At 42.2% G+C, this 1,153,433-nt stretch overlaps 4 protein-coding genes and 1 non-coding gene across 11 annotated transcripts; 2 read left to right on the forward strand and 3 right to left on the reverse strand.

Moving 5' to 3' along the window:
• Positions 1 to 18,707: 18,707 nt before the first annotated feature.
• LOC126336395 (ankyrin-1-like) lies at positions 18,708 to 74,566 on the forward strand. Of its 3 annotated transcripts, none has more exons than XM_050000070.1 (8): positions 18,708 to 18,993; positions 19,223 to 19,482; positions 34,637 to 34,684; positions 34,761 to 34,788; positions 73,269 to 73,525; positions 73,662 to 73,793; positions 73,935 to 74,129; positions 74,229 to 74,566. In XM_050000070.1, exons 2-8 carry the CDS (start codon positions 19,456 to 19,458, stop codon positions 74,496 to 74,498), a joined length of 957 nt encoding a protein of 318 aa, XP_049856027.1. In that variant the 5' UTR covers positions 18,708 to 18,993; positions 19,223 to 19,455; the 3' UTR covers positions 74,499 to 74,566. The 3 variants fall into 3 exon arrangements, with proteins under 3 accessions (XP_049856027.1, XP_049856028.1, XP_049856029.1); XM_050000071.1 differs by having other exon boundaries at positions 18,770 to 19,012; XM_050000072.1 differs by lacking the exon at positions 73,662 to 73,793 and having other exon boundaries at positions 18,798 to 18,993; positions 74,229 to 74,563.
• Positions 74,567 to 172,975: 98,409 nt separating this feature from the next.
• Positions 172,976 to 328,989, forward strand: LOC126336396 (mitogen-activated protein kinase kinase kinase 7-like). The gene is made up of 12 exons (XM_050000073.1): positions 172,976 to 173,625; positions 187,654 to 187,885; positions 201,137 to 201,254; positions 218,724 to 218,866; positions 229,109 to 229,295; positions 244,315 to 244,448; positions 246,145 to 246,225; positions 246,437 to 246,546; positions 261,943 to 262,138; positions 304,087 to 304,211; positions 313,288 to 313,449; positions 327,054 to 328,989. Exons 1-12 carry the CDS (start codon positions 173,548 to 173,550, stop codon positions 327,180 to 327,182), a joined length of 1,695 nt encoding a protein of 564 aa, XP_049856030.1. The 5' UTR covers positions 172,976 to 173,547; the 3' UTR covers positions 327,183 to 328,989.
• A 175-nt stretch (positions 328,990 to 329,164) lies between these two features.
• LOC126336397 (protein quick-to-court) lies at positions 329,165 to 663,520 on the reverse strand. Of its 3 annotated transcripts, XM_050000075.1 has the most exons (8): positions 663,427 to 663,510; positions 499,416 to 499,640; positions 435,648 to 435,938; positions 397,421 to 397,929; positions 379,851 to 380,025; positions 378,095 to 378,190; positions 354,762 to 354,851; positions 329,165 to 329,562 (listed from the first exon to the last, which is right to left on the reverse strand). In XM_050000075.1, the coding sequence occupies exons 2-8, from the start codon at positions 499,635 to 499,637 to the stop codon at positions 329,350 to 329,352; spliced, it is 1,596 nt and encodes a 531-aa protein (XP_049856032.1). In that variant the 5' UTR covers positions 499,638 to 499,640; positions 663,427 to 663,510; the 3' UTR covers positions 329,165 to 329,349. The 3 variants fall into 3 exon arrangements, with proteins under 3 accessions (XP_049856032.1, XP_049856033.1, XP_049856034.1); XM_050000076.1 differs by lacking the exon at positions 354,762 to 354,851 and having other exon boundaries at positions 663,427 to 663,520; XM_050000077.1 differs by lacking the exons at positions 354,762 to 354,851; positions 663,427 to 663,510 and adding an exon at positions 632,409 to 632,706.
• On the reverse strand, positions 465,140 to 465,213 carry Trnat-ugu (transfer RNA threonine (anticodon UGU)). The gene has a single exon. It is a non-coding gene; the product is annotated as a tRNA-Thr (tRNA).
• A 281,044-nt stretch (positions 663,521 to 944,564) lies between the features above and the next one.
• On the reverse strand, positions 944,565 to 974,152 carry LOC126336398 (clavesin-2-like). 3 transcript variants are annotated; one of them, XM_050000079.1, is made up of 5 exons: positions 974,092 to 974,152; positions 973,374 to 973,536; positions 972,977 to 973,181; positions 958,428 to 958,764; positions 944,565 to 947,081 (listed from the first exon to the last, which is right to left on the reverse strand). In XM_050000079.1, exons 2-5 carry the CDS (start codon positions 973,516 to 973,518, stop codon positions 946,881 to 946,883), a joined length of 888 nt encoding a protein of 295 aa, XP_049856036.1. In that variant the 5' UTR covers positions 973,519 to 973,536; positions 974,092 to 974,152; the 3' UTR covers positions 944,565 to 946,880. The 3 variants fall into 3 exon arrangements, with proteins under 3 accessions (XP_049856036.1, XP_049856037.1, XP_049856035.1); XM_050000080.1 differs by having other exon boundaries at positions 973,729 to 974,095; XM_050000078.1 differs by lacking the exon at positions 974,092 to 974,152 and adding an exon at positions 973,697 to 974,084.
• Between the last annotated feature and the right edge of the window lie 179,281 nt (positions 974,153 to 1,153,433).

A 1,153,433-nucleotide genomic window follows, 5' to 3' on the forward strand; every position in this document is an offset into this window, starting at 1 on the left:
GAAAATTCAGCTCGCCTATATTTACACCAAGTGTTTGGTGCAGGTGGACACAAAGCATGACGTGGCTTTTCATCGGTTTGATATTCGATGAAAGAAAGTGCTCCCCACAGCTCTTTTCATCTTCTCTAAATTGTCACAGTTACCTCTAATGGCCTCCCTATAATATTCCTGTAATTCATCAATTACTTTGTCCGTTAGTCTTCCAGCACATTTTATTGTCTTGGTATCAGACAGTTTTGTGTTACCCAGCTTGGTTTTTAGGTTACGCAGACGTGTTCCCATCCTTTTCTTGACATTTCCTACACACTCAAGTTTTTGTATAGGAACATGTACTTCTAGACTGTGTAGTCCCCAAGATATGACTGCCCAATTGTGGCAGTATATGCATAGCAGTGAAGTTTGACAGTCACACGTCAACATTCTAAATATTATTTGAAGATCTCACAATTGTCTGATTTTAATGAATTATATACCAAAATGTTCAGGAAAGTCCAAATTACATCATGGAGTAAAAAACAGAAAATGTCAAATTTTAACGAATTTCACGTACAACGTCCCCTTAAGGTCACCACTTAGATCGAAATTGTGAACCTGAAGCCATTAAATCATTTCCTTCTTATGGTTTTGCCGTGGTAGGTGCCTTTGTAACAACAAGTGAATGGTAAGGAGTATTGCCTAGAACAATTGCTGACTGTTTTTCAAGATTTGGTATCAGCGAATCTACGGAGCAGTTTGTAAATGTAACGTCGTTCATTTCTTCCTGATAGTCTCCTGTTTTTATTGATATAAAAAGCAGGAGACTGGGTGAAAACCATGCGAGTTGCATGCGTGAAGAAGAAGAAGTCTGTCCACCTTGCCAGAAGGAGTAGCCATTGTTCCTTTAGCTGTACCATCTGTCCAGCCCTACTTGGCAACATGACCAGAATTGACCCAAGTTTCGTCAAGCCACGTTATTTCGTTGATATTTATGCTAAGGATGTCCCTTAAAAATCGGAATCGACATGCAGTTATATCCTCCCTCTCCATCAACAGCTTACTGCCATAGAAATGTCCATAGTGAAAGCCTATGTTGTGTACAACTATGGACAAGGATGTGCAACTGTATTGAAAAAGGCCTGATTATGTAACTGTGACCGCCAACTTCCTGAATGTCGGATGTTCCTTCTTCCGGTAATAGTCATAAACATGACGAAGAATCGGATCCTCCGCAAACCAATGGTTATTGGTAATCTGATTATCCATTGGGCTTTATTTTCCCAAGAGGTCTTAAGTTTCGATGGTTCTTCAGCTTCCTTTGCTTTGTCAAACATTTCCTTCCAAATCTTCACAACAGTGTTTTTGTTTATATTCAAAGCTGCAGCAATACTCTCGATTACACTACTGGCCATTAAAATTGCTGCACCACGAAGATGACGTGCTACAGACGCGAAATTTAACCGACAGGAAGAAGATTCTGTGATATCCAAATGATTAGCTTTTCAGAGCATTCACACTAGGGTGGCGCCGGTGGCGACACCTACAACGAGCTGATATGAGGAAAGTTTCCTACCGATTACTCATACAAAAACAGCAGTTGACCGGCGCTGCCTGGTGAAGCGTTGTTGTGATGCCTCGTGTAAGGAGGAGAAATGCGTACCAACACATTTCCGACTTTGATTAGAGGTGGAACCGTTCAACACGGTAGGGCGGTCGCCCTTGCGGACATTCCGGGCTGTGACAATTTAGAGAAGATGGAAAGAGCTGTGGGGAGCACTTTCTTTCATCGAATATCAAACCGATGAAAAGCCACGTCATGCTTTGTGTCCACCTGCACCAAACACTTGGTGTAAATATAGGCGAGCTGAATTTTCTGGCACTCTGCATGAATTTACACATAAACATTCTCTTCCTTTGGCAGTAATTGAGGCAATCAAACCTATTTACAGAGATTTGACAAACTGAGCTACTAAAGAAGTGATTGAATGGGATGACGCAGAAAGTGAATGAGTCCTTCAATAATGTCGTGTGTTACCGTGTGCCTAAACATGTATTTGTTGGTCTTATGACTCTAAAGTTAGCTGTGCCTGATGCTGTAGCAACTTTTAATGGTGGGAACTATGAAAGACTTAAGGTTTTGGAGAAGTTAGGGGTAACATTTGGACAGAACACAGCTAAAGGACTGCGGAAACTGGATGAGCTTCGTGGACGTGAAGCATAATTAGCTGCTCAGCAAATGACAAAAGAAGCAAGAAAGAAAAGGAGGAGGCAAGCACTCGGCACTTGTGACACTGAAGAAGACACAGACTGTGGGCCAGGGCAATTCTACTGCATAAAAGACGCAGAAACGTAAGCCTGTATAAGAATTTCTAATAAAAAAAGTTTTAAACCTCAGTATCTCTTAAATACAGTTTTTTGCAATAAATGACCCGATTTCTAAAAAGGTACTGATGGTAGAGCCATGAAATTTTCACTGGATACCAAGAGTGAGATTCAACACATATAGAACTAGAATCATTAAAATATTCTGAATTGTTTTGTTTTTATGTTCATTTATTTAAAAAAAATTCTGTCAAAAAATTGAGTGTTTGAAAAAAAGATAATATGCCCCACAATATAATTTTAGTAATAATTCAGTGTTCAGTGTATCTAGAAAGGTGCATTCAATAATTATGGAAAATTGGAAGTCGGTGTCTTAAAACGTTTCCTAGACAATGGGTCAAAAAATTCGATAATTTAACATTGGCGGCATAGGACATACAATGTCCCCTTAAAAAGGGGGAGCTTCTAGTAAACATATCTCTCCATAAGCCACAGATCACCTTATATGAAATAGACGAATGTTCAAAAAAACATAATAATAAATATATCCTCCCTGCAGTCAACACATCCACAAGAGAAGTGGCAGGTACGTCACCTCCAAAGATTGAAAAAAAGCCGGCAGACATAAGCAGATCACCATGGAAGACCATGCAGAATGAAGCTCTTTTGGAAAATTCAGTGGAGGAGACGAGAATTTCATTAAATGACAACAGGTGACAGCGATAGTGACACTTCAAGAATCCGTCACAGCGACCAGAGTGATACCAGTGTAGTTTCTCCATTATACATGTAGAAATGGAGCACACTCGGATACAGCTGAACGTTTCGTGTACGCAGTACCTACATAGCACAATTGTTGTTGTTGTGGTCTTCAGTCCTGAGACTGGTTTGATGCAGCTCTCCATGCTACTCTATCCTGTGCAAGCTTCTTCATCTCCCAGTACCTACTGCAGCCTACATCCTTCTGAATCTGCTTAGTGTATTCATCTCTTGGTCTCCCTCTACGATTTTTACCCTCCATGCTGCCCTCCAGTACCAAATTGTTGATCCCTTGATGCCTCAGAACATGTCCTACCAACCGATCCCTTCTTCTAGTCAAGTTGTGCCACAAACTCCTCTTCTCCCCAATTCTGTTCAATACCTCCTCATTAGTTGTGTGATCTACCCATCTAATCTTCAGCATTCTTCTGTAGCACCACATTTCGAAAGCTTCTATTCTCTTCTTGTCTAAACTATTTATCGTCCATGCTTCACTTCCATACATGGCTACACTCCATACAAATACTTTCAGAAACGACTTCCTGACATTTAGATCTATACTCGATGTTAACAAATTTCTCTTCTTCAGAAACGCCTTCCTTGCCATTGCCAGTCTACATTTTCTATCATCTCTACTTCGACCATCATCAGTTATTTTGCTCCCCAAATAGCAAAACTCCTTTACTACTTTAAGTGTCTCATTTCCTAAACTAATTACCTCAGCATCACCCGACTGAATTTGACTACATTCCTTTATCCTCGTTTTGCCTTTGTTGATGTTTATCTTATACCCTCCTTTCAAGATACTGTCCATTCCGTTCAACTGCTCTTCCAAGTCCTTTGTTGTCTCTGATAGAATTACAATGTCATCGGCAAACCTTAAAGTTTTTATTTCTTCTCCATGGATTTTAATACCTACTCCGAACTTTTCTTTTGTTTCCTTTACTGCTTGCTCAATATACAGATTGAATAACATCGGGTAGAGGCTACAACCATGTCTTACTCCCTTCCCAACCACTGCTTCCCTTTCATGTCCCTCGACTCGTATAACTGCCATCTGGTTTCTGTAAAAGTTGTAAATAATCTTTCGCTCCCTGTATTTTACCCCTGCCACCTTCAGAATTTGAAAGAGAGTATTCCAGGCAAAATTATCAAACGCTTTCTCTAAGTCTACAAATGATAGGAACGTAGGTTTGCCTTTGCTTAATCTAGCTTCTAAGATAAGTCGTAGGGTCAGTATTGCCTCACGTGTTCCAACATTTCTACGGAATCCAAACTGATCTACCCCGAGGCCAGCTTCTACCAGTTTTTCCATTCGTCTATAAAGATTTCGTGTTAGTATTTTGCAGCTGTGACTTATTAAACTGATAGTTCGGTAATTTCCACATCTGTCAACACCTGCTTCCTTTGGGACTGGAATTACTACATTCTTCTTGAAGTCTGAAGGACTTTCGCCTGTCTCATACATCTTAATCAGACGGTAGAGTTTTGTTAGGCCTGACTCTCCCAAGGCTGTCAGTAGCTCTAATGGAATGTTGTCTACTCCCGGGGCCTTGTTTCGACTTAGGTCTGTCAGTGCTCCGTCAAACTCTTCACGCAGTAACATATCTCCCATTTCATCTTCATCTACCTTCTCTCCCATTTCCATTATATTGTCTTCAAGAACATCGCCCCTGTATAGACCCTCTATATACTCCTTCCACCTTTCTGCTTTCCCTTCTTTGCTTAGAACTGGGTTTCCATCTGAGCTCTTGATATTCATGCAAGTGGTCCTCTTTTCTCCAAAGGTCTCTTTAATTTTCCTATAGGCAGTATCTATCTTACCCCTCTTGAGATAAGCCTCTATATCCTTACATTTGTCCCCAAGCCATCCCTGATTAGCCATTTTGCACTTCCTGTCGATCTCATTTTTGAGATGTTTGTATTCCTTTTTGTCTGCTTCACTTACTGCATTTTTGTATTTTCTCCTTTCATCAATTAAATTCAGTATCTCTTCTGTTACCCAAGGATTTCTACTAGCCCTCGTCTTTTTACCTACTTGATCCTCTGCTGCCTTCACTATTTCATTCCTCAAAGCTACCCATTCTTCTTCTACTGTATTTCTTTCCCTGGAACTCTGTACAACCTCTGGTTCTTTCAGATTATCCAGGTCCCATGTCCTTAAATTCCCACCTTGTTCCAGTTTTTTCAGTTTTAATCTACAGTTCATAACCAATAGATTGTGGTCAGAGTCCCCATCTGCCCCTGGAAATGTCTTACAATTTAAAATCTGGTTCCTAAATCTCTGTCTTACCATTATATAATCTATCTGATACGTTTTAGAATCTCCAGGGTTCTTCCATGTATACAACCTTCTTTCATGATTCTTGAACAAAGTTTACCTATGATTAAGTTGTGCTCTGTGCAAAATTCTACCAGGCGGCTTCCTCTTTCATTTCTTAGCCCCAATCCATATTCACCTACTACGTTTCCTTCTCTTCCTTTTCCTACTGTTGAATTCCAGTCACCCATGGCTATTAAATTTTCGTCTCCCTTCACTACCTGAATAATTTCTTTTATCTCATCATACATTTCCTCAATTTCTTCATCATCTGCAGAGCTAGTTGGCATATAAACTTGTACTACTGTAGTAGGCGTGGTCTTCGTGTCTATCTTGGCCACAATAATGCGTTCACTATGCTGTTTGTAGTAGCTTACCCGCATTCCTATTTTCCTATTCATTATTAAACCTACTCCAGCATTACCCCTGTTTGATTTTGTATTTATGATCCTGTATTCGCCTGACCAAAAGTCTTGTTCCTCCTGCCACCGAACTTCACTAATTCCCACTATGTCTAACTTTAACCTATCCATTTCCCTTTTTAAATTTTCTAACCTACCTGTCCGATTTTGAGATCTGACATTCCACGCTCCGATCCGTCGAACACCAATTTTCTCTCTCTTGATAACGACGTCCTCTTGAGTAGTCCCCGCCCGGAGATCCGAATGGGGGACTATTTTACCTCCGGAATATTTTACGCAAGAGGACGCGATCATCATTTAATCATACAGTAAAGCTGCATACCCTCGGGAAAATTTACGGCTGTAGTTTCCCCTTGCTTTCAGCCGTTCGCAGTACCAAAACAGCAAGGCCGTTTTGGTTAGTGTTACAGGGCCAGATCAGTGAATCATCCAGACTGTTGCCCCTGCAACTACTGAAAAGGCTGCTGCCCCTCTTCAGGAACCAAACGTTTGTCTGGCCTCTCAACATATACCCCTCCGTTGTGGTTGCACCTACGGTACGGCTATCTGTATCGTTGAGGCATACAAGCCTCCCCACCAACGGCAAGGTCCATGGTTCATGGGGGTGATAGCACAATTATACTGTCATAATTATGAAATTTTAATAAATGTGTTCAAATGTGTGTGAAATCTTATGGGACTTAACTGCTAAGGCCATCAGTCCCTAAGCTTACATACTACTTAACCTAAATTATCCTAAGGACAAACACACACACCAATGCCCGAGGGAGGACTCGAACCTCCGCCGGGATCAGCCGCACACTCCATGGCTGCAGCGCCAGAGACCGCTCGGCTAATCACGCGCGGCGAAATTTTAATAAGAAGGACCTTAATAACAACTAATTCCAAATGAAGTTCACCTCAGGAATTCAGTCTGCATCGCACAAAATAAATATTACTGTTTACAATATAACTGCTGTAATACAGAGGCCCTATTATTTATATCGCTCTTGTTCTTTCTCGACGATAGAGATGGACCTAAGACACGTTTTCTAACCGCGATAAACGCGCTTAGTCTTATTTTTTGTCGCGTTAGAATTAAGTCGGTAGATCAGAATTAAGTAGGTGGATCGGAAAAATTAATAAGTTTCATTACAAACCTATAGCGATCTGCTTCTCGTGTCCAAACCGTACGGGCGCCCGATCAGTAGTAGAGGCGCGAGCCGACCTGTGTGCGTCATATTTAACTGAAATTACAGTGAAGAGCCAAAAAAACTGGTACACCTGACTAATATTGTGTAGGGCCCCCGCAACACGACGTGGCGTGGACTCGACCAATATCTGAAGTAGTGCTGGAGGAAACTGACACCATGAATCCTGGAACGGTCCCTAAACACGTAAGAGTATGAGGGTAGGTGCAAATCTCTTGTGAACAGCACGTTGCAAGCCATCCCAGATATGCTCAATAATGTTCACGTCTGGGAAGTTTGGTGGCCAGCAGAAATGTTTACATTTAGAAGAGTGTTCCTGGAGCCACTCAGTAGCAATTCTGACCATATGGGGTGTCGCACTGTCCTCTTGGAATTGCCCGAGTCCGTCGGAATGTATAATTGACGTGAATGGATGCAGGTGATCAGGCAAGATGCTCACGTACTTGTCTCCTGTTAGGGCCAAATCTAGACGTATCAGGGGCCCCATATCAATTCAACTGCACACGCCCTACACCATTACGGAGCTTCCATCAGCTTGAACAGCCCCCTGCTGACATGCAGAGTCCATGGATTCATGAGGTTATCTCCATACCCGTACACGTCCAACCGCTCGATACAATTTGAAACGAGACTCGTCCGACCACGCAACATGTTTCCAGCAATCAACCGTCCAATGTCGATGTTAATGGGCCCCGGCGAGGCTTAAAGCTCTGTGTTGTTTAGTCATCAAGGATCCACGAGTGGGCCCTCTGCTCCAAAAACCCATATCGATGATGGTTCGTTGAATGGTTCTCACGCTGACACTTGTTGATGGTCTAGCATTGAGATATGCACCAATATACGAAAGGATTGCACTTCCGTCACGCTGAACGATTCTCCTCAGTCGTCGTTGGTTCGATTCTTGCAAGATCTTTTTCCGGTCGCGGCAAAGTCGAAGATTTGATGTTTTACCAGTTTCCTGATATTTACCTTACACTTGTGAAATGGTCGTACGAGAAAATCCCCACTTCATCGCTACCTCGGACACGCTGTGTCCCATCGCTCGTGGGCCGGCTATAACACCACATTCAAACTCGCTTGCATCTTGATAACCTGCCATTGCAGCAGAAGTAACCAACCTAACAACTGCACCATAGAGAAAATACAGATGGGGCCCCTCCACGCCCGCACCAACGTGGTGACCAAACCAAAAGTTCTACTGTCACCTCCGTAAACGTGTTAGTTATCTAGTAAGTGGATCAGAGGATGCTGGGCTGTGATGTTATCCGTGCGTCTGGGTAAGACTACGCATTAACACGGTCCATCAGGTGATAGATAGTGGACGAAACGCGAGTGCTATTTGAAGAGCAGAGGGGAAAAAGTGCCAGGGCGCGTGCCGTGGGAAAAAAACCTCTGTGACAGTGGGATGGGTAGTAAGAGCAGTAGTGGCTTACTAGCTGCGATAGTTCATGCAAGGTTGGATTTGTTAGTATAGGTATCATGCATCATTACCGTGACAAGCGATGGCGATGTTTCCCAGTTGCTGCAGCTGCTACATTCCTGGAACAATAAAAATAGTTATACAGTAGTGGGAGATAGGCCATAGATCAACTCACTGTGTGGGGGATGTGTGGAGCTTGTCTGCTTGCAGTGTACGGTACGACTTCCCTGTGTGGTGCCAGTTATTCGGCAGTGTATTTCAGCTGGATATCCAGTAATGGCATCTGATTAACAGGGGCTCACCTGTACCGTTATGTTTGCGTATGCTTGGCCATAGATGTTATGTCCTTACAAGTATGTCTCTTGGTCTTTTATGTTTCCATCTATGGTTGTGGTCCTAGTTCCCCAGATTCAGAATAAACGGGTTCTGCGAATGTCTGGAGTTCCTGTATAGCCTTGTGGTGAGTTTGTGGATTACCTCCTTGAGAGTCTCAAGTCGGTATTCCCGGTGAAGGTCGGCGATGCGTGTGTATCGTGGAGCATTGGCTCTGAGCACTATGGGACTTAACATCTTTGGTCATCAGTCCCCTAGAATTTAGAACTACTTAAACCTAACTAACCTAAGGACAACACACAACACCCAGCCATCACGAGGCAGAGAAAATCCCTGACCCCGCCGGGAATCGAACCCGGGAACGCGGGCGCGGGAAGCGAGAACGCTACCGCACGACCACAAGATGCGGGCTCGTGGAGCATTGCTTATGATTTTGAGTACTTTGTTTTGTATGAGCTGCAGACGGTGCAGGCGTGTGGGCGCAGCGTATCCCCAGACAGGGGCTGCGTACGTCATCAGGGGTCGGATAAGTGTCATCTTCATGGACCTCGACACCCTTCTGTTCAGTGTGCTACGCCTGTTGAGCATAGGGTAGAGCTGTTTGAGCCTCGCGCTAGCTCGGTTGGTCATGTGTTGTATGTGGTGCCTCCAGAGTAATTTCCGGTCCAGCCAGACACCGAGGTATTTGACTTTCTCGCGGAAACGTATTGGGCGTGCATGTAGAGTTATTGGTCTGCAGTGTCGGTGTTTGCACAGTTGCTTCGGTCTTCTAGTGAACAGAATGGCTTCGCACTTGTCGACGTTTACTCTAACACGCCATTTCTCCTACCAAGGCAGAGCCACTATGAGTGCAGTCTGTAAGCGTGACGTAATGTTTGATGGTTTCCAATCTTGCGCGAGGATGGCTGCGTCATCCGCGTAGACTGCCATCGTTGTGTTGTGTGTGGATGGGAGATCGTTTATGTAGAGGTTAAACAGTAGGGGCCCTAGGATGCTTCCCTGGGGTACTCCCGCGTGTATACTGTGTCGTGTTGATTGTTTTCCCTGCACGTCAGTGTTGAAACTCCTTTCTTTAAGGTATGAGTGTATGAGACGCACCAGCCCGTCGGGGAATCCCGCGTCGCTGAGTTTGCGAATGAGGCCGTTGTGCCATAGAAGGTCGAAAGCCTTTTCGATGTCCAGGAACACCGCCCCTGTAGCTTTGTTTATGTTGAAGCCATATGTTATATGTTCAATGACCCGTAGGAGTTGTTGTGTTGTGGAGTGGTGATTCCTGAAGCCGAAATGCTCTGGTCTCCGGATGTCATTTGTTATGCAGTGCCTAGTGATGCGTTTGAAAATCACCTTCTCAACAATCTTACTGAGCGAGCTGAGAAGGCTGATGGGTCGGTAATTTTGTGGGAGGCTGTGGTCTTTCCCCGGCTTTCTGAACATCAGGAATTTGGCTGTCTTCCAAAAGGCGGGGAAGTGCTGTTGTTTTAGTATGGCATTCGTTATGTGTGTTAGGTACTCATTGTGTAATCCGTGAACTCCTGGAGGACACGGTTTTGAATGCCATCATGACCAGGGGCTTTCCTAGCAGCGGAATGCATTATAGCCCAGGAGACTTCGGCTGTGCTAGCATGTCGAATGTCGTCGCGCGATGGTTGGGCTAGAATGCGTGTAACCTCCTGGTCAGTAGCAAGTGTGAACACTGGATCTGATGGTACCAGGTTCGGTGTGAATGACGCTGCGAGTGTGCGGGCCATTAGTTCTACTTTCTCTTCCGCTGAGTATGCAGGCCCTTGAAGCGTTGGGGTGTATATTTTCTCGCTGGTGAAGTGTCGGGCTAGTTGCCACACGCCAGGGCGTGCGGTGCCAGCCCTTCGAGTTTTTGGTTCCACTGTTGTGTTCTATGTGTTTGTATTTTATCGTGTATGATGCCCTGTAGCCTGTTAATGAGCCGTTTGAAGTACGGACGCCTGGTGCGTTGCCATTGTCTCCTGAGGCGATTCCTCATTGAGATTAGGCCCAGGTTTTCCTGGGGAAGGGCCGCACTGCGTTGTTGTGAGGTGCTATCAGGTTTGGTGCCTGCCATTGCGTCCTTTACGGCGTTAGTGAGGGTTTCTACTGCCTGGTCAATTTGTGCTGTTTCATTAATTTCGTGTATAGGTGGGATGTGGCTATCGAGCGTTTTCTTGAACAATGTACAATTCGCACGCCCGTAGTCCAACATCTTGCGTTGTTCCATGTGCTGCAGCGTTTCCTCAATGTATAGTATTACAGGTTGGTGGTTTGAGGGCAGATCGTTTTCAACGGCAACGTTGAGTGTCGATGTAATGCCCTTGATGAGCGCCATGTCTAACACGTCTGGCCTGTGTCCCCTCTGATAGGGAATGTGCATCGGTTCAATCGGCGCTAGTATAATGTAGTTTCTGCGTAGTGAATGTTCGTACAGGTTTTTTTTGCCGTTGGGATTGCGTATGCGTGAATTGCATTCTGGGTGTTTTGCGTTCAGATCTCCAGCGACTATTACTCGCGGTGAAATGTTGAGTAGTGTGCTGATATCGCGTGTTGAAATGCCTACAGGGCTGTTGTATACCGATATCAGTGTGGTGTAGGCTCCGTTGAACTTGGCTCTGACGACCGTAGCCTCGATTTTTTCCTGTTCAGGGAGCTCTATGTTTGTGTGCTCGATGTCTTTGTGTATGACGATTGCAGTTCCACCTGCCACGGCGTCGCCCGGTCGGTCGGTACGATAGACACAGTAGCCAGGAAAGTTTAGTTGTTTGTGCGGTTTAAGCTTAGTCTCGCTCAGTAGCGCGACAAGGATTCCCTTGCGCTCCATGAAAGCGGAAAATTCTGCCCTTTTGTTGTGGATCGAGTCTGCATTCCAGAATAGGATCTGTGATAGTGTGTGCGGGTTTGCGTTATGGGCCGGGTGTGGTATATTATTCATGTAAGAGTGTGAAAGAGTGTTGTGATGGCAGTGTGTATGACAGCCCAGTATTGCCCGGGTTCGGCGCTCATGAGCTGGGTGATGAGTGTAGTGACGGCCGTCAGTACCTTGGTAAGGATTTGAACGGTCGTGCGTCAAGGGAATAGTGTTTCCAGTATTCCCCCAGGTGATGTATTGGTGTTGGGTGTGGCAGCCTGAGGTGTTGTTGTGAAGTTAGCGGCCGCTTGTGCGGGTATTGGTGTGTTGTTAGGAGTGGCATTTGTTTTTATGTTTTGTGTCAGAGGTTATGGCGACTGTGTTACTTCTGTGGTGAGGGGGATGATAGTGTGAGCTACAGTATCGGTGTCTTGTTGACTGCTTTCCTGTGTGTTGCTGATCTGTTGTTGCTGCGTGGCCTGTTGCGATGATTTCGTGTTCCGCATCCTGTGTTTACGTGTACGTCTATTCCTCCTCTAGGCTTGGGATTCTGGGGAGGGGGGGGGGGGGGGGGAGGGTTCTTGTGTAGATGTGTTTTCCTGTATATGGTGCGTTTCTTCGCAGAACGTGATTTCCGGGAGTGGGGTCGTCTTGTTTGGGGGCATAGGTGCTGGTACCGATACTTGTTGGGTTTCAGGTGTTGTCTGTGGCTGTTGAGTAGCTGTTGCAGCGGTTGTTTCGCGTGTGTGTGAAGGGCGCTGAGGTTCCGCGGCCTGTGCCGTTGCGCCAAGGCGTGCAACCGTGGCAAACGTTACGCTGTTCCGTACTGGGTTCGGCGCTGGCCTTGGGCGTGGAATGTCGTACTGTACCCTGCTCTTGTCTTGTTTACGCTTCAGCGCCTGTTTGTATCACTGCACTGTCTGAAGTTTCCCGCGTGGGGCCCACCGCAGTTGGCACAGCCAGATACTAGTTGTCTTATATAGGCGTTGCCGACCGCAGCGCCGTATTCTGCCTGGTTGCATATCTCTGTATGTGAATACGCATGCTTATACCAGTTTCTTTGCCGCTTCAGTGTATCTTGTGTTAGAGATCTCCGAGAGAGTTCTGGATTCGTAGATGTGATAATATTATATATTCTTAAGATTTCATTCACATAATGTATTCACCATTTCCAATAACAAAAAAGTTAGCCGCATACTGAAAATTCGATAACGTCGTGTAGTGTCCGTATATCGTCTTAATAACTTGTTGCTGCAAATAAAACTAAAATCAAAACGTAGTGTAACTCTTCCAGAACACACAGACGCAATTACCATATTTATAAAGTGAATGGTTTGCCTGTTTGAGGGAGTTGGATGAAATGTAAGATTATGCGTGTTTTCCGAGCAGGACGTGGCATCTCTGTTCCGGGCCTCCGAGTGTCCCTGCCGAAGCCTGAACCTTGAACTAATTGTGAACCGACTCTACGGTCGGCGAGGAGAGCAAGCACAGAGCAACGAAGTATAGAGCCGCTTCGGTCAGCTAACAAATAGTTACCGATTAAATCAAACAATGGAAACTTCAGGTAGGAATATCAACAACGTAGGAAAAGATAGATTGCTGTGATGGTTATTGATTACGTTCACAAAGTAGATTTTATAATTTCGCTACAGAATTTCTTCGTAGTTATGCCTGCCTCAGCGAAATTTCCGTGAAGTTCAAACAAAATCGGTTGTCGTTCGAGAAATCATCGATGGGCAACGTGGTTCAACCAGCATGTCACATCCCACGAGGCAGCACCCTTAGGAGTATTAAAAGGACTGTGCGACATTCGCCTCCTCAGGGGACACCGCCTTAACGTAGCACTGTCCGTGTGGGCAAGGAGGTTTGCGTGCTCTGGATCCGGAGGGCTATGCCGGCGGTAGCGTAGCTACCAGCAGGGCCACCCGCGCCGGACAGGCCAATGGTGGTGGTGGGGGGGGGGGGAGGGGGGGAGAGCCATACGAAGTGTGTCCCACAACGACCTATCTCCTGTATCTTGTCCGATCCTATCCTAAGCCTATCCCTCTCCCTTATCATTCTTAACATCCTACACCATAGGGCAGGGAGGGCTCTAGAGCCATGGTGAAGCCAGTCTCCCTAGGGGAGTAAACCCAATACAAATCAACTGCTGCCTTGCAGTTGGTAGAGGGATGTACAAAGGCTAAGGATGCTCCCCTGAACATGAAGCCAGCTACCCTGCGAGCTGTAAGGGGCAACCCCCCAATGGTGGAAGATTAACTATTTCCACCTGTAAAACATCAATTGTTGCGATTGCTAGCAAAGGAATAAGCCGGACAGATGTTTCGATGACGCCCCAGCAAAAAAAAAAAAAAAGGATAAGAGATATATACATAGGAACATGGAGTGTGCATAGCCTATACCAAGCTGGAGCCCTACGTCAGCTGCTAACACAAGTAAACAACTACAGTATAAAAATATTGGCTCTCCAAGAAGTTAGGTGGAACGGGAGTGACATAATGGATGCAGGAAATTTCACTATCTTCTTTAGTGGTAGGAGGATGAATACCTTTGGAACAGGTTTTGTGCTCGCTAAAGAACTGAAACATGCGGTGATGTACTTCCAATCAATCAATGAACGAATGTCCATATTACGATTAAGGGGAAAATTTTTCAACATTACAATCATAAATGTACATGCACGCACAGAGGAGGCAGATGAACAACAAAAGGACGAGTTTTACAGCAAGGTAGAATAACTGTATGATCAGGCTCCCAAACATGATGTCAAGATATTAATAGGAGACCTGAATGCAAAAATAGGAAAAGAAGAGGCCTTTCAGCCAACCATAGGAAGACATAGCCTCCATGAAATATCAAAGGACAATGGACTTAGGGCTGTAGATTTTCCTATAAGCAAAAACATGACTGTCGGCAGTACATGTTTCCCACATAAAAAATACACAGAGAAACATGGATTTCACCAGATGGGCAAACCAGTAATCAGATAGACCATATATTGATTGATCGGAGACACGGATGAGACATAATGGATGTTAGGAGCCAACGTGGAGCTGACTGCAATGCAGACCACCATCTAGTGAGAATTAAATATAGACAAAGGATCTCACTATTGAGTAAACAAAAAGGCCACAAACAAAAGAAGTTTGATATTAAGAAACTGAAGTTAGAAGAAATACGGAGAGAATATCAGATGAAAATAGAAGAGGGGATTAAGAATGAGACCGACACATCAAAGGATCATATAAAAGTAATGTGGAAACGATGTAACACTGCAATCCTCGATGGAGCTGGAGAGGTTTTAGGAGATGAACGGGCTCAAAGAAAGGAAGATTGGTTTGACGAAGAATGTAGAATGTATGAGAAGAATTGATTTGGACTGTTTTGGGGAAGGAGACCAGACAGAGAAGTCATCGGTCTCATCGGATTAGGGCAGAATGGGGAAGGAAGTCGGCCGTGCCCTTTGAAAGGAACCATTCCGGAATTTGCCTGGAGCGATTTAGGGAAATCACAGAAAACCTGAATCAGGATGGCCGGACGCGGGATTGAACGGTCGTCCTCCCGAATGCGTGTCCAGTGTCTAACCACAGCGCCACCTCGCTCGGTCAGAAGAATTGAGGAACTTAATATAGCACGAATGAAATTATTGCAGAGAACAACTCGAGCAAATCTGAACGAATATAATGAAAAGCGCCGTATAGCAAAGAGGATCTGCAGGCAGGAGAAAAGGGCACTAGAAAAGAAAAAACTGGAAGAAATTGAACAGCTAGGAGAAGAGAAGCAAAGTCGTGAAATGTACCAAAAGATTAAAGAAGGAAAGACCGGGTTCCAAGCCAGAACAAATATGTGTAGGAACAAAGAAGGGGATTTGATAGGGGAGAGTAATAAAATACTTGACAGGTGGGCAGAATACTTCCAAGAGTCACTGAACCCAGAAGTAGAAAGGTTAGATCGAGAAGAACAGGTGGAACTAACTTACTATGGACCAGAGGTTTCAACACCAGAACCTACACTGGGGGAAGTGATGCAAGCCATTAAGACCTTAAAAAACAATAAGGCACCTGGAGAAGATCATATCCAGGCCGAACTTCTCAAGTATGGTGGGGAAACGCTGTGGAAAACAATTCATAAAATAATACTGAATATCTGGCAAGAGTAGAGCATGCCAAAGGAATGGAAAACAGCTATAGTGTGCCTCATGCATAAAAAGGAGATAAATTAAACGCCAGAACTATCGAGGAATCTCCCTACTAAATACTATATATATAAAGTTTGCTCCAAGATTCTAACCAGCAGGCTTATTCCATATGTGGAAGAGAGAGTTGGAGACTATCAGAGTGGCTTTAGAAGAAATAGGTCAACAACTGACCAGGTATTCACACTGCTCGTGCTACTTGAAAAATGTTACTAACATCAAATTAACATACACCAGCTTTATATCGATTTTAAACGAGCCTATGATAGCATCTCAAGAGTGGCATTGAAGAATGTAATGGAAGAGGCTGGAATACCTAAGAAGCTCATTAAACTTTCTATGATGACCCTCAGCAAAACCAACTGTAAAGTAAAACTTCAGGGCGAAATCTCCAGAGAAGTGGAAGTGAAGAAGGGACGTAGACAGGGCGACAATATCTCTTCTATGCTATTCAACCTTTGCCTAGAAAAAGTCATAAGTCAGATAGAGTTAAATAAAGGAGGAACCTTCTTAAATCGTTCACTGCAGTACCTAGCCTATGCTGGCGACGTGGCATTACTCGCACGAAACACTGCTGTGCTAGGCGAAGCCTATCAACAACTGGAGAAAGGTGCAAGCGAACTTGGCCTGACAGTCAACATCGAAAACACCAAGTATATGGCAATGACCAACCAACAAAACCTACCAAATCTCTGGATAGCCGACAGGGAGTTTGAAAGGGTGAGAGACTTCAAGTACCTTGGGTCGACTATTACTGAGACAAATGACATTGGCAGTGAGGTGGAAGAATAGCAGCAGGTAACAGATGCTACTTTGCCGCATTACCCATGCTTAGCAGTTCGCTTCTATCACGTAAATCCATAACCCTCAATTACAAAACAATTATAAGACCAGTTGTTATGTATGGTGCCGAAACGTGGACCATGACTGTAAATGAGGAAAGGATCCGTAGTAATGGGAGAGAAAGGTGCTACGCAAAATACACTCCTGGAAATGGAAAATAGAACACATTGACAACGGTGTGTCAGACCCACCATACTTGCTCCAGACACTGCGAGAGGGCTGTACAAGCAATGATCACACGCACGGCACAGCGGACACACCAGGAACAGCGCTGTTGGCCGTCGAATGGCGCTAGCTGCGCAGCATTTGTGCACCGCCGCCGTCAGTGTCAGCCAGTTTGCCGTGGCATACGGAGCTCCATCGCAGTCTTTAACACTGGTAGCATGCCGCGACAGCGTGGACGTGAACCGTATGTGCAGTAGACGGACTTTGAGCGAGGGCTTATAGTGGGCATGCGGGAGGCCTGGTGGACGTACCGCCGAATTGCTCAACACGTGGGGCGTGAGGTCTCCACAGTACATCGATGTTGTCGCTAGTGGTCGGCGGAAGGTGCACGTGCCCGTCGACATGGGACCGGACCGCAGCGACGCACGGATGCACGCCACGACCGTAGGATCCTACGCAGTGCCGTAGGGGACCGCACCGCCACTTCCCAGCAAATTAGGGACACTGTTGCTCCTGGGGTATCGGCGAGGACCATTCGCAACCGTCTCCATGAAGCTGGGCTACGGTCCCGCACACCGTTAGGCCGTCTCATGCCCCAACATTGTGCAGCCCGCCTCCAGTGGTGTCGCGACAGGCGTGAATGGAGGGACGAATGGAGACGTGTCGTCTTCAGCGATGAGAGTCGCTTCTGCCTTGGTGCCAATGATGGTCGTATGCGTGTTTGGCGACGTGCAGGTGAGCGCTACAATCAGGACTGCATACGACCGAGGCACACAGGGCCAACACCCGACATCATGGTGTGGGGAGCGATCTCCTACACTGGCCGTACTCCTCTGGTGATCGTCGAGGGGACACTGAATAGTGCACGGTACATCCAAACCGTCATCGAACCCATCGTTCTACCATTCCTAGACCGGCAAGGGAACTTGCTGTTCCAACAGGACAATGCACGTCCGCATATATCCCGTGCCAACCAACGTGCTCTAGAAGGTGTAAGTCAACTACCCTGGCCAGCAAGATCTCCGGATCTGTCCCCCATTGAGCATGTTTGGGACTGGATGAAGCGTCGTCTCACGCGGTCTGCACGTCCAGCACGAACGCTGGTCCAACTGAGGCGCCAGGTGGAAATGGCATGGCAAGCCGTTCCACAGGACTACATCCACCATCTCTACGATCGTCTCCATGGGAGAATAGCAGTCTGCATTGCTGCGAAAGGTGGATATACACTGTACTAGTGCCGACATTGTGCATGCTCTGTTGCCTGTGTCTATGTGCATGTGGTTCTGTCAATGTGATCATGTGATGTATCTGACCCCAGGAATGTGTCAATAAAGTTTCCTCTTCCTGGGACAATGAATTCACGGTGTTCTTATTTCAATTTCCAGGAGTGTATATGGCCCAGTATATGAGCAAGAATGTTGGCGCATTCGTACGAATGCAGAACTAAAACATATGTTTGAAGAATCTGACATTGTTACTACCATTAAAATAAGAAGACTGCTGAGGGCAGGCCACGTGGTCAGAATGGAAGAAGACAGCATGTAAGAGGATTTTTGATGGCAAGGCTGGAGGGAGACGCCCCAGAAAGAGATGGCTGGATGGAGTTGGGTGTCAGAGGATAGAGACGGAAAGACATCGATCGGTAGAATGGCAGGATATTGTAATGCAGGCCAAGGCCCTCCAAGGGCTGTATAGCCGAATAGCACTAGTAGCAGTAGTACGACATTCGAGTTGGCCTGAACGTTTAGCTGTGAAGTAGATCTGATCGCGGTGGATTCTGACTGAAATTCAGAAACAGTCTCGTGTCTATCACTGTAAGGAAATGCTCACAACATTCGACCAAGGAAATGTAAAATCCGAAGGCTCATAAAACATAGGAAAAGGAGAATAAAAACGGTGAAGCATTTCAAAGAAAATGATAGCTTTCTTCTCTGCGCATCGTGCACACGTGACAATCTTTGGTTTAGAGTACCGAAGAAATGCTTTGTGGTAAACAATAACTTATTTGCCTCGAGTCAACGATGAAATCAAGAAACACAACTGAAAACGTCGCATCGTTCTTCACGACAATGTCAGCCATAACACAGCAGAAAAATATTTGATTATTCTATGGAGAAAAAGACAAAATTTATGTGGACAGTGATTTTCATCACCTCAAAAAGTTGTTGGATCCTTCCAAAATTATGTTTTTGAGGTATCGTACCAACGTCATGGTAGGAAAAGTGTCCAGAACCAGTTAGAACGCATGTAAAAGTGGAATAAGTACCGTATTTGAGAAACGATAAAAGGAGTAGCATAAAAATGTTTTTCTTTCATTGGTTTTGTAAAATCTTAAAAGGCAGCCTTCGTAACCTATTAGTGTAACGTAAAATAAATGCATAATTCTTGACTTGACACTTGAATTAATACATTTTTCTTGTTAGATTTCTCCAGGTTTTGTAAGCAATTGGCGATCTAATGTAGAGATCACTCCAGTGCGGGATCTGTGTACTGTAACAGTAAATCGCCTGTGGAGGAGGAAGGTAATTTATGGACGTCACGGAATAGCCTATAAAATGGCAACGAGAAGTTGCTGGAACAGCTCCGCTGCAAAACAGTACTACGTCTGTACTCGGTACTTGACGTGTTATGTGATAAAACTTGCTGTCTCACAATTATGGATTCTAAACGTCACACAATTTATGTAAGTTTGAAGTTATTAATAATGATCGTATTTAAAGCGACGCTAGTAATTAGCACCGCTACAGGAAGTTGTGTCTACGATCTCGAGACATGAAATTAATCTAGCTTGTGCGACTGTTGTAGGGTAGTTTTCCGGGTCTTTATGTCTGTGTCATTTAGGATATTGGCTATCTAATAATTAGTCGCGTAAGTCGCTATCGCTGAAGGCATATGTCCCGCAGTCAACATCAAGTTTCGTTGGAAGTTAAGAGTTGGTACGTTGTGGGTGGAGACTGCATTGACGTGTAGGTGGATTGAATAGCCTTTCTGACGTTTACATGTGTGTTGTATCATGCTACCGAGGCCAGACATTTCGAGGGCATCCAATCACCACTTTTTTTATATAAGTGTAATTCAGGTGATGATTAAGTCAGGTGTTGATTTTGTCATGTTTAAGGTATCCACCCTGAGTAAATGAACGTGGTAGCTGTCAGCTTTGTCTATAACTATCGTGTCATTAAAATACATGATAGGACACCTACGTATTGCCATGGCAAGCTTTTTGTTGTCTTTAAATGTACATTGGCTATACTGTCATACGTTGAATGCGGAGACTATAGCGTGATCTCTATTGTTCCATCATACTACACCGTAATGGTCAACCGCGATGTAAACAAATGAGAACTTTGACCATACACGGAGAAAAGAAAGGAGAAGGAGGGAGGAGATTAGCGTTTAACGTCCCATCGACATTGAGGTATTAGAGACGCAGCACAAGCTCTGATCAGGAAACGATGGGGAAGGAAATCGGCCATGCCCTTTCAAAGAAACCATCCCGACATTTGCCTCAGGGAAACCGCGGAAAACCTAAATCTGGAGGGCCAGACGCGGGTTTGAATCGTCGTTCTTCCGAATGCAAGTTCACTGCGCTATCTCGCTCAGTGAGACAAACGGAGGGAGGAACAAGCCCCACCTCCCTGTCACAGATTTGGCAACCAAATTTTGAATAGGATTAGAGTAGCCATTCGTCCCGATACATTGGGGACATCACCGTTATGGATCTTCTTGTCCCGACATGACTCAATTTTCTGCCGACTTTGCAAAATACTGTTACAAGCTTGGCTCAAAGTAATACCATCTGTTAGCGCATCACGTAAATGTAGCCTCAGTTAGTTTTATTTATGTCAACAAGTTTACGCTCATAAGGTCGTCCCACAGATGGTGTTGCATGTTGCGTATCCTGTATCGAAGATGCAAGCACCATCATTCGAGAAAATACCAGACTTCTCCAGTAGTATGGGGCTGGAACTATTTAAGCGGAAGAATCAGGCAGTTCCCATTTGCATAGCGATCTGATAAAAGGTTCTTTCTAAACGTAATACGAACAACGAGTGCAAGTCAGTAATTCTTGAAGTGTTTACTGGAGGTATATAAGGCATGAAGTTTACAGTGACATGTACTTCGATTATTTAAGTGTTATTGTCGACTGTTTAACTTGTAATAAACTGATCTTATCATAGCTTACGAAAATACCTAAGAATGGAAAGAGAAAGTGCCACTTTTCGGATGATTACAAAAAAAGAGTAGTCTTTTGTCGAGAAAGAAAGTACCGATCAGGACGCATTGAGTGAGATTTGTAGCTGTTTCGTCTCAGTAACTCACGGAGGTACGGGAGATGTGAGCATCACATTTCTCAGAAGAATCATACAAACAGATGAAGAACTAACAACCGTTTATACAGGCTCGTAATGGATAATGCTCAACAGTTTGTGTTTCATGCCATCCAAAATTTTTGCTCCTGTCAAAGCATTTGCGCCTTCTTTTCACTCCCAAGGCTGAAAGTCTCATCCATATATTCAAGGTTCAAATGTAGAAGTATGCTATGGACTGCTCCACAGATGATACCTTGACACGCTTCTTGATTTCCTGCAGGTTTACGTCAGTGGGGGATCAGAGTCTAGCCAATGTGCTCCATCGTCACCAGCCACACACCCTCCTGTATCTGCTCATCACCCATCAGTGAAGACATCGTCACGGTTTGCTACTGTCTCAGAGGTTTGGCTGCCAACCAAAGTGGATTCCAGCCACGGTCCACAGCTCTTGAGGCTACTTACTGCCTCTGTATGGTGTCCAACAGTGGTGCATGACCTGAAATGTTCCCTCTACCTTTGGAAGCATTCCAATTACTATTGATTGCATCAAATAGTAATATTGGCACTTATAGAATTAAGCACATGTTTCTTCATTGCTGATTAAGGAATGCTTAACCTAAATTCCTCTGGGTGTACGTTGCTGCAGTTGGTCTTCTTATATGTGTGTTTTGCAATAATAATCTGCAGAATTTTGAGTCATTATCGTTTATTCACGAAAAATACAAAACATTTTCAAAGTCCAACCATTCCATCCACAGCAGCCACGTGCATTCCACTGCCGTTCCAACTTCCCTCCGAAACACATCTCCTCCAAGGAACAAACAATTGACAAAAACATTAACATATTTGGAAATGGAAGATTAATGATTTAACCACTAAAATTAGTACCGATAATTTTGGCACCCTAGAAAATACATAATAAGATTTGATTAGAAATTGTCATAAAACAAAGTATACACTAAGATCTGCACATAGTAAAATGTGTAATTAAGATCTGCACATAATTTGCACAAAATTGAAAGTAGACACTAAGATCTGCACATAGTACTGGGAAGGATACAAATAGGAAGGTGGTTCCATTTCAGACCACAGGTAGTTGCAGCCTTGCGCCACTGTGAGAATTGCGGGGCCACCTCCACCTCCTACCTCAGTGCCTATTCCATGCTTGTGGGGTGTCCCTTCTGCAAATGTGGACTCAACCTCCTGGCAGATGTCAGTAGCACATGTCACCTCCTGTCTCTCCTGTAGGGTCCAGTGCCTGGATGCGAGCTGCCTTCCTGGGATGCTGTGTTGTTGCCACTGGTGATTTTGCCACCAGGGTGGCACCTTTTGGCTCTTCAATACCAGTGCCCCAGCACCCCCAACCATGCGGCCAATGCTTTCACCGTCAGCACAGTTCCACCACGCCAAGGAACCAGATGTCAGAATGCTATCAGTGCCATTGTTAACAGTTCTTGCATAACAAACAAAGTTACTTAAAAGGCAATCAAATTAGTTAATGTTCCTCTGGTAGCTAAACTTCATTTGCTTGATACATTTTTCTTATGGTTCTGATGAAATGTTGTGAGACGTGATCTAGGTAAGTGGGACCCCTGTACATAAAAAGGAAAAAAAACACTCTATTCTTGTGCAGAAATGCAATTATTCACAAACAGAATGTATAAGTTATCATAGCACAAATTTCAATACAGCGGAAAATTTCTTGTGGTAGCTGTAAATGGAAATTAATTTAGGTATTTAAGGTTATGAACAATGTGTCTTAATTACATAACATATGTTAGAAAATATAGTAAATTAAACTTTATTTTAGTTTACCTTTCTATATGTTGACTCTCCCACAATTTAAATTTTTTGCATCAGTATAATTACATTCTGATCATTTGATGTTCAGTATGATATAGATCTAATCAACAGAGTGGTGTTATGTTTTACACCAAATAGTGTGATGAAAACTGTGGTATGGATTAATGTCATGGTACAGTGTGAGATGATCAGCTGAGGGCCTATTTGCAAAAAATCTGCAATAAACTATGTTTTAACGACATTCTCTGAGTATTTTCACATTTCCAAATCATAAATTTCATTCTTAGTGAATATGTTGACTTATAATTTATGTTTTCCTACTTTTATTCTACTTTACAACCATGCAGTTTTTATTAAAAAGGATTTACTATAGTCCAAGAATAGGATTGAGGGAAAGAGGAGTTTGTGACACAACTTGACTAGAAGAAGGGATTGGTTGGTAGGACGTGTTCTGAGGCATCAAGGGATCACCAGTTTAGTATTGAAGGGCAGCATAGAGGGTAAAAATTATGGAGGGAGACCAAGAGATGAATAAACTAAGCAGATTAAGAAGGATGTAGGTTGCAGTAGGTACTGGGAGATGAAGATGCTTGCACAGGATAGAGTAGCATGGAGAGCTGCATCAAACCAATCTCAGAACTGAAGACAACAACAACAATTAAAAATTACCAGTTTTGGACCATTTCCTTTGGTTGTAATGTGAAATCTTGCTTCTCAGCAAATTTCATGATTCTAGGTCAACAGGAAGTATCTTGTAGGTTTTGATCAGTGAGTTTGCGAGAATGAAAATGTGTGACATAAATGATTGCATTGACTTAGAACTTAACTTTTATTATACTGCTAAGGGATCGTGGATTTCAGTATGTGACATGAATTTCAACTTGATATGTGTACCTGTCCATGAGAAAAAGGGATGTCAGCAGATGGATAGTCAGACAGATTATCTGAAATAAATCACAAAAAATTCTTTTTGTGTGATGTGATTTCAGATTAACAGTTTTCTGATTCTTTTCCTTTACCTACACTGTGAAACCTTTGTTCTTGCACAATTTTATGATTCTATGTGAAAGGGAAGTACCCTGATATCAAAGTATGTGGTATAAATGGACGTATCTTTTGATTTCATTGCCTTAGAAGCTTAAAATTATTACACCACCAAAGGGCTCCTATGTATGTGACAAATTTAAATTTTATACATCTACCCATTCCTGATAAAAAAGTGGTCTTAACAGACAGATGGAGAGAAAGCTGACAATAAAAGACAAGAAAGTTTTTTTCATTTTATTTTGCTTATAAATTAACAATTTTCAGATTTTTTAATTTGGTTGTAGTGTAAAATCTGGCTTCTTGGCAAATTTTATGATTCTAGGTCAACATGAAGTACGCTATATGTTCTGATGAGTGTTTTTGCAAGTATCAAAACATGCAATATAAATGGCAGTCTCTTCTGATTGACTTGACTTAGAAGCTTTGATTTTTACATCACCAAGAGTCCTTAAACCTCAATATGTGACATAAATTTCCACTTGTTTCATCTACACCCATTTCTGAGGAAAAGAATTTGAATAGTTGGACAGAGAGACAACAATGTGATCTATAAGGGTTCCATTTTCACCAACTGAGGTACAGGACCCTAAAAATGCTATGTATCTTGTATACTGGTACTATTAAATCCTAATGATACAAATGAAAGTATTCTACTCAGCTGAAACGAATTCCTTAATACTATAAAAATATTCATTGATAAGAAACTCCCTCAACGACATTTTACAGTTGCTTCCACTTTAGTTTTTTGAATTCTTTGGATGTTTGCTACAAAATTTCATGATTCTTAGTTTAGCACATTAGCTAACATTAGTGAGGCTTTTGAGTAGTAAACACAAGGCTAGTTCTCAATATATGTCTCACAAAAAATCGAACACATACTGCTGAATTATGATAACATATAAGTCAAAACTGTACAAATCACATACCGACAGAAGACATGGCCTATCTTGCTTAAATTAACTGGTGCTTGGTGGTCTGAAGGGTATCTAGACATGAAATTAAAACAAACAATTGTCAAATCATCCATGTCTCTGCTCTGAAAACCATCTTATGGTGTGGGGTACTTCATGTACCATTGTCACACCCACACCTACCCCCTTCCTGTTTCTGTTACATATATTGCATGTATAGCACAACTGTTAGAACAACTGTTGGTAAGCCTCTGTATGAGCTTGATCCTCTCTTATTTTGCCTTAGTGATCTTTTAGTGAGTTATACTTAGTAACTTGTTTGTTAATTTTTCTTGGAATTATTAGAATTTTAATAGTATACAATACTGTGTTAGCACCTCTCTTGTAGTGCCTGCATTGTAACTGAATGAATGTCCCCATTATGCTTATTCCCTTATTAAATAAACACACGACAAAAGTACACTATTTTTCTCTGTTTCTTGGTTCCCCACTTCGATCCTACCAGGTAAAGGTGACTACATTTCCTAAGGATTCTTCCAATGAACTCGGTCTGGTATCTGCCATTCCTACATTTAGTTTTATGAGTTTGTTTCATTTTAAATCATTCTGTACACATAGTCCCAGATATTTGATCAATGTACTGGTTTGCAGCATTTGTTTGACTGTTGTGTAACAAAATAATTATGTGCCTTTTCATATATTGCTGCATATAACATTATGTTGTTTTATGTTGTGAGTCAACTTCCACACTATGAACTGTGTCTTGATCCTCTACAGAACTCCCTGCATTTCACTACAGTATTCTAGCATTGCAACTTTTCAATACACAACAGCAGTATTTTTGAACAACCACATAGAGCTTCTGATATTATCGTCTAGATCATTTATGTATGTTCAGAACAGTATTGCTCAAAATATTTTTTTCCACAAGAAAGATATGCTTTGTGACTTCTGAAATTTTCCCGGCGTATTTGTTCTTCTAATAATTTCCGGGTATGCAGCCGGATCCCGTCGACATTCTGCCACGATATTTCGGCCCAGAGACGTCCGGCCATCATCAGGTGAGTACACAACTACTGAAGAGCCCAGGTGCAGTCGCGGTATTTATACCGATTCTCGCGCACGTGTTGACATGCGCGGCATAGCCGAGTTGTACGTGCTGCCCTCGGTGGTGAAAGTAAAAGATCATCTAGTCATTGAGTATCGAATGACGCTGTCTATTCCGCTGTGAATGTATAATTTTAATAACAGGATTCCAAGTTTTATCCAGTTGAAAGCCGTTGTCACGATTTATAAGATTATCGGCAAGACGTATTTCCACTGATTCCTTGATTACGGAATCCCAAAATCCGGAAACCGGAGCTAAAATTTTTGTTCCATTGTATTCCATTGAATGTCCCAATGAAATACAGTGCTCTGCTACTGCCGATTTTGACGGTTGCCGCAGACGGGTGTATCTTTCATGTTCTGTACATCGTTCATGGACAGTTCTTGTCGTCTGGCCAATATATGCAGACCCACATTCACAGGGAATTTTGTAGACGCCTGCTTTCTTCAGTTGTAAATCGTCTTTAACGGATCCAACCAGGGCCCGGTTCTTTGCTGGTGGACGGAAGATAACCTTGATTTTATTCTTCTTCAGTAGTCGGCCTATTTTCGACGACACATTCCCGGCGTATGGAAGAAACGCAGTTGATTTAAAGTCGTCATCAGCGTCCTCAGTGCGCTGCTTCTTGTTATGACAGTTGCGCATGGCCTTTCTTATTTGGCGTGAAGTGTAGCCATTCTCTTTAAAAACCTTCTCCAAGTGTTCTAATTCTGCGTGGAGGTTTTCATCGTCCGATATTACATGCGCTCGATGTATTAAGGTACTGAGAACACCGGCTGTTTGTGCTGGGTGGTGGCAGCTTGACGCCTGGAGATACAGATCTGTGTGAGTCGGTTTCCTGTACACAGAATGTCCTAATGACCCATCATTTTTACGGCATACTAGCACGTCTAGAAATGGTAAAGTGCCATCTTTTTCAATCTCCATCGTGAATTTGATGTTCTCATGTAAAGAGTTTAAATGATGAAGGAATTTCTCCAGTTCCTGTCTGCCATGAGGCCATACAACAAAAGTATCATCTACGTACCGCCAGAAGACCGTAGGCTTTAAGACAGCAGACTCAAGTGCTTTCTCCTCAAAGTCCTCCATAAACAGATTAGCTACCACAGGGGACAAAGGGCTCCCCATGGCGACGCCGTCTGTTTGTTCAAAGAATTCGTCATTGAATAGAAAGTACGTTGAGGAGAGTATATGTTCAAACAAGGCCGTCATTTCTGCACTGAATAAGTTACCAATAAGATGTAACGATTCCATTAAAGGCACTTTGGTAAACAGTGAGACCACATCAAAGCTGACTAATAAATCCGAGCTGCTAAGCTTAACTTTCTTCAAGCGACTGACAAAATCCTCGGAATTACGTATATGGTGGCAACACTTACCCACATACGGCTTTAGTAGTGAGGCCAGATATTTTGCTGTAGAATAGGTGGCAGCACCAATATTACTCACTATTAATCGTAGTGGGGCACCATCCTTGTGTATCTTGGGAAGACCGTAGAGTCTTGGTGGTACTGCATTGTGTGGTCTCAATCTCTTGATAATTTGTTCAGGTAGAGAACAGTTCTTCAAAAGGGTAGCAGTTTTCCTTGAAATTCGGCTTGTTGGGTCCTTTTCAATTCTGCGGTACGTGGAATCATTTAGCTGACAATATATCTTCTCGTTGTAGGCTTCCCTTGTCAGAAGAACTGTGGCGTTACCCTTATCCGCAGGTAGTACGACTGTGCTAGTATCTTCTCTGAGGCTGCGGAGAGCAGCTCTTTCAGCTGGCGAGATGTTACTCCGTTGTGGCGCACATTTCAGCAACGTTCGGCAAGATTCACGTCGAATTTCGTCTGCATTATCCGCAGGGAGACGTCTAATGGCTTCCTCAATGGAACTGATGAAATCCGTTAAAGGGAGTGAAACAGGAGTAGGGGCGAAGTTTAAACCTTTCGCAAGCACTGACATCGTCGCATCGTCAAATGATTTCTCCGTAAGGTTCACCACGGATCGTCCAGAGATAGCTTCTTGCGGCTTTCTTGTTACGAGTTGGCTAAACTTCGCACTTTGCCTGTTCGTACTGTTCCTGTGAGCCCAGTCTGCCTTGGCCCAGGATACACCGTCAATCCAGTCCCAGCTAAGGGAAGAACATCTTGCTGCAATCTTCAGATGTAAATAATATAAATTCCTGGCAACAGTGTCTAACTCTCTCTCCTCAACGTACTTTCTATTCAATGACGAATTCTTTGAACAAACAGACGGCGTCGCCATGGGGAGCCCTTTGTCCCCTGTGGTAGCTAATCTGTTTATGGAGGACTTTGAGGAGAAAGCACTTGAGTCTGCTGTCTTAAAGCCTACGGTCTTCTGGCGGTACGTAGATGATACTTTTGTTGTATGGCCTCATGGCAGACAGGAACTGGAGAAATTCCTTCATCATTTAAACTCTTTACATGAGAACATCAAATTCACGATGGAGATTGAAAAAGATGGCACTTTACCATTTCTAGACGTGCTAGTATGCCGTAAAAATGATGGGTCATTAGGACATTCTGTGTACAGGAAACCGACTCACACAGATCTGTATCTCCAGGCGTCAAGCTGCCACCACCCAGCACAAACAGCCGGTGTTCTCAGTACCTTAATACATCGAGCGCATGTAATATCGGACGATGAAAACCTCCACGCAGAATTAGAACACTTGGAGAAGGTTTTTAAAGAGAATGGCTACACTTCACGCCAAATAAGAAAGGCCATGCGCAACTGTCATAACAAGAAGCAGCGCACTGAGGACGCTGATGACGACTTTAAATCAACTGCGTTTCTTCCATACGCCGGGAATGTGTCGTCGAAAATAGGCCGACTACTGAAGAAGAATAAAATCAAGGTTATCTTCCGTCCACCAGCAAAGAACCGGGCCCTGGTTGGATCCGTTAAAGACGATTTACAACTGAAGAAAGCAGGCGTCTACAAAATTCCCTGTGAATGTGGGTCTGCATATATTGGCCAGACGACAAGAACTGTCCATGAACGATGTACAGAACATGAAAGATACACCCGTCTGCGGCAACCGTCAAAATCGGCAGTAGCAGAGCACTGTATTTCATTGGGACATTCAATGGAATACAATGGAACAAAAATTTTAGCTCCGGTTTCCGGATTTTGGGATTCCGTAATCAAGGAATCAGTGGAAATACGTCTTGCCGATAATCTTATAAATCGTGACAACGGCTTTCAACTGGATAAAACTTGGAATCCTGTTATTAAAATTATACATTCACAGCGGAATAGACAGCGTCATTCGATACTCAATGACTAGATGATCTTTTACTTTCACCACCGAGGGCAGCACGTACAACTCGGCTATGCCGCGCATGTCAACACGTGCGCGAGAATCGGTATAAATACCGCGACTGCACCTGGGCTCTTCAGTAGTTGTGTACTCACCTGATGATGGCCGGACGTCTCTGGGCCGAAATATCGTGGCAGAATGTCGACGGGATCCGGCTGCATACCCGGAAATTATTAGAAGAAGATATGCTTTGTTCTGTTTGCTAGGACCTATTCCATCCAAACACAAACTGGTGTGCTAGTCTATATGCTCATATTTGGTCCAATAGGCAACAGGGTGGAACTGGTCCAGAAGTCAAGGAATATGGTATCAATCTGGACACCAGTATATGGTTAGTTCTGGGTTTCATAGATGGACAAGGTCAGCTAGGTTGCATGAGATACAAATGCATCCCATGACCAAGGACATTGCTATCAAGAAGATGATGCTGAGTGTGTTTTTTGCATCTTGCATATTTTTAATCAATATTCCATAGAATTTTGTAACAAACATTTCCAAGGATATTTTTCAGTATGTGCTAATGGGTGATAATTCTTTATTTTGTGAAAGGGTTTGTATATTTATCATCAGGTGTGTGAATATTACAACTCTTCAGTGTACAAAGTGAATATTTCTATTTAATTCTGAAAATATTTGGCAGACCTTGCTTTGATCAATTGATCAGTACTGTGGTGTCATTTACAGCTTAATGATCTAACTGATCCTACATAATTTATAAAAAGTAAGAACACTGTTGATCGAATAACAAATACGTATGACACACCACATAATAGACTTTGTCCTTCGGAATTGTAGGGCCTTATTCTATTCCCCTATTGGAATCTGACACCAGCTATCTGCTCTACTTTTTTTTCTTTTTTTTGGCAGGCATCATAATTTATTTATTTTCTTTCTCACTCCATTGGTCCATCTATGAAAATCTCAAAGGATATAGAGTGTACAATTTTTTACATTAGTTTGCGAACAGATATACAGTGCATAATTGTTTTTACATTAGTAGAGAACACATGGTGCTTTTAAACAATTAGATAAGTAGAAATGTCACAAAAGAGATGGCAATTAACACTTAGTTTGCCAGGTCATTTTTTGTCACACTTTGTCCTAGGTATAATCTGACAGAATGCCACACTTTAATAGCCATAAAAATTATATTCAGTAATTTCAGCAAAAGAATTCAGCTTTTAATACCACACAAAAAATATATTCATATAAATTTTAAAGTTTATTTTAATGAACAAGATGTATTTAAAGATAAAACTGCACATGGTAATGTCGTGAAATCTAAATTTTATTTTTTGCATATATTTTTATTGTTTATTATACCGGTATTAGTAAAAACATAGTAAACCCACAGAAAATATTCAAAAAATAAAAATTACACTAGTACTAGTTTCCTTCCTTTTTTCTAGCATTTATTGTTACTCTGTTGCTAATTAATAGGCATGGGGTATTTCATTTCATTTCATTTATTATCATCCTTTTCATCATTTACATGATATAGGAATTGTCATAATACTGTCCAGAATATGCACAGCAGAATATTACAAATTTCTATCAGACACACAAAATTAACATTATGTTGAAAATTAAAACATTGAATTAAAACACATAAAATTAACATTACATAATATGTTGAAAATTAAAACATTGAAATGATGTGCTGTTCGTTTTTTCTCTTTTTTTACAGCAAATTTTTGTCAAGTGTTCAAGGCATATTGGCTTCTTGCAATAATGGAAAACATAATGTGTATCCCTCTTCTTATCTGGGTCACTTGGTCTGCAGCAATTTATGCTCTTGGTTCTGCTACACCCAAAACAGCAAATGAAAGCACACAAAATGCTTTTAGTTCATATACATCAGCTTCATGCTGAACATCTGAACCATTCTCAGGGATTACTTTCTTTATTTTTGCGTTAGTACATTTCAGAATGATGTTCAAGCATTGTCAGTCATAAACTAAATCCAAATAGTAAGAGAATCTAGATTATTACCTACTTGGGCAGATGGTCACGCTGTTGCCAAATGAATGATATATGTTGCTGAACATGAAATTGCTTAAGAGAAGACTTTGATGACAAGCAATATTTGTTTTGACCAAATATATTTCTAGCAGAATCTTTAGCTAAAGTTTCAATTTCTACAGTCCTGTCTTCATTGCTTTGACGACTTGTTTCATTCAAGGAATTCACAGGTGGCAAAACAAATTTGCCTTCACTTTCATAATGTTCCAATTCTGAATTGTGTGCACTTTAACTTTTGTTGTGACCATCTAATAGAATATCACTTCATTAGCTGTCCTCAAACTACTTTAAAACAGTATCCTCAAGGTCACGGTCAGTAAAATGAACAGTAGATGAAGACCTGACTACTGAATCTGTAACACAAAGTACCAGATGCAGTTTCAGAGACCGCTAACATGAAAATAGCAGTAATAGTTGCAGTCACATCACGCTCAAGAGGCTACCAACAAAAGAAACTATGGGAGCTTTAAGACAGAACCACTAGACACACAGGCCTATATGGAAGAAATTATTAGAAATTTAGACAATAAGAAATGTGTGGTAGGAATCAACCTAGATCTTTCCAAGGCCTTTGATACAGTAGATCATCAAATTCTCCTTGACATACTGGGGGCAATAGGCATCAGAGGAATTTGGAGGAAATGGTTTAAATCCCATCTCCAAGATAGAACTCAGGTTGTGGAACTCACCTCATCTCAGAATAAGCAAAAAATAAAGTGGGTTTCTGATGCTAAGAAAGTGGCAGTAGGTGTCCCTCAGGGTAGTGTTCTTGGCTCCTTATTATTCCTAATCTATATAAGTGACACTGAAAGGCCCAACAGATCATCAAAAATTATGTTATTTGCAGATGATACAAGCATAATTATAAGTGATGACAGCAAATCCTTAATCATGGCAGCTGAAAAGGTTCTGAAGAGTGTGCAACAGTGGTTTTACGCTAATAAGTTAACACTCAATTTAAATGAAACAAATTACATACAGTATGGCAAAGTAAATGAGAAGGATGATCACCATTTATCATTGAGTGACCATGAAATAGAGAAAGTCTGGTCTACAAAATTTTTGGGCATGTACATTGATCAGTACTTGAGCTGGAAAGACCATGTCACACACATATCCAAAAAACTCAATTCAGTATGTTTTGCACTGAGAATAATTTCTAGAGTTTGCAGTGCATAGTGTACAAGAGTAGTGTACATGGCTTATTTCAATTCTATTATATCCTATGGAATAACATTCTGGGGTGCAACTAAATGTCACTTGAGAGAGGTTTTTAAATTACAGAAAAGGGCCATTAGAATTATTACACACAACTCCCCACAAACACACTGCAAGCCCTTGTTCATGCAGCTAAACATACTTACAGTATCATCTTTATACATATTAAACAGCATACTACATACAATAACACACTTGAGTAGTTTACGTGTAAATTCAGATCTTCATGACTACAATACACATATATGCATGTAGAAAGAACAAGAAAAACAAAAACTCAAAAACATGTGAGCCACTATGGAATAAAGCTTTATAATGCTCTGCCACTCTGCATCAGGGGAACAGAAGTTGAAGGAAAATTTAAGTCAGAATTTAAAAAGTTTATGACAAATAAATGTTTTCATAGCATACATTAATATTTTGAATCCTTAAATCACTAACTGATAATTATATTGTCAATATCATGTTGTTCTCATTGTCAGTTCTATGTCTCATTTATACTCTTTTTTAACTCTAAAATTATGTGTAATATGTGTTTTCCAAAATGTACTAAATATATATAAATCGATCACATATGGTACATGTTAAAAGAGCATGGAAAGAACAGCGCATCAATTCAATGTTTCAATTTTCAACATATTATGTAATGTTAATTTTATGTGTTTTAATTCAATGTTTTAATTTTCAACATAATGTTAATTTTGTGTGTCTGATAGAAATTTGTAATATTCTGCTGTGCATATTCTGGACAGTATTATGACAATTCCTATATCATGTAAATGATGAAAATGATGATAATAACTGAAATGAAATGAAATACCCCATGCCTATTAATTAGCAACAGAGTAACAATAAATGCTAGAAGTCTGTGAGACTGCAGTTGGGACACTTTTGGTTAAATAAGATTCCATTAACATTACATGTAAGTGGTAAGCTGATGTATTACACTATAAAAGGTAGTTATAGAAAGTCAGATGTAAAGATGACACTACTAAAAAGAAATAGGTATGTTATATTACATATTATAGGTTTATACAACCATTAAATGTTCCATCACACATAGATTTTATTCCTCTAGAAGGGTTTTGATATAGAAATTCTTGGAGACTGTAAAACTGTATCTACATTATTGTTCAGGCTTGTATTATATTACATCATATATAAATTTTATTGTTCTCGGAGCATTTTTACCATGATTTAGAAACTCTTCCAAGTTGTAAAATGACCTTGTCATAAGAAATTGACTGAGTGCCCTGAAACACAGACTTTTCATCAAATTTAAATTTAATTTCTAGAGGTAGAGCATTATGAACTTTTTTATCACTGTCATGCACATTCTTCTAGACATATTCCATTGTGTGATCTTTTTCATCTATTATGATTAGAGCTTCTTTTAAAAAATCAAAAATATCTGTTTCAGCACTTTTGTTTTTGTAGGAGCCTACTGACTACAGCAGAAGATATTCTTCTTTCCTATGAAGTCTTTTGTAAAAGATTTTGTTCAGTACCTTTTTAATATTTGACTATCAAACAATGGAAAATTCAGGATGGAATGTAACAGTATTATGAAAAAGACAGTTGCTATTCACCATATAGTGGAGGTGCTAAGTCACAGATAGGCATGATAAAATGACTGTCAAAGCTTTCGGTCAACTAGGTCTTTGTGAAAACAAACAAACACACACACACATGCACACACACATGCACACACACACACACACACACACACACACACACACACACACACACACACACACACACACACACACACACACACACACACAACTCAGACACACATGACCACAGTCTATGGCAGTTGAAGCTAGATATCTAGCTCACAAACGGGGAAGGGTTAGCCATAAATATTTCAAAACAATGGCTCTGTGTCTCACTAGGTAGAGGAACTATGAAGAACCTATGAAGTTTGCACTAATCCTAACTATGATAAGGAGTTACATACTTGCTTTGGGTATTCTTTGGCATAGTTTTTTAGCACTAGCAACAAAAAGGCTGTTTTGTCTCAAATAAAACAGGGAATTTTTTACAACATATGTATTCAAATTAAATCAAAGTTTTGTCTGTTTCAGGATTTATCTTTCATCAACCAAAACAATGTCCGAGAAAAACTAAAATCAGTAAGTACTTAATTGTGCGTGACTTATATGATGATTACTGAGGTAAAAAGAGACTTAATGAAATTTCTCTTTTCAGCAATTCAGCATAAACAAGTTTATAAATGGTAAGCTAACTGTCATTAATATACTTTTTTGCAATTTATAATTATGCTCTCAGCTTTTTAATTCAGTCTTTTACCTGCAACCAATTGAACAATAAGTTACACCTAGTTGAAACTAATGAATTTATGAGACACTGGAATGTTAAATTTCAATCACAAGACTGGAAACTGTTTCCTTCACTATCAGTCATCTGCATAACACAAATACTTTTTAAATATAAAGAATTAAATATCAACTGAACTCCTTTCTGTGTATTTACTAACTAATGCCGACAGCCAAGTCCATATTGATAGTGAGTTATGAGAAGTAAAATGCTCGTTAAGCCCAAGTGGTGTAACATTATTCTTGTTTTGAGACATTTGCTAATTTATTAGGATCATATAAATTTCAACAGTACTTTTTGTATGACTTATTTATATCATTTATACACTCTACGAGAGAGGAAAAAACAAGGCATCAAGAAGGAGTTATCTGAATGAGTGAATGAGACAGAAATCACTAGCTGTGATGTACATGTGCAGACAAACAAATAATACAATTTTAAAAAAATGGATGATAAGCAAGAGAAAGAGTGTCACAGATTGAACAAGTTATTAATGCATTGATTCTCCTCTGGCCCTTACACAAGCAGTTATTACTCTTGGTGGTGACCGACAGAGTAGTTGGATGTCCTAGTGATTTTATTTATTTATTTATTTACGTTGTGAATCTTTGTGGTACATATAGCATACCTTAGATGTTGGACAAAATGACATTACATTAATATACTGTTACATTGATTGTATACATTACATTTATAAATAGTTACATTTTTATATTTCTATATTGTTACATTACATTTTTATATTGTTTCAACCAAAATTAACTTATTTTTCAAGGTACTGTGTTACTGAGTAAAAACAGTTTTCCAAGAGATATGATGTGACAGATTTTTTAAAGCTATGGTTTTTGTTTATGGCCTTCAGGTTACTTGGCAGCTTATTAAACAAATATGAACCTGAGTGATATGCACCTTTCTTGCACAGTGTGGTATAACAATGATGTCTGTGTATGTCACTATTTGCCCGTGTATGGTGTTCATGTACAGATTTATTTTGAATAAATACATTCCCATTTTTAGCATGCTTTTTTTTTAGGAACATCAAAACTTCTAGTATATAGATACATGGTTGGGGTTGAATCTCCAGTTCTTTAAAGAATGGTTTGCATGATTTTCGGCTGTTAGCATTTTTCATTATCCTCACAATCTTTTTGTGTTTCCGGAATGTGGTTATGCTATGAGGAGAATTTCCCCAGAATATGATCCCATATCTCAATAGGGAGTGTATGCAAGCGTAATACACCACTCTAACTGTTTCAGGACTTGTGTTATTCCATATAATCCTCATCGCATAAGTCATTTTGGATAGTTTAGAATTTAATGAAGTGATGTGGGAATTCCATTTAAGATTGTCTTGTAAGTAGATGCCAAGAAATTTTGTTTCAGTGACACTGTTAATTCTTTGTTTTTCCATTGACATGTTTGGTTTTAATGGGTTTTTATTTTGTTGTGTATGGAAGTGTAAGACGACTGTTTTTTGAGGGTTTATCAGTAATTTATTCCTCATAAACCACTCTGTGACATTTTCATTTGTGACTTTAGCATTTAAACTTAGAGCCATTTCATTTTCACCTTCAATTAATATGCTTGTGTCATCTGCAAACAGCACTGGTTCGGAGTGTTGAATGTGTAGGGGAAAGTCATTTACGAAAATTAGGAAGAGAAAGGGACCTAAAATTGAGCCTTGTGGTACACCGTGAGTTAATGTGGAAGGTTTCGACTGATACGCTTGGAGTTCATTATTTCCCATGTGTTTTACCTATGTTATCTGAGAGCGATTTTCTAGGTAGGATTTCAGCCACTCGTGTGGCAGGCCTCTTACACCATACCACTCTAACTTTGTTAGGAGAATTTCATGGTCTATTAGATCAAATGCTTTTGTTAAATCCAGGAAAATCCCCGAAACATATTTGTGATTATCCACTGAATTTCAAATACGGTTTATGAGGCTAAAAGTGGCTGTTTCAGTACTGCACTGAGACCTGAAGCCATGCTGACATCCTGAAATCATATTTTTTTTGTTAAAGAAATCAGTTGTAGCAGAACTAGTTTTTCAATGACTTTTGAAAAACCTGATAGGAGTGACACAGGCCTATAGTTGACCATCTGCTGCCGATCGCCCTTTTTGTAAAGGGGCACAACTTTTGCAGTTTTTAAGTGTTTTGGGAAACTACCATGTGATAGTGAAGAATTGCATATATCTAGCAGTGGTGTGAGTATCTGTTCAGCTGATACTTTTATAATATAGTCTGGCACATCGTCGACTCCGGCTGAATATTTATTTTTTAATGACTTTATGCTGTTTAACAGTTCTTCCCTACTTATTGGTCGGAGGAACATGGATGTATTTGTTACACTTTTTCCAGAAGTTTCCAGTAATATTTTGTTTGATGTTTTTCCCATTTGATCCTTCGCTAACTCACGAGCAAAATTGGTGTAGTAAGAATTGAAGTGGTTAGCGATTAATTTTGGATCAGTGATCTTGCTGCCCGCCTGTGACAATACAATGTTTTTGTGTGTTTCCACCTTTCCAGGAAGTGTCTGTACCATATTCCACATTGTCTTAGCTTTGTTTGATGAGTCCATAATAAGTTTGTCATTTTCCCTTAATTTTGCTTCCCTTATTACACGACTCAGAGTTAACTTATATTTTTTGAAGTAGTGAACAAATTCAGGGCCGCTATCTGTTTTTGATAGCGCAAAAAGTTCTCTTTTTCTTCTACATGATACTTTGATCCCTGATGTAATCCAAGTTTTGGGTTTGCTGGGGCCTCTAAAATTTTTTTCTTTTTTTGGAAATGCAATTTCGAAACAATGTTTGTAAATGTCCATGAAATTATCCAGCTTTTCATCTGTGCTGTAACTGTTGTAGATTTTATTCCACGAGTGGGTACTTAGCATATGCTTGAAGTGCTCAATATTTTGCGTGCTGAATTTTCTCTTGTAGATAACACTTCCATTCCTAGACAAATCAACACTTCCGCATACGGCAAGTAGCTGTGCGTTGTGGTCACTGTAGCCGGTATTAAAGTTTTCTGAGGTGTGCATGTCAGTGTTTACAAAGATCTGATCAATAAGTGTAGCACTAGTTTTGTGTAGGGGAGTTTATTTTAGTGCAAAGGTTGTATTCATGAATAATATTAAGGAATTTTTCTCTTTGGTGGCTCTGTGTTAAGAGGTCAATATTAAAATCGCCACACAGAACTATAGTTTTGTAAGTATTTTTAAGTTTCCCTTGTGCAAGGTCAATTTTTTTAAAGAAAATATTTACATTGCTGTTGGGTGATCTGTAAACACACATTATTATAGTTTTTCCTGATGTTATTTCAATAGCTGAGGCTTCAAAGTGTTTTTCGCTTCCTAAGTGATTTACACAGTCTATTGTCTTATAGTCTACGTTTTCTTTTACATAAATGCAGCTTCCTCCAAGCTTTGATATTGATCTGCAAAAGTAGTTTGCCATAGTGAAACCGGTTATGTTTGAATACTGTAAATGGTCCTTCTCTAGCCAGTGCTCACAAAAACATAAAACTGATACCTCCTTCCACTCATTCCTAAGAAGCACATTTATTTCATCAAGTTTGTTTGGTAGGGACTGTACATTTTGGTGAACGACTTTTAAAGTGTATGTATAAGTTTGTTCTCTAACACATTCCCCTGTGGCATCCTCAGCTACTCTAAAAAACGTCTACCTGTCTCTTGGTGTGTGTTTCTTCCCAAATATTTATCTAATGTGTTTTGGCCCATTTTTGTGTTATTCGTTCTTTCTTTGGGTTTCATACTTCCTTGTGAGTCAATTTGGACCCCTTTAACATGTTCTGCTTTGTTTTTTGAGCTTTCATTGCCTGTTATGAGCCAATTATCCAACGTACTGGTACGTTTTCTAGTGTAATGCTTTACAAAATTATATATTTTCTTTGTTAGGTATTGTTTACCAGCATAATTTAGATGTCTATTACATTTGCATGCTCAAATTTTCCGCAAACATCCTTTATGTCCGAGTTCAACTTAATCACTAATTGATTCACATACGACCAGGAAGGTAGGTCATGCCTCCGTGGTTGGTTAATAACTAACACATTCGTGTGGATTGTCTGCTGCAGTACACATTTAAGAGCTATTTTTATTTCGTTGGCTTGATCCCTTGCAACATCGTTCGCACCTCCAAAAATTACCACGTGGTCTGATGGTCCAAAGTTTTTACAAGCGTTTTCAATTGGTTTTGTTACTTCCTAAAAACAAGCTCTTGGTTTCACGAAACCCATGACATTGTAGCTTGGTAAAAGGCTAGACACTTTTTCTGCAATTTGACGACCGTCTCAGCTGGTCGATATTGTTTTGTTCTGTGTTGTTTATCATAGCGGTACCCGAAATGCATGTTTCTGTATTTTTTTATTGTTTGAAACAGATGGGCATTCTTGGGTGATGCTATTTATTGACATACCGCGATCTGGACAGTTTTCACTACACAACAGTGACTGTTCTTTACTGCTTGAACAAAGTGAACGTTTTTTGTTATAATATTTGCGGTCTTATCTTGGGAAATGTAGTTTTGTGCAAGACTTACGTTCAGGTTAGGTTTTGAACTCGTGTTCCCTATGTGGACTCTGTTCTTCTGATCGTTGTTTACGTTGCGGTTGGCAGGTTGCTTGAGATTATGGTCTTCACATGTCCCATGGATGACTTCTTTCTCTCGCAGCTCTTGCTGTTGACTTCTTAAGGCGGCGACTAACTTTTGTAGTTCGTTGACTTTACTGTTTTTTACCGTTAACATGCGGCAATAATCGACACATTGGTCACAGGGATGAATAACTCCCGCGTGTTTGCATCTGTGACTGTTTTGCTTTTTGATTTTGACCTGGTTACGATTTCGTTGGCATTTTTAACTATCAAATAACAACGGTGGCACATTCCAGGATCATCTAAACTAACTCTTACACATTCTTCACACGGAACATTTGCGTTATCGGCATAATTTACAGAGCGAAAATTTCGCGAACCTTTTATTTCTGAGGGATGTTATGTCAAATTCCGCCCAATTGCCATGTTAGATTGTCAAAACCCCAAGCTTGTTTGAGGCCCTGGCTGTATTACCAAAAACATTATCAGCTGGGAAAAGATCCAGCAATCTTCCTGGCCAAGGCAGGGTTTAGCAAGCATATAGAAAAGCAGCAGAAACTCTTGCCATGTGCAGGCTGACATTAACTTGATGAAATGTAAGCCCAGAATGGCTTGCCATGAAGGGCAACTAAATGGGGTGTAGAATATTGTCAAAGTACCTCTGTGCTGTAAGGGTGGTGCATGTGAGAAACAAAATGGTTCTGCCATGAAAAGAAATTGCACTGCAGACCATCACTCTTAGTGGTCGGACTGTATGGCGGGTGACGTCACTTTGCTATACCACCATTATTAGGGATGTCTCCAGACATATTTTAGGCCTGGACATATCTTAGGCCTGGAATCTCATTTACTGGAGTAGAATAGTCTTTAGTGATGAGTCCTGCTTTGAATTAAGCCCTGATGATCAGCATAGACATATCTGGAGATGCCCCAGACAGTGATGGGATACCAACTTTCTTGTCCTCCACCACACAGCCCTACAACTATCATTGATGGTCAGGGCTGTCATTTATTTTCATAGTAGGACCTTTTAGGTTGTCATCTGCAGCACCCTTGCAGCACTGGGGTGTGTCAATGATATTCTACACCCCATTTTGTTGCCCTTCATGGCAAGCTGTCCTGGTCTTAAATTTCAGGAAGATCAGACCCTCCTGCAAATAGTGAGAGTTTCTACCACTTGTCTTCATGCTTGCCGAACGTTATCTTGGCCAGCAACATCACCAGATCTGAGACTCAATTGAGAATGTTTGGACCATTGTGGGCAGGGGCCCCAACCAGCTTGGGATTTTAATGATATGGCATACCAATTGTACAGAATTTGGCATGATATCCCTGATGAGGATGTCCAACAACTCTGTCAGTCAATGCCAAGCTGAATAACTGCTTGCATAATGGCCGGAAGTGGACCAACACATTATTGGCTTGGTCAACTTGTGAAGCTTTTTCTTTTGAAAAAATTGTCCAATTTTTCTGAAATTGTAATAGTTTTTTTGTCTGTACATGCACAGCACAGCCATTGATTTCCATCCCATTCAGATGATTCATCGTGATTCATGATGTGTCTTTTTTTCTTGTAGTGAATTATCAGAATGCTTTTTGCTCACCCAATTTAACAATTTTAATAAATATTATCCAGTTATGAGCATGTTATAAGTGCCCAAATGAAATTATTCCACTTGTGATACAAACAGATAAAAGATTTTATTTACAATAAAAACATACATGGCAGTCAGTAACACAATATTTACACAATCTTTATTACTCATATGGTCTAACTAAGAACACAAGGAAGTGTACAGTTTTCAGTAATTAAGTTTCATTGGTACATGGAGGGGCAACAAGAACATGAGTACATGGAGACTGGAATAAAACTGACGACTTAGAACTCGGAGGTCTAAGTATGCACATGTAAACATACAATTCCTTGCAGGTGTCACTTGTACTACATGCAGCATGTGACCACTTTTGGTGATCGGGCCAACTCTGGCAGCTGTCTCAGTTACTGTGTTACCCATTGTTGAAATGCTGGTGCACATTACACATGCCATAGTGGCCCAGCTTATGTCTGTGATAGGTGTAGAGGTACTACAATCCTCCAAGCATTGCGATCCATGATGCTGCACCTGCCAATACATCTTGGTGTCCGTACCTGCATCTGCTGGAACTGGTGTTTGTGGGCTAAAGTGACTGGAACAAGGGCATCCCTGCCATCATGGATGCCTGGTAAACAGAACAGGCAATGGGAGGGACACCATCGCGGCAGTGGAGTCCATAATGTAGGGCACCAACTCAGGGAGTGACAATGGTGAATCAGCGAGGAGAGTTACAGAAGAAGGTGACCCAGTTGCAATTGCTGCTGCAGGCGGTGCAGGTTCAGTGCATAGAGAGGGATTGGCACCAACCACAGGAAGCAGTGGTGGAAACCAATGGCACTGGATGGACAGGTGGTGCGAGATGAGCAGGAGGTGCGAGATGAGCAGGAGGTGCAAGATGAGCAGGAGGTCGCCAGATGAAGAGGCGGAGTTGCTTGAATGGGAGCTGGGCAGACCACGGCAGATGAGCAGGTGGCAACAGATGAATGTGTGATGACAGATGAACAGGCAGTGGCAGATGATCACGTGGTGGTGGATGAACAGGCAGTAGCAGATGAACAGGCACCGCTGGATGAAAGTTGGTCTGGGGCTCCCATCCCATGGAGAAGAACTGGTACCCATCCAGGGATGCATGAGTTTCTTCTAGAGTGCCACCAGCCAATCATCAATGCAAACTGTGAAGACACGGCAGCAACTCACTGTGGGTGATGGCTTTCCAAAACCTCAGGCCTCAATGGGTGTGCCGGGCAGGAATTTTGTTGGAATCAACTCTGATGGGGCACACTCGATAGGTAGCAAGAAGTCAAACAGCATCCACAATTGAAGGTGCTGTGGGAGTTTAGCAGGACTCTTGGCCCCAATCTGCATTGTTCTGTATGAGCTTAAGAAAACTGTAAGAGCCCTCTCAGAGGAAAAATCTCCCACATACTTATGCATCTGTTTCTTAAACATCCAGACGAGGTATTCCACCTCCCTATGCAACTGTGGATGGAAAGGAGGCATTGTGATATGGCGAATGCCATAATGGGTGCAAAAGTCCTTGAAAGATTGAGCCACAAACTGAGGACCATTGTTTAAAAACAAAGAGCAAGGCAAGCTTTTGATAGAGAATATATTCAACAGGGCTTTGACAGCCACATTTGCTGTCACAGACTGACAATGATGATGCAAGGAAAATGAGAAAAAGTATCAAGTCATCAACAACCAGAAAGTGCCTAACAAAGGACCAGCAAAATCGATGTGGACTCTTTTCCCAAAGGTGTAATAGTTATGGCAAAAAAAAATGTGTTGTGCCACATGCTGAGCTGAACACTTGCGGCAAGCCGTGACAAAGTGTTCCACCTCCCAATTGATATCCGGCCATTTTACATGAAGGTGTGCCACCAGTTTCAAGTGAGAGATCCTCGGTGACTCTGTTGCGATAAATGGAGAAACTTCCACTGCAGTGCCTCTGGAACCATGATGCAGGGAAAAAATCTGCTGTCAACTGGAGAACAAAGCCATCTGAGAGGAGAGACAATGGAGCAGTGGATAATAATCCTGAAGTGGGTCTGATGCTCACCTGGCAGATGGTCAGGTCACCCCCTACCATATGCTGTATCATGCAGACGATCTGCTTGCAGTGCAACAGGGAGTAACAGTTAATAGCAAATACTCTTCTTTGTTTCTTGGTGATCTCTGCTGCTGCAGTGGCTGTTCAAGAATATGTGGGTATCTGTTCCATGGAAATGTGCTGCAACTTGCTGTGTTCTTGACAGTGTAGCTAATGATCTGGTAGCACCAAGAGAAATCAAAGTTGCCATAATGTTTCTCTTCAGAATTACATGTCTATTGTGTAATACAGTTACAAAGCTAGCTCACAAAAACTGTCTGAAAACTAAGACCCTGATGGCTGATTCACCACTGGTTATGTTATTCATTATTAAAAACAGAAAATTTATAGATTACAATCATAAACTTGCTGGTGTATACTGACTGACATTATCAAATTATGTATCAATTTGTTTCTCTCACATTGCACCATAAAGCTTTACATGGCTTTTAGCTTTTAGTATTGAATCTCATAAAATGAGTTTGTCAAAAATGTTTTTATAAGTTTCTTATATAATGAAGATTATTAGTTGAAAAATTTTCTTAAACTGTGCATGCATTCCTTACATCAATGCTAATGAAGAGCTAGCTTCACTTCTTGTGAAAGGTACTCTTAAATTACAAAATGAGTATTGTTTATGGTTTTATGTTCAAGTATCAATTAGTAACAGTCAAACCAGAGCAGAGATGTGATGGAATTAATGACAGTATTGTGCAGGCACAAGCTGCTGCCAGAACACCATGGATCATAGAGGTCAAAAGAAGATTGATTGAGGCCAATGACAGGCTCACTGGAAATGCATTGCCAGTGCCCCCTCGGCCATCAGTATTTAGATAACTGCCATGAACCAGAGGGTTAGTTAGTTTGAGCCTGTTATGCCATGTTAGTTAAAGTGACTTCGAGTTTGTCATTCATGAGGCACTGAGTCAGAGTCGCAGTCACTGCTGCTAACTCAGAGACAGGCAGCACATAGCAACCATAACAGTGTACATAGCAGACTTTGTACTTCACCAACAGTGAGGCTAAAGTGGACTAGAATAGAGAGCTTGTACCACAGCACATGGAAGCTTAAGTTAAGTAGCTCTTTTTTATGTTAGTAAAGGACCCATTTAATAATTGTGGGCAGTTTGTGTTAGAGAAAGAGGGTACCAGCCATCAAACAGTGTCTTCTCCTTGCACCTATGGGACAGCTCTACAGAAACAATGATATGACATAAACAATGGTGATGAGGATGGGATAGATGGTGATGAGAATCCTTCATTGAGAATGAATTTGCTTACATCTCCTGTGTTTCAGATTGGAGGGATGCTCTTGGTCAAATGTTTCATACTTTGTTGTTTGCTCTTGCAAGTTTTCCAGGAAGGGAGCTGCAAAACTAATCAACTTTCTCTTTTCAGAGGCTTTACTTCCCCCCCCCCCTTTTTTTTGCTATAACGTATATATGTAAACCATTGCTACCCCGCCCTTCCACCCCCTGCCACTGTGCCTCGGCCACAGACTCTCATTGTAATGGATCTAATGCAAGCTTTTCAGTTTCAGAACCAACAAATTGCTAATGGCAGTACAACAACCACTGGCTGCACAAGCAGTATCGGCCACCCAACAACTGACACACCCAACAAGTGCCACCGCCCAACATACAATCGTTCTGGCAATTTAACAACACAAAAGAGGAATGGCATGAATACCTGACACAGTTCCAAGCTCATTGTGCAGTCCATCAGGTTCAAGGTAGTGTGATCTACAATGCTTCTTTTCAATTGCAGCAACCCCAGTGTTCACATTAATACAAAAACTATTCCCAATTGCATTTCCTGATGAGCTTAGCTATGGCAAAGTAATCGCAGCATTAACTCAGCACTATGACAAGCAAGTTCAAGTAGCTGCAATCACATATCAGTTTTTTTGTATTATCTAGGGTTCTCCTTTCAGCTCCAAATCTGCATTTGATCATGCTGCTTTGCTCCTTTCCTTCACACATAATACCATTGGAAATATCAATTTGCAACCCAGCTCCAAAACCTTTCCAACAGCAAACCTGACATTGAACCCCATGTTCAAAAATTCAGTCCATGATCCCAACTTGATCCACCACCACTACCTTAAAATCATTCCTTACAAGCCTTCCTAGAATGCCTCTCGTCCAAAATTGCCTCACAGCCCTTCCTCAGGTCCCTACAACGTGACCCTAACCTGTCCTCTGCAGAACTCCAGGCTGTAGATTCCCTAAAAGCTGGTGACTCCATCGTTATCCTCCCAGCAGACACAGGATCTACCACTGTAGTACTTGGCCGAAAGGAGTATGTTAGTGAAGGTTTACTACACCAGCTGTCCGACAACTCTACATACAGTGTCTGCCATCTATCTATATCCCATCCCTGTGATTCAAACTGACCTGCAGTCCCTCCTTAAAACCTCAGACCGCTCACATGTTCTACATCTCAATCCATAGAACTTCTCACCCCACCCAAACCATGCACCCCCAATTTTATCTTCTTCCTAAAATTCACAAACCCAATCATCCTAGCTGTCCTTTAGTTGCTGGCTTCAAAGCACTCGCAGAACGTATATCTGCCTTAGTTATTCAACACCTACAACCTATAGAACAGAAACTTCTGCATCAAAGATAACAACCGTTTCCTAGATTGTCTGAAATCTGTGCCCGTCCCACTCCAACAACACATCTTGCTCGTCACCATTGATGCAACCTCCCTCTATACCAACATTCCCCATGTACATGGTCTGTCTGCTGCTGAACATTTCCTCGGTCAGTGCACACCTGACATCCCTCCTACTCACCTAAATCATCTTTATACTTACCAACAACTGCCTCACCTTTGAGGGGTAAACATACAAACAGATCAGGGGTACGGCCATGGGGACCAGGATTTCTTCTTCCTGTGCCAACCTCTTCATGAGTTGATTGGAAAGGGCTTTCCTGGGATCCACAAGTTTTCAGCCCCTGGTTTGGTTTAGATACATTGATGACATCTTTATCACATGGGGGCTGACCTGCTCAAATTCCTGCAAACTCTGAATACCTTCTCCCAGTCAAATTTCTAATGGTCCTATCCAGAATCCCATGCCACTTCCATTGATGTCGATCTAATCCTACCAAAGGCCAGCTACGCACTTCTGTCCACATTAAACCTACCAACAAACAACTGTAACTTACATTTTGACAGTTGCCGTCCTTTCCATGTCAAACGTTCCCTCCCTTACAGCCTTGGACTCTGAGGCAAACGTATTTGTTCAGATGCAAACTCTTTACAGTGTTATGTAACATGGCGAAAAGTGTTTTTGTGTGCTGATGTTCAGGATGTGTATCATTGCTTAACACAAGAAAAACAATATACCATGTCATATTGTGGATATCCTCCACCAAATAAATAACACACATCTTGTGTAATCCAGGGTGCTACTTCTTAAGGCTGCAATAGGTTCATATTGATGGTACTGCAACGCCACACAGGTATCATGTAATGGTTGAAATAAGTTCCGTATTTCTTGTTCACAAAAAGTTTTATTTCACAAAAAAAATGGTTCAAATGGCTCTGAGTACTATGGGACTTAACTTCTGAGGTCATCAGTCCCCTAGAACTTAGAACTACCTAAACCTAACTAACCTAAGGACATCACACACATCCATGCCTGAGGCAGGATTCGAACCTGCGACTGTAGCGGTCGCGCGGTTCCAGACTGTAGCACCTAGAACCTGTAAGGGATCTGTGACCCCATGAATATAGATGCTAGGACCCAGGTCAATAGCAGACAGGAGTTGATTGTCGAGCACTGCAGGAGGTAGTGAGACTAGTGTCGAATGAGAAGTGGTACTGGGGAGGCGGGCAAGAATGGTGGTCATGTGAGTACTAAACGGTAAATTCACTGGTGTATGACGAATGAGCGCATGCCCCTGATCGTCGTGGGGTTGAACTTCACCAATACCAATTCGCAAGTGATATGAAACCAAAAGTGACAAGTGCCTAATTATGTGTTTCGTGTCAACCGCGTCAGCCAGCAACAGCCATGGATTTCAGTGAGGATTGTTGTGAACATTAACCATTATCATTGCATGTGTCGAAATACTTAAAATTAGCAACCAATAAAAGATATAACCGTAATTAAATGTGTGAGGCGAAGGTAGCAACTGCCTCAGAATTTGTGTGTTAGTGGAAATACATATCAGTTTGTACATCACAACCTTTACGGTCTTTAATAATAGACAAACTTTGAGTCATTAACTATTCTGTCTCAGAACAGCTGCACTTGGTTGAAATAACCATGAAACCACAGTGGAAAAACCGATAGCCTTTCATCCATTAAGGACACGGTCATATAATCATAATAATTAACTGTTTGGTGGCTTCAGTAAATCACACAAAACCCAATAATGGACAAAACCGGGGTGTTTCAAACCGCTCTTTATTTTGCACATTAGATGTTTTGACAGTGAACTACATGTGTAAAATTGACTTAACACTGTGTCATAACTGACCTAAGACCGACCTCAGACTGACCTATGGCGGCATACAAATCACCACTATTTAAATTATTTTAAACATTTGCTCTTCTTCTACATATTAAATTTTTAGACTTATACAATTAAAATTTTTACTTACATCTTCCCAAATTACACAGAAATTTACATGAAATAAAAGTGAATAATTTCATACAAAGACAGGACAGAATCTATTTTCATTAAGACCATAAATTACATGTTTCATCATTTCAACACTATATTTTGTTAATTTGCATGTATCGTTTTACTTACTTGAAGGATTATAACCTTATCACTTTTAAGGTGAATGGAGAGATTAGTCTTATTCAGTGAAAGGCCTAGATTCAATAAATTAAATGTTGTATGGGTAAAATTTTACATTTTAATATAGTCGTAATTACAGTTCTGTGAACTAAAAACATGAGTATGCTTAATTCTGACTGAATAATCATCATGTCATATTTCTATTAGGGATACAAACCATTTATAGCTTGAAAGCAAAAAATTGCTCTCTCTTGATGACTAGAAATATTGAAGCTTTAATTACTCCATAATTTCAATAGCATAATGATTCCTACCATGTCCACCCCGATAGCTGAATGATCAGCATGACCTGCCATCCTAAGGGACCCGGGTTCAATTCCCAGCTGGGTTAGGGATTTCCTCCGCTCAGGGACTGGGTGTTGAGATGTCTTCATCATCATTTCATCGCCATCCGGATCGCAGGTTCCCAATGTGGTGTAGAATTATAATAAGACCTGCATCAAAGCAGCCAGAGCCGCCCCATAAGGAGGCCTCCCGTCCAATGATGCCAAACGCTCATTTCCATATTTTTTTTTCCTACCATGTCCCTGTAGTTTGTACTGTGCACAAATTGTGATAGTACATTAACTTTTAATCCAACATGATTCCTTCATTCTGCATATTGGTGAGACCCAATGTAAATAATGTCAAAACAATAGCTTAAATTAGTGCAAATTACTAATTTGCTGCACACAAAAAATCTTTGGTGTATTCAAACCCAGGTAACCAGAAAAGACAAACTCAAAGCAGCTGTTTAAATTGGTGTAAACTACTGATATTACACATATGCCCTCTCTGTGAGAATCAGGATGATACTGGAAAATGATACAGTATCCCAAAAGGGGTTGTGGTATTATGATAGCTCCCAAAGAGGTTTGACTATCACAGAGAGACAAAGCTCTTCTAAAGCTCTGTCTAAAATGAAGGGAAATAATCTTGATTAGTGAAACAGATAAATAATAATTAATTGATAAACAGTGTGTGTGAAAACTACATGTTGCACATAAAGTTTAGTCACTCAAATTTATCATATTCAAGATGAAATACCAGAAAGATACAAGTGTATAAAATTTCAGTTTTATCATCATGGTGCCCTTTTATGCACTCCATTGAAAGTTCTACGAGATTCCTTAACACTACATTCAGTTGTTCTTATACGAGGGTTGGAAATTAAATAGTGGCTACTATACATTCACAACTGATACAGAAGTTACTTGTTTGCACCTGTTACTGTTCTTCAAAGTAGTCACCAGCATTGTCTAGAAGCTATTGCCAGGAATGTGGAAGGCATAGTATACCATTAGCAGAGCCTGTTCTGTTGATGGTGCGGATGGAGTGGTCTACTGTCTGTTGAATCTCTGTAACAGTTCTGAAGCAAATGCCACAAAGTGGTTCCTTTGTCTTCAGAATCAAGTCAAAGTCACAAGAATGTATGTCCAGGGAGTATGGTGGATGATACAGTACTTCCAAGACCCATCGACCGAACAGAGCAGCTGCAGCTTGTTATCCTAATGCATTATGTTCCTCCACGGCAGATCCTAAATGCACAGTACTACTGTTCATTTTTGGAGTGTCACCTGTGTCCAGCTCTGAGAAAGAAGTGGTGATACTATGTGCACAACCCACCCATCATTTTGCACAATGCTTGGGCACTTACAGCACAATCTGTGGCTGCTCTGTTCAGTCGATGGGGCTGGGAAGTACTGTGCCATCCACCATAGTTCCTGGACTTAAGTCCTTCTGACTTTGATTTGATTCCAAAGATGAAGGAACCACTTCATAGCATTCGCTTCAGAACTGTTACAGAGATTCAACAGGCAGCAGACCGATCCCTTCACACCATCAACAGAACGAGCTCTGCTAATGGTATACTACAGCTTCCACATCACTGGCAATGGGTCTACACAACACTGGTGACTACTTTGAATGACAGTAACAGGTGCAAACATGTAACTCTTTTGGTTCGGTTATGAATAAATAGTTGCCACTATTTAAGTTCCAATCATATTATTACCTAAAATAGTGTCTTACCTCTAGAAAAAAATATTTGTGTGAATTTTTTTTATTTTTTATTTTTTATTTTTATTTATTTTTTTTTTTTTTTTCAGACAAGGATACCCCTCAGCCAGAATGCTAGACATTAGATCGCTTCTACACACATAAAAAGAAGTTTTGCATCACCTTGGTTCCGAGATTTCCAGAACCTGTACAGAAAATTGGAATAGAGATCCACATAAACATCATTTTTGTCCCTTTTATTGCTCATGAAAACCACAAATCGCATGTTGTATCACCATACAGCAAGACCTTCAGAGGTGGTAGTCCAGATTGCTGTACACACCAGTACCTCTAATACCCAGTAACACGACCTCTTGCATTGATGCATGCCTGTATTCATCATGGCAAGTTCATCAAGGCACTGCTGGTCCAGATTGTTACACTCCTCAATGGCGATTTGGCATAGATTCCTCAGAGTGGTTGGCAGGCCGCATCAACCATAAACAGCCCTTTTCAGTCTACCCAGGCATGTTCAACAGGGTTCATGTCTGGAAAACATGCTGGCCATTCTAAGCAAGTGATATCATTATCCTGAAGGAAGAAATTCACAAGATGTACATGATGGGGGTGTAGATTGCCGTCCATGAAGACGAATGCCTCATCGATATTCTGCCTATATGGTTGCACTATCGGTCATAGGATGGCATTCACAAATTGAATGGCATCTTCCATGACCACCAGAGGGGTAAGTCGACCCCAGGGAACCTCCACCTTGCTGCATTTGCTGGACAGTGTGTTTAAGGCATTCAGGCATTCAATCCTGAGTACTCCATTAGGCATGTTGTTGAGCCCATCTGTACTGCACTGCTTGGTGTTGTGGTTGCAAAGATGGAGCTTGCCATGAACATCGGGAGTAAAGTTGCACATCATGCAGTCAATTGTGCACAGTTTGAGTCAAAACACAACTTCCTGAGGCTGCACAAAAAGCATTATTCAACATGGTGGCATTGTTGTAAGGGTTGCTCTGAGCCATAATCCAGAGGTAGCAGTGATCCACTGCAGTAGTAGCCCTTGGGCGGCCTGAGCGAGGTATGTCATTGACAGTACCCCTCTCTCTGTATCTCCTCCATGTATGAACAACATCGCTTTGGTTCACTCTGAGACGCCTGGACACATCCCTTGTTGAGAGTACTTCCTGGCACAAAATAACAGTGCAGATGCAATCAAACTGCAGTATTGACCATCTAGGCATAGTTGAACTATAGTAAACACAAGTCATGTACGCCTTTCCTGGTGGAATTGCTGGAACTGATCAGCTGTGGAACCCCCTCTATCTAATAAGCGATGCTCATGCATGGTAGTTTACATCTTGGGTAGGTTTAGTGACATCTCCAAACAGTCAAAGGGACTGTGTCTGTGATACAATATCCACAGTCAATGTCTGTCTTCAGGAGTTCTGGGAACCAGGATGATGCAAAACTTCTGTAGCTGTGTGTAGTTTCTGGTCAATTTTTATGCAGGTATTGTCTATTTTTCTAAAATTAAGTTCAAACACTTTACTGCCTAGTAACTTAAAAAAATTTCTAGTATTTCTTTGGATTGTTGAAATCCATGGAAAGGTGAAATTAAACTACTTGATGGCTACTCATCGCTTTCAGTGTTTAGATTCGGCCTGAGTGTATGCAGCTGCCCACCTTATCTTGTTGTAATTCTGTCTTGGTCATGTACAGAAAATATATTGCTTCTAATTTTTTGCATGACTTGACGAGATGATAAAAAAACCACTTCTGAAAACTATCTTTCCTGTAATATTTTCAGAGTATGTCACACGAATTATTTTTGCCTGACTTAAGCATGCAATTTCACTTCCTAACAGTACACTGCTTGACTACTCTGTTATGTAAATACTGTTTTGGTAATCATCTGACAATCCGTGATGCTGACTGTTGGCTGTTGGTGTTGGTCCACTGACTCACACATTCACTTCTTCCACACAGGTCGTTGTTTCCATTCACATCCCAATACTGGTAAATGGCACAGTATATTGTAAACAATTATTTCACCTGAAACTTAATAACCATTAGCATATGATGCAGTATTATACACATCCCACTTCCTTTCACCATGCTGTAATATATCATGGTAAAAATGTGTTTTTGTGTGGTGAAGTTTTGGATATGTATCATTGCTTAGCACAAGAAAATCAATATACCTTGTCATATTGCGGATATCCTCCACCAAATAAATAAAACATATCTTGTGTAATCCAGGGTGCTGCTTCTTAAGGCTGCCATAGGTTCATCTCGATGTTACGGCACTGCCACACTGGAGTAATGTAATGGTTGAAATAAGTTCCAGTATTTCTAGTTTTCAATAAGTTTTATTTCTCATGCTAGATGTTTGTCGGCAAACTACATGCGTAAAATTGACTCAACACTGTCTCATGATTGACATAAGACTGACCTCAGACTGACCTATGGCAGAATACAAATCACATCTGTTTATATGATTTTAAACAATTGCTGTCAATGTTACATATTAAATTTTTAGATTTATATAATTAAAATTTTTACACACATCTTCCCAAATTCGATAGAAATTTACATGAAATTAAAGTGAATAATTTCATACAAAGACAGCAAAGAATCTGTTTCTATTAAGACCATAAAGTACATGTTTTATTATTGCAACACTATATTTTGTTAATTTGCATGTATCATTTTACTTATCATGTTACTTACATACAATACAGATTACCCCCCACCTACATTGCATGAGATAAAAACCTGAATCACACACCTTAATATAACAAAAGCCCAAGATGCAATACAGGCTGAAATGATCCTGGCAGGAGGAGAGAAACTTGCAGGAAGAATACACTGACTGATACAGGTAATATGAACCAAAGAAGAACTGCCCTGAGAACAGAAAACAGCTCTGCTTTGTCCTGTAAATAAGAAGGGTGACAAACTGAAATGTGACAACTATTGAGAAATCATCCTGCTTAAGATCTGCTATAAGATCCTGTCCAATTGCTTTCTACATAGAATTCATCCTGTGGCAGAATCCGTGATTGGGGAGTACCAGGGAGGTTTCCAATCAGGGTGGTCAACAGTCTATCACATCTTCAATCTCCGGCAACTCACTGAGAAACTGGGTGAATATGGTAAAGATTTTCATATTTTATTTGTTGATTTTAAGAAGGCCTATTATTGTATACATCACAAGAGCCTGCTCAGCTGTTTAAGGGAGTTTGGCATGACAGAGAAACTCATCAATCAGATAAAGATCTGTCTGAGCGAAACATGTGTAAAGGTGAAGATGGGGAAATTGCGTAACTGAGGAATTTGAAATTTTGATGGGACTCAGGCAAGGAGATGGTTTGTCCCCTATCCTGTCCAACTTTGCCCTCAAGAAGATTGTACATGAGACATTCCAAGAGAATGAAGGGATTGAAATTGAAGGAAAGAAACTGGCATACTTAGCCTATGCATCTGTTTATCCTCTGGGTCTGAAGAATTTTGGCTAAACATAAACAAAGGTAGGACAGAGTACCTCATTATGATGTGTGGACAAAGTCAAACTGCTAGTCATCTACAGTCACTGCAGGTGGGAGACTAGTCCTACAAGAGAGTGCACGAATTTAAATACCAAGGGACACTTTTCACTGAGAACTCATCATGTGAAGCAGAGATCAATGCCAGAATGCAAGCAGGAAACTGATCTTACCATGGCCTAGCACAACTGCTTCAGTCCAGATATCTCTCCAGACAGTTCAATATTCAACTATACAAATCCCTGGTCCAGCCTGTTCTTCTATATGGCTGTGAAACATAGAGTATCCGGAAATAAAGACTTCCATAAGCTCCTCATTTTTTAGAGAAAAATGCTTCAGAAGGTCATTGGTTTGGCTCTGGATGCAGACACAGTGGAATGGAGGATCAGACAGAACCAAGAGTTTGAGGAACTATACCAGTAGCCCAACATAGCAGAAACTGTCAAAGCCAAATAAATGCAGTGGACCGGCCATGTGGCCTGGATGGAAGATCATAGATGGTCTCAGAAGCTCCTGGATTTCACACCCACAGGAAAGAGACCTCCAGGGAGACCCAAGAAGCGTTGGAGAGACGGCCTCCATGAAGACTTAAACCAAGCATCAATATATGTGGACAGATGGAAGATAGCAGCAATCGACAGAATCCAATGGAGAAGGAAACTTGTAGCAGCGTGCGGTCCACTGGGCCTGATCACATAGAAGAAGAAGCAGAAGACTTACTTAAAGGATAATCACCCTATCATTTTCAGGTGAACAGAGGGATTAGTTTTATTGGATGAAAGGCCTGTATTCCATTAATTAAATTTTGTAGTAAAATTTTACATTTTTATATAGTCATAATTACAGTTCTGTTAACCAAAAACATGAGTATGCTTAATCTGACTGAAAAATCATCATGTCATATTTCTATTTGGGATACAAACAATTTTTAGATTGAAAACTTAAAAATAGCTGTTCCTTGATGACTAGAAATTTCGAAGCTTTAATTGTTAATTAATTCATAATTACAATAGCAAAATTATTCCTGCCATGTACCTGTAGTTTGTATTGTGTACAAATTGTGATGGTACATTAACTTTCAATCCAACATGTTTACTTCATTCTGCGTACTGATGAGCTCCAATATAAACAATGTCAAAACAATAGCTTAAATTAGTGCAAATTACTAATTTGCTCCACAAAAATAATCTTTGGTGTATTTGAATCCAGTTAACCTGGAAAGACAAAGTCAAAGCAGCAGTTTAATTGGTGTAAATTACTGACATTACACATCTGCCCTCTTTGGGAGAGTCGGGATGGTACTGGAAAAGGATACAGGGTCCCAAAAGGGGTTGTGGTATTACAACAGCAAAAAATGGTTCAAATGGCTCTGAGCTCTATGGGACTTAACATCTGTGGTCATCAGTCCCCTAGAACTTAGAGCTACTTAAACCAAACTAACCTAAGGACATCACACACATCCATGCCCGAGGCAGGATTCGAACCTGCGACCGTAGCAGTCGCGCGGTTCCAGACTGCGCGCCTAGAACCGCTAGACCACCGCGGCCGGCATTACAACAGCAATACACCAGCATTCTCACCCCAGCCTTCACTGCACATAATTACTCCACCAGTCTAGTTAAAAAGATGATTTCCTCGCCCATCACATCCAATCGTGGGACTGCTGATCCCTCCACAAAACAGCTTTGGAGCTCACCATTGGTGACCCAGTATTATCCTGGTCTGTAATGTGTTAATTAACTGCTTCAGCAGGGCCATGATTTCCCAAAATCATGCTCTGAAGTGAGATCTATTCTGTCTGAAATGTTGCCCACCACACCTAGAGTAGCTTTCCGACGCCCTCCCAATCTCCAGAATATTCTTGTCAGACCCTATGCTCCTTCTGCACCCATATCCCTACCCTATGGCTCCTACTCCTGTGACCATTCCCACTGCAAGACTTGCCCTATGCATCCTCCTACCACCACTGATAATAGCCCTGTAACTGGCAAAACATATAGTATCAAAGGGAGAGCCACCTGCAAAATGACACGTCATATACCCTCTATTATGTAAACACAGCCTTCTACATCAGCATGACTACCACCAACTTATCAATTAGGATGAACTGGCATAGGTAGAGGGCAACTCACAATATCTTGCTGCAGAGCATTCTCTACAACATGATATTCATGACCTTGGCACCTGTTTCAAAACACGTGCCATCTGGATTCTTCCCTCAGACCCAGTTTCTCAGAACTCCACAAGTGGAAACTAGTACTACAACATGTCCTTGGTTCTTGCCACCCACCTGGCCTTAATTTACGTTAGGTTCTTCCCTCTCAGCTTTTCTGAACTGTAACTACTCTTTACTGCACTCCATTTTAATTTCCCATATCTTTCATTGTCTTTCCTACCTATTTTTCACTGCCCCTCCCACCTCTGTTACATACTTAGCTTCTCACTACTATTAACTAGTGCTTGATGTTTTAGTAGTAATCTCTGTCTCGCATATTACCCTCTCTTGCACTTCAGATTTGCTCTCAGATTTTCAAATCTCGTTCGATGCAGTGCCCAGCAATCAGTCTTTCCTTCTCATCCTGTATGATAAGTCTCCCCTTACCCATGGTTCCAGATGACTTTCCCAAAATCTACCCCTTTTACTAGACCTCTCCAGCCCTTTTCCGTCACTCTTCTTTCTTCTCCTTCAACCCTTCTACCTGAAGAACGAGCCACTGGCTCCAAAAGCTTGCCAATCACAACAGTCTTTTATGTGTGTGTGTTCTGCTGCTGCTTGGTGAGTAGATTTTTTATCTATCCAATTAAATAATTTTATCAATGATTGATTGTTTTCATTGTTATATTTATTTAGACAGAATTTTTCACAAATAAAATTTTATGACATCCTGTCTCTGTATAATGGGCATCCTGTCTCTGTATAATGGGCACTTCATGCCTATACAAATACGCCCAAAGTGGTATTGCAGTAACAAAAAAATTGACTAAAAGGGTCTGAACTTAAAATGACTGCAAAAAATTATGTAAAACTGAGATACAAATCATAAGACTGGCACTTCAGATTAATTGTGTTTGATAAGCAAAGTGTCCAGAAAAAATGTAAGGCAAGCAATTTTTTGTTAACCTTATTCTTATTTATTTTTTATATGTGTCAAAGTATATAAACATGTCAAAGTATATAAATAAACTGTCAAAAATTTACTGATCTATAGATTTCATTTTACATAAGCAGCACATCCTTCTGCTGTGGGAAAAGGAAGGAGACCAGCAGAAAAATCCTCCTGCAGCAGCACCAAAAAATGCAGGTATGTCCCTCTTTAAAAGATTGTTACAGAAAAGTGAAGAACCAGTTGCCTCAATTGTCATTCTGCATTTTGGCATGTGAACTTATTCATGCTTTTCTGTGCTGAAAGATGGTAGAAGGGGAACAGTGATTGTCGAAGAGAGAGGAGATAGTGATGGTGGAAGAGAGAGGAGACAGTAATAGTGGGAGAGAAAGAAAGGGGAGATAGTGATGGTGTGAGAAAAAAATTGTCAGTAAAAGAGAAAGAGTGATGGATGAAGTAACTATGAGAGCAGAGAGAGAGGAGATATTGATGGTCAGTAAGGGACAGTGGCAGTAAAAGACAAACAGGAATGCATGCAGATAGAAGCAATGGGGGCAAAAGAGAGAGCAGACAGTGGAAATGAAAAATACATATGAGTGGAAAATATACTTAGGCTTAGGTCTGGACACTCCCAGACTGTCAGACTTTACCACATAGCTGCAAGGGAGGGCGCATTTTGTACTGAAATTTTAGACAGCTATATCTACAAGTATGTGATTATTCTGTGATTCACAGTTAAGTGTCTGGCAGAGGGTTCATTGAACCACCTTTAAACTACTTCTCTACCATTCCACTTTCAAAAAAATGTGTGGGAAAAGGAACACTTAAACCTTTACGTGCAATCTCCGATTTCTCTTATTTTATTATTATGATCATTTCTCCCTATGTAGGTGCTGCCAACAAAATATTTTCACACTCTGAGAAGAAATTTGGTGACTGAAATTTCATGAGAAGGTCCTGGCATTACAAAAAACACCTTTGTTTAATGACTGCCTCCCTAATTCGTGTATCATATCTGTGGCACTGTCCCTCTATTTCACAATCATACAAAATGAGCTGCTCTTCTTTGAACTTTTCAATGCCTTCCATCAATCCTACCTGATGCAGATCCCACACTGCACAGCAATGCTTCAGAAGAGGGCAGTTGAGCATAGTGTAAGTAGAACTCTTCCATTTTCTAGGTATTCTGCCAGTAAATTGCAGTCTTTCATTTGCTTTCCCCACAACATCATCTATGAGATCATTCAGTTCAAGTTATTTGTAATTGTAATCCCTAAGTATATAGTTGAGTTTATAGCCTTTAGATTTGTGTGATTTATCATGTAACCAGAAATTTAGTGGATTCTTTTTTGTGCTCATGTGGATGACTTCACACTTTTCCTGATTTAGAGTTAATTGCTACTTTTTCACCATATCATATCTTCTCAAATCATTTTGCAATTAGTTTTCCTCATCTGTTGACGTTACATGATGGTAAATGACAGTATCATCTGCAAACAATCACTTGGGTACAGTGGAGAAGTTGGACCCCGAGAATTTTTGAGCTGTTGAGACATAGTGGAGACAGTGACAGTGCGAAGAAAAGGCAAAAGGAGACAGTGTATATTGAGGTACCAGTGGCAGTTTGATATACTGTAAATCAATGGGAGAGACAGTGGGAGAGAGAGGTATGAATACAGTAGCAGTGAGAGGGAGATGCTGAGAATGAAGGCTTACCTGCAGATAGAGACTAAGTAAAAATGTTTATAATGTTCTGTGTTAAAAGAAGGTGAATATGCTCTCATGCCAAAATTTTTGCTGAGGAAGGTGGAATGAGGACTAAGGAAGCTGATTCCCTACTTTTCTGTCAGTCTTTTAAAGAGGAGTGTATCTGTCTTTTTGTTCTCAAATAGGAGCAATTTTCTACTGGTTATTAGCTACCAAAGCTATGAAAGAAGATGAACTTTAGAATGAGCATCTAAAATTGCTTCCATTCTTGAACATGTTTCTGTATGGCACTAAATTATTAACTTCTCATAATAATTTTACAACTAATTTTTTGATAAATGAAAGTAAAGTAAAATAAATATGCTGATACAGATGCCTCCAAATAAGAATAATGACAGATAGACCTACTTCATAGTGCACAGGACTCTGAATGTTGCTTCAGTTCAACGGTTCAATATGTTAGCTGTGCTTAAGTTTCCAGAAATAGAATGATAGTTATAGTTGGCACTGCAGCCTGAGATGCTGGAATTGGCAGTCATGAAGTGTGTTTGCTTGTGTGTATATCTGTGTGAATGTTTTGTGTGTGTGTGTGTGTGTGTGTGTGTGTGTGTGTGTGTGTGTGTGTGTGTGTGTGTTTACTGATGAAGGCTGTGGCCGAAAGCTGTATGTGAGTGTCTTTTAATTGTGACGTGTCTTCTTTATGGTATGTAGCAATCTATCAGTGATAGTTATAGTACATTCACCAAGTCCTGATTGAGGTTTCAAGGAGTTGCATAGAACAAAAGAAACAATCTTCACCTACTGGAGTCCAACACATGGACACCTGCAAGGAGAATTGCAGTGTCGGGAACATGCTGTACTTTCCTCATACAGTGCTGTCACTGCATATGTGCTTACTGCTTTGATATGGCAGAGTATGACAATCAATTCATAATGGTTACAGTTCACACAGGTACAGTATTTATAGATCCCCAGAGTTGCCAGTGACTGGACACAAAACACTTGTGGCCCTAAGCACCTGATTCTACCAGGTTGTCTAGTGCAGCAGATTGAAGTTAACTTCAATTTCACATTTGTTTTTGCTACCATTTTCCAGGAATGCCAAAATATGCACAAAGACAGTTATCAAGCATGATCCAACACACTCAGAATCACACTATCCCAAACCAACACCAAAAAATATTCCTGGAAGTCTTAGCATCAACCTGAAACTAAAGAAAAAATACTCACAAGCATATACCATATAGTGCAAATACACAGTGAAAAAAACTGTTTGAATCATGACACAGCCTCTCTAAAGCATTTCTTGCGAACTGTAGCACTATGCTACCACTATTAATGAACAGTTAATCTAGTTTAATCATTGTAAACCAAACTAAATAAACAATTACAAGGTAAAGGTACATTTAACTACAGAAAAACTGCATGCTGCAGACTCTATGGAAAGTTCAAGTGGCTTTTGTAAGAATACAACAATTGATATCCTTGACAGTGAGCTACATAGCAACAGGTGCTAGCTTGTGAGGCTTATCTTCTAGAACTTTCTGTAGTCTCTCACTTTTTCTTGTGGACAGATCATTGTTGTGTTCAGACAACAATGAAGTTTGTAGTGAGCACACAAGGAGTAGTGGGAGCAAACTAAGCTATGTTTTCCTGATTTTCATTTCTCTCTCTGCTGTTTTCATGTCAGGGTTTACACAACTCTTCCTCTCATGTCAGCATGATTTATTGTCTCCCATTACATATCAAGATTTTGCACTACCATCCAGAGTTCTCACGATATTCTTTATACATTGCTTCATTCATTAGTTCTCTCATCTCCTGTTCATGCAGGGGAAAGCCTGTATCTGATGAGGCCCCCACTGCATTGTTCATAATTTTCCCTCATGTAGCTACCTCTGCTGTCTTGCTGTCAGTCGTCCTATGCTTTGTGATGCGGATTATTGTCATACCACTGTATTGCTGACCATTTGCCACTGTATTCACTGTTTTGCTCTTTCTTTTATGCATTTTGAAATCAGTTTTGCTTGCCCTGCTTTCTTCATCATAAGACCATATGCCTTACCTGTATTTCACACAGATATTCTGTTCATTACCCATCTTAATGTTTTCTCTCACACTGGGAGGATCAAAATATCTATTTAATTCTAGTGACTTCTGCAGCACACCAACTAGTGACTCACACAACTGTGTATTGTATGTATTTAGTCCCAGTTCATCCTTGACTTTTTGCACTTTATCTAGGAAAGCTTTTCGAAACTCATTGTACATCATACTATCTAAATTCAGGGACTCTGCCTAGTTAGCTGCTCCTTCTTCCATCTGCCTCACTATGGAATGTATCTTTTTTGGGCCTGTCCATCTTCTGGGTATCAAACAATGGAAACTCCAGGTGGGAATATCAACAATCAAGTAAACAATAGATTGCTACTTACTATAAAGAAAACATGTCAAATTGCAAACAACTGCATTCTGACCCAAGATGCTGGAGTTGGTGGTCAGGTATGTGTGGGGTGTGCTAGATTGTGTGTATTAATTGTCTGTGTTTCTCTTTTACTGATGAAGGCTGTGGCCAAAAGCTTATGTAGGTGTATTTTAATTGTGACTGTCTGCAACTTAACGTGTCTTCTTTATGGTAAGTTCCATTCCCTGCACCTACTCACTCACCAGTTTTTCCAGTACAATTAGAATTTCAGGTGTTAGTGAGAGCAGTGAACATAAACAAAGTGCAGTGTTTAAAAAAGGTGTTTAATAATTCAGATGAGTGTTTTTACTTTTGCTTCTTTTACAGCAGAGACTTTTACAAACAATATTATTAAGCCTAATTCATTGTTGTTTATGCAAATCTTGCTTAGTAATAATATTTTATCCAGGAACATTCTGACAGGATTTATGAAAAGGGAAAAATTATAAATGTGACTGATTTTGTATTTAGGTTGTTTCTGTGCAGTGACTGTTTAATAAATTGTAGATTTATGACCAATGTTTATGCTTGCAACATGTGTTAATTATGTGTTTAATGCGCTAATCTTGGTTATTTACACTCTTGTGTTCTCTAAAATTTTGCCTGAACATTGAATTCTTGTTTATTTACATTTGATGTACAACATATATAGAGGTTTAGATAATTGACATGACTAATTGAACAAAATTACACACAAGGCCCATCTTTCAGTATTTACGTAATCCACAACTATGGATTTCCTGAGTTTTTCAAAATGTTATAACTTTCTATATACTTGTCATTATTCAATTTATGTGCTATTTAGTGTTTCATAATTGAGTGACATTTTGATACTAATAATATCTGCTTTTATTTATGTAGCTTAAATCAATTGAAGTCAAAGCCGTAAATTGTTGTTACATTTTAGTATGTGAAAGAGTTGGCAGTGTTGCTCTGTTGGTTGAAAAATGTAGCAAACTCATTGACAATGGATCAAGTATATTGTTATTTAGTGTTGTATTTTGATACAGATGTGGTTTCTGTAAATTTCATAAGGTTTTGAGCCATTATTTTTGACAAATTTTGCATTTTGCAAAAACAGTAAAAAGTGGGGTTGTAAAGATATTATGATCGATATTCTTGTCAGTGAGCTATATAGCAACAAGTGCTAGCTGGCAAGCCTTACTCTCTAGAACTTTCTGTACTCTCCTGCCTTTTCCAGCTAACAGGGCATTGTCATGTTGCAAAAGCAGTTTTACTTACAAGAGCACATGCAAGGAGTAGTGGGGCAGACTTGGTCAAGGGAACATGTAATGAAACAGTTGTGAGCCAGAAATATGTGAAGCTGCATTATCATATAGCAGAAATGCTCAGTTGCAGATGGACACAACAGAAAAGGCAGCTGTCAGATATATCCACCTACAAACCTTGCCACAGTGACCCCATTCCAAAAATCCAGCAGTCCTCAAATCCATAGGCCCATCCCAGAACCTCTCCCCAGAGCTCATCTCTCTGCTCATCCCTACCACTACCCCCACTCCCACCTTCTACATGCCTCCTAAAGTCCATAAACCCAACCATCCAGGACGCTTCATTGTGGCCGGTTACTGTGCACCCACTGAGAGAATCTCTGTTCTCATAGACCAACACCTTTAACCTTTTATCTGTAACCTATCCTCCTACGTAAAAGATACCGACAATTTCCTCCACCAACTCTCGATAGTTCCTGTCCCTTTACCAAACAGTGCCTTGCTCATCACTATTGATGCCAGCTCCCTTTACACTAACATCCCTAATGCTCATGGCCTTACTGCTTTCTCACCGCCTGACGGATTCCAAACCAACAACCTCCTCCCTCGTCGGCATGACCAACTATACCCTCACCCACAATTACTTCTCCTTTGAAGGCTTTACCTACAAACAAATCCAAGGTATGGATATGGGAATCCACATGGCACCATCCTATGCCAACTTATTCATGGGCCATCTAGAGAAATCCTTCCTAAAAATCCAGAATCCTAAATCCATCACCTGGTTCAGATTTGTTGATGACATCTTTGCAATCAGGATCAAGGTTGAGGACACCCTATCCATATTCCTCCAGAACCTCAACAACTTCTCGCCCATTTGCATCACCTGGTCCTACTCAACCTGACAAGCCACCTTCCTAGATGTTGACCTTCACCTCAAAGATGGCTACATCAGTACCTCTGTCCATATTAAACCTACTAACCACCAGCAATACCTCCACCTGGACAGCTGCCACCAATTCCATACCAAGATGTCCCTTCCATACAGCCTACCCACCCATGGTCATCACATTTGCAGTAATGAGCAGTCCCACTCGAAATATATCAAACGTCTCACTGAAGCCTTCACAGACTGTAATTATCCTCCCAATCTTGTACAAAAACAATTCTCCCTGCCTTATCCTTCCAGTTTCCCACCACCACCTGAAGTCCCACCACCCAGCCACAGAGGAGCATTCCTCTCATAACTCAGTCACACCCACGACTGGAGCAACTGAATTACAGTCTCTGGCAGGGGTTTCAGCCACCTCTCGTAGTGGCCTGAAATGAGAAATGTCCTGCCCACTATCCTTTCCACCCCTCCCACAGTGGTGTAACACCATCCTCTGAACCTACACAATATTCTCAGCCATCCCTACACAACATCTGTTCTCAAGGGCTTCCCTCATGGCTCATAGCCCTGTAACAGACCTAGATGCCAGACCTATCCCGTACATCCTACATGAATGGCCATTGACAAACTGTGGACAAGAAACAAGTGGGCCACCCGGTTGCTGAGCATGCTGCCAAACATGACATCCCTCATTTTAATGACTACTTCACAGCCTGTGCCATATGGGTCCTTCCCACCAAACCCAGCTTTTCTGAATTGTGCAAGTGGGAACTTTCCCTGCAATATATGCTATTTTCCACTAACCCTCCTGGTCTCAACCTTCATTAGTCACTGTCATCCCCCATCCAGCCCCTTCCCTGTTCCCATTCAAGCACTACACAGCCATCATTTCACCACCACACCCAGTCTTTTCACTGTCCGCCACTCCCAACATACTATCCCTCGCCTTCCTGCCCCCGCCTCCTCCTTACTCCCACCCAGTCGCCACTCCCATCATGCACTGGTGCTGCTGCTCGCAGTGTAGTTTCAGCTCTCTCAGACTGCAGATGTGTGTGCAAGTTGCTTGTGTGTGTGTGTGTGTGTGTGTGTGTGTGTGTGTGTGTGTGTGTACTGCTGACAAAGGCCTTAATGGCCGAAAGCTATGATTGTGTGAATCTTTTTATTGTGCCTATCGCAGCTCAGCGTCTCTGCTATATGGTGAGCAGCAACTTTCCTTCTCTCGTATTGTTACATTCCATCCTAGATTTTCTATTATTTGATTAAATAAATATTTGGCATACCACTTGTTCCATCACTGGCATAAAGCTGCTTCTGTTGTATATTAAAAAAATAAACTCTGTTTAAGCAGGTGATCAGGGGTTGCAGAAAACTGAAGAACAGCAAAAAACTGTCTTTGTGTTTTCTGCATAAAGTTGTATCACCCTACATTAATTTGTTCTGAAATTAGCACAGAAACTGCAGAGAGTAGATTTTTGCTGATTTTTGAATTGCTTGCATCTCCAGATTGGCTGCATGATCTGTGGTGCCCCCCCCCCCCCCCCCCCCCCTCTGCCCCAAATGTGAACTTGACAGAGAGTGTATATCCTACCATTTTTCAATTTATGATAAGAGTATCAACTGCAATTACTGCTGAGAATTGTCTGGCTCACATACATGTTATGTTAAAATTAATAAAGCTTATGTTTTTGCTACTGAACACCACAAGTTTTTTGCAGACATGTGATCAATATTTTATACAAACTTCAAATTTTAGCAAGAAAAGTGATCACTCCTAAAATATTTACCTGCAATTGAAGTAAATTAAGATTTCTCCGCCAGTTTATTAGCTGGATTACATGTGTTGCAATCTGAATGTAATTTGGTGATGCATGAAATGATTAAAAATTGTTTGTGCCATGCATGACTTTCCAAAGTAACAGTGCCTCAAGAATTGGTGTATACTGATAGTGGACTGATTTAACGAAATATTTGAGAAAGTTTCCTTTTTCTTAGGCTGTTTCATAGTACTAGTTGATGAATTATTTGTAATAAGTGAAATGTGTTCAGCACTGATTATCATAGATGAAGAAGTTTGGAAATGATTCACAGCACACTCGAACCATCACATTGATGAAGAGGATGACAGATTTTAAAATTAAATTAACATTGCAATTGTGTCCCCACTACATTTGAGGTTTGATACATCACAAAAAATATGTGCTGTTAAGAGCTGGATTTTAATGGAGATATGAATAAAACAATGGACAGCAGTGAACAGATTCCAAAAGTTTGATGGTGGAAGAAGCATTGCAAAAAAACGGACTTTTTCCTAAACAGAAAAATTAATAAAGTTCAAAAATTTAAATAGCCCATAGAAATCATTTCAACTAATTGACTGATCATATAGATAAACTATGCCAAATCACAGAAGATGGCATATCAATTCTCTGACGACATCTACAATAAAGTCAATGTGCATTAGTGTGAATACTGTACACTAAATAACCACAAATGCTCTATGCAGTTGTGTGTGTTGCCACATTGAATGTTGGTGAAACAGGAAAAAATGGAGATGAAGGAGAGAGAAATCCTCCAAAACATTCTGGGATCCACCGTAAACAAGAATGGCGACTACAAATTAAGAAACAACAAGAAAATCTATAACAAATATCCCAAACTCACAGACACAATGTCGGGAAGGTGGCTCTGTTGCTTTAGATATGTGAAAACAATGAAGGACAATAGATTAGCTAAAGGAATCTCCGAGTATTTCAATAACAAAAGGAACAAAAGTAAATGGATGAAACACCTAATTAGAGATCAGCATAAGTAAAGAAAATATTCAAAACAGAGAAAAATTCAGAACCGAAATAAAAAATTTCAAAGATTTCAAGATAAAGAGAAGAAACATGGAAGAATTTTCGCCTTGGGACAAAAATAACAGCAGAGTGAGAGAATGAAAGTGCTGGACAATAGGAAGAAGAACCTTATATGAAAGACAATTGAATCATTCAACTAAACAACACTGTAACTGAAAAAGGTCTGTAACTAAAATATCTGTTTTATGTTGACCTATTTGGGCTTACTTAATGCAGGCAGCAAATACAAGGTAAAAAACAATTCTGCATATTTCTGTAACAGTTTGTACACAAACAGTTATTACACAGTTGCTTCCCTTGTCTATTACAATTTTCCTGGACGAAAGAATGTTTTATCTAGGCATTTACAACCTTGTACTGCTGAAACGCAATGGCTTTTCTGCGGTACTTATTACAGAAATAGAAAGTTTATTTTGAGAAAATACAACACTAGTAAAAGCTCATAATGTTTATTCAAATACAAAACTGCTCAGTCACCAGCAGAAGATGTTGAAAAATTTGGTACAACTCCAGTTACAATTTCACTAAACATGTACATCCAGCATTACATTTTCTTTATTTTCTTTATTTGTCATTATAAATCTCTTTTTCAGAACATATGTCATACACAGAATATTGTACTGTTTTATCTATTGGTTTTTCAAATGTCAATCGTACATTATTTAAATTTTTATAACAAATTGGATCTATAAAGTTAATAATTAAAAATTTTGTAAAATACTGTATGGTTCAAATGGCTCTGAGCACTATGGGACTTAACATCTGAGGTCATCAGTCCCATAGCACTTAGAACTACTTAAACCTAACTACCCTAAGGACATCACAAACATCCATGCCCAACAAGGCAGGATTCGAACCTGCAACCATAGCAGTCGTGTGGTTACAGACTGAAGTGCCTAGAACCGCTCGGCTACACCAGCTGGCAAAATACTGTATAATTATAGCTTATTTATACAGTTAAAGATAAAAATTACATTTTTTCTTTCATAAGACACTGTGAGATTGAATAGTAGCAGTTTTTCAGAAGGTAGGCTTGTTTCACTATTCTTATAATTGCCTTTTGTTTCCTGAAAACTGTTATTGCCTGGTGTATTTCCTGAGAAAATGATACCATACTTCAGTATTGAATGCACATTAGCAAAGTATACAGCCCTAACAACTAGTGTTGTTGCAAAGAATTCTTACTACATAGTTCAGTTTTGCTAGTTTTGAATTTAGGGATGTGATACAAGTGCTCCATTTAAGATTTTCCTGGATATGAATCACAAGAAATTTAGTTTCGGTGACAGCACTAATGTTTTGGTTATCTATACATATTATGGGTTGTATCACATTTTTATTTTTATTGGTGTGGAAATCATGAGTACCATTTTTTGGGGATGAAATATTTGCCTGTTTATATCTTTTGGAGATGTAGTAAGATTTTCTTCTTTATTCCCTTCAGTCAATAGACTGGTGTCATCTGCAAACAGCACTAGTTCAGAATCACTAATGTGTGATGGGAAATTACTAATGTATACCAAAAAAGGAAGGGACTTAAATGGAGACCTGTGGAATACCATGAATTAGTCAACATGGTTGTGAAAGGTGTAGCTGGAGTTCATTTCCTACATGTACTTAATTTCAGTTACCTGAGAGCAATATTGCAAATACGATTTAACCCATTGATTTGGCACACCTCTTACACCATACCGTTCAAGCTTCCTCAGGAGCACAGAATGATCAATCACATCAAAAGCATTTGTTAGGTCCAAGAATAAACCTGAGATATTTCTGTGGTTGTCCACTGCATTTAAGACAAGGTTTATCAAATTCAAAGTGGCTGTTTCAAATTATCACTGTGGTCTAAAGCCGTTTTGTCATCCAGAAATAATATTATTCTTGTCGAAGAATGTGGTTAGTTTCAAAAGGAAAATTCACTCAATAATTTATGAAAACCCTGACAGAAGAGACACAGGCCTATAGTTACCCATATATTGATCACCTTTTTTATATAGGGATAATACCTTTGCCATTTTCAGCTGCTGTGTGAAGACACTTTATGATAAGGATGAATAGCATATGCTCAATAAAGGTGAAAGTATTTGTCTTGCTGTTATTTTTATAATAAAATCCGGAATATCATCAATTCCAGTTGAATAATTACTCTTCAGTGAATTAATGGTATTTAGGAACGCTGCTGGGCCTATTGGACAGAGGAACGTGAATATATTATTTATTTCAATTGATGAAAGTTCTTTCCATGTTGTATTAAGAGGATTTCCAAATTTTTCCTTCAATAATTTTCCAGCAGCAGTTGCATAATAAGAATTGAAAATGTTTGCAACTGCCCTAGGGTCAGTGGCATTCTTGCCATCATGTGATATCACAATATTTTTGTGAGATGTCTTCTTCCCCATAAGATCCTGTACAGCTTTCACCATGGACTGGGTTTTATTGCATGACTTCATATTATATTTGTCATTTTCCTGAATTTTTGCCTCTTTTATGACACGTTTCAAAACTAGCTTGTATTTTTTGAAATAACTAAGAAATTCTGGATTGTTGTCAGTTTTAGACTGCAGAAAAAGTTCCCACTTCCTTTTATAAGGTACTCTAATGCCTGATGTAATCCAGTTTTTGAATATATCTGTGCTTTTGGAAATCACTTTCCTTTGTGGAAAAGCTATGTCAAAGTTATGCTTGAAAACATTCAAAAAAATTCCATCTTTTTGTTGGGAATAGAGGTATCAAATACTTCTCTCAGAGATTGTTTACTGATTAGATACTGTAAGTATTCAATAATTTTTGAACTATAAGTCCTTTTATGGATAATATTTTGTGGTTAGTAATTGCAAAAGGTGGTCACTATAGCCAGTATCAAAGTTTTCTGATGTACACTTGTCCATGTTTACATATACCTGATCAAGGAGAGTGACACTAGTTTTTGTTACATGTGTTGGAGAACTAACAGTCAGACAAAGATTGTAGGCTTTTGTATATTTAATAACTTGTCCCTGTGAGGGCTATGGCTCAGGAAGTCAACACTAAAATCTCCACATAGTACCACTGTTTTACCAGTTGTCTTAAGTTTACCTAAAGCAAGGTCCAGTTTTCTGGGGAAAAAACACTTATGTTGCTAACAGGAGACCTATACACACATAAAATAATAGTTTTTGTTTTTTTCAGAAATTAACTCAACAGCTGAGATTTCAAAGTCTCTTTCTTTCACAACCAAGTTTGCAAACAGAGGCTACATATATACAAGTTCCCCCATGTTTTGATTCCATTCTATAAAAGCAATTTGCAAGTTTAAAATGCAATATTTTTAAGTATTGAAAATACTCGTTTTGTAACCAATGCCCACAAAAACATAAAATTGAAACATCTTTCCCTTCTCTGTTGAGGAGTATATTTATTTCACCAACTTTGTTTGTTAATTACTGTACATTCTGGTGTACAATCTTCAATGTGTATTTGCAATTTAATTCTGCATCACATTTTTTTGTGATACAGTCTACTTCCCTAAAAATGTCTTTCACCCTTTTTATAAGACATCGCATCTTTCTTTATGACACATTTGTCCAAAGTACTTTGGACTGTTCTATATTATGCCTGTTGTGACTCAAATTTGCTAAATGGCAAATTTATTCAACCAAAAATTTTCTCCCACTGTGATTTAAATGACAACCAAGGCTGGTATGCATGGACCTGTCTAACTTGCTTATATCAATTTTGCCAGAAGACATGCTGATATACTACTGACTTGGTAGTTTCTGAAAGAAATTCCTTTTTTCAGCTGGGATATACTGACACATGTTAAGTTTAGTCTTTTTTCTTGGTGATTTTTACTGGCAAGAGTATTAGATAGGAAAAACTGATATGTTACCTTGTGGCAGATTACTTTTCCCACCCTCTCAGCTTCTTTGCAGTTCCATGACAAACCTGTGGTTTTTCCCTTAGTTTAGTAGGGTTCTGAAATGAAATTTATAGCCAGTTTTACTCAGTTATTTTAAATGTAAACATATGAACCATTTTTTTATATGCTAAATATAAAAATAAACTTTTGCTCATTTGCATATAACTAATAATATTTTTAAAAGCTGTACTTCTAAATGAAGCTTTTTAAATTACTTTGTACAATTATCTATACATTATGCATGCATCAGTAACCTCTGTGATAGCATTTTTATTCCTTATATATGGCTTGAAGCATGCAGGGCAACTTTTACTCATGTTAATTTTACATGGTTATGACTTGTTGCAGTGCAACAGAATGAGACGTGTATTTTCTTTACATTATAATTTCTGTTTTTTAGCCTCTTAATGCAGTAGACAGTAATGTTTTTTTCTTTTACTTCCATTGAAGCTTCTAAAGATAGTTGTTGCACCAGTGAAACAAATAATTCTGATCAAAAAACTTTGCAATGAAGACAGTTAAATAAAAAATTATGTACATCATATAATCACTCTCCAAATAGTCATATTATGTTAAGGTCTACTCAGTAAACTTTGCTGTTTCATAAACACTTCCCCCATACATGTAAAGATAATGAGCACTATACAAATCAAATATGTGGTTTCTGATTAACAAACCACACAAACACTCATTTTATAGATCTACTTTACTAGTGTACATCGAATGACACATTACCGGTGGCTTGTTACAGGTGTCATATTGAGGAGACAGTTATAAAGATTTGACATGACACTCAGTTGTAGAATGTTGATGTTACCAGGCTAAGAGTCACATAAAAACTAAGTTTGTTGTTTGGAGCTGCATACAGTGAATTTCTTGTAAGGTGTAATAGATAAGGGAAACTCCAGATTGAAACATCAACAATATGATGAAAAGGATAGATTGCTGCTCACTTTAAAGATGACACGTTAATTTGCTGACAGGCACAACGAGAAAACCATTGTATGTTTACCTTTCAGCCAAAGCCTTCTTCAGAAAAGAAAACAAGCACACATTTATTCACACCTCACACCCATGACCACAATCCCTGGCATTATTCAAAAACGAGCATTAAGAATAATGAAAGGGGCTGCACCAAGAGAGCCCTGCAGGGAAATTTTCATAGAATTTCAAATAATGTCGCTTTCATCTTTATATATCTACAAAAGTATCTGCTTTTTCAAATCTCACCCCCCCAATTTTCTTCTTTAAATAGTGAGTGCCATGACTACCGAACAAGGCACAGGAATGATTTCCACAGAGAAACACACAAAACTTTAGTGCTCTTCCCTTAAGCATCAAAAACATAGAAAAGTTTTACATTTTTAAAAAAGAGCTTAAAAAATGTTATTAAGAGAATGTTTTTACAGTGTTACAGAGTATTGAACAAATGTATGAAAATAGTCTACCTGTACACACTATAATTAATTAATTATTGTTTGTTCTGTATTCATAGTGGTCAATGATAATGATAATTCATTTTTGAACAAATGTATGAAAATGCTCTGCCTGTACATACTATAATTAATTAATTAATTATTGTTTGTTCTGTTATTCTCTACTATAGTGGTCAATGACAATGATAAGTCATATCTGAAAAACAAATGTATGAAAATAGTATGCACTATAAATAATTAATTATTGTTTGTTTTGTTATTCTTTACTGTATGCTGCACAAGATGTATATTTATATATGTTTTACCACTGTAGGCCTATGTTATTAATTTACTGTATAATAACACACTCATATAATGTAACTTGACAACTCCTATATCATAGTATAAGATACATATATCTAAAAACAAAGGTGCTGTAACTTACCAAACAAAAGCGTTGGTATGTTGACAGAGACAAAAAAACACACACACAGATTACAAGCTTTCACAACCCCTGGTTGCTTCAGTAGAAAAGAAGGAAGGAGAGGGAAAGACGAAAGGATGTGGTTTTTAAGAAAGAGGGTAATGAGTCATTCCAATCCCGGGAGCAGAAAGACTTACCTTAGGGGGAAAAAAGGACAGGTATACACTCACTCACACACACATATCCCAAAAATGGATGCTCAATAAATAACAATAACAATAAACGGCCCTGAAACCCCTCTGCATGCTCACAGCTCAGCATGTCATGTGACCAGCTATCCTAGTCCAAAGTCCATCTGTGGCCAATAGCATTTGGTTTCAGTCTTTTATGCTTAACATTTAAATTATATCCATTGAAGATTACTTATCACAAATATTAAAATGTTCTTTATTTCATTCATAGTTGTTATTAAATTCACTTTCTTCTCTTGTATCATTACATCACCTGAATCCACACACATTAGTCAGGGTCTTATTATACTTACTCCTTCCCCTTCTACACTGCATTATTCAAATGTCTTATTTTTAGAATACTAATTTTCAACTTTTCATTCAATAAACATACCGTAAAATCTTTGTAAGGATTAATGTGGAACCTTAATTGTTTCTTTGTGAATGGCTTGTATTGGCACTCATATTTCCAAATCAGTTTTCTCTCTTCTTGAAGAATGAGGTTTTCACTCTGCAGTGGAGTGTGCACTGATATGAAACTTCCTGGCAGATTAAAACTGTGTGCTGGACCGAGACTCGAACTCAGAATCTTTGCCTATTGCGGACAAGTGCTCTACCAACTGAGCTACCCAAGCACGACTTACGCCCCATCCTCACACCTTTACTACTGCCAGTACCTTGTCTCCTACCTTCCAAACTTTGCAGAAGCTCTCCTGCGAACCAGCAGAACTAGCATTCCTGAAATAAAGGATGTTGTGGAGACATCGCTTAGCCACAGCCTGAGGGATGTTTCCAGAATGAGATTTTCACTCTGCAGTGGAGTGTGTGCTCATAAGAAACTTTCTAGCAGATTGAAACTGTGTTCGAGTCTCAGTCTGGCACACAGTTTTAATCTGTCAGGAAGTTTCTCTCCTCTTTTTGGAAAATTCTTGGTAAAGTCCCCACAGTACACATGTTCAGCAGACAACAGTGCCACAGTTGTGACACATTATTATGTGACACTGGCATCTGTTATCTTACTGGCATGCTTGCTTGTGTGAACGAATGTGTGTGTGTTTCCTTTTCTGAAGAAAGATTTGGCAGAAAGCTAAATGTGTAGCAGTCTTTCCATTGTGCCTCTCTGCAACTCAAAGTGTCATCTTCAAAGTGAATAGTAATCCATACTTTTCCTTATACTGTTGATACACCATTACAGATAGGGTAATTATTGATTTCCAGTGACCTAATGGATCTGTAATTGGTTTTGTGCACTTTTTTAAAGATTTTCTCACTGAAATTTGCCTCCCTAAGTGGTACATGTGATGCCTGTCTGAATGTGTGTGATGTAATTGTATTTGGTCTTCGTCTTTAATTAAATCACCTTGCTGCTTGAAATTCTTTTGAGTTCACAGTTTTATTGTCCTTCATATCACTTTAAATAAATTCTAAGAATGTAAATATTTAGATATATATGCAATTTTTTGAAGAATATAATTACCAATTTTAATATCTATTAACACAGTGAAAGATCCCATAGATGAAAACCTTCTTGAAGCTTCAATAAATGCAAATACTAAAATGGTGAAATGGTGCTTGAAACAAGGTGCAAACATTGACTGTCATTATGAAGATATGCTGACACCACTGCATATAGCTGCAGAGAAAGGTCATGAAGAAATGCTCGATATTCTTCTCAAACACAGCAACAAGTATATTGACTCGAAAACATTGTTTGGAGACACAGCACTTCTGATTGCCACACAAAATGAACATAAATTGGTAACTATATGAACTGTTACTATTAAACAAGGTGTTTACTAATTTTAAGTCATTGATGAAAAGCTCCCTCCCTACCATACTATGTTGATATTCATGAGACATGAAATCCACATTTTTCTGGATTATTTGATTCTAGATTATGAAAAAACTATTAGACAAAGGAGCAAATGTGAACTGTACGGACATTTTTGGCAGGACGCCTTTACATTTGGCTGTTTTTAAAAAGAAATCTGGTATTGTAAAAATATTGATATCTTATGGTGCAAGAGTAAGTAACTTCATTTCAGTATCTAAATTCTTAGATGGTTATAAAGAGATAATAAACTTTTAGTAAAATTATTGATAAATTTTAGCAGAAGATCTACTCAAATTTTGATAGTGGTACTATCAAATGCTTTCTTTTTTTAAGGTCAACACTATGGATACATTTGGGGAGCATGCACTATGTACAGCAGTCATTACATCCCCAAATCCACCTGTCACATATGCTCTTCTGAAGAATGGGGCAAATATCAACTGCATTAACAGTCAAGGAATGAGTCTGCTTTCTGAAGCTATTCTATCAGCACACACAAAATCAAGTATTGATGCAATAAAAATGCTGGTAGTCATGGTGTTACTTTCAAAGCTACATGTATAATCAACTAAAAAATTGAGTAGTTTTGTAAAGCTTGTCACTTTAGAGACAAATATTGTTTTCCAGTTGCGTCGTGGGGCAAGTGTAAACATGCGCAACACTATCAATGGGCAGACACCTCTACATGTTGCTGCGCAGATTGGCAATCAGCCCATTGTTGAGCTTCTGGTAGCATCAGGAGCTGATACAAAAGTAAAAGACCACCATGGCCGTACACCCCGAGATACAGCTAAACAGTATGGTCATCCTGAACTTGTAGAGAAGATGAGAGCTGTGCGTTTCTTAAATCCTGTAAGGCTGTCTTCAACCCACAGTCACAAAGAAAGAAATAATTAACATTTATCACTGTTGCATATTTCATTTAATTTAACAAATATTTTAATCAATAAATATAATAAAAGTAATTGTGCTATGTCTGTTTGTGCTGCCAAAACTTCACAAGCAAATTTTGCAGCCCCAAGGGGTTGTGTAGTGTAGTAGCCCTCCATCCCCCATCTGTGAAGAAGATTTTGTTTTGGAACTGCAGGGGCTAGTTATGAAGATATGGTTTGCTAAAGAGGGCATTTGTTGTGACAACAATGTAACCATGGTTTGTCCATGTATGCCACTATAACTCGGCCAACCACACTCTCCCACAGCCCCATGGGGGTTATATAGTATGCTAGCCCTCCATTCCCCAATCGTGAAGAACTTTTGGTTTAAAATATGGGTGTCAAAAGAGGACATCACACCAATGGACTTCTTATGCAAAAATGGTAAAGCAACTTGGAATGTTAGAGAATATTGTAGAACATTCTAAAAGTTATAGAATCTTCAATTAGACTCAAGAATATTCGAGATCTTCAAGGTAATCTGTAATTACTTGCACATCTGGAAATTCGGGGCAAACATTCCAGTTATTCCAAAAATCAGCTTCAGCAGATGAAATCGATGCATGTCTGAAGAAATCATTTCTTTGGTCTCAATTGAAGAAGGTGCAGTTATGAACAAATATGTGAGCTGAAGTTTCCAGTGATGAGGAAACAAAACATTTTGTCAAGAAGAATTACAAGTAATTGAATACACTCACACAACTGTAATATTGTCAATAGCCCAAATAAATTAACAGATTAAGTTTTTCTTTTCTCCCCCCCCCCCCCTCTCTCTCTCTCTCTCTCTCTCTCTCTCTCTCTCTCTCTCTCTCTCTCTCTCTCTCTCTCTCTCGCTCCTTTTTTTTTTTTTTTTTTTTTCCTCCAAGTACTCGCCAAAATGCTTGAAGCTGGTTATTAGAAAGAGCCATTTCAGCTGTAAGAAATGAAACAGTTGATGATAGTAATACAAAAATCCAGAGCAAGGGATGGTTCTGAGCAGTTACCAAGCAATACAGCTAAAGCAAAAATAGTATCGGGAAAAGATAAAGGAAGAACAGCATTTATTCCAATAATTCTGTTTGTATGTTCCAAACTGCCTTTCTATTCAAAAAACTGCAATTTTCAGTAAGCTCAGCATTTAGTATCACTATAAAGTAGGCACAAAGATAAACTTTAAGATGTTGTGGTACTAATGTAAAAGAATTATTTGTTTTTTTTTCCCCTCTAGGGATTGGAAACACAGAATTTACTATCTACTCATCAAATAACAAAATGACAAATGTTGTTCATAAGCAAGTATTGTGATAGAATAAGTTAATTAAATATGGAATATAGTGAAAGCAATTTCTGGAGACAGGAGTATTTGATGTGGTAGCTATGTGGTGGCAACCAGGACACCCCACATCTCTTTCACATTGATGTATATTTTAAGAGCAAAAGTTCGAGATTTATCTACATTGTTGAGCTTTAATGAATATTTTTTAATCTTCGAGAATGCTTTTGAACATTTTAAAATATTCTCAAATGTTATAGATGTTAGAATGTTCTAGAGAGTTTCTGAATTTTTTGTATCACTCTCGAATGTTTTGGAATGTTCTCAGTATTCTGTAAAGAAGTGATTGGCAGAGTACTTTATTTCATATTTGGGTATTTTTTAATACAGCAGTGGATTTAAGAGTACTGGAGAATATTTTTGAGCATTCGAGAGTACTTTTTAGTGTGACTTATTAACATTTTTATGATTTTGTGAGTGTTTATTTTTGCTATGTTCTCAAATGATTTGGAATGTTCACAGTGTTGCCAAAGCATGATTGACATCTCAGATGGCTGTTGAGTGTAGGTGAAAAAAGAGCAAAAGATATGTGAACATTTCTTTCCAATATTTGAACAATAGTTTTGATTCAAGATTTTAAGACCGCTTTGTGTGATACTCATTTCAGATAGTCCAGCAGCTTAGTTCTATTTCTACTAAACCAGTACCTAATTTCCCTTATTTATACTTTTTTTTACAATTCTCTTTTCCATACACAAACTACAGTGTCCTCATCGTTATTTATAATTTTAGACCACAAGTGTGACTTTTCAAGGCTTACTGAGTGACTTAATTGCCTTGTGAGATCCTTACACCTTGATTCCATTTGGTAACTACATGTCAGAAGTGTAACTGTATATCATTGTAATGAGACTTCCCTAAACTGAATGTTTTTGCTGTATCCTGGTGGAAAGTTCATGAGTCTTTCTTTTTCAGTGAAGAAATTGTAGCTGGAGGTTGTATTTTGATGCGCTACAACTATGACTCTTTGCACAATGTTTACCTGAAACCTTTTCATTTTGTTGAAGGTAAATCAGGATTAGTTTCAGGACTTGATATTGAATATGGTGCAGGTGGTTTTACTTTAAATTTTTTTGGTAGAGTGTACTCACATGGTTTTTGTAAGTATAATTTAAATTTTAATATTTTTAAGAAGTGATTTTTATTCTTTTATATTTTTATTAAACTTCAGATTATATTTTTTGGTTTTGTTTTAGTTCAAGGAACTTTACTTTGATTCCAATATAACAGGCAAATGTATTTTGCTTGAAAGTTTTCTACTTGTGTGCTTAAATTTTTAACATCTTCATTGCTCATTTATGAGACATAAGTGTTTTGATTACAAAAACAGATAGTGTAAGTGATGATTTGAAAATGTGTGATATTCTCTATAATGAAGAAGGTACAACACATCATAACCTCAAAAAGAAAATTACTGTGTAAACATGCAAACATCACCAAAAATATTTATGTATACAAATGCATTTGAAAATGAGTATAAACTGTCAAAACGTGTTGTACTAAGCAACAGAAAATTAGCAACGGGTGCAGTTTTTCATTATTTAAATCATGAATGACACAGTTGCAGAGTTTCCAAAAATTAAGAAAGTCTGGATGTAGCCTTGCAGGCAGCCGATTGAAGGGATGTATATAATATGACACATGTCAATTCCAAATTTAATGTATTGGTTCATGGATGTCTCTCAGTTTTTTACAGGAGCTTTTCCAAACAACCAATATGGCAACATAACATAAAGTGGGGCTACTTTGCTTTGAGGGGTAACTGCTCCAACTCTGAAAGAAGATTCAGTCATGCCTGGAATTATTCCAGTAAACTTCTCAGAACAGTTTTAATTCTGACAAACAGGTGATAGTTTGTACTAGCTCATACATTTGAGTTATTCTGCCATTCACTATGCTGGATATTTTCCGCTAACCAAATCTGTACTCTGTATTTTTGAGGTAATTTTTGTCAAGAAAAAGTGGAATTTTACAACCAGAAAACTATTTACACAGAAGGCAGATGACATTCATTGAAGTGTAGAATTTAGTTCTTGTCTAAATCATACTCAAAAAACTGTAACCAACACATTATTTATGATTGTATGATTGAAAGCAGCAGTGAAGCTTAGTTTCTGGGAAAATTAGGGCAACTTCATGCCACTGACAGTGTGGACGAAGGTAGCATTTTCATTACTTTGTTTCAGGCCTGATTCACCTTGGGATGAAAGTGAGTACTTCTAACAGATTAATGTTGGTATAGTATGGTGAATGTGTAAACAGGAGCTAGGACCTAACCAGTGTGCAGTTTACAGTACTGAAACTCTGAAAGAATGCCTACAATCCATAATAAATAGAATACTTGCTTGAAATGTCACAAAATGCTTTTGAATCAGTACCAAGTACTAGTAAACAACTTAAGAAGAGGAAAATCCAGATAAAGTTTGATTATTCTAATGATGGAGGCATATTAGAAGGACAAAGTCGTAATGAAAGTTCAGACGAAGAATAAACAAGAGAAGAATCAAGCCTACAGGTGTAATTTTTGCTGTTACAAGAGAGTTTGTTACAATATCAAGCTAGTGAAATTTAAATAAAGTGTGGATGCAGTGTAAATATAAATCAGTAAATGCACTAGTCAAAATCTTTCAGATAAATTTTTGTGCAATTCTGAACTATATTTTTAAAGTGCACAAACAAAATGGAAATGAAGACACAATGGTACCAGTATTCCAGGTATGCTTAAAGCATGGTGCAGAAAAGTAAACAACTATCATCATGATGCAAGTATATAAATTGGTCAGTGCAAGGCCCAGAACAAAATCAACAGCTCAAAATTAAACTAATAGACAATAAAATGGTACAAGTAAATAATCAGCACGAAATTTCCTGAGAACGAATGAAAGGCGAAATTTTGTGAGTGGATCCTCTAATTGCAAATCTTACTGATAGTTTGAAGGCTCTAAAAGAACAATTAAACTGTATGAGTGTGACATACAGTACGTCAATTCATTCAGATGACCATAAATGTAGACCAAATTTACAAAAGGAAAAAAAAACACTGACACTGTTGAATGTTCCAATAATTATGTTACATCACATGTTCCAGTAAAACTAAATATTGCAGAAATAGAAATGGAATTAGCAGCAAAAGGAACCAGGAATCAATGTAATGACAGAAACTAAAGTTCTCATGTTGACCAACAAAAATGACAGAAACTGTCCAAGCCTATTAAATGAATTATTGCAAGAAATGCTCTCGGTAACATCGTTTGTTAAACCAGGTGTGTTATTTAATGAAGTTACTACAGATATTCATACCAAAATCAAACACATAGGGAAAGAAGACACTTGATGTAAAAGCACATGGACAATACAATCATGTCACAGTACTTGATGTAAACAGATTTCTAAGAAGACAAGATTTCACAGGGCAGTGATTGCATATAAACAAAAGAGGAAGAAAGAAACTATGCAGAGAATTCAAGTATGCATTAACAACCAAACATCAGGCCATAATCATGGGAAACAACATAGCAGTAACCATAATGCCAGAAGTAGAAAAATCTTCTATAGAATCAAAAAACCAGGAAGATAGGAAAATTTGGACCATCACATTCCAACAATGAGGGTGACGGCACTGAATCAACAATTATCACCAATAACAGAAAATGCACCATCAACACTGGCTGAAGTAATAGGACACACTCATCCCCTTAACAAGCCATTAACTTCGCCACCATGCCATCTGAAGAAGCAGTCAATATTGGAAAACTCATCAAATGGTCATATACTGAGGAAAAGGAAATCAGCAGTTTCATCCCATACAAATGATTTTCTGCTGAAGGGCTACAGGAAAACCACAGTAAGATAAGTGTAATTTTCTTACATATTAATGTGCAGATTCTTAAGAACAATCTTAATTAACTTCAGATTGGCTGGAAAACTTAATCTGCACTGTGATTTCAACAAACGAATACTGATTTAGCAATGAGGAACTAAAATTAAGTGTACCATTTAGATATTAATTGGCAACCAGCTACTGTAGAACAAGTATTAAACATGGTGGTGTACCTGTATATGTTAAAAATGGTGTGAACCTAATCTATGTAGTTATAGATTTAGGTGGACTGTGCATAGAAGCTGCAGCCATAATATTTCCAAAATTGGTAATCATAATAGCTTCAATATACTGCACCTCAAAACACAATGAAGAACTGCTTGTGGATCTTCTGAAGAAAATGATACTCCTGCTACTCAAATACAAAAATTACAGAATACTAATATTTGGTGATATCAATATAGACATTAGGTTTAAGAATAGAAAGGTTGATCACTCGCTAAATACATTAAGATCCCTTAACTTCAGTTGTGTAAATGACAGGAAGCATGTCTAGATAACATAATTTGTAATTTTCAGCTAAACATAACAGAATTCAACACAATCAATCTAGGCGTTTCATATCATGAGGGACTATGGCTCAGACAAACTCTTAACAGTAAAGCAACTGAAACTTCCACAGACTGTAGAAAATTTATAAGACCAATTAATGAATCAAAGCTAAACGAGTTGATGAGTAAATTGGATTTAATAAAATGGGATAAAATAATAACCCTCTGCAGGTGCAAATGAATCTACCAACAAATTTCTAGAACTTAAACTGAAAATTTTGAAGCATGTTGTTCTAAATGCTGCAAGAAAATATGAAAGAAAAATCATTACACCAAACCACAAAATCTAAGAAGGTGGTACACCATAGATCTAAGTAGAATAAGAATCATAATGCTACTCAGTGATGATATTACCTTTGTTACCAATTCCATGTCATTCACCATCCACAGCTGGACAGACAGCGTCGAGATACAACATTATCAAAATACTTGAATACAACTCTACTATGATAGTAATTTAATACTGCAAGGCATATTCAAGTTATAAATTAGATTGCAATAATATCACAACAATAAAATAGATATAAGTATATAATGAAACTAAATATAATTGTTGCTGTTGGAGTCATGGAACTGAGCTGCAGCTCATGTAAACTTTATGCTATTACTAGAGAAGAATTCTTCAGTACTAAATAAGGGTTGCTCTTTTAGCTTACACAAAATAGTAGTTTTAATCTGCTCCCATGGTAAAGACTGAATGTCATCAGGTAGAGCATTAAACAATTTCAGGGCCACCATTGGGAAGCTGTTTTGTGTCTTAGCTAATCAATCTTTTGTCAAGATGGCGGCTACAGTAAAAGTTAAGCAAGTGTCCTTCCAGAAAAACATAAATATTGCCGTAAAAAAGAAATCGTGTGAAAGTTGTAAAGACGAAATCAAGAAACTGAATGAACGCATAACGAGCTTACAGTTCATAATCGGCAGTTTGAAAACGGACATTTCGAAAATACAACAAGTAAATAGTGAACTGAACACGCTAAAACTTGCGCGAGATAGTTCGTCCGTTACGGAAAAGTGGTCAAATGTAAAGTGCAAAAACAGCAAGACCAAAGTGCAAATTCGGAAAACCTGCGAAAGTTACGCAAGCTTTGTGCACGAAAACACATTTCAAGTACTTTCGATCGCCGATAGTGAAAACGCAACTTACAGTTCGCATGAACGACGGGAAAAGCAAAAAAGGCTCTGCGGGGAACAACGTAAGAGAAGAAAATTTACTGACGCAAACAACTGTGAAGGAGGTCAATATAAATCTGCTGAGCAAAAATTGTGCCGAAGTGTGTAGTAAAACAATACAAAATGATTCGCAAATAGTGAACTCCAATAAAAGGAAAACTGTGTTTTCAGACAGCCATGGTCGCGGACTTGCGAGTAAACTAAAATAAACAACTAAAACATTTTCGTGTGGTATAGTGACCCTGGGAGCCCCACTTAGTGAAATTTAAAAAATGAGCGAATCCGCAGAGGCAAAAAATCTGCATCATAAAGACTTCGTTGTTCTTCTGGGAGGCGCAAACGACGTCTACAAAAATGAAACAGCGAGTGCAACGCGCGATCTTAAACAGTGTCTGAGGAACCACACTCACACTAACTAATACTTGTCAATATTCCGCATCGCTATAATCTTGTAAGATAGTCATGTGTTAACAGCGGAATAGAAAGTGCCAACAGTCAGTTTGCAAAAATCTGCAGACATTTTTAAAACGTGAAATGCGTTGATATAAGCAGTATTGGAAGTAGATTCCACACGCAACACGGACTTCACCTGAATGGCTTGGGGAAAGAATATCTGACAAGTCTGATAACCAGGCTAATAAAAAACCACCAAAATAAAACCAAAACGATAACTGCATCGCCATCGCCTGACCCCATAAAGAAAACGCTTCAAAAAATTCATTAGAAACATCAGCAGCAGCAGCAGCAAAACATATAAAAAAAAGACCAAATTTTAACAGAAAGAACAGTGGACATCGATTTCAACAACAAAAGAACTACTGCTCCTCATCAGCTATCGTGGTAGAACCAACATTTGAAGTGTCAGAAACAGCATCACCATCGACAACAACAAATAGAAGGGTGTTGGACAGAAGAAATGCTGAGCCTCCTTCTCATCTCAACGATTTTTTATGTGCGGGCCTGAAGAAAAAGAAGGGACAACAGTATGTAGTGTCAGGTGTCTCCTCTCTCCTGTCTCAAGACAGACTCCAATGGAGTCTCAGTCAGGGAACAGCACTAATAGAACGAAAAAGCATGAGGAAGGCATCTCTTTCTTTCATCAGAATATAAGGGGCCTCTTAAACAAAACAGATCAACTCCTTACTAACATTAGTGAAAAGGACAGTGTAAATAATGCCCAGATTTTGTGCTTAACTGAGCACCATGTTACTGATAAATGTGCCTTGCCATCTATAGTAAGTTATAATTTAGTAACATACTACTGTAGGGAAAGTAAAGATAAAGGTGGAGTAGCAATTTATGTTAAGAATAGTGTAGCATGCAAAGCTATAGATATTAAGATATAATGTGCGGAACAACAATTTGAGGCATGTGCTACAGAAATAACAACTAAATTCTACCCAATAATAGTGTTGGCTGTCTACAGGGCTCCTTCAGGTGACATAAAAACTTTTCTGCATTCAGTGGAACTCCTTCTGTCAGCGTTACTTTCAAAAGCAAAGGATGTAGTTTTAAATGATTTCAATATAAACTTTTTGACAGAAAATAAGAATAAAATAGACTTTGAGATTGTGATGACCTTACATAATCTGACATCAGTAACAAACTTCCCAACAAGAATTACATCCGAGTGCCAGACTATGACAGACAACATTTTTTGGATGTAAATAGACATCAGAATTATATTGCCAGGCAGGTTATAAGTGGGCTTTCAGATCATGATGGACAAATTCTCACTATTTATGACGTTAATCTGTTCAAAAATAATTTCCTCGGTAGAAATTCATAAGAGTAATTAATGCAGAGGCAAAAGGAACTTTCAACCACAGATTGCAGCACATGGATTGGTCTTTAGTATATAGCCATGATGATGTTGATACTAAATTTAACTGTTTTATAAATGAATTCTGTGCTCTTTTTGAAGAAATATTTCCCAAGAAATGGGTCAGAAACAGTGCTTCCAATTCTGTAAGCAAGCCTTGGATTACAAAGTATAAAACAGTCATGTAAAACCAAAAGGGAAACTTTTGCTGCAATAAGATTCTGTAAAGATGTAGAAAAATGGGAACACTATAGAATATACTGTAAAATTTTGAAGAAACTAATACGGAAATCAAAAGCCCTTTATTATGAGAAGAAAATAGATAATTTTAATAATAAAATAGAAACAATTTGGAGCATTGTAAAAAAAAGAAACAGGAAGAGATACAACAAGTAAAGAAGATGTAAATAATATTGGATATGAAGGTACCCTAGTAGATAACCCCAAAATGGTGGCTGAGATTTTTAATAAACTCTTCCTATCAGTAACTCAACAGATTGGTTGCAAGCCCAATGTTGATGAATCTGTAACTCTTTGTCAAGCACTATATTCAAACACAATTTCAGAAATGCACCTTAATCCTGTCACTGTAGAAGAAATTAAAAAAATCATCATATCTCTAAAAAGTACGAATTCTGCGGGGGTTTATAATATATCTAGTAATTTATTGAAATATTCTTGTCTGTTGATAAGGGACATTCTCTGTCATATTTTCAATGCTTCCCTTCAGAAAGGTGTTGTTCCCAGTAGACTTCAGTATACCATTGTGAAGACCCTGTAAAAAAGGGCGATAAAGCTGAACTAACTAACTATCGACGTATGTCTTTGCTGATAGCTTTCTCCAAAATTCTAGAAAAGCCAATACATGTAAGAATTATTGATCATTTCATCAAGAATGGAGTTCTCAGCAAGAGCCAATTTGGCTTTCAAAAGGGCCATTCAACAGAAGACGCAGTCTACGCACTTGCAAATGAAGTCCTAGAAACCCTTAATGAAAAAATGCTAGCACTTGGTGTTTTCTGTGATTTATCCAAAGCGTTTGACTGTGTTCATCACCAGATTCTCTTGCAAAAAGCAAAATTAGTAGGTATAAGTGGTGTTGCAGGCAATTGGCTACAGTCGTACCTCCAAGACAGAAAACAAAAAGTTGTCTTGAATAGCTCGGGTGGAGTATGTGACACTTCCTCAGATTCTGAATGGAGTTCCATTACATGTGGAGTGCCGCAGGGCTCAATTCTTGGGCCACTACTATTCCTGATTTTTATAAATGATCTACCATCATGTACAAGCCTGCTGTGTAAATTTACATGATTTGCTGATGATACCACAATTTTTATGAGCAGTAGAACAGACAACAATCTTGAGGAACTAATTAATCACATACTCTCAGATGTGTTCAAGGTCAATGGTCTCTCATTAAATTCCAGTAAGACCAGCTTTATTCAGTTCTGTACAAACACAGAAAAAGAGAGAGAGATAAGTGTGGCATGTGGTAATCAACCAATAGTTAGAATGGAAACAACAAAATTTCTTCGAGTGCACATTGATAAGAGAACGAAATGGTCTTCACATATCTCTGTAAGAGACTTAGCTCTGCTACCTGTGCTTTAGAGGCTGTCACTACATGAGTTGAACCTAACACTGCAAAAGTGGCATACTATGGATATTTTCATTCTCTCATTGAGTACAGAATTATTTTTGGGGCAACCAGCCATTAGCAAGGAAAGTGTTCATTGCACAGAAGCGAGCTTTAAGAATTATATGAGGATTGCATGCAAGAGACTCGTGTAGAAATAGTTTTCGTAATCTTAAAATATACACAACTACATGCCAATATATTTTTTCTCTCATGTGTTTTGTTTGTAAAAATATAGAGATATTTCAACCTAACAGTAATTATCATGAGCATAATACATGGAGGAAGAATGACATACACAGTGAACTCAGAAATTTGAGCTTGGCACAAAAGGGTGTCCACTACACTGGAGCAAAACTCTTCAAAGCTCTTCCTCCCGAAATAAAGACAAAGATTGATAACAAGAGTGAGTTTAAGAAAGCACTAAAAATATTTCTGCTAGAAAAAGCTTTTTACAGTCTAGATGAATTTTTAACTAAATAAATTGTAATATTTTAATATTATATAATACAAGTTGATATAATGCCACTAAGAATTTTCTTTAACCTGAGCTCAGTATCTGTGTGTGCTCTGTATCTGTTTTCTATAGCGTTTTAACAATTCTAAGAAAATGTGTATTGTCTTTTTCTGTATTGCTGCCCAAAGAATTTACTGTATAAATTTTTATATAATTATGTAAATAAAATAGCAAGAAACTTCCACATGGGAAAAATATATTAAAAACAAAGTTTCTAAGACTTACCAAGCAGGAAAGCGCCGGTAGACAGGCACAATAAAATAACACACAAACACACACACACAAAATTTCGAGCTTTCGCAACCGGCGGCTGCTTCGTCAGGAAAGAGGGAAGGAGAGGGAAAGACTAAAGGATGTGGGTTTTAAGGGAGAGGGTAAGGAGTCATTCCAAAGACTTACTGTAGGGGGAAAAAAGGACAGGTGTACACTCGCATACACACACATATCCATCCGCACATACACAGACACAAGCAGACATTTGTAAAGGCAAAGAGTCCGGGCAGAGATGTCAGTCGAGGTGGAAGTACAGAGGCAAAGAAGTTGTTGAAAGACAATGAGCGGCGGCAACTTGAAATTAGCGGAGGTTGAGGCCTGGCGGATATCGAGAAGAGAGGATATACTGAAGGGCAAGTTCCCATCTCTGGAGTTCTGACAGGTTGGTGTTAGTGGGAAGTATCCAAATAACTCGGATGGTGTAACACTGTGCCAAGATGTGCTGGCCGTGCACCAAGGCACGTTTAGCCACAGGGTGATCCTCATTACCAACAAACACTGTCTGCCTGTGTCCATTCATGCGAATGGACAGTTTGTTGCTGGTCATTCCCACATAGAAAGCGTCACAGTGTAGACAGGTCATTTGGTAAATCACGTGGGTGCTTTCACACGTGGCTCTGCCTTTGATTATGTACACCTTCTGGGTTACAGGACTGGAGTAGGTGGTGGTGGGTGGGTGAGGGCATAGGACAGGTTTTACACCGGGGGTGGTTACAAGGGTAGGAGCCAGAGTGTAGGGAAGGTGGTTTGGGGATTTCATAGGGATGAACCAAGAGGTTACGAAGGTTAGGTGGACGGCGGAAAGACACTCTTGGTGGAGTGGGGAGGATTTCATGAAGGATGGATCTCATTTCGGGGCAGGATTTTAGGAAGTCGTATCCCTGCTGGAGAGCCACATTCAGAGTCTGATCCAGTCCTGGGAAGTATCCTGTCACAAATGGGGCACTTTTGGGGTTCTTCTGTGGGAGGTTCTGGGTTTGAGGGGATGAGGAAGTGGCTCTGGTTATTTGCTTCTGTACCAGGTTGGGAGGGTAGTTGAGGGATGCGAAAGCTGTTTTCAGGTTGTTGGTGTAATGGTTCAGGGATTCAGGACTGGAGCAGATTTGTTTGCCACAAAGGCCTAGGCTGCAGGGAAGGGACCGTTTGATATGGAATGGGTGGCAGCTGTCAAAATGGAGGTACTGTTGCTTGTTGGTGGGTTTGATGTGGACGGATGTGTGAAGCTGGCCATTGAACAGGGTCAGCGTCAAGGAAAGTGGCATGGGATTTGAAGTAGAACCAGGTGAATCTTGTGGAACCGAAGGAGTTGAGGTTGGAGAGGAAATTCTGGAGTTGCTCTTCACTGTGAGTCCAGATCATGAAGATGTCATCAATAAATCTGTACCAAACTTTGGGTTGGCAGGCTTGGGTAACCAAGAAGACTTCCCATAAATAGGCGACCCATAAATAGGTTGGCATACGAGGGGGCCATCCTGGTACCCATAGCTGTTCCTTTTAATTGTTGGTATGTCTGGCCTTCAAAAATGAAGAAGTTGTGGGTCAGGATGAAGCTGGCTAAGGTGATGAGGAAAGAGGTTTTAGGTAGGGTGGCAGGTGATCGGCGTGAAAGGAAGTGCTCCATTGCAGCGAGGTGTCGGTGGGGTCCGGAGTTTGATGGAGTCAGGTGAAAGGTTTTGTAGGGGGCCTAAGGTTCTGAGGAAGCCTTGAAGCTCCGCCTGGACATTAGGAATGGGATTACCTTGGCAAACTTTGTATGTAGAGTCGTCTGACAGCTGACGCAGTCCCTCAGCCACATACTCCCAACGATCAAGTACCACGGTCTTGGAACCCTTGTCAGCCGGAAGAATGATGATGGATCGGTCAGCTTTCAGATCACGGATAGCCTGGGCTTCGGCTGTGGTGATGTTGGGTGTAGGATTAAGGTTTTTCAAGAAAGATTGGGAGGCAAGGCTGGAAGTGAGAAATTCCTGGAAGGATTGGAGAGGGTGATTTTGAGGAAGAGGAGGTGGGTCCCGCTGTGATGGAGGACGGAAATGTTCCAGGCAGGGTTCAATTTGGATAGTGTCTTGGGGAGTTGGATCATTAGGAGTGGGATAAGGATTAATTTTCTTCGTGGCAAAGTGATATTTCCAACAGAGACTACGAGTGTAGGACAGTAAATCTTTGACAAGGGCAGTTTGGTTGAATCTGGGAGTGGGGCTGAAGGTGAGGCCTTTGGATAGGACAGAGGTTTCGGATTGGGAGAGAGGTTTGGAGGAAACCTCTTTATGTATCCAACACAGTTGGACCTATGGAACAAGAAATAAATCATATCAAATCAACACATTGGCATGCCAATACTGTCTTTGTTGTGAGTGCCGTATTTGTGAACTTCATTTCTCTTTCTGTGTATATCATGGTTTCTCTTTATGTGGAAGAGCCACTTCAATACATACTGGCTGTAAACAGTTAGAACTCCTAACCTGGTGAAAATTGGTTCACACTGGTCTGTTTTTTTGTTTGAAGTAATGATCCTCATTGCTTTCTTTTGCAGTAAAAGCAAATTCTTGCAGCCTGCAGAATGGCCCCAAAACAACAGCCCATAACTGATGTGGCTGTGGAACATTGCATAGTACACAGTTAGCAGGTACTGTTTTGGTACTATACTTTACAGTTTTCTCAAGAGGTACAGGACCCATGAAAGTTTAGAACATACATGTTTAGCGTGCTGTTGCCAGGTTAATTTGGTATCAATGAGAAAACCCAGAAGTTTAACATCTGCTGCGTTACCCAGTGCTCCAGTGTTGCTGAGGCCACATATCATCCTCTGAGTTTTTTCTTCATTAATTTTCATTTTGTTCATGATAAACCAGGCCTTAACTTCATTGAACAAGACTTCTACTTGTTGGACTGCTTGTACAACTTTCTCTCCTTTTGAGAACAAGGTTGTGTCCTCCGCAAACTGCAAGGCGTGCCCATTGGAGCCTATGTCATTTATGAAGATAAGGAACAGCAGGGGCCCTATTACCGATCCCTGTGGCACACCATGCTGTAGTTTCTTCTCACCTGATTCAGCTCCTTGCACAGAGACAATCTGTCATCTGTTTCTCAGGTAGGATTCAAGAGTTAAAATAATGTTTATATGAAGAGGAGCAAAGTAATCAATTTCAGGGGCTTCTGTGCTCCAATTTTTAAAATATTATAAAATTTCAAAAATAAATCTTCAATGTCTTTGTGTGTTACTAGACAGTTTTTAAATTGTTTTAAAATAGGCTAATCTCATTTACAAAAGTCATTTTACAAAACTACTATACGTTGCACGAATTTGTTCAAAATACAATACAAAAGTGGAGCAAAGTAATCCCACTTTACAGTACTACTGAAACATCAGACACACCTTGGATTACAAAAGGAATCAAAACAACATATGCAAGGAAAAGAAAATTGTTTGACGTGCTCAGGATAGTCAGAGAAGTATGACTGATTACATATAACAAAAATACTGTGCTGTCTAAAGAAAAATGATTGAAAAATTAAAAAAAAGGAACATCTATATTCCATATTATTCCACCTGGCCTAAATTTTTGTTAATTTCTCTGGTCTCAGCATTCCTTTCCAGTAATGATTCCTTTTCTTTACACCATTTTATTGTTCTATATCTTCTTTTTCTGACCTTTCTAACTTTTTCTTCCTCCAACATCTATCTCCCACATATAATGCAATTAGTCTTTTTGACTATTGCACACTGTTTTTTTTTTTCAGTTATCTGCATCTTGCTTATCACCCTGTCTTCCATATTTAAGTTCTCAGGTTTTCAAATCTTGTCCAGCACCATGCATTAAATTCCCTCTGACCCAGGGTCCACGACAACTTTTCCATAACTTTCCCCATTTCCTAAACCACCCTAGTCTTTTCCCTTCACCCCTCTTCCTTTCCTTTCAGCAGTTTTGCCAGAAGAAGGAACCATTGGCTCCAAAAGCTTACATGTTTCCATTCTTTTATCTGTGTTTTCTACTGCCATGGTTTGTGAGCAGATTTTTTTTGTCATTCGATATTATATTAATTAAATTTCTCTGGTCTAAGAATTTATTGTCAGTAACTATTCCTTTCCTTCACACCCTTTTATTTTTCAATATCTTTAATTTTCGAACCTGTTTATAGAAAGTGACTGTTTCAACCAGGTATTTGTATAAGTTGTCAGATTACAACTGTAACTCACTGATATTATAGTCATAAGATACTACAAGGATTGGAACTTAAATAGTGGCAACTATTTATTCACAACCAATACAAAAGAGTTACTGTCCTTGAAGTAGTCACCGGCTTTGTGTAGAACCTGTTGCCAGTGATGTGGAAGGCATAGTATGCCATTAGCAGAGCTTGTTCTATTGATGGTGTAAATGGAGTGGTCTAAAGTTATGGTGATTCTCATGTATGACTGTGATCGTGCTGTCCTATTGCATTACATTCCTCCATGGCAGACCATCAATGCACAGTATTACTGTTCATTTTTGCGGCATCACATGTGACTAGCTTGGCGAAAGAAGTAGCAACACTTTCTGTGCAACCCACCCATCATTTTACACAACAATGTGTGGGCACATACAGCCCAAGCTGTGGCTGCTCTGTTCATTCGATGGGACTGGGAAGTACTGTACTATCCATCGTACTCCCCAGACTTAAGTCCTCATGACTTTGATTTGATCCCAAAGATGAAGCAACCACTTTGTGGCATTCGCTTCAGTACTGTTCCAGAGATTTGACAGGCAGTAGATGACTCCATTCACACCATCAACAGAATAGGCTCTGCTAATGGTATACTACACCTTCCACATTGCTGGCAATGGGTTCTACACAATGCTGGTGACTACTTTAAAAGACAGTAACACGTGCAAACATGTTACTCTTTTGTATCATTTGTGAATAAATAGTTGCCACTGTTTAAGTTCCAACCCTTGTACATTTTTTTCCATTTTGGGAAATACACTGTTTTACATAACTGAACATTTAAATTATGTTGTCAATCTTTTCACCACTTTGAAATAAAGGATCTCACTGAATATTTATGGAGCTTCTTTCAAACAGCATTTCATTAAAGATAACTGTGTCAGCTAAAAAATTCTGAGGTTACTATTAATGCTGTCCACAAGGTCATCAATATACAACATGAACAGGAAGTGTGCCAACATACTTCCCTGTGACAAACACAAAGTCACTTCTACATTTGTCAATGATACTTCGTCCAAGATAACACTCTATGTCCTCTCTACCAAGAAATCCTCAGCCCAACCACAAATTTCACTTGATATCTATCATGTGTCTGTACTTTTAATACTAAGCACAGATGTGGTACTGAATCAAATGCTTTACAAAAATCAATAAATGTTATATCTACCTTACTGCCAAGATGCAAATCTTTCAGTAGATCATGTGAGAAAAGTGCGAGTTGGGTTTCACATGATTGACATTTTCAGAATTCATGCTGGTGGGCATGAAGAAGGTCATTCTATTAAAGATACCTCATCACATTTGAGCTCAGAATATTTTCTAAGATTCTACAGAAAATTGATGTCTTGGGTATTGGACAGTAGTTTCTACAACCTGTCTTGTGTATGAGTGTGGCCTGTGCTTTCTTCAAAATACTGGCACTGTGTTTGTTCAAGAGTGGGCTATATTATTTTTAAAATTGATTTTGTGTTCTTTAACATGCACTGGAGATTATAGGTGTTTTTTATTACATACAGTGAGATTGTACTCGCATAAAATACGAGGAGCATTCAATAAGTAATGCAACACATTTCTTAATCAGCCAATTTTGGTTGAAGAAATACTGAATTTGTTGTGTGATATTGTGAAATATTCTCACTTCATCCTCTGTAGTGTCATAGAGCTCCAATTGGTGGCAGTGCTATATGATGCCTTCAGAATTGCATCTGTAATGGAGGTGTATTCCAAGCAGACAGCTGTCATTGAGTTTCTTTGGTGTACTATGACAGATATTCATAGGCACTTGCAGGATGTCTATGAAGACCTGGCAGTCATCATGGTGAGTCCTTCAGTGAGGCATCTGTCATCACTGCAACAATGTTGCACAAACACGTCTGATCTCCTGCATGTCAGCCGTCTGCACACAGCTATGTCTCCTTCGTTGGAACATGCAGACACTCTCATTTGAGGTGAGGTACTGGCTTCAAGTAATTTGAGAAATGACCCATTGTGTTCCTTGAAACAAAAATTCAAATGAACTTCTCTTCCTACATAACAATGCAAGGCCTCACACAAGTCTGCGCACCCATGAAAAGTTTACAGAACTTCATTGGACTGTTTTTCCTCATCCACCCTACAGCCCAGACCCTACATCCCAGAACTCACGCCTTCCAACTTTCATATCTTTTGGCCCAATGAAGGGTGCACACTGTGGTAAACAGTATATGGATGATGGGTGATGCAACAATACTTTCACCCTGACGTTGACCTGTAGAATAGTACCAGGGGGCATACAGGCCCTGCCAGTAAGATGGCAAAGGCCATCACACTAAATGGAGATTATGTTGAAAAGCAGGAATTTGTAGCCAAAAGAGTGGCTTGGCTTCAACTGCTGCAATGTTCTGCGGAGTCACAACTCGTTGTGCCTGACCTGTATGAGGAGCATCTTCCACTGAAGTCACACGATTTGTGAACTTCCTATTCCATTCATAGACTTGCTGCTGTGACGAACATGCATCACCGTACTGAACCTTCATTCATTGATGAATTTCAGTAGGCTTCACACCTTCACTATGCAAAAACCGAATAACAGAACGGTGTTCTTCCCTGGTGCAAGTCACAAGTGGGGCGGCCATCTTTATACTGATACTGTGACGGTATGTGTGCATCTCCACTGTGCTGCCACCTACAGACCATTCTGCATGCTGTTTGTAGCACGCGTACCGACTTACAGGATAACGGTGCGAAATTTTGAATTGTTATTATCTCATAGATAATTACATATATCCAACACTGTACAATCATTGAAAGTCAAATGTTACAGAACATGTTTGTGTTGCCTATTGCCACTGATACATTGGTTCTAGATGCTGCTGCCTACAGCAAAACAGTGAATCTGTGCTGTAATCTGTGCCTGCTTCACCATAAGAGCAGAAAGGTATCTCAACAATACATAGCCACTGAAGATGTTTACAGAAACGGCTGGGGTTAAATTTGTGTTTGGCTATCAGAGTGGCACATTTACTAGGTACTGAATTTGTATGAGATATTTTGAAACATGGGAACAATGAACGAACTGTTGTCAATGAGGGTGGTTTGAAATGTTCTCAGAATGGAATAGAAAAAAAGTACTTACATCACTGAAACTTTTTTTTTTCAATTTAGTCTCCTTGTAGATTAATTCACTTGGTCCAATGATGTTCCAGTGCCTTGATCCCATCTCAGAATTGAGTTTCCTCCAGGCCTACAAAATAGTTGTCAACTCCGGCTATCAATTCTTTATTTGAAGTGAATCTTTGTCCACCAAGAAAAATTTTCAGTTTTGGGAAGAGATGGAACTCTAATGGAGCCATATCAAATGAATAAGGTGGGTGTGGCAGCAATTCATACCTTTGTTCATGTAATTTTGCCATGGCGATGGCACATGCATGCAGGTTTGCATTGTGTTGATGGAAGATGACTTTCTTCGTTGCTAAACCTGGCCTTTTTTCATTTACCTTTTGTAGCAATAGTCCAGGACGTTAGCATAGTATTCTCCAGTAGTTGTTTGCCCAATGGGGAGATAATCTGTGAACAGAATCCCCTTCGCATCCCAGAACATTGATGCCATGACCTTTCCCGCTGAAGGAATTCTCTTTGCTTTCTTTGGTGGTGGAGAATCAGCATGTTTCCACTACTTTGACTGTTGTTTTGTTTCTGGGGTATAGTAGTGCATCCAAGTTTCATCTGTGGTCACAAACTGGTACAAAAAACCTTGTTTGTTTCTCCTAAAACGGGCCAAACATTGTTCCGATATGTCCATTCTCATGCGTTTTTGATCCAGCATTCAAAAGTCACGACACCCATCTAGCAGATAATTTTTGCATTTATAATTTTTCAGAAATCTGATATATCCTTCCAGATGACATGCAGCAAGCACAAGCAATTTCACCCACTTTCAATCGGTGATGCTCCATGGCCGTTTTGTGCAGTTTTTCTAAGTCTTCTGGAGTAGTGACACATCTTGGCCAACTACGGCATAGATGATCATCTAAGCTCTCCTGACCAAATTTAAATTCATATGTCTACTTGGCAACAGCTGAATATTGAGGAGCAGAGTCCCCCAATGTATTCTGGAAATCAGCATGAACGTCCTTTGCTTTCATACCTTTCTTTATGAAGTACTTAATCACTGCTTGAATCTCGATTTTTTCCATCTTTGCAAATCGCTATGTGGGAACAACAACAGAGCTACATCACCGCTACAGCTCCCTTCCAAGATAACTGATGTGGCACATGTTTAGAGGCAGCAGTCCAATGAATATCATGTGAACAACTCGTTGTGCTAGTGCTGACCTCTCATGGTGATTCTGAGATCTTTTCAAACTACCCTCATACTTCTTACCTTTGTGTCTTGTTGCTTCCCCTAATTCCCTCTGCTAGTCTTCTGTCATGCATCTGTGTAGGATATTGTGATCTGTACTTGGGATTTCAGTCCAGGTGGTGTGCCCTGTCACAGCAGGTTCTTTGGCTAAGCAGTTGACAGCTTCATTGTCAGTGATTCCACAGTATGATTTCACTCAATCAAAAATAATGAAACAGACTTCGTCACTCATTTCCAGTACAGAGACAATATATGACTTTGATAATACCGTGTATGATGAAGGATTTCATTGAAATCAGTGGAAAAATCTTAAGAATTGTCAGAGCAGATACAGAGTCAGTGAGTAGGAAATATAGAGATACTGCTAACCATGAGCAGAAACAAAATGTTGCAACAAGTTCCATGATCATGGTACTTGCCTCCATTGGTAATTTGAGATGTCCAGATCCCTGTAAATATGCTACACAATATATGCTTCTGGTAGAGTCATTTGTTTTGGAGCCATTAGTACAGATATACATTGCCTCCAGATACTGTCTTAAAAACTGCACCAAAGTTTTATTGTTAAAGTGAGCCTCATGGTCAAAGGTAATGTCAGTTATTACTTTCAGCTTAGACAATTTCATTGAGAGTAGGATTCTAAAACTACTCAGTCTTGAAGGTCTGATGAACTTTCTTGGAATCTCCTGAGGATCTAAGTATGCTTGGACTTGCAAAGGAACAGTTCTGGTGATCCAGGTACATCCAGTTAAACACTGTATGGTTATGTTACAGACAAATTATTTCATATTGTTGACTTCATAATGATTCCTTTTAAGAAGAAATTTGGTGCAGAGATACCACTGGCATAGATGCATTGGTAGGGATGAAGCACACCGCTCTGAAACAAACTGTCAGTGCTTTATATTTTCAATTATTAATTCTGTTGAGGTAATTGTCAGGTGCAAATCCATAATAACCAGTCCAGTTATCAATTATTAGACCTGCCAACAGTATTCAAGCCCAAATCTAGTCCTGTCATAGCTCTAATTATGTTGACAGTCATCTCACATTTCTTAGCTACTTATTTTGTGTGCATCTTCCAAGTTAGCTTATGGTCAATGAAGGGTCTCAGGTATCTGACTACCATCTTTGAAGGGAAATGCTTGGGCCTTGTGCTAATACTGCTGGAAGATTTGCTCTGTTCCTTGAAGACAATATTGCATTTGATTTTGCTGTAGTTACATCTAGACCATTTCTTGTGAGCTACTGTTGGAGTGCAAAACTGTAGTTGGCAGTTGTGACTTGCAATCTCTAAGGGGTGTAGTTTCTCAAAAATACGTATATCATCTGCATATTGCAGATCTTTCACGTTCTCCAGGAACATCCAGTTTAGTTCAGTGATGCACTTATTAAACAGTTGAGGTGGTAAAACAGATCCATGCAGCAACTCCATACTAGTATTTCATGATCCTATCATAAATTTTCATGTAGAACTAATATCAACTGATTGAGAGTAAAGATTCTGGGTGTTCTGCAGGTTTATCATATATGTGTTATTCCTTAGGTTTTTGGCTAGTGCTGAGAGTACTACTTCAACACAAGTGCTCCTTAGGTCCAGAAACGTAGCTAGTAAATATGCAATTTGCCTGAAACAGAGCTGTATGCCAATAGTAGCCAAATGCATGAGAATGTCTTCAGTACCTTTGCCCTTGCAAAAGCCCATCTGATTATTATTGAACTGGTCACAGCATTCAATCCAGCACTCTAACCAGAGTTTGACCATTCTATCCAACACTTTGTAGGGACTATGTAGTTAAAAAAGGACTTGAATCAAACACAAATTCAGTATAGAATCTGATAGTGATTCCATCAGGAGCTTTGTTCAGTTTAATAATGTCTGTTGCTTCTCAAAACTGTTGACTATTTCACCCATCTTTTCAGTGTTACAAAGAATTAAATTGGGTCAGTTTTCCTGGGTTTTTCTTTGAAAATGACACTTTGAAAACAGAGTTAATCATTTCTGCTTTTGACTTGCAACAGTCAATTTCACCTCCTGTCCATTCATGAGTGACTAGACACTAACTCTGGTGCCACTGACAGCCTTTACATGTGACCAGAAATTCTTCAGGTTTTGTAAAAGATCATTTGACAGCATTCTGCTACAGTACTGTTGAAGGCTTCATGTGTTGCACACTTTACAGCTAATGTAAATATGTTGCATTTAGCAACCCTCTATCTATAGCTTTATGTTTTGTCTTATACCCATCCTGCAGTAGGTTCTGTTTCGTCAGAAGTTTCCTTACAGTGACTATATCATGGTGGGTCTCTCCCATCATGAAGTCTTCTACTGCACGTCTATCCAATATGCTTTGAACTTGAGCCACAGGTCCTATGCATGCTTCTGTTCTATGCTAAGAAGTTTCATGTTCCTCATTGAAATTACACTCTGTAAGGAGTACTGCTGTCTTTTATGTTTTATCACATCAGTATTGTGTTCCTTACTCATGGCTGACTTCTGGAACTATCGAACCCTAGCACATCTTTCCTCTGACGAACATTGTCTTGCTGTACAATGGGAACAGTGCCCCAGCAGTAGTGGTCACGAGTATCCTGGTGTGTATAAGGAGAATTATCATTGAGCTTCCACACAGAGTGGTCATGAACAGCTACAATACAGATAAATAGTGTGAAGAATTCAGTAGAAAGACAATTAAGAGTTGGAAGTGTTAAGTTACATCAGAAAGAAGTGCAGTATTATCAGAATTGTGGTTAAACAGTGTCATGTTTGTAAATCAGTAAATTCCATGTAGAAACATATAGACAGTACAGCATAAACCAAAAGCTTCTGTGATCAATGACTATTTGCTTATTCAGTGTGGAAATGCTGTCTAGCAGCCATAGTGCCAGTAGTATCAGTGTCATCGTAACTGCCATCTGCTTCACATCTGCTGTGCAGCGAGCTACATTAATTTAAGCATTAACTGTATTTTTGTTACTTGTCACTTCCTCTTCTGTGTATTTTTGCTTTTAGGAAGCTTTAATTGTTGAGTACTACTAATAGTGATCCATAGATTTCGTGTTTGATTTGAATACGGTCAGAGAGAGTCCCTTCAGTCAGCTGTAGTGCCAGTTGTGCTAGTGTCTGTTTTGAATACAGTCCAGAGCAAGGTAGTGCTTATTTTCATTGTTTTCAATAAGAAGTGTCTAGTAACCACAGTTTAGGCAGCTATCAGCCGTCTTTAGTGAATTAGCAGTCTAGTTAAAAGTTGATTAACTCTCTACAGTAAATTGATTTCTAAGGATGGGTAGGATGTGTGACTGCTGTGTACAGACGCAAGAGGAGCTGGCCACTGTTTGTGAACAGCTGAGCGTGTTGATGGCCGCGGTCAGCCATATTCAGGCCGCTGCCTCGGAGTGTAGCAGCAGTGGGGAATCTGGTGCAAGGTACACCGCAGGTGTCACATGCTTCACCCACAGTCCCTGCTGTCGAGACACATTCACGGGTACCGAGCGCAGTTGGGCCACCCTCTCCCCAAGGGGAGTGGCAGCTTCAACGGCATTCACATATTACGAGGCGGAGGGTCAATGATGAGGATGGCCGTGTGGCATCGCATTATCTGAAAACTACCTTGAGCAGTTAAACAGCGAACATGTGGCCGCTCCTCCAGCAAGGTCCGAGCAGGCACACGAGGGGAGGGGTTTATTAGTGATTGGGAGCTCCAACATTAGGCGGGTGATGGAGCCCCTTAGGGAAATAGCGGAAAGGTCGGGGAAGAAGGCCAGTGTAAACTCTGTCTGCTTGCTGGGGGCTCTCATCTGAGATGGCGGTAATAGAGAGCACTGGGTGCACCCAACTGCAAATTGTTGTTCATGTCGGCACCAATGACTCCTGCCATCTGGGTCCAAACGTCATCCTCAGTTCGTACAGGTGGTAGGTGGAGTTGGTGAAGGCAGAAAACTGAGCTAACTATTTATAATATCGTTCCCAGAACCAATCACGATCCTCTGGTTTGGAGTCGAGTGGAAGGCTTAAACCAGAGGCTCAGACGATTCTGTGGAGATCTGGGGTGCAAATTTCTCGACCTCCGCTATCGGGTAGCGAAATGTAGGGTCCCCCTGAATAGGTCAGGCGTGCACTACATGAAGAAAGTGGCTACAAAGGTAGAGGGGTATGTGTGGAGAGCACATGTGGGTTTTTTAGGTTAGAGAATTCCCTCCCCAGGCCCGACAAGATGCTTCCAGAAATGTGACAAGGTAGTAGTAGGCAAAACGCAACAGGGAATAACAATATTAATTTGGTAATAGTAAACTGCAGGAGCATCTATAGAAAGGTCCCATAACTGCTCTCATTAATAAACGGTCACAATGCCCTCATAGTACTAGCAACAAAAAGTTGGCTGAAACCAGATGTAAACAGTAACGAAATTCTAAACTCAGATTGGAATATATACTGCAGAGACAGGCTGGACAGTGAAGGAGGAGGCATATTTATAGCAATAAAAATTGCAATAGTATCGAAGAAAATTGACGGAGATCCGAAATGTGAAATAATTTGGGTGAAGGTTATGGTTAAAGCAGGCCCAAACATGGTAATTGGATGTCACTAAAGGCCCCTGGCTCAGCAGCTGATGTGGAAGAGCACCTGAAGGAAAATTTGGAAAATATTTCGAGTAGATTTCACGACCATGTTATAGTTCTGGGTGGAGATTTGAATTTGCCAAATATAGACTGGGAGACTCAAACGTTTATAATGGGTGGCAGGGACAAAGAATCCAGTGAAATTTTTTTAAGTGCATTATCTGAAAACTACCTTGAGCAGTTAAACAGCGAACCGACTAGTGGTGATAACATATTAGACCTTCTGGTGCAAACAGACCCGAACTATTTGAAACAGTTAACACAGAACAGGGAATCAGTGATCATAAAGCAGTTACTGCATCAATGATTTCAGCCATAAATAGAAATATTAAAAAAGGTAGGAAGATATTTCTGTTTAGCAAAAGTGACAAAAAGCAGATTTCAGAGTACTAGATGGCTCAACACAAAAGTTTTGTCTCAAGTACAGATAGTGTTGAGGATCAGTGGACAAAGTTCAAAACCATTGTACATTATGCATTAGATGAGTATGTGCCAAGTAAGATCATAAAAGATGGAAAAGAGCCACTGTGGTACAACAACCAAGTTAGAATACTGATGCGGAAGCAAAGGGAACTTCACAGCAAACATAAACATAGCCAAAGCCTTGCAGACAAACAAAAATTACATGAAGCTAAATGTAGTGTGAGGAGGGCTATGCGAGAGGCATTCAGTGAATTCGAAAGTAAAATTCTGTGTACTTATTTGGCAGAAAATCGTAAGAAATTTTGGTCTTATGTCAAAGAGGTAAGTGGATGAAAACAAAATGTCCAGACACTCTGTGACCAAAATGGTACTGAAACAGAGGATGACAGACTAATGGCTGAAATACTAAATGTCTTTTTCCAAAGCTGTTTCACAGAGAAAGACTGCACTGTAGTTCCTTCTCTAGATTGCTGCACAGATGACAAAATGGTAGATATCAAAATAGACAACAGAGGGATAGAGAATCACTCAAAAGAGGAAAGGCCACTGGACCTCAAGGGATACCAGTTCGATTTTACACAGAGTACACGAAGGAACTTGCCCCCCTTCTTGCAGCGGTGTACCGTAGGTCTCTAGAAGAGCGTAATGTTCCAAAGGATTGGAAAAGGGCACAGGTCACCCCCATTTTCAAGAAGGAATGTCGAACAGATATGCAGAACTATAGACCTATATCTGTAACGTTGATCAGTTGTAGAATATTGGAACATGTATTATGTTCGAGTATAATGACTTTTCTGGCAACTAGAAATCTACTTTGCAGGAATCAGCATGGGTTTCAAAAAAGACGATCGCGTGAAACCCAGCTCATGCTATTCGTCCATGAGACTCAGAGGGCGAAAGACATAGGTTCTCACGTAGACGCCGTGTTTCTTGACTTCTGCAAGGCGTCGATACAGTTACCCACAGTCATTTAATGAACAAAGTAAGAGCACATGAACTATCAGACCAATTGTGTGATTGGATTGAAGAGTTCCTAGATAACAAAACGCAGCATGTCATACTCAATGGAGAGAATTCTTCCGAAGTAAGAGTGATTTCAGGTGTGCCGCAGGGGAGTTTGGTAGGACCATTGCTATTCACAATATATATAAATGACCTCGTGTATAACCTTGGAAGTTCATTGAAGCTTTTTGTGGGTGATGCTGTAGTATAACGAGAGGTTGTAACAATGGAAAATTGTATTGAAATGCAGGAGGGTGTGCAACGAATTGACGCATGATGCACGGAATGGTAATTGAATCTCAATGTAGACAAGTGTAATGTGTTGCGAGTACATAGTAAGAAAGATCCTTTATCATTTGGCTACAATGTAGCAGGTCAGAATCTGGAAACAGTTAATTTCATAAATTATCTGGGAGTAGGCATTAGGAGTGATTTAAAATGTAATGATCATATAAAGATGATCGTTGGTAAAGCAGATGCCAGACTGAGATTCATTGGAAGAATCCTAAGGAAATGCAATGCGAAAACAAAGGATGTAGGTTACAGTACACTTGTTTGCCCACTGCTTGATTATTGCTCACCTGTGTGGGATCCGTACCAGATAGAGATGATAGAAGAGATAGAAAAGATCCAATGGAGAGCAGCGCACTTCGTTATAGGATCATTTAGTAATCGCAAATGCGTTACAGAGATGATAGATAAACTCCAGTGGAAGACTCTGCTGGAGAGTTGCTCAGTAGCTCGGTACAGGCTTTTGTTGAAGTTCTGAGAACATACCTTCACCGAGGAGTCAAGCACTATATTGCTCCCTCCTATGTATATCTCGTGAAGAGACCATGAGGATAAAATCAGAGAGATTAGAGCCCACACAGAGGCATACCAACAATCCTTCTTTCCATGAACAATACGAGACTGGAATAGAAGGGAGAACCAATAGAGGTACTCAAAGTACCCGCCGCCACACACCGTCAGGTGGCTTGCGGAGTATGGATGTAGATGTAGATGTACTTTATTTTGAATGTGAAACAAGTTTAACTGTTAACGCAAGACTAGAAGAGTTTAGGCCTTGTTAGGGAAGTTTGTTATGTGCTAAAGGGACAACAAAATAAAGTAATTCCATTTGTACTGTTATTAATTCAAAGTGACCTTCATCATTTTCCAGCTGAATAACTGTGATATCAGAACTATAAGAGGCATGCGTTTGTATTAGGCCTATGATCAGGTATTTTATAATGAAGCATATTATCTATGTAAAGCTAACATACCTGAGACAAATAGTTGCAAAGTTAATCTAAAATAAAACTGTGAACATTAGAGCTATAAGAAAGAAATAACAGTGTATCATCACTGACAAAATTGTGTGAAGCTAAAATATACAGCATCTCGTAGTGCATTGGTTTGACACTAGAAGAGGAATTCTTCAACATCGTGGATTGCAATAGTTCAAGATGACCATCTCAGTGACACAAAGAGTGCAGTATGCAGCATCACACCATAATGCAGCAGCTAACAGTCACAGAAATAAAAGTAAACATTGCAATAGTGCCAGTTGGGTGCAGTTTCAAATTTGTGTTGAAAGCAATACTTTTGAATTATTTGGCATGTGGCAAATTTTGTGTGGAGGAAATTAGTTGGGCTTGTGCTTTTACTTTCAACATTCAAGTGTAAAAATGTCATCAAAAATAGAACAAGTATCAGTAGTTAGTGTTGCAGGAGTTCAATTCAGTGGTAAGGAAGAAAAGTCGAGGGTCATGGAAGTAACTGCTGTATTTATCTGATTATAAGATGAGATTTTTTCCCCAAATTCATCATCAAAAAAAATGGGGTCATCTTTTATTCATGGTTTAAACTGATGCTGCTGAAGTCAATGTTTTTACATTGTTTAATAGACTAATATAGGGTTTGTCTTACGTTTACAGATGAAGCTTTGGCTAGTGAGATTTTGTACAAATTTATTTTCAACAATCCTGAAGGGCAGGACATAAACAATACTTACATTCAAATAGGCTCTAGATTAACCTGCACTCCAAATCTCTCCATACGGTATCAATGTTGCTTGAATAATCATGAGACATTTGACTCACAGTGATTGTGTGAGGGATATGTGAGAAACTATGGATTACCCACTGCAACTGTTTAATGCTCTGCTTAAAAATTGACAATTTTGTGAAACACAGGAGGAAACAACATTAAATTCTATCAACTTACAAACTTTTGTTGTATTTGAACAGGTTTGCAATAAAATTTCAATACATGTATGGATACCATGCACATACATTAGTGCTGATCTATAAGGAAAGTTAACTGTCGAAGGCAAAAATCTTGTCATTCAAAAACTGTTGCTCGATTCCCAACCCAGGTCAATATTTTAATGGGTCATGAGAAAATAATGATTTACCAAGTGGGTAACAAATGAGAAATTTGGTCACTATATGCATATTAGAATAACAGAGAAAATCGTTACCTCCTTTCAGTCAACTACAGAACTAGATGACATTCAAATGAAATGAGAAGAAACATTAACCCAGGATGAAATCACTAACAAATGAAATAAATCAAATTAAAGTGACTGTAATTGTTGGTATGAGAATAAATTACCACTGAAAGACCCATTGTGGAATAGTATGAATAGATGTCAATGGATTGAGGGACAAATGAATGTTTGGGAATTGGACTGTTTAATGACCACAGTTTTTTTTATTTATGTATTAGTTGCTGTTGTTACACAAGACCTGCTCACAAGAAGATATTGCCATCCATGTTTCACTGTTGTGCAAGCACAGCACTAAGCAAAGTTTGCTTGGGAACTAGGATGAGTGTGGGGTGGGGGAAGAGTGTCGAAGAGGCATTCATATTGCAGCCAACTTTGCATACTTTTTATGAACTCCTGCCATGTTTAAGCTGCAGTTTGCCTGAATCCTCTTGCACCTGGAATTGAAGTGACTTTAAAATTGAACAAATACTCAACAACAACATAAATTTTTGCTGGAGATGCCAAAAGTCTAGATGGGGGCCACTGGTGTACTTACATGTTTATTGCAGCAATGTTATCAACACTCACCATGAAGTACAATGGGGTTTTGTTGGGCTAGGTGGTATTTTGAAGTTCTCTGATGAACACTCACCAGTCAGTTCACAGTACGGGAACTCTGAGTGCATTCATAATAAAGATACTTTGACTGCCACAATTTCCTCAGTAAGTATTCGTAATAAAGTTCCCAAATTTACTGTCCTCCAGGTAAGTTCTCATTCTCAAATTATTCTTGAGACTAGAGCTAGTGGAAACCTGAAGTGGGAAGCTCTGAGATATTTAGTGAGTTGTGGAATGTACATTGAAAAGACTGTCTAGATCTCATAGAAGGGAGAGTTTTCACTGCAGTTGAAAAAAAAATGTTGTCTCTATTGAGGTTGAAGTTGAGTGTGACAGTGAAGTTGTCTGGTCATGTAAACAGATGTAGGTGAAACTAAGGTAATTGTTGGATTTTTTTTACTGGCCATCTACTTCTCCTGTGACAGTTCTGGAATCATTCAAAGAAAAACTATGGTCAATAGCACGCAAATACTAAGATTAAGCAATATTAGTTGGAGGCGACTTTATCCTGCTGAGTATAGACTGGGATGTTTGTGAGGGTACATACACACAGTCATGCGAAACAATTTTGAACATATTTTCTGAAAATTGTCTTGAGCAGCTAGATCGGCAGCCTACAGACAATGGAAATATTTTAGACCTTGTAGCTACAAATAGGCCAGATCTTATCAACAATGTCAGTATAGAAATGGGGATCAGCGGTCATGATGTCATTATAGCAACTGTGATTACAAAAGTTAATAAATCAGTCAAGAAGGCTAGGAGAGTGTTTCTGCTAGACAGAGAATATAAGCAGTCATTAAAATTATACTTAGATAGTGAACTGGCATCACTTAGTACCAGTAAGATGGATGTAGAGGAATTATGGGCAAAGTTTAAGCAGACTGTAAATTATGGTCTGAAGAGTTACATGCCTAGTAAGTGGATAAAGGATGGAAAAGACCCACCACAGTTCAATAACAATATCCGTAAGACACTGAGGAAGCAGAGGCTATTGTACTCTAGGTTCAAAATTGGACGCACAAACAATGACAAGTGAAGCTTTAGAGATTCATGTGTCTGTGAAGAGATCTGCACATGGTGATAATGATGATGAGTCTCAGGTATTTGTGGAGTTTAAGAATAATGAATTATCAGAGTTATTTGTGAATACAGGTGTGATAAATGATGTATTTGATGATATAAGTGAGAGTCATAGAAGATCAGTCCAGTCAGAGCAGTTTTTCATTAATGTCATGCATAGTAATGATCTAAACAGTAAAGGTGAGTTATCTGTAAGATTAGAGAATAAAGTTGAAATCTTTTGGAATTTGTTAGAGACCAAATTGATGATAATGTAGATAAATGTGCATTCTGGAGTTAGCTGTAGTCAGTCAAAATTTGTACCAAATTGGTGGAGTGGAGTGAAAGAAGATCTAAGTAGGAAGTGTAATTTTGACTATAACATATTTTGTGTTCCTTCTGTAATAAGTGACGTTAGTTGTGCTATGGAACCTATTCAATGTGTTCAATCTTTACCTGACAACATTAGTAACCAAAGTAATGCTATGATACCAGTAAAGTTGATAAAAACCCTGCAAAAACAGTGTGAATGCAGTATTTGATGAAACTGAAAGTGATCTGTTACATGAAGTGTCTAATAACAGTGATTATGATTCAGATTTTGGATGTCCTTACATTAAGATTAAGATTGATCAGTGGGAAGGGAACTGTTTGATTGATACAGGTAGCCCAATTTGTGGTATATCTGAACAATTTAGAGGCAAGATCCAGTTTAGTAAGAACTTTGTGGTAATGCCCATTATAGGTGTAAAGATAATGGGAGCTACTGGTAAGCAAAGCAAGTATGTGAAATCTCAAGTACTGTTAACATTTAGTATAGAGGACAAGACCTATGAACATGGATGCATAATGATATCTAGTCTAGAAGAAAATATACACTACATCTGTAGATTTATAAAACTATGTAATTGTCTTCTGTTTGCGACAAATGTAATTTGTAAGATCATGTAGTTTCTAAAGTTCTATCCTATCCAGTGACTGAGTGTAAATCTATCTGTAGAATCACAAGACTATATAACAGTGTTTTGTTTGTCTGAAATTTAGTATGCAAGATGACGTGATTTCTAAAGTTTTGTCTTATCTATTGACTGAGTTAAAATCTATGATACACTATATAGTTGTGTTCTGTAATAGATTTGTGCTTTAGAATTTGATACATATATTTCATGAGACAAAATGAGTAGATCCTTTTACAATTTTGACATGGGACACCAATCATAATTTGTACTGCAAAAATTAAGAATAGTTTCTGAGCATATCTGTGTGTATCACCTTGTTAGTTCACTTCCCTTTTATTGCATTTAATTCTGTTTATTAATGTTTCATATATGAACACTTTTTAATCACAACTGACATAAATCCCATATAATTGACTTTGAAACGTTACTAAGGAGAACATATCTCATGTGATGTGAAGAAGGTACTGAACAGCATATTTAGTACACAAAACAATGTTTCAGAATTTGATGTTATTGCTAGACAGGAAGTTACCTATCCGTTCAAGTGTGTGATGAGAACTCCAAGGAAGAAACTAAAAGATATGGGCACATCCACTCCCCACACTGCTGTGTGGCTGTACCCTGTTGGACCAGCCAATGTCCAAGAGACGCTGGGTGCTGGGTAACGTACTCGAGCATCGTCAACTAGATCTGTGTTGTGACTGATATTTGTGAATTGTTAGCCAAGACTGCTAAAGACAGTGCTATTCAGCATAAAGGCAAGTTTTTTCAATTAGGGGGATGGACTATCCAATAATTATGTAACTTTAAATCAGTATGTACCTTTTTTATCAACTGTAAATGAGTCTTCTAGGTCTTTGTGTATGTAGGTTAGTTTGTATGGACAATTAGCAAATAGTGTGGATGACATTTACTAGTATGGACAATATAACAGAATGTATACATTTCAACTTTCATATGCTGATTGTGGTCCTCAAGCTACTGGATGTGTCATCATTCAAAGCTAACTTATGACTCTGTTTACCTGTATTTATCCTGAGTATTGCAATATTGTATCTGATTGAAACTTGAGTTATGGACAGACTCATGCTTTACTCTGTTTTGGGTACCCTTGGTCATCGTGACTGTGTGTGTGTGTGTGTGTGTGTGTTAAAGCGTTTTTGCTGGTTTGTACCAGGTGTGGTTTGGATTCATGGGTCAATTCCCACATCGTAAATTTAGGCCCTAATATTTTTCCAGTATTTTGTTCTTTCATGAGTTAATATATCCTTGAACACTACAGTTTATGTGGCTGATTGATTCCTACTCATGAGTGAGTATATTTTTATTGGTCTGTATCTGTCATCGTGAATGTTTTGAGTTGGCTCACTCATCATACACTTAAGCTCTGAAATTTTTTCTCTTCTCTTTTTAAGATTTTGAAGGTTTGATTGTATGGTTGTTAATGCACAATTTATAATTCTAGTAATTTACACTGTCTCTGTATTTATTTCTATAGTTTAAGGGTGTAAGGTTGTAGTTTTGAGCTTGCGTTGTATGTCTTGTGACAGCATCTTTCACAGATCTGAAAATACGAATACCATATCCTGATATATGTATAGATTATGACACGCATAGTAGATATTTTCTTATGTTTTATGTAATATGTTATGTATCAGATACTTCTGTACATCTATCTGCTATCCTGAGCATCATTTTGTACACTGTTTGGCACACCATGTAGTCTGTCACAAAATATTGGAAACACCCTATTTCCAAATTTTGTGAGCGGGATATTGTAATGGGACATCCTCCTGTAACATTTGGTGTGTAGAAATAACCGACCCCATTAATACTATTGATTCTTGTATAGGTGAATAGTATCTCAGTTGTTTAAGTAAAAGAATTTCATATGATTCTGTATACAATGTATGTAAATAAAATAGAAAGAAACTTCCACATGGGAAAAATATATTAAAAATAAAGATTCAAAGACTTACCAAGCGGGAAAGCGCCGGTAGACAGGCACAATAAAATAACACACAAGCACACACACAAAATTTCTAGCTTTCGCAACCAACGGTTGCTTCTTCAGGAAAGACGGAAGGAGAGGGAAAGACGAAAGGATGTGGGTTTTAAGGGAGAGGGTAAGGAATCATTCCAACCCCGGGAGTGGAAAGACTTACCATAGGGGGAAAAAAGGACGAGCGTACACCTGTGTCATCTTATAGTCAATGTGTCTTATACTCAGGTAAACACAGTAATTTTAGCAGTAAACATATGTCAATATTTAGGGTATATGTTGAGAAGTCCAGGGGAACTAGTGAAGCATGGGAATTAAAGATTAAGGGGGTGAAGAAGAATGTGGATGAGGAAAAATGGAAGGGGGTTAGACAAGAAAAAGAGGAATATATAAATAAAAACTGAAAGAAGATAGAGAAGTTATCTGCAGTGTGCCTAGCAAAGAAAAGAAATTAGAAATGTGTAATGAATTGCAAAACATACCTGTTTGCCCTCCAGTAGGCATGACACAAATGGAACCACAGTTGAAAGAACATCAGACACCACACTGTTGGTTGAGGTACCTAAACTGAAAGAAAGCCAAGAGAAAATTGTGGAGGATGTAAAGTTAAGTAGGGTCAACTAGAAACAATGCAGCTATTTGAAGTGAGAGAAAAAGAAAACCACAACAACGTACCTATTTTTCTGTCAGAATGTTCAACATTTATGAAGCCATAGGTGGAAGTAACATCAGACACAGACGTACTAAAGGAATGATTCAAAGATTCCAGTTTTGAGTACATGACTAAAAGAGAATCTGTGGACACAGACCTACAGGTGGAACTAAGTGCGAGGAAAACTTCATCCCTGTAGATACAAAAACAGGAACATCATTCAGTTATTAGTGATTTGGACATGATGATGCTACTCAACACAACAAGGGAAACTCAACAGGAAACTGTAAAAGAAATTAAGGAAAATGAAGAGCAAATCACACAAGAATGGAGAAAAGAAATAAAAGTATTTAAGGAGAGCCAAAAGAAAATTTTGAAGATATTTAAAGAAAAAATGGTGAAGATATATGATGAAATGGTGAAGATATCTGAAGAGAGACAAGAAGAGAAACACATAGATGTACGCAATGAAATACACAACACCCCTACCATTCTTACTGAATGTTCATTACCTATGGTGTCATAATTAGAAGCAACTTTAAAGACTAACTTGTTAATTGAGATGCTTAGTTCTAATCTTTGCTTGTCGTGCAGAATGTTAGATACTGCATTCCTGATGACAAAATGACTAGCACATTCACAGTACTCAGTCAGATGGTAACATTGTCAGTATGAAGTCAGATGTATTTTCAGTGGTGAAGAAACTTGGGAAGGAAGATGAAGAAAGTTGGTCATCATTGGAATTTGAGAAGATGATCTTGGAAAAATACCGATCTAAAAGTACAAGAGATAAGAATTTGAATTTGATTTGCAATTATCCTTACTGTCATAGAGATGAAGAAATGTACTCTGAATTGTTTCAAAAACAATGACAGAGAAAGCGGTATTTTGAAGTGCGGTATAAAGAAAATACATTGTATGCGGGGTGACACAATGACTAGTGTACATGGTTTGTGGTCATCTAAGGGCACAATAATTGGAACTGCTGATGTAGAGAATGCGCAACTAAGATCCACACAAAATGGAACAGAGAAAAAGCAGCAGAAGTTAAAGAGGAGACACAAGTGAAGGGAACAAGAGAAAGAATGATTGCCACCACAAAGATGCATGATATAAATTGTACTCATTGACTCATGAACAAAAACATGAAGTAGAATTTGAAAGGTGCAATTGGTCAAGGTCAAATGGGTGTGCACAAACTGGCACGAAACATAAGAGGAAGAGCTGGATCAGTGGTTTGTCATGTAATCACAAGGACATAAATATTATTCTGTGGAAGACAAGAAGAAAGAAGAGGATGAAGAGGTCAACTTCATGCATTTGTGCACATTGTATGGCAGCAAGAAGCCTGAGTGGCACTTACAAATAAAAGGACCATCAAATATTACAGACAGTGATCTGTTCTGTAATTTCATATTGTCTTCATTAAAATATTGTATATGTGTTACATTAGCAGCAATGTAGACTATTGTTATTGTACATGCTAAAGAATGGCAGAAGGTAGCAAGAAATTTCGAAGTGAAGTGGAATTTTCCTCGCTGCATAGGAGACATATATGGCAAACATGTGCAAATTATGTGTCCTCCGAATACTGGAAGTGAATACATCAACTACAAAAAAACATTCAGCATTGTCCTTATGGCAATTGTAGATGCAAATTACTGCTTTCAGTATGTAAATGTTGGAAAGAGAGGGGAGGAGGAGACTGACTTACAGGGGGAGAGAAATTGACCTTAGTGAAGGGGAGAGTGATGGAGGGGGTAGGAGGTGATAGAAGAGAGAAGCAGATGGACAGGGAGAAGGGCAGGAGAAGATGGGGAGTGGGAAAAGAAGGAGATGGACATAAGGGGAAGGTAGAGACATCTGGGCAATGCCGAGTTTATTTACCTTATTTATAAAATTAATAAATCTTCATATGTTGTAAATGATTCATGTAATATACAATACTCAAACTATACTAAAATATGAGATGAATAAAATGTAAAATTAAAATTTTTGTGTTGTTTTGTGCTGAAATTATAAGTGAATGTTAATTTGTTAAATCATCATATTATGACAAAGCCACAGCAAAGTGTGGCCAGTTCAGCTAGTACTACAGTATATAATTGTCATTTTAACTCACAGAGTTTAGTTGAAGAGACGAGATGAATGAGACTGCCCCTGAGGATTCGAGGGGTTGCCTGTTGGTTTGTCAAGGGGGCTATGGCGCTGAGACTTGATCCATCTTGCTGCAAAGTTTTCTGCATCGAAGCAATGCAGTGGAGGTCCATTTACTGAAATGAAAAGTAGATTTGAAAGTGTCAGTGTTAAATTCATGGCACAAAATCCTTGTTCACATTCAGCCATAGCTATAGGTATAATTTCAACTGCTTTCACAAGTTCCTTCACAGAATTCGGCAGAGTTGAGGATTTTCTTTATAGATTTGAAAATCTTTAATTAGTGATGCACATGTGCTTTCACGTAATTTAAAATCCACCTTATTACACAAGTGAGAAATTGACATGTCATCATAAAACACACGTTCATAATCATCTGAAGGTCATGTATGTAAATTTAATGTGGCTACATCTGAAAAGAAATCCAGGTCCTCAAAGCGATTTTTTATATTGTCTACCAAAGACTGAAAAAATTCCTTACAAAATGTCTTAAATCTGTTATATTCATCATAAGATGGTTCTTTAATTAATACTCCTTTGAATGTGCGCTTTTCCTCCAACTCTTGTACTGTCATCCCGTGGCTAGTCATTTGTTTTCAGTGTTTGAAGAGTTCTTATAGCCACGTCAATTTCCTATTTTGCTTTAAGGACTGAAGAATTTCTGTTCTGCACAAAGAATGTTAATACTTGCAGAAATTCTAGGGCCTCATAAAGCATAACTAATTCCATTACAAGCAACCACTTTGTGAGATGTTTTAGTAAACCTTCAAATTTAGATCTCTCCTGAACTGATTGGGAACCATCATGTCTCAGTTTTTCAAAAAGATGGACAAGAGAACTGTGACTTTCAAGAAGAGCTCGAACAGCATTAAATGAGGAAGCAACCCAACGTATGCAAAAAATGCAGCCTAGTTTTAATAGCTTTGAGGACAATTCTTGTGAAACACTTTGTAGTAGTATCTGATTTTTGGGACTTTGAGAAAACACAGACCATACGGAATCTAAAAAAACCTGTACATGGTATACATCTGCTACGTCATTCATAATATCATGTACAGCTAATTCCATTTTGTGGTTCATACAGTGAACGACAGTTAAATCCTTATGTAAATGGCTATGCAGTAGAGCAGCTATGCCTTTGTAAGGTGCAAGCATTGTTGAGGCACCATCTGTTGCAATACCTACAAGGTGGTTTTTTAGTACATTTGTAATGCCATACTTTTCAAGAGCTGCTAACAGTGTGCTGAAAATGCATTCTAATTCAACAATGTCAATAAAGTAATTGCGAGCAACTCCTTCAAAGGACCGACTGATAAACCATTAAGCTTTTGTAGTTTGATTACTGCAGGATACGATTTGAATGATAATTTTTGTTTAGCTATTACATATGCAGATCTGAACAATGAAGCAGTTGCAATTACTTTTTCTTGCTGCTGCTTTCCCCACAACTTTTCACTTTCACTCACGCATTTTTCTAAACTTTTCTTTTATAATCATGATTTCTACGCACTTCATGTGTGATTTGCACTTTGCATGACCACCGATTTTATCATTTAATTTTTTGGCGTTATTAGCAGAAACACCAGCTAAAAATGCATTATCGATATGCAAACGTTCACTGTCTTCCACTTTAAGTTCACGAACTTGTGAACAGACTATGCACATTACTAAGTTTTTGTCATTTACGGACAGCCACAGCTTAGTCTTTTGCCAGATTTGAAAATGTGATAAGGCAACACAATTTCCTACTATAATATCAAAAGTACTGGTACTCCCATTCCTACCTTGAGATGTATCAAAGTTTTCAGTCACCGGAGATTCAGTCTCTTCCCCTGTATTAGCACCATCATTAAAATTATCTTTTTACATTCACTGTCTATTTTAAATCTTTTAGCACCACTGTTAGTATCCTTACTGTCAGAGTTTGTACACATATCAGGTAATGCACTGCTCTTAAGGAAATCAGAAATGTTGCTTTGTTAGAATGACATCCCAAAATTCCATAGTTCTTACAGTCACAGATGCACTCAGCTCTTTAATAAAGCTACTGAAGTGGGAATGTGTGAAGATCGCCGTGTGTTTGGTGGACGCAAGGCAATGAATGAATGGCACCAATTAATTTTGAGTATGTGATGCTGGGGAGTCTGTGTTATGCTCCACCCATGAGGTTCACACCTAGTGAAGTCAGACTGTCCAATCCTGTCTGGTAGATACCATTGCTCACTTCGCACTACTTTGTGTTTTTGTCCCAGGCACTTTAGTCCGCACCATACCGTTGCCTAAAGGTGGCCTAACAGTAAATGTTCGCACAGGTACCAGGCTGGTCACCACCCTGTGTCAGGGCCTGGGGTGGGAATTTCAGCCCACAGCTCACCCAACTATGCAGTACGACTGCTGCTGAGTGACTGTGACACTACTTCCCTCGCAAGCTCACAAGTAAATGGATGACGCACCTTAGACAAAAGCAACAATGACAACATGAGAATGATGATTTAGTTCTAAATGTTTTGGAATGCTTAACTACTACATAACAATTTTTCAAATTTAATAAGCAAACATATTAACAGTATTAATAGTAAGACTGTATTAAAAACTTTCAGTGTTTGGCTCCACAAATTTAAATTATATGTAAAATTTTACTCCAGTGCATGGGAAATAAACATCCCAGGTTGTGATGCACAAACTAAAACCAGAGGAGGATATGGTCTGATGCAGAGGGAGAGGGGGGGGGGGGGGGGGAATACCCTCTTGCAAATCGCAAACTGAGTACAAGCCACAAAATGTAAGCAGCCTAGAGAGAAAATAAGTCTTTATCCCAATTATTAATAAGAACACTACTCAAGTTGAGGTGCTGAAAAAGTATAGTAGTGACTGTACGTTTAGCAGCTGAATCAACTGTAATGCTTTTAAATTAATTTTGATCTTTGTGCTCGATGACATGAAGAAAATGTTCTCCTTATTCCAAGATCAAGAGGTGATGTTATAGCCTTCGTGGAAGTAGGTAAAATATGTCCTCACATGCATACATCAGATTTAGCTGCATAATTTAGCAATGCCTGGCTTTCACAGAGAACACTGTACTGTTCATGGCACAGTCACAAGGTACAGAGAAAAAGTATATGTATGAAAATCAAACTGGAGGAAAGAGAAGCTGAAGTGTGTAATGTAGTGGAAAGACAGAAGTTATTTCTTTTGAAGAATTCAAGTTTACGAATGTTCTCGGTAGTAAAATACTGGATTTTTTTTTGTTTCTTGAAACTTGCATTTGCTGCTGTCCTCATAACTAAAACATTAAAAATGATAAGCCACTTAAGTGCCTGTGATATGCAGGAAGAAAGGATTTAGTGTAGCACGATTTTGGAATTAATTCCTGTCACCGCCGGAGAAGAAGAATGTAATATAATATTTATAATAGAAGACCATGCCTTTGCAAAAAAAAATTATAAATTCTTAGTTATAACACAGTATGCTTATTGGCTGTAAAAATCAAACTGACTGTATTGCGTGCCACACAAAAATCGCTGAAGTTCATATTTCCCGCGCTACCTTTATTTGCCTGGGGCTGTTGTTGCTCATCAGTGGCAAGACACAAGTCCGTTGCTCTTGCTGTTGTAGTTGCTGTGTGATCAGAGGCTTATGGTGCTGCTGGTGCTCTAGTTGCTGCTGGTGCAGTGGACTTTGATGTTGCAGTGCTGTTGCATTTCCAAAATTTTTGCTAACGCTGGATCCATTGCTGTCACTTAGAAGCACTGCCAAAAACAAAACTAGTACACCCGGCAAGAGGTCTGTCAATATTGATCCGATGAAGACATATGCTATTTGGGAGATAGGAAATGTACTGATAATTGTTTCAACGGTGTCCGCCAACAGAGAGTGTAGTGGCATAGTTATCAGAGTGCCATCTGTGTCTACTCTTTAATAGGGAATGCTCACAGCCAGAAGTCTCACATCTGAACGCAATCCACTACAAGATCCAGTTTACGATGGAAATAGAGAAGGATGGTTCCTTGCTGATTTTGGACGTCTTGGTTACTAGGAGAGTGGATGGGTCATTAGAGCATTCTGTCTACGGTAAGCCCACACATACGGACCTTAACTTGCAAGTGTCGAGTTGCCATCCTTCACATACTACCGGCGTCCTAGGAATGTTGGTGCACCGGGCTCATGTTGTTTCTGGTGGAGACAGCCTTACAAAGGAGCTGGAACACCTACAGTTGGCGTTCACAGGTAATGGTTACTCTCCGCATTAGATTAGCATAGTGCTAAGAAGGAAGAAACGTGACCACCTACAACATCAAGAAGATAAGGAGCTGTTCACGTCCAGGGCATTCCTTCCATATGTCGGCAACCTTTCATCTAAAGTCGGCAGTATTCTAATGAAACATCAAGTTAAAGTAATCTTCTGGCCACCTGAATGTTCTCGGTTAGGTAAAAGACGATCAGGGTCTGCGGAAGGCTGGGCTATACAAAATTCCTTTCCCAGCGTGGCAAAGCCTACATCGGTCAGACGACATGCAGAGTACATGAAAGATGCATTGAATGTGAGCTCCACACTTGCCTTTCGCACCCAGTAAATCGGCCGTAACTGGTCATTGTATTGCCACAGGACATGCTATGGATTTTTGTGCCATGAAAATCTTGACCCCAGCGAGAACTTTTTGGAATTCAGTAATTAAAGAATCTGTGGAAATATGCCTAGCACAAAATCTTATAAATCGTGACCACAATTTTCAACTGGACAAGACTTGGGACCTGGTGACCTCTAATTTCTTCTGATAGAAGGTCTGTGCTGTGACAGTGCCACGCAAAACAACAAGTGATGCAAGCTCCTTCCATGGAATACACAACTACACCATAACACCACCACCTCAGAATTTTATTGTTGGTGCTACACACGCTGGCAGATGACGTTCACTGGGCATTCGCCATACCCACACCCTACCATTGGATCGCCACATTGTGAATCGTGATTGTCACTCCATGCAACGGTTTTCCACTGTTCAGTCATCCAATGTTTACATTCCTTACACCAAGCGAGGTGTCTTTTGGCATTTAGCAGCATGATGTGTGGCTTATGAGCAGCCTCTCAACCATAAAATCCAAGTTTTCTTACCTCTCGCCTAACTGTCACAGTACTTGCAGTGAATCATGATGCAGTTTGGAATTCCTGTGTGATGGTCTGGATAGATGTCTGCCTACTACACTTTACAACCCTCTTCAAATGTCGATGGTCTCTTGTCAGTCAACAGACAATCAGGCTGTATACTTTTGTACTGTACGCGTCCCTTCAAGTTTCCACTTCACTATCACTTCGCAAACAGTGGACCTACAGATGTTAGGAGTGTGGAAATATTGCTTACGGACATATAAGTGACAGACAACCTGACCACATTCAAAGTCTGCGAATTCCGCAGAGCGCCCCATTCTGCTCTCTCACGATGTCGTATGACTGCTGAGGTTGCTGATATGGAGTGCCTGGCAGTAGATGGCAGCACAATGCACTTAATATGAAAAATGTATCGTTTTGGGTGTGTCCGGATACTTTTGATCACATAGTGATTTTTTTCCATCGTATACAAACTCTAGGGATTGATCAATGAGAGGATATGGAACAATAAATGCCTAGTGAACTTATCTATGGAAGTACGTGGTTTCCATGCTACAGCCAATATATTTAATCATATTTTGTTACAGAGGCTGCTGTCTAATACATGCTCTACCATGCAGCCACAGTTACAATATGCATGGTTTCCTCCTTGAGGTTGGTAGTGTTCCTCCTGTGTCATGTCCTAGCGCCCTCTCCTGCCATAGTAATTGTAAATTTTGTGTCTGGTTCACTTCTCTTGCTGGCCCACTTTGTAGAGGATGTACACAATGGTTCCATATTCGAATGGAGAGCTTGCCAACGTGGTGTTTACTTATGGAAAGGCAAATGGCAACAGGTGGCAGGCAGCAATGTACTAGGAGACCTATCCCCACTTACAACAACCAGAGAATTGAATGTTTACAAAAGTGTTCCCCCACTTGCCTGTGACAGAGTCATTTCAGGAAGCAGGAAATCATGAAGGACGTACAAAAATATTCGGACACCAGACTTGGAGGAAAATGTTATTAAAACTGTGAAAGGCTACAGCTGTGACAGTATCAGGCAGTCATCCTGCCAGTAAATGGTAGACCAGACAACATTGTGGAACATTCTCCATGACAACTGTTACTACAGATATCACCTTCTGCGTGCGCATGGCTTACCAGCGATAGACTTTTGACATTAGGAGCAGTTTTGTTGCTGATGTGTTCACCAGGCAACAACAATACTGGGATTTGTGTCATTCATCCTGTTTAGAGATGAGACCACCTTTACATAGAGTGGTATCTTCATCTTTCATAACAGTTATCTGTGGGATAGTATGCATAACCCCAATAGTATGGTGACAGCAAATCATCAGTATTGATGCAGCTGGAATGCGTGGGCTGGGAAAATTGATGACTATATTTTGGGATCAGCCTTCCTTCCAAACGTATGCATGCTCCCTTTGACACTGTTCAGATGTGAGACAGAACATGCTACAATGCATAAATGCGTGCAATGAGGCAGATGGATATCATTTTCAACACATACTGTAACTGCAGCTGCGTGGTACCACAGTCTCTGTAGCAATGTATGATTGAATAAATAGTCTCTAGCATGGGGACCAAGCATTTCCAGTCATAAGTTCATTAGACCTTTTTTGTTCCGCATATTGTCATTGATCAAAAAAATTGTTCAATTGGCTCTGAGCACTATGGGACTCAACATCTGAGGCCATCAGTCCCCTAGAACTTAGAACTACTTAAACCTAAGTAACCTAAGGACAGCACACACGTCCATGCCCTAGGCAGGATTCGAACCTGTGACTGTAGCGGTCGCACAGTTCCAAACTCAAGCACCTAGAACCGCTCGGTCACAACGGCCGGTGTCATTGATCAATCTCTAAAGTTTGTACACATTGGAAAAAAATCGCCCCATATATATTGTCACAGAAGAATCTGAGTAGCACCGTGGTGTAGGGGATATGATACTAAACTGTTTTATGGACGGTCATGAGTTCGAAACAGACCTGGACTGTACCATTTTAATTTCTATATTCGGTTCGAGTACATTCTAGAAGAATCCACAAATGGTAAGAATCATTGTACTGGGTATTTGCGGTAATTTTTATTTCAATAGCTTTCTTCATTACAGTGTCCCAGAAGCCGTTTCTGAGAGCCACGACAGAGGTATCGTCAAATTTTATGTGGTGACTGTTTTGTAACGCATGCTCAGCTAACGCAGATTTCTCTGGATAGCGTAGGCGATAACACCTCTCATGTTCTTTCCTGCATTGTTCCACAGTGCGCACTGCCTGTCCGATGTACTTCTGGCCACACTCACGAGGTATTTCGTAGATTCCAGGTGTTCTGAGACCTACTGCGTCTTTAACTGGTCTCACTAATTGACGGATTTTCGTTGGAGGCCTGAAGATTGATTTGATCTTGTGTCTTTTCAACAGGTGTCTTATGTCTTTTTTTGGAAATATCAGAACAAGACCACCGAAATGAGCAGGAAAAGAAACTTGCTTTACTGCCAATCTGTGGCTCTGTGTCGGGCAAGATAACTACAATGTCATTGTCGAACCTCAAAGTTTTTATTACTTCTCCATGGATTTTAATACCTACTCCGAATTTTTCTTTTGCTTCCTTCACTGCTTGCTCAATGTACAGATTGAATAACATCGGGGAGAGACTACAACCCTGTCTCACTCCCTTCCCAACCACTGCTTCCCTTTCATGTCCCTCGACTCTTATAACTGCCAGCTGGCATCTGTACAAGTTGTAAATAGCCTTTCGCTCCCTGTATTTTACAATGCCACCTTTAGAATTTGAAAAAGAATATTCCAGTCAACATTGTCAAAAGCTTCCTCTAAGTCTACAAATGCTAGAAACGTAGGTTTGCCTTTCCTTAATCTAGCTTCTAAGATACGTCATAGGGTCAGTATTGCCTAACGTGTTCCAACATTTCTACGGAATCCAAACTGATCTTCCCCGAGGTCGGCTTCTAGTTCTTCCATTCGTCTGTAAAGACTCCGCGTTAGTATTTTGCAGCTGTGACTTATTGAACTGATAGTTCGGTAATTTTCACATTTGTCAACGCCTGCTTTCTTTGGGATTGGAATTATTATATTCTTCTTGAAGTCTGAGGGTATTTGGCCTGTTTCTACATGTACATCTACATCCATACTCTGCTGCCACCTGACGGTGTGTGGCGGAGGGTACCCTGAATATCTCTAACAGTTCTCCCTTCTATTCCAGTCTCGTATTGTTCGTGGAAAAAAGGATTGTTGGTATGCTTCTGTGTGGGCTCTAATCTCTGATTTTATCCTCATGGTCTCTTCGCGAGATATGCGTAGGAGGGAGCAATATACTGCTTGACTCTTCGGTGAAGGTATGTTCTCGAAACTTTAACAAAAGCCCGTACTGAGCTACTGAGCGTCTCTTCTCCAGAGTCTTCCACTGGAGTTTATCTATCATCTCTGTAATGCTCTTGCGATTACTAAATGATCCTGTAATGAAGCATGCTGTTCTCCGTTGGATCTTCTCTATCTCTTCTATCAACCCTATCTGGTGCGGATCCCACACTGCTGAGCAGTATTCAAGCAGTGGGCGAACAAGTGTACTGTAACCTACTTCCTTTGTTTTCGGATTGCATTTCCTTAGGATTCTTCCAATGAATCTCAGTCTGGCATCTGCTTTACCGACGATCAACTTTATATGATCATTCCATTTTAAATCACTCCTAATGTGTACTCCAGATAATTTATGGAATTAACTGCTTCCAGTTGCTGACCTGCTATTTTGTAGCTAAATTATAAGGGATCTATCTTTCTATGTACTCGCAGCACATTACACTTGTCTACATTGAGATTCAATTGCCATTCCGTGCACCATGTGTCAATTCGCTGCACATCCTCCTGCATTTCAGTACAATTTTCCATTGTTGCAACCTCTCGATACACCACAGCATCATCTGCAAAAAGCCTCAGTGAACTACCGGTGTCATCCACCAGGTCATTTATATATATTGTGAATAGCAATGGTCCTATGACACTCCCCTGCAGCACACCTGAAATCACTCTTACTTCGGAAGACTTCTCTCCATTGAGAATGACATGCTGCGTTCTGTTATCTAGGAACTCCTCAATCCAATCACACAATTGGTCTGATAGTCCGTATGCTCTTACTTTGTTCATTAAACGACTGTGGGGAACTGGGTTTCATACATCTTGCTCATCAGAAGGTAGAGTTTTGTCAGGACTGGCTCTCCCAAGGTTGTCAGTAGCTCTAATCGAATGTTGTCTACTCCCGGGGCCTTGTTTCGACTCAGGTCTCTCAGTGCTCTGTCAAACTCTTCACGTAGTATTATATCTCCCATTTCATCTTCATCTAAATCCTCTTCCAGTTCCATAATATTGTCCTCAAGTACACCGCCCTTGTATAGACCCTCTATATACTCCTTCTACCTTTCTGCTTTCCCCCTCTTTACTTAGAACTGGGTTTCCATCTGAGCTCTTGATATTCATACAAGTGGTTCTCTTTTCTCTGAAGGTCTGTTTAATTTTCCTGTAGGCTGTATCTATATTACCCCTAGTGAGATAAGCCTCTACATCCTTACATTTGTCGTCTAGCCATCCCTGCTTAGCCATTTTGCACTTCCTGTCGATCTCATTTTTGAGACATTTGTATTCCTTTTTGCTGCTTCATTTACTACATTTTTATATTTTCTCCTTTCATCAATGAAATTCAGTATTTCTTCTGTCACCCAAGGATTTCTACTAGCCCTCGTCTTTGTACCTACTTGATCCTCTGCTGCCTTCACTACTTCTTCCCTCAAAGCTACCCATTCTTCTTCTACTGTATTTCTGTCCCCCATTCCTGTCAATTGTTCCCTTATGCTCTCCCTGAAACTCTGCACAACCTCTGGTTTAGTCAGTTTATCCAGGTCCCATCTCCTTAAATTCCCACCTTTTTGCAGTTTCTTCAGTTTTAATCTACAGGTCATAACCTGGTTCCTAAATCTCTGTCTTACTATTATATAATCTATCTGAAACCTTTCAGTATCTCCAAGCTTGTTCCATGTATACAACCTTCTTTCATGATTCTTGAACCAAATGTTAGCTATGATTAAGTTGTACTGTGTGCAGAATTCTACTAGGCAGCTTCCTCTTTCATTTCTTACTCCCAATCCATATTCACCTACTATGTTTCCTTCTCTCCCTTGTCCTACTGACGAATTCCAATCACCCATGACTATTAAATTTTCGTCTCCCTTCACAATCTGAATAATTTCTTTTATTTCATCATACATTTCTTCAATTTCTTCGTCATCTGCAGAGCTAGTTGGCATATAAACTTGTACTACTGTAGTAGGCGTGGGCTTCATATCTATCTTGGCCACAATAATGCTGTTTGTAGTAGCTTACCCACATTCCTAATTTCCTATTCATTGTTAAACGTACTCCAGCATTACCTCTATTTGATTTTGTGTTTATAACCCTGTAGTCACCTGACCAGAAGTCTTGTTCCTCCTTCCACCAAACTTCACTAATTCCCACTATATCTAACTCTAACCTATCCATTTCCCTTTTTAAATTTTCTAACCTACCTGCCCGATTAAGGGATCTGACATTCCACGCTCCGATCTGTAGAATGCCAGTTTTCTTTCTCCTGATAACGACATCCTCCTGAGTAGTCCCCGCCCGGAGATCCGAATGGGGGACTATTTTACCTCCGGAATATTTTACCCAAGAGGACGTCATCATCATTTAATCATACAGTAAAGCTGCATGTCCTCGGGATAAATTACGGCTGTAGTTTCCCCTTGCTTTCAGCCGTTCGCAGTACCAGCACAGCAAGGCCATTTTGGTTACTGTTACAAGGCCAGATCAGTCAATCATCCAGACTGTTGCCCTTGCAAATACTGAAAAGGCTGCTGCCCCTCTTCAGGAACTACACGTTTTTCTGGCCTCTCAACAGACACCCCTCTGTTGTGGTTGCACCTATGGTATGGCTATCTGTATTGCTGAGGCACACTAGCCTCCCACCAACGGCAAGGTCCATGGTTCATGGGGGGGGGGGGGGGGGGGGGGGCACCTTAGTTAAGTTAATTTAGTGTTCGTCCTTCATCTAATTATACCTTCTCATACATGACATCATTCTGGTGGAGACGCTGGGTATTGGGACTCCTGATAGGGCACATTATCGACGGCACAGTGGCTCCCATCAGGACACCACAGAGCCGCTGCGCCGTTTACGTGGCAAGAAACCCGAGTTCGAGCCATGTTCAACAGATCACAATCTATCAGAGACCGAAGAAGAAGAGTACGTTACGATGACACCAACTGAGTGCCACCACATGAGACATTTTTCTGGGTTCTCTGGTGACGATGGCCAAGATCCAAACAGGAGAAGTTCACAAGCTGGGAAGTATTTCAGGCGGAACTGCACAAGTATTTCGGCGACACACAAAGACACAAGTGCAAGGCCGAAGATAAATTAAAGTGCAGGACACAGCGTCCAGCAGAAACTACAGCATCCTACATTCAAGACATCTTGGAGCTGTGTAAAAAAGTGGATCCTAGAATGAAGGAGGAAAATAAGATTGTGCATCTCATGAAGGGTGTTTCTGAGGACACGTATCAAGCCCTACTCCTGAACGAGGTTTTGACAGCAGATGACTTCATAAAATGGTGCCAGTATATCGAGACAATGGATCAAAAAAGAATTACATGCAAGAAGTTTGGACGGCTTTCAAACGTCGTACCGATGTCTGTGATGGAGGAAGCAACTGATTTCACAAATGTTCTTCGTCAGATAGTGAGAGAGGAAGTTCAGAAGGCACTTGGATTGCACAGCGTGCAAAAAACTGAGACGCTTCAAGAGGTCATAAGGGAGGAAGTGGAACACATGTGGTACCCAATATCTCGTCCCTTTAAAACGGTGAAAAAGTCGAACCCAGGCTGAATTACGTTCCTACAATGCCACATGAGGAACTTGTTTGGCCACCAAGGAAGACTGACGTCCGGAGGACCCAGGATAACCAACCAGTATGTTTCCACTGTGGGCGACCGGGACATGTAGTGCGCTATTGGCGAGAAAGGCGGTGGATTTTTGATGACGCGTGCGCCAGAAGACAGCGGACCGATATTAGCCGACGCCAACTCCGGAGCGACGAAGATGAACAAGAAGATGTGGGAGTGGGACGACATAGGTCACCATCGCCGAAAGCTAGCCACTGGTGAGGACTCTCCCCAACACGCCGATCAAGGTCTGCTTCGCCATTTAGAAGCTCCAGCCGAACACCTAGCCGCCGCAACCTGGAAAACTAAAGGGTGCTACCTTCCTTGGAGGTGAGGCCGCCGAAGAGAAAAATCCTCTGCCGTCGATCACTACAAAAGTAATAGGACACTACGTCGATATCCTCATGGATGGTTGACCAGCCCAAGCTCTTATGGACACTGGAGCATCATTTTCAGTCATTTCGGAGAAGTACCGTCGCCAGTTGCAGAACAACAAAACATCTCCGCTGAAGGAGGCTAATGGGAAATATGTAAAATCTATCGGAAGATGTGCCATTCGTGTGGGTATAAGTGCCCCTACACAGCCCTTAGAAACCATCGTCTTACAAGAGTGCAGTCATGACGTGATTCTCGGATGAGACTTTTTGAAATCTTCTCAGGCGATTGTAGATTGTGGTCACTCGAATGTGTGGAGATTATGTTTGCTGGATGAAGTGATCATTAGTCAGCGCTAGAAAGGTAACTGTCATGTATTAAGCCATACATCAATCCATGGATCTTGTAGTGCAATGTAAGAGAAGCATACCACTGAAGAATGACTTCGTCATCTCAGCCTCTGTCGTCTCGTTTAAGAATGGGATCAGTGAATTGTGGATAGGCAACTATGGCCGAGAACCGCAGATCCTTCCAAGATGCATGTGCGTAGCAAACACTGAGCCGTTAATTGAAGAACAGCTGTGCGTCATAGAAACAACACATGCCGAGTCTGTGGGCGAAATTAGTGCTACCTCTACGAGACAAGATCTTCTAGCTCGACTACCACCAGATCTCACAAAGGAACGGCATGAGAAGCTACTTGCCATTCTTCAAGACTTCTCTGAATGCTTCAGTCATCACATGAAGAACAAATTAGACAAATCGATGGTGAAGCAGCTGATTAGCACTGGAGACCATCAACCAATAAGCCAGAGAGCACATTGTGTGTCAGCAACGGAATGTCGAATAACTCGCGATGAGGTAGAGAAAATGATGAAGAGTGACATCACTCAGCCTTTGCAAAGTCCATGGTCGTTGGCAGTAGTCCTCGTCAGGAAGAAGGACGGCAGTTGGCGCTTTTGTGTTGATTACAGGGAGCTTAATAAGACAACTAAAAAGGACATTTACCCTCTTCCACGAATTGTGTTCGGGGCGGAGGCAGTTCGCGCCGTGCTCTTGTATGAGCAAGTGCTGAATACACCTTCGTTAAGTGAAGTTAGTATTCGTCATTCATCTAATTACACCTTCTTCTACGTGGCATTATGTATATACGTATGTGTGTGTGTGTGTGTGTGTGTGTGTGTGTGTGTGTGTGTGTGTGCTGTTTTTCGGACATGTCCAAAAGAACAGACACTACATGAGTTCAGATGGCGCACTGGTCAGAGCATCTACCTAGTAAGTAGGAGAGCTGGGTTAGAATCCCAGCCTGGCACAAATTTTCAACTGTCCCCATTCATCTAAATCAATATCTGCTCGCAGTAAATGTCTGTAATTCCTTTGTGTCTTAGCACTCTCATTAAAACAGAGCGCCGTCTACTGCAGTAATTTAGTGAGAGATTGCGTTACAAATGGAGCATCAGCCAGACGCAGTACCGATACCGTTAACTCTATGCTACGTAACATTGTCATCAGTGAAACAGCTCGCCATCTGAGATCGAAGACGTCACCCTCAATGTTTCCTAAAGTCTCCATACTCTTTGCCCAGACAATTCAAAACTGGATTACTCCCTCATGCCGATCTGCCCATCCAGTCTCACAAAGTGAAGTGATGTAAGTGCACTTCCTAAGGTACTTATTAGGGCACTTTTCCATTTCGGATGTATTTAAAGAAAGAAATAACATCTCTCATAACAGCAACAGTGGCCCAGATAACAGATTCCTTAGAGCTATGTGAAAGAGAATCATTCCAATTGTGGCTATGGCTTGCTGTCTTGGAGGTGTTTCTTTGCTTGCTTCTGGACCTCAGTGGGAAAACCTCGAACTTCGGAGAGTATAATGGTACATCGGTCTGTTCCTATCCCAACGCAATGTTCCTGTAGACGTTTGAGCCTATTCTTCAGCTGGTGTGGGACAATCTGACCAATGGCCTTGCTGGTTAAAGGTAACTCCCTAGGTTTCGATGTTGCATGAAATTTCTCTTCGGTTTTCAGAAATTTTCTGGCTTCTCTCCAATACTATTCATCAGATTCATATTCGTTACCATCTTTAAAATAAGTTAGTTCCTCATATACAAACATAAAACTGACTAAATCCGCTGCATGTACTGTAAGGTAAGGGTTTGTTGGACAAATGAGATACACGTGTCGTCTCCTCAAAAGTACTGAACAATATCGAGATGCCCACTTATTACTCATAATTTGTTCCGAAAACTTTTTTTTTCGGCATACGAGCATTCTGTGTTGTGTTGTTTCTATATGTATTATCAGACGAAGTTGACTGTACCAACAGATAGTTGAAATTTCAAAAGGTCTTTGAAATTTCCTTCCTTCACAACCACATTGGATTCGTCGGAAAATTTAAAGTTATGAGGTATAACTTCATCATCTCTGTGTCCTTGGAATAATAAATATTATCGCATAAGGAAAATAATGATTTCAACTATAGGACAAGGTCTTTCTCTATTTCCTTCCAGCAATTGATGTATAAAGTCGATCACTTTCAGGTTGGGTTTCTTGAAAGTAAGGAGCAATGCTGTCTTATATTCTGTGTCTCGTTTGTGATGAATTTGACTGGCTTGTGTCTCCACACTCTACACCATAATGTCCTTAAAGTGAGTCGCTGATTTTGTTTCAATCTTTTAAAACCGCAGCGTTTTTGATCTTCTCCAACATTACTAGAAGTGAAAAATCGACAGCATGTACAAATTAAACTTTTTTTTAAGATGTGAAAATACATGCCAAGAGTATTTTCTGAGAGACTTGTGCCCAAAGTATCGCTTCACCTCTTTCATCAGGCGAGAGGAAAATAGGAAATAGTAGCCTTCTTTTTGCAGCCAGAGACTGTAGATCAGTGGTCGTCAAACTGTGCCCTTTAGTCCATCAAATCATTTGGCCCGCGGTTCTCAGTAGCATCTTATAATAGTTGCGTGTAGCAACTACAAGTCGAATCCAAAGAAGTCAATTAATGTTAAGAGCTTTTTACGAGTGTAGTTTTCCTGCTTAGTTACATGCAAAAATGTTTACAGAGATGTGTTTAATTTTAATTGACATTTGTGATTTGACCGTGAGCTAAGTAAAGTTAGCGGTTTCGCTCAGGGGCAGAGGGGTAAGTAGATTAGCCATTGCAGTGTTAGAGAATGCGAGAGAGGAATTGTTTTATTGTTTGTCTTCCAGTACCGACAAGTCACTGGCGTGCTCGACTCACACCGATCACCTGTTATGTTACAAATTTCGACCCAGAAGTAATGTGGATACGTGAATGCGGATTAGAGAGATCGTCATCTTCAAATGTGGTCTATATTTGTGGCAAGAAATATGAAATAAACCTAAGGCTGTTGTAATACAACGCAGTAAACAGAAAAATTGGCACTTAAGACATTTTGTAATGAGTTTGTGATTTTGTCTCATATTGCATAGAACTGTCGGCACAAAGTGTGCTGGATCATGCCGACTAGTAACGATCACTACTTGAGGTCAACATCAATTTGGAGAAGGTTATCATGGTTCTTTCAAGACGACTTTGACCTTGAACCAATCACAATGCAGCATGTGCCCGAATTATTTATCATTGCGCTTCTTCCCTGTGTTCATCTTTTTTTACTGGGTCACCTCAGTGAACACCATAGGGAGAGGTTGCAGGCTTTATCAATTTTTTAATGACAGGGTATGTCACTCAAGGCCTATTTGTCAATAACAATTTAATGTTCCCGTCATTCGTATCACCAGCAAACATCCCACCCAGGTAGATACGTAAGAACTCTCATCTTCCATACTTTTTCACAATTTTATGCATTTTACCCAACATGAAAGAAGGTTGTATACGTGGAAGAACGCTGGAGATACTAAAAGGTATCAGATAGATTATATAATGGTAAGACAGAGATTTAGGAATCAGGTTTTAAGTTGTAAGACATTTCCAGGGGCAGATGTGGACTCTGACCACAATCTATTGGTTATGACCTGTAGATTAAAACTGAAGAAACGGCAAAAATGTGGGAAATTAAGGACATGGGACCTGGATAAACTGAAAGAACCAGAGGTTGTACAGAGTTTCAGAGAGAGCATAAGGGAACAATTGACAGGAATGATGGAAAGAAATACAGTAGAAGAAGAATGGGTAGCTCTGAGGGATGTAGTAGTGAAGGCAGCAGAGGATAAAGTAGGTACAAAGACGAGGGCTGCTAGAAATCCTTGGGTAACAGAAGAAATATTGAATTTAATTGATGAAAGGAGAAAATATAAAAATGCAGTAAATGAACCAGGCAAAAAGGAATACAAACGTCTCAAAAATGAGATCGACAGGAAGTGCAAAATGGCTAAACAGGGATGGCTAGAGGACAAATTTAAGGATGTAGAAGCTTATCTCACTAGGGGTAAGATAGATACTGCCTACAGGAAAATTAAAGAGACCTTTGGAGAGAAGAGAACCACGTGTATGAATATCAAGAGCTCAGATGGCAGCCCAGTTCTAAGCAAAGAAGGGAAGGCAGAAAGGTGGAAGGAGTATATAGAAGGTCTATACAAGGGCGATGTACTTGAGGACAATATTATGGAAATAGAAGAGGATGTAGATGAAGACGAAATGGGAGATACGATACTGCATGAAGAGTTTGACAGAGCACTGAAAGACCTGAGTCGAAACAAGGCCCCCGGAGTAGACAACATTCCATTAGAACTACTGACGGCCTTGGGAGAGCCAGTCATGACAAAACTGTACCAGCTGGTGAGCAAGATGTATGTGACAGGCGAAATACCCTCAGACTTCAAGAAGAATATAATAATTCCAATCCCAAAGAAAGCAGGTGCTGACAGATCTGAAAATTACCGAACTATCAGTTTAATAAGCCACGGCTGCAAAATACTAACGCGAATTCTTTACAGACGAATGGAAAAACTGGTAGATGCAGACCTTGGGGAGGATCAGTTTGGATTCCGTAGAAATGTTGGAACACGTGAGGCAATACTGACCTTACGACTTATCTTAGAAGAAAGATTAAGAAAAGGCAAACCTACGTTTCTAGCATTTGTAGACTTAGAGAAAGCTTTTGACAATGGTGACTCGAATACTCTCTTTCAAATTCTGAAGGTGGCAGGGGTAAAATACAGGGAGCGAAAGGCTATTTACAATTTGTACAGAAACCAGATGGCAGTCATAAGAGTCGAGGGGCATGAAAGGGAAGCAGTGGTTGGGAAAGGAGTGAGACAGGGTTGTAGCCTCTCCCCGATGTTATTCAATCTGTACATTGAGCAAGCAGTAAAGGAAACAAAAGAAAAATTTGGAGTAGGTATTAAAATTCATGGAGACGAAGTAAAAACTTTGAGGTTCGCCGATGACATTGTAATTCTGTCAGAGACGGCAAAGGACTTGGAAGAGCAGTTGAACGGAATGGACAGTGTCTTGAAAGGAGGATATAAGATGAACATTAACAAAAGCAAAACGAGGATAATGGAATGTAGTCAAATTAAATCAGGTGATGCTGAGGGAATTAGATTAGGAAATGAGACACTTAAAGTAGTAAAGGAGTTTTGCTATTTAGGAAGTAAAATAACTGATGATGGTCGAAGTAGAGAGGATATAAAATGTAGACTGGCAATGGCAAGGAAAGCGTTTCTGAAGAAGAGAAATTTCTTAACATCGAATATAGATTTATGTATCAGGAAGTCGTTTCTGAAAGTATTTGTTTGGAGTGTAGCCATGTATGGAAGTGAAACATGGACGATAACTAGTTTGGACAAGAAGAGAATAGAAGCTTTCGAAATGTGGTGCTACAGAAGAATACTGAAGATAAGGTGGATAGATCACGTAACTAATGAGGAGGTATTGAATAGGATTGGGGAGAAGAGAAGTTTGTGGCACAACTTGACTAGAAGAAGGGATCGGTTGGTAGGACATGTTTTGAGGCATCAAGGGATCACAAATTTAGCATTGGAGGGCAACGTGGAGGGTAAAAATCGTAGAGGGAGACCGAGAGATGAGTACACTAAGCAGATTCAGAAGGATGTAGGTTGCAGTAGGTACTGGGAGATGAAGCAGCTTGCACAGGATAGAGTAGCATGGAGAGCTGCATCAAACCAGTCTCAGGACTGAAGACAACAACAACAACCCAATTACGCAAAGTTTGTCTCGATGTCACATCAACATCATGTTGCATCACGTCACGACATCACACCGTGATGTGTTGATGTAGCGTTACAGCATGACGTTATACTGTGTCGACATCAAGATGCTCTCAGCCAAGCACATTGCATCACAGTCCTGATTTATGTATCATTATTAAGTAAGCACTACATATCTAGCTTGTGTGGCGTTCCCGTAAAATTCTGAAGCTTTTAAACAAAGATACTATATGTGTAGCAGGGCACTGCAAAAGACGCCTGCAGAGAGGTGAGCAATATCTACAACTACCCCGCCGAAAAGCATGTTGCCAGCAAGATAGCCCACGCCTCGGACTCCGTCGTGTAGGATACAGCCGCGAACACAGCCACCTTTTCCATCAATGGTAGAGAAAGTAATCCTCTCCGGCCTGACGGCTGATGCAAAGACACAGATGCCAAAACATTTCTCGCGAAGTTCTCACGCCTACAGTAATAATGACTAATGAATCTTAGCAGGTCGGTGGAAATAACAAGAGACTGCTACAAATACGAACCTAGATTACTAGCAACTGGCCAGCATTCAGAGATCAAATGAGCAAAGTGGAAAATTTCATAGTGATGAGTGTAATTAGCTCCGGCCTGGTGGCTAGCACAAAAGACACATAAAGATTCAGAGAGCAGGCATATCACTCAGGCGAACCAGTCGTAGCTCGCAAACACGTACGCACTCACCAGAGGAAATCCGTGGACGCCTTTGCAGATAAACATTGCTACAAGTTTAAACACAAAGCGCCCAGCCCCCGACACCCTTTCTATCTAGACCAATAAGAAACAAGATCCCCCTCTTCCCCCAACTATCATGTTTTAAAACTTTTATCAGCGACCCCATTTTCAACCGGGCAGCACTTCCAAGTAGAAAGAAAATAGCTACAATCTCTAAGCAAAATAAACCCTACAAAGTTATTAGTATATGTGACTTTACGACAAGTCTCATAGAGAGGAAACTCCGAATATGGCCATCACTATTAACGTAATTTCATCTGATTCACAAGTGTTTAAAAAAAATACTGATACATAAACTTATCTGTACATTAATAATGACAGATATCGCATTTACAGGGTGTATCATAATTAATGGCGTAAACGCATACAGTTTAAAGTACACAATACTAGAAGCAAAATAGTCTTAGTAAACATAGTGTCGAGCAATTTTTCATTTTCGATACTGTGAAACAAATCTCTTCTACTGCAAGTTCTTTGCTTTCCATGTTTTGGAAACTGGTAGTATGGACCAAAACGAGAAAGAAATGTCCAGTAAACATGTGCTCTAAAATGCATTCCTTAAGAGCTATGAGCAGTTGTTCGTCTTTGCTACTTTGAAACACAACTCTTCTAATGATCAAGTGCTCGTACCTTTTAAGGTATGCATTTTCGACCCCTATGTTTAATGAGACTTTTTTGCTTCTAGTATCGTGTACATTCAGCTGCATGCGTTTATGCCATTAATTATGATACACCCTGTATTTATGTATGGTTTTAATAGTGGAAAACCAAGGCATTACTAATGACAGAGCACAACATGATATTTATACAAATAAACCCTGAAATATAATTACTTTGTGGTGATGCTATAAAATACAATCCTGCAAAAGAAAGCTGATCGTGGATGAGATTCGCCAGGGTCCCCAGACAGAATATAAAGACCTGTAATTCTCGTAATATTAGTGTACGGTGCCACTACAAGACTCCTAAATAAATATGGAAATAATTCGAAGTATGTACTTCCTCACCACACACAAATGAGACTGAGCAATGGCCACAGTCTAGCAAAACTCAACAATTCCCACATACAAAGTCCGTGACTAACAGCGGTCACAGCATCTCACTCACTATATGATAGAAAAAAAAAAAAAACAAATGCGACCTTAGAAAAGTGTAGTGTTCACGCGTCGTTGCTGATAAACCAGTTCTCCAAAGACTCAGTTACAATTAACCTACTGCCATGTGGTCTCAAATTGCGACCAGCACACGCACAATGACTGCTGGATATAAACAAGATGCACATATCTGGTAACAGTTGAAACACCACCATATTTATGACGAGATGCAGCACGTCACATCTGGCGCTACTGAGGCAGGAGCTGCAGGGCCAGTGTCGACACTGTGAGCCTGCAACCACATCAGATTGCTACAATCCGTCACCTACACGAACATGCAGCCAACAGTCCCAGGGAACAGCCATCTCATTGGCTTCAAGTTCAAATATTCAAATGTGTGTGAACTCCTAAGGGACCAAACTGCTTAGGTCATCGGTCCATAGACTTACACACTACTTGAACTAACTTATGCTAAGAACAACACACACAACCATGCCCAAGGGAGGACTCGAACTTCCGGCGGGAGGGGCCGCGCAGACCGTGACATGGCGCCTCACACCGAGCGGCCATTCCGCACGGCGTGGCTTCAAGTAACCGCAGGAAAAATGGTCTATGCAAACTAATAAATGGAGGCAGTTTCCAAACTGTGTGTGTCACTAGCACTAGCAAACGAGATTCCTTTCCCCTTGCCTGTGATAGGAGCGTCCAGAAGACAAGAACACCCCTGCAACCACTGAAACGAAACTGAAGCCAACACATGGCGAGCGATATCTCTCTAATCACAAGTAAACTAATTTTGTTCAGCTTTGTCGGAAGCACTCTTCAGCCAGTGGGAGCTGTATGAATAAGAATTCAATGAAGTGATTTTTGTTATGCGACTATGAGCTGCTGGATCTACCCATCACATGCCGCATTGTGATTTGCTGAGAGCATCACAACGTCAATGCGGCAACGGGAACAATAGAATAGACCTTGCATAGTCAGATAAAATACGAGAAATGTAGAAAAACAGGTGTAACTGCGACAATCCCGATAAAAATGCGAAAATAGGTGAAAAATGCATAATATTTGGGAAAACATTAAAATATCGCTAAATGCCCCCCCATGAACCATGGACCTTGCCGTTGGTGGGGAGGCTTGCGTGCCTCAGCGATACAGATGGCCGTCCCGTAGGTGCAACCACAACGGAGGGGTATCTGTTGAGAGGCCAGACAAACATGTGGTTCCTGAAGAGGGGCAGCAGCCTTTTCAGTAGTTGCAGGGGCAACAGTCTGGATGATTGACTGATCAGGCCTTGCAACATTAACCAAAACGGCCTTCCTGTGCTGGTACTGCAAACGGCTGAAAGCAAGGGGAAACTACAGCCGTAATTTATCCCGAGGACATGCAGCTTTACTGTATGATTAAATGATGATGACGTCCTCTTGGGTAAAATATTCCGGAGGTAAAATAGTCCCCCATTCGGATCTCCGAGCGGGGACTACTCAGGAGGACGTCGTTATCAGGAGAAAGAAAACTGGCATTCTACGGATCGGAGCGTGGAATGTCAGATCCCTTAATCGGGCAGGTAGGTTAGAAAATTTAAAAAGGGAAATGGATAGGTTAAAGTTAGATATAGTGGGAATTAGTGAAGTTCGGTGGCAGGAGGAACAAGACTTTTGGTCAGGTGAATACAGGATTATAAATACAAAATCAAATAGGGGTAATGCAGGAGTAGGTTTAATAATGAATAGGAAAATAGGAATGATGGTAAGCTACTACAAACAGCATAGTGAACGCATTATTGTGGCCATGATAGACACAAAGCCCATGCCTACTACAGTAGTACAAGTTTATATGCCAACTAGCTCCGCAGATGATGAAGAAATTGATGAAATGTATGATGAGATAAAAAAAATTATTGAGGTAGTGAAGGGAGATGAAAATTTACTAGTCATGGGTGACTTGAATTCGTCAGTACGACAAGGGAGAGAAGGAAATATAGTAGGTGATTATGGATTGGGGCTAAGAAATGAAAGAGGAAGCCATTTGGTAGAATTTTGCGCACAGCATAACTTAATCATAGCTAACACTTGGTTCAAGAATCATAAAAGAAGGTTGTATACATGGAAGAATCCTGGAGATACTAAAAGGTATCAGATAGATTATATAATGGTAAGACAGAGATTTAGGAATCAGGTTTTAAATTGTAGGACATTTCCAGGGGCAGATGTGGACTCTGACCACAATCTATTGTTTATGAACTGTAGGTTAAAACTGAAGAAATTGCAAAAAGGTGGGAATTTAAGGACATGGGATCTGGATAAACTGAAAGAACCAGAGGTTGTACAGAGTTTCAAGGAGAGCATAAGGGAACAATTGGCAGCAATGGGGGAAAGAAACACAGTTGAAGAAGAATGGGTAGCTCTGAGGGATGTAGTAGTGAAGGAAGCAGAGGATAAAGTAGGTAAAAAGACGAGGGCTGCTAGAAATCCTTGGATAACAGAAGAAATATTGAATTTAATTGATGAAAGGAGAAAATATAAAAATGCAGTAAATGAACCAGGCAAAAAGGAATACAAACGTCACAAAAATGAGATCGACAGGGAGTGCAAAATGGCTAAGCAGGGATGGCTAGAGGACAAATGTAAGGATGTAGAAGCTTATCTCACTAGGGGTATGATAGATACTGCCTACAGGAAAATTAAAGAGACCTTTGGAGAGAAGAGAACCACGTGTATGAATATCAAGAGCTCAGATGGAAACCCAGTTCTAAGCAAAGAAGGGAAGGCAGAAAGGTGGAAGGAGTATATAGAAGGTCTATACAAGGGCGATGTACTTGAGGACAATATTATGGAAATGGAAGAGGATGTAGATGAAGACGAAATGGGAGGTAAGATACTGCGTGAAGAGTTTGACAGAGCACTGAAAGACCTGAGTCGAAACAAGGCCCCCGGAGTAGACAACATTCCATTAGAACTACTGACGGCCTTGGGAGAGCCAGTCATGACAAAACCCTACCAGCTGGTGAGCAAGATGTACAAGACAGGTGAAATACCCTCAGACTTCAAAAAGAATATAATAATTCCAATCCCAAAGAAAGCAGGTGCTGACAGATCTGAAAATTACCGAACTATCAGTTTAATAAGTCACAGCTGCAAAATACTAATGCGAATTCTTTACAGACGAATGGAAAAACTGGTAGATGCGGACCTCGGGGAGGATCAGTTTGGATTCCGTAGGAATGTTGGAACACTTGAGGCAATACTGACCTTACGATGTATCTTAGAAGAAAGATTAAGAAAAGGCAAACCTACGTTTCTAGCATTTGTAGACTTAGAGAAAGCTTTTGACAATGGTGACTCGAATACTCTCTTTCAAATTCTGAAGGTGGCAGGGGTAAAATACAGGGAGCGAAAGGCTATTTACAATTTGTACAGAAACCAGATGGCAGTCATAAGAGTCGAGGGGCATGAAAGGGAAGCAGTGGTTGGGAAAGGAGTGAGACAGGGTTGTAGCCTCTCCCCGATGTTATTCAATCTGTATATTGGGCAAGCAGTAAAGGAAACAAAAGAAAAATTTGGAGTAGATATTAAAATTCATTGAGAAGAAATAAAAACTTTGAGGTTCGCCGATGACATTGTAATTCTGTCAGAGATGGCAAAGGACTTGGAAGAGCAGTTGAACGGAATGGACAGTGTCTTGAAAAGAGGATATAAGATGAACATCAACAAAAGCAAAACGAGGACAATGGAATGTAGTCAAATTAAATCGGGTGATGCTGAGGGAATTAGATTAGGTAATGAGACACTTAAAGTAGTAAAGGAGTTTTGCTATTTAGGAAGTAAAATAACTGATGATGGTCGAAGTAGAGAGGATATAAAATGTAGACTGGCAATGGCAAGGAAAGCGTTTCTCAAGAAGAGAAATTTGTTAACATCGAATATAGATTTAAGTGTCAAGAAGTCGTTTATGAAAGTATTTGTTTGGAGTGTAGCCATGTATGGAAGTGAAACATGGACGATAACTAGTTTGGACAAGAAGAGAATAGAAGCTTTCGAAATGTGGTGCTACAGAAGAATGCTGAAGATTAGATGGGTAGATCACATAACTAATGAGGAGGTATTGAATAGGATTGGGGAGAAGAGAAGTTTGTGGCACAACTTGACTAGAAGAAGAGATCGGTTGGTAGGACATGTTTTGAGGCATCAAGGGATCACAAATTTAGCATTAGAGGGCAGCGTGGAGGCTAAAAATCGTAGAGGGAGACCAAGAGATGAATACACTAAGCAGATTCAGAAGGATGTAGGTTGCAGTAGGTACTGGGAGATGAAGAAGCTTGCACAGGATAGAGTAGCATGGAGAGCTGCATCAAACCAGTCTCAGGACTGAAGACAACAACAACAACAACATCGCTAAATGTGTTAAATAGTGGAAAAATAAGAGTGCTTACATAGCTGCCAGGGTGTGGTCTCTGCTAGTATCCTGCATAATGTAATATTAAATTGTTGTTATGACTTAACACAATTCATTATCAACAAATAGACATAGCCTTATCCTCTCCAATGTTGCCCAGCTTCTTAGTGAACTATGCTCACCCAAGATTCCCAGTTATAAAAGATGAAGATGGGGAAGGGGAGGGGAGGTGCCTGATCCGCGTTGGCCCAGGGGGAGCAGAGTGGTTTCCCACCATTTTATTGAGATCAGACTGGCTGGTAGAATGTTTCCACCAATCTTATACCACATGATCAGTATCGAGTACACCTGTATAAGGTGTGTGGGAAGGACCATGTGACAAGTATGGAGCTACATCATGACCTTGAATATAAGTTGCACAATTCTCTGGGGGTTCCTCTGGATGCCACATGTGACAAAAAGCTCAACTTGTTTGTTCTCTGTTGCACCACTTTCCTTCCACCACTGCTCCCTGGTGGCAGTATTTTGAAACCTGAGTATTCTGTATCAGTTATCGTGGACTAATTGCTGCTGTAATCCAAACTATTTCAGTGTGTTTTCATTTTATTAGTGAAAAAAGTGAAAACAGTGGTCTGTAGGTACACTTTCTCAGCTTCTGGAACAACAAGAACAGTAACTTATGTTTTTCTGCAGCAGTAGTGTGTGTGTGTGGGGGGGGGGGGGGTAGAGGCAGTAAATGCAAACCAGTGCCATATCCCAAAATCTTAAAAGGTTTTTGAATGAAGAGGTTAACAAACTTAATATATGTAACCAAAATAGTGCATCATATAAACTTCATGTTTGTGAGACCAAACATTGTGTAAATTGTGGAGCAGGAAATAACTCACTACAGTGAAGTGGCAGCTGTTAAACTAAAAATAATTTATTCGAAGTGCCAACAGTTGCTTGGTGTGCAGGAGAGGGGTCACCAAGGAGCCCAAGTATGTAACCTGATACCAGAAGTCCTTATCTGTGAACCTGATACTCAAGGACAAGGTCATCTTGAAAGAATCCTGATAATCTACTAACTTATCATGGCCTTAGTATAGCCTGGCAGCTGGGGGCTTAAAGTACTCTAGTTCATGTACATTACCAATTAAGAATAAGATCGGTATGTAAACACCCAGAGGTGCCATCCCACAATAGCAGTATTGGCTCTTGAGCATAAAAGTTTGATGACAACTGCTTTAGACGTATCTTTTTTCTATTTTTTTAGTTTTCTGTGTTTGTTGTTTTCGATGTGTAATAAATCCTCAGTTATGAGAGAATCATTATATCTTCTTTAGCATGTGATTGCTCAAGAATAACAATTCTGAATGATAGGGATCTATTTTTTCCCCTGAATACGTCAGAGATATTCGTACTTATCACACTGCCAAAGTATTTGTACATATTAAATGTTATGATCGAATCAAGATATGTGCTAATGTAAGTGTATGAATGCAAGTGGAACATGCAGCGAACGAAGACTGAATGTAATTTTGTTTCTGGGTCTTACTAACTCGAAGGAACTGGTTTTCTGCTGGATGACGAAACACATCTCATTTCTACCTCGCATAAATAACACATTCATTTGGCATGGGAAACAATTTTCTGATCATTAGCAATTCGCTTGTCATCCCTTTCTGTCAATGGATCAGTCATAGAGCACATTTCTCAAAAATTTCATGGTTGAATGATTAGATTAAATTAGTTTAGTACTTGTTCCATAGATCATAAATACAACAATTCGTAATGATGTGGAATGTGTCAGGTTAATAAAAAGTGTTTATACAAAATATTACATGACACTTAATATTTTTACTTTTTTTTTTTTTTTTTTTTTTGGTGGGGATGAGGGAAATTACCCACTTACTATATCCAAAAATTCATCTAATGAGTAGAAGGATTTGTCATTAAGAAATTCTTTTCATTTCCTTTTAATTGCTATATGGCTATCTTTCAGACTTATGATGCTATTAGGTAAGTGACCAAAGACTTTTGTGGCAGCATAATTTACCTCCTTCTGAGCCAAAGTTAGATTTAACGTGAGTAGTGAAGATTATCCTTTCTCCTAGTGTTGTAACCATGTACACTGCTATTACTTTTGAATTCGCTCGGATTAGTAATAACAAATTTCATAAGTGAATATATATATTGTGAGGCTACAGTGAAGATCTCTAGCTCTTTAAATAAGTGTCTGCATGATGATCTTGGATGAGCTCCAGCAATTATACTGATTACGCGCTTTTGTGCAGTGAACACTCTTTTACTCAGTGATAGAATATGATGCCACACGAAAGCAGAGAATGAAAATAGGCGTGGTAAGCTAATTTACTCAGATGTATATCGCCAAAATTTGCAATGACCCTAATAGCATAAGTAGCTGAACTCAAACGGTTCATCAGATCCTCAGTGTGTTTTTTCCAGTTCAACACCTCACCAATGCATACACCTAGAAATTTTGAATATTCTACCTTAGCTACCGATTTCTGATCGAAGTCTATATTTATTAATGGTGTCATTCCATTTACTGTGTGGAACTGTATATACTGTGTTTTGCCAAAGTTTAATAAGAGCCCACTTGCACAGAACCACTTGACGATTTTCTGAAAAACATCATTTACAATTTCACCAGTTAATTCTTGCCTGTTGGGTGTGATAGCTATACTTGTATCATCAGCAAAAAGTAACAGCTTTGCATCTTTGTGAATATACAATGGCAAGTCATTAATATATATTAAGAACAGTAGAGGACGCAAGACCAAACCTTGCGGCCCCCCATTCTTGATTGTTCCGCAGTTTGAGAAATCAACCAGTTTTTGCATATTATGTGAACTGCTTATTTCAACTTTCTGCACTCTTTCTGAAAAGCAATGGCCTGACCCTTTGGTTATTTTTTTCTACTCACTTTAATGTGCTTTATTAAGAATGCCTATCTTATGCTCTATGTAATTATTCATATTAGTTCCAGCTTGTATATCATCGCAATATGCTCAACTAAATTCAATTACCTTACGAATTTTTTCGAAATAAATGTCAAATTCTCTCGTGTTGGGATGATTTTTTTAACACAAATGTAGCTTGCCTGAGCATTCTGAAGAGTGCTCTCCACTACCAATGTCTTTGGAGATTTATACATGAAGCTGGCCTCAAACACACCATAAAACTGTCGCAAAAGCTAGTGGCTTACTGCAGTTTCACGTGAGAACTTCCGATTTTTAGTGGCGCAACTGCAGAGATGCGACAGTTGTCATGCCAGAAAAAGTTATTTCGAAACATGAGTATTCTGCCACAATTATAGTGGAGTAATTGCTACTGTAATCCATTCGATTTCAGTGTGTTTTCATTTTAGTTCTGAAAACAGTTATAACAGTGGCCGTCAGGTGCACTTTCTCAGCTTCTACAATTACAAGAACAGTAACCTTCGTTTTTCTGCAGCAATGTGTGTATGTGTGGGGGTGGGGGAGATTATTTGCAAACCAATTATGTATCCTACAATGCCAAAAGATTTTTTGATGTATAAATAAAGAAACATAATAGATGTAATGGAAAAAATGAATGGAATAAACTTCGTTATCTGTAAGACCAAGCATTATGTAAACTGTGGATTATATGCAGCAGATAGCTCCCTAGAGTGATGTGGCAGCTGTTAAATTAAAAATTAGTTCTTCAAAATGCCTATACCAAGGAATACAATAACATTCTAAAATTGTGGAAGAGTGGCATGTCTGCAGGTGATGTTCACACTCCAGCTGTTGGTTATTGCCACTGTAGACAGCATTTTCGGTTCTGAGTATGATTTCTTTTATAAATATGTTTGGGGCCCCTAATTTATCCCTGAGTGAAATCTATTTTCAGATCCAACATTTTGGCTTCGGCTTTCTTGTATTTAACCCTTGTCACAGCTCTTATGTCGTAACCTGCACTATAACACTCATACCTGCCCATATGATTTCAACTGACGCCATATTGAAAGCTGGTCAATTACATAAAATTTGTGGTCCACTGTGTGAACAGGAGTTCATGATGCCACCACAGAAAGCTATGAGCTGTGGTGCCACATTAGTTACGTGTATGAACCTACCTTAACCCCCCCCCACCCCCACCCTCCCACCTACCCTCTGCCATGGGAACCGCCCTGACTGCCTGTAGAAAATTATACTGATGAAGAAAATGCGTCTTTCTCACCTTTTATTTGGACTGAAGAGTCCTGCACACTTTAGAGAACAAGTGTGTGCGTCAGTTTTCATTCTTGTTTTGAATCTTGGTTTGAAGAGACTGGCCCTGACATTGTTTTCCTTAATTTATTGGCTTTCCCAACACGCCATTCGGCTATCCAAACACAGAAAATATTATTTTATAACTGGTTTTGACAATTCTTGGTGGACATTGTTTTATGTTGTACCAAGGTGCAATGTGCTATAGGATTAACAAAGGACTGATTTAACCTAAAATAAGTTTTAGAATCAGCGTACAGAAAAACGAGTAAACAAGACGAAAATGAGACACAACAGGATGCACAGAGGCACTATCTTATAAAAATCTTACTGCTAACACAAAAAGAAATGATAAATGCCATTGCCGGCTGCTGCGACCGAGGGTTCTAGACGCTTCAGTCTGGAACCGCACTGCTGATGCGGTCGCACGTTCGAATCCTGCCTCAGGCATGATGTGTGTGATGTTCATAGGTTAGTTAGGTTTAAATATTTCTAAGTCTAGGGGACTGATGACCTCAGATCTAAAGTCCCATAGTGCTTAGAGCCATTTTTGATAAATGCCATTGGTACACATTTGGGATTCCCAAATCAGTTCACATTTATGACTGTACATTAAATTAACAATGAAATGTTCTTTTTATGCCCTATGAGAATTGTTCCAAAAGCTGCAGAAAAAGACCTGAATATTTGTCTAGGAGTACAAGTACCATCTAGGCACAACCAGAGAAAGGTTAACAAGAACCAGAGTTGTTCGTTACACCTACACATGTAGATGCAGAATATATTATTGATGCCTAAAGTCTCTTTTATGTGTACCTGTCGTATTTATTAAGCTTGTGGAAAAACACTACGAACTCAGTAGGTCAATCGGCTAGATAGCGTCATCTCTTGTTCCATTCCAAAAACAGCCAAGAAAGCAATGGCAGAATGCGGAGAGACTATACTTTTTTAAATGTTATAGTTACCTTAAAAACATCTTCTGAATAAAAATGCTTGCAATTGAGTCGGGTTATTACACACATCCTTAGTTTAAAAAAGCTTTTCTTCAACCTTATGTCGGTTAGGGCATGTTAGAAAATAATTTACCTTTCTGTATTAAGAAATATGGATTAAAATTGCTACACTCCTACAATATGGTTTGGTCTGCTGTGTGAATGACCAAGGAAAAGTCAACTGGTCTGATGCTAGTTGTGGAGGGACGGTCACAAAGTTATTGTTATTGATTAAGGCAATGAGTTAGCTTCAAACACAATAAAGAAAAATTTCCTGGCGGTCCACAACTCGTCCGTGGGGTTCCTTCGCAGATGTATTTTTCTCGCCCTTAGTTTGTCTCGCTAAGGACAAAAGTCGTGGAGATTTGATGTTTTAACTGCTTGTATTAATAATTTCAAGTGAAACACACTTAATCGAATGATTTCGGTACAGTATAGTGACAAGTTCGTAAGGATTCTTGCAAACAGGCAAGGATGTTATGTGAAATTACACTGAAGAGGCACACAAACTGTTACACCTGCCTAATATCGTCTAGAGCTAAAGTCTGAACTAGTGCTGGAGGGAACTGACACCATGAATCCTGCAGGAATGTCCATAAATCCGTAAGAGTACGGAGGGTGGAGATTTCCTCTGAACAGCACCTTGCAAAGCACCCCAGATGTGCTCAATAATGGTCATGTCTGGGGAGTTTCGTGACCAGCGGAAGTTTTTAAACTCAGAAGAGTGGTCCTGAAGCCACTCTATAGCAATTCTGGACGTGCGTAGCGCCGCATTGTCACACTGGAACTGCCCAGGTCCATCGGAATGCTCAATGAACATGTGTCAGGTGATGCGACAAGACTTTGAAGTTTCTTGTCACCTGACAGAGTTGTCTCTAGACGTATCAGGGGTCCCAAATCACTCCAACTGCACACACCCCACATCATTACAGAGCCGCCACCAGCTTGAACAGTCCCCTGCTGACATGCAGCTTCCATGGATTCACAAGGTGGTCTCCATACCCCTACACGCCCATCCGCTCAATACAATTTGAAACGAGACTAGTGCGATCAAGCAACATGTGTCCTGTCATCAGCAGTCCAATGTAAGTGTTGACTGGCCCAGACGACGCGTAAGGCTTTGTGTCCTGCAGTAATCAAGGGAACACGAGTGGTCCCTCAGCTCCGCAAGCCCATCTCGATTATTTTACGTCGAATGGTTCATGCGCCGACATTTGTTGATGGCCCAGCACTGAAATCTGCAGCAATCTGCGGAAGGCTTGCACTTCTGTCACCTTGAACGATTCTCTTCAGTCATCGTTGGTCCCGTTCTTGTAGGATCATTTTCCGGCGGCAGCTATGTAGGAGATTTGATGTTTTACCGGATTTCTGATATTCGCGGAACGCTCACGAAATGATCGTACGTAGAAATCACCACGTCATCGCTACCTCGGAGATGCTGTGTCTCCAACTCCCGTGCGACGACTATAACGTGACGTCAAACTCAAATCCTGCTAATCTGCCATTGTAGCAGCAGTAACCACTCTAGCAACGTGCCAGACACTTGTCTTATATAAGTGTTGCCTACCGCAGCGCCGTATTCTGCCTATTTACATGTCTCTGTACTTGAATGTGCATGCCTATACCAGTTTCTTTGGCACTTCAGTGTATATGAATTTGTGGTGTCTGTTCTTTCAGACATGTCCGAAAGAACAGGCACCACACAGGATCCCGCAGCTGTTATACATTATATGTAAATTGAAGGTGCAGAGGGGAAGAAAGAGAGAGGATAACTGCTGCCAGCTGCATTGGAACATCGCGCAGTCAGTGGCGATGAGTGAAAATGTGTACTGGACTGGGATTCGAACCCAGGATCTCCTGCTTACTGGGCAGGTGTGGTAACCACTGCGCCATCCGGGACACAGTGTTCATCGAAACCGCACAGACTATCTCGGCACACATCACGGCCGACCCACATTCTTCCCTGTTCATTTCCTCTACGTTCAGTCTTCTGAAATTCCCACAGGAGGTCGGATGTGTTTGTACATCTGGACGGAAGAAGGTGGATTCATTGCCCAGCTAGGCCTACGAAATTATATATTCCGAAAGAACAGATACCACACAGAATTTTCAGTTGTTATACATTGTACGTAAATTGAAAAAGGAGAGAAGAAGAAAGGGAGGGAAAGGGGAGGAATCACTGCTGTAAGCTGGAGGTGTTTACCACTTTTTCAAAATTTTTGAATTCTTTAAAGCAGAGTACATCAGTCATGAACAAGGAATGAGAGAGGGCCAGCTGTGCCCCCAGTCCCACCCTCCGGCCTCTCTAGATTCACGCCTGATCACAGGTCATGCAGAGAACGCAACTGAACTTAAATTAACGGTACGAAATAAAACCGGGCATTACATTCAACTTTGTTAAGTTCGTCAATTTTACTCTCATTAAAGTGAAAGCTACGGTGAAAGCACCTAACAACAATGTTCTACAATTACGTTGTGTAATAGCCGCGAATGATCATTTCTGGTGATCTGACCCCATTTTGGAGAACGCGTGTCCAGCTGCTTCAAACGAGAAGAGGTACAGAAGATGCAAGTGCTACAGAACATATCTTTGTGGCGATCATTACACGTCACGTACTTCATCAAAGTCGTTAACTTGCCATCGAAGCTGGCATCCCACCTTTCCTCCACAGAGTATGTGTATCTATGGAGTGAGAATAGTCTAGTGCATATGTTCTCAACATCAAACCGGGCTAGTCACATGATTTTGGGACAAAGCTGCTTGTCTACAATTTGCGGTAACAGGGAAACTTGAAATTACGTGTATTCGCCTTGTTTTATATAAGTTTCTGCACGTTTGGTTTTAGTAACAGCAGTGATGTAGTATTGTTTTTGCTACGGATGTAAAGAGAAGTATGTGAAAGGAGGACCAGTTACTTTTCATATGTATGTACAACAAATGTATAATTGTAAATGTCATGTTGATATGAGGTACTAGATATGTTGAAAAATAACGAGACATGGTTTTATAAAGTTTTCTATTGTGATAATTTCTGCGATTTTATGGCCATGTGTTTACGAGAAAAATGCTAGATAAGTTTGAAAATCTGTACAAATAAACTGCCAGTCAGTCTATACAGATTGGTGCTATGTTCATATGCCAATAAAATTTATACATGACAAACTGATTAAATGCACCCAGTTTATGTAGGCTGTCAAACCCTTGTGAGTATCTAACTATTTCGGGATGAGACAGTTTCCTATATAATGTCATTGTAACATAATTTATTTAAATAGATTCGACTATGTGAATCAGTGCAATAGAAAACTAAAAAAAATATTGTTGGCTGACACTTCTTTTATACTCGATAATTCGAGTATTGATCTTGTATCTTTTTAATTGTTGTGAGTAGTGTATGGGTTTACTTTCCTGATGAGACAGCGAAAAAATTTTGTAGATATTTCACATGTCTATAAAAACAAGAGGGTAAATAAAGAAAAACTGAAAATAATAGTGGACAAGCAGGTACTGCAAATCGCTTACCATATGTACTGTAACAACTTCATAGTTCGAAATGCGGTGTTTTTCGTGGCACTTCTGCGCCGTCTACAGTGTCACTGCAACGTAATCAATCAGAACACAGATTCGACAGTATGAATAAGTGCAATAGAAAACGCAAAAAAATGTTAGTGTCTGTCACTTCTCATCCTGTTACCGAAAAGACGAAATAAAGTGTTAACTGAGCTGTAATATTGAGGAAAAAAAGCACAATGCCATAAGGCAACTAGTGTTCCTGGTATAAAATTGTTACGTTGTCTGTATAACACATATACATTGTTTTACAGTACTTCTGAGTTAGTTGACCTCTCAATAACAGCTAAGTAATAACACTCAAAATACGCCGCAGTGGGTAGCACACTGGTCTTGCATTCGGGAGGACGACGGTTCAAACCCGTGTCCGGCCATTCAGACTTAGGTTTCCCGTGATGTCCCTAAGTCGTTCCAGGCGAATGCCGATGTGTTTCCTTTGAAAGGGCATGGACGATTTCGTTCCTCATCATTGGCATAATCCGAGCTTGTGTTCCGTCTCTAATGACCTAGACGACGACGGTACGTTAAACCCAATCTTCCTTCTTCCTTTTCTCCTTTCAAAATATTCTAAGCACCATATGAGCTAAAATGCGCCTGTCTCAAATCACATGACTTGAGCTGCAGGAGATGTTACAGACACAAATCTCGTTCTGCACATCTGAATGCTGTATGCTTTCCTCGAACGATACAAGATGCTGGCGACCAACTTGTGTCTTTCCTGTCTTGCCCTTAAACCAGTGCATCAAGAACATCAGGACTTGTTATACAGGAATGAAGCCTGTAAACACGGACAGTAACTGTGGCTGCTAGAGGATTGAGACCAACTCATTTTCAAGCCGTTGCCATTTCACTCTATCACATCCAGGCCATCATTATCTCGATAACTTTAGTCACTAATCAGTTACCGTATTTCCATACCGATCAGTGCCTGGACTGTTGCGTCATTTGCATACATAAGCATGTGTGCATCTACTGATTTGGGAACTGGCAAGACAACTTTTTCGTTCCATAGGAAAGCAACGTTTCAGAGACAGAACTCTCACCATGGCTATCCTTCTTAACAGGACCACATACATAACCCAGTAGTTCCGTAACTTAGTCGATAGGCTGCTTCATTTCATTCTATTATGGCTCATAAGTAGTACCCCATGTCAGTTAACGTGTAATCTTTGTTTCCTTATGTAATAAAACGTGGTGAAAATGTTTATGTGAAGTTTGGGATATGCATCGTAATTTAAGACAAAAAAATGTTCAGTCACTATCTAATTATTTCATACCACGTTTTACAACACATAATCAGCATTCACATAGCCCTCCAGCAGTTTGTTGATTGGTTGTTTATCGATTTAACTGCAAAATATCAAAAATTAAACAAAGATCAATTAGGCTGGTATAAGTTTTGCAAGTAATTATATCTATCTCCTGTAATCTGGGGTGTTGCTTCTTGATGCTACTGTAGGTTCATTTTAAAGTTACTGCATCACAACATGGATATTATAAAATGGTCAGCGATAAAAGTGTTTTCATCATAGAATTTACATCTTCTAGTTATACAGAAGTTTAGACTGTGTCAAAACAAAGTATAACAACATGGTATTGACACAAAATTTGACCTACAAATTGCATTTATTTATATGGTTTTAAATAATTACTATCATTGTTACATATTGAATTTTACATATAAACAATTAAAGTCTTTACCAACATTTTCCCAAATTACACTGAAATTTACATATAATAAAAGTAGATAATTCCATACAAAGATAGGAAAGAATCCATTTCTATTAAGACTATAAATTACATGTTTTATCATTGCAACAATATATATTTTTAATTTGCATATAGTAATTAAATGACTCCAAGAAAAAACATGCTATTATTTTCAAGTATACAGAGTGATTAATTTTATCAAACAAAAGGCCTAGATGCAACTAATTAATCTTTTTACAAGTAAAATTTACATCTCTATATGGTTGTAATTACAGTTCTAGTTATTATTAATCAACTAACACCAATTAAAACATGAGTATGATTGATTCTGACTGAAAAATCATTGTGTCATATTTTTATTTTGGAATCAAACAATTTCTGGATTTAAAACTTAAAAGTGACTTGGAAATATCGGAACTTTAATCGTTAATTACACCACAATTACAATAGGGAAATCATTCTTACTATGTGCCTGAAGATTGTATTGTGTGTTAATTAAATGGTACATTAGTTTTTCATCCAACATGTTTCCTTCATTCCACTTACTGATGAGACACAATGCACACAATATCAAAACAACAGTTTAAATTATACACTCCTGGAAATGGAAAAAAGAACACATTGACACTGGTGTGTCAGACTCATCATACTTGCTCCGGACACTGCGAGAGGGCTGTACAAGCAATGATCACACGCACGGCACAGAGGACACACCAGGAACCGCGGTGTTGGCCGTCGAATGGCGCTAGCTGCGCAGCATTTGTGCACCGCCGCCGGCAGTGTCAGCCAGTTTGCCATGGCATACGGAGCTCCATCGCAGTCTTTAACACTGGTAGCATGCCGCGAGAGTGTGGACGTGAACCGTATGTGCAGTTGACGGACTTTGAGTGAGGGCGTATAGTGGGCATGCGGTAGGCCGGGTGGACGTACTGCCGAATTGCTCAACATGTGGGGCGTGAGGTCTCCACAGTACATCGATGTTGTCGCCAGTGGCCGGCGGAAGGTGCACGTGCCCGTCGACTTGAGACCGGACCGCAGCGACGCACGGATGCACGCCAAGACCGTAGGATCCTACGCAGTGCCGTAGGGGACCGCACCGCCACTTCCCAGCAAATTAGGGACACTGTTGCTCCTGGGGTATCGTCGAGGACCATTCGCAACCGTCTCCATGAAGCTGGGCTACAGCCCCACACACCGTTAGGACGTCTTCCGCTCACGCCCCAACATCGTGCAGCCCGCCTCCAGTGGTGTCGCGACAGGCGTGAATGGAGGGACGAATGGAGACGTGTCGTCTTCAGCGATGAGAGTCGCTTCTGCCTTGGTGCCAATGATGGTCGTATGCGTGTTTGGCGCTGTGCAGGTGAGCGCCACAATCAGGACTGCATACGACCGAGGCACACAGGGCCAACACCCGGCATCATGGTGTGGGGAGCGATCTCCTACACTGGCTGTACACCTCTGGTGATCGTCGAGGGGACACTGAATAGTGCACGGTACATCCAAACCGTCATCGAACCCATCGTTCTACCATTCCTAGACCGCCAAGGGAACTTGCTGTTCCAACAGGACAATGCACGTCCGCATGTATCCCATGCCACCCAACGTGCTCTAGAAGGTGTAAGTCAACTACCCTGGCCAGCAAGATCTCCGGATCTGTCCCCCATTGAGCATGTTTGGGACTGGATGAAGCGTCGTATCACGTGGTCTGCACGTCCAGCACGAACTCTGGTCCAACTGAGGCGACAGGTGGAAATGGCATGGCAAGCCGTTCCATAGGACTACATCCAGCATCTCTACGATCGTCTCCATGGGAGAATAGCAGCCTGCATTGCTGCGAAAGGTGGATATACACTGTACTAGTGCCGACATTGTGCATGCTCTGTTGCCTGTGTCTATGTGCCTGTGGTTCTGTCAGTGTGATCATGTGATGTATCTTACCCCAGGAATGTGTCAATAAAGTTTCCCCTTCCTGGGACAATGAATTCACGGTGTTCTTATTTCAATTTCCAGGAGTGTATATGCCCTCCTCGGGAGAGCGGAGAAGAGATTGGAAGAGGATGTAGGGTCCCAAGGGGTTGTGGTATTACACTTATGAGATATGCATTGTTCACAAGTACTAATATTCCGAATTTTCTGGGTATAGAAATGTAAATTTAATTTTTCAAAGATGATTTCATTTTCAAGATTTTACTTCCTTTTTTACATGTGTGTTTAGTTTTTCTTTATGGCACACTTATTCATTATTTTGGCAAGAACGAACAATGCAGTACCTCTAGGACAAACGCAACAATGTTCCTCTAGAATGTATTCATGCATGTTGAAAATAAATTGATGGTTCATTTGCATGCAACATCACGTACTGATGTTAATTTGTACCAGTATACCAAACACTTGTGACACTGTGCTGGTACGTGTGTCGATAAGAGGGACTTGTTGTGTGGGGAGTCTTGTAGCTAACCTTTCTACCAGATACGGATACTGAAACGAAATATCGACATTTGGTCTCATTCGAGAATCTCAGCATGCTGCATGTCACACACCGCAGTAGGTCTATGGTGGTTATACCGTTTTTGTATTTCTTCAAAGAATGAGATTTCTTAAGAAAAACATAGCAATTTTAAATTAATCATGAAACTTCTAATTTCAGTTCCAGCCTCCTATAAACTTTTTCATTATTCTATTTCATTTTATAGCTCACTTTACATATGTTTTATATTATTTTTTGTCATTTTATCGATATTTTCAGGTCATTCTAATGATACTTTTCCATGTTTTTAATGTCATAAAGATTACAGGTCCATTTCATATTCGTAAGCTAAATGAATTCGCTCTAGGTGAAGTGTTGCTGAAGAATTCCTGTCGTTAGTCTCTCCTACGAGTTATGGATACTACAACAACAGAAATTCCCTCACTTTCGAGAACCTCGGAGTGTTGCATGTCATAGTCTGCATTAGCTCTACAATGGTTATACAAGTTTTGGACTTCTTCAAAGAATGAGATTTCTTAAAGAAAAACATGTTGTTGTTGTGGTCTTCAGTCCAGAGACTGGTTTGATGCAGCTCTCCATGCTACTCTATCCTGTGCAAGCTTCTTCATCTCCCAGTACCTACTGCAACCTACATCATTCTGGATCTGTTTATTGTATTCATCTCTTGGTCTCCGATTTTTACCCTCCACACTGCCCTCCAATACTAAATTGGTGATCCCTTGATGTCTCAGAACATGTCCTACCAACCGATCCCTTCTTCTAGTCAAGTTGTGCCACAAGTTCCTCTTCTCCCCAATTCTATTCAATACTTCCTCATTAGTTATGTGATCTACCCATCTAATCTTCAGCATTCTTCTGTAGCACCACATTTCTAAAGCTTCTATTCTCTTCTTGTCTAAATTATTTATCGTCCATGTTTCACTTCCATACATGGCTACACTACATACAAATACTTTCAGAAACGACTTCCTGACATTTAGATCTATACTCGATGTTAACAAATTTCTCTTCTTCAGAAACGCTTTACTTGCCATTGCCAGTCTACATTTTGTATCTTCTCTACTTCGACCATCATCAGTTATTTTGCTCCCCAAATAGTAAAACTCCTTTACTACTTTAAGTGTCTCATTTCCTAATCTAATTCCCTCAGCATCACCCGACTTAATTCGACTACATTCCATTATCCTCGTTTTGCTTTTGTTGATGTTCATATTATACCCTCCTTTCAAGACACTGTCCATTCCATTCAACTGCTCTTCCAAGTCCTTTGCTGTCTCTGACAGGATTACAATGTCATCAGTGAACCTCAAAGTTTTTATTTCTTCTCCATGGATTTTAATAGCTACCCTGAACTTTTCTTTTGTTTCTTTTATTGCTTGCTCCATATACAGATTGAATAACTTCAGGGATAGGCTACAACCCTGTCTCACTCCCTTCCCAACCACTGCTTCCCTTTCGTACCCCTCGACTCTTATAACTGCCATCTGGTTTCTGTACAAATTGTAAATAGCCTTTCGCTCCCTGTATTTTACCCCTGCCACCTTCAGAATTTGAAAGAGATTATTCCAATCAACATTGTGAAAAGCTTTCTCTAAGTCTACAAATGCTAGAAACTTAGGTTTGCCTTTCCTTAATCTTTCTTCTAAGATAAGTCGTAGGGTCAGTATTGCCTCACGTGTTCCAACATTTCTATGGAAACCAAACTGGTCTTCCCCGAGGTCAGCTTCTATCAGATTTCCTATTCGTTTTTAAAGAATTCGCGTTAGTATTTAGCAGCTGTGACTTATTAAACTGATAGTTCGGTACTTTTCACATCTGTCAATACGTGCTTTCTTTCGGATTGGAATTATTTTATTCTGCTTCAAGTCTAAGGGGATTTCGTTTGTCTCATATGTCTTGCTCACCAGATGGTAGAGTTTTGTCAGGACTGGCTCTCCCAAGGCTGTCAGTAGTTCTAATGGAATGTTGTCTACTCCGGGGGCCTTGTTTCGATTCAGGACTTTCAGTGCTCTGTCGAACTCTTCACTCAATATCATATCTCCCATTTCATCTTCATCTACAGTCTCTTCCATTTCCATAATGTTGTCCTCAAGTACATCGACCTTGTATAGACCCTCTATATACTCCTTCCGCCTTTCTGGTTTCCCTTCCTTACTTAGAACTGGGTTTCCATGTGAACTCTTGATATTCATACAAGTGGCTCTCTTTTCTCCAAAGGTCTCTCTAATTTTCCTATAAGCAGTATCTATCTTACCCCTAGTGAGATAAGCCTCTACATCGTCACATTTGTCCTGTAGTGATCCCTGCTTAGCCATTTTGCACTTCCTGTCGATCTCATTTTTGAGACGTTTATATACCTTTTTGCCTGCTTCATTTACTGCATTTTTATATTTTCTCCTCTCACCAGTTAAATTCAATATTTCATCTGTTACCCAAGGGTTTCTAATAGCCCTCGTCTTTTTAGCTACTTGATCCTGTGCTGCCTTCACTATTTCATCCCTTCTTCTACTGTTTATCTTTCCATGTTCCTGTCAATTGTTCCCTTATGCTCTCCCTGAAACTCTGTACAACCTCTGGTTCTTTCAGTTTATCCAGGTCCCATCTCCTTAAATTCCCACCTTTTTGCACTTTCTTCAGTTTTAATCTACAGTTCATAACCAATAGATTGTGGTCAGAGTCCACATCTGCCCTGGAAATGTCTTACAATTTAAAACCTGGTTCCTAAATCTCTTTCTTACCATTGCATAATCTATGTAACACCTTTTAGTATCTCCAGGGTTCTTCCACGTATTCAACCTTCTTTCATGATTCTTGAACCAAGTATTAGTTATGGTTAACTTATGCTCTGCATAAAATTCTACCAGGCGGCTTCCTCTTTCATTTCTTACCTCTAACCCATATTCACCTACTATGTTTCCTTCTCTCCCTTTTCCTACTACCGAATTCCAGTCACCCATGACTATTAAATTTTCGTCACCCTTCACTATCTGAATAATTTCTTTTATTGCATCATACATTTCTTCAATTTCTTCATCATCTGCAGAGCTAGTTGGCATATAAATTTGTACTACTGTAGTAGGCATTGGCTTTGTGTCTATCTTGGCCACAATAATGTGTTCACTATGCTGTTTGTAGTAGCTTACCTGCATTCCTATTTTTTTAATTCATTATTAAACCTACTCCAGCATTACCCCTATTTGATTCTGTATTTATAATCCTGTATTCACCTGACCAGAAGTCTTGTTCCTCCTTCCACCGAACGACACTAATTCCCACTATATCTAACTTTAACCTACCCATTTCCCTATTTAAATTTTCTAACCTACCTGCTCGAAAAACATAGTAATTTTAAATTAATTATCGTTCTTGTAATTTCAGATCCAATCTCAAATAAAATTTTCCATTACTATGTTTTATTCTATAACTCAGATCATATATGATATGTATTATTTTTAAGTCATTTTAATGGATGTTTTCAGGTCATTCTAGTGATAATTTTCCAGGTATTTCATGTCATAAAAATCTGAGTCATGCCGTTAGAGATTTAGAGGTCCTTTTTCATACTCGTAAACTAATTGAATTCTCACTAGGGGCAAATGCCTCCACTCTCTCTCTATCACCATCACCACCACTACCACTGTTAAATCTAGCCTAGTTGTCAATTTCGGTGTGTCTAGGAAACATGCTTTCTCGGATCGCTAGACTACATTCAAACAAATCCTATTAATGAGTTTTATTACGAAATGAAAAGAGACAATACTTAACTTAGCGATTGCACAGATGTGTCGTAATCAAAGAGCGACTAATGAAACTAACAATCACAAGTTTGTGTTACATAAACAGTACTAGCAAGTGATTATATTTGACACTTCTATCTGAGTGGCTAATCTTGAAACTACTCTTCAGCTGCGCCGTGGACAGTCTGGCGCCATTGGTCGTGGCGCTTATGCCATCAAATAGCGTCCACTGTTGTCGTCCTGGAGAGGGGTCGATCAGTGTGCAATTGGCTGACGTCTTCTCATAGCCCTCTCTGCTCTCCCATTCCCGACTGGCGTGCCGGTGCTTGACTTGACGCCATTACAACGACAGCGGGTGCCCTGCTATTCTGTAGAAATATTTTAGTCGCCTCGAGTTTTCAGCAGATGTTTATCAACAGTTAGTTCAAATGCACAGAGAAGGACAATAGCAATGTGAGTGTTGTACAATAGTAACGTGTTGGAGGCGTGGTCGCAGAGCAGAGTGGCACAAACTTGAAGCCTGGTGTTACAGTGTCGACTGCGGCTCTGAATGGTGTGTCTAAACATATACTGTATCCTGTTTAGCTTAGACAGCAGTAACGATAACGGTAGACTGACTACTTGTGCTGTTGTTGTTTGTTATTGTTGGTAATATTGGGAGAGTCTGAAATCGAATGTTGATAAATGTGTTACCCTTTTCAAAACTGAATCAGAAGGGACCACTTGCTGATATTAATTCAGCAGCCTGACAAAAATATCAGACAACATCTCTCCATGACATACTATAGTGATGGTTCAAATCAAACCAGTATATTGGTGCACAGCCTCACAATTAGGAACTGTTGGCCACTGTGTCACCTCTATCTGCATGAAAAATATCGGTGACGAAGATCTTATACTACTTCAAACAGACCATCCCTACTAGGATAGCGTGCACAACAACCATAGGTCTGAAATCGAATTTATGGGGCCTCAATAAATTACGTCAAAAGAATTCCATGATTTTTGGAGCCCTCCCTTCTTCTCATAGGTGGTCACACTTGTGCGAATCCCCTACTCCTCCTCTGGTGTGACGTAACATATTTTACAGTATTAAATTTGGAAATTATTGAATTAAAACGGCACTTCCAAAATTATTTGTATATTTCTATATAATTTTCTCCATAAAATCAAGAATAAATAAAAAAATTACGAAATTTATAAAATATAACAAATCAAATGAACAATACAACATTTAATCATCTTGTGTCCAAGGACTTGGAATCTATTCTTTTATGATTGGCATAGTAACCGCTTCATTCTCGATTTGGATACTGTTAGGATCATTCGATGTGTCCACATCAGTTTCATTCAACCATCGTGATCGATGAATGTACCTGTCATGTCAAGAGCTGCAACTCTCTGAGAATGAATCTTTGTGATGGGAAAAACCTCTCATTGAGTCTTACGTTATTCCTTGTGTTGGTTAGTGGCTTTGTATAATGAAAAATATGCACCATAGATGCCACACAATCGTTTAAATAATAATGCCTCTACACTGGGGTAATCCATCGAGTGACATTTGCTTAAAATGTGATGATGCTTGAAGATCCAACTATAGTTGCAATAACAGAGGAGTAAATTTACTTTCAGAGGCATCATTTCGAATAGCCACATACCCATCTGAAGTGGCTTAATCAAAAAAGCCACAGGCTAGATTGTCGCACGCCGCAACATGTATTTTACAACTTGTGGAAAATATTGCAGTTCACTTATTTGAAGATCGAGAATAAGCGCTGAATCAAGAGCGCCTATCAGGAGAGAAACCAAAGACAGACTCGCAAGCAACACACTGACAATACCCACTCGATCACCAGTATGTAGATCTTCTGAGAATGGAGGTCTTGTATCTAGTTGATACTGTTTGGTGCTGTGTGTAACACTCATCTAAGCTGTTTACTTGGAATACTGTTATAAGTTTTCGGCATAATCCATATAACTACAGGCAGGGGGGTTAGCTTCACAGTCTCAGATGTTATTAAAGTTAGCATATGGTAAAAATCAGAAGCGAGAAACATCTACTTTTTTGTTTTCTCCAAAAAAATTCGTGCCCCAAGATACAAGCCTCCAAAGATTACAATTTTTTTAAAAAAAATACTATATCTCTGTAAAAGTTCGAGGTATTTTCTTGGACTTTTTTTATTTGAAAGGCTTATGATTGCAATGAAATCCTCCATTTGGACAAACCTCTCGAAGTTCTTTCACTGTCGCCTTTTGAATTTTTTTTATAAAAAGATAGTTTTTTCTGTTTATTAGTACTAAATTCTCTGTAAAGGGGAGTTTTCACTTTTAAGTTAGGTAAGTTTTAATTTTAAAAAAATTTTTAACTTTCAAGGGTAATGTATGTCTTCACTGAAGTTATTTCTTACTAATTTCTCTGTTAAAATATTTATTTCTATTGTCTTTGTCACAGTTATTTTTTCACTTTCATTGTTGCAAATATTTCTTACACTTCGTTGTAGTTTCTTGTCAGTTTTTTGTGGTTGTCCATTGCAGGTTTCTGTATTGTGGATGTTCAGTGCTAATTTGTTTACTGAAGGGGCATCTAAGAAATCTGAGACCATCCAGTGAGTATTGTATTTTCGTGAGGAATTTGCCATTTGACAGAGTTGGAGTGTGTTTTGTGAAAAGAACTGTTTGGAACGTCTTCTGACTGGGGCCACAGGAGAGTGAAGTGTGCTAATTAATTGCATATCCATAAAAAGAGTGATATACAAGACAAACAAAAATAGACTTTGTTCAGATACTATCACTGTTGTTGTTATGTCATTTCTCATTTGAAGACTCTGTTTCAGAGAGAAGATTTTTCCAGTGATGACTTTATATATTCTAAATGTTTTGAAATAATAACAACAATGGTAGTATCTGAAGAAGATGATGCCTCCTGTGGTGCGAATGATGTAGATTTTGCATCAATACCAGAAGAATTAAATACCCTGAATCAGCCAACTACAGAGGTAGGTGTTAGTCCTGTTAAGAAACTGGTCAGTGAAGTCGAGTCATAACCCCTGTGGATCAAAAAAGCGCAGAGAAATTACTAAAGCTATGGATGAATACACTACAGCAAAACTAACCACACTCTTCAACATAGAAATTCCATCTTGAAAAGAAAATGAACCAAAGCGCTCTTGCACCTCTTGCCAGGCATTTTTCACAAATATCAATTCAGCTGTTGAATATTGTGCATCCTACAGCGAAAAGGTGCAAGTTTTAACTATTATTGCAGAGACATTGTCAAAGAAAACAATTTTGAACCAGATTCCATCAGTATCGAAATACATGGTAGACAAATAAAGAAATGTGAGGTTTGTAAAAGGAGTCTTTGGAAGACCAGATTCCTATTACGGTTAACCTGTAGAAGCAGCTCAAGTTTAAATAGTGCAATCATTTTATCTGAAAGATAAATGGGACTGTTCTCACCAGAGTCCCAACAAAAAAGACATTACAACTGTAACAGATGAAGGTCAAAAAGTTGTGAAAGTGAGTAGGTACATGACTCGCAGTATTAAAGAAATTTTTGTAGTTTATAGGAGCAACTATACAACTTCACATGCAGGAAGATCAAAATTTTATGCACTATGACCTGAGTAGGTGCATCCACACCCACCTACAGATGACTGTTTATGTGTGTACTGCGCGAATTTTGAACTTTGTGTGGTAACTTTGAATACCGTGCTGGAGCATGTGACATATGACACCTTGGTTGGGAGTGTGAAGTCATTAGTAGTCTGTGATGCAAAGCAAGAGACCTGTTTGTTTCAAGAATGTGGTGAGTGCCCTGGACAGGGAGGACTGTTTTACAGACACTTGGCCTGGAAGACGTAGCAGGTAACTCTGCAGAAATTACATATGCAACATGGGAGGAAAATATACTAATTAAGAAAACTGTTGCCTTTGACAATTTCATTGATGAATTTGGTAAATGGTCAGTGAAAGCAGGAACACACCAGCATCTGAAGAAATAACAGCAAGACATTGCAGCAGTGAAAGGGTGTGTACAACTGAAGAACTATGTTTGGTGCTTCATTGTGATTTTGCTCAGAACTGGTCTGTAATTCTCCCACAAGAAGTACAAGGGTATCATTGGAGTAATGACCAGGTTTCAATTTTTATAGGAGTGACTTATTTTCAAAACAAGACCACAAGTGTTGCAGTTATAAGTGATGACACAGGACATGACTCAACACACACTTTGCTAGCATGGTGCAAAATTCTCCAACTGCAAACTGGGGCAGAGAAAATAATTATTATTTCTGATGGTGTTCCTACTCATTTTAAAAATCGTTACCAGCTGTTTGAATTGAGTAAGTCACTTGTGCCAACTGACTGGGTATACAGTGCTACTAGTCACAGGAGGGGGCCTGGTGATGGTTAGTAGGCCTGCTGAAGCACCATGCTACGAAGCATAATATTCACAGACCAAATACAGCTGCGATTCAGAATGCTGAGGATTTTACGAGAGTCGTGAAATCTTACACATCCACAGCCATCATTCTTTTGTCCAAAGAGGAAATCGAAGAATTCCATGAGCAGAAACAATAACAATGGTCCAAACAAACTACTCGTGTGAAAGGAATTCAGAACACACACCTTTGGACTGAAAGTGATGGGTGAACATATATTGCACGCACTTTAAAGAGCAAGAAAGAAGAAATTTTGTTTGTTTGGCCAACACCTCAGAAATAATATTCAGATTCACAACCTGAGAAGGGGGATGTTTGTGACATGTGTGTATAACTGTGACTGGTGGATTGCAGAGATTATAGGCACCAGTTACGAATTAAACGAAATTGTAGTGAACTTTATGATACCACATGGACCAGCTGCTGGATATAGGTTCCCAGCTGAAGGACAGCAACAACGCCATCAGTTCCTGTTCACAATGTTTTGAAGATTATAAGTGCTTCAGTTCCTATTTGGTCAACAGTAAGGCATCACTCTATATCAAAGGAAGATACTGCAGCAGTGGAGCACATTTTTAGTTCAGTGATTGGCTAATTTCAGTACAAAACAGAGAGCACAGAAGTTGTATAAATTGAAACCTTAAGTCTTTACACCTTTCACATACATTTTGAAACCATTTAAAATGCTTGAAAAATGAATCTCTTCTCATCTTTCAAAATTAAAATTGTATTAAATTAGGCCAGGTTTTGATTTTTATGAGCCCATTATGTGATAATGTGGTAATAAAACAGGTTTTATGTATGGCAAAAATTTCAGTTGTTTATAAAACCTGTTCAAATATAAATATAGATAGATGAGTGTGCAGTACATCCCTTCATAGTTAATCATCAGACATGTACATATAGACAGCATCCTATACTGAGGCAGTTAGGTTATTTAAATATTTCTAGTAATTTGACCAGAGTGCAGAATTTATGATTACAATTGGTCTTCTTTCCCTATGTGGAAGAATGTCACAGAGTATTGTCACATGCACAGAAAAAAAATTGGAGATTAACAGATCTCCCCACAATGTCCTTGACCAACCCTCACTGTAATACTGTCACCATTATCATTTGCAACTGACCAGAAATAGGAGGGTACTATACCTGCTACATTCCATGTCTCATGAAGGAACTGAGCGAGTTGCTCTTCAGCGAAAACTGCTCTACACCAGTCTTAATTGTGGCACCCATCTTTCCAGATGTTTGTATGTGAGGTTGCTGGCTCCACTTATCGATATAGATATGAGAGTTTTGTGATGATACAAGAGACAGTTAAAAAGAAACATGTGGTTTATGCATGTGAAGCTCCAAAAATGGTTCAAATGGCTCTGAGCACTATGGGACTTAACATCTGAGGTCATCAGTTCCCTAGAACTTAGAACTACTTAAACCGAACTAACCTGAGGACATCACAGACATCCATGCCCGAGGCAGGATTCGAACCTTCGACCGTAGCGGTCGCGCGGTTCCAGACGGAATCGCCTAGAACCGCTCTGCCACAACAGCCGGCGTGGAGCTCCAGATGGGCGGAGTCTGAAGCATTTTACGTGAATCATCTGTGATATCAATTCTGAAGTATTGTTCTAGTGCCTGGGGTCAGTATCAAGAAGGTGCTGGCAAGAGAGAAATGATCATAGAACATAAACAAACGCGCTCCTAAAGCTACACAGTCCTGCAGTTAAACGCACTATAATGTTAAAGCCATGTTGTTTCCGAAATATTAGTCATGCAGACCGCAACACTCATAATACTCTGATGTAGGACATATAGTTCCAACACCTGACGTACATCCAACCTACAAATTTTCTCTCCCACTCACTATAGTGACAAACTGTAAGAGGATAAAACTACATCCTTCTGCACCAGAGGAGAACATAGATGTGATACATGTGCTACATACTTTCCAGAGGTGTATAGCACTCAGAGCTGGTTATAGTTTAGAAATTATGCTATGCTCATATGTTCTATGAAAAGGAAGCCAGCAATGGAAAACGCATCTTATGAGTAAACAGACAAATGCATAGCAGCATTGTCCAACATCCAAAGTTACATACCGTGTGGCAGTAACTGCACACACAAGACAACTGTCAATCAAGTGTACACACATAATGTTTGCAAGGCTCACAAACAAGGAGTTTCAAACATTTTCCATGAATCACTTGTGCCAACAGTTTTGAAGTATTGTTCCAGTATTCGGTGTTCATACCAGGAAGGTATTGGAAAGACAGAAATGATAGTGGAACACAAACACATTCCAAGCACTACACAGTTCTGCACTTAAACACGAAGTAATGCTAGAGTTGTGAGACTTGTGATATATTAGTCATGTGGGATGCAATGCTGTTAATATTCCAATGTAGGTAATATATTTCCAACACATGACATGCATTCTCTCTGTAAGTTTCTCTATAATGATCTCTGCTGATAAACTGTTAGGTGATGGAACAACTACCTTGCACATTAATTAACATTGATTCTTTATAACATGAACACTGTACAGGTTTCTGGATGTGTATGATGCCTGTTGTTTATGGCTTTCATTCCCAGAATGCCTCTTAGTTTTACTATTGAGATGTGTATATGTAGCATCAGTCCACTCTCCTCCAGAACGTGCAATTATATTGTATTCGGTCACTTCTCATTAATGGTATTATTTCCTTAACTTCCCTAGTTTCTTGTGATTTTAAATATTTCACCATATTTCCCTCACTTTTACGTATTTCATATCAGTTTTTCGTGACTCGAGTTTTACCTATTTACTGTCATTTTTCATATTTTTCAACAGTTTTCCATATTTATATGGTGGTATTGCTGACACACCCATGCACTGTTTGATTTTCCATGAGAATATTTGTGCGTCTTATACAGTAACATACTAAAAAGCCCTAGGACTATCCTTCTTCCCCATGACCCACGCGCAAGCACTACGCATAGGACGATCATGAAAAGTATAGCAACAGTCGCTCCAAACCTATATGAGACTCAACGAGTGGTACAGATGATGGATGTATTGGGAAACTTGAAATATATATGCATTTCCATGTACTGTTCCGACCCATCAAAGAGCATGTTTGTAGACTTATGTAACGCTGTACTTGATGGAATCTCAAATTCTGGAAACAGCTGTACATTTTCATTTGACCTCCACTACACTGTGTAGGGATCTGCAACAGCGAGTTGACATGTTTACCAAGTTGATTTCTGTTGCTGCTCTGATTTTTTTCCATATGTATGTGCTCTAATTGGTTACCAGATGTTCTTGGTTATTTCTGTTTATACCTTCCAAATCTTATGCATACCCATAATCCAGTCAGGACGTCTACAAACCATAGTTTTTGAGAATTTATTTTCATTACCCCAGTAATAAGTTATTCATGTGTCAACTGCAGGTAGCATCATGCACCATGATAGTTCCTCTTCTCTCTCTCTCTCTATTTACAGAATGCCTCTCCCCAGTAGCATCATTTATATATAAACAGCCAGCAAGTTATGCATCTGAACCACAAGCATCCACTACTGACAGCTCTGCACACACACATATAGATACTCTACACACATATTACCAATAAGGAAGTCTTAATTTCAACTAATTGTACGTTACCAGTGGTTGAAAATGCCGTTACAGTTGTAAAGCTCTTTTATTTTGAACACGACTGGTTTCAGCCTCTTATACACCCATCTTCAGATGTCGTCACTTTGTGGTGTGACTCCGAGCACCATGGTGAATGAGTACAAGATGCAGTGTGCTACCAGCGACCACAGAGCATGGAGTTAACTCGCTGGTAGCACATGTGCGGCACTCGGAGACAGAGCACGAAGTTACAACGCCTGAAGATGGCTGTATAAGAGCGCAAAACTGGTCTTGTTCAAAAAATAAAAGAGCCTTACGGCTATATCAATATTTTCAACCTCTGGTATAGCGCTCAGTTGTGGATGTTCCTCCGACAGGTTGTTCACTTGTACGTTATTTTCAGCAGTGCTACAGCTCTGTAAACAGCTAAACATTCTTTGCAAAAGCGTTCTGCAGTAGGTATAACACATGTAAATTCATCCTGCTAAGGAGTGTAACATCATCAATATAATTTATATGACTGATATTTGTAATAAGGTTGTCTAGATGCTCTGGTAATAACAACTAATCAAGGTGTCCTGCTGCATCTACCACAGCTCTTTCCATATTCTAAAGATAAATGATGATCATCCCAGTCACACTGTTTTGTGTGTTAGATGTCCATTGGATGGAGGGAAACAGTCCTTCATGTGTATCATTCCCATATACAAGATAGAACAGCACTTTAGTCGTGCAGTATAGTATAGCAATGTCCACTCGAATGCATCCAGTCATTTTCAAGCACATATTCAACAGTTGCAGTGCACTTGCTCTATTTTCAGTATGTCTGCATTTGTGTGTGTGTTGCAGATGGCTCCCACTACCCAGTTCTTCCGCTGGTAGATCCACCTTTGGACACAGAACATGTCTCCAAATGTAAGACATGATGGAACCATCTTTGAACCCTATCCCTATCCAGGACATAACGTATTGTGTGTCCATCTCTAGACACTATTCTGGATATAAGGCATGGTGAATCTACCTTTGAGCCCTGTTCTGGACGTAGAATATTGCTTATCTGCCTCCGAGCGTAGCTCTGGATATAGTGCATGACATATCCACCTTCAAACCCTACCATGAATGTAGTATATTGTGGATCCGCCTCTGCACATCACTACGGAAATAATGCATTGTGTATCCACATTCGAACACTAACTCGGGTCTACTATGGATCATGGTAGCCATCCATGACACATGCACAGACACAGACATACAGAACATAGAGAAAACGTAGTGTAACTCTAGAATATGTGGTTTTATGTGACTGGATGCATTCGAGCGCAGTGGTATACTATAACGTCTGACTATAGTGCTGTTCTGTCTTCTACATTCACAAAGGACTGTCTCCCTTCATCCAATGCACATCTAGGACACAAAATAGTCTGACTAGTGTGATAATGTGTCGTTATCACGGCTCATTAGAGTATAAAAAGAGGTGTGATAGGTGCATTGGGCTGTCTTTGTTGGTTGTTGTTACTGGAGAATCTAGACGTCTTGTTATAAATATCGGTTATATAAATTATATAGATGATGTTATGCTCTTTAGCAGGATGAATTCAAATGTGTTTACACCCACTGCAGAACCGTTTTACAAGAGTATTCCGCTATTTATAGACCTGTAGCACTGTTGAAAATAGCGTACAAGTGGTTCAAATCGAGACTTCGCGATTGACAATATGTGTGTGTGTGTGTGTGTGTGTGTGTGTGTGTGTGTGTGTGTGTGTGTGTGTGTGTGTAGAGCTGTCAGTGGTGGATGGTTGTGGTTCAGATGCGTAACTTGCTAGCTGTTTATCTATAAATGACCCTGGTGGGGAGACGCATTCTGTAGGTAGAAGGGAAATTATCATGGTCCAAGATGCGACCTGCAGTCGACACACTGTCAACTAATGAATAACTTATTACCGGGGTAATAAAGATAAATACTCGAAAGATATAGTTTGTAGATGTACTTGCAGGACTTTAGTGCATATCAGAGTTGGAAGATACAAACTGAAATAACGAAGCAATCTGGTAAGCAATAAGAACATATACAAATGGAAAAAACTTCGGAGCAACAACAGAAATCAACTCGGAAAACATGTCAACTCGCTGTTGCAGATCCCTACATAATGAAGTGGGGGTCAAATGAACATGTACAACTGTTTCCAGACTTTGAGTAGCTATCAAGTGCAGCATTACATGGGTCTACAAACATGCTGTCTGATGGGTCAGAACAGTACATGGAATCGTATATATATTTCGAGTTTCTAATACATCCATCATTTGCACCACTCCATGAGTCTCATATAGATATGGAGCGACTGTTGCTATACTTTTCATGATCGTCCTATGCGTAGTGCTTGCACGTGGGTCATGGGGAAGAAGGATAGTCCCAGGGCTTTTTAGTAGGTTACTGTATAAGACGCACAAATATTCTCATGGAAAATCAAACAGTGCATGGGTGTGTCAGCAATACCACCATATAAATATGGAAAACTGTCGAAAAATATGAAAAATGACAGTAAATCGGTAAAATTCGAGTCACGAAAAACTGATGTGAAATACGTAAAAGTGAGGGAAATATGGTGAAATATTTAAAATCGCGAAAACCTAGGAAAATTAGGAAACTGGCTTAGAATACATGAGATTTGAGAAAAAATACTATAAATGAGTACTGAACGAATACAATAAAATTGCGTGGTCTGGAGGAGAGTGTACTGATGCTACATACACACATCTTAATACGCATTCTGCAGACGTACCAATGAGAAACGGCCATATTATCCTGCACATGGGTAATACAACCTAACATCGGACCATGACCTCTGAGGGTAACAGGAAGATTAACATCGGCTGTGGTAAACTGTTATAAGACTGTTACATCCCCTCTGGCTACTGATTGTGGTGTTTATTTCCTCATAAGATGTTGCTGTTTCTTGTTATGCATTTTCAGCTACCAACGGTCATTTTATAGGACTGTTCTGAACATGTCGTAATTTCTGAACCGTAATTGGGCTTGAACGTCATAAACAACAGGCGTCATATACAGCCAGAAGCCTATATAGTGTTCATATTACAAAGAATCGATGTTTTCTTTGGTGTGCAAGGTTAGTTGTTTTATCAGATTACAGTTTGCTGACATAGTTTATCAGAGAGAAACTTGCAGCGAGAATGTACGTCATGTGCTGGAAATATATTTCCTACATTGGAATATTAACAGAATTGCATTCCACATGACTAATATATTTAAAGTATCACAGCTCTAGGATTGCAGCATGTTTAATTGTAGAACTGTGTAGACATTGGGATGTGCTTATGTTTCGCTATTATTTCTCTCTTTCCATTACCTTCTTGGTATGGTCACCAAATACTGTAACAATACTTCAGAATTGTTGGCACAAGTGATTCATGGAAAATGTTTGAAACTCCTTCTCTAAGTCACTGGCAGAGGTTTGTGAGTCCTGGAAACATTATGTGTGTACATTTGATTGACAGTTGTCCTGTGTGTGCAGTTAGTGCCACACAGTGCGTAATTTCGCATGTCGGACACTGCTACTATGCGTTTGTCTGTTTCCTCATAAGATGCATTTTCCATTGCTGGCTACCATTTCATTGGAATGATAAGAGCATAGCATAAGTACTAAACCATAAGGGTATGTGAGCACAGGGCGCTATACACCTCTTGAAAGTATATTGTGCATATATCACAAAGAATCTATGTTCTCCATTGGTGCAGAAGAAAGTAGTTTCATCATCTTAAAGTTTGTCACCGTAGTGAGTGGGAGAGAAAACTTGTAGGGTGGATGTATGTCAGATGTTGGACATATATGTCCTGCATTAGAGTATTATGAATGTTGCAGTCTGCATTACTAATATTTTGGAAACCACATGGCTTTAACATTGTAACATGTTTAAGTGCAGAACTGGTTAGCCTTAGGAGTGCATATGTTTATGTTCTACAATCATTTCCCTCTTGCCAGTACCTTCTTGATTCTGACCCCAGACCCTAGAATAATACTTCAGAATTGGTATCACAGCTGATTTACGTAAAATGCTTCAAACTCCGCCCATCTGGAGACCCATCAACATTAACCAAATGTTTCTTCCTAACTGTATGTTACATCGCCACAAAACTCTCATATCTACATCGATAAGTGGAGCCTGCCTCCACAACATGCATGCATCTAGAAAGATCTTGTGCACTTGGATGGGTGCCAGGACTAAGAATGGTGCAGAGGAGTCTTCGCTGAAGAGCACCTCGCTCAGTTCCTTCACGAAGATGTGGAATGTAGCAGGTATAGTAGCCTCCTGTTTCTGGTCAGTTGCAAATGATAATGGTGACAGTGTTGCAGGAAGCGTTGGTCAAAGACATTGTGGGGAGATCTGTCAATCTCTAACTTTTTTCTGTGAATGCAACAATACTCTGTGACATCCTTCCGAATAGGAAAAGGTGGCCAATCGTAATCGTAAATTCTGTACTCTGGTCGAATTACTAGAAATATGTAGATAACCTATCTGCCTCGATATAGGATGCTGTCTTGTGTACCTTGGTATATATATCTGAGAATTAACCATGGATGGACGTACTGTACGCTTAAGTATCTACATTTGCAGCCTAGTCTATAGTACTGGAAAAATTATGACAGTTACCACCCATTTAGTTGTCAGAGGATGTGACCATTTAGCTTGTGAGAAGTCACAGAAGAATCTGTAATGGTTACCTGGAGAATATAATCCGACTGCAGGAAACAAATTACTTGCTATGCAAAGGGACTCTTATGATTAATGTAATTAATCATCTTATCAGTTTCATATCAGTGACGTGGCGCCAGACGGGTGGAAGTGGGAGTGGGAGTACCACAGATATGATTTGAGAGTGGGAGTGGTAATCGGATTTCAATCTCCCACCTACTCACAGAAAGAGATGATCATCGTAGTGAAGTTATCTATATTACCGAATTTATAAAGTGATTCATAGTATAAACCTGATATTTACAACTTCTATGTGCAGTAACCTTGAGAGTTTAGGAGAGGGAGTTCGAATGTGAGGAGGCATTTTGTGACAAAGGTGTGCTCTTAGCACTCCGCCACGAGCCAAAAATGAGTTTCATATTGTGGTCCTGTGATGCAGGGTGTAGCAGGTATTAAGCCAATAATAGAAGATAGTTTTCTATCTGATGAGATAATACTCACAGGAAATATAACCTATGTCATAGTGTTGTACATGAGTTTCACAACAAGTAGCGATACTTTAGCGATGTGTGTATGGTCATTTCTTCTATGTTCGGAAATAGCTGCCGGCTGGAGTGGCCGTGCATTTCTAGGTGCCTCAGTCTGGAACCACGTGACCGCTACGACCGCAGGTTCGAATCCTGCCTCGGGCATGGATATGTCTGACATCCTTAGGTTAGTTAGGTTTAATTAGTTCTAAGTTCTAGGGGACTGATGACCACAGATGTTAAGTCCCATAGTGCTCAGAGCCATTTGAACCATTTTTTTTGCAATAACTCGTATAAAATGAGAGAATCTACATTTCACATGAGAAATTCGAGTTGTATTAACAAAAAACGACATCCACATTTCGGATTTTTGGAATTGATGAGTCCATGTCAGGGGTGGAGCTCCAGTTGGTCCAAGTTGTGCCACATTGTTTCACAGTTAGCGGTAGGAGTGAACTCAAGAGCGTCAGAGGAGCAGAGGTTGACACATTATAGCCATCACGGCACATGGCTGTCCTAGGTACACAATACACTTAGTAGATGGCCCTGGACTAGACTGGAGGTAACTGGTCCATTTTCTTTTTTTGTCTTGAGACAGCGTGTTCGGGTAATATAATGAGCACCACATTCGTAAAAAATATTGTAAGATATATTTCCCATGTTTGTGTTGGTTAAGATGCAAACTGTGACTCGTAATTACGCATAAGTGTGTTTCATTCGCAAATGATGTTGCTGCAGGAGTCCTGTATATGGAGGCAGGGTCTACAGGCGCAGTGGGACAGTCAGTTGTTCTTCTAATATTATTATTACATATCCTTATGCTCCTCCCTGCACCTATTCACTTGTAGATCGGCAGGAGGCTACTCCCCTGTACTTCAGTGATAACTTGCTGTCCTATCAGTGTTACCCATTCTTGCCAGATAGGGCAATTGACTAGACTGTCTGGACCAACTAATAGCGAAAATATCCACTCCACATCCAACAGATGTTCACGAAACTGGAGGGATCTACTGTCTAGTGCTCAATCATTTCATATTGCCTAAATGAACAATATTCTGCACTGCATACAAAATGAAGACTTACTTCTGTCCTATCCGACGGCCTAGCACAGACTGAGTCCTTTTTCCCTCCAATTTCCAGATGTAGGAGGGTAGGTGGTTGGGAAGAGGGATTGGGCAGTGGGGAGGGCCAACGAAACTCTCTGGTGATGGTGTTGTGAACTAGGTAAATTGTTCTGAATCTCAAGGTGAACATAAAAAATTTTATATTCCCGCCAATAAATTTGAATTTCCCACCATTTTTTGAATTTCCCGCCAAAATTTCAATTTCCTGTCATTTCTAGAGGTAGGGGGAGGGGAGGGGAGTTCGATCCATGTACTGGCTGGGGTAAACCCATCACATCATTGAGGGTGGTTAGTTGATTGCTTAATTAATTAATTGTATAATTAATTTGATATAAATTTGGTATCAAAAGTGCACTCATTCCCGTTTTGTCCCACTATTCGGGTGCTGAGCAAGGCTCTTTCCACTGAGGGTTAGTGAATGGCTGCTCGCTGAAGACCTGTGTTGGCTTTATCCTGCCTATTGTAAGAGTAACGTGTTTGCCATTGATCAGAATATCCAGGATTAGATCTCCCCTCTTGACAACACAGTGCAGCCCAATGTATGGTGCTTGTAGGGCTGGTTTGTCGCCATCAGTACATAACATTATCAGTGCGCACATACTGAGGTCTTTGTGGATAAACATGGCAACAGTTCTGTGTCTCGACGGCTGTGGAGGTCAGCGCTTCTTGATGTGATCTCTATGGCGACCAACAAAGGTGCATCGGTCTGTTTCAGACTGCAGAGAAACATCTACAAATTCGCTAGACAATCGTAGCGACTCTCTGGACATCTGTACTGCAGAAGATCTGTTCAGATCGAGTTTGTATGTCTTCTGTAGGCCAAGCAGAACCATTGGCAGAGCTTATTTCCATCTGGCAGCATGGCACATTAGGGCTGCTTTTAGCGATCAGTGCAAACATTATATCATTCCGATGCTTCCCAGGTGGTAGCTGTCTTTTTTGTGATGATTCATATCACAGAATGCTTCCAGCCTGGCGAACAATTCTGTTTCGAAGTGCTTGCAACAGTCTATTTTAATGTGCAGGACAGCCGAAAAGTGATATTCAGTTTAGCATGAAGGCATGAGCCAAAGCTTCGACAGAGGTGTTGTCCACAGGCGCTTCTTCTAACAGGTGAATGATCAGCCATTGTCAGCAGGTACTGCTGAATGTTTGAAGGTGGTATTGATTCCACAACATCCTTATGCACGTGATGGTAGTGTTGGGAAAGTTGCCGATCGGCGGTTATTGTGCCGGCTGATCTTGCAATGTTGAGATTGTACACAAAATCATGTCCACTCAGTGCAGTCTTTCTTCATCCCTAGGCAAACAATACGAGCTGTAATGAGGCGTAACACAGATCATGCACTGGGGTGATATAGGTTGTGTAAAGATTCTATAGCACTCTTCCAAAAACTTAGCTCATAAAAATGCCCATGATTTTTCTGTTGATACATCATAGTATAGCTTGATGCCAGTGCCAAGAACGTCGATTAATTTCAAGTCTAACGGTGAAGTTGTTTCCTGCATCAGCTCTTGCAGTTCCCAGTCAGTACACTGTGCTTCCATGAGTTCTGAGTAGTCGATAGTGGAGATGCTACTGACTCAGGAGAGATAGTCTGCCACTACATTCTCGATCCTGGATATTTGTTGGTTGTCTATGCTGAACTGTGCTATAAACATAAGCTGGTTATGTTGCTGCAGTGAATAATTGATGTTCTGTCGAAATGCATATGTGAGTGATTTGTGGTCAGTGAAGACTGTAAACTCACGGGCTTCCAGCTGAGGTTGGAAGTATATCGCTAACAGTTCATGGTCATAAGCGCTCCATTTCTGTTGAGATGTTTATAGATTACGTGAGAAAAAGGCTGGAAGCTGCCACGCACCATTTTCGTGTTGGTGCAACACAGCACGCACTGCCGCCTCACTCGCATCCACCACCAATACTAACGACACGCTTGGGTCAGAGTGCGCCAACAGTGTAGCATCCGCTGTCGCTTGTTTTACGTGTTTGAACACAGCAGTCACGCAACCTGTCCGAGTTATTGCGGTGTTCCTTTTGTATTTCGGACGTGCGAGCACAGCTATTAACGGTTCTTGACTTTCTCCTGCCCATAATAGGTGCCGGCGAGAAAAATTTAACACCTCTAGAAATCGTCGGAGCTACTTAACTGTGTAAGGCATGGGCATCTTCAGAGGGACTTTCACTTTTTCAGGTAGTGGCGCCGGCCCAGAAAATTGATTTGTGACTGACCAAAAATACACTTTGCTGTGTTCAGTACAACGCTGTAATCAAACTATGAGATCGTGGCGATGTTCTGCGAGGCTGGGAATACAAATATGTCGTGAAGGTATGCGAAACCAAATGTCAGGCCTCATAACGCTGAATCGATAAATCTCTGCCATGTCTGTGCAGTATTCTTGAAGCGAAATGTTATGAATTTGCTTTCAAACAGAGCGACCAGGGTAATTGTGGCCGTCTTTGGTATATCTTCCTCAGCAGCAGGTACTTGGATGAATGCCTCGGTGCAGTCCAACATTCTGTATAGGCAAGCACCACTCTACGCATAGTTGTAATTGTAGAGTAAAGGCACTGGATAACGACTTGACACCATATGGGTGTTAAATGCTCTATAGTCGCCACAAGGGGCCCATGCAAATTTTTTCGGAAATTTGTGGGATCAAACTGCTGAGATCATCGGTCCCTAGGCTTACACACTACTTCTTTCTAGTAAGAATACTCTCCTAGCCTTATTGACTGTCTTTTTAACTTTCGTAACCATAGTCATAATGACAACATTATGATCACTAATCCCTGTCTCAACACTGACACCGTCGATGAGGTCTGGTCTGTTCATGGCTGCCAGATCTAAAATACACTCCTGGAAATTGAAATAAGAACACCGTGAATTCATTGACCCAGGAAGGGGAAACTTTATTGACACATTCCTGGGGTCAGATACATCACATGATCACACTGACAGAACCACAGGCACATAGACACAGGCAACAGAGCATGCACAATGTCGGCACTAGTAGAGTGTATATCCACCTGTCGCAGCAATGCAGGCTGCTATTCTCCCATGGAGACGATCGTAGAGATGCTGGATGTAGTCCTATGGAATGGATTTGCCATGCCATTTCCACCTGTCGCCTCAGTTGGACCAGCGTTCGTGCTGGACGTGCAGACCACGTGAGACGACGCTTCATCCAGTCCTAAACATGCTCAATGGGGGACAGATCCGGAGATCTTTCTGGCCAGGGTAGTTGACTTACACCTTCTAGAGCACGTTGGGTTGCACGGGATACATGCGGACGTGCATTGTCCTGTTGGAACAGCAAGTTCCCTTGGCGGTCTAGGAATGGTAGAACGATGGGTTCGATGACGGTTTGGATGTACCGTGCACTATTCATTGTCCCCTCGACGATCACCAGAGGTGTACGGCCAGTGTAGGAGATCGCTCCCCACACCATGATGCCGGGTGTTGGCCCTGTGTGCCTCGGTCGTATGCAGTCCTGATTGTGGCGCTCATCTGCACGGCGCCAAAGACGCATACGACCATCATTGGCACCATGGCAGAAGCGACTCTCATCGCTGAAGACGACACGTCTTCATTCGTCCCTCCATTCACGCCTGTCGCGACATCACTGGAGGCGGGCTGCACGATGTTGGGGTGTGAGCGGAAGACGGCCTAACGGTGTGCGGGACCGTAGCCCAGCTTCATGGAGACGGTTGCGAATGGTCCTCGCCGATACCCCAGGAGCAACAGTGTCCCTAATTTGCTGGGAAGTGGCGGTGCGGTCCCCTACGGCACTACGTAGGATCCTACGGTCTTGGCGTGCATCCGTGCGTCGCTGCGGTCCGGTTCCAGGTCGACGGGCACGTGTACCTTCCGCCGACCACTGGCGACAACATCGATGTACTGTGGAGACCTCACGCCCCACGTGTTGAGCAATTCGGCGGTACGTCCACCCGGCCTCCCGCATGCCCACTATACACCCTCACTCAAAGTCCGTCAACTGCACATACGGTTCACGTCCACACTGTCGCGGCATGCTACCAGTGTTAAAGACTGCGATGGAGCTCCGTATGCCACAGCAAACTGGCTGACACTGACGGCGGCGGTGCATAAATGCTGCGCAACTAGCGCCATTCGACGGCCAACACCGCGGTTCCTGGTGTGTCCGCTGTGCCGTGCGTGTGATCATTGCTTGCACAGCCCTCTCGCAGTGTCCGGAGCAAGTATGGTGGGTCTGACACACCCGTGTCAATGTGTTCTTTTTTCCATTTCCAGGAGTGTAAAAGTCACACTTGAACACACAGTGTCGGCCAAGATCCAGCTCAAAACGTTGATTGTCATACGTCGCTATAGAAGAATTGTCTGTGACAGCTAGACGGAACAACGTACACAGTCTACACCAGTGTAGCATTGTTTACGGAAAGGTACACAGACTGGAGTCAGTGTTGATCACGTATTTCTGTCCTGTACGTCGATGACTGTGTCTCAGGTCAGTAATCGGATGAAACATCTACATCCGGCTGCAGCCAGGCCACGGTTGTTGCTTGGGTCACGGCGAGGTAACAACTGCCTGCTCTGCTGCGTCAGTACGCCCACCTTTGCCGCCAGAGCGCCGTAGCCGGCGGAAGATACCATGGCAGATGTGTTTGTGCATTGCGCATTTGTTACACTGATGGGCGCCGATGATATGGCGTCTTACTCCTTGTCTGCTAGCTCTGCCACTACGTCTAAAGACATGTCAGATTGCGACGCGATGATTGCTTTAAATGTCAAGTGGCAACCAACTACTCCATGTGGTTCTCAGCAGGCTCACCAGTGCCGTGCCGGCGTCTATCCTTCATCACAAATGCAGCAAGTACTGGGATGGTTTACGATCTCCGATATCTTCCTGCGTCAGGAGTTGGCTTCTTGCGAAGCGGCTACACAGTGGATTATCTCTGCTTTGAGACAGTCGTACGAACCAGTCTCAGGTGGCGAAGTTATCACATCTTGTACTTCAGCCGCATTTTGATGATCAAGTTGCCCACAACCATTGCGAACGTGGTGGCGTCGGTAGTTATTCGAAGATAAGAGAAACTGGCTTCAACTGAGCAAAACAAAGCGCCAGGTTATGACGCCAGAAAGGCGGTAATCGTATCGTGAGCCTGGACACAGTAGGGTTGGCCTTTGCCGGATTTTTCGTCATCCTGCACTAGTACTTGTGCGTCACACAGGCGTCAATCACATTGGGGTCACCAGTTCGGCTGCAGGGGTGAGTAATGGCCTGTCCGACCGGTTAGGCTACTTAGTTTACGATAAATAACAATATATTCTTTGCTGGTATGAAACGACTGTATTCATTCGTAGGTCAAATATTATAGAACGTCTTTTAGATGCTGTGTACACAAAGACAAACTCCCGAAAGAACGAATAAGACTTTTGTTGACTCCTTACTAAGAGCTATGCACCATCACAAAACTAAACAGAGTGTAAACATGAACACATAAATTGTTGTTAACTAAGAGTAAACGACACGGTATTTATAGACAAAACACAGAGCTCCTTGCAGCCGGCACGGGACCAACTTGACAGCACGAAATCGAACACTCGCGGCACGACACACACTTGAAACACTGGCGCATTACACTGTATTGAACTGCTGGCCTTTGAACTCTGGCCTCGGTCGCTACAAATCCACAATATAGACTACAATACAAGAAGTAAAGTATTCAAAGTGGGCTGTCAAAAGCTGTCTAGCGTTTGGGACGGAATTTTATATTCCAGTGCAAAAGACAGGTTGCTGGTAGACTTCAGGCAGGGACTTGAAAATCCGAACTCATAAAAAACTAAACTATAATTTATTGGCCACAATTACAGGAATATACCGCGTTTCCAACACGTCGAAACCTGAAAAAATGGCATCTTTAACTTGTCGCAATTGAGTTAGGCTACGATACTCTACTCACCTTGATGAAATCCACTTTCAGGACAGCGTAAATAGTTTCACATGTTCTGGGTATGCTATCCTTAAATGCTTGTTTCGAAACTACAGTAGAAAATTGTACTTTCTTGTAGCTCTTTCCTGTTGCCACGAATCTTAATGTCACTTAGCGGCTCATGTGGAGAAATTTCCCTCATAACAAGCATTTTCCTTACTATACAAAGAGTTTAGAGCGTCGATAGGTAATTATACGTTTCCAGATCCATTCGCAAATAATTACACTAGTCGTTGGGTTCAGCCTGCAAATCGTGAAGTAAATTTATGTGTGAAAGCTGCCTTCGATTAAGTAGTCTTTCTGTGTTTTTTTTTTCTAATTCTGAGTAAATAATAAGCTTTGAGGTCACTAGAACATAATCGCTTGCCACCCACTGAAATTTCCTTTCCACACGGCTAGATGTCCGGCGAGCAATATATTGCGAGTTGATTTGTGTGAGCATACCCCATTTGCAACCATCTGTTGGATGCAAAGACATTTTCGCAAATACCTGTGCAGACATATCGTTGGACAGATCCAAAGGCTCAACTGTTCTTGTCTTCTCTGTTAAAGAATTATTGATCGCCGTAATCCTTGATGGGAAAACGTTTCACGTGTCAGCTTTGCGTCGATCTCCTGTCTACGCGCTACTATTCGTCTCTGCACAAATATGATTTGAACCCACAGATATGAACAGTTTTGCTGTAATATTCAACCTCCTGTCTTATTTAATATATGCGCAAATCTGCTGTTCACATGTTACGATCTGTCTGCGCAGAAGTTATGTGAGCAGACAAATTATTGCGTGTGGACGGGTTTCAAAGCACATTGAGCCGCTAAACGCAAAAATACTGAACTACAGAACCTGCTACTGAAACTCGCACCCTAAATCAGCATAAGTGTATAGAAAGCTCACGTTCTGATGAAAATATAGAATGCTACAATTTCCATCGCGAAATAAGTATATGTATAAAAGATAAAAGTAGTGAAAGAGGAGAGATATGCTGAAGAACGGGCAACGCATGGAATAACAGTTTTATTTTAGAAGAAGGCCGAGCTAAATTTATTTACCCTTGCTTCCTTGCAGTGAAACGTTTCGAGAGATGGGGCTATTACACACATCTATCAATATAGTCTGTTCATGTGAACCGGCAATGGCGTTTTAACATTCGACAGCCAATGCTACTTTACCGCACAACAGACAAAAACGGTTGTGTTAACAATCTATGCACTGGCATCTTTGAAATCAAAGATGGCACCAAAAAAGTATTTTGATAAGTGAACCGAAATGGGAATGTGATTTATGTAAATAATCAGACAATATTATAAACTATGTGATGGTGGGAAAAACACATGGCGTGCAAGGAAGGAAATGTCCAACCTCAGCACTTTGTCGAAGAAATTGATTACAATGAAATAAAAAAGATACAGGTTTGTTTCTGTCTATTTTTGTTGTTGTGTCTCCAGGGTTTACTCGCTGTCATCAGTGATGTTTATACACATATACGTTAAGCGTAAACGTTATTGTTCGTCAGTTTTTTTAAGCTGTCATTGACACAAGTACCGTACAAACAATGGCATTTCCAGTGCTTCTCTTGTTTCAATCACGTCTGTTCTTTACATAAGTTTTTTCATTTAAGTTAATCATTAGTGGCCAGAAACTGTTTAATGTTATGTTATTACTTCATTTCATAAAATTTTTTGGTATCAACAGCGGTATCGTGACAAATATGGATTTCAGTTGAAGGAAAGTAGATAACCTTAAAGCACATAACTGACGGCTTACTTGAGCACTTGTTTGGAAATGCTATTGAAAGTTACATATTGTGGAAATTTGTAATATATTTATGTTCTAAAAATGTCAATATTGACGTCATTTAAGTACATGATTTGCATACAAATATTCGGATCAAAGCTACAGTATAGAATGTTGTTAAAGGTTGAAACACAACTAATTAAAAGTTGATACATATTATTCTAAAATGGAGGAAGTATTACAAATAGATACTTTGTTGAAGTTCTGTCTTTATTGTGGACTAGTTTTTCAAGCAGAAGTATGTGAGAGGCTGAATAGGGAATAGTGATATTGTGCATCTGGTGCTAGTAATACAGAGATGAACACATTCACATGCACATTATTTCTCTCATCAGTCCACCTCCCTTTAAGAAGAGTGTTTTCATGATTGTCATATATGTTTGGGGAATTTGACTGTTTTGGGTTTGTCACGTTTAGTTTGCTGTGACCAAAGTCTGGAAAATAAAAGGAGTAATATTCTCCTCTGATCAAGTCTGACTTGTACAATTTTCACATTGTTAATTTTTGTTGGTTTTTAATCAATTTTTGAGACTTCAAATTATGTGACATGAATTTGAGGAAGAAAAAAATACATTACGCAAAGAGAGTGCTGTGGTTCACTTGACAGGAGGATTGCCCATTGCTAACTATCTTAGTAATTAGGGAACAGGATGACTATGAACTATAGTGGCACAAGACACTTGCAGATAAATTCAAACAGTATGTAATCCTAGTTAGATATATTTTCATCCAGCCCAGAAACGTTATTCTAATACTTTCTGACTACTGCTGTACTACATCATTTATTTATAGTATATTTATTGGTCCTGTGAATCATACACTGTACAAGAGTTACACTGTCATAGTTACTACAGTCTGTCAGTTAGCACTTAGGTTTTAGTTCGTTAATTATTATGCAGAAAATTGTGTGCTATTCAGCTGGTGGCATTTGCAGTAGGCTTCCAACAGAACTGCTAAAATTGAATGATTATCCCTAAGGCTTCAAATGTAAGTTGAAAGGCCCTTGTTGTACACATTTCCTATTCTGTTCAGGAGTTTGTCGTACTAGTTGAGAACTTTTTTGTGAAATGTGAAATAGGACATTTTTCCTCTCTTAATAATTCTTTGATGGAATTTTGCATTGAACACTTACCATGGAGCTTCTATAGCTTTTGAAAACCACTGCTATTGAGTTGGTGAAGTGCCAGGCACCTTGGTTTGTGCTTGAGAGTCTTGAGACCTCACAACTTTTATTTGTAAATAGTGATAGCTATCTTCTGTGTGGTTTACGTAGTAATATTCATCTGAAGTGACATGAGCTATTCTTCTGTCCAGCCTGAAAAGCAGACAACTTACAGTTTAATACGAAGCCAACACCGTGGTGTAGCAAAGCTTTTAGAACTGAAAATGGAATTAATTACCAGAAAGAAGAAACAAATTTTAAAACCAAGTGGAGATTACAACCCAATAATTAGTTTTTGTACTATGATACTTAGCCTTCATTGATCCACCATTGTTGGTACTTAATATTGTTCTTAATTCCCTCCAAACTTCAGTCTTATTTGGAATTTTGTAAATATTGTGAAAAATAATAGTGTGTGGTAGCTTAGTGGTGTTAAGGATGTTAGGTTTTTATTGGTGTTGAATGGTAGTCGTGGTCTAATTTGTGCCCATTCAATGTTGTTTATTTCCTTGTAATTCAGTTAGTTACATGCGTTTTGCTATTTTGAAATGTACAATCACAAGGAAAAAAGCTAGCTCTCTATCTATCTATCTATCTATCTATCTATATTAAAAACAAAGATTCCAAGACTTACCAAGCGGGAAAGTGCCGGCAGACAGGCACAATGAACAAAACACACAAACACACACACAGAATTACTAGCTTTCGCAACCGATGGTTGCTTCTTCAGGAAGGAGAGGGAAAGACAAAAGGATGTGGGTTTTAAGGGAGAGGGTAAGGAATCATTCCAATGCCGGGAGCGGAAAGACTTCCCTTAGGGGGAAAAAAAGGACAGGTGTACACTCGCGCACACACACGTCCCTTAAAACCTACATCCTTTCGTCTTTCCCTCTCCTTCCTGAAGAAGCAACCATCGGTTGCGATAGCTGGTAATTCTGTGTGTGTGTTTGTGTGTTTTGTTCATTGTGCCTGTCTGCCGGCGCTTTCCCGCTTGGTAAGTCTTGGAATCTTTGTTTTTAATATATTTTTCCCATGTGGATGTTTCTTTCTATTTTATTTATATCTATCTATCTATCTATTTCTCCTGTTATATTCACACTTTGATTATTATAGCCACGTATTTCGATAATGTTTCTGTACTGATAAACTTCTAAATTTCGTTCACATTGTAAACAGAATGAGCCCAAGTAAAGTTTCAATTTGCTTCTGGGAATGGGGTTCTTTTGTGTAGTTCATACTGTGGGATGCTGCATGTAACTCTCATCCAAGCTGTTTTCGAGAACACAGAAGCGTCCAATTCCATCCATCTGCTTTGACCCATGAAGTCACCAATATGGCAGAAACAACCATTCTCAATGTCTTCAATATGATGCCTATGACGTCATTACATAAACATGACAACAAACAAGAAAATACGTATAAAACCAACAAACACATCTTCTTCCAAAATTATAGTCAAACTGATGGGACCAGCGCGGGAAATTGGGGTTTTTTTTTGGGGGGGGGGGGGGGGACAAACTAATTATAAACACATACAGACACACACCATGATTCCAAACCACACAAAATGACGACATAAAAACACCACAAAATTCGTAAATTCTGCTACACTAACAATATCAACAGGGTTCAGTCACTTCCCTTCAACTACATAGCTCAACCGCAATTGTCGATACCACAAAATAGAAACCAACTATTCCCAAAATTATAATCATACCGTAACTGACAATACCACAAAACCAACACCTAAAGCAACAAAAATTGGAATAGGGCACTTCCCTTGATCTATATAGGTCAACAGCAGCTCACGATACCAAAGCACACATAGCTGCGACGACACATTGGAATCGATCATTTTCCCGGAACTTATATAGCTCAAATAAAACTGACGATACCAAAAAAATTTAATTGAGTTCTTCCTCTGAGATACATAAATCAGCCACAAGTGCCGATTCCAAAATATCAACCACCAACACATGCGCTAAGTAACACTGACCCGACAACACATAAAAACCCCACCAAACATCATAACATGCGAACAATTGACTCAAAAAAGGACTACTTGCCCCAAAAATTTCCGGCGCTACACACTAGCGCAGGCACACCAACCACACACGCATGCTCACGTAAAAAAAAAAATTAAAAAAAATACACACACACAACCAAAACGAGCCCCCAAACTCGCATATTCTGCTTCCATATGCCGCATTTCACTATCTCTGCCACAAGCCCAAAAAAGTTGCAGAAACTTAATGGCAGACAACATGTTGTCCCACATTTCAGCCCTCAGATGTGCAATATTAAACTTGGAAGTCATATCCATACCTGACAGAAGAAGCCACAAATTGAATTAAACAACTTACCGTGCAACAAACAGCAAATCAATAACATCAAATGACACCGCAATAACATAAACACAATGGAAACTTAATTCTTAACTCACTGAAAGTAATTTCCATTCTTCTATAACAGCCACTACCAATTAATAAGTTTTTTTGCTGTGTACCTTTTAATGAAGCAGCCCAATTTTATAAAGTACATCATCGTTTCAGACATATACCGGAAAAACATTTGAAGCAGTATTTTAACTTCACTGACATTATTTCTCCAGGATTATCATTACATCAGTAGAGTTCTGTTTTGGCTTAAGTGATGTCTGTGTATGCACATTAATGCATTTCTCCATAATTAGATGCAGAATGTCAAGTTCGAGATGATTCAGTCGCAGTGAATTGTTAGGTGCATGGATCTTTTTTGTCATATGACCCTAAATACTGAAATGCACAAGAATTTATGGTTGTAAATTACCCTTAGAATTGAGTTTTTTGTTGCAACACTTATACCACTTGAGTCCATGATTTGGCATGTATGTCTTGTTTTCATTTACATTGTGCTGTCTGGACAACTAGTGCATCATAACCCATCCTTGAACAATATTTACCGGTTTCCACCTTAGTGGGAGGGACTTGCAAGACAATGTCTGCTGTTAGTCTTCAATGAGAATCTACAGTCTTGTGCCCACTTCATTGTATACTATTTCTTTCATTGTTGTGCTGATAGCTGTCAGTATATATTGTCAAAGAAACGAGTAAGTTCCTGCAGGTTTGAGATTTGAGTGTAACATGTAACACTACTGTATACTAGAAAGCCTACATCTGACATCCTTGCTTCTATTTTCATGTATAAAACTAAATGGCCTGATTATTTCTTACTATGTAGGAGTGTCTCAGCCATTCTGGCACCACTTGCATCGCAAAGACAAAGCAAGAGATGAGTGATTAAGGCACTAGACTCACATTTTAGACAAGTAGGATACAAACCCACATCATTGAAATGGTGGATTTTGGTATGGTTTCTTTGAAACTAGAAAATTGTTTTCCCACAGCATCCTGATCCATTATGAGATTATGCCGAATCTCTAATGCCATTATGTTTGATGGTACATGAAACCCTGTTCTTACTTCTTACATTACACAAAAGCACCATTTTCGGCATATGTAGTTTCAATGAAATCAGAGTTGAATTTCCCTTCCATTGGTAGTGATAGTTAAGGAAAATTTAGTGTGGATCTGAGTATCAGGGAATGCCTCCCAAATACTGATGTTGCGAGGACAATAGAGAAATTCCCGTAGACCAATAGGCATTGCAGCACGTAATGCAGAAGTGGCAGTTTCAAAAGGCATCTGTATCCCATGTTAGTAGCAGCATTCATAATCTTGGAAGACAACAAAATGCCACTACAACTTATTTTACTTGCTTAACTCTGTCTCCATTTTATATACAAAATGTGGCTCCTTCACATCCGTAGGTAAAATAGTCCTGTGTTCAGATCTATGGGGGAGTAGGGCTTAGAATACTCACAATAAGAGAAAGGGGATCAGTACCTGGAATGTGGAATAAACCCAAAGCAGGAAAACTATAAAACTTTAAAAGAAATGTTGCACAGAATAATATGAACCTAGTTGGAGTTGCTAAGATAAGGTGGATTGGACATGTAGTCACCGACAAATACGTAATGTACTACTGAGGAGGACAACTTTAAGGAAGGTATGGAGTAGAAGTATTTTGACTAAGGAAATAATTAAATGGAAAATTAGATTATTTAAATGGCAGGGTTATCAACATACGACAGGAAAGATTACAGAAATATATATTTATTATGAGTGTGATTGTGGAAGATGCAGTCAGGGCCTTGCAAGGAAGAGTGACAAAAATGAATGGCTTATTGACTTGTGCAGGGAAAGACAGCTAGCAGTGCAAAACACGTGGTTCGGAAATCACTGGTGAATGATCTACACTTTGAAGTCATTAGGCTATGATTATAGAAACCAAATTTATTATATACTGATCAGGTGGAAGAAAGATAGGATAAGGTGTCCTAAAACTGATACAGCAAAAATTTTCCAAAATATGGTACACCCAGTGTATTCATAAGAAATCCGTGCTTATCACAAATGTTCCCATTATTATTTATGCTGCTGTTCATTGGGAATGGTCAGTCATATTTTGTTTTTTCCATTATTAACTTAGCAGTGATGTGAAAAATAGTTTAGTCACCATTTTTCACATCGAAAATAAATGTGCACACAGTTCTACAACATTTGCCACATTCTTGGAAGTATTGATTCTGTACCCACCAAATTTGGATTACATAGAAAGATGTGCTCTCTGTGCTGGATTATTCATTACCTTCACATTTGTTATATGGAGTTAATTAATAAACAGTCAATATTATCCCTAAATATGATACGCTCCAGTCCCAAAAGATGTTTCCTAAAGGTGGTACACTCTGTTGTTTTAATCATGCCGTTCTGTTCACTGAAATGTGTTTTACTTGCTGCAATTGGCAATAATGCAGCAGTTGACATGCTATTGTTGACATTAGTACAGCAAAAGCAGCAGCAGAGGATATAGACTATGTTACAATTTTGAGTTAGTGGTGTATTGCTATTCCTCTCAGGTCTCTTTTACAGGTAGGCCTAAGTGTAGGTCTCATCTAAAATACGTCCCAACTGTTCTTAGATTTATTTTATGCCAATATTATATAATATTAAATTGGAATATTTTGGGTCATGACAGGAACAGTATGGCACCTTCATACAAGAAAAAAGGAAGGCCATATAGCAAAGAAGATATTGAAATATAAAATGGATAAAATGTTCCTGCACAGAAGGGTACATGGTACTCACTCAGGTGTGCAAGGTAGGAAAACAGACTTGACAGCAGATCAAGAAACAACTTTATCTAATCACTTGAAGACACTTGCTAAATGGGGATTTCCAATGACCAGAGCTGAAGTATTGCTTGTTGTTCAAGACTTTGTGGGACAAAATGTTTAGACCAGTCATTTTAAAGATGGAAAACCTGGTTCAAAGTGGTTCAGACATTTCTGTTCACAAAATTCTTTAACACTGAAGAAGCCGGAAGCTCTTGAAATGAATTGTAGAAAAACTACAAGTGGTCCTTTAATTATTTATGATATCAATGACAAATCAGAAGCAATATTCGAAGAGCTGGGCATCAAAGATAAACCAGCCAATATATGGAATTTGGACAAGACATACTTTTCAGCTGATCCTTCCAGGGTACGAGCTGTTGGAGGTATTGATCAGAAGTTTTTCCGGGATATTCAGGGTTCTGGAAAAGACAATACCACAATGCTTGCTTGTGTGTCAGCTGCAGGCAGGGTTCTTCCATCACTTATCATTTTTGAGGGGAGTGCATCCATGGAGCTCCTGGAAGGGAGCACATGATTTATCCGGCACATTTTATGCGACTGCTGTTAATGGTTTCATGACGTCATAGATCTTTTCGAGCTACTTCAGTCATTTTTGTGACACTGTCAAAGAGAGGCCTGTACTTCTACTGTTGGATGGTCACCTTAGTCATTTAGATCCCACAGTAATTGAAAAAGCAAGGAATGAGAGAACTGCAATCGAGAAGCTGCCCCCACATACAACTAAGCAGCTGCCACCTTTAGACAAGTGTTGCTTCAAGCCTTTTAAGGACACTTGGAATACTGAGTTGATTCAGTGGCAAAAAAGCAATCAGAGAAAACCATGTAAATCAGAATTTGTGAATCTTATGTGTGAAGTATGGCCAGATGCTTTGAAGCCTAAAAACATAATTTCAGGCTTCAAGAACACAGGAATCTGTCCCTATGACAGGTCACGGTATCCTGTTCATTGTCAGGATCCTGAAAAATTAAACAGCTATAATATCCAAAACAAAACTGACGTGGACAAATCCACAAATATCAGTGAGCCTGACCTCAGAATTTCGGAAGAGAACACCCTGTTGTCTAGCTCTGATGATGGTGAAGTTGAAGCTGTTGTTGTTGTGGTCTTCAGTTCTGAGACTGGTTTGATGCAGCTCTCCATGTTACTCTATCCTGTGCAACCTTCTACATCTCCCAGTACCTGCTGCAACCTACATCCTTCTGAATCTGCTTGGTGTATTCATATCTTGGTCTCCCTCTACGATTTTTACCCTCCATGCTACCCTCCAATGCTAAACTGGTGACCCTTGATGCCTCAGAACATGTCCTACCAATTGCTCCCTTCTTCTAGTCAAGTTGTGGCACAAACTTCTCCTCTCCCCAATCCTATTCAATACCTCCTCATTAGTTACATGATCTACCCATCTAATCTTTAGCATTCTTCTGTAGCACCACATTTCGAAACCTTTTCTCTTCCTTTCCAAACTATTTATCATCCATGTTTCACTTCCATACATGTCTGCACTCCATACAAATACTTTCAGAAACGACTTCCTGACACTTAAATCAATACTCAATGTTAACAAATTTCTCTTCTTCAGAAACACTTTCCTTGCCAGTCTACATTTTATATCCTCTCTACTTCAACCATCATCAGTTATTTTGCTCCCCAAATAGCAAAACTCCTTTAGTACTTTAAGTCTCTCAATTCCTAATCTAATACCCTCAGCATCTCCGGACTTAATTCGACTACATTCCATTATCCTCATTTTGCTTTTGTTGATGTTCATCTTATATCCTCCTTTCAAGATGCTATCCATTCCGTTCAACTGCTCTTCCAAGTCCTTTGCTGTCTCTGATAGAATTACAATGTCATCAGCGAACCTCGAGGTTTTTATTTCTTCCCCATGGATTTTAATATCTACTCCGAACTTTTCTTTTGTTTTCTTCACTGCTTGCTCAATAAACAGATTGAATAACATCGGGGGAGGCTACAACCCTGTCTAACTCCCTTCCCAACTACTGCTTCCCTTTCATGCCCCTCAACTCTTATAACTGCCATCTGGTTTCTGTACAAATTGTGAATAGCCTTTCCCTCCCTGTATTTTACCCCTGCGAATGTATTTCGCCTGTCTCATACATCTTTGTCACCAGTTGGTAGAGTTTTGTCAGGACTGGTTCTCCCAAGGCCGTCAGTAGTTCTAATGGAATGTTGTCTACTCCCGGGGCCTTGTTTCGACTCAGGTCTTTCAGTGCTCTGTCGAACTCTTCACGCAGTATCATATCTCCCATTTCATCTTCATCTACATCTTCTTCCATTTCCATAATATTGTCTTCAAGTACATCGCTCTACACACTCCTTCCACCTTTCTGCTTTCCCTTATTTGCTTAGAACTGGGTTTCCATCTGAGCTCTTGATATTCATACAAGTGGTTCTCTTTTCTCCAAAGGTCTCTTTAATTTTCCTGTAGGAAGTATCTATCTTACGCCTAGTGAGATAAGCCTCTAGATCCTTAAATTTATCCTACAGCCATCCCTACTTAGCCATTTTGCACTTCCTGACGATCTAATTTTTGAGACGTTTGTATTCCTTTTTGTCAGCTTCATTTACTGCATTTTCATATATTCTCCTTTCATCAATTAAATTCAATATTTCTTCTGTTACCCAAGGAATTCTACTAGCCCTTGTCTTTTTACCTACTTGATCCTCTGCTGCCTTCACTACTTCATCCCTCAAAGCTACCCATTCTTCTTCTACTGTTTATCTTTCCCCCATTCCTGTCAATTGTTCCCGTATGCTCTCCCTGAAACTCTGTACAACCTCTGGTTCTTTCAGTATATCCAGGTCCCATCTCCTTAATTTCCTACCTTTTTGCAGTTTCTTCAGTTTTAATCTACAGTTCATAACCAATAGATTGTGGTCAGAGTCCACATCTGCCCCTGGAAATGTCTTACAATTTAAAACCTGGCTCCTAAATCTCTGTCTTACCATTATATAATCTATCTGATACCTTTTAGTATCTCCAGGGTTTTTCCATGTATACAACCTTCTTTCATGATTCTTGGACCAAGTGTTAGCTATGATTAACTTATGCTCTGCACAAAATTCTACCAGACGGCTTCCTCTTTCATTTCTTACCTCCAACCCATATTCACCTACTATGTTTCCTTCTCTCCCTTTTCCTACTGACGAATTCCAGTCACCCATGACTATTAAATTTTCGTCACCCTTCACTATCTGAATAATTTCTTTTATTGCATCATACATTTCTTCAATTTCTTCATCATCTGCAGAGCTAGTTGGCATATAAATTTGTACTACTGTAGTAGGCGTGGGCTTCGTGTCCATCTTGGCCACAATAATGCGTTCACTATGCTGTTTGTAGTAGCTTACCCGCATTCCTATTTTTTTAATTCATTATTAAACCTACTCCTGCATTACCCCTATTTGACTTTGTATTTATAACCCTGTATTCACCTGACCAAAAGTCTTGTTCCTCCTGCTACCAAACTTCGCTAATTCCCACTATATATAACCTTAACCTATCCATTTTCCTTTTTAAATTTTCTAACTTGCCTGCCCGATTAAGGGATCTGACATTCCTCAAGTTTTCTTTCTCCTGATAATGACGTCCTCTTGAGTAGTCCCCGCCCGGAGATCCGAATGGGGGACTATTTTACCTCCGGAATATTTTACCCAAGAGGACGCCATCATCATTAACCATACAGTAAAGTGCATGCCCTCGGGAAATATTACAGCTGTAGTTTTCCCTTGCTTTCAGCCGTTCGCAGTACCAGCACAGCAAGGCCGTTTTGGTTAGTGTTACAAGGCCAGATCAGTCAATCGTCCAGACTGTTGCCCCTGCAACTACTGAAAAGGCTGCTGCCCCTCTTCAGGAACAACGCGTTTGTCTGGCCTCTCAACAGATACCCCTCTGTTGTGGTTGCACCTACGGTACAGCTATCTGTATTGCTGAGGCACGCAAGCCTCCCTACCAACAGCAAGGTCCATGGTTCATGGGGGGGGGGGGAGTTGAAGCTAGTGGTTCTGAAAAAAATAGTGTAACCCCTGTTTGCAGCAGTGGATCATCAGCAAGTTTTGAAAATTTACTCGTTCACAGAGAGGAAAAATAAATAAAAATAAAAAAAAACTGAGAAACCTGTGACCAAGCACAGTCGCATCAACCCAATGTCGCAAGTAATAACTTCAGAAGAAAAGCCTCCAAACAACAAAGGATTAGGCCTAAGTCAAATCAGAAGACTAGGAAAGTTATGCCTACAGCCAAAACTACTGCAATTACACAAAAGAGTAGGCCTAAGGAGGCTGATTCAGATTCTTACATCTCTTTGAAGAGTGACGACAGCGTTAATTATGTCAATCTGTTAGAAGAATCCACACCAAATACTGTTGTAATCACTAATCCAGAACATGTAGCTGAAGGAGATTATATTTTGGCTAAATTTCAAGGAGGGAAGAAAAATTCTTACAGGTATAGGTATGTGTGCACCATTCAAAAAAATATTAGAAAATAATCTTGAAGTTATGGCTCTAGAGTCAGTAGACAAGGACAAAACAGTTTTTAAATTAAATGAAAAAGACATTTCTCTGAATAATAACAGTGATGTGATAGGGAAATTGCCAATTCCTTATGTTGCTGCTGGTTGTGGAAACATCAGACGAAGAATCTGTTTTGTGTTTCACGGTCCTGTTGATGTTCATGGAAGGGGAGACAGCGATTCTCTTTTGTGCATTTGTTATTTTTGTATCAGTGTCAATATATCAAGTATAATTGTAAACAGTTTCTACTCATTGTAGCTTAACTTAATAACGTCGAAAATAGAAGAAACAAATAAAGAAGTTTTTGTAGTTGACACCGATGTTCATTTTATGCCATAAATATCCTTAAAAAATCTCCCAGTTATATATAAGTATCATTTTTTGTGTGCTCTATCTCATTTTTAAGACCTCAGTCTTCTATCGTCATTGTTGCTACTTAGGAATATGTCATGTGCATCATATTTTGAACCAGTCGTACCATATTTAAGATTTTCAGTAAAAAAAATGACACAGTGTTTTATTTATTTTTGGTTTAGATTTGCAGCTCTAAAGAATTAAACACAGTGCCATTTTAAAGCAGCTAACATTGTCTTTCATATACATTTTTTAATTTCAGGTACTCTTTTTCTTTAAAAAATAAAAACACATTTTGTGATTTTGTATCATATTTAGGATACCCTATAGAAATAAAATTAAGTGAAGAAGGTGCATACATTATTAAGTGCAGATATTAACAGTTAACAAATTACTTACAGCAGAAATGGAAGTTTAAAAAAAAAAGAAAAAGGCAACTGAAGAAGGCTGTTGTGATGAAGTAGAGTGACCCAGAGAAGAAAGATGAGCATGAGTAATTAAAATATGTCAGAAATGTTTCCACTTAAGCTTATTAGCAATGGACCATCTGACAAATGCTGAAAGAAGGAATCAGGAAAGCAGGACAGAAATGTAAATAAACTGCGAAAGGGAAAAATGACAAAAAAATCTATGGATTGTCCAGAAAAAGATTTCGAAGATGAATAAGAGAAGAGAACTCAAAAATAAGAACAGTGAAAAATGCAAGAAAGACATATAGAAGACTGGGTAACAAACAGCATAGAGAATTGAAACAAATGAGGGAAAACGGCTAAAAGAAGGTTGTTATGCAATTGAGGAACTGGAGACAAGGGAAGGTGTGATATAGTGTAAAACAAAGGCCTAGAAGAGCTACTGTGGAAATTTTCTGCAAAGATGGAAATATTGTGCACAAAGAACATGAAAGAGTCACTCAGAGATGGGAGGACTATTGAAAAGAGCTATATGTGATATGAACAGACCACCAATCACTATAGAGAAAGTAAAGAGTTCAGTTGCTGCAATGAAAAGTTAGAAAGCAGTAAGTACAGGTAAGATACCAGGAAAAATAACTAAACATTTGAATGAAAAAAGAAAAAGGAAAATATTGAGGTTGTGTAACAGAAAGTATAGAACAGTAGTCTATGGCCAGGTAACTTTTTGACGGTGGTAATGATTCCAATACCAAAGGAACAGGGGATCAAGAAATTTGGAGAGACCAAAACAATTAGCCTCATTTCATTTTTAGTCAGAGTTACGTTACGGATCACAACTAAAAAGTGGAAATGGAGGAGAATTTGGCTGTGGATCAGTCTTTCTCTCTCTCTAGAAAGTAATTTGATGGTGTGTTATAAGCCTACACTTATAATGAGGTGGTCAGAAAAGCAGGCAGATGATAAGCTCAGTATCCTTAAACCAAAAAGTGTTGGTGAAAGGAGAAATTATCAACTGAACTGAATCACAGAAATGAGTTACAGAATACTGTTGTCTGTCACTATTTTTTCTGTACTGAAACATTATGGTTGATTTCTCACCACTAGATGACAAGAGGGTAAAAAAAAAGGAGGAAGAAAAATTAGTAATTGAGGTTTTCAGACAGCCAACTGGTATTTGTTGTGAACTGCTCAGTGAAGTGCCAGTTGATATCACGTAGTGGCTCCAGGCACTGCCCCCTCTTGTTGTCTGGTGACTTGGTCTATAATAATTGTAATGGTTGTAATGACTGAATGTTGTTACCAACATTATATACAAAATAAATTTGTAATCTCTACCATTGATTTTTATTTCTGTTGTAAGTATGATTACTGATTTCCTTCACATCAAAAATTTTTAATTAACAGTAGTTGTTGACCAACCGTATTTGCCAACCATCAGTCGTCGGCTTTCAGAGTACTCTCAGTATTTAAGAATCAAGTGTGCATGTTGCATTCTACAGTGCAACAAACCATCACACACAAGATTTGTGTGCTGTGCTGCTCAGAAATGTAGGGTACCATGGTAGTGTCCTACACTTATGCAGCAGACACTGTGGGACAGATTGCATTAAGACTTATTTGTCCTGTGCAGTTTACTCTGTATGCCACTCGTTTCACAGAGAGCACTCCACTTTCTCATTTGCTTTCATTTTCCCATGACATTTCCTGTCACACAAAACATGATAATGCTGGCCATATGTGGATTCCAAGTTGTTGCAGCCTTATTACTTACAGCATATACAGTGTTCTACATGCACCACAAGTTCCGATTAACTGAGGACATTCTTTCTGGGTGTTGCGATTTCCACAAATATTAGCATATTTATTTTTCTAAAGCTAAGACTATTGTATTGACAGTGCATTACTATTTCCTTTTTTGATGTGCCATTATTCTTACAGGTTGTAGGGAAAGGTTCATTTGGCGTTGTTTGGAAAGGAAAATGGCGGAACATTGATGTAGCTGTAAAACACATAGATTCTGAAGCAGAAAAGAAGGCATTTGCAGTTGAAGTGAGACAGCTGTCAAGGATAAATCATCCCAATATTGTAAAACTTTATGGTGCCTGCACTCAAAATCCAAATCCAGTATGTCTTGTGATGGAATATGCAGAGGGAGGTTCACTGTACAATGGTGAGTGTGCATTGCGCTGTTTTCATTCTTCATATTTGAAATGATGCTGTTCTGGAAAAAAATTTAAAAAAAAACTGTAAGGAAATGTGTAAATGTTTAGCATTTTGCCATATTTTCCACTAAGAAGGTGTACTATAATCGTAAAAGTGACTTCTTCTGTATCATAGTGAGAGGCAGTTATGATCCATTGAATGTGCAAATAGCTAACCAACCCACTGAGCCTTGTACATTTATTTTAAACATATGCTTTTTGGATTATTTTTCAGAATGTTTCTTGAATCTTAATACTAACTACAGTCCCTCTGAATAATTAGAGAAATTCTGTTCCCTCAAATGAAACTGTGCATTGGATTCATTGCCTTTATTTGCTTCTTTGAAGGCATTTCTGTGTGCAACACAAATGTTTCTGAATTGTAATTCTGTGTACGTCTTGTTGATTTAATTTCCACATTACTTGTAGTTACCCCTCACATCCATTGCCTTTTTGAATAACCTGAAATAGGTCATAGGTTATGCATTGCATTTTCATCTCTTTGTTATTGCAGCACTGATACTTCCCTTTGGTATTATTATTATTATTATTGTTATTATTATTATTATTATTATTATTATTATTACTGTTATTATTATTATTACTGTTGTTATTATGGTTCCTTCCCCTTCTATTGAAACACCACACCTCAAGGCTTTTGCTTGAGGACAGTTTCACAATGTATGCTACATTCAATTGACTAGAGCCTGTGTCCTGTTTTCATTCAACTAAATATGTCTCTACTGGCTTTGAGTGCCAGGCTCTGTGTCACCCAGGTTTTTTAGTTTCCTCCATTTTATGACATTTTTATTATTTCACACTACAAATTTTTGAATTTTGGCCTCATTCACTCTCCTGGTAACTTCCTCTTTTGAAGTGTCCATCCAGACATCCAACTGGCTTATCTTTGTAAGGTTTTATGTAAATTAGATGGCCATTATTGGTTTCTGTAATACACTACACATACTGAGGATACATTTTTATGTCTTTAATAATGCCAGTTCACACTTGAAGACCAAACGAATGGTCTAACCACATATACACTTCACCTTTATCTTTTTAAAAGATTGAGTACGATTCTCTGCATCCAAAATGTTTCTTTTCCAAAGCCTGTCATTTTTGTCCCAACCTTAGTATCATCTCTGACTGGATTTTTTTTCATTGATAATCACATCACAGTGATACTGCCTCAAGTGCTGTACAAAAGGGCTGTATGGTGTGTGTTGTTTGGCTGGACATTATGTACCTTCAGAAACTGAAGTTCCAGACAAAAAAAAACTTATAAGTAGAAGAGGCTATCTCTAACTCTCACAACTTGTATGTTCCTACCACAGGTAGGCATGGGGGATTGTTTGAGAAATTTTGGAAAGGAGAGGCAGGTCACTCAGTCTTTAGATTGGAGGTCCCCACCTGTTGTGAGGATGAGGGTAGACAAAGATCTTTCTACATCCTTGTTATTATACAGTTTTCTTAATTGAATTTTCTGTTTGATGCAGATATTATTTAATTTATATATTCAAAAAGTGTGCACATATTTTATAATCACATGACAGTAGTAGAGGATGATTTCTGTTTGACATGTGTCGACTAGGAGAGTTAAACTTATTTCACAAGTGTCAGGGATTGAAAAAAAGGGCTAAATGTTTTTCTCTAAAATTATCTTAAAAATTCTTAAACAACTAACATCATTTACCAACTTCTTAGATGATCTGCGTATTAACCTACTTCAACTGTTCAGTATAATTAATGTAGATATGTGTATCTGCAACCATAACTCAGTCATTAAAAAATGAATATTGTGAGTGAAGAAATTGTGAAGGAAACAGTGGTGTCATTGTTTTCAAGATTTGTTTCAGGACAAATCATAAATTACCTGCATAGTCAATTGTAAAAATTCCCTTCTGACAAAGGAAGTGTAGAAAACTTCAGAAAGTAAGTTTAAAACTCTTTATTCAAAAGGTTTTGAAAGAGTTGGTACCAACCATGATACTGGGAGTCATAAACGTTTATCATTGTTTAATAATAGATTTACAAAAACAGCTAAAATCCATGGGTTAAAACTAAGCAACTGGACCCAGTTTTTCATTGAATATGTCATTGCATTGGCCTCTTTATTTATCATGAATAGTGTTGTGTCCTGACACAGGGTAGAGGGAAGGTGGGGTTTAAGGTCAATCTGCAATTTTCAAGCAGCAAATGCAGAAAGACAAATTTCCAGTGGAGGCAGGTTGATGACTGGGATCAATGCCAACTACTATCACAGGATATCTATGAGAGATGTGGATTCTGGGACGCGACAGGATGCTTGAAGCAGGAGACTCACGGAATTCAGGAGTCAAACACTATTTATTTGTGATCAGACTAACACATTGAAGGTTATTTCTAAACATTAGAAAAAGCAAAGCCAGCAGTTGGTTGCACAACAAAAGTCACTGTCAAGAGTCATGGGGGCAAAAGCTAACAGAAACAGCGAAGACTAACATGTTAAGTACAAACTTGAAAGCGGCACTCCAAGTGAGAAAAGCAGACCTGTTGGAGCTTACTGAGGCTGGCCACAAGTGATACAGAGTTGGTGCCGCAGCAATCCGACTGGGAACCCCTTTGAATACAAAAACATGGGTTTTTAAAGAATCAAGGCGGCGCACCATTTCTCCCTTTCTGTCGTCAGCCTACCAATTCGCTGGAACTTAACAAGCTTCGACAAATCTGGTGAATCATTCTGCATCTCCAGGGCGCCTCTGGCCAACCACAGTTAGATTCCTGCCCTACTCCTACTCAATAGGTGGTGATGCTTCTGTATTTTATATTAACAAACTCCCAAGTTTGGTATCAACAGTGTTCAGCCGAAAGCTAAACATCACTGCCACTCCTATTATGGCAAGCAACAATTGTGTTATATGTCTCTGGTCCCGCCCTCTGTCCTCATGTGGGTGGGGTTGCCGTAGTAGCACCCTAACTTGTGTAAAGCCACTGACATTGCAGTTTTCAGGAGCAAGTATCAAGCTTGCTACCTCTGCTAAGATGTACCTTTTCGTGACCATCTTCTACAGTGATGCCTCATGACAGTGTCTAGGTGGTGGATGGAGTTACCAGTTAATTATCTGAAGTGAAACTTCTCCCCTGGGCAGCTGCCCAGAGCGTCTGCAAATTACACGACTCTAATGTTACTAGTTATCTCCAGTAACCTAAATGCTACCTCTTTTGCCTGCTCTCTGTATTGTGTCTCTGGTTTCCTACCATGGAGTGCCCTTGATGGGTCCAAAAAGCCTTAAGTGTAACAATGTACAAGTCATTATATTCTCAACATATTATAATAGCAGCAGAAACAATGTATCCCTTGTGTAATTAGGAAGAGATCTCAAATCACTCCTTTTGTTGAGGATGCTAGTGGTCTTGGCCTGCAGCTCTGTGCAGCTGCTGCTACGTTGAAATATATTCCTGCAACACATTTTGCAATCAACTTAAATCTAATCACCTTGTATGTTGGAATCGGATTTCATTTTAAAAGCAACAGTTGTGTGATACACAACTCACTCTATGCAATCCACAATGCTGCAGAAAAAACTGATCAGCTGGATGCCATGTTTCTTGAATTTCAGTATTTTTTTTTTTTAAATCTGTTCTATTAATTAATTGATGGGAAACACACTTGCAAAACTTCTGATCAGATATAAGGAAGCATTGAGGTTTTTTTTTTTCCCTATGGTACTCAATCTGTTACGACAAAATGGGCCCACGGGAAATGTTACAAAGTTTCCATTACTCACAATATACTGAAATGAGTTGGAGATCTACTGACATTGTCAGCTTAGGTTGTTTGTGGGTGGTACTGTTGGTATACAGAAATAATCTGTCATGAAGACCAGTGCACCTGGTGCAGCAACTGGAGGCTCCCTTTGATCTTAAGTGAAAAATAATACTTGCAGGAACAGAAACATTTGCCCTTGTTTGTTTCAGGAGTTTCTGGAAGACGTACAGTAATATATTTCTTGACGTGTCTTGAAACTTCTGCACTTTCTGATTACTAGTTATGTGATCGTCTCACCTCATTATTCTGTATGAGTGCCACCGGGTATTGGAAATTTGTAACTGATCCTGGGACTTATTGGCAGAGGCATATTTAAACTATCTCTTTTCACTAATATTTCCTAGTTATATTACTTTTCTTGCATTACAATCAGTTGGCAGTCTCTGCAATAAGTTTTGATTATATCTAGATCCTCAAAGTCAGGAGCATTGTATAATGTGTGGTGTATCTGTACACAATGGCATCACGTATAAACGGCACCTGTAAGTTACAGCCTAGTCTTTTATATGAGTCATGAAAGCCCTATAACACCTCTCTTTGCCTGCACAGTGGTGCTTTTGCTTCAGACAATACCTCCCACTTAAGAAAATATGCTGTGTTCTACTTGCCAAGGCCTCCAGTCAAATTGCATATCACGCCTCACATTCCTTAAGCTTAAATTTACTTACTAAATGACTGTGCAGGACACATTGGAAGCTTTGCTGAAGTCAAGAAATACATAATCAGTTTTCACATTCTCTAGCCTTTTGACTACCATGAACAAGTCAGAGTACTGAATTCCACGTAATTGGTAGATGTGCAATCCATATTGGTCCTTATAGTTGTTTAGTCTCCACAAATGATGTTATATGCTAGCATATCACACATTTCTTATTCCTATAATTATTCCTATACAGATATGTCCACATGGTGTCTCTTTCCCCTTGCACTAATGCAGACCCATGGGAACAGAAATTAGTGGGAACAACGTACAATACACATGGCCCTCTTATGTTCACACTTTTCCTCATTGTTCGAGCAGTCTGTTAAGCAGCCATTTCCTTCCTCAAAGTTTGTGTAGTGTTTAGTGTGCTGAAAGGTATTAGAAAAAGAAAACTTGAAAAAAACTATGGGTAAAACAGTATCTAAAAACAGTGATACTGTATGAGAGAAATATAAATTTTGTTTGCAAATTTCAGAAGGAGTTCAAAACAAGATTTTGGTTTTGTGCTTGGGAAATTGAGAATACGTATCTCTACGCCAGATAGTTTTTCATAATGTAATTTCTGCAGCCATAAAGCTGACAATAACATTTTACCCATTTTTGTTTTTCATTTCTAACACATGGCTCCCCCCCCCCCCCCCCCCCCCCCCCCCTCCATGAACCATGGACCTTGCCGTTGGTGGGGAGGCTTGCGTGCCTCAGCGATACAGATGACCGTACCGTAGGTGCAACCACAATGGAGGGGTATCTGTTGAGAGGCCAGACAAACGTGTGGTTCCTGAAGAGGGGCAGCAGCCTTTTCAGTAGTTGCAGGGGCAACAGTCTGGATGATTGACTGATCTGGCCTTGCAACATTAACCAAAACGGCCTTGCTGTGCTGGTACTGCGAACGGCTGAAAGCAAGGGGAAACTACAGCCGTAATTTTTCCCGAGGACATGCAGCTTTACTGTATGATTAAATGATGATGGCATCCTCTTGGGTAAAATATTCCGGAGGTAAAATAGTCCCCCATTCGGATCTCCGGGCGGGGACTACTCAGGAGGACGTCGTTATCAGGAGAAAGAAAACTGGCATTCTACGGATCGGAGCGTGGAATGTCAGATCCCTTAATCGGGCAGGTAGGTTAGAAAATTTAAATAGGGAAATGGATTGGTTAAAGTTAGATATAGTGGGAATTAGTGAAGTTCGGTGGCAAGAGGAACAAGGCTTCTGGTCAGGTGAATACAGGGTTATAAATACAAAATCAAATAGGGTTAATACAGGAGTAGGTTTAATAATTGATAGGAAAATAGGAATGCAGGTAAGCTACTACAAACAGCATAGTGCATGCACTATTGTGGCCAAGATAGATATGAAGCCCATGCTTACCACAGCAGTACAAGTTTGTATGCCAACTAGCTTCGCGGATGACGAAGAAATTGATGAAATGTATGATGAGATAAAAGAAATTATTCATATAGTGAAGGGAGACGAAAATTTAATGGTCATGGGTGACTGGAACACGATAGTAGGAAAAGGAAGAGAAGGAAACGTAGTAGGTGAATATGGAATGAGAGGAAGGAATGAAACAGGAAGCGGTCTGGTAGAATTTTGCACAGAGCATAACTTAATCATAGCTAACACTTGGTTCAAGAATCATAAAAGAAGGTTGTATACATGGAAGAATCCTGGAGATACTAAAAGGTATCAGATAGATTATATAATGGTAAGACAGAGATTCAGGAATCAGGTTTTAAATTGTAGGACATTTCCAGGGGCAGATGTGGACTCTGACCACAATCTATTGGTTATGACCTGTAGGTTAAAACTGAAGAAACTGCAAAAAGGTGGGAATTTAAGGACGTGGGATCTGGATAAGCTGAAAGAACCAGAGGTTGTACAGAGTTTCAAGAAGAGCATAAGGGATCAATTGACAGCAATGGGGGAAAGAAACACAGTAGAAGAAGAATGGGTAGCTCTGAGGGATGAAGTAGTGAAGGCAGCAGAGGATAAAGTCGGTAAAAAGACGAGAGCTGCTAGAAATCCTTGGGTAACAGAAGAAATATTGAATTTAATTGATGAAAGGAGAAAATATAAAAATGCAGTAAATGAAGCAGGCAAAAAGGAATACAAACGTCTCAAAAATGAGATCGACAGGAAGTGCAAAATGGCTAAGCAGGGATGGCTAGAGGACAAATGTAAGGATGTAGAAGCTTATCTCGCTAGGGGTAAGATAGATACTGCCTACAGGAAAATTAAAGAGACCTTTGGAGAGAAGAGAACCACGTGTATGAATATCAAGAGCTCAGATGGCAACCCAGTTCTAAGCAAAGAAGGGAAGGCAGAAAGGTGGAAGGAGTATATAGAAGGTTTATACAAGGGCGATGTACTTGAGGACAATATTATGGAAATGGAAGAGGATGTAGATGAAGACGAAATGGGAGGTAAGATACTGCATGAAGAGTTTGACAGAGCACTGAAAGACCTGAGTCGAAACAAGGCCCCCGTAGTAGACAACATTCCATTAGAACTACTGACGGCCTTGGGAGAGCCAGTCATGACAAACTCTACCAGCTGGTGAGCAAGATAATGAGACAGGTGAAACACCCTCAGACTTCAAGAAGAATATAATAATTCCAATCCAAAAGAAAGCAGGTGCTGACAGATGTGAAAATTACCGAACTATCAGTTTAATAAGTCACAGCTGCAAAATACTAACGCGAATTCTTTACAGACGAATGGAAAAACTGGTAGATGCGGACCTCGGGGAGGATCAGTTTGGATTCCGTAGAAATGTTGGAACACGTGAGGCAATACTGACCTTACGACTTATCTTAGAAGAAAGATTAAGAAAAGGCAAACCTACGTTTCTAGCATTTGTAGACTTAGAGAAAGCTTTTGACATTGTTGACTGGAATACTCTCTTTCCAATTCTAAAGTTGGCAGGGGTAAAATACAGGGAGCGAAAGGCTATTTACAATTTGTACAGAAACCAGATGGCAGTTATTAGAGTCGAGGGGCATGAAAGGGAAGCAGTGGTTGGGAAAGGAGTGAGACAGGGTTGTAGCCTCTCCCTGATGTTATTCAATCTGTATATTGAGCAAGCAGTAAAGGAAACAAAAGAAAAATTTGGAGTAGGTATTAAAATTCATGGAGAAGAAGTAAAAACTTTGAGGTTCGCTGATGATATTGTAATTCTGTCAGGGACAGCAAAGGACTTGGAAGAGCAGTTGAACGGAATGGAAAGTGTCTTGAAAAGAGGATATAAGATGAACATCAACAAAAGCAAAACGAGGATAATGGAATGTAGTCAAATTAAATCGGGTGATGCTGAGGGAATTAGATTAGGAAATGAGACACTTAAAGTAGTAAAGGAGTTTTGCTATTTAGGAAGTAAAATAACTGATGATGGTCGAAGTAGAGAGGATATAAAATGTAGACTGGCAATGGCAAGGAAAGCGTTTCTGAAGAAGAGAAATTTGTTAACATCGAATATAGATTTATGTATCAGGAAGTCGTTTCTGAAAGTATTTGTTTGGAGTGTAGCCATGTATGGAAGTCAAACATGGATGATAACTAGTTTGGACAAGAAGAGAATAGAAGCTTTCGAAATGTGGTGCTGCAGAAGAATGCTGAAGATTAGATGGGTAGATCACGTAACTAATGAGGAGGTATTGAATAGGATTGGGGAGAAGAGAAGTTTGTGGCACAACTTGACTAGAAGAAGGGATCGGTTGGTAGGACATGTTTTGAGGCATCAAGGGATCACAAATTTAGCATTGGAGGGCAGCGTGGAGGGTAAAAATCGTAGAGGGAGACGAAGAGATGAATACACTAAGCAGATTCAGAAGGATGTAGGTTGCAGTAGGTACTGGGAGATGAAGAAGCTTGCACAGGATAGAGTAGCATGGAGAGCTGCATGAAACCAGTCTCAGGACTGAAGACAACAACAACAACACATGGCTGTTAACCAAATGGCTCCCAGTATAAGGAGACCAACCTTACCAAGTGCCAATGGCCAGTAGGGGGCGGATAAGTGGGTAAGGAAGGGACGCCCCCTTGTCCCAGGGATGAGAAATTGTCCCTAAAGGCGGAGGAACCATTAACATGGTCAACGGCAGGAGGATGCAGAAGGCAATGCGAAAGCACTGCATTAACAATCCCATACAGGATTCCCAAGTTTTCAATTCCCCCATTTGGAACTCGGGGGGGGGGGGGGGGGGTGGTATGTCTTGGGCAAGGCTGTAAGGAGTAAAGCAATAAAAGAACAAGAGAATTGGAACATGGAATGTCAGAACCCTATTAAAAGCTGGGAAACTAGAAGCGGTTAAGATGCTGATGGAAAAGTCTCAGCTGGACATATCAGGAATCTGTGAAACTAGATGGGACGGTAACGGTGATTTTGTGTCAAGGGATTTCAGGATCATTCATGGTGGTAGTGCTCGAACAGGAAGAAATGGCGTCGCTATAATTTTGAGAGGAAAATGGAAGAACAGCATGTTGAACACACACACCACTGCAGTGATAGGATAATGATGATTGAAATTAAAGCACAACCCATGGATTTGTATGTAATTGCAGTTTACTTACCAACAACAAATGGCAAGGCTGAGGAAGTAGTAGTAATATATGAGCAAATTGATGATTTAATGAAACTGGTTAAAAAAAAAGGACAATCTTATCATTATTGGTGATTTCACTGCATCGATTGGTGAAGATAACAAAGGATTATGGAATGGCAAGTTTGGGCCAGGAAAAATGAATGCTAGAGGACAAAATTTGCTAGATTTCTGTGAACAGTATGAGATGATAGTCACCAACACATGTTTTGAAATGCCCAAGAGAAGAAATTATAAAAGGAAAAGTCGAGCAGATGGCAAAAGGTATCAGTTATTTATATCCTAGTCAAGAAGAAATATATGAATCAAATAAAGTCTAGCCATTCACACCTGGATATGATATAGACAGTGACCACGTTCTAGTGATAGCAGACTATAGTAGCAGATTTAAGAAATATAAAAGAACTAACGAACACAGATGGTTTGTAGAAAAAATTAATGAAAAACAAGTAACTGCAGACATGAAAGATTGACCGATAACCTGACAGGTAACAGATAAGGATGGGGAGGATTGAAAGCGACTGTAGAAGTAGCTGCTAAAGAACTAGTAAGATTAAGGAAACAAGAACTGAGGAAACCATGGATGACCAAGGAAATACTAGACCTTATTGAAGAACAAAACAGGTTGAGGCAAAAAAATTTCGATAAGTACAAAAGAATAAAAAATGCAATTACACAGAAATGTAGATTTGAAAAAGAAAAGTGGAAGCACGACAAACATAAGGAAGTTCTACAAGATCTAAGTGGAGATCTAATTGATAGAGCTTACTCTACGAGGTGCATTCAAGTTCTAGGGCCTCTGATTTTTTTTTCTCCAGACTGGAAAGAGATAGAAACATGCGCATTGTTTTAAAATGAGTTCGCGTTCATTGTCAATACGTCCCAGAGATGGCAGCACCGTACGGCAGATGGAATTTTACCGCCAGCGGCGAGAATGAGAACTGTTTTAAATACTTAAAATGGCGACGTTTTCCTTACTTGAACAGCATGCAATCATTCGTTTTCTGAATTTGCTTGGAGTGAAACCAATTGAAATTCATCGACAGTTGAAGGAGACATGTGGTGATGGAGTTATGGATGTGTCGAAAGAGCGTTCGTGGGTGCGACAGTTTAATGAAGGCATAACATCGTGTAACAACAAACCAAAACAATCTCGGGCTCGCACAAGCCAGTCTGACGACATGATCGAGAAAGTGGAGAGAATTGATTTGGGGGATAGCCGAATGACTGTTGAACAGATCACCTCCAGAGTTGGCATTTCTTTGGTTTCTGTGCACACAATCCTGCATGACGACCTGAAAATGCAAAAAGTGTCATCCAGGTGGGTGCCACGAATGCTGACGGACGACCACATGGCTGCCCGTGTGGCGTGTTGCCAAGCAATGTTAACGCGCAACGACAGCATGAATGGGACTTTCTTTTCGTCGGTTGTGACAATGGTTGAGCTGTGGATGCCATTTTTCAATCCAGAAACAAAGTGCCAGTCAGCTCAATGGAAGCACACAGATTCACCACCACCAAAAAATTGGCTTTTTCCAACAATGAAAGACACTCTCTGTGGCCGCACATTCACCAGCCATGCTGCTATTGCCTCAGCGATTTTCCAGTGGGCAAAACAGACTCCTAAAGAAGCCTTTGCCGCTGCCATGGAATCATGGCGTCAGCGTTCTGAAAAATGTGTAAGTCTGCAGGGCGATTACGTCGAGAAGTAATGCCAGTTTTATCGATTTCGGGTGAGTAGTTAATTAGAAAAAAAAATTGGAGGCCTTAGAACTTGAATGCACCTCTTAAAATTAAGTCAATGCAGATATAGACAAGAACAAAAACAAATATGGTCAAGAATAAAAACAATGACCTACTTTTCGAATTAGAGAATGTATGCGAAAGATGGAAAGAGTATATTGCGGAACTATATGAAGGAGAAGATATTGCTAATGAGGGGGAAATTCTGGAAGAAGAGAGCAGTGTGGATATCGACATGATAGGGCCACCTATATCTAAAGAGGAATCCAACAGTGCCTTGAATGATCTAAGTAATGGCAAAGTGACAGGCACAGATAACATCCCAGTAGAAATACTGAAGGAAATTTGAGAATCAACAAAAGAGTACTTATATTCTTAAACATAATAAAACATCGAATAAAAAAGAAAATTGAGCCGAACCTAGGAGAAAACCAAGTTGGTTTCAGATCCAGAAAAGGAACTAGAGAGGCAATACTAGCTCTGAGGATGGTATTAGAAAGATGAATTGGAGTTAATAGGAAAACCTACTTGACCTTTATAGATTTACAAAAAGCATTTGACATGATTAATTGGCAATTGTTATTCTGAACAATAAAGGAAATAAATATCGATTGGAGGGACAGAAGATTAATCTGGAACCTATATAAAAGGCAGGAAGCAGAGATAGAAGTGAATGGTGTGAAGAAGAAAGCAAAAATAAGCAGGGGAGTAAGGCAAGGATGCCCATTAGCACCATATTTGTTCAACTTACTTATTGAAACATTTAAAAGCATAACCAAAGGAATTAAAATTAATGGGGAACGAATACACTGTATCCGTTTTGCATACGATATAGTAGAACTTGCTGACTCAGAAAGGAAATGGAGTTTATGTTGCTAAAATTTGCCAAATCCTTAGAGAATTTAATCTAAAAATAAATAAGAAGAAAACTAAAACTATGGTAGTAGGGAAGACAAAAGAAAATGGTAAAGTTAATATTAAACTAGAAGATGATGTTCTAGAGCAGGTTGAGAACTTCTGTTGTTTGGGGAGCACAATCACTGACAACAATAAATGTATCACAGATATAAAGAGAGGAATAGCCTTGGCAAAGCAAGCTTTCCAAAATAAAAGGAATTTGCTAACAAAAAAACAATCATTTAAGCCTAGAAAGTAGGAAAAAGTTTGCCAAAACTTTTGTCTGGAGTGTCTTAACTTACGAATGTGAAGTGTGGACTCTAGGAAAGGCAGAGAAAGAGAGACTGGAAGCAATGGAAATGTGGATATGGAGAAGAATGACGATAACAAGCTGGGCAGATAGAAAAAGTAATGAACAGGTCTTAAGAGAAGTGAATGAGAATAGAATGCTGCTAAATTATATAGGAAGAAGAAAATCAAAAATGATAAGGCACATAATGAGTCACAACCAGTTCCTAAAGAATGTATTTGAAGGAAAAGTTTTAGGGAAAAAACCAAGGGGCAGGACAAGAACTACATATTTTAATAACATCAAAGAAGATATGGAGATAAAATGATATGAAGAATTGAAGAGGATAGCAATGGAGAGAGGGATGTGGCTAAATCGACAAGGCATAGCTTTTAGTTTATGATGATGACGACAACTGGCAACTCATATATCAGTTTGAGCTGTTGGGGTGATTATTCCTGAACCTGAGAAATACTTGAGGAAGGTTCTTACTTAGTCATCATGTGAAGGTTAGTTGACTTTCAGTAGGACATTTGAAATAAGCCAGTTATGCAACTTCACTTAAAAATGATTATAGATTAGTAACATCTTTGGACTTGTCAAATTAGGGATCATGGTAGAGCCCTGAATCCTCTAGAATAGAGGTTGTGTTCTACATATTTATTTATTTATTTATTTATTTGCATCCTCAGTGTCCTTCATTGTAATTTCTAGTAGTTTGTTGAGGAGCTTCATCTGTTCAGTCTTTTGGGATCATCTTCTCAGTTAAATTTGTTTTGGAAGATAGAAATTAGCATGCCAGCCATCTTTGCCTTCTGCATTTATTTGTTAGTGTGATCAGTAACTAACAGAAAAGCTGATTTTAATTTGTTAGCTCACTTTTCATAGAATAAAAATGTCAAAGCATTCTTTTTTCATTTTGTGACAATTCAGCAAATAAGATTTTGCTTTCATATTGATTGAACTATTGTGTCTTGCAGTGAAATGCCACACTACAAGTAACCTTGTTTATGTGCGATGGTTGACAGAACAGTCAAGTTTTATATATTCCAATGCTGTTGCACCCTGAAACATTGGTAGGGAATTTATTGTGAGCCTTAGCTTTGGCATAGCATAAAAAGTTAAATTGACACATCCAGTTTAAGGTAGTTTTAGTATATATATTTTTTTTATTTTTACAGTTCTTCACTGTCGACCGTTACCTAAATACACTGCAGGCCATGCTATGAGCTGGGCATTGCAGTGTGCTAATGGTGTAGCTTATCTGCACAACATGAAACCAAAAGCATTAATACACAGGTAATTAATTTATATAATCTAATCAGTATATATAATCTAATCAGTATTAATAATCCCACAATTTCTCCCTTAAGAATAAGATACGTCCCAAAGTAGGAAACCAGAAGAGCAGCAGCCTACAAGTTTATGAACAGCGCGCATGTGACAATCTGAGAACAAATATTCATGTTATGACAACTGTACAGCTGTTCAAATTTTGCCAGTCCTTAGCCCTCACCAACATAGTCCTGCAAAACCATATCAACCAAACCCAAACCTCCTTGCAGTACCTTCTCTCCATCCACAAGATTCTCCTGCTATGCAATCCCAAATTCCCGAAACCCACAACACACATTGAAACTCTTGTCGTGCAGGGACTTGAGCAACATGCATGATGCCACCTCAAAAAGCTCTCTATCCTGTACACTAGCTACTCCCACCTTGGAGTGCCACTGTCCACCACCTCTACAACTACCTCCATACTCCCAACCTCCCCCATGCCCCCTCATAACTGACGAACCCTGTCTCGCAGACCTACTACACTTACCTCACCCTCCAAAACTCCCTCCCACCACCACACAGAATCCAGAACCTAAACAGACCCGCAACACAGTCATGAACCTTTCCTCCAGAAGCCTTAGCCCACAGAAATATCAGTCCTTTCCAAAGACCTCACCTTTTGCCCCACTCCCAAATTCAGTTATGCAGGACTTGTTAAAGATCTTCTGTCCTTCTCCCAGTCCCTATAGTGGAAACACTTTCACCACCAACCCTACCCATCAGACTCAACCAAAGACCAATACTGAACCTTGCCTAACTCAGTTTGCTCCTCCATCCAACCGTGATCCAACCCCACTGCCTCCAAACCACCCCGTGTTAACTTTCCAGAGTTTCTTAACCTCAAACCTTGCCTCACCATCGTTGCCCAAATCCCTCAACATGCAGACTAACCTTTCCTCCGCAGAAAGAGCTGCAGTCCACCATCTAAACACTAATCCCAACATCATAATCCTATACGCGGACAAAGGTTCCACCACTGTTGTTCTGAATCGCAAGGATTACCTGGTGGAAGGACTCCGCCAGCTGTATGATATACCTCCTCCCTTTCCCCCAACCATTCGCCACCCCCATCAGGCACTGCTGCTGCTCGCAGCAGTTGCCTGAGACAACAGCCCTGTATTTGAGTTGTGTGTGTGTGTGTGTGTGTGTGTGTGTGTGTGTGTGTGTGTGTGTGTGTGTTGTTGACAAAGGCCACTGGCCAGAAGCTTTAGGTGTCAAAATGTTTTTGTTTCACCTATCTGCGACTCAGCATGTCCACTACATGGTGAGTAGCGACTTTCCTTCTCAGAATATTGTTATAATGACATGGAAAGGATAGAGTGCTACTCACCACATAGAGAAGGTATTGAATCACAGACAAGCACTGTGAAAAATAGTGCTACAAATATTTAAGCTTTTGCCACGGTGTATACGCCCTGGGAAATACGGGAAAAACCCAAGAATTTTTTCATCCAGGAGAAAACTGGGAAAAACATGGGAATATTTTAGAATTCTGAGAAATTTTCAGTGTTTTAGTTTTTGGTAAAATGTTTGGAATTTTGACTGCTAAGAACTGATAGTCTAACAAAGAATATTACTGCAGAATTGTAGTGCAGCAATACAACATAAATGAGAGGGAAAAAAAAGTAAAGCTTAAGTTGCAAAGGAAATGTGCCATTTACAACAAAACACACTGCACATGCAAGCGTCTGCCAACAGCAACAGTACTGGCTAGTTTCAACTATTTCTGCATTTCAAGTGCACATTTTCATCTTCTAGCACGTATGGCATTATGCCATAATAAAGAACCAAACATGATATAATAGAGTACTGGTGCTTCAAGAAAATTTACATCCCGAAAACCACACTGAAAAGCTTAATATCAAGTCAAGGTCTACTTCAATGGGAATCTGGACATATGAATATGCACTTTAAGTATGCACTTTAAATGTACACATTTTAGTATGGTTTACGAAATTCTGATGATCTTGGTGTATTCTCGGAGGTCTTGTTTCTTTTGTGGCATAATGTACGATCTTTTAATGTTTTACACATACATATATAAGGGCTTCCTGCATCATGGTAGCAGCGCAAGCGCGATGTTGCCTGTTATCTGTGCTCTCTGGAAACTTCTGAAACGGACCTATTTCTAATAGGTCGCGGTAAAATATTGTGAATGGTGGTTTGAAAAGCGTTACTTTCAAAGTAAATATACTTTTACGTTAGTTGAATTATGTGCGAGAATGTATCATGAATTTCTTAAATCACAGAGTGTTTGAATCTCATTTAAACATCAGCTCTTTGATGACGAGCCATTTAGAAGAATTTCGAACCCTGATATCAGACATTTATGTCATTATTAAAAATTTTGCTGGCACATTTGTGTGATATATCTTAAAGTGTAACACGCGCAAATAAGATCAACATTACATGCGAAATCTGAGCTTCTCTTGCAGCTGATTAACCTTAGAGACCAATATTATATGTGAAAGCTTTGCTGTTCTTGTAGCAACACTATGTATATTAGTTTAAACTATTAACGTTCCCTGTTTGTGTGTTCATGCTACGTAACAATGATGTTGTTGTAGACTGACTACATCACGTGCCCTATGCTCTGAATATCCGCTGTCATCGGCTGCCGAGATCAGATGACATGAGCATGACTGGCTTACAGAAATACATCAGAATCTTGATTTCAATCATTCGGAAAGTAACATGTGGTGTTTAGTGGAATTCCAGTGTATACTTTCATAATAAAAAAATATGCAATGCCCATGTTGCTGCACATAAAAGATATTTCCAAAACATGTCTTTTTCTCTGCATTTCATTTTCTAAAGTGGCGGGAAATTCTACGCCCGTGTATGAAGGATTAATAAGGGAAAATTTACTGTCACTTAACACAGAAAAAGTGTGTTTTCACCCGGGAGAAAGTGTATTTTTAACTGGGAAATCAGGGAATTTTTCTTTCTTGTTCGCGTATACACCCTGGTGTAATACGGTGTGGATGTCGGGACGGTTCGGTGGCAGTGCTGGTGCTCCATCGTGTGTATCGTTTCTGGGGCACCACTGCTCTTCCCATTTCCTTTCACCCCCCTCCTGTTCTTTCCTCTTCCTGCTGCCCATACGTTTTGCACGATTATCCCTTCCCCTTGACTGGCCTGTGCTGTTTGTGTTGTTCCTCCCATATTTCTGCCATCCTAGATCGTGGGCCGGTGACCTCACAGTTTGGTCCCTTCCCCGAAATCAACCATCTAATCATCTCTACAATTTTCTAGCAATACAACATCTCTGTCCACAACACCATCATGGAACTTCCGACGTTATCCTTTTGGCCATTTGCATATATTGTGAGAAGGAATACACTGTAACACCCCCGTGGAGTAGGCTCAAAGTTATTTCTATGTCTGGAGATATCTTTTCATTGATAATGACGTGTTCTAGTTGCTAGAAATTTTCCAGTCCAGTCACAAAGCTAGTCTGATATGCCAACATTAGATTGTACTATAAAATTTTTTCGAATACTTTTGTAAAGTTTGGGAAGTGAACTGCTGGTGGGGATGACCCTTCTTGAAAAACAGCCTTTAGAGCACCTACGAAACTGATTAATTGTTATGGATTTGGGTCTTCATAGTATACTAGGAACCGTTTTAATTACTCTGGAGGTTATTTCATCCCATTCAGTTGAAGTTTTATTTTTTAAAGATAATACTGCTTTGTCTACACATTTAACTGCAATTTTATGTTTAGTTGGAACTTCTGTGCTGACTGAAGCTAGGGACATTACCTAGATAGTCACTTAACATTTACCATGCTAAGCCCTTAACTGCATGCCACTCCCTGTGTGCTGGCTGACTTTTTCTATTTTCAACAGACTTTAAATAGCTGTAAAGGATGTTTAGTTAGAGATACATAAAAGCTACAGGTATGGTTTAAAACTTTAAGGTTTCAACTTTACATGGGTTAACAGTCATGTGTATGGGGCATATACTGTTTCCAAGAAGTGATGCGGATTTCTCCTCGATTTTGCGAAAATAAATTTTAGTCAATTTAAAGAAGAAATAAATTTTGGAAAGTGATCATTTGACACTGAAAAGACATTTGTTATACCATTTGCACATAAAGCATAGCTACATACACATAAGTTATTTTGCATAGTGAACCACAGTGTGATAAAGCTTGAAGCACGGGGTGACACACAAACCTACGTCACACTCACTGCACTCATAAGAAGTATCTTTCCTCCCAGCTTTCCCAGTAATGTTCTTTTGTTTTCCACTACACACTACACAACGTCTTTGTGCTTTCTTTTTCCCTCTTGCCATTTCCACACGGTTCGTAAAATGTTTCTGCGACAATCGAGCAATTGTTGCAGATCCATGAGAATCCTCAATTCTCTCTCCTCTCTGTAACACTAACACAGTGCAGACCTCCTGTATAAACTTAGCAGTGCTCAGTTTCTTCTCATGGATGCAATTGTGCAAAATACAACCATTGGAAACTGCCATAATTATACAGTGAAAGGCAAGCTTTCTCCACCACTTCACTGTTTTGTGATAAAGTGCTCCATATGAAAGACGCTGATCAAAAAGGTCTACACCAGCTTTATGTCTATTGTAATCCAGCACTGCCACTGGTTTCAACTTCTCATTGCCTTCTCTTGTAGCAACAGGCAACATTGAGGATGTGTGCCTGGTACTTATCATCCACACATCCCTCTTGTCTTTCCATCGCAATACTAGTACGTCGTTCTTGCGGCGACCCCCCTGTGGGTTTGGGGGTAAGAATAGGCCCACGCTATTCCTGCCTGTCGTAAGAGGCGACTAAAAGGAGTCTCAAACGTTTTGGCCTTGTGAGATGGTCCCCTAACGGGTTTGACCTCCATCCTTCTAAATTTTCTGAAGAGCGAGCCGATTGGGGAAGGGCGCCTTACAAGGAGCGATGTGTCCATCTTGCATTACCATCTCTAGCCAGGTTTGTCGTCATCGCTTAGCAGTCCCGCTCACCTACCATCTCTTGGGCATGGATTTGTTCTTGGGTGCAGTTTATTGCAGTCTGCTATGCTGTGTCGCTTTATGCGCCAATGACAATATTGGACTACATCACCTGAAATCCAGCACGGTAGCCAGTCCGTTGTGGTGGGGCCGCCATGTACCCTGTTGGTTGTAGCCCCCTGACTACACAGGGATCGCTCTGCTGATGCCAGCGCCGTTAACTCCCCACGTATGCCAAGGAGTAGATGCCTATCTCCTTGGGGCATTGGGACTCCCGGCAATGGCCATCCTGCCAGGTGGTCGTTGCTGAGGCTGGGAGGCGCCTGTGGGGAGGGCCCTTGGTCGGAGTAGGTGGCATCAGGGCGGATGACCCGCAATGAAGCGTGGTACATCATCTCTTGCTGGCGGCCAGCCGCCAGCAGTCTCTAAGCGTTCCAGGGCTCAATACAACGCAACTACATATGACCCCAAATCGTTCCCCTCCCTGGCTACACCATGGGAGGAACGAAAGACTAAGGATGCCAGCGAAACATACTCGCCCCGCTACCTGGTGTGTACGAGAGCTGATGGTGAATCCTTTACATCCATGAAGCCTCAGTTCTTCGTCGAGCACTTAGAGGACAAGTTCGGGGAGGTGGAGGGCTTGTCCAAAATGCGCTCGGGCTCGGTTTTGATCAAATCGGCGTCTTCCGCCCAGTCCCGCCGGTTACTCGATTGTAACAAGCTGGGAGATGTTCTGGTTACAATCCCGCCCCATAAGAGTCTTAATATGGTCCAGGGCATAATATTCCATCGGGACCTTCTATTGCAGTCCGATGTCGAGCTTCGCGGCAATTTAGAGCGGCGAGGTGTTCACTTCGTCCGGCGCGTACATCGTGGTCCAAGGGATAAGCAGGTTGCCACCGGTGCCTTCATCTTGGCCTTCGAGGGTGATACTTTACCTGAGAAGGTCAAGGTGATGGTCTATCGTTGTGACGTCAAGCCATATATCCCTCCCCCGATGCGGTGCTTTAAGTGCTGGAAGTTTGGGCATATGTCTTCCCGCTGTACTTCCAGCCTCACATGTCGAGATTGTGGACGCCCATCACATCCCAATACTCCATGTGCTCCGCCTCCCATCTGTGTAAACTGCGGAGAGCACCACTCGCCTTGCTCGCCGGACTGCAGGATCTTCCAGAAAGAGCGCAAAATCATGGAGTATAAGACCCTGGACCGCCTGACATACACTGAGGCCAGGCAGAAGTTCGAACGCCTCCATCCTGTTCGAATGACTGCCTCTTACGCCGCGGCTACTACTGTTATGGCCCCATTAGCTATCCCTCAGACTGCCACCTCTCAGAGCCGGAATGCTACACCTGCCCCCTTGATGGTGGGGGGCACTGCACTCCCTGCTGCTCCTGCACTACCTGCCTCAGGAGCAGCAACCCTCCCCCCCCCCCCCCCCCCCCACCCCCCACCGCCCCAACCATCGGGGACATCAGTCCCCACTTCTAAGCTGGGGAAGCCTCAAACTTCCCCGGCTCGAATGGCACGGAAAGGGTCCCTTGGGTCCCTTCCTTCCCAGGTTTCCGCCTCTGGGAAGGGTGACGTCAGCCAATGGAAGAAAAGCAGACCAGCGGCTGGTCGCAGGGCTTCCCGCTCCTCCTCCGTCCTGGAGACTGACTCGCTGGAGCCCTCCCAGCCAATGAAACCCAAGGACCAGAGAGACAAGACGAAGAAGAAGGCCTCTAAGGCCAAGGAACACGCGGTGGCATCCACCCCACTGCTCCATACAGGCCCTAAGTCCGAGGATAAGGTGGAGATCCGGGCGTCCGCTGAGGACCTGGATCTCGCCGGACCCTCAGACACCATGGAAGCAGATTGTACTGGTCCTCCATCGGTGGCAGCAGGTGACCCAGTGGCGTGATCTGCCTCCTCGGTCCCTTCACGCCTTTTTCGGACATGGACAAAGCGATACTCCAGTGGAACTGCAGTGCTTTTTTCCACCACCTTGCTGAGCTTCGCCAACTCATCAGCAGTCACCCTTTCCTCTGCATTGCCCTACAGGAAACTTGGTTTCCGGCAATGCGGACCCCTGCCCTACGTGGGTATCGGGGTTATTACAAGAACCGGGCAGCTTATGAGAGGGTATCTGGTGGAGTCTGCGTCTACATCCTTAACTCTGTCTACAGCGAATGTGTACCTCTTCACACACCTTTAGAGGCTGTCGCTGTAAGGATGTGGACGCCTCAGCCTATTACTGTCTGCAGTTTGTATCTTCCGCCAGATGGTGATGTCTCGTGTCATGTGTTGGCTGCATTGATAGCACAACTGCCTCCTCCTTTTGTGTTACTGGGCGACCTTAACGCCCATAACCCCCTGTGGGGTAGCGCCGCGATTACTGGCCGGGGTAGAGATGTCGAGACTCTTCTCTCGCAGCTTGACCTCTGCCTCTTAAACACGGGAGAGCCGACGCATTTCAGCGTAGTCCATGGCACATTTTCGGCCATCGACCTTTCTATCTGCAGCCCCGGACTTTCACCATCCATCCACTGAAGTGTCCATGACGACTTATGTGGTAGTGACCATTTCCCCATCTTTCTGTCACTACCACAGCGTCACTCTTCTGAACGCCCCTCCAGATGGGCTCTGAATAAGGCTGATTGGGGCTTGTTCTCCTCTCTCGCCACTATCGCACCTCCTTCCCATGACACCATTGATGCGGTGGTTCAGTCGGTCACCACCGGCATCGTTTCTGCGGCGGCATCTGCGATTCCCTGTTCATCCGGGTCCCCTCGGCGGAGGACTGTGCCTTGGTGGGCGCCCGAGATCGCAGAGGCGATTAGAGATGGCCGGCGGGCTCTTCAACGCCATAAGCGGCACCCGTCCTTGGAGAACCTCATCGTGTTTAAACAGCTCCGTGCCCGTGCCCGACGCCTTATTCGCCAACGGAAGCAGGAGTGCTGGGAACGGTATGTTTCCACCATTGGCGTCCGTACCTCTGCATCGCAGGTTTGGGCTAAGATTAGGCGACTCCATGGCTATCGGCCATCTGTCTCTGTCCCTGGGCTTTCGCTGAATGGAATGGTGTGTCCTGACTCTGACACGATTGCGGACCGGTTAGCAGCGCATTTTGCTCAGTGTTCCGCATCTACGAATTACCCACTGGCCTTCCGCTCCCGGAAAGAGCGGTTGGAAAGTTGGAGGCTTTCATTTCACACGCGCCACGCAGAGTCGTACAATGCTCCTTTCAGCGACTGGGAATTCCAGAGTGCACTATCTGCTTGCCCTGATACGGCTCCTGGGCCAGACCGCATCCACAGCCAGATGCTGTAACAGCTCTCTGTGAATTGCCAGCGACGCCTCCTAGATGTTTTCAACCGCATCTGGGTTGAGGGTGTGTTCCCGTCTCAATGGCGAGAAAGCATCGTCCTCCCCGTGTTGAAACCTGGCAAGAACCCGCTGGAGGTGGACAGCTACCACCCCATAAGCCTCACCAACGTTCTTTGCAAGTTGCTAGAACGTATGGTGAGCCGGAGGTTGAGTTGACTCCTCGAGTCTCGAGGCCTTCCGGCTCCGTCTCAGGGTGGGTTCCGTAAAGGCCGCTCTGCCGTCGATAATCTGGTCTCCCTAGAGTCTGCCGTCCGTACAGCCTTTGCACGCCGCCAACATCTGGTTGCCGTCTTCTTCGGCATGCGGAAGGCGTACGATACGACTTGGCGATATCACATCCTGGCCACACTTCATGGGTGGGGTCTTAGGGGCCCGCTCCCGATTTTTATTCAGAATTTTCTGTCGTATCGTTCCTTCTGCGTGCAAGTTGCTGCGTCCCATAGTTCCTCCCGGGTCCAGGAGAACGGGGTCCCACAGGGGTCTGTCCTCAGTGTCTCCCTGTTTTTAATTGCGATCAATGGGCTCGCTGAGGCGGTGGGATCGTCCGTCGCAGCTTCGTTGTTTGCAGACGACTTCTGCCTCTACTACAGCTCCGCTGGCATTGCAGTTGCTGAGCGCCAGCTGCAGGGCGCTATCCGCAAGGCGCAGTCATGGGCTGTAGCGCACAGCTTCCAGTTTTCGGCCGCTAAGACTTGCGTTATGCATTTCTGCCGGCGTCGCACGGTTCACCCTGAGCCATGCCTTTACCTTGACGGTGAACCTCTTGCTGTGGTAGAGACGCATCGGTTCTTGGGACTGGTATTTGATGCCCGGTTGACTTGGCAGCCTCATATTAGGCAGCTTAAACAAACATGCTGGCGGCATTTAAACGCTCTCCGTTGCCTTAGCCACACCGGATGTGGTGCCGATCGGTCCACCCTTCTCCGGCTGTATCAAGCGCTGATCCAGTCCCGCCTTGATTATGGGTGTGTGGCTTATGTTTCGGCATCGCCATCAGCATTGCAATTGCTGGATCCCATCCATCACTGCGGGATCCGACTCGCCACAGGAGCATTTCGGACAAGCCCTGTTGACAGCTTACTTGTGGAGGCTGGTGTTCCTCCATTGCAGATCCGGCGCGACCAACTTCTGGCCGCTTATGCTGCCCACGTTTGTAGTTTGCCAGGGCATCCCAACTACCGTCTCCTGTTCCCGCACTCGATCGTCCATCTTCCAGACAGGCGGCCCCGGTCAGGGTGTACGATCGCGGTTCGCATCTGAGCTCTACTGTGTGGGATTGAGTTTTTTCCTCTCCCGCCTGTTTTCCGGGCCAATCTCCGTCTGCCCCCTTGGTGTGTGCGCCGACCATGCATGCGGCTGGATTTGGCACAGGGTCCGAAAGACTCGATCCCTCCTCCGGCCCTCCGCCGCCGCTTTGTTTCTCTCCTTGCCGAGTTTCCCGGATCTGCCGTGGCCTATACCGACGGTTCGATGGTCTCTGGTCGCACTGGTTACGCTCTTACTCTAGAGGATCATTGTGAGCAACGGTCGCTGGCACCCGGGAACAGTGTATACACTGCCGAGTTGGTTGCCATCTATCGCGCCCTAGAGTATATCCGCTCCCGCTCAGGTGAGTCCTTTGTCATCTGTAGTGACTCCCTGAGTGGTTTACGAGCTCTTGACCAGTGCTTTCCTCGTTCCCGTTTGGTGATGGCCATCCACGAGTCGCTCCATGCTCTTGCCCTTTGCGGCCGCTCCGTGGTCTTTGTTTGGACCCCAGGTCATGTCGGCATCCCGGGCAATGAGCGGGTTGACACGCTGGTTAAACAGGCAGTGAGTTCACCGGCTCTGGAACTCGGCCTTATGGAGTGTGATCTCCTGTCGCTTTTGCGCCAGAAAGTGCTTGGTGCCTGGGGTGACGAGTGGCGCACCCTGCCCACGCCCAACAAACTTCGGGCGGTGAAGGAGACGACCGGTGTGTGGCGCTCCTCCATGCGGGCCTCTCGGAAGGACTCTGTCGTCCTCTGCCGGCTGCGCGTTGGCCACACGTGGCTGATGCACGGCCATTTGTTGCGCCGGGAGGACCCACCGCTATGTCGCTGCGGGGCAGCTCTGACGGTGGTCCACATTTTGGTGGACTGCCCGCTTTTAACAGGACTCAGGCAGACGTTTGCGCTGCCTGATACCCTCCCTGCCCTTTTATGTGATGACGTTGCTATGGCGGACCTCGTGTTGAGTTTTATTCGGGCAGGGGGTTTTTATCGTATGATTTGAGTGTTTGTCCTTTTATTTCCTGTATTGACTTGGGCCTTTGGCCTGTGGTTTTAAACTGTGGGTTTTAATGTCATTTGGTGGTTGGCTTTTCCTTCTTTTCATGGTCGGCCAACCACCTTCACACTCGGTGTGATTTTAGTTCCGTTTGTCTGGTCTTTGTCTGTCTTTCTTGTATTGTGTCGTCCCTTGTCTCAGTTCTCCGTTTTTAACGACTGACAGTTTTTATTTCGTGTGATTTTATCGTGGAACAAGGGACCGATGACCTTAGCAGTCTGGTCCCTTCAATCCCACACCCAACCAACCAATCTTGCGGCGAAATATTTGTTCAACCTTTTTGAGTTTACCCTCTTTGAGAGCCTGGGCAATCCTTTTCTGTTTGGCATTACTGTCCCTACGAGACCAGTATTGGCTCTAGCCAGTTCTTCAGCTAGCTGAACACTGGTGTAAAATCTGTCAACATATACAGTGTGGCCCTTACCTTGGAGTGAGCCGAGCAATCGCTTTACCACTGCAGAAGCACTGTTGTCCAGTTTATCGTCTCTTCTGTGGTAAACTTCAAAGTTGTGTATGTACCCAGTTTTGGATTATGCATATAAACGTACACGCCTTCATCAATTGTTAGCGCTTCACCTGGCTCATAACTTTCTTTGAAATTCCTTACCAAACCATCCAGAAGAAGCCTGACCTTATGGAATCTACTTCACCTTTCTTTTTTTGCTTTGAATTGTCGTTTATGTGGAACATAGACAAAATATTCAGAAATCTGTCCCTTGGCATAATATTGGGGCGAAAATTGCAGCTAACCGCTGGATCACTACACCAGTGACTGGCCATACTTGGCCTCTCACTGATTGACATGTGGAGAATAATAGCCAGAAACGTCTTTGTTTCAGCAATTGTTAGCGTCCTCCACTGCTTAAATCTAGAATTGGGCCCTAATTTGTTTTGTGCTCTCAGTGTGGCCAGCTTCTGTCTAGCATATAGGTTTCTTTGCTCCTTCATAATTGAAATAACCCTGTCATTTATAAAATGAGAAAAAAAATCTAAATAATCACAAGACTGACTGAGTCCTACATTATTTAGCACACCATGAGACCCTGTAAATAACAAAATATTTGGTGTTTGATCCACTATAGTCCAGTCATCCTGTGAAATGTCACTCAATCTTGGCTTCTTTCGATGATGAGTGGGAGGCAACACAGGCGGTGGCTCACATTCATCTGATGACAAATCTGTGTCTGAAATAATACGGAACGTAACAGAACAAATCGCAACATGAACTGTCTTGTTCTGCATCGATTTAGTAAGATGTTAGACTTACCTGGACTATCGTTATTTTCCGGCATTTCGTAATCACTGTCACTATCGAAATCCGAAAAATCATCAGTAGGTTTAGCAAGAACATCTTCAATCATTTTTTGAAGTTTTGCATCCTCATCACTCGCCATTGTGAGTAAAAAGAAGATAAACTAGCTAAAACCAAAATACTAGCGCCAAAATCAACGGTAAACAAACGACAGGACACCACAGAACACGTAACATACGCATGAAAAACACACGTGAATTCGTTCGGAAATATATTCGGATATGTCACGTTACCTCACTAGGTGCTGCGATCTAGCGCTAATATGATGAACTACAATCATTACAGGACCTACAGGTTGTAGCGCGAACACTAACAATGCGTTTGAAATACTACAACAATGTGGAATGCGGCGGGATGTAATATTACGGCGGCCGAATTTTCTTCGTTATCCGCCCGTGACGTAATATTACGGCAGCCGCACGGTAAGTGTTAAATCAACATCTGATTTTGATTCATTCATTCATTCATTCATTCATTCTAATGTTCTGTTGTTTCTGAAGGGTTTTCAATGAACTTTTTACCTGATTTAATTTTGGAGATCTGTGGATTGTCAGTTGTTCAGTTTGGATTGTATCATTTATTCTGTGCCTTTGAGTTATGATTTGTATGATTCAGAATGAACTTTTTGTGTACCATTTCTTTTGCTGTCTTTATCACCCATCTACAGATAGTTTTATTCTGTTTTACTTAGTTCATAGGCCGGCCGCGGTGGTCTAGCGGTTCTAGGCGCTCAGTCCGGAATCGCGTGACCGCTACGGTCGCAGGTTCGAATCCTGCCTCGGGCATGGATGTGTGTGATGTCCTTAGGTTAGTTAGGTTTAAGTAGTTCTAAGTTCTAGGGGACTTATGACCACTGATGTTGAGTCCCATAGTGCTCAGAGCCATTTGAACCATTTGAACTTAGTTCATAATTCTACAGTTGTATTACTTTACAGTTTGTTGTGCAAAATTCTATTTCTAGCTCTAGACGCTTTTATTCCAGCTGTTATCCATTTTAGTTTACTCATTCTTTATTGGGAGGGGAGGGGGATGTTTTGTTAAAAACATGCAATAAAGCTTTCAAGAAATCTGCTGGAGTGTTTAGGGTTTGTACTACAGTGTGCCAATGGCAAGTTTACTTCTGCTGTGCCAATGGCCAGTTTACTTCTGCTAATCATATAGAACAAGATTATATATATATATTTTTTTAACTGAACTATTGTGTGTTGTATATTTTCCATCTGGTGTCTTTATATTTCATAGGCTCAAACCGATACAAAATAATCAGAAATCCCTAAACCTACATCGAATTTTCTTGTATCATGAAATTTGTAATTTGTCAGAATAGCATTTATACAAGTTGTAGTTAACCTACTCTCTCTTGTGAATTCTGTAAAGTTTAGCTTGAAACCAAATACTTGAATCACGTTAATAAATTGTGCATATTTAATGGGTTTATTTATTATGCTTATATTAAAATCAGCAGCTATTTAATCCTTATCTTCTTCTCTATCATCGGTGTCTATAAAAGATTCCTGTGTTTAAATAGAAATATTTTTGTTATTTGTTTACCTGGGTTCTATATGTCACAATTATTTCAATATTTTTGCCCCTCTAATTCCAAACAGTAACTTTCAAAGAAAATATATTGTATGTTCATGATAGAGAAAATTAAAATCATCTGTCTCCAAATATCAAAGAAATTTTAATAAGTGTGCAGCAACCTCCATGAATTTTCTTACTCCTCAAAGGCTCTTACCTGCAATATAGTTCTCTAATTTATTAAGCATTTTGATGCAGGATTTCTTTAGGCTATGTTATTTCAAGGAAAAACTGTAATATTTCTCCCTTCTGACAGATAAATTAATAGCTTAACACTCAATAGTTTTTACCTCTGTGCTATTTACATATTTTATGTGTAGGCCATAAATGTTTATGTTCATGAAAAAATGTACATTCACTTACACTTTTAAGAACAGCTTTTCTTGTAATATTTGTACTTGTTATTTCATCAGGCAACTTGTCACCCCCCACTACTCACATTAAATTCCCTTACTATTTTTAATTTTTGCAGATGTTGATAAACATCTGGCTGAATTCTATAGACCTTAAATTGTTCAAACACAGATCACCCTGTGGTAAACAGTCTGTGGTTTTGAAATGATTTGGATCTACAAATATTGTTGCTAGTGTATTACTCTCTTCTCTGGTTTGACAGTTTATTTTGTGTGCATATTTATTGCTCAGTAATCTATGGATAATGGTACTTATGATATGTTTGTCAACATTTAGATCACACTTCTTGTTTCATTGATGATGATTTCTTCACTACAGCTTTGTGGTAAATGTGCTCCCATATGGGCACAAACTGCTTTTTACTCAGTGTTAGAATTAACACTTCCTCTTTGGCTTTGTTTTGCTTCCAGTATGTTTTTCAATTGCATGTTTAGTTGATGAGTTTTTATTCCTCAGTGAACATTAATAGTGTATCTTTAAACTACAACATTTTAAATTGTGAAATCACTGATTATTATAAAATCATTTTAGACACTATGTTTTGGAATGTGTGCACCATTTTTAGTCCTCCGTACCACAGTCAGTAAAAACAGAACCCTTATGGGATCACTTTGTTGTCTGTCCAACTATTAAGACATCTTTATCTCAGGAATAGGTAAGATCCTTTAGCAGTGTAAAAAGTAAAGCTTCTAAGTCAGTGAAATAAAACAAGCCATTTGTGTCAAATATTTTGATACTTGCAAACTCACTAATCAAAACCTATAGGGCACTCCCTGTTGACCTAGAATTGTGAAATGTGGCAAGAAGCAAGGTTTTATAGTACAAGTAAAGGGAAAAGCCCAAAAACTGTTATTTTGTGATTGTCTCATGAAAAAAATATTAATTTGTCATTCATTAACTGTCTGTGTGTCCATTTGTCAAGATAATTTTTCTCAGGAATGAATAGACATAAACTGTTGGAATGTATGTCACATACTCTGGTCAAAGGTCCCATGACAGTGTAAAAAAGTTCAAGCTTCTGTGTGAGTGGGTTTGACTGCAGTCTCATCTGATTATGAGTGAAGATAATCCTGAAGGTGCTCCGGTCTTGTAAATACCTAATTACTCTCACCTAAATATATTAATGGGGTGGGGGGGGGGGGCGGGAGATATCTATTAGTAAAATAGCTACTTTTAGTTTCAGTGGGAATTTAATTCTTTGGTTAAATTTCAAAATTCCTTGTGGTTTGTCAAGCGTCAGTATCTATTACTCAGTTTCTATCATGATTAAATTACTTTTATTATTATAATTGAATAACTTAAATGATTGAGCACATAGGATCACAAAAAATTACGCTCACTGATCTTTGAACTTTGATTCCTCTAACTCAAAGACTACTCAGCAGTGGATTTTAAGAAAGTTTTAATAATTGTGGTGCTAATTAGTGTAGCATGTTAACATGGCTCCAGAATTAATAAAGTAAATGCAAAAATTACAACACCAAATCTGAAATTAAACTAAAAGTTTAACTGTAAAACTTCAAAATTAAAATGTTCTTGAAAGTTCTGGAATTCCGAGGACCAATATCATGCCAGTATTATCATGTCACTATCAATATCAATAACGGGCAAAAATAATTGAGATTCTCGACTCCCGGGATGGATGCACTATCTACATACATAATTAAGTTAGTATAGAAACATCAGAGCGTGAGTTATACTCATACTCAGCCAATATTTATATACTTCGTGTTGATCCATATATACGCATCTGGTGTTGTTGTACATATTTTATTAATCGCTGTTTCACCAGGAAGACACTGGGGCTGCAAGATACTTCATTATCTTACAGCATTGACCTCATAGCTATTTTTCCATAGAAGTGAAAACATGGTAGCCTGCCAAGTCAGGACTGTAGTGATGATGCAGATGACTTTCCCCATCAAAATTCTTAATTTTCCCCATGGTGACACAAGCAGTATTAGGACGCATATGAGGCTGCAGTTTGTTCTTTTTGTCTACAATGCTCGATGGAGCTTCAGAGATGTTTAGATGTATTGGACAGCATTTATGATGTGGCCAGGTTCCAGAATATCAACCAGAATGCAACCATCTGCATCACAGAAGACTGTCCATATTTTCCCAGTAGATCACTCTCTTCCTGCTTTTTTCTTACGGCTAATCCAAATCGTGCCATTCATTATTTTGATGTTTTGTTTACTACTCACCATATAGAGGCATATTGAGTCACAGACAATCACAGTGAAAAGATATTTTTATTGTGCCTGACTGCAACTCAGCACCTCTACTATGTGGTTGGCTAGCAATCTTTCCTCCTCATAATATTGGTATTCCATATTGGACATTCCAGTTTTGGGCTGTGAGTCTCTGAACTTTGTAGCTTACAGTTATTAAATACTTCTTGATAACTCAGTTTACTAATCATTCCCTGCACAGCAGTATTTCTGTTGCAAATTTGGTTGAGATTTCATTGACAGGTGACGTGTCTTTTGTCCATGAGATCTTCAAGTCATGTGTTGAGTATCATGGAAACTGTTTGAGGGATACTGCTGCAGAGCTCATCTTGCGTGCTTGTGTTGCCATCTTTGATGTACTTCATACACATCATAACACTGCTGTCACCTGTGCGCAAATGACCATGTGCAGGCTGAAGTCTTAAGGTTCATTTTTTTCTCTTTGATAAGGATTTCAATGACAGCACACTGCCAAAGCAAAACAAAAGCCTGTGGTCTTATAAGTTAACGACCATGCAATGTGTCAACACATAGTACAAAGTCTGTAGACTACATCTACATGTGTGATGGTATGATGTTATTTTAATTATGTCTTGGAACTGCAGTTCCAGCAAGGGGTTGCTTGTGACCTTCATTTTGAGCCTTTTACTTTTCCAGAACTATTTTGCAACTACAGGATGAGTTATTCCATAACATGATATAAAAACTATTGTCATACTCATCGTCTCTTTTACTACTGATCAACTGTTTTTCCCCACTTTTTTATTAGACTAAAAGACGAAATAGGCATAGTGTGAGCACTGTTGTATGTGAATGTATGAAATATATGAAACTATTCTGCTTGTACAGTAGCGGTTACCCCTTTTTAAATAAATGATAGCCTACTGTAATGTTGTTTATTTTGTTTATTTCTATCCAAGGATGTTTGTCGTGAGACAATAATTTTTAATCAGACTGTGTTCACTGGTCTGTTAGAAGATAGCAATAGGATTGTACATGACAGCATCAGAATCAGTATTTTATTTTGTGTGCAGTGTTTTCAGAGGTTATTTGGTAGTCTATGCCTCTATAAGCAACACATTTGTCAAAGTAATAGTGATGAAGTTTTCTTATGATTTACTCTTAATATTTTCTTGTATTTGTAACATTATTCATGCTCAGTTATTTACTCAGCAACTGCTTTAGTACTAATCTTTATTTCAACAGTGAAATTGATAGAATCGTGTTTTCTTATTATAGGGATCTTAAACCACCAAACCTTCTTCTCATAATGGGTGGAAAAGTACTCAAAATATGTGACTTTGGAACAGCCTGTGATAAGAAAACCTATATGACAAACAATAAAGGGAGTGCTGCTTGGATGGCTCCCGAAGTGTTTGAAGGCAAGTTCCTCTTTTTTTTCACTATTAGCTGTAGTGATAATTATTTATACTTTCTGCATAGACATTCATTTTTTGTTTTTCATTGTTTCCTGCTAATAATGAAATTGTGTAATTCAGAAGCTAGTCTAAAGGAGGTAATGAACCATATCATTTCTGAATAATCTAAGGATTGAACGTAACTACTCATCAAATTTCTGAGGGTCAAACACATCAACTGGCACACCCGCCTGGTCTCTCTCTCCACCACACATCCCCTCCACCCAGGCCCCGTGACCCTAACTTCACTGATCCTGCACTCACTCTCTCCACAGTCTCCTGTTTGCTCCATTCTATTTCCTCCCCTTCCACTTCATTCCTCCAAGCCGTATGCGCTAAGCACAGCTCCATGTGCCTGTGGCCATAACGAGCTCACCACTGTCATGTTTTTATCCTGTGTAACTGTTGCCTCTCTGTCCCAGTTGTGAGCCACCTGTCCCCGACCCCCCCCCCCCCCCCCTCTCTCTCTCTCTCTCTCTCTCTCTCTCTCTCTCTCTCTCTCTCTTAGCTCATGCCACTTGACATTCACCCCATTTTAGCTGCAATATCAGTGCATAGCTTTACGCATGGATGTGTTCTGTATAGGTCTGGAGAAGGATTTGTCTGAAAACCAGAAATGTACTTAGTAAACCGTTGATAACTCAATGCGTCTACCATATGGTCAGTTGTTACCTTTACTCCTTAAAATATTCATGTTCGACTAAGAACTTTCCATACCTTGTTCATATCATTTCTGATGAATTCATGTACTTAAAAATATTTAAAAAATTCAGTAAGTCTATGGGAAATACCATTTAAATTTTGTGGACACATTATTAGAATCAGAATTTAAAAGAGCTTTGAAGGATTTAAGATGAAATGAGGCAGAAGAGGTATAAACATTCCATCAGAATTTCTAAAATCATTGAGGGAAGTGGCAACACAATGAGCTGAAGCTGACAAGTGTGAGAATTATCACACAATCAGCTTAACAGTTCATGCTTCCAAGTTGCTTACAAGAATAATATACAGAAGAATGTAAAAGAAAATTGAGGATGTGCTAGATGGCGATCAGTTTGGCTTTAGGGAAGGTAAAGGCACAAGAGAGGCAATTCTGACATTGCGGTTAATAATGGAAGCAAGGCTAAAGAAAAATCAAGACATGTTTGTAGGATTTGGGGACCTAGAAAAAGCATTTGACAATGTAAAATGTTGAATGTTGCAAGATGTTCAAAATTCTGAAAAAAGTAGGGGTAAGCTATAGGGAGAGACAGGCCATATGCAATATGCTCAACAGCCAAGAGGGAATACTAAGAGTGGACGACCAAGAACGAAGTGCTCGTATTAAAAAGGGTGTAAGACAAGCATATAGTTTGCACATTGAGGAAGCAGTGATCGAAATATAAGAAAGGTTCTGGAGTGGAATTGAAATTCAACGTGAAAAGATATCAATGGTATGATTCACTGATGACATTGCTATCCTGAGTGAAAGTGAAGAAGAATTATGCAATCTGCTGAATGGAATGAACAGTCAAATGAATACAGAATATGGATTGAGAATAAATTGAAGAAAGATGAAGGTATTGAAAAGTAGTAGAAATGGGAACAGTGAGAAACTTATCAGGATTGACGGTCACGAAGTAGATGAAGTTAAAAGAATTCTACTACCTAGGCAGTAAAATAACCAATGGCGGATGGAGCAAGGAGGACATCAAAAGCAGATTTGCAATGGTAAAAAGGGTGTTCCTGGCCAAGAGAAGTCTACTAATATCAAATATTAGCCTTACTTCGAGGAAGAAATTTCTGAGAATGTATGTCTGGAGTACAGCATTGTATGGTAGTGAAACATGGACTGTGGAAAAACCAGAACATAAGAGAATCGAAGCATTTGAGATGTGGTGCTACAGATGAATGTTGAAAATTAAGTGGACTGATAAGGTAAGGAATGAGGAAATTCTGCGCAGAATCGGAGAGGAAAGGAACATGTGGAAAACACTGACAAGGAAAAGGGACAGGAGATAGGACATCCGTTAAGACATCAGGGAATGACTTCCGTGGCACTAGAGGGAGCTGTAGAGGGCAAAAACTGTAGAGGAATACAGTGATTGGAATACATGCAGCTAATAATTGAGGACGTAGGTTGCAAGTGCTACTCTGAGGTGAAGAGGTCAGCCCAAGAGAGAAATTTGTGGCAGGCCGCATCAAACCAGTCAGAGGACCGACCAAAAAAAAAAAAAAATAAGGTGCATTCATTCACACTAAACTACAAATAGGCTGTAATCCAATGATGCACAGCTTCCTGCTCCAGTGAGATGACCATCCAATTAGCAGTGTTTGTGATGTATTGTTTTTGATAAGCTACATTTTAACTGATAGTTTTTCTTATTGAGACGAGAGGTCATTGTTCTAATAGATGTTACCTGTATTTTAGCATATCAAGAGATGAACATTGTGCAAATTTTAAGATTTTGTGAAATCTTTAATATACTGTACAGTATTTCCTAAATTATTAGAAACAATGTTTCAGTGTGTTGTTGCAGTGGATGGCTCATAAATGTGTTTGTAAGTGATCAGTGGGTCTCATCATCCTAAGTCATTATTTTAGTCTTTATTGTGTTGTTCTATCCAGCTTTTAGAGTTTACAGCTTTACATTGTAAGTATTACAGTATGGGTAGTTGTTTGGATGAGAGTGAGTCCACTTTGAAATGAATATCTGTTTTAAACTTTCCACATTTAACACATTTTAAGAACATTCATCTAGGGCTATTTAGCAAGGGCACCAACAACTGTGCACAATCTTAATACAAGGGTCGTCTACAAAGTAAGTTCCGTTTCTATTTCTATCCATGGCAGCCCTACGATCGCAGTTCTGAGCATGCGTGGCAGTTACTCTGACTCAAGGAGAAGACGTGTACACTATTTTCAGATCACTGCTGTCAACATGTGCTTTGTAGTGCTTCTTTGTAATGTCAGCCGTAATTGAAAATGCCACCGCATGTGAAATCAGATCTGTGATTTGTTTCCTAAATGCAAAGAAAGTTAAACCAAAGGAAATTCATCAACAAATCTGCTAGGTTTATGGACAAAATGCTATGAGTGATTCCATGGTTAGAAGATGGGTCAGACTGTTCACTGAAGGACGTGAAGGACTTCACACGGTGAATGTGATGAAACAGTTCTTACAGGAATTTCACTGGGATGCGTTTGATCATCCTCCATATAGCCCGCACCTTGCTACTAGTGACTTTCATCTCTTCTTACACCTAAAATTTGTCCTTTGTGGCCAACACTTCAACGATGATGACGAGCTGAAAGAACATACACAGGCGGCAACCTTCTATGAAGAAGGCATACAAAAACTTGTGGCATGCTATGACAAGTGGCTACAAAATTTCAGAAGCTATGTAGAAAAGTAGTTTAACAGTTGTAGATTTTTGTACAATAAATATTTTTTCTGTATTTGTACACATTTGTTTTATATAACCAAATGGAACTTTCTTTGTGGATTTGCCTTATATACATTCTCCATTCTTTTTTTTGACTACTACCAAATTGGTCTCTCTCCACAATGCTGTTGTGATTACCACTATCAGACTGTAATATATGACTTCACTTTCCCTCTGAAAGTGAAGCAGAAGTGATCATGATCATTCCTCTGTTTGTACTTGATACAGTCTTGATATTGTGTTGACTCCACAATAAATGGATCTGCTCTTGCACATTAGTGATTGGTACATACACTGCTGGACATATGGCACACAAACTATCTGCTCTGAGCCTTCAGAACAAAATTAGTCAACAGAATCCAACTAAACTGTCAACTGTAAGTCCTGCAGGCAATAGTCATGAAGCAGTTGGGATATCATCATGGTAATAAGGCCAGACATCAGTTCAGTCGTGGAGTGATTACTTTTAATTGGCCTAGTTCTAACCTGTGTCTCACAACCATGCCATATCCATTAAAATGACAGTTTGTGACATATTCACTGCTGCTGAGGCTATGAATTGTGTCTGACCTGCATCAACATGTCTGAGAGTTCTACCCTGTGAAACACGAGCCTAATAGTATTTTTCTGGTATTATAATGTAACCTTACCAAGAGGCTACAGTCCACTCACAACAAAAATGTGTATGTGATTGAGACTGTGGGGTCTTACCAAAAGTATTCTTTAAATTTGAATCAAGTGTAAGTTCATAGCAAGGATACCTCCTCCTCAGTTTGGATGGTGCAATTCTGCTTTGTGGGATAGTCTCAATCTTCATTTTCAGTGGTTACTCAACTTTTCCCTATTTTCTTCATTTCTTCAATTATTCCAAATGATAAAAGAATGATAGAAGGAAAAAATGTGAGCAAATAAGAAGTCAGTACAACGATTAAAATTATGTGGCAAAAGAATAGAAATAAAAAATTACATTTAAGCCATTTAATTGAATAAAAATAATGATCAAAGTCATTTTGATAAAGATTTAAAAATCAAAAAATTTCAAAGCAATTGACAGGATTCAAATCCACAACCTTCTGCATGTCAGGAATGTATTTTGACGACTATGCTTAGCTGCGCTCTCTCTCTCTCTCTCTCTCTCTCTCTCTATCTATCTACTTAAGTAACGGAAACTTCTTTAGATTATTGTTACAACATTGTATAAAATCATGTAATTTGTTTATTGACATTGTAAGAAAAGATAGATTACTTCCTACTGTACAAAAGATACATTAAGTTGCAGACAGGCACAATTAAAGAACACTTATGCAAAGCTTGTGGCCACAGCCATCACCAGCAAAAGAGAAACAGAGAAACACACACCATTTATACACACCTCATGCACACATGACTGCCAATTCCAGCATCTCAGGCCAGACTGGAGCTGTCACATGAGATGACAGTAGCAATCTGGAGGGAACATGGAAGGGGAAGGGTTAGCAATGTGCAGGTGGGGAGACAGAGGAACGCTGTTTGGCGAGTGTGTCCAGGGACTAGAATGCCAACAGGTGTAGCATCAAGAGGATGTGATGCAGGGAGATGGGGAAAGGAGTGAAAAAGTAGAAGAGTGGGGAAAGATGGGTGGGTGCGTTGGCGGAGGGCAACAAACAAAGAGACTAGGAGACAAGAATGGGAGGAGATGTAGGACAGATGGGGTGGAAACTATTAGGTGGAAGGTGTGGGACAGTATGTTACCATAGCCTGAGGACTTGATAACTACTGGAGTAGAGAATGTGTTATAACTCCCATCTGCACAGTGGAGAAAAACTGGTGGTGGAAGGGAGGGTCCAGATGGCTTGGGTAGTGAAGCAGCCGTTGAAATCAAGCATGCTATGGTCAGCTGCATTTAGTGCCATAGCATGGCCTACTTTGATCTTGGCTACAGTTTGGCGGTGCCCATTGACCCTAGTGCACAGCTACCGTATTTACTCGAATCTAAGCCGCACTTTTTTTTCTGGTTTTTGTAATCCAAAAACGCGCCTGCGGCTTATAATCGAGTGCAAAGTAAGCAGAAGTTCTGAAAAATGTTGGTTGGTGCTGCCACAACTAACTTTTGCCATCGAATATATGTAGCACTACACATGCATGCTTTGGAGGCACAAAGATAAATACTGGCGCCAAAATCTCAGCGTCAGTAAATAAATAAATAAATAAATAAGGTATAAGACGAGCTATTTTTTTCCCCGCCCCGAGTTTCGACCACTGCATTTTCATACATTATCCAATGATGTAAATACAAATGCTGTATTGTTCATCTTCGAATGCGGCAGCATTTCAATGTACTACGAAAATCCGACTGGCGAGACTATTTGGGATGTTTGTCAATATGGCCAACTCGACATTCCAAATTTTTTCCTACCTGTGAGAGGAGATGGTTGCTAATATGAACTTTTATGAATTGTGAATCACATGCAGCATTCTCTTCACCATAAGAGTAATACGAATATAAACATTTTGCCATGTATTCTTTCATGTTTGCTGCTATCTCGTTTAAATCCTGTCTGCCTAATAAACTACGAAACTAGAGTGGGGCAACAGCAAATGCGGAAGAATATACATATTATGTCATGTTTATATTTGTATTATTCTTATGCCTAATAGTGATACAGTCAGAAATGAAGCACGGCAATTGACTAGATTTTTAAATCTAAGATGACTCTAATTTCTATGCAGAATGTAATGTACTAAAGAGACGTCTGCAAAGATTTTCAAACGGAGAAAAATTTTCGCTAAACTCTCGTTCAGAACATCATCTATCATACACAGTCTATTATTTGGTTCTTGTTGATAATTATCAAAGAAAGCAGCAGTGTAAGTAACAACAAATAGCAGTCTCTTGCCATTGTCTCGCTAATGAGACGATCCCTCTCTCTCTCTCTCTCTCTCTCTCTCTCTCTCTCTCTCTTTTTAATTGTAAGCGGCGGTAACGTGCACAAAAGCAAGGCATGCCGCGAGCGACAACAGCTTAGAGTGACGTAAACACCTATAACAAAGAGAACGGCACTTATCAGATCAAAGAAAAATAAGCAATCAATTCAAACCAGACAAAGCACGTGAAAAAGGAAGGGCACCCGAATAAATACTGACGGAGCACCTGACGCATAGCAATGGCTACCTGGTAAAGCTTAACTGCCAAGCTTACGACTCGAACCAAACTACTGTAGCTGTATCGTCATTCATTCGACCTAAATTGTTTCTCATATTACAATGGACCAACTTTGTTTCGATTTGGAGGTGCGCCCTAAAACTATTCTCTCCCTTTGAATTTTGAGTCTCAAATTTCAAGTGTGGCTTAGATTCGGGAATTTTATTTTTCCTTGATTTTGAGTCTCATTTTTCAGGTGCGGCTTAGATTCGAGTAAATACGTACTTGTAGTCACATCGATGTAAAGAGCTGTGCAGTGGTTAAGGCACAGCAGAGCTGGTAAATGACATGGCTGCTTTCACAGGTGACCCACCCCCTGATGAGGTAGGATAAACCTTTGACAGGACTGGAATAGGAAGTGCTGGGCTGGTGGATTGAGCAAGTCTTCCAGGAGGATACAATTGTTCTATCCTACTTTAGTAGTGTGGGAAGAATCTCTGGTAGGATGCCCCTCATTTCAGTCCATGATGATAGGTAATCAAAGCCCTGTCGAAGAATGTGGTTGAGTTGTTACAGTCGAGGGTGATACTGGGTGATGAACTGCATATAGTGAGTCTCCTCAAAGTTTGATGACAATGAAAGAAACCGTGGGGATTATTCACAAACACTTGTGCAAAGTCCGTGCAGCATATGCTATCGACAGAAGTGCAGTTAGTCGCTGGGCACGGAGGGTGAGATCGTCAGAAGGCGGTTCGGTGGAGCTCCACGATTTGCAGCGGTCGGGGAGACCATCCACGGCTGTCTTGTCACACCTGACATGTTGCAGCGACGACAGACGCATTACGACTCGGCAGTTGGGCCTGCATCTATGAATCAGCAAAGGAAGTGTCGGAAGTTCCATGCGGCTTTTCACGGATGATGCTGTAGTATACAGAGAAGTTGCAGCATTAGAAAATTGCAGCGAAATGCAGGAAGATCTGCAGAGGATAGGCATTTGGTGCAGGGAGTGGCAACTGACCCTTAACAAAGACAAATGTAATGTATTGTGAATACATAGAAAGAAGAATTCTTTATTGTACGATTATACGATAATGGAACAAACACTGATACCAGAAATTCTGTAAAATATCTGGGAGTATGTGTACGGAACGATTTGAAGTGGAATGAGAATATAAAATTAATTGTTGGTAAGGCAGGTGCCAGATTGAGATTCATTGGGAGAGTCCTTAGAAAATGTAGCCCATCAACAAAGAAGGTGGCTTACAAAACACTCGTTCGACCTATACTTGAGTATTGCTCATCAGTCTGGGATCCGTACCAGGTCGGGTTGACATAGGAGGTAGAGAAGATCCAAAGAAGAGCGGCGCGTTTCGTCACAGGGTTATTTGGTAAACGTGATAGAGATGGTTAGGAAACTCAAGTGGCAGACTCTGCAAGAGAGGCACTGTGCATCATGGTGTAGCTTGCTGCCCAGGTTTCGGGAGGGTGCGTTTGTGGATGAGGTATCGAATATATTGCTTCCCCCTACTTATATCTCCTGAGGAGATCAAGAATGTAAAATTAGAGAGATTCGAGCGCGCACGGAGGCTTTCCGGCAGTCGTTTTTCCCACGAACCATACGCGACTGGAACAGGAAAGGGAGGTAAAGTGCCCTTCGCCACACACCGTTGGGTGGCTTGCGGAGTATAAATTTAGATGTAGATGTATAAGGGAGTACTTCATTGTGACCAGTTCTTGGGGGCGGGGGGAGGGGGGGGGGGGGTTATCAGGGGAAATGGCTCAGGAGATCTTTCTGAGGACTAGGTGTGGGGCATAGTGCCTGTCTGTGAAGGCCTTGGTGAGACTCTCAGCATACTGAGCAAGGGAGTTCTTGTCACTGCAGAAGATTCGCTGTTCCCTGGGTGGCCAGGCTGCATGGGAGGGATTTTTTTTGGCATGAAAGCATTGATACCTGTCGAAGTGCAAGTACTGTTGGTGGGTTTAGTATGAACAGTGGTGCGGATGCAGCTGTCAGAGAGGAGAAGGTCAGTGTCTAGGAAGATGGCTCACTAGGTTGAGGAGGACCAGGTGAAGCAGAGGGAGAGAAGCTGTTGAGGTTGTGAAGGAAGGAAGGAAGATAGGTTGTCTTGGCCCTTAAGTCCAGATCATGAAGATATCATCAATGAACCTGAACCAGACTAGGGGTTTGGGATTTAGGAAGGCTTGAAAGGTCTCTTCCAGGTGGCCCATAAACAGGTTGGCATAGGAGGATGCATGCAGTTGCCCACAGCTGTGCTGCGGAATACAGTTAGTAAAGTGTATGAGGAATGAGAAGGAATGACTGGAGGACATTGGGAAAGGTAGTATTCAATAGCGGTAAGACCATAGGCATATGAGGGATGTTGATGTATAGGGAGATGACGTCAGCAGTGACAAGTAGGGATCCAGGAGATTAAGGGAATGGGGATGGTGGAGAGTCTGTGAAGGATGGGGTTGATATCTTTGATTTGGAGGCTAGGTTATGGGCAAGTGATCGAAGGTGTTGATCATTGTGGGCCGACATTCTTTTGGAGGGGACACAATAAACAGCCTCAACCAGGTGTCCAGGATTGTTCGGTTTGTGATTTTGGGGAGCATGTAGAAGGTGTTTGGGGGCGGGGGTTCATAATGGTGAGGAGGGAAACAAATTCAGGGGGGAGGTTCTGGGTAGGCCCTTGGGCTTGGGATTGGAGGTGGACTTCTGGGATGGGATCACTCTGGCAGAGTTTATAAGTGAAGGAATCAGATAATTGGTGGAGGCCTTCTGCCAGGTAGTCACTGCGATTCTTAACCACAGTGATGGAACCTTTGACTGCAGATAGGATGATTAGGTCAGGATTTCTTTTGAGGTTGTGTATGGCTATTCCTTCTTCTGCTGAAAGGGTGGTGTTCGGAGGAAGGGACCAGGGGAAGAGTGGTGAGGCTGAGTTGGAAGTAAGGAATTCCTGCAAGGTAACCAGTGAGTGGTAGGGTGGGAGGGGGGAGGATCATGATTGGATGGTGTTAAGGACTGTGAGAGGCAGGGTTCAGTGTTGTAATTTGGTTGGTTTTGGTTGGAGGAATTGGTGGCAAAGAAGTGCTTCCATTGCAGAGATCAGGAGAAGGAGAGTAGGTCTTTGACAAGCCCAGCATGCTTAAATTTGGGTGTAGGGCTAAAGGTGAGTGAAACTTCTGTGAGCTGAGGGTTTTGGTGGAAATGTTAACAACTGTGTTTGGGGAATGTTTCGGCTCTGGATTTGACAGAGAGTTGGTAGGGAGCTTTAGGGGATGTGACAAGTTGAAAAGATCAGCTAGGCAGGGTTTAGGTGCTGTGAGGGGTAAACGGAGAGGACATTGTAGGTAGGATAGAGGTTGGATAGTGGTGCCCTGAAGCAGCTGTAGGATGTTCGCAGGGTAGATAACTTTTGGAGGTGGTGTCTAGAGTGTTCCTCCAGGTGCTAGAGAGCAATTGTGCTTATCTGCAACTTAATGTGTCTTCTTTACAGTAAGTAACAGTCAATCTTTTCCTACATTGTTGATATTCCTAAGTGTAGTTTCCATTGTTTAATTTGTTTATTGATGATTTGTATTCTCATATTAGTTTTTATTCCAAATATTTCACGTGGTTTTCTTCCTATAGTAGTGCTATGGTTTCCTTTCAGGTTCAAGCTATACCGAAAAATGTGATGTCTTTAGTTGGGGAATTATTCTGTGGGAAGTTTTGAGCAGGCGGAAGCCTTTTGATGACATTGGTGGCTCAGCTTACAGAATTATGTGGGCTGTGCATACTGGTGAACGACCACCCCTAATAGAAGGATGCCCACGACCCATTGAATCTCTTATGACCAGGTATTTTCTTTAAATTTTTTCCAATTACTATGGTTTGTTTTTGTTGTTAATACAGTCTAATAACACTGTACTTTCAGCTTATTCCATACCAAGTGGTCCAGGAAAAAAAAATAGTTGGTTGCTCAACTGTCTCAGAAAAAATTGATATTTGCTGGGTGAATTCCCAAATGTTTAGTGGGCTCAAAAACGTTTTTATTTATATATTGTTTATCATCTAAGAACAGTAGTCATTTTTGTTTCAGGCTGTGAGCAGTTTTTTGCATTTATGAGCATCTGCTGTTTTTAGAATTATTCAGTAAGGATTCCCCCAGACCTTTCAGATAAGAATTTTAGTTCAGCATCCAACGGACTATAAATTAAAACCATGATCACCTACCTGAATGTATTCGCTAATATATTTTTAATGCCTCAAAGTTATTGGTCACAAATTAAAAAACTCCAATTTTTAAACAGTATTTTTCCAAAGGAGAAGTAATTTCGCAGCCTTAATATTTTTGTGCTATTACAGTACACAATGTATTTGCTTATAGAGTATCAATGGTGAGAAGCTGACACTTCAATATTCTATTTTTTTTAAAATGGATTTTTTAAATATTTTTTGTTCTTTGGCTTCAATATCTTTGTTGGGAGACCAGATAAAAATCTGAAAATTGTGCACTTAATACACCTTAATGATATCAAACTTCAGTATAAATTTCAGCTTTGTCAAGTCATGGAAAAAAATTACAAGTATGAGCAAAAAAATACATATCTTAATGTAATAAAGTATATCAATGATTAATTTAAACACAAAAAACACATGAAATTAAGATGACGTATGATTATTTGTGGAAACAGTTCTCTGCAGAAAGTTTAAGCAGGCTAGCAGACAGCATATGCAAGTCCATATAGGCTCACAGACAAGCCTCTACATGTCTGTGTGTTGTCTTGCCCATTCCACCACCACCTGTTCACTCACACTCAGTTAACAACGATGTCCTGAAGTGTGCAGTTTAACAATGGAGTCTCAGTGCTATTTTGGTGTTCTTATTAATAAAACTTCGCATAAAAATGAAAAATTGAGAAGATGGCGACTACTGTCAAAAATAATTTTTGAAGTTTGATTTCAAAAGAAAGGTTCAACTAAACCAGGTGGAGGTTCTAAAAATGCTTCGACTGATTATGATGATATGCTCTACCCAATAGTCCAAAAATTGCATGTAATAAGAAACATGGCCTCCGAAAATTACCCAGTTTCGTCTGCTCGTACAATTACAGTTTTTGGAAACACTTCCGATTTTGGTAAAGTCTTTCACTTGAAAACTATGAATGGGGATAATATATGTCCACATCCGCACATACACAGACACAAGCAGACATGCTTGTGTCTGTGTATGTGCGGATGGATATGTGTGTGTGTGTGTGTGTGTGTGTGTGTGTGTGTGTGTGTGTGTGTGTGTGTGTGCGAGTGTACACCTGTCCTTTTTTTCCCCTAAGGGAAGTCTTTCCGCTCCCGGGATTGGAATGACTCCTTACCCTCTCCCTTAAAACCCACGTCCTTTCATTTTTCCCTCTCCTTCCCTCTTTCCTGACGAAGCAACTGCCAGTTGCGAAAGCTCGTAATTCTGTGTGTGTGTTTGTGTGTTTTGTTCATGTGCCTGTCTGCCGGCGCTTTCCCGCTTGGTAAGTCTTGGAATCTTTGTTTTTAACATATTTTTCCCATGTGGAAGTTTCTTTCTGTTTTATTTACATCGTCATTAAATTTATTTTTGTTGCTACGAATATTTGAAAGGCTGTTACATTCGAAGATGAGCAATACGGAATTTCTTTTTACTTTGTTGGATAATGTATGAAAATGCAGTGGTCGAAACTCGAGGCAGAGGAGAAAAGCTCGTCTTCTACCTTTCTTTTTAGTTAAAAACAAAGATTCCAAGACTTACCAAGCGGGGAAAGCGCCGGTAGACAGGCACAATAAATAAAACACAGAATTCCGCCCCATTGTAGCTGGTTACCAAGCCCCCAAAGAATGGATCTCTGCCTACGTAGATCAACACCTTCAACCCATTACATGCAGTCTCCCATCCTTCATCAAAGACACCAACCACTTTCTCGAACGCCTGGAATCCTTACCCAGTCTGTTACCCGCGGAAACCATCCGTGTAACCATTGATGCCACTTCCCTATACACAAATATCCCACACGTCCAGGGCCTCGCTGCAATGGAGCACTTCCTTTCACGCCGATCACCTGCCACCCTACCTAAAACCTCTATCCTCATCACCTTAGCCAGCTTCATCCTGACCCACAACTTCTTCACTTTTGAAGGCCAGACATACCAACAATTAAAGGGAACAGCCATGGGCACCAGGATGGCCCCCTCGTATGCCAACCTATTTATGGGTCGCTTAGAGGAAGCCTTCTTGGTTACCCAAGCCTGCCAACCCAAAGTTTGGTACATATTTATTGACGACATCTTCATGATCTGGACTCACAGTGAAGAACAACTCCTGAATTTCCTCTCCAACCTTAACTCCGTTGGTTCCATCAGATTCACCTGGTCCTACTCCAAATCCCATGCCACTTTCCTAGACGTTGACCTCCAACTGTCCAATGGCCAGCTTCACACATCCGTCCACATCAAACCCACCAACAAGCAACAGTACCTCCATTATGACAGCTGCCACCCATTCCATATCAAACGGTCCCTTCCTTACAGCCTAGGCTTTCGTGGCAAACGAATCCGCTCCAGTCCTGAATCCCTGAACCATTACACCAACAACCTGAAAACAGCTTTTGCATCCTGCAACTACCCTCCCAACCTGGTACAGAAGCAAATAACCAGAGCCACTTCCTCATCCCCTCAAACCCAGAACCTCTCAGAGAAGAACCCTAAAAGTGCCCCACTTGTGACAGGATACTTCCCGGGACTGGATCAGACTCTGAATGTGGCTCTCCAGCAGGGATACGACTTCCTAAAATCCTGCCCCGAAATGAGATCCATCCTTCATGAAATCCTCCCCACTCCACCAAGAGTGTCTTTCCGCCGTCCACCTAACCTTCGTAACCTCTTGGTTCTTCCCTATGAAATCCCCAAACCACCTTCTCTACCCTCTGGCTCCTACCCTTGTAACTGCCCCCGGTGTAAAACCTGTCCTATGCACCCTTCCACCACCTCCTACTCCAGTCCTGTAACCCGGAAGGTGTACACGATCAAAGGCAGAGCCACGTGTAAAAACACCCACGTGATTTACCAACTGACCTGCCTACACTGTGACGCTTTCTATGTGGGAATGACCAGCAACAAACTGTCCATTTGCATGAATGGACACAGGCAGACAGTGTTTGTTGGTAATGTGGATCACCCTGTGGCTAAACATGCCTTGGTGCACGGCCAGCACATCTTGGCACAGTGTTACACCGTCCGGGTTTTCTGGATACTTCCCACCAACACCAACCTATCCGAACTCCGGAGATGGTAACTTGCCATTCAGTATATCCTCTCTTCTCGATATCCGCCAGGCCTCAACTTCCGCTAATTTAAAGTTGCCGCCGCTCATACCTCACCTGTCTTTCAACAACTTCTTTGTCTCTGTACTTCCGCCTCGACTGACATCTCTGCCCGAACTCTTTGCCTTTACAAATGTCTGCTTGTGTCTTTGTATGTGCGGATGGATATGTGTGTGTGTGCGCGAGTGTACACCTGTCCTTTTTTCCCCCTAAGGTAAGTCTTTCCGCTCCCGGGACTGGAATGACTCCTTACCCTCTCCCTTAAAACCCACATCCTTTCGTCTTTCCCTCTCCTCCCCTCTTTCCTGAAGAAGCAACTGTCGGTTGCAAAACCTGAAATTCTGTGTGTGTGTTTGTGTGTTTTATTTATGTGCCTGTCTACCGGCGCTTTCCCGCTTGGTAAGTCTTGGAATCTTTGTTTTTAATATATTTTTCCCATGTAGAAGTTTCTTTCTATTTTATTTACATAATTTCTTTTCAGTTATTTACTGACGCAGAGGTTTTGGCGCCAGTATTTATCTTTGTGCCTGCAAAGCATGCCTGTGTAGCCCTGCATATATTCGTCGGCTGAAGTTAGTTGTGGTGGCACCTACCAACATTTTTCAGAACTTCCACTTACTTTGTACTCAATTCTAAGCCACAGGCGGTTTTTTGGATTACAAAAACCAGAAAAAAGTGCAGCTTAAATTCAAGTAAATGCGGTACTTCAGCCAGTGTGTTCAGAAGGCAGATTGCCCTGTACATTTTGGAGGCAGTTGATGAATCCTCATCCTCTGATTTCCTAATAATGACTACATTGGCTGTTTTCCAGGACACTTCCTTGTTGTAAGGTCTCATCTAGCATGTCTGTTAGAATGGAGTTGATCTGTTTGATAGTATTTTTAAGAGTTTCCGAAAGTATTCCAACAGGGAATTGCTTCGTACTAGTTTTAAATCTAGCTATCGCTAGCACTACCTCTTCCTGAGCGAAATGATCGTAATGCACCATATTTCTTAATATTGCTCATTTGGTCATGTAAGTCCATATGGTGTTGTTGGTCATGTGTTTCTTCGTCATCACGGAGGTGCTTGCTTAGCAGAAGCTCGGCTGAGCATCTCCAGCCCTTTGTCATCATACTGTCTTCCTGTTGTAATGTTGACAAAACTGTTGCGATCTTAATTATTTTGTCTCCCCCATATGATGATCTGTAGTTATGTTTTAACAAAGTTGCCCCAGTGGTTTTGTCCTGTTTTGATTAGTTCTTTTTTGTACTTTTTTTCACATCGTGGTATAGCTCAAGTCCGAGTTCTTGATCTTGTGCATCTTGGCTCTTTGATAGTATAGTATAGTATAGTATATAGACCATGGTAGTTTGTTTCCGTCTGGCTTTCTCTCATGGAATGGCTGCTGACTTCGCTGTTTGGAGTAAGGCTCTTAGAATATCCATTTTGTGGTCTGTGCTACCTTGGATAATGCGTTGTTGAAAATCTTCTACTGTGTGTGTAATAATCAGCCAATTTGCCTTACCTGGAATTAATCGGCAATGTTTCAAGGTCGTTTAGCACGTCGCACGCGCCTTAGTGTGTGTGTGTGTGTGTGTGTGTGTGTGTGTGTGTGTGTGTGTACTTCACATTTTGCTATGCGTGCTAAAAAGTTTTTGTTTGGTAGTGATATGTCTATATTACTGATTCCTCCAGTGCTACCACAGTATGTTGGTGCTTGTCTTACCTCATTTAATACAAAAAGATTGTACTCATTTATGATGTTCTCTAGTGTCTGTTCTATTGATATACCAGAGCGTAAAGTGGGCATTAATGATTATCAGTATAAATAGTCTTCTACCTCTGGAAAATTGTGCAACTTCTCTGATTAGGTCTGCACAAAGTTAAATGTCATACAAATACTGTGCGTACAATGAAATGATTATCCATGTGTCTGTCTTTGGCCTCTCTCCTGATAGGTGTGCTTGATACAGCATCTACTATTAATCTTGTCGTAAAATCCTTGCTGATAGGTGTGTTGGAAAAGCTATGCAAGCACATTCCCCTCCCCACCCACCCACAAAAATACCACACCATTTTTGTGTAGGGAGGATGCGCATGACAGTGGGGAGGGAGGCAGGACACTGGACATTGAGATGAGGCGGGAGCCATGACTGGAGGATGACGTACTCACAACCGTCCAAGCCATCTGGATTGTGAGGCAAAAGGAACATCCTCCAGAAAACTGCTGCCAGGACATATGTCCAGGCCTGAGGGAGTGTCCTAGGGCAATGACAGCGACAGCGGGGGTGAGAGCACATCATTCCTCCACTCCTCCTGGGGTGCCCTAGTGCCACCAGCGGGTGGCTGTGAAGGTCGCACTGTTCTGTGAGGCTGTGAATGTGCAGGAAGAAAAGCAACACAATCACAGGGCAAATGACATGCAATCAAGCGCATAAAAGAGCCAATGTGTTCCTGAATCATGCCTTTTTCCATAAACCCTGAAAAGAACGAGATTCCTCGGTGCTAAGAAAAACTTGCGGACTATTGGCAGTGCGAGATGCTGCGGTGGATGTAACAAGTGTAGCAGCGTCTGATGGCGGTGGCCACACAGAAGCTCAGCTGGTGATGGCCCGTCTCTTAGGTGGGAGCAATAGGAGACAATAAAGAGCTGCAGTGCCTGTTCCCATCTGTGTGTGGTGCGAAGCTTGGCTACATGTTGTTTGAAAGTGCGTGCTAAGCATTCTGCTTCTCTGTTGGACTGAGAGTGAAACAGAGCACTTGTTACATTTTGTTCACAAAACTGTTCACTTTCAGGCAGCAGTCTGTTATAGATGACTGCATTGACTGAGAAAAGTCTGAGGTTACTATTAATTTTGGACACGAGGTCATTAATATACACTCCTGGAAATTGAAATAAGAACACCATGAATTCATTGTCCCAGGAAGGGGGTCAGATACATCACATGATCACACTGACAGAACCACAGGCACATAGACACAGGCGACAGAGCATGCACAATGTCGGCACTAGTACAGTGTATATCCACCTTTCGCAGCAATGCAGGCTGCTATTCTCCCATGGAGACGATCGTAGAGATGCTGGATGTAGTCCTGTGGAACGGCTTGCCATGCCATTTCCACCTGGCGTCTCAGTTGGACCAGCGTTCGTGCTGGACGTGCAGACCGCGTGAGACGACGCTTCATCCAGTCCCAAACATGCTCAATGGGGGACACATCCGGAGATCTTGCTGGCCAGGGTACTTGACTTACACCTTCTAGAGCACGTTGGGTGGCACGGGATACATGCGGACGTGCATTGTCCTGTTGGAACAGCAAGTTCCCTTGCCGGTCTAGGAATGGTAGAACGATGGATTCGATGACAGTTTGGATGTACCGTGCACTGTTCAGTGTCCCCTCGACGATCACCAGAGGTGTACGGCCAGTGTAGGAGATCGCTCCCCACACCATGATGCCGGGTGTTGGCCCTGTGTGCCTCGGTCGTATGCAGTCCTGATTGTGGCGCTCACCTGCACGGCGCCAAACACGCATACGACCATCGTTGGCACCAAGGCAGAAGCGACTCTCATCGCTGAAGACGACACATCTCCATTCGTCCCTCCATTCACGCCTGTCGCGACACCACTGGAGGCGGGCTGCACAATGTTGGGGCGTGAGCGGAAGACGGCCTAACGGTGTGCGGGACCGTAGCCCAGCTTCATGTAGATGGTTGCGAATGGTCCTCGCCGATACCCCAGGAGCAACAGTGTCCCTGCACTGCGTAGGATCCTACGGTCTTGGCGTGCATCCGTGCGTCGCTGCGGTCCGGTCCCAGGTCGACGGGCACGTGCACCTTCCACCGACCACTGGCGACAACATCGATGTACTGTGGAGACCTCATGCCCCATGTGTTGAGCAATTCGGCGGTACGTCCACCTGGCCTCCCGCATGTCCACTATACGCCATCGCTCAAAGTCTGTCAACTGCACATACGGTTCACGTCCACACTGTCGCGGCATGCTGCCAGTGTTAAAGACTGCGATGGAGCTCCGTATGCCACGGCAAACTGGCTGACACTGATGGCGGCGGTGCACAAATGCTGCGCAGCTAGGGCCATTCGACGGCCAACACCGCGGTTCCTGGTGTGTCCGCTGTGCCGTGCGTGTGATCAGTGCTTGTACAGCGCTCTCGCAGTGTCCGGAGCAAGTATGGTGGGTCTGACACACCGGTGTCAATGTGTTCTTTTTTCCATTTCCAGGAGTGTACATGAATCACAAGAGTCCTGATGCATTTCTCTGGGACACTCTCCACTTTTAAATCTGTCAATGACTCCCACCCAAGATAACATATTGTGTCCTTTGTACCAAGAAATTCACAATCCAGTCACAAATTTCATTTGATACCCCATACGATTGCACTTTTCATAATAACTATAGATGTGGTTACTAAGTCAAATACTTTTCAGAAATCAAGAAATGGTGCATTTATTTGACTATCTGACACATTGCTTTCAGTATGTCATGTGAGAGAAGTGTAAGGCTTTCATATGATTGATGTTTTCGGCACCGATTCTGATTGTCTTGGAGGAGCAGTGTTTTTGAAATCCATTCTGGTAGGCTTTCCTTATCTGTACAAACAGTTTAGGAGACAATCTGAGCAGCAGATGTTGCTGTCATTTATCAACTAGTTATGTCATCAGAAGATCAAAACAAATTGCAAAACAATTTAGAAAAGATACCTGTATGTTTCAAAAATTTTCAGATGATGCTAAATGATGAAAAGTGTGAGGTCATACACTTGAGAGCTAAAAGGAATCCATTAAATGTTGGTTACACAATAAATCAGTCGAAGCTAAAAGCCGTAAATTCAACCAAGTATGTAGGAATTACAATTACAGACAACTTAAATTGGAAGGAACACACAAAAAATGTGTGGGGAAGGCTAAACAAAGACTGTGTTTTATTGGAAGGAGACTTAGAAAATGTAACAGATCTATGAAAGAGACTGCTTACACTATGCTTGTCCATCCTCTCTTAGAATACTGTTGCACGGTGTGGGATCCTTACAAGACAGGATTGATGGAGTACATTGAAAAAGAAGGGCAGCATGTTTTATATCATCGTGAAATAGGGGAGAGAGTATCACTGAAATGATACAGCATTTGAGGTGGATATCATTAAAACAAAGGCATTTTGAAAAAGGCAATGCACTTGTAAAGTATTGAAGATTGGAAGACGAATATTTTGCCGTCACTGATAACATGTATGAACCCAGATACAGAACTGGGGTCTCCTATAATTTACTTCCATCAAAAGCCTAAGTATATTTGTTCAGAGGGGAAAATATCACAGAGGCAAAAAAGCATAGGAAGCATGATGGCCCTATTGTGTGTTAGTAGTATTGCCAGTGAAAAGATGTTGCCATTAATGATTGGAAAATTTTTAATTCTCACTTGGCTTCAAAGCAGAGAAACATCTTTGTGCTTGTAACATTTTATTTGCAATGCCTGAATGACTGCTGAAATTTGTACAAAGTGTTTCAGAAGTTTAAATGTTGAGATGATTGCAGCAGCATCATTCTTTTTAACGTCATCTCTCTGGCACATCTGATTTTGTGTTTCTTCCTGCTAAATGTGCAAGTTACGTGCAGCTTCTAGACATGGGCATTATTCATCTTGTGAAAGCTAAATGCAGAGTGGCTGTTCTGCAGAGGCAAATTTCATTCTTCAAAAGAAAGTCAGCCGGTCAGTAGTAGCCGATGGAGACAGGCGCAGCAACAGGGAAGGAAACGTTTTTATGTTATTTATGAGTTCCTAACCAGAAGCGAATTTTATTGTATCATCTGGTGCTTTAATAGTTTAGTTTCTTGAGTTTCTTCGTGTAAATTTAACATCTAATAGCCACAGTTCTCACGTTTTCATTTGCGTCAGAAAGTAAACCGATTCTGTGACATATTAAAAGTTCCTAATCGGGGCAAATTATTTACTTTCCCTTGAGTGCTTTGGTAGTTAGGTTTTTGAATATCTGCGTATTACTAGATACAGTTTGTGCATTTTCGTCAGGGTCTACAGCGGAGTTGCGCATCACGTGCTGATAGTCCGTTTATCTGAATGTTTAGCTTTGCATGGTCTTCAGTAAGGACAGGGACTGTAATTTTTGTGTGTGGATCCGAGCCAAGTTGGTGACTCTTTGCTCTCAGCTTCAGGCTGTGATGGCTTCGGTTACACAGCTTGAGGTTGCAGTAGATGGGCACCACTGTTGTGATCCAGTCGTGGAGATCCAATGGATGTCCAGCATGTCAAAGTCCTCCGATCGGTCCTCACCGGTGGCAAACCCAGTTACTGCTTGCACTGAGGCTGACCCCTCACCTGTGGTCGGGTGGGAGGTCGCCCCAGGGCGAAGCAGGCGGCAAAAGACTTCCCAGACAGCCGCATGTAAGGTCTCCCCGGTTTGTCTGACAAACAGGTTCCAGGTGCTGTCTGTGGCTGACACTGCCGCTGAGCCGAATGCTGTCGCCTGGCCTGTTTCAGAGGAAACCGCTCAGCCTGCAAGATCCGGGCAATCCCAGAGGGTGGGATTATTGGTAGTTGGGAACTCCAATGTTAGGCGCGTTATGGGGCCCCTTAGGGACTTGGCTGACAAGGAGGGTAAGAAAACCAATGTGCACTCCGTGTGCATTCCGAGTGGAGTCATTCAAGATGTGGAAAGGGTCCTTCCAGATTCCACGAGGAGCACAGGGTGCAGCCAACTGCAAGGTGGTTGCTCACATCGGTACCAATGATGTGTGTCACTTTGGATCAGAAGAGATTCTCTCTGGTTTCGAGCGGCTAACAGATGTGGTAAAGACTGCCAGTCTTGCTTGCAAGATGAAAGCAGAGCTGACCGTTTGCAGCATAGACGACAGGACCGATTGCGAACCTGTGGTACAGAGCAGAGTGGAGGGTCTGAATCAGAGGCTCAGACAGTTCTGCGACCGTGTAGGCTGCAGATTCCTTGACTTGTGCCGAAGGGTGGTTGGGTTTTGGGTTCCGCTGAATAGGTCAGGTTATCACCATACACAGGAGGCAGTTACACAAGTAGCAGGGGCTGTGTGGCGTAGACTGGGCAGTTTTTTAGGTTAGAGGGTCTCTGGAAAACACAAGAAGGGTTTCAGTCACAAAGGGTGCAGGCTGAACACAGGAAGAACGTAGATAGAGGAACCATTGGTATAACAGTTGTAAATTGTCGTAGCTGTGTTGGGAAAGTACCAGAGCTCCAAGCACTAATAGAAAGCCCTGATGTGCAAATCATTATAGGCACTGAAAGCTGGCTAAAGCCAGGTTCTGAAAAGATAGGCTAAACATTGGCGGTGGCGTGTTTGTTGCTGTCAGAAGTAGTTCAACTTGTTGTTAGTTAGTATGGGCAGAGATCATTGTTGGCAACTGGAATAAAATAGTAATTGGATCCTTTTACCGACCTCCCAGTCCAGATGATACAGTTGCTGAAAGGTTCAAAGAAAACTTCAGTTTGATTTCAAACACGTACCTGACTTATACAATAATAGTTGATGGTGACTTTAATTTACCCTTGATATGTTGGCGAAAATACATGTTTAATTCCGGAGGTACGCATAAAATATCATCCAAAATTATACTAAACACATTCTCTGAAAATTATTTCGAGCAGTTAGTTCATGAGCCCACGCGAATAGTAAACGATTGTGAAAACACACTTGACCTCTTAGCAACAAATAATCCTGAGTTAATAACCAGCATCAAAACGGAAATAGGGATTAGTGAACACAGGGTTGTTGAAGTGAGATTGAATATTGTAATACCCAAATCCTCGAAAAATAAGTGAAAAATATACCTATTCAATAAAGCGGATAAAAATTCACTTGCCTTCCTGAGGAGAGACAATCTCCACTCATTCCAAATTAATAGTATAAGTGTAGACCAGATGTGGCTTAAATTCGAGGAAATAGTATCGGCAGCAATTGAGAGATTTATGCCAAATAAACTGACAAACGATGGAGGTGATCCTCCTTGGTACACAAAAAGGGTTAAAACACTGTTGCAGAAACAACGAAACAAACATGCCAAACTTAAACAGACACAAAATCCCCAAGATTGCCGATCCTTTACAGAAGCTCAAAATTTAGCGCGCAGTTCAATGCGAGGTGCCTATAACAGTTTTCACAACGAAACTTTGTCTCGAAACCTGGCAGAAAATCCAGGGAGATTCTGGTCGTATGTGAAGTATGTTAGTGGCAAGAAACATTCAATGCCTTCTCTGCATGATAACAGTGGAGATACTATCAAAGACAGTGCTGCCAAAGCAGAGTTGCTAAACACAGCCTTCCGAAATACCTTCCGAAAGGAGACGAAGTAATATTCCAAAATTTAAATCGAGAACAGTTGCCAATACGAGTAACGTAGAAGTAAATATCCTCGGAGTAGTGAAGCAGCTCAAATGACTTAATAAAAGCAAGTCTTCTGGTCCAGACTGTATACCAGTTAGGTTCCTTTTGGAGTATGCTGATGCATTAACTTCATACTTAACAATCATATACAACCATTCGCTCGATGAAAGATCCGTACCCAAAGACTGGAAAGATGCACAGGTCACACCAATATTCAAGAAAGGTAGTAGGAGTAATCCACTAAATTACAGGCCCATATCGCTAACGTCAATATGCAGCAGGATTTTAGAACATACATAGTGTTCGAACATTATGAATTACCTCAAGGAAAATGGTCTTCTGACACACAGTCAACATGGGTTTAGAAAAAATCGTTCTGGTGAAACATAACTAGCTTCTTATTCACATGAAGTGCTGAGTGCTATTGACAAGGGATTTCAGATCAATTCTGTATTCTCGGATTTCTGGAAGGCTTCTGACACTGTACCACATAAGTGGCTCTTAGTGAAATTGCGTGCTTATGGAATATCGTCTCAGTTATGTGACTGGATTTGCGATTTCCTGTCAGAGAGGCCACAGTTCGTAGTAATTCATCAAGTAAAACAGAAGTGATTTTAGGCATTCCCCAAGGTAGTGTTATAGGCCCTTTGCTGTTCCTGATCTCTATAAACGATTTGGGAGACAATCTGAGCAGCCACCTTCAGTTGTTTGCAGATTACGCTATCATTTATCGGCTAATAAAGTCATCAGAAGATTAAAACAAACTGCAGAATGATTTAGAAAAAAATATCTGAATGGTGTGAAAAATGGCAGTTGACCCTAAATAACGAAAAGTGTGAGGTCATCCACATGAGTGCTAAAAGGAACTCGTTAAACTTCAGTTACACGATAAATCAGTCTAATCTAAAAGCCGTAAATTCAAATAAATACCTAGGTATTACAATTACAAACAACTTTAATTGGAAAGAACACATAGAAAATGTTGTGGGAGAGGCTAACTGAAGGCTGCGTTTTATTGGCAGGACACTTAGAAAATGTAACAGACCTACTAAGGAGACTGCATACACTACGCATGTCTGTCCTCTTTTAGAATACTGCTGTGCGGTGTGGGATCCTTACCAGATAGGACTGACGGAATACATTGAAAAAGTTCAAAGAAAGGTGGCATGTTTTGTATTATCGCGAAATATGGGAGAGAGAGTCACAGAAATGATACAGGATTTGGGCTGTAAATCATTAAAAGAAAAGCGTCTTTCATTGTGACGGAATCTTCTCACGGAATTCCAATCACCAACTTTCTCCTCCAAATGTGAAAATATTTTGTTGACACCAACCTACATAGGGTGGAACGATCACCACGAAAAAATGAGGGAAATCAGAGCTCATACGGAAAGATATAGGTGTTCATTCTTTCCGTGTGCTATACGAGATTGGAATAATGGAGAATTGTGAAGGTGGTTCGATGAACCCTCTGCCAGGCACTTAAATGTGATTTGCAGAGTATCCATGTAGATGTAGGTGTAATGAAAATAATTGTTTTACAGGCTATGCATATGTTTATTGCTGTTTGGAATATGTTGATTTACTTGAATGCTGTCACAGATATTCCAGCTAGTGTGATATATCAGGACTTTGTTGTAATGATGAAATAATGGTTTGCATATCAGGTAATAAGTGATTGTGTGTGAACTTTTAAAGAACTAAATGTGGGTTGGATGAAGATAGGGGATAGCGGAGATCAGGATTATGGCAATTATGATGATGATGATGATGATGATCACAATTATTATTATTATTATTATTATTATTATTATTATTATTATTATTATTATTCATCTGCATGAAATTTTGCTGTAACTAGTTTTCCTCATTCAGTGTCGTTAAGTTGGTTCGAGTCAGTAACACCCAGCTAGAGTGAGAACTCTGTCAGTTCGTAAGCATGTTCTGCTGGCAAGAAGAAGCAATAAATAAAGAATAATATTTAAATATTTTTCCCTTTTCATGTAATCGTATTTATCTAAAACACTAGTTGAATATAAGCAGATTCTTCTTCATTCTGGATGCTGCCTTTAAATCAAGACATTAGTTGATGATATCCATACGTGATGAAATAAATGCCTACTGAGTTAATAAAAATTGTGTGGCACTAATATTTGTACTAGGATTTTCTAGGCCAACTCATGTTTGTCTGTGATTGTGTACCTCAAAATTCTGATTAGGGCCACTTTGTTAGTATTCTGGAGCTAAACTGAATTTAAGGACAAAAACATTTTGTACCCCAGAGATTCATTAAAAAAAAGTTCTTCTGTGTGTGTGTGTGTGTGTATGTGTGTGTGTGTGTGTGTGTGTGTGCAGTGACTGCCTGTTAATGTATAACTTGAGTCATTCCATGTTTCTGATGTGTCTCCTTCATTATGGGATTTTCAGAACTCAATGTATGAATGAATGAAATTGTAGTAATTTGGTCCCAAAAGATTGACAATGAATAATTTTTCTTCTGTGGTGACCTGATTTATTGCAGTGTGTAGGCTCAATAGATGCAAGTTGAGGTAGGAAACAACAGATATTGTTTATCATTCATGCCAACGATATTTCATTCTTTTCTGTGTGTGCATTTGGTTTTTCTTCAATACTTTCCCGTACACATCTATCTTGGCCAAGATGTGATTATTTCTTGTGCACTTAGTTGATCATAATTCGAACAGCAACAAATAGATTTGAAGAATCCTAGCGCCTTAAAAATCAATCTAAAAGTGATATCTGAAGCCATATTTCTAAATGGAACATTTTATTTTTCTTTATTTTATTCTTCTTCCTTCACCTCCTCTTTCTCATCCTCAACATTAATCTTTTTGCATCTTGTTTTTGTTAATCTACAGTCACTCTCCTTGCATGACCTGAATCACAACAGTTTTAGTTTGTTGTAAATTTTCTTGGCCCTCTCAGAACAAAGTTTACTTTCACCATTGTTAATGTTGTTTGAGAGACTTAAAATTTTCAGTTGCTTTATCCTTTGTCTCTATTGTTAAACTAGTATAGGTCTTCCCTTATTTTTGCATTGCTGAAAAATGACATGTCAAACAGAGAATGTTTCTGGTTATTTGAAGATGACTGACTTTCCAGGAAAGTAATTGTAAATTATCTCTAACAGTTCTTGTTTTTAATCTTGTAGGTGTTGGGACAAAAATCCAGCAAACAGACCATCAATGGATGAAGTTGTTCATATAATGAATGCACTTTTTCCATTCTTTACTGGGTATGATGAACCTGTACAATATTCTTCTGGAGATGAAGAGTCTTCTCAAGGTATGTGCTGGCAAATGCTCAGTCAAGTACTAGAATGTGTGATTGTTCTGCCATATAGAAATATACTATTGCTGGAACAACCTCAAGAGTTTGTGTGGGATAAGACTATGGGGCACTTGCAATTGAACCAAGTTATATTGTTCACATCTAATTATTAGAAAATCTACAAGGCAGTTCTTGTCTTTGAAGTTAATCACATGATTTTAATTGTTAAATATTGTCTTTATTTAAATACAAAGAATATTTGAAAAGCAAGGGTAGTTTGCTTATATATGATTGTTGACAGCTCAGAGCAAGTTTACAGTAAGTAGTGCTATCTATTGACTGTTTATGAAACTGCAGAAGTAATATGACTGTTAAAAAAGGCTTTGGAAATCATTGCTCCTGTAAGTTTCAAATTATGTGCTGTAATTCAAAATTTGCGTACTAAAAGACGTACAGTTGCTGCAATTCATCAGGAGTTAATGTACACCTCCTACATCACTTTGAGATGATCGTTGGATTAAATAAATTACGAGATAAGATTCAAAATTTCTGTTGGGAATTTTTCATCCACTTAAGTACAATCCCAACTCTATGCCCAGTGACACTTTGACACTTCAAACGGTGGCTTGGAGGACAACAGTTTGAAGGTGCTGGGGATGAATGCAGAAGGGTTTAAGAAACTAGTGCAATGTTTCAAAAAATGCTTAGAAGGGAATAATGATTATGTAGAAAAGTAAGATAGGTGTTCAATAAACTAAATCAACCATATAAAGATTTTCTAATGAAAGTAATTTTCATTTATTGGCTCTTACTTTTCAAATAATCTAGATGTTATCACTGTAAGCTGTATTATGTGTGATACATACAAAAATTTTTAATACTTTCACATTCAAAAGAGAGGTACTACTGAACACACGAAACACAGTCATATTTTATTGAGGTTTTTGCAAATGAGCTTTGTTTTATGTAACTAACTCTAGTTCATTGTTCAATGGAACTTAGGAGTTTTTATACTACACTCATCTATGATAACAGTTAAGTTCCTGACGAGTGACTGCTGTGTGAGTCTAACAAAATACCACTAGAAATCAACAAGTCTTTGCGGACATTATCTGTATTAAGTGGATAAATGTCCACAAGCCCAGTGAGCATGGAACTATTCCAGTATTACCAGTCAGGGTTTCACTGAGATGATGGTGCTAATGTAACCAGAAGCAAGTGACTTTTTTTTATGTCTTTTCCACAAATGATTCAGATCCTCATAGCACAATACAAAGAACAAACAGGTGCAGCACTTGCAATGTAGTATGGCTGATAGACAGCAGTGATATTGTCACAGCAATTAAAATACTTTATTTAATTGTCTCATTTTGAGGCCACGCATACATGTCCTTGTGAATAATCATCAGTGATGAATAGGAGTTTACATCAGATAAATTAATAGTTTGGCTTTTATTACTATTATCAGTATTTGTGTTCGTGGATATTACAAGATTTAGTGTTGTATGGATGACGTGTAACATGAAACTGATGTAGAGTACAAGGATTACTGCCTCATATTACAGAAAACATTTGGTGTTGTAATTTGAGCGCACATTTTTTAAGTATCTCATCCCCATAAATTTTTTGAGTAAATTGACTGGAAATAAATGCTAAATAGTTGTATATCAAATTTATTACATATACTGATACATTCTCTTTTATTTTTTAGGTAGTGCTCTGCCAGAAGAATATGACTCAGATGATGAAGACACACAAGCTGAGATGGGAACAACTTTGACAGATCGTTCAAGTGAGTTTTGTCACCTTATTCCAAGAAGTTATGTCTTTTGTTGAAGTATGTAAGGTTCATTTTTAAAATAGCATTGAGGGGTAACTGATGATATATTAGCTTTTCAGTTTTGAAAGATGTAGATAATTTTTTTCTTGTTTATGCCTCTTTCATTCAATTTATTTACTCCTGGTGGTCAGTAAAAACTCAGACTATATTCCTTATTTTTCAGAGACCCAAGTCTCTTCAACATCAACAATGAATGGTTCTATTATGACACAAGGAAAAACAGAGCTGGTGGCAGAGAGTCTGAAGAAACCTCTACAAATTGAAGTTGACCCTGTAAGTAAAAGTTTGTTGAAAATACACCAGCTGCTGAAGCAAGAACAACTGCGTGCGCGCGCGCACCCACGCCTACACACACACACACACACACACACACACACACACACACACACACAGAGCAAGATAAAAACGACTCTCTATGTGCCTCCGTATGAGCCCTAATTTCTCATATCTTATCTTCTTCGTCGTTAAGTGCAATGTATGTTGGCAGCAATAGAATTGTCCAGCAGTCAGCTTCAAATGCCGGTTCTCTAAATTTTCTCAGTATCGTTCCTCGAAGAGAATGTCGCCTTCCCTCCAGGGATTCCCATTTGAGTTCCCAAACCATCTCTGTAATGCTTACATGTTGTTCAAACCTACTGGTAACAAATCTAACAGCCCAGCTCTGAATTGCTTTGATGTTTTCCTTCAATCCAGTGTGGTACGGATCCCAAACTCCCGATCAGTACTCAAGAATAGGTCACTCTAGCATCCTATATGCGTTCTCCTTTATATGTGAACCACACTTTCCAAAACTTCTCCCGGTAGACCAAAGGTGACCATTGTAATGTATGTAAACACTACAGGTTTAGTCTTCATATGCATCTAACTTACATTTTTCCACATTTAGAGTTAGCTGCCATTTATCACACCAATTAGAAAATTTACCTAAGTCATCTTGTGTCTTCCTACAGTCAGTCAACTTTGGCACCTTACTGTACGCAACAGCATCATCAGTAAACAACTGGAGATTGCTGCCCACCCTGTCAACCAAGTCATTTATGTATATAGAGAACAACAACAGTCCTGTCACACTTTCCTGGGGCACTCCTGATGATACCCTTGTCTCTGATGAACACTCGCAGTTGGGAATAACATACTGGATTCTATTACTTAAGTAGTCTTTGAGCCACTCGCATATCTATGAGCTTATTCCATATGCTTATACATTCATTAATACTCTGCAATGGGGCACCGTGTCAAATGCTTTCCGGAAATCTAGAACTATGGAATCAGCCTGTTGCCGTTCATCCTTAGCTCACTGTGTATCATGCGAGAAAAGGGCAAGCTGAGTTTCACACGAGTAATGCTTCCGAAAACCGTGCTGATTCTGCTCCTGTGGGTCCGGGGGTCAGAATAAGCCCAAGGTATTCTTGCCTGATGTAAGAGGTGACTAAAAGGAGTTTCAGAGTGTCGCTTTCTCCGTCAGCGATGGACTTCTTTGAACCTGATATCCAGCATGGTAGCCAGTGTGTTGTGGTGGGGCTGCCCCTTGACCACAGACGGCTTGCTGTGCTGATGCCTGCGCCGTTAACTCCCCACGTATGGCAAGGGGTAGATGATCATCCTCCTGGGGCATTGGGACTCCTGGCAATGGCCATCCTGTCTGGTGTCCTTTGCTGCGGCTGGTTGGCACCCATGGGGAGGGCCCCTGGTTGGAATGGGTGGCATCAGTGTGGATGACACGCCATTAAGCATAGTTCATCATCTCTTTCTGGTGGTGCACCACCAGCTGTCTCTAAGCGGGCAAAGTCTAACTACAATTCTAAGAAATATGACCCCAAGTCGTTCCCCTCCCTAGCCACACCATGGGAGGAATGCCAGGCTAAGGATGGCAGTGAAACATATTCGCCCCGGTACCTCGTATGTATGAGAGTTGGTGGGGAATCTTTCATGTCCATGAAGCCTCAGTTTTTTGTGGAGCATTTGGAGGACAAGTTTGGGGAGGTGGAGGGCTTGTCGAAAATGTGCTCTGGGTCAGTTTTGATAAAAACAGCATCCTCTGCCCAGTCACGGGCATTACTCACTTGTGGCAAGTTGGGGATGTTTCTGTTACCATCATGCCTCATTAGAGCTTAAATATGGCCCAGGATATTATATTTCACAGGAACCTTCTTTTGCAGTCTGACAATGAGCTGCACGCCAATTTAGAGCAGTGAGTTGTACATTTCATCCAACATGCCCATCAAGGTCCGAGGGATAATCAGGTTGCCACTGGTGCCTTCATCTTTGCCTTCGAGGGTAATACATTGCTTGAGAAGGTCAAGGTGATGGTCTACCGTTGTGATGTAAACCCTATATCCCTCCCCTGATGCGGTGCTTTAAGTGCTGGCAGTTCGGCCATATATCTTGCTGCTGTACTTCCAGTGTCACATGTCGAGATTGCGGATGCCCATCACATGCCTATACGCCATGTGCCCCACCTCCCATCTGTGTCAACTGCAGAGAGCACCATTCGCCTTGCTCACCAGACTGCAGGATTATCCAGAAAAAAAGGAAAATCATGGAGTACAAGACCCTGGACCGACTGACCTGCACTGAGACTAAGAGAAAATTTGAACACCTGCATCCTGTATGTATGACATCATCTTATGACACTGCTACAACAGTTCTGGCTCCATCAGTTCTGCCAACCCCAGTCACCACTCAGAGCCAGAAAACTATACCTGCCCCCTTGATGGTGGAGGGAGGGCCATTTCCCTCCCTGTTGCTCCCGCACCACCTTTGTTGGGAGGAACACCCCCCCAAACCATCAGGGACGTCCGTCCACACTTCTAAGTCGGAGAAGCATAAGTCTTTTCGGCTTCTCTCGCTAGGAAGGGGTCCCTTGGGTCACTTCCTTCCCAGGTTTCTGTTAGTGGGAAAGATGACACCCGCCAGTGGCTGAAGAGCTCAAAAGCAGCTAGTCATAGGACTTCATGCTCATCTTCAGTCCCGGAGACTGAGCCAGTGAAGTCCTCCCAGTCGGGGAAACCCAAGGAGCAGTGAGAGAAATCCAAAAATAAGACCCCTAAGACCAAGGAAATTGCGATGGCACCCACACCTACGAGCTCTGTCTCTAAGGATGGGGTGGAGATTCTGGTGCCCGCTGAGGACCTAGATCTCGTCAGACCCTCAGAGACAATGGATATAGACTGCCCAGGGAATAAGTCTGTGGCAACAGGTGGCTCTGAGGCGTAAACTGCCTCATTGAATGTTCCATGCTTTCCCAGCCTCACGATGACATCATCCTCCAGTACAATTGCGGCAGTTTTTTCCACCACCTGGCTGAGCTACGGGAACTGTTAAGCTTTTACTCCTGCTATCTGCATTGCCCTCCTGGAAACCTGGTTCCCAGCAATGCAGACCCCTGCCCTCCATATCTATAGGGGATATTACAAGAACCGTAGTGACTGTTATCGAGTGTCAGGTGAAATTTGTGTTTATGTCCTAAACTCAGTCTGTAGTGACACTGTGCCCCTTCAACCCCTTTTGAAACTATGACTGTCAGAATAAGGGCAACACAGGAAATAACTTTCTGCAATGTATATCTTCCTCCAGATGATGCAGTACCCCTGAATGTATTAGCTGCACTGATTGATCAACTCCCTAAACCTTTCCTACTTCTGGGAGATTTTAACGCCCATAACCCCTTGTGGGGTGGCACCGTGCTTACTGGCCAAGGTAGAGATGTCGAAACGTTACTGTCTCTGTTCAACCTCACCCTCTTAAATACTGGGGTCACCACACATTTCACTGTGGCTCATGGTAGTTACTCGGCCATTGGTTTATCAATTTGCAGCCCCGGACTTCTGCCATCTATCCACTGGAGAGCATCTTCCCCATCCTCCTGTTGCTGCCCCGGCGTCAGGCTCTCGGACGCCCTCCCAGATGGGCTTTTAACAAGGCGGACTGGGAAACTTTCACCTTGCTGTGACCGTTGAATCTCCCCCACACGGTGACATTGATGTGATGGTTGAGCACATGACTACAACAATTGTTTCTGCGGCAGAAACCGCAATCCCTTGCTCTTTACGGTGCCTCTGGTCGCCGGAAGTTGCTGATGCAGTTAAGGAGCGCCAGTGAGCTCTACCGCAGCATAAGTGGCACCCTACCCTGGAGCACCTCATAGCCTTTAAATGGCTCTGTGCCCACGTTTACCAACTTATTAAACAACAGAAGCAGGAGTATTGGGAGAGATACATCTCGACCGTTGGGTGCCATACGTCACCTTCCCAAGTCTGGGCAAAGATCAAACGTCTTTTCGGGTACCAGACTCCAGCAGGTGTTCCCAGTGTTACCATAAATGGCATGTTATCTACCAACGCAAATGCGATTGCCAAGCACTTAGCTGGGCACTTTGCACGAGCCTCTGTGTCGGAGAATTAACCCCCAGCCTTTCGCACTCTCAAGTGGTGGCTGGAAGGAAAAGTCCTCTGATTCACTACACGCCACAGTGAATCCTATAACACCCCATATACAGAGTGGGAGCTCCTCAGTACCTTGGCAAATTGCCCCGACACAGTTCCTGGGCCTGATCAGATCCACAGCCAGATGATTAAACATCTCTCATCTGACTACAAGCGACATATCCTCATGATCTTCAACCGGATCCGGTGTGACGGCGAATTTCCGTCACAATGGCAGGATAGCACCATCATTCTGGTGCTCAAACCCGGTAAAAACCCACTTGATGTGGATAGCTATTGGCCCATCAGCCTCACCGACATTGTTTGTAAACTGCTGGAACGTATGACGTGTCGGCGGTTGTGTTGGCTCGTGGAGTCACGTGGCCTACTGGCTCCATGTTAGGGCAGCTTCCGCCACAGTCGCTCTACCACTGATAATCTTGTGTCCATTGAGTCTGCCATCCGAACAGCCTATTCCAGATGCCAACACCTGGTTGCCGTCTTTTTTGACTTAGGTAAAGCATACAGCACGACCTGGCGACATCATATCCTTGCCACATTGTATGAGTGGGATCTCCGGGTCCCACTCCCAATTTTATCCAGAACTTCCTGTCGCTCTGTACTTCCCATGTCCAAATTGGTGCCTCCCATAGTCCCATCCGTATCCAGGAGAATGGAGTTCTGCAGGGTTATGTATTAAATGTGTCTATTTTTAGTGGCAATTAACGGTGTAGCAGTAGCTGTCAGGCCCTCCGTCTCACCTTCTCTGTATGCAGACAACTTCTGCATTTTGTACTGGTGCTCCAGTACTGATGTTGCTGAATGTCACATACTGGGAGCCATCCATAAGGCACAGTCATGGGCTCTAGCCCATGGCTTCCAGTTTTCCACCATGAAGACGTGTTTCATGCGTTTCTGTCGGCATCTTGTACCGTTCATCTGGAACCAGCTCTTTACCGAAATGACGATCCATTCACTGTAATGGAGACACATTGATTCTTAAGTCTGGTTTTCGATGCTCATTTGACTTGGCTTCGTCAGCTTAAACGGAAGTGTTGGCAGCACCTCAATACCCTCCGCTGCCTGAGCATCACCAACTGGGGTGCAGATTGCTCCATGCTGCTGCAGCTCTACAGAGCTCTTGTTCAATCCCGCCTTGACTATGGGAGTGTGATTTATGGTTCGGCAGCACCCTCAGCATTGGGTTTGCTTGACCCATTGCACCATTGCAGAGTTTGACTAGCGACAGGAACTTTTAGGACGAGTCCGGTGACAAGCGTACTGGTGGAGGCTGGAGTCCCTCCATTGAAGATCACACGTGCACAACTGCTCGCCAGTTACATTGCACACATTTATAGCTCTCCTGAACATCCTGATTACTGCCTTCTTTTCCCAACCATGGCAGTTCACCTCCCGCACAGGCGGCCCAGGCCATGGCTAATGATTGCGTGCGATTTCTTCTGTCTGAACTGGAGTTCTTCCCTTCACCACCTCTCCTCGAGGTCCATTCACATACACTTCCGTGGTGTAGCTGTAGGCCGAAGCTTCGCCTGGAGCTTTCGCGTGGCCCTAAGGACTCCATTAACCCTGCGGCTCTCCACTGTCACTTCCTCTTGATTTTTGGAGTGTTCTGGGGCTCTGAAGTGGTTTACACCGATGGTTCGATGGCTGATGGTAATGTTGGCTTCACCTTTGTCCACTGAGGCCATATTGAACAGCATTCCTTGCCCAATGGATGAAGTGTATTCACTGCAGAGCTGGTGGCCGTATCTCGTGCACTTCAGTATATCTGTTCATGCTCCAAGGAATTGTTTCTTCTGTGTACTGACTCCTTGAGCAGCCTACAAGCTATCGACCAGTGCTACCCTCGCCATCCTTTGGTGGCGTCCATGCAGGAGTCCACTTACGCTCTGGACCGGTCCCATTGTTCAGTGGTGTTTATGTGGACCACAGGACACGACGGCATCCCAGACAATGAACTTGCCTACAGGCAGTCCAAACAGGCTACACAGAAACCTATTCTGGAGATGGGCACATGTGAACCTGACCTGTGTTCTGACTTACGCTGCAGGGTTTTTTGACTTTAGGAGTCGGAATGGCATAGCAATACACACAGCAAACTTTGTGTCACTAAGGAGACTACGAATGTGTGGAAGTCTTCCATGCAGGCCTCTTGCAGGGAATCAGTTGTATTCTGTCAGATTCGCACTTGCCACTCGTGGGCGACCCACAGTTACCTCTTGCGCCGTGAAGACTCGCCTCAGTGTCGGTGCAGCGCTCAGTTAACAGTGTCCCGTATTCCGGTGCACGTTCCACTTTGACTGCCCAGCTACGAAATCTTGGGTTACCGGACTCGTTGCTGCTCATTTTCTCTGACAACGCCTCATTGGGTGATTTAGTTTTACATTTTATTTGTGAGGGTAGGTTTTATTATTTGATCTAAGTTTTAGCACATGTCCTTTGTCCCTCTGTGTCCTCCACCCTTTTAGGGTGGAGGTTTTAGTGTGTCACAGAGTGGCTGGTTTTTCCTTTTGATTCTCATGGTCGGCCAGCCACTGTAATCTGCTTTCTTGTTTTACTTTCTTCTGTTTCTAGCATCTCCTGTTGTTTTCTTGTCTTCTTTTGTTCCTGTTAGTGTTTATTGCCTTTCCTTTGTTCTTGTGGTTTTTCCTTTCTTTCTTTTTTGTGTTACATGTCTCGTCTGGTTTATTCTCACACTTGTTGCATTGTTTTATCAGGAACAAGGGACCGATGACCTCGTAGTTTGGTCCCTTCTCCCCCCTCTTTTACACCAACCAACCATGCTGATTCCTGGACATAAGGTTCTCAGTGTCAAGAAAGTTTATTATATTCAAACTGAAAACATGCTCAAGGATTTCGCAGCAAACCAAAGTTATGGATATTGATCTGTAATTTTGGGGGTCCATTCTTTTGTCCTTATTATGTGTAGGAGTCACTGATCCAGCCAGGTGGGCCATTACTTGCAGAATAATACTATAGTTACTGTCCTTTGTAGAATTGCAGACTGTAAAGTAAACTAAATGAGTTTTGAGTTCATGAACTGTTTCTTCTGCGGTCCTAATATAATAGTGCAAGCTATCTTGAGAGGCTCTCCCCTTCATTTAAATTTCATTGGCCAAGATCAGTTCTACAGTTAAAATGATTGTTGATTAAATCACTGTAAGTTAAATTTATGTTGCACCCTAATAACAGTAGTAATGGGATTTCATTTGATTTTCCTTAAGGGAGCCAACTGATTCATTGTGTACTCCCAAATTTGTTAAGCTTAGTTGTGGGATTTGTGGCTTTTAACTGGAAGTAAACGCACATTCCTTTCATTTCAATGTAAATTGTGACATGGCCATTGCAACAATAATTGCTGCAACTTATAACTACAATGTATGTCGCACCCGGTCTTAAGTTGTCATGCCATTGCTGTGTCACTGGATGATCAGAATGTTGGTAAACAAATCTGTAAAGCAATTTTGTAGGGCAACCATTAAGAATTTGTCTGTATGACATTCTGAATAACTTGTTCTCAGTGTAAACCAGGGTATTTCTAGTTCTTCCTCAACTGTCGTTTCAAAATACCTATGTTGGCAGAACCATGTCCACCTTTCTTTGCCATTATTATTTATTTGCAACATCATACTGACAAGTGGGCTCATAGTGCCAAGTTCTTTGTAAATTTGAGTCACTTTGTAATCACTTAAATAAAATGTCACTTGCCTTCTCAACCCGTGAAATTTAATTTCTCTTCCTCTTTTCGTTCTAGATGCTTCCCCCTTTTTTTGACAGTGTAGGTACCAAAATGGTAAATGCAGAGTTCTCCATGGTAGCAGTGGCAATAAATGTAGGCTTGTATTTTATTTTGAAGAGTATATCCTCCAAAACAGTACAATTTCTTGTGTGTGTAAACTGTCTGTGATTGAATAAAAATTTTCACTGAAGCTCTTTCATGACTTAATTTTCCATCCACCGGTGAATATGCAGTGAGTTTATATAAAAATAGAGGGAAACATTCCACGTGGGAAAAATATATCTAAAAACAAAAATTCTGTAACTTACCAAACGAAAGCATCGGTACGTTGATAGAGACAATAACAAACAAACACACACACACACACACACACACACACACACACACACACACACACACACACACACACACACAAATTTCAAGCTTTCACAACCCACAGTTGCTTCATCAAGAAAGAGGGAAGGAGAGGGAAAGACGAAGATGTGGGTTTTAAGGGAGAGGGTAAGGAGTCATTCCAATCCTGGGAGCGGAAAGACTTACCTTGGGGGAAAAAAGGAGCAGGTATACACTTGCGCACACACACACTCATATCCATCCACACATATACAGACACAAGCAGATATGTCTGCTTGTGTCTGTACCATGCAAGTACTAATGTACCATTGTTGAAATGTGGCAAGCCAGTTGGACCTGGGAGAACTGAAGATTTCAGATGTCCTGTGAAATAGTTGCAAATTTTAGTATATGACATAATTTTTTAAGCAATAGATTGCAGAAATTTGCTGAACAAGGTACAAACAAAAGCAACATGAGCCATAAAACTGTTATAAATATAGGTTGATTGATTTGGTTAAGCGAGGGGGGGGGGGGGGGGGGGTGTCACACAGTGACACTTGTTATAAATATAGCTTCAAGGATAATACCTATCTGAGAGAGATAATTATTTATAGTTTTTATGTGACCTAGTTGAGCCTTGTACTTCTCTGTGTGCTTATTCGGAGGCTAAATTTATCAGAACTTTCACAAATTGATATGATCAGGTGGGATGGGCTAACACTAAATCCAGGAAGAGCACAATTGTAAATATGTGCATTTGGGTGTGTCTGGTGTGAGTGAGTGGTTCCTTATTTTTATTTATTGTAAGCATTAAACTATGAAATATGAAACTGAAAATGGCAGTAAGTGATGATAACAGTAATAGCAGTAACAACAATAGGATCCTATGGCTACAGTATCAGTGAATCACAGTTGGAAATGGTCATCTTTTACAAACAAGTCACATAGGCATTGTGGGACCTGTACCCAATTGAACTAAAAGGGGATAATGAATGTATAAAAAGAAGGGCAGCAATAATGGTCAAATGTTTGTTTGTTCCACTGGGGGTGACACAGAGTGAAAAAAAAATCTGAAATGGTAGACAGTTAAAAACAGATGCAAACTATCCCATGAAAGCCTACTTAGTAAAGTTTCGAGAACCAACTTTAAGTGACTAATCTAAGAATATACAACAAAACCCCACATGTCACTCCCATTGTAGTAGCAAAGAGAAGACCAGACTAATTGCAGTATGCATAAAGTCTTTTAAACAGTCTGCCACTGTATGCATGAATGGAATGGGAACAGGCCTTAGTAACTGGTACAGTGGTTTGTGAAGAGTATCGATATATGTGGAGATAAAATAGAAAGAAACTTCCACATGGGAAAAATATATTAAAAACAAAGATTCCAAGACTTACCAAGCAGGAAAGTGCCAGTAGACAGGCACAATAAAATAACACACAAACACACACACACAAAATTTCGAACTTTCGCAACCGGCGGCTGCTTCGTCAGGAAAGAGGGAAGGAAAAGGAAAGATGAAAGGATGTGGGTTTTAAGGGAGAGGGTAAGGAGTCATTCCAATCCCGGGAGCGGAAAGACTTACCTTAGGGGGAAAAAAGCAGTCTGGTCTGCTTGTGTCTGTGTATGTATGTATGGATATGTGTGTGTGCGTGCGCGAGTATATACCTATCCTTTTTTCCCCCTAAGGTAAGTCTTTCTGCTCCCGCGATTGGAATGACTCCTTACCCTCTCCCTTAAAACCCACATCCTTTCATCTTTCCTTTTCCTTTCCTCTTTCCTGAAGAAGCAGCCGCCGGTTGCGAAAGCTCGAAATTTGTGTGTGTGTGTGTGTGTGTGTGTGTGTGTGTGTGTGTGTGTGTGTGTGTGTGTGTGTGTGTGTTTGTGTGTTATTTTATTGTGCCTGTCTACCGGCGCTTTCCCGCTTAGTAAGTCTTGATATATGTGGAGATGTAGATATACAATGCTAATAATAAACATCTTGCATCAGAATGTACATCATTTTGCAAAGCTTAATAATGAGCAAGTCACCACCCAGAAAGGTGAAAATGTGACTAATATGTAGCTGTTGTGTATCAGTTGAAACCATACTTGGTGTGTGAAATTCTTGAATTGTTTGAGAAAATGATTCAGTGGAAATAGTTGTTTATAATTTGTAGGTGTCAGCTGACATCTAAGGAGATCACTGTTCTTGATTACTTTATTACAATCCAGCTTTGTGGGAAGCTGAGCTTCACCACTAGTGTAAATCAGATGCACTGATCACTACACCAACCAGACACAGTGCTCACTGCAACTGCGTGACTGCCGTAGCATGCCTACCCTCAGGCACAAATTCTCAACTTATACTACATGCTACTGATGTGTAGTGCTCATGAGCACAGGCGCTACGCGAGTAGTGTGTGGTATAAGTTGAGAATTTGAGTTCAACGGGAGGCATACTGGGTAGTCGTGCAGTTGTGGTGACCACTGTGTCTGGATGGCATAGTGGTCAGCAATCTGTCTGGTAAGCAGGATACCTGCATTCAAATCTCAGTCCAGCACAAATTTTCAACTTGACCATTTTGTGTCTTTATTCATAGTTGCTGCGAGATCAAAATGGTACCAGTTTTTGTTTGGTTTATAGTTACCCTTAAAAGTAAGGCACTTTCTCATATTGAAAAATTACATAGGTTTGCAGATCCATTGTGAGAAGATTATTTTTGAGGTGTGTCAGCAAGATGTTGATTTATTGTTTATTGATTTTATATTAGTACATTTGACAATTCATTACCCAAGATGTGAGCTGCCTGTTTGGGAAGTTAGCAGTTGCACATGGGAAGAGAATATGTTCTACTGGTACCCATCTAAAAACTAATGCTTGTCTAATGCCAAATACTATTCCACAGAAGTATAGTGGCTGGATTCGACGGATTTCGGACTTACTACTGCTGATTACTGAATTGGTACTTTCTACCACTATCATACCTACTGATGATGTCATTATCACTGTCATTATTATTGTTGACCATAAATTAATGACAGTTTCATGTTTCGTTGTATTAACTGTGTGGTGTATTGAAAAATAATCCTCTTGACATTTATATCTGTGACTAACATGAAGGCCGTCTTTGTTTTCTCACTGTAAAACAGTTTCCTTCCATTAATGTAATTTCATTGCATTATGAATGTAAATACCTTATTTTCGTCCTCTGTAGACCATATGAGTCTGATTGTGTTTAAATCTGGAGTTTCAGGAGGTAATCTTAAAAGCTAAATGTCCATGTTTGCCACAGACATCATCAGTTTAAATATTTCAAGTATTTTTTATTATTTTGAACATTATTGTTGGAAATATTTCTCCGAAAAATTTTCAAATTATATACAAATACAAGAAAAATGTACTTGACAGACAGTAGCAGGTGCAAACATGTAGACAAGCGTTAAATTGTTTGCTTTTGAAACCAGTGGTTCCCTCTTTTGATAAAAGAGAGAAAAGAGTTGGAAGAAAATAGACTGGTAAGGCTTAAGGTAAATTGCCAGTGAACGGCTGGAAAAACAGTAATAATTTTCATAAAAGTTTATGAGGGTCTGACTACATAATGTGAACTGTGAATGCAAAGAAATTTTAGGACAATGAAAGTGTTTTGAGGATGAAGATTTTGGTATAAGAATAATCAGAATAGCTTCAGTATAAACTTTTATATATAAACATTTATGTTGGTCAGTAATTTAAAATTTTTCCTTCCAGTCCTATTTGAAGTCTATAGATTTATTAAATACTTTTCCTAGATGCTTAAAATTTATGACATTGTTATCTAAAAAGTAGGCTACAATAAATGATTTCAGTCAATAGTTTTTATACTATAAATACATAAATTAGACAATTAAAATCAAGGTAATTTTTTAAATAATTAATAAGGGTATGGTTTTCCTACTGGTGATAGTAAGCTGGTGTCTGTAGTCTACCTTTCTCCAAATTATAGTCTGAAATATCACAAAAAAATTCAGACCTCTAGCTCAATTTTTTTTTATTTTTTATTTTTTTTAAATTGCATAAAATAAATATGTCAGAAAATTTGATTCTTGGGAAATTCAGTTTAAAGGCACATTTCATCTGTTACTCACATCTGTTGTTCTTAAAACCCTCCAGTTCCATAATATTCTTGATCTGTGTGTTCCTCATCTTGTCTCTTACTTTTCTTGCTCCTCTGTGCTACTCTGGCCTCTTTAGTTTCCTCAAGAACCCATTTTTCATGCTGAATTTTTTGTTCCATGGCTTCCCTATTTGCTTCCAGTCTTAGCAAGCGACTCCAAACAAGTGACAGTAAGAGAATCGCATAAATTAGACACACCGCGAGCGCATAAATTACCCTAACTCCTCGCTCCCTTCACTTACAAGCTTCAAACTTTGATACCGCCAAGCAACCACCGACCTTAGTACGTGATGTCAGTTTCAACTTAATACACACTTTCTTTCCCAGGGAAAAATGCTCTCAAAGACGGAAATACAAATTGAAAAACCAATTAAAGGAACTCAGAGAAAAGTCTTATTACAAATTAAACACTGTTACTTTCCCTCAGTTGTACTGTGAAATCTTGTTTCTTTTCGCATGTCACGCTTCTAGGTCAATGCAGACACGGTTGTTACAGCATACCGGCATATATTTAAATTTGTTTTTAAAGATGTTTGCAATGTCCAAATCAATTCATTTTACTACCAAAATGTTCACAAAACTCTAAATAGTGGTGACTACTAGCAAGGATAGTGCTGAGTTACATTCTTATACTTAGCCTGGATTATGATGTGCTCTCACAATGGATCGACTGGCCATTGTGCATCATCACTTTTTACTAAGGAGACTGCAGCTGCAAGGAACCAATGCTCCGGCATGTGTCCACACTAACCAGACATACTGCCACGCTTATGTCTTACTGGAAATCCACCATTGTCCCATTAATGTCCAGGTGCAATGTGAGAGGCTGCATCTTGTGTACTGCTGTTATGGGTACGGGTGCAAGATAGCATGTAGTGTGCTGACAACTGATGTACTTACTGCACACAGGCCAAAGCAGACAGTTGCAAGATGCCTTGGTTTGTGACATGCAAAACAGATGGTGTCATAGAAATGGCAGTTACATCATTGATGGTGTGGGCTGCAATTTGGACATGCTTTGATGACACCAACTTTTTGGGTGTCCTTTGACAGTGATGGGAAGGAAAACGTTGCATTAGCCCCCACTCACTTTGGGACTCATTGATGGTGAATAAAGTGCTTCCATTGGTGCTCATCTACCGAAGATGGGTGCAGGGGATCCACTAACTAATGAATCTTGTGTGAGCACACTCCTGTATGAATGGGTGTTTGGTAAATCGGATGATGGCATTGCTTGGAAGCCACCAGTTGATTGTAGAGAACAACGGTGGCTAACACTACTGACTATGTCGACACCAGAAGAATTGTGAAACATAGCTTGCGCTGATGTAAGCTTTGGCAATTTTTAACATGTCACTCAAGGTGGAATCGGATGCCTCTAAAGCCGTCACATTGATTTCTCAATCAGGAGCAAGACGGATAATAACCTCACAGATTAAGGTGTTTGCATACGAAGTATCACACTGTTACAGGAAAAATCACACTTGCGTGCCAAGCCTGGTAAGCCATCAGCCAGTGTTGAGTAGGATAGCTTAACACATTAATTATACTTGAGCCTAGCTACAATGAAGTGAATTTAGTGACTGTAGTAACCACTCAGCAAGCCACAAACATCAGAAAAAGTCAAACTACTAGGATCTGAGAGGGCATAATTTTTGCACCATTTCATACAGTTTACTGCTAGAAGAGGGTAAGAGTGCACACCTATGTCCAGGGTCAGTTATTTGACTTGCCTTGCAGAGAAGCAGCTCATCAAAACAAGCAAATGTCACAGGTGGAGGCAAGCAAACTGCTGTCACCCACTGTTGTTGATTTTGCAGCAGCCGTAACAGCAGTATTGCTGGTGGAATTCTTAATGTTTTTCTCGCTGTTTCTGTAGTTGTTGCCGCTGGAAATCCCAGTGTTTTTCCTGCTGTTGCAACTCCTGCTGTCACAGTCTTAGAAATTCAGGATTCATACTTCACTGAAATAGTTGTATGGTGAGAAAACTATCATTGCCACTTTTCTATCCTACTCTGCATGAGTAGAACACAGTTCATGATAACTTGCTTTCCTGCTAACATAGAGACTGGCAGAACAAAACAGGTGGTTCTGGAAGTAAATGACAGTGGAGGTAACAAAGTAAATAGACACTCAAAACAATTCCAGAGCATAGTAGAGTTGTCTTAAGTGTGTATACGAAAGACCAGGGACACTCCAAATCACAAATGTAAATTGGGCAAGGTCAAAACTCTGTTATTCAATGGGACATAGCTAAAGGCTTCAGAGACTAGTGAGAGACTGCCTAGCAATAGGTGGCCTGCGGTATTTAGCGTTAAAACAATTGTCAGAGGGTAGCACCACATTGTTTGACTGCCGTGGCTGCTGTATATCAGGAAGGTGCAAGCAAGGTTATCATTTGTAGTCGATGTATGTCTGACATATTTTCCCTAGCAATACTTAGACTAGACAGGGAATTGGAATCAGTATTGGATACTAAAGGAACTGCAGGTGAGACGTAACTGTCAACATCCCCGCAGTATGAAGAAATTTGTGGATTTGAGATGATTATCCGAGCACAGGCAGTGTTTTATATGGTGTTAGTATCATGTCTTCTTAAGGTGACAGTTTTTTCCTCTGGTGTGCTTAATTCACTAAGTGTTTTTGGACTGCATTGAATAGGCTCTGTGAATGCAGAGATACGTGCAGCAAGTGTCAATCAACTTTTTCCCCTACCTTAACAAACCAAATTAAAGCTAGTATGTGTGCATATCTCCAAGCTCTAGCCACAGTGCCCAGACTGTACAGTTCACTAAAGTATGCACAGTCTGAAATAAGTTCCATTTTGCTCTGTAGTTTGGAGAGATACAGAACACCACTAAAATTAGAGATTAAACATAAAAAATGAACTTTTTACACAATTTGGATGTCCACGTTTTACCACATCTTTTGATAAACATGTTGTTCAGTCGTCCTATCTATTCCACAGATCATGTAGAAGTATAATATTTTTAATGTTTACCTTTGCAGTATCCTTGGACACTGGAACCGAAGGATCAAGATAGAGGCAGAAGATCCACTGAAGGAATAAGGTTGAGGGAACCCAACCCGTATATAGGTTGGCAATCAGATGATGATATGAGGAAGACAAGACCTGGCACTATAGAAATAATGAAGACAACTGGGTCTGACAAGTCAGTGCTTGTACAAAATGCACCAACAAGTGGTAAGTATTTAGTGACAGATCATACATCAACACTTAAAAGATCTCAGGACCACATGTCGTGCAGATATGACTATAATTTGCTTGTAATTTACCAGTGATGGTGGTGATACACTTCGTTGCAAAGTTTTCCTCTTTACCCTAACTCGTGAGTCACAGTAACATCTTTCCACTAGTAATTGTGCTTCTTCTAGATTACTGTGCTTTAAATCTGGTAATGTATGCATTTTGTTTACATAGAGACTGTCCTTAAGTAAAATCTGCAGAAGAGAATGTGACTAATAAAGTTAGGGGACATCAGGAGCTCGTATATGTGGTCAGGTAAGAAGTGTTCTATAAATCCAGTGACTGGGTCTGTGATAGATTTTATTTACGTGGCAATATTAAGTTATTTTCATGGTCCAGTGATGCGTAAATCGAGAAGTAGCACATGACACACATGTTGTTTTTGTGTATTAAGTGGTGATCTTTGTTTACATATCCAGAAAGAAGTAACGAGACTTCACTGAACTGTTTACATTAATAAAGCCAGACGGCGATAATAAATGATATTTTAGCTATGTAGATGACATCATTTTTGCCCAAGGTGAAGTACAGTGCTTAACATTAAAATAGCAGCACCATGAAGGCTGCATGCGACAGATGTCAAATTGGTATGAAATGCACTTCATACTTGCATATGCAACTTATCACTAGTTTAGCCAACTGCACAATATAGTTAGGATAGTAACACTATCTGTATTCTGAATATAAGAAAAGATCACTCATCTGGTTTCTGTTTCTTAAATCACAGTTGAATGTTGGCTGTTTCTGAGAAGATAGTGTTATACCTCACATTGGATGGAGCCATTTCTAATAGTGCATTTCATCATTTGAAAGCTTAGTTCAGAATGAGTCAAAAAGACTTCACAACTTCGGAATGATACAGAAATTTATTGAAGAAACTTACAGAATTGGTAGATGAGTCATTTTGTTACAAACAACTTTAAAATCAGTGCAACATGCATCTTGCGAAACTGACATTCCACAAAAGACAGTTTGGCAAGCGCTGTGTAGACGTTTACACTGAAACCATACAGATTCACATTGGCACAGCATATTAGAGATGCAGTTAGGGTTGCTCATGGGTAATTCTGTGTGGAAATGTTGCATGGGATAGATGACGACAAGATATTCCTGAACACAATAATCTTCAGTGATGAGTCAACATTTCGTATCAGTGACATGGTGAACACCCACAACTTCAGAAAACGAGGCAATAAAAATCCACACACAATCCTGGAAAACTTTCGTGACAACATCAAAGTTAATGTGTTTAGTGCCCTTAGCAAATTGCAAGCGTCGTGCCCTATCTTTTTCATGGAGAAAACTGTCACTGGTATTGTGTATCTGGACATGCTTGAAAACTTTTTAATTCCACAAATTGATGAAGACCACTGAGAAATATGGTTTACTACAAGCAAGATGGTGCACCACCTCATTTCCTTACGGAAGTGTGAGGTTTCATCTGTAATTGTTTCCCAAGTCGATGAATTGGCTAAGAGGGGCCAATCGCATGGCCACCTTGCTCCTCAGACATGATACCATTGGATTTCTTTCTCTGGTGTTTCATTAAAGACTGTTTGTATGTTCCTCCCCTACCAAACAATTTAACCAACCTGAAAAACCAAATTGAGGCTGCACAAGTTTGATTTGCTGCAATGAGTGAGGGAAGTAATTGATTACTGGTGAGATGTTTGCCGCATCACAAATGGTATTCACATCAAACCGAAGTGACACTTGACCCTTTTATGTGAAACTTGAAGCTGTTTGCTACAAAATAACACATCTGCCAATTCTATCTCAATAAATTTCTGTATCATTCCAGAGTTGTGAAGTCCCTTTTTACTCACCCTGTATTGAAGCCTTACCAATACTGCTGTTCATTGTTCCACGATATGGCTGCTTGCATTGGTTGAGATCCCACATTCTCTCATATTTATATGAAATGTATGGGTTCAGGTGGGCCACACTCAACATCATGTAGGGTCTCAAAAGGCCCCACATGCTGATGCCCAAGAGCACAGACGTATTATTCACTGAGCCATGTTGGATTCACACTGTGACAAAGTCTGGATCACCATGGACTATCAGCAAAGGAAACAGTTTTGCAGGTTCCCATGATGGGATAGCAGAGTGATACATCCTGGCATTGGTGCACCCCAGAGAGCAATGGACACAAGAATGACACTACAGCATCTTTTCGGACGAGTCTCAGTTCTGTGTGGAGCATGATGGATTGTTTATCATGTTGTTGATGCTCTTAGGAGGCCGAATGTTGCCAGACGGCATCCTTTATCATCATACAGGCTCAATATGTTGCATGATAAAAAGGAGTACCATTAGATACATTACATGAGCACCTTTGGTTCGCATGTTTGGTAATTTGCGACAAAACCATTATATTTTTGGTGTATTAAAACTGGTGGTTTGTGCTCTGTCGTCAAGGTTTCCATAAAATTATCTGTCAACCAGATAAACCGAGACCACGTGCTGCCCTTGCTGTCCCAATCTACTTTGATAAAGAGGGTGTTAGAGTTCAGTCCTGGCCAGCACAGTTTTCGAAAACACTTGGGTGTGGGTTACCAAGAGAATGGCAAGTTACAAGTCACCAACCACTATGACTGATGAACTCTGCCATGCACTTGAAGCTGCATGGAATTAGAGTAACTGATCAGAAAGAACATTATGACCACTGACCAACTATCGATACAAACCCGTCCAGGCATTAGCAGCATCATCTGGCGAGGCATGACTGCTAGTCAGCTGTCATGGGTGTCTTCAATATGTGACGTAACCAAGGTGAAACCATGGAGGACATTGCGAGTTTGGGTGGCCACACCTCATTACAGATGTCAGATGTCGTAGGCTAGGCAGACTGCTAAAACATGACATTCTAAGAACTGTGGTGGATCTAACACCAGACTTTAATGCTGGGTAGAATACAAGTGCGTCTGAACACACAGTGCTCCAAACACTCCTAATGATGGGCCTCCACAACAAATGACCCATGCATGTGCCAATATTAACAGTACACTGGCAATTATGACTGAAATGGGCACATGACCATTGGCACTGGATGTTGGCCTATTGCAGAGCATTGCATAGATGTGGCATCAAAGCTCACCGCCCCCTCGCCAGAATTTATGGGAATTAGGTGAGTTGTGTGTGCAGGTGTGGAGCCAGCTCCCTCCAGCAACCTACCAAGACCTGATTGCTTCCAATGCATAGCTACTATTATCCGTGCCAAAGGTGGCATACCAGCTGTTAGGTGGGTGGTCATAATGTTCTGGTTGATCAGAGTATCTGCCGTCCAAGCTCACTTTGACTCCTGTCCGGCTGGATTCGACCTTTTGTTGCTACCTAAAGTGGCATCTCTCTGTGCTAAACTTCACATCTTGTATACGCCCAAATCAACTGCAAATTTGAACCGTGTGGGTGTCATACTGTGCTGTATAAGCACAATAAGTAATATTTTCGTATTTGCTATCATTCTTGATGGAATTTTAATGGCCAGCAGTGTATTTGGGAAGTGGAAATAAGTGGAATAAAGGTTCTGGGAACACTAAGAAGCAATTCTGATGTCAGATACTTGCAGCTCTGTACCTTGGCTAAACACTAATTTGTGCATATCACTTTAGAAACAGAGAACCCAATGGAACAAGTGTACTATGGAGAGGATTACTTCTGCCCCACTGTGACACACTTGGCTGTGAATAAACTTCAGTTGTACCTTAAATTTCCTTGTTCACTTGACAAACATAAACACTAAAAGTTACTGCAGAGAATAACATCATTTGGTAGTTTGTCATTAACAACTGGTGTGTACAATGTGGTCTCCTTTTTGAATTAAATCTCTTTCCCAGGCTCTACACCATGAAGTTTCCAACATCTATTTTGGAGGAATTGTGTGCATGTCTGGCAGGTTGAGTCTGCTTGGAGTGAGCCAGGATGTTTTGTAACACAATGCCTGTAACCAACCCCAGGACGTAAGATGATGTACATAGCAGTTTCAGATGGCATACAAAGAACAGGAGTGTAAGTTGAGATTAAGAGGCAGGAAAATAAACACAGATATCCCTTGTGCAGATAATATTCCAAAATACCTAGGCTGAAGATAACATAGAACTTCCTGGTGAAGCATAATAATTGAATATTAACCTTTGGGTACCAAGATCTTTACTGTAACATATGGAACACATTGGATGATTTGAAAATATTGCTATATGAAAAGAAATTGAAAGCAGTACAAATACTTCACATGGGAGGCATTTTGTGATGTGAACTATAGCGACCTTTTAAGGGAAAACTCTTCACTTTGCCTCCATCACATTGCCACACTGAGTAAAAATTCCTAATTATCTTGCTTTAAGACCTGAATTATTTCATCGGGAACAATGAGCTTTGCCTCACAAATTGTTGCTTTCTTCCTTGGTTTTCCTGAGTGTCGCATACCATTAACTGTTCTGAAAGATAAGTACTGTATTTATCCGAGTATTAGATGACCACCCCCCCTCCCCCCTTTTTTTTTAAAGGGCTCCTTGAGAAAAAAATTATTTTTGAAACATTCTGATTAATCAAAATTACAATTTTTGTAGATGCAAGGTATTGGCTTAAAAAGTTAACACTGCATCTATTCTAAATGTATACCATTATTCACTGTCTACATTTTGATCATACGAGAAGAAATAAAATAAACAAAAAGAAGTAGTTTACATTACCTTCACTGTCTGTTGTTTACTGTCATCTGTGGTATCACCGTTTTTAATCATCATCAACATTGACATCATCCCAACAGGACAGCTGCTTTGAAACTTATTTATATTATCATTGTCGCAAATATTCAGCATTTCTTCCAAATATATTCCTATTTCTGAGGTTATGGTTATGATGGGACCTGAGAACAACTGTGCTTTAAACACACAGCAGATTTTGTTTCTATGCTGATGTGAATGTTACAATGTCCCTCAGTCAATCTGCCGCTCCCTCATTGCTTGGGTAGAACCAGAAGCGGTCACACCCTCTATTGTTCCCGTCATACAGTGAGCATCGACAATATCACTGCATCAAATATGTTAGTATGCCACTGGACCCAATCTAGACTTTTAGCATCTCCTGCAGAAATGTATGCTATTATTGACTATTTGTCAGATTTTAAAGTAGTTTGATTCCGAGTACAAATGGATTCAGGCAAACTGAAGTTAAAAAGTGTTCAGAAAAAGCCAAAGTACATAGTATAGATTCCCATGCTTGGCAGCATAACAAAATTTTTCCACTCCCCTCCTCTCAATCATCATAGTTCTCAGCCTCAGCGAAGCTGGTGTCACTGTTCCCTCTCCAAGCCTTCTATAGTGCTGTGTTTGAACAAAAGCGAAACACAGTCACCAGTATCTTCTAGGGTGCGGGTCATACATAACAATAGCAGCTAGTACATAAATAAAAGATCGCAATCACAATTGAGTTCAGTTCTCGACTTTTCGCTCATCCTGTAACCTAGTGAAGTCTGATACTATATCCGCAGCCCGTGTTTCCATTGTAATTTATTCTTGCGATAACAATTGCAGTCTGTGTAATGTAATTTATTTCATCTGTTAGGCATTCAATTCTTGATTAATTTTCTTTTTCGTTTCATCTGAATGTCACCACCTTGTTCTGAAGCTGATTAAATGATGGTGATGTTTTTCCTGGTGTTCTATTACATGAATAGTGATGGAATTTCTCATTTGCAACTCACTTGGTAAATCATTGCAGTCTCTCGTAACCAAATAGAAACTGATATCGGTTCAGAATTGAGTAATGGTTTTTGAAGAACAAGCTTTTCTCCTTTGAATGGTACCTTTACTTGAAAATCAGCATAAATGTTTATATGTGGTATCCCTACATGTATGAGGAACATGAATAAGCTACTATGAACAGTATAGTGAACGCGTTATTGTAGCCGCGATAGATGTGAGCCCACACCCACCACAGTTTTATCAACTAGATCCACAGATGTGGAGGAGATTGAGGAAATGTATGATGAGATAAAAGAAATTATTCAGATAGTTAAGGGAGACAAAACTTTAATAGTCATGGGGAATTAGAATTCAATAATAGAAAAGGTAGAGAAAGAAAAATAATAGGTGAGTATGGACTGGAGGAAAGGAATGAAAGAGCAAGCCGCATGGTAGAATTTTGCACAGAGCGTAATGTAATTGTAGGTAACACTTGGATTAAGAATCTTGAAAGAAGGTTGCATAAGTAAAAGAGACTTGGAGACACCGTAAGGTTTTAGATTGATGTTACAGTTGTAAGACAGAGATTTTGGAATCAGGTTTGAAATCATTAGACATTTCTAGGGGCAGGGGCAGATGTGGATTCTGACCACAATTTATTGGTTGTGAACTACAGATTAAAACTGAAGAAACTGCGAAAACGGCAGGCTTTTAAGAAGATGGAACCGGGATGAACTGAAAGAATCATAGGTTGTAATAGGATTCAGAGGGAACAATTGACAAGAACGGGGCCAAGGAATACAACAGAAATGAATGGGTAGCTTTGAGAGATGAAATAGTGAAGGTAGCAGAGGATCAAGTAGGTAAAAAGACGGGGGCCAGTAGAAATCCTTGGGCAACACAGGAGATATTTAATTTCATCAGTGAGAGGAGAAAATGTAAAATGCAGTAAATGAAGCAGGCAAAAGGCAATACAGTCATCTAAAAAATGAGATAGACAGGAAATGCAAAATGGCTCAGCACAAATGGCTAGAGGACAAAAGTAAGGAGTAGGAGCATAAATCACTAGAGGTAAGATAGATGGTTCCTACGGGAAAATTAAAGAGACCTTTGGAGAAAAGAGAACTACGTGTATGAATATCAAGAGCACAAAAAAAGGAAAAAAAAAACCAACTGAGCAACGAAGGGAAAGCAGAAAGACGGAAGGAGTACTTAGAGGGTCTGTACAAGGGTACAAGGGAGGTGTACTTGATGGTAATTTTATGTAAATTGAAGAGAATGTAGATGAATATGAGAAGGGAGATGTGATACTGCATGAAGAATTTGATAAATCACTGAAAGACTTAAGTTGAAACAAGGCCCTGGAAGTAAACAACTTTCTGTTAGAGCTAGTGATAGCCTTGGGAGAGCCAGCCATGACAGGCCTCTTCCATTTGGTGAGCAAGATGTATGTGACAGGCGGAATACCCTCAGACTTCAAGAATAATATAATAATTCCAATTTCAAAGGAAGCAGGTGCTGAAAAGTGTGAATGTTACTGAACTATCAGTTTGATAAGTCACATTTGCAAAATACTGACACGAATCCCTTACAGAAGAATGGAAAAACTGGTGGAAGTTGACCTCGGGGAAGTTCAGTTTGAATTTCGGAGAAATGTAGGAACACGCGAAGCGTTACTGACCCTACGACTTCTCATACAAGATAGGTTAAGGAAAGGCAAAACTACGTTTATAGCATTTGTAGGCTTAGAGAAAGCTTTTGACTATGTAGACTGGAAATACTCTCTTTCAAATTTTAAAGGTGGCAGGGGTAAAATACAGGGAGTGAAAGGTTATTTACAATTTGTACAAAAACCAGATGGCTGGTATAAGAGTCGAAGAACACAAAAGGGAAGCAGTAATTGAGAAGAATGAGACAGGATTGCAGCCTGTCCCCAATGTTATTCAATCTGTATTTTGATATAAGCAGTAAAGGATACAAAATAAAAATTTAGAGTAGGAATTAAAGTCCTTGGAGAAGAAATAAAAACTTTGAAGTTTGTCGATGGCATTATCATTCTGTCACAGACAGCAAAGGAGTTGGAAGACCAGTTGAACGGAATGAACAGTGTATTGAAAACAGGATATAAGATGAACATCAAAAAAAGAAAATGAGAATAATGGAATGTACGAGGGTATTTCGGAAAGTAAAGATACACCGTACGCCAGAGGAACAGAAGAGTTTTGGCGAGCAAGTTGGCAACACTGGTGTTAACCTTGAACCGTTAGCTTTCTCCTCGCGGTTGTTTGGCAGTTGAACGTTGCTTTTGGTTGGAGTAGGTCGTGTTTAAAATGGCTGCACCGATTCAGAATCCCGCCAAATGCAAAGTGCGCTCCGTCATACACTTTCTTCATGCAAAAGGTCAGCGACCAATGGATATTCACAAAGAAATTGTTTCTATTTATGGGAACATTATGAAGTGACAAAATGTAATGAAATGGTGTCGTCATTTCTCTGAAGGTAGGGCTGATGTTCATGACGAACAAAGAACAGGTCGGCCATCTGTGATCTCTGATGCCCTTCTTCGGAGAATGGAGGAAGCAATTAGTGCGAATAGACGTCTCACATTGAAAGAATTGCATCAGATCATAATGGACGTGTCAATGACAACTCTTTATGACCTTGTGAAAGTCAAGTTAAGGGTACAGGAAATTGTGTGCGCACTGGGTTCCAAAACTGTTAATGGAAGAACACAAAAAGAAAATGATGGGCTTTGCATTCGAATTCCTCATACGCTGTGCTGAAGCAGGTGACGAGTTCCTTAATCACATTGTGACAGGTGACGAGACGTGGGTTTATCACCATACACCTGAATCCAAGCAACAATCAATGCAAAGGCGTCATTCAAATTCACCAAAAGCCAAGAAAAGCAAAACGTAGATTTCAGCGAAGAAAATCATGGCTTCTGTTTTTTGGGACAGACAAGGCATTCTTCTGTTGGAGTTTATGCATCCTGGAACGACAATTAATGCTGCTGCATATTGCCAGTCTATGAAACGTCTTGGAAGGGCAATTCAAAACAAATGCAGGGGAATGCTGACAAGTGGAGGCCGCTTGCTTCATGACAACACTCGGCCTCGCGCAGTGCTTGGAACCAAAGCACTACTCAAACAATTCAAATGGGACATATTGGACCATCCGCCATACAGCCCGGAACTTGTGTGCACCAACTTCCATGTCTTCCATTACCTGAAGTCACATCTTGGTGGAAGATTATTCCACGACGATGAAGAGATCAAAGATGAAGTTGAAATGTGGTTCCGACAACAGACGGCAACCTTCTATGGCTGTGGGATAAAAAAGCTTGTGCACTGACTTAACAAATGTTTGGATAATGGGGGTGATTATGTCGAAAAATAACAAATACTCCAGTTAATGAGATGTAACTGACGTTTTCTAAATAAATGTTCTATTTAAGGACTGTGAGCCATTGTATCTTTACTTTTCGAATTGCCCTTGTAGTTGAATTAAGTCAGGTAATTAGATTAGGAAATTAGACACTTAATAGTAAACGAGTTTTGCCATTTTGGAAACAAAATAACTGATGATGGTCAAAGTAGGGAGAATATAAAATGTGAACTGGCAATAGCAAGAAAAGCTTTTCAGAAGAAGAGAAACTTCTAGTATAGATTTAAGTGTTGGGAAGTACTTTCTGAAAGTATTTGTATGGAATGTAGCCATTTATGGAAGTGAAACATGGATGATAAACAGTTAAGACAAGAAGGGAGTAGAAGCTTTCGAAATGTGGTGCTACAGAAGAATGCTGAAGATTAGAAGAGTAGATTACATAACTAATTACGAGAAGGTACTGAATAGAATTGAGGAGAAGATAAATTTGTTGTACAGCCTTACAAGAAGAAGGAATCGGTTAGTAGGACACATTCTGAAGCATCAAGGTATCACCAATTTAGTACTAGAGGGAAACATGGTGGGTAAAAATTGTGGAGGTAGACCAAGAGATGAACACACTAAGCAGCTTCAGAAGGATGTAGGTTGCATTTGTTACTCGGAGATGAAGAGGCTGGCTTGCACAAAATAGAGTAGCATGGACAGCTGCATCAAACCAGTCTCTGGACTGAAGACCACAACAAGAACACACTCATAAGAGAAATTTTATTGCAAAACTGTACAAATACAACAAAAGTTTGTAAGTTGATAGAATTTAATGCTATTTCCTCCTGTGTTTCAAAAAATTTTCAATATTGTAAGCAGAGCATTAGGTTGTTGTGGCTAGTTCATAGTTTCTCACTTATCTCTTGCACTAGCACCATGAGTCTAATGTCACGTGCTTGTTTGAGCAATGTCAATACTGTATCGGAAAGTCTTAGTCTTATTCGAACGAAAGCATTGTTTGCAAAGTCCTACCCTTGAGAATTTTTCAAAATAAATTTGTACGAAACCTCAGTACTCAAAACTTTATTTGTCAATGTGAGGTGACCCCTATATTAATCTACTAAACAATGCAAAAACATTGACCTCAGTAGCAATCGTTTAATTTGTGAATATAAGATGACCCCAGATTACAGTCCGCGGTGGATTAGCGGTTCTAGGGGCTCAGTCCGGAACCACGGGACTGCTATGGTCGCAGGTTCGAATCCTGCCTCGGGCATGGATGTGTGTGATGTCCTTAGGTTAGTTAGGTTTAATTAGTTCTGAGTTCTAGGGGACTGATGACCACAGATGTTAAGTCCCATAGTGCTCAGAGCCATTTGAAGTTTGACCCCGGATTTTTCAAATGGCAAATTCGGGGAAAAAACCTTGTCTTATAATTAGGTTAATACAGTACTCTCTCTCTCTATGTGTGTGTGTGTGTGGGGGGGGGGGGGGGGGAGATCTAGGTATATCCCACATTTACCATGTAATTTCAATCTGTGTGCTAGGTTTGTCATACTGCAATCTATGTTGCTGAACTAAAGTGTCGTTCTGGTACCAATTCTAAATAAAGGGTGGGTATATCCATTTTGCCATGTCATTTCTCCCAGTACGCAGGTGAGCTTCTGTGGAATTTGGGTATGTAGAAGAGAATTTAAGGCAAATTGAAGCTATGATTTTTTTCATTGATCATTTGACTTATTTGTAGAGCATTGCCTATAAAATCAGTGACTTGGTTATCACTTCTGGTCCACTACTCAAGTATCGTCTTTCAAAACAGTTCATTTCAGCACAATCTCCACTACAAAGTGAAACTGTAGTTGTGTATATTTACCATACTCCCTCAAAAGTGTGTCTGTTATTTCAAGTTTGTGATCCAAGAACGTAGTAGTTAATTTTAATAATCATATGGAAGAAACACTGTTTAAAGTGATTTTAAAGAACCACCCATAATACATGATGTCCTCACAAAGAGATCAGGATTGGAGCAATTTGGTAGAGGAAATGGCAAATGGAAGTTCACGCAGTGCCAGTGTTAACCTTCACCAACAATGCTGAGAAATACTGACTTATTTATTTATAAGCAGAACTAATGTGAAATGCTACTGCCACTCAGTTTTCATCATCGGCATCATTCTCCAGGAGATTGGGAGATTGATAATTCTGAAATAAAGACAAGAGTCCAGGTCATAGTCTTTCTTGTATGATGTTCTCAGCTGGCATTTATTTACAAAATTTAAATCTGTAGGATGGCTTAAGGTAGATTTCATCGTGCGCTGGAAGCAGTCATTGGGGTGACAAGGTAGGTGTGATGTGCACATTTTGCCTATAATTTTCACTTTATTTTAAAGAATCTCAGAATCACTGAGAGCTTTAAATCATAATTCATAATGGAAAGGGCAGTGTTTACTATGTGCCCCACATCTGTGAAGCTACATGTGACTGCTGCCTCCATCCTGATGGTGCCACATGATGAACACCTTACAGTATTCAGGCAGAGTTCACTGGATGCAGGCTCGATGCCACTTGATTTTTGAGCTGGTGCCTGAACAACGCCACCAGTTCTCCACCATTCATGAGCTTTGTAGCACCTAGCTTCCAGTGTGGTAGTTGAACATTGTATGTTGCAGAGAATAGTGGTCCTTCCCATGATTGAATCATGAAAAAATGTGTAAAATAAAGGAACGGCAACCACTTTACCTGGCTGATATGTGGTGCATAAAAACAAGCAGCAGAAAACTATTTCTAGTAGCTTTCGAACTTGTGCTCTTTCTCTAGTAGCCACGTGCGAGTGCATTTGGATGTCTTGTGTGGTTGTGTTTGTGAAAGTGTGTACTTTCACTAGAGAAATAGCAGAAGCTCAAAACCTAGTGTAAATACTTTCCTGTTGCACATTTATATGTGCCACACGTCATTCAGCTTGGTTGCCTTTCCTTTGTTTTACATATTATTGCATCCAGAAAATTCTATTGTTGGGGGTGGGGTTTTGTGGCAAGCACGGACATAACAAGAAGAACTGCAAAGCCACAAGATGATTGATTCTATTGTTGTTGAATTATGCAAAATTACACACAGTATTCTCCACATGAATATCTCACAAAGAAGTTAAAAGAAATTTAAAGTGGAGGGGGGGAGGGCATTAGTTTGAAATATGTTGCGATCCAGTTCAATGGGATTATGTAGGCATGTGATGTTCTGTCAGAATTGAATTCTCTTTCCATTGCTTTTTGTAAGACCATAGTAGAGTTACAAATTTTAGTATACATATGAAAGATACTTAATAGAAGGAAACAATGGAATGTATTTTGCCAGATATAGGCATCAGAACTGCTTCTGTTGTAGAGGAGAAAAAGCTTAACAAAAGTAATGTACATACCAATGTGAAAATTCACTTGAGAAGACTAGGCAAAAGCGTAAGTATTGCCAGTAGACAGATATAAAAATACAAAAACTATACTAGTTTTTGAAACTGTTAATTCCGTCCATTGGGTGGAAAGAGGGATTGGTTGGGCAAGAATTTATTCCCTAAGAAAGAAACATAACATTTTCAAAAGCTAGTATGCAGGCACCCTTGTTCGTGCTGTGGATTCCTTACATCTTTCCCTCAAGGTAGTAGTAGTTACATGTCAGGATGTAGTTTTTTCATTTGTATAAGGACTGAAGTAGTAGGTTTGGAGTTGTTATTTTATCACAACACTTGTTAACAGATGGTTTGAGCTGTACAAATGGCCCAAAAGCTCATTTTTTGTTTGGGGTAGCTTGTTCTGGCACCAGAAGAGTAGAAGGCCTGGTAGTAGCCTACCTGGGGAAAGATCAGTTTTGGTTCTGGAGAAATGTATCAGCAAATGATGCAATCATTATCCTACAATGTACTTCAGAAAAAAGATTGAAGAAAGACAACCCCTTATTAGGATTGTCTCAAAAGACTGGCTGAAAAAAGACAAGACCACTTTTGTAGTATTTATAGATTCAGAAAAACCCGAAGTATCAGAGATCAAATGGAGGGAGCGAAAAGTTATCACAACTTGTACAGAAACCAGACTGCATTTATAAGAGAAGGAGGACGCAGAAGGGACATCCTAGTTAATAGTTATTATAATATTCACCAAATGCACTTGGCGTCACATATAAACGTGCCAGAAAAAGAACTGTCTACCATCGAGTGGTTACTGTTATGAAATGGCTTGCTTACACACAGCAAGCATACAGTTTCTTCACCGAGCCTCACGGGGCAGGCAAGAGCTGTGGCAGAAATAAATGGAAGCACAGAGTAGCAACAATTTTTTATGATTTTTTGAAAAATGTTTTGCGGTATTTGATCCTTTGAGCCACAGTGGTTTCTGCTGCAACCCACTGTTTTATTCATTTTGTTTGAAGTAGCAGTGCTGTGAAAGCTGTGAATCAGGGCTTTTTGTGAGACTGGCAATTTCACGCTAAAGGCACTAGTACTTCAAAACAAAATTAATAAAACGGTGAGTTGTGGCAGAAACCACTGGGGCTCAAAGAGTTAACTAGAATATGAAGAGGGTGTGTGGCAATATAGATAAACATTCACAGCCTCTGATCTGTCTTTAAACCCTGCTATAGTCCTAAAAACAGTGAATGATGATGAACATTACTTTCATAATATTCTGTTTGGCTGTTTTTGGCATGTGGATACCCACTTCGGAACTGTTTCTGTGACGTAAGGAAGGAAGCATAACATAGTCATTGTTGTTTGTACTCTCTATGGTATCTGGCCTTACTAAGCTGTGCCTGATTTTAGACAGGTCAGCGCTCTTCTTTGTAGGCTGTATCCTGCATCTTCCGTGGGACACGATAGTTATTCTGGAGAAAATTAGGAAGCAGACAGGCGTTCTGTCAAATTATTTTCACAATATTATATCACTTATCTCCAGCTATTTGCTCTTCCCTTTTTACAATATTGTCTTCAAGTTATAGTCCTCTGTATATTTCTTCCATTTTTCAGCCCTCTCCCTTCTTTGCATAGTACTGGCTTGTCATCTTAAACTGTTGATATTCATATTGTTACTTCTCTTTTCATTTAATATTCCTGTAAGTGATATTTATATTATTTTATATTCGTGCGTCCTTTTACAGCTCTGTCTCTCCTCTAGCCATTCCTGCTTTGCCACTTTCCACTTTTTATGTATCATTTTTTAGCGCTCTATATGCCATTCTGCCTAACACATTTTTTTTTGTTTTTTCTTTGGTCATCGTCTAAATTTAATATGTCCTATGTTATCCAAGGATTTCTGCTGAACCTTGTCTCTTGACCCAGTTTTTCCTCTGCTGCTTCACTAGGAAATGTTTCACAGCTACCCCTGTGTCTTCTGTTGTACCCTTTGCTGTCTTTCAATTAGTCTTCGCTTAATCCCTCCTTGGAAACTCTGAACTAAATGGTTTGATGTACACGACTCTTCACAGAACCTGGGGTTCGGAGGCTTGTCTGCCCTGTAAAGTAGGATAGATGGTGATCAATGCACCTCTAGCGAAAAGCATACAAAACTGCTTCATGAGGTCACATTTTACTTACGCTCCTTGACTGGGGCTTTCTTGGCACCCTGCCAACTTTTATTCATCAGTTTTTATCTCGTCGGTTTTTTCACGTTAGATTTGGTACATCGCTCAGTGGCCCACGGGTCCAAGAGAACTGTCTCCCACAGGGCTCTGTGTCAAGTGTTACACTTTCCTTCACCACTATTGATGAAGTAGTTACCTCCAGCAGACCACTGAACAACCCCATGCTGTAAGTCAGTGACTTCTGCATTTGGTATTGCTCTCAATCAGTAGCCTTGGCTGCCAGCTCCAAGGTGCCATCCAAAGATTCTCCACTTGGATCCTTGGCCTTGACTTTCAGTTCTACCCTTTGAAAATGCGAGTCATGCATTTCTGTCGTCGTACCACAGCCTGTCCTGACCCAGAACTTGGATGTCCAATGGTTGGACATTGTCCCAATTTTTGGGACTTTGGTTTCATAAAAAGCTGCCATGGTTGCCCCATAATTGTTACCTAAAGACTAGTGGCAAGTCTCTGTTTCCTTGACCACATTGCTTGGGGTAGTGACTGCACTGTTCCTCTCCATATTTACAGAGACCTTCTCTCATCTTGATTAGAGAACCTTCAGCTTTTTACTAAAGAAGGGATCTTACCTGCTCAATTCCCATAGTACCAATCCTTGCTCACTAATGTAATCACTATCCAACAATTTCCTAATCACCCAACTTATCAGATTCTTTTTGCATACAATGGGCATTGACCTCCTGATACCCTCCTTGCCACCTCAGTTGGGGTTACCAATTGGAATGCACCTTCAGGTACTCTGACAGGCCTCCATCTAAGCACCTCAGCATGTTCTCCCCAAGTTTTCCTGCATCCCCAAATATTCTTGTTTAGTACCCAAACCACAAACTAGTCCTTGAAGTAGACTGGTCTTTGACCTGTCAGTGTCTTTTCATCTCTCTGGTCTTTAACCTGTCAGTGTCTTTTCATCTCTTAGCTACCGTCATTTACACTGACTGCTCTAAAATTGTGGGTGTGATGGGATATGATTTTGTTGTCATGCTTCCTGCTCAGTTCTGTTTCTCTGGTGTCCCAGGTCTAGTGGATATCTCACGTAATGAACTGGCCAACTGTTTGTCTAGAAAAATGATTACTCGCCCAAAGTTCGCTTTGTCAGTCCCAGGTACAGATTTGTGGGTGCAAATAAGTTCTCTTCTCATGCAGAACAATATCTGATGGGCTGTTGCTCTATCTAGGAGGAGGTGCTGAAAAATAATGCCTCTGACTTTTTTATTCTGTTTTCGATATTAGTTGAGTTATTACACATCATACATATTACTTTGTTGACTTTCCAACTTCGCTGAACCAAGTTGCAACCCTCTGCCACTGGTGGGCTTCATTTTGTGGCATGTAATATGGCAATTTGTAATGTAACTGTCAGTGCATGAGAAACAGCATGCTGCAGTTAGGTTTCTGAAAGCACAAATTTGAAGAGTTCATCCACATATGGAGCGTCCTCTTCATCAGTATGAGAATGCCAGCCCACGCACAAATGCTGCAACAATCCATTGTCTTGGGTTTCCATCACCAAACATCCTCCATACAGCCCTGACTTGATCCTATCCGATTTGCATATATTTCCAAAACTTACAGAACGTGTTCAAGGACTTCACTTTGCTAGTGAAGCAATGGGCAAGCAGAGATCAGTTTGTGGGTCTGTCAACAAAATCAAGCATTCTACAGTGACAGTATCAACAACGTGTTCTCTCATTGGGAGGAATGTGTTTGTCCGCTGGGAGACTATGTTTAGAAATAAATATGTGGACATTAAGAATAAAGGTGTAGAATGTTAATAAAGTTCGTTTTATTTACAAAGCTTTTAAGAGTTTTCTCATTAAAAATACAGAGTCATTACTTTTCAGCACACCCTCATAACAATAAACTCCACACTGTCAAGGAGACTACCGTTGCATGGCGCTTCTCCTTTCATCCCTCCTGGAGGGAATCCACCATCCTGTTTTGCCAATACACCGATCAGGTCATGTTAACTTATAGTTTTATTTTATATAACAAACCATCCCCATATTGTTGCAGTTTCCCTCTTTATCGCTTTGACTATAACAAATTGAGAGTGGAAGTGGTGTTCCCCAACGTGTGCAAAGCCCCATGAGACATTCACCTGGCCCATTCACCTGCTGACCTGATTATTTCTCTCATCTTGTTTTATTATTAAAGGTCCAATTGATGTCCATTACATTTTTAGCTTGTACGACTCTCCTGGCTAGAAGGTATTCTGTACTCTGTAACTGTCTTCGCCGTTTATCCAGTAGGCAGAGGGTTGGCTGCGGGTGGGTTCTTTCACCACAGAGAAGACCTGGGAGATCCCTCCTCTGCTCTGACCTAGGTATGAGTTTGTCCCACATTTTTACTACTTAAATTATTTCTCAGCTCTGTCATCAATGTTGCTTTCAGTGCCTGGATTTTACCACTCCTACATTCTTTCATAAACTGATAAAATTTCTGGCTGATGACATTGACTCCATATGAACTCCTCTTAACTTTGATACTCATGAAATCACTGTTTATGTCCTTAACCCCCAGCCAGCCAGCCATCAACACAATGGCTTAATATAGGGAAGATGCAGTATTCAAAGCCTCATCCAAATATTTTGATTTTCTGTTTCCTAAATCACCTGAAGCATATATACTGTGATAACTATGTGCTACAAATGTTCCATGGTGTTATTCGTAAATTCAAAGGCAGTTTCAAAGAATTCACAGGTTTCTTCAATTCATTTTTCCATTCTTTGGAAAAGATGATGTATTGAATAGTAAAGATCACCTCAATATTCCTTTGTAATGACAAGGGCATCCAAAGTGGGCCAGAGTAGTTTCTCTGCCATTAATATAAAAACAAAATACCAGAGGTTGTATTTTAAGCCTTTTTATTACTAGTTTCGATCTGTCAACAAGAGCAAGTAACTTCAGATCTCTGCTTCATATAATGTGCCCTGTGCAACGTAGGATGTATTCCACGGTTCCATTCTACATCTACACTCTGCAAACCACTGTCACTTGCGTGTCAGAGGATACATCCCACTATACCGGTTCTTCCCATTACATACGTGTATGGAGCATGGGAAAAATGAGTGTTTAAATGCCTCTCTGTGTGCAGTAATTATTCTGAACTTATCCTCACAATCCCCATGCGAGCGATACACAAGGGATTGTAGTACATTCCAAGAGTCAGCATTTAAACCCCGTTCTTGAAACTTTATTAATAGACTTTCTTGGGATAGCTTACATCTGTCTTCAAGAGTCTTCCAGTTCAGTTCCTTCAGTGTCCCTGTGACACTCACCCATGGATTAAACAAACATGTGACTGTTCATGTTGCCCTTCTCTGTATACATTCAATATCTTCTGTTAGTCCCATTTGGTACAGCTCTGACACACTTGATCAGCTTTCTGTGATGGGTCCCACAAGTGATTTGCAAGCAATCTCCTCTGCAGACTGATTGCACTTCCCGTGTTCTAGCCATAAACCGCAGTCTACCACCTGCTTTAGCCATGACTGAACTAATGTGATCTTTCCATCTCGTATCCCTACAGAGTGTTACACCCAGGCATTTGTATGAGTTGAATTGGCCAATTCCAACTGTGACTCATTGATATTATATTCATAGGGTACTACGCTCTTTCATTTTGCGAAGTGCACGGTTTACATTTCTGAACATTTATGCAGCTTCTTTCAGATAGTACTTCATTATAGAGAACTGCATTATCTGCAGAACGATAGATGCTACTACTAATATTGTCTGCAAGATCAATATACAACATGAACAGCAAGGCCCCAAAACACTTCTGTGGGGTGCACCCAAAGTTCTACATCTGACGATGATTCTCCATCCAAGATAACATGCTGTATCCTCACTACCATCAAGGGAGGTGGCGCATTGGTTAGCACATTGGACTCACATTTGGTTCAAACTCGTGTCCAGTCATCCTGATGTAGGTTTCCCATGATTTCTCTAAATTGCTACAGGCAAATGCCGTGATGGCTCCTTTAAAAGGGCACAGCCCATTTCCTTCCCCATCCCCCCCTCCCCCCTAATCTGAGCTTATCATACTTTTAACAATAAGCATAGATGTGGTACTGAGTCATACACTTTTCATAAATCAGGAAATACTGCATCGACCTGATTGCCTTAATCCAAAGTTTTCAGTATGTCATGTGAGAAAAGTATGAGTTGGGTTTCACATAATGGATGTTTTCGGAATCCATGACGGTTGGCATTTAAGAGGTCATTGTGTTCAAGATCCCTCATTGTGTTTGAGCTCAGAATACATGCTAAGATTTTGCAACAAATCAGTGTCAAGAATATTGGACAGTAGTTTTGTAGATCTCTTCCACTACCCTTCTTGGAGATAGGCGGGACCTATCATTTTTTCCAGGAACTAGGTATGGCTTTTTGTTCAAGAGATCTGTGATTGATTATAGTTAGAAGAGGGGCGAACTCAGCCGCAATTTCAATATAGAATGTGACAGGATTTCATCAGGCCCTGGAGCTTTGTTCAGTTTTAATGATTTCAGCTGTTTAACACCTCTGACACTAATACTTATTTCTTCATCTTTTCAGTGGTATGAGTATTAAATTGGGCCAACTCTCCTGCGTTTTTCTTTGTAGAGGAACATTTGGAAATTGACCTAAGCATTTCAGCTTTTGTTTTGCTACCCTCAATTGCAGTTCCTGCCTGATTCACTAGGGACTGAACATTAACTTTGCTGCTGCTAACAGCTGTATAGAAATGACCAGAATTTCCTTGGGTTCTGTGGGAATCATTTGACATTATTCTGCTATGGTACTCACTGAAGGCATCATGGTCATTGAGGGCATCATGCATTGCTCTCTTGACAACCAAGCTCATTCCATTCAGCATCCATAGCTCTCTATCTATAGCTCTAAGCTTTGTTTTACACCTATTATTTGGTAATCTCCACTTCTGTAGACATTTCTGTACTGTGATATCACGAATGGGCTTCCTAACTATCTGTTCTAGGTAGTTTCATAGGATGTCTTGTCATGCCGACCACTAACAAAACAATAATTTTCTCAATTAATTGTTGGATGATTAAAGTCTCCACCAGTGATTACAGTATGATTGGGGAACTTATGTACAAGTGAACTGCGGTTTTGTCTAAATGTTACGTCAGGAGATGAATCTGGTGGGCGATAGAAGGATCAAGTTATCATTGTATGCCCACTCCTGATACTGAGTCTTGCCCAAACAATCTCACATGCAACTTCAGTTTCTGTCTCAGTAGATTTGAGTTTCTTATCTACTGTAACAAATAATGCACCACCCCCATTTCCCTATTTTTTCAATATACACTTGAATTTTCCCCAAAAATCTCACTGCTGCCATCAGTTCCAGGTTTCAGTCAGCTTTCTATATTATTGTAATGCACTTTGGGTTGATGCCATGTAGTAAGTGTTCACATTTTAATTTAATCCTCATATTGACTCTTATCAGCTTTAGCTTCAATCTCAAATATTTAAGGAAGACTCATGTAGCCTGGCTAGCCACAAACTTATCAGAAACAGGCATCATCTCCTGGAGACATGACGACGATTATGAATTAATGTAAAGATAATGACATCTTGAAGTAAACAAGAATATGCTGGCAGAATAAACCCTACATTGCACTGCCATCATATGAGAAGTCAAGATCAAAAGTAGTTCTCATTACTAGTCACACAAAAATTATACATAATATTTATTAGTTTATCTGTACATTAATATCTCTCGGTCACTACATGTTATTACAGATAATGGCTATGTTTGCTTAGTTTGTCCCATAATAGTCAGGCCAGTTTTTCAGCCATTAAGTACTATGCTGCGAAGTGATTCCCTCGAGAGTTCCAATAAAGAAGGAAAGCTCTGTATTGCTGAAAGTACATAAAAGGTCATATTACCAAAAGCACATTCCAAATGACTACCATTATATCTTACAAACTGCATCTCTACTTGTTCATCCAGGATAATTGGATCTAAAAGTGTGTCATATGTCAGATCATACAACACATTGACCGGAAAATAATGAAATCGAGAAATATGTATCTTTAATACCATTTGTATTTCATCTTTTTGAAGACCACAGGTGCCCCCTATCAATATTGTGTGTTCTGCTATTAATGAGTGTAGTTAAATAAGTGGAATTGAATGGCAACAAGCTTGATCTCAGGGGTGCCAACATACACACTAATCATCATCATGAAAATACACTATGCTCCACGGAGGAATTATTCAAATCGGATGGAAATCAGTACATGTGATATAAATGTACAGACAAACAAATGATTACAGTTTTCGAAAAATTGGATGATTTATTCAGGAGAAAGCTTCACAAACCATAAGGACAGAACTCATGATGCACTATCCTATTGTAAGTAAAGAAAATATTGAGAACAACCTTGACATGTAATTGAACCTAAAGAATTTTTTTCAAGGCAGTTTCCATTGGTACGATTGGGACTTTGTTTCGACATCATATCCATATACCTGTGTTTTGACACCTGTTATAACCTTCTTTAGAAGTTCTGGATCATTACCGACTTTCCGAGATATGTCTATCGGACATCATTTTTGGTTGAAAATCAACAATTTTGGAACAAACGTTTCTGCTACAATTTTCCAGACCCATTTTTTCTACTTCTTCCACATTGTCACCAATAATTGATACGCTAGGGCATCTGGAGCAGTCATCTTCAATGTCTTCTCGGCCATTTTTGAAATGTTTACACCACTTGTAAATTCCTTGAGGAGGATAAGTCCCACCACAGTGCCTGCAGAAGACTTTTCTTATTTTATTATTTAATTTTGGCATTGACTATATTGACCCTGAAAATCAACAGAATGATCTTGTAGAATGTGTTCTATCTCCCTTATACAGTGAACTTTTTTGAGAGATGGTGTACTTCTTCCAAGAATGTTGATGTAAGCTGCTCTTACGAGTAAATGTCTAAACACAGATTCTGTGATATTTCAAGCAAGTTCGGCTGTCGACTTTACATTGTTATATTTCAACTAGCTTCTTGTAGAACAAGGGTGGGCGCTATGGCTAGCGATAATCGATTTTAAAACTTGTCAGATCAGTCTACTACTTTTACAGATGGCTAAGAAAGAAAATCAGCCTGTTGCTTTTTGGATCAATCATAGGTTTATCTGGCTTCCGTGGTCACCACATGGGCTCTCCTCCATAACTTGGATGTGTGGCATTTACTCAGTTGTTTGTAGAACATGAGTAATTGAAGACACTTGATCAGCTAGATGATTGTGCACATTGGTGATTGACTGTCAAAGAATATTGTAAGGAGTTTATCATGGGAATAATTTATTATGCCATGTGCAGTTGTTTCTCACGGCACGTGGTAATATTGTAGGTTTACAGCTGCTGATGACTGAATACTAGCTTCCTCCCACTAATAACATATCTCACTATCAAACATGATTTTTAATCAACCTACCGCTTGTTTCTTGTTGTCCTTTCTGACAAATACATTTTCCTACAGAACCAGAGATTTGATAGAATCTGTAGGCACAAAGCTGATAGCCATTATAATAGTGGCTAGTTTTTTTTTTTTTTTTCTAAGAGATAGTTTTGAATCATACTTTATGAAAAAGAGAGAGGCTCATGATCAGATTACTGGGAGATTTTATTGTAGAAAGAAATTGCACTTAAAGGTGGCATGGTGGGGATCTAAAAGCACTGAGGTAACACAGAAAGAGGAGATTTTGATGTTACGAGCAACACTACATGATTGTACACTTTGGTTCTTTTGTAGACTTCAATAACTCCACATATTACAAAAATCTGTTTATTTCCCTGGAAATATAATTTGTAGTACTGCAGTTTATTTTTTTCCTTTTACAGTTACGAATTCCTACTTGACATCATTGTAACCAATTTTCAGGAGCAATATTAATGTCTTCTCAACACTTACCACAGTGAACCCAAAAAAATCTAATAAAGTAGAGAACTACATGTTACTTTGTTTTCCTTCTATTCAGAATCCATAAAAAGTTGGTGGGGGGTGGATTGAATGGTGAAAACTTTTATACAGTCAAAACTAAATCCATTCAATGGGACTGAAGCTGTAGTAATTTGCTAATTGCACTTTCATTAACAAGCTCTTTTCTGAATATGAACACTTACATGGAAAATCCTTGTACCCATAACTTGTGTATTCTTTATTGAAATACAGTAATTTCTCGTCACGCTGTAAGTGAAGATCATTACTAAACCCAGTTCCAATCATAGAAAGAGTTCTATCTCTAAGGCAGTAAAGATGCTGCGTGCAGTTACTCATGGAGAGTCCTGTACATAAGCTGGCGGTGTTCCCAGTGACTCACCAGGAGCAAAAACAGGAAAGAGGAGAGACTCAAAATATAAAGGCTCACAAAAACAGAGGGCATGAACAGATGGGCCTGCCAAGCCACAGTAGAGTGAGAGAGCCAGGAGTGACTAAGACGAGAGTGATGCATACAGTTTGTGAGTCAGTAAATTGCCCTTATCGTGCATGTTCAAGTACAAGTATTATTCTGAAAGAAGAAACTTTTCAGTCTTCAGTAAAGGGTAAGTGGAAAGATGAATCCTCAAAGAACTTTCTAGTTGTATACTCAGAGCCTTAAAATACTGTTGACATAAAAGATACTGCCATAAATTAAGCCAAGTTGGTTTCAATAACCTCTGCATGACATATGTGAAGTAACTAATTTGCATTCCACTCACAACATGAAACAACAAATTCATCTTAAATGCTTATTTCAAAAAGAAAATTGCAATTTTAAAATAATAAAAAACTGTTTATATATGGCATATTCTATTCTCATGCTTGTATGTAAAACAAAATATTTTCACAAAAAGCTGTCGGCACTGTTTAATCCTGACTGATTTTCCTTAAATAACTTAAGTGACAGATATATATTTGTAATTTATGAACCAAAACTCAAACACATTGTATTACTAGCATTGCAAGGTGTGCAGTGTGCCCAATTAGTTCTTTGGGTAAGTTCCTTTCATTAAAAGTAACTTTGTACGGTGTAGAAAAATAAGCTGGCTTTGTGATGTAGATAATTATAGATGACAGCTGTTCTTTTTGTGTGTTTACAAAAGCTCTGTTATTTTTTTTATCTTGTTCTCATATTATTTCTCATTACCGGTTAATATTAATTTATTCTTTTGTGATCTGGTCGTAATCTGTGAAATGCCACACTGGACCATTTATTCAGTGTGGGAGTAGCTATAAATTTTCCTTTTTGTCCCTTGTGATGTGCGCCCTTCTTGGCATCTGTTGGCTGCTGTAGTGTAGAGGCAGGAGATCAAGCATGACTCACTGTGTTGGACTATTTCCAGTAGTAATGGATAGTGGGTCTTTGTTGTACAAAGTCAAGTCAGGAGATAATGTGGGAAGTTTTATGATCCAGTTATTGTGTAGTATAACTGTAGTGGAAAATAAAATAAAAATTAGTTATATAGCTTAATTGTGCTTTTTCAAGCATTTTAATGTAAAAAAAACTTTTCAGTTAATATCCGATCTAATGTAATCAGTCTACGTTTAAATTTTCTGGGAAGAAATCTAACAGAAACTTGCTCTGCTTTCTTCAGGCATAGAAATGATTGTGAACTAGTATGTCAGCTGACAAAGTTTATTAAAAAAAAACTATTATTGACATGGGGCTCTTAAACATATTTTCTCAGTATATGAATAGTATCCTATTATGGGTACAACAAAAATAAACTTCATTTCTTCAATATATTGAATTACAAATGTTATATCTAATATTCAAGTTCATTCATACAGATTTAGCTATTACTTATCCTCATAGCTACACAATTAATTGTCCATTCATCTTACTAATGTCAGATTTGGTGCTTCTTCGCTCCTATAGTTCTTTTGTGCTGTACAAATTGTGACAGTTTTTTTAACCTTTAAGCTGTATACACTAAAATTCATTTTTATTTTTCTTCTCAGTCTTCTTTTCCCTTTTCATTTTAACTCAGAGTGTGTGCCATGTCATAAATATAAGAAATTGTAACAAAAACTTGTCAGAAAATAGCTGTTTGTATATGATCTCCAGAATTATTCACTGTATATGATTTTTCACCCCCATGTTATGTTAATAATTTTCCCTCAGTCTCATAACACTTTATATTAGCATTGCGTGTGACTTCACCACAACTGCCTGTAATTTTAAATGCACATAGTGGGGGTAATGATAGATGTTGGAAATAAACTGGGTACAGCTGTGTGGTGGGGAGCAGTAGGGGAGGGTGGCAGTCCCAGACTGCCTGTCTCTGGCCGGGCAACCCACACTCTGCTGGCTCAGTGTTGAGACATGAGGCTCGCACAGCGTACGCATGAGTAAGTATGCATCACTCTTTCAAGGTCATAGACAAATTGTTTACTTTGGCACTTGTCTGCGGATCTTACAGCAAATTGCATCCCATTGTGTATAAAGTCATTGCGTCATTACTTTAAAAATAGTGATACTGTAAATAGTAAAGCCTTCAGTCTCAGTAGTCTGCTTTTTGTAATTATTGGTGCATCTGGTGTCTTCAGAAGAGACATGAGCTGAAACAACCTGTGCTCTGCCAGGAGTTTCTAAGATCGCATTTTAATAATATTTATATGAACTTTCCATAGCTAGAGCTTCTTATGTATTTTAAATCTGTGTTTCGGTATATATGTACACAAGTTCTTATTTGTGCTTCTGCTCAGCATATTCAAAGAGGCAAACATGTAGTCCATTCAGTTTCAGCCTTATATTATTTCTCACTTAACAAAAAATTTCTTAAAAATATATGCTTATAAATGCAATTTTCCAAATTTGTGAAACTGCAGAGTTGCACAAATATGTTTACTGTGTTTCTTTTATTGGGTAGGCTTCATTAAAATCTTAAATAATTTGTACAAAATACATCATTTTAGGTTTTCTGAAAGAAAGTACTAATCATAATAGTTTATAAGGATCATCTTCCTTTCCCTTGTTAAGGTCAGGCATGGTTTTATGCAGCAAGTTAGTAATCTCCATGTCTTATAATCAGTCATTTTTCTGACAGAAGTATCAATTTGTTGTTAAGACATGCCTTGATATTGGCAGACTTACCGTGACGTTATTTTTAGGCATCAAATGTGTATGCATTCTGTTACAGTTCAAATCTTCAGAATCATAGTTTCCCTTACATATCTAGTGAATGGTGCATATGAGGAAGATATTAGAAATCAAATAAAATTGTTGGTCTCTGGAACAGATTACTTTGTAATGTATAATACTATATAAACACTGCTGCGGGATAAAAGTAATGATGAAAATATTGTATCATTGTTTTCATTGAGGAGTACACATCATGAAATTATGAAAAAAAATTAGTTTGAATTATTTGTAGAAACTGTGTTTATATTTACAGGCACTGATCAAAAGGACACTTAATACAAATCTTCAGTAAAGGGCTTGTGTGGATATTAATTGACATACCTCCATATATTCTTTGACAACATTTCTGAAGCAGCATGAGACATGCTGTTGTCACTCGTTACCCTGTATGGACATTCATATATCTTCTGCAATAAGTTCTTGAGTTCCAGGCTATCAAGCCAGCTGTTTACTGACAGTTACACATTCCCTCAGAATGTATTAAGTGGGTTAATTGGTAACTGCTATATGAAATTGAAATTTTGCATTATCATCTGCAAGAATTTCGGTGCTATTGAATAACTATCGACAAAAATTGAACAAATCCCCCATCCCCCTCTCAAATTATTATAGTATGTAAAATTACTGTAGAGGGTACAGTTTGAGAAAAATAAAGCTTAAATCTTCCACTTTGTTAATTGGATTAAATTTTTCCATGGCTTCCTCAAGTCACTTCACACAAATCCTGGGATGGTACCAGCTTTACTTAGTGTTCCATCTCTAATGACATCAACAGCAGTTAATGTAATACTTTTATAGAATTTAAGAAATACTGTTGACAAATTTCAGTTGTTGTCCTTTGTTATATAACACATTCTGAATTATCATGCAATTTGCATATATGGAGACTTCGTACGTTTGTGGGTAAATGTGTGATGCATAAAGTCAGTTCATTAAAAATGTGGGATTATTATATTTATCACTACTGTTATTGAGTACATACAAGAAGAGGATAGAAGCTTCAGAAAATGGTGTTACTTAAGAATCTTGAAGAATAGATGGTTGTGTCAAGTAAGTAATGGAGAGGCACTGAATTGAATTGGAGAGAAAAGAGCTTCATAGCTAAAAGAAGGTATATAATGATGTCATATGCTCCGAGCATAAGGAATAATTAATTTGCTAATGGATGAAAAAGCAGTGGCAAAAATTGAAGTGGGAAATAAAGGCTGGGAGACAGTACGCAGGTTCTTTGGATGCAGTTTGTTATGAACATGCAGATATAAAAAGACTTCCACAAGATAGTCTACTGTAGAGAGCTGCATCATACCAGTCTTCAGAATGATTACTACAAAACACCATTGACACACTTGATCGAGGAGCAATGTAACAGCACATATTTCCATTCAGAACTTTCATGTGTATTGTGTAGGGAGAATGCTTGTCAGTGTCATTACTATTAAGTAACTAGATCGTCTTTTCAAGAGAAAAATACAGTTAATCTAGTATTGTGACACATTGCTATATATTATGTAAAGGAAACATTGCATACACAACTCTAAGCATTGAATTAGTTTCTTTACACACGTGAAGTGGAATAGCTTATGAATGTACTTGTTGTCTTAGTATTATTTGCTCAAAGGAGGAGGCTATAGTGACCCCATCAGTCCTTTCTCAAATGATAACAGGCCTACATCTCTATTGCTAATGTTATTCCTTTGTGGCTGCCATGTATGCCACATTTTACAGGCACAAGATAAAACAGTTGTCATTCCAAAGATTAGTTTGAACATCACAGAACTTCCACATATCCCATTGAAAAATTATTAAATCTCTTTAGAGACAACCTCATAGTCACCTTGCTTTGTCTGTTGTTGTTGTTCTTTATCTCCCAATAGATAAAGTCCACAAACAATATAATTGCGTCAATGGAAATGTTATACTGTGAATTTGCATTTTCTTCTCCCAGCCCATACATCGAAGAATAAATAAAAAGATCCATGATCCTACTATTAACAGGTATATTAAACAGTGCAAACATTTTAATATTTAAAGCATCAAGAAATACAGTGTCAACTTGATGGTTTAATTCCCTGTGGTTGTTCCCACTCAGATGTGTCCATAGCATAGCAATATCGTATACATTTTATGCATGGAAGTCCTATTTTGTACTTTTGATGGCAACCGCTGTTTCAGTTAAACCCTGTCCCATCATGATCTAACTTCCTCCAGTAGGGCCTTTTCATTGTAAAATAAATTGCAACTCTTGCTCTACCAAGGATAAACATTGCTGCAGAGGACTCAAATATTAACAACTGAAATGTCCCAAATAGATGATAGTATCTAGATATTGATGATAAATGGAAGAGTCTAGAGTCATCCACCAAAAAGTGCCAGAGTTTGAAGCACTGTTGGAATGCTGTGGGGTCCATTGAATATTTAGCTCTAAGACAGCTGAAAGCATAAATTGATAGTAGTAGGCTCCTTGGGGCAAACTTCAGTTTTCTGAGAACTCACACTCTGTAAGGATGGGATAAGGTGATGGTGTATTAGTAACAATAAACAAGACCCTGAGATAAGAACAGAATCAGTGTGTGACTTGATTTTGGTGTGTTTGAATCCTTTGAGCTCATATCTTGGGTTCTATTGGTGATATTAAAAGCAGGGTCAAGTGTTTTGTGTAGTCCTGTGCTGGAGACCATTTGTACACAACAGAAGGACAATCTTAGCACCACTATAGGGTCAAAATGGCAAATGGAGCAAATTGTTTGGTTCTTTTTCCATTTGATGTGGTCTACAGTGGACCTTACTGGGCTTATGGAGGCACCATTAGCTCATAGGCAGGTCCTTAGAAAACTACAAAAAAAGTGATTCCCCCCCCCATTATTTCATACCAAAACCAAGCCAAGAATTCCAAGACAGCTATGTACAGCAAATAGCTGAAATTTTTACAATGTGTGCCTAAGATACCAATCTCTAACAACCTTGAAAATTTTACTGATATCTGACCAGTGTGGCATGAAATTTGAATAATAAATAATGGCAGCAAATTGCTCAAATTTTAATGTTATATTCTCTAGGCATGTATCTAGAAGTTCTATACTCTTATTTTCAAAAATCTGTATCTATTATTGAGAAACACCACAAAACAGTTTCAAGGTACCAAAACCAAGTCTCGACTTCCAAAACAGCTATGTACAGCAAATAGGTGTAAATTTTACCAGGTATTCCTAACATTGCGATCTCGAACAACCTTGAAAATTTTCTTGATATCTCAGTCCATTTCTGAGATGCAGAGAGTCAAAGTTCCCATACTTGCTTAGGTAAAATACTCATGTAAAGTCTGGTGTGAGGCAAAAACATCATCTATAAACTGACGTAGCATGGAGAAATATGCCGTAAAGTTTCTCCATTATCATCAGAAGGGTTCTGGGAACCCCATATTGTAATACTGAAGCATATATAAAACTTTTGCGCACGTAAACTCTGGTCAGAGGTGGAAAATCAGTTTTACTTTATCTCAGTCACACATATGTAAACTATCAAAATTTTACTGACACATAAAGTTCTTTTCCTATGAGTGACATACCCTGCTGTGGCAGGGGAAAGATGGGAATCAGTGGAAAAATGTTTCTATCAAAGCACAAAAACAGCTAGTATGCTCTTGTTTAAAAGACTCTGACTGAAAAATATCATACAGCTGCCTCATTCTACCTTCCCCACCACATTTAAAAATTTTCCCAAAAATTTGGCATGTGAATGTATTCACGTTTTTTTATGCTGAGAGAGGAGGAGACAGTGGCAGTGGAAAGCAGACAGAAATGTTTAAATACTGGAGGCTAATAGACAGTGGTCCTGGTATAAAAAGAGTGAAGGACACAGTTACAACACGGGAGGGGGGGGGACAGTGGCAGTGGCGTGGGTGGTGGGGGCAGTGGCAGAGGAACATATTTTACAGTGGCAGAACAGTTTTAGGAAAAGAGTGACAGAGCCAGTGCCAGTGGGACAGGAATAAAGAGAAGGAGAAAGTGAAAGAGTGGCAGTGACAATGAGCTACAGAGAGATAGTGACAGTGAGAAGAGACAGCAGCAGTAGAAAGGAAAGAATGAGATAATAGCAATTAAAGAAAGCAAGAGAGAGACTGCAGCAGTGAGAGGGAGGAGGCTGTGTCTGTGAAATAGGAAACAGTGGCAGTTAGAGAGAGGGAAATAGGTAATGACAATGAGTTGTGCTGAATGAGTGAGTGAGAAATGGTCAAGTGGGAGTGGATGGGTAAGAGTGACTTACAGCTATAGACTAGAAGGTGTGAGCGAGTTACAATTAGGGGAGATTGTGGGACTGGGAGGTGAGCTGTATGTTAAAGACAGCATGAATATGTTCACAAGCCAGATCTTTGGGAAATTTGTTAAAGGTGCTGAGGAAGGTAGAATGAGGCAATTGATATCTCGGTTTTCAATCAGTCTTTTAAAAGAGATCATATTCACTGTTTTTGTACTCCAGTACAAGCCACCTCATAATTGATTTCTTCATACATGATGTACAAAACAACTGCCTGCTGGAGAATTATTAAACCTTTCCCTAAAAACTGTTTAGGACTGGTGATTCAGAACATGCTCATGGTGGAAGTATAGTATATTTAACAACAAACAGACCCTACCTCTTTCAGGGTGTTCACTTTGGGACTAGGATCAGTGGTGATAAGGCAATTGTAGCAGCAAGTAGCATCAAGGTGCTTAGGATTAGAAGAGAAATTAAAAAAGTTTGCATACTCAAAAGAATGGTTAAGAAAGAGGTTATCTCATTTCTCAGACAATGAACTTGTAGAGGAGCCGTTGCTCAGGTTCAAATAAATGTCAACCAAGCTGTAGAAGAGTAAGTACTTAACAAAATGATTAAAGATGTTACAGATCCCTCTTGGTACACAGACAATGTCAGTAAGCTTCTTAAGAAATAGCACCACCTGCACAACAGCTGCAAAACAAGCCATTAAACTACAGGTATGCAGGTAACTGAAACATACTTTACTACTAGGAGGATCATGTGTGAAACCATCAATAACTACCATAGCAAAATATTATCCCAAGACCCCCAAAAATACTCTCTCTTTGTTCCTTCCCAAAGGGAAATCAGAAAATGTTTTAATAAACAGAAGTTAAACCATGAACATGGAAATGGCATAATAATCACTGTTGGTGGCATTGAAAAGCAGCATTAATTGCGAAAACTCGGTGTGTCCCCATAGCCTGATGGAATCCCTATGAAGTTCCAAACAGAATTTCCGAGTAAATTATCTTCGCTATTGATGATTTACTGTGTATCCCTTGAGCAGAGACATGTTCCTTGGTGCTGTATAATTGTTCCATAAAATTATCTTCCTAATCACTCACATATTTGTAGCAGGAACCAAAAAGATGTTCTGAATTCACATATGATGACCTATGTGGCAGAAAATTATATTCTCCATATAACTGAGCAGGGGTTACAAAAGCATTGCTCATTTGAAACACAATTCACCCTTTAAACTTATCAGTACCATGGATAGAGGAAGCTGAATTGAATCAGTGTTTCCAGACTTTTGAAAAAGTGTATGACTCAGTATAACAATACCTAAATAAAGTACATGCCCATACTAGATTTATGATACCATTGGAAATTTTCTCACAGACTGGAAGGAACACATTATCTTCGATAGAAAGCCATCAAGAGACTCTGAAATAATATGTTTTCCCCAAAGGTCCATTTTTGTCCATGCTATGCTTAGGAGAAAATTATCCATATGCGTCTCGACAAAATATCAACTTGGGGCAGAGACTAGCAACTAGGTTTAGAGAAATGCAAAGTTCTACACAGCACAGAACATAAAAGCTTGTTATCCTTCGATTAGGTGATTAATGACCCACTATCAGCACGTTATTTTATAGATGTATTTAAGAGTAATGTTTCATATATGTATGAACCAGATAATCACATAGGTTCGGTTGTAGGTAAAAGTAAATGAAAGGCTACAATTTATTATTTGACTACTACTAAGGAAACTTCCCAACAAAAGTGACTGTGTGTAAAGCATTTGTGTGGCCCATACCTGTACTTTAGACTACTGATTGAGTGCTTGGGCTCCGTGTGAGATCAGACTAACAGGGAATATCGAGCACGTGTGTATGTATAAGAATGGCATGAATGGTCACAGTCTTGTTTGACCTGTGATAGATTAAGAGAAATGTTGAAAAGTCTTTAACTGTCAAATAACTCAAAGAAAGACTGTGTATATCTCATGAAGAACTGCTTAGAAAACTTCAAGAACTCTCTTTCAGGGCAAAAACTTCATCATTGTTCAGCCTATAGGTTCCTGTCCCTTAGTAATTTATCGCGCCCAGCTTTTCCTCCAGTAGCAAACTGACGATTCCTTGATTTGGATGAGTCCATTCAACAGGCCCCTTCTTTTAGTCAAATAGTGCAATAAATTTCTCCCCCCCCCCCCCCCCCCCCCAGTTTGATCATTAGTTATCCGATCTCCACATCTAATCTGTAGCATTCTTTTTTAGTGTCAGCTTTCAAAAGCATCTATTTTTCTCTTTTATGTACTACATATTGTCCATCTTTCACTTTTGTATAAGGCCACACTCCAAATGAATACTTTCAGAAAATATTTCGTAACACTTAAATTTGTGGTCACAGTTAATAAATATATTACTGCAGCTCTGTCAGAAATTGCAAATGACTTGGAAGAACAGTTTAACATAGTGGATAATGTTTTAAAAAGATGTAAAAAATGAACATCATCAAAAGTAAAACATGTATATGAAATGTAGCAGAACTAAGTCAGGCAATACTGGTGGAGTTAGATTAGGAAATAATGCACTAAATTAATAGATGTAGGTTGTTGTTTGCATAATGAAATAACTGATGATGGCAGAAGTAGGGAGAATATAAAGCACAGACTGGCAGTATCAAGATTAGCAGAGTATAAACGTAGAAACTAATTCCATCGTCTTCTTTCAACATCACAGAGATCTCTGTCCATGAGTAGGATGCATGAATCAGTGTAGTTCAAGTAGGTTTTTTGTGACTTTTGACTAAATATTTCAGTTTTTTATAATTATTGGCAAATAATGTCTCTGTTGGCTAGAAGACTCTTAGGGGCAAATCCATGTGCCTAATTAGAACTGAAGTGTTTTTATTTCAATCAAACACTTTATATCATTGTAAACAATCAATGACTGACAAAATAATGTATCTGAATAGATAAAAAACAAAAAACTTTCCAAGCAGCTGCAGAACACACATGCATTAAAGATGGCTCCTTCTTCAGGCAGAAGGGTTGTCAGAGAAGGAAGAGGGGTGAAGGAAAAGGACTGGAGACGTCTAGGGAAAGGGGTAGACTTTGGTCAAAGTTGTCCAGAACTTCAGGTCAGCAGTGACGGGATGAGAAGGAAAGATTGATTGTTGGAGCAGTCGTGAGCGTTACATCTGCCGTCTTCAGTGTCCAAATGTGTCACCTGCACACACACACACACACACACACACACACACACACACACACACACACACACACAGCAGCCTCAGTTGTGTGTGTGCGTGTGCGTGTGTGTGTGTGTGCGCGCGCGCGCGCCTATGTGTGCGTGTATGTGTGTGTCTATTGCTGACGAAGGCCTTAACGGCTGAAAGCTGTAATTGTGAGAGTTTCCTTGTTGTGCCTATCTGTGACTCAACATCTCTGCTATATGATAAGTAGCAATAATCCATAACATGTTTTTAAACGTTTCTTTTATTATGTGTTACCTGAAACTGCTATTATGTTAATATGTACATTGATATAACAGTAGGACACACCCTTGAGTCCTCTGAGGTGTTCCCTTTGGTACGAAAAGGGTTTTATGCAGAGTTACACATGGTCTGGATAGCAGTGGAGCAGATGACGTATAACTGTATAAAGCAATTTGAAAAGTAAGGGTTGTGTGCTTATATTTAAATATTAGCAGCTCATAATAAAATTGCACTAGTGCAGTGCGTTGTATTGATTGTTTGTGAAGAACTTGTTCTGATTCAGTACTAGTCTGACTGTGGATAAAAGTGAACAACAATGGTTTAGAAAATCATTGCACTCATAAAGTACAAAGTGCATGCTGTAATTCCATTTTACAAACAAAAGGACCTACAGCTGTACAGATTCAGTAGTATTTGTGTCTAGTTTAAGGCCTAAAGTATTGAGTGAAGGAAATATTTAGTAATGATGTCAAGACTTTAAAAGAATTCTTAAAAACATGAATGATGATGGACTGAGTGGCAGATCAAGTTTCCATACTGATGAAATTATGTAACAAGTTGACCATAACAGCAACATGATCAAAATAATTGTGATTTCAGATTATGTGTTTACAAAATCCTTATCATAGTGAGCTATGCCATTCAGAATCAACAGCAAGAAAAACTTTTCTGTTATAGTTCTGCTACACAATAATTCTCATTCACAAACCAAGCACATACCAAGAACAACACTCAGCATTTCTTTTGGGAACTTTACGGCTACTCACCCTATGATCCCTACCTTGTGTCAAAACTCTTTTTGTGTACAGAGGCAAGAGAAGGAGGTATAATTTTGATGGAGCCAATATAAATAGGAATCCAATAAAATAAGAGTTCAATGTACAGCATATAATGTTGCCTGTTATACACCTGTGCAATGTGCCATCCACTTGCATTAATTCTGCTTCCTCACAACATTTAAATGACTGACTTACGTTAGCTGTAAAGAAAAAGAAAAAAAAAAAAAGGTTGTGTTCTTTCATACTTCTGATTAGGTGTCAACAAATGTTTCTGAAAATGCATTCACCTGAAATACAACATATCATTTCAGTAAAAAAAATGTCATGTATAGTGCAATTAAATAATGTGTGTGTCATAACGAATCTGTCATAACTAAATGATGAGGGCTCCATACAGTGATTTTCAGTATACCTTGAGCAAAACTCTTAGAGATTCCATTGCTGTGCTTTCCATCCTTTTGTAAAATTCTCTGCTGTTCTGTACTATAGACTCCTGCAGATATTGACAGTCTTATTAGTTCTGTTTCGACAAAAAAGGAAAAAAGCTTCCTATACACACGTGACGGTAAAAATATTCTGTGAACTCGTTCGATTGTGAAGGTAGCTACCTAAGTCGTAGTTGTTTTGATTTGCCACGGTTTTAATTGTTATATTTGCTACCTAAGTCATAGTTGTTTATTTTGGCACAGTTTTAATTTGTATATTTGTTTTGCAATGATTTTTAATGACACGTCAGTGTTTGAAAGACCTTTGGAGAGTCTGGGTTGTCAGTTACAATTCAGTGTTATAAAATCTCAGGAAGGGGACTAAAAGGGGGTTATAAAAAGTGCTACATTTTTTCTTTGGCTCTCAGTCTTACTGGTTTTTTTTTTTTTTTTTTTTTTTTTTTTTTTTTTTTTTTTTTTTTTTTTAGGCAAGTGCCACGCCACTATTGCATTTAGTTCTTTTGTTGTTTACTGCAAGCTAGCTAGCCGAAGTAGTCTTCCTGCTTAATTTACGCTACATATGCAGCGTGTTGTCTTTCCTCTGTTAGCAACCTAACTTCTTTGAAGTGAGGTTCATTGACTGGTTAGGTGATTATTGGTCTGCTAAATGTGAAGATCGGAGATTCTATTGGAAATGACTAGTCTTTTCCGCTGTGTGCAACACTGCACAGTTTGATTTTTCATGTGCTCTATTTAATTTCGATGATTGCTCAGGATATGCGGAAGAGAAAGTGGTAAGCGTAGATTTGCGTGGTGTACTTGTAAGAGAGCGTGCGCTGTCAGAGGGCCGCTCTGCCCTTGCGTAGTGTGCACGGGCTTTTTGTGTACTTATTTTTACGACGGCAGCAAAGCGGAGTCGCCCAAGTTGGAAGCTAGGGATTCCCTGCGGAACTGGTGACGCTTTTAAAAGCCCTCCTCTGTGACCAGTTAATTATAGGCTTTGCTAACCAAGTGACTCACTTCGGCAAAGCCAATGAAAATAACTACGGCCGAGCTCGAAATGGAACATCAAAGAGTTGTGCCGTGAATCGATTTCATCCGTTTCGGGCCGCTGGAGTGTACATAAAAGCTACATAATATAACAATCGACTTAAGACACCATAGTCTTTCTATAGGAACTCAGTTGTCCGTTGCAGCAGGATACTTATAAATTGGTTACGGCATACTTAACGTTCCGCCGCTTTTCCATCGGCCGGTGATTGCTTTGGTCCCGTATTCAGACATGTAGTAGCTCGTGCGTCTTGAGTGATACCTACCTTATTTTCTACTCTATATGCGAAACTGTTTAAAAGTGGTCCATAATTTAGCTTCATTATCCAGAAATAAAGAAAATGAGCAAGCTCTAGACACATGTTTACTGTGAGCTGCGGTACACAACTGGACAATAAATTGCTGCATAGTCATTTGGCATTGAAACTTAACGAAACGATGCTGGATGACAAAGCGTTTATTAATGAAGAAGCAGTTTTTGTTCATCAAATAAGATTTTAAACAGAAAAAGCAACGACTTAATATGCGGTCGTTCTACGTCAACAGTTAGCGGGAAGTCAGATGACAAGGTTTTTGCCGTACGAATTCTGGGCATTGTTCTAACACATATGCTACGCTCTTCTCTGCGTTGAAAATGCTGATCATTTTCTTGCAGGAGGATATCAATGGGAAGGGCAGTACCTCGTCGCACTACAAAAACAGAATTAAAAAAATAAAAATTTGTAGGAGCAAGGACCGTAGAGCTTCCTAGTTATTGTAGGCTACTGCGACAAGACCATTATTTATGTTGCAGAATGAGATTGATATTCTGTAGGAGGATGAAAGCTGCAATAACTACCCAACATACCGCTGGCGTTTGTATACGTTGAACAGATGCGGAAGATGATCATGACTACAGTGTTCACAGATAGATCCTATTTGTTGGGTTGTGTCTGAGATAAAGGTGACGCTTGCCAGATGAAGTAATCGACATTCTCGGGTCCAGCTGTGACCCTCGTTGCAAAATTGAAACGGTCAAACGGTGCCAAGGTGAAAGACGAAGGACGCATGCAGCGAAGACCCATTCGAGCAGCGTAAGGTGATTCCCCTTTAGACATACAAGGCTTCACGATGTCACAGGTACAGATTCTGGTTCAAGATGCTAGTCTGTCTCTACTTTAGGGACCAGTAGTACACATCGTAACAATTATGAGGCCGGTGATATGGCAAGGCGTCCCTCAAAAATGTCGTACATGGACACTGTAAATATCAATGTGATCCAACGTTTTATTAGCCTAATTTCATCATCCTTTGGACCAATAATACATCAAGTTTTGAAACGAATGTGCTTTTATTATTTCTTATAGAAGATTTCACCTTACGGTCGATGTTCTAGCCGTGTACAAAATTTTAAAACATCACTTTTGTAACTTGAGTTTATTTATAAATTTTTTGGGGTCAAGGTGAAAAGTGCTTTAGCATTTAGTTTGCGCAATATAACTGGACCTTTCATCATTAAGCATACGATACATCGTTGGAATTTTTTTCAGTTTTACGCGCTGTGACATTGGATTTAAGGAATGTTTGCTTGATTACAACGTAATGCAGGCACAGTTCGTTGATAACATTATTTTTCGCCGCTACAAAGTATAAATTAATACCCGATATAATTAAGACCCAAACATCTTGCCATAATTCCAATTATTCGTTCCAATACGAGTGTCCGACGCAACAGTACAATTTCGTCCAATTAGGCATCCTTGCGTGCTTATTGGGTACCAGTGTTATTATCCTGAATTAACTGGTACTCGTTTAATAATGCGTGGATAATTATTAAGATAACAAACAGAAGACTGTATGACTAAAATGGAAATTATATATGAGAATTGCCTGGCGGAAATGTTACTAAACAATGCGATTTCACAAAATTGAAGTAGCATTCTACATCTGCAGCAATACTTTGCAAACCACTGTGAAGTGCATGGAAGAGGGCACGTCTCATTGTTCCAGCTATAATGTTTTTTTCCCGCCCCATTCATATATTGGGCGCGGGAAGAATTGATTGTTTAAATGTCTCTATGCGTGCTGTAATTAATCCTATCTCGTCCTCTCGATCGCTATGTGAGCGATACATAATGAGTTGCGGTATATTCACAGAACTCTATTAAAGCTGGTTCTTCAAACTTTGAAAGTAGGCCTTGTCGGGATAGTTAACGTCTAATTCAAAAGCCTGTCAGTTACGAAATGACGTCGTGGAAACCTTGACGAATAATATGGAATATCAGCGGTTTTAGGAACAGTCTGCAAAAATATAAGCTCCTTGAGAAGTTCCAATGGCGAGGGCCTACAAGAGTTTTAAGTGCAACATATGTTTTTGCGTGAAATAAGAGGTAATCGATAGCTACGCTGCATGCTGTTCCCCAAGCTATTAAGGATGCATCCTGGGGGCTTCGGGAATAGTAATTTCTGTCTTTTTCGAACTGTCCGTTTCAGAGCATCAAGTCAACTACATAACGGTACCTATTCAACTGAATGCAATCCTTAGAAAGACTGGCTTGGGCACAATAGGCCTTATACTATTAGTGTACTTGTCGTCGTCGTCGTCGTGTGTGTGTTTTGTGAAGTTAGCAAACTCAACGAGATTCTTAGCGCCTCGGTTCAACCCAATCAGCAGAAACTGGAAGGCGTCTGCCATACATTATATCAGTACCACCCTTTGCAATGAAACTTGACATCAGCGCAATGGCAAACATAACGTCATTTCAAACATCGCAATTTTTAATGTAATAGTCCCGGATAATTAATATTTAAAGTCTCTAGTGATCTGTACCTATTTGCATATCCACCAGATTACATAATATTTCAAGTTGAATTGCGTGAAGCATTCAAGTGTTCGTTTGCTATTATGTCAGGAGGCACACAAATCACGTTTCTTCTTCTTATGAGCATCACTTTACAAGCGATTTCCGCGCGCCACCGGAGCATTGAAGAAAACACGGGCATTGTGTGTAGTCAGTGCTACGTTTGTGGCAGAGAAAAATTTTGCCATATACAAAACGTAAAACTTGTCGAAGTAAAATGGCGGTCGTCCTTGTCGGGGAACTGTTAAAGAACTTATGAGAAACTACAAAATAATAATAATAGTAGTAGTAGTACGGTAGTAATAATCTTTACGTCAGACATGGGGAAGCAGACGAACTTTTCTCGGGTGTACCCTGGTGTAAGTTATGTTATTGACCGATCGCTAGAGGGGAGAATATATTGACAATTAAAATAAAATGACATTTAATGATTCTACTTTAAAAGTGTCGGCCAATTTATTTTTCGCCAAATTTACTAACTTTTCATTATCAGTTGTATGTGGTGAAAGAAACTACAGTTCTTACTGTTTCATTGCAGATCACAATTAAAATAGTGTATGTAGCAGTACTGGCCAAACTAGAATTGAAATGAGCCCCTGACTATATTTTGTGAAATAAATCAAATGAATAGTTTTCAACTTGCCTGCATTGAAAATATACAAGACCCGTGATTTGTAAGACTGGCAAATGATGTGTTGTGGTCTTGCGAAAAGGTGAAATTGCATGTCTTTTTCCAGTACAGCACACAACATTGCCACCAATTTGTAGGACTGGCAAATGATGTGTTGTGGTCTTGCGAAAATTGCATGTCTTTTTCCAGTGCAGCACACAACATTGCCACCATATGTATGTTGTACAACATGGAATATATTGTAATACAGATACTCCTCAACTTACTAAATTGTGAGCCTGACTTTTTGCAAACATTGATGTGATGTGGTGAAATGTTATGGATTTACTTCTTGCTAATACAATTGTAGTGTGTTTGCAACTGGAGATGTTTTACATCGATAATATTCACTATATGTACAGTAGGTAGTTCTTGATTTGGTGGTGTTTATTTTCTTAATTAAAACTGTCATTGTTTTAAGTAATACACTGGAAACTATGTGTTTTTTACTAGTAAACACAAACCAAATACAGATGCTACATTCACAATTTATTAACTGTTAACACCATTTGTGACAGATTGAAAATTGTCACTTCTGTGTGTGTTTCTCAATTCGGTGAAATGTACACAAATACTAATTATTATTTACATCTTCACTGATCAGACAATTTGTAGTTCACTTTGAACACAGTCTACAATTACATGGTATGGCATAAGAAATAAGAACTTTTGTATGAAGCGTTTATTGGGCTGTGTTATTGACTGATAGATACTTCTCTTTTCTTCGTGTGATTAAAGAACGTGCCCTTTCCAGCCAACACGTGTATTTGATGTTACTGAGGCACAAAGTATAGCTCATTAATCACAGCTATCTCATTTGGCAATTGCTGCTGTCTGACTGGTAGTAGAAGACAGTATGCTAGGGATAATGCTTGTGCCTCCTGTGCTTGTTGTGTGGGGAAGGGCAGTCCAATTTTAGCAGGCCCCTGTTGTATGACTCAGGCCTCCAGATATAGCAGCAGAGTGGTTTGTGTTGGCCTGACGCCTTCCCAGTTCACTGCCTTGTCGTGCAATGGCTGATTGTGCTTTCACCTGTGATACTGTTCGCTATAGTTGGATGGTTCTCAGTAAGTGAACTTGTGATGATATGTAGTGACACATGCACAATTTGTGTTTCTTTGTAATTTCTTATGGATGTTACATTGTAATATTTCTGTTCGGCCTCTTAAAAGAACCCATTTCCTCCAATACACAATAATAAAATAAGTATTTAAATTATGGTTATAAAACTTTGGCAGTACAGTCAGCATAAATCCAGTTTGTATTGTTATTTCAATTCTTTACTTTAGTGACAGAAGTTAACAACAGAACCTTTACTCCACATTTCATGTAATCAGTTACAGTTTGGCAGAAAATAATACAGAAAGAATGAAATGGATAGCAAAGTTACAAGCATAACATTTGCATTAGGACTCCATAAATTGGACCCATTTTATATTAACTTCCACATTTATGGAATGCACTATTTAGTGTTGGTTCTGTGGCACAAAATAGAAATTACCTGTACACTTCAGCAGGTGAACTTAAAATACTTAGTTTCAAGTTAAAAATGTGGCTTACTTGATGAAAAAGTAGAACCTGTTTATTGATAGACAGTAGAGAATTCTTTATCACTCTTGTTACTCCAGCCATTGTTCATACCGTGTGTGTGTGTGTGAGAGAGAGAGAGAGAGAGAGAGAGAGAGAGATCATCATCTGTGATACCCTTTGACATGAAGTATTACGTTCAGAGTTGTGTGTGAACAGCTTACCAGACTTAGAACTATTGCCTTTCTCATTTTATTGACAATTTTGAAAGTGCCTGGAGTATCTTCTTATGTAAATCAACTGTAACTTAATTCATTGTACTGGGATTACAGTTTCTCAGAGGCTAGTATATATTAATTTAGTCCAATAGTGTTTCAGCATACTGATTAGGCCTAGTTACTGTAAGCAACCTAATTGTCTGTTCATGATTGCTGTTATATCTTTTTTTTTTTTTAAAACACACTTTAATGCATTTTGCCCACAGCCATCATCAAAATCACAATTAAAAAACTCCATACTCTGTATCTCATCTGATTAAGTAGAAAGAAAATATATATAACTAGGCACCTTCAGTGTAATAAGTTTCATATGAAAGAGGCAGATGTATGCTATAATGTTAAAATCTTATTTTCTTTTGCTGTCATGGTTTTCATGGTCCAGTAGGCTTTAAAAATGTAGTATTTGAATATAAACAAATTATTGCCTTACATATTCATTAGAAATGGAATGTCCTCCAAATTATACATATAACTGTTACTGAACAACTTTTTCATAGGCATTCAAACTAATTGTCCAGATCAATAGGACTTTAACTCTACCAGCAAACATGTACGTAATGATGTATAAACTTTCTGCAAACTATTTGTAATTTTTTAAGCTGTTGAAAAAAAAGCTGAAACTAAAGACACTTTCCATCTGCTACCTGCAGAACAGGAATGGATTTCACACACATCCCCTTTGGCATTCAACAGTTAGAAACAGGAATTTTCAAAATGTGTGTGAAATAAGTAAATGCTGTACAACTGTTTTCTTTCAGGCAGCAGCAGCACGACACACGAAGAATTGGACAATGTGTATCTAATGTTGGATCCTCAGTTGCATCCTATTTCTCCAGACAACACATGTAAGGAATCGGTGCAAATCTTCGAGGAGCACAAGCGGGTATGTAAAACATGTACATAGAGTTATTTGTTGTGCTCCGTTCTAATGAATATAATTTCCTAAAGAACTTCTGCTGGTATGTTTGTTTACTACAGGTAGTTTCTTTATGACAAATGATTATTTAACATGTCTTAATTGCCATTGAATTTATTGTAAAACTGCTCTTTGTGTTATCTAGTAATGCCTTGTATGATATCTAAATGGGAAAGTTAAATAATCGATAAATGCGGCAAAGAATTTGTTAAAATGTTGGTCACCACATTACACGGGGGGGGGGGGGGGGGGGGGGGGCAGATAGACTATGACTTATAGTCTGCAATAACAGTCTGCTGAAGCAGGAGTTAATAAGGAAAAGAACACAAGATGTAACAGAAAAGTTAATAACATTCTGAAACCATCTAAATCCAAACAAAGAAATAGGCCAAATATTAAAATAAGATGCGACATCAGATGGTGCCAAATGTGTTCCAAGCTCTTAAGGAAGCATCACTAATGAAATACTTTTTTGGTACCACCACATCATCATTTGTGTACTTTTCCACAATTGGACACATTGATAAATATAAGTGTCATGGCCACAATTTTGGTAAAAACACACTTATGAATTTTTCTTTCTTTTATGCAAATAATATAAATAACACAAGCGAAAACATTATTTGATTATATTCAAGTTTTCACTCTTTTTGTAGAACAATTGGCAATTTTAGGGAAACTGGACCATGCCCACACTATCCTTTTTTCATTGGAAGATTTTTTTATACAAATGCCATAAATTGACAGCACACACAAACATTTTTTAAACCACATTTCCTTCATTGCCAAACTTGGAGCTGCTAATTTACTCATCTCCACCTTCAGCAAAATATCTCTCATCTTCTTCAGTAACTCCATTCTTTGATGATAGAGTTGACTAGAAGGCAAGATACACAAAGGGTATCTAAGGAAGTAGTTCTTGAGATTCTCAAACTGTGTCTCTGTAATTTTCATTTCTATTGGTTTACAACACCTTAGGCTGTAGTGTGCTTGAGAGCCAAGGATAACCCACTCTCCTTGTACAAATATCAGAATATGTTGCAATATCCTCGACAGCATTATCCAGATTCTCGCCGCAGTATTGAACAATGCATGATGCAATTTCATATGCCCTCTTCATGTCACATAAATGCTGTAGCATACCAACTCCCTGGGATAATGAATTTCGAGATTACACACACTTTATTGTCTGTCTGTGTGTTCCCCAAATGCGGCACGTGTGTTTATCAGTGTTTTTCTTTGGCATTTATTTGCAATTTGTTTATCAGTTTTAAATTTATCAGATATTTAGCAGGTGTCTGTCTTTTGGAATGGAGAAAGACAGATTGTTTTCACAAAAACGTTGCCTTTAGGCCTTTCCCTTAACGGGATGCAGTTCTCTCTATTGTGGGTACAGATCAGTTCAGTGTGATGTGATATGCTGGTCTCATGCTTGTATCTCATATCCCATTACTCTCGGCTGTTCCAACTCAGGTGCCCACCCGTAAGCAACTGAGTGCCCAGGATACAGGTGGGCTGGGGTGAGCAAACACCCAATCAGCTGACATGTGGGCAATCAGGAAACCATGCTGTGGCTGGAGTGATCATACTGCCCTGGCTGAGGGCCAGGTGGCAGTAGTGGCAAAGAGGCTTGTGATGTGTAGAACCCATGCAAATAGAGCCACCTGGTGGGTCCACCTCGTGGGTAGCATAAAGTACCCACATATGCCCACTGACAAGCTGAATGGCACCTGGGTGCGTGTGCGCCCTGGGGCAGCATTGAAACAGCATGCACTGCTTACTAATTTTAACTTAAAATGTTACACATACAAATATGTATGTACTGTTGTATTTTTAACTTCTTTTTATGCCTTCAGAGTTACTATAAATATTAAATTCCAAATTACAGTTTCCAATATTGAAGACTGTGTACAGGGCCTGTTAGACTTAGAGAGATCTAACAATGGAAAATCCAGGATGGAGTGTAACAATATTATGAGAAGAAAAGTTGCTACTCAACATATAGCAGACATGCTGAGTCACAGATAGGCACAACAAAAAGACTCACACAATTCTAAATTTTGGCCATTAAGGCCTTCATCAACAATAGATACACATATGCACACGCACATGCACACATGAATGCAATCTCGGGCAACTGAAACTGATTTCAGCTGTCTGAGACTGCCGCCGCGTGTGAGTTGCTTCTGTGGAGGCAAATCTGTTGGGTCATTGTGGTTCATTCCAAACCAATAAACAATTTCCCCAATGGAAAAGATGAGTATTAATTGTGTTACAGAATACTATTCTAAATTAGACTATGTTAATGAGATTGTGTACCTATGAATGAAATTAGCATTATAAAATTACTTCCCCCAACACTCAGAAAAGCCTTTCACCACCCACATAGCTTCCATACTATACAGGAATAGTTACTTTGAAAAGCTAAGAGTGATTTCTTCCCTTGATCATGTTCAATCCAAGTTTGTTTACAGTCTGTAGTGACATTCTCACCAACAAGACACTAAACTCGAACCTTTCTTCCTTTTCAGAACAGAAAATCTCTGTAAAATCCAGCTAAAACAGAATTTGAATTTGCTACTCATGCTAAAACATTAATGGATTGATACTCATGCTAAAACATTAATGGATTGATACTGCTAGAAACTCACTAACTTGTAACGGTGTCCAACTTGGAGTTAGTCTGAGTAAATCATGGTGATGGGACAAGAATTATGCTATCAATCAAAGCAGAGGTGCTGGTGTACAGCTCTAGCACACTGTAACATGTGTCAGTGTTGTGGGTTGTGTTTCAAAACTCTTTGTATTGCTGTATGAGAGAGCTAATGGCATATTGATGCTTTGAGTTTGACTATGGAGCCTTGTCAGATAGATTAGTTGGTAAGAAAGTTACCCATGGAAGGCAAGGAAGTATGAGTATTTGCTGGGCACTATACTTCCATTTTCTCTCTCTCTCTCTCTCTCTCTCTCTCTCTCTCTCTCTCTCTCTCTCTCTCTGCAGTGAATACCGTATTTACTCGAATCTAAGCTGCACTTGAATCTAAGCCGCACCTGAAAAATGAGACTCGAAATCAAGCGAAAAATATTCCCAAATCTAAGCCGCATCTGAAATTTGAGGCTCGAAATTCAAGGGAGAGGAAAGTTTTGGGCCGCACCTCCAAATCGAAACAAAGTTGGTCCATTGTAATATGAGAGACAATTTAGGTCGAATGAATGACGATACAAGTACAGTAGCTTGGTTCGAGTCGTAAGCTTAGCAGTTAAGCTATACCAGGTAGCCATTGCTATGTGTCAGGTGCTCCGTCTGTATTTATACGGGTACCCTTCCTTTTCCATGTGCTTCGTCTGGTTTGACTCGATTGCTTATTTTTCTTTGATCTGATAAGTGCTATTCTCTTTGTCGCGGCATGGCTTGCTTTTGTGCGCGCTACCGCCGCTTACGGGGGAAAAAAAAGAGAGAGAGAGGAATTGTCTCATTATTTGTTTTTACTTACACTGCTGCTTTCTTGGATAATGATCAACAAGAACTAAATAATAGTCTGCATACAATAGAAGATGTTCTGAATGAGAGTTTAGCTAAAAATTTTCACCATTTGAAAATCTTTGCAGACGCCTCTTTTGTACATTACATTCTGCACAGAAATTAGGGTTATTTAGATTTATAAATCTAGTCAATTGCCGTGCTTCATTTCTGACTGTATTACTATTAGGCACAAGAATAATACGAATATAAACATGACATGATATGTATATTCTTCCACGTTTGCTGTTGTCTCGCACTAGTTCCGTAGTTTATTAGGCAGACAGGATTTAAATGAGATAGCAGCAAACACGAAAGAATATATGGCAAAATGTTTATATTCATATTATTCTTATGGTGAAGAGAATACTGCATGTGATTCACTAGAGTTGGTCATATTGACAAGCATCCCAAACAATCTTGCCAGTCGGATTTTCAAAGTACATTGAAATGCTACGTTCGAAGATGAACAATATGGAATTTGTATTTACTTTGTTGGATAATGTATGAAAATGCAGTGGTCGAAACTCGTGGCGGAGGAAGAAGCTCGTCTTCCACCTTTTTTTTAAAAAAAAATTATGTACTGACTCCTCGGTTTTGACACCAGTATTTATCTTTGTGCCTGCGAAGCATGCCTGTGTAGCGCTACTTATATTCAATGGCAGAAGTTAGTTGTGGCGGCACCTACCAACATTTTACAGAACTTCCGCTTACTTTGCACTCGATTCTAAGCCGCAGGCGGTTTTTTGGACTACACAAACCGGAAAAAAAGTGCGGCTTAGATTCGAGTAAATACGGTATAGGATAAGAACACAAGTGACATAAAGGATTTGCTCAAAAAGAGTCAGGACGTACTTAATACATAAATTTCATGTCATAAAGGAGTAGTGCCAACAATTTAGATGACTCAGAAATCTTCAGGAGGCCTTTAGGTCTTTCTTCAAAATTTACAGTTGGAGGTGCTTGCCATCACAGCCATCTCCTTTCAGTGAGTATAATGAATTATGTAGTTGTAGAAAATTACAAGACATGTAACCTTCAAGGTGGTTTTTTTCCCCAACATGAAAATGTTGTTATTATCATAATCTTGGACAGTTTCCTGACTCTGGCCGGGTCTGTATGGAACATAGGCCTCTCCATCGTCTTCTGTCTTGCCACCACCTCTCCGTCTTCACGCTGGTCTGGTCTTCTCCTTTCTTCTGGGCACATTCCTCTACTCCTTTAATCCATCTGTCTCTTCCTCTTGGTCTCTTTCCTTCCAGTTTCATCTCATGTGTCGTCCTGGGTATCCTCTTCTCCTCCATTCTCTGAACATGTCCATACCATCTCAGCCTTGATTTCTCTATCTCGTCCTGTAATGGCTCCACCTTCATTAACTATCTGATCCTCTCATATCTTAACCTGTCTATCTTTGTCACTTCAATCCTGTTTCTCAAGAATTTCATCTCACTAGCTTGTACTTTGCTTTTCTCTCTTCCTTTCATAACCCAGGTTTCTGATGCATATGTCAGGATCGGGACATAGTGTGACAGGTGTAGAACATTTTTACTGATTTGGGGTACATCCTTGCTCCATATCACACTTCTGACACTCTTCCGAAATCCTTCCTCTTTTCTCCCCCGCTCGTTTATTTCTCTGTCATTATTTCCATCTCCCTGTATCGGGATTTCTAGGTACTTGAAACTCTCCATTCCTTTCAATTGTTCCCCACCAATTGTTATTCCAGTTTTTCCTCTCTCCTTCTTTCTTGTTTTGATAATCATCTCATTCTTACTTATACTAAATTTCATCCCATATTCTTGTACTGTTCGTTCACATATTTCCAGTTCTAGTACTTCCTCCTCCTTATTCCCCCAAATTATCAGATCATCTGCAAACACCATAACTTTCATCTTCCTTTCACCAATTATTTGTGCTACTGTACTCATTATATCTTCAATCATTACAATGGAGAGTAATGGTGAAAGTGCACTTCCCTGCCTCAATCCAAGCTGTTCTCTCTCCTCCCATTAGTCGATCTATGCCATATTCATAGTGCTGTTCCTGCACTTGTCTTGCAGCAAAAATTAGATCCACCGTGGGCCTTCCTGTTGTGAAGCCATGTTGCTCTTATAATTTTGCCCGAATTCATGCTTCCAAAATTTTCTCAAAAAAGTCTCTGTATGTTTTTGAGTTCTGAAAGCCGAATCAGTTTCAGAAACATGATCCATTCTCAAGGAAGCTCAGTTACTCCCAAGCATAATTTTTAAGTCATTCCATTTTTATCTATTTGCTATTTTATTTTATATTCATTCTCACACTGCAGCCTAAACAAGCAGCAACAGAAGCAATGACTGCTGATTCAAAGTGACTCCCTTCTGATATGCATTCATACACATCATCTCACTTTACATCATCTCACTCTCTACATTCTAAATATTCTTGATGCAGTATTTCATACTGACTACAATTTCAGACAGAAATTTTGCATTGAATTAATTTGATCCCTGAGACAATGTGATGGTCAACAAAAAGATTTATAGGCTTTCTGATAAAAATTAGTGCATAATATGTTTTAGTAATACTGCAACAAAAGTATCTGTATTTGAGTACTTCATCAACAGTCACAGTGTTGCTTATTGTAAGTGGGTATCTTGAAATAATTTTCCTGAGTAATTCCAAATAGCTGAATGGAATTTTGCTAATAGTCTACTCAGAACATTGGGTCTATCAAGATATTCGAATTACTGCTTGTTTTCTTAACCTGTGTAATAATCAGTTTCAGATTCAACAATGTTGTGTAAGTTACCATGGGAGGGCTACAATGTCTGCTGATTCACTAACAAACAGTAGTTATAGTATCTCTGTTGAAACAAGGCAAATAATATTCTTCTATGATGATTCTATTTCAGGGATAAAAATGCACAATTCTATGTGAATTTTTAATCAAAAATTCTGATCAGTAATTCACTATCAGGGATAGTTTTCCTGTAATTTGAAAGTTTATATAGTAAGGAAGTCATTATTTGAGGTAAATAGAGAAAAAGTTTGAAAATAATAGTTGGCAAGATTAACTTCTTCATTGATGACCACTGTATTCAGATAGTGGTACTTTCGTCTTGATTGTGTACTGTGATAAATGCCCCTAATCCAGTAGTCACTGCAGGAATGCCCATGTGTTACAGTGCCTAAAGTGATTAAGATATGATTTGTGCCAGGACAAATGTAGTTGTTCAATGCTGCTCTTAACACAATCAGATTTAAATGATATTGTGTGTGATGTATGACTAAGTAAACAAAATGCAGAACTACTGATTCAAGGCTACAGCAATTTTTCTCCGCCAAAGTGCAAACATCTGTGGATTTAGACTCACAGGGCATATTTTCATTTACTACATCGCAAGTGATGGTGCACTGACAATAGTGCTGTGGGCTTAATGAAAGCACTTGACTTCAAATACACTCCACAGGAGTAGTGACTCTCTACAGGTCTCAGTAGAAATAAATGCCCCCTATCGCAATTGCGTATGCCAGTTTGGCTGAAGAAAGACAAGATTTTATAAACTATTGTCATATTAATTAAATACAGTGAGCATAAATGGAAGATTTGTTGTAGTTTAAAAGTAATTGCATTTTAATTGGGAACTCAACAAGTCTACACGGAATACGCTTGTTTTCTTTGTGAATGGGATAGTTGTGATATAAAGCCCCGGTACATAAAAAAGAAATGGCCTGAGCAAAATTGGAAAGTGGATGAAATAAATGTTCAACATCAAACTATCTTGAAGATGTCCATCTTTCATCTCGTCACATCAAACTGTTGGATTAAACAATTTCTAGAGGCAGTGGATTGAACTGGCAGAGGCTTTGCAAATCTTGCTGAAAAATTTCTTCATTTCTCAGCAGCAAAAATAAAAGCTATATTTGTAGACCCTCGCCTCCAGGAACTTCAGCTAGATCAAAAGTTTGAAACATGTTCAACTGACAAAGCATGAGCTTGGTAGTGTTTACCAAGGAAGTAGCAAATCAAATGATCAACATTTATCAAGATCTTGAGTGCCACATGTCTTTGAAAGTACATTTCTTCCCAAAGAGATGTACTGATGTACTGCACCAACACAGAAAAAGATTCCATAAAGACATATCTACCGCGGAAAAATGGTATGAAGGGAAGTGGGTGCCTACAGTGTTGGCGGACTATTGCTGGAGAATAATTCAAGACAAGAAAGAAAGTCAATACAAGAAAAAAACACACTTGTTTTTTTTCCCCACATTTGTATCATTCTCTTTTTCTGTATACCTCCTTTCAAAACACATGCTGGAAATTTACTGCTTTTCGTGAACACAGCCTCAGACATCACCTTTGAAATTGCTACAAGAATAACAACTTTTCTCTCCAGAATACGGAAAACAAATTGAGAACAATGTACTCAATAAAATTACAGTTTATTTTGAATACTTTTTAACTGTTGAAGTATTGCAAATTTTTTCAGAATGTCAGAGAAATTAGCTTCCCTCCATCATTTTGTTGTTTCATTTCTGTTTGGGAGTTTGGGACCCATGTCTTTTCCCAGCCAAACAAAATTACACGAAAAATCATTTGGACTTTTAAAACTGTGAAAACATTGCATTTACTTTCGGTCAGCATACATGAAATCTGATTCCAGTTGTACACAAAGCTTAAAACTTCATGGTAAACCGCACTTCATTTTATCTTCTGATATGACTGCTGATACCACAATTTCATTTACCCTTAATTGCTGCTAGTCCAGTACCATGTTGTACATTGCCTTACTATTTTCGAATGTAGTTTGGGATGTCTAATGTGGGCCATCTTCAAGTTAGATAAGGCCATATTAGAATTTAGATATGTTTTTCTTAACTGTTGGAAGTAATGTGTGGGCTTTTGCTAAATCTTGACAACTTTGGACAAATTATTTTTGACAACACACAAAATTTTATGACGACACAGTTGTCCTGTTTATGCATTTCAATCAAATACACACACAACACAACACTTCAAAAAAGCTACACAAAGAAAAATATTTCACAGATCAAAATGAAATTTGAGTTACGTATAATGTAAAATGTATCAAGAAGAAGCAAACAAAATATCATTGGTATCAGCACAATTCAGTTGCCGATTTTCTCCGTTGCCTTGCACAATTTTCTTTTCTTGTATATACTCTTGACTCAAATCTTTGCTGTTAAAATATATGGAACCCGTATTTTTGTTAACGGCTGTGAACCCTCCGACATTATTTCAAAACTGGACACTAACAACTTCAAAAAACTACCTTTTACCATTTCATTATATTTGTGCATATAATGAGGCAGCATTACACAAATGAAGGAACAACTTTATAAGATTTTATTGTGTCTTTCCTTACAGTGATAGTTCTATAATTAAGTGACAACTAATGCAAATTGTATTCCATTCTATGCTGCTTTGTCCTGATTCTCATGGAAGTCCTATCAGTGTCTCTTAGTAATTTACTGCTTTACATAATATGTGAAATGTGAGCATGATATTTGGTGTTACAGTTGGCACAAGAATACCTAAAGGTGCAAACTGAGATTGCCTACCTGTCTCGACACATGGATCAGTTAGCAGAAAGGCTTAGTGAGGCTGAGGGCCTGAGCCAGTTGGACCAACAGGACTCAGAGCGGCTGCAAGAGGAGTTACGCAAACTTGAAAATGAAAAGGTGGGTGACACATTTACATTGACTTACATACTTACATTCATCTGTCATGAATCAATGGAAAACACGATGTTTCAAAAGTACGTGTTTTTTCTTAAATTAAAGTGTAATTTAGAAAAAAACTTTGTAATGTATTGGGGGGAGACAGACATCTCCCAATTTATTGCCATTTTTTTTTTTTTATTGAACCCACGTGGTCCCTTGTTGGATCTTCTGTAGAGAAGAGTATGACACAACAGTGTTGGAGTAAATGTGCTCCATCTGGCAGTGCTATACCGCTACCAGCAATCAGTGGCAATTTAAGTTGAAATATAATGAAGTAAGACATTTAGCTTTAGTAACGACCTCACAAATATAATCTCTAAAGAAGTTGGTTAAAAATGTGTAAAGATGAAAACTGCACATGGAATAAACTCATCTAAAAATTCTATTGTCAAACACAAACATTCGCATAGAGTGTAAAATTGTGAAGCTAGTCTTTTTTCTAAAATCTGATGTGAATTCTGGTGTGAGAACAAGGTAGAATATTCAACAAACCTTAAAAATCTGTGCAGCATTTTTCGAATCGTCTACTTAAAGGAGGAGCATATAAGTTGCTAAATTAATATCTGCCCTGTCATCTGAATATAAAATACTTGCAATTCATTTAAATGTGACATCTGTATGCTATAGGGATTTCATAATATTTTGACAATTACCAATTCAAATAACACACGGACTAATCACAGAACAGAGTTGAACATTTTACGCAAGATACATCATTTATTCACTTTTACTTATGAAATACTACATTGGACAACTGATGACCATTCACAGCTATACAATACTCGAGGCGTTTCACCTAGTTTTTGAACGCCTTTCGTAGCTGCTGTACAAATACTGGAAATTTCAACATGAACTTGATCTTTTAGCTCTTGCAAGCTTCTCGACTAGTCGTTTGGGCACTTTTTTTGTAATGAATGACAAAGGCTTGCCTGTAAACTGTCACACTCATGTTTGAAGCTTATGAAAGGCATGTTGCATACACATGACAGATTCGCCATAGTGGAAATAGCACTCCACTTTGAACGCACTTGTTGGTGTGACCAGTTCGACATTATTACTGACCTGTACATGGGATGAAACTTGAGACTCTGTACTACTAATAGATATTTACTTCTGTGAGTTGATTGGATGGTTAAGTCACTCAAATGGTATGTTGACTAGAATGAATCATTGCTACTGGATAACATTGTGTTTTGCTTATTGCTTTATGTAAATCATTGCTGATTCTGCAATTTCCTTGTATTTTAACACTGGAGAGGGCTATTTATAGCTGAAATCTGGATAAGAAAGAATAATAAAAATCAAGTGGAGTTGCAACTGATTGCTATGTTCCCGTCCTTCCTAAATAATTAGTGTCAATATTTTGCAGTCACGACTTATTAAGTTGATGGTTTGGTAGGATTCACACTTATCTTCTTTGGAATTAGAATTATTACATTACTCCTGAAGTCTGATGGTACTTCACGCTTCTCACATATCTTGCATGTCAGGTGTAATAATTTTGTTATGGGTGGCTCTCCCAAGGACCTCAGTCTTAAGGAATGTCCTCTGTTCCAGGGGCCATGTTTCCAGGAAGATTTTCCAGTGCTCTGTCAAATTCTTCTCACAATATATCACGCATTTCATCTTTGCCTACTCCTTCCGCTCTTTCTATAATATTGACCTTAAGTTTGTTTCCCATAGACATACCCTCTATATATTTCTTCCAACTTTCAGCCCTCCCTTATTTGCTTAGTACTGCCATTTCCATCTGAGCTTTTCACACACAAACAACTTCTCTCTAATTTTCATTTAGGCAGCATATATCTTTACCCTAGTTGTGCACCCTCCTACAGCCTTGCATTTGTCCTCTAGCGATGTTGCACTTTACAGAATCTGTTTTTGGATCTTCGTGTTCCCTTTTGCTTGCTTCATTTGCTGCTTTTTTATATTTTCTTCTTTTATCAGTTAAATTCAGTATCACTTGTGTTATCCAGGGATTTCTACTAGACCTTGTCTTGTTACCTATATGATACTCTGCTGCTTCCTTCATTTTCTCTCTGTGTTATATTCCTTTCCTGTTTTTGTCCAACATTGCTTAATGCCTCCTCTGAAACTCTCAACAACCTCTGGTTCTTTCAATTTATCTTGGTCCTACATCCTTAATTTTCTACTTTTTTGCAATTCATAACCAGTAAATTATGGTCAGAGTCAACATCAGCCCCTGGAAACTCTTAAGTATTTTAAAACCAGATTTCAAACTGTGTCTTACCATCATATAACTAATCTGAAACCTTCCAGTATATTCAGACCACATCCATGTATACAACCAAACAGTGGAAAGTCCAGTATAGAATAACAAAGATCATGAGAAGGATAAAATGCTGCCCACAATATAGAGCAGATGTTGAGTTACAGGGAGACACAACAAAAAGCCTGCTATACATTCAAGTTTTCATCCAAATGGCCATCTTCTAAAATGGAAAACACACACACAATCACAACTCACACACACGACCACTGTATGGCAGTTATGGCCAGACTGCAGACAACAACTGCATTGGATGGAAGCAGTGATTTAGTATGAGTGGTGGGGTAATGAGGTGCAATGGGAGGGAGGGATAGCTTGGTAGGGGTGGGGAAGGGGGTTTAGTGCTGCTTCTGAGAGTGTGCAGGGATTTAGTCGAGACAGTGTGTTGTGTACAAAGTTCCGCATAGTCAGCGCATACACAACTTTCCCACTAGAGCGCACCCCGCTAAGCACAACAGCACAGGCCCCAGCGCCCATCCGTCTCCGCACTACGAGATGGTGCCGTCTTAGAGACGGACCAAATTCTGCTTCTGCCGATCCGTGTATTAATATGTAACGCAGCCAATGAGATTGCCGCTGACGTAGAACCTTTTCTCCTCATGCAGTGATACCTGAACGCGCAAGGTATTATAACAAGCGTACTAACCTCTGATTAGTCAGTCTGCATTAGTCTGCATCAGTCTGCATTAGTCTGTAGTCAAGTTTCAGTCTGCACCTAATAAGATTATCATATTCCTGTACATAGCCATGAAGATAAATGTATAGACACTTTGTCAAGCATCAGAGATTTGTGAGAATAAGATTAAAGTACCAAGACCAAAGGAACTTCCGATTGTCAGTTGTAAATAGCATCCAGAATCAAGTAAAGTAATTTTATGATTGTTATTATTTTAATAAATTGTGTGAAAATTAATCAAGTTCTGTTTAAAGTTGGTCACCGTCGATCTGCTACTCTAAGCATGCCAGTGGCATTTCTATCGTCTGACCTAATGGCAGAAGATAAACATGCCACGATAATACCTCGAGGCATATTGCTGACACTCGCCTACTTCGTTAGAGCGACAAGTCAAATAATCTGATGATGTGTGTACCTAAGGTGTTACAGTACGCACACCACACAGGGTAAGGCTGCCAGGTGCAGTTGGGAGGGTTGGAGAGGGCAGTAGCAGAAAGAAGAGAAAGGGAAAAAGACGATTGGGAGTGTTAGTGGAATTGAAGGCTGTGTAGTGCTAGATTGGGAGTGGGTAAGGGATAGGCAGGAGGAAGAAAGAGAGTAACAAAAGTTGAGGCGAGAGAGGGAGGGGGGGGGGGGGGGGTCATAGGAATGCAGGATAAAGTGCAGGGAGAGTTCCCACCTCCACAATTCAAAATAGCTGACATTGGCAGGAAGGATGCTGTGAAGTAGACATCAAAGTGAAGTACATTGTGTGAGGTGGCATATTCAGCGACTGGATGGTCAGGTTGTCAATGGCCATTCATGCAGACAGACAGCTTGTTGTCATAAAACTAAATGCCCTAACAGGCCATGAAGGCCTAATGGTACTGACTGGTCACCATGTCATCCTCAGCCCACAGGGGTCATCGGAGGGGCATGTGGTCAGCATACCACACTCCCGGCCATATGTCAGTTTACGAAACTGGAGCCACTACTTCTCAGTCAAGTAGCTCCTCAGTTTACCACACACGGGCTGAGTGCACCCTCATTTGCCAACAACGCTTGGCAGACCGGATGGTCACTCATCCAAGTGTCCAGCCCGACAGTGCTTAACTTCAGTGGTCTGGCAGGAACCGGTGTTGCCACTGCAGCAAGGCTGTTGGCTGTGTTGTGGTCATGCCCACATATAAATCGCAACATTTGTTTGTCAATCACATGACTGTATTTACAAGTAGCTCTGCCTTTGATGGGATAGGAGATGCCTGTGACTGGACTGGAATAGGTAGTGGTGGGAGGCTGTCTGGGACATGTCTTGCATCTAGGTCTATCGGAGGTATATGAGGCATCAAGCAAGGGATTGAGATGAGGGTGGAGTAAGGATGTGAAAAGATCAATGATGTTGCACAGGTTCATTGGACAGCAGAATACCACTGTGGGTCAGGTGGAAAGTATATTGGGTATGATACTCTTCATTTCAGGCAATGACGAGAGGTGGTCAAAACTCTGTCAGAGAATGTGATTCAGTTGCTCCAGTCCTGGGTGACACTTAGTCATGAGCGGGTGCTTGTTTACGGCTGGACGGTGTGTATGTGGAAGTGTGAGGTAACTAGAGAGACGAGCCACTGGAGATCTGTTTCTGTAATTTCAGTCTCTGCAGACCTCAATGAGCCCCTTGTTATATTATTGTAGATATTGTACAGATGCAACAGCCCCAGGTAGCTTGGCTGTATGGAAGGGACTTCTTGATGTGGAATGGGTGGCAACTGCCAAAGTGGAGGTATTGCTGGTGGTTGGTAGGTTTGATACGAAGAAGGTACGGATATAGCCATATTTGAGGTGGAAGTCAACAATGAGGAAAGTAGGTTGTTAGGTTGAGGAGGACCAGGTGAAATCAATGGGAGAAAAGGTGTGGTTCTGGAGAAAAAGGGACGTCCTCAGCCTTGGTCCATATCACAAAGGTTTCATCAACGAATCTGAACATCTCTCATGATTCGTAAACTAAGTGGTAGTGATGATTAAATTGCTTTCCCTTTCATTCCTTTATCTCACCAGTGTTCTACTAATTTTCCTTTTCTTCCGTTTCCTACCAGTGAACTCTAGTCAGCCATCACAATTAAATTTTCGTCTCGCTTAACTGTTTAAATAATTCCCTTCATCCCATCATACAATCTTTCAATTTCTTCACCCACAATTGACATTTAAATTTTTGCAGCTGCTGTAGATTTTTTACTTTGTCTATCTTGGCTACAGTAATGTGATTACTAAGCCACTCATAGTTGTATACCTGAAACCCTATTTACTTATTCATTATTACTCTACTTCTGCTTTACCATACATGATTTTGTGTTGATGATTGTGTACTGCCTTACTAGAAGCTGTATTGGTAAAGAAAATATGTCCCTTGTAAGTGTAGTTTGTTAACTTAGTTTTGGAACTAACAGACTCAAGTCTGGTAGCTGTACTGAGAGAACAAACTTTGCTATGAAATAACTTGACCATGTGCCTAATATGAACATGCATCCCTTATGATTTGATGTTTTAATTATGAAATGGAAAATGTCTCTTCGAAAGAATAATAGTACAGATTAACACACAAGCAAAAGGGCGTGCGGAAAAAAGACTTTTTTCAGAAAGCTGTGGTGAACCTTAAGTTCATTAAAGACTCAATTTCACATGTCCTTTCCCATTTATTTACTTTTTATTCTCGCACAATGAAAAACCTGAATTACATCAACAATAGAGTTAAGCAATCTTTTTTTGTTAAATCCGAAAAATAATAATGCTATTATGTCAATGTTACCAAAGCAAACATTCTACACACACACACACACACACACACACACACACACACACACACACAATACAAATAGCAATTTGTTGTGTTCCTACATATCCTCCCTCCTCAGTAGCATAGTCACTTTAGAACTTCAACTAATCTTGCTAGAAATCAAATTTCATGACTGTACTGTCTTGGTCTGACAGTTAAACACTAGAGCCTTCAGGTTGTTAATGATTCTCATTCGTCTGGTTATCAGGTCTGTGAGTTTTCATCAAGAGATGGAGGCATTCATTGCTGGTCTTTCATTTTTAGTAAAAAAAAAATAAATAAATTGGGATCATTTCAGTTACTTTGTATGAGCCTTCATATGTAGGCTCTAATGCCTTCTTCACTCGGTCAACCCTTACGAACACATGTTGAGTTGCTGATGTCACTGCATCCATTTTTGTGCTGTACACTTGAGAAGAAAAAGTACCTAGTGCCCTGATGGGCAAGCCGTAGCATCCAAGACCAAGAAGGGTTACAGGTATTATTTGAATCTATATTGGAGGTGCATGGGCACAGATGGCTGCTATTAGCACTTGATGAAATCTTTCAATTTTTCCATTTGACAGGATGATATGCTATTGTTTGGTTACAAACACACGTTTTTGATACTACTTGGAATAGCTCAGTGTTAAACTGTCCTCCATGGGCAGTCACTATTTGGTATGACATTCCGAATCTAATGATGCAAGAGTTGATAACTGCTTGTGCTTTTACACCCTGGAGAGGTACTACCTCTGCCCAATGCTAACTCTATTGATGTATGTTAATCAATAAGTGTATTCAGCAGAAAGATGCATTGGTTCTATCAAGTCAAGGAGAATTATTTTGAAGTACTCGTCATTACTAGAAATGTTTCTTAATGACACTTGAACATGTTGTGATAGTTTGTTTTTCTGACAAGTAGTGCATGTTTTCACCCAATTTCGGACATCTTTTTTTATACTGACCCAGACAGACGTTAAATGAGATCGTGTTTACAGCTGTCTCAATGCCAGGACAAGCCAAATTATAATAGTTTTGGAAAATGAGATATCTAAATGTTTCAGGAATACAAGGGTGAGTAATTTGAGTTGACATATCACACAATTGTTTCCTCCCATGTGTCAAATGGTATTTTAATTTAACTGATGTGTGACAGCTGAATGAAGCTCATCATCATTTTGTGCTTGGGCTATGTCTTCAGAGTGAATTGGAACTAAGCTACTAGCAACAACATTTTCTTGTTGTTGTTGTTGTCTTCAGTCCTGAGACTGGTTTGATGCAGCTCTCCATGCTACTCTATCCTGTGCAAGCTGCTTCATCTCCCAGTACCTACTGCAACCTACATCCTTCTGAATCTGCTTAGTGTACTCATCTCTCGGTCTCCCTCTACGATTTTTACCCTCCACACTGCCCTCCAATGCTAAATTTGTGATCTCTTGATGCCTCAAAACATGTCCTACCAACCGATCCCTTCTTCTAGTCAAGTTGTGCCACAAACTTCTCTTCTCCCCAATCCTATTCAATACCTCCTCATTAGTTACGTGATCTATCCACCTTATCTTCAGTATTCTTCTGTAGCACCACATTTCGAAAGCTTCTATTCTCTTCTTGTCCAAACTAGTTATCGTCCATGTTTCACTTCCATACATGGCTACACTCCAAACAAATACTTTCAGAAACGACTTCCTGATACATAAATCTATATTCGATGTTAACAAATTTCTCTTCTTCAGAAACGCTTTCCTTGCCATTGCCAGTCTACATTTTATATCCTCTCTACTTCGACCATCATCAGTTATTTTACTTCCTAAATAGCAAAACTCCTTTACTACTTTAAGTGTCTCATTTCCTAATCTAATTCCCTCAGCATCACCCGATTTAATTTGACTACATTCCATTATCCTCGTTTCTTTGCCAGAAATATGTCACAGATCTGTAATAAATTGCAAAATGTACTGCAGATAATGTAAATGGGTTAGTGTTGCTGTCTCATTCTTTTGCTTAAATGCATATGTTAGATGAACATTGTCTCTTCCTTCTAACAGATATTTTGCAGCTGTGTATGCACTAAGCTGCTCTCTTGCCATGCATGGAATACTATTGTGCCATTGTGAACTTTTGTCTCCACTGTTTATCTTACCACTTGCCTGCCACAAAATCTGATGCATCTCCAACTAAGGTGAGTTGATTGTACAGACCAGGAAATGTTGAAAGCATGGCATTTGTGAGATTTTCGCATTTTAGGAACTGAGTGATTCCTTCTTCTGTCCTGTCAATAAATCTCTTGGGATTTTTTGTTGTTCCTTGTACGTAATCATTCAGCAAAGCTTTGTTTTCAGCAGCATGTTCCAAATGCTGATCATAGATATTTATGGTCCATAAGAATGCTCTAAATTGCTGACGTGTTTCGGGTCTTTTGTAGTTTGTTATTGCTGCAACTCTTTCTGGATCTGGCATTGTTCCTGCAGGTGTAATTAATGTCCCAAGAATGTTAGCTGTTTTGCACAAAATAGTGATTTTTCCAACACTTATTGGCAAGGCCACAGTTATTCAGTTGTTTAGTGAGTAAGTTTAGATGCTCTACATGTTGCTCTGGATATTCAGATGCCATTAAAATAGCATCCAAATATGGGAAACAGAATTCTAGTTGTCCTAAAATTTCGTTTATGGACCTCTGAAATGTGCTGTGTGCATTGTGAAGTCCAAAGGACATATCATTAAATTCACAAAGACCAAAAATGCAATAACAGCTGATTTTGGTTTATTTTCTTAAGCTAATCGAATTACATAGGAGGCTTTGACTAAGGTAGTCTTTGAAAATATCTTTTTATTTTCAAGCATAAAATTTACATCTAGTCATGAAACTGGAGCCTAGTGTGGGAATGTCTTGTCATTCTGATGCAGTAATCTCCACAAACTCACCACTGACAATTTGGCTTCATAAGAAGGTGTAGTGGACTGGCCCATTGTGCCTATGATGGACTTTAGCACCATTCTTTAACAGAAACTTAAATTCTATTTTGCTATTTAAGTGGGTCCAATTTGTTAGCCTTACTGTATACTAGACTGGTAGACATGTAGACAAAATGATATGCTGCTGCATTTTATAAGCAACACTTTTGATACTACGGACGGTTTAGTTAGTTCAGGAAATTTGTGCAGAAGTGTGGGAAATCTGGCATGCTGCATAAAGTGAGCTTACAGAGTCTGTAGCTTTCACAGTGGTTACCTCCAATATGCCTTTTGAAAAGTGATAACAATGAATGGCCATTCAAAATTGTATTTAATCCCTAAATAAATGGTTAATAGTTTTGTATCATAAGATTTTTTTTCTGACCCACTTGCTGCATAGAGATTGGAGTCACTTTAACTTTCTTGTCTTTTGAATTCTTAATAATTGGTTAGCCTCCATATCGCCGAGTTCTAAACCATTTAAAATCGTTTTAATTAATCACTCTTCACTTTCTTTAAATGTAGTCAGAAGTTGTTCTTTCACAAGAGGATTGTTCTTGCTGCTTGTAACTAACTAAATCCCATATATTTGCAACAAATTAAGGCTCCAGCTGAGTGAGCAAATAGCTAAATTTAATCGCCTTTGTAACTATACCAGCTATCGTAAATTGTGCTTTGACTTGGCAAAACCAGATGTATGGATTCTCAGTCCAAACAGTGGTAGCTTTAGCTTAATGCATACCTTATCAGTTTGCAACCTACATTTGGGATTATTCCCATTACGTACATTTTCTGTTGAGTTGTGCATATTTTTAAACACAGTATCTGATGAGATAAGTTAAAAAAGTACTTTGCAGATGTCATTGTTTCAGCAGTCATGTCAGGGTCACCAATTTGCTGCACACTAAGTTCGTCAAGGATTCAGTTCAGTATGGACCTTTCCATTTATTTACTTTTTCATTTCAAACACAATGAAAACTGAGTAACAACAATAATAGAGTGACAATCTTTTTCTGTTGTTAATTCCAAAGATGATAATATTATCATGCCAACATAACCAGGGGAAAATTGTACAGATATACACAAATACAAATAGTAACTTTCATTTCCCACAGCTTAAATGTTTAGTAATCTTTTCCTTGCGCCAGTTTGCAAGTCGACACTTCCTCTGTGTGGTGAGTAGTGATGTATCCATTTCATATTGTTGTTATCACATCCTAGATGTCCCACTGTTTAAACTCTTCAGATCATTTAAACCCAACATGGCCGTGCCCAATTGCTCCATTCGTAACTCCATACTCACTTGTCACATGACTAGCGAGAATTGTTGATCAGAGAAAGGTCTCAGCTTCAAAAATTCCAGTGATGATTAAAATGTATGATGTTACTACATCATGACAGCATGAATAAGTGTACTCCTTATATCCTCCCAGTAGAATTTTTCAAAAAATGACAGAATAGGTTTGAAAAGTGTTAAAAATTCAAACCAAATTTCCTTTTACGCAAGATGAACTATGTGCGAGAATGTACAATGAATTTCTTAAATCACAAACCGTTTGACTCTCATTTAAAAATCCACTCTTTGAGGACGACCATTTAGAAGAATTTCGAGCCCAGAAGATCAGACATTTACGTCGTTATTAAAAATTTTACTGCCACATTTGTATGATGTATCTAATAGTGTAACACGCGCAAAAAAAAAATCAGCATTACACACTCCTGGAAATGGAAAAAAGAACACATTGACACCGGTGTGTCAGACCCACCATACTTGCTCCGGACACTGCGAGAGGGCTGTACAAGCAGTGATCACATGCACGGCACAGCGGACACACCAGGAACCGCGGTGTTGGCCGTCGAATGGCGCTAGCTGCGCAGCATTTGTGCACCGCCGCCGGCAGTGTCAGCCAGTTTGCCGAGGCATACGGAGCTCCATCGCAGTCTTTAACACTGGTAGCATGCCGTGACAGCGTGGATGTGAACCGTATGTGCAGTTGACGGACTTTGAGTGAGGGCGTATAGTGGGCATGCGGGAGGCCGGGTGGACGTACCGCCGAATTGCTCAACACGTGGGGCGTGAGGTCTCCACAGTACATCGATGTTGTCGCCAGTGGTCGGCGGAAGGTGCACGTGCCCGTCGACCTAGGACCGGACCGCAGCGACGCACGGATGCACGCCAAGACCGCAGGATCCTACGCAGTGCTGTAGGGGACCGCACCGCCACTTCCCAGCAAATTAGGGACACTGTTGCTCCTGGGGTATCGGCGAGGACCATTCGCAACCGTCTCCATGAAGCTGGGCTACGGTCCCGCACACCGTTAGGCCGTCTTCCGCTCATGCCCCAACATCGTGCAGCCCGCCTTCAGTGGTGTCGCGACAGGCGTGAATCGAGGGGCGAATGGAGACGTGTCGTCTTCAGCGATGAGAGTCGCTTCTGCCTTGGTGCCAATGATGGTCGTATGCGTGTTTGGCGCCGTGCAGGTGAGCGCCACAATCAGGACTGCATACGATCGAGGCACACAGGGCCAACACCTGGCATCATGGTGTGGGGAGCGATCTCCTACACTGGCTGTACACCTCTGGTGATCGTCGAGGGGACACTGAATAGTGCACGGTACATCCAAACCGTCATCGAACCCATCGTTCTACCATTCCTAGACCGGCAAGGGAACTTGCTGTTCCAACAGGACAATGCACGTCCGCATGTATCCCGTGCCACCCAACGTGCTCTAGAAGGTGTAAGTCAACTACCCTGGCCAGCAAGATCTCCGGATCTGTCCCCCATTGAGCATGTTTGGGACTGGATGAAGTGTCGTCTCACGCGGTCTGCACGTCCAACACTAAAGCTGGTCCAACTGAGGCGCCAGGTGGAAATGGCATGGCAAGCCGTTCCACAGGACTTCATCCAGCATCTCTACGATCGTCTCCATGGGAGAATAGCAGCCTGCATTGCTGCGAAAGGTGGATATACATTGTACTAGTGCCGACATTGTGCATGCTCTGTTGCCTGTGTCTATGTGCCTGTGGTTCTGTCAGTGTGATCATGTGATGTATCTGACCCCAGGAATGTGTCAATAAAGTTTCCCCTTCCTGGGACAATGAATTCACGGTGTTCTTATTTCAATTTCCAGGAGTGTATTTCAAGAGTCAACAACATACCATTAACTATCATGACATAAAGAAATAGAGAAAAGTTTTTTGTGTAAGTAGGTTACAACAGGCAGAAAATGTAATTATAGTTGAAAAGCATAATAAATACAATTGCATTGAGATGAAGATCATCTCCCTGAAACAAGAGCTTAGAAAAATGTGTATTCGGCATTTTATTTCACTAAAGGATGATTAATTGATGAGATGATACAAGATGACTTAGACAAAATTTCTATTTGGTCTGACTGGCAACTATCTCGAAATGTAGGAAAATCTAAGTTAATGCATATGAGTAGAGGAAATAATGCCAGAATGATTTGAGGACAGTATTAGTTGTATTCTGCTTGACACAGAAACACCATTTAAATAACTGGGTGTAATTTTGCAGAACAGTATGAAATGGAACAAGCATGTGAGGATTGTGGCAGAGAAGGCGAGTGTTCAACTTAAGTTTATTGGGAGAATTTTGGGAGAGTATAGTTAATATATAAAGGAGACAGCACATAGGATGCTAGTGCAACCTGTTCTTAAGTGCTGCACAAGTGCTCAGGATCTGCACCAGGTTGGATTTGGAAGACAGCGAAGCAATTTAGAGGTGGCGTACTAGATCAGTTGTCGTTACGTTTGAAAAACTCACAGGTGTTACGGAGATGCTTTGGAAATTCAAGTAAGAATTCTTGGAAGGAAGACACTGTTCTTTTTGTGAGGCATTAAAGAGAAAATTTACAGAACGAGTACTTGAAGCTTACTGGAGAAGAATTCTACTGCCACCAACATACACTTCACGTAAGCACCATGAAGATAAGATATGAGAAATTAGGGCTCATGTGGAGGCATATAGACAGTAGTTTTTCCATCACTCTTTTTGTATGAGGAACGGGAAAGATGATGACTAGTTATGGAGAGGGTACCCTCTGCAATGCATCATAGGGTGACCTGCAGAGTACGTATTGTAGATGGAGATACTTGACAACACTTTGAACAATGCACACATTCACTGACAGGTGACAGTAGCAGCTGGTTTAGATATTTTTCTACTGCCAAGAATACTGGGATAAAGCATTGGTCATCAGTTCCTATAGTTTCCCCCCTTGCTTTCAGCTGTTCGCAACACCAACACAGCCAGGTCATGTTGGGTAATCATACGAGGCCACATCAATCATCCACACTTCCAGCCACTGAAAAGTCTGCTATGCTCTTCATGAACCACAGGTTAGTCTGGTCTCTCCACAGGTACCCTTCCACAGCTGTCTGCGTGTGTCAGCAATATGAACTACTCCATCTCGGCAACGTTCATGGTTCGTGGCGTGATGTTGACTAAATCTAAAATAATTTTAGGTCTGTAGAGTAACTAGGTTGGCAATTTGTTCCAATCCGAAGTTCGAAGAATACAGTTGCATTTTGTCATATTTGACTTCAGTCCTTAAAAAATAGTTATTTCCTGTCTATTGCACTGCACTCATTAGTCGAGCTTATGCAACTGAACTTAATCTTTCTTGCAAATCTTGCCTTCATCAAAAAATGAATGTTTGTATTTTAAAATATATGCTCAAGTTTAATATGATTGAAATAAATATGTTGGATTGATAAATTAGCTCCATATATTTTATATCACATACTGCATGTGATGGCAGATGTAGTATTTCATTTTCAATTTAACACTTTCATTTAATAATGCTATGTGATTTATTTATTCTTTTAAACAGGAAAACCTACAAAAACTTCATAGGAATCTTAAACGACAACTGGAACTTATTAAGGGTCAAAGAAGAGAGAGTGTTGGAAATGATGGATGGGTCGTTGTGCCACACCAGGACCACTCTCACTTAACTTAGCTGCTGCTGAGTGTGTCTCCAAGTACTATATTTTTATACCAAGAGTGAATGTGACTGTAATGCATATAAAAGTGAAGTAATAAGTTTGGTCCTCGATGATTTGTGTTCTGTTAATACTACTAAAACTTTTAATTGCTGACCTGTAAAAAAAGCATTTATAGTATTTGTGTCAGACTGATGTGTGTATTTTATTGTATCTTATTTTGTTTTTCAATGAAAACCGCAGATTGCCCTGTGGAGTGTTCTTTCTCCAGTCTGCAAAGGTGTTTTCATTTGCCTTGCCTGTAATTTTCGGCAACAACATCTGTGACTTGATTTATCTGTCAGTTTACCATTGTATTGCTCAAATCCTTATATAGATCTGTTTCTTGTTTTCATATATATAAAAAGTAGAATATCTTCAAGTGAAGTCATATGACTCAAAAGGAAGCATTCACAAAATATTCTTGTGACAACATGCCAGTTTTCATGAGGTAGTTATTAAGGAAATAATGACAAAGTTAGTGGATTGCACTAATATTTAATGTTGAGTAAGTGTACACAAGAAAGACTGTTGAATAGTATTTTTGTGTTTGCTTACAAGATGACTTCATGTTAATTATAGACTGGACACAACCATATTTATGAAAAAACTATTGCATTATGCACTTCTGTTGTACTTAACTGTTCAAGTGACAGACTTAATTGTGAGCCCTTTGTTTGTATTGTCCTGTAAATGCTGAGGTGTGGCTGGAACAGGTGTAAAAAAATTTAAGTTGTTAGAGAAAACAATGACAAGAAGTATACCAAACTAGTAATGGTGTTAGTCTGATAACATTTCCTCAAATGTGACCTATCTATTTGAAGGTTAGCCATTTTTTATGAACAATGTTGGTGAGTAGTTTTACACTAATTTATTTACATTAGGCCATTCATTTTATAAGTCACCACATATGAACAGTGGAGACAGAATGGGGTTTTGATTATTGTAAACAAAATTTTATACTGGAATGCATACTGATGCAAAGAGGATCATGCCAATGCAGTATCACCATTCTATAAATACTTCACGTAAACGAAACTATTCTGTAATTGTTTTATTTTTGTGATTTTGTCAAAATGTGCATTTGGTTTAAATATTTATGTCAGTATAATACAACTCAAAATATTCTCAGTGTAAAAGTCAAACCCTTTCTTTGTTACTTATTTACAGTCGGGTAAAAATTGTTTGTTTGCTGGCCTGCACTTAGTTTAAACTTTTATGTTCTTGTTCATGTAGAAGGATTGAAACAAGGAAGTTTATTTGTAGTGGATTAAGCAAACTTTGTTTCATATTCAATTTTCCATCTGGGTGAAGCATGAGAGATCGTTGTTGCATATGTTTTGACCATATGGCTCCTGCTGTGTATGAAGTGAATTATAAAACACACGAGTTGTCAAAGAACATTTTATGTTGACATGCATTACCACTGTTTAAAGTAAAACTGCAATGTGTTTTAGTAAATGGACTACCGTGTATTCATTCCATAACATTGCTAGTCTAGTAAAGTAAAGTGAAGTGATTTACATTGTTCATTGAATGCACCTGTTTCTGAAACAATATGCCAAAATATTGACTGAATTTGACAGTCTGTGAGAAACCGTTTTAGGGTATGCAAATATTACTCTAATGCTGCGGGCAGCATGTTATACTGTTCATTAGATGTCTTGTGAAAGTTCCTGTATTATCTGTATGACTGACCTTTTGTAAAGAGATGTAAATTTGTCATATTCAGCTAACTGTAAATTGTATGTCCATAATGTAAATACATTTTGATATTCTTTGTGACCACATGTTTCATTACTATTCTTATCAATACTCCAGTGCATATTCATTTTTTTATGACTAAATGTGTTTAATGGTTTACATTCACCCGAAAAAAGAAAGAAAAATGTATCCATGCTTCTACAGTGGGAAATAGTCTTTAAAGTCCTTATTCATAGTCCACATACTGTTAATACAATGAATTATACTAAAACATTTTATTGTAATATATTATTCATATCATTTGATGCATTTTGCACAGGATACATGTAGATCTAAAAAGTTTCTCCTATATATACACTTCTTTCTGAAGAACAACCAAAGCAAAATATACAGATTCATTCCAAAATAATTACTACAGTACACAACTTGTTTAAATAAGTCTTATTTCCTCAAATAAGCTTTATAAGCTCTCTCGATATTACTTTTTTCTGACTCAGTATAACCTAAAATGCTTTTAATCGCATTAAGATGACCTTGATGATTTTCCCTGTCAGTGAGGAAGTAGTAGACAGCAGACTTCAAAAACTGAAGAGTCATTGCTGGATCCATTTCACCTTTACTTGCATGTGCCTCCACAAGGCGTCGATACAAAGCCTGCAAAAAAAAAAAATAATTAAAAATGACAATTATTTACTTTCCTTTTGGATTAGGAAAGACAACACACGAGCAGCTTAGTCTCTCAAATTACTACATGCTGCACTCTGGATCTGCTTTTTGTGGACCTGTTGAACAGTAAAAGGACTTTGTTATGCAGTGTGTGTGTGTGTGTGTGTGTGTGTGTGTGTGTGTGTGTGTGTGTGTGTGTGTGAGCACGCATGCCACACCACATGGGGTATTGCGCTACACATATCAAGGACATGAGATACTGTGGATTTATCATCAGGCTACATAAATTTCAACGTGGACTGTTTTACAATATCACAACTTTGTTATAACAGAAACCTTGCTGACAACAAACAAAATACATGGTAATAATAGTGCACCAAATAAAGTGTGCAACAACATGTTTGGGTTCTGTGGCCAGAGGAACTTTATTTTAAATAAATATCAGTCTTTCCGAGGTGACTTCGGCGGGTATGTCTTCAGCACCTAGTAATGCTCAAGGCATAGGACCTACTCTACCTTGCTATAAATAAAAATAAGGAAGAATCAACCCATAAACAAAAAGGAACAAACAAGGTAAAAACAAAGCATCATATTCTCTCTCAGGAACTAAAAACCCACCATTACTTATGTGATATCTACTGCTGAATGAGGCTGCCTCCAGATTCTTCATACATGAAAATTCCATTCAAAATAAAATATCAAAAATAACAGCAAATATTTTGTTTTGCCCATATCGCAAAATTTGATGCTTTACTCACACTCATGTAAATTAGAAGTGTAAATTAGAAGGCAGAGATTTTTGAGTTTGTGTTCACCGCCCTCCTCCAAACAATTAAGATTTAATGGTTTAACGTAAATGTTTTTTTTTTCCAATACTGTAAGTAAATGTAATGTGGTATAAATATAATTTAACTGTATTTTCATTTTAACATCACACTAAGAAATTTTGATGTGAGACAAAAATAAAGAGCTGACCTGTAAAGAATAAATGAAAAGTAAGCAGTCAGAAAATAACAGCATAGCTGGCAAAAAAATAGCATCAAAATTGGCAAAAATAACACTGAAACTGACCATAAAATGAAATTATTTTTTGCTGTCCCAAACGCTATGGTTTTCAGCCATATGCATCCATGCTGCTCCTCTATGTTTTGTAGTGCTGTCTACCCACCTTCTGTTAGGTATTCTAATCTCATGGAATCCAACAAAGAACTAATATGGTGCATGTACCAAATGTTTCCTTGACTATTTCCATTTGATTTTCATTAGTCATAAATATGTCTCGCACTCCCCTCTGTTCTCTGACCCATTTATTAATTTTCTCCCCATTTCAAAAAGCACTATAGACCATGTTTATTCTTCTGTCTATTTCTTTTGCTGCCCATCCAGTGACTGTCTTCAGCTCCCCTTAACACCCATTACAACTAGTTCTATGAATTCACTGCCAATCATTGAAGATAATTTTAGTCTTATGGTAACTGATATTCAGTATTACTTTCATATTTGCCCTGTCGAGTTCTACCAGCTGATGAAATTAATCTGCACTACAGGCAAGCAGTACATCATCATCATCATCCTCAAAGCAAATTAGGTTCAGGCATTTTCATTATCTCATAGCACTGTAATGTTACATAGGTACAATACCTCCATCTTCATAGATACTTCACTCATGCCCCCCCCCCCCCCCCCCCCACACACACACACACACACACACCTACCCGTGCATGCACAACCCCTCCCATAGTAATGATTAATGGTAAATCAATGGTTAACTAAACTTTTAATTATCTCTAATGTAAAAACTAAGATGACTGTATACAAAAGTTGAGATTTCGAAATAAAGAGGTAAGGTTTGATCTATTACAGCCAAGAATATGAACAGAAAAATATTTTATTGTTTAAGCCAGATTTAGAAACAAAGAATAGATTGGTAACTGCCTTGAGGCTAAAATGGCAGTAAGATGCTTCCTACCCACCCCATTCCCTCAGCCAATATCTAATTGAGCTGACTTCAAATTTTGTCATAATATACACTCATTCACAGGAAGTGTAGTATACAGCTTATTACTGTTTAGCCATCTGTTAGAATCTGTGGGAGGTAGTGATGAATGTAGGTAAATAAATAAAAAAATCTGAAACTAGAAAAAGAGAACTGTCTGTTCCAGGTTCTGTGACCATGTCATCATGGTTGACAGTACTTTAGCCAGATAGTTAAAAATGAGATAAAACCCTGGCAGCTAAAACTAGCTGGTCACTGAAGAACGTCTAAAGGGGTCATCATAGTCAGTACTCTTAAAATGGAGTCAGAAAATAAATGAGGTGAGCAGATGCAGAGTATACAAACATCTAATCAGCTTAAGCAGTTAGATAAATAAGAGATGTACATGAAAGTTTAAAGATGTATGACAGTGCAGAGAGAGAAAGTAGCCTGTGGTCACTCTGAGCATACACTACAGACAGTGGTACTCCCCCCAACAATCAAACACTGAATGTGGTGGTGTAGTAACTTTTGTTGTAAATTCTGCTTTCCTTCAGGAAACATAGGACTTTGGTAGCTGTTAATCCAATGTCCATAAGTATTGGAGATAGTGAGGTAGATAGGATGACTGCTCGTCTCAGATCAGCCAACAGGGCACACACGGCAAAGATATGGGTGATTGTTAAATGACTACCAAAGCTGCTTCGAGGGGAGTTGTCTTGGCATAAAACTCTGGGGGTGGGGAAAGTTTAAATCTGCTGTGGCTTATATGCAGTCAACATAATACGATGGTATCCTTCTGAGAAGTCTGAAGAAAAGTATGCTACGCCATGGTGGTTCCTTTGGTTGCTCTCAGCTTATTGAGGGTTATGGTAGCTTGCCATTCCATATTCCAGGTTTTCAAAATGTAATGGTGCAGTTTCAATCCTAGGTTTGCGTCCTGTACTCCGAGTTTAAGTTTGTCTCATTTAGTTGCGCCTTTAGCTCAATTTTCAGCGAGTTCATTTCCCAGAATACCCACATGGCTCGTGCCTAGATGAATTCCAGAGCTGTGGAGTTTGTGAGGTTTCAATTATACACTGCATGCACTCGGCAGAGAAAAGTCTCATGGCCCCTTGTGTGTGCAAAAGCAATAACTGCCCATCATTGACTTTCAATCCACCTGTGTAGATGCATGTCAAATTTGGGTAGTCGTGGAGAACTGAACAGAACATGCCTCTGAGAATGGTGGTATCAATATTTCTGTTCAGGCTGCAAAAGAGGTCCATCCATATCATAAGACTAGATTCATACCGTGGGGGTAGGGAGTGTGGCTGCTGAGAGGGAATGCTACATGGACACAGACAAGAGGAGGCAGTTTGAGGTTCTTGCATAGAGCTTCCAATCTTATCTCAGCTGGTCTACCCATTTTTGGGCATATACCACTTAGTTTGTCAACAGCTGCTGGCATCTGACCCTCAGTAGTGGGACACCATTTCCAGCAGGAGGCTCTCTAGAGCACTCTTACAGAAGGCTCCAGTTGCCAACTGCACTCCACAGTTGCCAACTGCTCTCCACTGTGCTGGAGCAGGTCTAACAAGCTCAGTACTGATTGTGCTGCCAACCTGTGGACATCACATTAGGTAGTAGTTCAGTTGTGATGAAATCAAGTCTTCATGAAATCGTAGAACTGTGCAGTCTGTGCCCCAAGAGGTGCTGCTGAGAAATCAGAGGGTATTAAGCTTCCGTGACTGTGATGACAAAGAGAGTTACGCTCAGAAACAATCCCTGTGGGACCCAGCTTTCTTTAAGTATTGGTTGCTAAGGGTCAAACTACCTGGAATGGACTCTGATGGATAGGAAATTATGAATAAAATAGGTAAACACACCCAGACATCCCACACATAGTGTGGTCAGGATGCTATGTTGCCCGGTGGTATAGCATTTCGCACTGAACATTCCAAATGAATCAGGTGGTCTGTGGTGGACTGGAATGCCTAAAAGTCACTCTGACCCTGTAATATACGTCGTCTGGCTTCCAGGCACCAACATTGTCATCAGTTGACCATTATTTTGAATAATTTTCACAGCTCTTTCATTAGACAGATTGGTCAATAATTAGTTAAAAGTTAACTCCCCTTCCAACCAAATACAAAAGTAAAGCCAAAGGATCTGTTTTATGTCATCATTGCTGAAGTGTTTAAGCATTTGATTATGGATTGTTAAGTGCTGTGGAACTCTAAATGGAACACTGTACAATTCAAAGCTTTGTGCATGGGAGAATAAGGAGTTTCACTCTGACACGCATTTCTGGGCCAGGAAATTAGGATGGTAGTTACTGCATGCAGACACTATGGTGAAGTGTGCTGCAAAGCATTTAGTGGTGATGGGGGATAAGTACAGATGTTGCCATTGAGGGTGTTGACAGGAATTACTGTTGACAGTGGAATTTAGTCCGTACTTGAGGGCTCCCATAGATGACACACGCTATTACTGACAATCCTGTTTTTTTCTTCATTTAAGGAAAAAAGTGCCTTCACTTGAAGTCTCTTAAATGCTATTAAATGTTCCATAGAGGGATGACACTTTTGCTGATAAAGTGCCTTGCAATGCTTTCTGATTGCTGCAGTTATTTCTTCAGACCACCATGGGACCGATGTCTGTCGGGAAGAGCCAGAAGAATAGGATATTGTTGCTTCCACAGCTTGTAAAATCCTGACAACAGCATGTTGTACCACTCCTTCAATTTCCTTCTCTTCACTGGTTTCAAAAGTTGCTCTAGAGGGGAAACCCTATAGTTGGTTTTACGAGGTGACTAGTGTGGTGGTGTTTCGTTGATCAATGGATCAAGAAAGAGAGAGTGATAGGAAAATGGTTTCTGTTGCAGAGATTTCCATGGATGTACCACTGAGTTACAGGTGAGATGCTTCGACTGCAGGCTGTAATATCTATTGCTAAGTAAGATCTGTGGCCTTTACTGAAATGTTTTGGAGCTCCAGTATTCAGGAAGCAACTTCCAATCCTGAAATTAACTGCTCTATTATTTGGACACTGCTGGATGTGATTTGGCTGCCACACAGAGAAGTGTGGGCACTGAAGTGTCCTAGTAGGAGGAAGGGTGGGGGAAGCTGTTCCACTATATCCACCAGCTTTTGATATGGTACAGGTTTGGCTGGGGCAGCCAGATATTACATACTGTTACCGTAACTGACCATAACAGCCACAGCTGCTAATGCATTGGTTAATGGCACCTGCTCACTGAAAGTGTCAGATCTAGTGGACATACAGACTCCTCCAGATGCTCTCTTATCATTAATGCAATTTGTACATTAGAATTTTTGAAAGTATCATTTTGTGTTTCATGGAACCATGTCTTCTGAAGTGTCATGCCAACTGCAGTGTAAGTACCCATTAATTGACAATGAGTTCAGCTGCTAGGTGGCGAATTGTGCTCCACCAGAATGTGCAGTTATGTGTTGGTTTTCATAGGCTTGACTTCAGTTTAACTTTTGGTTTATCCTTTTTGTCCTGAAGAGTTACCTCCCTTGACTTCTCAGGCATCCTGTGAAAGGGGCCTCATTGGCAGGAATCCTCATCCCTGATGATCCCATAGCGGATTTACTTCTTCCTCTTGAGTACTGAACATGTCGGTGAATGAGGGAGATGGTGTCATGCGCAGTTTACACACGTAGGGCATTGTTCACAAGGACTGCCCTGATTTGTTGTCCTGCCACATGCCACACAAATAGCTTCATTATCAGGGAGGATGTGTAACGAACCTCTGGGACGGAAAAGATATAGGAAGAGGAAGTCAGACTTGACGTTACACCTATGAATGATAACATTAACTTTCTCAGCTAAAAAATTTCCATTGAAGGCTAAGATGAAAGCTCTAGTGTCCACCCTATTATCCTTAATATCTCTCTGGATATGAAAAACAACATGGACTCCATGCTGCTCTAACAACTAAGTTAGCATGCAGTTCTTCATCTATTTGTAGCATTACGTCCCGGCAGAAGATGACACTTTGAATCCTTCTAAGTTGATTATGAGGAGTGATGATAACTGGTGTATCCTCGAGCTTGTCACAGGCTTCATGCCTGTAACTGGTTAGCGTTCAATGTTTTGATCAGCTTAGGTCCATTTTTCATCTTCTTTATTGCAGCAAATTCTCCAAAGCAATACTCAATATTCTCCACACAAAAAAGTAGGTTTTTGTTGGTGCAAAAGATTCTCTCTCAGTTCTGGAGCATACCAAGAACTGGGAGAATTGTCCACCTCAATTACTCCTTGCTTGACTCATTTCAAGGTGTGTTCAAAGATCAAGTTACTAACTCCGATCTGCGGGGGTGCCACCCAGCCACAACAAAGGCTACCACGTAAAGCAGCCACTGCCTGCTGTTTCAGTGTCCCAGATAAAACAGGCATCTAGTCCTCAATATACATGAGAAGATTACAGCTGCGGCAACAGCAGTGTGTTCCTTGCGTTGTCAGGGGCTACAACACGAGAGTGCATGATGACTGCCCTACTTCCCCGCCCTCCACGATGGATTGGAACCACACTGGATTTCAGGTGTGAATAAAAATCCACTCATAATAGGAGGTGTATAAGATGCTACTGCGCAGTGAATAAATTCTTTTGCACCATTTCAGGTGTCCTTCCCCAAATGGTCCACAATTGTGAGAAATGTAGGAAGATGGAGGTGTAAACAAGCAAAAAGATTTAAGAAAATACTGTGAAACGAGCTAAAACTGATGGATCATGGGTGCTATAATAATGGGTAGTCATGAACATAAAAGCTTGAATAGGTATAAGACTCATTTTAGTTGTTTCTTATGACAGACAAAGAATAACTGCAGCTCTATTTTAACCCCGACACCGCAGGGATGGGGGGGAGGTTGTGTTCCCCTTCTTGAGCTTTCAGCAATGTCTACCAAAAAATGGTGGTGGTGGAATGAGATTTTCACTCTCCAGCGGAATGTGCGCTGATATGAAACTTCCTGGCAGATTAAAACTGTGTGCCAGACTGAGACTCGAAAGGCAAAGGTCCCGAGTTTGAGTCTCGGTCCAGCACACAGTTTTAATCTACGAGGAAGTTTCAATGGTGGTGGTTTTTACTGTTTGTGGTTTTTTTAGATTTTACAGTATTTTGCTGCTCTTCCCATTTCTCCAGGATGCAGCATCACATGCATGTGTTTAAGTCAGCACTCAGGACTCACTGGATGTCTTGGATAATACTTACGTACTGCTCACAATGTGCTCGAATTGCTTTATTCACTGAAATTCTTGTGAGCAAAATTAATGTATGTATATTTTTGGGATCTGTGTATGGCTATTAATTCTGCAGTATGAGCATTGCATTTTTTTGGTAGAGAACATTTCACTCGATTCAATATGTGGACTTACGCACAATCATACCATCAGAACCATCTGTGTAAAAGAGTCTAAAATAGGAATATTCTGTGGCAACAGAAGTACATTCACAGAATAAAAATTGTGATCTAAACTGTCTTTGAAACTTCGTGACAGATTAAAATTGTGTGCAAGGCCAAGACTCCAACTCTGGGCCTCTGCCTTTCGCAGGCAAGTGCTCTAGTAACTGAAATGCCCAAGCACAACTCATGGCCATACTAACAGCTGTACTTCCACCAGTACCTCATCACCTACCTTTCAAACAAAATAAATGTTCTATAAAAGCTGCATTATTCTTCCTGCCAGGAGTGCAAGTCCCACATGTTTGAAAAGGAAACTTCTGTGAAGTTTTGAAAGTATGAGATGAGATACTGGCAGAAGTAAAGCTGTGAGGATGGGTTGTGAGCTGATGATAAACAATGTTTTATAGTCTAAACAGAATCAAATCAGTCTATATAAAATGTTTGTAAACCTACTCAATCTGTTTCGTAGGAACTGGTGGCTAGGAAATGGGGAGTATCAAGTTCCTTCTTTTAAGTTGTCGTAAAGGCAGTAGCAGTTTATTATCAACAGAAATCAGAAAATTATACTGTTCCTCTACTTTCAGCAGTTGGGTTTCAAAGTATAGTTCTGGGTGAGGACGGGCAGGTCATTTTCTATGAAAGTAAGTGCCATGATGTAGGTGATGAAAACTGTCTGTATCTATTGTTCTGCATGCATTTTAGCACCTTTTGTATGGATGTCTGGAGTTGGAGTTCTGCTGTGCATATGGATATGGGACTATAATGTAAAGAAAGATAATCAATTTGTAATGCTGGTGTGATTGTAGGTCCCACTGAGGTTACTATGTCATTTACTGCATTCGAAAAAGTGTAGTGCTCACAACTGATAACCTGCATGTATTGGTTACTGATGGTAAGTTCCCACTCTGACTCAAAACGATCATATCTCACATTAAGGAGAGAGAGAGAGATTATAATAGAGTTTTTACTGCGGCCATTGAGATGTTAAAATACTTTTTTATTTGTGATGCCTGGTCCTGAGGATGTATTTGTACATTGTCAGATTGTAACTGGTGTGTCGTACACTGATCAGCCAGAACACTATGACCACCAGCCTACTACCGATATAAGCCCATCCAGATGCTAGCAGCGTTGACTGCTAGTCAGACACACACATGGTGCACGTAGTATCAGTGAGCATGCTGGTCTGAGTTTGACTGAGGGCAGATTGTGATGGCCTGGGTGCGCAGCATGAGCATTCCAGGTGTTCGAGCATTGCTGTGGAGAGTGTCTTCCACATGTGGTGAAATCAAGGAGTAACCATCTCCAGGCATCAGGGGTTGGGCCACTACCCCTCATTACAGATGTCAGACATCGCAGGCTGGTCGGGCTGTTACAACAGGACAGGAGATTAACTGTGGCGGAACTCACATCAGACTTTAATGTTGGGCAGAGTACAAATGTATCTGAACACACAGTGCACCGAACACTCCTAACGATGGGCACCTGCAGCTTACGACCCATGCACGAGACAATGTTACCACCATGACCTTGACAACTATGACTGTAATGGGCATGTGACCATTGGCGCTGGACATTGGTGCAGTAGCAGAACATTGCATGGTCTGATAAATCTCAATACCTTCGTCATCATGCTGATGGGAGGGCACGAATCCGCCATCTTCCAGGAGAACAGCTCCTTGACACCTGTACTGTAGGACAGAGACAAGCGGGCAGCGCCTCCATTAGGGTCTGGGAATCTCATGTGGGCATCCATGGGTCCAGTGGAAATAGTACAAGGCTCTATGAAGGCATTTACAAGTTCCACATCACATACACCCCTTCATGTGACTATCATATATCCCAATGGCACTGGGATTTTTCATTAAGATAATGTGCCATGTCACAAGGCCAGGAGTGTGGTGGACTGGTTCAAGGAACTTAGTGATGAGTTGCAGTTAATGTACTGATCATCCAGCTCGTCACTGAACCCAATCAAACACATCTGGGATGAGATTGAACGTTGCATCAGGGCTCATCACCCCCATCACCGGAATTTACAGGAATTAGATGAACGTGTGTGCAGATGTGGTGCCAACTCTCTCCAGTGACCTATGAAGGCCTCATTGCTTCCACGCCATGACATGTCGCTGCTGTCACCTATGACAAAGATGGATGTACCAGCTATCAGGTAGGTGGGCATGATGTTGTGGCTGAGCAGTGTAGGTTTCCAGTTATTTTTAAGTAAATATAGGGTATTATGTTCCATTAAGGGGCAGTTTAGAGTGAAGATAGGATTTATTTTATTTTATTTTTTTTTATCTAATTTCTTCTGTTTCCACGTGGTATACTGCTATATTTCTGCAAGTTCAGCAGTATCTGATAAATTTATGTTAATTTCTGTTTGAAGAGGAATCTTTGGATTCTTTTTAAGGACACAGTAACAGCTGAGGTTATAAGTACCTATGACATAACCTTAGAACACCAAAAAGTAAAAGAAGTTAAATGCGACCATACATTACAGCCAAATGACAGAAGGAAAGAAAAAAAAAAAACAAGGACTTCCCTTGCAGAAAGGTCCACAAAATGCATCGTAGAGACAGTGGAGGTCCGTTATTGAAGATGAAATGTGATTCGCCATATTGCTTTGATGGATAAAAAGTAAAACATGACTGATACCCTGCGCACTGTCCACTAAAATGGCCGATAACTCAGACGGCAAACATACACTGGAACATAAGCGGTTAAAAAATGACCACTGGATCAGAAAATACCAATGAGTACAAAGCAGGGGGGGGGGTGGGGGGGGGGGGGGGGGGGGGGGGGATCGCCCTGTAACATGATAGCTAAAATGACAGTGCCCACTTTGCAACCTAGCTAGAATTATCTCATGATGAGAAGGCAGAGAGGAAGCTGGCAGGTGTTTAATTTCCTGGAGCTTGCTACCATGAAGTGAAGACCAGTGATGATACCAAAGTGACACTGCTATCTGCTGACTGATGGCAACACGGAGATCATTTGAAGGAATGGAAGAGCTTTTGAAGGAATGGAAGAGCTAGCAGGTTGAGGTAGGAGGACTGCAGCCAGAGCACCAGCTTCATTTCCCATCAGACTGACATGACTAGGAACCCACATGAACATCGTGATGGCTTAACAACAGCAAGTAAGCAGAAGCTTTCTTGTATCTGTTGCAATATGGGACAGATTGTGTACAGCACACAGATGCTTGGAAGGGCACTGAGAGAATCAGAGCAAACAACCATTAAAAATCCTGTGTCCCCAGATGTACTTACCTGACAGAGCTCTGTTGTAAAATTCAAGCAGCATTCTGGAATCTAGTATCAAAAAAGGTCGGCAGAAATGACGAAGGCACACCCAACATCACAGTCAGTCTTACTGCCATCAGGGGACACAAAGGTGCTATCAATAAGTTGTGTGGGAATGTCAAGATACTTAAAGTGATAGATCGAGTCCTGTGAAATGTCCTTGGGAAGCAAATGAAGTTCAAGATGAGCACAGGCAACCACACGAAGCCAAGGTGGTAAAGGTTTCATACCCACTGGGAACGTGGCAGGTAGCATGAAGTTAAGCAGCTGGAACAGTAGCCAAAAGCAAACTCCAGGAGGTAACAGAGAAAAGGGCACACCCTATACTGGCGGCCAAAGGATTCATCGAAAAAGGGGGCATAGGGCATGTAGCCGGGCATTGCACAAAAATGGCATGTGTATCCCCTGAGGAGGACATCACACTGGTATGACAATGGTAGTTCGGCAGCTTCTGCATTAAGACTCTCAGTCAGTCTAGTGTAAAAGGCACAAGTGGCCAAACGTATTCCACAATGGTGGATTATGTTAACACTGCATATGATAGGCAGATCAATAAATGAAGCACACATAGTCCAGTTTTGAATGGACAAGGGATCGGTATAAATGGAGGAGGCTGGTCCGATCCACTCCCCAGGAATTACTGCTTAGGACGCATAGGGCATTGAGGGACAGGGTACAGCATGCGGCCAAGAAATTTCCCTATCAAACATGAGCCCCAGGAATTTCATAGCTCCAGTGAATGAAAGAGCAACAGGCCCACGATGTAAAAACAGTGGAACAAACCCATTTTGCCAAAAATTCATACAAATAGTTTTGTCAGTGGAAAAGCAAAAGCCATTATCAATGCTCCACAAGTAAAGATGATGGAGACATTACTGAAGACAGCGCTCAAGATGAGAAGTCAATGGATAACTCCACTGGATCGCAAAGCCATCTAATAAAAGGGAGTCGGAGATACCTGATGGGAGACAGTCCGAGATAGGGTTAGTAGCTATAGCACAGAGGGAGGACGACACTCAAGACAGAGCCCTGAGGCATGCCATTCTCCTTGATAAAGGTGTCAGACAAGGCCAAACCCAAACGTGGTGTCATAGGCTTTCGCCAAATCAAAAAACATGGACACAGTCTGGTAGAAAATCATTCATGACATGGGTTCACAAAGTGACAAGGTGATCAACTGCAGAATGGCTTGCATATAAATCCACATTGTGCAGCAGTTAGTAGATTGTGAGACTTCAGCCAACATACCAGATTGCCATGAATCATATGTTCCACCTTGCAAACACAGCAGGTGAGGGAAATGGGGCAGGAAAAGTATTTGCTCTTACCGGGCTTAGGTATGGATATAACAGGGGCTTCACACAAGCATCTGGGAAATATTCCATCTGCTCAAACATGTTGTACATACAAAGGAGAGAGAGACTGCCCACAAGAGAAAGGTGCTGCAACATCTGAATGTGAACAGCATCTGGCCCTGGGTTGGAAGATTGGGATGAGGTGAGACATGGTCAGACTCCCTTCGATTCTGAGGGAGGAAGGTGGGGTGATAATTGGTGGAGCTGGAAGTCTCTGCAAAATAGTGGCTCAAGACGTTGGAGATAGTAATTGTGTCCGTGAAGACATCATCTGCTATGGTAGGCCAGAAATTGGGCAATGAACCTTGATGCCAGAAAGCCGACGGAGGTTGCCCCACATGACGGAATAGGGAGTGAAACTGTGAAAAGAACTTGTGAAGGTAATTCAGCTAGTTTCTTTGCTAACCTGAAAAATGTGATGACACTGAGCACTGAAATGTTTACAATGAATACTGTTTGCCGTTGTAGGATGACAGTTAAAAATGTAGAGAACTAGTCTCCACAAGCGAATCCAGTCGTGGCATGCCTCAGTGCACCCTGGGGCCATGATTGTAAATTAATGCAGGTGAATAGGGAAAACAATCCTATAATGTTTACACGCAGTATTCGTGGTATGCTGCTTGACACAGTCACCTCACTATATAGACATTACATTGCAAAGAAATATGGAACGAGCAGTAAGGATGGTAGTATGGAAAGTGAATGAATGACTGCTTTATTTGGTGAATTTTAGGAAAGTGTAGCTTATCTATAAAGGAGACCACATACAGGACACTAGTGCAACCCATTCTTGAGTACTGCTCGAGTGTTTGGATCCTCGACAAGGTCAGGTTAAAGTAAGACTGAGCATTCAGAGGAGTGCTGCTAGATTTGTTGCTGGTAGGCTCAGTCAACATGCTAGTGTTACAGGGACGCTTTGGGAACTCAAATGTGAATCCCTGGAGGGTAGATGACATTCTTTTTGCAAACACTACTGAGAAAGTTTAGAGAAAAGGAATTTGCAGCTGACTCTAGAATGATTCTACTGCCACCAACATATATTTTGAGTAAGGACCACAAAGGCAACATAAGAGAAATTAGAGCTCATACAGAGGCATATAGACAGTCACTTTTCCCTTGCTCCATTTGTGAGTTGAAATGGAAATGAAATGACTAGCAGTGGACAAAGCTCCTCCGCCATACACTATACGGTGGCTATGTATATATAATTGTAGACATATTGTGATTACAACTCTACAGAGGGAATTAGCAAGTGGCTACCATTGCAAATTAACTGCACCACTATGTATCTGACCATGAACAACCAACAAGCATGAATTTTCCTGTTGCTTTGTACATTTCATGCTGAGGGTTCATAGACCCATTTTCAGACTATTTCTCCTCTGCTCCACACTCAAATAGGACGTGGGCAAAATGAACACCTCAATTTTCCTGTGTGAATTCTGATTTCTCTTATTTTTCTCTCTGTGTATATGGAAGTCAACATTTGCAGGAGAAAAAAAAAGAGAAATCTATAATGTATGAATACAGAATTAGCAGTTTCTCGGTTCATACAGTCACACTGTTTAAATACTTGGGCATAACATTGCAAGGTGTTATTAAATGGAATGAGCAAGAAAGGAGTGTGGTAGGGAAGGCAAATGGATGACTTTATTTTATCAGGAGAATTCTGGGACAGTGTGGTTCATCTCTAAAGGAGACCAGATGCAGGGCACTAGTGCAACCTATCCTTTAGTACTGTTCGAGTGCTTGGGATCTGTACCATCTCAGATTAAAGAAAGAAGAAGCGGGCTGCTGGATTTTTTACTGGTACGTTCAAACACAACGTGCAAGTGTTACAGAAATGTGTCAGCACTGTGGTCATGCACCTCAATGTGTTTACTGGCCGTCTCTGTTTGTGACTAAAGTATATTGGTGGTATAGAGTCCTAACGTTGTCTAGATTGTAAAATCAAGGCAGTATTTAGGGACTTTCAGTGTGAATTACGATATAGTGGAAAAGATGCAGTTTTGTTGTGGTTTCCAGCAGTCCAGGAAGGGTTAGGGGGACATGGTAAGCAGGTTAGGAGATAAGTATCTGAAGATCACTGACACTAACCACCATGAAGAAGTTAAGCTCAATGTAGAACCCTACATGACCATCTGTGTTGTGACTGTGGACCAACCTGGCACACACAACTCTTCATCCAGTAGATCAATATAAGGTATTAGGTATGTAAGCTCCAGTCTATTTATAATCGCTGACACACTGTTGGAAGCACAATCATGAAATAAAACTTCATAAAGGGCCCACCAGTAATGAGAGTAGCAGGCATTCACATTGCCCAGTTACGGACTTGTGGTAGGCTGTCTGCCTTATTGTTGAAGGGGTCTACATACAATATATTATGCTTTAAACTGTTATTTTATAAAACTCTCGACATTTCTTTTGTCCAATAAGTAGACAGAGAGCCCTCCAATGGAATCATTAAATCACATGACCTCAGAGTAGAAAACTCATACAGAATATCCTTAAGTTGCACGTATAATAGAAATAGCAAGTAATAATTTACAATATAGAAAGCTGATGCAGATAAATATCATTATCTCCTGGCTAAATGCACTGTTGTACTCTACAATGTTTAATGTCATCCTACTAAAAGAAATAAAGCTTCATGATAAGAGAATATACCGTAGATCAATGACAGAAGACATGTACACAATATGCCATGTATGTAAAAACACTGTTAACAGCAAGCTTACAGGTCCTTGCAAATTCATTTAATGGAAAAATGTGTGCTTGGAAGCAGATTGTGATCTGCGAGGCCATAATGTGAAACATTCGACATGTGTGTGGGGAGGGGGGATATGTACCTGCACATAGCAAGAAACAGGTTTTAAATGTAAACACACACACACACACACACACACACACACACACACACACACACACACAAAAGAAAAAAAAAACATGATATACATTTGAAAATTGTCAAGGCCAAAACTAGCCAGTAACAGGTTATATATACATAGTGCAAGAAAGGTATCTCATATAATAAAACCACAGCTTACAGTGGTTTTAAAAACTACTTGATTGTTCACTATAATAACTCAGTTTTTATGACATACAAGTATGTGATATATAAGCTTACATATGCTCAGTGTCAATAGCATTTTGAAATTGAGAAATTAAAGTACCCTCTTCCTCTGCAGTGTCACTATTTCTATGTCAACACATGCCAGCATTCTTATTTCACAGCAGTAGAGTCACATTGCACAAGTAGTATACTAACAGTTAAAACACCTGACTGCCCCCCCCCCCCCTCTCCCCATAATCCCTGATGCATTCCTGGCACTGTCAAGATCTGGTTTTTTCCAGAATAGCAAGGAAGAGGTGTACCCAGTATTGGAGAATAACAGAAAGCGTAGTAGTGAGTATCACCCAAAGGCCAACATTAATGACGAATAGGGACACCAGACAGAAATTATCTTTAAGAGACATTACGCTAATAGTATTTAACACAACCTACAGCCTTCAGAATCATCTCAGTTCATGGTCCACTTGTATTTTCAGGTATACCAAATCCAGTCCGAGCTGCCACTGATGACTGGATCCTACAGAGCTATTTAATTGTGAGGTTGTCAATAGTTATCTTCCACCCACTGTCCCAGACATTTTCTATAGGGCTAAGTTCAGGTAATTTAGCATGCCTGTCCATATACAATAGTGTGCCTCACTGTCGTTCAAACCAAGAATGCATCTGTGCAGCCCTGTAAAAATAGCTGTTATCATCTTGGAAGATGGGAATGTCAACACTAATCTCACTGTGCGGCGATGTAAGTCACTGAAAATGTTGAAATCGACATTCTGATCCATGTCCACAGTAAAAAGAATGAATCGGCTTAAGTCATGATATGAAGAAAACCCCAAAAACGTCACAGAACCACCTCTGCTCTGAACCAAACCTTTCATACACTCTTGTTAAATATCTCCATGGGCTGTTTGAGTGATTTATGCCTTGCATTATTTGAAAAGAAGCAAAATGGTGACTCGCTGAATAAAACCACATGCAAGCTACTGTGTAGCCATTCAGGTTCTGTGTTGTTAGGCCCCTTTGAAGACACACAGCTTTATGTGTCGCTGTGGGCAATGGCCTTTTGTGAGGTACCTAACTTCGAACATCTACTACATGTAGTTCCATTCACAATGTTCACATGGAAACTGCTTGAGATGGAACTGCATTCACTGACAGCAGCAATTTGTGATGGATTGGAAATCAATTGACAATGTTTTATGTTCATTTCTGATCCGTGTCAACTTGGAACTGTTTACAACCACTATCCTTACACCATGTTACATGGCTATGGGTAGTACACCATTCCTTGTAGAAACATTGGACGGGCCATGTTCATAACCACCAAATCAGCCTCCTTCTTCCTTGATCTGGTCACAGGCACATCCAAACACAATAGCTCCTTTTTGCACAATAGTTCCTATTTGCCACACTATTCTGTTTCCATACCAATACATAGAGACCACTTCAGTGCCATGAGTTATGTCAGTGTAGCACACTGTTCTTCTACAAGGGTGAATAATATGAGCAGTGAGCTCACACTGAGTACTCACATCCAATGACACTGTACGCAGAGGATGGCATTGTGGTTGCTCGGCAACATGTGGTTGCATAGGTGTGGTTGCTGAGTCATATGGGAGTTATTTGATAAGTCTGGTAAACAAGTGAGAAAAAAAATGTTTGTTTCATAAACAACTCACCTTACTTCTCAATGTAGTCTTCTTTGTGGGATACACACTTGGTCCAGCTACCCTCCAGCTTTTTCACCCCCCAGAAAATTTAATTGACTTATTCTTACTAAACTATTACATTTATCATGAGTGAAAAGGGCTTGACTTGCCATAGAATCGTTAGGTCGGGGCTTTGGTGTGATAGGTGCTGTAGTTTTTTCCATGTGGGTGACTTTAGTGGTCTGGGAATAGGGGAAGTAAATGAGACTCATCAGTGGTTTTATAGGATATGTAGTAGAGAGAGGAAGATACTAGAACAGGAGGGGAAAACTGCTGCCCTTCAGGCTGAGTTAGACAAGGCCACGGGAGATCAACAGTTTAAGAAGGGAGAAGGGTAAAGAGAGGTGAGGAGTGGCAACAGGTAACAGGAGGAACAGGCCTAGAACTTTGTCTGACAGCTTCATGGTATGTGGAAAATGGATTTGACCTGTTGCTTCAGTTAGAAGCTGGTGAGCCTCAAGCAGTTGCAGGTGTAGACAGAGCACAACAAACTTTCAGCAGCAAATAGAAAAGTAAGAATGTAGGGTAATCAGTAAAGAGAAAGAATGCGTTGTTGTTAGGTAGTTCCCATGGAAGAGGTGTTGGCCAACTTTTGCAGGATGAATTAGGATCAGAGTACCAGGTCACCAATTTCTTTAAACCTAGTGCTGGGCTGGATCAGGTGACAGAGGATTTAGGATCACTGTGCAAAGATTTCACTAATGAAGACACTGTGGTTATAGTGGGCCGGCCAGGTAATAGTATTGACAGAAATCCTGGGTACAGTACAGAGTGTGACCTGGCAAAGATTGCATCAGCATTGAAGCATACTAGTGTTGAGTCTGTATCTGTTCTTGGGCACCATGACTGACCTCGTTTGAACTCTTCTGTCAAGAGTGTTAATTTGGAGTTGGAACGGCTGTTTATGTCGGGTCAAGGGTCACACATTTGTGTGGTTCCTGTTGATTCTCTCAATAGGTGGGATTATACTAGGCATGGCCTTCACCTCGATAGGAAAGGGAAAGGTAAACTGGCTGGGAAAATAGCAGGAAAGTCAAAGGGAGGGAGGAACTGTCATGACTGATAAAGTACCAGTGGTTATAGGGTTCAGAAATGACCCTTTTTTAGGGCATGGAGGACAGAAAGAAACCAAGTTTTAAGAGCAGTTAGGATTGCGACAAACCTTCAGTTTGAGAAAGAAACCCAAAAACACAATTCTAGCTTATTACATCAGCGTAAACAGCTGTTAGTTAAGAATTTTCAACAATCAACAGAAATTTCAACTCCACACAATTTTAAATTAGTCAATGTGAAATGTCAGCTATCTTTATTGCATCAAAATATTCAAGGACTGATAAATAAAATAATTGAATTAATGATCTGCATAGATGAATTAGAGTCCTTACCCAGCTGACATAATCTGCCTCTCTGAACTTCATGTGACCACTGGTATAGAACTTTTAAGTGGTAAGGATTTAGGTTAGCATCTCACTTTTGTAGAGCAGAAATGGAGATAGGAGGAGTTGCCACATTCATCAGGAACTGTCATAAATTTAAGAACATATACATTCACAAATTTTGCCTAGAACAGTATATGGAAGAATGTGCAACAGAAGTAAAATTTCACAGTGTATATTGAGCAATTGAAGGTAACTTTAATCTGTTCATAAGCCAACTTGAAGTTGTACTGGCCCATTTAACAACAAAAACAAAGTTGCTGGTGACTTCAATGTAGATTTCCTTAAAGACTCTCCCAATAAGAACTTATTTTAGTTAGTAACACTATCATTCACCTTAATTCTCGCCATAAAGTTCCCCACTAGGGTAGCCAATTGCTCACAAACTGCCATTGATAATATCTTTATAGGAAAGTCTAATGAACAAAATTATATTACAAAACCAACAGTCAATGGCCTCTCAGACCATGACATGTGGTTCCTTCTGTTAAATGTTAATACTGAACAGGATATAAAAATTATTAAATCTGAGCTCAAGAGGGTAAGCAATAAGCCAAAAATTGATTATTTTCGGGCACTCCTCAGAGACATTCACTGCAGTAATGTTTACAGTGTTCATGGCTTGAATGAAAAGTATAACACTTTTGCTAATATAAAGTGCTTACCTTATTTGAACACTGTTTTCCACCAAAACTAACCAAGGTTAGAGCGAAGTCTACAAAGAAGCCATGGATTACGCAAGGAGTAGAGATATCTTGCAAAACAAAAAGAAAACTGTATCTGTCAATCCGAAACAGTTCTGATGTTGATGCTATAGCACATCACAAGAAATACTGCAAATATTCAAGACTGTAATACGGACATCAAAGCAAATACATTACAAGGAAAAGATAGTCATATCAGATAAGAAAACAAAAACAATATGGGATATAGTGCAGGAGGAGACCAGTAGAACCAGACATGAAGAGGGACAAATAGCATTAAGAGTAAATAATACATTGGTGACAGATATGTATAGTGCTGTAGAACTTTTTAACAAATATTTTACATCTGATACTGAAAAGATGGGGTTGTCAGAGTCTGCAGATGCTGCTATGGAATACCTCAGACCAGAAATTTCAAGTAACTTCCATAATATGAATTTGACCCTCACTACCCCAGTAGAAGTAATGTCCATCACAAAATCATTAAAATCGAAAACATCTAGTGGGTATGATGAAATATCAACAAAGTTAATTAAAAAATGTGATTCTCAGTTACGTAACACATTAAGCTATATGTGTAACCAGTCATTTATCAGTGGAATATTTGCTGGATAGTTGAAATATGCTGAAGTTAAGCCACTGTTCAAGGAGGAAGGTAAAGGAATAGCATCATATTTCCATCCAATTTCAATTTTGCCAGCATTCACAAAATTTATAGAAAAGGTAATGTACAATCAGCTTTATAGCCATCCTATCACAAGTAACATACTGTCAAAGTTGCAGTTCGGATTTCTAAAGGGTTTTGATATTGAGAAGACTATCTACACCTACAGTAAAAATGTACTTAATTCATTAGGGGGGAAAAAAGGGAAAAAAACATGCAGGAACTGGTATATTATGTGATCTGTCAAAGGCATTTGACTGTGTAAATTACAATATCCTTTTAGTAAATCATAATATTATGGTGTAACAGGACATGCTGCAAAATGGTTCAAATCTTATATCTCTGGCAGGAAACGAAGGGTGTTATTAGAAAAGAGACATGTATTAAGCTGTCAGGTATCAACTAACTGGGAACTAATTACATATGGGGTCCCACAAACTTCCATCTTAGGGCCCTTACTTTTTCTCATGTATATCAATGACCTTTCATCAGTAACATTACCAGATGCCAAGTTTGTTTTGTTTGTCAATGATACAAATATTGCAATAAATAGCAAATCAAGTGTAGTCTTAGAAAGATCAACTAATGAAATATTTGTGGACATTAATCACTGGCTCCTAGCCAATTCTTTATCACTAAACTTTGAAAAAACACACTACGTGCAGTTCATAACTTGTAATGGGTGTCCCACGAGTATATGCCTAACATACGATGACAAGCAGATAGAAGAAGTGGACAGCATTAAATTCTTGGGATTACAGCTTGATAATAAATTCAACTGGGAGGAGCACACCACAGAAATGCTGAAGCATCTTAACAAATCTCTATTAGCAACACGAGTTGTGCCAGGCATAGGGGATGTAAAAATGTAAAAGCTGGCATACTATGCTTACTTTCATTCCATAATGTCATATGGGATTATTTCTTGGGGTAATTCATCAATCCAAGCTAAAGTTTTCCTAGCACAAAAATGTGATAAATGACTGGTTACACATATAGCTTAATGTGTTACGTAACTGAGAATCACATTTTTTAATTAACTTTGTTGATATTTCATCATACCCACTAGATGTTTTCGATTTTAATGATTTTGTGATGGACATTACTTCTACTGGGGTAGTGAGGGTCAAATTCATATTATGGAAGTTACTTGAAATTTCTGGTCTGAGGTATTCCATAGCAGCATCTGCAGACTCTGACAACCCCATCTTTTCAGTAACAGATGTAAAATATTTATTAAAAAGTTCTACAGCACTATACATATCTGTCACCAATGTATTATTTACTCTTAATGCTATTTGTCCCTCTTCATGTCTGGTTCTACTGGTCTCCTCCTTCACTATATCCCATATTGTCTTTATTTTCTTATCTGATATGACTATCTTTTCCTTGTAATGTATTTGCTTTGATGTCCGTATTACAGTCTTGAATATTTGCAGTATTTCTTGTGATGTGCTATAGCATCAACATCAGAACTGTTTCGGATTGACAGATACAGTTTTCTTTTTGTTTTGCAAGATATCTCTACTCCTTGCATAATCCATGGCTTCTTTGTATACTTCGCTCTAACCTTGGTTAGTTTTGGTGGAAAACATGTGGTGTGAACTCAAGAACATCCTGCAGAAGCCTGTTTAGGGAACTAAGGATACTAACTACGCTTCCCAATATATCTATTCCTTAATGAAATTTGTCATTAAAAACATGTAACTTTTTCAAACCAACAGCTCAATGCATGGAATCAGTACTAGAAATAAGAATAATCTTCACAAGGATTTAAAGTCACTTACTCTTGTACAAAATGGTGTACATTATAGAGAAGCACACATTTTCAGTAACTTGCCAGCAGCCATAAAAAGCTCAACAGCCAATGAAATTCAGTTTAAGAGAAGTCTAAAGGATTTATGGTGGCAAACTCCTTCTACTCTATTGATGAATTTCTCAGTAGAACCACCAGATTTGTGTGTGTGTGTGTGTGTGTGTGTGTGTGTGTGTGTGTGTGTGTGTAAGTACAATCTAACTTCTGCACCATTTCAGTGCAGTGATGTGTTCATTGTAAATAAGTATTGTATTAGTTCTAGTGTATGTTTATTACATTATAAATAAAAAAAGTTTATTTTAAATTCAGTACATTAATTCAATCTTAGTAAATAAGAGTTTTTAAAGTGATTCTTTCATATAGTGTTCATTAAAAAAATGACTGTCATTCCACTTGGGACCTATGGAAGGTACATTAGCTTATTTGTTTCAGGGAGGACCTCCTCACTGCAGATCAATTGGAATGAAAGTAAATCTAATCTAATCTAAGGTTGTGTCAAACTCCGCAAAATACTCGTTGACTTAATCATTTGATGACAATTTCTTCCCAGCACGCCAAAGTTTTATGTTAGGGAACAGGAAGAAGACATCTGGGGCTAAGTCTGGGGAAAATGGTGGATGTGAAACCAACTCACAGCCCAATTCATGCCCTTTCATCATTGTTACCACTTATGTGGGGATGGCACAATATTCTAGTGAAAGAGCACTTCTTTGCGTGGCAACCTGGGTCTTTTTTCAGCCAACTCTAGTTTCACACAATACAACAATGAAGCATGTAGGGTCCAATCATGGTTCTGCCTTTCTCCAAGTAATTTACGAGGATTATCCCTTGGGAAAACCAAAAAAATAGTAGCCATCATCTCATCAGCCAACAAAATAGTTCTTGCCTTCTTTAGTGCACTTTCACCAGCCTTTGTCCATTGTTGGACTGCACTTTTGTTATTGGTGTTTAATGATGGATCCAGGTTTCATGAACAGTCACAAATCAGTGCAAAATGTCTTCCATATTGTGATTAAACATTGCCAGGCATTGTGCTGAAATGTTGCACTGGATGTGCTGGGCAGATGTGGCACACTCCTCACACACCATCTTCATATTATGCTTACAGTCATGGAAATCTTACGAATTCTTATTTGGCAGTCTTGCATTACCATATCATGGATTTATTCAATGGTTTCCTTTGTGATGACCTCAATTGGACAGCTGGAGCATGCTTAGTCTTCAGTGCTTGGCCGATCACAAATAAATTCATTGCCCCAAAAAATAAATGGTCTTCAATGATGTTGCAGAACCTGCAGGAACTTCGTCCAAGTCTGTTTTTATTTGTGCTGCCCTCCAACCTTTCAAATGACAATGTTTAGCAGAAGCATGAAACTCCGTTTTCTCTATTTACAATTGCAGCAGAAACACTAACAAATTCTGATGGCTGTCAGCATTGAAGTATATGCTGTACATTGCCAAAATTCTTTATACAATACTTGGAATAATTAAGTTTTCAAACTATGAAAGCGCAACAAAAATGTTCCGTTCTTTCACAGAAATTTACCAGACTTATCAAAGAACCTTTGTATATATTCTTCTTCTCTTTCTCTCCTTTTCTGGTGACCAAGTGGCAATCTCTGTTCTACATATTCTATTCTCTCCCTCCCTTCCTCCCTCCCTCTCTCTACAAACAGTGTCCCTCTAATATCACCATTGAATCCTTTGAATTTTTCTCCAACACTTTCATTCCAACATTATCTCTGTCTTTTTTTAGTCTACTTTAATGTTGTCTCTCAGTAAATCTATCTTGATCTCTAGGAAAAGATTGACTGTTAATCTCTTTTGCCAAATCTTTTTGGAAAAAATGTGGTTGATCTGTTCTCGCATATGAGCAAGTAACGTCAGTCTCCTCTTTCTTGTTGCACCTACTATATTTCAACATTACTTCTTTATTTTAAAGTGTTATTTCTGGTGAACCCAATATCTTCCTTGTGATTGTTCTTTCAAATATTTCAAGTTTATCTAACTTATAAGGTGGTTTGGTAGCTCACTGGGTATGTGTCAGACTACATATCCAAAGATGTTTCAATGCATAGTCAGTCTTAGGATTTATTTTTCTGTTACTAACCACTTTTTTTAACTATGGTAATGACCTGACTGTGTATGTCAACAATGCCAAATTGTACCAGTGTTCAGAGTCCACAATGAAATGTAGGGTCCACCTGTCAGTGGTGGGTCAGCCTAGCAAAGCACTGTGGTATTCTAACTGACGTTTTACATTTACCTAACTTATAGTGCAGTCCTAAGCATTCACTTGCATATAGCCATTCTGCTTTCATCACTACATTTGAGTTCTTTATTTCAAGGTTGTTAGATAAGAATTTCTGAGAGACCACAGGCTTTTACCATTCATTTACAGCATTCTTTTTTAGAATCATTTTCTTGAATTATTTCTCTCAAATATTTTAAATTTTTCACCCTTCCTATTGTACCAATATCTTATACTAAAAATTTCAGTGAATTGTTCATGTTCATAATAAACCTGTTTTGGATGACATCTCACTACAGGTTTCATTAACTCTAAAAATCATAACTTCTTGTAGCTTGTTATGGGAAATTTACAAATTTATTGAAACATCCTTTCATGTGTGTACTGAATTTTTATGTGAACTCTAACACATACTTAAACTGTTAAGTAAGGGTGTTTGGTTTATCATTTTTACTTTCTTATTACTATCGTTGTCCAACTTGACAAATGTTATTCTATTTTAAAATTTACACACTATTATCTTTATTCATTTGTGCTAATGTACTACTGATGTGGTGTCATGCACATTAATCCAAACAGCAGCAATGTGTGTACTTTTTAAATCTTTACAGTATGGACAGAATGGACTAAAACCAGAAAAAAGTCAATAAAAACCCATAACCATCATTCATATGTGATTTGTCAAATCATAGACTTCGTTCACCCAGACTCACAATTTATATGCATGCAACCAACTGGTTGATACTTTTACTTTAATGTACAAAGTTGTTTGTGATGATTGCACTTTGCATTTCAGTACTATTGTCCAAACTCTTTCACCTATACCATATTTGTAGAAGTATCATTTTAATTAACTTGACTTACAATGAAGAGATTTCAACTTCTAGTGGGTCTAGAAAAGCAGTAGCTTGTCAGCTTAATCTTAAACAAACCTCATAGTATCAAGTATGAGATGGATATTTGACTTTCAGTTATAGCACATGATTATAAACCTTAGTATTTTGAAAATATCATTTAACTCCTGACTAACAAGAAAAGATCACACTGTCAGAAGATATTAATGAATTAAACAAAACTGCATGTAACAGCTGAAACATACTGGCCACAATGGCAACATTTAAGCATATAACTAGCAAAACTATCTCTTCGAAAAGTAGAATATCTTATTTTGTAATAGCTAGCAACTGTCATAATTTTAAAAAAATAATCATACAATTGGAAGCAAAAAATACCAGGAAATTAGTTGTATCATGCACAAGTCCCTCTACAATGCAGCCAAATATTAACTGGTATCTGTAAACAAGGATGAGAAGCTTTGTTGCTTATTGCTAATTTTTAAGTGGTAGTGATACTGTAATATAAAGGGTTCAGTGCATCGAAGAAGACTGCTTTGCATGCTGTTAGTTAGCAACTGCATTTGCAATGTCATGCATGGTTATGGCATACCGCTTCTCTATGCGATGATGGAAGTCCTGTAAACATACCTTACGAGTGCCAAGTAGCCACAGTGTAACAGCCTCCTTTGCACTTAGCAAAGGTATCTTTGAATTGCTTGTTTGTTGCTGATCCACTTCCTGCCAATTTCGCCGCCATGGAGAAAAATATTTTTTTAAAAATGACAGGCATTAGTCGTGTAATTTGGTCTTCCAGAAAGAACTGGACACATTGTACTGTGAGAATCGAAAGTTTGGTGAATATATTAAATACTACTAATCTGTAATGAAAGATGGCACTGAATGCATTGAATACTAATAGTTACTGCAAAAGTATAATAATTATGGCACACTTATGATTGGACTTTCTTCATCAACTGCTAGAGAAGCAGTAGAATTCACCGGCCATTGAGGCATTTCTCAAGAAGAAAAAGAGGGAGGGGAAGGGGAAATCCTTCATGCCTTCTTGGCCCTTATACTTAAAGTTCAATTCTTAGTATTCCATTCAACAGCACACACACTTCCCAAACACCATGTTACACTGAAATTCAGAAGCTATATCAGATGCATATTAATCATGCAGGAATTGTTATTGTACTGCAAATGGGAAATTACTATGTTGTGGATTTGTCTCTGCCCAATAACTTTGTGGAGATGAAATTAGAACTCAATCCTATATTTAATAAAGACTTTACTTCATAGTCACGAGAAAACTGCCACAATCAAAATATCCAAGAATGATTAATTTTATAGCTTACCTAGTTTCATGTCAAAATCCATATTCACTTAGCAACATACATTTCCCATGCAGATCGTTTCTTGTTCAAAGGCTGCTTGCATTCCTTTTTAAATAGCAGAATATGAATTGACTTCTGTGCACCACACAGAGTGGTATGATGCATTCATTTTGTTTACAAGACAAAAACATATAGTATAAAGAAGGATTCTTTACTATTTTAAAGAAAGGAAATTTTTTCACAGTAATACGAAAATTTTCATGAAAAATGTATGCTTTCATTTGATTATGATTTAGGTCTAAAACCTGTTATGGCCAAATGCTGCTGGAGCTATGAGGCTAATGCTCAAGTGTCAACTGCATTTTGTTGGAATCAAAACGGTTTGTCTAACATTTCCTTTACAGCAAGGATAGCCACAAACTCTGCACATGTACAGATTTCTATCTGCCTGACTGCACACTTTAACGCCAATGTACACCAGGAAATGGATGGCATGATGTATCATAAGTTGTCCCTTCCATAGTGCAGTTTTCTTTTTAAATACATCCACTTGCTCCATCAAATCAGATATAAGTCTCTTCTCACTTAGAAACATCTTACTAAGGTACAATGTGTGGTCAAGCACACTTAAAATATGAAGTCTTCATGCTATTCTGTTTCTTATAATTTTGGTTCCTGCTTTCCTATTCCTTCACTAATTCGGGTCAAAATTCACAGTAATATACAACATCTCCATACCTTTATTTCATGAGTAAGGTCGCATCTTCACAGTTTTCGTTGTGCAGTTGCTTTTCACATTTTGTCATAGCATGGAGTCTCTGATTCAAACATGAAGCAGCAGCAGAAGGACCTCCTTATGATCATGCAGCAGGCTTTGCCGGCATTGCTCTCCAAAAATTCATCGCTGGCTCCATTTTCTCCTCAGTTCCCTTCATTCGATGAAGCAGAAGAAGATTGCGAGGCATATGAACACTGCCTATGGCAGTGTTTTCACGCCTTCCACCTTACAGAAGCGGAGTTATATCATGCATTGTTTTTGTCATGAATTTCTGCCACCTTGTATCAACTTGATCATTGCTATCTTCCTATTATCGCCGCTACACACTCGTTGTGGTTGCTAGGATTCAGTTTTACCAATGTAAGAAGTGGCCCCATCAGTCTTATTGTGCCTGGGCTGCAACCCTCCATAGCCTTAGTCTCAAGTGCCATTTTCTCACAGCCAATTCAGAAGTCATGCATGGACATTGTGGTTTGTGATGTTCTTGTCCACTCTGCCCTGAATAAAGAGGTTTGTCAATCGGTTCTTCAGTGAGAGAACCCCTCCCTCAAAGAAGTTTTTTCCATTTCCCTGTCATATGAGGTCTCATAAGCCACTGGTCAGCAACTGGAAGGCTGACGTAATATCACGGCTGTAGTACAAGGTGGTGCAGCTGTGTTCACTGTGTACGCAGCAGACGATGATATATCAGCAGTGCAATCCAGCCAATCTGGTGGGGCATGCTGCAGTTGTCTGCCACTCAACTGCGCAGAACATAGAACCAGAGACCATGGATATGGATATTCAGAAAGTATCATTCTCAGGGCTGGTTCCCAATCATGATTCCTGCAAGCTTTTTATCAAGGTTTGGTTCTCTCATGGCAGCTGCAAATGTAGGTAGACACTGGTATGGTATTTCCCTGCTTAAAGCAACATTTTCAGATCTTGTCTCTCCATAGTTGTCACTAGTAAACAGGCGCATCAGGGGATACAGTAAACAACAAATCCCCTTCCTTGGCCAATTCATGGTGGAAGTCACCTACAAAACTGTGAATAAATCTGTTGCCTTTATTGTTGTCCACAACATTAGTTCAGCAAACATTTTTGGGCTTGATGCCTGTCGGACCTTTGATTTTTTGGTTACAGATTCCATACAATTGGCATCTGCTGAGGTCCCCTATCAGCCTTTGGAATCACAGTGCTGAGAATTTCAGGATACCTTTCCAGAAGGCCTAGAGTGCACCGCAGACTTTCAAGCCCACATAACCTTGAAGCAGTCTGCTCGTCTCATATTTTTTCAAGATAGGCAGAATCCTCTGTCTCACAGCTCCCAAGTCAAGGCAGAGTTTGGCTGGTTCATCTCTCTTGTGGTTGCAGTTCCCACTTCGTTTAGTGACTGGGCCACATATCATGTCACCATTAAGAAACCCTCTGGCAAACTGTGCCTTTGCAGCTATTTTACGGCCACTTTGAATTCACAGCCTGTGGTCAACACATACCCATTGTCATATCCTGACAAACTGTTCACATGCTTATTAGGTGTTCAGTTCTTCCCCAAATTTGATCTTTCTGAAGCATATCACCAGTTAGTCCTGTATTATGAGACTAAGTGTATTATGGTTGTTAACATGCTGTTTAGCCTTTATGAGTACCAATTATTGATGTTTGGGGTGGCAAGTGCCTCTGCAACTTTTCAGTGCTGTTTGGAACAGGTGCTGTACAATATTCCACACTGCTTCAACTACCTGGATGACACATTCATTACAGAATGTACTATGAGCAACTATCTGCACAGCATCTCAGCCCTCTTTCAAAAACTCTCGGCCGTGTGTCTGCCCTTTAATCTGCAGAGTCCAAAATTGCCAACCATTTCTTGAGTAACTGGGCCATTTCATATTGAGGCATGGCATCCAACCAATGAAGAGCATCATCAGGGCTATTATGGACCTGCTGCATTCGCTCATCATTGTGCGAGTCTGCAGGCTTTTTCAGGTAAAACTGCTTTTTATCATAGGTTCATTTTCAGGGTGTCCACCCACTGCATCTCCTTCTACGAAAAGGTACTCCCTTTGTATGGTCTCCAATGTGTGACCAGGCCTTCACTGCACTGAAGGAATGCTACTTGTTGGCACCCAACAAATCACTGGTTTTGGTTACTGACGCCTCGCAGCACAGTGTGGAGGCAGCAGCCCCCCACCGGAATTGAGATGGCTCAGAGCAGCCATTGGCATTTGCATCCAGGGCAAAAAGGAGGCTCTGGACATAGTGTATGAAGTCACTAAATTTCACATTTTCTTGTATGGCACTAAATTCCAACTAATTACGGGGCACAAAAGCCTTGTCAGCCCACAGATTGCAGCAGTGGGCCTTATTCCTCTCCAAATGCAACTACGACATTCAATTTCACCTCATGCAGTGCCATGCCAATGTGGATGAGTTATCCCTGCTGCCAGTTGGCCTGGACCCAAGTTTGACTGACAGGAGCTCATGTATTTTCATTTGGATGTCTCCTCCCAGGCAACAGTGGTTGACCCCACCCTCAGGCAGGTCGTCCATCTAGTCCACCAGCATTGGTATTCTCATCCTCCAGGGTGCTCATCTGGTCCACTTCACAAATACTCTGTCTTACGCCATTGTTTCTCAGTCTTAGATGGGGTCCTCCTCATCCCCACAGATGATACAGCTTTCCAGGTGGTCAACCCTGGGAGTTTGTGGTGGGATGTTTTATAGTGGTTATGTGAGGGGCACTGGGATGCTTCCCGCAACAAAGCCTTGGGTCACAGACTCAGTAATGGCTCAGCATAGACCAAGAGCTGGAGCACTTGGTTGCTGTGCATCTCCAGCATGCTAATCAACATGTGGCTCCCAGGTCATCATTCTCTCCATAGCCTCCAGCAACCCAGGCCTGAGAATGCATTAATGTTGATTTTGTGGTCAGTTTCTGAATGTGTTCTGGCTGACTCTCACTGACACATTTTCATATTTTCCACACATGGTCTGGTGTCCCTTGGCCATTACCACTGTCCAGCTATCCTCGTTTGTGACAATGGACCCCAGCTACTGTCTCCGGTGCTTCATGATTTGTGTGTGCAGCAAGGCATTCACCATGTTCACAGAGAGGCCATCCCCTTGGTTCACACGTTTAAAGCCCGCATGCATGACTTCCCCACAATTTTTTTTCTGATGGCCTACCAGATGATACCTATTGGTTCCCACAGCCCAGAGGAGCTTCTCCACGGGCACCAGACATGGATACTGCTCCATCACCTCTGTCCTGGATCCTGCCGGCCGTTGCATTCTAGTGTACAGGATTAATGTTGCGGTCAGTAGTCAGGGGGCATGGTTTTTGTCAGCAATTCCATTGGATAACAGCAGTCATCATGCAACAGAATGGTTGCCTCATCTACACCCTTTGGATAAGAGACTGGGTGGTCCAGTGCCATAAGAGTCAGCTCCTTGTCTGAGTGAGCACTCAACCCCCTAACCTAGCCACATCATCATCATCTTCATCACTACCCCAGTCAGTGTGTGCACCTACCTACAAGGATTCCAGCCTCCTCTTCCACCTGCAGCAGTATATCCACTTGAAGAGCCTACACCTTTCCCGCCATCGGCTGCAGTTCCAGTAGCATTCCAGCCAGAGTGCATACTCCTTGCCTTTTCAATGTCACACTGTCAGACACAGGCTGCGGTGGTGTCACTGCAACTTCCACACTGCTGCCAGACATCACCATGGGTCCCAACCTGGATTGTCTGTCTCCAGTTCTGTCACGTCTTGCTATGATCAGGGGGCATCAGAGCTCTCCTCATGCTGGCCACTATCGCCTATATCCCCAGATCTCTAGCGACTGGGGGTTGCTCTTTCCTCTTGCCTCCGGGGGCCTCCGTGGACACGGAGACAGTCTTCATATCGCGGCCATACATAACTCTCCCTGGTGATCAGCAATGCTCTGCCCTCCAAGGAGGGAGGGGGGGAGGGTAGTGACCTGCATAGATCCACACCCAAGATCATAGTCATAAGTCATACCATGGAAGTCAGCAGATGTAGTTGGAAGTTCAACCACTGTCAGAGGTTGCATCCCACAGATGAGTACGAATCCTCTTGTCCATGCACTCTGCTGGTCAGCTGTCACTTTTTTACGATGAGACCAGCCAGTTCTAATACAGTTACATATTTACCTCAGCACATGTTTTATCAGATGGTTATTGTGAACTTCCCCATGAGTTGTGTACCCAGTACCCATTATAATACGTTGTTTTCTAGGCTTGATAAACTTTTTCAGAAAATTTGCTACTCACACCAGCAACTTCATCATGTGCTCCATGCCAGAGAATTTAGCTCTTGATGGACAAAACAATGAATCCCGTGAATATCACCTGTTGACCGTTTTGATTTTTTGCTCTTTCATTGACAATTAAATCTTAAAATTAACTGTGCATGGTGTTGTAATGCTGCTGTATAGTAAATTTACAGTACCCTTCAGATACACAACAGCATAATAGATGTTACGATTCTCATCCTTCTCTCTGAAAAGAAGTGTGATTCTCATTCATTTTTACATGCTTGAGATGTTAGATCATTAGACCTTCTGTGCAAACAGGCACTGGATATGTGAACTTCCTCTACAAAAAAAAGCAAACTGCTAGGGATAAACAGTCTGACACTGTGATCCTGCCACACTATAAAGAAAGTTGTGCTGACCAAAAATGCCACACCAAATGTCAGAAGAAACAGTGTCACATCATACTGTAAATGAAATGGCATGCCTTACCTAGTAGTTCTAAAAGGGACCAAGCAAAGTCGAGATATACTGAGTATTGGTGAGACAGGCTGAATCTCTGGCAGCATGTGTGCAGCACATAGAACATGCATGAAATTTTTTGCACACTGTGGCCAATCCTGCTTTAAAGGAACTGAAATATGCAAAATGTACTGAGCCATAATATACCCAACTGAATTAATTGGGCCATAATACTTTCAGGAACATTAATCTTAAGAAGTCTAAAAGCATTATTCTAAGAGCTTATTTAAGTGACGATTTGAGATATTTCCAATATTAATCCTAAACTGAAAAAAATTACGTGTACAGAAAGTAGTAATGTCTAGTAGAAGTGTCACACTTTTAGAATTGCAAAGACTTTTGAACTTATCTTGTACAATTTTTTAAAACATTCGAATTTCACCAGTTGGTTATGAGGCAGTATTAAAAACTGAATATAAATATAACAACCAGCACAGAGTATTTGGTATTTAAAAAGTGGCTACAGTACTTTTAAGTGTGGGGTATTAGAGATGTCAGATAACAGTAGAAAATGTGGATATTAGTCTAACAGAGAAACCTCCACTGTTCTTTTCATGGTTTTGAAACTACAAGTGAGCAATGTGCAATGCTATCAAGTCTTTTAGTGTCAAATATAACCTAACTGCACCACACAATGTCTGCAAGAAATTCTAATAATTATCTTATCACAACATCATTCCGCACAGTCTCCTCCATCTTATCCCACAGCCAACCAAATGCAACCATCCACAATGCAATGTTCATTCAACAGAAGTTGGGAGACTTGACAGATGTTCCTGTGAATGGTAAGTACACTTTTGTTCAGACAGAAGGGTGATGCTTGTTTTGAACTGATTAATCGTGTTTTCTTCGGAGTTATTCTGCTATCAGTAATGACTACATGCACATGAAGAATGAGGTTTCAGCACACAAGAAAGTTTTGTTCTTATAATACATTAAGCTTGATTATAAGAATGCTGAACCTCATAACCTCTTTTAACAGTATCTGGTCATTTTGTTATTGACAATTTAAAGTATTTTACTACTTCAGCTATTATAAATGACTAAGATATCTGAAATCACGACTTCACCCAGTTTTGTTCTTTTTTACTATACTCTGCTTGATTTAGTCTAAATCAAACTCTTAGCTCACAAAATTACAACTAAAATCTCTGATTAGCTCTAGTTTTGAAGTGTTGTGTGTGAGTCTGTGCAGGGGGAATTCACCGTGACCTTCACAAAATTATCTTTGAAGTACTGTGCACAGAAAACAGTATCATGACTCCCACAAGAAGTAATTTCCATTGATTGTTGCTATTTTGTAGTCTAATTTTAGCCTGGATGTATGACAGCAATGGAGGGGTGTACTGTGTGGTTTGTGTCAGACACGTTGGAGGGTACATTAAAGTACACTTTCTGTCCGAATATTCAGCCAATTTTGTTGTATGTGCAATGAAATACGTGTCAATGGTTTTATAATAGTGCTACAATTTAGTTTAGCTTGTGTACAGTGATTAGGAAGTATGGTGCAATTCTGTGTCATTAAGAAACATAAAATCTGCTAAAACATTTTTCTATATTTGGAGAAATGTAATTTTGAAATTACAACATGAACAACCATGCCAATGATAATATTTGCTACCATAACCAGCTTAGAGATCCTTGCATCTGTTATGTGTTTCATACGTATGGTCCTTGCTTGAATCATTCATGGGTCCTGGAGAGATCCCTCAAATTGCGTAAGATAGTTGCTTTAGAAAGACAACAGCATTATCACATGGCCTTTCGAAGAATAAAAGGGAGCATTAACTTTTCTCAGTACACAGTTAGCCACGCGGCCAGTGCTTTATGAAATCTGTTGCAGTCTCATTTGAGTCCTATATAGTAATTAATGAGGGTAATGGTGAATCTAGTGGTAATACATTACCATTGCAACAGAGCACAATACCAATCTCACTTCTGGTGAAATTAGTCCACACGGTAACATAAAACAACACAGAGTTAACTGATTGTGTAAGCCAACTAGAGCCTAAAAATATTGCAGACTTGTTGGCATCTAGATTACAGCAGTTGAATTCTGGAATGTACAGAGTAACTAGTGTGTAGCAAGTGCTTAAAATAGTAGGTAGTAGTAGGAGGAGTAGTAGTAGTAGTAGTAGTAGTAGTAGTAGTAGTTGTTGTTGTTGTTGTTGTTGTTTTACTGAAGATTTAGGAAAGAGATGTGGGAAATGGGGTGAACTGATGTTTGCTGACTACTGTTGGATTTACAAATACGAGGGTCGGTCAAAAAGTAATGCCTCCCATTTTTTTTCTACTTAAAAAAATTAAGTTAAGTGAAAAATTTGAATTTGGCGCCATTCCTCAAACCTTCTTCTGCAATCCACTGCAGTAGTAACTTTCTGTGTCAACAGGTGGCAACACACAGAAGTTTGTAAGATGGCCGACATCGATGTTCGTTTGAGACAGCGTTGTGTGATTGAATTCTTGAATGCAGAAGGTGAAACGCCCATACGCATTCATGAAAGACTGAAGAAGGTGTATGGTGTTGTGACAGTGGATGTCAGCACTGTTAGACGATGGGTTCGTCGTTGTAAGGAAGCTGAAGGGCAAACACCGTTGACTGACGAAAAGCGGAGCGGCAGGCCGGTGAGTGCAGTGACTCCACACAACATTCAGCAAGTTGATGACATCATTCGTGGTGACCGTCGGGTGACTGCAGATGAAGTGTGTCGCATTATTTCTCTTAGTACGAGTAAAGGCAGTGCACGGTGGGTTCCAAGAATGTTAACCGATCAGAATAAAGAGGCAAGGAAAACAATAGCCTCCCAACACTTGCAGCGCTTCCGTTTGGAGGGAGATGAGTTTCTGAAAAAAATTGTGACCGGGGACGAAACATGGGTGCATTTTTTTGAACCCGAATCAAAGAGGCAGTCAATGGAGTGGCGTCACACAAGCTCGCCGAGGAAGAAAAAATTCAAAACTGTGCGATCGGCAGGGAAAGTTATGGCAACAGTTTTCTGGGATACAGAGGGTGTGATTCTGGTTGATTTTTTGGAGCAGGGATGCACAATAAATTCTGTTCAATACGTCACAACCCTCAAAAAACTTAAAGCACGTCTTCAGCGAGTTCGCCCAACAAAATCAATGGCAGATGTTCTTCTTTTGCATGACAATGCAAGACCACACACCAGTCGTCACACCTCTGACGAGATTGTCAAAATTGGATGGGAAGTTTTGCCTCATCCCCCATACAGCCCTGACCTGGCACAATCAGACTTCCATCTGTTCGGGCCACTAAAAGAAGCTCATCGTGGGATTCATTTTGAAGATGAGGAGGCCGTCAAAACATCTGTGCGTCAATGGCTTAGGAAGCAGAGCTGTGATTTTTACCGTGCTGCGATACATGCCCTTGTTCAAAGATGGACCAAAACTGTAGAGATGGGCGGAGATTACATTGAAAAATGACAAAATGATCCTCAATGTTGTGGTTTTCAACCTATGTAATTGCATTTAAATTTCCTGACAATTAAACGTAGAAAAAAAAATAGGAGGCATTACTTTTTGACTGACCCTCGTAACTATCAAAAACAGTATGCAAATGACAAGAAAAACAGTTGTGCCTTCTCTGACCTTTCTCAAAGGATGAAATATATGTAAAGGGGTTTAGGGCAATGAAACTTCCTGGCAGATTAAAACTGTGTGCCCGACCGCGAAGCACGACTCACGCCAGGTCCTCACAGCTTTACTTCTGCCAGTATCTGTGAGGACCTGGCGTGAGTCGTGCTTCGGTAGCTCAGATGGTAGAGCACTTGCCCGCGAAAGGCAAAGGTCCCGAGTTCGAGTCTCGGTCGGGCACACAGTTTTAATCTGCCAGGAAGTTTCATATCAGCGCACACTCTGCTGCAGAGTGAAAATCTCATTCTGGGTTTAGGGCAATTCAGAGAATTTGAAACAGCTAATAACTAGAGCTAACCTTGCACATTAATGGCCATTTTTGTATACAACATCTTCTGAATCAAAGATGAGCTGTTTCCATCAAAGACCCAATGCACAAATTAAATTTTATTGGCTGGTATTATCTGATACTGCCTGGTCAAAACCAACTATTAAGCACACAAACACATTAGAATACACAGCACAATTTTTTAAAAAAAATGTGATAAGTTATGTTAACTTTAAGGAAACAGACTTTTAAGAAACTGTTAGCATAAACTGTTTTAGATAAGCAATTTACAAGCAAAATGCAAAAAAGCACCGTGTGAGTATTTAACACTAGCAAACATCTTGATTCAGCAAGAAATATTTAGTTATAAATATACAGCCAGCAATAGTTAAAACATTGTTAATGACTGTTGAGTCTTACTCCAGACAGATTAGTGAAGTAAATAAAAAAATAATAAAAAAGTGACACACTTTTGCATTACTGGTATGTTTTATATCACCTCACCTGCTTGCCCTCACACAATTTCATTGGACTACTCATTATTAGTCTTAAAATGAGTTTTTCCATACGTGATAAATGAATTTATAATATCTGGAAGATTAAAGTAACTGGAAGACGTAACAGTGTCTCTCTGCTAAGAGTGAAACTAGAAATCTATATACCTTGACAAGACACATTCAACAATATACTGGATAAATAATCTGAAAAGTGTTTCAAAATCAAGAGATCACTTTTTCAAGATCTGGGTAGAATTAATTTATACTACCTATAGACTTTAAGAAAGCAGTTGCAAATGGAGAGTAATGATCACTGTGTTAAGGTGCAGCCTTTACGGGTTGATAAGAAGCCATGTTATAGGGAATCATACGAGGAGTCAACACATGCTATTTGATATCCTTCATAAGACATGATATTTTCAGTACCAGAAATAAGTAACATTTCTATAATAACTACAGCACTCTTCCAGAAGATAGATGTAATGGAAAAGCTGTTATCACTTTTTTTTACGAAGGGGGGGAACTTTGTATGTTTCCGGCAGTCTTTCAGGTTCCAAACATATGGTACATTTGGTATGTACACATTTTTGAAATGAGTCATCACAGATTTGATGTAATATGTTAATGACAACTGATGGCAGTTTTGCTCCTGAAAAACAGCAATTTACATTATTGGTTGACAACGTGATTCGAATAAGATAGTTCGTGCCTTTTGTGGACCACGTTTAACTAATGCTTTTTTAGTTTTTCTGCCATTCCACTCCCAAACTCTATTTATGTGCTGACTTATAACCTCCATCTGTAAGGTCAGTTATGGTCATCTGCCATCTGTGTGTCTATTACTCATCTGTATGTGTCACTGTATGCTTTTGAAATGTGGTGCTACAGAAGAATGCTGAAGATCAGGGAGACAAGAAATTTGTGACACAACTTGCCTAAATAAAGGGATGAGTTGATAGGACACATTCTGAGGCATAAAATGATCACCAATTTAGTTATTATAGGAAAGAGTGGAGGATAAAAATTGTAGAGGTAGACGAAGAGATGAGTACAGTAAGCAGATCTAGAAGTATATTGGTTGTAGTAGTTATTTGGAGATGGAGAGGCTTGCATGGGAAAGAGCAGCATGGAGAGTTGCATCAAACCAGTCCTCACATTGAAGACCACAAAAACAACACTTTTCCCTATCCATAATTTCCATTAGTTCCTCTACGTCTTTTGTAACCTCCCTTCCACACTGTGGTGGTCTAGCATTTCTAAGTGTACTCTCACATCCTCTTGGGTAAACTGCTGTTGCTTATTATATAGATACACAGGCTAGCCTCAGTCACCTTTTTGTATTTTCATCTGTCTGTTCACTGATCTGTATATACAGTTTCTTATTTTGCCTTTTCTTCCAAATGTCACATTCCTTTCTGGGGCCAAATACTACTTTAGTATTTTAGTCTCTACTTTCCTCATGTCCTTGGATTCAGTTTTCCTGTAGTGGGCAAGACATCTGGATTCAAACAGCACTTCTGGTCTTATTACCATCTTCAAGTGCCACAAATTAGTTTTTATGGTTATTGATTTCATTTAAATGGGTTGTATGAGCCTTTAAGAGAAACTCCATTTTCATAATTACATTTTTAACATTTTCTTTGTCTTGTCCATGTCATCATTTGCACTCCACTTTCAACTCCCTTTTATTATTATGTGTGATGTTTTAAAGACCATCAGCATTTTCATTGCTTCTGTCTTTTTTTAAGAAATTTTCAAGAGAGTTTTCTGAGATGTCATTGCAGCAGCATTTTTTCCTGATCCTCTCTTTCATTTAGGACCACTAATCAGCAAAGTATGAACAGTATATGCTTAGATTGTTCTTGTGAACCCACTTTATAACAGCTGTACTTCTTTTTGCCACTGTTCTATCAATTCCCAAATTATTTTTTCCCAAAACTAAATTCAACAGTACTGATGAGATAGCATGTCTCTTTGTATCACTCCTCTCCGGATACCAAAAGATTCTGATGCTACTCCCTGAAGTCATACTTTAGACTTGGTATTTTTGTCTGCATGATAAGATCTCCAATCTTGTGGCCAACACAGAATTTACCTACGATGTCAACTAATGTTTGTCTATTGAGTTGTACTTCACATTAAAATCTACAAATGTAGAGACTGACTGCCTGTTTTCCAACTTCCAAATTTTTATCGTAAATTTATGTATTGTCTTACAAGAAAGGTTGAGGAAAGGCTTTCGACAGTGTTGACAGGACTACATTCTTTCAAATTCTGTAGGCAGCAGGGATAAAATACAAGGGTTGAAATGTTATTTATAACTTTTAGAAAAACCAGACTGTAGTTATAAAGAGTCAAAGGATATCAAAGGGAAGCAGTAGCTAAGAGGACAGTAAGACATGGTTTGTAGCCTATCACTTAAATTATGCAATCTGTATATTGAGCAAGCAGTATAGGAAACCAAGGAGAAAACTGACATTTGTCGTTGACATTGTAATTCTCTCACAGACGGCAAAGGACTTGAAAGAGTATGTTGGTGGCAAGAAAAATGTCTTGAGAATAGATTACAAGATGAACAATAGTAATGGAATGTAGACTAATTAAATCAGGCAACGCTGAGGGTTCACATTAGTGAAAGATATACTAAAAGTTCGTGGTCTCGTGGTAGCGTTCTCACTTCTCGAGCACGAGGTACCAGGTTCGATTCCCGGCGGGGTCAGGGATTTTCCCTACCTCGAGAGGAGTGGGTGTCGTTGTGTCGTCTTTATCATCATCATACATCCCTATTATGGTCGGAGGAAGGCAATGGCAAACCACCTCCATTAGGACCTTGCCTAGAACGGCGGTGTGGGACTCTCGCAACATTCCCGTACGCTCTGTCATGGAGTATGGGACTTCATCATCATAATACTAAAAGTAGTAGATGGGGTTAACTATTTGTGCAGTAAATTAACTAACAATGGCCAAAGTAAAGAGGACATAAAATGCAGACTGACACAGCAAGAAAAAAATTTTTGAAAATGAGGGATGTATCAACATTTAATATCAATTTAAGTAATATGAAGACTTTGTTGAAGATAATTGTCTAAGTGTAGCCTTGTATATGAGGGAAGATAGATGATAAGCTGCTCAAACAAAAATAGAATAAAAGATTTTGGAATACCAAAGAATAAATGGGAAGGACAAGTAACTAAAGAAGAGGTACTAACTAAAAAGAAATTTGTGGCACAACTTGATAAAAGAAGGGGTTGACCTTTCTTCTTAAAAATACTGTTTTGTTTTCACCAATCTTGTTTTCTGTCTCTTTTTCTATCCTATTTAGCAGAAATATCCCTCTATAGCTTTGTGTTTGTTGTGACAGTGCCACGACATTTAACAGTGCTGCCATGACAGTACGCGCAGACGGCGATAGAGGTGCTCCGCAACTCGGCTGAGCGCGGGAGCGCCACCTAGCTACGAACGGCGCCGGCCGCATGTCACGGCATGGCAGTCGGATAAGAGATACTGAGTTGTTATCATGTAACCAGCTATTGTTTCTAAGTGAGTGTGTTTGAATATCCACGCAATTATTGGTGATTAAAAGTTATAACACTTTTTGGCGATGAGGTCAGATATTTTCACTGCATTGTGGATTTGTGTGTTCGTGACGGGGCAGACACGGAGCAGCTTATGCAAGCGCTCACTGAACAACAAACACAGCTGACGGCTGCTATTCAGGCACAACAAACACAGTTGACGGCTGCTATTCAGGCGTTGTCGATGTCGCTTACTCATCGTCTGTCTTCCTCTTCTCCGCCTCCATTCCCTCCTTACGACGAGGCCGCTGAAGACTGGGAGAATTATGAGAAGCGTTTGCGGCAACACTTCTTGGCTTTCGGCGTTGTCAACGCTCCTATGTGTAAGTCGTTATTTCTATCTTGGATTTCCCCACGGATCTATCAGCTGCTATCTCAGTTAGCCCCTCTGTGGGAACCTGCCTCTCTATCCTTCCAAGAAATGTGTGACTTATTGTCTAACTATAACCGAAAAAACACCCATGTCATTGCCGCCTGCGTGGCGTTCTACCGGTGTCCTAAACAGCCCCATCAATCTTATCGGGCTTGGGCGGTGGAACTACACAGTCTGAGTAGGAAATGACAGTTTGTCACGGACACTCATAATGAGTCTCATGCTGATTCAATGGTTAGGGATGCTATTCTACGGCTTGCTCCTGATAAAGAAGTTCGGCAACGTGCCCTAAAACTGCCAAACCCATCGTTATTGGAAGTTCTAAGCATCACTCAATCCTTTGAAGTGTCTCACGCTGCTGGCACGCAAATAGACGCGTGGTGTGATGTAGGCGCTGTACAGTCAACTTTCGACACGGACAATTTGCCTGTTTCACAGGAGAACGAAGATGTGGAGGCGGTTCACTCGCGTAAACAACGTCGCGCTGGGCCGCAGGTTTGTTCCACACTTCTTACTTGTCCACGTTGTTTCGTACAGCATGACAGGGCCGCGTGTCCAAAATGTTGGGCCACGTGTAATTCATGTAGGTAAAAAGGCCACATTGCTCCTGTATGTCAGTCCCCTAAAGCTCCTGTCAATGAGGACGAGGCATTGGACATGGATGTTCACTGAGTACTTTCTCAAACAAATAAGTTGTTTGTTACTGTTCGTGTTCTGGATAAAGACATTTGCAAGCAAGTGGACACTGGCTCTGCAGTAACTCTCATTAATTCTCGCACGTATTTGGAGTTGGGCTCCCCTCCCTTGTCTCCAGTTACACGAAATCTGAAAATTTATAATAAACAGAAAATTCCTATCATTGGCGAGTTTGATGCTTCCACTGCCTACAAGTCTGTTGTTAGGCCCCTCATGTTTTATGTGGTGGATCATGCGGGCACTGAAAACCTGTTTGGTTATGATGCTTTCCAGTTGTTCGAGTTCTCCATTGATGATGATGTGCACCTCATATCTGAGGATATTCCGTATCAACAGCTGGATGGATTGTGTTCTGAATTTTCGTCCATGTTCTCTGCTGGTCTCGGTCGTGCCAAGGATTTTGAAGCCATCATTACTCTTAAACCTACAGCTTGCCCTAAGTTTTTCCGGGCACGCCCTATTCCGGTGGCGTTGCATGCACCTGTCAAGGCTGAGATAGACAGGTTAACAGCTTCAGGGATTCTCCTTCCTGTTACCTCCAGCGAATGGGCATCGCCAATCGTGGTGATTTCTAAACCAAACGGTAGTCTGCGATTGTGTGGTGATTTTAAAGCAACTGTCAATGCTCAGAGCCTCATTGACACTTATCCTCTTCCCCGTCCTGAGGAGTTGTTTAACAAGCTCGCTGGGGACCAGTTCTTTTCCAAACTTGACTTTTTGGAGGCATACCATCAGTTGCTGTTGGATGCTTCTTCCAAGGAATTTCTCGTCATCAACACTTCTTGTGGGTTGTATCAGTACCAGTGGTTACCATTTGGCATCGCTAGCGCACCGGCCATTTTTCAGCGGTTTTTGGAACAGCTCACAGCTTCGTTCCTGGCTGCATAAACTGTCTGGATGACATTGTTGTCACGGGGGTCTCCACTGAGGAGCACCTTCGCATAATTTGCGTTCACTGTTTTGGGTTTTGCATTCGGCTGGGTTGAGGTGCAATCTGGACAAGTCACAGTTCTTCCAACCCTCCATTGTGTATCTTGGTTTCCACTTGTCCCGTGAGGGTATACGTACTCTACGTCAGCACATTGCGGCCATTAATGCTCTACCCTGGCCGTCTACGGTCAAAGAACTTCAGGCATTTCTAGGCAAGATTGCTTATTATTACAAATTCATTCCATCCGCGGCGGCGGTAGCTCATCCTCTGCATCAGCTGTTACGCAAAAACGTCCCTTTCTGTTGGTCCGACTAGTGTGAGAAGGCTTTTGTCTGCCTGAAGGCTCATTTGCAGTCGGCGCCTTGTCTTTCCACATTCCGTCCGGGTCAGCACTTGGTTCTGGCGACTGACGCGTCACAGTATGGCCTAGGGGCTGTTCTTGCCCATCGGTATGAGGATGGGTCGGAACGACCCATCACCTATGCTTCCAAGACCCTCAACGATGCGCAACGACGTTACTCTCAAATCGAAAAGGAGGCACTCACTATCATTTATGCTCTAAAAAAGTTCAGTGTTTTTTTGTATGGTTTTAAGTTTCACCTCATCACGGACCACAAGCCGCTGGTCTCTCTCTGTTCAGCCCATTGGCGTCACTTCCGGATAAGGCAGCTCACCGCCTGCAATGTTGGGCCTTATACTTGTCTCGTTTTCACTATGAGATTCACTATCGCCCCACGGCCCAGCACTCCAACGCTGACGCATTGTTGCAATAGCCGATGGGCCCCGACCCGGTTTTCGATCATGATGAACTACTGTTTCCACATTGATGAGGAAGAAAGTCGTGCGGTCGAGGGTTTTCCACTTACAGGTTCACAGGTCACGTCGGCTACTGCGCGGGACCCGGTCCTGCATCAGGTGATCGGTTTTGTTCAACGGGGTTGGCCGGACAGGACCAAGGGCCGGGCATCGGATCCCCTTCGCGACTACCATGCCTTGGGCCTTCGTCTGTCTGTTCGTGATGGTGTTGTTCTTCTGGCCATGGATGGCGCATCTCCACGGGTCGTGGTGCCAGCCTCTCTTCGCAAAGATGTTCTCAAACTGTTGCATGAAGGCCATTGGGGTATTTCTCGGGACAGTGGCCCACAGTTCTCTTCGCAGGCCTTCCGTGATTTTTGTACTGGACAAGGGATTCATCATGTTACAGCACCACCCTTCCATTCGTAATCGAATGGGGAGGTCGAGTGCCTTGTCCGCTACTATCAAAAGCCAGATGAATAAATTCCTTAGTGTTTTTCCACAGATGACGCTCTGCTGCAATTTCTGAGTTCTTATCGCTTCACGCCTCTGGATGACCGCAGCCCTGCTGAACTCTTGCATGGCCGCCAACCGCACACTCTACTGCACCTGCTTCGCCCTGCCAGGCCTTGTGCTGTGTCCCCTAGTGCGGGAAAATACTCGGTGGGCGCCGACATGTGGGCACGAGGGTATGGGTCTCGCCCTAAATGGATTCCAGGGGTGGCCAGTGCTCTTCGCGGCCGCCGGCTTTGTGAAATACGTACAGACGATGACATGGTTGTTCGCCATTACGACCAGATGCGCCCACGAGTGGCGGTCACACCGGTGCCACCGCCCCTTCCTTCGCCTCCACCAGCCCGAGAAGCCAGTCCAGTCGCTGCTGCCGATCTACCGTATGTGTTGATGCAGCCGACATCGCTACCGCTTCTGAGTACGCTGGAACCGGCCCCAGTCACCGCCTTCTCCGGGACCCGTCTCGCTGGAGCACACCCCCAGGTCCACGACACCTATGGATGCTGCTCCGGAGTTTTCACCCATCATCTCGTCCAGGAGACACGTTCCATGCACGAGCTTCTGTCCTGGACATTTTCGACCATACTCTCGTGTCTCTCCACGGTATGTTCTCGGGGCCTCACAAGAGGCCATGGATGTCTCCGCACTGTCCATGTCTCCAAGGAATTTTCCACGGGGGGAAAAGTGTTGTGATAGTGCCTCGACATATAACAGTGCCGCCACGACAGTACGCGCAAATGGCGATAGAGGTGCTCCGCAACTCAGCTGAGCGCGGGAGCGCCACCTAGCTACGAACGGCGCCGGCCGCATGCCACAGCACGGCAGTCGAATAAGAGAAACTGAGTTGTTATCATGTAACCAGCTATTGTTTCTAAGTGAGTGTGTTTGAATATCCACGCAAGTATTGGTGATTAAAGGTTATAACAGTGTCGTTTTTACTTGTTTAATGGTGATGATTACCAACTTCTAATCCTATGGTATTCTCTACTTTTCCCAGATATCTTTAAGGAGTTATAGTGTTTATCATCATCTTATTACCTGCACATTTTATAATTCCAGCTTAAATTTGATGTCCTCCTGTACCACTATTATTCTTTCACCTTTGGTCATTCTTTTTACCCCTTTCTTCAATGTCTTGTCTGAGTGTCAAAATACTTTACTTTAAACAGGTTTGTTTTTAGTGTCTATTGTAGTCCTTTTGAAGTTCAATAGCTCATTTGCATACTCAGAAAACATTTTAGATATTTTTATTATTTACGGTCACTCTGAAGTGTAGCTGTCATAGTGTAAAGTTTTGCGGGTTTTTTTTTTTTTTTTTTTTTTTTTTTTTTTTTTTTTTTTTTTTTTTTTTTTTTCCCTGAAGTTCTCTTCTAATTCATCCAGTTTAGCTCCACTGCTTGTCTTTTGACACTTTGTGGTTAATTTCACATTTTTCATTTTTTTAATGATCATGTGATTTAACTGTCATTTGTTTAACTAAGTGTTCCTTGATATTCGTTTCAACAATGGAAAAAATCCAGGATGGAATAACAACATGGCAAGTATAGAGTGTTACCACCATAAATAAGAAGTACTCTGTCCAAAAGCTTTAATATTTTAGCAGTCTTTTTTTTACTGTGCTTGTCTCTTCTATGTGATAAAAATCTATCCTCTCCATATTATTGTGATACTCATATAGTCTCTCTGGGGCACTTGTTTGCAGTGACTTGACATTATTTTTAAGTTTAATTTTCTGTAGTATTTGACAAAACCTTCTCCATTAAGGCTGACTTGTTTGTGAACTGGAAAACCACCAACTATGCTTCTGTGCTTCGTTTCAGGGCCTATTTGTGTATTGAAATCATCTACCACAATTATCACCTGGTGCTGGGATATTTGGATACATGTTTCCTCAAGTTCTTTCAAAAACAGTTAAAAGTAATCAGGCCTCCTCTAGTTTTTGATGTTCACAGTAGCAAGTCTGTCTATGATTGTGGACAATTTTTTGCTGGATCTAGAAATCAGGTTCGATAACTTGCATGATGCTGATTCCACACTTATAAATGATTAGGGAACTGGTTTTCTGTAGCATGTATGTGCTGATGTGATCATCCATTTTTCTGGTTCCATGTCTGAATTTACCAATTTTAGCTATTGTGTTTATGCTCAGCATGCCAACTACATGCTGCTTCTTAGTGTGAAGTTTTGAGGGTTACAGAAGCTCCAACTCTCCACTGTTGCTGATGTTCTAGGCACCACATAATTTGATATCTAGAGAGTGTGTGTCATTCCAACATAGGCCTGGTTACCTGCTGGGGTATTTGCCAACATAGTATCCATCATGCATAAGCTGAAAATCATTATGTGAAGAGGGTTGTTATGTAACTTTCATTCGTAAATAAGAGCCTCTTAGTAAACAAATGTTACATAAGGTGAAAACAGAATAATGTGCATCTGTCTCAAGAATATGCAGCGTGAACCCTCAGCTTAAGGCAGACAAAATACTGTGTTACAGAAAGCAGATGAGTGACCAGGTATTGGGTGTACTTATAGTTATGTAACATATGGTATTGTCTTTGTTTATCTTCTTATCTTCCCTAGAGATGAATATTAACATAGGTCTGTCTATCTATCTACGGTCTGCATGAATGGAATCACATACAAATAGTTCAATGGCGCCTTCCACTTGTCTGTAAGAATAAACACAAAAATGGACAAACCTTCAGATGTACTTTTAAAATAGTTGTGATGTGTGTGTTCTTCATTGTTTCTGACTAAATACACCAACTCTGGTCTATTCAATGATGATATAAAGAGAGCACACTGGGGTAAGCAGTTCCAATTACTATGGGTCTAGTTTTGATAATAGCACAGAGAGAAGCCTTTCCTGCCGATGCGCCATTCTCAGAATGTGTGCCAAAATCATTATTTCCTTTCAGGCCTGCATACACAATTGGTTCACCCTATCAGAAAAGCTTGTAAATGGATTGGAAATTGCACTCTGGAGAAGTATGTTCCAAGTAAAGTGTACAACTAAAACCACTGTCAAATGTTAGCGAAAGATCTCGCTGAGCACCTGAGAAAATTCTGTTGCCATAAAATTGCTAATTAGTCTGAAGGCTTCTATTCCATCATCTGTTGACCACTGTGGTGTGGTGATAGAAAACAACAAATGGGAAACTGAAATTTTGAATTCTGCATGTGAGAAATCATTCATTCTGGAGGATTGCACAAACACACTGTCATTGGATTGTTAAACAGACACCTATGTGGAGGACATAGTAATAAGCATCCCTGGCATAAAGGTGCAACAAAGAGTTGAAAATAAATGGGTAACCAGATCTTGATAGAATCATAATTTGATTTTACAGCGCATGTCGATGATACTGGCCCATTACTTTGCTCTATCATGAATCTGTGACCTAATGCTATGACCAACTGCGAAAAATCTCGTGTGACTCCAGAATATAAGAAGGGAAGGGAATGGACTAGCAAAATTACAGACCAATGTACGTAATATCGTTTTGCTGCAGAATTGTTGAACACATTCTCAGTTTGAATAGAAGACATTTCCTTGGGACGGAAAATCTTCTGTCCACAAATCAACATGGATTTACAAAGCATCACTAAGGAAAAACTTGGATTGCCCTTTTCTTGCATAATATCCTGTGAACCTTGGATGAAGGGTGACAGGCAGATTCTATATTCCTAGATCTCCGGAAAATATTTGACACAGTGTCTTATGGCAAATTTAATGCAAATATGAGTGTACAGAATAAGTTCCCAGACACATCAGTGGCTTGAAGACTTCTTAAGTAATAGAACCCAGTACACTGTTCTCAATGAAGAAGGTTCATTATAGACTAGGATACAGTCACAAGTGCCCCAGGGGTGTATACTAGAACCACTCTTATTCTCCATATACACAATGATCTAACAATCAGGCAAGTACCCATCTGTGGCTGTTCGCTGATGACGCTGTAGTGTACAGGGGTGTCATCACTAAGTGACTACAGGAAAATACAAGATGGCTTTGACAAAATTTTATAGTTGGCAGGATGAACGGCAGCTAGCTCTAAATGTAATAATGCACAAGAGTAGGAAACACACTTGTGTGTCTGAGTACAGTATCAGTAGAGTGCTCCATAACAAAGTCACATCGGTTAACTATCTAGGCATAATGTTGCGAAGTGATAGGAAATGGAATGAGCACATGAGAATGGTAGTAGTGAAGGTGAATGGTTAGCTGCAGTTTATTGGGAGAATTTTAGGAAACTGTAGCTCATCTTTATAGGAGGCCACATACAAAACAATTGCACAATGTGTTCTTGAGTTCTGCTTGAGTGTTTGGGATCCTCACAATGGTAGATTAAAGGAAGACATTGAAACAATTCAGAGGCATGCTGCTAGGCCTGTTACCAGTAGGTTTGATCAACATGCGAGTATTACGTAGATGCTTTGTGAATTCTAAGGAGAATTTCTTGGTGGAAGAAATGCTGTTGATTAAATTTAAAGGCCCAGCATTTGAAGTTTAATGCTGAAATATTCTACTGCCACCAACGTACATTTTACCTAAGGACCATGGACGGTCAATTTCCTTGCTGTATTTGTGAGTGGAAAAGGAAAGGAAATGTCTAATATTGGTACAAGATACCCTCTGCCATGCATCATACAGTGGCTTATAGAGTATGTATGTAGATAATGTATATGTGTGACAGGCTCCAGTTTATTTTCTTAAGTTTTCTCATTGCGGCTGCCTAGCCTTAACATTTACCACCAACAAACATCTCCTACATCAAAACCATCCTGTAGCACACAGTTTCTACATCAATTCCTCAGTGGTGATGTTTGTTCCCTCAGCCTCCCCCCTCAATGCACCATCATGTCAGAAAATAACATGCTGTGTTTTTTCCACACTGTCACTCTTGCTCCTAAAACTTCAGCTTTTCACAAAAAAAAATACTATCTTATTTTGTGCATTCCCAAATTGAGTTTAACACCACATATTATCTTCCTGAAGAAAGTAATCAACTTCATTACCACTACTATATGGAGAGTATCACTGCTTCTAACTCGCTGGAGAATATCTAATAATGCAAACTTCCATTTCCCCTAAACTCTTTCCCATATTTTGCCATATGAAGGAACTGCTGGATCTGAAACCTAAAGCTTTTTTCATCTTTCCTTTATGTGTCTATTGCCAGATGATAAATAAAAGTTTCTTTTGTACTGTCATTCCATTGCAACTTCAAACTGGAATCACTTTCATTCAGCACAGTAATGGAAATTTCACCATAACATAGTGCTTATCAACCATATCAGTACAGTGTGGGGTATGTATGTAGGTGATGCAGACGTATGACAGGCTAACAGTCATGATCGTAGAAAGTTCTTGATAAGAATGTGTTCCAGAAATATCTTCATTTCTTAAATTGGAAAATTATTAACTGTATCTTCATTCAACATATCACAGTTGTACCCATTAAAAACACTCTTATGGTTGAAATATTCTAGGCATTTCAGAGCTTCTACATTGCAAGGTGTGCAACAGTGTGTGTTAGTAAATTATATAGTTACCTTCCCTATTTCCTGTGTGTTACCTGAGTCTGATGCCATATTTTAGAATAATTTTCAGTGTATTTTTTAAAGGTGCAAGAGAAACAACACATTTAATGCTTTCATTCAAAATTTGTAACTACACTAGGACAAAACATTAAAGGGACTGTGAGAAAGTCTGCTGGGGAAACAGAAACGCATCCACCAGGATGTACCATGCAACACATTAAAAGCACAACACAAAGCCTCACCTTGATATGCTCCAACTCATTTTCTGTTGTCTGCAACTGTTTTAATAATTCTGGAACTGACACCCTATTTGGTGCCTTATGTGCAAACTCCAGTACCTGAAATAGCATGTATATTATCATTTATTTGCATTTACTGTAACATGAATGTCAAAGCTGTGTTATGTTAGGACAAAGTTAATTTTTGAGAAGTATATAATCATGTTAAAACTAGAATTCTAAGGGGGAAAACAACTTCCAAAAGGTGCAAGAGACTGTTGTATCCTTCAGATCCAGCATAGGAAGCCAGAGTGCCTGGATGTCAAAAGTTTTATCTACCACTCCATTTTCGAATTTCAATATATAACATACAATAATTAATACTTAACACACTACTACAAACAAAATTACACTTTTTATGGGCAGAATGTTCCACCAGTAATGAAGTTAACAAACAGGTATGGATTAAATGAAATACATTTGATGGGGCAAGATATGAGTCAATAAATAAACTGGCTAAAGTTCTAATTAATCAAGTGATGCAAGCATCTGTATTAGAGAGCTTAACAAAGTCTGTGGCAGAGGTTTCTTTCTCTAATCACATTTCTTTCTAGGATTTACAATGGCCAAGCACTTTTGCTTTCTGTGATCGGTTTAAAGAACATATAGAAAAAATATCAATGGCCGAGAGTGATAACTGCACTGCAAATGTCACACGAGAAAAAATAAAAAATCAAAAATTATTTGTCTCTCATTACCATGTGTGGAGAGAGAGAGCTATATCTCTGTTTGATTAGAATTATTTAACAGATAAAGACATTTAAAGCAAAACAGGAAAACAGAATTCAGTGTATATGAACTGTTTTTAAAAAAATCCTCCACAATTTATAAGAATCGAAATGTAGCATATCAGTTTTTTGCATAGACATGTTACATAACCTGATTGCATACATGCATATATATACTGGATTTCTCTCACTCAATTCACTTTGCTCAAAACAAACTAACATGTTAAAAGTTTGATTTGCATCATCCCACAGAAATCCAGATTCAAGCTTCTTCAGATTTTCCATAAAGGAAGTTTGCCAGTGACCTTGCAAAGGTTCTGTAACTAGCTGTAACTGAGAATTGCTTTTTTTTTTAATATGGGCATAATTGACAAAGATGAAATGTATTGTATCGGATCATAATTGATTTCTGAACAGTGAATGAATCTCATTTTTTGATAGATTTTATTTTTCAGCTAAAAAGAATTGTTTCCAGTTTCACTTATAATATGATCATAATGGACAAAGATGAAATGGATAATCATAATTGATTTTTGAAGAGTGAATGAATCTCATTTTTGATAGATTTTATTCTTCAGGTAATGTTACAAAGTTTTGAATCGTAGTGGAAGTATCATCAACAAGCGTAAATTACTTATGTAAGTACGGGTTTCAAGCATCTTTCCATACTTCTGAGTGAGTTATTTAGGCTCATATAAACACACAATTAACATTTTCCAACATACAAGCTAAAATGCATAATGTACAAAAAAGCTCAAGCCAAAACAGTAGGATGGTTTACACATCCACACTGTGTTGAACACCTTTAAGAAATCAATGGAGATATTTACAGAATTCACAGTCTGGTGAAACATTTTCTAAAAAAAAATCCTTTCTATTAATTTTAGTGTGTAGCAGCATGCCGTATGACTAGGCAGTTATCAGACCGGAGAGCTCCATAAAGCAAGATCACACTTCAGATAGAAGATGAAAAGGGAGACAAAAGTTATTACCTGATCTGCATGTTCAAACTTGGCAGCCTCTTGTCCCTTCATGTACATTTTCAAATACATATTTTTATTCCTCTCTTCATGCTCCTCCATGCTTTTGCGCAGGCTCTCTGTTTCCCTCTCCAGTTCTCTGATCTTATCCTGTGCTTTATCATATTCAGTTCGTAGTTCACAATACCTGTGAACAAGCAATTGTCATTAAAGTGTGCAATACAACCGAATGCTTGTGGTACTGGGCAGAGTCAAGATAGATAGGGGGGGGGGGGGGGGCGGCGGCAAGGGAGGGTAGTAGAGTGGGATCGAGACGGCAATAGATAGGGTGGAAGAGAAGTAGAAATGTAGGAGGAAGTAGAGGGGAAGGGATGTAGAGAAGCATGGAGATAAGAAGGGAGGGAGACAAGTTATTCCTTCAATTATTAGTAAATGATTTAAATATGCTCCTTTCCCAAAGTGCCGTCACTCTTTGAACTTAACCCCTTCCACTTCAACAGCAGCTGGCACTCAACACTGACAATTTTATTTCCCTCTCCGATTTAAAGTCTCCTTTTACACAATTTTTCACAGTTCTCACCTGCTACAGGCTCAAATCTGACTGCAGTAGGCGTCAATGTGCATAGTGCTACCACCTAGGGTATTATGTGGCAACTCTGTGTAGAACTGTAGCAGCTGTGTTGAGAGAACGGCTGTAATTATTATGTTCCCGCTAGCAGGCACGGAACAGGTAGTTCTTCCAACACAATCCTTTGAGGAAGATATCATAGAGCTTTTAGAGAAATGCCTAAGAGAAAACAAGAGTGACAATGATTTTGATGATGACAATGATTGATTTGCAAATAATTTGAATGAAATGACGATGGAAACAGACCATCCTGAACAGTTCCAAAAAGTATCGCATAATGAAAAGTTCTGTATTGTAATGCTTGTGTAAATATATTTGAATGAAAGCGCACTTCTTGTTTTAATGTATATCCTAATGTTGGTGAGTGGCCTCAATGTTTCCACAAAGAGGCTAGTGCAAATCTCTGTGGCATGCTAGCTGTCTGAGTGATGGCAATTTAAATAAGAGTGCATGGAGGCACCCTGTCTCTGCATTACAGACAACAAAGGGTTAAATCATACTGACATTTGCAAGTGCAGCAACTAGTAAACAGGGTTGCTGACCATTTGCTTTCTAAATAAAGGAAGTATTTGAGAAGCTGGGAGTATATGTAGATAAACTAAATATTCATTGTATTTTGGCATCAGACATTTCATATGTTAACATATGCAACAATATTTGAGAAAGTGGTTTAAGAATTTGAATTCAGAATTTAGGAGTGAAGGGACCACTCACCAAATTGCAGAAATGTGGAGTCAACGAGTGGCATAATAAAACAGAAAGAAACTTCCACATGGGAAAAATATATTAAAAATAAAGATTCCAAGACTTACCAAGCGGGAAAGCGCCGGCAGACAGGCACATGAACAAAACACACAGACACACACACAGAATTACAAGCTTTCGCAACTGGCAGTTGCTTCGTCAGGAAGGAAGGAAAGAGAGGGAAAAATGAAAGGGTGTGGGTTTTAAGGGAGAGGGTAAGGAGTCATTCCAATCCCGGGAGCGGAAAGACTTCCCTTAGGGGAAAAAAAGGACAGGTGTACACTCGCACACACACACACACACATATCCATCCGCACATACACAGACACAAGCAGACATATTTAAAGGCAAAGAGTTAAGGGCAGAGATGTCAGTCGAGGCGGAAGTACAGAGGCAAAGAAGTTGTTGAAAGACAGGTGAGGTATGAGCGGCGGCAACTTGAAATTAGCGGAGGTTGAGGCCTGGCGGATATCGAGAAAAGAGGATATACTGAAGGGCGAGTTCCCATCTCCGGAGTTCGGATAGGTTGGTGTTGGTGGGAAGTATCCAGATAACTCGGACGGTGTAACACTGTGCCAAGATGTGCTGGCCGTGCATCAAGGCATGTTTAGCCACAGGGTGATCCTCATTACCAACAAACACTGTCTGCCTGTGTCCATTCATGCGAATGGACAGTTTGTTGCTGGTCATTCCCACATAGAAAGCATCACAGTGCAGGCAGGTCAGTTGGTAAATCACGTGGGTGCTTTCACATGTGGCTCTCCCTTTGATTGTGTACACCTTCCGGGTTACAGGACTGGAGTAGGTGGTGGTGGGAGGGTGCATAGGACAGGTTTTACACCGGGGGCGGTTGCAAGGGTAGGAGCCAGAGGGTAGGGGAGGTGGTTTGGGGATTTCATAGGGATGAACCAAGAGGTTACGAAGGTTAGGTGGACGGCGGAAAGACACTCTTGGTGGAGTGGGGAGGATTTCATGAAGGATGGATCTCATTTCGGGGCAGGATTTTAGGAAGTCGTATCCCTGCTGGAGAGCCACATTCAAGGTCTGATCCAGTCCTGGGAAGTATTCTGTTACAAGTGGGGCACTTTTGGGGTTCTTCTGTGAGAGGTTCTGGGTTTGAGGGGATGAGGAAGTGGCTCTGGTTATCTGCTTCTGTACCAGGTTGGGAGGGTAGTTGCGGGATGCGAAAGCTGTTTTCAGGTTGTTGGTGTAATGGTCGAGGGATTCAGGACTGGAGCAGATTCGTTTGCCACGAAGGCCTAGGCTGTAGGGAAGGGACCGTTTGATATGGAATGGGTGGCAGCTGTCATAATGGAGGTACTGTTGCTTGTTGGTGGGTTTGATGTGGACGGATGTGTGCAGCTGGCCATTGGACAGATGGAGGTCAACATCTAGGAAAGTGGCATGGGATTTGGAGTAGGACCAGGTGAATCTGATGGAACCAAAGGAGTTGAGGTTGGAGAGGAAATTCTGGAGTTGTTCTTCACTGTGAGTCCAGATCATGAAGATGTCATCAATAAATCTGTACCAAACTTTGGGTTGGCAGGCTTGGGTAACCAAGAAGGCTTCCTCTAAGCGACCCATAAATAGGTTGGCATACGAGGGGGCCATCCTGGTACCCATGGCTGTTCCCTTTAATTGTTGGTATGTCTGGCCTTCAAAAGTGAAGAAGTTGTGGGTCAGGATGAAGCTGGCTAAGGTGACGAGGAAAGAGGTTTTAGGTAGGGTGGCAGGTGATCGGCGTGAAAGGAAGTGCTCCATTGCAGCGAGGCCCTGGACGTGCGGGATATTTGTGTATAGGGAAGTGGCATCAATGGTTACCAGGATGGTTTCTGGGGGTAACAGACTGGGTACGGATTCCAGGCGTTCGAGAAAGTGGTTGGTGTCTTTGATGAAGGATGGGAGACTGCATGTAATGGGTTGAAGGTGTTGATCTACGTAGGCAGAGATGCGTTCTGTGGGGGCTTGGTAACCAGCTACAATGGGGCGGCCAGGATGTTTGGGTTTGTGAATTTTAGGAAGTAGGTAGAAGGTAGGAGTGCGAGGTGACGGTGGGGTGAGGAGTTTGATGGAGTCAGGTGAAAGGTTTTGTAGGGGGCCTAAGGTTCTGAGGATTCCTTGAAGCTCCGCCTGGACATCAGGAATGGGATTACTTCGGCAAACTTTGTATGTAGAGTTGTCTGAAAGCTGACGCAGTCCCTCAGCCACATACTCCCGACGATCAAGTACCACAGTCGTGGAACCCTTGTCAGCCGGAAGAATGATGATGGATCGGTCAGCTTTCAGATCACGGATAGCCTGGGATTCGGCTGTGGTGATGTTGGGAGTAGGATTAAGGTTTTTCAAGAAAGATTGAGAGGCAAGGCTGGAAGTGAGAAATTCCTGGAAGGTTTGGAGAGGGTGATTTTGAGGAAGAGGAGGTGGGTCCCGCTGTGATGGAGGACGGAACTGTTGCAGGCAGGGTTCAATTTGGATAGTGTCTTGGGGAGTTGGATCATTAGGAGTGGGATCAGGATTGTTTTTCTTCGTGGCAAAGTGATATTTCCAGCAGAGACTACGAGTGTAGGACAGTAAATCCTTGACAAGGGCAGTTTGGTTGGTTGAACCTGGGAGTGGGGCTGAAGGTGAGGCCTTTGGATAGGACAGAGGTTTCGGATTGGGAGAGGGGTTTGGAGGAAAGGTTAACTACTGAATTGGGGTGTTGTGGTGTGTGTGTATATATATATATATATATATATATATATATATATATATATATATATATATATATATATATATATATATATGAGCAAGTTTCCCTGTGGGAGAACCTCTGGCAGTAGTGTGTGGGTATTACTTCTCACCACAGACTATGCAGTGCCGGATGGCCTTCACTAAGACTGAGAGCCGTGGCATTTGCATAGAGTTGTCAGTGCTAACAGACAAGCAACACTGAGTGAAATAATTGCTGAAATCAATGTGGGATGTACCACGAACGTATTTATTAGGGCAGTGCAGCGAAATTTGGCTTTAATAGGCTGCGGCAGCAGTTAACTGACGTGAGTAGCTTTGCTAACAGAGCTTCGCTTGGACTTGTTAGCATAGTGGTTGAACCCTAGACAATTGGAAAATCGTAGCCTTGTAAGATGAGTTCCGATTTCTGTTGGTATGAGCTGATGGTATGGTTCGAGTGTGGTACGGACTGCTTGAAGCCATGAATCCAAGATGTCTTTTAGGCAGTGTGCAAGCTGGTGGTGGCTCCATAATGGTGTGGGCTGTGTTACATGGAATGGACTGGGTCCTTTGCTCCAACTGATCTGATCATTGACTGGAAAGGTTGGCTACTTTGAGACCACTTGCAGTCTTTCATGTACCCAAACAAACATGGATTTTTTATGGATGACAATGCGCCATGCCACTAGGCACAATTGTTTGCGGCCTGTTTGAAGAACATTTGGACAATTTGAGTGAATGATTTGGCCGCCCAGATCACCCAACATGAGTCCCACTGAACATTTATGGGACATAATAGAGAGGTCAGTTCGCGCACAAAATCCTGCCCCGGCAAAGCTTTCGCGATTATGGACGGCTATAGAGGCAGCGTGGCTCAATATTTCTGCATGGAGCTTCCAAGAACTTGATGAATTCACGCCACATCGAGTTGCTGCATGGGAAAAGTATATCTGACACAATATTACGAGGTATCCCACATCTTTTGTGACCTCAGTGTACATCCTCACTCAGTTACTAGATGGTTTAGTGCTTCTGGTTTTCAGAGGAATCTGGTAAGAGACTGATCACATACTTAACGAAACTATCAGGAGGTAACGCACGATAGGTATGCAACACACCTAACCTACAAGTAAAGCGGGTGCGACTTTTAACTGATGAAAGCTACTAGGAAGGCAAACTACTGTGGCATACGCTTACTTATGTTATACTCTGTTTACCATAAGAATAAACCTGATATAAACAAACACAAACGTGATGATCGGTCTGAAGCTGTAGCACTTGTACACTGATGTACCTAAGTAGGTCCTACTTAGGCATTAGATATCTTGTTACTTAGTTACTTTAAATGAAACTTTAAAAATTCTAATGTAGAACAGCCACACTGTTCTTCTTAACCACGCTTTCGCTGTGTAGTTTTTATTTTAAAAATCGTGCTGTGATTGTCGCGCTAAAATTACGCAGCGTGAGAATGGGTGAAGCTGCTTCCTGCTCCGTAGCGGAACATGGTTACGAAGTGCTGAGAAATAGGTTGTTATGTTTTTTTATGTTTTTCATAAATTCCCGGAAAAAAATTGGCTGGAAAGTTTCCCGACCAACTATATTTGATATAGGTGACATGCAACTACATACTGGGCATATAGTGGAATCAATAGTGCCTGCACTGTAGCCCAGCCGGTCCGGTCATAGCTGGTCTGTGAAATAAAAGAACCGAGTAAAGAGATCAACGACGAACTTCAACGGATGTCATCTGACGTCCGCTACGACCAAATATAACAAATAATAATGAACTAAATCCAAAAAAAGGGTAGTGTAATAGATTCATGAATCAAAAGCGGCTACGAGGGTAACGGAGTACGTGTGGAGTGCACATGGGGTTTTTTTAGGTTAGAGAATTCCCTCCCTAGGCCCGACAAGACGCCTCCTGAGACGCGGCAAGGCAGGAGTAGGCAAAATGCAACAAGGAATAACAATATTAATGTGCTAATAGTAAACTGCAGAAGCGTCTATAGAAAGGTCCCAGAACTGCTCTCATTAATAAACGGTCACAACGCCCATATAGTACTAGGAACAGAAAGTTGGCTGAAACCAGACGTAAACAGTAATGAAATCCTAAACTCTGATTGGAATGTATACCGCAGAGATAGGCTGGACAGTGAAGGGGGAGGCGTGTTTATAGCGATAAGAAGTGCAATAGTATCGAAGGAAATTGACGGAGATTCGAATTGTGAAATGATTTGGGTGAAGGTCACGGTTAAAGCAGGCTCAGACATGGTAATTGGATGTCTCTATAGGCCCCCGGGCTCAGCAGCTGTTGTGGCTCAGCACCTGAAGAATAATTTGGAGAATATTTCGAGTAGATTTCCCCACCATGTTATAGTTCTGGGCGGAGATTTTAATTTGCCGGATATAGACAGGGAGACTCAAACGTTCATAACGGGTGGCAGGGACAAAGAATCCAGTGAAATATTTTTAAGTGCTTTATCTGAAAACTACCTTGAGCAGTTAAACAGAAAACCGACTCGTGGCGATAATATATTAGACCTTCTGGTGACAAACAGACCCGAACTATTTGAATCAGTTAATGCAGAACAGGGAATCAGCGATCATAAAGCGGTTACTGCGTCGATGATTTCAGCCGTAAATAGAAATATTAAAAAAAGGTAGGAAGATTTTTCTGTTTAGCAAAAGTGACAAAAAGCAGATTACAGAGTACCTGACGGTTCAACACAAAAGTTTTGTCTCAAGTGCAGATAGTGTTGAGGATCAGTGGACAAAGTTCAAAACCATGGTACAATATGCGTTAGATGAGTATGTGCCAAGCAAGATCGTAAGAGATGGAAAAGAGCCACCGTGGTACAACAACCGAGTTAGAAAACTGCTGCGGAAGCAAAGGGAACTTCACAGCAAACATAAACATAGCCAAAGCCTTGCAGACAAACAAAAATTACGCGAAGCGAAATGTAGTGTGAGGAGGGCTATGCGAGAGGCTTTCAATGAATTCGAAAGTAACGTTCTATGTACTGACTTGGCAGAAAATCCTAAGAAATTTTGGTCCTATGTCAAAGCGGTAGGTGGATCAAAACAAAATGTCCAGACACTCTGTGACCAAAAGGGTACTGAAACAGAGGATGACAGACTAAAGGCCGAATTACTAAATGTCTTCTTCCAAAGCTGTTTCACAGAGGAAGACTGCACTGTGCTTCCTTCTCTAGATTGTCGCACAGTTGACAAAATGGTAGATATCGAAGTAGACGACAGAGGGATAGAGAAACAATTAAAATCGCTCAAAAGAGGAAAGGCCGCTGGTCCTGATGGGATACCAGTTCGATTTTACACAGAGTACGCGAAGGAACTTGCCCCCCTTCTTGCAGCGGTGTACCGTAGGTCTCTAGAAGAGCGAAGCGTTCCAAAGGATTGGAAAAGGGCACAGGTCATCCCCGTTCTCAAGAAGGGACGTCGAACAGATGTGCAGAACTATAGACCTATATCTCTAACGTCGATCAGTTGTAGAATTTTGGAACACGTATTATGTTCGAGTATAATGTCTTTTCTGGAGACTAGAAATCTACTCTGTAGGAATCAGCATGGGTTTCGAAAAAGATGATCGTGTGAAACCCAGCTCGCGCTATTCGTCCACGAGACTCAGAGGGCCTTAGACACGGGTTCACAGGTAGATGCCGTGTTTCTTGACTTCCGCAAGGCGTTTGACACAGTTCCCCACAGTCGTTTAATGAATAAAGTAAGAGCATACGGACTATCAGATCAATTGTGTGATTGGATTGAGGAGTTCCTAGATAACAGAACGCAGCACGTCATTCTCAATGGAGAGAAGTCTTCCGAAGTAAGAGTGATTTCAGGTGTGCCGCAGGGGAGTGTCATAGGACCGTTGCTATTCACAATATACATAAATGACCTGGTGGATGACATCGGAAGTTCACTGAGGCTTTCTGCAGATGATGCTGTGGTGTATCGAGAGGTTGCAACAATGGAAAATTGTACTGAAATGCAGGAGGATCTGCAGCGAATTGACGCATGGCGCGGGGAATGGCAATTGAATCTCAATGTAGCGAAGTGTAATGTGATGCGAATACATAGAAAGATAGGTCCCTTATCATTTAGCTACAAAATAGCAGGTCAGCAACTGGAAGCAGTTAATTCCATAAATTATCTGGGAGTACGCATTAGGAGTGATTTAAAATGGAATGATCATATAAAGTTGATCGTCGGTAAAGCAGATGCCAGACTGAGATTCATTGGAAGAATCCTAAGGAAATGCAATCCGACAACAAAGGAAGTAGGTTACAGTACGCTTGTTCGCCCAATGCTTGAATACTGCTCAGCAGTGTGGGATCCGCACCAGGTAGGGTTGATAGAAGAGATAGAGAAGATCCAACGGAGAGCAGCGCGCTTCGTTACAGGATCATTTAGTAATTGCGAAAGCGTTACGGAGATGATAGATAAACTCCAGTGGAAGACTCTGCAGGAGAGACGCTCAGTAGCTCGGTACGGGCTTTTGTTGAAGTTTCGAGAACATACCTTCACCGAAGAGTCAAGCAGTATATTGCTCCCTCCTACGTATATCTCGCGAAGAGACCATGAGGATAAAATCAGAGAGATTAGAGCCCACACAGAAGCATACCGACAATCCTTCTTTCCACGTACAATACGAGACTGGAATAGAAGGGAGAACCGATAGAGGTACTCAGGGTACCCTCCGCCACACACCGTCAGGTGGCTTGCGGAGTACGGATGTAGATGTAGATGTAGAAGCAGTCCTTGGGGGTATGGTTCAAATCTTGCTAAGGTCGTCCTTTTTTCCCATTCGATTTGAAATACCTATACTCGTAATTGTACAATTCATCATCATTTTTTATGAATAATGCACGTCGTCTTCTTTCTTATTACATATTGCACGCGAAATTCCTGTTTTCATTTCAAATATAAATTCTTAATTATCTATATTTTATGAAAGATCGTTAGTAAAGGTAGCTTTAATTAAGAAAACATGACAATTTAATTTTCAGGAAAAAAAGACGAAACAAATATTCCTTATTTGGACTATGTCCATTGCTTTATACAACAGATGTAGGCTCACACGAACCAGAGTTATTCTGTCGTAGTAACATGCATCGAGCTGACCATACAAATGTTGCACTTTTACATTTGCCACTGTACCATTACAATATGAACCCTGCGGAACTGATCTGGAGCCAAGTTAAGGAAATTGTCGCGAGAAATAACAACACCGTTAAGCTGCCAGAGGTACAGGGACTAACGCACGCAGCTTTTTCACTTGGCACTGCCGAACGCCGGTGGGATGTAGAACGGCACGTCTTAAAAGAAGATAAGAAAATGCGGCGCTTGGGTGGCTTCGTGGATTCTGTTATTGATCGACCCGTTATCAACGTTGCAGAAGGCAGTTACAGAAATGAAATGTATTTCTCGGATTCGTTAAGGAAGGAGCTAAGAAGTTACCAGACAACTGACTGCAATTGCCTTCATTGGCTTCAGTATTCATCAACACGGTGAACCCGTGCAGTATGTTTTTTGCATTACACATAGCTCGCTGAGAAAAATTACCGCATGTTTCATCACTCTGGTTTGTAATTAGAATAGTATGTTAGGTGAGACGGAGAGCATGTAGATTCCCATCGGATCATCTAAGAAGCGTGCGGCAGTGCTGGAGTTTTGCCGTATATTATCTGATTCCGTTTAAAAATTAAATGACTTTGGAAGCTACATTATTTGTCTGCTCGGTTCTTTTTACTTCAGAACTACAACTGTTCACATCACTGCGTGTTAGCTGGCTGGCGTGTGCCGCCCAAGTTAAATGGCGCCAGTAAAGCTGTTGTCTCGCATTATCGCTCAGGCTATGCAGTGTCGGATTTACATATACAGGGTGTTATAAAAAGGTACGGCCAAACTTTCAGGAAACATTCCTCACACACAAATAAAGAAAAGATATTATGTGGACATGTGTCCGGAAACGCTTAATTTCCATTTTAGTTTCGTCCACCTACGCTCAATGGAGCACGTTATCATGATTTCATACGGGATATTCTACCTATGATGCTAGAACATGTGCCTTTACAAGTACGACACAACATGTGGTTCGTGCACGATGGAGATCCTGCACATTTCAGTCAAAGTGTTCGTACGCTTCTCAACAACAGATTCGGTGACCGATGGATTGGTAGAGGCGGACCAATTCCACGCTCTCCTGACCTCAACCCTCTTTCATCTATGGGGGCATTTGAAAGCTCTTGTCTACGCAACCCCGGTAGCAAATGTAGAGACTCTTCGTGCTCGTATTGTGGACGGCTGTGATACAATACGCCATTCTCCAGGGCTGCATCAGCGCATCAGGGATTCCATGCGACTGAGGGTGGATGCATGTATCCTCGCTAATGGAGGACATTTTGAACATTTCCTGTAACAAAGTGTTTTAAGTCACGCCGGTACGCTCTGTTGCTGTGTGTTTCCATTCCATGATTAATGTGATTTGAAGAGAAGTAATAATTTGAGCTCTAACATGGAAAGTAAGCGTTTCCGGACGCATGTCCACATAACATATTTTCTTTCTTTGTGTGTGAGGAATGTTTCCTGAAAGTTCGGCCATACCTTTTTGTAACACCCTGTAGACCCACTAGACACGGTCCTAGGGGCAGCACATTAAGGGGGGCGGCATATTTTGCTCTGCACTCATTTGAACCTTTTACATTTTAAAATAACTGCGCTTACAATCAACAATTTTTTTTAATATTGTGAAACAACTTCCTAGTTTAAATAAGCCTTAAAAACGAAATTCGACAATACAAGCCTGGGAATATACATCGTTTACTTGTTGACTGAATGAAAATAAACATTGTGTTTCTGTCTGGTATTATCTTCATGACTGTTCAAAATATTTTGAAGTAAGCTGTAAGGATGGCAATGTACAATATAATGTTTAAAACGTTCTTATTCTGAGAATGTTGTCGGCTTCTACTTAACCCTGCCATATTTTCCCCGTGAAAATACCGGGACCCCTGAAGATCTGTGATAAACTAATCAGCAGTTTCTCAAGTACTGTAACATGTGTGGACCTCAGTATGTAAAACCCGACTCTATTTAAATTTCTTGTAGAAATTACGGCGAAGTATCAAATCAGCACTCCATTCCTGTAATTAATGTGAAAGCTCTGTGGTCTTCAATATCTGAGCTTTGATTTAACGACACCCATTTAACAAAACATGTTTTACATTTTTAAACACATGTTTATAAAAGAAGAACATATGCAGAATATCTAATAATGTGAGCAATACACTTGACAACAGTTTAAACATTTTATTTGTTTATTTGCTTAGTTACTTTTTTGGCGAAAAAAGAAGAAGAAACCAACTTTCGTTTGTCTCATTTATTGTGCTGCAGCCTGCACGATATCAAAGTTCCCACTCCGTGCAATCGAATAGTACGCGGCCTTGCAAATTTTATATTATTAAACTTCTTAACTAGGCTTTTTTTCTTCGAGGAAAGTTTATTTTGTGTTGGAACAAAAGGTGCATTTGAGTGTAGACGTAACAGCAGTGTTCACACAAATGACTGCCAACAAGACTACTTAAACTTCGTAGTCTGTCTTTTCTGCCGACAGAAACCGTTAAAATGTTATAAGAATAAGTGGGATAACTCACTGCAGGAAAATACAAAAAATATTTGCTTTTTAAATTAGAAAGACAATGTCAAGAATATTCAGAACATATTTGCGTCCCAGCTAAAATTCCAGCGACGCGGGAAACAGAAGCCAAAAAAGGGACTGTCCTGTTTTCTTTACGAGACAGATTCCAGCCGGCAGGTATGCTTCTACTGTTCACAGACTACAGAGAAACAGGTGACAATGAAATTAAATTATTCTGCATTGTCCTCCTTTCATAGCACAATACGTCGAGTTGGTCATTTCATCGCTTCGTGTTTACAGGAAAAATCTTTGTCCTCGTGTGACGTGTTTAAAGACAAAAGCTTTGTGCTCATGTGCGGTGTAGTACGACTGGAACTGGATACAATCTTTCTTTCTTTCCTTTTACATTTTTTTTTTACTGTTAGTTGAGAATTTAGTGCGTGCCTTAACATGAATAACAGTGAAAAAAGGCAAACGTGCAAAATTAAGTGGCGTGGCATTTCGGGTATTATCGAAGGAAAGGCGAGAACAAGAAGTCAATGTTCTAAAACACACAAAACTAAAGTTAAAAATGAAGAGAAGCAAATTTTTCCTGATTTTGAGTTTCACGAAATACTAAATGTCGAGTCAGACATTACAAAAAGAAATAACCTAGTTAGTGATGATCCTGCAGAATGATGTGTCAGTGAATCAACAGTCGACATTCTCTTACAACGTGGCATTAATCAAAATTGTAAAGGTGACTTTTATAATTCAAGAAAATAAATAGGAGATAAAACCATATATTTGAACAAAAATGTATTTTAGCGTAAAAATAAAAGGTAATCAAATTTGTGTGATTTTCTAGTACACTTCTGTAGCACCGGTGCTGTATCCTGTTCGGAGGTAAGGCCACGATTGCTAACAATGGTATTGCAGATTGGAAAAATATTTCTAATATTTTATCTCATCGTGAGAATTCACTTGAACACAAAAATTCTGAGTTATTACCCTTAACAAGAGAAAAGTGACTTGGAACAGTAGATGGCCATTTCGAGTCCTCCCTCGGACATGGGAGTGTGTGTTTGTCCTTAGGATAATTTAGGTTAAGTAGTGTGTAAGATTAGCGACTGATGACCTTAGCAGTTAAGTCCCATAAGATTTCACACACGTTTGAACATTTTTTGACCATTTCGAGCCATATGTTGAGACAGAGAAAATGTACTGCCGCAGTGTGTTGAAAAGGGTGTTTTGCAGTAGTGAAGAAGCTAAGTACCGTAGTCGTGGACTTCCCCTACGTGGACACGTTGAAAGATACCATTCATTACATAATGGTCAATTTATGGTGTCTATTGGACTTATAGCCGAGTTTGATCCTTTTCTCGCAGAGCACCATGAACGCTATGGAAATCCAGGGCACGGACATAAAAGTTATCTTTCTTCAACAATCTGTGATGAAATAATAGAGCTTCATTCTGAACGAATAAAAAGAATTATTATAAGTGAAATAAAACGGGCCAAATATTTCTCTATAATAGTAGATTCTACTGTGGGCATTTCACATATTGATCAATTATCTTTCATACTAAGATATGTGAACGAGAATGGTGAACCTGTCGAACATTTCCTTCTGTTTTTACGAAACCCGAGTCACAAGTCCGATAACAGCTGAGGCCGTACTAAAAGTCTTGTCTACAAATTCCATTGATATTGCTGACTGTAGAGGCCAGTCATATGTCAGGAACCTACACTGGTTTGCAGGCACGCATTAAAGAACGAAATCCAAAAGCGCATTATGTGCCTTGTGCAGCACATTCTTTGAATTTAGTCGGCACTAGTGCTGCAAGCTGTTGTCGGGAAACATGCTCATTTTTCAGTGTAGTGCAAAACCTTTATAATTTTCTTTTTCTGCTTCTACACAGCGCCTTGGATAAACGTCTTTCTTTCACGAAACCAGGAATCAAAAAGATAAAAAGTTTATGAAAAAGACGTTGGTCAGGAAAGAGAGGAAGGGTGTGTAAGTCTATTTGAAAACTGGGAGGGTGTTATCAATGCCCTCACACATATTGCCAATTATACTTGTGTGAAATGAGGCATCAGCTTTATTGAATCAACTCAGCGGATTAGAAGCAGTATTCATGATGAAAGTATGAAAGGACGTATTCCAGAGATTTAATAGTGTAAATTTGAAATTGCAAAGTGTAAATATTGGTACTAAAATAGTGCGTAATTTATATGAATAACTTGTAGGATTTATGCATTTATTCGTGGCATGTACGACTATTATGAAAACAAATTCATGGAGATTGTGACTGATACAGACTATGAATGCATCTATAAAAGATCACGAAGAAGCGGCCTCTGAAGAAGTTCTTCTGACTGGAAGGAAAAATTTAGAGTCAAAACATTTCTCCCAGTACTCGACAACTACGCCGCATTAGTGAGGAGCAAGGAAAGTTATAGTTAATAGTTATTACTTAAAACATGTTTTTTTTGGGGGGGAGGGGCATATAATATGGTGTGCCTAGGGGCACAAAATTCTTAAATGCGCCACTGAGCCTATGTGCGTGTAACACAGCGTAGGGCCGTGTCCTACGTGAGCGACTTCTGGGTACGAGACACTCCAGCGACCAGCAGCAGCAGCAACGGGCGACAGCGTTAGGTGTCCTGCATGCGAGCGAGCTACAAGATGGCTGCTTACAAGGGAACCTCCCTATCGCACCCCCCTCAGATTTAGTTATAAGTTGGCGCAGTGGATAGGCCTTGAAAAACTGAACACAGATCAGTCGATAAAACAGGAAGAAGTTGTGTGGAACTATGAAAAACAAGCAAAATATACAAACTGAGAAGTCCATGCGTAAGATTAGCCACATGAAGAAGAACGTGAGCTCAGGACCGTCGTGGTCCCGTGGTTAGCGTGAGCAGCTGCGGAACGAGAGGTCCTTGGTTCAAGTCTTCCCTCGGGTGAAACGTTTACTTTCTTTATTTTCGTAAAGTTATGATCTGTCGGTTCGTTCAGTGACGTCTCTGTTGGTGTCTGTGTTTTGCGACCGCACCGCAAAACCGTGCGATTAGTAGACGAAAGGACGTGCCCCTCCAATGGGAACCGAAAACATTTGATCACAAGGTCATAGGTCAACCGATTCCTCCACAGGAAAACATGTCTGATATATTCTATACGACATTGGTGACGGCATGTGCGCCATATGACAGGAATATGTTGTCGACCCACCTAACTTGTACACTTGGCGAATGGGTAAAAAGTTTCTTCTACCTTGCCTGATTTAGATTTTCTTGTGGGTGTGATAATCACTCCCAAAAAGTGATGAAAACATAAGAGGTTGTCACATAAACTGCAACAAATGAATGCAGCAGTTTCACAGTCGCACAGTTTTCCTTGTGCTCTGTCAAAACATATGTTTTTAACGTTTTCAAATTTTTCCGTGTGTAGACCATCAAGTCCTGCATATGTCCAAGCAAATCTGAACATGTCCTGGAATTTTGGAGAGGGAAGCTGATTATGTGTGAGTGCCTGAACTTTGATAATTGCCTGATAATGAAACTTTTCACTTGAGGTGAGACTTGAACCAAGGACATCTCGTTCCGCAGGTGCTCATGCTAACCACGGGACCACGGCGCTCCTGAGCTCACATTGTCCTAGATGTTGCTTATCTTGCGCATAGACTACTCAATTTGTACATTTTGCCTATTTTTTCCATAATTCCACACAACTTCTTCCTGTTTTCTCGATTGATCTGTGTTCAGTTTTTCAAGGCCTATCCACTGTGCCAACTTATAACTAAATCTGAGGGGGGTGCGATGGGGAGGTTCCCTTGTCAGAGCCAAACAGCTGTTTCTATAATACGGCGTCCTTAACCTGTAGAGTAAGGCTACAGAATTAGGTTTACTTAAGAAAATAATGCGAAAAGGAATACTGTGCTTGAAATTTACAAAGATTACCAGAAATTTACGAAGATTACCAGACAAGTTCTTCGATTACATGTCAATGAGCAGAGGAGCATTCGACTATCTCGTCAATAAATTAAATAAGAATGTTTTTTTACATGATCAAGAACTTTTAACAGCCAATAAATGCGGAAGAATGACTATTACATGACTAACTACGCTAAATGGAAACATAAACACACAGATTGATGACAGGTTTTTATATTTTTACCGACTCAGTTACAATTCTGTATACTAAGTTTTATGTGTACTGTTTACACTGCATCGGTAAGTATATTGTTAAGGTCTTGCCAAAGAACTTGATCTTCACACCTATCCCAGTATATCACACACATTTAATTCCTAATAAATTACATTGAACCATGAAATATAACAGATATTTGATGCTGCGAACGTAATTCATCAGCGGTTAAGGCAAGCGTTTCAATTAGTCTAAATAGTCTGTAAAAGTAAAGCTTACAAAAAAGAAAGTCAGACGTTTTGTGTAATGATTTGTCTTAAAGTTTGAAACAAAAAATATTAGGGAAACGTTTGGTGCACCTCATTTTCTGTTCATGATTTCAAGCATCATTCAAAGGGATGTAGAACGTTTCTCTGATCTACTTATTTCTTTTACAGAAACACTTTCATAAAATATTTGAATCATTTCTTTCATTTTTTTTTAAATTTCAAGTTTTATTCAGAAAGCATGATCTTACAGACACCTCATTTGCCATCCTAACGAACCAGATTCGAAGGAAGCCATTTTGACATTTAAATACCGCACCAATGTATCTTTTTATGTGCAAAATAGCTATGTCTTGAACAGATGACATTTTTGACACTTCAGTTACAGCAGCTTTTCGTGAAATATTTCAATTTTTCCTCAGCCTATTAATTAAGTTATCGTTCATTACTGTGGTTACTATCCATCAGTTAAATATTTTTATGGCAAACGACCTCATGCTGGTTACTTTGATACCTCGTTTACCTGTTTCTCTCCCTTTGTTTGGCTATGAAAATTTGAAGAAACCCTTATGGTGTAAGTTATGGATAGTCTTGTTTTCGCTCTGCTGACGCCTTTACAAAAATGTATCGAGTGTTAATCATATGAGAAAACAGTCGTTTCTGCGTGCTGTCATTTCCAAAATTCGTCGTTTCGGTATCTTCAAACTTTCATGAGATACGACGATTTTCACTACCACTTGATTCTCGAAGCACAGGAAACGTTCGAACGCGCCGTAAGCGACCCGTCTGCGGATATAACAACCAATATCTCAAGAATGAAAAGAGATATCATTCCTGTGTCAACTTTAAATACAATTTAGATGTATTGGTTACATTTCATACGCAGTAATGTATGGCCTTAAATGAACTATACGGACAGTCTATACAATTTGATTTTACCTCTGCAAATTCTTAAAAATTTGGTGCAGTCATGTACTCAATTTCGTGTAGCACAGTAGCTATGACGAATAACGAAAATAAATTCAGATCTTTATCGTTTAAAGATAGGTTGCGGAAGAATCAAATTTTTTCACCGAATAGTTTTCTTAAGATCGGATGTTAAGTAATTCATAGCTGCCGTCGCGTCCGCTCCACTGCTTTGCCAAAAAGACACGTGGCTGCCGCTGTGTGTGGCGTGTGCTGCAGCGACAGTTGCAGCGGGAGACAGGCAGCGACACAGATGTCGCTCACGTCGCCTGAAGCTGTCGCGCGCTGTCACTCGCTTCTGTCGCTCACATAGGACACGGCGTAAGACGTGCCCATACGATCGTGCTTGACTATACTGGACACGGCTTGGCTCCCGCTCCACGTGAAACGATGTGCAAGGAGATTGAAGGAAAGGCGGAAGAATGTACTGGTGTAAAGTTTGCGTCAGGTTGGTTGCTGCGCTGGTACGGTAGTGGTGCCACCGACCTGGAGTTGGTGTCGGAGAGGCGCTGCAGCAGGTCCTCCACCTTGTCGTTGTGCCGCTGCTTCATGTCCTGCACGTCGTCCACGTGCGCGCGCCGCAGCTCGGCCAGGCGGCGCTCGTACATGTTGACGATGCGCGTTCGCTCGCCCTCGCGGTCGTCCAGCTTGGCGGGCGAGCGGCCCAGCGAGAAGCCGGACGACGAGCCCACGTCCTCGAAGTGGCCCGAGTCGGCCAGCGAGCCGGGCAGCTCCGCCTTGTCCGCACCCCCCTCGGCGTCCCCGCAGGCGGCGCCGGTGGGCAGCGCGGGCGACGCCGACGCGGACGCCGTGTTGGCGGCGTCGGGCTCGTCGTCGCTGCTGTCGGCGCCGCGCGGGGGCGGCGCGCCGCTCGCCACGTCCTCGGCCGCCTGCAGCGACGCCTTGAACAGCCGCAGCTCCACCACCTCCTTCGTCAGGCGCAGAATGTCGCGGTCCTTGCTCTCCAGGTCCTTCCTCGTCTCGTTCAGCAGCGCCTGCGCCACCACACAAACACCACCCGTCACCGCAGGGCGACTGGCCGAAGGATACTCGCGTTCGAACGGCACACAGCGATGTTGGTCGAACTGTTTGCTTAATGGGGAACGACAGGGTGACGGTAGGAAAACTTTTTGAATTATGCAATACATTGAAGAATTATTTCCCAAAATATTATGCGCGAACTCCAAAAAGAAACTATTCTGTGAGCATTTGCAGCTAACGCAATCGGTCAACTGTAACGTTACAGGGTGACAATTCTACTTCTACGTGATTACTCTGCTCTTCACAAGAAAGTGCCTGGCAGAGGGTTCAATGAACCACCTTCAAGCTGCCTCTCTACAGTTTCGTTCTCGGAGAGCACGCGGGAAAAACGAACACTTAAATTTTTCTGGGCGAGCCATGATTTCTCTAATTTTATCGTGATGATCATTTCTCCGTATGTAGATGGGTGGCAACACAATGTTTTCGCAATCGGAGGAGAAAACTGGTGATTGAAATTTCAGGAGAAGATCCTGTCGCAACGAAAAACGCCTTTGTTTTAATGATTGCCACTCTAATTCACGTATCATGTATGTGGTGCTATCTCCCCTTCCTCGCGATAATACAAAACGAGCCGCTCTGCTCTGAACTTTTTCAATATCGTCCGTGAGTCCCACCTGATGCAGATCCCACACCGCACAGCAATACTCCAGAATAGGGCGGACAAGCGTGGTGTAAGCAGTCTCTTTAGTAGACCTGTTGCACCTTCTACGGGTTCTGCCAATGAATCGCAGTCTTTGGTTTTCTCTACCCACAATATTATCTATGTGATCGTTCCAGTTTAGGTTATTTGTAATTGTAATCCCTAAGTATTTAGTTGAATTTACAGCCCTCAGGTTATTTGACTTACCGCGTAATCGAAATTTAGCAGATTTCTTTTAGTACTCATGTGAATAAGTTAGAAGTCGTTTTGATCATCTGATGGCTTTACAAGACGGTAGATGACAGCATCATCTGCAAACAATCTAAGACGGCTACTCAGATCGTCTCCTATGTCGTTAATATAGATCAGGGACAACACAGGGCCTATAATACTTCCTTGGGGAACGCCGGATATTACTTCTGTTTTACTCGATAACTTTCCGTCTATTACTATGAACTGTGATCTTTCTGACAGGAAATCACGAATCCAGTCGCACAACTGAGGCGTTACTCCGTAGGCACGCCGTTTGGGTAGAAGACGTTTATGAGGAATGGTGTCGAAAGCCTTCTGCAAATCGAAAAATATGGAATCAATTTGACACCCCCTATCGATAGCACTCATTACTTCATGAGTTTAAAAAGCTAGTTGTGATCCACAAGAACGATATTTTATGAATCCGTGTTGACTATGTGTCAATAAAAAGTTTTCTCCGAGGTACTTCATAATGTTCGAACACTGTATATGTTCCAAAACCCTACTGCAAATCGACGTTAGTGATATAGGTCTGTAATTCAGCGGATTACTCCTACTTCCGTTTTTGAGTATTGGTATGACTTGAGCAATTTTCCAGTTTTCAGGTATCATTCTGTGAGTGAGTGGCTGCATATAATTGCTAAATATCGAGCTATTTTATCAGCATACTCTGAGAGGAATCTGACTGGTACACAATTTGGACCGGAGACCTTGTCTTTATTAAGTAATTTTAAGCTTACTGAACTATATGAAAAAAAACCGTAAATTAGTTACAAACTACGGCTTCCACACACTTTATTCAACACGTAAACTTCACCACAGGTATTCAGATGTAGGTTGCGACATGTTTCATATACCTGCCATCATTGGCGATGATGTGGCGCAGACGAATTGCGAATTTCAGCATGACCCGCTGATGTGTTGGAACATAAATGCTCCCGATGACCTCCTGAATGGCCGTTTTCAGCTCAGCAGTGGTTTTCAGGTTATAGCTGTACACCTTGTACAGGCCCACAAAAAATAGTCGCATGTGTTCAGATCAGGAAAATACGGCGGCCAATCGAAGCCCATGCCAATGGCCTCTGGGTACCCCAGAGCCAGAATGCGGTCCCCAATGTGTCCCTCCCGGCGGAGGTTCGAGTCCTCTTTCGGGCATGTGTGTGTGTGTGTGTGTGTGTGTGTGTGTGTGTGTGTGTGTGTGTGTGTGTGTGTGTGTGTTTGTCCTTAGGATAATTCAGGTTACGTAGTGTGTAAGCTTAGGGACTGATGACCTTAGCAGTTAAGTCCCATAAGATGTCACACACATTTGAACAAAGTGCTCCTCCAGGACATCAAACACTCTCCTGCTTCGATGGGGTCGAACTCAGTCTTCCATCAACCATATCTTGTCGCAATCAGAATCATTTTGAAAAATGGGGATGAAATCATCTTCCAAAAGCTTCACGTGCCGTTAGGTAGTTACCGTGCCATCAAGGGATATCGCTCCGATTATTCCGTGACTGGACGCTGCGCACCACAAAGTCACGTGTTGAGGGATTCTCAATCCCCCAAATGCGCCAATTTTATTGACGAATGCATCCAAATGAAAGTGGGCTTCATCGCTAAACCAAATCAAACAGCGCATACTAACTCCGAACATGTCGCAAGGGCAACCGAGCAGTATGAGCGTCTTGACACAAACCATTCGAAGTTATGTCGATTTCATTTCGTATACGATAATGATCGAAGCAGACGAAATGAATTAAAATTTGTGCTGCGGCAGGGACTCAAAACCCGAGTCTTCTTGCTCGCTAAGCATAAATGCTAACCATTACGGTACCACAGCACGATGGTCAACATTGCTGCACGAATTACCTGAGCTGAGTGCCCTCCCCAACACATACTTCAATTCATTTTCCCCTTACATATTGTCACTATTGCCAGAGCTCTGCGATATTGGCAAGCACCTCGGCATTGGACGTAATGGGTCGTGCTTGTACCATTGGTGATCTTATAATTCAATAATTGTCATCCTGTATAAACACAAAACGCCATTGCCACAAGTCGTTTTCGATGCCGTCACCCCTAAATATACCGATTTGAATAAACCTGATTTGTTGAAGCATTGTTTGGGCTGTTTTACTCAAAACGTGAACGAAAGTTTCAATAGTCTCATATGGAGATACGCTCTAAAAATAACATCCAGGCGAAGCGAAATCGTCAACATTGCTTCAAATTTGGCTGTACGTCTATTCACTGTAGGCCACATAGCATTAAAGCTCATGGCAAATGTCCTTCACATCAAAATGCGCTGATTCTGGGAAGATAAGAGACGCCAGTGGCGATGCGGTCAGCGACGAAAAGGGCTTTGAGGACGTAAATGAGGGCTTATCACGTCAAAGTAGCAGAAAGCGGCCGTCCACTAGCCTGGGCGATAGTTGTTATGGATCAGGCATCGATGGTATCCCGTAAATTTCATGCTTTGTACTTTTTTATATACAGGGTGATTCAAAAAGAATACCACGACTTTAAAAATGTGTATTTAATGAAAGAAACATAATATAACCTTCTGTTATACATCATTACAAAGAGTATTTAAAAAGGTTTTTTTTTTTTTCACTCAAAAACAAGTTCAGAGATGTTAAATATGGCCCCCTCCAGACACTCGAGCAATATCAACCCGATACTCCAACTCGTTCCACACTCTCTGTAGCATATCAGGCGTAACAGTTTGGATAGCTGCTGTTATTTCTCGTTTCAAATCATCAATGGTGGCTGGGAGAGGTGGCCGAAACACCATATCCTTAACATACCCCCATAATAAAAAATCGCAGGGGGTAAGATCAGGGCTTCTTGGAGGCCAGTGATGAAGTGCTCTGTCACGGGCTGCCTGGCGGCCGATCCATCGCCTCGGGTAGTTGACGTTCAGGTAGTTACGGACAGATAAGTGCCAATGTGGTGGCGCTCCATCCTGTTGAAATATGAATTGTTGTGCTTCTTGTTCCAGCTGAGGGAACAGCCAATTCTCTAACATCTCCAGATACTGTAGTCCAGTTACAGCAGCACCTTCGAAGAAGGCCGTCCAGAACTTTTCCCTTTGCACAAACACCCATTCTCTGTAAACTGTTTATACCAACGTTTAATAAACCACCTATCAGGAGGTTTAACGCCATACTTCGTTCGAAATGCACGCTGAACAACTGTTGTCGATTCACTTCTGCCGTACTCAATAACACAAAAAGCTTTCTGTTGAGCGGTCGCCATCTTAGCATCAACTAACGCTGACGCCTAGTCAACAGCGCCTCAAGCGAACAAATGTACAACTAAATGAAACTTTATAGCTCCCTTAATTCGCCGACAGATAGTGCTTAGCTCTGCCTTTTGTCGTTGCAAAGTTTTAAATTCCTAAAGTTGTGGTATTCTTTTTGAATCACCCTGTATAAAGAATGCTTGTCAACGTTTTTCTCAAACCATGTGTTTCGGCAAGGTTGTCGCCGCCCACGCTACAATTTTCATCCTATTTTTTTCATTTCTGGGCTCCTTCGAAGCAAACTGAATTCTATTCAGTTCATCGTAGCCGATTTTTTTATGTTGATACTTTTTTTTGGCCAGAAAAGAGACGATATTGTTAATTTCGCCCATTTTTTTTAAATCCTTACGATGGACTAAAATTACATCTATAATGATCAGGGTGATATGTTGATTTCATATTTCACATAACCACAACCAGAGCTAAGGCGACGACCGTCGATCTATCTCCTTCCAGAACCACCTCGAGAAAATCCCATGTACACAGTGAAGATGTTAATATTTCTCAGTAACACATTCCCACTGGCACTTCAATCTACTCTACATTTTCCCTTACACACGAACAGAATTGCCAAGCCTCTCCATGTTCTGGAATAGCACCTCAGCATCGAACGTAAATGGGGGTACCAATAAAAACTTCAATGTATACTTTATTTGCCTACTACATTCCAGTACAGAGAAAAAAAAATCCTGAATTTGAGCAATATTTTTGTCCGTCATCCTGTCGTTCCCCTTTAAGAGGCAATCGCTTAGGAACGCAGTGGCAGTGGAGGCTAAAGGAGCCATTCAAAGAAAACATATTTAAGCGAAAAAATAATACATTGGAATTTAATGCATTTTTAAGAAGGCTTACATTGCGATCAATATTCTTATCTAAGCGGGTGCTGTACGCAGTGCCATCGCAACAGGGTCCTATGTCGTTTGTTCTGATTTCTGGGCGCATTTTATAGGCATCTTCACTCCCTATTATATTATCTGAAAGAATGCCAAGTAGCTGCAGCAGACCATTTTCAATCGGTCGCTTCTATTAGGCGAAACAGAACAGAAACGTTTTTAAATAACATAACTGATACAGTCATTTTTATACAAATGAAATGACCCTGTTTCAGAGACCTTGCTGGTCTCATACATACATGGTTTTATGTATATAGATTGGAGTGGCGAGCGAAAATTTATACCAAGACCGGGAATCGAACATAGGTCTCCTGCTTACTAGCTAGGTGTGTTAGCCACTACACCACCTTTTTACAGCAGTTCACACAGCAGCATCTCTCCTTCCTCGACTCAAATTCCCACCGCCACTTCAATCTACTCTACATTTTCCCTTACACACGAACAGGACTGCGCAGTTGAGCACCCCACAACCCAAATATCTTCTTAGTTTCTCTGGAAGAATGGACGGACTTCAATCGACAGACAGTGTCCTCAGGAAAAAAATGGTTCAAATGGCTCTGAGCACTGTGGAACTCAACATCTTAGGTCATAAGTCCCCTAGAACTTAGAACTACTTAAACCTAACTAACCTAAGGACATCACACACACACCCATGCCCGAGGCAGGATTCGAACCTGCGACCGTAGCAGCGCCGCGGTTCCGGACTGCAGCGCCAGAACCGCACGGCCACCGCGGCCGGCTGTCCTCAGCAGAGCCGTCATAAAGGCAAAGAGTGGACAAACTCCACATTAATGTCCACTAATAAGTATCCGGGTGCTTTTGATCAGACAGTGTAGTTTTAGAGCTTTTAGAGCTTTTCCTTGACAGGTGACGCTGCCAGCTCCTTGGGTGAGGGGCGGTAATGCCGTGTTTGTAAGAAAAGTAATTAGCTATCGTATGAGCATTTGCCATGTTGTGTACGAGCCGGCAACCCCGTTCTGCACCACTGGTATTTACCAATTACAAAGTTATTTTAATCGAAGTATAGCCATTTATCATACGGAGTCCTCACTGAACCGTGGTAGCATCACCATCAGGTGTCTTACGTCACTCACACCTCCTGTAGTATTCTATCACCCAAATAAATGTTTTTGGAAGGACAGTGTAGGAAATAGGGCATGTCCTTTTCATACAAACCATTCTGGTATTTTTCGTAAACGGTTTAGGGAAAACCACGAAAACCTAAAACAGAGTGGGCCAGCTGGGGATTGCGAGGGTGGTCTTTAGCACTGCGCCACTCCGGTCACTGTACACACATCGGCTGTGGCAATCCGCTTCTGCAAGATTTCACCTCGTTAAATGGATCTCTCCGTGCATTACTTCCTCTTGAAGCTAAGCAATGGACAAAATCTGCATTCCTTTCATTCCAGTGTCATTGCCAGCATTAGTAACATACAATGCCACGCATTAACAGAATTACACCAAGCCGGTTCGACATTTGAGGGTAGCCAAGGTTTTAATTATCACATCGAAAAAATGAAGTTACTTAATTGATATTTTGCTTGTTTGCAGGTCGATGTCTGCACTCCTGGTGCACATCGAAATACACGAGGGACAGCACTGCAATACATCGCCAGAGTCAAAACTGAATCGGTCAAAGCATTGATGGTTGGTTGGTTGATTGGTTTGTTTGTTGGTTTTGAGGAATTAGGGACGGATGGAGAAGGAAATCGACAGTGCCTTTTGAAAGGAACCATCTCGGCATTTGTCTGGAGCGATTCAGAGAAATCACGGAAAACCTAAATCAAGATGGCCAGACGCGGGTTTCAATCGTCATCCTCCCAAATGAGAGTCCAATGTGCTAACCACTGCGCCACATCGCTCGGTAGCGTTGATGAAGTGGAGTATCGTGCGGTAATGCATTTGACGGAGAAAAGAAATGCACAACAATCCATGCTCAGTTGGAAAAGTGTACGGTAACAATGCAACATCATAGGACACAGTGGTTAGGTGGCACAGACTCTTCGCGTGTGGTCAAACAATTCCGATGGTTAAGAAATGGAGGGTCAAAAGAAAATTTGCGTTACCACTCAAGGGGATACCCACGACAGTCTGTGGGGATGAGGGGGGGGGGGGGGGCGCAAGACATGGGCGTATGAAATAGTTCTGATATTTTGGAACACGAATGGCGATTCGTAAGCCATAAAAATGTTCCAGTTCCGACCTTGTTAAACACCTGAGTATAACGACTTTTAAATCATTTTCTTGAAAGAAAAACACCTGATCACACTATATTTTCCCTTCCCAAAGGGCTAGGGGAGACCCCTTGTCCACCCGCTGCTTTGACTCGTGACGTAAGTATTGTGTTATGTGACGTCATGGTGACACCGAATACTTGAAATGGATCGTGTTTGCAAAGAGAATGTTGGAGTATGCGATGCCTGCTCTCTAGTGTGGGCGTTTCCGTCAGTAAACGGGTTGTGAGTGCTGTCAGTGATTCACTGGACTTCTTTAGTACTGTTTGTAAGAATAGTATTGGAATTTTCAATACTGTAAGAGTTTGACTCGTTTTGTGGTGAGTTATTGGAGTTATGGGTTTGAAATTATTAGTGCGATGTGTTGTTTAAGACCGAAGATTTAATTTTTTGTTTCGTCTTTAGGGTTCCATATCACAGTCGGTAAAAACTGGATCCTTATAGGATTACAGTTGTCCTTCTGTTTGTCCGTCGGACTGTTAAGACCCGTTCCTCTCATGAACAGGTGGAGGTATGACGTTGAAATTTATATAAAATATTCAAAACTACGGTGCCTTTGCGGTATAAAAAATTTAAGCTTCTACGTCAATGCAGTCAAAAGATACGACCATTTATACCACATATTTTGATACAAACTCGCTCATCAAAACACAAAGGATGCCTCCCGTTGACATAAGAGTCATGAAATTTGGCAAGAAACAAGGTTTTACAGCACAAGTAAGGGGAAAAAATCCGAAAGCGGCTAATTTGTAACTGTATCTCACTTTTTTCCCAGTGGTTCTTCGTCTCTCTGTCTGTTAGGACCCCTTTTTCTCATACGTACGAGTGGTGATTTCAAGTTGAAATTTACGTCAAGTAGTAGATTTGTGCTGTGTGTGTGTGTGTGTGTGTGTGTGTGTGTGTGTGTGTGTGTTTACGGATATGACAACGAAGTTCACGAGCACAATCACTATGTAAGCAAACACATCAACAAGTTGCAAAATACTATATCCCATACACGACTCGCACTACAATCCTGCAATCAAAACCACCGACATTCTAATTTACCCTACTTTTAGTTTGTTAAGAAGAGTTAGAGAAGAAAGAAACATGCTGATAGTCACCAGGAAGAGAAAACGGTACTGGATTGGACATTGTTTGAGGAGGGACTGTTTATTGAAGGAAGGAATACAAGGAATGGTGGAGGGAAAAGGGGGAAGAGGAAAAGGAATATATCAAATGCTGGACGATATCAACGGAGACAAATAATCAGAAATGAAAAGACCGGCTATGGGCAGACAAAAGTGGAAGAGGCTTAACCTATGACAAGACCTGCCGTAAGGCAGAATAACATACTACTACTAGTTTGTTAATGTCAACAGGTATTGTTCCAATTAAAAAAAGTGTATATTTGCACAAAACATACACTGCAATATTATTACAATCTGCGGATTGCCTAACAATACGAGGCCCTGACTACTAGTCCGTTATGTGAAAACCGCACATCAGTAGCACTTTCCACTTACGCAATATTTGCGGTGCGAGTTCTAGGTGATTCATCCTGTATAGCACAAGTTAAATTTCCGCTACCGGGTTCTGGGGTCTTTTCTTTGTTCGTGGTCTCGTGGACTTCGTCTGATTTAATTACACTGATCAGCCAACAAATTATTACCACCGACCTATTACACTAGTCAACAGCCACTTTGCATCTGGGATGTGATACACCAACTAGTATGTATTTTGGTATGTAGAATCCGAATAAACCTTTCAAAATGTTCTAGCACATACCATTTCTGATTTTTTAAAGGTTTTTTATTTTTCGTATTCAGTATTTCGCTTTTTGCTGTTCTTCTGTTTTGATGTTTAATTGTTTGTTTTTGATTTGCAGAGGAGAGCTAGAAGATCTGCAAATCTTCAGTAAATGGTTGGTGTGGTAATCCAGTGGTGTGAAAGAGATCCTCCGTGAATGTTTCTTGTGAAAGATAGTACAAACTTTTTGTGTTTAAAACTTACACTAAGAAAAATGGCACCTAGTAAATCTCGTTGCTGTCTAAACCACCCCGACAACTTTTGTTGTGTGTGTAGGAAATTCACTGCAAAAGTCCAAAGAAAATCAATCACTGATTCGGTTAAGAAGGCTTATAAATTGTATTTTGATTGTTCTGTTGGTGACCAAGATAAAAATTTCGCACCCCATATTGCTTGCATAACCGGTACTACAACTTTAACCGAGTTGTTCAAAGGAAAGCTTCGAGACATGCCATTCGCTGTTCCGATGGTGTGGTGTGAGCCTAATCACCATTATTCAGACTACTTACTTACAAATATTTTGGGACATTCAAGCAAAACTAGACATAAAATGAAGTATCCAAATGTATCTTCAGTGCATCTGCCTGTGTCCTATGCTGAAGGGTTGCCTGTTCCTGTCTGTACCTTGAAAGCCACGGAACCAGACACCATGTCAAGTGAATCAGAAAGTACTCAACATATAGAAAGAGTACTGCTTTCAATATCATGACACTTCGCCTCGGCTCTTTAATGAAAAAGAATTTAACGATTTGGTTCGCGATCTAAAACTTCCGAAACAGCAAGCTGAACTCTTGGGGTCGAGACTGTAAGAACGGAATCTTCTAGTTCCAGGGAGAAAAATTTCCTGTTTTGGAACAAGAGGTGCTCCTTTCGCTCAATATTTCGATATGCAGAATTCAATGTGTGTATGTAGCGATGTCAATGGCCTGACGATCCAGCTAGGTTTAAAACATAATCCACTGGAGTGGCGACTATTTATGTACTCCAGTAAAACCAGCTTGAAAGAAGTACTACTGCATAATGGTAATGCATATCCATCGGTACCTTTGGCTTTCGCAGTTGACATGAAAGAAACATATGAAACCATCGCTTTGCTGCTGGAGGCAATCAAATACAAGGATCGTGAATGGCAGCTTTGCTGTGATTTAAAAGTTGCTCTCCTAACAGGTTTACATGCTGGGTTAACGAAATACTGCTGCTTTTTGTGCCTTTGGGACAGCCGTGGCACCAAGAAGCACTATACAGTTAAGGAATGGCCTATAAGGAAGTCATATGTTCCTGGAAACGTAAATGTGAACAAAACCCCATTGGTTGAGCGCGATAAAATGATTTTACCTACCATTCATATGAAGTTGGCCCTTATCAAGAAGGTGAGGCCTTCAATCACTTAAAAGAAAAGTTTCCCAAATTAAGTGAGGCAAAGCTGAAAGAGGGTATATTTGTTGGACCACAAATAAGAAAATTGCTGAAAGATCCAACCTTTCATACCAAACTTACAGATTCCAATTAGTTGCTTGGTCTTCTTTTAAAGCAACTGTGAAGGGCTATGTTACCACTGTGAATGATTTGCTGGGAAATTATAAGAACATCGGGTGTAGAATGTCGCTTAAAATTCACATTTTACATTCTCACCTTGATTTCTTCCCGGAAAATTTGGAAGCCGTAAGCGATGAGCATGGTGAACGCTTTCACCAAGACATTCTTACCATGGAACACCGTTACCAATGCCATTGGAACCCTTAGGCGATGGGTGACTACTGCTGGGGTCTTGTTTGGGAGAGTGATCAAACGGCAAACATGAGAAGAGCTCCGTCGTCGCATTTTTCAAAAACCAAAGACGATTAATGGTGAAAATATCTTCTGAACTAATTTGGACCTTTTATTTGCATCATGCTCATATATGGAAACGGAAATGGAAAAAAGAACACATTGACACCGGTGTGTCAGACCCACCATACTTGCTCCGGACACTGCGAGAGGGCTGTACAAGCAATGATCACACGCACGGCACAGCGGACACACCAGGAACCGCGGTGTTGGCCGTCGAATGGCGCTAGCTGCGCAGCATTTGGGCACCGCCGCCGTCAGTGTCAGCCAGTTTGCCGTGGCATACGGAGCTCCATCGCAGTCTTTAACACTGGTAGCATGCCGCGACAGCGTGGACGTGAACCGTATGTGCAGTTGACGGACTTTGAGCGAGGGCGTATAGTGGGCATGCGGGAGGCCGGGTGGACGTACCGCCGAATTGCTCAACACGTGGGGCGTGAGGTCTCCACAGTACATCGATGTTGTCGCCAGTGGTCGGCGGAAGGTGCACGTGCCCGTCGACCTGGGACCGGACCGCAGCGACGCACGGATGCACGCCAAGACCGTAGGATCCTACGCAGTGCCGTAGGGGACCGCACCGCCACTTCCCAGCAAATTAGGGACACTGTTGCTCCTGGGGTATCGGCGAGGACCATTCGCAACCGTCTCCTTCAAGCTGGGCTACGGTCCCACACACCGTTAGGCCGTCTTCCGCTCACGCCCCAACATCGTGCAGCCCGCCTCCAGTGGGTCGCGACAGGCGTGAATGGAGGGACGAATGGAGACGTGTCGTCTTCAGCGATGAGAGTCGCTTCTGCCTTGGTGCCAATGATGGTCGTATGCGTGTTTGGCGCCGTGCAGGTGAGCGCCACAATCAGGACTGCATACGACCGAGGCACACAGGGCCAACACCCGGCATCATGGTGTGGGGAGCGATCTCCTACACTGGCCGTACACCTCTGGTGATCGTCGAGGGGACACTGAATAGTACACAGTACATCCAAACCGTCATCGAACCCATCGTTCTACCATTCCTAGACCGGCAAGGGAACTTGCTGTTCCAACAGGACAATGCACGTCCGCATGTATCCCGTGCCACCCAACGTGCTCTAGAAGGTGTAAGTCAACTACCCTGACCAGCAAGATCTCCGGATCTGTCCCCCCATTGAGCATGTTTGGGACTGGATGAAGCGTCGTCTCACGCGGTCTGCACGTCCAGCACGAACGCTGGTCCAACTGAGGCGCCAGGTGGAAATGGCATGGCAAGCCGTTCCACAGGACTACATCCAGCATCTCTACGATCGTCTCCACGGGAGAATAGCAGCCTGCATTGCTGCGAAAGGTGGATATACACTGTACTAGTGCCGACATTGTGCATGCTCTGTTGCCTGTGTCTATGTGCCTGTGGTTCTGTCAGTGTGATCATGTGACGTATCTGCCCCCAGGAATATATATATATATATATATATAGTATAGAATTCAAACGTTCTGAATATGTATTTTTGTTTGACTTAATTGTGCCAATTTTCGCAATTACCGTTTTTTGTTCTGCTGTGTATCTAGGAAATGTGACGTGATAAAGAAAAACTGATTTTACCACTGTATTCAGCACCCCAAAATTAGGAAAATCCGCCCATTTACAAACCAGATGTAGAAGCAAAGTATATATTTGTTAACTAATGTTATCGATATAAACCCGTCCACGCGATTGCAACGTCATCTTGCGAGGAATGACAGCTTGTCAGACCCACGCACGGAGCATGTGGTATCAGTGAGCGTGCTGTCCGTGTGTAGCATGGGGAAGGCGCGGTATCTATCTCAGTTTGACCGAGGACAGATTGTGATGGCCCAGAGGCTTCGTACGAGCATTTCGGAAACAGCATGACTTGTTGGGTGTTCGAGGAGTGCTGTGGTGAGTGTCCTCAACATGTGGCGAAACTAAGGTGAAATCATGTCCAGACGTCATGAGGATGGCCGGCCACCCTCATTAAAGATGTGTCTGGTAAAACAGGGCAGGCGGTGAACTGCGGCGGAACTAACATTAGACTTTAAGGGTGGGCAGATTACAAGTATGTCTGAACACACAGTACACCGAACACTCCTAACGATGGGCCTCCGCAGCTGACGACCCATGCATGTACCAATCGCTATGGTCGCAGGTTCGAATCCTGCCTCGGGCATGGATGTGTGTGATGTCCTTAGGTTAGTTAGGTTAAACTAGTTCTAAGTTCTAGGGGACTGATGACCTCAGATGTTAAGTCCCATAGTACTCAGAGCCACTTGAACCATTTGAGGATGTGCTACTGTTATCACCACAACATCGGCAAGAACGACTGACATGGGCATGCGACCATCAGCACTGGACACTGGCGCAGTGGCAGAGCGTTGCATAGTCTGATGAATCCCAATACCTTTTTCGTCATGCCAATGGGATGGCACGAATCCGTCTTCTTCCAACAGCTCCTTGACACCTCCACTGCGGGACGAAGACAAGCTGTCTCCATTATACACTGGGGAACCAACACGTGGGCATCTGTGGGCCCAGTGGAGCTCGTGCAAAGCACCATGATGGCTGAGCAGTCTCATACACTAGTCGCAGATTACGTACAACCCTTCATGACGATCATGTTTCCCGACGGCAGTGGCATTTTTAGCAAGACAATGCGGCATGTCACACGCCTGGAGGGTGACCGAGTCATTCGAGGTACACAGTGGCGAGTTCCAGTTGACGTGTTGACCCCCCCCCCCCCCCCCCACTCGCCAATCTGAACCCTATCGAACACACCTGTGATGTGACTGAACATGGCATCAGAGCTCATCACCCCCCCCCCCCCTCTCCTCCACAGAATTTACGGGAATCAGGTGACTTGTGTGTGCAGATGTGGTGCCAACTCCCTCCAGTGACCTAACAAGGCCACACTGCTTCCAAGACACGATGCGTCGCCGCCGTAATCTGTGCCACAGGTGGATATACCGGCTACAAGATTTTAGTTGATCCGTGTGTGTTAATGGAAATTTACCGATACTATTTTTTTCAGTTTTTTTATAGGGCTTTTGTCAGCTGTGAAGGATTTCGTTTGCTCGATTTTTGCTTTAGTATTTGTTGTAGTACGTCTTCATTACTAGGCCTGTCGTACGTTTTGTTTGTCCTTGCACAATATCCCATAATTCTCACGGTTGTTACGTTAGTTTCATGTTATTTCTGCAATTAAATATTTAGCGTGACGTAATGGTCGCCAAGCATGAAACTGGGGTGTCCGCCCTCTCGAAGGTGCCAAGAGTACCACAATCTTCAATTTCGGCCACTGCCAAGAACCAGGCAACTCAAGAGAAGTAGAGAGACCCTGCTGCTCGAAAATTAGCGTATCACGATCGAGGCATTTGTGGAAAAAATGAAAATTAGTTATCGATCAGTTCCCATTATCTTTTGCGACATTGTGAACGAGACAAAAGTCGCCGCCTGCTGAATTTCGCAACTGGTCGCTGAACCGAGGCAGCAGCTGAAATGTTGAAGGTGTGTCAGGCCAAACCAGATGGCTTCTTTGGCTGCCTAATCACCATAGACGAGAGCTGGGTGTATCATTATGAGTCCAAAACAAAAGAGCAAAATAAGCAGTGGAAGCATGTGGATTCAGCACTGCCGAAAAACGCAAAGACCAGAGCAAGCTGATGCTGCGCGTATTTTTGTGATTGGCAAGATGAAGCGCTAACAGACTATGCTCGAAAGGAACAAATGTAACAGAAGCATTTTACTGAAACCGCTGATGAGGTTAGGAGTGAAGAACACGTCACGGGAAGCTGCCCAAAAGCGTGTTTCTGCTGCACTACAACACTCCACCCCCTCCCCTCCTATCGGCCGCTGTGGCTGAGCGGTTCTAGGCGCTTCAGTCTGCAACCGCGCGCCTGCCACGATCGCAGGTTCGAATCCTGCCTCGGGCATGGATGTGTGGGATGTCCTTAGGTTAGTTAGGTTTAAGTAGTTCTAAGTCTAGGGGACCGATGACCTCAGATGTTAAGTCCCATAGTGCTTAGAGCTATTTGAACCATTTTGAACCCCCCTCCCCAAATCCTACACAGGACTCAGTCATACTGCTGCTTCTTTGGTATAACAAATTTTGCCTCACATGGGTTGTTGTTCGTAGATGAAGAAACCTTTGTGTGGCAGCCATTTCCAGAATGACGATGAGGTGACTACCGACTTGGATCGTTTCTTGAACATTCAAAACGCAGAGTTGTAGAAGCAAAATCTCCGCCTAGTCATACATTACCGGGGAAAAAATTTCTGGCATTGAAGGGTGAGTATGTAGAGAAGGACAGAGACCACATCCAGTTTCACAGTCGCAGGTTTTCTTTCTCCGCAGTGATAGTTAAAACTTTATTACAATCCCACTTATCGTGGCGATAAATGGACGGCTGTTTCGTTATACACGATACTTACAGGAGGCGGGCCAAAATATGGTATCACCACAAATACAACACATTACTGTGCCTAATACGCTGCAAGGAAACCTTTGGCATTCAAAACAGCCTCTAGTTGTCTCGGAATGGGTAAATACAAGTTTTCATCTACATTTACATCAATAGTCCGTAAGTCATTCTGACGTGTGTGGGAAGGTACAGGGTGACACAGAATAAAGGGAATGTTTGAAATGAGTAGTGGCAGCCATGGGCAGGTGGCACCACTGCGGGTTCACCATTTCAGTAATCATGGATCAGTGGAACGGACAACAGCGTGCGTTAGCCATAAAAATGTTTTATAAAGCAATGATAGTTTGGTAGCGGCTCAGACGGAGTTTCGATGTTTTTATAATTTAGAACGTCATGATGCCGTTCCCCACCCCCATGAACCATGGACCTTGCCGTTGGTGGAGAGGCTTGCGTGCCTCAGCGATACAGATAGCCGTACCCTGGGTGCAACCACAACGGAGGGGTATCTGTTGACAGACAAACGTGTGGTTCCTGAAGAGGGCCAGCAGCCTCTTCAGTAGTTACTGGATGATTAACTGATCTGGCCTTGTAACAATAACCAAAACGGCTTTGCTGTGCTGGTACTGCGAACGGCTGAAAGCAAGGGGAAACTACGGCCGTAATTTTTCCCGAGGGCATGCAGCTTTACTGTATGGTTAAATGATGATGGCGTCCTCTTGGGTAAAATATTCCGGAGGTAAAATAGTCCCCCATTCGGATCTCCGGGCGGGGACTACTCAAGAAGACATCTTTATCAGGAGAAAGAAAACTGGCGTTCTACGGATCGGAGCGTGGAATGTCAGATCTCTTAAGCGGGCAGGTAGGTTAGAAAATTTAAAAAGGGAAATGGATAGGTTAAAGTTAGATATAGTGGGAATTAGCGAAGTTCGGTGGCACGAGGAAAAAGACTTCTGGTCAGGTGACTACAGGCTTATAAACACAAAATCAAATAGGGGTAATGCAGGAGTAGGTTTAATAATAAATAGGAATGCGGGTAAGCTACTAGAAACAACATAGTGAACGCATTATTGTGGCCAAGATAGATACGAAGCCCACACCTACTACAGTAGTACAAGTTTATATGCCAACTAGCTCTGCAGATGACGAAGAAATTGAAGAAATGTATGACGAAATAAAAGAAATTATTCAGATAGTGAAGGGAGACGAAAATGTAATAGTCATGGGTGACTGGAATTCGAGTGTAGGAAAAGGGAGAGAGGGAAACATTGTAGGTGAATACGGATTGGGGCTAAGAAATGAAAGAGGAAGCCGTCTGGTAGAATTTTGCACAGAGCACAACTTAATCATAGCTAACACTTGGTTTAAGAATCATGAGAGAAGGTTGTATGCATGGAAGAACCCTGGAGATACTAAAAGGTATCAGATAGATTATACAATGGTACGACATAGATTTAGGAACCAGGTTTTAAATTGTAAGACATTTCCAGGGGCAGATGTGGACTCTGACCACAATCTATTGGTTATGACCTGTAGATTAAAACTGAAGAAACTGCAAACAGGTGGGAATTTAAGGAGATGGGACCTGGATAAACTGAAAGAACCAGAGGTTGTACAGAGTTTCAGGGAGAGCATAAGGGAACAATTGACAGGAATGATGGAAAGAAATACAGTAGAAGAAGAATGGGTAGCTTTGAGGGATGAAGTAGTGAAGGCAGCAGAGGATCAGGTTGGTAAAAAAACGAGGGCTAGTAGAAATCCTTGGGTAACAGAAGAAATATTGAATATTATTGATGAAAGGAGAAAATATAAAAATGCAGTAAACGAATCAGGCAAAAAGGAATACAAACGTCTCAAATATGAGATCGACAGGAAGTGCAAAATGGCTAAACAGGGATGGCTAGAGGACAAATGTAAGGATATAGAAGCTTATCTCACTAGGGGTAAGATAGATACTGCCTACAGGAAAATTAAAGAGACCTTCGGAGAGAAGAGAACCACGTGTATGAATATCAAGAGCTCAGATGGCAACCCAGTTCTAAGCAAAGAAGGGAAGGCACAAAAGTGGAAGGAGTATATAGAAGGTTTATACAAGGGTGATGTACTTGAGGACAATATTATGGAAATGGAAGAGGATGTAGATGAAGACGAAATGGGAGATACGATACTGCGTGAAGAGTTTGACAGAGCACTGAAAGACCTGAGTCGAAACAAGGCCCCCGGAGTACACAACATTCCATTAGAACTACTGACGGCCTTGGGAGAACCAGTCCTGACAAAACTCTACCATCTGGTGAGCAAGATGTATGAGACAGGCGAAATACCCTCAGACTTCAAGAAGAATATAATAATTCCAATCCCAAAGAAAGCAGGTGCTGACAGATGTGAAAATTACCGAACTATCAGTTTAATAAGCCACGGCTGCAAAATACTAACGCGAATTCTTTACAGAAGAATGGAAAAACTGGTAGATGCAGACCTCGGGGAGGATCAGTTTGGATTCCGTCGAAATGTTGGAACACGTGAGGCAATACTGACCCTACGACTTATCTTAGAAGCTAGATTAAGGAAAGGCAAACTTACGTTTCTAGCATTTGTAGACTTAGAGAAAGCTTTTGACGATGTTGACTGGAATACTCTCTTTCAAATTCTGAAGGTGGCAGGGGTAAAATACAGGGAGCGAAAGGCTATTTACAATTTGTACAGAAACCAGATGGCAGTTATTAGAGTCGAGGGGCATGAAAGGGAAGCAGTGGTCGGGAAGGGAGTGAGACAGGGTTGTAGCCTCTCCCCAATGTTATTCAATCTGTATATTGAGCAAGCAGTAAAGGAAACAAAAGAAAAATTCGGAGTAGGTATTAAAATCCACGGAGAAGAAATAAAAACTCTGATGTTTGCCGATGACATTGTAATTCCGTCAGAGACAGCAAAGGACTTGGAAGAGCAGTTGAATGGCATGGGCAGTGTCTTGAAAGGAGGATATAAGATGAACATCAACAAAAGTAAAACGAGGATAATGGAATGTAGTCGAATTAAGTCGGGTGATGCTGAGGAAATTAGATTAGAAAATGAGACACTTAAAGTAGTAAAGGAGTTTTGCTATTTGGGGAGCAAAATAACTGATGATGGTCGAAGTAGAGAGGATATAAAATGTAGACTGGCAATGGCAAGGAAAGCGTTTCTGAAGAAGAGAATTTTGTTAACATCGAGTATAGATTTAAGTGTCAGGAAGTCATTTCTGAAAGTATTCGTAAGGAGTGTAGCCATGCATGGAAGTGAAACATGGACGATAAATAGTTTGGACAAGAAGAGAATAGAAGCTTTCGAAATGTGGTGCTACAGAAGAATGCTGAAGATTAGATGGGTAGATCACATAACTAATGAGGAAGTATTGAATAGGATTGGGGAGAAGAGAAGTTTTTGGCACAACTTGACCAGAAGAAGGGATCGGTTGGTAGGACATGTTCTGAGGCACTAAGTGATAACCAATTTGTATTGGAGGGCAGCGTGGAGGGTAAAAATCGTAGAGGGAGACCAAGAGATGAATACACTAAGCAGATTCAGAAGGATGTAGGTTGCAGTAGGTACTGGGAGATGAAGAAGCTTGCACAGGATAGAATAGCATGGAGAGCTGCATCAAACCAGTCTCAGGGCGGAAGACCGCAACAACAACAAGAACATGATGCTGTTCTGTCGAAACACGCGATAAAATGTTAGATTAATAACTCTGAAGAGACTAGGTCTGACCCGAAGAAGAAACCAACAGGACGAACAAGAAGTGTGCGTTCTCCAGCGAACACTGATGTACGCGAGTCTTACGGAGCCCACGGCGTTCAATTCGTAAGCAAGCAGCAGTGGTTGGAATGTCCCAAGAGGGTGTTAGCAGAATTCTTCCTCTTGATTTAAAATTTCATACGTACAAACTGCAGATGGTGCAACAACAGAAGGACAACGATTACCGGTTACGATTAGGATTCTGTCATCATATGATAACAAAAGTAAACGATGACGATTAATTTCTAAACAAGTTGTAGATGTCAGATGCGGCACATTTTCATGTCACAGGTTATGTAAATAAACAAAACTACCGTTACTGGGCAAACACATACCTTAATGACGTTCATGAGCGCCCTATACATGCTAGTAAAGTGCCAGTATGGTGTGGTGTTTGATCACATGGGATTACCGGACCGTATTTTTTCGCAAACGAACAGGGAAACACAATAACTGTCAACGTCGATCGTCACGCGGAAATGTTACGTACTTTCGTTACACCTGCATTGAACAACTTTCCAAACGTTTAAGTAGCCTGGTTTCAACAGGACGGAGCGACATCGCAACACTGTACGGCAATCAATGGCATATGAATTGTTTGGCAACCTTGTGATCTCACAATTCTGTAACATTCCGTGACCCCATAGATCGCCAGATTTATCCATTTTTGATTTTTTCTTGTAGGACTACCTCAAGAGCAAAGTCTACACGACTCGACCAAGAACCCTGGATGAGTTAAAACAGAGAATTCACTATGCAATTCACAGTATTCCAGGTGAGATATTGCAGCGGTCAATGAGGAATCCCAAAGCAGATTTCACGAATGTATTCTTACAGGAGGACGCCATCTAAAGGACGTAATTTTTTTTTTAAAAAAAAGAAGAAAATATGATATAAATGTTTCGTAAGTGGCGAAGTTGTAAGGTTTCAATCACAATGAATGCAATTTGTTTCCTTCGTCACTTGTAGTTTTATTGGAATGTGGAAATGTTCTCGTTTTTCTGTGTCACCCTGTACTTTGTGAACCCGTGTCGCTTGCCCCCTTTTCTTGCTCCAGTCGGAAATGGTTCGCAGGAAGAACAACTGCCGATAAGCTTCCGTGTGGGGCCGAATCTCTCTAATTACATCAAGATAATTTAATTTTCTCTCATACTCTGCTGAAAATATGATTTTCAAACATCTTGTTAAAGTCACTTGCCAATTCACATACTTCCTCCTCAGATGCATACATTGGCTGTAGATGTTTAGAACTCCCCACTCGAAACGTGCAGCGTTCATTGAAAATTAGCGTTACATAATCGTCCAGTAATCGAGTACGCCGTGCTTTCCCTCATCTTACGGAAGTTACTTAAATTCAATTGACTGTTAATGTTTCGTAATAATTCGTTACGTGGATATCGTCTTTGAGCATCTCTGAGCACCAAATATTCTCCGGCGAGCGTCAACGGCCGTATAGTGTGTTTGTCATTTTTACTGGTAAGGGCTGTAAGGGTCTGCAGGCACGCGCCGCCTAACCTGCAAGCCAAGTATTGCCGTCTGCTGACGCTCGTATCTCTGCACTATATGGGCAACGGCGTGGCGCCATTTACTCGTATAACGTCTTGAAGGCAATTACAATTGGCAAAGGTAGCACTTGAGCAAAAAACACTGTGCCGTGCGACTATTTTAAGCGAAATTCTACCGAATCAATAGCCCAAATATTGTTTAAACATAGCAGGTTTGGCATCAAGTGTGCTGCGGTATGCATTTCTTGTCGACAAATAAGCCGAGAACTCTGTTTCGCACAGACATATGGTTGGAAATGGTGAAAGTACTAAAATAGTCACACGATAAATACAGCCTCACCCGCCACCGTTGTGGCAGTCATACCAACTACTCAAACTAATTAAATGGGAGCGCGCGGTTAGTTTGTTATTCAATCTTTTTCTTTTTAATTTCGTACAGGCGATAACTTTTTAACCTACTTTCTTAAATGTTCTGAAAAAATGCCCGGCAGTAAGCACACAACCCCTGGATTACGGCGGAATACAGTTTAAGAATAGCTACCCTAGAGGAAAGCGACACTTCCTGTTCAAAATTAAACGAATTGTGCTTTAATGATACCTTAAGTTGGAATTTGAAAATCTGAGATTGTTCAGTAGCCTTATTCATTTATGTTGGAAGCCCACCGACGATGGAATCTGCAGTTCGGTTTATACCTTTTGTAACACTGCAAGATCTTATCCACGCGGATTTTTTCTGTTCCTTTATATTAGTCATCGATGGGTGAATGTTGCATGCCATTCTTAAAGAGTCGGCATTATTAGCCATAAATGTCGTGTGAAGGATTGTATCAGGTGGTTATAATTTAAACTGATGGTGTTCCGGGTGCTGCAGACTGGGCTGTATTCACCACACGACGTCGAAACATCGTAGGTACGTTCATTAATCGGTGCGCTCACGGGGTATGCTGAAACCTCTGACCATACCCTAATAAACGTGCAAGAACTATCTAGTGTTTCATCGTTCCTTTTTTCTGTACAACACTACATTCTGATAGACAGTCTGTATACAGAGAGTGTGGCCATAGGTGAAGTTGTCCGTGATTGGTTGATTAGCTTTGGCGCCGTTTTTCTGCCAAACGTCTCTCGCGCTTCCTATGTTCGCCGTTCTTTTGAGTTGAATTGATGTTCAGAGGACTTTTGGAAATGATTAAAATGTATTTGAATTATTGAGAGACTTGTTATGAGTTGTGCATGCATGTTCGATTTAGTTGTATATCGTTTTTAGTATGTAATTACCGTTTGCGTGCATACTGGTAGCATCACATGCCTTTCGTAAGCCAATATCTGACAGTTCTTGCTGGAAACGGGAAGTTCTTGTAATTTTTGTGCCATGCTCATTCGACTTTATAGCGTCAAACTTTATTTCGTTCCGAATCAGAACACTAGGCATTATTTTGGTTTCAGTATTATTACCTGACTGTTGACGCAGGCAAGTTGTAAGCACGTTTTCCGTAGTTGTCGTGGTTGCTGAAACATTATTCGTAGTAAATAATTGTAGGTACTCTTGAAGACAGTTTTTAATAGGTCTACTTATTGTGGGGTAGAAGGGATACGATAGTTTTCTTGTTATATTTGGTCGTTATTACAATACCCTACATTTAACATTACCTGATTTTTGTAATCTTTTTCGTTTGTTACCTACGAGAGGTAATCATATATATATATATATATATATATATATATATATATATATATATATATATATATATATATATACTCCTGGAAATGGAAAAAAGAACACATTGACACCGGTGTGTCAGACCCACCATACTTGCTCCGGACACTGTGAGAGGGCTGTACAAGCAATGATCACACGCACGGCACAACGGACACACCAGGAACCGCGGTGTTGGCCGTCGAATGGCGCTAGCTGCGCAGCATTTGTGCACCGCCGCCGTCAGTGTCAGCCAGTTTGCCGTGGCATACGGAGCTCCATCGCAGTCTTTAACACTGGTAGCATGCCGCGACAGCGTGGACGTGAACCGTATGTGCAGTTGACGGACTTCGAGCGAGGGCGTATAGTGGGCATGCGGGAGGCCGGGTGGACGTACCGCCGAATTGCGCAACACGTGGGGCGTGAGGTCTCCACAGTACATCGATGTTGTCGCCAGTGGTCGGCGGAAGGTGCACGTGCCCGTCGACCTGGGACCGGACCGCAGCGACGCACGGATGCACGCAAAGACCGTAGGATCCTACGCAGTGCCGTAGGGGACTGCACCGCCACTTCCCAGCAAATTAGGGACACTGTTGCTCCTGGGGTATCGGCGAGGACCATTCGCAACCGTCTCCACGAAACTGGGCTACGGTTCCGCACACCGTTAGGCCGTCTTCCACTCACGCCCCAACATCGTGCAGCCCGCCTTCAGTGGTGTCGCGACAGGCGTGAATGGAGGAACGAATGGAGACGTGTCGTCTTCAGCGATGAGAGTCGCTTCGGTCTTGGTGCCAATGATGGTCGTATGCGTGTTTGGCGCCGTGCAGGTGAGCGCCACAATCAGAACTGCATACGACCGAGGCACACAGGGCCAACACCCGGCATCATGGTGTGGGGAGCGATCTCCTACACTGGCCGTACACCTCTGGTGATCGTCGAGGGGACACTGAATAGTGCACAGTACATCCAAACCGTCATCGAACCCATCGTTCTACCATTCCTAGACCGGCAAGGGAACTTGCTGTTCCAACAGGACAATGCACGTCCGCATGTATCCCGTGCCACCCAACGTGCTCTAGAAGGTGTAAGTCAACTACCCTGGCCAGCAAGATCTCCGGATCTGTCCCCCCATTGAGCATGTTTGGGACTGGATGAAGCGTCGTCTCACGCGGTCTGCACGTCCAGCACGAACGCTGGTCCAACTGAGGCGCCAGGTGGAAATGGCATGGCAAGCCGTTCCACAGGACTACATCCAGCATCTCTACGATCGTCTCCACGGGAGAATAGCAGCCTGCATTGCTGCGAAAGGTGGATATACACTGTACTAGTGCCGACATTGTGCATGCTCTGTTGCCTGTGTCTATGTGCCTGTGGTTCTGTCAGTGTGATCATGTGACGTATCTGCCCCCAGGAATATATATATATATATATATATATATATATATATATATATATATATATATATATATAATCCGCCCATTTACAAACCAGATGTAGAAGCAAAGTATATATTTGTTAACTAATGTTATCGATATAAACCCGTCCACGCGATTGCAACGTCATCTTGCGAGGAATGACAGCTTGTCAGACCCACGCACGGAGCATGTGGTATCAGTGAGCGTGCTGTCCGTGTGTAGCATGGGGAAGGCGCGGTATCTATCTCAGTTTGACCGAGGACAGATTGTGATGGCCCAGAGGCTTCGTACGAGCATTTCGGAAACAGCATGACTTGTTGGGTGTTCGAGGAGTGCTGTGGTGAGTGTCCTCAACATGTGGCGAAACTAAGGTGAAATCATGTCCAGACGTCATGAGGATGGCCGGCCACCCTCATTAAAGATGTGTCTGGTAAAACAGGGCAGGCGGTGAACTGCGGCGGAACTAACATTAGACTTTAAGGGTGGGCAGATTACAAGTATGTCTGAACACACAGTACACCGAACACTCCTAACGATGGGCCTCCGCAGCTGACGACCCATGCATGTACCAATCGCTATGGTCGCAGGTTCGAATCCTGCCTCGGGCATGGATGTGTGTGATGTCCTTAGGTTAGTTAGGTTAAACTAGTTCTAAGTTCTAGGGGACTGATGACCTCAGATGTTAAGTCCCATAGTACTCAGAGCCACTTGAACCATTTGAGGATGTGCTACTGTTATCACCACAACATCGGCAAGAACGACTGACATGGGCATGCGACCATCAGCACTGGACACTGGCGCAGTGGCAGAGCGTTGCATAGTCTGATGAATCCCAATACCTTTTTCGTCATGCCAATGGGATGGCATGAATCCGTCTTCTTCCAACAGCTCCTTGACACCTACACTGCGGGACGAAGACAAGCTGTCTCCATTATACACTGGGGAACCAACACGTGGGCATCTGTGGGCCCAGTGGAGCTCGTGCAAAGCACCATGATGGCTAAGCAGTCTCATACACTAGTCGCAGATTACGTACAACCCTTCATGACGATCATGTTTCCCGACGGCAGTGGCATTTTTAGCAAGACAATGCGCCATGTCACACGCCTGGAGGGTGACTGAGTCATTCGAGGTACACAGTGGCGAGTTCCAGTTGACGTGTTGACCCCCCCCCTCCCCACTCGCCAATCTGAACCCTATCGAACACACCTGTGATGTGACTGAACATGGCATCAGAGCTCATCACCCCCCCCCCCCTCTCCTCCACAGAATTTACGGGAATCAGGTGACTTGTGTGTGCAGATGTGGTGCCAACTCCCTCCAGTGACCTAACAAGGCCACACTGCTTCCAAGACACGATGCGTCGCCGCCGTAATCTGTGCCACAGGTGGATATACCGGCTACAAGATTTTAGTTGATCCGTGTGTGTTAATGGAAATTTACCGATACTATTTTTTTCAGTTTTTTTTATAGGGCTTTTGTCAGCTGTGAAGGATTTCGTTTGCTCGATTTTTGCTTTAGTATTTGTTGTAGTACGTCTTCATTACTAGGCCTGTCGTACGTTTTGTTTGTCCTTGCACAATATCCCATAATTCTCACGGTTGTTCCGTTAGTTTCATGTTATTTCTGCAATTAAATATTTAGCGTGACGTAATGGTCGCCAAGCATGAAACTGGGGTGTCCGCCCTCTCGAAGGTGCCAAGAGTACCACAATCTTCAATTTCGGCCACTGTCAAGAACCAGGCAACTCAAGAGAAGTAGAGAGACCCTGCTGCTCGAAAATCAGCGTATCACGATCGAGGCATTTGTGGAAAAAATGAAAATTAGTTATCGATCAGTTCCCATTATCTTTTGCGACATTGTGAACGAGACAAAAGTCGCCGCCTGCTGAATTTCGCAACTGGTCGCTGAACCGAGGCAGCAGCTGAAATGTTGAAGGTATGTCAGGCCAAACCAGATGGCTTCTTTGGCTGCCTAATCACCATAGACGAGAGCTGGGTGTATCATTATGAGTCCAAAACAAAAGAGCAAAATAAGCAGTGGAAGCATGTGGATTCAGCACTGCCGAAAAACGCAAAGACCAGAGCAAGCTGATGCTGCGCGTATTTTTGTGATTGGCAAGATGAAGCGCTAACAGACTATGCTCGAAAGGAACAAATGTAACAGAAGCATTTTACTGAAACCGCTGATGAGGTTAGGAGTGAAGAACACGTCACGGGAAGCTGCCCAAAAGCGTGTTTCTGCTGCACTACAACACTCCACCCCCTCCCCTCCTATCGGCCGCTGTGGCTGAGCGCTTCTAGGCGCTTCAGTCTGCAACCGCGCGCCTGCCACGATCGCAGGTTCGAATCCTGCCTCGGGCATGGATGTGTGGGATGTCCTTAGGTTAGTTAGGTTTAAGTAGTTCTAAGTCTAGGGGACCGATGACCTCAGATGTTAAGTCCCATAGTGTTTAGAGCTATTTGAACCATTTTGAACCCCCCTCCCCAAATCCTACACAGGACTCAGCCATACTGCTGCTTCTTTGGGATAACAAATTTTGCCTCACATGGGTTGTTGTTCGTAGATGAAGAAACCTTTGTGTGGCAGCCATTTCCAGAATGACGATGAGGTGACTACCGACTTGGATCGTTTCTTGAACATTCAAAACGCAGAGTTGTAGAAGCAAAATCTCCGCCTAGTCATACATTACCGGGGAAAAAATTTCTGGCATTGAAGGGTGAGTATGTAGAGAAGGACAGAGACCACATCCAGTTTCACAGTCGCAGGTTTTCTTTCTCCGCAGTGATAGTTAAAACTTTATTACAATCCCACTTATCGTGGCGATAAATGGACGGCTGTTTCGTTATACACGATACTTACAGGAGGCGGGCCAAAATATGGAATCACCACAAATACAACACATTACTGTGCCTAATACGCTGCAAGGAAACCTTTGGCATTCAAAACAGCCTCGAGTTGTCTCGGAATGGGTAAATACAAGTTTTCATCTACATTTACATCAATAGTCCGTAAGTCATTCTGACGTGTGTGGAAAGGTACAGGGTGACACAGAATAAAGGGAATGTTTGAAATGAGTAGTGGCAGCCATGGTCAGGTGGCACCACTGCGGGTTCACCATTTCAGTGATCATGGATCAGTGGAACGGACAACAGCGTGCGTTACCCATAAAAATGTTTTATAAAGCAATGATAGTTTGGTAGCGGCGCAGACGGAGTTTCGATGTTTTTATAATTTAGAACGTCATGATGCCGTTCCCCACCCCCATGAACCATGGACCTTGCCGTTGGTGGAGAGGCTTGCGTGCCTCAGCGATACAGATAGCCGTACCCTGGGTGCAACCACAACGGAGTGGTATCTGTTGAGAGGCCAGACAAACGTGTGGTTCCTGAAGAGGGCCAGCAGCCTCTTCAGTAGTCGCTGGATGATTGACTGATCTGGCCTTGTAACAATAACCAAAACGCCTTTGCTGTGCTGGTACTGCGAACGGCTGAAAGCAAGGGGAAACTACGGCCGTAATTTTTCCCGAGGGCATGCAGCTTTACTGTATGGTTAAATGATGATGGCGTCCTCTTGGGTAAAATATTCCGGAGGTAAAATAGTCCCCCATTCGGATCTCCGGGCGGGGACTACTCAAGAGGACATCGTTATCAGGAGAAAGAAAACTGGCGTTCTACGGATCGGAGCGTGGAATGTCAGATCTCTTAAGCGGGCAGGTAGGTTAGAAAATTTAAAAAGGGAAATGGATAGGTTAAAGTTAGATATAGTGGGAATTAGCGAAGTTCGGTGGCACGAGGAAAAAGACTTCTGGTCAGGTGACTACAGGGTTATAAACACAAAATCAAATAGGGGTAATGCAGGAGTAGGTTTAATAATGAATAGGAAAATAGGAATGCGGGTAAGCTACTACAAACAGCATAGTGAACGCATTATTGTGGCAAAGATAGATACGAAGCCCACGCCTACTACAGTAGTACAAGTTTATATGCCAACTAGCTATGCAGATGACGAAGAAATTGAAGAAATGTATGACGAAATAAAAGAAATTATTCAGATAGTGAAGGGAGACGAAAATGTAATAGTCATGGGTGACTGGAATTCGAGTGTAGGAAAATGGAGAGAGGGAAACATAGTAGGTAAATACGGATTGGGGCTAAGAAATGAAAGAGGATGCCGCCTGGTAGAATTTTGCACAGAGCACAACTTAATCATAGCTAACACTTGGTTTAAGAATCATTAGAGAAGGTTGTATACATGGAAGAACCCTGGAGATACTAAAAGGTATCAGATAGATTATATAATGGTACGACATAGATTTAGGAACCAGGTTTTAAATTGTAAGACATTTGCAGGGGCAGATGTGGACTCTGACCACAATCTATTGGTTATGACCTGTAGATTAAAACTGCAAACAGGTGGGAATTTAAGGAGATGGGACCTGGATAAACTGAAAGAACCAGAGGTTGTAGAGTTTCAGGGAGAGCATAAGGGAACAATTGACAGGAATGGTGGAAAGAAATACAGTAGAAGAAGAATGGGTAGCTTTGAGGGATGAAGTAGTGAAGGCAGCAGAGGATCAGGTTGGTAAAAAAACGAGGGCTAGTAGAAATCCTTGGGTAACAGAAGAAATATTGAATTTAATTGATGAAAGGAGAAAATATAAAAATGCAGTAAACGAATCAGGCAAAAAGGAATACAAACGTCTCAAAAATGAGATCGACAGGAAGTGCAAAATGGCTAAGCAGGGATGGGTAGATGACAAATGTAAGGATGTAGAGGCTTATCTCACTAGGGATAAGATAGATACTGCCTACAGGAAAATTATAGAGACCTTTGGAGAAAAGAGAACCACTTGTATGAATATCAAGAGCTCAGATGGAAACCCAGTTCTAAGCAAAGAAGGGAAAGCAGAAAGGTGGAAGGAGTATATAGAGGGTCTATACAAGGGCATTGCACTTGAGGACAATATTATGGAAATGGAAGAGGATGTAGATGAAGATGAAATGGGAGATACGATATTGCGTGAAGAGTTTGACAGAGCACTGAAAGACCTGAGTCGAAACAAGGCCCCCGGAGTAGACAACATTCCATTGGAACTACTGACGGCCTTGGGAGAGCCAGCCCTGACAAAACTCTACCATCAGGTGAGCAAGATGTATGAGACAGGCGAAATACCCTCAGACTTCAAGAAGAATATAATAATTCCAATCCCAAAGAAAGCAGGTGTTGACAGATGTGAAAATTACCGAACAATCAGTTTAATAAGCCACAGCTGCAAAATACTAACACGAATTCTTTACAGACGAATGGAAAAACTAGTAGAAGCCGACTTCGGGGAAGATCAGTTTGGATTCCGTAGAAATACTGGAGCACGTGAGGCAATACTGACCCTACGACTTATCTTAGAAGCTAGATTAAGGAAAGGCAAACCTACGTTTCTAGCATTTGTAGACTTAGAGAAAGCTTTTGACGATGTTGACTGGAATACTCTCTTTCAAATTCTGAAGGTGGCAGGGGTAAAATACAGGGAGCGAAAGGCTATTTACAATTTGTACAGAAACCAGATGGCAGTTATTAGAGTCGAGGGGCATGAAAGGGAAGCAGTGGTCGGGAAGGGAGTGAGACAGGGTTGTAGCCTCTCCCCAATGTTATTCAATCTGTATATTGAGCAAGCAGTAAAGGAAACAAAAGAAAAATTCGGAGTAGGTATTAAAATCCACGGAGAAGAAATAAAAACTCTGATGTTTGCCGATGACATTGTAATTCTGTCAGAGACGGCAAAGGACTTGGAAGAGCAGTTGAATGGCATGGGCAGTGTCTTGAAAAGAGGATATAAGATGAACATCAACAAAAGCAAAACGAGGATAATGGAATGCAGTCGAATTAAGTCGGGTGATGCCGAGGGATTTAGATTAGAAAATGAGACACTTAAAGTAGTAAAGGAGTTTTGCTATTTGGGGAGCAAAATAACTGATGATGGTCGAAGTAGAGAGGATATAAAATGTAGACTGGCAATGGCAAGGAAAGCGTTTCTGAAGAAGAGAATTTTGTTAACATCGAGTATAGATTTAAGTGTCAGGAAGTCATTTCTGAAAGTATTCGTAAGGAGTGTAGCCATGTATGTAAGTGAAACATGGACGATAAATAGTTTGGACAAGAAGAGAATAGAAGCTTTCGAAATGTGGTGCTACAGAAGAATGCTGAAGATTACATGGGTAGATCACATAACTAATGAGGAAGTATTGAATAGGATTGGGGAGAAGAGAAGTTTGTGGCACAACTTGACCAGAAGAAGGGATCGGTTGGTAAGACATGTTCTGAGGCACCAAGTGATAACCAATTTGGTATTGGAGGGCAGCGTGGAGGGTAAAAATCGTAGAGGGAGACCAAGAGATGAATACACTAAGCAGATTCAGAAGGATGTAGGTTGCAGTAGGTACTGGGAGATGAAGAAGCTTGCACAGGATAGAATAGCATGGAGATCTGCATCAAACCAGTCTCAGGGCGGAAGACCGCAACAACAACAAGAACATGATGCCGTTCTGTCGAAACACGCGATAAAATGTTAGATTAATAACTCTGAAGAGACTAGGTCTGACCCGAAGAAGAAACCAACAGGACGAACAAGAAGTGTGCGTTCTCCAGCGAACACTGATGTACGCGAGTCTTACGGAGCCCACGGTGTTCAATTCATAAGCAAGCAGCAGTGGTTGGAATGTCCCAAGAGGGTGTTAGCAGAATTCTTCCTCTTGATTTAAAATTTCATACGTACAAACTGCAGATGGTGCAACAACAGAAGGACAACGATTACCGGTTACGATTAGGATTCTGTCATCATATGATAACAAAAGTAAACGATGACGATTAATTTCTAAACAAGTTGTAGATGTCAGATGCGGCACATTTTCATCTCACAGGTTATGTAAATCAACAGAACTACCGTTACTGGGCAAACACATACCTTAATGACGTTCATGAGCGCCCTCTACATGCTAGTAAACTGCCAGTATGGTGTGGTGTTTGATCACATGGGATTACCGGACCGTATTTTTTCGCAAACGAACAGGGAAACACAATAACTGTCAACGTCGATCGTTACGCGGAGATGTGACGTACTTTCGTTGCACCTGCATTGAACAACTTTCCAAACGTTTAAGTAGCCTGGTTTCAACAGGACGGAGCGACATCGCAACACTGTACGGCAATCAATGGCATATGAATTGTTTGGCAACCTTGTGATCTCACAATTCTGTAACATTCCGTGACCCCCTAGATCGCCGGATTTATCCATTTTTGATTTTTTCTTGTAGGGCTACCTCAAGAGCAAAGTCTACACGACTCGACCAAGAACCCTGGATGAGTTAAAACAGAGAATTCACTATGCAATTCACAGTATTCCAGGTGAGATATTGCAGCGGTCAATGAGGTATCCCAAAGCAGATTTCACGAATGTATTCTTACAGGAGGACGCCATCTAAAGGACGTAATTTTTTTTTAAAAAAAAGAAAATATGATATCAATGTTTCGTAAGTGGCGAAGTTGTAAGGTTTCAATTACAATGAATGCAATTTGTTTCCTTCGTCACTTGTAGTTTTATTGGAATGTGGAAATGTTCTCGTTTTTCTGTGTCACCCTGTACTTTGTGAACCCGTGTCGCTTGCCCCCTTTTCTTGCTCCAGTCGGAAATGGTTCGTAGGAAGAACAACTGCCGATAAGCTTCCGTGTGGGGCCGAAACTCTCTAATTACAAGATAATTTAATTTTCTCTCATACTCTGCTGAAAATATGGTTTTCAAACATCTTGTTAAAGTCACTTGCCAATTCACATACTTCCTCCTCAGATGCATACACTGGCTGTAGATGTTTAGAGCTCCCCACTCGAAACGTGCACCGTTCATTGAAAATTAGCGTTACATAATCGTCCAGTAATCGAGTACGCCGTGCATTCCCTCATCTTACGGGAGTTACTTAAATTCAATTGACTGTTAATGTTTCGTAATAATTCGTTACGTGGATATCGTCTTTGAGCATCTCTGAGCACCAAATATTCTCCGGCGAGCGTCAACGGCCGTATAGTGTGTTTGTCATGTTTACTGGTAAGGGCTGTATGGGTCTGCAGGCACGCGCCGCCTAACCTGCAAGCCAAGTATTGCCATCTGCTCACGCTCGTATTTCTGCACTATATGGGCAACGGCGTGGCGCCATTTACTCGTATAACGTCTGGAAGGCAATTACAACTGGCAAAGGTAGCACCTGAGCAAAAAACACCTTGTGCCGCGCAACTATTTTAAGCGAAATTCTACCGAATCAATAGTCCAAATATTGTTTAAACATAGCAGGTTTGGCATCAAGTGTGCTGCGGTATGCATTTCTTGTCGGCAAATAAGTCGAGAACTTTGTTTCGCAGAGACATATGGTTGGAAATGGTGAAAGTACTAAAATAATCACACGATAAATACAGCCTCACCCGCCACCGTTGTGGCAGTCATACCAACTACTCAAACTAATTAAATGGGAGCGCGCGGTTAGTTTGTTATTCAATCTTTTTCTTTTTAATTTCGTACAGGCGATAACTTTTTAACCTACTTTCTTAAATGTTCTGAAAAAATGCACGACAGTAAGCACACAACCCCTGGATTACGGCGGAATACAGTTTAAGAATAGCTACCCTAGAGGAAAGCGACACTTCCTGTCCAAAATTAAACGAATTGTGCTTTAATGATGCCTTAAGTTGGAATTTGAAAATCTGAGATTGTTCAGTAGCCTTATTCATTTATGTTGGAAGCCCACTGAGATGGAATTTGCAGTTCGGTTTATACCTTTTGTAACACTGCAAGATCTTATCCACGCGGATTTTTTCTGTTCCTTTATATTAGTCATCGAAGGGTGAATGTTGCATGCCATTCTTAAAGAGTCGGCATTATTAGCCATAAATGTCGTGTGAAGGATTGTATCAGGTGGTTATAATTTAAACTGACGGTGTTCCGGGTGCTGCAGACTGGGCTGTATTCACCACACGACGTCGAAACATCGTAGGTACGTTCATTAATCGGTGCGCTCACGGGGTATGCTGAAACCTCTGACCATACCCTAATAAACGTGCAAGAACTATCTAGTGTTTCATCGTTCCTTTTTTCTGCACAACGCTACATTCTGATAGAGAGTCTGTATACAGAGAGTGTGGCCATAGGTGAAGTTGTCCGTGATTGGTTGATTAGCTTTGGCGCCGTTTTTCTGCCAAACGTCTCTCGCGCTTCCTATGTTCGCCGTTCTTTTGAGTTGAATTGATGTTCAGAGGACTTTTGGAAATGATTAAAAGGTATTTGAATTATTGAGAGACTTGTTATGCGTTGTGCATGCATGTTCGATTTAGTTGTATATCGTTTTTAGTACGTAATTAGCGTTTGCGTGCATACTGGTAGCATCACATGCCTTTCGTAAGCCAATATCTGACAGTTCTTGCTGGAAACGGGAAGTTCTTGTAATTTTTGTGCCATGCTCATTCGACTTTATAGCGTCAAACTTTATTTCGTTCCGAATCAGAACACTAGGCATTATTTTGGTTTCAGTATTATTACCTGACTGTTGACGCAGGCAAGTTGTAAGCACGTTTTCCGCAGTTGTCGTGGTTGCTGAAACATTATTCGTAGTAAATAATTGTAGGTACTCTTGAAGACAGTTTTTAATAGGTCTACTTACTGTGGGGTAGAAGGGATACGATAGTTTTCTTGTTATATTTGGTCGTTATTACAATACCCTACATTTAACATTACCTGATTTTTGTAATCTTTTTCGTTTGTTACCTACGAGAGGTATATATATATATATATATATATATATATATATATATATATGTGTGTGTGTGTGTGTGTGTGTGTGTGTGTGTGTGTGTGTGTTTGAAAGTCGTAAGCAGTTGTTTACTTGCGACATGCAAAAAGTTTGAAGACGTGACAAAGGTACTAATACGTCTCACACTTTTTGCGTGTCACAAGTAAAAAACTGCTACGACTTTCATTCATCTGACGTAGTACAGGTGCGTTAAATCTTTAGCATTATGCACTTCCGATACAAAACAAATGCTATACACGATATTTTTTAATTTACGTTACTTTCATTGCAATATGACTAGTAAACAAACTTTAAAGTAGATAAATGCAAGTAGCGAATAATTTTTACAGCCACTGTATCAAATTTTCCTGTGCTGTGCGTATTACGCTTCTATGAGTGTATTATAGCTGTAAAGAAAGACTTTTAACGAATGATTTCGCCATATTGTCTAGTGCTTTTGATTCGGTGAGTGTGTACTCCACTACTGGCCATTCAAAAGTCCCGCTCGTAGTTTGGCAGAAAAGTGGCCGCCGTATCGTCCGGTTGGCCACTCTCTCCCTATACAGGCTCTCTACATTCTGACTGCTTACAGCTCCAAATGTTCACCTGGTGGCAGAAAGTGGAACTACTACTCTTTTCAGCATACACTGCGAGCGCACCGATTAATGAACGTACCAACGATGTTACAGCGTCCTGCTATGTATACAACCCGCACTGACTGTCACCATGAACTGTTCTAAAACCTCGCAAGAGATTATTTCAGAAAAAAATCCGAATGCACCATTTGCTTTCAGTAAGGCACATGCTGATGTTAACCATTAGAATATTTGCAATGAAACAACAAATTTACTGTTACCAGTAACCATTTACTTATTTCCACTAAGCCTTTTGCAGGTTTACATCCCCAGGACGTGCGTTCATGTGGATGAACATGGCGTCCAGCCTGTGATTTCTTGTGTCATTCGACATCAATAAGGCACGGTAACTCCGTCCCGACAGGTCTCACATGGCCCAGTGGTACCGGTCGACCACTGTGTTGTCCTCAGATGGAAGGCGTCATTGTGTGCGGATACGGAGGGACAATTTGTCAGCACGCCGCTTCCCCAGCTGTTGTCGGTTTTTGTGGCGGTCACAGTAGAGCCTAACCAAAAACGTTCGCGTTTGAAGCTGCAGTATCTGTTTCTTTTATCAGCGTTAGGAGGGCGCGTGACAGCCTGTTATACTTCATTATTCATTTACATTTCACTTCACTTAGTAGACACTAACAATCTCGACCGCTAGAAGAATGTACTGGGTGCACAGGAGGAATGACCAGTATTCAGGGAAATTACAGGAACGGATCGTTCGAAGCGAAAAAGTGCAGTTAATTTTAGTTAAATTTTTAAAGTACGGGGGTCGTTCGATAATTAAAGTGACAAATTGGTCTGGAGAGAAAAAAAAACGTTTGTTTTTACAAAAGAATATTTTTCTACTGTTCAACATAATCCCTTGAACATTTTTGCACTTTTCCAACGAGCTACAAGCTCTTTTATTCCGGCTGCAAAGAAATCTTTATTTTGACGTTTGAACCAATTTCCCAATAACTTTTTCACGTCCTCGATGTCCTGGAACGTCTTCCCACGTAATGCCTCCTTCAGTCAGCCAAACAAATGGAAATCTGTAGGTGCTATATCAGGACTGTAATGGGGATGAGGCAGTACTTCCCAGCCCATTTTGTCCATAGTCTCACAGGTTGGTTGAGCAATAGGAGGACGTGCGTTGTCTTGCTGGGGAATCACACCTCTCCTCTGAGATCCACGACATCTCTCTCTCATGGTTGGCTTCACCTTCTTTAAAAGCATATCCGAGTAATACTGGCTGTTCATTGTACGCTGCCTTCGAGATAATCACAAAAATCTGGACCTTCAGCATCCCAAATCACCGTCAACATGACTTTTCCTGCTGATGCTTGGGTTTTGAACTTTTTCTTGACAGGTGGGTCAGTGTGCTTCCACTCCATGCTTTGTCTTTTTGATTCTGGCTCATAATAGTGAACCCACTTTTCATCACAAGTTAAAATTTTGTTGAGGAAGTGCTCACCTTCTCTTTCATAACGTTCCTTTAGCTCTGTGCACACGCTCAACCTTGTTTCCTTGTGTAGCCGCGTAATCTCCTTTGGGACCCATCATGCACGTGTTTTGCGGTACTTCAGCCTGTTTCAGATAATCTTATGAACTGTGCCAGTACTAACGTGAACCTGATCAATTATCATTTACACAGTCACACAGCGGTCGGCCCGAATAATGTCATCATTCGTCTTTCAAGGGAGGGAGTTGAAACTGCAACTGGTCGGTCAAAACTGTGTTCGTCAGTCACTGAGTCGCGACCGGTTTTGAACTGCTCTACGCACTTGTAAAAATTTGCACGATTAATACAACCTTCACAATAAACTTTTGAGTTTCTACGGTATAAGAGGGTCACTCCAAAAGAAATGCACACTATTTTTGTAAAAATACATTTTTCATTCTGCATGTGTGAAAGTTTTACAATGTGTAGATACACACTTCCCGCTGGTTTTCAAACTTAGTTCAACCTGTTTCCGTGAGTGGCGCCGTCACAGCATGTCTTCAAGATGGCTGCTACACTTGACGTTCGTCAGAAGCAACGTGCTGTCACAGAATTCCTGTGCTGTGAAAACGAGACGGTGGGAAACATCTATAAGAGTTTGAAAAAGGTGTATGGAGATGCTGCTGTCGATCACAGTACAGTTAGTCTGTGGGCAAGCAGGTTAGGTGATGAAAGTAGGCACGGCAATATTGAGGATTGTCCTCGCAGCAGCAGGCCTCGTACTGCACACTCTCCAGACAATGTGCAGAGTGTTAAGGAATTGGTGACTGCTGGCAGACGCATCACAGTGAACGAATTGTCACGCTACGTTGGGAGAGGGGCCTAAGTGTTTGCAGAATACTGAAAGTGTTGGCCTTAAAAAAGGTTTGTTCCAGGTGGGTTCCCAGGATGTTGACAGTGTTTCACAAAGAAACAAGAACAACGGTATGAAGCGAACTTTTGGAACAGTACGAGAATGGTAGAGATGAATTTCTTGGAAGAATTGTGGTAGTTGATGAAACATGGCTCCATCATTTTTCACCGGAGACGAAGAGGCACTCAATGGAATGGCATCATGCAAATTCACCCAAGAAAAAAAATTCAAAACTACACCTCTGCTGGAAAAGTTATGGCTACGGTGTTTTTAGATTTCGAAGGACTCTTGCTTGTGGACTTCATGCCAAGTGGAACCACCATAAATTCTGATGCATATGTGACGACACTGAAGAAACTTCAAGCTCGACTGAGCCGTGTTCGACCATATCGGCAAAAGCAGGTCGTTTTGCTGTTGCACGACAATGCAAGGCCACATGTCAGTCATAAAACCGTGGAAGCGATCACAAAACTCGGATAGACAACACTGAAACACCCGCCGTACAGTCCTGACCTGGCTCCATGTGACTATTATCTCTTTGGGAAACTGAAAGACTCTCTTCGTGGAACAAAGTTTGAGGATGATGACTCCCTCTGCCAAACAGTGGCTCCAATAGGTTGGTCCAGAATTGTACCGGGTATACAAGCGCTGGTTCCAAGATGGCGTAAGGCAGTGAAGAGGGATGGAAATTATGTGGAGAAATGAAAATATTGAACTTAAGAATGTATCTACACACTGTAAAACTTTCAAAGATGTAGAATAAAAGATGGATTAAAAAAAATAGTGTGCATTTCTTTTGGAGTGACCCTCGTATATTCACTGGTTTCTCGTAATCAGCAAGTAAAAAGGAATAACAGAACGCTGTTCGACTAATGTGGACGTTGAAATGTATTTTTGACGTTATAAACAAAAAATGTTGATACGTCAGCTGATCGGGGCTCAACACAGTGATGCGAACTTAAAGCCATGATTAAGTACCAAACTTGCCCTACTGACAGTTTTTTCCGAGAGCATGTTGTCTCTCTAGTTATTGAATGGCCCTCGCAGTTTTAGCCAGACCATTGTTTTTCCACGAGAAGAGTTGCAAAACATTTACGTATTCCACGGCAGTCTTCGCCCTGTCGTCTACACCACTAACAGCTGCCGCGCTGGAGGGCACTCTGCAGGCTCACCTTGAGACGGCGTATTTGCCGAGACGCCCGCTGCGTGGGCGTGAGGTACTCCTCGGTGTCGTCGGTGTGCGGCGAGCAGTGGACGACGTAGCGCATGCGCCGGCCGGAAAACGTGGTGCCGTTGCGCGCGAAGTAGGCGTGGTCGCACGACATGGAGGAGCAGGCGCTGCCGAAGCTGCGCACAGAGTCCGCGTCGTCCTCCGATTCGTCGCCGGCGCCGCTGGTATTGGCCCGACGGTCGCCCGGCGGGTTGCGGCGCGACAGGCGCGGCGTGCTGGTCGCGCTCACCGACTGCAACAAAAGGCGGGCGCGTTGCGCAGTCACAGCACGAGCTGGTGCGCCACGACGAGGGGGGCGCCACAAGTAGGCAGTATCATCATTACTGGGGTGGTGCATAAGTTTAATAAACACACAGATACAAATAACAGAGACTTTAGTCGTCAGCAATATACACCACTGGCCATTAAAATTGCTGCACCAAGAAGGAATGGAGATGATAAACGGGTATTCATTCGACAATTATACTAGAACTGACAAGAGATTACATTTTCACATAGTTTGGGTGCGTAGATCCTGAGAAATCAGTACCCAGAACAACCACTTCTAACCGCAATAACGACCTTGATACGCCTGGGCATTGAGTCAAACAGAGCTTGGATGGCGTGTACAGGTACAGCTGCTCATGCAGCCTCAACATGATACCACAGTTCAGCAAGAGTAGTGGCTGGCGAATTGTGACAAGCAGGTTGCCTGGCCACCATTGACCAGACGTTTTCAATTGGTGACAGATCTGGAGAATGTGCTGGCCAGGGCAGCAGTCGAACATTTTCTGTATCCAGAATGGCCCGTACAGGACCTGCAACATGCGGTCGTGCATTATCCCGCTGAAATGTACGGTAGAGACACCGGTCATAACACATCTGAAATGTAACGTGCACTGTTCAAAGTGCAGTCAATGTGAACAAGAGGTGAACGAGACGTGTAACCAATGGCACCCCATTCCATCACTCCGGATAATACGCAGGTATGGTGATGACGAATACACGCTTCCAATGTGCGTTCATCGCGACGTCGGCAAACACGGATGCAACCATCATGATGCTCTAAACAGAACCTGGATTCATTTAAAAAAAAGTAAAATGACGTTTAGCCATTCGTGCACCCAGTTTCGTCGTTGAGTAGACCATTGCAGGCTGCTCCCGTCTGTGATGCAGCGTCATGGGTAACCGTAGCCACGGTCTCCGAGCTGATAGTCCATGCTGCTGCAAACGTCGTCGAACTGTTCGTGCAGATGGTTGTTGTCCTTCAAACGTCCCCATCTGTTGACTCAGGGACCGAGACGTGGGTGTACGATCCGTTACTGCCATGCGGATAAGATGCCTGTCATCTCGACTGCTAGTGATACGAGGCCGTTGGGATCCAGCACGGCGTTCCGTATTACCCTCCTGAACCCATCGATTCCAGATTCTGCTAACAGTCATTGGATCTCGACCAACGCGAGCAGCAATGTCGCGATACTATAAACCGCAATCGCGATAGGCTACAATCCGATTTTGATCAAAGTCGGAAACGTGATGGTACGCATTTCTCCTCCTTACACGAGGCATCACAACAACGTTTCACCAAGCAACGCCGGTCAACTGCTGTTTGTGTATGAGATATCGGTTGCAAACTTTCCTCACGTCAGCACGTTGTAGGTGTCGTCACCGGCGCCAATCTTGTGTGAATGCTCTGAAAACCTAATCATTTGTATATCACAGCATCTTCTTCCTGTCGGTTAAATTTTTGAGAGACAGAGAATGAATGGAGGGCATATACAAAGCGAGAATGTGATACTTTGTTAAAAAAAAAAACATGTAAATAAATGCGTGAAAAAGCTGTTGTGAATTAGGCGAACTTGTTACGTAAGGTATGTCCGAGTGAAATGGCTCTGAGCACTATGGGACTTAACCTCTATGGTCATCAGTCCCCTAGAACTTAGAACTACTTAGACCTAACTAACCTAAGGACAGCACACAACACCCAGTCATCACGATATGTCCGACTGAGTTTGATTTTATAAAAGTCAACCAGAACGGACGTTGAATATCAAATTTGTTATTAATCCATTCTGTGGAAGCGAATCTTACTTTGTTTTCATTAAAATTCATTTAGTTTTGGAATTGCGAGATTTCTAGTCTAAATTACGCGTGGTAATCTGATTGGTTGACGTTATAAATACCGCAAGTATAGATGTGCTCGAAATGATTTGATTGATTGCTTAACATACTAGCCAACAAGAAATCAGCATTTCCTGTGCGTTGGCGTGAACTTTGCGCATCAGATCCAGGAATCTGACTGAGTCGCTCGGGAGCCGTCTTCTCGTAAACGTGTATGTTAAACTGCGCTGATCAAATTCTTCCAAAATGAAGAAATTCGCGTGGTTGGTCGGTTTTCGTGTGGTTGAAAAAAGCGACCACAGTATTGAGCATTTTGTGAAAGTTTGAGCGTTGTGAGTGGTTTACTTTAGGCGATATTCGCGTGTGAACATTTCAAGTCGTACACAAACTTCGCGTGGAGTTTTTTGTGCGCATTACGAGACTTATTTGCAAGAAGCCGACTGAACGTGTTATCTCGCAAGCAGTCGTGGGTCAGTGACTGTTTAGGAAGTTCAAAATATCGGGTCGGACTATATAACTTCTGGCTGCTTTCGGGTGTTAACTTGTAGCAGAGACAGCAACATTGCATAATTCATGTCGGGATATTAAAGACGGCCTTGGTAGCTATTTTCCGAGTTTTAAAGACAAAAAACCAACTTAAAGGAAATTTTAGATGTGTTTTCAAACGAGTCATGCCAAAGTCCCGGACACTCGATAGTTTAACTAACTTTCAGCTACTGCCCATTAACTGGAGTTATTTGGACATTGCATGGTAGGTATTTAGTCGAATTTTCGTCAACGCTGCTTTTGTCGGCTCAACCACTATCTGCCATCGCAGAGCGAAGGGTCAGACAACCTGAAGCCTATCCAGGTAAGTGGACTGACTGTTTTAAAGATAGTGAGAGATTAACCCGCCCCCGCAAGCCAACGTGAGTAGTAAATCAAAGTAAGCACTGTAGGACCAATTTTCCAATGGCAAACCGGTAGTAGACCAAATTTTATGCTACAAGAATCTGCCTTTATTGCAAGTTTTTCTTTAACAGAAAAGCATACATTAACGGTAATCTTATTTTTTATAACAATAGGACTCATTTAGAATACAAGTCAAAACAAGCGATTTTGCTGTATTTCAAAGAACCAAATTGATTGGCAAAGTTTTACAGAAGTTCGAAATATAGCCCATACTTCAATGCGAGATGCTTTTAATAATTTCCACTACGAAATTCTGTCTCGAAATATGGCAGAAAACCAAAAGAGATTCTGGTCATACATAAAGCACACCAGTGGCAAGACGCAATCAATACCTTCACTGCGCGGTAACAACGGTGAAGTCACTCATGACAATTTTTTTCATATAGTTCAGTAAGCTTAAATCACTTAATAAAGGCAAGGTCTCCGGTCCAGACTGTATACCAGTCAGATTCCTCTCAGAGTAGGCTGATAAAATAGCTCCATATTTAACAATTATATACAACCACTCGCTCACAGAAAGATCCGTACCTAAAGACTGGAAAATTGCTCAACTCACACCAATACCCAAAAAGATAAGCAGGAGTAATCAGCTGAAGTACAGGCCTATATCACTAGCGTCGATTTGCAGTAGGGTTTTGGAACATGTACTATGTTCGAGCATTATGAAGTACCTCGAAGAAACCGATTTATTTGACACGTAGCACGGATTCAGAAAATATCGTTCTTGTGAAACACAACTAGCTCTTCACACTGATGAAGTAATAAGTGCTATCGACAGGGGATGTCAAATTGATTCCATATTTTTAGATCTCCAGAAGGCTTTAGACAACGTTCCTCACAAGCGTCTTCAAACGAAACTGCGTGCCTACGGAGTATCGCCTCAGTTGTGCGACTGGATTCGTGATTTCCTGTCAGAAAGGTCACAGTTCGTAGTAATAGACGGAAAGTGATCAAGTAAAAAACAAGTAATATCCGGCGTTCCCCAAGGAAGTGTTATAGGCCCTCTATTGTTCCAGATCTATATTAACGACATAGGAGACAATCTGAGTAGCCGTCTTAGATTGTTTGCAGATGCTGCTGTCATTTACCGCCTTGTAAAGTCATCAGATGATCAAAACGACTTCTAACTTATTCACCTGAGTACTAAAAGAAATCTGCTAAATTTCGATTACGCGATAAATCAAATAACCTGAGGGCTGTAAATTCAACTAAATACTTAGGGATTACAATTACAAATAACCGAAATTGGAACGTTCACATAGATAATATTGTTGGTAGAGCAAACCAAAGACTGCGATTCATTGGCAGAACACTGAAGGTGCAACAGGTCTACCAAAGAGACTGCTTACACCACGCTTGTCCGCCCTACTCTGGAGTATTGTTGTGCGGTGTGGGATCCGCATCAGGTGGGACTGAAGGATGGCGTTGAAAAAGTACAAAGAAGGGCAGCTCGTTTTGTATTATCGCGAAATAGCGGAGATAGTGTCAGAGACATTATACGTGAATTGGAGTGGCAATCATTAAAACAAAGGCGTTTTTCGTCGCGACGGGGTCTTCTCATTAAATTTGAATTACCAGTTTTCTCCTCCGATTGCGAAAACTGTTGTATTGCCACCCACCCTCATAGGAAGAAATGATCATCACGATAAAATAAGAGAAATCAGGGCTCGCACAGAAAAATGTAAGTGCTAGTTTTTCCCGCGTGCCGTTCGAGAGTGGGACAGTAGAGAGGCAGCTTGAAGGTGGCTCATTGAACCCTCTGCCAGGCACTTTATTGTGAATAGCAGAGTAATCGTGTAGATGTAGATGTTGGTTATAAAACCAGTTCTCAGAACTTCTTCGTACTAGTTACAGTTGCGTTTCATTTTTTACTGTATACTTCATAGATAATTGCACACACTTTAATTCGAATTAAATTAATAATGAAAGGCTAAAATTTTTCCCACCACCACTCCACACCTCTCACATCGAGACTAATACGTCTTACAGTACAAAAAGTTTAGAATACTTAGTATCGATATCGACACCACAGATATCCATACTTACAAAAACATCAAACGTCCGTAACAATACACTGCTCTGCACTACACTGGCGCAACAAACACGAACCTTCCTTCCCGCGCTCGCCGGTTCGTCGACCTCGGGTGAAAGCAACACCGCCGTAACAGGAGCACCGACTGAAGTAGAAGGAACGTACAGCTGGCGGAACGGCCGACCGCTCTGGTCAGCAAGTGACTGACTACCTGCTGAGTTGCAGAGCGCCACAGCTCCGCATTCCTCCCCACGTGAGTGACGGCTAAGGCGGCCCGCTCACTGAGCCACCTTAAGTCGCTGTTCGCCAAACAAGTCACCTGTTTGGGCTGCCTTGCAACATACCTTGACAGTGTTGCCACTGCGCGCAGTAAATTAGTATTATGCACAATGGAATTCGGGCGATTTTTCTTTAGGCATGCTCACTATTTGCGTCACTGTTTGCTTGAAAAATAACTACACCGAGTGATTAAAAAATATTCATCCGATTTCACGTGTCTATATCTTCTCCACAAACGAAGACAGAAACTTGGGGTGAATTTTACCTTCCGCATTGAAACCAGAAGTTTACCTTGGTGCCAGTTGTAAGTAGCCAGTTCATGTCGTTTCTGGTTCTACAATTCTGTTCAGTTTCGTAGCTAGTCTTATCTTATGTCAAAACTTATTTGAGTCATTTCTCAAACCGTCGATATTATTCAATAGAGTACCATTTTCGTCAGCTGGTCTGTTACGATGTGAAAGATGTACAAGCCGGCCGGTATGACCGAGCGGTTCTAGGCGCTTCAGTCCGGAACCGCGCTGCTGCTACGGTCGCAGGTTCGAATCCTGCCTCGGGCATGGATGTGTGTGATGTCCTTAGGTTAATTAGGTTTAAGTAGTTCTACGTTCTAGGGGACTGATGACCTCAGAAGTTAAGTCCCACAGTGGTTAGAACCATCCAGCCAAACATATACCCTCGTAAAAACCGGATGGTTATTTTCAAGATGAAATAATGTATCCTTTGTACTCGTAAAGTAAAATTTACCCCAAGTTTCTGTCTTCATTCATGCAGAATAAGGAAGTCTTGCTAAACTGGATGAATATTTCTGGAACATCATGAGGATTCTGCCGTGTGAAAAACGTAATTTATTGCTGTTACCTCTTCACTCATACATGGGTCGGCGAAGTTACAGCACCAGTAGAGCCCTTACCGTTGCACAACACCAAAGTTCTCGTTTACGTTGCGGCCTATCACCTGTAGTACAACTGATATTTTAACACAATTTTCCCTCTCATGGTGGTAGTGTACACTACTGCCAATTAAAATTTCTACACCACGAAGATAACAAGCTACAGACGCGAAACTTAACCCACAAGAAGAAGATGCTGCGATATGCAAATGATTAGCTTTTCTGAGCATTCACACAAGGTTAGCGCCGGTGCCCACACCTACAACGTGCTGACATGAGGAAAGTTTCCAACCATTTCTCACACACAAACAGCAGTTGACCGGCGTTGCCTGGTAACGTTTTTGTGATGCCTCGTGTAAGGAGGAGAAATGCGTGCCATCGTGTTTCCGAGTTTTATAAAGGTCCGATTGTAGCCTATCGCGGTTGCAGTTTATCGTATCGCGACATTGCTGCTAGCGTTGGTCAAGATCCAATGACTGTTAGCAGAATATGGAATCGGTGGGATCAGGAGTGTAACACGGAACGCCGTGCTGGATCTCAACGGCTTCATATCACTTGCAGTCGAAGTGACAGGCATCTTATGCGCAAGGCTGTAACGGATCGTGCAGCCACGTCTCGGTCCCCGAGTCACCAGATGGGGACGTTTGCAGGACAATAAGCATCTGCACGAACAGTTCGACGACGTTTGCAGCAGCATGGACTATCAGCTCGGAGACCGTAGCTACGGTTACCCTTGACGGTGCATCACAGACAGTAGCGCCTGCAATGGTATACTCAACGACGAAACTGGGTGCACGAATGGCTAAACGTCATTATACTTTTTTTTTAATGAATCCAAGTTCTGTTTAGGGCATCATGATGGTTGCATCCGTGTTTGCCGACGTCGCGGTGAACGCACATTGGAAGCGTGTATTCGTCATCGTCATACTGGGGTATCACCAGGAGTGATGCTATGGGGTGCTATGGTTACACGTCTCGGTCACCTCTTGTTCGCATTGACGGCACACTGAACAGTGGACGCTGCATATGAGATGTGTTACTACCCCGTGGCTCTACACTTCATTCGATCCCTGCGAAACGTTACATTTCAGCAGGATAACGCACCACCGCATATTGCAGGTCCTGTACGGGCCTTTCTGGATACAGAAAATGTTCGACTGCTGCTCTGGCCAGCACATTCTCCAGATCTGTCACCAATTGAAAACGTCTGGTCAACGGTGGCCGAGCGACTGGCTCGTCACAATACGCCAGTCACTACTCTTGATGAACTGTGGTATCGTGTTGAGGCTGCATGGGCAGTTGTACCTGTACATGCCATCCCAGCTCTGACTCAATGCCCAGGCGTATCAAGGCCGTTATTACTGCCAGAGGTGGTTTTTCTGGGTACTGATTTCTCAAGATCTTTGCACCCAAATTGCGTGACAATGTAATCACATGTCAGTTCTAGTATAATATATTTGTCCAATGATTACTTTCTGTCCTCCCTTACTCAACTTTCTATGGTGTACGTATGACTTCACGATTTGTTGCTGATAGCTGCATCGGCGCCTTCATTTATCATCTGCATTTCCTCTTGGTGTAGCAATTTTAATGTCCAGTAGTGTACTTAAACCTAACTAACCTAAGGACATCACACACATCCATGCCCGAGGCAGGATTCGAACCTCCGACCGCAGCAGCAGAGCGGTTCCGGACTGAAGCGCCTATAACCGTTCGGCCACAACGGCCGGCGAGAAAAATTAGGGGGAACTCACTGATGATGGTGTGACAATACAGAAAAATGTATGAGTAAAGGGAGGAAAAACCATAATTCACAACTAATAAAATGTTCCGGGCTTTTATGCCGTGGTCGAATGGATTTCACCTTAAAACCCACGATTTCGTCCCCATCTGCCGAGAACATTTTCAAGGGGGATCGTAGCTTCTTTGAATTTCAGATTCACAACCTGGTTCGGTGACGACCTGACTGATGCCCGCCATATATCCCGACAACTAGGAGGGACGGTCTGGGGTTGGTTGGCATCCACGGTGCCACCTCAGCACAGCGCTACGTGGACGACATTCCACGTCCCGCTTTGTTGACATGCACGGTAAGCCGTCTTACCCTACGTTTCAGCAAGATAGTGCCCGCCCGCACACGGCGAGTGTTTCTACCGCTTGTCTTCGTGCTTGGAGTACCCTATCTCGGCCAGCAAGGTCCCCGCATCTCTCCCCAATTCAGAACGTTTGGAGTGCTGTGAGCAGGGCTCTCCATCCAGCTCCGGATTTTGCCGATTTGACGTGTCAATTGGGCCGGATTTGCCACGATATCCCCCAACAACAACTTTATCATTCATAGCCAAGTCGGATAACTGTTTTCCCTTCTTTGAGTTTATTACAGAGGCTAGCCATGATCAAATTCGGGGATATGCGTTCCAACTTTACGGAGGTCGGTCCCTTTTGGGAGGTAACCAACTTCAAATGTCCACTGCATATAGTTTCCGTCGCAATGCCCGGTCGTCCAGAGACGACCGCCGCTTTTCGCTATTCTATCGGGTCAGCACATCTTTCTGCGCTCAGTCCATACTGCAACCACTCACGTAACCTGTGGAGAGTTGCATTGCCACCTGGTACTAGCTGAACACAATCTACAGCGGTCCAAAGCAACCAGTGAGCACTTTGTTATGCCCTCCTTTTTCCGTCGACCTGGATGGATCACAGATAAATTTTACATTGAGTCTCAACACAATACTGAATTACATAATAGCCAAGTAAAGAAACAGACAGGAAGCAAAATTTTATTGCGGAACCAATTTTTTTTATATATTTCATGTGGTTCCATCACATGGCGTTTCAGTTAGGAGCCGCACTGCTGATATGCTCGCAGCTTCGAATCCTCCCTCGGGCATGGATGTGTGGGATATCCTTAGGTTAGTTAGCTTTAAGTAGTTCTAGGGGACTGATGACCTCAGATGTTAAGTCCCACAGTGCTCGGAGCCATTTTGAACCACCACAAAAAAGTTTCCTGATCTTCAGCTCCAGTTACATATTTTCAGGCCACTGGACAATTGGAACAGGACTATAATTCCTTTGTCTGGTTATGAAAATGGCCTAGGTGCACGCACCCAAGAAGTGACGACAGTGTTTTGTCTGGGCAGCAGTGTTTTGTTCCGCCAGGCCGTAGCATGACGTAGCTCCTGCGGCCGCAGGCTTGCCATAGGCTTCTCAATAACACAGGTAAAAACGCACACGTCACAATACACTGCACGTCGCGGAAGTTCCAAAACCAGTGAAAGAGTAAAATAAAATATATAAAAATAACTAATTATAATTAATTAACGAAGGTTTCTGTCACAGTCGCATGTAGGCTAATATTTTATTGGTGGTTAGTTTCTGACACTTCTGTTCATTCTCAAACCAATACCTACATTAGAAGGTGCAACATCATTAAAAAAAGGGAAGAGATCCAAAATGTTTAGTTGCATAAATGATTTTCAAACACTTGTAATTCATTTCCTCTCCCAAATACATATTCAAAATTGTATCACAGTGTACGTTTCACTGAAACACAACGTATTGATTAGATAATACAACACTGACGTTGATGCTCCCAGCGCTTAGTGCATGTACTCCGGGTAATGAAAAACATCCACGTGCTGACGTTGACACAGGGCAAATCTAAACATAAGTAGAATCCAAACCCGTCATTCCGTCTACCATCGTCAGTTGGAGTGTTATGTGAGTAGAATGTACACGAACGAAGAGAAGGTAGAAATGCTACTCATCAATGGGGAATGCAAGTTAACAGAACAGTAATTCCAATACTGTTTTCTTATGTACGGGTACATTTAGTACAGCAGTTTAGTTCTTTTTAATACTGTTGTGTAGAGTAGGCATACAGTGAAGGGTGTCCTTCCTACAAACTGTATCGACATAACGTTTCTTTTATTGTTGTTGTTGTTGTTGAAGGTAGGTGAAATGCTACGCAGGCAGCGAAACTGTACAGAGAGCGATATCCTGACAAGAACCCACCTTCCCGAGAGATGCCTCCTCGTCTTGTTGCGACGCTTCGGGAAACGGGAAGTTTCAACCCACGACAACGCATTCGTCGTAGCACTCGCACAGACGAAGCTGCCGAAGTTCATGTTCTCACATCCGTTGCTAAGAATCCACATCTGAGCACACGACAGCTTGAACATGAGATTGGCATTCCTAAAACCACTGTACATCTTATTCTTACACGTCACCGGTTCCATCCTTATCATGTACATCTATATCAAGAATTGCATGGGAATGATTTCCAGAATCCTGTACAGTTCTGTCAGTGGGCAGAGCAGCAAATCCTTGCCAAACCAAACTTCTTCTCCAATATTCCATTTACCGATGAATGTTCCTTCCCAAACGAATGACAGGCAAACACAAGGAACATGTATTATTGGTCCAGCGACAACCTACTATGGCTTAGACAAGTAGAACATCAGCGTCAATGGAGAGTTAACGGCTGGTGCGGGATGCTTGTTACTACAATTATTTGCCCTTATTTCTTCAATGGTAGTCTAAACGGCACAGCGTATGCCAACTTCCTCAGATGAGTTCTTCCTCCTATTGTGGATGAAGTGCCGCTAAGAACCTGAATGCTTATGTGGTATCAATGACAATGGATATCCACCACATAATGCCTTGCGTCCACGTAGCGTTCTGAACCGAAGCTATCCTGCCAGATGGAATAGACTGGTCGTGGAGGAACAGTTACTTGGCGTGCTAGGTCTCCTAATTTAAATCCTATGGATGTTTTTCTTTGGGGGATGCATTAAAGATGTTGTCTATCGCGATATTTCAACAACTCCAGAGGACATGCAGGAACATATCGTGATTGCCTGTAATTCTCTTCAGCAGGCAACACTGGAAGCAGTAAATAATTATTTCGTTCAACGAGTCCACCAGTGTATCGGTCTCCAGGGTCACCACTTTGGGTGCCTTTGAATTTTCTACTCCTGGGCAATGGTACAGGAGAGTCAAAGTAAACTTTGTATTGTGTTTTTATTTGGGGTTTTCATTTGTTTTCAAACAACTACGGCAAGTGGACGAGTTTGTGATCCCGGGCTGTCAATGTTGCGTTGTGTAATTAATAACGTGTTGTGTTTCAGTGAATGGCACACTGTGATACATTTTTGAATAGGTCTTTGGGAGAGGAAATGAATTACCGATAAAAAATACAGAGTGCCATTTAAAAAAGTCATACTGCTGTTCATATCTTTGTAAAGAAACAAAACTACAACGAAGGCAATCATGGTGATCGGTGTCACCCTGACGGCTAACGAACATTTGCTTGGAACATTTTGTAATTTGTAACTGGACAAACGGTTATTTAGGGTGAAATTAGAATTATATTAATACTTTCAGCTGTTAACGGACGTTGATATATATCAACGGGGACAGGTGAAAATGTGTGGCCCGACCGGGACTCGATCCCTGGATCTCCTGCTTACATGGCAGATGCGGATGGTGTTGCATTTAAAGAAGTGTCAAGTATAGGAAATTGTAACGAGATACAGGAAGACATGCAGAGAGTCGACGCTTTGTACAGAGATTCGTAGCTGACTCTCTCAATGTAAGCAAATGTTATTTATTGCGTCTAAATAGGTGGAAAAATCCATTATTGTTTGATTACGTGAGTGCTAAACAATCAAGGGAACCTATCACATCGATTAAACATCTGTGTACGGAACGATAACATAAAACTAATCGCAGGAATGGCCAATGCCAGACAGGTTCTTTGCTGGATCCTCATGAAGTGAAGCCTACCCACGAAAGGACAGTAGCTTACAAAATCTTCGTTCGATCGATATTTTAATACTCCTACTCGCTCTAGGATCCAATCCAGATACAACAGATATACGAAATTTAAAAAAAAAAAGTCAAAGAAGAGCAGCGCGTTTCGCCACCGGCTCTCTTAGTAAGAGTGAAAGCGTCACGGAGATGCTGAGCCACTTGCAGTAGCAAGCGCTACAAGAGAGTGCATCACACAGAGTGGTTGACGGGTCGACAGTTAAAATTACTAAAGCGTATGTTTATGGAAGAGTCAGCCCATAAATTTCTCCCTCCCTACATTCGTTGCGAAAAGGCCTTGCAACTAACATTAGATGGATTCGAGCGCACCAACAATCTTTTTTCCCAAGCACCATTTACGAATGGACACACACACACACACACACACACACACACACACACACACACACACACACACACATTTTTCATCCCTCAGCAGCAATTGTAAAACGAAGGCAGTGAGTTTCCTCAGATCGGCAGATCTACACGAACTCAGCTTTGGCTGTGCCGGGCTTATAACGCGAACACAATGTCTGTGGAAAACCACTTCCCGACCTCGCCATTACTGCCTCTCCGGTCTCAATAGTTGCTTTGGCATAAAAACAAGTGCCACAGATTGCTCGAAGGTTGACTTCGCAAGTTACTTCCTACATACTTTTTCTCCTCTCTTTCAATACGACAGCTGTGTTCTCTTTGGGCCTGTTTGCTCGAAGTAGCTGAAAGGATTTTTTTTAAAAAGAGTACCTTGTTCCTAAGACAGCGTGACTGACTCTTTGGGAACCTAATAAATGTAGAGGACGAAGACCAAACAGAAAAACGAGACCAGAGTGAACGACAATGTAATGATAACGAAACTACAACGCTCAAGTTTATGACGCATTTAAAAACCCAAAGAAAAGTAATCAGTAGAAGATAAGATACTGGACAACGCTGTTGATACAAAAAAAAAAAAAAAAAAAAAAAAAAAAAAAAACGGTGACAGCAGAAGAACTTGAAAACTAACTTTTGCAGATCATTTTCTACCAATATTTCCACACAAATTTTATTCAGACTTCTGTACCTATCACTTGTTTCAAATCGACGTGGTGGGATACGCAGACTGATCCTCCGGTGCAGTGCATGTAAATCGGATCTTATTTGGGTGTAAAAAAAAAAAAATAGTCAACGGAAAGTAATAAATTCGTTCAAAAAAAATGGTTCAAATGGCTCTGAGCACTATGGGACTTAACATCTATGGTCATCAGTCCCCTAGAACTTAGAACTACTTAAACCTAACTAACCTAAGGACAACACACAACACCCAGCCGTCACGAGGCAGAGAAAAGCCCTGACCGCGCCGGGAATCGAACCCGGGAACCCGTGCCCGGGAAGCGAGAACGCTACCGCACGACCACGAGATGCGGGCCAATAAATTCGTAAATATGCTCGTGAACTCTAACAGTGAGCTAACCATTTGCCTGAGGGAAGTGTTTATCCCCAGAAACGTAAAAGTTTACAGGCTGTTTCGGGCATAAAGTGTATTCGTCTTTTCTCTCTAAAAAACTTTGCTGTTCTTTTTCGAGTAAAATGGATTTTAAGCAAACCAATACGAGAAAATCGAATGATTAATTTTACATTGCTGGAAACTAAAGAAAAATGGAGCAACGGCCGCAACTGAAGAGTTCCAGTAGTTAACTTCGTACAGAATTAGTGCCGTTGAATAGAGTTCTGTCGCCTGAATTTTATTTTTTTGTAATGTTTTATTTTTTGTTTCCTGTACAAAATCGATTATATCAAGATACTCTTCCTCGAGCTGACTATATAAACGACGTGTAGAAAAAGATGGTTTTTTTTTCCCTTTAAGAGATTTGTTTTTTTAATACTGCAGTGAGGGACACACTATCTTACGACATCTACACGTTACTAAACATTATTTTAGCCCACATAAAGCTGGGTACAGATGAACGTATTTTCCTATGGCGCTTTACTGTGATAACCCGTACTTGTGCAGGAGGAGACAATGGTGGTGGTGGTGGTGGTGGTGGTGGTGGTGGTGGGATTTTCACAGCGGACGGCCACCGCATGGAACGGGAGAGGCAGCTGATCTAAGGGTTCCCCACAAGCAGCACTTGGAAACTACAGCTAGCTAGTCTACATACTATAATATTAACAGATACTAGTACAAAAATAATTCAACAGTTTATTAACAAAAACACAATAGCTTACAGGATTACGCTGAAATTGCAATAGAAGGAGCGATTTACGTAGTCTGACTTGTCAACCATTTTCTCTTTTTCTTGTTGTCATGTTGAAATGTGTCCAAAACCCAATAGCGTTTACATAATTTCACCTCACTAACACGCTAAAGCACTCATAATTGCGACAGAATCCTGAAACAATCTCTTATTAAACATACAACTGAGGACATGTAAGCAATAGCTTATGAAAAGTTCATAACTGGTATAAATAAAAACGCGTAATTTTTTTATTTCATCAATTATCGATGACCAGTTACTCATATATTGTGGCAAATAAATTTTTACATATTACTTACGTTACGAAATTCTCTCCACTTTGCAAATTATAATTTGCCAAAAACCAAATTATAATCTGCCAGAACTCGTTTCGATAAGTAACCTTTATGAGATATGATGAACGTTATGAATATCTCACTTTCATTCTATTGTTTGCCGGTCCGAGATGCAGTGAGTGTGCTAAACATAATCAATTTTCTCGAGATTTGAGATACATACACATATCCACTTAAATTTAAAGAAGAATTCAACATGTTTGCTACGTTTTTGCAGGCTGCCCTGTATGACCTAAAATGCACCGAATGCAAACCCCAGTTTTCACTGCAAACTATTCGATTTCGTGAGATAGATTACGTAATGTTGAAATTAAATGTTTCGCCAGAAAACCGGCCAGTGTATTTTTTTTTCTTTTTTTTCCTGACTGTTTGACGCAAACGGCGTTTAAGCTTTAATTAGTAAGCCACACTGATACTCCGACCTCTTAACAGGAATACGTGGTGCAATATGCCGTTAAAATCTAACATATCTTACCGCCCATGTCCAGCTTTTTTCGGTCTTCAGATCCAGACTGACTTCATCTAACGACTCTTTGGCAACTTGGACTCGCCGTAGTTTTTGTTCGAAATTCAATGATTTCGAAACAAATTTTGCTGTGAAATGTTTCATATCTAAAAAAAAAAAAATCCGGAAAAATGCATTCCATGAGCTAACTGGTATCCTAACACCAGCAGCGACTTCTGCGATTGCGAATTGGCGATAATTCATAATCATTTCTTTCACTCTATGCAAGATTTCATTTGTTGATATGTTGGGCCGTCCAGAGCGCTCATCGCCAGCATCTTCACGGACTTCTTTGAAACGCTTATAGTACTCACAGCATACTCACTAACACCAATACTTGACATTTTAAAACTATGCTGCACTTTGTTTCGTTCTTATAGCCGTTACTACCAGAACACAAGTAACCTTATTGACAGCTGACAACATACTAAATATCAGCAATGGCTGACACTATACAGATATTTTTCAGACAACTTTATAAACACAACGAAAGAACTGTACGAATCAAACACAACACATGAAATTACAAAATTTGCGTTACTTTTAGAACACACCTCGTATTGACGGGACTATTCAAGATTAGTGCATCCTTGTCAGACGGTCAATAAAGCGTCCTATTGCGATCTTGCAAGACGTTTTCGGGAGGACATGACGAGAAAACGTCCACATCATTCAGGAATTTTTTACGAAAAGCGACCTCACAGTTGTTCCCTGCCTATTTTATTCAATCTGTGTGACTACTTCGTCTTCCGTAAAATCAAAACGAAGTCGAAGGGAAAAAGATTTGATTCGATACAAGTGATTCAAGCGGAATTGCAGAGGTGCTATACACCCCAACAAAGGTGATTCAATCGGAATTGCAGAGGTACTATACACCCCAACAAAAGAACACTTCTAGGCTGCATTTCAAATGTGACACGAACATTGGGATCGGTATAGACCCTTCCAAGGAGACTACTTTGAAGGTACAAAACAACATCTAGGTAAGAAGCAAGAATTTACATTAATCAGTTTTGGGAACTTTTGGATACAATTTCGAAAGTCAGTGTAACAGGAAACAGTAATACTTTATCTGTCAGCATTATCGGACGTTGCGTCCATAGTTTCCTCTGATAGATCTCAAGCTGTCACGACTTTATTAGTAAACGGTTCACTTTTGACCATCAAGCAGCGTACAGTTGTTTCCGCAGTGTTTGACAAGTTCTTTAGAATATTCTGTTACGGGGAGAAACCCGACTCTTGCACCCAACGCGGAGAGGTGACCACGGAGAAACTCGAAACCGCAAGAGAACGGCGGCCCGGTCGTAAACAGCGGCGTTGCAGCCAATGACTCGTGACCGGGGCCACGCCGCCTAATGGCCGATTACAAACAAAGGAGTGAGCGCGTTGTTCCTGTCGTCGTTGCATCCACGCCGTGTACAACAGCTGACCAAATTACTCATGGACTTCATCCCGACTGCTCGGAGAGCGTTACGTTGGAAGACAAGGGAGGGGAGCGAAATCAGGGTCGGACAAGCACTGCGAGACCGGTACAACACCGGACTCTGATTAAAACACAGATTTAAAATTTACGTGGAGTTGAGATGTTTCCGCCGTGTAATCTAGGTTCGGTTTGGTCACCTCTCTTCTTATTTCTTCTTCATGTTTATAGTCTGATTATCGTGGATAAGTAACCTTCAGGGATGGTGATTCAACTTACGTGATCCTAGACACAACGAAAGATACGTATTTTAAAAATCTACAGATCTTAAGTAACACTGTTCTTTTAATAACAGAAGCCCCCTGGTTCGTCCTAACAATCATTTACCAAGTTACAAACTGTGTACTCATCTCATCCATTATTCAGAGATTCACTCTACTTTTCTATCACACTTTTGGAAAGTCGTCATTCGACTATTCAACTTCATTTCATCTCACGGCTCTGAACTCCTTGTCAGTTGTAAATTACCAAAAACAATTTCTCTTGCCAGTTTAGAATGTAACAATACGACATAAAAGTTGACCTATCAGTAATTCTTCGTATGAAACCCAAATAGTTCAAATAGAAGTGAGCAAGCGCTAAGTCCACAGGTTCTTCAGTTTACATGGGCATGAATCCGTGTCACAGTACCGGCAGTGGGTGGCTTTTAAATCTTATTTCACATTCGCTAAGGTAAACACAGTTTTGATTCTCTATCTACGCCTCGGAAACACAATGTACAGAGATTTAAACACGAAAACGGACAGAACTAAATTCACACTATTCCCAGAGAGATTGTGAAAACAGGTACCCTTCGCTTCCAAATTTTAATCGTTTTTAGTCATTTCCAACTGACAAGAGGAATTTCACAGCCGTGAGATGAAATAAAGTCGAACAGTCGAGCGGTGAATTTCCGAGTGTCTTAAAAAAAGATGAGTGAGTATCAGAAAAATGGATGAGATGACAGCACTGTTTGTAACCTGATCAATGATGGTTAAGACGAACCGAGATGCGTTTGTATTGTTAAAAATGTTTGTGAATTCCTAATGGACCAAACTGGTGAGGTCATCGGTCCCTAGACTTACACACTATTTAAATTAACTTACCTGAAGGACAACACACACACACAAGCCTGAGGAATGACTTGAAGCTCCGGCGGGAGGTATTGTTGAAAGAACTAGAGCATTGTAAATACGTAATGGTGTACTGACTATTATTTACAGAATCGAGAACGACAATCAAGAAGAAGGAAATTCTTTTGATTACATTTTGTCGCTGTCTCATTATCTTTCACCACGAAAACTGTTAGAAGTTTCTCACAAAAAAGTAACTTACGTGACTGTCCCATCAAAAGTATCCGAACACCTATTAGTGGTAATTAATATGAAGTATGTCCACCCTTCGCTTTATGACTGCTTAAATTTTGCTGGGGACAGTTTCAGAGGAGTGTCAATTAGGGCTGTTGATAAAATATCGATACAAAAATATTTTTTCGAAAAGTATTGATATATAACAGCGATATATTTTTCCCCGATATATCGCTATGACAATATAGTGCCAATATTTTTATATTATATTATATTTTTTCGGTAAATATATAAAAGTGTTCTTTTGAAATTTTAGTAGAACATAATTTTACTATCACGGCGTGAAGGAGTCGTGCTAATTTTTGAGCTCCCATCACGTTCACTTATTCTCTTGACTATGTGAACCAAGCAAAGGTGGCACTAAGAACAACTCCGAACTATTTTTAACGCAACAAGTGCGGGTATGTCTTGACATCGGCATTCTTCAAAAACAGTTGTTCAGAAACATGACGATAATCTAAATGACAAGATTGGTTTTTGCTGTGCGCGGAGACGTGTGAGGGAGTATGTTAACGTAGTCGGCGCTCCGAGCTGCCAACAGAAATTGCAACGTTTAACTTTTCACACTACAACTATAAGATCGCTGGCATTTGCAGAAATGAAAAAACAGGAAAGTTGGCATGAAGTGTTTCAGACAAATCCAATGTGACGAAACCGAAAGACGGACCAACTGGACACTTTTTATTCTGCCACTTTAATGAGTTACCATTGTTAGCAAACTGTCTATCGCCAAGCGCGACCGAACATCGTTTTCTTTTCAATTGTTGATCGTAAGGGTGATAAGCATGCAGCTAGCTTTTTGATGTACAGAATATCTAATAATAGATCATTACTGAAACATACAGATCTAAAACCAGCAGTATATTTACAATGTGCAGTTGATTATTTTATAGGCTGATATGTAAATATTTTTTTCGTTTGTCTACCGATATACTGATATCCAGGTTTCGGTATATCGAGAGCCGATAATGGGGTTTTCTTGAACATCGATATACTGTTTTCTAAACATCGATATATTGGAATACTGATATTTTTTTGAGTACATTAACAGTCTTAGTGTCAGTCCCTGTGTAGTAATGGCGGCTCATTCTTCCTTAAATGCGGAAACCAGGGAAGGTTGAACGCTGGAGTCTCGAGCAAAGTCGACGCTTAACTCATCCCAAAGATGCACCTTGGGTTAAGGTCGGAACTCTGGGCAGGCCAGTCCATTTCAGGAACGTTACTGTCCACAAAGCATTGCGTAAAAGATGCTGCTTCATGATAAGGTACATTATCATTATCACGAAAAATGAATTACTGCTCTGTTGTAAGCAGCAGCAGTATACAATACTGTTATGTGCGCTCAAATCCTTCCGCATTTAGCGTTTTCGCAAACGCAGTTTGGGGAACACACCCCAGCCTTGAAAAACACCGTCTTACCGTAACACCACCTGCTCCGTACTGCAGTATTGGCACCAAACTTGATGGCACGCAACGTTCTTCAGGTACGCGCCAAACCCAAACCCTTCCGTTGGATTTCCACAGGGAATGGCAACATTAATCATCAAATCACTTGTTTCCAATGATACACCGTCCCGTGGCGTCACTCTTTACACTTTACACCGTACCCCTGTCTTTTTAATTTCCTACGCACAGTCACTGACTGTGCTATCTGGATTACTCGTGGCACTTAGGAGCTCACGAGAGATTCATTCCGCTCATTTCGTGCGATTTTTTTTTCTTTCTTACAACTACCGTCTCGCATTGCTCGATGGTTTCCGTCAGTCAGCACAGGACGTCAGAATGCTCTCCGTTTAGCCATGGTTGTTGCTTCACGTTTCCGTTTCACAATCCAATTACCAACAGTCTGCTTGGGCAGCTACAGGGGGGTTGAAATGTCCCTGATGGATTTGTTACTCAGGTGATATGGAATGACTAGTGCACGTTAGATATCAGTGAGCTCTACTTACTGACAAATTCTGCTGTTACTGCCTCTTTTTAAATCCTTAATAGCATCGAATGAAATGTGTGCTACAGCGTATCTGGTAAAGCGTTTGGCAGAAATATAAGACTGCACTGGTATAATTTAGATTCTAATGATGAGTAAGCTACAGAAATACGTCTTAATCAGGCCACAGCACGCTGTCCAGATAGTTCTTGCCGTATTTACATTAGAAATGTTCAAATGTGTGTGATATCCTATGGGACTTAACTGCTAAGGTCATCAGTCCCTAAGCTTACAAACTACTCAACCTAAATTATCCTAAGGACAAACACACACACCCATGCCCGAGGAAGGACTCGAACCTCCGCCGGGACCAGCCGCACAGTCAATGACTGCAGCGCCTCTGACCGCTCGGCTAATCCCGCGCGGCCATTAGAAATGCCTCGTATTATTTAATATGGCTTTTACGAAAGTTGACCTATTATGAAGGCCAAAAATTGGACAGAACAGTCCACACCTTGAATAACTGTGACGTTCTCTACCATTAACAGCCGCGCGGGATTAGTCCAGTGGTCTAAGGCGCTGCGGCTGGTCCCGGCGGAGGTTCGAGTCCTCCCTCGGGCATGGGTGTGTGTATTAGGATAACTTAGGTTAAGAAGTGTGTCAGCTTAGGGACTGATGACCTTAGCAGTTAAGTCCCATAAGATTTCACACACATCTGAACTTAACACCTGAGGTCATCAGTCCCCTAGACTTAAAACTACTTAAACGTAACCTACACAAAACATGGAAAAACATCATCGTGTAAACATAATAGTGGGCGCAAATTAAAACTAAATGAGAGAGATCGTCGTACGCTAACACAAATTGTGTTTCCACACAACACAAAACTATGGCGACTAAAGTGACTGCAGACCCCGTTTCTATCGACACTGCCCGCCGAGAACTCCATAAAGCGAATATTCTTCTACGAGCTGCTATACCAAAACCATTAGTGACGACAACCAACGCAAAGAAGCGTAGAACATGGTGACAGGAGCACAAATCCTCGACGACGTATCTGTGGAAACACGTCATGTGGTCCGACGAGTGAACGTTTTCGATATTTATAACATCGGGTTTATGTCTGGAGAACGCCAAAAGAAGCCTACAATCCTGGATGCTTGATTCCAACGGTTAAACATGAATGTGGAAGTGTCATGGTGTGGGCAGCCATATCATGGTATTCAGAAAAATTGTTCAAATGGCTCTAAGCACTATGGGACTTAACACCTGACAATCATCAGTCCCCTAGACTTAGAACTACTTAAACCTAAACAAGCTAAGGACATCACAAACATCCATGTCCGAGGCAGAATTCGAACCTGAGACCGTAGCAGCAGCGCGGTTCCGGACTGAAGCGCCTAAAACTGCTCGGCCACAGCGGCCGGCTATCATGGTATTCTGATGATCCCCTCATTACTCTCAAAGGCCGTGCTACAGCGATTGATTATCTAAACATTTTATGCGGTCAGGTGCACCCTATGATTCAAATGTTGTTCCCCAACAACGATGCCATATTTCAGGACGATAATGCACCCATCTGAACTGCAGCGTCTTCCTGGCCAGCACAGTCCCCGGCCTTGAACACTATCGAACCCTTGTGGGCGGTATTGGAGCGCAGACTCCGGAGCAGATTTCCGCCTCCCTCGTCGCTACAGGAGTTAGAAGAGGTTCTGATCGAAAAGTGGCGTAACATTCCACTGGAGACTATACAACCATTATATGCCAGTAATCCAAGAAGAATCACGGTTGTATTACGGGCAAATGGGGGCCCAACTCCTTATAATAAACCATTCCCAAGTAAGTTCGGGTGCTCACATTATTTTGCCTATCCTAAGTATATTCTGCTCTCCGTACATTTGCAGGTAACCTTAAGATATTTTAGTTACGTGTGGCACGCCAATAATAATATTTCATGATATTTACACTTTCATAAGTGATTATAATGTACTGTAAAGAATATATATGCCCTTAAATGACCTTTGGTCACCGAGTATACAGTACTTCAACTAAGTCTAGCACGCCAGCAGTAAATGCAATGCAATTGTACATAGCCATTGATAGGTTTACAGGCTGCAGCACTTAAAGTGTGTTACCTTGGAGTACGACTTCTAGTTTTATGTATGTGACATAAAAGAATGTGGTGAGTACAATATGCAACACATGGCATAGCAAATATAAGTAATGTTATTGCACTGTAAGTATGGTTATGTTAATGTTAGTTATTGATTTATATATATAACGATGGATGCAGACGAGTGACGCTCTTCCACCATGGTTTATTTCAGGCGCTTGGTAATGGCACGATTTTAATAACGCACAATAAAGACTACAATGGACAATGTATTCTTTTTATTAAACACTTAGAGGCTGTGGAACACCACGGAAGCAAAATCGTCTTCCAAATGTTTGCGAATCATGTAACTGGGGCGGGACGTGAGTGCCAGACCAGTATTCACCTATTGTGAGGTGGGAAACCGCCTAAAAACAACATCCAGGCTGACCAGCACACCGACCCTCGTCGTTTTAGTCCGCCAGGAGGGTACGATCTGTGGCGTGCCTCTCTCAACCGTCTCCCCCCAGAGGTAGGCGGCCAACAGCCTACTTCACTTAGCTCCCGGCCGAATTCACCAACTTCAGTTCGAAATGAGCGCATCTTAAAATATTTAATTATTAGTTACTGAGCAGGAAAACTAGACTCTCAAAGGGAAAACAACATTAGGAGGCTATTTGACACTGATTTTTTGGGATTTTTTTGGGTGGGAAGAATTAATTAGAATTTTCGTGCAGTGTAGCCATTCGGATTTTCATCTGAAATAAAAAATGTTTAAATTTTTCATTAATAACTTATTTTCTAGGAATATGAACCTCAATGCAGGTGAAAATAATGAAAATTAAAGACTTTGCAGGCGTTGGAACAATTTAATTCGATTTTCACGATTTTTTCTCTAATTATGCAAAGAAAATAGACTTAAAATCATGATATCATCTCAGAAGTCGATTCATATAATTTGTAATTTTATAAAGAATCATACTACCAATTTTCATAACGATCGGTCCTATACTTTTTGAGTTAGATTGCACTCAAATGCGAAAAAACTCATTTTGAGATAAACGCGCTTGAAAAATAAATTCTCAGAAACTAGAAATTCAAGTAAGTTAACTATAATGTTAATAAATGCTTACTGATTAATCTGAGATTCCAGCACCATATAGTTATCATCCTCCTTACTCATACGCTGGCAGCAGTGCTTTCCGACCTTCCTTCGATTATAACAAACTACGTCGATTCTGCCGGCTCACGCACTGGTTATCCATTTGTTCGGCATAACTGAAATTTTGGGTGCCCACTACAATTCCTGCCTCATTCATGACTATCAAAAGGGATGAATTTCCTTCATGGAAGAAGCCCGTTGCAAACTACGAAGCCAATTCAACGACTTTTAGTGCGGAGTGCAAGTATTTAGGAGCTGATCGCCAAATATTGGAATTAAAACGTTCATTCGCATTTTGTGGGTGGCCACCTAAACATCTCTCCAGTAATTCATTCCTTGATAAATCTTCACATATATTGGAAGATGTGCACTCGGTTCTCTGCTCATAAAATCTAAACGAATGCTAATTTCGCTTTGAAATTTTGACATCGTATTCTTGGATAGTTAAGCTAACGAATTATGCAATAAACAAATCGGGCGTTTTGAACCTCCTAATATGGTTTCCCCCCTTAAGAAGTTCTTAACGTTACTTGGCGCTTTTGGATTCGACGGTGAGTCGCTTCATGCATATCACCATAAAATACGGCGGGGCGCAGTCTGGTCCATTGCCTTAACCATTCCATCGCCTTAGTCTGTGAGGCCCCGTGGGAAAGACGTTACACAAATACAAACATATGAAATGAAGATAGAACATTGTTACGGAGTAAATTTAACCAGAAATGACTGAATAGGGGGACAGTAGGTATCCCAACAACTATTGAAAAAAACCGCAAAGTTAAATAGAAAAACTGGTTCTCAACATTTTAGCTTACTAGGCTAAAAATGTAGTCATCTTGTGAGATAAAGCTAACAGAAAGTTCTGTCGCCTTCTTATGGTGATTAAATACAGTATATACAGAGAAAGTTGCAGCCGCTTTGAGAGTGTAGCCTTGATGTTGACAGTGTAGACGGACGAGTTGCAGAGAAGTGTGGAAGGGACGCTGCTATGTGTTTTGCAGCCCTAGGCGAGAATTGAAAAAATGACGCCCTCTCTTTCTTACTACTATAGGTCTCCCCATTCCCCCCCTTCCTCCATTAACGTCCAACGGCACACCAATCCAAATCTCCTATTATACTTCTAATCATTAAATTTACGTGACCAGGCGTCCTCATTGCTGGTGACAGGCTTCAACTTTCATAATTTCTCCTTAACTGCTTTAAAACTGATTAAGGAGCACAAACGACGATTTCTTATTTTTTTGTCCTCAATTTCTGAAAGATTCTAAAATAACTGAAGTAGGAACATTTTAAATTACAGAACTACTGAATATACCGGTGGATCCAAATTTAACATCAATTATTTATTTTATTGCAAAGTAATGGACAAATGTAGCTGACTAACTATTTTCTGGCACACATGTTTTTTTTTTCTTTAGGCCATATGGATAATAGTGGTGTTATTTCGTTTGTGTTTTAATTGAAATATTTTTAGAAAGAGGAATGAATCATCTTTTTCGGCAATAATCTCATCTTTTTCAGCACCCGCTTTCTTGCAATTAAATAAATGAATGGCAACTTGTTTGCAATTTCTAGTTGAATACTACAGCTTTTGATTAAATCTTCCCATAGATTCACATACGCTACGACTTTTATTAGCCGCAGTGGCCTACTCGACTGCTTTCTGATCATTCGTCCGAGATGGGTCCAGATTCGCATACCCGCTGAGGGACAGATTTTTTGGTTGTGAAAAGGCAGTTGCTCTTTCCGTTGTTTCCATTTCGCACTCATCAGCGGCTGCTTTAGTTTTGAGGTAGGTAGAGGCAATGTGTTTACTTTCGTCGACGTAAGCAGAGACTTATTAAGCAACTGTTCCGTGTGCCTTTGAAAACAATCCAGTATTTAAATTTTTCCTCTTTTTCCAATTTTTCCTCCTCATTTGCCCAATTTTTTCGCGGTTTTCATTTTAAATCAATTTTTTCCGCTCTCTGTCATCCCTAAAACTTCGCCGCCTTGTCTTGGCTATTAGGTGGAAACGGCCCCGTGTTCAAGCTTCATTTTATTCCCTTACTTTCCAGTTCTAAAATTTCGTGTCGTAATTGCAAGTATGTCAGTATTCAGTGAGTAAAGCGATAATGCAGAATGCACAGTTAGGAGCAAGATTTCCGGCTGTAGGAGCCGGTGGACCATATGTTGTTGCAAGTGTATGGTGGTGTGGGGCGCTGCAGCTAGTCATAACTCCCATTACGTCAGCAGCAACGTACGTACTTAGGGAAAGCAGTTATTCTGGCGCGATGCAAGTAATCGTGCTTAATAAATATTTGCTAATAAAAGTTGCTTTTTCTATTATAGATATTAGCAGGGGCCTACAAACCATAAGTACTTTCTTATAACGACACTGAAACGCCAGAAAATAAATAAATAAATAAGTAAGTAAAGGAAGGAAGAATGTTTCATCCATCGTAAAATGTACGAACGGCTACGAAATATCACGAGGTTAATTACGAGGCATAGGCTGCGCGCCATAGTAGTCAGTTGCCGATGGGATGCCTCCCGATCTAGTTCTGTTGTAAGATCATGCTCTCAGGAAATTGTTAGTTTTCAGTTATTCATTATTAATCGTGTCGATGTTATCAGTTTATGGTATTTAGTAACCACAATGGCATCCCTTCTGAATGTTACTTCGAATAATAGAGCTTCCTGCTCCTCAGTTACAACTACTGGAAGAAGAACCACACTTTACAGGGATTCCGACGGCGCTGATACTGCCAGGGACGTAAACTTCCCACAGCTTCTCGGTAAAACAGGTGGAAAGTATCATACACGACGACTCCCTAGTAAGGTAGCCCAAGGGCGGATTGTCTTAATCTCCGCAAAACTTCGAAGGAAAAGCGCGGCCTGCTATACTGTATGCTTCTTATTTCATCCTCTACGAACTCACTAAATGAACTGAGACATTTCTGGAGGTTTAGTACAAGTGGGGGGAGGAGGGTGGGGGTGGGGGCTCTGAGCAATTTGGGACTTAACATCTATGGTCATCAGTCCCCTAGAACTTAGAACTACTTAAACCTAACTAACCTAAGGACATCACACAGCACCCAGCCATCACGAGGCAGAGAAAACCCCTGACCCCGCCGGGTATCGAACCCTGGAACACGGGCGTGGGAAGCGAGGACGCTATCGCACGACCACGAGATATAGACTGATATGGACTGATATAGAAGTTTTATGGGAAAGCCATAACTAGGCAAAATCTTACCGCAAATTTTAGGCGTACATTATAACCTCAAAATGTAATAAGACTGAGACGAGAAAAGCCATGGGCTAGCGATATGCATACACACAGATGGCGGCAGTATCATGCACACAAGGTGTACAAGGGCAGCGCATTGGCGGGTCAGTCACCTGTACTCAGGTGATTCATATGAAAAGGGTCAGACGTGATTACGGCCGCACGCCGAAACTTAACAGACTTTGGACGCGTAATGGTAGTTGGAGCTAGGCCATAGGGCATTCCATTTCGGAAATCTTTAGTGAATTCAATATTCTGAGATCAACAGTGTGTCAATAGTGTGCCGAGAGTACCCAATTTCAGGCATTACCTCTCACCATGCACAACGCAGTGGCCGATGCCCGTAACTAAACGACCGAGAGCAGCGGTGTTTGCGTAGAATTGTTAGTGCTAACAGATAAGTAATAACCGCACAAACCAATGTGAGAAGTACCACAAACGTATCCGTTAGGATAGTGCGGCGACATCATGGCGTTAATGGGTTATGACATCAGACGACCGACGCGAGTGCCTTTGCTAACAGCACGACATCGCCTGCAGCGCCTCCCCTCGGCTCGTGATCACATCGGCTGGGTCCTAGACGGCTGGAAAACCGTAGCCTGGTCAGACAAGTCCCCTATTTCAGTTCGTAAGAGCTGATGGTAGGGTTCGAGAGTGGCGCAGACCCCACAAAGCCATGGAACCAAGTTGTCAACATGGCACGGAGCAGGCTCGTGTCGGCTGTGTTCACATGTAATGGAATGGGGTCCTCTGGTCCAGCTGAACCGATCATCGATTGGGAAATGTTATGTTCGGATAACTGGAGACCACCTCCAGCGATTCATGGTTGTCATGTTCCCAAACAACGATGCAATTTTTATAGATGGCAAGGCGCCATGTCACCAGTCCACAATTGTTCGTGATTGGTCTGAAGAACATTCTGTACAATTCGAGCGAATGATCTGGCCACCCGCGTCTCCAGTAATGAATTCCATCGAACATTTATGGGAAATAGTGGAGAGGTGCGTGCAAATGTCTTGTGACGAGGGCCTCCCGTCGGGTAGACCGTTCGCCCGGTGCAAGTTTTTCGATTTGACGCCACGCCGGCGACTTGCGCGTGGATGGGGAGGAAATATTGATGATTAGGACAACACAACACCCAGTCCCTGAGCGGAGAAAATTCGGGACCAGTCGGGAATCGAACCCGAAATTGACATTCTGTCGCGCTGACCACTCAGCTACCGGGGGCGAACAGTCGAGAGGTCAGTACGTGGGCAAAAGCGTGCATAGGCAACACTTACGCAATTATGGTCGGCTATAGAGGCAGCATGGCTCAATATTCTCGCTGGTGGTCTTCGAACGACTTGTTGAGTCAATGGTACGTCACGTCGAGTTGCTACACTCTGTGAGGCAAAAGAAAATCTGACACTATTTCAGGTGATATCCCACGACTTTTGTGTATGTTCAAGTGAGAAGAGTAAGGTATCTTATGCTTATATTTAGGTTAAGGTAATGGGTATCAGCTGTCTAGAAATTATTATTAGTGCTTAATGGCGTTTTTGTGCTAATAAGGTGGTGATTATGTTATATGAAATGTTTTGCAAATGTTGTGTACTGTGTGTTTCCATGTTTGTCTTTCACACCACGAATGCTGGAGGTTAACTGACGACTTACTGCACAGTTTCAAATAAATATGTGTTTGCAACCTGGGTTTTTAAAGGTCACCACGAATCATCTCGAGTATGTAAGAGAATGTTTCTTCCTCCACCTCTACGGTTACTCCGACGATTTAAGACACCGTGTACAGTACTCGCAACTTTCTTTTCGAGACAGAGATAGCTTAATTACGCGCATTTGGTATCTTTTTAATAGCAAAAGCCGCAATGCAGCACTTATCTCCCAGCACTGAGGCGTCGCGGTATACATTCCACCTTAGGGGGTTAAAATCTAACCTACTTCATATATGGAGTAGATTCGAAGCTAACCTCCTTGACCTCGCGAAAAAGTCGGACGCACCGTGGCCATGCTATCGGACGATGTCTGGCGACTGTTGTTGGTGCGAGTGCTAACGCAACCTTAGTAAACCCTTCGGCTGCTATCGGAGCATCGTATGGCTTCCATGCTCTGATGCAGACTCGCCTTCGGATTCACGCAAAGTGCAGCAGCAAGAGAGGGAGGGGGAGGTAGCAAGTGTAGGCGGTTTACACATCTCCGCGGACTGTGATGCCGTAAGAAAAAACACTGTAAATAGGAAACGACTGCTGCTCACTCAGCTTCGTCATGCGGATGCAAAGTTCTATATTGCGCCCACAATAAGAATAAACCGGAATCTCAGTGGATTTCGTTTCACGTGCACCAGAAGCCAAACCGTCTGATGTACAGTTAAGTAGGTCAGAAAACGTTTTCTGATGTGTGCTATGCGCATATGCCTGAGCGACAGTACGGGGCAACAGCTTTACCGGCGCTTAACTAGGACAGCACATGCCAGCCAGCTGTTGCAACTAACACGCAGTGATGCTAGCAGCTGCAGAAAAAAAATAAAAGAGAGAGAGAGAGAGAGAGAGAGAGAGAGAGAGAGAGAGAGAGATTCAACTGTCATTTAATTTTTAAACAGAATGAACCAGGAACCAACATCCGTAAAAACCCGGGATCTCCTGCTTACATGGCAGACGCTCTATCCATCTGAGCCACGAGGACACACTGCAGGTACTTGTCCCATGCACGCTTCCCGTGAGACTCACATTCCCAGCTGTCCACAATTCTACATATGTAATGTACCTTATAGACACTTGCCCATCCACTCATTACTCGCGCACGCTTTGGCGATTCCCGTAAGAGTTTGGGCAACCTGTGCGCATTCGCACAGACGAAGGTCAGTGGCTGGGCAGCCTTTAACTACATATATGAAGACAGCAACTGTTCTCGAAAGAACAGAATACTGTTGATGACCGCGCAGCTTTTCCCTGGAATATATGATGACTAACTGAAACCCTCAGCTGCCGACAGGTGTTGTTGATATACCTCGATGTGGACAGCTGAAAATGTGTGCCCCGACCGGGACTCGAACCCGGGATCTCCTGCTTACATGGCAGGCGTTCTATCCATCTGAGCCACCGAGGACACACTGCGCGAGTAATGAGTGGATGGGCAAATGTCTATAAGGTTCATTACATATGTAGAATTGTGGACAGTTGGGAATGTGAGTCTCACGGGAAGCGTGCAAGGGATAAATCCGTAAAAACTCCAGCGATAACGCACATTTCTTGGTGACAAGACGGAAGGCATAACACGCTCTCTTCTTAGCTAGCATAGTACTGCAACTTTTTTAAAAAAAAAAAAAAAAAGAAAAGGGTGCGATGGAAATTCCTGAAACACGGGGTAATTTTTCTGAGCGAGCTGTGTGTGACGCAAAAACGTATTGTAGGGATTTCATTGTATAGCTAAATATTGAAGCCACTGAAGGTATTACTTACAGTCATCTGGTAGTTTTGAACTCTCTCCGTATCCCAATAGGGGAAATAAATTTCAGTACTGGAAAAGCGCAACTGGCGATCAACAACTCAATCGCAACGTTTTTTCCTTTTATGTGACTTAGCCTAATGTTCTGAATCCCGCCAGCGTTCGGCAGTGACGTGTGACAAAGCTTCCGGCATTTGGTCCAGTACATCTGGTAGTTGAAATGTCTTGTTACAGTATTTCTCGCGAAAAATCCTTTAACTTGGCTGCAGATCAGTTCTGCTGAGTTCACATTGCAGTGGAACGACAGCAATTGTAAAAATGTAGAATTAGTACCTTGTGCTCAATGCTGTGCTAATTTTTTTCCATGTTTCTACAATGCTTATCACTCCGGATCGTGTGAGACCACATCTGGAGTATAAAACAATGGACATAGTGCAAATAAAGACTATTTGATTTTTTATTTTAGTCCTAAAAATTTAATTTGTTAAGTTTTGTTAATTTAAACAACCTTAATCTACAGCTTTTTATAAAACTTATGAAAAAGATTACGAATAACCAGTTTCTGGCCACTTTTTAACGATGTTCAAAATGGTTCAAATGGCTCTGAGCACTATGGGACTTAACATCTGAGGTTATCAGTCCCCTAGAACTTAGAACCACTTAAACCTAACTAACCTAAGGTCATCACACGCATCCATCCCCTAGGCAGGATTCGATCCTGCGACCGTACTGGTCGAGCAGTACCAGACTGAAGCAGCTAGAACCGCTCGGTCACACCGGCCGACTAAACGATGTTCCACGCGCTTGTTTCACTACATAGCAGGAAGCAGAGTCAGCCAAGAACAAGAAGTGGAATGTAGAGCAACGGGGAATAGAATGGTGTCGTGGTTAAATGGTTACAGTGACTGACTACCAAGCGGGCGAGCCGTGTTCAAAACTCGTTCTTACCATTTTTTAACAACATTATTAACTGTCCGTTCGGTCATTGAGACGTTTGTTCTCTTTCTGTAATTTTGACAGTTGTCATACTATACATTGCTACAAAATATGAGTCATTTGGTAAGAACACGTAACCATCGCAAATAAATGTGAGTAGTGAGAGCAGGCGGGTAACCACATAGACCCCTCACAAAAATGAAAACAACAAATAAAAGGGTCTGAACTATGTTATAACAAAGGAATTCAAGAGTCGAAACTTTCAAAACGGCCCGCATCTCGTGGTTGTGCGATAGCTTTCTCGCTTCCCACGCCCGGGTTCCCGGGTTCGATTCCCGGTGGGGTCAGGGATTTTCTCTGCCTCGTGATGGCTGGGTGTTGTGTGATGTCCTTATGTTAGTTAGGTTTAAGTAGTTCTAAGTTCTAGGGGACTGATGACCATAAATGTTAAGTCCCATAGCGCTCAGAGCCATTTTTTTTTTCCCCAAAACGGTACTCGACATCAAAAGCGTTGAAGCATACGTTTTCACAGAGCACAGACAAACTGCGTGATTGTGAAATTCTTGCGTTCACTTATTGCAGCTTATGTGACAAACTATTGTGTTTTCATCGTTTCCTTGGGAGTGATATCACACACTCACACGAACAACTATGTCGGACAAGAAGGCATATCTCACTCATTTATCTGATGCTTTTATAAGAGATTACTGTTATATGACATACGTACTGTCGCTAATGCCTTACATAACATGCGTGTTTTCCGGTGGATGATTCAGTTGAATTGTCGCCTTGTCATCATACGTTTGCGGTTCCCGTTTGAAAGCCCCCTGCTTTAGGCTGCAATAGTGTTGCACAGAATCAACTGTCATTATAGGTCCGTACCGAACACCTCTATGCTGCAAGCAAACATTACACCACGAGAGAGACACAAATTTGAATAAAGCGAACAGCGAAAAAACCAGCGTGACAGTCCAACACCGCAACCACTCAGCCACGACGCCATTTCTGTTCCCGGGTGCTCTATATTGCAATTTTTGTTCTTGAACCATTTACTGGTCCTATTTTGCTTTTTTTCGAAGTCCCGTATACCTTATTCCTGTTTTCACGCTTGATCTGTGTTCAGTTTTCGACGGGCTGTCTACTGGGGAGCTCTTACAACTAAACCTGAAAGGGGTGCGATGGGGAGTTTCCCTTGTTAGTAATATCTGATACGTACAGTGGTTCAAATGACTCTGAGCACTAGGGGACTTTAACATCTAAGGTCATGTCCCCTAGAACTTAGAACTACTTAAAACTAACTAACCTAAGGGCATCACACACATCCATGCCCGAGGCAGGATTCGAATCTGCGACCGTATTGGTCGAGCAGTACCAGACTGAAGCAGCTAGAACCGCTCGGTCACACCGGCCGGCTAAACGATGTTCCACGCGCTTGTTTCACTACATAGCAGGAAGCAGAGTCAGCCAAGAACAAGAAGTGGAATGTAGAGCAACGGGGAATAGAATGGTGTCGTGGTTAAATGGTTACAGTGACTGACCGAAGCGTCTAGAACCGGTCGGTCACATCGGCCGTCCAGTGGGATCAACATCCAAGAGCGTAACAGTACCAGTGTACGTATACTACGGCTGCTGACCAAGCACTGCGTTTATGTTTGTTTACATCAGGTTTAGTCTTATGATGGACAAAGTATAGTAATCGAGAGAGAAAAATTCTAGAGATGACCGGGAACCGAACACTTGACTTTTGGTCCGCAGTCTGGAAAATTACCACTGTGTCACTGAGTCAAAAAGGCTAGTGAAACGATTATTTCGTCGCTCGAACGTTCCTCGGTTCACTAGCGTCGTAACGGAGATGTTGGAGAAAATAGTAGAGCGGTGCCTTTGTACTCACCCCTAGGCTGGCCAGTCTCGAGACTGCTCCGCCGGCTGGTGCGGTGACAGCTCCAGACCAGCTGGACTGCGCGCGTCGACTGAGCAGCCGGTGATAGCGTTCCCGCTACTTGAGGCCCCGTTGCCCCCCTCGATCCGTTTCCCACAGGGAGCGCAATGCACCCACCTCCATTCCCTCGGTGTTCTGCTGCCCCGGCTGCTATCTGTTAACGACCTTCCACTGTGTTACCGGGTTACGCCGTTCCTCCAATGTTTACCTCGCGAACAGCTGTCTGTACAGCTATGCCACACCCCAGTAGCGCCAACAAACGATGACATCAGCCGACGGTTTCACAGTACAATGACCAGGCCGAGTTGTTTGTTTACATCCTGCCACAGACTGGGCACCTTAGGGCGTGTCACCACGAAATTTCGGCATTTAAGTGGAACATAGCGGTAGATTTTTGACGTATTGAAGATGCGCTGGGAGAACCCGAGAAACATTCAGTGGCTGCTCAGTAATATTTTCCGAATATTTTGTTGTAACCGCCTCAGTCCTTACGTAGTGTTTATGTTACACCCAACTCTAATTTTTTTCTAGCTCAGAGAATAACCTAAGTTTGCTGTTGCAGATTGTGACATATACTTTAGACCACGTGCTTTCTTTGAATCATGTGTTTCTATATGCTCCCAGTAGTTGGTAGAATCTTTTTGGGAAAAGCAGTCTTCAAGTAGTGTCAGTAACGCTCAGAAAAATGAAAGTAATTTCTTTTTGATTTTAGTAATTTTGAACTTAAATGTATTTAAAAGCGCCGTAATATGCTACTATACCCTACGCTAACGAATAAGTTTTTATTTCATCACAACGATGCAACGATACATTTTTTTTCGTTAAACCCTCAGACTTGAAGAAGAATATAATAATTCCACTCCAAAGAAAGCAGGTGTTGACAGATGTGGAAACTACCGAACTATCAGTTTAATAAGCCACGGCTGCAAAATAATAACACGAATTCTTTACAGACGAATGGAAAAACTGGGAGAAGCCAACCTCGGGGAAGATCAGTTTGGATTCCGTTGAAATATTGGAACACGTGAGGCAATACTGACCCTACGACTTATCTTAGTAGATTGATTGAGGAAAGGCAAACTTACGTTTCTAGCATTTGTAGACTTAGAGAAAGCTTTTGACAATGCTGACTGGAATACTCTCTTTCACATTCTGAACGTGGAGGGGTAAAATACAGGGACCGAAAGGCTATTTACAATTTGTACAGAAACCAGATGGCAGTTATAAGAGTCGAGAGACATGAAAAGGAAGGGAGTGAGACAGGGTTGTAGCTTCCCCCCAATGTTATACAGTCTGTATATAGAGCAAGCAGTAAAGGAAACAAAAGATAAATTCGGAGTAGGAATTAAAATCCATGAAGAAGAAATAAAAACTTTAAATGTTCGCGGATTACATTGTAATTCTGTCAGAGGCAGCAAAGGACCTGGAAGAGCAGCTAAACGAAATAGACACTGTCTTGAAACGAGGATATAAGATGAACATCAACAAAAGCAAAACGAGGGTAATGGAATTCAGTCGAATTAAATCGGGTGATGCTGAGGGAATTAGATTAAGAAATGAGTTTTGCTATTTGGGGAGCAAAATAACTCATGGTTGTCGAAGTAGAGAGGATATAAAATGTAGACTGGCAATGGCAAGGAAAGCGTTTCTGAAGAATAGAAATTTAATAAGATCAAGTGTAGATTTAAGTGTCAGGAAGTCATTTCTGAAAGTATTTGTATGGAGTGGAGCGATGTATGGAAGTGAAACATGGATGATAAATAGCGTAGACAAGAAGAGAATAGAAACTTTCGAAATGTGGTGCAACAGAAGAATGCTGAAGATTATGGGAGTAGATCACATAACTAATGAGGAGGTATTGAATAGAACTGAGGAGAAGAAAAATTTGCGGCACAACTTGCCTAGAAGAAGGGATCGCTTGGTACGACACGTTCTGCGGCACCAAGGGATCACTAATTTAGTATTGGAGGGCAGTGTGGAGGGTAAAAATCGTAGAGGGAGACCAAGAGATGAATACACCAAACACATTCAGAAGAATGTAGGTTGCAGTAGGTACTGGATGATGAAGAAGCTTGCACAGGATAGAGTAGCATGGAGAGCTGCATCAAACCAGTCTCTGGACTGAAGACCGCAACAACAAAAAACCAAAATTCCGTAAAATTAGCAGAATTATAAGAAAACTTTGTGACTGCATATTTATATGTAGAATGGAATAACATTTTGTGGTACTTAAATAAATATACTGGTGCGCAGACGTTAAGGAAGTAAAAACTTGGGCCATTCACAGAAAGAACGGGTACAGTATATTCCAGAAGTGAAAGAAACACAGAATTATATGAACTAAAATGCCACTTTTATTAAAAAACTTTAATTACACAGAAGTCACCACGATTCGTGAGGGGTCTCTCCTGGACGTTACGAAACGGGGAACATAATCCTTAATAGGGTCTGTGATCGCCACGGACAGAAGCACATGCTGTGCAATGTGCTCCCATTCTGGCCACGTAGTTGGTAACCAGATCTTGTGTTTTCTATTCCCTCGCCCCCGAGATTGACAACTGACAGATGGTCGTTGGTGCATCTGGACGTCCTCCAATGCGTCTGCCCAACGCATTCCAAACGTGCTCGATGAGATTTAAGTCGCGGAACTGTCAGGCCAGTCCACTCGCCGAATATCCTCTCGTTCCAAGAGGTCCGCCACTTGCGCTGTCCGACACGCTCGTGCACTGTCATCCAGAGAAATTATGTTAAGGGCGAATGCACTTCTGAAAAGTTGCACGTGGTGAAAAAACACGTGTTCATATAACGCTGACCGATGAATGTACAGTGTTTAAAAATTTGGAGGTCAGCATGCCTATGCAACAATATGCCTCACCACACCATAACATCTGGTTGGTTGGCTGATTTGGGGAAGGGGACCAAACAGCGAGGTAATCGGTCCCAAAAGATTAGGGAAGGGTGGGGAATGAAGTCGGCCGTGCGATTTCAAAAGAACCATTTCGGCATTTGCCTGAAGCGATTTAGGGAAATCCCGAAAAGCTAGAACAAGATGGCCGGACGGGGTTTGAGCCGTCGTCCTCCCGAATGTGAATCCAATGTGCTAACCACAGCGCCAACTCATTCGGTACCATAACACCTGCATCAGCAATCGATCACGTTCGACAATGGTGAACTTATTCTTAAATGGCGAGAGATAGGAACTCGTGATGCAACGGAGAACATTGTCGAACATGGCAGTTGTGGTGGTCCAGATGTGAGGGCAAGTCAATTATCATCCGCAATTTAGTTATATTTTTGTTTATTTTGGTGGTACTGTCGTTTTCCGTTGATGATGCATGCTTTGTTTATTTGTTGTTATATCTTTGTAAATTTTCAAACTGCTAGGTTAGTTTCGTTATAGCTGCAGTGCTGTTAATCATGGCTGCTCCTTTGTCTATTTGCACCAAAGAAGAGCAACGTTCAGTGATCTATATTTTGTGGTCGGAAAGCTTATCAGGGACCGAAATTCATCGAAGACTTTCGGTTCAGTACAGGAACAGTGTTTTGCCACAACTGAGTGTCTATGAATGGATTGAAAAATTCCTAAATGGTCGCACAAGCGTTACGCACGATGAAGGAGCCGGACAACCGTTTACCACCACAAATGAAGAAACCATTGAGCGTTCACATGAAATGATTCTCTTAAACTATTAACTATTGACGAAGTGGCACATCGTCTGCAAATTAGTCACAGTTCTGCCTACGAAATCATCTGCAACAGAAGTGGCTTTCATAAGGTTTGTGCAAGATGGATCCCAAAACAACTCACAGTTGCATAAAACAAATGCGCTTGGGCATCTGCAACATTTGAATGGCTATTGTAACGAAGGGGACAACTTCTTAGACAGGATCATTACTGGTGACGATACATGGATCCATCATTACGAGCCGGAGAGGAAACGGCAGAGTATGGAATGGAAACATCCAAAATCGACGTGCAAGAAAAAGTTCAAGACACAACCGTCCGCAAGGAAACTGATGGTTACGGTTTTATGCGACGCACAAGATCCAGTACTGGAACGTTATGGGAAAAGGGACACAACAATAAACAGTGTACTTTACTGTGAGATACTTACTGCCAGGCTAAAGCCTGGCATTCGAAGCGAACGCCAAGGATTGTTGTCGAAAGATGTTGTATTGTTGCACGACAATGCCCGTCCCCATACTGCTGCCCATTCTACTGAAACACTCCAGAAACTCAAATTTGAAGTGTTGGATCATCCTCCATATAGTCTCGATCTTGCCCCTTCTGACTACCACTTGTTTTGTCCATTCAAACATGCATTAAGGGGCCGTCGACTGGCCTCGGACGAAGCAGTGAAAGAAGCGGTGCATTCCTGGCTCGCAGCTCAACTGTGAACCTTCTTTTATGAGGGCATCGTACAACGATGGACCAAGTACGTTGAAACGCAAGGAGACTGTCGAAAAATGATGTTCTTGTAAGTTTCCTATTTGATTACAATACAATTTTATAATTACTTTGAGGATAATAATTGATTTACCCTCGTATTATGATGGGGGAGGGGCATATGTTCCATAGGCGTACTGGCTTTCAAATCTTTGTATACGGTACAGTCACCGGTCAACATTGTTGTTGACTCCGTATTGCTTCTCTGCGTGCGTCTTTTCAGGTGTGCATTCGACCTCGACTTAATTTTTATGGATGACAGTGGGTCACTGCATCGAAAAGTGAATGTAGAAGCACTCTTGAAACGAAAGGATATTCGGTCTATGGGCTGACCTGCCCTTTCCCTCGACTTAAATCCCTTCGGAAACGTGCAGGATGCGTTGGGGTTGCGTCCAAATGTACCAACGACGATCTGGCAGACGTTAACAGTGTTAGTAGAGGAATGGAACGCCCTACCATGAAAACTCCTTACCAACCTTGTGGCCAGGATGGAAGCCAGGACTGCCCTCCAATATAAACACATCATTCACAAAAACTCAGCTCAGGACTGAGGAAGGTGTGGGATTCGTGTTCTCCGTCGACTCATTATAGAGGAATAATATAATTATTTGTTCGAAAACACGACAGAACCTGCAGTATGCAATCACCAAAACATACAACGCAAAACACAGAGTAACGTGACAGTTCTTTGACAGCCTCTGTACGTCCATCTCTTCACAGATGGTTGCGGGACCTCGGCTGTTCAGAGTCTGAAGTTCCAAATTCTTGTTTTATTGGGGTACCGGTTTCGGCGATATATTACGCCATCTTCATGCTCCCTGACCGACGTGTAGGAAGATTCGCACCTCTGGTCCAGTCAGAACATTGGCCAGCATTCAGTGACTGGCATCCGTACATTCTTGAGACAGCGATCACTTCAAACATCACCTGGCGATGAGCGTAAATAAATAAATAAATAAATAAATGTGTGCTGCAGTGTGCTGTTAGTGAATCTGTAATTTCAGTCCTACGTGCGTTTCCCGCTGTGAACGAGCGGCTCTAGGCGCTTCAGTCCGGAACCGCGCTGCTGCTACGGTCGCAGGTTTGAATCCTGCCTCGGGCATGGATGTGTGTGATGTTCTTAGGTTAGTTAGGTTTAAGTGGTTCTAAGTCTAGGGGACTGATGACCTCAGATGTTAAGTCCCATAGTTCTTAGAGCCGTTTGAACCTAAGTGCGTTTCATTTAAAGTTTAACTGTGATCCCCTGTGTGGTAAAACTATCCGCCGATCGTATAGACAATTCGAAATCACCGGATGCTAGTTTAAAGGGAAAAGCACAAGACGATCTAAACCGTCTGAGAAGGATGTTGACCGCGTCAGAGCAACGTACCTTTGCAGTATTAAGAAGTCTGTTCAGAAAACACGTCTTAAATTTCACTTGCCAACGATGCTATTGTGGAAGGTTTAAAGAAAACATTTACACATGCCTCTCTACTCGTTACACTTGGTTATGCTTTAAAGCCAGACGACTATGGGGTACAACATTCATAACTTTGCAAGTGAAGTGATGCAGCAGGAAGTCGACTTGTGAGGTGTTCCGTGATGAGACAACTTTTCATCTAGTTGGAAGGATAAATACCCATAGTGTTTGTACTTGGAGATCAAAACATCCTCATGTACTCGTGCAGTATCAAAGAGATTCGCCAAAATTAAACGTTTCTGCGCTGTGTCCCGACATCAAGTGTACTCATTTTCGCTGAAGCTACATTAACAGGCGTCGCTTATTTGAACATATTGGAAGAATGGCTCTTTACAATTACAATGTGAACCAGAAACTGTATTTGGCAACAAGATGGAGCCCCTCCCCATTGACATCTCTTTGAAGGAGAGTGTTGAACGTCAAAGTTCCTTACCATTGGACTGTTTGGATTGGTCACTATGGTCAATACGACAAAGCTCTTTTCGATGACCCCCACGTTCACCTGACATTACACCATGTGGGTTCGGCCTTTGGGTCATTATAAAAGATCGTATCTATGTTCCGCCACTAAATAATGATAAACAGTAGACTCAGGTTTTAAGAGGGAATTGCTTCCTTTGCTCTGGACTAGTTTACCAAAGTGTGGGAAGGTTGGATGTGCGCCATACAACTAAAGGTGCACGTACTGAACATTTGTAAGAAAGACCACGTTAATTTGCCTTTAATTTGATGTAAGATTTGCTGTAAATAATCTGAGAGCCTTGGGAGAGCCAGTCTTGACAAAACTCTACCATCTGGTGAGCAAAATGTATGAGACAGGCGAAATACCCTCAGACTTCAAGAAGAATATAATAATTGCAATCCCAAAGAAAGCAGGTGTTGACAGATGGTTAAATTACCGAACTATCAGTTTAATAAGCCACGGCTGCAAAATACTAACGCGAATTCTTTACTGACGAACGGAAAAACTAGTAGAAGCCGACCTCGGGGAAGATCAGTTTGGATTCCGTAGAAATATTGGAACACGCGAGGCAATACTGACCCCACGACTTATCTTAGAAGCTAGAATAAGGAAAGGCAAACCTTCGTTTCTAGCATTTGTAGACTTAGAGGTATTAAAATCCATGGAGAAGAAATAAAAACTTTGAGGTTTGCCGATGACATCGTAATTCTGTCAGAGGCAGCAGTTGAACGGAATGGACGGTGTCTTCAAAGGAGGGTATAAGATGAACATCAAAAAAAGCAAAACGAGGATAATGGAATGTAGTCGAATTAAGTCGAGTGATGTTGAGGGAATTAGATTAGGAAATGAAACACTTAAAGTAGTAAAGGAGTTTTGCCATTTGGGGAGCAAAATAACTGATGACGGTCGAAGTACAGAGGATATAAAATGTGGACTGGCAATGGCAAGGAAAACGTTTCGGAAGAAAAGAAATTTTTTAACACCGGGTATAGATTGAAGTGTCAGGAAGCTGTTTCTGAAAGTATTTGTATGGAGTGTAGCCATGTATGGAAGTGAATCGTGGACGATAAATAGTTTAGACAAGAAGAGAATAGAAGCTTTCGAAATGTGGTGCTACAGAAGAATGCTGAAGATTAGATGGGTAGATCACATAACTAATGAGGAGGTATTGAATATAATTGGGGAGAAGATGAGTTTGTGGCACAACTTGACTAGAAGAAGGGATCGGTTGTTGGGACATGTTCCGAGGCATCAAGGAATCACCAATTTAGTATTGGAGGGCAGCGTGGAGGGTAAAAATCGAAGAGGGAGACCATGAGATGAATACACTAAGCAGATTCAGAAGGATGTAGGTTGCAGTAGTTACTGGGAGGTGAAGAAGCTTGCACAGGATAGAGGAGCATGCAGAGCTGCATCAAACCAGTCTCAGGACTGAAGACCACAACAACAACAACAACAGCAACAATTTAAATTAAACTGTTATAATACACCACTGAAACTTCAACATTGTTTTATGGACACCCTATACTCGTACAATGCCAGAGTTCTAATTACTTGAATGACACGCTCAGTGTGAGCAACCGTGATCTGTAATGCAAGCTGTAGATGGACATACGTGGAGTGCTCGTTTTGACAGGCGGTAAGGTACAGGAAGTACGCTAGTTAGGTTGCAGCAGCAGTAGCAGCCAGTCACTGCAGTTTGTAGGCCTTTTCCCACGCTCCGCGCCAGTTCCCATGTTCATCATCATACTGCGTTATCCAGGAATCTGGATGTCACAGTTTCAAGCAGGTCATTGTTCGCGTACAAGGATTCCTTATATAAGCCTGGTATTTATTCCGACTCTATTTTGTCATCATCGGCAACGAGTTCGCCACAATCAATGACCGGTTTATTCTGTTATTCACTTTGATTCTCACACTGTTGGTACTGATTTTTAGAACTATGTCTAACACTTCATAAGCGCTGCAGATAACAAAAAATGTTCAAATGTGTGTGGAATCTTATGGGACTTAACTGCTAAGGACATCAGTCCCTAAGCTTACACACTACTTAACCTAAATTATCCTAGGAACACACACCCACCCATGCCCGAGGGAGGACTCGAACCTCCGCCGGGACCAGCCGCACAGTCCATGACTGCAACGCCTTAAACCGCTCGGCTAATCCCGCGCGGCTGCAAATAACAGATATAAATATCTGGTTGGCATATAAATATCTGAAGATGGTAAAAGAAGCCCTGTGATGGCGATGTTTATACTTTCCACAGTCAAATGAAACAAACATCATGCATCTCATAGCTTGATGCAAACTTTCTCATTTGACAGCTTCTGTACCACTTTGTGATTCATTTAGGAAAGAAGATCCTTATTGGACCTCACGAGTCTGAATGTATTACATTTCACGTCAGTATGTGCCAGAAACAATAACCAAAGTTGGCAAACAATCGATTAAGGGCTGCTGCTGCCTTTAGTCACAGAAGCTCGATTCATTATGACAGCCAAAGCGGGAGTGGCGAATACAGAAAAACCTCAAGGAGAGGGCGCTAAAGATATCTTGAGGTATCTTTACTGTTGCTGTAATAAGAAATAATCAAGTCACATGCAAAGTTTGAGAAAGTTTTATTTAAACTGATTATACTCATATACAAGACAATGCCACCTCATGAAATAAAAAGTTAAAATTGTGGTTCTCTTTGTAAGGTGTCAGGCAAATCCAACACCTTCCATGAAAACCCTGACATGATAAGGAAATCCAGTAGTATGTCACATAGCTCTGAATAAATCGTGACATTAAATTAACCAAAGTAATACGAGTAACGAGTGAGCAAATGGAATACCACAGACTAACACAAGAATGCCTAAATGCATGTCATACCTTCCCACCGTGAGACTGACGCAGTTCCGAGGGGAGAAACGAGAACAGAAGCCGAGAGCAGAACTGTGTTAAGCTAGAAGGCCCTACGGTAAGGGACGGACTGGACACCCACGTCGCCAGCCTACCTCTAAGACTACACCACCCGCACATTTTAGCGTGAGACTTTTTCGCGTCTCACTTACGCCAAGGACCACCCCCCCCCCAGCCCATGTTAAAAGCTAGAGCGCTCCAGAAAAGCAGTATAGATCTTACGATAACACAAAAAGGACCGCTACCACCCGCAAGTTTTAGCGTGAGACTTTTTCACGTGTCTGTTACATTAGGACCACCCCCCAGCCCATGTTAAAAGATAGAGCCCTCCAGAAGAACAGTATAGATCTTACGATAACGCTAAAAGGACCACACCAGCTGCAGGTTTTAGCGTGAGACTTTTTAGCGTCTCTGTTACGTTGTAAACTTTAAAAACATTGCCCCACCACGAAAAGTATAACGTTTCTCAGATAGACAGAATTTTTGTAGGCGGAGCTTAAGATTAACATTGAGACCCTGACTGGTCAGATGAAAACACAGCCAGATAGTTTTTTTTTAAAACCAACTTCGGTAAATGTTGTAAGGAGAAGTTAGAGAGGAGTTGCTTCCGAGATGGCGATGTGAGCGGAGCTGTTCACCGGCCGCTGCCCCCCCTGAAGCTGCCTAAACACCGATGCCGCATTTTTGAGCGCATAAGGCTTCACTCAGAACTGCAGAAGTCTCATCTGTTACACCCCCTTTTGCGTAATACTAGTGTCGATCGTTAATTAAAACTCATGGTGTTCACATTTGCCACTTGAAGTAAAAAATATGAAACGCGATGATTTCTCTGTTATGTAGTTATTGAGAAGCCACATCAGCCACTGTAGTTCACGACAAGTTAGATAAGTAATTAAAGATAATTGAGGGTCACTGTAGACCATTTTGATAGTTTTCTCTTTTGTGAAGCTAAATTTAAACCTAGATTATAGACGTGATATGGCATAGGTCATCCTTCGATCCATTGTAGAACTTGGAAACCCATTCAGGGAATATTAGTTCACATTTTTGTTGAACGCAGTTAGTTTTTACCATCCTATATTAAAACATTTCCTTTTATCAATAGTGCAATTTATAAACGATGTTTTGTGAGTAGAATAAAATTTCCAATGGTAAAATTAACTGCCTTTCGACGTTATTTTACCAGCTAACTAAAAATAGGAAAGCCTTGAACCCCTTCCACTACATTTAGTTAGTATTAAGATTCTTTTACAGGGAGTGCAGTGGAGCTGACGTTGAGATCATTGAGTATTTGGTTATATCATCGCTAGTCTCACTGAACTTTTCTGAATGCTACATGTCATGTGTGGTCTGGCGTCTCCTTACCAGCAACAGGTCCCAGGTTCAAACTAGTCAATTCCCTAAAAAACACGCTCAGAGCGTCGTTGCGCGAAAGTGGTAGGGAGACACGATATAGAACAAGACACCACCATGAATGTTTAAATCTTCCTTAAATGAAGCCGGCCGCTGTGGTAGAACGGTTCTAGGCGCTTCAGTCTGGAACAGCGCGACCGCTACGGTCGCAGGTTCGAATCCTACCTCGGGCATGGATGTGTGCGATGTCGTTAGGTTAGTTAGGTTTAAGTAGTTCTAAGTTCTAGGGGACTGGTGACCTCAGATGTTAAGTCCCATGGTGCTCAGAACCATTTGAACCTTAAATGTTCGAATGTGTGTGAAATCTTATGGGACTTAACTGCTACGGTCATCAGTCCCTAACCTTACACACTACTTAACCTAAATTATCCTAAGGACAAACACACACACCCATGCCCGAGGGAGGACTCGAACCTCCGCCGGGACCAGCCGCACGAATCTTAAATGATGAAGTCTTTGCGCCTATTCTTCCTGGCAAATTGGTTAATTACATCGTCAATAGGACAAGTGTTCAACAGAGCTAAGCCATTAAGTCAATCCTCCTCCATAACGTATCGGGATCACTAGAATGGCCGCGACTTTTCTCGTAGGTATGTGTTAGCTATCTACCTGCCAGACAGAAACGTATAAAATAACGAAGACGCGGACGCGCGTCAGGCATAGGAAAATACAACTACTCGATAACTCGATTCAGTCGAGTCGACAGACGAAAGAAACGAACGAATAGCGTGCGGGCTGACTGGTGAGGGCGGCGCAGGTGGCAATGCTGGGTGCCCGGCAAGGGCTGGGTGGGTGGGAAGGGGGGGGGGGGGGGCACCCCGCGACCAGTATATGTACTCGCCAATGAGTGCGACTGCCTTATGTATCAACAACGCCACAGAGTAGTCGCTCTTTTGCAGGTGCTATGGTATTTTATAACACACAGTACGATTTTTTATATCTGCCAGATCAAGGCCAGCCTCAGGCATCTAATCAGAGGCGGTTTATCTGCAAAGCTCATGTAGGGCATGACTGTGTAAGTCGCTCAACAAAGTGGGAAGCACTAGGCCCTATGGGAATACCAGAGCGCCCTATACAACTAATAACGAATCTGTACCAAAACCAAGAAGCAACAGTAAAACTACAGCTGGAATATACAGAAATTTTCAAAAAAAGGTAAAGGATCAGTCAGGGGTGTATACTACTGCTGTTTTTTCCCCAATTTGTATCGTGAATTAGCAGTGAGAGATGTAGGTCTAACATATCAACTGAAATTAAAATTGGAGGGCATTCAACTGACAACGTAAGATGTGTAGATTACTTAACACTTATAGTACAGTATAGTATAGGATGTGCAGACACGGAAAAAATACGCTGAAGCTCATATGAAAAGGGAACTGAAAAGGTCAGTCTAACGCCAAATTTGAAGGAAACCGAGTCCTCATCGTAATTCTACACTGTCAATGACTCTCCACTCGAGATGAGACGCCGCTTCCTTTCTACCTAGAAATCCTCAATCCACTCATAAATTTCGTTTAATACTCCATGTGATTCAACTTATGTTAATAAGAGTTGGTGTCGTGGAAGAAGAATGAAGACTAGTCTTTTGACAGGAGAGGAAATCATTGAGGAATTCCTCGCACTGAGGAAATAAGAACGGCACAGCCTAGAAAAGTCACTATTATTAAATTAAGCACGTTGATAAAGGAAAGGAAACTGTCACTATCAACGAAAATAAAAGTGGCTAAAACTCTTGAGCTCATAATTTTTGTACAGACGTGAGTCATGAACAATTTAAAAAAAAATGTTTTTAAGCATATAACCGCCATTACCAGTACAACAGGTTTTATATAACAATCTATATTTCGCCCTTAGACCATTATCAAGAGTTACAAGTGTGTGTAAAATCATTAGACTTCAGTACAACACAAGTCATAGTCAAAATATGTCTTCGGTTATCTAAATCACTCTTGTCAAAAGTAAATGCGAGAACATTTGTTTAATATGCTAATTTACAGGCAATTAGCATGACTTATTCACTTGATATGGTTGTGAAATGAAACAAATGACCAAATCACAGGTTTTTTCCTGTGATTTGGTCATCTATTGTATTCCACAACACATCAAATGGTCCAAACATAAAAATCAAGCGCAGACAATCGGAGTGTGATAAAATTAAATAGTACACAAATGTAGGAAAAGAACAGGTGCTAATAAATAATAATTTAAAAGCCTAATGCGGAATGGCTTCATTCAAAAATTTCACGAAGGCTGTGGACCGAGTCATCGTAATTCTACACTGTCAATGACTCTCCATTCGAGATGAGAAGCCGCTTCATTTCTACCTAGAAATCCTCAATCCACTCATAAATTTCGTGTAATACTCCATGTGATTCAACTTATGTTAATAAGAGTTGGTGTCGTGCTGAGTCAAACGCTTTTCGGAAGACAAGAAATTCTGCATCTCTCTGACAGCCTTGAGCGCGGGCTTTTTGGATGTCTTGTGAGAATAGCGTGCGTTAGTTTCTGCATAACCAATGTTTTTAGAACCCATGTTGGTTGCTTATGTAGGTGATCATTCTTTTCGAGATGCCTTATTACATTTGACTCTAGAATGCATTACAAGATTCTGCAACAGATGGATATCAAGAATATTGTACGGCAGTTTTTTGAATCACTTCTACCACCTTCCAATGGACGGGTGTGACCTACGATGTCTTCAGCACACTGGGTACAGTTATACGTTCGTTGGATGTACGATGTACGAGGGTCGTTCAATAGGCAATGCAACACATTTTTCTCGGCCACAACTTTGTTGTGGGGGATGGTGGAATATTCCCGCTTGAGCCGCTATAGTTTCATGAAGTTATGATAGATGGTAGCGCTATACGTAGCGTCTGTAACGGAGGTGCGTTCCAAGCACAAACCTGTTATCGAGTTTCCTTGGGCGGAAAAGCAGAGCATCGCAGATATTCATACGCACTTGGACTGTGTCTACGGAAACATGACAGTGAACAAAAGCAGGGTAAGTCGTTGTACGAGGCGCCTATCGTTGTCGTAACGAGGTCGCGCAAACATGTGCGACCGCCCGCGTGCCGGCCGGCAGCAGATGGCTGTGACTCCTACAGTGTTGGAACGCGCGCACACACTCACTCCCTCCTGAGGTAATCGACGGATCACAAGCACCTCGCTGCACAACTGGACGTCTCTGTCAGTATTTCTGCCACACTCGTCCACCAGCTGGGGTACTCAAAAGTGTGTGAATGCTGGGTTCCTCGCCGCCTAACGGAAGACCATAAAGAGCAACGTAGGACCATCTGTGCGGAATTGCTTGCGCGTTACGAGGCAGATCGAGACAATTTTTGTCGAACATCGTCCCAAGCTATGAAACAAGAGTTCTTAACTTTACACCGAGATCAAAAGGGCGCCATAACACCTCTCCTCCGAAGAAAACGTTCAAAGCCATATACGCAACGGTACAGTCACGGTGACCGTCTTCTGGGATTTGGAAGGGTTCTATCTGATGTCCTCCCTCATGGTGCAACAATCAACTCTGATGTGTAATGCCTACCCTCAGGAAATTAAAGAAACGACTTAACCATGTTCGTTGCCACAAAAATTCAAAAGAAGTCTGCGCACCAGAGATGGATCAATCCATCCCTGGAGGTTTGTTCAGATTGGCGATTTCAGCTGTTTCTCAATGTCTCTGACAATAACATCTGTATCACTCATCTTTTCAGGTTGCGGGGACTGAACTATGGAAGTGCTCCTGCAGCTCCTGTTCAGTTACGTTCAGTACTGATAGCCGCCGCTGAAACTGCTACCTGCTGCTGCACAGTCTTAGCATCAGTTGGACGCCGTTGCCTGAAACATTTTCTATCATTTTAGCGACGTTCCCACTCAGCTTGGTGTGACTACAATCAAGCACGAGCAATGACAGAAGTCCTTCTACCAGTGAAGCTCTGTTCTGATCGCCGGGCAGCCGTGATGGATCAGGACCACTTCAGATCAACTACATCCCAAAGTTCATCACTCGCTAGTAACTTTATATCAAGTCCAACGTTTTGCGACGGTTAACTCTGTTAACGTAGCACACACTGCATTCTGCTGTCTTTGTGTACGTCTCCACTTTGACTTTCTTCCCGCGGCCGCTAAAAAAAGCTAAAATGATATTTTGGAATGCCGAGGAGCATATGTTATTACGTAGCGTCTTTGAGGCTCGAGATGTCTTCTTCTGGCACTTAAACTGTTGTGACTGGAGCGTTCGTTGCAATGCTTCGATTGTACCTTTCGTCTTAAGTAGTGCAGAGGATTTTTTATTTATTTATCTACTTATTTATTTGGGGGGAGGGGTACATCACCAGTTGTCGCTGATCGAAAGTGGTGTTGGAATCTTTACAGGCCATTTATCACCTAGCACTGCTACAGTAATGAAAGACGTGGAGCCGTGCGGTTTAAAGCGCCATGTCACGGATTGCGCGGCCCCTCTCGCCGGAAGTTCCGAGTCCTCCCTCGGGCATGGTTGTGTATGTCGTTCTTAGCGTAAGTTAGTTTAAGTAATGTGTAAGTCTAGGGATCGACGACCTCAGCAGCTTGGTCCCTTAGGAATTCACACACCTTTGAACGTTTATGAAGACAGTGACTGGACTACGGGACAAGAAACAAAGTGGTCGAAACCGGGTATTTCTTTGCTCGACAAGTGACAGGAACAAACTGGAGGTAACTAATTTATTATGTATTAATTAAGAAAGTCTCCCAGAACTTTGGATTAAGATAGTCACGGTAGAATGGATTTTGTACTGTGCTGCTTCCCTAAATTAATCTCCGATACATCTTATTTCCTCCAGCATTTTTCTGTGCTTTGATAGACGAAGGAACAAGCGTGAAAAACTTGTAAGAGAGATGAACACTAGAGAATATGTTTTATAAGCACACACAGAGTTCGTAATTGAAATTCTGTTCTTTCCTGAAGCCACTGTCACTGTTCATTACAATCTTCTAATCTTTCTTTATCCCTGTCGCATCTAATACTAAACATGTGCCCTAATGTAGTAAACTATCTGTATCATTCTTAATGTCCTTTATTATATTATCACTATAATATTACTATACTATTAAAATCACTATTATTATTATTATTGCTGTTATCATTAATACTATTATTTCCATGAACGTTTTTGTAATATCTTTGATATGTGTTGTTCCCGGTCAGTAGTAAGAGAGGGCCTTAAGGCCCTAATGTGGTCAGGCTAAATAAATAGTAAATAAATAGAGAAGATGCTCTCTCTGATTTCTATACTGCACATCAAACACGTAAAGCGTCGACAACCTACTTGATTATGCATCTTTCTATGTATGTACACTTTTATAAACTAGACTTATCGTGAATCTGTCCAAAGACATTCAATTGTCACTCCTAGAGACTGCGTGACGATGTTAGCGTTGACTCCAGAGAGCTACATGTCCTGTCAAAATGGTTCAAATGGCTCTGAGCACTATGGGACTCAACTGCTGTGGTCATTAGTCCCCTAGAACTTAGAACTATTTAAACCTAACTAACCTAAGGACATCACACACATCCATGCCCTAGGCAGGATTCGAACCTGCGACCGTAGCAGTCGCACGGTTCCGGACTGCGCGCCTAGAACCGCGAGACCACCGCGGCCGGCTACATGTCCTGTCAATCGTAACAGTGATCACGTTAAAACACTTTCAGTTTAGTAAGTCACGGCTGCAAAATAATAACACGAATTCTTTACAGACGAATGGAAAAGCTGGTAGAAGCCGACCTCGGGGAAGATCAGTTTGGATTCCGTAGAAACACTGGAACACTTGAGGCAATACTAACCATGCGACTCATCTTAGAAAATAGATTAAGAAAAGGGAAATCTACGTTTATAGCATTTGTAGAGTTAGAGAAAGCTTTTGACAGTGATGACTGGAATAATCTCTTTCAAATTCTGAAGGTGGCAGGGGTCAAATACAGGGAACGAAAGGCTATTTACAATTTGTACAGAAATCAGATGGCAGTTATAAGAGTCGAGGGGCATTAAACGGAAGCAGTGGTTGGTGGGGGAGGGAGTGAGACAGGGTTGTGGCCTCTCCCCGATGTTAGCATGTGTTACGTATAAAATGTAGACTGGCTATGGCAAGGAAAGCATTTCTGAAGAAGAGAAATTTGTTAACATCGAGTATAGATTTAAGTATCGGGAAGTCGTTTCTGAAAGTATTTGTATGGAGTGCAGCCATGTATAGAAGTGAAACATGGACCATAAATAATAGTTTGGACAAGAAGAGAACAGAAGCTTTCGAAATGTGGTGCTACAAAAGAGTGCTGAAGATTAGATGGGTGGAACATATAACTAATGAGGAGGTATTGAATGAAATTGGGGAGAAGAGAAATTTGTGGCAAAACTTGAGTAGAAGAAGGGATCGATTGGTAGGACATGCTCTGAGGCATCAAGGGATCACCAGTTTAGTGTTGGAGGGCAGTGTGGAGGGTAAAAGTCGTAGAGGGAGACCAAGAGATGAATACACTAAGCAGATTCAGAAGGATGTAGGATGCAGTAGGTACTGGGAGATGAAGAAGCTTGCAAAGGATAGAGTAGCATGGAAGCTGCGTCAAACCAGTCTCACGACTGAAGACAACAGCAACAGCATTATCCTCGTTTATTGTCATCCCCATAAATATACTCTAAGAGAACGAAAAAGCGACACACCACGAATGAATAATCCGAATGGAACGGAAATCGGTGAAATGATGTGTATATACGAACAAATGAAGATAATTTCAAAAAATCTGGATGATTTATTCGAGAGAAAGAGTTTCACAAGCTGAGCATTGGCCCACCTCTGGCCCTTATGCAAGCAGGTATTCGGCTTGGCATCAATTGACAGATTTGTTGAACGTCCTCCTGACGGATATCGTGCCAAATTCTGTCCAACTGACGTGCTAAAATTCTGAGCTGGTTGGAGGGCCCTTCCCATAATGCTCCAAACCTCAATTGGGGCCGGCGACCTTGCTGTCCAAGGTACCGTTTGGCAAGCACGAACAGAAGCAATAGAAATCATCGCTGTGTGTAGGCTGGCATTATCTAACTGAAAAGTAAGCCCAGGATGGATGCTATGAAGGGCAAGAAAACTGTGTGTAGAATATCGTCGATGCACCGCTGTGCTGCAAGGATGTCATGGGTGACAGCCAAATGGTTCCGCTATGAAAAGAAATGATACCCCAGACCATCACTCGGTCCGTCTTCAGCCTGGAATCTGAGTGACTGGAGTGGAATTGTCCTCAACGATGAGTCCTGCTTCGACCTGAGCCTCGATGACAAGCGAAAACTCCGCAGACCGTAGTGGGATACTAACCTGGCTGTTACGTCATACGGCCCGACAAGCAGGAGATCGCTACTGACAGCGGACGGTAATGACCTGACTATTGCCCGCCAAAGATCCTGACAAGTAGGAATGGTGGTCGTGGGTGCCACTTCATTTTATAGCATGATCCCTTCGATGGTCATCTGGGGCACCCTTACAGTGCAGTTGTACGTCGACAATTTTCTACGCCCCGTTTTGTTGTCCTTCATGGGAAGCCATCCTGGACTTAGGTTTCAGCAAGATAATGGCCGCCTGCACAAGGCGAGAGTTTCAGCGCTTCTCTTCACGCTTGCCACACCTCACCTTGGCCAGCAAGGCCACCGTATCTCTCACCAATTGAGAACGTTTGGAGCATTATGGGCAGGTTCCACCAACCAGCTCGGGGTTCGGAGGATCTAGCGCGCCAGTTAGAATCTGGCACGATATCCCTGAGGAGGATATCCAACAATCAATCAATTCCAAGCCGAATAACTGTTTCCATAGGGGTCATAGGTGGACCAAAACGTTATTGACTTGCTCAATCTGTTAAGCTCTTTCTCTTGAATAAATCATCCAATTTTTCTGATATTGTAATCATTTGTTTGTCTATGCAGGTACATCACATCTGTTTGTCTATGCATGTACATCACATCTACTGATTTCCGTCCCATTCAGATAATTTCTTCGTGGTGCGCTGTTTTTTCTTTTTTTTTTCTTTCTTAGAGCTTAGAATGTGTTATGTACTTTCATTGCAACAGGATGCAAAGCTGTAGCTTCGAAATTTTTACAAATGCTCAAAGTATGACTAATTTACATTCTGGGTATAGACTGTGAGGTAGTGGGTAAGGGCTAGACTTTAACTTTCCCTTGGCTTCCGTCATCTGCATCTATATATACTCCAGCCACATGGCGGTGCGTGGCAGAGGATACTTCTCGTAGCACTGCTTGATTCGGCTTTGCCTGTTTTATTCGCGCATTCCGTTCCGTGGCACGTGGGAAAGATGATTATCAGTAACACTTCTATTACCTCTGCTTTCTCAGAGTTTCTTGTCGTAGCCGCTTCACGAGACGTATGTGAGAACGTACTCCCGGAATTTCAATATCAAATCTCTGCGCGACGCACAACGCCTTTCTTGTAGCGTCTTGCACTGCAGTTTGTTGATCAGCCCCGGAACGCTCTTGCGACCGTTAAACTACCCCGTGACAAACGCGCTGCTCTCCGTTTGATCTTGCCTATCTCTTCTATTAAGCCAACCTGCTAAAAACCCCAGAATAACGAGTAATGCTCCAGAATTCCTCTAAAAGTGTTTTGTAAGCATCTTCTTTCGTGGATGAATTACATTTCATTAAAAGTCTCCCGACGAGTCTCAGTTTGGAATCTGCCATTCTTAATTTGTTTTATGTCATTGCATTTTAGGTCGTTCCGGATGGTCACTCATAGCTAATTTACAGTCACAGCGATTTGTCACAAATACTGTAATTGTACTGAGGTGGATTTCTTCTACGCACGCACAATACGTTACATAATTTACGTTCATAGTCAACTGCTGTCCGCCTCGACAGCTGAGTGGTCAGCGTGACGGACTGCCGTCCTACGTGCCCGAGTTCGATTCCCGGCTGGGTCGGAGATTTTCTCCGCTCAGGGACTGGGTGTTGTCCGGCGCACAGGTCGTCCAATGTGGCGCCGAATGTAACGAGACCTGCACCAAGGCGGCCGGACCTGCCCCGCAAGGGGCCTCCCGGCCAATGACGCCAAACGCTCATTTCCACAGTCAACTGCCAGTCACTACATCACCTCTGCCAGTCTTCCTGCGGAGTCTTCTGGCGTTGCTACCCTCCTACACACAACCGCATCATCCTCAAACAGGCTGATTGCTTGTAGCGACGCTCGGTAAATTCGCATCCAGTTCACCACAAAATCGCATGAGCCTCTGCTTTAGAGCTTCCAATCTGCTCCAAACGAGAGGACCGCTATCGACTCTGAGTACAATGCAAACAGCGAGCTGATTGTGCTAGCTGCCTTCACCAAATCAGCCATCCGCCGAAAGGAACCAAGGATGGCCTCAGAATCCAAGCGGCAGGCGTCATCAGCCACGATATGCAGCCGGTTGCACACAATGCCCGCGACTTCTGCCGGCGGAGCCTTTTCCCCATATCTCGGGCGAGATACTGAGTGCACACTGGAGTACTTTCCGGTGCCTGCTATTCACCTGAGTGGCTCAATCACCCGCCTAATGACTCGCTCCCAATGACCAGCACATCTGCCATCTGCTCTTGTCAGAACTGGGCAGGAAAATCGGCCATTGGCTAAACAGGAGAGCCATCCCGTGCTGACTCAGTCGTGTTGTTAACACTGGGTAACACCTCGTACCTGTTGGCAAGGCGTAAGGGGCCACATGTGCTGCCGATTCCCACTTTCGCCCTCCGCCCAGAAACACGTGAATCCGCCACTGACCACAATTTACCTTCGAGTGAAAACAGACTTGTCAGATGTTGCGTACCGCAAGACGCAGTGTCGACGAAGTTTCCAGGGGCTTCCAATGGGACCAAAGGTGCCTTAGCTTCCGCCAATGATGCCCCAGTGTCGTTGCAAAAAAATGGATCTAAGCACTATGGGACTTAACAAAAATGGTTCAAATGGCTCTGAGCACGATGGGACCTAACATCTGAGGCCATCAGTCCCACAGAACTGAGAACTACTTAAACCTAACTAACCTAAGGACATCACACACATCAGTGCCCGAGGCAAGATTCGAACCTGCGACCGTAGAATGTCGTTGCAGCTTTGAGCAGTAGCCTGAAGGCTGACGACCGTGGCCCTCGCAGATTTCAGCTGTTTCTGAGCAGCGGCCAATTCTGCTTGTATCCGCACACAAAATGGTTCAAATGGCTCTGAGCATTATGGGACTCAACTGCTGTGGTCATCAGTCCCCTAGAACTTAGAACTACTTAAACCTAACTAACCTAATGACGTCACACACATCAATGCCCGAGGCAGGATTCGAACTTGCGACCGTAACAGTCGCACGGTTCCGGACTGCGCGCCTAGAACCGCGAGACCACCGCGGCCGGCTATCCGCACACAAGCAAAGTCCCTATGCACTGCATACTATATAACAAATATAACAAATCTAAAAAAAAACACGAAAAAAGCAGTCATGACTAATGGAGAAACAACAAACAGACCTCAAAATGACATAAAATTACTGGCTGTGGTGCTGCTGGCGTTGTGTTGCACATAAAACGTAAAGGAAACAAGAGATTGGACGAGTCTTGCACAAAACCACGTTCCACTTCTAACAACAACGAAATTCATCTCTGTCCATATGCATATTAACAGAGTATGAAGACCTGAACACAGGAACAAGAAGAAGAAGAAAGGAACAGGAAGAAGGTGCAGGCGAAAGATATTTAACTCCGGCCAACTGGCAACGGAACACATGTGAGACTTCAGCTCTTCAGACCCAACGCGCGATGCCATTGCGTCACGACCTCGCGCTTAGGATAAGTGCCAGATGTCCATTAGCAGCTGAAATGACACTGCTCCGCTGTGTGGTGACTCGAATAGATAAAAATAATTGGATGCGCTCAGTTCAGGGCTCTAGCACAGTACTTTACGTCCTGGCCTGTCTTCACGTTCCGCTCTCTCAGCTAAGACACTAACCGCATCTGCTTAATAAGTCTCAGTTTCCTGGACTGCGCCTCTTCATTATTTTTAAACGTGGAATGCTTGCACTTTTCCACCGTGATAAGTAAAGTAAACGTCACGTAACTTGAGTGTATCAACACCGTAGAGCGCTCACTGTACTTACAACATCTGAATGTCAGTGCCTTGATACCAAAATCATAAAGCATTACGACGGTATGCTAAACTTAAAAAACGTCTTTGCAAATTACAAGCTTTCCGAGCATTGTTACGCACAAAATTTACGTAGCTTAAGAAAATGCACTAGTAGCTTAGTCCGATGTGAGTCTTCCTATTCTGTATATGGTATATTTATTTTATTATCAGTACCTGTCTTAATAAAAAAAACTTTCTTAGCGTAATAAGATTGATATCATATGGTCACACGTTCGAATTTTTGAATTCCATATTTATCAACAAATGGAGAAGATGATTAACAAATGTTGAATCCTAACGTTTTATTTTTAATTGCTGGTCGTAAAACATGCCCTTACGAATGATGAAAAATAAACAATAAAGTAAACATTTTTCTAACATACGTTCACAATACGCTAAGAATCACGTTGTGTTGAAAACGTATTATGGTTTTCATTTACCACAAATTATTTTTTGTAATTAATGTAATCATCAAAGAAGAACTATATGTTAAAGATTACATTAATATCTGAGGTCATATTAATTTTCTGGGACAAAAAAAAAAAAAAAAAAAAAAAAGAGCGCCATTACAGTTTTCGCTCTCGCTCTCTCTTCTATTTATGTTCGATATTAGTGGTCGAACTTTATCTGTGTGTGTGTGTGTGTGTGTGTGTGTGTGTGTGTGTGTGTAAAACATTTCAATATATGGTCATAGAGCATTTGCTGGAATTATTTAACGACTGTTAATACACTTCCATGTCAAATCAATTAAGATTTTTCAGCATTTAGCATTTTTATCTGTTCCAGCATCATCGCTGACGAGCTCCAGCCGCTGCCATTACGCGGCAAATATGAATTTAAGCCAACCGTGCAAAAGGCACACGACACGCACCGATTTCAATTGTTTCATTTTCGAAACACCAAAGAAGCTGAGCAGAAAAATTTGTACACATCCTCTTCTTGAATTCTGATTTAAAGCACAACTTGGGACGACTTGTCCTGAACTAACGTAGACACTTTCAGTATTTTTTGTGAACAGTACAGAGTTTTCCTATGTAAAATCAATGAAAGCATTGACTAATATAACAGTAATCATTACTACCGATGCTAAACAAATTTTACGCAGGCCAATGCGAATCTCTGTGCTTCTCTCCATCTTACGAAGAAATTGTTATACGTAACATTCTAAAGCAATATAACTGAGCTTAGCCGGCAAATAATAATAATTAATATTATTAAGTGCATTATTGTGGTCAAAAAAATAGAATGTATTTCATTACGATTTATAAAGACAATCTGCAACAAGATTTTTAAAGAAAATCTGCATAAACAATTACCAGTTTTCAAATCTCACTCTACACAAAAATAATTTTTAAACGGAGAGATGCCATGCTAATATGAATTTAATTTACATTTTGATTCAGACTAGCACGATTATAATATTTTTCGTTCAACACTTTCACTGTGGCTGACTCTTATAAGCGTCACAAGAAGGCATGAGCCAGACGGTTGACGCTTATAAGCGTCCGCGCTCACTGTCGGATTACTCAGTCTAGTTGCAGCGTCTAAGCTAGCATCAAAGCGTGTAAACTATTATTTTGTGTGGGCATTTATCGAACGTATATTGTTCGAAATAGCGGCTAATGAACCGACACCTGGTCCTTCCAATGTGAAAAGGAGCAGGAAAACTGTTAAATTGACACATGAACAGTTACTTAGTATACTAAACGACAGTGATTTTCTGTGCAGTGAGGACGAGGCATACCACGGAGATTGTCATTCAGAGGGTGCAGGACAATTGCAGAGTGATGATAATGTGGAAGCACAGCTTTCGAATCTGTTTCGTGACAGTTCCGAATCTGACGATACGGATCACGTCGATTGTGTGGGAATCGACGACGAAAAAGAGCCTGACCTGTCACATGGAGATGATCCAGGCGAGTCCTGGCATAAACAACCACATAACATGCAGTATCACCCATTAACGAAGGAAGAAGTTTTGCAAATTCATCCTTCAGGCAATTCTCCCATGAATTTCTTCAGATTATTGGTTGTTGTTGTTGTTGTTGTGGTCTTCAGTCCTGAGACTGGTTTGATGCAGCTCTCCATGCTACTGTATCTTGTGCAAGCTTCTTCATCTCCCAGTACCTACTGCAACCTACATCCTTCTGAATCTGTTTAGTGTATTCATCTCTTGACTCCCTCTACGATTTTTACCGTCCACGCTCCCCTCCAATAATAAATTGGTGATCGCTTGATGCCTCAGAACATGTCCTACCAACCGATCCCTTCTTCTGGTCAAGTTGTGCCACAAACTTCTCTTCTCCCCAATCCGATTCAATACTTCCTCATTAGTTATGTGATCTACATATCTAATCTTCAGCATTCTTCTGTAGCACCACATTTCGAAAGCTTCTATTCTCTTCTTGTCCAAACTATTTATCGTACATGATTCACTTCCATACATCGCTACACTCCATACAAATACTTTCAGAAATGTCTTCCTGACACTTAAATCTATACTCGATGTTAACAAATTTCTCTTCTTCAGAAACGCTTTCCTTGCCATTGCCAGTCTACATTTTATATCCTCTCTACTTCGACCATCATCAGTTATTTTGCTCCCCAAATAGCAAAACTCCTTTACTACTTTAAGTGTCTCACTTCATAATCTAATTCCCTCAGCATCACCCGACTTAATTCGACTACATTCCATTATCCTCATTTTGCTTTTGTTGATGTAGATTATTGGTAACAGACGAATTGTTGCAACTTGTAGTTGACGAAACGAACGATAACGCAGTCAACATATTGCCGAGTGAAAATACAAAAGAGGGATCTAAGATCTGTAAATGGACACCTCTAAGTATAGGCGAATTATTAGTTTTCCTGGGTGTTTCGTTACATATGGGTAACGTTAAATATCCGCGATTACAAGACTACTGGAATAAAGAACCGCTGTTTGAGAATAGAGGAATAGCAATGAGTATAAACAGAGACCGGTATTTGATCATATTACGCTCTCTGCATTTTGCAAAAAACCCACTTTCAGGAAAGATATATAAGATACGACCCATATTGGATTATTTTAGCACGAGAATGTCTCAACTGTATTACCCGGGAAGAGATTTATCAATAGATGAATCAATGATTCTTTGGAGGGAAGATTGTCATTTAGACAATACATAAAAAGCAAACGTAATAAATATGGCATTAAGATATACATGCTCAACAATCCAGACGGTTTCAGAAATAAGTGCGCTGTGTACACGGGAAGTAGTGGAGATATGGGGGGAAAAGGTCACGCTGAAAAGGTCGTTTTGCATTTGATGTTAGAGAAGCTGCATGTTGGTCGTCACATTTACTTGGACAATTATTATAACAGTTTTCATTTAGCTACAACTCTGTTGAACCTAAAAACACTTTCCACAGGTACTCTGAAATTAAATAGGAATTATACCCCCGAAGACGTTGTATCGACAAAACTTGGGAGAGGAGTGACAATTTCGTCGTATCTAATGGAGTTATGATTGGAAAATGGATGAATCGACGAGAGGTTTCCTACATTTAGACAGAACATCTAAATGTTGTGGAGCAAGAGACGAATGCGCGCTAGCAAATAGTCACGAAACCTTTACCTGTTATTAAGTACAATGCGTGTATGTCTGGGACAGATAAACAAGATAAGATGTTATCGTATTATTTGTGTGAGCGAAAGACTATCTGCTGGTCGTAAAAACTATTCTTTCATTCACTGACATGCTAGTTTTCAAGTCTCTATATCTGTAAAACAAGTACTCAGGAAATAAAATGACGTTGTACGATTACAGAATGAACATTATAAAGGGCTTCCTTCCGCTAATGGACGTTCCACGAAATATGAGCAAGAAACATCACAAACAAACACACGTTGTGCAAAAGCGGGAAGCTACTGCAGGGAAGAAGCAAGTTATGGGGAAGCGGTGTAAGAAGTGCGCGGAACAACGCAAGCGCACTCGTAGACCATACGATGTACAACCTGCCCAGACAAACGTGGATACTGTTTGAACTGCTGTATAATTTCCCATAAGTAGCAAAAACGCGATAATATCGGGGAATTTCCGGTTATCAAAGACAACTTCTTTTATTTCTTTTGACACTGCATGGTTTCTTTTTATGACTTGAAAGGTTAGAACTTTTTTTCACGAGTACTCAGAAAATGAGGATTTCTTTTGTGTTAAGTCGACTAATTTCTTATTGCGTTGTAATGCGTTCACTTCAGTTTTTTTTTAAAGAAAGAATTTGTGCTAAATTTGTTTTAGTAGCACCGCAATTGAAGTGATGGGGGACGCGAGAGAAGCCTCCACGTAGGGTGTGTTTCGCTTACTAATTTCTATACAACCGGGCGTCCTCTAGGCGTCTATGATAAATGTAGACGGCTAATTCTCTCATACCAGGAGCAAATATGCTACTAAATTGTCGACCTCTATCAGAGTCAATCTTAAAAATGCGCATTTGATGTAAATATAATTTCAAATGAATCCAGTTTCCTTTTTCCTTTTGTATCCTTCTTTAACAATTTGGGTTTTGGAATTCAAATTTTTCCTGACTGCAGTGGATTTGTTGCTTGTTTGAAATGTATTTTTTGTTATACTATCAACATATCACGAACATTTGAATGACGCCTTTGACCCCTATAGGAGTGAGACAGCAAACAGATTTTAAAACATGACCACAATACAGTCGAAGCTTATTTGAGGTAACGCATCTAAGGTGTCATCATTAGGTCGGTATAGAACATGGTCCTACAGATCTTACAAGGTCTTGACGTCAGCCTGTAGCTCAGGTGTGCTTAGGAGCGTCGGCTCCGAGTGTGACCGGCCCGCACTCGCACGTTGGCGGGCCGCACTGCAGAGTTGCGCGCCTGCACCGACGACGCAGCGAAAGTGTTAACAAAGAAAGGCATTTAGCGTCAACAACGTGGGCATGGTGCTCTAGTGGGCAGAGCCCAAGACTTGCCCGGATTCAGCCCCAGATAGGGTGGGGAATTGCTTCCATTGCTGCAGACCCTCCAGGAAGGTCTCGGAGGAAGGTCTCGGGACCACCCAGCCTGCTATTAAATGAGTACCGGGGAACTTTCCCGGAAGTAAAAGGCGCGCCGCGCCGAAGTGTCCGCCACCGTCACCCTGCTAGTGCCACTCCGAAGAAAGGGTGCACTCTACCTGGACGCGGACTTGCGGCACAGTCTCTACTTTGCCTTTTTGCAGCAAATAAGGACTTCATTTTCTATCTGATATTTCTCATTTTTTTTTACCAAATTTCAATTGATTGTGAATAGGCGCATTTTCATGCGAATACAGTTAAAAACAAACAGATGTTTTTTTTAAGAATTATGTATCAGAATTTGATTAACAAACGGATATATAAATTAGCAATGTGGTCTGAGTATAAATGTTTTATACTTAACAGGGCTCTGAAATCCAGTAATCCTCAAAGGCAATGGTTTTTTTAATTTTTTTTTTAAATTGCGTGTACTGCTCTGATGTCTGGACAGTGACCCTCAATCATGCACGGATGAACAAAATTGGAGAGGACGAACCCGTAAGGGCCCCTTCTTAGAACGAGATGGCTGTGTGCCGTGACTGGTACCCCACTTGAGGTTGGCAATACTTCCTCCTGCGAGTGATGGTACATCGCCGGCGAGCGAGTTGTTTATCTAGTGAGCGCGAAGCTGGAAGTGGAGTGAGAGTTGCGGACCGCAGTCGGCGGACATGTCGCTATCGCATCAGTGTGTGATTTGCGCGCGATCCGGAGGGTGGCTTGGGAGTCCCGGATGGCTTGTATGCTAACGCGACCACGACACCAATTGGTTCCTGGGGATAGATCGTTCTATGGAAGTGGCCGTATTCCGGTGGTGCTCCGTAGTAATACGTGGTGTTCAAAAAGTCTCTCCGCAGTGCCGTATGATTGTTAGCCGCGCTTGCCGTATGATTGTTCACCTGCCTGGGTTACTTCCCTTCAAGTGGACATTCCACTGTTTCGTTTATCTCAGCCGGTGTCAGCAGTATCGTTGGTGTGTGTCGTTACGTGACGACGTGAACCATTAACTTTAGTTCCTTTGTTTTGTTTTGTTTTTGTCACTGTTAAAATGGTAACCATTGAAGAACGTGTGTTGTTAAGAGAACAAGTGTTCAAAGCTGGCGGTACATACATAGTTTCAGTTCGTCAAACATTTAATTCAGTTTTCCCGGAGACAACACTCCCACATCGCTATTCTCTGCTAGATTTCATTAACAAATTTTGAAGTACGAGTTCAGTGGTAGATGCACCGAGAAGTGGTCGTCCTAGCGTTTTGTCTGAGGGTAAACTACTCGACATTTCCGATAAAATGTCCATGAGTCCGAACAAGTCAGTAAGAAAACTCGCTCAGGAAATCGATGTTAGTGTCGGAACGCGTCACACAGCTGTAAGGAAAAAATTAGAACTTTTCCCATAAACCGTGACAGACGTGCTAGAACTGAAAAATACTGATCATGGCAAGAGACTGCATTATTTTCAATGGTTCAAAAATTTCGTTCAACAAAATGGACGGGATATTCTTAATGAAACGTTTTTCACTGACGAGGCGTGGTTTCATTTATCCGGGTACATGAACTCGCATTATTTTCAATGGTTCAAAAATTTCGTTCAACAAAATGGAAGGAATATTCTTAATGAAACGTTTTTCACTGACGAGGCGTGGTTTCATTTATCCGGGTACATGAACTCGCAAAATTCTCGTATGTGAAGTACTGCAAATGCATTGTGTATTCGTGAGGAACCACTTCATTCTGTGAAAGTAGAAGTTTGGATTGCAATTTCTAGTCGTCGGATTGTGGGTCCCATATTTTTCAACGAAACAATAAACCCACAATAATACTGCAGTCATATTCTGTACCCTTTCATAGGGAAACTTGTGTTGAGTGAAATACTGAACGGTTATTTTCAAGATGGTGCAACCGAGCATACAGCTCGCGTTTCAATGTCACTGCTTGCTGATGTTTTTGGTGATCGCATAATTTCACAGGGACTTCGGCCTCCACCATCGCCTAAACTAACACCACCTGGTATTTTTTTCTGGGGTGCAGCGAAAGCAATTGTCTATAAAAACTTTCCAAAATCCATCGATGAATTGAAAACTGCAATATCCACTTTCACTGCTTCTGTTACAGAATAAATGTTAGAGCTTGTGTTTGGAAACATGATTAGACGAATACTATTGTGTATTCAACAACATGTGGAACACTTTCAACTTTTAATGTGAAAATATGTAAGTTAAAGTGAATATTAAGTAAATTAATAACTTTCAATTCACCGAGTTTTATTTCGGTTTATTGACTGCGGCATACGGCACGCGCGACTAACAATTATACGGCATTGCGGAGAGACTTTTTGTACACCCCGTATTATTCTATAACTTGTGGAATAAGCATAACGGACGCGCTTTTGTGGGGACTTTGGTCTGTGGTGTTGCAGAACTGTGTTTCCTCGAAGTGTCAAAGTCCACTACAGGTGACGCACAGGGTTCTCCATAATGTGCTGAATTTTAGTCTGTTTCAGCTCACGTATTTTACGGTGTTTTGGGCATGTATGAAAAGGTCATGCCATGTAATGTGATCACATCTAGCGAAACAGGCCAATCTATCAGCTGCAACATTTGAGAAGACAGTTATTAACGGTATTGTGTTGTACTGTATGGAACTGTGGACCTATAAACAACGGAGAGGCTTCGTCCCGCCGTTGCCATCAGTGGTGCACAACCCCACAACAGGCCACAGCAGTCCACCCACCCCACCGCCGCCACACAACGAACCCAGGGTTACTGCGCGGTTCGGCCCCCAGTGGACCCCGCGGCAACGTCTCACACCAGACGAGTGTAACCCCAACGTTTGCGTCGTAATTATGGTGTACGCGTACGTGGAGACAGTACTCCGTAAGTACTGCAGCTCCGATACATTCACTTCACGTAAGTGAAATAGCAAAGCTTAAATGAAGTAAAATGCGCTCTTTTCTGCAAATGAAGAGTACCTTTCAAGTATATATGTATGTGTGTGAAATCTTATGGGACTTAAGTGCTAAGGTCATCAGTTCCTAAGCTTACACACTACTTAACCTAAATTATCCTAAGGACAAACACACACACACCCATGCCAGAGGGAGGACTCGAACCTCCGCGGGGACCAGCCGCACAGTCCATGACTGCAGCGCCTCAGACCGCGCGGCTGCCTTACAAGTATCCTATGCCCTAGCTCCTTTTCCCGTGCTCCGTAGGTCATGTGTTACTTATTACTTACCGTTTACGCACTTCCTCCTGGACGACAGCGCATTACCACAAACAATGTCGGAGTTCTGGTCGATACTCTGTCGATAACGTTTGGTGCCGATCTGATTGAGTGACATCTGGAGGTCTGGGTGTCACAACCTAACGATATCAACTTTCTCCGAATGGACAGTCAGACTTTTAATAATGTGTCAGAATTACTTCGCATTCACATTAAAAAAGACGGGAAAGTTTCTCTTCTGCTTTATCATCTAACGAAAGGTCATTAGAATACCACAACTTACGAACACACACATCGCTCGTGGAATATTTTATTTTATTCTGTTGTGCTCCCGCTTGTATGTTGTGCGCAGAATATCGATTTCCTCCTTAGTCTTTCTGTGTAATTTATGGCTGAGAAAGACGCAACACCTCTACCATTTTGATAACTGTCAGTGCTCTTATTTATTGTATTTTACCGTTGTCTCAGAATGCAGTAGATACATTGTAATAAAATTCGTTTTTCTGTAAACATGCGCAGTGAAACGCACCCCAAACAACCTCCGCCATCTTGTCAAATCAGCCGCCAATCAACATTTCCGTAAATTGCGGTCTGTGTTTGAGAAACACGTCAGAGTGCCAAATATTTGAGAAAAGCTAGTTAAGTTTGAGAAAGTGTTTGCTCGTTTAATTAAAGCGCAGACAGGGGAAGACGCGTTCCGCATCGGTGCTAGAAGAGGTCAGCTCCGTTAACGAGAAGACGAGGTTGCGCAGTGGCGGATACTGACTACGCAGCGGGACACTAGTTTCGCACAGGCGCTACAGGAGGTCAGCACCGTAAAACGAGGACAGGCAAGCAGCCAGTACTCACCATGCTGCGGTTCCTGACGGGCGCCTCGGTCTCCGCTATGGGGAAGCAGGCGCGCTGCTGCTCGCCGCGCAGCCGCATAGAGTGGCTGCGGCGCATGGCTCGCGCCACGGGTATGCGGCTGCTACTGCCGCCACTGCTGCAGCTGCCGGTGGGCGAGGTGGCGGCGGCGGGGGCGGAGGCGGTAGCGGGGGCGGAGGCGCCACTCTGCTCTGCGCCGCTCATCGCCTGCCGGCACACAGGCGCGTCGCGCCGTCAAGAGGGGACATTGTCCGGGCACTAGCGAACTCCAACCAAAGTGCACTCTCATACGACAAAGAAAATTTCGGGAGTATCCCATACTTAATTCCTTTAAGCCGTAACACACGCCCTATCATTTTAAGGGTCCGCCTACTTCCGACGTGTTACTATTTTACACGTTAATATTCTAGGGAAGGGATTAGTTGAATGCTGCAGTTGCAAATAGGCAACTGACAAAGGAAACTCCCCATTGCTACACCCTCAGATTTAGACATCCCAGTAGATAACCCGTCAAAAACGTAAACATGAAAACAGGAACAAGGTGTACTGAACAGTAATAAAAGAAGTAAGCTTAACAAGAGTAACATTGAGCGCGGCTTAACACCCGTGGCCCCCTGTGGAAAAAAAAAAAAAAAAAAAAAAAAAAAAAAAAAAAAAAAAAAAAAAAAAAAAAACCCCTGTGTGAATGGATCAACGATGAACTTGAACGGGTGTCATGGAACGTCCGCCCCGAACAAATGTAGTGAACAATAACACACAGCTTGTGGTCTCGCGGTAGCGTTCTCGCTTCCCGAGCACGGGGTCCCGCATTCGATTCCCGACGAGATCAGCGATTTTCACCTACCTCGAGATGACTGGGTGTTGTTGAGTGGTCGGAGGAAGGCAATGGAAAACCACCTCCGCTAGGACCTTCCCTAGTACAGTTGTGCCGGTCTCCCGCATCGTCCCCTACACTCTTTCAGGGAGTATGGCACTTCATCATCAATAAGACACAAAATGAGATTCCTAGGGAAAAATGTGGTCACAGTGTTGGAGTATGAAGCAGATGAGCCGTGTTCAAACCTATCTCATGCCATTTATTTTTATTTTGTTTTATTTTTTTAACAACACTACGAACTCTCCGTCCGTCATTGAAATGTTTGTTCTGTCTCTGTAGGCTTCGCATCTGTCATACTATACACTGGCTATACAGGGCGAGTCACTAAATGTTGCCACCAAGAATAACTCCGGAAATATGATAGGAGCTGAAAAGTTTGTGGGACAAAAGTTACATGGGACAACGGGGGCCATAATATGACATTGGTTTTTTGATGGTAGGTGGGGTCGCGTCAGTTCAAATGGCTCTGAGCACTATGGGACTCAACTTCTGAGGTCATCAGTCCCCTAGAAGGATATCACACACATCCATGCCCAAGGCAGGATTCGAACCTGCGACCGTAGCGGTCTCGCGGTTCCAGACTGCAGCACCTAGAACCGTACGGTCACTTCGGCCGGCGTCGCGTCAGTGATATGAAAGTCAACTTTGTTCTCTTAAATGGGATACTATAGTCTGGTACTTATTTTCTGATAGCGGCTATCGAGACAAATCCAATGATGTGTAACAGTAAGGTCTTTGAAGGTCAAAGGTGGCTTGAACGTTAGAAGGTGTTCGAAGTCATCATCATTCGTATCAATGCAGTGCTGTAATCTTACCACATCGGCACTTATCGAAGCACATGCTCTGACAATTCTCTCTCGCATATCTTTAGGTGTTAGAACGTCTTAATAAACAACGTCTTTTACAAATCCCCACAAGAAAAAAATCCAGAGGCGACAAGTCTGGCGAACGATCCGGCCGCGGCACATCTCCTCCGCGCCCAATCCAACGATTTGGGAAATGTCTCTGCAACTCATTTCTACCCATCAGCGCAAAATGTGCCGGATACCCATCGCTTTGATACCACATTCTGTTCCTTGATCCTAAAGGTGTTACTTCCAATAACAGACCTAATGTTTCTTGCAGGAATGTGGTGTACTTCCTACCATTAATATTTCCCTCGATGAAATAGGGGCCTATAATTCCGTCCTCCAGAATCCCACATCATACATTCGCCGATCACGGTTTTTGGTGTGCAACTTGCCGCAGCCAACGTGGATTTTCAGTTGCCCAGTAATGCATGTTATGCAAATTAACATTTCCATGGTTCGTGAATGTAGCCTCGTCAGTAAATAAAATCAAATTAATAAATGTGTCGTCCCTCTGAATCTGAAGTTGAGCCCATCGGCAGAATTCAATGTGACGCATACAATCCGTAGCAGTTAATTCTTGGTAGAGACTGATGTGGTAAGGATGATGTTTATGGAGATGCAGAACACGAACAACACTACTCTGGCTCATGCAAGATTCCCTTGCGATTTGACTCGAACTAACACGAGGATCTCAAACCACAGTAGAAAAAGTACCAATTTCTGTTTCCTCGTTAGTAACTTTCCTTTGGCGGATATGTTTCCGAAGCGTTAAAGATCCAGTTGTTCTCAATTTATCATACACATATTTAAATGTACGACGTTTAGGGCGAGTGCGTTGAGGATATATTTCAGTGTACAGGTCTCTAGCTCTCACTGAATTTCGTTGGCATTCTCCGTAAATGAGAAACATATTGACTTGTTCTTCGAAGGAATACACCATTCACATTCGCTTGATTCGACGATACTAGTCTTACCGTTCCTATTAGTGTTGTATTGCGAAAACGTCGAATGGTGTTTACATGTCAATGGCACGTTAGATGGATGCGCTGTATTCGACGAATATTTACTATTTGTACGATATACGAGAGAGAATTGTCAGAGCATGTGCTTCGATAAGTGCCGAAGTAATAAGGAATACCACTCAATCCTTGATAAGAAGATTGCAGCGCTGCTCTGATACCAATGGTCATCACTTCGAATATCTTCTGTAAATGGACGTCCATGCAACCTTTTTTCCTTCGTTGACCTTCAAAGACCTTACTGTAACACATCATTAGATTCGTCTCGATAGCCGCTATCAGAAAATAAGTACCAAACTATAGCATCCCATTTGAAAAAACCAAGTTGACCTTCATATCTCTGATGCGACCCCACCTAGCTACAAAAATCCGTCATATTATGGCCCCCGTTGTCCCATACAACATTTGTTCCACAAAGTTTTCATCTACTATCATATTTACGGAAAAAAATATTTAAAAAAATCTTTACTGCAATCATTATTTCGTAAGTTAAGAATAGTTAAATTTTTTCAAGTACTAGCATGAACGCGAGACACAATGTGGTGGAGATTACAGCTTGTGAAAGCACTGTGTGAACATCGTCATCCTCACATTGTCTACTCACTACTACTTTGTACCATACAGCTGTAATAATAAAATTCAGATGTATACACCGCATATGCTTAAACATCTCATAGAAATGCTTTCTGCGAGTTGCAGCTGGTTCTCGAAACTGACTAGAAGTTGTTTCATTATTCACTTCGCAACAACAAATGAATTAACTGACAGAATAACACAACAGTAACTACGTAGTGGCTGCTACACTCTGTAGGGCCTACACAGTGTTATTATTACGGGTGAGTGGACCCTGTCAGATCACGAATTGCTATTGTGTTTCAATCTTCGGTGTTTCCAAGCAGCTCCCATTTTTACTCTTTGCGTTCTTTTTCTTTCTTCAGTCTACTTTTTTCCTGGTCTAGTGGTGACTTTATTCACTGCTAGTACTTTCCAGCTGCTAACTTTTTGTCTGCGTGTTTCTGCTGAAAAGTCTTCTCTTAAATGCATTTTGACGCTCGATCTAATGCATGGTTTCGAGTTGTTCTACGTATGTCGCTATCATCATCATCACCACCACTAGCTGGGGTACTTTAGGTTTGGCGTTGTCAAAAATATAAATCAAACCAACTTTTTATAAACAAGTACGCTTTGCACACTTTATTTTCGATTTATATTCAGTCACTTTATTACTGAGTACTCACACTTCACTGTTTGTTTTTATTCACTCACTGCACTATTTTTTCGGTTCCTCCATTCGTAAATGATAAGAAACTGACGTCCGAACACACGGTGGGTCTTGCTTTACATACCCCTACGAAAGCTTACCACTACCCCCCCCCCCCTCCCCCCCCCCCCCCGTGGCGAATTCCAGGAAGTACCAAAAACGCTTCGAATAGTCCACAAAATTCCGGAACATTCCGCAACAATGGAGAGTGTTCTAGAATGTTCCACAATAATCTGGGATGTTCCGTGATGTTCCCGAACATTCTAGAATGTTCCCGCATGTTCCAGATTATTCCCGAACATTCTGGAATGTTGTCGAATGCTTTCGAATGTTCTGGAACGGTATAGAAGTATCTAAAGGGCGAAATTCTCCAGCCTTTATATCCCGAAAAGTACGCCCTTCATGTAACAATGGGAACCTTCTTCATGGCTGGGTGATAGAGGGCTACCACACCGTACCACTCCCTCGATCGTACCGGGCCTCGTGTCTGAGCTTCAGCGGCACGCACACTATACACTTTTATAACATATACGAGTACTGATGATGATGATTTTGATTATGATTATTACTAATATTAGAGACAGTGGCCAGATATAAAGCATTGGCAGCCTAAAGACGTCCAATTCCCACCATTTCAGAAGTAAAGAGTCCAGCAATCAATTGCTTAACAAACAGTATAGTGCACACATTTTTACTTGGTTGCTTGGAAATGGAGGTGCAGGGTGTGGGTGAAGCAAGTGTTGTTAGGGAGTACAGTGCAAAGGAAACATAGTTTCTAGAAAGTGGCTACCTCCAATACCGATACAGGAGTTGTAGGTGGCACTTGTGATGCACTAACAATAATTCCTTCATCATTCTACACAAAAGATTGTTCGAAATAACCAGTACCAATAGTGTGACTGATTCATAGTTCGTGGTTTAATGAAACATCTATAAAAACTAAATAATTTATGGTCTATCATTCACGTTTACTAAAATTCAGCACCTTTATTTGTCTTCTTTACGCATCGGAATCGTGAACGCTCCTATCTACTAGATAGACAATCATGAACAAAATCATAAACACAGCAGTGGAGTCGTGAGAGGACGGCCAGCTCTTTATCAGGCTGTCAGCCAACGTGACGTGCTGGTGCCAAGGCCGTTGGTGTAGAATTGCACGTCGCGGTATCGACTGTTTCTCCGTGCACACTCGGTGTCAATCTGGGGAGAATTTAAACAACCTGTGTGGAAAAATGTATTGGCACTGCAACGGCCACAGTAAATTCAGATTAGTATGCTCCTAGGTGAAGCCGTCCGAAATAATCCAGATGTGGTCAAAGCGGGCCTGCTTGGGATCTCATTTGACACGTCTGCTCGCAGGACGTTTAAAACAACAGCACTACTTAAGACCATTCCTTCGGGACAGACTGGATTTGGTTTGCGGTGATGTTGCTGAGTAGCTAACGTTCATGATATCGTAAGAAAGGCAACACGGTCGTTAAGCAAGAAATGTCAGAGTATCTGTTGTATTTGCCGTTTGCTCATCACACAGCGACCATTCGTAGTGGTAATATTCAAAATCGATTTCGTAACGAAATGGTGAAATGTATTCCAAGATTTCGAACGCGTGTATCCTATATTAAAAGAACTCACGAAGCTTCTCGTTCCCACTGGAGCATCAATCGTCGTAAAAGGTTCCGTAATGCATTTAATTTCAAGCGCCGTGTTTTTCCCGCGCACGAGGAAGAAAGAACTGATGTTGCCAGTTGCAGGATGCAAATTAGGTAAGAAAAACACTTCATAACATTGCCAGTAACATGGGATTACTATGGAGATAGATACTTTGAATAAACAGTGCAATCTAGGAATACCCAAATTGAAAAGGAAAGTAACTCCAGGTTTGTAAACGGGTATAGCGACCTAGTCTAGCAAAAATGTGATGGACCCGAAGAGCCGACACGTTTCCATTGATCGACTGTCGAATCCCGATGGTCCCGTACCCAGTGCAATCTCAGCTGACGATGTCGTTGGGTCAACATGTGAACACGTAGAGGTGGGTCCGCTGTCTTGTTTTCAGAAGCACTCGTGTGTGGACCAGCATTGTGCTCTTTCAGCAGAGACAACACAGATCATCATCTGCCTTACTTTACAGAGCACTTTCTGCGAAGAGTCGTGGACGACTTCAAACCATTTAGCCCGTAGTGGTAGTTTCACAGTCCTACCTCTTTCCGTCGATGCCCACGACAGTAGCACGTGAACATTCGACCAGCTTTGCCGTTTCCGAGATACTCGTTCACAGGCTTTGAGTAATAATGATCTGCCCTTTGTCAGAGTCGCTTATCTCAGTGGATTTCCCCATTTCCAGCCTGAGTCTTTGCTAGGATGATACCTCGTCTGTGTCTGCTCCTCTTACGAACCTTCATTACCGGATCACGTGCTCGCAACGGCGTCAGGCGACATCCAACCAAAGCCTTCTAGATACAAGGCCTACGCACAGCGGCCATATTGGCATGTGACGTCACAAACTGTTGACCATCTTCAGTCGGCAGTCCTGTTGGCGTGTATGTTGTGTTGAAAGTGTGTGACACGTGAAACTGATATATATTTCATACAGTATTCGCTTACAGTTCTTCGAAGTATAGGATACAAGTGCTGCATTCCCTTTTGCCAGGGAAATTATAAATCCCAAAAAAGGCATTAAAGTGCACATGTTTCGATTTCCCAAATGTGTGAAGTTGAGAAATCGCAGGATTGCAGCTATTCCCAGACAGGAATTTGTGTCTACGCATCATTCAAGGGTAAGTAAACGACAAAAAATTGTAGCGTGTTATTTGTTTCCACTGCACCACATTTGCCAATTGCCTTTAAAAGCAGTTATGTATCATGTGATAATGGAATGTAGTCGAATTAAGTCGGGTGATGCTGAGGGAATTACATTAGGAAATGAGACACTTAAAGTAGTAAAGGAGTTTAGCTATTTGGGGAGCAAAATAACTTATGATGGTCGAAGTAGAGATGATATAAAATGTAGACTGGCAATGGCAAGGAAAGCGTTTCTGAAGAAGAGAAATTTGTTAACATCGAGTATAGATTTAAGTGTCAGGAAGTCATTTCTGAAAGTATTTGTATGGGGTGTAGCCATGTATGGAAGTGAAACGTGGACGATAAATAGTTTGGACAAGAAGAGAATAGAAGCTTTCGAAATGTGGTGCTACAGAAGAATGCTGAAGATTAGATGGGTAGATCACATAACTAATGAGGAAGTGTTGAACAGGGCTGGGGAGAAGTTTGTGGCACAACTTGGCCAGAAGAAGGGATCGGTTGGTAGGACATGATCTGAGGCATCAAGGGATCACCAATTTAGTATTGGAGGGCAAAAATAGTAGAGGAGACCAAGAGATGAAAACACTAAGCAGATTCAGAAGGATGTAGGTTGCACTAGGTACTGGGAGATGAAGAAGCTTGCACAGGATAGAGTAGCATGGAGAGCTGCATCAAACCAGTCTCTGGACTGAAGACCACAACAACAACATGTATCATGTACCAGAATCATTTGTTTCTTAATTCTAGATCATTGCTGCGAGGTTAATACGAAGCTGGTTGTGAAATGTCTCTCATATTTGCAACTATTGTCACACAGAATAGTTATATTAATTAATGTGACTCGAAAATGTTTAGTATTCCTTATCATTCCTACCAGATTATTGAGTTTCCAGTAATTTTATTTGGAAGAGCTACAGAATGATTTTGTTCAGTTTTACATATACAGCTATTCGGAAATAATTTCAATTTGATTAAACTACCGTAGAAAGTTGCTTTAATGAATTCAGTGTTAGACAGATTAAGCAGTATAAGAAGCAAATTTCGAGGTAAGTGCATTATGATTAAATTAACAGCACTCTGTAACACGAATTTCAATGAAAGATATAGGAGAAACAATCTTTCATGTTTAAGGTTCTAAAGTTCTGGAGAAACAGGAAAATAAAATGTTTTTTCGAGTTTTTTGATTTATTAAACATTATGTCAGGAGGTGGTCCATTTCGTCGAATGATTTGAGTTTCGTGTGAGATAAGCAGATTTTGAAATGGAGAGGAAAATTTACGAAAATAACTAGGGAAACAAATTCTTAAATTCTATAGGAGCTCCAGCTGCTTTATTTAAAACCGAAAACGTCTGCTTGCTGTTGCATATTCCCGATTTTTTACTGCAAGGAAGCGTAGCTCCTGAGGTAAGAGACAGAATTTAAAATTACAGTTTGTATTCAAGCCTAGAAACGCGTATTTCAGGCAAATTGTCAAAATAATTTTATATCTTGAAATAACATAGGGCAGTTTTGTTCAGTTACTTTACGCATTGATATAAATTTCCATACTTTCATTACAAGGACACGTAGAAAAGGAAAGCACGAGAATCTCTTTACGGTCTCCATTACAAGGACACGTAGAAAAGGAAAGCACGAGAATCTCTTTGCGGTCTCAGCTCTAAAACTTGTGAAGTTCGTATAGCTGCAGAGTGCTTACAGGAGCGTTCCGATACAGGCCCGGCCATCAGTATGTGAGGTCACAAGTGTGCGCGCAGGCATGTAGTCTAGGTGATGTTGATCCAACGCCCAGAATGGTTCAAATGGTTCTGAGCACTATGAGACTTAACATCTGAGGTCATCAGTCCCCTATAACTCAGAACTACTTAAACCTAACTAACCTATGGACATCACACACATCCATGCCTGAGGCAGGATTTGAACCTGCGACCGTAGCAGCAACGCGGTTCCAGACTGAAGCGCCTAGAACCGCTCGGCCACAGTGCCGGCCATCCAACGCCGCAGTGGGCAGTGGTCATAATGTTTCGGCTGAACAATGTATCAAACTCTGCATTTTTAGCTTGAGAGGCTGCACCATTACTCACAACTTCAAGATGAATACTGTGAAAAGTTAAATTATTCAGAAAATGTATAAATTCCTAGAGATAAACAGTGTGCGCCGATACAGCTGTGTTGTCAGTCTAATCTTCACCTACACTTGCTCCACCAGCTATTGACGTCAGTATTCTCTCAGATTTCAGTGAAAAGCAGCGATCAAAAGAGCTACACAGATCATGAATGCACTTGGACTGCAAGAACAACTGGTGTATCAGGTATCGTGCCGGCTTGGGTAACTGCAGAGCAGATGATGGTAACGAAACAGATAGCTAGACACTGCGTCTCATTTGCGCCACCTTGGCACGCCTTTGGTGGTTTTCATTCTCTGCTATCTTCTTTTTTGCTGACGGAGCTTCAAATGACGCGAGGGAACCGCAAAACCTCACAGAGCATATGGAGTATCTGGTGCGTCCGTCGCATTCATTCAGACCCCTCCTTTGATGCCGGTTACTTCACGGTGGAACAAAAGCATCTGGTACGGCATGTCAATATTTGTTTACAATGGTGGAAACATTGCAAAAACTGTGTACCCTTGTGTTTACCTGTTCCTTACAAAGCTACAATTCCTAGAGAAGAGAATTTTGAATTGTGACATAACCTGGGATGTTACTATCCACAGAGTGGTTATTGTCGATGTGCAGTGAAAAGAAATAAGTATAACAGTAAAGTATTTGAGTTTAATAGCTAAGACACGTTAAGGAGATAGTGGCGACGGAACGAATGACAAGTGGCAAACGTAAAAGTTAAGATTGTTCTCTTGGGTAATCACATATGGAGTTGAACCTTGGGTCATGATCTGAGTTAACTTTGTTTATAACCTTTTCATTGGCTGCGTGATTTTCCCACTCGTAATTAGTTTCAGGCTTGAAATCATCTTAAAGACAACGACACAAGTGGTAGGTGGAACTTGCAAAATAGCTCAAAATTAACTACAACAGCGGTAAACAATCGTTATGCCGAATGTGAGTCCAATGTCTTCATCAATGTGTCATCTTGCTCAGACATTCAGCAAGACCACGAAATCATTTTTTTTTTTTTTCGTTTAATACGCCATGTGTCATTTCAAATGGTTACCAAAGAACTGACGTCGTACTGATCTGAAGTGTTCAGCAAAAGCCTTACAGATGACCCTGAAGAACTCATCCTCCTCGAATTTCTTCATATTTATTGAATCTGAAGGTCAATGCCTGGACATAATTTCTTAAAGCACTACGACACACTGAAAAACCGTCTTTAAAAGAGTTAGGTACAAAACACTTATACATTACTCGCCAGTAGCTAAGTGTAGAGTGTAACTTGGTGGCTGAGTGGCTTAATGACTAAAATCCTAAAGGTCTTGGGTTCGAACCTCAGTGGGTTCTAACAATGTGTATCATACAACTTTCGTAAGGTTGAGGTCAGTGGTATTCGAGTCTCGATAGACTGAACTTACTTTTTTAATTTTATTGAAATTCTGTATTATTTTTTCAAATGCAGAGGTTATGAAAACCGCTTCAGTTTTAAATTACTTTATTTTCACACGACCGGTTTCGGACTGTTATAAGCCCATCCTCAGGTGGGCTGCGTGTACCAGGCGCGGTGTGATGCCTATGAACGCATTTAGGCAGCGCTCATAGGCAGCACACCGCGCGTGGTACTCACGACGTTTGGAGACCGCAAGCACAGCTACGACACCTGAGGGTGGGCTTATAACAGTCCGAAACTGGTCGTGTGAAAATAAAGTAATTTCAAACTGAAGAGGTATTTTCAACCTCTGCTATAATGCTCAGTTGCGTATGTTCTGCAAACAGGATTGTTTGTAATTTTCAAATGACAATTTTAATTAAAAATACTGACTCTTAATTTTTTTAAATAAAAGTCTTCGCTTATCAATTACTGGTCGTATGGAAATGAAATTTGATACGAACATGCCAAACGTTTTTCTGTATACTTCTTTTTGTTAAAAGTTTGTATATTACCAAGACACTGTTCAGTTTGAACAAAGGAAGTATATTTTTTTTGTTTTTTGTTCTAAAAACCCACATTTTCATGTGATTAGCAATTAAAAATTAAAAACTTTGTTTTTATTGCATACTTACCTTTCAATATTTTTTATTATATTTACATTTGTTAATAACTACGAAATTTAAATAAATATATAAAGAAGTTACTACTAACGAAGTTCGAACCATCTGCTTCAAGATGACAATACTTTTACGCTATGCACTGAGCTACTGACGACTATTTTGCTAAGGTATAAATGTTTTGTACTTATCACAGCTTGGAAATTAATTTTGAAAGGCGATTTAATTGAGTTCTTTTTCATTTTCGCCCTTCTGCTGTAGGAAATTCATGCTCGGACACAGATTCAAAACCTGCAAGTATAAGGGAAACAGGATGCGGTTAAGCCATTCCATGCGGCCCCGTTGTTAGGTAAATTCTGCGTACTATCAATAGCGCACTTTAACGCAGTTTTGGAGCAAATTACATACAGTCTTTGGAAGTGAAGTGATTGTGTCGTATATACACTCCTGGAAATGGAAAAAAGAACACATTGACACCGGTGTGTCAGACCCACCATACTTGCTCCGGACACTGCGAGAGGGCTGTACAAGCAATGATCACAAGCACGGCACAGCGGACACACCAGGAACCGCTGTGTTGGCCGTCGAATGGCGCTAGCTGCGCAGCATTTGTGCACCGCCGCCGTCAGTGTCAGCCAGTTTGCCATGGCATACGGAGCTCCATCGCAGTCTTTAACACTGGTAGCATGCCGCGACAGCGTGGACGTGAACCGTATGTGCAGTTGACGGACTTTGAGCGAGGGCGTATAGTGGGCATGCGGGAGGCCGGGTGGACGTACCGCCGAATTGCTCAACACGTGGGGCGTGAGGTCTCCACAGTACATCGATATTGTCGCCAGTGGTCGGCCGAAGGTGCACGTGCCCGTCGACCTGGGACCGGACCGCAGCGACGCACGGATGCACGCCAAGACCGTAGGATCCTACGCAGTGCCGTAGGGGACTCACCGCCACTTCCCAGCAAATTAGGGACACTGTTGCTCCTGGGGTATCGGCGAGGACCATTCGCAACCGTCTCCATGAAGCTGGGCTACGGTCCCGCACACCGTTAGGCCGTCTTCCGCTCACGCCCCAACATCGTGCAGCCCACCTCCAGTGGTGTCGCGACAGGCGTGAATGGAGGGACGAATGGAGACGTGTCGTCTTCAGCGATGAGAGTCTCTTCTGCCTTGGTGCCAATGATGGTCGTATGCGTGTTTGGCGCCGTGCAGGTGAGCGCCACAATCAGGACTGCATACGACCGAGGCACACAGGGCCAACACCCGGCATCATGGTGTGGGGAGCGATCTCCTACACTGGCCGTACACCTCTGGTGATCGTCGAGGGGACACTGAATAGTGCACGGTACATCCAAACCGTCATCGAACCCATCGTTCTACCATTCCTAGACCGGCAAGGGAACTTGCTGTTCCAACAGGACAATGCACGTCCGCATGTATCCCGTGCCACCCAACGTGCTCTAGAAGGTGTAAGTCAACTACCCTGGCCAGCAAGATCTCCGGATCTGTCCCTCATTAAGCATGTTTGGGACTGGATGAAGCGTCGTCTCACGCGGTCTGCACGTCCAGCACGAACGCTGGTCCATCTGAGGCGCCAGGTGGAAATGGCATGGCAAGCCGTTCCACAGGACTACATCCAGCATCTCTACGATCGTCTCCATGGGAGAATAGCAGCCTGCATTGCTGCGAAAGGTGGATATACACTGTACTAGTGCCGACATTGTGCATGCTCTGTTGCCTGTGTCTATGTGCCTGTGGTTCTGTCAGTGTGATCATGTGATGTATCTGACCCCAGGAATGTGTCAATAAAGTTTCCCCTTCCTGGGACAATGAATTCACGGTGTTCTTATTTCAATTTCCAGGAGTGTATATTACCATAAACACACACACACACACACACACACACACACACACACACACACACACACACATATAACAAACACATTGTAAAACTGTCACGTGGCTTCGTCATAAAAGTATTATAAAAAGTTAAAAGGAAAAATATTTAATGAAATATCCCGCCCTTACGTCAAATTTTAGTTGAACTGTATTGAGTTTACAGCTAGCGATATAACAGATGCTTCTACACAGATTATGTTATAATCTAACCACGGAACAGAACCGACCGGATGCAGCTTGGGCAGAGTTCCGGCCGTTTATCAGGGCCGCAAATCGGCTCACGCGAGAAACTCCCTCAAACTCTGTTCATTAGCGCCAGGCAGGAAGGAGCCAGAGTTTCCCCCCCCCCCCCCCCCCCCCGCATGTTCGAATACGGAACACAAAGCAGAAAAAAAGCCGCACTGCACGAACTACGCCTCTGCTGCAGGCTCCGACCGCAGGAATTACCTGTGCTCTGCACACTGCACTACCTCGACTTCCCTCCTAATCGCAGCTCTCCATCAGTCGGCAGAATTGCTCCACGGCATGCGAACGTCTGACTGTTCCGGTATTCCCTAACACTGGAATACCCAAACACTCAGCAAACACTTCCACTTCGAAAAATTGTTTCTATCTGTCATAATGAGTTGCAAATTCATTTTAAACATCAAATGTCATAAGAAAATTACGACGCTGGACGAAATATTTGTAACATTGGAGACATCATGCTAACATCGTGGAACACTGCCTCTAGCTTTGATAGTGGTTTCAGATCGGTGATTTAAGATCGGGTGATTTAATGGGAAAATTACTTTAAATTACAGTGTAAAGACGCAGAAAAGGTGGAAACCAAAAAATAGTCACCAAAGCACAGAAAACGACAGCCAAATAGACTTCTCACTGACGGAAATATGCTCCACAATAAAAATAGAAAATCTGCAAGCATATCGAATTAATAAAATACGAAGGCAGGCATTATAACAGCTGCTGCATACATTGCTTAACAGTATCACGAAGGAAGACAGGATGCCAAGAGAATGGAAAGAAAGTATTACAATTGCAGTGTATAAAGAAGAAGATAAGTAAATGTTAGATGATTACTGGGGATTAACCCTTCTTGGTACCACCTTAAAAGTGTTAACATCATTAAATAGAAACGGAGTGCTGAATTATATGGAAACAGCAGAAGAACGGCAAGAATTCAGGAAATACAGGAGCACAGTAGATGCTATTTTCGATTTAAGACAGGCTATGGATAAATCCATAGAATTTAACAAGCCAGCCTACCTATGCTTCGTTGATTCAAACCTTAATCGACAAGAGAGTACCAAAGGATTTTGTGAAAAATGACAGAACGTACATAAATATAGGTAACGAAACTAGAATTAAAAAACACGAAGGATTAACAGATAAAATTATGCTAGGTAAAGAAATAAGACATGGAGACTCATTAAGTCCACTCCTGTCCACTTTAATAATGGATCACCTCATTCATGATGTAAGAAAGGAGCCGGGCTAAAAACTGGAAATAGTGGTAAATACTATGTATTACGCTGACGATGCTATACAAATAGCAAACAACGAGAATAATTTAATAAGGTTACTTCACCAAATTAATAAAACCGCTAAGCAATATAACATGGAAATCTCATCTACAGTATGGTAGTATCAAAAGCACCTGTATCATGTAAATTAGAAGTACACAGTGCGTCAATTGAACAAGTGATGACCTGTAGTTATCCACGGACTTTTATCACCAGCTATGAAGACTTACCCAGAGAAGTGAAAAATCAAGTGACAAAGGCAGCAAGGGTAGCCAGACACGTGCAAAATACTGCACAGAGAAAGAAATTTATGACATGAGGAAAAAATAAAAATATATAAAACAATGGTGCGTCCTGTTTTAACAGACGCTTTAGAAACTAGAGCAGAAACGAAAAAAAATGAAACAAAAGTTAACGGCAGTGGAAATGAAGGTACAAAGACAGATCCAAGGAGTAACCATGTGAGACAAAAGAACAAATTTGTCGATAAGGGAACAGTGAGGAATACAAAATAAAAATAAATGGATGAAGAGAAGAAAAAGAAATTGGATGGATCATGTGGAAAGGACGTTCATTTTTGACGCGCGCTGTTCAAGATTGGAATAACAGAGATTTATTGAGAAGGTGGTTCGATCACCCAGCTGCCAGGCACTCAAGTGTGATCTTTCAAGACCATCTAAAATTTGTGAACATGAACAACCGCAAGGGAAACGACAGCCCAGGTGACCACCCGAGGAATGGGACAAGTGTAGCAATATAATGTTTGAAATGAGAGATTTGCGTGTCACGACTAACATTTGCATACGATTTCTCCCGATGTCGCACACAGTCCCGCCAGCTGCAGCACAGCATATCTGCCTCCGCATTTAGCGCGTTGTAACGGAATGACATTCCGTTACCACTGGGGCTACGGCGATAATTTCTTGACGAACAGTTGCTAACTCTTGACAAACAATAGTTGTTTAGTACTTTTAATGATACCAATTATCCAGCGTGAAAGACGTTTTTGGAACGTACACCGCTAGGCAGGAAAAGAGAACGAGCGGCTGGCTACGGAATCCGTGTGCCAGTAGGTTTTTACTGTTTAGATAAATTCTTCGGGATACATAACGATGACTGACTAAATGGCTGGCTGAAGCTTTGTACTCATTGCTGACTTCGATAACATTGTGGAACGTCCCGCATAGTTGTCTTGCGAACATCTTAGCGGAGTGGCTTGTCTGATCACTGCGTGCGATGCGCCAGATGCGTCTGTTTCGTGTGGATGACTGATGAGGGCTATCGTAATGCAGTGTCGAGTTGGGTTTGTAATCAGTGCCATTGTACTGCCTACACGCGTCGAGCAGCCTCATGAGCCGGTGACTTTCCTAACCACATTGGCAATTCGGTTTCAATCATTTTTATCCATTTTATGTTACTGCTTTGTTAAATATTGTGACTCACAAAAGTTCTGGGCCTAGATGTTGTGGTCTACCTCAGTGGAACGTCTTGGTCCAACACTTGGGAAGCTACGATACAGCACAACTGCTGATGCTACGACAGGGGGAGGTAGTGCCTGTTACTAGCAGCTCTGCTGTATGCGAAGCTTTGTGAGGCAGATGATCTCAGGTAACAATTATGAGCGAAATTTTAGGTACTTGCGCTTGGAAACGCATTTACTTGTGTTATTAATTAGCCGATTACTCGTCCTTCGTAGGTGTGCAAACGTCCTTCGTAGGTGTGGAAAATTGAACGATGAATCTTTTAACAATATAGAAGGAAATAATCCTAAGCCGTTTCTCGAGAAGATTTTTTAATTCCATTGTGCGTCCTAAGCTAATAAAGTAATCACAGGTACTTAGTGCGCGAAAGTAATAGGAGGGAAAAATCATTAAGTTTGGACTTGTCTTCGAGACATGCCAGTATGGTTCGATTGGTTACAACAATCGCTCGTGATGAGCAAAACATTCGGGCTGGAATCCCGGTATGGCACAATTTGCAGCTGTCACGGCAGACGACTAATCGAGATCTGCCGGCGAAAAAGGCTTTTGGACAATATTTACTGTCTTTGACTCTGGACGACATTAATTTTATTTCTACTTAGAAACTGAAAACACGCCATTAGTTGCCAGTGCGGGTAACACTAACCCTCCAGCTAGAGGCCAGAAAGTTAAAGTGTCTCACCTTGGGAACAAATCCTCGTAGCGAAGGCAACTGACTGGAAACTGACGCCTGTTGAATGTGAAGGATAAGTGTGATGGTATCGGGGACGTCCTAGAGAACGAAGAGGACCTCCACACACAGTTAAGGCCTGTATTAAACTATCATATTTCTTTGTCAAATATCTTTGTCAAAGAAATTTAATAGTGTAATAGGGACCTTTGTCAAATATACTCATATATTTTATCAAATATAGGGCCTCGCTGTAGATTTGATCAAAGAAGTCGCTTGTCTTCTGTTCACTGGAATGTGATATGTTACCACGTGGAGCGCTAGCATCGTTGCAGCGTTCTGTCATCTGCAGTGTTCTAATAAACATTGCTGGTAAATAGAATTGATGTGTGCCGACAACTACAAAATTAACAGAGATGTATGAAGCTGATGATGAGGCGCTTTGCAACGTGAGGCACCCTGAATACAAAAATAGATTAAGAAGATTGGAGACCTATCCTAGCCTAACCAAACTCTCTCCTGTAGCAAGGAATCTGAGTGTTACAATGAGCCTGTCTTCTGCAGATATAGCAGTTCTTAAGTGACTATTGTGCTTTGTGATATGAGGATACACTATACTGAGCACATACAGCTTTTATCGTGTCGTAAAACCCATAAAACCCACGGCTTCACCCAGGTACGTTTCCTGTCCCTCCCCCCCCCCCCCCCCCCCCGGCTTCTCTTCCGCATGTACACATAGTGCAATTGTGGTACATGCAACTGCTGCGGTTAATAAGTTGTTGTTGTCAGCCATCTTTAACTTTGACGAAAAATATGATGACGGTCTAAAACTTCTGTTTAGCGCCACGTCAAAGATCTTTGTCAAATATATTTGACGAATATTTGATCACATATTTGACAAAGAAATTTGATAGTGTAATACAGGTCTAAAACGGTGACTGCAATTTGAATGTACAGATTTGAGGCTTGGACCAACAGTGGCTCGTGAATATCAATTGAAATACACAAATCATTGCAACCAGTAACTTCTATTTTATTTACTCACTAAAGGTTTCGGAGGAGTTTTGGCTCAGATGTCTAACAGTAATGACATTCTAACAACTTACGTGGCTCCAGATGTTTGTTGCAGTGTACTATTATACTAATGACATACTGAATCACCTGAACAGTGTTTAAAGTCCGTGTATTGAGTTCTGCTGTCCATTTCGTGTTTTCGAAGTTACACAGAGTGGTGTGTAATAGCAGGTACATCTCCATACCGACGCTGCAAACGAAAAATTTCCTGTGTTTGATGATGCTTAGTAAAAATCTGAACTGGTAGCAAATATGTTTTTATAGCAGCAAGAGGGGTGCAACACTATTTTCCCCGAATTCCGAAAAAGCACTCACTAGGTAGATTTATGTAAAGTGCTATCGGTACTTCCTCTGTGCAAGTTATTGTGTCTTTCAACGGTCACGGGTTGACTTTCCGAGTAATATTTACATTACACACATCACCTTTTATGAACAGTTCACAAGTAACATCCTGATCGCAACACAACACACTTTGGGGAGTCTTCATGTGCCTCTGTTGAATCCCTGGAGAACCAATTTCAGGTCAGGTTTATAGGAGGGAAATCCAAGTAGTTCCAGACAATTAGCGTCTAATAGCCTTTGATGTGCTTCAGAAGACGGCTGAAATGGCATTCCGTTGACGTCAGCTGCTAGTCACACCTGGCGATGTTACAAGGTTTGTGAAGCACGCCGGTAGGCGCTTGTCGCAAAGCGTACATCACTATTCGTCGTCATGAGTGTTACTTATCTTCACCGTTCTGCAACGTGAACGCTGCCCTAGGTATCATAGGTTTTTGAGAGAGGTTACTCTTCTTTCTCTTACGCACGACATTTGTCGTTTATTTACTTATTTATATAGTTCACGCCCACATTGGAGCACTAAAATCAAACAATGCAACGGAGTCTACAATGATTAAGTTTAGGTCTTAGCAGTCAACAATTTCTTCGTTTCCCAAAATTTCTTCATTCATTATGATCTGGCCACCCGTTGTTCTGCAGATATGACATACATCTTCCGTTTCATGGTCTGAATGTCAGGCGTGTATATTTGTTCTTCAGAAGCAGTTTCTCTTCTCTGTGTCGAATTTGATGTGTTGGGATGTTCAATCCACCCAAATCACTTTGTACATCCTTAAACCATATGTTTTTGGTTTTACTGTTCCTGAAGTAGTCAAAAAGTTGCTTCAGGATTCTAGTATTTGGTAGGCGAGATATGTGGCCGAAAAAATGCAATATTTCTTTACCGCATTGTATCAATAATGGATTCACTTTCTTTATACACTACTGAATTGGGCAGAAGTCTCCACTGCCCGTTAACTTGATGTTTTTAACTGATAATTGTTCGGAGTATTCTTCTATCAACAATCTGCAATCTGTAAGTTGTTGCTTGAGTATTTAGTTTTTCACTTGCATATGTTGCTTCCGGTTTAACGACGGAGGAGTAATGTCGAAATTTAGCATTTATTGAGAGAGATCGTTTTTTTATAGGTTGGCTATGTGGTTCTCTGCGCTCGCTGTAAATTTAATGTTGTACTATCTGTTTATGCTCTTTCATTAGAATTCCAGGTAATAATCTCACCAAGATATTTAAACATTTTTACCACTTTAATTTTTTGATCATTATGATGATATGGGGTGTGTCAACTGGGAAGCTGGGCATCATTTCTGTTTTCTCAAACGAAATTTGCAAATCCGACCTTTGCCGCTAATCGTTCTAGTTGTTCTATCTGAACCTTTGCTTCATCAATATTGTTTGCTAACAGCGCCAAATCATCTGCAATGGAAGGCAGTTAAGTAGAATCTTCCTTCCAATCTTAACAGATGGTGGGCATATATTGTTCCGTTCACATGATTTTCTCCAGCACACAATTGAATAATAACGGAGACAATCATCCATCGCTTTGTCGAAGGCCAGTACGACTCGCAAAAGGTTCAGAGAATTCATCGCATTGTCGAAGGCCAGTACGCCTCGCAAAAGGTTCAGTGAATTCATTTCTGAACCTTACTCTAGCTTTGGTATTTCGCAGGGTGACTGCAACGAGGTTGACAAGTTTCCGATGTAAACCAAATTGTTTAAGAATTGACAGTAGAGATTCACGATGGATACTATCGTAGGCTTTTTTAAAATCGGCAAAGGTGATCGATAGCTTATTGTTTGATGTTTCATTATCCATTTCAGACCTATAATTGATCAGGACAGCTTCGTCCTGGACGAAAGCCTCCTTGATATTCGCCTAGTTCACCATCAAGCTGTTCATGAATTCTGAAATAGAGAACCATGGAAAATTTTTTAAGTAATATCCAGCAGATTCCATTACTATGTTAACTTCTCAGCATTTCAAATAACAGTAAGATTTTTGCGTAAGTTCAGAATTGTTTGTAAATTTGCATAATTCAAAGTTCTGCCACTAGTTGCTTCTCACCTGCTGCTCTATAATTCCGAAGTGAGTTAATCGCAGCTTGTACTTCGTCTGGATGTGGTGGTATAACTCTTCCTAAATCCGTTTTGTTTCTTTCATAGGGGTCAAATTCCAAATTATGTTCAGGTTCCGCGCTATTTAGTAACTGTTTGAAATATTTAGCCAATATCATTGAAGTATCATAATTGGCTTGTGCTACATTTGTAGTTTACTAGAAATAAAGTGATGGAACTGACGCCAATTTTTAGGCTGAACTGCCGAGTTTTTATTGCATCAATGAACAAAAAGAAATAGTTTGAAACTGACAAAAATGCAGAAATTAGACTTAAAAAGGGTAAATACATAGCCAAAAGCCGAATAAACAGTTAACCAGATACAAGATTTACAGATGCGACGGGACATACTGTGAGGAAAATGACAGGTCAGCTCAGTCTAACAATAAGTGTTTGCGCTAGTAGAGGGTGCCGACTGCGGAAATTGTCAACAAGTCTTTATGATGGTTACGAATTGAACGGGTAGCACACCTTTTCTGTAAGCTTATACTGTATACAAACGGTTATTACCTTGAAATTGTGAAAAAATTTCAAAACGGCAATATGCCTGAGTGTGAACCAGTTACATTAAATACGTTCATGAAAAATTTCATGCTCAGTCAAGCAGTTTCTGTGTTACAGACACACACACACACACACACACACACACACACACACACACACACACACACACCCGCACGCACACACACACACACTTTTTTTGTACTGTTATGGATCGGTAAGCGCTTGTCGCTGGGACAGGAAACTAAGAAAATTTCAGTTAGGTAGGGCTTTCACGTTTATCTATTACAATCATCTCTGGTATACCTAGATAATATGAATACCAAATTAAATATAGTGGCTGAAAACTAACTGTATTTTGGCTTCAGATGTGTTTCAGGCGTAATACTTAACATTTCATTAACAGTGTTCAATCCATAATTTTTACTGAAAACTTCAGTGGTAGTGTGTATGTTGTAAGTGTCAGAAAAGTTTTATTAGAATACGAAGTGAGCCACATCAGTCATGCTAAACTTGGCACCATCATCTTTGAGGATGAAGAGCTACGTTTTCTAGAAGTGATTAGGGGACAAAATAATGTGACCTGAGTCATACCACCCGTATGCAATAAAGCTACCACAAATTTACCAGCGATGTTGAGAACTTGACTGATGAGCCACCGACGATCTACATTTCTTCATCCGCCGGAAGGTTCACTGAAAGTGTCTCCTGATCTACGTTACTGCGAACAAATTGCGAATTTAAGCGAGAATACTGGACACAACCGCTAATTATGGACGCAACGTCATGACTGCACCGACTTTTTCCAGCCATATGCTACTGACGAAAAATTCTTCCACCACACAGGTCCACCTTGGTACATCTGGCGCCCCTGTACCAGCATTCGTCTTGGGATATTCAGGCGAGTATATACACTACCTCACAATACCGCAGAGTAAGGTGGACCTCCAAGTCTTCAACCAGTTCAGTGTTTTCAGACTTCATGTATCAAATCACCCGCTCCGTTTACGTACAGTCAAACTGGAAGACGCTTTTCTATTTTTTCGTTTATTTAATGCATATTTAAAAACCGTTTACTAGTATTTGAAAACAGGTCGTTCATTTTACAGCTGTCATCATGTAATAATATTTTTCCATTAAACAAGTAAATGCTACTTTCAGCAAAGAAAATCAAAGAATTGAGTTAAAAGGAAAATTACAAAAAATGGAAACTGCTAATTACTTACAGGAAACGGAGAGCGCTCAGTAAAAATGTTGGTAATTTTAAAGAGAATAAAAGAAACATGGAAAAGTGGAAAGTGGTTGGGTCTTTCGATCGGCTAACAGACTCACATGCAAAAGTAGGGGCCGACTACAGAGATTTTGATCACCTCACAATTGACTGGGTGAATTACAACTTCGTAAGCTGCAGAATAGAGGAGTCTGTCCTCGGCCGCCAGAGACAATAGTAATGTGTGTGAGAACTGTGTGTGTGTGTGTGTGTGTGTGTGAAGTTGTTGGTCTAATACAGAAGAAGGCTTTTTGGTTGAGAGCGTACTTGTTTAGCATCTTTTTATTGTGCCTGTCTGCGACTCAACATTTCCACTATATGGTGAGTAGCAAACTACCCTTTTTATAATATTGTCATTATTCTATCCTCGAATTTGAAATGTTAGAATAGAAGAAAGTTTCTTTCAAACAAAGCTTTCCCCGATAATTACTTAAAATAGATGGTCCGCAAACCTACAATTGATGGAAACATGCTAGAGCTGTTGACAGCAGAGTAGATCTCTCTTCGGATGTTCACACAGAGGCTGGGAAACTTATTATGGTGCTGTTAGAAAAGTAAGCAAGAAAGTCTACACACAATAATTACAGATGCAAAGGATCACTCTTGTTATACAGAAGGTATTAGAAAGTTTCGTAAGAAACGGCGCCCACTGGTCTACAGCTACAAAACAAAGCATAAATCCACAGATACAGATAAGTGAGCTGAAATGCTCTTGGCCACAGGGAGGACAAAGCGTGAAGATAGTGACAGCTACCATAACGAAATATTATCACAAGACATGTCCCAAACCGCTAGCAATTAGAGCCATGTGTGAAGCATGTTAGTGTCATAAAAACAAATCCAGGCAACACAAGATGTGAAAAATATAATAAAAAAGCGATCACGAAATGTTACATTTTATCTTTAAATGTTGCTTTATGAAGGAAAATCAAGAAATGCCACCACCATGACCGCACCGCTCCGATTATTAAGGGACAGAGTAATCAGTACTGGTAGTGTTGAACAATACAGTCCGTGAGACGAATGACTGGTACTGACAGTTTCGGTTGCCAGGTGGCACTGTTCATATATGTGGCGTATTGCGCCCTGATCGATACGATTCACGTACACTAGCGGGACAAAAAGAAAAGCAAGTGACAACATGGGTATCTCATCTATCAGCCGAATTTATTTCCGGGAACTACACTCATGCTCATAAATTAAGGATAATTGCAGAATGTGGGTTCACACAACGTGGCACTAGAAAAATCGGGTGCTAATGGCATAGGCACATGGGGAACACACACGACACAGATCTGTAAGCCCACGGTATTGGTGAGAAGTCCAGAAAACAGTCGCAAAACACATGTGCTACAAAACGCCAGTTTCCTGGGCATGTACCCCGACATCAATATCGGTTATGATCACCATGCACACGTACACAGGCCGCACAACGGGTTGGCCATACTCTGGATCGGGTGGTCGAGCGGCTGCTGGGGTATAGCCTCCAATTCTTCCACCAGTGCCTGTCGGAACTCCTGAAGTGTCCTAGGGGTCTGAAGACGTGAAGCAATACGTCGACCGAGAGCATCCCAAATGTCCTCGATGAGGTTTAGGTCTGGAGAACAGGCAGGGCACTCCATTCGCCTGATATCTTCTGTTTCAAGGTACTCCTCTACGATGCCAGCTCGGTGGGGCCCTGTGGTATCATCCATCAGGAGGAAGTTGGGACCCACTGCACCCCTGAAACGGCGGAAATACTGGTGCAAAATGACGCCCCAATACACCTGACCTGTTACAGTTCCCCTGTCAGAGACATGCAAGAGTGTACGTGCACCAATCATAGTCCCACCGCACACCATAAAACCACGACTTTCATCTAGGTCCCTTTCAAGGACATTAAGGGGTTGGTATCTGGTTCCTGGTTCACGCCAGATGAAAACCCGGCGAGAATCACAGTTCAGGCTATACCTGGACTCATCCGTGAACATAACCTGGGACCACTGTTCCAATGACCATGTACTGTGTTCTTGACACCAGGCTTTACGGGATCTCCTGTGACCAGGGGTCAGTGGAATGCACCTAGCAGGTCTCTGGGCGAAGAAACCATGTCTGTTGAGTCGTCTGTAGACTGTATGTCTGGAGACAACTGTTCCAGTGGCGGCGGTAACGTCCCGAGCAGGGCTACCTGCAGTACTCCGTAGCCGTCTGCGGGCACTGATGGTGAGATATCGAACTTCTTGTGGTGTTGTACTCTGTGGACGCCCCGTACTGTAGCTCCTGGACACGTATCCTGTCTGCTGGCACACGGAGGACGCTTTCTACAACCTGCTGTGTTTGACTAGCCTCGAGTCTCCCTAATATTCTACCCCTCATAACGTGATCCATATGTGTTCTCTGAGCCATTTTCAACACACAGTCACCTTTAGCACGTCTGCACACTTACTCGCTGTCCGTACTCGTGACATGCACCAACACACCTCTGCGTATGTGGACTGCTGCCAGCGCCACCGTGCGAAGACCGCAGGTCAAATGCACCGCATGGTGATACCCCGAAGTAATTTAAACCCGCAAACCACCCACCAGAGCGTTGTTTCACCGTTTATCAGCATTATCCTTAAATTTATGAGCATGACTGTAGTTCAAATACACTGGGGTGACGAAAGTCATGGTACACCTCCCAAAATCGTGTAGGTTCTCCTTTTGCCCAGCCCAGTGCGGTAACTCGACGTGGCATGGACTCAACAAGTCGTTGGAGGTCCGCTGCACAAATACTGAGTCAAGCTGCCTCTAGAGCCCTGCGTAACTGCGAAAGTGTGGCCGGTGCAGGATGTTGGGCACGAACTGACCTCTCGATTATGTACCATAAATGCTCGATGGGGTTCATGTCGCGGCTGGATGGCCAAACGATTCGCTAGAGTTGTCCAGAATAATCTTCAAACTAATAGTGAAAAATTTTGGCCCAGTGACATGGAGCATTGTCTTCCATAAAAATTCCATCACTATTTGCGATTAAGTAGCCGAACAGAACCATTTCCAATGTATGACCCGTTCAGTTGGACCAGAGGACTCCGTTCATTCCAAGCAAACACAGCCTCCACCATTATGGAGCCACCACCAGCATGGACAGTGACTTGTTGACAACTTGAGTCCGTGGATTCATGGTGTCTTCGCCACACTCGAACCCTACCATCTGCCCTACCCTCACCGAAAACACTAATTCCTCGATCGTGTAGTGTGCAGTCTTATACGAATTTCTGTCGGGAATGTGGATTGCTGCGAAATGACAATTTCAGGAATTGTGTGAATTCTTACGCGGGCAGCTGTGTGAAACTTCGTAAGAAAGGCTCCGATGCTGTTATTCCATTTCAGGGGGTTCGAGAACTATAAGTTATTCATCAAATGAGCATTTTTTAGTCTCATGCTGATCACAGGAGGAGGAGGAGGAGGAGGAGGAGGAGAGGGTGCGACATTGCCACATGCGTGAATAAAATGAAGTCACACAAATTTGGACGAACGGCTTTGAACGGCCCCTGTTAGTACAGAGCAAAAATCGCGGTCGCGCTGCACTCCAAAAGCGTGCGACCACGTACAATGCTGTTGCAATCTCACGATGTCCTTAGATAAGGGTTGAATCGTCAGAGCGTGTCAGCAATGTCAAACGTTGTCCTGTCGCTCATCGCACTGCTGGCTGTCTTTTTCGACGACCGCGAAATGTGTAGCAATCGTCGCCCCCAAGGCAAGGGGTGTTTTCATTAACGCCCTTAATGGCGCCCCCTAATTTTTTTTTGTGTCGATACAGAGCGGCGGTGTGTATGAAATGCATTCCTCGACCACAGATAAGAAAATCGTGTGATTTCAACGCTGGGCGGTTCTGGCCTCCATCGCAGAGGCTTCAAACATAGGGGTTGTTAGGTGGCTATAAGCACTCATCCACATACTTTGCCGTAAACTACAACTACAATTAGATATCATTTGATAGGTTGTACATTGTATATATGAATATTTAAAGGAGACTGACATTGTCACGTACGCCTTGCAAATAATTGTTAACACTTATTCCATGCCGGCCGCGGTGGTCTCGCGGTTCTAGGCGCTCAGTCCGGAACCGTGCGACTGCTACGGTCGCAGGTTCGAATCCTGCCTCGGGCATGGATGTGTGTGATGTCCTTAGGTTAGTTAGGTTTAACTAGTTCTAAGTTCTAGGCGACTGATGACCACAGATGTTAAGTCGCATAGTGCTCAGAGCCATTTGAACCATTTTTTGAACTTATTGCATGAAAGGTGACGTAGTGTCTTTCTTATAAAAACGGCGTAATGAATGATTGCCTATACTAGTAGAGGTTGGAACGTCAGTGGAAAGGAAACGGCAGGCGGAACTCAAGCCCTGGGTGAAAGGCCCACAAAAGTGTGTTGGTCCTGCTTAAACACAGAAGTAGGAAGACGGACGTCGTAGCACGTGAGCGCTGGAGTCGCGACCGGCCGATTGTAGTCGAACCAGAAGGGTTATATTACGGAAATCTTGGACGCAGGTGACAGGAACGAAGAAGCGGCACCTCGGAAACCACGCATCCTGGGTTGTTTCCAAAGATTTTTACTCATAAGCGTTCCATTGTACGAGTATAGGTTTTCCCTCGCAAACTTTCCGTGCTGGACGACAAAAGACAAAATATGGTTGGTCGGCGTTTGGAAAAATCTGTAGAGAGGGAAAATATTCCGTGGGTTCGGGAAGATGATTCGTTTTCGGAATTACCATAACGGGGAGCTGAGCCTTGCTGGGAGGCCAGCAGTGGATAGACGAGGTCTTCTGTTGTAAGCGCCCGTGTATGACGGTGGCTCGATATCAGCTTTTGTTGGTACAGACGTACTTGCTGTCTTTGCTCTCAGTAGAGTTCATAGTTAGAAGGAACTGTATTGTTGCGAACCTATGCGATTCTGGACTTCTCCTCCGGGATGTAAGTGGTCGTTGAGTACGCAGCGTTCAGTAATTGAGAGCACTTCCTCTGCCTATACTTACGTTGAGACGTTATCTGAACTCCATCCTTGTGGTTGGGAGTTTCCGTTTCTCGTCTGTAGAACGCAGAGAGGAGAAGACTGTATTGTCGTATATTAGTCAGAGGACCGCCTTCTGCCGTCCTCGTGTTTGAAAGAGTTTATCTGTGGCTGGAGTTCTTCCATCGTCGCAGACGAGTACGAGCACCGCACGCAGTACATATCGTGATATCGCAAATTGCTTCGGCTTATTAGGGCTATAAAAGCTAAACAGCTGTGATAACGTTAGTTTATTTCCACTGAGGTTCCGCACCACCGTAGATCATCTTTGAAAGTAGTGTCTTCTAGTGTTTGATACGTAGATGTTGTCAGTCATTCCGCGTTATTGATATTAGACCGAGCGGTCATAATAAGGGGCAGAATTGGGCAACTGATCAGTAATTTTACTTAAGAAATGTGAACTTTGTAATATAAAGATTTTTAAAAATCTACAATAAATATATAAGGAGGAACAACGTTTATCATTTAGTAGGATTAGTTGCCTTCATCATTCATTTATGTTTAGATTGTAATTTGTAAGTTAAAGAACCTATGATCTGCTTCAGAGGGTGGTAAGACAGGGCCAAATCTTAATTTTAGCGTTTATTATTTTCCGTTGCGCACACTCATTTTACAGCCGCCTGTAGTAGCATCATGGAGGGTGCAATGCGGTTGAGAGGGAGTGTAACGAACTTTTCATCGTGTGACTTGTCCGTGGTGGCATTGGGCAGAATTGTGGTGAATTTGGTGCCAGTGTGACAGTAACCCACCTTGCAAGTCACATGAACTGCTGAGCTCTGGCCTTATCCTCGCCTCCACCTTGCTGATTCAAGCGTCGCCGAGTTCCCGAAGGTGACGTCGCACGGCGCTACGCTTTTGTTCCATCACACCGGAAGCGTGTGGGCAGCTTTGAGCCAAATTTCAACATATGCCTCGCAATGGGAGACAATTACGGGGTTTCTAAAAACTGACCCTTTAAATTTATTGCGCAGTGTAGATACGAGGATAATCCCAAAAGTAAGGCCTCCTATTTTAGACCTGTTTATTTCTACAACGGTTTCCATCAGTTTACAGCTTGCACATTTAGCTATTTTTAGACATAATCACCATCTCTGTCGGTGCATTTTTTTGGACGCTGTGGCAGTTTTTGTATGACCATGTCACACCAGCTTGAGAGTTGGCAATACTCTTAGGATTTTAAGGTTGGCTACAGCTCTGGAATCTAAGATATTGTTGTCGCGCTTCGCAGCGCGCGGATTAATTAGTGGCAGTTTGGAAGCCAGTGTCGGAGCCCGCATATTGTGGTTCGCACGTGTTATGGGCGAGGGGTCGTCGCCGAGCTGCCGTGTTCGCCAGCAGCGACACAGGATTTAGTATGGAGTTGATATAATTTGCAGCGCGCTTATTAATTTAAAGAAAAGGGTTTGTGTCTGTGTGTAGCAGCAGACGGTAATTTTGAATTTTTAAGGGAAACCATTGTTAGGCGAATAGATTAAGTATTGATTTCTTTTGTAATTGTCAGGGAATTGTTTCACTATGTATTTAATTGAGAAGTAATTCAGTCTGTCTCAAGAGTTTGATTAATTTGTAATATTGCTTAAATGCCACTGGAGGCAGATTTACATACGAAGCGATTGTTCAAAGAGTTTCTAGCGTTTTGTTAATTGAATGAGAAAGAATCGCTTTCAAGATATAGTTTTTGAAAAAAAGGAATTACTTGTTTGGGTTATCATTTATCGAGTTTAGATTTGACCAAACCCTTTCTCCTGAATTATACAGGGAGTTACAAAAAGGTACGGTCAGACTTTTAGGAAACATTCATCACACACAAATAAAGAAAAGATGTTATGTGGACATGTGTCCGGAAATGCTTAATTTCCGTGTTAGAGCTCATTTTAGTTTCATCAGTATGTACGCTCAATGGAGCACGTTGTCATGATATCATATGGGATACTCTACCTGTGCTGCTAGAACATTTGCCTTTACAAGTACGACACAACATGCGGTTCATGCACGATGGAGCTCCTGCACATTTCAGTCGAAGTGGTCGTACACTTCTCAACAACAGAGTCGGTGACCGATGGATTGGTAGAGGCGGACCAATTCCATGGCCTCCACGCTCTCTTGACCTCAACCCTCTTGACTTTCATTTATGGGGGCATTTGAAAGCTCTTGTCTACGCAACACCGGTAACAAATGTAGAGACTCTTCGTTCTCGTATTGTGAACGGCTGTGATAAAATACGCCATTCTCCAAGGCTGCATCAGCGCATCAGGGATTCCATGCGACGGAGGGTGGATGTATGTATCCTCGATACCGGATGACATTTTGAACATTTCCTGTAACAAAGTGTTTGAAGTCACGGTGGTACATTCTGTTGCTGTGTGTTTCCACTCCATGATTAATGTGATTTGAAGAGAAGTAATAAAATGAGCTCTAACATGGAAAGTAAGCGTTTCCAGACACATGTCCATAAAACAGATTTTCTTTATTTGTGTGTGAGGAATGTTTCCTGAAAGTTTGGCCGTACCTTTTTGTAACACCCTGTATGTAGTTGCAGTAAGCAGCAGCAACAGCAGGAGCCACCATACAGAACATGCATTGCACTCAGCATGAATAATAGGTTTTTTAAAGTTTTTGTTAAATAATGGAATGCAGCAGATCAAGAAGTTGCAGCAGAAAGACCAAGTAAGTTATTTGTTGCGCACAGGACCAATAAAAAAATATAAAGTTTAGGCGATCTCTGTAATAGTAAAGTTAACAAGAGTACAAGCACGAAATTTTCAGTAGAAAACACGACATAAGAAGATAAGGAGCTCGCGACATTCAGCCTCGCCGCCATCCTGTTCAGAAAGTTATGAACCTCTTCTTTCACCTCGTCGTCGGAGCTGAATCGCTTTCCGGCCAAATGTTCTTTTAACCTAGGGAACAGGTCAGGACTATAGGGTGGGTGGGTGATTATGTTCCACTGAAACTGTTGCAGGAGAGCAACGGTTTGCCGAGCGATGTGTGGGCGAGCATTGTCATGGAGAATGTGTACGCCCTTACTCAACATTCCTCTTCTCCGGTTCTGAATTTCCCGTTTGAGTTTTTTCAGAGTCTCGATGTACCTGTCAGCGTTAATTGTGGTCCCAGTGGCCATTAAAGTCGACCAACAATACCCATTTCCGATCCCAAAAAACGGTTGTCATGACTTTACCGGCAGACTGTGTTTCTTTGAATTTTCGCGGCTTAGGCGAAGAAGGATGCCGCCAATGGCGTGATTGTTGCTTAGTATCAGGTGTATGGTGGTATGTCCTGGTTTCGTCACGCGTGACAATTGAGTCCGGAAAGTTGTCCTGTTCGGTTGCAAGGCAGTGAAGAAATGCGCGGGAAGCATCAACTCGTTGCCGCATGTGGTCCTCAGTCAGCATGCGTGGCACCCATCTTGCGCACACATTCCGGTAGTTCAATGTTTCCGTTAAAAGTCTGTGAGTGGTGCTTTGGGAAACCTCAGGAACCAACGTGCAGAGATCATCCAGGGTGATCCGCCGATCTTCACGCATGCTTTGCTCAACGCTCAACACTGACTCCTCAGAAACTGACGGTCTCCCGTTCCTTTGTTCGCCGTGAATTTCTGTCAAACCAGCTGCAAACTCTCTACACCACTTACGAACATTTCTGACATCCATGCACGATTCACCATACACTTCCGTCAATTAGCGATGGATTTCAATCGGTGCAGTGCCCTCTGTGTTCAAAATTCGAATAACTGCGCGCAATTCACACTTGGTAAACATCCAACGGGGACTCCATCCTCAACGGCTGCCAAGCCAAGACAGCGCCTCAGCGCGGTGTGCGCATGTTTACTCACAGCGCGTGAAGCACTCTTCATAACAGTGTGACCAGCTGCCACACAGAGTTCTGTACTTACAAAAGAATAGGAGACATTGCTCTTGGGATTACCCTCGTAGGTTCCGAAAAGATCGATGAAGAAAAGGTCACCACTTACTTCTCAACCCTGCACCTCGTTCACTGTACACAATGACCTTATTCACAACAGTGAGGACTATTAGTTTGAAATCGACCATTAACTAACGTTCCAGTAACGCGTTCCAGACTCTGATCACTCCCGCAACCGCACCCTCAAGTATCTGCGGCGAAACTACTACTTAATTTCTTCCCTTAAACACCAATGATGGAAGCGGCGGGTTGTAGATGGAATGTCGCACATCGCAAGCGCTCTCGCTGCAGTTGCGGCAGGAAGGAAAGTTCACATCAACAGAGCAGCTATATTTGGCGAGATACTTCCTGCTGCCTGGCCTCGAGACAGACAGACGGACACGGTGCTTTCACTGCCGACGCTCGCAACACTGCATCCGCTGCCGCCACGGGACAATGCACTCTAGCCAGCGGGGCTCGGGTTGACTAACACAGTGGAGCAACTGCATGTCGCCGACTCTCCCCCGCTCCGTGGTACATCGTCGCTTTCCTCAGCAGGCCAGCCAGTCATGTTCTCTCTGCAGATTGCTCTCACGGTGTTACGCAAACGTTATGAAAATGTGACGCTACTGAGGCTTCCGTGTGGCTACAGCCAGCCCCCAGCGAGGACAATGGACCTAGCCGTATTGCCACCGTCGATGTTACAGGCAGCCGTACTGTGTGTGCAATCTCAGCGGTGGGATATCTGTAGAGGGGTCACAGTGAGGTTGTTGCAGATAGCCAGCAGCCTTTACAGTACTCGCAGGGGCACCAGTCTGGATGATTGACTGACGTACCATGGTAACATTAGCCAACATACTATTGCCGTGTTAGTACAGTTAATGGTTGAAAGCAAAGGTAAACTAGATCCGTTCCCGAGAATACGCAGCTTTACTGTGTTATTTAATGATGGCATCTCCATGGAGGGAACTACTCAGGACCCATGTCACTGGGAGTAACATATGATTATAAACGATAATTAATTGAAACCCTCAGCTGCCGACAGGTGTTGTTGATATACCTCGATGGGGACAGCTGAATATGTGTGCCCCGAGCGGGACTCGAACCCGGGATCTCCTGCTTAGGTGGCAGACGCTTTATCCACCAGAGCAACCGAGGACACAGATGAATAGCGCGACTGCAATGACTTACTCCTCGTACGCCACACACCGTCAGGTGGCTTGCGGAGTATGGATATAGATGTAGATGTAGATGTAGAACCACATTCCCAACTGAGCACAATCTACATATGAAATGTACCTAATAGATATTTGCCCATCCACTCATTACTCGTGCACACTAAGGTGTCGATTCCCGTAAGAGTTCGGGCAACCTGTGCGCATTCGCACAGACGAAGGTCAATGGCTGCGTAACCTTTAACTATATGTATGAAGATAGCAACGGTTCTCGAAAGAACAGATACCATTGATGACAGCCGCGCGGGATTAGCCGAGCGGTCTCTGGCGCTGCAGTCATGGACTGTGCGGCTGGGCCCGGCGGAGGTTCGAGTCCTTCCTCGGGCATGGGTGTGTGTTTTTGACCTTAGGATAGTTTAGGTTAAGTAGTTTGTAAGCTTAGGGACTGATGATCTTAGCAGTTAAGTCCCATAAGATTTCACACACATTTGAACATTTTTTGGACCATTGATGACGGTGCAGCTTCTCTAGAATAAATGATAATTAATTGAAACCCTCAACTGCCGTCAGGTGTTGTTGACAAATATCTGTTAGGTACACTACGTATGTAGATTGTGGACAGTTGGGAATGTGGGTCTCACGGGGAGCGTGCAAGGGATACGTCCCTGCAGTCGCGCTATTCACCTGTGTCCTCGGTGGCTCAGATGGATAGAGCGTCTGCCATGTATGAAGGACATCCCGGGTTCGGGTCCTGGTCGGGGCACACTTTTTCAGCTGTCCCCATCGTGGTATATCAACAACCCCTGTCGGCAGCTGAGGGTTTCAATTAATTATCATTTATTCTAGAGAAGCAGCACGGTCATCAACGGTATCTGTTATTTCGAGAACATATACTATCTTCATACATATACAAATGATTATGTTCTACAAGTAACAGCTTGGAATGCTGGGTTCGTTAATCTTGTAGGTAGCTAAGACAAGTTGAAAGCGAAACGCATGGATTGGAGTTGGATATAAGTGAAACATGCAGGCAGGAAGAGTGGGACTTCTCGTCATGTGAGTACCTGGTTATCAACACAAGAGGGTAATGCGGCAGTAGGTCTAATATTGAGAAAATAATAGTTCAGGTGAGCTACTAAAAACAGTAAAGAAAGGAATAACTGGTAGAAGGCGACTGATGCAATGATTACATCTATGTGACCACCTGTCGAAAGCCTGAACAACGAACTTTTGAGTCAATGAGTTTCTGGAAGATACCGACAGGGATGTAGACCCATCCTGTACTCCATTGCTGTGGCCATGTGCGCGTTGAGACTCCGCGGGGCGAACAGCTTGATCGAGGTGATCCCACACATTCTATATTGGGTTTAAATCCTATTTTTCTCAGAATTTCGATCATCTTGCACCATTTTACATTGTCGAACGCTTTTTCAGGTCGACAAATCCTGTGAGCGTGTCTTGATTTTTCTTTAGTCTTGCTTCCATTATTAACCGCAACGTCAGAATTGCCTCTCAGTTGACTTTACCTTTTCTAAAGCCAAACCGATCGCCATCTAGCACATCCAAAATGTTTTAAGGAAAGTTAGAACGGAATTTTTTTTTCACGTTTCCGGATTTTTCTCTCACTATAAAATTTGCAATTTTCCGAATAAAGCCATTATATATATATATATATATACTCCTGGAAATGGAAAAGGGAACACATTGACACCAGTGTGTCAGACCCACCATACTTGCTCCGGACACTGCGAGAGGGCTGTACAAGCAATGATCACACGCACGGCACAGCGGACACACCAGGAACCGCGGTCTTGGCCGTCGAATGGCGCTACCTGCGCAGCATTTGTGCACCGCCACCGTCAGTGTCAGCCAGTTTGCCGTGGCATACGGAGCTCCATCGCAGTCTTTAACACTGGTAGCATGCCGCGACAGCGTGGACGTGAAACGTATGTGCAGTTAACGGACTTTGAGCGAGAGCGTATAGTGGGCATGCGGGAGGCCGGGTGGATGTACCGCCGAATTGCTCAACACGTGGGGCGTGAGGTCTCCACAGTACATCGATGTTGTCGCCAGTGGTCGGCGGAAGGTGCACGTGCCCGTCAACCTGCGACCGGACCGCAGCGACGCACGGATGCACGCCAAGACCGTAGGATCCTACGCAGTGCCGTAGGGGACCGCACCGCCACTTCCCAGCAAATTAGGCAAATTAGGGATACTGTTGCTCCTGGGGTATCGGCGAGGACCATTCGCAACCGTCTCCATGAAGCTGGGCTACGGTCCCGCACACCGTTAGGCCGTCTTCCGCTCACGCCCCAACATCGTGCAGCCCGCCTCCAGTGGTGTCGTGACAGGCGTGAATGGAGGGACCAATGGAGACGTGTCGTCTTCAGCGATGAGAGTCGCTTCTGCCTTGGTGCCAATGATGGTCGTATGCGTGTTTGGCGCCGTGCAGGTGAGCGCCACAATCAGGACTGAATACGACCGAGGCACACAGGGCCAACACCCGGCGTCATGGTGTGGGGAGCGATCTCCTACACTGGCCATACACCTCTGGTGATCGTCGAGGGAACACTGAATAGTGCACGGTACATCCAAACCGTCATCGAACCCATCGTTCTACCATTCCTAGACCGGCAATGGAACTTACTGTTCCAACAGGACAATGCACGTCCGCATGTATCCCGTGCCACCCAACGTGCTCTAGAAGGTGTAAGTCAACTACCCTGGCCAGCAAGATCTCCGGATCTGTCCTCCATTGAGCATGTTTGGGACTGGATGAAGCGTCGTCTCACGCGGTCTGCACGTCCAGCATGAACGCTGGTCCAACTGAGGCGCCAGGTGGAAACGGCATGGCAAGCCGTTCCACAGGACTACATCCAGCATCTCTACGATCATCTCCAAGGGAGAATAGCAGCCTGCATTGCTGCGAAAGGTGGATATACACTGTACTAGTGCCGACATTGTGCATGCTCTGTTGCCTGTGTCTATGTGCCTGTGGTTCTGTCAGTGTGATCATGTGATGTATCTGACCCCAGGAATGTGTCAATAAAGTTTCCCCTTCCTGGGACAATGAATTCACGGTGTTCTTATTTCAATTTCCAGGAATGTATATAAACTCACATGGGAAGTATTTTATTTTTAAATATAATCTACACAAGTTGAAATTTTTACGTGCTTTACTTCAAGACCTAATAAAATTGATGAGAAGATTATCACAAAACAGGAATGTGTTGGTAATGTCCAGAAGAGGATGGACACCACGTTGAGGAAGTTAAAACAAAGTTTGAGAGACAGGAAACTTTCTCATGGAAAAAATATAAGAGGAAGGCTGAGAGATAAAATGACTGATGAACTACAGCAGTATCATGGGATGGTCATTAGAAGTAATACTGCAGATTTGCTGAAAATGAAGCAGGCAATATGGGCTACCTTCTTCCACACACTATCAACTGATGAAAAACCAGTACTCCACCTTTGCGCTCCTGGTGCAATTACCGCAATGTCCAGTACTCAAACAGTTCCTTCAGCCATAAACATTTCATCCCAGCAGCCGTCATGGATATCATAAAAGCTACACTCCTGGAAATGGAAAAAAGAACACATTGACACCGGTGTGTCAGACCCACCATACTTGTTCCCGACACTGCGAGAGGTCTGTACAAGCAATGATCACACGCACAGCACAGCGGACACACCAGGAACCGCGGTGTTGGCAGTCGAATGGCGCTAGCTGCGCAGCATTTGTGCACCGCCGCCGTCAGTGTCAGCCAGATTGCCGTGGCATACGGAGCTCCATCGCAGTCTTTAAGACTGGTAGCATGCCGCGACAGCGTGGACGTGAACCGTATGTGCAGTTGACGGACTTTGAGAGAGGGCGTATAGGTGGGCATGCGGGAGGCCGGGTGGACGTACCGCCGAATTGCTCAACAAGGGGGCGTGAGGTCTCCACAGTACATCGACGTTGTCGCCAGTGGTCGGCGGAAGGTGCACGTGCCCGTCGACCTGGGACCGGACCGCAGCGACGCACAGATGCACGCCAAGACCGTAGGATCCTAAGCAGTGCCGTAGGGGACCGCACCGCCACTTCCCAGCAAATTAGGGATACTGTTGCTCCTGGGGTATCGGCGAGGACCATTCGCAACCGTCTCCATGAAGCTGGGCTACGGTCCCGCACACCGTTAGGCCGTCTTCCGCTCACGCCCCAACATCGTGCAGCCCGCCTCCAGTGGTGTCGCGACAGGCGTGAATGGAGGTACGAATGGAGACGTGTCGTCTTCAGCGATGAGAGTCGCTTCTGCCTTGGTGCCAATGATGGTCGTATGCGTGTTTGGCGCCGTGCAGGTGAGCGCCACAATCAGGACTGCATACGACCGAGGCACACAGGGCCAACACCCGGCGTCATGGTGTGGGGAGTGGTCTCATACACTGGCCGTACACCTCTGGTGATCGTCGAGAGGACACTGAATAGTGCATGGTACATCCAAACCGTCATCGAACCCATCGTTCTACCATTCCTAGACCGGCAAGGGAACTTGTTGTTCCAACAAGACATTGCACGTCCGCATGTATCCCGTGCCATTCAACGTGCTCTAGAAGGTGTAAGTCAACTACCCTGGCCAGCAAGATCTCCGGATCTGTCCCCCATTGAGCATGTTTGGGACTGAATGAAGCGTCGTCTCACGCGGTCTGCACGTCCAGCACGAACGCTGGTCCAACTAAGGCGCCAGGTGGAAATGGCATGGCAAGCCGTTCCACAGGACTACATCCAGCATCTCTACGATCGTCTCCATGGGAGAATAGCAGCCTGCATTGCTGCGAAAGGTGGATATACACTGTACTAGTGCCGACTTTGTGCATGCTCTGTTGCCTGTGTCTATGTGCCTGTGGTTCTGTCAGTGTGATCATGTGATGTATCTGACCCCAGGAATGTGTCAATAAAGTTTCCCCTTCCTGGGACAATGAATTCACGGTGTTCTTATTTCAATTTCCAGGAGTGTATTTACAGGGACCTGACAAATCCTGAATTACTGAAGAAGTGTCTGGATGGTCAGACTCAAAACCCAATCTTGTATGGACTCGCTTACCAAAAAATGTTTTTGTTGGAATTAAGACCCTAAAGTGGGGGTCAGTGATGCTGTTACTGCTCTTAATGATGGCAACATTGATACGGTGAAAGTGCTACAGCATATAGGAATTAATCATGGAGCAAACTGCATCAGATAACTGGAACGAATTAACAAGATTCGCAATGACAAAGCACAGTATGCAGCACAGTTGGCCACTAAGGTGGAAAATAACAAGAGGATGATATATAGTATGGTGCAGGATGCTTCTGAGTGACTAAGAATAAAATATTAAGCATACATTAAGTGAGTTACGGTCTTTTGAAACTTTAGAAGCTGTTCCTGAAAATTTACATTTTCTGTTGCATTTTTCCCTACATCTTAGAAAACACTTCGAGTAGAGTATTCAAATTTTCAGGGAGTAATAAAATACAAATTCTGAGTCTATTGAACTAAAAGAAGAACATAATGTTATGTATAATTAAAATTATTAAGGATAGCGCACAAGAAAAGTACATAAAATGTTAACCGTGTAATTATAAAATTGTGTTTCCGAAAGCAATGGCTGAAATGCAATTATTGTAGTTCAGTAGACTCAGAACATACGGTTTAATGTCGTGTAAAAGTTTCATGACGATGGCTACAGTGGTTCTGAAAGACAGGGAAGCCAAGTCACTAAATTCAACATTGTCGGGATAGGGCGTTCCAACTCCCCTTAAACTTCAGCGTATACTTCATCGCTACCATGTTGTAATCTGAGTCTACATCTGCTCCTGTGTACGCCTTCCAATCCAGCATCTGATTTCGGAATCTCTGCCTGACCATGATGTAATATAACTGAAATCGTTCCGTATCACCCAGCCTTTTTCAAGTATACCTCTTTCTCTTGCGATTGCTTAACAGAGTATTCGCTATTACTAGCTGAAGTTTATTGCAGAACTCAGTTGATCTTTCTCCTCTCTTATTCCTTGTCCCAAGCCCATATTCTCCAGCAACCTTTTCTTCTGCGTGCGCTGTCCTAGAACCCAAGCACCCGTCCCATCAGAGGACCAGCATTGGTCTTTTTCAGCGGCAGCGAGATTTTCATCAAAGTGGACGACCCCAACAGAATTTGAGGAAAGACGTTATTCCGCCAGGCTGTATTTTGAACTTTCACTTTATTCAGTCCTACATGTTTCGGCCATGGCCAATTTCCAAGTGCATCTAAATACACAGTATTCTTGATGTAGTGTTTACACAAACATAATTATTACCTATAGTACACGTGGTCCACGTTATAGAGGTTTTAAATTTTAGAAATTTGTTTCATTCTTGTTTCGTTCTATTCTCACAAGCAGGTATTATTAGTTGGGCTGAAAATCTTGCTCGCCTCCGTCTCCGTACTGAAAGTAAGGGAAACTGGATAGCGTGCTCAATGAGCGTAACGGCTTTCTTCCTCGCTTTCTACATTCATACTTGTCATGTCGGACGTACAGAAAAGCAGCAGTGCCCGGACGCTCATAAGACACACAATTACATTTCATAATGGACCTTAAGCTGGCTGGCTACTTTCCCCACCCGTTTAGTGTGTGTCTCAGAAACAAGTAGACCAGACTGTTTGGTCCGAGCGATTTGCCTGCCAAAGGACTGGCGTGACATCTGCTACACGTGGAAGCTGACCACCGAGCAGCTTTCCTACGAGTTTTAAACAGCCCAGCACGCTTGCGAGGAAGAGACGTTTAGGTGTTCTATGCACGTCAGTGGAACAACTACATTCGCATAGACGCTGTATGGACAGGTTATGGTCAGACTGTGTTCAGGTTACGCCGTGGCGACATGAAGGGACTGCGTCGTACAAATGCATACCGGATCACGTGTTGGGTGAATGATCATCGTAATCTACCTCCCGCGGTGAGTGAGTTTTATAACCTAATAGGTCTGCACGACTATCATATGGAGACAAAGGAATTACATTTTATCATCGCCTTACAGTTTTTATTGATGAAGTCAGTTGGATGTTTATTCACCACACACCCTCACCGACAGTACGTTTATAACCGAGTGGATTCTCAAAAATCTATTTCCTCCCTCCTCCTCCACCCCAAAAAGAGGAAGTAAACGCCCTTTTTTCACAAGCCACTAAACTAATGATCTTTAGTCTAAATCATCGCAAGTTAACCTGAAAACTCTCAAAACACGATGTAAAAGCAGTATATAGAATACTTCTTCTTCTTCTTTCGAATAACCCATTTGGAGGGTACGTTAAATCAACTTTGGCTACTCTTCATTGTATTAGATTTCCTCAGTTTCCAAATTTCCTTCATCCTTTTAGTGTGTTGTTCCCTTTCTTCTTGAGTCCACTTTCGTCTAGTTATTTTCTTTCCCTCCTGAAATTCTGCCTTTTGAACTGCCTTTCTGAAATGTATTCTGTTTTCTATTGTGTCTATTATAACTCCAGCATTTTCAATGTCCTTTTCAGTCTCTATGAACCATGCTGGCTTGGATTTGTAGCTATCGAGTAATGTGAATATCCACTTGGTTAGTCTGTTGTTATCCATTCTGAATATATGTCCAAAAAACTGTAGTCTCCTCTTCCTCATTACATCAGTTAGTTTCTCCGTTTTCAGATATAGCTCTCTGTTTGGTCTTAACCTGTATTCAGCATTATACTTTTATATTTACTATCGAAGAATACTGTATGCATCCAGAATGAGATTTTCACTCTGCAGCAGAGTGTGCGCTGATATGAAGCTTCCTGGCAGATTAAAACTGTGTGCCGGACCGAGAAGAGCACTTGCCCGCGAAAGGCAAAGATCCCGAGTTCGAGTCTCGGTCTGGCACACAGTTTTAATCTGCCAGGAAGTTTCAATACTGTATGTGATTCGCGGAACCGAAGGGAAGCGTAGCATGAGAAACTTTGCAATAAACGTTTCCTCCACAACTTTTAAGCCAGTTCGACCATAGTTTCCGACGCTTTCGTTGAATATTGAATCAAAATAAATAGAAAACTAAGCTTCTAAACGTTGAGAGCATTGCAATCAAGAAATAGTAAATTTGGAATTTTTGTGGTTAGTTCCTATGGGACCAAACTACCAAGGTCATCGGTCCCTACGTAAATTTGGAAGTGCACAAAAAATAAGCCGCTTGTACAGTTGGTGCAAAAGGAAATGAGAACTTATTGAACTAGTCTGTAGCATACAGATAGAGCCGTCTCGGCCAATCACGGTATTTACGTCACTGAACGATAACTGCAGGAAGGAAGGGAGTTTAGGGTGTAACGTACTATCGAAAACTAGGTTCTAAAGGGACGTAGCGTCCGTTCAGACTGGGGAATGAAATCGGCGGTTCTCTGTCGAAGGACCAATTTCCGCATTCGTTTTTAGCGATTTAACAAAATTACAGAAAAGCTAAATCTGGATAGCCTGACACGAGTTCGAACCGTTCTGTCGCTACCTGATTATTCGAGTGCCAGGGGACTTTCAGTATTTTCATGTAGATTCTCATCGTCCATAAAGCACAAACACATCTCATCGAACAAACGTCACACTGATCTGATAACCTATATCGAACGCTGAGTTATGCATGACACCCTAATAATCTACAAGGTGATCCATACACGTGGAGCCATTCTTCTACATAAAACTGGTGGGTAAACAGAAATTACGAGATGAGATAGGAGAGGGGGAGAAACTTTTAAGACATTGCTTTATTCATCTTCGGGTTATGACTGATGTTTCTTCCTCACGTGTGACGCGAAAGCTGATGGTGTTACCTCCTGCGCAATCCACTAAGATCGTCCTGATATCAGAGGAGACGAGAACCCGATTATAGCAGATAATTCCAAACCAACGCCACTCGCGGTGCGGTGCTGGGACTTCTCGCGAAATTCCATAGAACTGACTCAGTCGCAAGCAAGCAGAAAGTTGGGCTATCTGTAACGGCTACGGATGAAGCAACGTGGTCAACCGCTGTTCTCGCATCGTTCAGTAACAATCCAGAGCGCAACGTGCAATGCTCGCATCATCTCGCAGGAAACTGGGGTCAGCCATGTGCGAATACTGAGAGTTTCAGCCACATACAAATGGCACCTTTACAAAATGCAAATGCTACAACATCCTACAAAGAAAGACCACATCTTCCAGTTCATTTTGCAGAATGACTGACTCATAAACTGGACGAAAACCGTCGTTTCCCCTTTGATGCTTTGGTTACATATGAAGCTGAGGCAAATAAAGAGAATTACAGATACTTGTCAAATGTCAACTCTCTCTGGATGGCGCTGATGGCCTTGTTGTTTAGCGCCCTCCACCATAAATCATCAAATCATCGCTGGATGGATCCAACGAAGGGAGTTTGCGTATCGAAAGTGGCGATATAATGCGTTGTCGCATTCCTGGTCCCTTTTTCATTCAGAGAACACTAACAACACGCCGATATTTAGAGTTATCACAAGATGTGTTGCTGTCGCTACTATCTGAAGACAGGACTTTCCAGCTACCTTTCAGCACGGTGGTGTTCCATATCTTTACGCTCTAACGCTCTAGTTGTCAGGGTGTACCTGGATATCCTGCTTCCCGGAGATGGATAGCCTGTATATGACCTATAAAGTGGTTGCCACGTTTCCCCGGATTTAGGTCCACTAGACATGCAAGTCACGCGATGAATGTTAGCATATCAGTAGTATGAAGGGTGAAGAGATAAATTTGAGACACGTATGCCAATGGACGTGACGCCTATATGGCAGAGTAGCCATACTCCAATATTAACCCTAACGAAAATAGGAAAGAAAGAAGTAAAAGTCGTGGTAGAGGGAGACCTGAACACAGGTATGCATTCAAGTTCACATGTAATCCAGCAGCCACAAGTGTTCATTCATAAATGGTTGTCTTCGGCAAATCATCAACGTAGGTGCACCTAGGTGCCTTAAAATGAGGACATAAGGAAGACAACTACGCAGGACTGGTTAATGTGGAAGCAAGGAAAAGAAAAGTAAAGTGTTTAGAAAGGAGAACGCGTGAAAGACAACGAGACAGTTGGAAACACCCCACTTAGGAACAATTACGAGAGGGATGGGAATTTGATAATGGTCTTTGCTAAAAATAAATTGCAGCTCCTTCTGTGTTGCCCCACGATTTTCCAAAATGACTCCAAGCATTATGGGACTTAACATCTGAGGTCATCAGTGCCCCAGACATTGAACTACTTAAACCTTACTAACTTAAGGACACCACACACATCCATATCCGAGGCAGGATTCGAACATGCGACCGTAGCAGCAGCGCGGTTCCGGACTGAAGCGCCTAGAACCGCTCAGCCACAGCGGCCGACCCACGATTTTCCATGAGCGGCAAGAAATGATGGTGGTTATTGTGCAATTGACTATTTGATAGTCGCTAAAGAAATACCGGGGTCTTTGCCACAAGATCAAATCTGAGCAGTTCGTTTCAACGACAGCCACTTTTATAAAGTCAAAGCATTGACTTAATTTTTTTTTTTTTTCAGTCTTGTGACATTCAACGTCCTCAATTACTTGTTGGGTGTTCCAGTTTCGGTCTTCCCCTACACCTACAGTTTTTATCTTCTGGTCCCTTCTACATCCCTTGAGGTTTTAACACATGTCATATCATCCTGTCCTCCCTTCTTGTCAGTCTTCTTAATAAGTTCCTTTCTTCGCTGATTCTGCGAACAACCAACACATCCCTTACCTCTACTCAATTTACAACAACATATAACACACTTCACTGCTCTTCTGTTTTTCCCACTGTCCATGGTTCACTACCATGCTGTGCTCCAAACGAACATTCTCAGAAATTTCTCCCTAAAGACACGGACTATGTTTGATACTAGTTAAAAGACTGAAGCTCCGCCTACTGGCACTGTCCGGCTATTCAGTACCGACCGGCCGCCATGTCGTACTGTACCAATGGCGTCCTTCAGATCCGGTATGGAGTGGCGTGGGGTCAGCATACTACCCTCCCGGCCGGGGTCAGCTTTCCAGACCTTGGAGACGCTGCTTTCCACTCACTGTCTTCACGAGGATGACTGCACCGCTCCAGTTCTCCCACCAAGGGAAAAAAAACTCTGGTAATACCAAGAATCGAACCCGGGTCCCCTGCATAGGAGCTGGGCGCTCCAACCACTTAGCTGCGGAGAAGTAGAGAGCTGCGAATTGTAGAGTGTAACATGACGGTGTGATGATGACGATGATTTTAGGTGAGGAGCCCTCAACATCATGGTAATCAGCGCCTTGACCAAAAGTCAGCATGACAGTCTCATGGGTGAGGGCGAAGGTTGTCCCCCCATGCCGAGCAGTTTAGAAAGGATTAAAACCTGTCTCGCTTTCCCACCAATTGAGGGACGAGGCCTGACAGTTCACAAAATTTCACCTCTCTTGTAACACTGGAATCAGTATCGGCGCGGATGGTGGACAGATCTCCATCGAGAGTGAGGGCTGTCCTGGTATCAGTATATAAGACACATCTTGACAAAAAACCTCACAGAGTGGTGGATTCCTCCCGCCGGAGGAGTAAGCCATGTGTTAAGGGACTATGTCCGATGCGCTGCCTGGTAGACAGAACCTCCGTCCAGCGGTGAGGCTGACATGTACGTCCGCCATGCCTGTGAGATCGATTTGAGCGAACGCAGCTTGTTTTCTGTCGCCTTCAACCATTCAGTCTCCCACTGACACAAGACGCGTCTGTCAGAAAATGAGATAACGGCCTGCAGCGAGGTGGGACACTAACGGACGAGACTATCCCGTCATGTTTCCTTCGCTGCTCTGCCGACCATTTCGTTTCCTTGCATCCCGATGTGACCAGGTACCCAGTAAAATATCATCTCCTTGCCATGGTGTTTGGGTCGCTGTAAGCAGTCATGAATGAGCTGCATCAACTGTTATTCTCGCTATATTTGATGAAATGCTGTTACGACACTAAGTGAGCCGGAACAGACTAGAAACTTTGTAGGTGATGCCTGTGAATCATCTCCAGTGCCATCATAATGGCATATAGGTCCACGTCGTACGTCGGCATCTCGTGATCTAGTGGGTAGCGTTTCTGCCTCTGGATCACAGCGTCCCAGGTTCGGTTCCCGGCCGGGTTCGGGATTTTGTCTGCCCGGGAACTGGGTGTTTGTGCTGCCCTCATCATTTAATTACCATTCGTGAAAGCGGCTAGATTGGAGTGTGTCAAGATTGGGAATTTGTACGGGCGCTGATGACCGCGCAGTTGAGCGCCCCACAAATCATCATCCACACCATAATGTGTAAATTGTACTGGAACATGCACTTTAAAAACACTATCCGAAAACAGCGTAAAACCGAGGACATTCTCTTGCTGGGACTGATCTGTATAAACAAAGATAAAACTGTGGTACGTACCTAAAATGGAAGAAAACAAAGTCGTAAAAACGTAATCTGGAGTACAACTTTTCTTGTTTCGTGTCAAGCTTAAAATTATTTTGGGCCTCTGAACACACCAACACGACAAGGCGTTCCATCCCTGTTTAACATTACAGGACATATTGGGACATATTGAAGTATTCGATACTGTAGACGTTTAGGGGATGTCGATACAGATATGCAAAATGTAAAGGGAAACTTTGGTGATGTTTAAATATTGTACTGTGTCAATATTAGGACATTTTGCATAGAAAGAACAAAAATAGAATTAATGTAAAAATATATTAGTGTTAGTAACCTATTTTCATTCAATTTTGTAATTATATTTCATTTTGTAAAAGAAAGACTCACTGTTTGCTGTAGCTCTGATTAATTGCATAAATTATCAGTTTTGAGCTAAATTATTTCGTATAATATGGACAAGATACTTTTAAAAACTCACCAGCTAAAGAGAAAGTCTGTAAATGAACGTTTAATGCACACTTCTGGAACTTTCTATGGAAAAATTCTATATTATGATCGCAAAAATACGAAAACTTGTGAAAACTGTTTCATAACCTAATTTCGAAAGACGATTTGTATCAAGAAATATTGCTAAAAAGATTTATTTACGTTTTGAAACACGATTTAAATCATTTTACATATAGATAGTTGTTCTAAATCACTCAAGAGATATCCAGAATCAAATGTCAAGCTATTTCTGGAAACGTAGGTACAAATCTGGTGAAGGTTATCCAGAAGCTGGTAGAAAAATGTTATAAAATCTATTTGGAAATTATGCTTGTAAGAATTTATATGTACTGATCCTTTTACTTACTTGAATCTGTACTAAAATTCTGTAATGTCTAATTTAGTTTTAAGTCGTGAATTGCTATCGTATTGTAAACAAAACATTGTCAAAGACTCTCATTGTTTGGAAAGATATTAATACACCTAGGAGTTGTCAGTTGCCAGTTCAGTTCAGTGCGGATATGCAGTGCAGTTAGCTCGGAGAGTCAGTTATTGAGTCTGTCAGTTCTGTTTGTAAATAAACGTCTGTAATGAAGAATTACTTGTTGTCGTCAATATGAACTCAAGACCTTTTGCCGAAGCAGACACCTCCTAATGCAACGCTTTAATTTGGTTGAGGAAGACGGGATCGCTATAAGTGCAAACAAATTGAAGTGGAACGTTTTAATTTGGTGTTGAGGAGCTGAAATGTTATAATTTGGTGGAGGAGCTGGGATGTTATAATTTGGTGGAGGAGCTGGGATCGCTATAAGTGCAAACAAATTGAAGTGGAACGTTTTAATTTGGTGTTGAGGAGCTGAAATGTTATACCTGGCTCCATGAACAAAGTCAAACATTCTACAGTCTCGGTATCAACAAGCGGTCTCTCGTTGGGAAAAATTTGTTCATTACCAATGTGACTATGTTGACCAAAAATGTGTAGACATGAAGGATAAACATGTAGAATGTTAATAATGTGTGTTTTATTTAAAAAGCTTTAGAGTTTTCGCACAAAAACTTTTCAGTACAGTCTCGCAAATCGGTAATTACCTAAAGTAAGATCAAGACGTTTCTGCATTTTTGGATGAGGGACAATGGACACACTATCTTAGAATGACCATCAAAAAATGGTTCAAATGGCTCTGAGCACTATGGGACTTAACATCTGAGGTCATCAGTCCCCTGGAACTTAGTACTTAAACCTAACTAGCCTAAGGACATCACAGACATCCATGCCCGAGGCAGGATTCGAACCTGCGACTGTAGCGGTCGCGCGGTTCCAGACCGGAGCGCCTAGAACCGCTCGGCCACAGCGGCCGGCAGAATGGCAATCCGTAAAGCATTTGGACGTATCTCCCAAGCTACTGTGTTAGACTAGTAAACAAAATAAGGTTACTCTAAAGCAACTCCTGAGGCTTCGACAGTGTTCCTGGCTTTGCGTCTAATTTGCAGACAACTGAATGAGACAAAGGAACGCGCGCTACGGAGGTGACCGAGTTCCCACGTAGGCGCGAGTCAGTTGCCCGCAGTAGGCGGCCGCTTTCCCATTTGTCCTCGCCCGCAGGCACGCCGTGTGTTTCTGGCAGCGCTGTTTTGTAAATAATTTGCCGGACACTGCGGACGTGGGGGCGCTCGCTACTGCTGAAGGTGTCGCAATAACAAAAACTGCGGGATCGGGCAAACGCCCAGTGTGCGCACCACACTAGGCTCTGGCACACTTTGCGGTTAGTTCCGTGCCCAACAATGGTTTGGTGTTGCACTGAACACTACTTAACCCCTTACTCACAAAATGACTCTTCTGTAACGTATACTACAAGGTGGACTCGCTGGAACCCCTATGTTTAAACCGAGATTTAAGGTGAAAATCATTTGAAATTTTCTGTTTATGTTATACAGGGTGGTCGGCCGGTGTGGCCGTGCGGTTCTAGGCGCTTCAGTCTCGCTACGGTCGCAGGTTCGAATCCTGCCTCGGGCATGGATGTGTGTGATGTCCTTAGGTTAGTTAGGTTTAAGTATTTCTAAGTTCTAGGGGACTGATGACCACAGATGTTAAGTTCCATAGTGCTCAGAGCCATTTGAACCATTTTTGTTTGTTTGTTATACAGGGTGTTTCCGTAAGAGCGTGCAAAAATGTAACAGGGCATCATTTGAGATAAGGAAACTGGTGTTGGAAAAGTCACCTTAAAGGAGATATGGAAGTCAACTTGTTTACCGCTTTGTCTAGCATTACTGTTTTCCAGCTTATTTACAACTTAAATGCGTACAAGTTTACACGTATTGTGCTGTTTATTTACATGTTCATTCTTTATTTCCTGCAAGGGAGGAGAAGCCTAATCACTAGGATGTTTACTTTACTTCAGTCCGGAACCGCGCTGGTGCTGCGGTCGCAGATAGGTTCGAATCCTGCGTCGGGTATGGATGTGTGTGATGTCCTTAGGTTAGTTAGGTTTAAGTAGTTCTACGTCTAGGGGACTGATGACCTCAGATGTTAAGTTCCATAGTGCTTAAAGCCATTTGAACCATTTGAACTGCGGCTTTTGGCGAATTAGATGTGAGTCAGACAAGAATTTACGAGTGGTATTAACGTTTCAAACAGAATAGAGAAGACGTTGACGGCAAGGACCACTGTGGACGCCATAGCGTATCAATTATTGATGCCAATGGGGAATGTGCGCTGGCAGCCGTTGAGCCTTGACTCAAGAGTTGTGGTCTCTCAGACCGCACGAAAATTTTCGATCTCGCTCTCCAAAGTCAGTTCTGGCCGAATGCTTCTACATTCCCGTCCAGCTTGTCAGTCGCCCACCCTATAATGTTTTGCTGATGCTCGTGTTACGGCTTTCTTTATTTGTTGTTGACATGCGTTGGGGTCTCCCACACTGCACCTCGTGAACAACGTTATACTAACCAAATTTTCACACAAACCTAAATTCCAGGGTTTAAACCTGCACATAAAAATGTCTCTCGATAGGTACAAAAAGAAAGTTTGCAAGGCTGGTTTTCAGTGCTGCGACCTCATTCTTCTTTATCGCTACTCACAAAGGATTTGTTTTGCATTAGAAATTTACGGTACAAAATATCTACGCTTCAAATGCGGTTGGATTTTGACGTACAGTATAGCTAACGCTGAGTTAAATGGTCGACTCTTAAGTAAGGCGCTGCAGCGTCATCACTGCCCTGAGCTTGGCGCTTTTAACAGCAGTGCGAGAAGCACCGATGTAAACAAAATGGAGATCACACTGAAACTGGTTAATGGGTAATTGAAAGTGAAAGTAGCGATGCTAAATCGTGGTCAAGGAAATTCTACTGGCTTCTGCAAATACTATTCCACGTATTTGCTCTTTTAACACATGGGCTAGAGTCAGTACACGATTAAGGATCACAAACTCTGCGCTCGGAGTCAGTACAGTAGAACCTCGTGTGATTCCACTCCCCGCTTACTCCTACCATCTAATTTAGGCTGTTTGTTTCCCTTTGTCTATGACTCACCATCTGCGATATCGATCAGTAGGCAGTTGACCGTTGGTAAACTAAATTTAGGCATCGACTAAACGTAAAAATGTGATACTGCCTCCAGTGGAGAAACTGAAAGTGCATGAAAGGTTGGACGAAGGCGAGTCTCTTTGAAACATTGCAGGTAAGATGGGGGTTGGCGTAACAACCAGAGGAAAGATAGGAAAACTCTTTAAAGTCATACAATGAAGACTGATGATGAGAAAGGACTTAAGGAAAATAAGACTTTGAAAGAACCTAAAAGTAAAATTCTAGACAACGCTTTGTGGGTGTGGTTTCAGCAGGAGAGAAGAAAAGGACATCCGTTCTCTGGACCAATCATAAAAGAAAGGGCTCTGCTTTTCTATAAAAAATTAGTAGGATACAATGAAAATGAAAAGTTTTCAGCGAGTAGCTACATTTGTGGAAAATATACTTATTTCCATCGAGATACTGTCTGCCGACGAAACAACTGCCAACGAATTTGTTCCGACCTTCTACAACTCAGCTAAAGAGCTTATGCTGATCCTCGATGAGTCTGTAACATTCATGAGTCTGGCTTAAGCTACAAACTGTTCCCCACAAGAAATCTTGCTGCACAAAATTGGTCAGTTGTGAGTTACTGCAGTTCTGTAATTAAGGAACATACAGCTGTTAAACTGTCATTCACAGTAACAGTATCTTACCACACGATACAGAAGTATTTCACACTACACGCTCTACTGTAAATTACACTTCCACGTATGATTTTTTAGTGCGTAGACGTTATCTTCTCGTTTTGTTACTGTTTTAACATGTAACAGTATTCTAGGCAGTATTTCCCGGTGAAAATGAAGGGGAGGTTTAGTATCTTTGGCTCGAAAAAAAGCATGTTTTGAGAATTTTTCCTCGGAATGTATTATAGATATCAATGTCAAATTTGGTCAAAATGTTTATTGATATTTCCTCTACAAACTGCCGTCGGAACGAAACAAAATTTCGATGTAGACCTCCACGCGCGGTATGTCACAGGTCAGCCGACAAGTCTGAAATCAAAATTGAATTGAAGGTAGCGAAGTATATAAGATTCTTTAAGAGTTGTACCTCGCTTAAGTTATTTGGACCATAGGAACAACATGGCGGCCATTTGAAAAGAATAGAGCTTTTTTCATAGAGTTTTCGACTTCGTCGGGCAAGTGAAAATACCTGTATTTATAGTTGATGGATCGGAATAATTGTGGTACAACTCCTAGACAATTTAGTTAGCTTGGGTAAAAACAAAGAATCACAATCTGCTATTCCGGGTCCTTAAACTAGTCCTTCCTCTTCCTCATAGAGGGCGTTCTGCTCGTTCTGGGCCATCCTGCGCTGCTCCAGAGCCGCTCGTACGGCCTGTGACAAGCGGTTTTCGGCCGCTTGGATCCGGTGGTGGTCTGAATGCTTGGCGAACTGCGTCGAATAGAGTCCCAGGGGTGACGTCCATCGTTGTCATGGTCTTCAGAATTGCTAAATACCATTCGTTGAAGCTGCTCACTGCTAGGAAAGTCGCAATCTCCACAGTCTTCGCACCAGAATGCAAATGCTTGGGAGCTAACTTCCAAACACACGCGTTCAAACTTTCATTTGAATTTTGTGTGTTTCCTCCCAAGCACTGGTACAATAACTCGTCCTCCGAAAGAAAAAAACTGGTGCGTAAAAAAGGACGATTTCAGGCAGGTGCATTTTTTTTTTTTCAACGGTGAATAACAAACATTTCCGTTCCGTATTCGGAAAAACCGTTTCAGAGGTGGATTCTAAACACTTTCATGGATCCAAAAATGCAATTTAAAAATAATCGATTTTTTGAACCAAAAGACAGTAAACCTCCACTTGAAGTTATACTGTACTGTATTGTGATGTTACGGGTCAATAAAACTGTTGCTCTGAAAATCAGGCTTTTTTTGTTCCTACTATCCTTACGGCCCCGTAGGGGGCGGATTAGCGAGGTTCTACTGTAATATGGCGCAAATCAAGACGCCAGTGGAAAATCCAGCTTAAGAGTTTACCTTTCCGTCGCTGTCGACGTCATAGAGACAGGACCCAAGCTAGACGTTGGCGAGAGTGGAACGGAAATCGGACTGGTCTTGTTTAAAGGACCAAACATGCAATCACCATTAGTGTCTTAGGGAAACCGCGGAATGCTTAGCTCGGTATGGTGAATTTCAATTCCCCTCCTACGGAACAAGCAGAGCGACGTAGCGCACCAGTTAACACAGTGGGTTCGTATTGGTGGAAACGGTGGTTTAAAATCCCGTCTGGCTATCAAGATCTCGGTTTTTTGTGATTTCCCTAAACCGCTTAAGCCTAATTCCTTCGAAAGGGTACGGTCGACTTCTTCTTTCATCTTTCCCCAATACCACCTTGTGATCAGTCTCCGATGGCTTAGTCGTCGACGGGACATTAACCCTAATCTTCCTTTTCTCCTCTGGTAAAGAACAAGGCCATAAAATATCTAGGAGTATGCGTACAGAGTGATTTAAACTGGAACGAATCGCAGGTAAAGCAGTTGTCAGACCGAGTCAGTGCAAGAATTCTCAGGATGTGTGGTCCACCCACGAAGAGAAGAGCTTACAAAACGCTCATTCGACCAGTACTTGAACATTGCTCGTCAGTTTGGGATCCGCGAAAGATAAACAGATACAAAGAAGAGCAGCGTGTTTAGTTACAGTTTCATTTGGTAAGCACGGAAGTGCCACAGAGATGCTCAGCCAACTACAGTGCACTTAAATTTTCTGTGAGAGCCCTGATTTCTCTTATTTCATCGTGATGATCATTTGTCCCTATGTAGATGGGTGCCAACAGAATGTTTTCGCAATCCGAGGAGAAAACTGGTGATTGAAATTTCATGAGAAGATCCAGTCGCAACGAAAAACGCCTGTGTTTTAATGATTGCCACTCCAATTCACGTATCATGTCTGTGACACCATCTCCCCTACTTCACGATAATACAAAACGAGCTTCCCTTCTTTGAGCTTTCTCGATGTCATCCGTCATTCCCACCTGATGCGGATCACACACTGCATAGCAATACTCCAGAATATGGCGGACAAGCGTAGTGTAGACCTGTTGCACCTTCTAAGTGTTCTGCCAATGAATGGCAGTCTTTGATTTGCTCTACCCACAAAATTATCTGTGTAATCGTTCCAATTTAGGTTATTTGTAATTGTAATCCCTAAGTATTTACTTGAATTTACAGCCTGCAGATTTGTGAGACTTATCGCGTAATCGGAATTTAGCTGATTTCTTTTAGTACTCATGTGAATAACTTCACGCTTTTCCTTATTCAGGGTCAACTGCCACTTTTTAATGCCCTATATTAATGTGCTTGTAAATTTATGAATGAATGAATGAATGAAGTATATTGTAGTTTTGGATTTTAGTAATGCTATGTTGGTTTCAGATCTTAGTAATACTATTAATAGTGTAAAATGAAAATTTTCAAGTGAGAGTGCAGGAGACTGTTCAAATGGTTAAATGGCTCTGAGCACTATGGGACTTAACATCTATGGTCATCAGTCCCCTATAACTTAGAACTACTTAAACCTAACTAACCTAAGGACATCACACAACACCCAGTCATCTGCAGGGGACTGTAACATAGAGATCTGTGGATATAGAACAACTGGGAGTACTGTATGTCCTGTTAGTATTACGGGGTTGTTATCAATATGAAATGTGGGATAACTTATATTTCTGGAAATAAGTGTTAGAGAATCAGTGTGATGTTGCTTTCGACGTTTGAATTGAAGGCTCAAGAACTACAGCGTTCTGTAACGGCTTATTGCTTGTAGACTGTTCCTGCTCTGGAATCTAATGCTCTTATCTTTCCCATGAACATTTTGTTATTATTTTGCTAACATACTAGATAAATGTAATATTAGTGTTTTTATAATTGTCACTCTGTACTCATTTTCCGAATTTAATTTGAAATTTCACGGCGCACCACTCGTTTGGTAGAAGCAATACGCGATGGCATCCCTAATGAGGATTTTTACTTTTTTTTTATTTTGAGTCGTTGACTACGCCATGGGAATTTTCGCTTTTAGTGCAGTCTTGTATGGAAGCGAATCATGGAAGATAAGCAGTTCAGGCAAGAAGAAAATAGATGCTTTTGAAATGTGGTGCTACGGGAGAATGCTGAAGAGTACATGGGTAGATCGTACAGCTGATCAAGTGGTACTGAACAGAATCGGGGAAGAAAGAAATTTGAGGCACAACTTGACTAAAAGAAGCGATCGGTTGATAGGAACCGTCATTTTAATATTGAAGGGAACTGCAGGGGGTAAAATTATACAGGAAGATCAGTAGATGAATACAGTAAGCAGGTAAGAATGGCTGTAGGTTGCAGTAGTTGTCGGGAGATGAAGAGGCTTGCATAGGATAGAGGAGCATGGAGGGCTGAATCAAACCAGACTTCCGATTGAAGAAGACGACGACGATATTTACATAACGTATTTTAACGTGTTATACACTGCCGCAGTGACGAAAAGCGCATAACAACTTCGTTTTTGATGGTTTTTTTTTTCATATGGACTTCACGGCAGAGGTAGTTACGCACGTATCTGACGGTAAATGACAGCATCATCTGCAAATAATCTAAGAGAGCTACTGAGATTGTCTCCTATGTCGTTAATATAGATCTGGAACAATAGAGGGCCTATAACACTTCATTGGGGAACGCCGGATATTACTTCTGTTTTACTCGATGACTTTCCGTCTATTACTACTTACTGTGACCTTTCTGATAGGAAATCACGAATACAGTCGCACAACTGAAGCGATACTCAGTAGGCACGCAGTTTGGTTAGAAGACGCTTGTGACGAACGGTGTCGAAAGCCTTCTGGAAATCTAAAAATATGGAATCAATTTGACATCCCCTGTCGATAGCACTTATTACTTCATGAGTATAAAGAGCTAGTTGTGTTTCACAAGAACGATATTTTCTGAATCCGTGCTGACTATGTGTCAATAAATAGATTTCTTCGAGGTACTTCATAATGTTCGAATACAGTATATGTTCTAAAACCCCACTGCAAATCGACGTTAGTGATATAGGCTCTTAATTCAGCGGATTACTCCTACTTCCATTTTTGGGTATTGGTGTGACTTGAGCCATTTTCCAGTCTTTAGGTACGGATCTTTCTGTGAGCGAATGGTTGTATATAATTGTTAAATATTGAGCTATTTTATCAGCATACTCTGAGAGGAGCCTGAGTGGTATACAATCTGGACCGGAGGCTTTGCCTTTATTAAATGATTTAAGCTGCTCTGTTTCACTGAGGATATCTACTTTTATTTTTCTCATCTTGGCAGTTGTTCTTGATTGGAATTCTGGTCCGGGTTGAGTGGCCAAGCGGTTCTAGGCGCTACAGTCTGGAACCGCGCGACCGCTACGGTCGCAGGTTCGAATCCTGCCTCGGGCATGGATGTGTGTGATGTTCTTAGGTTAGTTAGGTTTAAGTAGTTCTATTTTCTACGGGACTGATGACCTCAGACGTTAAGTCCCACAGTGCTCAGAGCCATTTGAACCATTTTTAGAATTCAGGAATATTTACTTCGCCTTCTTTGGTGAAGGAGTTTCGGAAAACCGTGTTTAATAACTCCGCTTTAGTGGCAATGCCATCAGTGACTCTACCGTTGTTATCGCGCAGTGAAGGTATTGATTGCATCTTGCCACTGGTGTGCTTTATGTATGGCCAGAATCTCTTTGGGTTTTCTGCCAGATTTCGAGACGGAATTTCGTTGTGGAGATTATGAAAGGCATCTCGCTATATTTCTAATTTCTGTACAACTTTGCCAATTTTGGGGATTTTGTGTTCTTTTAAATTTGGCATGCAGACGCTACAAGAGAGGCGTTCTGCATGAATCTGAAGTCTACGTGCCTCGAAGAATGAACCAATGTATTTCTTCGCCCTACATCTATCTCGCAATAAAGGCCATCATAATATGTAGACCGAATACGAAACGCGTAACTAAATGATCCAAGTACCGCGTCGCCGATTGTCACGGCCGAGTTTAATAACAGCGAAGCTTTGCTTGGAAGTCCTCGCCGCCGTCGTAACATACAGCCCTGCGCTGAAGGGAACGAGGTCGCAAGCCGTAACGCTGACCCCACGGCCAATCGATAGATACCTGCCTACCTGCCAGGCGTTATCGAACAAACACAGCAGGCTGGCGAAATTCATGACGGAAGAGGCACCGCACATTCTGTATTGTGCCTTTATCTTGGCAAATTATGAGTGCCTTTATCTTGCCAAATTATGGGTAAACGGAAGCGGAGAGAGGGAAAGCAAGCGACGCGAAGTCACGAACATTGCGTAACATTCACAGCAGTGTGTCCACAGAAATGACACACGAGTCGCATATCCGGCAACGGCATTCTGCCTCCTCTTCTTGCTACCTGAATTACTTCCCAAGCGCAGCAGCACAAAGTCTTAAGGTTTTCCTAGTTAAAACACACCACTAAATAGACTTCACAACTCTAAAAGCGTGTGTATTCAGGTATTTAAACAAGTGCCATTTAAGAATGAAACAGGAACGCACTACGTCCAATTCTTTAAAGAATCGAACTCGCTTGCACAAAACAGTTTGGAACGTCTGAATGCATTATAAATGAGTCTTTTTTCTCATTTTTCGTCAAGTTCCGTAGGACCAAATTGAGGAGCAAATCTCCATGGTCATGGAACGTGACAGTACATGAAATAACAACATAAACGTAATAACAAATAAAAATAAATGTTCATGAATGTTAAAAAATCAGTCCATAAGTTTAAGTAATCGTTATCAGCAATACAATAAAAAATCAGCTTAATTTTTCGAGATATTCCTCTCCAGAATAGAGGGAGTGACCCATGAGGAAACCCTTCAGTTTCGATTTGAAAGCGCGTAGTTTACTGCTAAGATTTTTTAATTAGATTGGAAACTTATTGAAAATGGATGCAGGAGTATACTGCTCACCTTTTTGCACAAGAGTTAAGAAAGTGTGTGTGTGAAATCTTATGGGACTTAACTGCTAAGGTCATCAGTCCTTAAGCTTACACACTACTTATCCTAAATTATCCTAAGGAGAAACACGCACACGCATGTTCGAGAGAGGACTCGAACCTCCGCGGGACCAGCCGCACAGTCCAAGACTGCAGCACCTTAGACCGAGTTAAGGAAGTCCGATCCAAATGCAGGTTTGATTTCTGCCGTGTATTAACCGAGTGAAAGCTGCATATTCTTGAGAATAAACTAATATTGGGAACAAGAAACGACAATAAGGAATATACGTATTGAGAGGCCAATGTCAAAATACCCAGACTCGTGAACAGAGGTCGACAAGAGGTTCGTGAATTCACACCACTTACTGCCCGAACCGCCCGTCTCTGAGCCAAAATATCCTTTTAGAATGGGAAGACTTACCCCAAAATAAAATACCGTACGACAATAGCGAATGAAAATAAGCAGAGTAGACTAATTTTCGTGTCGAACGATATCTCACTTCTGATACCGTTACAATAGTAAAAATGGAAGTATTAAGTCTTTGAACAAGATCCTCAACGTGGCCTTTCCACGACAGCTTACTATCTATCTGAACACCTAGAAATTTGAACGGTTCAGTTAAATATTGTTGGAAGTCACCAACTGCTCTCATTATGAAACACTGGGTCAGTGGTCTGGGTAGATTGCGCTCCTTTTTAAAGAAAGCTAGTTTCTGACACATCTTAATGTCTATGATGTCATATCTCCCGAAACTCTGTGTCATACAATTACGCAATTTTTGAAGCTACGTTCATTGGTGTATGTAGATACTGGCTGAAAAATTTGTTGCTAAGATTATTAGTAGTAAAGACGAGAATCCCTCTATGTTCGGCAGCCCACCGTATTTATTTATTTATCCTGGCAAGATTACGGCCCTCTTTTGCGTCTAGCCATGACGATTATTTTTTCTTTAGGAAATGTAAAAGTATCAGAGAGGCAACTCTGACGTTGTACTTGTTAATTGAAGCAAGACTGTAGAAAAATCAAGACACATTCATAGGATTAGTCGATCTTGAACAGGCGTTCGACAATGTTAAGTGGTACAAGGTGATCGAAAATATCAGGAAAACAAGTATAAGTTACACGGAAAGACGGTTTATAACTAATATGTGCAGGAAATAATAGGGAAAAGTAAGAACAGATGGCTAAGAACGAAGTGACATGATTACAAATGGGTGTAACAGAGGGATTTAGTCTTTCGTCCCTATTATTCCATCTATACATCGGATAAGCAATGAGAGAAAAGAATCTTTGGGAGCGAGATAAAATTCAACAGTAAAGGCTATCAATGGTAAGTTTCGCTGATGACACTGGTATACTCAGCAAAAGTAAAGAACAGTGTCAGTAGCTGTTAGATCGAATTAACACTCTAGATCGAATTAACACTCTAACGAGCACACAGTGTAGATTGAGGGTAAACCGTAGAAAGACGAAAGTAATGAGGAGTAGCAGAAATGAGTCTGTCGATAAATTTACGAAAACTGGAGACCACGGAACTAAGGAAGTGAATTAATTCTGTTACTTTGAAAGGAAAATAATATGGGACGGACGAAGACAAGATGACAAAAAACCGACTAGCGGACGCAAAATGGGTATTCCTGCCCAGGAAAAATTTGCTGGTATCAAACATTGGCCTTTTCTGAGAATGTACAACTTTGTATGGAAGTGGATCATCAACTGTCGGCAAACAGCACAAGAGAAACAAATATACAAATGTACAATACAAAGATGCTGAGAGGTAGGTGGACTGGTAAAGAATGAGGTACTCCGCAGAATCGGGTGTCTGTTGCTGGTTCATAGATATATCCGCCCACTTACTTTACACACATTTCTCCATGCATTTGCCTCCAAAATCGGATGCTCAAATGCTTTACAAATAAACTTGCTAGACCGTGAAAGGCTCCGTGATTTTCTTTCGGCAGCTCTACGGTGACAAACGAACAGGAGCTTTATCCGTTACAAAACAATTATTGTGGAACATCAATACTTTGTATTACAGTTTTTAATATGTCTACGTTCCTCCTCCGACAGAATATCCCGTTATTATTATTATTATTATTATTATTATTAACCATCACCATCATGATCACAATAGTCGCACAGATGCAGCCCTATAGCGAGGGATATGTAGTACAATCTGCGAGTACCACCTTCGCCGTAATAAAAAGCAAATACACTCCTGGAAATGGAAAAAAGAACACATTGACACCGGTGTGTCAGACCCACCATACTTGCTCCGGACACTGCGAGAGGGCTGTACAAGCAATGATCACACGCACGGCACAGCGGACACACCAGGAACCGCGGAGTTGGCCGTCAAATGGCGCTAGCTGCGCAGCATTTGTGCACCGCCGCCGTCAGTGTCAGCCAGTTTGCCGTGGCATACGGAGCTCCATCGCAGTCTTCAACACTGGTAGCATGCCGCGACAGCGTGGACGTGAACCGTATGTGCAGTTGACGGACTTTGAGCGAGGGCGTATAGTGGGCATGCGGGAGGCCGGGTGGACGTACCGCCGAATTGTTGTCGCCAGTGGTCGGCGGAAGGTGCACGTGTCCGTCGACCTGGGACCGGACCGCAGCGACGCACGGATGCACGCCAAGACCGTAGGATCCTACGCAGTGCCGTAGGGGACCGCACCGCCACTTCCCAGCAAATTAGGGACACTGTTGCTCCTGGGGTATCGGCGAGGACCATTCGCAACCGTCTCCATGAAGCTGGGCTACGGTCCCGCACACCGTTAGGCCGTCTTCCGCTCACGCCCCAACATCGTGCAGCCCGCCTCCAGTGGTGTCGCGACAGGCGTGAATGGAGGGACGAATGGAGACGTGTCGTCTTCAGCGATGAGAATCGCTTCTGCCTTGGTGCCAATGATGGTCGTATGCGTGTTTGGCGCCGTGCAGGTGAGCGCCACAATCAGGACTGCATACGACCGAGGCACACAGGGCCAACACCCGGCATCATGGTGTGGGGAGCGATCTCCTACACTGGCCGTACACCTCTGGTGAACGTCGAGGGGACACTGAATAGTGCACGGTACATCCGAACCGTCATCGAACCCATCGTTCTACCATTCCTAGACCGGCAAGGGAACTTGCTGTCCCAACAGGACAATGCACGTCCGCATGTATCCCGTGCCACCCAACGTGCTCTAGAAGGTGTAAGTCAACTACCCTGGCCAGCAAGATCTCCGGATCTGTCCCCCATTGAGCATGTTTGGGACTGGATGAAGCGTCGTCTCACGCGGTCTGCACGTCCAGCACGAACGCTGGTCCAACTGAAGCGCCAGGTGGAAATGGCATGGCAAGCCGTTCCACAGGACTACATCCAGCATCTCTACGATCGTCTCCATTGCTGCGAAAGGTGGATATACACTGTACTAGTGCCGACATTGTGCATGCTCTGTTGCCTGTGTCTATGTGCCTGTGGTTCTGTCAGTGTGATCATGTGATGTATCTGACCCCAGGAATGTGTCAATAAAGTTTCCCCTTCCTGGGACAATGAATTCACGGTGTTCTTATTTCAATTTCCAGGAGTTTATTTGTGGGCGGTAGAGAATATTTATTCTACTGCACAGAACTATTTATAAGAGCGTCCAATGGTTTTGGGAAGTCACAGGCAATCCAGTTAACTGATCAGGATCTGATTTATGTGCCGGCCAGTGCCGGCCGGAGTGGGCGAGCGGTTCTAGGTGCTACAGTCTGGAACCGCGGGACCGCTACGGTCGCAGGTTCGAATCCTGACTCGGGCATGGATGTGTGTAATGTCCTTAGGTTAGTTAGGCTTAAGTAGTTCTAAGTTCCAGGGGACTGATGACCACAGATGTTAAGTCCCATAGTGCTCAGTGCCATTTTTTTGTGCTGGCCTGAGCGAGCCGATTAGACCTTCTAGTACGATGCAGTGAAAACAGATTGATTTATTTCTATAGTGCCAGGGTTTTGTGATTATTACCGAGTCAGAAAGATAGACAAACTCTTGAAATTTTTTTCTGTATCGATTTTCGTTGCGCCAGTTATTGTCAGATGGCAGATATAGCAATAATCATACCTTGGCTGCCATCGATAAAGTTTTTCGTGATCTCGAATATCAACATGAGGCCGTTATCACAGTCCAGAGCTATTATAGAAAGATTTATGAGAAGAACCCTTCCTTCGACAACTCTATTCGCACATGGTTCGCTATATTTGCGGCCGCGCGTTATTTTGTGAAGGGCGAAGCGGTTGACGTCACATCTCGTCAGAAGCGGCAGTAAATCGGATCAAGGTGACTTATGTCTGTAGCCTTAAAAAATCGACAGGCAACAGCGAACTGAATGTAAGTCACATTAAGTATGCGTTACGGAGGCGCCGGAAGTAAGCCATGTCGCTTGCAACTCAGTAGAGCTTTAACAGGCAGTGAAAGTAGACTACATTCGAAAATTAGAATCGCAATGCAAGATCGCGTGGAAGAAGATAGCTTTCGTGAGGCCTTAGTTTTCAACGACGAAGAAACGTGACTTCACAGAACGATCGCATTTGGGGAACAGAAAATCCCACAGTTACGTGAACCATGTCCGTGAGTCCCTCAGTGTACTGAAGTCTAAGGCCCGTTCTTCTTCACAGAACAGAGTCGAGACTGACGCCCCTGGACACACTTAAAGGAAATCCGTTACACTAGCTGACTGATGACAGTGATGATTTCACACTGCAGCAGGACACTGCACACTTCATTTCCACAGAAGGAACAGAATGTGTGTCAAACCATAGCGATGAGTCGAACGCCGGACAACGGCAAACAGCTTCCAGTTCACCAGACCACGGTGCGATTTCTTAGTGTAGAAGGGGGGGGGGGGGCGAACGATAAAAATCAAGTCGTTGTCTCTCTTCTGCCAGCGAGTGTTCTGCAACTGATGCAGCACATCCGAGCAACCAACCTGCACATCACTGCTAAGATGTTGGGGCGTGCATGGGAAGTTAATGGACTGTCGCTTAGACGTGCTTCGAGTGATGAAGTGCGTGCGTGCGTGCGTACGTACTACTGAGCATTTGTGATGGGGGGAAACTTTTATGAGTTTCTCTGGAGGTTCATATAAAAAATCAGTGTCCAGTGTTTAAAGGATAAGAAGAAGGAAACGTATCTGAAAACTATGCACTGTGTTCAGGGTGAATGTAGGAAGAGGCAACTGTCTTAAACCGAAAACGGTGGCAAACGATTTCAAACACTTCATCCCCGACAGTGTCAAGGTTGCCCTCCTAGCAGTGAAGATTATTTCTTGTGTGTTTCATTTAGCTCAAGATTCCTAAAGTACAATTTTAATGATTATTTTAAGAAATTCGTCTTACTGTAGAACGATAGAGGGGAATAATTCATATAGAATATTATTTTCCCTTTTTAAAACACGGCAGTTATTTCTAAAATCACTTTATTCCTACGATTAGATTTGCATATTATCATTCACACTGTCAAGTGTTGTGTACATTGCTTACGGTCTGGACCTCAAAAAACTTTTGCCTTTTAAATTTCCACGAACACTTCTTTGTGCACCTTTCAGGAGGCAACAAATACAAACACTTGGTTTGGCTTCGACATACAAAGATCATAGTAGTGAAAAAGGCGAGTGGCTGCATTACATATTTGGGCTTACTTACATAAATCCCGTTCGTGATGTTTTTCCTGACCTTGTCAGCATGCAGCCACAAGACTAAAAACTCGCCAAATTTGCCGATATGACCAAACTGAAGTGGCTCTGAAAAAATGGCCACATCATCAAAACTGACTCCAAAACCAGGAAGAGGGAAGCTTCCCTACAGCAAAAATTAGGTGTACTCAACAAATGGCGAAACTGGCAAATCAAAATTTGTAAACTGCGTTTCATACAAAGCAGCCGTGAGCAGAACATAAATTAAAAGAAATGCAGTTGTTTTCAGGTAATATATTCCCAGGAGGTGAGTCAAAAAATAATGAATTTTTTTTAATTTAACAGGCTTTATACAGCAGATTTCCTGAATTTTTGTTTTGTTTTGTTATACACATGTTCCTGATGTATGTTTTCATTTTCAGCTGTTTTGAATATTTAGTTTACTGCTGACAGTCGAAAAGGCCATGTGTGTTTCTGAGTGCTCGGCATTTTTACTTTCGAAAATGATGGATCAAAGAAGTTGCATCAAATGTTGCTTGAAAAATGGAATAAAGTCCAGCATCGCATTAGAAATGTTAACTGCGGCTTTTGGCGAATCTGCTGTGACTCAGACAAGAGTTTACGAGTGGTACTAACGTTTCAAACAGGATCGAGAAGACGTTGATGACAAAGACCACTGTGGACGCCCTAGCGTATCGATTATTGATGACAATGGGGAAGAAGTATAGAAAATGGTTCTGAAAAATTGCCAAATCCCTATCGGAGAGGTCGCTGGTGATGTTGATCTTTTCGCTCACGCCAAGCAATGTTTTAGGATTTTTTGGCCATGAAATGTGTAGCAGCAAAAGTTTGTTCCAAAACTGTTGAATTTGACCAAAAATGACGTCGCATGGATAGCGCTCAGGAACTGATGAATGATGTTGACAACGATTCAGAACTTCAAAACATAGGTCTACGGTATGACATGGAAACCAAGGCCCAATCGTCCCAATGAAAACTGCCCGAATAGCGAACACCGAATAAAAATTGACAACTTCGATCACATGTGAAGGTTCTTCTCACAGTTTTCTTCGATTACAACGGGATTGTGCACCAGGAGTTCTTGCCTTGTAGTCTAACCGTCAGTGGTGAATACTACCTGGAAGTTATGTGCCGTTTGCGTGAAGAAATCCGAAGAAAACGACCAGAATTGTGGCAAAGCCACTCGTGGAAATTGCATTATGATAATGCTTCCGCTCACACCTCAATGCTTGTTTGTGCTTTTTTGGAAGAAAAAACCGTTACGTTGCCTCAGCCACCTTATTTGCCGGACATGGCCCCTCTACGATTTCTTTCTACTGCCTCGGCTGAAAAGAACCACGGAAACAAGTCATTTTGCCACCACTGATTAGATAAAAACAAAATCGCCGAAGGATATAACCACCTGAACGAAAAATGAGTTCCAAAAGCGCTTCGAAGAAAGGGAAAAGCGTTGGCACAAGTTTTTTTTTCATGGGGATGATTACTATGTAGGGGACAATGTTGATGTTGATGAATAAATAAAGAATCTTTAAGAAAAACAAAAATTCGTCACTTTTGATCAAATCTAGTATGTGAAGTTTGTAGTAAAATCTTTTTGTTTATATATAATTTGTTTTATTTAATATGTAGTTCACTGGTCAAATATTTGCAATATTCCTTACGAACGTTGTAAGTACTGACTGAGGTCGTGTACTTGCTCAGTTCAGATTTGGAAGAGTTTTCCTAGCTTGTGGTGCTGGTGTGCCATGATGCGGTAGCAGTGGCTGAGTTGGTGCGAGCCGCTCAGGAGGCGAATTCGAGAGTTTCATTTTCCACCAGCAGGTAGAAGTTACCAACTTCGTAGGAGGCGCTCAGACCATACGACAGATTTAGAGGTGTATGTAAAAGGTGGCCTCATACAGGGCAAGCAGCTCTGCTATAAAAATCGAGCACTTGTCTGACAGGCGATAACTAAAAGCCTTTTCGCCAACAACAAAGGCGCATTCCATACCACGGTTATTCTTAAAGACATCGGCGTAAGCAAACACTTCCTTGCGTCATACTGCCATCTGTCTGCAGATATTTAAGAAATGTGGTTATGACTCTTTAAACTCTGTACTACAAACATCCTTGGTTCAAATGGCTCTGAACACTATGGGACTTAACACCTATGGTCATCAGTCCCCTAACTTAGAACTACTTAAGAACTAACCTAAGGACATCACACAACACCCAGTCATCACGAGGCAGAGAAAATCCCTGACCCCGCGGGACAAACATCCTTGTTTTGATTGTTCATGCCTTGGGTTTCTGAAGAGGACATGGGAAACTAACACGACATTCTTATACTTTCGCGTATGCTGCTACAGTCGCAGGTTCGAATCCTGCCTCGGGCATGGATGTGTGTGATCCTTAGGTTAGTTAGGTTTAAGTAGTTGTAAGTTCTAGGGGACTGATGACCCCAGATGTTAAGTTCCATAGTGCTTAGAGCCATTTGAACCATTTTTGAACTATCGCGTACCTGTACCGTAAATTTCGAATATTCCAGACTTCCAGAGTTAGATGACGATAACCGGATATTCTTAAAAGTTTCGCCCAATATGTGTGGCACGAGCAAGGATAGCAATGCCTCATGTGAACCATTACATCCAGACAACTGTGCACTATCTCTTAAACCCTCGACGTGTCCCAGGCTTTTGAACTACACGCTGTGACGTTACAAAGCGCTAAAAGTGCTGTTGACAGGACTAGATAACGTCATACCCGACAAAGGCGTGCAGCCAAGTGGCTACATGGTTTCGCCACGGCCAACGACAGAATTCCTTTGAAAACAATGACTGTAGAGCAGTAATTTCCAATCTGGAGGTAATATGAAATTTTCTGAGGGGTAAAAACTAAAAGTTTCGATTCTGTTTCAGTAACTAAATTATTTCCATTGGATCATTACCATTGTCGCATTTTTGTAGGTCTCAATATTGATTATACAAGTTATCAAAAATTACATTTTCTTGTTAGTAGCATTAAAGCAGTGAAGGTTACAGGTCCCTCACATATTTCGCCTTCTACGCACATATTTTGTGCTTTCTCCCTTACATCGCTGATGATAAAAGTGAGACATAGATGTAACAGATGTTAAATATCTGAAGAAAATGGCTTCTGCAAGTTGTAGAGAGTACCTACAGTACTCCATACATTGCTTCATTAATCGCTTCGAAAGAGGTAAATGAATTAATTGATAGCACGACACTGCAGTATATAATTAAGGGCTAATATACTGCTGTACACAGTATTATTATTACTATTAGAGTGGTTAGACACAAAGCATTAACAGCATTAAGTCTTCCTATTTCTGCCAGTTCAGAAGTAACAGCAATCAAGTGCTTTACGAAGAGTAAGTATAGTGCACACATCTGACTGTTTTACTCTAAAAGGTGTTGCAGTGTGCAGGTCAAGCAAATACAGCAATGAAGAGGAATAATGCAGGGGAAGATTGTTTTGTAACAAGCACTTACCCACTGTGTGGATAGTTAGCTTTCTTATCTCAGATGGAGTTGTGGGTAGCATTACGATGCACCACGAATTCCTTCGTCATTCATTCTAATCACCCCCACTCCTAACACACACACACACACACACACACACACACACACACACACACAAATATCATTCGTCTTTCAACGTTTTAAAAATAAATGTGTTCCTTTCACTCTACAGTTTAGTCAGGTGCTAAATTTCGTGATAATGTGTGTGGGGGGGAGGGGGAGGGGGAGGCAACAGGCGGTAGGGGGGTGGGGGAGCGCAGGGGCACTAGCTAATGTCTGATTGCACTCAAGGGCGAGAGTCTAAGAAAGGTTCGGAACCAATGCTGTAGAGTAAAGCTGGCCATTACGAATGAGCTCGTCTCCTCCCGAGTACACGGTGCATTTAACATGTTCTGTGAAGGGACCAATGTTGAAGTGTTTACGTATTCAAAATCCATGTATTCGAATGCACACGGCATGTCAAGAAGCGTCTAAAAAGCTCAGCTGGAGCAGATTTGTTTGCTGAGGCCAGTAGAATGTGATGGTTGCGAAGAATCGCGTTACAACATGGAGCAACGGATATATATAACTTTAATTTTAGTGACTAAAGAAGCGAAAGCTGAAACGAGGAAGTAATGCAAAGAAACGTACAGACTATGTTACAGAAAGAGAAGAGGACGTAAAAGAAGATGGAATGGGAGATATGATACAGTGAGAAGAGAGCTTTGAAAGACCTAAGTCGAAATAAGCCCCCTGAAGTTGACGACAATCCTTCAGAATTATTGAGATCCTTTAGAGAGTCAATCATGACAAAATTATTCCACGTTCTATGTACAATATTTCAAACACTTGATATACCCTCAGTCTTCAAGAAGAATACAATACGTTCTATTCCAGTGAATTCAGGCGCTGATAAGTGCGAATGTCAACGAACCACCAGTTTAATAAATCATGCTTGCAAAATGCTGTCATGGATTGCATACTGAAGAATGGAATAATTGGTAGGACACGACCTCTGAGAAGATCAGTTTGGGTTTGGAGAAATGTAGGACCACTTGAGGCAGCCTTACGATTTATCTTAGAAGATGCACTGGAAGAAGGCAAACGTACATTTATAGCATTTGCAGACCTATTAAATGCCAATGATAATGTTGACTAGAATTCAGTCATTGAGATTCTTACAGAAGCAGGGATAAAATACAGGGAGTGAGCCGGCCACGGTGTCCGTGCGGTTCTAGGCGCTGCAGTCCGGAACCGCGGGACTGCTACGGTCGCAGGCTCGAATCCTGCCTCGGCCATGGTTGTGTGTGATGTCCTTAGGTTAGTTACGTTTAATCAGTTCTAAGTCTAGGGGACTGATGACCTAAGATGTTAAGTCCCATAGAGCTCAGAGCCGTTTGAACCATTTTTTGGACAGGGAGTGAAAAGCTGCGTACAACAAATCAGACTGCAGTTAGTTACAAGAGTCGAAGGGACGGATATGAAAGTACTGGTTGAGACGGTAATCTGTACACTCAGCAAGCAGTAATGGAAATCAAGGAGAGTTTGGGAAATAGAATTAAAGTTCAGGGAGAAAAAATAGAAACTTGGAGGTTTGCGATGACATTGTAATTCTGTCGGAGGCGGCAAGTAACTTGAACGGAATGGACAGTGGCTTGAAAGGAGGTCATGAGATGAATATCAACAAGAATAAAACAAGGGTAATGGAATGTAGTCTAATTACATCAGGTGATTGCAAGAGAATTAAATTAGGAAATGTCACTAAAAATAGCCTATGATTTTTTGCTATTTGGGCAGCAAAATAACTGACTATGGCCGAAGTAGGGAGGATCGAAAATGCAGACTAGCAGCAGCAACGGATGCTTTCTTTTAAAAAAAAGAGAGTAGTTTGCTAGTAACAGATGAGACTAAGTATTAGGAAGACCTTTCTGAAGATATTTATATGGAGCGTGGCCTTGTGTTCAAGTGGGCAATAAGCAGATCGGGCAAGGAGAGAATAAAAGAAGAATGGAATGTGGTGCTACAGAAAAATGTTGAAAATTGGAGGGCTAAATCGAAGAACTAATGAGTTACAGAATACAACTGGGGAAAAAAGAAATTTGTTGCACTACTTGGAGAAAAGAAGGTCTGGGCTGCTAGGACATATCCTCTGGCATCAAGGAATAGTCCACATGGTGATGGAGCTCGCGTGCTGGGTAAAAAGTGGAGAGAGGGAGACAAAAGCTTGAATGCAGTACGCAGTTTCAAGAGGATGTAGACTGCAGTAGATACGCAGAGATTAAGACACTTGATTCAAGGGCTTTGATGACGTAAAGCACACTGGGCTGACAGAAGACATGGGATAGCGATATGCACGTATACAGATGGCGGTAGTAACGTGTACATGAGCTACAAAGGAGCAGTGTATTGGCGGAGTTGTCATTTGCATTCAGATGATTCATGTGGAAATGTTCCATACGTGGTTATGGCCACACGACGGTAATTAACAGATTCTGAACGCGGGATGGTAGTTGGAGCCAGACGCTTGGGACAATCCGTAACGGATATCGTACGGAATTGAATATTCCGAGATCCACAGTGTCAAGAGTGTGCCGAGAACACCAAATTTCAGGCATTACCTCTCACCGCGGAGAACGCAGTGGCCGACGGTTATCACTTAACGACGCAGAGCAGCGGCGATTGCGTGGAGTTGTCAGTGCTCACAGACAAACAACACTACCTGAAATAGCAGGAGAAGTCAGTGTGGGAAGCATGATGAACGTATCCGTTAGGACAGTGTGGCGAAATCTGGTGTTAATGGGCCGTGGCAGCAGACGACGAATGCGAGTGGTTTTGCTAACATCACGACATGGCCTGCACTGCCTCTTCTCCTCTCGTGACCGTACCTGTTGGACCCTACGCGACTGGAAAACCGTTGCCTGGTCAGATGAGTCCCGATTTCAGCTGGTAAGAGCTGATGGTAGGGTTCCAGTGTGGCGATGACGACACGAAGCCATGGACCCAAGTTGTCAACAAGGCACTATCCAAGCTGGTGCTGGCTCCATAATGGTGTGGGCTGTGTTTACACGGAATAGACTGGGTCCTCTGGTCCAACTAAACCGATCGTTGAGTGTAAATGGTTATCTTCGGTTATTCTGAGACCATTTCTTCGCAAAAAATGATATGCAAACAATGATAGTGCTGATACAGTAGACGATAAATATACTGCTTTCCTCAAGACTTTTTTGTGTTCTTTGAAAGTTGCTTTCTGTTAGAACGTTCAGCCCGCATCCCGTGGTCGTGCGGTAGCGTTATCGCTTCCCACGCCCGGGTTCCCGGGTTCGATTCCCGGCGGGGTCAGGGATTTTCTCTGCCTCGTGATGGCTGGGTGTTGTGTGATGTCCTTACGTTAGTTAGGTTTAAGTAGTTCTAAGTTCTAGGGGACTGATGACCATAGATGTTAAGTCCCATAGTGCTCAGAGCCATTTGAACCATTTTAGAACGTTCAAAACAGGGTACTAGCACAAGCAGGCAGTCTGAGTGGCTGACTAAAGGGATAAGAATATCTTGTAGAACAAAGTGGCAATTATATCAAAACGTTAGAAACAGTCACAATCTAAATGCAGCAGCCCATTACAAACGGTATTGTAAAGTGCTTAAAAAAGTTATTAGGAAGGCAAAAAGTATGTGGTATGCAGATAGAATAGCTAAGTCTCAGGATAAAATTAAAACCATATGGTCAGTCGTAAAGGAAGTGGCTGGTCTGCAGAGACAGGTCGTGGATATAGAATGAGTGCGTAGTGGGAATGTCCGTGTTACTGGTAAGTCGCATATATGTACAGTAATTAATAATCACTTTCTGAATATAGCAGGTGAACTAAATAGAAACCTAGTCCCAACAGGGAATCATATGGCGCTCGTAGAAAAAGTGTTCCGAGACTGTTACCTGAAATGCTCCTCCATGATACTGACAAGAGGGAGATTGAGTTAATAATTAAATCACTAAAGACCAACAACTCTCATGGATATGACGGGGTATCTAGCAGAATACTGAAGTATTGTTCCATGTATGTTAGCCCAGTACTTAGCCATCTCTGTTAACTTTTCCTTTAGGAGTGGTCGGTTTCCTGACCGATTAAAGTACTCGGTAGTGAATCCACTTTATAAAAAGGGAGACAGGGATAATGTTGACAGTTATAGACTTATTTCTATGCCATTTCTATGCCATCTATGTTTGCTAAAGTTATCGAGAGGGTTGTATATACAAGGTTACTGGAGCATTTAAATTCACATAATTTGCTGTCAAATGTACAGTTTGGTTTTAGAAATGGCTTAACAACTGAAAATGCTATAGTCTCTTTTCTCTGTGAGGTTATGGACGGATTACATAAAAGGTTGCGAACGTTAGGTGTTTTCTTTGATTTAACGAAGGCTTTTGACTGTGTTGACCACAAAATATTAGTGCATAAGTTGGACCATTATGGAGTAAGGGGAGTAGCTTACAATTGGTTCGCCTCTTACTTTAAGAACAGAAAGCAGAAGGTAATTCTCCGCAATATTGACAGTGGTAGTGATGTTCAGTCCCAATGGGGCACTGTTAAGTGGGGCGTTCCTCAAGGGTCTGTGCTGGGGCCACTGCTGTTTCTTATTTATATAAATGATATGCCTTCTAGTATTACGGGTGATTAAAAAATATTTCTGTTTGCAGATGACACCAGCTTGGTAGTGAAGGATCTTGTGTGTAATATTGAAACAGTATCAAATAATGTAGTTCATGAAATAAGTTCGTGGCTTGTGGAAAATAATTTAATGCTAAATCACAGTAAGACTCAGTTTTTACAGTTTCTAACTCACAATTCAATAAGAACTGATATTTTAATCAGACAGAATGGGCATATTATAAGCGAGACGGAACAGTTCAAGTTCCTAGACGTTCGGATAGATAGTAAGCTGTTGTGGAAAGCACATGTTCAGGATCTTGTTCAGAAACTAAATGCCGCTTTACTTACCATTAGAACAGTATCTGAAATAAGTGACATTTCAACACGAAAAGTAGTCTACTTCGCATATTTTCATACGCTTATGTCATATGGTATTATTTTTTGGGGTGATTCTTCTGAGTCAAAAATGGTATTTTTGGCTCAAAAACGGGCTGTTCGAGCTATGTGTGGTGTAAGTTCGAAAACCTCTTGTCGACCCCTATTCAATAGTCTGGGAATTTTGACATTGCCCTCACAGTATATATTTTCTTTAATGTCGTTTCTTGTTAGCAATATTAGCTTATTCCCTAGAGTTAGCAGCTTTCACTCAGTTAATACTAGACAGAAATCAAATCTGCATGTGGAATGCACTTGCTTGACTCTTGTGCAGAAAGGAGTGCAGTATTCTGCTGCATCCATTTTCAATAAGTTACCACAAGAACTCAGAAATCTTAACAGCAGCCCAAACGCTTTTAAGTCTAAACTGAAGAGTTTCCTCATGGTTCACTCCTTCTATTCTGCCGAGGAGCTCCTGGAAGAGCTGAAAAATTAAGCAAATTCCATTGTTACATTCTTGATTTAAACTAACGACTTGTCGCCTGAATATGTTTCTTATATTTCATTTTATCTGTTTCTACAATCTACAACAGAATATGTTTCTTATATTTCATTTTATCTGTTTTATCTGTTACAATTTCATATATTGACTCGTTCCATGACCATGGAGACTTCTCCTTAATGTGGTCCCACGGAACAATAAATAAATAAATAAGTTTTATGCACAACAGTATGCCATGCCGCCGCGACACCATTCTTCGCGACTAGTTTGAAGAACATTCTCGACAATTCTAGCGAATGATTTGTCCGCCTAGATCGCCCCACATGAATACCATCGAATGTTTATGGGGCATAATAGAGACGTCAGTTAGTGCACACCAGCATAGCTCAATATTTCAGAAGGGGATTTCCAAAGACTTACTGAGGCGATGCCACGTGGAGTTGCTGCACTAAGCCGGACAAAGGGGAGTCCGGCATCGTGTTAGCAAGTATCACATGACAGCCACGTCAGTGTTAACTACGGAGCCGGCCTGAGCAGGTGTGGGGCACCTTCACTGTTTAGTAAAGCGGATGTCCTAGGTTTTAATCTGATTGTTATATTTACAAGTACTAAGCGTTTTTTTATATAGAAATACAGGACAGGAGATGACAAAGGAAAAATCAAAAGTAACGAGTAAATATACACTACTGGCCATTAAATTTGCTACACCACGAAGATGACGTGCTGCAGACGTCAAATTTAACCGACAGGATGAAGATGCTGTGTTATGCAAATGATTAGCTTTTCAGAGCATTCACACAAGGCTGGCGCCGCTGGCGACACCTACAACGTGCTGACATAAGGAAAGTTTCCAACCGATTTCTCATACACAATCAGCAGTTGACCGGCGTTGCCTGGTGAAACGTTGTTATGACGTCTCGTGTAAGGAGGAGAAATGCGTACCATCACGTTTCCGACTTTGATAAAGGTCGGATTGTAGCCATCGCGATTGCGGTTTATCGTATCGCGACATTCCTGCTCGCGTTGGTCGAGATCCAATGACTGTTAGCAGAATATGGAATCGGTGGTTTCAGGAGGGTAATACGGAACGCCGAGCTGGATCCCAACGGCCTCGTATCACTAGCAGTTGAGATGACAGGCATCTTATCCGTGTGGCTGTAACGGATCGTGCAGCCACGTCTCGATACCTGAGTCAACAGATGAGGACGTTTGCAAGACAACAACCATCTGCACGAACAGTTCGACGACGTTTGCAGCAGCATGGACTATCAGCTCGGAGATCGTGGCTGCGGTTACCCTTGACGCTGCATCACAGACAGAAGCACCTGCGATGGTGTACTCAACGACGAACCTGGGTGCACGAATGGCAAAACGTCATTTTTTTCGGGTGAATCCAGGTTCTGTTTACAGCATCATGATGGTCGCATCCGTGTTTGGCGACATCGCGGTGAACGCACATTGGAAGCGTGTATTCGTCATCGCCATACTGGCGTATCACCTGACGTGATGTTGTGGGGTGTCATTGGTTACACGGTGTGGTCACCTCTTGTTCGCATTGACGGCACTTTGAACAGTGGACGTTACATTTCAGATGTGTTACGACCCGTGTCTCTACCCTTCATTCGATCCCTGCGAAACCCTACATCTCAGCAGGATAATGCATGACCGCATGTTGCAGGTCCTGTACGGGCCTTTCTGGATACAGAAAGTGCTCTGCTGCTGCCCTGGGCAGCACATTCTCCAGATCTCTCACCAATTGAAAACGTGTGGTCAATGGTCGCCGAGCAACTGGCTCGTCACAATACGACATTCACTACTCTCGATGAACTGTAGTATCGTGTTGAAGCTGCATGGACAGCGGTACCTGTACACGCCATCGAAACTCTGTTTGACTCAATGCCCAGGCGTATCAAGGCCGTTATTACGGCCAGAGGTGGTTGTTCTGGGTACTGATTGCTCAGGATCAATGCACCCAAATTGCATGAAAATGTAATCACATGTCAGTTCGAGTATAATATATTTGTCCACTGAATACCCGTTTCTCATCTGCATTTCCTCTTGGTGTAGCACTTTTAATGGCCAGTAGTGTAGAAAGAAGATATTGCTTGAATAAAACTTTCACTCCGTAGTGGAGTATGCGGTGATTTGAAATTCGTGGCTGATTAAAACTGTGTGCCAGACAACGACTCGAACAAGCCACCTTTGCCTTTCGCGGGCAGGTGGTCTAACAACTGGGCTACCGAAGCACGCGTCACGACCCGTCCTCATAGCTGTACTTCCGCCAGTACCTCATCTCCTACCTTCCAGTGTCCACACAATATCCTTTCTTCCTGGAGTACTAGTACTGCAAGTTTCGCAGGACAATTTCTGTGAAGTTTGGAAGGAAGGAGATGTAGTGGCGGAAGTAAAGCTATGAGAAAGGGTCGTGAGTCCTGCTTGTGTAGTTCAGTCGGCAGAGCACATGCCTGTGAAAGGCAAAGGTCCGGGGGTTCGAGTCTCGGTCCGACACACAGTTTTAATCTGCCCCGAAGTTTCAAGATGTTGCTTGACTATGCAGTGACGATAATATACGACCAAATCACATATTGCAATGGGCTAGAGCGAAATGGCTGTACAGACTTGGAGGAAGGGAACTTCTTTGACTTGAACGGGTGGAAGATGAGATGTGTTGTTGGTGCAGTAGTTATTTTCTGGAGTCTTCTCACGTGCATGCGATGCGGTGTTGGTACGTCTTGGTTCATGTTGCTCCTTGGCCAATGTATTACACAGTTCACAGTTATCGATTCAGTTGTTTCGTGTTTGTATATGAGAAAGGGAATTAATGTAGAAATGTGTTATTAGTCTCGCCAGGCGTGTGAGCGAATACAGCGACCGTATAACTTCCGCTGCGCGTCTGTTACGACATAGTTTATCGTTCTTATCTTTGATGCCGCATCGTGAGATTGAAAACACATGTACTCAATATCAGTCTAATCGTGTGGAAGCCGTCTTTATCTTGCATTTAACTGCTGGCAGATTCGGCCAGTTACACTGCCCATGTTAAAGAAAAACCTACAAAATCTGAAATAGTTTATATCGAACCAATCCTAGTATTCCTTGTTTCTTCTGACATGTTCTCACTGTATTTTTAGTGCCCCGTCTACACCGGGTATATGTGTATTTAGTGACACGAATTGCATTTATTCCTCAAATACGTCATTTATTGGCTAATCTCTTCAAAGAGATATTTTACTTTTTTAACTGACAAAAAAACGGGAGCGAACAGGAAACATTTCCCGTATGAGATTCGACGTTCTTAAAAAAGCCCGAACATTATGCAAAATACTTGAGTAATTCATGGTTATTACGAAACAAGGGTACTGTAGTGGAGTTAACAGTCTTCGCATCCTTGCTTGATAACATGCGACAGTATTACAGCCCTTGACACAGAAGTAAGTGCTTCGAGTAATGCTAAGACACGAATAGTTCCTCACGAAAATGGCCTTTCCAAGATAAGATAAGATTGGGTGAGTGCCTGATAACCACACTGTGTGGCATTATGTGGGTTAAATGCCATACTTCCGTGTAGTCACTGGTGTACGTAGAGTATGTGACACGGGTCATAGGTAGCGTCCGTCCTCCGCATGGCAACATTAGGCAGCCTTGCTGGAAATCGAGAGTGGAAGACGATATCATTTTTGTTCTTCCATTTACATAATCGTCGATAGCAGTAGAAACGCAAGACTACAAAACCACTCATGAATCGTCGACAGTACACATGTACGCACCAAGATGAGTAGGGGAAGCCTGCTTGTATTTCGGAAGTGCCTACGAACAAACACGAAAAAGCATCACAAGCTTCAGTTTCAGAATAATTAAGTCATTCGACACTTCATTTACTACGTCGTTAACGAGTTCGGTGAATGACATAAGCAAAGAAAATAGAAAGAACGTACAAAACATCACAAGTCACGTGAAGTTTATATCTATCGAGCTCAATATACTTCTTTCAGCGTTTGTAAAACGAATAGAAACAATGGGCGAAGGGGTCTTTTGGAAATGATCGACGCATTGATGTCTCGCGTTCTTTGGATATTCGTAGAATTGTGGTGTCGGCAGCTGTCAGCTGTTTGTGTTTGATAAAGCGGGTGGAAACTTCTCTCATGTCAGTACGTTGTAGGTGTCGCCACCGGTGCCAACCTTGTGTGAATGCTCTGAAAAGCTAATCATTTGCATATCACAGCATCTTCTTCCTGTCGGTAAAATTTGGCGTCTGTAGCACGTCATTTTCGTGGTGTAGCAATTTTAATGGCCTGTGGTGTATTATGTCAGTTATCGCATCTGACTCATAATCTCGCTTACTGTTTCGCTTTGGTATGATTCATTACAAGAATCTTAGGAAGGGTTTCGATATGTGAAAGTACGTAAACGCGCAGTGACTCTAGAGTCTGTATATGGATGGCAGGCCAACGCTATTTATCTGCGGATATGTTATTTTTTTAAAAATTTGCATGTATTGTTTGAAGATGACAATTGCCGACGACGACCAATTGCGGAATGGTAGTCACTTGTCCGATGCCGGCAACGCTTGTCTTTATATTTAGCATATTTTCCGGCTTCCTTCACGAAAGGTTTCATTTCATAGACACAATCAAACTATTTTAGAGGCCATCGAATGTCGTTAAAAATTAAGTAGGGCCATAAAAAAGTTACTTCAGTACTAGCAGCTTAAACAGTTACGAAGAGTAATCATGCTGCAAATCCCTCGCAATATTTCTTATATCGTTTGTGAAATATTCTTGTTGCTGTGCCATGAAAGCCGTTATAAAACATTACCGGTTTTCTGAGCGCTGCTCACATTTGCAACCGTAACCCGTCTTCCAGACAAGGTGGCCGAGTTCATTAAGACGTCCAGATACTTACAGGGCAAAATTCCAATTTCCCCTAAACCAATTTTTATTGTATTCGAGAGCAACTTTCACTTTACTAGTTTTTATAGCTGCAAAAGAACGTGTTTGAGTTGCCGCACGACCTATTGGTGATTAATGCAAATTCAGTTAGGACTGAAAACAAGATATAAAGGAAAGGGTTGATGTTTTTGTTCAAGAAATAACGTAGAGTCGTAGTTATTAATAACACAGCACGCACCAACAACGGCAAACGAAGCCGCCTGGGATTCGTAGGTCAGAACACCTTAGGGCAGCTCCCAATTTGCAGTAGTACATACCTGTATTCACTCTGACCGACAAATTTAACATTATTTTAGGAGAAGCACAAAAAATGTTACCAAAGTAACAGAGTATAATGATTGAAAGAACTATGGGTAAATCAATTGCTGGACGTCAAAACAGTAGTATAGTTACACAACCGACGTCCACCAACATTCGATGCCATGCCGTGTCATTGTGCGATAATCTCAAATGGATGAAAAACGTTTGCAGAAAAAAGCTTAGCACTGGAATGCAATACAAGCTGACAATTATGGAACTACACGAAGTAAAATCGTCATAACTTCTGAATGGTTTGCGTTAGGACGTTCAAACTGCACGGTTGGGACGGGGCACGGTGGGAATTAGTATGTGCAGGCATGGTTTGGTTTAGCGACGAAGCCCACTTTCAAATGGGTCAAATGGCTCTGAGCACTGTGGGACTTAACATCTGAAGTCATCAGTCCCCTAGAACTTAGAACTACTTAAACCTAACTAACCTAAGGACATCACACACATCCACGCCCGAGGCAGGATTCGAACCTGCTACCGTAGCGGTCGCGCGGTTCCAGACTGAAGCGCCTAGAACCGCTCGGCCACACCGGCCGGCAGAGCCCACTTTCGTTTAGATTGGTTCGTCAATAAGCAACATCGGTGCATTTGGGTGATTCTCAACGAGTGACTGTGTGATGTGCAATGTCCAGTCAAGGAATAATCGGTGCGATATTCCTTGATGGTACAGTTACTACCGAACGATAGTTTTCGAAGATGGTTTCACCACTGTTATCCAAAGTGGCTCTGATTTCGACAAGATGTGGTTGATGCAAGATGGAGCTCTACCGCATCGAAGCAGGAAAGTGATGTCCTGGAGGAGCATTTTGGGGACAGCATGGGCCTCGTTTGTCCACCATATTCTCCCGATCTGAACACATGCGACTCCTTTTTGTGGGCCGTGCGGTTCTAGGCGCTGCAGTCTGGAACCGCGAGACCGCTACGGTCGCATGTTCGAGTCCTGCCTCGGGCATGGATGTGTGTGATGTCCTTAGGTTACTTAGGTTTAAGTAGTTCTAAGTTCTAGGGGACTGATGACCTCAGAAGTTGAGTCCCATAGCGCTCAGAGCCATTTGAACCATTTGAACCTTTTTGTGGGGCTATATTGAAGACAAGGTGTACAGCAATAACCCCAAAACCATCACTGAACTGAAAACAGCCATTCAGGAAGCCATTGACAGCATGATGTTCCGACACTTCAGCGGGTCATGCAGAATTTCGCTACTCGTCTGCGCCACATCATCGCCATTTATGTCAAACATGACATAACCTAAGTCCGAATATCTGCAGTGACGTTTACATGTTGAATAAAGTGTGTTCACGCCGTAGTTCGTAACTAATTTACTTTTTTTCGTGTAGTTCAATAACTGTCACACTGTATTAATACACTCTGGTAACACAGCGGCTCTTCACCATATGGTATTTCTTAACTATAACCACGACGCTACGACGAAGTCTGTAAAGTACTACTGCCTCAATGTTCATGGTAATGTACAAAACACGACTGTTCAAAAGTGCATCCGTATTTACGAGGGCGTAATGAAAAGTAATGCCTGCGAATTTTTTATGTGAAAATCCTTAAAGCTTTTTAAATAAAACAAACACAATTAATATTCTACGTATTTGCAGCACTCTGCCGCTAGAGGGCTCCAAACTGAAGCGTGTAACATGGCGGTGTGTAATCGTGCGTGAGAAACAGTGTGCTGTAATCGAGTTTCGAATTCGAACAGTTAGTCCACACTTGGAGCACCATGTCCTTCACGGTAACAATTCCAGACCACATACGAGCGCTGCAGCATCTGCAATTACAGGACGCCTTGAGTTCGTGTCACCGATCATTCTCCACACAGTTTCGAACTGGCCCCATCCGATATTCATCTGTTTCCAAAACTTTAAAAACACCTTAGAGTACAACACGTTTGTAGCGATGAAGCTGTGCAAGCAGATATGAGTTTGTCTCTTCTTCAACAAAGCTAAGTATTCTACAGTAAGGGTATCAACAAACTGGTCTTTTGTTGAGAAAAATGTGTTCGTCGCCAGGGTGACTACATGGAGAAATAAATATGTCGACATGAAGATTAAGGATGCAAAATGTTAATAAAGTTTGTCTTATTTAAAATGCTTGAAGAGTTTTTCACATAAAAAAATTCGGAGGCATTACTTTTCAGCACACCCTCACAGACAAAGGTTGGAACTTTAATACCGGCAACTATTTATTTGCAGCTCGTACAAAGTAGATATGTGTTTCAAAGTTTTACTGACCTTCAAAGTAGTCACCAGAATTGTGTATTCCCCGTCGCCAGTGACGTGGAAGCCGTACGATACTCTTAGCTGTGCCAGTTGTGTGGACAGTTCGAGCGGCGCGGTCTATTATCCGTAGGAATTGTAGCGGTTCTGAAGCAAAAGCCCTGAAGTGTTTCCTTCAGTTTAGAAATCGAGTTGAACTCACGAGGGCTTAAGTCAGGGGAGTGCACTAGGTGGTATAGCACTTAGCAGCCCTGTCAGTCAAACAAATCAGTAACAGCTAGCACTGTACGTGCTTGAGCATTGTCCTGCAAAATGATGGTCAGGTCCTGCAGAAAGTGTCATCACATCTGTCTTTAAGCTGGTCGTAGGTTGTGTTCCAAAAATGAACAATTTAGAGACAGAAGTGATGACACTTACTGTGGGACCTGACCATCACTTTGCAGGACAATGCTCAAGCACGTACAGTGCAAGCTGTTACTGATTTGTTTGACTGATGGGGCTGCTAAGTGCTATACCACCTACTGCACTCCCTTACTTAAGCCCTCGTGAGTTCAACTCGATTTCTAAACTGAAGGAAACACTTCACGGCATTCGCTTCAGAACTGGTACAAATTCGTCGGGCAATAGACCGCGCCGCTCGAACTGTCAACACAACTGGCACAACAAATAGTATCCTACGACTTCCACATCGCTGGCAACGGATTATACACAATGCTGGTGACTCCTTTGAAGGTCAGTAGAACTTTGAAACACGTATCTATTTTGTACGAGCTGTATATAATAGTTGCCACTATTAAAGTTCCAAGCCTCGTATATGCTGGCACCTTGAGGGAAGTCATTTTTCTGTGTGGGTTGACGTTTTATTTTAAATCATACACCATTTAATAATTTAGCATTTAGCCAATTTCTTCCTTTGGCCATTATGAAGCTACAACACAGTAATAATTGTAAAGCATGTAGGCTGATATACTACAGATAGCGACGTGGGTAGAGAAACACGTGATGGCGTCCCCCAACGATGATTTCCCACAAACATAACGGGTATGTATAGCCCGCCCACGTGGCCGAGGTCAGCCAGCACGGCAGCTCAGTGTGTTGGGTTAGTTGCCCTATGTAAGAAGAAAACTGAGTGAATGACTCAACGATGAGCTTTAACGGGTGTTGTGGGACGTCCGCCCCGAACAAAAGTAACGACCAATAACGAACGAAATGAGATGAAGAAAAAAGACTCTGGAATAAGTCGGTTCGATCCTGGTGGTGCATAAAGTTTTCATTGTCAGTATTTAGTCAGGAAGGGTAGAAAAGCTGGTGGCGTAAAGTCCCGATCACCAGACTGAGCGAATATCCTGAGTTTAAAAACCAAATCTCTCCGCAGTGTCTCATGAAGTGACACTGTAATAATGTTTAGATGGTGACCCATCCGTCGGAAGGGGAAGTTAAGCTCGGCGGTTCCCTTGGTGCTAGTCGCGTGGAATAGGCTATGTACTCTCACCGGGTTTCACCCTCTGCCTTTTATCATCATCATCAGCAGCAGCAGCAGCATCATCACGTAATGTAAACATTACAGTCCACAAACACAAAGAATACAAACACGCAGTGTTACGAACTTCGTAATGGAGCATGTTGCAAATAAATAAACAAAAGAACAGGTACGTGCGTAACTACCTCTGCCGTGAAGTCCATATTGAAAAAAAACAACATCAAAAACGAAGTTGTTATGCGGTTTTCGTCACTGCGGCAGTGTATAACACGTTAAAATACGTTATGTAAATATCGTCGTTGTCTTCTTCAATCGGAAGACTGGTTTGATTCAGCTCTCCATGCTCCTCTATCCTATTCAAGCCTCTTCATCTCCCGATAACTACTACAACCTACAGTCATTCTTACCTGCTTACTGTATTCATCTACCGATCTTCCTGTATAATTTTACCCCCTGCAGTTCCCTTCAATACTAAAATGACGATTCCTATCAACCGATCGCTTCTTTTAGTCAAGTTGTGCCTCGAATTTCTTTCTTCCCCGATTCTGTTCAGTACCACTTGATCAGCTGTACGATCTACCCATGTACTCTTCAGCATTCTCCCGTAGCACCACATTTCAAAAGTATCTATTTCCTTCTTGCCTGAACTGCTTATCTTCCATGTTTCGCTTCCATACAAGACTGCACTAAAAGCGAAAATTCGCATGGCGCAGTCAACGACTCAAAATAAAAAAAAAAGTAAAAATCCTCATTAGGGATGCCATCGCGTATTGCTTCTACCAAACGAGTGGTGCGCGGTGAAATTTCAACTACTCAAATTAAATTCGGAAAATGAGTACAGAGTGACAATTATAAAAACACTAATATTACATTTATCTAGTATGTTAGCAAAATAATAACAAAATGTTCATGGGATTCCAGAGCAGGAACAGTCTACAAGCAATAAGCCGTTACAGAAAGCTGTAGTTCTTGAGCCTTCAATTCAAACGTCGAAAGCAACATCACACGGATTCTCTAACACCATATTTCCAGAAATATAAGTTATCCCACATTTCATATTGATAACAACCCCGTAATACTAACAGGACATATAGTACTCCCAGTTGTTCTATATCCACAGATCTCTATATAACAATTTTTTGCAGAGTCCCCTGCAGATGACTGGGTGTTGTGTGATGTCCTTACATCTACATCTACATCTACATCCGTACTCCGCAAGCCACCTGACGGTGTGTGGCGGAGGGTACCCTGAGTACCTCTATCGGTTCTCCCTTCTATTCCAGTCTCGTATTGTACGTGGAATGAAGGATTGTCGGTATGCTTCTGTGTGGGCTCTAATCTCTCTGATTTTATCCTCATGGTCTCTTCGAGAGATATACGTAGGAGGGAGCAATATACTGCTTGACTCTTCGGTGAAGGTATGTTCTCGAAACTTTAACAAAAGCCCGTACCGAGCTACTGAGCGTCTCTCCTGCAGAGTCTTCCACTGGAGTTTATCTATCATCTCCGTAACGCTTTCGCAATTACTAAATGATCCTGTAACGAAGCGCGCTGCTCTCCGTTGGATCTTCTCTATCTCTTCTATCAACCCTACCTGGTGCGGATCCCACACTGCTGAGCAGTATTCAAGCATTGGGCGAACAAGTGTACTGTAACCTACTTCCTTTGTTGTCGGATTGCATTTCCTTAGGATTCTTCCAATGAATCTCAGTCTGGCATCTGCTTTACCGACGATCAACTTTATATGATCATTCCATTTTAAATCACTCCTAATGCGTACTCCCAGATAATTTATGGAATTAACTGCTTCCAGTTGCTGACCTGCTATTTTGTAGCTAAATGATAAGGGACCTATCTTTCTATGTATTCGCATCACATTACACTTCGCTACATTGAGATTCAATTGCCATTGCGTGCACCATGCGTCAATTCGCTGCAGATCCTCCTGCATTTCAGTACAATTTTCCATTGTTGCAACCTCTCGATACACCACAGCATCATCTGCAAAAAGTCTCAGTGAACTTCCGATGTCATCCACCAGATCATTTATGTATATTGTGAACAGCAACGGTCCTATGACACTCCCCTGCGGCACACCTGAAATCACTCTTACTTCGGAAGACTTCTCTCCATTGAGAATGACGTGCTGCGTTCTGTTATCTAGGAACTCCTCAATCCAATCACACAATTGATCTGATAGTCCGTATGCTCTTACTTTGTTCATTAAACGACTGTGGGGAACTGTGTCAAACGCCTTGCGGAAGTCAAGAAACACGGCATCCACCTGTGAACCCGTGTCTAAGGCCCTCTGAGTCTCGTGGACGAATAGCGCGAGCTGGGTTTCACACGATCGTCTTTTTCGAAACCCATGCTGATTCCTACAGAGTAGATTTCTAGTCTCCAGAAAAGACATTATACTCGAACATAATACGTGTTCCAAAATTCTACAACTGATCGACGTTAGAGATATAGGTCTATAGTTCTGCACATCTGTTCGACGTCCCTTCTTGAGAACGGGGATGACCTGTGCCCTTTTCCAATCCTTTGGAACGCTTCGCTCTTCTAGAGACCTACGGTACACCGCTGCAAGAAGGGGGGCAAGTTCCTTCGCGTACTCTGTGTAAAATCGAACTGGTATCCCATCAGGACCAGCGGCCTTTCCTCTTTTGAGCGATTTTAATTGTTTCTCTATCCCTCTGTCGTCTACTTCGATATCTACCATTTTGTCAACTGTGCGACAATCTAGAGAAGGAAGCACAGTGCAGTCTTCCTCTGTGAAACAGCTTTGGAAGAAGACATTTAGTAATTCGGCCTTTAGTCTGTCATCCTCTGTTTCAGTACCATTTTGGTCACAGAGTGTCTGGACATTGTGTTTTGATCCACCTACCTCTTTGACATAGGACCAAAATTTCTTAGGATTTTCTGCCAAGTCAGTACATAGAACTTTACTTTCGAATTCATTGAAAGCCTCTCGCATAGCCCTCCTCACACTACATTTCGCTTCGCGTAATTTTTGTTTGTCTGCAAGGCTTTGGCTATGTTTATGTTTGCTGTGAAGTTCCCTTTGCTTCCGCAGCAGTTTTCTAACTCGGTTGTTGTACCACGGTGGCTCTTTTCCATCTCTTATGATCTTGCTTGGCACATACTCATCTAACGCATATTGTACCATGGTTTTGAACTTTGTCCACTGATCCTCAACACTATCTGCACTTGAGACAAAACTTTTGTGTTGAGCCGTCAGGTACTCTGTAATCTGCTTTTTGTCACTTTTGCTAAACAAAAAAATCTTCCTACCTTTTTTAATATTTCTATTTACGGCTGAAATCATCGACGCAGTAACCGCTTTATGATCGCTGATTCCCTGTTCTGCATTAACTGATTCAAATAGTTCGGGTCTGTTTGTCACCAGAAGGTCTAATATATTATCGCCACGAGTCGGTTTTCTGTTTAACTGCTCAAGGTAGTTTTCAGATAAAGCACTTAAAAATATTTCACTGGATTCTTTGTCCCTGCCACCCGTTATGAACGTTTGAGTCTCCCAGTCTATATCCGGCAAATTAAAATCTCCACCCAGAACTATAACATGGTGGGGAAATCTACTCGAAATGCCGGCCGCGGTGGTCTCGCGGTTCTAGGCGCGCAGTCCGGAACCGCGCGACTGCTACGGTCGCAGGTTCGAATCCTGCCTCGGGCATGGATGTGTGTGATGTCCTTAGGTTAGTTAGGTTTAAGTAGTTTTAAGTTCTAGGGGACTGATAACCACAGCAGTTGAGTCCCATAGTGCTCAGAGCCATTTGAACCATTTTTTTCTACTCGAAATATTTTCCAAATTATTCTTCAGGTGCTGAGCCACAACAGCTGCTGAGCCCGGGGGCCTATAGAGACATCCAATTACCATGTCTGAGCCTGCTTTAACCGTGACCTTCACCCAAATCATTTCACAATTCGAATCTCCCTCAATTTCCTTCGATACTATTGCACATTTTATCGCTATAAACACGCCTCCCCCTTCACTGTCCAGCCTATCTCTGCGGTATACATTCCAATCAGAGTTTAGGATTTCATTACTGTTTACGTCTGGTTTCAGCCAACTTTCTGTTCCTAGTACTATATGGGCGTTGTGACCGTTTATTAATGAGAGCAGTTCTGGGACCTTTCTATAGACGCTCCTGCAGTTTACTATTAGCACATTAATATTGTTATTCCTTGTTGCATTTTGCCTACTCCTGCCTTGCCGCGTCTCAGGAGGCGTCTTGTCGGGCCTAGGGAGGGAATCCTTAGGTTAGTTAGGTTTAAGTAGTTCTAAGTTATAGGGGACTGATGACCATAGATGTTAAGTCCCATAGTGCTCAGAGCCATTTAACCATTTGAACAGTTTCCTGCACTCTCATTTGAAAATTTTCATTTTACACTATTAATAGTATTACTAAGATCTGAAACAAACATAGCATTACTAAAATCCAAAACTACAATATACTTCATTCATTCATTCATAAATTTACAAGCACATTAATATAGGGCATTAAAAAGTGGCAGCTGACCCTGAATAAGGAAAAGCGTGAAGTTATTCACATGAGTACTAAAAGAAATCAGCTAAATTCCGATTACGCGGTTAGTCACACAAATCTGAAGGCTGTAAATTCAATTTAATACGTAGGGATTACAATTACAAATAACCTAAATTGGAACGATCACATAGATAATATTGTGGGTAGAGCAAACCAAAGACTGCGATTCATTGGCAGAACACTTAGAAGGTACAACAGGTCTACCAAAGAGACTTCTTACACTACGATTGTCCGCCCTATTCTGGAGTATTGCTGTGCAGTGTGGGATCCGCATCAGGTGGGACTGACGGATGACACCGCAAAAGTACAAAGAAGGGCAGCTCTTTTTGTATTATCGCGAAGTAGGGGAGATAGCGCCACAGACATATTACGTGAATTGGAATGGCAATAATTAAAACAAAGGCGTTTTTCGTTGCGACGGGATCTTCTCGTGAAATTTCAATCACTCTGATTGCGAAAACATTCTGTTGGCACCCACCTACATAGGGAGAAATGATCATGATGATGAAATAAGAGAAATTAGGGCTCGCACGGAAAAATTTAAGTGCTCGTTTTTCCCGCTTGCCGTTAGAGAGTGGAACGGTAGAGAGACAGCTTGAAGGTGGTTCATTGAACCCTCTGCCAGGCACTTTATTGTGAATAGCAGAGTAATCACAGTAGATGTAGATAATAATCAAGATGCAAAAAAGAAAAACATTTAAGTAACTTTCAAACATCGGCAAAATGGCTCATGCAGTTGCGCCTTCTGTCGCCACGGTGGTACACTTCCATTCATCTAATCGTCGTTACTTTTTCTCCCCTTTCTGTTTACTGTCGTTACCACAACCAAGGTACTTCTGAAATAGATATACTAAACGATACAGCTACTGTTGCCCAGCACGATACAGAAAAATCCATGTGATGTCCATTGACACCGTCAGCATTCCACAGTTGGATGTAAATGATATGATACCAAAAATACACTATAACCCAGCCCCCATACCACCGTACTGTGAACTGCATACTCGCACCATAGCGTATACACTAACTCTATAGGCAAACAGTCACCAATAAGGTCTGTTATGTGAGTTCTGTATCGGATAGAAGGCCAACAAGGTAAAGACCAACTATACCGCCCATGAGTTTGCGGCAAAGCACTGCGACAACAAGCAATGAATGACGTCAGTTCAGTGTAGCAAATTCCGATTCTTACGTAATGACGCAGACTATCTACCGCGTAAGAGTCCCTTTACTCAGCCCATCCATGCTGCAGAAAAGCTTCTCCCATCTACGACATGCCATGAAAAGAGAGATACCATCACGTCCATGCTATACGGGACTCGTTTCTGTCTGATGGCAGTGGCTCAAAATCTCCAGAGGCTTAACCACAGTAACCACTGCAAGTTTCAATGTCAGTCAGAGCACCTACCGCCGTAGCCCCACTTGGTACACACACAGTTACCAAACTGCGCGAATGTCCTGGTTTAAATACCAAAACTCTCCGCAGTGAAGTGAGACTGTGTGGTACTGTTGGTGGTGGTGATCCGCCGTCGGATGGGGAAGTTAAGCTCGGCGGCCCCTTGGTGCTAGTGCCGACACAGGGTTTCACCTTCTCCCTTCTATTTTGCGCATAAAAATCAGTCGCTCTTTAAAAGATATTTATCTAAAAACGTAGAATTTAGGCACTTCTTCTGTGGCTAATCGATATATCGGTTTTTTACCCGGTTATCAGTAAAAAATAATCACGTGTTATAACCAAGACCAAATACCGAAAAATGTATGTATATTTGTTGTTCACAACAAAAATATCAGTATCGGTTTTAACCGGTCGGTTTTTCCCCATTCCTACGACCTGCGTGAAATTCGCAACCTCGAGAGACGGCGGGCCAGGTTCTTCGGCGGGCAGCGGCACTTTCTCTGCTGCCGGAAGTCCGCGGTGGAGAACCTCGAGATTTTCGGCGACTGCCCGACAGGCGGCAATAGCTCTGCGAGAAAGTGCGACAATAGCCAGCCTGCGGAGGTCGCGGAGACAGCAGTTCTGAAGGACTTTGCGGCCCGCCGCTGGCGTTCCGGTTATCGAGCAAGTGAGACTGCAAAAAAGCCGCAAAACAGTAACGGGAAACCAGGCGGCAGCAGCTGCACTGCTCTTCTGTTTACGTCCGCCGCTGGTTTCTGCGCGGTCGCGGCGCGCTAACCGCTGAGTAACTGTTCCCGCCCGGATATGGACAGCCGCAGCGGGAAAGCCTTACAAGGGAACCTCCCCATCGCACACCCCTCAGATTTAGTTATAAGTTGGCACAGTGGATAGGCTTTGAAAAACTGAACACAGATCAATCGAGAAAACAGGAAGAAGTTGTGTGGAACTATGCAAAAATAAGCAAAATATACAAACTGAGTGGTCCATGCACAAGATAGGCAACGTCAAGGAGGAAGTGGGCTGAGCAGCGCCGTGGTCCCGTGGTTAGCGTGAGCAGCTGCGGAGCGTGAGGTATTTGATTCAAGTCTTCCCTCGAGTGAAAAGTTTAATTTTTATTTTCAGTTTATGTGACAAACTCTTATGTTTTCATCACTTTTTTGGGAGTGATTATCACATCCACAAGAAAACCTAAATCGGGCAAGGTAGAAGACTCTTTTTACCCATTCGCCAAGTGTACAAGCTAGGTAGGTCGACAACATATTCCTGTCATGTGATGCACATGCCGTCACCAGTCTCGTATAGAATATATCAGACGTGTTTTCCTGCGGAGGAATCGGTTGACCTATGACCTTGCGATCAAATGTTTTCGGTTCCCATTGGAGAGGCACGTCCTTTCGTCTACTAATCGCACGGTTTTGCGGTGCGGTCGCAAAACAGAGACACTAAACTTATTACAGTGAACAGAGAAGTCAATGAACGAACGGACAGATCATAACTTTACGAAAATATAGAAAGTAAACTTTTCACTCGTGGGAGGACTTGAACCAAGGACCTTTCGTTCCAGAGCTGCTCACGCTAACCACGGCGCTCTTAAGCTCTGTTATCCTTGATGTTGCATATCTTGCGCATGGACTACACGGTTTGTATATTATGCTTATTTTTTCATAGTTCCACACAACTTCTTCCTGTTTTCTCGATTGATCTGTGTTCAGTTTTTCAAGGCCTATCCACTGTGCCAACTTGTAAGTAAATCTGACGGGGGGGGGGGGGGGGGCGTGCGGTGCGATGGGGAGGTTCCCTTGTTAGTACACGACGGAGTCACCTACCGTCGCGCTGAATTGCTGTATTATGTTTCTAATGTGATGGAGAGGGATGTCGCTGTTGCGTCTACAAGGAACCATTTGCCATCGACCAGATGAGGACTATGAAACGTTCCTTTCACGCCGTCCTCAGAGCTTCCACGGCCAGAATCGGCGCACTATTCGAGCAATGTGGCGGGCGAGACCAGTGAAGCAACATACTGGTCCGTGATTTAATCGGAAAAGTGTTGGCGAACGCTGATTAATTCCATGACTACTACCAAAGCCTAGACTGCTTTTAGAACTGACTGCTTACAAGAACCATTGTACCCCAAACCATGTTTTTAAAATTAAATTTAATGAATTTTTACGTAGCCACCCAAATTTTATTACCGTCTAAGCAGGGAGATGTTCGGTTGTTCTGTCGTGTTCCCCGACACTGTCCTCAGGCTAGGACTCCCAGAGCAGTTTACGGTTTATTACGCGGAATTGTTTACTATCCCGAGGGCAATGGAGCAGATGAGACGGCGCCGTGACAAAAAAATTTATCATTTGCTCCGATTCCTAAAGTGCCCTTCTCGCTATTGGACAGAGGTACCCAGCAGATCGGACGGTGCAACAAGTGCCGGACGCTCTCCTTCTGCGAAGGCAAAACAAGGAAATTATTTTTTGCTGGGTTCCAGGGCACATAGGCATCCAGAACTCTCTGCTGCTGCTAAGGAGGCTTGCTCCCTTCCTCCTCCTGCCAGCTCTTCAGTCCCTCTGCGGACTGCCACTACATTTGTGACCAGGAAGGCCATACGTTGGTGGGAGTCACAGAGGCTGGAAGTGAGGAGCAATAAACTGCGTTCCATCAAAATTTCAGTACAACATGGATCACCTTCCGCCCGCGACGGTGTGAAGAAGTAGCCCTCACTCACCTTAGAGTGGGACATTGCGCACGGCTTCCTCTTACGTCGGGAGGAGCCCCCAGTATGTCAAAGATGCGGGACACAGCTGTCAGTACATCTTTTAACCGAGTGTGTTCTATATGACGACCTGAGGGTTGAACTGGGTCACCCACAGGATCTTCCCTCTATTTTAACTCATAACGAGGCGAGTGTTATTCGTGTCTTAAAATTTTGTATGGTGTCCGGAATTCTTCCCAAAATACTGGTTGTGAGATCTTAATGTCTCACAGAGTGGCTGGGTCACGTATTATTTCTAAGGCGTCATCCAGCCTCGCTTATTTGTCCCTTTCTTAACAGCATCTTTACAGGTGTTTTCCCTATGATTTCGTTTAGGTGAGTTGGGTTGTTTTTGGGGAGAAGATCGGACAGCGAGGTCATCGGCCTCATCGGATTAGGGAAGGAAGAGGAAGGAAGTCGGCCGTACCCTTTACATCCCGGCATTTGCCTGGAGCGATTCAGGGAAATAACGGAAAACCTAAATCAGGAGGGTCGCACGCGGGATTGAACCGTCGTCCTCCCGAATGCGAGTCCAGCGTGCTGGCCACTGCAACACCTCGCTCGGTTTTCGTTTAGTTATCCTGCTGTGTCACGCTGGGGTCTTATTACGGGCTTTTCTGAACCTCACCTTCCTGGTATTGCTTTACGTTGCCTGTGGTGAGATAAAACGTAGTTTTCCAGTTAATTGATCTCCTTCCATAGAAAATGGCGCTGATGACGCCTAGCTGTTTAGCGCCCTCCACCAGAAATCATCATCATCAACTGATATTGTCTACTATACAACACTGTCCAGTCAGTTGCCAGTTTAAATTTTCAACAGCCCAGATTAAAAACCCTGCTCCTAGAAAACTTCTTCCGGCCAGACTCGAACATAGAAACTCTTAATGCCCACAAGAAGTGTACAGTGAAAGGGTCTGTTAATCTCACAATCGAACTCGGCAATTCTGTACGCAGATAGGACGGTCCGACGCCACGTAGGAGAAAAAAATTATAAATAAAAAAGGACGCGCAGGATAGAGTGGCCGATGCGCAGTGACCACTTTTCGTCCAAAGCACTGAGTGAGTTTATTCGTTTTTTCGGCAGGATATGCCGACAAGTTTCTTCCACCTTCCGGCCGGTCAGCGATGAGACGAAATCGAGGCGCACGCCCTGCAATTTTCTCAAAAGATTTTCCAGAAACTATTCGGTAAAAAAATTCATTTTTGCTTTACTTATAGGTTTATACGTCAGGTTCATCGTGATTTCCCCATCATTTCGCTTATGGTCGTAGTTAATACGCCGCGAGGTTTGAGGCGTCATGTCACGGACTGCGGGGCCCCTCCCGCCGGATGTTCGAGTCCTCCCTCGGGCATGGGTGAGTGTGTTGTTCTTAGCATAAGTTAGTTTAAGTAGTGTGTAAGTCTAGGGACAGATGACCTAAGCAGTTTGGTCCATTAGGAATTCACACACTTTTGAACATTTTTTGAGTTATTCTGATATTTAAATGGGAGCAAGACACTGCAAGAAATTCGGAAAAGTTTCAAATAAAGAATAGAGGTCGCTATGATTTTGCGTTTGGTGCACATTACATAATACACTGAACCGCCAAGGAAACTGATATAGGCAAGCGGGTTCAAATACAAAGATATATAAAAGGGAAAAATACGGCGCTGCGGTCGGCAAAGGCTATGCAAGATAAGTGTCTGGTGCAGTTGTTAGATCGGTTACTGCTGCTACAATGTCAGGTTATCAAAATTTAAGTGAGTTTGAACGTGGTGTTATAGTCGGTGCACGAGCGATGGGACACAGCATCTCCGAGGTAGCGATTAAGTGGGGATTTTCCCGTACGACCATTTCACTAGGGTACCGTGAATATGAGGAATCCGGTAAAACACCAAATCTCCGACATCGCTGCGGCCGGAAAAAGATCCTGCACGAACGACAACTGAAGAGATGCGTTGAGTGCGATAGAAGTGCAACCCTTCAGCAAATTGCTGCAAATTTCAATGCTGGGCCATCAACAAGTGTCAGCGTGCGAACCACTCAACGAAACGCCATCGATATGGGCTTTCGGAGTCGAAGGCATACTCGTATACCCGTGATGACTCCACGGCAAGAAGATTTATGCGTCGCCTGGGCCCGACAACACCAACATTGGACTGTTGATGACTGGAAACATGTTGTCTGGTCGGACGAGTCTCGTTTCAAGTTGCATCGAGCGGATGTACGTGTACGGATATGGAGACCACCTCATGAATCCACGGATGATGCATGTCAACAGGGGACTGTTCGAAATGGTTCAAATGGCTCTGAGCACTATGGGACTCAACTGCTGTGGTCATTAGTCCCCTAGAACGTAGAACTACTTAAACCTAACTAACCTAAGGACATCACATACATCCATGCCCGAGGCAGGATTCGAACCTGCGACCGTAGCAGTCGCACGGTTCCGGACTGCGCGCCTAGAACCGCGGGACCACCGCGGCCGGCAGGGGACTGTTCAAGCTGGTGGAGGCTTTGTAATGGTATGGAGCGTGTGCACTTGGAGTGATATGGGACACCTCTTACGTCTAGATATGATTCTGATATGTGACCCGTACGTAAGCATCCTGTGTGATCACCTGCAACCATTCATGTCCATTGTGCATTCCGACGGACTTGGGCAATTCCAACAGAACAACGCGACACGCCACACGTCCAGAATTGCTACAGAGTGGCTACAGGAGCACTCTTCTGAGTTTAAATACTTCCGCAGGCCAGGCTTTTTGAAGCGTATTTCATAGAAAGCAACGATGAGGAGAACATATGACAAAAGAAATGCAGTGGTTTTCAGGAAATATTTTGTATGTGAAACTCGTAATAAAATATTTATGTATAATTTGTCTTCTTTTATACAATGTTCATTGGTACAGTAATTAAGATAGTCTTTAAGAACGATGTAAATAGTGGCGGAAGTCATGCACTTGCTCCGTTCAGTTTTGGAAGAGTTAGCCTAGTTTGTGCAGCTGGCCTGCCACGATCAGGTAGAAGCTGCCAAGTTGGTGCGTGCCGCTGATAGGGCGGTTTGGGGAGAGAAGCCGAACTCGGGCGCTTCGTTTTCCACCAGCAGGCAGAAGCTGCCGAGTTCCGGCAAGCCGCTTCTTTCAGGTAACTTTCCACAGTCCAACCAACCACTTGAGTGAAAAGATTATTGGCCAACACTTCAATAAATCACCTTCAACTGGCTGTTAGGAATTTGTAATTACCCTACCAACCATATGGGAACGCAATTCAAATGTCTAAAGGGAAATGGTCTCTCATAAACCAACACACACAGATTTTCACAGAAAAGAGCAAAATTTATTGACAAGAAACAACCCTCGTCTAGTCCGTCACTTTCTATTCGACGCCACCCCCTGCTAGCTAAAGGTTCCACACCCAGAACTGAGGTCTGTCTTTACCGAATGTGTCCCCACTCATTAATTCACTACACTCTGAGAAGAGCAGGACAGTGCTAAAGCAGATATCTGTGCCTGCATCTAGTAAATGCACTTTTGGTCCACTTTGTTTTCAACACAGCACTCTGCCACTTGAATGGCCACAAAAGATGGCCTACCCCTGACAGCATAAATACGCAGTTCAGGCAACACCTCCACTCTCGAAGTTCATGGGTTGGCAGCTTCACTCCATGAAAGCTCCCAGCCAACTTCCTCAATTTCGTGAGCCCCCACCGTACCATGAAAATGTTTAAAATATAGCTCTTCCGGCCAATCAGAACGCAGGAACAAAAGCATCCTCTACAGGAATGTTAGTGTAAAGGTTTATGATGCCAAGCAATGCAAATCTGGCTGTTGGTGGGATGTGCAAGTGTTTGATTTTGTCAATTTGTTCCTACATGTTTCTAATGGAGTAGTTTTTTCATAAGTATAACAGGTCTTCAGAAGAGCTAGCAATTTGATACTTGATCTATATGATAGGGGTGTTCCCAGAATTAACAACTGGTCTGACTGGACAATTTTCTTTGCAGATTTTCTGCTGTGGCCAAAGTCGAGGTGCAGTGGTCTCCATAATGACGCAGTCGCGCACATCCTACTTAGTTAGGAGGGATTACAGCTCTGAAGTGTTTTTTAATGTTGGCCTGAAACTTGGAAGTGGAACCAAAGTCTAATTGAACTGTGTTAATACTATTGAACAATTCCATGGTTTTCCCAACATATTCAGTTTTATTTTCTTACATGACAACTGCACAGTTACCTTTGTCTGCCTAAATCATTAGAGCTTTACAGTACTGTAAGAAAGTTTGGAGCTGATAAAATTTAGTGTCTTTAGACCACTGTTTTTATGTGAATTATTGTTTTCTTAGGTGTCTTGTGATTCCTGGTAGTTTATTGTCTTTGAAGGATATTGCATTGGTTTCCGTGGAGTTGAATGATATTATGTAAATATTGTGGTATACACGTGGGAACAGAATAAGTGATGATAAATAAGTGTTGTAACAGTAGAAATTATATGAACACATTATGGGTGGCTGAAAGTTTTAATTAATTTAGAAGAGTTAATGTGTGACTGAGCAGACTGCTGTATATTACTGACTGCATGTTATTGTCAAAGGGAGCAGTGTTTATTTATGATTTAAATTGGAGATTAGGTGACTGAAAGCAAGGCATCACGTGCAAACTTAGTGGATGCAATAAGGCTGTTTAAGTTATTGCCATTAAGTTTTGGTTCTATGTTGTGCAAGTTCACCATTTGTAAAACTGATGTTGGATGAGTTAATAGTTCTTCTGTGGCCTGTCATGGGAGTTTCTGCAGTGAAATCAGGTTTTTTTCATTTTCAGGGTCTCAAGTTTTTTGTATGCCTACGCAGTATTTTCTGATGTTCTTTATCAACTGACCGACTGAGTTAATCAATGCAGCATTTCTACCAAATTTCACGTAGCTGCTCTCCAGTTTAAACATTAATAAACACTGCTCCCTTTGAAATTAACATTCAGTCAGTAATCCAGTAGAAAGACTACAGTGAAACATAACAGCCTGCACAGTCACACATTAACAAAACTGCTAAATTAACTGAAACTTTCAACTAGCCATCATAAGTTAATAGAATCTGCACTGTTGTAATGTTTATCATCATCATTTATTTTATTCCTGTGTATACCACAATATCTACATAATATCATTCAAGTAACATTTCCTAACAAATGGTTACTATATTTGTTGACTTAACTTGTAATCAATGCTCATTGAATATTAAATGCCTATAATGCGACGTTTATTCTTTGTAAATTTTCTACTGTCAAAACAATGTCAAAACTGTGATATCTCTGTAAGAGATTTTCTTTCCCATGTGGCAAAACTTTTTGGTGCTCGTGTGGGGCTTTACGCAATGTGGTTATACACAAATCAAATAAGTAGTGCATATTCCCTGTCCTACAGTATTTCGTGATTTCAAGTCAACAACATTACAACACAATGACATAGGATGTTGGACATAAATAAAATACATCTACAACAATTCAGTATTAAGGATTTGTTTGCATTGTGTTCTAACCGTTATGAAGAACAGATACGTTTAAATAGGTCGTTTTTAATATCTCCTTTTAGTGTAGGACACCACCATCCTAAGTATCTTTCACCACAAGCGGTAATAAAAAGGGAAAAACTTCAGCAAATCTGCATCTTGAGCTGATTAGTCGTTTGAAGATAAACCAGTCGGTTCGAAACCGATTACGGTGCTATTTGTGTCAATAAATAGCATTATCAATTTCTTCTTTGAAAGAATCAACTAATATTTTCTACACAGCCACGGTTTCAAAGTGAAACTTTTCGAGAAAACAGGAAAGGCTTCCGAATTTTTGCGAATTTTTGCAGGCTTTCCGTAATGGAAAAATAATTTATCTGATTGGTAAGAATTGCTAGTTACAAACTTGAGAAATGCAAATCACTCCCAAAAGTAAAGCAAAGGGCACCTGCGCCCCAGAGAGCAAACAACCTGGCTTTCACATACGAAAGGGCTGCCAGCAGACCTGTCAATTTTGATAGCTCACAGGAGCTCCAGAAATGGTTTTTACATTCAGACCTTTGAGCCAAAGAATGCAGGCATTTTCATTGGTCATTTTCTACTCCACTAACAGCACTTCTCACGAGAAATTCTGGTGCCAAACAGGACATTTTGCGTATTTATTTCCTCAGCATGTGCTTGGAAACATCAGCCTTCATGGTATACGCACTAGTCCTTAAGTAAGTCTCGCGGGGTCTGACCGCAAACCTCTTTAGAATAATTTCGGAAAGACCATCGGGTTTGGGCTGAACAATACCGGATACATGCTGTGGCGGCATTGAACAACCAAGGAGATGATTCGACGGCAAGGTCAGGCATGATATTATACAGTTGAAGCTCATAATTGAACCAAGCATGACAACGAATACAGAAGAGAACATGAACAAAAATGGGCTTAAAATTCTTGAAAGATACGGCAGTTCGGATAAGCAATTACAGTCCTGAACACAGAAAGATAAGGTATGAAGACTTCATCGACGTCAAATTAGAATCTGTATCGACCACAGGACGGAATTTGAAGATATTTTCATCCAAATAAAAATTGAAGAAAATAAAAATTAAAAGACAGTTACAATCGAAATTGACGTATTGGCTGTTTGAGACCAGTTTTACCGAAAATCGACACACATGGACCGATACCTGCACCAACTTTCAAATCATCACCCAGGCCAGAAAAGAGGAATGATTAATACGTTGGAAAAGCGCTCAGGACGAATATGCAAGCCGCAGAACTTCGGACGCGGGTTGCCACACCGGGAATGCGTTCTGAGGAGCAATGGGTACCAGTTGCGTAAGAAAAATCAGGTTTAATGCCTGGCGAAGTGACGCGTCGGAAGAAAACAAGTCGGGTTACGGCCTTCCTGCCACACGTACCCAGAATCGGCGGCCGTATTCGCGCAAACTCGGCGCAAACCGATCAAGAAGATCAAAGATCGGCAAAGAAGAAGGGGACTCGCTCGCTATGTCAGGAATATACACCACGCCGTGTCCAGGTGGGCAATTCTATGCCGGAATGACTGGTCGATCCATAAATACCTGGATCATCGAATATAAGCGGTACTGCAGGTCGACACAGGTGAAGAAATTGACCGTGATGGGGCATGCGTTGTGTGAGGTCGACAACTTAATACAATTCGCCGAGACGCACGTTCGCTCTCTGAAGACGAGCTACCACTCCCGCTTGTTCGGGAAGCTATATACATTCACAAATATGACAACATTTTCAACAAGAGGAAGATTTCTAGGTAAAGGGTTCCTCGATTCCTTCGCCGCAGCGACGACAGTTGCAGGCATCGAGCGGAGAAAGTGAAAAAGCCCTCAGAACTTGGCGCGACAGGTGAATTTAATATCCGGCCGCGGGGTCCAGTCAGCCAACTGAGTTAATGGGTGGAGCTCTGACAGTACCAGCTACTCGTGTTGTACGTCAAGAAAATGTTTAAACGTAGGCCGAAGATCCCGAGATAAAAGCCAGTCGGTAATACGTTAACAAACTGCCTCGAAAGCTTCAACAATTTTCTGCAATGGTTACAGTTTACGGCCAGAAGGCGAGACGTGAAAAACACGCCTTTGGGAAAACACCCCTTAAAATCAGTGCTACAAAAACGACAGCTTCGATAGCAGAATCAAGAATGTACTAATGAAGGGAAAGAGAACACCTCAGTGATACAAAATACAAGTACACCAGTGGCTATTCACTACACCGAGAATAATCTAACTGAAAGCACCATTGAAAAAATTAAAGTACCTTAAAAGTAATGATCTGAGACAAAGTTATTCACTTTACACACTTAACCACTAGCCACCAGAGTTAAAATATCATACTGAAAGAACGAGTTAATGTGCACCCTGGAAAACGAAATTAATAATTCTAAATGAGTTGAGGAATCAAGCACCTGCCCAGCCAGAAGTGTGCAACGTTAGCCACCTGTCAAGCTGGTTTGAAATATTTCGTCATGCTACGTTAAGATACTGAAATATATGCCCGAAAAAAAATATGTTCATTTCGAGGCAGTCATGAAAGCAGTGACAGACTTCATGAATGTTGCATGCTCAATATGAAGAAAACTGACCATTTTTGCAAACTTCTGAAGAGGTTGCAATGTTGTTATTGGTTTAAAAGAGGGGGAAGGGATGAAAGTACGAGGCCATCGGTACCTTGTTCCCAATAAAACAAAGCAACAAGTGTGAGAATGTAACGGACGAGACATATAACACAAAACGGAAAGAAAGGAAAAACCACAAGAACGAAGGAAAGGAAACGAATCCTAAAAGAATAAAAAAGGGGAAGCCAGCCACTCTGCAACACATTAAAACTTCCACCCTAAAAGCACTAGGGTGGAGGACACAGTGGGCCAAAGGACATGCGCTAAAACCTACATAGAAGTATAAAACCCACTCTCACGGATAAAACTTATAACTAAAGCTGCAGCTGAGGCATCGTCGCCCAACACCGAAGGTTGGGAGCTGGGAAAGTTAAAAGTCCGCCGAAGAGCGGCTAAAAGTGGAGGGAAGACGACTGTCATTTGGGTGAGTGCGATACAGGAAGTTCAGTATGTGCACATGCCAAAGAGGGATTGGGATCGCGGCGAAAGTTAAGAGCTTAACGTGCTCTGTCATCGAGGGCAATACAAAGAGAAAACATCCCGACACTTGCCTCTAGAGCATTACGAAAAACATGGAAATCTACGGCACAGAATAGACAGTGTACAGAAAGGAAAGTAGCGTGCGGCTCCTATGATCTGCATGCAGCCAAGCGTTGCGCATTGAAACCGAGTAAACGCGAAACGACAGCTGCTTACTATTTCGGCTCGAAATGGACCGTCTTATGAAACCGACTAAATTAAAACTTTTACGAAAGGAAACGCTAATGAAAAAAGTTGTAAAAAATCTTTGGCAGAAAACTTATCACATAAGTTTTTAAATTCATTACTGCTCTCATGTGCAAGCTTTAGCTTTAGATGACAATGAAGCTATTTTGGTTTGTAAATATCTTTGTTTCCTTGCAGCAATTTCATTTTACTTTTTAACTGTTCTTTTCTGGAACTTTACGCTGATAAACCAGCTTCAAATGGTTCAAATGGCTCTGAGCACTACGGGTCTCAACTGCTGTGGTCATTAGTCCCCTAGAACTTAGAACTACTTAAACCTAACTAACCTAAGGACATCACACACATCCATGCCCGAGGCAGGATTCGAACCTGCGACCGTAGCAGTCGCACTAAACCAGCTTCACTTTTAACAGAAACAGCTACTGTGGGACACACTGTAGGAGTTTGAATGTATGTATATGTGCTAGACTTTTCATGATGTTTCCGGCTTCAAAGTGACACGTAGATGTTACTATAAATGAAGACAGTAAGCTGCATTAAACTTTAATTTATGCCAATGTTACGACTTAGTTCCAGACTTGTAAGTTCACTCTAACATATTATATAATATTAATCAAATTCGTTTAATAAATGACGATTGATAAGCGTCACAAAGATACTTTTGTCAAGCTATAACCTAAATACGAAATGTGTTTCAGCTGTTCCATAATGTAACTGTTGGTGTGGAATTACTTACTCTTCTTAATCATCATTTGCTTCCATCAGTAAGTAAAACAATAACTCGCTGTCACTAAGTTGAGAAACATGCATCCACTTGCAGGAACTGTTCGTGGCTGAGCCGCAGGCTACTTGTGGCGCCGTGAGGAAGAGTGCTCAAATGAAATACTCCAACTTCTATCCTCTCCGTGCTGTACTAAGCTGTAGCTTTCCGTCCAACTTGAAGAACAATTTCTACACATGTTCGCTACATTCAGTACACAGCAACGTATCGCCTAAAATGAACCAGCCAGTGACGACATTTTCCACTGCAAACCCTTCAAATTTTATACTGCAGAGTACATCGGAAGTAAGTGTCACAGTAACTACAACTAATATCGAAAAAATAGGCAGTTGATCACTGAGCTGTGAAATAAAACAATAAGACATGAAAGAAATCAATTTGGTGTGTCAGTTTCCTCAGAATCTTATGAGAGGTGTTATATGCAGCAGTGAAGAAAACGCACAAACGCGTAACAAGTTGTTCGTAATTTTTAAACGAAAAGCAGAAACTCTTTGGAAAAACTATCTGCAAGAGTTGACGTAGCTTTGCTTCATTTACATACAGTATTTTTGCAGCTTAATGATCTTTTATTGTTCACAGCAAAAACATCGTAAAACTCATTTTTCTCATGTACTGCTATCAGCCACTTTGTGGGAACTGCTCGTTACTTTCCTGTGTGGTCTTTTCCTCCTACTACTGCTCATTGTATATCTCTAAATTTAACAGTACATCAAAAAAGTTTTTACTTGTAGGAAAGCTCAGCAGCTAAAATACACAATAATAAAATAAAAAAAAAGTATCCATCCGCCTTTGGCTTCAGACACGGGGGTTTACTCGGTTTTAATATGGCAGACTTCGCGCATGCGCACCATATTTTGGCGCATGGATTGCAGCCCGTTTCCATTCTGTATAGCTCTATGCTGTGCCTACAATATGTCTGAGAAGACCATGTAAACCTATACAGGTACGCAAGCAGCTGCGCCATGCCCACTGTAACTGTCAAGGATGTTCTTTCGCCGTCCGTACTGTAGGTCAGAACAGCATATTGTACAATGGAGTGCTAAAATACTGGGTGTAATCCTTTACCGACGTTCAGGACATAGTGATGTCCAAGAAGGTTACGTTTAACGTAGGAACTCTTATCTGGAAACGTGCCGTCTTCCCGCTACACACAGAATACCACAGCGCACGTTCACATCTCCCGCATTTTCGACGCCACTGAGAAGGGTATTACGTAGGTCGTTAACCTGTCACCTGATGTCACAAGCCCACTACAGATTTGTTTACACGCCATTAAGTTGAATTAGTGATCTGCCAAGGGTGTTTTGTACCGCTTGCTGTGATTGTGGTCTTTGTTCACATTGTACTACTGTACAATAGTAGTCGTTCACTACAGCACACGGAAGCTGTACGTACATATCATTTTCAGCGTATTGCTGTTGACCATGGTGTTCTACATGTCCGCGGAATTCGCCGACAAGATGCCACTGTACGGCGAAGCTCGGTACAATGGAAGGTCTGTTGGTCAGTTGTATGCGGCGCGTTTTCCACTCTGCTAGACGTCTTCGCACTCTCTCTTTGCTACGGTGTACCAGCGGGCCTGTGAGACGGCTACATCCACCACCAGTAGGTCCGACCATGGTGCCCAACGGCTGCGCCGTACACCCGAGGTTGAACAGACTGTACTCTATGCAGTGGAAGATGACGCGAAGACGTGCTCGACTGAATCTGTATCATCACACTGTCTTACGTGTTCTACATGTGCAGCGCTACATCCCTACATTCCCAGAAGGTACAGGCAATCCAATCACAGAATTTTGTGCCACGAGTCCACTTCTGCAGGTGGTTCTTGCAGCGTTGTGTGGACGAGCCCAACTTCCCGTGGCGGTTGCGTTTCACGGACAAAGCCACGATCCCCAGGGAAAGTGTCTTCAGTTCCCAGATCAATCATGTGTGAGCTGATGAAAACCCGCATGCTGCAGGCCCTCGAGGGTTTTTGGAACGATACCGTCTGAACATTTGGGCGGGTTTTTTGGATGGTTATGTGATTGGGACGTAACTTCTTCCATCACATATCACAGGTGCGCGTATTTTTGATTCCTTGACGGTATACTCCTTGAGCTCTACGAAGATGTGCCACAGCATATGCGTCAGAACATGTGATTCCAGCACGATGGCGCACCACCTCATTTTCCACGTACGCTCTCAGATCATGTGGACTAACGATTTGTGCAACAATTGACAGGTCGTGGTGGCCTGGTTGCTTGGCCTAAACGTTCTCCTGGCTTGAACCCGCTGGACTACCATCCAGCCCTACTTCTAAGTATGCCCAGACGACAAGTTCAAAATGGTTCAAATGGCTCTGAGCACTATGGGACTTCACTGCTGAGGTCATCAGTCCTCTAGAACTTAGAACTACTTAAACCTAACTAACCTTTGGACATCACACACATCCATGCCCGAGGCAGGATTCGATCCTGCGACTGTAGCGCTCGCGCGGTTCCAGACTGTAGCGCCTAGAACCGCTCGGCCACCGAGGCCGGCCAGGCGACAAGTCTCAAGAGTGAGAAAGCAACATGAGTTGTGGCATTCTGTGTAGTGTGAAAACTGTATGTTTCCAAACGTGAGTTCCTATGCTAAATTTAACCTCCTTGGTCCGTACTAAAAGTCCTCGAAGTCTGTAAAGAGAATTTTGTTAGACGCTGTATAACAACTACATATGTACCATATGGGCATGTGCACCATTCTGCGTTACACAGTGATCTACTCGTCTCCATGTCGTCCTCAATATCATGCAGAGTACCTTAGGAGCTCTATTTCGAAAGGTTTCTTCAAAACCTTCCCGGAATTATTCATTACCTTGTATCGACGATGAGCCATATGGGAGTTCATTGTCCCTTGCAATGAATTTCCTGATGTTGTAAGGTTCGAACTTCGTGGGTGGCCATTCTGATGGAGCTGGAGATGTTGCTAACACACACTCAATCCAGTAGCCTCTAAATTGTCCATGAAGAACACGCATACCTGAACAGAAACCTGTGCTGCAGCTTTGTCCTGCTGAAACCACACATCATCCACGATTCCCTTTTGTTCGAGCTCAGATATTAACCACGTTTGCAACATGTCCAAATAGGGTTCTCCATTCACGTAGCCCTCAAAACAATGTTTCGAACAGGAACGGACATCGCGGCCCATACCATAACACCAGTGTTTACTTTCAGATTCCTGCACATACCAGGAGTTCTTTACACCAGAGACCACATTCTTCCTTTGCCAACTGTGATGTACCGCACATTCGTCAGAAAATAACACTCCTGAGCGAGATGCGGCATCTTGAAATTGCGCCAACAAGGCACGGAGGGCGGGATCTAGCTGTTCCATGTCGTCATCAGATAATTCACCCACCAACGGTCTGTAAGGCATGCCCAATTGAAAAGGAGGTCTTCGCAGTAGGGACACTGTATGTAATCTCGGCGCATAAATGTTTCTGCTAAGAGATGAAGCGGTAGTATTCCCAGTTGTACAAGCGGCGATAATAGCTTCACACCAATTCCCTCATTTCTGGAAAATTGTTTTCGTAGTTCGTTGTATGACGGATTTCTCCCGATCAGCACGAAAAGCGGTTATCGAATTTCTTCATGCAGAAGGGGAGCATGATTCACAAATGTATCGTAGAACGAAAGAGATGTACGGAGAGTAGCGTCTCGCATGGTGCACAGTATTCTGGTGGGGTCTAAGTTAAGAGGCAGGACGTGTAAACGTCGACATGCGCTGGGCAGGCGCTCGTTGTTACCACCAATGCTGCGACTTCGACGGTGGAGCAGCTCATACGGACGAATCGTCGGATCACCAAACCTGACATCCCTGTTGAACTGTCGATAAGCAAAGGAACTGTATCACATAATCCACGAGAAGCTTCGTTATGGCAAAATTTGTGCCCAGTGGGTATCCCAGGCTTTTTTCAGATACTTAGACGATGGCGATACTGGGTGTTTGCCTGGCCCATGTGTTGAGATATGCGGAGGAGGGAACGGACTTCAGTGCTCACATTGTGGCATGGGATGAAATATAGTGTCACCACTTCGAACCTCACTCTAAACGGACCACAGGGTGCAATAGTTAACGCTGAGCAGTACTGCAACACATTGCTGAGACTGGAACATGCCATCAGGGACAACACCACTAATCGAATAGTGCTTTCCCATCTATATGATTACTCTGCAGTTCACAATTCAGTGCCTGGCAGAGGGTCATCGAACCAGCTTTAAGCTACTTCTCTATCGCTCCAATCTCTAACAGCGGGCAGAAAAAACGAACATTTACACCGTAGGCGCCAACAAATGTATCGTAGAACGAAAGAGGTGTACGGAGAGCAGTGTCTCGCATGGTGCACACTCGGAAGGAGAAAGCTGATGATGGAAATTCTTGCGAAGGTCCTAGTGCAACGAAAAATGCTTTTGTCCTAATGACTGACATCCCCAATCGTGTATCAGATCCATTATTTCGCGATAGTACAAAACGAGCTGCCCTTGTTTCAACTTTTTCATTGTACCCAGTCAACCCTATCTGGAGGAGGAAGGAGGAGATTAGTGTTTAACTTCCCGTCCACGCCGAGGTCATTAGAGACGAAGCACAAGCTCGGATTAGCGAAGGATGGGGGAGAAAATCGGCCGTGCCCTTTCAACGGAACCATCCCGGCATTTGCCTCAAGCGGTTTAGGGAAATCACGGAAAACCTAAACCAGGAAGGCTGGACACGGGTTTGAACCGTCATTCTCCCGAATCCTATCTGATGCGGATCCCACACCGCACCGCAATATTCCAGAAGAGGGCGGCAAAGCGTAGTGTAAGCAGTCTTTTTAGTAGACCTCTTATATTTTTTAAGTATCCTGCCAATAAATTGCGGTATTTGGTCTGCTTTCCCCACAACACTATATGTGTGATAGTTCCAATTTAAGTTATTTGCAATTGTAATCCGTAAGTATTTAGGGCAATACCACACCACATGTGTCCAAGAAGATCGTCGGACTCCTTCAAAAATTTCAATCGGAGGTCTTTGAACATCCTCCAGCCTAGGTATCTCCCCATGTGACTCGCAAATCTTCGGCCACTTGAAACAAACTCTGTAAGGACGGAAATTCACCTGGACAAAGAAGTGTAGGAGAAAACTGGATCCGTCAGCCATCCAGGAGTTTCTACAATGAAGCCATCCACTCCCTTCCTACGTATTAGGATCGGTGTGTCAATGCCAGCTGTTGATTATTGTAGCTACATTGTACCATATAAACTGTAATGATAATATTGTTATTAAAATTTATTTGCATATAAAATGGTTCAAATCGCTCTGAGCACTATGGGACTTAACATCTGAAGTCATCAGTCCCCCTAGAACTTAGAACTACTTAAACCTAACTAACCTAAGGACATCACACACATCCATGTCCAAGGCAGGATTCGAACCTGAGACCGTAGCAGTCGCGTGGTTCCAGACTGCAGCGCCTAGAACCGCTCGGCCACAAAAGCCGGCTGTTTGCATATAATTGTAGTATCTTTTTCATTTTGGCACATCTTATAAATCCTTTGATTTTACTACTATTCGTTTGATCATGCACTGTTGCTGCTCTTTTGCGGCTGATTTGCATTGCAGACTGACGAAATCACATTTCTCCCAATCAAACATGGCTGCTTTCCAACGTAATGCCTTACTAAACCGATCTCTAAGTGGACTCATTGGCTCTCTCCTGTTTGCCCTGTCTGCGGAAGTTCGTGCAATCACACACGGCCAGACTAAACCCTCCTTAATAGTGTAACTGTGTCCACTCTCATCGACAAGGGATTCACAACAGAAACAATACAATACTGAAACAAAATAATACTATACTGACAACTAACCGGAGGGGTGGGGGGAGAGGATACAGAAGTGTTTTATGACCACCTTAAAAAATACAAATTTCTTTAATTACTTTTATTAACAACATATCTGTTAAAGATACACTGGCGTGAAAGTAGGGTCCAGCACCTCAACTACTGAATTTCACATTCTTTGTGAAAAGTTTCATCTACTAGTAACGAAGGGGATACTACGACCACCTCAAATTTCATCCAAAAATTTAAGGCTAACTGAAAATGTATATCAGTTATAGAATATGGCAGACGAATTCATTAAAACCAATAAATACTTTTTCAAAATGTATATAGAAAATTGTTATAAGGGTCTACCCCTCCCCCCGCCCCCCTCCAAGTGGTACTGATAGGGTTAATAGAGGTGTACCGGTACAATAAACTACGCGTGTACTCATTTACCCAATAACTGAACAACGTCAGGAATGGGATTTGAAATCTGCTCCTACTGATTACTACTCCGGTGGTACCAACTGCGCCTTCCCGTTTGGCGAAGGCGGAGGAGTGGTCCAGATGCAACGTCGCAAGGTGACCCCGCATTGCAGCGGTCAACGATGCTGTCGTGGCCCACTTAACGAGCGCCTTAAGTGAATAATGAAGAGATGCCTGTTTAGCAGATTAGGCGCCGCTGGTGCGAAATTGGTCCGTAGGCGAAGCGGTCTTGCGCAACACCGTCACTCTGACGAGCACGTACAACTCCACAATTGAATTCCGCCAGTTATGACCGAACAGTTCTTTCTTACTGTCTCGACTTCAGCTAATTGGCGCACCTAAATAAATGTAACGCAAATGTTTATCTTTCTACTATCTTTTCCTTGAGCTTTCGTTTCCTCGACTATTGTTTGATTTCTGAAACATATCACACGATGAGCTACGAACACTATAATCAATTTACTGAAGTCGCGCGACAAGATTCCGTAACAGTGAATTCCGTGTTTCAAGCCGCAACTGTCAGTCGGCACAGCAAAATAAGGCTGATATGAGGATAAGTCTGTAAGCAGCCTTTCGGAAATTATTTGAAGTTCACCACGCTAGCAAGCTAGTACAAGTTCTCGATCTGAGGGGTCCCGTACACGATCGATTTAATAGTTTTAATCAATGTTTCGAACACAGTTGTGTAGTATTTATTTAATGTATGGCTAATACAGACATATCATAAAATTAAATTACATATACACCACTGGCCATTAAAATTGCTACACCAAGAAGAAATGCACATGATAAACGGGTATTCATAGGACAAATATATTATACTACATGTGATTACACTTTCACGCAATTTGGGTGCATAGATCTTGAGAAATCAGTACCCAGAACAACCACCTCTGGCCGTAATAACGGCTTTGATACGCCTGGACATTGAGTCAAACAGAGCTTGGATGGCGTGTACATGTACAGCTGTCCATGCAGCTTCAACACGATACCACAGTTCATCAAGAGTAGTGACTGGCGTATTGTGACGAGCCAGTCGCTCGGCCAGAATTGGCCAGACGTTTTCAGTTGGTGAGAGATCTGGAGAATGTGCTGCCCAGGGCAGCAGTCGAACATTTTCTGTATCCAGAAGAGCCGGCACAGGTCCTGCCGCATGCGGTCGTGCATTATCCTGCTGAAATGTAGGGTTTCGCAGGGATCGAATGAAGGGTAGAGACACGGGTCGTAACACTTCGGAAATGTAACGTCCACTGTTCAAAGTGCCGTCAATGCGAACAAGAGGTGACCACGACGTGTAACCAATGACACCCCATAACATCACGCCGGGTGATACGCCAGTATGGCGATGGCGAATACACGCTTCCAATGTGCGTTCACCGCGATGTCGCCAAACACGGATGCGACCATCATGATGCTGTAAACAGAACATGAATTCACCCGAAAAAAATGACGTTTTGTCATTCGTGCACCCAGGTTCGTCGTCGAGTACACCATCGCAGGCGCTCCTATCTGTGATGCAGCGTCAATGGTAACCGCAACCATGGTCTCCGATATGATAGTCCATGCTCCTGCAAACGTCGTCAAACTGTTCGTGCAGATGGTTGTTGTCTTGCAAACGTCCCCATCTGTTGACTCAGGTATCGAAACGTGGGTGCACGATCCGTTACAGCCATGCGGATAAGATGCCTGTCATCTGGACTGCTAGTGATACGAGGCAATTGGGATCCAGCACGGCGTTCCGTATTACCCTCCTGAAATCACCGATTCATATTCTGCTAACAGTCGTCTCCTACGTTCCAAACTCCACACAAACTCTCCTTCCGCCGCCAGGAAGTTTCATATCAGCGCACACTCCGCTGCAGAGTGAAAATCTCATTCTGGACAGCTCTGCAATTCCGATATGTCTACAGAAATGTTATCAAATCCTGCACTGTTGTGGTATCGATAACTATTGCTATGAATTTATCAACAATTTCTACTACGGCACAAGCTACAAAATGGTAATCACGGCAAAATCTGAGGGTGTCAGGGTTTTTTGGTTTGCTTTCCTTCTTAATATAAGTGATATCTCTGGTTTCAGCTTCACTTCTCTGGGTGGTTTGTGCTCCCTGAATATCTACATATACTAGCGTAAGTTCCGGTTCCACGTGGTTGTATCTAAACGAAACAAATTTACAGAGCCATGCTTAGTGTTTAGACAAACGAGTCGCAAACAGGTAGTCATATGGCCACACGTCGTATGCAATTTACCAGAACGCATGGCAATTGCCAGGAATCGATCGCTCTGTCTGCGATGCGGACACACACGTGCGATCTGCGGACATATCGCGTGACCTGGTGATGGAATGCTGCAATCCATTCCTTGTGTGGGGGGCATTTTAACACTAGCGATTTGCGTGTCGAGCAATATCTGTTCGCGCAACCAGCTCTGCAGACTCCATTACGATATCGAACAGATTGTTCCGTACCGTTCAGCTGCGAGAAATCTTGAAAAAAAAATTCTATTCTTAAGCCGCCGGTTATTAGGAAAATATAATATACTTGCAACACAGTCATAAAATAGTAATAATTGACGTAAGGGGTGAAAGTGTACGGTACACAACGTTTAGCTGCTAAATTGATTGGCGGGAATACTTAAACTCGTAACAATCTTCTCACAAATTAACATTTTCTATTTTTTTCCAAAAGCAGCAAGGTCTTGCGCTAAGTTCACACGAAACATCACATCTGTAACACAGACAGTTCGTTATTTCATTTGCTCTCCGATAACTGTTTTTGGCCACGAAATTTAATAATGGTTATATCTGTAACCTTGTAGCAGAATAGATAAAGGCGTTCAAAATGGCTCTGAACACTATGGGACTTAACTTCTGACGTCATCAGTTCCGTAGAACTTAGAAATACTTAAACCTAACTAACCTAACGACATCACACACATCCATGCCCGAGGCAGGATTCGAACCTGCGACCGTAGCGGTCGCGCGGTTCTAGACTGTAGCGGATAAAGGCGTTCTCAATGCAATAAAATGTTCCATTTCTGTATAGCTTAATGGGGATACCACATTTAGAATTCAGCGTTTCTTCAAGGGTGTCCAAACTTTTTGTTGGATCTGTAGTTAACGCAAACACTGGGTAATGATGTGATGTGTGTCCGAGACGACACCGACATGAGGGCAGTACAGCTGCATATACTTGCAGCGTGCCTAACTTACCATTCACTTATTGGGCTTCAGGGGAGGAGAGTCACTTTCTTTTTAAATTTAAAAGTAGATTTCATAACGCGATAGGTGTCACAGCTGAAAAACGTTTTTACTAAGAGCTGCGCGTTAACGTAAGTGAATCTCTAGTATTTTCTGAACCGTATGAGATAATGTAATTCTGTTTTCATCCAAATGAATTGTGAAAAGTCTTCGCCAAAAGTCTCTTTTTCACAGCTATATTAGTTGGAGAACTGTATCAGCTTCGTTTTTTCAAATGGAACTAAAGTAATTTCTCTTGTTAGTATCGTAGTTCTAAAACACGCACATTCAATGGCGTTTGACTGTTCTAAATCCCGTAACTAGTTTCGAAAAAATCAGAATATTTAGAACTTGGGATTTGTCCGCTTTGAAGATGAAATCGACTGCTGTCGTTTTCATACGTCACACTCGCGCGAGGCTTGTATGAAGTTGCGTGACACGTTACTGGCGTGATGTCTTCTGGAGGTGACTTTTGTCCGATGTGCTTGTACTAATTTTGAAACTACGTTTACAATGTATTTGAATAGGAATTTTGTCAGTCACTGTGTACTGTCAATTTAGACTTACGGGAGTCAGGCATGGACTTTTAATGGAAATATCATTTACAAACAGATGGTTGACCAGTGGGAAGGAAATGCATGTTGGCAATTAATAGGGGAGAAATGCAAACAAATAAATGGATCAGAGAACAAATGAAAGACGTGATTGTGATTGCAATGAAAATGAAATAGGAGTGGGCAAAACATATAGGCAAGACAATGAACGGCAGGCATACGAACAAGTTCTTTGCTGGAACACATGCGACAAGAATGACCAAGGCTACCAACAAACGGAAGGTGCGTAATGGTGTTAGAAAACGCCCAAGAGCCTGATGAATGCGTACAGCTGAACATCGCAATGCCTGGAATGGCTAAAGGATGTCAAATGGTTGATGGTGATCATTCAGTCACAGACTGACGTGGAGTGGTTATGACACTGCTTGCGAAATTAGAAGTTACGATTTTGCTCAACCAATTAAACAGTATTTTCGCATAACACGTCTTTCGTGTGATTAAGACGTGCTCTACCTATAACACGTAGGGCACCTGAACCGGTAAATGACAGTCACGAAGGAGTAAGATATGCTAAATTGAAAGCCGGCTGCGGTCGCCGAGCGGTTCGAGGCGCTTCAGTCCGGAACCGCGCGACTGCTACTGTCGCAGGTTCCAATCCTGCCTCGAGCACGGATGTGTGTGATGTCCTTAGGTTAGTTAGGTTTAAGTAGTTCTAAGTTCTAGGGGGCTGATGACCACAGATGTAAAGTCCCATAGTGCTCAGAGTCATTTGAACCATTTTTTGCTAAATTGAAAATACACTCCTGGAAATGGAAAAAATAACACATTGACACCGGTGTGTCAGACCCACCATACTTCCTCCGGACACTGCGAGAGGGCTGTACAAGCAATGATCACACGCACGGCACAGCGGACACACCAGGAACCGCGGTGTTGGCCGTCGAATGGCGCTAGCTGCGCGGCATTTGTGCACCGCCGCCGTCAGTGTCAGCCAGTTTGCCGTGGCATACGGAGCTCCATCGCAGTCTTTAACACTGGTAGCATGCCGCGACAGCGTGGACGTGAACCGTATGTGCAGTTGACGGACTCTGAGCGAGGGTGTATAGTGGGCATGCGGGAGGCCGGGTGGACGTACCGCCGAATTGCTCAACACGTGGGGCGTGAGGTCTCCACAGTACATCGATGTTGTCGCCAGTGGTCGGCGGAAGGTGCACGTGCCCGTCGACGTGGAACCGGACCGCAGCGACGCACGGATGCACGCCAAGACCGTAAGATCCTATGCAGTGCCGTAGGGGACCGCACCGCCACTTCCCAGCAAATTAGGGACACTGTTACTCCTGGGGTATCGGCGAGGACCATTCGCAACCGTCTCCATGAAGCTGGGTTACGGTCCCGCACACTGTTAGGCCGTCTTCCGCTCACGCCCCAACATCGTGCAGCCCGCCTCCAGTGGTGTCGCGACAGGCGTGAATGGAGGGACGAATGGAGACGTGTCGTCTTCAGCGATAAGAGTCGCTTCTGCCTTGGTGCCAATGATGGTCGTATGCGTGTTTGGCGCCGTGCAGGTGAGCGCCACAATCAGGACTGCATACGACCGAGGCACACAGGGCCAACACCCGGCATCATGGTGTGGGGAGCGATCTCTTACACTGGCCGTACACCTCTGGTGATCGTCGAGGGGACACTGAATAGTGCACGGTACATCCAAACCGTCATCGAACCCATCGTTCTACCATTCCTAGACCGGCAAGGGAACTTGCTGTTCCAACAGGACAATGCACGTCCGCATGTATCCCGTGCCACCCAACGTGCTCTAGAAGGTGTAAGTCAACTACCCTGGCCAGCAAGATCTCCGGATCTGTCCCCCATTGAGCATGTTTGGGACTGGATGAAGCGTCGTCTCACGCGGTCTGCACGTCCAGCACGAACGCTGGTCCAACTGAGGCGCCAGGTGGAAATGGCATGGCAAGCCGTTCCACAGGACTACATCCAGCATCTCTACGATTGTCTCCATGGGAGAATAGCAGCCTGCATTGCTGCGAAAGGTGGATATACACTGTACTAGTGCCGACATTGTGCATGCTCTGTTGCCTGTGTCTATGTGCCTGTGGTTCTGTCAGTGTGATCGTGTAATGTATCTGACCCCAGGAATGTGTCAATAAAGTTTCCCCTTCCTGGGACAATGAATTCACGGTGTTCTTATTTCAATTTCCAGAAGTGTAATTGCAAAGGCAACCAACCGCGAAGATAAGTGTCTCCAACAGGATTACTAACGCTAGAACTCAAGTCTGTCCAACGCTACCTTGAATGTCTCAGGAAAACCAATACGAGAATTTGCTACACTGGCCCATTTTGGTGGTATTTACGAGAATATGGACTAATTTATCAGCTGCACGAATACACGTGATGGAGTTTCCAATAATCGAGCGAGAAGGTCCAGAATGACTGTATGGTCAGCCGGATAAAGGTTTTCCTTTTATTTACTAAGGTGAAAGCTGGAATGGTTCCTTTCAAAACTGCACAGCCTTTCTACGTTCTTCCTTATTGTACGTAATCTTATGTCCTCCTTCAGTAAAATGTCGTTGATAGGAGTAGGAGTTGCTAGTGGGAAAACTGGTCAGCTTTAGTGGGTTAACGCCAGATCCAGCTGTGGAAGGTACGGACAGGGATGTGGTCATATCGACTCCAACGCCGTGGCCAACTGCAGTAGGTTTCTTGGCTGAGGATCCAGGGAGCGTACAAAAATGATGGAACTGGTCCCACGGAGTCTCTCTCGATATCGTTTTAATGCGGGGTGTAAGGTGGCTGTAAAGACATCCCGGTGCTCTTCGAACCACAAACGCACAACGCGAGCTGTGTGACATTGCATTGTCCTGCTGGTAGATGTCACCGTACCGAGGACAATGAACTACATATAGGGGTGGACATAGTTCCCAAAGATATATGCATACTGTTGGTGATCTATTGTGTCTTCCAGAATGACGAGATCACCCATGGAATGCCACGAAAACATTCCCCAGGCTATAACGTCCCCTACTCCGACCTGGACGCTTCCGAGAATTGTTGCTGGGTATTTAAGACGTCTCACGCCTTAGACGCCAACGGCCATCACTCCGATGGAGCACAAAGCACCATTCACTGGGCCTCCAGTTGCGGTACTGGCGTACAAATTCCAGGCTTCGACGTCGGAGAACGACAATCAGCACGGGCGCACGAAGCACACACCTGCTGCAGAGGCCCATACGCAGCAACACTTGATGTACCGTCGTTGAGGAGACACTGTTTGCAGCCACTTGGTTCTCCGGGCGGTTATTTGCTCAATAATTGCACGTTTGAAACTTCCTGGTAGATTAAAACTGTGTGCCCGACCGAGACTCGAACTCGGGACCTTTGCCTTTCGCGGGCAAGTGCTCTAGCGACTGAGCTACCGAAGCACGACCCACGCCCGGTACTCACAGCTTTACTTCTGCCAGTACCTCGTCTCCTACCTTCCAAACTTTACAGAAGCTCTCCTGCGAACCTTGCAGAACTAGCACTCCTGAAAGAAAGGATATTGCGGAGACATGGCTTAGCCACAGCCTGGGGGATGTTTCCAGAATGAGATTTTCACTCTGCAACGGAATGTGCGCTGATATGAAACTTCCTGACAGATTAAAACTGTGTGCCCGACCGAGACTCGAACTCGGGACCTTCGCCTTTCGCGGGCAAGTGCTCTACCATCTGCGCTACTGAAGCACGACTCACTTCTGCCAGTATCTGGAACCTTGCAGGAGAGCTTCTGTAAAGTTTGGGAGGTAGGAGACGAGATACTGGCAGAAGTTAAGCTGTGAGGACCAGGCGTGGGTCGTGTTTCGGTAGCTCAGATAATGGAGCACTTGCCCGCGAAAGGCAAAGGTCCCGAGTTCGAGTCTCGGTCGGGCACACAGTTTTAATCTGCCAGGAAGTTTCGTATCAGCGCACACTCCGCTGCAGAGTGAAAATCTCATTCTGCAACTGCACGTTTATTCGTCCGAACACACATCTGCAGCCGCCGTTCACTCGTGTCATCCATGAACTTTGGTGTATACAGTTCCCTCAGCGCCAGTTTTGGATAACGCCGTTTTGCTATGCGCAGTAGACTTTAACCACGGGGCAGGTGAACAGTTTACAAACTTAGCCGTTTCAGAAATGCTGGCAACTATGGCCGAAAGGCCACTGATCATGCATTTTGGGACGTCAGAAAAGTCGCTCTGTTGCCGCATTACGTCAATGACAGCAGTGTTTCCTCAACCTCCGACACGCTTTATATACCCTCCACTGCTGTCGCTGCCGCCTGCCCTCTGTGAGTGCTTATTGCACTTTCAGGTCGAACACTTTCATGTGACTGGAAGGTGCGCTAAAGACTGACGGAAGAACTAACGAAACATTGGTCAGGCAAATAAATACAATCATAACATGAGTTAATTCTTTTCGTGCATGTTAGGCGATAAGTTGTAGAATTAAAGTTACGAGGCAGACTTAATGGATTTCCGAAGGCATTCACAAGTGAAAAAACGCGACGTTCTCATCGGATACCTTATTCATGACTTCGGCCATACTCAAAGATAGTGTTATACAGTTAGTGTTATACAATGAAGAGCCAAAGAAACTGATACACCTGCCTAATATCGTTTAGGGCCCCCACGAGCACGCAGAAGTGTCGCAACACTACGTGGCATGGACTCGACTAATGTCTGAAGTAGCGCTGGAGGGAATAGACACCGTGAATCCTGCAGGGATATCCATAAATCCGTAAGAGTCCGGGGGGATGGAGATCTCTTCTGAATAGCACATTGTTAGGCATCCCAGATATACTCAATAATGTTCACGTCTTGGGAATTTGGTGGCCAGTGGAAGTGTCTAAAATCGGAAGTGTTCCTGGAGCCACTCTGTAGCAATTCTGGACGTGCGGGCTATGGCATTGTCGTGCTGGAACTGCCCAAGTCCGTCGGAATGCACAATGGACATGAATGGATGCAGGTGATCACACAGGATGCTTACGTACGTGTCACCTGTCAGAATCGTATCTAGACCTATCAGGGGTCCCGTATCACTCCAGCTGCACACGCCCCACACCATTACAGATCCGGACCAGCTTAAACAGCCCCCTTCTGACATTCTAGGTCCAGGGATTCATGAGGTTGTCTCCATACCCGTACACTTCCATCCACTCGAAACAATATGAAACGAGACTCGTCCGACGAGTCCGATGTTTCCAGTCATCAACAGTCCAGTGTCTGTGTTGGCGTAAAGCTTTGTGTCGTGCAGTCATCAAGGGTACACGAGTGAACCTTCGGCTCCGAAAACCCGTATCGATGATGTTTCGTTGAATGGTTCGCACGCTGCAGCTTGTTGATGGTCCAGCATTGAAATCTGCAGCAAGTCGCGGAAGGGTTGCACTTCTGTTGAACGATTATCTTCAGTCGTCATTGGTCCCGTTCTTGCAGGATCTTTTTCCAGCCACGGCGATGTCGGAGATTTGATGTTTCGCCGGATTCCTGATATTCACGGTACACTCGTATGGTAGTACGGCAAAAATCCCAACTTCATCACTACCTCGGAGATAATGTGTCGCATCTCTCGTGCGCCCACTATAACACCATACAACTTGAACTTATACTGGCGCAGATGGAAATCCTTCCGCTGACACGCAAGAAAATACGACTCAGCCAGTAACAATTCAGCAGTTAAACAGTTCAGTTCAGTGCCTTCAGTCAGCTCAGAACAGTTCTCTGAAGACTAACTTCCGACTAAGTATAAAAGACATTTACGCCGGTGACTGAACACTTTCATTGTTTCACAATCGCAATTTCGGCCTTAAGCCATTATCACGTGAAGATGTTATGGTTATTAGGCCATGTCAATCTAAAATGAGCTGACATTTTACATAATGGTGCTGACTGCATTTACATGGAATGGACTGGATTCTCTGGCCAAACTAAACCGATCATTGACAGGAAATGATTATGTTCCGCTACTTGGAGACCATTTGTTCCCAAACAACGATGGATTTTTTAAATTAAAGACACTGCGCCATATCGCCGGGACACAATTGTTCACGAGTGGTTTGAGGAACATTCTGGATAGTTCGACCGAATGATACGGCTACTCAGATCGCCCGACATGAATCCCATCGAAGATTTATGGAATCCAATTCTGCACAAAATCCTGCAACATTTTCGCAATTATGAACGGCTATAGAGGCAGCATGGCTTAGTATTTCTGCGGGAGACTTTCGACGACCTGCTGAGCCCGTGCCACGTCGAGTTCGTGCACTACGCAGGGCATAAGCAGGTCCGACACGACATTAGGAGGTGTCCCAAGGTTGTCAGCTCAGTGAACATACGAGCACTGAGATATATCAGAAATATCATATATAAGCCAGTACTCGTCGTCGTAGTCGTCTTCTGGAGATTGGCTTGATGCAAACGTGTGCAAGGCTCTTTATCTCTGCATAACTTCTGCAACCGACATCCTTTAGTCGCTGTTTACTATCATCTAGTGTTTGTCTCCCAATACATATTTTGCTCCCCGCACTTTATTATCAAACTGGCTATTCCTTGGTGCCTCACGATGTGTCTATCAATCGAGCACTTCTTTTAGTCCTTTTTTCTCCTCAATTTGATTCGGTGATTCCTCATCAGTTATCTAATCTACTAATCTTAATCTTCAACATTCTCCCGTAACACTGAATTTCAACAGTTTCGAGCGGTTCTAGGCGCTTCAGTCTGGAACCGCGAGACCGCTCCCGCCGCAGGTTCGAATCCTGCCTCGGGCATGGGTGTGTGTGATGTCCTTAAGTTAGTTAGGTTTAAGTAGTACTAAGTTCTAGGGGACCATTTTTTTAGTTTGTCGTCCACATCTCACTTCCGTACAAGTCTACACTGCAGCAGATAACAAGGTTAACTACACACAAACATCTTCAGAAAAGCGCGTCCAAACATTTATATTCGAGGTAAAGAAAGTTCACTTTCGTAAATATTTTTCTTGTTATTGCTAGTCTGTATTTCGTTATCATATCTACTTCCGCCATCATTAGTTTTTGCTGCTGAATTATCAATATTCATCTACTGCTTTTCGTGACATTTCCTCGTCCAGCCCCCCCCCCCCCCCTCCCCCGTAAGCAAACTGCTGCTAACAGTAGCGCCGTTCAGGTCACAATTTTGTGATTCCGACTGGAATTAAGGAAACAAATGCTGTACCTTTACATAACTGCCTTTATTTGCGACTATGTCGCAGCTTATATGACTGAATTACTTATTGTTTTAATATTGGTGGCCCCTCCCGCCGGAGGTTCGAGTCCTCCCTCAGGCATGGGTGTGTATGTTGTTCTCAGCATAAGTTATTTTAAGCAGTGCGTAAGTCTACGGACCGATGAGCTCAGCAGTTTGGTTCCTTTAAGAATTCACACACTTTTTTTAATATTTGTCAATAAATAAATGTTTATTAACCAAATAAACATGTATTCATTCTATAATGTAGAAAAAATAATTCACTAGTTTTGGTGACTATGTCGTCATTGGGACAAGAGTGTGGCATCTAAAATAAAGAACTAGTAACATTTTAGTGGCTGCACAGCATTGTATGGCAGTGAAATACGAACTGTGGGAAAACCGGAACAGAAGGCATTTGAGATTGGGTGCGTATGCAATAAGGAGGCACTCCGCAGAACCGGCGAAGAAGGGAAAACACTGACAAGAAGAAGGAAATCTGCAAAGACATCAGGGCATAATTTCCATGGTACTAGAGGGAGGTGTAGAGGGTAAAAGCTATACAGGAAGACAGAGATTGGGATATATACAGTAAATAACTGAGGACGTAGGTTGCAAGTCCTACTCTGAGATGAAAAGGTTGGCACAGGAGACAAATTCGTGGCGGGCCGCATTAAACCAGTCAGAAGAGTGAATAAAAAGAAGTGTGACTGCGAACTACAAGTTGTTCTGAAAAGTAATAAGTGAAATAAGTTTAAAACGGGCGACGAACAGTCACTTGACAGAATACGGAAACTCATTCTCCAGAACCGTACGCCATTTTCTGCGAGGAGGATGACAGATTTCGACACCAGTTAACGATAAAACAGATTTCGTACGTGAGATTGTTTTGCCATCCTGGTACGTACCACAAAACTGGATACAAAGAAAAGCGGTTTTGCATTGGAAGATTCAGACAGACGACTTCCTCTTGCTTTGAGAGAACGGGGAAACGTATACGAAGTAGCCTTCATCGTACACCGAACGGTGCTTCCCGAGCATCAATGTATCCGCACGTGCAGGAAGAACAAACTTTCTACGGTATTCGCTGAAGGACAGTTAAGGGGGAGGGAGGAGGGAAAATCTAAAACCTGGTGATGCGGTGAACACTGTTGCCTCGCGGTGTAGGCAGGCGGCGGCGCAAAGTGCTGAAGATAATGCCATCAGCCTTCTTTCAGCACGACGACGTCAGCAGCAAAAAAGCGCCAACCCAGTCACTCGCCGCGCGACCACGCAAGGCCTCGTCACGTTACGTGTAGCGGACGCTCCGCGCTCCTCAGGCTGTGGCCAAGACACGGCACTTCATGTCATTGTGTTCCGTGAAAACACCCGTGGGGCACAGCACTATAAGCCGCAGTTTGGTCCGCTCCCCCAAATCAGTCAACCAACCAAATAATTTGTACAGCTAAATCTTAAACTTGCACGAGGGATTCGTCAAATTTTGCTACATCGGAAGCAGAATACATGCCACACGGTAAAAACAAGACAGATGCCAGAACTCGTAGCGCCAAGAATAGTCAAAGACAAAAGAGCTTTCTTTACCGTGCAATCACATTAATGTGACCACCGCCTATCTTAGGCGACAACGCGCAATAGCCACTAAGAGACGGCAGCACCAGCAGTGGAAGTTATATAAAGCATGTCGGGGGAGCCACTGAGTTGTTGTAATGCGGAAACTGACCAATTTGTCTGACGTTCAGAACGGCTTTCGCGATAAGGATGGGAGTTTTTCCTAACAGCTAAGTCTGTGATATACACCGTGCATGGCGTTATCCAAAATCTATGCCAGGCGAACTGTGGTGCACCACAGGCCATAGATGCCGTGGGTGAGCGACGGCTTTGTAGATGTATACAGTCCCATGCAAACAGACGTGCAACTGCTGGGCAACTTACCGCCCAGGTTAACCAACGCGTTACCAACACCACCTCATCAAACACCTTTCGGCGAACGATGTCGCGTATGGTCCTTCACAACAGGCGCCTGGTTCACGAACCCATGCTGGCTGCCTCTCATCGGCAACGAAGGCTGCAATACACCCTGAGGAGGGCGCCTTGCACCAGTCACCGAAACGTCGGAATTTTACAGATGACAATGTGGCCTCAAACCCAGAAGAATTTTATTGACTGTGACACGGCCGCGGAAGCCTACGTTTACATTTAACGAAGACTGGAATTTGCACGCCGGTACCGCAATTGAACATCCACTGAGAAGCGACAGGTGGCCTTTTCAGATGAATGGCGTTTTATGCTCTATCGGACAGATGACGTTTGAGTGTGCTGCGTGAAACGTATGAAAGCAAACATTCTGCAACACGCGTCGGAAGGGGAATTTTCTCGTGGCATTCCCTGGTTGATCTTGCCCTTCTGCAAGGCATAATGGATCCTTGGGGACCGTGTCCAGCCATACAAGTAACTTGATGACGATGATATTGGTTTGTGAGGAGCTCAACAACGTGCGTATCAGCATCCGTACAATCTCCTAATCTTTTCACTTACCTGTCTCGCCAGTTTCCTGAATGATAATGAAATGATGAGAACAATACAAACACCCAGACACCGGGCGGAGCAACTCCCTGACCCAGTCGGGAATCGAACCAGCGACCGACCCCGTGATCCAGGGTGCAGCAACGCAAACCACTAGACCACAAGCTGCGGACACATGCAATTTGGTTATCCTCGGCACGATGTCATCTTTACCAGTAGGACAACACATCGTGCTACACAGTTTTCAGTGTACGTGCGTGGTTCGAAGAACACAGGGAGGAGTTTACCGTAATCCCATGGTGACCTAATCCTCTGGATTCAAAACCAGTCGACAATGTGCGGGACTACCTCGACCTGGCTGTTCGCGTCATGGATCCTGAACAGAAAAACCTATCGCAGCCGGCCACGGCACTTGTGTCGGCATAGCTCCACGTCCTTGTCGGCATCTTTCAGAAATACGCTCACTCTCTTCCTGCACTTCTCGCAGTGCTCCATGTTCCAAAAGGTGGTTATGAAGGCTTTTTATTTGACGGATGGTCGCACTAGTGTAAATGGACAGTGGATAAAAAGAAACAGATGTTGACGTCGAAATATACACAGAATGAGATCAGAAAAAGATTCAGGAAGAGCTGTATTTTGGAGTACAGCGTGAAAAATGAACACAGGGGAAGACAGGAGCGAAACGATTAGAAGCCTTTGCTACTGGAGAGATCAGGCTAGTTGACTGGCTCTGGAAGGACCAAGTCCTGCACCTAGTCAATGAGAAAAAATATCTAATAAAGCTCATGATCAAGTCAACTAGAAAAAATACCCAATAAAACTAATCATCAGTCAGGAGATAGAATATTACGACATTAATTAATGCTAAAAACTGTATTTAAAGAGTCGGTGGAAGAGAAGAATCGCAAGATGAGAGATATACAAGCGGCAGTCAAAGTTTTAATCAGGATCTTGAAAAAAAATGGTTACGTAAGTAATTCTTTGTTTGTTTGGAGTACTTACCTCCAGTCCTGGCCAGAATGAAATCACCGCGCCAGTACCGCAGCAACAGTTAGAGGCGCAAATAAAAAATTGCGCAGACCACACTGGTGATAGGTAAGTTCCTCTGGGACCAATCTGCTGACGTCACACTAGGCTTACACACTAACTTCCGCCAAGAACAACACACACACCCCTGCCCGAGGGAAGACTCAAACCTCCGACGGAGGAAGCCGCGCGAATCGTGGCAAGGCGACTGTGATCGCGCGGCTACAACGCGCAGACCACTGGTAATGTGGAATATCGAACGGAAATTAGTTTTCGGCAGTAGCGGAAATGTACCAGCCGTGATTGCTCAATCGATATGGTAAAGAAGTCATCTGGATTGGCCTCCACAGCTGCAACACTGGTCCAGGGATGAAGGTAGTTCAGGTGATGGAATTAGGTTAGGAAATAAGGGACCAAAAGTAGATGGGTTTTGCTATTTATGTAGCTAAACAACCGCTGAAGTAGAGAGCAAATAAAATGCAGAGCGGGTACAACACGAAAAGTCTTCTTGAAATAGAGGAATTTGTTTACATCTAATATTAATTCAAGTGGTTGGAAGTCATTTCCGAAGGTATTCTTCTGTAGTCTTGTACGGAAGGGAAACGTGGGCCATAAGCAGTACAGACAAGAAAACAATGGAAGCTTTCGAATTATGGCGCTACAGAAGCCGAAGATTAGATGGGTGTATTGAATAACTAATGAGGTAGTACTGACTCGAACTGAAGGGAAAAAAAGCCACGACAACTTGACTAAAAGAAGGGGTCGGTTGTAGAACTCATCCTCATGCATCAAGAAATCTTCAATTTCGTATTAGAGAACAGTAAAGCGGTAAAACTGTAGGGGGAGATCAAGAGATGAATGCATACGTGTTGGACAAAGATATGAAAACCCCAAGGGAAATGCGTACGTGAGCATAAAAGCAGTTGCTAGCCAAGTCTGCAGTTTGCGCTGTTGTATTTGACCGTGAATGGCACCTATGCAGTGTCCTCAATGTGTTGAAAATGTCTGCCGTGGTCAGAACAGTGTTCTGTGTAGTTGTGAGGACATTATGTGGGAGCTACGGGAATTCGAATTGTGGGCGCTTCTATGATGGGTGCTTCCGTGACCAAGGTAGCTGAAGTGTCTGGTGTTTCAAGAGGCGCCGTTTCGAAGATTCATACCACATACGGAGAAAGCGGTAAAACAGAATTCTCAAAGTTACAACGCTAACAAAACCGTGTGTTGAGTGTTAGTGACAGACGGCCATTCAAGGGAATTGCGGCGAAAGATAAAAGGACGACAGCTGCTAAAGTCGCTGCAGAACTGAATGTGGTACTCGCGAATCCTATGAGCACCAAAACAACAGGAAAGACAGCTCCATAATATGGGAATTGCAGGATGTGCTGGAATTCCAAAACCAGTCATCAGTGATGCAAATGCACGTAAAAGGAGAATATGGTGCTGAAGGCACAAAACTTGCGCTATGGAGCAATGGAAAAAAGTCATTTGGTCAGGCAAGTCTTGTTTCACACAGTTTTCAACTTCTGGACGAGTTTACGTCCCAAGAGTGAAACATGATTTAGGCAGCCATATCATGGTATCCCATGAGCCCTATAGTTATTCGCATTAGTGCCCACGGCTGTGACCACATTGGCTGACCAGGTCCGTCCATGGTGCGGTGTTTGTTCTCCAGTGGTGAAGCTGTGTTTGAAGACAACAGTGCCCTGTTTACACAATTCAGGTCGTCCAGGACTGCTTCTGTGAGCACAAGGATGTACTGTCACACCTCCCCTGTCCCCCACAGTCATTAAATCTCAGCATTACCAAGCCTTTGTGGTCTGCTTCGGGGAGAGGGCTCCACGAACGCTATTCACATGCGCCAGACCAGAAGACTCGAAGGTGCCTCGAATGCCAACGTGTTTTTTGTGTTTCGGTATTTTGTCCACACACTTATTATGTAGAGATAAAGAGGCTACGTCAAACCAATCATCATACTGAAGACCACAACTACAATGATTCGTTGGAAGACCAAGCGTGTGATTACAGCTGCTTTAATCGTGTTGGGGTAGATCTAGTTGGTCGAGCAGTACGTTTACATGTCTTTTTTAACAAACTGCACAAGGCACATTACGAACTCTTTCTAATTTACATATAGTAATTGCACACACAATGGAGCAATCTCATCAGTAGTCCACTTCACAATCTCGTACCCTTTACGGCAAAGTTAATAGTATTGCTTCCCTCGCGTTCTACAGCATCGTTTGGAGTTGACCGAATTGCTCTGTCAATTGTCTCCGTTTCTCCGGAATGCAAAAAAGCTCGTTGCAGTACGATGTGTGTCATTTCTAGTTTGAAATGGCTCTAAGCACTATGGGACTTAACATCTGAGGTCATCAGTCGCCTAGACTTATAACTACTTAAACCTAACTAGCCTAAGGACATCACACACATGCATACCCGAGGCAGGATTCGAACCTGCGACCGTAGTAGCAGGGCGGTTCCGGACTGAAGCACCTAGAACCGCTCGGCCACAGCGGCCAGCTTTTTAGTTTGAGCAACGTTTATCTTTGCAATTATTCCTCTTACGGAAGTCAGATTTTCTCAAACTCCTTAAGCATTTTTATTTATTTATTTATTTATTTATTTATGCATTTATTTTACCTGGCAAGATTAGGGCCTTCAGGCCCTCTCTTACACCTAACCAGGCATACTCAGATTGAACGAGTTACAGTTTCTACAGAACATTAAGGACATATAATGTATTATGCAGTATTGATGTTAAAGAAGAAAAATAGAGATTATAACAGTAGTACAATGATAACTATAACAATAAAAAGTAATTATTACAATCAAGAATAATAATGATAATAATAATAGTAGTAATGACTATGTATATGAAAGTAAACATACTTTTCTTTTGTGAATGTCAGTCTTATTGTTAGTTGGGAATTTTCTCGTTATGTTCTTGCAGCTTGTGAGTTATTCTCATCGAGCAGAGACATAAGACGATAGAATGAGGTAAAAGAGATATATAAGAAGTAGATAGGTTAGAGGAAGAGAAATGGAATGGGAAAATTCGAAGCTGTGATGGAGAGGAGAAAGAAAGAGATGAGAGGGGCACAACAATGGTGGCTATACCGTCCCTAATATATAAATTCCCTCTTGAATGTTGAGTAGTTCTGCATAAGGCGCAGATCACAGGGGAGCGCGTTCCATAGTCGTATGGCTGAGATGGATAATGACACGGAGAAAGATTTTGTGTTATGTAAAGGTACAGCCAAGATGCTAGACGTATCCGATCTGGTATTGCGATTGTGGAATGATGATAGGTGTTTAATGTGAGAAGATAAGTATTGGGGGCACCAGTGGCTAAGAAATCGATGCAGTAAGCTCATCGTGTGGAGATCGCGTGCCTTATGTGGGCGTATCCAACCTAGCTGGGAGTATGAAAGACTGATATGATCATACAACCGAATATTGCACACGTATCTAACGCAAGCATTCATCACTAACTAGCTCGAGGCATCTAGAATTTTCACTATTTGTGCCGTGTTGAACTACATCACAGTAGTAAAGATTAGGCAAGACTAGAGTTTGGACTAATTTTTGTTTAACATGGGTTGGGAATATTTTTCTAACTTTTTGAATTGCATGTAGGGAGGAGAGCGATTTCCGGCAAGCTGTGACTGTTTGTTCTTCCCAGTTTAGGTGTTCATCCAAGATTATTCCCAGGTTTTTTACTGTTTTTTGGTATGGTATTTTTATGTCATTTAATCATGAATGACGCCAGTAAATAAACATGCCCTAATTGTTTCCTTTGCTATAGCTAAAAGAAAACACGCCTCCTTAGCCGAAGTCGCATCGTACGCCTACGCGGTGGCGCTCAACTCGGACGTAAGTCGATTAGAATCATTTTGGAGGGTGAAATTCTGACTTCCATTATTTGGCCGTCAAGGGAAGGAGAGGTGTTGGTGTGAAGTTCCCGATCACCAATTTTTCCGCCAGTGTCCTGAATTAAGTACCAAAACTTCTCCGCAGTGTCACATCGTGGAGGACATGTGATGCTGTTGATTGTGACGTCAAGCATGGCGGCGGCCTTGGTCTATTCGAGAGGAATAGGCTATTTGCCTCTGTCCCCTCTCATCATGATCATACAACACAAACCTAACGCTAAGCTGTAAGCGCATCCATTACACTCGCCTAGACTGTACAAATATACATGCGATGACTCTCACATATCCGCAAGGGAAGGGGAAAACGTGCGCGGAGGAGGAATACCCTATGGGTCAGGCGGCCGAACCCACCCCACGGGATGTCCCAGTGGACAAAGGCATGCGACATTTACAATTTAGTATTAAAGAAAGCCAAGTTTCCATTAGCACACTACTTATGGAAACACACTGACCGAAAAAATCGCAACGCTGAAATTTCGGGAATGCACTTGCCTACGTAACATACTGAAGTGAGTAACATTGCAACATCACAGATTAATGTTCGCGCGAGATAAGCTATACAAATGTGAAATGCTGCTACATTAATAACCGGTGTAATCGCCAGAGTATTGAATGCAAGCAATACACTGTGTTGCACGGGTGCCGAATGACAATATGTGGGGTGGGGTTCCATGTATGTCGCACTTGGGCGGTCAATATAGGGACGGTTAATGGCTCTTTGTGGATGACGCGGGAGTTATCGTCCGATTATACCTTGATTGGAGACAGATCTGACAGGCCAAGGCACCGTGTTGAAGGTCTATAGAGCATGTTGGGCTACAACAGCGATATGTGGACGATCGCTATCCTGCTGGAAAACACTCTCTGCAATGCTTTTCATGAATGACAGCACAGCACGTGGAATCGCTAGAATGACACACAGATTTACAATCAGGGTGCGTAGGATAGCTACGAGAGTGCTCCTACTCTCGTACGAAATCGCACCCCAGACCGTAGCTCCAGGTGTAAATCCAGTGTGCCTAGCACGCAGACTGCTTGGTTGCAGGTCTTCAACTGGCCTCCTCCTAACCATTACACGGCCATCACTGGCACCGAGGCAGAACCAGCTTGTATCAGAAAAAGCGACAGGTCTCTACCCTGCCCTCCAATGAGCTCTTGTTTGACATCACTGAACTCGCAAACGGCGGTGATTTAGGGTCAGTGAAACGCACACTACACGGTGTCAGCTGTCCTTGAAATAACCTAGTTGTAACGTTTCGTTGTATCATGTAGTGTGAGGAGGGCTATGCGAGAGGCGTTCAATGAATTCGAAAGTAAAGTTCTATGTACTGACTTGGCAGAAAATCCTAAGAAATTTTGGTCCTATGTCAAAGCGGTAGGTGGATCAAAACAAAATGTCCAGACACTCTGTGACTAAAATGGTACTGAAACAGAGGATGACAGACTAAAGGACGAAATACTAAATGTCTTCTTCCAAAGCTGTTTCACAGAGGAAGACTGCACTGTAGTTCTTTCTCTAGATTGTCGCACAGATGACAAAATGGTAGATACCGAAATATACGACAGAGGGATAGAGAAACAATTAAAATCGCTAAAAAGAGGAAAGGCCGCTGGACCTGATGGGATACCAGTTTCATTTTACACAGAGTACACGAAGGAACTTGCCCCCCTTCTTGCAGCGGTGTACCGTAGGTCTCTAGAAGAGCGAAGCGTTCCAAAGGATTGGAAAAGGGCACAGGTCATCCCCGTTTTCAAGAAGGGACATCGAACAGATGTGCAGAACTATAGACCTATATCTCTAACGTCGATCAGTTGTAGAATTTTGGAACACGTATTATGTTCGAGTATAATGTCTTTTCTGGAGACTAGAAATCTACTCTGTAGGAATCAGCATGGGTTTCGAAAGAGACGGTCGTGTGAAACCGAGCTCGTGCTATTCGTCCATGAGACTCAGAGGGCCATAGATACCGGTTCACAGGTAGATGCCGTGTTTCATGACTTCCGCAAGGCGTTTGACACAGTTCCCCACAGTCGTTTAATGAACAAAGTAAGAGCATACGGACTATCAGACCAATTGTGTGATTGGATTGAAGAGTTCCTAGATAACAGAACGCAGCACGTCATTCTCAATGGAGAGAAGTCTTCCGAAGTAAGAGTGATTTCAGGTGTGCCGCAGGGGAGTGTCATAGGACCGTTGCTATTCACAATATACATAAATGACCTGGTGGATGACATCGGAAGTTCACTGAGGCTTTTTGCAGATGATGCTGTGGTGTATCGAGAGGTTGCAACAATGAAAAATTGTACCGAAATGCAGGAGGATCTGCAGCAAATTGACGCATGGTGCAGGGAATGGCAATTGAATCTCAATGTAGACAAGTGTAATGTGCTGCGAATACATAGAAAGATAGATCCCTTATCATTTAGCTACAAAATAGCAGGTCAGCAACTGGAAGCAGTTAATTCCATAAATTATCTGGGAGTACGCATTAGGCGTGATTTAAAATGGAATGATCATATAAAGTTGATCGTCGGTAAAGCAGATGCCAGACTGAGATTCATTGGAAGAATCCTAAGGAAATGCAATCCGAAAACAAAGGAAGTAGGTTACAGTACGCTTGTTCGCCCACTGCTTGAATACTGGTCAACAGTGTGGGATCCGTACCAGATAGGGTTGATAGAAGAGATAGAGAAGATCCAACGGAGAGCAGCGCGCTTCGTTACAGGATCATTTAGTAATCGCGAAAGCGTTACGGAGATGATAGATGAACTCCAGTGGAAGACTCTGCAGGAGAGACGCTCTGTAGCTCGGTACGGGCTTTTGTTGAAGTTTCGAGAACATACCTTCAAGCAGTATATTGCTCCCTCCTACGTATATCTCGCGAAGAGACCATGAGGATAAAATCAGAGAGATTAGAGCCCACACAGAAGCATACCGACAATCCTTCTTTCCACGAACAATACGAGATTGGAATAGAAGGGAGAACCGATAGAGGTACTCCGCCACACACCGTCAGGTGGCTTGCGGAGTATGGATGTAGATGTAGATGTAGATGTCATTATGGTACCAGCTGATGCTCAGATTGCTGCTGCGCAGTACGACGCGCCAGTCACAAGCCGAACACGTAGGTCTTCTCTCTCGGCAGTGCTACGTAGCCGTTCCGCGTCCGATTTTCTTGCGGCCGTACATTTCCGTGACCACCGCTGTCACGTCTTAATGCAGTGTCACAGAAAAAACATCCAAATTGTCGTAGCCCTGTCACACAACCTCGTTCAAACTCAGTGAGATGTTGATGATGACGTCTTGAGTAATATCAGCTCACCACGTACAATGTCAAAGGTAACTAACTACTGCTCGCGACCCTTTATCTTTTATTTGAAACAAACCTTATTTGCATCCTAATATGCGACTGGAGCGAAAAACGAATGGACATAATCTTTCAGGTGTAGAAACACGCCTACCGACTTTCGTTTATATCGCACAGCAAGCTGCTTCGCGCTGCGACTTCTTTTCCATATGTGTACGTTAAACTCGTCTGTCCTTCAACTTCATGTTAACATTTCAGAAATGATAACAGTTACTAATGACATGTATAGAACAATACAGACAATCTTTGAAGGATGAACGAATCTGGGTTAAGAAGCCAAGTTAATGATCTTGAACCAAAGGCACTACAGAGCTCGGCAGCTACAGTGAGAGACGCTAGTAACAAGGGGAACTCCCCATAGTAACTATGGTGTCACCGCCAGACACCACGCTTGCTAAGTGGTAGCTTTTAAATCGGCCGCGGTCCGTTAGCATACGTCGGACCCGCGTGTCGCCACTATCAGTGATTGCAGACCGAGCGGCAGGTCTAGTCTAGAGAGACTCCCTAGCACTCGCACCAGTTGTACAGCCGACTTTGCTGGCGATGGTTCACTGTCTCATATGCTCTGATTTGCAGACACGACAGTTTAGTATAGCCTTCAGCTATGTCATTTGCTACGACCTAGCAAGGCGCCATATTCAGTTACTATAATTACTATCTTCAAGAATGCATTCTGAACAGATAATATTGGGAATCATGTACCGTCAAGAGCGACGTTCATCATTAATTGATTAAAGTTAAGTATCAAACTAATTACGTCCGATTTCTGAATTCCCATTCCTTGTCCTGTTCCAGACCTCACGTCACTATAGTTTTTCCCTCCTCACGCCAGCCTCCGTGAGCTAAGACGCGTGCATTTCGGCCTCCACTTGTAACACGGTTTTGGCTCTTCTGCTAACACAAAAGTATCCCCTCAGATTTAATGGTAAGATGGCTCAGCGCGTAGCACGTAAAAAACTGAACACAGATCAAGCATGAAAACAGGAAGGTGTACTGAACTGTGATAAAAAAGAAAAAAAAGCAGAAATAGTGAACGGTCCGTGCACTATAAGTGCAGCAAAGAATTGTCAGACTTTACATTGGTCACAGAGTATTAGTCGTGTTGTAAGAATAGATTACTGTTGCAAGTAAATGTGATGAATAGTGAGAGCCGGCGAGATACCACAAACACGTTTCACAGACATGAAAAGAACAAATAAACGGGTGTGAACTATGTTACAACAAAGGAATTCAAGAATCAAGGCTTCCAAAACAGACCCAATTGCAAAATGTTAAAAACATTCTTTTTGACAGAGTACGCAGAAACTGTGATAGTGACAGTTTTGCGTTCATTTGATGCAGCTTATGTGACAAACTGTTGCGTTTCCATGATTTCCTTGGGAGTGATGACATTCACATTCATGCTAACACGTAAATCGGGCAAGGAGGCATATTCCACTCGCTCACCAGGCGCTCAAATTAGGTGCTTCGGTAACAGATTCCTATCATATGACACACGTAATGTCGCTAACGCCGTGTATGGCACACCAGACGTGTTTTCCAGTGGAGGATTCGGTTGACTCGTCGTCTTGTCATCAAACGTTTGCGATTCCCATTTGAAGGCCAGTTCCTTTCGGCTGCTAATAGAGTAGTTACGTCGAATTAACTGTCATTGTAGGTCATTACACGGGTGTTCAAAAAGTCTCTCCGCAATGGCGTATGATTGTTGGCCACGCGTGACGTATGATTGTTCGCCTGCCTGGGTTACTTCCCTTCAAGTGGACCCTGCGAACATTCCACTATTTCGTTCTATCTCAGCCAGCGTCCTTAGTATCGTTGGGGTGTGTCGTTATGTATTGACATGAACGTTTAAGTTCAGTTCCTTTCTTCGTTTGTTTCGTTTTTGTCACCGTTAAAATGCTAATCATTGAAGAACGTGTGTTTTCACTCGAACAAGCGTTGAAAGCTGGCGGTAAATACACAGTTTCAGTTCGTCAAACATTTAATTCAGTTTTCCCGGAGACAACACTCCAACGTCCAGATTCTATGCGAGATTTGATTAACAAATTTCGAAGTACGGGTTCAATGACAGATGCACGGAGAAGTGGTCGTCCTAGCGTTTTGTCCGCGGTTAAACTACTCGATATTTCAGATAAAATGTCCAAGAGTCCCAAGAAGTCAGTGAGAACACTCGCCCAGGAAATCGATGTTAGTGTCGGAACGGCCCACACAGCTGTAAGGAAAAAAATTATAACTTTTCTTATACAAAGTGAGAGTCGTGCAAGAACTGAAAAATACTGATCATGGCAAGAGACTGCATTATTGTCAATGGTTGATAAATTTCGTCCAACAAAATGGAAGGGATATTCTTAATGAAACGTTTTTCACTGATGAAGCTTGGTTTCATTTATCCGGGTACATGAACTCGCGAAATTCTCGTATGTGGAGTACTGCAAATGCATTGTGTATTCATTAGGAACAACTTCATTCTGTGAAAATAGGAGTTTGGATTGCAATTGCTAGAGGTCGGATTGTGGGTCCCATATTTTTCAACGCAACAATAAACCCGCAACGATACTGCAGTGATACTCTGTACCCATTCATAGAACTTGTGTTAAGTGAAATACTGAACTGCTATTTTCAACTAGATGGAGCAATCGCACAAAAAGCTCGCGTTTCAATGTCACTGCTTGCTGATGGTTTTGGTGATCGCATAATTTCACAGGGACTTTGGCCTCCACGATCGCCTGACCTAACACCACATGACTTTTTCTTCTGGGGTGCAGCGAAAGCAACTGTCTATAAAAACCGTCCAAAGTCCACTGATGAATTGAAAACTATAATATCCACTTTCACTGCTTCTGTTACAGAAGGAATGTTAGAGCTTGTGTTTGGAAACACGATTAGACGAATTGAAGTGTGTGTTCAACAACAGGGAGGGGACACTTTCAACATTTAAGGTCTGAAGATTTTAAACATGGCTGCAACAGCAACTGTTGAAATTCTTCACGATTTAATGTGAAAATTTGAAAGTAAAAATGAATATTCAGTGCATTAATAAATCGTATTTCACAGGGCTTCATTTCGGTCTATTCACTGCCGGCCGCGGTGGTCTCGCGGTTCTAGGCGCGCAGTCCGGAACCGTGCGACTGCTACGGTCGCAGGTTCGAATCCTGCCTCGGGCATGGATGCGTGTGATGTCCTTAGGTTAGTTAGGTTTAAGTAGTTCTAAGTTCTAGGAGACTAATGACCACAGCAGTAGAGTCCCATAGTGCTCACTGCGGCATACGGCTCGCGCGGCTAACAATCATACGGCACTGCACAAATGACTTTTTGAACATTCCGTACATTGCTAACGTCGCTGGTGGTAACGGACGTTACATCATGGCATAGACAAATTTGAATACAGCTGGTAAAAAAAAAATGGCACGAGGGAGCTTTGAGCATGGGTCGCCTGCTTGCCACTCCAGCACCGTGACCACATTTTTTTTTATATTTCACAAAAACAGTAACAAAAATGGCTACAATGAAATGACATAAATAAGGTGACAGATAATTGCAGTCATAAATTACAGCATCCAAAAAGTGAGTATCATGTTCAGTTTTTAGCAGCAGCACAAGTTAGCATCTTCACTGTCACCTTCAACTGGTGGCAGTTCAGCATGCAGTCTGAGGTTCCTCAACATCATTTCCGAGACCCAAATTAATCATACAGTAAATCCTTGATGTGTGTACGTGGACAGAAGAGTTTGTCAGTTCCAGCCTTCTAAACGATTCCTTAGGGAGTTCAAGATCGTCCTTTATATCAGACGCCAGATGTTTGCCGTCATATTCTTGTATCTGCTGTACTACTGATTTATTTTTCATTTGTGACTTGCAGGTGAGGTTAGGGTCGGGAACGTGACCCAGACCATTCCCCACTTTACTAGGAATCCAGTTCCTAACTTGGCCACGACGACCTGACTCTGCTCCACTGTTCTATGTTGCACTTCTTGCATTTGGACCGTTCACTGTTTCCATCTTGCTTTTTTTTTTCACAGATCGGTACACCTTCTTCCTGTTTGCATGCTTGATCTGCGTTCAGTTTTTAAGGAGCTTCCGCTAAATCTGAGGGGGAGAGGGGGGGGGGGCGGAGCACTGCTATGGGAAGTTCCCTTGTACGTAGTTTCGTTGGACTGGTCCTGCGGCTAACTTTTCGACGGAGGGTATATCGGTGGGGGATGTGGCGACGCTAGGTCCCCGAACGTGTGTGTAGGCGGCGAGGCCGGCAGTGGGGCGGGATCGGCAATTGAGAGCAATGGACGCTGCCGGCCCAAGGCGGCGCGGTGCCAAGCCGTCTGGCAGGAGCACAGCACCACACAGCGCACTACAGCACAGCACAGGCAGCGGTACAGCCGCAGGCGTGGGCCAGGGGGCCAAGCGGAAACAAAAACCAACACAAGGCGCTACAGTTCCGAGCGGGCGCTTCGCAAGTACTGCTTCGCACGTACTGGGGCAGTTAACGTGGAATCACACGCCACGGCTACTGCCGCACTGAAAATACTAAAATAAAAATATTGTGTTGGTGCATAAGTTGGTGGGGTTTTTCAATGTTGTTGTTGTTGTGGTCTTCAATCCAGAGACTGGTTTCATGCAGCTCCCCATGCTACTCTATCGTGTGCAAGCTTCTTCATCTCCCAGACATCCTTCTGAATCTGTTTCGTGCACACATCCCTTGGTCTCCCTCTACGATTTTTACCCTCCACCCTGCCCTCCAATACTAAATTGGTGATCCCTTGATGCCTCAGAATATGTCCTACCAACCGATCCCTTCTTCTAGTCAAGTTGTGCCACAAATTTCTCTTCTCCCCAATTCTGTTCAATACCTCCTCATTAGTTATGTGACCTACCCATCTAATCTTCAGGATTCTTCTGTAGCACCACATTTCGAAAGCTTCTATTCTCTCCTTGTCTCAACTATTTATCGTCCACGTTTCACTTCCATACATGGCTACACTCCATACAAATACTTTCAGAAAAGACTTTCTGACAAATCTATGCTCGATGTTAACAAATTTCTCTTCTTCAGAAACGCTTTCCTTGCCATTGCCAGTCTACATTTTATATCCTCTCTACTTTGACCATCATCATTTATTTTGCTCCACAAATAGCAAAAGCTCATTTACTACTTTAAAGGTTAATAAACACAACAGATTCACGTAACAGTGACACTAGTCATCAATAATATCTTCTTCTTCACTATTTACGACAGTCTGCTAACGCTGGGGCAACCTTTCGATTCCGCGGCTGTAGAAATCGCGTGGTTTTGAGGCGAACGAGCGATGTTCGCCGCGCATTTACGTCAGAACAGTAACCTCCTTTGAAAGTTGTTCGATAGACAGCGGAAAACGTGTGAATCCGAGGGCGCAATATCAGGTGAATAAGGTGGGTGGGGAATGACTTCCCAAACCAATTGCTAGTGTTTTTGTTTTTATGGGAGTCTTTCAGAATGCGCGTGAGCGTTATCGTGGAGCAGTCTGCAATGTTCACACTATACGCCAACAGTGATGGAACACGCAATTCGTAGTACACCACACTATCAATTCAATTCCATGACGAGTAATGGAAGAACTTACGATGACACAGTCAACTTCAGTTTTGGGAAATATCACTCTTAAAGTACTGTATATATGTTGCATGGTCACCAGCAGAAATTGATTTATGGGAGGGGAGAGTTAAAGACTCAGATTGTCAGTCATATTTTATATAAAAGAGTTGGTCAGTATGGAGACTTGCCATGTAGAGAATTTATAACGTCACTTTTGTTCGTATTTGTGTCTACATTTTTCTATGCATATATTTTATTAGGTGCTGTAATCTCATTTTATTTCGCTTGATTTGATGTGAAACGGAATACTCCACAAGCTATGTTTTGTTTGTTGAGATTTATGCTTGCCTTCCCCTTCTCATTGTATTTCTCCAAGTCGAAAGCTGCCTTACAAAATCAAGCTGAAAAAAGTTGGCCACATTGTCTTCCATTATTACAGTTCCACACGATTAAACTCTACTATTGAAACGTCCGAAAAAAATGAAGTCGGTGGCGCAATTAGAGGGACCTAGTGTTAGTGGAACCGATCTAAAGCTACATTACAGCTGTGTACTCACTTCCATGCTATGGATGTACGGCAGGATATAGCTGAGATTATCTCCATTTTTCTCTTGTGCCGAATCATATATCTTTCGGGTGGTGATGACAAATCTGCAACTGACGTATCATCTTCGAATTTGTTTGCTATAATAAAGGTACTTCCTTCTTTTTACAAATCCTATCCCAATCCCTAGTAAAAAATTACTTTAAATGTGACTTATACGTCTCACTGGACTCTAGCAGGAATAAATTTAGGGAACCATTTATTCCTCCTTCAGTCCAGCGGGACATATGCGTCCCACTTAAAATAATCATAAAACTATAAACGCCAACACAAAATTTAGAAACATGGCCTCACTCAGCATCCATTCCAAATGCAGAAAACTAATTTTTATAGTAATATCGATATTTTAATTAATTCGGTCACGAAAGGGTTAAAATAATTTTTATTCTGTTGTAACGTAACCGCTCGAGTTGAGATTCTTTCCTCGACAGAAAAGAGTTTTACACACCGTATTATTCTCCTCTGCTGACAAAGACAGAAAAATAAGTTAAGAGGCATGTTGACTGCACCGTAATTCAAGTAAATTTAAGAAGTTACGTTAATAATTCTAAAAGATTTGAGCGAAAGAAGCATTGTTCGACATAAATATAATCAGAGACGTAGTGGTAATGCAGTTGGAAAACCACGATTTGTGCCATAGTTGAATCATCATCTGCCTTAAGAGATTTTGGAAAATGAAAGGACTTGGAGTACGAATTGATGAATGGGTCTCTGGAGCGCTCTTTTCTCGTTTACTTGAGTCAATCTGTAGACTGAATCTCTCTGAACATCCTCGAAAGGATATTCTCATTTGTTCCGCATATTCAGCGATATGCTAAAAAACTGCTCGCGGTAAATTGAAAGTAAAGTCCTGTCCCGTATAGCCAACAATCCCAAGCTGTTCCAATGCAATTTCCACACGATATTTTGGAAGAAACTCAGTCAAGCGTTGTTATGTAAATTGTATGCTAACCGAGACGGTTTTCTAATAATAGATTCACTTATCACAAAGACTGAGAGTGCGACATACTGAAAATGTCTCGAGCGCGAGAGAGACGAATATTAGCGTTTTTGTTTCTGTAAAATACAAATCATACACACAGAATCTTCGCTCTGTGACGGAGGTGCTTATTAATAGCACCAGATGTAAATAAATACTTCCATAAGCGTATGACAAAACAAATGAATACCGAGTTTGGAAACGGGAAGTTCCATGCTTTCGATTCGCGTACAGATTAATATAAAAGATCGATATGACTGAAAACATTACCTCGCAGATATACTTACGGTTATTTGGTGAAGATAAATGTTATCTATTTCAACGTATGGCGTGTAGGAAGCTCAAATGACGTAAGAGACTGTGGCGTTGAGCGTAATCTCGTTGCTGACGTAGGCGGTTCAATATCAGCACCACCGCCAGAAGCCCGACTTTCACTGACTTTCCTGTCGAACTAGTTAAATGACACTGTTCGTTGTGTCACTATTTGTACTTTTGAATGTTGAAATATCTCTAAAATGGTTATTTTTAATTTATCTATGTACATGCTTAAAATAGAAAGAAAGACCGCTGTTTGTTTATTAATTTATTATTCCGAGAAATTAACAAAAGGCGGTAGAAGTAACAGCTCGATATTCGCCAGCACTGCGAAGCTCAGTAACATTTGCGAATGCTCCTATTTTCATGGCTAATTTTGAGTATAGCGTGTTTTATCTTGGAAATGAAAACGTAATTTTGAACATATTGAAATACTGGTGTTCTTTCAAAGGCTTTCCTCTCCCAAAGAAAACAAATCTCATGATTAGAGGGTATTAGGATTACAAAAAGGATTTCGGAGCCCTAATTTTGAGAAAATGATTTCCTTGGTAGAATTTCTGACAAAGCTAACACAGTGCAGGAAGACGCAACAGTGTGGTATAACGGTGCAACTTTACTATGGGCCGTCCACGAGCCGCTCGTGTTCGCGGTACAGCCTAAATGTTGGTAACACTTCTGCTTGTATCATTGGTGGTAGCCAATTGGAGACAAGCGGTTTTAGAACTAATGACTTAGCCAGCAAATGAGAAAATACGAATGACTCGCGTTATTTTCACACATACGTTTTTCGCAGGCTATCTACGTTTATGACGAAAATAAAGAGCACAATACCATATTTCACTTGTGCTGACTGAAGCACAAGAATTATTCGCGTTGTATAGACGGCCCTTTCTTTAATTTTTACTATTCCAGCATATTGATGTTTCTATTATCGATGTATCCAGCAATCTGTATGGTGAAATATTGATAATGATTTTTTTCTTAAATGTGTAATGTTGTGTTGGTGCTTACAATGACTTACTCGCCTTTTGTGGACTGTCCTTTTTTAATTTTCTACTTCTACTGCATTTTGGCGTTTCTGTTATCGATGTATATAAGCAATTTGGCGTTTTTAATGTTGAAGTTATTACGAGGTATGTCTAAACTACAGATATTTTTGTTCCGTGACATTCTAATCGGAAGTATATTGTCTACAATAGTCAATTTTGGTTGCGAAGAGAGATGAATTACATGCCTTGTGTACATGATCTTTCCTTTACTTCTTGCGGCTACAGTATATTGGTATTTTTGTTATGACCTGTAGTCTAGCGATATCTAGATTAGGTGGGAATTTGACAATTTGTGTGTTGACGAAGCCAACAAATGAGAAAGCAAAAAAAACTGGTTGTGGTGTCAGATTGACATGTAGCGTAGCCCGAGGCCTAGGTTAGGTTGGGAGCAACAGTTTGGTTGTGAGTTTGCGAAGCCAACGAATCTGAAAGCTGGGAAACTAGTTATGTTGTCGAACTGACATGTAGCTTAGCCCAAGGTCTATGTAAGAGCGATGTGTCTCAACCTGTAACAGTATTGGCAGTGATAAATAGGTACTACTTTAAACTACAATGATAGTTTTTCTGAGTTGCACAGATTCTTCTGATCGGACCACAACGAAAGGAGGTGGGTCTATATAACGGGGGGTATTTCACCCTAACCTTCAGAAAAAATTACTGAAGTGTATTTATTTTGAAAATGTTACCTTTTAATTTTCTGACCTTAGTTTCATTATTTCTAATCACCTTATAAGACAACCATAGATATTAACGCTGCACTTGGTATTCTTGTAAGTAACAAATGAGAAATACCGAAACAGATGACTTCAGCCACTTTTGAGCGAACAGTTCGATTTGGGTAGGAAGAACAAACCTGTAACGTTCGGATACAGTATTAGCAGTTTCCTCCTTGACACAGTGAAGTCGATTAAATATCTGGGCGTAACGTTGCAAAGCGATATGAAATGGAACGAACATGTGAACTGTGGTAGGGAAAGCGAATGGTCGACTTCGGTTCATTGGGAGAAATTTAGGAACGTGTGGTTCACATGTAAAGGAGATCGCAGGTGCGACCTATGCTTGACTACTGCTCGAGTGTTCTGGATCTGTACCAGGTTGGGTTGAAGGAAGACATCGAAGCAATTCAGAGACAGGCTCCTAGATTTGTTACCAGTAGTTTCGAACAACACGTAAGTGTTACGGCGATGCTTCGGCAACTCAAATGGGAATTCCTGGGGCAAAGGCGCGGTTCTTCCCGTGAAACGCTACTGAGAAAATTTAGAGAACCGGCGTTTGAAGCCGACTGCCGAACGATTCTACTGCCGACAACATACACTACGCGCAAGGACCACGAAGATATAAAAGGAGAAATTAAGGCTCATACGGAGGCATATAGGCGGTCGTTTTCCCTCGCTCTATTTGCGAGCAGAACAGGAAAGGAAATTGCTAGTGGTGTTACATGGTACTCTCCGCCACGCACAGTACGGTGGCTTGCGGAGTATCTATGTAGATGTAGATGTAGATGTAGATGTAGACTCCATTGTGTTTTCAGCTACCGTCTCCGAACGAGTTCGCTGTAGGGGCCTTGTCCTTGTGGAGCAGGAAGGCAATGTACGGTAGTTAACCGGTGTATGTCCCACGGTTTCATGGCCAGTCGTAGTAAGTGTCCGAAGTGTGGTGGGACTATAAGTTATTCCTCGTACGAAATGGGGTGCAATGGAGCTGCAGAATGACTAATTACGAAGCTTGCTGTAGTATTCGGAAAAATTCGTGGTTTAATGGTTCAAGCAAGTTACGTATCGCAAAAAATCTACAAATTTTTACTCGTCCCTGGGTCGAAAGGAGCAGAAACTTTATTACTGGTGAACTACAGTTATCCAAGAAGACAGAGGTAGACTGATAAAGCTTTTGCAGAGAACTATCTATTGAAATGTGCTTCAACGGAAGTGGAAAAATTGGTGGCGACGGAGTCACTGTTGAGATTGACGAGGCTATGTTCGGAAGAAGAAGATACGGCAGAGGGAACAAGAACACGGGAATATGGGTTTTCGGAGGAATCCATCCAAGAACCCACAAGCGTTTTTTTCAAAGTTGTTAGCAGGCGTACGAAGGTGCTGCATCAAGGAATACATCCTTCCAGGAATGACTACCATTTCCAACTGTTTTCGGTCGTACAAAAACTTGAGCGATGAAGGATTCAAGCATTTTACAGTTAACGACATTTAAAGATACCGAAACGGATGCACACACTACAGGTATCGAAGCCATCTGGTCGCCTATAAGCAGATCACTTCACGGTACCAGACAGTGCAAAAAACGTCGTAGCAGTCACTTGTTCGAATACGTGCGACGCAGAAGGTCCTCTCAAAGGCACAATTTATTTATGCATGAAGAGTGCAGCAATAGTGTACAAGCCCTACTCTGATGAGTTGGTTTCAATAAAATCGTGGTGTTATTGTTTTTATGGTTTTAGGAATTCCTTCGTTGTTTCTATATTTTTATTTTCTTGGAGATGTGGTCCGTGTATGCAACTAAATAAAAAGCCGTTTGTTTTTGTCATACACATTTCGCTTCCTTTTATGTACGAAATATCATTAATGGCTTGAAATACATGGCGTTTTCTGAATACAAAGAAGCGAAATTGTGTACGTTGAAAATAAAATCGCCGGCCGCAGTGGTCTAGCGGTTCAGGCGCTCAGTCCGGAACCGCGGGACTGCTACGATCGCAGGTTCCAATCCTGCCTCGGGCATGGATGTGTGTGATGTCCTTAAGTTAGTTAGTTTAAGTAGTTCTAAGTTCTAGGGGACTTATGACCACAGATGTTAAGTCCCATAATGCTCAGAGCCATCTGAACAATTTTTTTAAAAATAAAATCCTGTTTTGTTCCATAGCGAGGTCACATTTCCAAGAACAAATGACTCTGAGCACCATGGGACTTAATTTATGAGCTCATCAGTTCCCTAGAACTTAGAACTACTTAAACCTTACTAACCTAAGGACATCACACACATCCACGCCCGAAGCAGGATTCGAACCAGACCGTAGTGGTCGCGCGGTTCTAGACTGTAGCGCCTGGAACCGCTCGGCCACAACGGCCGGCTCTCTAAGAACATAATATCACTCGTGTTAAATGTTTTATTACGTTTTTTTGTGTATCCGTTAAGTCCCATCGCCCTAACTATACGTATTGTGCTACAGGATGTTGTCGAAAATGCAACATTTGTTTCGTCCGCGTTCGAAACCAAAACGTCGTTCTTATTGTCTACACAAATCAGCTCTTCCGCCATCTTATACCCGTCATCGCTCGCGACAGGTGTTACCAACATACACTTTACGGTCAGAGCACTGACAGCCCTTTGAAAGGTTTTACCACTTATGTCTAATTCGTCTAGAAAACTGGCCCATTGAAACTTGTGTGAGGTGAAAGCGGATTGGAATGTCTTAATAATGCGTTCTAAACACAGCAATATGTCAGAGGATTGGGTAGATTGGAATATCGTAACAAAGTGATCTAAACACAGCAGTATGTCAGAAAGCTTTTGACAATGTTGACTGGAATACTCTCTTTCAAATTCTGAAGGTGGCAGGGGTAAAATACAGGGAGCGAAAGGCTATTTACAATTTGCACAGAAACCAGATGGCAGTTATAAGAGTCGAGGAACATGAAAGGGAAGCAGTGGTTGGGAAGGGAGTGAGACAGGGTTGTAGCCTATCCCCGATGCTATTCAATCTGTATATTGAGCAAGCAGTAAAGGAAACAAAAGAAACGTTCGGAGTAGGTATTACATCAAACCAGTCTCAGGACTGACGACCACAACAACAACAACAACAGGTCAGAGGAGTGGCATATTCCATTGTTACAAACAGAGTAATGTACGGTATAATGTGTAGGATGTTATATGTATATATCTCATCATCATCATCATCATTTAAGACTGATTATGCCTTTCAGCGTTCAATCTGGAGCATAGCCTCTTTATAAAATTCCTCCACGATCCCCTTTGAGTGCTAACATTGGTGCCTCTTCTGATGTTAAACCTATTACTTCAAAATCATTCTTAACCGAATCCAGGTACCTTCTCCTTGGTCTGCCCCGACTCCTCCTACCCTCTACTACTGAACCAATGAGTCTCTTGGGTAACCTTGCTTCTCCCATGCGTGTAAGATGACCTCACCATCTAAGCCTGTTCGCCCTGACTGCTACATCTATAGAGTTCATTCCCAGATTTTCTTTGATTTCCTTATTGTGGACACCCTCCTGCCATTGTTCCCATCTACTAGTACCTACAATCATCCTAGCTACTTTCATATCCGTAACCTCAACCTTGTTGATAAGGTAACCTGAATCCACCCAGCTGTCGCTCCCATACAACAAAGTTGGTCGAAAGATTGAACGGTGCACAGATAACTTTGTCTTGGTACTGACTTCCTTCTTGCAGAAGAGAGTAGATCGTAGCTGAGCGCTCACTGCATTAGCTTTGCTACACCTCACTTCCAGTTCTTTCACTGTGTTGCCATCCCTTGAGAATATGCATCCTAAATACTTGAAACCGTCCACCTGTTCTAACTTTGTTCCTCCTATTTGGCACTCAATCCGTTTATATTTCTTTCCCACTGACATTACTTTCGTTTTGGAGGTGTTAATCTTCATACCATAGTCCTTACATTTCTGCTCTAGCTCTGAAATATTACTTTGCAAACTTTCAATCGAATCTTTCATCACAACTAAGTCATCCGCATATGCAAGACTGTTTATTTTGTGTTCACATATCTTAATCTCACCCAGCCAGTCTATTGTTTTCAACATATGATCCATAAATAATACGAACAACAGTGGCGACAGGTTGCAACCTTGTCTTACCCCTGAAACTACTCTGAACCATAAACTCAAGTTACCGTCAACTCTAACTGCTGCCTGACTATCCATGTAAAGACCTTTAATTGCTTGCAAAAGTTTGCCTCCTATTCCATAATCTCGTAGAACAGACAATAACTTCCTCCTAGGAACCCGGTCATATGCCTTTTCTAGATCTATAAAGCATACATACAATTCCCTGTTCCACTCATAACACTTCTCCGTTATTTGCCGTAAGCTAAAGATCTGGCCCTGACAACCTCTAAGAGGCCTAAACCCACACTGATTTTCATCCAATTGATCCTCAACTAATACTCGCACTTTCCTTTCAACAATACCTGAGAAGATTTTACCCACAACACTGATTAAAGAGATACCTCTGTAGTTGTTACAATCTTTTCTGTTTCCATGTTTAAAGATTGGTGTGATTACTGCTTTTGTCCAGTCTGATGGAACCTGTCCCGACTCCCAGGCCATTTCAATTATCCTGTGTAGCCATTTAAGACCTGGCCTTCCACTGTATTTGATGAGCTCCGACTTAATTTCATCCACCCCAACTGCTTTACTGCACTGCAATCTATTGACTATTTTCTCCACTTCCTCAAATGTGATCCTATTTCCATCATCATTCCTATCCCATTCTACCTCGAAATCTGAAACATTGCTGATCGTATTTTCACCTACATTGACCAATTCTTCAAAATATTCCCTCCATCTTCCCAAGGCGCCCACAGGATTCACCAGGAGTTTTCCTGACCTGTCCAAAATACTTGTCATTTCCTTCTTACCTCCCTTTCGAAGACTGCTAATAACACTCCAGAACGGTTTTCCAGCAGCTTGATCCATAGTCTCCAACCTGTTTCCAAAGTCTTCCCAAGATTTCTTCTTGGATGGTGCAATTATCTGTTTGGCTTTGTTTCTTTCTTCAACATAACTTTCTCTGTCTACCTGAGTTCTAGTATGTAGCCATTTTTGATATGCCTTCTTTTTCGTTTTACAGGCTGCCTTGACTGTGTCATTCCAGCAAGCTGTTTGCTTCTTCCTACTTTTACACACTACTGTTCCAAGACATTATTTAGCCACTTCTAGTACTGTGTCCCTGTACCTTGTCCATTCCTTTTCCAATGGCTGTAATTGACTACATTCAACTAATTGGTACCTTTCTGAGATCGCTGTTATGTACTTGTGCCTGATTTCCTTATTCTGAAGTTTCTTCACTCTTATCCTCCTACATGTGGACCTGACCACCTGCACTTTCGGCCTCACAATCCCATTGGGTATTACCCCTCACGGTTGAGGGACTAACTGGTGGATTTGGTAGTCTTTGCCGTATGAGCACAAAGGTGACCACGACTCAGAATGTGTCCGAGATGCCCTGCCTTATTCCAAAGTAACTTATCCCGACTGCCGGGACCACTTACTTGGCCACTCATACGTTGTCCGTGGTTCATGAACTAGGACATGACTACAGGAACCCACACCATATCTTATTTTAAGAAATTATAAACTCGACTTATGGAGGGAAAGGCCAATCGAAATCACAGTTGGAGAAACGAACAACTTACTAATATTTACTAACGGGCACTAATGTTCTACACTGCGACAAGCCATAGATAGTAGCTAACGTAATCAGCTAACAAGTACAATAAACAGTTCTGGTACTTCCACAGCGCCATTAGGGCGTGGTGATATTGCGGTAAATTTGGGCTCGAATGCCGATCGGATCATGGAATTTCACCTCTCAGTGCTGCGAAGATTCGACAGGAACGACACGTGTTTAAGATTCTACGTTGCATTATAGGTTCCCTTTTACTGGGACAGGTTAGGATCACGCAACTCACCGAAGTGGCGTCCGATTGAACTATTTGCACCAGGCCGTTGTGCCACACTAAATAATAATAATAACAATAATTATTATTATTAAGCTTTCCTGTGCACAGCAGCGCCGATATGGAGCGCTGTCAATGTCGTCCTGTTTGTACCGATGGGCTATCGTAGTGTGGTCCTAGAGGTCTGACTAATTGTAAGTTGTCTCCCTCGACGACCATGAGCCCTCCCGTTTCACGTTCTTCGAGAGTGCGTCCCCATTCCTGAATTGGCAGCACAGCCATGAACGTATCGGCGTTCGCTGACATAAATTTTATTTCTATGACAAAAATACCGCCAGCTCCTTCCACACGCCAAAGCCTGGTGTAGCACGCGACGGCCATAAATTTCTGCGCTAGAATTGTACGCTGAATTCGGCCACTTCCGCACACTCGGAGTGACAAGACAGGCCATTAGCGCAATGGCGCCGAGCGATACGTTATCTGCACGTTACATACACTCCAGCACACCTGTCACTCGCGTCCTTCACGTGTACTCTGGCTTACTTGGATTCCCTCATTAAATCTACAAGGCAAGACAGACTATTCGTGGCTGAAGAAAAAAGAAGTTTCGAGTGAGGGGCGTCCGTCCATTACATATTTATCAAATGTACTGTTTATATCGAAATGTGATAACATAAAAGACTCACCCTATTCATTCTCTTCCCTGGAGGAGAAATTGACAGAAATATCCTCGTTTATACCGGAGCGAAATGGAAAGAGCATTCACAGATAATTCTCCAGTGTTCACAATCTTTCGTTTTATCTGTGAAGAAGCGTTTATACTAGGGGAAAGGAAGAGAGCACGAGAGAAACAGCACGACTATATCAATCTACGGAATTATGAACTACTATTCCACACTTAGAAACGTCACACGTTTCCCTCAGTACTCCGCAAGTCATAGCCACAATGCAAAAACGTGATGTTAAGCTGGACTACTCGCACGGTGAGCGCACTGTTTATGGAAACAAGCAAAATAGTATGGAAACAAGCAAAATAGCGCAGGAAAAGAAAAATGTACGTGTGTGGGTGAACACGTAAGCTTTAAACAAGTAGACATTCACTTCAAACTGAAATGCAACAATAGCCTTCTTTAGCATTAATCCAAAACTTCACAAATATGGCCGGGTGAAGCTTTTCGCTAACCTCAAATTAAAATCTTGAAGGAAATGTAACAGCATAACAGTAATTCCCGACGTAACCTAAAGAAAGTCCAGCATTTACATCATCCGCCCTAAAAGTTCCTTGACTGATTATATTCCTGGCGCACAAGACGCCAGTAAATAACTATGATGGTATCTTGAATTAACAAGTGTAAACAACTGAGGTGTACTTAAACTTTCGATTTGAGCAGGCAGTTTTGAGTAGTGACATGTGGCCGTAATGTGTTAACGCTGTTGTCTCTCCATCTCTCACACAACTCATATCTCCGATGTAAGTAATTACCACGCAAAATACGAGACAAATGCCCTCTCTGCTACTAGCGCCGAAGCGGACAGAAGGGGAACGTCCTTCGATGTTTCGATGAAAAACCGACAACCAGAAAAACATGAGCAAGCACAAGCGAAAGCTATGCGAACATGACCGCATAGTATTCGCTCGTGGTCGTCTACCGTTTGTACCAGAGAGAATTCTCGTTCGCTTGTATTCGCTCCCATATAACCCAGGCTAAAACGAATTAATTTAATGGTCTGGAGATTGGATAATCGCTCAACGCACACGAAAACCCTGCAATGAACTGCAGGTGCACAAACTTTGGAAAGAGCTTGTCTCTCCAAGAGGATACTAAAGGCCCTCTCACTATTAATACACTACAGAATCGTAAATTCATTTTCTGTTTTGTTTGCTTCAATAATGATGGAAGTGAAACTGAAAGACAGCATGATCCCGGAGAAAATATAGGCTCTTGTACGGAAGGAGATAATCGTAATATTAGCCACAGTAAAAACTTACGGGGACACTCTAAGGGCTCCCGCGATGGCTAAATGTACCGGTCACGAATCTTGCCGCTCTTCTTTGGACCTTTTCAATCCCTTGAATCAGACCCAACTGGTAAGGGTCCCATGCAGACGAACAGTACTCCAAGACTGGATGAACTAAAGTATTGTACGCTATTTCCTTTGTTGAAGGAGTGCATCGTTTCAGGATTCTACCAATAAACCGCAATCTAGAGTTCGCCTTACCCATTACTTGTGTAATATGATCATTCCATTTGAGGTCGGACGTTACCGCTTCCAAAGACTGAGCATTTATGTTGTACTCGTACATTAATCAGGATTTTCGGCTTGCTATACGCAGTAAGTATTAAATCCATGGAGAAGAAATAAAAACTTTGAAGTTCGCCCATGACATTGTAATTCTGTTACACACAGCAAAGGACTTGGAAAAGCAGTTGAACGGAATGGACAGTGTCTTGAAAGGAGGGTATAAGATGAACATCAACAAAAGCAAAACGAGGATAATGGAATGTAGTCGAATTAATGCTGAGGGAATTAGATTAGGAAATGAGACACTTAAAGTAGTAAAGGAGTTTTACTATTTAGGGAGTAAAATAACTGATGATGGTCGAAGTAGAGAGGATATAAAATGTAGACTGGCAATGGCAAGGAAAGCGTTTCTGAAGAAGAGAAATTTGTTAACATCGAGTACAGATTTAAGTGTCAGGAAGTCGTTTCTGAAAGAATTTGTATGGAGCGTAGCCATGTATGGAAGTGAAATGTGGACGATAAATAGTTTGGAAAAGAAGAGAATAGAAGCTTTCGATATGTGGTGCTACAGAAGAATGCTGAAGATTAGATGGGTAGATCACATAACTAATGAGGAGGTATTGAATAGAATTGGAGAGGAGTTTGTGGCACAACTTGATTAGAAGAAGGGACCCGTTGGTAGGACATGTTTTGAGGCATCAAGGGATCACAAATTTAGAACTGGAGAGCAGCGTGGAGGGTAAAAATCGTAGAGGGAGACCAATAGATGAATACACTAAGCAGATTCAGAAGGACTAAGTTTGCTGTAGGTACTGGGAGATGAAGAAGCTTGCACAGGATAGAGTAGCACGGAGAGCTGCATCAAACCAGTCTCAGGACTGAAGACCACAACAACAAAACAACATACGCAGTAGGTTACACTTACTAATATTGAGAGATAACTGCCAGTCATTACACCACGCATTTATTTTCTGCAAATCCTCATTGATTTGTTCACAACTTCCGTGTGATACTACTTTCCTGTAGACTACAGCATCATTGGCAAACAGTCTAAGGCCGCTGTCAATACCATTAACCAGATCGTTTATGTAAATCGTAAAAAGCAGAGGACCTATTACGCTGCCGTGGGGCATACCTGAAGTTACGCTTGTTTCTGTTGAAGTCACCCCGTTCAGGACGACATACTGCTCCCTGTCTGTTAGAAAACTTTCTATCCAACCGCATATGTCATCGGATAGACCGTAAGCGCGCACTTTCTGTAGCAAATGACAGTGCGGAACTGAGTCGAACGCCTTTCGAAAGTCTAGAAATACGGCATCAACCCAGGAGCCGGTATCTAGAGCCTGTTGTATATCATGCACAAAGAGGGGGAGCTGTGTCTCGCATGACAGCTGTTTCCTAAAACAGGCACGAAATTATCAATTTTGCGGAATTTTTTGAACAGATCTCGTACAACGCGTCGATATCTCTTGCGTAATGAGCCGTGCTTCTGTGCCAGCCTGGGCGTCGCCGAAGTGACTGCTCTTGTTGAGTGACGCCAGTCGCACAATGAGGCGAGCGCTTTAACACGGCGTGCTAGCCCCGCAGGGCGTCTATGTCCTGAGCTGCAGGGGTCTGGCGGGCAGGCGCCAAGCGATCGATACGGAAGTGCCAGCCCACGAGGCTGGGGTTAGCAACCCTTTAGCACGGCTCGCGTGACCCCAATACATTTGTCCGGCCGTTACCCCGAAGCTCGTTTCTGCACCACTCGCGCCTATGCTCTGCTGACTAAGGCCCAACTGAGTGTCGGACCAAATGGGGAGTCCGGTTCTCAGATTAGTGGAGGCTAAGTGCCCGTCATTAACGACCACACACACTCAGGGTAGGCACTAATGGGGGTAATATTAGACAAGCATTTTACTCTGTCATACGCACAGATGGCCAGGCGTTCAGTGGGTTCATCCGGGTATTTAATGGAGCAGTTCAGCGTGAGCGGTAGGCTTCGTCGAAGGAACAAGAGACGAAATGGAACTTCTTGGCAGATTAAAACTGTGGATCCTTTCTTCCAGGGGTGCTAGACTTGCAGGTTTCGCAGGAGAGCCTCTGTGAAGTTTGGAAGGTCAGAAACAAGGTACTGGCGGATGTAAAGCTACGATGACGGGTCGTGAATCGTGCTTTGGGTAGCTCAGCCTTTATAGCACTTGCCCGCGAAAGACAAAGGTCCCAAGTTCGAGTTTCCGTCCGGCACACAGTTTTAATTTGCCAGGAAGCTTCATATCAACGTACACTCCGCTGCAGGTGAAAATTTCATTCCGAACAGACGACACGATTTGGTACCTGAACACAACTTTCTAGGAATACTCTTGTAATATGCTAGTTTGGTATCGCATTTCTGTCTCAAACACTTTTCCAGTCTTCTGACTCGTTCAAATCACGAACGAATTCATCTCCTGTGCCAATCTTTTCATCTCAGAGTAGCATTTGCAACCTACGTCCTCAATTATCTGTCTTACTCTACAGTTTTTACCCTCTACAGCTCTCTGTTGTACCATGGAGGTTATTCCTTGTTGCCTTAAGAGCTATCCTATCATCTTGTCCCTTTCTCTTTTTTGTCAGTGTTTTCCATATATTCCTTTCCTCGCCAATTGTGCGGAGAACCACATCACCTTACCAGTCCGTCTGCTTTTCAACATTCGTCTGTAGCATTACATCTCAAATGCTTCGATTCTTTCCTGTTCCTGTTTTCCCACAGACCACATTTTACTACCATACAAGACTGTGCTCCACACGTACTTTCTCAGAACTTTCCTCTTCAAAATCTTTAACAAACCTATAAGGTGCAATTCGTCCAATTTTTTTTAATGACGTTGCCAAAAGAGAAAAATTTGCCTTCAATTGTTTACTTTTCAAGGCAATGCTAGTGACTACGACATCAAACTTATTCACTCGAACATTTCTGAAATCGCTTCTTGTTCCTTACTTGATAAGTTCCTAAGAAAAAGTGGTCGCTTTATAGGATCTTATATAGAGATTGTTTCTTACTTGACAAGTTCCTAAAAAAAAAGCGGTCGCTTTATATGATGTTACACAGTACATATACAGGGAGTATCGTAATAGCGAAAGCAGACTGGGATGAAAGTATACGACAGTAGACTCAAAAACGTCGAGCGAACATGAATCTACAAACCAACAGTTTGCAAGATAATTTCGAATGTTTGGTTACTAACAGCCACTGGGTTCAGTATGGAATATTAATCTACTTAATAGAAAAGTATTTGGGAAGTAAACTTTTTCGATAAACTTTCCGTCTGTGCGGGCTCAAATTTTATCCAAGTCCCTTTCTGAACGTCGGGGAACGTGACACGTGTATGATGGGTGCCGGCTAATGCTGAAAGACGACTTCTAGCGTGTCTTTATGGTGCATGATGGGTAGCTCGTGTAGGGCCCTGCCAATAAAACGCAGTCTTCGGTTAGCCTTCCCCATAACATTTCCTTTGTGTTCCATCCAATTGAAGTTGTTAGTAATAGTAATTCCCAGGTATTTAGTTGAATTTATGGACTTTAGATTTGACTGATTTATCGTGTAAACGAAGTTTAACGGATTCCTTTTAGCACTCATGTGGATAACCTCACACTTTTCGTTATTTAGGGTCAACTTCCAATTTTTGCATCATACAAATATGTTTTTTCTCATCTCTGGTTTCAGATCTTGAGGAAGAATGGTCTGCCTTTTCTTCACAGGCATTGAGACACTTCACTTCACTGAAAAGACACCCTAGTAGATTTCAAGCCGTCATAAACGTGAAGGGTGGACACACTAGATATCAATGTCCATTAACAGGTATCCGGATACTTTCAAAAAGATAATGTATTTATTGCTGAGGTAGTCCATGTATGTTGAGCCCATACATGCTTAAATTTAAAACAAATGCCTTTGTACTAACTAGAACAATACTACATACCGAGGTAACCACACATTCGCCGTTATCTCGCAGACAGCTCGTCTGCGGACCAAAGATTACTGGAACGCTTTTGCTTCTTTTGTGGTGTACTTTCACCAGCGTCAGTTTTCGCTTTTAATTGTGATATATCCTGTACACGCATCGGCAACTATTCAGTGCATAACGGGTGAGAATATCTTGTAAAATGCCAGCTCCCTAAATTTACCTCACATTCTTCGAAAGATTTCTAGTTAACTTCCCAGGGCATCTTTGTTACACTTTCTTACAGGATGTCATACCTGCGTGATGTGGATTCCAAATGTTGGAACTGTGCTCTAGAATTGGCAGGTCTAGCGATTTTTATGCAGTTTTATTTACAAATGGACCACTACTTCAACAAATTTTAAGATTTCTTTTCATCTTTCCTACTACACTATTCTCGATTTAGTCCCGTTCCATAGTACAGCACCTCGATATTTTTACAATGATAATAGATTGCTGAATTTTACCGCTAATCGCGTTCTTTGTCTTTGTAATGAGATTATCTCGCATGTAGACACATTTAAATAAATGTCTGAGGTTATTAGGTACAATTTGCTCTTCTGCTGCGACGAGAAACAATTTATTTTTGACAGCGATTTATTGTTGACGGAGCCGGAACCATTTACATATTTTCCACCATTAAGCAACCACAAACAGGAGACTTAATGAACATCATCAAAAAGCGAAAGAAACTGCCTCCTCCTCCTGCCCTGATGACAAAGCGCATACCAAATAGCTCGATGATCAGAATCTGCTATATGTATGTGTGGAGATTCTGCAGGAATCTGTACACGAAACAAGTTTCATGAGCCCGACGTGGTGATTGGAGGAGTCCAATGTTTGATTTGCTGTGGAAACTGCGAAAAATGAACAAGTAGTTGAAGACGAGTATGAAATAGAAATTTCGGAGGGTGACAAATGACAGTTCCCGATTATAGAATTTCGTTCCACTGAAAAGAGGTGCACGCTCCTTGTTTGAAATGTTGACCAACCAAGACTGATATGAGCATGTTGGTAGGTTTATTTAACTCTATAGCTGGAGTCACGAACGATGGCGATCGCGTCTAGGCTTCTTTTGCTCATCTACCTCACGCACACTCCGACAGCCAATGAGCTTTCACTAGTGATCTGAGCGGCCGTTGCTAATGCCAGCATGAAACGTGATCGTAGCGAGTTGTTTAGATAATTTTTATTCCATTAGTTGGGAGTTGTCAACGTTGATGGTCGTGACAATCGACAAATTCTGCATAAGGAAGAAAGAGACATAATTTGCAGGGTACACACTTTCATCAAGCGACAAGCATTCATGTTCCGCAACTCTTGCTTGGAATCGGCAACAATACCATCCCCGCCTGTGCCTCGACATGCGCAACGCGCCATCGTTCGTGGAGCGGACTATAATATAGTCAGTCATTTCATAACCGTATTAGAAAGAGGGAACAACGCTGAAGCGTTATCTTTTCTCCGTCAAAGAAAGAAAGTACAGTATAAGACAATAGGAACAACGTAGAGAAGTCACGCTGCGTGCCTATAACCTCAATAGACTGCGTTATGGATAGTGCGCTTTGTAGCGGAGTGAAAGTAATAGTGCAGTAAGTAATGAGGAGTATTTGCTTCTTTCTCCAGTGTTATGAATGGAGGACAGGCAGTGAAACCAAGCGAAGTGGTGTTCTGGTTTATGTCACCTGTCAAGCGATAAGATTTAGGTTTTCCGTTGTTTCCCTAAATTGACTGAAACGAATGTTTCGATGATTTCATGGAATACGATCTGACTGATTTCCTTCGCTGTCCGTGTTGTATGCGGTATTTCATAAGAGTCGTTCAAATGAAAAGGTACGGAACGTTGTAAAAACTAGACCGGTTGAAATTTGCATGAGCTGCTTTGGGATAAAGTAGTGGCATCTAGGCAGTGGAAGCATACATCATCACTTACCCCTAAAAAGTTCAAAGATGTGCCCTCAACATGCAACATAATGCTCACCCTCTTTGTCGACACCCGAGATTCAATACTCATTGAATACCTCGAGCATGGAAAAGTCATTAACGTAAGTCCATCAGCACGAAACAGCCTATGTTGCCCACGGGAACAGGGATCCTGCTCCACGATAACGCATGTCCACACGTCTCCAATGTCACACAAAATGTTGTGGCCAAGTTGAAGTGCGAGGAGCTTGGGCATCCGCCCTACAATCTGGACATGTTCTGCGACTTCCATGTGTTTGGCCCGCTAAAAAAACTGCTTAAAGGGGGGCGCTTGAACTCTAACGAGGAACTGAGGGACACAGTGGAGGAGACTGGCTCTTATCACTGTCAAAGAAATTCTGGGAAGACGGGATCCTTCGGCTCGTGAAACAGTGGACAGTTTTGCTCAGGCCCTAGATAATTACTTTTGGATAAAGACTTCAATTAGGCCCTCAGTGTCGTTTCGTACGTTTTTGAAAACCCCACATTTCGACACTAACAACCTTGCCGTCGACGAGATATTACGCTTAGCCTTTCCACAGCTAAATAGCCATTTCCTCGCAAACTTTCGGTAGAAACCGTGTCTGACCATCAATGTTATTAAACGGCTAACCTGGTTGATATACTCAGGACCAGGTGCAAGTTGCGTATCTAACAGCATGAAGGGCAACAAGAAACTGATTCCATATTTCGTGTAATTATTGACTGAATTTAAAAATTTAAAATGCTGTCATAATCTACTCATAAATAGGAATAATCTTATGTTAAAAGTTTAACAAAAATTGTTCAAATGGTTCTAAGCGCTATGGGACTTAACATCGGAGGTCATCAGTCCCCTAGAACTTAGAACTACTTAAACCTAACTAACCTAAGGACATCACACACATCCATGCCCGAGGCAAGATTCGAACCTGCGACCGTAGCAATCACGTGGTTCCGGGCTGAAGCGCCTAGAACCGCTCGGCCACAGCGACCGGCAAGGTTTAACACAATCGGGCCTGTATTGCAGTTAGGAACTGTGTGATTATTTTGTTGCATCGTAACTGACAGCGCGCAAATACCCGGCCTTTCATCATCCAGTGTTTGAGAAAGGCAGCACTTAGCGACTTCCGACAAACTTTACACATAATTTCAAACCGTTTCTCAAATGTGTTCAAATCTGTGTGAAAGCTTATGGGACTTAACTGCTAAGGTCATCAGTCTCTAAGTTTACACACTACTTAACCTAAAGTATCCTAAGAACAAACACACACACCCATGCCCGAGGGAGGACTCGAACCTCCGCCGCGACCAGCCGCACAGTCCATGACTGCAGCGCCTCAGACCGCTCGGCTAATCCAGCGCGGCTAAACCGTTTCTAAACTTTTTATCGCCTACATGCTTAAGGTCAAACTTTGATACATTAAATCGTTTGTAAAATAAACAGAAGCCTGAAGCTGTTTTATACACGTGCCTTCGATTCTGTTAACAATCTGGCGATTACTGCTTCAGAACTATTTCGCCGTCGGCATGCTATCAGACTACGAGGCGACCTGTTACCGTAACTACCTTAACATCTGCTCATGTCACGGGGCAAAGTGATCTATTATTCTCACTTTCCTTCCCTTTTCGCTTTATTTGGTTAATAAATCCGAAAAAATTAACATATTTTATATGCATAGGGAAACTGAGTCCGACATCTCTTAACAGCAAGAAGTTATGAAGTACACAACTTAGCAACTATACGTGTGAATATAAATGTTACGCAATTAAGCGAAATAGTGTGACCTCCTCTCTCTCTCTCTCTCTCTCTCTCTCTCTCTCTCTCTCTCTCTCTCTCTCACACACACACACACACACACACACAGTAACGGGACATCCTCCTCTAGCATTACTTTTCCTCGACAATATTTGTCGATACAAATATTATTTTTCGAATTTTGGAGAGGTCAGTATTATCTCAGCTGGTTTTCTGTAAACTTTTCCATAAATTTATACACAATATGTTATATTTCAATATCAAATTGTCCTATCACACATAGCTTTCTATTACGGTGGGAGGATCCCCCGTTTTGTGATGCTTGTGGTGTGCAGATCTGTCCGGCACATTTTAACAGACTGCATTTTATACCGTGATGCAAGGACAGAAGCACAAGTTTATGGGGATCTGCTCTGTGTTTTAGCTAATGACGAGACGTGTGTGTCTAGGGTTTTTAAGTTTTGTGATGTGTCTGGACTCTGGCCTAAACTTTTAGGCTGGAGGTTTTAGTGTATTGCAGAGTGGCTGACTCCTTCCCTTTTTTCCTTCCGGTCAGCCGGCCACTTCCATCTGCTATATTGTTTTAGCTCCCTCTACCACTTTCTTCTTGTGTTGCCCATGTTAAACTGCTGACGGTCCACGTTTCAGTGTGGGTAGGCATATATTTTTCCAACCTTGTTACCTGTGTTTTACATTCTGTTTCATCTTACAGTTCTGAGTATTTTCTTGACACCCGTCTCAATCTGTTACTGAGCGGGCGCTGAAGACCTTGCCGTCGTGCGCTCATATAACCCTCTTCATCGTCATTATGAAAAGGAAGTACTTAATTTCCGATGTTACAATCGATAAGTGCTAGCTCTGAATCAACAGTTACGATTACTTTTTTTTTTACTAGAAACATTTGAAATTGCGAATTATTTGGCAGACTAAAAATTTCTATTATTAATTACGGAATATTGTACTGTTTGCTATCTTTATTTATGGATTCACTTACGAAATAATAATGGAAATTAATAGAAATTCATTTGTCAAGAAAAATTGTAATTCCTTTGGAATATGGTTATTACCGTAGAGTGAAGTAGTAGTAAGGATGCCTCTGATGTGATCGGACATATTTTTGTATTTTGGGCGAATGATGTAATCTCGGCTTTGTTAATGTGAAAAGACCGTATAATATACTAAAATGTGACACAATGTATTAACGCAACGACAAAACTTCTGAAGCAACCAACAATCTTTAAATTTATTTAGATCAATTCAACCATGAGGACCTAAAATGTGAGAATTTCAGCTTTCAAAAATGAGACACCTAGACAAGAAGAACTGGAACCAACTCTACACGAAAAGCTAAGTGAACTAGAAAATTTATTGTAATCCTCGCTCCTCTCAATTAAGACTTTGCTTATTGTGGACAATAACTGGAATTAGGAAGGAGGGGGTGGGGGGGGGGGGGGGGGAGAGAGAGACTACAAAACACACACTCACACACTTTTCTCCTCTTCCATTTGACATAATCCAATACCTTCTTCTTTGTACGGAGCAGAAGAGAAAGTGACTGTTTTCTCCCCTAAGTGCTGAAAAGTGATTTAGGGGATCGAAAGTGGATACTCAGTAGCATGCACTGTAACGCTTGCGGCTAAAGTGCAGGAGTGAAACTGTGTGAACACGCTGTCCTAGGGCGCTGCTTTAATAGCGTTGGCGCATTATCTGCAGGATCCCCCTCTCCCCCTCACACACACACTTCCTGCACCGGGAGCAGCTCTTCTTGCTGCGCCGCCACAGAAAACTCCCACTTTGTACTCCACGCCTACTAGTCCGTTCTCTATTTCAGCGTTCCGCACATGGCTTTCTCACAAATAGAAAACTTGCACAGGTGGTGCACGCACCACTCTGCTAATGTTCGAGAGAAATGCAACATTTCTAACGTCAATGGTAATTTCACCTCGCTGACGACAGTCTGTCATATCTTTTACTCGATACACGGGAGACTCCCAATTATCCAGGTTACTGCGGACGCCACACTGCACATATAATCCAAAGTACTCCAGGTTACTGCGGACGCCACGCTGCACATATAATCCAAAGTACACGTTTTTGTAGGAAACTGCTGTTTTCTGTACATGCAGCACTAGCATATCACATTTGACAACCATCGCAGTGTTAGTCGACCACAACATTATTAAATCTGGGGGGTGTGGACGCTCCCGTCGGTTCGTGTGTTTACCTGTGCGCTTGAAGCCATCAGAATGCGTTCTGTTGTCCTTGCTCGTGAAGCTATTCGGACTTCCACAATGTATATAAAGTCGAAAAAATTGATATGGTTTTTGTTTACTGTAATGTCACCGTTGTTTCCGGTAATGGCCACGGAAGGCGAGGTTCAGTAATATCGTGGTTGGGCAGTACTTACGATTTACGTGCCGGATACTGACAAGTTTTTTACAGAATTAAGCTTGACACGTACTGTATTTCCTATCAGTTGTTTTCAGTTCGTTTTCGGGAAATACTCGTCCATTTTTCGGGTTGTTTTCCGTTCACTTCCTTGCCAACGACGCTACACATTTCCCGAAGAGTAAAAAGACTCAGTATAGCTAAACGAATTTGGTCCTGCATTCTCTAATAACATATCAACACATGCCGGTGACTGGTGTGCGCGATAACTAGTTCCTCGATGACATCTTCGCTGCCTTGCTCTCCTGAGGAATCTTCTACATATTTTTTAAAGATTTATTGTACTTCCCGTTGCGGGATTCTGGGGATAATAGAGAGGACTTCATTGATACAGTAGTGACAAACAACAAACGTACAGAAATGTACCGTTTGGATGTAAAATAAGTTTGAAGTGCCCTTTCAAATCTCCCGCTTTACGGTACGCTCACAGCGACCATGCTGCTCGCGTGCACACGGACCACAAACCCCAATTTGTGCTGCCGCCAGAAATCGTGCAAGTGATCTTCTTCTGACTATACAGGAGTCTCGTAGTAGAGATTATTCATATGGACCTACGAGAAAAATTCAAAAGTAGTCAAATCTGCCGATCATGGTTGTCAAATCTGGCGATCATGGTTGCCAAGTAGTTGGTCTACCTCGACCTATCCACCTTTCACCCGATGTTTTGTTGAGAGGTTAGCGGACGCAGCGTGCAATATGTGCGGGGATGCCGTCATGTTAGAACCACATTTGCTGAAAGAGCGTCAGCGTCACATCTTCCATTACTTCCATCAGTAGTTCTTGCAGGAATGTCAAGTATTTCGGTTGTCTCCGTTTCACATTACTGTAGACTGGATATTTCCATCGCAGTAATGCCGCTACGCAATAGTTCTCCAGATTTCCATCGCAGTAATGCCGCTACGGAATAGTTCTCCAAATGTTTCCCTGATTTCCCTGCTAGCATAGAGGTGTCATCATAAATAGAACGCAGCCCCACAGTCTACGACTTCATCTTACTTATTTTAAAACATTTATCTTGCAATGTCACTACAAAAGGGCTAGATACGAGCACAGGTTCCTGGAACAGTAGCTTGAATCATGAAAAGTCTTGGTCACACCGCACGTCGACGAATATGAGAGGAATTTACCTTAACTTGCCGTGCATGTGGATTGAAACGTATTGTAGACCTTTACAGTTAGAGACTGGCAGCACTGGGTTGGTAAAATTTGCCTTGAGGTTTCGCGCAGTCCGGAACCGTGCGACTGCTACGGTCGCAGGTTCGAATCCTGCCTCGGGCATGGATGTATGTGATGTCCTTAGGTTAGTTAGGTTTAAGTAGTTCTAAGTTCTAGGGGACTGATGACCACAGCAGTTGAGTCCCATAGTGCTCAGAGCCATTTGAACCTTGAGGTTTCCATAGTACTACGAGAAATATGCCATCATAACACTTCAAGCGGCTACAGTGGTAAAAAAGCAGCGTCAAACTATGCGACAATCTAGTTGAATAGGGTTCAAAAAGGCAGCAGCCTTTGTAGTAACAATTCCGTGAAAAGTTTGCTCTCTAACAAACTTTTACAAACAACTTATTTACGCTGCAAGTTACTGCATGCACTTAATTCTGAACAAAACGTGTGTCAGACATGTTACTTGCTCCAATTTGGTATAGTTACAGTGTTGTTTTCAGAACAGCACACAATTGATAGGCGTGAAGACTTCATGTGTCTTCAAGGCATAAAGACATTACCATGTCAAGCCAACTGTGTAGCTGCATTTCGTAAATGACGCTTCCTTTTTATTTAACTAAGAGAAATTTGGCGGAATATGCAATTTAATCCCTTATAAAAAATATATCTGCCCTTCACTCAAAACTCCCTGTGTTACTTCATAAGAATCGAGAATGTTTGAGTTGTCATGGGTACAGCATTAGTGAAAAAGTACTTCGACAGGATTATAGAACAAAGAAAATAATCAAAATTGCGAAAAGTGGTAAAAGCAGTGTGTAATCTGAGCATATCTTACGAAATTTCAAGTACCGGTATGGCCTTCGAGACCCAATTATTGACTACACAGCATTCACGGATGTAAGACACTGTGAGCTTTGTCACAAAATGTTTCCTTTAAGAAAGACACATTTTGCTCATATTTTTTTAAAATCTTAAAGACATATTAGCACACTGTAACATTCCCGCACGGTACTTAAAGAGCTCAATACTATTAAGGCAATACGGAACAAACAAAAGCATCTCGAGTACATCATCGATGCTAAATTCAGTTTCATAATCGACGTCTAAACATCGACAACTGATAACAATCGATCTCAAAGAAATGTTACACTATGAATTTATAGAAAGGCGTAAGAAGGACGATACAAACACTTTCAGAATATTTATTAATCAACAAATACAACAATAATTAACATTACAAATCCCATAACTTTTTGTTTACAATCTACTAACACATTTTTGAGAGGGGTTGAAACTGAGAGAAATATACTCATGAAAATCTGCTAAAGGAAATATTACACTCAGAACATGATGATTACATCAACTTTTTCCGAACGGACTATTAAACTTTCAATACTGCTGCGCGGAGTGGGATCCTTACCAGGTGGGATTGACGGAGGACATCGAGAGGGTGCAAAGAAGGGCAGCTCGTTTTGTATTATCGCGTTATAGTGGAGAGAGTGTGGCAGATATGATACACGAGTTGGGATGGAAGTCATTACAGCATACACGTTTTTCGTCGCGGCGAGACCTTTTTACGAAATTTCAGTCACCAACTTTCTCTTCCGAATGCGAAAATATTTTGTTGAGCCCAACCTACATAGGTAGGAATGATCATCAAAATAAAATAAGAGAAATCAGAGCTCGAACAGAAAGGTTTAGGTGTTCGTTTTTCCCGCTCGCTGTTCGGGAGTGGAATAGTAGAGAGATAGTATGATTGTGGTTCGATGAACCCTCTGCCAAGCACTTAAATGTGAATTGCAGAGTAGTCATGTAGATGTAGAATGAGTTGTTTGTTTCTCCGCCCTAACGTTGAAACTGAAAACAGAAATACTCGAAAATTTATGTTCTACCTGATCTTCTGATGACTGTTCATTATAAACCATCGTTGGAAATTAGACCGTACAACGTCCATGAAAGAATCAGAGAGCTTGGATTTAATTTTATTGCACTCCCCTCTTGTAATCTTGTGCGTAGAATATTGATCTTCTTAACGTCTTGCTGCGTATTATACGGCTAGGTAAGACGCTACACCTCTAGCATTTTGGCGATAGCCTGTGCCATTTTGTTCTTATCGTTGATCGTAGTTTCCATAGTTGTGGAAAATTTCAGTCAAATAAATTGTAATAAAACTCGCTCAACATGCTCGGCGAAACATCAATACAAACAACGAACGCCGTCTTGCCAAATCTGACTTCCATCAAAATTTCTCTTAAATACGCTCTACAAACACGCCGAACAAAGCCGCATACAGTTATATATTTGACATAACTCGTAAAGTTTGACAAATTATTTGGTCACTTAGCGGAGTTTTACTCGACACTCAGCTACAACAATCGTCAATGTTCCGGTCTTCTTTCAAAAATACTGCTGCTTCTCCCATTCCGTGGTCGTGTTTAACGATTCCAAATGTGTTTCCTGGTGTTGGTTGACGCATGTTCAGAAAAAAACTCGTTTAAATAGCGAAAACATTGACAGCGGTAGCATGTTGTCTTCTTTTGCCAACATCGAAGGTCGATATTTCGCCGAAAAATATTGTCGTTGCGATGTTTCAAAATTTCGGTACCGATATTGCAATATCAGGAAAGTAGTACCACACGAAAGTTGTGAACAAATCAGTGAGGATTTGAAGAAAATAAATGCGTGGTTTAATGACTGGCGGTTACCTCTAAACATCAGTAAGTGTAACCTACTGTGTATAACAAGGCGAAAACCCCATTAATGTACGAGTAGAAAATAAATGTCCAGTCTTTGGAAGCGGTAAAATCTGTCAAGTATCTGGGTGTGACTATTCGAAATGATCTCACACGGAATGATCAGATTACACAAGTAACGGGCAAGATCGCCGTTTATTGGTAGAATCCTGAAGCGTTGCAGTCCTTCAACAAAGGAAACTGCTTACAATACGTTAGTTCGTGCAGTCTTTGTTCGTCTGTATGAGACCCTTACCAGTTGGGTCTCCAAGAGATTCAAAAATGTGTGTGAAATCTAATGGGACGTAACTGCTAAGATATTAAGTCCCTACGCTTACACACCACTTAACCTAAATTATCCTACGGACAAACACACACACCCATGCTCGAGGGAGGACTCGAACCTCCGCCGGAACCAGCCACACAGTCCATTGACTGGAGCGCCTAAGACCGCTCGGCTAGTCCCGCGCGGCATTCAAGAGATTGAGAAGGTCCAAAGAAGAGCAGCAAGGTTCGTGATTGGTACATTTAGCCATCGCGAGAGCGTTACAAATCTCATAGAAAGTTTGAAGTGGGATACATTTACAAACGACGCGCTAAACGGAAGAGGCTGCTCACCAAATTCCGAAATCAGATCTTCACCGATGATGTAGAGCATATATTATTACCACCAATTTTCAAATCGCGCAAAGATCACCATTCGAAGATAGGGGAAATTAAGTGCTCGGCGGAGGGGGGGAGAGGGGGAAATACGAATTTGGCGCGAATCGTATCCTGCTCCACACACCGCTTGGTGGCTAGTGCAGTATATATGTAGATCAATGTTTCAACTACAACCTTCTATATTTTGTAAATATCGATGAGCATCGAACATGTCTACAGTGAAGTAATTCTTGACAGGACCCGAAGCAAGTGCTCCATACCAGGGATAATCGGCGGAAACAGCTTTTATCACTATCCAAAAATCATCTCATAGTGATTCAGGGTGACAGTGTTAAAATGAAATAATGTTCTAAAGTCGAGAGGCTTTTAAAAACATAACCTTCAAGGTTTCGTACTTAAAATCTTCCACATTGTCAAATAACTATAATCTTAAAAAAGAAATTAAAAAAAAAAACACTGCGTGCGATGTTCTCATCGCATACGGCTGGTGGCATATATGCCAGAGTGATTGGACTCTGTCACCAAAACTCTAATTTTCACGAAATGAACGGGCATAAGGATATGTTTTTGCTGGCCCAGAGTATTCCAAAGAAAGAGAATAAAAACCTATGTTATACAAAACTGAACAAGCAGGTGTCAGCAAAGCAAGATTTCTGATAGCGTTGCGACCTCGCTTCGATTGCAGCAAATCCCCACGGCGCCAGCGTATAAAGCCACATACGTTATCGCAAAAACTGTAAACCACAATGCATTTTGAGACTTTACTGTCTGATATCTCGCCCATTCATAGGTAACAACACAGAAAATGTCATCGGTCAAACAGTCACAGAGAGTAAAGATAATCCAGTGTACACTAATACACGTACACAGAGTTATTGTAATAACAAGATGTGTTGCAGCACCAAATGTTAGTTTTCTTTTTATACTGTAACCTCAAGATGTAGTCCCCCAGGCACTAAATTACTGCGTTACTATTCCCAATATTTCCAAAAATTCTTCAGGAAATACTGGTTACTAGAATAAGTGACTTCCCGCCTCTCAATCTCTCTGGAAATTCTCATGCGATGTTTAAGTAAATCACAATCCCGTTCAGGCATAACCATGGAATGTGCAGTAGGACATCTTCACTTCCTTTCTTTGAAATCTTGGTTTACACAGACATTGCAACAATAACGTAACTCATTCAGATAATTAAGTTTTTGAAAATATTGATGAGATAATTATTAATGTCGTTTCAATTTATTGTAAACACATTGAATAAGGAAATCAATACGGATTTTGCTGTGCGGTGAGATAATTATTTGCAATACTAGTTTCCCGTCACTGGACATTTAACCCTCAACGTCCCGGGTGCGGTCTCGCAGACCGCTAGCGTTTATTGTTATTCTGTAGTTAACGCGTATGGATGGGGTAGGAGATTACAGCGTTATCTAGTTGTTCGCTCTGGAAGCTGCAGTGATTTCTTTTGTCAGTAGCCATTTTAATATGAAGTGAACCTATAGTATTACGGCTTCTTTCGAGCTAGCGGTCTCTGAGATATTTTGCGTTATGGATTCAGTAACCAAGTTGTTTTAAAATGATTTGAGGTCAGTTTAGGAAGTGATGTTTGATTAGACAATAACAACGAAATTGAAAGTGAACATAATTCATAACAGCAACAGCGCGAAAGTGAAGACGAACTTGTTTTGCCACCTGTGATATCCTTGAATGGAACAACTGATCAAAGCCAGAATTGTAGACACTGAATCTTTAGCTAAAGGTTCTACAAGAAACATATTTAGCTGAAGCAAATATTGCTGGCCGTTGAAGCCTTCCAACGAAGGCCAATGGTATTGTTTTTCCGCATGTTGGACGTAAGTGGAGTGAGAGTGTTTGGCTTTCACAATTCCTACAAAAACGAGCCTCTTTAATTTTTTGAAGAAGCTTGCTAACTTGTTGGTGACGACACAGATAAAATGCTACTCAACAACTACCACATAGCGGTGTATCTATTCACCGTGTTTTGGGTTTAGGGGAACGAAGAGTAGAAGTCGTCGTAGAACGATTGGAAGAACGCAAAACATACTCCACCTGTGACCCAAGAAAAGAAGAGACAGACGCCTTATATTTGTCATGGTTGCAAGAAGGCAATCTAGCTTGATTTCTCTACAAAAATTTCCAGCGGATGCAAAGAAAGCTTTGAGAAGAAAACTAAAAACTTGAGAATTACTAGTGTAATTCTCATTTTTTATTGTGTTATGGGAGTTTATGCTGTTATTATTACGTGTCTAGTAACAGCGAAGAGCAAAATTAAAGAGTGCAGATTATTTGAATTTTCATAGCATTATTCCTATCATGTAATATTATGTTCATTTTGCGCAGTTTTCTGTTGAGATTTTTTAGTAAAAATTAACTTCGAAATTTATTTGAATATATTTTTTGTGTGGTATTAATGTAATCTTTTACATAAAACTGAACTGTTTTACTGTAATTTTTATGGCTATTTAAACATAGCGGTCTGTCAGACTGCGCCTGGGGCAGAGTGGGACAAAACATTACCTGGGAAGCTAAGCGTTGAGCAAACTTTCAGATTCGCTATCACGTAGGGAAATACGAATTATCTGTTTTGCGCTGCTTAAGGAAACAGTTTTCACACAATTACGACATTAAAGAGGTCAGGAAAGACCTGGAAGGAAATAAGGTTCAACAATCGGAAATAAAACATTTTAAAAAGAAAAGATTTGTGGAGAAACCATGAAACCACTATTCACAGAAAAGCATATATCTACAGAGAAGAGATATTAGTACAACCAGAAACAAAAACAATTAACAATGCGAACCGGAGTCGCAACACAATTCAAGATCGTAAATACGAAACGAACAAGAAATATGAGCTCAACAATTAAAAGGACGCTAAATCATTGACCACAACATTCGTAATTTTAATAAACCATTCGCTATTTGACAGTAGAATTCTACGGTTATTGTCATGAAAGGCGAAAGTTTGCGTGAGAGTAATCAACAACCATTATAAGAACTTACAAATTGAAGTGCATAGTTTGATGCAGTAACGTTGAAATAACGAGTGATGAAAGAAAGCAATTACTCCTGTTTAATAAGAGGTTTCCAACTTTTTCGCACGTAAAAACTATAATTTTTTCCTTAGTGTGCGGTGTTGTTAACATTCACAGGTTTTATTGATGTCTGTTTCCAAGGTCTGTTAAGTTTTCTGTTTTTATGTTAGATTCGGTGTAAGGAAGCTTTAAAAGAATAGGAGGCCCTTAGGGAAAGGAAAATTCGGAAGAATCTGGAACAATATTACCGTTGATACTAATATCAGCCGGTCGCAGGTTCGAATCCTGCCTCGGGCATGGATGTGTGTGATGTCCTTAGGTTAGTTAGGTTTAAGTAGTTCTAAGTTCTAGGGGGCTGATGACCACAGATGTTAAGTCCCATAGTGCTCAGAGCCATTTGAACCATTTGAACTAATATCAGCAAGCTGCATATCACGCTTGTCACAGAATCGCGGATGTAATTTGCAGTTATCGTTTTTCAGCGATACGTCATACGTAAGTGCTCCTAAATATCAAAGATGTTCCTGTGTTTTTCATTGCCTTCACTACACCATGAAACCAGTATTTGAGTATCACTCATGAACGTATCTTTTTCGGAACTGATATTCGCAACTAAATACCACTACAACAGCTGTCTCATCATGGGTGTGCATCTATCGCTATCACACTGCTGATCTCTAGTATCCAAAATATATCCGGTGCAGTAAGAGCTTACTAACCAGAAGAACCAATACTGAAATGAATTAAAAATTTAATCTTTTAAATTACTTACCTATAGCTGTTTTAACAGGAAATCTGACACCATACACAACAATGCATTCATATATTCAACAATGAAGAATATATTAAAAAGTTCAATTGTCTGACTCATCGCAGCGATTTACTGCGCGCTCTTTTACAAAAATGGTTTCTAGTTTCGGCCGTTTTGCTCACTGCTTGACCAAACCATATCAAAACAGGAAACATATTTGTACATTCATGCTCTGCAAACCACTTAAATGCGTGGCACAGACCATTTCCCACTGCATTCGATTTCGGAGCACGGGAAGAATAGCTTAATTGCCCTCGTGTGCGCTGTAGCTAATCTGTCTTATTCCAACCACAAAATTTTTGTAATTGTTAATTCAGTCTGAGGTCAAACAGATATACTTTCGACTTAAGTTCTTTGTTTTTGCAGTCTCTACGGAAGCGATATCATTGAGATTGTGGTATATACCTAGATTTCTGACTTAATAATGATTCTTGAAACTTTGTAAGCAGGCTTTACAGGGCAGTTGACGGCAGTTCAGGCTTTTCGGCGTTTCGATGACGCTCTCTCTTCGTGCAGCACTTCTGGTATACAATAAGTTTCCTTTAATTTTCGTCTATGGCCACAAACTTTTTGTTACCAGATTACCAGTTTCGGTCTATAATTACCATCATCAGATCTGGAGCAAAAAATGGGAAATACATTGTCTACAGCTAAAAAGCAATACATAGACGATAATGAAAATTACAAATAGTACTTTTCATTATCATCTATGCAATTGTTTTTAGGCTGTAGACAATCTGCGGGTGTATTTATGTTTTTCCCATTTTTTGCTGCATATATGATGATGGTCATTATAGACCGAAACCGGTAGACTGTTAACAAAACGTTTATGACCATAGACGTAAATTAAAGGAAACTTATTGTATATAAGGGTCACTGTTTTATTCGCGACAATATCGCAGTTTGTGAAACTTGTATGCGTTCAATATTCTCTGTTGGTACTATAAAAAAACATTTCGTATGGGTTCCACCCACTTCAGTAAAATTCTAAGATGTGACGCACAGTTCCCGTTTGTAGGCTGGTTAAATTTTTCCAGTAACCTAGTAAACTAAAGCCTTCCACATGCTTTTCCTATGACTGAGCCTATGTGGTGATTCCACTTTTAGCCCCACAAATTGTCCCTTACAGGTATTTCAGTTGACCGTTAAGCAGCGCAGAAATTCAGAAGCAGTGAATTTTATTACTCACATATAATGCTACTCCGTAGTAAATATAAGCAGTTCAAGATAAAAACGTAACGTAATACTGTAAAACAAGTGCTTCTATGTAGCCACCTCACTGTTAAATCGAGACACGAAGTTTGGGTGAGTGAATCAATGCTCCATAGCACAGTCTTGTTATATATCCTGCAGGAAACGCGATGTGCATCCACGGAACTGCTTAATGAGTTGTTTTTACACAGCACCGCTCCCGGCACTCTATGAATCTTGCGGTGGCGGGCGTCTGAGTTAAATCGATACGGCCACCAGGGTGCCTTCTCAGTCTAACAGTGCAAAACATCAGATCGACGTCTTTCGCTTTCCGTTCACATCCATTACGACAGAACGAAAAACACGAGGCGTACGTAACAAGCATGTGGTAGGCGAAGTTGTGCCACACTCTTTAAACGCAAAACGCTCTGGCTACCTGGGCGTTTGTGCTGTTCATGTCTATAGGATCAAACAACCAAATTATTAACATGCAAATTTAGTACCTGGTGAAACAATGTGTACTATAGAGCACTGTCATTGTTTTTCACTTAGAGCATGTGCAATACTTTAGTCGCAAATAAATAGTGACAGCACAATATGTGTTCAAATAAAATTAAAAAGAAGCCTTCAAGGAGATATTTTGTGCTCGATGTACCTTAGGAAAAACACGTTAGAAAGAGAGAAAAAGAAAAGTCTTGTTTGGTACTGGAAACCTTTAGAACGTTGCTTTGATACGTTGCAAATCCGTATGTCATCGAGCAACGAGTGATCATAACTGACCACTGTTAAGAGCAAAAAAATCTGGTACGTCCTCCAGAATCCGCAATAAGAACCACTTTCTGTTGCGTAAAAGGAACAGGATTATCATCCTGAAAGTAATATGCAAAAACAAACTCGTATCGAGAGCCAGATGACGCTGAGAAAGTCAGGAAACCAGTTTTGAATGAGGCGCCGATCCGACAAGCGAGCCGGGCAGTTACGCAACTTTGCGGCTGTAGCGCTGGTTTTGGCCACGTATCTTACTCCTTCACTTTCGCTAACATATTTTGGACGACATCGACAGACAGACAATTCTGGCGATTATTCGGAGCACGTGAAACGTATCAAGCACAATTATTACACATTTAGCAAGACAGCGAGCATCCATTCGATATCACAATTTCGTTTTTCGATGCAAATATATTTTCGTATAACAAATCGAAAACTGTAAAAACAAAAAAAAATATACAGAGTGACCCTGGCAACAATCAACAAACGTTGCCGCACTTTAATTTTAATTGTTCCAGTAGGCGCTGAGTATTGGCTTTACCTTAAACTTGAGACAGCCTCAGAGGCGCTCGCCGCAACAGTCCTTCCTCGACGGCTGCGTCAGCACAACTGAAGCGCGTTGCGGCGCCACTGCCACCTACATCCACGCGTCGATCAGCTGACACGAGTAGCGTCGCACCGCGCATGCGCGAAGCAACGCTTTCCCAGTTGCCATAGCAACGTCTCGTCTGCCGGCATCAGAGAAAGGGAAGCAAAGCTTGGTAGCGCTACGCTGTGAACGCCAAGAAACGCGATTTCCATCAATGATAATGGGAAGCTTATAATGTCAACACTACAATGTGAATTCATTGGATCTTGTTACGCTGCAGTAGGCCTACATCTACACCTACATCCATACTCCGCAAGCCACCTAACTGTGTGTGGCGGAGGTTACCCTGAGTACCTCTATCGGTTCTCCCTTCTATTCCAGTCTCGTATTGTTCGCGGAAAGGATTGTCGGTATGCTTCTGTGTGGGCTCTAATCTCTATCATTTTATTCTCCTGGTCCCTTCGCGAGATATACGTAGGAGGGGGCAATATACTGCTTGGCTCTTCGGTGAAGGTATGTTCTCGAAGCTTTAACAAAAGCCCGTGCCGAGCTACTGAGCGTCTCTTCTGTAGAGTATTCCACTGGAGTTTATCTATCATCTCCGTAACGCTTTCGCGATTACTAAATGGTCCTGTAACGAAGCGCGCTGCTCTCCGTTGGATCTTATCTATCTCTTCTATCAGCCCTATCTGGTACGGATCCCACACTGCTGAGCAGTATTCAAGCAGTGGGCGAACAAGCGTACTGTAACCTACTTCCTTTGTTTTCGGATTACATTTCCTTAGGATTCTTCCAATGAATTTCAGTCTAGCATCTGCTTTACCGACGATCAACTTTATAAGATCATTTCATTTTAAATCGCTCCTAAAGCGTACTCCCAGATAATTTATGGAATTAACTGCTTCCAATTGCTGAGTGCTATTTTGTAGCTAAATGATAAGGGATCTATCTTTCTATGTATTCGCAGCACATTACACTTGTCTACATTGAGGTTCAATTTCCATTCCCTGCACCATGCGTCAATTCGCTGCAGATCCTCCTGCATTTCAGTACAATTTTCCATTGTTGCAACCTCTCGATACACCACAGCATCATCTGCAAAAAGCCTCAGTGAACTTCCGATGTCATCCACCAGGTCATTTATGTACATTGTGAATAGCAACGGTCCTATGACACTCCCCTGCGGCACAGCTGAAATCACTCTTACTTCGGAAGACTTCTCTCCATTGAGAATGACATGCTGCGTTCTGTTATCTAGCAACTCTTCAATCCAATCACACAATTGGTCTGATAATCCGTATGCTCTTACTTTGTTCATTAAACGACTGTGGGGAACTGTGTCAAACGCCTTGCGGAAGTCAAGAAACACGGCATCTACCTGTGAACCCGTGTCTATGGCCCTCTGAGTCTCGTGGACGAATAGCGCGAGCTGGGTTTCACACGACTGTCTTTTTCGAAACACATGCTGATTCCCCACCCCCCAACCCACCCCCCACCCCCGCCCACCCTTGAACCGTGGACCTGGCCGTTGGTGGGGAGGCTTGCATGCCTCAGCGATACAGATAGCCGTACCGTAGGTACAACCACAACGGAGCGGTATCTGTTGAGAGGACAGACAAACGTGTGCTTCCTGGAGAGGGGCAGCAGCCTTTTCAGTAGTTGCAAGGGCAACAGTCTGGATGATTGACTGATCTGGCCTTGTAACAATAACCAAAACGGCTTTGCTGTGCTGGTACTGCGAACGGCTGAAAGCAAGGGGAAACTAAAGCCGTAATTTTTCCCGAGGGCATGCAGCTTTACTGTATGGTGAAATGATGATGGCGTCCTCTTGGGTAAAATATTCCGGAGGTAAAATAGTCCCCCATTCGGATCTCCGGGCGGGGACTACTCAAGAGGATGTCGTTATCAGGAGGAAACAAACTGGCGTTCTACGGATCGGACCGTGGAATGTCAGATCCCTTAATTGCGCAGGTAGGTTAGAAAATTTAAAAAGGGAAATGGATAGGTTAAAGTTAGATATAGTGGGAATTAGTGAAGTTCGGTGGCAGGAAGAACTAGACTTCTGGTCAGGTGACTACAGGGCTATAAACACAAAATCAAATAGGGGTAATGCAGGAGTAGGTTTAATAATAAATAGGAAAATAGGAAGGCGGGTAAGCTACTACAAACAGTATAGTAAACGCATTATTGTGGCCAAGATACATACGAAGCCCACACCTGCTACAGTAGTACAAGTTTATATGCCAACTAGTTCTGCAAATGACGAAGAAATTGAAGAAATGTATGATGAAATAAAAGAAATTATTCAGATAGTGAAGGGAGACGAAAATTTAACAGTCAAGGGTGACTGGAATTCGAGTGTAGGAAAAGGGAGAGAAGGAAACTTAGTAGGTGGATATGTATTGGGGCTAAGAAATGAAACAGGAAGCCGCCTGGTAGAATTTTGCACAGAGCACAACTTAATCATAGCTAACACTTGGTTTAAGAATCATGAAAGAAGGTTGTATACATGGAAGAGCCCTGGAGATACTAAAAGCTATCAGATAGATTATATAATGGTAAGACAGAGATTTAGGAACCAGGTTTTAAATTATAAGACATTTCCAGGGGCAGATGTGGACTCTGACCACAATCTATTGGTTATGACCTGTAGATTAAAATTGAAGAAACTGCAAAAAGGTGGGAATTTAAGGAGATGGGACCTGGATAAACTGAAAGAGCCAGAGGTTGTACAGAGTTTCAGGGAGAGCATAAGGGAACAATTGACAGGAATGGGGGAAAGAAATACAGTAGAAGAACAATGCCTAGCTTTGAGGGATGAAGTAGTGAACGTAGGAGAGGATCAAGTAGGTAAAAAGCCGAGGGCTAGTAGAAATCCTTGGGTGACAGAAGAAATATTGAATTTAATTGATGAAAGGAGAAAATATAAAAATACAGTAAACGAATCAGGCAAAAAGGAATACAAACGTCTAAAAAATGAGATCGACAGGAAGTGCAAAATGGCTACGCAGGGATGGCTAGAGGACAAATGTAGGGATGTAGAGGCTTATCTCACTAGATAGATACTGCCTACAAAAAAATTAATGAGACCTTTGGAGATAAGAGAACCACGTGTATGAATATCAAGAGCTCAGATGGCAGCCCAGTTCTAAGCAAAGAAGGGAAAGCAGAATGGTGGAAGGAGTATATAGAGGGTCTATACAAGGGCGATGTACTTGAGGACAATATTATGGAAATGGAAGACGATGTAGATGAAGATGAAATGGGAGATACGATACTGCGTGAAGAGTTTGACAGAGCACTGAAAGACCTAAGTCGAAACAAGGCCCCCGGGATAGACAACATTCCATTGGAACTACTGACGGCCTTGGGAGAGCCAGTCCTGACAAAACTCTACCATCTGGTGAGCAAGATGTATAAAACAGGCGAAATACCCTCAGACTTCAAGAAGAATATAACAATTCCAATCCCAAAGAAAGCAGGTGTTGACAGATGTGAAAATTACCGAACAATCAGTTTAATAAGCCACAGCTGTAAAATACTAACACGAATTCTTTACAGACGAATGGAAAAACTAGTAGAAGCCGACCTCGGGGAAGACCAGTTTCGATTTCGTAGAAATACTGGAACACGTGAGGCAATACTGACCTTACGACTTATCTTAGAAGAAAGATTAAGGAAAGGCAAACCTACGTTTCTAGCATTTGTAGACTTAGAGAAAGCTTTTGACAATGTTGACTGGAATACTCTCTTTCAAATTCTAAAGGTGGCAAGGGTAAAATACAGGGAGCGAAAGGCTATTTACAATTTGTACAGAAACCGTATGGCAGTTATAAGAGTCGAGGGACATGAAAGGGAAGCAGTGGTTGGGAAGGGAATAAGACAGGGTTGTAGCCTCTCCCCGATGTTATTCAATCTGTATATTGAGGCAGCAGTAAAGGAAACAAAAGAAAAATTCGGAGTAGGTATTAAAATCCATGGAGAAGAAATAAAAACTTTGAGGTTCGCCGATGACATTGTAATTCTGTCAGAGACAGCAAAGGACTTGGAAGAGCAGTTGAATGGAATGGACAGTGTCTTGAAAGGAGGATATAAGATGAACATCAACAAAAGCAAAACGAGGATAATGGAATGTAGTCGAATTAAGTCGGGTGACGCTGAGGGAATTAGATTAGGAAATGAGACACTTAAAGTAGGAAAGGAGTCTTGCTATTCGTGGAGCAAAATAACTGATGATGGTCGAAGTAGAGATGATATAAAATGTAGACTGGCAATGGCAAGGAAAGCGTTTCTGAAGAAGGGAAATTTGTTAACATCGAGTATAGATTTAAGTATCAGGAAGTCGTTTCTGAAAGTATTTTTATGGAGTGTAGCCATGGACGATAAATAGTATGGACAAGAAGAGAATAGAAGCTTTCGAAATGTGGTGCTACAGAAGAATGCTGAAGATTAGATGGATAGATCACATAACTAATGAGGAAGTATTGAATAGGATTGGGGAGAAGAGATGTTTGTGGCACAACTTGACTAGAAGAAGGTATCGGTCGGTAGGACATGTTCTGAGGCATCAAGGAATCACCAATTTAGTATTGGAGGGCAGCGTGGAGGGTAAAAACCGTAGAGGGAGACCAAGAGATGAATACACTAAGCAGATTGAGAAGGATGTAGGTTGCAGTAGGTACTGGGAGATGAAGAACCTTGCACAGGATATAGTAGCATGGAGAGCTGCATCAAACGAGTCTCAGGGCTAAAGACCACAACAACAACAACAACAACAACAACAACATGCTGATTCCTACAGACTAGATTTCTAGTCTCCAGAAAAGTCATTATCCTCGAACATAATACGTGTTCTAAAATTCTACAACTGATCGACGTTAGAGATATAGGTCTATAGTTCTGCACATCTGTTCGACGTCCCTTCTTGAAAACGGGGATGACCTGTGCCCTTTTCCAATCCTTTGTAACGCATCGCTCTTCTAGAGACCTACGGTACACCGCTGCAAGAAGGGGGGCAAGTTCCTTCACATACTCTGTGTAAAATCGAACTGGTATCCCATCAGGTCCAGCAGCCTTTCCTCTTTTGAGCGATTTTAATTGTTTCTCTATCCCTGTGTCGTCTATGTCGATATCTACCATTTTGTCATCCGTGCGACAATCTAGAGAAGGACCTACAGTGAGTCTTCCTCTGTGAAACAGTTTTGGAAGAAGACATTTAGTATTTCGGCCTTTAGTCTGTCATCCTCTATTTCAGTACCATTTTGGTCAGAGAGTGTCTGGACATTTTGTTTTGATCCACCTACCGCTTTCACATAGGACCAAAATTTCTTAGGATTTTCTGCCAAGTCAGTACATAGAACTTTACTTTCGAATTCATTGTGTAAGTAAGCTGTTTAGGTTTTTTTGTTGGTAACGCCGCCGCCACGTAGCGCTCTGTATAAAAATCACTGGCTGTGCCGTGCGCAGTCTGTGTTTAGTTTGCATTGTTGTCTGCCATTGTAGTGTTGAGCAGCGGCAGCTGGATGCCAACAGCGCGTTTCGTTGCGCAGTTGGAGGTGAGCCGCCAGCAGTGGTGGACGTGGGGAGAGAGATGGCGGAGTTTTGTAATTTGTAAGACTGGATGTCATGAACTGATATATATATTATGACTATAAAGGTAAATACATTGTTTGTTCTCTATTAAAATCTTTCATTTGCTAACTGTGCCTATCAGTAGTTAGTGCCTTCCGTAGTTTGAATCTTTTATTTAGCTGGCAGTAGTGGCGCTCGCTGTATTGCAGTAGCTTGAGTAACGAAGATTTTTTGTGAGGTAAGTGATTTGTGAAACGTATAGGTTAATGATAGTCAGGGCCATTCTTTCGTAGGGATTTTTGGAAGTCAGATTGCGTTGCGCTAAAGATATTGTGTGTCAGTTTAAGCACATTCGTGTATAATTGTTCAAAGAGGACGTTTCACATAGACCAGTCATGTAAAATTGTTCTAAGGGGACGTTTCATATGGCGACCCTGCCAGGATACCTCACTGGAATCTTCTGATTTTTTTCTTGTAGTTTGTGTAGTTAGTGTAGCCTTTGTTTATTGCTAGCGCATAATCATAGAGAATTTCCTTTGTAGTTGTAGTCTTTCATTGTTGTACAGTACAACAGTTGTGGCATGCATGTAGATTTGCTCCAAGTATTTCGCAGCTGCGCTTGCAATTTACTAGATATTATTTTCAGTGCTATGTTAATGTGTTCTCTTATTTTTGTTCTTCAAATTGTGTTTTTCTGTGTTGTCGTATGAAAAATTGTGACAATAATGGCGTGTGAAAAACGTAATACTAGGCTCCAAAGTAAACTGAGAAATGACAGTGAAGACGAAAGCAGTGTGTTAACGTCACCATGTAATGAATTCACTAATGTTCAAAGTAGTAATTTGGTAATAGCGAATAGGGAAATGGAGCGAGTTGCAAATAATGATGTAGGCAGTGAAACAATTAGTGAACAGGGAAGCATTATCGATCGATCGGTCGGCAACAGCTCGCCTCAGGATTCCGAAATGACAGGACACAATCTTGCAAATACTGTAGATTCAGATTTAGCGTCCTCACCGTTTTCTCAAATAAGTCAAGACACACTTTCTGTTTTTCGAACTGCGAATATAGCCGGTTCAAATGCATTGCCGAATAGCACTAAGGAACATGTTTCAGACACCAGTGCATTGTTATTACAATTAATGCAACAAATGTGACAAAAGCTTCAAAAGTTAGACACAATGGAACAAAATCTTTAAAAGTTAGACACAATGGAACAAAATCAGAGACAAACACAGCAAAAGCTTCAAAAGTTAGACATAATGGAACAAAATCAGAGACAAACACAGCAAAAGCTTCAAACGTTAGACAAAATGGAACAAAAGCTTCAAAAGTTAGACACCACACTTGAACAAACACGTGAAGATTTAACTATTGAGTTACATAACATCGAATCGAAATATCAAAAAGTCTGTAATGACGTAAAAACACAAATTTGTGAGCATTTCCAACCTATTTTTTCGCGGCATGAAAATGCATTACAGAATCACGAAGCAGCCATAAAAGAACTGCAAACTATTGTTCATGAAAATCATGTGACCTTGCAACCTAAAATTGACTCAGTTGCATCTACCGATTCGGTTACGCAACTTGCAAAAATTCAAGCGAACTTAAAGGACACAATAGATACTCTGAAAATTGGTTCAGAAAGACACACAGAGGAAATAATTTCACTATCGGATAAAGTAGCCGAACTTTCAGATCAGTGCACTAACTTATCTACGAAGGTAGATGATGATCTGAATGACACAAAACCTGTAGCCTTCACTGACACTGAAGAGTATGAACAAATTAGGAAATTCAAACAGAATCAAAATCAAATCAACACACAGTACAAAAGAGAAATGCGGGAAGTACAAGATCAGTTGGCTCAAGTAATACAAGAATTACATATTTCAGAGGACACTCGCGCCCCAGTATGGGAAGAGGGACATAGCAATACAGAACAACCACAAAATAATAACACAGGGCATTTCGGAAATCATGAAAGTAATTGGCAAGGTGCACCGAATTTTGAGATGGAACCGCCGATACGACGTAACAATGACCGATATGCTACCCGCCGACACGATGATTTTGACTATAAGCTGTTTATTACTGCACGAAAATTCAAAACATTTAAGAATTCTGGCAACGACATTCATCCACAAGCGTGGCTCCATCAATTCTCTCATTGTTTTCCTCCCAACTGGTCATTAGAGCACAGATTAGAATTTATGTGTGGCTATTTAGAGAATGAACCAGCTGTAAGAATGCGATCGGTCATTCACGATTGCCACAGTGAAGGAGAATTTTACCATGCCTTCCTCTCAGCATATTGGTCCCAAGCCACACAAGGCCGAGTAAAACATAGCATCATAATGATGAAACATTTCGAACAATCTGAATTTTCCAGTCTTGTCAGATATTTTGAAGACATGTTACATAAGAATCAGTATCTTTCAAACCCATACAGCTCCTCAGAACTCATCCGCATTTGCTTGATCAAACTACCTGAACATTTACGACAGATTATTTTAGCAGGACGATGCAAAGACGACATTGAAGCTTTTCAGGGACTGTTACAAGAACTGGAAATTGACACTGACAATCGAACGCGAAAACAAGAACACAACAATTACAGGTCACACCTGTCACAATTCCGCGATGACAGAAATAATACACGACAAGGCTATTCGTACAACGTAAATCGTGACCAAAACGGACACAACCCGTATGACAACCGTTGGCAGAGTAGTAATTATTACAGGGAAAGATCACCTCTCCGCGGTAATGACTATCACAGAGACAATCAGAGAAACAGACAATATGGAAACCAAAATAATTATTATCAAGGGAGACAGAATAACTTAAGACGCAACGGTCCAGCGCTCAGTTACGATTCAGGGAGAAATTCTCCACCACGTGGCCGACAAGAAAGAAACTATGGAATCTACCGACAAAATGACAGACCTGAATTGCATCAGAACTGGCGGGATTCCTACAGGACAGGGACCTCTCGGCAAGGTGAATTTGTAGATGTTAGGTCTCCTAATCCCAATAACGGCGCGCGCCAACAAAGAGACAGACAATGACTCACACCGCAGGCAGGTGCGTGCGCCGGCTGGCTCAGAGAAAAATAACACTTGACCAACATCGTATCGATAAGTGTGTGCATTTCATTTCTTTGTTATTGTAATTATGAAAAAATTTTTCAAATCTGTACTGGCCACTGCCCAAAACAATTTGTAATTTTTTTTGTGGGGAGCATGGGGGCTATGTAAGTAAGCTGTTTAGATTTTCTTATTGGTAACGCCACGTAGCGCTCTGATTGTTTGTTCTCTATTAAAATCTTTCATTTGCTAACTGTGCCTATCAGTAGTTAGTGCCTTCCGTAGTTTGAATCTTTTATTTAGCTGGCAGTAGTGGCGCTTGCTGTATTGCAGTAGCTTGAGTAACGAAGATTTTTTGTGAGGTAAGTGATTTGTGAAACGTATAGGTTAATGATAGTCAGGGCCATTCTTTCGTAGGGATTTTTGGAAGTCAGATTGCGTTGCGCTTAAGATATTGTGTGTCAGTTTAAGCACATTCGTGTATAATTGTTCAAAGAGGACGTTTCACATAGACAAGTCTTGTAAAATTGTTCTAAGGGGACGTTTCAATTGAACGCCTCTCGCATAGCCCTCCTCACACTACATTTCGCTTCGCGTAATTTTTGTTTGTCTGCAAGGCTTTGGCTATGTTTATGTTTGCTGAGAAGTTCCCTTTGCTTCTGCAGCAGTTTTCTAACTCCGTTGTTGTACCACGGTGGCTCTTTTCCATCTCTTACGATCTTGTTTGGCACATACTGATCTAACGCATATTGTACGATGGTTTTGAACTTTGCCCACTGATACTCAACACTATCTGTACTTGAGACAAAACTTTTGTGTTGAGCCGTCAGGTACTCTGTAATCTGCTTTTTGTCACTTTTGCTAAACAGAAAAATCTTCCTACCTTTTTTAATATTTCTATTTACGGCTGAAATCATCGACGCAGTAACCGCTTTATGATCGCTGATTCCCTGTTCTGCATTAACTGATTCAAATAGTTCGGGTCTGTTTGTCACCAGAAGGTCTAATATGTTATCGCCACGAGTCGGTTCTCTGTTTAACTGCTCAAGGTAGTTTTCAGATAAAGCACTTAAAAAAATTTCACTGGGTTCTTTGTCCCTGCCACCAGTTATGAATGTTTGAGTCTCCCAGTCTATATCCGGCAAATTAAAATCTCCACCCAGAACTATAACATAATTTTCCAAATTATTCTTCAGGTGCTCAGCCACAACAGCCGCTGAGCCCGGGGGCCTATAGAGACATCCAATTACCATGTCTGAGCCTGCTTTAACCGTGACCTTCACCCAAATCATTTCACAATTCGGAGCTCCGTCAATTTCCTTCGACACTATTGCACTTCTTATCGCTATAAACACGCCTCCCCCTTCACTGTCCAGCCTGTCTCTGCGGTATACATTCCAATATGAGTTTAGGATTTCATTACTGTTTACGTCTGATTTCAGACAACTCTCTGTCCCTAGTACTATATGGGCGTTGTGACCGTTTATTAATGAGAGCAGTTCTGGGACCTTTCTATAGACGCTCCTGCAGTTTACTATTAGCACATTAATATTGTTATCCCTGTTGCATTTTGCCTACTCCTACCTTGCCGCGTCTCAGGAGGCGTCTTGTCGGGCCTAGGGAGGGAATTCTCTAACCTAAAAAACCCCATGTGCACTCCACACGTACTGCGCTACCCTTGTAGCCGCTTCCGGCGTGTAGTGCACGCCTGACCGATTCAGGGGACCCTACATTTCTCCACCCGATAGCGGAGGCCGAGAAATTTGCACCCCAGATCTCCGCAGAATCGTCTGAGCCTCTGGTTTAAGCCTTCCATTCGGCTCCAAATCAGAGGACCGCGATCGGTTCTGGGAACGTTACTACAAATAGTTAGCTCTGATTCCACCCCGCGAGCGAGGCTTTCCGCCAACCGCCTGTACGAACTGAGGATGACCTCTGAACCCGGACGGCAAGAGTCATTGGTGCCGACATGAGCAACAATTTGCAGTCGGGTGCACCCAGTGCTCTCTATCGCCGCCGGTAGAGCCTTCTCCACATCTCGGATGAGAGCCCCCGGCCAGCAGACAGAGTAAACACTGGCCTTCTTCCCCGACCTTTCCGCTATTTCCCTAAGGGGCTCCATCACCCGCCTGACGTTGGAGCTCCCAATAACTAATAAATCCCTCCCCCCGTGTGCCTGCTCGGACCTTGCTGAAGGAGCAGCCACATGTCCACTCACAGGCAGAGCGGTCTACAGTGCGTTTACACATACAATTTTCGAAGCTATTATTTTTTTTACTGGTATTTAAAATGAAGATGCTCTCGTAGTTCCGATCACGCTGCTAAAGTTGTTTCCCTGGTTTCACAAACAAATGCTAAACACAAATCCCCTCTCACACGATTGCTAATTGTTTATCTACACTGCATTGTAAGCTGATTTATCTATTAACTACGTTGCTGCACAAGTAAGTTAGTAGAGTTTTTCCATAAGTTTAATAAAAACAACAGACGCACATGACAAAGTGTTCAATAATATATTCTCCTTCACTATTTACAACAGTTCGCCAATGCTGGGGTAACTTTTCAAGTCCGCGACTGAAGGAACCACGCGGTTTTGAGACGAAGAACTCGTAGAGCCATGTTCAGAGGGCATTTTCATCCGTAAAGGAAGTTCCTTGATGACTGTTCGATAGAAAGCGGAACAAGTGAAAACCTGAGAGCGCAAGATCAGTTGACTGAGATCGGTGGGAAATGACTTCCCAATCCAACGCCTGTTTGTGGTGTTTTTTGTCAGTTCAGCAGAATGCGGGCAGGTGTTGCCGTGGAGTAGAATCACTTCCCTGTCGCTATTCGACAAGATGCATTGTCTTTTGTGGATGCGCGCAGGTCCTTGTACGGGAAGTTGCTGCTCCGTTTGGGCTGTCTTTTCTTTCTGTTCCTTATGTTAGAATAAAGACACCGTTTCCCGTCACGAGTGGCGATGCTGGGTAGGAGTGGTCAGTATTATTCGGCAGCCAACTGATGGCGAACAAGCAAAGATGCACGTATGATCACGCACTGGTTTTTTTGAACTTTGGCTTAGACCGTGCTTTACCCATACAACCGATTTTTGAAGCTTCCCAACTGTTTGCGAATGTCACACGTTGGTGTAATGATCGCAGTTCATCACAGTTGCCAGTTCTCGACTACAATGGCGTGGATCATTGTGGATTAATGCGTTTAAATGATCTTCGTCAAACCCAGAAGGTCTTCCTGAACATGGAGAGTCACTAAAGTCAGAACGATTCTTCTTAAAACGAAAAAAACGATTTTCTTGCCCTGCTCTGTCCAGTGCCATTAACCGCATACACGGTGCAAATGTTTCTGGCTGCCTACGCTGCTTTTCCCCCATCTATTGAACTCAAACAGAAGAATATATTGTAAATGTTCCGATTTCTCCACTGCCACTGTTTTCTAGCGTCCATAGCTCCATTCAGTCTCTCCAAATGGCAATATGTAAGCAACAGCATCCACAAATAGAAAATGACAATCGATAAATAGAAGCATAGTAACCGGAATACTAACATGCAAAACAAAAACGCTACAAACTTACGCACCAACGTAACATTAATTCATTTAACCTGGCAATATCAGGGACCTCAGGGGTTCTACATATTTTACGATGAATAAATTACTGTTAGTATGTCATATTAAATTTAGAAAAATAAAGATTAGAGTAGTACAGATAAGAAAAACATACACACAGTTTATATTCGTAAATGGTAAATACAACAATAATTACTGGTTACAATACGGTAGGTGTTTAAATATGAGTGATAGCAGCAATTAGCACGAAGAAAGAATGGGCAAAAAAGGGAAAGATGAATATGGTAACAAACAGTTAAGGAATATACGAGAGAAGAAGGTGGCGAGATTCATTATCATCAACATCGTCGTCTTCAAGGATTAGTCCTTTTGGCCCTTTCCGTTTCAGAATTGTTCACGTCATCTCTTTAAGGGACTTCCTAAGTTCCTCACGCCAGTTGGGTTACATTGTATTACCGCTTCAGTATTCTGTTGTTAGTTCACGTCAAATCGCGAGAGAATCTGGCATGAGTCAGAGTAGTGTTTTCGTGTTCTGCATAGCCATAAATATCATCCTTACCATATCAGTCTCCTCCAAGAATTAACCGGTACGGATTGTATGCGTCGCACTGAATTCTGCAGATGGGGTCAACTTCAGATTCAGAGGGACGACACATTTATTAATTTGATATTATTTAATGACAAGACTACATTCACAATCCATGGAAACGTTTATTTGTATAACTTGCGGCAAGTAGCACAAAAGAACCATGGTCGGTGAATGTATGGTGTGGGATTCTGGAGGACAGAGTTATAGGCCACTATTTCATCGAAGGAACAAGGAACAGAATATGGTGTCAACACGATGGGTGCCTGGCACATGTTTCGCTGATGGCTAGAAATGAGTTGCAGAGACAATTCCCAAATCCCTGGACGCGGAGGGGGTGTGTCGTGGCCGGCTCGTTTGGCAGACTTGACGCCTCTGGATTTTTTTCTTGTGGGGATTCGTAAAAGACGTCGTTTATAAAGACGTTCCAACTACATCTGAAGATATGTGAGAGAGAATTGTCAGAGCATGTGCCGATCTGATAAGGTATACCACTCAATCCATGATACGAAGATTGCAGCACTGCATTGATACCAATGGTCGTCACTTCGAACACCTTCTGTAAATGGACGTGCATGGCACCTTTGTGACCTTCAAAGACTGTTCTATTACACGTCATTGGATTCGTCTCGATAGCCGCTATCAGAAAATAATAGCATTCCATTCATAAAAAAAAAGCAAAAAGCTGACCTTCATATCTCTGACGAGACCCTACCTAGCAACAAAACACCAACGTCATATTATGGCCCCTGTTGCCCCATGCAACATGATCCTAAATAAACAAATTTTGTAAAAGTCGTGGAGAATATCTAATGATTTTACTTGGAAAGGATGCAAAACGAATAGTTCGAAGAGTCGAGCGGAAATATACCATGTGAATTAGTCGAATAATTAATGCCGTGTAACTCAATCGTTACAGAACGGTGGGTCATAGCCCATCCACATAATGTGTTTCACAAACCCCATCAGGAAGGAAATACTTCAGGGATGACAGGAGGATAGAGTTAATGTTAACAAGCAGCAGCAGCCACTCTATTCTGTCCCTGTGAAGTCTGCTCAGAACGAATTGCGACTAGTGCGGCTCGACTGACATTGACCATGACAGAAATACTTCTAGAATACTTTTTATAAACATATTAGGAGCAAAGCAGCAACTTTTAAAATACGCACTCGTCTTCCACTTACACTCCTCAGCTGTTATTCTTCCCCTATCACTTCATATTAAGCGATGTCAGCCCCTATAGCTGAGTGGTCAGCGTGACGGCTTGCCGTACTATGGGCCCGGTTCGATTCCCGTCTGGGTCGGAGACAGGAGGAGGAGGATATTGGTGTTTAACGTCCCGTCGACAACGAGGTCATTAGAGATGGAGCACAAGCTCGGATTAGGGAAGGATGTGGAAGGAAATCGGCCGTGCCCTTTCAAAGGAACCATCCCGGCATTTGCCTGGGGTGATCTAGGGAAATCACGGCAAACCTAAATCAGTATGGGCGGGCGCGGGATTGAACCGTCGTCCTCCGGAATGCGAGTCTAGTGTGCTAACCACTGCGCCACTTCTCTCGGTGGGTCGGAGATTTTCTCCGTTCAGGGACGTTGTGTTGTCTTCATCATCATTTCGTCCCCATCCGGCAAGCAGGTCCCCTAATGTGGCGTCGAATGTAATAATGCGTGTACCAAGGCGGCCGGACCTACCCCGCAAGGGGCATCCCGGCCAATGGCGCCCAACGCTCGTTTCCATTTCGATGCTAAGCGATCACGTTTTTCAGTGACTTTAGAGAACAATATCCCCATCAATATAGTGTCATTCAGCTAACTAATTCACCTCAAATGTCTATGGAACCGCTTAAGAAATCGAAATTACTAATTTATGTTTTATAGTTTCTGGTCATAAGCGCATTAATGACAGAGATATCGCTGTCAACTTCGCTTTTTCTCAAAGAGACGAATTCAAATGAGTTTCCATCTCCTTAATCCGATAAGTAGTATTAGAAAAAAAATTCGCAATATTTAGTACATCTGACGTACACTGACCAGCCAGGACATTATGACCACCTATATGGTAGCCAGTATACCTATCTTTGGCACTGATAACAGCGACGACGTCCACCTTTGGCATGGATAACAGCGACGACACGTCGTGACTTGGAAGCAATGATATATTGGTTGGTCTCTGGACGGAGCTGGCACACATTTGCACACACAAGTCACCTAATTCTCGTAAATTCCGTGGAGGGGGCGATGAGCTCTGGCACCGAGTTCAACCACATCCCAGATTTGTTCGATCGGATTGAGATCCTGCGAGCTGGGGGACAACGCATCACTCTCCTGTCTTTGTCAGGTGGCACCATTATCTTGTTGCAAATTGCCACTGCCATCGGGAAGCATGGTCGTCATGAAGAGGTGTACGTGGCGTGCAACCAGTGTACGACACTCGTTGGCCGTCATGGTGCCCTGCAAGAGCTCCACTGGACACGCGGAGGCCCACGTGAACGTTTCCTAGAGCATAATGGAGCCAGCTTGTATCTGTCCCTCAGCACAGGTGTCAAGTCTATTTTCCCCTGGAAGACGACGGATCGCACGGTCCCAACAGCATGATGAAGGTATCGGAATACATCAGACAACGCAACGCTCCGCCACTGCGCCGACGTCCACTGCCGAAAGTCACGTGTCCATTTCATTCGTAGTTGACGATGTCGTGGTGTTAACATTGGCTGTGGAGGCCCATCGTTGGGAGCGTTCGGTGCACTGTGTGTTCAAACACATATGTACTCTGCCCAGCATTAAAGTCTGAGCTGGCCTCTGTTGCCGAGCGGTTCTAGGCGGTTAAAAAAAAATGGTTCAAATGGATCTGAGCACTATGGGACTTAACTTCTAAGGTCATCAGTGCCCTAGAACTTAGAACTACTTAAACCTAACTAACCTAAAGACGTCACACACATCCATGCCCGAGGCAGGATTCGAACCAGCGACCGTAGCGGTCGCGCGGTACCAGACTGTCTAGGCGGTTCAGTCGGGAATCGCGTTGCTGCTCTGGTCGCTGGTTCGACTCCTGCCTCGGGGATGGATGTGTGTGATGTCCTTAGGTTAGCTAGGTTGTAGTAGTTCTAAGTCTAGGGTACTGAGGACCAATAGTGCTTAGAGCCATTTCAACCATTAAACTCTGATGTTAGTTCCGGCACAGTTCGCCGCCTGTCCTGTTTTACCAGTCTGCCACCCCTACGAGGTCCGACGTCTGTAATGAGGGGTGGACTCCCGACCCTACGACATCTGAACATGGCTTCACCTTGGTTTCGCCACGTGTTGAAGACGCTCACCACAGCATTCATCAGATACTCGACAAGTCGTGCAGTTTCGTAAATTCTCGTGCCGATCCTAATCTCAATCTACCCAAAGTCATACAAATATACACTCCTGGAAATGGAGAAAAGAACACATTGACACCGCTGTGTCAGACCCACCATACTTGCTCCGGACACTGCGAGAGGGCTGTACAAGCAATGATCACACGCACGGCACAGCGGACACACCAGGAACCGCGGTGTTGGCCGTCGAATGGCGCTAGCTGCGCAGCATTTGTGCACCGCCGCCGTCAGTGTCAGCCAGTTTGCCGTGGCATACGGAGCTCCATCGCAGTCTTTAACACTGGTAGCATGCCGCGACAGCGTGGACGTGAACCCTATGTGCAGTTGACGGACTTTGAGCGAGGGCGTATAGTGGGCATGCGGGAGGCCGGGTGGACGTACCGCCGAATTGCTCAATACGTGGGGCGTGAGGTCTCCACAGTACATCGATGTTGTCGCCAGTGGTCGGCGGAAGGTGCACGTGCCCGTCGACCTGGGACCGGACCGCAGCGACGCACGGATGCACGCCAAGACCGTAGGATCCTACGCAGTGCCGTAGGGGAACGCACCGCCACTTCCCAGCAAATTAGGGACACTGTTGCTCCTGGGGTATCGGCGAGGAACATTCGCAACCGTCTCCATGAAGCTGGGCTACGGTCCCGCACACCGTTAGGCCGTCTTCCGCTCACGCCCCAACATCGTGCAGCCCGCCTCCAGTGGTGTCGCGACAGGCGTGAATGGAGGGACGAATGGAGAGGTGTCGTCTTCAGCGATGACAGTCGCTTCTGCCTTGGTGCCAATGATGGTCGTATGCGTGTTTGGCGCCGTGCAGCTGAGCGCCACAATCAGGACTGCATACGACCGAGGCATACAGGGCCAACACCCGGCATCATGGGGAGCGATCTCCTACACTGGCCGTACACCTCTGGTGATCGTCGAGGGGACACTGAATAGTGCACGGTACATCCAAAGCGTCATCGAACCCATCGTTCTACCATTCCTAGACCGGCAAGGGAACTTGCTGTTCCAACAGGACAATGCACGTCCGCATGTGTCCCGTGCCACCCAACGTGCTCTAGAAGGTGTAAGTCAACTACCCTGGCCAGCAAGATCCCCGGATCTGTCCCCCATTGAGCATGTTTGGGACTGGATGAAGCGTCGTCTCACGCGGTCTGCACGTCCAGCACGAACGCTGGTCCATCTGAGGCGCCAGGTGGAAATGGCATGGCAAGCCGTTCCACAGGACTACATCCAGCATCTCTACGATCGTCTCCATGGGAGAATAGCAGCCTGCATTGCTGCGAAAGGTGGATATACACTGTACTAGTGCCGACATTGTGCATGCTCTGTTGCCTGTGTCTATGTGCCTGTGGTTCTGTCAGTGTGATCATGTGATGTATGTGACCCCAGGAATGTGTCAATAAAGTTTCCCCTTCCTGGGACAATGAATTCACGGTGTTCTTATTTCAATTTCCAGGAGTGTAGATCTCTCGCCTTACCCATTCTACACACGGACAGAACGCTCACTGATTCTACATGCACTTAGGGTATGTCTAACTAGCAGTCATTCCTCGCCAGATGACACGCTGGACGAGTTTATATCGATAGTAGCTCGGTGGTCATAATTATTCTGGCTGATTCGTGTATCTGCTTGGAACATCAGATCGAGTGCTATATTATACTAAACTGTCGCTTCCTCTTAAAGGAGTGTGTAAGTGGTCTGCTTCTGTGTTGGCAGCGCTGTGTATCGCTTTGTATTGGATATCTGATGCGCTTTCTTTGTAAGACGCTCTGTGGCTGGTTGGACTTGTTCGAAGTTAATCGCCAGTAGTGTTGGGCAGTTGGAAATTAGTTGCCAGCAGTGATGGAAGCACTGTTGAGAAGTTGGAGGTGAACAGCCAGCAGTGATGGATGTTAGATATGAGAAGTTAGCATAGATAGGGGGTAGAGGTCTGAAGTGTTAGCATAGGCTAAGGTTCAAATTGCTCTGAGCACTATGAGACTTAACTTCTGAGGTCATCAATCCCCTAGAACTTAGAACTACTTAAACCTAACAAACCTAAGGATATCACACACATCCATGCCCGAGGCAGGATTCGAACCTGCGACCATTGCGGTTGCACGGTTCCAGACTGTAGCGTCTAGAACCGCTCGGCCACCCCTCCGGCGTAGTCTAAGAATCTGTACATGTTCGACTTGTAGATTGAATATTATTCATGATTATATACCTTTTTACTAGATGTCAATGATAATTTATATTCGTGTCTGAGATGGGTATCGCATTATTAAGGTAAAAAAATACATTATGTGGTTGGCAACAAAATCTTTCCTTTGCTAACCACATGTCTATTAGTACGAGGGTCACTCCAAAAGAAATGCACACTACTTTTGTAAAAATACAGTTTTCATTCTGCATGTGTGAAAGTTTTAGGGTGTGTAGATACATCCTTCCCGCTTGTTTTCAAACTTAATTCAACCTGTTCCCATGAGTGGCGCCATCACAGCACGTCTTCAAGATGGCTGCTACACTTGACGTTCGCCAGAAGCAACGTGCTGTCATAGAATTCCTGTGCTGTGAAAACGAGACAGTGGGAAACATCCACAAGAGGTTTAAAAAGCTGTATGGAGACGCTGCTGTCGATCGCAGTACAGTTAGTCGGTGGGCAAGTAGGTTACGTGATGAAAGCGGGCACGGCAATATTGAGGATTGTCCTCGCAGCAGCAGGCCTCGTACTGCACACACTCCAGACAATGTGCAGAGAGTTAACGAATTGGTGACTGCTGACAGACGCATCACAATGAACGAATTGTCAGGCTACCTTGGGATAGGGGAAGGAAGTGTTTGCAGAATACTGAAAGTGTTGGCGTTAAAAAGGTTTTGTGCCAGGTGGGTTCCCAGGATGTTGACAGTGGCTCACAAAGACGTAAGAAAAACGGTATGCAGCGAACTTTTGGAAAAGTACGAGAATGATGGAGATGAATTTCTTGGAAGAATTGTGATAGGTGATGAATTATGGCTCCATCATTTTTCACCAGAGACGAAGAGGCAATCAATGAAGCGGTATCATGTAAATTCACCCAACAAAAAGAATTCAAAACCACACCCTGTGCTGGAAAAGGTATGACTACGGTGTTTTTCGATTTTGAAGGACTCTTGCTTGTGGACATCATGCCAAGTGGAACCACCATAAACTCTGATGCATATGTGATGACACTGAAGAAACTTCAAGCTCGACTGAGTCGTGTTCGACCACATCGGCAAAAGCAGGATGTTTTGCTGTTGCACTACAATGCACGCCACATGTCAGTCAAAAAACCATGGAAGGTATCAAAAAACTCGAATGGACAACACTGAAACACTCGCCTTACAGTCATAACGTTGTTCTGTTTGGGAAACTGAAAGACTCTCCTCGTGGAACAAGGTTTGAAGATGATGACTGCCTTGTGCACGCTTCCAAACTGTGGTTCTAAGTGGTTGGTCCAGAATTTTAGCGTGCGGGTATACAGGCGCTGGTTCCAAGACAGCATAAGGCAGTTGAGAGGGATGGAAATTATGTGGAGAAATGTAAATATTGTTCCTAAAGGATGTATCTACACACTGTAAAACTTTCAAACATGTAGAATAAAAGATGTATTTAAAAAAAGTAGTGTGCATTTCTTTTGGAGTGACCCTCGGAGTTAGTGGCTTTAGTAGTTAGAATCTTTTATTTAGCTGGCAGTATTGACGCTCGCTGTATTGCAGTAGATCGCTTAATGAAGATTTTTGTGAGGTAAGTGCTTAATGAAATGTATAGGTTATTGTTAAGATTTCTTTTCAGTCAGGGCCATTCTTTTGAATTAATTATTTGAAGTCAGGTTGTAATTTTTTTGAGCAGTCAGATTGCGTTGCGCTAGAATATTGTGCGTCAGTGTTGACACGATAGGAAAAAGTAAAGAGAAAGTAGGGTCAGTATGTTCAGTTTTATTCGGCTGTTTCAGAATCAAAGAACGTAGAAGTTTCATTTTCTCAGTCATTCAGTAATTTAAGTACAGACACACATATTTAAATAAAGAAGTTTCAAGTGCTCCATGTTGACGTAGCTGAGAGAGTCTGAGCACTGCACTGCGTCATCAATATCAAATTGAAGTCCTCGATGGTGTTCATCGAGTGCTGGAAACAGATGAAAATCGGATGGGGCCAAGTCAGGACTGCATGAAGTTTGATGGATGGGCAAGGCCCCGCAATCTCGTAAGTGGTCTGAGGTGTATACCAGACAAATTGAATAGCAGCCATTGTGGAGATAAACGCAAAGTCAACTCTTTCTTGCGCTTCAGTGTGTTTGAAGTTCTACGGTTAAAATAAAATACAATAGACCATATTATTCACAAAAATGATTTACATTCTGCTTCATGCGGTTCGTAACACGAAAGACAGATGGAACAGCAACATCTTTCGTCTTTCTCAAAATTTACATGGTCACAAGCAAACTGCTTCCCCCGAAAGCCAGGTGCACTTAAATACAAAGTATCTGAAAATATCCGCGTACCTTTGAAAGATAATATTAGTTCCTTTCTCGAATTTATTTGCCACATTAAATGCTACGCCAGTCTTCACCAGAGTATTGTGTAGACAGTACAGTTACGACCACCAAATGTACTATATACTCGTACTGGCCGGCCGCGGTGGTCTAGCGATTCTAGGCGCTCAGTCCGGAACCGCGCGGCTGCTACGGTCGCAGGTTCGAATCCTGCCTCAGGCATTGATGTGTGTGATGCCCTTAGGTTAGTTAGGTTTAAGTAGTTCTAGGGGACTGATGACCACAGATGTAAAGTCCCATAGTGCTCAGAGCCATCTGAACCTTTTTTTTTTTACTCGTACTGTACATTCCCCGATAAATACATAATGTTCACTCTGTCTCCTTTTGCCACATCGCATTTCTACTTAACGGACTCCGGCCATCACAAAGGCGTCCAGCCGAAAGTTCAAAATATCCCGCGACTATAGTGGCCTCGGGAAACCTAGTTATTTTTATAATGTCTTTGGGGATGACAGTAAACCAAAGGCATCGGACTGCTGGGATGTCGCAGCACTCGTGTGTGCGCTGGCATTGTAATGCTGAAGTGAGGAGTGTTCACCGTGTGGACAAACTCTTCGAATTCGAAACTCGATTACAGTACACCGTTTCTCACACACAGACGTATTTACTGTACAAACCTCCTTGTTACACCATGCTTTTCGGAGCTCTCTAGTGGCAGAGAGCCGCAAATATGTAGAGATGAAGAAAAAAGAGAAGTAGAATGTTAATAACATTTGTTTTATTTAAGAAGTATTGAGAGTTCCCAGATAAAAAATTCGGCGCAGCTCTCGTGTTAGTAACACAGCTGTGGCATAAACGTTGTTAAATAACTTCCGACACGCAAAAAAATGGAGCTTAATTTAGATATACACACTTTCACCGTAAAATTTTCATTACAAAAAAAAAAAAATAGGAAATTGAAAGAAATGTGATGGTAGATATTTTCATAAAATCCCATTTATATCATTAAGTGCCTGTAATGACGGAGCATATACATTCCTCTGTCCATGATAATTCAAGTTTTTCTCAGCCAGTGCAGATTCTCAAAGATCCAATGACGCATATTTCTTAAAGTCATCTTTCCATGATTCATAAAAGTTGCATTTCCGAGAAAAGTACCTGTTGGCTTGACGTTGCATCATAAACGAACAACATAATTCCATGCGACTTCTTCAGTCCTTTTCCGCTCTTATTGGCAAAGCACACAAGGTTTTAAACATTACAACACAATTTATCATTGATCATTACAACTTAAGCTTAAAATGCAATATTCTACCTCTAACCGCACGAGGTAGCCGCGCGGTCTAAGGGGGCGCCTTATCACAGTTCAGGCGGCTCCCCCCGTCGGAGACTGGAGTCCTCCCTCGGGCATGGGTTTGTGTGATGTCCTTGGGGTAAGTTTAAGTTAGATTAAGTAGTGTGTAGGCTTAGGGAGCGATGACCTCAGCAGTTTGGTCCCATAGGATCTTACCACAAATTTCCAATTTTTTTACCTTTAATTTCAGCATTTTTCTCCGGTTTTGTATGTTTTGATGGCAGCTGCCTATAACGTCAAGTGGCTGGAATCGATGTAATAAGCACGTTCTCCAGTTTCATCTTGCCTAGTCCTTTTGAAGAGCACTATTTTGACAAGTGGCACCTGGTTTGCTTGAATACGTTAATTTTTTGATTTGTAACTTCATATTATCCGAAATTACCAAAATTTCTCCCTGCCTGTCAGTGTTTCCAAACAGTGCAATATTACTGGGCTACCGTTTACTTTATCTGTGTTTTCCTGGAAGTGCCCCTGAAGATCTTGTGTTATTTCTGTGTTTACCTTTGTATGTGTGTGTGTGTGTGTGTGTGTGTGTGAGTGTGTGAGTGTGTGTGTGTGTGTGTGTGTGTGTGTGTGTGTGTGTGCAATTGTAAAGGAGCAGGAAAGAGGAGAAATAACAGTTTGAACCATTAGTACCCTCCGCCGCGCGCCGCAACGAGGCTTGCGCTGTATAGGTGTAAATCTCTGATTTTCCAGTTTTTTCGGAGATCGTTTCCTGAGCGCAGTCAGAGATTAGCTAGTACCCCCTCCTTTCCCAACATCGTCAACATTAGCACCTAACTAAATTTGACAATGGAAAAGAATTTTGTTTGAACACTTTTATTTTAAAATGTCGATTGGTGTGGTGGAGGTTACAGATTGTGAAACAAATGTGTGAACAACATGTGTCTCACAATAGGCCAGCCATTAAACACATACTTTGCACATTGAATCATGCATGTATGAGACTAAAATTAAAGCATATGCATCAAATATGGTGAAAGTGCCTTCCCTGAGTTGTAGGTAGTTCCCACAGAAGACCTGAAATTGCTTCATTATCCACTTCGCAACAATAAAGGTACTAACTGACAGTACAACACAACAGTAGCTCTGTAATGGCTATTACAGTGTTGTAGAGCCTACGCTTTATTATTATTAGTGAAAGTGATGAGACATAAAATATTGGCAGCCTAAAGTCTTCCAATTTCTGCCTGTTCAGAAGTAAGGAGTCCAATAATCAAGGCCCAAGAAAAGCGCACACATTTTCATACGGTTGATTTTAAATGGGAGTCTAGGGTGTTTGGGAAAAAATTAATTATTGGTAACTTAAGTAATCAGTATTACAGTCTCACGAAATGGTGATAATAATAAAGATCTTTAAATAAATAATTTAATTTCGCGCGGAAACCAAATAAAACTCTTTTGTTTTTACCCCTTAGAAAATCACGTCTTACCACTCAGAAGGTAAATACGCCAAATCTGAGGATAAGAGGTAGAGGTAAGGATGAAGAAATTGGACTGATCGAAAGATATATCAGAGAAAGAAGATTGGGACCTATGGCTGTATTTAACTGTATGTCTTATACTCAAATAATTTAAAAGCGTGTTGTTTGCCACCTCCTCACGAACGTTCGGGTGCTCGTGTTTTCTGTTATTGTGTTATGATACACGTTGAAGTGTTCCTTCGGTTCATTCCTAAGATTTACAAGTTAATATCTCTTGTAGTCAGTTTATGGTTGTGTTGACGTATGTGTTATGCAAATGACATCGAAATCTATGATGCAAGTTTACTTCATCCGTTCCATAAACTATAGAGTGGTATTATGTTGCAGGAACAATACCAGTGCCCTTGATGATGCTTTCCGCTTGTTTACATTATTATTCATATTTAATACATTGATTTACTCGTTGGGAAGTGCTCTCTGTCTTCATACGAGAACATAATGTTTATTTGTTCCAGCCCAAACATGTTTCACCAGTGTTGCGGCATCGAATTTCTCGGCAGACCAAGTTGCGGAACAAATTACAGCCAACCAAGCGGTACTAATGCGAAGTGCAGTGAAGTGCGCGAGGAAAGCAGGCTCCTAAACCGTAACAACAGGCAGCGGGAACGAAAACGAGGAGATCGCAGACAATTACGTATGTATAGCTCTGAATAACAACACATTAGCGCAGAGAAGTAGTCTGAGTTAAAAGTGGATGTGACTGGAAGACAGCGGAAAGATCCACAATGTCTACTCGTGTTAACAGTTTTGTTGCGAACTGTATAATTCCACAAAGACGCCATTCGAAGCCGCTTTTGTGGTGTAGAATTTCCCGACTCCTGAAAGTAATTACGACGCAGATCGATTTCGTCTACATCGAATGGACCACAAAATGTTGTTTTAGCGGCGGTTCCGAGCAAGGAAATATTCTACGGAGACCACTATGAATTCGGACGAGAGTAACCACTCATGGATGTGAATACACTGACGGAATGGAAAGTGTTACAGCTTGAAGTGCCTGTCCAATATTTATCAAACTTCGTGGAAATGTTCATCATACAGTGTGATTTCGTGATAATGTTACAAATTTCCACGGATGTTGAAGAATGGTAGATGTCCCAATTGTAGGTAAGCTGCCTTGTTGCTGAAACGACCGAGTCGAAACGTACAAGCGAGTATCATTCTGATACGTCCGATAGTGGACCCCTTCTACTGCAAGCTCTTCGCTTTCCATATTTTGGGAGGAAATAGTATGGAGCAAAACAAGAAAAAAAATTCCAGTAAACATGGGGACTAAAGAGCTATGACCACTGGTTCAAATGCCTCCAAGCACTATGGGACTTAACATCTGAGGTCATCAGTCCCCTAGACTTAGAACTACTTAAACATAACTAACCTAAGGACATCACAAACATCCATGGCCGAGGTAGGATTCGAACCTGTGACCGTAGCAGTCACGCGGTTCCGAACTGAAGCACCTAGAACCGCTCGGTCATGAGGCCGGCTATGAGCACTGGTTCATCTTCGATACTGTGAAACGAATATCTTCTGCTGCAAGCTCTTTGGTTTCCATATTTTTGGAGGAGGTAGTGCGGATGTAAACAAGATGAAAATGACCAGTAAATACGGGGTTTCAAATTCATACCTTAAGAGCTATGCGCACTTGTTCGGTAGGAGAAGTGTGTGCCCATAGCCTTCAAGAGCCCATGTTTACTACACAATTTTTTCTTGCTTTAGTCCATACTACCTCCTCCCAACATATTGAAAGCCAAGAACTTGCACGAGAAGAGATCCACGGTAGGAGGTACCAGAACGATTTTCGCTTATAACTTTTCGACTCTGTCGTTTCTGGACCAGGTTCCCTCACCTCAAATTGATACATATTCCCGTATTCATCATTCTCGAAAGTCTGTAGCATCATCACGGAATCACCATCTATAATGGGTCTGAAACGATTAACCTTTTATTGCATTCTGTACTGATATCCATTATTAATATCAGTATGACGTGTGACTCCCTCCGCCACTCGGAAAGTATCAGGGCACTGGGCAGATCTGTCCAGGATCCATACATTATTCAAGGAGTCTGAGTGTAGGCTCTTGTATTATCTTGCTATAATATGCCTTTGTAGTCTGGTCATGATGTGTATGATTACAGCTTTAACATTTCAATGTTCGGATAATAAGTTGCTGTCTCTTTAATCTAAGAATAGATGATCAATGCAGCTAGCCGCTATCTCTGTGTAATGTCTTGTCTGTATAGACGTGTATCTGTTGTCCGTTAGATCCCTTCACCTTCACACATAAGTCTATACAGTAAAGTAAGGCCCTCCCAGTTCTTGGCTGATCCGTAATAAGACAGGCGAAAAATTAGACAAATGGAGGATAATTAGTATTATCCCTATTTTCATTCGCTCTATCTCTTTCTCTCCTTTATCTATGTATAGTTTTTAATATAAGATTTCATTACGTGATATAGTGATAAAAAGAATCAGCCAAATAGAATCTTTGGTGAAGTCCGTCGTCTTGGTAATCAGCGGCTGGCTTGCTGTAAGATATCTTTACATTTATTATTACTGTTAAACACTGCAGTCAGTCGGGAGAATCAATCGTTTGGACAATTTGTTCCTTTTACGAAAGATTGCGATTCCAGATGTGTACGAAGCCTTTTTGGACGATTTAACACAGACTCAGTGATTGCAGGCTCTCTTCGACACAGCTGAAATTTCCCACTAATTACAGGTCCAATGTGATCAACAAATGATTCAGAAAAAACTCATTCGTTCATTCACTCCAGAACAAAAAAATCACAAACCTTATTTATGGAGGAAATCGTGTATTAAATCCATCTCCATTACATGTCCAGATCTCCGGTGATTCCACGTCATAATTATTTTCCTTTTACAATCTCTTTCTCTTCAAAGCAAACCGCTAGCGGCACAAATGTTAATTGGCTCGCTTTAGCGAGAAGAAATGCAGAATATGTATCTCTCAGAAACACGACAATCCCTCAACAGATACTCCAGAAGCTGTCCTAGTTACCACTATAACAACCATGGAGAATGCATATATGCATCTCTGTTATTTCAAAGAATAAACGAAATAGAAAATACATTGGCGTCGACGAGCTGTCGCCGCATGTATTACGAGAAAATCAGATCAGATAACTTTTCCAAAGTGAATGAATGTGGATGGTTTGATTGAAATGATTCATTGGTGCGTGGTAGAGGGTATTTGCTGTGGGAACATTACATCAAGGCGCTTGAGTGTAGGCTCTTGTATTATCTTGCTATAATATGCCTTTGTAGTCTGGTCATGATGTGTATGATTACAGCGATGACCATTCTTGCCTCATAATGGTCAGGCTCCCTTCAAAAATTACCAAACCAGACCTGTTGTCAAGCCCAATAGCTCCTCACGCCATGATTCCAGAAGCTGGAGACGTATGAATCTCGGTACTTGGTCCTTCCTGCAACCTTTTACCAGGTCATCAAATGACACGTTGGTGTCGATCTCACAGCCACAAAATGAAGTGAGACTCAGGGCTGAACACCACTGCCAGTCAATGCCCCAGTTGACTCCGGCCGGCCAGCCGGTGTGGCCGAGCGGTTCTAGGCGCTTCAGTCTGAAACCGCGCGACCGCTACGGTCGCAGGTTAGAATCCTGCCTCGGGCATGGATGTGTGTGATGTTCTTAGTTTAGTAAGGTTTAAGTAGTTCTAAGTTCTAGGGGACTGATGACCTCAGATGTTAAGTCCCATAGTGCTCAGAGCCATTTGACTCTGGCTCTATGCCAAGCAAGTCTCAGTTTCTTGTGGTACGTTGTCAGAATTAAGCGTCGCACGGCAACTCGAGAACTCATACCAGCTTACAACAATCTATTCCCGACGGTTCGTGGTGATACTTAGCCATACATTCTGCCCATGTTCTAGTTGTTTTCATCCATCTGTGTGTCAGAGACACTCGAACAATCCTACGATCCTCTCGTAGTACAGTACTTCTCGAAAGACCCGTGCCTATTCTTCTTGCCAGTGTTGTAAAGCGTTCATGTCATCACCACTCGGTTCTGCAACCATTTCACTAGAGACAACTACTTGTGCAATCTGTCGGTATGATGCTCCCAATGACTCTTATGCCAATGATTCGACCCATCTCATCGTCAGAACGATGGCGATAAGCTGCATATGCACATCCTCTGGGCATCTACATCTACGTGATTACTCTGCTATTCACAGTTAAGTGCCTGGCAATAGTTCAATGGACCACATTCAAGCTGTCTCTCTACCGTTCCACTCTCGAACGGCGCGCGGAGAAAACGAGCACTTAAATTTTTCTGTGCGAGCCCTGATTTCTCTTATTTTATCGTGACGATTATTTCTGTCTATGTATACCCGGGCCGCTGAAACATTGCACTTGACGTTTGCGTGTGAAGTTGGCAGCGTAACAGAGTAACAAGTGAAGAACGATAGGCGCTAGACGTTCAGCGTGGGGCGCCAGCCAATCACAGCGCAGTGAGCACTGTTGTTACTCACGTGCTGTGACGTCAAAGTTCCCGCGTTGCCGGCTTTGTTTAGTGCATGTGTATACAACGTGAGTTGTGTGTTGTTTACCGCGTGTTTTCGTTGTACTGTGTGCTATATCGTTGTGACTTTTGTTCCGTTGTGAGTTTACGTACTTGGAAAATGCCACCGAAAAGACTCCGTTCACCTAGTGACAATCCTTTGCGTCGAGGGGTGCCACTAAACAGCCAGGCACTGGAGTTGCTACGCAGAACTCGTGAGTTTTACGAGCAGGAGAAAAACTACGTAAGCATTCATGGACAGCCATCAATTCCTGCCGACAAAGTGGTGGAACGTACGTCGAAAACTCTTGGTATTAGTGCAAGAACGGTAGTAAGTAAGGGAGTATTACTACAAAACTTGGAAGATACTGAAGTGAGCCGTAATGATTCCGAGCTGTCTGGATCAAATAATACATTTTTATCAACCCCGGGAAAGAAGAAAAAGCGGCGAAGTCCTGTCACAGATTTAGATTCTTTCCAGACTGATGCAGTTCGTAGGCATGTTTATGCTTACTACAGCAGAAAAGAGTATCCGACTGTAGCTAAGTTATTAATCTCTTTAAAAGAAAGTGAACTCTTCAGGGATGGTAAAACATCACTAAAAATTGTGCTAAAAAATATGGGTTTCCGTTACAAAACGCTAGACGGACGCAAAGTACTGTTAGAGAGGGCACATATTGTTACCGCTCGTAGCATTTTCTTGCACAAAATTGTGGGCAGAGACATTCATTCCATAATTTGGCTAGACGAAACGTGGGTTAATGCCGGGGAAGCTGTCAGTAAATGTTGGACGGATAACACACCCAGCAGTAGCGGCCATCAGCCGACGGGAAGAGGAGCTAGATTAATTGTGGTCCATGCAGGCTCCTCCAGTGGTTTTGTCCATGACGCACTTTTAGTTTTTAGATCAAAAAAGTCTGGTGATTACCATGAAGATATGGATCACGCACGATTTGTTGAGTGGTTCAGGAACCTTTTAAAACAATTTCCTGTCCCTACAACAATTGTAATGGACAATGCTCCATATCATTCGGTGATACAGAACAAAGCCCCAACTACAAATGATCGGAAAGAAGTTATGGTGCAGTGGTTACAGGCTCGAAATATTGCGGCGGATATGGGTATGACAAAGGTTCTGTTATATTCTCTTGTTAAAGAAAATAAGCCTACGACACCTACATACGTAGTAGACGAAATTGCCAAGGAGCAGGGTCATACTGTAATAAGGCTGCCACCATATCACTGCCATTTCAACCCTATTGAGTTAGTATGGAGTGACGTAAAAATGTATGTAAGGAACAACAAGTCCTTTACAATAACAGAGGTGGAAAAGCTGTTGCGTGAAGCTCTTGTGATTGTGGATGCAGCCTCATGGAGAAAAAAACTAGAGCACGTCGAGAAACTTATACGAGCAGCACAGACAATAGAAGGCATTATCAGTGGCCATGATCAATTAATGATTTGTCTTGCCGATGACGACGATGAAGACGGTTTTAGCGATGAATCGGACAACAGTGACGATGGCGAGCTGGATGGAATTGCGCCATTATCGCTGTAAATTGGTGAGTGAAAAAATTCTAATATTGGTTATTTATTGCAATCTCGGTTATTATTTATTTTGTAAACTACGTACATTTTCGATTTTAAAGTACCAGTCGTCAGATGCTTGTTTTTTGTATTTCTTTGCTCCGTTATCGAAAGGGTGCGTATTGTTATGCTTTTACATGCATTATTATACGGTTGCTTACTTCCTGTCATTGTAGTACAACTAAAAACGAGTTTTTATATACATTGTAATTGCTCAATCGCTTGCATTTACGAGACGGGACGGAAAACTGTATCGTCTGCTGTGTGTATAGAGGCTGCTGTTGCAACATCGCTATTACAGTATAGCCAACCTAACTAGACAAAAAGCGAACTGTCAAGTGCAATGTTTCGCCGGCGGGGGTATAGATGGGTGCCAACAGAATGCTTTCGCAATCGGAGGAGAAATCTGGTGATTAAAATTTCATGAGAAGATCCCGTCGCAACGAAAAACGCCTTTGTTTTAATGATTGCCACTCCAATTCACGTATCATGTCTGTAGCGCTATCTCCCCTATCTCGCGATAATACAAAACGAGCCGCTCTGCTTTGAACTTTTTCAATATCGTCCGTCAGTCCCACCTGATGCGGATCCCACACCGCACAGCAATACTCCAGAATAGGGCGGACAAGCGTACTGTAAGCATGTAAGTAGGCTGTTTAGGTTCTCTTATTGGTAACGCCGCTTAGCGCTCGGTATGAAAAATCACTGGCTGTGCTGTGCGCAGTCTGTGTTTAGTTTGCATTGTTGTCTGCCATTGTAGTGTTGGGCAGCGGCAGCTGGATGCTAACAGTGCGTAGCGTTGGGCAGTTGGAGGTGAGCCGCCAGCGGTGGTGGACGTGGGGAGAGAGATGGCGGAGTTTTAAAATTTGTAAGAATTGGTGTCACGAACTGATTTATATATTATGACTATTAAGGTAAATACATTGTCTGTTCTGTATTAAAATCTTTCATTTGCTAACTATGCCTGTCAGTAGTTAGTGCCTTCAGTAGTTTGAATCTTTTATTTTGCTGGCAGTAGTGGTGCTCACTGTATTGCAGTAGCTCGAGTAACGAAGATTTTTGTGAGGTAAGTGATTTGTGAAAGGTATAGGTTAATGTTAGTCAGGGCCATTCTTTTGTAGGGATTTTTGATAGTCAGATTGCGTTGCGCCAAAAATTATTGTGTGTCAGTTTAAGCACAGTCTTGTATAATTTTTCTAAGGGGACGTTTCATATGTCGACCCTTAGCCGAGGATACCTCACTGGAATCTTCTGATTTTTTCTTGTAGTTTGTGTAATTAATGTAGATTTTTTTATTGCTAGCGCGTAATCATAGAGGGAATTTCCTTTGTAGTTGTAGTCTTTCATTGTTGTACAGTAAAACAGTTGTGGCATGCATTTAGAGTTGCACCAAGTATTTCGCAGCTGTGCTTGCAATTAACTAGATATTATTTTCAGTGCTATGTTAATGTGTTCTCTTATTTTTGCTCTTCAAATTGTACTTTTTTTGTGTTGTCGTGTGAAATATTGTGACAATAATGGCGTGTGAAAAACGTAATACTAGGCTCCAAAGTAAACTGAGAAATGACAGTGAAGACGAAAGCAGTGTGTTAGCGCCACCATGTAATGAATTAACTAATGTTCAAAGTAGTAATTTGGTAATTGTGCATAGGGAAATGGAGCGGGTTGCAAATAATGGTGTAGGCAGTGAAACAATTAGTGAACACGGAAGCATTATCGATCGATTGGTCGGCAACAGCTCGCGTCAGGAATCCGATATGACAGGACACAATCTTGCAAATACTGTACATTCAGGTTTTGCGTCCTCACCGTTTTCTCAAATAAGCCGGGACACATTTTCTGCTTGTCAAACTGTGAATGTTGCCGGTGCAAATGCACTGCCGAAAAGCATAGTTGATCAGATTCCAGACACTAATACATTATTATTGCAATTAATGCAACAAATGAAACAAAACCAGAGACAAACACAGCAACAGTTAGACACAATGGAACAAAATCTTCAAAAGTTAGACACAATGGAACAAAATCTTCAAAAATTAGACACAGTGGAACAAAATCAGAGACAAACACAGCAAAAGTTGGACACAATGGAACAAAATCAGAGACAAACACAGCAAAAGCTTCAAAAGTTAGACACAGTGGAACATATGCTTGAACAGACACGTGAAGATTTAACTACTGAATTACATAAAATCGAATCGAAATGTCAAAAAGTCTAATGACGTAAAAACGCAAATTTGTGAGCATTTCAAACCTATTTTTTCGCGGCATGAAAATGCATTACAGAATCACGAAGCAGCCATAAAAGAACTGCAAACAATTTTTCATGAAAATCATGAGACCTTGCAAGCTAAAATTGACTCAGTTGCATCCACCGATTCGGTTACGCAACTTGCAAGAACTCAGGAAAACTTAAAGGTCACAGTAGATTCGATTTCAACACAAATGGACACTCTGAAACTTGGTTCAGAAAAACACACTGAGGAAATGTGTTCACTATCGGAGAAAGTAGCCGAACTTTCAGATCAGTTCACTAACTTATCTACGAAGGTAGATGATGATCTGAATGACACAAAACCTGTAGCCTTCACTGACACTGAAGAGTATGAACAAATTAGGAAATTCAAACAGAATCAAAATCAAATCAACACACAGTACAAAAGAGAAATGCGGGAAGTACAAGATCAGTTGGCTCAAGTAATACAAGAATTACATATTTCAGAGGACACTCGCGCTCCAATAAGGGAAGAGGGCCATGGAAATACGGAACAGCCACAAAATAATAACACAGGGCACTTCGGAAATTATGAAAGAAATTGGCGAGGTACACCGAATTTTGAGATGGAACCGCCGAAACGACGTAACAATGACCGACATGCGACTCGCCGACATGATGATTTTGACTATAAGCTGTTCATTACTACACGTAAATTCAAAACATTTAAGAATTCTGGCAACGACATTCATCCACAAGCGTGGCTTCATCAATTCTCTCATTTTTTTCCTCCCAACTGGTCATTAGAACACAGATTAGAATTTATGTGTGGCTACTTAGAGAATGAACCAGCTGTAAGAATGCGATCGGTCATTCACGATTGCCACAGTGAAGGAGAATTTTACCATGCCTTCCTCTCAGCATATTGGTCCCAAGCCACACAAGACCGAGTAAAACATAGCATCATAATGATGAAACATTTCGAACAATCTGAATTTTCCAATCTTGTCAAATATTTTGAAGACATGTTACATAAGAATCAGTATCTTTCAAACCCATACAGCCCCTCAGAACTCATCCGCATTTGCTTAATCAAATTACCTGAACATTTACGACAGATTATTTTAGCAGGACGATGCAAAGACGACATTGAAGCTTTTCAGGGACTGTTACAAGAACTGGAAATTGACACTGACAATCGAACGCGAAAACAGGAACACAACAATTACAGGTCACACCTGTCACAATTCCGCGATGACAGAAATAATACACGACAAGGCTATTCGTACAACGTAAATCGTGACCAAAACGGACACAACCCGTATGACAACCGTTGGCAGAGTAGTAATTATTACAGGGAAAGATCACCTCTCCGCGGTAATGACTATCACAGAGACACTCAGAGAAACAGACAATATGGAAACCAAAATAATTATTATCAAGGGAGACGGAATAACTTAAGACGCAATGGTCCACCGCGCAGTTACGATTCAGGGAGAAATTCTCCACCACGTGACCGACAAGAAAGAAACTATGGAATCTACCGACATGACGACACACGATATGATCGTAACGACAGACCTGAATTGCATCAGAACTGGCGGGATTCAAACAGAGCAGGGCCCTCTCGGCAAGGTGAATTTGTAGAAGTAAGGTCTCCTAATCCCAATAACGACGCGCGCCAACAAAGAAACAGACAATGACTCCCACCGCAGGTAGCCGCGTGCGCCGGCGGGCTCAGAGAAAAATAACATAAGCTAACCTTGAGCAAAATTCCAGTGTTCCTTACCGACGTAGCCATATGATAATTGCTTTTCAGTTGAAACTCTGCGTACTAGGAAGAGTAAAGGTTTACACCATATTTCACATGTAAAACCGTTTATTGAAAGATAATCTGCTTTTTAAGTTTGTCTTTGCCATAAAACATTTCACTTCACATTTGTAGTATGTTTTGTCACACTGAGAAACTGTTAACATGCAACAATGTTTTGAAGTTAAGTATCCAGTCTAGAACCTACGGAACATATTTAGACAGTATTTACGAGTGCATTGTTATAGTGAACAGACATCACTGTGTTATTTCGTGTGTACATTCTTGCTTGTTAGTTGCACGATTACGTAACGACTATAAGGCTCACATACTTAGAACATTTAACAGTATTGCTAATGAGATTTTAATGCAACATTTTGGTTTACTTGAAAATACATTCTGGATTTAAAGTACTTTCTGTGAGATACCAGATGATACAGTGGTTAGTTTATGTGACAGCTACACGATTTTATCACGACGCTACTAATGAGTGACAATTTACAATGTTGCTTTTGCAGTTTATCTGTTTTATATCTGCACAGTTTTTCTGAATTTTTCTGGAAAGTAAAACATGTTTTACTAGTAACTTTTGTGGTATAGCTACAATGAGACAGCCTTTTCTGTAGCACAACAATACGTTACAGTACAGTACTTACTTCATCACGGCAATAAGTGTAGTAACTACGATATCTATACGGAAAGCATTTCAATTTCGTTTATCATGAGGTAAGTACATTGACTTCTGCAGAACTTAGCTTTCGGAGGACAATAACTACGACACTTCCACAGAGATTGTCTTACAGCAAGACGCACATTTAGCGCTACAGGACATGCATTAAACTATTTATTTTTCAACATATTTGAATTACAAAGAAAGTTTTCCGTGATACATTTCATTCCATTGCTGTAATCTGTAACACCTGAGGATATAATTACATTAATCCTCAGAGGGGTACACGCTTACTTTGTGTACCATGTGTTTGGCAAGCACAAGGAGCCCTAGCTAATATGGTATTTGCTTATACAACTTTAAACATCGGTACCATATTTCTCTAACCCATAAATTACACAGCTATCTGGTTATTTAACTGAGAGAGACAAAGATTTATTTTACTACATCAGTGACAGATGTTTACGTAATTGCACCGTTGGATAACTTCACACTTATGAAATTGTATTTTGTCTGTACTGTGTGAACCCTTCATATTTTTTTGGAACCATTGTGATGCTATGAGAGCTTTGAATGATGTATTTGGTATGGGATCATGATGTTTAAAGTACGTTTGAGGTAGTTGACACTTTTGACATGAGCAGAGAATTTTTTTAGGTTTTGAAAATATTGGAGGAAGCTACGACGATTTTGAGAGTTGATTGAGGTATTATGATGTTATTATTACGATGACTATGTGTATTATGCTTTTGCGGTATGTTTATGATCAATAAGCTGATGCTGTATGAGTTATTTGATTATGCTACGTATCTGTTATGATGAATTATTAAAGAAGTGTTGACGAATAAGGTAAGGAATAATGGGTAGTGGTTAGGAACTCTGGTTTGTGGAAAAGGATGTTGGAAACCAAGAATCGTACTTTAAGAGTTATGAAATGTGTGTTTATGCGTGAATGTATCACTATGATGGTGAAAATTTTTTGGACACTATTATATTTATAGGATTTTATTTTCTACACATTTGCAACGCAAACTCTCAACCTGTGAAAATATGTTTATATGAGACTGCCACTGTAGCGGAAACTGGTGTCGTAAATATTTCGGTAAGACAATTAAGTGACCACCTGCACGTAATGCGTCGTGGGCACCCAGCTGCGCGACAACCACCTGACAAAAGAGAGCCATTAGTGTGTGCCTTTCAGAGGCACAGGTAAAAAAAAGGGGGCCATTATCCTCGCTATTGACATTCCTTTGTAGAAAGCACCGCAAACACGACACACTCATTACTGAGAAAGATACTTACATCTGACACCTGATTATAACAAACGTCTTTCTACGAGAGTTGAGAGAATTCTACTAACTTATGAAATGTCACATGACTATTGAATGATATTTTTAAGATTTGTCCATAGTTGCTTATTTCATTTGATATCTGTTTTCCAGCTATGTTGCAGCATTGGTTTTATAAAATTAAATGCATTTGCTAATGTGAACACTTTCTGTCGACAGATCTATTAAATAATAATTTTATGATCCACGTTCTTCGAAAAAGGAGCGCTTGGAAAAGAAAGAACAATAAGGAGGGATTAATAACAATTACTGCATACACAATTTTCTTTACAACTACTTGGTAATGTCTTTTGCAGAATTAGTTTTGTGGTGCACCACTTTAATTGCATAGACATCAAGATGTGAATAGACATTGTCCTTATCTGCATTCTTGTCTTTAGAGTAACATTTTTTCTGCTTGAGCTTTGTCATGTTTAGGTATAAGTTATAGCATTTGCTGCGGCTGTTTGCCATTCCTAGTGCTACTGAATGTCACTTTGTATTACTAGGTTAAGCCAATTTTATTACTGATTTATTTTTCTTGTTTGCTGCGCATTGCCTTATATTATTTGTAATATTGCTGCCTTTTTTTTGCCAATTTCCATTTTTTAACGTTGCTGTTTGTGTTAATTTGTTTTGTGCTGCTGCATTGCCTCGTCCCTTAGTTTAGCATCTGAGCTCAGTAGATTTAAGTTAGCTTAAGAGGGGGTAGACTATATAAGAAACTAACTATGATGATTTGGAAGAAATGCATTGAGAAGCTATAAGAAAATGGTTTGGCTATAAGAAATGGTCTGGCCAAAAAAGTAGTGTACAGTGGAGAAAAACTATTTTTGAAAGAGGATGTGAGAAAAATACAGAAAGCATGCTTGGATAGGATATTTTTGGTGGAAACAAATGTTGAGATATGACGAAAGATCTACAGAATGAAGTTTTGGGTTATACTACAGTCCCAAACGTTACACTGAAAAGAAACCCTGTCCTTTCCTTTTGTGTTATCCCACTATGTGTTTGTGTACCCTTGTGTATTTATGTTCTTCCTGTCTTTATATGTTCATCTGATAAGACTTATGTTGTAGAATTTTCTAATATTCAGCTACATTCACTATCATGAGGAATACTGTTATCCTCAAATATAATTTGCATTAATAATATGTCGTTTTCTTTGTAAATATGTTTAGAAATTATTTATTCTGTTCTGTTTTAAGGCTCATGTGTGAAGTTGACTTATTCTGATCTTTTATGTATGTACTTATGTCGTAAGTTTTGTAACACTGATGTATTTGCTATTTCGATTCTTTTGTAAAGCCTATACTACTGCAAATGTTATCTGTATTGTTATGTTCTTGAAAGATGTATTTTGTACCTTTGTTATTGCATTCTTATGTTATAAAATTGTAATTGACACCAGTTCATCAAATTAAGTAACTTGTAAATTACATTTCACTGCACACGTTTCTGTTGGTCATAGTATATGGACAATATGTGAGAAGTAGGGACTGATAGTGTTTGCACGTGTGTTAATAATTCAGTAAGGGACTGGATAACAGCATTGCTGATTGTAAGAACGTTTCAAAAACAATTTTTGTGAGTGCACAAGTGGTGGTTATGGACTTGCTATATTATCCGCAAGACTCTTCAATGGTGATTGTGCACCTGCACAGTCAAACATGGGTGCTGGCCATCTCTACAAGGACTACAGTGGGTCTACACCTTTGACGACCCACCGATACCATTATTTCTACAAGGACTGCAAAGGGTCTGCACCTCTGGTGGCCCACCAATACCGTAATCTCTACCAGGACTACAGTGGGTCTGCTCTGTGATGACCTACCTACCGATAGTCTTCAACGTCGACTGACTCTGCTGTGGCCCATTACCTGTCTGCATGTCAAGAGTCAGCACTGCCTTTCTGTTGGAAGGACAACACTTCCTCAAGACTGCATGGAAATCCACTACTTCCGTGTGCATTTTCTTTTACTGCTCAGACTTTGAGAAAAACACTGCAATTTTACTTTGATGAATGATCAGGACTGTCTTTATGGACTGTGAGAAAATTTTAGCTTTTGACCAACATTGTATCGATAAGTGTGTGCATTTCATTTCTTTGTTATTGTAATTATGAAAAATTTTATCAAATCATTATTGGCCACTGCCCAAAACAATTTGTAAAAATTTTTTATGGGGAGCATGGGGGCTATGTAAGTAGGCTGTTTAGGTTTCCTTATTGGTAACGCCGCTTAGCGCTCGGTATGAAAAATCACTGGCTGTGCTGTGCGCAGTCTGTGTTTAGTTTGCATTGTTGTCTGCCATTGTAGTGTTGGGCAGCGGCAGCTGGATGCTAATAGCGCGTAGCGTTGGGCAGTTGGAGGTGAGCCGCCAGCGGTGGTGGACGTGGGGAGAGAGATGGCGGAGTTTTAAAATTTGTAAGAATTGGTGTCACGAACTGATTTATATATTATGACTATTAAGGTAAATACATTGTCTGTTCTGTATTAAAATCTTTCATTTGCTAACTATGCCTGTCAGTAGTTAGTGCCTTCAGTAGTTTGAATATTTTATTTAGCTGGCAGTAGTGGTGCTCACTGTATTGCAGTAGCTCGAGTAACGAAGATTTTTGTAAGGTAAGTGATTTGTGAAAGGTATAGGTTAATGTTAGTCAGGGCCATTCTTTTGTAGGGATTTTTGATAGTCAGATTGCGTTGCGCCAAAAATTATTGGGTGTCAGTTTAAGCACAGTCGTGTATAAATTGTTCAAAGGGGACGTTTCATAAGCAGTCTCTTTAGTAGATCTGTTGCACCTTCTTAATGTTCTGCCAATGAATGGCAGTCTTTGGTTTTTCTCTACTCACAACATTATCTATGTGATTGTTCGAACTTAGGTTATTTGTAATTGTAATCCCTAATATTTAGTTGAATTTACAGCCTTGAGATTTGTGTAACTTACCGCGTAATCAAAATTTAACTGATTTCTCTTAGTACTCGTGTGAATAATTTCACACTTTTCCTTATTCAGGGTCAATTGCCACTTTTTGCACCTCAAAGATATCTAAATCATTTTACAATTCATGTTGGTCATCTGATGACTTAACAAGACGGTAAATGACAGCATCATCTGCAAATAATGTAAGAGGGCTACTGAGATTGTCTCCTAGGTCGTTAATATACACTCCTGGAATTGGAAAAAAGAACACATTGACACCGGTGTGTCAGACCCACCATACTTGCTCCGGACACTGCGAGAGGGCTGTACAAGCAATGATCACACGTACGGCACAGCGGACACACCAGGAACCGTGGTGTTGGCCGTTTAATGGCGCTAGCTGCGCAGCATTTGTGCACCGCCGCTGTCAGTGTCAGCCAGTTTGCCGTGGCATACGGAGCTCCATCGCAGTCTTTAACACTGGTAGCATGCTGCGACAGCGTGGACGTGAACCGTATGTGCAGTTGACGGACTTTGAGCGAGGGCGTATAGTGGGCATGCGGGAGGTCGGGTGGACGTACCGCCGAATTGCTCAACACGTGGGGCGTGAGGTCTCCACAGTACATCGATGTTGTCGCCAGTGGTCGGCAGAAGGTGCACGTGCCCGTCGACCTGGGACCGGACCGCAGCGACGCACGGATGCACGCCAAGACCGTAGGATCCTACGCAGTGCCGTAGGGGACCGCACCGCCACTTCCCAGCAAATTAGGGACACTGTTGCTCCTGGGGTATCGGCGAGGACCATTCGCAACCGTCTCCTTGAAGCTGGGCTACGGTCCCGCACACCGTTGGGCCGTCTTCCGCTCACGCCCCAACATCGTGCAGCCCGCCTCCAGTGATGTCGCGACAGGCGTGAATGGAGGGACGAATGGAGACGTGTCGTCTTCAGCGATGAGAGTCGCTTCTGCCTTGGTGCCAATGATGGTCGTATGCGTGTTTGGCGCCGTGCAGGTGAGCGCCACAATCAGGACTGCATACGACCGAGGCACACAGGACCAACACCCGGCATCATGGTGTGGGGAGCGATCTCCTACACTGGCCGTACACCTCTGGTGATCGTCGAGGGGACACTGAATAGTGCAGGGTACATCCAAAGCGTCATCGAACCCATCGTTCTACCATTCCTAGACCGGCAAGGGAACTTGCTGTTCCAACAGGACAATGCACGTCCGCATGTATCTCGTGCCACCCAACGTGCTCTAGAAGGTGTAAGTCAACTACCCTGGCCAGCAAGATCTCCGGATCTGTCCCCCATTGAGGATGTTTGGGACTGGATGAAGCGTCGTCTCACGCGGTCTGCACGTCCAGCACGAACGCTGGTCCAACTGAGGTGCCAGGTGGAAATGGCATGGCAAGCCGTTCCACAGGACTACATCGAGCATCTCTACGATCGTCTCCATGGGAGAATAGCAGCCTGCATTGCTGCGAAAGGTGGATATACACTGTACTAGTGCCGACATTGTGCATGCTCTGTTGCCTGTGTCTATGTGCCTGTGGTTCTGTCAGTGTGATCATGTGATGTATCTGACCCCAGGAATGTGTCAATAAAGTTTCCCCTTCCTGGGACAATGAATTCACGGTGTTCTTATTTCAATTTCCAGGAGTGTAGATCGGGAACAATAGAGGGCCTATAACACTTCCTTGGGGAACGTCGGATATTACTTCTGTTTTACTCGATGACTTTCCGTCTATTACTACGAACTGTGACCTTTCTGACAGGAAACCACGAATCTAGTCGCACAACTGAGGCGATACTCCGTAGGCACGCAGTTTGGTTAGAAGAGGCTTGTGAGGAACGGTTTCGAAAGCCTTCTGGAAATCTTAAAATATGGAATCAATTTGGCATCCCCTGTCGAAAGCAGTTATTACTTCATGAGTATAAAGAGCTAGTTGTGTTCCGCAAAAACGATAGTTTCTGAATCCGTGCTGTATGTCAGTTAATCGTTTTCTTCGAGGTACTTCATAATGTTCGAATATAGTATATGTCCCATAACCCTACTGCAAATCGACGTTAGTGATATGGGCCTGTAATTCAGCGGATTACTTCTACTTCCCTTTTTGGTTATTGATGTGACTCGAGCAACTTTGCAGTCTTTAGGTATGGATCTTTCCGTGAGCGAGCGGTTGTATATAACTGCTAAATATGTAGCTATGCTGTGTTCCAGTCGCCACCTGCAGAGTACCACTAACCCGTGTCTCACTCAACAGCCATCAACTACTTAGTTACATCATTCTTAATCTGTAGGAATGTCTTGTACTGAGCTCGTAGTGTGCTGCAATTAAATGTGCACATTCAATTTTTTAAAAAAGTTCTACCAGATGTGCTCAGAGCAGAGAAGGCAAGCTCTGGGCTAGTGTGCTAATCAGAATGTCAATAATGTGCACTGCCGAGATAACAGACATCAGGGTATGATGCCAGCATTGCTCACAACCTCAGAGCAAGGAAGGCAGAAACGCAAACGCTGCAGTGCGAAGTAATACTGCACTACTGGCCATTAAAATTGCTACACCACGAATATGACGTGCTACAGACGCGAAATTTAAACGCCAGACAGAACATTGTGTGGTATGCAAATGATTAGCTCTTCAGAGCATTCACACAAGGTTGGCGCCGGTGGCGACGCCTACAAAGTTTCCAACCGATTTCTCATACACAAACAGCAGTTGACCATCGTTGCCTGGTGAAACGTTGTTGTGATGCCTCGTGTAAGGAGGAGAAATGCGTACCATCACGTTTCCGACGTTGATAAAGGTCGAATTGTAGCGTATCGCAACTGCGGTTTATCGTATGGCGACATTGCTGCTCACGTTGGTCGAGATCCAATGACTGTTAGCAGAATACGGAATCAGTGGGTTCAGGAGAGTAATACGGAACGCCGAGCTGGGTCCCAACGGCCTTGTATCACTAGCAGTGGAGATGACAGGCGTCTTATCCGCATGGCTGTAACGGATCATGCAGCCACGTCTGAATCCCTGAATCAACAGATGGAGACATTTGCAAGACAACAACCATCTGCACACACAATTCGACGACATATGCAGCAGCATGGACTATCAGCTCGGAGACCATAGATGCGGTTAGCCTTGACGCTGCATCACAGACAGGAGTGCCTGCGATTGTGTACTGAACGACGAACCTAGGTGCACGAACGGCAAAACGTCATTTTTTCGGATGAATCCAGGTTCTGTTTACAGCATCACGATGGTCGCATCCGTGTTTGGCGACATCGCGGTGAACGCACATTGGAAGCGTGTATTCGTCATCGCCATACTGGCGTATCACCTGGCGTGATGGTATGGGGTGCCATTGGTTACACGTCTCGGTGACCTCTTTTTTGCATTGACGGCACTTTGAACAGTGGACGTTACATTTCAGATGTGTTACGATCCGTTGCTCTACCCTTCGTTTGATCCCTCCGAAACCCTACATTTCAGCAGGATAATGTACGACCGAATGTTGCAGGCTCTGTACGGGTCTTTCTAGATACAGAAAATGTTCGACTGCTGCCCTGGCCAGCACATTCTCGAGATCTCTCACCAACTGAAAACGTCTGGTCAATGGCGGCCGAGCCACTGGCTCATCACAATTCGCCAGTCGCTACTCTTGATGAACTGTGGTATCGTGTTGAAGCTGCATGGGCAGCTGTACCTGTACACGCCATCCAAGCTCAATGCTCATGAGTATCAAAGCCATTATTACGGCCAGAGGTGGTTGTTCTGGGTAATGATTTCTCAGGATCTATGCACCCAAATAGTGTGAAAATGTAATCACATGTCAATTCTAGTAATATATATTTGTCCAATAGATACCCGTTTATCATCTGCATTTCTTCTTGGTGTAGCAATTATAATGTCCAGTAGTGCATGTAAATTCAACGCCTTGGCGCCTCTGCAAAGCCAAACGTAGGCAAGAAGACTTGAGCTCGGGGACCACGAGTAATTGCTGGATTACTACAGTGGGGCAAGGAGTGCTGATGGGACTGACAAACGACTGCAAGTGCACTCGTGCACCCAAAGCCATCGCCCAAATGACACAGGCTCGGATCTTTAAATAACGACGCTTTCGGAGTTCAAAGACACATTTAGTCGTGCTGCCATTCTGCCGATTTGTCCGTGTCACTAGAACCAGAGCGAGAATGAAGCTCTGTTGGGATTCAGTGAAACCACGACAAGTTGACTGATGGTGGCCGGCCTGATACCTGCTTGCTGACTTCCACAGGGAGGTACAGCCAAATTACCAATGGCGTGGCCTGCAGCTGCTGTCTACTGGGTCGCTGCGGGTGAGAAGACTGGGGTGCGGGCAACCCTCCTCCACTACGGGTCATCACGGATGGTCTGCAAGCTGCCATCTCCACATTGACCATATGTGGCTCATTTGCACAGCCTCCTCATCAACCTGTAAGCATCTGCTGCAGTGTTGGTCGAACCATGTTGAGTGACCGAGGCCTAGTCTTCACGACAACAAACATCATGGACCATGTGAACCCTTGACAGGCTGACTTTGAGAGCACTAAGGTGGAAGCCGCACTGTGTCGCTAAATGTTCGTCGGCTGACACCTCCTTGCCCCTGCCCTGCTACCAGCAGGTCACGCTGCCATGGTTCACTGACCCGTGGGGAGTTTTCATGTCTTGCTGGCGAGCTTACGCCCAGCTGCCAACTGAAGCCCTGAACACATTTATGACTTTGTAAACTCAACACGACAAATAAATGTTACTCCAGTATTACTGTGTCACTGACGCCTCCGGACATAAGCTGGACCATTCATCCACACTTCGTCCACACTTCATCCACACGCTTCTTGTTCACAGCGAGATTCCCAGGTCATAACATCACACAAGCAAGAAATTTTAATCAACATATTCCACAAGAATGGAAATATTACAGTATCAGTTTGGCAGCGTTATAGCAAGACGTTAATGGTGAACACGTCCCACTACCTTCAGTGTAAAACCGATATCTTGATTAAACTTCTGGTCGAAATCCAATTATGTACGCCAGAAAATTGAATGCAAAGCTTACATAGCTGCTTCAGGATTTGTTTCTTTCTCGCGAAAAACTGTTGTAAGTAGGATGTTTAGGTTTTTATGTTGGTAACACCACGTAGCACTCTGTATGAAAATCGCTGACTGTGCTGTGTGCAGCCTGTGGCTGGTTGGCATTGTTGGAATATTCGCTATTGTAGCGTTGGGCAGTTGGATCTGAACAGCGCGTAGGGTTGGGCAGTTGGAGGTGAGCCGCCAGCAGTGCTGGATGTGGGGAGAGAGAGAGAGATGCCACAGTTTTGAGAGGTTACTATAAGCGGACGATCTGGGCGTGTGTCCGCCAGAAAAAGGGAATTTGTTAAGATGCATGTCATGAATTGGTAGAAATATATATGATGGCTTTCGAACATTATTAAGGTAAATACATTGTTTGTTCTCTATCAAAATCTTTCATTTGCTAACTATGCCCATTAATACTTAGTGCCTTCAGTAGTTAGAATGTTTTATTTAGCTCGCAGTGTTGGCGCTCGCTGTCAGTAGTTCCAGTAACGAAGATTTTTGTGAGGTAGGTGATTCATGAAAGGTGTAGGTTTAGTAGGGATCGTTAAAGTCAGACTGTGTTGCGCTGAAAATATTGTGTGTCAGTTAAGTGATGATCAGAATAAGTAAAGAGAAAACTGTTTGAGTACTTTGAGTTTTTCTCAGCTGTTTGAAAATCAAATAACGTAAGAGTTTTTCCAGCACTGTCATTCTTTACATACAAAGGGGAAGTTACACTGTATTTACTCATTTCTGTAGCTATGTGTACCAGAAGTGCTATAATATGTGTGCTGCCTGTGGTAGATTCAGAAAGGGATCCGTTTATTGTAGAGTCGGCAACATCTAGGTGGGCCCAGAAATCAATGGAAGGAATGTACTCGTGACGGGTGAGTCTCTATTCAACTTGCAGAATAATTTCCGCTGCGAATTCGACTGAAGGGAAGTAGTATCCAGAACTACAACTGCGTGGAAAGTGCTTTGTTTTGGTATTGCACGGAGGTATCATTTTGGAAGAATGTACAGAGACAGACATAGTTGTTTGCCGTCATACGAATGCTACAGACTCCCATAGGTACAGATATGTGGTTTTGTGACAACACGTGTCACTTTTCAGACACGAAGTTGGTCCAGATATCTCTTAGAGAACGGCAATGCGCGTCCATATCGGACTGCTCTGGTGCACAAATTTATCGCAGTTAGGAATATCCAGTGCATGAAAGCATGCAGCGAGATCTCTGGAGGTGAATGCTATGAATTGCATTGCGGTACTACATGCAGTCCATCAGATTCCAGCGAGAAATAGTCTGCACAGATCTACAATACAGTACAGCTCTTAAACCGCTCTAGAGGGCATGACAAGGGATACCGCATCTTCTGTTAATTGTTTTACTGTTGTGGAAGTTTCTACTTGTATTCTTTTTCTCAAAATTATATCTTTCATTTTCGAACTTATAACATTACTTATTTTGGAGACTGTTGGGCGCCTAGCACTCTTGTGATTAGGCTTTAGTTTGTTTCATAGTCCTTCCGACATGCTATCAGGAAATATGCTTTCTGTTGTCGATTATATTTCACTTAGGGACAGTAGTCTAGAAAAACGCGGCGAAGAATCATCTTGACTTAACTAAAAATATGTAATTGCCCTAAAGCAAACCAGCCTGTCAAGCAAATCCCAAAGCATATTTACTGCGGCAGTAGACAGTGTAATATCTAATTTACATCAGCGTGTCTCCGTGTAATATGGGTAGACGTTCCAGTATTTAGAATTTAGGCTCAAACGTTCGGATGTATTTGGGGATGTAGTAGAAGTAATATACTTGCGACTCTGTTATAATTCCAAGTCTACCACTCGAGTTCAACGACGATACTCATAGCCTAGACACAATACAAGGTCGAAGAACTTTGTGCAAAGGAACTCCACGGGCTGTGTAAAATTATAGAAACGCCGTGAGAAATGCATGCTTGAATATAAATGCATATGCTACCCATGCCTGCAGGTGGCGTTGTTGTATTTCACCAAAGAAGTCACCTGTACGATGTCCTCAATACTTTCCAAATGTAAACCATGACCAGAACAATGTTCTTTTTAGTTGATATAAGAACGTAGGCTTCCGCGGCCGATGTCACAGTGATTAAAACTCTTCTGGGTATCATGCCGCGTCATTGCTAAAACTTAACAACAATAATAAACTAAAATCGACGTTTCGGCCGAATTGCAACGGCCTTCCTCAGGGCACGACAGGTTTTGCATGAGGGTAGGTGCTTCTATTTATTACAGACTATCGATATCTGACGTCACTGTTTTAAACTTTTAATTGGCTCTCTAATATGATTGGCTAGACATGACGTAAGGGAAGAATGGAGGGAAAGAGGCTATACGTGGTTGCCCATGTTAGTTGTCACTGTATTATGTCGAAGCTGAATGATTTCTAAAGTGGGCTCGCCACCGTAACCAAGGGAGCAGAAGTGTTTGGTGTTTCAAGAGGCACCGTATCGAAGATTTATACCGCATACAGGGGAATCGGTAAACATCATTCACTAAGCCGCAACGCAGATGAGAGTATGTGTTGAGCGACTGTGACAGACGGCCGTTGAAAAGAATTGTGGCGCAAAATAAGAGGACGACAGTAGCAAAAGTCACTGCAGAACTGAATGTCGAACTCCCGAATCCTGTCAGTACCAAAACAACACAAAGGGAGCTTCATAAGCAGGGAACTGCGGAATAAGCTGGAATTTTAAAACTACTCATCAGAGATGGAAATGACCGTAACAGGAAAACGTGGTGCCGAAGCCACAAAATCTGGACTAAGCAGCAAAGGAAGAAAGTAAGCTGGCGCAATGAATCTTATTTTACACTGTTCCAACTTCTGGTCTAGTTTACGTCTCAAGGGTAAAACTTATCGGGGGTTCAGTGATGATTTGCCGGCCAGAGTGACCGAGCGGTTCTAGGCGCTACAGTCCAGAACCGTGCGACCGCTACGGGCGCAGGTTCGAATCCTGCCTCGGGCATGGATGTGTGTGATGTCCTTAGGTTAGTTAGGTTTAAGTAGTTCTAAGTTCTAGGGGACTGAGGACCTCAGCAGTTAAGTCGCACAGTGCTCAGAGCCATTTAAACCATTTATCAGTGATGATTTGGGCAGCCATGCCGTGGCGTTCCATAGGCCCTATGGTTACTGTGCGAGATCGCGTTACCGCGAAGGATTATGTAGCCATTTTGACTGATCATATGGCTCCCATAGTATTATATTTATTCCCAATAGTGATGCCGGGCTCCAAGACGACATCGCCCTTGTTCACACAGCTTTCATCGTCCAGGACTTGCTTTGTGAGCACGAGGATAAATTGTCGCATCTCCCCTTGCCTCCACAGTCATCAGACGTCAGTATCATTCAGCCTTCGTGTCTACTTTGGACAGATGGATGCGACCTCTATTCATTGTTACATGAATTTGCCACTGTTTGCAGGGAGAGTGGTATAAGATTCCCTTGAAAACCATACAGAACCTTTAGGGGACTGGAAGCCGTTTTAAATACCGGCAGTTTTCCTACGGTGTGTTAGCGATAATACTGTGTTGTGTGATTGGTGTTTCCATATTTTTGTCCACCACCTGGATAAGGAAACGGAGAATGAGTTAGACAACATTTTCATTTTGTGTGTTGAGCTGTACTGGGTGATCAAAAAGACAGTATAAATTTTAAAACTGAATAAATCACGGAATAATATAGATAGAGAGGTACAAATTGACACACGTGCTTGGAATGACATGGGGTTTTATTAGAACCAAAAAAACACAAAAGTTCAAAAAATGTCCGACAGATGGCGCTTCATCTTATCAGAATAGCAATAATTAGCATAACAAAGTAAGACAAAGCAAAGATGATGTTCTTTACAGGAAATGTTCAATATGTCGACCATCATTCCTTAACAATAGCTGTACTCGAGGAATAATGTTGTGAACAGCACTGTAAAGCATGTCCGGAGTTATGGTGAGGCATTGGCGTCGGATGTTGTCTTTCAGCATCCCTAGAGGTATCAGTAGATCACAATACACTTGCGACTTCAGGTAACCCCAAAGCCAATAATCGCACGGACTGAGGTCTAGGGACCTGGGAGGACAAGCATGATGAAAGTGGCGGCTGAGCACACGATCATCACCAAACGATGTGCGCAAGAGATCTTTCACATGTCTAGCAATATGGGGTGGAGCACCATCCTGATACACATCGTACCTTCCAGCAGGTATTTATCAGCCAGGCTGGGGATGATGCGATTCTGTAACATATTGGCGTACCTCTCACCCGTCACGGTAGCAGTTTTGCTGTCCAGCGCCATCTGTCACATTTTGTGAACTTTTTTTTGTTCTAATAAAACCCCATGTCATTCCAAGCATGTTTGTCACTTTTTACCTCTCTACCTAAATTCTTCCGTGGTTTATTAAGTTTTCAAATTTATACTGACTTCTTGATCACCCGGTATTTTGTCTAACCCTACTGTAAAGGAAGAAACAAAATTTTAATGAAACACTTAAAAGGATGTTCGAAAGCATAAAACGGGGTACTAGCAAACTAAGAAAAAAAGTAACTGAAGTTTGACAATCTACTCTAGTGCTGTCAGTAACGGCAAATATTCCTACATCTTTTGTCGATCTGCTGGAATGTACAAGGCACTGTTCGCTAAGGACACCCAAAGCTCCTTTGTATGGCTGATATGCCTGAACTAAACTCACTGGACAGACACTAGATACTTCCTTAAAAGAAGACGCTGGTCGTTTTGGAGAGCTGTAGACGACGTAGAAATGGTACCAGGAGGTCACGTGACCCTTCACCTCTGACCCAAGTCATGTCAGTGAAGTGGTGTGTGTGTGTGTGTGTGTGTGTGTGCCGGTCGGTTGTATGGAGTCAGCGCAACAGGATAGGTCCATGTTGAAACAGCCCCACAGATAAAAAGTATATATAGTTATCTCATTAACATTTAGTGTAACCTCCCAACATATAAATTCCGTAACCTACCAATAACAGAATGTGACTAACCTCCTAATAAAAAATGTGGCTCCCTTATATAACGTTTCAATAATTGACTGTGAATTTAAACTGGTAAATTTGGAACGTCAGCAGTGCTGCGTCATATCCCTAAAAGATCATTCTGAATAAATTGAAAATTCTTACCTCAATGAAGCCGCCGGATAACGCATATATATGTGCTCATATAAGAAATTTTTCTGGCACAGCCCAGTGCAATGCTGCCCGATAGATTTGTCATGTATAAAAACAAACAACTGATTTTTCTTTACAATAATCGGGATGACCATGGATTGGAGAAATAAGTAAATTCTTTAAATTGAGATAAATGTCAAAAGTTAATTTTTTAAAGAAAGATTATTATTAAGATATTTTTAATAACATTTACATGGGACTTGATATAACAATACTACATATGTGCAAGGCTGCTTTTACCTTATGCTACATCGCTCAGGCACCACCATCGCTCCCCAAGACCGACCCAGCCAATTCGATACACCAGACTGATAGCTACTACAAACTCCTACTGCCACATAGTTCCTACTGCAGCCAACACTGCTCTTTGGTCTAAGATTCTCTTACAGTTTACATATCGCAAGCAGCGCGTGAGTAATCCATCGAAATTACATCTGCTAGAATGGGCTAGCAACAAATACCTTAGTCATGGACCTCCTACAATGTGAAGACATAGCAGAATGGCTGACATGGGCTATCGTGTTTGGACATGTCCATGAGAACACAGTGAATGAAATTGCCCGACTGTTTGTGTATCAGCACTGATTCGTCAACATACTCCACAAGGAATGCGTTCCACTCGCAGCCATATAATACGGCATAATAACAGTGGTCGTAAAAGTTTCTTGACGACAAGGACCGGAGACGAGTTTCAGTCATTAATGACAGTCGGTTTCGGATTCTATAGGAATTTCTGTCGTTAGTGAAGGCAAGGTCCGTCTCTACCAGTTTCCCAACGTACTTTGCAGAGGGAACTGCATGAAGTGGACATTTAAGGAGGGTACATCTCAAAAGGGCATTTTCCAGAACAGCACATGAAAGCTGCTCATCTTTAGTGGATGAAGCAACAGAGAAGAAAGACAGTATCTGACTGGAGATGTTAAACATGACCTGATGACTCGCAGCTATGACTCTTTTCGAATAACACAAGACGTCGCTTTTACACATTGTGTGGAGAGGCGGTTCTGTGACGTTCTGGGGCTATTTCTCGTGCCATGAATTGGGCCTAGTGATGCACTTTACTCTAAAAATTAACCAGAACGTGAGATTCAGTATACTCAGTGACCAAGTTTTGCTCTTCCTTCTACGAGGACGTGCTTAAACGTAATGCCTCCAAATTTTTTTATGTGGAAACTCCTGATGCTGCTTAAGTAATAAGAACTTTATTAGCATGCTGCATCTTTATTCTTCATATTTACACATTTATTTCTCAAAACAGTCATCCTGGAGACGAACACATTTCTCCCAAAGACTAACCAATTTGTTGGTACCGTCACTGTAGAATGTTTGACTTTGTTGAGAGAGCCAAAACTTCACCTCTGCTTGCACCGAAGGTGTTCTTTAAGTTTTGGAAACAGATGAAAATCGGATGGGGCCAATTCAGGACTGGATGGAGGACGTTCGCTGACAGGGAACCCCAGGAGTCGGATTGTTGCAGATGTCGCAGCGCTCGTGTGTTGTCTGGCATTGTCATGATCCATGTGGGGTGTTCCACGTGTAGACAGTTCGAATTCGAAACACGATTGCAGCTTGCTGTTCCTCACGCACCGACATAGTTGCTTTACCTACCGCCATGTTAGACGCTACAATTCGGAGCAGTCGAGCTGCAGAGGGTTGCAACTTGCTTCATTGAAGCCGGCAAATCCACCGAGTAACATGAATGACACGTAATACCTCAACCGATATTGAAAACAGAATAAAAGATTCGGAGCCATTAGTTTCCAGCCGTTCTCGTATATGTTCACGAGGTGCACAATGTACACACTCCCGTCTTCGAACATGACAAGAACAGTGTTGACCTTTAGCCCATATCTGGAATTGTGTGGGACAGCGTCAGAAACATGGCAGTCAACATCCCTGCATTCTGATAGCTGCGGGGTACCTAATCATCAACGATTGTCCACAGCGGGATACGGCATACCTGAAGAAACTTCTTGACTCACAACCTCGCGGAAATGATGCCATTTTCAAGACTAGATATAGGCGGTGTCTCATTGTTTTAGCGTGATGTCTCCTGGGGCGACCGACTTTTCGTCTGGAGTGCCAAGGTTCCCCATTTACCTGATTCAATATGCCGACGCACCATCTTCTCTGTTCTCCCATGTAGATCTGATTTCCTTTTATAATCTCTAGTACTTTAAATATAATCCTGTCAAAGTCTACACAATAACAACATAAGAAAAGGAAATGTTTTAGCCGCCAGTTCAGCCCTACTGATCTCTACCTCAGTCTGCATAAATTTCCCACACTCATTCCTGAGACACGAGCGCTTTCCGGAATTAAAATGGTTCGATACAGGCGCAGCAGACAGCAATCACTGAATCCAATTTGTGACAACTAACACGGAAATGTGTTTCGGAGCTTCTAGTCTCTCACAACGACGCCCAGTCTTGAACTGGGGATTCGACGAATTCCACTTCCTCTTCGGCGAACTTCATATCTGTGCTACTCTTCTGTTTGAGATATGGTCGAAGCCGCACATTTCTCCCCCTCTTGGAATAATCGTTTCTTAAACTTGCTATGCAGAAGTGTAGGCATAACTAGGGCACGAACACTGTCACATGTCTCGGCATTCAGTATGTAGGCGAGCATCTGTTCCTGCAATGCAGTGATGTTGCAACTATGAGCAAAGCAGGATGAGTTAAAAAGAAACAATTTTAGGAAAAGCATTTAACGTTGAGTTGTGCACCATGAACGGGGCGTGGCTTGTTCATCAAGATAAACACACTTGTCGCTACATAGCGTATGCTTATGTGTATAGCCTTTCACCCGCAAATTCAAGATGTTGGGAAGAGAGTTTTTACTCCTTTACAAAAATGTTTTCGAACGAAGTTTTATCTCGTGAAGAATGATTTACAAGGCGAATCTTGAAACCCCTATACGCTTTAGTGTGGAGTTTAATCGAACATGGCATTAAAAATGAACCGCATCAATTCAAACTTAGAACTGAGCGGACCAGCAATGTGAAGTTCATGTTTGAAGAGCTATCTCGTATAGGTAAACGCAGCAGCTCTCTATCTTGAGCGATCGGTAAAGATACCAATAAGTAGGTTTAGAGTAAAATTTTATAGGTATTATTAATTCAATTTGCAAAAACTACGTGTTATTATACATTTTTCATGTCGATGAACACAAATCTGAAGCTAGATTTTCTAAATTCAAAATGGATAATCCAACGTGGAAGGCCAAAAATTTTATTTTGACCAATTTTGAGCCAAATTTGACTAGAACAGAGTTTGCGTCACTTACATTTAGTCTGTATATCAAACCTTGTGCCTGTAGAGCAATTCTCTTGTTTTTCTTGGCGAGAAACACTTTTCTGGCTGAGCGGATATGCTGCGCTTGGTAGCCTGCACACGTTGTACGTCAGCCTTTACGGCGAATATATTTGAATGCATACTGCAGTATAAATCATTTTGTGGTCGTACGTCACGGCACGGCAAGTTTTCTACCTGGGCCGGGCGTCTCCGGCTGAAAGTGTCCCACGGCGGCCGTGAGACTTTTGATGTAACAAAATAAAAGTGATGTTGTTATTCAACGGAAAAGTTGGAATTTGAGATTTCGCTTACTGTTTTATCAATCACAATTGGCGTAAGAATCATGGATTGAGCAATGTCATATAATATTGCATTATGAAATGTGAGTAGTCTTTACTTGCAGTTTCGCGTGGCTTGAAGCAGTCACAGCTAGCGTGCTATTGATTAAGAAATCGCATTATCGTCTTTCTAATTACTTCACGATGGTAGATACGATCATACCCTGTCGTTAAGTTATTGTTATGACAAAACAATTTCCTAAGGGACCAGAAAGTTCTTAAGGGCGCAAGAACAACTGTAACATCACACAAAAGGGAAATTCAGTATTAAGGCTGATGCAAGAAGACCATAAAACCGTTTTCATTTTGTCAATGTAACACGTACATTGGACTGCTGACCTTGGTGTCTGCAGTCTTAGCAAAATGCATAATTAAAATTAAAATAATACTGAGGAGATGATAGGAATGAGCACTGCAAAATTATTCAAACTTTCCAGAACAAATACACTCCTGGAAATGGAAAAAAGAACACATTGACACCGGTGCGTCAGACCCACCATACTTGCTCCGGACACTGCGAGAGGGCTCTACAAGCAATGATCACACGCACGGCACAGCGGACACACCAGGAACCGTGGTGTTGGCCGTCGAATGGCGCTAGCTGCGCAGCATTTGTGCACCGCCGCCGTCAGTGTCAGCCAGTTTGCCGTGGCATACAGAGCTCCATCGCAGTCTTTAACACTGGTAGCATGCCGCGACAGCGTGGACGTGAACCCTATGTGCAGTTGACGGACTTTGAGCGAGGGCGTATAGTGGGCATGCGGGAGGCCGGGTGGACGTACCGCCGAATTGCTCAACACGTGGGGCGTGAGGTCTCCACAGTACATCGATGTTGTCGCCAGTGGTCGGCGGAAGGTGCACGTGCCCGTCGACCTGGGACCGGACCGCAGCGACGCACGGATGCACGCCAAGACCGTAGGATCCTACGCAGTGCCGTAGGGGACCGCACCGCCACTTCCCAGCAAATTAGGGACACTATTGCTCCTGGGGTATCGGCGAGGACCATTCGCAATCGTCTCCATGAAGCTGGGCTACGGTCCCGCACACCGTTAGCCCGTCTTCCGCTCACGCCACAACATCGTGCAGCCCGCCTCCAGTGGTGTCGCGACAGGCGTGAATGGAGGGACGAATGGAGACGTGTCGTCTTCAGCGATGAGAGTCGCTTCTGACTTGGTGCCAATAATGGTCGTATGCGTGTTTGGCGCCGTGCAGGTGAGCGCCACAATCAGGACTGCATACGACCGAGGCACACAGGGCCAACACCCGGCATCATGGTGTGGGGAGCGATCTCCTACACTGGCCGTACACCTCTGGTGATCGTCGAGGGGACACTGAATAGTGCGCGGTATATCCAAACCGTCATCGAACCCATCGTTCTACCATTCCTAGACCGGCAAGGGAACTTGCTGTTCCAACAGGACAATGCACGTCCGCATGTATCCCGTGCCACCCAACATGCTCTAGAAGGTGTAAGTCAACTACCCTGGCCAGCAAGATCTCCGGATCTGTCCCCCATTGAGCATGTTTTGGACTGGATGAAGCGTCGTCTCACGCGGTCTGCACGTCCAGCACGAACGCTGGTCCAACTGAGGGGCCAGGTGGAAATGGCATGGCAAGCCGTTCCACAGGACTACATCCAGCATCTCTACGATCGTCTCCATGGGAGAATAGCAGCCTGCATTGCTGCGAAAGGTGGATATACACTGTACTAGTGCCGACATTGTGCATGCTCTGTTGCCTGTGTCTATGTGCCTGTGGTTCTGTCAGTGTGATCATGTGATGTATCTGACCCCAGGAATGTGTCAATAAAGTTTCCCCTTCCTGGGACAATGAATTCACGGTGTTCTTATTTCAATATCCAGGAGTGTATTTATTATAATGAAAACATATATCGTACCTTATGCTTATTAGTATAATGACGGTAGATTTTAATGTCCGTTTCACGACCATTGAGCGCTCTTTTATATAGTCATTGTCCTCTTGAGTCGCCCGTGCATCGTCACGATAAGTTATAACAGTTCTTCTTTTCACACTTTACTTAGACGAACACGTTTTTATACATTTAGTAAAAATTAGATCAGACGGACACAAATCTGCGTCCGTCTTACTTAAGAAAAACAGTACAAATGTTTAGCGCTCAGGGCTTCATTTTTTCTACAGCGAACTAAATAGTGAAGAATCGCACATCGATCCGTATTCTTCTGTTTACATTGGCGCCCAAAGACGACGAATTACATTATTTAGGAGATTCCACCGTCGCTATGTGAGGCCTTATTATATATTAAGCATTCTTTATAAACAAGTATTTGCCTTCTGGCTGAAAGTATTAACTATTTGCTGTTTTAATGAAGCCAAAAATAGCGAATATCAAACACTGCTTCGAATGAAGAGCTGCAGCAGCTTTTGTACCGCACGGATTCTACCTTTGAAAAACACAATTTAAAAAAATCGAATTTTCGACCATTTTGAATGAGAACCTCGCCTTAATAGCATATTGGTCTACCATTAGAACGCATCGCTGGAGCGATTCTGCATGACGTGTGATAAGCCCGCTAAACCCGCTGGGCAGAATGGGCGATTAGGATTGTGGAGAGGGCCAAGGTTGGGGTCAGTTTCACTTTAAAATTGTAATTTATTGTAAATTAATAACACATTTACAACCAAAACGGCACATAGTCGAACCTTTACAATTACGAAATTCAAAATGCAGTTCTTTCAAGGCTGAAGGCTTAAAAATCAACAAGATAGAAATGCAGTTACAATAACTAATAAAATAATTACGACTATATATTACAGCTAGCCTGGAGATACTGAAGGTGTCAGATTATATAATGGTAAGACAGAGACTTAGGAACCAGATTTTAAATTGTAAGACATTTCCAGAGGCAGGTGTGGACTCTGACCACAATCTATTGGTTATGAACTATAGATTAAAACTGAAGAAACTGCAAAAAAGTGGGAAATTTAGGAGATGGGACCTGTATAAACTGAAAGAACCAGAGGTTGTAGAGAACTTCAGGGAGAGCATTAGGGAGCGATTGACAAGAATGGGGGAAAAAATGCAATAGAAGAAGAATGGGTAACTTTGAGAGATGAAATAGTGAACGTAGCAGAGGATCAAGTAGGTAAAAAGACGAGGGCTAGTAGAAATCCTTGGGTAACAGAAGAGATATTGAATTTAATTTATGAAGTGCGAAAATATAAAAATGCAGTAAATGAAGCAGGCAAAAAAGAATACAAACGTCTCAAAAATGAGATCGACAGGAAGTGCAAAATGGCTAAACAGGGATGGCTAGAGGACAAATGTAAGGGTGTAACGTCACATATCACTAGGGGTAAGATAGATACTGCCTACAGGGAAAAATAAAGAGATGTTTGGAGAAAAGAGAACCAATTGCATGAATATTAAGAGCTCAGATGGAAACCCAGTTCTAAGCAAAGAAGGGAAAGCAGAAAGGTGGAAGAAGAATACAGATGGTCTATACAAGGGCGACGTTCTTGAGGACAGTGTTATAGAAATGGAAGAGAGTGTAGATGAAGATGAAATAGGAGATATGATACTGCGTGAAGAGTTTGACAGAGCACTGAAAGATCTAAGTCGAAACAAAGTCCCCGGAGTAGACAACATTCCATTAGAACTACTGACAGCCTTGGGAGAACCAGGCCTAAAAAAATTTACCATCTGGTGAGTAAGATGTACGAGACAAGCGAAATACCCTCAGACTTCAAGAAGAATACAACAATTCCAATCCCAAAGAAAGCAGGTGTTGACAGATGTGAAAACTACCGAACTACCAGTTTAATAAGCCATGACTTCAAAAGACTAACACGAATTCTTTACAGACGAATGGAAAATCTGGTAGAAGCCGAACTCAATTTGGATTTCATATAAATGTTGGAACACGTGAGCCAATACTGACCCTACGACTTATCTTACAAAATAGATTAAGGAAAGGCAAACCTACGTTTCTAGCATTTGTAGACTTGGAGAAACCTTTTTGACAATGTTGACTGGAATATTCTCTTTCAAATTCTGAAGGTGGCAGGGGTAAAATACAGGGAGCGAAAGGCTATTTACAATTTGTACAGAAAGCAGATGGCAGTTATAAGAGTCGAGGGGCATGAAAGGGAAGCAGTGGTTGGGAAGGGAGTGAGACGGGGCTGTAGCCCATCGCCGATGTTATTCACTCTGTATATTGAGCAAGCAGTAAAGGAAACAAAAGAAAAATTTGGAGTAGGAATTGAGATCCATGGAGAAGAAATAAAATTGTAATTCTGTCAGAGACAGCAAAGGACTTGGAAGAGCAGCTGAACGGAATGGTCTTGAAAGGAGGATATAATATGAACATCAACAAAAGCAAAACGAGAATTATGGAATGTAGTCGAATTAAGTCGGGTGGTGCTGCAGGAATTAGTTTAGGAAATGTGACGCTTAAAGTAGTAAATGAGTTTTGCTATTTGGGGAGCAAAATAACTGATGATGGTCGAAGTAGAGAGGATATAAAATGTAGATTGGCAATGGAAAGGAAAGCGTTTCTGAAGAAGAGAAATTTGTTAACATTGAGTATAGATTTAAGTGTCAGGAATTCATTTCTCAAAGTATTTCTATGGAGTGTAGCCACGTATGGAAGTGAAACGTGGACGATAAATAGTTTAGACAAGAAGAGAATTTAAGGTCTCGAGATGTGGTGCTACAGAAGAATGCTGAAAATTAGATGGGTAGATCACATAACTAATGAGGAGGTATTGAATAGAATTAGAGAGAAGAGAAATTTGTGGCACAACTCGACTAGAAGAAGGGATCGGTTGGTAGGGCATATTCTGAGGCATCAAGGGACCACCAATTTAGTATTGGAGGGCAGCGTGGAGGGTAAAAATCGTAGAGGAAGACCAAGACGTAAATACACTAAATAGATTCAGAAGGAAGGAGGTTGGAGTAGGTATTGGGAGATCAAGAAGCTCGCACACAATAGAGTAGCATGGAGACCTGCATCAACAACAACCTCACAGCTAGGTGGAAAGCCTCAAGGCGAAAGTAGATAGACAAACATAAACAAGATGCAATACAAACGGCTGAAGGCCCACAAAATTTTAAAATAAATTACCATTACCTTTCAAAGGCAGAAGGCCGCAATGTTTAAGCTTGATGGTAATTTTAAGAATAAGTTTCCAAGGCTTTAAGGCCCACAATTAATTTTCCAAAATTTAAAAAAAAATATAACCATAAGCCTTACGTTTTAAGTAGCTTAAACGGGACTAAAAGAAAACACAAAGGCAATAACCATTCTGCAAATATCCACTTGTCGGAATTCAACCTTATTTACATAAAACGCATTAAAACCAAGAATTTTTTTTTTATCGTTGGCTATGATTGATTATAAACGGGCAATTAAACACCGGTGAGAAAGATAGTAAAGACAACAGTACTCAGATGCCTCCAGGGGTCGTTATGCCCTCGTTCACATAGGTGAGACAGGTAGTGATGTCAACTACACTTGATCCGTCGTAACCCAACCAAGAGACAGCCATGGACCAATCGACAAATGGTTCAAGTGGCTCTGTGCACTATGGGACTTAACATCTATGGTCATCAGTCCCCTAGAACTTAGAACTACTTAAACCTAACTAACCTAAGGACATCACACAATACCCAGTCATCACGAATCAGAGAAAATCCCTGACCCCGCGGGGAATCGAACGCGGGAACCCGGGCGCGGGAAGGACCAACCGACAGACGACTTGCTCGCCACATGAGAATTCAAACACCAAATGTTACGGGCGTGATTATCCACAATCAAATATGCATATGTATTTAGCTGTCAAAACTACGCACCGTGTTGGACAGGACACTGCCCGAAATTACGTTTGTGGTCAGGGCAGGTAACCGGAATACTAACGGCCACAAGGCAGAAAATTCCGGTGGTGCACTTGAATTGTAGTCAACCAATATAGCTAGTTCCACCGAATGGCGACCAAATTTCAGCAAAACAGACACTTGGTGTTGCTCACAGGAAAACCTCCCCAACAGCGAACCACCGAAACGCACCACACAGCATGAATGGACGTGGCGTGGGTACTTGAAACCCCTACTCAACAGTGACGCCCTGGGTCGGTGAACCACGAAGCTCGTAGCGATAGGACAACTCCACACACGCTCCGACACTGTGCAGGGATTGCCAGCGGACCCAGATGACTGCATCGTGTGGAGATAACTTCCCTGGCCAGCAGCAACCGAGCGACTGACTGCGGACCCCCTAACTGGAAACTATATGCACAAAACTAAAGATGGTACATAGTGCAAATATCGATACGTATCGCTGCAGCCACACGTAGAAGCAAGAACCATGGCGTAAACCAACGAGGGCGGGAACCCAAACACAAATAGACAACGGAGTTCACGAAAACGCATAGTTGGGAGTGAGCACAGCTCAACGTGTATCTGATAACTCCTTGGTAGTTTTCAGGAGGTATATGGTACCAAATATCTACTCACATTTCACAAAATTCCCGTAAATTACGCGTTAATGGATTGGGGCACGGAGCTGGCTCCCGATATCGTCCCAGATTTGTTGCATCGGGTACAGATCGGGCGAATTTGGTGGCCAAGAGATCAACGTTGATTTCTCTGTCATGCTCTTCCAACCACTGCATCATGATTCTGGCCTTGTGGCACGGGGAGGTAACCTTCTGGAATATGTCATCGCCTTTGGGGAAGACATCAGCCGTGAAGGGGTGCGGGTGGTTCGCAACAGCATTCACGCAGTCAACAGCTTTGATCGTGCCTTCGACTCCTTCGGCAGGTCCCAGTGGTAACTCGTGCATCTGTGGCGTGGTGCGTGTTTCGAGCAGCCGACAGCCTGGATGACTGCGTATCCGGGCAAGGCTGTGCATCTGGTGTAACAAGAAACACGATTCATACGACCTGGCGACACGGTGCAATCTCGATGATCTAGTGGCAACTGCAGCAGCAAAAGCTGCGCTAGTTTCTCGGTTGAGGATATGTGGCCTGAACAGCTCGACCAGTGTGGTCCCGCAGATTCTCGACTGAGTTTAAAACCTGGGAGTCTGATGACCACGGGAGTTCAGTACGTCTACATCTACATACATACTCCGCAATACACCATACGGGCCGGCCGCGGTGGTCTCGCGGTTCTAGGCGCGCAGTCCGGAACCGTGCGACTGCTACGGTCGCAGGTTCGAATTCTGCCTCGGGCATGGGTGTGTGTGATGTCCTTAGGTTAGTTAGGTTGAAGTAGTTCTAAGTTCTAGGGTACTAATGACCACAACAGTTGAGTCCCATAGTGCTCAGAGCCATTTGAACCATTTGAACACCATACGGTGCGTAGCGGAGGGCGCCTCATACTACAACTAGCATCTTCTCTCCCTGTTCCACTCCAAAACAGAACAAGGGAAAAATGATTGCCTATATGCCTCTGTACAAGCCCTAATCTCTCTTATCTTATCTTTGTGGTCTTTCCGCGAAATGTAAGTTGGCGGTAGTAAAATTGTACTGCAATCAGCCTAAAATGCTGGTTCTCTAAATTTCCTCAGTAGCGATTCACGAAAAGAACGCCTCCTTTCCTCTAGAGACGCCCACCAGAGTTCCTGAAGCATTTCCGTAACACTCGCGCGATGATCAAACCTGCCAGTAACAAATCTAGCAGCCCGCCTCTGAATTGCTTCTATGTCCTCCCTCAATCCGACCTGATAGGGATTCCAAACGCTCGAGCAGTACTCAAGAATAGGTCGTATTAGTGTTTTATAAGCGGTCTCCTTTACAAAAGAACCACATCTTCACAAAATTCTACCAATGAACCGAAGACGACTATCCGCCTTTCCCACAACTGCCATTACATGCTTGTCCCACTTCATACCGCTCTGCAATGTTACGCCCAAATATGTAATCGACGTGACTGTGTCAAGGGCTACACTACTAATGGAGTATTAAAACATTACAGGATTCTTTTTCGTATTCATCTACATTAATTTACATTTATCTATTTTTAGAGTTAGCTGCTATTCCTTACATCAATCACAAATCCTGTCCAAGTCATCTTGTATCCCCCTACAGTCACTCAACGACGACACCTTCCCATACACCACAGCATCATTAGCAAACAGGCACACATTGCCATCGACCCTATCCATTTATGTAGATAGAAAACAACAGTGGACCTATCACACTTCCCTGGGGCACTCCAGATGATACCCTCACCGCCGATGAACACTCACGATCGAGGACAACGTACTGGGTTCTATTACTTAATAAGTCTTCGAGCCACTCACATATCTGGGAACCAATCCCATATGCTCGTACCTTAGTTAGGAGAATGCAGTAGGGCACCAAGTCAAACGATTTCCGGAAGTCAAGGAATATGGCATCCGTCTGATACCCTTCACCCATGGTTCGCAAGATATCATGTGAAAAAAGGGCGAGTTGCGTTTCGCAGAAGCGATGCTTTCAAAAGCCGTGCTGATGCATGGTCAGCATCTTCTCTGTCTCAAGGAAGTTCATTATACACTCCTGGAAATTGAAATAAGAACACCGTGAATTCATTGTCCCAGGAAGGGGAAACTTTATTGACACATTCCTGGGGTCAGATACATCACATGATCACACTGACAGAACCACAGGCACATAGACACAGGCAACAGAGCATGCACAATGTCGGCACTAGTACAGTGTATATCCACCTTTCGCAGCAATGCAGGCTGCTATTCTCCCATGGAGACGATCGTAGAGATGCTGGATGTAGTCCTGTGGAACGGCTTGCCATGCCATTTCCACCTGGCGCCTCAGTTGGACCAGCGTTCGTGCTGGACGTGCAGACCGCGTGAGACGACGCTTCATCCAGTCCCAAACATGCTCAATGGGGGACAGATCCGGAGATCTTGCTGGCCAGGGTAGTTGACTTGCACCTTCTAGAGCACATTGGGTGGCACGGGATACATGCGGACGTGCATTGTCTTGTTGGAACAGCAAGTTCCCTAGCCGGTCTAGGAATGGTAGAACGATGGGTTCGATGACGGTTTGGATGTACCGTGCACTAGTCAGTGTCCCCTCGACGATCACCAGAGGTGTACGGCCAGTGTAGGAGATCGCTCCCCACACCATGATGCCGGGTGTTGGCCCTGTGTGCCTCGGTCGTATGCAGTCCTGATTGTGGCGCTCACCTGCACGGCGCCAAACACGCATACGACCATCATTGGCACCAAGGCAGAAGCGACTGTCATCGCTGAAGACGACACGTCTCCATTCGTCCCTCCATTCACGCCTGTCGCGACATCACTGGAGGCGGGCTGCACGATGTTGGGGCGTGAGCGGAAGACTGCCTAACGGTGTGCGGGACCGTAGCCCAGCATCAAGGAGACGGTTGCGAATGGTCCTCGCCGATACCCCAGGAGCAACAGTGTCCCTAATTTGCTGGGAAGCGGCGGTGCGGTCCCCTACGGCACTGCGTAGGATCCTACGCTCTTGGCGTGCATCCGTGCGTCGCTGCGGTCCGGTCCCAGGTCGACGGGCACGTGCACCTTCCGCCGACCACTGGCGACAACATCGATGTACTGTGGAGACCTCACGCCCCACGTGTTGAGCAATTCGGCGGTACGTCCACCCGGCCTCCCGCATGCCCACTATACGCCCTCGCTCAAAGTCCGTCAACTGCACATACGCTTCACGTCCACGCTGTCGTGGCATGCTACCAGTGTTAAAGACTGCGATGGAGCTCCGTATGCCACGGCAAACTGGCTGACACTGACGGCGGCGGTGCACAAATGCTGCGCAGCTAGCGCCATTCGACGGCCAACACCTCGGTTCCTGGTGTGTCCGCTGTGCCGTGCGTGTGATCATTGCTTGTACAGCCCTCTCGCAGTGTCCGGAGCAAGTATGGTGGGTCTGACACACCGGTGTCAATGTGTTCTTTTTTCCATTTCCAGGAGTGTATTCAAACTGAGAATATGTTCGAGAATGCTGCAACAAACGGATGTTAAGGATATTGGTCTGTAATTTTAAGCATCCGTCCTTCTACCCTTCTTATATGCAGGCGTCGACATGGTGTTCTTCGAATCACTATGTACATTGCGAGCTGTGTGACATGTTGCATTGTTCTGCTGATAGATGCCATCGTGAGGAGGAAAAACAAACTGCATCTAGGGGTGGACGTGGTCTCCAAGGATAGATGCGTACTTGCGTTGATCCAGTGCGCCTTCCAGAATGACGAGACACCCAGAAAATGCCACGAAGACATTCGCCAGGTGATAAAGCTTCCTCCCCAGGCCTGGACCCATTTGCTTTCAGGCGCTTCAAGCCATACAGGCCGACAGCCTCTGTTGGCAATGTCGCTGCATGTCCCACGTTGAACAATGTGCGCTCTACGGAGTACTCCGAAATACACGTGCCTGCACTATAATTGCACTCTGTCTTCAGACCTACCACAGATCGCTGTCTATCCTGCTTTACGAAGTGTTCTTTGATAAGGCGTGGACGTCCAACACCTTGTAGTCTCCTCGTGGTTTCATTGTCTTTCAGTCTCGTGTCCACGCAAGCGCTCACGAACAGCTGAGCAGCAGCGCCGTTACGATAAGCTCGTTCCCAGGCTCCGGGGCATAACGATATGCCATTTCTCAAATTCTTTTATGTCATTGGATTCCCTCTTTGCGGCCCGCATTATCGTGTGAGAGACTCCGCATTCGTCTCCGCTCTGTTTTTAAACACCGTACAACACAATTAATGGCTCACTTATTCGAAATTTCGTAATTTCTCCCATTGCGACGCATAAGTTTGAAATTTAGCTCAAAGGTGCCCACACCCTTCCTCTGCAATGGGGCAAAAGCGTGGCGCCTTGTGACGTCACTCTCTAGCACGGCGATGCTTCAAACAATAAGAAACGGACAAATGCGAAAAAAGTCTCTGTTGATCCATTGTGGAGATGGGGCCGGGTGGTCAAATATTTTACAATGAAATTCGCCAAACAGCCGTGAAATTGAGGTGTTAATTCTATTTTAATTTCGCTACCAGTTTCGGCAATTCATTGCGTCCACTTCACGCCTCACATGCACCCCTCCAAAATAATCGATATTGGCATACTGGGGTTATATGTTTTGGCTGCGGTGAATCCGTTGCTCCAGTGCTTCGTTCGGACTACAAGTCAGAGGAGGGTTTCGATCTCCAGAAATGTCATAATAGGCGAGTTTAAAACGTGCTCCAAAATTCTACAACAAACCGACGTCAGAGACAAAGGCCTCTAGTTTTTGCATCTCTTCGACGACCGTTCTTGAAAACGGCGCTACCAGTGCTTTTTTCCAACTGTCAGGAGCACATCGCCACGTTAGGGCCAAGTTCTTTCGCATACTCCATGTAGAATCGTACTGGTATCCCGTCATGTGCTGTCTCATTCCGTCTGTTGAGCGATTGCAGTTGCTTTTCTGTCCCTTGGTCACTTATTTTGGCGTTCGTGCGACGATTGAAAGGTGGTGCTACAATCTTTTGTGTGTCGTCCTCCGTTTCAATGGCATTATGGTCACAGAGTGTTTGGACAGATACCTTCGATCCGTTTACCGATTTAACATAAGACCAACACTTCTAAGGGTTTTCTGTCAAGTAGATGGACAGAATTTTATCTTCGAATTCGTTGAACACTTCAGGTGAGGCTCTCCTTACGCTACTTTTGACTTGGTTTAATTGTTCATATGTTCGTTTGGCATGTTACACTCATGAAAATGATTACACAGCCGAAAGTTACAGAGAAGAAGAATACAAAGCAAAAGAATATTTTAACTAACCGAAGCACGGTCAGTGTGGTAGTTTTTTCTCAGTGAGAATATTCTGCCCTCTGCACATTGTTGACGCCAGAACAGCGTTTAACGAACGTCGTCTACTTGTGTGTGATCCGTCAATGCAATAACTGAAATTCCCACTTGTGATGTGACCTAAAACTTACAGACAAGTGCAGGAGAGGTACCTTTCGGGTTTAACATCGCTCCAACATTAAATTTGGCTTATCCTTTAAGCAAGAACAACGAAATGCCTCCTGGGGATGAATACTTCACTGCAGCGCTACGGAATCGGACTATATCGCTTCAGACAGGAAGCTATGGTTTCGGTTCAGCCATTTTAAAGTCAGATTTTATTGCCGACGAGACATAAAGCTGAACGCGAAGGAATTGCTTTCCTCGTAGTCAACGCGCGCGGACAACAGCAATCAAACTTCCGTGCGGGTGTTCTGTAAGTCCCACATTCCAGGCGATAAAAAAGATTTCGCCGGAGGGCAGTGGATATGATATCGACTGGCCATGTAACTTTCTTTCTGTGCAGTAAATTCGTCGAAAACAACCACGGGATATTCCAGCAGTGCTTTTCGATTCCAAATCAACAATATATACATCCTTGAAGTACTTAAGTGTAATTTTAAAGAGGAATATGTTACTCTATTAAGTAAGTTGTAAGTAGGCTGTTTAGGTTCTTTTATTGGTAACGCAGCCGCCACGTAGCGCTCTGTATGAAAATCACTGCCTGTGCTGTGTGCAGTCTGTGGCTGGTTTGCATTGTTGTCTGCCGTCATAGTAATGGGCAGCTGGATGTTAACAGCGCGTAGCGTTGCGCAGTTGGAGGTGAGCCGCCAGCAGTGGTGGATGTGGGGAGAGAGATCGCGGAGTTTTGAAATTTGTAAGACTGTATGTCATGAACTGCTATATATATTACGACTATTAAGGTAAATACATTGTTTGTTCTCTATCAAAATCTTTCATTTGCTAACTATGCCTATCAGTAGTTAGTGCCTTCAGTAGTTTGAATCTTTTATTTAGTTGGCAGTAGTGGCGCTCGCTGTATTGCAGTAGTTCGAGTAACGAAGATTTTTGGTGAGGTAAGTGATTTGTGAAAGGTATAGGTTAATGTTAGTCTGGGGCATTCTTTTGTAGGGATTTTTGAAAGTCAGACTGCGTTGCGCTAAAAAATGTCAGGCCCATTCTTTTGTAGGGACTTTTGAAAGTCAGATTGCGTTGCGCTAAAAAATATTGTGTGTCAGTTTAAGCACAGTTTTGTATAATTGTTCTAAGGGGATGTTATTTAATATTTATGACAAAATTTGAAAAGCCTCCAAGTTTTCCCATCCAGTTTTACCGCTGCCTATTCATGTAAGTTTTTATAAATTTCTTCATCTATTCCAGGTCAGTATTTCATAGCAATATATTTTCATCCATGTGCATCCCTATTCTTTTATGTCTTTCTTCATTAGTAATCAATACAGTATCGTTTTCTTTGGTATCAGAGTGGTACCACTATTACCAATTCGAGTACGACTTTGACATCCACTATCGTAATAGCCTCAGTTTTGTTTTTCCTTGACTAGAATTCTGTTCTGAGCAGGTATTACAAGCCATTATGAACTTCTATCGAACAGCATGCAGTTTACAACACTTACTTACACTGATCATATTAACACATCAGACTGAGATATTGGTTTAAAGAAAAGATGTATTATTTACTACAAATTTCAACAAGATATATTTACATAGGGAAGCAGTAGTTAGATATCTCCAGTTCAGTGAACAGGCTTCTGTAGGACATTGTTGAGTTCGCACCATAAATAATTGGTAGCCGGCCACTGTGGCTCAGCGGTTCTAGGCGCTTCAGTCCGGAACCGCTCTGTTGCTACGGTCGCAAGTTCGAATCCTGCCTCGGGTATGCATGTGTGTGACGTCCTTAGGTTAAGTTAGGTTTAAGTAGTTCTAAGTCTTGGCGACTGATGACCTCAGATGTTAAGTCCCATTGTACTTAGAGCCATTGGAACCATTTTTTTAAAATAATTCGTATAACAATAAACCGTCAAGGGAGATTCAGGAAGAACTAAGAGAGTTTAACAAAAGAAATCGACGAAGAAGTGGAAGACGCGATCGAATAAGGCCACAAAAGTAAATCCCCGGACCATACGGAATCCCCGCAAACTTTTATTAGTTTTACTTATTACAAATGAAAAGACTAATGGTTCTGGATAGGAATACACCGAAGAACTTTTTAGAAGGGATAGTAGTTCAAACGAGTTTCGTAAAGGGTAGGAAACTTTGGCAAAAGTAAGTGAATATAGAAATTTAATATTTTGTTCCTCTGTGGGTCCATAGCCTCCAAGAATTTTGTGAAAGAAGACACTGTCCGTAGTAGGCTGCACAGTTATCCTTTATTTGTTGTGCGGTTGGCCAGTCTTGATTGTTAAGTCATTTTCCACCACTTATTCAAAAGCAGTACGCTATATGCCCCACGAGCTGTGTCATACAATCGAAAAAACCATTCCATATGTTCATCCATACGTTGAATAATACATAGGCATTGGAATCTGAGATCTAAAACATCGTATTAGAAACTAGTAACCACTTCATCTCATGTGTAAACCACACGACTTCCACACTCAGACAGTCTGAATATGTGAGGAACAATAAGATTACAAGACCGAGAGAAGCGCTCGGATTAAAAACGGTGCAAGACAGGGGTGCAGCCTTTCGCCCCTACTGTTCAATCCATACTAGGACTGTTGATATTTTTAAAAATGTCGGAAATGCGATACATCGATATTTAAAAAACATCATTATCAGCCACCGATATATTGAAAAAGTGACGACAAGACGGTCGATTGACTGAAAAAATAGCAACATACATTCCTATAAAAATATCGGCTACACATTGACAACATACTGCCGATTTTACAGCTGTGTATTTTCGCATTGTTTTACACTACTGGCCATTAAAATTGCTACACCACGAAGATGACGTGCTACAGACGCGAAATTTAATCGACAAGAAGAAGACGCTGTTATATGCAAATGATTAGCTTTTCATATTCACACAAGGTTGGCGCCGGTGGCGACTCCTACAACATGCTGACATGTCGAAAGTTTCCAACCGATTTCTGATACACATACAGCAGTTGACGGGCGTTGCCTGGTGAAACGTTGTTGTGATGCCCCGTGTAAGGAGGAGAAATGTGTACCATCACGTTTCCGACTTTGATAAAGGTCGGATTGTAGCCTATCGCGATTGCGGTTTATCGTATCGCGACATTTCTGCTCGCGTTTGTCGAGATACAATGACTGTTAGCAGAATATGGAATCGGTAGGTTCAGGAGCGTAATACGGAACGCTCAACGGCCTCGTATCACTAGCAGTCGAGATGACAGGCATCTTATCCGCATGGCTTTAACGGACCGTGCAGCCACGTCTCGATTCCTGAGGCAACAGATGGGGACGTTTGCAAGACAACCATCTCCACGAACAGTTATACGACGTTTGCTGCAACATGGACTATCAGCTCGAAGACCATGGCTGCGGTTACCCTTGACGCTCCATGACAGACAGGAGCGCCAGCGATGTTGTACTCAACGACGAACCTGGGTGCACGAATGGCAAAACGTCATTTTTTTTGGATGAATCTAGGTTCTGTTTACAGAATCATAAAGGTCGCATCCGTGTTTGGCGACACCGCGGTGAACGCACAATGGAAGCGTGTATCGTCATCGCCATACTGGCCTATCACCCAGCGTGATTGTATGGGATGCCATCGGTTACACGTCTGGGTCACCTCTTGTTCGCACTGACGGCACTTTGAACAGTGGGCGTTACATTTCAGATGTGTTACGATCCGTGGCCCTACCCTTCATTCGATCCCTGCGAAACCCTACATTTCAGCTGAATAACGCACGACCGCATGTTGCTGGACCTGTACGGGCCTTTTTGGATACAGAAAATGTTTGACTCTGCCCTGGCCAGCACATTCTCCAGATCTCTCACTAATTGAAAACGTCTGGTCAATGGTGGCCGAGCAACTGGCTCGTCAGAATATGCCAGTCACTACTCTTGATGAACTGTGGTATCGTGTTGAAGCTGCATGAGTAGTTGTACCTGTACACGCCATCCAAACTCTGTTTTACATTGGTAACAGTATGTAAGTGGTCCAATAAAAGGTGTCCGATGGGTCCGTCATTAGGTTTCGTCACGTATCGGATTTATCCGGAACACTTCATGTCGATGCCCTGTTTCCATTTATGCCAACGCGAGTGACCTAGAAGTTGTAGTGTCAAAATTGTATGGTGAAGCTAAACGTTGCAGTTTCTGTTGGTAGCGCAGAGCGCCGATTACGTCGATATTTTCCCTCACACGTCTCCGCCCACCGTATAGATCAATCTTGTCATTTAAATTTTTCTTCATCGTTTTCAACAACTGTTTTTGAAGAATACAGATGTGAAGAAATATGACACTAGATATGTTAAAAATTCTTTTTTTAAAGGACTGGTGTGCTATTTCTTCACATCGCAGAACTTGTTATTCAATGGACATCGCAACCCCCAGTGCAATCGGACTTCTTCTTTTGTGCCTCATTATGCATATTTCAAACAGTCAAAGTGAAAGACTGGATACATTGAAAATTCAAAAAGTACTAAGATTCTTTCACAGAGTGAAAGTAAAATTATGTTCTACTACAATTTGAAAACAACAACTTCAAATATTTACCGTAAATTGTGAAAAAAAGTAATATAACATAAAAATATCGGCACTCGTTATTGCCATTTTGATATCGATACATCTGGGAGAAAGATGTGGCCGACACAATTGAATATTTCTTGGAAAACATATCGATATATCGATATTTTATCATCAGTCCTAATCTACACTTCGAAAAAGCGATGGCTCAAATAAAATAAAGGTTCAAGGGTTGGATTAAAATTCAAGGTGAAAGGATATCAAAATTAAGATTCACTGATGACATTGTTATCCATAGTGAAAATAAAGAAGAATTACAAGATCTTTTGAATTTAATGAATTGGACTGAGAGTAAACCGGAAAAAGACAAAAGTAATGAGAAGTAGCAGGAATGAGAATAACGAGAAACCAACATACAAATTGATGACTACGAATAGACGAAGTCAAGGAATTCTGATATCTTGAAAACAAAACAACGCACGATGGGCGAAACAAGCGCGACGTAAAAACTAGACTGGCGCAGCCAAGAGGCATTCCTGGGGAAGAAAAGTCTACTGGTATCAAAATAGGCCTTAATTTGAGCAATAAATTTCCGAGAATGTACGTTTTGAGCACAGTATTCTGTAGTTGTGAATTATGGACAGTGGGAAAGCTGAGACAGAAGAGAATCTAAGAATCTGAGATGTAGTGATACATATGAATGTTGAAAATCAGGTGGACTGATAAAATATCGGGTGGTTCTCCGCAGAAGCGGCGACAAAACTTATGAAATATAATGATTCACAAGAATGTTAGTATTTGAATGGGTAGATCGAATAACTAATGAGGAAGTAGTGAATCAAATTGAGGAAAAAAGAACTTTTTCGAAAACCGGACTAGAGATCGGCTGATAGGACATATCGTCAGTTTGGTGTGAGGAAAGGGGGAGAGGTGTGGTAAAAAGTGTGTAGAGAGACCATGATCTGCGGCCGCTGTGGCCTAGCGGTTCTAGGCGCTTCAGTCCAGAACCGCGCTGCTGCTAAGGTCGCAGGTTCGAATCCTGCCATGGGCAAGGATGTGTGTGATGTCCTTAGGTTAGTTAGGGGACTGATGGCCTCAGATGTTAAGTACCATAGTGCTTGGAGCCATTTTTTAGACCATGATTTGTATAGAGTAAGCGGGTTTAAACAGCTCTACGTTACAGTAGCCATGTAGCGGCGAAGAGGCTTGTGCAGGAATGACTAGCATGGAGAGTTGCATCAAACCAGTCTTGAGACTGAAGACCACAACAACAACAACAACAACAACAACAACAAGCGGCATGGGATAGCTTCGCGGTCATGGGCCCCTTGTCACGGTTCGAATAGCTTCCCCCCGCTGCAGGTTCGAGACCACCCTCGGGCATGGGTTCGTATATTGTCCTTAGCGTAAGTTAGTTTAAGTTAGATTAAGTAGTGTCTAAGCCTAGGGACCGATGATCTCAGCAGGAACCTAACACCATCACCACCACCACCACCAACAACAACAACAACAACAACAACAACATGATTAATTGTGTTTTTGATACAGTTCTGAAACATAATTTGTAAACAAGTAAGTCGCCAAGTTGGGATGGAATCCCAATTCGGCTTCATAAAGAGGACTGTACGGCATTGGCCCCTTATTTAGCTTGTATGTATAGCGAATCTCTCCCCCAGCGCAAATCCGAAGCGACTGGAATAAAGTGCAGGTAACTTCTGTATATAAGATGGGTAAAAGAACGTAACCACAAAATTACTGGCCAATATCCTTAACATTCGTTTTCTGCAGAATTCTAGAACATATTTTTGAGTTCGAATATAATACCATTTCCTAGAGAACGGAAACCTTATGTCCACGAATCAGCACGTTTTAAAAAGCATCGCCAGTGCGAAACTCAGCTTGTTCTTTTCACACAATATATACTGCGAACTATTCCAGAGAACATTTGACACGTTACGGCACTGCAGACTGTTAAAGATGGTAGGAGCATAGGGAATAGGTTCCCAGACATGCGAGTGGCTGGAAGACTTCTTATGTTACATAACCCAGTATATTGTCGACGGTGAGTGTCCATCAGAGACGAGGTTACCGTCAGGAGAACTCAATGGAAGTGTAATAGGACCGCTGTTATTTTATTTATACATAATATACATGATCTGGAGGACAGAGAGGACAGCAATTTGCGACTGTTTGCTGATGATGCTGTGGTGAATGGAAAGGGGTCGAAGTTGAGTGAGTGTGGGGCGATACAAGATGACTGAGACAAAATTTCTACTTGGTGTGATGAATGTTGGTTGGTTCTAAATATAGAAAAATGTAAGTTAAAGTGGAAAAACTAACCTGTAATGTTGGAATACAGCATTAGTAGTGTCTGCCTGACACAGTTACGTGGTTAAAATTTGTGGGCGTAACGTTGGAAAGCAATATGAAGTGGAACAAGCATGTGAGGACTGTGGTAGGGAAGACGAATGGTCGGCTTCGGTTTATTGGGAGAGTCTTGTGATGAGTGGTTCATATGTCAAGGGGAACGCATGTAGGACGCTGGTGTGACCTATTCTTGAGTACTGCTCGAGTATTTGGGATGCGCACAAGGTCGGATTGAAGGAAGACATCGAAGCAATTCATAGTCAGGCTGCTAGGTTTGTTATCGATAGGCTCCAACAAGTGTTCAAGTGTTACGGAGATGCTTCGGAAACTCGAACGGGAATCGTAGGAGGTAAGGCAACATTCTTTTAGAGCAACTGAGAAAATTTAGAGAACTGGCGTTGAAACTGACTGCAGTACGATTCTCCTGCCATCAACGTAGAATTCGCGTGAGGATCACGAAGGTAAGATACGAGAAATTGGGACTCATACTGAGGCACGTAGACAGTCGTTTCTCCCTCGCTCTATGTATTTGCGAGTGGAACAGGAAAGAAAACTATTACTGGTCTTACAGGGTACCCTCCGCCAAGAACATTACGATGTTTTGCGGAGTATATACACTCCTGAAAATGGAAAAAAAACACATTGAAACCGGTGTGTCAGACCCACCATACTTGCTCCGGACACTGCGAGAGGGCTGTACAAGCAATGATCACACGCACGGCACAGCGGACACACCAGGAACCGCGGTGTTGGCCGTCGAATGGCGCTAGCTGCGCAGCATTTGTGCACCGCCGCCGTCAGTGTCAGCCAGTTTGCCGTGGCATACGGAGCTCCATCGCGGTCTTTAACACTGGTAGCATGCCGCAACAGCGTGGACGTGAACTATGTGCAGTTGACGGACTTTGAGCGAGGGCGTATAGTGGGCATGCGGGAGGCCAGGTGGACGTACCGCCGAATTGCTCAACACGTGGGGCGTGAGGTCTCTACAGTACATCGATGTTGTCGCCAGTGGTCGGCGGAAGGTGCACGTGCCCGTCGACCTGGGACCGGACCGCAGCGACGCACGGATGCACGCCAAGACCGTAGGATCCTACGCAGTGCCGTAGGGGACCGCACCGCCACTTCCCAGCAAATTAGGGACACTGTTGCTCCTGGGGTATCGGCAAGGACCATTCGCAACCGTCTCCATGAAGCTGGGCTACGGTCCCGCACACCGTTGGGCCGTCTTCCGCTCACGCCCCAACATCGTGCAGCCCGCCTCCAGTGATGTCGCGACAGGCGTGAATGGAGGGACGAATGGAGACGTGTCGTCTTCAGCGATGAGAGTCGCTTCTGCCTTGGTGCCAATGATGGTCGTATGCGTGTTTGGCGCCGTGCAGGTGAGCGCCACAATCAGGACTGCATACGACCGAGGCACACAGGGCCAACACCCGGCATCATGGTGTGGGGAGCGATCTCCTACACTGGCCGTACACCTCTGGTGATCGTGGAGGGGACACAATAGTGCACGGTACATCCAAACCGTCATCGAACCCATCGTTCTACCATTCCTAGACCGGCAAGGGAACTTGCTGTTCCAACAGGACAATGTACGTCCGCATGTATCCCGTGCCACCCAACGTGCTCTAGAAGGTGTAAGTCAACTACCCTGGCCAGCAAGATCTCCGGATCTGTCCCCCATTGAGCATGTTTTGGACTGGATGAAGCGTCGTCTCACGCGGTCTGCACGTCCAGCACGAACGCTGGCCCAACTGAGGCACCAGGTGGAAATGGCATGGCAAGCCGTTCCACAGGACTACATCCAGCATCTCTACGATCGTCTCCATGGGAGAATAGCAGCCTGCATTGCTGCGAAAGGTGGATATACACTGTACTAGTGCCGACATTGTGCATGCTCTGTTGCCTGTGCCTATGTGCCTGTGGTTCTGTCAGTGTGATCACGTGATGTATCTGACCCCAGGAATGTGTCAATAAAGTTTCCCCTTCCTGGGACAATGAATTCACGGTGTTCTTATTTCAATTTCCAGGAGTGTATGAGCCGTGCACGGCTCGTGTTCATGACATTTATTGTTTGTCATCTTCTATTACGGTATTGCAGCCTCGTTTTCTTATTCCATTTACTGGCGTCATTATCTTCCTGCTTCACTTGTTGGTGAGCAGGAGCAGCAGCAGCACGTATCGATAAGTTCACTGTCGTACCATCTCTGGAGCGACCGATAGTATTTCCGGGTAGTCGTGTGTCTGGCAGTCGGTTGGAGACGGACCAGCAGTGCAGTCGGGACGGACCAGCAGTGAAGTCGGGGACGGAGCGCCGGTGAGGCGCCCACAGCCAGTGCTCGCCGACCGCTGGCCACACACATGTACTGTCCAGCGGAGGGAGACTGGAGCGGGACGACTGTTGGTTGGTCGTTCGGTTGGTCGTCTCATTGGCCGACGTATATTTTGTCCTTTCACCGTTTCTGAGCCTGGGCAGTTGGCCGGCTGGCGTGGAGCAGAGCTAGTTGGTGGGTCCGTCGAGTGTCTGTCGGTTGGGTTGTCGTCGGATCGACAATGGCTGTGGTCTACTGCCTGTCCCATCTAAGCGGGCGTCAGTGATTCAAATCCAGGCCGACATTCGCGACTTCTGAGCGCCCTTGCGTGCACTGCCTTTGCTTGTTTGTTCTTGTTGTTAGTACTTCTATGGTTTCTAACCGATTTTAAATTAAGGTTGTTTTGCCCTTAAGGCGTCAGATGGTTTGGGCCTTCAGCCTAATTTAAGAACTGTTTTACGTAAAGCCTTTGGCCGTTTTAAAATTAATGTTATTGAGTCGTAACTGTTGGGCCTTCAGCCGATTGTGAATTTAAGTCGTTTTGGTCTTAAAGTGCCAGACTCTTTTGGCCTTCGGCCTCATTAAGGAACTGTTTTAAGATAAGGCTTTGTCTTTTAAATTTCTGATTTTGTTTGACCTTTAAGTTATTGGAGTTCAGCCGTTTTTAAATTAAAGTGGTCTTGCCCTTACGGCATCAGATTGTACGGCGCATTCAGTCGCTAATTAAGTTCCAAAACTGAAGCTGTGTTTTTTTTTATTAATATAATTTCTTGGCTCTTCTAATGTTTGATCAAATAAAAGGTTGTATACTCGAGTGTAACTGACAGTGGGTTATTTTGGCCCCTTTTCACAACTTGAATTACCTGTCCTGTTCTGCGAGATTAGCAGGGCGTTGCAATATACCGGGTGATCAAAAAGTCAGTATGAGTTTGAAAACTGAATAAACCACGGAATAATGTAGATAGAGAGGTATAAATTTACACACATGCTTTGAATGACTTGGGGTTTTATTAGAACCAAAAATATACAAACGTTCAAAAAATGACCGACAGATGGCGCTTCATCTGATCAGAATAGCGATAATTAGCAAAACAAAGTAAGACAAAGCAAAGATGAAGTTCTTTACAGGAAACGCTCAATATGTCCACCATCATTCCTCAACAATAGCTGTAGTCGAGGAATAATGTTGTGGACAGCACTGTAAAGCATGTCTGCAGTTACGGCGAGGCATTGGCGTCGGATGTTGTCTTTCAGCATCCCTAGAGATGTCCGTCGATAACGGTGCACTTGCGACTTCAGGTAACCCCAAAGCCAATATTCGCACGGACTGAGGTCTGGGGACCTGAGAGGCCAAGCATGACGAATGTGGCGGCTGAGCACACGACCATCACCAAAAGACGCGCGCAAGAGATCTTTCACGCGTCTAGCAATATGGGGTGTTTTTTTGGTTCTAATAAAACCCCATGTCATTCCAAGCATGTGTGTCAATTTTTACCTCTCTATCTACATTATTCCGTGGTTCTATTAAGTTTTCAAATTTATACTGACTTTTTGATCACCCTGTATGTAGATGCACATTTCGGCCGGCAGCGTCTGTATGCATTACATTAGTACAACAAGTGTTGGAAAATGGTCGCTCACAAAAGAACGCTTTTAATAGCGACTTACGGTGTTACACGCTATCGTTTCTACAGTCCCTCCTGCAGGCAGGAGATCAGTTGTGAGTGTCTTGCGTGCAGCTCATGAAGCTGCTACACCCTCGTTACGGACTCTTCCGCCGTGCAGAACGCCTAACGGCGCACCACACAGGTAATTAGGGGGAGCCAAGCAGAGGAGCTGGGTACGTAAAAGAAGCAGCGCCATCTTCCGGGCTGCGACCAGCAGGTGTGGAGAAACGCACTCGTGCTCTGCCCGCAGGTGCACCAAGGCCCTAACGGGACCTCCGACTCTGTACTAGTTTATATCTACATCTACACCCTGCAAGTATATCCCCCTTCCGTGTTATATCCGCGAATGGTGGGGACTGCCGATAAACTTCCATATGGATTGGATTGGATTGGTTTTGGGGAAGAGAACAAACAGCGAGGTCATCAGTCTCATTGCATTAGGGAAGGATGGGGAAATAAGTCGGCCGTTCCCTGTCAAAGGAAGCATCCCGGCAGTTGCCTGAAGTGATTTAAGGTAATCGCGGAAAATCTAAATCAGGATGGCCGAACGCAGGACTCAACCGTCGTCCTCCCGAATGCGAGGCCAGTGTGCTAACCACTGCGCCACCATGCTCGATAAACTTCCATATGAGCTACAATTTCTCTGATTTTTTTCGTCATGATTATTTCGCGATGCATATGCGTTAGAAAGCAATATGGCGCCCAACTGTTCGCGGAACGTACGCTCTCGGAATTTCAACAGTAACCTTCTCCATAATCCACAACGCCTCTCTTGTAGCGTCTACCATTGGAGTCTGTTGAGCATAAGCGCAACGCTCTCGCGCTTACTAAAGGATTTCGTGACGAAACGCTCTCCTTCATTGTATCTTCCCTGTCTCTTCTGTTAAATCTGCTTGTTAATGGTTTGTTTTTATTTGTGTTAGGGACCGAAAACCCATGAACTCAAGCTCGTACATGAACTCTTCTGTATTTGGATGTATTACTAGTTTCGGATAACAGTCTAGTCATTTTCACATCATAATACATTCGTGATTAGTGTTGGTTCCATTACGGTTTCACACATCGTAAAAATCCTTCTTAAAATGCGGCGTTCATACAAATCGTGATTAAAAACAGATTTTCCTCGTTCTTGGCCAGTGTGATTGAACGATGATCATAAAACAAAGGCATTATGCCGCTACAACTTAGTAACTGAGACTATTAGTATTTACATCATTTCCTAGAGAGGTCATCATGCACGCTAATGAGCTAAAACATTATGACCAGCTGCTTAATAGCTTGTTTGTCCGTCTTTGAAACGAAATACGTAACGAATTCTGTTATCAGGGATCCTACATTTTGTTGATAGCTTTGCAAAGGTTCAAAATGGCTCTGAACGCTATGGGACTTAACATCTTAGGTCATCAGTCCCCTAGAACTTAGAACTACTTATATATATAATGTCGTACATTATATGATGCCTGTTACGAAATGATGTAAAAATTGATTGTGTCAAGTTATTAAGTTGCAACGGCATAACGCCTCCTTTTATGAACGAAGAGGTGTTTTTATTTATGTCACGTATAGATGTTGCCATTTTAAGAAAGACTTTAACGATGTGTGAAGCCGTAATGGCAACAATACCACTCAAGAATATATTATGATCTGAAAATAGCTGGGTTTCCTGTGAGATCTTGATTCATGTGTATTCAATTTATAAAAGCACTCCGTCTTCGGGTCACGAGTGGCCCACCGGGACCATCCGACCGCCGTGTCATCCTCATGGGAGGATCCGGATAGGAGGGGGGTGGGGTCAGCACACCGCTCTCCCTGTCGTTATGATGGTATTCTTGACCAAAGCCGCTACTATTCGGTCGAGGAGCTCCTCAATTGGCATCACGAGGCTGAGTGCACCCCGAAAAATGGCAACAGCGCATGGCGGCCTGGATGGTCATTCATCCAAGTGCCGACCACGCCCGACAGCGCTTAACTTCGATGATCTCACGGGAACCGGTGTATCCACTGCGGCAAGGCCGTTGCAATTCACTTTATAATATTAAAAAAAATTACAACAGAACTGGTATCATCTGGTTGACAATGTCAACATACTTGATCTACTTGGTAAGGTCTCCAGATTGATTAACAATAATAATAGTGCACGCAAATATTTTTGTAAGCCACTTCTTTCGTGGTTGAATTGCGTTTGCTTCAGGTTCTCCCACTGAATCTCAGTCCACCAGCTGCTTTTCCCAGAGTTTGTTTTATGAGGCTATTCTACTGATGGTTTCTCCAGGCAGTTATTCGAAGCTATTTCATGGTTGTTACTCTTTTCAGAAATGTTTCTCCGTTAGCGTAATTGAACAGTGCCGGATCTCTTCGCCTCTTAACGCACAGTATCTTACGCTTATTTGCGTTCAGGTTCAACTGTCAGTCCCTGCACCAGACGTGGCTCCTTTGCAGTTATTTCTACATTTCACAACAGTCTCCTGGCGTTCAAACCATCTCGACAACTTCGTCTTCTTAGCTCTTTCCAGTTGGAGAGGGGTGCGCTTTTTGGATGATGCACGCCATTTCTTACGCTCCAATGCTTCATGCAGATTTAGGCTTCTTCATCTTAGATCTACGTTTTTAGTGCCTGGCCACCGTAATTTAGGTCTTCCACGTTGTCTCTGGCCTTCGACAGAGAGACGATAGGCTCAGCTGACGCCCGTATGATGTGTCCATACCACCCAAGTCACTTTAGCTAGTCGTCGGACCGTTGCATTGTTGATGTGCGCTAGCAGAGGAATGCCTAACCATCTTTTCAGTACCCGCGTTTCCATGACATGTTGCAGTTGCTCAGCATCTTAGATACGAGGTGGGTTGGCATCTTCTTATCACAAAGAATACCAGTGACTGAATCACATCCAATTCGCTTTAATTCTTGCTAGCACGTCCTGATTCGCATAGCCACTCTGTAGTCGAAAACCTAGACATCAGTATGTGTCCACCTTGGTAAGAGAAACTCCGTTAGGCTCGGCCGCTGTGGCCGAGCGGTTCTACGTGCTTGAGTCCGGTACCGCGCTGCTGTTACCGTGGCAGGTTCCAATCCTGTCTCGGGCATGGATGTGTGTGATGTCCTTAGGTGAGTTAGGTTTAAGTAGTTCTAAGTCTAAGGGACAGATGACCTCAGATGTTAAGTCCCATAGTGCTCAGAGCCATTTTTTTGAAACTCCATTATATAGTTCCAGGAGACGGAATCGTTTCGAGGTACTCCGTCTCGTGGACGTTTAAACGGAGATCAAATCTTTGTAGACAACTATACCATGTTCGGACTCGAGTTTCAAGATGCTCCTTGGTATACGTACAAGGACCACAGCACCCGTGTATATCATAGTCCACTGTACACACTTCTGTAAGTCGCGCATTATGGTATCGATTAAACGGTAACAAAGAGCAGCAGAGACAGAGCTCAGCCTTGGTTAGCGCCAGCTGTCACAGGGAAACTGTCACGTAGCCCGGCAGAACATCGCACCCGGCTGCTGGTGTTTTTGTACAGCATCTTTACCCAGTTGATGTTGGTTTCAGAAACTCGATGATCGCGAAGAGCATACCAAATCATCTGATGTGGTATTCGATCAAATCGCTTCTCGAGGTCAAGAAGGGAAAGATATAGTGGCTTCCTGTTCTTGCGGAAGTTCTCCAACAGTTAGAGTGCAGCAAAAATTGCGTCTGTTGTGCTACATCTCTTTACAAACTCACATTGATTTATTAAGAGCTGGAATATATTTGCAGGCTCATGAAGGATACGTTCGATTATCTTCATAGTGTGGGAGAGCAGCCGGATTGGGCGGTATTTGGTACATTCCACAGGGTCAGCCTTACCCTTAAAAATAGGTGCAGTAATGTTACCGACGTTATCAACTAGATCATTTCGCACGGGATTAGCCGAGCGGTCTTAGGCGTTGCAGTCATGGACTGTGTGGCTGCTCCCGGCGGAGGTTCGAGTCCTCCCTCGGGCATGGGTGTGTGTGTTTATCTTTAGGATAATTTAGGTTAAGTAGTGTGTAAGCCTAGGGACTGATGACCTAGCAGTTAAGTCCCATAAGATTTCACACACATTTGAACATTTTTTGTGAACTGTAATGGCTCTGTAGCACTCCTTGGTGATACCCCAGAAATTATCCTTCGTCTGTCGATTTCATCCCTTTAAGAATAATGATTTGAGTTATATCTCTAAAGGAAGACCTGAATCCAGTCACAAACCCGGTTCGACATTCGGTAAGCTCGTAACTTGTTCTCTAAGCGACAGGGCTTGAACTGAATCGAATGCCTTCCGGAAATCAAGGAACACGGCATCAGCTACGGCGCTTTGGACTTCCTGGACAAATAGAGCGAGCCTGCCATCCTCCATTTCGGTGCCAGTATGGTGACTAAGCGGCGGCTGAATAGGTGATTTCTACCGGATTACTGCCTTAACGTAATACCAAAACTTCTTAGGGTTTCTAGTCAGATCGGCTTACAAAACTTTACGAACGTTTGTTGTATTCAGTTAATTCCCACTCGTTTTTCATATAGCTACTACGTGATGCTATTCGAGCAACAGGCGATCGTACACTTAGAAAATTTGTCACATTTCTCTGGTCCCAACAGGATGACATCATGACAGTGAAACTGACAGTGTAAATCGCGTTTACTCTTTCACATCGTCATTTCCTTAAGACAACTGCATGAAAATGTCGAATAATGACTCAGTGTTTATCTGTTGTTTATGCAATCATTAACACTTTTGGGTTGGAGTATCACTTGTTCCCCTTTAGCTATACCCAGACAAACGCTGGATCAACTGCTTATTGAGTTGACGGATCCTTTCTTAGGTACCGTGCAGGCAATAGTAGTTGAAATTTTGTCTAACTATCCCACAGTTATTTATAATCTCGTCGGCCATAATATTAATCATTCCCCTTGAGAGAGGATAGTGGTCGCTTTAGAAGCGCTGTAGGTGGTGTACAACATATGCGACGCTGTACCACTGCCGTAAGTCAAGACAGTGAAGAGATTGTGGCGTGGATGTTGGTTGACTGAATAGCTGTGACTATGGCTGGTCTCTCTGTCGTCACTCCTTTTAAGAGTCTGAATTAACACAGATTAGCAAAAGATGGAAGAAATGCTCTTCGGAGATATGCCAACTATCATTGTTACCTAGCAGATCACTCACTTGCTGAACTTCTGTCTCAGGTGTTGGAATTCGCTTCTTCCAGCAGTGTTTCGTCCTATCGTAAAGAACTGATTAACAAAAAGTAATAGTAGGGAGGCTACAGACCAATGAAAGTCAGTATAGTTTGGCAATGCATCTAGGAGGGGCAGTCAGTAAGTAATGCAACACATTCTTCCGAAAACAGGTTGGTTTAATTTAGCATTTCAATACACCATATTATTCCCCACTTTTTTGACCACAAGACTTTTTCTCATCATAATAGTTAAGGAAGACGAAAATTTAATAGTCACGGGGGACTGGAATTCGATAGTAGAGAAAGGAAAGTAGTACGTGAATATGGACTGGAGGTAAGCAATGAAAGAAGAAGCCACCTAGTAGAATTTTGCACAGAGCATAACTTAATTATAGCTAATATTTGGTTTAAGAATCGTGAAAGAAGGTTGTGTACGTGGAAGAGACCTGGAGATACTGGAAGGTTCCACATAGATTATATAAAGGTAGAACAGAGGTTTAGGAAGCAGGTTTTAAATTTTATGACATTTCCAGGGGCAGATGTGGACTCTTACCACAACTTATTGATTATGAACCCTAGATTAAAACTGAAGAAACTGCAAAAAGGAAGAAATTTAAGAAGATGGGACCTAGATAAACTGAAAGATCCGAAGGTTGTAGAGAGCTCCAGAGCGAACATTAGAGAACGATTGATAAGAACATGGGAAAGAAATACAATAGAAGAAGAATGGGTAGCTTTGAGAGGTGAAATAGTGAAGGCAGCAGAAGATCAGTTAAGTAAAAAGACGAGGGCTCGTAGAAATCCTTGGCTAACGGAAGAGATATTATATTTAATTGATGAAAGCAGACAATATAAAAACACAGTAAATGAAGCAGGCGAGAAGGAATACAAACATCTAAAAAATGAGATCGACAGGAAGTGCAAAATGGACAAGCAGGGATGGCTGGAGAATAAATATAAGGATCTTGTTGTTGTTGTTGTGCTCTTCAGTCCTGAGTTGATGCAGCTCTCCGTGCTACTCTATCCTGTGCAAGCTTCTTCATCTCCCAGTACCTACTGCAGCCTACATCCTTCTGAATCTGTTTGCTGTATTCATCTCTTGGTCTCCCTCTACGATTTTTACCCTCCAAGCTGCCCTCCAATACTAAATGGGTGCTTCCTTGATGCCTCAGAACATGTCCTACCAAAATATCCCTTCTTCTAGTCAAGTAGTGCCACAAACGTCTCTTCTCCCCAATCCTATTCAATACCTCCTCATTAGTTATGTGATCTACCCATCTAATCTTCAGCATTCTTCTGTAGCACCACATTTCGAAAGCTTCTATTCTCTTCTTGTCCAAATTATTTATCCTCCATGTTTCACTTCCACACATGGCTACACTCCATAGAAATACTTTCAGAAACGACTTCCTGACACTTAACACTATACTCGATGTTAACAAATTTCTCTTCTTCAGAAACGCTTTCCCTGCCATTGCCATTCTACATTTTATATCCTCTCTACTTTGACCATCATCAGTTATTTTGCTCCCCAAATAGCATAACTCCTTTACTACTTTAAGTGTCTCATTTCCTAATCTAATTCCCTTAGCATCACCAACTCGACTACATTCCATTATCCTCGTTTTGCTTATGTTGATGTTCATCTTATATCCTCCCTTTAAAACACTATCCATTCCGTTCAACTGCTCTTCCAAGTCCTTTGCTGTCATCGGCGAACCTCAAAGTTTTTATTTCTTCTCCATGGATTTTAATTCCTACTCCGATTTTTTCTTTTGTTTCCTTCACTGCTTGCTCAATATACAGATTGAATAGCATCGGGGAGAGGCTACAACCCTGTCGCACACCCTTCCCAACCACTGCTTCCCTTTGATGTCCCTCGACTCTTATAACTGCCATCTGGTTTCTGTACAAATTGTAAATAACCTTTCGCTCCCTGTATTTTACCCCTGCCACCTTCAGAATTTGAAAGAGAGTATTCCAGTCAACATTGTCAAAAACTTTCTCTAAGTCTACAAATGTTAGAAACGTAGGTTTGCCTTTCCTTAATCAAGCTTCTAAGATAAGTCGTAGGGTCAGTATTGCCTCACGTGTTCAAACATTTCTACGGAATTCAAACTGATCTTCCCCGAGGTCCGCATCTACCAGTTTTTCCATTCGTCTGTAAAGAATTCGCGTTAGTATTTTGCAGCAGTGACTTATTAAACTGATAGTTCGGTAATTTTCACATCTGTCAACACCTGCGTTCTTTCGGATTGGAATTATTACATCCTTCTTGAAGTCTGAGGGTATTTCACCTGTCTCATACATCTTGCTCACCAGATGATAGAGTTTTGTTAGGACTGACTCTCCCAAGGCCGTCAGTAGCTCTAAGGGAATGTTGTCTACTCTCGGGGCCTTGTTTCGACTGCGGTCTGTCAAACGCTTCACGCAGAATCATATCTTACATTTCATCTTCATCTACATCCTCTTCTATTTCCATAATATTGTACTCAAGTACATTGCCCTTGTATAGACCCTCTATATACTCCTTCCACCTTTCTGCTTTCCCTTCTTTGCTTAGAACTGGTTTTCCATCTGAGCTCTTGATATTCATACAAGTGGTTCTCTTTTCTCCAAAGGTCTCTTTAATTTTCCTGTGGGCAGTATCTATCTTACCCCCAGTGAGATCAGGCTCTACATCCTTACATCTGTCCTCTAGCCATGTCTACTTAGCCATTATGCACTTCCTGTCGATCTCATTTTTGAGACGTTTGTATTCCTTGTTGCCTGCTTCATTTACTGCATTTTTATATTTCCTCCTTTCATCAATTAAATTCAATATTTCTTCTGTTACCCAGGGACTTTTAATAGCCCTCGTCTTTTTACCTACTTGATCGTCTGCTGACTTCACTACTTCATCTCTCAAAGCTACCCATTCTTCTTCTACTGTATTTCTTTCCCTTATTCCTGTCAATTGTTCCCTTATGCTCTCCCAGAAACTTTGCACAATCTCTGGTTTAGTCAGTCTATCCAGGTCCCATCTCCTTAAATTCCCACCTTTTTGCAGTTTCTTCAGCTTTAATCTACAGTTCATAACCAATAGATTGTGGTCAGAGTTCACATCTGCCCTTGTAAATGTCTTACAATTTAAAACCTGGTTCGTAAATCTCATTATATAATCTCCAACCTGTCAGTATCTCCAGGCTTCTTCCATGTATACAACCTTCTTTTATGATTCTTGAACCAAGTGTTCTCTGTGCAAAATTCTACCAGGCGGCTTCCTCTTCTATTTCTTACCCCCGATCCACATTCACCTACTACGTTTCCTTCTCTCCCTTTTCCTACTACCGAATTGCAGACACCCATGCCTATTAAATTTTCGTCTCCCTTCACTATCTGAATAATTTCTTTTATTTCATCATACAATTTTTCAACTTCTTCGTCATGGGCAGAGCTAGTTGGCGTATAAACTTGTACTACTGTAGTAGGCGTGGGCTTCGTGTCTATCTTGGCCACAATAATGCGTTCACTATGCTGTTTGTAGTAGCTTACGCGCACTCCTACTTTTTATTCATTATTAAACCAACTCCTGCATTACCCCTATTTGATTTTGTATTTATAACCCTTTATTCATTTGACCAGAAGTCTTGTTCCTCCCTCCACCGAACTTCACTAATTCCCACTATATCTAACTTTAACCTATCCATTTCCCTTTTTAAATTTTCTAACCTACCTGCCCGATTAAGGGATCTGACATTCCACGCTCCGATCCGTAGAACGCCAGTTTTCTTTCTCCTGATAACGACGTCCTCTTGAGTAGCCCCCGCCCGGAGATCCGAATGGGGGACTATTTTACCCCCAGAATATTTTACCCAAGAGGACGCCATCATCATTTCACCATACAGTAAAGCTGCATGCCCTCGGGAAAAATTACGGATTTAGTTTCCCCTTGCTTTGAAACGTTCGCAGTACCAGCAGAGCAAGGCCGTTTTTGTTATTGTTACAAGGCCAGATCAGTCAATCATCAATATCGCTGAGGCACGCAATCCTCCACACCAACGGCAAGGTAAGGATATATAAAGATATAGACGTACATATCACTAGGGGCGAGATAGATATTACCTACAGGAAAACTAAAGAAACCTTCGGCATAAAAAGAACCGCCTGTATGAATATCAAGAGCTCAGATGTTAAACCAACCCTAAGCAAAGAAGGGAAAGCAGAAAGGTTGATTTAGAGGGTCTATACAAGGATGATGTACTTGAGGGCAATACTACGCCAAGTGGAAGAGAACGTAGTCCACGAACCCACGCGAATTGTAAATGGTTGCGAAAACACACTTGACCTCTTGGCCACAAACAATCCAGAGCTGATAGAGAACATCATGACTGATACAGGGATTAGTGATCACAAGGTCATTGTAGCTAGGCTCAATACCATTTCTTCCAAATCCATCAGAAACAAACGCAAAATAATTTTATTTAAAAAAGCGGATAAAGTGCCACTAGAAGCCTTCCTAAAAGACAATTTCCATTCCTTCCGAACTGACTATGCGAATGTAGACGAGATGTGGCTCAAATTCAAAGATATAGTAGCAACAGCAATTGAGATATTCATACCTCATAAATTGGTAAGAGATGGAACGGATCCCCCGTGGTACACAAAAAAGGTCCGAACGCTGTTGCAGAGGCAACGGAAAAAGCATGCGAAGTTCAGAAGAACGCGAAATCTTGAAGATGGGCTAAAATTTACAGACGCGCGAAATTTGGCACGTACTTCGATGCGAGATGCCTTTAATAGGTTCCACAACGAAACATTGTCTCGAAATTTGGTAGAAAATCCGAAGAAATTCTGGTCGTATGTAAAGTACACAAGCGGCAAGACGCAGTCAATACCTTCGCTGCGCAGTGCCGATGGTACTGTTATCGACGACTGTGCCGCTAAAGCGGAGTTATTGAACGCAGTTTTCCGAAATTCCTTCACTAGGGAAGACGAATGGAATATTCCAGAATTTGAAACACGAACATCTGCTAGCATGAGTTTCTTAGAAGTAGATACCTTAGGGGTTGCGAAGCAACTCAAATCGCTTGATACGGGCAAGTCTTCAGGTCCAGATTGTATACCGATTAGGTTCCTTTCAGATTACGCTGATACTATAGCTCCCTACTTAGCACTCATATACAACCGCTCGCTCACCGATAGATCTGTACCTACAGATTGGAAAATTGCGCAGGTCGCACCAGTGTTCAAGAAGGGTAGTAGGAGTAATCCATTTAACTACAGACCTATATCATTAACGTCGGTTTGCAGTAGGGTTTTGGAGCATATACTGTATTCAAACATTATGAATCACATCGAAGAGAACGATCTATTGACACGTAATCAGCATGGCTTCAGAAAACATCGCTCTTGTGCAACGCAGCTAGCTCTTTATTCGCACGAAGTAATGGCCGCTATCGACAGGGGATCTCAAGTTGATTCCGTATTTCTAGATTTCCGGAAAGCTTTTGACACCGTTCCTCACAAGCGACTTCTAATCAAGCTGCGGAGCTATGGGGTATCGTCTCAGTTGTGCGACTGGATTCGTGATTTCCTGTCAGGAAGGTCGCAGTTCGTAGTAATAGACGGCAAATCATCGAGTAAAACTGAAGTGATATCAGGTGTTCCCCAGGGAAGCGTCCTGGGACCTCTACTGTTCCTGATCTATATAAATGACCTGGGTGACAATCTGAGCAGTTCTCTTAGGTTGTTCGCAGATGATGCTGTAATTTACCGTCTAGTAAGGTCATCCGAAGACCAGTATCAGCTGCAAAGCGATTTAGAAAAGATTACTGTATGGTGTGTCAGGTGGCAGTTGACGCTAAATAACGAAAAGTGTGAGATGATGCACATGAGTTCCAAAAGAACTCCGTTGGAATTCGATTACTCGATAAATAGTACAATTCTCAAGGCTGTCAATTCAACTAAGTACCTGGGTGTTAAAATTACGAACAACTTCAGTTGGAAGGACCACATAGATAATATTGTCGGGAAGGCGAGCCAAAGGTTGCGTTTCATTGGCAGGACACTTAGAAGATGCAACAAGTCCACTAAAGAGACAGCTTACACTACACTCGTTCGTCCTCTGTTAGAATATTGCTGCGCGGTGTGGGATCCTTACCAGGTGGGATTGACGGAGGACATCGAGAGGGTGCAAAGAAGGGCAGCTCGTTTTGTATTATCGCGTTATAGAGGAGAGAGTGTGGCAGATATGATACACGAGTTGGGATGGAAGTCATTACAGCATAGACGTTTTTCGTCGCGGCGAGAGCTTTTTACGAAATTTCAGTCACCAACTTTCTCTTCCGAATGCGAAAATATTTTGTTGAGCCCAACCTACATAGGTAGGAATGATCATCAAAATAAAATAAGAGAAATCAGAGCTCGAACAGAAAGGTTTAGGTGTTCGTTTTTCCCGCTCGCTGTTCGGGAGTGGAATAGTAGAGAGATAGTATGATTGTGGTTCGATGAACCCTCTGCCAAGTACTTAAATGTGAATTGCAGAGTAGTCATGTAGATGTAGATGTAGATGTAGAAGATGAAATGGGAGATATGATACTGCGTGAAGAGTTTGACAGGTGTGAAAATTACAAAACTCTCAGTTTAAAAAGTCACGGTTGCAAAATAATAACAGAAATTGTTTTCAGACGAATGGAAAAACTGGTAGAAGACGACCTCGGGGAAGATCAGTTTGAATTTCGTAGAAATGTGGGATCACGTGAGGCAATACTGACACTACGATGTATCTTAGAACATGGGTTAAGGAAAGGCAAACCTGCGTTTCTAGCATTTGTATACTTGGAGAAAGCTATTGACAATGTTGACTGGAATACCCTTTCAGATTCTGAAGGTGGGAAGGGTAACGTACAGGGAGCGAAAGGACATTTACAATTTGTACAGAAACCAGATGGCAGTTATGAGTCGAGGGGCATGAAAGGGAAGCAGTGGTTGGGAAGGGAGTGAGACAGGGTTGTAGCCTATCGCCGATGTTATTCAATCTGTATATTGAGCAGGCAGTAAAGAAAGCAAAAGAAAAATTTGGTGTAGGAACTAAAATCCAAGGAGAAGAAATGAAAAGTTTGACGTTTGCCTATGGCTTTGTAATTCTGACAGAGACAGCAAAGGACTTGGAACAGGAGTTGAACGGAATGGACAGTGTCTTGAAAGGAGGATATAAGATGCTAATCGACGTAAGCCAAACGAGGATAATGGAATGTAGTTGAATTAAATCAGGTGATGCACAGGGAATTAGATTAGGGAATGAGAAGAGAAATTTGTTAACATCAAGTATAGATTTAAGTGTCAGGAAGTCGTTTCCGAAAGTATTTCTATGGAGTGTAGCTATGTAGGGAAATGGAACATGGACGATAAATAATTTAGACAAGCTGAGAATATAAGCTTTCAAAATGTGATGCTACAGAAGAATGCTGAAGTTTAGATGGGTGTATCACGTAACTAATGAGGAGGTACTGAACAGAATGGGGGAGAAGAAGAATTTGAGGCACAACTTGACTAGAAGAAGGGATCAGTTGGTAGTACACGTTCTGAGGCATCAAGGAATCAGCAGTTTAGAATTGGAGGGAAGCGTGAACGGTAAAAATCGTAGAGGAGGGCCAAGAGATGAATGCAGTAGCAGATTCAGAAGGATGTAGGTTGTGGTTTTTACTCGGAGATGAAGAAGCTTGCACAGGATAGATTAGCATGGAGAGCTGCATCAAACCAATCTCTCGAATGAAGACCACAACAACAATCTCCATTCAATGCGATGGCCTTCCGCCACCTTACCGGAAGGGTCTTCATGCCGGCGCCGGAGCCAGCGTCTTGCTGCATCAATAACCTCCACATGATCCACGTATCGCTTTCCGCAGAGAGCACCGTTCATTGGGACAGACAGGTGGAAGTTAGAAGGTGTGAAATCCGGGCTGTAGAGTGGATGAGAATGGAAACTCCAACGAAGTTGTGAGCTCCTCTCGGGTGCGCAGGTCTGTGTGAGGCCTTGCATATTATGAAGAAGGACGGATTCGTTTGCATTTTTGTGGCGATGAAGACACTGTAAGAGTCACAGCTGTGTGTGCTGGCCGTCCCGAGGGAGGTCGGACAGGTTTGCAAGACGTTGTTGTGATGATGACATACACCTCGCCAAACGACTCACCGTGCTTTGGTTCACTGCCAGGCCGTCGTAGACATTATCCAAGCGCCTATGAGTATCTACGGTGTTCTGTTTCCCACTAAAAGAAACTCAGTGACAGCTCTCTGTTTGGGACTCACCTCCGTTACAGTCGCCATTTTCAAGGCTTCATACAGCGCCGCCTCCTTTAGGAACTTTATGAAACTAAAGGACTGTAGGGGTTGATGCGGAAATATTCCATGATGTCTCGCGAGAAATTCCGCATTTTTGGAACTGAAAGTGGCCGATAGAAAGTGTGTTGAATTTCTTACTGAACGTCGTTAGTATTTAGAAATGGACGCATAACTGTGTGATAACTCTGTCACAAGTTTCCTAAACTATCACTCGCAATAAAGCAGCCGCTGCATGAGTAATGGACTTCTTATAGGACAACTCAAAAGAGCAAAAGTTTACGCAAACAATAATGTCATCAGAATAAAGACCATTCCCTAGAGAGAGCGAAAAATGAAGTAATATGACTGACTATAGCAAAGACGTTAGCGTTGCGTCAATAATGTGATCTAAGTGACAGGGGTCGGACAATAGACCGTTCCATGCTACATATCAATTTGCAGCGCCGGTATCTCGCGGTGCAAACGCAACCATAGGACAGACGCAACCATCGTAGTTGCATCGTGCTTCGTAATTCTCAACATCACGAGTAACTTGCGAGTGATTACCACAAGGCGGCTCCCTAGGTAATGGAAGTCAGTACTTTGCCACAGAATGGCGGTAATTGCTGCACGATGAGCCTCGCGAAGTTGACACCTTTAGTAACTGCAACCACAGACTGATGCAACAGAATTGGCTGGAGAGCCGCTCTCTGAATTATTTGAAGCCTCGGTCGACGAACAACAGTGCAACTCCGCGGTGCACGAAGGTCCTTGTAGCTGTTCCTCCGGCTCTGACCGACTGGAGCGCGCAAATTCTTGCCTTCAAGTTGTGTGGCCCGAACTTCCGTGGATTCCGAGAACGCGGGATACTTTGTGTGCCTCCGCCACCGCGTGACTTCAACGACGATTCGGTATAACGGCCAGGAAACCAAGACAGATTTCGCCATCTTGGGCGTTTTCTGTGTTAAATAAACGGGGCCCGCATCTCGTGGTCGTGCGGTAGCGTTCTCGCTTCCCACGCCCGGGTTCGATTCCCGGCGGGGTCAGGGATTTTCTCTGCCTCGTGATGGCTGGGTGTTGTGTGATGTCCTTAGATTAGTTAGGTTTAAGAAGTTCTAAGTTCTAGGGGATGATGACCATAGATGTTAAGTCCCATAGTGCTCAGGGCCATAACCGGGAAAAGTCAAAACTTTTTTGCGTTCTCCAACCGTCCTCTGTGTAGGCAATAACGCGGTAGTGTGTACGGACCTACAAAAATAGATTACTTAAGATTGACGACTCTATAATTAAGTAAACAATTAGACTGTGGGGAAGAAAGTGAAAAACACACTTCGTTCGCCGCGATCGCGATTCAGAACTTACATTGTTCCAAGATCACCGATGGCAATTGCCTTATGCTGACATCGTCTGATCTGAAAGGAGAACACGAAGATAATGAGTGGGGGACGATTGCAATTAGTTTCACTTATTACATAAAAACACAAAATTTGACGAACGTTATGGAACTTCTCATTAAAGTACCATGTTACATTACATGATATCAAAGCACAAAAGGCATTCCACACATATACATATCTTGATAAAATGCACACAGTCGATAACGTCCTGGTAGCATCCATGCATGTCGGCGTTGGACACGACTGTCCCAAGCTTGCCGAATTGCATTGTACTACAGGTAGTGTGTAAACATAGAGGCGGCAGATCCGCTACAAAGATACCTATCTCGCCGTTGGACGGCGTAAATGTTAAATGACCACGTACTGAGGCTACAAGCAATGCATTGCGGTGGATGTTTCAAAATGCCCATATAACAACACGGAATGACAACTGACCATACATTTAAAATTACCATAGGTTTACACCCCATATAAAATCTCTCGTCAAACATACTGTTATTGTACGGAGAGAAATTACAGCAATAATGAAATACTTTTGAACGTTTTAAAACTAACTTACTTCTTTGAGTATCCACTTAACATGTGCGAATGTTAAGCCGGCCAGACCTGGAAGGGTCCTGAAAAATATCATTCATGAAAGGGGTTAGCATAAGCAAAAATCACGCGGAGCTAAACTTTCTTCAATAGTCATCTCATAGAGATGCGAGCCTACTGGGTGCGAGGTATGCATTACAGAGTTAAACTCTACATCTACATCTACATCCACACTCCGCAAGCCACCTGACAGTGTGTGGCGGAGGGTACCCTGAGTACCTCTATCGGTTCTCCCTTCTATTCCAGTCTCGTATTGTTCGTGGAAGGAAGGATTGTCGGTATGCTTCTGTGTGGGCTCTAATCTCTCTGATTTTATCCTCATGGTCTCTCCGCGAGATATACGTAGGAGGGAGCAATGTACTGCTTGACTCTTCGGTGAAGGTATGTTCTCGAAACTTTAACAAAAGCCCGTACCGAGCTACTGAGCGTCTCTCCTGCAGAGTCTTCCACTGGAGTTTATCTATCATATCCGTAACGCTTTCGCGATTACTAAATGATCCTGTAAAGAAGCGCGCTGCTCTTCGTTGGATCTTCTCTATCTCTTCTATCAACCCTATCTGGTGCGGATCCCACACTGCTGAGCAGTATTCAAGCAGTGGGCGAACGAGCGTACTGTAACCTACTTCCTTTGTTGTCGGATTGCATTTCCTTAGGATTCTTCCAATGAATTTCAATCTGGCATCTGCTTTACCGACGATCAACTTTATATGATCATTCCATTTTAAATCACTCCTAATGCGTACTCCCAGATAATTTATGGAATTAACTGTTTCCAGTTGCTGACCTGCTATTTTGTAGCTAAATGATAAGGGACCTATCTTTATATGTATTCGCATCACATTACACTTGTCTACAATGAGATTCAATTGCCATTCCCTGCACCATGCGTCAATTCGCTGCAGATCCTTCTGCATTTCAGTACAATTTTCCATTGTTGCAATCTCTCGATACACCACAGCATCATCTGCAAAAAGCCTCAGTGAACTTCCGATGTCATCCACCAGGTCATTTATGTATATTGTGAATAGCAACGGTCCTATGACACTCCCCTGCGGCACACCTGAAATCACTCTTACTTCGGAAGAGGTATGCTGCAAAAAGTAATGTAGACAACTACAATAAAGTTAAAGGTATGAATGGGTCGTAACAATGCGTATGCGTATAGATCATGACATTGTGTGACGGATATCTGTGATTAACGCCGTGTGTCAGAAACTTCTATAAATGGGGGCATTTTGAAAAATCCACCTTTATTCTGGTGCACCGCTATGCACTGCTGAGAGCCGTGTCCGACGCCGACGTGCATGGATGATACGAGGACGTTATCAACTGTGTGCATTTTATCAAGATATGTATATGTGTTGTCCAGTACAGGGGTTTATCATAACAGTCAAGACATGATACCTGGAAGCTACAGTCGTCATATTTTGACTTTGAGCTGAACCAAGACGCCAATGGCCTAGCCGGAGTAGTAACACCGGTTCCCGTTAGATCACCGAAGTTAAGCGCTGTCGGAATGGGCTAGCACTTGGATGGATGACCATCCGGTATGTCGAGAACCATTGGCAAGCGGTGTGCACTGATCTCTTGTGAGTCACACTGAGGAGCTACTTGATTGAGAAGTAGCGGCTCCGGTCTCGGAAACTGACATACGGCGGTGAGAGCGGAGTGTTGACTACATGTCCTCCATCCCCTTATCCAGAGACGCCTGTGGTTTGAGAATGACACAGCGGCCGGTCGGTACCGCTGGACCTTCCAAGTCTTGTTCGACAGAGAGTTTGAACCAACACAATACGTAAGGAACAAATACTGTTCAGGCACATTAAATTTTCATACTCCAAACAATCATGAACAGGATTACACAGAGAGGCATTCTTTCCCTTTCCTTTTATAGGTGCGGAACCTAAGTGGTGCTCCTTTTACATCCAGTCCTCGAATGCGGATCGTACCAGCTCGCTAAAAAAAAAAAAAAGAAAAGAGAGAGAGAGAGAGAGAGAGAGAGAGAGAGAGAGAGAGAGAAGACATCACCAACATCCTAGGTGGCAATAGTGCAGTATTAGACACAAGCGACGCAGAACGCATAAACATAGACGCTTCTATAAACAGGAACAGAGCACGAAGGTAGTTTGTAAATACTACTTAGTATCAATATCCACATCCGAGCTGTCGCACGGTCTAGGGCGTCCTACCACGGTTCGCGCGCCTCCCCTCATCGGAGGTTCGAGTCCTCCCTCGGGCATAGATGTGTGTGTTCTCCTTAGCGTTAAGTTCGTTTAAGTTAGCTTAAGTAGTGTGAAAGCCTAGGAACCGATGACCTCAGCAATTTGGTGCCATAGGAACTTACCACAAATTTCCGATAATTTTCCACACGCGACCTGCTCGTACAAAAAGGCATACAGAACTTATTCTTCCATCCTCAAAACCAGTCTGTGGTGGGTAAATAATTCAAGTCTCACAAGAAACAAATCAGTCATCCATAAGCAGCGCGCTGCAGACGAATGATCAGAATATAGGCCTGGTGCTAACGTTGGCTGAACACAGTACCTCAGTGACACGGCGTCATCGGGAAACAATCTTCACGTCCAGCCGGCGCGTTATAGTCATGCCCAACACTCCGCTTCGTCACTTGCTCGTCCATAACACAACTCCAGCACTCCGCTACGTCCGCCTCTCACTTCCTCCACGGGCCATATAGCTCCAGCTAATGTCCAGCGACCCCACGAGAGGTCGCCTCACGGCCGAGAAGTTCGCCTCCATAGCTGAGTGGTCAGCGCGGTAGAATGCCACGCGCGAGTCTGGGTTATCATCATCATATCATCTACATCGACAGGTAAGTCGCCGAAGTAACGTCAATTAAAAGAGACTTTCACCAGGCCCTCGCCACACAACATTTCATTTCATACCGCCGAGAGGAAGCATGACCAACGTAGGCCTAGGCGGCTAGTGCCAACCTAAACCCATAGTGCTGTACTCTGCACGGTGTGGACTGCCATTTGTGCTCTGGTATCATGTAATGCAAGATGGTACCTTAATGAGAAGTTCCTTAAGGTACGTGAAATTTTTTGTTTTTACATAACAGGTAAAATTAATTGAAGCTCTCCCCCCTCCCCCCTCCCTCCGTTATAATTTCATGTTCCTCGCTTAGATCAGATGACGGCCCATAAGACTGTTCAAAGCGCCGTCTTGAAACAATAAAAGTTTCTATACTGTGATCGCGAATTGTGTTCTTCCATTTCTAACCATACATGTAGCTCCACAGCACAACACTTTAGACGATCGATCTGTGTTTGATATCATTTTAGTCGGAATTTTATTGGGACCTCGAATCTGTGATGAGAATTAAAGGATTCATTTTATTGCTCTACCTTCCTTTGTGGTGGGGACTTGTCTGGACAGACGTTATGGTTTCGCCACATGCATTATTTACTTGACAAAGTTACGTTGCCAGATGTGTGCGCGCCACTCGGTTGAGTGGAGTCAGCGGTGCAGTATTAGTCGACTTGGTGACGTGAGAGACATGCTGTAACGATCTATCTTATTTGGATGAGACAATGACCACCCCGCGAATAAGTTGTCCGAGTTGTTGGCGTATCAACGTGGACTCTCCAACGTGTCTACAAGGCACGGTGTCTCACTTGTGGTGATGTAACCCACCGTAAGCACAGTGGCCGTAAAAACATGCTAAACGACAAGAAACGGAGAAGAGTATCGCGCCTTGTCACTGACAAGCAATTTCGAGCAATTCCAGTTGTTAGTGAAGGTCCATCTCAAGCAGTTTACGAGCGAACATAGCGAAGAGAATTGCTGCAATGGGCATGTGGAGAAGGGAATTTCGAAAAAGGCTATTGTTCGCATCGGCCCACGAAACTGCACGTCACGAAGAGCTGAATAACATAGAGAATAGACCGTAGTTGAGACGTGCAGTGTGGTCTGACAAGACGCGGTTCTACCGCTTTCCAAATGACGCAAGACGTCGGGTTCACCGAGAGCCTACGTTCAAACCGCAATGCGTAGAGGGTATGTAACGAGGATTCAAAAAGTTTCCGTTCTAAGGCCGTACAGTACAGAATCACTACGCCAGTGTTGCAAAATCACCGTGAGCATTGAGGCAAACATTCCACAGACGCACCAGGTTGAAGATAACGCGCGTTTGATAAAACACCGTATCGTGCTGCGTGGAGAAGTCCGTCACTGTCTTCTGCACATCCTCGCCCGACAGAATTGTCAGCCGTCCAGGGTCCTTTTTTCAAGAGACCGAGGGTGTGATAATCGCATGAGGAAAGGTCCCCCACTTGAGTTGGCGTGACTTGTGTGTTACGACATTTGCGATTTGCCATGGAGCAGCAGCACCTCTTGCCGCGCATTCCACAACGGTAGTCTTCGACAGACATGTTGCCCCATGCACACTGTTCATCGTCCGATGGAAGTCCACCAGTGTTCGTCCTTCAGCAGCCAAAAGCAGAATAACAGCACGTTGCTCCTGTTTGGACGCATTTGGTAATAACGTCGCCATAGTTCAGGTTTCCGCATTCGCCACACTCACGTCAGAAAGACACGAATGCCACTGAACCGTGGTACTACTCATTTCTTTAGAAAATCAAAATCACAATCTGACCACAGTTATTTAAAGAAAATAGGAAGCCCGGGATCACTGGTGATGGACAAGCTTGTGATTGTTTCACAATTTTAATTTTACTCAAAACAGACTTTATTATACACTTCAGTTCTGACATTTGCCCTCTTACTGATGTAATATACAAATTTTCACTTTAGTTGAATTACATAAACACGAATAAGAATCATATTTTGCATCCTCAACCAAAAACATAGATAGTAGGCACGGTGAATATTCAATCATAAACAATCATTTTTGTTTAACAATATCTCAAAAGGCTAGTAACACTATCCACTTCCAACCCAAAGTTACACAGCCATATAATACCACAACTTCATTAAAAAAAAAACAGAGATCTTAAAACTTAATAAAACCGAACTGCCCACACAAAGCTCCACAGTGAAACATGCTTATGCTAAAAATGCAAAGTGGGGCCAACCAAGGTGGCAAAACTGGCACACAGGAAAAATAACATGTTGCACATTAATTAAACATACACAAATTTTTAAAATAAGTGTTGGACCGGTAAAATGACTTACATAAACGCTAATATTAACTACGTGGCCTCACTTAACTTTAGAGAACAGCGCTAAGGCTCAGAGCAGTGTTTGGAAGCAATAACGCTACGGCTGTCAGGCAATACGAGCGTTCTCTCCCCACGCCTTGTGCACAGGCTCACATAGCAGGCGGTATATACTTATATATAGTGCGACCGGCCTCACAATGCGCGGTCCTGACAAGAATCCATAACCACACCGACGCCAGGAAACGAGCAGTCTTAACAAATGGCCTGCAGCACAAATAGATTGCAATGAACACGAGGTCAAATCACAGCCACACTGGAATATATAATAAGCCTGCCCCCAAATTCTTATGGAGCAATTACTCTGACATACCCGTCTCCCAATAAATTAGCAGGAAACTTAGACATCACTTGAGTTGCTTTAAGGCACTTACAACATCAAATAAACGTAACAAATCCTACCGTGACAAATGATTAAATCATTAACTCTACGGCTGCCGGGCGCGTACACAACGGCAACCAATCCCCAAGCGGTCAATATGTCCTAAAACAAGTTAAAACTTGGCATAAAAACCACTTAAAACACACACTCCACAAATGATGAGAAACGAAATGAGGAACATCAGCCTCCTTAAAGCAGCCACTGTGGAACCAACGTCAGAACCATCTCCGGCAGCTACCCATAGCACAATAAGTTTCAACAATCTTCTTAGTTAAACACAGAATAACTTGGAGCTTGAAAATTACGAGTTGGGAAGCTGTTGAGCGTAAGACGACGAAGCCACCACTAATTTGCACGTCAAAGCGCCCACTGATCGGCACCGTACATCCGACGCGACAAAAGGCGAGCACGGCGAGGCCCATGCACCACGGTTAGGGACGCCGGCTTGTTTTCAACACAAGTTGGCTCGTTGAACGCCGACCGGAGACTCTCCCGTCATACGATCACCCGGAAAACCTGCCGGGGGGAGCAGTCAAAGATAGCGAGACAGTCGAATGTCGGTATCAGCGATGCAAGTAGAACACCCTCGCGCCAGCAACTGCTCAGTCGCACTATTGTTCTCTTGCCTGCATGTCGGTGCTTCTATACCCGCATAGGTGTCGCGCTACGTTGTGTATACGCTGCACCAGTGCCATCAAACTTTTTGATCACCCCTTATAGTTCAGGCCGTAGGTGGTCCTGTGATGTTTTGGGGCTGTTTTTGTACCATGAAATGGTCTTTGTTCAGGTTACCGTGGACACGAACCGGGGTTGTTTATTTCAACCAGTTGCTACCGTTTCCTCGACGCTCTCATGATGAGTATGCTGTGGACACTGCTGTCTTCCAAGGTGACGGAAGCCGTGTTCACGGGGTTGCACGCATACTTCCAGGTCTGACCAACACGCAGTCACGCTGCGGGACTTCGAATGGCCCGTTAAATCAGCCGATTTTAATCCCATAGGCAATGTCTGGGACTATTTGCTACACCAGTGAAATGGAGCAGTCAGTATCCCCACAATTTAGTAGCACTATCGGATCTGACAATTACCGAGGTGCTTCACCTGGATTTGGTATGGCTGAAGAAACTTGTGAACCCTCTTCCTCGCCGAATTGATGCTTTTATCAAGGCAGTTGGCAGTGTTACGTGGTATTGGCGTGGCGTCTCCACTGGGTGAAGAGAGAAAACAAAAAGGACGCACTGCGAAGGAATTATCTGTATAGCCGGAAAACGGTAGATGTGACATAGATGTTCAGAAAAAGAAGTGTTTGCAGTTTCAGAAAAACTGGGTAATTTATTCGAGAGAAAGAGCTTCACAAAATGAGCAGGTCAGTAAAGCGTTGGTCCACCTGTGGCTCTTGTGCAAGCAGTAACTCGACTTGGCATTGTTTAATAGAGTTGTTGGATGTCCTCCTGAGGGATATCACGCCAAATTCTGTCCTACTGGCATGCTTTATAGTCAAAATACTCAGCTGCTTAGAGGGCTTTGCCTAAAATCCTCAAAAAAATTTCAATTGGAGAGACATCTGGCGACTTCGCTGGTCAAGGGACGCTGTGGCAAATACCACGACAAGCAATAAATACTCTCACTACTTGCAGGAGGGTATTATCTTGCTCAAGTGTAAGCCCCGACGCCTTGTTATGAATGTCAACAACACGGGACGTACACTGTCGTCGACGTACACGAGTGCTGTAAGGGTTTCGCGGACAACTACCAAAGAAAAGAAATGGCATGCCATACCATCACCACTCCTGGCTGTTTGGCCGTATGTCGGGCGACAGACAGATTGGTACTGCACTGCTGTCTGGGGCGTCTCCAGACACATCATCAGCACTCAGTTCGAAGGGGGACTCATCACTGAAGACAATTCTACTCCAGTCTATGAGATGGTCGAGACAGCAGTGGAATACCGTCTTGACTGTACCTTGACATACAGCCCGACAAACAGGAGTGATAATCTGGAGTGCCATTTCCTTTCACCTTAAGTTGTCAGCCGCTGAACCCTTAGAGCACAACTACACTATTGGCCATTAAAATTGCTACACCAAGAAGAAATGTAGATAATAAACGGGTATTTCTCGGACAAATATATTATACTAGACCTGACATGTGTTTACATTTTCACGCAATCTGGGTGTATAGATCCTGAGAAACCAGTAAGCAGAACAACCACCTCTGGCCGTAATAACAGCCTTGATACGCCTGGGCATTGAGTCAAACAGAGCTTGGATGGCGTGTACAGGTACAGTTGCCCATGCAACTTCAACACGTTACCACAGTTCATCAAGAGTAGTGACTGGCGTATTCTGACGAGCCAGTTGCTCGGCCACCATTGACCAGACGTTGACAGTTGGTGAGAGATCTGGAGAATGTGTTGGCCAGGGCAGCAGTCGAACATTTTCTGAATCCAGAAAGTCCCGTACAGGACCTGCAACATGCGGTCGTGCATTATCCTTCTGAAATGTAGGGTTTCGCAAGGATCGAATGAAGGGTAGAGCCACGGGTCTAACACATCTGAAATGTAACGTCCACTGTTCAAAGCGCCGTCAATGCGAACAAGAGGCGACCGAGAGGTGAAACCAATGGCACCCCATTCCATCACTCCGGATGATACGCCAGTTCATCCGCAATGTTACCAAACACGGATGCGACCATCATATTGCTGTAAACAGAACCTGGATTCATCCGAAAAAACGACGTTTTGGCATTCGTGCACCTAGGTTCGTCATTGAGTACACCATCGCAGGCACTCTTGTCTGTGATGCAGCGTCAAGAGTAACCGCAGCCATGGTCTCCGAACTAATAATCCATGATGCTGCAAACGTCGTCGTACTGTTTGTGCAGACGGTTGTTGTCTTGCAAACGTCCCCATCTGCTGACTCAGGGATCGAGACGTGGCTGCACGATCCGTTACAGTCATGCGGATATGATGCCTGTCATCTCGACTGCTATTGATACGAGGCCGTTGGGATCCAGCACGGCGTTCAGTATTTCCCTCATGAACCCACCGATTCCATATTCTCCTAATTACACGAGGCATCACAACAACGTTTCACCAGGCAACGCCGCTCAACTGCTGTTTGTGTATGAGAAATCGGTTGGAAACTTTCCTCATGTCAGCACGTTGTAAGTGTCGCCACCGGCGCCAGCCTTGTGTGAATGCTCTGAAAAGCTAATCATTTGCATATCACAGCATCTTCTTCCTGTCAGTTAAATTTCGCGTCTGTAGCACGTCATCTTCGTGGTGTAGCAGTTTTAATGTCCAGTAGTGTATAAATCGACGATGTTCTTCGTCCCGTTTTGTTGCCGTTCATGGCAAGCCATCATGAGCTTACATTTCAGGAGGATAATACCCACCTGCACACGGTGAGAGTTTCTGCTTTCTGTCTTCGTGCTTGCCTATCCTTAACATGGTGCGCAAGGTTGACGGATCTCTCCCTAGTTTAGAGCATTATGGGCAGGACCCTCCAACCAGCTCGGGATTTGGACCATGCAACTCGCCGGTTGGACAAAATATGGCACCATATCACTTTGAAGGACGTCCAACAACTGTATCAATCAGTGCCAAACGAATAACTGCTTGCAGAAGGGCCAGAGGTGGACCAACGCATCATTGATTTGCTCAATTGTGGAGCCCCTTGTATTGAATGAATAATTCAGTTTTTCTGACATTGTAATCATTTGTTTTGTGTACATGTACATAACATCTGCTGATTTCCGTCCCATTCCGATAACTCTTCGTGGTGTGTCGATTTCTTCTTTTTTTCTTTTTGCTTAGAGATCGGAGACTTACAAGGAACTTGTAGCTGGGACAAAGGGTAAAGGTACGACTGAACTATGGAGTAACGAACAGTGTGGAAATAGGAAGGGGAGTGAGAGAAGGATGTTGTCTATCGCCATGTCTCTTCAACCTGTATGGAGAAATGCTGGCGAGAGAAGCGCTGAAAGAATGCAGAAACTTCAAAGCAGGAGGACGTCTCATCAACACCATCAAGTATGCAGACTACCTGGCAGTGCTCGCCAAAAATCAGACAGCTGCAACACATGATGAACAATTTGGTGGAAATGGGAAGAAAATACGGCATGGAAATCAACATCGAAAAAGCGATGTGCATATCAGAACGAGAGAAACACTTGAAGATAACTGTTGACAACCGGGAACTGGAAAATATGAATCAGTTCAAGTGCCTGGGAAGTTTTATCGCAAAGGATACCCACTGCACCAACGAAATCCGAGCAAGAATCGCCATGGCCAAAGCTGCTTTCAAGAAGAAGAGAACTCTGCTGACCAGCAAGTTGAGTTTGGGATTGAGGAAGAAACTGATAAAGTGCTACATTTGGAGCATTGCACTGTATGGAGCAGAGACGTGGACCGTGAGAAAGAAGGAGAAAAAATACTTAGAGAGCTTTGAAATGTGGTGCTGGAGGAGAACGGAAAAGATCAAGTGAGCATATCGCATAAAAAATGACGATATACTGCGAAGAGTAGGAGAGAAGAGAAGTATTCTTCGTACAATTTGAAAGCTGGCTACACTGAGTCACAGTGTCAGAGATTGCGCCAAAGAGTATGATTGCGCCGCTTCCACTGGGGCAGTAGGAGTTCAGAGGTTGCCGTGGGCAGTGCTTGTTGAGAGGATGTCGATAGCAGTACTATTTGAGGGCTTGTTGTGTGCAGTTTTTCTGTTGAGCGAGACAGCAGATGCTGTTCGATTGGGGATGTTGTAATGATAATGTATTTTTCGTCAATATATATGAAGGTAACAAAAAAAAATTATTTCAAATTTCCTAAATAACAAAGCCTCTTGGTCACAGGTTCAGTCAACAAAGCATCTGGCTTGTGTTCACGTATTAGACTGTAATTCTGGTTTCTATATGCAATTATAGTATTTCTGGTTTTTTAATTACTTTATTGGAAATGGTGTTTAAAATATCGTGTCGTATTGAGGAAGGACCATACCAGATGTGTACGTTGAATCACACTTCCACACGCAGAACAGTTACACTTGTGCTTTGTTGTTTCGTTGCTTTTATAGTTGCTGGGGACTTAGTTAATCATTTGTGTTAACGGAAATTTCCTTTCATTCTTTATTGTTATTTTATGCAGTCAGATTGCGTACTAGTCAGGGCCAACCGGTTACGAGACTTCGTAGCCGGACACACAGCTACTAAAAATATTTGCATTTTATTTAATTAAGCCCCCATGCAAATTCTTCAGAGAAAGGCCAGCTGGATTGGACATTTACTTAGACACGAGGGACTCATACATGATGTCATGGAAGGGAAACGCAGAGGAAGCACAGGACGAGGAAGAAGAAGAATTCAACGTCTGAACAACATGAAAGATGGAATGAGATACAACAGACTGAAGAAAGAAGCTAAGGCAGGGAACAGTGGAATCAGAAATTCTCTGTACGAAGACATGGACTTTCCACTAGGCAGAATACTACAAAAAAAAAAAAGAAGGTTCAAATGGCTCTGAGCACTATGAGACTTAACATCTGAGGTCATCAGTCCCCTAGAAGTTAGAACTACTTAAACCTAACTAACCAAAGGACATCACACACATCCATGCCCGAGGCAGGATTCGAACCTGCGAACGTAGCGGCAGAATACTACATAATGATAATAATAATAATAATAATGATAATGATAATAGAGTGTATTTCTTGAAGGCATAGTAGAGAGCGGCTGACACAGCGCCTTCTTATGATGACGCTTTCTCCAGAGAAGGGAGTGTAATTTTATTCCTGCCTTCTCCTGCGCGTCCTAAGACATGCAGCGCAGCGCCGTCGCATGGTTTCTCCTAACGAGCGTACCGAAACGACTGTTTCTGAAGCTCCGCGCATCAGATAAGGAGGATAGGCCGGTGCGATAAGGTCGGCTCGCCGAGGAGTTCCATTGTGTAAGATGCAGACGAGCTGCCGGCGCGGTCTGTTATAAGCGGCTGGGCCGACGCGGAGCGTGACCGGGGCAGCGTGCTTCCAGCGCCGCTTTCGCGTGACACAGCGGGCGAGCGCTCTGTCCCACGGTCACCCAGTTTGCTGCACTGTTTCTCTACGCGTAGATCGTGTGAAATAGCGTGGCTATCTATACGCAGAAAAGCGGTCTTGTCCTCACCACTGGGCAAATGTATGCCGATGTTCCAGAAGCGCGGCTGCCTGCCGACATAGGAAACGTTAGCGACAGCCCCGGACATTTGCACAAGCCCCGCTCTTTTACCCCCTCCACACCTACTCCCCGCGACACCAACCAAGAGCGCATCAATATGATCTTTGGTAGTCCTCGTCGCTGTAGTGTTTTTGTTCGTCGTTTTTTGTTTCACCGCGGTTGTTCATACTAGCAGTGTTGTGCTGTTAGTACTTCTTAGCAGTTTGTGTAATACTGTCAAAATGAAACATAGATATGCACTCTCAATAAAGTTATCATACACAAGGTACCTAATCTTGACTGTTGTGGCGAACTGCTGTCAAAACTGATATCTAACAGATATTAAAGTACGATAAGATGTTTTGGAATGACACTGACGAAATTATGTACACATGTTTAACAATAGGCAGCTCTAAAGCTCTCAAACACTGAAGAAGAACTCAAAGTAATCTTGTGTCTGCTATAAGCAAGCAGTCATGAGTTCACAAGTATAAATTCACCCATTACACAGGCAAATATTAATAAAGAATGTCACTTTGTAAATATCTGACTGCTTGCATTACGCATTTCTACAGTATCCCACTCTTATATTCTTTAGTCTTAATGAGGTAATCAGAAACAAACAAAGACATCGACTTTGCCTTGTTTATGCACAACACTGACTTTAGACAATCGAGATAATGGACAGCATCCTAGGCGATACAACCAATTAATATTTCCCAACAGAATTTCTTACACTACGCGAGGTGACGGAAATTTGCGCTCACTGCAGTTAACAAATATCAGACTTTTTGATATAGTGCAAATGAAAGCTCATGACATAAAAAAGATAGTGTGGATACCATTTTTATTTTTCTTTCTTGTTGATGATTTTTCAACTCGCATATTCAATGAACATCTACATATACATGACTACTCTGCAATTCACATTTAAGTGCTTGGCAGAGGGTTCATCGAACCACAATCATACTATCTCTCTACTATTCCACTCCCGAACAGCGAGCGGGAAAAACGAACACCTAAACCTTTCTGTTCGAGCTCTGATTTCTCTTATTTTATTTTGATGATCATTCCTACCTATGTAAGTTGGGCTCAACAAAATATTTTCGCATTCGGAAGAGAAAGTTGGTGACTGAAATTTCGTAAAAAGGTCTCGCCGCGACGAAAAACGTCTATGCTGTAATGACTTCCATCCCAAGTCGTGTATCATATCTGCCACACTCTCTCCCCTATAACGCGATAATACAAAACGAGCTGCCCTTCTTTGCACCCTCTCGATGTCCTCCGTCAATCCCACCTGGTAAGGATCCCACACCGCGCAGCAATATTCTAACAGAGGACGAACGAGTGTAGTGTAAGCTGTCTCTTTAGTGGACTTGTTGCATCTTCTAAGTGTCCTGCCAATGAAACGCAACCTTTGGCTCGCCTTCCCGACAATATTATCTATGTGGTCCTTCCAACTGAAGTTGTTCGTAATTTTAACACCCAGGTACTTAGTTGAATTGACAGCCTTGAGAATTGTACTATTTATCGAGTAATCGAATTCCAAGGGATTTCTTTTGGAACTCATGTGGATCATCTCACACTTTTCGTTATTTAGCGTCAACTGCCACCTGACACACCATACAGCAATCTTTTCTAAATCGCTTTGCAGCTGATACTGGTCTTCGGATGACCTTACTAGACGGTAAATTACAGCATCATCTGCGAACAGTCTAAGAGAACTGCTCAGATTGTCACCCAGGTCATTTATATAGATCAGGAACAGTAGAGGTCCCAGGACGCTTCCCTGGGGAACACCTGATATCACTTCAGTTTTACTCGATGATTTGCCGTCTATTACTACGAACTGCGACCTTCCTGACAGGAAATCACGAATCCAGTCGCACAACTGAGACGATACCCCATAGCTCCGCAGCTTGATTAGAAGTCGCTTGTGAGGAACGGTGTCAAAAGCTTTCCGGAAATCTATTTCTAATTCTTTTCACAATGGTACCGGCAAAACTGTATTTCGTACTAACTACTGATTTTCTCCTTTGTTATGACTCGCATATCTGTGATACGAACAACTTTGACGTTGGAACATGGGCGGAGCTTAGGATATGGATTGGTGTGGAGGGGGGTGATTGAGCGGGACTTGTGCACCGTCCGGGGCTGTCGCTAACGTTACGTCTCTCTTCGAGCTTTCTCGTAGCTGCTACAGTGCTTGATAATTTCTACGTAACTGAAACATTCTTAGACAGGAATGATAACGCAATGATTGGCAACACGAACCACATCAAACGCGAAATTATCTAAGATGACAGAAGTCATTGGATACCAGAATGAGATTTTCACTCTGAGGCGGAGTGTGCGCTGATGTGAAAAAAAATGTTTAAAATGGCTCTCAGCACTATGGGACTTAACATCTGAGGTCATCAGTCTCCTAGAAGTTAGAACTACTTAAACCTAACTAACCTAAGGACATCACACACATCCATGCCTGAGGTAGGATTCGAACCAGCGACCGTAGCGCTCGCGAGGTTTCAGACTGTAGCGCCTAGAACCGCTCGGCCACAGCGGCCGGCCGCTGATCTCAAACTTCCTATAAGATCAAAGCTCTCTGCCGGACCGAGGCTCGAACTCGGGATCTTTGCCTTTCGCTGGCAAGTGCTCTACCATCTGAGCTATCCAAGCAGGCCTCAACCCCCTTCCTGCTTTACTTCGGCTAGTACCTCGCCTCCCACTTTCCAAACTTTACATAAGCTCTCCTGCGAACCTTGAAGAACTAACACTCCTGAAAGAAAGGATACTGCGGAGACACGGCTTAACCACAGGCTAGGGTATGTTTCCAGAATGAGATTTTCACTCTGCAGCGGAGTGTGCGCTGATATGAAGCTTCCTAGCAGTCTCGGTCCGGCATACAGTTTTAATCTGCCAGGAAGTGTCATTGGATACCTCCTAATATCCTGTCGAACCTCCTTGTGCCCGGCGTAGTGTAGCAGTTCGACGTGGCATGGACTCATTCGTCAGAAGCCCCCGAGAAATACTGAGTCATGGAGCCTCTACAGCCGTCCATAACTGTGAAAGTGTTGCCGGCGCACGAGTTTGTGCACCAACTGAGCTCTCGGCTATGTTCCATAAATATTCGATTGCATTCATGTCGGGCGATCAGGGTGACCAAATCATTCGCTCCAACTGTCCAGAATGTTCCTCAAACCAGTCACGAACAATTCTGTCCCGGTGACTTGGCGCATTGTCTTCACAAAAATTGCGTCGTTGTTTGGCTACAGGGAATACGTGAACGGCTGGCTGCAAATGGTCTCTAAGAAGCCAAACATAACGGCTTCCAGCCAAAGATCCATCCAAACACAGCCCACACCATCATGGAGTCGCGATCAGCTTGCACAGTGCCTTGTAGACAGCTTGGGTCTGTGGCTTCGTGCAGTCTGAAATCTGGACTCATCTGACCAGGTCACGGTTTTCCAGCTGTCTAGGGTCCAACCGATATGGGCACGAGCCCAGGAGAGGCGTTGCAGGCGATGTCGCGCTGTTAGCAAACGCACTCGCGGCAGTTGTCTGCTGCTTTAGGCCATTAACGCTAAATTTCGCAGCACTGTCCTAACATATATATTCATCGTACGTCCCACATTGATTTCTGGGTTATTTCAAGCAGTGTTGCTTGTCTGTTAGCACTGGCAACTCTACGCTCTCAGGGCCGGCCGCTGTGACCGAGCGATTCTAGGCGCTTCAGTCCAGAACTGCGCGACTGCTACGTCGCAGGTTCGAATCCTGCCTCGGGCATGGATGTGTGTGATGTCCTTAGGTTAGTTAGGTTTAAGTAGTTCTATGTTCTAGGGGACTGATGACCTCAGATGTAATGTCCCATAGTGCTCAGAGCCATCTACGCTCTCGGTGTCTAAGTGAAAGCCGTCGGCCACTGAGTTGTCCGTGGTCAGAGATAGTGCCTGAAATTTGATGTTCTCGAGACACTCTTGACGCTCTGGATCGCGGAATCTTGAATTCCCTAACGATTTACGAAATGGAATTCCTATGCGTCTATCTCCAGCTACTATTCCGCGTTCAAAGACTGTTAATTCGCCTCGTGCGGCTATAATCAGTTCGGAAACCTTTCCACATAAATCACCGGACTACTCATGACAGCTTCACCAATGTGCTGTCCTTTTGTACCTTGTGTACGCGGTAGTACAGCCGTCAGTGTACATGCATATCGTTATCCCAAAACTATTGTCACCTCATTGTAGAGGTGGAGTGATATTTTTATAACGAACTATGGTACAATTTTACCACGTGTGAAAGCTGAATACAGACATAAATAACACTTATGGTTGACACCGGTCAGACTCCAACATAAAAGTCGATATCGGACACTCAGTAAAGAATACCAAGTATGCTCTATAGGGTTTAGGTCAGCGGAATATGCAAGCCATTCCACACGTTCAATATGTTGACTTTGCAGTGTGTCCCACTCCTCAGCTGTTATGTGTGGGAGGGCATTGTCGTCCACAAATAGAAAGTCGGGACCTACCGCACACGTAAACAGACGGACATTATCCAAAATAATCTCCCTGCTGTGCTGTAACTACCTCGTGGAAAGATATGCAGCGGTTTTCGGCCACTGTGCATAACGCCTGTTCGCAACATAGCGCCTGGGCGATAATTATGACGTTCATTAACATTCTGTGTTGTGTAACGTGTTCTCCCCTTTCACCACACTAAGTGGTGGCCAGAATCACGTGCCACAGTGAAGTGGGATTCGTTGGAGAACATCACACTGGAAGTTTCTGACCATCATGCTCCATACACCAACAAACTCTTTCTTCACGATGCCATGAGTGAGGTGGGATACATTTAGATCAGCCTGATTTAATTGCCGCGAAATGGTTATGGCAAAGACATGTGTACTGGCATCGGTTGCAGGGACGGATGGGGAAGTTAGAATTTGTGGGTTCGCAAATAATGGGAGTCACAGTTCTTTATGGTGTACAGTGCACATATTTCGAATGTTGTTTTTATTTCTGTGTGTTTAGTATTCGCACTAAGTAAACCGAGTTTCCCCGTCAGACAATACAATAACCACTAACAGATTCAGAGTAACTTGTATATGCTACTTTTCGTATGTCCATTGCAAATACAAGGCTGCTCAGTTTGTTAGCTACGTACGGTACTATTCGCGCAGTTCAAGCTGACACTCTGCGCGGTGGCAGATGGGAGAGATCGTAAACGGCATAAAATATGGACACCTTCTCCAGACAGTATTTAATTATATAAAACTGCATCATGTGTGAAAATTCTGTGGTTAATATTAATATTGTCCGCTATGTCTGCAAGGTTATTGATATACAAAATGAACAGAAAGGGTCCAAGCAAACTTCCCTGAGGCACACTCGATGGGTCGATGACTCACGAGGAGAACACGGCAAATGCCATAACCCGATTTCCCAGAAACTTCGCTCGGTGAAAGACGAGGAGAAATAAGAGAAGACGTGTTTTGTCTTACCCATAGACACCCTACCATTCCTGAGGAACCGACAAAGTTTTTGAGCCGTTTTATATGTCGTTCAGCTTATAACCAGTTCAGGAGTCGCGGCTTTGCATTGTTTCCGCACCACATTTGAAATGCGGTTATTGCCTTTATTTTTTAGTTTTTTGTCGTGTTGAAGATTACTACACGAATGTGGAAAACAATAAGTGAACGAGAAAAATTTAAAATTGTTTTTAATCAAATTCGTGTAGTGTAGCCTGTCAATGATATTGGTAGTGTTGCATACTTGTTTGCGAGATGTTGGTTTCCGTCGGCGAGCAAGTATACCAGTTTATTCCTGCAGCCTGCAAGGATGGTCTCCTGTTCAATCTGTTCTGACCTGTCCAGTTAGTCTTGTCCTCTTGAGGGAATCGGTAAGGGAACACATCACACCCGGATTAGTTCTCAAAGCGGACAACCAGCAATGGACCATACACACATATATTACATAATAAATGTGTGCTTACTGTGAAACCCAGTTCTTGCTTTACAATTAATATAACGCCCTCGTATCCCCTAACTTGACAGGAAACCTTCTACGGACATGGGTAGATAAATGAGGAAGGAAAAAAAACGAAAACAATAATGGCAGAAAGAAACCGTTTTAAAAATAAAATACTAAATTTGGAAGGCTTTCAAAGCAGAAGAAACAAAAAAAATCGGGAACAACATGGACAGAAGAAAGGAAGAGACTTCATGGGGAGAAAATGAGGGAATACTGGAAAAAAAGGTGGGGGCGGGGGGTTCGAACATAGGAGTTAAAGGCGCCCACATGCGATACTACCAACTCTGTCAACGCGTCGACTGAGCCCGTAACGCGCTCAACGCCTTATAAATACATCAAAGACTTTGACTTTGGTTTTCTCAGAAGCGGTCCATTATCTACGAATAAGCAGGTACAATTTTTCGCTTATTTTGACTCATCTTCCACTGAGCGAACTTTCTGGAAAATCGAATTGTGCCACTTGCCCTGTTCTCGTTGTCTGTCTAACGTTTCGTCTATAAATGGTGCAGACATCATCAAAGTCTACAGATACTCAATAATTTAAAAACTAACTACTTAAAAAATCGAAAGTGCTTAGCATCTGTTAGTGCTCAAATGAGAGAAATAAATTTTTATTTGACTTTACCTTGACATATTAGCAAAATAATACGTTTACAAAATATGAGCTCATATTGCTGAATAGAGACCCATCAGAGCTACGTGTTGCGCGCTATCTTAAACTGTCTCCTATCGCTGCTGTCCGCCTGCTTAGCTGCGTGGTAACGCGTTTGCCTATCATGCTGCAGGGCCGGGTTCGATTCCCGACCGGGATGGAGTTATTCTCCGCTCGCGTATTGTGTGTTGTGTTGTCCTCCTCACCATTTCATCATCATCGACACGCCAGTCGCCCAATGTAGCGTCTCCTGAAATTAGATTTGCAAACCGGTGGCCGAACTTCCCCTGTGCTGTGAACACTAGACGCCTCATTCAGGTGGCACAGAACAGAGACCGTGGAAACATTAGCTCTAGCAGCAGCGCTGTTCGTAACCTTTAGTATTCGTCTGCACTATGACGAGTGTGCAGCGGAAGCTCCCTTAAAAAGAGCGAGTTCCGCAGTGGCTGCATTGTGACTGACTGAACCCTGGCTCTTTGCTACTAATGAGGCCGGCTGCTGACTGCGCACCCCCGCCTTTCGCATCTCATTCCCTTTGCAGGGCCGCCGTATTTCCGACTGACAGACACAGCTCCTCCGGGCTGGCTGTTACCGCCGGCGGGTTGTTTGATCAGGCATCATCTCCGGCGATAAAGCAGCGCCGAAACAAAGGCCGTTGCGCAAGCTGCCAGGTCTGGTCCGTCTATTGTCGCCTTCGGCCTCAGTAGTGCGTGAGTTAACGAAGCGCAGTGCACATTGTCCTGTAGTGCCTGAAAACGTTACGTGTGCCGCAACACCAACTTACCACACTGTTCGCTGTTGCCGTTAAGGTACCATTACTCTCCTGTGAAAATGCGGTAGAAACTCTTTAAAATTCATAGAGTTACGTTTCGTCTTTGTAACTAAATGAAACGCAGTTTTTTTTTCCACACGCGTTTCAGTCCATTTATGTACGAAACATCTTCAGTGGCCAGCCGCTGTGGCGGAGCAGTTCTAGGCGCTTCAGTCCGGAACCGCGCTGCTGCTACGGTCGTAGGTTCGAATCCTGTCTCGGGCATGGATGTATGTGATAGGTTAGTTAGGTTTAAGTAGGGGACTGATGACCACAGATGTTAAGTCCCTTAGTGATTAGAGCCATCTGAACCATCTTCAGTGACCTGTAATACCCTTTTATTTACGTAACATTTTCAGTGGCCTGTAAAATTTATAGTAGTTACAAATACGTTACGGTGTCACGTTTTTCATGTTTTTCTCTCGTTTTTCAGTTTAGAAACAACTTTTATAACACACATTTCGTTACGTTAAATAATCGTTTGGTGTTACTTACGCCGGCCGTGGTGGTCTCGCGGTTCTAGGCGCGCAGTCCGGAACCGTGCGACTGCTACGGTCGCAGGTTCGAATCCTTCCTCGGGCATGGATGTGTGTGATGTCCTCAGGTTAGTTAGGTTTAAGTAGTTCTAAGTTCTAGGGGACTAGTGACCACAGCAGTTGAGTCCCATAGTGCTCAGAGCCATTTGGACCTTTTTTTTTTTTGTTACTTACGGTTTCCAACGTTGCTAGTCCATGTGTGGTACTGGAGATGTGTTCATTCGGTCCCCATACTCCAGCTAGGAGATTTCGATCGTTTTTTCAACCACATTCACTACAAGACATCACTTGCACTTTTCATTGTGTGATCAACATGTGTGTGTCTGTAGTGTGTAGAGTTGCCAACTGTCGATGTGTGTTTATTTTTCGTCTTTTGTTTGTGTCTATGTGTTTGCGGTTTGATAGTTTTCATTTGTTTCGTGTGTTTGTGTGTGTGTCTTTTGTTATGTGTGATTGTGTCGTTCCTTGTTAGAGCATGACGGTGCTTTCGTGCATGTGTGTGTATATGTGGGGGGGGGGGGGGGGGGGCGAGTGAGAGAAAGAGTAGAATGAAAAGTAAAGGTGATGTAATAAATGGAAATCGGTCAGCTGTAGTACAGGGACCCCTTGGACACATCTCCAGGGCCACGCGCATGGACTAGCAACATTGGAAGTCATAAATAACACCAAACGACAATTTAACCTCACGAAAGCTTGTCCTACAAAAGTTGTTTCTAATGTGAAAAACAAGATCAAATGTGCTACATAACAAATTTATTGTATATATAAGAACAAGTATGCATTAAAGACAACTGTGATGCTCCATAAATAAAAGAAGCGAAACGGGTGTGCCAAAAAACAAACTACCTTTTATTTAGTTGCAAATATGGAACATACCTCCAGGAATTTTGAAGCAATTTAGGAACGACGGAAAATGGAAAAAAATGAGGAATTTTTTAAAAAATTTAAAATGTGTATCTGCCATGATTCTTATGTGATCGAACACTTTCGTAAGAAGAAGAACCGCATCGTACCACTCCGTCACTGTTACACACTGAAGCAACAGTGAAGTCTTCCGTGCCGATGGCTCGAGGCAGGTGGTATGATGAGGTGTTGACCATAAAAGGTGCGGAGTGTTGTTTACCACTTTCGTGACCGGTAGGTAATTCAGCAGTTGTCAAAAATTTTGCCGGACGATGACGTTGAGCTAGTATGACTTTCCGGCGGCGTATCGTGCTGCCGTCGGTCGGCAAGTTAACACCAGTCGAGTCTGTACTGACTAACGCCACGGGACGGCAGCGACAAACTGGGAATTCTGCTCCTTCGCAGTGAGAACGACGACTTGTGTAAAACTGAAGAATAGCTACATCCAAGAGGTGAGTTACCTCTATTTCAACAGTTTTTTAGTTCATTTCGCATATTTTCTTTTTGCTTCTCAGTTTTTCTGCATGTGTGTTTATGAGTTGTGTTTGGAGAGTATTTTACATTATAGTGTTAAGCGTTTACGGTGCTTTTGTCGAGTCAGTGCTCTGTTAAAATCCGAGCTTTGGACAATATCCACCATTCTCTTCGTCAGGAAAGCAACTGACAAGTTGAAGAATTGACCATTGTGGCTGTGGAACGTATCCCAGAATGAATGTTCAATATTCAGGGACGTAACAGGAACAACCATTCGAAGCAAAAGAAAAAAAAATCCAGTAGACATGGGCCTTAAAATGCACGCCTTAAGAGCTATGAGCCTCCTTATTCGCCACTGTGAAACTCATCTCTTCTACTGAACAAGGGTTCATAACTCGTATGATATGCATCTTAGCGCCCATGTTATTAGGCCTTTTTGCTTCAAGTGATTCTTGCTGTCATATTTCTGAATACTGACAATTCCTGCTGGGACACCCTTTATATCTGTTTACTAAGCGTAGCCCATTCCGCATGTTTTCTACGGGCTGTTTAAAAAGTGTCTCCCGAGTACCGTATGATTGTTAGCCGCGCGTGGCGTATGATTGTTCGCCTGCCTGGGTTACTTCCCTTCAAGTGGACTCTCCCAACATTCCACTCTTTAGTTTATCTCAGCCAGTGTCAGTAGTATCGTTGGTGTGTGTCGTTACGTGTTGACGTGAACCATTAAGTTTAGTTCCTTTGTTCGTTTGTTTCGTTTTTGTCACTGTTAAAATGCTAACCATTGAAGAACGTGTGTTTTTAGTCGAACAAGTGTTCAAAGCTGGCGGTAAATACACTGTTTCTGTTCGTCAAACATTTAATTCAGTTTTCCCGGAAACAACACTCCCACATCGCGATACTGTGCGAGATTTGATTAACAACTTTCGAAGTACGGGTTCAGTGACAGATGCACCGAGAAGTGGTCGTCCGAGAAAATGTCCATGAGTCCGAACAAGTCAGTAAGAGAACTCGCCCAGGAAATCGATGTTAGTGTCGGAACGGCCCATACAGCTGTATGGAAAAAAATTAGAACTTTTCCCATACAACGTGACAGCAGTGCAAGAACTGAAAAATACTGATCATGACAAGAGACTGCATTATTGTCAGTGGTTCAAAAATTTCATTCAACAAAATGGAAAGAATATTCTTAATGAAAAGTTTTTCCCTGATGAGGCGTGGTTTCATTTATCCGGATACATGAGCTCGCAAAATTTCTCGTACGTGAAGTACTGCAAATCCATTTTGTGTTTATGAGGAACCACTTCATTCTGTAAAATAGGAGTTTGGATTGCAATTGCTAGAGGTCGGATTGTGGGTCCCATATTTTTCAACGCAACAATAAACCCGCAACGATACTGCAGTGATACTCTGTACCCATTCATACGAGAACTTGTGTTAAGTGAAATACTGAACTGCTATTTTCAACAAGATGGAGCAATCGCACAAAAAGCTCGCGTTTCAATGTCACTGGTTGCTGATGTTTTTGGTGATCGCATAATTTCACAGGGCCTTTGGCCTCGACGATCGCCTGGCATAACACCACATGACTTTTTCTTCTGGGGTTGCAGCGGAAGCAACTGTCTATAACAACAGTTCAAAATTCATCGATGAATTGAAAACTGCAATATCCACTTTCAATGCTTCTGTTACAGAAGAAATGTTACAGCTTGTGTTTGGAAACATGATTAGACGAACTGAACAACAGGAGGGGGGGGGGGACACTTTCAACATTTAATGTGAAAATTTGTAAGTAAAAATGAATATTCAATAAATTAATAACTTGTATTTCACTGAGTTTCATTTCGGTAAATTCACTGCGGCATATGGCACGCGCAACTAACGATCATACGGCACTGCTGAGAGACTTTTTGAACACCCCGTACATTAAACCGGGCTACTCACGTGATTTTGGACGGCACTGCTTCTTTACGTTTTGCGGCAATAGCGATACTTGAATATTACACATTTTCGCCTGGTTTTATTTTCGTTTGAGTATCAACAGCTATGGTGCAATATTGTCGACGAAAGAAGTTCACCAAACAAGCTCAGTTACTTACCACATATTTGCGTAAAATGGATGTCTAATTGGAATTCTCACATTGATATAAGACGCTTCGTATTTTCAGAAATGTGGAGATACTGTATTTTAAGTCTTAAACTGACAACGTCTCAGCCATTCTCAAGGGAAGGCGCTGGCAAGATTTTTAAAATACTACACATTGTGAAGTAAACGTGCATTTGCAAGCTTATACGACACAATCAGCATCTTTGTTTACACCACGATGCATAATATCCTGTCGAGGAATTTATAAACAGGTTGCCATCTTGGCTAAGGAAATGGAAGCTAAGACCTAATCTTACAAATGTTTCAAAAAAATGGCTCTGAGCACTATGGGACTTAACATCTGTGGTCATCAGTCCCCTAGAACTTAGAACTACTTAAACCTAACTAACCTAAGGGCATCACACACATCCATGCCCGAGGCAGGATTCGAACCTGCGACCGTAGCAGTGGCGCGGTTCCGGACTGAGCGACTAGAACCCCGAGACCACCGCGAACGGCTTACAAATGTTTGCAATGGCTCTAAGCACTATGGGACTTAACATCTGTGGTCATCAGTCCCCTAGAACTTAGAACTACTTATACCTAACTAACCTAAGGACACCACACACATCCATGCCCGAGGCAGAATTCGAACCTGCGACCGTAGCGGTTGCACCGTTCCAAACTGAAGTGCCTTGAACCACTTTTAAACACACGTAAAATACCTTGTAATTCAATTAGGCGAACTTTTAAAGTGACGAAACAATACAACAGAGGAAGTGTGGCAAGCAGAGAATCGACTAAACCTGGGCCGGTCAATTCACTCGTGCAGTGAGTGCTGGCCGCTTGCAGTCCAAGGTCCAACCCGTCACTCGGCTTTGTTCGGCCCTGCTCGGAAATATCCGGAATAACGCGACATTTCATTCAACAGAGCGGTGCGGCATTTTCCCATTGGCACGGCTCTCTTGAGTTCTGTAGAATCGTGGTGTCAGAGCAGTTTACCCTTTGCTATTTGTTCGTGGTACGTAGGACTTTCACGTGCCCAGTGGCTGTTTGCACGAATTGCACGAAAGGAGCCAGTCTAGCGATCTATCGTCACAACTCGTTAACCATTCCTCTACAATGTATGGGTCAGAATGTCCGGGGAGCGACAAATACGTGCATGCATCAGTGGCAGGTGATGTGGGTGAAGTATGTATTTAAAAAAATTGTACTTCATTGTTTTCTAAAATGTCGAAAATCAGACTTCCTACTTTAAAAAAATGTGTGGTGCCAAAAAGAGCCGACATTGTAGAACATATCCTGGCATTTCACACGTTGTAGAGTGAAGGTTAAAAACGAATAGGAATGACTGAACAGAAGGATGAGAATTTTCATTTCGCTTAACCGACAGGTACTGCATATTTGCTATGAAGCGACAGTACAATACCTTGAGGAAAGTTTGAAAGAGCAAAAAATTACAACGATCCACAGTCGGGATTGATTGTTCTGTACATCAAGAAGCGCTTTGTGCTAAATTTGCAGGCATTGAGCACATGAAAATCAGTGATATGAATAGTTAAATTTCTGAAGTCGCAGACATTATTCCATTGTCAGTTGCAACAGTTTTCAGTGGAACTGAACGAAGGGGATAGAAACTTCATATATCACTGCAAAATACATTTAGTAAGTCCAGGGGCATGGTTGGAACGATTTTTCGATTTAAATCTCGCCGTTGTTGAGTATCCGTAAGCTTAGGCGTTAAAGAAAATGCCAGGTCTGAGTAATTCCAAGAAGTACAACGATAGTTTTCTAAATGTTTTGAGGACACTGCCAGTCTTACATCTATTTTCAAGCTGTTTTTGGGACCGTTTGCTTTCAACGAAGGCGCCCTTGTGCATGTGCAGATGTAACTGTTTGATCTGTAAGGTAATTCCCTTTCTAAGCGCAAATATCTCTAACGTTATAACTGTCTAGGACGTCTACATTGCTTTCTTCAGGAAGTGTTTCAAATATGTGTGAAATCTTATGGGACTTAACTGCTAAGGTCATCAGTCCCTAAGCTTACACACTACTTAACGTAAAGTATCCAAGGACAAACACACATACCCATGCCCGAGGGAGTCAGGTAATGTTTCCACGCCTCCAAAAGGGGGTTGCAAAAGTGCTACAATATTTCTATCAAACTATTTGTGTGAAAGAAGTTTCTCCAATGTCGTGTGACTAGGGCCGTCGGGTAGATCATCTGCCGGGTGCAAGTCTTTCGATTTGACGTCACGTCGATGGGGATGAAATAATGATGATGATTAAGACAACACCCAGTCCCTGAGCGGAGAAAATCTTCGACCCAGCCGGCAATCGAAACCGGCGAAACCGGGCCCTTAGGATTGACTATCTGTCGCGCTGACCACTTTTTTTTTTTTTTTTTGTTGGTTGTTGTGTTTGGTCGTTGCGGACGTCACATGACGTCCGTTAAAGTTCGTTTGTTGATCCTTCCACTCAGTTTTTTTATTACAGAGGCCAACCAGCTCTCTGACCGAACACGCTGAGCTACCGAGCCAGTATCGGACAGTTTTTCCAATTATGAAACTAAATAAGTCATGATTACGTGGTAACAAAGAGTCCGAAAATCTGTGAAATTGTCTGTGCCTGTCCTTATGCCGACAGATTATCTCAAAAAAAATTATATTATATCTTCAGCACGCAAAAAATATTTAAATAATACTGTAAATTTCTTTTGTTTTTGATCTGTGTTGTTGAGAAATGTGAAGTATTAAACCAAGTCGTATGCAGTGCGACTGAACTGCCGTTCAAATGCGGCGAGTCGCTGTTCCCCTCTTTCCCACAGATGCCGTGGCGTGCCGGAGGGGGAAACGTGCCTGCCACGTTGACCGCTATGGCACTCGTGCCAGAGCACAGATCGTGAGCCGAATTCTTGGCCACCCCTGGACGAAACCTAGCAGTACCACTAGTGAAGTATAGAGTGGGCGGTGCGGGACCACCAGTAGCATTATTTACATATAAAATATTCGTTGCTTGAATAAATAATGCAGGTGTGGTTAATACCACTGTATCAAACATAGAATACCATGTCTTCCGACAGGTGGGTCTGCGAGTAGCTGGAGACTTAGCATATGACTTTGGTCTTTATGTACGAGTATTAGGGTGGAACATAAGTTTTAAATTTCTATGTTGGTATTCCTGTTGCTATGGGTTTGGCTATCGATTGCCAATTTTTTATTTGTAGCTCACTAATGCTATTATATTTGAGCTAACATATTTTTGTTATTTGGAGATAGTGAGTGGAGCTCTAAGCCCAAATCCTAAAAATCATTGGGTGGCCGTATGTGTATTTATGTTTGCTTGTTACGAATTTGCTCGTGAACAACAGCGAGCATTCCTGTCGTATATCGTTACCGGTGACGAGCTATGGCATCTTTATGCTAACATAAGGAAAAGGATGGAATGATTGAGCCCAAACAATCAGAAATCCGCTTTAAACGAGGTGCGTGCATCCACGAAATATAATGTTATGCATCTGGTGGAGCAGCGGCGGAGTAGTGTGCTACGAATTGCTTTCCACAGGTGTAACCATCACTGCTGATATTTGTTGTCGACAACTGAGGCGTCTTGCAAGCACTATCCAAGAACAACGGCCAGGAAGAGAGAGTGAAGTGACGCTAATCCACGATAACGCCCGCCCGCATCGTGCTAGACGACAAAAAACGCTATGCAGGTATTAGCTTGGAAAGTCATTCATCTTACGCCCTCAGTTTTACAGCTTTTCCTCTTTCTACCGAGAAACGTTCAAGCAACTTCGTCTCCGGATGATAATGCGCTCCGAACATGGTTCCACGAGTTCTTCGGTTCAAAACCACGTGATTTCTACAGTCGCGGAATCGAAAAGTTACCTCAACCCAGTCTATATAAAAAAAAGTCTATTGCCGCAGGTATCAGAGATCGTGGGAACGGTTTGACCAAGTTGCTTGATTTCTTTTTGTTGCGTTCGCTATTGTACGGATAAGGTTTATATGAAAGAAAATTTTTGCAAAATCCACGGGAAAAGTTGAAATTAACATCAATTGCTGTGTGTACGAAATATCATGAGTTATTGCTGTCTCTGGATCACGGTGTCCCGGGTTCGATTCCCGCCCGGTTTGGGGGTTTTCTGTGCCTGGGGACTGGGTGTTTGTGTTGTTCTCATCATTTCATCATCATCATTTGTGAGAGTGACCAAATTGGATTGTGAAAAGAAAATGGACTGCGTCGAAATCGGGACTTTGCACGGACGCTGATGACCGCGCAGTGTAGCGCCCCACAATCAAACATCTTCATCAATAGCATCAATTAAGAAAGATTCGACAGATAGGCTTGGTTTTTGTCTGTGTTGCCGATCGCTGTGGCCGAGCGGTTCTAGGCGCTTCAGTCCGGAACCACGCGGCTGCTATGGTCGCCGGTTCGAATCCTGCCTCGGGCATGGGTGTGTGTGATGTCCTTAGGTTAGTTAGGTTTACGTAGTTCTAAGTCTAGGGCACTGATGACCTGAGATATTAAGTCCCAAAGTGCTTAGAGCCATTTTTTGTCTCTGTTGCGTCATAAATTGTCAGGACAAGGTTTGTATGAAAGAAAATTTTGGAAAATCCACCGGAAAAGTCGGAAATTAAAATCAATTCTGGAAGATCGTCACATTTGCTGTGTTCATGATTGTGGATGGTAATGGTACTTTTGGTATGAAAAATAAAATATAAAATATTTTACGTTCAGTTTGACAGTGCTGTTGTCACGTGTTTTCATAAAAAAATAAGTTTGCCTGTTACATGTATGATGTATAAATACATAGTAATATGTAAAGGGGAAACGTTGTTACCTGAAAAGCTCGAAAAGTTCTTGGAGGATTTATCACAAATTTTTACGCGATACTCAATGAGCTGTCAGACGTAAATGGACAGAGAGAGGGGGGAGGATGTTTTGCTCAAAGAGATGGGTGAGGAGGAGATGAACGGAATGAGGGGGGATGAGAAGGTGGGTAGAAAAAGGGGGCAAGGAATTTAGGATGTATGTGCCATTGCCATACATGTTTAACATTTGTGAAGCATTGTGGGGTTTGATAGTAGTAATATAGATATTCACAAATTTCTCTTTTTCAGAAGTGTTTTTTGGGCTATAGCTGGTGTGCATTACATGTCGGTACCAGATATTTTACTGCCCAAATAGCTAAACTTGTCTACTATTTTCAGTGTCTGATTTCCTAATCTCATTTCTTCAGTATCGACTTTTTTTTAATTTTATTGATATTCATCTTTTAATTACTACCTATTCACTTCAAGTGATCTACCGAGTTCTTTGCAGCCTCTGGGAGACTTACAGCGTCATCGCCCAATCGGAAAAGATTTAATTCTTCTCTCTGAACTTTAATTTCTGCTCTGAAATTTCTCCGTGGTTGCCTTTACTTCTTGCTCAGTCTACAGATTGAATAACATCGGAGATAGGTTGCAGCTGTCTGACATCCTTCCCAACCACTACATCCGTTTCAGTTCCGTCGACTCCTATAACTACAATCTGCTGTAAGTCGTGAGTAACCTTTCGATTCCTGTACTTTATTCCTGTTATCTATATAATTTCAGAATGTGTGCTCCAGTGAACACAGTCAAGTGACTTTCTATATCTACAAATGCCATGAACATAGTTGTACCTTACTTTACACAGTTGTCCAAGGCGTAGAGCCAGTTCGTACCTTTCATAAAAATCTCGAGGTCGGTCTCTTATAGTCTGTAAATAATTTGCGTCAGTATTTTGCAACTGTCAGCATCTATCTTTTTTTGGAATTGGCATTATTACATTCTTCTTGAAGTCTGAGGACATTACCCTGTCTCATCTTCCACATCAGGTGAAATAGTGTTGTCACGGCTGCCACTCTAAAAGATTTCAATAATTCTGAGGGAATGTCGTCTACTCCAAGGGCCTTGTTTGTACGTAGGTCTTTCAGTGCTCTCCTATATTGTTCTCGCAGTTGCATATCCTCTGACACATGTACATTTATTTCCTCTCCCCTTTTTACAATATTGCGTTCAAATTCAATTCCTTTGGCGTAAGAACCTGAAAACAGCTTTCGCATTTCGTAACTACCCTCCCGACCTGGTACAGAAGCAAAAGCAATTCCTTTGGCGTAAGAACCTGAAAACAGCTTTCGCATTTCGTAACTACCCTCCCGACCTGGTACAGAAGCAAAAGCAATTCCTTTGGCGTAAGAACCTGAAAACAGCTTTCGCATTTCGTAACTACCCTCCCGACTTGGTACAGAAGTAAATAACCAGAGCCGCTTCCTCATCCCCTGAAACCCAGAACCTCTCACAGAAGAACCCCAAAAGTGCCCCACTTGTGACAGGATACTTCCTGGGGCTGGATCAGACTCTGAATGTGGCTCTCCAGCAAGGATACGACTTCCTAAAATGCTGCCCCGAAATGAGATCCTGCTTCATGAAATCCTCCCCACTCCACCAAGAGTGTCTTTCCGCCGTCCACCTAACCTTCGTAACCTCTTGGTTCATCCCTATGAAATCCCCTAACCACCTTCCCTACCCTCTGGCACCTACCCATGTAACCGCCTCCCGTGTAAAACCTGTCCTATGCACCCTCCCACCACCACCTACTCCAGTCCTGAAACCCGGAAGGTGCACGTGATCAAAGGCAGAGCCACGTGTGAAAGCACCCACGTGATTTACCAGCTGACGTGCCTACACTGTGACGCTTTCTATGTGGGAATGACCAGCAACAAACTGTCCATTCGCATGAATGGACACAGGCAGACAGTGTTTGTTGGTAATGAGGATCACCCTGTGGCTAAATATGCCTTGGTGCACGGCCAGCACATCTAGGCACAGTGTTACACCGTCCGGGTTATCTGGATACTTCCCACCAACACCAACCTATCCGAACTCCGGAGATGGGAACTTGCCCTTCAATATATCCTCTCTTCTCGTTATCCACCAGGCCTCAATCTCCGCTAATTTCAAGTTGCCGCCACTCATACCTCACCTATCATTCAACATCATCTATGCCTCTGCACTTCCGCCTCGACTGACATCTCTGCCCAAACTCTTTGCCTTTAAATATGTCTGCTTGTGTCCGTATATGTATGGATGGATGTGTGTGTGTGTGTGTGTGTGTGTGTGTGTGTGCGAGTATATACCTATCCTTTTTTTCCTCCTAAGGTAAGTCTTTCCGCTCCCGGGATTGGAATGACTCATTACCCTCTCCTTTAAAACCCACATCCTTTGCTCTTTCCCTCTCCTTCCCTCTTTCCTGAAGAAGCAACCGTTGGTTGCGAAAGCTAGAAATTTTGTGTGTGTGTTTGTGTGTTATTTTATTGTGCCTGTCTACCGGCGCTTTCCCGCTTGGTAAGTCTTGGAATCTTTGTTTTTAATATATTTTTCCCATGTGGAAGTTTCTTTCTATTTTATTTACACAGAACTATGCTCTTATATTTTTAAGGTTCCATGCCCCAATCGGTAAAATTAAAAACAAAACCGTTACAGGATCACATTGTTATCCGTCGGGCTGCCCCTTTGTCGGTTCGACTGTTAAAAGCTCTTTTCCTACATGTATCAAGTATAAGTGTATGTATCAGTGTAAAGTGTATGTATAAGTGTATGTATCAATTATAAATTTATGCTACATCCCAAGTCCTACAGCCTCTTGTCCGTCTAAAAAATTGGCGCTCCGAAGTCAATGCAACCAATAGATATGGCCATTTACGTCACTTATTTTGACGCTAGCAAATTCAGGATTCTTTCTTTTGACATAGAATCATGAAATTTGGCAAGACGTATGCTTTCACTATACAGGCAAAGGAAAAAAAATCCCAAAATTGTTAATTCGTAATTACATCACACGAAAAAATTCTTTGTGATGTGTTATCTGACTGTGTGTCTGCCTGTCTGCTATGACCCTTTTTTCTGAGAAAGGATAGACTTATCAAGTTGAAATTTGTGTCACGTACTAAGGTCTATCATTCCTTGGAGGTGTAAAAATCTAAGCTTCTACGTCAATCCTGCCAAAAGATGCTGTCATTTATGTCGCTTATTTTGACGCTCGAAACTAACTCGTCAGAACCTGTAAGGTACATCTCGTTACCTAGAGTCATGAAATTTGGCAGGAAGGAATGTTTAATAGTACAAGTTAATAATGAAAACAGATAATAGTTAATCTGTAAAAAAATTATTTCTTTTGCCGTTTGTTATCCGATCTCAAATTTGAATTGAAAACGTTCTCGAAAGTCTTGGTATCCACGGAGCAGATATCTTGTCAGTATAAATGTGAACAGCAGGCAAAAACCGTCGGGATTATCGATTACTGCAGTGAATGAGCTGTCTGTATACATAATCAAGTTTGTAAGGAACCCTAACAACGCGAATCCTGCTGGCATCTGGCCAATAATAAAAATTATTATTATAATTTTTTTTGTTTGGAAATTGCGCTCCTGAGCAATTTATTCCCATGTACTTAATCGATTTGTTGTATGTGATATACAATGCGGTATATACATATAAAAAGAGCGCTTCAGTACACACCTCAAATGATCTCGACGGCGACGGGCCATTAAACTCTAGCGTCTGTTCCTTCTTTTTCAGCCGATCTTGCGTCCTTAGGACAATCGCAGCGATGCGCTAGATTGAGAAGTGCACTTGTTCTAGCTAGAAAACCAGAGGGAAGTCAGGAAGACGGCAGGTAGCGCAACTCTGGGACACCGCTCTCTGGTTTGCGCCGCAGAGGGGACCTTATAACCCCGGGGCGGGCAAAAACACAGCGCCGCGTCGGTGAGAGATCAATACCCGCCGTCGCGGTGTCCTCACAGCGAGATCGGGAAGACCACAGTTCGGTAGGGGGGTCCGCTGTCGGTGTGTTTCAGTAGGCAGACACATTATTAATTCCAGTTTTAAACATGGCTGTTTCTCTGGAAGCATATATTAGAGTCAACATAGGAACCGTATAAAAAAAATGGTTCAAATGGCTGTGAGCACTATGGGACTTAACATCTATGGTCATCAGTTCCCTAGAACTTAGAACTACTTAAACCTAACTAACCTAAGGAGAGCACACAACACCCAGTCACCACGAGGCAGAGAAAATCCATGACCCCGCCGGGAATCGAAGGGAATCATATAGCCAACCGGTTGCAAATAATTGTTTGGTTCACTGACCTAGGTTTCGACATTTCTAAGGATATCTTCATAAGAATGAAATTTTGAGAAATCATAAACTTACATTGCGAGAACGCAATAGTCAGAATTAAGAGCAGATATGCTCAAGTAAATCTATATACAACACGTTCCAGCCTTTGGCACGTGTGCCTAGCTAGGAACATCAGATGTTGTTCCTAGCTAGGTAGACGTGCTACAGGCTGGAACGTTTTTTATTTTTATTTTTATTTTTTTTTATTTATTTATTTATTTATTTTATTTTTTTTTGTTTGGCCTGAGCATATCTACTCTTAATTCTGAGTATTGATTTCTCGCAATGTAATTGTACGACTTCTCAAAATTTCATTCCTAAGAACATATCCTTAGAGGTGTAGAACCCTAGGTCAGTGTACCAAACAGTAATTTGCAACCAGCTGACTGTGTGATTCCTATGTTAAGAATAATAATTCCCTTCTATAGCTACGTCAACTTGGGCTCATTAATGTTCAAGCATCTATCCCTTTGCTCGTGAGATTACCGGACAAAAAACATTATCCAGTCACGTGAATACGAGCAACACCTATGTTCGACGTCACTATGCAACAATCATCCACAGACAGCAAATGGAAGCACTAACAGTGGAGGATATACACACTAAAGCGAATCTGGGAGACGCCCACTGCAGTGGTAATGCGGAAATGCAGCAATTTATCTGACGTCGAAAGGGAATGGTTATTGGCTTTCCGGCCAAGGGAGGAAGCATTTCCCAAACAGCTAAGTTTGGGATGTTCGAATGCCGCCGTTTAACGTGCATGACAAAATGATGCTCCAAAATTGGCGCTGAGGACCACGGGCCATGGATGACAGGTGTGAACGACGGCTGCGCAGTTGCGTACGGGTGAATAGACGTGCAACTGTTGAGCTACTGACCGCCCAGATGAAGAAAGAGGCTACCAACAGCGCGCCCTCAACGATCATTCAGCGAACGTTGGTGTACTCGTATGTAGGTTTCTGCAGCAGACGCCTCATTCATGTACCCAACGTGGCAGTGGTGGCCGAGCTGTTCGAGGCGCTTCAGTCCGGAACCGCAAGACTACTACGGTCGCAGGTTCGAATCCTGCCTCGGGCATGGACGTGTGTGATGTCCTTAGGTTAGTTAAGTTTAAGTAGTTCTAAGTTCTAGGGGACTGGTGACCTCATATGTTAAGTCCCATAGTGCTCAGAGCCATTTGAACCATGTACCCAAGTTAACTGCTGTTATTCGTCGACAAGGCTGGAATTTGCACGCCAATACCGTAACTGGACACCAACTGAGTGGCGACAGGTGGCCGTTTCAGATGAATCACGTTTTATGCTCCTTGGGACTAAAACAAGCGTCCTGCAACAATCATAGGCAGGCCATATGAGGGAGCGTTATGGTCTGGGGAATGTTTTTGTGGCATTCCCTATCTGGTTTCGTCACTCTGGAAGGCATACTGTATCGGCACAAGTATGCATCTATCCTTGGGGGGGGGGGGGGGGGGGGGGGAGAACCATGTCCACCCCTACATGCAGTTTGCTTTTCCTCGGCACGATGGCATCTACCAGTAGGACAATGCAACGTGGCACACAGCTCTCAGTGTACGTGCGTGGTTGGAAGAGCACCACCATGAGTTTACCCCGTTCTCCTCGGCACCAACTCCCGGATTAAAACCCAATCGAGAATCTGTGGGATTGTCTTGATCGGGCTGTTCGCGCTATGGATCCTCCTCATTGGAGAAACCTAGAGCAGCTGGTCACGGCATTGGAGTTGCCATGGCTCCACGCCCCTGGCGGTACCTTCCAGAACCTTTCACTGACTCTCTTACTGGACGTCTCGTAGCGGGTCCCTGCTGCTAAAGGTGGTTGTTCAGACTTCTAACAGGCGGTCACATTAATGTCACTGGACAGTGTGTTAGGCATCCGCTTAAAAGAGCAAACTGGGATTTTGTAGTGCTGCAGATCCTGAGGAAATGATACCTGAAGGTCATGTGATCCTCTATCTCTGACGTAAGCCTTGGCGGTGAAGTCGTGTCTGTGTGCCACTCACTTGTACAAAATAAGCCCAGTAAGATGGTCAACCGTGACCGAATAGCAGAATGGAGGTATCGTGTTTGTTCATTAACACGAGCACCCCCTGGTTGTTGTTGTAATCGTTGGTGTATCAACATGAAGTGCAAAACGTGTTCACAAGGAATGGTGCATAACTGGCAGTCATTTATCAGGGCGTATAAATGGTGTGTTAAGAAGATACTAACCGACAGGCACTGGAAACAGGAGTCAGGTACTACGCAAAACACCATTGCTTACAACAGCGCATAAATACGCACTTCACCGCGCGGGATTAGCCGAGCGGTCTAGGGCGCTGCAGTCATGGACTGTGCGGCTGGTCCTGGCGGAGGTTCGAGTCCTCCCTCTGGCATGGGTGTGTATCTCCTTAGGATAATTTAGGTTAAGTAGTATGTAAGTTTAGGGACTGGTGATCTTAGCAAATAAGTCCCATAAGATTTTCACACACATTTGAACAAATACGCACTTCTACAATGGGCCAAACGACGCAGTAAGTGGACAGTAGCTGACTTGAGACGTGTATTGTAGACCAACGAGTCGTGGTTTTGCCCCAAGCGAGGTGGCACACTGGATTCTCTAATCAGCCCGTCCCCAATATTATAAAAAGATGAAATTTTTATTTTATACCAACATTTCTTCGTATGGACTGTCAGACATGTAAATGTGATCATTCAGTATCGGGAAATGGCACTGAAGAATCTTCGAAATGCTCGCTGCGTTCAATAAGCAATGCAATATTTTTTTCTCGTCCAATTTCGGTTGAAAAAATGCAGCATTTGTTGGGGGGGGGGGGGGGCGGGGGGGTATCGTGGAATATTTCCGCTTCAGTCGCTGCAGTTCCATGAAGTTCTGATAGGTGGCGACAATATACATAGCCTTCAAAATGGCATCTGTAATGGAGGTTTGTTCCAAGCAGGGACCTGTTATTTGGTGGAGAACCAGAGCATCGCTTGCATAATGTCTATGGAGACCTGGCAGTGAAAAGAAGTAAAGTGAGTCGCTGGACGAGACACCTCTCATTATCCAAAGGCCGCTCACATCTGCCTTATCTCCCGCGCGCCGGCCGTTCCACCACAGCTGTGACTCCTGCAGTGTTGGAACGTGCGGACACTCTCACTCGAGGTGATGGGCGGATCCCAATCAAACACCTCGCTTCATAACTGCCGTCAACTTCTATATTCACCGATATGATGGTCAAGTGTGGTCCTGAAAAGGACCAAGATGATGTTTCTGGTGTGAAAGGGTCAGCCGCCAGAGAAATATGACGCCCAAGGTACACCCGTTTGCGTCTTGGCTCCACTTCTCTTCAACATTTGTACCAACGACGAGCCACTGACCCCTGGTACAAGGAGATTCTTATATGCAGATGACCTAGCTCTTGCTACGCAGAGCTCATGCTTTGAAACAGTGGAAAGAAACCTGACAACAGCACTTAGAACACTGTCAAGCTACTACAGTCGGAACCAACTCAGACCAAAGTCTTCGAAGACACAAGTGTGTGCCTTTCATTTAAGGAACAGGGAAGCTAATTGTGAGCTGCATATTGAATGGTCAGGCATCCAACTCCAGCGTCATCATGCCCCTAAATACTTGAGAGGCACTCTCGACAGAACTCTGACATTCAAAACTCTCTGCAAGAACACCAAAACGATCCCCGTTCGTAACAACCTAATTCGCTAACTAGCGGGGACATAGTGGGGCTCACATCTACACACTATTCGCTCTTCTACAATGGCACTGTGCTGTTCTACTGCCGAATATGCTTCCCCAGTCTGGTACATGTCATCTCATGCCAGACAAGTACACATTGCTCCCAACGAAACCTGCAGGTTGACCACAGGTTGCTTAAAACCTACTCTAACTGACAAGCTCTACTACCTGGCTGGAATAGCGCCACCATGGGTACGCAGAGCAGTGACTGCCAACAAGGAGAGGCTGAAAGTGGAACAGAACAGTGTCCACCCTCTGCACGGACATGATCCACCACAGCAACGACTGGGCTCGCCAAAGAGCTTCCTGAGGACATCCGAGAAGCTCACCATTTCACCAGAGAAGGCAAGGCTGGAGTTATGGAAGAAGTCGACGCCTCACCTATACGGATGGATGCCGGAAGCTGAAGTACTACCACTTGGACACGATTAAATCTGGCTCGTGTGGAAATCTTTAAACAGATTACAATCAGGAGTTGGACGATCCAGAGACAACCTGAAGACACGGGGCTTCATAACAGAAGATACGTCCTGTGATTGTGGACGAGGACAAGCCACAAGCCACGTGCTTCAGTGCCCTTTGTGCCCTACACCCTGCCGAATCTGTCTGCCACACTCGTGTGTCAATTGGGGTACTCAAAAGTGTGTACCCGCTGAGTCCCTCGCTGCCTAACAGAAGTCCATGGCAACGGCCTTGCCACAGTGGATACACCAGTTCCCGTCAGATCACCGTAGTTAAGCACTGCCAAGCGTGGTCGGCACTTGGATGGGCCGTCATGCGCAGTTGCCATTTTTCGGGGTGCCCTCAGCCTCGTGTTGCCAATTGAGGAGCTACTCGACATAACAGTAGCGGCTCCGGTCAAAGAAAACCATCTTAACGACTCGGAGAGCGGTGTGCTGGCCACACGCCCCTCCTATCCGTATCCTCATTTGAGGATGACACGGCGGTCGGATGGTCCCGATGGGCCACTTGTGGCCTGAAGACGGAGTGCTGACAGAAGTCCATAAAGAGCAACGAAGGACCATCTGTGCGGAATTGTTTGTGTCTTGAGAGCCTGGTGATCACAATTTTTTGTCGAGCTTTGTCACAGGCGTTGAAATATTGGTTCATCACTGCGAATCGCAAGCAAAGCGGCAATACGTGGAGTGGCGCCACACCACCTCCCCTCCAAAGAAAAAGTTCAAACCTCGTCCTTAGCTGGCCCATGCTGACTGCTGTGTCAGCAGCAGCGCTGCTCAGTCGCTTCTGCTGGAGTACTGGTTATCAAAAATGGTTCAAATGGCTCTGAGCACAATGGGACCACATCTGAGGTCATCAGTCCCCTTAGAACTACTTAAACCTAACTAACCTAAGGACATCACACACGTCCATATCCGAGGCAGGATTTAAACTTGCGACCGTAGCAGCAGCACGGTTCCGAACTCAAGCCCCAAGAACCGCTCGGCCAAAACGGCCGGCTAGTGGTTATCCTTTTCATTTTACTATCCCTGTTAATACATATCGATGAAACAAATACCGCGCTACATTAATCTGGGGCCACTCAATTGATTGGGCACACAAAACTCCGCTTCAACAATCATTTTGCTCATAACAAAACCGCCACTTTCTGTTGGCACTGGGCATTACATGAAAGACTTGATGAACAGTATATGTCTGAGCTGACTCCAGCTATACATTGCCAAAAAGAAATTGCAAATATTTGCTGAAATAGTGGAGGAAATTCGTCTGACGACTCTTAGGAGAGGACAAGGGAGAAGTTTACGGTCGATTTGTAGGGTTTAGTGACGTTAGCAGGCGTAGACCGACAGAAACAACAACAAAGGTGTCTTGAAGGATTTGAATGAAAAAATCAGTTGATCGCGCAGACGTCTGATGTGACGGCCGTAATGGCGGGACATTTAAATGGCGTGCGAACAAAAATGGGAGAAGTAATTCCACAAGCCACATGTATACACTGTTACGCTCACAAATTGTTTAATGCGTTTAGAGTGCTTTGGCTAATCTGAGTGGTTTTGTAACTTTTTTGTCCATTCATCGAAGATAACAAACTTATTAGATGCAATACTGAAGAACAGATTTCCAAAAACTTACAACAACAAGATGGAGTTATCCAAGTCTGTTGGTACAAACTGGCAAGTCATAGGGTTGAAGATTTGTACAAGTACATTTAGGAAAATCTATAATACTGGGGTACAACTGCTGTTACTGAAGCTTGTGGATTTATCATGCTGTTTGTTTTTCGACTTGACTTCCTTTTGTGTTCGTTCAGAAAACTGCTTTCATTGACAGACGTTATTACATTTAACACTGTGCAGTCAAATTACTTAGATATTAAATTTTAGCCGTCCGCTGTGGACAAGTGGTTCTAGGCGCTTCAGTCCGGAACCACGAGACTGCTACGGTCGCAGGTTCGAATCCTGCCTCGTGCATGGATGTGTGTGATGTCCTTAGGTTAGTTAGGTTTAAGTAGTTCTAACTTCTAGGGGACTGATCACCTCAGAAGTTAAGTCCCATAGTGCTCAGAGCCATTTGAACCATTTTTTTAAATTAAAATTTACACCCACCATCCTTGCCGCAGTGGTAACTCCTGTTCCAGTCAGATCACCGAAGTTAAGCGCTTTTGGGCTGGGCTAGCACTTGGATGGGGGACCATCCGGTCTGCCGAGCGCTGTTGGCAAGCTGGGTTCACTCAGCCCTTCTGAGGCAAACTAAGGAGCGACTTCATTGAGAAGTAGCTGCTCCGGTCTCGTAAACTGACATACGGCCGGGAGAGCGGTGTGCTGACCACATGCCCGTCCATATCAGCATCCAGTGACGCCTGTGGGCTGAGGATTACATGGACGATGGTCGATACCGTTGGTCCTTCATGGCCTGTTCGGGAGGAGTTTTTGGTTTTTATTAAATTTTACAGAAAAAAAGTGGAAGACGAAGGAAAACGTGCGTACTAGGAGATACAGTGAAAATATGATGCAAGGCTGAAGGCATTCCAAGCAAGAGAAGAAAGGAAAAGCACACAGAAACAACTGTATAGGGTAACTACAGGAGGATGTACCTTTAGATATTAGTACTATAATCTTGCTGTTAAAAGACAGATTTAATACGCTGCTTGACATAAAGTTCATTGAAATATTTAACACAAAGTAGTTCTCAAGCTTTGCAGATATTTTTTCCGAGGCGTTTGAAAATTTAAGGACAATATACTGGAAGTTAGGTTAAAGCCCCACATCATCTTCAAGCCAAGTATATCAAGGAGCTAAAATGTACACTTCACACTGGACTTCCAGAACACTACAGACTCCGTGAACTGCTTTTAACCAAGCGGGCCACATCGCCGTCAGTAGAACGATCGTCTTCCGATGAAAAGAATAAAAACCTTCAATACGAATGCGCGAGGAAAAGAGCGTCTGTCCGCACTCCCCATCATTTCGGTAGAAAAGGATCTGTTAAGCCAGATGAAAGTTCGAAACTTATTTTTCGACTCCGCTACTGAGAAGTCTTGCAAGAAGAACTGCAGAGCCGAGTTCCGCTATGGATGAAACGATAGTGAGTCAACAATTTCACATGCAGAGTACACACGATTGATAAGTTTCGTGTTGCATTCGTTACCAACATTTTCAGGACACGCCACTGCATTATGATTATGCTGTTGATACTTCCACGAAGTTCATCGGGCTGGAACAATATGTGACAGGTTTTTCCGACCACTCCCGCACCCTGTTGTATCTAGACTGGTCTGTGGGACATGTAGCAACAGCAGGTAAAACGCCGATGTCATTACTCCCCTATCTGGTGGAATTGCGCGATCAGTATGCGGCACGCGAGACAAAATGACGAAACGTACTGCTCCGAAGATTAACGAGCAGACTCATATTGGCGTATCCGAATTAATTATCTGCAGTGCTACGCTATTAAAGCCGGTCTAATTAAGGGTCGTCGGAACTCCCTTTTACCAAAGATACAGGGTTAAATTTAGCGCTACCTCACCCAGCCGCTTCCCACAGCTCTTGCAATCAGTGGCGGTGAAAATGAAAGGCGCTCGCCCCAGTCTGCGGACGAGGTAAATATTGACAGGCGACGGGGATTTCAAATTTATTTCCAATCCAGTATCCGCCTGTGTAAGGCGTCGGCAACGTTCCTACTTACAGGGAGTCCCTAGTTTATTTGGATACTGGGAAAGGTGAGAGGATATCATAACACTAATAAAAAAGAAATTAAGGAGTAGTAAAAACAGAGTAAAGATAGTTATATTCAGAATTCAGAATTGCGCCAAACAAAATATTAGCCTAATGGCTAACAAACAAGACAGTGCCCTGATATTCATTTTGCCAATTTTCTATGAGAAACAAAAAAAAAAAAAATGAACTATGTTTGTAGAGCAATGTGGCAAAAGTTTCATTTCGACGTGTTTGTGAAAACACTTTTGGAATAAAAAAAATCGTATAAACAAATATGTATAATTTACAAATCTATAACAACAGTATCGAAATTAACAGAAAACTAATTCTCTGTAATGTTTATTTAACTCAGAACTTGATTATAAACAATATTTGTAGTTACATTTCTAGGAAGCTGGGTGCAGGTCCTTCGTGTGTTAACAACGCGATTTTGTAAACGTCTCTATGGCAACGCCTCTTCATAGCTCTATAGACGACTATTGTTTTCACCTACAGCCGTTTGTACTTCGTAGCTGAAAACTGTCGAAAGTGCTGCTAGGTGTTAGGAATATCCCTCAGCGATAAATGTGAATAATGTCTGCGAAATATGCTTGGAAAAGAGTTAGTAACAAATAAGTAATAAATTTATACTTCATGCATGATGCGACAGCTTTTCACACGTCTCAGTGTTTATGACTTCATACCTCCTGGCCTAGGCGTCATGTAGAATTACATAATTTTGCACGTGCATTTAGCGCTATATGTGGATACTATCTGCCAAATTTATTGCGAATATAGTTAGTAGCACAGAAGTAACAAACTTCATGATGCACGATATACCAACTTTTCGTTCACCTTGTTGTTTATCGTTCACCTTGTTGTTTATGACGTCATATCACCTGAACTATCATGAGTTGGTGGTTCTTATCCCAACAGTGATAGTTACCTGACAGTAAGGGATACGTATACTAAGTTTGGTTGAAATCGGTCCTGTGGTTTAGGAGGAGATGTGGAACCTATATACATATCCTGTACATCCATATTTAGAATACGTATGTTCGGATTCCCGACGTACATTAAGCCGTGGGCAGCCTCTGTCGTTACACAGTGATAAACCTCACAGAAAACTTGAGTTGAATCTTATCTATAGACACAAGAGTACGATGAAATATGAGAGATGCTGAACCATGAGAAACAGTCGAAGGTGACAAAGAGGAGATTTCGGTAGCTCTTGGCACATGGCTAACGACATTGGGTTCGCCAGATTATCGCGTTCGCCAAGTGAACGAAACGTCGTGGGAATTCGAACGACATTGGTGTTTTCTATTCAAAGGAATGAACAGCTGAACGGGTACTATTGCATGGCGGCCGCGACGGTGACGATAGATGCAACTCTCAGTTCATCTAGAAACACAAACTGAAGGGATTGAATATGGCTACGGCCAGACCTTTTGTGGCATAGCTGGCGTCACACTCTGGTAGTCTTCCGACTTCAAAAAGTAGAGCCATGAGCCATAGCCAACTACATGGGAGGCCAAGGAGCCAAAGTCTGCCTGCTCAGACGTAGTAGCTTTCCTTTTTTGCCACACGATTTCCTATACTGGCTCAGTCCCAAATACTTAAAAGGCGGCTTTCACTGTATCACTACGCCTCCCACAAGGAAGAAGATGCTCGTTCAAAACTAGAGCAATTTTTAACGGTTGCCGCCATTTTGAGGGAACCGTTGAAACGTCTCTCAGTGAACCGTTCCATTGGTTGTGTTGAGCTGACTTCGGCCTTCTGACACTTTTTAGCACCTGTAGTTGTCACTGCATCTGAGCTTTTGATCTGGGGAATAAAGTTAACTGCAGAGCATTTCATCAGACAGGCAGATCTGAAAACAAGTAAGTTTGTTAGTCATGGAACGTGCCCCTTAGGAAACTTCCATGGCATGTCCGTTATATAAAATGAATTTATGTGCCCGGTGTGTTGGGTGACAATCATTTTGGGTTTAGGAAACATAAAGGCACCAGAGATGCAGTTGTGATGTTGCGGTTGATAATGGAAGTAACACTAAAGAAAATAGGATTTGTCAACCTGGAAAAAGCGTTCGACAATGTAAAATGGTGCAAGATGAAATTCTGAGGAAAATTATGGGTAAACTATAGGGATAGGCGAGTCGACAACCAAGAACGAAGTGCTCGGATTAAAAAGAGTGTAAGAGAGGGATGTAGTCTTTCACTCCTACTGTTCAATCTGGGCATCGAGGAAGCAATGATGGAAATAAAAGAAAGATTCATGAGTGGAATTAAAATCCAAGGTGAAAGGATATCAATGATACGATTCTCCGATGACATTGATATCCTGAGTGAAAGTGAAGAAGGATTACATTGTCTCCTGAATGGAATGAACAGTCTAATGAGTACAGAATATGGATTGAGAGTAAATCGAAGCAAGACTAAAGTAATGAGAAGTAGTAGAAATGAGAAAAGCGAGTACTCTGACATGTGGTTCAGAATAGACAAGAGGAGCTGCTGACGCAATTGCTTCCATCTGAAGATGAGCATGAGTGATCGAAACATGCAATCTAATTAAAAATGTACAACTGAACTGGAACGATAAATGAGAATTATCTTAAACATTCCATTACGCTTAATTTTTCTTCTGCTATTATATTTAGAGACGAGATTTTCTCATGAACTCCGTATGCTACCATTATGCAGCATAAATGGCCTGAAAAGAAAAAAAGGGACGCGGAAACGAATTGAAATTTCACTGTTTAAGAGGGTATGTGTTGTTATTTCAGTGATTACAAGATCAAGTCAAATTTACAAAGAATTTGGCAGTATGAGGCCACATATTAGTAGGAGGCTGCATCCTTCGTAGCACGAATGCGTGCACTTATTAGGTTGGGAAGGGTGTTATAAAGCCGTTGCATCCTTTCCTGAATCAAGCGGACATACAGATATTGTAACATTCTTGATATCTTGGATACTGGCACTGGGACGAACTGACGTCTGACCTGGTTCCACAGATGTTCTATCGGGCTCAGATTTGGCTATCGTGCTACCACCGTGAGTACCTCAACGTTACACACACAGTTCATAGAAACACGAGCCCTATGTGGACGAACTTAAATATCACTAGAATTTCCGATTTATAAAGTTGCTGGTGTGAATTAAAACTGATTGTTTTCTCTAATAGTGTGACTGGTGCCACGAAACTGAGTGCTGAGCTTAATATGCGTCTAGAGAATACAGAGTGCCGGCCGAAGTGGCCGAGCGGCTCTAGACGCTACAGTCTGGAACCGCGCGACCGCTACGGTCTCAGGTTCGAATCCTGCCTCGGGCATGGATGTGTGTGATGTCCTTAGGTTAGTTAGATTTAAGTAGTTCTCAGTTCTAGGGGACTGATGACCTCAGCAGTTAAGTCCCATAGTGCTCAGAGCCATTTTTGAATACAGAGTGAACGAAAACACTACTGCAGAAGCTGCGTTAACATGGATTGTAGAATTACTACAGCTAAATCTCTAAAAAATACAACGAGTTCACTTTTAGACTGTTTTCTAGTATGTTTGCATATGGAAAGTATAAGGAGAAGTCTGTTGCTCAAATTGTATTTTCCACTTGTGAAGGAAGATGAAGGTTCTCAAAGAAATGAGGAAAGATGAGGTAGTTTAACGTACCGTTGACAAGATGATTAGAAGGGAATAGCAGGGATTAACGCCCCATCAACGACAACGCCATCAGAGACAGACCACCAGCTTCGACTGGAAAGGGAATGGCGATGAAATTATTAGCGACCTTGTTTATGAAACTATCTTAGCATTCGCCTCCAATGATTTAGGGAAACCATGGCTAAGGTAAATGAGGACCGCCGGAAAGGGATTTGAACCCTGGTTTTCCCAAGTTCATGCGAGATCGTTATCTTAAGCTACTGCGAAACGCTACTCAATGCATATGATAGTAAATGCCAGTTACAACTGAACTGTCCTGTTCGATATGCAGCTCCTGCGTCTTCACAGCAGAACGTGTGAGAAAATACACTGCCGGAAAAGAAATTAATAGAATCTTAATAGAGTTTGCCAATTCACTCAGTATTTATTGTTGCAACAGTGCATATGGAGTACATGAAATGACTATGTTACGGTCCAACAGCACAAGTGGTTCTGAGGAATCAGCTATCGACCCATGCTGAATCACCCATATTAGTACGTGGTGTAGCCTCCATGGGCGGCAATGCAGGAGCTGACTCTGCCATCTAGAAGATCGTACAGGTGGCAAATACAGTCATGAGGCACATTCTGCCACGCCTTTTTGACCTGTTCACGCAGGTCTGTAAGAATTGTTGGTTGACGAGTCTCACGGAGTCATTTCACGCCCAATAATACGACACGTAATTTCTAAGACTGTCCCGGCGATTTGTTGTCATCTCGTAGAATCGGGTTTACTGCCGGTGCTCCGCGTCTTCCCAACACGATGTTTCAACGTCGTAACTCGGCGTCTTCATGAAGTGTTCTCTGAGAGTGGCTGACGAGCTGACCTTGTCCCAGAGTTATGCCTGGGCGGTGTGTGGCGCTCCCTATGCCGTCCGCGCCCACTGTGGCCATTTCTGGCGGTCGTGTCAGTCTCTAGGCGCTCCATCTTGGGTCCGCGCCCGTTGCAGCTCTCCTCCTCCTGCCGTGACTTCTATTAGGCCTCTTGCCTAGTTGATACGTAGGTTAAGCAGCCTACACTGCTGTTCTTACAGCTTCCTATATGTTTTTCTTCCATCTCTTTCTTGAATTATCGTCTGGTTGTCACTAGTGATGTCTTCTTCTACTTTTGCTGCTGGTCCATGGTCGCTACTCGCGCAGCAGGTCCGGCCAGCGTGTGGTCGGTCGCCAGTGGACTCGATTTCCAAGTCCCCTAACGAGTTGATTGTCGGCTTCACTCTTTGCCCCGTAAAAACTTGCCGCTCTTTGCCGGAAGAGCTGCTTAAGCGGAGGTATTCCGGCACGTTCGTGCCATTCCCTCGTTGGGAAATCACGTGGCAGGTGCAGTGCGAGCCTGAGGGCTTAGTTCTGGTCTGGAGCATCTTCACTGATGTGTCGGCTGCGTTTCCCCAGACAACGGCAGCGTACTCCAACACCGGCTTGATTAGTGTTAGATAGAGTGTCCTGCCGCAGTCTGGAGGTAGTGTCGACTCTGGGTTCAGTACCGTGTACAGGAGGCGCATCCTGGCCACCGCCTTTGCCCGCACCTCCAGAATATGCGCCTTCCACGTCAGGCGTCTGTCGAGGGTAACGCCGAGTTATCGACCAGTACGTGACCACGGTACGGGGCCACCCATGATCTGCACCGGCCTGACGTCCTCTGGCACCTTCTTCCGCGTGAAAATCACCGCCTTGCTCTTGCCTGCGTTGAATTTGAGCCGCCATTTCGTGGCCCATGCTCGTCGCAGGGGAGCTGCAGGCGGCGACGCAGCAGTTGCGCGTTCATACTCTCTTCTGAGGTAGCAGACATCTCAAGGCGTTCCCTATTGGGTGCGCACCCGATAGGCGCAATCCTAGCAATATCATGGCTCTGCTGAAGTTCATTATGCCTTGGGATGTCTCCTCAAGGCGTTCTCTATTGGGTGTCATGGCTTTGTTGAAGTTCCTTGTGCCTTGGGATGTCTGCTACCTCAGAAGAGAGCCGCAACAGGCCCGGACCGAAGATGGAGCGCCTAGAGACGTACCAAAGCCATAAATTGCCAGAGTGGGCGCGGACGGCATAGGGAGCGCCACACACCGGTCAGACATAAATATGCGACATGATCAGCTCGTCAACCAGTCTCAGGTAACACCTCATGAAGACGCCGAGTTACAACGTTGAAACATTGTGTTGGGCAGAAGCGGACCACCGGCAGCACACCCGATTCTACGAGATGACAACACGACACGTGTTCCTTTTGGGGACGAGTCCAGAGATCGTGCTGGCCAGGGAAGTTGCTGCGTGTCTTGCAGAGCGCGTTTCGTTTCAGGGGGAATGTGTGGGCGAGCATTATTCTGTTGGAACAACACATCACTTTCTTGTTGCAAGAATGCCAAAAGAAAGGATGTAACAATATTCTGCACGTACTGATTAGCGTCCCCACCAGACCAAAAGACTCGGAGTGGAGCCCGTGTGTCTTGGACGAAATCGCTCTACGAGAAACCGCTCACCAGGTCTACGTTGCACGCGCAAGCGACCATCACTTGCGTGCAGGCAGAATTTACTTTCATCGCTGCAGGCGACGGCGCGCCGTTCCACCTTGTAAGTGGTCCTCTGAAGCCACAAGTCGATTCGTGCTCTTCGGTGCTGTGGCGTGACTGGAAGACGGGCTGGAGGCGTGCGCTCTCGTAGTCCCACTGCTAGTAACCGGTTTTCAATAGCTCTTGTTGACACGTCTGGATTCACAAGCTTTTTTATCTGTGCTGTGGTCACTGTACGCTCTGCCATTGCTGCCCTTACAATACGACGATCCTGGTGGACGTCTGTGGTATGAGAATGTTCACGTAACCGGTTATATCAGCGTCATTTTACAACTGACGCAGCGCGTCCAACTTCTGTGGGAATTCTCTCAAAGGACCATCTCGCCACTCTGAAGGCCACAATTTGGCTCCTTTCAATTTCGCTCACTTGCGTGTAGGAAGTACTAATGGATATCCGTGGCATGGTTGGCTGCTCGCTTCATGAGTTTGCAGCATACTGAGCCTTGTGGCTTTTTTTTTTTTTGTCATGATGTGTCCAAAGAGAAATCGCCTTTGGCGGTTTTTTCTTCTGGAGTGGCAAAGTGTGAGAAATACTTTCCCTTTATCACTTTATTGTGTATTCACTTGAAAAGGGACTTGGTCTCTCTGTGGGTCTCTGAGGTGTTGGTTAGGTGTTTTGTGGCTGTGAGTATTCTCTATTAAAGGGTAGAGACAGATGGAGCTCTGCTACCTAAGCCACTACGCTATCTAGCGGACGACGTTGAAACCATTATCAGAACAGCTACTACCCCCATTGTATTGTATGTTAACCGGGGGCCTAGAAACGACGGAGAGCCTCCGTCCCCGCCGCAGCCGTTGTGGTCCATAACCTCACGACGACTACCGCAGTCCACTTCACCCTTCCGCCGCCCCACACCGAACCACTCTGTCATGGTTATTGTGTGGTTCGGTCTCCGGTGGATACCCCCCCCCCCCCCCCCTCCAGGCAACGTCTCACACCACCCGAGTGTAACGCTTATGTTTGCGTGGTAGAGTGATGGTGGTGTACGCGTACGTGGAGAACTTGTTTGCGCAGCAATCGCCGACATAGTGTAGCTGAGGCCGAATAAGGGGAACCAGCACGCAATTGCCGAGGCAGACGGAAAACCGCCTAAAAACCATGCACAGAGTGCCCGGCTCACCGAACCTCGACACAAGTCCGCCGAGCAGATTCGTGCCGGGGACCAGGCGCTCCTTCCCAATCCGAAAAGCCGTGCGTTAGACCACACGGCTTGTCGGGCGGCCTTACTATCCCCCAGGTGGCCTATACCGTCGTCGGATCAAAATCTACGTAGTCCTTCCAGATGTACTAATTTCTTTTCCCTGCAGTGTATCTTTCATGTAAGAGATTTTGACAACATGTTCGGACGTCACCGGTTTTTACTTTATATAAGAACAAAACTCAACAGTCTGAAGCGCAAATTATTTTCTTTCTATTGGTGGCGACCGGTTTCTGTTATCATAATTATCACCTGAAAAAATAATTTTACTGAAACCACACGAGAAACCAGTGATCTTAGCTTCCGTATACTAGCAAAAACAGCCATCACTACCTCCCCTTTTCTGTTTCCCTGCGTCGACAGCGGCTAGATACGCTAATTAATAGTCAACGAATTTGTTCACTTGGCTGCACAGAGTAGAATTTGCAGTTATATTGATGTTCTACTTATCCTGCCAGTTTTCAATACTAATCCTCATTTTGCATAACTAATACATACGAGCTCCGCCAATCCGCGGAATTAAATTGTCGGAGAAGGGTATTTAGTTTCCCTCTTTCTGTTGTCAAGTGTAAAGCTAAAATGGATCAGCTCGAAACACACATATTTTGAAACTTATTAGCAACAAGCGTGTAATGTTTGTAATTGCTTTATGTACAGAGTGCGGCGCGGGAATTTCCTTACTTAAAAAAAATCATAATCAGAATGTATGAGAGATTTGAAATTTTGGAAATTTGTAGTAAGCGTCTGTGGGACCAAACTGCTGAGGTCAACGGTCCCTAGACTTACACACTACTTAAACTAACTTACGCTAAGGATAACACACACACACACACACACACACACACACACACACGCGCGCGCGCGCGCGCGCACGCGCGCTAAAAAAAAGGTTTAAATGGCTCTGAGCACTATGGGACTTAACATCTGAGGTCATCAGTCCCCTAGAACTTAGAACTTGTAAGACGTGTATATTTCTATTGTCTGTTGTCAAACCACAATTTATGAAAGATGTTTATATTTTATTAATAGGATTAAGTCGGAATAATTAATAATTGTCATTTTGGAAATAATTGTGGTAGCAGGGAATGTCTGCACCAAAGTATTGTTGACAAGAGAGACCGCAAATTGATATAATTTAAGAAAATAGCGGGAAAGACCGCGCATTGATACATTTTGTCATGACAGCAGGGATTGTCTGCACCTGAAAGCTTGGTTGGCAGGAGAGACCGCACTTTAGCGTTCGCAGGAAGTCAGTAGTAAGCGAGATGTGAAGCGAGTTGGTAGCAGGTCTGAAGCGAGACGTTGAGAGGAGTAATGTGCCTGCCAGCCACTAGCTATGATTTACAAGAGATTATAAACGGATGTACAGAGACATCAGCTAACTATTATAATGAGAGGTACTAACATTATTGAATTAATTTTTTGAGAAACTTAAGAGTACTGAATGTGTGTTTGCGCATTGCTAGTTGTAAGATTATTGTAAAAAGTAAGTCCCATTTGAACGTTTGTAAAATCATTTCATTCAGAATATAATTAACTTTTGCCAGCAACATTGCATTTCTAATTATAATCCATCCCAAAAACCATCAACGTAAAACTTTCCAAAATTTTATTGATGTCAAGAAAAAGTGTAACTATGAATTATGTAACTTCATTCAAATTAATTAAAGAATAACGTCAGCTTTGCTATTAAAGAATAACGTCAGCTCTGGTAATAAATACAGCCACTTATTATGACAGCCCACCAACAGTTAATAGATGTAAGGTGTCAGGCAAATCCAACACCTTCCGTGAAAACCCTGACATTATAAGCAAATCCAGTAGTATGTCACATAGCTCCGAATAAATCGTGACATTAAATTAACCAAAGTAATACGAGTAACGAGTGAGCAAATGGAATACCACAGACTAACACAAGAACGCCTAAATGCATGTCGTACCTTCCCACTGTGAGACAAACGCAGTTCCGAGGGGAGAAACGAGAACAGAAGCCGAGAGCTGAACCGTGTTAAGCTAGAAGGCCCTATGATAAGGGACGGACACCCACGTCGCCAACTAACCGACAGGACCACCCCCCAGCCCATGTTAAAAGATAGAGCCCTCAAGAACAGTATAGATCTTACGATAACACTAAAAGGGCCAGACCAGCTGCAAGTTTTAGCGTGAGACTTTTTCGCGTCTCTGTTACGTTGTAAACGTTAAAAACATTGCCCCACCACGAAAAGTATGACGCTTATCATTGGATAGACAGAATTTTTGTAGGCGGAGCTTAAGGTTAACACTGAGACCCTGGTTGGTCAGATGAAAACACAGCCAGATATTTTTTTAAACCAACTTCGGTAAATTGTAGTAAGGAGAAGTTAGAAAAGAGTTGCTTTGGAGACAGTGAGCTGGATGGAGCTGCGCCGGCCGCCGCCCCCTGACGAACACCGACAAGGTAATGAACGCATGCGATGCCGCATTTTTGAGCGCATAAGGCTTCACTCAGAACTGCAGAAGTCTCATCTGTTACATCCCCTTTTTACGTAATACTAGTGTCGATCGTCAATTGAAGCTCATGGTATTCACATTTGCTACGTAAGTTAAAATCTGAAACACTATGATTTTTGTGTTATTTAATTATTGAGAAGTCACATCAGCCACTGTAATTTACGACAAGTTAGGTAAGTAATTAAAGATAATTGAGGGTCACTGTAGACCATTTTGATAGTTTACTCTTTTGTGAAACTTAATTTAAACCTAGATTATAGATGTGATATGGCATAGGTCATCCTTCGATCCATTGTAGAACTTGGAAACCCACTGAGGGAATATTCGTTCACATTTTTGTTGAACGCAGTTGGTTTTTATCATCCTGTATTAAAATATTTCCTCTTATCAATAGTGAAATTTATAAACAATGTTTTGTGAGTAGAATAAAATTTCCAATGGTAAATTTAACTGCTTTTTGGACGTTATTTTACCAGCTAACTAAAAACAGGAAAGCCTTGAAGCCCTTCCACTAAATTTAGTTAGTATTAAGATTCTTTTACAGGGAGTGCAGTGGAGCTGACGCTGAAATCATTAAGTATATGGTTATATCATCGCTAGTCTCACTGAACTCTTCTGAACTCTACATGTCATGTGTGGTCTGGCGTCTCCTTACCAGCAACAGGTCCCAGGTTCAAAGTAGTCAATTCCCTAAAAAAAAAAAAAAAAAAAAACACGCTCAGAGCGTCGTTGAGCGAAAGTGGTAGGGAGACACGACATAGAACAAACAGTCACCACGCAGAATGTTAGATAGATTATAGTAAATCGGAGTAAGTAGGCTATATTCATGTCGCAGTTCGATGTAGCAGTCAGATAGCGATCCAGTAACAGTAAAAAAAGGTAAGGAACAGTTTTGGGTTATTGCAGATAACGACTGAGAGCCAGGACGACGACACATTCTATGTTTCGGTCGAAATAATCAGAAAATCACTTTCAATAAGCAGCAATTAAATTTGTATGCGAAGATTGAGGAAGAGAATAAATTTCAAAGGGAAGATTTCATTTGCTAGTATTAAGCAAGAGATAGAAATCCTAAGGGAAGGTTACATAGGTTATTGTGAAAGGGAAGGTTATCATTAACAAAAGAGGTATAGAGGAGACGGTTATTGCGTAACAAAAGAGATTACTCGAACCTCCGACGCGGGGAGAGATCTGAGATAGTCCCATAAAGAAAAGTCGCATGGCGCTAAATCCGGCGAGCACGCTGGCCACTGGAGGTCGCCCCTCAAAGAAATGAGACGATCGGGGAAGTGTTCGCAGGACATGGTCATCGATGTTCGTGCCGTGTGAGCTGTGGCGCCATCTTGTTGAAAATAGACATCACCCATCTTCAAGTTCTGGAAGAAAAACTGTTCAATCATCTGAACATAAAGCTCAGAAGTGACCGTCACTGCCTTATCGTTCTCTTCGAAAAACCATGGGCCAATAATACCAATTTTAGATAGTGCAAACCAAAAAGTTACACGGGTATGCAGGGGCTGCTCGTGAAGTTCTTGGATGTTCGTGCCACTCCAATACCGCATATTTTGCTTATTCACACAGCCAGACCAATGAAAATGTGCCTCGTCCCTGAAGAACACTAAGGCATCATGAGGATTTCCCCTCATAAGTCTCCGCACACCGCAAAGATCAGTCTTGTTATTCAGATTTTTGTTCATTTTCAGCAACTGTTTTTGAAGAATGTCGGTGTGAATAAATAGAGCACTAGTTGCGTTTAAAATTGTTTTTCAACGCTACTGGTTGTTCCATTCACACTGACTACACCCCCCCTCCCCCCCCCCCGCCTCTCTCGCACTAGTGCAATCGGAGTTCTTCTTTTGTGCCACATATGCTTGTTTCACAGAGTCAAAGACAATGATGGACGTGAAGAAAGCTCAGAAAGTACTAATACTCCTTTGGCACAATGAAAGTAAAATTGTGTCCTACTACAATTTCCGTAATTTGAGAAAAGAGCAGAGTATAAAATAAAAATATCGGTGTTCCATATTGCCGTTTCGATTTCGATACATCAACAGTGGATATTCGCCCATATATATCGATATTGCTCGGCAAAATATCTATATATCGAAGTTTCCGTATTTTATCTACAGCCCTACAGTGCACCACACTGAAACACTATGATTTTTGTGTTATTTAATTATTGAGAAGTCACATCAGCCACTGTAATTTACGACAAGTTAGGTAAGTAATTAAAGATAATTGAGGGTCACTGTAGACCATTTTGATAGTTTACTCTTTTGTGAAACTTAATTTAAACCTAGATTATAGATGTGATATGGCATAGGTCATCCTTCGATCCATTGTAGAACTTGGAAACCCACTGAGGGAATATTCGTTCACATTTTTGTTGAACGCAGTTGGTTTTTATCATCCTGTATTAAAATATTTCCTCTTATCAATAGTGAAATTTATAAACAATGTTTTGTGAGTAGAATAAAATTTCCAATGGTAAATGTAACTGCTTTTTGGACGTTATTTTACCAGCTAACTAAAAACAGGAAAGCCTTGAAGCCCTTCCACTAAATTTAGTTAGTATTAAGATTCTTTTACAGGGAGTGCAGTGGAGCTGACGCTGAAATCATTAAGTATATGGTTATATCATCGCTAGTCTCACTGAACTCTTCTGAACTCTACATGTCATGTGTGGTCTGGCGTCTCCTTACCAGCAACAGGTCCCAGGTTCAAAGTAGTCAATTCCCTAAAAAAAAAAAAAAAAAAAAAAAAAAAAAAAAAAACACGCTCAGAGCGTCGTTGAGCGAAAGTGGTAGGGAGACACGACATAGAACAAACAGTCACCACGCAGAATGTTAGATAGATTATAGTAAATCGGAGTAAGTAGGCTATATTCATGTCGCAGTTCGATGTAGCCGAAATCAAAAAAGGTTCAAAAATGTGTGTGAGATCTTATGGGACTTAACTGTTAAGGTCATCAGTCCCTAAGCTTACACACTACTTAACATACATTATCCTAAGGACAAACACACACAGCCTTTCCCGAGGGAGGACTCTAACCTCCGCCGGCACCAGCCGCACAGTCCATGACTGCAGCGCCTTAGAACGCTCGGCAAATTCCGCGCGGCAAAAAATGGTTCAAATGGCTCTAAGCACTATGGGACGTAGCCGAAATCATCAGAATCGGAGTTGACCGAGCACCCGATGTGTGTGGTATCCTTAGCAATGAAATCCAGGTACTAGAGCACTGCCGATCAGAACGAGTAAAGAGCGCGGCGAAATTGGATTACAAGTGACCAGGAATGTAGGGGGAGATACGTTTCGCTCTGCAGCGGACACGGCGACCCGAGAGTACGCCCCTGGCTTATCTTCTGCAAGCGCAGCACCGCGGCGTGGCGTGCTAACTAACGGCCAAGCGCTTCCCGCACCGCTCGTATTTTCACGGCGTGCGCTCCTGCCCGGGCAGCCGTTGTTATCTGCAAACGAAGGCTGGCGCGCACAGCAAGCAATTTCTCTGTGGATGTCATACAGGATACACCGCTACCTACTCCCGACAACTAAACTTCCTCAACTAGGTCTTTTGGAGTTCTGTATATCCATTGTTGTATAGTTTATTGTAGCATTTACAAAAAAAAAAAAAAAAAAAAAAAAAAAAAAAATGTACGTGTAGTATAAATTCCGCTCTGAACATAAGGAAACGAATTGATCGAGGTATTTTTGAAAGCAAACATACTATTTTCCTGTTCTCACAATTTTTTTCTGTGACTGACGGATTTAAAACACTTGGAACGCATATCATGGATCTAAAAGAATAGTAAAAGAAAGAGAAATCGAAGGAGATACTGCAGAAAGATTTTTTGGTAGCCACATTGATATTGACTAGACAGACATACACACACACACACACACACACACACACACACACACACACACACACACACTGGTGGTCCTCGTTTTGCTATTGTTGATGTTCATCTTATATCCACGTTTCAAGACACTGTCCATTCCTTTCAACTGCTCTTCCAAGTCCTTTGCTGTCTCTGACAGAATTACGATGTCATCGGCGAACCTCAAAGTTTTTATTTCTTCTCCATGTATTTTAATACCTACTCCAAATTTTTCTTTTGTTTCCTTCACTGCTGCCTCAATATACAGATTGAATAACATCGGGGATAGGCTACAACTCTGTCTCATTCCCTTCCCAACCACTGCTTCCCTTTCTTGTCCGTCGACTCTTATAACTGCCATCTGGTTTCTGTACAAATTGTAAATAGCCTTTCCCTCATTGTAATTTAACCCTGCCACCTTCGGAATTTGAAATAGAGTATTCCAGTCAACATTGTCAAAAGTTTTCTATAAGTCTACAAATGCTAGAGACGAAGGTTTGCCTCTCCTTAATCTAGCCATTTGTTATGCGATCTCAAATTTGAATGGAAAACATTCTCGAAAGTCTCAGGGCAGTATCAATGTGGATAACAGGCAAATACCGTCGGGATTATCTATTACTGCAGTGAGTGTACTGTCTGTATACATAATTTTGTACGGAACCCTAACAACGCGAGTCCTGCTGTTTGCGAGCCATTATTTTTTTTTAAATTGCGCTCCTGCGGAATTTATTTTCATGTACTTAATCCATCTGTCGTATGTGACGTACAATGCGGTATACAGGGTGGTCCATTGATAGTGACCGGGCCAAATATCTCACGAAATAAGCATCAAACGAAAAAACTACAAAGATCGAAACTCGACTAGCTTGAAGGGGGAAACCAGTGGTTCAACTAAAACGTTCATACACTACTGGAAATGGAAAAAAGAACACATTGACACCGGTGTGTCAGACCAACCATACTTGCTCCGGACACTGCGAGAGGGCTGTACAAGCAATGATCACACGCACGGTACAGCGGACACACCAGGAACCGCGGTGTTGGCCGTCGAATGGCGCTAGCTGCGCAGCATTTGTGCACCGCCGCCGTCAGTGTCAGCCAGTTTGCCGTGGCATACGGAGCTCCATCGCAGTCTTTAACACTGGTAGCATGCCGCGACAGCGTGGACGTGAACCGTATGTGCAGCTGACGGACTTTGAGCGAGGACGTATAGTGGGCATGCGGGAGGCCGGGTGGACGTACCGCCGAATTGCTCAACACGTGGGGCGTGAGGTCTCCATAGTACATCGATGTTGTCGCCAGTGGTCGGCGGAAGGTGCACGTGCCCGTCGACCTGGGACCGGACCTCAGCGACGCACGGATGCACGCCAAGACCTCCTACGCAGTGCCGTAGGGGACCGCACCGCCACTTCCCAGCAAATTAGGGACACTGTTGCTCCTGGGGTATCGGCGAGGACCATTCGCAACCGTCTCCATGAAGCTGGGCTACGGTCCCGCACACCGTTAGGCCGTCTTCCGCTCACGCCCCAACATCGTGCAGCCCGCCTGCAGTGGTGTCGCGACAGGCGTGAATGGAGGGACGAATGGAGACGTGTCGTCTTCAGCGATGAGAGTCGCTTCTGCCTTGGTGCCAATGATGGTCGTATGCGTGTTTGGCGCCGTGCAGGTGAGCGCCACAATCAGGACTGCATACGACCGAGGCACACAGGGCCAACACCCGGCATCATGGTGTGGGGAGCGATCTCCTACACCGGCCATACACCTCTGGTGATCGTCGAGGGGACACTGAATAGTGCACGGTACATCCAAACCGTCATCGGACCCATCGTTCTACCATTCCTAGACCGGCAAGGGAACTTGCTGTTCCAACAGGACAATGGACGTCCGCATGTATCCCGTGCCACCCAACGTGCTCTAGAAGGTGTAAGTCAACTACCCTGGCCAGCAAGATCTCCGGATCTGTCCCTCATTGAGCATGTTTGGGACTGGATGAAGCGTCGTCTCACGCGGTCTGCACGTCCAGCATGAACGCTGGTCCAACTGAGGCGCCAGGTAGAAATGGCATGGTAAGCCGTTCCACAGGACTACATCCAGCATCTCTACGATCGTCTCCATGGGAGAATAGCAGCTTACATTGCTGCGAAAGGTGGATATATACTGTACTAGTGCCGACATTGTGCATGCTCAGTTGCCTGTGTCTATGTGCCTGTGGTTCTGTCAGTGTGATCATGTGATGTATCTGACCCCAGGAATGTGTCAATAAAGTTTCCCCTTCCTGGGACAATGAATTCACGGTGTTCTTATTTCAATTTCCAGGTGAGTATTTCTTTACGTACTACATGAACATGTAATATAAATGGGGGGTTCCTATTTCTTTTAAAAACGCAGTTGATATCCGTCTGACCTATGGCAGCACCATCTAGCCGGCCAACCGTAGCGCCATCTTGTTTCCCCCTTCAAGCTAGACAAGTTTCGTTCTTTGTAGTTTTTTCGTTTGACGCTTATTTCGTGAGATATTTGGCCCGGTCACTATGACTGGACCACGGGAAAGTGGTACATGTTGCCCACTACAGATATCTGGGGGAGATAATCCATTCATCTGGACTGAACTCAATGGCCAATAAAGATAGAATCTCCAGTTTACAAAAAGCATACAAGTTCACTTGGAACCACTATAATAAGAAATATATTTCTGTCAATGTGAAACTAAGGCATTACAACATAGTACTCCTGCCAGAAGCACTTTATTCTGCAGAAACTACAGTGATTCATGGTCATACTAAGATCAGAGAGATTGAAAAGCAGGAAAGAAAAATTCTGAGGAAAATATATCGACCAGTGTTTCGGGAAGGAATTTGGATGAAGAGGCCAACTAGAAAGATTTATAAAGACATAGAAACAATAACAGACACCATTAGAAAGAGAAGGATGAAATTTTATTGACATATCAGCAAGATGAACAAAAGCAGGCTCACAAGACAAATCTTTGAGATAGTAAACAAGAGCAAAAACAAGACAAAGTGTATCACTGAAGCAGAAGAAGACATTAAAGAAATGGGGATCACACAAGTCAACATAAACAATAGAGAACAGTTTAGAAACATCATACAGAAACATACGCTTAAACAAGAACATACGGAGAACAGAACGGGAAAATTATGGTCGGAATAACGTAAATGGATTATGAATGTCAGTGACCTATCTAGAGCTGCACCTGGGTATGTTAAAATGCTGCAGTACTGGAGAATCTGAACACTGTATGTGTGTGTAGGTTCGTAGTCTGCTTGTTTATTTCGTAGATGGGAACTTTACACAACGGTCTTTTGAGGATTTGGTTGGAGATACTTATGTTTGAAGCATTCATCCATCATATGCGGGTCTAATGTTAGTGTTGCGTCAGCTTCCCTTACCCTTTGATCCTGAGCTATCAAAGCAATACCATCATTGTAAACAAACGTCCTGGACTTTGTTTCTGGAAGGTCGTGAATGTACAAATTAAAAAGAAGTGGGATACCATAATCTATTTTCTGAAGTCTTTTTTTTAGATTTCTCTGAGAACTATGAGGGGAGGGACGAAAGACCACCGAATGCTGTGGGGGAGGGGGGGGTAGCGTGTAACAGGGAACCTGTTGGTGCTCATGCCGAAATAGACTGTAGGAACACCCTCCTGTTCCCGTTTCGTACACGGACACAGAAAACGGAAAGTGAACGGGGATTGGGATTAAACGTCTCGTCAGGATGGATATCCTTAAAGATGGACTAGCTGATTTGAAGGTGTTGTGAGGTAACGTGGTCAAGCAATAGCCGGAACTGGTTTAGGGAAACAACGGTAAAGCTTGTGAAAAACACCTTGCTCTATTCGTACAAGACATCTGGCTAACAACAGATGCAGGTGGATTCCGTCTTAAAGTTCCGAAAGACAGTTAACAGTTGTGGACATCGTGGATTACGAGAGGTGCCCGTAGATGTTTCATTATCATCTCGAAAATTAAATTGCGTAATTGATTTGTCATTTGTTTTGGGGCACGTGCTTGCAGTCTTGGTTTACCTTGAAACTGTGGGTCTCAAAATCTTAGCACGCTGCTAGAGGGAGCAAAACAAAACGGACCTGCCCATTGCTATAGAGAAGTATCATGATGGGTTTGTTTTCTGCAACCCTCACATTGCACAGTGGTTGGGTGGCGCAGAAGTATGCAGTACCGTCAACAAACGAGGGCTGTTCGTTTATTAATGACTGATAAGTTGCGAAATGGAAACCACAGTGAAAATCAAAAATGTTTTTTTTGCGAAAATTAGCTACCTCTCCTAGCTACTTCTCTATATAGTCGACGCTCCCACCTAGACATAAGTCGTGGCGTTGTGCCACCTTTCCAATACGAGGAAGGTTTTTTAGAAGGCAGCCGCCTGTGCTTTCTGCCAATTCTCTGCGCTCGTTGTCTGTGCCAAAATGTTGTCTTCATAGACAGAGGTCCATGTAAGTAAAGAGATGAAGACCAGAGAGAGCCAAGGCTGGGCTGTGTGGTGGGTAATCAAACACTTTCCATAGGAAAAGCTACAGGCGCGGCTTGCAGGCCTGTGTGGCCGAGCGGTTCTAGGCGCTTCAGTCAGGAACCGTGCGACCGCTACGGTCGCAGGTTCGAATCCTGCCTCGGGCATGGATGTGTGTTATGCCCTTAGGTTAGTTAGGTTTAAGTAGTTCTAAGTTCTAGGGGACTGATGACCTCAGATGTTAAGTCCTATAGTGCTCAGAGCCATTTGAACCATTTGAGCAGCGATTTCATTGCCCTTGCAGTGTGCTGCCGAGAGTTGTCATGAGGAAGGAAACGCATGACGGTTAAGTTATGTGGCCTGCGTGAAATCAGGCGAAATCCCTCAGCAGGTACTCATACGCTGGTGTCCAATATTTAAACAACAAACGGAAATTTTGCAAGGTTGTGTTTATTTGGCCACAAAACAGGTATAGTAAAGTAGAATCAATGTAAAGAACACAGAACGTAATCAACTGCAACATGCATAACGGTAGACAAAAATGTTCTTCGTTGTTTTTCAACTTAACGCATCTGCACACATGTTCTGACAACTGTTAAATGTGGTCAGTATGGGGTGAGACCACCTCTGGCACTAACACAAGGCCTGACAACGACTGGACATGCTGTGAATGATGTCATCAATCTCATATAGAGGCAATAACGCCCATTCTTCCTGCAGAGCTGCTCCCAAGTCTTGGAGAGTCGTTTGTGGATGCTGACGGGATGAAACCCGTCTCTCTAATTCATCGCACACATGCTCTTTGGGATCCAAATCGAGGGAGCGAGCAGGCCACGCCATGCATGCAATATCTTCCGTTTCCAAAAAAACATTGAGCACCTGTGCTCTATGAGATAGAGCATTACCGTCCATCGGTACGAAGTTTGAGCCCACAGCGCCTCGCAACAATAGCGCCTGAGATCTCAAGCCCTCCTCATAGTACTTGACAGCAGTTAAATCTTGCTGCTTCACCAATACAATTTCATGAATAGGTGTCTGAGTCGTCCACTTAATCCCTGACCACATCATTAGGCATCCTCCTCGATATCGGTCTCTTTCCATAATGTTTGTGTCCATAAATCGTATCCCACGTGCCCTCCTGATGCGAGTCCGTGGAGAATCACGCTCCAGACAAAAATTGGGCCCCGTCTGTCAAAAGAAGATTTTCCCACCGTTCGAACGTCCATGTGGCATGTCGACGGTTTTAATCACGAGCTCCATACAGGTCCCTTTCAAGGACATTCAGGGGTTGGTATCTGGTTCCTGGTTCACGCCAGATGAAAACCTGTCGAGAATCGCTGTTCAGACTCTACCTGGCCTCGTCCGTGAACATAACCTGGGACCACTGTTCCAATGACCATGTACTGTGTTCTTGACACCAGGCTTTACGGGCTCTCCTGTCACCAGGGGTCAGTGGAATACACCTTGCAGGTCTCCGGGTGAATAAACCGTGTCTGTTCAGTCGTCTGTAGACTGTGTGTCTGGAGACAACTGTTCCAGCTGCTGCGGTAAGGTCCCGAGCGAGGCTACCTGCAGTACTCCGTGGCCGTCTGCGGGCACTGATGGTGAGATGTCGGTCTTCTTGTGGTGTTGTACACTGTGGACGTTCTGTACAGTAGCGCCTGGACACGTTTCCTGTCTGCTGGAATCGTTACCGTAATTCTGAGATCACACTTTGTGGCACACGGAGGGCCTGCGCTACGACCTGCTATGTTTGACTAGCCTCCAGTCGGCCAAGTATTCTACCCCTCATAACGTGATCAACATGTGTTCTTTGAGCCATTTTCAACACACAGTCACCATTAGCGCGTCTGGAAACGTCTGCACACTTAGTCGCTGTACCATACTATGACATGCATCAACACATCTCTGTGTAAGTTGACTGCTGCCAGCGCCCCCGAGCGACGACCGCAGGTCAATTTCACCGCATGGTCATACCCCGAGGTGATTTAAGCCCGCAAACCGCCCACCAGAGCGTTGTTTCACCATGTATCAGCAATATACTTAATTTATGAGCGTGAGTGTAGTAGCAGAGAGAGCCTCTTTGCTGCCGAATTATTTGCGGTGAGGCACTTTTTAGCAATAATGGCCTGCAACGCGTTTGACTGGAGGATTCTCAACTGTGGCAGAGGTGGATTGGCGCATCAGGCCCAGAAAACTCACTGTGTAGACAAAATTAGGAAGTAAATATTTAACATGCATTATTACGTCGGCTACTGCCAAAATTATTGCAGACGTCTCTTTTGTTTCTATCAGAGACACGGAAATGAGCAGTTGAGTTTCGCTCGTGTCACATTTCTTGAAACTGTGGTAACAAAGACTGAGGTTGTCTTCGTGCCGCGAAAAAGCGCGCATCCGGTCGGTTCAGCAGCCGGTCACGCCGTGTAACGGCAGTGGTTATTGCGAGGGGTCTGAACCGGAGACCGCTGCAACCGTGGACCGTGACGTTCCGCTCATTGCCCGTTCAACTACACGCCACCCGCTTCCCACGATGCTACCGCCAGACTGCTCCAAACAACATTTGCACCAGCACAAGTCGCAGCAGCTTAAGGTGCTTTTACAATGGCCATATTTCACGGCAATATTTGCCCATAATAGCGTTGCCGCCATCATTGGTGCAATGTGGCTGCAATATGCAACAATTTTATGGCACGGCCGGACAACGTTGTTCATGTTGCAGATAGTTACGGACTTATTGTCCAAGTGTTGCCGATATTGTCTACCAAGGATGGAGAATAATTCGTACTGCAGGGCAGTATCTATTTATCTCCTTGTCTGGAAGTTCTTGTCTCTCGCCGTCACCTAGGTTTCCTATTTCCCTCAAAGACAGCGCTGCAGTCACATCTATGAGAAAATAGTAACTCTTTTTTTTTACAATATCTGTTCCTTCAGATATGCCTGTCTAAACGAATAACTATTGCAGAAATAAAATAAGTATTACAAACCCCGACGGGCAAAAACCACGAAAATAACATTGGTGTTCATTCCTTGCAGTTCCGTGCTCCTCGTTGCGAGAATCGAGTAAGGTGCGAGCGTCACGGTGTGGAATGCACGTTTGAATCGGTGTCGGAAGCGTGCACAGCTAGCCGACATGGTTAAGGCGACCATTGACGATAAGCTGGAAATCCAGGCTCGTGTCCCGGTCCGGCACAAATTTTCATGTGTCTCAAATAAAATAAGTATTACAAACCCCGACGCCCAAAAACCACGAAAATAACATTGGTGTTCATTCCTTGCAGTTTCATGCTCCTCGTTGCGAGAATCGAGTAAGGTGCGAGCGTCACGGTGTGGAATGCACGTTTGAATCGGTGTCGGAAGCGTGCACAGCTAGCCGACATGGTTAAGGCGACCATTGACGATAAGCTGGAAATCCAGGCTCGTGTCCCGGTCCGGCACAAATTTTCATATGTCTCAACCAAATAGTATTTCTATACCTACTACAACTGATGTCAAAGAATTCGGAATCACTGGATAAATTTCGAAAGCAATAACGTTTCACTTTTGTTCGAAAGTTTGCGCGCGTACAGTAGCTACCTCCTTGTTAGTTGTTTGTTGTAAGTTTGTTCTGTACAGTAATCAAGAAGTGCACAAACGAGAAAATATGAATTTCTCAAATGTGATACATCTGCGACAACAGTTATGAGTCCTCGAAAGTAAGTAACAGTATATGCAAAGATTGCACACTGTGCGTTTGATGTTCACTTCCACCAACTCAAATATTTTAGAACTTCGTAGAATTTTTGGAGTTTGCTTATCGTGATTTGGTAGTCGGTCTGTTCTGTATAACTGATGTGAAAGAACTCGGACTTCTTATTTGAATGATTGCAAGTTCCGCACACACAATAAGTAAGAATGGACATTGCAGATTAGTAATGAAATCACGCCAATGGCGGATCGGTACCGCATCGAAGCGTTGCATCTTCCCCGATAGAAATTCTGAAAGACGAAACTCAGAATACAATGAATAATGAAATAAATTTGTGGACTGTTTAACTGATAATAAAACAGCACTTAAGTAACTCAAAATAAATTAGTATACTGTGCAATTACTACAACTAGTGTCCAAGATGCTTACATGTCAATGGTAAAGGCACAAAGACACGTTCGAACAGCCGGGCTTCTTCTAACTGCTCTCAAAAACTTTGAAGGCTGCGCTTTTTTTTTATTACACAGATAACACAAGTATAAACATCGATTCTGTGGTATCAGTCGTTATACAAATGTTTTACACAAAAGACATTTTTTTTAGAAAGTGGGTATTACGACTCCGAAAAAGGGCAGTTAGCACGCTGTTGCCGATGATCTCGGGAACACTTTTGATAAAACATACAAAAAATTCCGAAATCTTCGAACCTATGCCAAACGCAAGGCAAAAAAGTTTCATAGGAAGAGTGGAAGTGTAGGTAGGTCTTAATCCACATGATTTGCATTTGATGCCATGAGTTTCATACTATGTCGAGACGTGCCTGAAACAGGAATTGATAGTATATATTGTGATGTGTGCTGGTGAACAAACACAAAATAAAAATAAAAATTGTGTTCTTATTTCAAAATTTACCTTAATGAAATCATTCAGTTTTTCTTCCAAAGTATTGCAAACTTCTGGTATTAAGAGGCTTATTGATGAACAGTACTCTTGAAAGAGGTACAATTAAATTCTTTACAAATCACAAGTAGCGAAAAATCGAAGGGTGATTGCTGGTCTGGTTGTAAATGGTACTCACTCTCTCATTTTGGTATTGAATTCAGCAACTTCGTACCAATCGTTTTGTTTTGATATGCTGGTAAGAAGTCTGTCAGAGTTCACGAGCTTACTTTTTTAAGCAAAAGAACGCGTACACAACTCCCGATTTCTCTAGTTCGTTCTAACTTTCTTTATTCGTTGTGTGATGTAAAAGCAGGAGAGCTTAAAAAAAAAAAAAAAACTCTGAGCACTGTGGGACTTAACTTCTGAGGTCATCAGTCCCCTCAGAAGTTAAGTCCCATAGTCTCAGAGCCATTTTTTGTCGTTGTTGTTGAGGTCTTCGGTACGAAGACGGATTTGATGCACCTCTTGAAGTTAATCTATCCTGTGCAGTGGTCTTCATCTCTACTATGGCAAAGTACATCCTTTTGAACATAATTATTGTATTCATGCCTAGGTCGCCTCTACATTTCTTATTCCCACACTTCCATCCAATCCCAGATTGACTATTTCTTGATGTGTGTAATATACTGGCTCAATACTGGTTATACAATGACTTGCCCTCGGAACGGAGGTTTGTCATTATTCTGAATCGAGTCACATTGAGGGCTATATTCACTTCATGAAACACATTTTTTACTCAACTGTTTGTCTTGCAGTTGGCTTCGTTGTCTTCTTATGGAGGTAGCATAATGCCGCAGGTATGCTTTGTAAAAAAATAACCGCTAATGCTAGGATTGTGAAAGCCCGGTGAAAATATACGAAATGAAATAAATTTATGGAATTTTTGTAAAAAAAGTGACGCACCACTAAGGAATTATCCAAATGGAACGGAAATCGGTACATAGTATATACATGTACAGAAAAGCAAATGATTATAATTTCAGAAACAAATTGATGATCTATTCAAGAGAAAGAGTTTCACAAATTGAGCAAGTCAATAACGCATTGGTCCACCTCTAGCCCTTATGTAAGCATTTATTCGGCTTAGCACTGATTAAGAGTTATTGAACGTCCTCCTGAAGAATATCGCACCAAATTATTTCCAATTACCTCGTTAGAAGCTGGTTGAATGGCCCTGCCAATAATGCTCCAAATGTTCTCAGTTGGGGAGAGATCCAGCGAGACTGCTGGCCAAGGTAGCGTTTGGTAAGCACGAGAACAAACAGTAGAGACTCTCGCTGTGTGTGGACGAGCGTTATTTTGCTGAAATGTAAGCCCATGCTGGCTTGCCCTGAAGGACAACAAGACGGGACATAGGATATTGTCAACGTACCGCTGTGGTGTAAGGGTGCCGAGGATGACAAGGAAAGTAGTCTTGCTATGAAATGAAATGCCCCCCCCCCCCCGTCCCCCCACTCGACACAGTCACTCCTGGCTGTCGATCCGTATGGCGGGCAACAGTCAAGTTGGTATCCCACCACTGTCCGGGGCCAACTCCAGACACGTCTGCTCTGGTCATCGGGGCTCACTTAGGAGCAGGACTCACCACTGAAGACAACTGTAGTCCACTCACTGAGATTCGAGGCCAAAGACCTGTCTGGAGACGCCTGGAACAGCGGTAGGATGCCAATATGTCTGTTGCCCACAATACGGCACGACAGCCAAGAGTGATGGTCTGGGGTACCATTTTTCTTGTTAGCGGGGCCCCATTCCTTGTCATCCGCTGCACTGTTACAGCGCAGCAGTACGTCCAAGGTACTCTACGCCCTGTTTCGTTGTCCTTCATGGCAAGCCAACCTGGGCTTACATTTCAGGAAGATAACGACGTTCCCTCCACGGCGAGAATTTCTTCTTGTCTGCGTGCTTGGCCAGCAAGGTCGCCGAGTGTCTCCACAAGTGAGAACGTTAGGATTATTAAGGGCTGGGCTATCCAACCAGCTCGAAATTTTGAAGCTCTAACGCGCCAGTTGGGCAGAATTTGGCACAATATGCGTCAGGAGAACATCTACCAACTCTATTAACGATTACCGGGCCGAATAACTGCTTGCATAGGTGTCAGAGGTGACCAACGCATTATTGCTCAATCTGCGATTTCTTTGCCTTGAATAAATCATTCAGGTTTTTTTCTGAAACAGTAATCATTTGTTTCTCTGTACATGTATGTCACATCTAGCGATTCTCGTTCTATCCGGGTTATTCCTTCGGGGCGCGTAGTCCTTTTTTTCTAAGAGTATACAGCAGCGCAAAAAAAAAATAAAAATAAAGAAATTGTTCAAATTGCTCTGAGCTCTATGGGACTTCACATCTGAGGTCATCAGTCCTCTAGAACTTAGAACTACTTAAACCTAACTAACCTAAGGACATCTCATACATCCATGCCCGAGGCAGGATCCGAACATGCGACCGTAGCGGTCGCGCGTTTCCAGACTGAAGCGCCTACAACCGCACGGCCACTCCAGCCGGCCAGCAGTGGAACACATAGGCTTGGCTAGCATCTGCGTCTGTGTTCAAAGATCAATTTATCGCAGTGTTTCCGCAATATTGTCTGACCGCTGTAAATAGAAAATAATATAGGTCGTACGATGCTACACTGACAGATCCTATGTTAATGTATTAGGTGTACAATTTTGCTTCCGCCGTACCAGATAGGGTTGATAGAAGAGATAGAGAAGGTCCAACGGAGAGCAGCGCGCTTCGTTACGGATCATTTAGTAATCGCGAAAGCGTTACGGAGATGATAGATAAACTCCAGTGGAAGACTCTGCAGGAGAGACGTTCAGTAACTAGGTACGGCCTTTTCTTAAAGTTTCGAGAACATACCTTCACCGGGGAGTCAAGCAGTATATTGCTCCCTCCTACGTATATCTCCCGAAGAGACCATGAGGATAAAATCAGAGAGATTAGAGCGCACACAGAAGCATACCGATAATCCTTCTATAACGAACAATACGAGACTGGAATAGAAGGGAGAACCGATAGAGGTACTCAGGGTACCCTCCAAACACACCGTCAGGTGGCTTGCGGAGTATGAATGTAGATGCAGATGTAGATGTAGATGTTTTGCAATAGACGGCAGTGGCGGCAAGTGGGGTTCGGGTGGTGTAATACAATGAGCTTAGGCATCTGTAAACATAATACCACAAAAATATTAATCGATTTGTGATAGCATCATGAGGTTATTCTCAATTAAGTACGTCAACTCACGTACCCATTTCTCGCCATTTGCGAGAAGCTTTAATTTTCTACTTTAACATGAAGAAATGTGCTGCTGTGGCTCTTAAAATGTTGAGTAAGACCAACGTTGAGGGAACTATCAGTGGATGAAAGTGCCGAGAATGTTTCCAACGCATTAAGCTTTACTTCTGCCAGTATCTCGTCTCCTACCTTCCAAACTTTACAGAAGCTCTCCTGCGAACCTTGTAGAACTAGCACTCCTGAAAGAAAGGATACTGCGGAGACATGGCTTAGCCACACCTTGGGGGATGTTTCCAGAATGAGATTTTCACTCTGCAGCGGAGTGTGCGCTGATATGAAACTTCCTGGCAGATTGTGAGTACCGGGTTAGAGTATGCTTTGGTAGCTCAGATGGTAGAGCACTTTCCCGCAAAAGGCAAAGGTCCCGAGTTCGAGTCTCGGTCGGGCACACAGTTTTAATCTGCCAGGAAGTTTCATATCAGCGCACACTCCGCTGTAGAGTGAAAATCTCATTCTGGAAACATCGCCCAGGCTGTGGCTAAGCCATGTCTCCCCAGTATCCTTTCTTTGAGGAGTGCTAGTTCTGCAAGGTTCGCAGGAGAACTTCTGTAAAGTTTGGAAGGTAGGAGACGAGATACTGGCAGAAGTAAAGCTGTGAGTACCGGGCGAGAGTCGTGCTTCGGTAGCTCAGATGGACGTAGTCGGCTTTCGGCCGTGGTCGCGTGCGGACCGGCTCCGCGCGCCCGACAGCGCACCGTAGTTTGTTTACTTCCGCGTCGCGGTATTTCGTGTTGTGTAGCGTCCATTTCTATTGCACCTCATGGCGCACTGTTACCGCCGAGCGACAGTTAAAGTAACATTCCAAGCCGAACATGCTAGACCACGCGCTTTTGAAATTGAGCAATTCATTCGCGAAGAGCTACGTCTGGACCCTCAGGAAGTGATAGGTATTCATTTCTCTATCACTAGCAGCATCGTCTATATTAAGATGACGACGGAGGAAGCGTGTGCTAACGTAGTTCGACAACACGCACGCGGACTCAAGTTCAAACATTCTGACGGGCATATTGGAGAGGTGACGGTCGATCACGCTGGTTTCGGACTTCGAACAATCCGGGTTTTTGAGCTCCCTTTCGAAGTGCCGCAAGATGTGGTCGTCGAAGCTTTCCGACCCTATGGCAATGTTGTGGGGCACATCGCGGAGAAATGGCAGACATTCACGACATACAACGTGTTGAATGGTGTCCGCCAAATCAAAATCGAACTCTCCAAACATGTACCATCCTATCTGCTGATAGGTGGCGTGCGAGCCATCGTTATGTATGATGGCCAGCCGCGGACGTGTGCCGGTTGCGGACAGGAGGGCCATGTTCGGTCAGAATGTCTCCGCCGACGTTTGCTCCAGGTCCCGACCAGTGACTCAGCTCCCAAAGTGACGGCCGCTTCTTTACCAGATAGCTACGCCACAGCCGTACGCAGCCCCGATGCGTCACTTCAGGAAGCACCTCTTCTCCACCCGGCACTCCCCACTGGAAATGACGGTGCTGCCATGGCCTCACCGGCACCATCTCCTCTGACGGCTACGACACCACCAACTCTCCAGAGCACGATGAACATCGACGCGAATGCGGTGCCTACCTCTGCCTTTCTTCAGACTGGCGCGACCTCGGACATCGAACATCCACATTCTGATTCAGAACAGCACCTCCGAAAGCAACGGTCGCCCAGAAAACGGAAGAAGAGGAGTCAAACGCCATCTGACGACACACTTCTTCATGTGGCATCACAGGCAGTGGAGCTGATACACGACAGTGATCTCCCTTCGAGCGTTCTGACGACAGGAGAGGCTGCTCCTGATGTCCCATCTGAAGAACGATCTCACACGAATATGACGGATTCCAAGGAGGGTGCCTCCCTGGACCCCACTACCGCAGCGTCGCTACAACTCGCCCTCGAGGAGTGTGACAGTCGCTCACCGTCTGTTCCAGTCTCCTGGGCTGATGATATCGACGAAGGAGCAGTTCGAGATGGTGGTCCTCCCATCAGGCAGTGCCCCATGGAGGTGCCTGACCCACCTTCCAGCCAGTGATTACGACAACGGTGACTACGTCAGATGTTACACGCCAGCCAGACATCTCTGCCGGAACATCTGTGCCAATGGTGGGAGCACGCCCCCAACATTACCGCATAGTGACGATGAATCTGGCCACCATTCGGGCCCCCCATAAACTGGCAATGTTCCGTGAGACCATTTATGCTGCTGATGTCGACATTGCCCTCCTCCAAGAAGTGTTTGTCGCCGATTTCCATGCCCCCACTGGCTACGTGGCACACATCTCCCATGCTTCTGACAACGGTAGTGGAGTTGCCATCCTCCTCCGTTCTGGACTCCCTGCTGAAGATGTAGTGTACCTTGCTAATGCTAGGGGTATGGCTCTCACGCTGTTCGGCGTCCGTATCCTCAATGTATATGCGCCGTCCGGCTCCAGTCGACGTCGTGATCGACACACTTTCTTTGCTGACGAGGTAACGCCGCTGTTTGAGGGTCCCCTAGATGATATGGTCCTCGGTGGCGATTTCAACTCCACGCAAAGGCCTGAAGATCAATTACCGCATCATTCCCCTTGTGCGGCCCTCTCCGTCATCATCGACAGACTCCAGCTTGTTGACACATGGACAAAGGTGCATGGCACCCGTGCAGGTTTCACATATTATACGGCGCATTCATCTAGTCGTCTCGATCGTATATACCTCACACGTTCCCTTGCTGCCGACACTCGACATGCCGAAGTATGGCCTCTGGCTTTCTCTGACCATGACGCCTACATCTGCGATGTCGTCCTCGCCCGCCAACAAGTGTGGCACAGCCGCGGCTTGTGGAAATTCAACGTTTCCCACCTGACTGTCCCTGACTGCCGACGAATCGTTGAGGATGCGTGGGCCCTCTGTCATCGTCGTCGCCCCGCCTACGCATCCACCTTATCGTGGTGGGTATCATGCGCGAAACCAGCTCTGCGCAGGGCGCTGATAGGATATGGCAAAGACTTCAAAGCCTGGCAAGCGAGCACCATGGACTTTTATTATGCAGTCCTTCGTGACTGCACTTCGATGGCCTTCTCTCCTGATCGTCAGATGATGGTGCATCGTGCTAAAGCGCAGATCACTTCCCTCACGCGACGGCGCTTAGAAGGGACTCTTGTCAGATCCTGCACCCGTGACCATATGCCTCATGAAACGCCATCGATGTACCACCTTCTCAGGGAACGCCGACGTCGTCGTCGAACCCTCATCCACGATCTCACAGATGCGGAAGGACGACGACACACTACGCAATGCGACATTGGTCACGCTTTCTATTCTCATTTCCGTCAACTGTTCGCTGCCGTCCCTCATCCCCCGACCTTAATTGAGGAGGTGGCAGCAATGACTGTCAACACCATGCCAGAGGATGTGGCTCAAGAACTTCAGGAACAAGTGACCTCTGATGAAGTCCTAGATGCTATCAAGGTGGGGGCTGCCAACAAGTCCCCTGGACCTGACGGCCTCCCCCTCGACTTTTACAAGTATTTTAGCTACCTTTTGTTACCTGCTTGGACGTCCATCTGTCGTGAATTGATGTCACCCACAACGATGATCCCAGCCAGCTTCCTTGATGGGGTCATCATCCTGGTCCCTAAGCCACATGGGCGATCACGGATCTGTGATTACCGGCCCATCACTCTACTCAACAGTGACATGAAAATTTTCACCCGTTTGTTGGCCTCACGCCTCAAGAAGGCAGCAAGATCCGTCACCTCCCTTGATCAGACTTCGTTGGGCGGTGACAACAACATCCATACGGCCCTTTGCCGTTATAGGGACATGATTGCGCTCGCGCGCTCGCGACATTTACCTGGCGCATTGGCATCGCTTGACTTCCGTCAAGCTTTCGACCGTGTCGACCATACTTTTCTGAAATCGGTCCTCCAACACATGGGTTTTCCGGTTCGTACAATCACCGTGGTAGTGCGGCTCTTGAGCGGCGCAACTTCAAGAATACTCTGTAATGGTCGCCTCACCGCGCCTCTAGCGATCGAGCGCTCTGTCCGACAGGGATGCCCACTTTCCACGATACTGTATGCTTTGGCATTAGAGCCCCTCCTACAGGGGCTTCGCCAACGCCTGGTGGGCCTGACATTGCATGGGCACCGCTTCTGTTGTACAGCCTATGCTGACGATCTAGTCCTCTACCTCCGCAATGAAGACGATGTTCGCGCTGCTCTGACTTGGGTGACGACTTATGGGGAGGCATCGGGCAGTTCTCTTAACATTTCCAAATCGAAGGTTCTGCTCATTGGTGAGGGTCTACCAGAAAGATCTGTCGCTCCTCTAAGTGTGGCCACCAGCGTCCGCTGTTTGGGCATTGATTTTATGAATGACCTCCGTCGCTCGGCGGCAACCAACGGTCGACGTCTCCTACAAACGATCAGGGCTGGCCTTGTGGACCACCGGCTTCGATCCCTCGACATTATACAGCGCGCGCAATACGTGAATGTTTATCACGCCTCACGCATCCCCCATGTGGCACAAGTGTTCCCGGTTCCGATTACCCTCGCACGTCGTATGTTGATGGCGATGGGATCCTTTGTCTGTGCCGGGATGTTATTTAAAGTTCAATATTCCTCCCTTGCCCTCCCCCGGGAGCGTGGTGGAGTGGGCTTATTCCATGTGCCAGACAGAGTTACCGCACTTTTTGTTAGCTCCCAACTGAAAGTCTGGCGTCGCTGCCCGACGAGCCTGACCGGACTGCTTTTGCGTGAATACGCACCAGTCTCCATGTCAGCCCCGGTCATGTTATCCGACATTCCACCCCCCTTTTATCACTTTCGGTACTTCTTCTTTGAAATCAGTTACATTCTGCACTCCTTACCCCTTCTCCGTATACTCCAGACAAAGACTGTATACGACACCTTACAAATGTGTCAAACCCCCAACCCCATTGAACACAAGTTTCCCCAGATCATATGGCGCCGTGTGTGGAAAGCAGTGCATGCTGGTTACCTCGACACCAGCGTTCAGTCCAACTGGTATATCACCGTCAATGGCAAACAGGTCAACCAGTCTCGTTTGCACCGCATCCGCCTTGCTGACACACCACTCTGTGTTCACTGTGGTGTAGAGGACACGGACGCTCATCGGTTCTCATGTGGTCCGTCTGCTGAAGTCTGGAGGCTCGCGCAGCGTATCCTGGCTTTCCTCACCCGACAGCCGCCTGCTCAGATTATTTTCCTGACGCTTCTATTCCCGGATGTGATTCATTACCCCACAACAAAAACTAATGCCGTTAATTGGATACGCGGTCATACAGTCCGCTACCTTTTTGGGCCCGATGAGAAATCAGAACTAGGTTATTGGACGTACCTTAACGATCGACATTGTGCACTTGTTCGCAACCCCAGATACAAGCAGTTCTTTTCCAATTTTCTACGGAGCGCCTTTCATGACCCGCCTTCCAGCTGGAACGTCCAAGCCATGAGATGCTGATGCTTTTTTGCCGATATGATGTTCTGAACGTACTACACACGGAATCCCCACTAAAATTTCGAGAAGACACGTTTGGATGTTCCGCCAATCAGACGGCGCAAGCGACTCCTAGAATTCTGGTGCAACGACTGCCATAATACAAAAAAAAATGAATAAATAAAAACATACATACAAAAAAAAACAAAGAAAAATAAAGAAAACAAAAATGCAATACAAAAAAAAAAAAAGATGGTAGAGCACTTGCCCGCGAAAGGCAAAGGTCCCGAGTTCGAGTCTCGGTCGGGCACCCAGTTTTAATCTGCCAGGAAGTTTCATATCAGCGCACACTCCGCTGTAGAGTGAAAATCTCATTCTGGAAACATCCCCCAGGCTGTGGCTAAGCCATGTCTCCGCAGTATCCTTTCTTTGAGGAGTGCTAGTTCTGCAAGGTTCGCAGGAGAACTTCTGTAAAGTTTGGAAGGTAGGAGACGAGATACTGGCAGAAGTAAAGCTGTGAGTACCGGGCGAGAGTCGTGCTTCGGTAGCTCATATGGTAGAGCACTTGCCCGCGAAAGGCAAAGGTCCCGAGTTCGAGTCTCGGTCGGGCAACCAGTTTTAATCTGCCAGGAAGTTTCATATCGGCGCAGACTCCGCTGCAGAGTGAAAATCTCATTCCGGAATTCCGGAACTTTGAGAAAAAACGGCGGAAGCAAAGTTGTAGACCTACTACTTGGGATCCAGTAATTGTTTCACTAAAAATGTTGTTTTCTATAAGCCTGTGCTACGTTTACCCTCTGCACCCTGTCATTGATAGTTCTTATTCCTGTTAATTCTAGTTATTTTAGTTCAATTTCATGGTCAACAGTGTCAAAGGTCTTCGATAGGCATAAAATATAATACCTGTGACTGAATCATCCTTATCTTGTGAATACCACTTTTGTTAACTTTTATGGCTGATTTTGTACTTTTGCTAATCCTAAACCGAACTATTCTTCACTAACATGGTTGTATCTAGATGCTGGTGGCCTCGAAAACTCGAATTATTGTGTAATCTCTGCTATGTCATGATCCATGCACGTTGCACGGATTATCGTCCCGCAAAGTTGGTTAATTCACGATATGCAGCCATCTTCGCTAGACACTTGTCTGCAACGGGCTGGTCGGATATCGCGTTACACTTGCCAAATCCAGGTGCAACATCTGACCGCCATACAAGGCACATCATCAAGTGGGGTAAATCTTTGGCCACCCTATGAGTTACACAATATGATATAACTTCTGCTATGATCGGCCGCTTTCTTATTGTACTTACACATTCTGTTGTACATTACTTTTGGTATGACAACTTATGTAAAAATACATTAATTAAAAGCTTATGTAAGCTTAAAGATGTTATTTTCTTTCAACCCATTAGTGTTATATGTAAAAGCAGCTATTATTAAAAATGTTACTTTCACGTGCTATTCTCGTTCTTCTTTCCTGCCTTTTCGTCGCGCTGCCACCAGACTGCCTGTAGAAGAGGCAAGCCCCCAACTTCTTTAGCTCTCGGTAGATGTGTCAACCGTTGAACTGCTACTACGGCTCATTCCGAATCACAACTCTTTCTGCGATGTCTAAGACAGAAACACACTCAGTTGTCCCCACGACTTCCTCATCGATGCCTATCTCTTCATCTCAGGGTTGCAATTGTTTCTTGGACATGTTCCAATCTTGTCTTCTCTTGCGATTTTTACCCTCTACGGCGCACTCTAATAACATTAAAATCGTTCCATGATGTCTTAACGCAAGTCCCCTCACGCCGCCACCTCTTCTAGTACAGTGATTCCCAACCTGGGGGTAATTACGCCACTAGGGGTAAAATTACATTTTCTCAGGAGTAAAAACTATACTATTCGATTCTGTTTCATAAAATAATACATTGTCACCTGTAGACTGTATTGTGCTTTATTAAACTCGTGCTGTTAGCTAATTTCGGCAGTTAGCCATTGTCAAGTACATTTGCTATGTTGTGTATTACATATCGTGCTCATTGTCTGATACGTAATACATGACATAACAGATACGTTTGATAATGACTCACGGCTCAAATTAGATAGTAGCACGATGTCAATAAAGCACATGGCAGCGTACAACGGACAGTGTACTCTTTTATTAAACACTTACAGACTGTGGATCCCCAAGGAAGCAACAGTTCTGTTTCAGTCACGAAACTAAATTATTTTCAAAACCATCATTAGTATTATCACAGTTCTCTAAGACACTAATGTTTATTGCCTAAATTATCAATAATTACTTTTTCTCAATTAGTAACATTGAAGCGGTGCAAGTTACAGGGACCTCACATAGTCCACCCACTACACACATATGTTGTGCTTTGTCCCTACATCGTTGATGATAAAAGTGAGACAGACATGTAACAACCGCTAAATATCTCAAGAAAATGTCTCCTCCAAATTGTAGATAGTAACTAAAGTAGTCCTGAACTTGCTTCATTACTCGCTTCGAGACAGATGAGTTAAATGGCAGCACGACACAGCAGTAACTACACAAGGGCCACTATAGTATTGGACACAGTATTATTGTTACTATTATTAATGGATGTGGTCAGACACAAAGTATTAGCAGCCTGAAATCTTCCAGTTTCTGCCAGTTCAGAAGTAAGGAGTGCAGCAATCAAGTGATTTAAAAACAGTAAGTATGGTGCTACACATTTCAACTTGTTTGATTTTAAATTTAGTATCAGTGTGCTGGTCAAGAAAGTGCCGCAATGGAGAGGAGAAATGGTTTGCCACAACTGCGCAGCGTCGCTGTGGATAGTTCAAAAATGGTTCAAATGGCTCTGAGCACTATGGGACTCAACTTCTGTGGTCATCAGTCCCCTAGAACTCAGAACTACTTAAACCTAACTAACCTAAGGACATCACACACATCCATGCCCGAGGCAGGATTCGAACCTGCGACGCTGTGAATAGTTAGCTGCCTCTTCTGAGAAGGGGTTACGGGCAGCACTTGCGATACATCACGAATTCGTTCGTCATTCATTTCAACATACACACACACACACACACACACACACACACACACACACACACACACACACACACACACACACACACACAATACTGAATATCATTCAGCTTTCATCATTTTAAAAATAAAAGTGTTCCAAGAAATGTCTTTCAATCTACAGTTTAGTTAGGTGTCAAAGTTGGTGATAGTGTGGGGGAGAAGTGGGCAACAGTCGGCAAGGGATGGGTACTCCCAGATTTTTCATGTAATCAGTCCACTTGGTTTTCAGCGTCTGTATGTGACAACGTATGTGTGTGTGCGCGCGTGTGCGTGTTGCACTCTTTGATTTGCGCTGTGAGTATATTCATTGTCTTTTGCACACATCCATAATACTGGCAGCAGTAAATGACTCCGTATTTGTTTTTGTCTCACACAAAATAGAACCTGCTTTCGCCGCATTGTGTGCTGTGGACATTTGCTCCTGCCTACGAATCTGCCTTCTTGACGATTCCCTTAGCTTCAGCCTAAATTCTAGAGAATGGTTAGAGATATCCTAAGGCGTAAATCACTTGAAGTGAATGGCCGGATCATGGACGTTCATATTATTTAACTTAATCCAAGCTGTACTGGACAAAATGCTGAAATTCACAACAAATAAGCAATTACTAACATTCTTTATAACGTGTGCATTACGTAAAAACTGGTGTTTTTTCTCTGTTCCTAGGTAAAATATAAAAAGGAAAAAAATATTCTATAAGAAGATAAAAATTTCTTTGAAATTTAGACTCAGACGTCAGCTACATTTTGAGTTGATTAAATTTTTGTACCAGTTTTATTCAGTGATGCAGAAACTACAGACGAACGATTACATTATAGATGTAATCAATGTGTGGAGTACTTAGCGATGTGAAACTGTGGTGCATAGCGCCTTTTAAAAAAAGGAAACTGAATATTTCCCTACGTTTTATGACGTATCATCCGGAACTTTATGACCCCCTGTATGGCGAAATATCTCCCAAAAATCGCTGTTTGATTAAGGAATCGTTTTACGGAGACGCTATGTAGTGAAAGTAACAAGGGAACATTCCCATTTGTCAGTAAACCATCTTGATGAAAACTGGCGAGTGTGTAGAGGAGGCAAAACAGTGCAATACGAATTATTTTTGTGCCGCATTTCACTTTTAAGGGGTAAAGCATACCCCGAAAGGTAACTTGGCATTTTAGGTTTGGAGGGGAAACTTTGAAACTATATATATATATATATATATATATATATATATATATATATATATGTGTGTGTGTGTGTGTCTGTGTGTGTGTGTTTCAAATAAAATCTGAAATGTAACTAATTTTCTTGAAAACTGTACAACCAACTTTTATAATAATTCGAAATTTTGCAAAATAAACGACAAACGGTCTGAGGCGCCTTTCACGGTCCGCGCGGCTTCCGCCCTCGGAGGTTCGGGTCCTGCGTCGAGCATGTGTGTGTGTGTGTGTGTGTGTGTGTGTGTGTGTGTGTGTGTGTGTGTTTTGTCCTTAGTTGAAGTTAGATTAAGCAGTGCGTAAGCTTAGGGACCGATGACATCAGCAGTTTGGTCCCATAAGACCTTACGACAAGTTTACTAGTTTCCACCAACATTAATTAAGTTTGAAAAAAAATTCTGTTACAACATAAATTAACAAAACTTTCAAGCCACGCCGGCCGCGGTGGTCTCGCGGTTCTAGGCGCGCAGTCCGTAACTGTGCGACTGCTACGGTCGCAGGTTCGAATCCTGCCTCGGGCATGGATGGGTGTGATGTCCTTAGGTTAGTTAGGTTTAAGTAGTTCCAAGTTCTAGGGGACTAATGACCACAGCAGTTGAGTCCCATAGTGCTCAGAGCCATTTGACCCTTTTTTTTTTCAAGCCACGTACATCCCCGTGCAATAAAGCTGGATCTGGTAGTACCACTTTTGGAAAATAAGCTGTACACAATATACTGTCGGAGAATTTCAACGTACCTAATTACAATGACTTAGGACATGTCATGGGACGGGCATCTAATATCGCGTGAGGCCTCCTCTAGGCGAGCGAACTGCAGTGAGACGCCGTGGAAGTGAGTCTACAAGACCCTGGTACACCTCTGGAAGCAGCTAAGACCAAATCGTTTGCAGTGAGGCGGCCAATTCTTGGCTGTTCGTGGGTGCAGGGTCCATGGCACCGAGCATGTGTCCATGACATCCCAGATTTTCTAGATGGGGTTCAAATCTTGGTTCCGAGGAGGCCATCTCAGTTTTTGGATCTCCCCTGCATCTCTCTGGAACCACTATCGGGCGTTGTGTGAGCGATGCGGCGGTGCGTTCTGTCTCACTTGCACAACCACTTGTCAGTAAGCCTTGCATACAACCACGGCTGGCGCAGAGGGCCTATGGTGCGCATACAACACACCTGAGTCATCTGTACCCCACTATCTCACATTTCCTAAGCCAGTGTAAAATATCTAAACATTCAATACTATTCTAATTATTTATTTTACTTATATTTTTTTTACGTTTTAAACTATTATTTTACGTTTTACTTTCATGGTTTTTGGACTTTTTCATCGTCTCACACATGAGTATCTTGTTAATTGAAAATTATAAGTAAGTAGTTATTGTGATATAAAATAATGGCAATAATGATAATCTGTAAGGAAAGGCTTAAAAATGGCTTTCTTTTACACCATGCACATAAAATGAATGAAACTTCTTCACGTAATTTACACGTCGGCAAAGACAATATAAAACATAATTCAGCAGGATTTCAAATTGACAAGGGTGGTCCTTTGAATGTCTTGATTTGTGTAAAGACATATCTCAGTACATTGGTAAACCTTAGCGAATAGAATTAATAACGTACCGGCGACTGCAGCTTCATTGTAGAAAAGTGGCGACTGACATCAAAATCATTCAATAGAACCAGATCCGAAAAATCATCTCACCAGGTTCTTCCAACACTAAATGCCGTATACTTACCACGTCTATACCTGTGCTATCGAATCTTTTGGTATCACCGGATGTCTGTTGTCTTCGGGTAAAAGACACAAAATTGTTTTTTTCGCACTGACAATCCGTCTTTTAATAATTTTAAAAGAAACTAATGGGAGTTTGGACACAGTACCCGACAATCTTTTCTTAAGGCTCCAAATGTCCTTGTGACACATCTAAATCTGATAAAAAACGTCTCACCAGGTCAAAAGGTATTTGAAAGATTTCTTTCCCAGTGAAATACTGAAACGCCAAGTAAACTGGTACAGGCATGCGTATTCAAATACAGAGATATGTAAACAGGCAGAATACGGTACAGCGGTCGGCAACGCCTATATAAGAAGACAAGTGTCTGACACAATTGTCAGATCGGTTACTACTGCTACAATGGCAGCTTATCAGGATTTAAGCAACTTTGAACGAGGTGTCGGCTCACGAGCGATGGGACACAGCATTTCCAAGGTAGCGATGAAGTGGGGATTTTCCCGTACGACCATTTTATGAGTGTAGCGTAAATATCAAGAATCCGGTATCACATCAAATATCCGACATCGCTGCGGTCGGAAAACGATGCTACAAGAACGGGACCAACGACGACTGAAGAGAATCGTGTCCAACGTGACAGAAGTGCAATCCTTTCTCAAACTGCGCAAATTTGAATGCTGGGCCATAAACAAGTGTCAGCGTGCGAACCATTCAACGAAAAAACATCGATATGGACTTTCGGAGCCGAAGACCCACTCGTGTACCCTAGATGACTGCACGACTCAAATCCTTATGCCTCGCCTGGGCCCGTCAGCACCGACATTGGACTGTTGATGACAGGAAACATCTTGCCTGGTCGGCCGAGTCTCGCTTCAAATTGTATCAAGCAGATGGACGTGTACGGGTATCGAGACAACCTCATAAATTCATGGACCCTGAATGTTAGCAGGGGACTGTTCAAGATGGTAGAGGCTCTGTAATGGTGTGGGGCGTGTGCAGTTGAAGTGATATGGGACCCCTGAAACGACTAGATACGGCTCTGACAGGTGACACGTACGTAAGCATCCTGTCTGATCACCTGTATCCATTCACGTCCATTGTGCATTCCGACGGACTTGGGGAATGAGGGCAGTGAGGCACGCCACACGTTCAGAATTGCTACAGAGTGGGTCAAGGAACACTGTTGTGAGTTTAAACATTTCCACTGGCCACGAGACTCCCCAGACATGAACATTATTGAGCATAGCTGGGATGCCTTGCAGCATGCTGTTCAGAAGAGATCTCTATTCCCTCGTACTCTTAGGGATTTACGGACAGCCCTTCAGGATTCATGGTGTCAATTCCCTCCAGAATTATTTCAGACATTAGACGAGTCCATGCCACGTCGTGTTGCGGCACTCCTACGTGCTCGCAGCGGCACTGCACGATATTAGGCAGGTGTACCTGTTTCTTTGGCTCTTCAGTGAATTCGCTGGATGCATTCCAAACCGTCACTTCTCCTCATGTTTATAGTTCCTGCAGCTCTCTCCAGTACGATATTAGTTATTCCCTGATGTCTCGACACATGTCCTGTCATGCTGCCCCATCTTCTTGCCAGCGTTCTCCACAAGTTGCTTTCCTCGCCGATTCTGGAGAGAACTTCCTCATTACTTACCATATCAGTCCACCTAAGTTTCAACATTCCTCTGTAGCACCACCTCAAACGCTTCGACTCTCTTCTGTTCCGGTTCTCTCAATGTCTAAGATTCACTACCATACAATGCTGTGCTCCAAGCGTACAGTACATTCTCAGAAATTTCTTCGTCAAATTAAGGAATATGTTTGATACTGGTAGCCTTCCCTTGGCCAGGAACGCCTACTTTGCCTGTATTAGTCTACCTTTTGTGCCCTTCTTGCTTCTTTGAATGTTCAAATGTGTGTGAAATCCTATGGGACTTAACTGCTAAGGTCATCAGTCCCTAAGCTTACACGCTACTTAACCGAAATTATCCTAAGGACAAACACACACACCCATACGCGAGGGAGAACTCGAACCTTCGCCGGGACCAGCCATTTTGGTTCGTCCGTTATAGGTTATTTAGCTTGCAAGGCAGCAGAACTACTTAATTTCGCCTACTTCCTGATCACCAATTTTGATAATTAAGTTTCTCGTTATTCTCATATCTGCTACATCCCGTTACCTTTGTCTTTCTCCGGTTTACACTGAATCCATATTCTATACTCATTAGACTGTTCATTCCATCCAACAGTACCGCCTTTTATCTGCCCATTGTTGTTTGTCTAAGTGCGACCAGAAATGGTGCTTCACTCATCAGAGCCTCCACCAGCTTGAACAGTCACGTGCTGACTGGGGTTCATGAGGTGGTCTCCATATCTGTACACGTCCATCCGCTCGATACAATTTGAAACGAAACTCGGTCGACCAGGCAACATGTTTCCACTCATCAACAGTCCATATCGATTATGTTTCGTTAAATGATTAGCACGCTGACACTTTTTGATGTGCCAGCATTGAAATCTGCAGCATTTTTGCACTACTGTCAAGTTGAACGATTTTCTTGAGTCTTCGTTGGTCCCGTTCTTGCAGGATCTGTTTCCGGCCGCATCGATGTTGGAGATTTGGTGTTTCACCGGTTTCCTGATATTCGCGGTACACTCGTGAAATAGTCGTACGGGAAAATCCCCAATTCATCGCTTACTCGGAGATGCTGTGTCCCATCGCTGGTGCGCCGGATGTAACACCACGTTCAAACTTACTTAAATCTTGATAACTTGCCATTGTAGCAACAGTAACCGATCTAAAAACGGCGCCAGACACTTGTCTCAAATAGGCGTTGCCGACCTCAGCGCTCTATTCTGCCTGTTTACGTATCTCTGTATTTGAGTACAGAAGCCTGTAGCTGTTTCTTTGGCGCCCCAGTGTAATTGAGGAAGTAGGGTGTATCACTGAGATGAAGAGGTTGGCACAGCTGAGGAAGTCGTCGCAGGCCATATCAAAAGAGCCAGAAGACTGAAGGCCCCATCCTCTGGGAAAAAGGAAAAAAAAAGAAAGAAAGGAATAGTGTAGATCGACTCTGTTGGTTGCGGAACGTGGGTGTCTCGTAGCAATGCGTTCTGTGTCTGTATGTGGAATTGTAGAATGAAATGACAACGATTTCTGATATACGAGTATCAAGAGAAGTTCATAAATATGTTCTAATTTGCTACAATCTTTATTCTCAATAAATACCAGAGTCCGTCATGTGTAAAAGCGACTTGAAATTTGAAAAACAAATCCTGCTCATGTCTGATCCTAAATAACAAGAGTCACAGTGATGAACTGTAAATGAGTCACATTCGTTAGCTGTGACTGAGAGAGAATTAAGAAAATGAATACGGTGCTATTCAACTTGTAATAGAGCAGGGTAGCATCATTTAGTTCGCATCCCTTTGAAACACAGCGGCACTGAATCAGCGCTCCAGCTGATGAACGAGCAGCAGATGGTCGCTCGCGGTCTACAGCTTTTGGCACGGCAGAGAAGTGGGCTGCCCTGCCAGCGCGCGGCCCTGTGGCCCTCTCTGGCACTGTACCAGGCGGGGAGTCAACGGACCGGCGTGCGGCACTTGTTTATACACGACTGCCCAGCGCCGCTCCACGCAGCTCCATTACTTCGCTGTCGAGAATATTCTTCACTCACTTGTGGAGGTTCATTTTACCGCCTGCTATTACCACGGTCTCCTCTTGTGTTACGACTGCGCGTTTACAAGGAACAATTACTGCATTTGATATGACAGCAAATCTTTCGCTGACCGAAATAGGGCTGTTGATATTTTTCAGAATGTCGGGAATCCGATATATTGGTATTTAAAGAAATATCATTATCGGCCCCCGATATATCAAAAAAAGTATAGATATATCGACGAAAAAATGTCGACGTACCAGCCTATAAAAATATCAGCTGCACGTTGCAAATATACTGCCACTTTCAGAGCTGTATATTTAAGTATTGATTTATTATTAGAAATTCTGTACATCAACAAGCTAGCAGCCTGCTTATACCCCTTAGAGAAAGAACTGAAAGGAAACCGATGCACGTGGACGCTTGGCGATAACCACTTTGTTAACAATGGTAACGGCAGGCAAGTGGCACAATAAAAGCTGTCCGATGGGACCAGTGTTCGGTTTCGTCACATATTGGATTTGTCTGGAACACTTCATGTCGAATTCCCTGTTATTTCTGCCAACACCAGCGACGTAACAGCTTAGTGTCAAAATTACGTGATGAAGCTAAACGTTGCAACTTCTGTTGGTAGCGTCGAGCGCCGATTACGTCAGGATTTCCACGCACACGTCTCCGCCCACCCCAAAGACCAATCTTGACATTTAGATTTTTGTTCATAATTTACAACAACTGTTTTTGAAAAATGCCAATCTGAAGAAGTAGCACACTAGTTGCGTTAAAAATAGTTTTTAACGCAGCTGGTGTGCTGTTTCTTCACATCGAAAATCTTGTTATTCTATTCACACCGCCATCCCCCCCCCCCCTCTCCCTCCTCCCACCAGTGCAGTTGCACTTCTTTGTACCACCTATACTTGCTTCACAGAGTCAAAGAGAAAGAGTGGATGTGATGAATCCTCAAAAAGTAGAATAATGGCGTTTAGACATCGATATATCGGCAAAGAAATACCGAAAACTCTTTTGGAGAAAGTAAGGACATATAAACATATCGATATTTTACAAACAACCCTAGTCTGAACAGATATTATACTAAAGTCAGCGCTACAAAATCTGCTCATCTGCCGACTTCTATAACCGTGTTCCTGTGCCTGAAAGACTTTTGAATAAACTGCCTATTACATTAGTTTTTAATTGGTGTGCAGGTAACTTTTTAATTTTAAGTTCAACAAATGTACGTAGAGTCTAACAAAAAAAGAATATACACCACGTAGGAGTTACGCAAACTGGTTACAAATTGTCATTTATATACGTATCGACGGAAAACGCGAATTTGTAAACTTTTGACCTTGGGGAACAGATAAGTCAGATGGCGCTAGGTCAGGCGAATAAGGTGGCAGATCTAACGCTGTAATGGTGTACTTCGGTGGTACCTCTTAACAGGATATGTGGCCCTTCAGTCTGGAACCGCGCTGCTGCTACGGTCGCAGATTTGAATCATACCTCGAGCATGGATGTGTATGATATCCTTGGGTTGGTTAGGTTTAAGTAGTTCTAAGTCTAGGAGACTGATGACCCCAGATGTTAAGTCCCATAGTGCTCAGAGCCATTTGAACTAATATATGTGGGGTGGGGGATAAGTCGGTGCTTTGTCTTGATGCAGAACCCATGACTCGTTCTTCCACAAGTCGAGTTATTTTTTCTTATTTTCTCATGGAGTTGAACACGAACCTCAACTTAACAATGTTGGTTTATAGTTTGACATTCAGGAACCCAGTGAAGGTACACGATTTCACGAATATCGAGAGAAAAAGTCATCATCACTTTGAATCTTGATTTGCTCTTTCGAGCTTTCTTTGCTCTCGGTGAAGTTGGGCTTTTCCAGTGCGCGATCTAGGACTTGGTTTCCGGATCGTAGGTAAAAAAAATCGTCGCATGGTATCACTCATTTCGAGAAATTAGGATCATCTTCAGTGCTATTCCAAGTGTCAGTAAAGACATTTTTACGAATATCTTTTTTTTGGATCGTGACAACAACCGGCACCGGTTTCACACACAATTTCTTCTTGTTCAATTTGTTACGTAAATTTTGCCTTACGCCATTCTTTGTCAATTCTTACAGTTTCAGCAATCGTTGGAATACTCAGTCTACGGTCAGATCGAATCAGATCACCCACTTCTTCGATATTTTCCATCCGTTTTTGACGTTGAAGGGCGCCCCGAGCGTGAGTGATCTTCAACGTCTTCTCGCTCATCTTGCAAACACTTGAATCACTGAAAAACTCGCGTACGTGATAAACAGTCTTTTTCATACACTTCTAGTAAAAGGTAAGTTTGAGTTGCATCTCTTTCCAAGTTTATATGGAACTTCATCAGTTCGTTGCTCTGTTATTACACTTATGATTTTTCTGGAAAAGCAAAATTAGAATCCTTACACAAACGAAGGCCACGGTTGTACTGATTTGTCTACGGACGCCAGAGATGTTACATTCGACTGAGAAGACTTCACGCTTCATAGCTACTGGTCGTTCATCTCTGGCGCATGCGTACTTACTCTGCGTTAGCATCAGTTCAGTTATTTTTTAGCTACACCTCGTATTTATGCACTTTAAATGTCCAAAAATCAGATGATGACAGAAAGCTTCTGTCAAAACTGGTCATTGTGAAATAAATAATACGAGGGTCATTTCGAAAGTCCTGTACACTGCCTACGCGACCGTTACGGTGCCGTGATCAAGTTGAAATTCATGTGACTTGTAAGCAAGCCTTAAAGCATCACAGTCACTGGAAGCTGAAACCGAATCAGGTCGGATTTCATGTAGTGACCAGCGTTCCTGCATCGAAATCGAATACCTACATGGAAAGAACTCAACGGAAATTTACAACGCTTGGAGAGAGATGTGTGGGAGTAATGTAGCGCAAGTTTTCCCAAACTGTGTTCCATAGACCAGGCGTACCGTGGGAAGCCAATAAAAGCTCCATGAAATAATATTAACAACATGGCGTTTATTATTCGACATGTAGGCGATACAAAATACTTTTTCAAATTTCATTATGATTTTTGTTATTAGTTATGATTTAAAATAGAAGTAATCACTGAATGAAACAAGTTTTTAATATTTTTTTAAATTTTATTAATTTTCAAAATAGCAACATGTTCCAACAAAGTACCAGGACTCTCATAGTGTTCTCTCAGAGCAAAAGTTTGTGAACCACTAGCATAGAGTGTATCATGGCAGTCTGCTTGTTTCTGTGAAGGTCGGGTAAACACTGAAATGGATGCCCATCAACTGCAACAGACTATACCTCTCAAGTTACTGTTAGTGACATTTTGAAAGAAGATCGACGAAAAACATGGAATTTCATACGAGACTAAAATGTCTTTCACTTTAGTTTATAGAGTGAAAACTCTTAAAATCTTTAAAGATGAAAAACGTTGCTGCCAGATGGGTTCCACAAGATCTGAGTGAAGATCAGAAAGCAGGTCGCAAACAGCCGCAGAAGAATTACTTCAGCAGTATCAAACACAAGGAGAACGGTTGTTGAAAAGGATTGTTGCACTTGTTGAAAACTGGACTCGAGATTTTGAGCTAGAACAGAAGTCTCAGCCGTCGCGATAGAGAAGTTTCGACTCTCTGTGCACGAAAAAATCCTGTCGCCAACGGCCAAAAGTGAAACTTATAATGATCTTTGAGTATGACATGAATGGAATCTTTGTGCTGTTACCAGCATACCGGTCGGCAAAGATGAAGCGCGAAGATCGATATCAGGCGTTGGATCAAGCGCTCCTATCACGAGAGAGACCAGAAACACATCGGCAAGCAATAATCCACCAACGCCCTCTCGAAAGCATGTATTTAGGCCGTCTCCACTGACCAAGGGCTTCGCTGACTCACTCTCCAGTTTGGCACCTGCCAGTCAACCGAGGAACGGATCACAGGCTACAACAGTATACAGCGACCAGATTAGTGTCCATAGCGCGCCTAGCAGGGAAACTAAAGTTTGTAATAGCAAGGATTGTTACTGATGAGCCTTTAACACAGCACATGAACACTATTAAAGTTAAGTATCCAGGGCATGTAAATAAAGAACCATATTAATCCACGTGTGCATTTGTGTTGTAGGAAGTGGGTACCTGCCACCTATAACAACATCCCCTCCCTTGCTTCCTTGCGGTACAGGACTCTACAGTCTTAATACAAATAGAGCGCCCGGGCATCATCTGTAACGGTTGCGTAGCACAAGCTATTTCTGTAAAATGTTTTGCAACAGAAAATTGGTCAAAGAAAGCCTGACATGCTGCATCTAGTGTTGTCACTTTGCATGATAATGCAAGACCGCATATTACCCAACAACTGTGAGAAACGCTCGAGAATTCTAGATGGGAAGTACTTCCCCACCACCATACAGTGCTGATATGAGTCCGTCAGACTCTGATTTGTTTCCCATATGGAAGGAACAACTCCGTGGAAAACGTTTTGATAGAACTGACGAAGCTTCCAGTATGGTGACCCCGAGTAACCAGACAGCTCAACAATGAAGGTGCCCTGTCCGGAGTACAGAAGTAGCTCAAAACGTTCGGAAGCTGTTGCAAGCAAGAATGGAAATTGTACTGAATATCTGTAAAGGTATTTTGTACAATAAATTACTTTCTACAGTTCTGTATTACAGTGTACAGAACTTTTGAAATGGCCTGAGAAGAAATTTATTTCCGTTATCCCTAAAACAAGTTCTCAACACATTCTCCAGACTGTTTTAAAGGAAAGTGTGTCCAGAGTTTGTCCCACACACTTGACTCCCGAATGAAAAACAACCTCTTCTGAACGTCTGCCGAGATTTGATTGAAGTGAAAAACGCAGACAGTCCTTTTTTTGGAACAAGTCACGACTGGTGACGAGACGTGGTGGTACAGGAACCACCCACAAAACGACGTTGTGGGGAAAGGGGCTCTGGTGGTTCGCCAGGATAGGAGGAGATGCGAATGTGACGGACATGTTGAACAACAACCCACAGAAGGACGTTTCTGATAGTTTCACGTGGTTGCATGAATGTTCTGTGCGTTGGACTCAAGAGGGTCAGGATGATATGTGGAACACCTGAAGCATGAAAACCACCACCTTAACGTTTCTCTGTTTCTTATTAACCTAGTCTCAAAACCGATGGAGTACCTGCACACAGACAAACAAATAAAAGGTGATACAGAAAGAAAGAACAGATTTCAGTTCTTTATTGACGAACTGTAAAAGATAGAAACACACTGCGCGTGTCACTGGATAGAAGCAATTTCAAAGTTTTATGACTGCCTCGACACTATACTATACAATCAACATGAGCACCTTGCCTTTCTCGAGAAACGTCAAAACGGTAGTAAATTTCATTCCACTCGCGAATTAACAGGTCCCTTTATTGAATCGACAGTTTCAACGATTCGATTTCTCATATCTTGAAGAGTAGCTGCCACAGTTGGTACATAGGCTCTGTCTTTTATGCATCCCCGCGGAAAAAAAATCGCAAGGTGTCAGGTCTGGTGTCTTGGGACGCCAAAACAATTAACAAGATCTTGTTGTCCACCTCTTCCAATCCAGTTCTTGTGTTGTAGTCGCCATCTTGCTACAAATACACTCCTGGAAATTGAAATAAGAACACCATGAATTCATTCTCCCAGGAAGGGGAAACTTTATTGACACATTCCTTGGGTCAGATACATCACATGATCACACTGACAGAACCACAGGCACATAGACACAGGCAACAGAGCATGCACAATGTCGGCACTAGTACAGTGTATATCCACCTTTCGCAGCAATGCAGGCTGCTATTCTCCCATGGAGACGATTGTAGAGATGCTGGATGTAGTCCTGTGGAACGGCTTGCCGTGCCATTTCCACCTGGCGCCTCAGTTGGACCAGCGTTCGAGCTGGACGTGCAGACCGCGTGAGACGACGCTTCATCCAGTCCCAAACATGCTCAATGGGGGACAGATCCGGAGATCTCGCTGGCCAGGGTAGTTGACTTACACCTTCTAGAGCACGTTGGGGATACATGCGGACGTGCATTGTCCTGTTGGAACAGCAAGTTCCCTTGCCGGTATAGGAATGGTAGACGATGGGTTCGATGACGGTTTGGATGTACCGTGCACTATTCAGTGTCCCCTCGACGATCACCAGAGGTGCACGGCCAGTGTAAGAGATCGCTCCCCAAACCATGATGCCGGGTGTTGGCCCTGTGTGCCTCGGTCGTATGCAGTCCTGATTGTGGCGCTCACCTGCACGGCACCAAACACGCATACGACCATCATTGGCACCAAGGCAGAAGCGACTCTCATCGCTGAAGACGACACGTCTCCATTCGTCCCTCCATTCACGCCTGTCGCGACTCCACTGGAGGCGGGCTGCACGATGTTGTGGCGTGAGCGGAAGACGGCCTAACGGTGTGCGGGACCGTAGCCCAGCTTCATGGAGACGGTTGCGAATGGTCCTCGCCGATACCCCAGGAGCAACAGTGTCCCTAATTTGCTGGGAAGTGGCGGTGCGGTCCCCTACGGCACTGCGTAGGATCCTACGGTCTTGGCGTGCATCCGTGCGTCGCTGCGGTCCGGTCCCAGGTCGACGGGCACGTGCACCTTCCGCCGACCACTGGCGACAACATCGATGTACTGTGGAGACCTCACGCCCCACGTGTTGAGCAATTCGGCGGTACGTCCACCCGGCCTCCCGCATGCCCACTATACGCCCTCGCTCAAAGTCCGTCAACTGCACACACGGTTCACGTCCACGCTGGCGCGGCATGCTACCAGTGTTAAAGTCTGCGATGGAGCTCCGTATGCCACGGCAAACTGGCTGACACTGACGGCGGCGGTGCGCAAATGCTGCGCAGCTAGCACCATTCGACGGCCAACACCGCGGTTCCTGGTGTGTCCACTGTGCCGTGCGTGTGATCATTGCTTGTACAGCCCTCTCGCAGTGTCCGGAGCAAGTATGGTGGGTCTGACACACCGGTGTCAATGTGTTCTTTTTTCCATTTCCAAGAGTGTAGATAACAGCGCACCTGTGTCCAAACTTTGAACCTTTATCTAGTGACATGCGCAATGTGTTTCTATCTTTTATAGTTTGTCTGCAACAAAGGACAGAAACCTGTTCTTTCTCTTTGAATCACCCTGTATTTAATTTATTTTTCCGAGATGATGGTTAAAACTGTATGCCTGCCGTTCGCGGCAGGACGCTGAACCTCTCTAGATGTGCTGCTATCCTGCTACGCGCGTCCGGGAAGGGACGTACCGTAATTAAGGCGCCATTTTTAACGTCGTTAAAGAAGCTATTAAGAGCACGCTGGGACGCGGCGAGATACAGCGACGACCTACCGCTAAATTAGGGACAGGGAAAAGCGCATCTCGTAGCGTAAATGCTGCCTGACGGCTCACTTGGCAGCTCGTCGCTCCAGTAGGGGCATGTTTGCGTTACGCCGTATGGCCACGGCCAGCTACATACTGGCGAGAAGGAACATACGCTACTGGCCATTAAAATTGCTACACCACGAAGATGACGTGCTACAGACGCGAAATTTAACCGGCAGGAAGAAGATGTTGTGATATGCAAAAGATTACTTTTTCAGAGCATTCGCACAAGGTTGGCGCCGGTGGCTACACCTACAACGTGCTGATATGAGGCAACTTTCCAACCGATTTCTCATACACAAACAGCAGTTGACCGGCGTTGTCTGGTGAAATGCGTACCATCGCGTTTTCTACTTTGATAAAGGTCGGATTGTAGCCTATCGCGATTGCGGTTTATCGTATCGCCACATTTCTCCTCGCGTTGGTCGAGATCCAATGACTGTTAGCAGAATATGGAATCGGTGGGTTCAAGAGGGTAATACGGAACGTCGTGCGGGATTTCAACGGCTTCATATCACTAGCTGTCGAAATGACAGGCATCTTATGCGCATGTCTGTAGCGGATTGTGCAGCCACGTCTCGATCCCTGAGTCAACAGATGGGGTCGTTTGCAAGACAACAACCATCTGCACGAACAGTTCGACGATGTTTGCAGCAGCATGGACTATCACCTCGGAGACCGTGGCTGCGGTTACCCTTGACGCTGCATCATAGACAGGAGCGAATGCGATGGTGTACTCAACGACGAACCTGTGTGCACGAATAGCAAAACGTCATTTTTTCGGATTAATCCAGGTTCTGTTTACATCATCATGATGGTCGCATCCGTGTTTGGCGACATCGCGGTGAACGCACATTGGAAGCGTGTATTCGTCATCGCCATACTGGCGTATCACCCGGCGTGATGGTATGGGGTGCTATTTGTTACACGTCTCGATTACCTATTGCTCACATTGACTTTAAACAGTGGACGTTACATTTCAGATGTGTTACGACTCGTGGCTCTTCCCTTCATTCGATCCCTGCGAAACCCTACATTTCAGCAGGATAATGCACGACCGCATGTTGCAGGTCCTGTGCGGGCCTTTCTGGATACAGAAAATGTTCTAGTGCTGCCCTGGCCAGCACATTCTCGAGATCTGTCACCAGTGGAAAACGTCTGTTCAATGGTGGCCGAGCAACTGGCTCGTCACAATACGCCAGTCACTGCTCTTGATGAACTGTGGTATCGTGTTGAAGCTGCATGGGCAGCTGTACCTGTGCACGCCATCCAAGCTATTTTCGACTCAATGCCCAGGCGTATCAAGGCCGTTATTACGGCCAGAGGTGGTAGTTCTGGGTACTGATTTCTCAGGATCTAAGCACCCAAATTGCGTGAAAATGTAATCACATGTCAGTTCTAGTATAATATATTTGTCGAATGAATACCTGTATATCTTCGGCATTTCTTCTTGGTGTAGCAGTTTTAAAGGCCAGTAGTGTACACAATACTTTATTCAAAGGCTAACAAGCAGTCGATGCTCTATATGATTAATAGCTATTTACCTCGCCAGATGGAGAAGGAAGAAAGGATGGTTGGAGTCGAATGTCCCGTCGACGTCCTGGATATTAGAAATGGAACAACAGCTGTAGACCTTACTGGTTAGTTAGTTACATAGGTACACTGACGGAAAAAATTGCAGCATCAAAAAATAATTAACGTAGAGTAATGCCATTTCGGGAATACATTTCTCTAGTTAACATACTTAACTCATTGACACTGCAAGATCACTGGTTAGTGTTAGCGCGAGATAAGTAAGCTAAACTCCTCCGGAACAGGCCATGAAGGCCCAAAGGTACCAACCGGCCGCCGTTCGACCCTCAGCCCACAGGCGTCACTAGGTGCGGATATGGAGGGGCACGTGATCAGCACACCGCTCTGCCGGCCGTATGTCAGTTTAGGAGACCGCAGCCACTACTTCTCAATCAAGTAGCTCCTCAGTTTGCCTAACAAGGGCTGAGTGCACCACCCTTATTACCAACAGCGCTCGGCCGACCGGATGGTCACCCATTCAGCCCGACAGCGCTTAACTTCGGTGATCTGACGGGAACCGGTGTTACCACTGCAGCAAGGTCGTTGCACGAGGTAAGATTTGCAAAAATGCGATTCTTGTACATTAACAACCAGTTTAACCGCCAGAACGTTGAATGCAAGCATGCAAACGTGCATGAATTTCATTCTACAGGTGCCGCATATCAATTTGTGGGATGGACTTCCATGTCTGTTGTTCTTGATCGGTCAGTACAGGAACGGTTAACGCTGGTTGTAGATGATGCTAGAGTTGTCGTCCGATGATGTCCCATATGTGCCCGATTGGAGACAGATCTGGCGATCGAGTAGTTCAAGGTAATATATCGACACTCCGTAGAGTATTTCGCGTTACAACAGCGGTATGTGTGCGGGAGTTATCCTGATGGGGAAACACCCTCGGAAGTGCTCCTCCTGAATGGCAGCACAATAGGTCGAATCACCGGACGGATGTACAGATTTGCTGACGGGGTACGTTGGATAATCACGAGAGAGCTTCTACTTTCATACGAAATCACACCTCAGACCTTCACTCCAGAGTGTCTATGATGCAGAGAGGTTGGCCTCCTTCTAACCAACAGATGGTCATCACTGGCACTGAGTCAGAACCAACTTTCATCAGAAAACACAACAGACCTCCACCCTGCCCTCGAATGAGCTCTGCCTTGACACCACTGAAGGTGCAAATGGTGGTGGTTTTGGCCCAGCGAAATGCACACTACAGGGCGTCTGCCTCGGAACTGTTCTTGAAATAACCTACTTGTAAAATTTTGTTGTGTCCCCGTGGGGCCAATTGCTGCTCAGATTCCTGCTGCAGATGCAGTACGATGTACCACAGCCATACGTCGAACACGATGGTCTTCCCTCTCGGCAGTGTCACCTGGCAGTCCAGAACCCGGCTTTCTTGTGACCATACTTTCCTGTAACCACCACTGCCAGCAATAATGTACACTGGCTACATTCGTGCAGTATCACAGAAGGAACATCCAGCTTCTTGTAGCCCTATTACATGACCTCGTTAAAACTCAGTAAGTTGTTGATAACGGAACTTTCGTCACCTTAAAGCCATTCTTGACTAACATCAACCCACCACGTCAAATCTCAAAGGTAACTGAAGTCCACGACCGTCACAGCGTATATTTAAAGCACAACTGGCTTGCATCATCATAATGGCGCTAATAGCGCTACTTTTTTGCGACTGGCACGAAATTCCAAAAGACATTATGATTCAAATGTAGAAACACGCCTACTACTTTTCGTTTAAATCGCACAGCTCCTTCTTGATGCTGTGATTTTTTTTCCTCGGTTACTTGCATGCTGCGACCTCTCGCAGGGATGTGGAATCACACAGCGAACTTTTTGGGTGAATTATGTTGCAACATGCAGACCATTAGCATGATTGTCTTATGCTTCTTTTTACATACAGTGATCTGTGCTATTCTATATTTGAACACTGAACTGCCAAAGAAACTGGTATAGGCATGCATATTCAAACACACAGTTATGTAAACAGGCAGAATACGGCGCTGCAGTCGACAAGGCTTATATAAGACAAGTGTCTGGCGCAGTTGTTAGATCGTTTACTGCTGCTACAATGGCAGGTTATCGATATTTACTTCAGTCTGAACGTGGTGTTTTTGTCGGTGCACGAGCGATGGGACACAACATCTCCGAGATAGCGATGAAGTGGGAATTTTTCCGTACGACCATTTCACGAGTGTATCGTGAATACCCGGAATTCGGTAAAACATCAAACCTCCGACATCGCTGCGGACGGAACAAGATCCTGCAAGAAAGAGACCAACGACGACTGAAGGGAATCGTTGAGAAGTGCAACCGTTCCGCAAAATGCTGCAGTTTCCAATGTTGAGGCATCAATAAGTATCAGCGTGCGAACCATTCAATAAAACATAATCGATATGGGCTTTCGGGGCCGAAGCCTCACTCGGATACCCTTGATGACTGCACGACACAAAGCGTTATGCGTCGCTTGGGCCAGTCAACACCGACATTGGATTGTTCATGACTGGGAACATGTTGCCTCGTTGGACAAGTGACGTTTCAAATTGTATCGAGTCGATGGACGTGTACGGGTATGGAGACGACCACAGGAATCCAACGACCCTGCATGTCACCAGGGGACTGATCAAGCTAGTGGAGGCTCTTTAACGGTGTGGGGCGTGTCCCATTTGAGTGATATGGAACCCCTATACGTCTAGATGCTACTTTGACACCTGCATCCATTCACGTGCTTTGTGCATTCAGACGGATTTGAGCAATTCCAGTATAATAATGTGACACCCTCACGTCCAGAATTGCTACAGAGTAGCTCCAGGAACACACTTTTGTGTTTAAACGCTTCCGCTGGCCACCAAACTCCTCAGACATGAACATTATTGAGCATATCTCGGATGCCTTGCATCGTGCTGTTCAAAAGAAAAGAGATCTCAACCCCTACGTACTCTTACGGATTTATGGGTAGCGCTGCAGGATTCATGGTGTCAGTTCCCTCCAGCACTAGTTGAGACATAAGTCGAGTCCATGCCACGTCGTGTTCCAGCAGTTCTGCGTGCTCGTGGGGGCCCTACTAGACAGGTGTACCTGTTTCTTTGACTCCTTCGTGCATCTCTCTCTCAAGGGGGGGGGGGTAGGACATCAAACGGGCCGTCTTGGAGCATGAGAGGCACCAGAGGACATTTTAATTTCCACTGTGTATACTTTTACGAATGAATTCATGTAACTTTGTCAGCATGACCAGGAAGAATTCAGAATTAACACTCATAACAGTGGAACTTCAAAAACATAACAAAATAATTTTTTTTACATGTGAAAGTTCATAATTTTTTCACTTCTATTGGCTGCGTTTGTTGCTATAGGTACACGTTCCTTCATAAGTAAGAGAGATTCTTCGATGAATTTTGCTATGCATACTAACCATACTTACAGGTGTATGAAATTCTAGAAATTATTTAATTTATGAAAAAATGAATGTGCTGTTACATTTTAAACTTCATGCTTAGAAGAAACTCAAATTTTATAGCTAATTATCTCAATTTTTACAACAGTTTTTAATATATTTGGAAAATTCTAGAGTTTCATACACCTGTAAGTATGGTTTGTATGCTGTGAAAAATTCATCGATGAATCTCCCTTACTTATGAAGAAAATTGTACCTAAAGCAACAAAAGCAGCCAATGGTAAGTGAACAAAAGGTGAAATACAAATGTAAAAAAAAAATATTTTCTTGTATTTTTGAACTTCCACCACTATAAGGGTAAATCCTGAATCCTTTCTGGTCATTCTGACAAAGTTTTATGAATATACTTGTAAAAGTATAGACAGTGGTAATTAAAAATTCCTGTGGTGTCTCTCCTGCTCCAAGTCGTTCCGTTTGACGTCCTACCCCCCCTTAAACACACATACACACACACACACACACACACACACACACACACACACACACACGCACAGGCACTAAGAAATTATTACACGGAGCAGGAGTTCTCAAGCAGATATAATTTCAGTTCGTTTTAGAATTTACTTAAAAGGTACAAGGTGAAGTTCCGTGTTCTTCTTCTAAATGGGGTAGTCAGGCCCGACCGACCGCCCTGTCATTCATTACAAATGATGTCATCGAATTCGGCATGGAGGGTCATGTGATGAGCACAACGCTCTAACAGGCGGTGTCGGGTTTCTTGATCTTGGAGCCGCTACTAACGAGCCGAGTAGCAGCCCTTTAGGATGCTCTCTGTGTCAGTCCTCCCACTAAGGAAGAACCCCTGGAAGTATGGGAATCGAACCCGGCTCCCCGCATGGCTCTCAGCTGCGCTCACCAGTCAGCCACGAAGACGGACACAAGTTATTTATACCGGCGATTAGGCTGGAGAGCAAAGGTGGAAGGGATTAGCGTCGGCCTTGTTGGAGAAACAATACTAGCGACGGCCTTGTTGTAAAAACAATACTAGTGTTGGACGAACGACATTGTGATTAACACCTTCCGCTATTAGATTAGACAGTTTTATTCACCACGAAGTGATATTACCATATTTTAGCCTTTGGCATAACTGTTTTGCATACAACCCAGTCACATTAATGTAACCGCCTATGTCTGACGCCAATATGAAATTACCACAACGGCAGGGGAGGGGGGGGGGGGGGGAAATCACTAGGAGTGGAGGGTATATAAAACGTTCGGATGGGGGAGAGGGAGGGGGGGAGGGAGCACACGTGGAAAACAGTACAGTTGTTGTCGTAATGCGTAAGCGGAGTGATTTATCTGGAAGGGTATGATCATTGACCTTCAGGCCTACTAGAGTGGAATCATTTCGGAAACAGCTAAACCTTTCGCATATCGTCTTGGTGAAAGTATAACATGCATGGCAAAATGCCACTACCCACAACGCACGCCTAGGCAATTGTGGTGCACCACAGGCCATTGATGACAGGGGTGAACATCAGCTGCGGAGAGGTGCATGGATGAAGAGATGTGCAACTGCTGAACAACTGGCAGCCCAGATGAACCAAGCGGCAACGAACAGTTTCTCCTCTACAATCGTTCAATAAATGTTTCTGCCTATGGGCCTCCGCAGCACACTACTTGCTCATGTATCCATGCTCACTACTCTTCATCGGCGACGACGGCTGGAATTTGCACGCCACCCTAACTGGACGTCCACTGAGTGGCACAGCTGGCCTTCAGTCAATCTGAAGATGGGTTCTATCCGAAACACGTCACATAAAGTCATTGATTGGCTTCTTATTTAGTGACGAATGAAGCAGTTGCGCAGTACTCCTATCCATTTCCGAGGTGGTCACATTCTTCCTGCGTGACTTATGTCACAATTACAAGAAACACGTTGTACGGCCGTGGCACAAGTTAGCGCGCTCAGTGTGTCTCGATTTTTAACTGAAAATCGTTGTTACGTCGCAACAATGCGCTCGATGTGTCGTATGGTATGCGAAATTTTCAAGTGTCCGAGAGACCGATCGAGTTTTTAGATGTCGGTATAACCAGTGCCGGATTAAGAAAGTGCGGGCACCGTAGCAAATTCTGAGAAGGCTTCAAATGGTTCAAATGGCTCTGAACACTATGGGACTTAACATCTGAGGTCATCAGTCACCTACGACTTGGAACTGCTTAAACCTAACTAACCTAAAGACATCACACACATCCATACCTGAAGCAGGATTCGAACCTGCGACCGTAGCGGTCGTGCGGTTCCAGACTGTAGCGCCTACAACCGTTCGGCCTTCTGAGAAGGGACGCTTGGTTTAAATACTTGTTTTGTAAATAAAACTGCCTATCCTGCTGCTAGCTACTTTATTTATCCCATACGCGTTTCGCCTTCTCCTGTTCTAAGGTATCATCTGTGGGATCTATAACGATAGAGTTTTGTTAGATTATCAAACACTTCACTTCGCGATTTTTTGTAAAAAAAAAAGTAGTTACGATTTGCTGATCTTCGTTTCCTCACATCTGGCCTGGAGGTCGCACCACCACTTTTATCACTGCCGTATAATCACATCTTTGTGTTCACGCCTTCCACGCACTGTTCACCATGTTTTTCACTCTTTTTTGTGGTGGGCGAGAACACAAAGATCTGATTATATGGCAGTGATAAAAGTGGTAGCGCGACCTCCAGACCAGATGTGAGGAAACGCAGATCAGCAAATCGTGAGTACTTTTTTTACAAAAAATCGCGGAGTGAACTGTTTGATAATCTATAACTAACGAAACTGTATCGTTATAGATCCCACTGATGATTCCTTAGAACAGGAGAAGGCGAAACGCGTATGGGATAAATAAAGTAGCTAGCAGCAGGAAAGGCAGTTTTATTTACAAAACAAGTATTTATATGCTTGCTGCGGAGGATAGCCACACAAACAAACTTGTGATTCTTGGTTTCTTTAGGTCGTACGGTTTAGGATATAAAATAAAACAAGACTATTACAAATAAACTTTTCTTGGTTTAATTTCGGAAAGTTAAGAAGTAATACAAGTTAGATCAATGTCTCTGAGCAAATCGTATTCAGTGTTCATTATATTGAGGTCATTTAGACATTCCTGTCCCATCGTATTTCTTCATTCGTTTTTAATGCGCTTTAACGTTGAGGAAGAACGTTCTCCACTGCAGCTGGCGATCATTAAAAATAAGTAAATGCGTAATGCTTTCTCCACATTTGGAAAACACGCGTCGCGAGGGGTAGTTGCGTGTGCTTTGAGGCGCCTTGCCACGGTTCGCGCTGCTTCCACCCCCCCCCTCCCCCCTCCCCATGAGGTTCGAGTCCTCCCTCGGGCAGGGGTGTGTGTGTGTGTGTGTTGTCCTTAGCGTAAGTTAAAGTTAGATTAAGTAGTGTGTAAGCCTAGGGACTGACCTAAGCAGTTTGGTCCCATAGGAACTTACCACAAAAAAAGAGAAGAAAAAAAGTAAAAACACGATCCTAACGAATTTTTCACTAAAAATTTGTAGTTCCAAATTTTCGTTCTTTTTTCTGTCAATGGCAGCAGAGGTGATACATTTTTTGTAGCTCAGCGAACGCTATCAGTTCGTCGCCTAGCGACTCTTCTAAATCATCTGGGCAAGCATTCACGATATTAGGAGTTCTTTTCAAGATCTATTCTGCTGTAAGAGATTTAAGATTTTCTACAACTTCATCGAGTGTAATTGATCCACTAAAATGGTCGTACTTTGTATTTAGTTTGTGTCAGCTAGTCAGGGATTTGGCTACATTCATGTAAGGATTTATGAAGTGCATATCCGGTGCTCAGATCTCGATCAGACGACTGCAGCGAAATGCCAGTCGCTTGCAAGTGTTCTAGGATTGTGTTACATACGGCACACATGTTCCCGTTTCCAACTTGCTCATTTTCAAAACCTGTCCATAACCCTGATTAGGGCACTCTACGTTTTGATGCATATTAGTAGATATGTCACTCAAAACTTGTTTGGACATATGAAAACCAAATAAAAGTGCCTCTGTAGCATCAGCTCTGTCCGACCGCCTAGTGTTCGATAATATTTTCAAAATCGGAATTTTAGTACTACCATTTTTCAGTGCTTACAAAAGAAGGCCCCATCGATAGGTAGAAGCGGAAAAAAAAATTATAGAGGCCTTAAAGGTTATAAAAGAAAATGGATGCTTCTCTTCAACATTCTGCAGCACACTTTGGCGACCAAATTTAGCGGATGTGAAAAACACGGAATATATTCAGCGTACTTATTTATATCCTTAATTCGTGCTTCTAAGCCGGTGTACCTGCCACTCACGTTAATGGCATTGTCATAGCTTTGCGCGTGATAGTTTCAGATGTTAACGCCATTCTCTGTTAAAAAAGACAGTAAACTTCCATATCCAACAACTTCAATCTTTCCGCTGGTCCGGATGGTAGGATGTAGCGCACTATTCGAGTCAGTTCATCTACGTGAGATATGTCAGGAGTAGAATCCAATGAGACTGAATAGTATTTGAATCTCTTAATTTCGCAAGTAATATTATCCAGTATGGCTGATGAAATTAGATGGTTAAATTCCTCACACGTTGTTTTCGACAAATATTACGTATGCCTCTTTCCTTTACTTGCAAAAATACGTATATGTTGGGCCAGAAACACATCAAATTTGGCTAGTAACTGTAATAACCATAAATAATTTCTATTGTAGGGTGAACCAACAATTTCATCACTACCTCGAACTGCTAGCCCTCGCTTAGCTAAAAAACTTATAACTACAACAATTCGTTCTACGAGTGTGTGCCAATACTTTTTTTCGCTCGCAATTTGGCTTACAAGCTGAGAATCGACACGTGCATCCTTGTTTTTCAGAACTAAGAGGGAAATTTCTTCATGTCTCTTCAGCAAAATATCTGCGTTCTTCCAGTCATCTAATCCGTCTTTCGTAAACCGTGGCAAGCCGTCAGAATCTGCCACTTTGTAAACAAAACAGAACAGTCGCCCTTTGCTTTCAGAATAGCACAACCAGTCTCTCATGTAAGTTTTATTCGTTAGTTTATGTTTATCTATGAAAAACGACTTTCCACAGAATCTTGGCTCATATATTTTCATTGGAGACAAAAAACTACTGTTCTTATGCTGAACTTCGGTGCTTCCTTCCATAATCCAATAATCTCTGTCAAAGTTGTTTGGGCACCCACCAATATCGTTAGAGTACATTTTACTTTCACTTTGTGTTCCACTTGTACAAGATGCCGTAACATCAGAAGCCTGTAACAGTTTTTCGACTTCAGTTTGGCTTGCAGACGATATGGTTAAACGGGGAAGACGTGCCGTCTGTTCAATTTCTGTATCACTACTGGAAAACGTAACTACATCGGAAAGAGTTGCATATTCTGACTAATCTTCTGCAGTATAACTATCATCCTTACACCCAACTACAGCTTTTGTATTTTGTACTTCATTTTCTTTATATTCGGTAAATTCATTCCGAACATTAAACAACTCAGACAGTTTACGTGTTTTAGATATAACAGCATGTGCCTGTCTCTCTTTTCATCTCTTGCATTACGCTTTGCACATCCAGGAGCTTAGTGGCGTCCATACTGGACATGTCAGCTGCTCATGGTGGTTAGTTCGATGTGTGTAGAAGGCAAAATAAATTAAAAAATAAAATGGAACACTACTATTTAATCGGATTGCGTAACGCGTAAGTATCATAAATAATATACGTCCATTTTCTATTGAAGCTAGTGCCAGTTGACTGCGCAAATGGTAAGCTTTATATATGAGAGTTTTTCACCCATAGAGCTTTCGCGAGTGATACGCGCCGTGCAAGCAGAAGGGGGAGTCTACTCACCAGCACTATACGAGAGTGGGGCGAAACCGACAGTCGCATTCCAAGAGTTTAGGCTACTACAGTTTGCCACCTATCGAGATCTATTGAATCTCTGCCCATAAAAATTATGCAGGAAGAAGAAGAAAACGAGAGTGATTTCTCAGCTGTTATCTACCCATCAATACGAGCTCAGGCACATATTTAAATCATTGGTAACTAGCGCTCTCAACAAAACATCACCCACATCGATTCATGTTTTTTTTATTTAATAAGGGAAGCATGCTAGCAAAATATCGGCTCCCACAAAAGACCTAGCTTAACAATGTGTGCCATGTAGTGAAAACATGCAGTTAACACCTGACTATACTTGTGCGCACTGGTTGTTGGTCACTCGCTCCGCCGCATTGCAGCCATTTTAAGCCTAAGCGCGAAGTACACACGTAACCTCGACTTTAAATTGAAACGGGTGAATGTAAAATAGCGAGAGCTAGTAAAGACATCACTGACTAAAGTCATTATTTTCCGGTTATTTAACGTGGAAATGGAAGTGTGTGGGCTTTTCTTTGCGCTCTTATTTATACGTTTCAGTTTCGTTGCAGATATCATAGACAACTTTCCAAATGAATATGCAAATAATGGACTGACGTCCGATGCTTCTTTACAACCTCCAATGGTGATAAGAGCAATGGACGCTAAAATGAGGAAGTAAGTGGTAATGAAGACTGCTCTGGAGATTGAAAATCATCAGTAATAGCTCGAGATGATAGCGAAGGGGTGTAGGAAACGGTCTGTCACTTTCTGGAAGACTATAAAGAAGATAATCTTTCAGGGCCGTTAAGATCGTTACGAAACAGTATTATTTACTGTGTGTGAAGAATTTTTCAACGACAATCTAGCTATAATGCATTTGTGAGTTTGCGATAGACAGAATATGTATAAGCGTATTTTCATTTTAGAAATCGCGTATGGTTGTCCTCCTATCAAAAAGGGACGAAAGACGACACACTCGCGTAGCCTGTGCGTAAGTTAGCTACACAATATGCTGACGGTAACTGCTGATCGACACTTTCTGTCTCCTCTGTTTCTACTTTTAAAAGAAGCGACGTGCATACTAGTGGCACCAGATGAGCAAAATTTGCTTTACGATGATCATATTTTAGCAGACAGGCCATTTTGTAGACAAGGAACATTGATGGATGTCGCGAAAAGATGTGTTTTCTAAAATCATACAAGATTACAGTAGATTAGTTTTCATACCGTAATAGTTTTGTGGTCAAAAAAACCTTGTCAATAAATGAAGAACATGGAAGTAAAGAGTCTGCCGTTTCTGGAATGACGATAAAACCAGGTAGAAGAAGATTGCCTACTGGTTTACAGTTTCTCCGGATTTGTCTTGGCATTGACCGCATCCAAGACTGTCTGTCCATTGGGCGCAGGGACTGCCTGAAATTATCCCAGACTTGTTTCTATTGTCGGAGAAATTAGCACGATTGAAAGCAACACATTAATAAACACTCTTTGCTAAAAATGTACTAACTGGTGATAGCTGCGTGCGTAGTTTCGTTCATCGGACAGTGCCCTGCACACTTAACCGCTCTCCTGTACACATATTTTTTTCGCAACGTCCCTCGAAATGTAGTTTTGACACTGTTCACGTGCTTTATTAGTCTATAACTTGTGCCAGAGACATATTTGCTTTGTACATTTTTATATTGGGACTTGCTTTTACCCGTAACTTCGTCTGCGCATAAAGGACGCCAGCGCGAGTGATGGCCGATGGCTCACAAAGCTTTGCCGTCAGGCCACCACATTTGACTGTTTGCAGTAAGCGACAGTGTCCTATGGCGTGTTACACCGCATGCATTTATGGCAAAACTGCGACAACTTTGATTCTACCCGGCGTGTCAAAATTAAAACTGTATCACATTTTAAGTAAGATCTGCAAAAATGCAACTGAAAATCGCATACAATTCCGTGCATTAGTTTTTGCGTGGTGTGTGTACAGATATACACACAAAAATTCTAAAAATATTTTTTTCGCTTCGATAGTTGTTATAAAAAATACCCTCACAGTGTTTTCTTAAATATCACAAGTTACAATTCTATTATATGTGTAAATATACAATGCAATGGAAACCACTGAGCGCATTATTCAAGAGTTCCAGCGTATATGCAGCAAAGCCATGTCCATTGTTGAATGATTTTCGCTGAGCTGGGTGGATGTCACTCCAGATCATCACCATTTGAAAAATTGTTAGAGGTACCGTAAGGACACTTCCTTTGAATTGCGAAGCTGACAATATTAACGTGAAGTACAGATTCAAGAGCTACACAATTCTTCAACGCTACGGATTTATAAATTGAACATTTTAACCTGTCACTAAAATAATTGTCTAACTAATTAGTTGTGTTCGTCTTCACGCTTTACCATTAAGAGGATGCAGCGGGGCGGAGCGTTGCACCGTGCTTATGCTTAAAATGTACATCACAGATGGTCAAAGCTGCGCACTATCAAAATTATTGCTCAAATTTTGACGCAGAATCGATTGCAAGGTTGTTATTTCACCAGTGTTCTGTTTACTTCTTTAAAGTATCACTTCAAGTCGATGACTTTCCATTGTGGTATTAAAAATTCTAAGTATGTACCTGTACTAAGGCTGAACAAATTCTGAGTGCTAAATAAATGTCTACTGTATTTGAAATCTTCCAAATAATTTATTGTTTAAACTGCAGGATATATATGGACAAACAAGGACCTTGCTTTATGCTTCAGTGGTTCCCTCCTTTCAGTCAGCAACTTTGGAAACACTATATAAAATCCATGTCACCCACTTAATTATCTTCTACTTTGTAAAAGAAGTAGACGATTGGCCTCGAAACACCGACTGTTAGATGTCTTTACCTCTCGGGACTTCTGTGGACTGCCCTTTTTGAATCGTCGTTGCCAATGTCAACACTCCCACTCTTTTACATTTGTAATTGTTGTGCTGTGTGGCGTTGGCTGTATGCAAGGCGTTTGTTGCATGAACTGAATGCCACTAAGAAGCTATTGTTGGCCATCGAGGTTAGCTCCGACACATCGATTACCCTGTTCTTCATCGTGACGCCAGAAACATTATTAATCAGTTGCCTGAATGTTGCGAACTTAACCAAATGCTGAGATAATTCACCTTATTCGCTAGTCTACTTGCAACAAATAAGTGCTACATTTGAAATGTCTGACGAAGAAGAAAAAAAAAGAAAAACCTTTAACTTGACAACAGGTTTCGCGACCAGCCTGTAGCATTTGCTAACTCCTGCTACGTGGCTAATCCGGCACTGGGTACAACGGTGGGTATGTCCCATCAGATCGAGACAGTGATAAACGGTACAACATGTTCTTGGATAATTGATTACGGATGCCTCACAGAGGCGGAAGGCAGCGTTATAGATACAAAGAGGAAGATATTCGACAAGTCATGACTCAAGAGTCCACGAAGGTCCCACAAGGATCCATCTTAGGGCCTTTGCATTTTCTTGTGTACATTAATGACATGTGGGCGGGCGTTATCCTGATGCGAAACACCCCCTGATGTGCTGTTCATGAATTGCAGCACAACAGGTCGAATCATCGGACGGATGTACAGATTTGCGGACAGGGTGCGTCGAATAATCACGAGACAGCTTCTAAAAACGCACCTCAGACCGTAACTCCAGTGTATCTAGCACGCAGACAGGTTGGTTGAAGGTTCTCAACTGGCCTCCTTCTAGCCAACAATGATCATCACTGGCATTGAGCCAGAACCAACTTTCATCAGAAAACACAACATACCTCCACCCTGCTTCGAATGAGCTCTTGACACCAATGAAGCTGCAAATGGTGGTGGTTTTGGGCCAGTGTAACGCACGCTACAGGGCGTCTGGCTCGGTTCTGATCTTGAAATAACCTACTTGTAACATTTTTTTATGCCCCCGTGGGGCCAATTGCTGCTCAGATTCCTGCTGCAGATGCAGTACGATGCACCAGAGCCATACGTCGAACACGATGGTCTTCTCTCTCGGTAGTGTCACCTTGCAGTCCAGCACCCGGCTTTCTTGTGACCATATGTTCCTGTAACCACCACAGCCAGCAATAATGTACAGTGGCTACAATCCTGCCAAGTATTTCTGCAGTATCACAGAAGTAACATCCAGCTTCTTATATCCCTATTACATGACCTCGTTAAAACTCAGTAAGGTGTTGATAATGGCCGGCCGATGTGGCCGAACAGTTCTAGGGGCAACAGTCTGGTACTGCGCGACCGCTACGGTCGCAGGTTCGCATCCTGCCTCCGCCATGGATGTGTATGATGTCCTTAGGTTAGTTAGCTTTAAGTAGTTCTACGTCTAGAGGACTGATGACCTCAGATGTTAAGTCCCATAGTATTCAGAGCCATCTGAACCATTTTTGAACTCTTCAAGTCAAACAAAAGTTTTCAGAGTCCAAAAGCGTGTAATACGTATTATTTGTGGAGTAAATTCACCGACGTCCTGTGGAAACCTCTTCAAAGAACTGGGTATACTAACTACTGCCTCTCAGTATATTTAGTCCTTAATGCAATTTGTCCTAAATAACATAGCTCTTGTCCAACAAACAGCTCAGTTCATACATACAATACCAGGAACAAAAATGATCTGCACAAGGGCTTAAAAGCACTTACTTCAGTTCAAAAAGGCGTCCACTGGCCAGGGACACTCATCTTCAATAATTTGCCAGCAGACATAAAAAATTTAATTACAAATAAAGATCAGTTTAAAAGGAGCGTGAAAGACTTACTAGTGGCCAACTCCTTCTACTCTATTGACGAATTTTTCAATAGAAACAAATGATGTATTGTATATGATCATACTATTACTATTGTTATTTCAGCTTTAAAAAGTTGACATGTTCCACATGCACGAGTATCTCCTCAGCACGGATCTATGGAACAAAAAATAATCTAATCTAATCTCAAAATTTACTCCGCAGTTTATCAGCAGATCTAAATACATCATACACAGCACGTCTGAGGATTATTAGACGGTGCCTTAACCCGTATCTATACCGTATTCAGCGCACGCGAGCACTGACATAACTGAATTAATGACCTCGACGCCAATTTGTTACGATGTGTGGACCTAAGGACGTGGACGATCAGTGCTTAAGTCGGTGGATTTTCATTCACGAAGCGATATTTCGTGTGAGTGGAAGAGTCAAAACGCATAACTGCATCATTTTGGGAACTGACAATTCACATGTCTCATACGAACTCGAAAGAGCCAGCCATAAAGTGAATGTGTTGTGTAGAGTGACCCATGAGAAAGTCTTTGGTTCGTGTTATCAGTTAACTTGAAGTGATTGAGTAGTAAGTCGTCCGTCAGTTGAACAAGACGGGATACTGGAAACAATTATCTATGCACACTACGACATTCCCACCGCATTGGGCTGTTATAGTGCCGGAACAATGAATGAATATTCAACGATTGGTGGTGAGGCCGTGGCGGACCTATCCCATGGACTCCTAACAGCCCCCACCTAACGCCTTTAGATTTTTCAAGTCAACACAAAGACCACAGAATCTGGCGAACTTACGCAGACAGATTACAACGGTCTTCCAGAATATCACTCCAGAAACGTTGAGCGCCACGTGTCGCAACTTTGACGCGAGGTAAGATATGTGCCGCATTCGCAGTTGCGGACAACTTGATTGCTAATGTGCTGAGATACACAAAGTCCAGACTCTCCTACACATGTATGTGTCGATAAAAAGAATAAATTTGCGAAGTTTCTTGTGTGTAGTATTTTATGTTTCTGACGTCTGAAACGGATCACCTTGTGTATAGTGACTACTAAAGTCACTGCATTTTCTGTTGGCACTTGGAAATGTTAAGTCTGCAGTTTAGTAGAGCTACAGACAGTTATTTATTTATCATATGTCGTCAACCTAGCGTCTGCCACCTGTACTCGTACGTTATTACGTACAGGGTGTTTCAAAAATGACCGGTATATTTGAAACGTCAATAAAAACTAAACGAGCAGCGATAGAAATACACCGTTTGTTGCAATATGCTTGGGACAACAGTACATTTTCAGGCGGACAAACTTTCGAAATTACAGTAGCTACAATTGTCAACAACAGATGGCGCTTCAAGTGATGTGAAAGATATAGAAGACAACGCAGTCTGTGGGTGCGCCATTGTGTACGTCGTCTTTCTGCTGTAAGCGTGTGCTGTTCACAACGTGCAAGTGTGTTGTGGACAACATGGTTTATTCCTTAGAACTGAGGATTTTTCTGGTGTTGGAATTCCACCGCCTAAAACACAGTGTTGTTGCAACAAGACAAAGTTTTCTACGGAGGTTTAATGTAACCAAAGGACCGAAAAGCGATACAATAAAGGATCTGTTTGAAAAATTTCAACGGACTGGGAACGTGATGGATGAACGTGCTGGAAAGGTAGGGCGACCGCGTATGGCAACCACAGAGAGCAACGCGCAGCTAGTGCAGCAGGTGATCCAACAGGGGCCTCGGGTTTCCGTTCGCCGTGTAGCAGCTGCGGTCCAAATGACGCCAACGTCCACGTATCGTCTCATGCGCCAGAGTTTACACCTCTATGCATACAAAATTCAGACGAAGCTTATTTTTACCTGTACGGCTTCGTCAATAAACAGAACTGGCGCATATGGGGAACCGAAAAGCCCCATGTTGCAGTCCCATCGTCCCTGCATCCTCAAAAAGCACTGGTCTGGGCCGCCATTTCTTCCAAAGGAATTCAGATCCGAAACGATTACTGTATCACGCTATCTGGACATTCTTCGTGAATTTGTGGCGGTACAAACTGCCTTAGACGACACTGCAAACACCTCGTGGTTTATGGAAGATGGTGCCCGGCCACATCGCACGGCCGACGTCTTTAATTTCCTGAATGAATATTTCTATGATCGTGTGATTGCTTTGGGCTATCCGAAACATACAGGAGGCGGCGTGGATTGGCCTCCCTATTCGCCAGACATGAACCCCTGTGACTTCTTTCTGTGGGGACACTTGAAAGACCAGATGTACCGCCAGAATCCAGAAACAATTGAACAGCTGAAGCAGTACATCTCATCTGCATGTGAAGCCATTCCGCCAGACACGTTGTCAAAGGTTTCGGGTAATTTCATTCAGAGACTACGCCATATTATTGCTACGCATGGTGGATATGTGGAAAATATCGTACTATAGTGTTTCCCAGACCGCAGCGCCATCTGTTGTTGACAATTGTAACTACTGTAATTTCGAAAGTTTGTCTGCCTGAAAATGTACTGTTGTCCCAAGCATATTGCAACAAACGGTGTATTTATATCGCTGCTCGTTTAGTTTTTATTGCCGTTTCAAATACACCGGTCATTTTTGAAACACCCTTTATATTCAGACGCTAGGCTGACGACATATGGAAGTTCGGGTGTGGCCGTGAGTCGTGCACAGGTAGCCAAATGGTAAGGAGACCACTCGAGATAAGCGGGAAATGCGGGTTCGAGTCCCGGTCTGGCACAAATTTTCTTTGTCGTCATTCCATTCTACAGCTGATGGTGTCCTCATTCGCAACTACGAATTCATTTGATGTCAACAACAGTCTGTCGTTCCGCAGTGCAGTTCTATAATGTTGATGAAGGTTTCCCCTACCTGGGAGTGCAGCAATCAGTCGTCCTTTTTAGATTTTGTTATGCAAATCCAGATTTCAGCTAGTAGCTGGCCATTCTCAACACGCTATTTTTTTATTCTCAATGCATGTGAGTCCCTCTTGTTCGGACTTCAGTCACAGTTCTTTGAGTAGCACATTGAGAGTGGATGGCTACTACCCGAAATCTGGTTTTGCATAATAAAATCTAAAAAGGACGACTGGTTGCTGCACTCTATAATTTATAAGTCGCATACTTGCTGAGTGCATCCACTTTCCGAATGCAAGGTAACCTAATGATCTACATATCTTCCATGGCCCGTTCGTTTTCGGTTCAGGGTTGCCCGAGGCTAGTCTTATTCGGGGAGGGGGGGGGGGGTTCTTTTGCAAGCATGGCGGTTTCAGACTTGCGGAGGGCAATTCTGTAGCCAGCAGCGTTGCCATTCACCGACGGCATTGAATTCAATTTCCGTGAAAGTCCTGGCTGTAATAAAAGTGGAATGTTTGGATATCAGTCTGTTTCGCCCCGCAGGGAATGCATCGTTCGATATTGGAAGGCCGGTGTTATTAGCAAACTTCTTGTATGGACACAGTAGCGCGGTCTTCCTTCTGACATCAGATGCACTAAAAACGCGCAAGGCGCCGTTAAGTTGCGTGTCTATCTTGTTTTTTACGTATGAACTATGAAGCTAGACGTACGTACAATACTCTGCCGTTGAATACCAGTCGGGGAGTTGATAATCGACGAGTGTCAGCTTACGATTCCCAACTAGTGACACAAAGTTTACGGGGAATGCTATTTCTGCTTTTCAGCTTAGCAGATGTTCGTGTCAAGTGCACCTTAAAAGGAAATGTCCTCTGTAACGTGATTCCAAGCTATTATCCATGTACACTATGACGAAGTTTGTCTCCCTCAAAATAGACATAAAGGGCTCAGTGTGCTAACCTATTGGACAGTTACAAACATGCTTCGTCTGTTTTATTTTAATTTGGTGGTAACCTGCAATACGCAAATATTGTCTTAAGATGTCTAAATCAAAAGATAGGATTTCTTCAGTTGTTTCAAAGGTTTTGTATTGGATCGACATCGCCCAGTCATCCACATAGGCAAACTTTCTCAACGACACTCAAGGGCCAAAGACACTGCTGTAGGGATGCGTATTCAAATACAGAGATAATTAAACAGTCAGAATACTGCGCTATGGTCGACAACGCCTATATAAGAAAAAAGTGTCTGGCGGTGTTGTTAGATCGGTTATTGCTGCTGCAATGGTAGGTTTTCCAGATTTAAGTGAGTTTGAACGTTATGTTATACTAGGCGCAGGAGAGAAGGGACACACCTATTCCGAGGAAACGATGAGGTGGGGATTTTCCCGTACGAGAATGCACCACGAATATCAGGAATCCGGTAAAACATCAAACCTCCGACATCGCTGGGGCCAGGAAAAGATCCTGCAAAAATGGGGTCAACGACGACTGAAGAGAATCGTTCAACGTGACAGAAGCGCGACCCTTCCGCAAATTGCTGCAGATTTCAATGTAGGGCTGTCAGCAAGTGTCATCGTGCGAATATTGGTTTGGGGTGTGTGTAGCTGGAGTGATATCGACCCCCTAATACGTCTAGAAACGAGTCTGACAGATGACACGTACGTAAGCGTCCTCTCTGATTACTTGATCCATTCATGACCATTGTGTTTTCCGACGGACTTGGGCATATCCAGGAGGGCAATGAGACACACCACACGTCGAGAATTCCTACAGAGTCGCTCCAGAAACACTCTTCTGAGTTTAAGCACTTCCGCTGGCCACCAAACTCCCCAGACGTGAACATTATGGAGAATAGCTGGGATGCCTTGCAATGTGCTGTTCAGACGAGATCTCCACCTCTTCGGATTTATGGGCAGCCCTTGAGGATTCGTCGTGTCAGTTCCGTCCAGCACAGCTTCGGACATTAGTCGAGTCCATGCCACGTCGTGTTGATCCGCTTCTGCGTGCTCGCTGGGGCGCTACACGGTATTAGGCAGGTGTACCAGTTTATTTGGCTCTTCAGCGTATGTTGTACGAATATCAGATACGAGGGAAAATCAGCCCATATTTTTTCAGCCAAATTATGGCTGTGAATGCGGAGTCATCATATCCATTCCCTGTGTTCGAGCTTTCTTGGTTCGTGCCGGCTTTATCTGCTGGTAGCTCCGCCGCACGCGCTGCTGTCGGTTGTTAAAGATGACGGTTGTGCTTCAGACGTCCACTGCATTAGAGCAGCGAAATGTAATTCGTTTTCTGTGGAGCAAGGGACGAACGCCCATAGAGATCTACAGGAGAATGCAGCCCACATATGGGGAAAACTGTCTCGCTTTGAAAACTGTGAGGTGTTGTTGTTGTGAGTTCGACAACGGCCTTAAAATCTTGCATGACAATGAGCGGACGAGGAGGCTGCGTTCGTCGCTGACTGACATTTCACGCGTGGATGCAGTGGTGAAAGCGGATCGGTGTGTGCACGTCATGGCCATGTCCCTGAAGCATGGCATATCGTATGGGAGTGCTTACGACATCGTTAGTGGGTCCCGAAGGTACCGGTCAGCGGGTGCCTAAGCAGTTGGATGACACGAAGAAAGGCGAGCGAATGATGTTTCACTGGATAACCTGGAACGGAACTCCAAGGAGGGTGAAGGTTCCCTGGACCGCATTGTTACTTGGAATGAAACGGAATCCAAGCAGCAGATCATGGTGAGCGAACGTCCTGGTTCACCTGTGTCAAAAAAATTCTGTTCAGTGCCACCCGTTGAGAAGGGGATGTTAACGGCTTTCTAGGATAGCTGTGGACCGCTCCTGCTGGGCTTCGTATCACAAGATACAACCATCAATGCCGACAGTTATTGTTCCACACTGTCACATCTGAGGGCTGCCATCAGGCGAAGTTACTGAGGAATTCGCGATGTGGACAACGCGACTCTGCTTCATGACAAAGCGAGACCACTTGTGGCAATCAGAACTGCCGAAAAGCTCCAGGTATTTCACTGGGAGAATCCACCATACGGTCCAGACCTCGCCCCTAGTTATTTCCAAGTGTTCGGACCGCTGAAGAAGTTCCTGGCAGGACAGCGACGGTGGTTTTCCGACGGACTTGGGCATATCCAGGAGGACAATGCGACACACCACACGTCGAGAATTTCTAAAGTGTCGCTCCAGAAACACTCTTCTGAGTTTAAGCACTTCCGCTGGCCACCAAACTCCCCAGACTATGGTCAGCCGGACGAATTCTACCGCAGGAGCATCTCAAATTTAGTGCTTTGATGGGCATATGTGTGAACTGGAGTTGGAATTATGTAGAAAAATGGTGAAAGGAAATAGAACAGGATGTATATTTGTCCCCTTAAAATGGGGGCAAAGACTTGTTGATTTACCCTCATATACAGGGGGGTTCAAAAAAATGTATCCACTGTTTAAAAGTCCATAACTGGCAAATTAACTGACGGAGTTGTCTCATCTTTGGTAGTGTAATAGTTTGTAGTTTCGGCAATCGCCACACAAGCGTTGTATTGCGTTGCTTTGTATTGTCAGATGACATTCGCCAGATAGTGTTTTGTTCTTAGTTGCACCTAGTTACTCGCTCACCACAGAAGTCTGTGAGACAGTGTGCCCGTGAAACTGGAGTGAATCGCTCAAGTGTTTGGCGAATTTTGAAGACAGCAAAGTGAAAGTGATACATCCCACGATTGCTACAATCAATGAACGAGCACGATCCAGATTATAGAATGGAGTACTGAGAGTGGTTTACTAACATGGTGCACAGTGATGAAGAGTTTGCACAGATGATTGTGTGGTCTGATGAGGCACAGTTCAAACTCAATGGTACAGTAAATCGCCATAATTGCGTCTACTGGAGCGCAGAAAACCCGAACGTCCATGTAGACAAAGCTGTGAATTTGCTAGGAGTAAATGTGTGTTGTGGGTTGTCTTACCGGGGCTTAATCGGGCCATTCACCTTTGACGGCACAGTTAACGGTGAGGTTTACCTTCAGAAGCTTCAGACATCCATTTTACCTGCCACCCTAGACTTGTATGGAGACGGAAGAGTTTACTTTCAACAAAATGGTGCCGCAACCACTACCAAAATCGTGTTAGGTCGTATCTCGACGAAAATCTACCAGGAAGAAGGATAGGCCGTAGAGGTGCTGTGGAGTATCCACCACGTTACCCAGACCTAACTCCTCTGGACTTTTACCTGTGGGGAACACTGAAGGACGTCGTTTATCGACAAAAGCCACGCACATTGGATGAACTTGGAGTATTTACCGTACATTCATGTGCAAATATCCAACTGAACACGTTGCATTCAGTAGTTCGTGCTGCAGTTCGGCGACATCGTTTGTGTGTGGATGTTAATGGTGACCATTTCGAACACCTACAGTGATATCTTTAAGTTGGACTTTAAGCGAGACTTTCACCAAAAATGAGATAACTCCGTCAATTAGTTTGCAAGTTATGGACTTTTAAACAGTGGATACATTTTGTTGGAACCCTTTGTATATAAATTAAACAAGAGAGGAGAAAGAACGAATCCTTGTGGTAAGCCATTATTTAGTACTTTTGGATAGGTTTGTTCCTACAGTTACACTCTAAATGTCCTTCCAGCTAACACTTCAATTAGTTTCGTTGTAGTAATTTATAAAGCAGCCCATTCCTCCAAACCGCGTCATATGCTGCACTTAGATCTATGAAAGCAACTGATATCCTCTGCTTCATTTGTTATCCTGTTTCGGTAAATGTTGGTAACGACAATACTTTTTCATTTCAGCTCCGTCCTGGTCGGCGGAATCCAGCTTGCTCAATAGGATGGTTTTGAAAGATCACTGGACTAATCCGATGGTATAGAATTCGTACAAGGAACTTATAAATAGCGCTCATTAGTTTTAGGCGATAGTTCTTTGGCTGGTCTGATGTCTTGCGGCTTTGAGTATTGCTATAAATTCGTCAGGGTTATGTAACAAATAAAAACTCTGTGAACAGATTCCAGGAGGGAGGATGTGCACCATCGCCCCCTCCCCCCCCCCCCCCCCCTTTTAGCTCCCCATTGCGGACGCCAGTGCACGCAGATATGAAATTCAAGTTCTGTGTCTGAAGGTGATCATCAGGAGTGAACTGGTAGTGATAAGACGTTTGATTCAACAGCTGCCGGTGTTGTTGGACAATGTCGTTCATGCCATATACTGGGTGTTTACAATTAAAGTGCAGCTGCTCACCGAAGTCCAGTGTGGGCTCTGATTATCGGATGGCAACGAAATTTAGTAGATACGGTTATGCATTAACGCGGGATAGATTAAAGCTGAAAAAAATAGTTCGAGTTTTGCAGCCACGTGCAAATCAGGTGCTGTACAGAATTTCGCCGACGTATTGGTGCCCGTAGAGAACCAATTGTGTAAGTGGCGGTTAATAATAAAATCAACATTATACCTTTGTCTCTTGTTTGGCCTTCTCTCCCCACGTCGCGTTCCTAATCCATTACATATGGAAACATTTCCATACGTCTTTGTTGACACTGGACTCGCATTCGGGAGGACGACGGTTCAATCCCGTCTCCGGCCATCCTGATTTAGGTTTTCCGTGATTTCCCTAAATCGTTTCAGGCAAATGCCGGGATGGTTCCCTTGAAAGGGCATGGCCGATTTCCTTCCCAATCCTTCCCTACCCCGAGCTTCCGCTCCGTCTCTAATGACCTCGTTGTCGACGGGACGTTAAACACTAACCACCACCACCGTCTTTCTTGGATGCACAATGCCAGATACGCACCTAGTGACCAAAATGGGAACTAATTGCATCTGTAGATCTAGCCATTTTGTCACTACACTTAGCAGGTGTATCATCAATTCTTGGTGCAGTAAACTTTATTACAACAGCAATTAAATCTGTTGCGCATTAACGCATTAGAATATCTACGAAGTTAGACCGCCATACGTTAATAGCATCCCGCACTGGATTTCTGTGAGTAGCTACACCTTATTCATAACCAGCCGGTACCACAGCTGTGGAGCACAGCTTAGCGAAAGATCTTCGAACCCTAGTGTTGAAGTGTAATGTATCTTACTTATGGCGAAACTTTTTTGGAAATTTGTAGCAAGTTCCTGTGGAATCAAACTGCTGAGATCATCGGTCCCTAGACATATACGCTACTTAATCTAACTTAAACCAACTTCTGCTAACGACAACACACACATATGACCGAGGGAGGACTCGAACCTCCGATGGGGAGAGCCGCGCAAATCGTGGCGCTGCAGACCACGCTTGACTTATGCCGATACGGAAGATTTGTCGGAGGAGTTATTAATCAATCCGAACTTCACTCTGGAGAATAATTTCAAGTGCTTTGATTGCGATGTGGTAGGCTGCCGTAATCGTTGATGATTCTCTCACGTGTAGTGTCGTAATAAGTGAAAAGAAAGAAATCTGAGATGAATTATTGTTGTTAATCAAGCTTATAATGGCAGGTTACATTGCTAAGTGTGAGATTTAATATCATATCACAGTTTTTAATACCATACTTGTTGCAACTATGTTATCTCAATACCATTTTTTTTTATTTTTCGTCCTTCATACTGTTTATACTAACAAATATGTAGTGCTTAATTAACGCTCTTACAAACTTACTGAGTACATTTTACGTTGCTAGTGGTGGGATATTTTCTTAAATGCTTTCTCATGGTTGAAGTATTTTCTGAATGCTCAAAGTTTTTGAAACACATTTTGCACTTCATTTCAGTATCTCCTAGTTCATGAAAATACTGCCAAGTTTCACATGTGGTAGTGGCTTTCTGTCTACTGATTCAGCAGTCTTTGCACTGTGTTCAACACAATACAAAAACAGACAAGTAACTCGAATGCCTAAAACAAGCGTTTTCCAAGTGAACGAAACGTTTCTCTGCTTGGCGAGGCGTCGCAAATGTTTTCGTACACTTGACACTTGTTCGCACGCATAATACTCATTCAGTTGTTGGCCTTTTGCTTCTCTTGCGTTCAGTTGTTGACAGTGTTGGAACTTAGTCATGCAGCGAAAATTTGGGGTAAATGATAATAAATTATTACTAGGGTCATTCGATACGGTAATTGCGGTGAAGTGCTGATGTGAGTAAGAACATCGGCAGAAAACTGTCGAATTAAGGGTAAGAACGTATCGGTGTCGTGATGAAAGTACTCGATACCAAAAAGTATCGATACTGTTTTGTGTTCCTACTCGAGACAAGCGAGTCTCAGTACAAGAATAACACACCAGGGGCGCTGCAGTACACTGGCGTGTAGGCATCTGTGGGGGAGCGCGAGTTATTCATGTGACGGCCGCTCCACAGCAGTGTGACGTAACGGCTGCCATGTTTACTCGCGCTGTCACACGGCATGCAGCATGACGTCACTCTTGTCTCGTCGCACGCGACACGGACTGGCAAGCCGCGCTGAGCGCAAATCCTTATCCCGAGTGACGAGATTCGGTGTCGCCCGGATTTCAATTTCCTCCTTAATTAAGCTCCCCCAGAAACCAATCGTATCGCAACCAATAAAGCGGGAGGAGCGAATTTGCCTCCCGAAACGTGGGCGCACCCTGCGGGTTTGATGCTGTTAGGAAGCCGAGAAGATTCGATTGCATCGACGTGCCGCGAAAACGTTCGCATACAAATGAGCACTGACTGCTTGAATATCTCTTATAAATATCACCGAACGCGCATCGTTCTAAAAGCATTCAAAGCAGACTTTCGCAGGATATTTGCCGTCTATATTATAACTTCATAGAAAAACAGACATAATGTCTGATGAGATACCGCAATCACTGGTTATACAATGTTACTTATAATCCGTTTTGAGTGGAAAAATGTTTATTCACATGACCGCTTTCGGTTCCTCTAGAGCCATCTTCAGATGTGCAGTTTCGGTTGCAGGAGTAACCCGTCCACACACAGCAACCTTCACATGTGACGCACAATACAGCGAGCGAGGGACGTCACGTGACCCGAGCGCCAGCCAAATGTCGAACGCCAGTTGTAGCTTCTGAATTTTATGCCATTTGTGTGTATCAGTGGCCTCCGCCATTTCGATTTGGGTCTTGTAGCGACGTGCTGCGGTTGCGTGCCGCGACGATTTCAGTGGGTACCAGGACTGCATACATGTAACATTACCTGCAAACGAACAAAAAATTAATGATATAGCTTAATTTCTTCTATACAGTATTTTTTATTCGTCAGATGTACCACTCACATGAAAAGGCGCCGGTGACTCGTACGGACACCAAGCTCAACAAAAAAATAAAAAGTAGTCAGCCAGAAGTGCTGTACCTATGTGCCCCCTGCGTCACTAACTTGACAGGTGTAAGCCAAAGCGAATGATAGCTGTGATCAAGGTTCATGGAGTATGTCTCTGCCAACAGACGAAGGTACTTTTTCCGCCTTACGTTTATTCCCACCTACTAACCGAGAAAGGAACCAGTTTGTTTAAGCCACGTAATAAAACACGCGCTAATACTTGTACCATCATCATGGATGCTTCGTCTGATCGGATTAATGCAGCCAATGCATGATGTAACAGAAGTTTATGAGACAAGGTTATTATATCTGCCATAGAGGGAAGAACCAGTTCTGCAGCACGGAGCCGCAATCAGTTGCTCGCAGCTTGCCGTAATTGCCAACTTGAAGTAGTAAATATCCTTTTATAAAGTGTCAGCTTCTTGCGACCGTCAATGTTAAATCGCTGTGTAGCTTCACTTCACTTGTTTGCATATTTATTAGGACAGGACTCTTGAAAGGAAAACTCCTGTAAAAGTTACGTAACTCAATGTAACGAAGAGATAAATAAATTGCTTAGGAATGCCAATGTTCAGCTCGTGATCTTACCAGTATACGCTTTCCCCTATGTACCACCTGCTCCTTTACGCTTTTGGGACACTATATCGTAAGAAATATTCCGTATGACGCTTACTTGCTTCACTTTCGCCGCTACTCCGGACCTCACGCGGATTGCAACGTGTATTCAAGTAAACACATTCTGTCGAGAGGTTTAGAAATTTAACGCATTTCGCATACTTTAAAAAAAGGCAATTTTACGACAGTAATCTGCGTCCTTTCATTCGGTTAGATTTATGCACATATAGTCTAAGTAAAATTTATCCTGGACGACTCACTCACAGACACAGAAAGAATTTGCAGTGTTTGCCAGGAAGAGTGATAGGAACACTCCTGTTCTCATCATACATGAATGTCTTCGTGAGTGGTGTTAGTTTAAATGTTGAATTTTACGAATTCAAGGCACTGTTAGTTTAAATGTTGAATTTTACGAATTCAAGGCACTGTTAGTTTAAATGTTGAATTTTACGAATTCAAGGCACTGTTTATTAGCAAGTGTTATCTGATAAAAACTGCAAAACATTTAATGTATTTTCACTAAGTATCAGTCTAGTACGAATATTGTTATAATTAACCCTATTAGAAAGTCAGGAAAAGAAGAAAATGTCTGTAATGCTTTCAAGTAAATGTAAAGTACCTCTTAGCAAATGAGATTTTCCTTAGTCCTGAAACAAAAGGGAAACAGTACATTCAATCCTGTGCAACATACATATCAATAACAATGATGGAAGTAGCACATGGACAGGAGTTAGTGAGGAGGCCAGAATATTCCAAAATTTTGGATGTACAGACGGATTAAACTTTGGACTGGAAGAAACTTACTATTGCAATAATCAAACAACCAAGTTGACCACTTTGCTCGCGGGAACATCTTGACATCTTCTGCACATTGCCACTCATTAATTTCTCAGCCTATGACATAATACTTCAGGGTAACTTATCATTTTGAAAGAAACTGCTAACGGAATTAAAGCGAAATGTGAGAATAATGTGTAGCGCATTATCTACGTATTGGGCATGCTAATCACATGTTAAGAATTAATTAATACTGTCTTTAGCGTTTGAAAGCAATAGCTACAACAGTCGAAGAAATTAGTTAACATGATTACGTATCACTGAAACTGGCGGTGACTCAGAAAGAAGTTTAACATCCAGCCCTAAAATGTCTCTTCACTTGCCTGGTAACAAATTAAAATTTTAATCCAACCCGAAATCGGCACTTCTAGTCAGTTCTTTCTCTTTCTTAGATCCATTTATATTTAAAACTTGAAGCATGTGTAATACACAAGGCAAGGATATTTACTGTTGTTGTTAAATTCAAGGGTATATCAGTAGAAACATCTGATATAAGAGCCTAATACGTTCGGTTTTACACACAAGCAATTCATGCGTCGTTGTTGCTGTTGTTGTTAGTCTGCTACTGGCTTGGTGCAGCCTTCCACGCTATTCTATTTTAAACAAGTTTTTCTTCCAATTACGTAGACTTCCACCGCCAGAGCCAGTCAAAATAAACGTTTTCTGGACATGGTATCGCGTCATACTGTAAATAACTATTGTTGGTTCAAAAATGGCTCTGAGCACTATGGGACTTACCTTCTGAGGTCATCAGTCACCTAGAACTTAGAACTGCTTAAACCTAACTAACCTAAGGACATCACACACATCCATGCCCGAGGCAGGATTCGAACCTGCGACCGCCACCTCGGCTACCCCGGCCGGCAACTATTGTTGGTGAAACCAACGATTCGGCGACAGCGTAGCCTTCGCATGGGTCCTCTCATATCTCAAAATTTCTGAATCATACATCCGTTTGCACCTACCAACTCTATTCGAGTCTTCGTGTCCCTCTCCAATTTGCATTCCCTGCCGATTAACTGTTCTGTGAAGCATACAGATATTCCTATAAACCTATTCTGTGCGTAGGCAGCAAAAAACAAACTTGTTCTAAACCTTTTTGAGAGAAACCATGTAAATAATACATGGAGCATGGAATTAAGGTGACTTGCCAGTGAACGACGGGGAAAACAGTAAGAATTTTTATAAAGTTTATGAGGGTCTAAATATTTAATGTGAACTCTGAATCCAAAGAAACTTTAGGCCATTGAAAGTGTTTTAAGGATGAATATTTTGGTATAGGAATAATCAGAATAGCTTTGATATAAACTATATTATATAAACATTTATGTCGGTCAGTAATTTAAAATTTTTCCTACCAGTCTCCGTTTGAAGCCTGTAGACTTATTAACTACTTTTCTTAGATGCTTAAAACTTTGTGCACACATTTATGACATTGTTATCTAAAAAGTAGACTACAGTCAAATGATTTCAATCAATAGTTTTATACTATCAATACACAAATTAGACAATCAAAATTAAGGTTATTTTTTATAATTGATAAGGGTATATTTTTCCTCCTGGTGGTAGTAAGCTGGTGACTGTAGTCTACTTTTCTCCAAATGGTAGCCTGAAATATCACAAAAAATTTCAGACCTCTAGCCCAAATAATTTTTTTGCATAAAATAAACGTCATTAAATTTGATTCTTGGGAGATTCAATTTAAAAGTACGTTTCATCTGTTAATCAGCTCTGTTGTTCGTAAAACTCTCCAGTTGCATATTATTCTTGGTTTATGTGTTCCACATTTTCTCTCTTCCTTTTCTTGCTCCTCTTTAGTTGCCTCAAGAACCAATTTTTCGCCTTTGGCCACTCTCAAGTAATCGATTGCCATCAGTGCCTGTCTCATATTGAAACAAGAAGTTAGTCCCAACAACACTAAAGCATCACGTCTGCTAACTGCCCCATTATTAAAGCAAATAACTGCATCTAGTACACCTAATCTCATGGTACTGAAACCAACAAACACAGTTTTAGGCAGGCGCTCCCATGGTTGAAACATTCATTAACATTTTGTGACTTTCCATGTAACCACGCCGTGCGGTTCTAGGCGCTTCAGTCTGGAACCGCGAGACCGCTACGGTCGCAGGTTCGAATCCTGCCTCGGGCATGGATGTGTGTGAAGTCCATAGGTTAGTTAGGTTTAAGTAGTTCTGAGTTCTAGGGGACTGATGACCTCAGATGTTAAGTCCCATAGTGCTCAGAGCCATTTTGAACCATGTAACCACTGTGACAATAGTTTAGTGTCACTTAGGTCCCTGTATATGAGCTTAATTGCTTCCAATACCTCAAATGGCAGGGAGTGATGGTGTGCCTAAGTCACTCCATTTGCTATTGCTTTTATGTATCCACACCATGTGTCTGCACCACTGTCCCAGAGAGCATGCTGTAGATGGTCATCCGTAGAAGGTTTATGGAAAAAGGTAGCCCATACTGCTTTCTTCATGGCCTCCATATTGTCTCGATTCCTTCATATGGCTAAACCATAATAGAGCTGCAGTTTGTCCACCTCTTCCTTAATAAGACTATCCCGGCCACCAATTGGTTTGCCATCACTGAGCTTTTTCCCCTTCATATCTTTTATTAGCATCGGAAAGCGTGTGTGCTAAAAGGGCTGCCAACTCAAAGAACGATTACGCAGTGTGTCTTTTCGAAGTGGCAAAATAATAATGACACCATTTGACATCCGACAGCAGCGGAAACACGGTTGTTGCCGCATACCGATATATATTTAAATTTGTTTTTAAATATGTTCCCGATGCCTGAAACGATCCATTTAACTACAGTTTTGTTCACAAAACTCAAAATATTGATTTAAGACGAAAAAAATCCGAATTTTTGAAGCAGATTCACTAGCAAGTGAACTTAACAATTTTGGGCTTGTACCATTGGAAGCGGAAGTTACCCGTTTAGTAGGATGTCCTTTTGGCTTGGTGTATGGTATTGTAAAAACGAATGGTAGAAACAAATCTCAGTGCCGAATACGTTAATTATAGCAAGAAACTGTTGCGACTGGGTTCGTAATATGTACGATCTTTCAAATCAACATGTACACTTAGCAGGGTTGTACATCCACAATTAATAATAATAATCCTTGATACTTTTTTCAGCATCTAATGATGTACTGCGTATGTACAAAACAGCAAAGGTTACAATTCTTGATACACTACGCAATAATACATTCTTCTGAATGCGTCATTGATTAACATCTGATAAGATTAGGGTTGCCATTCTAGTTGGGACCTCGTCGGGGCACTCTGAGATGGAGGTGTGTTAATGAAGTAAGAAATTCATTTAATATAATTACTTTTTATTTAGAACACAATTACATGGAACCTGTTGGGCGAAAGTAGTTGGTAGGCATGTTTTTCGGAAGATTTAACCTTTTTCAGCAAGTCTTCTTTCTCATTTACGTATTTATGAAAATCGTGCAAATCAGCTTGTTGTTAAACTGGCACTGTAAGATTGATTCCACAGTCCTTGGCAGCAGTCGATTTCTTTCATCAGCCAGTCCACTGGGGGACTCGGCCGACATCAGCGAAAATACTCTTTCCATAGTGGCGTTTTCGTAAGCTGTGGTAAGTTTACTAGACGCCTCAGTAACACTTTAGTCATAGAAGTACACGCCAGTATACACCTCACGCACTATATATCCGCAGTAAACACTTCAAACATTACTAACTTGCACTCGTTGCTCGTATCACATTTAGAAAGAATCGTCTTATCAGATCGCTACTCAAATGGGAATTACCCGATTCTTCCGCGTGGCGTTATTTAAATAGTTCCACCCCCGTACTACTGGAGAAATTTAGTATTTTCCCGAATGATGGCGCTGGATCTAGAAGGTGCTTGCATCGTCGATACGGTATACGCAACACACAATGCCTTCTGTGAGATGATCTTGTCAACATCAACTAGTCGACATAAATAAAAACTAATTCCAGCTGTATTTACACGTTGCGCTAATAAAAATGGTTCAAATGGCTCTGAGCACTATGGGACTCAACTGCTGTGGTCATCAGTCCCCTAGAACTTAGAACTACTTAAACCTAACTAACCTAAGGACATCACACACATCCATGCCCGAGGCAGGATTCGAACCTGCGACCGCAGCAGTCGCACGGTTCCGGACTGCGCGCCTAGAACCGCGAGACCACCGCGGCCGGTGTTGCGCTAATAGATGGCGATACTTCAGTACTTGACCCAAGCTCGTAAGTCTATTTTGCAAAGTCGGGACAAAAGTGGGTAATGTTGGGACATTAACGTCCATAACGGTGACGGTTACGATATATCAGGACGGATGGCAACCCTAGATAAGATTCATACTACTATTATAATTGCGAAACTAACTGTGTTACGCTTTCACGGCTAAACCGCTGATGCGATTTGATGAAATTTGATTTGGAGATAGCCTGAACGCCGAGGAAGAGGCTACTTTAAGAAGTGTGTACTACTGCACATTTATTGATTTGAAGAATATAACGCGAAATGTGGAACAATAATTACTCTTTGAGAAAGCTATTTACTCTTTGGCTTTTTAACTTTATGAGATTTGTGAAAATGCCTTTATTGTTTGAAATGTTCTACATCATACAATTCAGCATAATGAATAAAATGTTTCTACAATTCTCATCATATTTAATCATACCTTCATACTAATATTAGTCACAAATCCGTCACATTTTAGCCGTTGAGCGTCATTCTTATCTTATAACTTCTTTATTGCATTCAAATTCGCGTGAATAGCTCGTAGTCTTGGCGGTTAGCGTTGTTGTTACACGATCAGGGGTTCCTGTGTGAGTTATTGTTTCTTGCTCGCATTCTGGATATGTGCGTCGTCCTCATCATTTTGTCATCATCGACGCACAAGTCACCGAAGTGGCGTCAAATAAAAACACGTACTCCAAGCTGCCGAACCTCTCAACCGTGGTCACCCAGCCAATAAAGCCATATGCACATTTTATTTCATTTTACTGTCACGCTAGCGCAGCCTTGGGTAGCAGCGAGAACACAATGCTTATACAATCCTCGACGTATTGAATCCATGTCAATCCATACTTCCACGCTAATAATTAATTACGCATTCACGACTGAAGTGTTGAACGATATCCACGAAATTTGGGGCGAGGTAACGTGAACCCTGATGAAGAAGACAAGCTACTTTACAAAATGTGTAGTACAAGATATTTGCGCAAATTAAGGAAAAATATTCACTTTGCGAAAAAGCTATTTACTCTTTCACTTTTGAACTTTATCATATTTGTGAAAATTCTTTTACTGGTTGACATGTTCTATGTATTACCATTCAACGTGATCAATTCAATGCTTATTCAGTTCTCAATACGTTTAATCCATACTTCCATACTACTACCAGTGTTACTAATTGCGAAAATAACTCACATTTTTACGACTCTACCGCTGAACCGATTCGTATGGTAATTGGTATAGAGAGGCTACTTTAGAAAGTTGTATCCTTTTGAGTATCATTAATATTTTAAAATATGGTGTACACGAGTGGCACGCAGAGGACGCTGGCGCGATGATGGTTGGTGACTCTTAGTGCCTACAGAGTATTCCGTGACAGTTGCAAATCCAATGTTACTGCGAGCGCGTTGTTTGTGATATTGAGTTCTTACATCATCTAGCATAGGTGGAGAGTTTTCGTGGAGATAACAACAATAAAATCGGATGGTAAGCCCGGGAACCATATTTAAAACTTCTGCTATAAACCTCGCAAACGTAAGTCTGATTTAGTGCAACGTTCTAAGAGAGAAAATGTAGTATATGCTTTCAGCTTAGATAACAGCAAAATAAAATTCATTAGGTACCTACATACCGGCACTGCATGCTTTCTCTATATATACGTCTCTACATCACTGTATACACAGATATCTCGTAAAATGACTATCTCACTTAGTCACCATCACTCAGCATAACAAAACTACAGATATAGAGCGAAGCAGCGGTTAACAGTTACATATAAATGACTTGCTACTGTTAGTATTTTTTTTTCAAAGCACTTCTAATTGTGACTGTAGCTATGATGCTCTTCTAATGTGTAGAAAGGGTTTTGTGGAAGGAATTTCTTAAGCTGAAACTTCAGCTTCACTGAGGGGAAAGTGATAGCTATACTTGTCAATGTATTGGCCAGTTTTAATCCTGCAGATTGTGGGCAGTTTTCATAGAGTCCTGTTCTGTGCCAGTTGACTTTGTCTGTTGCTTTCGAAATATCGATGCCATAGTTCGTATGTGACGATAATACAGTAAGGCATGGAGTCTTTAGGACAACAGTATCTTTGCAGAACTTGCTAAATATTTTTGCACATATTTTCTAGGATAGTTAATGTATGATAGAGTCACTATGCATGTCTTATTTCAAATTACTTTCAATGGTTTTGTCTACATTGTCTACGTTAATACTTCGCAAGCCACCTGACTGTGTTATGGCGGGTGTTCTTTTGTGCCACTAACTGATTACCTTTTCCCTGTTCCACTCCCGAATGGCTCGTGGGAAGAATGGTTCTCGGTAAGCCTCTGCATTAGCTCTAATACGTCGAATTTTCTCGCTGTAGTGATTTTGCGAAACGTTTGTGGGAGGAAGTAATATGTTGTCCGACTCTCCTCAGGCCGGCCGCTGTTGCCGAGCGGTTTTAGGCGCTTCAATACGGAACCACGCGGCTGCTACGGTCGCAGGTTCGAATCCTGCCTCGGGCATTGATGTGTATGATGTCCTTAGGTTAGTTAGGTTTAAATAGTTCTAAGTCTAAGGGACTGATGAAATGGCTTCAAATGGCTCTGAGCACTATGAGACTTAACATCTATGGTCATAAGTCCCCTAGAACTTAGAACTACTTGAACCTAACTAACCTAAGGACACCACACAACACCCAGTCATCACGAGGCAGAGAAAATCCCTGACTCCGCCGGGAATCGAACCCGGGCGTGGGAAGAGAGAACGCTACCGCACGACCACGAACTGCGAACTGGGACTGATGACCTCAGATGTTTAAGTCCGATAGTGCATAGAGCCATCTGAGCCATTTGACTCTTCCTGGAAAGTACTCTATGGAAATTTGTATAGTAAGCCTTTCCGTGATGCCCAACGCCTCTCTTGTAGCGTCTGCCAGTGAAGTTTGTTGATCACCTCTGTGACGCCCTCGTGCCGACTACACGATCCCATGACGAAGGGTGCCCTCTTCATTTGGATCTTCGGCGTCTCTTCTGTCAAACCTCCGTGGGCATGTATAATCCAAAGAATTTTACATTAAACTGTTTTTCACCATTTAACTACCAGTGCACAGTTTTACTTCATCATTGAGTCTACAACTCCATGAGCATGCCTTTCTAGCTTTTACATTACTGAACTCTGTAATTTGTCACATTACTGCAATGAGTCTGTAATTCAGTAAACGATTCGTTTTTACACACGATTGATTAATTATCTGCACACAGAAGTACTCTGGCGTTTATAGAATTAATCGAATATTGTTCACATAAATCAAAATCAGAAGATCGTCTAATACTCAGCCCTGAGGTACACAAACTTTTATATTAGTGATTCTAGATTTCTGAAATACACAATTTGTAATCTCTCAGCAAACTGCTATCCTAGTTGATTTAACTTTTAGAAATCCATTCTAAATTTCGCACATTACGTTGAGTCTGTTGAAAAATTTATAATCCTAGACTGAAGAGCCTAAGAAACTGGTACACCTGCTTAATATCGTGTCGGGCCCTCGCGAACGTGCAGAAGTGTCGCAACACGACGTGCCATGGACTCGACTAATGTCTGAAGTAGTGCTGGAGAGAATTGACACCACCAATCCCGCTGGGCTGTGCATAAATCCGTAAGAGTATCACGCGATGGAGATCTCTTCTGCACAGCACGTTGCAAGGCAAATCATATATGCTCAATGATGTTAATATCTGGGGAGTTTGGTGGCCAGGGGAACTGTTTAAAGTCAGAAGAGTGTTCAGGAGCCACTCTGTTGCAATTCTGGGAATGTGGGGTCTCGCATTGTCCTGCTGGAATTGCCCAAGTCCATCGGAATGCACAATAGATATGAATGGATGCAGCTGATCAGACAGGATGCTTACGTACTGAAACGTCCCCTTAGAAAAATTAGTGAATCACTGTGCTGGTAAACTGCTTACATTATTTGATTTCCAAACAGCTGAGCAAAACTGAACGAACTCAGACAATTCTCTCCTCACTTATTCTGATCGTCACTAAACTGACACACAATATTTTTAGCGCAACGCAATCTGACTTTTAATAATCCCTACAAAAGAATGGCCCTGACTAACAATAACCTATACCTTTCATGAATCACTTACCTCACAAAAATCTTCATTACTCGAACTACTGCAATACAGCGAGCGCCAATACTGCCAGCTAAATAAAAGATTTTAACAACTGAAGTCACTAACTACTGATAGGCATAGTTAGCAAATAAAAGATTTTGGAAAAGAACAAACAATGTATTTACCTTTATATATATATATATATATATATATATATATATATATATATATATATATCAGTTCATGACATCGAGTCTTGCAAATTTACTGTCACACACATCCAGATCATCCGCTCTCAAAATTCCGCCATGTCTCTTCCCACATCCACCACTGCTGGCGGCTCACCTCCAACTGCGCAACGCTACGCGCTGTTAACAGCCAACTGCCCAACACTACAATAGCGACTATTTCAACAATGCCCACCAGCCACAGACGTCACACAGCACAGTCAATGATTTTCATATAGAGCGCTACGTGGCCTTACCAACATAAAAACCTAAACAGCCTACTTACAGTGCGTGTCACCCGTCAGAATCGCATCCAGACGTATCAGGGATCCCGTATCACACCAACTGCACACGCCCCACACCATTACAGAGCCTCCACCAGCTTCAACAGTTCCTTGCTGACATGCAGGGTCCATCGACTCATGATGTTGTCTCCATACCCGTACACGTCCATCCGCCCGATTCAATTTGAGACGAGACTCCTCCGACCAGGCAACACGTTTCCAGTCATCATCAGACCACTGTCTTTCTTGACGGGCCCAAGCGGGGCCTTAAGCTTTATGTCATGCTGTCATCAAGGGTGGGTATCGATGACGTTTCGTTGAACGGTTCGCATGCTAACACTTGTCGATGGCCCAGCACTGAAATCTGCAGCAATTTGCGAAATAGTTGCACTTGAACAATTCTCTTCAGTCGTCGTTGCTCCCATTCCTGCAGGATCTTTTTACGGCCACAGCGATATCGGAGATTTGATGTGTTATCGTGTTCTTGATATTTACGCTAGATGGTTCAAATGGCTCTGAGCACTATGGGACTCAACTGCTGTGGTCATTAGTCCCCTAGAACTTAGACCTACTTAAACCTAACTAACCTAAGGACATCACACACATCCATGCCCGAGGCAGGATTCGAACCTGCGACCGTAGCAGTCGCACGGTTCCGGACTGCGCGCCTAGAACATTTACGCTAGAGTCGGGAAATGGTCGTAAGGGAAAATCCTCAGTTCATCGCTAGCTCGGAGATGGTGTGTCCCATTGGTCGTACGCTGACTGTAACACCATGTTCTAACTTACTTAAATGTTGATAATATGCCATTGTAGCAGCAGTAACTGCGCCAGACACTTGTTGTCTTGTGTAGGAATTGTGACAGCAGCGCCGCACTCCGGCTGTTTACATATGTCTGTATTTGAATAGCAGTTCCTTTGGCGCTTCAGTGTACATTTTCTTGTACTTCGCAGAGACTATTGAGATTGGTGTGAAAGTTAAAGCATCACTTATTTGCACGTGCATCCAAATTTATCACTCCAGGTACGAAAGTAGAGCGCAGCAAAGATCGCACGTGAAGGAAACAGCTGCAGCAGGGAACAGCTGATTGCGACAGGGGGGGGGGGGGGGGGGGGGGGGCGTGGCGGCACGATCGGTCCCGTTCGCCGCTCGCCGCTCGCCTCGGCCAAGGACGCAGCGGGGTCCGGTTTTGGCCGCCGCAAACACGAGCGAGTGTGCCGGTACAAAACACAGCTGGTGACTCCGGCTCTTTAAAACGCGTGGCTGTCCCTGGCAGCTGAGAGGCGTGGCGGAACAGTTAACACACTGGAAGGAGCGGAATTCAAATATCCATTTGGCCTCGACAGTTTAATATTATTAGCAGGAAAAAAGTCTCGGCTGCAAAAGGAGCTCAAGCTTTAGGGACGCGTTTCGCCGTTCTGCGGCATCTTCAGCAATCGTGAGACTGTCTCAAGCAGCGTGCGCATATGCGGTCATATATTGACGGGCACAACAATTTGTATAGCAATATTGTGTCAAACTTGAAAATGAGGCTCTGTCTAAGCATAGCTGCATGACTTCGCGGAAATTTCGATTACTTATGACAATGCATTCCCCGCATTTCCTGTACGATTTCTGAAGATGTCTCAAAAAGCCGAGATGACACGTATCTTATTCGCATGGCTGTAACGGATCGTGCAGCCACGTCTCGATTCCCGAGTCAACAGATGGGGACGTTTGCAAGACAGCAACCATCTACACGAACAATTCAACGACGTTTGCAGCAGCATGGACTATCAGCTCGGGGGCCATGGCTGCGATCACCCTTGACGCTGCACCACAGACAGGATCGCCTCCGATGGTGTACTCAACGTCGAACCTGGGTGCACGAATGGCAAAACGTAATTTTTTCGGATGAATCGAGGTTTTGTTTACAGCATCATGATGGTCGCATCCGTGTTTGGCGGCATCGCAGTGAACGCACATTGGAAGCGTGTATTCGTCACGTCTCGGTCACCTCTTGTTCGCACTGACGGCACTTTGAACAGTGGACGTTACATGTCAGATGTGTTACGACCCGTGGCTCTACCCTTCATTCGATCCCTGCGAAACGCTACATTTCAGCAGGATAATGCACGGACGCATGTTTCAGGTCCTGAACGGGCCTTTCTGGAGAGAGAAAATGTTCGACTGCTGCCCTGGCCAGCACATTCTCCAGATCTCTCATCAACTGTAAATGTCTGGTTGCCGAGCAACTGGCTCGTCAGAATACGCCAGTCACTACTCTTGATGAAGTGTGTTATCGTGTTGAAGCTGCATGGGCAGCTATACCTGTACACGCCATCCAAGGTCTATTCTACTCAATGCCCAGGTGTATCAAGGCCGTTATTACGGCCAGAGTTGGTTGTTCTGGGTACTGATGTCTCAGGATCTATGCACCCAAATTGCGTGAAAGTGTAATCACATGTCAGTTCTAGTATAATAAATATACTTGTCCAATGAATACCCGTTTATCATCTGCATTTCTTCTTGGTGTAGCGATTTTAATGGCCAGTAGCGTAGTTAACTTGAATTTCAGCAATAATTTTAGACGATTTAAATCGAGTGAGCTGTCGCAATGACTAGCACACTGGACCCGCATTAGGAATGACTACGATTCAGACCCGCTCCCGGCCATCCTGATTTACTTTTTCCGCGATTTGCCTAAATCACCCCCGCAGGCAAATGCTGTGAGAATTCTTGTTCGAAGGGTACAGCTAAATTCTTTCCCCATCCTTGAAACATTCCGTGCTTGTCTTCCGTCTCTAATGACCTCAGTGTCGACGGGACGTTAAACCCTAATATTCCTCCCTTCCTTCGACGATTTAATTTCCACACGCTTTTTCTACATCACTTCAGTGAATACTGCAAACGGTTTCTTCAACAGCACACTGTGGCTAGCCCAGTCTTCTTCAAATGAGCCATTGTCTACCCAGCACGATATCTAAAGAGACAGAACCAATGACCAAGGGCGTCCGAAGAAATTTTTTCAAATGTTGCCAGATTCTAAAATTGTCAGTTATAATACAATTGATGTGGTGAATCTTAAAACCTGTCCTAAGAACTGAATTCGACAAAGAACTTGCTGTATCTCAAACGATGGACAGTTATCCACACACTAATTTTAAGGTAGATAATTTTGATACATAAAAAGTAATTATATTTCAATAGTATATACAAATTTTATCGTTTTACTTGAATATGAATGCCACCTTTTTGATCAACTATCTGAAATTACAATCCCATACCGTTGAATCCGGTGTATACAACGGATTAAGAAATAAAGCTAGAAAATATTCACATTACGTTAGGTCTAAACTGCAAATTAAAAAGCTTAATTAGAAAAAAAGCAAGAACGATTCAGAAAACTCTGTTGCACATCAACCAGAATTACCAAGCATCTAATGGGGCTTATCTGCTAAGGTCATCAGTCCCTAAGCTTACACACTACTTAACCTAAATTATCCTAAGGACAAACACTCACACCCATGCCTGAGGGAGGATTCGAACCTCCGCCGGTACCAGCCGCACAGTCCATGACTGCAGCGACTTAGACCGCTTTTTTTAAAAATCTCATTTTGTTCGTTTTTGTGCGTTGTATGTGCTCGGGACTGACGTCGCAAGACACCCGTTTCAGTTCGTATTTGATCCATTAACTCAAGGTTTTTTTTTTTTTTTTTTTTTTTTTTTTTTTTTTTTTTTTTTTTAATACAGAGGGCAGCTAACCCTGTGACCGAATACGCTGAGTTACCGTGCCGGCTGGCCGCTCGGCTAATCCCGCGCGGCTCAGATTAATGCTCCTCGAAGTGGAAAAAAGTAATTAACTTTAAAAAAGGGCTATTGAAATTTGATGCCATCTGCAAGACACTATTTTCTTACAACACATCGCGTTTGATCTCGTTATTAGAGTTATTGAATTACTTTCATGCTTTCTATTTCTTGAAGTTCGCTGGAACAAATCAGGCTCAACAAAACGCGATTTGAAAGCTGTATTTTTTAGACTGGCTACCTAACATATGGCCTCGGCCAAAGAGGAGTTATTATAAGGGGCTATCAAATGAAAACGAGACAGATGGGGAAAAAAGTAAGTAAACTGTACTATTTACAAACTAATCGGCGTAGCTGTTAATACGTTTATCATACTTCAAGGAAAACGGTCAATGCCCTCATGGAAAAATTTTTCTTGCGTGGTTGCTTACGTAGCAGCGATTGTACTTAGGCGCATCTTTCTGCCTCCGAAGCAAATCGACGCTCGAAAGACATTCCTGGTTCACACACATGTTGACAAGGTTGTTTCGAGTGCGCTGCAGAAGTTTCGCTGGAAAGCCCTTATACATCCTCCATACAGTCCCGATCTCTCCCCATGAGAATGCCATATTTCTGAAGCTCTGAAGAAATACATTCGTGGCCGACGGGCTAAGAAGTGTACTCGTGGGTACAATAATGGCTCCCGTAGGTATGTGAAAACATTTGCCCATAAAGCCGTTGACCGTCTTGTCTCACAGTGGGATAAATGTATTAACTGTTACGGCAATTACTTTCGCAATAATAAAACATTTTTCGTACTTTTCCCATCCGTCTCGTTTTCATTTGACTGCCTCTTATACAGGGTGTCACATTTATCTTGACCACCCTAAATAAGTGTTTATCCATATGCAAATTACAAAACGTTTCAAGCAAATGTTCTTTACCCGTCAGGGGACATCAGTGAGCATGATTGCCATCGTTGTAGCTTTGTTTTTTACAAAGATATGAACTGCGGTATGACTTTTTTAAATGGTACCCTGTATTTTCTATTCGGTAATTCATTTCCTCTCCTAAATACCTATTCAAAAATGTATCACAGTGTAGCATTCACTGAAACACAAAGGTATTAATTACATAACACAAAATTGACTTTGAGTCTGGGATCACAAACTCGTTCATTTGCTGGAGTTGTCAGATGACAAATGAAAACCAAAACATAAAACAAAATTGACTTTGAAGCTCCTGTACCATTGCCCAGGAGTAGAACATTTAAAGATGCTCAAAGTGGGGACCCTGGACTCCGATACACTGATGCACTCATTGAATGAAAGAATTATTTACTGCTTCTAGTGTTGCCTGCTGAAGAGAATTACAAGCAAGCCTCCTCTGTTAGAATATCGCGATAGATAACTTCTTTAACGCATCCAAAACGAAAAAGAGTCCAGAGGATTTAAATCAGGAGACCTCGCAGGCCAAGGAACTGTTCCTCCTTGACCAATCCATCTGGCTGGATAGCTTCAATTCAGAAGACGACGTGCACGCAAGGCATTATTGCCTGACATCCATCGTGTTGACACCACACAAGCATTCTGGTTCTTAGCGGCACTTCATCCAGAAGAGGAGCAAGTATTGGTCTGAGGAAGTTGGCATATGCTGTGCTGTGAAATAACGGCCAATAATTGTAGTACCAAGCGTCTCACACCAGACGTTAACTCTCCCTTGACGCTGATGTTCCACCTGTCTAAGCCATCGTGGGTTGTCGCTGGACAAATACTGCATGTTCCTTGCATTTACCTGTCCTTTGTTCGAGAAGGAACATTCATCGGCAAATGGAACATTGAAGAAGAAGTTCGCGTTAGCGAGGATTTGCTGCTGTGCCCACTACAGAACTGTACACGATTCTGTAAATCATTCTCATGCAACTCTTGATGTAGGTGTACATGGTAAGGATGTAATGTGTAAGAATACGATGTACACTGGTTTTAGGAATGCCAATCTTATGTTCAAGCTGCCATGTGCTCACATGTGGATTCATAGCAACGGAAGCGAGAACAGTAACTTTGGCAGCTTCTTCTATGCGAGTGCTACCATGATTGCGTTGTCGTGGGTTGAAACTTCTCGTTTCCTGAAGCGTCGCAACAAGATGAGAAAACGTCTGTTGGAAAGTTGGGTTCTTGTCAGGATATCGATCTCTGTTCAGTTCCGCTGCCTACGTAGCATTTCGCCTACCTTCAACAACAACAATAAAAGAAGCGTTATGTAGATGAAGCTTGTAGGAAGAACAGCCTTTACTGTATGCCTACTCTGCACAACAGAATTTACAAGGACTAAACTACTGTACTAAATGTACCCATAAATAAGAAAACTTTATTGCAATTACAGTTCTGATAACTTACATTCCCCATAGATGAGTAGGATTTTTACCTTCTCTTCATTAGTGTACATTCTGCTTACAAAACTCTTCAACTGACGATGGTTAACGGAGTGACGGGTATGCATGTTTACATGTGTCCTCTGTCAACGTTAGCACGTGGATGTGTTCCATTACCCCCAGTACCTGCACCAAGCACTGGCACCGTCAACGTCAATGTTGTGTTAAGTAATTAATAACGTTGTGTTTCAATAAATAGTACACTGTGATACATTTTTGAAATGGCCTTTAGGAGAGGAAATGAATTCAAATGGTTCAAATGGCTCAGCACCATGGGACTCAACACCTGAGATCATCAGTCCCGTAGAACTTAGAACTACTTAAACTTAACTAACCTCAGGACATCACACACATCCATGTCCGAGGCTGGATTCGAACCTGCGACCGAAGCAGCAGCGCGGTTCCGGACTGAAGCGCCTGGAAGCGCTCGGCCACAGCGGCCGGCGCGGAAATGAATTACCAAATAAAAAATACAGGGTGCCATTTAAAAAAGTCACCGCTGTTCATATCTTTGCAAAAAACAAAGCGCAACGAAGGCAATCGTGCTGATTTACGTCCTCCTGACGGCTAAACAACATTTGTTTGAAACATTTTGTAATTTGCATCTAGACAAACAGCTATTTAGAACTAGATCCGAGGCTCCAGAACTTTTTCGCGGTCGGAACACTATGAAAATCCCGGTACTCTGATGGAGCATTTTGTTTATTTTGAAGGCTCATAAAATTTTTAAAAATGAGAAAAACCTGTTTTATTCAGTAATTCCTTCAAGTCTAAATTGTAACTAATAACACAGAATGCTCAAAAAAATTGAAAAATAATTAATATTGTCAAATGTCGAAATAGAAAAACGCCATTTATCAACAGTTTTTCGCGGAGCACTTATGCACACAGTTTGGGAAATCTGGTTGTAGATATAAAAAAAAAAGTAAAAGTGAAAGGGAAAAGCCGGCCGCGGTGGTCTCGCGGTTCTAGGCGCGCAGTCCGGAACTGGGCGACTGCTACGGTCGCAGGTTCGAATCTTGCCTCGGGCATGGATGTGTGTGATGTCCTTAAGTTAGTTAGGTTTAAATAGTTCTAAGTCTAGGGGACTGATGACCTCAGAAGTCCCATAGTGCTCAGAGCCATTTGAAGTTCCTGCCACTTTAGGTTTGTCACTCTCGAGCTTTCGACGACTTCCTCCGCCGTCATCGTCAGGAGATTAGAATAACAGATGCGTGAATAAATTAAAACGTCGCCAGGTATAGCGGACTACAAGCAGGGGTACGGACGTCGGCACAGTAGGAGATGTCCGTAGCCATACCTGCGGTCGTGTTTTGCCCTCTGAAACTGTTACGCGCTGTCAGTCGCGTTTGTCGCTCACGTAGGACATAGCCTAACGGGTGGCCGAGAATAACATTTTAGACACACCGGCTCTCAGAATCGACATGAACAAACCTCAGGGGGCACCACAAAGGGCATCAATGAAACCACTCCTTCCACTGGGCTGCTGATACCATTTCGCGATCGAAAACAATTCGCAGAGTAATGAGTAACAGGACGACGTTCTTGACAAACCCTGACGCTGCTGAGCCCCCCCCCCCCCCCCTCTCCCTGATCCCATCCTGGATGATAGGACGACTACAATTTATGCTCTGTTGTATAGAGTGGAACCACTAGGGACCGCTCAAAAACATTCGAGAAATTTTAATGCGATACGAAGCAGGAGAGGGTGTTTTTTCCAGTCCTCCTGCTACGAGCCCTCCTGTGACATGATCACAGGGCAGATGCGACACTGACTCAAGCGTGAATAAAATGGCAAAGAATCTCTGTAAGACCCCTCAGTTTGGTAACACCCTCAGTGGCACTCATGCACCTTTATTGGGCAGGCAAGCATTTCGACATACCTGACTGAGTGGCATTACGTTGCTGGACCAGCGCCTTCCGGTCGCATGCGAAATCTTAAGAGGTATCGAGAGTGAAGCACGTCTCGTTGGCGCCTATAAATCAATGAATGGCTGTTCCTGTACAGTGACATTCTTAAAGAGCTCAACGAAGATACACGTGTGGTACCGTGGGTGTCCCGAACGGGGAGGCCCTATGGGATTCGCGCACACTATTGCCTCTCTGCGATGGATATGGCTGGTCTTCATGTTTTTCGTCGCGGTTGGAGCAGATTTCCACCTTGGCTCCTCCGGAGACCCAGACTTACTTTAGATTTGTCTAATTGTAAGAAAGACAATACACCAGACTTTACATTCCAATCTCAGTTTTTTAACATTTTAGATGCGCATCACGGTTTTACCGTCGTTTACACTGATGGCTCCAAACAGGAGAATTTCATTGGCTGTTCTGTAGTGTTCCCTGATCAAGGTGCCCGGTTTCGCCTCCCTGATGAACATACCGTTTTCGCAGCGGAGGTCCACGCGATCCTGAAGGCACTGGAGCGGATGAATCGTGTTCGGGGCAATCGATTTCTCCTCTGCTGCGATTCTCTTAGTGCCTTACAATCAGTGCAGAATATGTACCCAACTGAGGAGATGGTCCAGCTGATATATGACCAACTCTACCTGCTCCAACGGCGGGGTGAGGAGGTGTCCTTCGGCTGGGTGCCTGGTCATGTATGAATACGGGCCAATGAACAGGCCGATCGGGCTGCCAAGGAGGCCTGCAGAGAGCAGGATGTCGTCCAGTGTCCTATTCCCTTGCAATCTGTCATCTTTGCACTCCACAGGAAGTTCATGGAGTTGTCGGAGGAAGAATGGCTGCCGGTGACGGCCAATAAACTGCGGTTGGTGAAGTCAACAACTCGGCCGTGGCGTACCTTCTGCCGGTTGCTCAGGCGGGAAGAAGTGACCCTCACGCGTCTTCGGATTGGGCACTGTCTTCTCACACATAGCTTTCTATTACGGCGGGAGGATCCCCCGATTTGTGATGCTTGTGGTGTGCACATCTCTGTCTGGCACATTTTAACAGACTGCATTTTATACCGTGATGCAAGGGCAGAAGCACAAGTTGATGGCGATCTGCCCTGTGTTTTAGCTAATGATGAGACGTGTGTATCTAGGGTTTTAAAGTTTTGTGATGCGTCTGGACTCTGGCCTAAACTTTTAGTCTGGAGGTTTTAGCGTATTGCACAGCGACTGGCTCCTCCCTTTTTCCTTGCGGTCAGCCAGCCACTACCATCTGCTATATTGTTTTAGCTCCCTCTACCACTTTCTTCCTGGATTGTCTATGTTTTACTGCTGGCGGCATGCTTCGTCCCACGCTTCGGTGTGGGTAGGCACATATTTTCCCAAGCTAGTTTCCTGTCTCTTACGTTCTGTTTTATCTTACTGGTTGAGCCTTTTCTTGACCCCATCTCAATCTGTTACTGAGACCTTGCCGTTGTGCTCCCTTAAAACCCTCTCCATCCATCCATCCTTCACGAACTGGGTAGGGGGACTCTTAAAGGGCGTCTTTTCCGTTTTACTCACACATTTATCAATATCATATTCCGCCTCCCCCTCCACCTCCCCTCCCTCCGGGATTAAGCCACAGAAAGGCTGAAAAAGCGTGAACACCATCTGCTCCTTCGGATCACGTTCAAATTTCGTCGAATGGTTTTTAACGGTCCCTAGTGGTTCCACTCTGTACAACAGAGCAAAAATTGTGGTCGCACCACGCTCCAGAGGCGTGGGATCACGTTCAATCTTGTTGAAGACCCACAATGTCCTTACAGATGGGCTGAATGGTCCAGGAGCAGAAGGGTGTCAGCAGTGTCAAAGGTTGTCATCAACGTCGTCCCACTGCTCATTACTCTGCGAACTGTCGTTTTCGACCGCGAAATGGAATCAACGCACAAATGGGAGGGGTGGTTTCATTGACGCCCTTATGCCACCCTGCAAAGCATTTTCGTGTCGATTCTGAGCGGAAATGTGGTCTGAAATATTCTCCTGGGCCACTCATAAGAAAACCGCGTGAAATCAACGCTATGCGTTGCGGTTCTGACTTCCATCTCAGAGGTGTCAAAGAAGTGGTGAAATTTGGGTAAGAAGTTGTGTGATAACCTTCTCATGGTATGACACGTTCTGGTGGCGTTGGGCAGAATTGTGGTGAAATTTGGTGCCAGTGTAGCATCAGTAACTCAGCTTACACTTGACATAGAGTTATGAGCTCTGGTCCTTTTAGAGGTATGTGTCGACCGACACGTTGTTGTTTGAAGGGTCGCTGAAACCGAGGGTGACGTCGCAGGGGGCTAACCTTTTGCACGAAGGCTGTAGGCACCTTTGAATCAAATTGCTAATGTATTTCGAAAAAGCGACCCTTTAATTTTGTTGCACACTATATTTTAACGGAAATGATCTGTAGAGACCCATTGTCTGAAATTAGCGTATTTTATCATAAAGATGTTGTGCACGTGTGACGATAATTTTGACTAGAACGGTGCTAATAGGAAAAGATTCTTTTTATGCAGTATGGAATTTTATATAGTTTTTTACATTGAAATTTTGTAAACATATCGGCGAACTGTTATACTGTTTTTAGTTAAATGAAATCTCGTGTGGCGAGGGCTTCTCGGCGGGTAGACCCGGTCGCCTGGTGTTAGTCTTTCGAGGTGGCGGCACTTCGGCGACTTGCGCGCCGGTGAGGATGAAATGAGCTTGATGAAGACGGCACAAACACCCAGTCCCTGAGCGGAGAAAAACTCCAACCCAGTCGGGAATCGAACCCGGATCCCCAACATGTGAAGACGGCGCGCTGTCTACTCCGTTTATAGTACTGCAGCTTCTCTTGACAGTTATATAGTTTCTTTATCACAAAATTCGCTAATTTCAGACCTTTGCAAGGTGTCAGGCAAATCCAACACCTTAGATGAAAACCCTGACATAATAAGCAAATCTACTAGTATGTCACATAGCTCCGAATAAATCGTGACATTAAATTAACCAAAGTAATACGAGTAACGAGTGAGCAAATGGAATACCACAGACTAACACAAGAATGCCTAAATGCATGTCGCACCTTCCCACTTCTCCTTACTACAATTTACCGAAGTTGGTTTAAAAAACTATCTGGCTGTGTTTTAATCTGACCAATCAGGGTCTCAATGTTAACCTTAAGCTCGGCCTACAAAACTTCTGTCTATCCAATGAGAAACGTTATACTTTTCGTGGTGGGGCAATGTTTTTAAAGTTTGCAACGTAACAGAGACGCTAAAAAGTCTCACGCTAAAACCTGCAGCTGGTGTGGATCTTTTAGCGTTATCGTGAGATCTATACTGTTCTTCTGGAGGGCTCTATCTTTTTAACATGGGCTGGAGGATTGTCCTAATGTAACACACACGCGAAAAAGTCTCACACTAAAACTTGCGGGTGGCAGTGGCCCTTTCTGTGTTGTCGTAAGATCTATACTGCTTTTCTGGAGGGCTCTAGCTTTTAACATGGGCTGGGGGTGGTCCTTGACGTACCTGAGACGCGAAAAAGCCTCACGCTAAAACGTGCGGGGTGTATAGTTGTACAGGTAGGCTCGCGGCGTGGGTGCCCAGCCCCTCCCTTATCTAGCTTAACACGGTTCTGCTCTCGACTTCTGTCCTCGTTTCTCCCCTCGGAACTGCGTCTGCCTCACGGTGGGAAGGTACGACATGCATTTAGGCATTCTTGTGTTAGTCTGTGGTATTCCATTTGCTCACTCGTTACTCGTATTACTTTGGTTAATTTAATGTCACGATTTATTCGGAGCTATGTGACATACTAGTAGATTTGCTTATCATGTCAGGGTTTTCATGTGAGGTGTTGGATTTGCCTGACACCTTACAACTTTTATGCATTTTTACAGATTATCATGACGAACATAGTTACGTATGCACTTTACAATTTTATTTGTATGTGACAGTGTATGAATAATTAGTTACATGCCCACCAGGGAATTAACCTTTATATCAGTAACCTTATCATTCATATCAAATGACAACGTGCTATTCTCAGTTTTAATTTTTATACTTATTTTATGCCTTGCAGATTTGAAGATGGCCGGTCACGGCTGGAACAGGTGACTTATAGTTGAAATTTTGTATGATCGCGCAGGAAGATACACTATTTTTTAAAAAGAAATTCATCAGTCGGTTACGTCTCCTGCAAGAGAGCAACACTGTATGTGACGACCACACGTGGAACACATTCTATTATAGATACACGTGCGTAGTATATTGTAACACATAATACCCTGAAACACTAATGTCTGTCTTGTTAAGATAAGCATGGGCGATATTTGATCTCAACCAGATGGACACATAATCGGAAGGTCTACATTTCAATACCCTTCTAGCGAGCAGGACAGTATTTCATAGTGAACTCAGTGGCGACTCGCAACCAGTCTCACAATAACCTCGCAAACGTCGCGTGCGTGGAGCCATGTTTACTAGAACGTACGTGCTTGCAGTATTAGATATCTTCATCCGTGTATCAATCATGGTACGTCCTGAACGGTATTTCCTTCTATCATATTAAGTACTCTGACGGAAAAAAATGGCCACACCAAGAAGGGGTTGTGGAACAAAAACGGAAGTTGGTAGACGTGTTTCTACTTTTGGAAGATGGTGTCTTTTTAGATTTCGCACCATTCGCATAAGAGAGGTGCTAAATAAATGTAAATGTCGTGTGACTAGCGCCTCCCGTCGGGTAGACCGTTCGCCGAGTGCAAGTCTTTCGATTTGACGCCACTTCGGCGATTTGCGCGCCGATGGGGATTAAATGATGATGATTAGGACAACACAACACCCAGTCCCTGAGCGGAGAAAATCTTCGACCCAGCCGGGAATCGAACCCGGGTCCTTAGGATTGATATTCTGTCGCGCTACCACATATTTTTTTTAAATCTCATTTTGTTCGTTCATGTTCGTTGCGGACGTCCCATGACACGCGTTGAAGTGCGTTACTGATCCATTCACTCACTTTTTTTTTTTTTATTACTGAGGGATGCCAACCCTTTTTATTTTAATTTTTTTTAGTTTTTATTTTTTGCTATGAAAAAAAAACTTTTATATTAAATTTGTGTTTATGTTCGTTTTTTTATGACCATCTACAATTATTGGCTAACAGGGTAGTAACGTAACTAAATTGAATAACTAATTGAACTGTTTATATATATTTTAATTTTGTAGTTAACTGTTTAAGAACATGAGGAATGAAGTGAAATGAAAAAGAGTGTTGGCAGGAGTCGCAATCGAACCCAAGCCAGCAGTTCCCTAGCTGGTCACCTTGACCATTTTTTTAATTTTCGTTTTATTTTTTATTTTATTTATTTATTTATTTTTTACATAAATGGCTTAAGGAATGCCGTTTCTCTTCGGCGACACAACCTGAGTAATAAAGGTCGTCCCTAACGACATAAGGAGGCTAAGTGCTATAGTCCGCTACGGATATTCCGATGACTGTCTTATCGTCGAGGTGTTGTTTGTTCAGTCTCATTAAACTGGAAAGAAGTTCGAATGTTGTCTTCTTATGTCATGGATAAGCCAGCTGCGAGGCTGGTTATGGAATGCGCTCCAAAGAAAATTAGAAAAATAAAGTGTGTATTTGGGGTTCTTGACGATCGCACAATGTTGTTCGTTTAAGTAGTACAAAAAATCGGGTGTGAAAATGGTTCAAATGGCTCTGAGCACTATGAGAGTTAACATGTGAGGTCATCAGCCCCCTAGAACTTAGAACTCCTTAAACCTAACTAACCTAAGGACATCACACACATCCATGCCCGAGGCAGGATTCGAGCCTGTGACCGCAGCAGCAACCCGGTTCTGGACTGAAGCACTTAGAACCGCTCGGCCACACCGGCCGGCTACCCTCCGACCAAACACGCTGAGCTACCGTGCCGGATATGCACTCAGTTACCGGGGGCGGACAGAGAGGCGCTAGTAACGACACTATGATGATGCAAATCAGGTTTGCTTCAAACACATGCTGTACCGGTCGTGAGCGTTAGTTACCTTTGAGGCTGGATGTGGAGTGCGGATGTTAGAACGAGACTGGTTGAGAGCCTGCAAACCACCTGTCTTCGTGATAGGTACACTGTACCTACGCCACGAGCTATGGACTGAGGTGCGATTTCGTATGATAGAAGGAGCACTCTCACGTTTATCCCACGCATCCACACTGAAAAATTGTACGTCATTATGATGATTCCTCATGTCGTGCTGCCATTCGTGAACAGCATTACAAAGGGTGTTTTCGAACAGGGTAACTCTTGCCCACATACCTCTGTTGTAACCGAACGTGCTCTGCGAGGTGTCGACGTGTTGCCTTTTTCTGCCCGATCACCAAGCCTGCCTCTCATCGAGCACATATGAGGCGTCATCGGACGACAAATTCACAAACAGCACTAGCCGTCCTTGATTAACCAAGTAATTGCAACAGACATGGAACTTCTTCTCGCAAACTGACGTCTCGCACCTGTACAGCACGACGCATGCACGTTTGCATGTAGGCATTCAACGGTCTGGCGCTTACACCGGTTTATTAATGTACTAGTATTTCACATTTGCAATAGCTCAGCCGGCCGCAGTGGCCGAGCGGTTCTCGGTGCTACAATCTGGAACCGCGCGACAGCTACGGTCGCAGGTTCGAATCCTGCCTCGGACATGCATGTGTGTGATGTCCTTAGGTTAGTTAGGTTTAAGTAGTTCTAAGTTCTATGGGACTGATGACCTCAGATGTTAAGTCCCATAGTGCTCACAGCCATTTGAACCATTCTTTACAATGGCTCATCTCGCGCTTAAACTAACCCGTGATCTTGCAATGTTAATCATTTAAGTACGTCACATTGATAAATATATTCCCGAAATTTTATTACTCTGCATTAATTGTTTTTTTTCTGTTGCGATTTTTTCCGTCAGTGCAGTTTTGATGAGAGTTTCACTGAAATGATTTCAGCTTCTTATAATTATCCATAGTCTGTGTTCAAGAATTGTAGAATTTCAGCTCCAGTGTGTTTCAAAATCGGTATGTTCTGAAATTAGAATAAAAAGTTTGCGTTCTTTTATAGCGTGAGTATACTGTAAGGTGGTGTCCACTCGCCACCAAACATTATTTGCAGTAAGCCCGCATTAGGTCCTAATATGGAAATACATCAAGGAGAGCTTCTAAGATTCCTATACAGGGTGGTCCATTGATCGTGAACGGGCCAAATATCTCACCAAATAAGCGTCAAACGAAAAAACTACAAAGGACGAAACTAGCCTAGCTTGAAGGGGGAAACCAGATGGCGCTATCGTTGGCCTGCTAGATGGCGTGGCCATAGGTCAGACGTATACAACTACATTTTTTAAAATTGGAACCCCCATTTTTTATTACATATTCCAGTAGTACGTAAAGACATACGAGTGTTTTAGTTGGACCACTTTTTTCACTTTGTGATAGATGGCGCTGTAATAGTCACAAGCATATGGCTCACAATTTTAGACGAACAGTTGGTAACAGATAGGTTTTTTAAATTAAAATACAGAACGTAGGTACGTTTGAACATTTTATTTCGGTTGTCGGATACATGTACATTCGTGAACTTATCATTTCTGAGAATGCATGCCGTTACAGCGTGATTACCTCTAAATACCACATTAAAGCAATAAATGCTCAAAATAATTTCCGTCAACCTCAATGCATTTGGCAATACGTATAACGACTTTCTTCTCAATAGCGAGTAGTTCGCCTTCCGTAATGTTCGCACATGCATTGACAATGCGCTGACGCATGTCAGGCGTTGTCGGTGGATCACGATAGCAAATATGCTTCAACTTTCCCTACAGAGAGAAATCCGGGGATGTCAGATTCGGTGACTTTGCGGCCATGGTATGGTGCTTCGACGAACAGTCTACCTGACATAAAATATGCTATTCAATACCGGTTGAACCGCACACGAGCTATGTGCCGGACATCCATCATGTTGGAAGTACATCGCCATTCTGTTATGCAGTGAAACATCTTGTACTAACATCGGTAGAACATTACGTAGGAAATGAGCATACATTGCACCATTTAGATTCCCATCGATAAAATGGGGGCCAATTATCGTTCGTCCCATAATGCCGCACCATACATTAACCCGCCAAGGTCGCTGATGTTCCACTTGTCGCAGCCATCGTGGATTTTCCGTTGCCCAATAGTGCATGTTATGCCGGTTTACGTTACCGCTGTTGGTGAATGACGCTTCGTCGCTAAATAGAACGCGTGCACAAAATTTGTCATCGTTCCGTAATTTCTCTTGTGCCCAGTGGCACAACTGTAAGCGAGGTTCAAAGTCGTCGCAATGCAGTTCCTGATGCAAAGAAATATGGTACGGGTGCAATCAATGTTGATGTAGCACTCTCAACACCGACGTTTTTGAGATTCCCTATTCTCGCGCAATTTGCCTGCTACTGATGTGCGGATTAGCCGCGACAGCAGATAAAACACCTACTTGGGTATCATCAATTGTGGGTCGTGGTTGACGTTTCACATGTGGCTGAACACTTCCTGTTTCCTTAAATAACGTAACTATCCGGCGAACCGTCCGGGCACTTGGATGATGTCGTCCAGGATACCGAGCAGCATACATAGCACACGCCCGTTGGGCATTTTGATCACAATAGACATACATCAACACGATATCGACCTTTTCCGCAATTGGAAAACGGCCCATTTTAACACGGGTAATGTATCACGAAGCAAATTCCGTCCCCACTGGCGGAATGTTACGTGACACCACGTACGTATACGTTTGTGACTATTACAGCGCCATCTATCACAAAGCGAAAAAAGTGGTCCAACTACAACATTCATATTTCTTTACGTACTACGCAAATATGTAATAAAAATGGGGGTTCCTATTTTTAAAAACGCAGTTGATATCCGTTTGACCTGTGGCAGCGGCATCTAGCGGGCCAATCATAGCGCCTCCTGGCTTTCCCCTTGGAGCTAGAGGAGTTTCGTTCTTAGTAGTTTTTTCGTTTGATGCCTATTTCGTGAGATGTTTCGAGTGGTCACTATCAATGGAGCAGTCGGTATATATATGAAGTTCACAGTTATTTATGTAGATGACAAATGGATACACGAACCATTTCGAAAAGGAATAATGCACTCCGTCTCACGAAAGTTATAGTTGCGTCGATGGACTTGTACGGTTAATTGTCATTGTTTTGTGGTACCAGCTGCCCACAGTGAACCCCTGGTGACACTTGCGTATCGAACAGCTGTCAGCCGAAAACCGCCACCTAGAGTTGTTCCTACGACACCGACGCCGAAATCATGTCCGCGTAAGTGCAGTCAACTGATCCGCGTGGAGGCACAGAGTGCAACTGATTATCGGAAACAACGTACGTACTAATGCAAACTAACGGAGATTCCGTATGCGAGTGCAGACGGTGTAAGAAGAAACCCGTCGCGGGAGCGGTGCACGTTGCCGGGGCAGGAGCAGCACGGCAGCGCACAGTGTTACCTGTGAATGGCCGGGGGGAGCCCTGGGGAGGCGCCGACGTCACGGAGGCAGGGCACGGCCGCGACCGTCGACCACGCCTCAGGGCCCGGACGCGCCGGCCGTAGCGCCGGCGGGTAGCGGGTAGGGCAGTGCGCGCGCACCCGTCGATACGGCGGACAGCCGACTGCTCGTACCCTCGCCCGTAGCCAAGGTCGCGCTATCCTCGACTGGCTAATAAATGAATAATCTGTTGCGGTACCCAAATCTGCATTTCTAGCATTTGTAGACTTGGAGAAATCTTTTGACCATGTTGACTGGAATACTCTCTTTCAAATTCTGAAGGTGGCAGGGGTAAAATACAGGGAGCGAAAGGCTATTTACAATTTGTACAGAGACCCGATGGCAGTTATAAGAGTCGAGGGGCATGAAAGGGAAGCAGTGGTTGTGAATGGAGTGAGACAGGGTTGTAGTCTCTCCCCGATGTTATTCAATCTGTATATTGAGCAAGCAGTAAAGGAAACGAAAGAAAAGTTTGGAGTAGGTATTAAAATCCATGGAGAAGATGACATTGTAATTCTGTCAGAGACAGCAAAGGACTTGGAAGAGCAGTTGAACGGAATATATAGTGTCTAGACTGGAGGATATAAGATGAACATCAACAAAAGCAAAAGGAGGATAATGGAATGCAGTCGACTTAAGTCGTGTGATGCTGAAGGAATTAGGTTAGGAAATGAGACACTTAAAGTAGTAAAGGAGTTTTGCCGTTTGGGGAGCAAAATAACTGATGATGGTCGAAGTAGAGAGGATATAAAGTGTAGACTGGCAATGGCAAGGAAAGCCTTTCTGAAGAAGAGAAATTTGTTAACATCGAGTATTGATTTAAGTGTCAGGAAGTCGTTTCAGAAAGTATTTGTATGGAGTGTATCCATGTATGGAAGTAAAACATGGACGATAAATAGTTTAGACAAGAAGATAATAGAAGCTTTCGAAATGTGGTGCTACAGAAGAATGCTGAAGATTAGATGGGTAGATCACATAACTAATGAGGAAGTATTGAATAGGATTGGGGAGAAGAGGAGTTTGTGGCACAACTTGACTAGAAGAAGGGATCGGTTGGTAGGACATGTTCTGAGGCATCAAGGGATCAACAATTTAGTACTGGAGGGCAGCATCGAGGGTAAAAATCGTAGAGGGACACCAAGAGATCAATACACTAAGCAGATTCAGAAGGATGTAGGCTGCAGTACGTACTGGGAGATGAAGAGGCTCGCACGGGATAGACTAGCATGGAAAGCTGCATCAAACCGGTCTCAGGACTGAAGAACAGAAGAACAACAACTATGTCTACTGCTGAGCGGTGGTGCCGTCCGACGACTTTTAAGGCTTCCGTGCCCCAACAGGGTCGCTTTGTAGTTCGTCTCATCGTCCGTCTAATCCATTCAACAGAGGAAAGTCCACTGGACCTGAGGGGATACCAATTCGATTCTACACAGAGTACGCGAAAGAACTTGCGCCCCTTCTAACAGCCGTGCACCGCAAGTCTCCAGAGCAGGGCTTCCCAACGTGTGGTCCGCGGACCCCTTAGGTGTCCGCCGGCTCTTTCTAGGGGGTCCGCGGCCACCTTTCACCAAATCGTGTAAAATAATGAGTAAAATTATTGAATAAAAATGTGAAAATAAAATTCATCACTATATTTTTTCGCGTGTGAAAACCATGTGTACTTTTACTTCAGGTCGTATCCCCAAGCAGCCTTTGCGGTTCCTAAGTGAGAACGTATACACAGTTTAGTGCCGGAGAATGCGGCTTCTCTGACCGACTGTTTCGCAACAATACAGGGGTCGTTTGTGCGCTGGCTCACGGCTCTAGATGCGCTGAAACCTTTTACGCATGCGCGGAGCGAGCTTTGTCGACCAATCACAGCGCTCGCTGGCACGTATGCGGGCCCAGGCATCATTAAATGTTAAACTTGCCTTGTCAGAGCACTACCTATTTCATAAGTCGATTTTTGACCAGTTTATTACTTCTAACATGGATCGGTGGCTGAAGTCATTGAAGAAGGCTGCAGTTTCTCCATCGCCTTCACAACAAGGGAAGTTTCCAGCTGAAATGAATGAGGAGGGAGGACGACCAAACGAAGACTTTACATACATTTGAACATTTTTCTTCGGATTTCACGAAAAACCACACACACACACACACACACACACACACACACACACACACACGACTGTTACGAAATATGCATGCTCCATACATAACAGTAACCAAATAGTAGAAGTGAACAGACCATAAGCGACAGCTTGTCAACAGCGAACAGTTTGGATGTGACGTTGATTGCTCTTGGACCAAGACAGCTCCATGGTGTGAAATTTCAATTACCAAGAAATTTAATCAGGCTATAGTGTGTTGAACAAAGGGAGTAATTCCACTAGCAAGTGTCTGGATACAAAGAGAATTCCAGTTGAATCGTTAATTTCAAGTTGCTTTCATCCATCTCTAAACCAAAGACTATTGATACTTTGGGGGGGGGGGGGTTATTGGGAACATGGCACCTGCATTAAGAAGCTTTCAGTTCCCATGGGTTTCGCTCTGAAATCTGAAGTTACTGTGCTCTTGACTGACTAGGGGTCCGCCATGGATTTTCGACTGAAAAAGGGGTCCGCCAGCTGGAAAGGTTGGGAAGGTTCCAAAAGACTGGAAAAGAGCACAAGTAGCTCCAATTTTCAAGAAAGGTCTACGAGCAGATACGCAAAACTATAGGCCTATATCTCTGACATCGATCTGTTGTAGAATTTTAGAACATGTTTTTTGCTCGCGTATCATGTCATTTCTGGAAACCCAGAATCTACTCTGTAGGAATCAACATGGATTCCGGAAACAGCGATCGTGTGAGACCCAACTCGCTTTATTTTTTCATGAGACCCAGAAAATATTAGATATAGGCTGCCAGGTAGATGCCATTTTCCTTGACTTCCGCTGGCCGGAGTGGCCGAGCGGTTCTAGGCGCTACAGTCCGGAGCCGCGCGACCGCCAATGGTCGCAGGTTCGAATTCTGCCTCGGGCATGGATGTGTGTGATGTTCTTAGATTAGTTAGGTTTAAGTAGTTCTAAGCTCTAGGGGACTGACGACCTGAGAATTTGTGCCATAGTGCTCAGATCCATTTGAACCATTTGAATCTTGATATCCGGAAGGCGTTCGATACAGTTCCGCACTGTCGCCTGATAAACAAAGTAAGAGCCTACGGAATATCAGACCAGCTGTGTGGCTGGATTGAAGACTTTTTAGCAAACAGAACACATCATGTTGTTCTCAATGGAGAGACGTCTACAGACGTTAAAGTAACCTCTGGCGTACCACAGGGGAGTGCTATGGGACCATTGCTTTTCACAATATGTATAAATGACCGAGCAGATAGTGTCAGAAGTCCCATGTGGCTTTTCGCGGATGAAGCTGTAGTATACAGAGAAGTTGCAGCATTACAAAAGTGCAGCGAAATGCAGGAAGATCTGCGTCGGACAGGCACTTGGTGCAGGGAATGTCAACTGACCCTTAACATAGACAAATGTAATGTACTGCGAATACATAGAAAGAAGGATCCTTTATTGTATGATTATGTGATAGCGGAACAAACACTGGTAGCAGTTACTTCTGTAAAATATCTGGGAGTATGCGTACGGATCGGATCGATTTGAAGTGGAATGATCATATAAAATTAATTGTTGGTAAGGCGGGTGACAGGTTGAGATTCATTGGGAGAGTCTTTAGAAAATGTAGTCCATCAACAAAGGAGGTGGCTTACAAGACACTCGTTCGACCTATACTTGAGTATTGCTCATCGGTGTGGGATCCGTACCAAGTCGGGTTTCCAGAGGAGACAGAGAACATCCAAAGAAGAGCGGCGCGTATCGTCACAGGGTTATTTGGTAAGCGTGATAGCGTTACGGAGATGCTTAGCAAACTCGAGTGGCAGACTCTGCAAGAGAGGGGCTCTGCATCGCGGTGTAACTTGCTGTCCAGGTTTCGAAGGGGTGCGTTTCTAGATGAGGTGTCGAATATATTGCTTCCCCCTACATATACCTCCCGAGGAGATCACGAATGTAAAATTAGAGAGATTCGAGCGCGCACGGAATCTTTCCTGCAGTCGTTCTTCCCGCGAACCATACGCGACGCGACATAACAGGAAAGGCTTGCGGAGTATAAATGTAGATGTAGAGTTCTTAAGAACGGCTAGAGGTATCAAGTTGAAATTTATCTAACAATAACGTCTAAGGTCCTTTGGCGATGGAAAAAATTGAAGTGTCTAAGCCAATTCAGTCAAAACATACGGCCATTTACGTCACTTATTTTGACACTCGCAAACTCACTCAACAAAACCTTCAAGGTACTTCCAGTTGATCTACAATGATGAAATTTGGCAAGAAGTAAAATCTCACAGTACAAGTAAAGGAAAAAGAAACGAAAATTATCAATTTGTAATTGTACCACACGAAAACATTTTAATAAATGAAATGCGCTGGTTTGTTTTTGTTCTACAGTAATATTTTTATTGTGTTAACCGGTTTTCGGCTTACAGGGCCATCTTTAGGCGTTTACTGATTAGTCTCACTAAAGAAGTTACAATGTTTGTAAACAACATGAGAGAGAAGTAACAAGTCTAGATGGAAGCAGAAACGTACAGTAAATAACATCATTGACAGTTTGGTGCTTATGCAATGTAAAAAGTAAAAAAAAAATTGAAAAGTGAATAAATAAAAATGGAGTAAACAGGAAAACACTTAAACACAAAACACGAACAGCAGTCCTACATAACATTGTATATTACTAAACAAAACCAATAAAATAAAATAAAATTAGTACTTGACAAGGCTACTTCAGGAGATATAAAGCATGGAGAGTGATCCACAAACCAATTAACAGATGAAAGAATTATCAGTGCAACTGCAGAATATATAAGGAACTTAACCAATATTAATACGATAAACAGAAATGAATAAATGCGGGACAATGGAGGAATGCGAGGGAACATACATTAAATGCAATCTTTGAGGGTGTGGAGGTACTGTATTTTAAAAGGTAAAAAAGGCTGAACAATACACAAATACAAAAGGAGCAAACAGGAATAACGTCAACATTATACCCAAAACTGTGACTATGTAACAGTTTGCATTAAATAAATGAGCCAAATAAACTAAAAACAACAGTTGATGAGACAACTACAAGAGGTATTAAATGTGGAAAGAAATACAAGTTAAAAGAAAGACTTAAAAATTGTAACTGCAGTCTGTATGAATTACTTAGACAGTTTTAATAAAATAAAAGAACTTAATGAATACAGGAAAATGGGAATAGGCCGGCCGCTGTGACCGAGCGGTTCTAGGTGCTTCAGTCTGGAACCGCGCTGCTGCTACGATCGCAGGTTCGAATCCTGCCTCAGGTATGGATGTGTGTGTTGTTCTTAGGTTAGTTAGGTTTAAATGGCTCAAATGACTCTGAGCACTATGGAACTTAACTTCTGAGGTCATCAGTCCGCTAGAACTTAGAACTACTTAAACCTAATTAACCTAAGGACATCACAAACATCCATGCCCGAGGCAGGATTCTAACCTGCGACCGTAGCGATCGCGCGGTTCCACACTGTAGCGCCTAGGTTTAAATAGATCTAAGTCTAGGGGACTGATGACCTAAGATGTTAAGTTTCATAGTGCTTAGAGGCATTTGAAAAATGGGAATATGTAGGAACAGGCAGTGTGGGAAATAATGGAAAACAGAGAGGGGATTACGTGAAGTTTCAAACAGGTGAGGTGTTGAGCTGCGTGTGGTCATTTAACATTAGATCTGGACTACGAGCTAGATGTTTGTGGAGTTCCAGGGCTTCCAGCAATTTGAGTTTATGTTCTTTGTTTGCTAATTGGAGGGCATGGGACTGTGGCTGGTAGTTGTGACACTCACTCAGTACGTGCTCAGCAAATGCGGAGTTAGAATTCTGCAACCTCCAGCTGTGTTCACGTTCTGCCTGACTGACCAATGTAAAACTTGTCACAATCAGAACAGGAAATTCTGTATACCTCACTGCTGGCTAATAACTGGATCTTATCTTTGCTATTGAAAATACCGTGGACAGTGGTGTGGTTAGCATAGTAGCAAAGCCTACACTTGCAGACTTTCAGTACTTTGGCTACAGTAACATGAAAACATATTTCTTTTGTCATTTGTTATCCGATGTCAAACTTGATGTTAAAACAATTCGTGTTCTGTATTCAGGCTGACTGGAACGCAATTGGAAAAGTCAAACGTCGGGCAAGGAATCACTTTATTGCTCATATGGCCCGATTCGGTATTTAACCTTAATCAGATATCCAGGAACGATTACAGCGCACAGATATTGCATTCCAAGTTGTATGTGAAACGAACATTGGCACGCAACTTGAAGCGACCTATTCACGTGCGTTAATCGCTCCTGGATACCTCATCATGGACAAGTTCCGAAACGCGTCATGGGAGCAATAAAGTTATTCGTTGCCCGATGTTTGACTTTTACGATAGCGATCGAGTCAGCTTAAATGCAGAACTACTGATTACTATAAGAAAGATCGCCTGCCTCCTGCATGACTTTATGTCACATTTACATTATTCAAAATAAAACATTCTCGAAAATTTGGGATCTTTGAGACCAATATACACTACTGGCCATTAAAATTGCTACACCGCCAAGATGACTTGCTACAGACGCGACATTTAACCGACAGGAAGAAGATGCTGTGATATGCAAATGATTAGCTTTTCAGAGGATTCACACAAGGCGCCGGTGGCGACACCTACAACGTGCTGACGTGAGGAAAGTTTCCAACCGATTTCTCATACACAAACAGCAGTTGACCGGCGTTGCCTGGTGAAACATTGTTGTGATGCCACGTGTAAGGAGGAGAAATGCGTACCATCACGTTTCCGACTTTGATAAACGTCGGATTGTAGCCTATCGCGATTGCGGTTTATCGTATCGCGACATTGCTGCTCGCGTTGGTCGAGATCCAATGACTGTTAGCAGAAAATGGAATCGGTGGGTTCAGGAGGGTATTACAGAACGCCCTGCTGGATCCAACTGCCTCGTAGCACCAGCAGTCGAGATGACAGGCATCTTATGCGCATGGCTGTAACGGATCGTGCAGTCACGTTTCGATCCCTGAGTCAACAGATGGGGACGTCTGCAGGACAACAACCATCTGCACGAACAGTTCGACGACGTTTGCAGCAGCAGCATGGACTGTCAGCTCGGAGACCATGGCTGCGGTTACCCTTGACGCTGCATCACAGACAGGAGCGCCTGCGATGGTGTACTCAACGACGAACCTGATTGCACGAATGGCAAAACGTCATTTTTTCGGATGAATCCAGGTTCTCTTTACAGCATCATAATGGTCGCATCCGTGTATGGCGACATCGCGTTGAACGCACATTCGAAGCGTGTATTCGTCGTCGCCATCACCCGGCGTGATGGTATGAGGTGCCATTGGTTACACGTCTCGGTCACCTCTTGTTCGCATTGACGGCACTTTGAACAGTGGGCGTTAGATTTCAGATGTGTTACGACCCGTGGCTCTACCCTTCATCCGATCCCTGCAACACCCTACATTTCAGCAGGATAATGCACGACCGCATGTTTCAGGTCCTGTACGGGCCTTACTGGATACAGAAAATGTTCGACTGCTGCCCTGGCCAGCACATTCTCCAGATCTCTCACCAATTCAAGACGTCTGGTCAATGGTGGCCGAGCAACTGGCTCGTCACAATACGCCGGTCACAACTCTTGATGAACTGTGGTATTGTGTTGAAGCTGCGTGGGCAGCTATACCTGTACACGTCATCCAAGCTATGTTTGACTCAATGTCCAGGCGCATCAAGGCCGTTATAACGGCCAGAGGTGGTTGTTCTGGGTACTGATTTCTCAGATCTGTGCACCCAAATTGCGTGAAAATGTAATCACATGTGAGTTCTAGTAAAATACATTTGTCCAATGAATACCAGTTTATCATCTGCATTGCTTCTTGGTGTAGCAACTGTAATGGCCAGTAGTGTATATTTCCTGAATCAATGTCGATAGCAGGAAAAATGTCCACGTCTCGTGGTCTTGCGTTAGCGTACTCGCTTCCCGCGCACGGGGTCCCGGTTTCGATTCCCGGCGGAGTCAGGGATTTTCTCTGCCTCGAGATGACTGGGTGTTGTGTGTCTTTCATCCTCATTCACTCGCAAGTCGCCATAGTGGCGTTAAAGAACTTGTGGAGCGGCGGCCGAACCGCCCCGCGATGGGTCTCCCGGCCACCAATTCCATACGCTCATTATCGTTACAGGAAAAATGGTCGATGCTCTAGATTCCCGGGGTATATGAACTGCCTATATACATAATTAAGACTATGCGGAACCCTCAGTGCACCTGGCCAATTTTATTCACTTTGTGGCGGCTCCCTTTTGTAAAAACTTTGAGTAAGGATCGTAGCCCGAGGTCTAGCTTCAAGTTTTTATACAGATGGAATCGAATGAGCCATCGCTAATTTAGGGGCCTAATACATCTGCGTACATACTGCGGAAGCCACCGTACGGTACGTGGCGGAGGGTATCCTGCCTCACTGCTAGACACTTCCTTCCCTGTTCCACTCACAAACAGAGCAAGGGAGAAACGACTGTTTCTACACCTCCGTGTGAACCTCTAATTTCTCGTATCTTATCGTCGTGGTCCTTGCTTGGAACGTATATTGGCAACAGAAGAATCTTTTTTCAAATGTCGGTTCTGTAAATTTGCTCACTGATGTTTCTCGAAAATTACGTCGCCTTCCCATTTGAGCTTCGGAAGCATCTCCGCAACACTTATGTGTTGTTCGAACCTACCGGTAACAAATCTAGCAGCCCGCCTCTGACTTGTTTCGCTGCCTTCCTTTAATGTGAACTGGTGCGGGTACCAAACACTTGAGATGTGCTTAAGAATAGACCTCAATAGCGTCCAGTATATTCACCCTGTCATTCATCTTGGATCCTCCTACAGTCACTCATCTTCAACACGTACCTGTATTCCACAACACCATCACTAAACAACCCCAGATTCCTGGACACCCTCTCCGGCAGATCATTTATATATGGGGGCTGTCCAATAAAGAATGATTATAATTTTTATGGTCATAATTTCTCGCGCTAAAATTTAATCTTATGATATTATGTCCGCCTCCGTAGCGTAGCGGCAGCGTTACCGCCTACCACGCAGGGGGCCCAGGTTCGATTCCCGGCAGAGGACTGGGTGTCTTGTGTCCTTCATCATCATTGACTCTCAAGTCGCCGATGTGGCGTCACCTAAAAAAAAAAGGACTTGCAATACGGTGACCGAGCTCCCATGAATGGGGCCTCCCAGCCAACAATGCCATACGATCATTTCATTTTTGATGTTAGCTTAATGTGCAACAAACACGCCGTAGTAGTTTCATTGTTGGAACTCCTGGTTCCCGCCTGTGATAGCCAGGCAAGGTCAGACATGTTCAGTATCGCCTATCGCTACAATGGACGTAACACGCGAGGAAAAATATGCGGCTTTGAAATTGTGCTTTCTCTCAACATACCTTCAACTGAGGCCTATAAAATGATACAGGAGGCCTATGGAGAGTCTGTTCTTCCCTGTCCTGAAAGCGTTGCAAGTTCATATCAGGCGCAAAAGACCACATTACCCTGAATCGTGCTGGATGCTGCACCACGACAATGTGTGTGTGTGAAATCTTATGGGACTTAACTGCTAAGGTCATCAGTCCCTAAGCTTACACACTACTTAACCTAAATTATCCTAAGGACAAACACACACACACCCATGCCCGAGGGAGGACTCAAACCCCCGCCGGGCACCATGATAATGCGCGGCCGCATATTGCCAATGTTGTTGCTGAATATCTTGTAAAAATCAACGTGAAGTGCGTCCCTCACCCTCCCTATAGTCCGGATTTAGCCCCATGTGACTTTTTTCTATTCCCTCACATGAAGAAACGCCTTCGTGGGAGGCATTAACAATCATCAGAAGCAGTGGTGAAGGCGGCGGAGGCGATTTTGAAGGACCTCTGAAAAACTGGTTTCCAGCATGTATTTGAAGACTGGCAGAAATGCTGGGTCAAGTGCTTCGCATTCATGGGGCAATACTTTGAGAATAGCCACCAAAATTATGAGGATGAGTAAAGGTATGTTGTCAAAAAAAATTATGATCATTCTTTATTGAACAGCCCTCGTATATAGAAAATAGTGCTGTCATACTTTCCTGGGGCAATCCTGTCTATACCCTTCTCTCTGATTAAAATTCGCCTCGGGGACAACATACTGGTTTCTGTTACTTAAGAAGTCTTCGAACACTCGCATATCTGGGAAACTATTCCATATGCTCGTACCTTCGTCAATAATCTACAGTGAGGCACCGTATAAAACGCTTTTCGGAAACTGAGAAGCATGGAATCTGCCTACTGCCCTTCATCCATAGTTCGCAGTACATCACGTGAGAGAAGGGCAAGCTGAGTTTCACACGAGCAATGCTTTCTAAAACCATGCTGATTCGTGGACATATACTTCTCTGTCTGAAGGAAATTTGTTACATTCGAACTGAGAATATGCTGCAGACTTCTGCAGAAAACATTACTATACCAACATAAAGATTAGATTGGATCCTCACAAGTCACATCTGAATCTGATAATAGTTTTTTAAACTTTATCTATCGTGACTTTCGGCCTGAAGGCAATACAGTCGTCTCTAACTGTTTTGGAGTTTTACAGGGTAAGGTTGCATTTATTAAAGAATTTAATAATTTGTTTTAAAACTAAGATATTATTTTGATGAAGGTGGGCCGGTAAAGTAGTTGAAAATAGTTGATGACGTCGTATTAGTTGTTGTATGAAATCGATTTGCTAGTTTGCGTACAGTTTGTGTTAAAAAAATATGATTGATGTCTACTGTTAATTCTATCACATTCATGGTAAGTGTTACCTCGAACGTACGAGGGTCGGTCAAAAAGTAATGCCTCCCATTTTTTTTCTACTTAAAAAAATTAAGTTAAGTGAAAAATTTGAATTTGGCGCCATTCCTCAAACCTTCTTCTGCAATCCACTGCAGTAGTAACTTTCTGTGTCCACAGGTGGCAGCACAGCAGAAGTTTGTAAGATGGCCGACATCGATGTTCGTTTGAGACAGCGTTGTGTGATTGAATTCTTGAATGCAGAAGGTGAAACGCCCATACGCATTCATGAAAGACTGAAGAAGGTGTATGGTGTTGTGACAGTGGATGTCAGCACTGTTAGACGATGGGTTCGTCGTTGTAAGGAAGCTGAAGGGCAAACACCGTTGACTGACGAAAAGCGGAGCGGTAGGCCGGTGAGTGCAGTGACTCCACACAACATTCAGCAAGTTGATGACATCGTTCGTGGTGACCGTCGGGTGACTGCAGATGAAGTGTGTCGCATTATTTCTCTTAGTAAAGGCAGTGTGATCACGATTATTAAACAATTGGGGTACTCAAAAGTTTGTGCACGGTGGGTTCCAAGAATGTTAACCGATCAGAATAAAGAGGCAAGGAAAACAATAGCCTCCCAACACTTGCAGCGCTTCCGTTTGGAGGGAGATGAGTTTCTGAAAAAAATTGTGACCGGGGACGAAACATGGGTGCATTTTTTTGAACCCCAATCAAAGAGGCAGTCAATGGAGTGGCGTCACACAAGCTCGCCGAGGAAGAAAAAATTCAAAACTGTGCGATCGGCAGGGAAAGTTATGGCAACAGTTTTCTGGGATACAGAGGGTGTCATTCTGGTTGATTTTTTGGAGCAGGGATGCACAATAAATTCTGTTCAATACGTCACAACCCTCAAAAAACTTAAAGCACGTCTTCAGCGAGTTCGCCCAACAAAATCAATGGCAGACCACACACCAGTCGTCACACCTCTGACGAGATTGTCAAAATTGGATGGGAAGTTTTGCCTCATCCCCCATACAGCACCATCAGACTTCCATCTGTTCGGGCCACTAAAAGAAGCTCATCGTGGGATTCATTTTGAAGATGAGGAGGCCGTCAAAACATCCGTGCGTCAATGGCTTAGCAGAGCTGTGATTTTTACCGTGCTGGGATACATGCCCTTGTTCAAAGATGGACCAAAACTGTAGAGATGGGCGGAGATTACATTGAAAAATGACAAAATGATCCTCAATGTTGTGGTTTTCAACCTATGTAATTGCATTTAAATTTCCTGACAATTAAACGTAGAAAAAAAATAGGAGGCATTACTTTTTGACTGACCCTCGTATATTCGGTGAAGATGGCTAGTGAATGATACATGATTAAATCTCATGCGAGTTATGGAACTTATAATTTTTTTGCCTTAACTGTGTGAAACCGGGGCTTCGAGGGAATGTTCGCCTGTGTTTGATCATAATATTACTTTGATGCGTATTGATATCTAATATTCTTCTTCCCACTGACGTCATATTGTTTTGTAAAGGGTGGCCAGAAACAGTGTGGAAAGCTTGTAGGGGTGTTAGAGGGTATGTTCTGCAGAGATATAATTGTTAGGGGAAGAAATCGAAAAGTCAATTAGCACTCAATCAGGCCGTTGGGCGAGCAGATTCAAGCGGCCCGTCAGACAAAGTGTCGCTAAACGTGCTCTTCGTTTCCTTTTCTGAAACCGGGCAACAGAGCGATACAAAAATTGGACGTGGGTCAGTTGTAAGAATCGAGCTCGCACGAAAGGCTGAGCACTCTCGTTCACTATCATATACGTTATGAGAACAAGTAACACTAATTGTATCCGGCAGGCTGCTTGAATTTTAGCGCCTGATTGGCTAACTTCAGTGCTAATTAACTCGGAAACGGCGCAACCTATCGAATTTTTGCCTAAAATTTATTTTAGCACAACCTACTCTGCAACACCCTTGTAAGCTCTTCAGACTGCTTCTGACCACCCCGCAGAGTGCAGTCTTCAGATGTAGTCTTCGGGTAATCAGATGTTATTGAAAGTACCGTTCCGAGGGGCGGTTTCCGCTAAGTCATCGAATCATTACATGATCATTTCATGTTATGTTAGCTTGTCCTTTGATCTACATGAGGTTTTTTGAGAATGGGAGGTGTCTGGGTATCTTGGCGTCAGCTTCTGTAGTTCGTCAAAATCAAAATGTTTCTATTTGGGAGGTTCTGTGAATAATTTAAAGGTGTGAGTATAGCTGTAGCTTCTGCCGAGAAACTAGAAGTTTCACTGGGAAGCGAAAACAATGCTTTGTAACCTGTGCTGGAGCGTAGGAATGCGCAACCCACTCCTCTGCGGCTTTGGAACCGTTAGTATGAACATGAAGACGCTCCAGGAAATTATCGGCCATGCAGGTTTTCACTAATTGTTCCGCTCCGGCATTTGCATTAGTTGGGAAGTAGAAGATATCAGCTACTGCAATTATTTCGTTGTAATGGTAGTCTGAATTAAGATATGTTGATGTTCTTCAGAGTTTAGGTAGAATGTACTTTAAAACTATGAAGACTGTTCTTTATTCTGTTTTTAGGGCCATGTTTATCAAATAAATGGTTCAAATGGCTCTGAGCACTATGGGACTTAACATTGATGGTCATCAGTCCCCTGGAACTTAGAACTAGTTAAACCTAACTAGCCTAAGTATATCACACAACACCCAGTCATCACGAGGCAGACAAAATCCCTGACCCCGCCGGGAATCGAACCCGGGAAACCGGGCGTGGCCATGTTTATCCTCTGTCTGTTCGTATCTTCTTAGACCAAAGGGCTTGCCGCCCTGGTAACATCAGTTCCCGTCAGATCACTGGCTAGAAACGGCTTGGCTAGATCTTGCGTGGGTGACCTCCTGGGTCTGCCCAGCGATGTTAGAAAGTGAAGTGCACTAAGCCCTTGTGACGCCAACTGAGGACTTCCTTGATTGAAAAGGAGAGACTCCGGTCACGAAAGCTGACATCGGCATGGAGAGGGGTGTGCTGATCACATGCCCCTCCGTGACGCCTATTGCCTAAGGATGAGACGGCGGTCGATCGGTATTGTTGGGATTTCGGACGGAGAGAGATTCATGTCTTCTTGATACAGTCTGTCGAGATTCTGTGTCTGTGGGTCGACAGTTGCAGGCAGTCTGTTTAGCAAGAATGTATGAGTAGTTAATTTCTGCGGCCGTGTCCTACGTGAGCGACAGAAGCGAGCGAGAGCGAGCGACTTTTGGATACACGACACTCCAGCGACAAGCAGCAACATCGGACGAAAACCTTGGGTGTCCTGTGTGCGAGCGACCATGTCGCGCTGCAAGATGGCTGCTTAGAGCCAACCAGCTGTTTCTATAGAACGGTGTCCTTAACCTGTAGAATACTGTAGATGGAGAGTAAGGCTACAGAATTAGGTTTACTTGAGAAAACAAAGCGAAATGGAATTCTGTGATCGTCAACTACAAAGATCACCAGACAAATTCTATCTCATCAATAAATTAACAACGAATTTTTTTTTACATGTTCAAGAACTTTTAATAGCCAATAAATGCGGAGGAATGACTGTTTCACGATTAAATACGCTAAATACAAGATAGGCACACAGAAGGATACTACTACACAATAGGTAGTTGTGTTGTAGAATTAGCGTATTCAGGTCATAGTTATCTATGAGGATAAGGTACTGGATTCGATTCCTGGTCGTTATTTAATTTTTACTGACTCAATTACGATTCTGTATACTAATTTCTATGTATACTGTTTACACTTCATCGCTAACTATAATTTTAAGGTCTTGCCAAAGAACTTGATCTTCACACCTATCCCAGTACATCACACACATTTAATTCGTAATAAATTACATGAATCATCGAATTTTACTGATATTTGATGTTACGAACGTAATTCATCAGCAGTCAAGTGTTAAGACCAAGCATTTCAATTCCTCTAAATAGTCTGTAAAAGTAAAGCTTACAAAATTTTTGAAAAGAGAGTCAAACCTTGTGTGTGATGATTTGTCTAAAAGTATGAAATACAAATTATTAGGGAAACGCTTGCTGCATCTCACTTTCTGTTCATGATTTCGAGCATCATTCAAAGACACATAGAACGTTTCTCTGATCTACTTATTTCTTTTACACAAATCATTTCATAAAATATTTGACTGATATTTTCATTTATGAATTTCAAGTTTTATTCAGACAGCACGATCTTGCTGACTCCTCGTTTCCCTTCCTAACGTACTTGAACAGATAACATTTTTGACACTTCATTTACAGCAACTTTTCGTGAAATATTTCAATTTTTTCTCAGCTTATTAAGTTTTCGTTCATTATCCTGATTACTTTCAAGCAGTTAAATATTTTCATCCCTAACTAAACCTCATGCTGGTCACTTTGATACACCGCTTACCTGTGTCTCTCCATTTGTTTGGCTAAGATTATTTGGACAAAACCTCATGGTATAAGTTATAGGGAGTCTTGTTTTCGCTCTGCTCACGCGTTTACAAAAACGTATCGAGTGTTAATCATATGATGAAATAGTCCTTTCTGCGTGCTGTTTTTTTTTCCAAAATTCGTCGTATCGATATCGTGAACCTTTTATGAGATACGACGATTTTTACGACCACTTGATTCCCTAAGCGCAGGAACGGTTCGGACGCGCTGCGAGCGACCCGTCCCCGGATATAACAACTAATATCCCAAGAATGAAGGGAGATATCATTCCAGTCTTAACTTTAAATACAATTTAAATATACTGGTTACATTCATACGCAATAATGTATGGCCTTAAATGAACTATACTGGAAGCCGATGTGATTTTTTATCTCTGCAAATTCTTAAAAATTTCGTGCAGTCATGTACTCAATTTCGTGCAGCACAATAACTTTGACGAATAACGAAAATAAGTTCTGACCTTTACCATTTAAGAATATCAAGCTATAGATTGCGGAAGAATCAAATTTTTTCACCGTATAGTTTTCTTAAAATCGTATGTTAAGAAATTCATAGCTGCCGTCGTGTCCGCTCCACTGCTTTGCCAAGAAGACACGTGGCTGTCGCTCTGTGTCCAGTGTTGCCAACTCTAAAAAACCCGAGTCGCTAGATTCAATATCAAAAGTCGCTAGATAGTCGCTAAAACTGATTTGAATAGGGGTGTACTGAAAATTTCGTGCTGTGAATGGTGCAATAAGCCAGTGTGGGGGTGGGGGGTAATGAAATATTAATAAAAATTGTCTCATACGTAATTGCTATATTGTCTCAATTAAATGACGCATCGCTTGCAACAACATACATATAACATATGCTAACGTTTAATTAAACGTTATGATAATTGACGCAACACATAAACTGTTGTTCCAATCACGGTTGTCAAATATACTAGAAATATACAACTATATTTGTAACAAAAGAAAGTAAGAACAAAAGAAAGTAAGAACTGGTGTTGTCAACAAATCAGCAGTTGAAAAAACTATGTTTTGTCCGAGTGACTGCATGAGAAATACAAGTGTATCTAGTAATTTAGTGGGGTCATTATCTTCTCCTTCAAAAGCTTTTATTGCTATTTGTACGTCTTTTAAAGCATGTTTAACGTAAAACATGTAAGAATGATTTGAGTCGTCACAATACATCTTGTACAAAAGATCGGCAGTGTAACAATTGTCTTGAACCATGGCAAGTGAAAAATGTTGCTTTAGTTCTTCCCATTGCTCCAGAATTCTTCGTACTGCTGGTTCAATTGAAAGCCAACGTACTGCACAGACATTCAAAATTTTTAGTGGCTCTTTTCCACAGTTTATTGTCCCATAAACCTTTTTATATTCCTCTTGTCTTTTGGGTGAAATGGAGAACCAATTGTAGGTTTCCCGTACAAGAAACTCTATGTTTCTAGGTATGGTATTCATTGAGGCATGCGAAACTGTAACGGATCAATACCAAATACTTCAAACCATATTCTCTCTTGAGTTGTTCGAAAAGCCCATTGTTTAATCCAACAATTGCAGAAGCATTATATGTGCCAATTCCTGCCACATTAGCGATTGGAAGTTTCAGATCTTTCAAATAATTCACAAGAACAGCAGCCAGATTTCTTGCATCTGCAGTTTGTACTACAGCGAGTTTGAGAAATGCTGATCTAATGGTTTGGTTGTTTACACTATAGTACCATATAACGATACCTAGCATTTTAGATATTGATACATCTGTGGATTCATCTATAGTACTCTGTATTTTAGGTTACCTATATCTTCAACCAATGATTGTGTAAAATATGGAGCCAAAACTTCAGTTATAATGTTAATGCACTTTGTACTATATAATTGCATGTTTTTAGCACCCTCATCACCGGAAAACACCTTCTTGGACAGTATTCCTAAATGATTTACAGTTTAAATAGAACAATGTTCAGCAATAAATAAAGAAAGGGCACCTTCCACTCTGCTTGCTATTCTAACTGTTGTTTTTGGAACAATTTTCACAGGTAATGTGCTTTGTGATTTTTTAAGATACATTTCTTGTATATGCTTAATAGTTTTCGAATGCTTTCTAATATCACACAATTTAGCATAAAATTCTGTTGCACATACTTGAGATCTTGCCTTGGATAAGTCTCCAACGACTTGTTACAGCCACCCATTGAATTCATGTTCTGCTTCCCACGCATCCCAATATTTTTGAGCGTACTGCTTCTTCTTCTGCGGTAAATCCATTGTGTAAGCCACCACAACATAAGTTTCATCAATTTATGATCACTGAAAATACATTAAAATTCAGGCGAACTAGAGGTCATGACATACTCACTCAGTAACTCGATATGAGTCCAATTGTTCATTGTTTAAAACGTAATAATGTCTGAGATACTCCCACCGAATTGTTCTTGCGTTACCACTGTGCATGTGGTAATAATTTTACTGTGAGTTAACGTTTCTAAAAATTAGAGGTTGCTGAGCAGAAATGTATTTTATTATACTTAATATTACGTATTTTTTTGTCAATTCGAAAAATAAAGGGAGTTCAAAAGTTCAAGAATTATAGATCGATACGCTATCAATGATAACAGGGTAGTGAGTAATGAATAATGAACTGTTCTATAGTCAAGGTTTTCTTACTCTGTAGCCAATTCCCACATTCAGGTTTGTTAAATGCTGAACAATGCTATGTGATCTGCTAAGAACTTAATTTAACTTAGTAAATCTAGAACAAAGTCAGTGTAGTACCCATTCTATAGTTAAAATATTAATTTTGTTAATGGAAATACTGGCCCAAAACAGTTTTGTTTGTACTTCAAAAGTCGTCAGTACTCCAAAAGTCGCCAGATAAGTCGCTAAATAATTTTTGTCGCTAAAAAGTTTTTTTGTCGCTAAGATGAAGGCAAAACGCCATTTCTAGCGACAATGTCGCTAAGTTGGCAACACTGTCTGTGTCGCGCGTGCTGCAGTGTCAAGATTCAACAAGTTTAAATTCAAACGTTGCCAGCTGCAGCGGTAGACAGGCAGCGACAATGTCGCTCAGGACACTTCCGTAACTACACCTGCGGTTGTGTTTTGTCGCCTGAAGCTGTCGCGCACTGTGGCTCGCTTCTGTCGCTCACATCAGACATGACCGCTTCCGCTATCGATGCATCTGTTGGCGTGGAACGCATAGCACCTAGGAAAGTCCTGGTGCAGCTAAACTGGAGTTTTCTAGTTTCGAAACTGGTTTTCTGTTGCCACTACAGAACAACATGCTTCGTCGTCGATTTTGCATCTTTTTAGATCCCTGCACACTAGTAACAGATTATTATGATCCGATCCCCCCCCCCCCCCCCCATTCTCTTGTAGCTGAGCGAAGACATTGAGACAAGGCTGGATATTCACTGTGAGGTATGTAATATGTCAGACACATGGCAGGCGTGAGTCCAGTATCATTCCTAGGAATTTAATTTGACTCTTTACTAGGAAAACCTGGGTGTATAATCTTATATGTGTAAGTCCCTGCGGAATTGTTCGCCTCCCACAGTTGACCCCGGTCGTCTTAAGATGCCAACCAGGTTTCTAATTGGGATGTTGCTGAACTCATTACTCTATATGTTCCTTCAAGGTTGGTAGTGCACGACAGTGCATGGTATCAGTAATCCCAAAAAGCCGTGCGCGAAAACGCGATTTTCCAGGGGCCATATCTAGGGTGCTGTTAATCACAGAGATACGTAAGAGGTCAAGTGTTTTGGGTAGCCCCTATCAGAAGAACTAGCATATTGTAGCTATCCTACATTAACATATTCAAAATTTAAGCTTTACACTCTTCCTCCAGCCCAGGCAAATTGAACAAAACGGTTGTTCTTTTGTGTTAGGTGGTGTCTACGGAGGACATTAGACGGCTTATAAAAGCACCATTTGTTAGTGGGTAGTTTCTGAGGAAACACCGAAAAAACATAATTTTTGCGTACGAAAAATACCAATTGTGGGGATGATCACTTATAAAATTTCTGTTCATGACAGATCGCCGATATTTTTACCATATGTTCTAAAAATGATATTCTCGGGACACTTTGAAACATTTTTCGATAACATTATTACAGAGATCCAGAGGTTAGAAGTAAACCTACTTACGCAGAAATAGAAAAATTAGGCGTTTTTGCACAGTGGGGCGCAATTATCTAAACAACTAACCGTAGTAAATGACTCAAATTTTACCTACACATTATTTAAACATTTATCTAGAATCGACAATTTCCCGTTTTCAAAAATCTTTATCCGTTATCAAGTTGTTGTTGTTATTGTGGTCTTCAGTCCAATGACGGGTTTGGTTACTTTATTTCGTGCAAGCCTCTTTATCTCCTAGTAACTACTGCAACGCACATCCTTCTAAATCTGCTTAGTGTATTCATCTCTTGGTCTCCCTGTACTATTTTTACTCTCCACGCTTCTCTCCAATACTAAACTGGTGATCTCTTGCTGATTCAGAAAGTGTTCTACCAACCGATCCTTTCTTGTACCCAAGTAATACCACAAATGTCTCTCATCCTCAATTCCATTCAGTACCTCCTCATTAGTTACATGATCTACCCATCTAATCTTCAGCATTCTTCTTTAGCACCACATTTCAAAAGCTTCTATTCTCCTCGTGTCTACACTGGTTATCCATATATGGCTACACTCCATACAAATTATTTCTGGAAGGACTTCCTGACACTTAACTGAATACTCTATGTTAACAAATTTCCTTTTCCAGAAACGATTTTCTTGCCATTGTCAGTCTACATTTTATATCCTTCCTACTTCGACCATTTTCAGTTATTTTACTTCCCAAATAGCAGAACTCATCTGCTACTTTTAGTGTCTCATTTTCTAATCTAATTACCTCGGCATCACCTGATTTAATTCGACTACATTCCATTATCCTCCCCGCATCTCGTGGTCGTGCAGTAGCGTTCTCGCTTCCCACGCCCGGGTTCCCGGGTTCGATTCCCGGCGGCGTCAGGGATTTTCTCTGCCTCGTGATGGCTGGGTGTTGCGTGATGTCCTTAGGTTAGTTAGGTTTAAGTAGTTCTAAGTTCTAGGGGACTGATGACCATAGATGTTAAGTCCCATAGTGCTCAGAGCCATTTGAACCATGCATTATCCTGGTTTTGCTATTGTTGATGTTAATCTTATATCATCCTTTCAGGACAATGTCCATTCCGTTCAACTGCTCTCCGAAGTTCTTCGCTGTCTCTGACGGAATTACAATGCCATCGGCAAACCTAAAAGTTTTTATTTCTTCTCCCTGGACTTTAATTCCTACTTCAGATTTATCTGTTGCTTCCTTTACTGCTTGCTCAGTATACAGATTGAATAACACCGTCGGTAGGCTACAGTCCTGTCTCACTCCCCCTTCTCAACCACTGCTTCCCTTTCGTGTTCCTCGACTCTTATAACAGCCATATGGTTTCTGTACAAATTGTAAATAGCCTTTTGTTCCTGCATTTACCTCTGCATCCTTTAGAATTTGAAAGAAAATATTCCAGTCAACACTGTCAAAAGCTTTCTTTAAATCTGCAAATGCTATAAACGCAAGTTTGCCTTTCCTTAAGTTATCTTCTGTGAAAACTCGCATGTTCCTACATTTCTACAGAGTCCAAACGAATCTTTCCTGAGGTCGGACTTTACCAGTTTTTCCATTCTTCTGTAAAGGATCGTGTTAGACTTTTGTAACCGTGTCTTATTAAACTGATAGTTCTGTTATTTTCACATCTGACAGCCCCTTCTTTATTTGTAATTGGAATTATTATATTATTATTGGAGTCCGAGGGTATTTCGCCTGTCTCATACATCTTGCTCACCAGATTGAAGAGTTTTGTCACGGCTGGCTCTCCCAACGCTCTCCCAACCTCTAACAGAGTGTTGTCTACTCCCAAGGCTTTGTTTCGACTCAGGTCTTTCAGTGTTCTGTCAAATTCTTCACTCAGTATCATATCTCCCATTGCCCTCAAGTACATCGCCCTTCTATAGACCCTTTATATACTCCTTCCACCTTTCTGCTTTCCCTTCTTTGCTTACAACTGGGTTTCCATCTGAGCTCATGCAAGTGGTTCTCTAATCTCCAAAGGTCTCTTTAATTTTCATGTAGACGGTATCTATCTCACCCCTAGTGAGCTAAGCCTCTGCATCCTTACATTTGTCCTTTAGCCATCCCTGCTTAGCCAATTTACACTTCCTGTCGATCTCATTTTTGAGACGTTTGTATTCCTTTTCGCCTACTCCATTTACTGCATTTTTATATTTTCTCCTTTCATCAGTTAAATTCAATAGCTCTTCTGTTACCCAAGGATTTCTACTAGACCTCATCTTTTTACCTACTTGATCCTCTGCTGCCTTCACTATTTCATCTCTCAAAGCTATCCATTCTTCTTCTATTCTATTTGTTTCCCCTGTTCTTGTCAACCGTTCCCTAATGCTCTCTCTGAAATTGTCTACAACCTCTGGTGCTTTCAGTTTATCCAGGTCCTATCTCCGTAAATTCGTACCTCATTTCAGTTTCTTCAGTTTTAATCTACAGTTCATAACCAATAGATTGTGGTCAGAGTCCACAACTGCCCCTGGAAATGTCTTACAATTTAAAGCCTGATTCCTAAATCTCGGTCTTACCATTATATAATTTATCTGAAACCTTCCAGTGTCTCTAGGCCTCTTCCACATATACAACCTACTTTCTTGATTCGTAAACTAAGTGTTTGCTATGATTAAGTTATGCTCTGTGCAAAATTCTATCAGGCGGCTTCCTCGTTCATTCCTTGCCCCTAGTCCATATTCACCTACTACTTTTCCTTCTCTTCCTTTTCCTATTGCCGAGCGGTTCTAGGCGCTGCAGTCTGGAAAAGCGCGCCTGTACGGTCGCAGGTTCGAATCCTGCCTCGGGCATGGATGTGTGTGATGTCCTTAGGTTAGTTAGGTTTAAGTAGTTCTAAGTTCTAGGGGACTGATAACCTCAGAAATTAAGTACCATAGTGCTCAGAGCCATTTGAACCATTTTGAAACTTTTCCTATTATCGAATTCCAGTCCCCCATGACTATTAAATTTTCGTCTCCCTTAATCATCTGAATAATTTCTTTTCTAGCATCATACGTTTCTTCCATCTTTTCATCATCTGCGTAGCTAGTTGGCATATAAACTTGTACTACTGTGGTAGGCGTGAGCTTCGTCTCTATCTTGGCTGCAATAATGCGTTCACTATGCTGTTCATAGTAACTTATCCGCATTCCTATTTTCTTATTCATCATTAAACTTACTCCTGCACTACCCCTATTTGATTTTGTATTTATAACCCTGTATTCACCTGAACTGAAGTCCTGTTTCTCCTGCCTCCGAACTTCACTATTTCCCACCATATCTACCTTTAACCTATCCGTTTCGGTTTTTAAATTTTCTAATCTACCTGCCCAATTAAGGGGTCTGACATTCCATTCTGCGATCCGTAGAACGCCAGTTTTGTTTCTCCTGATAACGATGTCCTTCTGAGTAGTCCCCGCCCGTAGTTCCGAATGGAGGAGTATTTTACCAAAAATGGTTCAAATGGCTCTGAACACTATGGGACTTAACATCTGAGGTCATCAGTCCCCTAGAAATTAGAACTACTTAAACCTAACTAACCTAAGGACATCACACACATCCATGCCCGAGGCAGGGTTCGAACCTGCGACCGAAGCGGTCGACGGTTCCAGACTGATACGCCTGGAACCGCTCGACCACACCGGCCGGCAGTATTTTACCATCGGAATATTTTACCCCAGAAGATTCCATTATGATTTAACCACACAGTAGAGTTCCATGCCCTCGGGAAAAAATGTGGCTGTAGTGTTTCCTTGCTCTTAGCCGTTCGCAGTAGCACAACAAGGCCGTTTTGGTTGATGTTACAGGGCCAGATCAGTCAATCATCTAGACAGTTGCCCCTGCAACTACTGAAACGGCTGCTGCCCCTCTTGAGGAACCACACGTTTGTCTGGCCTCTCAACAGATACCCCTCTACTGTGGTTGCACCTATGGTACGGCTATCTGGGGCGTTCAAGTCTCCCCACCAACGACAAGTTACATTGTTCATGACGGGAGGCTGTTATCAAAATACACCTGAAAAACAATGATTTTTGCCTACCGAAAGTACTAAATGTGGAAGTAGACATTTCTATAATTTCTGTTTGTGGAAAATCGTCGAAATTTTTAACCATATGCTCTTATGATGATGTTCTCGAGGAATCTTGAAACATTTTTCGATGATGTCGTTATCTGTTATTATTTGTTACAGAGATCCAGAGGTTCAAATGGCTCTGAGCACTATGGGACTTAACGTCTGTGGTCATCAGTCCCCTAGAACTTAGAACTACTCAAACCTAACTAACCTAAGGACATCACACACGTCCATGCCCGAGGCAGGATTCGAACCTGCGACCGTAGCAGTCGCGCGGTACCGGACTGAGCGCCCAGAGGTTCAAAGCTACCGCACTGATACACGTACAATATGCACATGGTGTCCGGTCTGTGGCGTAAATGTAGTTTTAACTGATGTAGTGAACAAATGACAAGGGTTCTAGGGTCATCGCAAGGGTTTTGAGGTCACCATATTATGTTTCAAGTCAGCCTTTTTTCACCAGCAAACCTTTATGATGTGCTGTCTGTGTAATGGGGACTTCACACCTGTACAAATATGCCCAAAGTGGTACGGCAGTGACAAAACGTGGGCTAAAAAGAGTATTAAAATGCCCGAAAAGAACTTAAAATAACTGCCAAAACTTAAGTAAAACTGGAATTACTGCAAATTCAGTGAATTGCTTTTGATGACATTTTCACTCTTTTAAGATGCAAATCAGAAGCCGGACGTTTTCGATAAATTTTGATCGATGAGCAAAGTATACACAAAAAATGTAGAGCAAACGATTTTGTGTTAACCTTGTGTTGTTTATATGTGTCAAAGTGCATAAGTGTGTCGAAATATGTAAATAAACTGTCAAAACTTTACTGACTAATAGAATTCGTTTTATATAAGCGGCAAACCCTGCTGTATCAGGAAAAAGAAGGGAACCAGTGGAGTAGTGCCCCTACCGGAGTGAACAAAAGGCGAATATATTCCTCTTGAAAAGATTGATAGAGAAGTAGGGAACAAGTTGCATCATCCCTTCTTCCCCCTTCCCCATAAAAAAGAAGAAGAAGAAGAAGAATTAGTGCTAACATATTCGCGCCTCTTTGTACAGGAAGAGGGTAGCAGAGATACAGGTCTAGTAACGGTGGAAGAGATGGAGGACAGTGTGCCTGAGAGAGAAAGAGAGTGGATCTAGTAACGGTGGGAGAGAGAAAGAGCCAGTGAAGGAGAGATGCGAATGGGAGCCAAAGAGAGAGAGAAGATGTTGATGGTCAGTGAGAGACAGTAACAGTAAAAGAGCACGAGTGATGGATGGAGATAGAAACAGTGGAAGCAAAATAGACAGGAGACAGTTGAAATGAAAAAATACAGGGAGTGGAGACCATACATAGGCTTCTGCGAGGGGGCGGGGGAGTCTGGACCCTCCCAGACCGGTAAACTTTCACGTGAAGATATGGGGAAGGGCGCATTTCGTGGGTGTACGGGAAAGTACAAGTTGGAACCCTCACAATTTTTTTGGCTGCCGACGTATGGTGGAGACATTGGTAATGGGAAGAAAGATAACAGGAGACAGTATAAGTGATATACTGTAAATCAGTTATGAAAAAGGAAACAGTGAGAGAGAGAGACACACACTGAAGTGCCAGACAAACTGGTATAGACATGCGTATTCAAATACAGAGATATGTAAACAAGCAGAATGCGGCACTGCGGTCGGCAACATCTGTATCAGACAAGTGTTTGGCGCAGCTGCTAGTTCGGTTACTGTTGCTAAAATGGCAGGTTATCAAGATTTAGGTGAGTTTGAACGAGGTGTTGTAATCGGCACACGAGCGATGGGACACAGCATCTCCGAGATAGCGATGTAGTGGGGATTTTCCTGTACGACCATTTCACGGGTGGAATCCGGTAAAACATCAAATCTCCGACATGGCTGCGGCCGGAAAAAGGTCCTGCAAGGACGGAACCAACGAAGACTGAAGAGAATTTTTCAACGTGACAGAAGTGCAGCCCTTCCGAAAATTGCTGTAGATTTCAATGTTGGGCCATCAAAAAGTGTCAGCGTGCGAACTATTCAACGAAACATCATCGATATGGGGTTGATGACAACACGACACAAAGCTTTACGCCTCGCCCGGGCCCGTCAGCACCGATATTGGACTGTTGATGATTGGAAATATGTTTCCTGGTCTGACGAATTTCGTTTCAAATTGTATCGAACGGATGGACGTGGACGGGTAAGGAGACGACCTCATGAATCCTTGCACCCTGCATGCTAGCAGGGGACTGTTCAAGCTGGTGGAGGATTTGTAATGGTGTGGGGCATGTGCAGTTGGAGTGATATGGGACGCCGAATACGTGTAGATATGACTCTGACAGGTGACAGTTACGTAAGTATCCTGTCTGATCAGCTGCATCCATTCGTGTCCATTGTACATTCCGACGGACTTGGGCAATTCCAGCAGGACCATGCGACACCCGACACGTCAGAACTGCTACAGAGTGGCTCCAGGAACACTCTTCTGAGTTTAAACACTTCCGCTGACCACGAAACTCCCCAGACATTAACATTATTGAGCATCTGAGATGCCTTGCAACGTGTTGTCGAGGAGAGATCTTTACCCTGTCGTACTCTCGCGGATTTATGGACAGCCCTGCAGGACTCATGGTTTCAGTTCCCTTCAGCACTACTTCAGACATTAATCGAGTCCATTGCCACGTCGTGTTGCGGCACTTATGCGTGTTCGTGGGGGCCCTACATGATATGAAGCAGGTGTACCAGTTTCTTTGGCTCTTCAGTGTATATGGACAGTGGCAGTGAGAGAGACATGTTGAATATGAAGGCTTAACTACAAAGAGAGGCTGGGTAAAGGGATTTTGAATGTTTAGTGTTAAAAGAGCGCGACAATGTTCGCACGAAGAAATTTTTTTTGAGAAAGGCAGAATGAAGATTGAGGTTACTGGTTCCCCACTTTTCTGCCAGTATTTTAAAGAGGAATATATTCGACTTCTTTGTGCTCTGACTGGAGCATTCTTCCACTGGTGTGAAGTTTGTATACATATTGTTTTGAGTCAACAGCCCTCAACTACTTTGACGCGGCCTGCCAGCTGTAGCATTTCATCTGTTACCCATGGTTTCTTCGCAGTTACCTTCCTTGTACCTGCGTTTTGCTCCCCAACATCTATGACTGCCCTTTTTAGAGGTGTCCATTGCTCTTCAGCTGAACTGCCTACTGAGCTATTCATTATTGCAATATATGTAGTCTCAGAGAACTTCAAGCGTGTATCTTCATTCCCTCTTGCGCGTTATTTCTTCCTGGCCTATGTCTTAAAATTCAGCCTATTCTTCATCGTTACCAAATTGTGATCTGAGTGTATATCTGCTCCTGGGTACGCCTTAAAATCCAGCATCTGATTTCGGAATCTTTGTCTGTCCATAATGTAATCTAAATAAAATCTTCCCTTATCATCCGGTCTTTTCGAAGCATACTTCTACCTCTTGTGATTCTTGGTTACTATCTGAAATGTATTACAGAATTCAAACAGTCTTTCTCCTCTCTCGTTCCTTGTCCCAAGCCCATATTATCCTGTAATCTTTTCTTCTACTCCTTCCCCTACAACTTACATTTTCATCGCTCTTTACGAACTGTATTACTCTTTCAATAACCTCATACACTTTTTCTATCTGTTCATCTTCTGCATGCGACGTCGGCATGTATACCTGAACTATTGTTGTCGGTGTCGGTTTTGCTGTCGATTCCGATGAGAACAACCCTATCACTAAATTATTCACAGTAACACACTCTCTGTGCTAGCTTTCTACATACATATATCTTCAGCATACCGTAGTACTTGAATAGCTCTTGGTGGCTTGGTTCCACCGTCTGCTGGATAAACGTTAAATAGAGTAGGGCTCAATATTGATCCCTTTGGAAAGCCAACAGTGGAATACCTTGTGTTTACAGTTTAACTTCTTAGGCATAAATGAACGTTCCTCCTAATGAAAAATTTGCTTATATCATACACAAAATTGTAGGGCCGTCCTACCTCTATCATTCGATTCCATCACAAGGGAATGATAACATTAAATTACATGGTATGCTCCTTCAGCATCCACAAACATGGGTGTAGCATACTATCTTTTGTCAAATGCGCTTTGCACGTGAAATGTGCGTTGTGTCACAGTATCTAACTTGGGCCAACGTTCCCGAAACCCGTTCTGACAATGTGGTAGTATATTATTAGTTTAGAGCCAACTTTCAAGACGATTCGTAATTACTTTCTCCAAGGTTTTCGCAATGTACGATGATTGTGGTGCTATGGGGCTTCTGGAGTCGAGAGACGCTTGATCCTTTCGTTTTCAGAAATAGTGTAATGTTATTCAATTTAGATATGCAACAGCCTCACTTTTGCGGCTTCAAATAAATTCTGCAGCATTGCATAATAAATATTATCCACTCCTGATGCTTTGGTCACTGAGCGGTTTGACGCAATCGACAGTTCTCCTTAAGTGAATGACGAGCCAAGAAAAAGATTTGACATTTTTGATAAAAACAAGGATCTGATAATAAGGTTCCAACTTTCTGGACGTCGCTCATATCCTAAGAATACTAAACGGCACAATTAAGAATAAAGAATGGTTCAAATGACTCTAAGCACTATGGGACTTAACATCTGAGGTCATCAGTCCCCTAGACTTAGATCTACTTAAATCTTACTAATCTAAGGACAACACACACATCCATGCCCAAGGCAGGATTCGAACTTGCGACCGTAGCAATAGCGCGGTTCCGGACTGAAGCGCCTAGAACCGCTCGGCCACAGCGGCAGGCAGTAAAGAAAGCTCCTTGCTTCACGTAGCAATCTATACTAATTTACAAGCGAAAAAAATCGCATCACGAAAAAATAATTAGTATATAGTAATGAAATTTCGGAGCTACCTTTGTCTAGGAAAATATTTAAATGATTTAACATTGCAAGATCACAGATTAGGGTAGGCGCGAGATAAGCCATTGCAATAGTGAAATGTTGGTACATTAATAAGCAGTGTTCGACACGCAAGTCGCCGATGTGGCGTCAACTAAAAAGACTCGCACCAGGTGACCGGTCTACCCGACGGGAGGCCCTAGCCTCACATTTCATTTTCATTTCAATAACCAGTGTAACCGCCAGAGGGTTGAATGCAAGCATGCAAACGTACATGCATTATGTTGTGCAGGTGGGGGATGTCAGTTTGTGAGATGGAGTTCCGTGCCTGTTGCACTTGATCGGTCAAATCAGGGACGGTTAATGCTGTTTGACGATGACGGTTGAGCTATTATGTAATAATGTCACATATATATGCTCGATTGGAGACAGATATAGTGATCGAAAAGGCCTAAGCTAGATGTCGACACTGTGTAGAGCAACTTGGGTTATAACAGTGATGTGAGGGCGAGCGTTATTCTGTTGAAAATCATCCTGTACAATCTGAAACGTCCCCTTAGAGAAATAATACAAGACTGTGCTTAAACTGACACACAATATTTTTACCGCAACGCAATATGACTTTCAAAAATCCCTACAAAAGAATGGCCCTGACTAACATTAAACTATACCTTTCACAAGTCACTTAACTCACAAAAATCTTCGTTACTCAAGCTACTGCAATACAGCTAAATAAAAGATTCAAACTACAGAAGGCACTAACTACTGATAAGGCATAGTTAGCAAAATGAAAAATTTTGATAGAGAACAAACAATGTATTTACCTCAATAGTGTTAAAAAGTCATAATGTATATAGCAGTTCATGACATCCCGTCTTACAAATTTCAAAACTCCGCCATCTCTCTCCCCACATCCACCACTGCTGGCGGCTCACCTCCAACTGCCAACGCTACGCGCCGCTAACAGCCAACTGCCCAACACTACAATGGCAGACAACAATGCAAACTAGCCACAGACTGCACACAGCACAGCCAGTGATTTTTCATACAGAGCGCTACGTGGCGTTACCAATAAGAAAATCTAAACAGCCTACTTACAAATCCAGTTCACGATCCTATTCAAGATTTACCCGAATACGACGTAAATAGGTAGATGAGACGTACATGTACGGAAAAACAAGTGATAACAATTTCAGAAAAATGTATGATTTATGCAAGAGAAAGAGCATTACAAATTGAGAAAGTCAATAACGCATTAGTCCACCTCTGTCGCATTCTCCTGCTGAGCTGTGTGGTAACGTCCTTGCCATCATACAGCAAACAGGATTACATTCCTTCCTGGGTTGGAGAGTTTCTCTGCTCCTAACCTAACCTAATCCAACCCAGCCTAACTTAACTTGTGACCTATTGCACATCAGGTCCATAAACTAACCACTGCTTTACGCTACAACAGCGGGTGGAGGCCTTTGACTGGTGACCCAGTCGCAACCATGAAGTGCAGCTTTCAAAAGTTCGGCATCACCCTATGTCTTGAAAAGCTATCTGCTGTAACCTGATATCTATGACTGTGATAACGTATATAAGACACTGGAGTCTCCCAGTCGTGTTTGGTTAGTGCTGTGTGTGAAACGTGTGTATTTCATTTGCTCCGTTGGGTTGGTCAAGGAATTGAAAGTGGACTGACCAATTGTTGTGTCAGTCTGGCAACGGCGAACGGTACGGGAGTGACGTTGAGCGCTCTGATTGGCGTAAATCAGCACCAACGCGTGAAGTGTCAACTGTCAAGTAATTTTAATCAGACTATAGGCCTCAGCGAAAATATTTGAATGTACTATAAACTATGTAAACTAGTAGTTAAAAATTTTAAAAGCTCGCGCTTGCAACAATGAAAAATTATAATTTGCAAATACAAAAAGAACACAGTGTTGCGAAAAGAAGAGATGAAGCAACAGGAAAGCTTCTCCTCATTAATAACATGATTTGTAGTGTTTGATATAAATGTACAATTTACTACCAACATCTGCCATAATCGGATTCTCAGTAAAGTCTGTTGATCCCATGACTGTTACTATCGGTATTGCAGTGTGCCTGATTGACGCTATCACAATCTTCCTGCTGCTTGTTTGCCCCACTTCCAGCTACGTTACACCTGCCCATAAAATGTTGGTCCAGTTTGCCTGTTGGTTTTATGCGTTCCAGTGCCTAAGATTTATGTTCGGATACTGTTTTTGTAATACGTTAATTAATTTTTGCAAATCACATTTTAGTTTACAGATTTCCTCACTCGAGCATATTTCAACATCTCTATCCTATATCATCTGAAATTTGCTCTAAGGCGGAAAAAACGACGCACCACGAAGGGATTTGCCAAATTCGACAGAAATCGGTAGATGTGGCGTACGTGTACAGGCAAACAAGTTACATCAGTTTCAGAAAAATTGGGAAGTCAATAACATGTTAGTCCATCTCTGGCCCGTCTGTCTGCTGAGCTGAGAACGTCCGCGGCTCGTGTTCTTGCGGTAGCGTTCTCGCTGCTCGCACACGGGGTCCCGGGTTCGATTCCTCGGGGGGATTAGGGGTTTTCTCTGCCTCGAGATGACTGGGTGTTGTGTGTCTTTCATCATCACTTCATCCTCATTCACTACCAAGGCACCGTAGTGGCGTTAAAGAACTTGTGGAGCAGCGGCCGAACCGCCCCGCGAGGGGTCTCCCGGCCACCAATGCCACACGCTCATTATTCGCCGGCACGGTAGCTCATTGTGTTCGGTCAGAGGGTTAACTGCCCTCTGTAATAAAAAAGCTGAGTGAATGGATCAACACTAAACTGCAACGGGCATTAGGGGAGTCCATCACGAGCAATTGCAACGAACTATAACGAAAAAAAAGAGGTAAGTTTTTGCCTACCATACAGAGGGGGTTCGGGTTCGATTCCCCACAGGGTTGGAGATTTTTTTTCTGCTTGTGGATTTGATGTTGTGTTGTCCTCTTCATCATCACCGATACACAAGTCCCCCAATATGGCATCACGTGATACAAGAGTTGCAGCTCGGTGGCCGAACTCCCCCTGATGTGGTCTCTCAGCCATCAGTTCCACACAATCATTTATTTCATTTTTTTTTTTTATCTCGGGCCCTTATGCATGCAGTTGTTTGGCTTGGCGTCGATTGATAAGACATCTTAGTATGGCACTCCAAACTATCACTCCTTGTTGTGGGCCCGTATAGCAAGCGACAATCATCTACATCTACATCCATACTCCGCAAGCCACCGGACGGTGTGTGGCGGAGGGTACCCTGAGTACCTCTATCGATTCTCCCTTCTATTCCAGTCTCGTATTGTTCGTGGAAAGAAGGATTGTCGGTATGCTTCTGTGTGGGCTCTAATCTCTCTGATTTTATCCTCATGGTCTCTTCGCGAGATATACGTAGGAGGGAGCAATATACTGCTTGACTCTTCGGTGAAAGTATGTTCTCGAAACTTTAACAAAAGCCCGTACCGAGCTACTGAGCGTCTCTCCTGCAGAGTCTTCCACTGGAGTTTATCTATCATCTCCGTAACGCTACTCCCAGATAATTTATGGAATTAACTGGTTCCAGTTACTGACCTGCTATTTTGTAGCTAAATGATAAGGGATCTATCTTTCTATGTATTCGAAGCACATTACACTTGTCAACATTGAGATTCAATTGCCATTCCCTGCACCATGCGTCAATTCGCTGAAGATCACATCTACCGATTTCTTCTCAGTGCGTCCGTTTTCTTGTCTTAGAGTGTGTGTTGGTACTTCCGTTTTTTCCACAGGTTGAAGTAAAAATTTATTTTTGTTGAAAATGTCTAAAAGTCAGTTTTTATTCTTTTTTTGTGTAATGATTGGCAAGAATTTTCTTTTGGAAACTACACCATTATATTTTCTACTGAAAATGGAAATGACCAATATTTTTCGGAATTTTTACTAATATTTAAATTATCACTTAATCACATAAGGAAGGTTTGTTGGGTTGGTTAGAGGCTGGATATGATGCACCCCACATGTTCCTGAGATCGTTCTCATGGCGCTCACCCTCCTCCTTCATATATGAGTGACACAAGGTGGCCTCAGAGTGACCTAGACAGAATTTCTATTTGTTGTAATATATGGCAGTTTGCTCTAAATGTAAGAAAATGTAAGTTAATGCAGATGAGTCGGAAAAAGACTGCCGTAATATTCGGATGTTCGATTTTATTGCACATACATAGAACAAGAGGTTCGTTATTGTACAATTATGCTATTGGTAATAAGTCATCGATGAAAAAATCGGAGGAATTAGAGTATACAGAAGTTTTAGCTACAGTTGTTCCTGTCACACATCAGTGAAAATAAACAATATCAAAGACATGATGAGCAGTATTTGAATGATTTGCTGTGCAAGAGATAAAAACTACAAACAGTTGATATGCAACTCTCTCCCCACTATTTCGTTATAATGTGTGACACCAAGAGGCATCTCAGTGGTAATGGGGAATTTATAAAATAATTTTTTTCTACCAGCAGTCATAAGTTCCTTTTTCTTTTTTACATACGGTTTGACAGGTCGGTAGATTGTGATGCCCGTCGTCTTCTTCAAACACAGCTTCACAAAGACTAAGTTAGTTTTGTGCAAGTATGATGCTTGAATGAACTTTACTGACGACTGTGACACAATGATTATAGCAGTGGACTCACATTTGGGAGGACAGTAGGTCAAATCCACATCCGACCATTCTGTTTAGTTTTCACGTGATAGGCGGGCCTACATGCTGCCAACGTTGTTTCGACTACATAGCAAAAGTGTCACTGACAAGGGAAACTTCCCATCTCATCCCCCTCAGATTTAGTTATAAGGTGGCACAGTGGATAGGCCTTGAAAAACTGAACACAGATCAATCGAAAAAACAGGAAAAAGTTGTGTGGAACTATGAAAAAAATTAGCAAAATATACAAACTGAGTAGTCCATGTGCAAGATAAGAAACATCAAGGATATTGTGAGCTCAGGAGCAGCGTGGTTAGCGTGAGCAGCTGCGGCACGAGAGGTCCTTCGTTCAAGTCTTCTTTCGAGTGACAAGCTTAATTTTTTATTTTCAGACAGTTATTATCTGTCCGTCCGATGCGACTGTGAAATTGTTTCATTCATTTGTTGCAGTTTATGTGACGAAATCTAATGTTTTCAGCACTTTTGTGGGAGTGATTATCACATCCACAAGAAAACCTAAATTAGGCAAGGTAGAAGAATCTTTTTACCCATTCGACTAGTGTACAAGTTAGGTGGGTCGGCAACATATTCCTGTCCTGTGACGCACATGCCGTCACCAGTGTCGTACAGAATATACCAGACATGTTTTCCTGTGGAGGAATCGGTTGACCTATGACCTTGCGATCAAATGTTTTCGGTTCCCATTGGAGAGGCACGTCCTTTCGTCTACTAATCGCACGGTTTTGCGGTGCGGTCGCAAAACACAGACACTAAACTTATTATAGTGAACAGAGACGTCAATGAACGAACGGACGGATCATAAGTGTGCGAAAATGAAGAAGGTAAACTTTTCACTCGAGAGAAGACTTGAACCAAGGACCTCTCGTTCTGTAGCTGCTCACGCTAACCACGGGACCACGGCGCTCCAACTTCAGAAAATCCTTGATGTTGCCTATGTTGCGCATGGCCTACCCACTTTGTATATTTTGCTTTTTTTTTCGTAGTTCCACACAACTTCTTCCTGTTTTCTCGATTGATCTGTGTTCAGTTTTTCAAGGCCTATCCACTGTGCCAACTTATAACTAAATGTGAGGGGGGTGCGATGGGGAGGTTCCCTTGTGAGAAGCACTTACATGTGCTCCATACAGTCGTCTCCCCAGGCGATTTTCATGTATTTTCGGAGTCCTGAAGAATGACATTTGTGGTCATTGATTTGTTTGGATGAAGCATTGCATACCTGGGTACTATCATGGTTTCATAGACAACACCAAACATTCTTCCATGAAGGTGCTGGTGATCTTGCCTTACATTGGGATACATTTAAAAACAATTACGACAATACGGCCGGTGTTGCCCTTGCGGTTCTAGGCGCTTCAGTCGCAGGTTCAAATCCTGTCTCGGGCATGGATGTGTGTGATGACCTTTGGTTAGTTAGGTTTGAGTAGTTCTAAGTTCTAGGGGACTGATGACCACAGATGGTAAGTCCCATAGTGCTCAGAGCCATTTGAACGAATTACGGCTATAATTTTTGAAATAATTAACAGTTTACATACTTTTTTCCATGTGTCTCATTTTTATTTGACCGGCCTTATACTACACTAATGGCCATTAAAATTGCTACACCAAGAAGAAATGCAGATGATAAACGGGTATTCATTGGACAAATATGTTATACTAGAACTGACATGTGATTACATTTTCACGCAATTTGGGTGCATAGATCCTGAGAAATAAGTACCCAGAACAACCACATGTGCCGTAATAACGGCCTTGATACGACTCTGCTGAAATGCAGGGTTTCTGAGGGATCGAATGAAGGGTAGAGCCACGTGTCGTAACATATCTGAAATGTAACGTCAACTGTTCAAAGTGCCGCCAATGCGAACAAGTGGTGACCGAGACGTGTAACCAATGGCACCCCATACCATCACGCCGGGTGATACGCCAGTATGGCGATGTCGAATACTCGATTACAATGCACTCAGGTGCCAAAGAAACTGGTACACCTGCCTAATATCGTGTAGGGCACTCACGAGCACGCATAAGTGCGGCAATATGACTTGGCATGGACTCTGACTAATGTCTGAAGTAGTGCTGGAGGGAATTGACACAATGAATCGTGCAGGGCTGTCAATAAAACCGCAAGAGTTCGAGGGGTTAGAGATCTCTTCTGAACGCCACGTTGCAAGGCATCTCAGATATGCTCACTAATGTTCATGTCTGGGGAGTTTGGTGCCCAACGAAAGTGTTTAGTGTTCCTGGAGTCACTCTGTAGCAATTATGGACGTGTGAGGTGTCGCATTGTCCTGCTGAAATTGGCAAAGTCCATTGGAATGCACAATGGACATGAATGGATGCAGGTGATCAGACAGGATGCTTAGGTAACTGTCACCTGTCAGAGTCGTATCTAGATATATCAGGGGTCCCATATCACTCCAACTGCACACTACCGACACCATTACAGCGCCTTCTCCATGGATTTATGAGGTTGTCTCCATACCCATACACGACCATCCGCTCGATACAATTTGAAACGAGACTCGTCTGACCAGGCAACAGGTTTCCATTCATTGACAGTCCAATGTCAGTGTTGACAGGTGCAGGTGAGGCGTACAGCTTTTTGTGTCATGCCGTCATCAAGGGTACATGAGTGGGTCTTTGGATCCAAAAGCCCGTATTGATGATGTTTCGTTGAATGCTTGACATGCTGACACTTGTTGATGGCCCAGGAGTGAAATCAGCAGCAATTTGCAGAAGGGTTGCACTTCTGTCACGTTGAAGAACTATTCTCTTTGTCATCGTTGGTTCCGTTTTTCTAGGATCTAGGAACATCTGCAGGGAAGTCGAAGATTTCTTATTTGACCAGATTCCTGATATTCATGGTACACTCATGAAATGGTCGTACAGGAAAATCCCCACTTCATCACTACCCTGCAGATGCTGTGCCCCATCGCTTGTGTGCCGACTGTAACACCATGTTCAAACTCACTTAAATATTGATAATCTGCCATTGTAGCAGCAATAACCAATCTAACAACTATGCCCGACACTTGTTGTCTTACATAGGTGCTGCCGAGGGCAGCGCCGTATTCTGCCTGTTTACATATCTCTGTATTTGAATAAGCATGCCTACACTAGGTTCTTTGGCACTTCAGGATTTCTAGTGATATCTGCAACAAATAATGGGGTGAACCCTTCAACAATCATTTTGTTTATAAACTACAAAAACTTGAAACTTATTAGGTAACATACTTTATTACTCATCTGGTTTGCTGTCCTTAAGAGGTCATTAGCTTAATGTATTTGCATCTCATTTTCTTTGTGTTGTCAATGTCATATACCACTTTCCTTTCATGAGACATAGTAGACTATAAGTACTGGTTAATGGTGGCTTTTGTCAGTAATATCAACTGATAGTCAAGGTACAGTTGAGATCCTATGCTGGTGCTTAACTTCAGAAATAAAGGACTGCTTACAGATGGACTTGTAACTTCACAAACCATTAAATAAATAGTGTTCTGTAGATACACATATTTTTAAGCCTTATGATCGCAACAGAATACTCACTCTGCTGATATACAAACATTATCTGCAGGAGTAATAAGAGCATCAAGATTTCCTTGTCTCCATATGATAGAAATTCAGCATGGTTATCACCACCCCTCAGAGCAGTCACAAGGGATTCACAGGGAATTTTTGTTCTCTAAATATATATTCCTGGGTGCATTACGAGTTTGCACCTCTTGTCACTTAAGGGTACACCCAGCATTGTTGGAGACGATCAATTTTGGTGACAAGTTGTTACGGTGTGGGGAGGCATAATGTTGCATGAACTTAATGAACTCCAACACTTTGAACAAGGTACACTCACCAGTTTAATGTTTTTGTGACACTGTACAGCTTCCGCATGTGCACCTTCACAGGGGAGCATTTAGTCCTGATGTCATTATTAGGAGCATTTGGCCCTAATCTCATTATTATGGATGACAGTGCTTAACTGCATTTAACAGTGCAGGTGAAGGGCAGGATGTTCGGTGAATGGACTGGCCTTCCTGTTCCCCTGTATTAAATCCCTTCAAGCACATGTGGGTTGCATTGGTGGGATGTATTGCAGCATCTACACATGCACCAAAGAAATCCAGTATTTGCCAATCATGCTGGTAGAGAATGAAATGCCCTGTGCCAAGAACTTCTTATTAAGCTTGTGGAAAGCATGAGAGCACATTGCTGCCTGTGGTGATTGCACACCATATTAAGAATCACATCACACTTTTTGTAATGTCCAAGGGACTATCAGGAATTGTGATGACTTCAGGTTTATTGTCTTTGAATAAACATGTCATTTCAGTGTGTCTCATTGTGTACTTCTTTCAGTTATCTTCTGTGCTATACTGTAGCAATTCTTTCTCTGTATGGTCTTAGTTTCATTGATGTATGTTACTTGGCAGTGACTCATGCAAAAGTTGTTTTTGTTCTCTCATTCTGCATGCCAGTGTATTTTGCTCTATTCTTTTGCTTCCCAGTCTTTTTGTTGCAGTGCTCGAAGTAAAAGCTTTTCCTTCCACTGTACATCAGAAACAAATACACTGTTTGAAGTTGGTGAGTGAAAATGTAGAAATGCCTGCCCATATTTAAACCAAATTTATTAATTTTACTAAATTATTTATCTGTGGAAAGTAAGAGCTCACTTCCCATGCTGTTTGTGTGTCTGTAGGTACCGGTAACACAAGTAAGTAGTTTTAAACAAGTTTGTTTTTTTATTCCGATGACAATCACTGGACTACACACTCTCTCTCTCTCTCTCTCTCTCTCTCTCTCTCTCTCTCTCTCGCTCACTCTTCTCCCATGATGTTTTGGTGCCTAATATGGAGGAGTACGGAAGCTTCTGGTTTTAAGATCATGGTGTCAGGGTATCTCCATAGCCTCTATAACCTCTGACTGTTTCTGTTACATATGCCATCTGCTTTTTGCAACTTCCATAGAAGTGACAGCTCTGGTTTATTAGCAATTTGGATTCTCATCTGAAGATGATGGCCAGTTGGGATGTGAAAATATTATATCAGATTGATTGGAGAATTTGACTGCAAACTCAACAAACACACAACAAAGCCCCCTACATTTATATACAAGAATCCCAGTCTCTAGGCATATTTTCCCATTAAATAGATCTCATTAGTAATATGTATGAATTCAAAGAATCTGAATCTGTCTCATCTGATATTCGAAAGAAAAGAGACCATAACTATGGCTAAAGCTGAGTTAACTGTTATATACTATTCAACACCCAGAAACAAAATTACTTTTGACTTAAATACAGAATAATTGAATAAAATGACTAAAGAAAATGCCCTACACAAAGTACTGCTGGCTAATGGTGACAGGTCAGTGACTGGAGCACTCACATTTGGAGAGATAACCAAAAACATGTGGCTCTTATACTTAGATTCGTTCACTGACATTATCAAATATCTTTGTTGCAAAAAGTGTTATGTGTTCTTTGAACATTCCTCCGAAGGTGACTAAACAAATTTTGTTAGTATCTTCCACTCAAGCATTTAGAAACACCACCTTGTAATACACTACAATTATCAAACATCCTCCTCATGTTTTACTGAAAAAGAGAACTACATAGAGTGTGCCTATTAGCGAACTGTGTGAAAAAAGTTTAAATTAGTTACAAACTGTGGACTGCACATACTTTATTCAATATTTAAATGTCATTACAGACATTCAGATTTAGGTTATGTCATGTTCAATATGCCTGTCATCATTGGCGATGATATGTTGTAGACAAATAGTGAAATTCTGCATGACCCGCTGAATTGTCAGAACATCGATGCTGTCGATGACCTCCTCAATGGCTATTTTCAGCTCAGCAATGGTTTTGGGGTTATTGCCGAACACCTCTTCTTTAATATAGCTCCACAAAAAAGGGTCACATGTGTTCAGATCCGGAGAATACGGCAGCCACTCGAGGTCCATGCTAGAAACATCTGGGTGCACCAAAGACAGGATGTTGTCCCCAATGTGCTCCTCCGGAACATCAAACACTCTCAAACATTCTCAGTCCCCCAAATGCACCAATTTTCCTTATTGGCAAAACCATCTAAACAAAAGTGGGCTTAGTCCCTAAACCAAACTATATTCACGTGTGCCTACGAATTCCCATCATGCCCCATGAACAACCGTGCAGTTTGAACATTCTAATGCAAACCGTTCATAAGTTATGATGATTTTATTTCATACAGTTCAATAACTGTCACCCTGTACTTCTATATCACAATGTTATTACTAGAACAAAGGCCCATTTTACTTTACTATTCACATCCATGCTCACGTGGTCATACTGCTATTTGCATTCATGTGTGACTGACAATTCAATTATTTGTGGAGAGAAAAACATCCTATATTTACTTTGCTATTGAGATCTACACTTTATTATGTTCCTGAGCACAGTCCAACAAGACTGTACATCATCTAGACTGCTCAAAGCCCATAACATTCCAAGAGATATTTCGATGTTGGGCATATGAACAGACGTTGAAACAAATACCAATATTCACACAAGTGGGTGTATAAAGCATTCTAAAAGCTTTCCCAGATGGACCGTTGTTCAGCAAATCCATCATTAAAGCAGTCCACTTCTCCATTTGTTGAAAACAAAAGATTAATTTTATCATTATCATTCACATAACTAAAACTGTTGTTAAAATTTTGCATGATAAATTGTAATGATGAGGAATGAGTCATTATACATTCACATCACTAATTAATTTGCACATACTGTTACATTCTGAGTCGTCTTCTTTTTTTTCCAAGAAGAAGTTAAATATGTACAGATGTGTGTTAGTGATTCCACCCATTGTCTTTACACATTACAATAATAAAAATTCTTCTACAGAATAGAAGTTGTCAAGGACAAACTTTCTCAGTTTGTCATCATATTTTCCTTTCAAACATTTTGTATCACTGGGCAAATGACCAAAAATGTTTGTTTCAGCATTGTGCATCCCTTTTTGAACTAAAGACAACCTTAATGTGGTGTAATGAATGCCATTTTTCCTTCTGGTATTGTAATTGTGTCCTTGTTCCTCTTGAGCTGTAATGAATTATTTACAAGAAACTTCATGACGGAATAAATGTACTGTGACATTAAGTCAGAATGCGCAACTCCTAAAACAGATGTCTACAGGATGATCATGGTAAGCACTGCATATTATTCTTGCAGCATGTTTTTGCGCAATGAGGACTTTCCTTCTTAAAGATGAGTTACCCATAACATTATTCCATATAACATTATTGAATGAAATTATGCAAAATATGTCAACTTGCTTACTTGTCTCTCCCCAAGATTTGCAATGATTCTAAGTGCAAATGTCACTGAACTAAGTTGTTTCAAGAGTTCCAAAACAGTTTTTTTCCTGTTTAAATTCTCATCAATATGGATCCCTTAAGAATTTTTGAGTTTCCCCCCTATTTATGATTTCCTCGGCATGTGTTGCACTTCTCATTGATGTAGCACTGCTAGATGTGCAGAACTGAATGTGTTGGGTATTTATAAAATTGAGGGTGAGATCATTTGCAGAAAACCAATCAATGATGCTTTTAATAACTCTGTTTACTGTTTCTTCTGTTTCTGTCTGTATGCTTGGATTGATTACAACAACAGTGTCATCTGCAAAAAGAACTAATTCTGCTTGTTGTATACTTGACAGATCATCATTCATTCATACATATACATATGATTTCTCCTCAGTAATAATTATGTCCCTGGACTGCTTGAATTACTATGTACAACTTTCTGCACTCTTTTGCTTAACTATGATATCCATTGGTTGGCTATATCATTAGTCCCATAAAATATTAATTTATCTAGGAGAATACTGTGATTCACACAATCAAATGGCTTAGAGAGGTTGCAGAAAATACCAAATATTTTATTATCTAATGCTTGTAAAATCATTTAGTGAACATGTAAATGGCATTCTCAGTAGAGCAACCCTTCTGAAACCCAAACTGTGATTTGCTAAGGATACTACTGTTGCTGAGGTGAGATAATATTCTAGAATACATCATGTTCTCAAAAATTTTGGAGAATGATATCAGCAGTTAAACAGGTTGGTAATTATTGACATCTCTCTTATCACCTTTCTTAAAGAGGTGTTTAACAATGTCTCTCTGGAAAAATTTCTCAACTTAGTGGTGTATTACATATTCGGGTATGAACTGGGCTTATTACATTGGAAAAAATTTTAGTACTCAGTTGGAAACACCATCAAAACCAGATGAACTATTTTTGAGAGAACGTATAATTTTCTTAATTTTAGAAGAAGTTTGTGATACATTCATGTCGTTGAATTTTATGAAAGTTAAATTTTCAACATACTGCTGTGATTTTGTTTCTGAACTATTTGTACCTATGCTTTCTACGATATTTAAGACATGGTTATTAATTGCATTTGCTACCTGTGACTCCTCATTATAGCCCTTGCATGCAGTTCAATAGTGCTGTTGTGATGTTCAGTGGCTGGATGAACTGTCTCTCGCTTCACTATAGTCCATATCGCCTTAAGTCTGAAATACCGATTTCTGACATTATGTGCAAGTGCTTTGAGTTTTTAACAACCTTTCATTGTAATTTTGAGTAACTGCTGCAGGATACTCACTTGTTTTTGTCAAAAGATACATTTCCATTTTCCTTTCACAAGATACTTTAATCCCTCTAATGGTATATGGTTTTTTTACCTGGCTGTTATCTCCTGTAAACTATGCTTTAAAACATTTATCCTGGAGTCTTTCATTATTCTGATTTCCCCTGAGGAGTACCCATACTGTAAGGCACTACTTTATATATCCTAACTGTGCATCATGATCAGAGAGACCATTTATTACTGGGTAAACAGATTTCTTCTTCCCTTGAGCTTCATCAAAGAAAACATTATCAATTAGGATCCTACTGTCTTTATCCACACACACACACACACACACACACACACACACACACACACACACACACACATCTGCACGTACACAGACACAAGCAGACATTTGTAAACGCAAAGAGTTTGGGCAGAGATGTCAGTCGAGGCGGAAGTACAGAGGCAAAGATGATGTTGAATGACAGGTGACGTATGAGCAGCGGCAACTTGAAATTAGCGGAGGTTGAGGCCTGGTGGATAACGGGAAGAGAGGATATACTGAACGGCAAGTCCCCATCTCCGGAGTTCTGACAGGTTGGTGTTAGTGGGAAGTATCCAGATAACCCGTACGGTGTAACACTGTGCCAAGATGTGCTGGCCATGCACCAAGGCATGTTTAGCCACAGGGTGATCTTCATTACCAACAAACACTGTCTGCCTGTGTCCATTCATTCGAATGGACAGTTTGTTGCTGGTCATCCCCACATAGAAAGCTTCACAGTGTAGGCAGGTCAGTTGGTAAATCACGTGGGTGCTTTCACACGTGGCTCTGCCTTTGATCGTGTACATCTTCCGGGTTACAGGACTGAAGTAGGTGGTGGTGGGAGGGTGCATGGGACAGGTTTTACACCGGGGGCAGTTAGAAAGGTAGGAGCCAGAGGGTAGGGAAGATGGTTTGGGGATTTCATAGGGATGAACCAAAAGGCTACGAAGGTTAGGTGGACGCCAGAAAGACACTCTTGGTGGAGTGGGGAGGATTTCATGAGGATGGATCTCATTTCAGGGCAGGATTTGAGGTAGTTGTATCCCTGCTGGAGAGCCACATTCAGAGTCTGATCCAGTCCCGGAAAGTATCCTGTCACAAGTGGGGCACTTTTGGGGTTCTTCTGTGGGAGGTTATGGGTTTGACGGGATGAGGAAGTGGCTCTGGTAATTTGCTTCTGTACCAGGTCGGGGGGTACTTGCGGGATGCGAAAGCTGTTTTCAGGTTGTTGGTGTAATGGTTGAGGGATTTTGGACTGGAGCAGATTTGTTTGCCACGAACACCTAGGCTGTAGGGAAGGGACCGTTGGATGTGGAATGGGTGGCAGCTGTCATAATGGAGGTACTGTTGCTTGTTGGTGGGTTTGATGTGGACGAGCGTGTGAAGGTGGCCATTGGACAGATGGAGGTCAACGTCAAGGAAAGTGTCATGGGATTTGGAGTAGCACCAGTTGAATCTGATGGAACCAAAGGAGTTGAAGTTGGAGAGTAATTCTGGAGTTCTTCTGGTAGAGAGCAGAATTAAGGGGACTGCTGAGAAAAGTTATTTGGGAGGGGAAGGAGAGCAGGGGGGCAGAAACTGTAGTAGTGAGTGACAGAGAAAACAATGAACTTGACAATAGTGAACAATGAGATAAGATATAGGGTGGAAACATGGAAAGACGTATGAGGAGAGGAACAAGCAGAGATTGGTATGCACCAATGGAGAGACAGCAGCTGAAGAATAACATTTAGTGCTGAGAAGCATGCGCCCCATTTCTCCCTGGGTGGATAATGCGGTGAACTCATTTGCATTTGGAAACAGCACTGCTCAAAATCTCTGTCCAGCTGCCCAAATAATCGCGTCCCCAAATTAACCTGAATTTCAGAGGGGTTCTATCAAGAAAACCACAGCCAGCTTTTTTTCTCATCATCCTTTCCAATCCCAGCTTATGCTAGCAACTGAACTGGCCTGCAACTCATAGCCTCTCCTTGCTACCACCATCTCCTGATCACCTGATCACCTGATCACCTGAAAGTTCACGTAAGTATAGACTTTGGTGGTCAAAAACATAAACATAACCAATAGTTTAGTCAACAACACACTCTTTATTCCTGTCAGATTTTGAATATTAATGATGGTGACCAGTTCAATCTCAACATATAATAATCTGCACGAGTTAAGAGGCCCACACATGCAATCAAAGTGGTGAAGTATTCAACTGTGGCACAAGATTAATAAAATTCACATTTGTACAAATTGACACATTTCACATTTAGCATATTCCTTCAGTAATGTTTTTAGATGATTACATTTTGATAGTTCATTTAAGTTGGATCAGGACACAAATAATTGAGACCAAAAACAGTTCAATCCCATAACAATAACAGTTCACACTTTTGGGTAATTACAACACAGTTAAGTTCAAACACTCATTAATTTAAGTTGCATAAATCACTAGAAAAAAATTAAATATTAGTTTTCTTGAGTTTCACAGAGAACGGAGTGCATATTTCAGAATATATCTATTTATGGTATGAATCAAATAACGAGAGCACCTCCAACACAGACATTAACTGTTCACTTTCCAACCACAGACTGACCTCACATGGCTTCCACCATGCTTCTCTTGCAAGTTCACAATAATCCACACTGAATTTGTGTGTTGTTCTTTGTTTCATTTTCACAAATTACAATTAAAGTTTTACATTTTTGAGTAATTGAATAATGGATGGAGATTCATATAAACCTGAACTTTTGAATGTAATTATAATTTCTATAGAATTACACTGGTTAGTCTGCACAAATGCACGATTCTACTTCAGCAGACAATGTTTTACATAAAGATGTTAGCCATTTCAAAATTAAATGAGTGCAGGAGTTGCTAATATATTTTTCATCACTTGCTGCATGAATATTTGTGTAGCTTTTTTGTATGCTTTATAAGGAAGCCAGTAAACATTTATTTATACTAGCAAACCTGGCGATGGCTGAAATTACACATACATCCTAAACTCCATCCTTCCCCTCTCCACTTCTGCCCTCTCCATGACCGTAAGCCTTGTTTATTGTTATTGCAAATGAAATCTTGATTGAGAATTAAAGTCACTTAAAATGAATGGTAAAATTGATTGGTATCATTGGTACATGGGCTAGGAGAGACAGATATCTCCAGCTGCCTGACCTGAAAGGATAGGAACTTCAATGACAGTACTTTGCACAGTTATAATCTGTGAAGAGAGACGATTACAGAGTTTCAGACGATGCAGATCTTGTAGTTGTATTCTAGTCATAAACCATAGATACAACCTTCCCGTTGTCTACAAAAATGATGGTGAGGCAGAAAACAAAACAACATATTGTTGCCTACACAATTTTTGTTTGAAATTACATATGAGGAGAAAGAATATATGTGGAAGAGGCAATTTGTGTAATGGTTTACATGGCCTGCTATTGTAGTTAAAATTGACAGAGAGAGAATAGGAAGCAGCACATTTTCACAGCACTCTCACAGTCAATTTTAATGAAAAACCTGTACACTGTAATTTAAAAATATATGTGTAATTTATGTCTGTCTAATCTACGTATGCCTGAATGTTTATTAGTATGTTGGTCAAAATTCAGAGCAAATCAGTCGAAAACTTTCCGAAATTTTTGTTAGCGATATTTCTCCATAACATATTCTATACACATTTATATACTACACATTTAAAAAATATATGAATCAAATGCTGCCCAAACATTTATTTCATTATCATGTAAAAACACAAATTAAATCATTGAAGAGCTTTTAGAGATTTTTCCTTTTTATATCTACATATTATGTATGTTGAAAAACATGTGGCCTAAGACCATCTCAGTGTTTATTAATGCAACATATAAAAATTTGAAGTAAATTGGTGAAACTCTTTGATATTTTTGGTAATAGCATCAAAGAAATACTTATCTTTAGATAGTAGTACAGATATGAACAACTACAATGTAGCTTGAAATTACTGATATTTCGTAAGTTGCACAATCTTCAAGCAAAATAAAATTTGGTTATTTTTGGTAGTAGAAAAACATAACCTATGCAAAAAAATCCACCTGCTGTGTCACATTCTCTACCACCAAATGACATTACTGACTAGATGTTAAACCCTGTCCTCTTTTTTTTCCACTTCTCTGCTGGTTCAATAAAATGATCTGTTAATTTTTTGCAAATAACTGACCAGGAACATACCCACTTTCATAGCTTTCATCTGCCACCATTTCCACATAAAAAATGTCTCACAGTGTCACTGCAGAAAGCATATTTGTGGTGATGAGAAATCCTTCTCCAACTGTGCTACATTCCTTGCTTAAGTCTTCACAGAAAGCTTCATTTGCTCTCCGAACTCACTTGACTAATAGAGGCCCCATGCCTTATTTTCTCACGCTCTTTATATTACACAAACAAACAAGTGCGTGGAATGAGTTAAGAACAGATGAAATGATGAAGCCGACAGTGATAGAAGGTGGGGCTCAAAATGCGAGAGAATATGAGAAAATGTATTGGCTTCATTCTACTCACCCATCTATAGCTACAATGAGAACGGCAGTTTACTTCAAAGTATTTCTTCTCCTGAAAATTATACTGGTATTCCACAAACGGATTCAAAAGGGATTTAAAACTTCCTAAAAAGTTGTGTGTAATTTTTAATCAATATAAAACATTTCAAAAATTACACAATTTAGTTTTAGAGTTTCAATTAAGTGCAGACATGAAACCTCTGTATCATGATGTTACACATTTTGGTGATCAGTCATTAAAGCAATTATCTTACTTAACAGAATAACCTATGTGACTTTCCAGAGTGCTTTCAAGTGGATATATCTCAATAAGCTGAAAAGTCAACAAAGATGAAAGTCTGTCGTCAACTGCACAAGAAAACCTTTATTCGATTCACTTTACCAGTTTCAATATTAGAGAAGGAAAGTTGCTACTCAACATATAGCGGAGATGCTGAGTCGCCATAGGAACAACAAAAAGATTCACACAATTATAGCTTTCACACACACACACACACACACACACACACACACACACACACACAAGCAAATGCAAGTTGACAAAGGCCTTAATGGCCCAAAGGTATACTTGTGTGAATCCTATTGTTGTGCCTATCGTGACTCAGCATCTCTGTTGTATGGTGAGTAGCAGCTTTCCTTCTATAATAGTGTTACATTACACCCTGGTTTTTCTATTGTTTGAATTTCCGTTGTTGCAATAGGCTCAAATCACTGATATGCCAAATTGAAAATAAGAATCTGACAGTAGTATATTTCTAGTGATGTCACTTTGTTTCATTGATTCTGTTGCAATGCACACTACTGCCCAATTTTAATCTTGACATTGGGTTACCACAGATTTGAGCCTATTTCACTTCTGAAGGTGTCAGTTTAAACTGGTGAAGTGAACTAAGTGAAGGTTTTCTTATGCTGTTGATGATTGACTTTTTATCTTTGTTGAAATATTCTGCAATACTGAACTACAGCTATGAACAAAATCATAAGTTAAAAGATTCACTAGACCTTTTTTTGACACATTTTGAAAAGGCAACAATTTAAAAACATTTACAAGTGCTTAAGGTTAGAATGAAAGAATAATAAAAATTTAAGTTAAGGTCAGTTGTTTTTTCAAAATATTTAAGTAAATTTAATGTGATACAGCATTGAGTATAACCAGTCAGAAGCAAATGGCAAGGTTATTTAGATTACTTTGTCATTTAATAGGTGTAAGTGATACAAACAACAGTGTAATTAAAGCATCACTCTTATAAACAATAACAAAAATTTGAAGCACACAACTGGGCATAAAACATAAAACACCTATCTACAATAGCAAAAGTGTCTGTATACAAAGATCAGACTTCAGAGAATCTCTATACAAAGATACAACATCAAAGAAATTTTTTTAAAGATAGTCCATCTTAGTACTAATTGCGATGTTCACAGTTCCAAAACATTCAAGTGAAGGATTTTACAAATGCCTTACCGAGTTCTGTGTAGAAATATGAATATTGCTGACAATCATATAAATTTGATGGAATTAATATACAATTTACAGAAATTATATACAACCTTGTTGGGCTGGCAGACAATGGACTGCCACATAACCATTTTTTGTTGATTAGCAGCAACAGGCTGTTTGTTTTCTGTACTTTCATACATAACAGATTTAGTTTTTTTCTTCTCTGTCGTATCTCTTTAACATTCTAATCCTCTCTGATACCATTAAGATCAGCTACTACTGTCTGGGCCTTGACCTCAGCCTCCCAATGAAAAATGGTAACGAGAGATAATCCCACATTTGTCCCACAACCCCATCCTTAGTCATGGATTTTTCAAGTCTCTATAATATTTTTCATTAATAATTTAAATCATACAACTCTAGAAACCCTAAATCATATCTAGAATATTGCAATCCATGAAGTCTAGTACAGTTTTTGTCAAAGTATGAAACTCACTGTCAACAACCTTTTAAATTGTTAAAATTTATTCACAAAATACATCTGATCAACTAGACACACAACTGAGGAAACACTAATTTAAAATATATGATAGCTGCACTTTAGTGTACTGAATACTGAAACTGTCCTTGCCTTAACATTTTATGCCAAAACAAATTCAGATATTTATCATATAATTTTTTCCAAAACACATTTTTTAAAAACAGTATGCTTTTATGAAATATATGTTTTCTTATAAATATAAAAAAATACAATTTGTACAAGTTGCTCATTTGTGCGAACAGTATCACAAATCCACATACACACTTATTAAGACTAGTTGTAATACTGAAATACCAACATTTTTAATAAAGTGAGATCATTCCATAACATCATAATACAAGCCAAAATTGTCATCTCCACCAACTAATAAAAATCACACACACTTGTGGAATGTTGGCAAGCTTTACTGATAAATCCTCTGGCACCAACTACCGAGAATTCTCCTTCCTTTTGAAAGGAGGAGTCAGCTGAACAGTATTATTGTCTGTCCTGCCGTCCTCAGCCTCCAAAACTTTGTCTGCCCACGAGAGCTGATTGTACGAGGGTCCTTCTCCTCCAAGCTCTGCTGGCAGTACATCTCGTGCTATACACTCATGTAGTGTACTCATATTGTTGCCGTGTAGATATATCTATTGAGAATGAAGACACTTATGAAATATACATTATAATTAAAGACCTTTTTCACTTTTATTCATGTATCTGTCAGATATATTCATCCATATTCCTTCTAAATTGTAATATATTATCATGTGAAAAGTTAAATGTAAGGACAGTACACTGTCAAAGCTGTCCGTTTCAAAACAATAGCATAGCTGAAGAAGGATATACTTTACTGGTGATTTTATATGCTAACTCATTTCCAAAATAATTTAGTTTGTCTTGCGACCTGTATTGCCTTTCATGATCAGAAAACATTTGTCACCCAACACATACGAGAAATAGTTACCAACTTATATTTATTTTATTAGTACATTAGAACACCATTTAATAATTTACAACATGACATAATTTTGTACATCAAAGTAATTATATTTCATTTTTAACTTCTCTACATCTATCTTTCTGTGTAAATCCTACTGAGTTACAAAGTGATACACAGGTTACATCACACAGGGTGGCGCACGAAATGTGTCACCATTTGTTTCATTCATAGTTTATAACACACATTAGATATCCCATCCCCCCCCCCCCCCCCCCCCCCATGAACCATGGACCTTGCCGTTGGTGGGGAGGCTTGCGTGCCGTATCGTAGGTGCAACCACAACGGAGGGGTATCTGATGAGAGGCCAGACAAATGTGGTTCCTGAAGAGGGGCAGAAGCCTTTTCAGTAGTTGCAAGAGCAACAGTCTGGATGATTGACTGATCTGGCCTTGTAACACTAACCAAAACGGCCTTGCTGTGCTGGTACTGCGAACGGCTGAAAGCAAGGGGGAACTACGGCCGTAATTTTTCCCGAGGGCATGCAGCTTTACTGTATGGTTAAATGATGATGGCGTCCTCTTGGGTAAAATATTCCGGAGGAAAAATAGTCCCCCATTCGGATCTCTGGGCGGGGACTACACAAGAGGATGTCGTTATCAGGAGAAAGAAAACTGGCGTTATACAGATCGGAGTGTGGAATGCCAGATCCCTTAATCGGGCAGGTAGGTTAGAAAATTTTAAAAGGGAAATGGATAGGTTAAAAGTTAGATATAGTGTGAATTAGTGAAGTTCGGTGGCAGGAGGAACAAGACTTCTGGTCAGGGGACTACAGGGTTATAAACACAAAATCAAATAGGGGTAATGCAGGAGTAGGTTTAATAATGAATAGGAAAATAGGAATGCAGGTAAACTACTACAAACAGCATAGTGAACACATTATTGTGGCAAAGATAGTCACGAAGCCCACGCCTACTACAGTAATACAAGTTTATATGCCAACTAGCTTTGCAAATGAAGAAGAAATTGGAGAAATGTATGATGAAATAAAAGAAATTATTCAGAGAGTGAAGGGTGACGAAAATTTAATAGTCATGGGTGACTGGAATTCGGTAGTAAGAAAAGGGAGAGAAGGAAATGTAGTAGGTGAATATGGATTGGGGCTAAGAAACGAAAGAGGAAGCCGCCTGGTAGAATTTTGCACAGAGCATAAGTTAATCATAGCTAACACTTGGTTCAAGAATCATAAAAGAAGGTTGTATATGTGGAAGAATCCTGGAGATACTAAAAGGTATCAGATAGATTATATAATGGTAAGACAGAGATTTAGGAACCTGGTTTTAAATTGTAAGACATTTCCAGGAGCAGATGTGGACTCTGAACACAATCTATTGGTTATGAGCTGTAGATTAAAACTGAAGAAACTGCAAAAAGGTGGGAATTTAAGGAGATGGAACTGGATAAACTGACTTTACCAGAGGTTGTACAGAGTTTCAGGGAGAGCATAAGGGAACAATTGACAGGAACACAATAGAAATACAATAGAAGAAGAATGGGTAGCTCTGAGGGATGAAGTAGTGAAGGCAGCACAGGATCAAGTAGGTAAAAAGACGAGGGCTAGTAGAAATCCTTGGGTAACAGAGGAAATATTGAATTTAATTGATGAAAGGAGAAAATATAAAAATGCAGTAAACGAATCAGGCAAAAAGGAATACAAACATCTCAAAAATGAGATCGACAGGAAGTGCAAAATTGCTAAGCAGGGATGGCTAGAGGATAAATGTAAAGGTGTAGAAGCGAGTATCACTAGGGTAAGATAGATACAGCCTACAGGAAAATTAAAGAGACCTTTGGAGATAAGAGAACCACTTGTATGAACATCAGGAGCTCAGATGGAAGATCAGTTCTAAGCAAAGAAGGGAAAGCAGAAAGGTTGAAGGAGTATATACAGGGTCTATACAAGGGCGATGTACTTGAGGACAATATTATGGAAATGGAAGAGGATGTAGATGAAGATGAAAGGGGAGATACGATACTGCGTGAAGAGTTTGACAAAGCACTGAAAGATCTCAGACTTCAAGAAGAATATAATAATTCCAATCCCAAAGAAAGCAGGTGTTGACAGATGTGAAAATTACCGAACTATCAGTTTAATGAGTCACAGCTGCAAAATACTAACGCGAATTCTTTACAGGCGAATGGAAAAACTAGTAGAAGCCGACCTCGAGGAAAATAAGATTGGATTCCGTAGAAATATTGGAACACGTGAGGCAATACTGACCCTACGACTTATCTTAGAAGCTAGATTAAGGAAGGGCAAACCTACGTTTCTAGCATTTGTAGACTCAGAGAAAGCTTTTGACAATGTTGAGTGGAATACTCTCTTTCAAATTCTGAATGTGGTAGGGGTAAAATATAGGGAGCGAAAGGCTATTTACAATTTGTACAGAAACCAGATGGCAGTTATAAGAGTTGAGGGGCATGAAAGGGAAGCAGTGGTTGGGAGGGGAGTGAGACAGGGTTGTAGTCTCTCCCCGATGTTATTTATTCTGTATATTGAGCAAGCAGTGAAGGAAACAAAAGAAACATTCGGAGTAGGTATAAAAATCCATGGAGAAGAAATAAAAACTTTGAGGTTCGCCGATGACATTGTAATTCTGTCAGAGACAGCAAAGGACTTGGAAGAGCAGTTGAACGGAATGGATAGTGTCTTGAGAGGAGGATATAAGATGAACATCAACAAAAGCAAAATGAGGATAATGGAATGTAGTCAAATTAAGTCTGGTGATGCTGAGGGAATTAGATTAGGAAATGAGACACTTAAAGTAGTAAAGGAGTTTTGCTATTTGGGGAGCAAAATAACTGATGATGGTCGAAGTACAGAGGGTATAAAATGTAGACTGGCAATGGCAAGGAAAGAGTTTCTGAAGAAGAGAAATTTGTTAACATCGAGTATAGATTTAAATGTCAGGAAGTTGTTTCTGAAAGTATTTGTATTGAGTGTAGCATGCATGGAAGTGAAACATGGGCAATAAATAATTTAGACAAGGAGAGAATAGAAGCTTTTGAAATGTGGTGCTACAGAAGAATGCTGAAGATTAGATGGGTAGATCACACAACTAATGAGGAAGTATTGAGTAGGATTGTGGAGAAGAGATGTTTGTGGCACAATTTGACCAGAAGAACGGATTGGTTGGTATGGCATGTTCTGAGGCATCAAGGGATCACCAATTTAGTATTGGAGGGCAGCGTGGAGGGTAGAAACCATAGAGGGAGACCAAGAGATGAATACACTAAGCAGATTCAGAAGGATGTAGGTTGCGGTAGGTACTGGGAGATGAAGAAGCTTGCACGGGATAGAGTAGCATGGACAGCTGCATCAAACCAGTCTCAGGAGTAAAGACCACAACAACAGATATCCCATTGACCGTCTCACCAGCAGTAGCAATATAGCTTGGAGAAACAAATGAGTTACAAAATAATGCATACATAATCCATGATACCGTCACTAGGAGACTAGTGTTTACAAAATGGCTGACAATGGGCAACTAACAACGCAGCAGCTATTGACAGTTCTGTTAGTTTTTTTATGAAATGTAAAGTCCTATTGCAACTCAGAGATGGTTTTGACAACAGTTTATTACACAGCAGGCCCCTTGCAAGAGAACTATTTATAGGCTGTATAATCAATTTGCAGGAGAAGGATAAATATTGGAAGCGAATCGATTTCGGCTGAAGCCTATTTGTTTGCTGGAGAATATTGAAGCAGTACTAGTTACTCTCCAGAGAAGCCCTGGCACATCATGCAGAATGGCAGCAGTGCAACTGGCCATATCCAGACACGCCGTACAATGGATTTTTAAAACGACCTTGTACTTCTACAGGACTACCTCTGCTCAGAAGCTCACTGCAGAACACAGGCAGCAGAGACTACTGTTTGCCTGCTGGGCAGAAGATAGAGAACAAACTTTCAACAATATTTGGTTTTCAAACAAGGCATGTTTTCATTTGGACACTGTGGTTAACACACAACCACAGTGTTTGCAGTATGTGGTCTTATTCCATCTTGCATGAAGCTACTGATAATATGCAATTGCTTCATGAACAACATCTTCATGCTCCGAGGATTACAGTGTGGGTTGTAATTTCCAGGCACGGACTTACTGGACCTTTTTTCTTTGAAGAAGCTGTGAATAGTGCCTGTTATTTGAGGGGGCTCCATAATACCTTTTTTTCCACAGCTTCTTGCTACTGTGTTGCCCTTCAACATGCAGTGGTTCATGCAAGATGGAGCAAGGCCACATACTGCAAACACTGTGTTGGACTTCTTACACAAGCATTTCGAGATGCACGTCATTTCACTCAGATTTAAATGACAGACAATTTTGCTCCCCCCCCCCCCCCCCCTCCCCCAATAGTTCAGACCTCAACCCATGTGACTTCTTCCTGTGTGTGTAACTGAAGGAAATATTTTTCCTAAAGCGTTCATATGCTTTAATGCAGCTCATATGCCTTATTCTTCAAGCTTGTCTTGAAATCGTAGAAGACATGAGCTGAGTTAGAACAAATCTCTGCCGAGTATTTTCCATGGTAGTATACTTTCCATTGAAATTGTCTTAACAGTAACACTTATAGGGTGCCACCCTATAAGTAATGGTGAAAACTGACTGAGCTGAAATTACATGGTAATATAAGCCAAAACGATGCAGTAAACATGGGTCTGCACATAAGCCTTTTGCGAAGTAATTGTGAGAAAGACTTTAAGAGACACCACTATTTTAATGTGAAATATTGGCCTAGTTATCACAAATGTATCTGATGTGTAAACTGTTAAATCTCCACATCTAATTGGGGTCAAATCTCACCCACAGGCCAAGGTTGGGGAATGTGGAATATGCATAATGGTGCACAGGCAACTTTGGTGTATTGAATACTGAAACTGTCCTTGCCTTAACATTTTATGCCAAAACAAACTCACATATTTATCATATAATTTTTCCAAAACACATTTTTGAAAACAGTATGCTTTTATGAAAAATATTTTTCTTATAAATATAATAAAAAATACAATTTCTAAGATGACACCTAATACACCAACACAGTCCAACATGGATACATTGAGCACGGCCTGTACCTTCACCTCCAAGATAATCTGACCTCAATTCACTTGATTTTATGTCGAAGCCATCTCAAAAGTGAAGTATACAGCTCTCGTATTGATTTGCCTGGAGAACTGGAGCAGCAGATTGTACAATCTTGACAAGATTTATGCGAAGATTTGGATGTGTTTAAAATAATTCTTAACTTGTGGCAGATACAGCAGTACTGTATTGAAATGTGAGGACAACAATCAGAACACTTTCTTTAACAGAAAATTGTAACATGTCGATAAAGTAGGCAATGACTGAAATTTCAGCTGGATGGAGATTTCATACTGAAGTCAATGGTGGCTTGTAACTAACACATTCACAATTATTTCACAAACGACTTGCTTGCTGACGGATGTTTACTGGAATGTATTTGCTTGTATTATTGTATAATTTTGCCCATTCAGTTTTTGTTATTATTTACACACACTGCAGCATTTCATTCTATTAAATTAAATATATACTGGTCGACGTATGGAGATTTGTTTGTTGAAAGAGGTCAGTATTTCATTCAGCATTAAGCATTTTATTGTGATCTCAAACCAATGTCAGGAAACACAGGTGGTCTGAGCTAGAGGTTTATATTTCAGTACTTATTATGGTTTATAACTTTATTTGTCAAACATTGTACACGGGAGCACAGAATTTTTATGCATGTTGGTACAGTTCAATGTGAACACTGGTTGTAGCTCGACAGATATCAAAACAGTACTCCACTTCTCACCACATGTTCGTAAGCATGACAGGTGTTATCACTTCTGCTGCACCATATATCTGTTACCCCAAATCTACCACATCTCGAGTTTTGATGTAAACGGTGTCCTTGATTAACCCCCATCTATAGTTTGGGAGACCGAAGGTACCACATAGTCGGATCCTTCTCCTGATCCAGGGCTCAGGAAATGTCTTATGGAGATATCTATATCTATTGTCTGAATGCCTCTGTGCATGCAGTAATTATTCTAATCTTATACTCACGATCCCTATGTGAGTAGGGGTTTGTAATGTAACCATTTAATGCTCGTTCTTGAAACTTAGTTAATAGACTTCCTCGGAATAGGTTATGACTATTTTCAAGAGTCTTCCAGTTCAGGTCCTTCAGTATCTCTGTGACACTCTCCCACAGATTAAACCAGGGTCGGCCAAACGCTGTACATGAGTGCACGTGTGCAACAGCGAGCGATAGCGACATCTGTTATTAGACATGTGTCCTAAATGCACGGCGGCGGCTCCACTTCCCTGTGGTACAAGCAAGAGCGCAACATATCCCGTCTCGTTTACCCCTGGTGACCGTAACGTTAACAGCGAAGTACTGAGAAATGACAAGTACCGTGAAAAAGAAAATGACGGGAGGTCTATGTTCTCAGTCGTTTAAAAATGACTGGGAACTGCAATTCTTTGTTGTTGCTGTTGGTGAAAACTCACAGTGTTTGCTGTGCCGCCGAATAATAGGTGTCCAGTGTAAGTTTTCAATTGAAAGACACTACAATACATATCACAAAGATGAGTGTAGTGTACTCAACAGTGAAGAACGGCAAGCAAAATTAAATGTCCTTCAGAAAATGGATGAGACACCAACTCGATTTTATCATATGTCAAAGTAACTGATACTCCTTAAACTCTTACTTTCTTGTGTTGCATTTATGTCTATTTTACTGTATGCTGTACAATGTACTGTTTTCAATTTTCCAGAATGACAACCATACTAAATCTTCACTGCGAGCAAGTTTTAAAATCGCATTAAGAATTGCACAATTTGGGAAACCCTTTTCCGAAAGGGTGTCTGATTGATGCTCCAGAACTTTTGTGTCCCACGAACGTTAGCAGGTTTCAAGAAATCAGTCTATTCAAACAAACAGTGACAAGACGTATCGGTGCTATGGCCGGTGATCTGCACAGGCAGCTAATAAATAAGGCTAAATACTTTGTTGATTTCACTGTTGCGCTTGATGAAGCAACAGATCTTACAGATACAGCCCAGGTTGTTCTTACAGATACAGCCCAGGTTGTTCTTACAGATACAGCCCAGGTTGTTTTACACATACGAGGTGTTGATGACGCACTTTGTGTAACAGAGGAGCGACATCTGTGCGTAGAAACATGCACTACCTGACTGCTCACGGCTGTGGCGTGCACACTGTGACCCGGAAGTTGCACATGTGCAAGAGCAACGCACGCATGCAGAATTTCTGGCCGGCCCTGGATTAAACAAACCTTGTGACCATTCATGCTGGCCTGCTCTGTTTACATTCAATATCCTACATTAGTCCTATTTGGTACTGGTCCCACACACATGGGCAGTATTCTAGAGCAGGTCACATGAGTGATATGTAAACAATGTCCATTGTAGACTGATTGCACTTCCCTGGTATTCTAGCAATGTGATCATTCCATTTCATATCCCTACAAAGTGTTCCACTTAGATATTTGTATCAATTATAGTCATATGATACTATGTTTTTTTGTTTTGTTTTGTGATGTGCACAATTTTACATTTTTGAACATTTAAAGCAAGTTGCCAATCTCTGCACCACATCGAACTCTTATCGAGTTCTGAGTGAGTATTTATGCAGCTTCTTTCAGATAGTAATTAATCTTAGATAATTACATCATATGTAAAAAGCTTGTTATACTATTAATATTGTCTGCGAGGTCATTAATATACAATATGAACAGCAAGGGTCCCAACACACTTCCCTGGGGCACACGTTAAGTTACTTCTACATCTGATGATGACTCTTCATCCAAGATAACACACTGTGTCCTCCCTACCAAAAATTCCTCAATCCAGTCACAAATTTCACTTGATACCCCATACGATCATACTTTTGTCAATAAGCATAGGTGTGGTAATATCCTCACTTTGCCAGAAGTCTCACTTCCCTGTATTCAACAGTTATGTCAGTTAACTTTGATGCAAACGTGGAAGGTAGGTGCATTGCTGAACAGCACTGCACTAAAGTAGTAGTTGCTTTTGCCCATATGATGTAACATTTCAACAGCAATATCACACTATCTGTGGTGATACTCACGCTTAATGTGATGCAAAAGTTACAGTTTGTAAGCACGTACCTGGAGATGTTTGTGCACTATGTCATGCACTGTCAAATGGGGGATGGCTAGTTCCTTATTATTTTTTTCTATGGATTTACTTGAGCTCCTAGCAAATGCTTTGCATGCATGTTATACAGATTCTTTATTCAAACGTGTAGAAACACATATTTTCCAGCATTGGAGATCAAATTTCCTGTTCCTTCAAGGGTTCTGTCCCTGGTAAATGAATCTGTGTGTGGGAGGACCCACACTCCACTCTCTTCTTGCATGCTGCTGAAAATGTGTTACAGATTTTAACTCTTCCAACCTTGGCATACACAGCACCTTTCACTTTGGTGTCCACACTTTGACTGTTAGAAGAACATCTGCCTGCTACACAGTAAACACAACTCACAGCTGTTCAGGAAATGGTGAGGATCACATTGTGGAATAGTGTCTATTGATTGTGTATTTACTCGACAACATATAATGTTGAGTTCTTTCATTATTTCATTTTGTGTACCTCCACCTGGACACACTGATAAGCTTGTTGGTCAACATTCGGTACAAAATCTAGTTCTGGTGAAGGCTTCACTGAAATGATTCCAACTTGTAACAATTAGGCCTTCCTGTGGACTTTGCTAATATCTCTAAAAATTTCAGCTTTAGTGTTTCAAAATAGGTTCACCAGTGATATCACATTAAAGCAGCTCTGTGTCCTTTTATAGTGTGAGTACAATATATGCTGAAACCAAACTTTATTGAAGCATGCCTGGGTTCAGTTTTAATCTGAAAATGTATGTAGGAGAGCCTCTAGAATTCCTGTCTACTATCTTAAATACACCGTCATTTATTTAGATGATAAGCAGATACACCAATCATTTAAGGGTAGAATAATGCTCTGGACCAAAATTCTTCTTTGGATATCTTTCCCATTCTTCTCAATAGTTCAAGTAAATCTAATCGTACTTGCTGCTCAATGTCATGGCAGTAAAGTTTTTAAGTGATATACAGTACTACATTTATGGTTATCGACTGACCACTTGGATAAAGGCCCGTCCACATGCAATGATCTGTCTGTGCAAATGTCTGCGCACATCACATCTGCGCAGACAGATCGTTGCTTGTGGACAGAAGATTTGCACCAACCTGAGGTGTGTGCAAACCTGGAAGTTGGAGTTGGAGGTTTGAGCGAAACCTCTCAAATCTGTGGGTTCATCTGCGCAGACAAGTTGGAGCGTGTGGACAGGAGATCGCCGCAAATTTGGCGCGAAACAGCTGTTTGCTCAGTATTTGTACACACAGGGCATTAAAATGGCTGATACTCGTCAGTGTTCTCTAGTGTTTGTAAGTGAATTCATTGAAATATATAGAAACCACCCATATTTGTGTAAGATTAAAAGTAAAGAATATAGTGACCGAGACAAAAAGACAGCAGAATTGAAAAATTACGGGCAGTTGACGCCTCGGCAAACGGGGAAACAGTAAAAAAAAAATAATAATAATAATAACAATAATAATAATAATAATGGCAACAACAACAACAACATCAACAATAACAATAACAATAACAATAACAATAATAATAATAATAATAATAATATCAGTGCTAATTCTGTCTAGAATTCAGATTGGAGTTTTGTATCCTGTAACAAAAGTTCGTACCAGGTTGCTTCTACACAGTAGCGAACTGAAAATACCTACTCAGAAACAAAGTAAACCATAGTTCATTGGCCATGTAGGTATATAATCTCTAATAATATAGGCCTATTGTGCTTCAAACACATCTACAACACCAAAAATATTATCTGTAACTTGGCAGACTTAATTTACTTGACTTGCCTTGATGAACTCATCCTTCAGGACAGCGTAAATAACTTTACATGTGTTGGGTATCATTTCATTTAATGCTTGTTTCGATATTGCAGTTGAAAATTTCAAATCACTGTAGCTCCTTCCTGTTGCTAGGAATCTTAATGTTACCACCAGCCGTTCATGAGGGAAATTGCCCTTCTCATACAAGTATTTTCTCTCATAATATGAGAGGTTACAAGCTTTAAGAGATAATTATAAGTTTCGACATCCATCCGCAAATAATTTCACCAGTTGTTAGGTTCGCCCTGCAACTCTCACAGTAAATTTACGTGAGAAAACTGCTTTCACTTTAGCAGCCACTGTCTACACCATTTTTTCCGCTATCTCTGTTTCCTGCAGTTGGTCTGAATGTTTTTTGCAACACAAGTTGCGAACACAGACCACAACAGAACTTACTCCATTTATATATTTCAAAATAACTGAATTAAATTTTTGACGTTTATGGGGGGCGTAGTCGCTTGGCACTGATATTTCTTTTCTACACTGACAGATGGCGGGTGAGTAGTAGATTGGGGGTTGTCTTGTGTGAACACACCAAATCTGCAGCGATCTTTTGCATGTACAGACATCTGCGCCGATGTCTGCGCAGACAGATCATTGCGTGCGGACCGGGCTTAAGTATGTTTGGTCTGTATTCAATTAAAATAAAACTAACTGGTCGTCGTCGTGTGACGAGTGCCTCCCGTCGGGTAGACCGTTCGCCTGGTGCAAGTCTTTCGATTTGACGCCACTTCGGCGACTTGCGCGTCTGGTAAACATGGCTTAAGACAAAGTCAAAACAGAACAGTATTTTTTTTTTCTGTCTCACATCAAGCAACAACACTTGTGGATATGCATCCTCGTTTACAGCTTATTTATATTACAAATCATAAAAAATCAAAGCAAATAACAAGTCACAACAATTATGCCTACCAACTTCTGTCAATGCCTACCAATCTAGGTTTTATAGGAAACATAAAAAATTTGTGAAATCAGTCTAATTAGATATGTTTCATACTTACTTTTTCTCTTGTCTTTTCTTTCAGAAATGGACGGATAACTGTCAGTGCGGCCTCGACATACCATGGTTGGTTTATAAAATGAACCCCTTTGAATCTTGCTGGGAAGCAGTCTTGTAAGCCATTTATCATTAGCTTTAAAACACGGGGATTCAGCTTGGATGACTGACTGAATGAAAATCCACTCCAGTCGACAATGAAGATAAAGCCACTTACTTGATTTCGTGGCAATTCAATAAGTTTTTCCAGAGAGTAAAGAATGGCTTTATATATTGTAAGCAAATCATATGAAGAGGGATCCCAATTAGCAGCAAAAATCACAAGAACTCTTCTTCCTCTCCTGTAAAACACAAAAAGTTCAAACCATTAATAACTGTTAATTTTGAGTAATAAGGACTGTATCTGTCTGGCAAATGAAATATTATGAAAAGGATATACTGCTACTTCCCATATAGTGGAGATGTTGAATTGCAGATAGGCACAACAAAAAGACTGTTAAACTTGTAAGCTTTAATGAGTATAGTGAGCACGGGCGCTGCAAATGTAGTGTGTGGTTAGTAAGCTGGAACTGTGGGTCTCACCGGGAGTGTGCCAGAGATAAGTCCCTGCAGTCGCACTGTCCTCTGTGTCCTTGGTGGCTCAGTTGGACAGACCGTCTGCCATGTAAGCAGGAGCTCCTCGGTTTCGAGTCCCGGTCGGAGCACACATTTTCAACTGTCCCCATTGATATTTATTAACACCTGTAAGCACCTAATGGTCTGGACTTCATTGTAAGATCACCAATGGCTTCTGTTCTTTTGGACAATGTCTGGAAGAACAGATACCAACTACATATTTGTTAGTCATTGTCCTTCACACACCATCTCCTTCCTTGTTCTTACACCACAGACTTCTATTCCACAACTGCACCTCCAGTATTTTTACTTCTCTTCTCCCCCCCCCCCCCCCCCCCACCTCTGTCTAACCTTCCGACTGCACCTAGCTCCCCTACCCTCTCTCCACCTCGCCCCTGTATCCTCCCACTAACAGTACTTTACCGCCCCCACCCATATCCTACTCTCTCTCTCTCCTCCCCATCTCATCTCAGCCTCCTCCTTACCCCTATCATCCACAATGCTTCTCCCATCTTGCACAATTGGCCCCGGTAGCCAGAGACAGCAGTCGTGTGTGTGTGTTTTTTTCCTACTTCAGAAGGTCTTCTGACATGAAAGCTTATGTGTTTAATAGTCTTTTCATTGCACCTTGTGCGACTCAAAATCCTCGCTCTATGGTGAATAGTAATCTACCCTTTTCATAATATTGTTGTTATTCCATCCTGGATTTTCCATTTTTTGACAACGTAATATTATTTTACACAAAAAATACTTAAAACTCTTCTTTGAATGACATGTTTACATTATAATTTAAAATAAATTAATAGAAACTAAGAAATACAATGGAACAGCTCTATTGTTATGTCTGTGTTCTGGGTAATCCCTGTACACCAATGTCACGAGTAAATACATAACACGGACATGTATCAGCAATTTAACGAGACCATCTTCTGAACTATTTGTGTGTGTGTGTGTGTGTGTGTGTGTGTGTGTGTGTGTGTGTGTGTGTAGATTAATGCATTGTTACGTGCATATTATATGCTGTGTCATTTATGCTGATAAATTTGCTTCAAATGCTGCACTATCTGTTGTGTCAACTACAAAGGAATGGAGTACGAGTAGAAAAATTGCACAGCAGCTGCTAAATTTAGAGCTTAAAGTGCAATTAATTATGCAGCCATTTAATGATGACTGCTATTTTATCTCATTGTGTTTACATGATTCCATAGGTGATGTGTTCCACATAATTATAGAGTTGTTGGAGCTTTAATCTTCTGAATTATTTCCTTCCTGTAAATGAGCAGAACAAAACAGTGTAACACTTGGACATTGTATTTTATAATAAAATCATTCAACACAAGGAAAGTGAGTGGACCTTATGTGGCACCTTTATGACTTAACACCGATTAAATAAGAGAACTTGAGAACTTGCTCAGCTTGAAGAAGCTGATTATCATAGGGTGCAGGAGTGATCAAGTATTCCAAGTGGTTGAAAACAATGCAGGCCATTCCTGTTTTTAAGAAGGGTCATCAGATGGATGTGTATAACTGTAGGGCTACATCACTGAAGTAAATGTGCTGCAGAAAACATGAAATAAGTTTTATGTACCTTTGAAGGAATTGGCATGTGTTAATGCACACAATGATTCTGTGAAACACATGTCACTCTCATTCATGACATTCAAAAGGCAGTCGCCAGTTGCGATGAGATTCTTATCATGCTTCCTGACTTCCAGAAGCCAGCTGAAAAAGTTAGGAGCTTACAGAATAATGGACTCCTCTTTAATTATACTGAGGACTTTTTAACATATAGAATTCAGCATGCTGTTCTTAATGAGGAGACATTTTCAGGTTTCAAAGCAGCTTCAGACATGCTGTGCATGAGTGTTGTAGGTTTATTACTCTTCATGATGTTGCCTGGTGGGCAATATCAGGTGTTCTATGAAGCTGTTCACAAATAATGCTGTGCCATATGGGAAAGTCACATTGTTGTTGTTGTGGTCTTCAGTCCTTAGACTGGTTTGATGCAGCTCTCCATGCTACTCTAACCTGCGCAAGCTTCTTCATCTCCCAGTACCTACGGCAACCTACATCCTTCTGAATCTGCTTAGTGTAGTCATCTCTTGGTCTCCCTCTACAATTTTTACCCTCCACGCCGCCCTCCAATACTAAATTGGTGATCCCTTGATGCCTCAAGTTGGGCCACAAACTTCTCTTCTCCCCAATCCTATTCAATACTTCCTCATTAGTTATGTGATCTACCCATCTAATCTTCAGCATTCTTCTGTAGCACCACATTTCGAAAGTTTCTATTCTCTTCTTGTCCAAACTATTTATCGTCCATGTTTCACTTCCATACATGGCTACACTCCATACAAATACTTTCAGAAATGACTTCCCGACACTTAAATCTATACTCTATGTTAACAAATTTCTCTTCTTCAGAAACGCTTTCCTTGCCATTGCCAGTATACATTTTATATCATCTCTACTTCGACCATCATCAGTTATTTTGCTCCCCAAATAGCAAAACTCCTTTATTTTTGAGTGTCTCATTTCCTAATCTAATTCCCTCAGCATCACCTCACTTAATTCGACTACATTCCATTATCGTCGTTTTGCTTTTGTTGATGTTCATCTTATATCCTTCTTTCAAGACACTACCCATTCCGTTCAACTGCTCTTCCAAGTCCTTTGCTGTCTCTGACAGAATTACAATGTCATCGGCGAACCTCAACATTTTAATTTCTTCTCCATGGATATTAATACCTACTAGAAAATTTTTCTTTTGTTTCCTTCACTGCTTGCTCAATATACAGATTGAATAGCATCGGGGAGAGGCTACAACCCTGTCTTACTCCCTTCCCAACCACTGCTTCCCTTCCATGTACCTCGACTGTTATAACTGCCATCTGGTTTCTGTACAAATTGTAAATAGCCTTTCGCTTCCTGTATTTTACCCCTGCCACATTCAGAATTTGAAAGAGAGTATTCCAATCAACATTGTCAAAAGCTTTCTCTAAGTCTACAAATGCTAGAAACGTACGTTTGCCCTTCCTTAATCTAGCTTCTAAGGTAAGTTGTAGGGACAGTATTGACTCACGTGTTCCAGTATTTCTACGGAATCCAAACTGATCTTCCCCGAGGTCGGCTTCTACTACTTTTTCCATTCGTCTGTAAAGAATTCGAGTTAGTATTTTGCAGCTGTGACTTATTAAACTGATAGTTCGGTAATTTTCACATCTGTCCCTGCTTTCTTTGGGATTGCAATTATTATATTCTTCTTGAAGTCTGAGTGCATTTCGCCTGTTTCATACATCTTGCTCACCAGATGGTACAGTTTTGTCAGGAGTGGCTCTCCCAAGGCCGTCAGTAGTTCCAATTGAATGTTGTCTACTCCAGGGGCCTTGTTTCGACTCAGGTCTTTCAGTGCCCTGTCAAACTCTTCACGCAGTATTCTATCTCCCATTTCATCTTCATCTACACCCTCTTCCATTTCCATAATATTGTCCTCAAGTACATTGCCCTTGTATAGACCCTCTATATACTCCTTCCACCTTTCTGCTTTCCCTTCTTTGCATAGAACTGGGTTTCTTTCTGAGCTCTTGATGTTCATACAAGTGGTTCTCTTATCTCCAAAGGTCTCTCTTATTTTCCTGTAGGCAGTATCTATCTTACCCCTAGCGAAATAAGCCTCTACATCCTTACATTTGTCCTCTAGCCATCCCTGCTTAGCCATTTTGCACTTCCTGTCGACCTCACTTTTGAGACGTCTGTATTCCTTTTTGCCTGCTTCATTTACTGCATTTTTATATTTTCTCCTTTCATCAATTAGATTCAATATTTCTTCTGTTACCCAAGGATTTCTACTAGCCCTCGTCTTTTTACCTACTTGATCCTCTGCTGCCTTCACTACTTCATCCCTCAAAGCTACCCATTCTTCTTCTACTGTATTTCTTTCCCCCATTCCTATAAATTGCTCCCTTATGATCTCCCTGAAACTCTGTACAACCTCTGGTTCTTTTAGTTTATCCAGGTCCCATCTCCTTAAATTCCCACCTTTTTGCAGTTTCTTCAGTTTTAATCTACAGGTCATAACCAATAGATTGTGTTCAGAGTCCACATCTGCCCCTGGAAAAGTCTTACAATTTAAAACCTGGTTCCTAAATCTCTGTCTTAACATTATATAATCTATCTGAAACCTGTCAGTATCTCCAGGCTTCTTCCATGTATACAGCCTTCTTTTATGATTCTTGAACCAAGTGTTAGCTATGATTAAGTTGTGCACTGTGCAAAATTCTACCAGGCAGCTTCCTCTTTCATTTCATTGCCCCAGTCCATATTCACCTACTACGTTTCCTTCTCTCCCTTTTCCTACTACCGAATTCCAGTCACCCATGACTATTAAATTTTCGTCACCCTTCAGTATCTCAATAATTTCTTTTATTTGATCATACATTTCTTCAATTTCTTCGTCATCTGCAGAGCTAGTTGGCATATAAACTTGTGCTACTGTAGTAGGTGTGGGCTTCGTGTCTATCTTGGCTACAATAATGCGTTCACTATGCTGTTTGTAGTAGCTTACCCGCATTCCTATTTTCCTATTCATTATTAAACCTACTCCTGCATTACCCCTATTTGATTTTGTGTTTATAACCCTGTAGTCACCTGACCAGAAGTCTTGTTCCTCCTGCCACCGAACTTCACTAATTCCCACCATATCTAACTTTAACCTATCCATTTCCCTTTTTAAATTTTCTAACCTACCTGCCCGATTAAGGGATATGACATTCCACGCTCCTATTCGTAGAACGCCAGTTTTCTTTCTCCTGATAACGACATCCTCTTGAGTAGTCACATAATTAAGAAAACTATAACAATATGTATGCAGACCTGCAGAGGATATACACTTTGTGTCATGACAGGAAGATAATCCACAAAATTAAAAAATGTAATGTGTTGTTATAAGGAGGCAGAGAGATCCATTATTGTTCAATAACATAACTGATTAACTATACCAGAAACAGTAATAGTGATAGTGATAAAATATCTAGGGGTGTTTCCTGGGGAACCTAATGTAGTCAACAGCATGAAACTAGTAGCAGAAAAAGTAAAATCCTGACTGAGATTTATTGGACGAATCCTACAGTAATGAGCTTACAAAACCCTCATTCAAATGATTCTTGAGTATTCTTTGTTTGTATGGGCCTTTATGAGAAAAGGATTAACATAGCAGACGATTAAAACAAGGGCAGCATGTTTCATCAGAGGTTTGGTTAGTACGTGTGAAAATGTCACAGAGATGCACAGCTAACTCTGGTGGCAGATGCAACAAGGGAGGCATAGCATCAATGAGATGACTATTGTCAACATTCAGAGAGTGCAAATTCATAAAGAGTACTACAACATATTACTTCATTCAATAAGTGTCTAGCACAATGACTACAACAGTAATATTAGACAAACTGAAGCTCATATGGAAGCACAGCAAAAGTCATGCCTCCACAAACCATTTGTGCATGGAACAGAAAAAGTGAGAATTGACAGAAGTACCTGCATCAACTCTTGCCACACACTGTACAGTTACTTGAGGAGTATTGATCTGGATGTGAACACAACAATTTCATACACCAAATAAACATGGATAGTACATTGTTATCACAAAAGTTAAAAAGGATATGAAATTAAATTATTGTGATGGCAATGTTTATGAGAGATGGCATTGTAACAAATTTCGCAGTTTCTTATATCAGTTACTTCCCCTACGACACTACTATCTTACATCCGCTAAGTTTGAAATTAAGGTTGGTGCTTTGAAGAACATCATAATGATCACATACTGTACTTAACCAGCTATTACTCCCTGCCAAACAGTGGCAGTGTGAAACTGTACATCCAATGCACATATATTTCCTGACTTATGACTAAATTAATTCACGAAAAAGAGAACACTATAGAAAAATTAATTCGGAGTAGGAATACAATCAGCCTCAACATTATCACTGTCAGCCACTTGACATGCCACTGCTGCACAAATTCACCTGTGCACACACATAATTAACGTCACCATAGCCCTTTCCTCTCAAATCTGTTTCCTGATCAATTTCTTTTCTTGTCACCTAGTAATTGCCAAATATATATATCTTCAGTGCTTACTGAGTAACTGTTAGTTTTTGAATACTTTTTGCTGTTGTAAGTTAGAATTTGCGATCAAATTGCAAACAATTTTTATTCCTCTGTGACTACGATGTCTATCAGAATGGAACCTTTGAATAAAAAGCTCTTGGTTTACTTGCCCACATCATATCAAAAAGAAATTCCCTTAGCTTTTGATGATTGCTCCTGTCAGCATAATCAGGGGCTTAGTGTGCCTGTCTTGAAACTGGTGAATAAATGGGGCTCTGTGATCAGAGAAGCAGCTGAAATTAGACTGTGTGAAAATAACTTTAATAGTGTACTGACTGGATAATGAACAGTAGCCAGATAAAAAACATCAACACATGAATATTAGCAGTAAACCTGATAACTTAGATTGAGACTGGTAGTGCCAGTCACTTTCGCCAGTTTGGCGTGACAATACTGATTCCATCTAGTTGACAGCAAATTGGATGCAAAAAGTTAATGCACACACACACCATCTGCAAGCAAACATGCCCAAATGTAGCATACAGAGGCCACCAATCAACTAGAAAAACAGGGTTCCAGCCTGCAGCAAAGTTTGAACTGATGGCCATCGACCAGCACTTTTGATGATCACCAGCCAACAGCAGGTAATATGTAAGTGAGAATTACAATCAATTAAGCTTGTAAAACTTGCTATGCATACTTCTGGACTAAGGTTGGTGGATTAATTTTCACACTCGCCTATATGTGTGTATATTTGGTTGCCTTTTCCAGTGTAATGTGTAACTGAATCACAGGGTTCAATCAGAGCAATAGAAAATGGCTCATTTCATGATTCATGGTTTGGAATACCATTTTTAATCCATCATTAGACTTAGCATATCCTATCCCTGATAGAGTGTTGGACTGATGAGAAGTACAAGTCTCACTTTTTTTTTTATGTATGTTTGTTAACTGGGTCTTAGGACTCAAGTGATAAACCAGTGTCTGCGATCTTTGGCATATTCAAGTAAACATATAAAGAAGCATTAAAAGTTAGTTAGCTGGTTGTTTAGGTGCAAAGCAGACTAGAAGCCAATCCAGAATCTCATTTTCTGGTTGACAGCGTATATACCTCTTACCCTGACATCAGTCATTTAGTACAGTCTCCAACCATAGAAACCCGAAAAATTTCAGCTTGACCCTTGTTGCCATCTGACCTATTCACATAATCACTCAAGTGCCTGAAACGGTTAATCACAAATCTCACACCATCTCCAATCTGATTGTGAGATTCAAATTAACTACATTGCGACCCACATCAGGTTACGACGAGAGAGAAAGAGAGAGAGAAAGAGAGAGAGAGAGAGAGAGAGAGAGACTGGATGTGCACTTTGCAATGCATGGAAGCATGCAACTGATAAATAAAGAGCACAGAAGAAAACATCTTTTAGTTTACTGCCCGATGCAAGTGAGGGCAATGCACACAATGCTGGCTAGAATGCTCAAACACAACCTATGGATGCAGCAGGCGCTACCTCTGTATGCACAGCATCCCTTATATCACCATGACGTAATCCAAGTGATGACATGCTCCTCTGACCATAAAAGTAAGAGCCTTGCCAGTGTCACGAAAGTAAGAGTAAGTCCCTGATAATGACAATGGATACAATCATTGAAAGCTTAGGATTTTTTTTCAAATTTGTCACGGCAAGTAAACCAAGAACTTTTTATTCGACTTTTATTCTTCTGTTCATTCCATTTGCCAATTCAGTCACTGTGTTTAAATGATTTTATGATCCTGTTACTACTTTGCACTTTTTATGTGTAAATTATATATTTACAGATGTGTTCAAATTACTAGGCTAAAGACTTTTTTCCAAAACTTTACATTTATTATACATTTACATCCACATGCAGGTTATATATGTACATTCAATAGTTTGTATGCATGCCTTTGTTCTTAATCAACATTTTTATCCTGTTTGGCATAGTTTTATTAACTTTTCACACGACATTTCAATATCATTGTCATGGTACCAGATTTCCTCAAGTTTCTCCATGAGATCTTGTTTGGTGGTTATTGTAAATTTCCTTATTCTCTCTTTCACAATAGACCATAAATTTTCAATTGGGTTTATATCAGGGCTATTCCCTGGCCAGGGCAACACTTTCAGTTGATGTTTTTCCAAGTACTTGGAAACACTGTTGGCTTTGTGACAAGGTGCCCCACCATGCATAAAAATGGCATCTTTATTAGGAAACCACTCATTTATTTGGGGGAAAAGTTCCTTTTCAAGGATTTCTTTATATTGTTCTTGCTTCATTGTCTAATCTGCAAGGACTTTTCATGGACATCACACTCCAAACCATAACAGAAGTCGGATGCTGCACACACTCAACTTTGAACTCTTCTCCAGGTCTGCAACGAACATACTGGCTGCTTTCTCCCATCACAGTGAATACAGATTCATCACTGAAGCATAAGTAAAGCATGTGTACAAAATTGCAAGTTAGGTCTCAAAATTCAAATGTACATTTCTTCAGTATCAATAAAACATCACAATTTGAAGACAAAACTCCAAATTTTAGAGACCATACCCACTTAATTTACCATATCATGCACATACCTTAGCCCAGTCCTCTTGTCCACTCCTGAAGTTGTTTAATGCACTGCAATCTTTTGGTTTTCATGGCTGGTGGTCCCCCCCCCCCCCTCCCCCCTTGGTCAGCATGCCTTTAAACCACATTCAAATAGCCTTTTCCTCGTCACAGGTGAAACTTCAACATCCAAACCTTTCAGCTGATGGCTCATATCTCTAGAAGTAAGTTTATGGTCCATTGTTGCCATGTTTGTAAGTCTTCTCATTGTTCTAGGACTAATTTTTCTTTTACATCCACATTTTCCTTTCCTGTTTGTCTTGTATTCACCACCTTTCTGCACTGAAAGTTTGATTCTGCTGACACTTATCTGTTATATTATCATTCTGTCAGCAATTTCTTTTTGTAGATAACGATTTTCAGCGAGAAGTGCTACAGCAGCTAAAACTTTGAGGTGAAACATCTTTTTGTCTTTCCTATAACCACACCAACATGATTTGGAGTGAAGATGACAAATGTTACCAACTGTGAAAAATTCAATGATCTGCGAGTTGCTTGCAAGCGAAATTTCGTTGCACAATCAAACCATTAAAACAAATCAATTATTACACTTTTCTTTCCTATTTCTACACAAGAAAACTTAAGAGTATCAAAAATAGTCATTTAGTCTAATAATTTGAACACGTCTGTATAAAACTGATTTTTGGATAGATTTTCAAGTTTTCTCCAATAAATTCTTGAAATTTACAAGCAGTAGAGGCAAACAGTCCAATGTCATAAGCAAAATACAGATGAGTAATGTACCAGTAACATTCATTATTTCTTACCAGTGTATGGATCGGAATACTGCCTCTAGGCCTGCACAAAATAATTTTCTTCATAAGGACTCTCCTCAACTGACTTTTTTTTCACTCCTGAAATTCTCAGTATCCTGATTAAATCTAATGGAAGCAGTAGCACTAGTGTACATATTCTTCAGTGTACTAAAGTAAGTTGAATCAATAAGTTGATTCTAAGGGTTTCTTAGTACTGATAGTGATGAAATTTAATCAATAGCTTTATCAAATTGTATAAATCGCAGACAAATTCATACCCATTAGTTTGTTCTATAATTTCATTCATGATTTGACACTGATTCATTGTGTTGTGTATCTGGCAAATGGCAACTTTTTTCTAAGCCTGATTAAAATCTGATTTTTTTCTACGTTGTTGGTGAATATCTTGAACGAACAGAGGACACTGACGTGTTAACATTGTTCCAGTTTTAGAGAATTATCCTCTCCTGCAAACAATTTTGCGAGTCTATTATAATATTTTGTCTACAGCTTCAACAATTTCTACTGAAATTCCTAAGTATCTTTGAATTAAAAAGCTGTTACAGCTCATCTGTCATTACTTCCAGAATGTACTTACTAGTTTTGTGTACTTCTGAAACAACTTTTCAAACAATTAAAGAAATCTTATGTTTATACAAATAGCATTCATAACAAAAGCAAGATTTTGGGCAAGGTTAAGTGCTTGTACAATTTCCACTTTTCTTTAATACAATGCCACATGGCATTCTTAACTGACAAGAGTGTGATATCAACTCAGTATAATTTTCTGTTTTGTTTTCTCAACAGAGCTTTTCTTTTTTTTCCATCTTATGGTAGCAAATTTTTGTAAAAGGTCCTCAGACTATCCTGAAGAAATTTCCAAATAGTTTTCAATTCAATGTATTCTCCTGTATTTCCATCATCATTCAGATCAAAGCATAGTCTTCTTTTCAGAAGCTGCACTGTTCATTTTGAGATTTTCCATTTCTTTTGCTTTCTTAGCACCTGTAAAATCTTTTGCTATTTGCATAATGAACTCAACTAACTGCTCCATTTCCAGTTGTTGGCTTTGACCCATGATGTAAGAGTGCTGTGTGACATTATGGAGATGCAGCATGTTTGCAACAGATTGTGAACTGTAGAGAGCATGTTAAAGTAAGAGGTGGCACACTCCAATTATGGATGCTTGTTTTGCAATTTGTTTCTGAGTAATGGTAGAGCTGTACTGGATTTTTCTGGTATTGTAAATCATGTTTTTGGAGGTGGTTGTTGGCCCGTCATTTATTTTTAACTTCAGTAATTATTAGCTACTAATTTGTTTTCAATTTTTAGCTCTTAGTCTGTCATTTGAAATTTGTTCATTTGTTAAATTTCATTTTTTGTATTTGTTGTTTGTTTCTAGGTATGGATCTAACTCTTAAATTTATCGGTCAGATGTTAATTGCTGCATGTGGGATGATATGGCTGGTGCCATCAAGTTTTTACAATTAGTTGTTTTGTTCCCTGGGTGCGTTCGGTACTGCCAGTGTGGGAAGCTTATCAAGTTAACTACATTTCCTTTCTCAAACCAGAGATCTGTATATGAGGAGATGTCATTGCTTTAATGATTGGATATCGATTAGGAGCAGTTCCTGGTTTGAGCAATCTAACCTGGCTTCCAGGACTTGTGTTGTTTACGTACTGTTTGTGTTACTGTAATCTTATTTGGTTCTGAGCGCATGAGACTGGTGTGAGTGAGAGGTGCATGTTGGACTGGTATTCTTTCTTTTGTGAAGTTTGTACTGAATTTATTAAGCACAGGAGGGGGGGGGGGGGGGGGACTGTAGCTCTGGAAATTGATGAATTTCAGTTTGGGAAAGCTAATAGTCTGAGAGGGGATTGTGCTGCAGGAACACAGATGGCTGCTTGTTGGTGGAGGGTGCATGTTCTGATGCGGGCTGCTGGAAATTTTTTGGTTCATCTTTGTTTTGGAGTGGTGTCATGGTTCTTATTGACATACATTTCATTTTTCCATGCTCACAACATTCTACTTCTGGTGGCTGTCCCGTTTGTTTCATTTTATTGCATAAGTTAAATATTTTGTGTGCTTTTACTTGCGTATAAAGTAACTGAATACGACTGAAATATAGATGTTCACTATCTTGATGATGTTATGTGTTAAAGGAGATGAAAGGAATCAGAACGTTTCAAATCTCCTGTTAAAGATTTCTCCTTTTGCTTATCCCTGCACAATTTCAAATTTCCTAAAGTGCTGAACTTGTTGCTTAATTTAATTTGGTATACATTCTTATGCTTAAATAAATTATCATCTACATTTCTTCTTGATGATTCTTTTTTTTTGTAACAATACATATGTCTCAGCAGTGCACATGTCAAGGGGGGGCAACCAATTCAACAATATCGTGATTCATTGTCTCAGCCACATTTGGGTAAGTGTGGTTCAGTTAATGCAGTCTCTTAGCGTCCAAGAACATGAGTTCCGAATGCACAGGCCTATATAAAATTGAAACAATACAGTGCATACTTTGTCACACAAAATGCCTTCATTTCCAACATCTTTCGGCAGTGTCAGGAGTCTTTCCACATAAGCCTACATGACCGTCAGTGCTCACTTACAGTACTGCTTACATTGAAGTAAGGCCACTTTTCTCACATGACATACTTAAAGCTTTGGATCAAGTCAGCTAGGTAGATACATTACTTCTTGATTTCCAAAATGGGAAGTACGGAAGCGTCCGATCCCACCCGTCTGCTTTGACCCATGACGTCACAAATATGGCGGAAATGACCATAAACCACGATTCCAATATTGCGCGTATAAAGTCAATACATAAACATTATAAAGACGAAAATACACCGAAAAACAAACAAATATGCGTCCCACAAAAAGCCTAATGACACTAACGGGAAAAGTGCGGGAAATTGGGGGTTTTGGGGTGGGAAGAAACTAAATATAAACAAATTTAGACACCCATCCTCATACAAAATCACGCAAAACGACAAAACAAAACTCCTCAAATTCCCTAAACACAATATCATCTTGAATCGGACACTTCCATTGACCTATATAGCTCAACAGCAGCTCCCAATCCCATAAATTAGGATCGAACACTTCCCTTGATCTATATAGCTCAAAAACATCTCCCAGTTACCAATACCAACAGCCACAACCACACATTGTAATAAAGCACTTCCCTCGACCCCCAACACATACACTGAAAACAAAAAAATAAAAACTAACCACAAAAAAGTTCCAGTGCCACAAACTAGTTTGTCCACCCCCCCCCCCCCCCCCACACACACAAACGCACGCACGTGCGCGCGTGAAAAAAATACTCAACCACCTTGAAACATGCCACACTCACAAACCAAACTCCATGCTGTCATGACGTCACACACCACAACACTCTTACGCCACGGGTCAAAGCTGACAGGTGGGACCGGACGCTTCTGTTGTCCCCCTAAAAGCACTTGACTCAGTACCACACCTATACTTCTTGTCAAAAATATTATCATATATGGGTATCAAACGAAATAGGTGACTGTACTGAAGACTTATTGGTAGGGAGGACGCAGGATGTTATCTTGGATGGAGAATCATTGTCAGTGTGACCCACGGAAGTTTGTTGTGACCCTTGCTGTTAGAGTTGTATATTAATAGTAACCTCAAACTTTTTGCAGGTGATGCAGTTATCTATAATGAAGTGCTAAGCAAATGAAGGTGTATACACACTCAGTCACATCTCGATAAGATTTCAAAATCGTGAAAAGATTGACAACTTGATTTAAATGTTAAGAAATGTAAAATTGCGCACCTCATAAAATGTAAAAATGAAGTATATGACTATAATATCAATAAATCGCTGTACGATTTGGCCAACTCATACAAATACCTGAGTGTCACTTTTTATAGAGAGACGAAAAGGAATAATCACATAGGTCCAGTTGAGGGTAAAGCAGATGGTACACTTTGGTTTATTGGTAAAATACTGGGGACATGCAATCAGACTACAATGGAGATTGTTTACATATCACTTGTGCAACCACTTCTCTAATACAGCTCCAGTGTGTGGGGCCCTTACCAAAGAGGACTGACAGGGGATACTGAAAGTATACAGAGAAGGGTAGCATGAATGGTCACAGGTTTGTTTGATCTGTGGGATGGTGTCACAGAGATACTGTAGGAACTGGACTGGAAGACTCTTGAAGGAAGACATAACCTACCCAGAAAAAATCTGTTATCAAAGTTTCAAGAACTGCCATTAAATGCTGGTTCTAAGAATATACTACAATCCCCTATGTATCACACACACAGAGAAAATGGTGTAGTAGGACATACCCCGTTTTTAAAGTCAGCTGAACATTTAAGTGAAGATTGCAATCCACTGGAAAATTTGTTAAGATTCAATTAACTAGATTTCATCATGACCAAACAACATACCTGTCTCTTTGAGGTAATACTCCAGGAAACCCATCACGAAGAGCCTGCTGGAGAGCTGTGTCTGTGGGTCCAAATTTCTCAAATAAGCTGCTGTTTTGTTGTCTATAGCTGCAATAATTGCACAGAAGCTCAAAGGCATCTGGTACATTACATTTCCGTGCACGAAGGAAACGTAAAATAAATTCATCGTCTGTGCGTGTACTACCTAGGGGAATAAATACTTGAATTTAGTGTTTTCATTTTTCAGCAATTTATACACAGAAATAGCCACATCAAAATCAAGCATAAAACATAATTCTACAATATCTCTGCTAAGATTAGACATGTAATTTTTTTCCGAGGCGCATACAACTGAGAAAGCAGTAGCATGGCAAAATAGTTAGTTCAGAATACGAACCTATGGTTGGGCTTTTAAGAATCAATTGTCGTACAGCATTTATTGCCCCTTTACCACATGGCTGCCTTGAGTTATCCTCACAACCAAGGTATGCCGGACTGCTTAAGGTATTTGTTCTGCAAATATACTCCGAGTATTCGGCCATTTCATTCCCGCTTCAAGTCTGAAAAAAAAAAAAAAAAAAAAAAAAAAACACACAACAACCCAAATCTTCAATCCCTGGTGATGAGAATGTCAATAGTGGCATGCTGAAATGAATTCATTGCTCTATGGTTATGAATCTCTATTTCGTTACAAAAAGTGTATAAGTGTATATAACAAACAATGAAATTCAAAGCAGCGATGTCGCAGTAACCTCCTTTGTACAGTAATTCGTTTTTCTTAAATGCTCATGAAGTAATTTTGTCTTAAACTAACACACTAGTCCAGTTTACTAATAGATTATTTCGACTCGCAGGCTGTTGCAAATGCAGTAATCTTGGGAACTCCGATGGTATTGTAAATTTCGTCCCAAAAGGAAGAATGGCAGTGAGAAACCATTCATTTGGAACATCACGTACTGAAACTGACAGCCCTTCTCCACGTTTATCAGTAACCGAAAACATCATCATTGCGACCAAGTTTTCATAAGTTAGTGAACTGTCAGTCTCGAAATACGATAGTTAGCACGCTGACAGAGCCCACATCAATAATTCTACGTTGAAACAAAAATATTTACCTGTCAGACACCTGGAACCAATGACCACAGATACACGCTTTAAACACCTGTGGAGCAAAGCAGAGATGTCGTAACCTTGATTACCGCAAATTTCCAAAATTACGCATGGACAAACTAGATACGGTATAAATGTCGTGTATAAAATTATTTATTTTAGGTATGTTTTATCTAATTAGTGTCAGATATCTGAAGTATCCGCTACACTTCAACGAACCACATGCAACGACTTATCGGCGCAAAAGTTTGTGCATGCAAATAGAATGTCCTGGGTAGTGTGCGTTTACACGACGGTTTCGATACAGTCCAAGACTGTCGTTTGTATCTGCTGCTGGCCCCTATTTCTCGATTTACGGATGAACTTTCAGCAGGTACTCGCTCTCGAAAAATAATACAGGAATTTCTGCTGTGGTCAGTTTTCGCAACTACTGTGCACATTTAAAAAGTTAACAAAGTGCCTAAGAACGATCGAAATGGTCAAGGGAGTGGCTCCTTAGATGACGGTATATTAACTTTCTTCGCGAGTTTCACGGCTGAACCGATGACTGGCGTAATTATTTGCAAATGGATGTGGAGACGTAGCCTGTAAATATTTGTTGCCGCTCATAACTCATATGATGCTGCAAAATACTTGTATGAAGAGAGTAATTTCGCCACATCAGCGGCTGATAGCGGTACTGCTGTTGCTGGCGATGGAAAGAAGTTATAGACATTTAGATTTTTTGACAGCAATCTCAAAACAGGCATTGAGTGAAATAATGCCGGACACAAAGCTGTAATACATAACTGCCCTGAAGAATACTTTCGTGAAGACAAGTAAAGTATTTCTTTTACATGTTTCCAACCAAGTTTTGCTGCGTCTCAGTCTGGTTAAATGGGAAATAAAGAAAAGGGAAAGCACACGTTTGTAATAGCAATGGAAAGTGGATATATGTTCTAATCTGCTTCTTCACTCTGTCTTGCCCATTTCCTCCTGTTTGTCCATCACCTCCTCCAGTCCCCTCTCTCTGTCCATCTCGTTCTCCCCCTCCCTCTCTCCATCTTTTTCTCCTCCCTTACTGTCTATCCGTCTTCTCATTCCCCCTTTTACCTCTCCACCTCCTCCTTTCTGCTCACTATGTCCATTTCCTTACCCCCCTCTGTCGATCCTCATATCATCTCTCTCTTTGATTTTGTAGTAATATTCTAATCATTAATCATAAACCAATCAACCAGAATTACATCTTTCCTGTTTCCTATGATGGCCATCTACGAGGACAAAAACAACAGCAAACTGTTCTTATATATGTGGGTGGGTGTTTATGTATGTAAAATAAGGTAACGACGACCAAAGATCCGTTCCTTCAGTGTGGATGCATGCCGTGCCCAGATGGTTGATCTCGTACAACAGGGAGTGCGAGTAAGAGTTTCAAGGGTTGGTGTCACTATGTCAATAGTGAGTAACAAGCTGAGAATTTGGTTCAGGAGAGAAGTGTGGTAAGATGGCCAAAGTGGGCAAGGCAACAAGTACTATGTCAATAGTGAGTAACAAGCTGGGAATTTGGTTCAGGAGAGAAGTGTGGTAAGATGGCCAAAGTGGGCAAGGCAACAAGTAGTGTAAGGTGCGAAGTCCAAATCGCGATCACTTGTTAGTATTGATATGGCTAACATCATCAAAACCTTTGAACAAATCATTGTTATGTATACTATTTATGTTTAAAACTATGTTTGATGAGAAAGAATATAGATTGGAGAAACAATTTGTGTAATGGTTCAAATGCCCCACTATCACAGTTAAACCTGATTTCATTCAAAGGATTGTAAACTGCACACTTTTACAGCAAAGCAGTTTCTTTTGCACAGTTTTTTTAACAGAAAATCTGTACATTGTTGTTTAAGAACATATAGTCTATGTCAGTCTGAATGTATAATGCGAGAATTTTGCTAACAACATTTAACTATTACATATTTCATATTAAATGATATATCATATATGTTAAGAATATGTATATCCTTATTTATAAATCATATATTAGAGTAATGAGTAAAACTTTGAAGTAAATCAGTCAAGTAATTTTTGAGATTGTGGTTACCCATTGAAGTTACCCATTTATGTTTACATATTTATTGATATATTTTATATATTAAAAATTACATAGCTTACTAACTGTGAATTGTGTAAAATTTTAAGTAAATCTGTCAAGAACGTTTTAGAGTTTTGGTAACAATATTTCCCTGTATATATTAAATACATACTTACATATTATCATCGTCATCATCATCATTTATTTAAGACTGATTATGCCTTTCAGCGTTCAGTCCGGAGCATAGTCCCCCTTATAAAATTCCTTCATGATCCCCTATTCAGTGCTAACACTGGTGCCTCTTCTGGTGTTAAATCTATTACTTCGAAATCATTCTCACTGAATCCAGAATAATATAGACATTATAGACTATTAGAGTATCATGCAAAAATGGACTGTAAATCGATCAAGAACTTTTCGAAAGTTTTTGTACAATCATTTTGCATTTATATATTATATTTTTATTTATGGATTATACAGGATGTATAAAAAAGAATCATCCGATTTGGCACATCTGTGTTTCTGAATTTAATAAATATACACAATAAATTTTGTTTTTTGATGAATCAGAAACTCAATTCGTTTTCTCATACCTTTTCATAGGCGTTCAGTATGCATCCCTTGAGACGCACAGCATATTGCAGGGCAGCATTCGGATTGTTCCCAACTGCAGAGAGCATGTCTTGAGTTACAGCTTCCACAGCTGTTGTTTGCGATGTCTCAGTTCATTCATTGTTGTTGTAATGGAGGCACATGAACAGAGTCTTTTATAAACCCCCACATGAAATAATCACATAGTCAGGCCTGGTGACACTGGAGGCCAGTAATGTAAGGCTGAATAATTTGGTCCAGTGCGACTGATTCATCTAATCAGTAATCCTTTGTTTTAAAAATTCACAAACTTCCAGATGTGAGTGTGGCGTCGCCCCATCCTCTTGGCAAATGAAGTCGTTTGAATCAGTCTCGAACTGTGAGAAAAGAAAGTTCTCAAGCATATCGAGATATGTGCTTCTTCTAAAAATGTTCTCTGCAAAGGAAAATGGACGATACACATTTTCCCGTAAAACTGCATGAAACACATCAAATTTTGGAGAGCGCCTCTCATCTCTCATGTTGTACAACTTCATGTGGTTGCTCTATACCCCATATTCTCACATTATGACGGTTTACCTTCCGATTTAAATGGAATCTTGCCTCCTCACTAAACACTAAGAGGGGAAGAAAACTGTCATCCTCCATCTTGCCAAGAACGAAATTACAGAACACCTCACATTATTGTTTGTCACCTTCATGAAGACCTTGCTCTAGCTAAATCTTGTATTGTTTCATGAGTAAACGTCGATGCAGCACATGTTAAACGAATATCAGTGACATGTTGACCTGCATGCTGAATGGATTGCTGTGGACTCCTTGTGAAAATATGGCAGATGTGTTTGACATCAGTGTCAGACACTCAGAATGGCCCGGTGATTTGCCTTTACACAAAGAACCTGCTTCTCATAGTTGTTCATGCCATAGTATAACGCTTTGTGCTGTTGGAGGATCCACACCACACCTAGTACGAAAGTCACTGTGCAAAATGTAGAACACAGAACGATTTTTGTTGTCCCGACACGATTTTTATTAGAAATGAAGTGGGTGCATACAGCTGCTACCAAGTGGAAACCACATAAAACTCGAGAGTTTGTTCTTTCCAGCAGTACATTGTTCACACACATTTCGCAAATAACATAACAGCTATGATTTTTTTAAAATTTGATGATTCTTTTGGATATACCCCATATACATTCAAAAGTAGATATATAAAAACACATATGTGTTTAAATACAATGTTGTTTCAAAATTTTAAGTCGATTGACCGATTAGTTCTAGTTTTCGAGTTTTGTGGGCACAAACATACACAGGTTGAGTTTTTATACTTTAAGATTTGAATTATTACGGCTAGTTAAAATTTAAATTTTTGCATTTTTAGTCATATTTTGGTACTCCATCCATTACAATAAGTTATAGGAGGGACCAATGACACCCATGCCCAAGGACAAGGGAGAGCCGCATCTGCTCTACCTCACTGTGAAAGAAAATGATATAGTGTAGTCAGGTGTTTATCTTTTACAAAATGATTTCAGACTCATTATTATGTAGGTTTTTAAGTGAGTTGGATGTGGCACTTTTTTATGGCAGGCTGCAGTTCACCAGTCATCTTCCAAAACATTAAAAATATTCCATATCTCCAGGCTCTCCCCTCCCCCTTACATACTATCATGAGTACATGGGAATTTTCAACTTCCAGAGTGAAATCCATTAGCAATCTACTATAAAAATTTGCACCAGTATGTAAACCTCAATTCGGGACTCTATATAGGCATTTCTAGTCTCTCGTATATGAAAAATTTCGTATAGTGGTATTGAATTGTACCTTCAATCCACTCTTGTTATGAATCATGTATTCCATTAGGGAATAATTGTATTGACATATAAATATAAGTTTCGTTGTGTCCCTGAAGACACAGCTTTAAGATGTATCTTCATCAACTTAACACAATATTAAGACAGCACTGTTCTCTATAATAAATCCTTTTTTTTATTTTATCTACACAGCTGTGAAAAATTATTTCATATGACAACAGTGAGAGAAAGTATGCTAACAATTCTGTATTCAGGTCAAAGTAATTTTTGGTTAAGTTTCCAATGATATTTTAAAAAATTACAGTGTCCTTGTTTGTTATAGAATCAGATGCTCTTTTTATCTCTATTAAAGGATTGTAAGCAACGACCTTCTTATTTCAATTGCTGTAACCCTTGGCTTTAATTTTCCATAGACATGTGTGACTCCCGCAGATTTCAATAAATTCATCGATTTAGCTTCCTAAATTATTGATTTGTATCAACCATTTTACAATTTAGTATATATGCAACAACCTGTCTGCGCAAATATCTGTGCAAATTTCTGTGCATGCAGTAAAATAATCACTGCAAATATGGTGTATTCACACCGTGGAGGCAAGAATAAAGGGAGATGACGTTACCTATGCTTATAGCAGGCAGGGGGCGGTGCAATCCACCATTTTGGTAAGACCAAAGCAAGGGTTCTTTCCTTAAAACAGTGTGCAACTTGCATCTTTACTTAAAGCCACTGAACTGATAGTCTCTTTTTAGCAAGAATTTTGGAAAACGTACTTTCGTGAAGTGTCCTCATAACCAGAGAGAGATCTTAATTTATTGATTCGAAATTTCACTCTTTAAGCATTGACTACATCACCCAAAACAGTCAATTGTTTGAATTTAAGTCGAACTACTAACTTTAATAGGTAAAGTACAAATGGCATAAGATCCTTCTTCACTACCAAAATGTGTGAGACTTTTGTAATGTAAGCACTGAAATGACGATTTTATGTCAGAGGCACATGACAATATGATATGAAAATTATTTATTCAGTTTAGGTACAATTAAGCATTACCACTAAAACCAAAAGCTTTCGTTTGATTTCAAGTAAAGCCTATCTATGTCTCTCTCTCTCTCTCACACACATTCACCCCCTTTTAAGAATGTTTAGGTCATTCTACAGACTATCAATTCGCCTGAGAATCTTGCACAATTGGGAACATATACTTAGTCATGATTTTGACTTACCATTAGAATCACTAGTACACTTATATTCAGTAAATATGACGATAAAACGATACGCCAGTGCTACATGAAATTGAATTTTTATTTCTCTTTCACAAAAAAATTCAGCTTACTAACTTACTTTATCGCAAATCTAGTTCACTGCCCACCAAAGATAATTACATTTATGTATTTGCGTTCTCTTTTGTCTCAGTAAGGAAAAGACTTTCAGCATTCTTGTTGCATGAGCCAACAAGACTGTAATTCCAAATGATAATCAAGTGATCACTGATATCTCATATGAGCAGTCAAACTCGGAAATAAAGTGTTGTTTAAGCAGTTACTTATACACTCCTGGAAACTGACATACGAACACCGTGAATTCATTGTTCCAGGAAGGGGAAACTTTATTGACACATTCCTGGGGTCAGATATATCACATGATCACACTGACAGAACCACAGGCACATAGACACTGGCAACAGAGCATGCGCAATGTCGGCACTAGTACAGTGTATATCCACCTTTCGCAGCAATGCACGCTGCTATTCTCCCATGGAGACGATCGTAGAGATGCTGGATGCAGTCCTGTGGAACGGCTTGCCATGCCATTTCCATCTGGCGCCTAAGTTGGACCAGCGTTCGTGCTGGACGTGCAGACCGCGTGAGACGACGCTTCATCCAGTCCCAAACATACTCAATGGGGGACAGATCCGGAGATCTTGCTGGCCAGGGTAGTTGACTTACACCTTCTAGAGCACGTTGGGTGGCACGGGATACATGCGGACATCCATTGTCCTGTTGGAACAGCATGTTCCCTTGCCGGTCTAGGAATGGTAGAACGATGGGTTCGATGACGGTTTGGATGTACCGTGCACTATTCAGTGTCCCCTCGACGATCACCAGAGGTGTACGGCCAGTGTAGGAGATCGCTCACCTGCACTGCGCCAAACACGCATACGACCATCATTGGCACCAAGGCAGAAGCGACTCTCATCGCTGAAGACGACACGTCTCCATTCGTCCCTACATTCACGCCTGTCGCGAAACCACTGGAGGCGGGCTGCACGATGTTGGGGCGTGAGCGGAAGACGGCCTAACGGTGTGCGGGACCGTAGCCCAGCTTCATGGAGACGGTTGCGAATGGTCCTCGCCGATACCCCAGGAGCAACAATGTCCCTAATTTGCTGGGAAGTGGCGGTGCGGTCCCCTACGGCACTGCGTAGGATCCTACGGTCTTGGCGTGTATCCGTGCGTCGCTGCGGTCCGGTCCCAGGTCGACGGGCACGTGCACCTTCCGCCGACCACTGGCGACAACATCGATGTACTGTGGAGACCTCACGCCCCACGTGTTGAGCAATTCGGCGGTACGTCCACCCGGCCTCCCGCATGCCCACTATACGCCCTCGCTCAAAGTCCGTCAACTGCACATACGGTTCACGTCCACGCTGTCGCGGCATGCTACCAGTGTTAAAGACTGCGATGGAGCTCCGTATGCCACGGCAAACTGGCTGACACTGACGGCGGCGGTGCACAAATGCTGCGCAGCTAGCGCCATTCGACGGCCAACACCGCGGTTCCTGGTGTGTCCGCTGTGCCGTGCGTGTGATCATTGCTTGTACAGCCCTCTCGCAGTGTCCGGAGCAAGTATGGTGGGTCTGACACACCGGTGTCAGTGTGTTCTTTTTTCCATTTCCAGGAGTGTAACTTAACTAGCTATTAAATTAATTGAATTCTATGGACAGACAAATGCATCACTTGCAAAACCGGGTGCCCCACCTTGGTTGTGGTAAGGCCTTATGGACCAAAATGGTGAGGTCATCGCTCCCTAAGCTTACACACTACTTAACCTAACATAAACGAGTGGGGGGGGGGCTGCATGTGAACCATTCTTCTTGGATGTTGTTGTGACAACTCTTCATTTAACTACTCTCGGTACACTGTCAAGCACTAAAATAATCTTCATCTTTGCAGTTCTTCTTTTGCAAGCCCTTTACCATATGATTCAAATAACTATTTCGCTGTCTGAGGCGACAGTTTGACTACTGCAGAAGCATAATTTTCTTTCTGTGTTGCACGTTTACTTCACACACATCATACAACTTTTTCTTGAAATTAAGAACAGTCATGAGGTGGTGCATCTGGACTGACAGGGACAGCTTTTAGCAACACTAACAAAAACTAGAAAACAAACAGGTGCCTAAAATCAGCATTACATGTCAAAGCTTTTAATGCCCATAAATTATTTTAACAATTTCCTGTTGGGCAGGCTTTTGGGTACCTCCAATCAATCTCTGCCTGTTAGTAACTCTAAGACACGGAGCCACCACTTCAGTGACACTATTGTGGAAATTATGGACAATGGATATTAACGCAAATGACTAAAATAGGCGATCCTGTGTAGTGTCACAGAAGATGACACATTGTCTTTCTCACTACACGATTTTTCCAGTTACCTTCTTCCTAAACTAAATAAGTAAATAAAGTATTAAATGTGATCAAGGGATCTTGTGAACTTGAATGAAAGAAAGAATTAAATATCAATAAATTTATTCATAAAACACATGCCAAAATTGGAATGTGCATGAACAAATCATCTTGAATATGCACTATCTGATAATCATAAAGTAAAATGATCCAATTGGTAGTTAGCAATGTTGAATCAAGGGTGTTAACTCGAATTTAATTGAGACTTTAATGGGATAACACTATCTGACTAAGATCAATATGACTGACAGTGATAGTGAACTTGACTCAGAAACAAACTACCTACAATAATGCGCTTGGATCGAACAATAACTGCTGGTTCTGTGGATATCCAGCTAAGTAAGAGAGTTTGCTCTCAAGAGTCCTACTGCTGGTGTTGCCCAATGCTCACCATATGCGCAGAAAGCACAGGATGCAATGCATAGTGAACCTTGAGATCGCGCTGGATGGTGAACTTTTCGTCCTCAGTCTTCCTTGATGCGAGAGTGAATCTTGTTCACGATTTTCCACGGATACCAAACGAATACTGGCTTCCATACACTATCTTCCAGGCCATGAAAAGCGATTTCGCCAACAAACTAATACCGCCAATCGAAATGTCAGAGAACACTCGTGTGCCAGATCTACATCATATCTTGTACAACCCACCAAAAAATGGAAAAAATCTGTCCCTCCAATCATAGTGTAGTCAGGCGTTCACTATAACGATTTCTTCAACCATGGACTGTGATCCAATCAACACACTGTCATTTTTCACACACGGGTAAGTATGTGGACTAGGTGACTACGTGACATGGAAAAAACCCGACAGCCTTCATGGCTACCCAGTCTCTGGCCACCAGCACTGTTCCTGACAGATATTTTCGTCAACAGGCATACACCAATCTTAGCAGAGACAGGAGTGAGTATGAGCCCCCCTGCTGAAACATAAACAGTGCCTCACTTCACCCAGGAGCAATTGCTGCACTCACATTCCAACGCTACTTCTACAGAAGAACTTGTGAATTTCTGCTCTGGCTACAGGGAAAATACAGCTTAGCACCTGCTTCTAGCTCTCCACTTCTTTGTATCCTATGACTCCTTGTGACTCGGGCCGTGTGCTCTGTGAAAGCCGCTGCCATGTCAAAGCATTGGCCAGTTGCCTTGTGGCCTGCTCTTTTCAGAACTTGCCCTATTCAGCCTTACCTGCCACAATAGTAACTGCTCGATGAGAAACAAACACTTGTCTTCTCCACGTCTAGTGACCACATGCATCTATCTGCAACTGACTTCAGTGTTGCAATCACTGTCAGTCCGCTCTGACAATGTCAGTGATCATGGAACATGAGAAAATAAAGTGAAAGAAAGGTGGGTCAGAAGGATCTGACCTGTGCCACAATCAGTTCCGAAAATAAAGAAAACTCTTCCAATATAACAACTAGGACAGAGCTGAGTACTCACATGTGTACAAAAAGCAATTAATATCTTGAAATTAGATTGCGTTGGTAGGTTCTGGCTCATCCCTGTCTCACTAGCTCACTCACATAGTTCCATCGCTTTCGAGCCAAAACTTACCCAGAACCTAGCAACACAATCTACTATAATCCAGTTTTCAAGTCTAATTCCCTTTTCTCTCACAAAAGGTGAACGTAAGAAAATGAATTTTAATAATTCTTTATAAAAGCTGAACTTAGGAAAATAAATAAAATGAATAATGGTGAATGTAAGAAATTTTTATAATTTGTTATGTCTGAATGGTATTGTACCTATTTTATTTTTCACAACATATATATTTCGTAATCATGAGGATTCAATGCTTTCTTGTTTATTTCAACTGTGTATATTTCGTATTTTTCACTTTGAATCACATTAATACGTCTGTACTGTTCACTATTGTTAAACAAACAATCTTTATAATCTTCTAAGCTTATTCTATGTTTGACAATACATTTGTTAACTCATTTAAATTTTTCTCTCTTTATCGTCAACTTTATAATTATACATTTGTGTTCTCAGACCACAAAATTCTTCCATTATTGTTGCATTTCATTCATCTTTCATTTTTCCTACAACTTTCTTGTTAAATTGTGGAATACCATAAATACTATTTTCAGGATAATCACTAGTATCAAATTTACAATCATAGTTTTCATGTCGTCACAGGAGTCTTCAGTTTTTATATTGTACATATAACTGTGCATATCGTGATAACACAATTCAATATTTTCTCCATATTTTGGTTTCATTGTTCTGTGGTGAAAATCGTACATCAGTCCTTTAGACAAATCAAGTATACTCATTCCAACATAGATTGGTTTGCTAAATGTCATTTTTGTCTGATTCATATGAATAGCAACAAGGTTTTCATTACGTATAGTTTTGCTTCAAAGTTTGGCTTTGCTGTTAATTTATAACATTTTTCTCTATTTGAGACTAATATTATATCAACTCTGTTTCTAATATTTTCCATTGTCTTGCCAACAGCCAAATTATTCATAAGTTTATAGAAGTCTTTTTCAGTATCTTTTTTGGCTTTACTTCTCATTTCTGTATTTAAATTAATGTACTTCTTCAAGCAAGTCGCTTATTTAAATTCTAAAACTAAGTATTATAGTTAATGTCATTCCTAATGATAAATACTGTTTAAGATTTCTATAATGAACCACACATTTATTTTTGTTTTCTAAAATACTTAACGATTTACCTTCTTCTGTTCATCCAGGCACAATTTTATTTTCAGAAGTGAGTAGTAAATCTTTATGTAAATCATGTAATTCTTTTGGATACTCTAAATCTACTTAAAAATACATTATGTTATCAAAAGTATCCTTACACCACAAAAGTATACGTTTTTCATATTAGGTGCATTGTGCTGCCTCCTACTGCCAGGTACTCCATATCAGCGACCTCAGTAGTCATTAGACATTGTGAGGGAGCAAAATGGGGTGCTGCAACTTCGAACTTGGTCAGGTGGTTGGGTGTCACTTGTGTCATATGTGTGCCGATGATATTTCCACACTCCTAAACATCCCTTGGTCCACTGTTTTCGATGTGATAGTGAAGTGGAAAGATGAAGGGATATGTACAGCACAAAAATGTACAGGCCAACCTCGTCTGTTGACTGACAGAGACCACCGATACTTGAAGAGGGTCATAATGTGTAATAGGCAGACGTCTATCCAGAGCATCACACAGGAATTCGAAACTGGACCAGGAACCACTGCAAGTACCATGACAGTTAGGCAAGGCATGAGAAAACTTGGATTTCATGGGGGAGCGGTTGTTCGTAAGCCACACATCACGCTGCTAAATGCCAAATGATGACTCGCTTTGTGTAAGGAGCAGTAAACATTGGACTATTGAACAGTGGAAAAACGTTGTGTGGAGCGACACAATGTGGCGATCCGATGGCAGAGTGTGGTTGTGGTGAATGCCTGGTGAATGTCATCTGCCAGCATGTGTAGTGCCAACAGTAAAATTTGGAGGTGGTGGTGTCATGGTGTTGTGTTTTAGTGGAGGAGGTTTGCACCCCTTGTTGTTTTGTGTGGCACTATCACAGCACAGGCCTACATTGATGTATAAATTCCCTTCTTGCTTCCCACTGTAGGTGAGAAATTCGGGGATGGTGATTGCATCTTTCAACACAATTGAGCACCTTTTCATAATGCATGGCCTATGACAGAGTGGTTACACGACAATAATATCCCTGTAATGGACTGTCCTGCACAGACTCCTGAATCCTACACAACACCTTTGGGATGTTTAGGAATGCCGACTTCGTGCCAAGCCTCACTGACTGACATCAATACGTCTCCTGAGTGCAGGACTCTGTGAAGAATGGGATAATGGGCTGCCATTCCCCAAGAATCCTTCCAGCATCTGATTAAAGGTATGTCTGCTATAGTGGAAGCTGTCTTCAAGGCTAAGGGTTGGCCAACACCATATTGAATTCCAACATTACCTATGGAGAGCTCTACGAACTTATAAGTCATTTTCAGTCAGGTGTCCAGATACTTCTCATCACATAGTGCATGTCCAACTTTAGCAGTATCTGAAATTTCACTTTTTTGTACTATCAAAAGAACCTCGATTATGCCATTCAGATTCACCATATGGGAAATACTCACTCATACAATATCTATCTAAATTATCTGCATCTAAATATGCCAGATAATTCGATACCTTTTTAACATCAAAACATTCATATATCTTTTGTTTGCTTTGATGAATCTTTTACAACACTGCAATATTCCTCCTCTTAAAACTAGTTTTAAATCTATTTCTTTTTCATCATAACTAAGTTCTGTCACAAACAGATGCAAATCATATCCTGAAAAATTATGTAAATAAATTGGTACAAAACTTGAATGTTTTAACTGTAAATTACATTAATTACATACTGGATTTATAAATTTTCCAGTTAAATGATCATGATGAAGAACCTTTTCCTTTTTAGGTGAATAATAACAGTTACACAATGTACGTTTTTTCTGCCTTGCATATCTTGATTGTTCTTTAAGAGTTAATGGCTTCATTTCTTCAACTTCAGAATAAATTCTTATAATTTCTTCAACCTGTTTTTTAATACAGTCAATAAGATTTTTATGTCAGTTCAGTTCTCTATAAACAATATGATCCTTATAGTGTCCATTTATGTACTTAATATAATAGCAGAATCCAATTGATTGATGTTCTTGATATTTCACTGTATAAGAATTTCCTGGATTTGGTTGACAGTTTCCCATATTTAATAGTCATCTTTCAGAATCTGCATAAATAACAAATCCATTTGTCAACTTGCTGTGTATTTTGATAATTTTTAAAATTTACATAGGAACCTTTCTTAGGCATTTCTACTTTTTATGGTTTGTTAAATAAACATATGTGATTATCTAATTTTTCTTAACTAGTGAAACGGAGTAAACACATATCGCAAATAAATGTTACTTCTTCATGTTTATTAATTTGACTTGAAACAACCCTAGATAAATTTTTTAAATGACAATAGTGTGAATTGTTTTCATTCTTGAACTAAAGGAGATTTAATTGTTTATCTTTCTTACTTCTCATAATTATTAGTGGGCACACTTGACAGTTTCCATCAAATGAATAAACGTCAGTAGATACATTAATTTTATTTTCAGTTTTGGGAATGTGATTAACCTCTACAGGAGATTCAAAATTTTCGAGTGCCTGATCAAGGTCAAGACTAACATTTTGGTACTTCATAACTCTTTCTGAATTTTTATCTGCAGATTTTATAGCCCATAGAAAACATTTTTGATCTTGATTGTGTGCATGGATATCCCAGATGGCAGAGCACTTGCCCACAAAAGGCAAAGGTTCAAAGTTCAAGTCTTGGTCTGGCACAGAGTTTTAATCTGCCAGGAAGTTTCATTTTTGATCTTTATTTTTCACACAAATACAGGGTTTGCTATTTATTATTTTATTTGATAATTCGATGTAAGATGATCCTCCCAATTCCTATTTGTAAACCAATCATTCCATTTAATGACTATTCTGATCTGCATGCATGAAAATCGCCCATTCTTGATAAAATATTTTGTTTACCAATTTTATATTTTTTAATTATCTCTCATTTATTTATGATCCAATAGTTTTCTATTTGGAACTGAAATTCCATAATATTTCTGTTTGTCTGCATTTTTAAGTTATGTTCAATCCACAATGTATTCTTTGATTACCTTTTACAATTTTCGGTTTCAATACAGTTAAGGAATGATTAGTTTCAATTGAGTTTATAATAGTTTCAAAATTTATAGTTTGTAATCGGTTTTGAAATGTAGTATCTACTTGATATTCTCTAACGGTTCTTCTTCTCTCTACATCCATAGAAAAGGGAACTTTGTTTTCAATGGCTTATCTTCAATAGTTGTAGTTTTTTGTTTCATAAACACATCAACAGAAAATGGGACCTTTTTTCAATGGTTACTCTTCCTTAATTCTAGTTTTTTGTTTTGGCAAAAGGTTGGTAGAAAATGGAAATATTTTTTCAATGCTTTATTTTATTTAGTTTCGAAAATATATCATTAGTTTTAATTTTACCATAAGGTAATTGTTTACAAAGACTTCTTCCTTGTAGATTTAATTTTGTAACAGTGCCTTTTAATAAATATAATTGTCCAAGGGACCATCATAAATTACCATGACTTCAATGTAATTTTTGTAATTTCTGTTCGTTTCATTATGTATATCTTTAAGCTATCTTCTGTACTATACTGTAGCAGAACTTTCCATGTACGGCCCAAGTTTCATCGAGCTGTGTCACTTGGCAGTGATACATAATGCGGAAGTTACTTTCGTTGTCGAGTGTAGCACACAATTGTAACTACATAAATATGTATCACATCATTAATTATAGGGGCTGTTATTGTGTTATTGTATATCTACCAACATTTAATATATGTCCACCGAGGGACAACGGTAGCTGCTCCTCTTGTCTACCAATAAAAAACCTATTTTCTTCGCACACAGAACTTACATCCTGCCCAATCACAGAGACATGCGAGGGTTGCCCAGGAAGTAATGCATCGCATTTTTGGTCTCCAAGACAATTACACACACAAAATAATGGTGTTTTATCTATAACTATATTTTTCCAGGTAATCTCCAACCTGTTCTATAGGTTCTATCACCTTCCTCCAGCGCGAAACAAAGGCGTGTATGCACTGTCGGTACGAATCCTTGTAATGGTGGTGGAGCCAGTGCATTACTGAATGAATCGCCTCCTCATTGTCCTCAAAATGTCTGCCTTGAATGACATCGTTTAGTGGCCCAAAGAAGTGGAAGTCCGAGGGGGCTAGGTCAGGGTTGTAGGATGGATGGGGTAACACTATCCAAGCCTGTTTTGCTCTGTGTTCAGCAGTCCTCACACTTGTGTGGGGGCGAGCGTTATCGAGTAGCAGCAAGACATCTCCTGGGTTGCTGTGGCGCTGAAGTCGCCGGAAGCGCACCTTGAGTTTTGTTTACGTGCTGACATATGCTTCTGAATTACTGGTACCGCCTCTTGGTATCACAACTAGAATCACACCTTCACAGTCCCAGAACACAGTGATCATAACCTTACCAGAGGAAGCAGTTGCTTTGAATTTTTTCTCCTGTGGGAGTGGGAGTGGCGCCATTCCATCGACTGTCGTTTTGTTTCTGGTTCAAAATGGTCAACCCAGGTTTCATCACCTGTCCCAATCTGGGACGAGGAGGCCTCCCCCTCAACTTCAAAACATTGCAACAAATCAAGACAAATGTTTTTTCTGTGCGATTTGTGACCCACCGTTAGACACCGCGAGACCAATCTTGCACACACTTTTGAAGATCCAAGAGTGCCGATCCTTGAATCCACACTTATTTTGCTGATTGACAGAAACAGCGCCAACTGCCGAGTCTTAATGCGTCTGTCCTCGTGAATGACATGAGCAGCTCGATGCAACATGTCAGACGTGACAGCTGTGGATGGTCTCCGCAAACGCTGCAAATCGTGGAGCTCCGACGAACCGCCTTCTGATGATCTCACCCTGCATGCCCAGTGTCTAACTGTTCTTTTGTCGACAGCAGATGCTCCAGAGACATTGCACAAGAGTTTGCGAATATTGCCCACAGTGAGAAATTCAATGACTGCACGTTGTCTGTAAGATGCCCTGCAGCTATGCAATCAGTCGGAAATGACGGAACCTTGGCGCGCTCACTCGGGAGACTTCAAGTAATATATTCGTAACGTTTGGCATTCGTAGCGTGTTTTCGGATTAGAAAAAAAAATGCGGTGCTTTGCTTTCTGGGCAACCCTCGTATACTGATAAACCAAGACATTACGACCACTGCCCACCGCGACGTTGGATGCCGCCTGGTGGCGTCCAGGGAGCGTAAAACGGTAGCACGTCTATAAGCGGAGCACACACAGACGGGGGATCACCCAAGCGATAATATGGGCTGCAAATGGGGAAATCCACTGAAATAAGCGACTCTGGCAAGAGACAGATTATTATTACGCAGTAGCTGTAAACGAGAATCTCGAAAACGGCGAAGCTGGTCGAATGTTCACATGGTACTATTATGAGCTTGTATGGAAAGAGGTAGAAGGACAGACAAACTACCAATAGGAGCTAAATGGTTGGACGTCCACGACTCTTCGCAAAACGTGGGTTTCGGAGGCTTGTCTTTTCTGTAAATTGGGATAGATGGTGATCTGTGGCATCTCTGCCGAAAGAGCGTAAGTGTTTCGTAGCACACCGTTCATCGTACATTCCTGAACATGGAACTCAGTAGCAGATTAGCCTTGCATACTCATATGTTGACCCAGAGACACCGTCAATTATGATTGAAGTGGGCCGGGTCCATCGGGATTCGACCGTCGATCAATGGAACCGTGTCGGCTCTTCGGTTGAATCATATTTATGCTGCAGTAGGCCGATGGTCGTTTACACAAACCCCGTCATCGAGGTGAACGGCGGCTCGAAACGAGCAGCACGCTACGGTCGCAGGCTAAGGGGAGCAGTATATACGCTATGGGAGACACTCTCTACACGCTTGCATGGGACCTGTGGTAGTAATCGAAGACACGTTGACAGGTGCGAACGACCTGCATCTCTTCATGCTGAATGTCTTCCCCAACGACTTCTTTCATCAGTATAATTGTCTGTCTCTCGGAGTCACTGTTTTGTTACAAAGGTTTGAGGAGCATTGTAGTGAAGTCACGTTGATGTCCCGGCGATCAAATTCGCCTGACGTAAATCCCATGGAACCCATCTAGGTCGCTATCGGACGCCATCAGCGCCTTCCCAAATCAGCGGCCCGTTATTTACGCGAACTACCTGACCTGGGCGCAGGCATCTAATGCCACATACCTACACAAACCTACCAATAAACTGTCGGATCCATAATACCATGATATATTTCGATCCAAAGACGGACAAAAAAAGCTATTAAGCAGGTGGTAATTATGTTTTGGCTCATCAGTGTATGTCTGTTTATGAAAAAAGATGGAACATGCAGGCCTATTCATATAGGAGGAACAGTTTTCGAAGACTTGTATCTTCCAAATTACAAAAGGTAACACCATAATTACAACGTCCCTGGCACGCAACAGTTTAAAAGTTGAACAGCCCTGGTAGACGTTTCAATCGCGGACGCATTGGCGCCTGTTGCTTTCTTTTTCTTCAAGGAGAAAACGGTGACTGGAATAACCTATCTATTACAACGAAATGAACACCCTTAGCTGCTTTCAGGCGTTGACACACGTCAACGGGGACAGATGAAAATGTGTGCCCCGAGCAGGATTCGAACCCGGGATCTCCTGCTTACATGGAAGACGCTCTATCCATCTGAGCCGCTGAGGACACAGAGGATAGCGCGACTGCAGGGATTTATATCTGGCACGCCTCCCGCGAAACCCACATTCTCAACGTGTTGTCCCGCACTACATTCGTAGTGCCCCCGCCCATTATACTCATTACTCGCGGCGAGTTGCCGATTCCCGTAAAAGTTCGGGAACTGTTTGTGCATTTGCACAGAAGAAGAAGATGGTCAAGTGGCCGGTGAGCCTTAACTATATATACATACACTAAAATGGTATCTGTTCTTTCGGACATGTCCGAAAGAACAGATACCGTCTCAGTATATATAACCTATCTAGACATGCTTCAAAACTGGTTATTACCTCCAATTGAAGATGATTCAGGTGCTGTTGGGCAGGCTGGCGTGAGGAGAGAAGGACTATACTGACGTGAGGTCTGGAACATGACGAGGAATTAGAATTCAGAAAGCGGACATAGCTAGTTTGATACTTAACTTTAATCCATTGATGATGAAGTCGCTCTTGACGGCACATGATTCACAATATTATCGGTTCAGAAGACATATAGTAACTGAATATGGCGCCTTGCTAGGTCGTAGCAAATTACGTAGCTAAAGGCTATGCTAAACTGTCGTCTCGGCAAATGAGAGCCTATGCAGACAGTGAACCATCGCTAGCAAAGTCGGCTGTACAACTGGAGCGAGTGGTAGGGAGTCTCTTTAGACCTGCCGTGTGGCGGCGCTCGGTCTGCAATCACTGATAGTGGCGACATGCGAGTCCGACGTATACTAACGGACCGCGGCCGATTTACATGCTACCACCACAGATGCCTTCATCTTCATGCAAGATGGTGCCCCGCTTCATTTCTGTAAGTACGACCGACTTTACCTGAATGATATCATAGCAGGACGTTGGCTGGAAGAGGAGGAGCAGAAAATGAACATTATCGCCGGCGGCCTCCTAGGTCTCCAGACGTTACACCTTGTGACTCTTCTCTGTAGGGTTATGTAATAAATAGCGTTTTTATCCCCCATATGCCCCACTCTCTTGAAAGTCTGCGACATCGCATTGCTGAAGCTGTGAAGTCGATAACGACAGAGTAGCTGCTTCGTGTACGGCAGAAAATGAACCACCGTTTTGATACTTCTTGTGTAACACATTGTGCTCACATTGAATGCATAAAAATTTGAACTTTTCTCTTTCTAAGAAGGTTGGAACTATCTGTGTTTCGGCGCCATGGCCGCGCTACAAAGGTTTGAGGAGCATTGTAGTGAACTCACATTGATGTCTCGGCGATCAAATAACTTACTTTTGTAGGACTTTTATATTTTGGAAGCAATAAATGTTTGAAATCTGTTTCTTCTTTTTGAATAGCCCTCTATAGTGCACGTTCACTTGTTCCAAGTGTACCCGACCCATGAGATCGAAAAACTATTTAACCATTCATTGCTGTTCTCTTTCAAACTGAAAATGTCACACAGCTTTGAGTACCGAAAGTTCTCAGCAGTTTTGTGCGTTGAATTCACAACAGTTATGGAAAAAGCATTAAAAATGTGAAAACAGAAAGTAGTCGCATGTGTGCGGACGTTATGTGGCTGACAGAAACACACTGTACCAATTTCATAAGAAACTATTCTGTCTCAGTTAAGAACATTGTATGCATTATGCACCTATTCTGAAGTAGTAGAATTTGTACATCTTTGAATGTCATTGCATTGTGTAGAGTTTTGGGCTTAATGTATATTATTGCAAGCAGTGCGTGAGTTTAAGAGCAAAGCAGAGACAGTTTGAGGGCAACTCAAAATGTGATGTTTGTCAATGTTTGGTGTTTTGTTATGGAAAGAAACGAATTGTACATAAATTAAAGTATCAATACAAATGGAAGTTGAAATTCATAGATGAAATCACCTGGTCCACATGTAGTATATAATAAAAGTAAAAATATAGGCAACTAATGGAGTAACTACACTCAACCTTCAACAACTGTAACAACCCACAAAGATAAATTATATTGCACTTCCTGTCCTTGAATAAGTTTCATAACATTCTAGGAAACTCGTTATTTCTTGAGTAAATTACAATTAGACTTGAAGTCTCAATAAATCTAACTGTCGAGAACTATCAAACAAGACTTTAGACAGCATTTTATTTGCGCTTTAGTCATGAAAACAACGATTACAAAGTATTATATGGACCACACGTTTATAGAGATAATAAAATACAAACATATGAAGTAAATTAGGAAATGATTAGCCTTAAATAAATTTTGAAAGTGATTATTTCCATCCTACTCCCGAATGATTATTCCTATGAGTGAATATGACATTCAGTAATGATATATGTGGACGTATTGTGAATAAACGATTTATAAGCTGAGGTAGAGGTAGACTATAGGAAAACAAATATTTTAAAGGACGACTGGTGGCCTCGAAGGGAGTCTAGCTGCAAGAAGGAGAAGTTGTATTTTTATCTGCTGTCGTAACGTACATTAACAGCTATTACAGAGGGATATTCTTGTGCCAAATGTCCATACGCTCCTGATTTACGTTCTGTTCCATTGTAAAAGTCTCTGTAATGTGGAAGTAGTTGAGGTCGGTGTTGGTGAAAGGCGTCTACACGATGGCCTCTCCCTCTGGTGATGGTGTTCTGTAACAAAGAAAGGACTTGGCGTCATCCATACTGAAAGATACGTTGCTTTTTTTCTATCGAGAAAAAAACAACAGTTTTCTTGCAGCTACCCTGACCATGAACTAGATACATGGTGCCTCTGTACCATACTTGAGGTTGAAAATGTTTTCACCTTTGAATCTCAACAGCATGGTTTGTCTGAGGATAGTCAAGAATATTCACAATCCAGTCACACTAGTGCGACTACCTGTCAAAAGCCTGAATAACCACATTTTGCAGTCTGGACGTGCAGGAAGAGGATCCATGTGGTTCTAGAAGGTAGCGACAAGGATGTGGAACCATGCTGACTCCAGTGCTGTGGCCAGTTGCGCTCCGTTTCTCGTTTGAGGATCCATGGCTCTAACAGCATGACTGATATGGTGCCACAGATTCTCTATTGGGTCCAAATCCAGGGAGTTTGGTGGCCAGGGGTGTACGGTAAACACATTCTGGTGCTCTTCCAGTCACGTAAGTACAATGTGACCAGTGCGTCATGTTGCAGTGTCCTAGTGGTAGATGCAATTGTGCCAAGGAAAAATCAAATTGGATGTATCGGTGGACTTGGACCTCAAGTATGTATGTATACCTGTGTTGATCAGTGCCTTTGAGAATGACAAGTTCATCCACACAGGGAACGCTATGTAAACGTTCCCCAGGCTATAACGCTCCCTCCTACGGTCTGAGCCATTCCAACAATTGTTTCAGGATCATACACTCCAACGGGCATTAGTCCAATGGTGCATAAAGCGTGATTTATCTGAGAAGGCCACCTGTCGCCACTCAGTGACCATCCAGGTGCGGTACTGGCGTGCAAATTCCAGCCTTGTCGCCGATGGACAGCGGTCAACATGGATGTGTGAACCAGGTGCCTGGCGCGGAGACCAATGCACAGCAACGTTCGCTGAGTGGTCGTTGAGGAAACACTGGTAGCAGCTCCTTGGTTCATCTGAGCCGTCAGTTGCTCATCCGTTGCACGCCTATTCGCTTGCACACATCTCTGCATCCGTCGTTCCCCTTTGTCATCTAAGGCTCAGGGCTGGTTTTAGATAGTGCCATCTTGTCGTACACAGTACAACCAAGGCGGCATGCGACATGCGAACTGCATCTAGGTTCCATGACTGCTCACACGCATTCGAGAGGTCCGTCGATCTACAACAGTAGCGGAAATGTTGCTGTATGTACCCAATCCAGATGACGTCTTTGTGTGCCTCAACACTGATATCCGAATAACAGTCAGGTTTAAGAAAGGGACGATCAACACCACAACAAGCTGTAAAAAAAGCACTAGCATTCAATAGGGAAACCTAATTTGCTTTTACAGTTTCTGAGAAGGCATTTCTTAGTCTCAACATAGTAATATAATGGAATACAATGGTCGAACGAGGTTATACCTAGCATACACGAACACCCAAATTACTGTAGACATGTGAACATAATCACAAAACCAATGAACACAAACAAAGAGGTAAGACAGGGATACTGTGTTTCCCCAATTCTCTTCAGTATACACATAGGTGAAGTAATGAGTAAATGGAAAATGATGAATAAGAAAGGATCTTTTTAGACTGCGACACTATGCTAAATACAGCCCTATGTGCAGATGACTAAACACTGATTGCAGAGAATGAAGATGAACTTCGGATGGGAGTCTATGCATTGCAACTGATAGCCTCAGAATACTACCTAGCCGTTTCGGAATTACTGGCACTCCTGGCTCGAAAGCAAATGACCATGCCCTTTTGGATGTCAGATAAATCGCCCCGTTTCTGCATAACGACAACGACCGCACTGTTTTCCGCGTCCCCCAACACGCTTTATACTTGTATGCCCTCCGCTGTTAGTTCAGCCACATGCCGTCTGTGAGTGGTTATTGAACGTTGACGTCGAACATAGGCGGTGGTCACGTTAATGTGATAGGGCAGTGAAATAACATCTTTGAATCGCTTACTCCCGCCGATGTCGCGGCACTGTTGACAGAAGCGATATTCGTGAAATGGAAAGTTGGTGTCTTTCTCTGGGACATAATTTGCACTTCTTATGAAGTCTGCGTCGGCTCCACATCCAGGCAGTCAGCTTTAGCTATCAACCTTCCATTGCTGTCCTGGAGAGGGTAGTTCGCCATTACCTTTCTCCATCCTGTTATGAAATACAATGAAGAGCCAAAGAAACTGCTACACCTGCCTAATACCGTGTAGGGCGCCCGCGAGCACGCAGAAGTGCCACAACACGACGTGGCATGGACTTCACTGATGTTTGAAGTATCGCTGGAGGGAGTTGACACCATGGATCTTGCAGGGCTGTCCATAAATCCGTAAGAGTACGAGGGCATGGAGATCTCTCCTGAACAGCACGTTGCAAGGCATCCCAGATATGTTCAATAATGTTCATGTGTGGGGAGTTTGGTGGCCAGCGGAAGCGTTTAAGCTCACAAGACTGTTCCTGGAGCCACTCTGTAGCAATTGTTCAGCTGGAACTGCCCAAGTCCGTCGGAATGCACAATGGACATGAATGGACGCAAGTGGTCAAACATGATGGCTACGTACGTGTCACCTATCAGAGTCGTATCTCGACGTATCAGGGGTCCCATATCATTCCAACTGTACACGCCCAACACCATTACAGAGGCTCCACCAGCTTGAGCAGTCTCCTGCTGACATGCAGGGTCCATGGGTCTGTTACTATTTCGCGAAATATATGTGTTGAAACCGGAAATGCTTCATTCAGTCTAGCAATACATACAAGATAATCGAAGTTTTATAATGGCAGAGGATGTCTTATACGGAGATAAAGACAGAGAGCTACTGCTAGTTTCAGATAGCTTGATTCACCGTCTTTTGTGACGGCTCCCAAACCCAAGGTCCTCGGCGGTACTTTTGGGGCAGCCACCACAAATCGTATAAATCGTGAGTAGTGACCAGGATGTAGCTATGTCTGTTGGCCGAAAAATAATTAACGACAAGAATTGCGCCAGCTAGAATGAAGAGATAACTTATCTTTATTTCTGACGAAACGTGCACCAGAAATACGAGTCCAAGTAATATCCAAGAGTAATCCGTGTACTGAGCCTAGTCAAATACAATTGCAAATATCACACTGCAATGGCTCGGCTATAAACTCCACGAAAGGCTAGCAATAGAAAATCTGCAATATTTTGTCCGTCTCGGGGCGAGCGCTCCTCCTAGCATGCAAAAGGCAGAGGGCGCTGCGGACCCGAGCTCAGCCATGGCGCGACCTCTTCGGTCGGCGGTAACGCCCTGAGACGCCGACGGCCGCGACAGGAACTGTGGCCAGCGATGTCACGCTCAGGGCGCGCGTGCGCGAGTTGGTTGGTTGGCTGGGTCCGCGGATACAACACCATCTTGATATTTACTTATTTTGAAATGTCGCCCGACAGAAAATATTGATAAAAAATTGGTTACAAACTTAAATAAATAATTGGCGACCGATTTACAATGTAACTGTTTTACATGTGTATTTCTAAAGGTGCGTTCTACAGAGGGATCACAAAGTGCCATTACCGCCAACGTATTACATAGATGTCTCTGAATTGTTTCAGGTGCTGATATACATCTAACTCACTACACTGCTCTGCAGAACTTCAGGACCAGATAAAGTAAAGTGCAGATGAAGAAAAATAGGCAGCATGACCCTACAGGTCTCCCAGTCGTACAGAGAAGGTTTGACGTAAGCGTATCTATAGCAGCAAATGGGACAGGCTGTTGAAGCTACGGGAAAAGGAAGTGAATGTCAATCAGCGAGCAATTACGATGCACTATGATGGTGTTCTTCATTACAGGGTGATTCAAAAAGAATACCACAACTTTAAAAATGTGTATTTAATGAAAGAAACATAATATAACCTTCTGTTATACATCATTACAAAGAGTATTTAAAAAGGTTTTTTTTCACTCAAAAACAAGTTCAGAGATGTTCAATATGGCCCCCTCCAGACACTCGAGCAATATCAACCCGATACTCCAACTCGTTCCACACTCTCTGTAGCATATCAGGCGTAACAGTTTGGATAGCTGCTGTTATTTCTCGTTTCAAATCATCAATGGTGGCTGGGAGAGGTGGCGGAAACACCATATCCTTAACATACCCCCATAAGAAAAAATCGCAGGGGGTAAGATCATGGCTTCTTGGAGGGCAGTGATGAAGTGCTCTGTCACGGGCAGCCTGGCGGCCGATACATCGCCTCAGGTAGTTGACGTTCAGGTAGTTACGGACAGATAAGTGCCAATGTGGACTCTCCATACAGTTGATTGCGGAATTTGCAGCTCTCTGCTAGCTCTGCGAGTCGATTTCCCTGGCATGCGAACAAATGCTTGCTGGATGCGTGCTACATTTTCATCACTCGTTCTCAGCCGTCCAGAACTTTTCCCTTTGCACAAACACCCATTCTCTGTAAACTGTTTATACCAACGTTTAATACACCACCTATCAGGAGGTTTAAGACCATACTTTGTTCGAAATGCACGCTGAACAACTGTCGTCGATTCACTTCTGCCGTACTCAATAACACAAAAAGCTTTCTGTTGAGCGGTCGCCATCTTAGCATCAACTGACGCTGACGCCTAGTCAACAGCGCCTCAAGCGAACAAATGTACAACTAAATGAAACTTTATAGCTCCCTTAATTCGCCTACAGATAGTGCTTAGCTCTGCCTTTTGTCGTTGCAGAGTTTTAAATTCCTAAAGTTGTGGTATTCTTTTTGAATCAGCGATTTTTGTTTCACGCGCATGGGGGGTGTTCCAAACCATAGGTACTGCTGCCTGAATGCGAGGAGTTGGTCGGCAACTGTGAACTGCAGCAGCGGATGACCGCTACATTGTGTAACAGTCAAGAAGGGACCCACGTCAAATAACGGATGCAATTGCAACGATATTTAACACGACTGCAAAAGGCGCAATCTCACGACTGTATGCTGGCGGTTTCTTTGCCCTATGAATAGTTGACTGTGTTACGTAGAGTATGGTTGAGTGCTCTCTTGCGAGAGAGCAGATTCGGTCTGAGACGTGATTCTGGACATACCCTCATGTGACGAGACGTGACAACGCGTAATGCACCCAGGAACATTGTGGGGCCGGCTGTTGTGGCCGTGCGGTTCTAGGCGCTTCAGTTTGGAACCGCGTGACCGCTACAGTCGCAGGTTCGAATCCTGCCTCGGGCATGGATGTGTGTGATGTCCTTAGGTTAGTTAGGTTTAAGTAGTTCTAAGTTCTAAGGGACTGATGATGACCACAGGTGTTAAGTCCCATAGTGCTCAGAGCCATTTGAACCATTTTGAACATTGTGGGACATGATAGTTTTATGGACTAGGTGTTATAGTGTGTATTGTTTCATGATCGTACTGATCTCCAAATCTTTGAACACGGTAGTCTCACTGGTCAACTTGACATGCAATAATTCATAGGTGTCGTGGTCAAGCCACGACGCTCAGATATTATGACTGCAGCACATAGAAAAGTTTCGCCATAGTGAATCCTCGTAGAGATCATGTATCGTTGTTTAATACCAGTTGTTTGTTTATAATCATGCTCTATTTAATATTTACTTCAGCCACGTGTATCGTATTTTGTGTCAGAAGTTTCACAAACGTTTTGGCATACATACTGAAGAATCTATAAAACTAGAGGCGAAGATCTCAGGGGGTAAGTTACTCCAGTACGTACCCATACTGGACGAAGTTGCTCCAGAGCCTGACCAGATTACTCCTCAAGCGTCCAAATGCTGTGTTCGCATCCGGCGGCGAGTCACCGGCTGGCAGGAAGATCAAGGTTGTCCCAGATGCATGCGGCGTTCCTTTAGAGAAAGAAGTAGTTTATGAATTCGGTGTGGTCGTCCAGATTGTACAGTAAAAAATATGCACTGGCCAAGAAAATTTGTTATTAGAATAGCTACAAACTGGAATAACCTCTCGCAATATACTAGAGAATAGCATCAGAAAACAGTTAATGACATATCTACTAAAGCAATAATAGTGAATACCATAGTACCTCTATGCACTCGTTACCCTTGTATATCCTTTTTTTCAGTAACATCTTCTTTAGTTCCCAGTATCCTTAGCTTGTCTAGCCTCCTTAAATTTCCTTCTCCCAGAGCTCGCTTTTCCATGAAACATCTATTCTCTACGCCTACAAATTCTGGCGACAGCAGCAACGATAGTACAATTACTGCAGTTATTAATTTAATTAGTTCATAATAAGTGGGGTCAGGTGGGTAAATCCGACCAAGTAATTTCTTATGGCTATAAAACGCTTATCCGAGGTCGGATCTTAACGTTATACACGTTAAATTATAGGAAAAATAAAGGAGCAAGTATTTGCAAAATATTTTTGTTATAACATCAATAGATTTTGAGATATCCGCATTTTTAGAAACGTCCATGTTTGCCATTTGCAAAAATAGTGAGGTAAGTCCGATCCCCTTTTTGTTCGGCTGATTTTGTACAGAAATAGGTCTAAATGCACGATTTTTTGGGAAATAATTACAATAAATTATGTTTTTTACAAAAATGAACAAAATGTATTAAAAAAATAACAATGTTTAGAGTACTAAATGTACTGCAAGTTAAATTAATGTAAATTGTAATTGAATAAAGATGATTTCATTGGACGGCGGTGCAACAGCAGTGTCGATTTGGGAATCTTAAAATCACGAGTGACAGCTCCTAAAGACATTCCAATTTGCACTGCAGCAACTGCTCGGCGAATATCGTATTGATTACGTTTTGTCGTTTTTCGTTTGTAATTTCGCATCATTTTCCTAAAAATAAACAAAAATTCACTTTGTTTACATAAATAAATAATTCCATACACATAAACGATAAAAAATATGTGGTCGGATTTACTTCACCATTTTTCATTTAACACACATAGAAACAATTTACACATTTCCAAGAAAAACGATACATACAGTGAATAGGTCACTAAATGCATTACAAAAATCACTTACCGCTTATTTTGTGATCGTTTTATTTGATAAGGTGAATCTAACGATGCAATTTGCACAAAACTTAAATTGAAACAATCTAAAACACACTTGTTGTCTTTTGGGTGTCTGAATATCAAATGCGGCAAAGCTCTCAAGGTGACAGTTTCGTTATTTCGAATACTCTATATGGTAACACTAATGCTAAATGTCTACGCTTTGCCGTTTCTCACAAATAGATGGCGGTCGAGTTTACCCACCCGGTCGGATTTACCCCATCTTACCCTATCATTTACTCATATTGCCACAATCGCCGCTCAAATCATGTTAAAACTATTTGTCATATTAAAACTGTCATTTGTTAGGTAGCTATAATGTAACAAATGTACTGTAAGATCTGTTCAAAAAATTCCGGAACATTCGTAATTTCGCGCTAATGGTGTGTTAGAGCAAAATGCTGTTAGCATCCCCTCACACGCCTGTGTTTAATGTGTAACGGCCGGAAGTTTGATTATTGCATGTCTGTTAGTTGTTGTCCAGTGCTGTATTGAGTAGAAAGTTGTGTCGCGCAGTTTGCGAATTTCGTGATGACAGAGTTAGAGAAGCAACGTGTCTGCATTAAATTTTGAATGAAAATCAAGAAAACCTTTACAGAGATACACGATATGACGCAGGAATCCTATGGTGATAAGTTTGTAAGTAGGCCGTTTAGGTTTTTTATATTGGTAACGCCACGTAGGGATCTGAAAATCACTGGCTGTGCTGTGTGCAGTCTGTGGCTGGTTTGCATTGTTGTCTGCCATTGTAGTGTTGGGCAGCGGCAGCTGGATGTTAACAGCGCGTAGCGTTGCGTAGTTGGAGGTGAGCCGCCAGCAGTGGTGGACGTGGGGAGAGAGATGGTGGAGTTTTGAAATTTGTAAAAATGGATGTCATGAAGTGATATATATATTATGACTATTAAGGTAAATACATTGTTTGTTCTCTATTAAAATCTTTCATTTGCTAACTGTGTCTATCAGTAGTTAGTGCTTTCAGTAGTTTGAATCTTTTATTTAGCTGGCAGTAGTGGCGCTCGCTGTATTGCAGTAGCTTGAGTAACGAAGATTTTTGTGAGGTAAGTGATTTGTGAAACGTATAGGTTAATGTTAGTCAGGGCCATTCTTTCGCAGGGATTTTTGGAAGTCAGATTGCGTTGCGCTAAAAATATTGTGTGTCAGTTTAAGCACAGTCGTGTATAATTTTTCTAAGGGGACGTTTCATATGTCGACCCTTAGACGAGGATACCTCACTGGAATCTTTTGATTTTTTTCTTGTAGTCTGTGTAGTTAGTGTAGCCTTTGTTTATTGCTAGCGCGTAATTGTAGAGAGAATTTCCTCTGTAGTTGCAGTCTTTCATTGTTGTACAGTAAAACAGTTGTGGCATGCATGCAGAGTTGCACCAAGTATTTCGCAATTGGGCTTGCAGTTAACGAGATATTATTTTCAGTGCTATGTTAATGTGTTTTCTTATTTTTGCTCTTCAAATTGTTCTTTTCTGTGTTATCTTGTGAAATATTGTGACAATAATGGAGTGTGAAAAACGTAATACTAGGCTCGAAAGTAAACTGAGAAATGATAGTGAAGACGAAAGCAGTGTGTTAGGGCCACCATGTAATGAATTAACTAATGTTCAAAGTAGTAATTTGGTAATTGTGCATAGGGAAATGGAGCAGGTTGCAAATAATGGTGTAGGCAGTGAAACAATTAGTGAACAGGGAAGCATTATCGATCGATCGGTCGGCAACAGCTCGCCTCAGGATTACGAATTGACAGGACACAATCTTGCAAATACTGTAGATTCAGATTTTGCGTCCTCACCGTTTTCTCAAATAAGTCAATCCACATTTTCTGTTTTTCAAACTGCGAATATTGCGGTTCAAATGCATTGCCGAATAGCACTAAGGAACATGTTTCAGACACCGGTGCATTGTTATTACAATTAATGGAACAAAAGCTTCAAAAGTTAGACACAATGGAACAAAATCTTCAAAAGTTAGACACAATGGAACAAAATCAGAGACAAACACAGCAAAAGCTTCAAAAGTTAGACACAATGGAACAAAAGCTTCAAAAGTTAGACACCACGCTTGAACAAACACGTGAAGATTTAACTAATGAGTTACATAACATTGAATCGAAATGTCAAAAAGTCTGTAATGACGTAAAAACACAAATTTGTGAGCATTTTCAACCTATTTTTTCGCGGCATGAAATGCATTACGGAATCACGAAGCAGCCATAAAAGAACTGCAAACTGTTGTTCATGAAAATCATGAGACCTTGCAAGCTAAAATTGACTCAGTTGCATCTACCGATTCGGTTACGCAACTTGCAAAAACTCAAGAAAACTTAAAGGACACAGTAGATACGATTTCAACACAAATGGACACTCTGAAACTTGGTTCAGAAAAGCACACAGAGGAAATAATTTCACTATCTGATAAAGTGTCCGAACTTTCAGATCAGTTCACTAACTTATCTACAAAGGTAGATGATGATCTGAATGACACAAAACCTTTAGTCTTCACTGACACTGAAGAGTATGAACAAGTTAGAAAATTCAAACAGAATCAAAATCAAATCAACACACAGTACAAAAGAGAAATGCGGGAAGTGCAAGATCAGTTGGCTCAAGTAATACAAGAATTACATATTTCAGAGGACACTCGCGCTCTTGTACGGGAAGAGGGACATAGAAATTCAGAACAACCACAAAATAATAACACAGGAAACTTCGGAAATTATGAAAGAAATTGGCAATGTATACCGAATTTTGAGATGGAACCGCCGAAACGACGTAACAATGACCGACATGCGACTCGCCGACATGATGATTTTGACTATAAGCTGTTCATTACTACACCTAAATTCAAAACATTTAAGAATTCTGGCAACGACATTCATCCACAAGCGTGGCTTCATCAATTCTCTCATTGTTTTCCTCCCAACTGGTCATTGGAGCACAGGTTAGAATTTATGTGTGGCTACTTAGAGAATGAACCAGCTGTAAGAATGCGATCGGTCATTCATGATTGCCACAGTGAAGGAGAATTTTACAATGCCTTCCTCTCAGCATATTGGTCTCAAGCTACACAAGACCGAGTAAAACATGGCATCATAATGATGAAACATTTCGAACAATCTGAATTTTCCAGTCTTGTGAAATATTTTGAAGACATGTTACATAAGAATCAATATCTTTCAAACCCATACAACCCCACAGAACTTATCTACATTTGCTTAATGAAATTGCCTGAACATTTACGACATATTATTTTGGCAGGACGGTGCAAAGACGACATTGAAGCTTTTCAGCGACTCTTACAAGAACTGGAAATTGACACTGACAATCGCGGAACGCAAAAACAGAAGCACAACAATTACAGGTCATATCCGTCGCAATTCCGCGATGAAAGAAATAACAACTGGACACGACAAGGCTATTCTCACAACACAAATCGTGACCAAAACAGACACCACCCGTATGACAACCACTGGCAGAGTAATAGTTACAGAGAAAGATCGTATTTCCGTAGTAATGAAAATGACAGAGACAATCATAGAAACAGACAATATGCCAACCAGAACTATTATTATTATCACGGGAGACAGAATAACTTCAGACGCAACGGTCCAGCGCGCAGTTACGATTCAGGGAGAAATTCTCCACCACGTGGCCGACAAGAAAGAAACTATGGAATCTACCGACAAAATGACAGACCTGAATTGCATCAGAACTGGCGGGATTCCTACAGGACGGGGCCCTCTCGGCAAGGTGAATTTGTAGATATTAGGTCTCCTAATCCCAATAACGGCGCGCGCTAACAAAGAGACAGACAATGACTCACACCGCAGGCAGCCGCGTGCGCCGGCTGGCTCAGAGAAAAATAACATAGACCCTAACCTTGAGAAAAATTCCAGTATTCTTTACCGACGTATACCGCATGATAATTGCGTTCAAGTTAACTCCGAGCACTAGGAAGAGTAAAGGGTTGTACTAGATTTCACATGTAAAACCGTTTATTGAAAGATAATCTGCTTTTTAACTTTGTCTTTGCCATATAACTTTTCACTTTACAGTACTAATATGCTTTGTCAGACTTAGAATCTGTTAACATGCAACAATGTTTGAAGTTAAATATTCAGGCAAGAACCAAGAGAACTTATTTAAACAGAAATTACGAATGCATTGTTATTGTGAACAGACGACAAAGTGTTATTGTGTTTGTACATTCTTGCTTGTTAGTTGCACGATTACGTAACGACTATAAGGCTCACATACTTAGAACATTTACCAGTACTGCGAATGAGATTTTAATTCAATATTTTCGTTTACTTGAAAATACATTCTGGATTTAAAGTACTTTCTGTGAGATACCAGATGACACAGTGGTTAGTTTATGTGACAGCTACACGATTTTATCACGACGCTACTAATGAGTGACAATTTACAATGTTGCTTTTGCGGTGTTTCTGTTTTATATCTGCACTGTTTTTCTGAATTCTTCTGGAAAGGAAAACATGTTTTAGTAGTAACTTTTGTGGTATAGGTACAACGAGACAGCCTTTTCCGTAGCACAACAATACGTTACAGCACAGTACTTTCCTCATCACGGCAATAAGCGTAATAACTAAGATATTTATACGCAAAGCCTTTCACTTTTGTTTATCATGAGGTAAGTACATTGACTTCTGCAGAACTTAGCTTTCGGAGGACGATAACTACGACACTTCCACAGAATTATCTTACAGGAAGACACACATTTAGCGCTACAGGACACACATTTGAGTGATTAATTTTGTACTTGAACCATTTATTCTTCAAGATTTTTGAATTACATAGAAAGTTTTCCGTGATACATTTCACTCCATTCCTGTAATCTGTAACACCTGAGGGTATAATTACATTAATCCTCAGGGGGGTACGCGCTTACTTTGTGTACCAAGTGTATGGCAAGCACAAGGAGCCCTAGCTAATATGGTATTTGCTTATACAACTTTACACATAGGTACCATATTTCTCTAACACATAAATTACACAGCTATCTGACAATTTAACTGAGAGACAAACTTTTTTTTTAACTACATCAGTGACACATGTTTACGCAATTACACAGTTGGATAACTTGACACTTATGAAACCGTATTTTGTCTGTACTTTGTGAACTGTTCATATTTTTTCGGAACCATTGTGATACTATGAGAGCTTGGAATGATGTATTTGATATGAGATCATAATTTTTAAAGTATGTCTGAGGTAGATGACACTTTTGACATGAGCAGAGAATTTTTTTTAGGTTTTGTAATTATTGGAGGAAGCTACGACGATTTTGAGAGTTGACTGAGGTGTTACGATGTAATTATTACGATAACTATGTGTATTATGCTGTTGCGGTATGTTTGTGATCAATATGCTGATGCTATATGAGTTATTTGGTTATGCTACTTATCTGTTATGATGAAATATTGAAGAAGTGTCGGCGAATAAGGTATGGAATATTGAGTAGTGGTTAGGGACTCTGGTTTGTGAAAAAGGTTGTTGGAAACCAAGAACAGTACTTTAAGAGTTATGAAATGTATGTACATGCGTGAATGTAATACAATGCCGACGAAAATTTTTTGGGCACTGTTATATCAATAGGATTTTGTTTCTACAGATTTGTAACGCAAATTCTTGACCTGTGAAATTTTTATATGATAGTGTTTGCACGTGTGTTAATAATTCAGCAAGGGACTGGATAACAGCATTGCTGGTTCTAAGGACAATTCGAAAAACTTTGTACGTGCACAAGTGGTGGTTTATGAACTTGCTATATTCTCCGCAAGACTCTTCGATGGTGATTGTGCACCTGCACAGTCGCAACAGTTGGCTGCTAGCCATCTCTACAAGGATGACCCACCAATACCATTATTTCTACAAGGACTGCTGTGAGTCTGCACCTCTGGTTGCATGGAAAACGAACAGACCATTGTGATACTGTGCTACGATCCACTACCCTAGTCCCTCACACTTCTCTCAAGGCATCGTAAATTTCCGTTGGGTTATTTCCACGTAGGGATTCGATTTTGATGTAGGAACGCTGTTCAGTACGTGTAATCCGACCTGACTCTGTTTCAGCTTCCATTTTAAAGACGAATTACTCACGACACAGCCATGCGAACCAGCAAACACATATACGAACCTCACGCCTATAGTTTCGCTCACAACTGACTTGAATTTCAACTTGTTCACACTACATTAACTGTCGCACAGGCGCAGTATGCAGGGATTTTGAAATGACCCTCGTAGTTCAGTTAATTTGCACGAACTCTTTGTAAATTATAAACATAAACCTTCCAGACAAAAGCAGGGGACTTCCAAATAATGAAAAACATTCCACCGACTCACTGGTAGTCATTCCACTCCCACTACTCGCTCTTCCACAACAACCATCCCTCACCTCATAAGCTGTGCACAGCTGACCACTTTGTATCCTATCTCTCTCACATCTTCTCAACTGTTGACGAACCCCATTGTGACTACTCCTTGTACCGTACAGTCCACAAACACACAAACACCACTGCCACACCCCTGGCTCCCAGCTTCCAGTATTTGGGCAACATACCTTACACAGAATTAAACATACAATCACAGCAATGACTTAAAAAGGACTCCACAAAAAACGCTACATTCCCCCTGGTCACGTCCGCATCAGATGTCGACATCTCAAAGAATGCCTCCTCTGCTTTCTAGTCACTCTTTCTACCATTTATAACACTCTACTCTCTACAAGCTACTGTTCTGAATATTGGAAAACCTCAACAGTCTTACTTTTCCTCAAGCCACACAAACCCCCTACTGATGCCTCCTCTTCTACCCCTTCAACTCAATGTTTAGAAAGGTCTTCGAATCCATCCTTTCCCGACGCACTCATCAACACTTGAACCAACACCATCTCCCTTCCCATTAACGAGTGTGACTTCTGTCCCATCTCCTCATATTCTCAGCTCCTACACTTCTCTCATCTACTATCGAATCAGCTCAACACCTGGTTGCCTCTGTCGTCCTAGAAAAAGCCATTTTCTTTGCACTGCATTTTGGTCTCTTTTTCAAACTCCACACTTACGCATTTCCAAGTAATCATGTCCGCCTTGTTTGCATTCTTTCCACCTAATCGTCCATTCTTTTGTCAATTAAGAATACTAATTCCTGTTCCATCAGTCCCACTGCAGATGAGCACCAAGGCTCTGTCCTCTTTGCAGTTCCTTATGTCCTGCACACTGCTGAGATGCCCAAACCGCCAATCCACCTCCTTCAGTACGCTGAAGACAATGTTTCCCACGCCCTCTATGCTAAACTCCAAAATATTCATCCAAACCCAACTGAATCAGTTTACCTCCTTGTGAAACCACTGCTACTGAAGACCAATCCCCCCAAAACCGAGAAAATTTATATAGTACAGACCAGCCACACATTCTGTCTCCACTTTCCATCCCGAAAACTATCTTCATCTCTATACTTCCCTACCTCACGGACCCCTATATTTTTTCTACCCACACCCCTCAACACTGTAGAAGACATTCTGTTCTCTAGAGATTCTTTTTTCCCAGTGAAAGTCCTTCAGGTTTATGTGGAACTGCAATGCGTTTTTCTTAGAAGAATGTCACCTTTCTGCGATGTGTTTTTAAAAAGTATATAATTTTTTTAGCTTTTAGTCCTATGATTTTAATTTCAAAAAGAAGACAACAGTCTTGTTCAAAATGGTTCAAATGGCTCTGAGCACTATGGGACTTAACATCTGAGGTTATCGTCCCCTAGAACTTAGAACTACTTCAACCTAACTAACCTAAGGACTCCACACACATCCATGCCCGAGGCAGGATTCGAACCTGCGACCGTAACGGTCGCATGGTTCCACAGTGAAGCGCCTAGAACCGCTCTGCCACACTGGCCGGCAACAGTACTGTTTTTTTTGTGAACGCCAACAAAATTCATCCTCTTAATCTTTTTCACTTTGTTATTCGTTTAAGCTTTTTCCTGATGAGCGGAATTTTGTAGCGCTGAAATAATAATAACGAAAACCAAAAGAGAAAAGAAGAAGAAATGCGCCCTTCTTGTATGGTGCACAGCGAACTAAAGACGACTATGCATTTGTGTCAGACAAAATTAAGAAACTACAAAAGACCATTGTCGCTGATGTGGGAGCTCTGCCTTCTGTCAATAGAATCTTGTGATTTACAGGAGGTTGATCGCCTTCTGTACATATCGCACTGTACTGTATGATATCACTCGTGTGGCTTGTGCAGCAATAACAGATACACTGCTGGGCATTAGAGCTGCAACCCCATGAAGGCTCAAGCCATCAAACGTATTTTACTTCTGTCTTTGATCACAATATGAATTCTTTAGACGATGACCGGTTTTAGTCCGTAGTTACTATCCTCAGATCTTTTTTACACCATGTCCTAATGGCATCGTCAAAACATATAAATTTAATCAGCATAGCATCGTCATATAGATTTAAAATGCTGTAATCAGCATAGCATCGTCATATAGAACTAAAATGCTGATTATATTTATATCTTTTGACAATCCCATTATGGCCTTATCATTTTAGGGACATGGCGTAAAAAAGATCTGAAGATGGTCATTACGGACTGAAACCGGTCATCTTCTAAAGAATTCGTATTGTGATCAAAGACTGAAATAAAAAACATTTGACAGTATTGGATCACTGTTTGTATACGCGACCATGCTGCAGTTGGTGAAACAAGCCATCAGCATGAAACTGGCATAAAGTGTGTAATATAGTTCTTACGCACAGGCTAGCATTTCATTGCAACCGCAACAAGTAGGTATGTGAAGTTGCCGTACAGTCCTGCATGGCCGAGTTGAACAATAGGTTTGCCCTCTCAGGCGCTAGTCAAGTGGGACTATTGAGATCGTTTGTGAGGTTGAGTATGGCACTTCTGAACCTAACGATTTCACACTGGCATGACAGATGCAGGATTCTGTGCGTAATGGAAGACTAATCAACGCGTTTCTAGTTTTCGAATCGTATTTTAGTTGTTTGGTTATGAGAAGATCATGTTAGGCCTTGTGTCAGAGAGGAAACGTCTGTCAGCTCAAATGGCTCTGAGCACTATGGGACTTAACGTCTGAGGTCATCAGTCCCCTAGAACTTAGAACTACTTAAACCTAACTAAGCTAAGGACATCACACACATCCATGCCCGAGCAAGATTCGAACCTGCGACTGTAGCGATCGCGCGGTTCCAGACTGAAGCGCCTAGAACCGCTCAGCCACTCCGGCCGGCTATCAGCATGAGTTGGATTTCGCAGCAGCAAGATCGTGGCCTATCGAGGCTTCAGTTTATAGTTCCGCCAAACCGCTGTTCGTGTTGTTGGGAATCCTGCGATTGTCATGCCAATATGGAATCGAGGTGTTCAGAAGAGCCACACTCAACCTCACAAACGATTTCAACAGTCCCACTTGACTAGCGACTGAGAGAACAGCAATATTGTAGAGCCTGATCATGCAGAATTGTACAGCAACTTCACGACCTTGAGCCAGTAAACGAGATTGTTTTGAGGAAGATAAGGATCCTCTTGCGCAGCGCAACCACAGACTGTCCTGCACAGCGAAAGTTGTTGCGACTTCCCTTGACGCTGTGGCAGAGAGAGCCGCGCCGACAGCGGTGCAGCAAACGACGACACCGGACATAGGAATAGCGCCGTATCACCTGTTCAGATGGACTCCTGTTCAGTGTACAGCATCACGCTAGGGGCATCTGTAAGTGGAGGCTCTGACAAGAACGAACGGTGCCAGATTACGTTCGTCACCGTCATACGGGCCCAGAAACTGGTGTGATGGGGTTGCCATTGCGCACACAGCACGATCATCTCTGGTTTGCACAACTCGTAATCTGATCTAATGTGTTAAGGCAAGTGGCTGTGCCCTATCTCGGAGGCTCTGTGCCATTATCTTTCAACAAAATAACACAATGCCTCCTGTAGCTGTCTTTATCTACCTTGACGTAACTTGTTGGATTGCTGAGCTAGCCAGCGTGTTCTTCCGATCTCTCAGCCATTTAAAACATCAGGGTGCAGGTTGCCGAGAGATCAAAATGCCACCAATCACAAGCCACTTCTCTGTTGTTCTGGACTTCTGTCTGACGACTGCTTTGAGGCAGCTCTCCATGCCTTTTCATCTTCCAATAACTGCTGAAACCAACATCAATTTGGACTCCTTATTGTATTCATTGCTTGGTCTCCATCTATAATTTTTACCTGTCACACTTCACTGCAGTTAACGATCCCCTAGTTTCTCAAAATGTGGAGTATCAACCAATTCCTTCTTTCACTCAAGTTGAGCCACAAATATCTTTGATCCATAATTCTGTTCGGTACCTGTTCATTAGTTGGGCGATCTATTTTTCTAATCTTCAGCATTATACTGTAGCACCACATTTCAGAAGTCTCTATTCTCTTCTTGTCTGAACTGTTTATTGTCCACGATTTACTCCCGCGCAAGGCACTCTCCGGACGAATATCTTCAGAAAAGAGTTCCCAACACTCAAATTTACATTTAATGTTAACAAATATATTTTGTTCAGAAATGCTTTTATTGTCATTGCCGAAGTACATTTTATAACCTCTCTAACGCCCAAATAGCAAAACTCATCTATTGCTTATGGCGTCCCCATAAGTTGTCACAAAATGCAATTCGACGAAATATATATGAGACTGCATGGTATTAGCATAACAACTCATTTGGACGTGTAGACAAACCTATTAACAAAAATAATTAATTTTGTAAAACTTATTGATGTATTAAATCACAGATGATATCCGTCGTATAGACATATTGTGGAAAGTGTGTCAATGAGAATTATTATCCATGATTTTTCTATGTGTGGAGGAAACGATATACGCTCCCTTTCTCATGTTCTTTTGTTCCCGTATATGTGATAACAACTTACGTAGTTACATCAAGTTTGTAGCCGTATAAGTAATGAATTAACTGTTAAAATATATAATTGGTTGAGACTGATTAAACTGGTTATTTCATGCCTATATTCCATAGTTTTGTATGGCGTGAGTCAAATACATGTATCTGCATTATTTCAGCATTCATAGCAAACCAACGACAAAGCACTCTAGCAGCGTCTGATCGACCAGATCGCCGCCATTAAGTGGCAGAACTGAAATTAGACTTTTTTTCTTTCCAGCAGCATTCATATCAGGTCATCAATTACTAATACTTTCTTTCACAGGCTAGGTAGACATGGCGCAGCCAATATTTTGTGGTTTTTTCTAAGTTGTTGGACTTAAGTATTGTTTTATGTTTCTGGCCTGGGTGCGTGTAACGAAGAGCTATTAAAATTATTTCCCCAGTTAAATAGCATTAGAGCAACTAAATGAGAACTGAAGTTAATCCAAACTGCATGCTATTTAATTTCGATTAGAAATATCACATGAAATTTTTGTGTTATATTTTCTATCTACTAAGTAGTGCGTTAGCTAGCCACAGATGTGTTACCCCCTGATTTTAAAGCCATACTCTTATGCCAGATAAGGCAGAAAGTATTTGTTTCTTTTTTTTTTTACAGTCGTATTGACCAACTAGGATCACGTTAACAACTTCAGTTCCTCTTCTTCCTTTGTTGTTGTTGTTTCCTATTTTTCCAGTACTCCCTCATTTTCTCCCCATCAAGTCTCTTTCTTTCTTCTGTCCATGTTGTTCCCGATTTTTTATTTCTCCTGCTTTGAAAGCCTTCCAAATTTAGTATTTTGTTTTGAAAACAGTTTCTTTCTGCTATATCTGATTCTTTGATGTTGTTTCTTTCAAGATCTTTTCTTTCTTCTGTAATCCATGCTATTGTCGATTTCTTCTTCCAGAAATAGAGAATAGAAACAGAAATAGGCAGAATAGAAATAGGCAATAAGTATTATTAATTGCAATAATTCATTACAAGAATCAGTGAAATGATCGTGTGCACGTTAGTAAACGGCTCAACCTCAATGAAAATACATCGGCCGCAATTTCTATTAATTGACTTTAACTGGCAAACCTGAAGAGCTAAATAATAACCATAAGTGATAAAGAATAATAATTAAATCATTGTTCATTAGCAATAACATTTTTAGAGACATTACATGCTTTAAGTGTCTCGTTTTCTAATCCAATTCCCTCAGCATCACCTGATTTAATTCGACTACATTTAAATACTTTTGTTGATTTTGTTGATGTTCATCTTATATCCTTCTTTCAATGCACTGTCCATTCCGTTCAACTGCTCTTCCAAATAATTTGCTGTCTCCGATAGAAGTACAATGTAAACGGCAAATAGCAAACCTCAAAGTTTTTATTTCTTGTCCCTGAACTTTAATCCCTACTCCAAATTTCTCCTTGCTTTCATTCACAGCTTGCTCAGTGTAAGATTGAATAACGTCGGGGAAGGCAACTACCCTGTCTCATTCCGTTTTCAACCACTGCTTTCCCTTCACGCCCTTCGACCCCTATAACTAATGTCTGGTTACTACACAAGTTACTCCTATAACTGATGTCTGGTTGCTTCCTATATTTTATCCCTGCGACCTCCAGAATTTCGAAGACCTATTGTGAGAAGCTTCCTCTACCTCTACAAATGCTATAAACATATGTTTGCCTTTCCTTAACCTTTCTTCTAACAGCACTCCTAACGTCAATAGTGTCGCATGTGTTCCTACATTTCTTCAGAATCTGAACTGATCTTCCCGTAGGTCGGCTTCTACCAGTTTTTCTCATTCAGCTGTAAAGAATTCTTACGAGTATTTTGCAGCAATGGTTTATTAAACGGATAGTTCGGTAACATTCACATCTGTCAATACCTGCATTTTTAAAAATTGGAATTATCGCATTCTTCTTCAAGTCTGAGAGTATTTCACCTGTCTGAAACGCAGGTGGAACAGTTTTGTCAGGACTGGCTCTCGCAAGCATACGTCGTCTGCTTCAGGGGCCTTGTTACGACATAAGTCTTTCAGTGCTCTGTTAAATTATTCGAGCAGTATCCTATCTCACATCTCACCTTCATCTACGTCCTACACCCTTTCTATAATATTGCCTTCTAGTACGTCTCCCTAGTGTGGAACCTCGGTATACTCTTTCCACCTTTCAGCTTTCCCTTCTTTGCTTAAAACTGGTTTTCCATCTGAGGTCTTGATATTCATACAGCTGACTTCCTTTTCTTCAAAGGCCTCTTTAATTTCACTGTAGGCGGTATCTATCTTTCCCCTAGTGAAATTTGCTTCTAAATCCTTGCATTTGTGCTCGAGTCATTCATGCTTAGTCGCTTTTCACCTACTATCAGTCTAATTTTTTTAGACGTCTGTACTCCCTTTAGCCTGTGTAATTTGCTACACTTTAATATTTTCTCCTTTCATCTAATTAAAATCACCTATGATATCCAAGGAGGTGCGTCCAGTAAGTAGAGATTACACGTGATTAATGATCCTGAAAAAGTTTTTATATTTTCTACAACGTTTCTGTTGCTTTTCTACATAGTCTTCATGTTTTTGCAAGCATTTTTGGGAACGTGCCACAAATTTTTCGAACCAAGTGTTGTAGCAGGTCGGGTCATATGCTCGTAACCAGCTGTTTACTGTTATAACTCCATGATCGGTGCTGAAGTGGTAACCTGCAAGATGCTCTTTGAGTCACTTGGGGAGCAAGATCTGGCGATATTGAGGATGCGGATCAGTTCCGGGTGGAACCTCCCGAACTCCGCATGGGTCATTGGAGCTACACGAGGCCGAACATTGCAATGAAGGAAGTGAATTCTGCGAGACCAAAATCCAGGACGTCCTCTTTTAATGGCAGCCCACAGGTTCCTCGAGACGTTATAGTACGAGTCTACATTTAATGTGGTGTTTCGAGACAGGTGGTGAACGAATAACAGCCCCTGACAATCCCAAAAGATGGTTTACATAACGTTCCCTGACGAATGTGTGACCGTTGCCTTTTTTGGGGCAATTTCTCCAGGTTTATTCCAGGCCATGCTCTGATGTTTTGTCTCAGGGACCGAATGATGCACCTAGGTCTGATCCCCATTTGAATGCCCATACAGCCTTCCCCGCAGACAGAGATAAGCTCCCGATGGATATCGACAGTGGGCTTATTTTTCTGCGGAAAAAAAACGAGTGACAGAGCTCAGCTCACAAGCGTACACACTTTGTCATGGTGCGAGCATTGTAAACACATACCAGTCGAACTCGGCAGTTCTCACACGCCACGGGCACAGTTTGATTTGGAGAGAAATAAAATAGGGAAACTTCTTATTGGACGAGCCTCGTGCTAGGTCGTGTTTGTTTACTTATCCGATCCTCTGCTGCCTTCACCATTTCATCTCTCAAAGTAATCTGTTCTTCTTCTACTGTATTCCAAGCAACTACAACTGGTGAACTCGGGCATTCCAAGCGTCAGAGAAATACGCACCCGAATCTGTCATCGAAATCGAAGCTCAGTTCGGCTCGATGCCCATTTGGGTTGAGCCACTTTTGGTGCCAGAATTGACTGTCTTGTGCGCTAAATTTCGTGCTCTATGTGCCCCTAAATCAGATACAGATTTAATCTTTTATTGCTCCTACAATAATATAGACGCACAAAAGTAAAAATTTGATTATTTGCTATGGTTCCTGGCATTGCAGATTTAATGACCAGCAGTGTAGCCTCCATCGGTTCATGTCGATCATTAAGCACACAAACTGTGACCACTCGCCGTATGCTGAGTTGCCCAGTTCAGGTCCCCGGTAGTCGAACTGGTAGTAGTACACGGGTGCAGAGTCGGGATGATTGGCGACATTCCGCACAGCTGAGTCCGCTGGTTCCACAAAGAAGATGCCACTCATCACCTGGGGAAAGAGTTTCAGGCTGGTGTTACATACAGAGCAAAAGTAAAAATTTTTGTCGTGCATAAATTAGTAGTAGACACCAAATTGGTTCAGTGTCCTTGAGTATGGACAGCGTTGTACCTTGAAACACTTTTCAGACTTTAGCCTGCAGGTAGCCCTGTAAATATATTTTCTCATTCGATTTTTAAATGATGGCATTCACTTTCTCTTGAATGCACAGCATCTCATTTTTGTATCAAAATACACTCCTGGAAATGGAAAAAAGAACACATTGACACCCATACTTGCTCCGGACACTGCGAGAGGGCTGTACAAGCAATGATCACACGCACGGCACAGCGGACACACCAGGAACCACGGTGTTGGCCGTCGAATGGCGCTAGCTGCGCACCATTTGTGCACCGCCGCCGTCAGTGTCAGCCAGTTTGCCGTGGCATACGGAGCTCCATTGCAGTCTTTAACACTGGTAGCATGCTGCGACAGCGTGGACGTGAACCGTATGTGCAGTTGACGGACTTTGAGCGAGGGCCTATAGTGGGCATGCGGGAGGCCGGGTGGACGTACCGCCGAATTGCTCAACACGTGGGGCGTGAGGTCTCCACAGTACATCGATGTTGTCGCCAGTGGTTGGTGGAAGGTGCACGTGACCGTCGACCTGGGACCGGACCGCAGCGACGCACGGATGCACGCCAAGACCGTAGGATCCTACGCAGTGCCGTAGGGGACCGCACCGCCGCTTCCCAGCAAATTAGAGACACTGTTGCTCCTGGGGTGTTGGCGAGGACCATTCGCAACCGTCTCCATGAAGCTGGGCTACGGTCCCGCACACCGTTAGGCCGTCTTCCGCTCACGCCCCAACATCGTGCAGCCCGCCTCCAGTGGTGTCCCGACAGGCGTGAATGGAGGGACGAATGTAGACGTGTCGTCTTCAGCGATGAGAATCGCTTCTGCCTTGGTGCCAATGATGGTCGTATGCGTGTTTGGCGCCGTGCAGGTGAGCGCCACAATCAGGACTGCATACGACTGAGGCACACAGGGCCAACACCCGGCATCATGGTGTGGGGAGCGATCTCCTACACTGGCCGTACACCTCTGGTGATCGTCGAGGGGACACTGAATAGTGGACGGTACATCCAAACCGTCATCGAACCCATCGTTCTGCCATTCCTAGACCGGCAAGGGAACTTGCTGTTCCAACAGGACAATGCACGTCCGCATGTATCCCGTGCCACCCAACGTGCTCTAGAAGGTGTAAGTCAACTACCCTGGCCAGCAAGATCTCCGGATCTGTCCCCCATTGAGCATGTTTGGGACTGGATGAAGCGTCGTCTAACGCGGTCTGCACGTCCAGCATGAACGCTGGTCCAACTGAGGCGCCAGGTAGAAATGGCATGGCAAGCCGTTCCACAGGACTACATCCAGCATGTCTACGATCATCTCCATGGGAGAATAGCAGCCTGCATTGTTGCGAAAGGTGGATATACACTGTACTAGTGCCGACATTGTGCATGCTCTGTTGCCTGTGTCTATGTGCCTGTGGTTCTGTCAGTGTGATCATGTGATGTATCTGACCCCAGGAATGTGTCAATAAAGTTTCCCCTTCCTGGGACAATGAATTCACGGTGTTCTTATTTCAATTTCCAGGAGTGTATATGCGTTCATTCGGAAAACTTCGATTAGTTTTTCTCAGTTATATATTACTGTGTAATTGAGAACATTGGGCCAGGTTTGCATGCAAGCGAGTTTTGTTGTAATATGGCTGGCAAGGAATTCCTTGAGTGCTTGGTCGCATGTTTGCTGCAGTCTTTTTCTGAAACTACGAAAGTTACTCCAGAAACGTAAGTGTTTTCCCAGATGCGCGAAACTGTTGCAAGGTACAACATGACCATGTATCTACGAACATATATTCTATTAGAATTTAAAAGTGTTACAATCGAAAAAGTTTTCTCAGCACTGTATTCAATAGGCTATGTTACATTATTAGTCCGTTGCACATCTATAATCGGTAAGTGAAACGAAATAAAGAAGTGTTATCAAAATCCACTTACAAGTTAGAAATATATTAGTAATTCTGAAAGCTTTCGTGGCTGTTCTCACTGAAGTTAAAATCTTCTGGGTTGTTAGGCTAAGTCCTATTTCTTTTAAACGACGTTCCGGATCTTTAGCTGGGATCTTCTTCAGGATCTTGTGATGACCAATGCAGACTGAGCACTGTCAGAGGGCTCTTCTTCCCCCCCCCCCCCCCCTTTTTCAGCCCCAACGCTTCTTCAGCGCTCTCTGCTTCTCGGTGACACGGTAAGGTTTAGTTTGTTGCATATGGGGAGGACTCGTGAGGGTCATAGGTTCAAATGGTTCAAATGACTCTGAGCACTATGGACTTAACTTCTGAACCCATCAGTCCCTTATAACTTAGAACTACTTAAACTTAACTAATCTAAGGACATCACACACATCCAGGCCCGAGGCAGGATTCGAACCTACGGTTCCAGTCTGTAGCGCCTAGAACCGCTCGGCCACCCCTGCCGGCCAGGCTCATAGGTGCATAACTTTCCCCTCTTTAACTCTTTATCTGTAGTACTTCATTTTTAATTTTCCATTCAACTAATGGCGTGGTTACACTGTAGCGATGCCAGGCTTCTGCTCTGGTGGTACCTCCTACTCGGATGTGACGTATGAAATGTCTGAGTTGGTCTAATTTCTCATGAATTTTTGTAGATCTGAGTTCATTTCTACAATAGCTTCCATATTGAGCTCCTCATACAGTGTCTGGATGCGCGTGTATCGCGAATTTCCAAGTAACCACCGAAGGACCTTATGTCGTAAAAATGGGATGTGCTGCATTTGGGTCTTGCTAGCGAGGCCCCATGATGTAGTGTCTGCTCCGGAATAGCAGTATCAGTTCCCTCGGCATTCCAGAGATTTACGTTTTAGGACCTGCAGGTGTCTATAAACAAAAAGAAGGTGCCGATTGTCTACGACTCCAAGATACTTGCCAGTTGAGCTCCATGGCACCTCTTGCTTTGTATAGTAAGGTTTCATCTAGCTGTAAACGATTCTTGGCAAAGTACATTGCCGTTGTTTTGGCCAGGTTAATTTTAATCTTGTTATGTCTGCACCACTATGTGATGAGGTTCAGTTGTGTATGTAGTCTTCTGATGTTGGCGTTATGTTGGCGCCCACTCGTAAAGTACACAGTGTCATCAGCCAGTTCGTTTGTAATGGCCAGCATCTCGTTGACGTAGATTGTAAGCTGGTGACAAAACCGAGCCTTGCGGAATTCCGGACCCTACGAGTTTGATCTCCGATCGGATGCCTTAAGTTTGCACTCGCATTTTTCTGTGGGAGAGAAAGCGTGGGGCCGTTGTTTGGGCGAGAGACCAGTGTCGCTTTCCCTTATAAAACGGAGTTTCCCCGCGCTTGTGCTGGAGAAGTGGGATTATTGAGAAAAATTCTTGCGCCTACTGCTGGTGACCCATCGTCATTAGACAGTAATAGAAACGTTTCCTCGCTAATGCCGAAGAAATAGGTATTGGTTAAATCTCTTGTGTCTGCCATTGATACGCCGTCATGGTTAGAAAGGGATTTTTCGAGCACTAACGCTGCAGAAGAGTTATTGGTTCAAAATCCTCCTGCTGTCATTGGTGAACCATCATCATTGGCTAGAAGCGAAACGGGCAGAGCAAGAGAGGGCTTATGTTTATTCAAAATATTACTGTCCGCAGAGGCGGCTTCCATGGCGCTGTCTGTATTGCTCTCACGCCGCGGCCGCGTATTCACTTCCTTGATGGCGGGGAGCCACGACGCCGGAACCCTATGGCCGTCACCTCTATTGAAGTTACATGCCTTCTTGGAAATTTCAATCGCTTCTCGGACTTCTATAAATGTTGGTTTCCTTAGTCAGCACAAGTACTTTATTGAAATCGATGTCAAGGGCACAGCTGTCGTGATGTTCCGATACCACCGATTTCACACTCTGTTTTAGCCGCATGTGGCATTCGCTTCCCGTAACACAAGGGGATACCAAAAGAAACCTTTCATACTCATTTTCTTGCTTGGAAATAAAAAAAAAGTCTCATGAAGCTAGTAAAGTTCGCCCGCATGTCGTGGTCGTGCGGTAGCGTTTTCGCTTCCCACGCCCGGGTTCCCGGGTTCGATTCCCGGCGGGGTCAGGGATTTTCTCTGCCTCGTGATGGCTGGGTATTGTGTGATGTCCTTAGGTTAGTTAGGTTTAAGTAGTTCTAAGTTCTAGGGGACTGATGACCATAGATGTTAAGTCCCATAGTGGCCAGAGCCATTTGAGTAAGGTTCGTGTGGCAGCGGAACCATGCCATTTTTAATGAAAATCTGTCTAACGGAGATCGCTGTGTGTGCACGTACATTGTCGTTGTGGAAGAATCAGTCTCCTGTCTATGTAAGTCTGCAGGCTTTCGTGGCATTCTTACGGGAATCGGCAAAAAGCCGCGAGTAATGAGTATAAGGGATAGGGGCACTATGAATATAGTGCGGGACAATAAGTTGAGAATGTGGGTCTCACGGGAGGCGTGCCAAAGATAAGTCCCTGCGGTCACACTATCCTCTGTGTGCTCGGTGACTCAGATGGATCTAGCCGGCACGGTATCTCAGCGTGTTCGGTCAGAGGGTTGGCTACCCTCTGTAACAAAAAACTGAGTGAATGGATTAAGGAAGAATCTAAACGGATGTCATCGGACGTCCACCCCGAACAAGTTCAACGATCAATATAGAACAAAATGAATTTTTTTTAAAAATGGATAGAGCATCTGCCATGTAAGCAGGAGATCCCAGGTTCGAGTCCCGGTCGGGGCACACATTTTCAACTGTCCCCGTTGACTCATATTAACGCCTGCTTGCAGCTAGGGGGTATTCATTTAATTCTAATTCCAAATTAAAGGTTTGATTGACTGTCTGACCTGGGGAACAAACTCTGAATGAACTACGCCCTTGGCATAAAGAAAGTATATCAGCATTGTTTTGATGTTTCATTTGACTTGGTGGCATTTTTTTTGGGCGGGGTGACGATGACGTCTTCCATTGGCTTGAATGTTGCTTTGTTCCTGGGTTGTAACCATACCACCATGGCTGATCACTAGCAATGACCTTTGACAGAAAATCTGGATCAGTTTGATGCTGTTCTTTCAAAGCACGACATGTTTGCCGGCCATTGTGGCCGAGCGGTTCTAGGCGCTTCAGTCTGGAACCGTGCGACCGCTACGGTCGCAGGTTCGAATCCTGCCTCGGGCATGGATGTGTGTGATGTCCTTAGGTTAGTTAGGTTTAAGTAGATCTAAGTTCTAGGGGACTGATGACCACAGATGTTAAGTCCCATAGTGCTCAGAGCCATTTGAACCATTTTGAACGACATGTTTGAACTCGACGTCCCTTTTCATTGGCCGGCCGCGGTGGTCTCGCGGTTCTAGGCGCGCAGTCCGGAACCGTGCGACTGCTACGGTCGCAGGTTCGAATCCTGCCTCGGGCATGGATGTGTGTGATGTCCTTAGGTTAGTTAGGTTTAAGTAGTTCTAAGTTCTAGGGGCTAATGACCACAGCAGTTGAGTCCCATAGTGCTCAGAGTCATTTGAACCCTTTTCATTGCAGTCTGAACCCGAGGAACAAACTTGGTAGCAGCCTTTTCCTTCCGTTAAAATTCGCTGAACTGAGCACCAAGATAACTCACTAATCTCTGACAGTTGATCAATTGTCCGTCGACGGTCTGTAGCGCACGATCTCGAATTTTTTCAATATTCTCCTCGATTCGGGCAGTTGATGTACGTCCAGAACGAGGTTTGTCATCACTCGACGAGTCGGCATTTTTAAATCGAGCAAACCTCCCGTACACTTGTATTTTCTCCATAGCGTCATCTCGGTAAGCTGTTTTCAACGTTAAATCATTTTCAGCAGAATTTTTACCAAGTAGAAAACGAAATTTGACATTTGCATGTTGTTCACTTAAACTTGCCATCATAAAAAACGAAACAAGAACAATACAGCACCAGCAAAAACAATCACTGAAGATGAACAGGACAAGCCAGGTCAACAACACAGGCGACGCTGGACTGGCAATGAGTTGTACTGTACACGCTGAGCGTAAAAAATGCGTGCCACACAAGCTCCGCCCACGGCTGTTATTCCGTGTTTTTTGTGTATCCCCTCGCACGTTGTTTAACAGTCCTCCACGTTTCGTCCATGTACACTTTTCCGCCACCACACGTCAGTGTGGAAAAATAAGGTACATCAGTTTTCCGTCGGAAAAAGTCTTATTTTGTTTTGACTGAAGAAATTTGTATGAACACCGTTTTCCCCTAGAAGTCTGCCTATACGGTCAGTGATCACAGAGAGAGAAAAAAAAAAGTAAGTTAAAAGCGAGAGAAAGCGGTTCCTGCTAATTCCTACTTGCATAATTAATATTCTTCTTAAACGCCCTGTTTACGGACAAAGTGTTGTGAGTGTTTGGGTTTTATTTTGTCAAGTTGGGCAATGGATTGATAAAACAAGTACCCTTTGGCTTCTGCAAGAAACAATTTCCACGTCACACTACTACAGAAGTCTGACAGACGCTCCTAATGTACCAACAAGAACTGCTTGAAAAACATTCAGCAACAAATATCTTCTGGAGTCGCCTGCTGTAAGGAAAATACACAAAAATATTCTATATTCTTACGTAACTAGTGGATTACTTGGGTACTGGAGTGTTGCTAGTTAGTTTTAGAAAAAACATTAAAAAACTGAACAATATTATTGATTGCAAAAAAATTCTGGGAAATCAAGTGAAACTTTTTCTTATAAATTAATAAATTTCTGCGTTCTTTTCGGAACAGTAAAATGCCTCTTATGGATAGGAATGCAATTAATGCTATTATTTTACAAAGTATGGAAAGGTTCTTTTCTCCCTTTTGTTTAAGGATGTTATTTACTCGGCAGAATGGCTGAGAGCCGCGCCTACACAACTTGAATAACTTTTATATGTACGGTCAAGGCTGTCACATGAGAAACGTAATGTTGTGTACTGTTATGGAGGACACATGGGGTTCGTATTTGCTGTAGTGGACAATACCATGAGCTGCGATGACTGCTGCCTGCGTCGCTAGCTGCTGAAAAATTACACAACTACCTCTTTCTATCTGGATTGACCTTCGCCAATCAAACTCTCCCTAGGCCTTGATGAAGCCAAGGAATCCTATCCGCCCCTAGGCTAACTATTGGCGTGGTACACCGGTCAGATAACCAGTCCACTGCGATGCCACTCAATACTCGCTCGCAGGCGTTTAACTAGTACTCTGCCCGTGTTCACACTGCACAATAAGTGTGGCGGCCAACACAGTGAACAACGCTTAATCACGAGTGACTCAATATAGAGTATCACTCCAATTCGCTAACGACAGAGGTGCTCTCCCAGTGAAGTACTGAGGAGAGACTTTGTTCCTCGCTCTTTGCGTACACGTACGAGAGAACTCGCTCTCGTTACGTGTTCCTGCTGCAAGAGCGACAACGGTACGGCTCCTTTTTCTGGAAAAAGTTGCAAGAGTATGGCATTCGCTGTCTTCCCTCACCCCCCTGGCTCTTTGCATCAGAAATATTCCGCCAATCAGCATTGCTCTTTTAAACGCAAGAATGATGTTTCGTTTAAGACGACCAATGCGGAAAGATGTAGCGTCTTCGTTAGACGTATACTGTCCTCCTGTGAGAACTCCGTAACTACGCAGCCGGTCCATCAAAAAATGTGTTTTCTGGGCGCTCCCATACAATGCACCTGAATTTGCTTTTAAGTCGAACACGGGGGTTGTTATCCTTTAGCTCTGTCAAAAGATGTCCTCTCTCTGGGCAGTCGTTCTGGCCAAAGTAGGTGTGTGATGATTGACATCTCTGATGGGATGGGCCTCCCAGCGGGCTGGCCGCCTCCCTGGAACGAAAATTCCTGTGGCTGTCATGTTGTGAACGCTAGCCTCCAGTTTTTCAACCTCGGTGCACACTTGCGATTTACTTATTAGATTTGCATATCTCTTACATGAATTCATATAAAATCGACTCTACCTTATCGAGTTTGGGTTCGAATGAAGCGTCTTGATGTGGAGACTATGATTGTGAGGACGGAATATGTAAGAAATGAAGGTTAGAAGACCACGCCACCTTACACTGGCGTAGCCATTGGCCTTCACTGTCTTCTTTAAAAATCCAAATCCGATTCCAAGCTATTGTTATCGCTGATACTGGAGGCACGCGAAGTGGCCTCCAAATACCTATTTGTGACTGTAAACTTTCTATACAGTTTGTGTCCTAGAGTGTGGTAAGATCTTCCATATACGAACACATTTGGGACCGGAGACTGATCTCACTCTGAACCTCCAAGGTAAGATTGATTCTGGAATGAATTCCATTTAACAAATTGTGGAACCCATGAAGTTCTTCGCTGTGTGATCATATACACAGCGGAGCCAACAGGAGCACTACTTAATGCCTATTGCTCAAAATGTTCCATGAAAATATTAGGTGCTATTGGCGACAAGGGTGAGCCCATACCAAGACTGTTCATAGAATAGACCGTTTATTTAAAATAGCTCGATCGAATACATAAATCAGTTAAGTCACAAATATCTCTCTTGCTCTGCCCGTTTCGCTTGTAACCTATGGTGATGGCCAACCCATAGCAGCAGGAGGAATTTAACCAATAACTCTTCTGCAGCGTAAGTATGGGGAAAGTCCCTTTCTAACCATGACGTTGGCCTATCAATGGTAGCCACCTAGCCTCACCTCATGTCTTCAACATCATGTAACTTCATGTCTTCAACATCAGCGCGGAAATACTTCTCTATCATCCAATGGCGATGGCCCACCAATGGAAGCCACAAGATTTTTACCTTCCAGCGCAGGCTCGGAAAACTCTCCTGTATAAGAGAGCGCGACACTCGTCTGTGACAGTGCTCAGTCTACAGTGCACCACCACAAGATCCTGAAGAAGATCCCAGCAGAGTGCTCAGAAAAGTCGATCGTTTAAGAGAAATATGACGCGGTCTAACAACCCAGAAGATTTTAACTTCAAATTTAATTAGACTGATAATTGCATCTGATCTGAGGAGAAATTTTCTATCTTCCTTTTGTGCGAACTTACTACCCAGGTTGTACGTACGAGTACATAGTTTAATAAGGTTACTGTTTATAAATATTCAAACCAATTTTAATACTCTGACAGTGGGCATGTTACATTGTCCTGAAGTAGCTGCACAGTTTATTATGTAGCGCCTGAAAAGTGACCGAGCGAGGTGGCGCAGTGGTTAGCACTCTGGACTCGCATTCGGGAGGACGACGGTTCAATCCCGTCTCCAGCCATCCTGATTTAGGTTTTCCGTGATTTCCCTAAATCGTTTCAGTCAAATGCCGGGATGGTTCCTTTGAAAGGGCACGGATGATTTCCTTCCCCATCCTTCCCTGACCCGAGCTTTCGCTCCGTCTCTAATGACCTCGTTGTCGACGGGACGTTAAAAACACTAACCTAACCTAACCTGGAAAGTGAGAAACCATACGAGAACTGGCGATTTGGAAGTGCGTTTTACTGTTTAACTTCATAATCGGTAATCGGAGCTGAAAGAAATTTAATATTTTACTAACGATCTTAGATGACTTACCTCGAATGCTCGCTAATGAATATAGCGCGTTATGGGATCTGAGGCTTTCCCAGCGTATATGTCGCCTCCGAGGTTCTAGGGCGTACTGCCGGATGCAATCGTCGAAGGTCCACGATATTTCGGCGAACAACCGTTCCGCCGTCATAATGTCGTACTGATGATGGAGGAACGCTTGTCGCTGAAATACGTGGACCTTCGACGATTGCATCCGGCAGTACGCCCAAGAACCTTGGAAGCGAAATATAGCGCTTGTTTCACACATCGCATTCGCATTTCTGTGTGAACTCTATTGCAGAACACACTGAAATAGAAAGCATTTTACATCTACATCTACATCCATACTCCGCAAGCCACCTGACGGTGTGTGGCGGAGGGTACCCTGAGTACCTCTATCGGTTCTCCCTTCTATTCCAGTCTCGTATTGTACGTGGAAAGAAGGATTATCGGTATGCTTCTGTGTGGGCTCTAATCTCTCTGATTTTATCCTCATGGTCTCTTCGCGAGATATACGTAGGAGGGAGCAATACACTGCTTGACTCTTCGGTGAAGGTATGTTCTCGAAACTTTAACAAAAGCCCGTACCGAGCTACTGACCGTCTCTCCTGCAGAGTCTTCCACTGGAGTTTATCTATCATCTCCGTAACGCTTTCGCGATTACTAAATGATCCTGTAACGAAGCGCGCTGCTCTCCGTTGGATCTTCTCTATCTCTTCTATCAACCCTGCCTGGTGCGGATCCCACACTGCTGAGCAGTATTCAAGCATTGGGCGAACAAGCGTACTGTAACCTACTTCCTTTGTTGTCGGATTGCATTTCCTTAGGATTCTTCCAATGAATCTCAATCTGGCATCTGCTTTACCGACGATCAACTTTATATGATCATTCCATTTTAAATCACTCCTAATGAGTACTCCCAGATAATTTATGGAATTAACTGCTTCCAGTTGCTGACCTGCTATTTTGTAGCTAAATGATAAGGGACCTATCTTTCTATGTATTCGCATCACATTACACTTGTCTACATTGAGATTTAATTGCCATTCCGTGCACCATGCGTCAATTCGCTGCAGATCCACCTGCATTTCAGTACAATTTTTCATTGTTGCAACCTCTCGATACACTACAGCGTCATCTGCAAAAAGCCTCAGTGAACTTCCGATGTCATCCACCAGGTCATCTATGTATATTGTGAATAGCAACGGTCCTATGACACTCCCCTGCGGCACACCTGAAATCACTCTTACTTCGGAAGACTTCTCTCCATTGAGAATGACATGCTGCGTTCTGTTATCTAGGAACTCCTCAATCCAGTCACACAACTGATCTGATAGTCCGTATGCTCTTACTTTGTTCATTAAACGACTGTGGGCAACTGTGTCAAACGCCTTGCGGAAGTCAAGAAACACGGCATCTACTTGTGAACCCGTGTCCAAGGCCCTCTGAGTCTCGTGGACGAATAGCGCGAGCTGGGTTTCACACGACCGTCTTTTTCGAAACCCATGCTGATTCCTACAGAGTAGATTTCTAGTCTCCAGAAAAGACATTACACTCGAACATAATACGTGTTCCAATTTTAGGGGAATTCTCTTACCGAAAGTATTATCACTACGTTTTATGCCAAAGCAAAATAATGCTATCGACCTCCGCCTGCTTAGCTGAGTGGTAACGTATTTGCCTATCATGTAGCGGGCCCGAGTTTGCTTCCCAGCCTGCCTGGAAATTTTCTCCACTTGTGGACTGAGTGTTGCGTTGTCCTCATCATCATCGATACCCAATTCGCTCAGTGTGACGTCACCTGAAATACGACTTGAAACTCTGCGGCGGAACTTTCCCGGACGGGGTCTCCCAGCCATCAATGCCACACGGTCATTTCATTTCATTTTACACCGTGTATGTGTTCTCCATCTAATATCATTGGAGCTCAATAGCAGATCATTATTATTAACACTATTAGTGTTCATTTTATCAGTGCACTGAGTTATCTTCTTCTACTGGCTGGGCTGGCTAGATGCTCTGACTGTCGCCACCCCATACCCCTCCCCCCCCACCCAGGACGGAAACAGTGTACCCTAGCTGTCTGCATCTAGTGTGAATCATGAAATAGTGCCAATGTGTTTCAAATGTCTGCGAGCCGTGTAACTGACACGGGACGTGGAGGCCAGCCTGGTATTCACCTAGTGGGATGTGGAAAACCGCCTAAAAACCACATCCAGGCTGGCCGGCACATCGGCCCTCGTCGTTAAACAGCCGGGCGGATTCGAGCCTGGGCAGGCGCGCCTACCCGAGTCCAGGAAACAGCGTGTTAGCGCTCTCGGCTACCCTAGCGGTTAATTCCGTATGATCGGACTATTCTATTTAAAGATTTATCTTTATTTTCATGTAATGGTAGGGTAAAAATTAACCTGCTGGCGCACAATATCTGATCAAAAGTATGCGGACACCCCTATGTAATATGGAAGTGACTGCTAGATGTCACGGGAGCCGAACCCACCAGCATAAAAGGAGGCGTGGAGTTTTGTGTAATCAGTAGAGAGTTGTGATGGGTTGTTTTGAGGCAGGAGACCAGACAGCGAGGTCATCGGTCTCATCGGATGATCAAGACACCCTCGAGTAAAAAAGTATTTCCCAAAACAGATTGCTTGCTCCAAAGTGACAACGTCAAATTTCATTGAATCTCTTTCCGTGTCAGTTTCAAGTAACTGCAGTATTATATTTCAATATCTATCATAATTTTAACGTAATAATGTAGAAACTGATCATTTTCGAGAAGTTGTACATTTTATTTATCGATTAGGTTTCCTGTTTCGAAACGGATGCTTTATTTCGATCTTTTAGGTATAAATTGTATAAATTGAGAAGAAACCAGACGGCCATTATATGAGTCGAAGGCACTGAAAGGTAAGGAATGGCTGAGAAGGAAATGAGACAGCTTTGTAGCCTATTTCCGTTGTTATTCAACCTGTACATTGAGCAGGTGGTAGAAGAAGCCAAAGCAAAATTTGGTTACGGAATTAAAGTTCACAGAGAGAAAAAATAAAACGATGAGATCTGCTGATATCATTATAATTCTGTCAGAGACAGGAAAGGACCTGGAAGAACTGTTGAACGAAACGGACAGTGTGTTGAAAGAAGGACATAATATGAACATTATGAAAACCAAAACATAGGTAACTGAATGTAGTCGAATTAAACCAGGTGATGCTGAGGGAAATAGGTTGGGAAATGACACAAAGTAGTAGGCATAAAAAACTGGTAACAGGCGAAGTAGAGGGGGATATAAAACATAGGCTGAAAATGACAACCAAAGTGTTTCTGGAAGAAGAGAAATTTGATAACATCTAAATAGGTTTAAGTGTTAGGAAGTCTTTTTTGAAGGCCTTTTGTCTGAGAGTAGCCTTATACGGAAGTGAAAAGTGGATGATAAGCAGCTGAGAGAAGAAGAGAATAGATGATTTTGAAATGTGGTGTTACAGATGAATTATGAAGATCGAATGGATGGATGATGGGGACTGCTGAGGAGGTACTGAATAGGAGTGGGGAGAAAAGAAATCTGTGGCATAACTTGGAGGGATCGTTTGATAGGGCACATTCTGAAAAAAGGAATCGTTAATTTAGTACTGGAAGGAAGTGAGGTTGGTGGGTTGGGGGGGGGGGGGGGGGCAGTAAAATTGTAGATGGAGACCAACAGACCAGTGCAGTAAGTATGGTCAAATAACTATGGGCTCCAGCAGTTATATGGAGATGAAGGGGGTTGCACAGGATAGAGCAGCGTGGAGAGCTGCATCAAACCAGTCTTCGGATTGAAGACTACTACAACAACGGAACGACAACAATAACAACGTAGGGTGTAATTGTATAATTTCACATGTTGACTGTCATTATACGAGGGCAAGTCAATTATTATCCGCAATTTAGTTATATTTTTGTTTATTTTGGTAGTACTATAGTTTTACGTTGATGACACATGCTTTGTTTATTTGTTGTTATATCTTTGCCATTTTCAAGCTGCTAGGTTATTTTCGTTATCTCTGCCGTGCTGTTAATCATGGCTGCTCCGCTGTCGATTTGCTCCAAAGAAGAGCAACGTTCATTGATCCGTTTTTTGTGGTCGGAAGGCGTATCAGGGGCGGAAATTCATAGAAGACTTTCGGTACAGTACGGGAACAGTGTTTCGCCACAACGGAGTGTCTACGAATGTATTGAAAAATTCCGAAATGGTCGCACAAGTGTTACGCACGATGAAGAAGCCGGACGACCGTTTACCGCCACAAACGAAGAAACCATTGAGCGTTCACGTGAAATGATTCTCTTCGACAGACGATTAACTATTGGCGAAGTGGCACAGCGTCTGCAAATTAGTCACGGGTCTTCCTAAGAAATCATCCACAACAGACTGGCCTTTCATAAAATTTGTGCAAGATGGGTCCCAAAACAACTCACACAGTTGCACAAACAAACGCGCTTGGACATCTGCAAAAAACACTTGGATCGCTATGGTAACGAAGGGGACAACGTCTTAGACAGGATCATTATTGGTGACGTAACATGGATCCATCATTACGAGCCGGAGAGTAGACGGCAGAGAATGGAATGGAATCATCCAAATTCGCCGTGGAAGAAAAAGTTCAAGACCCAGCTGTCCGCAGGAAAAATGATACTTACAGTTTTTTTGGGGCGCGCAAGGTCCAGTACTGGGACATTATGGGGAAAGGGGAACAACAATAAATAGTGTACATAACACTGATGATTACTGCCAGGCTAAAGCCTGCAATTCGAAGCAAACGCCGATGATTGCTGTCGAAAGGTATTGTTGCGCGACAATGCCCGTCCGCATACTGCTGCCCACACTGCTGAAACGCTCCAGAAACTCAAATTTTCAGTACTGGGTCATCCTCGATACAGTCCCGATCTTGTCCCTTCTGACTATCACTTGTTTGGTCCACTCAAACAGGCATTAAGAGGCTGTCGATTTGCCTCGGACGAAGCAGTGAAAGAAGCGGTGCATTCCTGGCTCGCAGCTCAACCGAGAACCTTCTTTTATGAGGGCATCAGGAAGCTTGTACAACGATGGACCAAGTACGTTGAAACGCAAGGAGACTATGTCGAAAAATGATGTTCTTGTAAGTTTCCTATTTGATTACTGAGCCGGTGGGTTTCTGGCGCCAGGCGATATCGATTCTTACTTCCATCGTTGATCGTTGTCCCTGTGCCCTGTTCTCTTTGCGTCTTTTAGGCAGGCTATTTATGGTGGCGCGCGTCAGCAAGTCGAGGAGAGTTGGTCCGCGCATGAGCTATCAGCCTGTGACGTGACGTGCATTCGATGTTGTCCTTGTAAGGAGTTGGCGACACCATGTCACGTGGCACAGCCGCATGCCGTGAGGACCAGTTGAGTTGGAGCAACTAAGAAGCATGGGCCGCTGCCGGAAGGTATTAAAGTTGTACAGACACGGCTGGGCACTGGCGACCAGGATTTGCTAATACCTCGAGAGCTATGTGGATGGATGGCGTGTGAATTTCACATGAAGAAGGAAAAAATTAATCACCAAGCTTTCATGGTGGGTTCCTCCTTCTATGTATAGTGAATATTGTTGTGTACTTAAGGACTGTTGACTGTTGCAGTTGCTCGTGCTAGTGGGCAGCAAAACATTCACTGCAGTGGTGGCGAGTCGAGTTATGTTCTGGAACAGCCATGAAATTATGTTACTAAAGTGGCTAGGAATAGCGCCTCGCGTTTGCAAGTTTGGATTTGGTGCTTAGTGGCACGCTGAAGGTGGCTGGTTCACTTGATCGTCATTTCTTAATTTAGTGATAGATTTAGAATTTTCTGGTAGTGGTAGTTGTTGTTTACTAATAATTTGTTGGGTGTATGGATTGTCACGTTAGGTACTTAATATCTAGATTTTTTTTGATCAAAGGAAACTAGGCTCCTTAATTCTGTTCATGGATTAACTTGTAATATGTTTGTATTAAGGTATTGCTTTTATATATATATATATATATATATATATATATATATATATATATATATATATATATATGTGTGTGTGTGTGTGTGTGTGTGTGTGTGTGTGTGTGTAACTTGTATATACTACAGTGTGTCTGTAGCCTAAGTCTTCCTGTTTTCAGAAACGTGTATAGTGTTCGACGCGAGCAAACCTCGCCCTGCGAGTTTGCAGTGTGACGGAAATCACAGGATTTGAACTCAGGGCCGTCAGGACCCCGTTAACGCGCGATTTCTCTATTCCATTAAACGAGAGGCTTTTTTTAGGCAGAAGATTTTCTGCTGCTCAAAGTTGAGTATAAGTTCGCCCTTTGAATCGTAATAGATTAACGTTTGCTCGCGTCCATCACATGTTCATCAAATTGACCTTTTGCCTTAAGCTTCCATAAGTGTAAAACTGAGTGATAATAAAAAGAAGTCAGTAAATTTATGAACATAAACACACACAAAGGGCAAATTGTATCCTGGTTGTGCCTATCCCTAAGTGGCATATTTAAAGTAATTTAAGATTTGGTCATATTGCAGTATGGCTGTGGCAAGACTGAAGTACCTCCTGTGTGCAAGTTAATTTAAGTTACTGCTTCTATTACATCGAAAAGTTTCATTCCTGCATAACATTTTTAAATGACTATATAGTTGAAGCTGTTTCTGTGCTCTACAATTCTTTATACTCATTTTGTGCATTTTTAAATACTAATTGTGGATAGGGCCTTGATATGAAAATGTTGTTAATTCATTATTACTGCTGATGATTTCATGTGTTTGTCTAATCAATAAAGAAGTGTTGCAACTACAAACTGGTTGTGCTACTGGTGTATAAGGTTAGAGTGTGCAATCGCCACACCAATTACAATAAAATTTTGTAACTACTTTGCGGATAATAGTTGACTTGCCCCCGTATGATAGGACTGGCAGAGTTAGACAAGTGGAATGACAGGTGAGCGACTTACGTCGACGATGGCCTGGGCGTCGTCCAGCGTGATGTTGGTGTGTCCGAAGTAGAAGACCCGCACCTGGACCGCAGCCGCAGCCTCTCCCGTGGGGAGGTGGAGCAGCGTGGACACCAGCGGCACGAAGTAGTCGCTCACCAGCTGCAGCAGGGCCTCGTTCTCCAGCAGGGGAGGCCCGAAAGGAGCTGTACAAACAACATCCTCACTCATCCACTACACACTCTGAGGCAAGAAAAGATGCACCGTAAAGGAATTGTCCGAGCGGCACGGAAATCCCTAGATGTGTCGTACATGTACTAACAAACAAATGATTACTATATTAAAAAACTAGAAACCCGCCTCTATTGCGAAAAGAGCACCTAGTGTTAACCTAGGTTTCGGCGTAGATAACTACACCTTCTTCAGAACAATAAAACCCACAAGTGCCTAAGAAGACCTTTGTCAGTGATTAAAAGTACACGATAGCAATATTTATAAAAGAAAAAAAGGAAAACACAAACAGTACATATGTACAAAGTCAAAACCACTACTTAACTTAATGGTGTACGCTCCACCTCACACCGGCCTATGTTCGATGGGCCATAACCTGCCATAAACTGCAGCTACAAACGGTCGCTCACTTACAAGCCGACCCGCTACCTATGCACATGTGCAAGACAAGGGAAGTTACTTGAATGCACATGCGCATACGAGAACGAGAAAGTTTATACATGGGTCGGGGCTAAATAGCCCATATATTCCCAACCGTGGATCAAAGTAAATCAAAAAATGGAATGGATAGAATAAGTGACGAGCTAAATAGGAGATGAAACCTAAAAATAACCGCACACGGTTGCTTATGCTAGGAGAGAAACATATTTGAAGCTACCTATGACAACAGGAGGAACTCTTAAAAACTATTCCTAAAGCCAGTAGTCAGCCTGGGGGAGGGGAGGGGTTCTGAGGGGGACGTAATCTAAAGACGTCGTGGTAATAAAGATATAGGGATAAAACGTGAGGTGTTCAACGGACTAAAATCACCTTCATCGTAAAAGGAAAATGAGGAAAAAAAGAAAAAAGATGGACAGCTTGACCAACCGCGCTCGCCAATCAACGCACGCATATGAAAATCCCCAGATCATCTATGTTGTTCTTTTAATCATTGACAAAGGTCTCCTTAGGCACTTGTGGGTTTCATTGTTATGAAGAAGGTGTAGTTATCTACGCTGAAACCTAGGTTAACACTAGGTGCTTTTTTTTGCAATCGAGGCGGGTTTATAGTTTTTTTAATATATTAACCAACGATTGCTGACGCGCTGCGATGTTGAGGGTTCTTAAATGATTACTAATTCAGGAAAAATGGATGATCCATTCAAGAGAAATAGCTTCATAAACTGAGCAAGGCAGTAATGTGTTGATCTACCTCTGGCCGTTATGCAGGCAGTTATTCGGCTTGGCAAAAATTGATAGAGTTACTGGATCTCCTCCTGAGGAATACAGTGCCAGATTCTGTCGCAACGGTGAGTCAGTATCCCGAGCTGGTTGGAGGGCCCTGCTCGTACTGCTCCAAACGTTCTCAAGTGGGGAGAGATCCAGCGACATTGCTGGCCAATGTACAGCTTGGCACGTACGAAGACAATCAGTAGAAACTCCGGCCATGTGGAGCGTGCTTTATGCTGAAGTTCAAGCCCAGAATGGCTCGTCATGAAGGACAACAAAACGGGGCGTAGAATATCGTTGACGTTCCGCCGTGGCTCAAAGCGTGCCACAGGTGACAACCAAAGTGGTCATGCTATCAAATTAAACGGCACCATGGATCATCGTTCCCAGTTGTCGGTCCAAATGGCGGGTGACAGTCAGACTGGTATCCTAACGCAATCTGGAGCTTCTCCAGACCCGTCTTGGGCCTGTAATCTCACTGACTGTAGTGGAATTGTCTTCTGTGATGAGTCCCGCTTATAACTGAGCCCTGATAACGAGCGAAGATGTCTCTGGAGGCTTTCCACTGCTTGCCTTCGTGCTCGCCAAAACCTGCCTTGGTCAGGAATTGCAGTCAGATCTCTACCCATCTGAGAATCGATGCGAAACTGTGGCAGGGTCCTGCAATCAGCGCGTGATTTTGACTATCTATCGCGCCAGTTGAACAGAATTTGGCATAATTACCCTTAACAAGACATCCAACAACTCTATAAATCAGTGTCAAGCCTAATAACTGCTTGCATAAGGGCCAGAGCTGGTCCAACGCACTATGGACTAGCTCAATCTGTGAATATCTTTCTCTCGAATAAATCATCCAATTTTTATGAAATTGTAATCATTTGTTTTTCAATCATTTGCTTGTCTTTACGTCTACTCCACACATATCTATTCCCGTCCAATTTGGATATATTCTTCATGGTGCGACTTCCTTTTTTGTCTTGGAGAGTACTTGCACAAATACAGTTCTTGGCAAGAGCGTGCATTTACTTTTGCCAAAGGTAAAAGAGCGGAGTAGAATCAAGTACTTAGTTCCTACAGGAGATCTTGTCCATCTCATGTCCAACCATGGACAATACGCTTCAAATTTATATATGTCCAAACGATCTTCTTTACTCTTAAACCTGTATAAATTTGAGGGCCATAAGGACTAATGCGAAACGTACTCTTCCTGGCTAATATCGGCCACAGGCCTGGGTCGAGTAAATCTGTCTAAGGTTAACTCTGGGGAATCTGGTCCCGAAGCGTGAAGAGGTGGAGACCATGACCGCACGGTAGGTACCTTGAGCTAACTGGCAATGAGGAGAGAAGGGAGAAGGCGTGGACAGATTCCTTCCTGTGCCAGGCACAATACATATCCTCGTCTGATCGCCTCATTGGCTACTTTGGTTAGAGATAGAGTTGATGTCAGCCATTTAGGGGCTTGAACTAATTTAGAGCTGTAACGAAATTCCTTAATGACGTTGCCGACTTTCAGGGATGATGCAGAGTGGTAAATGTATGAATTTGAGGTAAGGGGCCCTCGTCCACAAACGACCGAGTCGAAAGTTGTAAGCGATAACCGTTCTGATACTTCTGACACTGGACCTCTTCTACTGAAAACTGTTGGCGTTCCATATTTTTGGAGGACGTAGTATGTACCAAAACAAGAATAAACGTCCAGTAAACATGAGCTATAAAATGCATACCTTAAGACCTATGGGCACTTATTCATCACTGGTACTCTTAAACACATCTCTTCTATCGAACAACTGCTCATAGCCCTTAAAGTATGCATTTTGAAGCCCATGTGTAGCCCATGTCCTGAGGGAACGCAATGAGATTGATTCATTGAATTGCAAACTGCCAGTGCACGGACGCGATGCGCCAGTACTCAGGTAAACAGCTTACGGCCCAGTAAGTCGGTCTCCTCTCCTGAGGTTGCTCCCTCCATCACCGGCACCTTCCTGAAACGCCCTGCCTTGAGGCTGTCGCCAGGCATCTCTGTGATGAAGGCTCCCTCCAAATCGGGCTCAACCACGGGCGCCCACACCACGGCCGACAGTCCATCCTGTGGAACAACATAAGACCGGTACACTGCTAAAGGTGTTCTCAGGTATCAGCAAATGTGAACAAATACATCTAATCACAGAGTTACACGTGGAAATTATTTCTATAAAAATGTTTCACAAACCACAGAAACAGCAACTGCCGTGTGGTACATAGTGGTGTCATTAGTTACCAACATTTCGAAACTTCCTGGCAGGTTAAAACTCACAACTGAGAGAAAAACGATACATTCACTTTGCCTAGATGGACGTGAATCATGGAGTAAATTCCTGAAGGCAGTAATTTGAGAAGTGTATTTTGAACACAAGACCTCTATTCCTGAAGCTGTTATGGAAGCCATCAACTCAATTTATAGGGACGTAACTCAGTCGGACCTCCTCGTACGTGTCTACATGGGCGGATTCAGAATTCCAATGAGTCTCTCTATAATATTATCGTATTTTACGGACTATAAGATGCACTTTTTTCTTCGAGAAATTTCATCAAAAATTCAGATGCGTCTTATACTCTAAATTAATATAAAAATGTCCAGTGTTTGTTTTAAGATTCCCATCAGTCTTAAAAGTGGCCATATGTTCGTTGACGCGGGAAACTTATCTCTGTCTAGCAACATTGGATTCAGCTGGCAGCAACAGTGCACCGATGTGACGAAGATGAGCTGGGGTGGGGATTCACAAGCTTGCTAACACTGTCTCCCTCTTGCGCCACCATCACAAACCAGAACGCTGTCTACTCTATGATGGCTCATTGCAGTCTGTAACACCTATTTTTGACCTATTTCGTATCTGTATCGATATTTTTATGTCAATTTTGTAGCGTTGCTTATGCATGATGGTGTATCTGTCATGGAAATTCTTTGACTATGTATACATGTTTCAGTTATGTGAATTTTGAACGACGTTGTTTAAATGATGCTTGTGAATTTAAATAACTACTCAAATGATTGCTATGTAATGAACTCTAAACGACTTGGTCCATAATTAGGGAACGTAGGGTTAAATGTACAAGATGTAGAGAAGCCCCGCAGCTATGGTAGTAGCCTGGCGACGGTGAAAATGTGTGGTTGGTGCGCAAGTGGCAACTCATCCTTTGTGATGGGGAAGGAGTCTGGCCTGAGCAGTGCTGTGGTTAACAACACCTCACTAGGTGCAGAGGATCATAGTGGCTCGTATTTCTGGATTTTTGAGGCCAGAAGAGCTTAGGGGCAGTATTTTTGGGCCTCGGATGCTCAATTTGGTGATACCATTATCATGGCATTGTTTTGGGCCCTATAATAATATTATTTCGAAGCCAAGAAGATCAGTAATAGGGCAAGATCAACAGTACTACCATGACTGCATTGCCGCCACGTTAACAGCCACTGCAAATTGCCCCACCAGTGCCACCAGCCCTCCACTGAATTTGTTTTGTATTTGGCTCTCTGTAAATGGACCAGGTATATGTGAAATTTGCTTAATTAGAGTAATAATCGTGGTGTTACTAAAAACTCTATCTTACACCCTTGATTAGCTCAAATCGCAAGCCTAGAAGGGATCCTAGTGAACTTAATTCCGGGTATCCTAATTTATTATGAGAAAGTGTATGAACTTGAATTTAACGTTGTGTTGTCATTTGCACAGCCAATTATAATTCTGTATATAAAAAGACTGCTTATGAAAGCACATTTGTTATTTAAAGAGTTATAGTTCGTTGTGTTTTACTTAACTAATAATTAATGATAAGAATACTTACCTTTTCTCATACATACTGGCGCAGTTTTGTTAATGAGCATGGTTCTTCAAACTTTGAGGGTCCTCATGTACCAGCCTAGTTATTTAATGAAGCAAAGCAAAGGCTCCTTCAGAGCCAGTGCAGTCAGATTTGCATTCTGTTTAGTTGCTCCAAACCGAGTTTAAGAAAGAACTGTTTACTGCGTTAACTATTGCAATGCAAGTTGGTTAATGCACAGCCATAGAGACCCTGTATTAGGCAATGAACTTATAGATTATGATCATTAGTAAACTCCCTGATTTAAATTCAGAATCATTTCAAGCTTTTCCCTGTTCAGTATTACTACTGGTTTCATGTGTGTCGGTATTTGGTTTTATAAACTGTTGCACCTAGTTCATTTAAGGTACGTGTTGTTGAGAGGCATGTATTGCTGTTTAGTATCTTATTGGCCATTTGCTTATCTGACTTACTAGTTAGTAGCACATTTTTATCTGCAAGGTTAGGTTACTATGTTGTAGTGTAAGCAGATATAAGGAAAGAGTTAAGTGTGTGTATGTGTGTGTGTGTGTGTGTGTGTGTGTGTGTGTGTGTGTGTGTGTCAAGGAAGGATAGGTTAGCCTTCGAGCTGCCTTCTGCTTTATCATTCTGCTTGACACAAGAATGCCTAATAGGGCTGGAGACTTGTTTTAATACGTAACGTTACGACTTGCTTGTATGCTAGGAGAACGTCTGTTCCAGACCCACCGTTTACTATTGTTTATACTCTGCTGACGTATTTCGGAAACGAATCCCTGGGGTTTTCTCTGTCTCGTGATGGCTGGGTGTTGTGTGATGTCCTTAGGTTGGTTAGATTTAAGTAGTTCTAAGATCTAGGGGACTGATGACCATAGATGTTAAGTCCCATTGTGCTCAGAGCCATTTGAAACGAATTCCAGTTTGCTCTGTTTCCATTAGGTTATCTCACGGTCACAACTTTCAAAAATTCATCGCAGAGGTATAACGTTAGCAGCGATTGCCGTTCAAGGTACCGTTATGAGTCTACGGTGCCAGTGAACTTGAATTGAACGTGGTTTGTGTTATCGATAACAGCAGAGCCTACAATATTTTTGTTAGTAGCTAGTTTCGTAATGGAAAAAATGGGAAAAAATTTGAGGGCTATAAATTGTGAGTAATAGCATATGTAGAAGAACGTGGCAACGGAGCAGCTGAGCGGTATTTCGGCCATCCACCAACAGAAAAAACCATTCGCGATTGGCGGGCTAATAAAGAAGAACTAAAAAGAATGAGGACGACAAAATGTGCAAAAAGAGGACTGAATACAAAATGGCCAAAACTAGAAGATGTATTGAAAGGGATTCTAGAACACCGTTGAAATGGCATTGGAATTAATACAAAAATGCTTCAAATACAAGTTAGTAAGCTAGCGCTACAGTGGAACTTAACAGACTTTAAGGGTGAAGTTTGTCGGTGCTACAGGTTTACGAATCATCATGGACTGAGCATGCGAACCAAAACCAAAATATCTCAGAAAATGCCACAAGAATATGAAGAGAAAATGTTATCTTTCCATCGCCTTATTATTCAACACCGAAAGAAAACCAGTTTGGAACTAAGCCAAACAGCGAATTGGATGAAACTCCTCTGACACTTGATGTGCCGAGTAACAGAACTGTGGAGATGAAAGGTGCTAAAACTATAACTAAAAAAAGCAAGTGGCCATGAAAAAATGCAGTACACTGTTGTCCTTTCATGGGGTGGTGACGCTACAAAATTTAATCTAATGATCCTTTTCAAGCTCAAAACAATAAGGGTTGAATGGATGAGGCTGGTATGAAATTATAGGTTAACAAATGTGGGAGAGAGGGAAAGGTGCTTTACTGAAGAAGAGTTCTCTTCTTGTGCTAGATCAGTTTAGCAGTCATCTGAAAAATTATGTGAAAGAGAAATTGAAACAGGGAAATACAGAGCTTGCTGTTATTCCGGGAGGACTTACTTCGCAAATGCGAGCTCTTGATGTCCCGATAGATAAATCATTTAAAGTGTGTATGAGATACTACAGACGAGGAAAAAATATTTACCAGAAAAGAGAGTAAGGTGTTGGACCATACGCCAAATCATCTGTAAATAGTTGACCTGACAGGGTAAGGAGAAAAATTATGCCAGCAAGAAAATACACTAAAACGCCAAAGAAACTGGTATAGGCGTGCGTATTCAAATACACAGATAAGCAGACAGGCAGAATACGGCGCTGCAATCAGTAACGTCTATACAAGACAAGGAGTTGGGTATAACTGGTGGATTCATGGAGTCAATTCCCTCCAGGACTACTTCAGACATTGCTCGAGTCCACGACACGTCGTGTTTCGGCACTTCTGCGTGCTCGATCTTATGCAAGTGTACCAGTTTCTTTGTCTCTTCAGTGTGTTAAGAGTGCTCGAATCAGATTATGAGAAGGCTGAGTAAAGCCGCTGTGCAAGGATGAAAGTAGCAGCAGGAGCTGGGTATAACTGGTGGATGATATCAAACCATTAGAAATATTAATGCGTGTAAAAAAAGTGAGAACCGTCTGAACGTCCCCTTATTGCCCGTAATGTTGGCAGACAGCCGTGCAGGCAGAGTACTCACCAGGTCGAGCAGCAGCTCCCGGTCGTGTGCGACGAGTTGGTGCGCGTCCTGCGTCCTCAGGAACTCCAGCAGCTGCCTGGAGTCGTTGGCCGAGAATCCCAGGACCTCCGCGCGACGGTCGTCGCGCCGAACGGGGACGCTGAGTCACCGCTCTCTACCGTCGCCGCCCGGAAAAGTCCTGTTGGGAGTCACTTTCGCAAATTAACTAGTTCGGCTACTTTGCCACTCATCTGGAACACCGTAAGGTGCATTGTACATTACTGACAAGGGGTGGCCACGACAATGGAATCACAGGTTTACTTCAAATTTTCCACACCTTTAATAGCCCATTAAAACAAAATAATGCGGAAGCAATAAGGTGCACTGCTCTGAAAATTCTGAGAAGATCGCAAGAGAAGGTTTACGCGTCTGTTATGTAAGGGATGTTTCTGTGTGTAGGAGATGAATGGTCAAGGTCAAGTTGTTAGCGTTCGTTTTATTTATTTATTTATTGTTCCGTGGGCCCACATTAAGGAGAAGTCTCCATGGTCATGGAACGAGTCAATACATGAAATTACAACACGATTGTAGAAACAGATAAATGAAACATAAGAAGCATATTCAGTTGTAGATTGTAGAAACAGATAAATTGAAATATAAGAAACATATTCAGGCGACAAGTCGTTAGTTTAAATAAAGAAAATCAAAAATGTAACACTGGAATTTGCTTAATTTTTCAGCTCTTCCAGGAGCTCCTCGACAGAATAGAAGGAGTGAGCCATAAGGAAACTCTTCAGTTTAGACTTAAAAGTGTTTGGGCTACTGCTAATACCGAGCGAGGTGGCGCAGTGGTTAGCACACTGGACTCGCATTCGGGAGGACGACGGTTCAATCCCGTCTCCAGCCATCCTGATTTAGGTTTGCAGTGATTTCCCTAAATCGTTTCAGGCAATTGCCGGGATGGTTCCTTTGAATGGGCACGGCCGATTTCCTTCCCAATCCTTCCCTAACCCGAGCTCTCGCTCCGTCTCTAATGACCTCGTTGTCGACGGGACGTTGAACACTAACCACCAACACCGCTACTGCTAAGATTTTTGAGTTCTTGTGTAAGCTTATTGGAAATGGATGCAGCAGAATACTGCACTCCTTTCTGCACAAAGGTCAAGGAAGTGCATTCCACATGCAGATTTGATTTCTGCCTAGTATTAACTGAGTGAAAGCTGCTAACTCTTGGGAATAAGCTAATATTGCTAACAGCAAACGACATTAAAGAAAATATATACTGTGAGGGCAATGTCAAAATTCCCGGACTATTGAATAGGGGTCGACAAGAGGTTTCTAGAACTTACACCACACATAACTCGAACAGCCCATTTTTGAGCCAAAAATACCCTTTTTGAATCAGAAGAATTACCCCAAAAAATAATACCATATGACATAAGCGTATGAAAATATGTGAAGTAGACTACTTTTCGTGTTGAAATGTCACTTATTTCAGATACTGTTATAATGGTAAATAAAGCGGCATTTAGTTTCTGAACAAGATCCTGAACATGGGCTTTCCACAACAGCTTACTATCTATCCGAACGCCTAGGAATTTGAACTGTTCCGTCTCGCTTATAATATGCCCATTCTGCCTGATTAAAACATCAGTTCTTGTTGAATTGTGAGTTAGAAACTGTAAAAACTGAGACTTACTGTGATTTAGCATCAAAGTATTTTCCACAAGCCACGAACTTATTTCATGAACTACATTATTTGATGATGTTTCAATATTGCACACTAGATCCTTCACTACCAAGCTGGTGTCATCAGTAAACACAAATATTTTTGAATCACCTGTAATACTAGAAGGCATATCATTTATATAAATAAGAAACAGCAGTGGCCCCAGCACCGACCCTTGGGGAATGCCCCACTTAACAGTGCCCCATTGGGACTGAACATCACTACCACTGTCAATATTGCGGAGAATTACCTTCTGCTTTCTGTTCTTAAAGTAAGAGGCGAACCAATTGTAAGCTACTCCCCTTACTCCATAATGGTCCAACTTCTACAGTAATATTTTGTGGTCAACACAGTCAAAAGCCTTCGTTAAATCAAAGAAAACACCTAACGTTTGCAACCGTTTATGTAATCCGTCCAAAACCTCTCAGAGAAAAGAGACTATAGCATTTTCAGTTGTTAAGCCATTTCTAAAACCAAACCGTACATTTGACAGCAAATTATGTGAATTTAAATGCTCCAGTAATCTTGTATATACAACCCTCTCGATAACTTTAGCAAACACCGATGTCATAGAAATACGTCTATGATTGTCAACATTATCCCTGTCTCCCTTTTTATAAAGTGGCTTCACTACCGAGTACTTTAATCGGTCAGGAAACCGACCACTCCTAAAGGAAAAGTTACAGATACGGCTAAGTACTGGGCTAACATACATGGAACAATACTTCAGTATTCTGCTAGATACCCCGTCATATACATTAGAGTTCTTGGTCTTTAGTGATTTAACTATTAACTCAATCTCCCTCTTGTCAGTATCATGGAGGAGCATTTCAGGTAACAAATGGTTCAAATGGTTCTGAGCACTATGGGACTCAACTGCTGTGGTCATTAGTCCCCTAGAACTTAGAACTACTTAAACCTAACTAACCTAAGGACATCACACACATCCATGCCCGAGGCAGGATTCGAACTTGCGACCGCAGCAGTCGCACGGTTCCGGACTGCGCGCCTAGAACCGCGAGACCACCGCGGCCGGCTTTCAGGTAACAGTCTCGGAACACTTTTTTTCTACGAGCGCTATATGATTCCCTGTTGAGACTAGGTTTCTATTTAGTTCACCTGCTATATTCAGAAAGTGGGTTATTAAATACTGTACATATATGCGACTTATCAGTAACACGGACATTCCCACTACGCACTGATTCTATATCCTCGACCTGTCTCTGCAGACCAGCCACTTCCTTTACGACTGTCCATATGGTTTTAATTTTATCCTGAGACTTAACTATTCTATCAGCATACCACATACTTTTTGCCTTCCTAATAACTTTTTTAAGCACCTTACAATACTGTTTGTAATGGGCTGCTGCATTTAGATTGTGACTGTTTCTAACGTTTTGATATAATTGCCACTTTGTTCTACAAGATTTTCTTATCCCTTTAGTCAGCCACCCAGGCTGCCTCTTTGTGCTAGTACCCTGTTTTGAACGTTCTAACGGAAAGCAACTTTCAAAGAGCACGAGAATAGTCTTGAGGAAAGCATTATATTTATCGTCTACTGTATCAGCACTATAAACATCTTGCCACTCTTGTTCCTTCATAAGGTTTACAAAAGTCTCTACAGCAACTGGACCAGCTTTCCTAAAAAGTTGGTAACTATATTTAACGTGTGTAGCATCACAAAAATCTTTTAGACTTAAAATTTGTGCATCATGATCTGAAAGGCCATTCACCTTTTTGCTAACAGAATGCCCTTCTAGTAATGAGGAATGAACAAAATATTGTCTATGGTTGTTCTACTGTTTCCTTGCACTCTCGTTGGAAAGAATACGGTTTGCATAAGATTATGTGAATTAAGGAGGTCTACCAGCATCCCTTTCTATGTACAGTCACTTATAAAATTAATACTGAAGTCACCACATATAACTAACTTTTTGTATTTCCTATAAATTGAACCAAGGACCTCCTCTAGTTTTAGCAAAAATGTTGTGAAATTGGAGTCTGTTTAGCTCCACTAAATTTAACCATACCTGCTGAACATTCAAACACCTTTTTAGTGCAGTACTTTGAAACATCAATTGACTCAAATGGGATACCGTTTTTCACATACATGGCTACTCCCCCACACCGCAAAGGGCTCCTAGAAAAGCTACCAGCCAACTTGTATCCTGGTAAAGGAAGCCTCTGAATTATCTCCTTATTTAAGAAGTGTTCAGATATACCAATAACAGTTAAAACGAATATGGATGAGTCGATGAATCGACTCCCACTCAGACTTAATTTTTAGTCTATATTTTTTTCATCTTTGGTCATATTGTTTGATGTGGATGACATTTGTGCGGTATATAATTAAAAAAGTCTTCGTGAATTTCATATTATTTGATACTTAATATTTTTAATTAAGTATAGTTATTAGAGCAAACATATTTATGACTATCGACAAGTAAATGAAAAATGCATAGAATTTTCCTGAAAATGTGTGCCTGTGATTATTTGCGAAATCTAATTTACAGGCAATGTGGTAAAGTACCGGGACCTACACTACTGGTCACTAAAATTGCTACACCACGAAGATGACGTGCTACAGACGCGAAATTTAACCGACAGGAAGAAGATACTGTGATGTGCAAATGATTGGGTTTTCAGAGCATTCACACAAGGTTGGCGCCGGCGACGACACCTACAACGTGCTGATATGAGGAAAGTTTCCAACCGATTTCTCATACACAAACAGCAGTTGACTGGCTTTGCCTGGTGAAACGTTGTTGTGATGCCCGTGGAAGGAGCAGAAATGCGTACCATCACGTTTCGGACGTTGATAAAGGTCGGATTGTAGCCTATCGCGATTGCGGTTTATTGTATCGCGACATTGCTGCTCGCGTTCGTCGAGATCCAATGACTGTTAGCAGAATATGAAATCGATGGCTTCAGGAGGGTAATACGGAACGCCGTGCTGGATCCCAACGGCCTCGTATCACTAGCAGTCGAGATGACAGGCATCTTATCCGCATGGCTGTAACGGATCGTGCAGCCACGTCTCGATTCCTGATAGGGACTTTTACAAGATAACCACGATCTGCACGAACAGTTCGACGACATTTGCAGCAGCATGGACTATCAGCTCGGAGATCATGGCTGCGGGTATCCTTGAGGCTGCATCACAGACAGAAGCGCCTGCGATGGTATACTCAAAGACGAATCTGGGTGCACGAATGGCTAAACGTCATTTTTTTCGGATGAATCCAGGTTCTGTTGACAGCATCATGATGGTCGCATCCGTGTTTGGCGACATCGCGGTGAACGCACATTGGAATCGCCACACTGTCGTATCACCCGGTGTGATGGTATGGGGTGCCATTCGTTACATGCCTCGGTCACCTCTTGTTCGAACTGACGGCACTTTGAACAGTGGACGTTACATTTCTGATGTGTCACGACCCGTGGCTCTACCCTTCATTCGGTCCCTGTGAAACCCTACATTTCAGCAGGATAATGCACGACCGCATGTTGCAGGTCCTGTACGGGCCTTTCTGGATACAGAAAATGTTCGACTGCTGCCGTGGCCAGCACATTCTCCAGATCTCTCACCAATTGGAAACGTCTGGTCAATGGTGGCCGAGCAACTGGCTCGTCACAAGACACCAGTCACTACTCTCGATGAACTGTGGTATCGTGTTGAAGCTGCATGGGCAGCTGTACCTGTACACGCCATCCAAGCTCTGTTTGGCTCAATGCCCAGACGTATCAAGGCCGTTATAACGGCCAGAGGTGGTTGTTCTGGGTACTGATTTCTTAAGGATCTATGCACCCAAATTGAGTAAAAATGTTATCACATGTCGGTTCTAGTGTAATATATTTGACCAATTAATACCCGTTTATCATGTGCATTTCTTCTTGGTGTAGCAATTTTAATGGCCAATAGTGTTCTTTGCACCTGGACGATTCGAGCTGCAGACACAGAGGCGTTGGTCCCATTTGGTAGCTGACCTGCATAGCGGTGAGACGTGACTAATGTAGCAAGAACGAATAGTGTAGGTGCACATTTTTTTTAATTTCACAGAATTTACGCTTCTACTACAAAAATCAAGGTTTGTGCGGGACTCGAACCGTCGCGTCGTACACGTTCGTCGTACCACGCTCGAACGGTAACCATACATACAATGTCGGACAATGCATTGTGGCTACCACCGATTTTAAACATGTACATACACTAACATGAAGTCACTTCCAGCTGTAATTGTGTGACTGAGGTAACTATTCGAAATTTTCTTTGAACCCTTCAGCTGCTGTATCATCTGAGTCGGGATGTCTGTGAAAAAAGCCTCTATCCATACTGACTTGCAACAACTGTCTACTTCAGTATCATTAACAGATAAACAAGCCATCACCAACTGAACTTCATCTATACTTTCTGGACATATTCAGTTCCTTCGTAAATCTTCGGCTTAGTTATCTCTGATCTCAGCCAGCTTTCAGTGCCTGTAACGGTTTCTGCTTTAGCACTTTCTATCAGCGCTTGGAGCTCTGGTTCTTTCTCAACAAAGGTACTACAATTTACAAATATGTTTACCCATACCACTCTACACAGCCCCCACTACCCATATAGCCGTCTTCTGTGTGTACTGGACCACTGGTATATTGATTGGACCCTGGCAACCCTATGACCTATGACGCAAGTCAAGAGATAAGCAACCTACCACGACGCAGAAACGTCCGAGCCTCAGACTCAGAAATTCCACTCGGCTCTGTACCAAAGGCCTGTCAACGAATTTAAAAATGGTTAACTCCGCATTCATCTTGCAAAGGAAACTAGCTCTTTTTACCACTTCAGAAATCGTAAACGGTCTCTTCTGGTCCAAAGAGACACCCATCATTAGTACTTACGTGAGCCACCTCCTGCAGTTGGCTGCACCCTGTACTCTTCCTGTCATCCAGAAGGACTCAGCCACATCTGGGATGACTCTCCCAAATATGCTCACAGAGTGCACACTGAACATCTTCCCCTCCTAGGCAGACAAATGCCTACGGGGCTCCATTTGCTTAGCATGGCATATCTCACCTATCAACAATCCCACCCACCATGAACGTCTCGACCTTGCTCACGGAGAGGCTTCCCCTGAAAAAGCACAGGCGACTGCACGTAGTTTAGGATCACGATAAGACGTAGATGCCTCCTGAATCTTTTTGTCATATAAACCAGAGGAGCCTTTCGATCAGTCTCCTGGTCTATTTTTGGGTGCCTGGCACACCTTGAATGGACCTTCCACAGGCCTGGCGGATTACGACAGTGGCTGGTGTGACGGCCAGCCTGGATGTGGGTTCTAGGCGTTCCCCACATTCAAACAAGTGAATACTAGGCCGGCACCCATCTCCCGTGTCAGCTACACGATTCACAAATGCTTCGAAAACATTCTTACACTTTCACTAGACGCAGTTAGACAGGAACACAAATTCTGTCCCACTGTAAATGGGGTGGCGACAGGAAGTGAGTGTATCGGGTCACCCTCTATCACCAACACTGCCAAATCTAAATTAACTTGCTGGCTCATGATGATACCACATAAAGTCCGGAGCAGCTAGAAGGAGAACGACAATGGAAGTAGGGTTGCAAGGATCTGATTACTAAACTAAATGCAACATATCCTGTAGAACCTCAGTAATGATCGTCATTGCAGTTGCATAGGAAGTGCAAAATGGCTAAGCAGGGATGGCTAGAGGACAAATGTAAGGATGTAGAGGATTATCTCAAAGACACTTTTGGAGATAAGAGAACCACTTGTATGAACGTCAAGAGCTCAGATGGAAACCCAGTTGTAAGCAAAGAAGGGAAACCAGAAAGGTGAAAGGAGTATATAGAGGGTCTATACAAGGGCGATGTACTTGAGGACAATATTATGGAAATGGAAGAGGATGTAGATGAAGATGAAATGGGAGATAGGATACTGCGTGAAGAGTTTGACAGAGCACTGGAAGACCTGAGTCGAAACAAGGCCCCGGAAGTAGACAACATTCCATTGGAACTACTGACAGCCTTAGGAGAGCCAGTCCTAACAAAACTCTACCATCTGGTGAGCAAGATGTACGAAACAGGCGAAATATCCTCAGGTTTCAAGAAGAATATAATAATTCCAATCCCAAAGAAGGCAGTTGTTGACAGATGTGAAAATTGCCGAACTGTCAGTTTAATAAGCCACCGCTGCAAAATACTAACACGAATTCTTTACAGACGAATGGAAAAACTAGTAGAAGCTGACCTCAGGGAAGATCAGTTTGGATTCCGTAGAAATACTGGAATACGTGAGGCAATACTGACCTTACGACTTATCTTAGAAGAAAGATTAAGGAAAGGCAAACCTACGTTTCTAGCATTTGTAGACTTAGAGAAAGCTTTTGACAATGTTGACTGGAATACTCTCTTTCAAATTCTAAAGGTGGCAGGGGTAAAATACAGGGAGTGTAAGGTTATTTACAATTTGTACAGAAACCAGATGGCAGTTATAAGAGTCGAGGGGAATGAAAGGGAAGCAGTGGTTGGGAAGGGAGTGAGACAGGATTGTAGTCTCTCCCCGATGTTATTCAATCTGTATATTGAGCAAGCAGTAAAGGAAACAGAAGAAACATTGGGAGTAGGTATTACAATCCATGGGGAAGAAATAAAAACTTTGAGGTTCGCCGATGACATTGTAATTCTGTCAGAGACAGCAAAGGACTTGGAAGAGCAGTTGAATGGAATGGACAGTGTCTTGAAAGGAGGATATAGGATGAACATCAACAAAAGCAAAACGAGGATAATGGAATGTAGTCGAATTAAGTCGTGTGATGCTGAGGGAATTAGATTAGGAAATGAGACACTTAAAGTAGTAAAGGAGTTTTGCTATTTGGGGAACAAAATATCTGATGATGGTAGAAGTAGAAAGGATATAAAATGTAGACTGGCAATTGGAAGGAAAGCTTTTCTGAAGAAGAGAAATTTGTTAACATGGAGTATAGAGTTAAGTGTCAGGATGTCATTTCTGAAAGTATTTGTATGGAGTGTAGCCATGTATGGAAGTGAAACATGAACGATAAATAGTTTAGACAAGAAGAGAGTAGAAGCTTTCGACATGTGGTGCTACAGAAGAATGCTGAAGATTAGATGGGTAGATCACATATCTAACGAGGAGATATTGAATAGAATTGGGGAGAAGAGGAGTTTGTGGCACAACTTGACTTGAAGAAGGGATCGGTTGGTAGGACATGTTCTGAGGCATCAAGGGGTCACCAATTTAGTATTGGAGGGCAGCGTGGAGAGTAAAAATCGTAGAGGGAGACCAAGAGATGAATACACTAAGCAGATGCAGAAGGATGTAGGTTGCAGTAGGTATTGGGAGATGAAGAAGCTTGCACAGGATATAGTAGCATGGAGAGCTGCATCAAACCAGTCTCAGGACTGAAGACCACAACAACAACACAATGGACTTTAATATTAGCTACGCATTTGTCTACAGAATTAGTATAACAATGAACTCATGTAATTTTTGCATAATTAGCAACTCAGGAACACAGGACTATGTTCGTTTAATCAGATTATTCAGACTGAAGCCAAATACAAGCTACGCCATTTTCAAATTGATCTTGAGGCATACTTTTCAGGCGTAAGTTCGTGAGTAATAAGTATTCATGCGTAACAAGTATTCATGCTTAAGAAATACTCAAATGACAGTCACTATAAAAGGTTTTAAATGTTATATTTAGTTAAGTAATCCGCTAACTGGAATCTTGCCTCCAGTGCTCCGAAATATAATGATCCTTAGTTATTTGCATTAACATGCACTGCACTCTGATTCACATATATGGTAGAATCCGGCTAACAATGACCACTGGCAAAACAAAGTAGTGGGAGTTTGGCGTAATGGATCGGCAGCGTGTCGATAGCCTCTACAAATTCTAGAATCATGTGCCCATTTGTACCGTCATATTACACTTTGACAATTGTCATATGAATATTGTGGTAGTTTAGAGGCATCGTTTATATGAAACCATCAGGGATTACATTAATAACACTCTACACCAACCTGTGAGTTGGGGTTTAGGACATCAGAACTATACTGATACTAGTGAATCTATTGTTATTTTGAATTACCTGTGTCTTACGCATGCTGCAAGCTGAAAAGCTCTACAACATAGGTGCTTTACGCTTTTATTGATAAACATCAGCAGCATTCATACTGTAATCATTGCGAGTAGATGACACTGTTGTTCTTTCAGTATTTATAGACTGTATCACCGATTTGCTGAAGGAAGATTGATTCTAGAAACTACCACCAGAGTTTTGTGTTAGTCGTTCCACGCTTGATGTTAGCAGAATCTGGGATCGAACTTTCGATGGTGGTTTAAATAATCTTCACAGCTTTCTAAGCCACTTTCTTCGATCATTCAATGTAGTTATCTTACACAAGAGATTTTTTTTAACTTTATGTTATTTATAGCTTACAAAATCTCTCTATGGATGTTCCAATTAATGTTGAGTTGTTTTTTCATTTGTGTTCCTCTGTTTTAGGAACAGTGACAATGACAGTGTTCTTAATAAAGGAAAAAACATGTCTACTCATGATGTTTGCAGCACAACCACAGGAGATGCTCAGTTTTAGTTCCACTGAATAATCTGCTTTCTGTGTTTCTTTATGCGTCCAATCCGGCTGCCACATTTCCCTATTACTTCAGTATGGCACAGGACAGCACGTAAACACAGAACAGTTTGAAGTCGAATATTGTTCTTAATTTGTGCCACTTTAGGCTTACGTGCGTGTAGGTAGGCCCCAACAAAATATTTTCGCACTCGGAGGAGAAGATGACTGAAATTTTGGTAAAAACATTTTGCTGCAACGAAAAACGCCTCTTCTTTAACGACTGCCACCCCAACTCGCGTATTATATCCGTGACACTGTCTCCTTTATTTTGCGATAATACAAAACGAGTCGCCCTTCCTTGGACTTTTTCGGTGTCTTCTGTCAATCCTTTCTGATAAGGATCCCATCATACACAGCAATACTTAAGAGAGGACGGACCAGCATAACATAGTCTCTTTAGTAGATTTGCTGTATCTTCTAAGTGTTCTGCGAATGAAAAACAATCTTTGATTCACGTTCCCAACAACATTTTCTGAGTGATCGTTCCAATTTAAGTTGTTGGAAACTCTGATTCCTTGTTATTTAGCTGAACTGAGATTTGTGTGATGTATTCTGTAACCGAAATTTAGCAGATTCATTTTAGTCCTCTAGTGGATGACTTCACACTTTTCATTATTTATAGCCAGCTGACACCTTTAGTGCCATACAAGTATCTTGTCTGAATCATTTTGCTGTTGGTTTCGATCATCTGATGGCATTACGACGGTAAATAACAGCAACATCCGCAAACATTCTAAACGGGCAGCTAAGATTGATTCCTCGTCGTTTGTATGGTATAGGAACAGCAGGGGCCTGCAACACTTCCTTGAGGAACACCAGATATAATTTCTGTTTGACTCGATGACTTTTCGTCAACATCTACGAACAGGAAATCACGAATCTAGTCGCACATCTGGGACGATACTCCCAGGCACTCAATTTGAGTAGAAGTCGCTTGTGACGAACGTCGTCAAAACCCTTCTGGGAAATCTAGGGATTTGAAATCGATATGAGATCCTTTGTCAATAGAACTCATTACTTCATGCGAATATAGAGCTAGCTGTATTTGCAAGACGATGTTTTCTGAATCCGTGCTGACTTTTTGTGAATAAATCGTTTTCTTAGAGGTAATTTATAACATTCGAACAGAGTAGATGTTCCATAATCCTTCTGCAAATCCAAGTTTGTGATATGAATCTGTAACTCGGCGGATTACTTTTATTTCCTTTCTTGGGTATTGGCGTGACCTGATCTTTCATCGAGCGAGCAGTTATACATGACTGTTGAGAACTGAGCTATTTTCTTCCTTTCATATATCCGACCTTCCGACTCGTATATATATCGTATAAAAACGTTTTCAGTTTCTTTGTGATTTTATTACTCCATAAGACTGACTTTACTGTCGAAGAACAGGCTTTCGTTATCGAATATTATTTTTAATATCTTCAACACTTGTTCAGTTCGTATCTGTAGTTACACCTAGATGCTTAAAAGAAGAGCATTTAATGCTAAAATCCTCAGAATGTAAATCGTGCTGTGCGGTAGCGAATACTGTCGTACTGGGTGAACACAACTAGCGCTTTATACTTGTGAAGTAATGAGTGCTATCGACAGGGGATGTCAAATTGTTTCCATATTTTTAGATTTCCAGAACGCTTTCGACACCGTTCCTCACAAGCGTCTCCTAACCAAACTGCATGCCTACGGAGTATCGCCTCAGTTGTGCTACTGGATTCGTGATTTCCTGTCAGAAAGGTCACAGTTCATAGTAATAGACTTAAATTCATCGAGTAAAACAGAAGTATTATCGTGCGTTCCCCAATGAAGTGTTGTAGGCCCTCTATTGTTCCTCATCTATATCCACGACACAGAACACAATCTGAGTAGCCGTCTTAGATTGTTTGCAGGTAATGCTGTCATTTACCGTCTTGTAAAGTTATCAGATGATGAAAATGACTTGAAAAATGATTTAGATAACATATCTGTATGGTGCGAAAAGTGGCTATTGACCCTGAATAAGGAGAAGTGTGAAGTTATTCACATATGTAGTCACAAAAATCAGCTAAATTTCGATTACGCGATAAATCACACAAATCTGAAGGCTGTAAATTCAACTAAAAACGATCACATAGATAATATTGTGGACAGAGCAAACCAAAGACTGCGATTCATTGGCAGATCACTTAGAAAGTGCAACAGGTCTACTAAAGAGACTGCTTACACCGCGCTTGTCCGCCGTATTCTGGAGTATTGCTGTGCGGTGTGGGATTCGCATCAGGTGGGACTGACGGATGACATCGAAAAAGTACAAAGAAGGTCAGCTCGTTTTGTATTAACGCGAAATTGGGGAGATAGTGTCACAGACATAATACGTGAATTGGAATGGCAATCATTAAAACAAAGGCGTTTTACGTTGCGACGGGATCTTCTCACGGCATTTCAATCACCAGTTTTCTCCTCCGATTGCGAAAACATTCTGTTGGCACCCACCCACATAGGGAGAAATGATCATCACGATAAAATAAGAGAAATCAGGGCTCGCACAGAAAAATTTAAATGCTCATTTTTCCCGCGTGCCGTTCGAGAGTGGAACGGTAGAGAGACAGGTTGAAGGTGGTTCATTGAACCGTCTGCCAGGCACTTTATTGTGAATAGCAGAGTAAACTCGTAGACGTAAACATTAATAAAAACGAGAAGCTGCGCGGGTGGATTCCTGACTGCAAACGGAGGAAGGAAAGTCGTGTGGATGTATGTCCGAAAACAGACGGTGTGCGTGCAACGGCAACAAATCGTCCCAGAACAGAGTACAGTGCTGCATCACATCCACGTCACAACAGATGTTCAAAGTGTCCTCCATGGGATGCAAACGCACCAGTCGTCACAGGCGTCGTGAGCACTCAATTCACCGCCTCCCTGCATGTTCATCTGTGTGAAAGGATCTATGACCACACAAGCGCCAAAAGAGGGCTTGAAATGTTGTATTATGTGGTTGGTGTCTTCTGGTATAGCCGTGCTGCTTCTCGACCCATTTTCGTCTGCTGGGCCGTACACAAACACCATCTCGGCTTGCTCTCGTCAGGAATACCGGACCATTCTCGTGCTTACAGTGTGTTACGTCAATCACACAGTCTGCAACACACAAGGCATACACCATGTGGTCAGAAGAACTTTCACTCGTCAGCCCCATCTATCGTGGCAACGATGCATTTCCGGACACATGTTGATATGACCTTTTTTCCTTCCTTTCCAGTCAGGAATCCATCCCTGCATTTTGTCGGTTTTATTATTGTTCACCCTGTATAATTACTTTTAATGTTATTTGACATTTTTTTATTTAATAGTGTGGCTAGCCCCCTCCTCCCCCCCGTCGGGCAGACCGTTTGTCGGGTGCCTGTCTTTCAATTTGACGCCACTTCGGCGCGACCTGCAGTCGATGAAGATGATGGGATGATGATGAAGACAGCACAACACCCAGTCCCTGGGCGGAGAAAATTCCTCGACCCAACTGGGAATCAAAGCCGGGCCCAGAGGATTGACAATCCCTCACGCTGAGCATTTAGCTACCGGGGGCGGACATTGTATGTGACATACCGGCAGTGGACATACAGTGGATTAAACTTTCATAGACATTTAAGGCGTATGGCACAGTAGTATTAAATGAGTATGAGGAATAATGGTATCTTTAAGTAGACCTTTAGACTGTGGATAAATTAGCACAGAGAAAATGGATAATGTTATATCAGAGGAACTTCAAATTAGCCAAGGTTTTCTAAATGGTTGTCTATTGGTTCTTTAAAGACACGGAGAAGTATTGTTGATGAACCCGCCATGTTAGGCGAGAGCGCTAATGCCCTGCTCCCTGGACTCTGGTAGGCGCGCCGGCCCCGAATCGAATCTGCCCGGAGGATTAACGGCGTGGGCCGGTGTGCCGGCCAGCCTGGATGTGGTTTTTAGGCGGTTTTCCACATCCCGCTAGGTGAATACCGGGCTGGTCCCCACATCGCGCCTCAGTTACACGACACGCAGACATTTGTAACACTTCCGCAGTATTTCACGGTTTACACTAGACGCAGACAGCTTCACTACACTGATTCCGTCCTGGGGGGTATGAGGTGGCGGTAGGAAGGGCATCCGGCCACCCATTTCAATTAACCTAGCCAATTCCGTTGTAACCACGCTGACCCTGCGACCATTGCGGGACAAAGGCACAAGTGAAAGAAAGAATGAAAGAAAGAAGTATCTTTGATGACCAGAAGATAACTGCCACAGTGAGTGACGGCTCTAGTAGTACGCTGAGGAATCTGATTTGAGAATGTGGCAAGTGGCCTTAAAAATGACACCAAGCTCCTGGTTAACATTGGTAAACAGCTGTGCGAGCGAGAAATGTAAGAAGTTTACTTGCAGCTGACAGTGTACCGCTGTGAAAAAGCGCTGTGTGTGCAGGCTGCCTCACCGAGAGGTCCGAGTCGGTAGTTGAGGGTGACGACGGCGACGCCCTGCTCTATGAAGAGGTACGGCCCGTAGTGGGAGGCGGTGCCGCTGCCCGCTACGTAGGCGCCGCCGGGGAGCCAGACGAACACCGGTGCCAGCTCGCTGGTGTTGAGGGCCACGTACACGTCCAGGAAGAGGCAGTCCTCGTCGCCCGGGTCGCTTCCGGTCGGGAAGGTCGGCTTCGGCTCCTGGGTGCAGGCCGCTCCTTCCTGCAGGGCGTCGCGGACGCCCGACCAGTTTGCGGCCGGCTGCGGTGCCTGCGGGACACAAAACGTGGCCGCTCATTTCTGGAGCGCGGCCTCAGTGCCGTGTACGGTGTCTGACAATATACGGCGGCTGCAAAATAAAAACTAGGCCGCCGTCAATCAAAAATCGTGATTTTTACGAGGGTGAGTCAAATTAAAACCTTAAATTTGTAATAACATGTCGAAATTCCGCACCGTTATCCTGTGAGTTGGTAAGCGTGCTACAAACAGCGTGCAGAATGGCCTGTAGGTGGCACCACAGTGCAGATGCACACATACCGTCGCAGTATCTGTATAGAGATGGCCGCCCCGCTTGACACTTGCAGCAGGGCAGAACAGCGTTCTGCTATTCGGTTTTTGCGTAGTGAAGGTATGAAACCTATTGAAATTCATCGACGAATCATGGTGTTGTGTACATAGTTCCGTGTAGTCAGCGCGTAAACGACTTTCCCTCTAGAGCGTGCCCCGCTAAGCACAACAGTGCAGGCGCAGCGCTCGTCCGTCTTCGCAATACGAGATGGCGCTGCCTTAGAAACGGACTAAATTCTGCTTTCGCCGATCCGCGTATTAATATGTAACGCAGCCAATGAGATTTCTGCTAACGTAGAACCTTTTCTCCCCCCGCATCACACTCGCGCAGTCAGTCTGCATTTGTCTGCATTAGTCTGTACCAGTCTGCATTGGCCTGCACCAGTCTGCATTAGTCTGCATTTCTCTGTACTAGTCTATAGTCAAGTTTCAGTCTGCGCCTAATAAGATTATCATATTCCTGTACATAGCCATGAAGAGAAATGTATGGACACTTTAGGAGAATAAGATTAACGTACCAAGACCAAAGGAACTTCAGATTGCCAATTGTAAACAGCATCCAGAATCAAGTTATGTAATGTCTACGTTTTTTTTATTATGTTAATAAATGTGTGTGAAAATTATTCAAGTTGTGTATAAAGTTGGTCACCGTCAATCTGCTACTCTAAGCGTGCATGTGGCATTTCTATCGTCTGACCTAACGGCAGAAGATAAACACTCCACGATAAGACCACGAGACATGTTGCTGACACTCGCCTACTTTGTTAGAGCGACAAGTCAAATAATTTAATGGTGTGTGTACCGAAGATCTTATTGTACTCACACCACAGAAGGTTCAGTACGGTGATGCATGTTTGTTACGGCAGCAAGTCTATGAATGGAGTAGGAAGTTCGCAAATGGTGTCACTTCAGTGGAAGATGTTCCTCGTCCAGATCAGGCACAACGAGTTGTGACTCCACAGAACATTGCAGCAGTTGCAGCCATAGTGAAGGAAAACCGCCGAGTGACACTGAATGACACTGGAGCATGTTTACAGATTAGTCATGGGTCAGCACACCACATTGTGCATGATGCGCTCCCGTTTCACAAAGTGTCTGCAAGATGGGTGCCACTGCAGCCGACTCCTGAAATGAGAGAACGACGTGAAGAACTTCTTCGGCGCTTTGAACGAGAAGGTGATGGCTTCCTTGCAAGAATCGTTACTGGAAACGAAGAGAGCGAGCAAGGAATGGCGCCATTCCTCATCACCAAAACCAAACAAGTTTCGAACAGAACCATCAGCAGGGTTATGCTGACTCTCTTTTGGGACGAAAAAGGCGTCATTTTGGAGCATTACATGCCTAGAGGGACCACTGTCACCAATGCATCATACACATATCTCCTAAAAAGTCATCTGCGGCCTCTAATCAAATCAAAGCGACGTGGATTGCTGTCAGCAGCTGTCCTTTTGCAACATGACAGTGTTAAGTCCCCACACTGCCCGTACAACAGTTGCAACAATCACAGACCTGCATTTTGAGTGTCTTCCTCATGCACCATACTCACCAGACCTTGTCCGAAGTGATTTCCATATGTTTGGACCACTCAACGAAGCAATGGGAGGAAAGAAGTTCCCTTCTGATGAAGAGGTATGCCACACGGTGCATGAGTGATTGTGCGGACTACCAACAGAATTTTTTGCTAAAGGAATTTATGCACTTTGTAAGCTCTGGAGGACTTACCTTGAGCGTGGGGGAGATTATGTTGAAAAGTAATACAGCTTTGTACCACTTCTGCACAATAAATAATATTTTAAAAAATATTTAAGATTTTCATTTGACTCACCCTCATATTTCCGTACACGATGCATTTAGAGCCCTACGTGCTTGATCTGCCTACGGCTCGCATCATTTTCCGAAATTAACTAACTGCTGGCCCTGTTAACCCTTTCAGATCCTCTGGCTACAATTCTGTATGTGTTGGCGTACACCTTCGCCAGCACAACGGTCGGCGCTAGGAAATATTGTATAGCAGGCGGTGAACTAGGCGCGCCAATGACAAAAGAAGACCGCGACACGCCCCCACGCTACGCGCCGATGACGCCCACTGGGCAACGTGTATATAGGCCGCCGCCGCCGACAGAACTGCCTCAATCTCAGTATCTCAGTACGTCGCATCGGGACTCAATTCGCATTGCATCTCAATACGTCGCGCTGTGCTCTCGTGTTCCACAGAGATAGTCGTCGCCTCTCACCGTAGCTAGCTGTGAGGAAACGTTACCTCAAAAATGGTTCAAATGGCTCGGAGCACTTTGGGACGTCACTGCTGTGATCATCAGTCCCCGAGAACTTAGTACTACTTAAACCTTACTAACCTAAGGACACCACACACATCCATCCCGAGGCAGGATTCGAACCTGCGACCGTAGTGGTCGCACGGTTCCAGACTGTAGCGCCTAGAACCGCTCGGCCACTCGGGCCGGCGGAAACATTAGTCATTGTTTATATTTGTGATATGGACACGGACAAGGTTCAAGAATTAGTACATGTTAGTTGATTGCTGTTAACCACCGAACTTCAGATTCGACATCAGTGAAGTTACACTGCAACTGGCTCGTCACAATACGCCAGTAACTACTCTTGATGAACTATGGTATCGTGTTGAAGCTGCATTGGCAGCTGTACCTGTACACGCCATCCAAGCTCTGTTTGACTCAATGCCCAGACGTATCAAGGCTGTTATAACGGCCAGAGGTGGTTGTTCTGGGTACTTATTTCTCAGGATCTATGCACCCAAATTGCGTGCAAATGTAATCACATGTCAGTTCTAGTGTAATATACAGGGTGTTTCAAAAATGACCGGTATATTTGAAACAGCAATACAAACTAAACGAGCAGCGATAGAAATACACCGTTTGTTGCAATATGCTTGTGACAACAGTACATTTTCAGGCAGACAAACTTTCGAAATTACAGTAGTTTCAATTGTCAACAACAGATGGCGCTGCGCTCTGGGAATCTCTATAGTACGATATTTTCCACATATCCACCATGCGTTGCAATAATATGGCGTAGTCTCTGAATGAAATTACCCGAAACCTTTGACAACGTGTCTGGCGGAATGGCTTCACATGCAGATGAGATGTACTGCTTCAGCTGTTCAATTGTTTCTGGATTCTGGCGGTACACCTGGTCTTTCAAGTGTCCCCACAGAAAGACGTCATAGGGTTTCATGTCTGGCGAATAGGGAGGCCAATCCACGCCGCCTCCTGTATGTTTCGGATAGCCCAAAGCAATCACACGATCATCGAAATATTCATTCAGGAAATTAAAGACGTCGGCCGTGTGATGTGGCCGGGCACCATCTTGCATAAACCACGAGGTGTTCGCAGTGTCGTCTAAGGCAGTTTGTACCGCCACAACAAATTCACGAAGAATGTCCAGATAGCGTGATGCAGTAATCGTTTCGGATCTGAAAAATGGGCCAATAATTCCTTTGGAAGAAATGGCGGCCTAGACCAGTACTTTTTGAGGATGCTGGGACGATGGGACTGAAACATGGGGCTTTTCTGTTTATTGATGAAGCCGTCCAGGTAAAAATAAGCTTCGTCAGTAAACCAAATGCTGCCCACATGCATATCGCCGTCATCAATCCTGTGCACTATATCGTTAGCGAATGTCTCTCGTGCAGCAATGGTAGCGGCGCTTAGGGGTTGCTGCATTTGAATTTTGTATGGATAGAGGTGTAAACTCTGGCGCATGAGACGATACGTGGACGTTGGCGTCATTTGAACCGCAGCTGCAACAAGGCGAACGGAAACCCGAGGCTGCTGTTGGATCACCTGCTGCACTAGCTGCGCGTTGCCCTCTGTGGTTGCCGGACGCGGTCGCCCTACCTTTCCAGCACGTTCATCCGTCACGTTCCCAGTCCATTGAAATTTTTCAAACAGATCCTTTATTGTATTGCTTTTCGGTCCTTTGGTTACATTAAACCTCCGTTGAAAACTTTGTCTTGTTGCAACAACACTGTGTTCTAGGCGGTGGAATTCCAACACCAGAAAAATCCTCTGTTCTAAGGAATAAACCATGTTGTCTACAGCACACTTGCACGTTGTGAACAGCACACACTTACAGCAGAAAGACGACGTACAGAATGGCACACCCACAGACTGCGTTGTCTTATGTATCTTTCACATTACTTGCAGCGCCATCTGTTGTTGAAAATTGTAACTATGTAATTTCGAAAGTATGTCCGCCTGAAAATGTACTGTTGTCCCAAGCATATTGCAACAAACGGTGTATTTCTATCGCTGCTCGTTTAGTTTTTATTGCCATTTCAAATATACCGGTCATTTTTGAAACACCCTGTATTTGTCTAATGAATACCCGTTTATCATCTGCATTTCTTCTTGGTGTAGCAATTTTAATGAACAGTATTGTAAGTACTCAACTGGTTCCTGTAATAAAGTGTATTTTAATTATCCAGCCAGGAACCACAAAACATTAGAGGAGGGCACAGCCACTACAGTGTACGTTATATTGTACTGTGTCTTAAGTTCAACGGAAGTTTTTTTTTTCTCAGTGGAAACCTGGGGTCACATTTGTGAATGATCAACCTTTTTATCATGCGGAAGTGCTGCCAACTGTTGGGCATCATTAATACGAATATCAGCAAGTCAGTGTGGTAGTCTCAGTAGCTCGTGACCATTTCCATGGTAACTTATGAATCATTATTGTACTATTTATTGCAATAGAAAATATTTGGCAATCAGTTATTTTAGTCCACAAAATGAAGCCAAGTGTATTAATTATGTTTTGAAAACGAGTACATATTTTTGTGTAAATATTGCATCTAGAACCATTAAAAATCACCTAAGACGATTATCACATAAATAAAAAGTTTCCTTCACCCAGAAAAAACTCAGTTATGAAAGGGTTATGATTGCATTGGTATATTGTAAGCCGGCACATTGTTACTACAATTTTTACAAAACAAGCAGGAAACCGAAAAATTACACATCGGTTACATTGTTTTTAAGCATGGCATGAGTAAATACACAGTGTAACTCAAAAGAATGGGAAATTTTGGAACGTGTTGTGGCAACGTTGCGAGGTAGGTAGTTTGGGTTTGGGTTGTTTGGCGTAAGAGACCAAACAGCGAGGTTAACGGTCTCATCGAATTAGGGAAGGATGGGGAAGGAATTCGGTCGTGCCCTATAGAAGGAACCATCCCGGCATTTGCCTGGAGCGATTTAGGGAAATGACGAGGTAGGTGGCACCGAATGACATATAGAATGATGCTCGCATTGTTCTTCCCATTTAATGACCAATAAACGTGGGGCATTGGAACCAAGTGCAGTGTGGCTTCACCGTTAAAGCCTCCTACACGACTGGAAGTGCGGAGGCGACGCGTCGAGAACTTCAGACGGCATGGTCGTGTTTCGGCAGCTCATACAATCAACAACTGGGTCCGCAATTTTGAAACAGCGGGTCCTGCATTGGAGAAGCTATCTGCAGGGAGACCTCGAACCGCTCATACGGGAGACAATATCGAGGCTGTGCGACCTGCTTTCCTAAGGAGCCCACAGCGCTCTGTTCGATGTCATGCAGACTCGAGTGTTCAGGGAATACTGAAATTGCATTTAAAATTCCATCCGTATAAGCTGCAGATCGTTCAGCAACTGATAATGCGTAGACTTTATGCCTAAGGGATGTCAGCAAAAGTGCACGACGACGATAATTTCTGAAACAACCTGTGGATGTCAGACAAAGCTCACTTTCGCGTCAGTGGTTTTGTCGGTACACATAATTTTCGCTATTGTTCTCAGGAAACCACGTGAGCTGTACGTGTATCCATTGCATAGCAGCAAGGTTAGTACTCTATGGTGCTCCATGTCATCAAGTGGCGTAATGGAAATGTCGTGTGACTAGGGCAGACCGGGTAGACCGTTCGCCTGGTGCAAGTTTTTCAAGTTGACACCACTTCGGCGAGTTGCGTGTCGATGGGGATGAAATGACGATAAGGACAGCGCTACACCCAGTCGCTGAGTGGAGAAAATCTCCGACCTAGCCGGGAATCGAACCCGGGCTGTTACGTATGACATTCTGTCGCGCTGAGCACTCAGCTACCAGGGGCGGATATCGAGTTTCGTTATAGGTTTCTATTTTTTTTAAGGTAATGATGGGTACGCAACCACTGTAACGCCTGTACTGTATGTTGCCATGGTGAAAAGTTTTGTTGCGTATGAACTGCCCCATTTTCCAGCCAACAGCTTGTTTCAATATGACGGCGCAGCGGCACATACAGCGCGGATATTGATGGGAGCTCTGAGGCGATAATTAGTGGCCGTATCGATCCAAGACACTGCCTGTCCCTCGAACACCGCCTGACCTGACAGTGTGTGATTTTTTCTTTCGGGGTCACCTTAAGGGCGCGGTTTACCGTACGACATGCTACCGCCGGTGAACTTAAAACAAGAACACGAGAAGAAATCTCCAGGATCGCTACTGAAATGTCAGGTCGAACCACGCATAACGTTTCTATCAGGCTGCAGAAATGTGTGCGCCGAGAGGGAGCCCATCAGTCGGATAGGACATTCAAGAAATATAATTGCTTCGACATTCAAAATGGCATACTCTGTACTATATATTGGCATAAATAAATATGTGTAAAGTAATTGTGCTCATCCATTAATCTCTATTCTAAAAAATCCCATTCTTTTGAGTCATTCTCTATTTAGTTGTCGTATGAAATGGTTGTAACTATTAAATACTCGTTTCCTTAGGACAAAATAAACTTTTAAAATTTCTAAAAAAACTGTGGCTGTCAAACCCTCTTCATTTAATACGTTTTAAGAAAATGTTTCTTCGCGTAATGACGTAATAGTGCTTCTACAGGATGTCCAGAAAAGGGGTCCCTGATTTCAAAATTAAATATCTCGAAAACAAAGATCGATAGAGGAATGCAGTAAACGGTATGTTTATTGTGAAAGCTGTAAGAAGTTTATATAGCAGTTTGAAATAATAGTTACAAAAGCTGCTGACAGATTTCGCTGTACGCTGTACAGCTCATATCAGCATACATAAGTGAAATAATCGTATGAAAACAATTTTTGCAAACAATCACATCACAATGTTTTCAAAATGTTTACCATTGTCATTACAGAGGTGGCGCAAACAAAGAATGAAATTCGCCATCACATTTCGTAGTGTCTCAACCGAAATGGATTCACATGCCACAGAGATAGCCGATTCAAGCTGGTCCAGCGCGGCGGGATGCTTCAGGTAGACCATGTCTTTCACTGTGCTCCACAAAAAAAAGTCACAGGGAGTCCAAACCGGCGAATATGGAGGCCAATCCATGCCTGCACCAGTAAATTTGGGATATTCCAAAGCAATGACTCGATTCCCGGAGTATTCCTCAAGAAAGCGAAACACTTGTTCGGTCCGATGTGGTCGGGCTCCATCTTGCATAAACCATTCAGTACCTGGTCGATCCTGTAACGCTTGCTGTGTGGCGACAAATTGTTCCAAAATTGCAGCGTAACGTGCACCAGTGACCGTTTCTCGAATGAAAAAAGGGCCAATAATGTCTCTGCTGCATACTGCAGCCCACACAGTAACTTTAGGAGAATACAGGGGTTTCGCTTCACACCAGTATGGATTTTCGGAACCCCAAAATCGCCAGTTCTGCTTATTCACGTATCCATTCAGATGGAAGTGTGCTTCATCTGTAAACCAGATGCAGCCAACATCATATCCTTCACTATCAATCATTGTGACCATCTGATTAGCAAAGGCAACCCTTTGTTGCACAGCTCGTACGGGTACGGCCTGGTGCGTTTGAATTTTGAATGGAAACATGTGTAGGCTCTTTCTCAGTATTTTATGCGCGCTGGAACGCTTCAAATCAGTCGCAGATGCAATTCTACGGATGGATGACATTGGATTTCGCTGAATAATTCCAGAAACTGTGGCGATATTTTCAGGCGTAACTGCGGTTTGCTTGCGGCCAGCATGCCCCACTAGATCATCAGTTACGCTGCTGTTCGTTGAAATTTTGCGAAGAGCGTACGAATGGTTTTCGCATCGGGTCCTTTTGGAACATTGAATCGTGCTTGAAAACTTCGCCTTGTTGCCGTAGGGCTCTCTTCTAACCTGTGGCACTCTAGCGCCAGAAAAACGCGTTGTTCAATGGAGTACATGGTTTTAATCTCTTCCTTCGGTACGCTAACCTCCTTTCACGTTTCAATAGTGGAACTGATCGCTCTGGGCTTTGGATCGCGATTTATACTAGGCATTACGTATGGCGATTACAGCGCCATCTCTTAGCAGCTTTTGTAACTATTATTTCAAACTGCTGTATAAACTTCTTACGGCTTTCACAATAAACATACCGTTTACTGCATTCCTCTGTCGATCTTTGTTTTCGAGATATTTAATTTTGAAATCAGGGAGCCCTTTTCTGGACACACTGTAGTTATCCTGCCAGAAATAGGTTTCTACCACCATTTTCTTTGTTGACTGCAGTTAAGCTGTTGGGGAAGTCACTTGGCTGTGTGTTTTAAGGTATATATGGTTGGCTTGTGAGGTTTTATCAAAATGGCTGAACCTGAGAACATTAGTGAGTTCTTTGTAACGTGTATGGAAAGTTCTTCCTGTTTTGCCCAAGTAGAACGCAGGCCAACTGTTACACAATAATTTACACATTCCACTGTGTTTACTGCGTGAGGCAACTGGCGTACACGTTCGTCGTTTCTGGAGAAGGTATTTCTATATAGGCATTTCTAAATAAGTTAGCAATTTTTGTGATCGTGTGTGTCTGTAGCGAATACTTCTGAAGGTTTGTGTTGCGTAAGTTGCTTTTACTGATGTGTTTCTCTTACTGATGTTGTCCTGTGTTTTGTTCGATAGCTTGTCAGTTGATTTTATTTAATACCCATTATTCATTGCAATTGGTTTCATGGTATCTATTTCTTGCCTTCGTGCTTTGGTTTTAAAGGTAATGTCTTCAACAAGGGTCTAAACACAGCGTGCTTGTATATTTTTGGATGGTCTGATGGTTAGTGTACTGTAATACTAGTGCAGGTTGTCTTCCTGTACTTGGAAAAGTTTTTTATTGTAGTTCTTTAACAGTTGTGAGGTCTATGGTATGTATGTGCTGGTAATTTTCGTGTTCTATTGTGAACTTTGTTGTTGAGTGAACAGAATAACGCAAGAAAGTCATCAAGTTCACCTTTTATGGCAGCAAACAGAAGTAGAGTATCAACCGCGTATCTTCTGTAGTAAACAATTTTGAAAGTTTATTTTTCCCTTCTGTGCTTGGTGAATATGTAAGCCAGGAGGATTACATGTTGTTAGCCTAAGCCTTCTTTCTATTGGTACATTTTATCACTTATTCCTTCTTGACGGTTTGCCAATACTATACTAAATGATGACGAACTTGAGTGTAAGTATGTAAAACATTCTCGGCAAGAAAACCGAAAATGTTTTACGTATAAGTGCCGTCGCGAAAGACTTCGTTCTCAAGTTGAGTGTACCTTTGTATGTGCACTTCAGCTGGGTATACAGTACCACTGCCACGTACAGGATGTCTTCTATTTGCCCCTAAGCCCTTCAGAAGTTTCGGAACATATTTAGACAGTAGGTGAAATGTTAACTTGCGCAATCACTCATGTTACCGAAGCAGCAGTACTGTGATGTAATACAGCACTTATGAGTGGTGAGAACTGTAGACGATTAGAACAAACCATGAACGTGTGCCGCGCGGGGTAGCGGTAGCCGCGCGGTTTAGAGTACTCCCATCCCCTCCTCCCTCGGGAATGGATCTGTGTGTTGTTTTTACCGTTAAGTTAGATTAAGTAGTGTGTAAGCTTCGGGACCGATGACCTCAGCAGTTAGGTCCCATAAGACCTTACCATGCACGTCTCTGTGCGTTGCATGTCTAACGTACGCCTATGTCTTATACACGCAGGTATGACGGTTGCTGCGGAACAAGTTACTTGACTACCATTCGCCGTGTCTGATTTTCAACAGTCATTAAAAAAAGGCATGTGAAGTGTTCGTGGAACACGACAAGCCTCGTCCCCACACACATCGGGAAACCGCAGCTGCTATTGCTGAAATGTGGTTCCTGGTACTGCCACACGCACCGTATTCTCTTGATTTGGCCTCTTTTAATTTCTGCAGGACACCACCGAATCACTTTTCTGGAGTTTGCAAGAGAAAAACGCCAAAAGAAGTGAAATAAAGAGTTAAACATATTTTAAAAATGGTTCAAATAGCTCTGAGCACTTTGGGACTTAACTTCGGAGGTCATCAGTCCCCTAAAACTTAGAACTACTTAAACCTGACTAACCTAAGGACATCACACACATCCATGCCCGAGGCAGGATTCGAACCTGCCACCATAGCGGTCCCGCGGTTTCAGACAGTAGCGCCTAGAACCGCTCGGCCACTTCGGCCGGCTAAACATATTCAGAAAGAGCGCTCTTGCTAACGAGTGTGACCTGAACACAGTGGAAACCATATATACCACAACTAAAAAGAATGTAAAGTAGAGAAGCTAACTATATGTAGTGGTGGCGTCCGATAAGGTCAAGCAGGCCGTCATGAAATACATAGGCAAAATATCACATAGAACTCAACACATATTGCGGAGCACGGTTGTTAAAATTGCATTCAGACGTCAGATAACAAAAAACACGCGTGCATTATAAGTCGCCACATAGGAGTTATGAATATGGGAAATCTGGGATCTACAAAGTATCATGCAATGACTACTATAAAAGCTATATCGATCAGAAAGGTAGGTCTTGTGACTTGGGTTTAAAGAGCATACTTAGGCCGTCAATGAAACAAGATTAGGCTCATAAAAGGAGGGACGCACACTAAGGTGATAAAAGTCATGGGATACCTCCCAATATCCTGTTGAACGTTCTTCTGCCCGGAGTAGAGCAGCTATTCGAATTACCATGGACTCAACAAGTCGTGTGAAGTCCCCTGCAGAAATATCGAGCCATACTGACTCTATAGGTGTCCATAATTGCGAAAGTGTTGCCGGTGCACGATTTTGTGCACGAAGTAACCTCCCGGTTATGTCCCATAAATGCTCACTGGTATTCATGTTGGGAGATCTAGGTGGACAAATAATTCGTTCGAATTGTCCAGAAAGATCTTCAAACATAGTGCGAACAATTGTGACTCGGTAACATGGCACATTGTCATCCATATAAATTTTATCATTGTTTGGGCACATAAAGTCTATGAATAGCTCCAAATGGCCTCCACCATGCCGGACATAACCATTTACAGTCAATGTTAGGTGCAGTTAGACCAGAAGACCCAATCCGTTCCATGTAAACAGAGCCTACGCCAGTATTGAGTCACCACCAGCTTGGACAATGCCTTGTTGACAACTTGGATCCGTGCTTATGTGGGGTCTGTGCCACACTCGGACCCAGTCATCAGCTCTCACCGACTGAAACCGGGGCTCATCTGACCAGGCCATGGTTTTCCAGCCTCTAAGCCAAAACCACATGGTCACAAGCTCAGAACAGGCCATGGCTTTCCAGCCTCTAAGCTAAAACCACATGGTCACGAGATCAGAACAGGCCATGGCTTTCCAGCCTCTAAGCTAAAACCACATGGTCACGAGATCAGAACAGGCCATGGCTTTCCAGCCTCTAAGCTAAAACCACATGGTCACGAGCTCAGAACAGGCCATGGCTTTCCAGCCTCTAAGCTAAAACCACATGGTCACGAGCTCAGAACAGGCCATGGTTTTGCAGCCTCTAAGCTAAAACCACATGGTCACGATCTCAGGACAGGCCATGGCTTTCCAGCCTCTAAGCTAAAACCACATGGTCACGAGCTCAGAACAGGCCATGGCTTTCCAGCCTCTAAGCTAAAACGACATGGTCACAAGCTCAGAACAGGCCATGGCTTTCTAGCCTCTAAGCTAAAACCACATGGTCACGAGATCAGAACAGGCCATGGCTTTCCAGCCTCTAAGCTAAAACCACATGGTCACGAGCTCAGAACAGGCCATGGTTTTCCAGCCTCTAAGCTAAAACCACATGATCACGAGCTCAGAACAGGCCATGGCTTTCCAGCCTCTAAGCTAAAACCACATGGTCACGAGCTCAGAACAGGCCATGGCTTTCCAGCCTCTAAGCTAAAACCACATGGTCACGAGCTCAGAACAGGCCATGGCTTTCCAGTCTCTAAGCTAAAACCACATGGTCACGAGCTCAGAACAGGCCATGGCTTTCCAGCCCCTAAGCTAAAACCACATGATCACGAGCTCAGAACAGGCCATGGCCTTCCAGCCTCTAAGCTAAAACCACATGGTCACGAGCTCAGAACAGGCCATGGCTTTCCAGCCTCTAAGCTAAAACGACATGGTCACAAGCTCAGAACAGGCCATGGCTTTCCAGCCTCTAAGCTAAAACCACATGGTCACGAGCTCAGAACAGGCCATGGCTTTCCAGCCTCTAAGCTAAAACCACATGGTCACGAGCTCAGAACAGGCCATGGCTTTCCAGCCTCTAAGCTAAAACCACATGGTCACGAGCTCAGAACAGGCGCTACAGCCGATGTCGTGATGTCATCACAGGCAGTCTTGTCGGTCGTCTTATACCACAGCCCGTTAACGCTAAAATTTGTCGCACTTCCCTAACGCATACGTTGAGCGTACGTCCCACATTGATTTCTGCGACTATTTCGCGCAGCATTTCTTGTCCGTTAGAGCTGACAACTTTACGTAAACGCCGCTGCTCTCAGTCGTTATGTGAAGGGCGTAGGCCAGTGCGTTCTCCGTGATAGGAGGTAATTCGGGAAATTTTGTGCTCTCGGTACACTCTTGACATTTTGGATCTTGGCGTACTGAACTCCGTAACGATTTCCGAAATGGAATGTCCCGTGTGTCTAGCTCCAACTACCATTCCGCGTTCGAAGTCATAAATTAGTGTCGTGCGGCCATACGTCGGAAACCTTTTCACATGAATCACCTCAGAACAATGGCACCTCCGTCAACGCGCTGCCCTTATATACCTTGAGTACGCGATGCTACCGCCCAGCATACCTCTGTCCACGAGGTTTGTCACCTCACTGTGCGTCAAGGCCACACAACAATAGAGTGCACAGTCTACATAATCCAGAATACAAATATCCTCTAATACTCTTTAAAATTCCAAACAGCAAACTTTCAATTCTACATCAGCACCCCATTTTCTGTACAGGATTTCGAGCATCATTCGAAAGTGCATCCAATGTTTTTCTAAAACGTTTTACTTTTTAACTTATAGAAAAATGAATTCAGAAAGCATATGACAGTTTCTTTTCAATTTTTATATTATTTTATTTTCGAGTTTTGTTTAGAAAGCAGCTAGCAGCGCTTTTACCAGCTTTCAAATGTGACGTGCTTACAAGTATAGTGGAAACATAAGTCACGCATTACGTTAATTGAAGGTGGAGGAGGCAGAAAGGAAAGTAAAGGAACAGACCTTATAATATCAGCTGAGTTGGAAGTTGATGCGAATCCAGCGGCGACGTATGCAAATGTGTGCCGGATAGGGATTCGAACCCAGGATATCCTATTTATTAGGCATTTGAGTTAACCACTGCGCCATCAGGACACATTGTTTACCGAACCTGCGCGGAGTGTGTCAGCACGCTTCCCAGCCGTTACACATTATCACCTAGCGCCGCCTGTCCATAGTCTCCGTCCATGTCGTCCACTCTCGCTAATTTTAGATTTCCGCTGGATGTCGAACGTAAATGTGCATCTGGACTGAAGGTTATGGATTCGTTGTCGCTCGAGATAAATCAGTTATACGAATGCGCGGAGTCTGTTCTTTGTGGTTCGTAGATAACATTGTAATTCTGTCAGAGACAGCAAAGGATTTGGAAGAGCAGTTGAACGGAATGGACAGTGTCTTGAAAAGAAGATATAAGATGAACATCAACAAAAGCAAAATGAGGATAATGGAATGTAGTCGAATTAAGTCGGGTGATGCTGAGAGAATTAGATTAGGAAATGAGACAAAGTAGTAAAGGAGTTTTGCTATTTGGGGAGCAAAATAACTGATGATGGCCGAAGTGGAGAGGATATAAAATGTAGACTGGCAATGGCAAGGAAAGCGTTTTTGAAGAAGAGAAATTTGTTAACATCGAGTATAGATTTAAGTGTCAGGAAGACGTTTCTGAAAGTATTTGTATGGAGTGTAGTCATGTATGGAAGTGAAAGATGGACGATAAATCCACTCCTGGAAATGGAAAAAAGAACACAGTGACACCGGTGTGTCAGACCCACCATACTTTCTCCGGACACTGCGAGAGGGCTGTACAAGCAATGATCACACGCACGGCACAGCGGACACACCAGGAACCGCGGTGTTGGCCGTCGAATGGCGCTAGCTGCGCAGCATTTGTGCACCGCCGCCGTCAGTGTCAGCCAGTTTGCCGTGGCATACGGAGCTCCATCGCAGTCTTTAACACTGGTAGCATGCCGCGACAGCGTGGACGTGAACCGTATGTGCAGTTGACGGACTTTGAGCGAGGGCGTATAGTGGGCATGCGGGAGACCGGCTGGACGTACCGCCGAATTGCTCAACACGTGGGGCGTGAGGTCTCCACAGTACATCGATGTTGTCGCCAGTGGTCGGCGGAAGGTGCACGTGCCCGTCGACCTGGGACCGGACCGCAGCGACGCACGGATGCACGCCAAGACCGTAGGATCCTACGCAGTGCCGTAGGAGACCGCACCGCCACTTCCCAGCAAATTAGGGACACTGTTGCTCCTGGGGTATCGGCGAGGACCATTCGCAACCGTCTCCAGGAAGCTGGGCTACGGTCCCGCACACCGTTAGGCCGTCTTCCGCTCACGCCCCAACATCGTGCAGCCCGCGTCCAGTGGTGTCGCGACAGGCGTGAATGGAGAGACGAATGGAGACGTGTCGTCTTCAGCGATGAGAGTCGCTTCTGCCTTGGTGCCAATGATGGTCGTATGCGTGTTTGGCGCCGTGCAGGTGAGCGCCACAATCAGGACTGCATACGACCGAGGCACACAGGGCCAACACCCGGCATCATGGTGTGGGGAGCGATCTCCTACACTGGCCGTACACCTCTGGTGATCGTCGAGGGGACACTGAATAGTGCACGGTACATCCAAACCGTCATCGAACCCATCGTTCTACCATTCCTAGACCGGCAAGGGAACTTGCTGTTCCAACAGGACAATCACTGTTGCCTGTGTCTATGTGCCTGTGGTTCTGTCAGTGTGATCATGTGATGTATCTGACGCCGGGAATGTGTCAATAAAGTTTCCCCTTCCTGGGACAATGAATTCACAGTGTTCTTATTTCAATTTCCAGGAGTGTATTTTGGACAAGAAGAGAATAGAAGGTTTCGAAATGTGGTGCTACAGAAGAATGCTGAAGATTAGATGGGTAGATCACATAACTAACGAGGAGGTATTGAATAGAATTGGGGAGAAGAGGAGTTTGTGGCACAACTTGACAAGAAGAAGGGACCGTTTGGTGGGACATGTTCTGAGACATCAAGGGATCACAAATTTAGTATTGGAGGGCAGCGTGGAGGGCAAAAATCGTAGAGTGAGACCAAGAGATGACTACACTAAGCAGATGCAGAAGGATGTAGGTTGCAGTAGGTACTGGGAGATGAAGAATCTTGCATAGGACAGAGTAGCATGGAGAGCTCCATCAAACCAGTCTCTGGATTGAAGACCACAACAACAACAGGGACTGAAGTTTTTGTTACACTCACATTTGACCGTTGAAAGACAATATCAGCGTGTCTGAGGCAAGCCAGTGAATAAGTTAGCCATCCATATAAAGATGTGCGCCTGGATTATTAGCCGTAGCACATTGGTAGCAGTTCATGCAGCAGTCCGCTCAGCGAGGCACCCACCTGGAAGCGAAGTTCGCCCAGCGGCGGCGTGGCGTAGGGGACGCCCCTGAAGGCGGCGTACGGCGTGCCCGCCGCGCTCGTCACCACGCTGCCCCACAGCACGCCCTGCTCCACCGTCACCAGCACGTCCTGGGCCTGTCACAACGAGCCACCACAGCTTTAATGGTACTGGCACTTCTTAATCATGCCAAGCCAGACACATGTCAAGCACTTGTGTTTTCACGTAAACTAGCATCACGTAAACTGGCATCGTCTTTAATATACAGGGTGGTCCACTGATAGTGACCGGGCCAAATATCTCACCAAATAAGCATCAAATGAAAAAAACTACTAACAATGAAACTTGTCTAGCTTGAAGGGGGAAACCATATGGCGCTATGGTTGGCCCGCTAGATGGCGCTGCCATAGGTCAAACGCATATCAACCGCGTTTTTTTAAAATAGCAAACCCCATTTTTTACTACATATTAGTGTAGTTGGACCACTTATTTTGCTTTGTGATAGATGGCGCTGTAATAATCACAAACGTATAAGTACGTGGTATCACGTAACATTCCGCCAGTGCGGACGGTATTTGCTTCGTGATACATTATCCGTGTTAAAACGGACCGTTTACCAATCGCGGAAAAGGTCGATATCGTGTTGTATGAACAGGAAGTGTTCAGCCACATATGAAACGTCAACAACGACCTGCAACAAATGATGATGCTCAAGTAGGTGTTTTAGCCGCTGTCGCGGCTAACCCGTACATCAGTAGCAGACATATTGCGCGAGAATCGGGAATCTCAAAAACGGCGGTGTTGAGAATGCTACATCAACATCGATTGCACCCGTACCATATTTCTATGCACCAGGAACTGCATTGCGACGACTGTGGACGTCGTGTACAGTTCTGACACTGGGCACAAGAGAAATTACGGTACTATGACAGATTTTTTGCACGCGTTCTATTTAGCGACGAAGCGTCATTCACCAACAGCGGGAACGTTAACCGGCATAATATGCACTATTGGGCAACGGAAAATCCACGATGGATGCGACAAGTGGAACATCAGCGACCTTGGCGGGTTAATGTTTGGCGCGGCATTATAGGAGGAAGGATAATTGGCACCCATTTTCCCGACGGCAATCTAAATGGTGCAATGTATACTGATTTCCTACGTAATGTCCTAACGATGTTACTACAAGATGTTTCACTGCAGTCAGAATGGCGATGTACTTCCAAAATAATGGATGTCCGGCACATAGCTCGCGTGCGGTTGAAACGGTGTTGAATAGCATATTTCATGACAAATGGATTGGTCGTCGTTCACCGGTTCTGACGTCCCCGGATTTCTTTCTGTGGGGAGAGGTGAAGGATATTTCTTATCGTGATCCACTGACAACACCTGACAACATGCGTCAGCGCATTGTCAATGCATGTACGAACATTACGGAAGCCGAACTATTCGCTGTTGAGAGGAATGTCGTTACACGTATTGCCAAATGCACTGAAGTTGACGGACATCATTTTGAGCATTTATTTCATTAATGTGGTATTTACAGGTAATCACGCTGTAACAGCCAGCGTTCTCAGAAATGATAAGTTCGCAAAGTTACACGTATCAGATTGTAACAACCGAAATAAAATGTTCAAACGTACCTACGTTCTGTATTTTAATTTAAAAAACCTACCTGTTACCAACTGCTCGTCTAAAATTGTGAGCCATATGTTTGTGAGTATTACGGCGTTATCTATTACAAAGCGGAAAAAGTGATCCAACTAAAACATTCATATTTCTTTACGTACTACACGAATATGTGATAAAAATGTGGGTTCCTATTTTAAAAAATGCAGTCGATACCGTTTGACCTATGGCAGCGCCATCTATCGGGGCAACAATAGCGCTATCTGGTTTCCCTCTTCAAGCTAGAAAAGTTTCGTTCTTTTTAGATTTTTCGTTTGACGCTTATTTCGTGAGATATTTGGCCCGGTCACGATCAATAGACCACCCTGTATACAGAATAAATTTGTATAACATACAATTAACCTTTCTCTCGTTTACATGTTCTTCAAAAATTTAGTATCGCATTACTACGACAGGCTAAAACCAGATTTTAATCAGTCAGTACTCCTTCTCTCTCTCAAACTTCAGTGATCTTTCACAAATAGCGACTACTCCAGATGGTATGATCTGGTTGCTCAGCGGATGGATGTGAGATTCAGCGTCCTTGAGCTGCTTCTACGAGATGTACACATATTATTTTCTTGGTGTACAGAGTCATGCTTCGTACGCTTAAGTCTGCAAATATGAGGATGTAAGCGATATGATATTGCTGGGATAGCATATATCCATTAGCTTCTTTGTTGGTGGTGCAAATATAAGGGCAGTCAAACAAAAACGAGGCAGGCGGAAAAGAAGTAAATAAACTGTTTAAGCCCCACTGTTCATTGACTATCTGTAAAACGCCGCCACAATTAAAGTACAGCAGTTCATGGGCACTTTGCAAAATGTGATGTATGCCATGAAGTACAAACGCCCAGGAATGTTGAAAGATGGCATCATTCTATCGCAGGACGCTACAGTCGCAAGTTCGAATCCTGCCTCGGGCATGGATGTGTGTGATGTCCTTAGGTTAGTTAGGTTTAAGTAGTTCTAAGTTCTAGGGGACTGATGACCTTAGATGTTAAGTCCCATAGTGCTCAGAACTATTTGAACCATTTGAACCTATCGCAGGATAATGCCCACCCTCATGTTAACAACGTTGTTTTGACTACCCTGTGCCATATCCCAAACCAGCGAGCGAGGTAGCGCAGTGGCTAACACACTGGACTCGCATTCGGGAGGACGACGGTTCAAATCCGCGTCCAGCCATCATGATTTAGGTTTTCCTTGATTTCCATAAATCACTTCAGGCAACTGCTGGGATGGTTCCTTTGAAAGAGCATGGCTGATTTCCTTCCCCATCGTTCCCTATCCGGTGGGACCAGTGACCTCGCTGCTTCGTGCCTCCCCCAAACCATCCATCTATTCCTAATCCTCCCGCCATCGCTAAGAACCAGGTACAAAGAAGTGTCCGATTCGTCACCTAATTCCACGCCCGCCTGTAAAAACTGAACCACCGTCAGGGCTCTGATTATCTATCATCAGGCCCTGAAATAAAGGACATCCTACCAAAGATCCTACCCACCCCTCCTCAAGTCGAGTTTCGTCGCCCATCTAGCATCCACAACGTCCTAGTCCATCCGTATGCCACTCCCAATCCCAAACCACTATCAGAGGCATCGTGGGAGACCCAGGTGCAAGATATACCCAATCCACCCAACCAGCACTTCCTATTCCAGTCGTGTCACAGGCTATCTTACCCCACTAGAGGCCAGGACACCTGAAAAGCAGACATGTCATTTATCATCTCTGCTGTATTCATCGTACATTTATATTGGTATGACTATCAACAACCTGTCTACCAGGCTGAATAGCCACGACAAAATTGTGGCCAAGAGCAAAGTGGACCACCCTGTGCCACAAAAAGCAGATGAACACAACATGCTTGATTTCAGTGGCCGCTTTACAACCTGGGCCATCTGGATACTTCTCTCCATCCAACTGTGCAGATGGGAGTTATCCTTATAACAGATTCTCTGCACCCGAAATTATCCCAGCCTCAACCTACGATAACTTACTGTCTCCACATCCTCCACCCTACAGTTTTCACCCCCTCTGTCCTGTCACCTCCTCCCACTTAACGTCCCTTCACTCTCACTGTGTAGCGCTCTTTGTAAGCGCATCCACCCCTATTTTTCCGTCTCTGTTCGACTCACTCCTTTTCCACTCCCCATTTCCGGACCCTCCGACTCCCCTGTCTCTCGCCACCTAGTCCCTAAATACTTCTCATGACAGCGCTTTTCTCTCCCCTCACCCATTCTCTGCTATCCATCCCCTTTCCTTGCGCTACTCCACACTGCTGCTTTCATTCAATGCGTCAGTTGCAGTCTGGCCAGAGCGGCTGGAGATAGTGCTCGTGTGTACTTGAGGTTTGCCTACTTGTGTGAATGTATGTCTGTTTTCATTTCTTCTCTGAAGAAGGCTTTGGCTGAATGCTCGGTTAGTTGTGCCTATTTGCAGCCATATGTTTCATCTTTTCAGTAAGTAGCGACATATCGTTTTTAAAAAATTATAGAAGGGTTCTTTCGTTGTGGTGTAAGCCAGTCTTGAAGGTGGTGTTTTCCCGATGCCCAGGTGTAGTTTCGTATACTAGACTGAGATTTTTCGAATGTTATGAGGTCATTGACTTTTAGTTTGTCCCATATTATGTAGATCCCGTAAAGTGCTATTGGTGTTTTAGCCATTTTAAATAGTCTCATTGTCAAATTTATTGGAAGTTCTTGAGGCTGTTGGCAACTGTAAATTGCTTTTACTGCTACTGCTGCTTTTTCTTTCGCATGGTTGTTGAACGGTATCGGAGTTGTTTGCAGAGTACCTTCGTGATGTTTCTGTTTATGTACCACTTCTAGTAGTCCACTTTGGAAGGCCAGAGTATCTTATGGTGAGAGTGTACAACCTCTGCTGAAAATCATGTGTTTGGTTTTTGTGTGGTTTACTTGTACATCGTTTTACAGGGTTCATGATGTTAGTCTTTTTACCACCTCTTGAAGCTCTTCTTTGTCTTCCGAATCTATCACCATATCACCCGCATAAATTATGAGTGTTACTGTCGATGACGATCTTCGTGAATCTGCTGTCATGACGTAAAACACCACTGGATTGATCGGGTTTCCTTGCAGAATACCATTTGTTTGCGTTTAATTTTTGAATAAGGTAATATCATAAGATATTTGGATGTGGTTGTATCTTAGAATGTCTGAAAATACTTTTATTGTTTGGTATGTGTAACCAGTAAGAATCTGAGTTTGCAGATGACGGTTTTTCTGTTGAGAGTGTGGGAGGTTTTGCTATAAAGTATAAAGACCACAAAATGTTTTTCCCTGGATGTCTCATTATGTCTTGGGCTTGCTCTATTAAGTAGATCACCGGATGTAAGGTGCTTCATCTCTTTCTAATACCAAATGGGTTTCTGGTATTTAGGCAAAAACTTCTGCGGTAAGCCTGGCGTTACTATTTCCATGAAAATTTTGAACAATGTGTTCCCAAGGGCTATGCCTCTCTATGAACCTGGGTTGCATGGTTCTCGTTTCTCTTTGAAAGCACGTTCATCGTTGATGTTTTCCATTGTTCTGGTAATTTTTCTGTGCTTGTGGAACTGTTAAATAGTCCCGTCCAGTAATCTTCTATTAAGTAACAGGTTTCTATGAAGTGTTCTGCATGTGTACCTTCTGGCCCTAAAGTCTTTTTCTTTTCTGCCTTTGTTATCGTTTGACGTATTTTTTGTCTGGTTATAGGGGTGTGGCTTTCTATTGTTTCCGTTCTACTGTATAAGCAGGCTATTTCCTTCCGTTGGAGTTTTAGGATGGTGTCAGAAGGTTTTCCTAAGTGTCCATGGAGAACCCTTTTACTATTGGTGCTCTCGCCTTCCGGAGCGCTAAAAACGCTTCTCTTTAAGCACGACCTGCTCGTCCTCTGGCGTCTTCTTCTACGTTGTCCGTCTTTTTTTCTTCTTTATTAATGTTTCGTTCAACCCCCTCTGTTTGGCATACAGTGAGAGGGCTGCTTATCTACCTGTGGCCTGGTGGATATCATGGTATCATTTTATGGCACACTCTTTGTTAAAAAAGTTTCCGTGAGATTTCTTGCCTTGTTAACGCCCCTGTTGGTTTGAATGGAATTGCGTCTTTTAAGCCTTCGATGTTCCACAAGGGGATATTTGTAGTTCTTCTTCTTCGCTATAGCTCATTGTCCGAAAACGAAATATACTTACTGTTACTCCTTCTGGCCAAAATTCTGTTCGTTCTGTATCCTCGAAGATGTGGATGGAAGCCCTCTGACAAATTCTATGAAGGCATCTTGATTTTCCTTCCGTCTTGCTTTCATTTTCAACCACAACGCCACGCATGCTGTTCTCGGGTCTTTACGTTTTCTAAAGCCAAACTCAATTTTGTTTATCGTTCTGTATATTATTCTTGTCAGCAAAGTGGATGCAAGAGCTGTTAGCTGATTCTGCTGTAGTTTATGGACTTGCTTATCGTTCTTCTGTATATTATTCTTGTCAGCAAAGTGGATGCAAGAGCTGTTAAGCTGATTCTGCTGTAGTTTATGGACTTGACGGCTCTTTCTATCTTCGGAATTCTGTGGATGATATTTTTCCGAAAGTCCGATGATATTTCGCCAGTCTCGTACATTCTACACACGAAAGTGAATAGCCGTTTTGTTGCCACTCCCCCCAATGATTTGAAGAATTCCGATATAATGCTGTCTATCCTTTCTACCTTATTTTATACCATGTCTTCCAAAGCTTATTTAAATTCATTGTATCATCGATGTCCACTCTCTCCTCTGCGTTTAGCACTGGAATACCGACTGCACTCTTAATGTTATCACCTTTGCTTTAAATTTCATTGACTTTTGTGTAGGCTTAGTCAGTCCTTTCGACAATCATTTAGTTTTCGATTTCTTCCCATTTTTTCTGCAGCGATTTTCCTTGACTCCCACGCACTTTCTATTTATTTCATTCCGAATTGGTCTTTATTTCTGCATTCCTATCCTTCTCTGAAGATTTATGTACTTCCTTGTTTCGTCGATCAATTGAAGTATTACAAAACTGTTTAGGCTTCTGTGGCCACTTGTTGACAAACAGCCTATTGGCTTCTGTCTCGGGATCTTCGGCCGACGTCCGTTTGATGATTTTACTGACGTTTCGCCAGCACGAGTCGCTGGCATTGTCAAAGCTTCACCCGCCACTGCTGGTGGTGAGCTGAAGTCGAGCTGGCGACAACAGACGTATACGGTGGATTCTGTCGGTCACTCTGGGTTTGTATGGCAGAAAGGCTGTACCCGACATTTCTTTTTCTGACTTGTCGCTTCGCCGAGTGTCTGGCTCTGTTACACTTCTAATGTAACTTGTGGAGTACTCATTGCTCCTCAAGACAATTTCCAGGTGTTGTATTTCTCGTCTGAGGTGCTGCCGCTCACATATTCGCCCTGCTCGCGTTACGAGTGTATTAATCATGCCTCTTTTCTGGCTCGGGTGGTGGTTTGATAAATAGTGCAGGTATCGGTCCGTGTGTGTCCGAGTGTGTGTCCGAGGTTTTCGCCATCCCTTGTGACCAGCACATCTAGAAATGGTAGTTTCTTCTCCTTTTCTACTTCCATGGTAAATATTACGTTAGCATGGAGGATGCTCAAGTGTCGTAGGAAGTCACCGAGCTTTTCTTCACCATGGCTCCACATAACGAAAGTATCATCGACGTATCTGTACCACACCTTAGGTTTACAAGTCACCAAGTTCTGTGCCTGTGCTTCGAAATGTTCCATGAAGAAGTTGGCTACCACTGGACAAAGACGACTACCCATGGCGACGCCTTCCAGCTGTTCGTAGAAATTGCCATTCAACGTGAAATAGCTCGTGGTGAAACATGCCTGATGTCTTGCGGGAAAATGGTACCGATGTGCTCCAGAGAGTCACTGAGTGGCACTTTCGTAAACAAAGAAACGATATCAAAGCTGACAAGGATGTCGTTTGGTGCAAGTGACCGCGGAGAAGCCCTCGGACGTTGGCGCGCCAGGTATGTATAGTCTGTGGCCGCGAGCTCGGCTCCAGTTCACCACCGGCAATGGAGGGTGAAGCTTCGACAATGGCAGCCACTCGTGCTGGCGAAACGTCAGAAAAATCATCAGACGAACGTCGGCCCAAGAACCAGGGACAGAAGCCAATAGCCACTTTGTCAGCTGAAGTATTTCTTTTACTACGTAAGGTCTCTTCACAGTTACCATCCCTGCACCTGTGTTTGTCCGTCCGACAACTGTGATTGCTCTTTTCATAGATGTCCAGTGCCAACTGTGGTATTCCTTATCGCTGTAACAATGTCATTAGCGAACTTCAAATGAGTCTTATCATTCCTCAGCACCTCTTTAACCCTTTCCTTCCACAATAATTCTTCTGGACGATTCTCTTAATCTTCAGTCTTACCTCATCTTTACTAAATTGTGATCTGAATCCATATCCGCTTCTGGGTACACCCTACAATCCAATATGTGTTTCCACAGTCTCTTTCTGACCGTGATGTAATCCAGCTCGAACCTTCACGTGTCTCCGGCCTTTCCAGGTATACTTCCTCCTCTTGCTAGTATTCGCCATTATTAGCTGAAATTTATTACAGAATTCAATTAGTCTTTCTTCTCTCTTATTCATACTGCTAAGCCAATTTTCTCTAGTAACCCTCTCTTCTACTATTTCTCCCATAATCATTAGATTTTTCTCTCCCTTTATGTACTGAATTAACAGTTCAATATCCTCATATACCTTCCGTATCTCTTCATCTTATGCTTGAGATGTCAGTATCTAGACTGCAACTATTGTTGTCGGTATTGGTTTGCAGTCGAATCGGACAAGAGGAATCCTATCACCGAATCCTTTACAGTAACTCACTTCTGCCCTTCCTTCCTATTCATAATAAATCCTACTCCCATTACGCCATTTTCTGCTGCTGTTGATATTACTCTATACTCGTGTGAACACAAGCCCTTGTCTTGTTTGCATTTAATTCGCTAACTTCCACTATATCGAGATTTATCCTTAGAATTTCCAGATTTTCTAGTTTCCTTGACACGTTCAAACTTCTGACACTCCACACGCCGACACGCTTTCGCTTGTTATTCAGTCTTTCTCTCATGGTCACCTCTCCAGTGGCAGTCCCCTCCCGGAGATCCGCATGGATTAATAATTCGGAATAATTTGTCAATGGAGAGATCATTGTGACGCTTTTTCAATTACAGGCCACATGTCTTTTGGGTGGACCTGATATGTCTGTAACGCAGTGATTTTAGGTTCGATTGCTGTCTGTATTCTTATGCCATCGATCATTGCCTCTTAGGGACAAGAGAGTGCCCCGAAACTCTATCCTTTCCTCCCTCCTCTTTGGTAAGTCTGTTGGCAGAACCAGTGTGCTTTCTTATGCAGGTACTCTTTAGCCGCCATTGATAATGATTTTTTATTGAAAATTTAAGTAGTGAGTAGGTTCGGACCTCGGAACAACGACGTTATGATAGCTTGCTAAAGGCGATACTCCTAGAACACGGTTGTTTTTACCGACTACCAAATTCAGAAGCATCAGCAGTCGAGTTGAAACAGAAAGTCTTACATGTAAGAAGAAATCAGGTGGTTGGCTGGGGTAACTACGTAAAATAGGGGCCACTATTTGGTCTCATAAAATATCAAAGCTAATATAAACTGTGGAGCAACGCTACAAAATTTTCATAGTAGTCGTTATTAACAACAAAATAAATTTGGTTGGTGGATCCAGAAAATTTATATAATTATAATAAAACTTTTTAAATAAATACTTTGCATAATTTACATGAAATGTTTCTGGAGTTAGTTGAGCTTAAGTCCGACATCCCATGTGCGAGGGAAATATTTGAAGCCTCTTGCCTACTAACAGACCTGATATTTTCAATACTTTTGCCTGTGAGAGAGGCATTAGCGACCATGATGCTGTTACATTAACAATGGATACCAAAGGCAAAAAGCTGATTAAGAATGGTAGGGCAGTATGTATGTTTGGTTGACTTTATAGATAATCATTATCAGGTTGTTTGAAGGACGAACTGAGAATACACATGCCAAGCTACTAATCTCTCGCTGCAATAGGCAGTGTGGGGAAATTGATAGAGGAAACGTAAAACCAACCCTTCATGAAGACCATAGTCAGATTCTAGAGAAAGATGGAAAGAATTCTAGGAAGTCCTGGTCATGTGTTAAGTCAATGAACAGATCTAAACCTTGCATAGAACCTCAGTGGATACTTATGAAGTTGAAACTGAAGGCACCTGACAGGAAGAAAGAACACTGCATGTTGAATTTGAAAATGTGTTTAGGCATGAGCATACTACCATAGCATTCTGAGTGAGTAATATAGTAACTTCTAAACATGGAAACGCTCTCAGTTTAGTCGCCAAGCCAGATGACTGAAATTCCTAGCTCTCTGTAAAGTGAAAGTTGCACTGTATAATACAGCAACTATCTTAATGGTAATGCCAGTTGTCAGTGTATTACGTATTCACAATGTGAACGTTTCTACTGTATATTAACACTCTTGTCAAGTGGTTTGTTCTGTAATTCTTTGAGCAATAAATACAGGGTGATTAAAAAAGAATACCACAATTTCAAAAATGTGCATTTAATGAAAGAAACATAATATAACCTTCTGTTATACATCATTACAAAGAGTATTTAAAAAGGTTTTTTTTCACTCAAAAACAAGTTTAGAGATGTTCAATATGGCACCCTCCAGACACTCGAGCAATATCAACCCGATACTCCAACTCGTTCCACACTCTCTGTAGCATATCAGGTGTAACAGTTTGGATAGCTGCTGTTATTTCTCGTTTCAAATCATCAATGGTGGCTGGGAGAGGTGGCCGAAACACCATATCCTTAACATACCCCCATAAGAAAAAATCGCAGGGGGTAAGATCAGGGCTTCTTGGAGGCCACTGATGAAGTGCTCTGTCACGGGCTTCCTGGCGGCCGATCCATCGCCTCGGGTAGTTGACGTTCAGGTAGTTACGGACAGATAAGTGCCAATGTGGTGGCGCTCCATCCTGCAGAATTATGAATTGTTGTGCTTCTTGTTCGAGCTGAGGGAACAGCCAATTCTCTGACTTCTCCAGGTAATGTAGTCCAGTTACAGTAGCACCTTCGAAGAAAAAGGGACCAAAAACTTTATTGGCTGAAATGGCACAGAAAACGTTCACCTTACGCGAGTCACATTCATTCTGAGTTGTTACCCGCGGATTCTCAGTGCCCCATATAGGACTCTCCATACAGTTGATTGTGGAATTTGCAGCTCTCTGCTAGTTCTGCGAGTCGATTTTCCTGGGATGCGAACAAATGCTTGCTGGATGCGTGATACATTTTCATCACTCGTTCTCGGCCGTCCAGAACTTTTCCCTTTGCACAAACACCCATTCTCTGTAAACTGTTTATACCAATGTTTAATACACCACCTATCAGGAGGTTTAACACCATACTTCGTTCGAAATGCACGCTGAACAACTGTCGTCGATTCACTTCTGCTGTACTCAATAACACAAAAAGCTTTCTATTGAGCGGTCGCCATCTTAGCATCAACTGACGCTGACGCCTAGTCAACAGCGCCTCAAGCGAACAAATGTACAACTAAATGAAACTTTATTGCTCCCTTAATTCGCCGACAGATAGTGCTTAGCTCTGCCTTCTGTCGTTGCAGAGTTTTAAATTCCTAAAGTTGTGTTATTCTTTTTGAATCACGTTGGTCTCACTCACCACAGCGACTGAGACGACCACCAGCAGAAGGAACCCAGCGAAACACGCAGCCATGTTAACAGGCTTCAGTTCCTTCCAACAATATGCCTGACAGCGTCAACACCGAGCTTCTATTGTAACTTCCCCCACTCCCCGTCCTGCTGCATCAGCCAATTCACTAATCTGGAGACTCGACAGTATCTGCACACCGTGAAACAGCTCCAGTAATTGATTTCAATCAAATCGTCCCCAACGCGTTATGAGCAATGTGCTGTTTGATAACATACAGATAACGTGCCGAAGACGTAGTTGTTTCTTATGCATCGGTTATCTTACGGAGTTGGAGTCAGTTTCGCTGCGCTTTCGGAAGATCTCAGCCGATCGTGCTTTCTTCGCAGCAGGCCATTCGTATTTTGCACCATTCTCAATTTATTTTACTGGGCCTAACGTCCAGACGTCAGAAAAAAATATTACACACCTTGATAAGAACATATTTTCCGAGCTCGCGGTCTTACATATTTTTAACGTTCTGACGTCAACGTTTGCTTTCTTCTCGTAACCACCAGGTAAGAACGTTATGGTGTGGCGATGACCAGCTTCATGCCACATTTGCAATCAGAATATCTTTAGGTGTCCTGTTAGATGCGTAACGCCGCTTCCTTTGGACGCAAGATTGAAAATATGAAATAGTACACGAAACCCAATAAAAGTCCAAGAATCCAAGATCCAAATTTCAAGTCCCACTGGAATAGCAAATAGCATCACTTGAATGGTAGCAAGTACATAGAAAAGAAATCCAGTATAGACTGACTTAATGTTTCGAAAAGGTAAAGAAAAGTAATATAAAAAGAAAAGAAATAGTAGCTCGCAAAGTAGTATACTTATAGATCACGGAATAGAACGAGTGAACTCAGAGAATAATCCTTGTGAGCCCTCTTTGAGGACACTACGTAATACAGAAGAAAAAGTCATACATTGTTAATGGGCTGCTAGCACTTGCTGGATCAGATAATATTTCAAAGTATGCTCCTGTACGTAGGCGCGACGAGATTGCTTTTGGCATTTTTGGAAATTTTGCGATCTGCTAGGAATCATTATGCTTGAAGCAGGTAGATCAGCAACCTCGAGTATATTACTACATAAAGCCAAGAGAGGAAAACATCTGGACTTGTCTTAAATTGATTATCATACATGGAAGACTGAACTTTACCCCAAAGTAATAGACTGTTAGCAATTTACCGACATAGGAAGTGAACATTCCTATTGAATCGTGAGAAAGTACTGAAGTTCCGTTAAAGTAGCAAATGAGATCTGGATCTTGTTACAAACTCTTCGACGGAAAAGTAACTAATTCCACCCAGCTTAGGGAAAAGTTACTTCCTTAATACAATATAGGCCGTGAATAGTATAGAATAAACCAGCATAAAGTGGATTTACTGTGTGACATTTCTTTCAACCCATTTTAATATTATGTATTTATGACATATTCAATTGTACGACGACATAGATTAATAACAGAGCGCAGCATACATAAATATTCTTTGCCGCATTAGACAGTTATTGCACCGATTCGAACTATTAAGCTTACGTAAACTGAAAACTTTAGGGGAGAAACTATTGCCGTATGTGGACTGTAGCCAAAAGTAGTACAAGGATATCCATTGGTGTGGAACTACGTGTAGCTGTGCTCGCACACGTCGGGGAGCATATAATTATTTGAACTGGTCGGGATCATTGATACGCACTCGACGTGAATACAGTGCAGCAGGACAGATTTTTTTAATGTAATGTTCCACATAAGACAATATTACCGCTAGTTAGTCTGAGCACGAATTTCATCAACGAATATTTCCAATATATCTTAAGAGGAGCAGTTACAGATGGTTCGTCATACAACAGCCGCAAACTACTGTGTCAATAGGAAGCGATATTATGTTATGTTATATTATGTTATGTTATGGTGTGTTATTTTATAAACGAAGAACAGTCTAGATCACGATATTATTGATGTGCCGAATTGGCTCATCTTCACGTCTGTATTGAATTAAAGAAAAAAAAAAATACTACACCTATTGTAACGTCCCCTTAGAAAAATTAATGAATTACTGTGCTGATAAACATTTCATGTTAATTGATTTTCAAACAGCTGAGCAAAACTGAACTTACTCACACATTCACTAAAGAGACACACAATATTTTTAGCGCAATGCAATCTGATTTTCAGTAATCCCTACAAAAGAATGGCCCTGACTAACAATAACCTATACCTTTCATGAATTCTTACCTCACAAAAATCTTCGTTACTCGAACTACTGCATTACAGCGAGCGCCAATAGTGCCAGATAAATAAAAGATTCTAACTACTGAAGGCACTAACTACTGATAGGCATAGTTAGTAAATGAAAGGTTTTGATAGAGAACAAGCTATGTATTACCTTAATAGTGTTCAAAAGTCATTATATCAGTTCATGACATCCAGTCTTACAAATTTACTGTCTCTGACCAGATCATTCGCTCTCAAAATTCCGCCATCTCACTCCTCACATTCACCACTGCTGGCGGCTCACCTCCAACTGCGCAACGCTACGCGCTGTTAACATCCAGCTGCCCAACACTCCAATAGCAAATTCCAACAATGCCACTCAGCCACAGACTGCACACAGCACAGCCAGTGATATTGATACAGAGCGCTACGTGGCGTTTGCGTTACCAATATAAGAACCTAAACAACCTACTTACACTATCATCTACGGTACTTAAAACGTTTACAGGAAAGGGTACGCAAGTGTACCAGATTACCCTAAATATGCAGAGTAGTATAGGTGGTGTGCGTCGTCAAAACTGAGCTGTATGTAAAGGAAAGAACGGCAGAAAAGGGACGAGAGTACCTCAGTAATAAAAGTTAACGCTAAACGATGCATCTGCTGACTTGTACAATTCTATTTTCGATACATCTATTACAAAAACAAGTTATGAGAAATGTGTGTTGAAACATTGTGACGTCCGAAATGACATTCCGTTTTGCAGTACCGTAAGGGCCGGTTCGAGGGCATTTCTCCACGCAAACGACTTACCGTTGGATCATTTGACTCTTACCCTCGACCCCCTCCCTTCCCCTCTCTCTCCAACCCCCATTTTCCCACCCCTTTCCACTCGTATACTTTCACCAACATCAGTCTTCGCTACTACACGGTCCATTCACATTAACGTTTCCATGGCCTACATTTGACGTCGACGTGCAGTAACCACTCTCAGAGGCAGCTAGCAGCACCAGGACCGGAGGGTATACGTATAAAGCGTGTCGAGGGGACGCGGAAAACAGTGCAGTCGTTGTCGTGCTGAGGAAACGCAGCTATTTATCTGATGTCCAATAGGGAATGGTAACTGGCTTTCGGGCCAATGTTGTTGTTGTTGTTGTGGTCTTCAGCCCTGAGACTGGTTTGATGCAGCTCTCTATGCTACTCTATCCTGTGCAAGCTTCTTCATTTCCCAGTACTTACTGCAACCTACATCCTTCTGAATGTGCTTAATGTATTCATCTCTTGGTCTCCCTCTATGATATTTATCCTCCACGCTGCCCTCCAATGCTAAATTTGTGGTCCCTTGATGCCTCAGAACATGTCCTACCAACTGGTCCCTTCTTCTTTTCAAGTTGTGCCACAAACTCCTCTTCTCCCCAATTCTATTCAATACCTCCTCATTTGTTATGTGATCTACCCATCTAATCTTCAGCGTTCTTCTGAAGCACCACATTTCGAAAGCTTCTATTCTCTTCTTGTCCAAACTACACTCCTGGAAATGGAAAAAAGAACACATTGACACCGGTGTGTCAGACCCACCATACTTGCTCCGGACACTGCGAGAGGGCTGTACAAGCAATGATCACACGCACGGCACAGCGGACACCCCAGGAACCGCGGTGTTGGCCGTCGAATGGCGCTAGCTGCGCAGCATTTGTACACCGCCGCCGTCAGTGTCAGCCAGTTTGCCGTGGCATATGGAGCTCCATCGCAGTCTTTAACACTGGTAGCATGCCGCGATAGCGTGGACGTGAACCGTATGTGCAGTTGTCGGACCTTGAGCGAGGGCGTATAGTGGGCATGCGGGAGGCCGGGTGGACGTACCGCCGCATTGCGCAACACGTGGGGCGTGAGGTCTCCACAGTACATCGATGTTGTCGCCAATGGTCGGCGGAAGGTGCACGTGACTGTCGACCTGGGACCGGAGCGCAGCGACGCACGGATGCACGCCAAGACCGTAGGATCCTACGCAGTGCCGTAGGGGACCGCACCGCCACTTCCCAGCAAATTAAGGACACTGTTGCTCCTGGGGTATCGGCGAGGACCATTAGCAACCGTCTCCATGAAGCTGGGCCACGGTCCCGCACATTGTTAGGCCGTCTTCCGCTCACGCCCCAACATCGTGCAGCCCGCCTCCAGTGGTGTCGCGACAGGCGTGAATGGAGGGACGAATGGAGACGTGTCGTCTTCAGCGATGAGAATCGCTTCTGCCTTGGTGCCAATGATGGTCGTATGCGTGTTTGGCGCCGTGCAGGTGAGCGCCACAATCAGGACTGCATACGACCAAGGCACACAGGGCCAACACCCGGCATCGTGGTGTGGGGAGCGATCTCCTACACTGGCCGTACACCTCTGGTGATCGTCGAGGAGACACTGAATAGTGCACAGTACATCCAAACCGTCATCGAACCCATCGTTCTACCATTCCTAGACGGGCAAGGGAACTTGCTGTTCCAACAGGACAATGTGCGTCCGCATGTATCCCGTGCCACCCAACGTGCTCTAGAAGGTGTAAGTCAACTACCCTGGCCAGCAAGATCTCCGGATCTGTCCCCCATTGAGCATGTTTGGGACTGGATGAAGCGTCGTCTCACGCGGTCTGCACGTCCAGCACGAACGCTGGTCCAACTGAGGCGCCAGGTGGAAATGGCATGGCAAGCCGTTCCATAGGACTACATCCAGCATCTCTACGATCGTCTCCATGGGAGAATAGCAGCCTGCATTGGTGCGAAAGGTGGATATACACTGTACTAGTGCCGAAATTGTGCATGCTCTGTTGCCTGTGTCTATGTGCCTGTGGTTCTGTCAGTGTGATCATGTGTAAGTAGGCTGTTTAGGTTTTCTTGTTGGAAACGCCACATTGCGCTTGGTATGAAAAAATCACTGGCTGTGCCGTGTGCAGTCTGTGTTTAGTCTGCATTGTTGTCTGCCATTGTAGTGTTGGGCAGCGGCAGCTGGATGCTAACTGCGCGTAGCGTTGGGCAGTTGGAGGTGAGCCGCCAGCAGTGGTGGACGTGGGTAGAGAGATGGCGGAGTTTTGAAATTTGTAAGAATTGGTGTCACGAACTGATTTATATATTATCACTATTAAGGTAAATACATTGTTTGTTCTCTCTTAAAATCTTTCATTTGCTAACTGTGCCTATCAGTAGTTAGTGCCTTCAGTAGTTTGAATATTTTATTTAGCTGGCAGTAGTGGTGCTCGCTGTATTGCAGTAGCTTGAGTAACGAAGATTTTTGTGAGGTAAGTGATTTGTGAAACGTATAGGTTAATGTTAGTTAGGGCCATTCTTTCGTAGGGATTTTTGAAAGTCAGATTGCGTTGCGCTAAAAACTATTGTGTGTCAGTTTAAGCACAGTCGTGTATAATTGTTCAAAGAGGACGTTTCACATAGACCAGTCTTGTATAATTTTTCTAAGGGGACGTTTCATATGTCGACCCTTAGCCAAGGGTACCTCACTGTAATCTTCTGATTTTTTTTCCTTGTAGTTTGTGTAATTAGTGTAGCTTTTGTTTATTGCTAGCGCGTAATCATAGAGAGAATTTCCTTTGTAGTTGCAGTCTTTCATTGTTGTACAGTAAAATAGTTGTGGCATGCATGTAGTTTTGCACGAAGTATTTCGCAGCTGCGCTTGCAATTAACTAGATATTATTTTCAGTGCTATGTTAATGTGTTCTCTTATTTTTGTTCTTCAAATTGTGTTTTTCTGTGTTGTCGTGTGAAAAATTGTGACAATAATGGCGTGTGAAAAACGTAATACTAGGCTCCAAAGTAAACTGAGAAATGACAGTGAAGACGAAAGCAGTGTGTTAGCGCCACCATGTAATGAATTAACTAATGTTCAAAGTAGTAATTTCGTAATTGTGCATAGGGAAATGGAGCGGGTTGCAAATAATGGTGTAGGCAGTGAAACAATTAGTGAACAGGAAAGCGTTATCGATCGATCGTTCGGCAACAGCTCGCCTCAGGATTCCGAAATGACAGGACACAATATTGCAAATACTGTAGATTCAGGTTTTGCGTCCTCACCGTTTTCTCAAATAAGTGAAGACACATTTTCTGTTTTTCAAACTGCGAATATTGCCGGTGCAAATGCATTGCCGAATAGGACTAAGGAACATGTTTCAGTCACCAGTGCATTGTTATTGCAATTAATGCAACAAATGGGACAAAAGCTTCAAAAGTTAGACACAATGGAACAAAATCAGAGACAAACACAGCAAAAGCTTCAAAAGTTAGACACAATGGAACAAAATCAGAGACAAACACAGCAAAAGCTTCAAAAGTTAGACACAATGGAACATAATCTTCAAAAGTTAGACACAATGGAACAAAATCTTCGGAAGTTAGACACCACACTTGAACAAAAACGTGAAGATTTACCTACTGAGTTACATAACGGTGAATCGAAATGTCAAAAAATCTGTAATGACGTAAAAACACAAATTTGTGAGCATTTTCAACCTATTTTTTCGCGGCATGATAACTCATTACAGAATCACGAAGCAACCATAAAAGAATTGCAAACTGTTGTTCGTGAAAATCACGACACCCTGCAAGCTAAAATGGACTCAGTTGCATCCACCGATTCAGTTACGCAACTTGCAAGAACTCAGGAAAACTTAAAGGACACAGTAAATTCGATTTCAACACAAATAGACACTCTGAAACTTGGTTCAGAAAAACAGACTGAGGAAATGTGTTCACTACCGGAGAAAGTAGCCGAACTTTCGGATCAGTTCACTAATTTATCTTCGAAGGTAGATGATAATTTGAATGACACAAAACCGGTAGTCTTTAATGACACAGAAGAGTGCGAACAAATTAGGAAATTCAAACAAAGTCTGAATCAAATTAGTACGCAACACCAAAGAGAAATCCGGGAAGTACAAGATCAGCTGACACAGGTAATACAATTACGTATTTCAGAGGACACTCGCGCTCCAATACGGGAAGAGGGACATAGAAATACGGAACAGCCACAAAATAATAACACAGGGCACTTCGGAAATTATGAAAGAAATTGGCAAGGTACACCGAATTCTGAGATGGAACCGCCGACTCGACGTAACAACGACCGATATGCTACCCGCAGACACGATGATTTTGACTATAAGCTGTTCATTACTACACGTAAATTCAAAACATTTAAGAATTCTGGCAACGACATTCATCCACAAGCGTGGCTCCATCAATTCTCTCATTGTTTTCCTCCCAACTGGTCATTAGAACATAGATTAGAATTTGTGTGTGGCTACTTGGAGAATGAACCAGCTGTAAGAATGCGATCGGTCATTCACGATTGTCACAGTGAAGTAGAATTTTATCGTGCTTTCCTCTCAGCATATTGGTCTCAAGCTACACAAGACCAAGTAAAACATAGCATAATGATGATGAAACACTTTGAACAATCTGAATTTTCCAGTCTTGTCAAATATTTTGAAGACATGTTGCATAAGAACCAATATCTTTCAAACCCATATAGCCCTTCAGAACTCATCCGCATTTGCATAATTAAATTGCCTGAACATTTAAGGAATATTATTTTGGCAGGGCGTTGCAAAGACGACACTGAAGCTTTTCAGCGACTCTTACAAGAACTGGAAATTGACACTGACAATCGCGGAACGCAAAAACAGAAGCACAACAATTACAGGTCATATCCGTCGCAATTCCGCGATGAAAGAAATAACAACTGGACACGACAAGGCTATTCTCACAACACAAATCGTGACCAAAACAGACACCAACCGTATGACAACCACTGGCACAGTAATAGTTACAGAGAAAGATCGTATTTCCGTAGTAATGAACATGACAGAGACAATCATAGATACAGACAATATGGCAACCAGAACTATTATTATCACGGGAGACAGAGTAACTTCAGACGCAAGGGTCCACCGCGCAGTGATAATTCAGGGAGAAATTCTCCACCACATGACCGACAAACAAGAAAAAATGACAGGAACTACCGACATGACGACAGACGATATAATCATAATGACAGACCGGACTTCCATCAGAACTGGCGAGCTTCAAGCAGGGCAGGGCCTTCTCGTCAAGGTGAATTTGTAGAAGTTAGGTCTCCTAATCCCAATTACGGCGCGCGCCAACAAAGAAACAGACAATGACTCGCACCGCAGGCAGCCACCTGCGCCTGCTGGCTCAGAGAAAAATAACAGAGACACTAACCTGGAGAAAAATTTTAGCGTTCTTTACCGCCGTAAACGAAATGATAATTTCGTTGAAGCTCGAGCTTTGCATAGTAAGAAGAGTAAAGACTTGCACCACATTTTACATGTAAAATCGTTTATTGAGAGATAATCAGCTTTTTAACTTTGTCTTTGCCATAAAACATTTCACTTCACATTTCTAGTATGCTTTGTCACACTGAGAAACTGTTAAAATGCAACAACGTTTTGAAGTTAACTATCCAGTCTAGAACCTAGGGAACATTTTTAAACAGAAATTACGAATGCATTGTTATAGTGAACAGATGACACAGTGTTGTTATTTGTACATTCTTGCTTCTTAGTTGCACGATTACGTAACGACTGTAAGGCTTACATACTTAGAACATAGACTGTTAATGAGGTTTTAATGCAACATTTTGGTTTACTTGAAAATACATTCTTTATTTGAAGTACATTCGGTGAGATTAAAGATGACTTAGCATTTGGTTTCTCTGATAACTACACGATTATATCACGACGCTACTAATATGTGACACGATTTACATTGTTGCTTTTGCGGTGTATCTGTTTTATATCTGCACAGTTTTTCTGTATTATTCTGGAAAGTAAAACATGTTTTAGTAGTCACTTTTGTGGTATAGCTACTATGAGACAGCCTTTATCGTAGCACAACAATACATTACATTACAGTACTTTCTTGATCACGGTAAGGTACGTAATAACTACGATATCTATACGCAAAGCATTTCAATTTCATTTATCATGAGGTAAGTACATTGACTTCTGCAGAACTTAGCTTTCTGAGGACAATAACACACTTCCACAGAGATTGTCTTACAGCAAGACGCACATTTAGCGCTACAGGACACGCATTAAACTATTTATTTTTCAACATATTTGAATTACAAAGAAAGTTTTCCGTGATACATTTCATTCCATTGCTGTAATCTGTAACACCTGAGGATATAATTACATTAATCCTCAGGGGGGTACACGCTTACTTTGTGTACCATGTATTTGGCAAGCACAAGGAGCCCTAGCTAATATGGTATTTGTTTATACAACTTTACACATCAGTACCATATTTCTCTAACACATAAATTACACAGCTATCTGATCATTTAGCTGAGAGACAAACATTTTTTTATTACATCAGTGACACATGTTTACGCAATTACACAGTTGGATAATTTCACACTTATGAAATTCTATTTTGTCTGTACTTTGTGAAATGTTCATATTTTTTCGGAACCATTGTGATACAATGAGAGGTTTGAATGATGTATTTGGTATGGGATCATGATTGTTAAAGTACGTTTGAGGCAGATGACACATTTGACATGAGCAGAGAATTTTTTTTAGGTTTTGAAATTATTGGAGGAAGGTACGATGATTTTGAGAGTTGATTGAGGTATTATGATGTTATTATTACGATGACTATGTGTATTATGCTGTTGCGGTATGTTTATGATCAATAAGCTGATGCTGTATAAGTTATTTGATTATGCTACATATCTGTTATGATGAAATATTGAAGAAGTGTCGACGAATAAAGTAAGGAATAATGGGTAGTGGTTAGGAACTCTGGTTTGTGGAAAAGGATGTTGGAAACCGAGAATCGTACTTTAAGAGTTATGAAATGTGTGTATATGCGTGAATGTATCACTATGCTGGCGAAAATTGTTTGGACACTATTCTATTTAAAGGATTTTGTTTCTACATATTTGTGACGCAAATTCTTGACCTGTGAATTTCTATTATATGAGACTGTCACTGTAGCGGAAACTACTGTCGTAAATTTTTCAGTAAGAAAGGTAAGTGACCTCCTGCGCGTAATGCGTCATGGGCACCCAGCTGTGCGACAGTCGCCTGGGAAAAAAGCCATTACTGTGTGCCTTTCAGAGGCACAGGTAAAAAAAAAGGGAAGCCATTATCCTCGCTATTGACATTCCTTTGTAGAAAGCATCGTAAATACGACACCCTCAAACTTAAAAACATGATTACATTATAGAGTTCTTAGTTTATGACATTTACTGAAATGAAATGATGAGAAATATTTTATATCTATTGTCTTTCTAGCTGAGAGATTGCTCTTTTTTTTTATTATCTAGTTTCTAGCTGCCCTGCAGCATTGGTTAAAGTAAAATTTTATAGATGTACTAATATAAATATTTTATGCCTACAGACCCAGTAAAAAAATTATGATGTACTTCCAAGAAAACGAGGGAACATAAATAGGTATTTCCCTTCACAGGAACTGCATAAATAATTTTTTTTACAATTTGGTAACTTGTCTGCTAGCGTATGTTCTCGTGATGCATCACTCTAGTGTTAAGATGTGACATAGGTATTAAACATTTTTACTGTAATATTTTTCTGTTTCAGCTTTGTCTTGTTTAGATATAATTTACTGCATTTGCTGCTGCTGTTTGCCAGGCATAGTGCTACTAAATCTAACTATGTATTTCTCTGTTAAGCTAATTTTACGACTGATTTATTTTTCTTGTTTGCTGCGCATTGCCTTATATTAGTTTTAATATTGCTGCTTGCTTTGACAACTTCCATTTTTCCATTGTTGTTTGTATTAATTGTTTTGTGCTGCTGCATTGCGTCGTCCCTTAGTTTAGCATCTGAGCTCAGTAGCTTTAAGTTAGCTTAAGATGGGGTAGGCTATAAAAAAAGAATGAGTTGCGATGAATTGGAAGAAATGCACTGAGAGGTTATATGAGAAAAGTACAGAAAGCAGGTATAGGTAGGATTTTCTTGGAAATAAATGATGAGGTAAGATACTGGAAAATAAATGATGAAGTAAGAAATATGTGAATATATAAATACAGATAGCATGCTTGGATAGGATTTTTTGGTGGAAATAAATGTTGAAATAAGACGAAAGATCTAAGGAATGAAGTTTTGGGTTGGACTGCAGTACCAAATGTTACACTGAAAACAAATCCTGCCCTTTCCTCTTGTGTTAACCCACTATGTGTTTGTGTACCCTTGGGTATTTGTGTTCTTCCTGTGTTTATGTGTTTATCTGATGAGAGTTACGTAGTAGAATTTTTATGATAGTGTGTTATTTACTTTGTAAAGATGTTTAGACATTATTTATCTGTTCTGTTTTATTGTTCAGGTGTGAAGTTGTTGTTTCAAAAGCTATTCTGATCTTTTATGTATGTACTTATGTCGTAATTTTTGTAACACTGATGTATTTGCTATTTCGATTCTTTTGTAAAGCCTGTACTACTGCAAATGTTATCTGTATTGTTATGTTCTTTAAAGATGTATTTTGTACCTTTGTTATTGCATTCTTATGTTATAAAATTGTAACTGACACCAGTTCATCAAATTAAGTTAACCTGTAAATTACATTTCACTGCACACATTTCTGTTGGTCATAGTACATGGACAATATGTGAGAAGTAGGGACTGATAGTGTTTGCACGTGTGTTAATAATTCAGTAAGGGACTGGATAACAGCATTGCTGGTTGTAAGGACATTTCAAAAACAATTTTTGTGAGTGCACAAGTGGTGGTTATGGACTTGCTATATTATCCGCAAGGCTCTTCAATGGTGATTGTGTGCCTGCACAGTCAAACAGATGGCTGCTGGCCATCTCTACAAGGACTACAGTGGGTCTACACCTTTGATGACCCACCAATACCATTATTTCTACAAGGACTGCAGTGGGTCTGCACCTCTGGTGGCCCACCAATAGTAATCTCTACCAGGACTACAGTGGGTCTGCTCTGTGATGACCTACCTACCGATGGTCTTCAACGTCACTGACTCTGCTGTGGCCTATGACCTGTCTGCATGTCAAGAGTCAGCACTGTCTTTCGTTGGAAGGACAACACTACTTCTTCAAGACTGCTTAGAAATCCACTACTTCCAAGTGCAATTTCTTTTATTGCTCAGACTTTGAAAAAAACACTGCAATTTTACTGTGATGAACGATCAGGACTGTCTTTATGGACTGTGAGAAAATTTTAGCTTCTGACCAACATTGTATCAATAAGTGTGTGTATTTGATATCTTTGTTATAGTAATTATGAAAAATTTTATCAAATCATTATTGGCCACTGCCCAAAACAATTTGTAAAAATTTTTTGTGGGGAGCATGGGGGCTATGTAAGTAGGCTGTTTAGGTTTTCTTGTTGGTAACGCCACATACAGCTCGGTATGAAAAAATCACTGGCTGTGCCGTGTGCAGTCTGTGTTTAGTCTGCATTGTTGTCTGCCATTGTAGTGTTGGGCAGCGGCAGCTGGATGCTAACAGCGCGTAGCGTTGGGCAGTTGGAGGTGAGCCGCCAGCAGTGGTGGACGTGGGTAGAGAGATGGCGGAGTTTTGAAATTTGTAAGAATTGGTGTCACGAACTGATTTATATATTATCACTATTAAGGTAAATACATTGTTTGTTCTCTCTTAAAATCTTTCATTTGCTAATTGTGCCTATCAGTAGTTAGTGCCTTCAGTAGTTTGAATATTTTATTTAGCTGGCAGTAGTGGTGCTCGCTGTATTGCAGTAGCTTGAGTAACGAAGATTTTTGTGAGGTAAGTGATTTGTGAAACGTATAGGTTAATGTTAGTCAGGGCCATTCTTTCGTAGGGATTTTTGAAAGTCAGATTGCGTTGCGCTAAAAACTATTGTGTGTCAGTTTAAGCACAGTCGTGTATAATTGTTCAAAGAGGACGTTACACATAGACCAGTCTTGTATAATTTTTCTAAGGGGACGTTTCACATGTGATGTATCTGACCCCAGGAATGTGTCAATAAAGTTTCCCCTTCCTGGGACAATGAATTCACGGTGTTCTTATTTCAATTTCCAGGAGTGTATTTATCGTGCACGTTTCACTTCCATACAAATACTTTCAGTAACGACTTCCTGACACTTAAATCTATACTCGATGTTAACAAATTTCTCTTCTTCAGAAACGCTTTCCTTGCCATTGCCAGTCTACATTTTGTATCCTGTGTACTTCGACCAACATCAGTTATTTTACTCCCCAAATAGCAAAACTCCTTTACTACTTTACGTGTCTCATTTCCTAATCTAATTCCCTCAGCATCACCCGACTTAATTCGACTACATTCCATTATACTTGTTTTGCTTTTGTTGATGTACGTCTTATATTCTCCATTCAAGACACTATCCTTTCCGTTCAACTGCTCTTCCAGATCCTTTGCTGTCTCTGACAGAATTACAATGTCATCGGCGAACCTCAAAGTTTTTATTTCTTCCCCATGGATTTTAATACCTACTCCCAATTTTTCTTTTGTTTCCTTTACTGCTTGCTCAATATACAGATTGAATAACATCGCGGAGAGGCTACAGCCCTGTCTCACTCCCTTCCCAACCACTGCTTCCCTTTCATGTCTCTCGACTCTTATAACTGACATCTGGTTCCTGTACAAATTGTAAATAGCCTTTCGCTCCCTGTATTTTACCCCTACCACCTTTAGAATTTGAAAGAGAGTATTCCAGTCAACATTGTCAAAAGCTTTCTCTAAGTCTACAAATGATAGAAACGTAGGTTTGCCTTTCCTTAATCTTTCTTCTAAGATAAGTCGTAGGGTCAGTATCGCCTCACGTATTGCAATATTTCTACGGAATCCAAACTGATCTTCCCAAACATCGTCGGGCAAAGGGTGGAAGAATTTCCATAACAGCTAAGTTTTTAAACCGTTTGCGTGCCGCCCTGATTAGAGTATACCGTGCATGGCAAAATGGCGCCGGCCGCAGTGGCCGAGCGGTTTTAGGCGCTTCAGTTCGGAACCGCGCTGCTGCTAAGGTGGCAGGTTCGAATCCTGCCTCGGGCATGGATGTCTGTGATGTCCTTAGGTTAGTCAGGTTTAAGTAGTTCTAAGTCTAGTTGGACTGATGACGTCAGATGTTAAGTCCCATAGTGCTTAAAGCAATTTGAACCATTTTGAGCAAAATGGCATTAATCAAAACTGGCGGAGAGACAAATGTGCCGCAACACGGGCTATAGATGACAGGGATGGACTACGACTACGGAAATGCGTATGGGCGAATAGACGTGCAACTGTTGAGCAACTGACCGTCGAGATAAAGCGAGGGACTATCAACATTGCCTTGTCACCGACTGTTCAGTGAACGTTGCTGCAGTTTGGCCACCGCAGTAGGCGCTTGGTCCATGCACCCACGCTGACTGCTGTTCACCGGCGACGATGACGGGAATTTGCACTTCGATACCGCACCGGTGGTCTAGGAAAACCGTCCTTGCTCCCGGGTTCGCACCCTCTCTCCCCCCGCTACTGCTAAAATTTTGAACAAAAATTATCAATAATGGCGGTCGAAGACTTGCGGCATAATAAGGCATCCTCGTTCTGCCAACGGCCATTTCAAAGTGGACAGAGGAGTCGTCAGAGGTTCCGGCCACTCTGTGGTCCTTGGGGTGGGAAACATCCCCTAACGGCGAAAGAATCAGCAATAATCAACAGCATAATAAAGCAGAAGGCAATGGAAACCATTGATTTAAAGACACATAATGTGTATCCACATGACACATGGCCTGTAATTGAAATGTGTCATGATGATCTCTCCACTGGAAAAAGGTTTCTAAATAACTCCCCACTCCAATTTCCGAGAGGGGTTGCCAAGGAGAGGTGACCCTGAGGAAAAGAATGAGTAGCAAACGAATGGCTAGCATTCTAGGAGTCGGGGTGTGGAATTTCAGAATTTTGAACGTGGTAGAGGAGCTTTAAAATCTGGAAAGGGAAATGCTAAAGCTCAATCTAGATATAGTGCGGGACACTGAAGTGAAATGGAAAGAAGAGAAGGATTTCTGGTCAGATGAATATATGGATAATATCAACAGCAGCAGAAAATGGTATTACGAGATAACAAATCGTTACGAATAGGAAGGGAAGCCACAGAGTGAGTTACTGTGAATAGTTCAATGATAGGGTTATTCTCATCTGAATTGACAACAAACCAATACCGACAACGATAGTTCAGATATACGTGTCGATGTCGCAAGCGGAATGTGAAGAGGGTTCAAATGGCTGTGAGCACTGTGGGTCTTAACATCTGAGGCCATCAGTCCCCTAGAACTTAGAACTACTTAAACCTTACTAACCTAAGGACAGCACACACATCCATGCCCGAGGCAGGATTCCAACCTGCGACCGTAGCGGTTCCAGACTGAAGCGCCTAGAACAGCTCGGCCTCACCGGCCGGCTGGAAGGTGAAGAGATACATGAAGTATATGAGGATACTGAATGGGGAATTCAGTACATAAAGGGAGAGGAAAATCTAATAGTCATGGGGGATGCGAAAGCAGTTGTAGGGGAACCGGGAATGAGAGAGGAGAAAGATTAATTGAGGTCTGCAATAAATTTCAGCTAGCAATAGCGAATACTCTGTTCAAGAAATACAAGAGTAGGAGGTATACTTGGAAAAGGCCAAGATACGGGAAAATTTCAGATAGATTACAACATGATCAGACAGAGATTCGTAAATCAGATACTGGATTGTAAACTGTAACCAAGAGCAGATATAGACTCAGACCCCAATTTACTAGTGATGAAGAGTAGGTTGATTTTTAAGAAACTGGTCAGTGAGAATGAATGCGCAAATAAGTGGGATACGGAAGTACTTAAGGATGAAGAGATATGCTTGAAGTTCTCTGAGGCTATACAAACTGCGATAAAAATAGCTCAGTTCAGCTGAAGAAGAATGGACATCTCTAAAAAGAGCAATCACAGAAGTTGGAAAGAAAAACATAGATACAAAGAAAGTAACAGCGAAGAAACCATGGATTCCAGAAAAAATGCTTTAGTTCATCGATGAAAGAATGAAGTACAAAAATGTTTGGAGAACTTTAGGAATAGAGAAATAGAAATCACTCAGCCATGAAAAGAATAGGAAGTGCAGGGAAGCTAAGGCGAACTGGCTGCAAGAAAAATGTCAAGAAATTGAAAAAGAAATGATTGTCAAAGAAGGACTGGCACAGCATTTAACAATTCAGGTTTCAAAGATGCTGGTAATGGCCAGATCTGTCTTTCAAACCTAAATGATTGAATGTCTAACTCTACAAAATTATCTGAGGTATGTGGAAGTATCTTTGAACTAACTCTAGAAGTATAACATATCTATACACGTATCACATTGTTTGGCACATCATATCAGCAGTCGATGTAAACATACGTCTTCGCCATCTCGTTTTTAGTTCAGTGCATGGATAAGTATGGGTTGTAAAAGAAAACTAAACCTCTGTCTTGTAATATGTGAAGGAGGGTTTTCAGGAATTAAGTACAATGTTTAAAGCATATATAAGTGCGACACTACGTAATCACAAGAACCGTTAAATTTTAGGACCAAATGTAAATGAAAATTCTTTTGTTAATTATGCATTACAAAAACTCTGTTGTATTTAGGACACAAAAAGGAAACTTTGCAAGAAGTCAACACTACCATCTGATGATGGGCTCAAGCCCATCGTAATGGTACAATAAAATCATTTCAAGAGAACTTGTAACTGGTTGCAGTATTTCCTACATTGTAATTTACGAAAACAGCTACGGTGTTCTCCAACCAAAATGGGTAAAATAACTAAAGCTGAGTGCTGGAACGAGACTCGAAGCTCAAAACTTACTTTATGCGGGAAATGCTGTTACCGGCCGAGCTATCCAGATATAGACGCAGGGGACAGATACTGACAGAAATGAAAAAGTGACAGCGTCACGTAACTAGTGCCGGATTAACCCGATCGCTAAGAGCATTGTGTATGAAATACAGGGTCCGACATTCTAGTACCCACCCGGTACACAATTTAACTGTGTGAAATTTGAATAGACATCATCTTTAAGATGTAGAAACACACGTATCAACTTCAGTCTACGTCGCACAACTCACTTTGATATTGCGATTTTTCTCCGTACTGTATATTGTAACGACTAACAAGGAGAGATATGAAGTACCATCGTTATTTAAACGAATTTGTTCAGCGAGAAACGAGAGTGCAGGGACAGTGAAATACAGTAGAACACATAATTGTGTGAGGGATCCGTGATCCCACGAGCATAGATGGTTGTATCCGACGCCCAGGTCGATAGTAGACAGGAGTCGATTGTCGAGTGCTGCAGGAGGCAGTGAGACCAATTGTCGAGTGCATAGTAGTACTGGGGGGTGTCGAGTGACAAGCAGTGTTGGAGAGGCGAGCAAGAATGGTGGTCGAGTGAGCTGTAAACGGTAAAATTCACCGAAGTATGGCGAGTGAGCACGTCCCCCTGATCGCCGTGGGGTTGACCCTCACTAATACCGATTCGCGAGTGATGTGAAACAAAAAGTGACAAGTGCCGAATTACGTGTTTCGCGTCAACCGCGTCGGCCAGCAACAACCATGGATTGCAGTGAGGATTGTTGTGAATGTTAATCATCGTCATTGCGTGTGGCGAAGTAATTAAAATCAGCAACCAATCAAAAGTATAACTGTTATTAGATGTGTAAGGCGAAGGTAGCAACTGCCTCAGAATTTGTGTGTTATTATAGAAAATACAACACAGTTGGTAAATCGCAACCGTCGTGATCCTTAATAACAGACTAACTTTCAATCATTCCACTATTCAGTCTCAGAATAGCCGCACTCGGTTTGAATATCCCCGAAACCACAGCAGGAAAATCGATAGCCTTCCATCCATTAAGCACACGGTCATATAATCATAATAATTAACTGTTTGGCGGCTTCGATAAATTATGCAAAACCCAATGAAGGAATTTTAATCGGGGTTGTTTCAATAGTAATTCGCGGATCAATATGATGTGCTATGCGAGAAGCCTACGACACTTTTCGCACTCAGTTCCTGGAGAAAGATCTATAAGAAAATCCGAAGGAGTTCTGGTCTGACGTGAAGTCAGTGAAAAGAACCAAACCTTCCAATCAATCTGTAAATCCGGCTGTGTTGGACCTGAAAAAATGAAAGAACAGAATCCTCTTTCCAAACTGTATTTACCAAAGCTGGCCGCCGCGTGGACTCACAAATGAGGTATAAATATAGTTGCAATCCTAATAATAAAACAATTAAGACGTTTTAAAGGCAACAAGGCATCATTTTCGGGCGGAATTCCTGTGAGATTTTACATTAAATATGCTGCGCGCTTAGCGTCTTTTCTCGCTCACATTTATCGAGACGCATGACTGCCAAAGAGGACAAGCAAATTCTGTTTACAGGATGGGTAGAAGATGGGCCTGCCATCGTTATAGACCAATATCACTGACGACTGTTGCAGGATCGTAGAGCTTATTCTAACCTGCAACACAACGAGGTTTCTAGAAGAAATCAAGTATCTCTCAGCAAGATTTCAGGGAACACATCTCTTGTAAATAACAAACGCAGAGTCTGTCTCCCTAGATTTATGAAAGGCCTCTCGATACTGTGCAACATCGTCAATTACGAATCAAGATAAAAATAACAAGGAGTGTCTTCATAAATATGTGGTCGGCTCCATGAATATGTGACTATCAGAAACCAGTGCGTCACATTGGGCGGCGAATGTTCTGCAGAAGAAGTACTAACATTTGGTGCGCCCCAAAGAAACGTGATAGTAAACCTCCAACTTGTTCCGGAAATGCCATGAAATTTTGCCTTTTAGATAAACAACGCTCTGAAATATAGACTACGACACAAGATAGCTGAGTAGACCTAAACACATGTGCTTGGATTCTGAAACTATGCGCAGAATCTTGCAATAAGGTATTTGCTTGGCAAACGGTGAGAAATTTTCACAATATACTACAAGGAGCATTCTCTCACATAAAACAAAAGAAAATAGCTTTCTGATAGTTCTTGCTGGATGACAACCATTCTGCTGCAACTACAGAAGAAAATTAGACTTTTCTTAATTACGAACAAAAAGGTAGCCTCTTAAACTTATTGCAAGAAACTAAAAATTATGTAGATATGAAGAACAAACATGAACTAAAATTCAGAGACTAGGATCAATTTAATCATAATGCATGTTTTAATAATTTTTGTCAAATTAAATAACGACGGTACTTCACATCTCTCCTTGTTAATCGTTGCAACATACACAGTACGGAGAAAAATCGCAACATCAAGGGGAGTTGTGCGACATAAACTCAAGTTGGTACGTGTGTTTCTACATCTTAAAGATGATGTCTGTTCAGATTTCACGCCAGACGTGTAACAGTGGCGCAAGTATAATACCGCTACGAGAAGCTCGATTATCCTCCAGTGATATTGCAGAAAGACTTGGCAGAATTGTGTAGGCAGGGAAGACCATCGTGTTCGGCGTATGGCTCTGGGGCATCGCACTGCATCTGCAGCAGCGATCTGAGCAGCAGTTGGCACCACACTGACACAACGACCTGTTGCAAATCGGTTACTCTATGCACAGCTCCGGGCCAGACTCCCTGTAGTGTGTATTCCACTGATCCCAAACCACCGCTATTTGAGACTTCAGTTGTGTCAAGCGAGAGCGCATTGGACGGCAGGGTGGAGGTCTATTGTGTTTTCTGGTGAAAGCTGTATCTGTCTCAGTGACAATGATGACCGTATATTGGTTAGAAGAATGCCAGTCGAGAGCCTGAAACCAACCTATCTCCGTGCTACACACTCTGGACCTACACCTGAAGTTATGTTCTGGGGGTGTTTTCCAACGGGATAATCCTCGCTCATCTCTGTTGTAACCCAACAAGCTCTACTGAGTGTCGACGTGTTGCCTTGGTCTGTTCAATCACCAGATCTGTCTCCTATCGAGCATATATGGAACAACATCGGACGATAACTCCAGCGTCGTCCACAAACAGCGTTAACCGCCCCATTATTGACGGACTAACTGCAACAGACATGGAATTCCATCCCACAAACTGACTTATGACACCTATACAGCGCAATGCATTCACGTTTGCATGCTTGCACTTAACATTCTGGAGGTTACGCCAATTGTTAATGTACCAGTAGTACACATTTGAAATGGCTTACTCGTGCTTAGTGCAACGTGCGTTCTTGCAATATTAATCACTTAAATATGTTACCTAGAGAAATATTCTCCCAAACTTGCATTACTCTACATTAAGATACAAGGGTCACTCCAAAAGCAATGCACACTATTTTTGTAAAAATACAGTTTTCATTCTGCATGTGTGAAAGTTTTGCAGTGTGTAGATACATCCTTCCCGCCTGTTTTCACACTTAGTTCAATCCGTTCCCGTGAGTGGCGCCGTCACAGCGTGTCTTCAAGATGGCTGCTACACTTGACGTTCGCCAGAAGCAACGTGCTGTCATAGAATTCCTGTGCTGTGAAAACGAGACAGTGGGAAACATCCACAAGAGGTTGAAAAAGGTGTACGGAGGCGCTGCTGTCGATCGCAGCACAGTTAGTCGGTGGGCAAGCAGGTTACATGATAAAAGCAGGCACGGCAATATTGAGGATTGTCCTCGCAGCGGCAGGCATCGTACTGCACACACTCCAGACAATGTGCAGAGAGTTAACGAACTGGTGATTGCTGACAGACGCATCACAGTGAAAGAATTGTCACGGTACGTTGGGATAGGGGAAGGAAGTGTTTGCAGGATACTGAAAGTGTTGGCGTTAAAAAAAGCTTTGTACCAGGTGGGTTCGAAGGATGTTGAAAGCGACCCACAAACAAACAAGAAAAACGGTGTACAGCGAACTTTTGGAACAGTACGAGAATTGTGGAGACAAATTTCTTGGAAGAAATGTGACAGATGATGAAACATGGCTCCATCATTTTTCACCAGAGATGAAGAGGCAATCAATGTAGTGGCATCATGCAAATTCACCCAAGAAAAAAAAATTCAAAACCACACCTTCTGCTGGAAATGTTATGGCTACGGTGTTTTTCGATTACGAAGGACTCTTCCTTGTGGACATCATGCCAAGTGGAACCACCATAAATTCTGATGCATATGTGACAACACTAAAGAAACTTCAAGCTCGACAGAGTCGTGTTCGACCACATCGGCAAAAGCAGGATGTTTTGCTGTTGCATGACAATGCACGGCCACATGTCAGTCAAAAAACCATGGAAGCGATACAAAACTCGGATGGACAACACTGAAACACCCGCCTTACAGTCCTGACCTGGCTCCATGTGACTATCATCTCTTTGGGAAACTGAAAGATTCTCTTCGTGGAACAAGGTTTGAAGATGATGACTCCCTTGTGCACGCTGCCAAACAGTGGCCCCAACAGGTTGGTCTAGAAGTTTTCAGTGCGGGTATACAGACGCTGGTTCCAAGATGGCGTAAGGCAGTTGAGAGGGATGGAAATAATAAGGAGAAATGAAAATATTGTTCCTAAAGGATGTATCTACAAACTTTCAAACATGTAGAATAAAAGATTGATTTAAAAAAAATAGTGTGCATTTCTTTTGGAGTGTCCCTCGTATTTTTTGGTGTTTTTGCGACTTTTTTCCCGCCAGTGTTTATAAGAGGCTCTCACTAGTGCTTTAGAGTGCGTGAGCTCTCAATATAAGATTTTCATCGGCGTGGCGCCTACCACAGGATCCATTGTACTGGACAATGACTACACCTAGGCGCGCATTAAGTTCAAAATGGCTCAAATGGCTCTCAGCACTATGGGACTTAACTTCTGAGGTCCCCTAGATCTTAGAACTACTTAAACATAACTAACCTAAGGACATCACACACATCCATGCCCGAGGCAGGATTCGAACCTGCGACCGTAGCGGTCGCGCGGTTTCAGACTGTAGCTCCTAGAACGCGCATTAGGTCTTGGATGCTTCAATAAACCGACAAAAGTGGCACTCAGAGATCATTTAGAGCATATCGGAATACTCGGTCCCAACACTAAAACAACATACTAGTTCCTGTGGCCACCCTTAATGGACGTTACTTCGAGAAACAAGAGAGATCTGAACGAACTCTCATCCTAACCGCCAACTGTCTTCCAGCAATGGTATCGCAATGCTGATGATGATCTTCTTCATAAAAAGGAATCTACCTAATTGTCAGCGGAATCTTGGAGAAATGTGCAGGCATAATAGTAACTTGAGAGTAACCATATGCAAAAAGTAAAATTTTGAAAATGCTACTGTACCTATGGAATAATATCACCTGATTTCCCTCTCTGTATCGTCTCAGGAACAATTAGAAAATCATTATCCTAATTTTAGACCTAATTAATGAAAAACTTATTCGATAAACAAACTATCACCTGTTTAATCGAGTGTCCCTCTTTCTTACTTACTGAAGTACGTTAAAATCTTTACGTTTCTGTGTATCATAGTACAACCTTGGAGGGCCAAGTTTGTTATTGTCTATTTTTAACTGGGGGACTTTTCTTTGCCATTTGCCGGTAGTTGGTTGGTTCAATGTCACCTTTTTTGCATTATGTATTCACATTCTATTTAATATTTTATTCATGTCTGTAATTTTCAGCAACTCTATTATTATTCTTGCAGGGTAAAATTCAGTTATCAGTTGCAAATAATTTTTTAAGATGCTTTGCTTATTTCAATAAATTAATTTGTCATGTTCAGAAGCTTAGTATTTATTGAAACCGGTAAAGCTGTTTGGAGACAGAAGTTATTCAGTTACATCGGCTAATTCGGTCACACGTATCTTCTCAGACTGGCTGTACTGTAACAATAACCTTTTGGTAACCTCAATGCTGACTTTATGTAGACCTACAAATTTTCATGTATGGCAGAACTTCACTGCTACCTGATGACAACATGCATTTATCGCTCGCACAGTTTCATTGACACGCCCTTCATACTCAAGTTATTAAATATTACTGCAACTTATACTCGTGAACCACAACATCATGACAACTGACAACAGCGTGAATGATTGCCATCTGGTGGCTTTGCGGGTACTTCACGCGGCAAGGTAAGTATACAAGGAGAGCAGAGGCAAAAGGCGAATCTGTCAAGCGACGATTTTTTTTATGAGTCATCAGTCTTCTGACTGATTTTGTGCAGCCCGCCACGGATTCCTCTCCTGCGATAACCTCTTCTTCTCCGAGTATCATTTGCAAACTACGTTCTCAATTATCTGATAGATGTATTCCAATCTCTGTCTTTTTATACAGTAACGATAAGAGCCGAAATGGAGAGTTGCACTGACATAAGCAACTTTGACAAAGGGCAGATTGTTATGACCCGGTGCCTGGGAACGGCCATTTCGGAAACGGAGAAGCTGTTCGTTGTTCCCATGCTACTGCCTTCAGCATCTGTGGAAAGTGATCAAAGGAGGCAAAACAAAATGTCATGTAAGCCCACGCCTCATTGCAGGAGGTGGATGTCGGAGGCTTGTCCGATACGCAAAGCGGCACAGGAGGTGAAATGTGGCAGACGAGACAACAGAGTCCGATGCTGGTGCAGGCTCAAGTATTTCGGAGTACACCGTTTAGCGCGCGTTGTTGAACACAGGGCTTGCTAGCAAACGAGCGACGTTGCGGCAACGACATCGTCCATTATATGGGACGTCCAAAAATGTGAAACCATCCTTCAAAACAGCTTACAGTCGTCTGGGAACGGGAAAATTCAGGTCCTCCATGGCTTTCAAGGGTATGTTACACCATTCTTCGTGGAAGATAGGAAAATTTCGGGTAAAGATGGTGGAGGTAGATAGAGATCACATAACTTTATCTTCAAAGTAGGCCACGGAGTCTGAATAATACTGAGATCTGGTGACTGTGACGGCCAGAGGAAATGGGACATTTCGTCCTCGTGGTCACAAAACCAGTCCTGGACGATGGGAGCTGTGATAACAAGGGTGCTGTCGACTTGGAAGAGAGCGTCACCACAGCGAACAAAGACTGTTCCACGGAATGCACCTGATCAGCCAAAATGATAACATAATCCTTGCCAGTAAAGGAACCTTCTAGAGTAGCCATGGGGCCATGGAATATCAAGATATGGCTGTCAAGATCGTCATCCATTCCCCGCCATGTTTCAGTTTTTGGACGTAAACTTGGCCAGAAGTTGGACGCAGAGCGAAACAACACTTATCCGACCGAATGAATGTTTTTCATTGCTCCATAGGTCAGGTTTTATTGCTTTGATACGACGTTTCCCTTTAAGGGCATTTGCATCGCTGATAAGTGGTTCTTCCAGCCCGCCCTGCTGTTCCCTACATTTGGGGCTCCCTTTGTCTTGATTTGGCGCTGACAGGGTTGTGAGAGTTGTAAGTAGGCTGTTTAGGTTTCTTTATTGGTAACGCCACATAGCGCTCTGTATGAAAAATCACTGGCTGTGCTGTGTGCAGTCAGTGGCTGGTTGGCATTGTTGTGATACTCGCCATTGTAGTGTTGGGCAGCTGGATGTTAACAGCGCGTAGCGTTGCGCAGTTGGAGGTGAGCCGCCAGCAGTGGTGGATGTGGGGAGAGAGATGGCGGAGTTTTGAAATTTGTAAGAATGGATGTCATGAACTGCTATATATATTATGACTATTAAGGTAAATACATTGTTTGTTTTCTATTAAAATCTTTCATTTGCTAACCATCCCTATCAGTAGTTAGTTGCCTTCTGTAGTTTGAATCTTTTATTTAGCTGGCAGTAGTGGCGCTCGCTGTATTGCAGTAGTTCGAGTAACCAAGATTTTTGTGGGGTAAGCGATTTGTCAAACGTATAGGTTATTGTTAGTCAGGGCCATTCTTTTGTAGGGATTTTTGAAAGTCATATTGCGTTGCGCTAAAAAATATTGTGTGTCAGTTTAAGCACAGTCTTGTATAATTGTTCTAAGGGGACGTTTCAGAGCGACATTCAGTTCTGCAGCTGTTCTCCTCTTATTTGTCGTCACAATCTTCTTGAATAATAGCCTATCACGATTACTCAACACACACTTTTGTCTGCATTGGGAGATAGCGGGTGATGTTCTTCGCTTTCCCTGTATGAAGTATGAGTTTTCGGTACAGTGCCTCTTGAAACACCAGCCACATCGGCTGCGTTGCACGCACCATCCGAGCACTGTCGGATCCACTTACCTCTGACATAATGCACTCACAACCTCACACAACACTGATATGACCACGACTGACACTTTCAACTTATGAGGACACTGCGCAAGAGCCGTTAGTCATCAGAATTGGTGATCACGAAGCAAACGAAATTAATTAATTCTGCTACCTAAACAGCAAAATAACTCATGATGGATGGAGCAGGGAGGGCATAAAAAGCTGATCAGTACTGCCAAAAAGAGCGTTCTTATCCAAAAGAAATTTTCTAGGAACAAACTTAGGTCTTAAACTGACGAATAAATTTCTGGGGATGTATCTTTGGACCACAGCTTTGTGTGTTAGTGAAACAGAGACTGTGACAAAACTTGAACGGAGGAGAATGGAAGCATTTGAGATGCGGACCTACAGACGAATGTTGAAAATTGGGTGGTCTGCTAATGTAAGGAATAAAGAGGTTCTCTGCAGAGTCAAATGGTTCAAATGGCTCTGAGCACTATGGGACTTAACTTCTGAGGTCATCAGTCCCCTAGAACTTAGAACTACTTAAACCTAACTAACATAAGGACATCGCACACATCCATGCCCGAGTCAGGATTCGAACCTGCGACCGTAGCGGTCGCGCGGTTCCAGACTGTAGCGCCTAGAACCGCTTTGCAGAATCGACGAGAGAAGGACTATATGGAAAATACTGACAAGAAGAAGGAAGAGGATGATAGGGCTCCTTTTAAGACACCAAGGAATAACTTCCATGGTACGGGAGGGAGACTTAGTTGATAAAAACGTATAGGTAGATAGAGATTGGAATACATCTAGCGAATAGCTGAGGAAGTATGTTACAAGTGCTACTCTGAGATGGCACAGGCGAAGAATTCGTGGCGGGCAGCATCTAACCAGTCAGAAGACTGGTGACTCAAAAAATTGTGGGAGAAAGGATCGTGTAACACGCACCTGTCACACATTTCCCGTAAAAAAAGGGTCGGCGTTTTGCGGGTGTGGATCTGGTGCCCGGTACCGTCGCAGAGGCCAGAAGGGTTCCATCGGATCCGAATCAGGCAAATTTGGTGGCCGGCACATCGATGAAGTTTACTACCGTGCTCCGCAAACCTCTGTAGCACCATTCTGGCGTTGTGACACGGGCATTTACCCTGGTGGAAGAGACCATCGCCGTCGGGGAAGACGTCGGCCGTGAAGGGATGGAGATGGTCCGTAACGACGTTTACACAGTCCACAGCCATGACGGTGTTACTGCCATTGGTCCCATGGTAGCCCAGGGTAATGTCTTCGGCAGCAAAACACTGCCCCCAACAGCCAGTCTCTTGTAGAGCGCCTGAGTGGCGACGTATTCGTACAAGACCATAGACGTGGTGTAACAAGAAACGTGGTTCATCCAACCTGGCGACACGTTTCCATTGATCCGCGGTCCTACCTCCAGGGGCCCGTGCACACTGCGGTCGTTCAGGGGTCGAGCAAAAATATGAAAACACTGCGAGTACCACATGATTCAGCATAAATGCCGATGCCAGACAAGCCCTGAAGTAGCACTGTTGTATTTGATCACCGATGTTAAGTTTCGTACTGTTCTCATTTCTGCTTCGATTTACTCCAAATTCACGTTCTTTACTCATTAGACCGGTCGTTCTATTCAACAGATCCTGTCATTCTTCCTCTCTTTCATTGCGGATAGCAATATCATCAGCGAATCTTATCGTTGATATCCTTTCACTTTGAATTTTAATCCCACTCTCGGACCTTTCTTTTATTTTCGTCATTGCTTCTTCGGTGTTTGGATTGAACAGTAGGGGCGAAAGACTACATCCCTGTCTTACTTCGTTCTTGGTTTCCCACTCTTATTGTTCCCTCTTGGATCTTGTACGTATTGTATATTACCCATGCTTCCCTACATCTCACCCTTATATTTCTCAGAAGTTCGAACAAGTTGCATCATTAATTAATGTAAACGTGGTCCGTAGTAGGTTGTGATGCGATGTTTATTTAATCGTGCGATTAACTAATTTCGTCTAAGCGTCGATGTCAAGCACGTTTGTAACATCTCTATTTCATGTCATTTTCAAATCACTCTCAGTTATAAGTAAAAAGTAGCCATGTTCCGTCATTTCACGAAAGTATCCACGTACAGTGTCATCTTTCAAGATCGTTTACTGAACTTTGCGCTATGTACAAGAGCATGGTAGCTGGTCAGTTATCATGTTGTTATACGTAGATCAAAGGTCAGAAATGACTGAATGTGGCCATACTCAAAGTTCAATATTTCTCGTTTACGAGCTATCGTTGGCCCCTAAAAATTACAGTCTTTCGTCGAAAAAGTCTATAGATATTTAACGCAGTAGGTAATGGAGTTTAGCATTATAACCATGTGGTAAAATACTCTCCTCTTTGTGTACTGTCATTTGCCAATATCTCATTTCGATATCTCAAACGGTTTATGAAATATGATGAATGTTGTGGATACTTCCTTCCGGATCCATCGCTGGCTCGGCACGATCGCAAATGAGTTTGATATATCATTTCAATTTTCTCGAGATTGGTGAAAGATAGAGACATTAACCCAAGTCTAAAGAAAAATTCGATATGTGAGCTAAATTTCATACGCAACAACATATTATGTAATTTGCACCAAAGGCGAAATCGTAAGGACCACCGTTTTTCATACCAAACTTTTTCGAATTTCGCGCAGTGCGTTACTTCCACGTAAATATCACAATAACTATGACCATTAACAAAAGGATGGGCCCAGCATCATGAACCTGACATATAAAGCTATAAGTAACGAAAAAATAATTTTTTTATCGCATAGTTTCTGTGATATCTTCTGAGAAAGATCGCAGAGCGTGCGCCTCGATTCTGTCATCGCTGACGGGCCAAAAGGTAGCAAACACTCGTGGACCTCCTCAACCGAACAAACGAATCAACTCGCCCAGCGCTTTGGACGAAAATTAGTCACTGCGCATCGGCCACCTTATCCAGCGCAAAATATAGCTTTAGTGTGTTAGGTGTGATGGATACCTATCGGGCATTACCGCATTGCGATCGCTTTCTTTACGTATACGATCGTTGTCACACTAGATTCCCCTAGAAACTGGTAGCGGTGAACCATCAAGAAACTGAGTGAAGATATATTAAGTGCCGAATAACCTTCAGAACATTTTTGATCTACATAGTTGCAATTTCTTCAACAAAAAGGTAATTTAATAGAAAACGCAAAACTAAAATATATCAAACATTGTTTCAATACTTCGTCGAACTATATAAAACAGTTTCTGTTATTCATAAACAACTTTCACATTTATGAATAATCATAACAGGAACTATTGTCTCTGATAATGATGAAGAATCTTCTGTTGAGAACAAAATAGCAGCAATAATTATACACATTTTTTAATGTTTGTGCATGTAAACTGTACTTGGATCAAAAGTAATTCCTTTGGTTACATAAAGCGCAATAGTTACGAGATCAACTAATTTTTGTTACTAATATAAAGCAATTTACATTCAGTGAGGACATAAAAATACACAGTGGACTAACAAAGAATGACACGCAGTTCTGATTATATTCAAAACAAGCAACGAAACGAAGAGAAGTCGTCGGTAACCAGTTTCTTCTTACACATTCATTTACTTTTCTTTCGCTACAAATGCTACCAATACCAGCGGTAGTCTTACAGTTTACTACGTCATTTGCGTAGTGTTTCAAAATTATCGAAACGCAGTTTTGGTGGAGCACAACTTAAGCAGGGGGACTTAAGAAATATTTCGGGCTCAGTCGCACTTACCTGCAAAGCAGGTTATTGGTGCGTGACCGCGATCGATTTTGTTGCCATTTCAGCCTGCACTTCCAGATAATCATAGCAAGATCCAGGCTGCGACAGCAAGACGAACTGTAGGGAAAATCAAATCATTGCTATTGCGTTTCAGTAATTTTCAAGCTTCATTCAGAAGACGTACTTGCAAATTTTTACATCAATGTGCTTTCAGTTCTGCCCACAAAAACAAACCTTCAATAGCACTACCTGTCTCTTAATACCAACATTTCAGCAATCACAGTACCACTTCGCGAAAATTATTGTTTTATACCGAGACACGATTATGACTCGTATAATCAGACCCCCGATCCTTTAACGAGGTGTAAGACGTTAATAGTTTGATACTGTCAATGTATGTCAGGTGTTTTAATATATCTACCTTAATGTAATAAATTGAATTAATTGTGATTCTTGTTTAATTTCGTATCTAAAGATTTCTTCATTCATTATTTTGGAGGGGTTACAATTTGTTGATGTCAGATTTACAGGGCCACTTTTTCAGAGCTTTGGTCAAAAACTCGCACGTCATCTAGCATTTGTAGACCTCTGATGCTACATATCTCCGGAAAGGTAACTAGAGCTTGTCGATCTATGCCACGCAGAATCGCTGTTGTACCGCGCTCCGAAGGTCGACCAAGACGCTGATAAGCAAATAGTCATAACGGTTTGGCTCATCACTGTATAATTAATTTATTTTGTCATTTTGTTCATATGAAGCTTTAAAGTTTGTTGATCACAAACTCATGAAGGGAAACAAACATTATTTCGGGCACTTTTTTTTGTGCTTATTCGTAGAAGCTGATGGTCCGTAATTTCTAATATTCTTAATTATTGTTTGAAGTCTCAATGAAAAGAATACAAGTAGTATTGATGATTATCAAACTATTTTGTTTCATTCCTGGGTGTACATTTATCTCTCTCTCTCTCTCTCTCTCTCTCTATCTCTCTCTCTCTCTCTCTCTCTCTCTCTCTCTCTCTCTCTCTCTGTGTGTGTGTGTGTGTGTGTGTGTGTGTGTGTGTGTGTGAGTTTGGCGGACATTGTTCGGAACTCTCGTGACCCTATCTGCGAGTCCTGTCTGATCTGCGTGTTACCTGTGCTTCTGTCTGTGACTCATTTCTCATCAGTGTGTAATCTGTCCTTACGTCTATGAGTGATCTTTGATCTGCGGGTAATGTGAGCCTTATCACACGAAACTCAGTCGTTTTCCATGAACGATACTATAACGTACTTCTCAGCATTAATGTTTAGATTTGTTTAGCACCATCATCTTCCTCTGCTTTTTAAGTGGCTCTGCTTGTTTTTTGTGAATAACTGGCAGTAATCTGCGAGTCATGCTTATAAACGCGTCTTCCTCTTAGAATAGTATATTTTCTTTCTGACATCTGGTGTACCTCTCAGTAAACTACCTGTGTGCATATTGTATGATGCCAAACAGGACTTATCTCATTTAAAGCTCGGGAAGGTGAACATCACTTAAAAACTTTTTTAAAAAATTCACCCAAATGCTTAAGTGTAATGATAATCTTGTAATACCTGTAGTTTTGTGCTGGCCTCTAAGAGTTCCACATGAAAATTAAGGAACTCGTAGCATTAGGTTAGTACCTATTACATAATGCTAATAAATGCTGATATCGGTAACTTGCCTATACTTTAAGCACTTAGTACACTATCCTGGACACCTCATTCCCCAATCCATCTCCCCCACGCACATCCACAAAGACAGTGCTTTTTTTCTAAAAAAAAGTTTGAGGGTACTCCGACATTGAATATAAAGCAACGAAAATTACTTATAACTGAAACATGGGATACCACCCGTCTGCATTTAGCCATGACGTGATCAACATGTCGAACTACAAAAGAAATAGTATCAGACTCTTCAGTTGACTTTACAGCTCAAATGAACAGGCGATAATGAATAACACTCAAACATACAAAAGAAGGTGATATCCAACACTTCAGTTTATTTCACTTCAAATGTAGCATGTGATTCCCATCAACCCCTGAACAATAAAAGAAAATGGTATTGTACACTTCAATTGACCTATAATACACCTCAAATGAAACAGGTGAGTCCAATCAGCCCTCTGACATACAAAACAATAGCAGGAAATATTACCGAACACATAGTTTAACTCATAGCACAACCAATAAAAGACACAATACAACAAAAACCATCCACACATATCATCAACAACAATAGAAACTACACTACAAAAATCTTTTGTAACCTTGTTTGGGGCCCGAAATGGCATAGATGATGGGTGGTATCCTGTGCTTCAACTGACCCAGTTTTTAATACAGCTGAAAATTTATTTAACTATAAAACTACATTGTAACTCACATTAATAGCCGTACAACAGTTTCCAAACTGACTTTAGTTCATGGCTGCTGTAGTCTTCACGCCTTCTTACTTTTCTCTTGCTGTCAGTAGCAAGGTGTCTGCTTGAACCAGTAGTGTACATAGCCCATGAAATGGAACATCAGTGGAGGTGCAACCAACATCGTAAAAAAATTACTTTGTCGACGAAAAAGTTTAGGGGTACACCCCCCCCCCCCCCCCCCCAGCGATACCCCAGAGAAACAGCACTGCCTCATTAGTAGGAGGGGTGTTCAATAAGTAACCCAGCACCTTTTTCTGAAAGCAGGCTGGTTTTATTCAGGATTCCAGTGCACCATATCATTCCCCACTCTTTTGGCTGCAAAACTCTATTTTTCAACATAATCTCCGTTCAATGTGAAGGCCTTACGCCACCTTACTCAGAGGGCCTGTATGCCTGTAAGAACACCATTATACTGATCGACGCCGGAGCCAACGTCTTGCTGAATCAATAACCTCCCCTTCATCCATGTAGTGCTTCCTGCGAGGGTATCCTTCAATGGGAGAAACAGGATGCTGTGTACATAGTTCCGCGTTGTCAGCGCGTACACAACTTTACCACTAGAGCGCGCCCCGCTAAGCACAACAGCGCAGGCGCAGCGCTCGTCCGTCTCCGCACTATGACATGGTGCTGCCTTAGAGACGGACCAAATTCTGCTTCCGCTGATCCGTGTATTAATATGTAACGCAGCCAATGAGATTGCTGCTAACGTAGAATCCTTTCTTCTCGCGGATCACACTCGCGCAGTGATACCTGAACGCGCGAGGTATTACAATGAGTGTACAGACCTCCGATTAGTCAGTCTGCATTTGTCTGCATTTGTCTGCACTAGTCTGTACCAGTCTGTAATAGCCTGTACCACTCTATAGTCAAGTTTCAGTCTGTGCCTAATAAGATTATCATATTCTTGTACATAGCCATGAAGATAAATGTATAGACACTTTGTCAAGTATCAGAGATATGTGGCAATAAGATTAACGTACCAAGACCAAAGGAACTTCAGATTGTCAATTGTAAGTAGCATTCAGAATCAAGTTAAGTAATGTTTATGCTTGTTACTATTTTAATAAATGTGTGTGAAAATTAATCAAGTTCTGTTTAAAGTTGGTCACCATCAATCTGCTACTCTAAGCATGCAAGTGGCATTTCTATCGTCTGACCTAACGGCAGAAGATAAACACGCCACGATAAGACCACGAGACATATTGCTGACACTCGCCTACTTCGTTAGAGCGACAAGTCAAATAAGATGATGGTGTGTGTACTGAAGGTCTTACAATATCCACACCACACAGATAAAAATTGGAGGGTGCGAGATCCGGGTAGAGGGTGAATGAGAAAGGTCCAATGAAGTTCTGTGAGCTCCTCTCATACGCACAGAATTGTGATAGGGCTTGCGTTGTTATGGAGAAGTAATTCGTTTGCTTTTTTGTGGCAATGAACAAGCTGAAGCCGCTTCTGCAGTTTCCTGAAGTTAGCACGATACGCTTCAGAGTTGATCATTTCCCCGTGATGGAAGACGTCAGACAGAAAAACCCCTTCATACTCCCAGATGACTGTCGCTGCAACATTACTGGCTAAGGGTGCGGCTTAGAACTTTTACTTCGGAGGAGAGATGGCATGGGGTCACGCCATGGACTGTCGTTTTGTTTCGGTTTGAAGTGATGAACGCATGTTTCATTGCATCTGACGATGTTCAACAAAGAATTATCAGGATCAGCCTGGTAACGCGCATGCAACCACACAGATGGTCCTTCGTTGCTCTTTACAGTCTTCTTTTAGGCGGCAAGGAACCCGGTGGGCACAAAAAATGGTTCAAACGGCTCTGAGCACTATGGGACAACATCTGAGGTCATCAGTCCCCTGGAGCTTAGAACTACTTAAACCTAACTAACCTAAGGACATCACACACATCCATGCCCGAGGCAGGATTCGAACCTGCGACCATAGCAGTCGCGCGGTTCCGGACTGAAGCGCCTAGAACCGCTCGGCCACAGCGGCCGGCCCAGTGGGCACACATCTTTGAATACCCAAATGGTAACCGAGTATGTCAGCTGTACCAACAGAGGCGTCCAGTTGTGCAGCGAGGTGTTTGATTGTGATCCGTCGATCACCTCAAATGAGAGTGTCCACATGTTTCAACATTGCTGTGGTCACATTTATATGCGTCTGGGTGGCACATGGGAGATCGGACAGGCGTGCGCGAACTCGTTGCGATGATGATAGACCCTCGCCCAACGGCTTACAGTGCTTTTGTTCACTTCTTGGCCTCCTTATAATTCTGCAAACGCCTGTCAATATCTACGAATCTCTGGTTTTCTGCCAAAAGAAACTCAATACAGCTATCTGCTTCGGACGCACCTCCGATACCATTATGAAGGCTGCTATAGAGCAGCCGCCAATTAAAACTTCATAAAGCTATAGGAGCTGAAGCGGGAAAATTCCACAATGTCCCACAACAAACTCCTCATGTTTTTTCCAAATTTGCCGAGAAAAAAATTGTGTTACATTCTTTACTGAACGACTCTCATATGTCAGTACCTATGACTGCTTGTACCTATGACTAATCAATACACACTCATGCTCATAAATTAATGATAATGCTGATACATGGTGAAACAACGCTCTGGCGGGCGGTTTGAGGGTTTAAACCACCTCGGGGTATGACCATGCGGTGCATTTGACCTGCGGTCGTCGCACAATGGCGCTGGCAGCAGTCCACATACGCAGAGGTGTGTTGGTGCATGTCAGAGTACGGTGCAGCGAGTAAGTGTGCAGACGTTTTCAGACGTGCTAATTGTGACTGTGAATTAAAAATGGCTCAAAGATCATACAGCGATGACGTTATGAGGGGTAGAATACTAGGGCGACTGCAGGCTGGTCAAACACAGGAGCTCGTAGCATGGGCCCTCTGTGTGCCACAAAGTGTGATCTCTAGATCATGGTAACGATTCCAGCAGACAGGAAACGTGTCCAGACGCTACAGTACGGGACGTACACAATGTACAACACCACAAGAAGACCGATATCTCGCCATCAGTGCAGACGACCACGGAGTACTGCAGGTAGCCTTGCTCGGGACCTTACTGCAGCCACTGGAACAGTTGTCTCCAGACACACAGTCTACAGACGACTGAACAGACATGATTTTATTTGCCCGGAGATCTTCAAGGTGAATTCCACTGACCACTGGTCACAGGTGAGTCCATAGAGCCTGGTGTCAAGAACATAGTACGTGGTCTTCGAACAGTGGTCTCGGGTAAGGTTCACGGACGAGTCCCGGTATAGTCTGAACAGTGATTCTCGGTGGGTTTTCGTCTGGAGTGAACCAGGAACCAGATACCAATCCAAAACGTCCTTGAAAGGGACCTGTATGGAGGTCAAGGTTTGATGCTGTAGGGTGGGGTTATGATTGGTGCACGTACACCCCTGCATGTCTTTGACAGAGGAACTGTAAGAGGTCAGATGTATCGGGACGTCATTTTGCACTAGTATGTCCGCCATTTCAGGGGTGCAGTCGGTGCCACTCTCCTCCTGATGGGTGATAACGCACGGCTCCAGCGAGCTGCCATCGTGGAGGTGTACCTGGAAACAGAAGATATCAGGCGAATGGAGTGGCCTGCCTGTTCTGCAGACCTAAATCCCATCGAGCACGTCTGGGATGCTCTCGGTCGACGTATCGCTACACGTCTTCAAACCCCTGCGACACATCAGGAGCTCCGACAGGCACTGGTACAAGAATGGGATGCTATACCCCAGCAGCTGCTCGACCACCTGATCCAGAGTATGCCAACCCGCTGTGCGGCCTGTGTACGTGTTCATGGTGATCATATCCCGTATTGATGTCGGGTTACATGCGCAAGGAACAGTGGCGTTTTGTGGCACATGTGTTTCGGGACGGTTTTCTCAACTTATCACCAATACCGTGGACTTACAGATCTGTGCCGTGTCTGTTCCCTATGTGCCTACGCTATTAGCGCCAGTTTTGTGTAGTGCCAAGTGGTGAGGCACCACGTTCTGCAATTATCCTTAATTTATGAGCATGGGTGTAGTTTACATTCTTATACTGTATTGTACGGTTCAGTCCTATAAGAGGCCACTTTGGAAACATGTCAAGTTGAGCTGCAAGCGAGCACATGCGATTGGGTCACACAGGCTGAGAGGAGAGGACGAGAACCGGATGAGTTACCGAAAGGGACCAGCCGTGGACCGCACTGGTCAACACCCCTTGGTTCACCAGCTTTCCTTTGAGGAGACTCCGCAGGGTGGCAGTCGCTGAAATGGCAATAGCATCTCTCTAGGGACGCCAACAGAATGGCTCTAATTGGGAAGGAGGAGAAACGCCGTTTTTAGTGAGGTCCAGAGAGACATTTTTGTGAGCAAAACGTAGAAAACGGGAATTCCTTCGAAATACACTGCCTCCAGGAGATAAAGGTCGAAACATGGAATGAGATCCCACAGCCCTTTGTAAGCATGAGATGCTTCCGAGCTCTGGCATTACAAAACACGAATGTGTAACACAACAAGGCCCGGGGACTGGCTAACATAAATAAATTAGCACGTAGAAAGAGAAACACTACTTTTGCTGTCGAGAACCCACCTCAACGGCGATAGAAAAAGATAGAGGCAGATCAGTACGCAGTTTCTCAGCACCAAACGTTGGGAAACGTTTCACTGATTAACCACCAGAAATTAGAGACAGAGAGGGACCAGTTTCTTCCAAGACATCTTTTTACCGGTCGTTGCTCAGAATGTATGTAGTTCAGCTAATATGACGAAGAGAACGAGAAAACGAAAACCCAAGACCTTTTCGGAAGCAGACAGAACAGAATCACTTTATCATTAGACTTCATTGCTAGGCTTTGTTTTTATTAACAAAGATCTGTCACCGCCGTGCGAGGAGCCAGGCGCCTCCTTGAGCAGATGAGCTGGGAGAGTTAGGAATAATCCGGGGTTAGTTGCACTTAGTCTCAAAGACAGATTACTGATGCAAAACCAGTGATCAATTGTGCAGCCATTTGAGCCTTCGTTTGCATATAAACATGGTGAGGTCTAGCGGCGACAGTGAGACGACCCGTTGGGACAATCAGAACATTACTACTGACTGTCAACATAGTATTATACGGCCAACCGTTGCACATAACTGTTTCATACACTGACCTAGGTTTCGTCACCTACTAAGGGTGTCTTCATCAGAATGTGATAAGAAATTCACTAAAAGTGTCAATGTCAAACTAAAAGAAAACGATGCCCTTGTAACGATGTTTGACAAAGGGAATTATTGCTACTCAGAACGATTGTATATCTAAAAGTTCACAGTTTTTATAGGAGAATAATATTTCGGTGCTAGGTAACGATCAGATCTCCATGATACAAAAAGAAATTAGGCTTGCCGTAAACAGCGCGACGCATTTGTTCAAACCGTTTCGTAGAAAACAGTTTATTAATATGAATCCAAAGCCCCAAAACCGTGTTTCCAGTTTAAAGTACCTACATAAAAGTAACCATCCGATACGTCCGATTGTGAACAGTATGGTGTATATCATGAATTAGCATGGCCTCTTCACGAAAAAATAAAAAGGTCCTTTGTTTCTGGAAATAATTATTCTGTTGTCAACAGTCAAAATCTAGTCAGTAGAATCAAATGTCTGCAGTGTGACAAAGATACTAAATTGTTTTCATTAGATATTATGAACCTATATACTAACGTACCTGTTCAAACAGCCATTGCTATCGTAGAAAAAAAATACTTGTGTACTTTTAAAAAAGATATTTTTGATGAGCAAATCACTGATATAATTCGTTTGCTAAAAATAGTAGTAAAATACAACTATGTTGTTTTCAGTGACAAATTATACCATCAGTAACCCACTGCCACGCATCTTGGCCGGCATTTTCAATAATTCGCTGGAAGAGAAATTCTTCAATACTTTTTCAGCAACTGATCTTGGTAGTTTGTCTTATGCTCGGTACGTAGACGATGCTTTGATCACGTACAATGTTTCCCGGAAAGGAATTCAACATTTGTTTAAAATTTTTAATGGTCTTCATGAAAAAATCGGCCTCACCTGTCAATAAGAAAATAACGAGCAACATCTTAATTACTTGGACCTCAGTATTGCTATTGACAACGATAGACTTTTTCCGATATTTTTCGAAAAGCCACTAATACAGATCAAATTGTGTCTGCTGGTTCACTACATCCTCATTCCCATAAGAAAGCATTTTACCATTCAGCAATTCCGTCGTGCAGTTACTGTGCCTTTGTCACCAGACAAGCTTATTGAAGAGATGAACATAATAACAAGTATTGCAGGTAATAACGGCTATGATCCCATGTTAGTTGACAAGATCTTCAAAGTTAAAACTAAAGGTAAAGTGACCACTTTAGACAGCAGTGCCTTTTCTGACAGTAACGACTACAAAAGTGTTTTCTCGATTCCATGTATAGGCCCTATTTCTTATAAAATTCGTCGTCTTCTGACTAAAAAAACATGTATTCAAAGTTGCCTTTTCCAGGAATAATAGCTTGCGAAGAAATCTCCTTCACAACCTCAAGCCCGCAGTTGCTCCTATACACAATTCAGGAGCTAAACTGGAAGGTATTTAAGTGTCAGGTACAAAGAATATTTGTAAAGAAATCGAGGCACTAATTTACGCAATTCCACTTTTGCTGACAATGCTAATTTACGGACACAAACCAAAATGCACTCAAGAATTTTCCATTTTACATAGAGAAAGGAGGATCAATGTACTCGAAGCGCTGGATGTTTCAAGCATATTTCTCAGAACGATGGTCTCGTCCTAAAAGAACAGTTACAACTATATGACTGCTTGCAGAATTTCGATTCCTCTGTTTTTTACTATATTTTTTCTGCTTCTGGTTTCGAAACACAATTTTCTTCGAATCTCATAGATACGTATCGCTTAAGTTACCTTCATGCAAATATTTTCTGGATTGTACAGCTGTTTGCAAAATTTTTCTTTATCATTTCACTCTTTACGTAATAGTAATTTCTGTAAAGCCTAACAGAGGGCTCTTAGTTATACTTAATCGGCTTGACTACTGTGTACTTTCAAAAACACATTAAGCTCTCTTCCTTTATATTTTGTCTCGTTTTTTTTTCAGTTACTTCTATTATAATATTTCAAATGAGCACATGTCACTGCCCGCACCTGATAGGCGTGGCAACTCCTATTGTTTTCGTGGCAGCAATGTAAGTCACTGGGCCGAACAGTCTGATGTTGTTCCCAGCTTGGCGTACGTGGCAAAGGCTGGAACGTTTTATTTCACTTTTGACTACTCTAAATTCTGATAACTGCTTTTTACCTACGTAATTTTGCGTAAGTAACCTTTGTACGTCATCAGAATTGACATCTTGGTTAATATGTTTGTCATACCTAATTTTCTGTGTATTGTTTTATAGGATTTATTAAAGTTTCATTCTAATGAAGACACCCCTAGTAGGTGTCGAAACCTAGGTCAGTGTATCTAATAGTTATGTACAACCAGCTGGTTGTATAATCCTACGTTGAAACTAGTTCACGGTTGCTGCGTACCAGCCATATTTAAAACTTAGCATTACTACTTATTGAGTTTCAGTAATTTTCAAGTTTCACCCTGCAGACTAGCTTGCAGTTTTTTACTTTGAATAAACAATGAACCATGGACCTTGCTGTTGGTGGGTAGGCTTGCGTGCCTCAGCGATACAGATGGCCGTACTGTAGGTGCAACTACAACGGAGGGGTATCTGTTGAGAGGCCAGACAAACATGTGGTTCCTGAAGAGGGGCAGCAGCCTTTTCAGTAGTTACAGGGGCAACAGGCTGGATGATTGACTGATCTGGCCTGGTAACACTAACCAAAACGGCCTTGCTGTGCTGGTGCTGCGAAAAGCTGAAAGCAAGCGGAAACTACAGCCGTAATTTTTCCCAGCTTTACTGTATGGTTAAATGATGATGGCTTCCTCTTGGGTAAAATATTTCGGAGGCAAAAAGTCCCCCATTTGGATCTCCGGGCGGGGACTACTCAAGAGGACGTCATTATCAGGAGAAAGAAAACTGGCGTTCTACGGATCGGAGCGTGTAATGTCAGTTCCCTTAATCGGGTAGGTAGGTTAGAAAATTTAAAAAATTAAATTTAAAGTCAGATAAAGTGGGAATTAGTCAAGTTCGGTGGCAGGAGGAACAAGACTTTTGGTCAGGTGAATACAGGGTTTTAAATACAAAATCAAATAGGGGTAATGCAGGAGTAGATTTAATAATGAATAAAAAATAGGTGTGCGGGTAAGCTACTACAAAAAGCACAGTGAAAGCATTATTGTGGCCAAGATAGACACGAAGCCCATGCCTACTACAGTAGTACAAATTTATATGCCAATTAGCTCTGAAAATGTATGATGAGATAAAAGAAATTATTCAGGTAGTGAAGGGAGACGAAAATGTAATAGTCATGGGTGACTGGAATTCGACGGTAGGAAAAGGGAGAGAAGGACACGTAGTAGGTGAATATGGATTGGGGGTAAGAAATGATAGAGGAAGCCATCTGGTAGAATTTTGCACAGAGCATAACTTAATCATAGCTAACCCCTGGTTCAAGAATCATAAAAGAATGTTGTATACATGGAAGAATCCTGGAGATACTAGAAGATATCAGATAGATTATATAATGGCAAGACAGAGATTTAGGAACCAGGTTTTAAATTGTAAGACATTTCCAGGGGCAGATGTGAACTCTGACCACAATCTATTGGTTATGAACTGTAGATTAAAACTGAAGAAACTGCAAAAAGGTGGGAATTTAAGGAGATGGGACCTGGATAAACCGACTAAACCAGAGGTTGTACAGAGATTCAGGGAGAGCATAAGGGAACAATTGACAAGAGTGGGGGAAAGAAATACAGTAGAAGAAGAATGGGTAGCTTTGAGGGATGAAGTAGTGAAGACAGCAGAAAATCAAGTAGGTAAAAAGACGAGGGCTAGTAGAAATCCTTGGGTGAAAGGAAAATACTGAATTTAATTGATGAATGGAGAAATTATAAAAATGCAGTAAATGAAGCAGGCAAAAAGGAATACAAACGTCTCAAAAATGAGATCAGCAGGAAGTGCAAAATGGCTAAGCATGGGTTGCTAGAGGACAAATGTAAGGATGTAGAGGCTTATGTCACTAGGGGTAAGATAGATACTGAATACAGGAAAATTAAAGAGACCTTTGGAGAAAAGAGAACCACTTGTATGAATATCAAGAGTTCAGATGGAAACCCAGTTCTAAGCAAAGAAGGGAAAGCAGAAAGGTGGAAGGAGTATATAGAGGGTCCGTACAAGGGCGATGTACTTGAGGACAATACTATGGAAATGGAAGACGATTTAGATGTAGATGAAATGGGAGATACGATACTGCGTGAAGAGTTTGACAGAGCATGAAAGACCTGAGTCGAAACAATGACCCGGGTTCAAAAAATGGTTCAAATGTCTCTGAACACTATGGGACTTTACATCTAAGGTCATCAGTCCACAAGAACTTAGAACTACTTAAACCTATCTAACCTAAGGACATCACACACATCCATGTCCGAGACAGGATTCGAACCTGCGACCGTAGTGGTCGCGTGGTTCCAGACTGAAGCGCCTACAACCGCTCGGCCACACCGGCCGGTCAAGGCCCCGGAAGTAGACAACATTCCATTAGAACTACTGACGGCCTTGGGAGAGCCAGTCCTGACAAAACTCTATCATCTGGTGAGCAAGATGAATGAGACAGGCGAAATACCCTCAGACTTCAAGAAGAATATAATAATTCCAAACCCAAAGAAAGCAGATGTTGAAAGATGTGAAAATTATCGAACTATCAATTTTACAAGTCATAGCTGCAAAATACTAACTCGAATTCTTTACAGACGAATGAAAAAACTGGTAGAAGCCGACCTCGGGGAAGATCAGTTTGGATTCCGTAGAAATGTTGCAACACGCGAGGTAATACTGACCTTACAACTTATCTTAGAAGAAAGATTAAGGAAAGGCAAATCTACGTTTCTACCATTTGTAGACGTGGAGAAAGCTTTTGACAATGTTGTCTGGAATACTCTTTTTCAAATTCTAAAGGTTGCAGGGGTAAAATACAGGGAGCGAAAGGCTAATTACAATTTGTACAGAACCCAGACGGCAGTAATTAGAGTCGAGGGGCATGAAAGTGAAGCGGTGGTTGGGAAGGGAGTGAGACAGGGTTGTTGCCACTCCCCGATGTTATTCAGTCTGTATATTGAGCAAACAGTAAAGGAAACAAAAGAAAAATTCGGAGTAGGTATTAAAATCCATGGAAAGAAATAAAAACTTTGAGGTACATTGTAATACTGTCAGAGACAGCAAAAGACTGGGAAGAGCAGTTGAACGGAATGGACAGTGTCTTGAAAGGAGGATATAAGATGAACATCAACAAAAGCAAAACGAGGATATGTAATGTAGTCGAATTAAGTTGAGTGATGCTGAGGGAATTAAATTAGGAAATGAGTCACTTAAAATACTAAACTAGTTTTGCTATTTGGGGAGCAAAATAACTAATAATGGTCCAAGTAGAGAGGATATAAAATGTAGACTGGCAATGGCAAGGAAAGCGTTTCTGAAGAAGAGAAATTTGCTAACATCGAGTATAGATTTAAGCGATCTGAAGTCGTTTCTGAAAGTATTTGTATGGAGTACAGCCATGTATGGAATTGAAACATGGACTATAATTAGTTTGGACAAGAAGAGAATAGAAGCTTTCGGAATGTGGTGCTACAGGAGAGTGCTGAAGATTAGATGGGTAGATCACATAACTGATGAGGAGGTATTGAATACAACTGGGGAGATTAGGAGTTTCTGACACAATTTGACAAGAAGAAGGGACCGGTTGGTAGGACATGTTCTAAGGCATCAAGGGATCACAAATTTAGAATTGGAGGGCAGCGTGGAGGGTAAAAATCGTAGAGGGAGACCAAGAGATGAATACACTAGGCAGATTCAGATGGTTGTAGGTTGCAGTAAGTACTGGGAGATGAGGAAGCTTGCACAGGATAGAGTAGCGTGGAGAGCTGCATCAAACTAGTCTCAGGACATCAACAACAAGCTTTCAGTTCCGATTACAGACGCAAACGCGTATCCTAAAGCACTAACTGTCTTTTAATAGTAACATTTCGTCATTCACGGTACAACTCCGCGAATAATAGTTTTATTCCGAGACACGATTATCAGAATGAGACCCCCGATTGCCTACCCAGAGTTGCCAAGATAATAGTTTGATATTGTCATTGTTTATCAAATGTTTTCATGTGCATTTTGATGTAATAAAGTGAATTAATTGTGACTATTGTTTAATTTCGTAGCTAAGGATTTCTTCATTCGTTATTCCTATTGGGGGTTACGATTTATTGATGCCATATCAACGGGGCCACTTTTTCAAAACTTTAAGTAGAAATCCGGCACATCATCTGATGCCACATACCTCCAGAAACCTAGCAAGAAGTCATCATTTCATGCCACACAGATTCGCCGCTGAATAGCGTTCGAAAGGAGTAATCATGCTAGTAAGGTTGTCATAATAGTTTAGCTTAAGAATGTGTAACTAATTTGTTTTGGCATTTTGTTCGTATGAGAATTTAACGTTTGTTGATCACCAAGTGTTAAAACTAAACAAGCGTTCCGTGCTCACTGGTTGCAATTATACGGCATGTAATTGTTGTTAATCTTAATTATTATTTGAAGTCTGTACGAAATGATCATATCTTTCTCACTTCCCAAAACAGAAATTTGGTGTTTGTTAGACGACTTTTTTCCATTCTAAATATATGATATAAAATTGTAATTGTGTACGGTCTCTCCCATTGGCGAATTTTGGGACTTTGGATATTGTTCTGTACTCTGATAATCCTATCTACGACTACTCTCTGACCTGCGTTGTGCTTCTGTCTGTGATACAGTTCTGCTCAGTGAGTAATCTGTCCTTACGTCTTTGACTCACCTATGATCTGTGCGTAATCTGTGCCTTATCATATGAAACCCAGTTGTTTTCCTTGAACTATACTGCCGAATGCTTCTCAGCATTAATGTTTAGATTTTTTTAGCACCGTCATCCTCGTTTGCTTTTTGAACTGGCTCTGCTTCTTTCTTGAGAGGAACTGGCATAACTTACGTGTCATGGTTATACACGTGTCTTTCTCTTAGAATAGTGGTGTCTGTTTCTGTCATCTGGAGCACCTTTTTGTAAATTGTGTAGCTGGGTGTGCATGTTGTATGATGCCAAACGGAACTAGTCTAATTTAAAGCAAGGGAAGTTAAACAACATTTAAAACAGGCTGTAAAACCATGCATAGAATTTAAAATATTTCTGCTGCTGACAGTTGCTTTCGTTTTGACTGATGATTCCACTCAAGGTAGAATTCGTAGTAATGTTCTTGCTCAAATAAAGTACCTTTTCAAGTATGAATATGCAACCACATGTCTTGAACTCAAAAAGTGTACTGGATTTATAAACGACTGGAGGATGAAAATGAATGACAGATGCTTTAGCGAAATTTCTGATTATTAATAACCAGTTCAATAACCAATGACAAACGATAAATTTGAACTTTTCTTATAACGAACCCCGTGATATAAAAGTTAAAGATATATGAAAATCACCACTTAAGAAACGTCCATATCTACTAGAATACTTTGAGCAGTGTTAAACCAGTGGTAATTTAACTAAATCCATACGCTAACCTAACAGGTGGACAATTGAAATACATACACTATGTGATCAAAAGTATCTGGACACCTGGCTGAAAATGACTTAAAAGTTCGTGGCGCCCTCCTTTGTAATGCTGGAATTCAATATGGTGTTGGCCCAGCCTTAGCCTTGATGACAGCTTCCACTCTCGCAGGAATATGTTCAATCAGGTGCTCGAAGGTTTCTTGGGGAATTGCAGCCCTTTCTTCACGGAGTGCTGCACTGAGGAAAGGTGTCGATGTCGGTCGGTGAGGCCTGGCACAAAGTTGAAGCCTGGCACAAAGTCGCGTCCCAAAACACCCCAAAGGTGTTGTATTGGATTAAGGTCAGAACTCTGTGCATTTACCGTGTTGAAAGATGCAATCACCGTCCTCGAGTTGCTCTTCAACAGTGGGAAGCAAGAAGGTGCTTAAAACTTCAATGTGGGCCTGTGCTGTGATAGTGCCACGCAAAACAACAAGGGGTGCAAGCCCCCTCCTGGGAAAACACCATCACACCATAACACCACCGCCTCCGTAATTTACTGTTGGCACTACGCACGCTGGCAGATTGCGTTCACCGGTCATTCGCCATACCCACACCCTGCCATCGGATCGCCACATTGTGTACCGTGATTCGTCAGTCCACACAACATTTTTGCACTGTTCAATCGTCGAATGTTTACGCTCCTTACACCAAGCGAGGCGTTGTTTGGCATTTACCGGCCTGATGTGTGGATTATGAACAGCCACTCGACCATGAAAGCCACGTTTTCTCTCCTCCCGCCTAAATGTCTCAGTTCTTCCAGTGGATCCTGATGCAGTTTGCAATTCCTGTGTGATGGTCTGGATGTCTGCCTATTACACATTACACCCTCTTCAGCTGTCGGCGGTCTCTGTAAGTCAACAGACGACGTCGGCCTGTACTCTTTTGTGCTGTACGTGTCCCTTCACTTTTCCACTTCACTATCACATCGGAAACAGTGGACCTATGGATGTTTAGGTGTGTGGATATCTTTCTTACAGACGTTTGACACAAGTGACGCCCAATCACCTGATCACGTTCAAAGTCTCTGAGTTCCGCGGAGCGCCCCATTCTGCTCTCTCACGATATCTAATGACTACTGAGGCAGCTGATGTGGAGTATCTAGCAGTAGGTGGCAGCACAATGCAACTAAAATGAAAAAGTGTGATTTTGGGGGTGTTCGGATACTTTTGATCACATAGTGTATATAGAGCTGCGCCATGTGCTCATTCCGAAGCATCACAACATACGTTAATCTGAACTTCGTGATTTTTGTATCAGATATCTATCGCAGGATAAGAATGCAAGACAATGATAGTAAAGTGGACGCCCAAGAATTATACTGTGTTGCCAGATCGCTAGATAGAAATTTATCCCAGTCAAATACGCTACACCATGTCACATGGAATAATACACTCCTGGACATTGAAATAAGAACACAGTGAATTCATTGTCCCAGGAAGGGGAAACTTTATTGACACATTCCTGGGGTCAGATACATCACATGATCACACTGACAGAACCACAGGCACATAGACACAGGCAACAGAGCATGCACAATGTCGGCACTAGTACAGTGTATATCCACCTTACGCAGCAATGCAGGCTGCTATTCTCCCATGGAGACGATCGTAGAGATGCTGGATGTAGTCCTGTGGAACGGCTTGCCATCCCATTTCCACCTGGCGCCTCAGTTGGACCAGCGTTCGTGCTGGACGTGCAGACTGCGTGAGACGACGCTTCATCCAGTCCCAAACATGCTCAATGGGGGCAGATCCGAGATCTTGCTGGCCAGGGTACTTGACTTACACCTTCTAGAGCACGTTGGGTGGCACGGGATACATGCGGACGTGCATTGTCCTGTTGGAACAGCAAGTTCCCTTGTCGGTCTAGGAATGGTAGAACGATGGGTTCGATGACGGTTTGGATGTACCGTGCACTATTCAGTGTCCCCTCGCGATCACCAGAGGTGTACGGCCAGTGTAGGAGATCGCTCCCCACACCATGATGCCGGGTGTTGGCCCTGTGTCTCTCGGTCGTATGCAGTCCTGATTGTGGCGCTCACCTGCACGGCGCCAAACACGCATACGACCATCATTGGCACCAAGGCAGAAGCGACTCTCATCGCTGAAGACGACACGTCTCCATTCGTCCCTCCATTCACGCCTGTCGCGACACGACTGGAGGCGGGCTGCACGATGTTGGGGCGTGGGCGGAAGAGGGCCTGACGGTGTGCGGGACCGTAGCCCAGCTTCACGGAGACGGTTGCGAATGGTCCTCGCCGATACCCCAGGAACAACAGTGTCCCTAATTTGCTGGGAAGTGGCGGTGCGGTCCCCTACGGCACTGCGTAGGACCCTACGGTCTTGGCGTGCATCCGTGCGTCGCTGCGGTCCGGTCCCAGGTCGACTGGCACGTGCACCTTCCGCCGAACACTGGCGACAACATCGATGTACTGTGGAGACCTCACGCCCCACGTGTTGAGCAATTCGGCGGTACGTCCACCCGGCCTCCCACATGCCCACTATACGCCCTCGCTCAAAGTCCGTCAACTGCACATACGTTTCACGTCCACGCTGTCGCGGCATGCTACCAGTGTTAAAGACTGCGATGGAGCTCCGTATGCCACAGCAAACTGGCTGACACTGACGGCGGCGGTGCACAAACGCTGCGCAGCTAGCGCCATTCGACGGCCAACACCGCGGTTCCTGGTGTGTCCTCTGTGCCGTGCGTGTGATCATTGCTTGTACACCCCTCTCGCAGTGTCCGGAGCAAGTATGGTGGGTCTGACACACCGGTGTCAATGTGTTCTTTTTTCCATTTCCAGGAGTGTAGTTTTGCCATTAATGACACAAGAGGGAATAGTCCTAGTGAGACGTAAAATTTAGCTACACTCTGTAATACTGCAGTTGCCTTTTAGTAGTCGATCCGTCAGGTAATTTTCATCTGGCATTATCTACATCTACATCACTATTCTGCAGTTCATTTTTATGTTCATCGAACCACTTTCCCTCTGTTACATTACCGTTTCACTCTTGAACATCACACGGGAAAAATCTTTCCGTGTGAGATCTGATTTCTCTTATTTTATTACAATGATCATTTCCTCCTATGCAGGTGGGTATCTTCGCATTCAGAGGAGAGCGTTGGAGACTGAAATTTCGCGAAAAGGAGCTCGCCGCAACGAAAATCGCCTTTTTTTATGACAGTCGCCCCAAACGCGCGTATCATGTCTCTGACATACTCTTCCCTATTTCGCGAAAGTACAAAATGAGCTGCCCTTCTTTGAACTTTGTCGGTGCCTTCCATCAATCCTGTGCCACAGTGTATAGCAATACACTAGCAGAGTAGTGTAGTCAGTATCTTTAGTAGACCTGTTGCATCTTTTGAGTGTTCCGCCATCAAAGTGCAGTCTACGGTTTGCCTTCCACACAGCAATATCTATGTGAGCGTTCCAATTTAAGTTGTTCCTAATTGTAGCTCTAGCTGTTTAGCTGAATCAAAATTTAACACCTTTTAGTACTTGTATGGATGACCTCCCGCATTTGATTATTTAGGGTTAATTGTTACTTTTCGCACCATAAAGATATCTTGTCTAAATCATTTTGCAGTTGGTTTTGATCTCTTGATGACTCTACTAGACGGTAAACGACAGCGTCATCCCCACGCAATCTAAGATGGGTGCTCATTTGGTCTCTTAAATCATTTATACAGGGTGAAGAAACAATGTCGCGCTAGGTGGTTGGCATGCGGTTCCTCATCCCAACACAAGACAAAAGTGTATCCAACAAAACCTAGTCCCTTCTCCCATCTTGATCCGCCGTTCGGTGCGTCAAGGCTGCCGTTCTCTGCGCTGTTGGATGCTTTCGCCATGGAACCACCGCTCTGCGGCCTCCTCCAACGGCTGTCTGGGATGCCTCATGGTGACCACGTATTCAGCTGCACTGCTTATGCGGGCTATCTCGCCATCGTTTTACATAGCGATACTGAGGTCAGGGAGTAATTGGTGTGGATTACCACCCAAGGTGAAGCTTGTGGTAGCTGCGTGAACGTCCGGAAATCGAGAGCGATGACTATAGGTGCGGGACTTCCTGCTTCCACTGCGTGTAGTTGCTACCATCTGATGTAGAGATGGGTCGTTCAAGAAATAACGAGTACAAAGGAACGGTTCACCAAGATGAACGGAACGAGCGATGAACGAATTCTAAGGAACGGTCTTTCATAGTTCACTTCGGTCGCGGCTTCCTACTGCTAGTTCCCGGGAACGGAATACAGTCGGTCTCGTTCACGCAACGGCACGTCGGCCGGTCTCGTTCCAGCCTCTGTCCCGTTCCCATCTCTGTCGGTCTCTCTCGGCCGGACTCGTCCCTCTTCGCGCGGCCACTCGTCGCAGTTCCACTGCCGACTGCTCTTAGTTCAGCATCGAGTTGTTCGTTTCGGTCGCTTCGCACGCCCATTTAGATCTGTTTCAAACCTTTTTTGAACTCTGAACTTCTGGTTCTTTTCACATTCCATTCAGCGTCCACGACCGTTAATTAAAATGTATTTTATAATTACGTAAATGACATAAAAATTACGTGGTATGTACGACATACATATTTTCAGGCAACAAAACGGCGTATCAGCTTACCTCACTATTTCGATAAACATCACAAGAAATATTTGTAAAAAGGCAAGACTCTTTGTTATTAGACATGGAAAGGACGTCGGCAAGGCACACACGAGTGGCCATTTTCCGTCTTTTTTTTTATCCTAGGTAAAAGAGTATGTTCATTGTTGTGTAAGGCAGACCGACTTACAACCGAATGAAGCCCGCGCTTCGAAATCGACTGTATGGTGTCACATTTTGTAAAGAGAATATGATAACCCCTACAATACTATTTCAGTGGTACAGGGTGGAGCACGAAAAATCGGCCCCGAGGACTAGACTGCTCATTGTCGCTTACCAAGCGTCATCTATTGTTTCGAAGTTGTTTGCATTAGCTTATCTTTTATTTCTTCACTGCCTAATTACTACATATTTATCTATTCTGCGCGTAGCGGTCAACAACTCGTGCGTAGTTGGCGAGCAATCTGTACTCGGGGCCGGTTTTTCGTGCGCCACCATCTATTATTTCACTACGATCAGACACAATACGCTACACTTGGCTAAGCGAGAAGTTTTGCAGAATCACGAAAATTAAAAGTGTGCGATAATTCTGTTACGAATGAAAACTCTGTACTCCAGGTGGGAGGTAACAGCCCCCGCTTGGTACCTTCCATCTTCGTCACCTATGCAACTAATTTTCAGTTTTTTATAAGAACGATATACCAAGCACAACGAACGGTGAACGAGTAAAAATGAAGGTTCCCCAAAAAGAGCGATCACCAGTGGACAAGATCCCAAGAATGAACGACTTTGCCCATCTCTAATCCGATTCTTAGGACTTGATTTCACAAGTGATTTCCGCCGCACGATTGCCCTAAACTGCTGTCGCATACTGACGCAATTACAAGTTGGGCTCGTAGATCACCGTTTATGAGCCCTTCATCTTCTGCAGTGGGTACAATATGTAAATGCATATTTGGCGTCACGTATCCCCCATGTGGCACAGACACTTCCCGTTCCTCCGTCCATGGATCGCCGCATACTCGCGGCGTTGGGTTCATGTGTTTGCCACGGCTTGCTGTCCCAGATATGGTACGAGATCTTCACTCTTCCGCGGTGCTGGAGCGGATCAGGTCTTTATCATGTGTCTGACAGAGAAATAGCCCTTTTCGTCAGCTATCGCATGGCGCTGTGGTGTCATTGTCGTAAGTGCCCTACCAACCTATTGATGGAGGCCCGTCCACCACACACTCTCTCAGTTCGTATCCAGCTTTCGGACGTCCCACCGACTTTTCTCATTGAATTGAGCTACCTCCGTTTTGCGATACTGCCAACGAAGGCGATCTATGGCCTTCTTCAGCAGCACAGGTCACCGAAGGTGACTGAGAGGAATCATCCCTATATCGACTGGCGTACCGTTTGACAATCGGTGTGCGCTCCTTATCTTGACACTGACGAGAAGTCTGCATGGTACCTTACTGTCAATGGGAAGCGAGTATGCAGGTCACGCCTTCTGGTGGCTCACCTCGCAGAAACTCCGTTGTGAGTCGCCTGTGAAAATGAGGAGTTGATCCACGCCTCTCCCACTTGTAGAGCCGGTTACTCTCTTTTATCGGAATGTTCTTCTCCGCAAAACTATGCGTCGATAGTCTCACCGAATCTGGCAACTTGCCACTCCCTCATCCTCGCGACGCCATTTTCGTGGTTTCTCGGTGGTATTAATAATAATTTGCAGAAAAAAAACCGAGACGAGGAAACACTGTAGGGAACGACTGACCGATATCCGAGTCGCGATCACGCCAAACTTTTTTTTTCAGTTAAAGCATCAAACTGTATCCAATTTAAACCTCCACAGTGCGGTATCTTGTGTATTCCGCCCTGTTAACATGAACTTCTTACAGGCATAAACGACCATTTTCTTTAGTCTGTGACACAAATGAAGCCAACAGAGCAGTGGATACAGTAACATCGTCTCTATTCAGTGAGGTACAAAAAATACAATAGGTAGGCTACAATAAATTGCCAATTATGCTACGCACAATAATTCCATCCGGTACGTTAACGTCCAGGCTTATCTTTACAGAGCCGATACGTACACGTGAGAGCAACGTTCAATTGAATGAAGATGTTCAAAGCGACCACCTTACATTTGTCCATACTTCGCCACTCGCTGAATCAGACTTTGCTCGACCTTAAGCGAACACTTCTGCATCCACCATCGATGAAGCGCCATGCACATAAACAATTACGTTATGTGCGTCTATGGGTAGAGTCCTATAAACTTGTTCCTTTAAGTGGTTCCACAAATAAAAATTTAGTGGATTAAACTCCGGGGAAGGTGGAGACCAGAATATGGGACCTGGCCGACCAATCTATTATCCTGGAAACACTTCATTAAAATAGTCACACATCTTCATTCCGAAGTGTGGCGGTGCACCATCATACGGAAACCACAGGCGTCGCTCAACACCAAGTGGAAAGTTTTATAATGTGTCAGGCAAAGTATTGGAAAGAAATGTACCATGCAGGGGAGCATTCAACTTGTCCGGGGGTAGGTAAGGGTCCTAAAGCCCTCCTCTCATGATTCCACTACACAGATTTATGCTAAAGCCTGCCTGAAAGACACGTTCACGGCTTACGTGTAGGTTGTGTTCCGACCAAAAATGGTTGTTGTAGAGGTTAAAAATACCTTCATGAGAGGAGCTATATTCGTCAGACCATATCACGTTATGTGTAAAATGTTCGTTATCTTTCACTTGACGCTAAAGCCACTCGAAAAACTGTACTCTCCGGCTGCTGTGAGCGAGCGGTTCTAGGCGCTTCAGTCTGGAACCGCGCTGCTGCTACGGTCACAGGTTCGAATCCTGCCTCGGGTATGGATGTATGTGATGTCCTTAGGTTAGTTCTAAGTCTAGGGGACTGATGACCTCAGATGTTAAGTCCCATAGTGCTTAGAGCCACTTTTTGAAAACTGTACTCGTCGAATGTAGTCATCTGGCCGCTGGTGATGAGTTAACGTGTAATGATATGGATGCAGTTCTCCAACGTGCCACGTTTCAACAACCAGTCTTTGAGATATCTGGAATTCCCTTGCAGTATCACGGTACTTCGCCGAGGCGATTTATTGAACTGTTTTATGTGTTTGTGGGTTATGTCTAGTCCTTCGACGACCCCTGTCCATTAGTCGTAGAAGAAGGTTACCGGTTTTGCGAAGGCGTTGATCCAGGCGACGGGAAACATTCTTATCGGGATGGCGCCCTGAGGGTACCGTGCAGCATACGCCCGGGCAGCAGCGGCAACTTGGTTGTCGGAAGCACCCAGCACCAAAAGCGAATCGACGTACTCATCGTTTGTGTCCTCCATTGGGAACCTTATATACACTTGACTGTACCAGTGGTGGTTGTGCTTTGCACTTTTAGTAGGCACATGCTTGCAGTTTAATGAAACCCACTGTCACGTGATAGCCTATTGTCGTGTGACGAAATGATGTCCTGAATATAAACGACGAACACTGGAGGACAGATGTCTAAAAAATTATAAAAAGGATTCGAACCTTAGGCCCAGTGTGGATGTGGGTTAGATGTCCAAGGAGTCTACTCCGTCTGCTACGCCGGCTGGTAAGGTCGTGCAGGTAAATACACTTCTCTGTACATTTCAATAGTGGAAATGCCATGTGGCTAGAGCCTCCCGTCGGGTAGACCGGTCGCCTGGTGCAAGTCTTTCGAGTTGACGCCACTTCTGCGACTTGCGTGTCGATGGGAATGAAATGATGATGATTAGGACAGCACAATACCCAGTCCCTGAGCTGAGAAAATCTCCGGCCCAGCCGGGAATCGAACCCGGGCCGTTAGGTACGACATTCCTTGGCGCTGACCACTCAGCTACCGGGGACGGACTGTACATTTCAATAAGCTGCTCGATGTGACAGTGTTGGTAGCTCCTCGGTTTCGTACACGCATTTTCAGAATGCATCCTACCTCACCTTACTAGATAAACTTTTGCTTTGAATCCGGATGAGAACTCGCATGCCGACATCAACCGTTGTTAGGAGAGGAGCTAGTATGAGATTCGGACGTGCAAACACTAAGTTGTCGTTAATGGAAGGAATGCAAAAAAAATGGCTCTAAGCACTATGGGACTTAACATCTGAGGTCATCAGTCCCCTAGACTTAGAACTACTTAAACCTAACTAACCTAAGGACATCACACACATCCATGCCCGAGGCAGGATTCGAACCTGCGAACGTAGCAGCAGCACGGTTCCAGACTGAAGCGCCTAGAACCGCTCGGCCACTTCGGCCGGCGGAAGGAGTGCAATTTCATATCTTCTGTTAATGACTTTGTTTTGAAGGATGCTTGGCTTCTGTTGTCCAGCACACACCGAGTAACTTAACTTTGTTTAGGTGGTCCTATGATGCCCACCTCAGCTGTTTGCAAGAATATTAATTTTGGCGTAGTTGCGTTTATTTTAAAACTGCTCAGATCTTACACATAGTACCTTCGACGCTTTGCGACTTGTGACCCGGCTTTTATACAGTTAGCACAAAATCCTCTGTCCTTCTTCCCGTAATTTAATCCTTATGTTCTCTGTTTAGGCATAGAAAACTATATGTTAGTACTTATACAAAAGAAATGATGAAATTTCAGAGACTTTACTGGTCTCGTACAAACATGATTTTATGGATATAGATTGAAGCGGCGAATGAAAATTTTTACCAAGGCCGGCAATCGAAACCATGTTTCCTGCTTACTAGACAGGTGCGTTAACTACTAAGCCACCCTGGCACAGAGGGTTACATAGCTGCACAAATCACCCCGGCTCGCCACCCTCCTCGAACCATATTCTCACTGCCAGGCTAATATGTGCAGCTGTGTGAAGTGTTGTGCCAAGGTGGCTTATTGGTTAACGGACATGGCAGGAGAGCTGGGTTCGATTGCCGTCCTTGGTACAAATTTTCATTCGCCGCCCCAATCTACACTGTGTTACAAAAAGGTACGGCCAAACTTTCAGGAAACATTCCTCACACACAAAGAAAGAAAATATGTTATGTGGACATGTGTCCGGAAACGCTTACTTCCCATGTTAGAGCTCATTTTATTACTTCTCTTCAAATCACATTAATCATGGAATGGAAACACACAGCAACAGAACGTACCAGCGTGACTTCAAACACTTTGTTACAGGAAATATTCAAAATGTCCTCCGTTAGCGAGGATACATGCATACATCCTCAGTCGCATGGAATCCCTGATGCGCTGATGCAGCCCTGGAGAATGGCGTATTTTATCACAGCCGTCCACAATACGAGCACGAAGAGTCTCTACATTTGGTACTGGGGTTGCGTAGACAAGAGCTTTAAAATGCCTCCATAAATGAAAGTCAAGAGGGTTGAGGTCAGGAGAGCGTGGAGGCCATGGAATTGGTCCGCCTCTACCAATCCATCGGTCACCGAATCTGTTGCTGAGAAGCGTACGAATACTTCGACTGAAATGTGCAGGAGCTCCGTGGTCCATGACCCACATGTTGCTTCGTACTTTTAAAGGCACATGTTCTAGCAGCACAGGTAGAGTATCCCGTATGAAACCATGATAACGTGCCCCATTGAGCGTAGGTGCAAGAACTTGGGGCCCAATCGAGACATCACCAACAATGCCTACCCTAACTTTCACAGAAAATCTGTGTTAATGACGTGATTGCACAATTGCGTGTGGATTCTCGTCAGCCCACACAAGTTGATTGCGAAAATTTACAATTTGATCACGTTGGAATGAAGCCTCATCCGTAAAGAGAACATTTGCACTGAAATGAGGATTGACACATTGTTGGATGAACCATTCGCAGAAGTGTACCCGTGGAGGCCAATCAGCTGCTGATAGTGCCTGCACACGCTGTACATGGTACGGAAACAACTGGTTCCCCGAAGCACTCTCCATACAGTGACGTGGTCAACGTTACCTTGTACAGCAGCAACTTCCCTGACGCTGACATTAGGGTTATCGTCAACTGCACGAAGAATTGCCTTGTCCATTGCAGGTGTCCTCGTCGTTCTAGGTCTTCCCCAGTCGCGAGTCATAGGCTGGAATGTTCCGTGCTCCCTAAGACGCCGATAAATTGCTTAGAAAGTCTTCCTGTCGGGACACCTTCATTCTGGAAATCTGTCTCGATACAAACGTTCCGCGCCACGGCTATTGCCCCGTGCTAATACATACATCAAATGGGCATTTGCCAACTCCGCATTTGTAAACATTGCACTGACTGCGAAACCACGTTCGTGATGAACACTAACCTGCCGATGCTACGTACTGATGTGCTTGATGCTAGTACTGTAGAACAATAAGTCGCATGTCAACACAAGCACCGAAGTCAACATTAGCTTCCTTCAATTGGGTCAACTGGTGGTGAATCGAGGAAGTACAGTACGTACTGACGAAACTAAAATGAGCTCTAACATGGAAATTAAGCGTTTCCGGACAAATGTCCACATAACATCTTTTCTTTATTTGTGTGTGAGGAATGTTTCCTGAAAGTTCGGCCGTACCTTTCTGTAACACCCTGTATATCCATAAAATCATGTTTATATCAGACCTGTAAGGTCTCCAAAATTTCGTCACTTCATTTGTATAAGTACTTGCACCTGGGTTTCAGGCTGGATCCCCCATTTACGTTCGATGCGACATGGAGAGCCTCGGCAATTCTGTTCACGTGTAAGGGGGAATTTGGATCGAGGAGGGAGGCAAAAGACGCAAAACGGACGGTAATTTTTATTGCTCTTAGATAATTTTTATTGCTCTTGTTTCTGATTAGCAGGGACATGAACATCTGCTGCCCTGGGAGTTATATTTTCGCCGAGCGCGTACAAAATTTGGATGCAGCGATTTCAATCGATAGATGTAGAACTGAATGATACTGATTCAGAATGTGTGTGGTTTTGTTGGATCCCAAATAATCCAGCTGGGCTTGTGTACTTCTATTTTTATCGCCATACCGTGCTGTGAGGATTCTCTGCGTTTCTTTACTTGTGTACTTTGGAATTCCATCCAAGCAGCCACGAAAAATTGGTTATGAATGACGGATCCCGTCCGTAGCGTAACGGTAGCGTTACCGCTTACCACGCAGGATGCCCGGGTTCCATTCCCGGCATGGGACTGGGTGTTTTGTGTCCAAAATCATTATCATCATCATTGACTCGCAAGTCGCCGATGAGGCGTCAACTAAAGAAGCCTTGGAAAACGGCGGCCGAACCCTCTGCATGGGGCCTCCCGGCCAACAATGCCATACGATCATCTCTCATCGCGGGATAGTCAGTCGACTCCCAATATCTCCATAAAACGTCTCAGGTTAGCCGGTGCAATAACTTAAGTGACGGCCGTAGTATGTTGTTTATCAGTAATGGACGTGCGAGCCATAGCGTACATGAGTTTCCCTTTTATTCCCCACGACCAGCGTAAAATAGCGCAGTTGCCTGCGTCTGTACATTCGTCACTTTTGAACGCTTTAGCGGCGTAATCAGCGTCATCTGGAAGATCGTGTATTTTGTTATCAAAGTCTTTTAATGTACACTCATAATGCCTGTTACCGATCGTTAGATTAATCGTAATTCTCAACAGGGGTTGCATCATTAAAGTTGTGTACTTCGTTCAAAATGAGTGTGATATTAACTCTAGCTCTAGGCAGTATTCTTTCTAGACGCTGTAGCTGTTGCTATCAGCGTTTTCTGTGTCCGACATGGTGAAGTGATTACAATTAGTCGAGGTAGTACGTAGTTTGATAATCAACTAACAGATGGCAGCACAAATCAAGACCAAGCTACAGGCGTAGCGTAAAATCTGTGAATCCGTTATAGCGCCAACAGAGCGGCTACAATAGCAATACAGAACACAATAATGAAAGATACAAGTCCAAACCTGTAGCATTCGGATGCAGCATTACTAGTGTCCTACTTGACACAGTAAAGTCGTTTAAATATCTGGGCATAACACTGCAAATGGAACGAGCCTGTGGGAACTATGGTAAGCAAGGCGAATGGTAGATTTCGGTTCATTTGGAGAATTTTAGGATAGAGTGGTTCACCTGTCACGGAGACCGCATACAGGACGCTGGTGCCACCTATTCTTGAGTACTGCTCGAGTGTACCAGGTCGTATCGAAGGAAGACATCGAAGCAATTCACAGCGGGCTGCTTGATTTGTTACCGGTAGGTTCGAATAACATGTAAGTATTACGTAAATGCTGCGGGAATTCAAATGGGTATCTTTGGAGAGAATGCGACGTTCTTTTCGAGAAACACTACTGATAAAATTTAGGGAATCGGCATTTGAAGCTGACTGCCGTCTGTTCTACTGCTGCCAACATCCATTGCGGGTAAGGACCACGAAGATATGATACGACTAATTGGGCCTCATATGGAGGCATACAGGAAGTCGTTTCTTCCTCGCTCTATTAACGAGTGCAACAGGAAGGAAATGACCAGTAGCGCTAAAGTTATCCTCTGCCACGTGCCGTACGGTGGCTTGCGGAGAATCTATGTTACGCAGATGTAGATGGTTCACCCGTTATTCGCCAAAGTAACCTACCGAAGTAATGACTTCATAAATATATGAAAACCATCACAACAGACACAATACTACGCAAAATATCAAATCACTCACAATCTCAAGAACAAACGACTCTCAGACACATGTTCTACAGATTAAACACAATACCGCGAGACAAGGTCATCTACATTAGGTGCCTAGACGTAATATATTTCTCATTTTGGAAACTATGTCTACCGATAGGCGTCCAACCTGTGCTGTAATACAGAAAATACTATTCACATGACAATTTGATGTGGACTGTGAGAGTTCAGTGGCGATAGATACTACATAGAAAGATACTAGGGAAAGGAGAATACCAACAGATATCAGTAATGAAATAGATCTGGAACACACTAAATACACGCTTTCCCCTTGTAACAGTGAATTGATCGGACTGAACTAAAACGACGTAATTCACGAGTCTTGTGAAATGACGTGCTTCCTCAGTCATTATTGGAAAATTAAATAAAATTCCTACAGGACTTGTACCTAATATGAGTGTAGATTTGTTGCCCATATGTTTTTCGGTTACCAGTGATTCACCACACTACATACACTCCTGGAAATGGAAAAAAGAACACATTGACACCAGTGTGTCAGACCCACCATACTTGCTCCGGACACTGCGAGAGGGCTGTACAAGCAATGATCACACGCACGGCACAGAGGACACACCAGGAACCGCGGTGTTGGCCGTCGAATGGCGCTAGCTGCGCAGCGTTTGTGCACCGCCGCCGTCAGTGTCAGCCAGTTTGCCGTGGCATACGGAGCTCCATCGCAGTCTTTAACACTGGTAGCATGCCGCGACAGCGTGGACGTGAACCGTATGTGCAGTTGACGGACTTTGAGCGAGGGCGTATAGTGGGCATGCGGGAGGCCGGGTGGACGTACCGCCGAATTGCTCAACACGTGGGGCGTGAGGTCTCCACAGTACATCGATGTTCTCGCCAGTGGTCGGCGGAAGGTGCACTGCATACGACCGAGGCACACAGGGCCAACACCCGGCATCATGGTGTGGGGAGCGATCTCCTACACTGGCCGTACACCTCTGGTGATCGTCGAGGGGACACTGAATAGTGCACGGTACATCCAAACCGTCATCGAACCCATCGTTCTACCATTCCTAGACCGGCAAGGGAACTTGCTGTTCCAACAGGACAATGCACGTCCGCATGTATCCCGTGCCACCCAACGTGCTCTAGAAGGTGTAAGTCAACTACCCTGGCCAGCAAGATCTCCGGATCTGTCCCCCATTGAGCATGTTTGGGACTGGATGAAGCGTCGTCTCACGCGGTCTGCACGTCCAGCACGAACGCTGGTCCAACTGAGGCGCCAGGTGGAAATGGCATGGCAAGCCGTTCCACATGACTACATCCAGCATCTCTACGATCGTCTCCATGGGAGAATAGCAACCTGCATTGCTGCGAAAGGTGGATATACACTGTACTAGTGCCGACATTGTGCATGCTCTGTTGCCTGTGTCTATGTGCCTGTGGTTCTGTCAGTGTGATCATGTGATGTATCTGTCCCCAGGAATGTGACAATAAAGTTTCCCCTTCCTGGGACAATGAATTCACGGTGTTCTTATTTCAATTTCCAGGAGCGTATATTTGAAGATTTACTTTCATCAGATACTCTGTCATTTCGCAGCTGAGGTTCGTTAATACAATCATTACTACCTACAAACTGATCCTTTGGCATTTCGGCACCAGAAACTATCTCGCTTTCCGCACCCTGTCATCGTATTAGTTCTTCTCTTTTTTTCGTTTTTATGGTTCCGATTGTCAATCAGTAAAAGAGGATCAGTTCATTGTCCGTCCGTCTGTCTGTGCGACCGTTCAAAATCATTTTTCTCTGGAAGGGATGGACGCACGAAGTTGGAATTTATGTCACCTATTAAAGTCTATGGTTACTTGGCGATGCAAGAAAGTGGAGTTTCTACGTCAACGCAATCATAAGATACAGTCATGTATGTCACATATTTAGATACTCGCAAACTCACTCATCAAAACCCACAGGATACTTCTTGTTGACCTAGAATCATGAAATTTGGCAAGAAGCAACTTCTCACACTACCGCCAAAGGAAAAAAAATCCGGAAGTGGTTAATTTTTAATTACATCACACGAAAAAATTGTTCTTTTTACATTTATTATCCAACTTCGAACTTGAAATTGAAACATTCTCGATAGTCTTGGAATTGGAACCCATATCTTGCCAGTATCAAAGTCTACAACAGGAAAAAAAATCATCGATCTCCTCGATTCCCAGTGTGGCGAAACAAGCGCTGTATCGTTTGAGATAGGGTGGCCAGACGCCCTGGTTTCCGGTTGAAAAAAATTGTTTTCGGGACGCCAGTTTAGTTCAAATGGCTCTGAGCACTATGGGACTCAATATCTGAGGTCATCAGTCCACTAGAACCCAGAACTACTCAAACCTAACTAACCTAACGACAACACACACATCCATGCCCGAGGCAGGATTCGAACCGCAGCGGTCGCGCGGTTCCAGACTGAAGCTCCTACAACATCTCGGCCAAATAGGACCGGCGCCAGTTTAGTAACGGTTTTGTGCTGCTAAATAAATACTTTCATATCGTGTATTTCTTCGCAAATGCTGGTGTGGATTTGTATTTTAACTGTCACTGTTAAACAAAATAATGTTTTTTGTTTCACTGCTGCATCTGCCAGTGTCTGCCAAGGCCTTTTGTTGTGGGTAACGTTTCTTTCTATTATTAACTCTTCTCTTGAGATTCAGTTCAGCTAAGACGTTGCAGCTATGTGGTTCTCTACCCGAGGGGTATCGTGCTTAGTTCGTATTTTCGAGTGTGTGAAGTGAGCTCCAAATGCCAAAACTAAAGTGCTCCTTTCAAGACAAATATACAAAAGAACGGTCTTTCATCAAACGAAGAAGACACGACTATGAAGTGGAATGTGGAATATACGGGAGTTGGAACTTAAATAGTGGCAACTATTTATTCACAACCGATACAAAAGAGTTACATGTTTGCACCTGTAACTGTCCTTCAAAGTAGTCACCAGCGTTATGTAGAAGCCATTGCTAACAATGTGGAAGGCATAGTATACCGTTAGCAGAGCCTGTCTGCTGATGGTGCGAATGGAGCGATCTAAAGTTTTGGTGATTCCCGTGTACGACTGCGGTTGTGTTATCCTAACGCATTACATTCCTCCACGGTAGACCGTCAATGCACAGTATTACTGTTCGTTTTTGGAGCATCACCTGCGACCAGTTTTGCGAAAGAATCGGCGACACTTTCTGCGCAACCCACCCATCATTTTACACGACAATGCGCGGGCGCATACAGCGCAAGCTGTGGATTCTCGATGGGACTGGGTACTGTACCATCCACCGTACTCCCTGGACTTAAGTAAGTCCTTGTGACTTTGATTTGATTCCAAAGATGAAGGAACCACTCCGTGGCATTCGCTTCAGAACTGTTCCAGAGATTCTACAGGCAGTAGACCGCTCGATTCGCACCATGAACAGAACAGGTTCTGCTAACGTTATACTAAGCCTTCCACACCGCTGGCAACGGGTTCTGCACAACGCTGGTGCCTCTTTTGTATCGGATGTGAATTAAAAGTTGCCACTATTTAAGTTCCAACACTCGTATAAGTCATTGGTTTCCATTTCACATGGAATAAGGGCAGATATTACAGACCATTTAGGCAGCCAATAGCATAAATCAAACATGTACTCTTCTAGCACTTAAAAAAAATAGACAGTTTTTTTATTGCAAAGTCATCAAAAATGGAGCCAATCAGTAGTAGCAGCACAATTAAGTGCGTACCGTCCATCTACATCTACATTTATACTCCGCAAGCCACCCAACGGCGTGTGGCGGAGAGCACTTTACGTGCCACTGTCATTACCTCCCTTTTCTGCTCCAGTCGCGTATGGTTCGCGGGAAGGATGACTGTCTCAAAGCCTCCGTGAGCGCTCTAATCTCTCTAATTTTACATTCGTGATCTCCTCGGGAGGTATAAGTAGGGGGAAGCAATATATTCGATACCTCATCCAGAAACGCACCCTCTCGAAACCTGGCGAGCAAGCTACACCGCGATGCAGAGCGCCTCTCTTGCAGAGTCTGCCACCTGAGTTTGCTAAACATCTCCGTAGCGCTATCGCGCTTACCAAATAACCCTGTGACGAAACGCGCCGCTCTTCTTTGGATCTTCTGTATCTCCTCGGTCAACCCGATCTGGTACGAATCCCACACTGATGAGCAATACTCAAGTATAGGTCGAACGAGTGTTTTGTAAGCCACTTCCTTTGTTAATGGGCTACATTTTCTAAGGACTGTCCCAATGAATCTCAACCTGGTACCCACCTTACCAACAATTAATTATATATGATCATCCCACTTAAAATCGTTCCGCACGCATACTCCCAGACATTTTACAGAAGTAACTGCTACCAGTGTTTGTTCCGCTATCATACAATAAAGGATCCTTCTTTCTATGTATTCGCAATACATTACATTTAAATATTTAAACATCAAATGTCTTTGAAATCTGTAGACTTTACTTCTAGGCTAACTCCAATCTTTTTAACGATTGTCCCAGCGTAGAGTGTGACGTTGGACGGAACCAAAACTTTTGAAAGCAGTTCTGGCACCTGACACTGTCAAACAAATTTGCGACGACCTTTCACTGGTCCACTACTATTCAATAATTACAGGTGCGAGTAACCACAATGCTGAAAAGTTATTCCCATTACCGTAATTGTTCAATATTTTACACCTCAGAAAGACATTCAAGTGTAGTTGCTGAAATTAGTTTCGCTGCCAAATGAATCCAGTTTTGGAGGAGAGCGACGAGCACGTACAAGCAATGTATTTCCTAGGCTGAAAAGAGAAGCAGATGAAAATCGTTTAGGAGTTGGCTGCTCTGGTCACATATCAATCAATGCTGCCAAGACAACCGCTGACGTGTTGAGTTTTGACATAGAAACCTTTATAATTAAACTTTTCAATTACGTCTCCATATACACAGTACGAACGGAGCGTCTAAAGGAGTTTTGTGAGTTTGTGGACATAGATAACCATGCATTGTTGTCAGATACAATAACCGGGTGGTTATCTTTGTTTGTTGCTGTAGAGAGCGTACTGAAGTGGTATGATGCTCTTAAATCATTTTTCCTCTTAGAAGAAAAGGCACCTAAACTTCTGACAACCCTCTTCCAGAATCCGTCAACAGAAGCATATCTGTGGTTCCTGCATAGTAAGTTGAGCGTGTTTCAGAGACAAATACTTAAACTTGAGAAAGCAGGCAGCAGTGTTATAGAAGTAGCTGCGATTTTAGAAAGTCCTACCAGAAACATAGAACGCCGTAAAGAAGAAAGTTTTATTCTACTCAAAGTGACATTATTGCAGAACAGCGAGGTTGCATTAACTAGTGAAATTCAAAAAATTCATGTTGATGAAGAACAGTTTTATGAAACGTGTACAGTCTATTTAGAAAAATGGTCAACAAATCTCAATGAATTTTCCATTTTTAAATGGACATTGCTGGACGCAGAACCAGAGTGGAGTAATGTGACAAGGACAATAGCATTTGTACAAGGTAGAGGATTGTCAGTAGATGTTAGTTTATTGTTTGACCAGTTTCCTTTGCTCAAGCAGTTCACTGAATCAGAAATCAACAAAAGTAGCGATAACTGGAATAGCAAATCATGTCAGGAGAAATGGACCTACTTCTCTTGACAGATTGGATGCGAAGAACAGTATTCTCAGTTGCTGCGTGAATTCGTCTTTAGTATTCCACTGCATAATGCAAACGTGGAACGAGCATTTTCTCTCACGAATGTGCAGTGCACTGAAGAACGAAACAGATTACAAGTACCAATGGTCGAAGTAATATTTAAATGTGTTTTTAATTATCAAATGAGTTGCTCTAAGTTTTATGAATACATCACACAGCGGAAAGATCTTCTCCCCAAAGCTCAGAATTCAGATAAATACATGATGACGTGTAGGATAACAAATTACGTGAACATTGCACTTCAACTTAGTGTTTCTGTAGACAATTTTGTAATTCATATTAATGTTTAAAAATAAAAAATTCTTGTGCTTCCAGTACCAATATTTTAAAATGTTATTACCACTTGAATGCTCTCTCTTGGGTATTATTAAATTAATTGCCGTATAAAGTGTTCATTTATTTGTTTATTATTTCACTTTTTTGACGTTAAGAAAAGTGTCCCGAAATGTTCACAAATTATGGACGTTTTCAGTTAATTTTAGAGAAACGTACCGGTTTGCGAGCAACAAATTCTGGCATCCCTTGTTAGAGAGATACATAGGTGAGCGAGTGTGCCGGGACGTACCCCAGTTCACTGCTACTAGCGTCACGCCATGAAAACGCTCCTGTGCGTAGCATACAAAGTATTTCGCCATAAGTAGCTTTTCCAAACATAGCCAAAGTATGCTTCAGTATATTAATGTTCAAACTGTTAAGTCTCAGAGCGATTAGATGAATATCTTTCCCTAAATACATTGTTTTAAGTAAAAACAAGTACCTCTAAATAATAAAGCTAGAAAGCCAAAAATTGCTAAGATGTGCAAATGTATGTAAAAATCAATTGTTACAAGTCTCGACTTCAGCGGAGCAATAATTTGGTCAAAATCGGTGTTTTTACGAAAAATTGAAGGTGCTAAATACATTACTGGCCATTAAAATTACTACACCACGAAGATGACATGCTGCAGACATTAAATTTAACCGACAGGAAGAAGATGCTGTGATATGCAAATGATTAGCTTTTCAGAGCATTCACACAAGGTTGGCACCGGTGGCGACACCTACAACGTGCTGACATGAGGAAAGTTTCCAACCGATTTCTCCTACAGAAACAGCAGTTGACTGGAGTTCCCTGGTAAAACGTTGTGATGCCTCGTGTAAGGAGGAGAAATGCGTACCATCACGTTTCCGACTTTGATAAAGGTCGGATTGTAGCCTATCGCGATTGCGGGTTATCGTATCGCGACATTGCTACTCACGTTGGTCGAGATCTAATGGCTGTTAGCAGAATATGGAATTGGTGGGTTCAGGACGGTATTGCGGAACGCCGTGCTGGATCCCAACGGCTTCGTATCACTAGCAGTCGAGATGACAGGCATCTTATCCGCATGGCTGTAACGGATCTTGTAGCCACATCTCGATCCCTGAGTCAACAAATGGGAACATTTGCAAGACAACAACCATCTGCACGAACAGTTCGACGACGTTTGTAGCAGCACTGTTTATCAGCTCGGAGACCATGGCTGCGGTTCCCCTTGACGCTGCATCACACACAGGAGCGCCCGCGATGACGTACTCAACGACGAAGCTGGTTGCACGAATGGCTAAACGTCATTTTTCCGGATGAATCAAGGTTCTGATTACAGCATCATCATGGTCGCATCCGTGTTTGGCGACATCGCGGTGAACGCACATTGGAAGCGGGTATCCGTCATCGCCATACTGACGTATCTCCCGGCGTGATGGTATGGGGTGCCATTGGTTACACGTCTCGGTCACCTCTTGTTCGTATTGATGGCACTTTGAACAGTGGACGTTACATTTCAGATGTGTTACGACCCGTGGCTCTATCCTTCATTCGATCCCTGTGAAACCCTACATTTCAGCAGGATAATGCACGCCCGCATGTTGCAGGTCCTGTACGGGCCTTTCTGGATACCGAAAATGTTGCACTGCTGCCCTGGCCAGCACAATCTCCAGATTTCTCACCAATTGAAAAGTCTGGTTAATGGAGGTCGAGCAACTGGCTCGTCACAATACGCCAGTCACTACTCTTGATGAACTGTGGTATCGTGTTGAAACATGGGGAGCTGTACCTGTACACGCCATCCAAGCTCTGTTTGAGTCAATGCCCTGGCGTATCAAGGCCATTATTATGGCCAGAGGTGGTTGATTTGGGTACTGATTTCTCAGGATCTATGCACCCAAATCGCTTGAAAATGTAATCACATGTCAGTTCTAGTATAATGTATTTGTCCAATGAATACCCGTTTATCATCTGCATTTCTTCTTGGTGTAGCAATTTTAATAACCAGTAGTGTATTAGACTCAGAAATATGAAAAGTGATATGACGCTTCAGTTTGATATAAAAACATTAACTATGTGCCTCCATTTAGCTACCTCTAATATTTTTCAAGTAATTTACAAAAACTAAATTTGGAACAAAAACGTCCCTATTTATAATAGAACAAGTATTATTTATAATAATGATAGAAAGGAATTTCACGTCTTCTCTTCAACTGTGCGCTGGACAAGAGAATGGCTAAAAGAAATGGAAGTACACAGTATATTGAGCGCTATTTACCTGGGACACAAACGGAAGGGACTAGTGGTAGACTGTTTAGCTTTCGCAGCTGATCTGGTATTTATAGCAAGCTTAGTGGAAGTAGCAGTTAAGCAGCTCAATATGCTCAAACATCAGGCTGTCAAGGTAGGATTTCAAATGTCACTAGAAAAGAGAAATATCTTTCCAACATCACTGACACTCCTTGTGAACTACAGCTGGAACAAGGTCTAATTGAGAAAGTTGGCAGATTCAAGTACCTAGGAGAATGGTTGGAACCTAATCTATCAGAATGAACAGCACTAACAGCTCGGATTAATAAGTTACGATTAGCATATCGATTAACCAGGAACATCTATAATAAGAAATGACTATCTCGCAATTCCAAACTAAGACACTACCAAACAGTTATCCGCCACGAAGCCCTCTATGCCACAGAATGCTTGAATCTGAACAGGAAAGGCTTGACAGATGAACTAGAGATTTAGGAGAGGAAGATCCTAAGAAAAATTCAGAGACCGATCAAAACAGATGGTGAGTACAGAAGACAATCAAACCAGGAGCTATACAATTACACTGAGAAAAGCACAGATGTAGCCAGGAAGAGACGTCTCCCTTTCTACGGACATATCACAAGGATGGACCAAACAAGACTGACCAACCGAGTTCTCAACTACTGGAAGACCAGGAAGATCGTGACTCCATGGCTGATAGAAGTCAATAAACACAACCAGAAACTGAACATAAGTTAAAGTGAGATTTGGAACCGAGCACTCCACAGAAGGATACTAAATAAAATCACCCCGTAAAGAAACCGGCGCCCTTTGGGCAAAGGAGAGAAAGGAGAAACACAGCCAGAGAATGAGGGATTATTGGGCAAAGTCCCTCACCAGGCTGAAAAGTTCAATATCGTGGTCCTTAGCTGGCCCATGCGAATGAAGAAGGAGAAGAAGATAGAAAGTTCTGATAACAGCACCTGTTGAAACCCATTATAAGGTTCAAGACTTTGATGTAAACAACAATCAATACAATGTCTCTTAAAGTGGTAGTTCAGAGGTCACGTTCCACTGTCAGTTTCGTTCTAAAAATTCTAGCCGGGAAAGTTTAAATGCAGTCGAGCTGAAACTTTTTCTGTAATGAAAGCCAACTTTACCCCATTGATATAAAAATTAGGAAGATTGTAAATTGATACACAACAGTGTAATAAAATACGATGTCAGAGAAAGCGGCGATTTAGATGCTGCTGTCTGGGCACACAGCAGATAGCGGCGGATTTTCCCTTCGACCATCCGCTGCTCCCATTTGTAAATAAGGCCTGAGAGGCAGTGAGACACACGCTTCGCAAGGAGCTATCACTTTGTCCGCGTCAGCCAAAAGCCTGCTTACACGCTGCCTCGGATGACGTCACAGCCAGGCTGCAACTAAACGCATCTTTTCGGTGCAAATAGGAAGTGAACTCGCGAGGACTGTACACCGTCCTGGATCGCTTAGATTTCGCCAAAGTAACTGTTTGTGTGCCGCCGTAATGTTAACAAAACCGCTTCGCGAGCGGTGAGATTATTTTCCGCTTTTGTGGCGAGCAATTAACTTTGATTATTGGAAGTCAGAGCGATTGACTCTTTTAATGAGAAGTTACCGTGTAGGTCGCCTCTGAGCTAGTGCTGTTTATGATAGGACCATTATTATTGTTATTATCAGGAATATTATTATGTTTCTTGTGTGAACTTTTTTCTGAATATAATTGAAACTTCTGTTAATAATCATAGCTCATGATCCCGCTAAGTAAATAGAGATTAGAAATATTTCTTTCAGCAAACAAAAGACGAACGTGAACATTTAGACTAGAAACTATGGTCTTATTCTCTGTCGCCTTCTGGCTGACCGCAAAAACAGTTTTAAGGCTCTCGTAAAAGACGGCGAAGCATTATTTCATAAATCTTATTCCACCCGTCGCCTCAATGAATGAACTGTGTATGTACATAATTAAGTTTATACGAAACCGTCAGCGGGCGAGTCCTACTGGCACATAGCCAATTTCTTTTTCTTTCCAGAGGCACTTTATTCATGGCCGCATTACCGTGATCATTACGGACTAGTTACTCCTCTACTATTATCGCTGGACAGTCTCCTTAGTTGTGGGATTATTGTAGTCCGCGTATCCTCTTAGAGTAAACAACAGACCACGACGTGACGTAGTCCTCAAAAATATAGGGATCTCCGCAGTGGCCCAAGCCGTTGCTGAGCATCAGTTTGGGACAAGGCGAGTTCCGAGCAAGATAAATGTATCCGTCCCCAGTCTGCAAGATCTTAAGAAAAACAAGAACTGCAGTAAAAGTGCGGAGCAACGGTAGCAGTCAGAAGGTAAGCCATCTGACTTCCATCGCCCTAAATTCAGGCGTGAAATCGACTGCACACATAACATAAATTCTCATAGGCGTGTATATTTAATGAACGTACAGCGCTTCCACGCGGCAATTACATTCAGGGTAAATTGATATTACAAACCAATCATCCAGACTCTTTATCGATGTTTGTCTGAGGCAGCTTGGGTTCGAAACTCATGCATTTTATAAATATTGTAGTTCCCGGAAAATCGGAATAGTTCCAATTATATGTTCTCCTACGAAGTTTACGTACCAATTAATTTCTGCATTCACTCGTACAGACATTGTTAGATAATTTGAGCGTCATCGTGATGCCTTGAAACAATACCAGAAGTTATACATTTTCATAAGAATTTGTAACAACTACAAACCAATATGAAACAATAAACTGTATTATTGCCAGAAAACTAATTTAGCTTTTAAATCAGTTTTCTGACAATAATGAAGTTAACCTTTTTTTTTAAAATGGCTTTTATAAAAGGATGACTTGTGATTTGAAATTATTGCTTCCGCTCACCTATAATTAAATGACGTGCCAGTGCAGTTCTTATCGTTAATCGCAGTACTGTGCCGTCACATTATCTTCGCATCTCACCTCCCTAGAACTGACTCAGCAGAGGTCGCTGGAATTCGAGCAGTTAATATTTTGATTCTTCTCGCTGCCAACTATGGCCATGAAATGATACGATGTCCAGGAGGCCTGACACCGTATTCGTCATTGTTTAATGTTTTGTTTCATTTCGGTGATCAGTAGCTTGTAGCAGTGCATATCATTTGTACACGACCTTTCACACATTGTGTACTGCCCAACTTGGTCAGAGACAACAAATATTAATCGTTCACTCTGATAAGAGTACCGGAATATTGTCTGACGGTAACAACTGTATCGATACAACAAGGATTGCGCATAACTTCGGAATGATTTTCATTAATTGTTTCCAGTTGTGTGCAGCAAGTATCTTCATTGAAGTATTTACAAACCATTTCAAATCCGTTACCTGTAACATTTCTGTGATCTTTAACTTTGCATGTTAACAACCGCTTTCATTTACGAGTCGTAAAGTATGCTTTATCTTAAAGTATAGAACAAATACATATGGTAGAGATAATGAAATTTGCTCAACGGTATGTAGTGCATTAATAACGGTTAGCTGTCGAAAGGGCGCACTGCAAAAGCGATAGCAAGATTTACTGAGCTTAAATCGCATCATTTCATCGCTAAATGACCAGTTTGGTCATTCACTTCTGAAGGATAAAACAGCTATGGTCTTAGTTTATTCGAAAATTGTATCAGGTCGTGGGTGTTGCAGAACGTACTCTTATTGGGTAAGCGTGTTGACCATAAAGAGTGACTTAATTTCCACTTCAAGTAGCGGTATTAACACTAATTCGGACCTCGTGATGAAAAGTGCAAGTTCCAGTTGAAATGAAATGCTTAAACAGCCAGAGACGATAAGCGATCGGTCTGTTGGCTTTTGAATAATGTCCGTTACCCCTCCTGAGACATCTTCGCTAGAACATACAATGTCCAAAATATAAATACATACGCGGTAAATCTACAGGATATTACAACAAATGTAGACACGTTTCTTATCAATTAGTTAATTACTCAGTAAAAATGCAATTACAAGACAGCCACACTCGTACCTATTTTTATCTCATCCTATATAACAATGGAAAGTGAGTAAAACGTGAAGGAACTTATTCCACAGAAAATTTTCTAGTATCTTTTATTAACAATTGATTATGGCTTCTTGGATGTCGATACATTTACCAAGGATTACTTAACTACATAGATTATACATTCGTACGAATACATTTTTTCCATGATTGTTACGTGTATAAGTCATAAAAGAAGGCGATATTACATCGTTTTATTTTACATGCTTTAGAGTAAGTAGACGCAATGCTCACATCCTCTACAAACTAATGCTGGCTAAATGATTCGTTCATCTTCTCATTACAATGATTTCCCAAACCAACTTTCACTTGAATAATTGCGTTTATTAAGTTTTCCATTCCAATTTTCC

Source organism: Schistocerca gregaria, chromosome 2 (assembly GCF_023897955.1).
Source record: "Schistocerca gregaria isolate iqSchGreg1 chromosome 2, iqSchGreg1.2, whole genome shotgun sequence".
Classification (NCBI taxonomy): Eukaryota; Metazoa; Arthropoda; class Insecta; order Orthoptera; family Acrididae; genus Schistocerca; species Schistocerca gregaria.

Coding starts and splice junctions, on each gene's coding strand:
- LOC126336395 (XM_050000070.1), top strand. CDS start 19,456: ATGGATTCTAAACGTCACACAATTTAT. Junction 34,789..73,268: donor CATAAACAAGTTTATAAATG/GTAAGCTAACTG, acceptor CTATTAACACAG/TGAAAGATCCCATAGATGAA. Junction 74,130..74,228: donor TTGATGCAATAAAAATGCTG/GTAGTCATGGTG, acceptor ATTGTTTTCCAG/TTGCGTCGTGGGGCAAGTGT.
- LOC126336396 (XM_050000073.1), top strand. CDS start 173,548: ATGGCGTGCAAGGAAGGAAATGTCCAACCTCAGCACTTTGTCGAAGAA. Junction 218,867..229,108: donor GGCTCCCGAAGTGTTTGAAG/GCAAGTTCCTCT, acceptor GTTTCCTTTCAG/GTTCAAGCTATACCGAAAAA. Junction 313,450..327,053: donor GCAAACTTGAAAATGAAAAG/GTGGGTGACACA, acceptor TCTTTTAAACAG/GAAAACCTACAAAAACTTCA.
- LOC126336397 (XM_050000075.1), bottom strand. CDS start 499,637: ATGAGCGGCGCAGAGCAGAGTGGCGCCTCCGCCCCCGCTACCGCCTCC. Junction 378,191..379,850: donor AGTTTGAACATGCAGATCAG/GTAATAACTTTT, acceptor ATGCTATTTCAG/GTACTGGAGTTTGCACATAA. Junction 329,563..354,761: donor GGCTACTTGGCACTCGTAAG/GTATGTTTACAG, acceptor TTTTTTTTGCAG/GCTTTGTATCGACGCCTTGT.
- LOC126336398 (XM_050000079.1), bottom strand. CDS start 973,518: ATGGCCGAATACTCGGAGTATATTTGCAGAACAAATACCTTAAGCAGT. Junction 973,182..973,373: donor TCTTAAAAGCCCAACCATAG/GTTCGTATTCTG, acceptor TTATTCCCCTAG/GTAGTACACGCACAGACGAT. Junction 947,082..958,427: donor AAGAAAAGACAAGAGAAAAA/GTAAGTATGAAA, acceptor CATTCTCAATAG/ATATATCTACACGGCAACAA.